This window comes from Anabrus simplex, chromosome 7, assembly GCF_040414725.1.
Source record: "Anabrus simplex isolate iqAnaSimp1 chromosome 7, ASM4041472v1, whole genome shotgun sequence".
NCBI classification, from domain to species: domain Eukaryota; kingdom Metazoa; phylum Arthropoda; class Insecta; order Orthoptera; family Tettigoniidae; genus Anabrus; species Anabrus simplex.
In genome coordinates, this window is record NC_090271.1 from 314,772,088 (window position 1) to 315,925,520 (window position 1,153,433).

The following is a 1,153,433-nucleotide window of genomic DNA, read 5'->3' on the forward strand; positions in this document are numbered from 1 at the left end:
AACCCCCCAAACCCCCTTCATTGGATTTTCCGAGAATACGTGTTTGTTTACGTTTAAAGCAGATTCCAAAAATCAAATTTCACGTGTGTAACATCTTCATTTTTGAGATATCAGTAGCCTAATTAAAAGAATTCAACACCATTTTCAGTCACTTTTACCCCCCCCCCACTTCCCAAGTGGTATTTCCGAAAACTAAAAATACACGTTTCTTTATTTTTAATAGAATTAAAAAATTACCATTTTTCACTTCTGAAACATGTTAAGTTTTTTAAGATATACTGTAGAAATTCTCATTTTAAAATTTCACCCCTTTTTAGTTCCCCTTAAGTGGAGTTTCCAAAGACAAATCACCTATGTTTCTTTTCACTTACAGGAGATTCCAAATACCCACTTTTTACGTCTGTAACATTTTACGCTTCTCAGATATTCTGTAGATATAGTCTTTCAAAAAATTCACCCCAATTTGCCACTCCTGTTTAACCGCCATTAATTGAATTTTCCAAAAGCAAAAATATACGTGTTTCTTTATTTTTAAAGGAGAACCCATTTACAAATTTTCAGTTCTGTAATACTTCAGTTTCTGAGATATATGTATCCTCATAAAAGGCATTCAACCAATTATTCACCCCTTTACACCCCTCCTATTGGGATTTAGAGAAAACAAAGGAATACGTGTTCCTTTATTTTTAAGGGAGATTCTAAACACCAATTTTACATCCGTAAACGTTTAAAGTTTTAAGATGTAGACACACTCATTTTAAAAATTCACCCCCTTTTCACCCCCCATTATTTTTTCCAAAAACGAAAAAATGCCTGTTTCTTTATTTTTAAAGTAGATCCCAAATACCAATTTTCAGGTCTGTAATATCTTCTGGTTCTGAAATATAAGTAGCCTCATTAAAGGCATTCAACCTCTTTTTCACCCTTTTCCACCCTTCCTATTTGGATTTTCCGAAAACAAAAAATGCGTGTTTCTTTATTTTTAAAGGAGATTCTAAATACCAAATTTTACATCTATAAACTTTAAAAGTTTTGAGATATAGATACACTCATTTTTTAAATTTCATCCCCCTTTTCACCCCCCCCCCATTATTTGGATTTTCCCAAAACGAAAAAATACCTGTTTATTTTTAAAGTAGATCCCAAATACCAATTTTCAGGTCTGTAATATATTCAGTTTCTAATATATATGTATTCTCTTTAAAGGCATTCAACCCAATTTTCACCCCCTTTTCACCCCTCCTATTGGGATTTTCCGAAAACAAAAAAATACATATTCCTTTATTTTTAATGAAGATTCTAAGTACCAATTTTTACATCTCTAAACTATAAAACTTTTGAGATATAGATGCACTCATTTTAAAAATTCACCCCCCTTTCACCCTCGCATTAATTGGATTTTCCAAAAACAAAAAAATACGTGTTCCTTTATTTTTAAAAGAGATCAAAAGTACCAATTTTCAGGTCTGTAATATCTTCAGTTTCTGAGATATAAGTACCGGTATCCTGATTAAAGGAATTCAAACCATTTTTCCCCATTTTCACCCTTTTTCACCCCTCCTATTGGGATTGTCTGAAAACAAAAAAATACGTGTTTCCTTATTTTTAAAGAAGATTCTAAATACCAATTTTCACATCTGTAAACTTTTAAAGTTTTGAGATATAGACACACTCATTTTAAAATTTCACCCCCCTTTTCACCCCCTTAGGGACGGAATATCCAAAAATCCTCTCTTAGCGAGCACCTACATTATAATATGAATATATCCTCAAAATTTCATTTCCTTATGTCCAGTAGTTTTGGCTCGGCGATGATGAATCAGTCAGTCAGTCAGTCAGTCAGGACAAGCTACTTTATATATATAGATAATTGAATTATATGTATCTACGGGCTTTCGTATTTTACGGCATAGCTTTAATTAAGACCCTTATTAAAGTAACATTTTAGAAGATAGAATACAGCACATACAGTAGTGAAACATACCTCTGCTAACACCTGTCCTTTTACTGTTAACCTTCTTTTCTTCCACATTTATTGCTGCGAGAAACACTGTCATTTATATTCTACTGACTGTGTATGTAGGTTCATTACCACGCAGTGGAGCTTATCATCAACGACTTCCGGGGTTGCTTTTGTACTTGATCGGTAATGAATTCACGCACGAAAAACAACGAGGCTTCGCCGATTTTCCGATCACTAGAAGTTTGTTTTTTGGTTCCCGTCATATTAGCTCCCAAGATCAGTGTAAACCTGTCTTTAGTTGTTAACTGTTCCTCACAAACTACAAATGCTGTATTGTTACAGTCAATGTTGTACAAAATTTTGAGTCAGAGAGTATTTTTTGCTTCAAGGGAGGAAACGTTTGCTTCAAGAAATCGAAAAATTCGTGAAAAGTAGGATAAACGGCCGAGAAATTGAAGTTACTTTGAGATACCGAAAATTTGCGTAATGTAGGTTCGACTGTATTTCCTATCACTTGAAGATTGTAGGGAGCCCTTGAAATCAGAAGCATGAAAAACTTCGTTCATTATACTTATTCTATACTTTCCTGTAATTTGTTTGCTACTACAGACAGACAGACAGACAGATCTGAATCATTGAATAATTTAGGGCTTATTCATTTGTTTATGATACTTCAGTTTGCAAAATATCATCATGATACGATGACATATCAAACAATAATATTATATTCAAGATGACGGACGTGGATATGGGATCGCGTCATTGTGCCAAATTATGACTGAAGGACTATATGAACAGAATGGGAATGGAAATAATGCCAAAGCAGATCTTACGATACCAAACCAAACCCCATGGCGCAACAGCCCCGAAGGGAAATGCCCTACCAAGCGACCTCTGTTCAGACCGAAGGCCTGCACAATATGAGGTCTCGTGTGGTCAGCACGACGAATCCTCTCGGCCGTTATCCTTGGTGTCCTAGACCGGGGCCGCCATCTCACCGTCAGACAGCTCCTCAATCGTAATCACGTAGGCTAGGTGGACCTCGAACCTGCCCTCAAACCAGGTAAAAAATTCCTGCCCTTGCCGGAAATTGAACCCAGGGCCTCCGGGTAAGAGGCAGGCACACTGACCCACCACCAGGTCGGCGATCTTACGATCCCAACCCAGAGAAAATGTCTCTATTGGACGCTCAGCTGAGAGATAGATCGTGACCGTCACAGGCCACTTGGCCTAATACTTCTTTTGAAGATGATGTCATTCTGGCTAAGGATCCTGAGCCATACTCGCCCAACTCATCTGAGAAAGAAAAACATTATTATGCGGGAACACAAGATGATCATCGACAACCATCAGCTACGAATCCACGAGGACATTACTGGTACAGGTATCAATAGGCTTGACTTCAGACAACTGCCACTCAAAACAGCTTCCACCTTCAACCTTCATCTAGCATGATTGCAAGATTGGCGTAGTACTTACATCATCACACCTCCGTATCAGTAAGAAAAACATGAGAACTAGTTCTACCTCGTAGGACATGGTCGGCATTCGATGTAACCCGTCCAGACCATGAGAGATGTGCTGATGTAGTTCAGAAGTACAGAAAGGTCTTTCGCAGAGGGTAGCAGCAGCATTCCGGAGTGCAGAGTGAAGGTTACTCTCTGAACTTCTATGCGGAAAACCCCAGAGATTTCTTGGTCACAACACCAGAGGCGATAGACTACATAAATAAGTTATCTGTACATTTGTGAATGTTTTTGTCATAGTTCAAATTGTTTTATTTTTATTTAATGTGTAACAGTAATACGTAAGGTGGTAGTGATGTATACTGCCATACGCTCAGTAACAGTATGACTGACTGACTATTCTGTTGTAAAATGTGAGATTCATCGAGAAGAGAAACAAATTGCTCCAGACATGGGAAATTAATGTTTGGACAGTTGACAAACAATATAATAAATCCAAAAACCGTTCATAAATTCTGACATATCGGCAAACAAGTTCCACAAGAGCACGGAAAACATACTCGTCTACTGGTTACTCGGGCTTTCAGTAAATTCTCCATCCCACTTGGAGGGTGGGGAAGTCGTTGATATTATTGAAAGCGCCATGCGAGTTGCCTTTAGTGGAGTCCAAAGCACCCGCATCTGAATAGGTAAATGTTATGGTAGAGGATAGGAGTTGTATTTCACATCACTAAGAGTTCAGAAGATAATCAAAGTTGACTTCTAACTTGCTCCATGAGCAGCGAATGTATTGCGCTGTTCAGAAAAATTCGCAAATGAAAATCCTTCAGTATTCAAATTTGATAGTTGATTTAAAAGTGAGTAATGAATGTATTTTAGCATCGGCAACGGTTTTTATTTTAATAGTAAATCTGTGTAAGGTAGAAGATTCAACTTTACACCCATACACAATCTGGTTTAAAAATATGAAGTAGTAGTATTGATTAATTGTTTGACATCCCATCAACTATTATCGGTTAGAAAATTGATTACCATGAAAAGTGTGCTAGTTTGGACAATTTAAGCACTCTTAAATACTATCCCTTCGATCCAGGATTCGATACCCTAACCCCAGCCTTGAGGGCTGGAGGCAAGCATCTCTCAAGTTGCACTGCTCAACCAAAGATCATTTCTTATAAGCCATAACAACACGTAACATTATTATGATTATTTATATAAACATTAGCAACACTTGGAGAGGGAAGACCTCTCATTTAATCAATAATGAATTCCCGCTGAGAGATGCTGCAAACCGTGAACTTCAAGGCCTGTGTCTTGCTGGAAAATGTCAGTTGCTTTATATAATTCTTGAAGGTCGAATGAGATGATCGTCTTAGAGTTGGCGGAGGCGAACATCTTGGCTGCACAATATTAACTCATTTGTATTTACTAACGGAGCCGCTCCATATACGTCTACGTAGACTAGAAGCTGACATGAGGAATTGGTATGTATGAGATTTTAAACGTATTTAGCTCACGTGAGAGCGAAGAGATGGGTCGTGTGGCTTTCCTAATTTACTGTAAACAACTTAAAAGGCTTCCTAAATGGAACTCACTCACTGAAGTTCAAATAAAGCTTTTAAAAAAATGCCATACACCTGTTTGCAAACAAACACGAGAGGGTATCGTAAAGTTTTAATTCTCACCTTTAAAAAATTACAGAATGTTTGTTTTGATTTGTAGTAGTTATCTCTTCTCTACGTAGTCACCATCCCGATTTACACATATTTTTCTAAGCGTTTCTTGACCGTCCAAATACAGGTATTGTAGAAGTCTGCAGATTGCGCCTTAAACAACTCTTCCACTTCATGAATGACGTCACCTGTGTTGTCAAATCGACGATCCCGTAACAGATTCTTCATTTCTGGGAATAAGTCACTTGGTTCGAGATTGGGACAATAAGGTGGATGTTACAAGACTTAGCCACACGCCCTTGTTTTGTCAATTACAACTTGAGAGGAGTGAGCTGGTGCGTTGTCAGCTAGGAGACGAACGCCTCGGGAGACCATAACGCGGCGTTTCTAAATCAGAGCATTTCGTAACTTGCCCAGAAGATTGTTGTAGTATGCACCAGTGATGGTTTACCCTTTTCAAGGTAATCTGTGAAGATTTCTCCACGACAATAAAAAAAACTGCAGAACATGACTTTCCCTGGTGACTTTTGCACCTTTCCTTTTTGTGGGGAGGGGAGTCGGCATACTTCCACTCCTTGTTCATGGTTTTGGTCTCTGAATCATATTGGTAGGTCCAAAATTCATCAATGGTTACCAGACGATCAAAACAGTCCTCTTCATCCTGTTCCAACAGCGTCAACAGCTGTCGTGAAAGATCACGCCAGGCTTCTTTCTGGAAAGGGGTTAGCAAATGTGTAATCCACCGTGCAGACACCTTAGACATGTGCAGTTAGTCATGAGTAATTTTTCACACACTACCAAAGCTGATAGGAGTTTCATCCATGATGATTTGAATGGTTGATCGTCTGTCTTCCAGGATTAAACACTCCACTTTCTTCACTCTGGCCTCATCATCCATCAATTATGGTTTACCAGGTCTTGCCTCATCCGTGAACGGCGTGACCAGTTTGGAAATTATTTTACCGCCTCACAAGTGTCATAAGATGGACAATCATTTCCATAAACTACCATCATCTCATCATGAATTTCCTGGGCACTGTTACCCTTCAAATGCAGGAACTTTGTCACGCTGCGAGCCTCAATTTCTCCATCTTACACTTCAGTCACTTCTGGCACTAACTGTAAAAGAAAGAAAAGACATCATGAGCTGATTTTCTAAGCATCATGCACTCAAGGACGAGTGATAACACAGACAAAATTCCATCAATATACCATAACGACTTCCAGGTGATAATTAGAACTTTACGATACCCCTTCGTATAGTAGCTTGTGAAAAGGATATTCCGGAGTGACCGAAAGTGATTTTGCGTGTAAATTCATACAGTGATTTGGTTTTGAAAAGGTGCTCAAAGTGACGGCGATAGTTCACTTGAACATAAGTTACATAATTAGCATAAATTATAACCGTACTGGAAGTAGCAGCAACCGAGCAGGAACTGTGACCTAGAAATGATCAAACATTTTTATAAGTATACCGTTTACCATACTCTGGTTCACTGTTACTGAACATTCACACAGTTGTGGAAAGATAGTTTTGCCAATATTATGTTTTGACTCATTACAAATACATACATAAAGTTATTTTGCTTGTGGCTTTACGTCGCACCGTCACAGATAGGTCTCATGGCGACGATGGGATAGGAAACCCTACGAGTTGGAAGGAAGCGTCCGTGGCCTTAATTAAGGTACAGCCCCAGCATTTGCCTGGTGTGAAAATGGGAAACCACTGAAAGCCATTTTCAGGGCTGCCGACAGTGGGATTCGAACCCACTATCTCCGGGATGCAAACTCACAGCCGCGCGGCCCTAACCGCACGGCCAACTCGTCCGGTACGTTAAGTTACTCCATTTTATTCGTAAATAAGGAACTGAATAGAAATGACGGTGATGAGGTTGGATTAAGATCATTTTGGTATACATACACAGTTCAGAAAGAAAAAAAAATGTATGGGCATAATGAAAAGATACCTAAAAGACGGGATTGGCGCTGAAAAGGGGTTATTTGCCTTTTTAGTAAATCTTTTATGCGAATATGTTATTCAGTAGTAAAATACCAAATTGCTTCGGACATAATGATAACATCTACAAAGTCTTCCCAGTATCACATATTCACGATGTTTTTAATTTGATAGCAAGTCTAAAAATCGAAATATAAGATTCAATTTAATAAAACGAAAAGATTGATTGACGGACTGGAAGACTAATTCGAGTGACAGGAAGTATGTGAACACATGAATGAGTAAATACCGATGGATTTATCAATAGTTGACCGGATGATTACAAGAAAAATTACTTTACATTACGTTATATTAATAACGTATGTGTATATATTTATCCGTTTCTCTTGAAAATACTGTTGCGTAACCGTGAATTCCGATTAGGCCTATAATTTACTTAACGTCGCACCGACACAGAGAAGTCTTACGGCGGCATTGGGATAGGAAAGAGCTGGAGTGGGAAAGAAGCGGCCGTGGTTTTAATTAAGGTTCAGCCCCAGAATTTGTCGGATGTGAAAATGGGAACGCACGGAAATCCATCTTCAGGGTGCCGACAGTGGGGTTCGAACCCACTATTTCTCGAATGCAAGTTGATAGCTCCGTGACCCAAACCGCACAGGCACTTGCTCGATTCGAACTCGGTGCATCGTAAAATGTTATGTGTTCAAGATTCCGCACTAAAGGCTTCGTCAGCGAACGAGCGAATCGACAGCAAGCTTTTGAAATGTGGTTGTACCGCATGATGTTGACGATCACGTAAGTACTCCATTGTGCCAGGAAATCATCTGAAGTCGTAATCCTCATAAAACACAGGAAAGCAACCTATTTCGGTTTTATCTTCCGAAATACAGCCTGATACAACTGAGACAACATAGAAGGAAACGTGTATGAGATTATCAGACATCGACTCAACAACTATGATTCTTCTTCTTCTCCACGTGCCGTGTCCTTCTAGTAGCATGATCTGTTTCTTATTCTTAGCTGTTCTAAACAGTGAAGCCGAAATTAGCTCCAACCCTTGCTTAAATTATTGAGCCACTAAATTCTTCCCCACCCAGGACCTCGTCTTCCATCACGTTTCCCTTCGAGTATTACTTACAGTAGATGGTACTCATTGTTTCGCATCATATGGCCAAGGGATTCAAGTTTTCTTCTCATGATAGCATTAAGAATTTCAGGTTGGTTATTCATACGACGCAGAACGTCAGCGTTGGTAATTTTGGTTGTCCAAGAAGGTGTTTTGAGTATCCTTCGGTATGTCACGTCTCAAATGTCTCCAGTCTCTTACACAAGGTGTTAAGTGTCCAAGCTTCGGCGCCATATAGTAGAATGCTGAATACATAACACTGAAGTAGAGGACAGCAAAGTTTTAGGGACATTTTCTGATTTCACAAAAATGGTCTCATTTTCCGAAAAGAAGTCGTTACCTGTTCAACGCTGCATCGGATCAAAGAGAGTCCCAATCATCATTTTTAAGTAGCATCCCAGGTATTTAAATGATGCCACTTTCTCAATCCCGCAATTGCCAGTCTTGACTCCGCCTTCCCTTTCCGACTGAAAAATGCAAAATAGGAGTAATTGTTCTATAACTGCCAACTTTCTGTGTAGACAAAGCACCAGAGAAGTTGTAAACTAGGCTTGTGAAGCATTTTTCAAAATAAATAATATTATAATGCTAGTGCTAATGATTGTAAGTACTATCTTAATATTGTTCCAGAGGGGAAAATTAAATCCTCAAACGGCATCGTGTTCAGTTTCTTAGTCACCAGCCCGCCTGGTGAATATGATCGTTAAGGCGTTGTAGTCTATATGGTCTGACACCGAGGATAGCGGGTTCGAGTCCCGTTAGTCGAGGAGGTGGTGGTATACAATCACTAGATTGTGTGTCAAAGGCCTGGATTAAGTTCCAGAATCTATCCGCAGCGCTCATGCGTGCTTGCCTTTGGTCACAGGGGTCCCGGGTTCGATTCACGGCAGATTCGGGAAATTTAACCAGCATTGCTTAATTTCGCTTGCACGGGGGCTGGATGTCTGTGTCGTCTTCATCCTCAACACGACGCATAGGTCGCCTACGGGCGTCAAATCAAAAGACATGCACCTGTCGAGCCGAACATGTCCTCGGACACTCCCGGCACTAAACGCCATACGATAAATAAATAAATAAATAAATAAATAAATAAATAAATAAATAAATAAATAAATAAATAAATTTTAGTCACCATCATATTTTAACGGAAGTAGCTGTTTTCTTTTCAGTGCAACTATCTCTTCCACACACTTACAGAGAGTTAACTAACTTCATACGTACATAAGTTCATAAAGACATATTTTCAAATCAGATTGAAATTGTACACGTACTTTGGTGGCATTAGGTGCATTATTAAGAACTTTGCAACTTGAAAATAGCTGACCTCGAGAAGGAAATTTAGGCGTATATCCTTTTTCGAGTGGTGACAATGATACTTCTGTAAACGTGATGTAAGAAGTGGCAACAACTATCAGTATTCACTCAGTGCTGTTAACATTCCTTGAAGAGAGACAAGCCGTGATTATTGCCATGTGAGGCTTGTTGTGCTCTTTCAAGGAAGTTTCTTTGGAATACAATGGATGCAAGTATCATAATGTAGGCCTACACGTTCTGTGCAGCACTTGGATAAGCGGGAGTGATAAGCTAATAAGATGAATATACTCATAACTAGAAATCATTGTACAATGATTTGAATTTGTTACAGTGTAGGGATAATACCTTCATTTTTAAAAATTGTGAAGATGAGGAGGTGGTTTGACTATGTGTAATTGGGTCCATTAGATTTATGTACTTTAAGGAGCTTACAGGCGTCAGAGTAGCACGTGGAAGATGAATAATAATAATAATAATAATAATAATAATAATAATAATAATAATAATAATAATTACTCAGTTGATAAAAGTACACTATAATTGACATTATAAAGGAATTAGGACTTGATAATAAAACAACAGAAATAATTAAAGCAAGATTAACAAACACAACATCCAAAGTAATATTTAGGGGGCGATCTCAAAACCTTTCGAAATAAAGTCAGGTGTAAGACAGGGAGATGGTTTGTCGCCTCTACTTTTCAATTGTGCATTAGAGAAGGTAGTTCCAGAATGGAGGAAAGCAATTGATACTAAAGGTATTAAACTACGAAGCAGTACAAATAAAATCACTATATATTGTCTAGCTTTTGCGGATGACATGGCATTAATTACTGACTCACTGGAAAATGCTCAATAACAAATCAAAGAAATGCAAAAACAAGCATCAAAAGTAAAATTACAAATTTCATTTGAGAAAAACAAAGTTCATGACAAACATCAGTGACGCCCCCAACATATCACAATTCGTAACAACACAATATGTAAATTAAATTGCTTTAAATACCTAGGAGAATTAATAACGAACAACACAAAAGAAGAAACAGCCATAGAAACCACAGTACACAAAATGGAAAGGATGTTTCATGTGACAAGAAACGTATATAACAAAAAATCCTTAGCCTGGAACACGAAATTAAGACACTACCAAACAGTGGTCAGACCCGAAACTCTATATACAGCAGAGTCACATACTAACTACAACTGGAAGTCTCGAAAAACTAGAGAGAGTTGAAAGAAGAATTTTGAGAAAAATTCTAGGAACTAAAAGACATAATACTGCAGAATACAGGTTACGGTCAAAGAGAGAGCTATATGTGAAAATTGAAAAATTAACTGGTGTAATGAGGAAGAGAAGACTACAGATTTTTGGTCACATTTACATAATGGAAAGCAAAAGACTAACTAAACAGGTCTTCAATTTATTGAACAGTTACAAATCCAAACCCACATGGTTTGTTGAAATTGGAAAAGATCGGAACAATGCTGAAATTAAAACAGACACAGTAGAAGAAAAAGAAAAGGTTTTAGATAAGTAACTCAAAAGGCAGGATTTCAGGAGAGGAAGAAACCGACAACTAGGAGAAAGTGGACTCAAGAACAGAAAGAACGACACTCTCGAAGGATGAAGGAAATTTGGAAGCAAAGGAAATCGAATACAATGAAAAATATCCAAAGTTGATTTGTCGTACCCTCCAAATGGGTTATTTGAAATAATAATAATAAATATGGATCAGAATGTTTAAGGTTGAAAAAAGAGATGAACAAAAGGAACAGGAAATGAAAGAAAGGAAAATAGGAACATTTTGGGATCCCAAAAGAAAGATATTTGGATGAAAATAAAATATGAAGATCTCTTCCGCAACATAGAGAAAATTACAGACACAATTAAAAGACGAAGACTACAATTTTATGGTCACCTTCCCAGATTGAACAATGACAGGCTAACTAAGAAGATTTTTATTTTGTCTCCAAATTAAAACATACCACAATTTGGCTGGAAGAGATACGATGGGATCTACAAAGACTGAAGATCGCAGAATGGCCTTCCGGCGACAGATCACGTCCGAAGACTTTTCGCTTTTGCAAATTCGACATCAACCTCGGAGAGTATTATCGGAAGAACAGAGGCAGATCAGCCAACATATGAAGTAGTTCTGAGAAGAAAAGAAAAAAAAAATACTGTACCTTAGTTTTAGGTTCTAAGCGGTATACAATTGACCAAAATTTTAAATAATAAAATAATAACAACTAACTGACCCATGCGAATATTTCGCACAGTATAGTGACGAGGCACCGAATGTTAATGTGTGAAAATAATTAAATGCAAGTATTTATTAATGAAAGGTATTTTATTTTGAAGAGTATTTGTAATTATCAGTATCACTTTTAAAAAGTACTTAGAATGTTGCGAATAATCCATTATCTTTTCGATCACATGAAATATTCTGGAATTTCTTGCTAAAGGTAATTGAGGGCGGTAATATTATCACTGCACAATTTAAAAGTGCCATTAGTTTGGAGTCCCTATCAAGGTTAGCTTCGTATCCGGCCTGAAAGTACACCATTTGTTCTTCCGGAAAGTGGACAGTGAGTTGCTCCTGGCTCCTTCTACAGTCTTTATGCAAATACGGTTTTTATACTTCTGGAATTTCTTCTTCTGCGATCTGTGACACATAAGTTAGGAGCAGTAAAATTATACGGCACTTACTTGATTTTTAAACAAGATCGTAAATAGATGGCGCCTTCTGCATTCTTCAAACAGTGTAAGCAACTCCAACCTTAGCCTACAAGTAGGCTACAACTGACAGCTGCTGTGCACGTTAGTTAAACCGAGTGTCATTGTTTATGCAAATAAGGTTTTTAAAATAAAATTGTTTACAAAAGCATTAATTCTGAACTGTTTGTTTATTTTTCGTCATTAGCGGGGAACGCAATCTTCAACATGATGTCTCAATCATTAATTTTGATAAACTATTTTGGAAGATATGGCGTAGCGACAAAAATAATCTCGGCTGCGCTATTGGAGCCATGCACAGTAGTTGTAAGCGTGCATTCGGAAAATGGTGAGTACGAGCCGCACTATTAGCAGCACTGAAGAAGGTTGACCGAAGTTTCCCATTTTGGCACCTTGTCACTGCTGGTGCAGGTCGTTGATTAAGGTCGCGGTCGCTTTCCTCCCAGTCCTAGCCCCGTCCTACCTCAACTATCTGAGTTGGTGCGACGACAGAGTACAAGGGAACATGTCATCCGAGTGTCCCGGGATTTGACCCTGCTACCTTAAGCTCAAGAGATGTGCATTTTGAAAAAGAAAGGTAATGCATCAGAAAAGACTTGGAACTAGATACACAATGTACTGGTATTCACTATAAAATGTAGACTAGTTTTCGTATATTTACTGCTACGTTAAAGAAGCAGTTTCCACTGCAAATTTCTGACACTCTGGCGACTCTTAAGAAAGGTGCGTCAAACACGTTTACTAAAATCAGCTTTGGCAAATCCGTCCGTCCATTCTACTGGACCGATTTGCTTCATTTCTGTTTTATTCTCTCTGGAATTACCTTCCGGTGAATCATGAGACTTTGATAGGTCTCTTAAATGATCACTCCAGTAATTACAGGCAAAGTCTTACCCTATTCCGCAATACATTCTGTACTTAGCAGGTTGTTAAGCAACTAACACTTTCATTAATATTCTGATATGTGATTTCCAACCTTAGTAATGGCATTGCATGCAGCCGTGTTTGATTACTAGACGTCAAGCCAGACAGTTAATGCTAGATACTCTTTGATTCTCTGACCTTCTACGGCTTTTGAATGTACTCAACAGATGGCAGAACGTTCCTAAAAACTTACATGCTACTAAGAGAAAACAGTCTACGTACGTACAGACGGGAAGGTATCAAGCCGACTAGCCTTCTGTATGACCATTAATAAAGCGCAGGGACAAATGCTTGAAAAAGTTGGTAGACTACTTACCCAAACCAATATTCAGCCACGGCCAATTGTATGTTGCACCATCTCGGGCAAGATCGTTTGAAAATGTTAACATCCAGATACGGTGGAATGGTCGAAGCACAGAGAATATTGTATGGAATAAATCAGTTATTATGTTCCGATATTAAATGTTCATGAAACCATTGAAAAGAGCAGGACCGGGCGAGTTGGTCGAGCGGATAGGGTCGCGCAGCTATGAGCTTGCACCCAGGATATAGTAGTTTCGAACCCCATTCTCGGCAGCCCTGAAGATGGTTTTCCGTGGTTTCCCTTTTTCACAGCAGGCAAATGCTGGGGCTGTACCTTAAATAAGGCCACGACCGCTTCTTTCCCTCTCCTAAACCTTTCCTATCCCATCGTCGCCATAAGACCTATCTGTGTCGGTGCGATGTAGGCCTAGAGCCAAATATTAAAAAAAAGAAAAGAAAAAACTATTGAAAAGGGAAGGCAAAAGAATATGACTGCAACAGGCATTTCAAGACGAGTTATCTGACCTGTCTATAACGAATGCTGTGGATCAGCACGAGTCCACTAATTATTATTATTATTATTATTATTATTATTATTATTATTATTATTATTATTATTATTATTATTATTATTATTATTATTATTATTATTTAAGCGGGCTAACATCAGGATCATCGGTACATTATGTACATGTATAATAATAATTATTATAATAATCATACATCCTCAACTACCGTGTGCAGGCATTTTAATGTAACGCCATTCAGGCAGCCTGCGTGTCATTCTTGATGGACGGATCTCTGTTGGGTGATTTGTAGGTGAGGCTTAAGTAATTTTGCAGGGTAAACTCCTAATGTGTCATCATAAAAGTTGTAAAACTACCGCGGTGTACTGTAAAAAACCAAATGACGACGGCACTTTTCGTGTTAGAATATTTGATAGAGTAAGATGCAACCTTTGTTACCAGTATGTTCAGCTTGTTGCCTGAATATCAGGCGTTCTTTTCTATTGATTGATTTATGACCGTTTCACATTTATGTCATACTCGATTTTTCTAGAAATCGGAAACATGTACAGTACATTTCTAGAATCTGAGTGAAAGTGTATAAACGATCGCTTAGCCTACGGATCATTAGTGTCGAAAGACAGTTCTTCAGCATGCCTCCTCGTCCACCAGTTATATTAATAGTATAAGAAATTAACTAAACGTGACTAAAATCCTCGGCCCGACCAATGCCCTATAAATCGACCTCTCAACCCAGGAGCCGAACTATCTTTAGTAAATAATAGTTTGATTGCTGTATCTGCATGTGAAATGAGCTCTAACGTCATCTCAGTCTATTGTAAGAATGAGTAGCTGAGGCGCGTTATTTCCATGGGGGATGTAGCGACCATGGGACCCTTAGCTGAGTGTGATGTTATTTCTATTTGCCAGGCACATGGCGTTTCTTTCTCTCATCCGATCTCTCTTGATCTGCTCCTATTCTTCCCCGTCCCCTACCTCTTGTAGGTTGGTGACATGGAACACATCCACGGTATCTCTTGCTTGTCACAAGAGGCGTCTAAAAGGGATGTAAATGTAGGTTGGTGACCACAGAGTCCCTATTTGAGTCTGGCATTACTAACATTGACTTGTGCTAGGCTCCTGAATTTCACCATAAGTAGCCGACCTCCCTGGGTCATCTCTTGCTCTCTTGGTATTCTGTAGGTTTCTAGTCCTAGATAGTCTTTCATTTTCATGGGTCTTCCCATTCTTTCCCCGATACCTTCATTCTTCGAAGGATTGTACCTCTTCTTATTTCTTTTCTGATTAGTGTTAATAGAGGATATTTAGCCAGTTGTACTTCATTTCAAAACACCATACTTGTCGTAAAAGGCGAATATAAGAGTTAACCCTCTCAACTTGGGATGGTGTGTTGGTGGCCACGGGTTCTGAGTCAGGCATTGCTTCCACTCACTTGTGTCAGGCTCCTCACAATAATCTTTCCTATCCGACATTTATTGGTCAACTCTTGTTCTCTTCCGGCCATGACAGTATTACGTTAGTCAGACCCTACTTGGGATTTGTTTCTCTTTTGCCGATACCTTCATTCTTCGAAGTGTCGGGACTCTTCCTTATGATTAGAATTAATAAAGGACGATTTACCAGTTGTACTTCCTCTCAAAAACAATCATCGTTACCATCACAAATGGCAGCAGTTTTACAGGATATACAGAGTCTCTCTGTTCCCCACATTCCATACGATTCTTTGTTCTATTTATTCGGTACCTCCATTCTTCGAAGTATTGATTCTCCTTCACTTAATATTACGGTTAGTGTTCGTACGTTTATAACCCAGAGAAGGACAAAATTTGCAAGTAAATATGCCCTAAAAACCGTCTAAATATGGCCCAAAAAGGTGAAATATGACTTAACCATTTTTAAAGCAATTATTACAGTATTACTAACATCAAAAGTGATTAGCGGTAACACAGCAGACACGTTTTATCATGCAAACTGACAGAGCTGCCGTAGGTAAATTAAAACTTTATACATTCTTTGAGTATCATCGCAGTTCTCGTTCTGTTTTCCTAAAAATTAAGCAAAAATTAAGTATTAGCATATTTTTTGTTATATATCGGCGTACGTTCGTAGAGCACCTTTTTCTCGGAATAATTCTTTTAAACCTGCTACCTGTCTCTTTTGGGAAAATAAAGAAAACTATATCTACTACAGTATTTTGAAATCTTGTGTTTGGAGATCGACGAAGATGACATGTACCTTGTTAAAAACGACGCCTCAATTTGAACAAAAGTTCTCAAAACATAACCAAATATAACCTAAAATTGCCAAAATGTAGAAATAAGACCAAAGTCATCAAAATGGCGGATTATTTAGCGTATGACTTATACAGACAATATCAGTAATATATGTACATATTTACAGCTGAGAAACAAAGTAATTTGTGCTTCAGAATTGAATATCAAGTTTTTCAATCCAACGTACAGCATCTGGAGATACCAGCAGGAAGTCATCTTCATCACTGTGATAGGCTCGAATCTTACATTCCCTGACGATATGACGAATAGACTGGTGTGGAGCTCCACAGTCACAGTCTGGATTAGGTAGCTTCTTCCACTTATGGAGAGCGGCTCTGCACCGGTCATGTCCTGTTCTGATTCTATTCAGGGCAGTCCAAGTCTTGCGTGGTAGGTGGGATCCACTTGGAAGTCTGGGACCTGAGAAGAAGGTATGAAGGCGCACATCCGTTGCTGCTTCCCATCTACGTTTCCACTCATCAAGAGATTTAAAATCCTTAGCATCCGTGTCAGCAGCATCACGCAGAGTTGGATGGCGTGATTTTAGTCTATTAAGATTGAAAAGTGGCAGGTCACTATTGACGGGTAGACTAGGATTTCTTGAGATCTTGTGGAATTCCTTCATAAGGGCATTAGATCGGCGTAGATCAGGTGGCATTATACCAGTTAGCAGTGGAAGCCAATGAACTGGAGTAGATGTGATTGCGCCAGATATGATGTGCATCGTGGTATTAAGCTGGGTGTCAACAAGCCTTGTATGATGACTGTTCATCCAAACAGATGCACAATACTCAGAACTTGAATACACCAACCCCACGGCTGAAGATCGCAAAGTGGTTGCTGAAGATTCCCAGGTAGTTCCACACAGTTTATGAAGGATGTTATTTCGAGACTTCAACGTTTGTGCTAAGTTCAGGAGGTGTTGTTTGAAGGATAGTGTACCGTCCAAGATGACACCAAGGTATTTTTGGTTCCAGTTATGACGAAGAATTCTCCCTCTGAAACTAACATTCGGTTTCACGTTCGCCAAAAATGGAAGCAAGGCACTTCTGTTTTACTCACACTGGGTTGAAGTCTCCAGATTTTGAAGTAATTTTCCAGTAAAGACAGGTCTTTAGTCAGAATCTCTTCAGTCGTCTCCATTATCTGATCTTGTACAGCTAGAGCCAAGTCGTCGGTATAGCAGAATTTTCTGGATGAAGTGTCAGGAAGGTCAGAGATATATAAGGTGAACAATAATGGTGAGAGAACTGATCCTTGGGGCAATACGTTGTTTAGCTTCCTCTCCTTGCTTATCTTGCTTCCAGTGATTACTTGGAACTTCCGATCACTTAACATGTTGTTAATCAGTTGAGCCATCGTTCTGCATGGTATGATACGAAGAAATTTGTAGATAAGGCCTTCCCTCCATACAGTGTCAAAGGCAGCAGTAAGATCAACAAATGCTACAGATGTTTTCAGCTTAATTTAATATCCTGCCTCAATGAAGGATATAAGAGACAAACTTGGTCACAGCAGCTACGTCCTGGTCTGAAGCCTGCCTGTTCAACTGGAATATGCTCTAGGATTGCACTACTTATTCTGTTATATATCAACCTTTCAAAAATTTTGTAGCAGCAGCTAGGAAGGGCGATGGGTCGATAGCTTTCTACCTTCTTGCTGGGTTTGCCAGGTTCCAAAATAGAAATTATCTTTGCCTTCTTGAACTCCAATGGAAGTTGACCAGTCAGCAGGATGTCAGTAAAGAACTCTGCCAATCATTTCTTAGCATGTCCTCCCAAATGAATCAGAAATTCTGGATGGATGCCATCGAAACCAGGTGACTCAAAAGGTTTGAGGTCCTTGAGTCCCATGTCAATGTCTAAAACTGTGAAGGGATGTGCATATTCAGATGAGGGAGATGTTGTCTTTTTCAAATCGTGAAGCTGTCGTCTAATATGTTTGGTATGTTTCTTGTATGGAGGCACTCTTGGTGTGGTAATGATGTGGGAAGCAATTTGGTCAGGTGTTACTCCTGAAGGTTTTCTGCATACAGATCCACTTCCTCCCAATCTCCTCGGAAGGCTCCATGCTTCTCTGCTTGAGTGGGTAAAGTCCATACTTTCAACTCTGTCTGTCCGTTTCTGCCTTCGAGATAAGTCTAAGCTGGTCAAAAGTTCTGTAGCTATCTCTTGGTCGCTACTTTGCTGGAATTGTTGGTACAGTGTTTCAGTTTCATCACTCCATCCTGGTATATACACATTGGCATACACATTTTAGCTGTTGTTGTTACTGCACCGATGAACCGATGGTAGTTCTTATGAGATGGAGGAATCCAGCGAATGCACTTATCCAGTTCCCTTGAAAACTTTGCCCAGTCAGCTTTCTGGAAGTTCCATCGAGCATGTGGAGTTGATCGTATGACAGGGACCGTGCAACCAATTTGTATTATTACAGGTCTGTGCTGGCTGTGGGGGAAGGCATCTATCACTTTTCTTGTGGCATTGATCGGGTAACCTCTTTCATTACAGCTAACAAAACATAAGTCAGGATTAGAATCCTTGCCCCAATCTGTTGACCTGAAAGTACCTTGATCTTTGGCATCGAACACTAGATGAAGATTGTTCACTTCAGCCCATTCTTCTTGCATACTTCCATTTTCATCATTGTCAGAGTATTTCCAAAATTCATGGTGACTATTGAAGTCCCCTATATAAATTGCAGGATGTTCTGCAGTTTGTAAGACAAAATCGGGCCAGGGTGTCTTAGGTGGCTTATAAACATTTGTTATAGTGATATCATGCACTTGTATGACAACCGTATGTATATCTTCCTTCACATTAACAGAAATTAGTGAAGCCTCGTTTAGGCTGCTCCGAGCATACGTAGCAATACCATATACCTCGTGATAAGTTGCACCAAGAGCAGTATATCCAGGAATTCGACCTCTGCTTCGGAATGCTTCTTCGTTGGAAACATGAGTTTCCTGACTGGCGACAATGTCGATGTTATTGTCCAACAAGAATTTCGACAGATAGTCACACTTTTCCTTGCTAATGCTCTCGACATTCAGTTGTAGGAGTCTGATAGATGGACCAATGTTTCTCGTTAATGAGTTCTGAGAAGAACTGTTTCTATTATTTCGTCGAAAATATGTCGTTGCCAGGAGATCCTGTGGATAGTCTGGCTGCCTGTTTTCACTGTTGCTCAGTTAGCACCATATTGCAAAATATACAAAATTGCTTTAAACCTGGTCAGGGACTCTCATTCAGTTATTTCTCAGATTTCGGATAAAATGACCTCCTGGAATGAAATATGAATTTTCTTTAACATCCGAACCACAATTACAACTAATTGTCCGGTTTCTTGGCTCAATGGTGAGCGGTTCAGAGTGTCCTGGGTTTCATACCCGATCGATCCGGGGATGTTAACTGTGTGTGGTTAATTCCTCTGATTCGGGAACAGTGTGTTGGGATTTGTCGTAATTCACATCTTCAACATACTAACACTGAACAGGAAACAAACAGAGGGCGACCCCTTGATCGGCAGCAAGCCAAACTCAATGCTCGCCGCCATGTTGATATGGAGTAAACGCGAGGTAGGCGCCAGTTGAGGCATTTCCAAGCAATCTAGGAAGTTACAAGTTAGTACCAGATAAAAGTCCAAAAGACCCCAAGGGGGTCGAGTTGGTAGCAATGGTGGATACAAAATGGGGGTTCAGAGACAAAACAGCACAAGGATTCAAGATTACGTATTTTCGTTTTTAACTAATGGGGAACTATATTTCCAAAGCTATGACCTATGGTTTCGTGAAAGTTTCCTGGAAGTCCTTTTTCTAAATATCAAATCCCGAGAAAGTATTGACCGAGCAAGTGTTTGTGCAGTTTGGGTCACGAAGCTATCAGCTTGCATTCGGGAGATAGAGAGTTCGAACCCCACTGTCGGTAGCCCTGAAGATGGTTTTCGGCGGTTTCCCATTTTCAAACCAGTCAAATGCTGAGGTTGCACCTTCCTTAAGGCCATGATCGCTTTCTTCCCACTCCTAGCCCATTTCTATCCAATCATCGCCATAAGACCTCTCTGTCTCGGTGCGACGTAAAGCAGATTGTAAAAAGAAAGTATTGAAGGAATATTTTGAGATAATAAGCAAATAATCTATACTAATGCCAGGCTAAGTAACACAGGTGTTAGAGCGCTGGCCTTCTGAGCCCAAGTTGACACGTTCGATCGTGGCTAAGCCCGGTGGTATTTGAAGGTGCTCAAATAGGCCTACGTCAGGCTCGTGTCGGAAGATTTACTGGCACGTAATAGAAATCATGTGGGAGAACATTTCGGCACCTCGGCGTCTCCGAAAACCATAAAGATATAATTAGTGACACGTAAAACCATTGTTATTATTATTATTATCATTATTATTATTATACAGTGCTAATTTTAAGTCAGTGTGTTGCGATGTACATAAAGACAGATATAAAAACGAAAATAGATGTCAATTAAGCACATACTGTATAGTTTCGACCCAATTAATTATGAAAATATCATGAATAATAATCATCACCGTCGACCGCTACTCGTTTCCGAGAATACGTTTTTCTCCTGCAATTCTTCTTAAAGTCTGTTGGCTCTGCGGGGATGTCACTGATGACTGATCAAACCAATCTTCGTATGAAATCTGCGGCCACACAGGTTGCATCTAAAGGTGGGTGGAGGACTCGGTTGGATCTGACGTAGTTTCAAGCAACAGTTTCATTTTGAAGTTTGGAGGTATTCAATTTCTTCCTTGAAGGGTTTGTGAAATGAGTATTGTACCGGGAAAAATGTTTGTCTTTGGGGCGCTGACACTAGCTTGAAGAGCATGGACTATTTCTAAGCGTGTGGCATGAAAACATTGGAGTTGGTACAGAGAGGGCTATTAGTTCATTGAACTTAATTTTTTTGAGAACCTGATTTTATTGTTCATTGAAAACAAATTCATATCACCTTTCATACAAGTTGAGTTGAAACGTTGCAGCAGGTTGGAATCTCCGGACTCCGGGATGGTTGCTGGGCACGGCCTGGACATGAACCACGCCCTTCCTGGATGTGAAGTTCTCGACGTTCTGCAATTTCTCGAAGTTCTGGAATTTCTCGAAGTTCTCGAGGATCTGGGAGTTCATGATTCTCTAGACGCACACGTTGCGAGGTTCGATCTCACACGACAAGGTTGATGAAAGGTGAGGCGTGATTCACACACAAGTCCCCCGTATGGTATTCAACTTACTTGTGGCACTGTTAAATAAATTGACCTTTAAATCATTGCGTTCACTCATTGCAATATGTCAAATGTTAATGAATTTGACACTAGAATCTTGATTCAAACACCTCGCTGAATCACAAATGTTCATAAATTATCACTTGAAAATAAGACGATTGAACTGAATATCTGACCATGTGTTAGATGTCAGCCGAATTAATACTTGAGGAAATAATGTGTAATGTCAAGTTCATGACATGAGTTTGTTAACATTGGCATGGCAGACTAGAATGTTCTATTGGATCACTAATCATTGTCATCACAGTTCCTAATTCACTGATCTGGTCAGTTCATGATTAGAACGCAATATTAAGCACAAGATGCACAGTTTATGCAAGTTCAGGACACATTGGCACGTTTGTAATAAATTAAGTAAATTAAATGGTACTCGGAAATGTCCTATTCCGTCTATAAACAAAATTGCGTGTACCTGAAGACTGTTAAGCAATGTCATTAAGTGATGATTGAAGTAAAACTGCACTTGGAAAGAGTCTAACACTGTCCATGAAAAATGGTTACGGCGTATAAATTATAAGGTAAATTATGACACTGAAAAGTTCTATGTTCTCTCGGAACTTTACGAGAGGAAAACACAAACTCAGATAAGGTATGGGTACTCTTGTTTCCACAGTCTGTTACGATGACACAAGTTTAAACACAAGTCCAGATGCGGCACTCGAAAAATATTTCATGTTCCCATTATTTGTCATGAAACATAAGTTCAAACGTAATACTCTGAAATACTCTTAAGTTTCCACATTTCGTCACGAAACACAACTTCAAATGAGACACTCGGAAAATTTCTATGTTCCAAAGTCTGTTTACGAAATACAAGTTCAAAATACGAGTTCAAATGTAGCACTTGGGAAAGTTACGACACTCACGAGAGAAATTCTAAGTTCCTTCAGTTAGTCACTGAAACACAAGTCCTAACATGGCACTTGAAGAAAATAAAGTTCCAACTCCGCTGGAACCGAACACTCGAAATGCAAAGACTCGTCCGACCATAGGTTCGGTCCGCACTTGTAGAGCTCCACCCGTCACCCGTGTCGCAGAGACGGTGGAGTAACACACACTGAACCTGTAGTCCGGATCGCCCTCCTTTTATACCAGATTGTGACGAAGCATCTAGAACGTGGGTATTATCCACCTCTATAACTCCCAAAGTACAAGGCGAATTTTCTCGAGAATTTGACAGATTGCGTCTATTACGATGGCCTCCACGTTGGCGGTGTCAAAACAACGTTTTAACGCTAAATAGACTTTTGCACATGGGCCGGGCCATTACCATATATGGTCACGCTTGGCTGTGTGGAGCTCACTCGAAGCGGCTACGTCACGGCTGAGTGTCAGCGAGTTCGGCGGGCTACCTATCTTCCACCTCGCGCGAAGTTTAACACACAGACTTCGAACTTCTTTCACGTAGCGGCGTTTCCGGTACAGTATGTTGTTTCTGGCACACTAAAATTCTGAGCCGGCTGATAATAAATCTATGATCCGTCCGACAGTCATCGATGTTTTTAGCTGTCTTTGTGATGAGGACGACTTTCTTGTCGCGTTGTCGAGTTAGAACATAGGGCAATGAGGTGCCAGTGTTTTGAACGTGGGTGCATCAATGTAATCTTATATCTGGTTGGTAAACGTAATTGTGTGTTGATGATGAAGAGTTCATGCTCAGCACATACAGGTCAAGAAGAAGTAATCCATTTGCATAACAGTTTCCTATGCCTTGATTGCCCATGACATTGCCCCATAGTCGACTGTGTCTACCCACTCCAGCATTGAAGTCACCAAGTAATAATAATTTATCCATGGTGGGCACTTTGGAAAGTCTTGTATTCAGTTGATGGAAGAATTGATTCTTAGAATTGTCAGAGCTGTCCAAGGTAGGGGCAGAGATGAGAGTGATGAATTCATCTCCAGAGAGTGGTATGCGGAGGGTCATGAGTCTTTCATTGATTGCAGTAGGACTTAACCTAAGCACGTTTACCCGCTTCGTTTTCACTGCAAATCCAACGCCATGAATCCGATGTTCACCTTCATTTTTCCATTTCCAGAAGATGGTACAGCCTGAACTAGATCCAGTAAGTTTTCCCTGATTGAGCAATCTAGTTTCACTTACGGCGGCAACGTTGATATTTAGCCTCGCTAGCTCATGTGTGAAAAGAGTCGTTCGTCTTCCAGGTCTGGTATTACTGTCTCGTAAAGTTCTGATATTCCACGATCCTATAAGCAAAGTTCTCTCATGTTTACGACCGCAAATTTGGGTGTCCCTCTGGGTGCGGTTTCCCGATGTTTAGCCCACATTTCCTAGGGCCTTCCCTATTCGGGGTGGGCAGCGGTGATCCTAAATAGGGCCCTCCATATTTATGTCCCCTGAAGAGAGGGTATTCCAGCATTTTAAAGCCCTCAGGGATTGGGCTACCTGTTGGTCCACGGATTCGAAGATCATCCCTATAGGGAACCCCGTATGCGCCACTCGGGAACGCGCTCTGAAGAGGGGCAGGTTACCCTGATTACTCATTGGGAGTTAACGCCAGCCACAATGGTTAAGACTATTTGCAAAACATGAATACTAATAATATTTACCTGTACATCAGTTTTAGCATTTTTAGCCGCTTTGTATGTTTCACTGTTCCTCTCTGTGCGCGCTTTCTTTTTCTTATTATTGTTGATTTTATGTGCTGATTAATGGTGGAACAGCATCTGGTTTCAACTTGTTTGTTAGAAAATATAGAAACATGATAGTTTCAAAGGGCACGCTATATATTGTACAGTTTTTATATATGGCATCTTTTTTAACAAACCATCTCTTCTACTGTATACAGTCTATTTCTTTACAGTGGAAAAATGTAGGCTTCGCAGTCTAGGTCTATAGCTAGTTTGAATAGCATAGAATTTTTGTTGAATATGAATATTATGTTGTTCATAATTTATTCATCAGTGAACTTACTGTATTTGGATATATATATAGGAATGTATTTATTTATTTATTTATTTATTTATTTATTTATTTATTTATTTATTTATTTATTTATTTATTTATTTATTTATTTATTTATTTATTTATTTATTTATTTGCCGAAAAGTGCTGAGCATCGTCGATTGCTTTATCTTCTTACGCAAAATAATAAATGTTTACAAATTCAGGATTGAAAATGTATAATACAAGTATTCACTTGAAGCACATATTAAAACTATTTATTATTTTCAAATTAAAGGTGACGAAATAGAAAATAAACGTTTACTGAACTGCAATATGGCGGACATTGGTTATGCGTCGTAGAGTCTGGCGCACGGATTGGAGCGAAGTTGCCTGTCTGAATGCTTCCTATTCGGTGACACTCCACTACCAACCATCACTGAAACACACAATGGTGAACACATGTTATAAGGAAGGGCATCCGGTCGTAAAACATGGCCAAATGCACAAGAAGTGCTAACTCCTCTAAATTGGGGAAAAGACGAAGAAGAAGAAGAAGAAGAAGAAGAAGAGTTGAAGGTAATCTCATTGAGCTGCTCCTTGTAACTGTCATCACGTTAGTTCCCTGCTAATTAGTAGGGTGACTGGTCTGTGGAAACAGCCAACTCCGGCCATAAGTTTTCGTAATTCGTGTCTGAAGAAGTAGCGTGCATGTTTGCCCACCCCTGGTCCATACCAACGTCAGTTCATGGACCCTTCCATTCTCCAAGTCTTCCGATGAGGGGGACGACTTGTGGGTGTGGAAATCATTCATTGCATAACCGGTCTTGAAAGTAGGGCCTGAAGATGTTAGTCAGCCTCTGGTTGCTGCATGCTTCACTGTGCCCTGGCAGCTGGTAAGAGTTCTAATGCAATCTCAAGACTTCGTAGGTTCGATCTCGACTTGATTCCTTTACAGCATTAGTTCTCAAACTGGGGGGCGTGCCCCACCTGGTGGCATGAGAGGTTTACAAGGAAGCCATAGATAACTTACTCATTTGACGTGATAAAAAGAGAAATATAAATATATATGGTATTAAACTTTTGATTAGTCCCGTAAATATTCTGTGTTCTTGTGAGATCAAAAACAAAAGAGAAGTGGGTGTTAAAATTGAAAAGAGTTGTTCTTGTGTATTTGAATTCACCATCATCCTATTCCTACGGCCAAGTATCGGACCAAGGGGCCCGTTACAATCTCCAGTCTATCTTTCACCGGAAGTCTTTTCCCAGACGGCACATACTGCAGCGTTAATTTTCGCACCTATTTTCCCAACACATCTTTTTAGTTTTGTCTTTGAGTGTCTGTTGAAGTACAGGTTCTATTCATAAAGGCAAATTGTTGTTACGAAAAGTTAATGTGAATGGAAATAATGCAGTATCATGTGTATTTAAAATTATCTTCCGGCCAACATTTTGGATCCCTGTCTCAAGGGCTATTAACTTGGGAGCGTGGGTTGGCGAGCACGGGGCCCTTAGCTGAGTCCTGGCATTGCTTCCACTTACTTGTGTCAGGCTCCTCACTTTCATCTATACTATCCGACCTCCCTTGGTCAGCTCTTGTTCTTTTCCGACCCCAACGATATTAGAACATTCGAGGCCTAAAGAGTCCTTCATTTTCATGCCCTTCGTGGCCCTTGTCTTTCTTTGGCCTATACCTTCATTTTACGAAGCGTCGGATCCCTTCCATTTTTTCCCTCTGATTAATGTTATATATAGGATGGTTGCCCAGGTGGTCCGGCCCGTTGTTACCTGGGGACCGATAATCCTTACTTTCACCAAATATAGTAGGGACAATACGCGACACTCAGCAAGATATCGAGGGACAGCTATTAGGGCTCTCTCTAGCGGATTGACCTGAGAACTACTGATTCTGTTATAAGAGCACGTGTATTTGTGTGTGTGAAGTTTATGGTGTTATTTATGAGTTTTCAGTGAGTTGACATAATTAAATAGTAGCGTGTGTCATTCCTTGATATCTCCTCTTAACATGAGGGGAAAGGTATGTGCAGTGTTTGGCTGCAGTAACTATGAAATAGAGAAGAATGCGCGGTCTTTCTTCCGTTTCCCTCGTGACAAGCAAATGTAAGTAATATTGTGTTTGCATATATATATTCTTCCAGTGACAAAGATATTTTTATAGTAATTTATAATCTTCTGACCTGCTCGACCCATATTTTAACTGGCTTAAAATATAATACGCATATTTTATTGTATAGCGCAGCAGTTAACCTTCAATACCGATGTGTTGTTGTAGGTGTGATCTGTGGGTTTGATTTAATTCAGGTAAATACATATGCATATGAGTGTGGCTGGTTGTGTTCCAAGCTACCCCATTTGGATTGCCGTAATGCGTTGTCAAGCACTGAAGAAAATATGGGTGATTTAAGAAATGTACATATTTTGTTGAAACAATGTGATGATGCTAATTTGCTTTGCCCTAATGTAATGGCATTATGGCAAGTATTGCTTATAGGGAAAGTTTGAATGTTTTTGAGGCTAAATTTATAGATTTTCTTTCTGTTAGTAGGCTTCAAGTTAAAAGGAAAATTGTCCAGCTCTTAAATGTAAATTCATTGAATCATGTATGTAAGGAATGTGCGGATATTTTTGTTGACAAATGTTTTAATATGATGATACAGTGCTTTTAAATGAGAAAAAAGGAAAATCTAGCCGTGAACGTTCAGGCAGGAATTCTAAAGCTAAAAATGTAATGCATAAATAAAAGATCAAGCCCTTTCGCAGCAGTCCATTTCACATCTTGATTATATGTCTAATTTCAGTCTTTAAATAATAACCTGTTAAATAATTCTTCATTCATTTATCCAGAATTGCTTTAGCAACTTTGAAATTAATATCTTAGTAACACTGTCTTTCCAGACATAATTTATTTATCCATTTCCGTATATACATTTCCATTGATATTTGAATTTAGCGCGAATTTTCAGGTCAAGCCACTAGGAGCGCCACTTGCAAATTGTCTCCAATTTTAACAAGGCTAAATCCGGAAGTGTCGCGTATTGTCTCTACTGTATTTGCTTTCACTTCTCCAAGTCCACTCAGCTCATACAGCAGTTGTGTGTAGAACGCTGGATTTGAACACAGTGCCACTGGCTACACAACACACGATGACTGTTCGTTGGTTCGACTCCACAGATAGTCCAGTAATTCACAACGAAACAACTCAACAGTAATCAACAGCAGGACGATACTCACAGTAGCGAACATTAACACAGGTCCATTTACCTTCACACTCGCGATAGCGGCTTCCCTCGCTGAGCCTCAGTTCATAGAAATACACGAACACACAGTACAGCCTTCCGTTCTTTCGTCTCCACCTACTCATTGGTCTCCCCGACACCACAACAACAGCTCCTAATTTATACCTTGGTGGGACACTGGCAACAGCCAACACCTCTGCCGCCCTCAGCCCAGCCACCGAACCCCAACACACGGAGTCCAACACTGACCAGCTGTCCGCGGCTAGCCTTTCTTTTTATAGCTCGGATGATTTGAGCCTGAAATTTCGCGATGTCATTAGAGGAAGAACATTCCCGTTGAATCGGCCGACGAGAACAATACGGGGAGAGGCCGGCCCCACCTTACAAGCCGGAGTGTTCTGCTATTACTCCAGAAAGTACTGCAGAGATGATCAAACTATTAGACTGAATGCCAGTTTTGAAAATTATAATAATTTTCATTAGGTCCTACCTAATGAACTTTTACAAGAACGACCTTTGGTTATACACCATTTGGCCGGCTGGTAGTGATAAGGATAGGGAGGATGCTATGTCGTCTCGCCATGAGACCAGTCATGGCATTAGGCCTACAGCAGGGTAGGAAGGCCATGGTAGAAAGGTACTAGTTAATAGGGTGTAACAGTTAGAGATTATCTTTATTAACTACTAGCTGTAGTACCAGGCGTTGCCCGGATAGTTTCTGAATATTTACCTTTAAGATTTCCAATACCAGTTAGTTATGTGTGATGTGAATTTTTATAGAATTCTTTTTTGACTTGCAGATTGATATATGACGATATATTATGTAGTTTTAGAATTATTTAGATATGTTTGAATTCAAGTTTTAGATTATTTAATTTTCGAGTAAAACGTCCTTATGGAAGCTCGAATCGACTGGGAAGTATTTGATCCTGTCAAAAATCAATAAGTGATAACTATATGTATTTAGCCGTCGCACTATAGATACGATGTACAGGATTTCAACTGTCAATGAGACTGTCCCCCTCTCGCCCCCCACCTCTAAGAGATAAAAAATATGGATTGTCACCATTCATCTCAGTGACCCAGAAAACTGTAGATTCGACACTGTTTTCGATTATTTTTATATCTCACACACCCTCACCTCAAAGGGGGCTGAACATCAACTTTTAAAAAAAATTCGGAGTGTCCCTATTCATTTCAGTGACCACGAGAACTATGGATTCGATACTATTCTAGATTATTTTATACCACCCCCCTCGCCCCCTGCCCATAAGGGTGCTAGGGATGTCTTACCCCCACGCGGTTTGTCTCCTGATACTATTTTATAAGTGTACCAAGTTTGGTGAAATTGCTCCAGTGGTTTAGGAGATGTGTCATTTACACACCCACACACACACACACACAGGCACACACATACATCCATTTTTATATATAGTAAAAAGAAGATAAGATTTTTATATATAGTTTTTCGATTATTTTTATATCTCACCCCCTTTGCCCCCCACGTGGACTAGCAAAAAATCCGGAGTATTACTATTCATCTCAGAGACCCTGAAATCTATGGATTCGAAACTGTTGTTAATTATTTCTATATCTAAACCCCCCTTCGCTCCCCATCTAAAAGGGGGCTGAACTTGGACTTGAAAAAATTCTGTAGTATTACTTTTCAACTCAGCGTGCCCGAAAACTATGAATTTGACACTATTCTCGATTATTTTTATAACTACCCCCCTGCCACCCCCACCCTTAAGGGTGCTAGGGATGGCTTACCCCCACAGTGCTCGTCTCCCGATAGTAATACGTGTACCAAGTTTGGTTGAAATTGCTCCATTGGTTTAGGAGGAGATGTCATTTACACACACACACACACACACACACATACATTTTAATATAGAGTAAGATTTTTATACTTCACCCCCCTTTCGATCCCCGCCCAAAGGAGTCCTATGAGTGCCTTATACAACAGTGTATTTTTTTCCAGATATTAAGTCTTATGTGTACCAGTTTTGGTTGGCAGCTATGCCCAAACGTACATGCATAATCTCGCTGCTCTAGAATCCTGGAGCTGACGTTGCCATGGTTACGGCAGTTCTTTTCTTTTATCCGATTCCTAGAACAGGGGTAGTGTGGTGCCAATATCTCCGTAATGGTTGGTTTTAAGGTCTTAAAACATGGTTTTGGGACCCGTAGGGCTTAGCGAGTTTTGTTCTTTGCGTCAAGAGGATTAAATTGAGCTTTGTCTCGTCCTTATACGACAAATTCGATTTTTTGCCTATATTAGCCTACTATTTATATATCTCCCCCCATCCCCCGCCGTGCCCACCACCTCGAATTGTTTTGAAAATAAAATACAGCCCATGTTACTCACTGGCAATGTAGCTTTCTATAGGTGAAGGAATTTTTAAAATCGGTTTCAGTAGTTTTTGAGTCTATCCGTTACAAACATACAAATTTTTCCTCTTTATAATATTAGTATAGATTTCAGTTGGCGGTTTCTTCATTTGGGTTTATATAGTTAGATTGGTGTCTTGTAGAAATTAGAGCAGTGCTCTGTAGATTTTGTTATCGTGGTCTTGAAGATAATGTTGACATTTGTGGGGAATGGAATACGTAGTGACCGAAGCTGTGCGAGTAACTTTGTTCGTTATTGCTCATACCTGGAACAAGAAAATACTATATGATTCAGATCCGCATCATCGTAATCGTCATGTGGACAAACTTTCGAGGTAGTCACTCCGACGCGGTGGAGGAGGTGAGGGTATAATCCGTGTTCAATCCTCATCCTGATGATGGTTGTTAGATTTCTCCTTGCAACATTGTATTTCCAGAACCAGACTTTTTTTGGTATTTTTGTTGGCATTGTTGCGTAATGTGTTCCTCTGTCTATGAACTTGTATTTATGTATCGAACGAAACACAGTGCCAGGTCAATTACAGGGAGCAGCAAAAGGAAGAGATGAGGATAAGTACGAAAGCACCAATCTCCGGATACACCACTCCCACCTTTCCGTAGATGAGCTCTTTCTCCACAAATTCCAATTTGTCTACATCTATTTATTCTCACTCCCCGACAAGCTCGCTCCTGCTCCTCAGGTCTATAAAAAATAAAATAAAAGAGAAAACAGTTATCGATTCTCATAGAGGAGCCATCTTTACAGATCTTAAGCTTTGAAGTGTAGTAGGATAAGGAGAATGGCAGATGAGCAAAGGAAAAGGAATGATAATTAACGATTATTGGTTTTATGTCCCACTAACTACTTTTACGGTTTTCGGAGACGCCGAAGTGTTTGAATGTTGTCCCGCATGTGTTCCTTTACGTACCGGTAAATCTAGTGACACGGGGCTGGCGTATTTCAGCATTTTCAAATACCACCGGACTGAGCCAGGAACTAACTTGCCAACTTGGGCTCAGAAAGCCAGCGCCTTAACCGTCTGAACCATTCAGCTCGGCGAAAATTGAAGAGACAAGGTGGTATGTGACAGTGCTGTGTGTGACACAACAGCGCTATCATAAGTAAGTGGCCATCGATAGAAATTTTACGTGACCTATTCGGACGTGAGGTCGTAGGTCTAATCACAATATGGCTACTTAGAGTCATTATAAACATGCATACATACATGCATACATACATACATACATACATACATACATACATACATACATGGTGAGTCAGCTGCGCCTAACTACCGGGCGGGTCGGCCGTGCGGTTAGGAGCGCGCAGCTGTGAGCTTGCATCCAGGGGATAATGGGTTCGAACCCCACTGTCGGCAGCCCTGAAGATGGTTTTCCGTGGTTTCCCATTTTCACAACAGGCAAATGCTGGGACTATACCTTAATTAAGGCCACGGCCCCTTCCTTCCAATGTCTAGGCCTTTCCTGTCCCATCGTCTCCATAAGACCTTTCTGTGTTGGTGCGACGTAAAACAAATAGAAAAAAATCACCTGCGCCTGACTATTTCTGTTGTTAGGCATCCCAACGAACGTCACTGGCGGCGTCATGGTCGATTCTCCTTTGCTGTACACCAGGCAACAATCATCTTCAGTAACTGACTGCACCATCACCTTTGCAAAAACATGTACCGCATGCGACAGGTATACATCAAGCTGCCATACGATTAAGTAAAATGTACGTGCCAATTATAAGCTTTCAGTAGGGTATGAAATGAACGCTAAAAGCGATGGCATACTGATAGAAAACATGTGTGCATTTGTGAAGCGGAAGTAGTTGTCCATCTAGTAGGCTTAACGGTAAGCTATTTGCTGGAGTCGCCATGGTGCCATAGGTTAAGTGGGGTGCTGCTAATACAACTGCGTTTGGTAGGTGGGTTTGAATCTGGCAATTTTATTCGCATTTTGTACTTCTAGAATCATCCTCAAAGCCAATGTATCTGAATGCCCTCACATTGTAGGTTATTAATTAATTAATTCAAATTACATTAATTAATCCGTTTACCCTCCAGGGTTGGTTTTTCTCTCGGACTCAGCGAGGGATCCCACCTCTACCGCCTCAAGGGCAGTGCCCTGGAGTGTGAGAGTTTGGGTCGGGGGATACAGCTGGGGAGGAAGACCAGGACCTCACCCGAGCGGCCTCACTTGCTATGCTGAACAGGGGTCTTGTGGGGGTACGGGAAGATCGGAAGGGATAGACAAGGAAGAGGGAAGGAAGCGGCCTTGGCCTTAAGTTAGGTAGCATCCCGACATTTACCCGGAGGAGAAGTGGGAAACCACGGAAAACAACTTCGAGGATGGCTGAGGTGGGAATCAAACTCCCTCTACTCAGTTGTCCTCCTGAGGCTGAGTGGACCCCGTTCCAGTAAATTTCGTGGCACAGTTGGGAGTCGAACCCGGGCCTCCGGGGGTAGCATCTAATTACACTAACCACGACATCACAGAGGCGGACCGCTGCGGACTCATCCGGTATAAATTGTACCACGGACTCTTCTATATAATTACAATCAGAGATAAGTGTAATTTAAATCATGTCATCAGGTAAAGGATTTGAGCGATTTGTTTTGGAAGGCTTGAGAAAAACATGTTAATTCTACGTAGTGAAAATGTTTGTTTCTCTTCATCCGTTGTAGCAAACATTTGTTGAAATGCAGTTATTGTTTGAAAGCAAATAAATCTCGTGTAACTTCCATTATTTTACTCCAGCCATATTGCTTTTCACTTTCGAGTTTTGCTGTTGGCGTTGTTACAGGAAACATGCTATACGAATATAACCATCAGAACGCCATTTACCCAATGACAATTACAATCCTCAACAATATCACAGTGCTAAACAATCGACGTGCAATAATTATTCCATTAGATTTAATCTTCACTGGTTAAATCTTTTCAGATAAATCATTGCTCATTAAGCCAGAACTTAAAATCTTAACACTATAATCGGAGCGTTACTATCAGCAGGAGGGGGTGTCTTCTTCTTACATGGAGACTCTGGGTTCGATTCTCGGCCCGTCAGAGAAGTTTAATCGTGGAATGAAGATTGAAAATAACAGTATTATGAATTCAACTCAATAGCTATCTGATGTGGAGGCAGAGGACCTGGTCAAGAAATCCAAGCAGTAAGGCCGAGGATCACGGCATGACGAACACAAGGCACTTGTAAATCATCCGGCTGGTCAGCAGTAAAATTAATTTGCATTTTTATTTAGTTATGTATTCAGAACATGAAAATAGATTATCTATATATTAAAAGAGTTTACTAACAATGCTGTGGCAAATCCGTCCGTACGTTCTACTGGACCGATTCGCTTCATTTCTGTTTTATTCTCTCTGGAATTACCTGTCGGTGAACCATGAGACATTGATAGGTCTCTAAGTTCAGCCAACTGCGAAAAATCAAATAATTAAATGGTCACTCCAATAATTGCAGGCGAAGGCTTACCCTAAGCCGCAATACATTCTGTACTTAGCATGTTGCTAAGCGCCTTAACACTTTCATTGATGTTCTGATATATGCTATGTGATTTTCATTCTTAGTCATGTCATTGCATGCAGCCATGTTTGATTACTACCTGTGAAGCCAGAGTGTATACACTTCCTCTGATGATGGAAGAATACTATTTTCTGCTAGATACTCTTTTATGCTCTGACCTTCCCCAGCTTCTGAATATACTCAACAGATGGCAGAACGTTCCTAATAACTCGCATGCTGCTAAGAGGAAACAGTCTACGTACGTACAAGGTATCAAGTCGACTAGCTCTTGTATGACCATTAAGAAACCACAGGAACAAACTCTTGAAGAAGTTCATAATCTACTTACCCGAACCAATATTCAGTCACGGCCAATTGTATGTTGCCACTATCTCTAGCAAGATCGTTTGAAAATGTTAAGATCCAGATCGTTAAAGCACAGAGAATATTGTATGGAAGGAAGTGTTATAAACAACGTTGAAAATCCACAGCCTGTTTCCAGTCGTGCGACCGGGTCAGGAATGGAATGAATGATGCCCCGCTCTAGCGGCGAGGATAGGAAATGTGCCGAAGCCTGTCGCACTCCTCTGGGGCAATGATAAATGACTGTCAGATGAAATGAAATGTTGCTGGAATGGAATATGACAAGGAAAACTGGAGTACCCGGACAGAAACCTGTCCTGCCTCCGCTTTGTCCAGCACAAATATCACATGGAATAACCGGGATTTGAACCACGGTATCCAGCGGTGAGAGGCCTACGTGCTGCCGCCTGAGCCACGGAGGCTTCTTATAAACTACATTACCGGTGACCGGTATTAAATGTTCTCTTGAAAAGGGCAGGCAAAACAATACGGCGGCGACAGGCATATCAAGACGAGTTATCTGACCTATTTGTGAGGAATGCTGTGGAGCAGCGCGGGTCCACTAGTATCTTTATCAATCAGTCAATTAATCTATCAATCAGATGTCATACAAATCACTCACAATGTACAATTTGCAGTAGTTCGCTAATGGAAGCTGTTACGGTACAGCTATGTTTAGGTTGCCATCTGACTCCTCACACTTGGATACTAAACGATTACCGTACTGTCAGACATGCTACAGCAAATAATACATCGTATAAACCCGCCACTGTGCTAAGAATGTAAAAATATTTGAAGATGTCATCAAGTCATTGACGTACCTGTTTCAGCATTATTGTTTGAGACTGATAATAAGACGCTAGAACAAAACCTTACTTCCTCTTCGATAATTTTTTCCTCCTTGCACAGGCGCCGTAAGCGATAAAGATATCGACTGCATACCAGAACGTGTTTTGAACAGGCTTCAAGTGTGTGTATAATAGAAAATATCGGGACCAGTAATGAAAGCGAGAAATTCCAAATATACAGACACATTTACAAGACTATTCGGTGAAAACTAATAGGTAGAGCTAAAAGATATTCTATTCAATAGATTTTTGTCGCACATTTAATCCATTGACAATACTAGGACCTAATATGAGATATCAAAACTAGAGGGGTAATACTGTACTACTATTAGCCCCTGGAATAGTATTTTGCCTTGAGCTGCTCAAACGATCGCAGTATCGAGTAGATGCAGAGGGATCCAAAAAATGTAGACATTCTTTGATAGTATTAATGGAACAAAGTGACACCCATTAGCAGCCAAACAACGTCGATGCCACTGAACTGCTGACCGAACTACGGCTGGCAGTGTTGCCGGTGTGATAGCTGCACAGGACGCCTCGATGTTTTCTCGTAGCTCGTTCAGTGTAGCTTGCTTCTGTCGATAAACTTCATTTTTAATTTTTCATTGTCCGCTATAGGTAGAAGTCAAGCGGTGTAAGGTCTGGAGACCGTGGTGGATACTCTTCGACCTATCCATCGTCCAGGTAGATTTTCATCCAAGTAGGCGCTGACACCCCTGTGGGAGCAAGGCGGAGCGCCATCTTCTTGTAGGTAAAATCTTTCATTTCCAAATACTTCTCGGATGGCAGGTAAAATCGATCTTTGCAGCGTATATGAAGATACACCTGACCAGTTACGGTACCCTCAAAGAAGAATGGGCCAATCAAACCACGCGATGACAGACCACACCACACATTAACACCGGGTAGATGATCATGTTTGTCCACGTGAACGTGAAGATTTTCAGGAGCCCAGTACACGCAGTTGTGGCGGTTTACAGTACCGTTCAGTTTGAATTGCGTCTCGTAAGACCAGACAACCATCCCTGCAAACCGTTCATCCTCGCGAAGCATGCCTTCAAACCACTTGCAGTACTTCATCCTTCGATCCAGTTCGTCCTCGTTCATAGCGTGCAGCGATCTTGGAATGTACACTTTACACTTTGCAGTCTTCAGAATTCCTCGTACTGTTGATCGGCTTACCCTGCTTTTACGTGCACCCTGATTTACAGACTTTTTGAGGTGACCTAGTAAAATGTTGCAACAGAGCAGCGCTGGAAGCTGGACTTGATGTCTTTGGTCGGCCGGACCTTTCCTTATGCACATCCTGAACAGTACCGTCGGCTTCAAATTTAACCCGAATTCGATAAATTGCTGTACGTGTTGGTGGTTGAGTTCCTTACACATTACGCCATTGCCGTTGTACCTCCATCATGTTTTCATACTTCCAGTACCACTTCAGTAGGGACTTGCGTTGCTCAAACGACAATCTTACTCCATTCATTGCTGCACTGTCATCTGCTGGAAAACGCGCGCCAATATTGTCGCGCAATTCTCGTGAATTTCACTATCTATTTAGAAAACAATGGACTACGCTACCATGCAAGAATTACAACGATATGTCATTTTGTTCCAAAGATATTAACTATCAAAGAGTGTCTACATTTTGCTGGACCCCTTTGTATATTTACGCGAAGGGTTAGAAAAGAAAGGTGCTCGTGTAAGGAACCGATCCTGGGTATAAGAAACGTAACTGGACAGAGTTTAGAACTCCAGAAACAAATAACGATCTACTTTAAAAAGAATACTTGATTCAGTTCATTGGAATTCGTTATAGAACCTTGTGAGGATTTATGGTATTCCTCAGCGTTTCGTTAACACCTTCAGAAATCTTTATCTCAATTCCAGCTGCTGCGTCCGAACTGAATCTGGCGATAGAGATATCCTAGCATCACTATTGGAGAAAAAAAGGTTGTAGTTTATCACTTTTTATTAATTTTTTTTACTCGATTTCGTTATGCGAAGAGCTTTGCTATTCCTTAAGAAACAACTCGCTCCTCTAATATTTTGCAGACGATTTTGCACTGCTTAGTGATTTTATAACTATTAGGCTCTTCAGTCTACCGACACTAATTTTTGAGCAATACATTTCTAAACCACCTGCAAGAAAACATATGGTAACAGTATTAAACCTGAAAAAAATCTTAATTAAAATAGAACGACATATTTCTTTCTTTAAAGATCATCATCATCATCATCACAGGGTTCTATCAAATCACACTCAAATATGCATTCTATGCTGGAGTGGAGAGGGCTCTTTAATGTCGCCACATACGATGTTGTACAGATGATTAGACAAGAGACATATATGCGGACGACATGGTCATTGGATCGAACTCTACCCACAACCTGCAGAGAGCCACAAACCAACTTGAAAAGGGGCCACAGGAAAACAAAATGGAAATTAACACCGAAAAGACGGTACAGATGATATTCCGCAACTGAGGTCGAGAAGCTGCGGAGGACAGGATATATCTTGGACCGAAACCTCTTGTGCCAGTGTACAGCTTCAAATACCTGGGAGTGACTCTGCAAACCAGCGCCAGATCTTGCAGAATACACGACGTGAAATCCCGTGCAGCATCTGGCACATACGCAGTTTTTGACATCAAAGAAATATCCAGATTATCATTAGCAACCACTATGGCCTTATTCCACGCAAAAATAGTTCCCATCGCAACCTACGAAATATATATTATTTGGGATAAGTTAAGTCTCAAAGATCTAATGACTTTGGAAGCAGTTAAATCAAGAATCTTGAAAGCCGCTTTAGGTGTTTGGAAACACACAAATTCGAGGCTAGTATACGAACTCGCGAGAGAACCGTTGTTTATAGAAGAACTGCGTATGAGACTCCCATATATCGACAGCTCAAATAAACTGCTCCTTGAAAGACAAACGAAACGAAGTGAAATTTGGCTGGACTTTTATAATACAAAAGCCATGGTAAATATATCCTGGGCCAACACCTCCGACACCTGGTGACCTCAATAGCAATGCATGGGTACCACCACAAATTATGCAAGAACAAGCGTTTTCACGATCCCGGGAATAACTGTGTGTGTGAATTGTGCGGTCAACCTTGTGATCGTTACCACATGACCACTTGTAAAAAACGACTAATACCCCTGGTAGACTTTCTCCAATACGTCTGTGTACAATCAAATGCTGGGTATAAAATAGACATGAAACTGTATAGGCTTTTGGGCTTATGCCGTATCAAGAAAATAAGGTGAAATTCTTTACGTTTCGCAGAGAACTATGCTCTGTGTCATCAGAAGAAAATCTCGACTGTCCACGAGAAAGGCTTCTTAAAACAAAACAAAAATCTCGACTGTCCACGGAAAAGACTTCTTAAAACAATATGACGCAGAGCACAGTTCTCTGCGAAACGTAAAGAATTTCACCTTATTTTCTTGACACGGCATTAGCCCAAAAGCCTATACAGTATCATGTCTATAAGTACGGGCCGTCCAGCTCCATGGCTAAGTGGTTAGCGTGCTGTCCTTTGGTCACAGAGGTCCCGGGTTCGATTCCATAATTGGTTAATTTCGCTGACACGGGGGCTGGGTGTATGTGCCGTCTTCATCATCATTTCATCCTCTTCACGACACGCATGTCGCCTACGGGCGTCGAGTCAAAAGACCTGCATCTGGCGAGCTGAAATTGTCCTCGGACACTCCCGGCACTAAAAGCCATACGCCATTTCATTACAGTACGGGCCGTGAAAGCATCAGTGGCAACGGGATATAAAATGTTTTGCCAAAACTGATGTAACTTACGAGTATATTCACAACTTGTGTGCATCTTAAATAATTAAGATAGGTTCCAGGTTTTCAAGTTCATAAGTATTTAAACAGAAATAAACATAAATGTTCATTTTTCTTTTCTAAATATTTGAGAAACCCATAACAGTCCATGTCTAGGCCATTACACAAGCTGAACAGTATTATTGCCACCGATAGGTGCACCGAGATTCCAGTTATATAACTGGAATGCTTGGCGTCAGCCTATTTCAATTCAGGCGTACAACTTTGTCAGTGCCAGCCATTAGTTCCACCACGAAGATAAAACTCTTCAAGGGTATTTGTTTTACAAACTGCTATATATGCCCAGGAAATTTACAACCAAGGTGATTTAACAGATAAATGTTATTCAACATCTTTGCCTCCGGAGAGTATTGCGATCATACTACTAATGAAAATCATGAAAAATTACTGAAATCGGACACACAGCGTCTGTCAGCTAGAGTTGGATTCAACTCGTTGGTCATATCCATCACAGTATACAATCATCCGAAGATTGCACTACGGCAAGCAACGTCTACCGTACGCGCACCTTTTAGCGATGCATGGACCCCTAGTGCTGAATAGGTCGACCTCGGGTATCTTCGAGATTCGTATTGGCAACCTTTGAAACACAAACTATGAATCGCTTATGCATCGCTGTGTGACATCCGGCGTACACTTTACGTACTAGTACTGTTGTTGTTTACACAGCAAAGCCAAACTATAGAATTCATGCTGGGAACAAGATTCGCATCGAGAAATGTTATGTAATGTTATATGAAGTGTGTATGACACAGTTGTTGGCTTAAGATAATAAAGGTTTAGAAAATTCATATCGATCGATCATATTATCGATTCAATTCAGATTTCATTTTCATTCAGTTGGCAGTATAACCGGAACACTGAGAGCTCCCTCCTTCCTCCACCTCCCCGTACAAAGAAATATCGATAAAACGTGCGCGGACTAAACATATATGTAGACTTCGGGTAATTATTGAGGGGGCATGATTAACATGAAAACAGGCATGTGAAATGTGGAACAACTAGAAATACAAACATTCCTGTGTAATAATGTTAACACACACACACACACACACGCACACACACACACACAAAGAACAACAATAGAGCTTATTTCTCAAATACATTTTTGAACGAGACTATGTTCGGAGTTTTCAATAATATTTGCAAGTAATCAGAAAAATAGAAGTTGATTCAAAAATACAGGAAATATTTTGAAGGAGTGTTTTATGTACGAAGCTATCAAAAATAATCATAAGTATAAAATTCGAACTTTCTTCATAAAGACATTTTCTCAATAAATATCCTACTGTAAATTATTCATTTTATGATACGAAATGTGAAAGCTCTACCACCAGTTGTACCGCCTGAACAGTCTCCATTGGGAAATGCCAAGGAATGCCCGCTTTCTAATCTCATTTACTGATATAAAACCATCTACCACCTTCCCCAGCCTGTGAAGACTGCCAAACTCCACATTTTAAGGGGACTTAACATCTAAGAGGAGAATATGGCGGGGGCTCAAAATGGCACTCTGCCCACTAAGATCATTTTAGGGGGACAGAAAACGCCTTGCCCCCACAAAATCCGCGCCCCTGCACCACATGGAGGGAAAAGAAAACAAGGCCGACTCCGAAGAAGTTGGCCGTAAACATTCAAAGAAGACGAACGACTAACACTACCTGGGATGTTGCGAACGACTGACACCGCTAGAAAATACCTGCTGCCTTATATGCACTGTACGGGGCGTATGATGTTGATGACGATGATGATGGTGAGTGCGAGTTTGCCAACTTCCCATTTTGGACACTACAGTACAAATATGATATCCGGCAATTACAGAAACATCCGACAGTACGTTTTAAGAACATTTTCGGTTTCACTATAGACTACATATCTTGTCAACAAGTATGTCTCAACCAACCAACGCATCTTGTTCTTCTATGAAAGACAGCGTGCCATTATCTCGATGAAGTCCTGAAAATCAAAATACTTTCTTACCTACACTGGATGTAATTCTAACACTGAAAACGGTAGTAGAGCCCCTCTTTCTGTTCTTATATTAATTTGTTACAAGCCCTACAATACTGATTTTCTAGCACACTTTATTTTATAAAATCTGTTCTTGTGATAAGCCATACAACTGATTTACTTCAGGTCAGGCCACTTCTATAAGACACTTTCTTTATTGATTGTAATGAGTTATTCTGTCCCTATGTCTTTGTGAGTGAACTGCAGTAAGGGTTTTAACTGCTCACTCCCCTGACGGACCTGCTACTACTTTTTTCAGTGGCGAAGGTAAGAGTGTCTAATCATCATCATTTCCCGCCTGTCGGCAGCCGTTAAGATGATTTTCCGTAGTTTCCCATTTCCACACCAGGCAAATGCAGAAGCTGTCCCGTAATCAAGGCCACGGTCAATCACTTCCCACTTCAAGCCCTGGCCTTCTGAACCCAACTTGCCTGGTTCGATCTTGGCTCAGTCCGGTTGTAGGCTATTTGAAGGTGCTCAAATACATCAGACTCGTGTCTGTAGATTTACTGGTACGTAAAAGAACTTCTGCGGGAGAAAACTCCGGAACCTCGGCGTCTCCGAAAACATGTAGTTATTGGGTCGTAAAACCAATAACGTTATCATTATATTTCCTTTTGAGGCCTAGGAATCTGATTTGCTCATCTTTTTTGGCCATTCCCCGTATTTAGCCGATACTGTCATTCTTCAGGGGATCGAAATTATATTTCATTTTCTTTTCCTCCACCTCTTCCTTCTTCTTCTTCTTCTTCTTCTTCTTCTTCTTCTTCTTCTTATCCTTCAGTCATCAAACTAACCTCGACTGAAATTAGATGAATAGGAGGCTTTGTACTGCACTCAAGATCAATACTGCCTGTTCAGTAGTGTAGGAGTACTAATGAATTGATTGGTCTAATCATTGGTTGGTTGAATGACTCATGGGCGCTATATAGTTACAGTTCTTAGTCATGTGCGTGTCCAGGCGATTCAAGTTAGCAAAGCATTTGGGGTTGCAGAGTTTACTCTTCATCCACTTCAGCAAACTGTTAATCACCTACCATTATTATGAATTGCAGTAACTAAGTCCATCACGATGATGACAACTCTCGAAACAACGGCTTGAAGGATTTCGATGGTAGTTCGTCCGTACCAGCGGCGCAGGTCTTCAAGAGAGGAATCTCTCCGTTTCCCCACAGATCGTTTACCTTCAATTTTCCCCTCAATGATGAGCTGAAGAAGTTCATATAATTCACCTCTCATGACGTACCTGAGTGTTCGTTCCTTGACGAATGTTAGAACTCTGTATTCTTATTTAACAAGTAGAGGATTTCTTCACTGGTGTTCTTTTCTATCCAGGATATTCGAAGCAGTCTTCAATCCGTCTCTACTGCAAAGGGCTGGAAAACATAGCATCGCAACATGCGAACTCTCGGAGTTGAAGGTTGAGATCTCGATTGCTGAATACGGCCTTTAAACTGTTGAACACATTTTTGGTTTGGCCAGTCATAGATAAGATTTCATTCTTGGGATCGCAACGCTTAGTCACTATAGTCCCAAGATACGAGGCGTGCTTTTTAAGTATGGGCCGTTTGAAAATAACTACACAACGAAAGACGATTTTCATACCACATTTATTTGCAGATTCTACATGCTTTACTCTATTTTTCAACATAGCAGCCAAGTTTGATTAAACACTTATCATACTTTACAACTAAGTTTTGAATACCCTCTTCATAGACACTTGCCGCCTGCTCCGATAACCAAGAGTTCTTGATCTTGATCTTGATCTTGCGCTGGAACAGAGTCTGTTTGGCCTACACCTTTACAGGCGAACCTTTTGTTTTTGTACAGATTTGAGTGTTCGATGACGTTTTTGACTCGTTATGCCGAAGAAGGTGACGACATGTTGAGTCAGATCGAAACGGGAGACGAAACATGGGTTTCCCATATCACGCCCAAATCGTAGTAACAGAGCATGGAATGAAAAGACACACACATTCGCCTTTGAAAGATGACACTTGTTGAACAATTGTGTTGTTTATGGAGGGATGTAGCTTAATAACTATTGCGTGTTCCTGTGGTGGTTGGTAGTGTGGTGTGTTGTTTGAATATAAAGAGGATAGTGTTTAGACAAACACAAAAAACCAGTTCCCGGGCCAGAAGAATTAATTAGACGCGATTAAAATCCCCGACCGGACCGGGAATCGAACCCGGGGCCTTCTGATCCTAAGGCCTCAACGCTGATCATTCAGCCAGCGAGTCGGACATTTTCGTCGAAACGATGTAGTCTATTATATTTTGCTAGTGATTGAACGTCGTACTAGAATATTGAAGGTTTTCGGCATCGCAAGGATGGGAAAAGGCTAGGATTGGAAAGGAACCGGCAATGGCCCTAATTATCCAAGGTGCAGCCCCAGCATTTGCCTCGTGTGAAAATGGAAAACCACGGAATACCATCTTGAGGGCAGCACAATATTTTATCATCATCATCATCATCTGTTTACCCTCCAGGTTCGGCTTTTCCCTCGGACTCAGCGAGGGATCCCACCTCTACCGCCTCAAGGGCAGTGTCCTGGAGCTTCAGACTCTTGGTCGGGGGATACAACTGGGGAGTATGACCAGTACCTCGCCCAGGCGGCCTCACCTGCTTTGGTGAACAGGGGCCTTGTAGGGGGATGGGAAGATTGGAAGGGATAGGCAAGGATGAGGGAAGGAAGCGGCCGTGGCCTTAAGTTAGGTACCATCCCAGCATTCGCCTGGAGGTGAAGTGGGAAACCACGGAAAACCACTTCGAGGATGGCTGAGGTGGGAATCGAACCCACCTCTACTCAGTTGACCTCCCGAGGCTGAGTGGACCCCGTTCCAGCCCTCGTACCACTTTTCAAATTTCGTGGCAGAGCCGGGAATCGAACCCGGACCTCCGGGGGTGGCAGCTAATCACGGTAACCACTACACCACAGAGGCGGCTTACAATATTTTATACGGTACCATAATATTTAATGTTTTCCAAAATAACGTAAATCATAGCACATACAATATGAAATTTGCCGCAAACATGAATATTCTTTATGAAATGTAACAAAAGCTTTTCAGTCTGTCAAACACACAGCAAATACAATGTAAATTATAACACTGTAAACATACCTGTAAAAAAACACACTATGTCAAATTGCAGGTAATAATACAGTATATAAATCAGGGACAAAGTGTAGAGATTATAAACCCGTCCTAAGTTAGATAAACCGTAGTAGTTGGAGCATGAAATGTGTCTCAAACACGAATATTCTTTGCGTTATACTAAACGAAAAATGCATATATTTGGGCACCTCCTTGAATGTGGACTGAAAATGAATCTCATCAAACGTGAAAGGGACTTGATAGACTTTATATTTAAGAAGAGGGCAGTGCTATAGGGATGAACTCTTCCTTGTCATCGAACACATTGCCTAAGCAAGACTTATCGTGCAACTGTAAGCTTTCTTTTCGAGAAATGATGGGTTCGAATTCCACTGTCGGTGGTTCTTTACACACCACCCATTTACTGGGGATGTGCCTTAATCAAAATCATGGCTGTGACCTCCCCTTTCCCATTCCACCCTCACCGAAAACTTAATGTCGTTACTGTGACGTCAAACGCTAAGGTTTGTTTGTTTGTCCTGCCCTTTGGATAAATGTTACTAGTGATATTCGGTTCAGAGGGCCCTGGATTAGATTCGATTCCCGGCTGGGCTAGGGACTTCAGCTGCATCTGACTCAGGAACCGAGTGTTTGTCTATTCACTCACTCAACACAACACGCCATCTACCACCACAAAATCAAGTAATAGCTGAATACAGTCCTCTGCTTAGGGTTAGTGTCACTGAGGGTACCCGGCCATAAAACTGGTCCATATCGAAACATGGGTGGGGGAAAAGTGGCAGAGGAGGAATTTCAAGTAAGGATCTTTGAATGCCATTATTTTGAACATTTCGGAGATATTTTATTATTGACCACAGACTTTCAAAAGAATTTTGTAATTAACACACTGTACTGTTTCCTTCTGGTGACTTTTTTGGGGGGGGGGGGGGAGTTACATCTATATAGCCTATATGAAATAAGATTTTGTCCATTGCTCAGAATGGCATTTCTGTATCAGCCGTGCCCACAGTAACAAAGAAATGCACTTTTTAATTTTCTGTCATATCTCTCTGTATGTATGTACGAGGGTCTCGCGAACAGGAGACAACACGGAAAATCTAAGATATGCATTTGGAAATATAGGACATGTACTTATGCATAGTGCCTGAAGACAAATTCTGACTTCAGGAGATTCTCGTAGGAAAGTGACAGAACACAGGCCATTGGTAAACATTGTTTTATTATGGCATAGACAGCAAACACACAAGACTACGTACAAAGGACTGCTTTCCACTGGTTACAGCCCTTCGAAATAATCACCCAAGGTTTCCACTGTGCGTTGCCAGCGGTGGAGCAGGCGCTGAATATCATTCGCTGCATGTGTATCGCTGACGTGTGACACCTCTCTCCGAAATGCTGGTACGATGTGTCCTCTTTGTTAGCAAACCGTTGTCCACCTAATGCTTCCCGCAGCTCTGCATGGCATTGGCGTGCATTTCTGCCGCGGAGAACTGCTATTTTAATATACGATCGTTGTTCCTGTTTGTTGACTTCCATTTTGTGACGCTCTCACTCACACACTGAACTTGGGGGCATGCTTAGACCCACACTGTTGTTTACATACACCATGTAGTGGCATTATACACAAGTACATACCGTACGTTTCCAAATGCATATCTTAGATTTTCCGTGTTGTCTCCTGTTCGCGAGAAGAAAAAAAATAGTTGCCATGACATGACTCGATCTACCTATATATGTATGTACGCGCGTCACGAAAAAAAGGCTGAAGTGAAATGAATGAAAATCAGTATGTAATATCGGGGAATAAGGCATTATAATATAGGCTATAAATAATGTTATTCACGTTGAGTGAAATGGTAGTTTAGGGGAAGACCTAAAATTAAATTCTCAAAAATCTATGCTATTAAGGGTCCTATCGATAAATAATACATAACTAAAGTTATACAGAATTAAATTTCCGATCATTTATATCTTACACATTTTTTTTCTAGTTGCTTTACGTCGCGCCGACACCGGTCTTATGGCGACGAAGGGACAGGGAAGAGCTGGGAGTGGGAAGGAAGCGGCCGTGGCCTTAATTAAGGTACAGCCCCAGCATTTGCCTGGTGTGAAAATGGGAAACCACGGAAAACCACGGAAAACCATTTTCAGGGCTGCCGACAGTGGGGTTCGAACCTACTATCTCCCGAATACTGGATACTGTTACACATTTTTACCATGATAACAGAGATATTCATGAATTTCAGTTTTGTTGCTAAGTCCAAATTAATGCCGAGCCACGAGAAAATGGGTGAACAGAATTTAATTAAAATCTGTATGTGAAGTCGGGGAATAAAACACTACCGTCTAGACTATAAATAACTTTATTCACGCTAGATGATATGGTAGTTAAAATCTTATTCACGACGTGTACACGACTTCCTAGAATTCTGCACAGAATGTACACCTAGAATTCCGTAGCGAAGCACGTGTACCCCAGCTAGTTAATAATAGAATTATGGTTAACGTTAGATATGGTGCCACTACTCAGATGTAAGTTCGCAGTCAGGAGTAGACGTACCGGTAAAGAAATATAGACAAAAAGTACGTTCAGGATAGCATTTTTTGCCTTTATTCTAATCGACCTGCTGAGTTGTAGCTCCGTTTTCTATAGTGTACGTCTTGAACTGAATATTCTTGTGGAGATCGTGGACGTGGTATAGTAGAACTGAAATATCTCGGAAACGCTCTCTGTGTTCAAGTATGGGTAGATGAGTGGGAGAAAATAATGATCCAGTTGACCTCGTAATAGAAGATGGAACGTGTGGACAACATATGGTTCGAAATTTTGTGCTTAATGAAATATGCTGTTATGTTGAAAAACGTTCGTTGTGTTTTGATTTAGTTTAATGTTTGTTACGCTTGAGGAATGAAGGATGGGAGCGTTGAAAGATGCTCCATCTAAAAGGACAGCAGTTTTAATTCCTATTGATAACAGATTGCTTTCCTTGCCACTTGTCTGAAAAGAATGAGGAAGAGATATATGATGTCCCTTATCATCTTGAATATTGATATCGTGTTAGAAGAAAAATAAACTAATAAATGAGAAACATTGATGTTCTGCAGCTTTGTATTCACTGACTGTGATAAACTCAAGAATGCAGGCTACAAAAAAAAAAAAAAAAAAAAAAAAGACAGAGGAACATCTCCAGTTTTTGTTAACAGTCAGTTGAATTTTAAGATCGAGGACGGATTTTCTCTAGTGAACTGTATGGGTTACGTGGGAACAGATCCGTAGCGTAGGTCGTCTCGAATTAATCTCTTCAGTACCGTTCGTAATGAATCTCGCTGTTCGTTCATTTTGTTGTTGGATAGTGAGGCAGTGGCGCATGGAACGACTTCTTTCGCTTCTTTTTTTTATCATTCGTTCTCCTTCCCCTCCCCCGCTCCCCTCTCTCTTAACATCCTTCGTTTAGTTCCCCGTTTCCCTTCTTCCTCCGCATTCAACGCTATACGCCGAAATAATCCGAAGCGGCTACCGATCTCGCCCGAAGCAACGGCTTGGGGATTTGACTCGACAGAGCGAAGTTCCATGAGCAGTAGGTTTGTGCTTGCTATAGGTGGCTGGCTGGTTGGAACTCTCGTCCTTATTGTGCATGTTGAATTCTGTGTTTTATCTTCACTGCTTGTGCTACAGAACGTATGGAGAAGCTGAAAAACGTTGTTCTATCACTCTGATTATAGCAATTTGCTAGCAGGTTAGTGTTGTGTGCTACAAAGAAAACGTAGTTTAAAAGTAAAAATTTGCATGATCAGTGCGTATGTGGGTGAGCAGAGAAAGCAACGTCATTTAAACGTAATTGTTTGAAAATAGTTTTGGAGCAGTAGCCTAAATTGCAAGAAGCTGGTGTTTTGTGTGTGTGTGGTTACATAATTGTGACGGAAGGTGTGATAATTTGAGTTGTATACCGAGTGCTGTGTAGTTTCTGTGTATTGATTCTAGCGTAGAGGTTAGGTGTTTGTTGTCATGTGGTCTCGAATATCAATATCTATAGTGATAAGAGTGTTTGGAACTTGGCCAGTATTGGTCGTTTACACCGGAGAGCAGGTGTGGGCACGTGCATATGTCAGCATGTAATCTGAATTACTGGATTGTTTTTGCGCGACTTCCATGCGAGTTACTTCTTTAAGGCGATACTACGCGATGATCTTTAAATTCCAGTGAGACGCATTTAATTCTCATCTATGATGCTCATAGTATTTATGGATATGATTGAACTCTTGAAAAGGTTGTTGAAAATATGTTTTGGGAAAGAATTGGATTTTTCTTTTGAGGTAGTGAATGGATAATGAACTGATTAAGGGTTACTGTGTGTATGATGATTTCATTAGGTTTATAGAAAGACACAGATTAAGGTTTTAAATATGTTTTAAACTCTCATTTGTCTAATTGTGATATTGGTTTAAATGTGACTTCACTTGGATCATAACTTCCTGCAATGTATTAATTGTTACTTTTTCCGCTCGACTAAACACCGTGATATCTCTTTGTTTCAAGCCCAGGGCAGTTTGCGCGCTTTAGAAACGCAGTGTTAGATTTGAACATCGTTTTAATTTCGCCTGTAGTTTAGTTTCGTTACTGCGCCGTGCTCTAGTGGTGGTTTATTTTCTTCTTTGTGCAGGATATGCCGCGCAAGTCTTACGATTATGTTCCATGAACTCCGGGAGGAGGTATAAACTGCGTTATCTTCATTGGCTCTACTGATAAGGTATAAGAGATAAACATTTATTTCACTGCGGTGTATAACTCACGTACCTTCTTTATTGTTCTCAGAAGCTCAAAAATAGAAGACTGTAAAGTATATTTTATTAAGCGCAAATTATTCCACCCATCTAGAAAAGAGGTTTTTACTGTAAGACGCTGGTACGCCTTGGTATGCAGTACCTCTTTTTTTCTCTGCAATGCTGCGCAAATCTCACGCCACCGTAGTGTGGAATGTAAATGTTCGGAGATCGAATATTTTGCCGCATTAAGTACGCTACGTCAATTACCGGTATCTTCTTTCGTATTTTTTTTTAATTCATCCGGCTGACTAATTGGTAACATTCCTCATTTCATGAATTCCCTTTTGTCATCGTCTTGTATCGTCGGTGTGCACTCGTTCAGTTATATGCTGTTGGTTAGACGTTGTCAGTTGTAGGCTTAAAAATAGTTTTCATTATGTATTATTCGAAGACTTCATAAAAATTAAGACGTTAATTATTATGACTCTAAATCAAAGTAAGCTGTTGAATAAAATATTGTATCTTCTCCTTTTCCTACCGCTTTTCCCACACGTGTGGGGTCGCGGTTGCGAACTGCGTCGCACATGTGGATTTGGCAGTGTTTTACGGCCGGATGCTCTTCCTGACGCAAACCCTATATGGAGGGATGGTATCACTATTGCGTGTTTCTGTAATGATTGGTAATGTGGTGTGTTGTCTGGATATGAAGAGGAAAGTTTTGAGACAACCAGAAACACCGAATCCCCGGGCCAGAAGAATTAATCAGAAGCGATTAAAATCCCCGATACTGAGTGGCTCAGGCGGTTAAGGCGCTGGCCTTCTAACCCCAACTTGGCAGGTTCGATCCTGGCTCCGTCCGGTGGTATTTGAAGGTGCTCAAATACGACAGCCTCGTGTCGGTAGATTTACTGGCACGTAAAAGAACTCCTGCGGGACTAAATTCCGGCACCTCGGCGTCTCCGCAGACCGTAAAAATAGTTAGTGGGACGTAAAGCAAATAACATTATTATAAAAATCCCCGTCCTGCCCGGGAATCGAACCCGGAACCCTCTGAAACGAAGGCCAGTACGCTTACCATTCAAGCAACGATTCGGACTGGATAAAATATTGTATAAATAGAGCAAAAGTCTGTCTTGACTTTCTTGCACTTACGCATTCTTGTATGTCAACTAACTGCCTCGGGATTCGATCCCAGTATCTTGAGAATAACAGGTGAGTCCCTATCCAACTTCACAACGTAGCCAGACTTAGAAATAAATGCTTAAGGAACGGCGTCACCTAACATTCTTAAATACATTTTAGCATTTCAAAACAAATTTGTAAGACATATTTACCGCGCGAATGATAGACAAAATTAAATTCAAGAAATGTATTTTTGTTACAGTTTGAATTTTAGTTTCAATCCTTTTAATCTACGTGAATTATCTTGTTAGTTCTAAAGGAGTTAAATTATCCTACCTGTACGTAGTCCATAGAGAGATTAGAAGCAAAACTGGTAGCTTTTCCTCGCTGACAAATAAAGATTACTGCCGGGAATCTGATTTTTTTTTTCTTGAAAATGTTCGATAACCTTGCTCTGAACATCTCGCCTTGACTGGTAATCGGTTGGCTCATTCTTCGCAACAGCAACACGTTATGCTTTGAATCATCACAGGTTTTATTCCTGTTTTCGCTGTTGCTCCAGCAGAAACGTTAAGGATGTCATTTTTCTGAACGTGGGTGTGGTGATGCTATACCATCTCGATTTAGATCTACACAATACTTTTTTTTTTCTGGAAAAGGAGATGCTAGAACTCTCAGAAGTGAAACAAGAGAGTCTCAGGATTTTAAAAAATAACACGCGTAATTTCATGCAGTAGGCCTACTTTCCAGAATTCAGACATAACACTGACCTCCTCGACTCGTTTCCGAGTATTGCCTTTAATGACTACTGCAGAATGGTGACCTCTATGCATCCATGTTTTAACGTACTTAGTTGAACCACACAGGAAGAGGACGTCCAGCAGCTTTATGAACAAAAGTGAAGTTTATGTTTTCACTGACATGGAAGACCTTTCTGTATGTACGGTGAGGTTCACCTGGGGAAAAATGCCCTTTAGAACTCGCTGGATGAAGTAGACTTTACTGTATTCAGAATCCGCCAAATATTTCATATGTCCGGGCATTTCTTCTCTGAAGGCTGGAATGACACAAGGCACGCGTCGCGATGCAGACGCCAGGTGGAAGAATATTCTGCTTCGAAAATCGAACCAACAAAGTCGTTATCTGATATGTTGCACATTAAACACTTCCTGCCACTTTCGCCTATGTCAAAACAAATTGAATGAAAAAAACTTTAGTGCGAGAACCTCATACATATTTTTCTTTTCATTTACCAGAAAAGTATTTTTCTGAATCTGTAGTTTTTTCTTCTCCAGTTTCCTTTGTGAAGTTCCGAAACGTTGTTCCGGTGCGTTCCGCCAGAAAAAAAAAAGTCCTGGATCCTGGATCTACACCTGATCATATAGAGCGTGGTGGTTGGTCGGATGGATAAACCTTCGTCGTTCCAATTTCCGATCAGCAGTTGGAAGCTTGAGCTTGAACCGCATCACTGTAGGCTACTTGTGGTTTATTGAACAATCTTTCAGTGATAAAAATTAAATGAATTATAATCCAGTATAGTAAACATTTGTGGCAGTTCATCACTATATTTACTTTTAAAACGTGTCGCTATTTTCAGGCTACAAATTGCCGTTTAGTCCCCTGATCCTATTTATTAAACAGGTCAGGGATACTATGAACTAGTGATGCATCTCCCAAAATGATAGGTAGTGTGTATAAAGATGCCCGCTCTTTGTTGTAATTATAACTTTAAATGTTATCTCAGGAAGTTCAGCTCGGCGCAAATTCCAGCTTCATTGGAAGTTTTCGTGTCTTAGGGGCAGCAGTTACTGTATATTGTAACAGATATAATACTGAAGCACACTATTCACGCATGTTATTTATATTGCGATTTCAAATTCATCGACCTACGATCGTGGGCTACGGACAGTCAGCATTCCAGGGCTTTGGATAGAAAGGTAAATTGTTAGTATTATCTGCCGATAGTAAATGAAACCTTGGACCTTGTAAACTTCGCTTCAAATATGCTTTTATTACCGATTGAATTCGTGGGAGTTGTTAACGTGACATTTATTACTGTGCCATAGTATCCTGTTTTATCGCGATATTACTACGATTTTTTAGGTTTATTGCATTTTAGTTCATGGGACAAGAATTCCAATAACATAATTACAGCGTACTCAAATAACTCGCTGCTATTTATGGATGTTATACTGTATTATGAATGAGGCACGAATGATAAGTCTATTTATTGAATCGCACTTTTCCAGTGTATCAGTTTATTTTCATTTTCCTTCCGTTTGATTTTTATTAGAAGTAGTTACTATCGTTCAATTTCTACAGGGAATCTAAACCTCTTCAGTGAGTATTTTCAGTTAATAATAATTTCGTGTGGCTATTTCTAGCCGGATGCAGCCCTTGTAAGGCAGACCCTCCGATGAGGGTGTGCGGCATCTGCCATGTGTAGGTAACTGCGTATTATTGTGGTAGAGGATAATGTTATGTGTGGTGTGTGAATTTCAGGGATGTTGGGGACAGCACAAACATCCAGCCCACGAGCCATTGGAATTAACCAATGAAGGTTAAAATCCCCGATCCAGCTGGGAATCGAACCCGGGACCCTATGAACTGAAGGCCAGTACACTGACCATTCAGCCAATGAGTCGGATATTTTCAGTTGATTCGGTTGTATTTTATCCCAATCCAATTGGTATGGTGATTCTTAAACATTGTGTGTAGTATTAAATTTATATTGAATGAATTCTTAAACGTGTTGAAATATAGATCTAGCCAAACAGATACAGGGCCTAGGCCATATTAAAGCTTAAAAGCCTTCAAATCACCATTATTACATCTGAAAAGGATACAAATATAAAAGTTTGCCGAAATAATCAATGTACACAAACGCGATCTTAATTATAGATGACCGAGCTCGATAGCTGCAGTCGCTTAAGTGCGGCCAGTATCCAGTATTCGGGAGATAGTAGGTTCGAACCCCACTGTCGGCAGCCCTGAAGATGGTTTTCCGTGGTTTCCCATTTTCACACCAGGCAAATGCTGGGGCTGTACCTTAATTAAGGCCACAGCCGCTTCCTTCCCACTCCCAGCCCTTCCCTGTCCCATCGTCGCCATAAGACCTATCTGTGTCGGTGCGACGTAAAACAACTAGGAAAAAAAAATATAGATGCGTGTTACGTGTTGTTAATAGGAAAATGTGTGTGACTGCATAAACTTTAAAAACTTTAGTTTTAGGATTTCGGCAATTTGTCCAGTGTTTTCTCATGAAGTTATAAATAAATTGCAGTTCTTGGAAGTTCAAATTATTAGAATAAACTCCCTTCGTGAAATGTTAAATTATGCTGTATAACTTATTCGAAATGCTCCTTGGCTGAATACTCGGCGTCAAGGCCTTCGATTCAGAGGGTACCGGGTTCGAATCCCGATCTGATCAGGGATTTTAATCACCAAGGTAATTCTTCTGACTTGGGGACTGGGTGTTTGTATTAAAAAAGAACAACCATTTGAACGTATTCGGAATACAGGCCAGCAACTCGCATACTACCAAATTAAGTCAGGTTAAAGTAAATAAAAAGTAAGAAAAAATCTAATTTTGAAAATGTCATGAAAAGTTAAGCATCAAGGACAACTTCTATGACTCCAGCTACACATGCATAAATACCTTGTTTAGTCGTAGGATTCTGACATCTTAACTAAATCATAACCCAAACACTTTGTGTTGGAAAACTATTATACTGGGCTAAACAAATTATAGGCTACTACTTGCGAGGTCTGCTATAGATTTATTTACAGAAATAAAGATGTTTTTTGTGCTCATTAAGTAGGCCTACGTCTTATATTGTGTAAATTTCAGTAAAATAATTTGTGACATTAGTAACTGAACTGAACTTGTCCGTAAATTAAACTGTATCATAAACTTTTCCTAGAAGGTGTAGAAATCCTCTTGAAACTCGATACGACAGCTGGCTGAGTCATCTTGGAGCTTCCTAGAAATGTACTGCCTAGCTAGTACTACTATTGTAGGTATCAAATTTTAATGTAGTCACTAAACACCTGACCTTCAGGTTGTACAGATCTGTTCCAAAACAGAAGTTACAAAGTTAGTTTCTCAGGTAAATCAGCTGGTTGTTTTCAAGCCCATCAACTATCATGCAAATGACAGAATTAAATTATTAAAACAAACAATATATGTTTAGGTAGCTGGTTATAAAGTTTCAAATGTTAAAGAATGTTTAGTTACTTATGCAATAATTTCACAAAATGAAATGCTGTAAAAACTGTAATTTGAGTAGAAATTCTGAAGCTAAGTACTACGTTAATTAATATTATACTGTTGTTAGTCGACCGATAATCTGAGTGTCTTAGCTAGTTACGTACCGATATTGGCCTAAAATTTCCAACCTTGCTTAGTTTATTGGTATATACGAGTTTTTAGTTATGTCAGTCACACGTCTGTCAAAAATAGAATGAAATGTTTCAAACAAAATACAACCACTCGATGTCTCTCAAAGCAAAACAGTTATTTAACACAGTTTGCTAATCAGTTTCCTAATTCATTTATTGATTGTATCTATACAAAGAAAGATCTGGATTGGATCGGCATGCAGATAACTGACAATTAGTATGGACTTGTCCGAATATGAATGAATTTTTTTGATTTAAAAATACTTCAGAAAATCCAGTAGAAATGTTTTGAATCCCTTCACCCCATTGGTAGGCAAGATGCGGTGGCAGTTTCAATTTTGTTAAGGCTAGCTGGGCTGAATGATAGAGATTATAGAGGACTCCGAGTCCAAGTTACCCGCCTCAAGCCGCTGTTACTGGAAGGTGTTCAAATTCGTCAACTTCGTTCGGTAAAAGAGTTCCTGCGGGACATTTTCAGCATCTTGGCATCTCCGAAATTAGTAAAAGTAGTTAGTGTGACAGTGAAATGGCCTATCAATATCTTATTATTATTATTATTATTATTATTATTATTATTATTATTATTATTATTATTATTATTATTATTATGTAGGGTATAAATATTTAGTGAAGAAAACAGACGAATTCTGTGGATATTTCGTTAGCTATTACCTTCGTTCAAATGATATTTTCGGATCCTCAGCATTATTTTTCCTGTCCGACCTCCCGTGGTCCATTATACTCACGGCTTTACGAGGCTTACGGAGACTTCTCGTTCTCCCATCTGACATATCCGATAGCCATTGCTTTCCCGATACCCTTTCTCACAAAGATCAAAACTCTTTGCCTTCCTTCGTCTAAAGCTGAAATTACTAAAATAGCAATCTCCACTTACAAAGTAAGTTGTTAATTTCGGATCGGTGCGAATTTTTTCTCCGACTTCTGGAAGAAGAAAAACAGAACTCTGAGTTGTCGAATCGGAAATTACCGGGCGAGTCGGCCGTGCGCGTAGAGGCGCGCGGCTGCGAGCTTACATCCGGGAGATAGTAGGTTCGAATCGCACTATCGGCAGCCCTGAAGATGGTTTTACGTGGTTTCCCATTTTCACACCAGGCAAATGCTGGGGCTGTAACTTAATTAAGGCCACGGCCGCTTCCTTCCAACTCCTAGCCCTTTCCAATCCCATGGTCGCCATAAGACCAATCTGTGTCGGTGCGACGTAAAGCCCCTAGTGAATCGGAAATCTGCTGTCAGCAACCTATTACTATGACCACTACATGAGAGAGGCCGTCATTACTTTCTAGTTCTATGTAATCATACCACTATACCGATATATATCATCATATCAGTGGATCTTCAGAGTGTAGAATGTTACTTACGATGGAGCAGTCATTTAAGGTATCGATCGTGGCCTTTGGTTTAAACTTCATCAAAGATTTTGCAATACAGCTTAGTGCCTAGTAAGAATGCATTTTTAAGGAGTGCGCTGTTGTTTCGTGCATTTCTACAGTAATTAAATAATTTCGTTTATTTGGTGATTAAGTTGCTTTGATTTGCATGACAAATCTTCTGATTAAGTAGGCAAAATATGAAATAATTTAGTTGTGTTGCTCATCATTTTAAAAATAAGTAAGATACTTTCATTATTTGACAGTGTTCTTAAAACTTCTTACGTACACTTCTTGAAGTCAAGGCTACAGTTATTTTTCTCTTGCCTTTCGCACACTGTAAAGGCTTGTATTCTGACCGTACACAATGCGGTGCACTGTGTGCAAAGTACTGCCCAGCTTTGCTTTTAGGAATGGTGACTGTACTGGTGGTACATAAAACGTGTATCACATTATCTTGAACAGCCTTTAACTCCTTAGTTTTTCTGTTAACTTTGTGCTCTGATATACGTTATTCCCAATGAAGAACAAGTACTCAGTGTAAAAAAAAATTGTCTGAAGCTCAACAATCGATATATTGGTTAGTAAAATTAATGTTCCATTTTCTCTATTATGGGTTACTGTAGTCACGTCCTAGTTCGTGAACCATGGGCAACGGCTGAGTGGCCTAGTAAGTGGTCCTGAGAGTCGGGATACCAGTTGCTATGGAATGGGAGTGGGCATCTCGGACATATTCTGAGTCGTGGCCCTCCTTGTGCTCAGGCGGCCAGGACTACACAATTCACCGGTGGTCCACAACCCGTTAGAGGAGAGATCCTCACTTGGACTATGTGCAAGCAGGGCAGCATCCTGCTTCATGAATTTACCGAGTTCAGAACACTTTAAGCAAGCCTCGGACCTATGGGAGTAATGGAGTCCCACTCCCATTGACAGGCGAGGGACTCCTTGGAAACAACTTGGCGAACGAAATGGAATTCGATGGGGAGCTATCAATATTAATGGGGCTTATGGAAGAAAGAAGGTAGAACTTGCTGAGTCAGCAAAGAGGATGCATCTGGATGTGCTAGGAGTAAGTGATATTCGGGTAAAGGGAGATAAGGAGGAAGAGATAGGAGATTATAAAGTGTACTTGACGGGTGTTAGAAAGGGAAGGACAGAGTCTGGGGTAGGGCTCTTTATCAGGAACACCATTGCACGCAACATAGTTTCTGTTAGGCACGTAAGTGAGCGAATGATGTGGGTAGATTGGTCAGTGGGAGGAATTAGGACAAGAATTGTGTCCGTGTATTCACCATGTGAGGGTGCAGATGAGGATGAAGTTGACAAGTTTTATGAAGCATTGAGTGACATCGTGGTCAGGGTCAACAGCAAGGATAGAATAGTGCTAATGGGCGATTTCAATGCGAGAGTTGGGAATAGAACTGAAGGATACGAAAGGGTGATTGGTAAATGTGGGGAAGATATGGAAGCTAATGGGAATGGGAAGCGTTTGCTGGACTTCTGTGCTAGTATGGGTTTAGCTGTTACAAATACATTCTTCAAGCATAAGGCTATTCACCGCTACACATGGGAGGCTAGGGGTACCAGATCCATAATAGACTATATCTTAACAGACTTTGAATTCAGGAAATCTTTTAGGAATGTACGAGTTTTTCGGGGATTTTTCGATGATACAGACCATTATCTGATCTGTAGTGAACTAAGTATCTCTAGGCCTAGGGTAGAGAAAGTGAAATATGTCTGCAAACGAATAAGGGTAGAAAATCTCCAGGATGAGGAAATTAGACAGAAGTACATGGATATGATTAGTGAGAAGTTTCTAACAGTAGACAGTAAGCAGGTTCAGGATATAGAAAGTGAATGGGTGGCATACAGGGATGCTGTAGTAGAAACAGCAAGGGAATGCCTAGGAACAACTGTGTGTAAAGATGGGAAAAGGCGAACATCTTGGTGGAATGATGAAGTGAGAGCAGCCTGTAAACGTAAAAACAAGGCTTATCAGAAATGGCTCCAAACAAGGGCCGAGGCAGACAGGGATTTGTACGTAGATGAAAGAAACAGAGCGAAACAAATAGTTGTTGAATCCAAAAAGAAGTCATGGGAAGATTTTGGTAATAACCTGGAAAGGCTAGGTCAAGCAGCAGGGAAACCTTTCTGGACAGTAATAAAGAATCTTAGGAAGGGAGGGAAAAAGGAAATGAACAGTGTTTTGAGTAATTCAGGTGAACTCATAACAGATCCCAGGGAATCACTGGAGAGGTGGAGGGAATATTTTGAACATCTTCTCAATGTAAAAGGAAATCATCATGGTGGTGTTGCAAACAGTCAAACTCATGGGGAGGAGGAAAATGATGTTGGTGAAATTATGCTTGAGGAAGTGGAAAGGATAGTAAATAAACTCCATTGTCATAAGGCATCAGGAAAAGAGGAAATTAGACCTGAAATGGTGAAGTATAGTGGGAAGGCAGGGATGAAATGGCTTCATAGAGTAGTAAAATTAGCGTGGAGTGTTGGTAAGGTACCTTCAGATTGGACAAAAGCAGTAACTGCACCTATCTATAAGCAAGGGAACAGGAAGGATTGCAACAACTATCGAGGTATTTCATTGATTAGTATACCAGGCAAAGTATTCACAGGCATCTTGGAAGGGAGGGTGCGATCAGTCGTTGAGAGGAAGTTGGATGAAAACCAGTGTGGTTTCAGACCACAGAGAGGCTGTCAGGATCAGATTTTCAGTATGCGCCAGGTAATTGAAAAATGCTACGAGAGGAATAGGCAGTTGTGTTTATGTTTCGTAGATCTAGAGAAAGCATATGACAGGGTACCGAGGGAAAAGATGTTCGCTATACTGGGGGACTATGGAATTAAAGGTAGGTTATTAAAATCAATCAAAGGCATTTATGTTGACAATTGGGCTTCAGTGAGAATTGATGGTAGAATGAGTTCTTGGTTCAGGGTACTTACAGGAGTTAGACAAGGCTGTAATCTTTCACCTTTGCTGTTTGTAGTTTACATGGATCATATGCTGAAAGGTATAAAATGGCAGGGAGGGATTCAGTTAGGTGGAAATGTAGTAAGCAGCCTGGCCTATGCTGACGACTTGGTCTTAATGGCAGACTGTGCCGAAAGCCTGCAGTCTAACATCTTGGAACTTGAAAATAGGTGCAATGAGTATGGTATGAAAATTAGCCTCTCGAAGACTAAATTGATGTCAGTAGGTAAGAAATCCAACAGAATTGAATGTCAGATTGGTGATACAAAGCTAGAACAGGTCGATAATTTCAAGTATTTAGGTTGTGTGTTTTCCCAGGATGGTAATATAGTAAGTGAGATTGAATCAAGGTGTAGTAAAGCTAATGCAGTGAGCTCGCAGTTGCGATCAGCAGTATTCTGTAAGAAGGAAGTCAGCTCCCAGACAAAACTATCTTTACATCGGTCTGTTTTCAGACCAACTTTGCTTTATGGGAGCGAAAACTGGGTGGACTGAGGATATCTTATTCATAAGTTAGAAGTAACAGACATGAAAGTAGCAAGAATGATTGCTGGCACAAACAGGTGGGAACAATGGCAGGAGGGAACTCGGAATGAAGAGATAAAGGCTAATTTAGGAATGAACTCGATGGATGAAGCTGTACGCATAAACCGTCTTCGGTGGTGGGGTCATGTGAGGCGAATGGAGGAGGATAGGTTACCTAGGAGAGTAATGGACTCTGTTATGGAGGGTAAGAGAAGTAGAGGGAGACGAAGACGACGATGGTTAGACTCTGTTTCTAACGATTTAAAGATAAGAGGTATAGAACTAAATGAGGCCACAACAGTAGTTGGAAATCGAGGATTGTGGCGACGTTTAGTAAATTCTCAGAGGCTTGCAGACTGAACGCTGAAAGGCATAACAGTCTATAATGATAATGTATGTATGTATGTATGTATGTTTCTCTATGGCCTGAAATTTCCTACACAAGTTTTACTTATGAATCCCTTTTTCTTACTTAATTTCCTGATTAATTTTGAGATTCCACTGATAAGCGATTGAAATAGAAATATCTGTCGTTTTGGCGAAATGGCGCTGTGGTCGGCCCGTTAAATGTACTATTACGACGTAGCACGGGATTGCGATGTCGTCAGACCTCGTACTGGCCACATAAGTAACAGAGGACTACAGGATGCTGCCAGGCGTATGGATCATTCATTTCATTTCTGAAGTCATGCAGACACTGGACTTTCCACGGGCCACCATTTCAAGAGTGTTTCATGAGTACATGGAATGGGGGAATACCCCCCTAGTGTCAACTGCCGATGAGTACAACGTGTTGATGACGACGGATGGTAAGAGGTGATAGGCAGGCACACTGTAGAGTGCAGCGGATCACTAGCGAATTCAGTGCTGGACAACAACGAAATTTGAGCAGCTATGCCGTCCAGAACTACCTCATCGCAATAGGGAACAAATCACCATTCCACAGGGGTACCTCTGCTCATCGCACGTCAGAAGATACAATGACTGACATAGGAAAAAGAACACCGATTTCGGACTTTCGAAATATGGGAAAAGGTCGCCCTGTCAGATGATAGAGGTACCAGTTGGTACACGCATTCACAGAAATGTTGTGCCGATATAACCAAAGAATGCCATCCTCCCCACTCCTCGCTTAACGCGTTGCTGCAGGTAGACAGCCCGCCACAAGACTTCGTTGTGATTGAAATGGGCACAGTGGCGGATATGTAGCTATACACTCACTGTGCCTTTTACTACCCGTTCACTCCTCCTTCCTCTCCTTTTCGGTACTGGAGTGGCCTTCAATACTGCCCCTTCACTCCCACTCCTACTTTTCAGTACTGGAGTGGGGCAGTGTTGATTGTTTATGTCGGTACAACCATTTCTGTGCATGCGTGTACACGACTTCACCCAGCACATGATGCAGTGGGGTCCCCTAGGTTACAGCTCAGCCTGTGGTGATAGTTTCCTTGAATGAGGACGTGGCATATCTGCCAACGTCCGTCACCGGCGAACGTTGCAGGAAACTGCTGTTTTATCATATTAACTCTCTGTTCCTCTCCAACATTCCGCAGGATACCTTTTCCTTTAGCAAGACAATGCGCCGGCCCATCGTTCCCGAACTATGGACGATTATCCGGCTCCATGGTAAATGGTTAGCGTGTTGGCCTTTGGTCAAAGGCAGGGTCGGGAATTTTAACCATAATTAGTTAATTTTGCTGGGACGGGGACTGTGTGTATGTGTCGTCTTCATCATTTCATCCTCATCACGACACGCAGGTCGCCTACGGGAGTCAAACCGAAAGACCTGCATCTGGCGAGCCGAACTTGTCCTCGGACACTCCCGGCACTAAATGCCATACGCCATTTCAATTTTTTAATGGTCGATTGGTTCACTGAACACCACACAGACATGAGGTTGCATGCCTAGTCCCGAATGTCACCCGACTTCCACACTATTAAGCGAATCTGAGATTCTAGCGAGACGGATCTGCGCTTCCTGGATCCTGCTACGACCAATCTCCGTGCATTGTGGGAGATTGTGCGATGGTCATAGATCAGTATGACTTCCTCAGACTTTCCATATCTTGTGCAGTCCATGTTACGCTGCGTCGCTGCCATCATCAGGGCAAAAGGGGGCGCTATACTCTACTAGACAGGTATCTCATCAGTGTATACTCAAATTCTTAACAAAGTATGGTATTTCAAGTCACCGAGCTCGATAGTTGCGGCCAGTATCCAGTATTCGGGAGATAATGGGTTCAAACCCTACTGTCAGCAGCCCTGAAGATGGTTTTCCACGGCCGCTTCCTTACCACTCCTAGCTCTTTCCTGTCCCATCGTCGCCATAAGACCTATCTATGTCCGTGCGGCGTAAAGCAACTTGTAAAAAAAAAATAGTTGAAGTCTACTAAACACAGCAAACACATCCTTCTTGCTGTAAATAAACTGTCCATTACATACGCAATATCATACTTCACGTACGCTAGTAAAATCAGTTCTGATGAGGGTAAAATTACTTCACGTACGCTAGTAAAATCGATTCTGATGATGGTAAAATTACGGGAAAATACTGATACATCTCGTTATATCAGCGTGATCTGTATGTATTATAGTAGCGTAAATTACATCTGTGCATAACGACGTATAGACTAGCTTAAACACACTTACAAGTAATGGGTGCCTTTCAGTCTAGACTCTTTCAAAGCTTCCTGCTCAAGCATTCTGTTCAATGAATATATGGAAAGACCAAACTCGAAAAGGCGCTCAGATTCATTCAACAATGAGTCCCCCGAACTGCCCATAATTTCTGGATCACAATGAGCGCGAACGAATCTGGACTGATCAAGCAGTTCGAAAATTCGGAAGTTCAAATCACTCACTCATTGGTACACTGTTGTCACATGCACTGGTTCTCCGAACATTTTTCTTGTACAGCCTCTACATGTAGCATTCGTGACGCATACAAGAGAAGCAACAACTTACAGTTTGATCACCCACTGGGCAACTGAGTGGTCTGGAACACCGAGCCTGTTATCGAGTTTCAAGTTCAGGTTAACTCAAACTGCTCACTGTTCAAATACCGCCCACTTCGACTGAACAGCAATGCGTCTAGTTCGAGCCTGTCAAGTCTCGTTCATTTATGAAACACAGTTCCATTTTAGCTGTAGGCTCGTTCTCGGACCAAACGAGCGGAGTAGAACTCATCCTCGCTCATTGTACAGCTGTAGCGTCAAGAGGCTACCGTACATATTTATTAATACTAACCTGCTCAGAGTCTGATTCCCAGTCCCATCATCAAGTGCGTCATTATTATACAGGCTGATAAAAATAGTTTTCAACTCATTCGCTGGCCTCGGTGGCATATTCGGTTAAAGTTTGTCCATCTTTGAGCAAGGTAACGATCTCGGCTTAGGTTGGTGACATTTCTTTTTTTTGGTTTCCACCACGTTAAAAGAATTCTCAGGAACAAAAGTCACCAAGTTTGACATTGCTTAAAATCTATGCCAATTTAAAGGTCTCTAAACAAATAATATCTTTGTTATTTCAGTGTCGTTTATAGCCAATCATTTACTGGATCAATACATTGAATAATAGTTGTAAGGTATGTAGTTGGTGGCCCATTGTTTGCCTGTTCAACCCCGTCAACAGGTTAGAGAGACAATATTCAACTCTACGAATATCCTTTGTTACCTCGTAACAGAGTGAGTTCTGTATATGTAATGGAAATACATACGCCGTAGTACATTGTTTCATACACTTGTTTCCCTCCTCCTTTTTAACAAAGCGCCCGCCTCGTGGCCGTGATCGTTAAGGCGTTAAATCTATATGTTCTCACACCGTGAATAGCCGGTTCGAGTCGCATTGGTGTGAAAAAGAAATCAGCCGGGCTAATCGGCGTCAAATAAGTCATATATAGTTATTTCTCGTGAAACCTTGGAGATTAGAATCTTACCCGACATTAGTCAGAGCGCACACTTCTTGGACACGCGACATGGGACAGGAGACACGACTGAAATAACTTGTCCTGTCCCGTGTCCCATAGGCCATGTACATGCACATCTTTGGGCCATTAGTTAAGATGTCCTCTAGTGATTTGGAAGGCTTGTTGTTACAGTACTTCGAGAATTACGAAGAAGTCGGGTGACTAGACGAAAAAAGAGATTTTGGGTCAACTCCTACTCGCATAACGTGGACTGCCAAGCAAATGGTGCTTTCGTGTTGGCTAAGAAACTTAAGATCCTTCATAATTTCATACATTTTATTACAGAATGAACTGGGAGACATTTCAAAAGTTACTGCATATGATAAAGCCACTAATTGAGAGAAAAAAAAATCAGGGATCCTATTCTACCAGCTGAAAGATTATTGATAACACTCATGCTGAATGCTTCGCCTATTTCTCGCCAGATATTTTGACATATGGACCTATTTGAATAATCCTTTAATCTGTAGTTATACAGCACTTCATGCTTCTCCACTTCCGCTATAAAATTTGTAGTAGTCCAAAAGGGATATCCCTCAGCCCCCGAACACGTATGACATGTCCTAAACGGGCGAATGTGAGATCTTCCAAATAATTTGTCGAATGTTCTGTTGTATTATTCTTCTCTTTGTGATGATTGTTGGTATACATTTTTCATTTCAAGTCACATTAAGTTATAATCCCAAGAACTTAAATCCGGGGATCTAGCAGGCCTTAAACAAACGATCCTCGAAAACGTTTCTTGTTACAATGGGTCGATTAGCAGTGTATGGCATTGGTCTAATGTAAATAACATTTTAAGCATCGCTACTAAACTTTTGACGAAGTCAATAAACATGGTCTTTTATCAGTCTCATATTTATAATTATATTGTCCCGCTCAGCCGCCTACCTCAGTCTGCAGGTAACCCCGCTACCGTGGCTGCACATGGTGAGGTCACTATACGAGTAACATCGCGCCTACCTTCCACAACTTTATAATAAACACACTGTATGTCGTCATAGCCGGCTTGATTCTTTGCCTGTTTGAAACTTTGTTTAGCGTTACACGATAAAGAAGTTCGAAATATATTTAGATTAGTGCTAATCGAGTGAACGTTAAGCAGACTCGTTATACGACCAGCCCAAGTACAGATTAAACGTTTGTGGCTGGCTGCCTGCCTGCTGTTCGGAACAAGCAATTAGGGTTGACCAGTAGCCCTTTGTAGAAAGTGTATTTACTTTTACAAAGTGTTCATTGTTGTTGCTATGGAATAGCCTTCAATGAATATGTGTCGTCTAATCGCAAAATATGTTTCAACTGTATCATTTTTATACTGCACAGGAAGACCGTTGTTATTGTTTTAGTTCCTGTTGTAATTGTTCCTTAAAACAGCTTCTCCTGAAATACTGTCGCAATGAATGCCATTCAATAATGCCCTGCAGGTTAACTGAAATAGAAAATACAATGTTTTCGTGTTCGCAAATGATGTAGAACCTTTAAGAACGTGAGGTATTACTCACACGGTAGATAAAAGGTTGCGAGTTTTTTAAAAGTTGACAAGAGTTAGCAAGCGACATCATTCTTTTCATTGCGCTTGCAGACTTGCCTTACATTCACCGCTTCTGCCCTCATCATAAAGAAAACTTTACGAAATGGCTAAAAAATTAAAATTAATCTTAATCGCCAAAGTCTTGCAGCCTGTACGCTGAAAGGAATAACAGTTTATAATGAAGATGTACAATATGTATGTAAAATTATCAACGAAAAAAGTTATCGATGGATAAAAATGTCGCAGTAGGCCTATTTGTTTTTTGGGACTTGAAAGAATGAATAAAAGTGAATAATGAAAAACGTGTGTAGGATTGTTTCGAGGAACATGATGCAAAAGGACTAGATAAAAGGACTGAAGGAAACCCAATATATGAAGAGTGGTCAGTCGTGAAGAATGAGATCAGTAGGGCTGCTGAAGACTAATTAAGAAGAAAGGTAAAATCAAGTAAGGATCAGTAGATAACTCAGAAGATAATAGACCTAGTTGATGAACGTCGAAAATACAAGAATGAAAAAAGTGAGGAGGGCAAGAAAGAATACTGGCGATTAAATCAAGTAGATAGGAAGTACAGGACAGCTGAGGAAGAATGGCTGAAAGAGAAGTGCAAGGATGTCGAATTTGTATGGTTCTAGGAAAGGTAGATGCTGCATACAGGAAAATTAAGGAAACCTTTGGAGAAAGGAAAACTGGGTGTATGAATATTAAGATCTCAGATGGAAAACCACTTTTAGTGGAGGAAGCAAGATAGAGAGTTGGCAGGAACACATTATCCAATTGTATCAAGGGAAAGAAGTAGTTGAATAGGTTCTGGAACAAGAAGAGGCTGTTGATGCTGATGAAATAGGAGCCCCAATTTTGAGGTCACAATTCAATAGAGCTCTGAGAGACCGTGATAGGAACAAGGCACTCTCAGAATTACTGACTGTTTTAGGAGAAGCCAGTATGGCGAGTTTATTCCATTTAGTGTGTAAGATATATGATACAGGAGATGCGCCATTTGATTGTGGACAGAATGTTGTTACACCTATCCCCAACAAAGTAGGTGCTGACAAGTGTGAAAACTACCGTACCATTTGTTTGGTATCACATGCTTGCAAAATTTTAATTCGTTTTGTATAGCCTATAGAAAATGGAAATGGAAGTTGAACCTGAGCTTGGAGAAGATCAGTTTGGCTCAGAAAGAAGAAATGTTGGAACACATGAAGCAATCCTGACTTTACGTCTGATCTTTGAAAGTCGACTTTTAAAGAAAGCAATGGACCGGCATGTTTGTCCGATGTATACCTTACCGCACGTACAGGGAATTTCGTATACCCCGGATGTAAAAGGGGGGGGGACAATTTGTCCTTGGTTTTACTAAGACTGTGAGCAATTTTAGTGGCGGTGCCAAACACGGTTTGATATATATATATATTTTTTTTTTTACGGAGGACCTTGGCAGTTCGATCTGTGGTGTTGTGAATGTAAGGCCAGTAGGCAGTTCCCTTCACTTCTTCCTTCTGTTAGCTTTGCTTGGTCGTTTCTCTGGGATGTAGGGCTCTATGAATCTGCAAATCGCTGTAACCATTACCCTTGAACGCGACTTTGAGCGTGTCCATCTCCACCTGGATATGTGATGGCTCACAAATTCGTCTCGCCCTCTTGGCGAGTTTCGTGAAAATGCCTTGTTTTTGTGCTGGATGGTGGAGAGAATCTGCATGTGATATGTGTGGGTAGGCTTACGATGGACGGTATGTCCTAAGGAGCCGTCCGGTTTCTTTCTTACTGGAACATCCAAGAAAGGAAGACATGCGTCCGACTCCATCTCCATAGTGAATTTTATTGACGGATGTTGCTGATTTAGGTTGTTTAGAAATAGATGAAGTTTCTGAGGACCTTCTGTCCAGACCACAAATGCATCATCAACATACCTCCACCATATCATAGGATTGACGGGCGCCGAAGCAATAGCCTCTTTCTCAAAATGCTCCATAAAGAAATTAGCCACTACGGGCGAAAGTGGACTTCCCATAGCCACTCCGTCCGTCTTTTCGTAAAAATTCCGAGTTCTCTGCGAAACGTTAAGAATTTCACCTTATTTTCTTGACACGGCATAAGCCCAAAAGCCTATACAGTATCATTCATGATGATTTTCTTGTGAACTTTGGATGCAGGAGCTATGCAAGCGAAGGTACTGCACAGGATCGATCCAGTTGGAGAAGGCTCATCCCAGGGGCAAACCAGTCATTAGACAGAATTACTCAAAGAAGAAGCCCTAGAATGTGATTGTGATGGATGTCCCGAGACTTGAAATTAGGTCCTATTTTCGTGTTTTCTTGAGGTGATAGTAACTTACGTGGAGAGGAAAACAATCAGGGTGTTCGACAAATAATGTTGCCATGGTTAACAATTGAACAACTCGCCCTTAACTTCCTTGTCCACTGATGGAACGTGATTTACTTCAGGAAATCGTACTCTGTCAGTTTCTAATAAGAGGTATACTGTGTATAGTGAGAGAAGATTCACAAATATCCATGGAGTTCAACACGTTTTAACTGCGGAAATATTTCTCTCATGTGTCTAATAACTGGCGTTTATGTCGCTTCTCCCATTAAATATAATTACGGATGAAAGCCAACATGAAAATAATGATCACTGTAATTAGGGTCACAATTATGAATCTCAAAGCAAAACTATTGTGGTTACAAGCATCACTCCAAAGTGCTGTGCTTGTACATTAATTGACTTCACTCATTCTGTCTTTTTATTCTCTGTACTCTTTGGTGGCATCAAATAACAGCAGAGGTGCAATAATATTTACAGCAGGGAACAGGCAAGAGTAAGCAGCATCCAGTTTTAATTACTTGCGGTTTTAGTTTAATGAGGTTATGAAGTAGCATGTCCACTAACCATACCGTGAAACCTGAAAATCCTTATAAGGAGGACTCGTCTTTTTTTCTTGCGCGCCTACTTCGAATTTATTTCTTTTCTGCGCGCGCGGGTGTGTGTGTGTGTGTGTGTGTGTGTGTGTGAAGTCGTATTCTCATTTTACGAAGCTTGTGAGTATTTTCATGTGTTTCGAAACATTTAGGACTGTTATTAAAAACTGTTATTTTACGCTGTTCATAACCGAGTTCATCAGTCGTAGTTTGCGTCTTTCATGCCGTCTCCTCATTTCTGTTTCTATCTTTGTCGAAACGAAGAAAAAGAAAACCTTCGTACGGATTATGAAGGTCCGTGGAGGAATGGAAGATAAAGCAGTTTGTTCTATGTGCGGTCGCCTTTGCCCCGGTATGGTACAGGCTCAATCGTTTCAAAATCTCTCAACTTTCTGATGGCGAATCAATCCCACGTCCTTTCCTGTGAGCAGATCAGGCCTTTACCTCCTGGCTAGGCGGCCCTCTCATTTTCACGAGCAATAACAAATATTTATTTCTTAAATGGAATAAAAATCCATGTACAATCCCGTGACACATGTTGGAAAAGATTCGACACAAAATACATTAGCGTTCTTTGTAACAACGAGAACACTGAGCCAACATTTAGGTGCATTATAGAATATACGTCAAAAAAAGGGAACATGACTGGGGTGCTACATGGATATCAATAATTGGTATGGAAGTTGGGGATGTTATAGTGGAGTAGATGGAGACAAAGAATATTAAGGATATCAGTCCATTTTGTGAGTTAGCAGTTGCGATTATTAAGAGGAAGTAAGGGCTGGGCAACAATTCTCTCTCATATTGTGAGTGAAAATAATGAAAATAATATGAAATAAAATACTTCAAATATCAACCTACAGTAGTATACTCCTAAAAAGAGGGGATCAAGAGTGACGTTTGAATGTTACGGTGTAAATAATAATAATAATAATAATAATAATAATAATAATAATAATAATAATAATAATAATAATAATAATATATAATCTTTGACTTTTTCCGTAACCTCAAAACAAAACGCAACTGCTTTAAAGAAACTGAAAAAGACCTAGTAAAATTAAGAATTATAGAAAATCATTATTTCATCGAACGGCTAAAGTAATAACTAAAGACGAAAATATAAGGTTCCAACACAAATCTACATTAAAAGCCAAACCTATTATCGAGGAAAGGAAGATCAGAAAGAATGAAGAAATATTGGGCACTAAGAAAAGAACAACACACAGAGGAATGATAGATTCAACGTAGGTACCCCAAAGAAGGTGAAACGAAAGAGGAAGAAGAAATAATAATAATAATAATAATAATAATAATAATAATACTATGAATAAAGTCGGCAATAGGAAAAGCACAAACAACTGGGCGGGTTGGCCGTGCGGTTAGGAGCTTGCATCCGGGAGATAGATGGTATTCCGGGGTTTCCCATTTTTTTACACCAGGCAGATGCTGGGGATGCACCTTAATTAAGGCTGCTTCCTTCCCAGTCCTAGGCCTTTCCTAACCCTTCGTCGCCATAAGACCTATCTGTGTCGGTGCGATGTAAAGCCAATTGCAAAAGAAAAAAAAAAGCACCAAACAGAAAAATGATTCAAATATACTATAAAAGGAAAGAAATGGATTACGTCCTGATAACCTGAAAGAGTGAAAACAGTTATTGAAATGTAGGATAAAGTAAGAAACGTAGGAGAGAATAAAGACGTCGCATTGTCACATCATATTGAAACAACGGTACAGTAAATAAGTAGGCCTATGTCTCTCTCTTGGTAGGCTACCCCTCTATGGATGGCGGGGTGGGGTGGTAGAAACACCCACGGTATGTCTTGCCTGTCGTAAGAGGCGACTAAAAAGGTCCCCGGGGGCTCTGAACTTGGGAGTGTGGGTTGGCGACCACGGGGCCTTAGCTGAGTCCTGACATTGCTTCCACTTACTTGTGCCAGACTCCTCACTTTAATCTGCCCTATACCCCTCCCTTGGTCAACTCTTGCTCTTTTCCGACCCCGACGGTATTTCTTTGATCGATATCTTCTTTTTTCGAAGTATCGGATCCGTTCCATTTTTTTCTCCGATTAGTGTTATATAGAGGATGGTTGCCTAGTTGTAATGCCTCTTAAAACAATAATCACCACCACCACCACCACATCTCTAGGTATATCCATGTACTTATTTTCTCCCGCCTTTCGTAGCTTATTTCTTAACTTGATTTTTTTCATTCTTTGAGAAATCGGAATTCTTGTCCCCTCAGAACGGTTATTAGTTAAACATCAGTTGATCTGTCAGTCACCGAAACAAAGTGTCTGTAACTAATTTCAAGATCAATAATTTCCTATTTGGATGAATGTAATAAGTATTGTTAAATTGTTAACTTTTTTCTACTCGGATGTATTTAATAATCACCGTTTAAGACTATTATTCTATTTGGATTAATTTAATAAGCATTGTTAAAGACTGAGAGCGAGTGCAGAAACTTTATTTTGTTATAATTAAGTAGGCCTACTATTGTGTTTGCTTTTGTTTTCATTAAGAACTATTGTGTTCAAGTACAATATTTGTAAAGCATATTATGTTTTAGCTGCCGGAATCCATTAATTTCTCTTTTCTCTCATTCTCGATCCTATTTTGCGTATAGGCTATCACTTTAATCCATTGTAGTATCAAATATGACTCGTAGGTTCCCCTATCTGGGTCGTTCAGGATGCAAGGCAGCTAAATTCAGTCATATGACACCTTTGTCCTTGGAGGTTATATAGCTGGTGGACGTGAAAAGTTATAAGTAACGGTAATTTGAAAGGAGGTAATCTTTCATTAGGTAGGTGCAACACTGAAAGTGAATCAAATTAGCATGCTTAATTTAATTTCCGAGAATTCCGCCTAATGTATTACTATAGTAATCCCAGCGAAAGTTCTCTCATTCTTCCATGCAGCTCAGAATTAGGAAAGTAAGGCACGAAGTTGTGCAATATCCGTCAAGCCTGTTAGATCGTTCATACTCCAAGTTGATTAACGGTTCTCTTTTTCATCGATTTGCAAAAGGTCAACTTCTTGACACATCAGAATGGATAACAGTACACCCCAATTAAGTTTTGTTCAGAGAAAATGGTATTAAAATTAAGATCGATCTGAAAACAGCTTTCAAATTTGTGACAATCCGCGGCGACGGTATGAGCTAACAAAAAGAATTGGATCCTGTGTGTCATTCTAAACTTACAAATGTGTTAGTGAATTAATCAAGTTGATTCTTTTAAGTTTATTGATTTTGATATAAGTCCAAGGACAGACGAAAAGAAATGATTACGAATATACAGCCTGTACAGTTTCAAGATATACTTATCATTCCATACCAATTTGTAGCCTATTTCATTCCCATTCAGCTCTTATAGTAGACTCCAGAAAATGTATTATTTTTATTATTATTATTATTATTATTATTATTATTATTATTATTATTATTATTATTATTATTATTATTATTACCATTAAATTACGATCAGTGGTGGACAGTAAGTTGGATATTTACCAATTGTATTTCAGATCACAGAGGGATGCCAGGATCATATTTTTAGTATGTGTAAGTAGGGTAAGTGAAAAATTCCGCGGTAGGAATAGACAGTTATGTTTTGTAGGTCTAGAGAAGGGGACTGAGTACCAAGGGAAAATATGCTATCCATGTTGGGGAATTATGGGTTAGGGGTAGGTTATAACTGACGCAATGAGAATTTATGTCAAGTTACAGGGGTTTGATAAGGCTGTAATCTTTCTTTCACCTTTGTTTTTCATAGTATACATGGATCATGTAGCCTATGGCAGGGAAGGTTTCAGTTGGGTGGAAATATAGCAAGCAGTTCGCCGTATGCCGACGACTTTGTCTTAGTAGCAGACAGTGCAATTGTAATGTCTTGGGAGCTTGAAAGGCAATGCAGCGTGTAGGCCTATGACATTTCCAAGACTAAAGTAGTAGCCTATCAGTAGAGAGGAAACCTAAGGGTACTGATTGTCAGGTAGGAAATGTGATATTGGAACAGGTGGATTAAGTATTTGGGATGCTGTCCTCTTCCAAGATGGTGGTATACTGAGCGACACAGAATCAAGATGGAGCGAAAATAGCGCAGCGAACACGCAGTTCCGATCAACGGTAGTTTGTAAGATAGAAGTTAGCTTCCGTACGAAACTTTACGTTTACATTGGTCTGTTTTTAGACCGACTTTATTGTTCGGGAGTGAAAGCTGGATGTATACATTATATCATATTCATGAGTTGGAAGTCACGGTCATGAAAGTAGCGAGAATGATTTCAGGTACAAACAGGTGGAACAATGATAGGAAGGTATTCTGAATGAGGCGATGAAGGTCCAGTTAAGATTGAACTCGTTAGATGAAGCTGTACATATAAACTGGTTTCGATGGTAGGTGAGGCGAATGGAGGAGGAAATGTTGCCAAGGAGAATAATTGAACTCGGCAATGGAAGGAGCGGAGTAGAGGATGACCAAGACGACGATCGAAGAGGTGTGAAACTAAACGAAACCACACAGCTAGTAGGGAAAAAAGATGAATGTGGAGATGCATAGTTAATTCACAGAGGCTTGCAGACTGAACGCTAAAAGTCATAACAGTCTACAGTCTGCTTATTGTATGATCTTTTTGGAAAGGAGCAAGCATCATTGCGAGTTCACGCATGCGTTCTAATGCTGGTAACGGACTTTAACTGAGTAAGCTTATGGCGTGCGGCCCCAGAGTAATATTCCGGGGCCGCAGCACTCTTTATATCTTACGGGTCGTGCGCTGGTCTAAATTTTGTCAGTGGCATTTATTGGTACTGCTGTACGACATAACATCCGAAGAAGATACATTGAGTTGGATATACAAAGGACATAGAGTGCTTTATCAAAGGTACTAAATGTTATTGTCGGCCCCTTTTAGGGCTGCAATAATACAGCTACAGATCTTAACCACTTTCTATACCGTATGGCCTCTACAAGCAAAATTCTTTTATATATTTCTGTTAATGACCTGGGAAATGCTGGAATGATTTAGGTACTATAATTTAGTGATTAATGAAGAATTAATATTTTATAAATAAAATGTAATAGATATTCCTTCACATCGTTCCTGAAGGCAAGTATACCATCCACCGTTGTGGTTATGGACAGGGAACAGGTATATTTCTTCAGGGAGAGGGTACGGAGCATTACCTGCTGCACTAATCCTTGAGAAAGGAAGGATAAATGGTTCGCAAAAATTCCCTTGCTCCGCCTCTTCTAAATGTACGAAGTAGATGATTGGCCAAGAGCATTTCAAAACTCCCAAACCATGCAATGCCGCGGTGTGCCTACCTTGCACGTTGTCCTTATTGAAAAACTGACTCATACATCTATTCTTACGGATCTTATTATTATTACAACTTCCCCCATGCGGAGGCTGCCACAAGGACAAAGTATGTCGACTACACAGTATTTTGTCTTCTAAGTTACTGTTGACTTTGCTAGTGGGTAGAGATGTGAATCATAATGCCAACTCGAAAAATTAATTTCAGAAGCCGTATTTTTTTTTCATGTTGTTTAACTTCGCACCGACACAGTTAGGTCTTATGGCGACTATGGAATAGGCCTTAATTAATGTACAGAGTGTGAAGTTGGGAAACCACGGAAAGAACTGCCGAGAGTGGGGTTCGATCCATTATCTCCCGAATGCTGGATACTGGTTGCACTTAAGCGACTGCAGCTATCGAGCCCGGTGAGAAGCCGTCTCAATACACCTTGGTATTACCATGGTTGAAAATTAGCTTTGCAACTAATATACCAACATCAAAATTAACAAATGACCTAAATATAGAAAATTATTTAAACAGGATTTGAGGTCAGGTCGTCCGAAAGTTCTGGACCAATCACGTTTTTGAACAATGAAAAACATGTCCAGTAGGGCATTACGTCCAGCAGGACACTTCGTCCAATCTTATTTCGTCCGTTATTTTAAATAGAAAATACTGTTGTAAGTTGCATACAGATATGCTAATGCCAAAGATTTTTTTTTTTTTTTTGCTAGTGGCTTTACGTGGCATCGACACAAATAGGTCTTATGGCGACGATGGGATAGGAAAGGCCTAGGAGTTGGAAGGAAACGGCCGTGGCCTTAATTAAGGTACAGCCCCAGCATTTGCCTGGTGTGAAAATGAGAAACCACGGAAAACCATCTTCAGGGCTGCCGACAGTGAGGCTCGAACCCACTATCTCCCGGATGCAAACTCACAGCCGCGCGCCCCTAACCGCACGGTCAACTCGCCCGGTAAAAGGGAATTGAGCCAACGGCGAGTGGTATTCCCAAGCGGTCACTCATCCAAGTACTGACCACGCCCAATGTTGCTTAACTGCGGTGATCGGACGAGAACCGGTGTATTCAACATGGTATGGCCGTTGGCGCCAAAGAATCAGGTAGGCCTATGCTAATTTATTTCTCTTCATTGTTTCTTCGGATGGATTAACTTTCACACGATATGAAATGGCCCTCGGAGATATGTGTGAAGTCTATTTCCATCGTTGTACAGTTGATATTGTTATACCCTCTCTTGATTGTTCAAATATTTGCCGTTTACAGGAGCCCTGATATTTCTCTTACCTGCTAGAAGGCGTGTAATGTCTTGCTCATTCTGCGTATGTTCCTCCTTCAGAAAATCGATAAATCTCCATAGCGATAGATGGTACACCGCCATCAAGTTTTGAAACTTGTGCCAACCTTCCACAGCATTGTTCGTTCTTTGTATTACACTGATCGTACACAACTGTCTTGGGGGAGGGGCGAGGGTTCACCGTGCTCCTAGCCCGCCTGTTGGCGACGATCGTTAAGTCGTCAAGTGTATCTTGTCTGACCTCATAGTATCCGGTTTGAGTTCCCGTTGGTGGAAATCACCATCAGAATGTTGGCCGGCAGGATAGAAGAGGTGATGTATACAATCACTAGATTCCGTGCTAAAACCATGGATCCATTTTCAGACCTCGCCGCATTGTTTATATAGTGTGAGGGCATATGACGCTGTAGAAGCTGATTCGTCCGTCAGGGGTAGGATATGTGGCGTCACTGGTTTTCACTCTCCTCTACCTTTTGATTCCTTAGTGAACTTTTCGGCTTAATACAATACTTTTCTGCCGGTCCCCTGGTGTAGGGGTAGCATGCCTGCCTCTTACCCGGAGGCCCCAGGTTCGATTCCCGGCCAGGTCAGGGATTTTTACCTGGATCTGAGGGCTGGTTAGAGGTCCATTCAGCCTACGTGATTACAATTGAAGAGCTATGCGACAGTGAGATAGCGACACCGCTCTAGAAAGCCAAGAATAATGGCCGAGAGGGATCTTCGTGCTGACCACACAACACCTCGTAATCTGCAGGCCTTTTTGTTTTATTTTGTACTTCGTTTCGAAATTCCTTCGTTGAATAAATAATTTTGTTTTATTTTAAATTTATTTTCCTTTCAATTTATTCAGAGAGGATGATTACCTAGTTGTACTTCCTCTTAAAACAAAAATCACCACAATTATTATTATCATTCCACATTTAGACGCGAAGGTCGCCCATTGGCGTGAAATAGAGAGACCTGCAGCAGGCGAGTTGAACATGTCCTCGGATACTCGGGCCCCAAAAACCATACGATAAATAAATAAATAATATAAATAAATACCGCTCTCATTCGTCCTTGAGCTCGAATTACCCTGATGTACACACGTCCAAAGTACTCTATCCCGCCGTCCAGGTCAACTGAAACCGTCTCTGTATTGCTATTAAAAGTTTCGAGTACCTCATCCTTCGGTACGAGGGTTAGTCCAAGTAGCAACGGAGCTTCTGCACGTGTAGGGTTTACTACTACTTATTGCCTGCCAGGATATGTCGCCCAAGTGATTGAGAAAAATGGAAGAGATGTTCTCAACAGTTCTGTAGTTGTATTAGGAAAAATATCTTGTTCTTCTTTCATATTCACCAGCTGAAGTCCATCGTACTAATACGTGGGTCCAAAATGATTCTTGTTTGTCGAACAGCATCGACAACATGCTGGTAAATTGACCTATATGTATATTCAGTTCTTCAGGGAGTTAATGCGTTCAATAAAGGGAAGACATGTCCTCGAAATACTCCATGAGAGTAAGCAACTGAGCTAATTATGATGGCGAACTTTTAAATGTGCCGTCAAAGAAAATAATGTCAGTGGTTCCTAATTCTCAGATTTTCTGTAGTGGCGAACATATGAAGACTATTATCGTCCTGCAAATCAGAATTGAAAAAAGAAATTGATCCTGATTTAATGCCACTGTATATTTTTCCAGTATTTCAACACCAATTTATTAAATTTATAGGAGTTCGAGACCTCGTACTATTCTGCTACCATTTTACTTGCCTTCACAGTCTTCTTCCCGGGTAGCATAAATAAATCTTCATCTGGATCAACTCGACTTACTACCGTACGTATTATCTGTGACGGTAGGCCGTGCATATTTTCTAGTGACCTTCTCTAGATTTTTTTTTAATTTTTTTTTTTTTTCTCCGATCTTCACCGCTGGCATCATGCGACTGTTACTGATAGCCCACGTCATCTTTGTACACAGTGATGTTATCTAGTCGGCAGTTGTAATGCATCCGGCGTTGCAACTGTCTTCACATTCTTATTAGCAGTGTGAAAGTGGTAACAGTAGTTATTTAGAAGAAGCATTGCTTTTCTCCTGTCACTGAACATGATTTCCGCCTAGTCAACTCAGATAAATTCTAGTAATTATATGCTGAAATCAACTCAGGCAACGTTGACAAATACAAGTTACTCTGGAAACAGAATGTGAATGAATGTAACAATCAGAAATTACAGATTACTGAGAAATCAGAATGTTGTGGACTGACTGACTGAGATGGGCCGAGTGAGGTTGGATTATTGGACTATTGGGATTGGGCAAAATGCCCTAGTGGACAAGAAAACTGTTGGACGTCCTTTAGTAGTCGATAAGACAAAAAGTCTTGGACGACATGCCCTGAAACCAAACATAATAACAAAATTAATAATCCAGACTGATTATGTAGGTAATATTTCTACATGAAACCCTTAAAAATAATCGTTTTAAATCTAAGATCTTTTAAATTAATGGGGAAGTGAAAATTTTATATTACGCAGACGTTCAACTGCCAGACGAAGACATTCTTACAGCGTTTTAAACAGTTATAGAACAACGATATATTCTGGTGACGACGCAGTTTGTCACAACAAAGCGACAATGATGCTCGAAAATGTATTAATATAGTCTGAACAACAACCTGACTTGGCACCGACCAAAGTCATGATGGTGAAAAGGCTATGAAACCGGGCAGCACGTCACGTTACTCGTAAGCTGGAACAACAGAACTCACAGCATACTTTAGATGAAATGATGTACAGTACTTCTAATTGAAGTCGAATTTATACTATATTTACTGTACTTACATGTATTGTTAAATGTAGATACGTATTTTTTTTAATGTATATAAATGTGCAAAACTAGGTAGCATATATAAAGTGTGTTATTTATGTCGTTAACGAATGATCCGGATTATTCAGATTTTCTGTCATGCGGATCGGACCGGGTCCCGTTTGAGCCGAATAAAAGGGGAATTAATATATTTCTGATTGCCGAAACCATTTTTTGCACCCGAGTGAAAATGGATTGTGGAGGATTGGATATTGAGGAAGCTTCTTTATGAACTTGGTGGCTTGTCTTTCATTATATTTTAATATCTTTTTCATCCTTGGTTTCGAGTTTTAACATTCAGTATAGGCCTATACCTCATTTATTGATCTGTCTGTAGACCTAAGTACATTTGCTTTTAATCTCTTAGTATTTCTGTTCAACGATAACCAGTGAGCACATTTTACACTGAATGAAATAAGTCTTGCAGTCCGGTTCCTTGGATGAATGGTCAGCGTTATGGATTTCGATTCATTTGGAGTCAGAAGATGAGACCAAATTAATGGTGTTTCGTTTATTTCCATTGGTTTTGGTATGGCGGAGCATTGATTGGATCAAAAATGGACGACCTTGTCTGCTCAATCTAATAGTGTGTCTAGTTCAATTATTTTACTGTGAAAGGTTTAGTAGCAGCTCGGATGTTCTTGAGCCAGGTTTCCTTTTCGGTAGTTCGTTGGATCCTCCATTGGGATCTTGGTTCTCCCAAAGGAGTTACTGCAGTAATCGAGTGGAGATTTTGCATGTTGCGAGTTCTTTGGAAAGGATCCCTTTTGATCGACATAGTATCCATTTTTTTACATACCGAGTTCTCAAGTTGGTTCTTATGCCGAACTTCTGGTGGTCGATTTGGTTTCCGTTAATTCTGGGTCTTGAAGTGACCTTTACTCCATTTGGTTTCCGCACGTTTTGGGCCTTGAACTATAGTTATATCGAGAACAGATACCGGCTGCAAACAGCCAATATCCACGTGCAATTTGGGTGGAATGTTCAAGTTCGTCACGTACCACTAATTGCTGTGAATATTTACCTCGCCAAATGGAATGGACAGTTTAACGCTCTACATCCCAGTATATTACAACTGACGGATGTCCTCAAGGAAATGCAGTGTGGCACTAACATCAAATTAAAGAGGAAGGATAAAACCAGGCCTAAAAGCAGATTGCTTACGTAGAGAAATGGATTGAGAAGTTAAAAGAAGGCATTTTAACGATAGGCTATTTATTCTTAGATCACGTCTTGTTTTACATTTTTGCCGTCCGCGATTTAAACATTTTGGACCTCAGTTCATTTTAATGATATTTATTTATTTATATATTTATTTTTACGGCCCCACGATGTAGGGTAGTGTGCCTGCCTCTTACCCGTAGGTCACGGGTTCGATTCCCGGCCATATCAAGGATTTTTACCTGGATCTGAGGGCTGGTTCGAGGTCCACTCAGCCTACGTGATCATAATTGAAGAGCCATCTGACGTTGGGATGACGGCCCTTCTCTAGAAAGCCATGAATAACGGCCTAGTGGATTCGTTGTGCCGACCAATCGACACTTCGTAATCTGCAGGCCTTCGGGCTAAGGCAGAGGTCGCTTGGTAGGCCATGGCCCTTTGCGCCATGGAATTTGGTTTCGATTTATTTTGCTTCGAAACTAGGGAATTAATTTGATAACATTTTTAACCATATTGCACCCGTCCACCTCCCGAGTCCCAGACTAGCATTTATTTCAGGGGTGTCGGTTCATTATTTAAGTCATCAAATATAAATATAGCGGCATAAATGAACACGGGAATGAACGGAGCAATTTAAAATTAAAAATGGGGAAGGCTCGATTGTAAACTTGAATTTAAGGACTCCATGATAGGACTAGGAAGTGACTGTTAACTTTAAAAGGGGCATCATCTAACTACAATTAAAAAAAATTATGAGAATGGTTTCCTTTGAAATAATTTGCCAGAAGGAGCAGTTTATTACGCCATCCGACGTACGAAACTTTGATACATTTGGCAACGATATTTAAATTTCCACACATGTGACATAAACAAATCACTTGCTGTACCGCAAGTGGTATCAATATGTTGCTGGGTTGCTTCTGAAAGAAATTACAAGTGGAGTATAACTTACGGATCGATTCCATTTGAATCGAACCGTTGTTCAAGGATATAGCTTCCTTCTATCGGGAGCCCGAGCATAACCCATGTTACGGTCCGCTTCCCGATTTAACTAAGATGATGTACTCCGGCTATATACATTTTTCCGAGACCGGTACTCGGACTGGGTAATGTTTCTCGTGAATTACGAAAAATGGATTACACGGACAGTTCCTATCTTACGATGTCCAGCTGATGCCATACCACTGAATTAGCATTTATATTTTATTTACACCTGATCTGAGATGTTACAAAGTAGCCTCAGTAGACTACTGCCACAGATGAGATAACGAGAAGCGGTGGGAAATACCGTGCGGAAACCGTACGATAACGAGGTAACAAATGACTATAATATTTATCATTCTTATTATTCAACATACGAATAGAGGGATGTTGTCACCAATTAATTTAATCCACTATCGTCAGAATATTATTTATCATGAAATTATCATCCTTGAAATTATTATTATTATTATTATTATTATTATTATTATTATTATTATTATTATTATTATTATTATTATTATTATTATTATTATTATACTCAACGGTTCCTGGCACTGTCACGTTTGATTAATATCGTCATTATTGTGTGGGACGCAAACACAGATGGTTATTACTGTTATTATTATTATATCCCTCTCGTGGTTATTATTATTATTATTAATGAATAGGTGACCCAAGATATTATTATTATTATTAACGTCACACAAGATATTTTTATTATTAATGTTACTCAAGATTATTATTATTATTATTATTATTACTGAATCGGTCACTTCCGCCAAAAATGCATTAGGATATCGGTCGCAATTACAATTATTTCACTGATCAACCAACGACATCATTACTGTTATTATTATGACAATTATTATTAAACTGGCCGCGATGATTTGACATCGTCCTAACATTGTTACTATGATTATCGGTTGCATATTATCCTTTAGATTCCCGTTTAACATCTTTATCAACGCTTATTTAATTAAGGCGGTCCAATCATTTATCTACAATATTATTTATTATTATTATCACGACATCATGATTGTCATCGCTCGTCATTACAATGATTAAGGCGGTCCAATCATTTATCTACAATATTATTTATTATTATTATCACGACATCATGATTGTCATCGCTCGTCATTACAATGATTACACTATACGATCATTTATGTGGACTCTGAACTCTCATTATCCTTAGATCCGTAGTATCTCGACGAATAGCTGTGCAGTCTATTTATTTCGTACATGCTGTCACGGGTCCGAATTCTACCCGCTACGTAACTCAGTATTTCTCTGACACTGCCCGTACATTTTACACTCATTTCAATATCCTAAGTGTCTCTCGTACGGAATTTATTTCCTTTTCTATCTCAATATTCCTTGATTCATTTATTTCTCACAGAATTATCAACTGACTTATTAATTTACTTCTGACATCGTACGACCTTTTATTATCTGTCTGCAGATTCTTTAACATTTTTCTATCTCATTTTGATCTACGCCTTAGTTCGTTCTCCACAAATAATCGTAACATCTTGAAATTATATTTACCAAAATTTGACAATCATGGTTTCGTAATATTAGTCCTACGTGTTCCGGCTAATGAATTGCAACTTTAAGACACGACATTTATACGTAAAAATACATTGGACCGTGATTTAAACCACACGTTCATTAACATGTACGGATTATTAGCACTGATCTACATTTCAATATTATTAATTTATCAAGTTAAATTACCACACACTTTAATTCCGAATTAAAAACGACATCCCGTCATTAAATGATTTCCGACAAAATCAACACCTGATCACTTAAATTTTATTATTACGCACGGCTCACTAAATTTCCGATATCACATGAATTATTATTATTTCCAAATTTAAAAAAGTAGTTTTATTTTTATTTATTATTATTATTATTATTTTTTAAAAAAATTATTTCGCCTGTTACACGGTAGTCCACTCTTAATATGTTTAACGCATAACCCCTTTTACAATTTCGATTTATTCTGGCACTGATCAATCCAGATATGATTTACTTGGAAATTTTATTATTATTATCGCTTCTCCCAAATTTAACAACTTCACTTTGAAAATATGAACATACTAATCAACAACAAAACACAACTGGTATGACGAGGCTGGACTTTCCTTCAGTGTCATTACGTCGCTCGTTAAAATGACAAACACATAAGGACATATCGGGTCTATTTAACTATAATAACCAAAATCAAATGTAAAGAACATTATTCTTGACTACAAAGAAAATATGAATGCATGCATGACTTAACGTACTACCCTATATATACAAAATTTACATCTCCAACAAACTGAATACATAAAAAGACCCGATTATTTACATTGTTATTATTTACTACTGTCCGTGCTACAAATTTAGGATGGGGTCGTTAAGCGACTCATCTTGTTACAGAAGGTAACCAAGTCTAATCAAATTATTCCCATTTTTCCCATCACGATAACATTTCCCAAATATTATTTACATTATGTACTCATCTTAGTTTCTCGGTATTCCATTACAGCTTTGCAGATGAGAGGCTCTTTTCGGCCCCTCTCTGCTATTTACTCCTCCATTCTTGATGGCGTAGTTCCACAAAAGATTTCCTGGCACATTACCATTTTACACTAATACCTTAATTATCACAAAACTTCACCATTGACAACGTTAACACTGAACACTTTAACTTTTATATAACAAATTAATATCCTAGACCCAAAAATTTGATATTTTACACTATTTTAATCTTCGTCCAATTACCGCACAATGGACCTGGACACGTACGACGAGGTGTCAAATTTTACGCCCGTCGCGATTTATGTCGTCCGACGCGATACGCCCGTTTCATACGGCACTCTTGAAGTGTTCATGATAGCGGTTCGAAATTCCAAAGTACAGGCTATTATTCCCTTAAAGTACTGTTCGTCACACAGTATGTTATTTACGTACTTATTGTGGTACAATTTACACTGACTGACAGAGCAAATGCAACACCAAGAAGGAGTGGTCAGAACTTTATGCCAATTGCAGGGTAGACTGACGTCACTGAGGTATGCTCATGATGTGAAATGCGCCGCTGTGCTGCGCACGTAGCGAACGATAAATGGGACACGGCGTTGGCGAATGGCCCACTTCGTACCGTGATTTATCAGCCGACAGTCATTGTAGAACGTGTTGTCGTGTGCCACAGGACACGTGTATAGCTAAGAATGCCAGGCCGCCGTCAACGGAGGCATTTCCAGCAGACAGACGACTTTACGAGGGGTATGGTGATCGGGCTGAGAAGGGCAGGTTGATCGCTTCGTCAAATCGCAGCCGATACCCATAGGGATGTGTCCACGGTGCAGCGCCTGTGGCGAAGATGGTTGGCGCAGGGACATGTGGACACGTGCGAGGGGTCCAGGCGCAGCCCGAGTGACGTCAGCACGCGAGGATCGGCGCATCCGCCGCCAAGCGGTGGCAGCCCCGCACGCCACGTCAACCGCCATTCTTCAGCATGTGCAAGACACCCTGGCTGTTCCAATATCGACCAGAACGATTTCCCGTCGATTGGTTGAAGGAGGCCTGCACTCCCGGCGTCCGCTCAGAAGACTACCATTGACTCAACAGCATAGACGTGCACGCCTAGCATGGTGCCGGGCTAGAGCGACTTGGATGAGGGAATGGCGGAACGTCGTGTTCTCCGATGAGTCACGCTTCTGTTCTGTCAGTGATAGTCACCGCAGACGAGTGTGGCGTCGGCGTGGAGAAAGGTCAAATCCGGCAGTAACTGTGGAGCGCCCTACCGCTAGACAACGCGGCATCATGGTTTGGGGCGCTATCGCGTATGATTCCACGTCACCTCTAGTGCGTATTCAAGGCACGTTAAATGCCCACCACTACGTGCAGCATGTGCTGCGGCCGGTGGACTCCCGTACCTTCAGGGGCTGCCCAATGCTCTGTTTCAGCAGGATAATGCCCGCCCACACACTGCTCGCATCTCCCAACAGGCTCTACGAGGTGTACAGATGCTTCCGTAGCCAGCGTACTCTCCGGATCTCTCACCAATCGAACACGTGTGGGATCTCATTGGACGCCGTTTGCAAACTCTGCCCCAGCCTCGTACGGACGACCAACTGTGGCAAATGGTTGACAGAGAATGGAGAACCATCCCCCAGGACACCATCCGCACTCTTATTGACTCTGTACCTCGACGTGTTTCTGCGTGCATCGCCGCTCGCGTTGGTCCTACATCCTACTGAGTCGATGCCGTGCGCATTGCGTAACCTGCATATCGGTTTGAAATAAACATCAATTATTCGTCCGTGCCGTCTCTGTTTTTTCCCCAACTTTCATCCCTTTCGAACCACTCCTTCTTGGTGTTGCATTTGCTCTGTCAGTCAGTGTATATTACTCTCTTACAGTGCAATTAATTTACTTCACTGATATTTATAACTGACAAACACTGTCCTACGTTAACTATTTCCAGTTCATGTTGCTTGAGCGCGATCACATTTTATAAACACTGGCGGATGCTCGCGCCATTAAATGTTGAGTTACTGTACGCCCGTAGAATTTGAAGTTAGCTGCGACCGACGGTTCAGCTCCAGAGATTCATTTCAAGTGTGGTGGCGAGGATCCCTTGTCCCGTATATATGGATGAAGCTTTCCCTCGCGGATTCATTGACGTCATACCCCTGAGGGAGGGGGTGGATTTTTAATATCGGTACTTGCACTCCGAATTTGACGTTAAAATTTATATCAAATTAATCCACTCCGCTAGCATATTTGCTGGATTAAATATGAACTCCTGGTGATCACAGATTTAGGAGATACGGGTGGATTTAGCTCCTCACATTTCGCGCCTTTGGAAGCGTCCCTTACAACGTGGTCTTCGTCCAGCCAATGAGATTCAAGCTGTCTGGTTTCCAAGAAATCCAGCCTTCAATTTATTTAATTTGCCAATGATTATTGATATTTTTCCATGCGTGACATCTAATAAATTCATTACATCGATCCGTGTACTCACAATAATTTATTACTGATTACTTTTGAAGTTACGAGAATATCTCATCCATCATCTCTTAAGATGGTATCCCTCAGTCTTCCATCAAATTTTAGCGATTGGCCGGCAAGCGGTCACGTGATTTAAATCTCCACCTGCCCGAACCTAGGCTAGCGAATGTCCTCGCAACCGCTGTAGTTTTCCATGACGTCACGGGAATCTCCGTTCGCCAAAAATATCCCAGAGCATTACTCATGTTGCGAGCTTCCTTTGTGTCACCTATCCCTTTCTCTTTCTGACCAAGACTTATTTGTGGGCTTGTATTTTTCCCTGTTCGCCAACTAATGAGATCCCCTGCTGTGAAGTAGCTAAATGTTGTTGTGTCGAGCTAATCCGTCAGGCTCCAGTCTGTCGTCCTTCCTCGCTCATATTTCGACATTACACAGATGAAATATTTTCAACTACACTTCTGTATTTCAATAAATGTACCATATATTATTTTATCAATCAAATCATGACTGACTATGGACCTATGTCACTCGGGTTCATCATATAGTAACATATAAGTAGTCCTCAGCCTGTTAAAAATGGGAATAACAATGTTGTTTACTTTAGAACCAGTTCCTGTACTGATCCTTCAACAGTCTGGGATCCAGCTCTAGTCCAGCCATTACATTCCATGTGGCAGTACGAACTTTCTTCTTCAGTGTATAACAGTTGCATCTTGTGGTTCTTTGGCCAGTAGCCCACTTATCGCCAACATTCTGGATCTCTGTTACGTATACTATTTGTCCCTGATCCACCGGTTTCATAAAGTTTAACTTAATTTTACGGCCCTTCAGCAGGGGACGAATCCTCGCCCGTCATCCAGACTTAAGACCGGCAACAACTGCTACTGAACTACTCAGTCAGCCCAGTACCCACTGCAGCCAAAGTTTCATTTAAGGTTGTTGTACAGACGTTCAGCAGCGCAGGTCAAGATTCCCAACAAAATGCGTGGTTAATCTGCACAAAGCGAACTATGACCTCCTTGTTGATATATTTAACTCGACAGTAAGATCAAAGCGAGATTTATCATACAGTCTTTTAGTCTTCGTTTCCTAAAATACGAGTAAGTAAAGTAAACTCAGCTCATCTCAACAGTGCACCTCTTTTCAGGAGCACCCTCTCGGGGAGGTGAGCTTCATGTATCACTATAACCACATACCAGTTTTCCAACCTACCTTAAATCTGTGACAGTACTGAGAATCGATCCCGGGCCTTGAAAGATGACAGCTAATAGCGCTAACCGTTAAACTAAGGCAGTGAACTATAAATCTATAATATGAACAAGCATGGCTTATTACTCTTTGATTAGTAGCTGCAGCATACGGACATGGGCAACTTTCATCTTGTAACGGTCCGACTCCATGGCTGCGTGATCAGCGTCTTGGCTTCCAATCTTCGGGGCCCCGGGTTTGATTCTCGGCCGGATCATGATATTTTAATGTTAAACGCTTAATTCTGTTGGCTTGGGGATTCGGATTTTGTGCTATCCTCAACATTCACGTATCTCGCGCACCACATACAACACGCTATCCTCTACCATCAATTGAAATCAAAACTTTTAACAGTTAACATACCTAGAAATATTGTAATGTGTGTTTATCATCCCTTTAATGACTTCGTAGATCAGTAGGCCTACTCTTGTTTGGATTTAGATCTAAGAAATCACGTTTCCTATTATTTCTGTGTGCCTTAATAACAGTGTTAATTTATATCTGGAGTATTGAACTACTGTAATTTGGTCTCAAGTATCCATGCCAGATTATCATATTAGAAACGATAGCGGGATAGAATCTGTAATATACCGAGCTCGATAGCTGCAGTCGTTTAAGTGCGGCCAGTATCCAGTATTCGGGAGATAGTAGGTTCGAACCCCACTGTCGGCAGCCCTGAAGATGGTTTTCCGTGGTTTCCCATTTTCACACCAGGCAAATGCTGGGGCTGTACCATAATTAAGGCCACGGCCCCTTCCTTCCCACTCCTAGCCCTTCCCTTTCCCATCGTTGCCATAAGACCTATCTGTGTCGGTGCGACGTAAAGCAACTAGCAAAGAATCTGTAATAGAGTTCTGTTCTCCCGTCCCTTTAATTGCAAGATATTTTCTTTCCATTTTTATCTTTGTTTCCTCTAGTTTAGACTTCATTAGATGATATTATGGTATCACTGTAAGTCTGCTCGACTCCATTTAGATTTTATCCTTGAATTAGGAGTGGAATCCCTCGCGTGTCGTTGAATGCAAAAGAAAAGGAAAAAAAGAAAATCAGAGTGTCTTATCCAAACACCACTCGTGACCGAAATGATAGCGCCCAGATCTAGTGCAGGAGCCACTGATAAGGCACCCTGTAGTGAGGACCAGACCCAGTATTACTTAACTTTCGAGATCTCACGTGATGCAGTGTTTCAGCTTGGTTTTGTCGTTCGCCTATCGTCGAATAAAGAGTATCATAGAACTAGATTCCTTTTATCATTAGCTGTACTAACGGAAATGATCAATACATTGCCCACGCAGCTTCACGTAAATTAATTATATCGAAACATCAGTTTTATGGTTGTAGGAAACGCAATGGATTAGACAATGAACTAAGAAAGAAAACAGTCTTTGGTCACCTTTTTAAAAATTTTAATGTCTGTTGAACTATCGCGATTTCTTAATTAACGCTTAAATACACTGACTGACAGAGCAAATGCAACACCAAGAAGGAGTGGTCAGAACTTTATGCCAATTGCAGGGTAGACTGACGTCACTGAGGTATGCTCATTATGTGAAATGCGCCGCTGTGCTGCGCACGTAGCGAACGATAAATGGGACACGGCGTTGGCGAATGGCCCACTTCGTACCGTGATTTATCAGCCGACAGTCATTGTAGAACGTGTTGTCGTGTGCCACAGGACACGTGTATAGCTAAGAATGCCAGGCCGCCGTCAACGGAGGCATTTCCAGCAGACAGACGACTTTACGAGGGGTATGGTGATCGGGCTGAGAAGGGCAGGTTGGCCGCGTCGTCAAATCGCAGCCGATACCCATAGGGATGTGTCCACGGTGCAGCGCCTGTGGCGAAGATGGTTGGCGCAGGGACATGTGGCACGTGCGAGGGGTCCAGGCGCAGCCCGAGTGACGTCAGCACGCGAGGATCGGCGTATCCGCCGCCAAGCGGTGGCAGCCCCGCACGCCACGTCAACCGCCATTCTTCAGCATGTGCAAGACACCCTGGCTGTCCAATATCGACCAGAACAATTTCCCGTCGATTGGTTGAAGGAGGCCTGCACTCCCGGCGTCTGCTCAGAAGACTACCATTGACTCAACAGCATAGACGTGCACGCCTGGCATGGTGCCGGGCTAGAGCGACTTGGATGAGGGAATGGCGGAACGTCGTGTTCTCCGATGAGTCACGCTTCTGTTCGGTCAGTGATAGTCACCGCAGACGTGTGTGGCGTCGGCATGGAGAAAGGTCAAATCCGGCAGTAACTGTGGAGCGCCCTACCGCTGGACAACGCGGCATCATGGTTTGTGGCGCTACTGCGTATGATTCCACGTCACCTCTAGTGCGTATTCAAGGCACGTTAAATGTTCACCGCTACGTGCAGCATGTGCTGCGGCCGGTGGCACTCCCGTACCTTCAGGGGCTGCCCAATGCTCTGTTTCAGCAGGATAATGCCCGCCCACACACTGCTCGCATCTCAACAGGCTCTACGAGGTGTACAGATGCTTCCGTGGCCAGCGTACTCTCCGGATCTCTCACCAATCGAACACGTGTGGGATCTCATTGGACGCCGTTTGCAAACTCTGCCCCAGCCTCGTACGGACGACCAACTGTGGCAAATGGTTGACAGAGAATGGAGAACCATCCCTCAGGACACCATCCGCACTCTTATTGACTCTGTACCTCGACGTGTTTCTGCGTGCATCGCCGCTCGCGTTGGTCCTACATCCTACTGAGTCGATGCCGTGCGCATTGTGTAACCTGCATATCGGTTTGAAATAAACATCAATTATTCGTCCGTGCCGTCTCTGTTTTTTCCCCAACTTTCATCCCTTTTGAGCCACTCCTTCTTGGTGTTGCATTTGCTCTGTCAGTCAGTGTACATAGCGCCTGAATGCATAGCACTATCCTAATCGATAAATGGTCATTTGAAAGCTCAGACTCCCATGAATGGCCACGAAATTTCGGCAGGAATCTTTAATCAGACCTACACAAGTAAACATTTTAATCCTTCTTTTCTTTTAGACCATCGATTTGATAATCGATTACCTGCCATATCGGTCTTGTATCGGTATTTGTAGTTATATTTTAAAGTAATCGGTAGCAATGGCATCTCTTGTTATATCAGTTGTTTCTTCGCTTTGATATTTTGAAATGTTTTAACTGTGATTAGCTTTACAATTACCTGCTATAACCATCTCTGCTTACACAAAGTCGACTAAGAACTTGACGTAAAGTTTGTTATTTTAGATTTCTTCGCCATTAATCGTTTCAGTACTTTTCATCTATCAATTAGCAACATAGTGCGTGAAAGGTAGGACTTTCCGAGAGAGAGAGAGAGAGAGAGAGAGAGAGATGGAATTTTGAAAGATTGAAAAATGCTTTACTCTCCAAAATATCCTTATGGTTCGCTTGGAGACAGTCACTTTAAAAAAAAGTCGCTATTCATAGTACGGAAAAGAATGAAACGTAAAATTCGACGCGTAGCTTTCCAGATGACACCTCAGAAATATTGAGGGTAGTGTCATTGTTTTAAGCCCTCGTCTGTACGTTCTAAGTTTTGGGAATCGAACCCCGTACAACGGGTCAGCGTCTACTAAAATTATTGAGGGATTATTATTACATCCAATTCCTCGACTGTACTAAAATAATTCAGTTAATAATTCAATTACCGTAGTAACGTTGAAACGGTACTGCAATCTTGGAACATCATATTGAGGAACCATAGGCGGGCTATGATTGAGCAGACAGTTGTCTTTCGAGTGGAAGGGAAAGTTATTCTTCTCTTCATTTCGTGACAATGTGGAGCTTTGCTTACCTACGGTAGTGAGATAAGTGGTGCATATATATTTCCATGAATCTGTCGGTGAATCTAGCAATTTGCGGAAAGGTCTAGTAATTCGTTAGCTCCTGAATGTAAAAGAATAATGATGTTGGGTTTTTCGTTCCATTAACTACTATTACAGTTTATGGAAACGTCGAAGTGCCGGAATTTTGTCCCACATGAATTATTTTTGATATCTTTTGAGGACTGAACCGCGATCGAACACGGTAAATTGAGCTCAGGAGGCCGTCTGAGCCACTCAGTCCGCCGATATGAAACACATGGATATATCAACGTGAAACAGATGCTGGTTTGAGGATCTTATTACGCTAAACAGTTAATGAAATGTTTCCCCTTTACTCGTTCTACATATGGTCGAGCCGTGCGACCTCTGAGTGTAGGTTATTATTATCCGACGTCACCATTCACTTCTGTTACTTTTCTCTTTGCCGGTACGATAGCTGGACTAGACTAGTGGGCGGATCTAGTCAATTCACCATTTAGGGTCTCTTCCACGTGTCTCGCAATCTACAATACTCGGCTTATTAGATTTGTAAGCTTCGCCTTCGATCACCGAAAACCTTATAAGATTCTCTGACTAAGGAGAGGCCTTCATCTACCCGCCCTTGAACCATACATGTACGGGGCTAGAAGAAAAATTGTATTCTTGGTTAACACAAAGAAATAATGAAGTCTTAATATTTGGACTCTTTTCCGGAATTGAAAACAACAGGAAACATTTGACGATTTAATGAATACAGGCCTACATTTTTCCAAGCAACTCTTCCAGTTAATCTATTTTTCGTGTGAATATGTACCCACTTTGTTCAAACTAGTTTTTCATCACATGACAACAAGGCTGAAGAACGATATACTTTTTAAAATATTGAGTTTTTATAGAATCTGTGCAATCTTTTATCTTGATATGTTCGTGCCACTCTTTTATATGTAGGTCTATATCTTGTTTCTTAATAATCTTCAAGCTGAAGACCTTTAATAATACCGGGCGAGTTGACCATGCGGGTCAGGGGCGCGCAGCTGTGAGCTTGCGTCCGGGAGATCGTGGGTTCGAACCCCACTGTAGGTGGCCCTGAATATGGTTTTCGTGCTTTCCCATTTTCACACTAGGCAAATGCTGGGGCTGTACCTTAATTAAGACCACGGCCACTTCCTTCCCACTGCTAGGCCTTTCCTATCCCATCGTCGCCATAAGACCAATCTGTGTCGGTGCGACGTAAAACAAATTCTAAAAAAACCTTTGTAATGAATGGGTGCAATTTTTATTAGTAATTCATTTTAAGATATTATATTTATGGTCAAGTCAATATAGAACTGATAGTGACATGTATTAGGCTTGCATGTAATAAGGAGAGTTGAGAAGTTATGATGGTTTTAGTGAAATGTTTAATCATAGTTTCCGTTCTGTTGCATAGTCTTTAAGAAAAAACAGAAAACACGAGGGTATGGACGAAAGATGCTCGAAATATTTGTGTGTATGCTTTTTTATGACTCCATTGTACTGGACCATTTTGGGCATTATCACCGGCTACTCATGAAGATCGCCGCGGTACGCAACGAGATACCGTAGCCATGATCACGCTATGAGTAGTCACATTAAACTAAGAACTTGTTCATTTTTACTCGTTAAGGACTTTTCCATGTTTATTGAGAGTATAATTCTTACTGATGTTACTTTCACCGTTGAAATGGCGTGTGGCCTCCGGGGAGGCCTGGTGCAGGTCTTTTGATCTGACGGCCGTATGCGACCCGCGCGTAGTGATGAGGATGAAATGATGATGATGATGATGATGATGATGATGACGGCATATACATCCAGTCCCCGTGCCAGGGGATTTAACCAATTATGGTTAAAATTTCCGATCTTGCCAAGGTAGTTTTCAAGTCTTCAGAAGTGGTGCACATTGTGGGCGTGATGCGTGGTGTTGGCGTTAACTAGTATACTGCAGTATTGTAGGCCTAGCTTACAGTTTTACGTAACTGTTGATACCATGATCATGAACAACTTTGCAAACGTCGGACTGGGAAGACTTGAGAGTGCTCGCCTAAGCGGTATGTTACAAGCTTTTTTTTTTTTTTTTTTAGGGGCTTTACGTCGCACCGACACAGATTGGTCTTATGGCGACGATGGGATAGGAAAGACCTATGAGTTGGAAGGAAGCGGCCGTGGCCTTAATTAAGGTACAGCCCCAGCATTTGCCTGGTGTGAAAATGGGAAACCACGGAAAACCATCTTCAGGGCTGCCGATAGTGGGATTCGACCCTACTATCTCCTCCCGGATGCAAGCTCACAGCCGCGCGCCTCTACGGGCACGGCCAACTCGCCCGGTTTACGAGCTGTTAGTGGAGTGATGGCGTGAAATGACATCAGTAGACGAATGAGCTTGAGTGGAGCTTTTAAAGGGAGGAAATAAATCACAGTATGAAGATAAACCTGGAATTCAAGAGGACAAATTAGGGAAAATATTCATTTATAGGAAGAGGTGTTAGGGATAGGAATGATTTATCAAGTGAAATGTTCTGTTTGATGATGATGATAGATGATGTCGTGAAAATTCATCATCATCATCATCATCATCATCATCATCATCATCATCATCATCATCATCTGTTTACCCTCCAGGTCGGCTTTTCCCTCGGACTCAGCGAGGGATCCCACCTCTACCGCCTCAAGGGCAGTGTCCTGGAGCTTCAGACTCTTGGTCGGGGATACAACTGGGAAGAATGACCAGTACCTCGCCCAGGCGACCTCACCTGCTATGCTGAACAGGGGCCTTGTGGAGGGATGGGAAGAGTGGAAGGGATAGACAAGGAAGAGGGAAGGAAGCGGCCGTGGCCTTAAGTTAGGTACCATCCCGGCATTCGCCTGGAGGAGAAGTGGGAAACCACGGAAAACCACTTCGAGGATGGCTGAGGTGGGAATCGAACCCACCTCTACTCAGTTGACCTCCCGAGGCTGAGTGGACCCCGTTCCAGCCCTCGTACCACTTTTCAAATTTTCGTGGCAGAGCCGGGAATCGAACCCGGACCTCCGGGGGTGGCAGCTAATCACGCTAACCGTCGTGAAAATTCACTATTCTATATTCATTGACATGCCCCACAAAGGGCTACTTAAACGCACTCTACAGCGTGCTAGCAGCAGTGCCAGACCTGTAGCTCAGATCCTTTCAAACAGAACAAAGATTGCCTAGGCCACCATAGCTCAATTGGTAGAGCAACCGACGCGAAATCGGGAGGTTGTGGGTTCGGATCCCACTGGTGTCCGGCTGGCCATTTATGTTCTGTACTTAACAGTTCTTTAACACGTACTACATGTACGTAACACGACCTAATACGTTGAAAGTCTGTTTCGATTACAATGCGGTCGTGAAAATTCAATATTCATTACCAGTACATCTTCCTCTGCAAGTATAAGTTTTTGTTGTTTTCAAGTATGTCTTCTTCTTCTTCTTCTTCTTCTTCATCATCTGTGTACCCTCCAGAGTCGGTTTTTCCCTCGGACTCAGCGAGGGATCCCACCTCTACCGCCTCAAGGGCAGTGTCCTGGAGCTTCAAACTCCGGGTCGGGGATACAACTAGGGAGGATGACCAGTACCTCGCCCTGGCGCCCTCACCTGCTATGCAGAACAGGGGCTTTGCGGGGGGATTAGAAGGGATAGACAAGGAGGAGGAAAGGAAGTGGCTGTGGCCTTAAGTTAGGTACCATCCCGGCATTTGCCTGGTGGAGAAGTGCGAAACCACGGAAAACCACTTCCAGGATGGCTGAGGTGGGGAATCGAACCCACCTCTACTTAGTTGACCTTCCGAGGCTGAGTGGACCCCTTTCCAGCCCTCGTACCACTTTTCAAATTTCGTGGCAGGGCCTGGAATCGAACCTGGGCCTCCGGGGGTGGCACCTAATCACACTAACCAATACACCACAGAGGCAGACGTTGTTAAGTATGTACTGTAATCTATATTGTCACCGGAATCGTAGAATTCGCACTTTCGCCGTATAATAGCTCAATTCCTGCCCGAGCCGGTAATGAAACGGACCAATAGTTGGATACACACATTGGCAACATTTGTATGGCTGCTAGCTGATTTTCTTTTTCTAGAATGCAGTTTTGTGAGGGTAGTGAGAATAAAACAGTTCTGCGGTTTGCACTCAACAAAACACATTTATTTTAAATATCTTAAGTTGTGTTATGTCCGACTCCTTGGCTGAATGGTCAGCGTTGAGGTTTTCGGTTCAGAGGGTCCCGGGTTTGATTCCCGGCCGGGTCGGGGATTTTAATCGCGTGTGATTAATTCTTCTGGTTCGGGGACTGGTTGTTTTTGTTTGTGTTTGTCCCAATACCCTCTTCTTCATATCTACACAACATAGTATACCATACTACCAACCACTACAGAAATACGCAATAGCAATTACATCCCTCCACTTAGGGTTGCCGTCAGGAAGGGCATTTGACCGTGAAACAGGGCCTAATCCACAAGATGTTGCGGGGACAAAGAGAAGAAAACATGTCTTGTAGGCTTAGGACTGTTAAGAAAGTAATTTGTGCAGTAAAAATTGGAAACATATCTCCCAGCAAATGAGTAAATTCTTAAAATGTTCTAGGCTTTTGAGGCCAATCCTACGACCTCCCTCTTTCAACTACGCTTGTGGTAATTATGCACTGAGTATCGTCCAAGTGGTGTTTATGTTTCTTTAAAACGGAAGACGTGTTGAGTTTTCCATATATGGTTCTCTGTGTCAGGGAAAGAATATGTGCTGTTTGTAGGAGAGTGAAGGCGTGACCTTTTTTTTTTTAATCTTATTTCTCTGCGGATGAGGTCAGCCTGGCGAGCTATGTCAAGATGACGGCATTGCGTGGGCTCTGCTTATGGCCAACTTGTGTAGGCTTTGCGCTGTCTGCTCACGTTCCAACCTAGCAGAGGCCTCCCTGAAACCTCTCTCACAATGTGACATTTAACCTCCCGGCATCGATCTTGCGCTGGCACTGAGCGAGCTAGCGCGGCCACTTGCAACTTATTTATAACAGCGTACTCCTCTTTACTGCTGGAGAGCAAATTAACACTACTTTCATCCTAAAAAAAGAGGCCACGGGGTGTTTCCCATCATTACGTTAACATTTCACTATTCCGGACAATGGGTAATTAATCCATCAGACAAGTACAATTGGCACCTTCCGATTCAAAAAATATGCACGTGGAGATACTGCTGACAGATCTTTTTAAGTACCGTAGTCGTTAAAGTAATGTACAGTAGATAAGGTTAATGCGCCTGTATTCTAATAACCGATTTACTAACCTCACCCGTAATGAACATTGTATTGATCTAGTAGTCCTTTATTTCAGACCGCTGTAAACGCACTTTTCTTCCAGGATAATACAATACAATACTTCGTAACTTTATTTCGAGTGAGATAGCTTGAGCCTTGCGCGGATATACAAAATAATATCCGCACCGCATTCGCATCCGCGAATGGTTATCCTCATCCGCAAGCGGTTATCCGCATCCGCAAATGAATACCCGAGGATATTATAAATATTTAACTACAGTATATTACACCCAAGATATTGAAACGGATACATCTGTTAACATCATACGATTGGCCTGACACCTGGCACCAGAATCCATACAGTCACAGGCTTATGAGGGATTTTCTATTGCGACAACTACTGACGTATTGATCTCTGTTTCTTCCTTCCACTAATTACGGGCGGAAGCCAGTTAGGCTTGGGTCAGATTTACGACTTTATGGTCTCAAGGTTCTATATATCACAATTGTCCCATTCCAAGCAAAAGTAAGAGTTTACCTGAGTGAAAATCAATAAACATCATTATTTAGAAATTATCGGCAAAATTATCCGCACTGCCATACAGTTTGCATCCGCCAAGACACTAACTTCGCGGATATCCGCATCCGTGCAGGGCTCTAGCAATAGCCTCTCATCATAACTGAAGTCGTCAAGTGGTAGACTTTACGTCACCCCGAAGACTTACGATTGTGCATATTGCCCGAGATAATAATAATATGGGCAGGGCTCGTGCTCGCGGCTTCACGCACGTGGAAATTGATTTTGTTGCCTTAATATAATTGATTGAACATCGGAAACAGTGTAAATTGCGTTCATTATTTTTGAGTAATGCTAGAACATGTTGGCTTCTGTTGAGTTGTTGGTAGAAGTTGAATGGGTAAGGGTATACAGAAACATAATATATGAGGATTCAGTAGCAACTCTTAAAACTCCTCTTCCCAAATTACCGTTAGAGCCCTTTACTGAAATCTAGAAGAAAAGGATTACGAACCTAACTTCTTATTCCGCTTATTAGATCTCAGGTAAATAGCGAAGATGACCAAATCTAGAATCCTATTTAGTCAGTCTACCGACCCAGGCATCCTACTCTTAAAAAAGGTCGTAAGGACCAAGAAGCCGAATACTCATTTCAAACACCATGGCCCTGGTTACCTTTCCATTTTTCGGCCTATTTAAAACTTTAAGACATATTATTCATTAATAAACATCAAAATCAACCTTGAAAGGGCCCGTTTGTTAAGAAGCTAGCCCCCTCCTCACTTTCATTCACTAAATCTATATATATATCTAGTTTTGTCTGTACATTGCTCAGAATTTGAAAAAGAATGGTATTTCTTTATCGGTCCTGACCGTAGTAACAAGGAAATGCACTTTTTACTTTTTCGTAACGTCTGTCTGTCTGTCTGTCTGTCTGCCTGTATGTATGTATGTATGTATGTATGTATGTATGTATGTATGTATGTATGTATGAAAACGCATCACGAGAAAACGGCTGAAAAGAATTTAATGAAAATCTGTATGTGAAGTCAGGGGATGAGCCACTACAATCTAGGCTATAAATCACTCACGCTGAGTGAAATGGTAGTTTAGGGGAAGGCCTAAAATTGAATTCTCAAATATTTATATTATTAGTGGTCCTATCGATAAAGTTATATAGAAATAAATTTCCGGTCATTTATGTCATAATACCGTACCGGCTTTGATAACACAGATATTCATGAGTTTGTATTTTTGTTGTCAAGTCCATATCGCTGAGCTACGAGAAAATGGGTTAACAGAATTTAATGAAAGTCGGTGTCTGTAGTCGGGGAATAAGAAACTACAGTCTAAGTTATAAACAGTTTTATTCTCCCTGTATGAATCAAGGTGTCGCAAAGCTAATGCAGTGAGCTCGCAGTTGCGATCAGCAGTATTCTGTAAGAAGGAAGTGAGCTCCCAGACGAAACTATCTTTACATCGGTCTGTTTTCAAACCAACTTTGTTTTACGGGACCGAAAGTTGGGCGGACTCAGGATATCTTATTCATAAGTTAGAAGTAACAGAGATGAAAGTAGCAAGAATGATTGCTGGTACAAACAGGGGGAACAATGGCAGGCGGGTAATCGGAATGAGGAGATAAAGGCTAATTCAGGAATGAACTCGATGGATGAAGCTGTACGCATAAACCGGCTTCAGTGGTGGGGTCATGTGAGGAGGATAGGTTACCTAGGAGAATAATGGACTCTGCTATGGAGGGTAAGAGAAGTAGAGGGAGACCAAGACGACGATGGTTAGACTCTGTTTCTAACGATTTAAAGATAAGAGGTATAGAACTAAATGAGGCCACAACACTAGTTGCAAATCGAGGATTCTGGCGACGTTTAGTAAATTCACAGAGGCTTGCAGACTGAACGCTGAAAGCCATAACAGTCTATAATGATAATGTATGTATGTATGTATGTATGTATGTATGTATGTATGTATGAAATTGTAGTTTATGGGAAGGCGCCTAAAATTGAATTTTTAAATACCTATGTTATTGGTCCTATCGAAAAGTAGGCTACTACATAACAAAAGTTATAGAGAATACAATTTCCGACCATTTATGTTTTATTCAATTTTATCGTACCGACTATGATAAGAGTGTTATTTCAGAGTTGGAAGAAAGCTAAATGTGAAGGCCTACAATATTAAAAGCGTATAACATTGATCAACAATAACATTACATTGACCATTGTTTGTGGTGATGATTTTTGTCTCTTATGCTGCCACTCAACTTCGATAGATGGGATCACTGCTGCGTACCGAGTATAACAGCCTGACTGAATATTAGCGGGACATAGCTGGGGAGTTAGAACACTTTCTTCTTTAGCATTTCCTCTGGTTCATACATTTTCTGATACTGTAGGCCTACTGCTGGTACGTAACTCACTGGTTCATCACAGTATTCCAGCTATTCGATCCCTACTCTGACGCGCTGTTTTGAATGAGCAGTGTGCACTCTTAAGGCAGAGGCTCACTTGGTAGTAATAGTATGACCTGGTCTAGAATTATAATTTAGGCATACTGAAAATTATAGCACCACAATTCACTAAAATAACTCAGAATTCAACCCTGAAAAGAGCCGTTACTTAAAAGGAGCTTCTTCCTCTTCACTTTTATTAAATTCTGCATTCATTTTATTCAAAATTAGCAGTGAAGAAGGGTTTTTTTCCTGTGGCTTGGAGGAAAAAATTGCCTCCAAGTCAGATTTTTCCGCCGCCAGTGTAGTGAACTAAGATTTTCCGACTCATCGGATACTCCTAGGAAACAGATTAGTAAATGGGCATAGTTTTTGTCCTGGGACTCTCCACTATTCGACCCTTCTCCCTCCGAAAAAAAGACTAAGAATGTTCACGGATCACACCTGTTTGCAGCCTGGTCATTCCAGATCTGGAACTTTGGACTATTAGATCGGCAGCGTAGTACTGTTCGTTAAAAGTGAGAATATGTATTGTTTTCCATTTGATCGAGTATTTCATGTGAAATCATTGCTTTTACTCGCCATTCCTACTGACGTCATTGTTATGACCTATGTTCATTTCAGTTGGGAAAACCACAAGGAGAGTCTTCGTGAGGATGTAAAAAGGCAGGTGGAGAGTGAGTGTCTGCCATCATAATGCAATTCCCAACCTGATTTTGACTGATGGTAGACAAGCGGGCCTACCATTACAATGAAAATTCCCCAACGCGGTTTTCATATGAGAAAATACGTTTGGTGACTTCTCCGTCGCGTTTTCAGGGTAACGTTAGGAGCTATGCAATTTAATACAGTCTTGCTCACAACGTGTACACTATCTAACCTACAATTCTGTATAAATTGTAGAATTCCGTAGTGAAGCACGGGTACATCAGCTAGGTCAACAATAAAATCAGATTATCTTAATTATTAGTGATGAGAGGGTTTCTTCTCCGATATGGGGGCAAAATACTGCCACCATATCAGATCGTTTTATCTCGCCGCCAGTGCAGTACAATGGAGATTCTCCGACTCATCGGGTATTTCCCGGAAACAGGTGAGTATAAGGGCAATGTTTTCGTCCTGGGACTCTCGTGTACCCGCAGTGGTCAACAACAACAACAACAACAACAACAAAAACTTGGTCATGTACACTAGGAAACGAAACCGTGTATCACGCTTACACGCTCGTTAGGGTGGTACTAAACCTACCTCACATTAGAGGATTAGACCCTATAGCCTATATGGAATCGTTCGTCCATCGTTCCGCGCATGCATTGTGCCGTGAAGAGTAGCGTTGTTAAACGGTGTACACGATGTCATCGAAACAGGAACAGCATAGTTGGTTTGAAATTGAATATGCCCGTGGCCGAACAGCGCCACAGTATGACGAAAGTCTTCGTGAGGCGTGTGTGGATTGGGCGTTGCCTTTACAAAACCGTACACGGTGGTGTCAAAGCCTTCAGTGACGGACAACATCGTGTGGCCGACATGGCTCGGTTGGGTATGCACAGTATTGCTGTCATTTTTGGATCACCGCCGGCGATCAGCGTTGCGTAAGAAGCGATGACACTTTCTGTAGACGCATCCCATTATTTTGCAGGACAATGCTCGGGCGCATGCCACGCAACCGATGGCTGATGCGCTCTTCGTGGCTGTGAAATCCTCTATCATCCCCCATGCTCTCCGGAATTAAGCCCCTGTAATTTTGATTTTTAAAAAGATGAAGGAACTATTCCCGAAGTTCTGCAGGCGATAGACAGCTCCATTCGTCCCATCCAGAAAACAGGCACTGCTACGTGGACTCTACGGCTTTCGCGTTACTACCGGATCGAGATAAAACGAAGTAAAAATGTAATACTGACAAGTTTCATGACAAACGGATCAGGAGTGTTTGTGTTTATTTAATGTAAACAGAATAACTGACAGAAAAATCTTTCAAGAATGATGGATATTCCCTCCGTATCGTGTAAATTATCAACGCTCTCAAAGTCGCGACAATAACGAATACGGACAGGCACTTCATTCTTATTATGTCAGCAGTATAGGATTACTCCCGTATTGAATAGATATCAGTGCAAACTGTAATCTTGGTAAGAACTAATCTGTTCTTCAGGGGGGTCTGCCTGAACAGACAGTATTTTCGCGGTCGGTCAATGAAAGATAACACTTGTGTATTTGAAAGGTTTCGAAAATTAATATAATGATGCACAACCTGGTAGTGCTGTAGTGGTTGTAGTGGCGGCGTCGTTATTTTAAAGAATAAACACGATCATTGTAATATCAATTGAGGAAGAAAGGTAAAAGGCATAAATTCTGACCCTCGCAGCATGAGGATGTCGAATATGGAAAGGGATATGAACAACTGCATAAGAAAATAAAATCTAATAACGTTCTTCAATAGCTTTCGCCCATTCCTTTCGGGCCAGAGTTCTCCTTCTCCAGCCCTGGATCACTATCAACTCGAAATCTCTCGAGACGTTGTCTAGCCATCATGTCCTTGCCCCCCCCCCCCCCCTCAATCCTGTCTTCGTTGGCCGCCAGGATGTTCGTCAAGGATCATCTTCACTGGCCGGTCCTGGTCCATTCTTGCTATGTGTCCGAGATACAGAAGTCTACTCTTTTAGGCCTCTGCGACTATATCGAGGCCACCATAACAGGGCATAGACTTCTTCATTGGTCCTGATGCACCACTCTCCTTGATCGTAAACTGCGCCGAAAATCTTCCTCAAGATATTTCTCTCCCACGCCCGTAGAAAGTTATTGTCGCGCTCATTTAGTGTCCACGTGTCACACGCATACAGTACAACTGGACAGATTATGACCTGGTACACGGTGAGTTTTAATCTTCTGGACAGCGTTGCAGTCTTCAGTAACTTTTGGAAGGCGATGTAACACCTTTTCCCAGCTGCCACCCTAGGCTTTATCTCCTCACTAACCTTGTTATCCTCAGTCATGTGGGCTCCCAGGTACTTAATCTGCGTCGCTCTCTCGTAGGTGTTTCCTGCAAATTCCAGTCCTTTCACGCCGTGAAATCTTGTTTTGTCTCGGGTGTTCACCATGTACTTGGTTTTGTCCTTGTTGATCTGTAAGCCCAGATGTTGTGATCCCTCGCTCGTGTGCTCCAGAGCTTCCGTCAGGTAGTTGGCACTTCTCCCGAGTAGTACATCATCCGCGAAGGCCAGGTACTGGAGTGTTCTGTTGCAAGTGGTACCCCCTGGGTTCAGAGGTATTCGACGCGTAACATGCTCCAGGCATAGGTTAAACAGAGTGGTTGACAATGCGTCACATTGCCTCAACCCTCTCTGCACTTCGAACTTCCTGGAGAGCTGGCCCTGGATCTTCACTTTGTCTCTGGTACTTCTCACAGTCATCAGAACAAGGTTTGTGATCTTCGTCGGCACCTGCATCTCTTCCAAAACCTGCCGCAGCCTTGACCTGTCCACACTGTCCTAAGCATCCTTGTAGTCAACGTAGAGCTGGTGAATATTGACGTACTCATAACGCTTTTTCAAGGATGAGCCGCAGGGTTAGTATGTGGTCTGTTGTTTATCTGTTGCGCCGAAACACTGGCAGTCTCTCTGCAAAAGGCTCGAGTCTCCTAGCCAGCACCTTCGAAAAGATCTTGTAGGCCACACTAAGAAGAGAGATTCCTCGGTAGTTGCTACACACTGTGTTGTCACCCTTCCTGTAGATGGGACAGATGAGGGCCGAGCTCCAGTCCCATGGCATCTCCTCACTTTCCCATATAGAACGGATCAAGGCGTGCATGTTATCTACAAGCTCTTCTCCTCCATACTTGAACAACTCTGCTAGTAGGCCGTCTTCTCCCGGTGCTCTGTTGTTGCTCATGAGGTCAGTCGCCTCCTTCGCCTCATTCCTTGTCACTTCGGGGACCGGCTCGTGCTCATTGTCAAAAGGTGGGTGGTTAGCTGCCACCTGATCAGGCACCCTTGCTTCTGCCTCCTCTCGGTGTTTAGGAGCTCTTCGAAGTGCTCCGCCCATCGTGACAAGATCTTCTCCTCCTCTCCAACCAAAAGACCCTTCTTGTCCTTGCAGTATGAGGTTCTGGACTCAAACCCATTCTTGATTTCCCTTGTTCCCTGGAACACGGCGCGAACCTCCTCCTTATTATACAGCTCCTCGATGGCTTCAAGCTGCTCTTTCTCTCGCTGTCTTTTCTTCCTCCGGAGCACCTTCTTTGCTTCTACTCTCGCTATATGCTAGACTTCTTCTGTTGACCTTGTCGGTCTTTGTAAGGTCTTGTCCCTTGCTTTGGTCCTCCGTTGGATGACCTCTTCGCATTCCGCATCGAACCACTTGGGTCTTACGCTTGGTTCTTGGAACCCTACAGATTTTGTCGCTCCGTACGTGATGGCGTCCTGTTTTGTTCCCCATAGATTTTCTACAGTGGTGCCTTCTTGTTTCTCCCTCTGGTCTGAAAGTTTGGCTCGGATCATTTGCCTGTACTCATCCTTGATGCTGGCGTTATTTTTCAAGGCTCCGACATCGAAACTCCGGTACTCGTAATTAATTGATATGTCCTGAAATAGGAATACGTGATAAACAACTTCTGTTCGCCCACCACTCAGGCCAGACTCGAACCGGCAGTACGCGTAAAGTTCAGTTTTCTAACTGGCTCTCAGTAAAGTGTACCGGTGTGATATGCCTTTAAAAAAATTGTTCTTAGTTGCTATTCCACTTTCTCATTTCAAATAACAAGTAGACCTACGATAAAAACACTTGAAAATTATGATCATCCTCTAAAATCACTTATTAAAATCTGTTTCACGCTGTGAATATGTAAAACTAGCAGTACTCGTCGTGGGTTCGCCCGAGATTGTTTTAATTGAAACATTCGTTTCGTTGCTTGACTAACTCCTGCTTAACGCCGGAATAGTTAGAACACTTTAGACTTGCGGTTTTTTCCATCTTCACGAGCAAAGTAAATTCGTAAAAACTGAGCTTTTTCTTTTCGAATATATCGTTCTTCAATTCTTTGCACCCCTTGTAAGTTGAATTTCAAGAAAATGCAGAAATTGTATTTTAGGAATTTATATGAAGAATGTTTTAGTACAAAAGCAAAGTTGTATTTCATTTCGAGGCCAAGAAAATCGAAAAGGATTTCGAATGTACTCTAATTTTAATTTTAAAATCAAACTTTTATGTTTCACTTACGCGCTCTGTCATGCTTCAAAAATTGGCTTCCGAAACGACTTTTTAATACATAGGACTATGTCCATTTTTGCAGAGCGACTTTCCGTAGGAAACTTTCGGCAAATGAACTTTATATGACCTCCCACCTTCTGCTACAAACGTTACTGTACATTACTACCTAAGTAGAGCTTATAATAAAATCGTGATGCGTTGAAATAATATGGACCGGTGCTATTTCGGTTAGCTGAAAGGATGGCTGTGTGTTTCTTAATTAGCCGCGTAAAAAAGAGTGGGCACCGTACCAGTATACACGAACTGAGTTGATTTCACTGGTAGTCTGTCACTATGGCCACCGTGTCATGCACAAGCACTAAACGAAACTTTACCATTCGTTCGTTCTTGGTGACCCTGTCTGTACGAATTCAAAGTGGCTCGGTACCGTACTGACGAGTAAACTACTGTAATTATGAAAACTGATTTATATTTGCAATCTATCGTCGGGTAGTGCGGTGTCTGGGTTGATCAGGTTATGGGACTAAACGTTTTGCTTATCTTGGCTGCATTCAACAATCTTACATTACACTTGGTTTACGTCTGATTACGTTCAGTTTGTCCTCAATTTTCAGCATTGAGTCCAAACCATTCAGCTTCTCTTTTGAATCTACAAAGTCACACTGGTTGCGTTTTTAAGATTTCAAGACCAAGTGAGAGAGAGAGAGAGAGTGAAAGTGAATTTAAAGAAGAATATACTCGTCGATTTTTCCCCTCTAATTGGTGTTAAGAGAGGATGGTTGCCCAGTTGTGCTTCTTAAAACAATACTCACCACTATAACATTGTTATGTTTGTCCAACCCTTGTCCCGTTTCCCTACGGGGTCGGGTATGAGGTGAGATGAATCTCTCGTGGCGGGTTTTTATGACCGGATACTCTTCCTGACGTCAACCTCATCAGAGGAGTTAATGAGATGAAATGAATGACGTGATATATGTTAGTAGGGAGAGGGTGAAATAAAAAGCCCAATTGATAATGAAGAGGCGCGCTTGAGAAATGAGAAGTCATGTTGTTTCCCGTTGCAATCTTCACTGAACCAGAAGGTGTTATTACATACCATTTCCTCAAGCCCACTGTAACGTTTACACCAACTGACCGTACATGTCATATTAGCACATCTTTCACCATACGCACTGACCGCATAATGTATGATATTACTAGAATCTCTCATACCTGTCTATTTCAGATTGTTAACAACAGTCTGAGGAAGTTTGATGAAAGTTACAAACCTCCTCTAGCCCACTCGATGTACTTGTGGGCTATTATTATTATTATTACAAGCTGACCGGGCGAGTTGGCCGTGCGTTTAGGGGCGCGCAGCTGTGAGCTTGCATCCGCGAGATAGTGAGTTCCAACTCCACTGTCGGCGGCCTTGAAGATGGTTTTCCGTGGTTTGCCACGGTAACTTAATTAAGGTTACGGTCGCTTCCTTCCCACCCCTAGGCCTTTCCTATCCCATCGTTCCCATAAGACCTATCTGTGCAGGTACGACGTAAAGCGAAGTAAAAAATAAAATCTGAAATTTATGAGTTGACATGTGTGTTTTCTCTACTGTGAATTATTGTAATTTTGTCGACGTGACATGTACCGCATTATACAGTATTTACTACTTTGTGATAAAATCTGAGTGTAGAGTTTGCTACAATTATAAGTAAACTAGCTCATGTACCCGTTCTTCGCTACGGGATTCTCAGAAAGACTGACTTTGTAGTTTTCTTAACTGAAGTCAGCATAGGTCATTACGAAAACGTCAGTAGGAATGTAGGTATTGAAAACAATGTTATCATATAAAATACTCGATCAAATGGAAAACTGCGTATTTTTTTTTCACTTTTAACGAACACTACTACGTTGCCGCAAAGTTCCAGAGCTGGAATGACCAGGCCGCAGACAGCCATGAACACTTCTCTGCCATTATTCCGTTAAATATACACATTTCTCATTCCAATCAGTGCCTCATAATATGGATTGAATAGCTTGAATGCCATGATGAACCAGTGTGTTACGTACCAGTAGTATCGGAAAATTTATGAAACAGAGGAATGGCACGCTAAAAGTTGCCTTACTCCCCAGCTACTTCCCGCCAATATTTAGGCAGACTGTTACACTCGTACGACTGGGCGAGATGGCCGTGTGGTTAGGGGCGCGCAGCTGTGAGCTTGCATGCGGGAGATAGTGGATTCGAACCCCAATGTCGGCAGCCTTGAAGATGTTATTCCGTGGATTCCCATTTTCACACCAGGCAAATGCTGGGGCTATGCCTTAATTAAGGCCAAGGCCGCTTCCTTCACACTCATAGGCCTTTCTTATCCCATCGTCGCCATAAGATCTAAGTGTGTCGGTGTGCCGTAAGGCAAATTTTAAAATAATACTCGGTACGCAGCAGTAATCCTATCTATAAGACCTATCTGTGTCGGTGCGACGTAAAACCTCTAGCCAGCCAGTAATCCTATCTATCGGAGATGAGAGGCAACACAAGACAAAGCACATCGCAACAAACAATGGGCAATGTAATGTTATTGTTGATGAATTTTATGAACTTTGTATATTGTAGGCCTTCACATTTAGTTATCTTTCGACTCTGTGATCTTAGGGCGTCTTATCAAATTACTTATAGCGTGGACTGTAGCTCCTTATTCTCCCACTTTACATACCAATTTTCATTAAATCCTGTCTACCCATTTTCTTGTGACTCGGCGCTGATAAAGACTTAGTAAGAAAAATCCAAATTCATGAATATCTCAGATCATAGCCGGTGTGATAACAATGTAAAAGGCATAGATGATCGGAAAAATAATACTATATAACTTTAGTTATGTAGTATTTATCGATACGACCACTAATAACATAATTATGTGGGAATTAAATTTTAGGCCTACCCCTAAACTACCATTTCATTCAGCGTGAATAAAATTATTTATAGCGAAGATTATAGCGACTTATTCCTCGGCTTTACATACCGATTTTCATTAAGATAGGACCACTAATAACAGAAATATTTGAGAAATCCATTGTAGGCCTACCCCTAAACTACTATTTTTCTCACCGTGAATACAATTATTTATGGGCTAGATTGTAGAAACTTATTCCTCGACTTCCCCTACCGATTTTTGTTAAGATACGACCATTAATAACAAATATTTGAGAATTACATTTTAGGCCTTCCCCTAAACTACAATTTCACTCAGCGTGAGTAAAATTATTTATAGCCTAGATTATAGCGACTTATTCCCCGATTTTGTATACTGATTTTCATTAAGATATGACCACTAATAACATAAATATTTGAGAATTAAATTTTAGGTCTTCCCCTAAACTACCATTTCAGTGAGAGTGAATAAAATTATGTATGGCCTATATTGTAGCGACTTATTAGGCGACTTTGTATACCGATTTTCATTAAATTCTCTTCATCCGTTTTCTCGTGATGCGTGTACGTACGTACGTACATACATACATACATACATACATACATACAGACAGACAGACAGACAGAAATTACGGAAAAGTAAAAAGTGCATTTCCTTGTTACTGTGGGTACGACTGATACAGAAATACCATCCTTTTTAAATTCTGAGCAATGTACAGACAGAACTCTTATTTTATATATAGAGATACTAATGCTGGCGATGTGTGTATAACTGTTTCAATAAATCAGTAAAATTTGAAACGAATGCGGGCGTGTGTGTATCTAGGCTATGTGCTTTTAAGAAATTCTATATAATTTTATTTATTTATTTATTTATTTATTTATTTATTTATTTATTTATTTATTTATTTATTTATTTATTTTCAGGTGAGTATCCAAGGCCCATGACTGATCTATAATCGGTGTTACCTGCTGTCCGTAAGTTGCACATGCTTATATTAAAGACAATTTAGGTCCGTTTGAGAAATGCATAAATGATGCATAGGCCTATTAATATTGAAGGAAAGTTTTGATTTTGAAAATGTGTTATTACAATTTAATTCTCTACTCAAATACAAGACAATGAAATCAGAATAAATGAAGTAATCATACACTGCGTAAGATTTACCTATAACGTTCACTTACTGACTTCGTTCGTAATCTGCTTTCACCAACCGAGCAACTTAGCCACGTGGTTTGAGTTACTTAGCTGTGAGCTTGCATTCGGCAGTTGGTGGGCTCGGCAGCCCTGAAGATGGTTTTCCGTTGTTTACCACTTTTACACTGCTGGGGGCTGTACCTTAATCATGCACCTGACCTGTCAGTATTATGCTCGTGCCCGCACATAGATATTTAGGTATTGCCCACATATAGAATCAGTAGCCAATAATTACAACGTATTATACTATAATCCTAATTAGTATAACGCAATGGTTAAACCTGTTGTTGATTTTTAGAATTTTTTCTCAATGTTATTATAATTATTTTAAAATCTTTTAAAAGCTTTTCTGTAATTTTCTCCTTTGCGTTGCCTATTACAGTAATACGAGGGTTGGGGCTAAAGTCATGGCATCTATTTTTTTTTTTCTTGAAGATACCAGTCCGGTTGGAAAATGTGACATATACAGACGAAAGGACAAGGTGTTAACTATTATCCGCGCACTTTTTAGTGATAGATTTTTGTACTCGTTGGAGAAGTAAGAAGGGTTCCGTCAATACTGCCAACTGAATGGAAATGAAATCTGAATTGAATCGATAATATGATCGATCGATATGAATTTTATAAACTTTATTATTTTAAGCTAACAACTGTGTCACACACACAATATTTAATACTATATAACATTTCCCGTTGCGAAACTTGTTCCTAGCATGAATTCTATGGTTTGGCTTTGCTGTGTAAACAACAACAGTACGAGTACTTAAAGTGTACGCCAGATGGCGCACAGCGATGATAAGCGATTCTTAGTTTGTGTTTCAAAGGTTGCCAATACGAATCTCGAAGATAACCAAAGTCGACCGCTTCAGCACTAGGGTGTAAATCTATCACTAAAAAGTGCGCGGATAATATATGTGTGGACAATGAATAGCACTGAAATATCGTAACACACTAATTTGTCACGGTAGTATACAGGGCAATAAGACCTTCCCGGTGGAAAAGAATGACAACACAGTACACATAAAGTTGACATGACAATCCTGGGCCTAAAGACGCTCAAAGTAATCCCCTGCTACTGACACCACACGCTCCCAACGGTGTGGGAGGCGCTGAATAACATCTGCCTCAGCATTTGCCGCACCGTGTGTGAATCGGGTCACCTGTTGGCGCACAGCATTAACAATGTCCTCTCGTGTTGCAAACCGCCTACCACGTAGTGGTTCCTTAATCTTTCGAATGAGATCCAAAGTCACGGGGCGAAATGTCGGGAAAGTGCGGTGGGTGCTCCAATTCTTCCCATCTCCAACGTCGCAGTAGTTACCCTACACACTCTGCTTTTTGTGGTTTTGTATTGTCGTGCAGGATTATTGCACTGACCACAAGATGCGGACGTTTCTTCCGAACGCCACGTCCTACCTGTCGCACCAGGAAGTCCCTGTAGTACTGTGCGGCCACTGTTCTGCCATGTGGAACAAAGTGGCAAACAATGACACCCCTGGCGCCATTCGCGACATTCATCATCAATTTGACTGGAGAAGGATTCTGACGGACCTTCTGCCTCCTTGGTGATCCAGCATGTCGCCACTCCGCGGACTGACGTTTCAGTTCTGGTTCGTATGCCCTGGCCCAAAATTCATCGATGGCGATTATTCGTGACAAGAATTGATCGCCGTCCTATTGCCAGCGTTCAAGGTGCTCGGAGCATATTGCATAGCGCACCCACCTTTGAACTTCCGTCAGTGCATGCGGTATCCACCGCGATGCGATTTTGCGCAGTTGCAGCTCATTACGCAATATCCTGTGGGTGGTGCGTTTCTCGATGCCTCCTGCCCTCTCTAACTCCAGTAGCGTACATCGTCTGTCTTCATCCAGGAGCTGCCCGATGACGGCACGCGCCACATCGGTCCGCACACTGACAGGTCGGCCCGAACGTTGCTCATCACTGGTTGACACACGTCCTTGCTGAAACTTTCCTACCCACCGTGCTACTGTACGGTATGGTAGGGCATTATTCCCAAGGCCTTCCACTAATTCACTGTGACGTTCCATCGCATTTATCCTTCGGAGAACGGCTATTTTGATGTAACTGCGCTGCTCAACGCGGATTACTTCCATCTCGCACGACACTCACCAACTGACTGATTTCACAGCCCTCGCTGCGCTACTACCAGCTATCACAGAGGCAACTGTTGTTCTGCATACACACTATGCCTGCAGAACTTCCACACGACACACATACGTTTGTGATCCGTTCACATATCTACAAGAAAAAAAAATAGTTGCCATGACTTTTGCCCCACTCCTGGTATAATTTGCATTGCCTGTTATAATTGGAGTGCAACTCTGTTACAGGCATGCTTTATAAATAAATGAAGGCCACAGTCGCTTCCTTCCCAGTCCTAGCTCTGTCCTGTCCTATCGTCGCCACAAGACCTCTGTTGGGTCTGTGCGACATAAAACAAAGTTTCAGTCGTTACTCTTATTACTTTGTATGCATAAATATATAACTATTTCCTAGAGTTGAAATTTGTGTGTTTATGCCATACTCTTAACAAACGAAATTAATTACTCTCTCGACTCATTTATGATTTTATAACAGCAATATCCTTCGCTATGGTAGTTCGCCGGTGAATAATACGGTACACCTCATTTAACTGTTTGTACCGTGGACTGACGCAACGGATGTAATATTTAGGGATACTTTTAAGTAAAGAAAATCGGACAGCAGCGTAGGCCTACAGATCTAAGAAGTTTCGAACCGAAGTCTGGGTTCCGATGCATTGAACAGACAGTGGTTGTTCTGAAAGCCACCACACACAGAAAATTAAGATAAGCTACGCTCTGCTACGCAAACCGACGAAAAAAATCGCTCCAGTGAAGTTCCATGTAATGGCACACACAGACTGCTATGCTAACCTAAGCAATGCCAAGCTAAATTTTACAGATCGCCAAGGAGGCGATTTTCATAGCTGGCTTCGCGCATGCACACTATCACGTTTCATTTTTGCCCGGCATCTAGCATGTGTGTGGCTTTCGTGAATTACCTCAGTACATTAGCTGTTTTAATGCTTAATTGTTTCTGTGTTTGTTAATTATCATGGAAGGTAGACGAAAGGAAGAAAGACTGATTGACAAGACTGATAAAATTATTGAAGATAACCGTGAAAGACAAGTGTTGGTAAGAAAGAAACAAAACTCTGGAAATTGATTGTACATAGCGTATCATTTATTGCTTTTACATACATTGTTAACCTACATTCTATAATTTGGGTACTTCATTTTCATTTTTTCTTAATATCAACCTCAGTAATAGAGAAAAACTCATTAAACTGTTCCTGATTTAGACGAAAGTAATTTTTAATTCTTCATCATTCCCGTGCAATGCTTGAATCTTCTCCTTTTTCTGTTTCTTTCTCTTTCTTCAGCTTCCACTGCAGTGGTCAATAAAAAAGCTTCTTCTTCAATTAATCTGCCATTTTTAAACGGCTGCCCGCATAGTTTAGCTTAGGCCTAGCTCTTTTTTTCGTGACATTGCACAACATATCTTGGGATTGCAGAATTTCTACAGTCACCTCAGATAGAAATGCGAGAGTACATGTATTTCATTTATGGAAAATCTGTTAAATATATACTAAGACAACTCCACAATAAAATAGGTTTCTCATATGTAACTTATTCGAAACTGATATCTAAGAGGTTCTCATAGTGGAATCTGTTGCAATGTTGAAAGGGATTCGCAGACACTTTTATGAAAATATAGGATATAATTTTCCCAATGCTTTATATTCTAGATAAAACCGTCTAATTGACAACAACACCAACAACAAAAATCAAACAAACAAGGAAACAAACAAACTGAAGCCGTGGAGTTAGAAATTAGTCTAGACTCCGAAATCTTCGAGCAAATCCCTTGTATGATATATTTCGTCCAGATTGAGGAGAAAATGCTTCAGAGAAGATACTCAATGATAGTGAGTCACATGTGGAGCAACTGCATATGCAGCTAAGAGAGAATTTTCTGGTAACTGAAAGTGATACCGTGGATGAGGAATATTTGCTGGTGGGCTATCAGCTAACCTCGCTCTCACGCTGCTAGGAAAAAGTATACATATTTTGCAGAACTTTAAAAAAATATAGTTTTCACAGTTAATCTAGCGTATTTTTGACTGTTTGTCATGAACTCGCATGAAACGTTTTGAGGTGCTCAGCTGAGTTCCCACTACTTACATGTGTGAAAATGTACCCTCCTACCTCACGCATTTGAAATCAATGTTAAGAAATAAACTTGAAGTCGAGGGTTACTTAATATTGAAAAAGTATCAGACATAAATGCAACATTGTAAAGTAAAATGTTCAAGAACAGGTTCATTGTTCATAAACTAAACTGCGTTTGATATCCTTCATATTATAATTCCTTCTGATTTTAATATATTTGAAATGAAATGTAAGAATTAAAAACATACGGTGTATACTGTTTGTTTTATTTCAAAACTCGGAGAGCGTCCGTGATTTTTGTTTGTTTTGTTTTTGTTTTCCAAGGAGCCCGCGGGCAGGATCGTTTGGAAACCAATGCCGTAACCCTTAAGAAACATATTTAAAATACAAAAGTAGAGAAAGTCCTTCCATCTGTGGATGACTGGCAGAGTGTTGGACTCAGGTTCCCAACAATGGGGGTTCAAACCCGGCAGAGGTAGTCGGATTTTTGAAGGGTGGAGAAAAGTCCAGTCAACACTCCTTGTCGTAAAAAGATCTCTGGTGTCACATTTGGTATTTACCCGGCAAATTAATTAAAATTCAGCCATTGATCGCCCAACAGAAATCACTTTCTCTGCCGTATGGTAGAGTGCAACGGAAAGTCGAAATTGACACGCAGCCAGCCTAGATGGTGCCAATTCAAAATATTTGCACTTCGTAGCTAAGACCATACGATTATTATTAATATTATTATTATTATTATTATTATTATTATTATTATTATTATTATTATTATTATTATTATTATTATTATTAGGGTTTTGGCATAAGTGGTGTCATGGCAACTATCTTTTTTTCGCACGAATTCGAGATCTACCACCAGACAAGTGGAAATAAACAGATGGGAGTGGAGAGCGTAAGGTGGTGTGGAATGTATGAATAACGCCGAGCAGATTTTCCATGTGTAGGACTGTCAACCATGAAATCTTTGTGCTACGTAATGTTTATTCTCAGAGAGTAAAGTAACCTTTACGGTAAACCCTTAAAGTCTCATGTCCCAAACCGTCTTCCCGAGCAATGATTCTTTAACTTGGGGATAAGGTCACAGTTCCGGTGAGTATGGCGGGTGTTCCAATACTGTACCCCCCCCCCCCCCCCTGCCCAGCACAGGAGTGGTCTCCACACAGCCTCTGTTGCGTGCGGTCTGGTACTGTTAAAAAGAACGATGATGTTCTTGAGAAGATCCGGGTTTTGTCCCTAATGGCACGATGTAAGTGTGTCTGCAGGAAGGTTCTGTAGTACGTTGTTATCACCGTCTTGCCACGTGACACGCAATCACCCCTCTGACGTCATAAGCGACAGTGACCATCAGCTTCAAGGGGGTAAGGTTTTGTCGGAACTTCTGTCTTCGTGGTCATCCTGAATGTCGCTATTCTGCAGACTGGCGTTTAAGGTCTGGTTCATACAACCTGGTCTAAATTCATCCACGGTCACTGGTCTCACCAGCATTTGCTCTCCTTCCTGCCGGTAGCGTACCAAGTGGTCACACCATATGGCATATGACCCACCGTGATGCAATTTTACGCAGATGAGGATCTTCCCGTAATAATATGTGGTTGGTTCGTTTTTCGATGCCTCTTCCAGCTTGTTACTCAAGTGGTGCATCTTCTGTCATTTCTATGGACTGGGTCTTTACTGTACGTGACACATAAGTCCGGACACTTGAAATGCTGCTGACCATCTCGCAACGGTTCGGTACGGTAGAACATTATTCCCCACAGCTTCCACAAGCTCTCTGTGACATTCTTCGGCATTGCGACGCCGGCGAACGGCCAGTTTGATGTACGCACTCTGCTCTTGCCACGTCACACCCATTCTGCACGGAGCCTGACTCACTGTTGTACTCCCATCGCCCTGTGCGTGGTACCTGTCCAACGCACCGCCATCTGATGCTGTGTCCAGCATGAGTGTCATGTTTTCCAGGACATATGATTATTGTATGGTAGCACCGTGCAAATATGAGGATTATAATAGTTGCCATGACGTATACTCCAACCCTCGTTCTTCTTCTTCTTCCTCCCTTCTGCTTCTGCGCGAATGGATCACTTAGAAGTACGCGGATTCAACATTTGTTGAACTCTCCTCCTTGCCCAATAGTTGTTGATGTTCATCGATTGTTGTGATTTCTGTTCCTCCGACCAAGTACATCGTGTTGGTTTCTTCTCGACTTCCTCAAATCCCCTTGTGTGAACAATTTTTCCTGATTATATCCCTGTCCTGCAGATTTGATGATCCTAATTCAGCGAGGTCTTTCTCTACTTGCTCATACCATTTTGATCTCGTGAGTTTGATTTGCAAAACTTCTTCATTCGAAAACTAAGTCTGTTGTTATTCATTCTTATCAAATGGCTTAAAAATGGAATTCATTGCAGTCTCATTGTATCAGTAAGTTAAGATATTTTGAAACATATTTCAGAGCTGGGTTTGGGGTGATGTATTTAATTCTTAATTCTTGGCCCTAATATTTTTCTCATGATTTTCCTCTCTTTAATCTCGAGTTGTTCCTTTAAATTTTAATTATGTAAATTGAGTGTTTCTGAAGCATAAAGAGCTTTAGATTTGATCAGGTTTAAGTAATGACGAATTTTACTGTTCCAGGACAAGCATGTTTTTGTTATAAATATCCTTTGTGTATTGAATCGTCAGTGCAGAGGCTCGTTGGATCCTCAAATAGCACCACAAAAGGTTGTGCGGTTATAGGGGAACTGCAGTGTCTGAAGATGCGCCAAAACGAGGTGTACTAGGCAAGATGACGAGTGAGGTAGTTTGCCACTGCTTTTCTCACTGGACCAGAAAGTGCTATTTCAGCATGACTGATCCTGTGAACAACACCTTTCATAACACTCAGAATTAATATTCATGCTCCGAATATCATTATTCAATACCACCCATACCCTAGCAACATCGATATTGTCACAGTCAGAGAGTGGATAACTTTGGTGGAAACTACATGTTCCTGAGGCCTGTGCCAAGAGACAGATGCAGAAGTTCTGCATCCATCAAGAAATGCCAGCTGCACTATTATTAAAATTACTCGTTATAAATTCGGTTTAAACAATTTCCTCGTTGATATTTAATTCATTTTATTTTCTTCTACAGTCATGTAATTTCTGAAGAAATAGTTGTGATTTCTTTTTGATGGTGCCGACTGGCTTCATCGAAGGAACTACCGACTTAGTGTGCTGGGTCGAAATGTTCCCAACGACTCGGTATCTCTCAAATGTTTCATTGAACAGTGTATAATTTTGGCTTCCTATCAGGAATCAGTGCGGAATATCTTGAAAAGAGCGACGATATCATATTTACCAGTGTTACGTTTAGTGTTCACGCCTTCTGCATACATCTCTCGCCCAAGTATATACCAAATTTGCCACTCGCTGAAGTGGCGATTGTTAAATAGTGGCTCTGTTCCATGATTACTGGGCGAACTTATACCTAAGCAACGTGAATTGTAATTATCAGACATGAGCAGAGCATGATAGAGGGTTTTAGATATCGATAAAATTTGTCTTTCCCGAAATTGTGTAGACATTTAACATTCCTCAATCCACGATGGCATTGTGTACATTCTGTTACCACTCAACGTAGCGAAAAAACGATATTGATTGCAATCATATTCACAGTCAATGCAGAAGACACCAGAATTATAACCCATCGAGGCCTTGTTCTTCTTGGTGTGGAATGTAACTTTTTCTCTATATAGGTTGGATCTGATGGTGCTCCTAAACATGTTATTGACTGGAGATCGCTACACAGCTTGTTGATCATTTTCGGCCTTTCATAGATTTGAGCCACGGAACCGGACATAAGAGGCGGTGACAAAGAAGGAGGGAGAGGGGGGGGGGGGGAAGAGTCAGTTCCGCGAAACCTGGAAGAAATCCGCTAATACTGTCGCGAGATTATTTGAAGATGAATTCTAAAGTCGTAATGCGTTTCATAAATAGCTAATTTCACGCAACGGAAAGTGTTCACAAAAAGATGTGAAGAAGACGACACAGAAAATCTGATAACATTATACGCCGCAGGGAAGATACCCCTAAAATCTCTTCGCCGGCTTTCTCAACTAACATAAATTTCTTATGGTTATGTATAAAGGGCTACGAAGTTTTAAAGTTCCTGCTGTTTGAACTTTAACCAGCTGATCCTGTACGTAGGATTAGATTTTGTGATTGGATGTTAAATCAACTACATGACGGAGGAATAGATCGATATCTCATGTTGTTTTTGGGTGAGGATTGGTTTACTTTGCGTGGATATGTTAATGCAGAAAACTGCCGATAATAGTTGGATTTGGAATCAAGTGCATGATGGATAAATCGATCTTTATATCATTCTCTTTTTGAATGCAACTTCGTTCACCTTGCATTGAAATGTTGCTTCACAAACCTTCCTGCATTGTAATGGTCATTTAAATAGGAATATAATGCGCAGTTTGCGGCGACAGAACAATAGGCTCAGTGTATTTTTCTTTTGCGGGTGGGGGGTTATATGTCCAGATTACATTGAGAGATAAAGAGCAAAAGACAAATTTGCACACTGTGGACGATGTGAAACATAACATCCGGTAACCAATTAGTTTAATTTCTAAAAGATGGATAATTTCATTATTATATTCCAGATGTGTGAATAATGAAGGCAAGCAGTTCGAAAATCTCCTTGCGTGACATGGATGAGCGCAGTAGAATTTGTTACAGTATACGGTAACTTAGTGTTGTTACTACCGAATATTGTGTAGCTTGGTTGAACGATTTAGCTCCTGCAGCCTCCGCGTGATCAGATAATTGGTCTATTCCTCCTCCTCCTCCTCCTCCTCCTCCTCCTACTACTACTACTACTACTACTACAACTGCTACTACCAAAATGTTTTTATTCCGTCCCTGAAGGGGACGGCGGGCCTCCTAGACGTTAACGCCGTCTCTCAGTCCAGGGAGATGTGATACGGTGAAGGAGATGTTTGGTGAAGGTGAGGGGGGTGGCGGCCATGGTCTATACTAGTGCAGGAGAATGGAAAACCACGGAAAAACCATTCTCAGGACAGCCCACGATGCGGACCAGACCCTCTCCATCTCCCGAATGCAGAGGCGTAAGCCATGACAGGACCGCGGCCACCCCTCCTCTACTCGGTCGGTCGGTCGGTCGGAGTGTAGAGCTGTCGGACCACGGACCAGCCGTGGCCACTTTAGGCCGAAGCCATCTCTGCAACCGCCAACTCGATAATTGGATGACCTTGTAGGTATATATTGATAGTTGATCATTTTTATGATTCCAGTTTCTTTCAGTACGGTACTTATTATGGAAACTGTCAATATTTTTACCAGCTTTATTAACAGCAGTGTAGGAGAAACGTATTTTATCTTCTCTAATAGCAACACTATTTTGTGTGAAGTGTCCTCAAAAGTGGAAGAAAAATGCCCCATATACATTCCAGGTCAAATCTAATTGTGTGCCCATCTTCTACATGAGGAATTGGGACGTATTTGATAAAAAATTCTGTACGCTAGTGGTTCCAAATAATAACAAACAATGGCCGAAACTTTCTTATGCTTCTAGTAAAAAGAGGGGTAACAGTAGGATAAAATACCTTCAAAGGAGAGAGTGAAGTTGAGGAATTAGAACGACAATTGTATCAGTGTATTTACCATGTGAGGGCCCAGAGGAGGGTGAAGTTGACAAGTTTTATGAAACAATTCCCTGTCTCCATCAGTCCTTGTTTGAGCCATGTCTGAGCCATGTTTGATACGCCTTCTTTTCCACTTCATCATTTCACCATGTTATTCGCTTTGTCCCATCTTTACACACAGTTGTTCCTAGGCAATCCTGTGCTGTTTCTACTATAGCATCCTTGTATGCCACCCATTCTCTTTTTATATCCCGAACCTGCTTACTGCCCATTGTTTGGACCTATTCACTAATCATATCCATGTACTTCCTCATCCTGGAGATTTTCTACCCTTATTCGTTTGCAGACAGATTTCACTTTTTTTGTCCTAGGCCTGCAGATACCGTACTTAATTCAGTACAGATCAGATAGTGGTCCGTACCATCAAAAAATCCCTGGAAAAACCGCACGTTCCTAACAGATTTCCTGAATTCAAAATTGGTTAAGATATAATCTATAATTCAGTCACGTTCTGGTGGCACTTTCCTCCCATGTGTAGTTCTGAATAGCCCTCTGCTTGAAGAATGTATTCGTAATTGCTAATCCCTAACTAGCACAGACGTCCCCAGCTAACACTTCCCATTTCTCTTAGCTTCCATATTGGCCCCACATTTACCAATTACCCTTTCGTATCCTTCAGTTCTATTTCCAACTCTCGCATTGAAATCGCCCATTAGCACTGTCATAGCCTTGCTGTTGACCCTGACTGCATTGTCACTCATTGCTTCATAAAACTTGTCAACTTCATCCTCATCTGCACCCTCACATGGTGAATACGCTGAGACAATTCTCGTCCTAATTTCTCCAACTGCCAAATCTGCCCTCATCATTCGCTTACTTACGTGTCTGACAGAAACTATGTTGCGTGCAATTGTACCCCACAGTCTGCCTTTCCATATTTAAGACTTGTCAATTACACTTTATAATCTCCTGTCTCTTCCCGGTTATCTACCCTTACTTGAATATCATTAACGCCTAACATCTATCCACCAGAGGATCTCACCAATATTACACCAAACCAGATAGCTCATCAGTTGCTCTGTAATGTGAACACCACCAAGACAACTGCAAATTAAAATAATTTCCTCGGTCACTATTCACATCAACAGAATTAGAGCATACCATCAAACTTCTGAAGGTCAACAAAGCTGCAGGTCCGGATGACATCAGGACAGAACAATTAAGTACTTTGGTCCAGGGACAATTCAATGGCTGGTAAATAAGATGAATTGATACGTCGAGAATCTCCAGTTACCAAAGCTGTGGAGGAAAGCTCACATGGTAGCGTTGCTGAAACCAGACAAAGCTCCAAGGAATGCAAAGAATTTCTGGCCTGTCTCAGTCTCTACTGTGTCACCTATGCAAGTCTTTTGAAAGGTTGATCCTTGAGAGATGTGCATCGTTCATAGATGACCAACTAATTCAAGATCAAGCTGGATTTACACCAGGGAAATCTTGTTGCAGCCAAGTTTTGAACCTAACGCAGCATATCGAGGATGGATATGAGAATAAACTGATCACTGGTGTTGCCTTCATCGATCTCAATGCAGCATACGATACAGTGAAGCATAGGAAGCTCATTGCCAAGCCATACAACACCACCAAGGATATGAAACTAACAAATGCCATAAGTGTAATGCTCCAGGACAGAAGGTTCTGTGTCACGCTTCAAGGAAAAAAGAGTCGATGAAGGAATCAGAAAAACGGTTACCTCAAGGCAGTGTGTTATCACCACTACTATTTAACATCTATACTAATGATCAGCCAGAATATCTAGAGGCAAGGCGCTTCATCTATGCTAATTACACTACTATTGCTGCACAGGGTAGGAGCTTTGAAGAGGTGGAAAGAATACTGACCAGTGCTCTTGAGAGATTAGATAATTGCACACAGAATCACCTGAAACCTAATCCAGGAATGACACAAGTCTGCGCATTTCATCATCGCAACAGAGAGGCTCGACGAAAGCTGAATGTTGTGTGGAAAGGAGTGATACTTGAGAATTGTTATACCGGTACGCCTCGGTATGTGGGAATCAAGCTTGTTCGCTCCTTGAGCTTCAAGAAACATTGTAGATAGCTGAAATGCAAGATCAGCACAAGGAATAGTATACTGTGGAAGTTGACTGGTTCCACATGGGGAGCGAACCTTCATGTTCTGCGTTCAACTGCTTTGGGACTGTGCTTTGCTGCAAGAGACTACTACGGATCATCAGTGTGAGGAGCATCTGCCCATACCAAGCTAGTGGATACAGCTCGTAACGAGTCCACCCGTATTGTCACTGGGTGTTTAAGACCTACTCCAGTGCAGAATATCTACCCTCTCGCTGGTATTACGCCTCCAGCTATTCGACGCGAGGTGGCAGCTGAGAAAGAGAGACACAAGATTGAGTCAGATCCCAAACATCCAGTGTATAACTACAAGGTCACCACATCTCGCCGAAGATCCAGGAAGAGCTTTATGAAGAGAACAACACCCCTCTACACCAAACCAGAAGTTCGACGTATATTACTCTGGAAACAAGTACTGCCTGAGGGGTTTACTACTAAAGAAGAACTGAGTACTGAGTAACACCTGGAGGTCATTAAGCCGGATGAGAACAGGTGTGTCCAAGTGCCGTAGTAATCTTGTGAAATGGGGTTATGCGGAAGATGCAAGATGTGACTGTGGAGATATCCAGACTCCACAACACCTACTCATATGTCAAGAAATGAATGACTCCTGTACCCAGGAAAATCTTATGCTTGCCAAAGACCAAGGGATAAGAGCTGCAGAGTTCTGGAGAGGAGGAATTTAATGTGTCTCTCGGACACGGAAAGTAAAGTAACTCCTAAGACATCTCGATCCACTCTGTGTGCTGAGTCGGCCAGTTATACTTTCATTCTTCCGTAAACCGCCCCATTAATATTGATAGCTACCCATCGAATTCCATTTCGTTCGCCAAGTTGTTTCTGAGGAGTCCGTCGACTGTCAAATGGTAGTGGGACTCCCATCATTTCTCTCATAGGCCCGAGGTTTGCTTAAAACGTTCTGTGTGTGTTCCGTGAAAATTCAGTGAAGCAGGATTTAGTCCTAGCCGCCTGAACACAAGGAGGGCCATGACTCAATGTGTCCGAGATGCCTACTCCCATTCCATAGCAACTGGCATCCCGATTCTGAGGACCACTAACTAGGCCACTCAGCCGTTGCCCATAGTTCACGAAGTACCAAGTAACCCACGCCACGAACCATATTATTATTATTATTATTATTATTATTATTATTATTATTATTATTATTATTATTATTATTATTAATCCAATGTTCAGATTAATAATATCCTGTCTTTCATGAAACATTGACGTGTATAGTTTATAAATATCCGACTTATTTCCGATGTTCGTCGAGCAATAAAAAAAGTATTAGATTATTTGTTTCTAAACGTTCAGTATGAAATTACAGCACGCGGTTCAGTCATTAAGCACTTTATTTTTATCATTATGGGTACTTATATCTGAAACGCTCTCATTGAAACTGATACTGTTTTAAACCGAAGGAGAGTAACATGCGTTGTAATTTATGTACCTATTTTATTTTATTCGTAATAATTTTCGACCACTGGGATAACGTTATGTCAACAAATACTTTTAAAAACACTGAACTCCCCCTTTCGTCGAAAAAATGCCCATTTGCTCTCGGGGGGGGGAGGGGGGTAAATCATGAAAGCACAAGTCAAACCGTTCCAATACAGTCGTTGTAAAGTGATCCAGATCGAAATTTAAAGGCGAAATGAATTACGCCATGCAATGCTATTTGTCAATTCTTCGTAGATATTTCAATCAATCACTAGTGATCTGCATTTAGGGCAATCACTCAGGTGGCACATTCCCTATCTGTTGTTTTCGTAGACTTTTACTTCATCACATTTTCTATTTAAGCAAAAATGTACTTAAAACCTTAGTGTAATCTTAATGCATATCTTTTCTTTGGGAATGCTGTATTTAAAAGTTATAATACATTGCATTCAAGACATTACGTGGTAAACTATCATTAATCATGTACGTAGGATGTAATCTTAATAGTTAGCATTGCGAATTTAAAAGAGAAAATATAGCTGAATAAGAAAAGTTAAAAACTGTCTTCGTAATTTCACTTACGGCGAGTTTACTTGCGCTGGATTGTACTGTTCGTTTCCGTTCGTCTTTAGTCAACAGAACGTGGGCTACCCAATCAAGTTCTTACCGCGATCACTGTTGCTTAACTTCGGACATCTCACTGCATTCGGTATATCAGCATGGCCACACGTTTGTTATTATTATTATTATTATTATTATTATTATTATTATTATTTCTGTGGTGGGTTATCGGGGTCCTTAAAACTAAAATTACCACACACAGAGGCAGCGTTAACCACAAGTTCACTCGCGTTTGAATTTTCCTCTCGACACAGGTTTATGCGCGATTGTAATGCACATACGAACACTAGAGCGTCGAACTTCTGTTCTAAACACTGCTTCTCACAGAGGAGGGTCGTTCGAGAACAGTTCATAGTAGCAACGCTCATTTAACTCTGCGTAGCCAACTGTCGGTCTCGCTCCCGGTAAGTGACTCGTTACGGACTTGCGACGTCCTGTTTAAGTTAACTTGTGCTTAATGCGCTCAATCGTGTAATAATATTGCAGTGTCTGATATAACGTTCTTTCTCGAGTTGCTCACCACATACTCCTTGTCGCCTTGAGTAAAGATATGGATCCGAAAAGTGATCCGACGAGAAATAAAAAGGTAGTCCAGTGGATCATCACATAGAAAGACTCCAGACTGACTGGCGTCACCAGATCAGTTCTTTATACAGGGCAACAGAAGATTATAATAGTTTCCAGTTTCCGGATCTGTCTAGGCTCCTGGTCCATTGTTAATCGACTTCCAGTTTTCAGCTTTTTCTAGGAGTTTGTTTATCGCGAGCTTCAACTGCGCCGAAACTGTTGTTTTACTCGCTGCTGATCCCGTCAACATTGTCGGCCGCTCCGCTTTCGGCCTTCATTGCTGTTAGCTTAGAACACTGTTTTTAAGGAAGAACTGTATCCTCTTCTTCGTATCGTCTCCTCCTTTCCGTCGGGCAGTATGGAACTGCGCCCATGATTAACGGTCAGGTAGGTTCCTCCCTCCTCCTCTCCGACGAATTGTCTTTTGTCGAGTGATTTTAGTTTTAAGTGACACATTTCAAATCTGTGTGAACTTGCTGGTGACAGATGTGAAACACAGGAATTCGTTGTCGGAAACACACCACATTCTAAGAACAAAAATACAGTACTTGCGTTCATTTGCTCATGTACAGGGAACCACTTCAAGAAAAAATCACATTTGAAAAGGAAATGACTAGGGGACATCCACAAACTTAACATCACTGCTAAACCGTCTCTATAAAGTGTTCAACAGTGCCTTTATGAAAATAAAGCCTGAGCAATACAGGCTTAAATGTACTGTAGGAAGGTTTTGCTAGCATGATCCTATCGTATCTCAGTCGATACTTGATATTTATATTTGATATTTATGTTTTAATTTAATTCTTTATATCCGAGTAGTTTCACACTACACATTTTCTTCACTCTTCAGGGCAAATATTGTCTAGGAATGTTGTCTGCTGTGTTTCCCATAGCCAATTATCGGGACGGGATACTACCTCTTATTCTCAACAGTACAAAAGCTAGTGGTAAGAGACATTCCGTCACTTCCCCTTAAACTGACCTTGGGCTCCAACCCTTGTCCCGTTTATCTACGGGATCGGGTATGAGGTGAGATGAATCTGTCCTGGCGGGTCTTTTATGACCGAATGCCCTTCCTGACGTCAACCTCATCAGGGGAGTTAATAGCATGAAGGGAAATGAAATGAAATGTCGTATGGCTTTTAGTGCCGGGATATCCCAGGACGGGTTCGGCTCGCCAAGTGCAGGTCTTTCTATTTGACACCCGTAGGTGACCTGCGCGTAGTGATGAGGATGAAATGATGATGAACACAGCACACACACCCAGCCCCCGTGCCATTTGAATTAACCAATTAAGGTTAAAATCCCCGACCCGGCCGGGAATCGAACCCGGGACCCTCTGAACCGAAGGCCAGTACGCTGACCGTTCAGCCAACGAGTCGGACAGCATGAAGGGAAAGAGAGGGTGAAACTCAGTGCCGGTACATAGCCTACTCCTGTCGAATAGCATCAAGGGATCTGCGCAAGGCTTAACGTCTCCATCCGACGGACGAATCGCCATCAACAGTGTCATATAGCTTCACTTCATGAAAATACTGCGGAGAGGTTTGGAATTTAATCCAGGTTTTTGGTTCGCAATCTAGTGATTAGAAATTGTATACCATTACCTCCCCTACCCTGCCGTTCAACACGATGATGGTGAAATTTGTTTCTACCAACGAGACTCAAAGCGGCTAACCACGCTGTCAGACCGTTCAGACTTTAACGCGACCATGGCCACCAGGCGGGCTCAGAATGCGAGAAATATAATGACAATAATTTTAAAATAAATCCCTTAGAGCCTGAGTCATATCTTCGAATTTTTCAATGTTAGTAGAAAAGACAATGCTGTTGCTCAAAATTACTGAAGGTGTGATTAATTCTACATTAATTCCTTTAATTAACTGCCAACATTTTACTAGCCAATGAGCTATATAAGTTTACGTGCTGTATCATCAGTTAGTTAATTATCACTCTCTGTTTACTACGAGATAATAGCAAACTGTGTTCCTTTCTTTCGGCGACTACATTTTTATTTCGCTTCGGATCACTTAGCATCCCATTTCTTTACTTCAAGACTAATATAAGTGTGTAATGAGTACTCGAGTAGAACGAGATGTCGAACACTGCAATATTATTACACGATTGAGGTTATTCATTTGTGTAGGTGTATAGCCACGAATTTAACTTTCTCTCGCCTTTTCGCGAGGAGAAAACTGACATCCCAGAGCATGTTACTATGCGCCATTGTCAATAGTCTTTCTCAACCAATGCTCACCTTCAACCAGGTGTCAGGTCTTGTGTATGGCCTTTATGTTTCCGTTATTAACTCAATACCATTTCTTGCTTCTGTTCCTTTAAATAAATAGCAGAGTTAATAGGGCTGCTGAATGTGCATTTTAGCATACTGTTGCTTCCTCGGTTTCTGTTTCATTTCTGTAAATTAGTGAAGGGTTACGGTTTAAATGATAAACACGTTAGAACCGTATATCTATCTATCTATCTATCTATCTATCTATCTATCTATCTATCTATCTTAGCTAGCTAGCTATCTCTTTTTCGTTCTTAACCTTTAGTTTGTACTGGTTGTGCACTAGTTCCATCAGCTCTCCGTTCAAGTATCATTCTGAGTCATTTAGGTTTGGGTTGTATATCGGTTTCCAAGATATTTTCCCGAAGTTACACCAGCGACTAAAGGCGCGACCACTTAGAAGCAATAGTTTTCTTGACAACAGTATAATTTACTTTATCTTATTCGCTTGACAAGCTGACAATTCGCCGTACGAATGGTGTCTTTCATTATTATTTTTCTGGCACAGGTTTTGGTATTGACATTCACAAAACTGGCAGTTGTTCCTCTGCCATGAACTAAATTGAATGGCTATTATTTATGAGATTTCTTATACACTAACGTACCAAAAAGCTGTGCGACATCTTCCTAATGTGCCAGGGTCCACTGTAGACCTAAAAAGTGCACCAACTCAAAGTAACACGGATTCTAAAAGAGAACTGAAGGTCTCCGGAGAGATGTGAAGCGGTCTAGATTACTACCCATAGTTCCCTAGCATTTTTCATTTACAAATCTTGGATATGAATGAACCGCTTCACACGGCATGGATGTTTGGTTTGGTTAATGTCAGGTGAACGTAATGGCCCTATCATTTCTTGGAACTTCACTAAGCAACGACGACCCAATGATAATACCGTTGTCAGGGAAGATGAAGTCCATTGATAACTGCTCCACGGTTACCGGGCGGTGACATGTTTTGAAATACCACTAGACCCGACCCATTTTACGTCACCACACCAAAACAGCAGAATGAAAACACCAGCCTTCTCAGTGACTTGTTCACAACTGGGATTTATGACATCGCTGAGTTTGTTCCAAACGCGATCCTACTATGAGCCTGAAACGTGTATCTTGGCTCGTCGAAGTATGCCTTATGTCTCCAGTCCTCCAGAGCACAACTCACGACTTCGTGATTTCTTAACTCCTGAAATTGGAAGTACCATTTCGTTAGCACCTACCTGATAATCGCGTCACTGTACACTGAGATGATGGCTGATGTTCAGACAGAATGACTCGATTTCCTCCTCAAAAAGAAAACATGTTTGGGCATTCCAAAGCCGTACTTCTGGGACAAGTTGACTCGTTGGCTGAACGGTCAGCGTACTGGCCTTCGGTTCAGAGGGTCCAGGGTTCGATTCCCGGCCGGGTCGGGGATTTTAACCTTAATTGGTTAACTTCACTGGCACGTGGGCTGGGTGTATGTGTTGTCTTCATCCTCATTTCATCCTCATCACAACGCGCAGGTCGCCTACGGGTGTCAAATAGAAAGACATGCACCTGGCGAGCCGAACCCGTCCTGGGATATCCCGGCACTAAAAGCCATACGACATTTCATTTCATTTCATTTCATTTCATTTGGGACAAGTTATACACATTCTATGACTTTTGTCATGTCGTATTATTGAAGCCCCAAGGCAGTTACTTGTGTAATTCCCTGTAAAAGTGAAGCAACACCCCGTTTATCAAAAGCATAGACATTTTTGTCACGAAGTCAGGTTCTGCTTTTACATTTTTCTTTCCGAACGAGCGCATATTTTTCTTTTTGTCTTGCCAATGTCCCGAAACGTTTCTCGAGACCCTACAAGGTCAGAAACAGAGGGAAGTTTCTAAAAATGTTTAATTTTATCTGGTAATTTGGATATTTTCTCCACATCATAACCAGATCATTGTGGATAATCACACTGACTATAATTAATTTTAATATATCGTCTTGAAGATTTAGATCTCGTGTAATAATAAAACTCGTTAAGGCCCATTTTCTGTGTGGGACTTTGTTCCACCGAAATTGTCACTGAATTCTTGCCAAGATCGCTGCGGTTTGATTCCCGTTCAGTGCACTTCTATGCACTTCGGTTTCTGCGTGAATCTGGGAATCTTGTGGCTATAACACGCTATCAACAGTAATTGAAAACTACAAGCTTACCTTCCTTTTATATTTCCTGTAATATTTTTTATAGATGGAATCTTAATTTAGGCATTGTTGTTACCTTGTCTGTTAAAACATGTTCGTTCTTAAGGATAATTTTTAATTATAACCACCACATTATTAATCCGGTGTTTATTCGTAAAATATTGTTTAAACAAGACTTTCGACGACTATTGACCCCAGCACATGTCATGTAAAGAAATTACGTATCCTTTGTTTTTAAATTTCGTAAAATCCTCGCCCTACTGGTCTCATCTGGTAGCTCCTACTAGTATATACTGTCCATAGCAACCTGTATCCAGCTTTGTTTCGTGACTCGCTGACGTCAAAGAGCAAGGCTAATCAAGTGGTCAATAGTGGAGCGTTTACGACGACAGCTCCAGGGGTTCATCGTGGCCCGGCAAAGAACATACACACGAATTGGGTGTTCCCTTGCTAATAATTTCCTTATATGCTATTAGAATATGAGCAGGAACCTCAGACATTTACATGACCCTTCGGTAATTACTGTCTATTGACTCAGGAAACAGATTGGAGCGAACGCCTCAGTCATGTTTCTCAGCTCCGCGGATGTGCTAGGGCAGTACCTTTTTCATTGACATCTACCACACCGTGTCTAATATCTTTTTTAATCAATCTTATTTTCCGTTCTCTTATGACGCTCATACCGTAAGGGAGGGTTAGACTATCACAGCGATGAACCAATCAGTTTTCTCTGTTGTGTACCTGATACAATAACATTTGTGTCAATGTAATTTAATAAGTACGTTAAAGATTTTTGGGTTTACTGTAATTGGGATTTACTACCCTGTTGTAAACCGGCTATTAACTAACTAACTAACTAACTAACTAACTAACTAACTAACTAACTAACTAACTAACTAACTAACTAACTAAATAAATAAATAAATAAATAAATAAACAATGCATACAGAAAGAAGTGGTGTAACTAGTACAAGAAAAGAGGACTAAGAGTGGCTTGAGTCTAAAAGAAATTAATTAGGAATTTGAATTTGAATTTGAATAATATTTGAGTTTGGGTTTCATTAAGATAATCAGCCATACAAAAATAGAAAAGCAAGGGATCTAACCTAGCGTATTTTCTCATTATTATGATGTGGGAAACACTCGGACCTTACATATATTACTGTAGTTGGTATTGATTTCATCACGTGGAGAACGCAACTGCAGTTAAAGAACGGTACAGCTCCATCCTGTAGCAGATCAGTATTGATTGATTGATTGATTGATTGATTGATTGATTGATTGATTGATAATGTGGACTTGACTGCGCTAACAGTTTAGTACAAGAACCAAACATCTCCAGGACTTCTCGTATTATTGCGCCAAATGGTTTACAAGTTATGATCGACATGCCAGCACATCTCAGAATCATTACACTATATCCTCTTATTTCCACTAGAAGTCCGTCACTCCAATACACCCACGACTCGCAGGTCGCCTGCACGTGTCAAACCGAAAGACCTGCATCTGGCGAGTCGAACTTGTCCTCGGACACTCCCGGCACTAAAAGCCATACGCCATTTCATTTTTTCACTCCAATACACCAAATGGTTCGAATGTTCCACATTACAGATTTTAAATGTATTTACGGACAACTGCAGTGCTCAGAACAAGAATTTTAGCATATGTTTCCATTATCTGTATACACAGGTGCACAATGGATCTTTCAAGAAGATCACTAGCGAGTGAGCTGGTCGTGCGGTTAGGGTCACGTAGCTGTGAGCTTGCATTCGGGAGATGGGGTGGGTTCGAATCCCACCGTCGACAGCCGTGAAGATGGTTTTCCGTGCGTAGATTTCTGTGCTGGGGTTGTACCTTACTTAAGGCCACGGCCACTACCTTCCAAATCCTAGCAATTTCCTATCCTAGCGTCGCCGATAACCTTCGATATGTTAGTGCGACATTAAACCACTAGTTAAAGAGAAGAAAAAACAATATGTTCCCGGTTCCCGGCCACTGCATTTTACCCTGTGATCGAAGTTTTGGGTTAGTTATAAAAGAGAAGGAAAAACACGAGCAGTTGTACCTTTCTTCTGACTGGAAAAGGTCGGTAACAGAAACGTCAAAGAAATTCCATGTCATTGTCGTTGCACAAGATTTGCTGGTAAATTTTGCATGTCACAAAAAAAAAATTACTGGTAAGTCGAATGATACGAGTACAGATGTTGATTTTAGTATATCAAAGTACAGGTTGCTTGGATGCTCCAATTAGCACAAACATGTAGTTCGCTGTAATACATCATTATCAAACTTGACTCAACTGTATTTCATCATTCACAAACCCTCAACGACACTAACATTTCTTTTATAATGGATCCCTTGCTGTCAAATCAGAGAAGTTGCGAAGCTTACCAAGAAGTATGTGCCACCATTCATATTTGTGGTTTTATAATCATTTGGTCTGTCACAAAAACCATGAAGGACATTACTTCAAGTTCGTCAGAATGGGAATCGGAATAAATTTGGAGAGATGTGATGTATCAGTAGAATTTTAGTATAAACTTCTGTTGTGATAGACTATGTATTGAAAATGTGATTTTATCGTCTACCGCCTACCATACAAAAATAGATCCTCATTAACAATATGTTTGTATACCACGTGTCTTTCCACTGCATTTCCAGGAAAATAAGTACATTGATTAAATTATTTTTGGTGCAAAAACCAGGGAAGTTCAATTTCAAATCTCTACAAAATTGCATGCATTTCGTCAGATGTCATCATAATGTGCCATTGTGTGTTTGTAAGCAGACTTTAGGTCATCAAAAGATCAAACCGCTTTATAAGCATCTATGAGTTGTAGGTAGCTTTTGTCTTTTTCTGAAAATGATGACGTCACGAAGAAACATAGCAGTAGTGAAAATTATTAAACGAACTTAAGAATTTTAACTAGAGGACCTGTGCTGCCTCGCAGCATTCGTTATGAATAGGTCAGGTAACTTGTATTGATATGTTTGTCGTAGTCATATTGTTTTGCCTGCCCTTTTCAATGGTTTTATGAACATTAATAAGACGCGGGTGTGATATGCCGCAGTCCGTAGTCAGAATTAATCCATTCTCACGTCATAACGCCGTCTTTGGTATAAATCTATCTATATATTCTCTTTTTTCATCCTGGAGTTCTTGACGTAAAGCTTGGTATTGTGTCGTAGAAGGCAAATGGTATTTTTAATCGCAGTGCTTGTATACAGAACCGTTGCCTTGTGAGATCATAGGTTTTATTTCTGCCAGGCAGAGAACCTTTTGCAAATACATGGCCTTCACTCTTTCTAGTGTAGCTTGGTTATCATTCGATAGGTGTTCCCAGATAATGTCTATAGTGTATGTTATGATGGGGTCTGTTTGTACTTATTTTTCTCTTAGCAGCATGCACGTTATTAGTATCTAGCAGGAAATAGTATTCTTCCGTGATCAGAGGAAGTGTATAAGCCTACTCTCTGGCTTGACAGGTAGTAATAAAACATGGCTGCATGCAATGGCGTTACTAAGGATTATTATTATTATTATTATTCTCGTATCAGAAACATACATGTTGTACACAGTTATAATTACTATATTACATTTGCCCAAAACTTGGCCACTTCCAAAGCATTTTTTGATGCTTGATATAGTTCATCTTCTGTGCAGGAGGCTGGACATAGACGACACTGGAGCATATGTTGGACTGTCTGGTCTTCTCCGCAGTCACATTGGATTTTTTCTTGATCTATATAGCCCCATCTTGCCAAATTAACTTTGGATCTGCCAACTCCAGATCTCAGTCTATTCAGGGACTTCCAGGTCATCCATTCTTCATTGTAGCCAGGAGGTAGAGTTTCAGAAAATCTTATCCAGCCAGGAGGAAGGTAGGATGTAGCCCTCCATAATTGCAACCTGGCTTTTTCAGTAGTGGTTCTAAGTTCCTTTGAAGTTCTGAGAAAACTCTTCCTTGACTTTAAACGTTGCAGATGCGGTGCATGCCCATATAGAGGGTGGGTCCTTTCCTGTTCCACTGTCTTTCTTTCCTTGTTCGCAGCTATTTCTCTTCGAACAGAAGGAGGTGCTATTCCTGCAAGGTGGTAGAGCCATTCAACTGGAGTGGATTTCAAACAACCTGTTATAATTCTGCAAGTTTCATTGAGAGCTATATCCACCTGTTTGGCATATGTTGAATTATACCAGACAGGACACGCATACTCTGCTGCAGAATAGCATAGTGCCATTGCAGAAGTTCGGATGGTTTCAGGTTGGCTACCCCACTGTGATCCGGCCAGTTTCCGTAAAAGATTGTTCCTGGTGGAGACTTTTGATTTGCAGTTCATGCAGTGCTTCTTGAAAGTAAGAGATCTATCAAGTGTCACTCCTAGATATTTTGGAGACTCGCAGTGTTCCAGTTCGACTCCTGACCATACTATCTTTAACTTGCGAGTGGCTTCCCTGTTTCTCAGATGAAAAGCACACACTTGTGTCTTTGAGGGGTTCGGTTTAAGCTGGTTTGTGCTGTAATATCTAGAAAGATCATTAAGGGCATCCGTGAGGGTGATCTCCACTGTTTCAAAATCTCTTCTCTGAGTGGCTAGGGCGAGGTCATCAGCATACAAGAAGCTACTGCAATTGGGGGCTATGGGTTGGTCGTTTGTGTATATATTGAACAGAATTGGAGCCAGCACACTTCCTTGCGGAAGACCGTTTTTCTGTAGTCTCCATCGACTACGCTGTTCTTGGAAATCAACAAAGAACCTGCGATTCTGCAAAAGAGTGGCGATGAGTCTTGTTAGGTTAAAGTCCTTGGTTAGATTGTAGACCTTCACTAATAGTAGCTGGTGGTTGACAGTGTCATACGCTGCTGATAAGTCAACAAATACCACTCCTGTCACCTTACGAGCCTCAAACCCATCTTCTATAAACTGTGTAAGGTTTAATAACTGTCCAGTACAGCTTTTACCAGGACGAAATCCAGATTGCTGAGGTATAAGTAATGGGTCAATTACAGGTAATAGGCGATTTAAGATCAATCTTTCCAGCAGTTTGTAAAGGTGACATAGTAGCGCAATTGGTCTAAAATTCTTTGGATCATTCCCTTCTTTACCAGGTTTCAGCAAGGCAATCACTCGGCTCTTCCGCCATATCTTTGGAATTTGGTTTCTGCTCAAACAGTTATTGAAGAGTTGGAGAATCCATTTCTTTGTCATTAAGCCAAAGTGTTTAATTTGCTCAGTTCGTATATCATCCAAGCCAGCTGATTTTCCATTTTTACTCTGTTTGATAGCCTTCTCTAATTCTTCCATGCTGAGTGATGATGTTAGGTCGTCGCTCTCTTCATGCTCTTCTCTTTGCAGTTTCGGTTTTTGTGATTTGTGGTTTGCCTTCCCGTTCAGCAGTAACTGATGTGCTATTTGGTTAGCAGTGATATTATGATGTGCGGTGGTCTTGGTTGGATCATTGCTTAGACGTCTCAGAAGTCTCCAAGCTTTATGACTGTCTCTTTTCAGGTCCAAGTTTTCAATAGTTTGTATCCACTGATCCCTTTTGGTCTCTCTAATAGAGGAAATAAGCTTGTTCCCTGCTTCCACAGTTACTTCATTGAAAGGATTTTCTTCAAATAAGTTTTTGTATTCTGCAAGTAGTGTGGCTTGATCTGAAGTAAGCCCGGGGATATAAGATGTTCGACAGCCACGGGGGATAGACATCCTTGAGCATCTCTTTACAGCTGTGGTGAAGGTGTCATAGTAACTGGGTACTGGTTCTATAGCAGATATTTCAGCGTCCAGTAATTCCGCAAATCTTGACCAGTCTGCCTTCTTAAAATTAAACCTCCTCCGAAAGGATACCATCTGAGGTCTTATAGCAGCAAATACTTGGCACATTATTGGTCTATGCTGTGTATTGGGTATTGGGGAACAGACAGATTTTACACATTGTTGGTTGATATTGCTGCTGCCAAATATGAGGTCAGGATTGTAAGCTCTTCTCCACCTGCCACTGTTAAAGGATCCAGGTAGTTTTGCATCATGGATTAAAGTCAGCTGGCTTATTTCTGCCCATTCTTGTACTGCTGTCCCATTCTCATCTTCATGGTCATAGCCCCAGAGAGGACTATGGCTGTTGAAATCACCGATCACAATTTGCACATGCTTGTTTCCGAAATTGGATGGTAGGTTTACAGTGAATTGAGCACCAGGTGGTTTATAAAGGGATGAAATGGTGCAATTAGCTGTTTCTACAGTAAGGATTTCAATGTTGTTTTCCTCTGTGAATGCTGTGGATGAAATCTGGAAATCTGGATGAACAAAAATAGCACTTCCATATTTATCATGAGGTCTTTCAATGGCGAGACGCATTCCATCTATTTTTGGCCTGCGAATATCACAACCTCTATGTGTCTCCTGTATGCACAGTATGTGGCACTGGTGCTTCCTGCATAGTTCTTGTAGCAGTTCTTCTTTGGCTGGTGTAATGCCTTCTATGTTAACAGAGATAATCGTTAACTGTGGCCCTGAAAATCACATATCAGAATATTAATGAAAGTGCTAGTCGCTTAGCAACTTGCTTAGTACAGAATTTATTGCAGGTTAGGGTAAGCCTTCACCTACAATTATTGGAGTGATCATTTAACGATTTGATTTTATGATTACTCAAAGTTGGCTGGACTTAAGGGACCTATCAATATCTCATGATTCATCGGCAGGTAATTCCGGAGAGAAGCCGAAGCTCTTTTTAGCAAACTCTTTTAATATATAGATAATAACGATCTACAGTATTAAGTATTATTTATTTTTACTTTGTCGACTAATCCTAACGCTGCGTCACTTTCAGACTAAAGTGGTAGTATAATTACCCAACCGTCCTAACAGGCAAGAAAGTTTACTTAAGAATGTATGACGTCTCATAGCCGATCACAAACGTGAGTCTTTTCGTGGAATAAAAATGCGGATGAGATTGACTGAAAATTGCGAGAGAAGTGGAGTTGGCGTTTCGGTAGGATATTACTGCGGCATTCGGAAGAGTTAAAATGGGAAAGTGCGGAAAACCATTTCAAAGGCGTGCTGCTAATAGTTTTGAACCCGAGCATTTCTCGAGATAAGTTAAACCAGTTCATAAAATGAGCCTGGCTGTTAATTGGTCAAACATTTAAAAAGAAAAATATTACTCGTTATTAGTGACAGGGATCTTTCCTAAAACGGCCATTTTTCAGTTAAAGGTTTAATTTTCTTCGTACATCTACTCATTGAAGGGCCTGGCTCTCTATTTCACAGTTATGTTGCCACGTGTTAAGAAAAGAGCCACAGAATCACCTTGAATCAAAATGATGAAGTGTTATGCCATCTATCACCTGCGTTTGGAATTGCTGCAGCTAAGCTATGGCCTATATCATTATGGAGAATGCTCTAAAAAGTCAGTTTGCAGAGTAGCATTGGTTGATTAATTACGTAATAAATATTGAGCAGTCAAATAATTATTTTTTTAAATTAGTGTAAGAGAAAACCTGTGAGTGTATGAGAAGAAGCAAATACGAGCGAGTGTGATGAATAGAACAAAGAGTAGACACGAAATAAACTCCCTTCTTCATCCTGACATTTTAACAAATAATACAAGTAGTTATCTGCAATTGTTTTTTTGAATCCATTCAAAACAATATTTCTTTATGTTTTAAATCAAATGTTTTAAAACAATGCTTTACGATTTTAAGATAAAAAAATTGAGGCCCTTGGCTTCGTCTGTGGACATAGCGCAGGTTCTATGTTTTTGTCCAAGCGTTATGCTGCATTACTTTAATAATCCTTGTTTGTTAAAATGTTCTGTTCCATATACCATAATAGAGAATGCTCCAAGTTTACTAAATGTCTGTCCTCCTCGGATATTTTCGGAGTATTTCCCTGAGTAGTGTATTTTCCGTTGGTGTCCAAATGCACCTTTATGAAATCGCAAAAAAGTATAATAATGTTGGAAACACTTCCTAGTTAATTGCTGACTACGTGTTGCTCAGTAGAGTCCCAACCTGCTGTAAGAATGTTGAGTTTCGAGTTTGGATGAGCAAAATTTACATATAGGATAATATGCTACGGTTTTATAGCTTTAATACGTTAATTTCCACCTCCGTAGCGTAATGATTAGCACTGATAACTGCCATTCTCGAAGGCCCGGGTTCGATTCCCGGTTTACCAGAGATTTAAGGATGGCAGAATGGCTGCTTTGTGGTTTAAATGGTACATGCAGCTCACCTCCTCGGGACAAAGATAGGCGTTTACCTTTGTTTAGTTAGTTTCCTGGCGATTCTAACAGATCCTTACTCCTGCTGAGGCAGAGGCAGAGTGATATCTGAGGCGAACGATCAAATTTCGCGCAGATTCCGTCCAACAGCTAAGAACTCACTCCTTGTCGAAATATTCTCATTTTCCTTCCTTCCTTCCTTCCTTCCTTCCTTCCTTTCTTTCTTTCTTTCTTTCTTACTTTCTTTCTTTCTTTCTTTCTTTCTTTGCCTGTGAATTGTCCGACTCCATGGCTAAATGGTTAGCGAGCTAGCCTTTGGTTCAAAAGGACCCGGGTTCGACTCCCAGCCGGATTGGGGATTATCACCTTTATTGGTTAATTCCGGTGTGTGTGTGTGTGTGTGTGTGTGTGTGTGTGTGTGTGTGTGTGTGTGTGTGTGTGTGTGTGTGTGTGCGCGCGAGACTTCAGCATTAGTACCGAGCGAGTTGGCCGTGCAGTTGTGAACTTGCATTCGTCCTGAAAATGGTTTTCTGTGGTTTCCCATTTGCACACCAGGCTGTGCATTAAGGCCACGGTCGCTTCCTTCCCACTCCTAACCACCCAACCTCACAAAAACTTGCAACATTTGGAGCTATGATTCATAGAGTATTAAGACTACCATTACCTGAAGACTGTAGGACTAAAGAAATTGAATTCATAAAGCAATTGGTCACAAAAACTGGATACAATCCACGTATGATAAATAAAATGCTTAGGAATGTCAGGAAGAAAACAGCAGAAAAATCAATGCAAGAAAATGAACACCAAAAACAAGATGTGCAGTACCACAGCATACCATTAATTGGAAAAGTATCATACCAAATAGCCAGAACCCTCAAGAAACATTCAGCAACTTCCCAGCCATTTAATAACGTGTCAGATTCTACCTCACTCGGTCACTACATCAGATAAATTCAAGCAGAATAGTGTATATAAAATCACTTGTAAAAAGCTGTGAATGCTTTTACCTTGGACAAACTGTAAGAGGATTTGACATCAGATATCAAGAACCCCTGGCGCCGCTTCGGCTACAAAAGCATGAAAAATCAGCTACACGTCTAAATGACACAGGGCATGAAGTAAGCCTATCAAATATTTTAAATTCTCTCACCATTTTACATGCACATCGAACAAGGGATGAAATTAAATATTTAGAAACTCTAGGAATCTATTAACATATTCTCGACATGTGCTCAATGGTAAAATTGAAAATGAATAACTAAAAATGAAATTAAACTTCAGCAGCTACTGTACATTTCATAGAAGACATACACATATAACTGACCCAACATAGATGTTATAAACTCATAATGCACCTAACCCCTACTCTTAAATGAAGTAGATTAATACTCTTTGGAACAGTGGCGTATACTGAGGGCTACCAAGGCTGTCGGTTAAGTCCAAGCCTCAAATGAGAACGATGGAAATCTAAAGTACATTATAAAATAAGCATCTGACACATTGTTTAATTTACAAAACTTGAAAGCAAGAAGAAAAAACGTCACCCGTATTTCTGAGAGCATGGCATCGGAGACTGATGTTCGAGCCCAGGTTATGCGTCCTTCTCCTCTCGACATCCTCCAGCGACTTGCTGCTGTATGTCCGATAGGTGCGGGGACCGAGGGGATAGGTGTGCTAGGCTTCGCTTCGTCAGATCGCCACTGCTATCAACCATGCGTTACTCATCGCATTAAACTTCCTCACCTCATACTTCTGACTGAATTACATAGATAACAGAGTGCTGGTGCAGTATTTCACTCCCGTTTACTTCTACATCCTTGTAAGAAGACACGCAGGACTGCTGTTATAGGAGTAATATAGTTTTCTTTTTATAGGGAGATCTGTTAAATGAAATGCAATCATTCAGGCTTAGTGTTCTCTTTTATTGGTTGGAATCGAACCCGTGATCATGGGTCGAACACACCACTGATCTCCCGAGGAAGCTAATAAACCAGTGGACGATGGGTACGACCGCTGCAAAATTTAATAATAATAATAATAATAATAATAATAATAATAATAATAATAATGGTGCATGAAATCTGTATAGGCTTGGTGGTGACCTAATGAGGATAAAATGAATGGCGAAGACGTCGTAAACATCCAGTCCCCAAGCCAGGGGAATTAACAGTACGAGGGATTTGATTCTGAGAACTGAATCGGGGCCATCGGACCAAAGGCAAGCATTCTATCCATTTAGCCACAAAGTCGGACTTTAATTTGCTAAACCTTAGCCTACCATTTCCACTGATCAGGTGTTAAGTATTGGCAGTAGCAGAGGCCAACACAGTAGCTTGTGAAACAGCCTTGACAACACAGAAGGCTACTCCGTTGGCTATTGGCTGCACCTCAAAACGCTTAAGGCTTTACGTTCGCTAAACCAACCAACAAAAAGGGAGTAACCTAAATCTAGTGGTAGCCCACGTCTTGATCCCAATATATGCCACTGCTTTGGAAAAGTTGTGTATCGGGTAGAGCAACAATTGAATGCAATATTTTTGCCACTTGACGATGGAGTCTTAGACTCTGAAACGCGTTGTGAAGAAGATTCAGTAAAAATTGTGACTTGTAACGGATTTAATAATTTATAAAGAATTAATTCACAGTCAAGGACGAGGCCTAAACAAAACATGATTTTGTTTAACAGTATTTTATGTATGAGACTGTGTTGCTGTGCGCGGTACTGGACCAACTGAAGCTCATAGGTAACTCTGCGTACGAGTCAGGCTCGCGGGGCCGGTGGAGTGTGGAAGTAATTTAAAGAATTAATTCACAGTCACGGACAAGGCCTAAACAAAACATGTTTCACAGTATTTTATGTTTGAGGCTGTATTGCTGTGGATTTACAATCTGAGAGGTATTGGACCAACTGAAGCTCGTAGGTAACTCTGGGTACGAGACAGGCTCGCGAGGCCGGTGGATTGATCACAATGTGGAAGTAGTTTTGTCGAACAGCTAATTTATTCTTAAAGTTTCTTTTACTATGTTGACGACATGGCTGTTCTTTTAAAATTCGCTTTCTTCGTTGGAATTCAACATAGAGTTGCAAGAACAAGAGCATTCAAAAACCGGCTGTTGCTTTGTAGTTTACTTATTACATCGTTGACTTGTTAACGTATCCTGATTACGACTTAGGACATAATGGCAGTGGTGATTGCTGTTTTAAGGAGCAAAACAACATGATATGAGCTCCAGTCATAATTGTCGTCCGCGTCTTATAATAACGACATGTGTTAGAATTGGTCTATATAAATGTTACCTATTGGTTTTACGTTCCGCTAACAACTTTTACGGTTTTAGAGACGCCGAGTTGCTGGTATTTTGTCCTGCATAAAGCATTTTACCTGCTGGTAAATCTACTGACACGAGGCTGGCGTATCTGAGGAAATACCATCGAAGTGAGGTGGGATCGAACCCGCCAGCTTGGGCTCAGAACGCCAGCGCTCTACCTTTTGAGCCACTCAGACTGGCTAGAATTTGTCTGATAACCACTCTTACGGTTACGTGTACGGAAATAAGATAGGAAAAGTAGTGCCCTTGGTTTTAAGATACTTCCAGCGTTAGTTTATATATTCCGACAGCCAAGAGAACTGAGATCTTAGTTGTTAATGGCTGTCTGAGAGAGATCAACGTCTGGAGGAAGAGTTGCTGGTGTGTATTGTAGCGTTGACAAAGAAGTAGTTGTGGTAATGCGTTGTATGTATGCAGCACAAACACTCAGTTCCTGAGGCAGAACTATTACCCGTTAACCTCTGAGCACTACGCTGACTGTCCTTTCTCCAGGTTGTCGAAAACCAGATAGATGCTGTAACTACATTTTCGTGATGTGTCGTATTAGGAATCAATGTCATACAGTTGTTCTGATACCAAGGAAAATTCTGATGTAAATATTTTGATAACGTTGCCATGAGTGATGTAACATGTGTGTGAGACAATGACTGAAGAAGGGTTTGTTAGTTAACACCTTAACTCTCACATGTTTTCATTCCCTTTTTGCATAGATGGTTGGTGGCTACATATGTGACACTTAGTCCTCAAATTTTGGACCATCTTTCGCTTTCTGAACCTGAATGAATAGTTGTTAAATATTTTGCTACCCAATACCGAAACAACTGTGATAATTAGCCGTTAAAACACGGGTCTGATCAAAATTACACCCATACAAACTGCACTAACACAATATATTGCACACTAGGGAGAAAACATAAGTTGAGCGTACAGAGGAAAAGCGGTGGCTACATATTTAGCCACTAACCTATAAGGGGAAGCGAGAGAATCACGCGAAATGTACTATGACAGGTTTTTGTTGCACCATTGTCAGCTGTTTGGTATCATATCTGTCCCCTGACTGACAGAAGGAAGTTGATAATTTCGAGGAAATAATTGAGTTGGCAGTTTTGAGAGCAGACGCCCTCAGAATCCTCCTTTATTCTTGAGTTGATTTCATTTTGACCCTCCGATTTACGGTCGATACTGTAATACAGGTATTTAAGCCTCCAGTGGTCTCCTTTGCGAATAGAAATAACCTACCATTCCAGATCTCGAAGACAGAAATAATTATGTTAATATATGCATACGATCCGGTGTAGGAAGCCAAAAATAACGGCCGAGAGGATTCGTCGTGCTGACCACACGACACCTCATAATCTGCAGGCATTTGGGCTGAGCAGCAGTCGCCTGGTACGCCATGGCCCTTCGGGACTCTTGCGCCATAGGTTTTGGTTTGCTTTTTATACATACGATTCGTACCCGTGAGAATCTGGAAATGCAGGAGAGGGGAGGTATACTGAAGAATCAGTGGCGGCGATAGGGACCCCGCTGACTCCGCGGGGCGGTTCCCATGGCTTGTGAAGGGCACATGACTGTTTCTTACTTCAGTAGGTGAAGAGTGATTTTACATATGGATAAAGCTACAGCACACAACACAGTATTATTTGTGTTACAGAGAGTTATTCCAAACTTAGGCCGTCATAGTGCAGAGCTTCTTTCATCAATAGGAGTGCGGTAGTTATTTCTAAAAGAATGTGGGTTTCCCAACTTGTTCCAATAATAACCATCCCTTGCTGCCACTCACAACAATCAACAAGGCTTTTGAAGTAATCAGCCAGTTCTGAAAACCCAGTAGTCAGCGAAGATGCGATAACAGACATCCTCCTTATCTAAACTCTAAATACTGAAGTTTCGAACCTGTTTATAAGCGCTCGGCAGTCAGTGTAGCTAAGTAGGCTTACGATGGACGGTTGAGTTGTAAATTATTTGGTCCTAGGAACGAGATTATTTCTTAATATTGTGACGGTCGGCGTGTTTTGATTACCATAATTGGAATATGCATTTCTTGCGCGTGTGTGTGTTTTCATATCATATAAGTGTATTATTTTAATTCCTTCAAATTTGAAAACTGAATGATGTAATTATTATTATCATCATTATCGTTGCGTCGTTATTGTTCATTGTAATGATATACAACCCTGTACTACGAAATAAGCTTGTAACTTTTCTTTATCAGAAAACGTGGGGCCCATTTTCAGTTATTGCGGCAGAGGTGGTGGGCGAGCTTCTTAGAGCCGCTGCTGTGAAGAATACATACCTTCTGCCGATATTGCGACAATTTCTTCACTTGTGTCTATTGCAGAAATCGAGTGCGGAGGGATGCCGTTGTCCATATCTAAACGAAAAAAGGAAAATAAATAGCGTCGTCCCGTTGCATGTCTCATTAGGAATTGGAGACACAAGATGTCATGTTGTTGCAAGACAACACCTGTTACGGTAGCTGTACACGTATGAATTGTGGTGCGTGTTCGCACCATGTTGACTGGTGTGATTCTTGAAACCCCAACAGAATTTCCTATTACCTAACATGTGTAACGAACGTGAATTTGCTACCTTTGTCGCGTGTTGAAAATTGAAGACACCGCTCTGCAGTGTAAATTAACTTTGAAACGCTCTACAAGCAGATTCTTTTGCGGTTTTCGTTCCCAGCATACCGTGCTTGCTCTTATTTCTAGTTAGTTTTTATTTACCATTTTCCACCGATCGTAATAACTTCTTAAAAACTCCATCGCGCCCGTTCTATCAACAATATGGTGCTACCTAATATCGACTGTATAAGCTTACTAAAATGTCTTTATTCGTGTTATAGTTAACTAGTATTTTAACGTTGTTGAATGTAGGTGCTTTTCATTGGCTCAGAACTGCTAGTCATTTTTATTGGTGTCATACGGAGAATGCAGAGCAGTGTCGCATGGTAACGACTTCCTCCGCACTAGCCCAAGATAACTACACCCCAATTTATTTTTACTCTCCGCCACTGTTACACACATGTCCAGTCCTGGTTTATTTGCGCTTAAAATGCAATGACGATTTACGATGACTGTTCTCGTGAGCTCGAAGGTTTAAATCACATCCTCTCGAAAAATATTGACTGTTCCGAGGTAATTGTAATTTCTACATCTTTTCATCTACACTAGATATCACAAAACATTATTGTGCCATTACACATTGCTGAGGATTTGTGAACTATGTATTTCTTAACGTAGTGGAATTACGGATAGCATTCAGCTAACAAATCGGCCAACGTTAGCTAACTTGTAAGTACAGAAATCATATAACTATCATGTTTCTGCGTTGCTTATTGAATTTATTCAGTAGTTACAATTTTCCATTGAGCGTCGATTTTGGAAACATATAATTATTTCAGAATAAAGTGAAAGAGAAATTTCTCTACATCTTAAATTTAGGATGCGAACTAAATACAAGAACGCATTATGTTTAATTAATTTAGAAATCGAATTAAAAACTTAAATGGGAAGGCTGCATTTTGAGCTCAGGGAAGGTACTGAAATTGAATATAAAATCATTTACAGGGGTTGATCTCAGGTGTTAGAATGATTACGGAGATTCAGATGGGTAACTTCTTTGCAATAAAGAATTACAGTACTGTATGTTGATGACGGACGTTGGGGAATGAGTTTACTTAAATGCTACAAAAAGTAAGGAATCCACTTTCGGGGGAAAGACCATTGTATGTATGTTGGGTAATCAGCCCGAAGGCTGGTTTGATCCTCTGCAGCTTCGCCAACAGCTGTCATAAATAGCCTAGGCGTCACTGAAGAGGCGTACTAGGGAAACGAGGAGTGAGGTAGTTTCCCGTTGCTTTCCTCACCGAGCCAGCAGTTGCTCTTACATATCAGTCTGCCAAGCCCACTGAAATGTATGCACCAACTGACCCTATGAGCGATATTTTCACACCATTCATAACAGGGACTGGCTGCATAAGGAATGGTATTACTAGCATCACTCATACCTCAGTCACTTTCATATTGTCAAAGCCAAGGATGAGACTGTGACAGGTCAATGAAAGTAACAAATTTGATATAGCCCATACCAGAAGACATAGTGCACTGTAAACACTACATCTCGCCAGCAAAGGCATGAAAGACCATTAAGATTTAAAAAGTTTTAAAATTTGCTGGTTAATAGACATTGAAATGTGGCTAAGGCAGTATACGTAAGAATTCTTCACTAATTAATGCCTTACATTGAAATTCACTAACAATATTCTGTTTCTGCGCGTACTTACCAGGAATTATTGTTTTCATCCAGGAAGAAGTGTGTTACGTGTTTTTTAGAAACGTGGTGTAAGCAAAATTCGTAAACCGTTAGAGATCAAAAGTATTCGTGCCCTCGTCCTGAGGTGGGGCTGCTCATAGAGGAACGATTTATTGAATTCAACGATACCGTGTATGGCAATCTGAAGTATAGATTTTGTGTATCGGTTCTTTCTGTCATGGTTAAAGCGGTTGGGTTTATTGTTATAGTTTATTCTCGCCGAAGTATTCAACACAAGCATACTGTGCAGTATTACGGGATGTCATTCACTTCAACCTACGGGAGGAGGTGGGTGGTGACATACGATCGTTGTGCGGACATTGGAAGGGAGAAACACAGCTACTCACGTGAAAGAATCTTGGGATAGTCATCAGATGGGGGTGTGGTCCAGCTATAATGTGATGGCACAGGTATAAATTGTTGCAGCCCATGGCGTTCAAAAGAGGCGAATCGTCTGAAAAGGCTGGCGTGTGGTGGACCACAGATTTCCTGTCCAAGTTGCACCATCAGCATACTACGAATATACCTAGGTAGGCCTATAACTACAGTGGTAATGTCATTATGCTCATTTTTCAAATTTATCATGAATGAGAAAAGCAGTGATTCCCAACATTTGTCCATTCACAAATCCCTTTCACGAAGTTATGAACCGAGCGAACACCTTATTAACATGCATAATATTTTAACAACCTTTAATATTAACCTAAAGTTGCTGCAATTACGGTAAAGGCCTACTTAAGAATTATCCCTCAAGAATGGCGCAACAACGTTTAAAATATTGAAACCACGTTAGTTCAAATAATTATATCTTACATCTAAAATGTGAAAACGGAAAGTAAATATATATTTTAACAACACAATATTTTTCTATGTTTATAAGAGTTAACACATTTAATCTAAACATACACTGAGAATCATTTTAGTGATATTATTGAAATAGTTTGTGTAGTGACAGCATTTCGTTCTGACTTAAGTTGCAGAGTAGTTTAAATATTTTGAACTTCTCTCCCAACGTAAATGTTTTAATTTCACTCATTTCAAAGAACTAAAAACAACATGCCTAATACAAGTGGAGTTTTATTTGTTACAGTTCGATAGTCCAGGTTCAACTTGTAATAATAACCCCATACCAATAAAAAAGCAAAACCTCAAAATCCGCTATTAGGAAAATATTTTGGCGAACACCTTGCAAAGTTTTGCGGACCACCAGGGATTTCATAATTACAGTTTGGGGAAGGCTGGAGTAGAGGAATCCTTCCCAAATGAGGATAAGTTTTTGTGTATTGTTTTCCTCCGAAGTGCATTTTTTAAACTTAATGTCAACTACTGTTGAGTGAACAGTCATGTTTTTGTTAATATAAAATAGACATATCTCTCAAAGTATTCCTGATAATGTAATGCATTTTTCAGGAAAGTGGATATTGGTACTTTCTATTTCCTGTACCAACATAAATTTATTTTATAGAAAATATTTCATTATACCTACTCTAAATATTTGCTTTTTTTAAGATATAAAATATTTAAATAAAAATTTTCTTTCTTTGTGGTTCTAAATCAACAAAAATACTTTCTAAAAATAATATACCGGTACCTAAAATGGCTTCGTAAAAGGATTTTTTTAAAGGTGTTAAACTTTATTGATCTAAAGAACTCATTCTTCACTGTATATCAGTAATTCTTAACTCAAATGTTGCCAACTGGTTTTGTAAGACGTATGCCAAATTCCGTAAAAATTAAGTCCGAGTTGATTTTCATGTCCATGTTCTCTTAGGAATTTAAGAGATTATGCTTGAATTAGCAACTGTAGTACTATATCTTGCAGATGAACACCGTGGGAAGTAATGAGTCATACACGAATACACACATAAAGATATGAACCATTGCTATTCGTGCTAGTCAAAGCTATATTGCGCAGACCTCTGCCTTAGCCAGCATCGAGTCATCCCAAGTGAAAGGCTATCTCATGTATTGTTAAACATCGAAATGATGTTAAGCAATCAACCAAATTATTCCCTTGTCATGTTTGTGAAACATGATCTTTCTACCACATAAATTTTGCACCATGAAATAACTGAAGGTTTACGAGTACTTTGATGAAGGAATGTTTCACATTTTTATCGTAAAAATCACTCGTACAGTTCATATTCAATAAACACCTAATACTTCGTAACGTCTAAATGACGAACAGCCAGTTTTTAGAAATATTTTGAAATCATTCAAAAACACATGGGGAACGGAAGACCAAATTAGGAGTAAATAACCAAAAGTAAGCTACAGGATATGGTGTACTGTAGCTTTGATGACGTTCGTCATTTCGACGTTACGAAGTATTAGGTGTTTATTGAATATGAATTGTTCGAATGATTTTTACGATAAAAATGTGAAACATTCCTTCATCAAAAAGGCGAGCTGTTTCCTCCGTCTGACCCGCTCAGTGCTAGCACATGATACTTCTTTCCCTTGTAATTACGAAATATTCATAGAAGTTGCATTAATATAACAGGCAAGATCAGCAACCCCTGTAATAGCTTCATATCTCGTAAAGTAGGTGTGTGTAATTTTAGGAGAAGTAGGTTTAAAGTGTGATCTACGCGGTCGAACCATAGCGATTGTTTTACTCCTAATTGTACTCAACAAATAATTATTATGAATTAATAAAAGCAAGTAGATAACGAACGTACAAAATAATAATAATAATAATAATAATAATTTTAAAAACTTTACCTCTATACCTCAAGATGGTCGTAAATACAGCAGCTTTCGTGGTTTTTTCTTGAAATCTCTGGCATTATCCTTCAAAGACTTTTTGAGACACTTTCTACCACACAAACATTTCTATCACTATTTTTCACTTGTTTAGGAATAGGCCATGTGTTCCCAATGTTAAAGTACCGACCAGCAAGATCTGTTAGTTGCTTCCCACATTCACGGAAATTACCAGCAATAGTATAATTCTAAAACTTTGAAATGTATGTATAATAATGCAAAAATAATGTAATAGAAGGTTACGTGTTAGGTTTTATAAATTGGATTTAGTTCTACGTTTTAGACTTTCGCATTAACTTGGCTGGGGAAAAGCAGCACGTTCTGAATATTACCCAACCCAAGAAATAATATATTTGTAGGTTCACTTGGTTACTGATCATTTATATTACTTTTTGCTTGTTCTGAACTAACAGTAAAACGCCCTGCTATATATCTATATATAACAAGAAGAAAGTCAAAAGCAGAACTTAACATCAGCTCGGGAAAATGAGTGAAACATACTCCTGTATTCTTCGTAACAGTTAGCGCGCGCGCGCGCGCGCGTGTGTGTGTGTGTGTTTGTGTGTGTGTGTGTGTGTGTGTGTCCAAATAAATGGAGAGTCCAAGGGCGAAAGTTATGCTCTTTTACTCCTCTGATTCCAAGGAGTATCCGATGAGTCGGAAAATTTCAATTCATTAACTGGCGGGGGTAAAAGCAATCGGTCTTGGAGGCAGAAGATCTACAGGTCAGAAGAGAAAACCCCCCTCTTCGTTGATTAATTTGAAATAAAGTATTAGAATTAGTGAAGGTGAAGAGGAGGGAGTCTTCTTAACAAAAGGCGCTTTTCAGAGTGTAATTTAGGTATATTTAGTGGAAGGTGATGCTAGAATTTGGAAAAGGCCGAAATGATTGTTTTGAACCAGGTCGTAAACGAGCCAAGGGCCTCGATGTTTATAGCGAGTGTTAGGCCTCCTGATCCTTATGACCTGTTTAAGAAGTGAGATGCCCTGATCAGTAGACTAGGCTTGGAGTATTCTAGCCTTGGTTATCTTGGTTATCTTGTTTATCTGAGTTCTAATTGTCGGAATACGGGCTTTAGAGCGTATCTTCCCCTTAGATCTCAGAATGGGGGCTCGTGTCATCTTTCTAAGTATTTTGTCTTGGAATACTAATTTGGAAACAGGAGTTTTGGGAATATAGGCCCAGGCCTCGCAGCCATAAAGCATTGTGAGCCTGATACATGCTAAATAAAGTTTTCTCTTGATGGAAATAGAGATGTACTTATTGTATAGCAGAGGTTTCAGGTTGCCTCACGTGCCTATGCTCGTTGCAGGGCCTGTTCTATATTCCCTCTCCAGGTGAGACATCTGTCCATTGTTAGGCCGAGATATTTGATTTGATGGGTCCAGAACAGTGGGGGGGGGGCACTGTTGATATGAAGATGACCAAGTATAGGCCTTCTTTTAGAAAAAAATAGTTGCTTGGGTCTTGCCGGCTCGGTTGGGATTTTTGCATTCCATAAATGCATCCTGTCCCCAGTCGAAGAAAATTAATTTATTAGTGTGTATATTTGCATTTTCGTCCTGGTACGCACAACTTCTTAGCATTGCGGCAAGTGCGAACTAGTATTTTAAACTCGCAATAGATTTTTCCACAAAAACGTGTTATGCGGTAACAATTCAATGAATAAATTCCACGAGTAGTATTATGTAGTAAATTTTGAGAGCAAGAATGAAATATACTTTAAAATAAAAGTAAGTCTTTCGACAGTTACGGTTACCCAAAGAATGCTCCCAAACCTTAGGTATTAGGCTACATTCACAAGTAAAACATTTGCTTAGATCGCCTCAGTCGATCAGCTGATGGGCTTGGCGGGCAGTGACTACACCTAATGTTATATCCAGTGAGTGAAGTTTCGTGTAGCATAAGCAATATAAGGTTAACACTGTTCTCTTTTATTAGCTTTGGTATATCCTTCGAGAGCGTCTGTCTAGCGGATATGGTAAAGAGTTCTCGGTTCACCAGCATTCCTTGTCAGGAATTAGAAACATTTCGAAATGAGACTTCCACTTCCGCAGAAGTTCTTGACCGTTGATCAAAACTGAGTGCCAGATTATTTCCTTGGGACAAAGGTAGCCATATATAAGACTAAACCAATCCAACTTGGTGCAGAGATTACGGAAAATGAAAGCCTTTACCTTATTCTTCGACTGGCCTTCGTCGCTGTAAGGAGACGACTTGGTTTCTTATGCTCCTGAAGCTTGTCTAAGTATAACATTTTGGGTGGTATCACTGAAATACCACGTACATTCTCTTCAAGTTCAGTAGCAACTGAATGTGGGAACGGAATATTGTAATTAGAGCCAAGATCTCTACATGAACGAGTGATTTCTATCCTTTAGAGAGCGTTTTCGTGAGACACAGTTGTCCCTGTTTGTAATGGAAGTAGACCCATGCTTATTTGGGTTAAATTGAATTTGTGAAATTCTTAGTTATTATTATTATTATTATAGGTGAGAAATGACTGTTCGGAATTGCTCAGTAGCTTGCTTTGTGTTAACACAAGCATAACACAAAGAGCCGGTAAAAAAAGTAAACTCGTGTCCTCATCCCGAGGTGGTGCAGCTCTTTTCAGGCACACCCCCATTGGAGGTGAGCTGCATGTACCATTTCAATCACATACCAGCCCTCCTGCCATTCTTAAATTTATGGCAGTACCGGGAATCGAACCCGGGCCCCCGAGGACGGCAGCTAATCACACTAACCGTTACGCTACAGAGGCGGACAAAGAGCCGGTAAATACTTACTCTTTTGTTGACTGTAAACTACAAGGTAGATAGAGTATATAGAGTGTAAACTACGTGCCCATATCACAATGTGAAAATGAAATAGAAAATGTTTTACCAACTGTAGTCTCCTAGAATTTTATTTCCAGGAAATCGTGGGAGTATCATGACGCTATAATTCCGTCGCCTTGCAATAAGCGTGGAGTGATTCTTTTGTTTTCGAAAGTCATAAGGCACATATCTACTTGTTATGAGCGGAACGTGCAGTAAAAATATGCAAACACTACTGTTGTTCTCTTCACGCTTTTAAGAATTTCTTTGTCTCTCATTTGGCATTATACTTGTGTCTCTAATGCTTTTCATGTGATAAGAAAATATACCGATTCACAACCTGTACTTTCGTTTTCGAATCACTCGATGTGAGAAACTAACCACGCTTTGGAACTGCTAGCTTAAAAATCTTAAGACATAAAAGACTGTTTTCTTAGTAGTTTATTTCAATTAATATCTTAATCATTACCCTTATAATCGAGATCAGTATTATTATTATTATTATTATTATTGTTCCGAGGTATCTGTGGAATAGCAGAGGTGAAAGAATTTGCGGGCTAGAATGGGTCTAACTACAAGGCCACAAGATGAATTTAAAATTTCAATAAAGGTTATATTTTAAAAAATATCAAAACTTAACAAGATTTAAGAAAGAACTTTAGACTTCAACAAAAAACAGCGAGTCAAACAATAACCAACCATCCGGTCCAAGACCAAGAAAACAATTTTCCACTAGGTGAAATAACAATGAAAGGCAGGTACAAGTATAATTTTACCAGTACAGGGATTTTTTACAAGGTTTTGGGCTTCGAGTCCCACTTTCACAATCCTTGAGCTATTAGCCCAAATTTACCAAGGTACAAATTTGAACTGAGGGGCAGAAGTTTTTACAAGGATTGAAAAGGCTTACATATTTAAAGATATAGGTTACATATTAAAGGTTTCGAACCTTCCCCGCGAGTTAAACTGCTGAGTTAGCAAGAAATAAAGTTAAAAGGCCATTACCTTGTTGAAGAGCTGCTGCCTGAAGAACGAGGCGCTTCCCGCCCTCTGCTACATATTCACACACCGAGAAAGATGTTATACGAGTGGCCCGGAGACAAGAAAATCAGCAGTTTTTATACCCTCGTGGAAAGTTCGAGACCTTTCATGAATGATAACAACCCGCCCTCAAACTTTTATTGGCTACAGTACACAGTTACATACAAAATTGGAGAAGAAAGCCCCGATTGGCCGAAAATTAATTACAGAAATTCCTGATTGGCTACATTCAAAACAGGCGGAAAGAAAGGATTAATATTGCCAACCCACAAATGACAGAACAAAATTTAGTAAAGAGAAAACTTATGAATACAAAATTTCTCCAAGAAAGTTCATTCCTTCACACCAGAGCGCATTATCATAGTTTTTGGTAGAGACATCTGTTAGAGAATGTCCACACTTCTTGATCAATGAAAAACAAAAGCACATCAAAAACACACAGTGACATCTTCTGATAAACAGTAGAGTTAGTTCAGTTGTTAAAGTTCAGGGTTTCTCCAGTAGAGAGGTAAGTTAAGGCGGAACATTCAAATAGGCGGCGTATAGGTGCACCGACCGGTACAATTATTATTATTATTATTATTATTATTATTATTATTATTATTATTATTTTCTACTTTCCCTGCAACCTTGCAGGGTTGCGGGTGCGAACTGTGTAGAACAGGTAGACTTGGCCACGTTATACGGCCGGATGCCCTTCCTGACACTAACCCTATGTGGAGGTATGTATTAGCTATTGTGTGTTTCTGAGGTAGTTGGTAGTGTAGTGTGCTATGTGTGTATAAAGAGGAGAGTGTTGTGACATACACAAACACCCATCCCCGAGCCAGAAGAATTAACTGGGCGCTATTAAAATCCCTGATCAGACCAGGAATCGAACCTGGGACTCTCTGAACAGATGGGCTCTACGCTGACTATTCAGGCAAGGAGTCAAATGGTAGATGAGAAAAGTATCTGAATACATTTCTTACTGATTGAGGTTAGATTTTCATCAGTCTTGTACAGATATGTAGACCGTCCATGTATTGTTTCATTCTTTGTTTATTTCTTACTTCTTTAGTTTCATTTGTAGGCCTAAATATTTTTCCAGTATAGTGTTGAACCTGTTGATTGTCTAATAAATTGATCAAATTAAAATTGGCTTGACCTGATGTTTACATTAGCGAATTTATTGTTTCACTTAACTGAATCGCATTTCATAATAAGCAGTGCTAATCATGCATCATTTACAAAAAAAATAAACGCACTCCGCAGCTGTGGGCTTGCATCCGGGATATAGTGGATTCGAATCCCATTGTCGGCAGCCCTGCAGATGGTATCCCATGGTTTCCCATTTTCACACCAGGAAAATGCTGGGGCTGTACCTTCATTAGGCCAACGAATCACCATCAACAGCGTCATATGCCCGCACTCAACATGAGCACTGCGGAGAGGTTTGGAATTTAATCCAGACTTGTGGCACCGGGCGAGATGGCCGTGCAGTTAGGGGCACACAGTTGTGAGCTTGCATCTGGGAGATAGTGGATTTGAGCCTCACTGTCGGCAGCCCTGAAGATGGTTTTTCGTGGTTTCCCATTTTCACACCAGGCAAATTCTGGGGCTGTACCTTAATTAAGGCCACGGCCGCTTCCTTCCAACCCCTAGGCCTTTCCTATCCCATCATCGCCATAAGACCTATCAGTGTCGGTGGGACGTAAAACAAATTGTAAAAATATATATATATATATATAAGACTTCTGGTACGTATTCTGGTGATTAAAAATTCTATAACACCACCGCCAACATTCTGATGGTGAGAATACTTTCAACGAACGGGACTCGAACCGGCTAACCACGATGCCTGACAGTAGCCTACAGTATCGACTGGAGGCGTTAACAACCATTGCCACCAGGTAGGCTGTTCTTTCTCGTGCTTATCGATAGGCATCCAACTCCAGAACGGAAACAATGGTTCATTAATTTCTCTGAAACATACTATTTTTTCATGAACAATTCAGGTATGATGATTATTATTGCATTGTTCTTGTAGTGGTTAACGTGATTAGCTACCACCCCCGGGCCCGGGTTCGATTCCCGGCTCTGCTACAAAATTTGAAGAGTGGTACGAGGCTGGAAAGGGCTTCACTCAGCCTCGGGAGATCAACTGAGTAAAGATGGGTTCGATTCCCACCTCAGCCATCCACGAAGTGCTTTTGTGTGGTTTCCCACTTCTCCTCCAGGCAAATGCTGAGATGGTGCCTAACTCTTCCTTACCTCTGCCTTCCAGTCTTCCCATTACCCCACTAGGCCCCTGTTCAGCATAGCAGGTGAGACTGTCTGGGTGAGGTACTGATCTTCCACCCCAGTTGTATCTCCAGATCCAAAGTCCCACGCTCCAAGACACTACCCTTGAGGCGGTAGAGGTTGGATCCCTCGCTGAGTTCGAGGGAAAAACCAACCCTGGAGGGCAAACAGATTAAGAAAGATGAAAGAAAGAAGGAAAGAAAGAAAAATATATCTGTGTAAGGCAACAGAAGTCGGCTCTGTACCTACGTCATCATTGTGAATATGCGACGACTTGGCTGACAGAAACGCATTTCTCTTTCAAAAGGTACACAAGTCGTGGTCGTGAGAAGTCAATTGTATTTTTCTTGTAAAGAAGACATAACGATATATAACTGGTACCAGATTCAGTTGTTGAAACCTTCTCGTTTTCTCAATATCCTTGTTTATATAAAGAGAAGATACGTTGAGCTGCATGGGCCTATTCAATGTAATGAAAAATACTGCTCCTTTTTATTTTCTATCTGAAATGTACAGTCGAGTGTTACAATTTTGCAAAATGCTTTAAATATGTTAAATATATAGTAGTAGATTTGCACCTTATTTGCTATGCACATCCCAAGTGTTGTTTTCTCGTCATCGTCGTCCCTCCGTTAAACTCTCACTTCAGGAAAACGCTAATTTTAAGTTTCAAGACACTGTCCTCAATCTCTGTAACACTTTCAATTGAAGATCCATTCTCATCATAAGCACCCCACAATAACCTGTGTTTACAGGCAGGTTTCACTCTTACACGTAGCTCGTTCCCATGACCGGTGACTGATGTACTCAACAGTTTATGACCCAAGAAGACTATAATAACTTAATGGTGATATTGTGCGAAATGAAACATTCAAATTGTAGCATATATCTTGTCCTAGTTCCTGTTCCTTACTGTCAGAATTTTAATGAATTTTCTTATTATTCTCACTTTCCATTACTGCGAAGTAGCACGATATTCAATAATCTAGACATCGTTTCTACGTAATACACAGAAAATAATAAAATACCTCAAGAAGAAGTCGTGTCTGTTAGAAAGTATACTACCGGGCGAGTTGGCCGTGCGCGTAGAGGCGCGCGGCTGTGAGCTTGCATCCGGGAGATAGTAGGTTCGAATCCCACTATCGGCAGCCCTGAAAATGGTTTTCCGTGGTTTCACATTTTCACACCAGGCAAATGCTGGGGCTGTACCTTAATTAAGGGCACGGCCGCTTCCTTCCAACTCCTAGGCCTTTCCTATCCCATCGTCGCCATAAGACCTATCTGTGTCGGTGCGACGTAAAGCCCTTAGCTAGAAAGTATACTTAAATACTTCATCCACTCCAGTATTCTTGTACTTTTAACTTGTTTGCCCATTGGTCAAGCCAGCTGTTGAAATGAAAGTTTTCTCCTTGTATTCATACAGACTAAATAATTAGACTTGACCGGAAATATTTCACTCTTAATGATTTTTGCCCTTTGGTTAGTTGGAAAAGTCCTGAATATTTGCTGTTCAATTTCATAATTTATTTTGTAACTGATGTTTCATATCTCTGTATTTCACTTGTCTATAACTATTTTTAAGTCACTTGTAATCATAGGATGTTCGATGTATGGTGAAAAGTACGGGTTTTCTCAGACGTTTGCTCTAAACTATGGAGATCCGAATTTTGCCTTTTTAAATCCGAATTTTGCCTTTTTAAATGTATAATAACGCTTGTTTTTATAGAAAACTATGCTAACAAATTTGGAACGAACTTGCAAAGAAACCGAGAGTGCATAGTAACTTACTTAGACTAGAAACGTTCATTATAATTACATTTGTGTTACAGATAGCTGTTGTGAGCTAGAATATTATTTTGAAATATGTCTGTTCTTGGGGGCATTAAGGGCAGTTAGAACTCTGTAAATCAAATATTTTGATACATTTAGACTTTTGCCCTGCAAAGTAATTTGGCATTTCTCAGTCAAATCAAACAAAACTAAACCCTATGGCGCAAGAGCTCGGAAGGGCCATGGCCTACCAGGCGACCGCTGCTCAGTCCGAATGCTTGCAGATTACGAGATGTCATGTGGTCAGAACGACGAATCCAATCGGCCTTTATTCTTGTCTTTCTAGACCGGGGCCGCCATCTCATCGTCAAATAACTCCTCAATTGTAATCACGTAGGCTGAGTGCACTTGTAATCACATAGAGTGAGTGGAACTCCAACTAGTCTTCAGATCCAGATAAAAACCCTTATCCTGGACGGGAATCGAACCGGGTCTCCGGGTAAGAGACAGGAACGCTACTCCTACACCGCGAGGCCGACTAATAATCAAATTGGTGAACCATTTATTAAAACATTTGTTCTAGAAAAGATGTTGATGTTCACCTAGTTGTAGTTGAATATAAACATCCTACATTTTCAAACGTACGCGTAGAAAGCTGTGGTTACCGCGAATTTTAAAAATAAAGCTCTCATTGTTTGCGATAGTTATAACGAGTATGGCTGCCTATATGAGTATCCGATGGTACGGCGACATTTCCTTTTCACCCTTATTTATTTATTTATTTATTTATTTATTTATTTATTTATTTATTTATTTATTTATTTATTTATTTATTTATTTATTTATTTCAACCTGTCTTCACATTCCCATCAAATCTGAGTTATTTCCTTCTTTCACCACTTTCACTCCAAATAACCCGAAAACTGTAGTATGATTTTGAGGTCGGAATCGTCACTGCGCGTCGCACTGTGTTTCCCAATGCAGCACAGCGACTAGTGTATTTTTTTCATCTTTTCATTTTTCATTTTTATTTCAACATATTTGGAGAAAGGTGCTTTATTGTGTGTATGTCGATCCTGATGACCGAAGCATTATGACGGCCGTACACGTACTATTAAGACCAGCATTTTGTCCCACCGAAAGACATGGAGGATATCTTGGACGCCTTATACATTGAAATACCAGATGAAGTGATTGGTCCTGTAGTGCAGAGGTTCTCAAACTATTCTGAGATTGTACCCCTAACTCATGGTTAAACGTTCAATGTAGCCGCACGAAAAAATCCCTAAATAACAGGTTTAAAAAGTATGAGTACCTGGCTAATTACAAACCATTATTTTAAATACACATAGTAAATAAGACGAGATGGTGAAATTAAATCTACTTTATTACACATGACAAATTTAAGAGTTTATGTCCGTAGCAAGGATAGTACAATAAAGTAACACAGGATATCATGTTAGTACGAAAGCTTCACAGAACGCTAGATTTTAGCCTCAATATCAAATTAATAAATAAGGATGAACAATTTTCGATCTTAATTCTGGAATTCAAACATTGCGAACCATCATAAATTAAATGGAGTGGATGTGCCTGCATGGCGTGATACTGTTTTCTGATGTGCCATAGTGCAGGTGAAACTTTTAAGCGAAGCATAGCTCCATATGTTCATTTTTAACTCTCTTCTTATTTATTTCCATTCGTCAAATTTTCTTAATTATTTCCCTGAAGGCTGCTCGCGTACCCCACTAAGAGTCTCAGCCGTACCCGAAGGGGTACGCTTGCCACAGTTTGAGAACCATTGCTGTAGAGAACTTTTAGCACATATGCAGTCACTCAAAAGAAGAATGAGCGCATGACATTTTACTAGTTTCTCAGAAACAATTGAACCTATAATGTTTGTTGTGGGTGACTGCAGAGTTCGTATCCACGTGAGAGGGAAATTGTATTTTGGTATTAGTTAATATTGAGTCTTATAAAATATTAAATGTGAGGAACATACAATACCATACGCTCATCATCATCATCATCATCATCATCATCATCATCATCATCATCATCATCATCGTCACTTGAGCGACTAAACATTCGCGCACGAACGCAGAGGAAGGCACATAAAGACCGCTTCACATTACATATATCGAACCGTGCTGAGCAGTCATGTTCCAGGGCCGGTTCATTTAAAATGGAAGTGTTCCCATTACATGTTCCATGTCGTGCTAGCCATCGCTTTCAGCACGATCTAGGACCGGCACTGCGAGAGCTAGTTAGCTATGCGCGTTTGGGAATATGTCGATTTAATACCTCTCCAGAATATCCTAAAAGGCGCACAAAAACACGTTGGGACTTGCGAAAATATTGATGGAACTTCGTTCGTCATCTCCTAGTTCTTTCTTCTCTTCTTTTTTTCAAAATATTTCTTTGCAATTCACCAATAACCGTTGAAGGCATCCGGGTTTTATCTCTTGGTCTAAAATTAGTGCTGTTTTATTGAATAGTTGAAAACGACATGGCTAGTTTTTGCGGAAGCCCATTGTAGGATGTTGCGTCCCAAGTCACGACTACTGTAATGTTATTAGAAGTGCGCGGGTACAAGCCAGGTTCTGAACATGGTCCTAATCAGTACGACATGGCACAAATAATGTGAACTGCACGTAATCGTGCAGCATCACTCCATACAGTCCTCGTAAGTGGAATCAGTTCCGTGCTGCACAGCACAACGAGCAGACAACAAACAGCTGCTAGCGCATAAATTCCATTGCAAAGTAAACAAGGAGCACCCCACCGTCTACAATCTCATTTGTGAAATTATCATCGAGCATGATGACACTGAACACATGACTGCTGAATATGAAGCAGAGGCGCACAACGCAGGAAATACAGGGTGGGTCATAAGTTGCTTGATACAGTAAGAAGTCAATGCGTTTTCTTAACCATCCTATTAACTCTAAAAATCCCCTTGATATGTGCTGTATGAAGTGGTGATTGACCTGCAAACAGTCCAATAATGGAACGTCTGTAGCCAATCTGAGAAAATTTAGTATGGAAAACAGATGGTGTACCCCTTCACTACGGGCATATCAGAAGGGACGTTTTAAATGATACATTTCATACATGGTTTGGCAGAGGGGAACCACAGATTTGCCTACGTGTTCCCCAGATCTTAATTCATTTTTCAGTATGGGGAGTAATGAAAGATGGAGTTTATTCAGAAAAAAATCGGGATTTGAAGTACTTGGAAGAAATGTATTGAGTATTTATGTATTCGTCAAAGTATCATTCCGGGACATTGCTGACTCCTTTTCAATCAATCAATCAATCAATCAATCAATCAATCAATCAATCAATCAATCAATCAATCAATCAATCAATAATCAGGTGGCAGATTCTGCATCCGTTGTTTACCTAGTATTTTATTTAATGATTTCAAAGGAACTGGAAATTATCAACTCCCTTGGTAAATTATTCCAATCCCTAAGTCCACGTCCTATAAATGAGTCTTCTTTGTCTTAGCGTTTGTCCTGAATAGCAGGGTCCGCTGTACTTCACATGACTTGCCACTTCACACGATGTACTGCGTCCTCAGCTGTCATTATGACGCTGATCATATCTTCTTTAATAACATCCATCTACCGTTTCTTTGGCCGTCCTCTTGGTCGGTGCACTAGAGGAGAGATGTAGGGAGCTTTGTTAACAACAGAATTGTCAGCACTCCGAATTAGATGGCCGTGTCATCGTAGGCGAATTTCTCGCATCTTGTCCGGTATGGGGGTTACACCAAATTTTACTCTTCGTTTCTTGCATGACCAAGTCTTGTATGACGTATTGTCCATCCTCATTTTTGCAACATGGACATTTTATAGCTCCTAGTAATGGACTAGCAATCTGTCCCTTAAAGCAGCACAGGTCTTATCACGGTCTTGTAAATGTGAGACTTCAGATAAACAGGCAGTTCACGGTCACAGAGAACTCCTGTAACTTGCCGCCATTCCATGGAGGTGACACTGACTCTATGTTGAGTGTTCATTTAGGTTCTGCAGTCAAGTATGAGATGCGAGCTACGGTAGCGAAAATAAGATCTTTGGTTAAGTTCGCAGAAATCAGTGGATCATGTTCACTCTGTTTGCTCTCCACGCTCAAGATATTCTGAAATTTTGCGCAATCGATATTCATCAAGGCGGTCTTTCCACGCCTCGACTAATCTTTCAAGTCTCTCAGAGTAGACCGGATCTCTTTTTTTGGCGATATATGGCTGAGTTTTAATTTTGCCGGGCAAATGCCGAATGTGTCACCAGAGACCATTCAACGTAATGGAGTGTCGGGTGCAGTGGCGTGCGGTGAACACATTCGTTACCCCAGTGGCAAAAATGCTTTTTAAATATAAGGAATCGAAGCCCCACCACACTCTCTAAAGTCAACATTACCATGTTATAATGCTGCATTTTTCACGAAAAGGTCTACCTGAGAAAGGCCTTTCAATAATATTTTCAACCACAAACTCGCACATATTTCCAAAATGATATTCATGGCAGCGATGGCACCATCATGACTTAATCTATAGCAGATTTTAAGCAGTGTACTTAAAGTTTCACCCTCTGACACTTCGTGATAGCACAGTACAGTCATGATTTTCACAAAAATACACTGGGCTGTTTGTTTTTAACTTAAAAACCTAACCTAAACTGAATTAGCAAACTTTAACTGGTATTTTACCGTCGCCGAAATTTTATAGCTTCACTCGCTTATGAGTGTACGTGCATCAACGACAAACGAGGGAAATTATTCGTCACGTCGAATAACACACGTTATATTAATGATGAATGGCACAGAACTCACGTAAACTTCACATATAATTCAAGATAAACACTAAAATATTCACTATATACCACCATCACTGACAACCAAAATTTACTTCACGCTTTAGTTCTGTGTTCTTGCTGGGCAACCTAAATATTTTTCTGCGCCTATCGGAAAACATACTCCACACGTGCCATCAATGAATTGCTCGAAAAATACATGCCGAAATCCAATAATAAAATATATTCTTTTATATTACAATTCATTTCATAAACTGGCTCTATTTTTATTAGCAAGACGATATGCAAGTGGCTATATTGTTCAGATGTTGATATTTTTCTTGTAGTCTATAGTGTGTGGCGCTGAACACTTCGAGTGTCAAGTATTAAAACTAACATACCTTTCCCAAGCTAGCTGGCCTCTCGCCGTAAATTGCTGTCGGGAGAGGACCCACAGCCCCGCCCTGCACCCAGGACAAGGAAGCTTCAAGTGCGTGCGTCAACCAAGCGACTTAAATTTCGCTTGGGAGCTCTCATTTGCGCCGGCATGGAAACCCGAATCGCTGGAGAACCTGAACTGCGGTAGAGCGAGCGGATTGTCGAGACAGCTGTACTTGGCTTGGCTTATATGTCCGAATTTTTTTTAACTTTATAAAAAGCGTTCTAAGGAATAATAAGAAAATGTAAAAACAAAGTTATTTACCACAGCAGCGCTGGGGTAGATGGGGTTCAGTGCACGCCACTAGTCGATGGTCTCTTTTCTGCCCTTCAGAAATCTGTACCAGTGACCCACAAATTAAACTGGCAGAGGATATAGCACTTGTTTTTCGTGAAACGTCTCGTGTTGACTTATAATTATTAAGTATTTGGTTGTGGTGAATATTCATAATGAATTACATCGATCGTAGTTCCTAACATCTGACAGTATGCCGATATGATGTATATGTATTGCAAAAACAGCTAAATAAATGGCATATGTCTTTTAGTGTCGGGATGTATCCGAGGACTTCGGCTCGCCAGGTGCAGGTCTTTTGATTTGACTCCCATAGGTGACCTGCGCGTCGTGATGAGGATAAAATGGTGATGAAGACGACACATATCCCCAGTCCCCCTGCCAGGAGAATTAACCAATTATGGTTAAAATTCCCGACCCTACTGGGACCCCTGTGACCAGAGGCCAGCACGCTAACCATTTAGCCATGGGGCCGGACCCAAAAACAGCTGAACGGATATATTACAATTTTTCGTTAACGCTTAAAGATAAACTAAGCTACTAAACTAAAATCGTATCAAAATCTTACTGCCTGAGCGAGTTATTTAAAAAATAAACTTTCGTCACAAAAATTGCTCTATATAAAAATAAATCACAAATCTTATTCGGTCACCTAAGTCTGATGCAGTGACCTAACAAGAGGTGCTAAATGCAGACATAAATATTTCAGAGTTCTTTCTGCAGTGGTTTCGGAGATACATGGCCGTTAAAAAATTGGCAAGGTAGGTCATTCTATATCCCTATGCAGTTTATCTGTAGAGGATGTAAAGAAAAGGTATGACGAAAACTGGAAGGGTATGTAGAAAGTGTATTTGCTACAACATGATGCAGCTGTCAACATCCTATATTATTGTCCAGAAGGGCAGAATTGAATGTTTTCCGTTTTGCTTTACGTCGCACGCGTGGCGAGTATTTGTAGACACCTATGAAGTCACTGCACACGGGTGATCGTCAGACAAGCAACCATTAAACCATGGGTGACACATAGCGGTTGTTTGTAAACATCAAGTTACATAATTTGTTCGTGTGCTTGTGATTCATTGTAGTACTCTGACACTTCTTGCAGGTGTGTTGTGTTTGTCACAACAGGTCGCTTGACCTTTCCACTGGTGTGACTTACAGCTCACAGAAGCAAGCCACTGTACTGCGGTGCGGGTTCTTACGTATTGTATTGCTTTACATAAAAGTATCGTGTTTTACAACGTACCATCACAGTACCTATGGTGTGTCCGAAAAATAAAAATGATTTTCACGAATGCCTCTGCTATCCCGTGTGATAGCGGTGCTAAATTCCCTTTCACCTTTTAGAGCACAAGACGTAGGAACTTGCCATGGACCCTGTTATTTCAATTTCTCTTATGAATTAATAAAAGATGTAGGTAGTTTTGCCAACAGCTTACTTAGATTGGAAGAATTCGTTTAGTCTCCCATATTTTTAGATAGCCTACTAATGTGAACAGTGACGCATGACTAACTAGGAGTATTACGTTACCTAGTAAATAATGGAAATTCATTTTCCCTATTCGTCTGCCAAGGCAATGTGTGCATTGTGTTTCTCCATGGCTGATGTACCCTTCAGTGACTCGGGAACACAATAGCATAATGCCTGGCAATTCGATTGAAGTAGCCCGGCTGCCGACTAACTCCGTGCGGGTGTTCTGCTTTAGTTAACTGTAGTTATAAATACCACCATCTTACAGAGGTTTCTTGTGTTGCAATATCCTGATTCTGTAGCTCCAAGGAATATGAGACAGAGGCTATGAGTTTAAATAGAGGCCGCATGTGTTATCAGCGCATACAGGAAGTGATCCAAGGGATGTTACTGCAATTAACTCGTAGATATGGAGAAAAAATGGCCGAACTATACAGCAGAAGTATACAGAACCATATTATTTTCCGTTAACAACCTCATCATTTTTAGTACTTGTGGAGGTTTTCAGAGTTGTTTATACTTATCCATACCGAGTTAATAAAGGAATTATCTCTTGATCCTTTTCCCTGCAATTTAGTGATTAAGGATAAGACACGGATCGAAATAGTGACTCACTGTCATTAATGTAAATCTACATTTTCATTCAAATATTGCGTAAATAACTAATAATGCCTTATAAGAATAAACTATGACTGCTGATGTAAGATATAACCTATCAATTGTACATCACGTCACCTATATCTGATGACTTTAGGTTTAATTTAATAACTGTTTAAATTTCTTGAGAATGAAAGCAAAAGGTACTGAAATGTATCTAACTAGCATAGTCAATTAGTCGTTTTCCGAGTTTGATCTACGGCTGAGGTTGGTATTAAAATCTGACAACTCGGTATTGTTGGCTTCTAGCACGTTATATAACTTTCGTGGGACAAAATTCCGACATTCCTGCGTCTCTTAAAATGCTACAGCTATTTTTTTAATTTTAATTTTTACATTTTTTTTACAATGGACAGTCACAAGGAATGAGGAGAAATATATAACTTATTTATTAAAGTACTGTTAAATATGTGCTAAATTTATAACTGCAAAGTAATTGCTTCACTCTCAATTTTAAGTTGTTCATTCTCACTCTTAAATGTGGTGCCTATAATAATAATAATAATAATAATAAAAATAATAATAATAATAATAATAATAATCTGAATGTTATAATGTTACTTACGACATTTCTACAAATGAGTAGTATCCACTACACATATTTTTGGAAACGGCAGTAGATATTTGATGTATATTTTAAAATTGATTTATCCTCACTGGTGCATGTCGCTTGGGGCAGGAAATGGAATGGGGGCAGGTAGGGATGAGCACCAAGTGAGACAGAGTGGTTAGATCTGAGGCCGGCCACCTTAGCTGGTACTAATTTTTGGTGGAGGCTGAATGAACCTCGGGGCCATATGTTGCTATGGATGTGGAAGTAACGTTTCTTAAATGTATCGATTTCCTGACGGGGAACTGAACCCAAGCCCTTCCGGGTGAATTGACTACACGCTTACTGCCTTGGCTAGGCAGCCTCTAATGTCGTGAAAGCTCCAACCAAATGAATAAATTCTGAGTTTGCATTTGTATAAATGTTCGTAACTACTTTTCCGTGAAAATGTTTCCTTTTTTCATTAATGTGTTAAATTAATGTTAAAACCTACCGTCTCGTCTTTATTGTTGAATAATCGGTCTACAAAGGTGTAAGAGAAACGCCTATTTATTTAAAGCACAAGGCCATTTATTTGGACAGTCCGTCTATGGTTTCTACTAAACTGATTTACGTAATTCTTTTTCAACTCCTTCAAATCGAAGTGCTTTTTTGTTACAACTTCCTTAACTGATTATTGATTTTATATATGATAAATTGCCGGTTCATCATGAACGCATGGTGCCTGTTTACTTATGATGATGATGATGATGATGATGCTTGTTGTTTAAAGGAGCCTAACATCGAGGTCATCGGCCCCTAATGGTACGAAATGAGACGAAATGGAATGACTAATTAATAGTCCAAAAGTCTCCACTGACCAGAATTCAAAACGTGAGGACGAAAAATGAATGGATGGACATGAATTAAAAACAATCAGTGGATGCGACTCGCAATGCCTTACATTCACAGAAGCTGACGTAAAACAATGGGATTACTGACCAAGGGACTGCTGCTATAGCATAACACTGAATCGATGATGCTTGCAGTCTAAAGGGGGTCCAAATTCCAAGTTATCGGCCCCTCATAATGGTACTTATCGCTAGGAAAGTAGAACCATGGTATTTGTCATGTTGCGGTACTAATCAAAAGTAGCAGACACTCGCGGTATTCCACACATTATGGTACTACTCACAGGTTATAAAATTCGACATATAATACAGACCAATGGTTGTTCTCATTTTGTGGCGCCATTTACAGGGAACGCAAACCTATGGTGTTCATCACATAAGAGTAATAACCACAGGGACCTGCACTATCCCGTGGTGTTCCTCATATAGTGGGTACTAATCATAGGCAAGGCAGAACCATGGTAGCTATCATCCCATGGTCTTGCTCATATGGTGGTACTAATCACAGGTACTGCAAAAGCCGACCGCACAGTGCTCCTGTGTGCTACTAATCACAAACCTATTTGGTACCTAATATAGCGGTACTACGCGCAAGTAAAAGCAAACCGTGATGTTCTCCGCGTGGTGGTACTAATCACAAGTAGTTTCATGGTTCCAAGACAATCATCGCTTGGTCGCCCGTTTTAGTCGCCTCTTACGACAAGCAGGGGATACCGTGGGAGTATTCTTCGCCTGCGTCCCCCCACCCACAGGGGGTTGTGTGTTTGGTCCGCGAGAGGTATTTTATTTCCATTAAGTCCGCCGGCAAGCCGGTTAGGACCCTCGTATCCGCCACCTGGAACGCCCAACGTGGGAGTATCACCTCTCCCCCTGCTATGCCAGCGTAGTAGGTTCGTGGCCTGTTTACTTAGTTCGATTGGCCGAGATATTACGCTACTTTGCTAAGGTAACCAACAACGGTCTTCCAAACTATCCGTTCATACGTATAAGCGACTAACGTTTAATTCAAAAAGGAGAGATATAGTTGTTTCTTTCATTGTACTTCTCTACATGCTCACTTTTCCGCGAACTACCATGAACTCCTTTCTGAAGTGCAATGTATGTAGATCGAAGATTCTGTCTGTCCATTAGACTTCTTCTAGAACTCTCGTTAATCCCAAAGTTTAGGTTATTAGTTGGCAGTTTACTTCATGCTGTGAATTAAAGCAAGAGTTGTAATCAGTTTGTGAGGTTATTACGTTGCATGCACACACAGATTCTGTTTGTTGCATTGCACTCCGAGAAACTGACGTGCATTTTCAACATTTTAGGATGCGGTAATAGTTTACTTCGTGCAGTGTATTGAAATGGTCATTAAGAAGTTGTAACTCCTTTGTGATGTTATTCTAGCCATGGAATGGCATGTTGTTACCTATTCGAAGTGTCGGTAATTATTCATGTCGCGCTGATTTCCATTCTTTACTTAGTACCGTCAGGCATAATCGTGAAATTCTGTTGCAAATAGTCGAAAACATTGAAAATGAATGGGAAACTATGTGGATTTCATTTTCGGCGACTCTTCTTAAGAGACTTTATCTTTAGACGATGATGAGGTTGAATTACACTGCGTTAGTCTACTATTCCTTGATCGTTTGTTTACAGTATACAGAAATTATAACACAAGTTTTGACTGTGGTACTGGGAATATTGTTTGCAATTTACTTGTGTCCGGCTATGTTGATGTAGGTCAGTGTAATTGTGGAATTTCGTCCCTTCCACATTTTTTTCCAAAAGCATTTTTCTAAAATAAAGCAACATTGGGATTCCAATACATACCATTGGCTGATACAAAAGGGTTGGAAGTTTCACCAGCGAAGCGGACAGTGATTGCCACTATGATGTTACGAAATAGTCGTACGGGGCATAATAAATTCATTACATTTAAAACTGAATGGAACTTCTGTATCGTCGTTGAAAATCAATAGCTAGACTGCATTTGAGATCAGATTTGCATGGTTAATTATATGTGATACTGATGACACTCCCTTGTCTAATGTACACTGAGTGGCCAAAAGTCGCTGGAAGGAGAGTCCCATCAGAAAATGTTCCGTGTATGACTTGAGCGTTGCGGCTAGCTGCGGCGTAGCTGAGCGGAGATTGCGGAAATTTCACGCGAATTCGAGTTTCCGAGGTCAATAGTATCGAGGGTGGATCTTCGATTTCGCAGAGAGAATGTTACCGCTCGCGTAAACCGCCGCGCGGGAAGACCACATGTGTTTACCGAACGGACATTACGTCGCCTCCTTAGGACCATATTGGGTGATCGACAGGCTACAGTGAGTCAGATCACCGCTCAGTGGAATGTTGGGAGTCAGGAAACCATCTCTACCAGGGCTGTAAGGAGGCAACTGCACCGCATACGCTTCACCAGCCGACGACCAACTCGTGTCCCTTTGCTGACTCCTCGACACAGAGCTCAATGAGATGCTTGGGCCCGCGAACATCGGCAATGGTCCATGGAGCAGTGGTGGCGTGTGGCATGGTCCGATGAATCCCGGTTCCAGTTGCATCGAGCTGATGGGCGCATGAGAGTGTGGCGTATGCCCCATAAAACTATGGACCCTGTGTGTCAACAAGGTTGTGTTCAATGGTCGCAATTAGGCCCCATTGTCCAAGTGCACGGATTACTGACAGGTACACGTTATATGGGCATTATTTCAGACCATCTGCACCCCTTTCTGGCCCTAGAGTACCCTGATGGAGATGCCATGTTTCATGAGGACAATGCGCCATGTTACCGCTCTGTAGTGCCACGCAGGTGGTTGGAGGAGCACTCCAGTGAAATTACGACCGTGGATTGACCCTCCAGATCCCCCGATTTTAATCCAGTCGAGCATTTATGGGATGCTGTCGATGCTTGTGTACGCTCCATGAATCCCGCACCAAGTACACAAGACCAATTGTGCAAGATGAGTGGGTGCATATCCCTCCAGAACGATTCCAACACCTTGTAGGGTCGATGCCTCGCCGTATTAATGCTGTTTTGAGAACTCGTGGAGGAGCATCTCGTTATTAACGTTACATTCAGTGTCTTCCCATGACCTTTGGCCACTCAGTATATATGCATCACAGTGCGTTGACAGACTCCTCAGACTACTACTACTACTACTACTACTACTACTACTACTACTACTACTACTACTACTACTACTACTATATTCTTCTCGTTCACTCTCAACCTTGGATGAGATGATGGATTATTCTTGTATCGCCGAGCTCGTCAGCTCATGTTGACGCGTTCGATTCCGGCTCAGCTCGGGCTCGGTGGTATTTGAAGATACTCAAATACGACAACCTCGTGTCTGTATATTTCCCGACACGTAAAAGAAATCCTGCGAAACCAAAGTCAGGTACATCGGTGCTTCCATAGACCGTAAAAGTGGTACGTTAAAAGCAACACCACTGTTATTTTTTCCTATGTTACCCACATTTGATCAAGGATATAAACCGGGGAATACGATCATCTGTTCACATGGTTATGAGAGTATTTATGAGTTGCAGTAAGGATGTAAAGGAAGGGGCGTATAAGTCTCTTGCAAGGCTGCAGTTGGGGTATGGCCCCAGTTTATGGGATCCTCACCAGCACGATTTGTTCTGCGTGATTTCATAAAGGAGTAGTATTACTAAAATGTTGCAAATTTCGGGTTGGAAAAACTTGGAAGTAAGGAGACGAGATGCTCGACTGTGTGGTATGTTTCGAGCTGGAGTGGAATGACATAAGTAGAAGAATAAGCTAGAGTGGAGCTTTTAAAAGTAGGAAAGATCATAATACGAAGATTAAGTTGAAATTTAAGAGGACAGACTGGGAGCAAATATTCATTTATAGGACGAATAGTAATGGATTGGAGTAAATTTTCAAGGGAAATATTCGATAAATTTCCAAGTTAGTTGAAAATATTTTTAAAAAAGCTGGGTATACAATTGTAAATAACTGTAAATATGAGGTAAACGGTTGATAGGGAATCTGCCACCTGGGCGACAGTCCTAAATTCAGATCATTGATTTGATTGATTGATTGATTGATTGATTGATTGATTGATTGATTGATTGATTGATTGATTGATTGATTGATTGATTGATTGATTGATTGATTGATTGATTGATGTGATAAAGTTCAAGTTTTATGGCGGAGAAACGAGGGTTAACTAGTCGAGGCGAAAAAGGTCTGCTTAGTTACCCCGTTAGTATTCGGGGAAAAAGAAGAAAATAACAAGTAAAGTAAGCTTAATTTTACGTGACTGGTGATACCGTTTTCATAGCTTCGGGAGATTCCGAACCACTGGGACGTGATGTTTCATTTTTAAAATCCCACGTTCATTGGCCGGCCGCCTTGCTGAGAAGCCAGTGGCTATGGGCATCTCCGATTTTCTCTATCAGAGGTGCCCTGGGAATTGACTCAACCGACAATGGAAGCTAGTAACAGATTAAGTCTGTGTATAGAGGTAAACACTTTTTAGCATCGACCTGCACCCTCCACTCCTTCTTGTGCGAATATGGCTGTGCTATTTGAAAGAGAAACTTAGATGGGTCGGCCAAGGAATAACGAAGGAAGCGATCGTCGTAGCCCATGAAAAGCCGCCAGCACAGGATTAGTAAGCCATTTTGAGAATGATCAAGGGTGAAATTCCAACCCATTTGTCCCTTACGTTTATCGATACAGTACTGGCCCGTTGGCCAGTCCTTGAAAACGCTGGTGAGTTGGCTAGTGGTAAAATCTCGCCACTATCATATTGCCTACTCCTAGTGATGGAGTGCATTGAAGGGCTCTTAATGCTTGAGGTCCGCCCACTGAACGAGTCTCGTCCCACAAAGCTGTATGACCTCGTGCTTGCAAACTGCAAAGAGACCGGATTTGAATTCAGTCTAAACCTCTTCTTTCCTCTGTCCGTCCAGAGTAAGCTACCTACGAGCGGCAATATGTAACATTAAATTGGGCATATTTAGGTAGGCTTTTCTCTGAAGCACATATAAGACGTTCATAGGAATTTTAGAATTGTGCCTACTTACTAATGTTATCTATCATCATTGTTTAATTAACATAATTAAATATTTTATGAATTACAACTCTTTGTTGTTTCATTGTAAAAATCGTTTCACCTTCGTCATTTCAAATATGTTTCTGTAATAAGCTTTTAAAATGTAGACTAGGCCATGTAGGTCTGTTTCCGGAAAATAACATACATGAAAATAGTTTGAGATAAGTTACTGATTAAATACAATATTTCAAGTTTGTGATTCCATACACAGCGAATAGCGGATAGGTACATAAAATCGAAGTCCCTGAGCACCTACAATGTCTCTGTTACATGCCCTCAGTGAGCCTAGTGTAAAGTGACGGATATGTTGTTTATTCAAATTTAAGGCTTGGGAGATATTTGAGCATAGCCCCTGGGTTGGGAGAATTGAATTGAATTGAATTTTTTGATCGTGATTTACATGCCACTGTGACTGGAAAGCCCCTTTATGTAGCGTCTTCTTATAATACAATACAGGTTTATGAACACAGTAACTACATTTTTATAATATTAAAAAGTTAAACTAAACATGAAACTTAAAAAAAATGAAAATACAGATACCAAATCCAGTAAGGTTAAGACATACATTATATAATAAGTAAGAAAGTAAATCATTAAGCCCTTCTGTTATTTTGGACTACATGGATTTAAAGAATATAAAGCTAAAGCAGAGAAACAATTTTCTTCGAAATATACATTTTTCTGATTGTTTGACACAAGAATGCCTGATCTCAGCCTCTTGCGTACTCCTCCAGAAAGATAGATGTTAAGAACTGCTTTAGTTGGGTACAGTTAGTGTTATTTGCGAAACGGTGAAGATAAAGACGTTAAAGATACGTGATGCAGTGCAAACAAAGGGGGGGGGGGGAGAGAGAGAGAGAGAATGTGTGTTCCTATTGGTGTATATTGTTCCAATTGCCTCTTTGTGCGAAACTAAAAATGAAACATCATTTTTTTCTTTTTGACAAGCGTGTTGAAAAACTAGATTAAAATTGCTGCCAGCGCAGGGATTCATGCCTCGGATCTTTGAACTGTACAGTTTCTAAGTTCTGTTATAGAACATTGCTTAGCACAAAGCAGCCATACATCCAGACTATCACAATGGAGTGGTATAATGAGTATTCTTGCAGGCAAGAAAATGTGGGTGTATTAGTGGTAGTTTTTATAGAAGTTAAGAGATACCATGACCTCATATTTATATGGACCTCTGCATTCCAAGAAGGAAGAATGTAAGTGCCTTGCATCTTGCATAAGGGAGTCTCAAAAAATGACGTTCAGACGGAAAATAATACATTTGACTCAGTTTTGAAACGGGACTGACCGGGCGAGTTGGCCGTGCGGTTAGGGGCGCGCGGCTGTGAGCTTGCATCCGGGAGATAGTGGGTTCTAATCCCACTGTCGGCAGCCTTGAAGATGATTTTCCGTGGTTTCCCGTTTTCACACCAGGCAAATGCTGGGGCTGTACCTTAAGGCCACGGCCGCTTCCTTCCAACTCCTAGGCCTTTCCTGTCCCATCGTCGCCATATAAGACCTATCTGTGTCGGTGCGACGTAAAGCCACTAGCAGAAAAATAAAAAGAACCGAGTTCACTCAGCCTATAGTACAAATGAGTACCAGTTTAATTCCTGGGAGGTAAAGTTTGCCGAGCACAGGGCTAACCGTGCACTCTCTTCTGTGTGCCGAGGCTACAACGTGTAGAAGCCTTTACTTCCCTCTCTGATTTTTTTTTTATGAAATATAAATATTGCAAAAATGTGAAACATTTAGGGGGAAAAATATAGCTCATAGAGTCGGTTGCTGTGTGCATGTCGGTGGGCTAGGCAGACTGATATGTAATAGCTACTTCTGGCTCTGTGAGGAAATTTATCTCAGTCCTCATTTCCTTAGTATGCCCCTTCAGTGGACACCTAGGCTGTCTATGGCAACTGATGGCGGAGCTGTTCGTTGGCTGAATACTCAACAAACATACGTGCATAACGGCAAGAAGAATAGACGGGGAAGTATAGAGCAGGATAGAGACACTGGAAAACAATATCAACTACTATTTGGATCATCTAAGGATCTTAAATCCCTTCTTCTCCGTTCGGAAGTTCAGTTTCCGAACAGCTAATCTGAAAATATAATGTTCGAAAGGTCTCAGCTGAACAAAAAAAAAAAGATGTGGAGAACATTACACGCTGAGAAATCTTCCGAGCAGTTCCAGACGAAACAGCAGAAAGGGATTGTACTCAGGTGTGCGGTATCGAATCCCAGAACATTCATCTCAGTAGTTTCACTACTGGATTATAGAATATCTTCTCGGGACTACATTCTGGCACCCGAGTGTATATCAACGTCGGCAGTAGTTTAAGGAACATTGGACGTAAAACACACAGCATTATTAAAATATATTCTGTCCTTTGTGCATTTGTATTGGTGCGCTTTGTTTCAAGAACTTTACACGGTGGGCTAATAAAATAATTTGAAGTATATGACTCGTAACTCTTCACTTAATTCTAAAAATAAAATTTAACACCATTAGTCTGTAGATTACATAGCTTTGTGCCTTAGAGACCGAAATGGCAGAGGCTGGACGGAAGATGGCATTTGTAACTGCCTGTGACTAAACTCTTTTTCGATATATAGCTCTCTTAGCTTTAAAACGAAAAACATAAAATAGGCTCTCTGGTCGTAAAATGGTATTGAAATCCTTTTTCGTTTCTTTCCACTACATGCCTGTCTGGCCTCTGATGCGAGTGTCTCGATTGGATACGAACGGTTGCTGAAGAATGTGCCGGATTTGCGTTGACTTACTTTCCGGCTGTTTTAATAGTTAGTACTCCTTTAATTCTTATTATACCTCATACCTTGTGGTCATCGATACATGTACTTGTTCGTGTAGATCTGCCTGACTCCTCCCTCGGGGTGGGGTCGTAGAATACCGTACATCCTCGGTATCCCATGCTTTCGCAAGAGGCGTCAGGAGCATGAGTTGGCGACCTTGGGGTCCATTTCTGAGTATAGTATTGCTTCCTCTTACTTGTGTTAGGCTTCTCGCCTTTAACTTCCCTATCGGACTTCCCTTGGTCATCTCTTATTCTGATAGTAAGGCCTAGGAAGTTTTTCATTTTCACTCCCTTTGTGGCCTTTCCTTTTCTCTTGTTTTCATTCTTCGAAGGTTCGGACCTCTTCCGTCTTCTTGCTCGGATTAGTATTAAGAGAGGATGGCAGTCCGGTTGTACTTCCCCTTCAAACAATATTCACCACCACCATCACTAACTGGTCAGCGTCTTCGCTGTGGGGTTTCGAGGTCCCGGTTTGGATTCCCTGCCAAGTCGTGGGATTTTTAATAATGAACGGTTAATTCCTTTAGCTCAAGACATAACAAGAGGAAATCATTAACGGTTCATCTGCTTACAGCAAGCTCTGTGTCTTTGTAATTTTTACAATCTTTTAGCGCCGGTCTGTGTGGCTCAGACGGTTGAGGCGCTGGCCTTCTGACCCCAACTCGGCAGATTCGATCCTGGCTCTGTCTGGTGGTATTTGAAGGTGCTCAAATACGTCAGCCTCGTGTCGGTAGATTTACTCCTGCGGGACTAAATGCCAGCACCTCAGTGTCTCCAAAACAGTAAAAGTAGTTAGTTGGGCGTAAAAACAATAATGTTATTACAATCATTTAGCTCGAATCTTGAAATGGATGGGCAAGTAAGTACTCGTGTAGCTTTTGACTTTCATATCCATACAGAGTATATAATAGTCTCCCTTAGTTAACTTCTAATTCATCGTAATCACGTGGGCTCATCTTATATGTCAACCTGTAATCTTATTCGTAGTTTCAACCAGCATTTGCAAATCTAATCGGTCTCTGGAAGTTGAAATGAGAAGGTTATAAGAGACATATTACCAATGTGATGGAACGAGAGTTTTGTCCCGGTCGCGGCCCCAGATTGGAATTTTCAAATATCACATGGAACACTCAAATAAATAAAAAAAAAAAACAGCCGGGAGACTCCTGCAACCTAAAAAAAAATATCTGGGATAAACTCGGGTAATATATTTTTTTAAGTGCACATTTTCTGCATTTTTGGTAACCAACGATTTTGGGAAAATTTGAGGTTGAAGACCTATTCTCCAACTTTTGTTTTCAATTTGTTCTACGTCGCACCGACGATGGGTTAGGAAAGGCCAAGGAGTGGGAGGGAAGTGGCCTTAATTTTTCCAGCATTCATCTTTCATCTTTTCATCTCGTCTTGTGTCCGGCTCCATTGTTGTGTGATCTGTGGGCGTGCCTGTGAGCCGCGGGTTCGATTCCCGAATGGGTCGTGATGTTTTAATCGTGAACTGTTAATTTCCTTAACTCGAGGACTGGTTGTTTGTGTTGTTCCTAGCATCCCTTCAACTCAGTTATCTTTCAATATAATACCACACATTTTCTCATAGAGGGCAGACGCCTCACTAAATGGTCTGACTTTTAACAGATGCATCCGGCTATAAAAGTCGCACGAAATTTAAAGAGAAAATCGGGTCTTACTATCCTGAGCGTTGAGTTTTTGAGGCCTTGGGAGTCTTTCATTTTCACGCATTTCGTAGCTTTTCTTTGTATTTTACTTGTACCTTCAATCTACGAAGGGTCGATGATTAGTGGTAAGAGGGTTGATTCTTCCTCTTTCCTGACCTTTCTTCCCAGGAATCTGGGACGGCACTAAAATTATGTGGATTAAGCACAGTTTTATGATCAGTTTTACGACGCCCTGCCTAAGTGAAGAGTTCTATTCAATATTGCGTATTTCTGTGGTGGTAAGTAGTGTTTTGTTATAGGTGTCATACGAGGGTCGAGTCATAAGTCATGGCAACTTTTTTTTTCTCGCGAACAGGAGACAACACGGAAAATCGAAGATATGCATTTGGAAATGTAGGGCATGTACTTATGCATAGTGCCTGAAGACAAATTCTGAGTTCAGGAGATTCTCGTAGGTAAGTGACAGAACACAGACCGTTGGTAAACATAGTTTTATTATGGTATAGACAGCAAATACACAAGACTGCGTACAAAGGACAGGTCTCCACTGGTTACAGACCTTCGAAATAATCACCCAAGGTTTCCACTGTGCGTTGCCAGCGGTGGGGCAGGTGCTGAATACCATTCGCTGCATGTGTATCGCTAACGTGTGACACCTCTCTCCGAAACGCTGTTGCGATGTCCTCTTTGTTAGCAAACAGTTGTTGGCTTCTTGACTTTGGGGATTAGATCATAGTCTCATGGGCTCAGATCAGGCGAATAAGGCGGGTGTGGAAGAAACTCCCATCCCCACCGTTGTAAGCGACGCTGAACGATGGCTGCTGTGTGAGCTGTCGCGTTATCGTGTAGAATTATGGCGTTGTCCAAAAGATCTGGACGTTTGGTTCGCACTGCACGGCGCAATTGGTACAACAAAAAGGAATTGTAATAACCTGCATTGCAAATCTGCAGTTGATACTCTACCCCGTTTGAACGTCTCCACCCACCTCACCACTGTTCTACAGGGCATGGCATGCACACCTAATGCTTCCCGCAGCTCTGCATGCATTGGCGTGCATTTCTGCCGCGGAGAATTGTTATTTTAATATACGATCATTGCAGTCTCTTAAGTGTGGCCAGTATCCAGTAATCGGGAAATAGTGGGTTCGAACCCCTCTGTCGGCAGCCCTGAAGATGATTTTCCGTGGTTTCCCATTTTCACACCAGGCAAATGCCACGGCCGCTTCCTTCCCATTTCTAAGCCTTTCCTATCCTATCGTTGCCATAAGTCCTATCTGTGTCGGTGCGACGTAGAGCAAATAGCAAAAATTTACGATCGTTGCTCCTGCTTGTTGACTTCCATTTTGTGACGTTCTCACTCACGCACTGTTGTTTACATACACCATCTAGTGGCATCATACGCAAGTATATGCCGTACGTTTCCAAATGCATATCTTAGATTTTCCGTGTTTGTTCGCGAGAGAAAAAATAGTTGCCATGACTTATGACTCGACCTACGTATTTGTATTTATCTTACCGTGCCTAGCTATAAGTTCTTCGCTTCGTTTTACTTTCAATACGCTCTTTTCTTTTACCTTTATGTTTTATTGTTAATTGTTCTCTCTGTAGAGTTATTTTGTTAGTTTTTAATTTTCTTCCGCTACTTTTGTCATTATTTGTCTTCATTGCTCTTTCATTTTTTTTAAGTTTGCATTGTTCTACTCTATTGTAAATATAGTTTTTTTTTTTCATTGCGGAACTCTATAATTAGGCTTCTCGCTGTTTTGGTTTCCAAAATAAACAAGTGAATAAAAGGATGTGTATTGAGACGATCACAAACACCCAGTCTCCGTGCCAGGGTAATTAACCAATCGCAGCCTAAATCCCCAACCCGGCTAGGAATCGAAACTGTGAACTTATGACCTAAAAGATGTAATCACCACGATCCATTACTGTTATTGCCTAAAAGTACTTAAAAATGAGAAATTCAATACAATTAATAAAATGGTATTTTAATTGCATACTGTTTTTACCTAAGAAAATCTAGTGAAAAATTTTCGCCCGAGATAAATTACGTTGTATGGATCACGGGTTGGGAAAAGGTGTGCATTATCGTGTGCCATATTAAATATCCACGCTCACTGGCCACCTTGCCTTGCGGTATGATCGCAAGGGGAATCGTTGAAACTAACAGAAGTCAAATACGCGATTACGCAGTTCTTCCCGGAATTTGATCACTGATGACTTCGTCATTTCTGATGGTGGAGGAAAATTAAGGCGATTACATGAAATATTTTAGGAAGCTACATTTCGCTCTGGCTTGCCCCAAATCCTGTTTCATTGGCAGCAGGTTCATACCGAATAAGCTAATAAACTCCTCGTTTTTCTTAATAGAGCAGTCAGTACCAAGTCCATACACAAGGACCAGGAAAGTACACTTTAGAACAAAAAATGAGCATCGTAATAAGATCCTATTAAATACAGTACAGTGCGATATACAGTTCATCGGAATAGTTAGACAGTTGACTTGCTCCAATTTACTTAACTGCAAATTCTTCAAATATTGAGTGAAAGAATGTTTATTTTAGCCGAGCTGTTGATATGTTTACGTCAAGATTTGCGTGCCTCGAATTTTCCTTAAAGACTGACCTGTAGAACTATTTTAATGATAGTAGGCCTACTTTATGAGATGAATAAGTATCTCGATATCAGAATAATGTTGGCCATATTACATTAAGAGGCCATGAGCCAGGCAGACATTCCTGCTGGCGATGTGTCACTTGTGTCCTATAAATCTGTTCTGTTGGCATCTTGCGACTTCGAGAGAACATTCTCAGCATACAACATACTGTAGGTTTTACGTATTGGGGACTTCGTCTTACGACACGAAGCCTCAAAAGAGATTTCATGTTACTATTCTAAAACGTTTTACAAATTAACTGAAAGAGCGTGTATACGCCTATACGTTCAGTGTATTGTACAGCTTACTTATAAATCAGTTATGTACAATGTACTTGTAGATACGTTAATTAAATTGACTTTATTGTGTTCGAAAATACAATTAGTCTCTATTAGCAATAGTTCCCAAGCGCGGTTCCGCGAAATTGTTCTAATTATTTTTAAATCGATCGTAAAACTCAATATGCTGCAGAAGAACTTTGAGGTTGATTCGACATTCGGACTTGGCTGCCATCGGTGAGAAGGGGGTTTCCTGAAGTTTCGCAGAAAGTTTCAGATATATCTTATTTATGTGAACTAACGTTTTCGTGTTTGGCAAACAATATAACCAAACAACGAAATATGCTTTTTGTCTGTCGAAGAACAACTCGTTTCCTTCCCACTCCTAGCCTTCCCTGTCCCTTCGTCGCAATTAGACCTGTGTCGGTGCGACCTAAAGAAAATAGTAAAAATACAGCACGTGTAGGACTAAGATAAGCATGGCCGCTACCGAACGCATTCGAATTGTGATAATTCTGCAAAAAGGATGGTGACAAGTAGATGTAGCCGCTCGTCTTGGAGTGAGTCAGAGTGATGTTCAGGGAGAGACAAACGGTTGCTGGTCGGCAACGGACGGATCACTCACATAAAACAACTCTGATGAAGGGTCGGTACTTGTTGCCTCAGCACGTCGTGGGCCCACAGCTTTTGCCACCTAGTTCCGCCAGGATCTTCGGAAGGCCGCCGGTGTGAATGCGTCAGATCAGACAGTGCGAAATCGGCTGTACGATGGAAGACTGATATCAAGGAGACAGGCGCCAAAAATTCCTCTTAAACTATGCTATAAATCAGTTCGTGTGAAGCGAACAACTCCTCATAGCCCGTGGTGTCATGAACAGTGCAAGCATACACTTTGTTTCTCATGAGGTCACCATAAGCTTGCACGCGTACCAGAACATTACAATCTAGAGACGATCCGGTGAGAGATGGAACGAGCCATTCACTCTTCAGAGCCTTCAGTAGTAAGGAGGTTCCGTCATGTTTTGAGGTGGAGTATGTTTGGTCATTGTAGACCTCGTAATTCTTATCCAGGGTAGGTAGCATGACTGGTCTAGTATACAGAAACATCATCCTCCAACCAGTAGTTACAGAATTTTCCGCCACTTTGGGCAAGGGCTTTACACTAGTACAGGGCCTCTCAAACGCCCAAAATCTGACGCGTGTAAACCGAGACGCAGAGGTTCTGTGCACCGTGCATCGGTCTGGACCAATGTTTTGTCTCGGGGCGACTCGGCTAAGCTCGGCTCAACTCTGTTCCGGTGGTGGAGGAGTGCAGAGCAAGTGAGGACAGGCGGAGCGAGCGAGACTGGTAGACAGGCATAGCGAAGATTAATTTTTTCAGACACATGGCATACAGCGATTTGTGGGCAGCATTTTCTGCGGACATGAATTGTGCTGAACATGCATGGCGTGAATTGAAGAAAACGATTTTCCATTGTATTAATTTTCCTGCTAACATTTAACAGTTGTCTGGAGGTGCTATACAAGAGTGAGATAATCTGCCCTAAAACAAGCTGGATTATTTGGTGAAGGGAATGCCTCGTAGTGTTCAAGCGTGCCTCAGAGCCTGAGGTAGCTATACATGGTATTGATTTGTCACACAATGAACGATAATTTTACGTTCAAAATCCCACAGTACCAACTCTGTGCTTTTGTTACTGTCGTGTTGCTTTCGCATAGCTGAATGTGTTGTTTTTCTTTGTATATACACTTCGTAGTGTATAATGCACGTACATACACATAACAAAATTAAAAGTGCACCAAACCACAATATGCATTATATTTTTATTATTCTTTAGCACTGAATGTGACAGACAGCCAGTGTTCCCCAAAGTTTAGTTAAATATTTCTATGTTTCCCTGAAACAGACAAGGTTGAGAAATAATGGCCTGCAGTAAAGCAAAGCAGTATTTCCATTACAAGTCATAATGGCCCCCGAGGGAATGAAAGGTAAATACTTCCCTCTTCATATGCCCCTGTAGAAGTGCCTCGTTTCTAAATGTCTCAAATTTCTGTTGAAGAATCTTACTCATATCCTTCCGGGTGAAGCAAGCGTTTCTTTACCTCTGTCATGCTATCGCCTTTTTCTAAACTCAAGGAGTGTGTATAGTTGAATATATTTCAACTATTACGATATACATTGGACTGATTGTACGTGTATCTCCGTTGATGTGCGGCTCTTTTAGGAATTAAGAAGACTAATTTCTATATCGTTCTTACCGTGTAGACCAGAGGTGCTCACGTTGGGCATTTCGTCCCGTGGGTGCCCAGCACTGTGTGAGCGGCCGGGCAGGCAGGCAGGCAGGTGTATGCTATTCAACAACGATGACGTTGTGGTTACGTCACAGGCCGTGGAGTTTGGGCGAAGTTCTCCCAGTCACTGTCGATCACTGCGGCGATACCCCAGTTTGAAATGGAGGCGGGAAATAATGAAAGAAAGAGGGCAAAAATCCGCGTCATTTTCAATTTACTTTACTAAATTACAATTTTCACTATAAATTTTAAGAGGGGCTTTAGAAGCATTTCTAACATAATACAAGTTAAGATGGATAAGCCGTGGTTTGTGGTTACTTGGGTTTAAATAATATGATAAACTCACCGGGTGAGTTGGCCGTGCGGCTAGAGGCGCGCGGCTGTGAGCTTGCAAGCGGGAGATAGTGGGTTCGAATCCCACTGTCGGCAGCCCTGAAGATGGTCTTCCGTGGTTTCCAATTTTCACACCAGGCAAATGCTGGGGCTGTACCTTAAGGCCACGGCCGCTTCCTTCTAACTCCTAGGCCTTTCGTATCCCATCGTCGCCATAAGACCTATCTGTGCCGGTGCGACGTAAAACCACTAGCAAAAAAAAAACCACTCCAACAATCCAATCATGCTTACAGGAAATAACATAAGTTAGGTTATTCATCTGAAGACATATTGTACATGTATTTGATAGATATATTTACATTGTTGTTGTAGTACTTTAAGCTTGGATAATAAATATCTATGCCCCCACTCAAATGTAACCCTCGCAATTTAGAGGCTGGCTATTATCATCCGTCGCCTGGTAAGTTTTAAGTTGAATTTTCAAATTCAGTGAACAGGGAAATTCAAACAACACAACAACACTGTGCAATATCAAGCAGTAAACTTGTTGAATTATATAAATGAATGAATAACTGGAATTTTATTTTTTAAGAATTGGAAATACTGTCATTCCCATCCAAGGAATTGTAAATCGTAGCTTGTACGCTTAAATCATGTACCTTTGTAAATTATAAAACAAAAATTACAACATGTTAGTTTTCTTTGAATCTATAAGAAAATAAACCTGACTGTTTACATCGAACACAGTATAAATCAAACAGGAATATCTTGAAAATGTCGGATTTCTTGCGATTACAACGTTTTTTCCCTTCCTGTAAAGTGCGTTCACTCTCTCGCTTCACTGTGACGTATGCTTGCTACGTAAACTGCCCGCAATTACGTCACACCAGCCCAGCCGCACTGGGCTAACCTCAGCGGGCACCTAGCTGAGCACCTCTGTTGTAGACTAAATGAGTGTAAGCCGACGTTCAACATATCAGATGTGCAATAACACATTCATTATGTAAGGAACATTAAGATAAGGACAAGGCTTAAAAAAACACAAAAGCACCACATCCAGAGTGATCACTATTTTTTTAAACTGAAACTATGAACCCGTGGTAAATGTTAATTACCCCGTGAAAGGTCTTGGGCCTGTAAAGACGACTGCTAATGGTTCACATGATCAGCTTGACGACTTCCTCAGTCATTTACTTGGTACTCTCGATCGGGTGCACTGCCTCTCAGGTCTGACAGCTCCTCACTTGACCTTAGAAGACTGAGTGAACCCCGTTTCAACGCTCTGTACAGGACGAGCTGTGAGTCGAATCCGGGTCCTTCTGTTAAGTTTCAGACACACAAGTTCCATACCGCCGGGCTGGCTTAAGGCTGAATATTATAATACCTACAAAAAGTTCCAAGTTTCTTTATTACCATCTTTACAATTCATTGTACCCTCCAATAGACCAAGTTTTAGTGCTTTCATTAACTGCGAAGTTACATTCTCATTGGTAGAATTAGTTTCCGAAACGAGAATCACCTCAACTAAATTATATTAACTATATGAACACATCTTATATGTTATTCATTATTGTTTATGGCTGGTTTTATTGGTGGTATATTTTCACATTTTAAAATGAAACGTGTGAATTACTATTTTTTAAATATTCTTAGTTATGCGTTCAAATCATAGATGATACGATGCAGATGAAGCCGCGCGATTATTTCGTCAATGTTTTGTCTGTTCATAACTTGAAATCTTCCCTGGGATGTAGCAGAGATTTTCACTTACTGTGCCAAATGCTGATTACCTTCAGTGCACGCTCTTTGAAAGAAGGGAACAGATGCGTGGCGAAGTATTTCAGGCTCATCCATATGGCACCCGCTTTCCCTAGCGACCACAGCCAGAGCTTTATTGAATGTTATGATACTTCTGTGCTGTGTATTAACTTTCTAATGTTTAAGGATTTTTTTTTTTTTTTTTTTTTTTTTTTGCTAGGGGCTTTACGTCGCACCGACACAGATAGGTCCTATGGCGACGATGGGATAGGAAAGGCCTAGGAGTTGGAAGGAAGCGGCCGTGGCCTTAATTAAGGTACAGCCCCAGCATTTGCCTGGTGTGAAAATGGGAAACCACGGAAAACCATTTTCAGGGCTGCCGGATGCAATTTAAGGATTGTATGATATGTCGTGTTCTGTTTCGTCAAGAAGTCGGCTGTCCGGGGAAATTGGTCTGATTCATATTCTATAGAGTCTAATCGATCAATTGTAAATTATTAACAAATCCTGTGAGATTGTTGTTTTAAAGGGCCAAACATCAAGGTCATTGACTACCTATGAGAATGTCTTACATACAATCAATTTTTCTTAGCTTGCATTATCCCTATTGCTTTTTAAAGCTGACCTAAATTCGTAATAAACTAATAAAAAGATGTTTTGCGCTGGACAGAAGCCTTCGTTTTGTTGGTTTCGAATTTGTCACTGAGTTACATGATTGTGCTTTCGCCAAGATTTTCTGTACATTTTGTTTTCTTTCTTCATTCTTTAGTCCGACAGATTATTAACACCTCCAAATGGGTCCTCTTAATTGGATCAAGCTAATAGATCAGCACAAAAAGCGCCGTCCTTGTGAACTAGAAGTTCATGAGTTCAACGCCAAGTGAGAGGTAAATGTTTACTGACGTGGTGCCCTGTTCTAGTGTTAGTTTACTCTGTGATTGTGAAACTTATTCATAGTTGATAAAGATGGCTGTGCATCTGGCAGATAATACTGATGATGGTGATATTATTATTATTGTTATTATTATTATTATTATTATTATTATTATTATTATTATTATTATTATTATTATTATTATTATTCATCGTTACGGCCACCTATGGGGCACCTTAACCAAAACCACCTATCGTTCTATCCCTCAGACTCCCGCGGAAAGTCCTTGAATCTTCAACTCCTCCTTTCTCGTTCTTCCACAGAGATGTTTCGTGGCTCGTCAAATCGTTTCTTGGGTGCATCCCTCTTTCGAACATTTATTTATTTATTTATTTATTTATTTATTTATTTGTCGCATGGCATATATATAGAAACAGGATTGCAAGTACATTATATTTTAATGTCCAAAGTTGTTATCCATGCTAGAGCCTCTGTATTAACCTCTAGAAAATCAAACCAGTCTCCAGGATAGGCTCTTCTGCTACACTTTTTTACAACGTGTTCGATGGTTTGAAAAGGAGCACCACAGTCACACTCGGGGAATTGTATCTTTCCCCATATATATAGGGACGCAGCACAGACTCCATGACCACATCGAATCCAATTAAGGATGGTCCAAGTTCTAGGGAGATCAGACCTCTAATTAGGTGGGAAGAAAGGTTAGAGAAGTTCACCTGTTTTTGAGATCCATTCTTCCTTCCATTGGGCATAGGGTTGAAATTGTCTTCTGTGAGCTTCTGAGCGAACTTAACTGGCGGATGTCTAAATTTCAATCGATTTCTACGAAGTTCAGCAATATTGGAGTGGATGGGCAAGTCAGGATTCTCATTTATCTTTCGCACAATTTCCCTTCTAAAGACCGATCTTTAGAGTATTTCTCCCACTTTGTGCAAGTTTGTGTAAACTTCCCTCAGCCATGGTTCTCGCACGATCAGTATCGTGCACTTGTATCTCTGGGTTCATTCTGCTGATGTGTCCACAGAAAACTAGTCTCCTTTTCTTCAAAACAGTTATTTTCTCGACTCTTTCATAGAGCTCCTGATTTGGTCTCAAGCGGAAGGTGAGTTGCTCCTTTAGTGACTTCTTTGGACCAAAATTATTTCTTACAAATCATCTTTCTCTTTTATCAGTGACAGGATCCGTCACCCTAGTCAGGATTTCCGCTATATAGAAGTACACCGTTCTCACCACCGAAGAATAATGCTATAATTTGGCGTGGATGTGGATGGACGTGTATATTTTGTGAGTTCCACGAGAGTCTGAAAGCCATCTCCATTGTCGTTACCTACCCTTTCCCTTAGTGCAACGTTTCATTCCCATTGGGTGTGAGAATTTCTTCTGGGTATTTATATTTCTGAAAACGGTAGATTTCCCCAAATTTTGTTTCAGTATTTTTTCCTGAGGTCATTTTAGCCCAGTTTCGACAGCCACATGCTTCGTGGCTTGCGGGGTATTATTATTATTATTATTATTATTATTATTATTATTATTATTATTATTATTATTATTATTATTATTATTATTATTATTATTGAAGGGGCGTGATTAGCTTGGTGTCTTAGCTGCTGGTTTCCCACCCAGAAGGTTGTGCTTCGACTCCCGGTCAATCCTGGGTCGAGATTTTCATCTCAAAAATCACGGGACGCCAAGAAGGGCATTCGAGCGTAAATCTCCGGCTAAAACCAAAATGAACCTAAGTCGCTCCAGCGGTCCAGAAATATCTGGGATAATCTGAAAAATGTATTATTATTATTATTATTATTATTATTATTATTATTATTATTATTATTATTATTATTATTATTATTATTATTGCTGGATCAATGTGTCACTGTTAGACCATAGGTTGGGACTTGGTGTAAATTTTTATCTTTGAAAGACCACATGAGATTTTTCCATAATATTTCCCTCGTTAACTCCAAATATACGTTTCTAAAATATACGGAGCAAATGTAGAGCAGTGGCAGGGGAATTTTCCAGTGTAGACCGGTTAGGTAACAATGACCATATACTTGGAAATGGATAAGGACGGAGTAAAAATCCAGTTATGAGCAATAAATCATGAAGCAATTTTCATCTTTAGATATGGCCAAAAAGATTATTAAAGATTTAAGATGGCTAAGGAATGTAGGTGTAGATATTGTGGATGTGAGCGAGCATTAAGGAATACGTGTTAGAGAATTCGAAGGACATAATTAGGATAGGCTAATTGGGATTCTCACGGAAGAGGAAAATGAAGGCAGGTCTCCCTCAAACAATATACAGGATTCGATAGGTACTGTTTATAAGGGGGGGAAGGAAACGGGAAAGTTGTAGAAGACAGTTGGGCTAATGTTTTAAGGGAAAGGAAATTGAGGTCCAAGGGGTCTATTCAAGGGCAGAATTCAGGACAGGTATCGGTGAGAAATTCGTATGTCCCTGCAGTTGGAACACCCGAGCGAATATGAGAGGAGAGGATAGGTTCGAGGAAAGAAAAAGGTAGACAAGAGAAATGTAGAGTAGAGGACAGGGATAGGGAGGTGGAACATTGTCGTGGGAGGGAGAAAAGGGAGGAGGATATAGCTTCAGCAGCCATCTGTAAAGATAGGGGTGACCAGGAGGGAGGGGATCAAATGAGGTGGGTGAGGTTCAGACTCTGGTCATGGAGGTACTCCATTATTAGAGATGTGGGGGAAGTGTGTGTAGGAAAGGAAATCAGAATAGTGTGCTATCCAGGAATTAGGTTAAGGCAGATGTTGAGGAAAGTTGACCAAATGTTAATTGGGAAGGTAATGTGAATGACAGGAAGCATGACCAACAAATGGTAAATAACTTAATCTGGGAAGAACAGCTGAATCAGAAAGTGATCGAACCAGCTATAGGGAAGAATATTCTGGACGTGGTGCTGGTAAAATCAGAAGAGTTCTGTGGAGAAGTGATACGTAGTATATAACTTATCCTAAACCCGAACTGCCTTCTATCAAACCAGTTAGTAATTACGCAAAAATGCCTAATATAATCGGAAAGTTTACGTTCCCACAGCAACACATGTCAAGCTGACCGGCCTGTAATTATCGGCTTTATATTTATCACTCTTCCCCTTGTCGTAGTTAAAAGTAAATGCGGTAGAGAAGAAGTTTGTAAAAGCAGGAATTTTAGGCGGTACCATATGGTTAATAAGACAGCCATGAGGGAGTTTCTAAAAATATTATGGTCGGTGGAAAAAAGTGAATAAAAATGTAAACAGCTTATGGGGTGGGTTTAAAGCAATTGTTAAGGAATGTCAAAGAAGGTATGTGTTGGTAAGGAGTGGTAAAGGCGCACTAAATTAAAAAAGAAACTAAGAAAGAGGTGCAGGTTGGAGGGAAATAGTTAGGAATGGTTGTAGAATTAAGGAGGAACATATTGAAATCAGCCAAGGATAACATGACAGGAAGTATAACTGGCAGTCATTAATTTTAGTGAAAAATGGAAAGGTATGTATAAGTACTTTAAGTCATAAACATGGTCCAAGGAAGACATTCTAAGAATTATTAACGGACAAGGGGAGTGTATATGTAAGGATTTACAGAAGGCAGAAGTATTCAGTCAGCACTATATAAAGATTGCTGGACATGTTGGAATATAGTATCATATCTGAAGTACTTACGTGATTACTGCTTGTATGAAGGAGCTATACCAAATGGTTAGTTATACCGTATAGGGTAATAAATATTACTGGATTGTGAGCGACTTCAAAAAGACCTCGATAATGTTGTGAGCAGACATTGGTATGATGGTAAACGGGATGATTGATTGAATTATTGGTTGGTTGGTTGGTTGGTTGGTTGGTTGGTTGGTTGGTTGGTTGGTTGGTTGGTTGGTTGGTTGGTTGGTTGGTTGGTTGGTTGGTTGGTTGGTTGGTTGGTTGGTTGGTCGGTCGGTCGGTCGGTCGGTCGGTTGGTTGGTTGGTTGGTTGGTAAACCTTTTATTTTATTGCAGAAGTCCAGATCAAGTAATTTTCGGAGATTCTTTGTAGTGACTTGATTGTTATATCTGCTGCAAGTGTGTTCAGTGATAGGCCTATCTCACATGGAACACGAAAATAAAAGTAGGGATCTTTATTATGTGTTGGAAGAAAAATAAAACATCTGAGTTAATATTGAATTTGCGATGATTTTCGTTCTGCGCAAAATTTTAATACGATAAATTTGCTGAAATTTCTGGAGGCAACTACTGTATGCAGAGCACTACAGGTATTCTCGGACGTTTAACATGCTGCCAGAGTAAGAAACGTTAAATAATACCATGGTGTTATCAGTGTTTACAAATATTTTCTGTGAGATTTCCTGTACATGTTTAATTCAAAATTTACCAGGTTGTCTGTGCTTTCTTGTGTAAGCTACAATATTTTTTCTTTTGTTGCAGGTGAGTGGGTCTATCGTTGACGAGAAACTATGTCCATCATTCACTGGTAGTTCTGTAAGTTCTGCCCTTCGATTGTTCGATTATATTTTATTAATTATGTATGCTGCTGTAAATAAAATCAATTGCCAATTACACATAATAGGTGCTTATTATGTACGAGTATAATCAATCACGATTAGTCTGGCGAGGGACTTCCCAATTTTGTAAACCTTTGTAAATTTGATCAATACGGATGAATTATTAATCTTTATTAGTCATTTGACATGAATCTCAAATGGGTTGGTTTATTAAAAATAAGAAATAAAAATTGAAAGTATAATTACAAATCAATTATACGTCTAAACTTTCAAATTAAATTAACATTTTAAAAATTTGAAAATATGCTTAAACTTATCAGATTGTAAAGGTTTCTGAGAAATATAAATTTCAAACCACATGAAGTATACTTAAGTGTTGCATTTTTACTCCGAAATTTAATGAACACTTGGAACTTACGAATATATGTTAAGCTTTAAAGAACTAACAGTAAATTGGGGATTTGTAACTCACCTCCAAATATTCGTTTTCCAATATGATAACCAATGGCGCACATAGCCTAAGTCGTTCAGACGTGGTTTCGGAGGAGGCCCGAGTTCATAGTTTTAGATAGGCCTCCGAAATCACCGGACCTGAATACCGTAAAAAAACGCATGATGTGGGTTTAGAACAATGATCTTAAACGTTTTTTAAAATCTTATATTCTTCTCAAAACTCTAAGGTTTTCTAAACTCGACAAGCCAACCTGGCACTTTTGATCACACAATGTGTCATTTACACTTGCATTTGGTTCTACTGCGTTTTCCTTTGTATGTGGACCTTGGATATCCTTAAACATCTGAAATGGAGATTTTCTTGTATATCTCCTGCACTGTTTGGTAGATAATTTTATGAAATAAAGTGTTTCTCACAAAGTGCGAATTAATTTCTAGTGTACATGATATCTGCTCGAATTAGCTTGTCGACGTCTGTGGAGAGTGTATATTCATAATATCCTGTAAATAAGGTAATGGTACATTCAAACATGTTTATCATATTAACCAATCTTATCGGAATTTATGAATATATTTTTATTTATTTATTTATTTATTTATTTATTTATTTATTTATTTATTTATTTATTTATTTATTTATTTATTTATTTATTTGGCTTTCACGTAGAAAAATATAATTTACATAATAAAATTCAAACGAAAGAAGCAAACATGAAAAATAACAAGAGAACAACCATGCGAAAAATACAGACAGACATCTAGCTTACAGAGGGGCCCATGATGACATGAAAACTGTCGCTAGTCGAGAAGGTGGCAGCCTACATTCACGTGTGATACGCTCGACAGTGTGGTGAGGAGCTCCTCAATCACTCCTGATTACCTACTTTTCTCCACTTAAATAGCATTTGTGAACAAAGTCCGGCTGATATATGTAATGCCTCGGTCTGACTACTTGGCTGAATGGTCAGCATAGTGGCCTTTGATTCTGAGGGCCCCGGGTTCGATTCACGGCCAGCACGGCGAATTTTAACATTTTCATTAATTCCTGTAGCTCAGGGGTTCAGCGTTCGTGTTCGTCTTGGTAGGAAAGGCATTCGGTCTTAAAAATGGAAGTCCATACAAAGTGCTGACCCCAGATAGATGGAAAAAGGCCAGGAAGAAGAAGAAAATAGTTTATAATCCCCATATTGATCAAGTTTTCCATTACATCTACATGAATAAATTCATAGCGACCGTATGTATATACATTGATTAATTTTGCGAATTTTTCATTTAGTTACCCGTTTCAGATGTAATAAAAATACCGAGCTCGATAGCTGCAGTCGCTTAAGTGCGGCCAGTATTCAGTAATCGGGAGATAGTGGGTTCGAGCCCCACTGTCGGCAGCCCTGAAGATGGTTTTCCGTGGTTTCCCATTTTCACACCAGGCAAATGCTGGGGCTGTACCTTAATGAAGGCCACGGCCGCTTCTTTCCCATTCCTAGGCCTTTCCTATTCCATCGTCGCCATAAGACATATCTGTGTCGGTGCGACGTAAAGCAAGTAGCAGATGTAATAATGACCGTCTACAATTACTTTTAGCTTTGAAGTCTACCTGCCTCTTGTCTGTTTGTTTTCTTATAACTGAGAACTACTGGACATAACTTAATTCAACAAAACTTCATATTTAGAATCCACCTATCCATAGGTAGGCCGGCCCCGTGGTATAGGGGTAGCGTGCCTGCCTCTTACCCGGAGGCCCCGTGTTCGATTCCCGGCCAGATCAGGGATTTTTACCTGGATCTGAGGGTTGGTTCGAGGTCCACTCAGCCTACGTGATTAGAATTGAGGAGCTATCTGACGGTGAGATAGCGGCCCCGGTCTAGAAAGCCAAGAATAACGGCCGAGAGGATTCGTCGTGCTGACCACACGACACCTCGTAATCTGCAGGCCTTCGTGCTGAGCAGCGGTCGCTTGGTAGGCCAAAGCCCTTCAAGGGCTGTAGTGCCATGGGGTTTGGGTTTGATTTTATCCATAGGTAGGTTTGAGGTTTTATGCAATTTGAAAGAATTCTGAAAACAGGAGTTGCTTCTCACACGGCCAACTGTACGTTGCATGCTTCCGTACTAGTAGCAGTAAATCACACTTCGTTTTGCTCGTGGTAACAGAATGACGAATGTGGTGTGTAAAGAAGCATTACATTAAATGACTGGCTCCAAGTATCTTAAATATAGAATTGGCATCACACGTAAGTTCCTGAAATTCAGTGTGTCAAAAACAAAAAGGTTACGTATCCTTTGTCTGTATCGGTCTCCTATGTTACATTGTTTCGGGCAGTGAAATGCAAAGAATAATGGGTTAAAACCATGTCGCTTTTAGTCTCTACGTAGTCAACACAAAACTTTCTTTTTAAAAAAAATGAAATTCTGCTTAGAGTAACTGTACTTTCATTCTGACCAACCTTTCAAGACGGCTTGGTGCAGTTACTGTACAATATTTTCGTATTTAATTTTAGAAATAAGTCATGCAGTAGTTTACTTTTAAGTTCGCCATAAAACGCTCGGCTTAATTTCAGCATGTAAACTAGAAAAACTCTGGGTGCAACTTTTTGCCTTGCTAACTTGACGTTTCGTTTTCCAAACGTACAGTAATATGCCTTGCTATTCGAATATATCATAATCTTGCCATGGTCTCAAGGCAATTTTGCCCCTTTGGTAAGAAGCTAGAAAGTGTGTTTTTAAGCAGTAACATTCCTAATTTTAAGCAATAACATTCCTCTTTTCTTGGATCGTCTTATATTATTTGGCGCAATGTCTAAATTGGGTTGTCTTCTGGTTTACTCTGAAATAATCACTGTCTGTGGATATAATATTTCAGAAGGGTTGGACGTGAGAGTCCAGTTGTTTTACCGCTGACTTTGTTTTCAGTCAACTAACATTTAAATCCCGGTGACTGCAAGGTGGAATTTTCTGTTAGAAATGAATAACTTTAGTTTATATATAATGTGCTGCTTGTTGGCCTTGCATTGACCACTCGTCGGCTCCCAGTCGTCGCGAAATCAGAAGTATGAAAATGTGTCTACGAAGTACTAACAACAAAAACAACCTAATTCTCGATTGATCATAAAGTGTTGTATTTGTTTAACAATTGGGGCCTACAATCCATGGACCGAGTGACCACCGGTATAAGAGTTTTCCCTCTTCCGAGGGCGGATAAGCGGGTAGAGATGCAGGGCACTCTCTTGCCCTTGGGGCGGGAATCTGTCTCTTAAGGCGGAAGAGCTACTAGGTGGCCATCAACGTAGGATGGAGGAACTACTCCATTGCAGATTCTTGTGAATATCGCAAGAAGTGCCTGAAGCTACAGAACATCAAAAAGAGAGTAGCTGTGGAAAGGAGTACGTACAGAGCTACGTCAGATCTGCTTCAAGGCAGAACACGACTTCATAGTTGATTACCGAAGATATAGGAAACTTCACTACTGATAGGCGTAACTTATGTTAGAAATTAATTTAAAGTTATTTTAATTAATTTGAGACAGGTTTAGCAGTAAGTCATCTTTACATCCAGGTCCTATATTATAAAGTTTCCAGTATCTGCCCAGGTGAAAGGTGCAAGTCAGAATTGTCATCACGGTAGCCTATCTCTATAGGAACGGAGAACATTTCAAATGGAAATTTGATCCGTTTAGCTTGGTTCGAAGTCTGCTTTCTGACCAAAACTGTTTGTCCAGTGCCCGTGGTTGACTTCGCTGTTAAACTGAAGCGTATGCCGTAATTTTAAAAATCCTACTTTAGGTTTTATAGTGCATGCATACATTTAGCATTTTAAATTTTTTGCGGTTTAGTCGTAAGTTTCTCCACATGGTTTTTGTTCATTTTAATGTACAAAGCATTTTAAATTTAGCAAGTATTACATGAGTGATACATTGTTCTGTAGTTGAACATTCCTAATTCAGCTGGTGGTGGAAGTTGAGACATGGCGTGTCGTGTGTGGCTCCCCTTAGACGCGGCGAAGCAGAGCGAATGTCCGTCGTCCATCAGTCGCTAGGAAGGGGGAGAAGAGAGGGCTGACTAACCGGCAGATTTGTTTTTATTGCCACGAAATACGGCGTTATAAATATAAACGGGCTCTCACAATTTTCAGTGTGAAATAACCCTACACCTCAGGCTATTGTGTGTTAGGGAAACGTTAGGCTTTGCTGTCTGTACTTCATTAGTCACGTGCCATTGGTGCTTCACCATCCCTTTCCCTCTCCGAACTCTTTTTTGACTACGAATGATAACAGCTGATACATCTGGAAGGAGACGGAGTCATTCCTATTTTATTTCTCTTGTTTCAGTTTTTATGGTTGTTTTTTTCAGCGTTGAAGAACAGGTTTTTATCAACTTACGTTAACTTCACAAGTAGCAGCTCACTAGCCTTCGGAGGTGACTGGGTGGCTGTTCCTAAGATCATGGGCTCTTCCCGGCTGCGGTCGGTGAAATTTTGAAGATAGTAAAGTCAGTATTTCACGATGTGGTTTACGTCAATATTTCAAAGAACTAAGTTGCATACTGGGGGCAGGCCTACGCATTCCACAAAATTCTGTTAGTTGTAATGTGCGTTCGTAGAGTTCTCGGTTCCCGTACCAGGAGCACTAACCGTAGTGTTGAATGTGCTGGTGTAAACTGACTGTGAAATGGCGTGGTGCCAATTAAGAGAACTTTGTTAAAGTATTATTATTATTATTATTATTATTATTATTATTATTATTATTATTATTATTATTATAGGCTTTAGATCCAATTTCTACCATGAATTACTCCAGTTCATATCATTATCATCATCATTATAATCGACCACCAAGTGAAAAGTTACTAGTACCGTATATCAGAAACATGCTTCATCAACAAAATCTGGAGTTTGTCTTTCTTGATCACATATGGAACTTTTAACTTAGGCACCCTTATTTGCAGTTGGCACTACACGTGGATCTTGGCTCAGTTTTGCGGTTATATGTCCATCGTGACGCCAAGCCTATGTGGAGGGATACATTTACTATTGCATGTTTTTGACGTGGTTAGTAGTGTGACGTGTCGTGTTGTATGCAAATGAAGAGTCATTTATTAACTCAGTGTCGATGAGTCAGAGGAATTAACCATATGCGGCTGAAATCGAATCCAGTACCCTCTGAATCGAAGGTCACTATGCAGACCTTTCACTCATGAACTGGTCGAAAACTGTAGCCGGCCTAAAAGACAAAATGTTGTCTGAAATTCGCCGCCATGTAACGGCTGGCTATTTTCGAAAATATTTTATATTTCAACTTCTAGCTACTTTCGTAATAGGCCTATTTTTTTTAGGGAGAGAAGGCAGTCAATCTTATATTTCTAAAACTTGTAAAGGTAAGAGTAGAACGTCCGGCTCCTTGGCTAAATGGTTAGCGTGGTGTCCTTTGGTCACGGGGGTCCCGGGTTCGATTCCCAACAGGGTCGGGAATTTTAACCATAACTGGTTAATTTCGCTGTCACGGGGGCTGGGTGTATGTGTCGTCTTCATCATTTCATCCTCATCACGACGCGCATGTCACCTACGGGAGTCAGATCAAAAGACCTGCACCTGGCAAGCCGAACATATCCTCGGACACTCCCGGCACTAAATGCCATATGGATATTCGCTGTTTTAATTTGTTTTATATGGATAATTTATACCTGGCGATAATGCCTCATTGTCATGAATATGCTGGGTATAAATACAAAACTTCGGATAACTGCTTTAGTAAGAAAGCTAGGAAAAAAATGGAATATACTAGTGGATATATATTTATTATTATTATTTTATTTTTCTTTATTATTTTTTAACGTGCAATGGTCTTCCGCTTGATCCCGATTTATGAAATGGGACGTAGAGCAATGAAATTAAATTTGATATACATTCACTTTTTATCATGTATCTCCTCGTTTAGCGATGGCGTTCTCAGTTGAAGTTTTCTGCTAGTAACCATCGAGTGACAATTTGAGAACACTTGATAGTTCAATACACCTGGCAGTTCAGCTGGCCTCTGGAGCTTGCCAGTGAGCATCACGCGGGTCGACCGAGTGAAAAATATCTGGTCGCGGTGGCTGTTTGTGAACTGTTAAGCGGTCGACTGAGCGGCGAACTGGGATTTTATGCTTATTACACTTTACTATTTGGTATATAAATGACTTGGCTGATCTCCATGAAACTCGTTGAATGGTTTAGGAACTATCCGGGACTGCACATACAGTACGTCCAGTTTTGATCCAAATTTTTTTTCCGGCGATGGTGGCTTAAAAAACAATTAAAACTGTTTTCTTACTTTGTTTTGCATATTACTAATTTGGAAACTATAATTAATATGTTGTGTTTCATTTCATATCAGTGCTAACATCTTCTGTATTTCAGTCTATTATCTCTTGTTTGCTATATTTATTGCTGCCCAACCTCTGATGGTGGTGATTATTATTTTAAGGGGAAGTACAACTAGGCAACCATCCTCTTCATAACAGAGAGGAAAAATGGAAGGGATCCATCACTTCGAAAACTGAAGGTGTCGGTCAAAGAAAGACGAAGTGCGTGAAAAAGAAAGATTCCCTAAGCCTCGAGTGCTCTAATATCGTCGGAGGCAGAAAAGAACAAGAGTTGACCAAGGGAGGTCGGATAGGATATGTGAAAGTGAGGAGCCCGACACAAGTGGAAGCAAAGCCAGGACTCGGCTGAGGGCTCCGTGGTCGCCAACCCACGCTGATAGCCTGTGGGACCCCTTCTAGTCCGCTCTTACGTTAGGCAGGCGACACCGTGGGTGATATTCTACCGCCCTATCTTTCTCTATAGGGCTACTTCACCCTTATGAGTCTCTTAGACTAGGCCTATATTTCCTTTTCGTTCCACTTTAAAAGCTCCCAGACCGAGCTCGATAGCTGCAGTCGCTTAAGTACGGCCAGTATCCAGTATTCGGGAGATAGTAGGTTGGAACCCCACTGTCGACAGCCCTGAAAAATGGTTTTCCGTGGTTTCCCATTGTCACATCAGGCAAATGCTGGGGCTGTACCTTAATTAAGGCCACGGCCGCTTCCTTCCCAATCCTAGCCCTTTCCTGTCCCATCGTCGCCGTAAGACCTATCTGTGTCGGTGTGACGTAAAACAACTAGCAAAAAAAAAAAGCTCCCAGCATTTCACTCGTGTCTCTTTCTGCCTTGTACCTTCATTTCCTCGTTGTATGTACCCATGCTGCCACCAATGTACCGTATAGCCTACTAACTATATTATTTTCACACCTATTACCTCCATTTTATAAAGCAGATGTTATGGATTCAGTTTACAATTCCGTGCAACAAGACTGGATCTAAATAATGTACTGATCGAAATAGGGAGAGTTTGACTTGAAACACATAATTCGTATTTTAGCGGATGATTAGATTGAAATTTCTATGACAATTTAATTTTAGTTTAATTTTATGTATACTCCTATATACTTCCGGAAAATATTTCATGTGACTTAATGCTGAAGGTCTTTTTTCGGTTTATTCTGGAGTTTCTACGTATTTATACGTAGGGGTTTCTGCTTTTTTAACTGACCACACTAAATATAAATGCACTGCACCAAAAAATCCGTATTCCTGGAAATGTTGGGAAAGTACTGTATTTCCGAAGAATGAAATAAATGACAAGAGAGTTGTAATAGGCCTTATAGCATATCTTTTATCATGTGAGACGAATAGAAAAAGATAGGTTACGTAGGAGAATAATGGACTCTGTTTACAGGGTGTGAGAAGCAGAGGAAGACCAAGACGGTGATGGTTAGACTAGGTTTTTAATGATTTAGTAATTATACGTGTGGAACTCAAAGAGGTCACTTTGCTAGTTGCAAATAAAGGATTGTGGAGGCCCTTTGTTGCCGGCCCCGAGGTCTAGGGTTAGCGTGCCTGCCTCTTACCGGGAAGCCCCGAGTTCGATTCTCGACCAGGTCAAGGATTTTAACCTGATCTGAGGGCTGGTTCGAGGTCCACTCAGCCGACGTGATTGCAATTGAGGAGCTATCTGACGGTGAGATGGCGCCCCTGTTCTAGAAAGCCAAGAATAACGGCCGAGAGGATTCGTCGTGTTCATCACACGACACCTCATAATCGACAGGCCTTCGGACTGAGCAGTGGTCGCTTGGTAGGCCATGGCCCTTCAGGGTTATTGCGCCATGGCGTTTGGTTTTGGTTTGGAGGTCCTTTATTGATTCACAAAGGCTTGCAGACTAAACGGTGAGAATTAAGATAGGGGCCTATATGATGAATGTTATTTTTATTATTATTATTATTATTATTATTATTATTATTATTATTTATTTATTTATTTATTTATTTATTTATTTATTTATTTATTTATTTATTTATTTATTTATTTATTTATTTATTTATTTGTTTTTGTTGTATTATCTGATCCACGTCTGGATGTGCCATAGACACAGAATTATTATAAGAGAAGTGCATGCACAAACTACAAAAATGCTGAGATATTATAACAGAATCTTATGTGACATAGTCTAGTCCAGGGATGGCGAACCTATGCCACGCGTGTCAGTAGGTGACACGCGTAGACGATTTCGTTGGCACGCCACATGAACATATTAACTTTTTTTTATATACGTCTTGTACTATATATATCTAGTGATCGTATAGTCATAATGTTCCACGTGTAAAAAACATATCGAAAATCTAAATACTAGTTCCATCCGGAAGCGCAACACTGCAACACTAATAGGTCCGGAAGTCTAGTGTCAGATGCGGCCGGCGAGCCCTTCGCTCACCCACGTCAGTCAGTGGAGTATGACGTGTGTGGTAGCCACTACCGCGTAAATATTCTCAGTGTGTAACCGTTATTAGATATCATTTTCTGGTGGTCCTGTATATGGACCTCACAAACATGTTTTCGGTGCCGAAAATACAGAAACTTAACAAAGGTACTGGCTAGGATTTTCAAGAACAGTGGACAAGGGAATTCGGAAAGATAGGAAGAAACTATAAAGCTGTGTGTTCCTCGTATTCGTAAACAGTTGTATCCCGCACATTTAATCATTCAAATGTTTGTTTCACGCCATATGAAGAAAGAAGATAGTTCGTTTCACCAAAAAATCGATCGATAAACAAAACAAACTAGTTCTTGTATATCATCTTTCAGGCCAAGGAATAACACCACTTTCTGACATGAGTTTTTGGACGAGGCTTTCTTATTGAAGTCAGACACATTACCTGAAGACTTTCCTGACAAATAATTAACAGAATGAAAGAAATGCTAGCCAGTATATACTGTCAAGGATTGATTAATAAGAATGAGTAAAGATGTTTCGGAGCAATTGAAAGCCGATTTGGATAACACCGAGATGTATTCAGTATGTCTTGATGTTAGCTGTTTTGGTCTGATTTCCTTGTGGAAATATGATGAGGGAGGAATGAGCTAAATTGCTGAGCTTACAATCTACGACGAAAGGGCAAGATATAATGAACGAAGTGAAGCAAGAACTTGTTTTAAAATGGGGTTTGACTTACTGAAAATTGTCTGTGACAACTGATGCTGCCCAAGTATGGTGAATATTTATAAAGGTTTTGTGAAATGTCTTAAAGAAGATGTTAAACACCCTATTTTACAGTCTATTTTATAATGTACCAGGAAGCCCTATGTACGAAAGAAGGTATGAAGTCATTTGAAAGTGTACCCTCGGTGGTAACTAAAACTGTGAACTTAATATTTGCACGTGCTCTAATCAATCGCCAGTTCTCGAAGATGTTACACGAAGTGGAATCTCAGTATGGCGGACTAATGTACGATAATTCTGGCTGGCTGAGTGAGTCATTGGCAGGTACTACAAAGGTTTGTTGAGCTCTTGGACGAAATTCGCTTCTTCATGACAAAAAAGCAGGAAGAATTCCCAAAACTCACGGACCCTATTTGACTGTGCAATTTAATCTTTCTCCGTGATTTTACAGCAGTATTCAACGATGTGAATAAGGAACTGCAAGGAAAGGGATATACTTCAGATAGACTGTTTGAGATCGTAAAAATATTTCAGGTTAATTAACTTTCGAAGACGAAAAGTACTGTATTTATAAGAAGTATATGGACGTCTTACAAGATTCCAAACAAATAGTTTTCAAGAAATATTCACAATTTCTAGATTTGGAGAAAACATTGCACTTTATTTCAAAACCTCGTATTGCACAAATGGGCGATATTAAAGTCAATTTTCTTGACTGGTTAAATTTTAACCATTTAGAAATGGAGTTGACTGAATTTCAAGAAAGCAGTAAATGGGTGAACAAATAGGTACAATTTGGCGAAGCATTGATAAAAATAGTGTGTGCTGTTGGTGATGAATACTCTCTCCAGAAGCTAGAGAACTTGATTGTTGAACGGCGGAGCAGCCTCTCGTAAACATTTTTGGCCATGAAGAAACTGGCGATAGTGCTAAATAATTATTATTTTTTTTTTTTTTTTGCTAGGGGCTTTACGTCGCACCGACACAGATAGGTCTTATGGCGACGATGGGATAGGAAAGGCCTAGGAGTTGGAAAGAAGCGGCCGTGGCCTTAATTAAGGTACAGCCCCAGCATTTGCCTGGTGTGAAAATGGGAAACCACGGAAAACCATTTTCAGGGCTGCCGATAGTGGGATTCGAACCTACTATCTCCCGGATGCAAGCTCACAGCCGCACGCCTCTACGCGCACGGCCAACTCGCCCGGTAATTATTTTGTTTGGGTCATAATATGCCTGCGTGCACTTCTATAATGAACGTTGCGAATTCAACAGTTGGAAACAGCATTAATTCAGTGCTAATTACATCTTGTTTGTTACTGAAGACAGCAAGTTATGAACCTAACATAAGATTACATACCATAATCTTTAACGACAAGTTTCACACTAAATGTGAGAATGATATTTCACTTAAAGTCCATTGACAATATTAATATTTTTGATTTTTATACTGTATCTAATATTATTTATTGACGAAGTGCGTTATAATGGGCGCTTATTATATATGTTTACAAGTAATCTTAGATATTCCTAAAACATACATGTTTAGGAAATATGTATTTTGCAGTATTTACAAAATACGACCACGGAACGTGCATTCAAATGTATTTGCAAGAAATATATATGTAATAAATAAATAAATAAATAAATAAATAAATAAATAAATAAATAAATAAATAAATAAAATATTATGAAATATAATTGAGAATTATGAAGGAAGTCTTGGCTGCTCTTCTCTATTTCGTTTGTCGCACACCAGTTTTTAAAGAATGTTGGTTGAGGATCACGTGCTCCTAGAAATAAACTAGCCTCAGACCGTATGATTCTAGAAAGTGTGGTATAAGTTGGTTCGTAGGGCCTAGATGATTTTCTTCTCACTGTCCACTTCTTTGGGCCGAGTTCGCGACTGCTCAAAGCGAATTACTGCGCTTTGAAAAGAAATTAAACGTGGCTCGCGTCGGTAGATTTACCGGCACGTAAAAGGAGTCCTGTGGGACTAAATTTCGGCCCCTCGGCGTCTCTGAAAGCCGTAAAAGTAGTTAGCGGTACGTAAAGCCAATAAAATTATTAAAATTAAAGCGTTGTTGATGTCATAAATGCATTAGGTTTCGATTTGTTTCTGGAAAATTGTGGCTTTAAACTCTCTAGGATTTCTTGTTTAATTGAACAGGAAATTCTATGAGAGACAATTCGAGGAAAGGTGAACTCTAAAACTTTGGGAGTGGTCTTTGTGTTCTACGAACAGAGCATTGAAAAGATGCATTCGAGTTGTACTTACATCTCCCGTTATTGAAATGAGCTGGTCTTTTACTGTTGTAGGGTATCCACTGATAGGTCGTGGCAACTTTCACCGCAGCGCTCGACCGATCGAGCGATGACTCATATCTTCAAGAAACTAACTATCCAAGCTCACCGGCACATTTACAGGTCAAGTCCTACTCTGCGGGGTTATAGGTTATAATACTCCGGTGCGATGATACAGTGATACCTATAAGTCTGAGTTTTGTGTTTCCTTCATGACGCAGAAGATCAATACTATCATGTAGGCCACATAAAGTGCTAATATCGATGGCGTCTCGAAATAAATTTGTATTTCATACTATGTACAGTATTTTATTAATGTTCGTGCATCTACAAAATAGTATAGAAACATCATTCTAATTAAGGATGTTGATTTCCGTATATCTAAGTTCTTTTTCACGCAAGAGTCAATCCATTATAGTATCTGCCAAAGGTTCTTGTCACTTAACCAGATTTTACTCGCCAAACTCTCTACAAGTCCTCTGAAGATACTTGTATCTAGTACCTGTTCGGTTTTAGCGGATCCCTTGACTCGCAAATATGTAAAGTGAAGCTGATCAGACCAGCTATTCTAGCCCATTACGTGGATATTCGGTTGGGTTGTGATACACTGCGTAGAATTTGGCGATTATGATTTTATAATGAATCTGATATACTGTGTAATCTTTAAGAATTTCAGTTTGTCGAACACAATATATAAATTTATGAAAACAGTAGTGGATGCCTAAAGAAAAAGACAGAGCCTTGAGCCCTATCTGAGCCACGAGTAAAGACTAAGTACTTTACTATTAATAACAGAATGGCATGTTTCGCTTTATAAGAAGATACAACTGCGATTCCATCAGATAACTTACACAATATAAGCCTACAATGTGTATAGCCTATGCCGGGTGACCCACCTGCCCCTTGCGACCTACTTTTATGCAACCCTTCGGGTTTATTACAATTCTGAAATACATCGATCTCTCCATAATGCGGGGTAATATAATGAGATGTGGGATTACGGTCTAGGAGGCAGCAGAAATCTTGAGGGCCACTATTAATTCATGAACCCGTAAAACGTGCAAACGTGCACAAATACTAAGAACACGAACATTACAACGGAAGGTGTATACACAGACTAGCAACAGTTATTGTATCGGGTGGGAACTGCCCTTTGCATGCCAAGCCCGCAATAGTTCACTTGGCTGGGGCGCTGGCGAAGTATGATAGTGGACAGGGCTCAAGGGTACGGAAGTTCGAATTCCACGCAAGATTCTTTTTTACACTCCAATTTGCCTGGGATGTGACAAAATTGCATATTTAAGTTTCCACAGACTGATTTGTTTATGTGGCCATGAAAATGTCTGTTGGTATCGTGGCATAGGACATGGAGCTAGGTTGAGCGAGGCTAAGAAACATGTGACAGAATTTCAGTTACCTGCGTCTTTTAACGCAGCATCTGTCTGAACTGATGACTTCCATGGTCGATACAGAGCGATGTTGTAAAGACGGTCTGGCACGTTGCAACATCTCCGGCGTAACGGATCGACATGCCTCGACGATGAGCTATGTAAGGTGACCATAACTGGCTGGCTCCTGTGCATACACCAGTTGTTTTATATGGCCCCACAGGACAAAATCCAGCGGCGTAAGATCGGGCGATCTATCCATATATCAGGATACGTCGAATGGAGATGGTCCAACAGCGGTCAAGGAGTGCCACATGTTCGAACAACTGTGGGAGTTCATCGTGAAGATACCGCACATAGCGAATTCCCGTCAGGTGGCCCTCAAAGAAATGTGGGCCAGTGAGGTGATCACGCACGATGCCACACCATACGTTCACGCCCCACTGTACCTGAAAAGCACTCCAGTGGTAGGATTATCCAAACGATTGAATTGTTGTGGAATCGCGATTCGTCCGTAAATAAGATGGTCGGTAAAAAGGTTGGATCAGTGTCTACATGCTGCAGGGTGCATTAACAGAACGCCACCCGGGCTTCAAAGTCATGACCGTGGAGCTCCTGGTGTAAGTGCTAATGGTACGGGGGAAACCAATGGATACCTATGCAATATCCGCATAACAAATATCCTGCTGATGTCCGTCTCCTGTGCAATGGCCCGTGTGCTAATGTGAGGTTTATGCAGGATAGCGTCTTCCCAGCAACACAGTTGCATACTCCCGAAATGTCATGCCTGTAGGTTGTCGTCTTGATACAGGCATTGTGCCCAGTATACATTTTGTCCAACTTGTCAAGAGATGAATAATACATACACTGTAACGGTTCAAATCCCGTTACAAGATATCTGTATTATTATTATTATTATTATTATTATTATTATTATTATATCTGTGATATTATTACTATTATTGTAACTATTATTTATTTCAATTCAATTCTGCATTGCTTGTCGCTTGCGTGATTGTAATCAAATTGTTACGCATATATGTGTGTAGATTAACACAAAAACATGTACAGTAAGAATTGCTGTATATCAGATGTGGATGTAGTGTGTGCTATAACTTCTGACATTGTAATATTGCGAAATACTGCTGGTGTAACTGCAGAGTCATTGCTGCGTCATCGTGAGCATTTAGCGGTGAGCTCATTTTCTTAGAGATACGCAGGGTGCCGCCGGCGGTTTCACCATAGGGTGTAACATTTTTCGCGAGGTGCGAGTAGATCATAGTTATTCCTGGAGATTGCGTAGGTGTGTCAACTAACGTCTATAAAAGGTGGCTGTATATTGTAGCGTCAGTCATTCAGTTGGAAGCAGAGGCCACAGTTGGTCGGAAAGTGAACGAGATGGGGAGGCCTCAGTCGGTCATTAAGTCAACGGGAGTCTACGGGAAGGAGAGGACTCAGTGAGTCATTAGTCATTGGTCATTGAGAGAGTGAGGCCACGGTTGGTCGGTCACTTAGTTGAAGATACGGACGGGAAGGCTTACCACGAAGTCATAGAAGGATAGACTTTCCAAGAAGTCATCTCATGGATACTTAGTCGTCAGTGAAACAAAAAGGTTACATCACCAAATTAGGCTTGATACATCACCAAATTAGGCTTGATACATCTACAGCAAATACCAATTCAAAGGAATACGTCGTAATTACACTCAAAGTGTTGAAGGTACTGTCAAGTGAACCAGTGAGGGATAAATTTTGTGTATAATTGTTTAATGTCCGGTCAAGAAGAATTCAAATTCATGCCTAGTTTCTTTCAGTTGCAATATCATAATTTTATATTCTCATCTGTTTTAATCGCAGCAGTTCTCACTATTTTATTGAAATTATTTCAAGAATACATTTTGTTCTATCAAATTAATTAATGGTTTTATTTAAACAGTAAAATTTCTTAACCTCAAATTTAATGGGGAAACCGAACGCCAATCCCCTTTTCCCAGAACTTGTATGGTATGTTGTCACAAGTAAGCTTATTACCCTACACCCTAGAGATATTCAAGAATCTCATTCATTTTCTTATTGTTGCACTGAGTTGTAGCTGGCGCCCTTCAAATAACGTATGTGTGAGTACAAGGTCCGACGATTGTGTATTTTATTTAATGAATATTAATTTTCATAACATTCAATTTAAATTCAGATTTATATATTTTTTAAAGTAGGTAAGCGAGTTAGGAACATTCTCAACACGTCGCTGCAACACATCACGACGGTGTGTATACGTTTTGTGTTGTATTGTGGCCTGGTTCAGTGGAGGGGAGTTCGCGCAGCTACATACCTACCTGCCGTCACATGTTATTATCGTTCCATTGGGGCACACTTTGCCCTATCTGTGTCCTACGAAGCTTGTAACACGTACGACGAAGCTGACTGGAATTTTGGTTTCCTGTGTCCTAGCCACAGTTCATCACCCAGCTCCTTACCCTATCCCTATACCCTATGCTCCGACCACATAAACAAATCAGTCTGTGGAAACTATTAAGCGTCCAACCGTGCCACTTCCAAGGCAACTGGCGGTAAAAAAAAAAAAAAAATACTGGCGTGGACTTGGAACTTCCATGCCCTCGAGCCCTGTTCACTATCATATCTCCGACCGCGCCCCTGCTATATGAGCTATCGCGAGGCTGCACATGCACCGAGCACTTGCCAGCCTGTGCAACACCTATACCTGGTGTGTGTGAGTGCGCGCGTGTGTGATGTTGCAACGTAAGTGTCCTTCGTATTTGTGCTCGTTTTACGGGTTCGTTCAGAGTTTCGATAATGAATTGATAGTGGCACTCACGATTACTGCTTTCTTCTAGCCCGTAACCACACATCTCATTATAAGTTATTACCCGGATATTAGGGAGAAGGACCGATATTTTTCAGAACTGTAATAAACGTGGCGGGTTTCATAGAACTAGATCGCAAGGGGCGGGCGGGGCGGGCGGGCCGGCCGCCCTTTGTGTACAGTCACTCAAGAAAAGAATGGGCGCATTCAATTATTTGGTCCTCGGTCAAATGGACGTTTCTAGCGGCAACGTTATTTCGAAGTCGCGCATCCCTAATTCGGTTACGTGAAGCCCTCAGTGAAATAGCTTAGAGGAAGGCGTTTTCTTGTTCTGCCAGGAGGACCTCGTCTTGCTGTCTGTTAGTGGAGAGTGGGCGACCTGTAGAATACCTGAGTGGGCGACCTGTAGAATACCTCTCTGCTTCGTGAGCATGTTCCCGATAAAGCTTCAAGCTTGACCCATAGCACAGCGGAAACGCCTTCCCTACGACCGGCTTCTCTTTCCGAAAAAGCTGCCTTCACTAGGGCAACACTGCCCACCTATGGTCCACAAGCTCCGCCATTATAGGTAACACGGTTGTAAACACAGTACGGAGGCTACACACAGATATACGAGGATATCTGACGGTAATTGTAAAATGTTTCCGAATATTTCCTTGGACATCGCAAGAATGGGCAAGAAGTCCGTTCGTGTTTCATAACAGACACAAAATAATGGAATGACTAAGATTAATTAACTATAAGCAATTTAATTAGCAACGGCATCTGTGAAGTGAATGGTGAAACGTATCTTTAAAAAGAACAAACAAAATAATACGGTATATCCTGGACGGAAGTCAAACTTGCAGTGTTCGGAATGTCTGTGTCTACCTGTCTCAGCAGTCTGCGCCACCTGGCACAGGTACGAAGCGGCGTGCTGTGCATCATACTACTGAACGTGGACGGGTAAACCTAATTACAAGCGACATGTGTATTTTCTAATTTACCGGATTAACATGAGCTGATGTGAACTTTAATTCCTTACATTGCATTACTCAGAATAATCAAATAATATTAGCCATACAGCCAAACTGTTTTCTGGAGCGTGTGAACCGTACTCGATGTACTCTCTCGTGTGCAGGTGCATGCGGTCATTCTTTTTTTTTAACGACTCTACCGTATTGTTAAATTTCCGTAAACTTGTTACTGATCATCATCTTTCTCCTGAACTTCCCCTGTGTATGTGGATTAAGCTCCGTTTTACGACCGTTATGACTTCCTTGACATCAGTCCTGTGTTGTGGGATGGTTCACTATTGCGTGTTTCTCTGGCAGTTTGTAGTGTGATGCGATGTGTAGTAAGATGGACGCAGACACCCAGTTCTGCAGCCATATTCGGTTAAAAATCTCCAGTCCGATCCGGAATTGAACCCGGTGCCCTCTGGACCGAAGGACAGTACGCTTACCGTTCAGCCAAGGAGCCCGACAAACTTGTCACTGATCGTGAATGGTGATAGGCTATTATAAACAAGTGCAAATAACCATTTGAATGTTGAAATTCATCTTAATTAACTGCGAAAATATTTTCTGAACTTAGCCCTGGCAATTGTACGTCTGCTTCTCTCTACGGTTAACAAAGTATACGAGTATAACGAACTGCCAGTATTTCCAAACCACTCTCAAGGAATCCATTTACTGTAATGTGGTTGGGTGGCATATCCTGTTGCAGGAAGCTACTTCCATCGCAGAACACCTTGCCATTAAGAGGTTCGTATATGCTATGTCGGCTAAGATGTTGAAATTCTTTGTCTGTCAGAAAGATTTTTGCATAAAGCATTACAATTTTTCTGCATCCCTAAGTAATCGACGCAATTGTTCCTACCACTCAACAGAAATGAACTTCAGTGGAGCAGAGAATTTTCTCCTGTTGATCGTTGGTTCAGTCCCGACACTCACATTTTATCGTCGATGTTATGTAGACGTGCTACTAATGAAATGAAATGTCGTATGGCTTTTAGTGCCGGGATATCCCAGGACGGGTTCGGCTCGCCAGGTGCAGGTCTTTCCTGCGCGTCGTAATGAGTATGAAATGATGATGAAAACAGCACATACACCCAGCTCCCCGTGCCATTGGAATTAACCAATTAAGGTTAAAATCCCCGACCCGGCCGGGAATCGAACCCGGGACCATCTGAACCGATGGCCAGTACGCTGACCGTTCAGCCAACGAGTGGGACGTGCTACTAATAAGACTTCGTGACAGGCCCTTGGATCTTGGGCTCCATGCGCAACGTTGTATGTCATCTCACATAACTGATTTCACATAATTGTATCATGTGCTATTTTTTACACTCTTCTCTTGGTCCTTACTGGATGGGATAGCTTCTCACGTTGATAGGTGTTAGTGGTGTAATATTCTATGAGAACAGTCGAACCTTGGTAGAGCCAAAGAAAGCAAGCAAGGGACCTCTGGTTTCACGTGGAACAACAGGGATGTGACTTATGACTCTTTTTTTTTTTTTTTTTTAATCTCGTGTCCCTTGGTCGGGTTTCGACCAACAGCCTCGTTTGTGAGAATCCAGTGATGGTATCACTCAGCTATCAGGCCTCTTATCGTCCTCGATATTTGTCGACTTCGTTTCACAATATGACACTTGTTAAGGTAAGTCCGATGTTACCCTTTCCCATATTTTCTGCATTCAGTACATCAATTGCACGCTGTTAATGTATGCGTGTATGCAGAAAATCTGGCTTATACCAGTAGATCGCAATTGTGTTTTTCCTTACGTAAGGTTTCCGTATTTATCTAACACCTGAATCCATCCAGGCCTCACTGCTTCTCTCTGTGACAGATTGAAGTAAATTAGGAGATACAAATATGAATCAATGAACGATGTAAAATGAAGATTGTATCAGAAACAGTTTGCTTAATGATACTTGCTGTGATTGGAGAAAATAAGGAGAGGTGGGCTAACCCAATACAGTATTATTAGAGACTCCACCTTGTAGAGGGAGGAGTGAGTGTTACCCCCCACTCATCTTTTGTGAGGAGGTAAGTCACTTGTCAATCATGTTGCTAAAAGCATCAAGAGGGGAAAGGAGGTTGATACTGGAGAAGGTGGGGCTGTTAGACATTTCATTACCAACCTAAATGGCCGATCTTACGTGGACCAGATTATTTTGCTCAAAATTGTACTATCTTGAGATATGCCTGACCTTGACGCTCAGCGTTGTGATTCTTTCTCCTCCCTCTTCAGGTGATTTTTCAGCAAATAGACTGACCCAAATATTAATTATTGATCTTACAACGTGGTTGATGTCATTCACTCTATTCATCATTACGTGGGGCAGGCCGGATCTATTGAATAAAAATTCATTATCAACGTAACATTATTTGTTCTCGAACGTTTCTTCAACCTGCTGTGAAGAAGTTTAGCTATTTATTGTTATCCAATTGCAGCCGGTTGAACTATGCTGATTCTTTGTTATTGGTATGGCAGAATTATTATTCATTTGATTCTGAACTGGTATTGCCATTGATATCCAATTTTTACACGTGTTTTAAGGATTTCCTTTGTTAGTCAATGGATGTTAATCCTCTCAGTTTAACTGCTTCATTGTTATTGCATTTTCATGATATCAGCTATTAGCGACTTCACTACTGCTGTGTAAGTGTAAATGAATTGCTTCATTGGAGCGCTTTCAACCGCTTTTTGAACAGCCGTCCTAATCTACTGACTCCGGAGACTGGAAAACTTGATGTATCGTACTGAGCACGTTGGCTACGGGGTTCAGGTCTGTGAGCTTGAATTTGAGAAGTGCACCGTCGGTAGCCATGAAAATGATTTTCCGGTGTTTTCCACTTTCTTATTAGCCAATCTTAATTAGGGTCACTGCCGCTGCCTTCCCAGTTCTAATTCTTTCCCATCCTTGCGTCGCCGAAAACCTCCCAAGTGTCGGAGTGACGTTAAATCAGTGGACCCCACTTTGATGTTCGGTTTTGTTACAAGTTTTATTGCTCCGTTCTAAACAGCTATTGTTTACGTACTGACTGGAGCGTAATAGGTACTTACACTTTCACTCATTTAATTCCTGTTCACACCACTGCTCTTGCACTTGATTCTGCAACTTAGCTTTTGTCGTGTAATTCATTTCATTTGCACCGTTTGGAAACCACATACTCTATTGTTTATTTAACAGAACTTGGTTTTATAAAGCATCGTCTTATAATTATGTCGAAATATCTTTAAAATTTATTGAACTCGCCTGTTTTATTGTCAAGAGTTCGTTATTATTCTTAAAATGTTACAATTGTATTTACCAAATCATTTTCATCAATTTTACCTTGTAGTAACACCATGCTCTTAGGAAGCAAAGGTAGTTTGCTTTATTGATAATAATAATGGCGTATGGCTTTTAGTGTCGGGAGCGTCCGAGGGCAAGTTCGGTTCGCCAGATGCAGGTCTTTTGATTTGACGCCAGTAGGCAACCTGCGCGTCGTGATGAGGATGAAACGATGATGAAGACGGCACATAAACCCAGCCCTCGTGCCAGGGCAGTTAACAATTATGGTTAAAATTCCCGACCCTGCCGGGAATCGAACCCGGGACTCCTGTGACCAAAGGCCAGCACGGTAACCATTTAGCCATGGAGCCGGACTGCTTTATTGATGACATAGATGTCATATTAATACTTTCACTTTTGGAACTTAAGGCCTAATAATACTACAAACTTTACGTAGACTCAGTACCACGAAGGAACGTCCCTAGTTTCGGTAGGAAACAGGAGCATACACAAACAATAATGTAAAATATGCATCCAGAAGCCTATGTATTTATGTTACATAGGGTTAGCTGATTATCTGGCTCCTTGATCAGCGTATTGGCCCTCGGCAAAGGGCTCCACGCATGGTTGGCATCAAGAAGAGCATCCGGCCGTAAACCTAGGCTTGATCCACATCAGTGCCGACCCAAGAAAAGATCAGGAAAGAAGAGAATAAGATTGATTTAGCTTATTCCTTCACATGCTTTTCTTGTAGCCGTATTCGGGACTGTTTGAATCAATCAATCAATCAATCAATCAATCAATCAATCAATCACTACTGATCTGCAGATTCCCTATCTGTTGTTTTCCTAGCCTTTTCTTAAATGAGTTCTAGTAAATTGGAAATTTATTGAACATCTCCCTTGGTAAATTATTCCAATCCCTAACTCCCCTTCCCATAAACGAATATTTGCCCTAATTTGTCCCCGTGAATTCCAACTCTATCTTCATATTGTAATATTTCCTACTTTTAAAGACACCACTGAAACTTATTCGTCTACTAATGCCATTCCACGCCATCTCTCCACTGACAGCTCGGACTTAGTCGAGCAGCTCGTCTCCTTTATCCCAAGTGTTCCCAGCCCAAAATTTCCAAAATTTTTGTAACGCTACACTTTTGTCGGAAATCACCCAGAACAAATCGAGCTGCTTTTCTTTGGATTTTTTCCAGTTCTTGAATCAAGTAACCCTGGTGGGGGTTCCATACACTGGAACCATACTCTAGTTGGGTCTTACCAGAGACTTATATGCCCTCTCCTTTACATCCTTACTACAACCCCTAAATACCATCATAACCATGTACACAGATCTGTAACTTACCCTTTATTTACAATCATATTTATGTGATTACCACAATGAAGATCTTTTCTGATATTAACACCTAGGTACTTACAATGATCCCCATAAGGAACTTTAACCCCATCAACGAGTAATTAAAACTGAGAGGACTTTTCCTATTTGTGAAACTCACAACCTGACTTTTAACCCCGTTTATCAACATACCGTTGCCTTCTGTCCATCTCTCAACATTATCGAAGTCCATATAATTTATGTATAGAATAGAGCCTATTGCAAGCTGTTCACTTCATGGCTGTATCGATGAGTATAATCAAATTAATTTAAAAAGCCACCTAATCGATACTTTATTAGAATAGAGCCTTTCAATTTCACGCACTTCGTTGTCCTTCCCTTTCTTTTGTTGATACCTTCGTCCTTCGAAGGATCGGACCTCGTCCTTTTGTCTGCTGTAGTGTCAAGAGAGGATGGCAGCCCAATTGTACTCCGTGTTTAAAAAAATATCAATACCGCGACCATTATTATTATTATTATTATTATTATTATTATTATTATTATTATTATTATTATTATTATTATTATTATTATTATTCAACCGTTTTTGTTTTCTTATATAGGCCCTATGTAGTATGCTCAAATAACATTTTAGAATGAAGGATAAATTATAATTCTTTCATTCTTCTGTTTAGCTTTCTCTCTCTCCTGTAGTGAACTTTAAGATCATACCATGCGGCAAGCTCAAACAGAAATGAGGTCCATTTCCCGTAGCTTAATAGTCGAACAGCTTCTTATTAATACCAGTTGCACATTGTTGGGCATCATGGCCCATACTGCAGCCAGTCCATTTTGACTTAGCCCTACTTGTCTTACGTAGCAGTTGCGATATCGGGTATTAGGCCCTAATAAATTATATCATCTTAATAGTTGGTTATTTCGACCATAATGAAATGTCGTATGGCTTTAAGTGCCAGGATATCTCAGGATGGGTTCGGCTCGCCAGGTGCAGGTCTTTCTATTTGACACCCTTAGGCGACCTGCGCGTCATGATGAGGATGAAATGATGATGAAGACAACACATACACCCAGCCCGCGTGCCATTGGAGTTAACCAATTAAGTTAAAATCCCCGACCCGGCCGGGAATCGAACCCGAGACCCTCTGAACCGAAGGCCAGTACGCTGACCGTTCAGCCAACGAGTCGGACATTTCGACCATATCAACGTCGTCATGTAAGCTTACCTGTGACAGCCGCCCGCGACAAGCTGCGTTATGTACTGCCGGAAAAATAATGTACGTACATCTAGACTGTATTAAGAACACAATTGTTTCAGGAAATTAATACATTTCGTAAAATATGTTCGCGGCATTGATCGTGTTATCCTATCAGAGAGTGTATATATATTTATCTCATTTCCGGCAGACTCAGAAACACAACTTTTTTAAATTTCTAGCTCTGACAGCTCATATCATTCATGAGTGTGCGGATATTTTTTCTTTTCATTCTAGCAATATAGGTATCGTTTGCAATATTGGCGCATCATTTTATTTCAGCTGATGCATGTTCGCGACTGATTTCTTCCATTTCTCTGAGTGGGAGCACGGCTTGGTTGGAGTGTGCCGATATATTTTAATTACTTCGAGAATTTTTAAATATTTGCATAAATAATTTCGTTGAAGACTTTCAGTTCAGTACGTTTCACTCCTTCAAATATCTTCAGAAGTCAGACATGTTTTATCCTCTGGAAAACAATTTGAGAGTATTTCAAGGAAAGTTATATGAAGGATAAATGAAGAGAATATAAAATTCAGAGAAGAGCCTCGTCAAAACCTCTTGTTGCAACTTGTTTGCACTGCAGCTTTCCGAGCTGAAGCAGTCTGGCCTTGATGGCGGCCATTGGCGCTCGAGTACCTCGCTACCCTTGAAAAAGAATGGTTGGCATATGCAATGACACACTTGGGGGAATCTGTGACTTTCATTCTGCCTTCGGCTTCTACTCCTACATGTTCCCTGCCATGATAGATTCAGCCTGTATATTATTTTGGCAGTTGTATAGCGCAACTAATTTAACTGGGTTGATTGAGCATACCTTCTGCAGTTTTTCTTCTACTCAGAATTCCATCAGATTGGTCCGAAAGGCGTTTCGATACAGTGAAGGCGAGTTCGAAGGCAAACTGTCCTTACATCGCTTTGTCTTAAGATTACCGTTGCTGAACAGGAGTGAAAGTTCCATGGAGCCAGGATATTTATTCTTTGTTTAAATAAAATTCGAAAAACTCTGGTTACCTTTCGTTCTTCATATATTTAGGGCCTATGTCGAACATTAGCAGCTGTATCTTTCGTTGGTGAGTTTGTGGTGTACAGTTGCAGCGGAGATGAGTGGTAGTGGCAGAGAAAGAACATACTCCAACTAATAACAGTGTGATTATTGCTGATTAGTTTTACAAGCTCTGGAACGCGTGTTTTATCACGTAAAAGCTTAACTTCGTGGAGAAGCTTTGTTACAAATAAAATGAATATGACCTTCCTTGTAGAAAAATGTAACTTATGTTCAGTACACTTGGTGGGGTTTAAATCCCGATAGGACTTACCATGTGCCCATTGTTTTTGCTTTTAGCAGATAAAGTTTGTACAAGTTCAGTAAATACATTTTGAAAAGGTTCATTATTGACAAGTTATATTTAAATTTCTCCGCTGCACCGAAAAGCATAGGATGATGGAACTCTAAAATGCAGTGGATCTGTAGTTGTGAACTAGAGGTTGGCTTAAAAACTTGCCACCTACTAGGTGAGCTCTGCCACGAATTTAACACTAGTTTGAGGGACAGGAAATGCACCCAGCCTCAGGTTACACTTTTAGGCCGAAGTGACTTTAGACTGTAGAAGCGCAGAGTCTCTCTTCCCAAGTAAGCGGTTTCGATCCCTGCTCACTCCGGTGGAATTGGAAGTAACTTGTTCAAATACTCCAACCTCCTGTTAGTAGATTTACTGCCACGTATACAAGAACTCGTGTGGGACAAAATTCCGGCACCTCGTTTGAATTTCAGGTAAATGCCTCAGTAAATTATGTACAACTACTTTGTGTGGATTTTTTCCAACCCTGTCCCGTTTCACTAAGGATTCGGGTATGAATTTTCGTAGCCAGTTTTTAATACCGGTTTCCCTTCCTGACGTCAAACTCCTTAGAGGAGTTAATGTGATTAAATGAATGACCTTTAAAATCGTTGTAGGAAGGGAGAGGATGAAATCGGTGCCGGAATAAGGGGTTTGCTCAAGGCTTAACGATTCCATCCGACGGACGAATCACCATTAAAGCATCATATGCCCTCACTCCATATGAACACTGCGGGGAGGTTAGGAATTGAATCCAGGCTTTTGGCGTGTAATCTAGTTACCTACACTGCTGGCCAACATTCTGATGGTGGATTTTTTTTTTTTTTTTTATAACCGGATAAACACGGTGTCAGACCATATAGACTTGACGATCATCGCCACCAGGCGGGCTAATACACACACAGGCGAAAAATGAAAATCCACAGCCTGTTTCCAGCAATTTGACCGGGTCAGGAATGGAATGACTGAAGCCCCATCTAGCGGCGAGGATAGGAACCGTGCCGGCTGCCGAAGCCTGTCGCACTCCTCTAGGGCAATGATTAATGAATGAAAGAAGAAATGAAATGATATTGGAAAGTGTTGCTGGAATGAAATATGACAGTCAAAACCGGAGTACCCGGAGAAAAACCTGTCCGCCTCCGCGTTGTCCAGCACAAATCTCACATGGAGTGACCGGAATTTGAACCACGGAACCCAGCGGCGAGAGGCCGGCGCGCTGCCGCCTGAGCCACGGCTCCACACACACACACACAGAGAGAGAGAGAGAGAGAGAGAGAGAGAGAGAGAGAGAGAGAGAGAGAGAGAGAGAGAGGGGGAGGGAGGGAGGGAGGGGTACAGATGCCAAATAATGCTTCACTTACTCAAAGTACACAGAGCTGTTGAACAAAGTGTCAGTTTTCCCTTACAAGAAGCATCAGCAGCTAATGGACACGTCTCGTTGTTTGACAAACGCTAATGTCTGTCTTGGCAACATCGGGCTGGCTGGTGTGTCTTGGCACTACTGGCCAGTAGACTATGTATCAGTAAGTTTGCACTGTAGAACGGGTTAGATAATGAAAAAGCTGCTCTTCGGCCCATTGAAATTACGTAATGCTAGCGCCTGCTGCCTGTTAATTCCTAGAAGCACGTTGGGCTTAGCCTGACTGGCAATTTGTGCACGTCTTGAGGACTTTTACTGCCGTAATTGGCCTTGCTTCGCCGAGTCCATCCCATCCCATCTCAAACCAACCCAACCCATCACGATATTGCTTGGCTTGCAATGAAACGTATCCAACCAACCAGCCAATGTGTGGTTTTAGGGCGTGGCTGCTATAGTACGGTATCCGGTCCGTTTCCTGGATTCGATTTGTTTCATTAGCAGAGTAGGTTTCATGCTACATCACTCCCTACCAAAACATGGCACATGCATTACACGGAACAAAAAAAAAGAAATTGGCTCATGTTTTCGCGCTATCGAGTGTAGCTACCTAAGTGCATCGCTGTTTTAAACATACTCCACGTCACATGCCCCTTTGCGTCCACCATGACACAAGTAAGTTAGGTTGTAATTTATCCGCGGTATAATTTTACATAAAATCGAAAACCTATCATGCATATATTTAAGAATAATAATAATAATAATAATAATACTAATAATAATAATAATAATAATAATAATAATAATAATAATAATAATAATAGACATGTAACTGCTGATGGGCTGGGATACCGGCTATCTTTCGGAACTTGAATTGACGGGAAATCTAGTGGCAGTTTTTCTCCCCGTTTCTCCTCGAGTTGGAATCGCGGGGTTTTCACTCTCGTAGTCATGGGCGAACTTTTTGCTTTTGTCATAATGTGGATTGTTGTAACTCAGGTGGAAGAACAGCAGACTGATGAGCAGCAATATTTACAAATTACATTTCGAACCTGGGCTTTGACAGTGTCCGCCCTAAGTACGGTTCCAGGATCTGGTCGTGGATAACGCTGAAGTAGTAGCCTACATTTTGTAATCGCTAGGCTTCTTTCATAATCTCGGTGATTAAAGAAAAAAATAGGCATTACGGTTTTATAATTACGGAAACAAACTGTTGTATGTCTTTGCTTAAAAAGTAAGTTCGTCTAATCATATCTTTAAAAATAATAATTTAAAAAACACGATTTTTAGATGTTCGAATTTTGAGTGAGAGCGTGTCAGGGATCGACAGGATACTGCTCACAATGATTTTTCTGTCTCCTCAAATGAGACTGATAAACCGATATTGTTTGGCTCCTTAAGACAAACACTACCACCACCGGCAATAGCAGTCTCACTTCAAAGCCATTTCATATTCTGTGCATGACTTCGCGTACCATCTGGGCTGAGAAAATTAATCGTTTTCATGTATCATCTTGTGGTCTCACCGTATGATCTTCAGACTGACATTTCTCCGTAGTTGTAATACTTTTACAATAGTAATAAAGGTGGCCCTAAATTCGGACGTCAACTCAATAGTCTTAACAACTGCATTTAAAGTGACATTCTCCACTTGTTAGTCAAGTTAATTTATATTCACAATGACAGTGTTTCATGCCTGATGGTTTATTTAGAAATCTGGTTCGAAGCACAACAGTTATGAATGGAATAGCCTACAAACTTCAGGGCTACCAGCAGTTTCCCCTGTGGGTGGGGGCGGTATCACCTACCCGTCGTAAAAGACTACTTCGGAGCCTGGGTTAGTGACCACGGGGCCCTTGGCTGACTCCTGCCATTGCTTCCCTTTACTTATGCCAGACTTCTCACTTTCATCCATTCTGTCCGACGATCCTTGGTCAACTCATGTTCTTTTCCGACTCCGACGGTGTTAGATTCGCTAGGCCTAAGGAGTCTTATTTTCACGCTCTTCGTGGCCCTTGTCTTTCTTTGGCCGGTATCAACTTTTTGAAGAGTCGGGCCACTTACCTTTTATCCATCTGGTTAGTGTTAATAGAGGACAGTTGTCTTCTGGTACATCCTCTTAAAACAATAATCACCATCACCGCTACCGACAGTGAGATTCGAACCCACTATCTCCCGAATGCAAGCTGACAGCTGCATACTGCGAAGCGCGTTACCAACTTGTTTGCGTTTGACAAAAATATATACATTTTTTAATAAACTGTTCACAATTGTTTTGCTTTTATAGTAGGTGTAATGTGTTTCATTAAAGACGCCGGTTGAACTGCAAGGTTCATGCATCTTACAACATCTGTTTGTAATGAAAATTGTCTTCTTTTTTTTTTACTTCTGTTGTGGATGTAGTTTACTCTTAAAGAACATGGATCGAGTTGTTATATGGAATTACTAGTTTTTTTTAGCTTGGTTACATAGTGTTGCTTTCTTGAGTTGAAGGTTTATAAAACTTAAGTTCGTTAATTACTGTACGGTCGGAGAAAAAGCAACGGAGGATTAGCATTAGACTATAATGAAATTACCTTCACTTCTGCTCTACCACTCATCTTTTAACTTGATTATGTACCGGTACTTATTTTACTAGTAGTTAAAGCATTTTTGTGACATTTACAATAAGTATAGATATAATAAAAACAATTATTATAATAAATGATTCATTATTTAATGATACTTATAGGTTATGTTTGGCAATGCCCTCTAGTGTTTGTGACACGACTGAGCCTTGACCATGGATGTGCCTAAAGAGAACACAATGTATGACTGAGTATGTTACGTGACTGGCTTATATCGAATAACTCAAATTAGGCGTATCATTCATTTCATATTCTTGGGCACTGGGTTATTTAGGTAATTATGAAGAAGAAGAAAGTGGTAAGTTATAGTGTTTGAACCTAGTTAGAATAATGCGGATGTGAAGTTAATGCCACGGTCCTACCGGTTTGGATAGTTTGCTGGACTGGAAAAAGGTAATCTCCCCTTTCACCTGTTGTCGAAGAACAGGTTCTTTGAGCCTCATCTTCATGACAGCAATCATTTCAAATAAAGGAGAAGACTCATAATATAGACCCTAAACTATTTATTTCTATCTGATGTCCCCATAGAAGGTACTCGAGACGTTAAACTTTCCCTTTAGGCTACTTCTTTTCTTATAAACTCCGTGACTTTCTAAGTCATACGATCTGTGAAAAACGGTAACCTATACTACATACGAGAGCCAGTAATACTGTTGCATTTCATTTTATTGACTGAGATTTTGAATTTCCGTCCTTGCAAGTTGCGTAAGAATATACAGTATTTATGTCTGCTGTCTGACTTACGTACATGGACATCAGTTATTTTCTCAAAGAGCCAGCCTGTAGAAAAAATTCATTATAGAGAAGGAAGTTGTCGGAAGTAGGCAGAAGATTTTCCTTAAAAAATCGTTAAGCCACGTGCCCATAAGTTAGAGATGTTTAGACAGCTCATTCATTGCCCCTTTCCTATTGTCAAACCCTCCTTCTGCTCAGTTATAACACTTATAACACACGAATTATTTGGAAGCCAAGATAGAGTGCTTTGAATCCAGTGAATGTCCGCAGGAATCTGAGAAATGCATTTTCTTCCAGAATATTTTCTTACTTCAAACAAATACTGGGACTTTACCTTACTAATGCTCAAAAGCAAGCAGTCTTACAGTATTATGACTGTTTATATCGTAATCATAGCCAGCCACTTCCAGTTTTAGGTGGAATCCGAATCACAGGCTCACAACTTTTCATTCCAAAAATCCCACATGCATTGTCCAGGAATCGAACTGTGATTGCCTTGGTGGGAAGCCAATGAAGATACCACTCGACTATCACGACCCCTTTAATAATACACGGCGGATATTTATAGCAAATTCAGGTAGTCTACATATCTCTCCTGTATTGTGCTACAAAGGAGGCTACAGTGTAGCTACTAACCAGCGTCTCGGAGATGTGTACTATTCAAGTTATGAGCTCGCGGCCATACTGGAGCAAAGTGCTGGGCAGACGGCGAGGTGTTTGAATTTTGCCCCATAGTAGTGTGGACGTTTCTGAATCGCTTACTTACTTTAAAACCATATAAATCTGAATTAAAATGAAAAATATGAAACATTAATATTCATTGAATAAAATACACAATCGTCGGACCTTGTACTCACACTTAGTTCTTACCTTCATTACTTACACATAGGCCTACGCCAGCTAAAACTCAGTGCAGCAATGAGAGAATGAGATTCTTGAATATCTCTAGGGTGTGGGGTAATAAGCTTACTTTTGACAACATACCATATACAGTAGGTTCTGGGAAAAGGAGATTGTCGTTTTGTTTCCCCATTAAATTTGAGGTTATGTAATTCTACCATTGAAATAAAACGTTAAATTAATTTGATAGAACAAAATATATTCTTTAAAATTGTATAGACCTGCTGCGATAAAACTGATGAAAATATAAAATTTATGACATTAGAACTGAAAGAAACTCGGCATTAAATTTGAATTATTCTTGACCGGACATTTAACAATTATACACGAAATTTATCCCTCACTGGTTCACTTGACTTTACCTTCAACACTTTGAGTGTAATTACGACGTATTCCTTTGAGTGCTGTAGGTGTATAAGGCCTAATTTGGTGATGTAGCCTATCCTTTTTTTTTCACTGACGACTAAGTATCCATGTGACTGCTGCTTCTCCATCCAGATGACTGACTACTATCATATCAGTACAACAATTCTTGGCAAGTGTCTTCATCCATATGACTTCTTGGCAAGTCTCTCCGTCCATATGACTTCTTGGCAAGTTTCTCCGTCCATATTAATAATTTCGTGTGGATATTTCTAGCCGAGTGTAGCCCTTGTAAGGCAGACCCTCTGATGAGGGTGGGCGGCATCTGCCATGTGTAGGTAACTGCGTGTTATTGGGGTGGAGGATAGTGTTATGTGTGGTGTGTGAGTTGCAGGGATGTTGGGGACAGCACAAACACCCAACCCCCGGGGCCATTGGAATTAACCAATGAAGGTTAAATCCCCTACCCGGCCGGGGATCGAACCCGGGACCCTCTGAACCGAAGGCCAGTACGCTGACCATTCAGCCAACGAGTCGGACTCCGTCTATATGACTTCTTGGCAAGTCTCTCCTTCCAATTAACTCACTCACTGTTCACTATCCATTTGACTGACCGACCAGCTGTGGCCTCGCTCTCCCCATGACTAATGACTGACACTACAATATACAGCCAGCTTATATACCCTTTAGTTGACACACCTACGCAATCTCCAGAAATATTTATGATATACTCCCACCCGGCGACAAATGTTACATACAATGGTGAAATTGCCTGTGGCACCCTAGGCATCTCCAAAAAAAGTGAGCTCACCGCTAAATGCACACAATGTCGGAGCGATGACTCGGCAGTTACGCAAGCAGTATTGCAACATGTGCGTTGCAATGTCAAAACTTATTACAAAGCATATCCATATATGATATTATGTAGCAAGTCTTATAGTTGGGGACAAAACATGACGGCCTCAGTTCCTGGAAGCGAGCTGGAAGCCAGTAGTCAATCACACCCTGCACCCTGCTGAGTTAACGAGTTCTAAGTGATCCTTGTTTGTTGTGGAGAGGCTGCCAATCCACTTTCTTCCCCACTCTCTGTGGTATTTACCCTTTCTTCATGTCGAGTGCAGTAGCCGATTTGGCAACTCTGGGTGCAGTAGGAGGTAGTAAATCCTATAAGACGCCAATAGACACCGAGCTGCCGCTGGAAAGTAGTGGTGTGAGTCGAGATAGTCATGATTTGTCCCCAACTATACTTTATATGGTTAAATGTTAATATTTACACATATTAACTACAATCACGCAAGTGATAATCTTTGTAGAATTGAATTGAACATTAATAATAAGAATACAATAATAATAATAATAATAATAATAGTAATAATAATAATAATAATAATAATAATAATAATAATAATAATAATAATAATAATACAGATATCGCCTTGTAACGAGATTTGAACCGTTACAGTAGTAAGTTCAACATAATGGAAGTCGGTGTATGAGGTGGTTGTATTTAAACACCCGTGAAAGCAATCACCAAATGCCAGAATCGTGTTACCTGTAATTTCTACGGTACCTTTCGCAGACCAACAATAACAAAGTAATTCGGACATCTACTAACACAAGACTCATATGACGCTGATGATGGCGATGGTCCTCGCATCTGAAGTAGGCAGTAACGACAAATAATGGGCGACCAACGTTTGAGAACTCTTTAACTCGTGTTCATGAGTGAATTTGGATTTTACTGAAAGGCATATTTTATCAAGCCAAATGCAATAATTCTGCAATGTTTTTTTCTCTATATGTAGCATTTCTTAATCTCTGGTACTTGTCGAAGTTCTAGATATATTTTTTATTTCTTTATATAAAAATAATTGATTTACATGTAATTTTTAAATGAAAGAAATAAAAATACCAACTTTGTATAACTAACAAAAAATAGTATGAATTCGAAAGTTAATTCTAACGAAGACCATAAACGTAGTGTATCTATTAAATATAGTTCGTAGACCTTGAATATAAAGCTTATCATGTAACATGCCACTCTCATTTTAGATATTTTATTTTATAATGCCAGGCAAAGCGGTTGACCTTCTGCCAAGGGGAAATATGTTGATCGTATTCAAGTATTGTACAACGAAAGGGAGGGTGACGTGAGGGCAAGTTAACTAAAGCAGGTGGGACCCGATTTTTAATTAATTATGTTTAGTTACGTATTTCTAGATGAGGGCCATAGAAACAGATTAGTCCACAACGTCAATTGCAAATGGCACATCATGAAGCCGCTTAGTTCATTCATAGAGGCTTTACATCAGTAAAACCAGCTAATTCCATTTAAACTGTTGTTACAGGATTTCCCTTGTTGACATTATTAATGCTTATTTCGAAGCTTATTGTCTAGCTCTTCAGGTCTAAGGAATTTTGGGTGTAATTTTGGCTAATGTGTGCCTTTAAGCGGTCTTATTACAGTATTTCACTGTAGAAACTTACTGTTATCCTAAGTTGTTCCCAAGTTTAGAACGGAGTCTCAGCCTCTACACTCCCTGACACTGCATTCCATAGATTGTTGGTATCAAGCGGAATGTTAAATTCCAACAGCAGTTTCATGGGATTCTGTAGTTCACGACTTGGACGAATCAAGCTAAGTTGAGATGTATGTCGAACAAGTTACACTTTTCTTTCTTTTAGGTGGGAGACATTTTATTATGTCGCCAGTTAGGTTTTAATAGAATTGTAATTCTCTTCACTACGTCTTGAAATAACCACCACAGGAAGTCGAAACACATTCATAGTTTTTGTTTAGACTACTCCATACGTGTTATCGGATAGTATTTATACTGGTGTAGTCATATGGCGTTGTGGTCAGATCGCAGCTGTATTAGTGGGTGAGAATAGATTGTGTTGAATTTCACTAAAATGAAGTGTAGGCCTATTGTTAACAGTCAGGTACTAATGCCCTTTTCTTCTTTTCAAACATTTCATAGATGCTCCACCTTCATTTTCCAAATATACAAGAGTATCCCACGAGTTCCACTCCCAGTACCGTGCTATTCTTACAGACGTGTTGGATTCGTCAACAAGACATTTTGATTTTCAATGTTGGCATAACTGTTATTTCTAAATTTTATGAAATAGGTGATCTACTTTAACACAGTTCGAAGATCATTTTCGTAGGTCTTAAGCTCGAAAGAATTATGTTAAACGACAGTCTAAATTCCAAACTACAACAGCTAAAGAAAGAAAAAGCGCCTCTCTTACATGATCACAGGCCTAGTACGTCTCACATGTGGGCGATTCTGATGATGTAATCGTTTCAAGTACAACTTTTTCACGAGTTGGTTTACGTCGCACCGACAGAGATAGGTCTTATGGCGACGATGAGATAGGAAAGAGCTAGGAGTGGGAAAGAAGGGGCCATGGCCTTAATTGAGGTACAGCCCCAGCATTTGCCTGGTGTGAAAATGGGAAACCACGGAAAACCATATTCAGAGCTGCCGACAATGGGGTTCGAACCCACTTCTCCCGAATACTGGTTACTGGCCGCAATTAAGCGACTGCGGTTATCGAGCTCGGTGCAGTAACTTAAGTCTATTGCAGACTTTAATACAAAACTGTTCTCAGAACTGACAGAAAAATATATGGGTTTGTGCGATTTTACAAGATTTGAAATAGCTCATAATTCTGTAGTAGTAAGTGAAATGTTTGAAAAAAAGAGTTTTTCGTGGCCTCCTCAAATTGCAAACATCATTTGACTTTCTCTTGGGGAATATCTAAGGAGTACAACGTTTGTATACGTATCTATTTTGGACAGAGGAGTTTATGTGAATTTAATACATTCTAGGACACTTGTCTTAAGCACTGCTTTCCTCGGATTTTCCACTTTCACTCCCAATAAAAGCTAACACATCGCCTTATTTTAAGTCCGATGACGTTTCATAAATCCAGGTCCAATTAGTACACCTCGTTCTATTCCTGCTCGTCAGCTCCTTATTGTGAAGCGAAGTTACTGTTTTCGTCTTCAAAACTTGTTGACAAATGATGGTCTACAGATTTCAGTTGGACACACCATACACAACACTTACTGTCAGTCAAGTAATACGAGGTTGTTGGCTACGATGTTCATGAACACGGTAATGCAAGAAATAGTCCTCCTGCTCCAGTTTCGTATTCCAAACCTGATGGACCCAGGGTACCTTACTCAAAAATTAAAAGTAACAGAGATGAAAGTAGCTAGATGTTTTTGCTGTTACAAACAGACGGAAACAATGGCAGGAGGAAAGCGAAATGGGGAGATAAGCCTAAAGACCAAGTTAAGAATAAAACTCGATGGATGAAGCTGTACGCACGAACTGGCTTTGGTTCTAGGGACATGTGTGTCAGATGAAAGAGGTTACGCAAGAGAGCAATGGACTCTGTCTTGAGGGTGACAGAAATAGAGGTAGACCAAGATGGCAATGATTAAACTTATTTTTAATGATGTGATGATAAGAGGCGTGGAACTAAAGTAGGTCACACAAAAATCAAATGAATTTTATTTCCATACAGGTCATGAAGGCCCTTGGAGGTAAAGTCTTCCACAATCCGTGACGTCGGCATTTGGTGGGGTATTATTTTTGGTGTAGGACTATGTGCACCTCCGGAAGTGGAAATCCCGTTCCTTGAATTTTTCGATTTTCTGATGAGGAATCCAACCCACGTCCTTCCATGTGAATAGATCACGCATTTACTGTCTCAGCCAGGGAGTCCCTAAACTAGGCCACATGGCTAGTTGCAAATAGAAGATCGTGTAGGTGATTAGTTCATTCATTGAGACTTGCAGAATTAATATTGGAAGGCAGGGCAGTCTGAGGATATGGGTTACACTACGTATATCGTTTCGTTTCTCTACGGGGTTCGGTATGAAGCGAGATGAATCTTGATAGCGAGTTTTTACGACCGAATGCCCTTCCTGACGTCAACCTCATAGAGGAGTTATGAGATGAAATGAATGACGTGATATATAATAGTAAGAAGGGAGAGAGTGAACGCCTGCTCCTTTTGAACAGCACCAAGGAGTCTGCTCAAGGCTTAACGTCCCTATCCGGCGAACGAATCGCCATCAACAGTGTCATATGCCCTCGCTCATTATGAGTACTGCGGAGAGGTTTGAAATTGAATCCAGGATTTTGGCACGTAATGTAGTGATTTTCATACCACCACTGCTCCTACCCTGCCGACCAACATTCTAAGGGTGAACATTTTTTTTTTACAAACGGGATTCGAACCGGCCAACCAAGGTATCAAACCATCTAAACTTGACGCCTTAACGAGCATAGCCACCAGGCGTGTTGTAATAATGTGTGTTTGTAAATATATGTAAACATTATTAGTAGTATTATTCTACCGTTTCTCCCACACGTGTGGGGTCGCGGGTGCGAACTATGTAGCACATGTGGATTTGGCCCTGTTTTATGGCCGGATGTCCTTCCTGACACTAACCCTATATGGAAGGATGTAATCACTATTGCGTGTTTGTGTGGTGGTTGGTAGTGTGTTGTTTGAATATGAAGAGTAATGTGTTGGAACAAACACCCAGTCCCCGAGCCAGAATAATTAATCAGACGCGATTAAAATCACCAACCCGGCCGGGAATCGAACCCGGGGCCCTCTGAACCGAAGGCTTCAACGCTGACCATTCAGTCAAGGAGTCAGACTTATTATTATTATTATTATTATTATTATTATTATTATTATTATTATTATTATTAAAATTTAAGGATAAATGTGTTTCTTCGTATATAAAAATAGTTTTGCATGAGATTGTGATTTACTTTTCAGTCTATGTTCTCTTGGTATACAGTAAAATAATTGCTAGTTAGTCAGAATGTATAATCCCACAGCAGCACGTTGAAAAGAAAAGAAGAAATCTGCATAACTGTTTAGTTACTAATGAATGACTAATCTTCTGATTTTACTGACAGCGCATAAATGGATATTGCAGTATTTTAAATTGGCATGTGCCAGGCTCCAGTCATAATGAATAACCACCCCGCCGTAGCCGAGGTATTTCCCTTGGATCCAATCGTGTCCGCGCCAGTTCTCGACTATCGCAAATCATGGCTAGTGCATTGACCTGGGAAACAACAGCCATGCGTGCATGGTAGAGTGGGATTTAGTCATGCTTCACAACACAACTACGCGTTATTCTATGAAATATGAAAGAGCGGAGAGTCGATCAGTCAGGGAACGAATTTAATCCATTACTCATGCAATGAACAGGGGAAGGTGGTTCAGTCTCAAATTGATATTTTCATTTCATTTTTAAATTAGTTTTGAAAATGCGTTGATGAGAAATATATATGTATAGGAAACCCTTGTAGTCAGTTGAAAGAGAAGGACATAACCTAGAAAATATAGGCTACAGTTTCTAAATATTTTGTATCCAGAACAGTTTTGACTGATTTTCTTTAAACTGACTTTTGAAATGACATGTTCAGAACGATGGCCTTTCTCAGCTCATTGGTTAGAACGTCACGAAGACACGTGTAGTGTAGCTTCATCGAGAAGAAAATTTAAAGAGCTCAAATGTATTGAAGCAAATACTGATTTATTTTAAAAAAGTACACATCTGTGAGAGATTTTTAATTCTCTCTCATTGTCCAGCCCTGCTACAAGTATAGTATTTAATCTTAATTTATTTAATTAATGTATTTGATTTATTTAATCTTTCCAAGATGGCTGATAGTTGTCTTCTTGCTTTTGTAAGATACTGTATACATTACGGAATAATATCAAGCTGAACTCCTTTCAGGTATTTCACCGTGTAGTAATGTTCAGAAGTTGACCAACCATTTTAAATGATATAATATATATTTGGTTTGCAGTAATTTTCGTTATATCTTAATAAATACGTACGGCCTCAAGTTCTCTAGAAGCTACAAATTATATTAGAATTTATTTCATTCATTCTAATGTAATCTCACTTTTCACCGAAAAGTACCATAGGCCTATTCAGTTTTGATTCACAAATATTTCCTAGTATTTAACATGTTCGTATTTAGTAGTCTAAATAGGGAAGTCAGGTTCCTATTGCTGCTTTAGGAGATCGCTTTATATTGGAAAGATTCTTCGAAATTATATCTTCCTCGTATGATGTCATACCACTTACAGGACACGTATACGTTATTTTGTCTTGCCATACTTTGTACCATTATTTTACCAGTTGCAGTCTTCTGTACTATATGCATGACACCATTCTCTATCTGATCTTGTCAGGATGTAGGTCTATAAAGTAGAGAGATCGTGTGGGTGTTATTAGGAAACCTAATTTCAGCATTGCATTATTTCTCATAGACGCTGAAGTATTCCACGTAATTAAGTAAGCAGAGACCTGAGGGGTCTGCTATATCATGGATGGAAGTGAAGGAGAGAGAACAACAGTGCTTGTTAGCCCTTGTAGTTATTAATGGGGAGTTCCCGTTATTCGTATCTGCCTAATAAAAGAACATATCGAATTACAGATTGTCCACGAAAGTGGAAAAATCTCGGTATGGTGCTTACCCACTTAATCATAACCAATAACATTCATAAACAGTATTTAATTAAAAGTTTTCTATTCTTGTAGTTAGAATTACTATGAAATTGTTCCTTTCCTTCTTTTATTATTTATTTATTTATTTATTTATTTATTTATTTATTTATTTATTTATTTATTTATTTATTTATTTATTTATCATTCCGGTCTAGAAAGCCAAGAATAACGGCCGAAAGGATTCGTCGTTCTGACCACACGACACCTCGTCATCTGCAGGCCTTCGGGTTGAGCAGCGGTCGCTTGGTAGGCCAAGGCTCTTCAAGGGCTGTAGTGCCATGGGGTTTGGTTTGGTTTATTTATCATTGACCCAACGTTCGCTTAAAACATCAGTACCGAGCTCGATAGCTGCAGTCGCTTAAGTGCGGTCAGTATCCAGTATTCGGGAGATAGTAGGTTCGAACCCCACTGTCGCCAGCCCTGAAGATGGTTTTCCGTGGTTTCCCATTTTCACACCAGGCAAATGCTGGGGCTGTACCTTAATTAAGGCCACGGCCGATTCCTTCCCACTCCTAGGCCTTCCCTGTCCAATCGTCGCCATAAGACCTATCTGTGTCGGTGCGACGTAAAGCAAGTAGCAAAAAAAAAAAAAATTAAAACATCAGTTGCGCAACCAGAAGAGATTATGATTTGTGAGATAACTTTAAAATATATGTTAGATACATTCTAATCTACGATCTTAAGATGACTCGAAGAGAACAATAATTATGATCTTGTGAACTAGAGAACATTATTGTAACCTCATTATAAAATATTCGGTGCTATTCTCAGAAATCATTCGTAGGAATTGCACGGCAATCATTAGCCGATCATCATAATAATAATAATAATAATAATAATAATAATAATAATAATAATAATAATAATAATAATAAAATGAAATGGCGTATGGCTTTTAGTGCCGGGAGTGTCCGAGGACATGTTCGGCTCGCCAGATACAGGTCTTTTATTTGACCCCCGTAGGCGACCTGCGCGTCGTGATGAGGATGAAATGATGATGAAGACGACACATACACCCAGCCCCCGTGCCAGCGAAATTAACCAATTAAGGTTAAAATTCCCGACCCTGCCGGGAATCGAACCCGGGACCCCTGTGGCCAAAGGCCAGCACGCTAACCATTTAGTCATGGAGCCGGACGATGATAATAATAATAATAATAATAATAATAATAATAATAATAATAATAATAAATAACCGTGTGGCTTCGGATACTCTGTTGCAGACATTTCGATTTGACACCATTTAAGCTGCTTTCATGTCATTTTTTCCTGATGGTAGAAAAGCCGAAACTCTCTTGGCCGACCTACTGTATATATAATGTGGCACCATAGATCTTTTACAAGCTGTCACGTGGGACATGGAATGCCGAATGACTTTCTTCCGTCCTTCAAAAATTCGACTACCTCCGTCGGGTTTGAACGCGCAATCTTGGAATCTGGAGGCCGACTTCTGATCTACAGAGGGAGCATTGGCTCTAAATCTAGTAATAATTTTATTTTGTAAAACAAATCTTAGCATTTATTCTGTGTCGCTTTGACCAACTCGCTCTGAGACAGATTAAGTCAAATAAAATAATTAAATTTATCTCGCAACCTTAAGATATTTTATTCATAACTTTCCTCGAAGAAATGTGGTGCTATGCTGTTTTTTGCTCTCAATACATCAATAAATAAATTGAGAAGAATGGAAAAAATATCCATTTCATTTCTTATGTAATTTACTCATAGACAGGATATTAGACCTAGGGTACATTCGGTATGGACGTTCTGTGTGACATACAGTAAGTGTTTCTTCCTTGATTTTCAGCAAAATCAGAGATGCATTCCAGGATTTAAAATGATATTTTTCACATGATCCGCTCTTAAAAGCTGTTGTCGTAGAAACAAGAATGTTGTAATTACAACTTAAGCTTTATACAATGTAGTGTCACTGTTGTTGCTATTCATTTCTTGTTGTTATGAACGAGACCTTCTGCATGATGAAAGGATAAACATTGAATATCTTAGCATGAAAACGATGTACAGTACGCTGACCTAGATACAAATTTGCTTGTCTCTAGTGCTTCAGTTCTAAGTTGAGGTTGAAAATCAATTAAAGAACTTCATCAGTTGCATGGTTGAGATCTGTCATGTTCTCAGATTTCATACGGTGTAGGCCGATGCAGCGAATTTTGGAACCCTAAACATCTTAGATGACTGTGATCCTACATTTTGTGATGGTATACAAATCCCTTCCTTCTTCTGACGGTAAACTCTGTTCATGTTGATGGCACGAGGAGATTTCTGTTCGATTTAATTCCATTGTTTCTTGTATTTCGTAATCGTTATCTGTTCGTCACGCGTCATGCCTTAAGAGGCATACATTTTCATTTATTCTAAATTTACTATTTTCACACCAGCAAATGCTGGGGCTGTACCTTAATTAAGGCCACGACCGGTTTCTTCTCGCTCGTAGTACTTTCTTATCCTATCGTAGACATAAGAGCTATATTCTGTGTCAGTGCGACGTAAAGCAACTTTAAAAAAACTCCAAACTTAAATTCGAAATGTTAGTTTATAAACATTCGCTGGTAAATAAGCGGTACAATCCATGTTTCAGACTTTTCTAATTCAGTTCTAATTGAGACTTGGTCCAGTCGTAAAAGTACAAGTAAATAAACATCCACCTACATTGTACAAGAAATAAAAGAAGGCTGTCGAGGAGTTACCTCCAGTTAGAAAAGGTCCAAGACTTGAAAATATTTTAAGAAAATATATCAATACACTGATTTCAAGCAGCCTTGTAAGTTGAGTGCCCTGCTTAAGAACCTTGGCAGCATCGTTCTTCTATAGTATATGGCACAACTTTGACCACGAAAGATTCTGTATCGTGTAGAAAATATTTATTTGCCTTGCTTTGCTTGCCGTAGTAAGACTTTGAAGTATCTTCTTACACTAAACCAAGATTAGCAAATACTTTAAACTAATAGACTAGAATTTACAGTTCTTTCTTTCGTAATCCGTTTACCCTCCGGGGTTGGCTTTTCCCTCGGATTCAGCGAAGGATCCCACCTCTACCGCCTCAAGGGCAGTGTCCTAGAGCTTAAAACTATTGGTCGGGTGATACCACAGGGGAGGAGGACCAGTACCTCGCCCAGGCGCCCTCACCTGCTATCCTAAACAGGGACCTTGTTGGGGGGAAGGGAAGATTGCAAGGGATAGACAGGAAAGAGGGAAAGAAGCGGCCATGGCCTTAAATTAAGTACCATCGCACCGGGCGAGTTGGCCGTGAGCGTAGAGGCGCGCGGTTGTGAGCTTGCATCCGGGAGATAGGGGGTTCGAATCCCACTGTCGGCAGCCCTAAAGATGGTTTTCCGTGGTTTCCCATTTTCACACCAGGCAAATGCTGGGGCTGTACCATTAATTAAGGCCACAGCCGCTTCCTTCCAACTCCTAGGCCTATCCTATCCCATCGTCGCCATAAGACCTATCTGTGTCGGTGCGACGTAAAGCCCCTAGCAAAAAAAGAAGTACCATCGCGGCATTTGCCTGGAGGAGAAGTGGGAAACCACGGAAAACCATTTCGAGGATGGCTGAGGTGGAAATCGAACCCACCTCTACTCAGCTGACCTCCCGAGCGTACTGGGAAGTAATTAAAAACTAACCTATACAATAGTCTAATTTCAGCTGCATTCGGAATTTGATGTAGTAGTTGTTGTTGTTGTTGTTGTAGTTGTTGTAGTAGTAGTTGTTGTTGTTTCCCAATAACTACTTTTACGGTTTTTGGAGACACCGAGATTGCGGCATTTTTTCTCGCAGGAGTTCTGCCGTCACGGCGCCACGCATTTCAGCACCTTCAAATACCACCGGTGTGAGCAGAGATCGAATCCGCGAATTTGGACTCGGAAAGATAGCGCTTCCACCGTCTGAGGCACTCAATACAATGTTAAACATTCAGATAATGCAATTTTCTAAGACGATTAGCCTATGTATAGTTAGATATCACAGTTAATGGCTAAGAAGGATGACACAAAGGACCACTCAATTTCACAAAATGTTGAGTTACGTAGTCGATAAATGTGTGTAAATTCGGTAGATCCTCCTGCTGCAGTAATTATGAGTAAAACTGTCAAAATACAAATTGAAGAGGTGTAATGTACTTGCCACAACAAAATGCCGTTCCGTAATAATGGGCACCTTGATCCTTCCTAGCCCCAGTTAAATTCACATACAATCAGTTCTGTAGACATAACAAAGTAGGTAGCCAGATATTCCACACACAGAGAAAATCAAGACTGATTATCACGATGTCTGCAGCCTCTAAATAAAACTGCATCAATAGCTAGAAATCGTCCTTTTTTCAGTATTTTTATTTTACGTCGCACATGTCTTATGAAGATGACGGGACCGGAAAAGGCTAGGATTCGAAAGGAAGCGACCGTGGCTGTAAGTTACAGCCCCAGCATTTACTGCCGACAGTGGGGTTCAAACTCACTATCTCCCGAATGCAAGCTAACAGCTACAATACCCAAACCGGGGAGCCACTCACTTGCTAATCTTGAAATTAGTGGTAATCTAACAGTTAAAATACCGGTGAGACAAAAATTAGAAACAAAATTTCTGAAATACAGTCAGCGATATTCTTAATAAAACTCTCTGTGTATGAAAATTCCAAAATTTATAGGTAATTTAAACCGTAAACCAATTTTCGTTAGCACCCTTCCTTTCTTTGTCCGGCATCCTATTTTCGCCGGTGAATCTTTGAAAGAAATCATTCGTTATTTGAATTAAAGAGCGATAACAGTTCTAATTGACACTACTGACCGTAAGAATAGAGAATCCTGCCACAGTCGCTATTCCTTTGTAAATGATGAGAGTTCCTGAAGTAAATACCACGGTGGGAACATTTAAGCACTGAAGAAAATAGATGTTTAGAGTTAAATAACAAAGTAATTTAAACGACCTCAGCGACTCTTCAATTGTTTTACGGTTTCGTTCAACGAATTCTGTGGAAGGTATTTTAACTATCAACTAACGAATTACTCGTGTGGTCTAGCTCGTATCTAATTTAGCGGCGTTGGTCGTAGTCTTTCACTAAATTTTCCGCTAGTTTGTTGTGTTCTTGCAGTATCTTGTTCTTTTCTGCAGTTAACATACGTTAAATGCTTCGAAAGTCGTATTCATTAACACAGCTTTGGTAGCGCACCTATTAACTCTACTTTGAAAGTTATTTTAAAAGACGCCATGAACCTACTACGCTGGCGTAGCAGGGGGAGAGGTGATACTCCCACGTGGGGCGTCCCAGGTGGCGGATAGGGGGTTCCTAACCGGCTTGCCGGCGGACTTGAAGGAAATAAAATACCTCTCGCCGACCAAACACACCACCCCCTGTGGGTGGGGAACGCAGACGAAGAATACACCCACGGTATCCCCTGCCTGTCATAAAAGGCGACTGAAAGAGGCCCCAGGGACTCTTAATTTGGGAGCGTGGGTTGCGACCACGGGGCCCTTAGCTGAGTCCTGACATTGCTTCCACTTACTTGTGCCAGGCTCTCACTGTCATCTATCCCATCCGACCTCCCTCGGTCAACTCTTGTACTTTTCCGACCCCTACGGTATTTTTTTGTCTCGAAGCCTAGGGAGTCTTTCATTTTCAGGCACTTCGAGCCCCCTGTCTTCCTTTGGCCGATACTATCCCTTCCATCCCTTCCATCCCTTCCCTCTCATTAGTGTTAATAGAGGATGGTTGCCTAGTTGTACTTCCTCTTAAAACAACAACCGCCGCCGCCACCACCACCACCACCACCACCACCACCACCACCACCACCACCACCACCACCACAACCACCACCACTTTCATACAACATGCCTTGTCAATGTGCATTTTGGAATCACAAGATTACGAGTTACTACAGTATTAAAGCAAAACCAAAGTATATAATACTGAATGTTCAGGTGTTATTTAGGCAACTTACTTTAAATTAAGATCTACAATAATATAGTGATAAACTAACCTCTTCTAAAACCAACAGACTTTAAAAATGAAGTCTTTCCATTGTTGGAAAGGAAGGTAAATGAAGAATATTTTCGGAAAATTGGTAGTAAACTTAAAAATTATTTGCCATCAAAAAAGGAAGAGACCTCCAAAAGAGTTCCAGAATTGAGACTATGATGTTCTGCTTCAAGCCTGTTTTGTTGTTTGAAGTATTTATACAGTCTCATCTTTAATTGCTGTATAGTCTATATCATAATCTACGGAATGATTGCTTTTTCAGATTGGGTGACTTAAACTCGTGTTTATAAAAAAAAAAATTAGATGGGAAATCTTATGAACCTACTGGTACTGTCTTGTGTGATCTTTAATGACTTAGAGTATCACTGAAAATATACCTTCGACATGGCTCTAGCTCACTGTAGCATCTTCAAAAGAACAAATAATTTTTAATATATGTGGGAACTACTTCATGTATGTATGTATGTATGTATGTATGTATGTATGTATGTTCAGTCTTTAGCCCGAAGGCTGATTGGATCATCAACAGCTCCACCTTTAGCTGTCATAGATGGCCTAGGCGTAACTGAAGAGGCGTAATAGAGAAATGAGGAGTGAGGTAGTTTCCCGTTGCTATATTCACTGAGCCAGACGTTGCCATTACGTGTCAGTCTGCAAAGCCCACTTAAATGCGTGCAACATTTCCACACCATTCATAGCTAGAAACAAGAAAGAACGGAATGTTTAAAATTACTGTTTACGTTGCTTTGTTTATTTCAACGTATGTTTTATTATTATCGTTTACTAATGGCGTTCGGCCTCGGAAGACCATGCGGCCAGTATTTACACAGTGAGAGAGCAGACATTTATAGATCTTCGTGCAGGAACACACATTTGTCCTACTTCTCTTTCTAACTTTATTTCTTCAAACTACAGTGTGAAGTTTTAAGGCACCTTAAAAATACTTCACTAGTTTGATTACCAGTATATTTCCAAACGTATGTCAGGATAAGAGTGCGCCTGCGGAGTGTGTGGAAATAATTCGTTTTAAGCTAGAAAAGAGTAAAGTTTTGTAAACAAGGTATCGTCTGGACACGTGAGTGAAATTAAAATGATGGGAATTCTTCATTCCGAATTGTTGGCAAAAGTATCTGATGAGTGAATTTGAACCACTTACATCTGTATTCCAGGTCTGCGCATACAAGGGTGATCTGTTGTGTATTGGTTAACTTTTAATATACCGTAATCTCATATCGAGCTAAACTTGCGCTCGTATCTTCCACTTAGTTTTATTTCCCTTTTGTTGAGTCGTCTTACTTTGTATGAGATATTCTGTTGAGAATTTCAATTGAGAATTCGAGCCAAAACTATTTTCACCATGAAGTGGATTGGATGGCCTAGGCAGTGGCTATTTCCGGGTAACAACGTACTGCTACTGATATCGGACATCCGCAGGGTGGGAGCGTGCGGGACTTCACTCACTCTACCGATTGTAATTGCTCTATCTCGATTCTATCCCTTGTTTGAAATACTACACTCTTCACCGTATATTCCGAGCGGAGTGGCCGCGCGTGTTAACTGGAGCTGAGTGGGTTCGAACCCCACCGTCGGCTGTCCTGAGAATGGTTTTCTGTGGTTTTCACTTTCAGGCAAATGCTGGGACAGTTCTATTTACAAGCCGCAGTCGATTCCTTCCACCTCCTTACTCACTTTCATTCGCAATAGTGCAGTTCATCTTTATTGGCTTCTCAGCTGAGTTTGTCGTCTGGAAGGGAATACGGCCGTAAAAAAAAAAAAAAAAAAAAAAAAAATTAAAAAAAATTGTGCAATATAATTTCATCTCATCTCATCCCCGACCCCATATCAGGATACAGGACTAAGGGGTAGACATACATGTAATTTGGAAGCATTTTATTATTGGTTGAGGTACAAGAAAGAGAAAGGAAGAAACGATTTCGGGCATTTCTATCATAACCGTAATTTACCTAAAGTACAGTATTTGTAATGGATACGTTAGAAAAGAAACACAAGTAGGTCTACGAATTAAATTAAGATAGAACTGAAAGTTCACTAAATACATAAATAATCGTTTGTTGATTATTGAACAAATGTACTTGTTATGTTCTCTAAGTATTCAGTTAGAAAAGACTCAGAATTCATAATACTGATATTTAAGGTTCATTAGATAATAAATAATGTATTCAAAGATACTCTAATTATGCGAATACTAAAAGAAATGTTGAACATATTTCTCTGTTCAGCATGAAAAGAAAAGGCCGCCTTATATTATATTGCTGTTAGTCTTACGTTTGAAGCAGCAGATGACTAATTATACTAACAGATAAGGACAATTTCTAAAATATAACAATTCATTAAAGTGGAAATATTTCACTAATCATGTCCTGCTGGAAAACTGGATTTATTTTCTGTGCTTCGGGAGATAGTGGGTTCGCACCCCACTATTGGCAGTCCTGAAGATGGTTGTCCGTTGTTTCCCATTTTCACACCAGACAAATGCTGGGGCTATACCTTAATTAAGGTCATGGTCGCTTCCTTCCCACTCCTAGCACTTTCCTGTCCCGCAGTCGCCGTAAGACGTAAAGCAACTTGTTATGAATGAATGAATGATTGAATTTCATTGCTTCGTTTGCATTTGTGTTGACACCATTCAGGAAAGTAGTCTTCGTGCAGCCCGTAACTGTGCTCTGCCTGTAAAAGAAATAGTGACACATCCATTATTTTATGAACCAAGTTCATTCTGTCAAGAACTAGACATTTTATGAAGATTTATTTCTTTCATTACCTTATTGATCCAGAAGATATGAGGCGGCCATCAACAGGAAGTGCCATGCTCCGTTTCTAATTTATTGGGTTACGGTCCGATAAACTTAAATTCGTCATTGCTAAAAGCCTCGTTATTTCTCCTTAACTTATCAACCATTATTTTTCACGTTAATTCAAAGAACAGAAGTATTTAGCTTCCACAATTCAGAAAAGCATGGAGATGTGGACGCGATGAATCACGAAAGCCTTGGATCCAGGTAACAGGTTTAACTTTCAAACATCAACGTCATTCAAGTAACTCAAGTATTGTAAAGAACTCGATGCATTGTCTGAATTGTACCAGACGAAGTTAGGATATGCTGGATTGCGTTCTTGTTATACCTCTCCAATTGCCCTTAAATATCACCGACTCAGCCAACATCTAATCTGCTACCTAGGGAGCAGAATTGCTCCATTACAGTCAGCAGAATTGACTGGTTTACTGATCTGTTTACTTTGCCGTTAATACGACCATCACCATTGCTTGATATTGAGCTGTATGTTCTTTTGAAATTTACGATGTTTCGCCTCACATCTCATAACACAAGCTTTAGATAGGCCTTGCCTGCAGACAGATCAGTCATTCAGGTAATTGATTGGAATCACGTGTTTTTGAATTTTTCTATTCAGTTGGGAACTCGTAACAGTGAATCAGTTGGAATTCTGTACTGCGCACTACAATTGTTGTTCACATTAACTGTGAAGTTCTTCTGTATAATAACGGTTTACTTGTGAAGTCTTCCGTTCTTACTCCAGAAAATGCAAGCGAAGTAAACATATACCCTGGTGTGATGATATTTTCAAGGGAAAACAAAAAACATATTATATTATTTCCCGGTAGCGAGTAGTACGAAGTACTTCGCAGTTGTGTTCAGTTCATTAGTTAAAGGATAGATCTTAAATGATTATCGTGATTCCCTTGATCGTTTGATCGTTAACCTCCGCACTGATGCTTGTTCTTGGAGAGTTAAAAAATACATCAAATTGTTATGTAGCGACCCTTCCTTCAGCACTAGTGATTGAAACTTGTAACAAGGAAGTAACTTGTGGTCGTGAGACTTTCCTGTGGTTAGTATCCGGAAGAAGTTACAGTGGTACAGGAAGAACATCGCTGATAAGCTTTAAATTTCTTCTCCATGTACACAAGAATAAAGGCATCTTAATATCATTTAGGAAGAAATATTCGACATATTCCAAATATATTGAATAGCCTATATGTGGAAAAAGTGCCGCAAATTTAATTTTTGAACCACAAGGTAAAGAAATATTTATAAATAGTGGGCCTATTGCTAAGTGCCATATAGCCTATTGTATATTTTTAAAGCGTAAAAATTAACAGGTACTATGGATTTGTTTCATTTGAACTAGCACCAAGAAAACCATTCAGCAAGTTTAAAAATTTCTAAGTTCGTTAGTTAGAATACCTATCTAAAATTATTCCGTACTACAGGTACGCTTGTATGATGAGCATGCGTAATTGAAAATAAAGCTTCTCTTAACTCAAACATTAAGTTAAATGTACTACATCGCATTAGTAATCCATTTTGTGTTGATCTCTCTTCTAGAAAAAGTTCATAAAGACCTGATTTTCTTCGCCTTCAGTTATGCTACATTTTTGGATAATTGCATCATCTCTGTCCAAAGTGCCCTCTCCTCTCTCCATAGGATGAGGATCTTACAAGTAACAATGAATGTTCTTGTACTACAGAATCTTCTTCCCTTTTCTGTTTCACCTGGTGCAGTATTTCGCTACTTATTTCATACGAGTATTTTTTCCTAATTTTCGTGCTCCTTACGTGTTCAGGATATCGTTTGCTATGTTCAGTTACCTGATTTTGTAACATCATGTTTCGTTTTTGTAGCTGAGACGAAGTCTATAACATCCTTAAAAATGAGTAGTGTGCTTTAAAAAGACATTTAATTTGTTGTAGGTTTGTCAAGGTGCTTTGTTGGACTTTCAAATTACACATTCAGGAATTTGCAAAAAATTAGGCTGTTGGGTAGGAATGATACTGATAAGACAGTAGTAATAATTTTAGTTTTGTAAGTGCATATGCGTAGTCTCTCCTTTTGTCTTCTCATCCGAAGTTCTTTGAACATTCTTTTCTTTTCTTTCCGTGATTTAGTGAGCAGCACTGTTTCAACTGCTATGGAAGTAAGAAAGCATGCTGCCATTGCTAATTACCTTATTATGTTATTTTTTTACCAGCTTGCTCTAAAGACGGAAAACATTTTAAGTTTTTTACAATTTGCTTTACGTCGCTAAGTGGGGTGTCCATTCTTGGTTTGTAAATACTGCCGTACTCGGCTGGGCATTGAATCAAGGAAAGTATCCCTTCAGATGGTGTCATAAGGAATAGTCATCCACTCATCAATCACTGTGCCGAAATTGCATCAACATTCTCCGGCAAACTGTTATAATAGGCTATAGCAACCATCGTTCGGCCACGTGCCAGGCATTTTCAATTGATAAGAAATCTGGTGATCTAGCGGTCTACAACAGAAGAGGAATGTTATTATCCCTTAATAAGGCCCTATCGATCTCATATCGTTACCCACATCATAGGCTCTCGTAATGGTTGTACGGATACTCACACAGGTAATTTGCTGTCAAACTCATAAGCATCCTAGAATAATGTCTTGTTATGTGTGCTTATGCGAATTTAGTCCTGATTACTCCACTCACCAGGTCATCATCAAACAAGGACGAGCCTGAACATAAGCGTAAATAATCGGAAAACGCAATCTTTCACCTGTCCTCTTTCCCTACACAATATTCGATGGAACATTATATTCGCTACCGTGATTGAAATCAAAACATTTTCCAATTCTCGACTCCGTATGGACAGGAATCGATTTCGTAATTAGATATTAGAACTTATCTTGTCCTGCCTAAAGCTCCTTTTCTGCTAAAAAGACGTGGGTTTACTAAAAAGTCGAGATATATAATATATTCTGTATTACTCGTCCTCCTCCATCTAAGGAATTTTAACAGCATAAGCACATAGTCGATATTCACGCAGCTATGTACGGCCCGAGTCACTGCGACACTTCAAAGAAACATCTGCTTCCGAAGTGAGTCTTATGATGCGATTGGACAAACAGCTGCAGTAAGTGTGCCATGTGAACGATCAGCTGGATATGGGAAGGGAACTTGAAACAACGCCAGACGGAAACGTTGTCAGTATGTTGAGTCGAATGTTCATAAGTGTAGGGTATGTTTCCAGTAATATATCAGTGGAAAGAATACATATATATATACATAGGCCTACATACATACATACATACATAGGCCTACACTGAGCAAGTGGCTGCGTGGTTTGGGTCATGTAGCTATGCGCTTTCATTCGGGTGATAGTGGGTTCGAACGTTCGAATCCCACTGTCGTTAGCCCTGAAGATGGTTTTCCGTGGTTTCGCATTGACTCTTATGCCTTTCAGCGCTCAATCTGTAAATCCTCTGTGCATGAACTGAGCCCTCCGTAATCGTTTTATTTCAACTAACTCCGTAGCCTTCTTCCGTAAGTCTTATCTTGTAACTTATCTACCTCTGCTTTTATACTATCCTCCTCCATTCACCTCCTATAACCCCGTTTCAAACCCACAGTCTTTTCTTAGCTTTTATTCATCATTAAATAGTGATTTACATGATCTATTCGGCTGTTCTTCTTCCTGGCCTTTTCCCAATTATTTGTTGTCTGCGGTGCATTTAGATTTGGCTCGGTTTTACGGCTGGTTGCCCTTCATGACCCCAACCCTGTGTGGAGGGATGTATTCGCTATTGTCTCTGCGGCAGTTTAATGTATTGTTTGTACAGAAAGGGGTATGTATTGAGACGAACACACACTCCCAGCCGCCGAGCTGAAGGAATTTATCAGCCGTGGGTGAGATCCCCGGCCCCTTCGGGAATCGAACTCGAGGCCCTCTGAACCGAAGGCCGCGTCGCTGACTATGCAGCTAAGGAACTGTTAGTTTAAGCGAATTGGTCTCATACCCGTCTAGTAGCCTGGTTCAAGTTCGAAGGTTTAGAATATTCTTAGGACGTATCAATTATAGGCTACACTAGCATGTAGGAAGCTATTCTCCGAAGCATTCGTTTTCTTTAATTATTTTTCCGAATTTTGCCTCCAGAAGGGTGTGATATTTTCAACCTACTGTTTACCAAACCACGCTTTGTTTATGATTATTATTATTATTATTATTATTATTATTATTATTATTATTATTATTATTATTATTTTAGGCTTCGATTAAAGAAAAACCGGTAGCGATCGTGTTCCCTGTTTTAACGAGTAGCGTACTCAAATCCTCCGTTCATTTATTGTATGCGGAGGGTTGATAGTTACTTATTGAGGTAGGTATTTTGTTTATTTTATCCCGTGTTGTATCAAGTATTTAGCTGTAAAACGAGCTCCCGAGAAGGCAATTGCACGGTACTTCGGCACGCATCTTGAACTGCTGGGGAGGAAGAGTGGTTGTCGTGGCGAATGGTTACGAAAATATGACAGCAGAAATTATGTGTCAACATATACCACACAATGAGCGTCATACAGGTACTGATTGATCTCTTTTCTCTGACGAAGGCATACTCACTTATAGTTTCAAGTGGATGTTGGTACTATGAATATAGATGTGGGACATCTAGTTTTACACGGAATCCAAACGACAGAGACGTGACTTCTATTTAATGAACCTCACAAGCATTTTCTGGAATTCTTATTACGGCCACCTTTGTTTTCACAGGATGATGTCGCTCTGCTAACAGCGCATGAAAGCTACAGGAATTGAGACTGTGTTAAAATTAAGGAACCTGAATGTGAAATGTCCTGTTCGTAATGTCTATTTTTATATTGCCGTTAAGCATGTTTCTTAGTTTAACATAATATTTGTTATCCTAAACGGAATATTGTTAGGCCCTATACTAAGTAAAACAAAGTATCGATTTGGCCTATAAAATTCGGTATGTCTGATCTCAAGTTAGCGAGTAAAAAGGTTGTTTAGGAAAATATTCCAGCTAGTCCACCACCGTATCGTTAAGAGGTACTCGGCCACTTTCGTTGCGTTGGAACACATCAACCTCAATTCATCTGAAAGCCGTCTATTAGACTAAGTAATTGCAGAATACTAACCTTTCTCTTTTACTATAGATGTGACGTTGCACTCAGCATGACTACCAGCGAGTGACAGAATCGATAGGATGTACTCGGATTAGATATGTAGAATCTTAAGTTTGCAAAAGAATTAGAATAACATTGATTATGATATTTGCTCTAATGGAAAATACAGTAGCTAATTTAAACAATTTTAGTATCGCATTTCAATGTCATTTGCGGAGATCTCAAAATGAAATTCACAAAACAATGTGCACTTCTTTATAGTCCATTCAAGGTATGAACAACCGCTATCTCTCAGCCCTAAGTATGTACACGTCCGTTGAAATATAATTTTTTATGATTATTTTTCAACCTGGAAATATTGTTAAATCATTTTTAAAACAAATTTATGACGATTCTTTCAGCAAAACGTATTGTGAAGAGTAATTTTGTGGCAGTGTTTTTGTTTGATTAAGAAGTAGATCATTCTTCTTCAGCTTCGACTCACGGTCAGTTAAAGCTTGTGTTTTCCAATCTGTCGAAATACGAAATATAATACTATAACATACGTGTAAAAAAGTTCATAATTGTTATAAATCTGCTTATAATTTTTCACTTTTACTGGAATGTTACAGAATTCTAAGTGTTATATTTCGTGTTTCGGCAGTGTTTGTTGACAAAATGTTTTTCTTTTCTTGGAACAGTTCGGTGATGATGGTGGTCTCAGTCGAGGTTGAGATAGTTGGGAACAAAACCTCTTGATTTTATACCTCCTTTCTCCCTGGAAAAGTCTGTAAATGTTGTGTATTTTTGTGTAATTTTATAAGTTAACATGCACAAAATATACGTTTATTCTCTGTTTGAAGGTCCGCGTGATACCACTCGGTTTCATTTTCATGTGGAGATGAAGTAAAGCATAATCTTAATACCATGGTAGTACTGTAATTAAGGTTATGTTATGATATTCCTGATTTGTTATGAGTGCATTTATATAAGTAAAGAACTGGAATCAAATATAGGCTTTTTGCGAATGATGTTATACTGTATATAGGTAGAGCGACAAGCAAGTTACAAGAGTGTATCTGCAAAAAGACCTCGACATTGTCGTGAGATGGACAGCAGGCAAGGGTGTTAAACGTCAAGTTGTGAGTTTCACTAATAGGAAAACTCCTCTCAGATTTAATTATGTGTTGATGGGGTGAAAGTTCATTTTAGGGATCAATGTAAGTACCTAGGTGTTTATATAAGAAAGATTTTCATTTGACGTTATCACATAAACGAGATTGTAAATAAATGGTACATATGTTTATGAGGGTATTTAGGGGTTGTAGTAAGGATGGAAAGGAGAGGGCATATAAGTCTCTGGTAAGATCACAACTGAGAGTATGGTTCCAGTGTGTGGGACCCTCACCAGAATCACTTGATTCGAAAACTGGAAAAAAAATCGACAGAAAAGCAGCTCAATTTGTTCTGGGTGATTTCCGAAAAAAGTGTGGCGTTACAAAACTGTTGCCAAGTTTGGCTGGGAAGAATTGGGGGAAAGGAGACGAGCTGCTTAACTAAGTGGTATGTTCCGAGCTGTCAGTGGAGAGATGGCATGGAATGACATTAATTGACGAATAAGTTTGAATAGTGTTTTTAAAAGTAGGAAAAATCACAATATGAAGATAAAGTTGGAATTCAAGAGGACAAATTGGAGAAAATATTTGTTTAGGGATTGGAATAACTTACTAAGAGAGATGTTCAATAAATTTCCAAAGTCTTTGGAAGTATTTAAAAGACTAGGAAAACAACAGATAGACCGAGCTCAGTAGCTGCAGACGCTTAAGTGCGGCCAGTATCCAGTATTCGAGAGGTAGTGGATTCGATCCCCATTGTCGGCAGCCCTGAAGATGGTTTTCCGTGGTTTCCCACTTTCACACCAGGCAAATGCTGGCGTTGTACCTTAAGGCCACGGCCACTTCCTTCCCACTCCTAACCCATTCCTGTCCCATCGTCGCCATAAGACCTATCTGTGTCGGTGCGATGTAAATCAACTTGTTGTTGTTGTTGTTGTTGTTGTAACCACAGATAGAGCATCTGCCACCTTGGTGACTGCCCTAAATGCAGATCAGTGGTGATTTATGGCTTATGACCACTACTATTCCAGTTTTTTTTCTTTACGTCGCACCGACACAGATAGGTCTTATGGCGACGATGGATAGGAAAGGCCTAGGAATTGGAAAGAAGTGGCCGTGGCCTTACTTAAGGTACAGCGCCGGCATTTGCCTGGTGTGAAAATGGGAAACCACGGAAAACGATCTTCAGGGCTGCAGACAGTGGGGCTCGAACCCACTATCTCCCGATTACTGGAACGAATTTGGGGTTTTGATTTCATCCTTAGCTATAAGCAATGAGCTGTTTGATATTTTATTGCTTCACGTTGGAGTTAGGGGAATCGTAATTGCCTGTACTGTCTGGAATTGTGTGTATATCTGTATTAAAATGGCTGCAATAGGAAAAGGTGACTTAGGAATGAAAATAACGCACTATTCCAGCATTTACTTTGGATTTCTTAATGAACAAGTGCCTGAGAATGTGCACAAGTAGGATAGTGACCGACATTCGTAACGGTCGGCAGTTGAACTATACATTTTCGGCTTTCTAGTTATCTTATAGCTTAAGTCTTAGCACGCACAGCTATATACGAAGCCGGACTCCGCGCTTATAAAGTTGAGGACAGCTTTTTATGAACAAGGTTGGCACTAGCATAACATATCTCACGCGTTGCACCACTGCGGCGTAAAGCTGGCTGATAAGATAACGCTAGTGTTGAAGAACCGGCTTCCCTTGCCATGATAATAGGTTGAATGTACACAGCACTTTCATCTCTGGCTCTGTATTTTGCTTACTTATGCAACGTAGTGCATTGGATATTGCGACTGTATCACGCAAATGTTGTTGGGAATGGATTACGCTTTCGCTTATAGTCATGATATATTGATCAGGCTTCTTATCTTCTTCCTGGCCTTTTTTTTTTTTTTTTCAAATTTAATAATAATGTTACTGGTTTTGTCCCAATAACAAGGTTTACGGTTTCCGCAGACTCGTAGATGCCGGAATGGAATGTTGTCTTACAGGAGTTCTTTTACGTCCGGTAAATCTACCTGCACGAGGCTGGCGTATTTGATCACCTTCAAATACCATAGGACTCAGAAGTCAGAAAAGTCAGAAGTCCAGCGCTGTACCGACTGAGCTACTCAGCACGTTATTTTCCAATTTATTGGGGTCGATACTTGATACAATATGGTCCAATGCTGTAAGGGGGGATGTAATTACTGTTGAACGTTTCTGTGGTGTTGGAAGAAATTTCGGGAGATTTTTAGTTTTTTCGGATTTTCTGGTGTGTTGCAAAAAATCGGTAGATCTGAAATTTCGGGAGACCTGGCAACACTGCCTTGCTGTTAGTTGGCAAGCTATGAAGTGTTGGGATTATGCAGAGAACTCAAATAACTGACAGATTGTGTTCAAAATTGATTATTAAATGATAGGTCAATCAACGAAACAACTTAAAATTATTCAGTTCACCGCCACAATTTTTAATAATATTTTGTGTTTAATTAAATGTTATATTTATACCAGGATCTCTTGGTCCGGAAAGATGATAGTCTAATAGTAGCTGACCTTTGGTCTTCTCCAAATAAATAGATTACATGTTCCCTTGTAACCTAGTTCGTTTACTTATATACAGTATTTCGCTCAGTGATGAATTATTTAATTATAAACTGTTATTTCTGCTATATTTTACATTGCGCCTTTAGCGTATGACTGGAAATAATTCTACGTATTATTACGGGATCTATTTCATATTCTCTTCGTTCGCTTACTCAGATTTAGGCGTCGCACATCTTGCACAAGCAATATTGTTTAATTTCTCGTGTTCGCATCGCTAACTTGATTATGTCATCCCCGAATAGCGTGTTGTAATTGACTTCCCAATAATTGTTTCCAGTTTCTCTTGTAAACAAAGACATTGAACTTCCGGAGTTTCTGCTTTCAAAGGAGAATTCATTATCATGAAACGTGGTCTTCATGGCCTGATTCCATTTCGTCATTTTACTGTCTAAGCTATTGTGGAGACATTCCACTTCTTTCTGTTATTGCGAGCTCTGAAATGAGTCTAGAATTTCTTCTGTTCTTGCCACTTCGACCATGTTCCTCACCTTCCCGTACAATCCTGGTTAACATTTGCTTCTTTCTGACTCGAACGATACAAGGGGATAGTCATACACCCGCCTCCCATGGCATAAATTCCGTTTAATTATATTGTATCAACCTTAAAATCACCATCACCTCCGTTATAAGTGTGTACCACTGAAGTTCAGCCTGTCTGTTACCTGTGGATGGCATATATTAGTTATTAATACTGAATGTTCTGAAACATTTTGAGTTAGGCCTATAGGCGAAATACAGGTTAACATTTTACTCCTTTGTTCAGAACATAAATAAACAATTTAAAAATGATTTCAGGTAACATTTTGGATGTTCATCTTATTTATCCAGTGCTAAAAATTAATGTTTTTACTCCAATCTCTGAAAACAGTTTTACTCGAATAATAATAATAATAATAATAATATTGACTAATCTCGAGAATCACCGAACGGATTTTGAAGCTGCGTTCACGTTCGTAACGAGCATTTATCGAGGAAGGTTCAAGTATTTGAAGCATTAATCCATGCCAAAATAGAGTCGAGCAATGGCAACTTTTAACTTACGAAGCAAGCGCTTTCTTGGCTTATTCTACATGAACCGTGAATAATAAATTCCAAGTATGTGTGGAAGAACTGTTGAGCATAAAAAGCTCCATAAAGAAGTACGCGGTGGTATGTGTCTTGTCTGTCTGGTAAAGGTAGCCCTTCGTAAGCCTTGATACGTATATTAGCAGTAAAAAAATTAAAATTCGAAACCATATTTTGAGACTCGTGACCAAAATGAATTCTTTATTCATTTCGATAATTTTATGAGTATAAAAATTCCCTTCATAGTATACAATTTCCACAAATATTTAAGGCGTTATCGTCGTTTCAGTGAAGCGGAGGAATGGTTAAAATATCGCACGGGGAGAAATTAGCGAGCTAACCGGCAGACGGCCGAAGGGTCGCACTATGCCACATACATCAGGAGGAAAAACAAGTAATGTCATCTACAAGGAAATCCTGTAAGACCTATCATCATAAATTCAGAATTGCTCCGTGCAAAGCGGGGGTGGATCGCTAGTGCTAGAAGACATAATGCATTGTAATCAACTGATCACTGTAACACACCGGAGATGGATCTGGGTAAAATGACAGTATAGATGAAGTATCTATTGCTCTATGCTTTGTTATATGTACATTTTCGTTCAGACACGGCAACTTATAACAGGTGTATTTCTATTCAGGGGTAAACCTAACAGAGGTTCACTCAGAAGGATGCGGGTTCGATCTCCCGTCAGGAAGTCAAAGGATTTGGAGAAGAGAGGCGCATGAACCTTGGCTTCACTCAGCCTACACTAGAAACGAGTACCAGGGTCATTTCAGGGAACAAAATCGTCCAGGCATAGAACAAATCGCTCTATCCCATTTGCTTCACTTTGCTTTGCTTTGCTTTGCTAGTTCCTATCTGTGCACAAATGTGTCGCTATGTGTCCCTTCCACTGTCATTTTCCTCATAAAATGCGGAGTGATAATGTTCACGGAGTACTCTTGACTATACTTGCTGCCGGAACTGCTTGTTGGAATCGGATGGTGCAATTTCCTTTCTACCCTGTAGTAGTGAAACGCTTTCCATCAGGGAAGAGGTCAAGCGTAATTTGGGGTCATCTGAAAGGTCAAGCTGTCAACAGAATTGATATTGTGTGCCCATGGTTTAATGCTTGTCACTGCTATAATTTGACTATCTTCCTTCTGGGATTTATTGTGTTTAAATTTTCCTAGTGGCATTCTCGTCTCCCGATTTGTGTTTCGACGGACAACGAGCTAATTTTCATGGCACGTTGTAATAGGATACTGTGCAACTCTTATTACTGTATCTGTAATTGTGTGTCACAATTTTGTGGTTATCGCAAAGGAAGGGCAGAAAGTCCTACTTTCGCCATTTGCTAAGGTGTACAATAAATCAATACTGGAAAAGAAAAGGAAAGGGGAAAAGGAATGATCGTTCCTGAACCATTGACATAAAATTTGACTTGCAGCTAGCTTTTCGTCAAATTATTATTATTTTGAACAGTTTCCGATGATTGTGTTATGTCTAAGCTGGACATGGTGACGAACACAGAGTAGTTAGTCACTTTCCACGGTTAAATACGATATATCATTTTACTCCCCGTTGTTTGGATCGAGTTACTAAAAGTTCATAGTCGATAGCTGCAGTCGCTTAAGTGCGGCCAGTATCCAGTAATCGGGAGATAGTTGGTTCGAACCCCACTGTCGGCAGCCCTGAAGATGGTTTTCCGTGGTTTCCCATTTTCACACCAGGCGAATGCTGGGGCTGTACCTTAATTAAGGCCACGGCCGCTTCCTTCCCACTCCTAGCCCTTTCCTGTCCCATCGTCGCCATAAGACCTATCTGTGTCGGTGCGACGTAAAGCAACTAGCAAAAAAAAAAAAAGTTTATAGTATGCATATTTTATGATGTGGCAGTTACTCCTTAGGCTTCGATCACATTGGCGGCACGCTTGTGCAAGTAATTTGGTGGCGCGCGCGTGCGCAAGCTGGCGTGAACAGCAATGTGCTCACACTAAATGCAAGTAGGTGCAAGTTAATTATTATGAACAGGTCAGTCGAAGTGGAGATGCCAGACGATGAGGACATTGTTTTGGAAAATGGTGTTTTAAAGTTTTTATTTTTGAATGAGCAGGAAATCAGGGAAGTGTGGGTGAACGAGTATTTTTTGGACAGAGAGGAAGATGGAGAGTAAGCACGAATATTCATCGATTTGTTTAGACAGCCTGATAAGTTTTTTGAATACTTCAGAATGATACCAGACACTTTCTACTATATACTGTACAAAATCACACCTAGAATAAGGAGGTAGTCTAATTTCCGAAAGTGTATATCACCTGAAGAGCTGTAAAACACTACACTGTCACTCTCATAATCATGTACAGAAATCTGTACCTTTTATTTACAATCCCATTTATGTGGTTACCCTAATGAAGATCTTTTTAACACCTAGATACAGTGATCTCCATAAGGAACTTTCACCCCAACAACGCAGTAATTGAAATTGAGAGGACTTTTGCTATTAGTGAAACTCACAACCTGAATTTTAACCCCGTTTATCATCATACTATTGCCTGCTGTCCATTTCACAACACTGTCGAGGTCTTTTTGCAGATGCTCACAATCTTGTGCCTTATTTATTACTCTATACGGAATAACATCATCCGCAAAAATAAATTATCACTGATTAAAGAGTTCTTTACTCATGTAATTTATATATATAAGAAAACATAAATATCCAATAATACTTTCTTGAGGAATTTCCCTCTTAATAATTACAGGATCAGATAATGCTTCTCCACCTCTAATTCTCGGAGTTCTATTTTCTAGAAATATAGCCACACATTCAGTCGCTCTTTTGTCTAGTCCAGTAGTCCTCATTTTTGCCAGTGGTCTACTCAGAGAGGTAGTATTTTTTACTATCCAATAAATGTATTAAACTCCTATTTAAAGTTATTTGCAATTCTCTCACGTTTGATTTTTCCAATTCACCTCTTCACTTACTCCCTCACCTGATCACGCAGCATTCGAGAATAGTTCGCTTCACAGCTTGCTGCACGCCGCGTAATCAAGACCGTCTCGATTCATTATAGTACTCGCTGATACACACGACTCGCGACCGGCTCGTAAATCACTCGCGATTGACGCAAGACCAACTCGCTCAAGACTTGACTCTCTGCTCCCGCAGCTGCGCTCTTTATGCAGGACCGCAGAAGATTCTCATAGTTTCCACTTGTAGATCATTCCGCGTGCGTGCTCCATTGTTTATAAGCTGCTTCTTCTTCTTGTCCTTATTCCTCTTCTAAGGATCCGTCGTATCGCAAGTCTCAACAGTTCGCCTGCGGTATCGTTTTGCTCTCTGTTTGCCTCGGTGCTCTGCCATTGTCGCCGACATTGTGCTTTGCCACCCCTCTACACTCTCGGCCTTCATTGTCACAATATCAATCCGTACGCTATTTTCCTTCTTCGAAAAATCCTTCTCATGGTATGAACTTCGATTTGGATGCAAGGAATGACTAATAATACTCTGCAGAAAGGGTTCTTATCGGATATAGTGCCGCGCCAAATAGTCTGAAAAATCGTTAGATGTAACGAAGTCGCTAAGGTGAGAACATTGCTACTGCGTAGTTTCTGAGAACTGAATGGGAGAGCACTCCAATTCATGCGGAATACGTACAGTACATGAAGTTCTCCTTCTCCTGCCCTACATTTCATCGAACTTGCCCGAACAAGTGATCGCCCAGTCAAGACATCCATTCTTAATGAATGTTTCTTTTCGTTCCATACATAGTATTTTTCTTCTGACACTAGTTTAGAAAACTTCGTCCTAAAAAGCCATAGATAAGTTTTGGGATAGAGTTGGGAAGATAACCTCACACGGTCAACAATTTCAGTGATATTTTTTTACTTTTGATAAAAAGACTTATCTTCTTTAACTGGATTTAAAATAATATTAGAAACAGGCTGAAAATTTAAGATGAGTTGCGACTCTTAACTTAGCTACCACTAAAGAACTGTGCAAGTGTAAAGAAGCGCGATCATCATTGGTTACACTTGAAAATGCTTGTGTGTTTGAGTCATCAGTCCATAGACTGGTTTGTGCAGCCCTCCATGCCACCCTATCCTGTGCTAACCTTTTCATTTCTACGTAACTATTGCATCCTACATCTGCTCTAATCTGCTTGTCATATTCATACCTTGGTTTACCCCTACCTTTCTTACCACCTACACTTCCTTCAAAAACCAACTGAACAAGTCCTGGGTGTCTTAAGATGTGTCCTATCATTCTATCTCTTCTTCTCGTCAAATTTAGCCAAATCGATCTCCTCTCACCAATTCGATTCAGTATCTCTTCATTCGTGATTCGATCTATCCATCTCACCTTCAGCATTCTTCTGTAACACCACATTTCAAAAGCTTCTATTCTCTTTCTTTCTGAGCTAGTTATCATCCATGTTTCACTTCCATACAATGCCACGCTCCACACAAAAGTCTTCAAAAACATCTTTCTAATTCCGATATCAATGTTTGAAGTGAGCAAATTTCTTTTCTTAAGAAAGTTCTTCCTTGCTTGTGCTAGTCTGCATTTTATGTCCTCCTTACTTCTGCCATCGTTAGTTATTTTACTACCCAAGTAACAATATTCATCTACTTCCTTTAAGACTTCATTTCCTAATCTAATATTTCCTGCATCACCTGCCTTCATTCGACTGCACTCCATTACTTTTGTTTTGGACTTATTTATTTTCATCTTGTACTCCTTACCTAAGACTTCATCCATACCATTCAGCAACTTCTCGAAATCTTCTGCAGTCTCAGATAAAATAACAATATCATCGGCAAATCTCAAGGTTTTGATTTCCTCTCCTTGGACTGTGATTCCCTTTCCAAATTTCTCTTTGATTTCCTTTACTGCCTGTTCTATGTAAACATTGAAAAGGAGAGGGGACAAACTGCAGCCTTGCCTCACTCCTTTCTGGATTGCTGCTTCTTTTTCAAAGCCCTCGATTCTTATCACTGCAGACTGATTTTTATACAGATTGTAGATAATTCTTCTTTCTCGGTATCTGATCCCTATCATCTTCAGAATCATAAATAGCTTGGTCCAATCAACATTATCAAATGCCTTTTCTAGATCTACGAATGCCATATACGTGGGCTTGTCCTTCTTGATTCTATCCTCTAAGATCAGTCGTAAAGTCAGGATTGCTTCACGTGTTCCTACATTTCTTCTGAAGCCAAATTGATCTTCTCCCAATTCAGCTTCAACTTGTTTTTCCATTCTTCTGTAAATAATACGTGTTAAAATTTTGCAGGCATGAGATACTAAACTAATGGTGCGGTAGTTTTCACACATGTCAGCACCGGCTTTCTTGGGAACAGGTATAACAACATTCTGCCGAAAATCGGATGGGACTTCTCCTGTCTCATACATCTTGCACACTAAATGAAATAACCTTGCCATGCTGGTTTCTCCTAAGGCAGCCAGTAATTCAGAGGGAATATCATCAATTCCAGGTGCCTTGTTCCTATTTAGGTCACTCACAGCTCTGTCAAACTCTGACCTCAAAATTGGGTCTCCCATTTCATCAGCATCAACAGCCTCTTAATGTTCCAGAACCAAATTATCTACAGCTTTACCTTAATACAACTGTTGGATATGCTCCTGCCATCTTTCTGCTTTGTCTTCTTTCCCTAGAAGTGGCTTTCCATCTGAGCTCTTAATATTCATGCACCTAGATTTCCTTTCTCCAAAGGTTTCCTTGATTTTCCTGTATGCAGCATCTACCTTTCCCAGGACCATAGAGCCTTCGACATCCTTGCACTTCTCCTTCAGCCATTCTTCCTTAGCTACCTTGCACTTTCTATCCACTTGATTCTTTAATCGCCTGTATTCTTTTCTGCCCTCTTCATTTCTAGCGTTCTTGTATTTTCGTCGTTCATCAATCAGGTCTAGTATATCCTGAGTTATCCACTGATTCTTAGTTATCTTTTCTTCTTTCCTGCTGACTTCATTTTTCATGACTCTCCACTCTTCCTCTATAGTGTTTCCTTCAGCCTTTTCATTTAGCCCTTGTGCAACATGTTCCTTGAAACAATCCCTCACACTCTTTTCTTTCAACTTGTCTAGATCCCATCTTTTTGCATTCTTTCCTTTCTTCAATTTCTTCAACTTCAGATGGCATTTCATGACCAACAAGTTGTGGGAGTCCACGTCTGCTCCTGGGAAAGTTTTGCAATCCAACACCTGGTTTCTGAATCTCTGCCTAATCATAATGAAGTCTATTTGATACCTTCCAGTGTCTCCAGGTCTCGTCCACGTATACAGCCGTCGTTTATGGTGTTTGAACCAAGTATTGGCAAGGACTAAATTATGATCAGTGCAGAATTCAACCAGCCGACTTCCTCTTTCGTTCCTTTGTCCCAATCCAAATTCTCCTACTATACTACCTTCTCTTCCTTGGCCTTCCACTGCATTCCAGTCTCCCATCACAATTAGATTCTCATCACCTTTTACATATTGTATTAAATCTTCTATCTCCTCATATATTCTTTCGATTTCTTCATCATCCGCTGAACTAGTAGGCATATAGACTTGCACTACTGTGGTGGGCATTGGTTTGGTGTCTATCTTGACGACGACAATTCTTTCACTATGCTGGTCATAGTAGCTTACCCGCTGCCCTATTTTCTTATTCATTATTAAACCAACACCTGCATTTCCCCTGTTTGATTTCGTGTTGATAATTCGGTAGTCGCATGACAAAAATCCTGTTCTTCCTGCCAACGTACTTCACTTATACCAACTACATCTAACTACATCTGCATCATTGGGACACGCAAGCCTCCCCACCGCGGCAAGGTCACATGGTTCACAGAGGAGGTGAAAATGCTTATAATTTTATAAGACTTGTTAAACTATTGACATATCGGCTGAGGCAACTGCCGAGCGCAGAGTACAAACGCCGTGCTTTCGGTCTTAGTGTATATGGAGCACCCAGTACAAATGATGGGAAGTCCTAGGAAAAGTGAACAGACCGTTCGTTAAGTAGTAGTCTACTAACGTTATGTATTACGTATGGGGCTAATTACTTTTTAGGCAGTAAAAGTGTCCTAAAGTTGTAACTGTTACACTGAAAAGTAAATCCTTCGTTGAAGTGCATAGCACTAATTGCTCATCATCCTTCTCATTATGTCTTTCTGTGGGTGGGGTCGGTAGAATAACACCCACAGTATCCCCTGCCTGTCGTAAAAGGTGACTAAAATGGGCCCCAGGGGCTCTGAACATGGGAGCGTGGGTTGGCGACTGGAGTGCTTAGCTGTGTCCTGGCATTGATTTCATCTATCCTATCCGACCTCCCTTGGTCAGCTGTTCTTTTCCGACCCCGACGGTATTAGGTATCGAGGCCTAGGGAGTCTTTCATTTTCACGCCCTTCGTGGCACTTGTCTTTCTTTGGACGATACTTTCATTTTTCGAAGTGTCGGATCCCTTCGATTTTTTTTCTCTGATTAGTATTATACAGAAGATGGTTGCCTAGTTGTATTTCCTCTTAAAACAATAATCATCACCATCACCACCACCTTCTCATTATGTCATTTTATGGCGTTTATAAGATATCGAATTGGGTAAAACGAACACGTTATTCTTAACTTTCAGCTTGCCAGTGCTGCCGAGAAAGAATCAGCTTATACTTTTTCTCATCGTTTGACCTTGTAATAGTGATCACTTTTGGCGTGAGTAAGGATAGGGATGATTTTGTACAGTGTTTTAACTTCATTTCTGATCCTGTTTTACCAGCAGATTACGCACGGTTGGTAATGCTATTGCTTTTTTATTTATACATACCCCTAAACTGAAATATGTTTAGCATTATATTCAAAAGAAGAATTTTCATAGTGTCGGTCCGTGGGGAGTCCCCGCGAATCGAACGGTAAGCTCTTTCTGATTGGAGACCTGTGTCTTAGCGGAAGTGGGTCGAACGGTCACGGTCACTGTTGGGCTTTTGTTAAATGAGGAGGGGGGTGGGGTGTTCACTCAGTCGATTGATGGTTCTGATTGGACGAGACTTGAAGAAAAGTAGCCCTCGTTATATGAATGAAACTTGAACGTAAGGCTGCTTGTCTAGAAATAACTTGGAGGATGTATAAATAGAGTCAGGCGGTTTCCAATTGGCACGAGTTATTATCCGTGTACTGATCCCGCTGTGGGAGCCGTTAAATTATAGGTATCTCCGTTTCAGATTCTTCGGATTCTTGAAGTCCTGCTTTAAGGAATGTAAACGGAACTAATTACCTCGAGACTTAACTACTTCCTACCGCTTGAAGCAGTGTAGTGTGGTTTGTTGTTACCATCCTTTCAGTAAAAAGGCATAATTTTTGTAGTAGCATTAAAAGTGACCATATTATTACCGTGGTTCGTTCTTTTCTTCTTGTACACTCACTTGGATTTGAAGGCTCAGAGCACGCAGAAAAACATTAAAAGAACAAAAAATCAATTGCGTGTGTGTTCTAAGGACAAGGTCATGCCCACTAACAATTTTCTCGCAGCTTGAAGTTAACTGCTCGACACGTTATTAAGATTTCACTTTTCTTGAGACATCCAGCGATGTTAATTCTTTGCAGTTTCCATGTTTCTGGGGTATTATAGATTTGAACAGATCGCAACGTATATCTCATGAAACAAAAATAATTCTCCGAAACATTGCTGTTCCTGCTTTTATACAGTATATTTTTGGTGGGAACTCAGTTTTATTATCATCTTACCAGGCAGTCGGTATTTTCTTGATGCCTGAAATACGATAGAAGGTGATGTGCATGTCACTACACTTTGTCATTTTCCACAGCGCAAGTTCTGTTGCTATTGTTGATCAAGAAGTGTGTTTGTATTATGAAATTTGATCGAAATCCCAATCTTAGCTTGCACTCCACTGCATGCTCTCGTTTACGACGATGAGTCAAACGCTACCAGCATCAACAATTAAACCACCGGGCAAGTTGGCCGTGCGGTTAGGGGCGCGCAGCTTTGAGCTTGCATCCTGAAGATAGTGGATTCGAACGCCACTGTCGGCAGCCCTGAAAATGTTTTTCTGTGGTTTCCCATTTTCACACTCCACGAACCTACTACGCTGGTGTAGCAGGCGGAGAGGTGATACTCCCACGTGGCGCGTCCCATGTGGCGGATAGGGGGGTCCTAACCGGCTTGCCGGCGGACTTGAAGGAAATAAAATACCTCTCGCGGACCAAACACAGTAACCCCTGCGGGTGGGGGACCCACATGTAGAACACACCTGCGGTATCCCCTGCCTGTCGTAAGAGGCGACTAAAAGGGGCGATCAAGGGATGATTGAATTAGAACCATGAAACTACTTTTGATTCGTACCATCATGCGGGGAACACCATGGGTTGCCTGTACTTGCGAGTAGTACCACTAAATTAGGTACGAAATAGGTTTGTGATTCGTAGCAGTAAAGAGGCTGGCCTGGGGGTTTCCAGTACCCGTGCGTCGTACCCATGTGAGCAACACCGAGGGTCTGGGCGTAGCCTGTGTGTTGTACCGCTATATCACCGTCGGTCTGCGTTGCCTGTGATTGGTGCCCACTACGTGAGGAACACCACGGGAATACAGGCGCCCGTGATTTGTACACCTAGGTGAGGAGCCTCGTCGGTTTGCGTTGGCTGTGAGTGGCGCCATTGTTTGAGAAACACCATAGGTCTGCGTTCCCTGTACGAAGTACAATACTTGTGAGTAGTACCATCTTGTGTGGAACACCGTGAGTCTTCGCTATTGATTAGTACCCCAACATGGCAAAGAACATGGTTCTACTTTACTCGCGACATGTACCATTCTGTGGGGCTTTAGGCATGGATTTTGCACCCCTTTAGACATCAAGCATCATTGTGCTTTATAAGTGGTTCCTTGGTCAGTAATTCTATTATTTACGATCTTTTTTGAGCCTGATCCACTATTTTTGTTTGTTTGTTTTTTGTTGGGTTCATGTCCATCCATTCATTCTTCATGACATTTTTTATTTTATTTTGGTCAGTGGATGAATTTGTACTTTTTGTTATTTCATTTCGTACCATTAGGGGCCGATTATACCTCGATGTTATGCCACTTTAAACAACAATCATCATCATCATCATCATCCATTTTCACACCAGGCAAATGCTGGGGATGTACCTTCATTAAGGCCACGGCCGCTTTCTTCCCACTCCTAGCCCTTTCCTATCCCATCGTCGCCATAAGACCTGTCTTTGTCGGTGCGACGTAAAGCAACTAGCAATAAAAAACAAAACAAACCTTTGAATACTTATTCGAAATGATTCAGCAAACTGGCTATAAAATTTATATAAACATAGATAGGACCAGATACATACACAGAATTTCGTCATGGGGGGATTCATTTAAAGACTGGTTATTCAAATGAAGGTTTACCGGTATTTTACTTTCGTTTCCTGAGTGGCTCAGACGCTTGAGGCGCTGGCCTTCTGACCCGAACTTGGCAGGCTCGATGGTTCGGTGGTATTTGAAGGTGCTTAAATACGTCATTTTCGTGTCGGTAGATTTACTGGCACGTAAAAGATCTCCTGTTGGACTAAATTTCGTCTCCGAAAACAGTAAAAGTAGTTAGTGGGACGTACAGACACTAACTTTTGTTTCCTGCTACTGCTTCACGTTCAGTGAGGTTGGGATGCTGAAGTTTATTATTATTATTATTATTATTATTATTATTATTATTATTATTATTATTATTATTATTATTATTATTATTATTATTATTATTATTATTATAACAAGAAGGAAAACCTATTTTGTGGCCCGCTAGAGAAAAATCTCAGGGAGAGGCTAGTACGGAGTTACGTGTGAATGTTGCTCTATACGGTGCTGAAACATGGAAGTAAGAACAGAGAAGTTCGAGTTGTGGATTTGGAGGAGGTGAGCTGGGAAGATAGAATAAAGAGCTCGGAAGTGCTGAAGAGAGAGAGAGAGAGAAGGGGGGGGGGGGAGAAGCAAGCTAACTGTGATTCAAAAAAGAAAGCATTTTTTTAAAATTACAGTTTGTTTTACGTCGCAGCGGCACAAATAGATCTTATGGCGACGGAGGGATAGGAAAGGACAAGGAGTGAGAAGCAAGCGACCGTGACCTTATTTAAGGTACAGCCTAGGCATTTGCCTGGTGTGAATATGGGAAACCACGGAAAAACATTTAAAGGGCTGCCGACAGTGGGGTTCGAACCTATATCCCGAATGCAAGCCCCTAACCGCACGGCCAACTCTCTCGGTGAAAGTAACATTGGATAGGACATAATCTGGGATATGATTCCTTTTTACGAATGGCGATCGAAGCAATGGTAAAAGGGAAACGAGGAAGGAGGAGGAGTTACCAGTTGTTAGACGATATTAGAAAAGGAAGGATATGCAGAGGTAAAGAAAAGGACAGAAGAATGATATGGAAGTCGCAGAACTACTTTTTCTTCCTCTTCTAACTTTCTTTCGTAATCCGTTTACCCTTCAGGGTTGGTTTTCCCTTGGATTCAAGGGCATTGTCCTAGAGCATGAGACTATGAGTCGGGTGATACAACTGGGGTAGAGTACCAGTACCTCGCCCATCCGGTGTCAACTGCTATACTGTACAGGGGCCTTGTGAGGGATGGGAAGATTGGAAGGGATAGACAAGGAAGAGGGGAAGGAAGCGGCCGTGGCCTGAAGTTAGGCACCATCCCGGCATTTGCCTGGAGGAGAAGTGGGAAACCACGGAAAACCACTTCGAGGATGACTGAGGTGAGAATTAACCACACTCCCCCTTCTACTCATTTGATCTCCCGAGGCTGAGTGGACCCCGTTCCAGCCCTCGTACTACTTTTCAAATTTCGTGGCAGAGTCGGAAATCGGACCCGGATCTCCAAGCGTGGCAGCTAATCACACTAACTACTACACCACAGAGGCGGACTTCATTATATTATTATTATTATTATTATTATTATTATTATTATTATTATTATTATTATTGTTGTTGTTGTTGTTGTTATTTGATTGCGTGTGGCCACCGGAGAGGCCTGGTGCAGGTCTTTCTACAGTGATGGTGGTGGTGGTGATTATTGTTTTAAGAGGAAGTACAACTAGGCAACCATCCTCTATATAACACTAATCAGAGGGAAAATATGGAAGGGGTCCGACACTTCGAAAAATGAAGATATTGGCCAAAGGAAGACAAGGGCCACGAAGGGCGTGAAAATGAAAGACTCCCTAGCCCTCGCAAACCTAATAGCGTCGGGGTCGGAAAAGAACAAGAGTTGACCAAGAGAGGTCGGATAGGATAGATGAAAGTGAGGATCCTGGCACAAGTAAGTGGAAGCAATACCAGGACTCAGCTAAGGGCTCCGTGGTCGCCACCCCACGCTCCAAAGTTCAAAGCCCCTGGGGCCCTTTTAGTCGCCTCTTACGACAGGCAGGGGATACCGTGGGTGTTATTCTACTGCCCCCACCCACAGGGGGGATTTTCTACAGTGAGTGTAAAAAGTATTCGTACGACCCCGCACATTTTAGAAAAACATGGTTTTTCATAAGTTCAGGTTGGTTTATGGATTTTAAAAAACATTCATGTAGTATCCAAATACCTTTCTTCATTCCATAAACAATATGAAAATAAAACATTTTTCGTGAATTTGTAAAAAAAGTAAGAAAGAAATAACATCTCTTTTGGGACCAAAAAAAAAAAAAAGACCGGGCGAGTTGGCCGTGCGCGTAGAGGCGCGCGGCTGTGAGCTTGCATCCGGGAGATAGTAGGTTCGAATCCCACTATCGGCAGCCCTGAAGATGGTTTTCCGTGGTTTCCCATTTTCACACCAGGCAAATGCTGGGGCTGTACCTTAAGTAAGGCCACGGCCGCTTCCTTCCAACTCCTAGGCCTTTCCTATCCCATCGTCGCCATAAGACCTATCTGTGTAGGTGCGACGTAAAGCCCCTAGCAAAAAAAAAAGTATTCGTACGACCCCTGTCTTCTGTACATTTCTCCATCAGTACATTGAAATCAATATTTTGTAGGATTTCCCTTGGGGACTTTGAAAGCTTGGATGCGATTGGGCATTTATTTTACTAAATTAGCACTCTAGGAAGGGGGTATTATCTCCCATTCCTCGTTGAGAGCATTTTGTAAATATATCTTGTTTGAAATGCGTCTAGACCTAATTTTTTGTTGTAAGGTAGTGCCATAAACGTTCAGTTGGGTTTAAGTCTTGGGACTGGGGAGGGATTTCCAAGCGTTTGGGATGTTGTACATCAACCAGAGCTGGGTATCTCTAGCTCTGTGTTTCGGATCATTGTCTTGTTGAAAAAGATGATCACTTCCCAGTCCCATTTTATCAACACTGGCAGGTAAGTTTTGCATCAAAATATGATGGACATTCGTTGGTCTATCTTCCCTTCAATGAAATGAAGACTTCCCTCTCCCTTAGTGCTCATACACCCCCACACCATTACAGAACTACCCCTATGTTTCACACTAGAAATCAGATTCCGCTGCTGTAGCTCGGTGTTCGGTTGCTGCCACATTTGGAGGCTCCCGTCTGACCCGAAGATTATGTACTTGGTCTCATCAATTGAGCCAGTCCTGTTGAAGACCTTCAACCCTGCGTTTCGGTTCTCCGTGGCAAAGCGTAGCCGTTTCAGACGATTAACCTTGCTAACATAGAACTTCTTACGTCCCCGACGCCCGTGGAAGTCCATTTGACGAAGGGGTTGCGCACTGTCAACTCACTCGCACTAGCATCTCGCCGTTCCAGCTCAGCAGCAATTTTCGACGCACTGCATCGCAGATTTTTCTTCACCTTTCGGACATTGAAACGCCTGTCTGCCTGGCTCAGGGCCCGGGGACGTCCAGTTCTAGGCTTGTTATTGTAGCTTTCTGTCTCGGAAAAGCGGTAGTTGGTTGACTTATGCCTCCCAACAGCTTCTGCGATCTTTTTGAGCGACTATGTCCTGTTGTGAAGGCGGATGATGACGTTTCGTTTGCTGGGAGTATTTTCCGCACTCTTTCGCCCCGTTCTGACGTGTCAGTGCACTCGAACGGTGTCCTGTCAACAACTGAGTCGAAATGGGTGAATGGGATACGTCCGAGCCACAGCAGCATGCACAACGCCATTAGCGGGGAGTGGAGGGCTGTTTTCACTCGCGAAAACGGGGGTCGTACGAATACTTTTTGCGGGTCCTCAAACGAACATTTATTGTCTGTGATTTTTTTACAAGCGTATGACAATGTTTTGTTTTCGTATTGTTTATGGAATGAATAAAGGTATTTGAATACTACATGAATGATTTTTTCAATCCATAAACCTACCTAAACGTATGAAAATTATTATTTTCTAAAATATGCGGGGTCGTACGAATACATTTTACATTCACTGTATTTGTCGCTCATGAGCGACGCGTGCGTCTTGGCGCGCGCGCGCGCGCGCGCGTGTGTGTGTGTGTGTGTGTGTGTGTGTGTGTGTGTGTGTGTGTGTGTGTGTGGTGCTGCAAGGAGAGGGTGAAACCCGATGTCACAACATGGCCTTCTCCTGTCGAAACACGAAGGGATTTGCGTAAGGCTTAATGTCTCCATCTGAGAGACGAATCACCATCAACAGCGTTATAATGTCCTTCATTATTCATACCCGCCTGTCCTTCATAAAAGAGCTGTTGTAAAAATGTATACTTCAGTTATAAAAAACCAACGGAGTTTCCATTTTCTTAGAATTTCGTATTAACTACTAGCATGGTTTTCTTTGCAGGATGTCTGTTATTAAAATAATTTTTGACCCTTTCATTTCATTAATCTTGACATGATGCCGTAAGAACCGGCCAAACTAACAGGGATTAACGTGAAACTGGACAGGCTTAAAAAAATATGATTAGCTGACAGGAATTTTTATAGGAAAAAAAGGGGGATTGCATTTAGAAGTTGTGAGTTATTCCTTGCAGTGAACTAATTTGTATCATGATATTAGTTTATAGTTTATGTGTCCAAGAAGTTGATAGCAACTAGTGCAACGAGTAATGCGTAGGCAGGCAGGTGAGTGGCAGATCTAACAAAACATACACTGGCAGCGTTTGACTCATCGTCGCGTAGGAGAGCGTGCTGTGGACTGGAGACTAAAGAACCGGTTTGGACTTCAGTTTCACACCGGCCTAACCTGTTCCTTAGATCGCTATTGTTCCCCCATCTAGCTTGCTTCTCTGTCTCGGAGGATTGGTCTGATGACACGGTTTCTTCTTTCCAAGCGGGCATTAATCTTCAATTAATGACATCATCCACCTTAAATATATAAAGTGAAGACAAAACCAATCTAGCTACTTTATCTTACATACAGTTCACGTCATAATTCTCTCTTGGTTATATCCTATCGTCGAAGAGACTCTTTTTATAGGTGTGCTACAATGTTTGATGAGTTCATGTTTCTTAACAAACAATAAACAGACATAACAGGTCATATCGATGATGCTATATGACTTTAACGTTGCAGTGTGTGGCTTGTTTTGAAGGATTTGATATTTAGAAATTTCATGATCCGTATTGAAGTGGGATTACAATAATTGAAATTAATTAACAGGGGTGAACCCCTATTAATTAATTTCAATTGTTTTGAAGGAACCAAAACCTTTAGATTCACATATGGCTGAAGCATACTTGAGCACGACGAGGCATGCTCTGCACCAAAGAATTCAGCTTGTTTTGGGGCAAAATCTTGCCATTCATCGATATCAGTTTCAGTCAGTTGCTGAATGTTAGCGGAGGGAATAGGACGATGGGCAGTGGCTGTCTCCATTTCGCATCATGTATGTTCAACACATTTCATGTCTGCAGAATATGCCGGCCACACCATTCGTTGTATGGCCCTGAAGTTCATCCAGCCTACACCAAAAATGAATACCAGGTTAATTTCTGGGGGCAAAGGCGGCCGGGCATAGAGCTAGAGCCTTCATGATCTGTACGGAGATGACTTTGCTTTGTTTTTTACAGCATTCGTTATATGCCATGCGTCTCAAAGAACTGATTGATCATTCTGGCTCGATCATCCAGTAGCGTAAATTCCTCGCGCACAGTGGCAAGAAATCCTGTAACTACAGATTGGAGAATATTTCTGTATACCAGAGCAGTCATATTACGTAGATAGGAATTAGAGGCGTACGTGGTCGAAATATGATCCCACGTCAAAAACTTGTGAACACATCTGAACCGACAGCCACTTCGCTGATTTTGGGCAAAGAGCCGAACTTCAAATAGTCATAGGGCCGTTTGAGTCCGAGAACTATAATAATAATAATAATAATAATAATAATAATAATAATAATAATAATAATAATAATAATAATAATAATAATAATAATAATTGTATAATAAAACCAAGCCGAACTGGTTTGAGGAAACTGAGAAGGACCTACGAGATTCCAAATTACAGAAGAGATGCTTGTAGATGGATTGCGAAGAAAATAACCAAAGATAAAATAAAGAGGTTTCAGGACAGGGTGAAGCCCAAACGACTATACAGAATTTCTGAAGAAGAGAGGAAGGCAAGATCTGAAAGGATGAAAAAGTACTGGGAGGACAGGAAAACACAACTCACTAACCATTGATAGATTTGTCGTACCCCAAAGAGGGTGAAACGGACAATAATAATAATAATAAAAAATAATAATAATAATAAAGTCTTCTGCCCGACGTGGCAACTCAGGTAAACACCAAATGTGTCGCATGAGATCTTGTACAAATCGACGTCATATGATATGGAATGTCGAATGGACTTTCTTCCGCTGTTCAAAAATCCGACTACCTCTGGCGGATTTGAATCAACGATCTTGGGATCCTGAGGCCGAAACCCCACCACTGATCCACAGAGGGAGCTACCAGTAAATTAATAAATGTTTTAATTACTTGTAAAGCATCCTCTCTAATAGCAAAGACAGGAGCAGCTCTCAGATCATTAAACGGAGTAGTAGTAGTAGTAGTAGTAGTCCGTTCTCAGTATCTTTGTGTATGTAACTCGAAAAGGGTAAAAACCTGTTGTATATAATTTGCTTCAAAATTCCTGGTCAAAATCCAATGTATTAACAGCTTTACATAGAAACAGAACTGATGAACGTGATGCACACAATCCGAACCGCACTTGTCTTAATGGTAAACTTGCAAAGATTCCACTGAACAATTTGGATCCGCATAAGAATGTACTCCCTTTGTTTCTATTTTTTAATCCGCACTGTACTCTTAACATAGCACTCGGATTTATTATCCATTCGATAACTGTTTACGAGGTTACATGGCAAGAACGAAGTGTGACTTGACGGATGTAAGGAACATTAACTTTATATCGTGTAATTAACTCGTCTTTTGTTATTGCTAAGGTCAGAGTTACCATGATTCCGTTTACAATTTCTAGAAGAGTATCTAAAGAAAAAGATTTTCTATGAGTGCGGATATTAAAATCGAGACCTGAGATATTGATATACTTTTCTTCTTCTTCTTCTTCTTCTTCCGCCGCTCTTCCCACACCCCGGTACGGCCGCGGGTGCGAACTGTGTCGCACATGTGGACTTTTTATGGTTAGATGGTCGTCTTTCTGACGCCACCCCGTGTATTCACTATTATATGTTTCTGTAGTGGTTGTCAGTGTGGTGTAGTGTATATGGAGAGATGTGTATTGGGACAAACTCAAACACCTCTTCTTTCTGATTAGTCTTTAGAGAGTTGTACTTCCTCTTAAAACAGTAATCACCATCACCACTGGTCTCCGAACCAGAGGAATCGAACCCCGGACCCTGTGAACCGAAGACCTCGACCATTTAGGCAAGGAGCCGGTCTTTGTGTTGACATGCTATGTCTATAAATTGGATGTTTCATAGTTAGAGCTAGCTGCAGGTGTGGATGTCACTGTGAAAAAGCTAGCTATTCGGCAAAAGCTTGACATATATATTTAAAGTAAAATATTTCATTCAAAGATTTCGGTTGTGTTAATGAGGAATGAATAATACGGACTTCGTATTTCTTGGTCCTTTATCGAACCCTTGATTTCAATCATCAAGGGCTGCGTAAATGAGGGAGAACGTTTGTTCTGGTCTAATCGTCAATGCATGTTCTGGACCGGTGATAATGGTCGCTTCAGTTTTTAATAATGTTATTTGCTTTACGTCCCATTCCAGTTCTTATTTCCTATTTACTACCATGAAGTTCACTGGACGTATTCTGTTCTGAGTTAAATTCATGGAAATTATATTTTTGAATTTGTGAGTCGTGTGTCTGTTCTGAAATAAAGTCATGTGTTTCTTACTAAGGAACCTCATTAATTGATTTCCACAGAACGTAAAATAAGAGGTATGCAGTATATTTTCAGTATTCGTGGGATTTCAGACTGTACTCCATTTTAATTATGATAGTCAAGTAATGAGGCTGCAATTGACGAAAAATGACTCGCGTAGCTACTATGTTAAGCTGGTTTAATGAGTGGCAGCATCTGAGATTTAATTATACAAAATTTTAATGAACTGCTGCAATTGTTTCATTTTCGTAGTATTTTTTATTATCAGTGGACTTGTGTTGACTCAACTGCAGCATTTCTGTAATTGAAAATTGCTGTGATAACAGGTTCATCATGTGAAATAATCCACCATTGAGCCTCGCAGCATTCTTCCCCAGCTTTGTAACCCAACTCGTTTGCTCCACAATAAGACGGGAATGCAGCATCGTTCGGAGATTCTTAGATAGGCTTGCCAGACGTACGGTTTTAGCCTGAGTAGTACGGAAATTTCTCGTTTTGTTTCCTCGTACAATGTAAATCGTAAACGTACTCTAATGTTCCGATTTTGAAAATGACTGCATGGCGACTTGTATTTTTGCATCTAGTAACAAATTCATTGACGTAGTTTCTGGTATGTTGGCCTATGCAGATATTACTAAGGTTTCTAATTAGGATTGCGAGGAAGGAAAAAGAATAGAAGTTAAATTACTTTGACAGTACCATCGTGATGGCTATACGGTATTGGACTAATTAGTGCATCAAAACTCTGTAATATTTTAGTTTTAGTTAAATATTGTAAGTATAATCCTATCAAATGTATTTACTGAGAACGTTTTCTCTATTATGAGCATTAATAGTTGGATAAGCGAAACAGATCTACGGGTGATCTATTATGAGTTGTAGTGCCTATGCTTCTTCTATTTGCGATTAAAGTTGCAGTGATTTTATGGGACAGTGCTTCCAAATAATTTTGTGTTGAAAAGTACACAGTCAAGTGCAAAATATTAATTTGCTAAGATGCGTGTCAATGATCCGAAGCTTAACCATTGTGAGGTAATCAAGTGATGTAAGAAGAGTACTTGGTGTTAATGTCCCTGTCAAAAAAGGAAACCTAAACTATCGTTAAAACACTTTTGGATCTATTCATTGATTGATTGATTGATTGATTGATTGATTGATTGAGGTATCAACAATTCTGTGTCAATGCATGTGTTCTTATTTCTCCTCTCTGACATTAGGCAACCGTATTCTTAGTTCGAATTCCGATGCTTGCGGTTGCTATCCTATATGTGATTTCTACCCGCCGCATTCCACACCCATGATCTATTAAAATCTAAAAACACTTACCTCGGTAGTTGGTCAAATACGCCAAACAGTTAACAAAGTAATTACTATTACTTTCATGAATCTATCTGTTTATGTACACATCTACATGATTTCATTCCCCACCACCGAGCAAGTGGCTGTGCGGTTTCGGTCACGTAGCTATCAGCTTACATTCGGGAGACAATGGGTTTGAACCCCACTGTCAGCAGCACTGAAGATCTTTTTCCCTGGTTTCCCATTTTCACACCAGGCAAATGCTGGGGCTGTACCTTAAGGCCACGGCCGCTTCCTTCCCATACCTAGCCCTTTCCTGTCCCATCGTCGCCATAAGACCTATCGGTGTCGGTACAACGTAAAGCAACTTGCAAAAAAAAAAAACTCCTTTGTGATCCGAGTTATATTTTATACATAAACTGTTTAATTAATTGATAGTTTAGCTTACCAAGAAATACACATCGTTCTTTCATGAATTATCGTCACTATAAAACTATAATATTTTCTTTTCTTTATAGTTGCCAAGATACGATGTTTAAGGAGAATATTACGTCTATTCTTATGAAAAAGCTACCGAAAGTCCGGCTCCATGGCTAAAAGCCATAAGCTTTTTTTTTTTTTTTTTTTTTTTTTTTTTTTTTAGCGACCGAAAACGTAGCCTATCCTGTTATTAAACCGCCATAGATCTGACTTATTCGCTCTAATGGTTTGAGTGATCCTGAATTCCTTATATAACCCTTTTTAGAAAATGATCCATAGGTAGCGGGTTCAAATCCGATAGAGGTAGTCGGATTTTTGATGGGAGGAAAAGTGTCCGTTCGACACTTCATGTCGTACTATGTCGGCATGTGAAGGATCGCTGGTGACACATTCGGTTTTCACCCGACTAAGTTAATTAAAACTCAGTCATAGACGCCCAAGAGAGATTCGGTTTACTCTGCCATCTAATAAGCTTATACTAAAACGGAACGTCGATGTTGACGAGCAAGCAGCCAGATGGCGTCAAATTACAAATGCTTGCACACGGTAACTGAGACTATACGATTATTATTATTATTATTATTATTATGATTATTATTATTATTATTATTATTATTATTATTATTATTATTATTAAAACTGATGGTTCTTGTTATGTAATATCTACTTTACAATGGCGAAAAATGAAAGTATCCTCCTATTCAATACATCATATATTCCGTCATTAGACGGAGTAAACAAGTTCAGACATGTTTCGGCTCGTTTGAGCTATCTTCAGTGAAAAAATTAGGGGGGTTGGAATAATTATTTACATAATATGAGTTGAAAAAATGCTAAAAAACATAATGAAAGCGTAAATGAAAAAACAAACAAAAGAGAGCCTAGACGGAAACAAAATAGCACAAATATACAATATTTACATCAATATGCAGAGCAAAACAACTTATTGCGACAAACTTCAGTGAAACAGGTGTTAATTTGAAATAATAATTGATACTAAAAACTGCGTTAACCTAAGAAACAAGGGAATGAGAAAACAAATGATGCAGATGGAAATGAATAATAGTAGCACATGGTGGGGTTGTGGACCTCATAGTTTACAAATTATTAGTTTATAAAAACGACAAAACAGTTTGAAATCGCTGTCAAAATCCTAGTGGAAACCCATCACATCAAAATGGTCAGGAGGAGAGCGGGAGCAAACATTTTGAGAGAAACCAAGCCTGAATTAACCTGCAGGCGAAAAGCCTGTGATAAGGAGAAAAAACACCTTAAATTTAAGGCTTCAGAAATAGCAGCATTCTTAATATCTTCTCAATCTAGCGGTCCCTTTCTTCATTATTGTTTCATAATGTTGGCTGGTGTTTTGCCTTATTATAGAGGGGTCGGAAGGGCCGCATATAAGTCGCAATAAGTTGTTTTGCTCTGCATATTGATGTAAATATTGTATATTTGTGCTATTTTGTTTCCGTCTAGGCTCTCTTTTGTTTGTTTTTTCATTTACGCTTTCATTATGTTTTTTAGCATTTTTTCAACTCATATTATGTAAATAATTATTCCAACCCCCCTAATTTTTTCACTGAAGATGGCTCAAACGAGCCGAAACATGTATGAACTTGTTTACTCCGTCTAATGACGGAATATATGATGTATTGAATAGGAGGATACTTTCATTTTTCGCCATTGTAAAGTGAAAACCGTCAATACGGAATGATTCTAATATCTTGTAATGTAATATCTACCTAATAAACTATTAATATTAGACGCAATACTCCTAGTTGGATTATTAATCATACTTACCTTCATTTGGGCTTCGTCTTCTCTGTATGACCACTCAAGGCGAAGTAACGGTCCCTTCTTGTGCTGTGATGAGTAAGCAGAAAATGTCCTTGGTCCAACTTTCAGAGGTTACTTTGAAGCTGGCTGAAGACCAACTTATGATTTCCTAAGAGATTTGTTTTCAGAATTTTCGAGCATTGATAGCGAAATTAGATTAAAGTGTTATGTCAATTACATTAATAGTGATTTTTCAGATGTGAGATTATAGAGGAAAAAAATGCTGGTTCTTTAATTCGTGTCCAGGCCTTGTGTAGAGTTACTAAAGGTACAGACGCCAGTTTAGGATCATTCTTAGTGACAGAAAGGATAAACAGTATTGGGAAGATCTTGTCACTTATTGACTCCTGATCAACTTAATCGGTAGTCCAAGTGAGTACCGAATATATTTTCTTTATAGACGTATTCCTCTTGAGCCGGCACTTATACTCTTATCAGTACGCTACAATGACACGGGTTAACAGACAGTTTAAAAACTTGCCTAAATGAATTAAATAAAACAACGAAAAGAAAATTTGTTTCCGTTTTACAGGAAAATGTTATACGTATTCTGTAATTCCTGGTTTGTCATAAATGACGTTTTTTAACTCTCAGAGCAGATAAACGTCGTGAAGTCTAAAAGGGGCTTGTACTCTCTATTCTGAGATTTCGCGATGTAACTTATGGTAAATGAAATTTTTATAAAAGCCTGTCTCCGTTCAGAATTCTTTCTTTAAATTTAATCTTTTGTGAGCCAGATATTTATTGCCTGGCTTCTCGTTTGAAATTAAAATAGTCACTTCCACATACAGTAGGCCTATCCACTTCAGTGAAGGCCGAGTCATTTTGAAAATTAAGTACAGAAATCGGTATTTGGAATACCATATTTTGACATGCTAGCATTCAGGGTTCTCTGGATCCCATTTTATCCTGCTTCTCAACAATGAATAGATACTTTTGAGGACGGGTTGTATGGATTTACTTCAGTGTGTCAACATCAGTGCTACCTTCAGCTACATTTTGCATGCTTTTATTTTCGATCGGTACTTGATTTAAGGCCGGCCCGCGGTGCAGGGGTAGCGTGCCTGCCTCTTACCTGGAGACCCCGGGTTCGATTCTCGGCCAGGTGAAGTTTTTACCTGGATCTGAGGGCTGGTTCGAGCCTACGTGATTGCAATTGAAGAGCTATCTGACGGTGAGATGGCGGCCCAGGTCTAGAAAGCCAAGAATTACGGCCGAGATGGTTCGTCGTGCTGACCACACGACACCTCGTGCCTTCGGGCCGAGCAGCGGTTGCTTGCTAGGCCGTGGTCTTCTGGGCTGTTGCGCCATTGATTTCGGGTTTCGTTTACTTAGTTTAAGAAACACAGAAGTGTAATGGAGGAAAATGGAAGGTAGTGGTTCACAGATGTACAGCTTGGCAAGGACGACCGGTTCTGTGTGCGCCCACTCCCAATCTAGGTAATGTTCCTCTCGTCTCGAATGGCGTCATCATTGCCTCTTTCTATGCTCACCACAGCTCCATATAGTGGGCGTGGCCTCTTAATCGCCAGAACAGTCTTGTGCGAGCTGTGAAGACCAGAAGTTTTCAGGATGAAGTGCAGGGAAGTGAGAATATTCTTGATAATATTGAAACTAGTGAGCAATATTTAAAAAAAGTAAAATTATCATAAGAAATATGTTACACTTCCCAGTCCCACAAGTTTCTTTCAGGTGTAAAATGAATCTCTGTTTTGTTTTGTTTTGTTTTGTTTTGTTTTGTTTTGTTTTGTTTATCGTCTTTGTTTTCTCAGCACACGGTCATTATGTATTAGTCGCCATTTTACTCTGTTCGATGATGTTTTGGCACTTAGATTATTAAGTGAAAATCATGGAGTGACAGTAAGTAGTTATTCTAAATATATGATTGTACTTGGCGTTAATATTTGTTTGTCGCAGTAGGTAGAAGACAGTGGGGCGAGTAGCGAGCATGTCAGTGGACCGAGTTGAATTTTCAGATGAGTCTGGTATTACCGTCTAAACAAGATTAATTTTAGAGAAGACTAGAAAAGACGCGTTACTGTACTTGGCAGTCTAATATCAAACACGTAAACATATAATATCACTAAACATAATGAAGCCTGTTTCGATTGACAATCTTTCGTAGCTGTCACAACTGAAATTCTGCGGAAGTTCAATTCACTATCATGCAAACTGTCTTGGCATTCCTTTCAATTGTTTCCATTGCTCTACTGTGGTTCAGTGGTTGTGTGTCGGCCTCCGGATCCGAAGTTCGCGAATTCAAACCCGGCCGAGGTAGTCGGATTTTTGAAAGGCTGAACAATGTTCGTAGGACATTTGACACTTTTTTTTCCTCTTTACGTCGCTCCAACACAGATAGGTCTTATGGCGACTATGGGACAGGGAAGGGCTAGGAGTGGGAAGGAAGCGGCCGTGGCCTTAATTAAGGTACAGCCCCAGCATTTGCCTGGTGTGAAGATGGGAAACCACGGAAAACCATTTTCAGGGCTGCCGACAGTGGGGTTCGAACCTACTATCTCCCGAATACTGGATACTGGCCGCACTTAAGCGACTGCAGCTATCGAGCTCGGTAACATTTGTTTACTCGAACATATACTGAGTCACAGATCGCCCAGCAGAGTTCTGGTTTACTCCGCTATCTGGACATTGACGCACAGGCAGCCTAGATGGGCCTGCGGCCACAGATTATTTTACTACTTCAAATCAAATCAAATCAAATCAAATCAAATCAAATCAAATCAAATCAAATCAAATCAAATCAAATCAAATCAAATCCCTACTGATGTGCATTTAGGGCAGTCACTGACGTGGCAGATTCCCTATCTGCCTTTTCTTAAATGATTTCAAAGAAATTAGAAATTTATTGAACATCTCCTTTGATAAGTTATTCCAATCCCTAACTCCCCTTCCAATAAACAAATATTTGCCCCAGTTTGTCTTCTTGAATTCCAACTTTATCTTCATATTGTGATCTTTCCTACTTTAAAAGACTACTAATGTCATTCTACGCCACCTCTCCGCTGACAGCTCGGAACATACCACTTAGTCGAGCAGCTCGTCTCCTTTCTCCCAAGTCTTCCCAGCCCAAACTTAGCAACAATTTTGTAACGCTACTCTTTTGTCGGAAATCACCCAGAACAAACGAGAAATAATAAATAAACTGATGTTCACATTCGGGTATGGGGTCCCAATCCCGCCGTCGGCAGCCCTGAAGAAAGATTACCTTAATTAAGACCACGGCAGCTACCTTGCCAACCCTAGCCCTTAATCATCCTTGCGTCGCCGAACACCTTGAATGTGTTAGTACGACATTAAACCACTAGCTAAAAACGGATGTAACTTCATACGAAAACATTTTAGTTTATCCTCTGATCACTACGTCCTATACCTGAACTCATGGTGTGTTAAATAATGCTGCTTGTCCTTATTCAGTAACACAGTGCACCTATTACTTAGATGTTATGCCCTGTACAACGACAGTTATTATCGGACGAGCGAGTTGGCTACGCGATTCGAGCCACGTAACTTGGAGGTTGCATTCGGTACATGGTGGGTTCGAATCCCATTGTCGGCAGCCCTGAATATGGTTCTCCGTGGTTTCCTATTTCCACACCTGCTGGGACTGTACCTTATTTAAGAGATGGTCGCTTATAGCCGTGAGAGAGGTCTGAATCGGTGCGACGTACGGTAAAACAGGTATCATCAGTAACATAACAGAAACATTACAGAGAATTGATAGGGATCACGTTCATAACTAGTTGCAAGAATTCCACCAGAATTGCAATTATTCTTCAAAGTTGACATTTTATTCTCTGCAAGCTTAATGTTGAAGTGTAACGTTTATAAACACTAGATGCATAATGGCCCTTGGACTAAATTAATCCTAATGCACTCATTCTGTGTGAAAACCCTGTGGTAAACCCCTCACTAGTCTGTCCAATCAAAAGAATTCAATTTAGAATAAATTTGGAGGTACAAAAACGTTATGAACACTATATGTAGGTATGTTTTGATTCCTGTGTCTGCTTGGCGAAAGAAATTTAATTTGGAGTAGCCTAATAATTCGAGGATATAAAGGAATAGGAGATGGTTCTAGCAGCCGGAAGTTGACATTTCCGCCCTCGCCCTCCCTTGCTCAGTGTAGGCTTCACGTCCAGTTAACTTGCCTACGCTATTGAAGCTCTCGGCTATTGCGCAGTTGCGGTTAATGTGTTGGAATGTTAAAGCCGCTTCCCGTCCAAGAGTTGTCGCCTGGAGGACGCGGAGGAGTGCCTTTCATCTCATTTACGAAGTATAAAATCAAGGAAGACTTTTGGAAATGTCGTGGTAACTTCAGACGTACCTCATTTCTTTCGCACCAACGAATGAGTTAAATGTTAAGCTATTGAATAAAAATGCACTTCATTAAACGCCTACTCATTTCCCATACTGATTAAGTTGGAACAAAAAATACATTGTGTTCCTCAGGGGTTTTCTTAATTGGTAGTTTACTAAGGGTTCGAATACATACTAGATCCATATATTCATACTTTTTGATTTCGATCTTAGGATTGTTTTTCGTTCGTCCTGTTCAAAACGTGTGTTGTACGACACAGAGTCATCGACACTAACTGATGCCTTTTGAACAAAATAACAATCTTTTGAGGGTTTTTTTCACAATTTGTTCTACGGCGCACCGATACAGATAGGTCTTATGGCGACGATGGGACAGGAAAGGCCTAGGAGTGGGGAGGAAGCAGCCGTGGCCTTAAGGTACAGCCTCAGCATTTGGCTGGTGTGAAAATGGGAAACCACGGAAAAATCATATTCAGGGCTGTCGACAGTGGGGCTCGAACCCATTATCTCCCGGATGCAAGCTTACAGCCTTAACTGCACGGCCAACTCGCCCGGTCTTTTGAGTTGTGGGCGCATCAAAGGATATTAACTATACTTAGGACACTAGGGGATACACGTTTTGCGTCATATGAGCATAGAGAGAGAAATTTGTATAACTAATGATTTGACGGAAACCATGCAGTTATTCAGAAAGACTATGTTCAAGAAGCAAACCATAATTTTGTAAACAATAATACATTGTTCCTATCATCAGCCGGTCGTTCTTGTGAGATTTTTACTTAAATTATATCTCAAAAATGTATTCCATAGAATGTGTCTAATTCTGAAAGCCTGATAGTGACGAAATGTGTTACGAAGCATCTTGCCCGGTGCGATTTAATACTGAGAAAAAAGATGTACACTCCTAGGTTATCATTAAGTTCTGTACTACGAAAACGTTAAATGTTGAGTGTTATATCTTAATTGATTGAATCTTGTATGTTCAAGGTTGTAGGTTCGATTTCTGGTGGTGCAGGAGGATGATATTTGAGAATGTTAAAAAGCGATAGCCCTGAGTCAGTAGATTTATTCATATCACACATTGGAATTACATATGATGAATCTCCAATGTGCTATGTAAAGCGACAAATAGAGAAATATATTATACATCATCAGTGGAACAATAGCTGGACTTTTAGCTTGAAAGGATCTCTTAGAAAGAGAACTAATCTTCCCCGAAGTCAAAGTGCCTAACTTTGTCCTAACGCAATTTCTATCCGGGCATGGAAGATTTAAATCGTACCTTGACCGATTTAAAATCCAAATTACAGATGGATATTGATGCTTTTGTGGTTCTGCTTAGACAGTGGATCATGTACTTTTCTCCTGCCCCGTGTTTGGAATGAAAGGACATCTATTTTAGTACCACCTGAACAGTTGAGATCTTGTATTTTCTAAACTATAGTGCGATATTTTCAAGAAGCCTTGTTGTATTAAGCAATTCTTAACATTCATTCAGCACATCTTTAACAAATTCAACTCTTAATCTTCCGTTTTGAAACATTTTAAACCGAGCTCGATAGCTGCAGTCGCTTAAGTGCGGCCAGTATCCAGTAATTGGGAGATAGTGGGTTCGAACCCCACTGTCGGCAGCCCTGAAGATGGTTTTCCGTGGTTTCCCATTTTCACACCAGGCAAATGCTGGGGCTGTACCTTAATTAAGGCCACGGCCGTTTCCTTCCCATTCCTAGGCCTTTCCTATTCCATCGTTGCCATAAGACCTATCTGTGTCGATGCGACGTAAAACAAATAGCAAAAAAAAAAAAAAAAACATTTTAAGATTATAAACTACAGCCCTAATGTAGGCTACTCTTGTGAAATAGAGCTCCAAAATTCTGCTAGCTAAGAAAGAGAATAGAAACGTAAGGTAGTTTTAATCATTTTTTGTAAAATCTTCGACCAGCTGCGTTGCGTAGTTGATTGAATCATGTATGTTCAAGGTTGTGGGTTTGATTTCTGGTGGTGGAGGAGGATGATATTTGAGTATGTTAAAAATGGATAGACCTGAGTCAATGGATTTATTCACACATTACAGAATCCTTTTTTCAAAGTAGACTACAGTTTTGGCGCCCAGAAGTATATTAATAATGTTATTTGTTTTACGTCCCACTAACTACTTTTTGGTCTTCGGAGACGCTCCCAGAAGTATGTTAAAACCTATATCAAATTAAGGGACGTTTAAAACTAGGATTATTTATTTTATATTTATTTATTAAATTTCCTTCAGAGGAAGTCTTACGCTTATATCTGCTGGACTCTATTTCACCGTTACAAATAAAGTAAGTTTCCATTGTTCACCTGTCGGCGAGAAAGCTAAAAACTAAACCTCTTTTTCCAGTTACTGACGAGGCTCGTGGACCCTCTATTTACATAGAACTTGTTTAGGTAGCAGAAACCCTATCTTCCTGGGGGATAAGGACGATTATAGGAGCGCTTCAGTCGTGGTTAAATTGGGAATAAACTAATTTTATGAGCAAAAATCTGGTAAATTTAACACTCAACTTGTATGGCGGAAATCAGTTACGTTCATGATTTAGTGGGATCATATCCGACCCCAAAACTTAATCAGTGATTGCAGTGTATCAAATATAATGTGATTATTGTACATTATATGTATGGTTTACGTTGAGCTTTAAACTAAATACCATTTTGCATTATACGTTCATTTAAAAAAGCGAGAATGCTTTCTCAGTTGTAAGACTGAATGTTAGAAAATGCTGCATAAAACACCATCCATCACTCTTAGAACGTTTAGCGCTTCTCTACTCATGTGAACACTCTTCATCGTGTGGCCGATAAACACACATACGAAGGAAACCTAATCTTTTGGAAACCGACGGAGGCTTGCTTCAGCAAATCATCACTTCCTGGAAACTTACTACCTTACTGATTTTCCTCGCAAGAATTGTATAAAATGCTCGTGGAACTACTGTATTTTTCATATACCAATAACCCCTATCGGTAGCTTTTTAACGACCCCTCATTAGCAGAGTATTCATGTTCTGAAAGTTAAAAGTTTGTTTAATGATCACTCACATCGTTTGAATTATCTCGGAAAGTGCGAACACAATCACTTCTTTGGAGAAAGGTATTATTCGCAGACGTATCTTAAACATCTTAGAATCTCATCAGGGTTATCCCGCAAACTGTAGGATCCCATTGTTCATCTAATAAAAAGAAATCCGCGAAATCAAAGAACGAAATAACTTTTACAGTCTCGGTATTGTTGGGTCAAATATGACCCCAAGCACCTGGAATCGCTGAAACAAAACAGTGCGATGCTCTGCACTACCTGCAAGAACAACTTTCCACCTCATTACTGAGACTAGAAGAAACGACGTGCAACCAGTCTGATATGACCCTACCATACCAGTTGAGGGTTAATTGTGTATAGGGCCTATATACAGTATCTTAAGTCTGTCAAGAGTTGTGGCTGTTTTATCTTTGTAGTGCAGATGTATCAGATTATGTTTGTGGACTTACGCTTGATACTTAACGGAGATATTGTCCATAATTTTAGAAGCATCTAACATCTTTGTCAACAATCTTGTGTTTTGTGTGTACATGACCTGTCTGATTGCTCATGTTATTACCGGGCGAGTTGACCGTGCGGTTAGAGGCGCTTGGCTGTGAGCTTGCATCCGGGAGATAGTGGGTTCGAATCCCACTGTCGGCAGCCCTGAAGATGGTTTTCCGTGGTTTCCCATTTTCATACCAGGAAAATGCTGCGGCTGTACCTTAATTAAGGCCACAGCCGCTTCCTTCCAACTCCTAGGTCTTTTCTATCCCATCGTCGCCATAAGACCTATCTGTGTCGGTGCGACGTAAAGCCACGTTATTCAAATGCATTCAAGCTCATGTTATTCAAGTGCAACTGTACTTGTTTGGACACTGTATTGGGATTGGAACTCTGGGGTCTGACGTAAGGTTCGTTATTATAGCATACTGTATGTCTGGAATAAGTTTGCAATATCCCAAGAATATCTTTCAAAAAATACCGTAACCAAGGATCGAACCAGCCACGTAATATAAGCTTTAGAAGCATCTAACATCTTTGTCAACAATCTTGTGTTTTGTGTGTACATGACCTGTCTGATTGCTCATGTTATTACCGGGCGAGTTGACCGTGCGTTTAGAGGCGCTTGGCTGTGAGCTTGCATCCGGGAGATAGTGGGTTCGAATCCCACTGTCGGCAGCCCTGAAGATGGTTTTCCGTGAAGTTTGCCAGTGCTGGCTTAATTTCGTCCCCATCCATTCCAGAACAGTAACTCCGTTTCGCTACCTGTATCTGAAGATTTGAGAGATTGCAAGAAGTGAGCCATTGTAATGAGTCTAGCAGGTTTGGAGCAGGACTGATTTTACTTGCGCATTATCCTCAAGATCAGAACAGCAAATATTAGCGCAGCCCAGGTGTAACGTTCAGGCTGACTTACCTGACATTTGACGGAGTAAAAGGGCTTTAGGTGAATGACATCGAAATATCACGCCATTTCTCTGCGTGTATTTTCACACAGGAGAGGGATGGATCATTTGGCTATTACTTGTGCTGTTACACTGAAACTTTATCTCAGAGTATAATTTTAATGGAGCAATGGAGTTGTTTTCCTGTAAAGTTGTTCCTTTTATTAAGTTCTCCTTCATTGGAAACCTTTCTTGTTCTTTGATGAGAAGAACAAAGAAACAAACAACGGTGAACACATTTTATATGTTTTTCTAAGATATGATCTCTACAACCCAGAAATTCGCCATGAAATCAGGCATGAGGACGTTTAGCAAAATACTGAAATAGGGTTGGGTATTTGTGGCGAGGTAGAAGGGAATCAAGTGAACGAACATGGCCTTTTACTGGTTCCCAAGAAACGAGAAGCGAAAAATGAGACATGAGGAGGAATTTTAATATAATTAAATTCTTCTAATGTACAATGAAAGGTAGGCCTAGTATTTTATATCCCATTTCAGGGAACGGTAGCATATTTATAAGCCGGTTTATCGTTCACAAATTAACTCCGGCTGAGAATAAATTGTTGATGATTCCTTTGTTGTTGTTGTTGTTGTTGTTGTTAGTAATCATAATAATAACAACAACAACAATAATAATAATAATAACAATAATATGCTTTTATTCTGCCGGTACGATGCGTAGTATCGGCACCTTTTCCCCCCCAAGTTTTAAAAAAAACTGGACTACGATTTATTGACAGAGAAATGTATTATAAATATATATGGTATCGTGTTCACGAATTGAATTTTCAGTTTTCATTCTCACAAGTTGGTAGCGGTACCTTGAATATTTTATAGGCTTCGTAGGTTGGTAACGCAGCCGGAAAAACGAAGTTCTTTACTTTCCATTTGTTTCCAGTGTCAGACTATCAGTTCTGTATCCGCTCTGCAACATTCATTTGTTCACTTGAATTTTGAATAAAGCTACTGTAAGTTAAATCAGTGCAATTGTTCAAAAAGAGTAAATAAAAAGTTACTTTATGTGAATGATCATTTTTTTTTACGGGGGCAGAGGCTAGGAATGGGAAAGAAGCGGCCGTGCCTTGATTTAAGGAACAGTCTCAGCATTTGCTTAGTGTGAAAATTAGAAACCACGGAAAAACATCTGCAGGGCTGCCGACAGGGGGTTTCGAACCCCCTGTTTCCCGAATGCAAGCTGATAGCTACATGACCCAAACCGCTCAGCCACTTCGTCGGTATGAGCAAAATAAGGAAGGCAAAGAAATAGAAACGGTCAAATCTACTTGTGGTAATGTAAATTAAAAAACTAGCATCGAAAATACTCGTGGTAGAGAGTATCACAAAACCAAGACCGAAGATTCACGGGGAGGGGGGGGGGGGGGGGTTGGACTGGCCAGATCGTTGAACACTTTCGAAAAAAATAACCTGAGAGAGAAAGGAGTGGGTGGTGGCTCCGGGGGCATATCGGAGTTTATGTTCGAAGTGTGGAAATTGCTGTAATAGCACCTGCGTGGTGAGTATCGGCACCTTTTCTCCCAGCAAAACGGCACTAATAATAATAATATCAACCCAGTACGCTGAGTCTGGATCCCAAAATCCTGAACACAAGAGTGGAGAACTTCACCTCCGTCCAGAACCGTACTGATCCATATTCAAACCACTCGGCCATAAGTTAAAGTTCGCCCATATTTCTACTGAAGTGATAGGCCTATTGTTCCCTGTGCCAACAAGAATAACTCTTGTATTTCTATTACATTTAATTACCATACTTGTATGTGCTTTTAGCAAAGCAAAGCAAAGTCATCTCCGTGCAGGCCATGAAAGCCCTTGGAGAGGTGGAAGGTAAAGGCTTCCACCATTCGTAACCTCGGCACGTGATGGGGGTAGAGTGGTTAGCTCTACGCCCGGCCGCCTTTGCCCCCAGGAATTAACCTGGTACTCATTTTTGGTGTAGGCTGAGTGGTGCACCTCCGGAAGTGGAAATCTAGTTTCTTAAATTTTACGACTTCCTGACAGGGATTCGAACCCACGTCCTTCCGGGCGAACCGAGAACGCCTCTACCGCCTCGGCTAGACAGCCCCTTTTATGTACTTTTAGGTTATGATAATTTACTCTCGTTACGGCAGACTCTTCTTGTATAGGCTGTAAGGGCAGTGGGTGTTACGTCGCGCGAGTTTGGGTGAGCTTGACAAGGAAGGTAAACTTAAGTTCTCATCAAAGGAACAAACATGTTCCGATAATTGGTCGTCATCTCCAAGGCAGAGAGGAGAAGGGAAGCGCTTTGGGAAATTAAGCTCCGGCTAACGATGATACAGACAGGAGAGGTTTAGAATTTTCATTAATCAGTATCGGGTTCCTTTCTTGAAGGCGCCTCATATTGTAGTAAGCACTTGATCTCCTCCTCTTGTTGTAAGGGACTCGCCTCTTTCCTTTAATTAACTGAATGTCCTTTCTCTCAGCACTGATAATGAGGGTATTTAAAAAAAAAAAAACCTTCATACGGCAATAGCAAAAGCAGCCTTCTGCAGTAAACTAACTTGAAGTTCAGATTAGGTTCTAAGCTATCAGACCGTGTAGTATTATTGCATTCATGGTGTATGCAGATTTTTAAAACATAGCTTAAATAGCACATGCCCTTCATTCGAGCTTGACATGCCGTTGTTCTGTGTTGGTGAAGGAGAGGGGTTCTGTCGTGTCTTCTATACGACATCATGTAGTCAACAAACACTGTACATCTGTATAAATAAATACATAATACTGTCTGTAGACATAAAATGTTTACTTCATTCTTAATTTTTATTTCGGGTTAGGTATACAGAAATCGAAAGTAGGTTCAGTTCAATGTTTGTATGTAACATCACGGGAAAATGATATATCAGAATTTCTGGAAACTTGGTATTTAAGTTCAGTGGGGGGCGCTAAGCTATAATGGGTGTAACAGTAAGATACGGCCAAATTTTCAGAACACATTCCTCACACGTAGAAGAAGAATAGGCCTATATGTTATACTAGCAAGATACCCGTGCTTCGCTACGGTATTATACTGAAATTTATATTTGAATGTTTAACATTTTGGACAGTTCACTGTCGACTGGGCCCAAAAGACATCCTGAGTTTGTACGTCAAACGGTTTTGGAGGAATTATTATTTAATTTCCATTGTAAAACTAATGTTAATCCCATAGAATTGGAATGTTTTAAAACCCTATGTTATTTAACGTCTAGAACGCAGAAGTGATCAATCTGCGAAATTTTGATGTGTACGTCGAGCAGTATTAGAGGTGTCGAATGTTTTAAAATATTTCTTAAATAACATCTAGGACAAAGAAGACCAATCCCCATATACAATTTAAAGTTCGTACGTGAAACAGTTTCGGAAGAATGAATATTGTGACATTTTAGAGTCAGCCCCTATCTAAACCACTTAGGAGATAAATATTTTGAAGTATATGATAATTGACACTTACGACATAAATGAACAACCTTATTGTAAAATTACAACCTCGTACGTCAAACGTTTTGGAGGAATGAACAATTTATTTTACCCCTTAGGGTTGGAATGTTTTAATATATTTCCTATTTCACCCTTGGGATTTAAAATATATACAGTACCGCCATTTCAAATTTTATCTTCGTACGTTAAACGTTTTTAGAGAAATGAATATATTTTTTAAGGATTAACTCCCTGAGACGTTACTTTTTCAAATGTGATGTTACTTAATACCTATGATATAATTTAGAAGTTTTACTTCGTAAGTCAGGTGGTTTCAGAGAAATGAATATTTTTGTCGTCAAGCCTCACCCTGCCTCCTCCAGTCAAATCCCTTTAATTGTATTGTTTTAAGACCACATCTTATTAGAAGTCTAAGACATGCCCTATAGGAGCAACCATCGTGTGAAATTTCAATGTCGTATGCCCAGCGGTTTCATACCAAGACAGTTCTATGTGATTGTGACGAATTTCAAACAATACAACATCTCTTATGTTGTCCGCTGTACCCATCCAGTTGTACAATGATGGATTTGTCTCAAGCTAATTCAAGTGCTCTCAATGGAGGTGGGTCCGAAAACTCCTATTTCCATGATAATAGTCGTAAGTAAAAATGTTACATCAAATTTTCTACAACTCTACATAGTACAGTAATAATGGGAAACTCACAGGGACAGGACATACCATATGAAAATCTTTCTTACATTCTGGATATACTGTACAGCATCAACTCGCCGTCGCAGGGATACGTCAACACATCCGAGATTCAATGCGACGGCGAGTTGATGCATGTATCAATGCTAACGAAGGGCATTTAAACTTTTCCTGTGAGAAAGAGTTTTGTGTGGTATGCTGGTACGTTCTGTTCCTGTGTGTTTCCCATGATTAATTTACTATGTACAGTTGCAGAAAATGAGTTCTTATATGGAAATAAAGCTTTTCCGGATCCATGTCTATAATACAGATTTTCTTCTGCGTGTGTGAATAGTGACCTGAAAGTATGGTCGCACATTATTGTTACCCTCTGTATATTATTTGATCAGTGTACAGCAGTGTAGGAATATTAATCCAACTTCTCCCGTTTGAGGGTCTTAAAACAGGAGATTTAACATTTCTTCATTAATATTAGCTGTATTGAAAACCTGCATACAATAAAACTTGTGCAAAATATATTTTCCCATCCTTTATGTTTCATGCGTTTTGATCGTACGAGTAATAATGGAGCTATTCACTATTATCATGTTTTTCCCAAACTTCCAAATATCTCTTGCAATATTAGTTCCATTTAAAAAAATTAGCCCACATAACAATAATTATAGACAATCTAATTTCCAGTCATTTATATCTGATACATTTTTTACCATACGAACTAAAATAATGGAGACATTCCCGAATTTAGATTGATATTACCAGGTCCATCGAAAGCGATCGTCGTGAACGTGGAAATATCGTTCAGTCGTTACGGTAACGAAGTAACTGACGAGTGGTGGTTGTTATTGTGAATGTTTTTATAAGCTGGAAAAAGCTCACGGTTATTAGCCTCTATTGCAAATGTTTTAACGTCGCAATTCAGTTACATACATCTTTTAGCGACGATGGGATAGGAAAGGATTTCAAATACGTCAGCTTCATGTTTTACCGGCACGTAAAATCATTCCAGAGGAACCCTTTTTTTTTTTTTTTGACACCGTGATGTCTCCGAAACCTGTAAAAGTGTTAAGTGGGGCGTAAAACTAATAACCTTTAGTATTGCAGCTTTTGCCGGCCCCGTGATGTAGGTGTAGCTTGCCTGCCTCTTAACTGGTGGCCTCAGGTTCGATTTGCGGTCACGCCAGGAATTTTTACCTGGATCGAGGTTGACTCAGCCTACGTAATTACAATTGAGTATCTATCTAATTGTAAGATAGCGGCCCGGTCTTGAATGCCAAGAATAATGGTTGAGAGGATTTCGGTGACCACACGACACCTCGTAATTGTAGGCCTTCGGGTTGAACAGCGGTCGCTTAGTAGGCCAATGCCCCTCGGAGCCATTAGCGCCAGGGGATTTATTTAATACAGCTGTTACAGTCGTAGACTCAAATAATTATAGCTACATATAGACACTGTAAATGATACAAAGATATGAATAGGCGAGTCATTAATCTCAGATATATCGACTGAAAACATTTTTAGTTTTAAATTCTACAATTTTAGGCTCACTTTTCTTCGGTTCCCATCTGGATTAGGAGCAGAGACGGTGACTTGCAATTTCAAAACATTATGTTGTTGCTGGATTTAATTGAATTCAAAGGAAATTCACAAAACTGCCTCTTTTATCCTATCCATCGACTTAAAACTAGAAAATTAGAAAATGGACATCTTGCATTTTTGTAAGGCTCGTGGTGTTTATTATCTAAACCTACAGTATCAGCTGGCATATAAAAATATTTTTCGGAGTGCTTGATAACCTTTAGCATTAATATGCAGGTCCTCTTCTGTATAAAGGTGCGGAATGCTGAAAGTCATTATGTTAGGTGGCATGTAGTTAATATAGCAGCATTATGAACTCTGAGGTGAATAATTTGCCTGCTGTAGCTGTCTGCCAATTAGACTGCGGTGCCAAAATATGGACACACCGCGATTAGTTAGTGTGTTGGCTCTCTTCATATGAGCGTTTTTGTTTCGGCTGCGAAATTGACTTATCATCTCGAGATTTGTCAGTGCGTCGCTTTATACTATTTATTTAACTTGCGTGTGGGTCGTGCTTTAAATGAATTTCCGGGAGATCAAACGTTCGGTAGGTTTCTTCATATTTGTTGGTCGTGTCGCTCCGTTAAAATCAGATATACATGTTGTTCGGCCAACCAAAGCTTTCTTTATATTCTGCAGTAGCCAAAACCACCTAATTGGGCCCCCAAGTATGGTGCAGGTGCGAGCCCATGGCCACCGCCCACATCATTCTGCTCGACAAGCGTTTAGTTTCTAACTTCATCCTGTGAGTCTGTATGACATTAATTTAGGTGTTAAAATTATTCCTTGGTTTAAAGAACTCAATGTGACACTTTTTATGCTTTTCAAGAATATCCTCTGGAGGTAGATAATTAAAGCGTGAATTGTACCATATCAGTTTTATCCCGTATATCCAACCATTAAAAATGTGTGAAGCCTTATCCGTCTCATCCTTTCATTTATCAGTAGACAACTACCTCTTATCGATAACACTGAAACGTCAATACACAACTGAATACCAAATTCCTTGCTTCTTAAATTATGATGTGTACCTGTATACGAATTAATAATCTAATTTTTTTATTGTGTTATTGTTTCTTCATTTGAAGAGCTTGGAAAGAGGAATATCTTATGATAAATATTGTGTGAATGTCTCTTTACTCGTTTATTTAAATGCCTCGTGCTGAAATTGGGACTAGGAGCCCCGAGACTTAAGATGAAGTGCCGTAGTATTGTAGCATTTATCAAGAGTAATTTGCGTGCGATAGTCGCCTGAGTTCACGTTACACTGGCATTGGCCGAAACTGCAGGTTATATATTTTAATGCAGTTTCAAGAGAAAAATATATTGGCGAAGAAACTCTTATTAGTTCAGTCGTTTTAGTTCCTAGATTACCACAGCCGTACGTCTGAGTCTGGATGTTTTTGGTGTAACACTCGATCCCGGCTTTGGTTGTGATGATAACGGCCAAGGTTATAGACCTTAGACAATGACAGTGAAAAACATGGGAAGGTTGTTCTCCGTAAGAGTTTGAAGATGAAGCTGAGAGAGAAGTGTTAATGTGTTTGACAGTTTTGTTGATATGCTATTTTGAACCAGACGAAATCTGGCGTGGTTTCGTTGCTCTCATTCTTTGAGCTTGTCAGATAAAGGTACATGTGGCAAAGGTTTGAGAGCCAAGGCTGTAGGTGCTTTCAGTTCAACCTTCACCTGCTTTGCAAGCGACTGCCACGTCCGGAGGCGGGCAACAACGGTGACCTGCAGACCGTGACTTGAACGCACCGTGCTCCAGAACACTGCTCAGCTTACATCTAGTGTGTTAGTTGCTACAAAGGAGAGACAAAATTTACCTGTTTTATAAAGATCGTGGGTTGCAGTCTCGTTCAATTTCCAGCTCAGACATGGGGAAATATAACTTCACACGTGGTTCCTGCTTTTCTTGATAGCAAACCGGCTTTCGACATCTACTGCGTAATATAGTAAGCTAACTTACATTTTTATTCCTTAGCCACTGTTTGACTACTGATCACGGTAATATGCCGTGGTTGCACTAGCATGTATTCTAACAGCCCAGTACTTCTGTTACATATCGCTGGTGTACAGGTTGTGAATAATTGTCCCAGCTCTCTTATGGGAGTCTAAAAAATGCAGTGACCCGAGCGTAAGTGAAGGTATTGGGCCAAAACAATGGGATTATCAGATCCTCAGTTGAGGCAGACTGACATGAAGAGAAGTGAAACTAGGTACGCTTCTGGTGGCAATTCCTGCATAAAATGCCTCGTGATTTGCTAGTCATAAACATAAAAATTGTAGCGCAATAACGGAGTGACTTTCACTGGCTTCTCACTATGGTTCGAATCCCGCCCAATGCATGTGGGATTTGTGAAATGGAAAGTCCCACGTAAAACTGGAGGTCCCGCGGCCTAGATCGCGACGTAAAACTACAGGCTTGTTTGCTTCGGGTTAAACGATAAGTACATAGAATCGTTGAATGTACCTAATTTACAATAACAGTTCAGTTGACAAATATTTCTACTTGTAGGAAAAGTCCCTTACCGAGCGAGTTGGCCGTGCGGTTAGGGTCGCGTAGCTTTGAGCCCTCATTCGAGAGATGGCGAGTTCGAATCCCACCGTTGGCAACCCTGAAGATGGTTTTCCGTGTTTTCCCACCAGGCAAATGCTGGGGCTGTACCTTAATTAAGGCCACGGACGCTATCTTCGGAATCCTAGCCATTTCCCAACCTTGCATCGCTGAAAACATTCGATGTGTTGGTGCGAAAACCTCTAGAAAATAGTTTTGTAGAGAACAAACCATAACGATAATGAAGTCTGTTACGTATATAATTAAAAACGACAAGAAATTGTTTGGGCATTTGAACTGCTGTACTTGTAATCACATCAGTGTGAGTAGATCTGTGAGGTAGTCGGCGTTTCTCCAAGATGGCTGCGATTTGAATCTGCGTCACAAGACTACTGTAGCTTGTAACTATGGAAGTAAAGTGCATTACAAATCCGTGGCACTAATTTCAGGTCGTTTGGAGCTAAAGGAAATGATTCGCCTTCAGATTAGCTTTGTTTTATATTTGATAATTTATCAATATCTTCGAACCGTGAAGGTTTTGGATGAGATTACTGTTCTCTTGTTAAGGAAAACTGATCAACATAGCGAAAGCTTCCTTGGTGAGGCACTTTTGTCAGACTTAAATAAGTATTAGGGTGAGTTTCTTTTCAAACCATGCCTGTTATTTCTTATGTTCTCCGGTTTGATTCAAAACATTATATTCTTTTCCATTACTTTAGTGCTTAACGCCTTAAATCAGTGGAAGAGAAAAGTAAATTGATCCAACAGACGAGGAACCTGTTCCACTTCGAGGTCGGGAAAGCACAATATTGTTGATACCGTTGAAAGTGCCACACAATGTCTAGTTCGTACTTCGCATATGTAATGGAAAACCTTGTACCTTGTGGTGTAGTGGTTAGTGTGATTAGCTGTCACCCCCAGAGGTCCGGGTTCGATTCCCGGCTCTGCCACGAAATTTGAAAAGTGGTACGAGTGCTGGAACGGGGTCCACTCAGCCTCGTGAGGTCAACTGAGTAGAGGGGGATTCGATTCCCTCCTCAGCCATCCTCGAAGTGGTTTTCCGTGGTTTCCCACTTCTCCTCCAACCAAATGCCGGGATGGTACCTAACTTAAGGACACGGCCGCTTCCTTCCCTCTTCCTTGTCCATCCCTTCCAATCTTTCCATTCCCAACAAGGCCCCTGTCAGCATAGCAGGCGAGGCCGCCTGGGCGCGGTACAGGTCATCCTCCCCAGTTGTATCCTTCGACCCAATGTCTGAAGCTCCAGGACACTGCCTTTGAGGTGGTAGAGGTGTGATCCCTCGCTGAGTCCGAGGGAAAAACCAACCCCGGAGGGTAAACAGATTAAGAAATTAAGCGAGTGGTGTAAGTAGGAGAATGTTCTATGGAATTTATGAGTTATACTTCACGAAGTGGTCATCCTCAGAGTTCACTAGATAATCAAAGTACAGTATGTTTTTAACTTTCATAATGAACAACGAATGAAGAACAAATTTTGATAACAGAAGTTGACTGCATCTAAATTTAAAACGAATTCCTTTGCTATAGTAAACCGTTCAGGACGATAATATTTACATAGCGTGGTAATTCAGTGTGCGTTTTTCAGGGGTTACATGTGTGATAGTTCAGAAGAAGTTGGCTTTTGATTGGGATGGAGTGCAACTTTTGCGCTTAAGTGCGGGGCTTCATTCTTCATACGCTCTTCAATGAAGTCTTTCATCATCTCGTGATCCCCACTTTGTGAAATATAGTAGGCCTATAACTCATATCTCTTTAAAGGTAATCTTCCTTCTCAAAGGCAGATACTTCTCGCACCACCCATCGTTCGCCTGTGGATATTAGTATGCGAACTAGATGATCCGTGACGTTATCCACAATATTGTGCTTTCGCGACTTTGCTCTTGACAAATTGTACTGGATTTCTTTCTATTATCGTCTCGAATTGTGCTTCAAAGCGTCGGAGATCAATTTATGAAAGTGCGTATCGATTACGCGGCCAAAGCTATCTTCTCTCCTTATTAGCTTATAGGTTTGGTCTCAATAGATAAGGAGTCTCTTAATGTACCCTTTTTTTCTTTTTGCTCGATATTCTCACATTCATTTTCATGTCACTACTCTTTTACTTTCGTGGTACTGATCAGAGGCATTTTAGAGCCCTTGAATTGAAGCAAGATGGTTTGTGGCATTCTAATTGGCTCTTGCAAAAGGTAAAGTATGCTCCAGGTGTATTCTATACTTACTTTACTTTCTATACTTTACCTATTACCGAAGTAATGAACTTCAAAGCAAACCAAAGTCACCTCCGTACAGGCCATGAAGGCCCTTGGAGGAGTGGAAGGTAAAGGCTTCCACCATTGTTAACCTCGGCACGTGATGGCGTAAAGTGGTTAGCTCTACGCCCGGCCGCCTTTGCCCCCAGGAATTAACCTGGTAGTCATTTATGGTGTAGGCTGAGTGAACCTCAGGGCCATATGCACCTCCGGAAGTGGAAATATCATTTCTTAAATTTTACTACTTTACCTGACGGGGGTTCGAACCGACGTCCTTCCGGGCGAACCGAGCACGCCTTTACTGCCTCGGCCAGGCAGCTCCTATTATGAACTTCGCCAGTAAAAAAGGCATAACGTAAATGAAAATAATAAAATCTTTCAATATGAAACATTATACAGTATTCCTCGACATATTTTATGTTGCTTGATAGTCCCATTGGGTTGTTTTACTAATTTAGACCTTGGATGAGACTTCAGTTCTCCAGAGATTTGAGTAAGGCCAGGTAGAGAGAGATGAAACTTGAGCCTGGCTCTCACTAGCTGGCTTCGCTGGCACAGCACGGTGCATCGTCATGCTCGACCTAAAATAGGCGCCCACATCCAATCGCCCCCGCAACTATTTATACATCACACGAGCCTGCGTTCTGCTTGCCTGGAAAAATATGCTTCACATTCTTCTTCTTTTTTCTTCAGATTTATAAAACTTAAGAAGTTGAAGTAGTATATTGCGTCGAACCGAAACTTTTTTAACGAAGTGCTCCAGCACCAGCTGCTAATGCTACTGAACTCTCGTTCTTCACCATTTAAAATGTTTTACTACATATAATATATTTGCACCGTTAAAAAATATATTTTAGCTAATAAACACAGTTCCTAGTACCTAAGACGCAATAGCTCCGTTACCGAACGCGGTGGCCGTGCGGTTAGAAGCCTGTAGCTGTGAGCTTGCATTAGGGACATAGTGGGTTCAAATCTCACCGTCAGTAGCAGTGAAGATGGTTTTCCGTGGTTTCCCATTTTCAAACGAGGTAAATTCTGGGGCGGTACTTTAATTAAGGCTACTACTGCTACCTTCCCAGTCATAGCCCTTTCCCATCCTTTCGTCGCCGAAAACCTTCGATGTGTTAGTGCGACGATAAACAAGTACACCGACCTCGATAGCTGCAGTCGCTTAAGTGCGGCCAATATCCAGTATTCGAACCCCACTGTCGGCAGCCCTGAAGATGGTTTTCCATGGTTTCTCATTTTCACACCAGGCAAATGCTGGGGCTGGACCATAAACTAAAGCCATGGCTTCCTTCCTTTCTACTCCCAGCCCTTTCCTGTCCCATCGTTGCCATAAGACCTGTGTCGGTGCAACGTAAAGCAACTTGTTAAAAAAAAGTACATAAAAAACATTCTTCAGAGCATGTCCAAATTCTTCCTTAGATATTGCAGGGCCAAAATTATACATTATTTGTTCCCTAATTTTAGGGAAGCTGCCTCTGTGGATAAGTGGTAGAGTGTCGGCCTCCGGATGCCAAGATAGCGGTTTCAAACCCGGCAGATGTCTGATTTTCGAAGGGCGGAAGAAAGTCCATTCGATACTCCTATGTGGTACGATGTCGGCATGTAAAAGATCTCTGGTGACACATTTGGTGTTCACTCGACAACATTCATTAAAACTCAGCCACACACGCCGCAGAGAGATTCGGTTTACTCTGCCATCTAGTGGGCCTAGAGTAAAACGGCACGTCGAAATTGAAGACAAGACAGCCAGATGGCGTCAAATTAAGATGTCTGCACATGGTAGCTGATTATTATTATTATTATTATTATTATTATTATTATTATTATTATTATTATTATTATTATTATTATTATTATTATTATTATTATTATTATTATTATTATTATTATTATTATTATAGGGAAACCACAAAGGACATAAGGACAATAAGAAATTAAATTCCATTTAATTAACATTTTCGGAGATATTAAGATGTTCATGAAAAATATACAATGAATACCTCCATTGTTACTCCTTGAACGGTAGAAACACATGAAATATAAAGATCATAGATTATGTTTTGCACAACTTAATACGTACAGTTTTTGATACAGCTAGTATTAACAGAGAAATTTGATATTTTATGCCCCCTTAATATTGCTACGCCAATGTATACTAATCAAATAATAGATAGCCTAGTGCATAGCGCGGCTATTCCTGAAGAGAAATGCTGTCGGTCATTTTCGTTGCCGTGACAGACAGACAACAATTGAACTGACTACTATCGATTTCTGTATATTTCATCTGAGAACAACGAAGTCTGAGGCAAAAACTGAAATATGCAGACATTTTCATTTGTCTTCTGTGTACTCATGCCGCTAAATATCTGCGAATTTAAGTTGCTTAAATTGTTATTTTCGTGACTATGCCGAATTATTGCAGTGTTCCTCTTTGAAAAAATCAGGGAAGCCCATTTTCGTTTCACTAGTTTCCACAAAATAAAGAAATGAGGAAGATATGGTTACATGCTATTAGAAGGAAAAATTTCGGTGAGAAGAATCTGACCGAAAATATTAAAATGTGTTCCCATTATTTTCAACCCGGTGACTTCACGAAAACTTTGTTGGGTAAGTGCGAATTACGAAGGGAAATAATTCCTATTTTCTACCTATAAACTGATTAGCATTTTGATAACAACCACCGAATTTATGCGTTTGTATTTAAAGGTGAGAGAGCAAGATTAAAATCGGGCGCTGTTCCATCGCTATTTCCGTGTTCCATGAACACAACAAAAACAAGAAAGAGGCCATACACCATTGCCGGATTACCACGATAAGCCTACAGTATCGGAATATGCAGAAATCACCTTCTTTGAAGTACGGGAAGAAATCGTGAATATACCCGAAGAAGTAAATATTACATTTGTGACTCCCATTTTCAAAGACATCAGCATTCAAAAAATACTACAGGTAATTTGGTTGTTGAGCAAACAATGCGTAATCCTGATGCCATATTGCTTCATACAGGGTTTGTTGACGTCCAACACTGTAATACGGTGTTGCTGTTCTGGGAGAAAACAGACACAATTTACAGATATTCCCTCTTGAACCCAGACTGTGTTTCTTCTTGACAGTTATGAAGCTAAGGACCAACAAATCTAACAAAAAACTAGGCCTTAACTTCGGAATCCGTAAAACTACTGTTGGGAGAATATTTAATGTTTGGATTTATTTCATGTACTGCCAATTTAAAGAGTTGAACATTTGGCCCCGTAGAGAAAATGTCCTTGAAAACATCCCTCTTGCTTTTAGACAGAAATACCCCTCGACTAAAGTTGTAATTGATTCAACTGAGATTATAATAGCGAAACTTGTTCCAAAGGCAAATATTCCACTTTTATAGGGCTAACTGGCCTCAACCGTTTGGTAGGGGGATGCCGAAAAATTCATAAATTTTGGCTGTATGTTTCCGAACACTGAATAATACCAGTCTTGGGGAAGTGCTCTAATGCGTAGCTTACAGAAGCAAAATGCTTACAACATGCCCTGGGCCTGTTCCAGTAAAACGTTCACATTCCCCTCCCATTATAAGTCTTATGTTTTGTGTACTCGGATTTCACAGCACTGCACTTTAGAATTTCACCCGATTGAAATTAACCTTTTATAAACAAATCAAACTTTTCACTGAAAAGTCTGTATCCAGTTTAACACAATGATTTGTAGTTGGAAACAGGTGCTCCATCTATTTCTAAATACGAAATAATCCATCAGATGCAAATTTGTGATAGTAATCTTCACCTTGTGGCTGATGGTCAAATATTCAAAGGAACCGGCAATGGGAAACTCAAGAATATTCACATGCTTTTGGTGGTGGACAAAGGCGGCTATATCTGCAGTTTCATGTAAGCCATCAACCTTGAAGAAATACATGAATCGAAGTCTATAAGCAAGGGGAGCAAGTGCGTGTTTAAATATCTATTTATGATTTGTCTTGTGGAGGTACATTTATATATTTATCAATGTACAATACTCAAGTAATTGTAATCTTTAGGAAAAGGCATGCTGACTCCTATTCATTATTTGGATAATAAAGCGTGTAAGAATTTTCTAATTACCGCTGTACTAATTCTTCCTTCCTCCCGCTAGTTTTAGCGTTTCTGGTCCGTAGTTCATATTGCAGCTGTTTAAGGCTTAAACGCTGAAAATCGTCCGTAATATACTAGGGGTTATACCTATACAATTAATTAATATAGTCTTGGAGTAAAATTAGAGAAGTCACAATCGGCTTTAGCTCAGAAAACTCGGTCACATTCTATACATTACTCGCAGCTGACTGGGAGAAACATAAGACGATCGCCTTGCGCTTACCCAGTAGTACACGAGCGCTATCTGGCGCGAACTTTCTCTGCCTACATCCCTATTCTATTGATAGATCATAAATCAGTCTGGCAACTTTCATGGCACGAATTTGCAAGAGTGGTTCGAACCCCACTGTCGGCAGTTCTGAAGATGTTTTTCCGTGGTTTCCCAATTTCACACCTTAATTAATGCCTCAGCCGCGTACTTCCCACTCCTAGCCCTTTCCTGTCACATCGTCGCTATAAGACCTATCTGTGTCAGTGCGACGTAAAGTAAACTAAAAAGAAAATTAGGGTGTGTTAAATAAGTAATGGCTGATAACTGATTGGTAAATCTATTTGTCATGTGAGAAGCAAAGCTTATGTTGGCAGTACATTTTCTTCAGTTTTAGATCCCAGAAAATACAGCCCCTCTGTAAAGGAACGTATCACGAGCGAGCAATTAAGAGACACTAGAATATTGACATTTGAGAAAACGCTAGGGGTGGCACGCGGACTGGTTACATTTTTAGTTGAAATTAAAATGATCGTAATTATGCATATTGATTTCATACATATAGGCCCGTGTTTTTTGGTATGTTGTAAACATGACAAGATCAATTATACATAATTATGATTTCAATTTCAAACCTTAGGTTAAGGGCCGTTTCACCTCTTCACCCCAGGGCGCCTATATTTTCTGCTTTAGTCAATTTAAATGTTATTCCGCATTTCATGTTTCCTTTTGTCTGTAGTCTATATGTACTGAGAGAGGCAGCGAGAAGTTACCAGCACTTTAGCTGGTGCTGCCGCCCAGGTGGACTGGGAAAATGCTTGCTTTGTTAAAATTATAGAGTGCGCGATCAGGCAGCGCAGTGAGGATGGTTAGCGGTAAGCGTACGGAGTGAATGTTCAGTTTACGAGTATAGTACATATTATTAATGTTGCATCCCAACCCTTGCCGTTAAACATTATTTGTGTTAGCTAACAGCGGCCTGTAGTATTGGACAACAGATATTTCTAATTGAGACATTTCTCGCAAAGAAGAAATCGTATGACAGAACCGTTTGGAAATATCTAAGTCGCTTTCATGGGGCTGCAATGGGGCAATACACAGTCAAGTTATTCAGCCCTAGAGATATTTGAAATTTCAGAGGTTGAGATACAACGCGTATTTCGGAATGGTTTTATGCCGGTGTATCTTTTGTATCGACAACAAAGGACATAATTTTAACAGCTTTTTTGATGAAAGGTAGTATCTACTGGTAATTAGTTTTCGATTCCATTCATTATTAACTGTTAACTAATAATTCAGGCGTACCGTAGTGAGTCTGAACGCCTGTCTGAGCTCGTACAGCTTACTGATGAGTCCAGCAATGGTTTGCTAGCAATTTATTCCCACGTGGCCTGTATGGTGCAGCAATGTTTCGCTGTCTCTCCCTGTACTGCAGCTTACTGTTGAAGATCAGCCTAGTGATCTCTTAACGTATCGGATTAAAATGTGAAGTATGGCAAGTTTAGGGTAGGAAAACTTGAAATTTGTGACAGTGAACTTGGAGAAGCACGTCATATAAGTATTTTCATAGATTATTATGAGAAGCTGTAGGTAGATAACTAGTTGCAAAAGGGCAAGTGACCCCCTCGCGGTGTGGCTGTAGCCTTACTTTGCTGCATTCATTGTTGTTGAAGTGACATGTTTCCGGCGACATTCAGCACTGTTTGATGTTCAAAACATGTTTGTAATTTCAGAACTGTTTATTTTGCCGCATACTGTAATTAAAAGTAATACCAGACTGAGGTGGAGCTCTACGATAGCCTCGTGTGTTGTAAGGTCCTGAAAGCCTTTAGAGATAATCCAGATAGTGATTAGAATGTAGAATGTTTGTGGCAGTGAGTGTTTATAATAATAATAATAATAATAATAATAATAATAATAATAATAATAATGTATTTAACATTCCAATTTTGGTTTTTAAAACCTTGTTTCAAGGACTTGGCAAAGAGTTGTGGAAATCTTGCTTGAATTCCCTGTGCGGCAGTGTTTTGCTACTTGCAGCAGTAGTAGTAGTAGTAGTAGTAGTAGTAGTAGTAGTAGTAGTAGTAGTATCGGGAGAGTTGGACGTACGCTTAGGGGCGCGCAGCTGTCAGCTCGCATCTGGGAGATAGTGGATTCGAACCTCACTGTCGGTAGCTCTGAAGATGGTTTTCCGTGGGTTCCCATTTTCACACCAGGCAAATGCTGGGGCTGTATCTTAATGAAGGCCACGGCCGCCCTACTCCCAGGCATTTCATATCCCATCGTCGCCATAAGACCTATCTGTATCGGTGCGACGTAAAGCAAATTGAAAAAAATGAAGTAGTAATACTTTTGCAAACCATCTCTACCGGATAGGAATCATAAGCTTGCCTTACTGTTCCTGTGACCGCTAAGCAATCGCTGATCTCAATCACTTCTTCTTCTCGTGCCAACTTTATCATGTGCAGCTGGAAAAATTTATAACTACTTTCAATCAACTTTCAAGTCCCACCTACATTTTAGCATCCCAGCAACTAGATGTGTATGAAGCAATCGCCAAGTTCTTAAAAGACACAGATTTAAGGCTGTAAGATCTGCAGTGCTACAGTATCGGGGAAAAAACTTAACATATTACAGGTGCAGTGTTTGAATGTTTTTTTTTTTTTTTTTTTGGCAAGTCCAATGTATTTTGTAGCCGGCTGTTTAATCTGTTACGTAAAGCCAATAAATAAAAAAAGTAAAAAGTTGTAGTAGGGTATTCATATTTAGTGTATGGTGAGATAAGTTACACCTAAAATTTCTACATATATACATAAACGAGAAACATGAATCTTAGGGCATCTTATCAGATGTGAATGTCCAGTTCCTTGAATCACTGCTGAACTTCAAATTACCGTACCAGTAAGTCTAATACGGCGTCGTGCTTTTAAGCAATGTGTATTTTTTTATTGCTTTCTTGACTTACTGTACAACACTGCTTCGTACAAAACTCATCAAAACATAGAACATAAGCCGAAAAATTATGTCTTGAAGTGCCTGAAGGTTTGAAAGTTTAATGAAGTGAGGCATAGTTGAAATTTGATTAAAATATTTTTCTTTTTCTTTCAACTATGATGACAGTTTACTTAGTACTTTTTCATTTCCTTATTGCAGAAAACATGTGTCCGATTCATTGGCTGAATGGTCAGCGTTGAGGCCTTCGGTTCGGAGGATCCCGGGTTCAATTCCCGGCTGGGTCGGGGATTTTAATCACCTCTGATTAATTCTTCCGGCGCGGGGACTGGGTGTTTGTGTTTGTCCTAACACTTTCCTCTTCATATTCGCACAACACACTACACTACCAACCACCACAGGACACGCAGTAGTGATTACATCCCTCCATATAGGGTTGGCGTCGGGAAGGGCATCCGACCGTAAAACATGGCCAAATTCACATGTGTGACACAGTTCGCACCCGCGACCCCACAGGTGTGGGAAAAGCGGTAGAAAAAGAAGAAAAGAAAAATAATTTTGCAGAAAACGAGAACAAGGTAATCAAGAATACACAGCACAGACCTTTCGTAGTTCAGGTGTTAACCGTTAACATTTCACTGCTGCATCCAGTGCTGAAATCTCGGTAATATATAATTATGTAATCTATGCCGGACATAGTTGCCCTTGAAAGTACAACATTTATTTATTTTTATTTATTGATTTAAATCATACATAATTATTTGTATATATATTTAACATAACAATTTTGGTTTTAAGAACCTTGTTTTAAGGACTTGGCGAAGAGTTGTGGAAATCTTGCTTGAATTCCCTGTGCGGCAGTGTTTTGCTACTTGCTCCCAGGTTTATAAACCTACTCTAGTGCCCCTCTATTTATGTAGATCAGTGGAACTCTCTCAGCCCTTACGTGCTTAGTGGACAAAGGTAACCAGGTCCTTTATAGTTATTTAAAAAAGCTGGCAAGCAAGTTGAACAACAACTACTAGTCTTGCTGCTATGGCCGGTTTTCGTGGGTGTGTGACACAGAACTTGTCAGGTGTAGTAGACCCGGGTCTCACTGCTACTCTCAGAACTAACCACATGTTGCTCTGTTGCTCTCGCACTGTTGAGAATAAAAAGAAAAGGGGTGAGACACAACTCTCCGCCGCATCCTGTTCTCTGATGTTGTAATGGGGAGGGATGCTGCTAGTGGGGGGTGAGAGAGGGTTGAAGTGTGAAGTAAACCCGGATGAAAGCAAAGCTGTGACGCACTCAACACCCTTGACGTGTCACCGCCAGAATGTTATTTACCGTGAACAGAATCTACAGATGTGTTACGAGCCACTTCAAGAATGTGGGTGAGGTTCACTTCTTGGTGGAGTTTTCCTTTCCCCCCCTTCTTTTAAAGTGCCCGAAGTGAGGGAGTGAGTTGTTACTTCTTACGTCTGTGTTGTATGTTTAATGAGTGATATCTGGTTTGAAAGACGTCTATTTTTGTTTTTAAGTCCTCGGATTAGATAACATTTAGTTATCTTTCCTAAGAGCATCCATTATGGGTTCATGCAGAGGGATTGTGTTCTCTTTCTCGCTGATATACGAATATCATTAATCTCTCTCTCGGTTCTGTCGCTCATTATCACTGCCACTTTCATATTAGGAGACAAGGATTTTTTTCTAAAATAAAACACATTACAGAATCAATTATATTTATTTCATAATCCTTTTGTTTAATGACTGTCTCGAGCGTTTAGGAATAAAACGAATTAACTTTTCAGTGTCTTTTGAGTCGATTTACTCTTTCCTCTGTTGGCGTTATTTTCTTTTCTCTCTCCCACTCATTGAGATTACTCCATAAATTCTCAGTGGGCCTAAGATAAGGGGCCTGAGGTGGTGTTTCAAGCACTTTTGGGTAGATGAATGATAGCCATATTCCGACATTCCAAACTTTGTGCTTGGGATCATTACCTTGATAAAAATTTGTGTCGTGCTCAACCGGTGCCTTGATTCACTTCTGTGTACATTTTGGGGGCTAGGTATAGATTTTGATTCATGTTATGTTCAAGTAAGTTAAGTAATATTTCAGCTACACCGCCAGATGGGTTTACTTTACGTTTGCTACAAATATTTCAGATTTAACATTCGGCTGTCACCAGACCATTATTTTTCTCGGAGATCCACAATATAAAGCTTCGCTCTCATCCGAAAATATAACGTTTTTTCACTTTTCATCGTAAGGAAACCGAAGTTTTTCCTTCCCGTTTTATGCGCAATTGACTTATTTTTCTAGCCACCCTCTCATTAAAACCCTCTTATTGTCTTCCCCATTTTTTCGACATAGACTGACTTACCAGCTTCCTCTTCTGGCCGTTATCAGTTGTAGCGTTATTAATTTCAGATTTTTTCGTGTTGTCGCAATAATATTCTTCCTTCAGTTTCATCTGTAGTTTTTAGCTGACCTTTTGGGATATGAATTCAATCCTATCCTCTTTTGCTATTTCTCTGCAACTAAGCTTCTTTGGATTGTGGAAAATAATACATTGTATTTCTGCTTTTAGTTTCATTTCATCTGTATCATCTTACGCGTGCTGAACACCGCACGTCGTCCCCTGTACAATACCTGAATACTCCATGATAAAATGAACAACGTGAATATTCAAGTGGTCGAATTGTTTACGATTCTCTCTTTAAAACGAATTTGCAATATCATTTCAAGAATGCTTAAGCTTTTAAAGTATGTATATGTTTAAACATAGACATCTGCGTGCAGATTCGCTGTTAGCATATTCACTATATAGCGATTAATCATTTGTTCACGGGAAAGGAGAACTTATTTTGACGCAGTTTGTTCTTTGAGAAGAATTAGGTAACATTATGTGTTTAACCATCGGCTACAGTTGGTCTGAAGAGGCACAGCAATTATGAAATTTTACCCTAAAGCTGGATTCTGTAAAGTGTCCAAAAATCTGTTGAAACATGGACTTGTCACATTTAAATGCTAACCAACTATGGCGGAATTCGATGCCGCAACCTTAATTACAGCAGGCGAGCGATTAGCTGCCCTTAGTTTACTCAAGAGTATTAGAATGAACGGGGCAACACCTTAGCAGAATGGGTGAATGGATCAAGGAAGACTAGTTCTAGAGCCCTATTGGAAAGGCCTTTAAGGCGATTATGATTATGGTGGTGGTTAAAATTATACATTTTTAAATACGCTATGCCGTACCTGCATAAATAGAAACACGCGGTTAGCGTACCATCAAAAAATTATAAAACTGAAAATACACTTTTCACCTTTTATTAAAAATTGAAGTTTATTTTGATTATAAAATATTGCATTTTATTCCCTTTATTGAAGTCCTTATCCGTTGTTTGCGTTTCTTGAAGGTTATGGACATAGTTGCTGTGATGTAATTAGTTAATTTCAATATTCCGTGGCTTGCCCATCGAATTGGCTAGTTCACTAAACTCGTGTAGCGTCTGAAGAATTTCGCTGCAGTGATTCGCGAAGGCGCCGTGCTGTCAGGTTTGCTAGAGGGGGAATGAACTAACTTATAACTTGTAGCTAAATCTAACCCATTTAAAGAATTATTAATTAGGCACAAAATTTCTTCAGCTTTGCATAGAAAATATATTGCTTAGTCATATTCGAAAAATAATTTAGCCAATGAGTGATTTCATTCCTTTTTAAGAAAGGAGTTTAGCCATACCTTCTTAAAAATTACGAGGTATTTGTACGTGTAGAAAATAAATAGAGGAGTGTGAAGGCACTTTGTTAACTCACAAAGGCTGGAAGGCATAACTGTCTATAATCGAGATGTTCGTATGATAATATATTATCTCTGCATTTACGTGCAGAATCAGAGCCCCACTGCTACCCCGTTTGAAATGAACCTCTTTTCAACCATTACCTCATTACTAGGGACGCGCCTAATCTTCCACACACGCGATATCTCCCGCCAAATGCACGGAGTGCTTTAGGTATTGCCGTGTTATCGCCTTGTGCTCACTTCAAGGTACCCTTGCCAGGCTACAGCATTGCCAGCTCGGCTGAAGGAGTGGCAACCTTGTGGTGTCCGTCATTGTTCCGCTTCTGCACCGGCAGACACTGGTCCAGACAGCGGAGTCATTGCAGGCTCGCCTCGGCTCGACTCAGTGCAACTTAACCTTGAATATCGTGGGTTCGTTGCACACGGCTCACGACATGAAAGCAAGTCCAGCTTTCCTGCAGTTGCCTGGCGTGCAGTGCTGCAGCAGTATTCCCAATCATCCGGGTTATTGGCCTTTCACTCCATTCCATTGACTCTAACGACAAATTTGTTCACTTTGCCTGTTTTACTAAAACTCCCTCAGGCATTTTATTCCCTGTGGAGATAATTATGTTGTTGTGGTTTTCATTGAATGCGTGGAGGATGGTGGATCGTGCATGCATATGACAAATCAGGGGTATCAAATATGCAGAGCTGGCATAGGACAAATCAGGGTATCAAGAACTCAGTGCTTTATTTGTTGAATATTGTCAGTTTATTTTTCCATCTCGGCTTTCGGGACTAAATTAAATTTCTTCATGCTCACAACCTGTGAAAAAAGTTATTAATTTGCTTCGCTGAAATCGCGGGCTCAGACCGAGTTCAAAAAAAGAGGAAAAGAGAAGGGAAAGGCTACCGAAGTTAAGCGGCATCGGCCTTAAAACTTTAAACGGTGAACGTTTGCTGTAGGTTGAGAGGTGGCCCTGTACAGCAGGTAAACTCGAGCTTAGGATGGCTGTTCAACTGTTCCGTGACGTTGGGACACTCTCTAGGTTGCCACAAAACATAAACTGATATAACTAAGTCTTCATACGGGACCTCACTTGCGGTATTTATTTATTTATTTATTTATTAATTTATTTGCTAGTGGTTTAACGTCGCACTAACTCAGATAGGTTCTCGGCGACGATGGGATAGGAATTATTTCAGTATGCTCTACATAGAACGCCTCATTTTGTTGCTACCATTGGTTTTTGCAGTTTCCTTATAACCGCTTAACCTTTGGTGGTGCTATTTGAGGATCCAATCAGCCTCTGGGCTGATGACCTAACAGACAGGCAATTGACATTTCTCGGGAAGAAATCGGCTGTGTCTGTAATAAAAACAGCTAAACATCTCCTACCGCGCAGCCAGCGTCATCTAATATTTTAAGCATTTTACGTAGGAGGTTTTGCATTTTTAATAACGTGCATTTCCGATTTTCTCATGCTTGGTAGCATCAAATTCGCAGATATATCACCTTTTTTCGTATGTCACGTTAATGATCTGTCCTTTTCGAATAGCTGTAATCAATTATACATTGCAACTATATATTAGTATATAGGCTTCAGTAGAGTGACCAGGTCCCCTCCACTTCTTCACTAGCCAAGCAGTATGCGGCCATCCACTCAAATACTGACCTGATGCTGTTCATTTGAGAGATTTCGCTCTCCAGCCCAATTATTTCAATTGGAATCACTTACTCCCATGTTTTCTGTGGGTTTGCTAAGTAGGCCCTAACTCTTTCATATTCCGCAATTATTCTGTTTGGAATCACTGTTCGATTTTCTGTATTTTTAGTAAATTTGTATGTGTGTATAGTCTACACAGACAATTTATTCATCCCTATTTGAAGATTTTCTTCATTTGTCTAATATATTTGGGCTAAATTTCTACTATTGATTTAAGTCAGTATGCTCCACTTGAAAACGTACATCAAGAGATAATGGTTATTTCTCTGCCAGTCAGAAGGCATAGCTTTATTACTGGGTTTTGAATTTGTGCGGTAAGGCCAAGGATTTAACACTGTTCTATCTCTCTTGTACTTTTGAAAACTGCCGCGCGAATAAGTTTGTACCATTTCAAGGTAAGCTGTAATGGCACGAAATAATTATCCCCTGAAATCATGGTGTGTTCAAACTGACACGAATAAATTTGTCTGTAGTTTTCTGTTGACCTTAAGTAGTGCGCGTTGGCATCCGGCAGGAACGAGAGAGAGGAAACCTGTGATAAAAACCGTTCCAGGATGCTAGCTCAGCAAGTGAACCGTGAATAGCCGAGTGAAGATGGGAGACCTTCGTGCAGTAACTTGAATTGTGGATTGCGATTTAATGAACAAGACTGTGAAGGAGACGAGTTAGGGATTTCTAGTTACGTAAGGAATGCTAAACAAGATGTTGCATCACATTTCTTGGAAACTTACCTCATCAGTGCTTTTAAAAAAGCTCATTGAAGTATTAATCTTTCTATTCTCACCACAAGCTTCAATTCGACATCCCTAAAATCTTAATAATGAAACTGAGTTGACTTTTCCTTTTAGGAAATATTGAAACCGGGCTGTGTGGCTCAGTCGGTTGAGGAGCTGGCCTTCTGACCCCAATTTGGCAAGTTCGATCCTGGCTGAGTGCGGTGGTATTTTAAGGTGCTGAAGTACGTCAGCTTCGTGTCGGTAGATTTACGGGCACCTTTAAGAACTCCTGCGGGGCAGGTGTTAAATTCCGGCACTTCGGCGTCTCCGAAAACCGTAAAAGTAGTTAGTAGGACGTAAAGCCAATATTGATTCCTTGGAAACAACTTGGCGAACGAAATGGGACTCGATGGAGAACTATCAGTATTAATGGAGCTTATGGAAGAAAGCAGAACTGATCGAGTCAGCAAAGAGGATGAGTCTGGATGTCTTAGGAGTTAGTGATATTCTGATAAGGGGAGATAGCGAGGAAGAGAAGATTATAAAGTGTTCGTAACAGGTGTTAGAAAGGGAAGGGCAGAGTGTGGGAATACTAGTACAGGCAACATAGTTTCTGTTAGGCATGTAAATGAGCGAATGATGTGGATAGCAGTGGCGTGCATTGAACATATTCATTACCTCAGCTGCAAAAAGTTTTTAAAAAATATAAACACTCGTAGCCCCACTATACTCTCTAAAGTCAACATTACCATTTTATAAGGCTGCATTTTTCGTGGAAAGGTCTACCTGAGCAACATCTTTCAAGAATATTTTCAACCACACGCACCTACACACTTCCAAATTGATATTCACGGCACTGACGACACCATCATAACTTAAGCGGATTTTAAACAATGTACTTACAGTTTCATCCGGTGCCGCTTTGTGATAGTGTAGTCATGGTTTTCACAAAAATACACTGGGACTAACTATTTGTTTTTACTTAAAAAGCCTAATCTAAACTAATGAGCAAAATGTTACTGGTATTTTACCGTCGTTGAAGTTTTATAGTTTCACTCGCATACGCAGTGTACTTGCATCAACGACAATCGAGGGAAAATATTTGTCACGACGTATAACACACGTTATATTCATGAAGAATACCACAGAACTCGCGAAACCTTCACTTATAATCCAAGAGGAACACTGCAAAAATTCACTATATACCACCATCACAGACAACTCTGTGTTCATGCTGGGCAACCTAAATATTTTTCTGCGGCTATCGGAGCACATAAATTGCTCGAAGATGCAACTCCAACCCCGCTACTCCAAAAGCGAGGAGCCTCAGCACCATGAAAAAAAGAGCCGCCAGGCAGAACTGGTGACGACATTAAGAATACTATCCACATTAAACACTGAAGTAGGCGAAGTTCCATCTTCGACAAGAGTGTCAATTCCAAAAGGAAGAGCTCATCAGAAACAGCCCATCTTGGTCGTCCAAAAAGCTGGTGAGCCTACCTCGGGAAAGAGGAACACAGAAAAGCCTACATCAAAACATCGTGAAAGTCAGGAAGAAGACTGGATTTGCGGTGTATGTGGTGGTATATTTTCCGACGACAGCAAGAAACAGAATGGGAGAAAATGGATCCAGTGTACTTTTTCTTAAAATTCCTTACCACGAACTTTTCCAGAATGAAACAGAATTTGATCTTGTTTTCATTTTTGATCAAGGTAGTAGGCTACTGTTGAAAATTCACGCTAAACATGTAACGCAACACAAACTTGATTTGTAAATTAATGTTTTCTGCTTTATCATGTTAATATTGTACTGTCACCAAATTAAGTTTGCCCTATCACCAAATTGGGTCCCTTATCACCAAATAAGGTTGCTTAGTTGTTAGGAAATTAAATTCTAATAAACCTATGTTAGAGTATATTTTAATTATTTTCATCGATTAGATCCTGTAGAGCAGATCTTGTATTAAGTATATACATCAATTACGAGTTTTTCAAACATATGTATGTGCCTTAAAAAAAGCATCAACTGAAAATATCACAAAGTTAGGTACCTTTACCCTACATGCCGAAACCCAAGACTAAATTTAATATTCTTCTATATTACAATTGATTTCATACTCTGGCTCTATTTTTATTAGCAATACGATGTGCAAGTGGCTATACTGTTAAGATGTTGATATTTTACTCTCAGTCTCTAGGGTGTGGTGCTGATGACTTCGAGTGTCAAGTATTAAAACTAACACGCCTTACCTAAGCTAGCTGGCCTGTCGCCGTAAATTGCTGTCCAGGGAGGAACCACAGCTCCGCCTCGAGGATACTTCAAGTGCATGCATCAAACATTATAAAAAGCGTTCTAAGGAATAATTAGAAAATGTTAATACAAAGTTCTTTACCCCAGCAGCACTGGGGTAGATGGGGTTCAGTGCACCCCACTGGTGGATAGAATTAACATTAGAGGAATTAGGACGAGAACTGTCTTAATATGTGCGCCATGTGAGAGTGCTGAGGAGGATGAAATTGACAAGTTTTATGAAACAGTGAGTGACACCGATTAAGCTACTTACAGGGATTAGATGGTGGGTGTAATCTTCCACCTTTTGTTGTTCACATGGATCATCTGCTGAAAGGTATAAAATGGCAGAGAGGGATTCAGTTACGTGGAAATGTAGTAAGCAGTTTGCCCAATGCCGACAATATGGTCTTAATAATGTTATTGGCTTTACGTCTCACTAACTACTTTTACGATTTCCGGAGACGCCGAGGTGCCGGAATTTAGTCCCGCACGAGTTCTTTTACGTGCCAGTAAATCTCCCGACACGAGACTGACATATTTGAGCACCTTCAAATAACAGCGGACTGAGCCAAGTTCGAACCTGCCAAGATGGGGGCAGAAGACCAGCGCCTCAACCGTCTGAGCCACTCGGCCCAGCGACTTGGTTTTAATTTCAGATTGTGCCGAAAATATGCAATGTCTTGGAACTTGAAAATAGGTGCAGTGCGTATGATATGAAAATTAGCATTTCCAAGATTAAAGTTATGTTAGTTGGGAAGAAACCTAAGGAAAATGAATATCAGAGTTTGGGACAAAACTGGAACTGATAGATCATTTTAAGTATTTAGGTCTTATATTTTCCCAGGATGGTTGTGTAGTAAGTGAGATTGAATCGAGGGCAGCAAAGCTACTGTAAGTTGCGATCAACAGTATTCTGACCCGGTTATGGAGGGGACGAGAAGTAGAGGCAAACTTAGACGACGATAATTAGATTCAGTTTCTAATGATTGAAAGGTAAGAGTTATGGAACTTAAAGAGGGCTACAGAGCTCGTTACAAAAGGAGTATTGTGGAGACGATTAGTTAATTCACAGAGGCTTGCAGAATGAACGCTGAAGGGGGTAACAGTCTATAATGGTGTATGTGTGTATGTATGTATGTATGTATGTATGTATGTATGTATGTCTGTATGCATGACAATCAGCTACGGGCATGTTCGGTTGTACGGTTAGCGAGAGTTCTTAGTTCTCTTCACATTTTCTTAATAATTATCTTATACAATAGGATTTTTTGATGCATTTTAATCGTAGCTTAGAACTTAGTAATACTGTAAGTTATTCTACGCATTTTAATACATTTAATTACCATATACAGTATTTTAAAACCAAACTTATCATTACTTAAAATGTAGACTGCATAGCCGACGTGATAAAAGGCGTGCATGATTCACCCAGAAAGATGTGGATTTGATTTCCTGTCGGGAAGTAAATACATTTAGAAACGAAATTTCTACTCGTGAAGAGGCTCTACGATTAATTTGGCCTACACTAAAAATGAGTATCAGGTTCATTCCCGGGAGTAAAGGCAGCTGGGCATAGAGCTACGGGTAGGTCACTCATCCAAGAACCTTCATAGCGTGTACGGATAGTAGAAACCTTTGCCTTCTACTCCTTCAAGGTCTGTATGGAGAAGGATTTGCTTTTTTAATCACTTAAAATAAACTTTTATTGTGTGTTATTTTAAACATTTATTGGTAATTTTGCTTTTTTATGTATACATTGAGAGTATAATAATTGCGTTTTAACTAATGGATGATGGTTATTACATTGACCCTACTTGCTTGAATTAGATGAACTTATGTTGCTGCGCCAGTGTGTTGTAAACGCACCCTAACCTGTTGAGCTGCATTGCGATAACTCTTTCCTGCACACAATGCCATTGTAATACATCGCTGCCGTTTAAAAGCCTCGTAAGCTAATCCGCAGAAAAAGTTGCCTTCTAACTGAACCCCTGTGGCTCAATTTGCAACTCGGTAGAATAGTAAACGATGGTAACTGGCGCCTGGTTGTAAATCCTAAGAGTTAACAACAACAACAACAACAACAACGACGACGACTACAACAACAACAAATTCTGACAGCGGCTAACCGTTCCGAGGCCCGTTGATGGAAAAACAAAATGTTGGCTTGCATGGACACAATTTCCAATCATTACATTGCGTATACTATGTCAAAAACATTGATTAAATTTCAATCTTCTCCGCTGTGTCCATATGGAGTGAGGGCATATGACGCTGTTGATGGCGATTCTTCCGTTGGATGGGGGCGTTTAAGGCTTGAGCAGACTCCTAGATGTTATTCGACAGGAGTAGGCTATGTACTGACGCCGGATTGCATTCTTTCACTCCAGGATTTATCATCTTCTCACACCCATGGGCGTCAAATAAAAGGACCTACACCAGGCGACCCGGACATATCCTCGGACACTCCCCGCTCTATAAGCCATACGCTATTATTTAAGTTCACACCTTGGAAGAGATAGCAGTGAAAACCGGCCTGAGGATGAAAAATGAAAATCCACAGCCTGTTTCCAGTCATTCGACTGGTTCAGGAATAGAATGAATGGCGCCCCCATCTAGCGGCAAGTATGGAAATATTGCCGGCTGCCGAAGCCTGTCGCACTCCTCTGGGGCAATAGTTAATGAATGACGGGTGAAATGAAATGCTATTGGAGAGTGTTGCTGGAATGAAACATGACAGAGAAAACCGGAGTACCCGGAGAAAAACCTGTCCCGCCTCCGCTTTGTCCAGCACAAATCGTACATGGAGTGACCGGGATTTGAACCACGGAACCCAGATGTGAGGGCCTGTAGGTATCGTTTGAAAAGACCCATTTCATGACCAACATTAAAGAAGTCCCAAGATACGTAATGACAACAAAGGAGGATAAGATAACTAAAGTTGTTCATTTCAAGTACCTTGGTGAAATACTACAGCCGAACGGGCTCGATAAAGAAGAAAACCGCGAGAGAGCCAGAAAAATGGAGCTTGCATTCAACCTTACTAAAAACACATGCAACAAGAAAGCAATTTCTATTAGAATTAAACTATGACACTATCAGACAGTAATCCAACCAGAGTGCCTGTACGCTTCAGAATATTATGATTAACAACCAGAAAAGATATTGAAGAAATCGAGAAGGAAAGAAAGATTTTAAGAAAAATTCTTGGACCAAAAATATGTGCTGTCACATACCGATTACGCCGTAACAAAAAAGTATGAAACATTCAGCAGGATTTCAGATACCATATTTGATTCGAGCGTCAGAGCGTCATTGAAGTTCAAAGTAGCTCTATTATTTTATTCTTTTTGGAGCCGCAGAAGAAGGAAATCTCGTGATGTCTCGCCATTTGCTGGTAAAGCTGAGCATGCTGGGTTATTTACCTCGTCTTCCGTTGCGTACTTTCGTAGGTCTTCCGTTTCAGTTTCCGACGTGATTGTTCATGCCGTTTGAGACTAAATCTACGTAAATTATTGTGAAGTGTCAGGCTCCATGGCTAAATGGTTAGCGTGCTGGCCTTTGGTCACAGGGGTCCCGGGTTCGATTCCCGGTGGGGTCAGGAATTGTAACCATGATTGGTTAATTTCGCTGGCACGGGGGCTGGGTGTATGTGCCGTCTTCATCATCATTTCAGCCTCATCATGACGCGCAGGTCGCCTACGGGGGTCAAATCAAAAGACCTGCATCTGGCGAGCCGAACTTGTCCTCGGACACTCCCGGCACGAAAAGCCATACGCCATTTCATTTCATTTCATTGTGAAGTTATCAAAGTTCATCGAAGACATAAGTGTTAAGTTGTCAGATGAGGCGTCTAGTATCAAAACCGGCCAAGTCACAAAATTTACAAAAATGAGTTAAGGTTATAAATTTGAAGTAGAAGTATAGCACTATCAGGTAAAACAAGAATATGTTTTAAAATCGTCCATGTCTTCATGTTATAGAGCACTGAATTCTCGGTCTTGCAACAGAATCGGCCAAGTCATGCAGCCAGTGAATTCAAAACCGGCCAAGTCAAGGAACGAGCGACAATCTTTATGATGCAGCATTATTGTGTGGAATATTGTGTTGTTACATTAAGCAACAATGTGATAATATCAGTAGACAAAATCGTTCCTTGTAATGTATATTCTCTGAAGTCATAATATTTTGTTTTTTGTTCGTTTGCAACACTGATTTACGTATTGGCGGGCTTCTTACCGTCATTGGCGCCAAAGCAGTCCTATTTCCGGTGTGCTCGTATTTTGTCATTATTGTGTGCTGTAACGTGGATATTGTTCCAAGTGGAGAACTGAAAGATTTACTTTCATACCTTGAGAAATTGTACAAAATTGCAACAAAAACGGCGAAGGCAAAATTTAAATTAACAAAAAAGATGGGTTAATTATGAGTTAGATTTCTCAAAACAGTGGAACTTAAATATTAAACCATTAAGGATATAACTGTGAAAAAAAATCTTTTCTGACCATCATTGCCTTGTCTCTACAGGTTTTTCGTCCATATTGAAAAATATGCCTTGAGTGACTTGGCCGGTTTTCATACTAGACGCCTCAGATGTATTGTACTGTATATATTGTTAAAAGGGTGTAACTTGGTTTCTTTTACGAATTTCAGTTTTATTTTATTCTGTTAATGAAACTAATTATAATATAATTGAAATTGATACTTAACGTTTGATTTTCTAATATTTATGAACTGTCTCTTATTTTTGTAAAATATCTCGTATTTTAGGTAAATGTCCCTTATTTCTTATATCAAAAAGTGACAACCCTAATACTGGCACCACCGGGCGAGTTGGCCGTGCGCGTAGAGGCGCTCGGCTGTGAGCTTGCATCCGGGAGATAGTAGGTTCGAATCCCACTATCGGCAGCCCTGAAGATGGTTTTCCGTGGTTTCCCATTTTCACACCAGGCAAATGCTGGGGCTGTACCTTAATTAAGGCCACGGCCGCTTCCTTCCAACTCCTAGGCCTTTCCTATCCCATCGTCGCCATAAGACCTATCTGTGTCGGTGCGACGTAAAGCCCCTAGCAAATAAAAAAAATACTGGCACCAAAGAAAACTGAAATCATGAGTTATTTTCGTGGTCAGTAGTTGGCCAAGATCGATTATAAATAAATAAATAAATAAATAAATAAATAAATACATATATACATAAACAAATAAATAAACAACATAATCCTTTTCATCGTTTGTCCCGTCTGGTTATAGGGTCCGCAATGTGGATTCGCTGTCTGCGTTCAGTTGTCTTCTGGGCCATGTCTGGACAGAGTTCCTCAGGAAGAGGTCTGTCACTGTTTAGGTTTTGATTTGGTCTCCTGGTGCGACTTTGGAAATCGTCGTCCTGTCCTTAGTACATTGTAGACTGTTCTAACGCATTTTACTCGGATCTTTTATCGATACTACGCCTAATCTTTCTTTGATGGTTCTATTGGAGATGCAATCCATTTTAGTGACACTGGCTGTGCATCTCAGCATCTTCGTCTCCATTATGCCTATTCAATGTCGGCCAACATTCGCGCCCAGACAGTGCAAGAGGTCAAAAAACAATACAATAAATACTTTTGATCACTGGCGGTTGGTCCTCTCCGTCTTCCGGATGTTTTTCTGACGATAATAATAATAACAGCATTAATCTTTGCGGTGCGTTAGCAGAATATCTGTCGAGATCTATATGTTTTGTAATATCACCTATTCACGGGGAGGCCACTTTGTAACTTCTAGTTCGCCATTTTCATATTTGCTACCTATAGGCCTAGTTGTCTATTCTTTTGAAATGCTGAACATATGTTATACTTTGGTGTCAATGATAAGTACCTGAACGTTGAATCTCTTCTGTGCAAATACCGTGATTGTATACAGGATGTAACAATACGGTACGGCCAGTACACATTTCTCACACATGTTATATGACTATGGGTCCGGAAACGCTTTATTTCCATGTTAGAACTTATTTTCTACAACTCTACATAGTGAATTAATAATGGGAAACATACAGGAATATAACGTACCACCATACCACACGAAACTCTTTCTTGCATAAAATGTTGAAAATTCCCTCCATTAGCGTTGATGCATCCATCAACCCGTTCTTGCCACGAACATTCAGTGTACTGCAGTTCTTTGTAATTTCGAATGAAAGAGTAAAATAAAATTTAAATCACGGAAGGTTTTACGGAAGGCGATCTCGTAAACCATAACAATCGCAATCAGTTATATTTCAGCTACAAGGGATCTGAGCGCGATATGATGAAATGAATTTGTAAAGTTACCAGAGGAAACTGTGGCTCTTGATGGAGTGATCAGAGATTATTCTTGATGACGACGAAAAGCACCGATAAAAACCAACACGATGAAAGTGTAAAAAGTGAAGTAAACCGAGCCGGAAACAAGTCAAGCTCTAAAATACCGTAAATGTAATCATGTAAGATATTAACTTGATGCGGAACACTCGTCAGAAGTAAGCGAATATTAAGAAAGTGCTGTACACTACCGAACATGATAAGAGTGGTCTTACATATACATGATTTTTTGTCTAATCTCAACAGCTTTCAGAATGAGGTGAATGGGACCTACCACTTTTCTTTGAAATATTGCTTTATACGTAGTATCTTAGTCTTCTGCTTACTGTGATTCTGGATATCAGTTTGGTTCAGCGAGAAACTTGCAAGAAGGCTTGGTAGGAGTTCGCTGAGAGTTGTCTTTGGCGCGCAGTACGCACGCAAGTATTTTTAGACTACTACCCACCCTAGGGGCGTGGGTGTCCGGCGATCGCATATGCACCAACCGGCCGGCTTGGCCTCAAACAACCACTAAAAATATACTGACAGATAAGAGCGTTTCTTCCCGCTGTGCTTTTCTGCACCGTTGGGGTGACACGACCCTCTGACAAATATGTTAGGTCAGGGTCAGATGGTGGAAGCGCGATGGTTGGTCGTAAACAGTTGTGAGAATTAAAACTCCGACCTTAAAACAGAGCCAGATCCACATCTGCGACACACATCACACCCCCGACTCCACGAAGAGTGTGGGGAAAGAGGCAGAAACAGACAAATCAGAATTACTGAACGCTGGTAAGTTCTAAGTAAACTGATAGATTCGATAACAGGTGCTGACAGCACTTATTCTCGTTTTAAGAGAAAGGCAGTTTTTGCGAAAAGTATCGCGTAGTTCCTCGTGTCATCATATATCAAACAAGCAATGAACTGTTAAAATACGCAAGGGAGAAAACAATCTTACGGGCTTACAGTTTTACAGTTTCAGCCTTGTGGTACAAAGTCACGGGAAGTAGGTATAGCTATACACAGAATTCAAAACCTCCATACATAACTCTATTTCAAGAAATCTTTCACGCATTGATTGATAGGCCTATTCGAATTGGGACCACCGTGGTGGAAAGCTAAGAACCATATCTCTAAGCTATTACATCCTAGTTGGTTGTAGCTATTATGAGGTTTGGAGAAGTTAAGTTACGGCCCATATCCTGAAAATTGACTGTTAATATTGTTTTAACTCCAGGACGCGTAGTACATTTCTTTCGACATGTATTAAAATGAGTGTGAAAAAAAGTTATATCTCGTGGGTTTGAACTCTACCCACATCCTTTTCACTACAGTTATTAACTTGAATTCAGATATTAGCTGTTGTTAATGCTCACTACTCTCTTCGAATGTATGTTACTCTCGATTCTCAGTCCTCCTAACAAAGATCTGTTGTTGAAACATCTGGCGATGAGTTATGCGATACTTGATTGTCTTCTGCTATGGTTTGCGTCAGGAATTACACAGAAAGCTAACTTACTCTGGTAATGATATCACAGTAACCTTCACAAGTGTGTTGATATTATCCTGAACGTGAATTATACTTTATAATGCCATACGTCGAATCCTTAAAGTTTTTAATAATAATAATAATAATAATAATAATAATAATAATAATAATAATAATAATAATAATAATAATAATGCTATTGGCTTTACGACCCACTAACTACTTTTACGGTTTTCAGAGACACTGAGGTGACGGAATTTAGTTCCGTAGGAGTTCTTTTACGTGCCAGTAAATCTAACGACACGATGCTGACGTATGTGAGCACCTTCAAATACCACCGGACTGAGCCAGGATCGAACCTGCCAAGTTGGGGTCAGAAGGCCAGCGCCTTATCCATCGGAGCCACTCAGCCCGGCCTTGGAGTTTTTCAGTGTTTTAATAATAGTATTTTAATAAGTTTTCCAGTTTATTTAGGGAGAATTGTATAGGTTACATGCACATTTATTTATGACATTTATAAATACAGTAACTCTGAATAAATTCTTATTATTATTATTACATGGAACAGTTGGACATTAGCCTTTCTACGGTGCAATCCATGGTCAATTCTCGGTGACGTGAAATGCATACGAACCAGATTTTCCACCATATTCCATTAGCAATCTATTAATGTATTTATCACTTCCCCAGAGGAGTGTGACAGTCCCCAACAGATTTTTGGCGCTAGTTTGGACTTCACTGCCTTAATATGCACCTGACACTGTAATCTAATAATCTAATTAACTATATTATTCTGTTTCTTCCCAATTCGGACACTAAAGCCACGTCGCTCTCGCTCGTGAGTTGTCACTGGTGATAAGGTGCTGATACTAGTTTTTATTTCTATATTTTCCACCACGTGACAGTCTGCCTGTCTCATTCCCTGGCTATATTTGTGATGCTAAGTACTTATTTGGCGACATAGGAATCACCCTTCCTTATTATGTGACCATACTATCTCATACGGCATTCCTTGAATTTCTATGCAATCGGGGTGACTTTGTAGGAACCTCTTTTATATATAAGTTTATTAATTAATTGAACGAAATTAGCATCATTTGCATAGTGTGACAAGGTCAATGTCCTGTCTTTGCTCTCAATGATATGATACGTGTTGCATGGTCCTCCACATGTGGTGCACTGACATCTGTCGGTGGGGCTGTGGTATCCCTTGCTCGTGGGCTGCCACTCTCGTACATAAATGGCACAGTTGGTAGTTGGCCTTTTTCCATTCGTTGCTTGTCATCGCTGGGGTGGTGAGGAGTCCGGGATTGATGTCTCTCGCTTTCTGTCGCCTGTCTTCTAGGAATCTGGTGCTTTGTGGTGTTGGTATCAGATTATGAGCTTTTATCAGGTCTTCTATAAAGAAGGTTGTGTTTGCCAGGATATACGTTATTCTGTTTTGCGTGTATTTTGAGACACAGGGCATTCTTTTCAGGTAGGCTGTTTTAATTCCCTCTAATCGCTTCAGATTCGAGTGTGTGAGGTGGTTCCATATAAGCTGTATGCCGTATGAGGCAATGGGAGCAATCTTTATGTCGAATAGTCTCAGGGCTGTTGTGACGGCTAGTAGATTCAGTTTCTTTATCTTGAAAGTCGCCTTTATTGCTCTTACAGCTCTGTCTTCAATGTGCTTGGAAAAGCCAAGTCCTAGCTACTTGTAGCTTTTGACTATTTCTAGTACTTCCTCCCCGCAAGTGAATCTATCAGTGTTTGCCAAATTTCCTCCTTTTCTGAATTTCATTACTTTTGTCTTTTCCCTATTTATAACTAGGTCATTTTCTCGGGACCACTCTTCCAATTTGTTTTTGGCTTCTTGCAGGGGCTCTCTTCTTTCTGAGAGCAGGCTCATGTCATCAGCGTACAACCACATCCTCACTTCTTCTGTTTGTATACTTTGTATCACATCATGGGTAAGCACGTTAAACATAATGGGGCTTATAGGATCTCCCTGGAGTACTCCGTTTGTTTGCTGGATTTCTTTGGATTGGATTGGATTGGATTGGATTGGATTAGGCCATCGTGAATTCTGATTGTATTTGCTATGAACTTAAAGATCTGACTTTCTTCGTCTAACACAGGCTTTAGTTTTTCCAGTATTCTATCCCTGTTTACCCCGTCAAAAGCTTGTTTGTAATCAACGAATGCTGCATATGCATGGCCTTTGGGTTTAGCCAGGGCTTCGCTTATGAATTGGAGTACGTGTCCCACCGCTTGTATAGTTGATCTTTCGGGAGTAAAGACGTACTGTTCCTGAGGTATAACTGCCATTATGTTGTCATGGATCTTTTTGAGTAAGATATTGTTCATTATCTTGAATGGTGCACATTCCAGGGCTATCCTTCTGTAGGATTCTGGGGTGTTCTGTGGTCCTTTCCCTTTGTAAATCACCTTGACTGTCGATTCTCTCCATACTGCAGGAGTGTCCATGATTTCTAGGCACTTGTTGTATAGGGCTGTCCATAACTTAATGGTATATATCATTGATCCTTTCATCAGCTCGTTCGAGATATTGTCTGGGCCAGCTGCTTTTCGAGGTTTGCTCTTTTCAATTGCTTGCCAAACGTCGTCTTCTGTTATTCTTTTTTTTTCCGTTAGCGGGGTACTTCCTTTGGCATGGTATTGCATTTTCTTCTTCTGAAGTATATTTGCGAAGTGGTTTTCCCATATTGTCATTGAGATACTTGGGGTCACCTTGGTTCTCCGTGGCTCTAGGGCTTTGTAGGGTTTTGCTTCTGCTTCTCGTATTACCTCTTTTAAGTATTCGTTGCGGATTTTGTCAAGTCGGATGACACCTGGTGCCTATCTAAGCTTTTCATTTACGTGCAGTCGTTGTTTATGCATCTGATTGATGGTCCAACTTTCTGATAGCCTACATACATCTAGTAGGTCTTAACAGCGGTTTTATAAACCTCTCCTTTGGCTCTTATTGGTATATTGGGATCGCAGAGGAGGTCTACACCCAGCAATGATCTACTCTTCATCCGATGTTTTAGATGTTCATGAATACTCACATTGTTTTGTGAGTACAGAACCAAGATATTTGAACTGCGATGCACCTGGTATCTACCCGTCCTTATTTTGTAAACTGCCGCCAAAATCACTTTCCATGTCTTGGTGCGGCTAACACGTAGTCCATGCCGGTGAAGATCCTGCAGTGCACTCACGCTTTTGCGGATTAAGATAATGCCATCCGCATATAGCAGGCACCAACACATGGTTCATCACCGAGTTGAAAAGCAGGGGTCCTTTATTTGAAATGGTATTGTATTACTGTCTCTGAGAATGAGACCCCTGCCTAAGATGATTTCTAATGTTGAAGACATCACAATCGTCCATCCCCTGAGACAGATCAATTAACCAATTGCGGCTAAAATCCCTGATCTGGTCGGGAATTGAACCAATCCTTGGACCAAAGGCTTACTTACTTACATCGTAAGGATTGCTACACAAGCTTTCGAGGAACTCTGTCGAATGATTTTTTCAGGTCTATTACAAGTTAATACAGATTTCCTTTATTGAGCCAGTGTTTTTCCATCAGTAAGCGAATGAGTTCTATAGAATAATCAGAGCACTTAATATTCTTTCCCAAATTCTGAATGTGTCTGACATAACTTTAATTCCTTGATATTTTTTATCGCATTGTGAGGAGTCTTCTTCGTTCTTATACACTATGTCGGGATGAGCTGATTATTTCGCCAAGAATCTAAGATTTTACCTTCCTATTTAGAGCATGAGATTAAAAAGTGTTGTGAGTTTCTGCACTGCAGCTTCTCTCAAGTTTCTTCCAGATATCTTCAGGATAATCTGGACCTAGAGGTTTTCTGTTCATCATTTTGCTTGAGGCAAATTTGACTTGGAGACGGCGTAAGTTAACGATTGACCCTTGAACTGGTGGGATACGATACAGTACATCACTCGGGACTTCTTCATTTAAAAGTTATTCGAAATATTCACTCCATCTATTTTCATTTTTATGAATCTTTAGATGTTAGTAGGACTCCTTAACTGTTTTTAATGTATCTATTGAATTCGGTGTCTAGTGTGGCCTTGTGTAGACGTTTTGCCGTTTTATAGATTTCGACTCCGCCTGCAGTATTTTCTGGCTGCTCATTATATTTTAGTCCAGATTAAACTTAAGCAGATTATTATTATTATTATTATTATTATTATTATTATTATTATTATTATTATTATTATTATTATTATTATTATTATTCGCTATGCACAACTAAGGAGCGCGTTTGAACCTACTTAATACAATGTTAGTTCTTTTCTTCCCCATTTCTCTTCATTCGTTCGCTGAGTTCCTTTCTACATTCTTCTGTCCATCCTGTATATTTTCTTTTTAGGTTTCTGTGCAAATTTGTATTTGCTTAGTAAGCTTTGAAATATTTTGTTCTATCTTGAATGGTTTCTTCGGTAGGATAACGTACAAATACTGAGGAAATGTGCATTGATTCACCAACTTCACAAGAAGTGGACAACTCAGATATTAATAACTATAGAAGAATTTCTCTCCTCACAGTCATCTATAAAATCTTCTCCAACGTCCTACTTAATAGATAAAAAAATAAACCAGACCACCTAATTGCATTATTATTGATCAATCTGTCTTCTTAGCTCCCGTAGATAAATGATTCCGACAATCTTATAAATGACAAGTTAGTTTCTGTGTACACTTCATTTGGTAACCTAGTTCGCAATCCTGAGGAAATGCTACAAGAACTAGACATCACGGGACATTTTTTTCTTTTTGCTCGACTAATAGAATTTAACATGCCAACAAATCTACTGAAACGAATATCTGGCATTTAAGCATTCTTAAAGTCCAGTTGATTGTTCCAAGATTTGAACCTTGAATATATAAGGTAAATGCTTCTACCAATTACACTGCTGTGCATGCATTTATACGTATGCAATTTACGTGGGAAGGCTGTGTCTCATATTAACAAGCTAATGGTTTAATGTCTCACTATCTCATAAACGTTTTCGGCAACCCTGGATGCGGCCGTGGCTTCAATTATAGACCGAGTATTTACCTAGTGAGAAAATAGTAACCATGGAAAACCATCGTGTTACACAACCTGTATCGCTTAGTCAACCCGCTCGTTCCTTCTTTGTAGGCTGCATCATCGTACGAAGACTTCGACTAAGTGACCTTGGTATATAAGCGACAAGTTTTGGTTTTGTAAGTTAGCTCACCGAAGATAACCAGTTGATCTCCAGTCACAGGCTTATGTGTCGACAAGTATCACCTTATAGATCATCATCATTACGTACACTGCTATTCAATCTGGAAACTGATAATTGTTCAATAATCTTTCTAGGTCATTCGATCTCTAGCAACGCATCGGTGACGTTGATTATTCCTGTGATCAAACAGTTTCTCGGTTGTCGTCTTTATTCATGTCCTTCAATGAAACCATCTGCCACTAGTAGAATTAGTACTGGGCCTTTTTCGCATCATTTCCAGTCATGTTCGTTCTTTCTTGCTTACCACAATTCGACCGAATTGTCTGGATATTGGCGCAAATTAAATGTTTCACTCTAGGCTTCTCGTGGGCATTAGTCACTAATGACATGACTGCTTACTTCTAGTAGAATATCCGTGTTACTAGTTCTCTTGTATGAACACTTTATTTCACTTTTTATTTACCCTAGAATGATAACAATTCTCCAGGGAAATTCAAATCTTTCCATTGAAAGTCTGTGTGCTAGTAAAAGTGCTTGATGCCCTAGAGATATATAATGCACCTACAGTATCGTTCTGATTACCGTTTTGACCTTTGCTTGACGTCTCTGAAGAAATCCTCATTAACGGAAGCGAAGTAATAAGGAAAAAACACTTGTGGTCAGGCCGGTCCGATTTCAAATTTACTTCGTGTTCCGAGTCTACTAATTCATTACAAGCTCTACTATGGAGTTGATAGTCGGGATGGTTCACTCTGAGGAACGGAAGTAGAGTGTCGGTCTCTGTATCCCAATAATGCTTGTTCAAACCCAGCGGAGGTAATTAGATTTTTAAGAACGGAGAAAGTTATGTGCGATGCACCATGCATGCAATAGACCTCTAGTGGTACACTTGATGTTAACTTGACAAAATTATTTAAAACTCAGCAATAGGACGCCACTAGCTTTTCCTTTTCTCTGCTCTGGTAGAAAAAAAAGGAACGTCGAATTTAACATGCCAGCACTTTATTGACGTCAAAGTATTATTATTATTATTATTATTATTATTATTATTATTATTATTATTTCACAATCGACATGGCGCTATTTTTCCATTTTCCAGCCCTTTGCTTTGATGATTTGTTAAGTCTGTCGCGCTGTGTATTTCAAGTTATAGTCCATTAAATATGTCACTGGTAAGACGGCCAATGAATCAAGTAATCATTTCATTCTGTAATTTATTCTTAGTCCACAACATGGAGTAGCATTTGAGGACTCCTGGATTTCGCATTGTAATGTAAATAACATTCGCGGAATTCAGATGGTTCCTTGTATGCAGCACTGCCATGCCGCTACGGGCCGACTCAACAAGATGCTGATCCATGCATTCTCTCTCCTCCTGCTGCATATTCGAGCTCCCTCTCTTTATTTGTATTCGCTGACACACACACACACACACACACACACACAGCGTATCGCGTCCACTGTTGTTAGCATCAGCGTGTTTTTCAACTCATCCAGCAAGACTGACACGACTGCCAAGGACTTTCTCTCATGTCTACAGTTACATGATTTGAGGAAAGTAAGCGAGTGATAGCTAGCGCAAAAAGTCAAAAAGTTAGAGTTACTGGTACTGTCTTGTCGCGTATCTAATTGCTCGTTCTGCATATATTTTCGCTGCACTGTAACTAGACTAAATTGAGAATCTTTGGTATAAAAAAAAAAATGCTTTTCCATTGTTTAATAAGACAGGCACAAAAGTTGGCAGAGTTAGGATTTACATTGAAAGCATATAAGCACTTCAGCACAGGGTGGTGAACTGAAATATGGAGGAACTCTGTCGAAGACTTTCAGGCTAACATTCCCTAACTGTGGATAGAAATGTAAGGAATATGATGTACAAATCATAATGCGTAAGACGAAACTTATGTTGGCAAGAAAGAAAGGAAATAAAATCGAACACAGAATAAAATAGGCTTCGGCTTAACAGTGGCTAGTTTTGGCTAGCCTTACAGCTCTACATTGGGGAGGTAGAGGGGCTGGTCCCCACCGTCGGCTGTCCTGAGAGTGGCTTTCCGTGGTTTCCCATTCTCCTGCACTAAGTTATATGCTGGGGCCGATAGGTCCGTTAGGAGGTACCTGAAGGGGTACGGAATCAAAGCTTGGTGAAAAAAGTGAATGTCAGGTAAAAAGGATTAAATTGTAACTCTCTAAAGTGTCGATTTTACAAATCTGTCTTTTCACAAAATTAAGTAGAATTTGTATGGCTCTAATGATACATTACTCCCTTTCAGTCGCAGGCCTCAATGGCTCTGACGGTAGAGCGCTGGCTTTCTGAGCCTAAGTTGGTGTGCTCGATCCAGGATCAGTTCGGTGATACTTGCAGATACTCAAATACGCCAATGTCGTATCAGTAAATTTTCCGGCACGTTAAAGAACCCCCGGAGAACGAAATTTCGACACCTCAGCATCGTAGTGCAGGTAGTTAACACGTTGTAAAACCAATAAATTGCACTCATTTTCATTTTCCTCATTATTCTTACTCGAACCAGTCCGAACTATGAAATATATATTTCACCGATATCCTACAATAGAGAAGAGGCATAAGATTACTCTGTATAAGTCAAGCCGAGGAAGCTCCTAGTACCACATGATGCATTGCGTCAGTGTAGATCACTCGACGATTCGTTTTTATTAACTGTGCCCCTCCTGACAAACCGAGGAAATCTCTTGACTTAATTCCTGTTGTTCCTTGTGGAACATAGGGCATCAACAAAGTATGTGCATCTGATCCTGTTGCAAGCCAACCTCTTCACCTCTCTCCACGTCTTGCCTTCTTCCATTGCCTTCATGCGTACAGATCTTCGCCACGTTTGTTTGGGCCTTCCTCTCCTCCTTTTATCCTGCGGGTTCCAATCCAGTGGCTCTCTCTCAATTGCTTCATGTCCTTGCCAATACTGGTGTATGTTCTTCCGGTTCTTCAGTGTCCCCGAGGAAATCTCTAGTACTGTAGTATCACATGATACTTGAGCATAGATAAGCAATCGGTCACTTTCTTTATTTTGCTGACTTACGTTCCTCCTAACATCTTGCCACCTTACAGGGAAGTCCAGAGTGTTGTGACCCGACCATGTAAACGGCATGGACATATTAAAGTCTCATGATATGCCAGGATAGGCTACATGGTGTTCAAAATGTTTATTCAAATAAACAAGAAAATACAAATATGAAACGCAATATTTTTTTTTTTTAATTCGGACCTAAACTTTCATTCAATTCCACTCACGTAGTCCTACTTAATTTTAGTTTATCCATTTTAACGCAGAGTACTACGACTTTCGTTTCGTTCGTGTATGGCTAGCATCACGTCACGAACTTAGTAAACTAAGTTTATGGCCATTTAACAGTGTTCAGAAATATCACAGACGGACATCTAGTTTGTTAATAATTTGATCGCTTCATTTGTCGCCAGTAGAAATATTCCTCCAGTTGCCAAAACGCCCGTACTAGGCATGTCTGACGTTCAGCACCGCAGTCACAGCTGGATGAGGATGTCGTAATCCATTTAAACCGAGAGTCAACGCATATTCCACAGTTCGTCCGTATTCTGTTGATCTTCTGATGTTCTTCAAGACACCGATTAAATGGCTACGCGGTTTGGTTACGTAGCTGCATTCGGGAGAACCCTACTGTTGGCAGTCCTCAAGATGACGGTTTTCCGTGGTTTTCTATTTTTACACCTGGCAAATGCTGGAGCTGTACGTAAGTTAAAGCAAATAGAGTAGAGACAATATGCGACATTTCCGGATTTAGCCTTGTTAAAATGGGAGACAAGTCGCAAGTGGCGCTCCTAGTGGTTTGATCTGAAAATTCGCGCTAAATTCAAATATAAATGGAAATGCATATAAGCCTACGGAAATGGATAAATAAATTACGTCTAGAAATAAAGTGTTACTAAGATATTAACTTCAAAGTTGCTAAAGCAATTCTGGATAAATTAATGAAGAATTATTTAATCAATCAATCAATCACTACTGATCTGCATTTAGGGCAGTAGCCTTTTCTTAAACGATTGTAAAGAAATTGGAAAATTATTGAACATCTGCCTTGGTAAGTTATTCCAATCCCTAACGCCCCTTCCTATAAACGAATATTTGCCCCAATTTGTCCTCTTGAATTCCAACTTTATCTTCATATTGTGATCCTTCCTACTTTTAAAGACACCACTCAAACTTATTCGTCTACTGATGTCATTCCACGCCATCTCTCCACTGACAGCTCGGAACATACCACTTAGTCGAGCAGCTCGTCTCCTTTCTCCCAAGTCTTCCCAGACCAAACTTTGTAACATTTTTGTAACACTACTCTTTCGTCGGAAATCACCTAGAACAAATCGAGCTGCTTTTCTTTGGATTTTTCCAGTTCTTGAATCAACTAATCCTGGTGAGGGTCCCATACACTAGAACCATACTCTAGTTGGGGTCTTACTAGAGACTTATATGCCCTCTCCTTTACATCCTTACTACAATCCCTAAATACCCTCATAACCACGTGCAGATATCTGTACCCTTTATTTACAATCATATTTATGTGATTACCCCAATGAAGATCTTTCCTTATATTAAGACCTAGGTACTTACAATGATCCCCAAATGGAACTTTCAACCCAACAACGCAGTAATTAAAACTGGGAGGACTTTCAACAGGTTATTATTTAAAGAGTGAAATTAGACATTTAATCAAGATGTGAAATGGACTGCTGTGAAAGGGCTTGATCTATCATGTATGCATTACTTTTTTAGCTTTAGAATTTCTTCCTGAACGTTCACGGCTAGATTTTTTCTTTTTTCTCGTTTAAAAGCATTGTATCATCATATTAAAACACTTGTCAACAAAAATATCGGCACATTCCTTACACACATGATTCAGTGAATTTACATTTAAGAGCTGGACAATTTTCCTTTTAACTTGAAGCCTACTAGTAGAAAGAAAATCTATAAATTTAGCCTCAAAAACATTCAAACTTTCCCTATAAGCAATACTTGCCATAATGCCATTACATTAGGGTAAAGCAAATTTGCATCATCATATTGTTTCAACAAAATATGTACATTTCTTAAATCACCCATATTTTCTTCAGTGCTTGATAAGGCATTACGGCATTGCAATTGGGGTAACTTGGAACACAACCAGCCACACTCATATGCATATGTATTTTCTTGAATTAAATCAAACCCACAAATTACACCTACAACAACACATCGGTATTGAAGGTTAACTGCTGCACTATACAATAAAATATGCGTATTATATTTTAAGCCAGTTAAAATATGGGTCGAGCAGTTCAGAAGATTATGAAGTACTAAAGAAATCTCTTTGTCACTGGAAGAATATATATGCAAACACAATATTACTTACATTTTCTTGTCACGAGGGAAACGGAAGAAAGACCGCGCATTCTTCTCTACTTCATAGTTACTGCAGCCAAACACAGCACATATTTTCCCCTCATGTTGAGAGGAGATATCAAGGAATGACACACGCTACTATTTAATTTGCCAACTCACTGAAAACGCATAAATAACACCAAAAACTTCACACACAAATACACGCCCTCTTATGACAGAATCAGTAGTTGTCAGGTCAATCCGCCAGAGAGAGCTCTAATAGCTGTCCCTCGATATCTCGCTGAGTGTCGCGTATTGTCTCTGCTATATTTGGTTAAAGCCATGGCCACTTCCTTCCCGACCTAACTGATGGGAAAAAAAAGGCCGACCGTGAAGAATAGAGATTGTGAGGTATGGCTCCCGAACTTATATACAGTATCTCAATAAAGAGTTATAGGACTACATTAACTGCGTGTTTGCTTGTTTGCGCCTTGTTCGCACAATTTCCTGCTTCCCATACCAAGAGCTGGCAGGCAAGCAATCGCGTGCTTTTATCACACACATAGCGCACCTTCCCCGTCCTCTTTGTACTCGAGCTCACGCGTGGAACTTGGCCGATTATACCTTTAATGATAGACTTAATCGAGAAACTTGGAAACTCTGCACCAAATTCTTGAAATGCTTTCTCCTTCGAATTGAATTTAAACTAAAAGTGGAATGGAATATTTTGCATAGCTTGTGTAAAATAATACAGTGATCTGCAAGGGATCTCTCGTTTAGGATGCTCAGAAAATCGTAAATGTGCACATAGATTAATTTTCTTGAAGACGCATCCTGACAGTTAAGTAATGTATTAATTAAGAGCTGAATTATAATATCATTGTTTATGAATTCACGCGTTTTACTGAAAAATACAATTGGAATTTTCATATTGGCGTTTTTATTTAATTCCTCTATAGATTCAGTTTTACGGCCGAATATACCCCTCGTGATGTTAACCGTATGTGGAGGGACATATTCATTGTACTTGTGTATCTCGTGGTTAGTAGTGTGGGCTCTTGTATGTAGATGGAAAGAAGTGTATTAAGACGAACACAGAAAGAGTCCCCGAGCCAGAGGAATTAACCATATGCTGTCAAAATCCCTGGCCTGGTCGGTTATCGAGCCCAGGACAATCTGAACCGAAGGGACAATTTAGCCTTGGAGCTGGACTATAAACAGACGGTACGTACTTTTTTTTGCTAGTTGCTTTACATCGCACCGACACAGATAGGTCTTATGACGACGATATGTACTATTAAGTATTGGAAAAGATCGAACAAGTGTCAAATCAAGTCGTTGTTTAGAGAGACAGGAGCTTGAAAACGAACACAGTTACTATGACAATGATCAGTCATTATGCTCATTTCTCCATGCATCCCCTCTCCTTGCCGTGTTCCCATCTTTAGTTCTGCGTCCGGGTGCCTTTCCTGACACCACTTTATGTAGAGGAATGACGTGTTTCTGTGGTGATTCGTAGTGTGATGTGTTTCAAAAGTTGTGTGTTAACACGAATGCCCAGCCCACGAGCTAAAGGAATTAACCAGACACGTAAAAATCCCCAACCCCACCGAGAAACGAACCCGGTGTCCTCTAAATCGAAGGCAACAATGCTGACCATTCAACCAAAGAGCGCGACTAAAAACTAAATTTTCTTCAATTTATGCTAGGTGTTTCTGGGGACGCTTGAGTCACCTGTCTTATTTTTAGGTTCTGACTGAGGATCCTTTCTGACACCACGTGATTTTTTAGGACCTTGAGCCTCAGTGTGGAAAACCAGCAGCTAAGCCGCTACGATAATCACGCTCGCTCTCCCATCTCTATCTATCTATCTATCTATCTATCTATCTATCTGTCTATCTATCTATCTATCTATCTATCTATCTATCTATCTATCTATCTGTGTGTAAAATAAAAATGAATACAGGTTTAGATTTTTACAGTTTGGATGGTTGAAATAAGAGTAACATTAACATTGGAAGCGACAGACAGCAAGGAAAAATGAAGAATGAAGATATCGATTAAAGCAAATGAGGACTCGTGTAAGGTGGTGTGACTACTACTCACTTATTTAAAAATATAAAACTGAATTTAAATGAAACAATATTAAAATATTCATGAAATAAAATGCTCAATCGTCGGACTGTGTACTCACTTAGTACTTACCTGATTACTTACACGTACAATAGTTGATGGGCGCCAGCTACAAATAGATGTAGTGATAATAGAATGGGCCGGCCCCGTGGTGTAGGGGTAGCGTGCTTGCCTCTTACCCGGAGGCCCCGGGTTCAATTCCCGGCCAGATCAGAGATTTTTACCTGGACCTGAGGGCTGGTTCGAGGTCCACTTAGCCTACGTGATTAGTATTGAGGAGCTATCTGACGGTGAGATAGCGGCACCGGTCTAGAAAGCCAAGAATAACGGCCGAGAGGATTCGTCGTGCTGACCACACGACACCTCGTAATTTGCAGGCCTTCGTGCTGGGCAGCGGTCGCTTGGTAGGCCAAGGCCCTTCAAGGGCTGTAGTGCCATGGAGTTTGATAATAGAATGAGAGTCTTGAATATCTCTAGGGTGTGAGGTAATAAACTTGCTTTGACAGCATAATATATAGGTTCTGCGAAAAGGAGATTGGCGTTCAGTTTCCCCATTAACATGTGAGGTTATCTGATCTACTTATTGAAATGAAACAATTAATTTATTTGATAGTAAACAAAATATATTCTTTGAATACTGATTTGAACGAGTGAGATTTACTGTGATAATTCAAAAGATAATATAAAACTCTGACATTATAACCGAAGGAAACTATAGGCATTAAATTTGAAATCCTCTTGGCCGGACATTTAAAAGCTGTACAAGAAATTTAGTATATTCCTCACTGGTTCACTTAATTGTACCTTGAACACTTTGAGTGTTATTACGACGTACTCCTTTGAGTTGGTATCAGCTGTAGGTATCTCAAGCCTAATTTGGTGATGTATCCTTTTAGTTTCACAAACGAGATATAGGATGTCTTGAAACTATATTCACACTTCACAATAAAATTTACAAGTAATTCACTGATAACTGTTAGTCTGCATTACGACGACTCAATATTCGGCTGTCACCGAACTGACACAAGAACTCGACCGAACATATGCACGAAACACACTCTGAACGTATAATCCATTTGGTCACTGACGATTACGTATCCATATCACTGTTACCCATTCGTCTCCTTCCAATTGACTCCAATTGACTTCATGGCAAGTCTCACCATTCATCTCCTTCCAACCAACTGAACTATCCAACTGACTCTCGCTGTAGGATACAGCCCATATATATAGACTAAGTTGTCACATGGTATAACACCCACGTCAGAGCTCAAAATAGACATGATGTCACTCCCACCCAGCTACAAATGTTACATATTGTGTTGAAATAGCCTCAAGCGAACTAGGAGTTCCCTAAATATGATCTCATCGCTAAATGCATACAATGGCAGAGCGATGACTCGACAGTTACTGTAACAGTATTACACCATATGTTGCAATGTCAAAAGGTTTCACAAAACATATCCATACTACATGATTTTAATGCTAACACGCACATACACATGTATACACAATAAATTAAATACAATAAAGCAAGCGATAATTAATTAATACATAGCGAAATCAGATTATAGAATTGAATCAAGCAATAATAATAGTTACAATAATAGTAATAATAATACAGATACAACAGTAATAATAACAATAATACAGGTATAATAATAAAATATTAATCATAATAATACAGATAAAATATTAATAATACAAATAATAATAATAATAATAATAATAATAATAATAATAATAATAATAATAATACAAATAACGATAATAGTAATACAAATAAAATTATAATAATAATAATACACATGGATGCTTGTAACGGGATTTGAACCGTTACAGTGGTAAAAAAGAAAGATTCCCTAGGCCATGAAAATCTAATACCGTCAGATCGGAAAAGAAATAGAGTTGAGGTAGGGCAGACAAAAGGCACGAGAAAAATTGGGAAAAATCGATACAAGTAAATGAAAGTAATGTTGTGGCAAACACAACCGGGGCCTCATGTTTATTCCCTGTGATTTATTTATTTATTTATTTATTTATTTATTTATTTATTTATTTATTTATTTATTTATTTATTTATTTATTTATTTATTTATTTATTTCCTTTGTGTGTGGCGAAGTTAGGGCTCACGGCCCTTTCTTACACTTAACCACAACATGCAGTACATGGTCACATAATTTGAAAAATAATACTGTGTACAGTCTCTAGAACTACCTAAATTAATGGAGTACAATAGTATTATAATAGTTATTTGGTAGTGATTAATTATTGATATTATCTGTCTACAATACCTCTAAATCATACTCGCTCTTATTCACTCTAACGTTGATTCAAGCTGTTTACGTATTTAAGAGGAAATCTCGACAAGACCGTTGAATGAGGCTATTGAAGTGCTATTACGTATACTGACAGGGAGTGTGTTCCATAGCCTTACCCTAGACACCTGGAGTGAGCGGATGTATACAGATGACTGATTAACCGTTATCATAGGGCTACTATGTACTATGTCCATGGATAGATAAGAGGAAGTTAAAATTTGAGGATAGGTATTTTCAGGTGTAGATTCGTTCAGAAGTCGAGATATTAGTGTCGCAGTATATAGATTTCTTAGTTTATCGATTTTCCGCTAGGATAACTTTTCTTAAGGGGAGGTGTGTGTCCTACAGACAAAGAAAATATAAATCTTATGCAAGCGTTCATTGCCCTCTGAAGTTTCCATTGTTTGTTCTACTGTTGCACCTATGCGAAGTTACAGGCTACCAGTGTGCCTGAAGTCACCCTGTATGACACAGTATTTTTGAAAGAGCTCATGTTTCGCAGCATTCGTTATAAATAGGTCAGATAAATCCATCTCTTGGCACAGGCCAAAGCAAAGTGTAGCTTCCACCGAAGTCCCAGTCTCATCCATGGCTGTGACAATATGAAAGCTGCTGGGGTATGGGTGGTGCTGATTAATGACATTTGGAGCACAACTAGTGGCTGAGTGTTACGAAAGGTGTTGCTCATAGGATCAGTCGTGCTGCAGTGGCACCTTCTGGTCCAGTGAGGAAAGCAATGGCAAACTACCTCACTCCTCATCTCGCCTAGTATGCCTCATTTGGGCTTTGCCATTGGTTTTTGCAGTTTTCCTATAACTGCATAGCCTTTGGTGGTGCTATTTGGGGATCCAACCAGCCTCTGGGCTGATGACCTAACAGACAGACAACTCGTCTAGATATGCCTGTCGTAGACATATTGTTTTGCCTGCCCTTTCCAAGTAGTTTTATGAACATTTAATACCGGTACATAATAAGTTCTTTCATAATGTAGTTTATAACACTTATTCCCATACAGTATTCACTGTGCTTCGACCTTTCGGGCGATCTTGCCCGAGATAGTGCAACATACAGTACAGTTGGCCGTGACTGAATACTGGTTCGGGTTCAAGAGTTTGTCCCTGCGCTTTAATAACGGCCATACAGAAGGCTGGTCGAATTGATACCTTCCCGTCATTGAGTACGTATATTTAGAAGCTGGGGAAGGTCAGAGAATCAAATGGTATAAAGCATATAATAATACTCTTCCATGATCAGAGGAAGTGTATAATCTCTGGCTTGACAGGTAGTAAGCAAACATGGCTGCATGCAATCACATTACTAAGGATATTAATGTCAGAATATGAATGAAAGTGTTTGCCGCTTATCAGCGTGCTAAGTACAGAATGTATTGCGGGTTAGGGTAAGTCTTCGCCTATGGGAATGAACATTTAGTGATTTGATTGTATGATTACTCAAAGTTGGCTGAAATTATAGATCTGTCAATGTCTCGTGATTCACCGGCAGGTAATTCTGGAGAGAATAAAACAAAAATGAAGCAAATCGGTCCAGTAGAACGGACGGAGGGATTTGCCAAAGCTGCTTTTAGTAAACTCTTTTATTATTATTATTATTATTATTATTATTATTATTATTATTATTATTATTATTATTATTATTATTATTTTTTTTTTGCTAGGGGCTTTACGTCGCACCGACACAGATAGGTCTTATGGCGACGATGGGATAGGAAAGGCCTAGGAGTTGGAAGGAAGCGGCCGTGGCCTTAATCAAGGTACAGCCCCAGCATTTGCCTGGTGTGAAAATGGGAAACCACGGAAAACCATCTTCAGGGCTGCCGATAGTGGGATTCGAACCTACTATCTCCCGGATGCAAGCTCACAGCCGCGCGCCTCTACGCGCACGGCCAACTCGCCCGGTATTATTATTATTATTATTATTATTATTATTATTATTATTACTTTGTGTGGCCATTTCTAGCCTGGTGCAGCACTTGTCATTTTTCTGGTGGGGGTTATTGTGTATGTGGTGTGAGAGTTGTAGGAATGTAGGAGACAGAACAATTACCCAGTCCCGAGTTAAGAGAATTAAGGTTAAAATCTCCAACTCGGCCGGGAATGGAACCCGATCGTATTGCCTTAAGGTCTCTGGACGCTAATAAGTTATCCATTCGATCGCTATGGAATCATGAAAAGGCAATCAGATTTTGTTACCTTTAGTTGTGGGAATCTATTTATGCATCGTGGTAATGTTGGCGTGTTGTGCGTCATATTACTGTATTTAGCCCTATGAATTCACATTTTCGTGGAATTGAAGCAGGGCAGACAGCTCCCCCACGCGTGAGTCATTTCGAGGCGTGTTAGAACTAGCGTGTTGGCAGCCATGACCACTAGCCTACAAGTGTATGTAGCATTTGTGGACGGAATACGTAACTAGTAGAATGAAAATGTTCAGTCCATGCTATCTTTGGGGTGGGCCTATGAGAGTTATATAATTCCGTTTAAACCATTTGTTATAGGTATATACATATCAAATGTTCACATAAGTTATTATTCTTTTCATGATTTATAATTAATTTTACTGTTCACCATTTCGGTAAAATCCTATTACGGTATCAAAACTTTAATTATTGAAGCCTGTGATACTCGAAACGCAAACATGATGGCAGCAGTGTCAACAGTAACATATGTGCTAGCGTGGATGATATTAACAAGTGGAACATATGTTGAGAATGGCTTATTACATTTTTGGAGAGAGAGGCAAAGCTGTTATGGTTTGTTGTTGACGGATCTCGTTACAACACTCCATCCAGCATGAACAGTACCATGTTTCAGAAAGTCTTCACACTTTCAGAAGATTTTTTTCAGGAATAGTAGGCTAACCTTGCCTTGGCACCCCTCACAGTCACCCGTATCCCTCACAAACGGGCCAGTACAGAGGGTACACTACTCCGTACCCAGGCACTATAGCTGAAAAGTCATTTTCTCTCCAAAAAACCTTGTCATAATCGTAAGTAGAATTTCGCCTCCAACACCACATCTCAACCACTTCACATATCGCACCTCCTACCGTTCCTAACCACCGGAAGTATAGGACAAACATTGACACCAACAAGATGACAAATTCGCAAGAACTCGACCGCAGAAACAGGCAATCTACCAAACCATCGTCGTGAGACAGAAGACCCTTCTTTGAGGTCGGCGGTCCAAATTTTCAACTCCATTTGGGTGCCGTAGCACCCAAGGGAGTCGCATCCGAGTCCGGATTCGGATTCGCTTTTTAGCCGGGGCCGCTGTGTCACCGTCACACAGCTCCTGAATTGGAATCTCGTAGGTTGAGTGGACCTCGAAACTGCCCTCAGATCCAAATAAAATCCCTGAGCTGGCCGAGAATCGAACCCGATTTGGTAGTCCTGAGAATGGTTTTCAGTGGTTTTCCATTCTCCTGCACTAAGGCGAGAGAGTTCCTAGTATAGCCCACGGTCGGCAAACTCCTCACCTTCACCGTACATCTCATTCATGAATTAAAATCTTCTTGGCCTGAAAGAAGGTGTCACCTTCTTGGGCCACCGTACTCCTTCAGGGTACGGAATAAAAACAATTTTAGTAGTAGTAGTAGTAGTAGTAGTAGTAGTAGTAGTAGTAGTAGTAGTAGTAGTAGTAGTAGATCATGAGTTTTCGTTAGCTGTTGCAGCCCACAAATTCTGTAATCGGTTGATTTAATTTATGTCTTGGCTTCTCGTTACTATTTTTATCCGTCCATCCAGTTTCCCTATTTGTGATATTTTAAGATGTATTCTATCAATTCAATTTTGCCTAAAACCATCTTCTTACCAACATCTGTCCTGTTTACAACCGATGTTTCACGTCCATTCAATATCCACTCACAGCTAAAGATCTTTCTATTAGGTATATGGTGTCATTGTTTCAAATTAGCAAATTTTTCTTGAAACGTATGGCTTGGAAATTTGTAATATCTGCTGAACCACCATATAGGCCAACCGTGTGTATTGCAAATGGAATTATTTGAAAGTTTAAGTTGTTCGGAATTCGAATCCTAATCCATTTGTATACAAATCATGTGCGCTATCTAATTACATTAACCATGCCACATTTAACAGCAACACCAAGAGGTCCGTATTCAACTATTTTTTCCTTTTGAAGTTAAAATTATCTAACGAGCAAATTGTATGGAAATTTTCGTCAACACCATTCTAAATGGTAGGTGTTATGAAGAACTTAAATTTATCGCATTCTGCGATACTGCGAGTGGTTGAAACAAGGTTCAAATTTCACTATTCCCGGAGTTGAAGAGCTGAACCTCCTATGGACCTGAATCTAAAATCTGTCTGTTACTAGTGTATACTTGACCATGAAGCTGATGTAAGATTTAACACCCCTGGAATCCTGTCCATGCCGTTAGGGAAATGTAATCGATGCAGAACTGCGTTCTGAAATGAAGGCGTAACTTCAGAGAATTTCTCGTTGAGAATCATAAAATTATTATGAGTCATAAAAATATACTCGCTCGAAGCTATTAGAGTTTACCCATTTGATTCTTCACCTTTGCTTTCTGAGCATTCTCTTGTTCAAAACTTGTTGAGATGGGCTCAATATCATTTATCATGTAACATTTAATTCGTAAGATAGGGTTAAACATCTACGAATACGTGAAGCTGGAATGTTCCGCTCGGTAACATAATTCACAGATTTTGATTGTCCGTAGTATTAAATGGTGTGAAAAGTATACACTACAATGTACGCTACGACGTATGGATGAAACGGTGTTCTGCATAGACCATTGCTTGCTATTCTCGGATATTTTAAGTTTGGTACATGGTCTGGGATAAGGAATACTGTAGTTGGGAATTTGGACAGATCGTCAGCAAAGCTAGGTGAAGTCGTTAGTTATCATCTTCTGATGAATTCGGATAGTTGAAACTCCTACGACATTTTCATTGGCTTCCTACAGCAGGTTCGTTTTGCTGTGTAGTTATATCGCACTAACTCATATAGGTTTTCAGCGGAGTAGGAAGAGACTAAAACTGAGAAGGTGGTGACCGTAGACTGGTATCAAAATAGTAAACCACGGAAAATCATATTCACTGCCGACGATGGGATTTGAACGCACCGTATCCCGAACTCAAGCTTTCAGTTGCGCAACTTACATATGACAACTTATTCGATATACACTGGCGAAAAAAAAATAGCCAAATACCAATAACGGTTTGTGCTTGATTAGCGTGTCGCTAGTAGTGGCCGCATGACGTTGCACATCAGGTTTGTTTTAAGTACGGGCTGTACTGTGCGAAAGCGTTAGTTATCCGTGAGATTGAACGCAGTGATTGCGAGTGGGTCAAGAATGCCTTTACTACGACGAAGAGGCCAATATCAATAGCTTACTGCGGTTGAACGAGGCCGTATAATAGGTCTACGTGAAGGTGGATATTCCTTCCACTCTTTGGAGAACGACTCGGCAAGAATGTCTCCACTGTGTATGCGTGCTGGTAGCAGTGGTCACGAAAATGTACGCTCGCAAGAAGACCGAGCACCAGACGTCCCCATAGCACCACCCAGAGGGAGGACCGCCCTATTCGGCATATGGCTGTGACGCAGCGGACTGCGTCTGCAGCAGCAATTCAAGCGGCAGTTGGCACCACAATGACGCAACGAACTGTTCGAAATCGGTTACTTGGAAGGACAGCTCCGAGCCAGACGCCCTGCGGCGTGCATTCCACTTACCCCAAACCACCGCCGTCTGCGACTTCAGTGGTGTCAGGCGAGAGCTCATTGAAGGAAGGATTGGAGGTCCGTTGTGTTTTCCGATGAAAGCCGGTTTACCCTTGGTGCCAGTGATGGCCGTGTATTGGTTAGAAGGAAGTCAGGTGAGCGCCTGCATTCCACCTGTCTGCGGCGTCGACACACTGGACCTACACCTGGAGTTCCGGTCTGGGAAGCAATTTCTTATGACAACAGGAGCACTCTCGTTGTTATCCCACACACTCTGACTGCAGATGTGTACATCCGTCTGGTGATATGACCTGTTGTACTACCATTCATGAACAACACTCCCGGTGGCGTTTTCCAACAGGATAATGCACGCCCCCATGCCGTTGTTGTAACCCAATGGACCACGTATGGGGCATCATTTTACGACAACCCCACCGTTATCCACAACTGGCATTAACCATCCCTGTATTGACCGATCAAGTGCAACAGGGATGGAACTCCATCCCACAAACTGACATCCGGCGCCTCTACGACACAACGCATGCACGTTTGCATGCCTGCATTCAACAGACAGGTGATTACACCAGTTATTAATGAACCAGCATGGCACATTTGCGATGGCTTTTCTCGTGCGGATATTAACATGTAATCTTGTACCTTTTATCAATTAAATATGTTATCTCGACAAATATATTGCCAAAATTTCAGTATTCTAGCTAAATTCCTTATTTCATGTTGTTTGGATGTTTTTGCGCCGGTGTATTATTATTATTATTATTATTATTATTATTATTATTACGAATAAAGATCAATCTGTTTCATTACTCTAATTACTCTAATTTATTTCAGGATGACCTAATAAATGCTCACACATATATAAACACACACAATTCTAATCAGCTGTGAATGGCCACACTTACTAATTACTGTCTTTTTACAAATTGTTCTTCCGTCCAGCCCGCTGCTCTACCTGGGGACTGGGGACACTTAATCCTTACTTTCACTTTCCCCAAGTCCAGCCATCTCACGCAGCAGCTGTGTGTAGACAGCTGGACATGAACACTGGCTACACAACACATGATGACTGTTCGTTGGTTCGATTCCACAGACAGTCCGGTAATTCAGAGTCACATGCAGTGAACAATTAAACAACAGTATTCAACATCAGGACAATACTCACAACAGCGAACATAACACAGATCCATTTACCCTCGCACTCACGATAGCGGGTTTCCTCGCTGGCTCACGGCGATCCTCAGTCCACAGAATTATACGAACATACAATATATTCTTCCGTTCTGTCGTCTCCACCGTACTCACTGGACTTTCCGATACCACAGCAATAGCTCCTGGTTCAGACTTCGGTGGGACACTAGCGACAGCCAACACCTCTGTCGCCCTCAGCCCAGCCACCAAACGCACTGGGTCTGTCACTGACTTCACCACGGAGTTCTTCATTGGCTCCAAATTCAGCACCGACTCCGAGTCCAACACTGACTGACTGTCGGCGGCTAGCCTCTCTTTTTATAGCTCGGGTCATTTAAGCCAGAAAATTCGCGATGTCACTAGCGGTAGAATATTCCCCTTGAATCTCCAACAAACTCACAGATAAGCCGGCTGGCGAGAACAATACACGGAAAAGCCGGCCCCACCCCACAAGTCGTCTGAGTCACCAGCTCCTCCCTGGGAGTACCGAAAGGGGCTACTACGGGGCTGGCACGTAACATTATTATTATTATTATTATTATTATTATTATTATTATTATTATTATTATTATTATTATTATTTATGGGCCGTTTGTGTGATCAAAATCAGGTTAGGAATGCTGTACGTATGACAGAATTCACTTCAGAAGTCCGGAGGTTCATATTGTTAAATATGACAAGTATTGTATTTGTCTATAGTGAAGAAAGGCAAATCCAATATTGTTTGTCGACTACTACTCGCGCCATGTCACGTCAGGCAGTAAGCGGATTGATTTTAGTCGGCACGGCGACAAAAGGCTGACGTGGCTTTGCCGTCGCGAGGGACTTGAGGTGGCGTCACGTTTTCTCTTCTTTCTAGATTCTTTCCTTTGATAACATAGTTGTGTCTTATATATTAATACCCACCTCTTTTTAAACATGTATCGCATACGTATAAAGATTTTCATGACCCGTAGATTTAAAATAAAATTATTCTATGCAGCCTACTACCTGAAACTGTCGGGTTTCTATACTGAACGTGGAATTTCCCAACGTATTCCTTCACTTATTTAAACAAAATTCTGGGACAGTATAAGCTCAAACTGCTTTTGTCCTTTCCTAGCCATAATAAATTAATGATACATACCCTAGAGTGGACTGTACATAAAGGGATTGTATTGAACAGCATTCATATATACATGAGGCACACACATACATTTCAAGTACACAAGTTGGTGTTCGACGGCTTAGATTTGTGATAAGCTTAAAATAAATCAGAGTGTTACTGGTAGCTCTTAAAGACTTCCGTAACATGAAATCTTATGATCATGAGTCATGAGATGAACCGAACGAAATGAACATGACTTCCATTTCAAAAATCTCTCGTATATTGACCGGGATGGAAACCGCAATCTTGTTTGCAAAACGCGGGGAAGTTCTTCGAATGTTTCGTCAAGTGGGTGATTTTGAATATGCTGCCTTTTCACTCAAGAACAAAACAGTTATCAGCCAGAAGCTAAATTTGGCTGTAAAGTATTATCTTGAAGATGTTAATGTTGCCATTGATGCTTTCACGGCCCGTACTTACAGACATGATACTGTATAGGTTTTTGGGCTTATGCCGTGTCAAGAAAATAAGGTGAAATTCTTTACGTTTCGCAGAGAACTGTGCTCTGCGTCATCAGAAGAAAATCTCGACTGTCCACGAGAAAGGCTCCTTAAATAATGACTTTTTAAATTTAGACGTTATATTAAAAGTGGAAATGGTACGTTCATTCGCCACCAGATGGCTCCTCGGACGTGGCACAGCGCTAGCGTTCGAAGCGGAAGCTGACCGAACCATCGGAATCAGTTCTACAAATACAGGTTTATAACCTCTTAGACTGATTCTGATGGTTCGGTCAGCTTCCGCTTCGAACGCTAGCTCTGTGCCACGTTCGGGGAGCCATCTGGTGGTGAATGAACGTAGGCCCTACCATTTCCATTTCTATTACAACGTCTAAATTTAAAAGTCATCGTTTAAGAAGCCTTTCTCGTGGATAGTCGAGATTTTCTTCTGATGATGTAGAGCACAGTTCTCTGCGAAACGTAAAGAATTTCACCTTATTTTCTTGACACGCCATAAGCCCAAAAGCCTATACAGTATCATGTCTAGATATTAATGTGTTTCTTATTGCAATTCCTTATTTTTTCAATTATCTATTTTATTTAATGTTTGGAAAATGGTTAATCGAGTTTAATGTGGGGGATGTGTGCTTACTATAAGAAATTAAGAAACGTACAATAAATTGTATGTTATGTGGAGTGGAACGACGATTATAGTAACACACTTAGACAGGAAGGTTTAGAACTGAAGTCTTGAACGAATGCGGTCAAAATTATACACTAGAATGATGCCCACGAGCGTTATGTAGAAAGTTGTACCTTTATTTTCGTTATTACTTAATTATTTGCATGGAACTAGCATATTTTACAATAAGAGTAATGATGAGAATTTTACGTATACTGACATTTGATTCCCCCTCTGAAGTAGGAGCGGTTTATAAAAACCATTTGTAAATTCTATGGCAGCCCTATGATGGTTTTCGTTAGTTTCGCATTTGCATACCAGGCAAATACTAGGGCTGTACCATAATTAAGGCCACGGCCGCTTCCTTCCCACTCATAGCACTTTCCTATCCCATCGTCGCCGTAAGACCTGTGTTGGTGAGACGTAAAGCAGATTGAAAAAACAAAGCAAATTCTAATTTATTGTCTTGCTTGCAGGTTTCTTTGAAGATAATGATGACGTATTCTCTGAAGGAAGCTAAAAATTTTGAAAATACCAGCAAATTCATATTCGTGTTTATGTCGTCGTTGATGGCTGTGGGGTTTTGAAGTTTTCACATCTGCTGCATTCACTATGTGCTTTTGCCTTGTGGGCGAGCTTGGCTCTCGTCTGTATTTTGAGTGATTCGCTATGTATTTACATCTTGGCTCACTTGTCCTAAAATACCGTGTTTATATTGGCACTTTTTCGTTTGCAGGATTGATTGTCATTATGATAACGTTGACCGTTTGCTTGTAGTGAAGGAAGGTATAGGTCCGTTTTGTAAATCATGCTTTATAATTACCGAACTTCGTGTCTGTTGTCGGACTACGCCCGACAAAATAGTAGATGGTAATAATAATAACAATAAGAACAACAACAATGGACCTGCAACACTCCGGTACAGCCGTGGCCACCTGTCCTCTGCTCGGTAGGTCGGTCGGAGTGCATACCAGCGATGATGATGATGAGTATTATTAAGTTATTATTGTTATTATGGTTTTTACATATTTGAACTTCTTATTATTTTTCACTTCATTAGCCTTTACGTTACTATTTATTGTAGGCCTTATTACAGGAATGCAGACTGTTTGTACTAAAAATGATCCCTGTATTGCTTAGAATAAGCAGTGTAACTAATTATATTCTACTCTGTTGGTATTCATAAGTACAGTAAGGAAAGTGACACTTATATGCAAGTTACCGCATTCTTGGCTTTGCTGCCCGAATCCGTAACCTTTCATATCAGACAGCTTCCCATCTAGAGTAACGAGGCTGAGCGATTCCTATTCCAGCCCAGTCGTGGGCAGATGCACTACCTCTCCATCACGGGACTGGGAGATAATTTTAAAAACTTTCATTTTAATTGATTTCCTCATTCTTTGCCAAGGGTGTTTATCCACCAGAAGCTTTGTTTCTGTAACTTGCGGACATCCTACCAGGTAATCAGCAGTTATGTAAGTAATATGTACATTCTCAGGATTTAGCACATAAAATCAAAGATTATGATCATCTTTATTAGACACACGGCTACACAGGCTGTGTATTTTCATTTTACTAGTGAATTTATTTTATTGATTTCAGACTCGGAGCAATTTCCTAAGCTGTACTAGGTGAATAGTACTATAAAGAGTGAAATCGTTCTTTTATCTGGTAGTGTGATGAAGGATTCCTAGACTAAGCCCGGTCATTCCAAGTGCATTTGCCTGGTGTGAAAATGGTAAACCACGGAAAACCATCTTCAAGGCTGCCGACAGTAGCGTTCGAACCCACTATCTCCCGAATACTGGACACTGGGGGAAAGAGACAGAGGGAAGCGAGGTGCATGAGCGGCACATTTTATGAGAGATAGAAAAAGTTGTAGAATTACAAAAATCAGCCTTAAAATATTATTATTATTATTATTATTATTATTATTATTATTATTATTATTATTATTATTATTATTGTTGTTTTACGCTCGACTAACTACTTTTCTACAGTTTTTGGAGACAATGCGGTACCGGAATTTTGTCCCACATGAGCTCTTAGACGTATCGAAAAATGTATCGACAAGAGACTAGTGAATTTGAGCAGATTCAAATACCACCGGACAGAATCCTGTTCGAGCCCGTGAACTTGGTTTAAAATGGGCAGCACTGTACCGCCTGAGCCACTTAGCCCGGCAGCAAGAAAAAAACCCGTTTAATATCATAGTATGCAATTCTAATTGCATGCTTTTCATCAATCTCCTTTACCCACATTTACTACAAAAATTATATTAACTTATGTTAACTTATACAATAAAGTATATTATGTTTAATATATGCATTTTGATATGCCTTTATAAGACATAAATCTTACTTTCAGGATCAAAAATATTATCTCATTTAAAATATTTTGAAGCACAGGCAGCTTAAATGGCATGAAATTAAAATGTCTGCACATGGTAGTCGAGACTATATTATTATTATTATTATTATTACCATTCTCCTTTCCCTTGCCCCTGCTCCTTAATTTCCTCACGTATTTACCCACCTGCAAACAAGTGAGAAAATAATATAATAATAATAATAATAATAATAATAATAATAATAATAATAATAATAATAATAATAATAATAATAATAATAATAAGTGCGTGATAGCCGCCACTTTAGGTTTATTTATACTAGCTGTACCCGGCTTTGCTCTCTCTAACGATTAAAAAAAAAAGCTGCAAATTTTCTGTAGTCCCGCGACCTTATAACATAGCATTATCTTGTCAAATTATATTATCCAGACACTAGTATTATGTCACAGGGTCATATGGAAATACTTCAAGTAGGAATGATCTAACAGAGAAAAGAAGTCAAAACAGACTGAGGCAATGAACCGCGACAAGACAGAATAAATTAATGTGTAAGACGATGAATGGAAATGTGGATAGAGTGGCCGTATCTCGGCAGATTAACGCTAGTTAGAAATCGGCCTATAAATAGCGAAAGCACCTTGGTGCTATTCACAATAATTATGCTGATAAGAATATGGAAACGTGATTCTAGAAACAATAAGTAGGCTATGAGTTTAGAATGTTTAAGCAGAATCTCCCCTTGGCCTTGCCTACACTCACGCACGTGCCTACTTCGAAGACTAGGCCTGTATTATACTGTAGAATCCCTGAGTTGACGTTGCCATGGTTACGGCCGGTCATTTGTTTATCCGATTCCTACAGCGGGAGTAGTGTAGTGCTAATATTTCGAAAATGGTTATGGCCTAAAGTTTAGCGCCTTATTGCCTGACTTTACGTAGGCCTTACCGATTTTCATTATATTCTGTTTTCGCGATACGTGTACAAACAGATAAACAGACAGACAGATATACATGACGGAAAAATCAAAAAGTGTGTTTTCTTGTCACTGTGGACACGACCGGTACAGAGATACCATTAACTTCTTTATTAAGTCTGAGCAATGTAAAGACAAAACTCTCATGTCATAATTATAGCCTACAATTTGCTTTTACGTTGTACCAACACAGATAGGTCTTCTGGCGACTATGGGTTAGCAGTGGGAAGGAAGCGACCGTGGCCTTAATTTAGGCACAGCCCAGCATTTGTCGGGTGTGAAAATCATCTACAGGGCTGCCAACTAGGGGTTCGATCCCATCATCTCCCGAATGCAAGCTGATAGCTGCGTGACCCAAAGTACGCGGCCACTTGTTCGGTTTTTTCGGTTGGGCATGATCATGCCCGCATGATGATCTTGTTCTGACTATGGCTACTCGAAATATTGTGCTTTATCGTTGGTTGCAGTGATTCATTTGTATTCGTTTTCAAGCACTGCAGATACAGCAATAGGCAGTGCTAAATAACAGAGGCAGGGAACTTCACAGCAGCTAAAGCAGCAGCCTCATCTTATCCCTCTACTTATCGTTAGTGGCGTGGACTAAAACTGGCCTTGCAACTCAGACGACGGCGGAGAGCGGATTTCAGCAACCAATCACAAGCTTGACACCGTCACGAGTAGGAGAAAAAGACGATGACGCAATGCGAGGAAGATTAGTCGTTGGCCGCCGCGGTGTGCCAGCTAGGGCTCAGTATTCTGGTGGACTCTGTTGTGCTTACATTGTGTGCTCTGGGAAGCGAGTGAGAAGCAAAGTGCAAGTGATCATAAAGTGCGCTTATCCAGCAAAGCTTGTGAACGGTTTTCTTACAAAACTTGTCATCGTGAAATTAAGAAACACGAACTGAAAATTTCTGTGCTTTTTCTAAAAATGAGGTGAGGAGAAAGTATATTAAGAACGAGAAAAATATGCATTTTAAATATATAACAGTCTGAATATTTCTGATATTGTAAATATCCCTAATTAGGCATATTTAATGCAGTTGGGAGCTTACGTTTGCGATATAATTCGAATTTCGCTTCTGCCTAAAGTGACATGATCGAAAAATCTTCTACTGTTGTAGGAGTTATTCTGTTCTATTCTACAATCTGTTGTATTATCAAGTGTCTCTTATTACGGTTGTTGGTGCGAACTTTAAACGAAATTTACGCTGTGTTTTATAAATTACTGATTTCCATCTTTATTATCCAACTTCAGTTGCGAATGGTATCTGGAATGAACTGAGTGAAGAATTTCATGTGTTATTCCCGTATGAACTTCTCTTCTTGCGGTATAACATAGTTTTCCTTAAATTTACATTTCATTTGTTAGAGAAAAGTCGTTTACTGGATACTTTGAATATCACTGGTTTGGTATGTATTTTTATTTCAGAAGCCATTGCTAGATATTTTTCTTATGGCTTTAAAAGGACTGTCCGAATAACGGATTAAAATTACGTTTGTAGACACGGTTTTTATCCTTTATTAAATTACTTCTTCAGTTTTCCGTGGAAATTAAGTATTTTATGATCTTATACATCTCCAATAAAGCAGTGCAAGATAGATTTTCGTTCTTAGCGTTTGCAGTTGATGACTGGGCGTAAGTAAAGAAATCTTGTCTTCTCCGTTGTCTCTAACGCAGTCTTTATTGTTTATAACATTTGTCTTTAAGGCCGTATGCTTAAACTTCGCGCGGGTTATCAGGATTTATTAGGAAGAGAAAAAATATTATATATATATTATATAGTTTTCCCCCTTATTATGATGGAAGTAGAAGAGATAGAGAGAAGTGCTCTCGAAGAAATATACCATGTTTGCCAAGTCTAATATTATAAGTTTCTCCTTGTTTCGCTTTGAGATAATAGTTTCCACTAGTTAATTATGATTATGGTGTTTGTCCCGTTTTATTTTATTTTATTTTATTTTATTTTATTTTATTTTATACATTTAGCAACGTAGAAGTCGGGAGTGGAAGTGCCCTAAAAATTCAGTTATTTTGTATCGGTCTTTTCACAGCAAACCAGATTTGTTCCTTGATGGCGAAATATTTTTTTTGATTTGTGCATTAGTGTTTGAATGCAGTCAATTTGCAATATAACTTAAAGCATACTATGCAGTGGAATCTAAAATGTTCGTTATTTGATTATAGAATAAACGAAGGAACCGTGTAAAATTTATAAAATTCAATGAAATCCACATAGGACTGAATCAATGGAAAATACAATGTGTAGACTACGTGGTTTAACGCTGTCACAATCATTTATCAGCTAGCCTGTTATTTATTTTATTCCTGTATATTTTATCTATTTAAATGCAAGTGACTGGAAAATATTTACTGATTAAACACTCGCTCTCGTTGTGCTGATGGGATTTTACTTTCAATACTGCATTAACTGGGACAGTGCTTTGTTGAAGTGTCAGTACATTAATTTAAAGAGAATCCTTCAGTATAGGCTAATCTGTTATTTCAGGTGACTATTTTCATTGGGGAGATATTTAGTTAAACTGTCATTTCTAAGATCATACTTTAGTAACGTTTCATAACTGGAATAGTGAATCACTGCTTGACCCTGTGTTTTACTACTATTTCTACTACTACTACTAAGCTACCGTGTGCAGGCATATTCTAGACCTACTATTATTCTTTTAGATGAAGAAAGATCAGTCGTACGTTAAGTAAGTAGTTCTATAATTTTGTTTATTCTTCTTACAGAAGAACCAGAGCCGTACACTTTATTGACCTATTCCAGTTGCTGCTAAAAAAGTAATAGTTTAGGGCATGTTCGAGCCACGGTCCTTATTTCACTGTTAGGTATTTCCTAAAACGTTCCTTTGGTCTCTGGTATAAGTAGGTTTGTATAATCAATATTTACTGGAAACGAATCGAATGAAGACTACATTTGCATTTTTTATTGTTACACCTTTACTAGGTTTATCACTCTTGATGTGATTAAAAGTGTACCATTCATAGCCGTCGTGAAAAGTTAATAGCTGTATGGGAGTTATTTCGCAGAACTCTGGAGTCGTCTTTTCCGTTGGATGGTAAGTTAAGTCTAGGAAGTGGCTACATAGGCCTACATACAGAGCACTAATATGTGGTACTTGAATGTGATCATGCTGAAAGTGGTGAGAGAAATTCTAGAAAAATGGAATTTGGGTAGCGTAGTGAGTTTAGAAAAATACATAAACCTAACCAAACCCCATGGCGCAACAGCCCTGATGTGGCTTGGCCTATCAAGTGACGGCTGTTCAGCTCGAAGATCTGCAGTTTACGAGGTGAAGCATGGTCAGTGCGACGAATACTCTCGGTCGTTATTCTTAGTTTTCTAGACCGGTGTCGCCATCTTTCTCACCGTCAGGTAGCTCTTCGAACCAACCCGCAGGTTCAGGTAAAAATTTCTGACCTGCCCGGAAATAGAACCCGGGCGTCTCAGTGAGAGACAGGCACGCTAGAAAAATAAGTACAAAAAAATAAATTAATGATAGTTTAGAGTTGCGTCTGTTGATCGTTATAATTGCAGTTATATTGAGTTCTCACTCAATTAAACAAATAGTAGCATATAAAACATAACAATTCCGAAATCCTTATCCCAGTTTTAGATTTCCTTAAGCACAGAAAACGATCTGTTGATAAACATAGTGGTAGCTGCCATCCGCGGCTCGATATTAATTTTGAAAAATAATTTACAGTCCTCTTTGTTAACTTGTTCCTTAGTTACTTTTTCTGTTGTATGTGAAATATTTTTTTCATATACAGTACTAATATGATTTATTAGATAGTAAATTTCATAGCCTCTCAAGCAGTGACGATAAGTTGTATATTCGAAAATGGAGTATGCTTTGTCTTAGTGGGAACTCTATTAAGAGAAGTTATAAAATAAAAATACTGATAATGGCTTTAAATTGCAATTCTAATACTTTTAAAAATATTTTTACAAGATGTTTTCAGTCTTACCGACACAGGTCTTACGGCGATGATCAGGAGTGGGAAGGAATCGGCCGTGGCCTTAATTAGGGTAGCCCCAGCATTTGACTGGTGTGAAAATGGGAAACCACGGAAAGTCATCTTCAGGACTGCCGACAGTGTGGTTCGAACCCACTATCTCCCGAATACTGGATACTGGCCGCAGCGAAGGCAGCTGTCGATCTCGGTTCAATTCTAATAACTTATTCATATGTGAAATAGGAATAATTGCCTGAAATATGAAATCCACTCATTAATTGTGTGTTTCTTTGTCTGTTTGATTATCTTGAAGACTTGTGGAAGGAAAAATTGTGAAAAATATCTTACCCTTCCAAAATGTAACTTCCGTGACGAAGTTGTATGTGACTTAACAATGTTCATAACTAGGATTAGGAAATTGTTTTATTTTGTTAGCCGTAAATATCCTTGGTCTCTCAGGTACTAAAAGTGATTCTTGAAAGTGTCATGTTGAAATTTAGCATCATTATTATTTTTAGTTCTGGAATTGTTGATCCTATAGTCTTTGGATGCCATCTGCATTATTTCTTAAATGAGCGAAATACAGATTTAAACAGTAGCCTAATTTAAAATTTTCCTGATATTGAAATGATGCAGTGCTATTATATTATGCAAGTCTCATGTGGAATCTGTATTCTAGCAAAATGAGCTGAACGTTGTTTCAAATAATAATAGCAAGAAACAGTAACTTAAGCAAATAACACAATTAAAGAACATATGTTTTCGTGGCTCATTATCATTTATTATATAAATATTATTTATGAATTAAGATCACCACTTATGTATGTTAACAAGTGTTACAAAAAACACTAGCTTTCAGCCAAGTTTCATTGGCTTTCATCAGAACAAAGCACATGAAGGAACGCTGCTGACAGTAAGAATAGAAGTGCTTGCTTGAAGCATGTTGCTTCGCCCTGACGCAAGCCAATGAAACCTGGTTGTAAGCTCGGCTTTTTGTTAAAGACTTGTTTATCTATAGTAGACTATTATTATTATTATTATTATTATTATTATTATTATTATTATTATTATTATTATTATTATTATTATTATTATTGTGCTTTTACGGCTGCATTGGAGCACTGTAGTCAATTTCTATTCGGTCTTTTATGATGTTTTATGTTTTTTTTCTGTTCTTTCAGAATTTCTTCATTCTATCTGATCTTCGTTGTCGTTCTTCTTCTGAAAATACCCTTTTAGTTGTTTCTCCTTTATCACATTTTGGTAGGAATCTAATTTTACTATTCTTCAATTTATTTACTTTGTTTGATTTATTCTTTAAATCCTCCAGTGTTATGTGTAATCCTTTCATGTCTTCTTTTATTTATTTTATCCAGACAGGTTGTTGCTTTTGTTTCCAAAGCTTTTCCAAAATTCTGCATATTAACCTGTCTTGAGGTGTTCTCAACTGATGATCGAAGAATGGTATTCTCTTCTTTCTTATGAAATCCGTTATAGGTTCTATTTCCTGATATAGTGCTGCATTTGGGATGATACGCCATTCTCCTTCTTTTTGGTACTTCTTATTAATGCATGTTTTTACTGTTCTTCTTTCTATTTTTAAAATTATGTCTATGTTATTCTTTTTCTTTAGTTTAAATAATGTTTCACTTCCATAAGTTATTTCAGGTTGGTCTACAGTGTTATAATGTTTCAATTGTGTGTTTATTGACAAACATTTCTTGTTGTATGTATTTCTGGTTACATTTTGGGCTCTGGATAATTTATTCGTTCTCTCTGTCCAATATTTTTTTCATTTAAATTGTATGTTATAGTTTCACCAAGGTATTTAAACTGTTTTAAAATTTCTATTTCTTTCCCACATATCAGAACACTGCTTATTAAAAGGGGATCTGTTGCCATTATTTTAGTTTTTTGAAATGAAATTGTTTTGTTTTTTTCGAGCAATAGTTTGGAGACTTGTAATTTGATTCCGAGCTTCATTAAGGTTATTAGCTAGTAGTGCCAGATCATCTGCAAATCCAAAGCAATTTAGGTTAATTTCATCTTTAGTGTATCCAATTTTTTATTGTCTTTATACCATTCTCTCATCAAGTATTCCAGAGTACAATTAAACAAAAGTGGTGATAATACATCACCTTGTCTTAGCCCTGTTCTGATTGTGAATGCTTCGGATAGTTCTCCTCTAAACTTCACCTTTGATTTAGTGTTTGTTAACGTCAAGCTTATCATTTTAACTAATTTAGGATGTAATCCAAAATGTCGTAATTTTTTTAATACTGAAGGTCGGTGAATGCAATCATAAGCTTTCCGAAAGTCTACGAAAGTGATAATCATTTGTTTCTGTCTTCTTTTGCAGATGTCCATTAATAATTTTAGTGTTATGATTTGATCAGGACAACTACGCCAAGATCGAAATCCTCCCTGGTACTCGCCTAATTCTGTTTTCCAGTTGACATTTGCACCGATTGTAAATTATTCTCGAGTATGTTTTATTAGTAGTAGGCCTATACAGTAGGCTATATATATATATATACTTTTAATCCAGGAATAATATTTATATAATTATAAACTAAACTTCCCAGCGTGACCTATACGCTTCTTCACCATTCTTTATGACAATTTTATCAATAATCCTCGAAGATACCTGTTAAGTTTGACGCTTGCTGTCTGGTAATTATGCTGAGATGGAGATCGTGTAATGTGAAACGGTATATTGCGTATAACCTTGCTGAAAGTACAGTATATGCATATTATCGTTGTGAACAACACACTTCTTTTTTTATTTCATTGTTCTCGAGAAATGAGCGCCTTGCGATATGAAGTCCTGTTGAACTGGTCCGTCTCAGCTGCGAGAGTAAGCTTGTGCGGTTCGTTAAAGAGGATGTATCCCCTCCAACTTTCCTGACCATTAAAGCACAACAGTTTAAGTAATGGGATAAAATTGTCTTCTCTTCTAGAAGAAGGTATTGTCTCATGCGCTATAGGTTTAGTACAGTAAAGATTACAATTGTTCTTCACATTTTCGTAAGAGTTTTGAATCAATTCGGTAGGAAAGAATGTCATTCGATGGGTATTCTGCGTTTGTATCATCTCAACTTATTGCACTGTGTGAATCACATTTGACGTTTCCATGAATTCTTAGCCTACATTCACTTATATGACGCGACTCAGTTATGATTCTTAACTGGGGCTAATACCTTAAACACTCGTATGTGATGTAGTTTGTCATAACGGGATATATATACAATTGTTTTGCAATTTTACGCTAAGCTTCTAACATTCAAAGACCGAACATTACTGCCTACTGGCCATGGATACGTATTGCACGGCGCAAGTATACTTGCACGACCTTAAGTCGGTAATGTCTTTAAAATGAGGTTGAGCCAGAGGTACTCCTGAAGCCCGTGGTAATGTGATGAGGAGGGCCCACGGAAAATAAACGGAGGTTTGTGCGCGGAAATGTTGACGGGGTTGAAGGAGTACCTTTGCTTGTAGGGCTGTTTTGTCATCTTTTGTGTATTAAAAAAAGGCATGGTATGTGTGTTTGATTGACTGTACAGTTGAAGGTGTGCCGTCTCTAACTCTACCTCTGTCTACAATCTGTATCCATTTACACAGGTGAAAAGTTATATGTTGCCTGATGGCAACACTATGCACTAGAGGGGGTTAAGGTTATGCAGGTGATCATGTTCTCGTAAGAGTTTTGAATCAGTTCCTGTAGGAAAGTATGTCATTCGATGGGTATTCTGCGTTTGTATCATCTCAACTTATTGCATTGTGTGAATCACATTTGAAGTTTCCATGAATTCTTAGGCTACATTCACTTATATGACGCGACTCAGTTATGAGAAATATGATTTATATAATCTTTTTTTTTTTGCATTACGTCGCACTGACACAGACAGGTCTTGTGGCGATGATGGGATAAGAAAGGGCTAGGAGTGGTAAGTAAGCGACCGTGGCCTTAATTAAGGTACAGGCCCAGGATTTTCCTGGTATAAAATGGGAAAACCACGGAAAACCATCTTCAGGGATGCCGACAGTGGGGTTCGAACCACTGTACTTGACCAAAACGACGCAGCAACGCATTCGGTGATTTATATACTGAAATGTTGGTTAGGCTATTAGTGTTAGATAGGCCTACATCGAATACAACACCAAGAAATCCTTTATAGCCCAACAACAAGAACAAAAGGGGGTTTTAACCTACGATATCGGAACCTGTTTACTTCTTAAGTTATGGGACGGATTGCAACGTTAAAATGTACATATTGCTTAACTATTTTGGCTGTATTAGCCTATTTTTTAAACGTTTCCCATGTATGCTTTAATTGTGTCATAATATACGTTGTTGTATAATTGTTATGTACTATGATTATAACTTAAACTGTGTGCCTACGTTGCGTATCCCATTCTTGGAAGTAGTTTCAGACTTGAACTCAGCCTGTGATAATTCCCGGTACCTATGCTACTTTACTTGTTCTGTATTTTTCTCTGTTATATCTGAATAACTGTTTCGCTCCGGTGGCCACGATATCATATTTCTCTGGCAGTATATTTTACTCATTTGGACATTTTCTTGTGAAGATACTTCTCATAATACATCATCTAGATTTATTTTACTATTTTGTAGCTATTCTTAATTACATCGATTTAATTATTACATTTTTTCGACGTGGGGTGACAAACTATTGAAGTATTTGTCGCATTTTATACTTTTTATACAGCTCTTCTAGGGTGTTGCTGGACCCTCAGTAGCTAATGAGTTGGATGATCGTGATAAGGCATAGGCCTTATCCCCATAGTCACCCAGCTTTTCTTCATCTACTACTATCTACTATGATATATATTATGCTTTGTTGGTACAGTATTATTCCGCTGATCAGGGGAATGAAACGCATATTCTATATTCTTTGATTAATGATTCCTGTTGAAATGAATTATTCGGCGATGGTTTATTGGATGTCGATGGGATAAATAAAGGTTGTATAGGCCTCAACTCTTGGAATTGTTAAGCTGTAAATAAAATACTTTTATCATGCTGGGGTTGCGGCTTGAAGCATGTTGGTGTATTTAGACTCTGAAATCGTCTGTCATTTTGGGGCTATCTATAACGCTGTATCATCGGTTATCAGCCCCACATGTATTGCTTCAACATTATTTCATTATACTAATATTACCGATATTTCTTAGTGATAGTTAATCTCTCTTTAATATCGGATAAAATGTATGTTTCTTCAAGTTGTACAAGTTAAAGCTGCAATTGCAGTATTTGTGAGACGCAAATTATACCCTGGCTTACAGTTCTTCGAGCCAAAAGAACCCCTTTCTATCCACCAGTCCAGAATGGAAAGCCTTGGACGGGTCGAGAATCAGACTTGATATGCTTGTCTACCCATTTCACCACTGTAATGTTATCTGTTAGCCAACGACTCAACAGTGTGGATAAAAACGACATTGGAGCGAACACAATTGCATAGGTTATCGATCCTTTTGGTTTGTGGGAGAAAGAAGCTGAGCACTGCGAGGACAACCTTCACACTTGGCTTGTACAACGTGATGGTGATGGCCATAATTAATACCTGTTATTATAATCCTATGACGCAATTAATAAAGCTGCTTGTCACTTATCAGATGTCTTTTAATATGTTGTAATGAACAAGAGAATCATATTTTAAGATAATCCTACTACAGTACATACGGATGTTGGAGGTTATAGCTCATTGTAGAATAGGCTACAGAAACAACGCTACTCGTCCCTCGGTGACAAAAAACTGTGTGGCAGATGTGTGAATAAAATGCGTCATCGATTTGCATTCTTCATACCACAGTATTATTTGTAATATTCTCTTCCTGTCTCTCAAAGGCTGTACAGTACTGTGACTTGCCTATCGAATAATTAATGTATTAACCACCAATAGGCCTACCTTGCTGCCTAAGCTTAATCACGAATTGGGGGAAATGAAATCTGCTGGTAAGGAACGATTCCACTAAGCTTTAAAATCTGAGACTTTTCAGTTTTCTTCAGAGTAGTATCGTAATGTCACATTCTGTCAATTCTGTTCCATTTTGTAGGATCTTAGTGTTATTGAGGCTAGGCTGAGTAGCTCAGACAGGGCGTGCTGGTCGTCTGAGCACACGTTGGCGGGTTCACCCCTCCTCAATCCGGTGATATTTGAAGGAGTTCTGTCGGTAAATTTAGTGTCACGTAAACGAATTGTGGGATAAAATGTCGGTACCTTGGCGTCTCTGAAACCCGTAAAAGTAATTAGTGGGACGTAAAACTAGTAACATTATTATTATTATTATTATTATTATTATTATTATTATTATTATTATTATTAGTAAATCACTCCGTAATATTTGCAGTCTGCATTTTCTTCCCACCGTGTCTGCCAAGATGCGAGACTATAATAATTATAATTTCGTGTGGCTATTGCCAACCTGGTGCAGCCTTTGTAAGGCGGACCCTGGACCCTACGACGAGAGTGGTCGGCTTCTGCCATATGTAGAAAGCTGCCTGTTGTTTTGGTGAAGGACGGGTGTGTTGTGTGTGCTATACGGGTTGCAAGAATATTGGTGAGAATACTAACATCCAGTCCTTGAGCCAAGGGGCAGCCAAGATTAAAATCCCCATCTCGGCTTGGAACTGAACCCGACGCCCTGTGAACCTAAGGCCACTACACTGGCCATTCAGCCAAGGAGCAAGACAAAGACGTTGCATAGAATAATAAGAATAGCAAAAATACCTGGTTATATAAGGTATCTGAAAAATTACACGCTTCGATCACGCGAGAGGCTATTGTGACGGACGTATCGGGCTGTCGCCTCGTCGTTATTTTGTTACATTTGGCGTCACACTCCAACGAGGATCCTCTTTGTTGTTTTTGCCAACTGTACATCCGCTTGCTGGCTTTGAACAATTTGAGCCTCGGGAGCAAAGCGAGCGAGTTGCGCGCGCGTTGAATTGAAAATGTTTTCGTTACGACCATAGATCTACTATTTGTATTACACCCTGCTTTGGACTGATTTTAACTGATTTAGACATTTAACGAGTGGCAACAGTACAGTTCTACTGAACTAAGCAAACACCATTAGTTATTAGAATATAGGAAAAAAATGCTAGTGTTTGTTACATCCTGACCTTTAATGTCATTGGCTCAGGTTTTATTTAAGAAATGGTCCGATTTTAATAGGCTCATCTCGTCTAACCAAGTTTTGAAGATGTTCTGTAAACATTTGACAGGTGAAAAACTGTAGCATATGGACATTGAATTCGGTACTTATTCACTTTTAGAATACAGTTTTAGAAATCCACTTTGGCACGTTCATAGCAGGTTATTATACTTACCGGTGGTATTATTATTTTATATAAGGAAATAACGGTAGTTTTTGGTGAGTTCAATGCAAAAATTGACATAACTGACCGCGATGTTTTATCATCATGTCCGTTGACTATACATATCCTCACATGGTATATCTACCGGAACCAGACTGATTTTATTCTTGTCAATTCACGCTGGAGATATTTGTTCCTAAATGCCAAAGCTTATCCTGGTGCAGACTATGGATCAGATTACCAGTTACTGTTCATAGTTTTCAAACTCAGGTTCAGGGGAACACATCGCGTTTCATATAAGACCAAAATATTTGAGGAGGAAGTCCAAAATATTCTCCACAGCAGCAATCATGGCACCAATGCAGAGACTGCGTTGAAAATATGAAGCACTACATCATAATATTCCTATGAAATACTCTTCTCCACCACTAGGTAACCGGAAGACCTGGATAAGTATTTATACACGGAAGCTTATACAGGAAAGGAAGCAGCGAAAGAAATCTAAATCAAGTGACCAACCGAGCTACTTAGAGCTTTCGTGTGAAATTCAACGGAACTGTCGGCAGCACAAGCACAATCACCTTACAGGTACCGGTATATGCGAAGAACTTGAGACTCATAGTCATCGCAGTGAGAAACGTGATTTATACCGCAAAGTGAAGGCACTGTTGATCCAATTCAAACCTAGTGTACTTTTACAACCTTCCCTTCTATTGCATTTATTTTTAACTACAACAAAAACAACTTCGTGATCACTTACACATCGATCACTTCAGATTCTCTATAGAACACAACGTCTAAAATATTTTTACCTATAGGTGGTTCTAACACTTTCTGATTCAGCTGTCGTTTCCATATAAATTAATTCAACATCAGCGTCAACGCCGCCCTTTCTCGGTCTGTACACCCCCGCAAAAACCCACGAAGTTGCATATTATCTTGAGAGATGAGTCATATGCCTAGGGTTTCATGATTATTGTCCCTAACGGTTTCGTAACCTTCAAATTCTTTAATGAGTTATTGCATATTCATTGACACTCTATATGATGACTAGTTTTTAAAATTATTTTTCGCCATTTGAAACAATATCCTCACATGGTATATCTACCACCGCACCGACACAGATAGGTCTTATGGCGACGATGGGACAGAGAAGGGCTAGGAGTGGGAAGGAAGTGGCCGTGGCCTTAATTAAGGTACAGGCCTTCCAACCCCAAATTGGCAGGTTCGATCCTGGCTCAGTCCGGTGGTATTTGAAGGTGCTCAAATACGACAGCCCCGTGTCGGTAGATTTACGTAAAAAGAACTCCTGCGGGACTAAATTCCGGCACATCGGCGTCTCCGAAGACCTTAAAAAAGTAGTTAGTGAGACGTAAAGCAAATAACATTATTATTATTTATTAAGGTACAGCCCAGCATTTGCCTGGTGTGAAAATGGGGAAACCACGGAAAACCATTTTCAGGGCTGCCGACAGTGGGGTTCGAACCGACTATCTTCCGAATACTGGATACTGGCCGAATTTAAGCGACCACAGCTATCGAGCTCGGTTCTGTATTTTCAAGTTGTTTATTAAATGATGTGGTGGACCGACGACCTACTGTAGAAGTTAGGCTTCTTTAAACAACAAGCATCGCATTTAATTTTTTTAAATCCGTGCTTTTCTTTGACTTAACATGCAGCACTAGCTGAGGGCATTAACTACCGTAATATCTTCTTACAAATTCAATCAATTAATGTTTTTCCAGTGCTTACCTGATAATTATTATTAGGGAACCATAGGGCACAAGACTGAAAGCGCGTTAAACACGTCGAACTTAGGATTTCGACCATTTATTTGGGGACGATATATCAGTGCTTTGTGTTTTCTTACGCACAAAATGATTAATAGTGGTACTTTTTTAGTGTCCAGATAACTGGGCACTATCTCCTGTACCGCCCGCATTGTAGTAGAACTTCGATAATGTATTTAAATTTATTCATGGTGTAGGTGCTCTCAACACACGAGGAATATACAGTTCATCTCAAGTGTTTAGAAATTCATCACGTCATGTTTAGGGACTATACATAACACTGGTTGCACCGAATGGCATTTCCTCGATCGCCAAAAAGGTTCAGGTTGTACGGTATAGGCTACATTGATCAACACATGGAATTCTTGAAGCATTCTCGAAACTGAGAAACTTGTGGTATAAATCTGTGTATCAGTAAATGAGTAAGAGAATCCAGGATCTTCCTTACTGTTGGCTTTTTTTTTTTTACCAACAAATACAAGAGCATGTAGTAACGAGGTTTTCAGTGTGTGTCAATACATTTTCAGACAGTAGTGTAAGTCATGTTATATGAAAGATGGAAATAATTTTTCCTTGAAAATATTACTTAATGTAGGTGAATGTAACATGTACTTTGACAACTTTATGTATCATTAAATTTATTTGTATTAAATAAATGTATTATCACAGAAAACTAAATCTAATATGTTATTCATTATCAATGGCCAAGGAGTAGTTCACACTAAATTCTGCCTACTCAGAATACGTGGGTTAGTAACTGGTTACCACAGGGCAGTATAATTCAGATGTTCTATTTTTCGTGGTTGAGCAGCTCGACAGGTTTACAACTTTTGGCCCAAATATCTAATTTTTTTTTTTTAATCTGACATGATGAGGTTTTTATTCTAAGATGTCGATATCGTTTTGATATCAACTGCCTCTAAGTACGAGCCTGTCAGTTAGTGTATGCTAAATTTTCTAATAGAATGTCAGGTCCATTTGGATGACATTCGACATAAATCCGTAAATCCTATGACGTATGAAGTAGATGAGTAAGCTAGATCATTGATATGAATGTTGCCTGCTTCCTCATTTCTATCTACGAACGATGCGGTTTTTCAATGGAATACGTTGTTACTGATGTGCTTACTGAGGCAATTCTTGCACTTGTGGGATGTCTGATAAATTACATCAATGACGTTCTGTTGCGGACTCCCTGACATCACTTCTATAAAATAATGGGACAGTAGTGCCAAATTATATTACTGTTGTAATTTGCAGTTGAGCAATTGAAAATGGCAATGGGCTGTGCTTGTTAACAGTAATCAAACAGAGTAATATCTGTAATGTTACGTATGAAGTGGCAGCCGCAATAAACACAGCAATTATTGGGTATTGGATACAAATGAACTAATTTCGACCAATCCCAGTCGGGACAGTTTCACGACCACTAATGTAATGGGTTAGCCTAACTTCCCCGCATGTTAATATTCTCGCTGAGGGAGTCTTATGTTTTGGGATTCATACTTGCTGTTCCTCTCTTCAGATGTTCGCCAGTATTGCTGTCTCTCCGTTTTCAATGATCCCTTTTTCCGTGTTATGAAGGTAATCTGAAGATACTTGTTTAAAATCAACAATTTATACAGTACTTGGGATAAACATTTGTATGGAACTGAAATATTTTGATCCTGTATTATTGAATTAGCTGTCCGGCTCCATGGCTAAATGGTTAGCGTGCAGACCTTTGGTCACAGGGGTCCGGGGTTCGATTCCCGGCAGGGTCAGGAATTTTAACCATAATTGGTTAATTCCCCTGGCACGGGGACTGGGTGTATGTGTCGTCTTCATCATAGCATCCTCATCACGACGCGCAGGTCGCCTACGGGATTCAAATCAAAAGACCTGCACTTGGCGAGCGGAAGTCCTCGGAAACATCCCGGCACTAAAAGCCATGCGCCATTTCATTTCATTGAATTAGCTTTACTTAAAAACTGTAGACCTACTTATGCACCTAGAAACAGTGGAATCTTCGTTATATGATTATGTAGGACTCTGCATCTTCAGTCGATTCCTAGAAATGATGATTTTTGTGTAAACCGAGACAGCAGAGCTACAGTATATTTACTAATAGAAAATCGTGGAAGCGCTTAGTTCACAGGGGATTGCATATTGGAATCTGAAAGCCATAACAGAAATACATCATCATCATCATCATCATACGATTTTTATTCATAGATTTATAATATAACAGAGCGGATCATGGTCGTCTTTCATATGAACCCTTATCCCTAACTTCGACAGTGGAAAAAAAGTAAACAACAGTAATTCGTCATTTTATAGTTAACTGAAATAATGTGAACGATTTTTCAGGAACTTAATTGATTCAGCTGAATCGGGCATTTGTGAAATCTAATGAGTCTACTCTTTCAAACGTTTGAGTTTTTGGTACCAGCACTTTCTTTGAGACGTAGATCTACAACTGCAGTGAGAAGGCATGCATTTGAGGTCACAATAGTATGTAACAGACCTTAGTAATTAATATGAGGCTTGGACTCGAATACACTTCCCTGTAACTCTGTGGCTAGTGTTACGACGGGTGGGTGCGCTTTACGATGATGAGTGGCATTTTGAGGTTTACTATTATTATTATTATTATTATTATTATTATTATTATTATTATTATTATTATTATTATTCCTGGCCTCTTTTCAAATTTATTTGGATCGGTACCTGATATGGATTATGCCCAGTTTTACGGCCGGATGCCTTTCCTGACGCCAGTGCTATGTGGAGGGATGTATTCACTATTGCATGTTTCGTCGGTGGTCAATAGTGTGGTATGTTGTATGCATATGAAGAGAAGTGTATAAAGACAAACCCAAACACCCAGCACCCAACCCAGAGGAATTAGCAATACACAATTAAAATCCTCGGCGCGATCGGGGATCGAATCTGGAGCCCTCTGAACTGAACTGAACTGAAGATCAGTGCAAGGACCATTCAGCCAAGTAGGCGCACAGATATAGTGTACAATGCTTATTGCTTATTAGTCAAAATATATAATTTACAACTTAAATTCTATCTATCTATCTATCTATCTATCTATCTATCTATCTATCTATCTATCTATCTATCTATCTGTCTATCTATCTATCTATCTATCTATCTATCTATCTATCTATCTATCTATCTATCTATCTATCTATCAGTAAATCAATCAATCAGTCAATTAGCATTGATCAGCTTTTAGGGCTGTTGTCCCGGAGACAGATTTCCCATCAGTTGTATAGGCCTACCTAGTCTTTTGTTAAATGATTTGAAAGGACTTGGAAATTTATCGAACATTTTCCTTGTAGGTACACTTAGATACACACAGACTTTTGCATCACCTCGCACGAAGTAGGCTACTTCCTGACTCGTAATAAAAAAATAAATATAAAACACGAAAGGGAGACATACAATATCAGCGTTAGTTCTTCTTCTTTTTTCTACCGCTTTTCCCATACCTGTTGGGTCGCGGGTGCGAACTGTGTCAAACGTGTGGGTTTGGCCCTGTTTTACGGTCGGATGCCCTTCCTGACGCCAATATAATCACTATTGCGTATTTCTGTGGTGGTTGATAGTGTGTTGTCTGAATATGAAGAGGAAAGTCTTGGGACAAACACAAATACCCAGTCCCTGGGACTGAAGAATAAGTCAGAGGCGATTGAAATCCCCAACTCGGCTGGGAATCGAACCCGGGATTCACTGAACCGAAAGTCTCAATGTTGACCATTCAGTCAATGAGCCGGACACACTATCAGCGTTATTTATGGACCAAGAAGTCACCAAATGGGAGTTTACACAACACTGCAGTTTTGCTTTCTCAGTTTGAGTTACTGATCAGCACACACCAATACCGGGTAACACGTTCCTTTGCAGTGGTGAATGCCTGAATTCGTCCTGGCAAACTGTCCACTAGTTCAACAAAGGTAATGGTGATCCAGACTGTTCTACTCCTCAATGGCGATTTGGCGTATATCTGGCGGAGTGGTTGGTGGGTCGTGACTAAACAGCCTTCTTTAATTTATCCCAGGCATGTTCAATAGGGTTCATGTACGGAAAACATGGTGGCCACTCTAGTCGAGTGATATCGTAAACACGAAATGAGCCATTAATGACAACCGCACGATAGATGCGTGCATTATCGTCCATTATGACATTTTCTCCTTCAAAATGCTGGTGATGTGGTCTCAGGGTGGGAGGATGACGTCTCTCTACCGTACAGTCATGACACTGCCCTGCATAACTAGGAGTGACGTACGGTGGTCCCACATAATGCCACCCCAAAACTACCTTGTTGAACTTGCTGGACAGTGTGTGAGCCGTGAAACCTGACCGGACTGCCTCCAAAGAAGTTTTCGACGATCGTCAGGAAGAAGGCTTATGCTACACTCGTCTGCGTAAAGGACTTTATGCCAATTCTTAAGAGATCACTCAGCATAATGTTGGGCCCATCCGTACCTCGCCTTATAATGTCTAGATTTGAGAGCTGAGCCTCGCCGTGCGCGCCCAGATTGAAGTTGTGCCTCATACAACCTCTTTCTCACAGCTTGAGTTGAAACGCGGTGACCTGTTGCTGCCAGAACATCATTATTCAGTACGGTAGCATTGCGTTCACGGCTCCTCCGAGTTGAAATTCGAAGGTAACGGTCGCCGACTGCAGTCGTAGCCCTGCTCTTGGACTTAACCAATTGTCGCTGCTCTTTCGTAAATTCCCACCATAAATATTCCACTGGCGCCGTCCGATCTGCAAACGAGTTCGGATCGGACCTGGTGTGAAAATGGAAAACCATTTTCAGGGCTGTCGCATGGCTTCGAGCCTACTGTCTCCAGAATGCAGGTTGACAGCTTCGTGATCCAATCACTCGGTGGAAATTGTTTTGAAAAAAGTCCTATTTTATCTGTAAATAGTAGCCCTATTAAAACAATAGGCTTATTAAAACATTTGTTCCGGTGACATAATCAAATTTATATCTTCTGATAAGTTTTATATAAGGTATTACGAATTATTGCAATAAACATTAATAAATATTAATCCTTCCTGATCATGAGGTATTGCTGCGCTCTAGGCCTATTACAAGTTAGTCTGATTAGGCCCTATTTTAGCATTTACTGACCCTCCCTATGTCGTTGGTTTGGAAACATAGAATCATCTTCTTCTTCCTGTCCTCTTTCCAGTTGCTCGGGATAGGCTCTTTTATATTTTTACGGCCACATAGCGTTCCTGCCGCGAACAGTATGTAGAGGTATGGATTCTCTAAGGCCAGTACGCTGATCATTTCTCCAATGAGCTGGACTTCACAAACATAGAATATATGAATAAAGTTTGTCCGGCTTCCTGGGCAAATCATTAGTGTAGTGGCCTTCGTTTCAGAAGGTTCCTGGTTCGATCTTCGGCTGAGCTGGGCTAGGTATTGTACCTCTCTGGTTAATGTCTATTTCTCGACTATTTTTTGTTTGTCTTAAAACACACCTCTTCATTTACACACTGCTAACCATCACAGAACCACCTAATAGTTGGATAAAGTAGGATTGGCATGAGGAAAGGCATCCAGCCGTAAAACTGGGCTTAGTCCATACAAAGTGCCGACCTCAGGTATTGAAAAAGGGTCCGGTGGAAGACGAAGACATCAAGTGTTGTTCAGCTATAGGAAGTAAGTGTGGTTCTACATCTGTTTCTGACATAATTTATTATAAACTTTGATATTCATATTGTTCATGCCCAGCGTGTGAAGAGAAAGTTACAAGTTCCTCCTATTAAGTTACACTGCTATTAAGCCAGTTCTGCAGTCGGTGGACTCCAATTCGCGAAACAAATCTACAAAATGGTGATTTTGCTGTCGTTGAACGGGATACGTAATTTCGTTTATGCAGAAGTGTGTTCAATAAGTTACATAGTCCAGAGTAATTTTCCAAAGACGATTGGTTGACTGCGATGGTTCAACGCAGTCTAGCTCTTGGGCGTTGCCTATAAAATTCCCGCCAGTGTGGGAAGATTTGTGCATGTTGTCGTGCCCGCTCCATCCCACCTCTTGTCCGTTACACTTTTCTTCGTCTGAATTAAAATAATAAAAACTACGTAGATACTCATCGTTCGTATTCATATGTCCATAAATGTTCTGTTGGTATATCTAGGAAAACAAAACGCCGAAAAATGTTAATAGCAACTTTTTGCTGCTATTGAAACTCATGGATAGGTGATCGCAAGGATGATGTAGATTAGGATAAAGTTGGCCGTTCCCTGACTAAATCCTGATTATCCGTAACATTGTTAGTGCATTTGGAAACTTGGTTCAACGTGTTGTTTCAGTATGAGACAGATTTTGCCTTTCCATTGTGTTTATGAATTGCGAAACAAAGCCATCTTCGTACAGGCCTTGAAGGCCTGGCTTCCACTAGCCATAACCTCGGCACCTGCTTGAAAAGTGTGGTTGGTTCTATGCCCGGCCGGAGGATGATAGCCCAGTTGTAACCTGCCTATTTCCTCTTAAAGCAATCACCACCACCACCACCATCCTCTATTTCCGGCCGCCTGTTCCCCCAGGAATCAATGTGGTACTCATTTCTAGTACTGGGCCATGTGCCTCTTCTACAGTAAAAGTCTCTTTTCTACATTTGGAGTAAGTCGGGGAGAGATGGCGCACATTTTGTAATGATCGTGCAGCAAGTCTTCGCCAATATTTCGATTAGCTTATTTTTATGCTAGACGTCATTCCTTATATCTCTCCTCACTGCCTTTTGCAGGAAATGGTCTGAATGTAGGTAGATTACAGAAAGAGGTCGTTTATTTGAAAGTGTGTCACCTGCGCCATCTCTCCCTAGTGTCCGGGTGAGATGGTGTTATGTACTTGATATGCCAAGGAGGGAAGAAATTAAGTAAACTATGATTACAGGTTTAATACATTTATTTACCTTATTTACATTCACTTGTTTATTATTTCTTGGTCATTAATTAATCAATTAATTATTTAAACTTCAAGCTTTATCCCTCAGTCCTTTTAGGATATGTTTTTGCTTGATCTTTTTTTTTTTTTGCTAAGGGCTTTACGTCGCACCGACACAGATAGGTCTTATGGCGACGATGGGATAGGAAAGGCCTAGGAATTGGAAGGAAGCGGCCGTGGCCTTAATTAAGGTACAGCCCCAGCATTTGCCTGGTGTGAAAATGGGAAACCACGGAAAACCATTTTCAGGGCTGCCGATAGTGGGATTCGAACCTACTATCTCCCGGATGCAAGCTCACAGCCGAGCGCCTCTACGCGCACAGCCAACTCGCCCGGTTTTGCTTGATCTCTCTCGTCCACAATCATTACACAAGTTCTTATACACTAAACACAATTCATGCAGCCACTTGTTACAGTCGGTGCACTTAATCCAATCATCCTTCTTTTTTGTCGAATAATAGTTCTCCCAGCACTCCACACACTTGTTGCAATCATCGGATATTGCATTATTTTGCCCAATTTGAATCATTTTGGCTGCTTCATTGGAATGAGGTTTTCTCCTTTTCTACTCTTTCCCTTTGTGGCAGTGGTTGCAATTTTTCTTTGCAATTTTTTCTTTTCGTTCACTGAAATTTCTCTTTTGTTGGAGATGTTACGCTTTAAAGTTTCATTAAAGAAATGTACCACAAACTTCGATTAGGCTGGAGCTGCTTCCTCTTCTCCATAATTAGTATAATTTGACACATTTAAAAAAAATGTATATAGGCTATATAATATATTTTATATTTTATTAACAAACTGATCGGAGGATGGAAACACATTTTATACCAAAATGGAAATTCAAACAATACCGCGCCATCTCTCCCGGAAATGTAGCGCGCCAACTCTCCCGACATTTGGGGAGAGATGGCGCACCCCTGCCCCAAGAGCTGCGTTGGCCCAACATGGCGTATATCACACCAGCATAGTCGTTGACTAACCTAGTCACCCGCCTGTGCCAATGCATGGTTAATTTAACTTGAACAACCCAGTCAGTGGGCTTTTATATCATGCCGTAGCAAAACTTTGAAGGTAGAAAAGATGTACTTGCCAGAAATATCCTGGATTTCAGGCGAAATCACTCGCACCATGTGACAACCAACAGATAGCTTTTGTTCTCACGTACACACTGTACACACGAGAAGCAGTGATCGAGCGATCTAGCGGGTGATTGTCGCACTGGCCTATCCTGCGCCATCTCACCCGGTGCACCATCTCTCCCGGAAGCACTATATCGACTTCCAGAACATTTTTACCATCTCGTGAAACGTTTTTCTGTTCTGTTAGTCCTCCTACATGTATTTCACGCTACTGTATTTTTCTTTATAGTAATTGTCGTTTTATATTTATTTTATTTCCAGTTTACGCTCCATGAACGTCGAGAATACTATTTATATAATCTTTTTGTAGTTCTTCTTAATTTATGATCGTTTTGCATAGCATTCATCATTAGTAGCTCAGGTTCGTTTACTTCCGTCAGGAAAGCAAATCTTTCAGGCATTTCTAACCGACGATCGTTCTAGTCACCGGCCGTAAGAGTTACTTCTTAAAATACATTTCTCTCTCCTTTGGATGTGGTAGTTTTGATTGTTATTTTAAGCGAAACACAGTGGAATTGTAAGTTTACCCCTGTACCTTCGTCCCTTCCCTCGTTCAGGACCTCACACGAGTGATTAGATTGAAGAGTTCCGCGAGCCTGCTTACAACTCAGAAATGCAGTCCGTTGTGATACTGAAAACCTCTTTTTTAAAATTTTAGTTTTGTTTAGCTTACAACGGGCGAGACTGTAAGACTCGTGTAGAATGCCAGTGTCCGGTTAGAGTTTAGCCTTGAGGAGTCATTATCATGCACGAAGCCGCTTTTATTCGTTGAGTAAGTGCGAAGAAATGATGCATGCGTGCGTGGGTTACGTTTGTGTAGGTTAAAGTTGGTATTCATGTACTTAACTATGTCCCATTGACTCTCTCTTACAGTTCCTTTTTGTGTAATGAATAAAGAGTTAATCTATTTGTGTCATGAACTGCGGAATGCGGGCTATTGCAGCTCTTTACTACATGCTGCAGTGGTTCTCGACACTGTAGTATTTATAGTGAAATCCTAAACTTCATTTGCAAATTCATTTCTTATATTGTAGAGTTAAATAGTTTTATGTTGAAATGAAGATGTTGATTTGAAGAACCTTCAGAATAAACTTCAGAAGTACACACATTTCTGGTTGAAGTGAGGCAGTTTTGCCTGCGCATGTATTGGTAGCTAAATACTTGTATACCGAACTCGATAGCTACAGTCGCTTAATTGCGGCCAGTGTCCAGTATTCGGGAGATAGTGGGTTCGAACCCCACCGTCGGCAGCCTTGAAGATGGTTTTCCGTGGTTTCCCATTTTTACACCAGGCAAATGGTGGGGGTGTACCTTAATTAAGGCTACGGCCGCTTCCTTCCCACTCCTAGCTCATTCCTGTCCCATCGTCGTCATGAGACCTATCTGCGTCGGTGCGACGTAAAGCCACTAGGAAAAAAAAACTTGTATAGAATACTGTGTATGAAACATTCAAGATAAGACAAATCTGTTGTTATTGTTGATTCATTGAGGGGTCTAGAAAATATAATCATCAGCCACCTCGTAAGCCTAATTTATTGTGAGGTAGAAGAGGTTTTTCTACTTTTTCTTGAGCCCGATTTTTACGGGGTGAGGAGCAAGGAGGGAGTGCTGCCAGTTCCGGTTATACTGCCAACTGGATGGAAATGAAATCTGAATTAAATCGATAATGTGATCGATCGATATGAATTTTCTAAACATTTATTATCTTACGTCAACAATTGTGTCACACATACATTATTTAACATTATATAACATTTCTCAATGCGAATCTTGTTACTACTACTAGCATGAATTATATAGTTTGGCTTTGCTGTGTAAACAACAACAGTACTAGTTTGCAAAGTGTACGCCGGATGTCGCACAGCGATGAATAAGCGATTCATAGTGTGTGTTTCAAAGGTTGCCGATATGGATGTCGAAGTTAACCGAGGTCTACCGATTCAGCACTAGAGAGCTCCGGGCTCAAGAAAAAAATGCGCGTATAGTACTTGTTTTAACGTCGCAGTGACTCATAGGTGTTCGGTAGCGCAAGGAAGCGAAATGTACAGACCCTCCGTATGGCTGTTGTTAAAATGGAAAACCTGGGAAAACTATCTTCAGTTCTCCCGATGGTGGGATTCGAAGTCACCATCTCCCAAATACAAGCAGATACGTGACCGGAATCGCGCAGCCAACTCGCTCGGTCGGATGGAAGAGTTATCTGACAACGACTGTTTTTATGATGGTTGTATTAGTAGCCCTTTATGTAATTTTCAATTATTGCGGGCTAGGATTGAATAGATAACTTAGTAATCGAAATAAGGCTGCTTGAAGGTCTGATTAGGCCTACTAATATTCTGAATAGTTTTGTCACACCTAAATGCGATCGTTGGTCTCAAAATTGTAAATTTTCCAGTCCTATTGTGGAGCATTGGTTAATTTACTGAACCACTAAAGGTCAGGAATACTTTCTTCATTATTAATAAACTTAACTGTTGCTCCTATTATCCCCTCCCCTTTCCGTTTACAGTTGCAAATAACCGATTCAGTTGCATTTCGAACTTAAAAGTGATGTCGCTTAGATCATATGCCAAATAGGAGACACTTTTTATTTATTTGTCATAAGTCTGTACAGAGTTCTCCTCCATATTCACAGACACTATGCATATGGCTACGTGAATGCATGAATGAATGAATGAATGAACACCTCCCAGTCACGGATAACCACCAACTGAGGAGAGAGCATTCGACTCGCTGAATAAATGCATGGGTGGGTTTATGCATAAATGCATGAATAACTCTATAATCTACCTTAATTTGCGGCACCCTACACGGGCGGAAAACCATTCCATATGCAAGGGCCGCGTCTATAACTACTGCCCGGTCGTGTTATCCACCCATGGAGAGAAAAGGAGCCACCTTCCCAGGGCTAACACGCCCGGCCCTTTCTCTTGAGGCCCAAACGGAAGACCCCCACCGGCTCTAATAGCTGTCAGACACTAATTTCTCACCATTCCCTAATTTCGGCAGGGCACATGTAAGCGGAAATCCCGCTCCCCACCAAATAGAATTAGGCGGACCTTTTCAAGTAAGTACTTGCACTTGGTGTTGTTTTTTTTTTTTTTTTGTTCCATTACTTTACTGTCTGCAGCAACAGATTTTTAAAATCTTAATATTTATCGCCAATTGTAGATGCTTGCACTTAATCTTGTTCGCCGATAAGGTGAGCAGATTTTGATCTGGTTGGCCCAGGTTTGATTCGCCAACTTTGCAGGAAATCTAAGGCTTATGTTAGGGAGAGGAAGGCGATGCAGTTGACACATCTAAAAAGACAATAAATATGTCGAAGAGGACTATTAAATCTTCATTGGTTATGTGTAAAACGCCACATTTCATTAAAACTACTCCAATACATTACCTATAACCGTAATGGGCTTTGCTGACGACACCGTCGTCGTCGGGAAGAACAAAGAAGCTGCTTTAGATCTTACTCGGCTAACCTGCAGGAGGTTTGAAGAAATTGGACTTGATATCAATCCCCTGAAGTGTACAGGGATATGTGTGATCTGAGACGAGTTGAACCAAGGATCGCTGTCCGTGGAGTAAGACTGTAGGATTGACTTAATTGGAGACGGCGAACAAATTCGTTACCTTGGAACTACCTTCAGGGATACACTAGTGTTTGACGAGACTGCTGTAATAAAAGATCTTCACAATAAGCTCCAACTTCTAACATCGTCGCCACTGCTTAAGGAAGTCCAAAAGCTCATAGTTCTGAATTCTTCAGTCTGTCCCATCCTGATATATCCTTTCCTGACATGCAGTTTCAAGAAAATCGCACAGAAATTTTATCCGATAGCTATAAAATGATCAAAAAATGCAACAAAAGAGATATTGCAGATACTCCAGATGGCAATGCTGTACACCGAAAAGAAATACAAAGGACTCTCTCTCTTTCTTTTTTTTTTCTATTGGCTTTATGTCGCACCGACACATATAGGTCTTATGGCGACGATGGGACAGGGAAGGGCTAGGACTGGGCAGGAAGCGGCCGTGGCCTTAATTAAGGTACGGAAAGCCATCTTCAGGGCTGTCGACAGTGGGATTCGAACCCACTATCTCCCGAATACTGGATACTGGCCGCACTTAAGCGACTGCAGCTATCGAGCTCGGTATCTCTCTCTCTTTTTAAAACCTCGTGGGAAGTCTACCTACAATGCATTAATGCCTGCAAGATCTTGCTTAAGACTAAATATCCATTCGGTGTTGCTTGGAGGGATGCTCACGTGGAGAGTCGGGATATAGACGCCTCAAATTAACAAACACTAATACTCGGAAAACAACCGGCAAGAACGGCCTATACGGTACTAAGAAGATCCGTCAAAAGCTACGAGAACGTGAATTCACCTTCTGGTGTTCACTACTGCAAAAAGGAATCTGATTACAAGTTGACAAAGAGTACACACCAGCAAACTCTTCGGTGCGAAATCATACCGGACTGTCTTGTAACGAGTGGAGAGAGGCTATAAAGATGACTGCTGTTTCTGCAGTGCGCTCGATGCCAGGCAGATCCCTGAACAACCACCTCTGTCGGCATTACCACGGAGGGAAAGAAACTCTACTAGTATGTCATGTCCTGGGATTCTGCACACGCGGGGAGCTCCTAAGAAACACGCGGCACCACCAGATCTGATCCTTCCTTGTCGTAGAACTGACAAAGAAGGGATTCAATGTAGACTACATGAGGAGGTACCCGGGCTAGCCATAAACGGAAGTTCGCAGAGAATTGACATCACAGCCTTTAAAGACAACAGCTCTCGAGGATTAATCTTAGATCCGACTGTCAGTTTCGAGCACCATAGCGGTCAGCCAGAGGAGGTTAATCTGGAAAAGATTAAAAAATACAAACCCCCACTATCACTTACTTCAAATATAAATACCAGCTTCATGAAATTGAAATAACAGGGATAATGGTCGGAGCTCGTGGTACCGTATCTCGTCACTTTGTCGCCACGTGGAAGCGCTTCCAACTTCCAATGAAGCTTATCTCCGAAAATGTGACTTTTGTCTTCCGAGGCACCATCAAGATCCTGAGACAGCACCTTTACAGCTACAGCTGTAAAATGCCGCACTAATTATACTGTTTCTTTAACATTTCGAATTTTCTTCAAGTAATAGTACTACAGAAAATTTGATATGTTTTACCTTGTTTACCTTAGTGGCAGCCTGTAAATAAAAGAGGTTGTCCCTAAATAAATGGAGATGAAAATACAAAATAAAAAAATGACTATAATAGATATTTCCTTTGCTGATGGGTTGCGTGGATTACCGGCACGTTTTCTTCGACTCGCTACTTTCATGACAGATTGCCTTATTATATAGGCTATAGAAGCAAACGAATAAGGTCTTTATCGACGAGCTTTCAAGGTCTTTAGCTTGTTGCCTTTAGTTCACTTTGTAAGTTTTAGAGGAAATTACACGTCAACTCTGAGATACTTTATAGGCCTTCCCATTTTCTGGATCACACACATCTCGGGTTTAACCCGATTCGTACCCAGCTAAGGATGTTTGGCAGCCCGCAGTAATCTATATATATAAAATAGCTTGTCCTGACTGACTGACTGACTGACTGACTGACTGATTCATCATCGCCGAGCCAAAACTACTGGACATAATGAAATGAAATTTTGGATATACATTCATATTAAGATGTAAGTGCTCGCTAAGAGAGGATTTTTGGATATTCCGTCGCTAAGGGGGTGAAAAGGGGGGTGAAATTTTAAAATGAGTGTATCTATATCTCAAAACTTTTAAAGTTTACAAATGTAAAAATTGGTATTTAGACTCTTCATTAAAAATAAGGAAACACGTATTTTTTTGTTTTTAGAAAATCCCAATAGGAGGGGCAAAAAAGGGTGAAAAGGGGGTTGAATGCCTTTAATCAGGATACCGGTACTTATGTCTCAGAAACTAAAGGTTTTACAGACCTGAAAATTGGTACTTTTGATCTCTTTTAAAAATAAAGAAACACGTATTTTTTGTTTTTGGTAAATCCAGTAAATGGGAGGGTGAAAAGGGGGGTGAATTTTTAAAATCAGTGTATCTATATCTCAAAACGTTGAAAGTTTACAGATGTAAAAATTGGTATTTAGAATCTTCATTAAAAATAAAGAAACACTTATTTTTTTGTTTTCGGAAAATCCTAATAGGAAAGGAGGAAAGGGGTGAAAAGGGGTTGAATGCATTTAATGAGGATACTTATATCTCAGAAACTGAAGATATCACAGACCTGAAAATTGGTGTTTTGTATCTCCTTTAATAATAAAGAACCACGTATTTTTTTGTTTTTGGAAAATCCAATTAATGGGGGGTGAGAAGAGGGTGATTTCTAAAATTAGAGTATCTATACATATCACGAAACTTTTAAAGTTTATAAGTGTAACAATTAGTACTTAGAATCTCCTTTAAAAATAAAGAAACACGTATATTTTTCTTTTCGGAAAATCCCAATAGGAAGGGTGGAAAAGGGTGAAAATATGTTAAATACCTTTAATGAGGCTAATTATATTTCAGAACCTGAAGATATTACAGACCTGAAAATTGGTATTTGAGATCTACTTAAAAATAATAAAGAAACAGGTATTTTTCGTTTTTGGAAAATCCAAGTAATTGGGGGGGGGGTGAATTTTTAAAATGAGTGTATCTACATATGAAAATTTTAAAAGTTTACAGATGTGAAAATTGGTATTTATAATCTCCTTTAAAAATAAAGAAACACTAATTTTTTGTTTTCGGAAAATCCGAATAGGAAGGCTGTAAAAGGGTGAATAATGGGTTGAATGCCTTTAATGAGGCTACTTATATTTCAGAACCTGAAGATATTACAGACCTGAAAATTGGTATTTGGGATCTACTTTAAAAGTAAAGCAACACATATTTTTTCGTTTTTGGAAAATCCAAATATTGGGGGGTGAAAAGGGGGTTGATTTTTTGAAATGAGTGTGTCTACATCTTAAAACTTTAAAATTTACAGATGTAACAATTGGTAGTTAGAATCTCCTCTAAAAATAAAGAAACGCGTATTTTTTTTGTTTCCTGTAAATCCCAATAGGAGGGGTGTAAAAGGGTGAAAAATGGGTTGAATGCTTTTAGTGGGGATACATATATCTCAGAAACGGAAGATATTACAGAACTGAAAATTTGTGTAAGGGATCTCCTTTAAAAATAAAGAAACACGTATTTTTTTAGTTTTTGGAAAATCCAATTAATGGCGGTTAAGTAGGAGTGACAAATTGGGGTGAATTTTTTGAAAGACTATATTTACAGAATATCTTGGAAACTTAAAATTTTACAGACGTAAAAAGTGGGTGTTTGGAATCTCCTGTAAATGTAAAGAAACATAGGTGATTTGTTTTTGGAAACTCCACTTAAGGGGAACTCAAAAGGGGTGAAATTTTTAAATGAGAACTTTTACGGTAAATCTAAAAAACTTAACATGTTACAGAAGTGAAAAATGGTATTTTTTATCTCTATTAAACATAAAGAAACGTGTATTTTTAGTTTTCGGAAATACCACTTGGGTGGAGGGGGGTAAAAGTGACTGAAAATGGTGTTGAATCCTTTTAATTAGGCTACTGATATCTCAAAAATGAAGATGTTACAGACGTGAAATTTGATATTTGCAATCTGCTTTAAAAGTAAAGAAACACGTGTTCTCGGAAAATCCAATGAAGTGGGGGGGGGGGCTGAAAGAATTGAAAAATTAATTGACTTAATTGTATGAGAATACATACTTCTAATAAAAACTAAAGTTGTTACAGACGTGAAAATTCGTATTTGGATCTCCTTTAAAAACAAAGAAAAACGTGTTTTAGTGGGAAACCATTTTTGGGGGCGGGAGTGTAAAGGAGTTGAATTCCTTTCATGTGGACACATAAATCAAAAACTGAAGAAGTTAAAGTCGCGATAATTGGTATTTAGAAGATCCTTTACTATTAAACAAACAAGTATTTTTTGCGGGAAAATTCACTTAAGGGGAGGGGGGAGCAGTGTGAAATGAAGTGAAAAAAGTGAATTATTTTTATGGGGATACATATATCTCAAAACTGGAGGTAATAGACGTGAACATTGGTGTTTGTAATCTCCTTTAAACTTAAAGAAACACGCCTTCTTTTAAGTTTTTTTTGTTGGGGGGGGGGGATTGGCTGTAAATAAACTTAACGGCGGTGGGGTGTAAAAGGAGGTGAGACCAATTGATTTTACTGTCCTTAATGTACTTACAAGGATCCTCCGTTGCTCAGGCGGCAGCGCGCCGGCCTCTCACAGCTGGGTTCCGTGGTTCAAATCCCGGTCACTCCATGTGACATTCGTGCTGGACAAAACGGAGGCGGGACAGGTTTTTCTCCGGATACTCCCGTTTTCCCTGTCATCATTCATTCCAGCAACACATAATAATAATAATAATAAGAAGAAGAAGAAGAAGAATGTACCGAACCGTCGTCAAATGTGCGGACCGCGCTAGAAACGGCTCCTGGATGGGTAATGACTAAGAATGAAGTCCAGTCGCGGGTTCAGTGCCCCCAAGGCACCCAATATGACACCACGCCGTATCTTCTGAAGGATTTTATCCATATTAAAAATGATTATAGGAAGAGATGGCAAAGATTTACGGACCCAACTGACCAGGAGGAATACCTGAGCCTAGCCCGGGAAGTATGAAATCGATTGCTGGAAAGGAAGATTGAAAAATGGGAGTAAACGTGCCGTAATCTAATAGAAAACGAGTCAGATCGGGAATTTTGGTGGATTCTCGCAAAAAACGAGTCAGATCGCGAATTTCGGCAGATTATATATCTAAAACAATAAGAATTCAATTATAAATTTCAATATAATACCGTAGCGAAGCACGGGTATCTTGCTAGTGTTCTTATATGGTGTCAGTTGATACAAATGTTTACTCTGTGTCATTAATCCTAATTATCATCAGTATGCGTTGTTGTGGCTTACTAACACTCGAGTCACGCATCACTTCCTGCTTAACTAAGACTACTGATTAGCGCTAGTTGGCGGTGGAAACGACTTTTTCTCCTACACTCGAATTGACGTTGTTAAATGCCATCATTTTATAAACTTTATCTTGAACGGGGATCTTTGTCGTTATTCAAAGCAGTGCCCAAAATTATTCTTACATTGCAATTGAAATTACCTATCATAATCACATGTTCTCATAGAAGTTTCCTAAAGTAATAAGAAAATGTACTTTAGGTGGACGGTAGATTACAGCAACCAAACATTTCTTCTGACAGGTTTCAATTTCTAGAAACATGCATTCAGGACCAGGTTGTTCTCGTTTATCAGAAGTAGCAAAACTAATTCCACTTCCTAAATCATCTTTAACGCAAACTGCTACACCTGTTCGTAAAACCCTGTCGTTTCTGAACGGTTTGTACCCTTGCAGATCTACCAAACTATCGGGAAGTGCAGGCCGTAACCAAGATTCAGTAATGAAATGAAGATCTGATTTTACTGCAGATAGGATATTTACTTCGCTATGGTGACGTATGAAATATTGAGAAATAGGAAAAACATGAAGGATTCTAGGGTATGAGGGCAAAGTTATTTGGAGTGAGGAGGGTGCAGAACCATTTAGGGTTTCGTATTCAGTAGGATTTACAGGATAGAAGTGGGAAATCGAGAGGTGGTTTGAAAACATCGAAAAGGTCAGCACCCAATACTTCTGATCATTCATGTGAGAAACTCGACGTTGGCTCATCATTCAATACAGAGTATTCCCTCATAATAATAATAATAATAATAATAATAATAATAATAATAATAATCCGAGCGAGTTGGCCATTCGGTTAGGGTCGCGTAGCTGTGAGTTTGCACTTGGGAGATAGTGAATTCGAACCGTACAGTTGGCAGCCCAGAAGATGGTTTGCCGTGGTTTTCCATTTTCACATCAGGCGAATGCTGGGCTTGTACCTTGATTAAGGCCACGGTCGCTTCCTTCCCACTCCTAGCCATTCCCTATTCCATCGTCGCCATAAGACCTATCTGTGTTGGTGCGACGTAAAGTAAAATTGTGAAAAAGCAAAAAACAAAGCGGGATTATTACCAAAACTTTGTGAAGTACAAATAATATTGGCTAATAAGTGATGGTCTACAAAGTACAAACTAATACATTCTGCACTAGAACTATGCTTAAAACTAATAGCTAGCCACTACTAATAAAGTAAACAGTTACGTGAGGGTTACCAAAGTTAAGGGAAAAAACGTTTTAATACCCATATCTGATATCAGAGAATATAAACAGTGAAATTAGAATTACAAAAGTAACGAAAATAACTAAACTGAAAAATAAATAGGAGAAACTTGTCCATGTGCAATTTATAGGCTACTCCATGCTGAGAGGTTTAACTCTCAGATTTGTAAACACCTGCAGGTGTGTATTTATTCTAAAGCAGAAGTACCCTAGTGGTCGGTAAGAGTGAAATTTATTTCAATTTGATAACAGTGTTAAATATAGGAATATAATGACAATTTCGCTGTAAACTAAGTTCATACATGATTTACCATTTTATTTCATGAGAAATATGAATCTATGTTGCTTAAGATTAATGCCAAACATTTGAAGTTTATTAATAAAGTATTTAAATGAGATCATTTATAGCCTAGATATTGATATTATTATTATTATTATTATTATTATTATTATTATTATTATTATTATAGTTCTCCAAGGAAGGTAGCCCTATTTTACCTAAAAGTACGTTAGGGCTATAGTATATAAGAATACAATATTAGGCCTATTAATGCATTGCCCAGTATAACAAAAACTGCAAAGAATATTACAATGAGTTGAAAACCTTACCTAAGAAACAGATAACTTAAAAGCTGAAGTGAAATACCTTTTCACAGATATGTCAGAAACTGTCGGGGAAATGTTAAAATATCTGTCAAACTTACTTACAAATGTTATAGCTTTTTCAATAATAGATATAGATAACTTAAAATGAGTATTATGTTTATGTATAGTGAGCGAAAAGAGTATTTTCGACTGTGTTTTTGAGATAAACGTCGTCGGACCTACTTTTTGAAACTGATTTGTACAGGAGCCTTGCCAATATTAGTTACATTCAGAGTAATTATGCTCTTCCCATCTGTAGACCTACAAACCAAGACGAATTTAGGAATAAAGGGTAGGCTGCTTATCACGGTTCGCAAATTTATTTCTTGGATACCATTTGGCTCCAATGCGAAAACAAATGGAGACTACATCATTAACTACTAGTCTATTACCGCTAGTTTTCTCTTGCAGTATGTCTTAATATATTCGGCTGGGTAGTTGCACAGAGAGGTAGGGAAATGGATATCTAGTTGGAATACTATAATGTAAGAACAACATTCTTTCTCCACTGCAGTGCTAAGGTAGAAGACGTTATGAATCCTCAAGAATTCTTACCTTCATCATCTTTTAGTTGAGCCAATCAAATATGACTCCTTTCTGGTTTAAAAAAGTTTACGTACCACGTTTAAATATGAAAATTGCATGCATGTAGACTTGTTACAGAAAATTCACTGTGTATTAGGCCTACTCTGCAGCACTGCCCCTGGAATTCATTAAGTTAGTTGTAAATGAATGTTTATTATAATGTTCTTGCAATTAACTGTGCACATATTATCTTACTACAGTTTCTATGTACGTCATGAATTAGTGGTTCGGATGACGCGCGGAGAGAAAAGATACCTTGAAATAAGTAGGCCGATTTTGCCAATTCACATTCCTTTTGACGACAAATGGAGCGTATGTAATAATCTTTCTTTAATTTATGGGGCCTTATTCCAGCCTCACTAATGCTGAAGTAGTTTGTGTCTCTATTTTTCGTTGCCAAAGTAAACGATAAATCACAGTGGTTTGCGATATACTTTGCAATTCGCCCTGCGTGATTACATTCCGTATTCCACCATCACACAAACTGTATGTACATCATTAGTGAAATACATGAACCGATTTACTTCTTTAATAAGCAGTGTGAAATAAAACTGATTTACCTTTTTTAACAGTCTAAGGCCTCAAGTTAAATTAAGGAGATACCGTGAAGTTCATACAAATTCTAAATTATATTAATTTTTAACTGACTGCTCAATAGCTTCTCAGTCAATAATGTGCGGTGAGAAGAGTTAAACCGCGAACTCTGCTCTCTTCTCCTTGCTAATAAAGACATTTACCGTATTCTCCTTTGAAGTATACGCCCGTTTGTCCACTTCGGGTGGTCACTTTTCACGTAGCAACGAACATTCGAAGCGTTAACCGAAAGATCTAGTGATATTTGTGTCGTCATAATAACCTGCCTTGCTTGCTATTTCGTTCGCGTAACTCCTGCTATTGCCTTCCAAGTCATCACTTCGCCTGAAGGCCAAAGGTACATAGGCTAGTACGCATGTGTTAATTCAGCTACGTGAAAGCAGCATACTGATGTAACAACGATGCCCAGCAAATTTGTTGCGGTAGATTATGATGCAGCCAAGAGCTGTATTTTGAATGGTATTCGTCCGCCATCGAAATAACAAATTAAACAAAATAATTACTCTAGCTCTCCTGGTGTAGAGGAGGGTCATTGAACGCTACGCTACGTTGAGCAAAATGAGGCTGTACTTCGAAGAAGGAAGATGCGGTGGTGAAATTGGTTGTGGCTGATCAGACACCCAACAATTTCACCATAAGCCTTTACAGAAAGCCAGGTGTTGCTGAAGTGATATGATGAGGAGTGAGGTAGTTTCTCGTTTTTTCTCGGAGACAGAAGGTGTTGTTACAGAAGAGTCTGCTAAACACACGAAAATCCATGTATATACTGATCCTACAACTAATAATCCCTTCAAACTGAGGGCTGATTGCATAAGAAATGTTCTATGCCTCTGCCATTGTCACGGCCAAAAATGGCGCAGAGATATTTAAAGGCAAGTAACAAAGATGTTATAGCCCATTTTAGAAGGTACAGTGTAGTGTAGAAGCTTTATCTCACCAGAAATGAATCTGGGATTTTTAGCCTTGTAAAAAAATGGACGAAGCTATGCAATTTTGGAACGCCATTGAAGTGCTAAGTTTATCGATCACCGTATATTTACGCCACATGAGAAATTGTAATATATCAACAATTAAGTTCCCAGAAACAAACCATAATTTACTTTCATCGCTTGCAAATGTTAAAAACATTTAAGTTCTTTAGGCTCTTTGTAATATAATACGTGCTGTGTTATCTGTTCTAAAAGTAAATAGGTCTGTACTAATAATTGTTGTTCATCAGAAATATAGGTAAAGAATGTGAAATACATTTAGTTTTATTCTCTTCTGTTTTCTTTGTGACATGAATACAGCGAATTAATCTGATGATTGCGCATAAGACAGATAGTGTAATGTGAAAAGATAAAGTTAATTCACTAGTTTTAGTTTTGCTCTTCGAGAGTGGAACTTGTTTTCACTAACTGCGCAGTGTACGAATTTTCCTACTTCCTCGCCAGTGCCCAGTAATAGGCCTATTCTGTCTCTAGTGAACAGCAGTATTGTACAATGTCTTCAGCGTTAGCTTATGTTCCATGCCTGGAGTATATGTTGTGGAGACTTTAGAGTTACTAATTCCTACTTAATGCTTTCCTGTTCCCCTTGGAATGATCTCTCTCTGGCTTCATGTGTCTCCAAATGGAATGAAGGTAAATTCTTTCATTTGGAAATGTCTGCCGTGTTTCTGCAGCGAAGTGAACTACTGACTCGCTTGTTCTGTAGTGCGTTATGTACTGTCAAGCTTTCTTATATTGCTTATTAAAAAAGGATATACTATTTGTTTGCACTGTGGCTTTCCTCAAAACGTGAAAGTTTGATTTAAAGGTTTGATTTGGTTTGCTCCTCGTGTTGTTTGGTGGTAAATAATAGATTCCGATTTCTAGGTACGAACAGATTCAACTGCAACAGCATACAGCTGGATAAATCCACAAATGACTTTAGAAAGTGATATTTACCTTAAATTTACCCACAGTTTCGATGTACTGGAAATACGCACGAATCGAAGGGCAGAGACAAAGGGAACTCACGAGTATCATCACCATCTTTTTGGGTCGCATTTGGGACCATAATAGTATGATATCCAAGAACTTAATCTAAACTCAAGAAAAGGTAATTAAGTGCCGCCAAAAATATCCTTAAGTTATGTTTGTTTCATTAAGAAAAAAATGTAGTAGCAGGATTCTTTTCGCGGGCTCTGAGGGAAAATTTGCACATTTTGTCCGAAGTGGTGTGCGTGATGTTGCAGTATAATCAGTTAATGTGTAAAATTACAAGATCTCATAATATTTTCAGATATTCGCTTATTACTGCTTCATGTTGTTCTTTTGTGATATTTTTGCTAATGTTCTTTCTTCTAAATTTGCACCTTACATTTTCAAATTAGCGTTTTGTGTATATTCTTCTACATTTCAGAGCAAAGCTACGGTTCTATTAGAGTAAGTTTGTATGTTGCACCCTGTAATTACTTTGTTTGCTTTCTCACCATTCTGTGTGTGTAAAGTCTAACTGGTACTTATTGTGGTTGAGGCTAAAAGCACTAAAATCTTTGTCTATGTTGTGTGCGTGTGTGTGTGTTGAGCAGGCATACTGGGTTAGAGTTCAGCTTCCTTACAATAATTTGGCATTCACAATTTTTTTCTGTGTTTATTTTTTTGCAGACCTCTAACCCTTGGAGAGTGCCACACCGGGCAGCCAACCAGCTTGCTTGTTCCATCCGGCCAGTCAAACATGCGCTAGCTTACATCTGCCTTTCCCCGCCCCCTTACCCCCTTTCGGAAGGTGCCACTGCGTGTTGCTTAGCTTCTGGGCTGCAATATTCATCATTCGCTTGTCTGCTTGTCTTTTATCTTAATTAGTGTGTGTCGAATTATCTTTTCTTCAGTCCCTGATGCTGAAACAAGACTGAATACCGTGTGTTTAATATAAACATATTTCAAAGATAACCCAGAAAGAAACGTGAACTGAACTTTATACCTCTTTCCATTTTTCAAACTTCGAAACTTCTCTTTTTGTTATGCATTGCTGCTAGAATTTAAAAAAAATCTTCAACTAAGCGAAACCAACGTATTACCTAAGAACACGAAAACGAAGAATCAAGAAGTTAAGCTGCACCTTCTTACCCTCCTCGACCACAAGAACGATATCAGGTGTTATACAGCCTTCCAAGAAAGGAAGGCCTTACTCCAACGTTGTGTGTGTGTGTGGTAGAACGTTTTTCTTGTAACAGAGAATACGGTGATATTTATGGTCCAGTGATATTAGTAATATTATATTATCCTTAATATTTTTCCTCGTTACTAGTCCTCGTTTGCCATATATATTAAGAAATATATATATATAACGCACGTTCCAAGTGAATATAAAAATAACTGTATCAAAGTATATAACAGTCGTACTAGCGTTTCAGATTGATGTAATCATAAGGAAAGAAGACATATATGACAAAGTGAATAGTTTGTGAAAGTTTGCTACATCAGTTTTAAAGCGAGTGATTTTTAACAAAGAGAGAAGAGAACTTTATAATTATTATCTAACTGACTGAATATATTCTACATATATATTCACATACGCATATATAATAAATATATATTTTTTTGTGTACGTACTGAACATCATACATCGATTGACTTCAATCACAACCATCTCCGTTCGTTTGTCGACAAACTATTGCGGGTCTTTGTGAGTTCAATTAAAAGGCAACAATTCGTCCCTCCATACTATAAAAAAAATACAAGAGAGAAGAAATCCAAGATCAGAAGAGCAGCCACTGTACCGCAGCGCTCCCCTTATCGAACCCTCCTATATCTTGTGTGTGTCTTGTGCGAAGCCGCGCGCGATTTCCATCGCCATTCTGTTTCCAGGCGGGCTCGTGAGCAGTACGCCCCCTCCTCCCCCCAACCCTCCAAGCTCCCCCTTCCCCGACTCCTCAGGCAGCATGGCAATGGTCAACATGAACAACCTCCTGAACGGCAAGGACTCTCGCTGGTTGCAGCTAGAGGTGTGCCGGGAGTTTCAAAGGAACAAGTGTACGAGACCCGACACCGAGTGCAAGTTCGCGCATCCGCCGGCCAACGTAGAGGTGCAGAATGGTCGTGTCACCGCGTGCTACGACAGCATCAAGGTCAGTACATCACACAAGTTATTTCTCTACCCTCATTTTAATAAGTAGTAGCTATTGTCTTTGACGGGACAATCTCTTGACATGTGAATTACTGCATTTTTGTCTACCCCTCATGCTCCGGAGATTCTGAGGCACGTAGGTGGGAATGTCGCCCTTTCAGCGGCCTGTCGAGACGTACTTGCTTTCTGGCTCTCAGTGGCCCTTTGCAGTTTAATCTTATTTGCCTTATTGCTGCACACTTCAGCATGAAACATGTATATGCCGATCGGTATGACATTTGTATTACTAGATATATGTAGATATTGAAGGTATGTTCGACTACTGCAATCACTTCGGGGGCTCCAATTGTCCATCATTAGCATCCAGATATTTCTGATTTTGGCGCAGCACTGCACGAGCAACGGGTGGCTCAAGTGCTCTTGGATTGCACTGCAGACCATATCAATTTCTTCCTATAGTGCAGGCAGTGTAGCTGATTTTTGGCGGTACAGCACATCCAAGATTACCCACGCAGGCTGTGAGACTATAAAGTGAGTGTGTGGGAAACTGTGAATGAGATTTATAGACACTAATGGGCGGAGAGGAGATAGGGATCTCCGCTCATACGACCTTCACTTGAACCGCAGGGGTTGTGTAAGTTAAGGGGGTTTGTTTAGAAGGGTTATAGGGAGGTACATTCAGAGTAGCGGGATGGACTATAGCGGGGTGTTGAGAGTACAAGGAGCTGGAATAAAATAAGGATTTCTTAAAGTTATTAGTGTTAAACTGTGAACGTATTGTAAGGAAAGTAATAGAATGAAGTATTTTAATATGTATAGCCTAGGTACCAGATATTGCAATAGGAGTTGAATCATGGCTCTAGTAAGGATGTAAGGGAGAGGTCATATAGGCTAAGTCTCTGGTAAGACCATAATTCGATTATGGCTCCAGCGTATGGGATCATCACCTGGATTATTTGATTCGAGAACTGGAAAAAATCCAAGGAAAAGCAGCTCGATTTGTTGTTGGTGATTCCCCCCCCCCCCCCCTGCCCCAAAATAGTGTTACGACAATATTGCAAAATTTCGGGCTGGGAGACGAGTTACTCGACTAGTTGGTTTGGTCCGATCTCTCAATGGAAGAACTGTGTGGAATGACATAAGTAGACGAATACGCTTTATAGGGTTTTTTAATAGTTGGAATGGTCATCATATGAAGATAAACTAGACCTCTTTAGACACAACATGATACTACACTTTGTCCCTTCAATTCTGGTCAGATTTTAAAAATGTTGCACGAATAATGCCTCACTGCTACTGACGGTCCCCTCTATAACATGGACTTCAGTCCTGTTTCTGTAGAGATGGAGACGAAAACCTTTATGTTTGGCTCCTCAGAATAATGTATGAATAAATCCTCTGTCAACCTTGCGTCTGGAACAAACCTATATTTGATCTACCGAAGTTTTTAAATGTTATAAGTTTTATTGTAAAGAACTGTATGCGACCAAAAAAGATTTGTCGGCATGAAATATAAAACCGGTAGCTTAGAAATGAACCACTTTTATAATCTAACGAAGGAGAAGCGAAATTTTCTGTAATTGGAATAAAATTCTGAACTGAACATACATGTAATATAATGTCGTTCAATATCTTAAAAGTTGTCGTAAGCTTTGGGGTTAAGGGATAATCTAGTTTAAATATTCTGTAGAAACTTATAAACGTGTTTGTTTATGTAGCTCAAGAGTGGAAGTTTCGGGACAGCAGAAACTCTTGAGCTGAGATTCGAGGTGATTGTTTGGCCAGTAGACTAATTTGGACGAATTATTGCCCGGTTTTAGGTATGAAATTTATCACGAGAAAATTCTTTCATTGCGAGTAAAGGATCGTGTAGCAAAATATATGGTAAGGTTTTATTCTCTTGGCAAAATTCACTCCTATTTTCTCCTCTCTCTCTCTCTCTCTCTCTCTCTCTCTCTCTCTCTCACACACACACACACACACACACACACACACACACACACACACACACACACACACTCTTCACTATTCATCGTGTAAATTAAACTGCTGTCAGTGTTGAGATCACAATACGTGACTTTGTTGTGCCCTGCTGTTTAATTCATCCTGCCGGTCGTTCGTTAGCCCTATGTCGTTAAGAGGAACTCGCTTGATAGGAATTAACTCTACTGATCCGTTTTCTGTTGATCGTGGTCAGTGGTATGCTAATCTCCAATCATCTCCAGAGCTGGTGGAGAATATATACACAGAGGTTGGGACGGATTAAAACGCGACAACGAAGTCGATCGAAGATATGATGTTAGCCGTGCTCTGTACGAGCTAGATTCTTTCTCGTCTAATGCTTTGTGCTGGTGTGTTGTGCTGTATCGCTTATCATCCTAGGAGTTGGATGTGGGATATTTCAAACAGTGTGAGCTATTAAAGAACCTGCCTCAGTAACATTTTTGATAGCAATGTTTTTTGTGTGAAATAGAACATAAGTTCTTAAACACTACCTTATTATAATAAGGCCTATGAATATCTCAGTCTTTGTTCCAAATAATTCATACTCATATATCAATAATCAACTTTCCGGAATGTTTATGTTATATCTGTTTTCTCTTCGTTGAGAATCCTCAAAACTTACTTGAGGAGCTTCATTGGACAGGACAGGCTCACCGGACTCGTACTCTTGTACATACAGCGCCATGTAGAAGTAAGTCCGAAATAATCACCTTTGCAGAGTAGCATGCCCGGCGCCCGGTGAGTTTTATTATTTTGTTAATTTGCACAATAATATTTCAATTTTGTGTCCGCATGATAGTCACGTCTAATGCTCCGAGCCTACTCCCCCCCCCCCCCCCCAACCATCAGCCCCAACAAAATAATCCTAGGTACGGGCCTGTATCTTTCGTAAAGTTGTTTCACTGACATTTCCCCAACTTTTACCTCTTATTGATTCATAACTTTTAATACATTTATTTTAAAACTGTTCATTCCGCGTGTCTTAATTTTACAACAACAAGAGCGTGTAGTTTTGTGTATTATCGCTTAAATTAGAAGGCAAGAGAACGACAGTTTTGCGTGGAATCCTAACCTGCGGAGTTAGGGTTACCATATCAAAAATTTGTCTAACTTTGACCGTATTTTTAACCACGGCCGCCTTTATGAGAAAATTGCGACCAAGTTATTCGGCTTTCACACCTTACAGTCCTCCACGCTAGTGCTCCGAGAGTAGGAGTCTGGTTAAGGGATCTCTTCCCTTAAGATGTGAAAGAAAGTATAATTTAAGGTTTGATTAAATGAGGGGTGATTGCTTCGTTCAATCCTACACGAAGCTTTCAATCTATTATCTTGGTAATAGGCTACAATCGTCTCAGCATTAGGCTAATAGCATCATAATTTGCTTTGAATTAGGAATCTTTCATAAAGCATCGAGTTCATTTGATTCTAGAATTCTGTTTGTACCTACTCTTTTCCGAAAGAAGCGAAAACACTATAGGCCTACATTAGACTAAGGTGATGATAAGATTCCTTTTAGGAAAATAAATTTTTTTCTACCACTTTCGGGGCACTTATGGCTATCAGATCTTAAGTGATTCTGGGGTGGACAAGATTTCATATATAACATCGGGATTACCATACTCAAGATGTCCATCATGATCTTCAAGAACCATGCTTGCGGACCTCTGTTTGACATGGCTCACTCGATTACCGACACGTAACATCATACGATATCTATATATTGCTGTTAAGGTACTCTTTGTCTTTTGATAACCTGCAGCTGTTGCAGGAAGATTGAATAATAATAATAATAATAATAATAATAATAATAATAATAATAATAATAATAATAATAATAATAATAATAATAATAATAATATCTACCACTATATTCATGTCTGTACCAAACTTGTATTACCCCAAAGTCTACATAACGTTTAACGGTATTGATGCTGATTGTGAAGCTTACAATAATTGAACTTATCATTGTGAATACTGCAACATTCATTAAAAGTTTCGTTCGTAAGGGTCATTGAAGTTACAGGAATCTGATTATAGTTGGTGAATCTCTGCAGTTCTTGTCCTCTATGCTTCTTTCCATTGATCAACAAGCTTTCCTTGAAGATTCTAAAATGTAATTTGTCAGCCTTTCCTTTTCATTACAAGTCGAAATACAGTTCCTCTACTCGCGCTTGCGCTATGATACTTAGTTTTCTCTTTAATTTCATTAATCATTTCATCGTGTTTCAAATGTTTCTGTTCAGTTACTCATCCTTGAGAGGACTTTCGCCGACGAAGATTTTTGAATTGACCTAACTTTATCTCCTATATTTGACTTCAATAACTTTTTTTAACTATTACATCGTCGTGGATGCAATAGCGTAAATTTACTTATTTTCGAAATAAGATTTTTTTTGCGTATTCCCATTTAATATTTGATGAAGAATAGCACTATTTTAAGAAGTCTTGACTCGGACTTAGGACATTAGTTTCTTAAGTTATTATCTTAATAAAACACTTGTTTCTTTTATTATTTCGCTTTGTAGAGGTCACATTTAATCGCTTGTGTGCAAAAATTCCCACAAAAATACCAAGTATATATTAAAGTGGGACTATGTGTATTTGCATTTTAATTACGTATTGTAATGCTCCAGTAACGATAACAGTGGGAAACACATTTTATTGAACTGTCAATGCTGCTGACTGTGCTGATTTTCAAGGAATATAGTTAAGTTACTTTTCTGGATGGAAACGATTTGTAAGTTGAATCTCTACGGCCAGGCTGAGTATTGTAGACTGTAGAAGCGCAGGCCTTCTGAGCACACGCTGGCGGATTCGATCTCGGCTCAGTCCAGTGATATTTGAAGGTGTTAAAATACACCAGCCTCGTCGGTAGATAGAAGTTACTGGCAGTGAAAGAACTACGGAACAAAATTCCCGCGCCTTGTCATCTCTAGAAACCATGTGGGAAATAAACCAATAGGCTAACATTATTATTCTATTATTTACTATCAAATCTCTACGGTAGTCATTAGGGGGCGGATTTTGCCCTATTTGCCTTTTTTTTATTCCTTTGTTCAGAAACATAGGTTTCTAAGTTATAAATGCATTTCTTGCTGCAAGTCTAAAATAGTCCTTATTTAATGCTTTTATACCTACTTTGATTGTTGATGTACTTTCGGAAGACATCCCTGCTTATCTCTCCAGCAATTTTCGTCACCTTGGTTCTTTACATCTCCATGATACTCGCTCAGTGTCCCTCCTAGAAATACCTGTCCACCGAACAACCACATACCATCGATCATTTACTATCACTGCTTCGGGATGGTGGAATGCTCTTCCCAAAGACATCAACGATGCTGCATCAAAAAGTATATTTAAAACCTCCTACCAGCAGTTCCTCGTTAAGTGCTTCCAGCAAGGTACAGTACTTGTATGAGTGGAACGAGTGATTGTGTGTGAAAATGATATGAGATTATTGCACAATAAATTAAATATTGGTTTAATATGATAATTTAAATTAAATTAAAAACATCCATATTGTATTTACGAAGTAGAAGTAGCCTAAAAATAGCTAGTAGTAAGTACAGTATTTAACTTAGATATAGTCGTGCAAGGATACAATTAGTTAAATTTCATTTAATATTTTTATTAAGCTTACTAGTATTTTTACATTCATATTTCTTTCGTTGTGTATCGATTTTTTTTTCAAACCTGTATTATGTAGGCAGTTACTTTTTCTTTCTTTCTTCTTTGCGTGTATATATTCATATTTTTGTCTTAAAAATTAGTGTTATTTGTAGTTCTTGGTATTTTAAGTTAATCAATGTCATTATATGGAATAATAACAATATGTGTGTGGTTAAGTGTAAGAAAGGGCCAAGAGCCCTAACTTCGCCACAGAAAATAAAGGCTTTATCTATCTATCTATCTATCTATCTATCTATCTATCTATCTATCTATCTATCTATCTATCTATCTATCTATCTATCTATCTATCTATTTGCGTTAATATATAGCCTACCCGTGCGTTGATATTGCGAACATCAACATCAACTGGAATCACAGCTTTCTCAAAGGCAAGAAACATGGATTTGTGGTTTTATGAACTGTCGAGTGCTAACATATGAACAATATTCACCAAAATCAGATAATTGTAACTAATTTATGAAAGCATTTTTCTCATACTTTCAACAGGATTCTATAGCTCTCCAAGTCCCGTTCATCCTGGTAACTGTAAACAAATACTTTGACAAATACTAGTGATGGGTGTAGTGCAGACATAATTACTGAAATGAGATTGAAGTGCGTTATTTTTATCATTTTGTGTTTCTTTATTGCGGGCAAGTATCACAGTAGTTATCCTTATTAACTTGTCTAATTATCTTTTTTACACCACTTATTTTTTATTCGTATCATTTGATACGGATACATGCTGTGTGAATGTAGGCACGACGTAGCCAGCTGCGAAACTTGAGCACGTAGGCACGCACCATCTCGCCATTATCTGTGACCTCGTGGCAACCTACTTGACAATGCATTTGTTCCATGGCTTGACAGTTTGAAGATGCGCGCTGTTAAGAGCTTCCGAACGAACAACAAGATCTCCGATGTTGTCAGCGACGTTGTAAGGATGCAAAAAAGTAGCTGACGACGACGTCAGCATAGGGAAAAGACGACTGATGAGGAACAGAAATGCAATACGGTACTTGATTATTTCCATTCGCTTTCTGTTTTTATTGCTGAGAATACAAGAGATTTATTCGTGATCAGTCGTTAATGATGGCCAAGCGTATAGAACAGCCAGAATCACTTTCCGTTAAGCAGTCTATATCTGCCTAGATGGATTAACTTAGGTTGAAAACTTCTCATGTTATCCCAAGTCATCGCGCGTATTTTTAAAGCTCGTCTCGCAGCCAGAGGTTGGGCAAGGGAGAGAAACCAATCATCTTTTTTCACGCAAGTTTCACCTTAGAACTTCGTTCTTAATTGTCTGTGGCTCCCGAAGTGTTTCATGTTTAAACCATTCTTTGTTTACTACTATTTGTATCTTCTGGAAGCCTTAAAATCGTGGTCAATTCTGTTCTAGCTTTTAAGTCCATTTTATGCCTCGATTTTCGGTTATTTTGAGAGGCCTGTCACAAAAATGTTTACTTTCGATTAGGGACTGCATGATCAATTTCCTGCAGATCGTTACAAATTAATGTTATAGTGCGATGAGTACATTATTTACAATAATAAACTTATACGCAAGGAATAAATTAATATATCAACTGTCTACATGCATGCGTTTCTCGATCTGTTATCGCCTGGCTTGATGCTTGAATCGTCATATTTACCGTGTATCGTGTACTTTCATGTCTATTATAGCTGCCTCTGTGGATCAGCGGTAGAGTGTCGGCCTCCGGATCCCAAGATAGCGGGTTCAAACCCGGCAGAGGTAGTCGGATTTTTGAAGGGCGGAAAAAAGTCCATTCGACACTCCATGTCGTACGATGTCGGCATGTAAAAGATCTCTGGTGACACATTTGGTGTTTACCCGACAAAATTCATTAAATCTCAGCCATAGAGAGACAGACGCCCAAGAGAGTTTCGGTTTACTCGGTCTGCCATCTAGTGGGGGCCTAGAGTAAAACGGAACGTCGAAATTGACGAGCAGACAGCCAGATGGCGTCAAATTGAAATGTCTGCACACGGTAGCTGAGGCCATACGATTAATTAAAAAAAATGTCTATTATCTTGTCACCAATAGGCTGTCATCTTGGATTAAACTCGGATGTACTTCGAATATCTATGGTGTTTTATTTCGAATATCAGGAAACCAGCGCAAGGATTTGGAAGAATGCATCGAACTCCTCTAAACAAGCAATCAGATGTTCCTATTCTCGTAAGGTATTTACTAAATGTATTCTTGTCGTCCTAAAATTGCCACAGACAGTGTGTTCTGAAAGGTCACACTTTCTCCTGCACGTGCAATTTCATCACGTTCGTTCTTAGATTAGATTGCACACTTCCAGTCGCATACTAGATATTGAGAACGATCCACGCTTGTTTTATAAGAAACGTACACGAAAGACTGGTCATATATTGGACAAGACGTAAAGTTCAGCTGTAAACAGTGTTTATTGTAGGCCTACTCATTTTTTGCTGCCAGCGATAATTATACATAAAAAAATATTGTAATCAAAACTATACATGGCAGTAACCTTACTGGATGGATAATTCATTTGTGCAGTAGGATGTTGAGCACCTCGAATGTACAGTCTTCTACATGACACTATCAAGGGTGTTACAGACATGACATTCAATTGGAAATGCAGGTATCTTCCAGCGCTGAACTGATTATGGATAAGCACTTGAAGGTTGATGATAACATTACGGCTTTTGAGATTGATATTAACGTTGTAGAGCAAAACTCGCTCACAAGTGCGTTTGGCATATTTTCTCCATTGACAAGAAGAGTATACGGTATATCTATAGGTTGAACTAGCGAAGTTAAACCAAGTGGAATGGTTATCTTCTCCATGGGTTTATCAAGAAAATCAAGGAAATTTTGTCGACAGACTGAAAATGAATCAAGAACCAGCAGTATTTCGTTTGAACATTGGGAGAAAGCCAAATATCCTGCCGTTGAAGAATATTCTCTGCTTTGCAGATATTGACACATGGTATACACTCGTACGTGTGTAAGTCGGATCAGTTCCGTTGCACAAGATGATGAAACATGTCACCTTGTTTTCTTAGGCCAGAAGATCATCACTGACGCAAATTGTGGAGGCCTTACTCCAGACTGGATTATCTCGAGTATCTATATTTACTTGAAATTTACTTCAATCTAGGGTACATTTAACCTTTTGTACCAATACAATTGGTACAATGTTTAAAGCTTAACTTTCCATCTTTTTCAACAATGTTCCAGTGAAGTGAATGGGTAAGGTACCACGTGTATGTATAAGTCTTTTCCGGTTTCACTAAGAGATGGTGCCAGCGAACAGTACGCAGCGTATCAATTTGATACATACGTCAGTTTGTTCGTCTGACATTAACCTACCAACACACACAAGTTGAGTCCGCCAAACACTAGCGTCTGTGTTGTATCGTTTAGTGATCATGTCGACGTTTGTGCCTGAAAAAGAACATTATTGTGGCACGTATTTCTTTTCTTTAATCAAAAGAAAAAGCTGTGGAAAGTCATCATTTGCTGGTAGAAACATATGATGAACACGCTCCATCGATTAGAACATGTGAGGCATGGTTTCGACAATTTAAATGTAGTGATTTCTATGTGAAAGACAGTGCGCGCTCTGGGCTCGACTCAAGAGCAATTGGCACAAGCATTAAATGTGTTACAAGACACAATCAGCAGACGTTTACGAGCAATGGGGAAGGTCAATAAACTCGGCAAATGAGTCCCACAGGATTTGAATGAACAGCAAATGGAAAATCGCGAAGTCACTTGTGAAATGGTGCTTCAATGCCACGAAAGAAAATCATTTCTGTACCGAATTGTGATGGGTGACGAAAAATGGATTAATTTTGAAAACCCGAAGCGAACAAACTCGTGGCTGTCACCTGGCGAAGCCTGTCCTTCAACACCAAGGCAAGAAGACCATGCTTTGTGTCTGGTGGGACCAGAGCGGTATTGTGTATTATGAACTCTTGAAGCCTGGCGAAACCGTTAATGCACAACGCTATCGCCAACAAATGATTAGGTTTAAGCACGCATTGATCGAAAGACGACCGGAATTGGCCAGAAGACATGGCAATGTGATTTTGTTACACAACAATGCGCCGTCTCACACAGCAAAACCAGTGAAAGACACATTGAAATCGCTTGGATGGGACATCCTTCCGCACCGCCGTACTGCCCCGACCTGGCGTCATCTATCACCTCTTCGCATCAATGGGGCACGCGCTCGCTGAGCAGCACTTCAGCAATTTCGAGGAAGTTGAAAAATGGCTCGACGAATGGTTTGCGCAAAGGACAAGCAGTTTTTCTGGCATGAAAGGTGGGCGAGGTGTGTAGAAGTCGATGGCCAATATTTTTAATAAACAAAAAATGAATTTCCGTTGAACATTACGTGTTTTTACCCCCAAAACCGCCAAGAACTTATGCATACACGAGGTAAAAATATATAAGGATAGCGTGAAGAAATGGTGGACTGTAGGTATGGAACATAAGGTAGATAGCTGGCACATATCACTGGATTTCTATGGTAATTATTAATACAATAGGCTTATACTTCAAATCCTGCAAAAGCAAATCGAGAAACTTTGGATTGAGAAAACCCTGCCCGAAGATTGGAAAACGGCCCCGATTCATTCATTGAACAAGATAGGCAGCGTAAAGGAAAAAAACAACTACAGATGAATATCCCTACCGGGCGAGTTGGCCGTGCGCGTAGAGGCGCGCGGCTGTGAGCTTGCATCCGGGAGTTAGTAGGTTCGAATCCCACTATCGGCAGCCCTGAAAATGGTTTTCCGTGGTTTCCCATTTTCACATCAGGCAAGTGCTGGGGCTGTACCTTAATTAAGGCCACGGCTGCTTCCATCCAACTCCTAGGCCTTTCCTATCCCATCGTCGCCATAAGACCTATCTGTGTCGGTGCGACGTAAAGCCCCTAGCAAAAACAAAAAAAAAATCCCTGCCACCGATAACCTACAAAATTCTCCCGCTTGCCATCCTGGAGCGATTCGAAGGCCAAGTTGACCATCAAGTAGGTGAATACAAAAGAGCTTCAGGAAAAGCCGCCCAGCAGACGAACAGACCCACAACCTCAAAACGATCATCAGGTATTGTACTCTTAATTTCCAAGCAGTAGACCTACGTGTCAGTCTTTGTTGACTTCAAGAAAGTGTACGACTCCTTAGATCGCGAGGTCCTGCTAGACATCCTTTTTGTATTCGGGATTGACTTAAAACTGCTGGCATTAATTGCAGCCGCCCTGATGGATTCCTTTGAGGTCAAAACAGGAGTCAGACAAGGCGATGGGCTCTCTCTGATGCATTTCAAATGCGTTTTTGAGAAGATCATCGGCACCTGGCGAACGAGATTAATGGACATTGATTTTAGCCTACTGAGAATGGAAACCAAGTCCAATGGAATCATGGTAGACTAATCTTATGCCGATGACATCGCCATTTTGACAAACAACGTAGAAACCGCTAGGATTGAAATCGAAATGCTTAAGGAAATCGCCGAGCAAACTGGCCTGCAGAGATCGTTCGAAAAAAACACAACAGAAGTATTGATTAACATAAAAAAGTCCCACAAAAACTCCGGACGAAATACGGGGACATCCAGCTAAGTAGGAAAGGTATTAGGTACCTGGGTGACATCATCATGAAAAATGGACTGAACAAAGAGGCACTTAGGGGTCGAATACGCAACCTCGAATGAGGCTGCACGTCGCTATGAAACGGTTCTGAAGCGATTAGTTACGTATGCTGCAGAATCTCTATCCCTAAATGCCAATAAAGGACTCCTCGAAGTACTGGAGAAAAAAGAGCGTAGAATCATTAGAGAACCGTTACAAGAATGGCGTCCACCAAAAAACATAAATAAAATTACACACAATCCGCAAAAGAGGGTACGATCTTATGGTCGCATCTAATGAATCGACGGAATCAGGTTGAAAACAAAAATAATTCAAAACCCAAAACCAAGATACCTTGTTGTAGAAACACCAAAGACGACCTCCAAATGCTACAAAACAAACCCTAAAGCGCCTTTGTCAGAGATCTCTTCCGGAATAAGATAGTGACGAACGGGCCAAACCGAGAGGAACAACTGAAAAGAAACCACTTTGGAATAAGGATTTCAGCCGGTAATCGTCGTGGCTGCTTCTACTGCACTAGCATTGGCGAACAGTAATGCTCTATCCAGTGTCTTATGCAACATTTCATTATCATTTATTATAATATGGCTTGCGTGTTAAATCGCCCTCTCCGAGACCGCCGTTGACAAACCATCAGAAGGCTATTAGTGTGACTAGAAGGAGAAATATTTGCCGGTCCCAAGGTGTAGGGGTAACGTGCCCGCCTCTTACCCGGAGGCGTCGGGTTCGATTCTCAGCCAGGTTAGGGATTTTTACCTGGATGTGGGCGCTGGTTAGCGGTCCACTCAGCCTACGTGATAAGAATTGAGGAACTATTTGACGGTCTAGGAAGCCAAAAATAACGGCCGAGAGGATTCGTCTTGCTGACCACACGACACGTCATAGTCTGCAGGCCTTCGGGCTGAGCAGCGGTTGCTTGGCAGACCGTGGTCCTTCGGGGCTGTTGTGCCATTTTTTATTTATTTTTTCTTTTTCTTCGTTTTTTGAAAGATAAATATTGGGTATCGTTCAGATCAGACACATCCTTGTCTGAAAACTTGCTGACCGACGTTATTTACATAAAGACACCTCAGCGCGAGGTATTATGGTCCGGGATGTTATTGGTTATGACAGCAAATGACCTACTTTGCCTATCTCTTCCACCATTTTATATACTGGCGTTTGACCAGAAGGGCTGCCGGCCCCCAGTGAATATTTCAACAAAATATTGCTAGGCCACATGCAGCTGCGACGACACCATGCCTTATTACCGCAAAACTACATTTCTGTCGTGACCTGATAGACTGCCTGATGTGTAACTATTGGAAATACCTGAGTCGGGTGTAGCTTTAAAACTTTCTGCAAGCAAATTTTAAGTAACTTAGGTTACTGGTGAATGACGCGTTGATGGGTATTCATTCAGAGGACACTATTAATTCTTTATTTGATGTGAAGTCTGCATGAGTACAGCAGGCTGTTGAAGTCTGGAGTGAACTTATTTAATTTATTCTGAAAATGAGAAGTCAATCCCTTGTTCAGTATTGCATAGTAAACGTAGTGTGTGATAATCGCGTGGCTCGTAACTCCTTCGTGATATTCGGATATTTGTAAACAGAAAAAAATGAAAATTAAAATGCACAGCGTGTTTGCAGTCATTCGACTGGGTCAGGAATGGAATGAATGAAGCCCCCATCTAGCGGCGAGGATAGGAATGGTACCGGCTGCCGAAGTCTGTTGCACTCCTCCGGGTCAATGATTAATGAATGACAGATGGAATCATATTGGAGAGTGTTGTTAGAAGGAATCATGACAGGAAAAACCGGAGTACCCGGAGAAAAACCTTCCTACCTCCGCTTTGTCCAGCACAAATCACACATGGAGTACCGGGTTCTGAACTACGGAAGTCAGCGGTAAGAGGCCGGCGCGCTGCCGCCTGAGCCACGGAGGCACATTTATAAACAGCTTGCCTATGCATGTAACAGAAGGCAGAAAATGAGAATACCAGGATTTTACTCCTTTCCGCTTATAGGCTACACCAGTTCTGTAAGCTGTTTCGTGACATCGGACAAATAACTACAAGGATTCTTATTAATCATTTGGTATGCATCCTTTTGTTGAGTATCTACTGATAAAGAGAAGACAGCTTATTAAAAAAAACATTTTCTGTTACGTGTATACCGCTTTTTCTTGGCATCCGTGACTAAAATGAGAATCGATATTCTGATTACTATTCCTGCTTCACGCTCGTAGAGGCTGTTCGACATGCTAAATTTCGTGGTCGAAGCAGTTTCACTTTCACTTGCTACCCGTACACCTTGACTACCGAACTTCTTGCTATAGTCCTACAGGGACACTGACGCGTCACCTTTAAAATATTTCTCTGTTGTAGTCGTTGGTCACCGTAAACTAATCAGCCTTGGTAGGCCCTATCATTTAATCTTTAATCTCCTTTATAAGGACTGGCAATTAATTGCATAAACTCGATTCATCTCTAGAAATGCTACTGATGAAGCTTCTTGTCGTGAAATTATATCCTTGTCTTGTCTGAATTGAATATATAAACTACGGTATAGTTATAGGGTATTCATTCAATCAATCAATCAATCAATCAATCAATCAATCAATCAATACTGATCTGCATTTAGGGCAGTCGCCCAGGTGGCAGATTCCCTATCTGTTGCTTTCCTACCCTTTTCCGAAATGATTTCAAAGAAATTGGAAATTTATTGAACATCTCCCTTGGTAAGTTATTCCAATCCCTAACTCCCCTTCCTATAAATGAATATTTGCCCCAGTTTGTCCTCTTGAATTCCAACTTTATCTTCATATTGTGATCTTTCCTACTTTTATAAACGCCATTCAAACTTATCTGTGAAGGAGAAGCCATTTCATTTATTTCATCACCCAAGCACACATAAATACATTTTTTAAATCCTTCACTCAGCAATTGAGTTGTCGTTTGATGTATTTTTCTTGGGATCTGACTACTGCATGGGTAGTAAGTACTCCAGAACCTGCCGCCGATATTATTAATTTCGGAGATTTACATCTCGTTTCCACACCAGTCAGCAACGTTGAACGAAAATATTTGCTCATCACTATATTGTAATAAATGGTAAGATGGTCAAGAAGCAGACAATGGCATTTTAGGAGAAGGAGGAGACGACAAAAATTCTTTTAGTACGATTTTGACGAAGTATGTTCGGACATCGCTCCCTGCGTATATCATAAACTTAGGTCTATGTGCTAAGCTGGCTGTATGTAACATTTCTGGGTGTGTGTAGGTGGATATAATCGTCTCCTTAGTCCTACAGTGATCCTGCTTTCGGACATCTTTCTTTATTTTTTTAATTAATTTACAATTTGCTTTACGTCGCACAAATAGGTCGTATGGCGACGATAGGATAAGGGCTAGGAGTGAGAGGAAGTGACAGGTTCAGTCCCAGCATTTGCCTGGTGTGAAAATGGAAAACCACGGTAAACCATATTCAGGGCTGCCGGCAGTGGGGTTCGAACCCACTATCTCCCGAATGCAAGCCGATAGCTACGTGACCCAACCGCGCAGCCACTTACTCGGTTCGGAAGTTGTTTGTGACGTGCGTTCATTTCACTACCGTTGGCATTAAATGCACTCGTTACTCTTCCTAAGCGGCTTGCTTTTAAACGTTTATTTGTTATATTCCTTCTCGTAGAGAACCACATGCATTAAAATGTACATTTATTTAATTCGTATAACTTATTAGCGTAGTCTCTAATACGCATATTCTAGTTTTTAAAAACCTGCCTGACGAGCAAGTTGCTGGTGTAGCGCTAAGCTTACATTCGAGCGATGGTGAGTAAAAATTCCACCGTCAACAGTCTTGAAGAAGCTTTTCCATGGATTGTCGCTTCCACATCAGAAAAATGCTTAGGCTGCACTTTAATTAGGGCCCACGATCACCTTCGCAGTTGCAGATGTCGCCGAAAACTGGTCTTTTGTATATGTGTTAAATAGACAAGACAAGACAAGACAAGACAAGACAAGACAAATTTTTAGTTTTACTTGACTGTTGATATCGTGATCACAGCCATGGGACCTCCAGTTTTACTTGGAATCAACAACAGGAACATGACTTTTCATTTCAAAAATTAAACAGAAAGAAAAAATTTTAAATGGACATGGGGAGTTTCTCATAAAATAGCTGGGTAAGACGAACCTTTCGTCAGGGAACAATGCTGCTGAGGTCGATTCCATAATACTGTAAATGGTTCAGGCTGCAAATCTGTGGTCTTGAATTAGGCCTATATTCCTCCACTTTCTTGTCTGGATATGTATTCTAAACAGTTGAACATTTGTAAGCGAGAAGTGCGGTGATATGATGATTGTACAATCGTTAAATTTTATATTTGTAAGTTTCATTTTGTCATATTTTACTTTTATCTTTTCACGTTGCCTGTCAAAGCTGATTTATTCAGAGCGTCCTCTTCACAGACCAGACCCAATGTATTAGTTTTCAGTTATGTAGACTTGAAGTAACAAGCCGATCCCGCGCTCTAGGGGTAGGGTGCCTGTCTCCCACCCGAAGGCTCCGAGTTAGATTCCTACTCAGGTCAGAGATTTTTACCTGGATCTAGGAGCTGATTCGAGGTCCACCCAACTGACGCGATTACACTTTGAAGAGCTGTCTGACGGTGATATAATAACCACGGTCTTGAAAGCCAACAATAATGGCCGAAAGGATCCGTTGCGCTGACCATGCATCACTTCGTAATCTAAAGGCCTTCGGCCTAAGTAGAGGCCTCTTGATAGGCCAGCGCTCATCAGGGCTGTAGTGCCGTGCTGTTTGTTTATTTTTGGATTGACAAGCACTCTGGTTTATCTGATTCCGTTCAATGGCTTCTCGTACTGTCAAAAATATAGATAATACTAGTAGGCACTTTGTTTTGAGAAGCAAACCAACAACATTAACATTCCATTGTAGGATTGCTTGAAATATTTAGAGCGCCTACCTCTCGGAAGGTGAGAGAATCGAGTATAAGAGAGAATCTTCCATGAAAGGCGGAAGAATGGAAGACTCCCTGCACAACCTAGCTTTGTCGGAATCTGAAGAGAACAAGTGTTGATCAAGGAAAGTCAGACAGTAGAGGGTGGAAAAGAACTTGTCATACTCGTAAGTAGCATTAAGCGAGAGAAGGACGTGGATGGTGCAACGTGGTCGCCACTGTCTTTGATATTTTATATTTCTCTTTTCGTAGAGCTCTTTTAAGACAGTTGTGCGTGTTTTATTTACCACGCCTACGTCAATAGATTTCGATTGAATCTTTGCGTTGTCCTTTGTTGTCCTGTTGTTCTTTAACGAACAATTTTCTAATAATAGTTAAAATTGTACAGAATTTTAATAAGAAGCTGTGTGTTCTGTCGAATCAGCTCTATTATAATTCTCGTATGATTGACACAATAGAAAGTTGGGGTAAGCTTAAGCAGAAGACAATTCTGCTGCTCCTGCCTGACGCTGGTCTAAGTTGAAACAAATACCGGAAGTTATGGATTGATTCACATTGCTGTGGCACAATCGGTTTCAGAAAGCCTGTGGTTAAAGAACCTCACGTTTTGCTGCTAAACATAGAACACGGGCTTGGAGTGGAGCGTTGTGGAACAGCTAATCCTCCGCTTCGGAAATGTTTATTGAGGTTACACACACATTCCATAGGCCTACTCCTACGCAACGTACCCGCGTCTCTGGTTGGCATAGTTTTATCATGGTCTCGTATTACACTATGCTGGTTGATGGTATTTGGCACGTGGCTGTCTAACTAACGAACTGGCAGTTGCTGTTGATGTAGCTTTTCCAGAATGAAAATGGTAAATATTTTAGCGGTTACTGTAAGTTATTCTTGACAATAATTACCATTGTACAGAGATTAAATTCAAAGTTATGTCTAAATTTCGGTTACTCACCCCCAACATCATCTACATTAACTTAATTGATCTTAACTCACGGCTCATACAACACTTAAAGGGCGGTACATCTGTTGAGCAGTATATATATGTATATATGTTTATTGGGATGACAACGTGGTCGGCGTGATGGCTTCCTCAGCTATTTTGTTTGAGTTATAAGTCTCTGCCTCCCTTACCAAGCAACTCGAGGCTGAGTACTCAGAATTAAAATCCGCGAACGATCTGAAAATCTAAACCCGAGTTCCTGGGAGAAAAGCATAGTGACTTCGCTTAAAACATGAGGACAAGATAACCAGTTCAGATATGTATCATTTTGTTTCAAACAGATGTAGGCCTATCAATAACGGAATTTTTGAGATTTCACATAAAACTTATTTCGTATTTTACTTTTAGTTGAAGACTGTTAATCGCCACTCGCAGAAAAACTTCATGTTTATCGCGAATAAAAATTAGATTCATACATACGCTTTGGGTAGGAGAAAGCAAGTGTAGTTTATAGGGCCTATAACCACAATGAAAGTTTACCTGTTGTGAATTATAAAAAAGAGGTCCTACCCCTGATAATACAATGAATATGAACAAACGTTTGGAACGTTAGGCTAAATTAATTGCCTAACAAAATTAACCAATAAAATAATAATAATAATAATACCTTGCGTCCTTTGGAAAGGTGTGATGCAGGTCTTTCGAGTTGACACGCATGGGCGACCAGTCTGTCTCTGAGGATGGGCCGCAACTTAGAATGAAAGGCAATATTGAAGACGTTACAAATAGCCAATCCCCGAGCCAGAGGGAATGACCAATGAAGATGGAAAATCCCCGACACTGCTGGGAATCGAACATATATCACTTGGACCAACGGCAGCATGCTAACCATTTAACCGTGGAGCCGGATACTCTGGTGAATATTTGATTTCTTTTCCTCCTTTCAAAAAATCGACCTCGATCGGGTTTGAACCCGAATCCTGGGGGTCTGGATGCCGACAATCTAGCACTGAACAACAGAGTGAACCAATATACTCAGTAACACTTTGCTTATCAGACTGGAGGATTACCGACAGAAATCTGCAAATAAGCACTCCTGCACGTTACTCATTGATGAGGCAGTTTGGTTACAGTTTTCGCGGAAATAGTATCTAATCCATTTTCCAAGTAATTGTACTAGGGTTTTTGAATTGAATGAGATTGGTGTCTGGTGTAATCACACTGAAAAAACAGAAAAGAAAAAGGCCAGATTAAAGAAAAACAAATTTCTAAAATATTCGAGACGGGGAAAATGGTCTGTGTCATATATGTTAGATTAATTTAAAAGGTATGATCTCTGTGAACGCGATAGATTTAATAGAACAGTTGTTCACTTCACTATGGACTGTTGTGCCTTCCAGCGTTCACTCTGCAAGCCTCTGTGAACTAAATGCCTGCAACGAGTTCTGTAACCTCGTTTACTTCCACACCTCTTATCAATAAAGCATTAAAAACTGGGTCTAACCACCCTCGATTTGGTCTTCTTCTACTTCTCTCACCCTCCATGGCCGAGTCCATTTTTTCCGTGCTAATCTTCCCCCGCTCGTCTGATATGACCCCAGTTTACACGTACCTCTTTATCCATCGAGTTTATTCTTAGCTTTTATCTCCTCATTCCGAGAACCATTCTGCCATTGTTCCCTCCAGCTTTTACTAGCAATAGTCTAATTCGCCTTACTTTCAGTTCCATTTCTCTCAACTTCTGAATCAGATATCCTGAGTCCACCTATCTTTCACTTCTGTACAGTTAAGTCGCTACATTTTTTTTTTTTTGACGAATTCCTTTATGTCGCACCGACACAGATAGGTCTGACGGCGACAATGGGATAGGAAAGGGCTAGGAATGGGAAGGAAGCGGCCGTGGCCTTAATTAAGGTACATCCCTAGCATTTGCCTGGTATGAAAATAGGAAATCACGGAAAACCATCTTCAGGGCTGCTGACAGTGAGGTTCGAGCACATTATCTCCCGAATGCAAGCTCACAGCTGCGCGCCCCTAACCCCTATCAGTAAATGATCCATGTACTCATGAACAATAAAGGTTAAAGATAACAACTCATTTTACCATCAATTTTCACTGTGGCTAGGAGTGGCAAAACTGAAATAGTCCTTGCGACTAATACCCAGACCGTCGGAAGAAAACACGGTGGCAATCATACCGTCCTATTTCTCTAGAGCGCTTTGCCATTAACGGATAAATATCGACCAAAATTCTTGTTCAAATCTCTGCGACAGCTAGTGAGAGCGAATACTCTTTGTTATGTAGGTAGTACCACATCGTGGCATGTTATTCTGTTAAACACTGTACGTGATCAAATATTAATAGGATTGCAATCTTTTAGTTTTTAGGCTATAATTACCAACTTAAAGGATGCCTGCTAATCCTACCAGTTCTTCAAAACAAATTTAGTGAACTGTTTAATCTACAATGGTTGCACACTGACTATCGCTCATGGGCTGACTTTTCAGCTTGTCCAGTGTTAGTATCGTGAATACCGCCTGTTGTATTCCTTATCTCTAATCTTACATGTTGCGCTGCTTGCAGTGAAAGCGATCAAGTCACTGACACCGTTGTTGGCAGAGGAAACGATTGATCTCTCACCACCTTCTTCGCCTGAAGCAGGCGAGCATTGTTGGCGTGTATTGCATAGGCCTATCTTTCGAAAGTTAGTGGTGATTATTGTTTTAAGAGGAAGTACAACTACGTAACCCTCCTTTATTAGCATTAATCAGAAGGAAAAGTTGGAAGGGGCCCAACACTTAGAAGGTATCGGCCAAAGAAAGACAAAGTCCCCGAAGGGCGTGAAAATTAAAGACTCCCTAGGCCTCGTGACCAGATATCGTCGGGGTCGGAAATAAACAAATGTTGACCAACGGAGGTCCCATAGGATAGATGAAAGTGAGGAGCCTGGTTCAAGTAAGTGGAAACAATTTCAGGACTCAGCTAAGGGCCCGTGGTCTCCAACCCACGCTCCCAAGTTAAAAGCCCCTCGGGCCCCTTTTAGTTGCCTTTTACGACAGGCAGCCTAACTTGATAACGCAGGTCGTTCAACTGACATTGAGTTTTCATCTGGTGCAGTATGCGGCAAAACGAACAGTGCTGAAATTACAAGACATGCTCTGAACATCCAACATAACTGTGTCGGTATAGCTAGTGTTCAAAATGTGCATCCTAACGTCTGACACATTGTTCATAACAGTCCTGTATATTGTCGAGGTTGCCGCAAGGACACAACAAATGACTGTATCTTCTTTCGTAATTCAAGGCATGCTGAAAATATCCGTTTTCCAGTCAGATGACCCACCGAGGAGTGTCTCCGTATTACGAGAGAAGGTAGTGTTTTTTGTGACCCTGCGGCAGCCTGTGTTCATCAACGTAATTGACATAGTCGACGTGTTGCTGTCGTCACCTTGCATGTTATAATGACATATTTTCATGTTCCGAACATGTTGGTAATTTCAGTATTGGTTGTTTCGCCGCATTCTGTATGAGTACTGTACATGTGCATGTGGAGCGGACTTGCAAACTGATGTTCTATTCTTCAGTATTTTAAAAAATCCTTATTTTGAGTGATCGTTGCAGATGTATTCCTTCCGACGAATACCATACCACTGTTCAGGATACTAATATTCCACCCTGTGGTTGGAGGGCGGTTTAATACATAAACAGGACCCCCTGCTTGTCGTACGAGGCGATTTAATGGAGGACCTCGGGGGTTCTTAACTTGTGTCAGTCCCTTATACAGTAGTTGTCTTTACTATCCGAGCTCCCTTGGTCAAGTCTTGTTCTCTTCAAACCCCAACGAGATCTAGGGAGTCTTCCATTTTCACTCCTTCTGGACTTTTATTGTATTCTTTGACTGACTTGATCAGAGGTAGGCTCCTAATCGGTTAATACGTAATTCCATTGTACCTCACCGAAGTGACCATAATTCAAGGAACTTCCTTCTTCTCAGATTTCTCCCTTTTTAAACACTTCTTTTGCTCATTATTCCATCAAACTCTTGAACAAGACTACTAGATTTTTCTCTAAAGTTAGTTTTCATTGTTGTCTGGGTAATTAAATATCTCCTGGACCGTCCATAACATCTTAAGCTCTATTATTACCATTTTCATTTATTTACTTGTCTTCAGCTGCATTTTAGTCCTGCTCCATGGCTAAATGCTTAGCGTGCTGGCCTTTGGCCACAGGGGTCCCGGGTTCGACTCCCAGTAGGGTCGGGAATTTTAACCATCATTGGTTAAATTCACTGGCACGAGGGCTGGGTGTATGTGTCGTCTTCATCATCATTTCACCATCACGACGCGCAGGTCGCCTACGGGAGTCAAATCAAAAGACCTGCACCTGGCGAGCCGAACATGCCCTCGGACACTCCCGGCACTAAAAGCCATACGCCATTTCATTTAGCTGCATTTTACATCAGCAATTGATTTTTTTATGTGTTTCGTAATAAGTATATTTAATGCATGTCTACAAACAGAATTTCGGATTACGACAAAAACTGCAGTTGTATTACAGTCATATCATTTATTTTACCAATGTAGATTGAAATATATATTTTGTGAATTTGAGAACATTCTGTTAATCGTTATCAGTAGGGCTCGGCGGTTGAGGAAAAATCTTTTTTTTACTCGAGTGTCCGAAAACGAGGCCCAACATAATATATGTTCATTTTGGGTCACTGTAGGCCAGAAAATGGTGAGTTTTATTTGCCCTTTTTTCTGCTTTTTCAGCGTTTTTGGTCCTTTTTAGCCTTTTTTAAAAGTCTTGACGGCTGCTTCACCTGCTTTCAACTATCCCTTTACTGTTCATTCTTAATTCGAATCATCATTAGTTCATCCATCACTTCTTAAACGTCTTTTCTTTGGTGAATACACATTTGAACCATTTATGAAAAGAGAGAAAATGAAATGAAGTGAAATGAAAAAAATGAAACTAGTGCTTAAAAAACCCAGGGGTATCAAATTATGTGCAAGATAAGTGAAATGGGGGTATTGAAAGGAGAAAATGTTGATGTGAGTGTTTTTGAAGAGGAAAATCTCGCTTGCGATTATGAAACCGTAACATCCGTTGGTATGGAGAGAAGTTTTTCTATGTTCCGCAACGCGCTGTCTGAAAACCGACGATGCTTTACCTGGAGATGACTATTGTGATACACTACAAAGCCAACTGACGTTTCAGAATTCCAGTTTCTTTAACCTTAGTGTGGTGAAGCCACGTATGATTCCAGTTATGCTAATTTCAATTTCTTTCTCCAGGATGTCCATTGCGGGTTCGCTGAATTTACTCTGGGTGGAAAAAAATATTTCATTCTAAATTCTGCAAGTAGTATTTTTTAACAAATAATGCATTTCTTTACTTAAATTATGTTAATCTAAAAATATAAATGACTGAAAGAAGGCATACTTCACTCATACTTTGCACTGTATGTTGCATACCACCAGAATTTTGCATTTTTATACATTATATTCCTTCATTAAATATGAAATGAATGAAATGAAAACTAAAATTATGAATGAATTTGAATTGCATATTTTCGTCCTTTTTCCCAGTTTTAGGCTCTTTTTTTTTTATATTTTAGGTCTGTTTATAGTTGTTAGGCAATATAAAGGTCTTCTAGGTTATCACCATGAGTTTTGAAGTGTATTCTCGCTAATTTCGCCATCTTAAACCAAACATCATCGCTTATAATACTCGACACCTTGAGCAAACATCTTGCTCTGCTAAGTAGGAAACCCTATCTATAAATGTCGTATGCCGAGATTTACTGTATTTTCTGCTGCGCTCAGTTTACTCTTCACGCCTACCATTGTCCCTTTGATCACTTCAGGTTGCAATGAGTTCATCTATTCCTGAGAGCTGTTGCGGTATCAAAAGCTGCTATGTAATCCTCAAACTTTCACAGCGACTTCTGGTGTTTACTTTGTGAATAGTCATTTAATATTTCTTTGGAGAAACTACGTGGCCTTACGTGTGTATGCATTTTATGTCCAATTCAGAGAAGATGGACGTTTCTAAAATTACACTTGACCTTTGACAGCGACTTCGGTTGTAGAAAGTTATATTCTCTTGACTTATTGAGCAATTGGCCCACCTACTTCACTTGTGAACAGGAAAGTCGAGACGAAGGAGGTGGGTTACGTCATTGGCTGGCTGTGTCATGCCGAGCGCTGTTACCGTGCGAAACAATGGCAGCACGACCTCGTAATACAGTTAGCTCAGAATAAATATTTCAGCCAAGACCAAAGCGTTTCCTCGCTCTGCTCCTAGTCATGAAACAATTTGCGATTGCGTAGCACCGCTAACTTCATTTTGGAACTGTCCTTATGGCTTGAATGCTGCGGTGTGAACACTCGAGTGATGGAGTGTTACCAAAGTGCACGACTCCATTTCGCGAATAATTTAGTCAGATCCGGTTCTTTGATATGTCCAGCTCCGTGGCTGAATAGTCTGCGTGCTGGCCTTCGTTTCAGAGGGTCGCGGGTTCAATTCCCGGCCGGACCAAAGATTTTAACTATATATGGTTGATTCCTCTGGCTGTTTATGCTCGTCCTAATACACTTGTCTTCATCTACATTCAACACAGCAGAAACATGCAATAGCAAATACTTTCCTGTACATAGGATTGGCGTCAGGAGGGGCATCTTCCGCGTAAAACTGGGCCTAATCCTCATAAAGTGCCGACCCCAATAAAATGGGACAAAGGTCCGAAAGAAAATCCATTTCTTTGGTATAGATTATTGTGAAAGTCTTTCGTGGATGGCAAAGTAGGTCTACTCTCTGGTGTCACAAATCGCTGTTCCGCGGATCAGTTTATTTGCAATGAGCCTGCTGGGAGCATTTTAGGAGTTGAAAGGAGAATAATAGAATGATTACTTCAAAAAAACTATCTTTTCTTTCAAGTTTCTATTCCATCGTGAACAGTAAATGAAGAGGTTCTGGCTGACATCACATTGCTCCTCGTGCTCTGCACTACCTGGAGATGGACTCTCTCTCTCTCTCTCTCTCTGTGTGTGTGTGTGTGTGTGTGTGTGTGTGTGTGTGTGTGTGTGTGTGTGTGTGTGTGTTCGTTCGTACGCGCGCAGCCCCTGGGCTAATCGCAGTCAGTCCACATAGCCTGCCTGTCTGTCTGCTTCTTCAGTCGGTATCTTGAGTTTGTGTTGAACTTACATACAAACTGAATGCCCATGAATTTGAGCTTGTTTTCACTGTCTTCTTTCTCCATAATCCTTGTCCGAAGATGTCTTGTTCTTTCATTATCTTAATTCTCACCACGAACACATTTCAAATATTCAGACCTAATAGTGCAAGTGTCTTTACATGAATTGATTATCTAATACCTTACTAACCTTTCCTGTTATGAACCATGTGACCTTGCCGAGATGGAGAGGCGTGTGCGTCTCAAAGATGCAGGTAGCCATGCCGTAGGTGCAACCATATCGGATGGTTGTCGAGGCACCTGACTATAAAATATAATCGAAAGTGTGGTAGAAGCCTTTCTGAACTTCCAAGATCTGAACAGGGAATTGGTATAAGTGAAGTACGTTGGCAGGAAGAGCAGAATTTTTGGTCAGGTGACCACACACAATCAAACAGGGGAAGTACAAGAGTTGGCTTAATAAAAAAAAGTAAGAAAATAGGGTAGTGGTTAAGCTGCTGTGACCAGCATAGTGAACGGATTATTGTTGTCAAGATAGGTACCAAGCCAGTGCCCACCACAGTAGGGCGAGTCTATATGCCTACCAGATCAACAGATGGAGAAATCGAAAGAAGGCATGAAGAGATAAAAGATTCAATACAATATGTAGAAAAGAGATGCGAATCAAATTGTGATGGGAGATTGGAATGGAGTGGAAGAGAAAGTAATGTAGGAGAATTCGGACTGGAACAAAGGAATGAAAGAGAAAGTCGGCTAGTAGAATTCTGCACCTTGCCAAAACTTGGTTCAAACACCACTAACGACGGCTGTACACGTGGACAAGACCTGGAGGCACTGGAAAGTATCGGAACATATTTTGTTATTATTAGACAGAAATTCAGAAACCAAGTGTTCTATTGCAAGAACTTTCCAGAAACAGAGTGGACTCTGACCACAACCTGGTGGCCATGAAATGACGCCTGAAGATGAGACAATCGAAGGAAGGAATGAAAGCAAAGACAAGGGATCTAGACAAGTTGAAGGAAAAAAGATTGACAGATTGTTTCAAGGAACATGTTCCACAAGGACTGAATTAAAAGGCTGAAGGAAACAAAATACAGTACTGTAGACAAAGAGTGGGCAGTCGTGAAGAATAAGATCAGTAGGGCTTCGGAAGATAGGCAAGATCAAGTAAGAAACAGTGGATAACTCGGAAAATACTGACGAACGGCGAAAGTAAAAGAAAGTTAAAAAATGAGGATGGCAGAAAGGAACAGACCTATTAAAGAATGAAGTAGAATGAAGTTCTTCAACAGCTAAAGATTAATGGCTGAAAAGGAAGTGTGAGGATATTGGAAGTTGTATGATTGTAAGAATATATGCTGCATATGAGGAAATCGAGGAAACCCTTGGAGAAAGGGAAACTAGCTGTATGCATATTAAGAGCTCAGATGGAAAACTACTTCTAGGGAAAGCAGACAAGGCAGAGGAGCATATTCAGCAATTGTATTAAAAGAACTAAATAGGTGATAAGATTCTTGAACAAGAAGAGGCTGTTGACACTGATGAACTGGAAGACACAGTATTGAGGTCAGAATTCGACCGAGATTTAAGAGACCTAAATAGGGACAAGGCACCTGGAATTGATGACCCACCCTCAGAATTACAAACTGCCTTAGAGAGAAACCGGCGTAGCGATATTATTCCATTTAGTGTTTAAGAGGCATGATACAGGAGAAGTGCCATCCGATTTTAGTGTTATCTTATTCCCAAAATGGCAGGTGGTGATAATAATTGTGAAAACTTCCACACCATTAGTTTGGTATCTCTAGCTTACAAAATGTTAACAACTATTACCCAGTTCAAAAGAATTAGGGGAATATGTTTTGTAACGTCTGGTATGTGAACGTTAAGTTGGTAGATGGGGTTCCAGTGGTCGTACAGCTTACCTTGCGACCTTAACTACTCTAGGTTTTTTCAAATCAAAGTTATACACCATCTGTAGGCGTAGCCATGCATTAAACTGTCAGGTGACGTCTCAAAACAAAGTGAATAGTGGTGCGTCCGTGTGTCGTTGTGAGGTACACAGATTACTGCGGTCATTTGAGCACGTTGTACGTCAACCAGCACATCCCTAGACATCTTAACGAGGCTCAAGTCGCAAGGGCCGTCACTTTGATCCAAGAAGGGTGGACTTTTCGTAGTGTTTCTATGGATCTCAATGTCTCTCCATCAGTTCTTCAACACCTGTGGAATCGCTACAATGAGACAGGCCAGTTCACAAGGAGGGTTAGACAAGGTCGTGGACGCATGACAGCTCCACAGGATGACCAATATCTGATCATCTGTGCGTTGCGGCGTCGTTCAGCAACTGCCAGAGAACTGCAACAAGACCTCAGGAGGGTCACTGGAGTCACGCTGTCTGACCAGACAGTAAGGAACAAGTTAAGAGAAGTGTCCTTACGACCCAGAGTGTGTCGTTCGAGTGCCCCGTTTAACACAGCAACATCGCGCAGCTCGCCTTCTGTTTGCCCGTACCCACGTCAACCGGTAATTTCGTCAATGGAGACCTGTGTTGTTCACAGACGAGTCCAGATTTCCCCTGACACGACACAGCGTGGTGGACGTCAACGTGTATGGAGACGCCGTGATGAGCAGTACATGCCAATTGTTATCAAGGAAGGCGACAGATTCGGACAAGGTTCTGTGATGGTATGGGGTGGCATCAGTATTGATGGCCGTACGGATCTTGTCGTCGTCCGTGGTAATCTTACCGCTGCGGGGTACATCGAGCAGATACTGCTACAGCATGTGTTGGTTGCTGCATACGGTGTTGGCCCTGAATTCGTACTCATGCACGGCAATGCCAGGGCTCATGTAGCGCGCATCACCAGAGCTATCTTGCGAGAACTGGACATTCAAGAGATGGAATGGCCACCAGTGAGTCCCGGTCTTAATCCCATCGAGCATGTGTGGGATAGGCTTGACAGAATTGTTCGTGGGCGTCCTGTTCCACCACAGACTCTCCAAGACCTCGAACAGGCTCATCTCATTGAAGAATGGGACCTGATACCTCAACGTGACCTCCGTCGACTTATACGGACCATGCCACGTAGGTGCCAAGTTGTGATAAATGTTCGTGGAGGACATACACCATACTGAAGCTCTCCAACTGTGATAAAAATCCACCCTGGAGGACTGTTATCACTTTGTTTTCGCCCCTATTTGGACATTTCCGTTTGTGTTCTGAAAATGAACCCGAATCGATCGATGTTCTTTTGTATACTTCAACGGTAAAGAATAGGGCCTAAAAGTTTAGTGGTAATATACCTGGGTGTGAGGTATTGTTTTGTGAAGCATGGCATACGTTCAAAAACATGTTCGCCTAATTTTTTGGAACTGTATATTTACAGGAGAATGGAAATACAAGTTGAAGCTGAGCTTGAAAAAGATTAGCTTGGCTTCAGAAGAAATCTAGGAGTACGTGAAGCAGTCCAGACTGTTCCTCTGATCGTAGAGGATCGATTTAAGTAGGGCAAGCACACGTACATGGCATTCGTATATCTAGAAAATGCATTCGATAACGTTAATTGGACCAAGCTATTTGAGATTCTAAAGGTGATCGGGATCAGATACGGAGAAAGAGAGATTATTTCCAATCTGTACAGAAATCTTTTTGCAGTGAAGAGAGTCGAAGGCTATGAAAAAGAAGCAGCCATCCAGCAAGGAGTGAGACAAGGCTGCAGTTTGTCCCCCTCCCTCCCTTCTTTTCAATGTTCATATAAAGCAGGCCGTGAAGGAAATCAAAGAGGAATTTGGAAAGGAAATTACAATCCAAGGAGAGAAAATCAAAACTTGGAGATTTGCCTATGACATTGTTATTTTTTCTAAGTCTGCAAAAGATCGGAGAAATTGCCGAATGGTATGGATTCAGCCTTGAAGGAGGAGTAAAAGATGGAAATAAATAAATCCAAAACAAAACTAATGGAGTGATATCGAACCAAGTCAATTGTAGTCTTAAAGGAAGTACATGCATATTTTTACTTGGCTAGTTGAGTAACTAAGGATGGCAGAAGAACATAAAATGCAGATCAGCAAAAGGAAGGAAGGTCTTCCTTAAGAAAAGAAATTTGCTCTCTTCGAACATTAGCCTACTATAGGAATTAACGGCGTATGATTTCCTGAGAGACCTGCTGCAGGGCCTTGGAGTTGACACCTATAGGCGACCTACGTGTTAGTGAGGATGGGGCCGTTGCTGAATGAATTCTAGTGCTGAGGAAAGCACACATGTCCAGCTCCGATCCATCGAAATAAACCAATTAAGTTCCCGGCCGGGAACCCACCCCGCGACCCCTTGGAGCAAAGCAAGTACGCCATGGAGCCGCCGCTGTGGGAATTAGATGTTTTTGAACACCTTTGTCTGGAGTGTGGCATTATATAGAAGTGAAACATGGATAGTAATTAGAAAGAAAGAGAATACAATATTTTTGAAATGTGGTGTTACAGAAGATTGCTGAATGTAAGAATGGTAGTTCGAATCATGAATGAATGAATGAAGGGGTACTGGATCGAGTTGGTCAGAGAAGAATGTTGGGCGAAACTTGACCAGAAGAGAGATATTGATAGGACACGCCTGAAGTTACCTAGGACTGGTTCAGTTAGTTTTTGAGGGAAGTGTAGTCTGTACGAACAGTAGGGGTGGACCAAGGTATGAATATGACAAATAGATCAGATGTAGGATGTAGTATTTTCGTATAAATGAAAAAGTTAGCTCAGGATAGGGTAGCATGGATAGCTGCATCAAACCAGGCTATGGACTGATGACCCAAACAATAGCAGCAGCATGCTACCACAAATTTCAAATAATTGTGTGTATTGTAAGTATTAATGCATATTCCAAAGAAAATGTTTTAAATAGTAAAATAAGAAATGTGAATTATGAAGCAAAAGCTGTTTTTATATAGAAATCTAGAAAATAAATTACATATTACATATAACAAGCTTTAACAGCTTCATTTTTTCTTTTTTATAAAACCCGTATTGACTATGAAATCAAGTAGCGAATATTGAAGAATAACTCAAATATTATACTTGGTCCGCCTATTCAATACATACATAATTTATTAAATGTAGTACATGTTTCTTCCCCTAAGGGACATCATCAGCTAGAATAACTCACACAATATATCAGATGAAAAAATTATATTACTAGATTAGTAAGACACATTAAAAACACTTTTATACACAAGGGCATTTAAAATAAATTATTAGCAAATTTTGTTAAAGTTTCAAGTCATAGAGTCAATACAATTGATGTGAATTTTTCATTAAAATTCTTGATGACAAAGTTCGTGGAAACTAACAGTTGTATTCGTAAAATCGTAATATTTTAAATGTAATATTTGAGTTATTCTTAAATATTCGCTACTTAATAAATTACATAGGCTATGCCACCAGCTAGGCCCTTTCTTATAAAATAAAAATAGGCCGATACACAGAGTTAATGGTTACTGATTATTTCCGTTTGTTTTATAATACATCTTTTTAACGCTATCACATCACCACTGAACCAGTTCCCTCTTGCTCGTTTCATGAGCAAAGATACTCGCTTATTGTCTTCCGTTGCGATGTTACCCCTTTGAGGTATGCAGTGAGCTTCTCTTGCAGCCTATTGAGAGACAAGTCGAACTAAGCAGAGCCCACGCGGTATGATGACGTAACGTATCGTACCTGCTTAAGCCATATTCGAGTTGTCTCGCAGGCCACGGATTGCCAGAGGATACCTCCAACACTACAGTAGGTGCCCAGGTTTGCGTTACACTTTAATGTAACCCAGTAATCGACTATTGTTCAGGCAGTTTCATGTTCGATTCCTATCTCAACGTAAGGTTCATTTTGATTGATAAGTATCAATGTCTGGAGTGAGGTGTAGATTCGCATCGTTGGTTTCGTGACACCCAGTCTGCTCGAAGGAAGAACCATCGGTGCTGATGTTGAGTTTTTGATTGTTTACAAGGTAGTCACAAAATTTTACCGTTTCACTGATCGACGCAATCAGTTTTGGCTTTCAAGTTGTATCATGGAGCGTGTTTTAGTGTTCTCTCTCTCTGTTTTTAATAACGTCGGATGAGAATAAATGAAATTCAGCGCTTTGTTGAACGCCGAATTTAACGACCTAGAAAAAAGGGCATTGAAACTTGCCTGCGTTACAGGATTTACTGATTTAAGATAGCGAAGACTTCTTAATTTCGAAAAGCTGTGAGCTAGTATGCTAGAGATTGATGTAATGTTCTGTGTTGGGCGCCCCCTGCTCACGTGAACTGCTAGTGACAGAAACTACAATATACGTTTGATTAAAAAACGATAGCATGAGTTAACCGAGGCGAAGCTAGATGAAAAGATTTAACTATTAAGCAATTCACCATGGCTGGCTATATTTTTAACATGCTGGTCAAGAACTGTGTGCTTATGGGTAATTTTATCATCGTATTCACTTTGTTCTAGGTCAGTTTGTATTTTTTAAACAAAAGAACGATTTTTTAAATCACTAGACAAATATATGTTGATTCGACTTCGGCCACAGTGTTTTGTTACTCTTATTTAAATAATCCATACATTTAATCTATCTATATTTACACTTCATTTCTGTTGATATTTTCACATAGTTCTGAATAATAATAATAATAATAATAATAATAATAATAATAATAATAATAATACGAATAATTACCATTGGTCTTCAGATGTGCCAGGGTTCCGGAACATTTCTCCGTAAAAATTCCTTCTTTTACTATTTCTTCTTCCTTTGAGATGTTCACAGTACGAGAAATACGTACCTTGGTAGGCGCAGCTCGCTTCTTGGAGTTGAATGTTCCTACAGCAAGGCTGCGCTTATTATCTCTGTCATTTTAGAATTAATGTTGCATGGCGGTCCTAAGCAATCTTGTACCTAAAGATACATGTTGATCTACCGCGAGCCTGAGTGAAGGACGTCTGAGTGGAGCTAAAACAATGCGAAAAGAGGATCTACCTCTTTTTCTTAATTCATTGCGTAGCGGTAATGTTCTAAAAGAAGAAACGGGGTAAGAAATCCATAAGCGTGTGAGCATGACCTTCCGCAACCGGTTTCAGCTATAGCCTGAGGTGTCTCGTTGCTTGCTTGCTCCAAGGTTATAGAAGGACCGGGACCGCGCCCCGATATACTGTATCCTGCAGGCAGCGGTTCTCTCTACTCTGCATTGCTGCAAAGTAAATGTCATTATATACAGGGCACGTTCCCTTATTGCTGTTTTTCGTTTACTGTATTCTGGCACAATTCAGGTATGGTAAAGCGCATGCGCTTCCGCTGAGCTCAATCCAAAATCCTAGTCTCTTCAGTTAGGGGCGGCCATCCTGAGTGGGTCATTTACCTTGGGTTTCCTTACTCACAAATATATGTTTGGAGCAGTTCACTGGCAAAAGTAAAATAAATAGGAATTTTTAGGTTTGTCGCAATCTGGAGGAAGCCTTGAACTTGGAGATAAAAATAAATATTTTTTTTTCTGCCTTAGCAAAAACGAAACAAAAACACACGCTATCTACAATAATAATACCTGCATATATATGTTACAAAGTTGCCATCATGAACATCTGTAACGATGAATATAAAGAGAACAATAAATATTAGACTACGATTCCCTTTACAAATGTATACATTATCCAGATTACGAACATTTCCTTTACTCATAGACGATAGTTTACAACTATAACCATAGAATGCGTGAGTTGGTACCCCTGACCTATAGAATAGGAAATATGCATTTATCTTGCAGAAAGCTAAGTAGAGATTGATATGTGGAAATCCGAAGATAATAGATTCGTGCAGATGATGCGTCATCCCAAAAATACATCATACTAGGGAAGACCGTAAGCGTAAGATTTCAATAGGAAAATACTGTGTTCGATGACCTACATGTTAGGCCCCTTAAATCAACAATCATCATCGCCAGAAAAATATTCTCTTTTAACACCAGATGGGTTGGTATGAAGTTTTATTACACATTTCCGTTCGACTGTCGAAACTGTAACAGTATAGTTGCTAAAATGCCCGATAAGCAGATATCGCAAGAGCCCATAAATAGGCCTATACTCTCATATTTCTTTTCATATTCAACACTTTACACGTTTTACAGTCATAACGGTCACTCTGAAACAAAAGAAAAACTCTTTTAGCTGTTGGATAATCAAGCTGTAAAGGCAATGAGTATACGATTCGTGTACCTATAATTAATAAATTTTTAGTAAGTTTGAGGATGTTCCGTAGGAACTTAAAATAAAGTACTTCTGGATGAATATGAATAATCTACTATCAATATAGCTTCCTTCCGGGCGAGTTGGCCGTGCGGTTAGGGGCGTACAGTTGAGAGCTTGCATCCGGGAGGGAGATAGTGGGTTCTAACCCCACTGTCGGCAGCCTCGAAGATTGTTTTCTATGGTTTCCCATTTTCACACCAGGCAAATGCTGGGACTGTACCTTAATTAGGGAGGCAAATGCTGGGACTGTACCTTAATTAGGGCCGCGGCCGCTTATTTCCCCCTCTTAGGCCTTTCCTATCCCATCGTCGCCATAAGGCCTTTGTGTGTCGGTGCGACGTAAAGCAGATCGTAAAACAGAAAAAAAGAAAAGAAAGATAGCTCCTAAGAAGGTCGATTACGATAGTTTTGGAGTGGTGATATGTGATTAATTACTCTCTGTTCGTCTTAAAATATATATGCCATGGTGCTTAAAATATATATGCCATGGTGCTGGAACATTTCCATTTGGAGACTGTTGTAACGGCCTGTAAATATACTAATATGTATCCCTTAGTTTTCAACCTCCTCAACACCTACCTACCATCCTAGAATTGTAATCTGCGTAACACAGCACACAGGAGGTAACCAATTAACCAACCGAGACAGCCGATCAGTACCAAACTTTAAGTTCAAGAATTCATGGCGAGAACACTTCGTCAAGACTAGCAGGAAAATTAATTTATTGTTACGGTTTTCCTGGGGATTTATATGTTTGTTTACTGATGTCCTAGAAAACTTTCTTCCTTACGTAACATGCCGTAACAAATGGCCGGGCAGGCACAGGTACAGCGATTTATTTTAGATGGGGAAGGGAATATTCACGTTTTGCTATTAACATTAACCATTTCAGTTCATTGTGATTTATTGTGACTGTCATTCTTGGGATAATTGCTTCCATAGACAGACAGAACAGCAGTTTAATCGATATCTACATTTTTATATAGATCTGATATACATTATTAATTAGAAATGTTCTTTTCAGTTAGCCGATGTGATAACTGGTGATAGTGTCATTCAGGTGTCACTAAGGTGTCTGTAATTCGAATATCAGTCAATAGAAGCGAGATATTTGGAATAGAATAAATAGCATGTCCTAATGGTTTGGATTGCAGAATAAATTGTACGTCCCATGGGTCAAGGAGAAATCCAATCTTGTTTTACTTCTCTATTCTCTCGAGTGTTCTGTATAGCCTCTTCAGTTCTTCTTTTAAGGCGTCTTCCTCTGAAAGTATGGGACATTAATAATGTCGTGTGGCCTACGGAGAGACCTGGTGCAGGTCTTTCGAATTGACGCCGTATAGGCGTCCTGCGCGTATGTGAGGATGGAGCCTTACTTAAGATGAATTATAATGCTGAAGACTGCACAAACACCCAGCCCCCGAGCCGGAGGAACAAACTAATGAAACGTGAAATTCCCGACCCAGCTGGACCAAAGACCAGCATACTAACCATTTAGCCATGGAGCCGGAGAAAATATGGGGTACCGGGCGAGTTGGCCGTGCGCGTAGAGGCACGCGGCTGTGAGCTTGCATCCGGGAGATAGTAGGTTCGAATTCCACTATCGGCAGCCCTGAAGATGGTTTTCCGTGGTTTCCCATTTTCACACCAGGCAAATGCTGGGGCTGTACCTTAATTAAGGCCACGCCCGCTTCCTTCCAACTCCTAGGCCTTTCCTATCCCATCGTCGCCATAAGACCTATCTGTGTCGGTGCGACGTAAAGCCCCTAGCAAAAAATAAAATAAAAAAATATGGGGTGACTTTTCAGCCTTAGTACCATGTTAGATACCGCATCATATTATTAGACGGGGCGTATAGTCGATGTTCTTTGTCATTCTGAGAACAAGTTATCAGTCATTGTTGTCTTCTGAACTATCATTCCTCTGATACTCTAATTAATGAAGATGTATTTTACATTGGGATACTGTCGTTGATGTTTAAGCCTCAAAAGTTCATAGGCCTATAAGGACATTTTTGCTTAGTTCCGCATTTCCATTGCGATGTAATTTTATTAAGCTACAGTTCCCATGCTTGTTTCCTACTCGTTAAGTCTACCGAATACTGGAATGAGTGGATCGAACTGTGTATGTTACATTGGCTTTTCGGTCCTTCCTTGGCGTCCTTGGCTGAAGATGAATGTCTCCCTTCTGTAGCGAACCACGAATCTGGTGCAACCAAAGAGGATGTATAAGCATATTTGAATAGGAAACTTATTAATATATTGTAGAACTAGTACGATAAACCTTACGTCCTACCAGTGCTCTGCAACACGTTTGAAGGACTTTTGAAACAGGTCCACGCATCCGGCTCGTTCAGCTATCTAACAAGTCTAAAATGCCTCCGCCTCCTAGTAGCTTTGTGGTCTCTGATACTTGTTAATGAGGTCAGGAGGAAACTAGTTAAGCAAAATGCAAGGAGCTGGATCTGCATACGCTATTCACCGCTGCCAGTTCTCATACTCTTCATAGAATATACAAGAAAATTAAGCAAATGAATCACCTCCCTTCAGCTTTAATATATTGCATTTGTCGGTCAGGAATTAACCCCTAATTCCCTTTGGTCACCAGTTCTATCTGTAGAGGAGGTACGAAATGTTACCGGCAGCCTGTTTCTTTTGCTAGGGTTGGTTAGTCTTTTGAAAGCTTTGGTGTGTAAGATCAATGTATGATAGCTCAGTATGATAATATGCAGTCCAGGCTTCAAATTTCTTCTTCCGTTTACTTAGTGTAGATTCTTTATCCACTTTCTTACCTACTTGTCTTCCTTGGTTCTGGAGTCTTTATTCATCCACGATTAGCGTTAAGAACATTCTTTTGCGACTCAAATTGATGTTTCTCCAGATGTCCTCCTTTGAATTATACCAGGACGCGCGATAGCGGCACACACTCTGATTCAAGAAATTAAATGTCTTAGAAGCTTGTTAAATACGTGCCATATCTCAGAGAAGTAGTAATATGTAATTCCACAACTAAAACTTGACTTGCAAAGTCTGGTAAATCAGAACGATTTAAGACGTTCAGCTTTGATTGGAAGGGGTAATACTTCACAGCAGTAGGTAGGCCGGTAAGTAAGAGTCAGGTTTGGAAATTAAAAATGGACGTACAGTCATTAACACATTAACACATAAAAAGTGGCATTTCACAAAAACTGAAAACAGATATTTGTTTGAATAACCAGTAATTCCTAAATAAGAAGGCAAAACCCTTTCTGTAAACATAAGAAAAACTCTGGTTATTTTACACAAACCCTAAGGATTGATTTTGTTATAATGAACTCCTGCATTAAATGGAATGATTGTGAACTTCATATATATACACCCTACCTACGGCTGCTACTGATGAATAAACTGAGAGACGGCGATACCGTTTAAGAGGCCCGCCGTACCCCATCAGGGTAGGGAGATTTGTATGGGTAATGTGATTTTGCGGACGCAAAGGTGTTAGTGCGAAGTTAAACGACCAATGATGATTCTTTTTTTGTTTGTTTGTTTGTTTGTACGATTTGCTTTACGTCGCACCGACGCAGATAAGTAGGCCTACATGGCGACGATGGGATATGAAAGTGAAGGAAGCGATCGTGCCCTTAATTAAGGTGCAGCCCCAGCATTTGTCTGGTGTGAAAGCGGGAAACTACGGAAAGCGTTTTTCAGAACTGCCGATAGTGGACCGCTGATCTTGCTGAAGTAGATTTTTCCTTTTTTTTTTTTTCGGTTTTTTTTTTTTCGTTTGCGGCTGCAACTGCGATTGACCAGGGTGAATCAAAGTGATGTTAGATTCATAAAGCTCCGGAATTTAGACTTTGTGTGCACTGTAAACATCTGTCCTAATTAGAAGCTGAATAAAGAAGAAAACAGTATCAGTCCGAAGATAAAGAAAGATAAAGTCCTGTGAAAAAATAATTTAAAAAACGGAGAATTGAACAGTAGGCCCTACATGAGGAAACAAACTGACGATTACGAATTGTGTGACAAGAGGCTAACTAAACCTGTGAAAAGCTCCATTCTGAAACAAAGTAAAGGAGACAGCCCAAATACCATTACAAAGCAGTGTTTCTTGTGGTAAACTTTTAATAGTGTTTGAACGGACATAGAAGAAAACTTAAACGAAAACGCAAGGAAAGAATATATATGAGAATCGTTGGAGATAATTTTTAACTACTATGATAGAATTTACATTAATCGTCATGCATTTCCTTACAGCCAGTTAAACGCAAATCATTAGTGACTGCTACGAAAGACGAAAACCGCGAGACAACTAACTTCCTTTAATTTGATCAGGAGATAAGTTTACAGCACACGAACTGAAGCTTGAATAACATAATAAAAGCCCCCCTTCGCAACCGACTCTCATCACCTCGTAAAGTGTCCGTCGCCTTCCTTCGCTTACTTGATTACTTCCCGCAGGAGAGAGAAAAATAAATATGTCTGTCTGTCTGTCTCTCTCTCTCTCTCTCTCTCTCTCTCTCTCTCTCTCTCTCTCACACACACACACACACACACATTGCCCTAGATATGAACAAAAGTGCCGTTTCTTTAGAAGGGTTGCAAACAACGGAGAGACCGTTAACGTCATCTTTGACGATTGGATTTACAAACTAATACGTTTGAAGCCCTTCGGATAAAAAACAGTACATCATTAAATTGGGAATATTTCTTATAGGACAGTTAACTTATCTATTTCTCCATAGAGCTGCCGTGCTTTGGGGATAAGAGATCTGTGATAACCAAGTATTGCATAGTTCGGTACCCAAATAGTCTGTCTTTTTACATAAAGCTTTGAGACCACCAATGTGGTGTCACGGCTTGCGTTGACATCCGATGTCAAGGAAGTCAGATTTTTGATTGCTTCTGCCGCTTAAAAATCTGGGAAAGGGTTCGCTTGGCCTTTCGGAGACCAGCGAAGATAGCGGCGTCTCAACCGAACTGATAATATCGACAGTAAGATACGTCGTAGTAACCACGTAACATCCAGTCTATCTCTGAAGTACGATAAGTTCTTCTGAATAGAAACTTGGTCTGTTGTAATTGTTCCAACGTAACCCATCCATTTTGTGTGCACCAAACATACAGGTTGTAACAGTAAGGTACAGCCAAAATTTCAGGACATATTCCTCACACGCAGTATATGGACATGAGTCCGGAAACGCTTTACTTCATTCTCTACAGCTCTACAAAGTTTGGCCTACCGTGTTGGTACATTCTGTATGACTGATATTAAGCTAAACAGTTCAGCGATAAGATACTTCATGAAAGATTTTGGATTCGAAACTAACTTCATGAAAGATTTTGGATTCGAAACTAATAGCTAAACTGTGTTGCGCAGTAGGTCACCTCATAATGTGCGTCGGTTTAAAACGATTGAATATTAAATATGCCTCCTACACTGTAAAAAATAGTTCTTGAAAAATCCTGGCTGAGATCGGTGGTATCAAGGCAAGGCTTCGGTAATTTACACCATAACCATAGCTAAGAGATAATGAAATAGTTTGCAGAGTTGAGTGAGACTTTTTTTTAATATGAAGGTTATTGTGAAATTGTTAATGATGCCGTAGTTCTTGGTATAGTACTTTATCCCTTAGTTACATTGATTTAATCAAACATGTGTAAAGTAACTGAGCGTGAATAGAACACCTCAAAACACACATAGAATAGAATATATTTACAGGGTGTCCCAATTACAGATGATGTATTAGAAAATTAAATAATATATATATAAAAACACATTTTTAAATGTTCTTTACAGACTATTCGCATATTCCCTATGAACATATGTCCTACAATAGATCATTTACTAGCCACTCCTGTTTTATTTATTACCGGGAATGGGGGATAGTTCGTATTTTGGATTCTTAGTTTTTAGTCATATTGTAATGGGCATTGCAGTACTTCGTAGCGTGTGGAACTATGTTGCCATCGAATACGTGTAGGCCTAATACCTGGAGGGTTCGAACGTGTCCAAGAATCGATGAGGTGGTGTGTGCAGGTGTGCATTCAGGCGCATGGTGGACATTTTGAGCATTTCTTGTATTATTCACCAGCATGGCGACAATTACTCGATATGGGATGTGCTAGGTTACAAAGTTGGAAAATATATAATTCGTAAACGATCGACATGTGTTATGTTCCAACCTTCTGTACGTTGTGGAGAAATTGCTCTTTTTATTAGACCTATAGATTTGGAGATAGCGAGGCCTCTTGCTGTACACGAAGTCGTTAGCCTTGTTTCATGTCAGAAGTTCGTTTCTGCATTTCGTACAGTTATTGTGATAGGGGAGGATCCCTCTTGGGTATGAGAATAAGTAAATATTATCGAATTTAGTGGCCTGTGACAGAGTGCATGTCGTCAGCTCATCCCCCACGTACTCTAGTAATAAATGTAACGTATATTTATTTGTGAATCATGCTTAAGTACGGGTGACTCATTTTTATTCCCTCATGACGTGTCTCGGTTTAAGATGACTGAATATAAAATCTGTCATTTACACAGTAAAAATCAATATTCTTGATAGGTACTTAACCAGCTAGTGTTCTTTTTAACATTATTTTTTATCTATACACACTGTTTTTGATTTGGCCAGTAGTCTTGGTAGACGCCTGTCCAGTTAATGAAATCGACTACTTTGTATAGTTTCCTGGAGAGTTCTAGTTTACATTCTCACAAGAAACCATCGCTATGCTAATAATAGAAGGGTTCAATACAATATTACCGTTAAAATAAATTATGTAATCATACCCCTGATCTTTAGCATAACGTGTGGTTGACACTGCGCTGCTATCTAAGCATCAAAAACAAGCTAGTTACTTGTCAGGATGATACGTCGACAGAGATGGGCTAACATCAAGGTTATAAACTTGCTTTTAATATCCTATTTTATCTTCAAAGTTCTGTGATTATACTTTAATTTTATATGTATTCCAATTATATCTTCAATGTTATTTTATAGGGGTTGATAATCTCGTTGTTTTGCCACAGAAAGTAACTATCTTGATCCTCCTTGCAACGTGAAGTGTCCCGAGCAAGTGGCTGTGCGATTTAGGTCACGTAGCTTGCATTCGGGAGATAACGGGTTAGAAATCCACTGTCAATCAATCAATCAATCAATCAATCAATCAATCAATCAATCAATCAATCAATCAATCAATATCAATCAGTACTGATCTGCATTTTAGGGCAGTCGCCCAGGTGGCAGATTCCCTAAATCCTAGCATTTTCTTAAATGATTTCAAAGAAGTTATTCCGATCCTTAACTCCCCTTCCCTTCCAGCCCTGAAGATGGTTTTCCGTGGTTTCCTCGTTTTCACACCAGACAAAAAAAGGCTGTACCTTAATTAAGGCCACAGTCGCTTCCTTCCCACTTCTAGCCCTTTTCTATAACATCGTCGCCATAAAGCCTATGTGTGTCGGTGCGACGTAAAGCAGATTGAAACAAATGAAATGTGCTGATAGTATCATAATATTATTAGGTTTGTAGAAGTCTGTATATACAGTAAATCTTGCTGATGCAAATCATAAGCTTGAAATGAAAATTTCGTTCGTCACACCCACCCGATGTTTCAAGAATCACAGTTTGCTATCCGCTGATCGCTAAAGAGAGAAAACATGAGCCGAGCGAGTTGATCGTGCGGTTAGGGGTGCGCAGCTGTGAGCTTGCATTCGGGAGATAATGGGTTCGAACCCCACTGCCGTTAGTCTTGAAGATGGTTTTCCGTGGTTTCCCATTTTCACTCCAGGCAAATGCTGGGGCTGTACCTTAATTAAGATCACGGCCGCTTCCTTCCCACTCCTAGGCCTTTCCTTTCCCACCGTCGCTAAAAGACCTATCTGTGTCGGTGTGACGTAAAGCAACTTGAGAACAAAACAAAAAGAAAACATGTAAGCGTCTTATATTGGATGTAGTCCTATACGAAGTTCTGAAAACCTGTAATGTAGTTCATGAAGTTTCATTACAAGTGTGAAATCTACTTTTATTATTAATTAAATACGTCTGAATGGTCAGCGTAGTGATCTTCGGTTCAGAAGGCCCGGGTTCGATTCCCGGTTGTGTCGGAGAGTTGCTTATATCTCTGAATTCTGTCAGTTAATCTGCAATGTCTATTGAGGTGCGTTATTTTGTAATTAATTGAGTATAAGATAGAAAAAGAAATGAACTATCCAATCCCAGCGCCTTTCAACGTACAATATTTATGGTTAGTCGCGGAAAGCAACTTAAAAGTTTCTTGGAGATGGAATTCGAATCTTCTAAGTCTGTTTGCCACAAAGATTGGTACCGGGCGAGTTGGCCGTGCGCGTAGAGGCGCGCGGCTGTGAGCTTGCATCCGGGAGATAGTAGGTTCGAATCCCACTATCGGCAGCCCTGAAAATGGTTTTCCGTGGTTTCCCATTTTCACACCAGGCAAATGCTGGGGATGTACCTTAAATAAGGCCACGGCCGCTTCCTTCCAACTCCTAGGCCTTTCCTATCCCATCGTCGCCATAAGACCTATCTGTGTCGGTGCGACGTAAAGCCCCTAGCAAAAACAAAAAACAAAAAAAAAATAAAGATTGGTACTTAAATATTTAAGGACACCGCTTTGTTTGTTTTATGTATTATAGGCATAAGAATGAACACATAAATGAACAAAAACAATTCTTATAAGTGGCCTACAAATTATTTATCGTACCAAGAGGAGTAATAAAAATATATATATATATATATATTTTTGCTAGGGGCTTTACGTCGTACCGACACAGATAGGTCTTATGGCGACGATGGGATAGGAAAGGCTTAGGAGTTGGAAGGAAGCGGCCGTGGCCTTAATTAAGGTACAGCTCCAGCATTTGCCTGGTGTGAAAATGGGAAACCACGGAAAACCATTTTCAGGGCTGCCGATAGTGGGATTCGAACCTACTGTCTCCCAGATTCAAGCTCACAGACGCGCGCCTCTACGCGCACGGCCAACTCGCCCGGTAATAAAAATATATTACTCCAGTCTTAAATACATTGAAAGCAACTCGTTCTATTGCAGAAAAGAAACATGTGATTCTAATTTGTGAGTGTAGAAGTATACTACCTTAATTGTATTCACTACTCAGTTTGTTCAAGCTAATTTATCCATAAAGAAGCGATACTAATTGCTGAAATCCAGATGATTTCTGATGATATTCATATAACGAAAGCAAGTTATAATGCACTAAATGATTTGTAAGCTCTGTGATAGAGTACATCCTTCAACTCGTAGTATATTTAATATTAAAATATAATGTTAATGTAACCAACTTCTGTTCAAACGCACCGATAATCATTTTATAGAGTCGTTCTCTTGGTTCTATTTTCCAGGTGTCTCTTATTGTGTATACCATGTGAGAGAACCGTAGAATGAGCTGCTACGGCCGTGAGATCGCATAATTTTTCTTCAGAAATAGTACAACATTCTAGTTTTAAAAAGTCTTCCTTTAAATAACAACTCTACTGGAACATTTTTGAGATCTGAATAGTTTGAGAGCGATAACGAATTCTAAAATTGTTATAGTACTACTTAGAGAAATAGAACTTGCCAGTGTGGGTTATGTAGGAAACCTGCTTTGGTTGAAAACAATTCTATAGAACGAAATTGAATTGTCCAGCCCGGTAGGACTGGTTTATGTAGGCCTTTGGGTCATCATGAGTGGGACAAAGCACGAACCAGCTTAGCTTACCAGGTGGATGTGATAATGCTGCATTTTTATATGCACGGGGTCGATTGTGAGCATGGATATGTCGTCATTCGTTATCCTTTATGATTCACAATCCAATGCTGCTTTCATGGGTGATACAATGGTACACCAGCTTGATGCTGTAAGTAGCGTGAAACAGCTGGAAGAGAAGCGAAAGGGGTCAAGTTTCATTTAATAGAAAATGTTCAGGATGCTAGAACTCTTATTCACAAAATATTCCCAGGTTCTGAAAGACTATATGCTACCTATATTATTATCATTGAAGCCGTTGTATGAGTATTGACCTTTTCATCTTTGGTTTTCTTTCCCCTGTCATAGTCTACAACCCTGATGTGATTAATTAAGAATTTAAACCAGTTTCTAAATATTACTTATCATAAATTAGAGAATTTTTGGAACCTGTGTTTGAATGTCAACATCAACTTTCTACAACGTTCTCAAGGGGTAATTCTCATTGTCTCTTGATGCAATTTTGCTTCTTTGCATTGCTAGTTCTGTATCTCTAGGAAGGGCAATCGCATTTCGTTTAATGTGTATATTTCGTAATTCCTATCCGTAAGAATTATAAGTTACTTCTATTCCATTTCGCAAGCGGTACTGTAGATGTATTGTGTACGCTTCTTTTCCAACTCTGTGTGTCAGCATTTTATAAGGTATTGATCTTCCATGATTATTATTTTGTTAGTACCACTACTTCTCGGCATTATCCCAATGCATTGGGGTCGGCATATGTGGGTTTGGTCCAGTTTTACGGTCGGATGCCTTTCCTGATGTCAACCCTGTATGTAGTTTATGTGGTGGTTGGTAGTATGGGGTATTAAGTTGATGAAGTGCATTAAGACAAACACCCAATCCTGGAGCTAGACGAATTAACCATACACAGTTACAACCCTCGGCCCGGCCGGGAATGGAACCCGAGACCCTCTGAACCGAAAGCCAGTACGCTGACCATTCAGCCAAGGAGCCGGACATAATTATTATTTGGTCATTGATGCGTTGAAAGTCTGCTGTGTCAGTGATTTGTTTATTATGTTGTAGATCTAAAAGGACCTTCATTTCTGTATCTTATTAGCTAGTTCCTTCTGCAGAGACATCCTGGACCAGTATTTCTTTGGGTCAGATGATATATTACTTCAGTTTGTATTGTTGGTGGTGATGGTTATTGTTCTGAGGGGAAGTACAACTAGGCAACCATCCTCTCTAACCACGGGAAAACAATGGCACAATTGCGAACCATCGAAACTAAAGATATCGATAAAAGAAAGAGAAGGGCCACGAAGGGAGTGAGAAAGGAAGACTTCACAGGTCACACAGACCCAATAGCATCGAGGCTTGAAAAGAGCAAGGTTTAACTAACAGAAGTCAGACAGGGAAGATGAGAGTAGGAGCTTGGCAGAACTACGGTGGAAGCAATGACAGACTCAGCTAGGGGTCACGTGGTCGCGAACCCGTTATCTCGACAGGCGGAGATATCGGTGATGCAGTCTGCGGTCCCACCCGCAAGAATGTTGATTTGTTATTATATTATGAGTTAGGTAGTGAGCAGAAACTGAGGGTGAAATTTCACTCAGGATCACCCTCGAAAGTCGTGCGGCTGTAAGGCGAAATGCAGATTGGCAGTACCTGAGTCCAAACTCACTAAGCCTTCTTGACTTAGGAGACGGTTAGTCTATGTGTTATTGTGGTTCGAATGTTAAGAATCTAAAATCAGGTGGAAAATATATAAATATGCCCCTTAAATGGTTAAATGCTACAAAGAAAATGTCTAAACGCATTTATTTGAGGAGGTAAGTGTTATTAGCTGTCAAATCATCTCAGTTTATCTGCGGATCCTTTTCATTCAGAAAAGATTCCCTACTTTTCTAAATGTCTCCATTTTGGACATTCTGCCATGTGAGAACAACCGATTGTTGCTTCGAAATCACGGTTCCCAGTATCTCCTGTGAATGTGAACTCTTCTGTTTAATAACAAGGGTTAATTCTGGGTCAGTCTTATAAATATTTTCAAGGCCAGTTTTATTTTACCGTATTCATTAAGTACCTTTTATATTACTAGGTTCACTTTGCTCTTCTTTAACTGTATAACGTCGCACGAACATATCGATTCTGAACCAACTTCGGATTAAAGTTCGTCTGTCGTGCAAGATCTCACCGGATCAAACGCTATTTTGGACATGCAATGTGCTGAGAAAGTAACCTTCAAAAGTTGAGTGTTGAGGACAAAGTCCAATGTACCAGACCACGAGGACGAGTACCAACATGATGGATCGAACGGGTGAATACCCTCCGACAGAGTTTCTCCGAGTAACGACACTAAAAGGTTTGGGTAGAGAAGAATGACTGAGTGTGGTTCATCAATCATTATTATGATAGTCGCAACGCCTCAGCCATGAGGCAGAACGTGTAAGGAAGAAAACATCTTAAGATTTTCAGTGGCGCTGAATGGAGGAAAGTCTGGTCTGGAAAGGTGACGTAGCAACGGTGGTCTTTTTTGAGGTACGGCCCCGGCATTTGCCTGGTGTGAAGATGGAAAAACATGGAAATCCATCTTCATTGCTGCCGACGGTTGGGCACGAACTTACCATCGCCTGAATGCAAGCTTTCAGCTTAAATGAACACTACAACACAGCCGAATCGCTGAGTAGTTTACTTTCTTTTTCGGAACTGCTGTACTGCCTCTGTACAACGGACAACATTTGAAATAATGTAACCTTGATGCTAAACAATGCAACCGAAAGATGACCATAAGAATGGCCATTGTATGAATTTATTTGTATGAAAAACTACCTAACTACCTAAATATGACCAGAAATGTTCACTTTTAATTTTTTGCTGTATTGGAAAAATATGCCACTTCCTTGGCATATGAAATTTTGTAATTATGTGTTTAGTGATTTAGTGGCAGAGTATAGCAGAGCCAGTGGGAACATAAGACTACACTTACTGAACGACCGAAGATCGATCTTAACACTGAAAACGACTGGTCTGCAATTCTCATCCGTATTTTTCCATATTTGAAGACGAGGTCGAGTTGTCTTATTCCAGGTATCAGTGGGCAATTCCCAGTTCCAAACTATAGGGTCGTTGCTTAAGTTCGTGCAGTATTCTTTTGGGTTAGCAACAATGCGGCGTGAAGTGATTGTTTATCGTTGTTTTAACTGAGTTTGTGTGTTGTGAACGTTGCCTCCGGTATAATACAAGGCCTTGAAATGCACTCATGGAAACGGGTGGCATCCTAGTTCACCATTCAGCCGCTAGGATCGCGTCATTGCCCCCTTGTATTCGCATGGCCGTATATGTCAATAAGTAAATTAGGCCTATATCCTAAATAAAAAGAACTGAATGTTTTTTCAAGTATTAACAGTACTTTATTTATAGAGCGGTGCTGCATTGGCTTGGATATGCCATTGAAGTTTAAAAACTTTCCTTTTGAGGGACTTTTTATCAAGTTTCAAAACTTTCTCTCTTCTACTTGAGTGGCTCGAAGCAATGTTGTCACATTGAGGTCTCAGAAATTTTCAGAGTAGAAAAAGAAGTGGTTTGTCGTCTTTACACTTTCTATACTCAATTTCACTGCGGAACATGTCTTTGTAAAAAAAAAAAAAAAAAAAAAAAGTACATCTTTTAGTAACTCTCTTCGGGACAAGTACTGCGTAGCGGAGGTGACAAATTCCGTCGTTCATTGCAGAAGTGCCACAGACGATGATTTTCGGTATCTGAGGGCTCCTCTGTCTTGAAAACAAATAAGACACAATGTTGGACTTTGAGTAGCTGGAGAAGAGATATGTTCTAAACAGCCTTTACAGTCTGTCCTTTTGCCACACGAACCATAATGCCATTGTATTCCGCTTGGCATCTTAGGTAGCTGAAGAAGAGCTCGATGTCATCGCTTATTAGGTTCCTCGTCAATGCATAATGCAAATGTATACTTATGAGGTATTATTTTACGCAGGCCACAGTGGATTGGGTAGTCAAGATCTATGCCTGATACATTTCCCTCATGAATCTTTTTTTTTTTTACTTTTTCTGAATGCATTTGAATTTTCGTAATATATGACAGGAAATCATTAACTAACTTACTGAGGCGTTCATCTTCAGTACTAAAAGATACTCATTTGTTCTCATTCCTGGAATATGTCCCAATTGAGGTGTTGCAGACGTCATGCGCATCGAACAATTTCATAAAATGCTCCATAAAACAAATGGTTTATTTTAAACTGTATTTAATACTCTCGGGTCAAACCACCTCCACACTTTTCAAACCAGAGATTGTTTCAGGGGAAAATACAATATTTTCAGTTCTTGCTACATTCATTTATTCCAAATTTGTTGGGCAAATTATTTTTCTGGTTGGTTTCCTAATTTAAGATTTCTGAGTTTGAAGAAGCCTCTCAAATGATCGCCGGTCACGGTAACATTGTTTACAAAAAAGTCCAATGACAAATTTTGGAATCGCCTGATTTTTATAACGTAACTCGGATCAAAACTTTGGAACAGAGGCCTAATTTCATCAGCTTGAAGTCGTATCTCATGCGTAATACTTCCTCTGCATAATGTTTCGAACATTGAACATTTACTGGAAACTTGTGAAACGAAATCCCACTACCTTTAATTTCTCGTGATTAAGCCATGACTGGAACTGCGAATGCTCAACATCAGACGAATACATTCACAACCAACTCAGTTAATAAACTCTTTTAAGGCGCGAACCTGGTAGACGGGGGGCAAGAAAGCGATCCTAGCGGCCCGGCATTGAACTTCAGTGTGATCACTTCGATAGCGTTTTACGGGCTCTATTTCCAGGCCTTGTATTATAATGTAGGCAACGGTTGTGAAACACAGGTTTACTTGATTGTGAACGTATTTTTAGTGTATATTTCAGACAAACCGATTTCCGACACATTTTACTCTTTGAGTTTAACCGAGGATCCAGTGCAGCAGGAGCTGCGAGAACAATTTGTGAAGTGTACGGGAATGAAGCAGTTGCTGAAAGAACAGCACAAAAATGGTTTACCCGCTTTCGAGCAGGACGGTTTGACTTGTCTGATGATCCACGTTCTGGAAGACCAGATTTTGACGAAAATCGCTTGAATAAGTTGCTTCATGAGAATACTCGTCAAACAACGCGGGAAATGGCGCAAGTTTTTGAATGCGATCAGTCGACTATTGTACGCCATTTTCATCCGATGGGTAAGGTACAGAAATTGGGTATATGGGTACCACATGTGTGCTAAGTGACTAACATAAATCAACGAGTGAACATCTGTTCGTCATTGCTTGCCCGGCACCGGTTGGCTTGTGATAGGCACGAAGCATTCCTTTCGAACATTGTCACCGGTGATGAGAAATGGTGCCTGTATGTCAACATGAGGAAGAGGAAAGAGTGGCTCGCCCATCAAAAAAATTAACTCACCGTGCCAAGGATAGTGCCCATCGACAGAAAATCATGTGTGTTTGGTGGAACAAAGATGGAATTCTTCACCATGAACTTAAAAGTAACGATTACCTCGGCTTTGTATAGTGACCAGCTAAGACGGCTTGCCGTTGCTATTGACAACAAGCAGTCTTATTGCTCCATGATAACGCTCGTCCACATATAGCGCAATTGACCAAAGGTGTGAATGCTGAACTTGGCTGGGAACCTCTTCCTCATCCTCCGTATCACTCTATGCTTGTCCCCTCAGATTTGTATCTTATCCGCTCTCTTTCTAACCACATTCAGGGGCAAGTCTTTCCTGACGAAGCTTCTCGTGACCAATGGCTAACATATTTCTTCCAGTCAAAACCAAAACAGTTCTACAGGCGAGGTATTTAACTGCTACCTGAACGTTGGCAGAAGGTCATAGAGACTGGAGGTGAATAAATCGCTGAGTGATTGTGATTGTGAGTTAAAGTGCGTGACAGTAACAGTAAAATAAAATAAAATATAAAATATAAGAACCGCACGAACTTAGGCATCGACCCAATAAAATTCAATCTCCTCAGTAATATTGTGCATAGACTATATTCAGACTATATTCACAAGATGCTAAATAGTGTGACGCGCATATTCCCTTAAAATTAAGTGGCAGGCCTACTTTTTAAATACACAACTTCCTTCACGTCGCACCCACACAGATAGGTCCAATGGCGACGATGGGTTAGGAAAGGGCTGGGAGTGGGAAGAAAGTAATCGTGGCTTTAATTAAAATACAGCCCCAACGTTTGCCTGATGTGAAAGTAGGAAACCACGAAAAACCAACTTCTGGCCTGTAGGTTCGAACCTACTATCTCCCGATTGCAAGATAACAGCTATGTGATCAAAACCGTGCAACCGCTTACTCGGTACTACTACTACTGTAACGAAATAATGCAGTACATTACAAATGCTTTCCTCTCACATGACATTTTTACTGCTAATTATGTTGTTTTATTTAAAATAAGCATAAACATGTACTTTCACAATCTATGCTATTGTCACCATTATTTCTCTATTTGGTTATAAGGCATCTAACTATTTGAGAAGTGCATCCTTTTGTTGACTCCGTGACGGCCGGATTCGAACCTTCATTACGGAGGCTGTGTTCGTGCGGCTGCAGCGTTTTATGAAGTTTCGTTCCTTCGGTTGCGAGGAATGTCGTTCGGGTGTTAGGTATTCAATCAATAGCAGCCGCTTCGCCCGATGGCAGCAATATACTCCTCTTCTGCAGGGACCATCTCACAAAATGAAGAGGAAAGGCTGAATTGTCAGCTCATAAATACCTTTGTGAATCCTCAAAGCGGAAGATAGCAGCAGACTTTTAATATCAGTAACTGGAATGAGATAAGCGTTCTTCTGTAAGATATTTTGTTGAGTGCCTTTTTCTTCCCCTTTATTATCCAATGAAAGCTATGGAGCTGATCATTTAGTCCCTTTAGTTATGACTTTGGAGGTACTTATTACACTCTAGAAGATACCGTACTTAATAAATTATTCTCTAAATTAACTGAACTTCGATATTACGCAAGCATACAGTATATCCATAGTCGTCATTATCGTGAGGTATTCGGTCTTGTGACTAGTTTGCCTCTGTAACGAGTCTTCTCTCTCCCATTTGATCGTGACCAGTACGTTTCGCCTCTTAATAGCTTCGTAGTCTGGTGTTCACGAAGCTCTTTCTCGATCTTCTTCGAGGGGCGCTTGCTTGTTATTTTGCCTTCAGTTACTTAGATGATCAAAATGACACATCAAGGCCTATGGCTTTTCCTCATGAGCTGTCTCTTCTTGATCCGATTCAGCAGCTTCCTCCTCTTTTGTAAAATCCCTCAAAAAAGGAATGAACTCATGGTATTGTACTTTCCTCAGATTGAATATTTTATCACACTTTATTTAAAATTTGTAACTTTATTAGCAAAACACTATTCACCTCGCATTTAGATACAAACCCTGTGGATACCTACAACAAACATTGGACCTATAGTTTCAATTGGTTCTGAGAAAGCTTTACCTGCGAGGAACTTATAGTATAGCATGCGTTCATCGTTTTTTTTTAGCGACTGTATATTGCGCATTACATTTTTTAACAACTGTACAGTACATAGTACATTGTCTAATATCTCAACGTTGGTCATTCTCCTTGTCCAACTTTCTTTCTGCATTCGTTGCCAACACCACATCTCGAAAGATTTCAAACTATTCATGTCTTTCTTATTGAGCGCAACAGTTCAAACCTATGACTTTTGTATTCGTTTACGTAGGCTGAGGGTTATTGTTCATTGGCATAAAAGGGTTTGTTTGTCATCGAATGCTTGCTTTGCAGAAGCTCTTCGAGCCTTAGTTTCAGGATGACGGTGTACATTTTCTGTGGTAATCTGAAGCAATGTATTTGAATTGAGCACTGATATTATTTTGTTGTTTAATGTGTATTGTCTTACTAGTAAGCCAGGCACATATTTCTTCAAAGTAATGTTCTGATAGTAGGCCTATGCTTTAGAAAACTGAAAACCGAGCTCGATAGCTGCAGTCGCTTAAGTGCGGCCAGTATTCAGTATTCGGGAGATAGTGGGTTCGAACCCCACTGTCGACAGCCCTGAAGATGGTTTGCCATGGTTTCCCACTTTCACACCAGGCAAATGCTGGGGCTGTACCTTGATTAAGGCCACGGCCGCTTCCTTCCCAGTCCTAGCCCTTTCCTGTCCCATCGTCGCCATAAGACTTATCTGTGTCGGTGCGACGTAATCAATCAATCAATCAATCAATCAATCAATCAATCAATCAATCAATCAATCAATCAATCAGTCAGTACGGATCTGCATTGAGGGCAGTCGCCCAGGTGGCAGATTCCCTATCTGTTGTTTTCCCAGCCTTTTCCTAAATGATTTCAAAGAAATTGGAAATTTATTGAACATCTCCCTTGGTAAGTTATTCCAATCCCTAACTCCCCTTCCTATAAATGAATATTTGCCCCAGTTTGTCCTCTTGAATTCCAACTTTATCTTCATATTGTGATCTTTCCTACTTTTATAAACGCCACTCAAACTTATTCGTCTAGTAATGTCATTCCACGCCAAAGCCAATAGAAAAAAAAAAAAAAGAAAAAGAAAAGAAAGCAAATGATGCCCTCGCAAACAGTCCCACTTAAGAACACTATCCTTGCAAAAAATACTGCCATCACTTCACAGCTGCAAACGCACGGTAATTATACAACTCATGCAAATTAATAATATGGGACTATGTCATTGTCGTGTTGGAAGAAAATGTCGCAGGCTTATGTGGTTTATTTTTTATCAGGTGATGCCATGTATAAATGTTGAGTGGTGTTCTGTCTAGGTAAAATTCCATCTCCCACCGGAACTGGGCGTGGTTAGGAAGAGGATGTTATCTCTGAGGAAACCCTCCAAGTGCGAAGCGAAGGGAACAACGCAAATTTCAAGCCAGGCTGAGCAAGTTGATGTACGTAGCAATGCTACAAAATGATATTCTTCTTCAGCAAGTGGATATTTCAATCGAGTGGGTGCTTTCGAATGGAAGGGAAGGGAAAGGAAGAGAGGAACTGGCTTTCTCTCTGCAAAAGAAAAATTGTTGTTGTTTTCTTCTCTCTTCTCTACTCCTCGCCGCTCTTCCAAGGGTTATATCAAATTATCTCCAGCCAACTAGGTTTACCGGCGAGTAGCTTGCTGACTGGGTCTTTCCACTTGTCATGATTAAACTTGAGACTTAACTCCCTAACAAGAACACAAAACTTCTCCTTACATCCTCTCTGATGCGTAAATTTTATGAATTTTCGTTTCTTACTTTCTTTCTGTCTTTCTTTCCCTTTATTTAAGCGGAAATATAAAATCAGATCATTGAGATCGAATCTTACTGCTTAGGTCTTGTGCGTTATCAATTTTCTAATAATTTCAATTACCTTATTATGAACTGAGGCACAATTGCTTCTATAGAAATATATTGCAGCTATTGACTGTTTTCGGAACAATCCATCCGTGAATTATTATCTTCATAATTTTATCTTGAATAGTGAAATAGGTGTAATTTGTAGTTTTAAGGTATATGTATTTACTCGTGTCATTTTCTTATAAATATATTTTTGAAATCAGGTTTTCAATTTGAAATGTCACTTCTTTCTTCGATAATCGTTTGCTTCTCTCGTAACAAGCGCGACCTCGGTATATAGAATGTTGATTTGTGAATATTCGCACGGGGTGGTATATATGTTACGAATTTTACTGAAGTTGCCCTCTCACGATTCTGCACGAGTAGAGTTAACAGATCCATAAGTGCTATTAAAACTTCACATAAAGAACGTCTAGTTGAGCCTCCTTGAATCAGGCGGCAGTACGCCGGCCTCTCATCGCTGGGTTCCGTGGCTCAAATCCCGTCACTCTATGTGAGAAAGCGGAGGCAGGACAGATTTTTCTCCGGATACTCCAGTATTCCCTGTCATCTTTCATTCCAGCAACACTCTCCAATATCATTTCATTGCATCTGTCAGTTATTAATCATTGTCCCAGGGGAGCGCGAATGACTGAAAACAGGCTAAGGATTTTCATTTTCATGAAGAACTTCCAGGTGCATTTCAATTATCCGTGGGCTTGTCTGCTTCGAAATGACAGGATGGCAGGATGTAAATCTCCTACATGGGTTGGATTATGTTTTCCGCAGCTAATACTGTCACACACGCCTATTACAAGGGACTTCTGTTATGATGAGTAGTGCTGACAGTACACTGCGGTCCAGTGCCATATTCGCCTGCTGTTTGGCTGTACTGACAGTGTGATGTAAGCTCTATTGCATGATTCAGTTACATATGCTTAGTTCCTTAAAGTGGGTGAATGGCAACACTCGTTTAGCGCTCAGTGCCTTGTTGCCACATCAGAGAAAAAATGCACGTCGCTATTATAAAATATTTAACCAACAACTACTTACGAAAAGGATTGAAATAAACGTATCCTCAAGACAGTGTGCAAATGATACATAATCAGTGTCTACTTCATATCCGTAGCTTTTCTTATGTTTCAAATGTAAGCGATCTCCTCATTATTGTCTTCTCTCTTCCAATTATTTATTCATTTTATTTTACTTAATTGCACGGTATTATTATTATTATTATTATTATTATTATTATTATTATTATTATTATTATTATTATTATTATTATTATTATCGACATTTGGTAGGCTATCGTACATACATACATACATACATACATACATACATACATACAATTTCAGTGTATAACAAACTCATTACCGGTAACACTTATGACGTTAACTCTTTTAAAAATATTCACGAAAAAGTGGAAATTGTTTAAACTAAAGAAAAAATACATAATCCAGAGATGCGGGATCCGGTAACGTTCCCAAAATACAAGCTGCATTATCACGCTGAATGGCGATTCCATCACTTTACTGTAGGTGTTGTGTAAATTTGCTGTCACCGCTTACGACCTGCAACTACTTCCTAATCTCGGAAATGAGAATTTTGACTTCTTTGTTCCAGGAGCCCAAAGTCTCAGTGGCAAAGATGACAAAGATGATGTGGTCGATAATATTTTATATTTCAGCAGTTTATTAAGGGATACGGTTTCTCCCGCAGAGCGTACAATGCGCGATGCAGGGCCTAGATGTTGTACGTAGCCTATTTGATGAATATTTAATTTTCATGCCTTTGCCGGCAAGACCTAGTGTATACCGTACTCTGTCTTTTGGTGTAGGCTAGAACATTTTAAAATTTTTATTGTCATTGTCTTGTTTCATTCTCATCCTTGGCTTTGACAACATGAAAGTGACCGAGATATGAGTGATGCTATAGTCCTAATACCGAAAGATGCATTCTGACAGTTCTTAGAGGGAGGTCCGTTTACTGCCTACCTGGGTGGGAATACGGGACTAGGGGGTACGGTTGCCATGGAAACGTGGGCGTGCACAAAGCGGTTGCCATGGAGATAAGTCTGCTGGCCAGGTCGAGTTGCTTGGAGTTGCCAAACCGCTCACTTCTGAGTGGTCTGAACGAACGAACAAATGAGTCGGAAACGAGGAGAAGGATAACGGAATGCAGGAATGTGGCACCACCGTGAAATGGCACGTGCAATGATCCTCCCTCCAGCCCTGTCAGAATTCTTCTTTAAATTTTGCGGGTATAGTAATGCCTTTCCTTATGCCGCCAGTCCCTTCACTTATATGAATGGTGTGAAAATATTGCTCATAGGATCAGTTGATGCGTTCATTTTAATGGGCTTGGCAGACTTATAAGGCTCAGTGAGGAAAGCAACAGAAAACTACCTCCCTCTTAATTTGTCTAGTACGCCTCTTGAGGACACCTAGATTACCTATAACAGCTGAAAGTGGAGCTGTTGAGGATCAAACCAGACTCCGGGCTGAGCACACAATATACATATAGGCCTACATCATTTTCAAGACCGCACTCGAAATAAACTTTCATCGTATTAGGTCGTGTTACATATTTTCAACAACAACAAAAACCGTGGGAAACCAAAAGCGAAGACCAAGCTACCATTTGTAGTCAGCCCGTTGAACGTTAATTACAAAGCACAGGGATGTAGAAAAATGCCCTTTACTGTCTCTGTGTATCAACATAACTGGCATGTTCTCATAATTGGCACTTATTATCTCACACATATACTGTACCTTTATAATATACTTATTTTAAAGACACTTGTTTAAAGACTTGTTTAGAGACTTGTTCCAGAACTTAAATTATGGAAAGTCTGAAATACAGCACCCCATAGCTCTCACCAACATATAAGGCATCAAGCCGCCACAAGTGATAAAATACCAAGTGCCTAGGCACTCAACAATTTGTAGGTCAGTACCACACATCACATTCCATAAAATTTCACACCAAGCCCGTTCCACGCACATTTTAAGGCAAGCCATGTTTCACCAAAATTTGAAGTCAAGTTTTCTCCGCCATTTTCTCACATCCCGAAATAGACCTCAGCTTCCCGCTACTCTCACATGATACGTCTAGATTGGTCCTGACCATCCAATCACGAGTGGAAGATCCTCTTGCCACACCAAGATCACGCCCCGAACCTCTTCCGGGTCCCTAGACAATAACAACAAGGCTACCTCATCGGACTTTGGGCTGTTCCACATGACTCACAGAAAGTTTTCGAGTTGTAAATAGCACTGTTTTCTCAACGGCTTGTACAAAACACATTACTCATATCATATACGGTATGGAGACCTTCCGGCTTAAAATTTTAAGAATAAATATACAAATGAAATTATGATGATAATAATAATAATAATAATAATAATAATAATCATACGCACAATGACAATAATATCTCTTATTTTTGAATACAGTGCGAGGGTGTGATATATGTACTATCACAATGGAATTTAAAATAAAGCTGCTCTGAGTAACTGCTATCGGTTACTTTATTTCTTCTATCAGGACGTACACTGACTTAGCAAATGTCATGGGATAGTCACCTAATAGCGTGTGGGGCCTCTGGTCCTGCGAACTGCAGTGAGACGCTGTGGAAGTGAGTCGACAAGTCCCTGGTAGTTCTCTGGACGCAGCTGACACCAAATCGTTTGCAGAGCGGCCACCAATACTGGTCTGTTCGTGGGTGCAGGATCCATGGCACTAGCCTGCGTTCCAGGACATCCCACATATGCTCAATAGGGTTCAAATCGGGGCTCCTGGGTGGCCAAGGCAGTCGTTGGACCTCTGCTACATGTTCCTGGAACCATTCCCGGGCGACGTGGGAGCGATGTGGCGGCGCGTTATCATCTTGAAACACTGCAGAACCGTCTGGGCGCTGGAAGGCCACAAAATGGGTGGAGATGGTCTCCGAGCAGCTCAACATACCGCGTACCATTCAAAGTCTCTACCAGAACAACTAGGGGCCCATTCCATACCAGGAAAATGCACCCCAGACCATAACAGAGACACCAGCGCCCTGGACCACACCTTCGTGGCAGGCGGGATCCATCGCTTCATGTGGTCTGCGCCATACACGGTGCCTCCCATCGGCATGGTGCAGTTGAAATCGTGATTCGTCCGACCATATCACGTTACGCCATTGTTCCGGTGTCCATCCCTGGTGACTGGCGACAAATGCGCGTCGTTGTGCCCGATGACGTTGGGTTAACAGTGGCACCCGTGTGCGGCGGCGGTTCCCATACCCCATAGAACCCATGTTCCTACGGATTGTCCACTGGGAGACGTGTCTTGCACAGCCTTTGTTGAATTGAGCCGTGATTTGTTGCACGGTTGCCCGTCTGTCACTATTGACATTCCGTCTCAGATGTCGCCGGTCACGATCATCGAGAGTGGCTGGACGGCCGGTCGTTCGTCTGTTGTGAACGGTGACACCCGCATTCAACCATTCACGATACACCCTGGACACGGTTGATCGTGTGAAGCCGAATTCTCGCACCACTTCCGAAATCGCACTTTCCCTCCGTCAGGAACCGACCACCATACTCCGTTCGAACGGTGTCAGCTCACGACGACGTTCCATATTACACTGTCACATGCACAGCCACTGCTCACAAGGTCTCCTATACAACTGCCGCTGGCACAGGGGACGTGTGGTGCGCAGACAACACACCTGCGCATCAGTGCTCCGCTATCCCATGACATTTGCTCAGTCAGTGTAGAATTCCAAATTTATTTCGAAATCTGAAATAGACCGTATCATGTTCTTTATTCAAGTATTCTCCTAAGACTTGATTTTACATTATGAATTTTGTCTGTTTGTAGATAATTATTTTTAAGAAACGTTTAGATCTGTTATGTTAGTTGCAAGTAAACAAAATCCATAGCGCAACAGCGAGATTGAGCGATGTTCTCCTCCTTGCGACGGACTGGGTAGCTCAGGCGGTAGAGCGCTGGCCTTCTGAGCTCAAGTTGGTGGATTCGATCCCGGCTTAGTCCGCTGGTATTTGAAGGTGCTCAAATACGTTAGTCTCGTGTCGGTAGATTTACTGGCACGTTAAGAAACTCCTGCGAGACAGAATTCCGGCATTTCGGTTTCTTCGAAAACCGTATAAGTAGTTAGTGGGACGTAAAAAACAATAACACATTATTATTATTATTATTATTATTATTATTATTATTATTATTATTATTATTATTATGTTGGGTATTCAGCCCGAAGGCTGGTTTGATCCTATACAGCTCCGCCAACAGCTGTCATAAACAGCCTAGGCATCACTGACGAGGTATGCTAGGGAAATGAGTGAGGTAAGTTTCCCGTTGCTTTCCTCACCGAACCAGAAGTTGCTATTACATATCAGTCTGCCAAGCCCACCGAAATGCATGCACCGACTGACCCTATGAGCGATATTTTCACGCCATTCATAACAGGGACTGGCTGCATAAGGAATGGTATTACTAGCATCGCTCATACCTCAGTCACTTTCATATTGTCAAAGCCAAGGATGAGACTGAGACAGGGTAATGAAAGTAACAAATTTATTCTAGCCCATACCAGAAGACATAGTGCACTGTAAACACTACATCTCGCCAGCAAAGGCATATTATTATTATTATTATTATTATTATTATTATTATTATTATTATTATTATTATTATTCCGGGGTTTGTGTGGAACTCAGAGATAGTGAAATAAGGTGCGGGCTTGAATGGGTCTAACTACATCAAAAATTGAATTAAAACTTTAAAAGGTTATATTTCTTTTCCGGAAACAAACTTAACAATCTTTTTCACTGAGTGAACATAACAACATGACAGGTACAAATAGCAATCTTTAAACAAGACTAGGAAAATCCAAGATTAGTGATTTTTACAGATTCTGGGCTTCAAGCCCGTAGTTTTACAATTCCAGAGATCCCGGATTCAGTTTACAACTTTTAATTCAAACCAGGAACCATTTACTCGAGGGCAGAAATCCCTTAACTCAAGAGCACTTGCACTCTAAATACAATATCTGGCCTTCCAGAGGTACTCTTTACAATAATCAAAACTTGGAAAAAGAGCTAACAGGCTCTCCAACATTCATCCAATTTTATCCACCCGCTTAAGGCAACATTACACACAACTCTTACTCTCTGGCCTCTCTAGGCACAATTTACAATTGACATTACTTTTACAGAGGGGTATTCATAACCCAACCTACTGGGCCTTCATGGAAAAAGAACAGGTTAGATAACTGGCCCAAACACAAAATGAATGGAAGCGTATACTTGCACTCCTAGACGATAAAGAATAAAATCCTAATGGGGCTCTTGGCCCAGAAATACAGGGACTAATCCCAAGCTACTGAGGTGACCCGATTAAAGATTGAATTAATGCATTACGGAAAGGAAGAAAAAACAGTTACAAAACGTAGTCACCTCAAACCAAGATGAAGGGGAACTCGAGAGGGAAACACACTCTCTATCCCCGATTTATAGTTAATGCTTTATGAAGTTTTACATTAGCCAAAAGAAAATTTACATTTTAGAAAAGTAGGTTACATAGTTAAAGATTCGGACCTTTCCCCTCGGATTAAGCTGCGGAGGTAGCTACAACCAAGGAAACGTGAAAAGTCGCAGTTTATAAACCCTCAGGGAAGGTTCGAGATCATTCAGGACTAATCAGAGCACGCCCTCTTAATTTTTATTGGTTAACACAAAGTGAACAAGAAATGCGGGATTGGTTGAAAATTAATTACCAAAATTTATGATAGGTCCGATTCAAAACTGGCGGAAAGAAAAGGAAGTGTTGCCAATCCAAAAATAAATGAACAGAGATAAGTTATGGACAACCTCGAAATACAAAACGCCTTTAAATTATAAGTTCTTTCACTTTGCACCAGAGTGCATGATCATAATTTTTAGTAGTGTCATATGTAGAAAAATGTCCAAACTTCTTGATGTATAGCAAAACAAAACAAGAAGAAATTCAGTCAGTTTAGGAAACTTCACAATAACAAAATTACTTAATATTTCGGTGGAGACATCTTCTGATTAAAGTTCCAACTTGTTGTGTTATTAGTTTCCTCCTTCACCTTTTGATCGATAGAGGAGTTCATTAAGGCGCTTATTTCGAATGCGCGGCTTTGAGGTGTACCTCCCGGTACAATTATTATTATTATGATTATTATTATTATTTCCTCCGTGGGACAGTTACCCGGCGAATCCTTTCGCTGTCAGTATCGGACTTCGTGATGATAGCTCCTTATCATGTTTGTCAAACTGGGTCGTGGTACTAGAATGAAGAAAAATGCGAATCCAAACTTCCAGACGCTACTTGGTTTGCCCATTACTTGAGCAGCTTGCCCAGTGTTCAGTATTGTATATAGACTATGTAGTCTATGTATGTATGTTCAGTCCGTCATCGCTTCCGCTGGTGGGATCCTCAACAGCTCTGCCATCAGCTGTCATAGATGGTCTTGGCATCACTGAAGAGGCGTACTAGGGAAATGAGGAGTGAGGTAGTTTCCCGTTGCTTTCCTCACCGAGCCAGAGTTGCTATTACATATCCGTCTGCCAAGCCCACCGAAATGCATACACCAACCGACCCTATGGGCAACATTTTCACACCATTCATAACAGGGACTGGCTGCATAAGGATTGGCATTACTAGCATCGCTCATACCTCAGTCACTTTCATATTGTCAAAGCCAAGGATAAGACAGAGACAGATCTATGAAAGTAACAAAATTGCTCTAGCCTATACCAGAAGACATAGTCCACTGTAAACACTAGGTCCTGCCAGCAAAGGCATTGTATATATGATTATTGATTTATATTTGCAGATGGCACTGTGGTAGCCGTTTGATATAATCCGGTAAGTTTGGGAGAGACCACTTTCCTTTCTGCTAGCCCTGTTTGTCATGACTCATTTTATGCAGGCTAAACGAAATTGAAAACCACTTCGTGAATTCTTTGGAATGGATTCAGCATCTTAAAAGGGATCTCTTTTGAACTATTTTATTCCATTTCAAAATAAGTTCACAATTCGGCGGAAGTTTCGTTTGAAGTTTGTATTAGTTTGGTAGATGGATTAGGCAATGCAGATACGGCTGTGGCCTGCAGGCCAGTAAATAAGCTTCAGCGAGTTTGTTTCTTTACTCACCAGGTCTGAGCCATGCAAGTTTGCAATTTAAACCTCTCTCCTCTCCCTTCCAACAGACGAAAGGAGATATAGCTTGAAGGCGGCGAAGTAGAACAAAAGCGAAATACGTGGGGACTTGTCCCGCCCCCATTCTCGCCCATCTCAGTGTTCCTGTCCGACGCGAAGTGGGCACAGATTCCCTGTTACGAGCGCTAGCAATCCAGTTTTAAGGATATAAGGGCGTAAGCCACGAAATTGGTGAGCAGTATGTAGTCTATGTGTGGGTGGGTGAAATGAAGTGAATGGACAAGGACACTCAGCCGCGAGCAGCGCGCACTCTCTTTCAAGAGAGCAAGACTCTTCAAAATAAAGGTTTCTTCATTAAAATGCTTAAATTACCAGATTTGCGGGAATATTTTTTTTCACTCTTTGTCTCTTCACCACAACTGGCCTCGGCTTTCTCCGACGTTTGCTGAGAATCTTTTAAAAATAATGAGCACGTGTAACTTCCATTACAGTACTTTGTACGGAGTGTTGCTGTTCTTGTCACCCCACAGTTACTGTATTTGAGATCTGTCAGTTAATTCTTCAGCCTGAAGGCTGGTTGGCTCATCACATAACACCGTTAAGGGTTATGCGGTTCCAGTGAAACCACCAAAACCGCTGGTGGCTCCAGGAGGCGTACAATACATGGTGAGGAGTGAGGTAGTTTGCCATTGCTTTCCTCACTGCGCCACAAAATACTATATTAGCACGACTGGTCCTATTAGCAGCACATTTTTTTAACGTCCAGACGCACTAGTCATGGTCCAAATGTCATTACTCGGCTCCATTCAGTGCTTCCATACTGCCACAACCATACATGAGACTGAGGCTTCAGTGGAAGCTACATTGTGCTCTAGTCTGTGCAAAGAACCGGTGAAGAAATGGTGCAGTTATCAAGAAATAGCAGCAGGCTGTAGGTCTATTTTAGGTCAACTATATGGTGTTAGATTTAATGTTTTCTGCGAAATGTAACTGTTAAACGTTGTATTCACACAGGCTTGTGGAGGTCGTAACCAGTCAATAAATTAGCCGTGGGTTGTTCGTACTAATTCCAGGTAGCGTAAATTCTATTATCGTTATGTTTTTGTTGTTCTTGGGTCATCAGTACATAGACTGGTTTGATGCAGCTTCCATGCCACCCTAACCTGTGCTAACCATTTCATTTCTATCGTCATTACTACATCGACTCTAATCTCTTTGTCATGTTCATGGTTTGGTCTATCCCTACCGTTCATACCGTCCACACTTCCCTCAAAACTAACTAAGCAAGACCAGGGTGTAAATGAAATGAAATGGCGTATGACTTTTAGTGCCGGGAGTGTCCGAGGACGAGTTCGGCTCGCCGGATGCAGGTCTTTTGATTTGACTCCCGCCAGGCGACCTGCGCGTCGGAATGAGGATGAAATGATGATGAAGACGGCACATATACCCAGCTCCCGTGCCATCGAAATTAACCAAATAAGGTTAAAATTGACGACCCTGCCGGGAATCGAACCCGAGACCCCTGTGACCAAAGGCCAGCAGACCATTTAGTCATGGAGCCGGGCAGTCCAGGGTATCTAAAAATATGTCATATCTCCTTCTGGTCAAATTTCGCCAAATCATTTTTCTCTCACCAGTTCGATTCGGTATCCCTTCATTCATGATTCGAACTACCCATCTCGCCTTCAGCCTCCTTCTGTAACACCTCATTTCAAAATATTGTATTTTCTTTCTTTCTTTCTTTCTTTCTTTCTTTCTTTCTTTCTTTCTTTCAATTTAATGCACGATGAAGTCTTCAAAACCATATTTCTAATTGTGATCTATAGCGATATCGTTTTAGCGATACCTCGTCTGAAGCGTCAGGTATTGGGTGTTACCGACATATTTCTCATTAAGAAAAGGTGCCTTGCTTAATATGACAAACATATAGCCTATACGTCTACCTCGTATTATATTACGTCATTTTAAACCTCGGTTTGGATTAGGACTTTCTAAGAGCCAAATAAAAGGTTTTAAGATCTCTGTAGATACTTGAAGATTCTGAAGCTGAAGTTGATGTTCATAACAGTGATGATAATTTGGCGTTATTTGAATTGCTGCGAAAAATTCTGAATCAGTGTGACTATCTAACAAAAGTTACTGTGCAGGGAACTTGTGACGCAAATTGTGAAGGTAGGACTGGACAAGCAGTAGAAAACAAGACTAGTATTATTAATTATTATTCCTAAATGAAGAAGCTTGCTGAGTACTGTACAGTCGCTAAAAATAAATAAAACATGAGTGCATGATTCTTCGCAGATATACTTCTCTCAAACAATTGAACCTAAAGATATAGCCTACATGATAGCTTATGTTTGTTGCGGGTATTCTCAGGGTTTTATCTACATGGGAGGTGAATTATATTTTGATAGTTAAAATTCAGTCTGATAAAATATTCAATCAATCAATCAGTCAATCAATCAATCAATCAATCAATCAATCGATCTGCATTTAGACCAGTCACCCCGGTGGCAGATTCCCTATCTTATTCTTTGTCGTTTAGGCCTGCTGAGGACCACGGAGCTCGTATCTACTCTTCGGTAAAGTTGTTGCCTTCTTCTTCTTCCAATACTCCTTCACTTGCTGACTATGAGTCAGCTTTCTCTCTTCTGTCCACTTAGTTCCTGTAATTTTCTTACTTGTAAGGGACGTTGGAAAAACACCGTGTCGGATGGCTTGACGGAACAGTATACGGTCATGAGTTTGTTCCAGTGGGATACCTAGTTGTTTCATATCCGACTTAACTGACGTGATCCATTTGTTCATAGAAGTCTTGCCTCTTCCTGTTGCCGTGGATATCATGTTGGTGAGTCTTTCGGAATCCAGACGGGCCAAGTGTCCATAAAAGGTCAGGCGCCTTTTCCTTATACACGTGACGATGTCCTCCTGGTGTTCATACAGTTCATCATTATGGCGGATTCTGTAAATGCCTCCTTCCTCTCTGATTGGTCCTAATATCCTCCTCAGGATCTTCCTCTCTTTTAACTCCAGCTTTCTGAATGGGCCCTTCCTGGCCATTACAAGGCACTCGGAAGCATACAGAACAGATGGCTTGACGACCGAGTTGTAGTGTCTGAGTTTGAGGTTCTTGGAGAGGCACTTAGATGAATAGATACTACAACACGAGTGATAATCCCTTTCAAACTTGGTACATCTGGCATCTATGGCTAGGTTCTCGCTCTGATTCGCAGATATCCATTCTCCCAAGTACTTAACTGCAGGTACTTTTCGTATGGTAGCGTCTGTGAGAGGAATTGTAGAAGGGGCCTCCTTGATATTGGTCATAAATTCAATCTTCTGGATGCTGACCTTCAGACCAGTCTTAACCGCTACACTATAAAGACTGTAAGTTGTAGGTGGCCTCTTCTATATTATTTAACTAGTCATTTCTTAAAACAATTCCAAACAGTTTAAAAGTATATCGAACATCTCTCGTCGTAAATTTCAAATTCATGTTGCTATTAACGTGTCTGTGCCCCAATTTGTTTTCTTGAATTCTAACTTTATCTTCATATTGTGATCTTTCCTACTTTTAACATCACCCCTCGAACTTATTCGTCCGCTAATGTCATTCCACGCCATCTCTCCACTGACAGCTCGAAACATACCGCGCAGCCGAGCGACCCGTCTCGTTTTTCCCCCAAGTCTTCCGAGCAAAATTTTGCAACATTTTGCGAGGATCAGCAATACTATGGGATTTTCTATCTCTCTTTTTTTGCGACAATAGCTAGGCCTCCGTGGCTCAGGCGTCAGCGCGTCTTCACCGCTGGGTTCTGTGCTTCAAATCCCGGTCACTTCATGTGAGATTTGTGCTGGACAAAGCGGAGGCGAAACAGGTTTTTCTCCGGGTACTCCGGTTTTCCCTGTCACTTTCATTCCAGCAACACTATCCATTATAATTTCATTTCATTTGTCAGTCATTAACCATTGCCCCAGAGGAGTGCAGTAGGCCTCGGCTGCCGGCACAATTCCTATCCTCGCCGCGGGATGGGGCTTCATTCATTCCATCCCTGACCCGGTCATTGATTGAAAAACAGGTTGTAGGTTTTCATTTTCAATAGCCTCTGTACTGTACTGTACTGTACTGTACTGTACTGTAGTTTACGACCTAAAACTCTTTTATGAAACTTAATATTCCATTTTATGTCCAATTATTTAGCTTAGTGGTCAGCGTTTATGCATTCGTTTCACAGGGTCCCGGGTTCCATTCCCGACTGGGTCGGGGATTTTAATCGTGTTTGATTAATTCCTCTGGCCCGCGGACTGGGTGTTTGTGTTTGTGCCAACACTCTCCTCTTCATATTCCAACAATCACCACATAAACACGCATTAGTGAATACATCCCTCCTCATAGGATTGGCGTCAGGAACGGCATCGGGCCGTAAAACAGGGCCGAATATACATGTGCTACACCATTAGCACCCGCGACTCCACAGGTGTGGGAAAAGCGATAGAAGAAAAATATTGCATTTTATGTTGTACGTACGGTACAGTGGTTCTTACTTCCGTGTTAGAATTGGAAGTATATGTGTACAATCTAAAATAAGCCTAACAGTTTTGTTGAATATTTTGACTGACAATGCAAATCCCAGTTATAATGACACTCGCTTATAATAAAACAGCTTTATCGGGTCCCTTGAATGTCGTTATAACCAAGGTGTAAGCTACTGTGTACAGTACTGTATATACATGATGCAGAACGTCCATAAACTCATATTACACGAGAGGAAGGAGAAATTAATTCAAATATTTCGGTGGGCCTAATATTAGTTCAGTTGTAGTTTCTTCTAAGAATATTAAACGAAGTTGTAAAACGTTAAGAATTTCTGGCAGTAAGTCTCATTTTACTTAGTCTATAATTAACTTGAAATACGATCTTATCTAATATTGTTTTAATTGTCTGAACTGTATGACTTGTCGAAAAAGTGCGAATTTTGTAGAGAATACGACACATCAAAGGACCCCGTAACTTGTGTCATGGAAATAAAGGAATACTTAAGTGAAGTATATACGCCATTCGGTCTAGAAAGCCAAGAATAACGGGCGAGAGGATTCGTCGTGCTGACCACGCGATACCTCGTAATATACAGGCTTTCGAGCTGAGCAGTGGTCGCTTGGTAGGCCAAGGCCCTTCAAGGGCTGTAGTGCCATGGGGTTTGGTTCTTTGGTTTTATATACGCCATTATATCCTGAAAATGAATGTAAGATTAAGATTTGCTTACCAACCAAGAAGCAGGTTTGGCCGTATTTGCACCTCAGATAACAAAGTTCTCAAGCATAATACCGAAAAGGAACTGTACCGGAGAAAATTACGGCAATGTGGGAAATGCATCCACCTTTTTCCAAGATATCTATTAAAAGGATTGCGGGCTAAACTTCTCCAGCGATCTATCTCTTTCCAAGATATCGTGTGATTTGAAGATAATCTCGACTCTCTGACTAATTACCAGCAGACGTACGTCATTCTCAGTTTACTTTGTCTAAGTGCTATAAAGAGATACGTACTTTCAGCGCAAAATTGGCTAGAGTGTTAGGCTTGTTAATAAAAGACTCCTCAGTACTAGCTGCGAACAAATAATTAGACGCATAGTTTGTTCACAAAGGCTTAGTCTGAATATTTAAAGACCTAACTATCTGAAATACAAATATAATGCAACGTAATAATTAAATAAGTGAACACGTTCTCCTGTCTCCTTACTGCATTAGCCTTTTATAGCTTGGCTGTCGGTAAGAATCGATAAGCCGCATGCTGGATTTCATTTTGAATAGTTTATTCGTCAAACAGAAAATACGTGGTACTATATCTTGATCCGTGACTGAACCTCTTGTCATTGTAAAGCCCTGCAGCAGTTCATAAGATTTTGTAACAATTTGCGTGTTTACTTTACCTGGAACATTCATATTGTATGAATCCCTCTTATGACGATGGCGACTCAGAGCGTTTCCTGAAACTGAAACGAGATGACTCGTAGAAAGGCTTCATAAAAAGAACGTCAGAAGAGTAGTATTGAGTAAAAATTCAAAACTGACCGTTGATATGTAATAAGGTGTGTATGTATGTATGTTCAGTCATCAGCCCTAAGGCTGGTTGGATCCTCAACAGCTCCGCCATCAGCTGTCATAGATGGCTTAGGCATCACTGAAGAGGCGTACTAGGGAAATGAGGAGTGAGGTAGTTTCCCGTTGCTTTCCTCACGGAGCCAGAAGTTGCTATTACATATCAGTCTGCCAAACCCACTGAAATGCGTGCACCAGCCGACCCTATGAGCAACATCTTCACACCATTCATAACAGGGAATGGCTGCATAAGGAATGGCATTACTAGCATCGCTCATACCTCGGTCACTTTCATATTGTCAAATCCAAGGTTAAGACAGAGACAGATCAATGAAAGTAACAAAATTGCTCTAGACTATACCAGAAGACTTAGTGCACTGTAAACACTAGATCCCGCCAGCAAAGGCACATGTAATAATAATAATAATAATAATAATAATAATAATAATAATAATAATAATAATAATAATAATTGTACCGGGAGGTACACCCCAACGCCGCACATTTAAAACTAGCGCCTAAATGAACTCCTCTATTGATAAAACAGTGAAACTGAAACTACACCAACTTGGAACTTTAATCAGAAGATGTCACTACTAAAATATTGAGTAATTTTGTTATTGCACTGTTTCCTAACCTGAGTGAATTTCTACTTGTTTTGTTTGACATTCATCAAGAAATTTGGACATTCTTCCAAAGAGGACATCACTAAAAACTATGTTCATGCACCCTGGTGCGAGGTATAAGAAGTTATAATTCAAAGAAATTTTGTATTCATAAGTTTTTTTCTGATTGATGTTCATTTATTTTATTCGAGATCTTTCACGAATAAACCAGCCACACCCTCACAATTTTATTGTTCAATTTAAAAGTTACACTCAAAATAGAAGAAGGAGAAGAAGAAGAAGACTATGATAGGTTGAAAATTAATTACAGAAACTTGGGATTGGCTAGATTCAAACCTGGCGGAAATAAAAAGGAAATATTGCCAACCCAAAAATAAATGAACATCAATCAGAAAAAAACTTATGAATACAAAACTTCTTTGAATTATAACTTCTTATACCTCGCACCAGGGTGCATGAACATAGTTTTTAGTGGTGTCCTCTGTGGAAGAATGTCCAAACTTCTTGATGAATGTCAAACAAAACAAGTAGAAATTCACTCAGGTTAGGAAACAGTGCAATAACAAAATTACTCAATATTTTAGTAGTGACCTCTTAAGTTCCAAGTTGGTGTCGTTTCAGTTTCACTGTTTTACCGATAGAGGAGTTCATTTAGGCGCTAGTTTTAAATGTGTGGCGTTGGGATGTACCTCCCGGTACAATTATTATTATTATTATTATTATTATTATTATTATTATTATTATTATTATTATTATTATCATCATCATCATCATCTTGTTTCTCAATAAGGTTAGGAGGAAGCTAGAGGAAAAATCACATCACTTCGTATCCTGTATTTATCATTTCTCTACTGCTTATTTTTAAACTCTCCGAATCCGATAATCTTGTGTTGGTAGCGAAGCCGGAAAATTTTATCAAGAGACTGTTATTCCACTCGTTGGTTTAGGTATTAGTAGAGAACTTGATTAGATCACGTTCCAGGTATTCAATTTGAATATGGCTTTAATCTTCTGAGAAGAACAAACAGAATATCAGAAAATTTAAGCCACGCGTTCTATGGACTTCACGAAATCATGGAAACGTTCGTAATCTTACGTGAAGAAATTACTGCCATGGAAGAGGAACGTTATCAGCTTGGTTGGAAGGTGGTGGCTAGGAATAGAACACAAAATGCTCTTTTAGTCTCCCAACATTTTCCCCCTCTCTCTGTTACCTCTGGAAACCTGTAGAACAAGTCTTTTGTGAAGAGTTGCAGAAGTGGGGTTAGTGGCAGGCAGGTGAATGGCTATTGTGGAGCTGAAATGCTAGATGGTGTTTGTGCAAATGCGGAACAGGTGTAAGGGTTGCTGGTTACATATGTAAATAGGAACCGACTGATTTCGGCTTCTCTTCTCTCCTTGTGCTAATAACGCCTACGGGAGTAAACCTTTTAGTTATGTTACATTCATTGACAATTAATTAGTTGAATTTGTTATTTTGTATTTATTTATTTATTTATTTATTTATTTATTTATTTATTTATTTGTTTATTTATTTATTTATTTATTTATTTATTTATTTATTTATTTATTTATTTATTTATTTATTTATTTATTTATTTGCTAGTGGTTTTAAGTCACAATAGTGCATACAGGTTTTCGGCGGCGATTGTATGGAAAAGGACTGTGAAGGAGGCGACCATTAGCTTACTAAAGTTAGGGTCCCGACATCTTCCCGGTGTAGAAATGGGGAAGCCATGGAAAACTATTTCAGGGCTACCGACCATGGGGTTCGAACTCTCCATATTCAGAATACTAACTCACAGCTTCATGGTCTCGTGCCACGCAGCCAACTCGCTCGGTATTTTTAATTTTCTTTTTTTCAGAACCCAAAGAAGCCAAAACTAAATGAACGTGGCTGACTTTTAAAACTGTTATTGAAAATCTAAAATAAGATTTCCAAGGAGCTTTTATAGATTTACGATGTTCAACTATATATTCCTTTTCAGATCTCCTTGGAGTTTAGAACTAATATTAAGCCGGTTCTTAGAGAGTTCATTATGGAACAGGTGAAAATGAAACGGGCAGAAAAGCCGAGTGGATAGTGCCCAACAACTCTGAGAAGCATTCGCATTTGGATCAACAAAATAGAACTGGCATTCCAGCTAAATAATCTTCAACAAAAGATCAGTGTCCGTCAAGGCCAAGATTAGGCATTACTGTTCAGTCATTCATTCAGAGACCCTCTATTTAGCAGAGTGGCAGGGTCCGTTGGTTTTCTTCTTTTCAAAGTAGGAAAGAATCCGCTCTTCGAGCTTATACGTGTTATATGGCCAAAAAAATTAATCCTCTTTTTCGGAATGGTGTCCGTTATCCTTCCTACGTGCAGTTCGTTGTTATGCCGTCTCCTGTACTCACCATTTTCTCTGATTGGTCCTAGGATCTTTCTCAGGATGTTTTCAATTAGACCATTCCTATTCAAGAAAGTGACCGTTCGGCAAGTTAACTCAGTTTGAAAGTGCCTAATCAGTGCTTGGCCGACAACCCCCGGGCTTGGAAAAGACATTGTTATGTCTTCAGCCGGACGGCTAGTTGGATCTTCAAATAGCATAACCAATTGTTTTAAGAAAATCACAACAACCGATGGAGCGCTATGATGAGGCATACTACGCATGATGAAGTATGAGGTAATTTGCCTTTGCTTTCCTCACTGATAAAGCTGAATCCAAACCGAAAGGTTACATTTGTTGCGGAATTTTATAATACGGAGTTAAAATTTAACCTTTAATCAGGAACCTTAACATCATGTTGATTTTCTGAAACAAACTACGAGTTAGCTGTATTTTAAAAGCATTAGTATTGCCCTGCGTTATTATGTAGAAACTGACGTATGATTATAGGCCTACTTCTAATGGAGGGGTTGTGTTAATAGAGCTTCTCGTGTGTATAATATCTTATCACATTAGTTTCGCAACCATGAACGACTATTGGAGATTTAGGGGGAGAAATACAGACCACCTTGATGCAATCAATCATTGGTAGAGAACTCCTCTTTCCTTCACACAATATCCATGATACCATTAATCAAGTATGCTGATATGTGAGAAACTCATGGACAGTACAAGTTTGTTTTTCTTATACCCAAAAGAACCTTCGAACATGAAAAATGCTTCTTGATTGAGCAAGACGTACGGGATTTTTGAAATGAAATTTCACGTTCGTGTGCTTCGATTTCATAATCACGATATTAGCAGCCATATAAAACTACAAGCTTATTCTTTTCATTCTTCGAAACAACAGTTAGTCGTTGATCTTCGTTTTCAAGATTGCGACATTGACATTAAGGGGTATTTAAATTTCATGTCATTGCTATCGGCACGTTAAGAACTATTGCAGGACATAGGGCCTACGGTTTCTGTGAAGACAGTTGATATTTAGAACGGCCGTTGAAAAGTACTATTTATTTATTTATTTATTTATTTATTTATTTATTTATTTATTTATTTATTTATTTATTTATTTATTTATTTATTTATTTATTATTGATTTATTATTTATTTGGTCGAAACTATTTCTTATCTTCCTTTAATGCACGTTACTAGGAGCTGATAGATTTCCAACAATCCTTACACAAGAACAATGTCCACCACCTCATTCAAGTTTTGAAAAATATCAAATCTACGACAGTGATTTGACCTTAGATTATTTGATTATGATAAAGCCAGTTTATCTGGTTTCCGTGACTATTGCTACATTTCAATTAACATCCCTTTCGAGGGACTAGTGTTATGACTAATAACAAATAGGGTGAAAATGTTTGCCCGGTAGTTAAACAGCCGGAAATAAAACGGTGTGTCTTAGTATATTTTTAGGTTTGTAGTATGCCATGGAGCTGGGGGGGGATTGCAGAATAGATCTTATCAGACGGGGGCTGTTCGACACAGATAGGCAGTTGCCTCCGAGGTCCACGATTGCGGGGCCAAGTCACTGGACACTTCAGTGAACATTTGTCTGTCTGTCTGTCTGTCTGTCTGTCAGGTCATCAGCCCGGAGGCTGGTTGCATCTTCAAACAGCACCACCAAAAGTTATGCGGTTATACGGAAACCACAAAAACCAATGGCGGCGCTAAGTGAGTCGTACTTGGGAAGGTGAGGAGTGAGGTAGTTTGTCATTGCTTTCCTCATTGGGTCAGGAAGTGCTACTGCAGAACCTTTCATAGCATCCAAACGCACAAGACGTGCTCCAAAAGACCCAACTCCACCCATACCTCAGCAGCTTCCATACTGTCACAGCCATGAATGTGACCGAGACTTCGGTGGAAGCTACATTTTGCTCTGCACTTCCCCAAGAGCCAGATACGAAAATACTGTATCCATCAAGAAATGGCAGTAGGCGCTTGATGGGCATTTAAGGGAGCTTAAATAGATACTTGAGGGTAAATGTACTGGCATATTAAAAAGCATTCTTGACAACTGGTATTTCGGTGTCATTGCTACCCGCAGTTGAAATGACGTTGTATACGAAGATTAAATTATCTTAAAAATTTAATAATGACTGTATTCCTTGAAACTATTATTTAACCAGGGTACCTCACTGAAGGTGGGGGTATTCGGTGTATAAAACAACATAATTAACCGTCCCGTACTTCATAACAGAAAGCATCGGAATGATGGTAATGATAATTAATAGTAATAATAATAGCGTTTGGTCTCAGGAGAGGCCTAGGGCAGGTTTTCCGAGTTGACTCCCATGGGGGACCTGCGTACCTACGAGAATAGGCCCTACTTGGGATAACGTTTAATGTTGACGACGGCACGCATACCCAGCCCCCGAGTTATGAGAATTAATCAGTGAAAGTTAAAATACGCGGAGGACAGTAGCGGCGCGTTGAAAAACGTCTGTGGGTTTACTGTTTCGGGAAATAACGTGTTCAAATTTATTTTTACCTCGTGTTTTTATAGGTGTAAAATAGTGACATCGCCTGATTACTACCGCGACTTTCCTGTTAAGGCACTTGGTTGCAGCTTGGAAAGTTACCAAAACAATGAAGAATTACGAAGAGAGAATATGAGGTGGAATGGTCCACTTTCCTCTGATTTTTACGACGTTGCTTGCATAGGAATAACTGCTTCAAGAACGTATTAGGCAGATTGTCGTTATTTTTAAGTCTTGACGTATTTTGCTTTTTACTTTTCATAAACCACTACTAATTAAAAGTTTCATCAGTTACATAAACTTAGGCTGCGCACGGCTGTTGATGCTCTACAAATCGTAGTTACCAAACTATTCTGGTTCATTGCGGTTAATTACATCAGAACCGCAAAATCATGAAGTTAAAATCTCTTCAAAACCTACCTCGTACATCCGACGTCTATGCTTCCATGCCCGATCGTATTTCTGCCTGTCGACGTGCGGGTGGTTCAATACCGTGCTAAGTGCATGCTACAAGTGCTTGTTACCCTTCAACCAATGCTTAGTGTGGTACAGTATTTTGAAGCTTTCTTTTTACTACCATGTCCTATACATGTAGCCACTCACCTACCCCTACGATGGTGTGCAGCTGTTGTTGTTTTTTGAAAATAGAATATTACATTTAAAGTTATTATTATTTATTATTGAGGAATTCTTTACATTACAGTAGTTTTTGTTCAACCCATGGGTCCATATACGTTCTTCCTTCGCACTTCCCGATCTTGTGTATCTTCGTCATTTAAATCTCTTCAATCCATGCTCCTCCGTACACCATTCACCCGCTTTTCTCAAAATTTTACCCTTTCCCTGTTTCATTTAGCTTCTCACTTGGGTATTCTGTCATATGACATCCTTTTTATTGTCGAAATAACTTTCATCTTCTTCAATCACACCCAATACATTCTTCTCTGCCCCCATGATTTCCCTGATTTTAGTGTTCCTTACTGTATTAACTTTTGAAAAGTTAGAAAAATCCATCTCTGTGGCTAAAATGAGTTTGTTGTCCGTTTACTGTCCACGTTTCTGCTCCGTACAGTAAATTACTCTGTGCCACAGAATTGTAGATGAGTTTCTTCGTTTTGCTCAAAATGATTTCACTCCATAACACTAAATTTAGTGCCCCAATTGTTCTCCTGCCCTAACCTATTCGTCTCTCAATTTCAGATGAACTTATGCCATCAGTCTCATTTTTGAACTTAAATAGGCCATTTGAATTGACTGACTCTTTATTTCCTCACTTCCAACCCATAACATTTTGTCAGAAATTATGTCCAAGGGAAGAAATTCTGTTTTACCGTAATTTACGTTCAGCCCCCACATTTTGTATTCCTCAGTTTATTTCCTCTTCATATAAGAAGCGTTATCAGTATCTTGGGTCACTATCGCTTGGTCATCTGCAAATAGTTCGCCTAAGTGATGTAGGAAGTAGTTCTGGTTCACCGAAATTCCCTTGAGGCTACATTTCCTGGACCATTTCCATAAGCGGGCGTCTAAATAATTTTGAATAATAGTGGTGATATGCAGTAGTGGTAGAACTGTTTATCATTTCAGGAGAAGCTGAAATTGGCCACGTGTGGCCTGAATGAAAGCATTCAGTTATCTTGTTAAATCACGCATTGTTTCAAACTTACCAGATGTCTGTCGAATTCGTTGGCAGCGATCTTATGTACGCTTATATCTTCTTCAGTGTGTTCCATAACACGCTCTTCGAGGGAAGCAGTTCGGACACTTGCTTATGAGACTGTTGTGTGTCTCGCAGTCGTTCGTGTAATCATTAGAATTTTTTTTCTCTTCTGGAAGATGACTATTGAGAAATCGATTCTCGTGCGGATACCTTGCTTCTGCTGCATTGCATTCAGAGAATCCATACGTCGAATACATATCAGTCATTTCCTGATTCTAATAACCCATCTTGTCACGAAGCGCTCCTTTTAAACGTACAATCTGGAATGATCCGCACACTGTAGCCTACCTAATCAACAGTTCACGTGTTATGCTGTATCGTGTGGCTGAATGTAAACAGATGGCAGTAGAAGTCCAAATAGTGCCCGCTTGCATACCTCCGCCGTAAAGCAAACCTCACCTCCTCACCACTTGCCATGGTTCACCAGTATAATCGCCTTACAATCACTCGAAAACGAGATACTGTGTAATAGGACGCATACTCGTGTAGAGTTTTATCCTTATTTTGGTGTCTTCTAATCGCTAGTGACGTGGGTCCCACTTTACGACACTCTGTATGTACTGCATATGTGTTTGCGTATCGACTTCATACCACAATTGACACCGAGTTAGAGGGGAAGCAGCGTGGAAGTTTTACAGGAATTATATACGTTGGTATAGGAAATCACTAGCGTTTAACTCATCAGCTACATTTTCGCTAATTGACCCTGTCTAGGATGGCTTGGGGGTTCAACGATGCTGTCCATCCACAACTCGGCTTCCGTTGTTGCCAGTGTCCCCATGATCAAGTTAGAAGGTCGTAAATGTAAATTACTATTGTGGCAATTGTCCTCATCGTAAGCCAGTTGTGGTATTTTCATTGGCTGCCAAAGTGTCCAAAAACGTACTTCTGCCGTTTACTTTTATACTCATTATCGTACTCAGTATCTTCAGTATTGCGTTAACTTTAATGCACTTGATTTATGAGTCGGTTCTCTTTTACATTGCTGAGTCTGATTCTTGTTAGAAGTGGAACTTGAGATTCTTCCTAATTACTTATTCCTAGCGTGTCTTTGCTGTGTGACATTCTCTTAACTCCCAGTATATCTAGAGCAATGCCTTGTCCAAAATCATATTTCTTTTGATTAGATCAATTTTTCATTTCTTACAAGAAATTGGAAGCAATCTTGTAGAATCATTCGTATTCCCGGCCGTATCAATATCTTGTTAGGACGGCCCTAAATCGAATGAGCAACTCGCTGTGATTGGCTTGTGAAGGGATCGTGGAAGCCTGAGTAATTGCTTGCCTGCGTGCGCTTGGGAATACAACCCTTATCACTGGCTCTTGAGACGGAACTGCAGAATTTTGTCGACTGTGGAGGAAAGAACAAATAATCTAAATGCCATTTTACTTTTTATCTTAGAGATATAAAGATTTCATCTTCCCGTGATATTTTCAGAATAAAATTTGTCTTATTGTAGCCCAAAGCCCAGGCAGAGACGAAATGTTCTGTCTGAGAAGTAGCGTGCCTATGTATATTTTACAGTCCATATTAGCCTATCGATTTAGAAAACCAAGAATAACGACAAAGAAAGCTGTAGTGTCATGTTTTTTAAATAGTAACCTATATCAGCTTTCTATAATCAAACCATAATTACACCACAGGTGCTTTTTATACCATTTGGTATACTGCCACTGGCCGCCTCCCTGCTTGGGACAGTCCTCAATACCATTTGATCAGCACGACTCTGATGTCTGTTTACTTGACCTCAGCCGTTACCTCTTCGTGTTTTAGATCAGACTGCCAGACATCTGTGCTCTTGGGAATAAGTGAACTTTCCAGGCCTCGCATTAGTAGGAAATACATGGCATTGCCGGGACTCGAACACAAAGCCTCCAGCATTAACAACTTAGAAAATTAAACAAAAGGCAAAGGAGGTATTTAACTTCAAAACACACGGCATGATTTTCTGTGGCGTTGGACCTTCAGTAATATCCAATAAAGTTAGAATAGCTCAGTGGTGTTCAGTGCTGGTCATCGTGCTGAACTTGAACTTGGAATCAGGTGAGTTCGTTGGCGGTTTCTCATATCAAATAACGGGGAATTTCAGAGTCTTCTTAAGACCAGTCAGCAGAATTGATTAACAATGCATAGGCCTGTACCAATACAGACACCACAGCAATACAGGATATTAAGCCATACCCACAGTAAGTTGACTATGGTATAATCATGCGTTCCTACATATTCCATCTTAGGCCTATTTAAATTAACTATCACCTTAAGTCTGTAGTTATACTTTATTCTACACTATGTCGAATTTCATACCCTATATTTTCGTTTTTCAAAATGCATGGGAAGTGGAACTGTACGATACTGTAGTTACCTACCACACTCAACTTCTACCAGTAAAAAAACAAAATGCCAACAGAAAACTTTTTTCAGTGCATGTAAAACTTACCTGATGGCTACACTGCGACATGTGGTCGGGTTTATTGTATTTATCAACTGATTTCTCATTGATATCGATATTTTTCATGGATGGTGTTGACTGTTTGAATGGCAGGCCCTGAGCCGAGCTTCATACAATAAAAAAAAAAAGAAATTTAATATACAGTGTTCAAAAATGTTTTGCATATTCTGGTTTAGTGCACTTTTTATTTTGCTGCATTTGTGTGTACATTATACATTACGAAGGGTATACTCTATACAAAGAAAAAACCATGCAGTCAGCTATGCAGAAGGAACATAAACGTACAGTCACTCCCTTAAATATTCGGCCACTGAAATAAAATCCGCGAAGAAGTGATGATAATAACGCAACCATGAGCATGAAGTGAAACCAAGTGTGTCTTAGTAATGGAACTATATGTGGTTCCTTATGCCGAAGAGGAATCAGGGAGCATTCATTTACATTATGCTGTAAAAGAAAGGATATTGCTCACATGGGTGAAATGACACGCCTCAAAAATATTCGGTCACCCGGAAAGGCCAGGATTGCCGTTGTGTTCATTGACAGAGACAGGGCAGATAGCGTTGCAAAACTTTCATTTCAAAAATGCGGTGCCGCAAGACACATCGTGCCGAAGTCATTTGCTGTAGTGTTGCGGACAGGTATCAAATAGGGTGCAAAAGACAACACAATACCACGTTTGAAGAATGCCAGCTCGTGATATTCTATCATGCTCGAGGTAAATCGCATAGAAAGATATCGCAGATGCTTACCATAGCAGAATGATAGTTGGAGATATAATCAGACGATTCAAAAATGAAGACAGAGTTGATTCGGTTTCTCACACAGACAGGCCAAGAAGGCTGACAGAACGACAGGAGCGGTTTGTGCTTCGGAATTGGAAACGAAATCCAAAAATTAGCGCTCAGAAAGTGGTAGCAGCTGTCTTGGATGAGTGTAGAAAGAAAGTGAGTACTGCAACCGTGCGAAGAGCACTGCGAAGGAATGAGTTACTTGGGAGAAGAGCTATGATGAAACCATTCGTTAGCGCGGTATATGAAAAGAAGCGGTTAGAGTTCGCAAAACCTACGTAACCAAACCCAGTGCTTGGTGGGAGGACGTGTTATTTGTTGATGAGTTAAAGTTCAACGTGTTTGGGTTCGATGAAAAGCAATTGGTGTGGCGGAATCGTCACGAGGTACTGAAAACAAGCAATTTACAAGCAACGGTAAAACATGGCGAAGGACGTGCAATGGTGTGGGGATGTGTTGCATCGAACAGGGTTGCTGCACTGAGTTTCACTGAACATATTTTGACAACGGAGGGCTATTTGGCTATCCTCAAAAACAATTTGCGATAATCTGCGGAACAACTTGGTATACAGCATACTTTCAAATTCTACCAAGACAACGACCCCAAGCACAAGTCGTAACTTGTCAGGGAGTGGCTGCTGTACAACTGCCCGAAGGTTTTGGAGACTCTACCACAATCACCCGACCTGAACCCCATCGAGAATGTGTGCAGTCAAATGAAGGCAGCTCTGCAATTCCGGCCGGCAAGTCCCTCACAGACTTGAAGAGGAGACTGCTACAAGAATGGGCGGCATTAAGCCCTGATTATATCAAGAAAGTTATCGCCAGTATGCCGAATCGACTGGAAGAGGTCATAAAACATGAAGGTGGACCTACAAAGTACTGAATGTGTAACAGGGTTATGAATTATGCGAGTTTATGTTGCTTTTTTTGTACAGTGAATATTTTTGAGGCGGCACTGGAATTATTGCTTATATTTAAATGTACGATAGATGGCGTACTAATGACTGCCAGAAGAGTTTGACTTACATCACAATGTGTCTATAACGTTGTATTATATTTTCCTACATGTTTCGTTGTATTATGCATTATCATTACTTCTGACCCCAACTTGGCAGGTTCGATCCTGGCTCAGTCCGGTGGTATTTGAAGGTGCTCATATACGACAGCCTCGTGTCGGTAGATTTACTGGCACGTAAAAGAACTCCTGCGGGACTAAATTCCGGCACCTCGGCGTCTCCGAAGACCGTAAGAGTAGTTAGCGCGACGTAAAGCAAATATTATTATTATTATTATTATTATTATTATTACATTATCATTATAGTGTAAGACTAATTATCCAATAAAAGTGTATCAAAAATCAGAGTGACCGAATATTTATGGGAGTGCACTGTAATAAAAGCGCAAAGTTCGTAACCCAAAATTAGTGAATCGTTCATTGTGTGATAGATCAATGCCGTGTATAGCTACATCGGGCGCTGAGGCATGCTTAAGCACGACGAGGCATATTCTGGACCAAAGAGTCCAACTTGTGCTGAGCAGCGTCAGTCAATTGCTGAATGCTAGTAACAAGATTAGATCGGTGGACTATTGCTCACTTCAGTTCAATACAGTTCATATCCGCAGAACATGCTGGCCACACTATTTTCTCTATACCGTGCGTCTCAAGGAATTGATTAACGAGAAAGACAATTTCTCCTCCAAAATGCTGGCTATAAAGTGTCACTATGGGTCGGAAGCTGTCGTCCCTGTATCGTACAGCCATGACACTGCCCTGCATGACAAGGAGTGGCGTTACGGTGGCCCTACATAATGCCGTCCCAAAACATCAGGGAACTACCACCTTGCTCCATGTGCTGGACGGTGACCGGATTGCCTCCAAATATACCGCCCACGATCTCAGGAACAAGGCTTACGCGAAACTCATCGATATAAAGGGACTTATACCAATTCTGAAGAGAGTATTCAGTATAATGTTGGGCCCACCTGTACCGCGCCGCATGATGTCTAGGTTCGAGCTGGGCTTCGCTATGGGCGTCCAGAGTGAAGTTACGTCTTGTGCGGCCTGTTTCTCATAGCTTGAGCATTCAGGTTTCCTCCGAGCTTAAATTCGAAGGTAATGGTCGTCGACTGCAGTCGTAGCCTTGGACTCCTGTAGGAGGCAAGTTATAAACAGTCCCTGTCTTCTTGCACCACATAGCTTTGATTACGGCCGAACTGTCCTTTCTGATCATCCTTCTTGACATAATATGATTATGCGTACACGTTCATATGTCGACGTAGCACGTCATGGCATCCTAAACATTCATTACACTGTTTAGAACACACCTTAATGTTTTGATGTTAGTGCCATAACTTCAACTTAAATACTGCCTCCATTTGAGCGTGGCGTTCTGCCGGGGGGTTGGGGTACGACGTGCAGTTGTATGTTTACAAACATCCTAAGGGTGGTCTTTCCTGTCTGCGTAGGACAGGCCAAGGTAGTAACATGGGTGATGCAAACTTTTCTTTTTTGATGTGTGTATTTCGTTCGTGTTTCACATGTACTACAAGATTTCTGTAGAATACCTTTGACTTTGGTTGCCCAGTGGTTGGCTGCTCTGCGAACTAGTGTAATATCGGCTGATAAACAGAGAGCGCAAAACAATGGTAATGCTGTATCAGCTTCCCGTGGATGAATGAGAAAAAGGTACACCAGTTTACAATGAGCTGCTGTTTAAAATTTAGCTAGAAATAACCTGATTTCTACTTACTGGTTACTTTGTTGCCTTATAGCCTTTTGTACGCCGTAATGTGTAGCCGAATAACCTATCATTTCTTTATTGGCATCATCTCTGTGACTAATTTATTACACTGTATCTTTTTTATGCGTGGTTTTTCGTAACGTTTTTACCAAATTGGTACTTTTTTCTTTCCAGGTAAGACATGTTTACTTCTAGAATATGGATTGACTTCAGTGGAGAGCACCCTAACGTAAGTTCTTAATCATGAGTTTTCATTTAGTTATTTGACGACGCACTGGCAGGTTTTCGACGGCACTGGACTAGGAATGGGCTAGAACTAAGAGGGGCAGGCGACCGCAACCTTAAAGACTTAGGCCCAGCATTTGTCTGGTGTGGAGAAGAGAGACAATGCGCAGTCGTCTTTTGGGCTACGGACGGTGCGGTTATACCTCGCTATCTCCGAAATGCAAACCTTTCTGCTTCATGATCCGCACCGGAGCCAGATCATTCGATCTGCATGAATTTCCTTCTTCTTTATTCATTTTTGAGGCTTGGGACTGTAAATATTTATTACTTAAAGGGTGTGGGGTAATAAGATTACTTGTGACAACATACCATATAAGTTCTGAAAAGGAGATTGGCGTTCGGTTTCCCCATTAAATTTGAGGTTAAGAAATTTTACTGTATAAATGAAAGGAAAGATTAATTTGATAGAATAAAATATATTCTTAAAATTGTATATAAAAATAGTAAGTCTTGTTGCGATGAAACAGATGAGAATATGAAATTATGACATTGCAACTGAAAGAAACTAGGCATGAATTTGAATTCTTCTTGACCGGACATTTAATTTATACGAAATATATCCCTCACTGTTTCACTTGACTGTACCTTCAACACTTTGAGTGTAATTACGACGTATTCCTTAGATTTGGTGTTTACTGTAGATGTGTCAAGCCTAATTTGGTGATGTATCCATGTGACTGCTTCTTCTGCATCCTGATGACTTCTTGGAAAGTCTATCCTTCTATGACTTCGTGGTAAGCCTTCCCGTCCGTATCTTCAACTACGAGACCGACCAACTGTAGCCTCATTCTCTCAATGACCAATGAGTAATGAATCACTGAGACCTCTCCTTCCCGTAGACTCCCGTTGACTTAATGACCGACTGAGGCCTCTGCACCTCGTTCACACTCCGACCAACTGTCGCCTCTCCTTCCAATTGAATAATGACTCACGCTACAATATGCAGCCACCTTTTATAGACATTAGGTTGACGCACCTACGTAATCTCCAGAAATAACTATTATCTACTCCCACCTCGCGACAAGTGTTGCATGTCTGTCTGTTAGGTCATCAGCCCAGAGGCTGGTTGGATCCTCAAATAGCACCACCAAAGGTTATGCGGTTATAAGGAAACCGCAAAATCCAATGGCAGCACCAAAATGAGGCGTACTAGGCAAGACGAGGAGTGAGGTAGTTTGCCATTGGTTTCCTCACTGGGTCAGAAAGTGCTATTGCAGCACGACTGACCCTATGAGCAACACCTTTCATAACACTCAGATACACTAGTCGTGCTCTGAATGTCATTAATCAGCACTACCCATACCCCAGCAGCTTCCATATTGTCACAGCCATGGATGAGACTGGGACTTCGGTGGAAGCTACACTTTACTCTGGCCTGTGCTAAGAGATGGATACAAAAGTACTGTATCCATCAAGAAATGGCAGCAGGCAAAAGTGTTGTATACAATGGTGAAATAGCCCGGGGCTCCCTAAGTTTCTCAAAGACCGTGAGCGCATCGCTAAATGCTCACGATGACGTAGCCATGACTTGGCAGTAACGCCAGCAGTATTGCACAATGTAGCAATGTCATATCCAACATCTGATATACAGCAACTCTTTACTGTATATGTCTTGAGTGTTATTCTACACACACGTATATATGCATACATTTAACTACACTAATGCAAGCGACAAGCATTGTAGAATCGAATTGAATAATAATTATATTACAATAATAGTAATCTCACAAATAAAATAATAATACTATGGGCATAATAATAATAATAATAATAATAATAATAATAATAATAATAATAATAATAATAATAATACAGATATCATCTTGTAACGAGATTTGAAGCGTTACAGGACATCTTTGATCTTACCCTTGTATACTTGTTCATGTTAGAGCTATCTGATGGCCGGAGTTATTGTGGGATCTGTGGTAGTAAATGTAACTGTAGTCTAGTCTAATGATTTAGGTCAGGGAAATACGCTCCTGTTCTTGGATTAAGGTACCATTCGTGCAATTCGTGCATTTACACGGAATCAGCAAGGGAAAACATCACTCTGGATAGTATCAAGATTCGAATCTGGAATAGCCTATGCTTATCCGATCGATGCATCTTTCTAATCCTATCGTAAACTATGAATTAACATCCTAGGCTATAGAAGTAGTAATACATTAGTCCCATGAAGGACGAAAGGCCAATATCGTCCGAGTCTTTTTGTTTTTTTTACAATTTGCTTTACGTCGCACCGATACAGATAGGTCTTATGGTGACAATGGGAAAGAAAAGGGCTAGGAGTGGGAAAGAAGCGGCCGTGGCCTTAATTAAGTTACAGTCCCAGCATTTTCCTGGTGTGGAAATGGGAAAACACGGAAAACCATCTTCAGGGCTATCGACAGTGGGGTTCGAACCGACTATCTCCCGAATGCAAGCTCACAGCTGCGTGCCCCTAACCGCACGGTCAACTCGCCTGGTACGACTCTCTCTGTCGAAGCCAAGAGACCATAACTCATAAAAGGTGATCTTACAGTATTTAATGTTTATATTTTCCTTATTAAGTGATTAAATTATAGATCGCTGTTTTAGTTATTGTGGCAAGATTAAGGCCAGATGGCATTCTCTTGCATTTAACCAGTTTAAAGCTGCATTTAATGTATACAAACACTGCTTAATATGTAGAAAGCAAGATTATAGAAGCCTTCAAAATATGTTTCAGATATTCAGAAGAATATCGTATCAGAAATAAAAAGACAAAAATACGTAGGCCTACGTCAGACATCTTCATTACAGGCTGATATGACTTTTACTGTCCGGTAGGGAACCATGTTTTTAGGTAGGCCTTGTCCGTGACTGTGAATTAATGAAATAATATAAACTATTTTCAGTCACAAGTTTTATTAAATTATTTAGCTACTCCACTACGCGTTTCAGAGACTGTACCGTTGTCAGGTGGTGAAATGGTGACATAACTGACGACGGAGCAGTCAGCGAAAGAATAATTGACCGAGCTCGATAGCTGCAGTCGCTTAAGTCCGGCCATTATCCAGTATTCGGGAGATAGTGGGTTCAATCTCCGCTGTCGGCAGCCCTGAAGATGGTTTTCCGTGGTTTCCCATTTTCACACCAGGCACATGCTGGGGCTGTACCTAATTAAGGCCAGGCCGTTTCCTTTCCACTCCTAGCTCCTTCCTGTCCCATTGTCGCCGTAAGACATGTCTGTGTCGGTGCGACGTAAAGCCAATAGCAGAAAAAAATGATTGGATTTTTTGGAGCTTTATAGCGGATGTTTTCAGGTGACAGTCGACCTACTCATTTAAATTTAGGCCAGCCGTTTGCCGGCCGGACAGCACAGCGTTGTATGTTGAAGCAGTAAAAGGATCTTATTGGTAGGAAATATAAGATTGAGGGCAGGCTTTGTTCTGAACAGTTTCTAGAGCAGCTGGGAATGGGATGGCATATTTGATAGTAATGGTCGACATTCTTTATGAAAACGACGCTTATGAATGTCAAGAAAACATCAACTCTCACTTTTCTTTCATTCAAGTTCACACAAAGGAAAATGTATTGTGTATGGAATTAATTTGAGATGATGCAAATTAAATTGCAGCGAAAGTAATTGTGCTAGTTGAATACAATTTCCAAACACAAGGAGATCCCTGATTTAATTTTAATTTGACTAAAATCTGTTTCTCACTTTGATTACCGTTTGCTACGAATTTCCCCGTGGATCGCATTGTAATTCACTTGCGGGTGGAAACTTAGGGGAATAATTTCCGTGTTTGCTTAGGGTTTGAGAAGAAGCTTACAGCAGAATAACGAAGTCTTGGACTATTTCAATTCATTCGGTTTGACGATGGGGAAAAGTATCATCTGCGATGTTCTGGGCCTCATACATTTTCTTATATTCGGCATATTTATGGGGTGGGGGACGATCTCATTTTCTAAAAATATTGTTCTTCGGGCCAATAAAAGTTGTATACTGATTAATAGGCCTACTAATTTTAGAATGTGACCAGTGCAGTGGAGTTTGTACAGGCCCTAACTATGCGGTAATTTTTTTTATTGAATTTGACAGTAGCGCGGAGGAAGTGGCTCATTTCCTTCGCCTTTCTTTACGGGTCTATCGAATGTGTGGTGTAGCTGGCAGAGTCTTACTTACTTGCGTGTATCCAATAAGTTGAGTCATTTAAGTAGGCCTAGGAATGGTCCTTATAATTCATTATAATTTTAAATAAATATTGAACAGTGGCCATGGATTTTATGTCGACACATCATGCAAGTGAATGAAATAGCAGAACCTACAGTATTACTGAATTTCTTACGTTTGGCATATTCTAAGAGGGTCGAACCCCTTATCATCTTCATAAAATAATGTTCTTTACTAATAGACTATTGAAAACTGATTATAGGCCCTAAAAGAGTAGTCTAAAGTTCATAATGAACAACATTCATACAAACTAGGTCTGTTTTATATTGTACTGAATATTTTAAAAGAACTTTGCTCTATTCAAGGTACTCGCAATTTGTAATACTTATTAGTTATTACTGTCCAAGACGTGTGTGGAAGATGCATCACAAACATTCCGCAGTCCATGAAAATTTTAGGCCAAATTGTGTTATAAAATCGTCCTTTTCATGTTAGCCTATATAGCCCATTATAGTCCTGCTTCTTTGCTGAATGGTCAGGATAGTCCTCTTCGATTAAAGGGACCTGGGTTTGATTCTCGACTAGGCTGGGGAATGGCGTCTCTTCTAGTTCGGTGACTGGGTGTTTGTGTTAATACACATCTTGATTTACTTACATCACACATTATAGACCAGTACAGAAACAGGCAACAGTGAACGCAACCCTCCACAGAACGTTGACGTCAGAAAATTCTTTTTTACTTCTCACTGACACAGACAGGTCTTATGGCGACGACGATGAAATATGACAGGGCTAGCTAGGGCTAAGACTGGGACGGAAGCGACCGTGGCCCAAATTATTAAGATATAGCCCCAGCATTTGTGTGGTGTGTAAATCACAGAAAAGCATATTCAGGGCTGCGGACGGAGGGAGTCGAACTCATCATCTCCCGAATGCAAGCTCACGGTTATGTGACCCAAACTGCGAGTCCAACTCGCTCAGTCGCCAGGAAGGACATACGGCAGTAAAACTAGGCCAAATCTGTACAAAGTGCCGACACCGGGTAATTGGGAAAAGGGCAGGAAGTGGACTGTTCATTATTCGTTATGTATTGTAAAGTTTCTTTGCCTGTGGAACACGTTTCTGGGCTATGATTGGTTGTAATGTCGCTCTTTAAAATTGTGAAGGCCTGGGCCTTCAAGCAAGCTGGCCTGGGGTTGGATCTTTGTCGTGCTGTGGAGGGGGGGAGCCAGCTATTGCAGGCAACGTGGGCTTCACTCAGGAATGCAGTTTTTGCACGCTTCTGCATTTGCTCGACCAATAGCGTGACTTGGGGGTCTCTTCAGTCTTTGGGCTGTGTAAGCTACCTGCCAGAATTCCGCTACGGAAATTACCTTCATCTTTGTAGTCGTTCATGTAAATGGGTTACTATACTTTCTTTAAATACTCTTCTCTGAAACAGTATTTCACACGTCTATTCAACGTTTTAATTTCTTATTAATGAGAGAGTACGTATACAGTAAGAACCTGTTGGAGGAGTCTGAGTTGATCAAATACCGAGATTCATTATACAGTGGTAGTCCGGCACCATGACCTAAGGTTAGCGTGATGACCTTTCGGTCTAAAGGGACTCGAGTTCGATTTCAGGGTGGGTCGGGGATTTTAACCTTAATTCGTTTGCTCTTCTGGCTTGGGGACTGGGTGCGTGTGCCGTTTTCATCATAGGTAGGACCCCATTCTCACTGACGCGCAGGTCGCCTATGGGAGTCAGTTCGAAAGGTCTGCATTAGGCCATACCCCATTATTATTATTATTATTATTATTATTATTATTATTATTATTATTATTCGTCATATTATATTAAAAACCCATGGCACTACAGCCCCTATGGGCCGTGGCCTACCAAGGGACCGCTGCTCAGCCCAAAGGTGTGCAGATTACGAGGCGACGCAACGTGACGAATCCTCTCAGTCGTTGTTCTCTTTCTAAGCCGGGGCAGCTATCTCATTGTCAGGTAGCTCCTCAGTTGTTCTCATTTGGACTGAGGGGACCTCCAGCCAGCTCTCAGATACAGGTAAAATACCCTGACTTGCCCGAGAATCGAAGCCGGTGCCTCCGGGTAACAGGCAGGCTGTAGGCCTGCGTTAACTCGTGTCCTCGTCGTGAGGTGGTGCAGCTCTTTTCAGGCACACGCCCAATGGAGGTGAGCTGCATGTGGGCTACTATTTTAATCACTTACCAGCCCTCCTGCCATTCTTATAAACTTTTGGCAGTATCGGGAATCGAACCCTGACCTGCGAGGACGACAGCTAATAATGCTAACCGTTACGCTTCGGAGGCGGACACCAAAGAACATTGATGAATTTCATTATACAGTGGTAGTCCGGCACCATGACTTGAGCAGCTGGCGTCAAAAATTAAATTCCTCTTCGTCTTATAATGCATCATGCACGATAAATCGTTGTCATTATATTCACTCACGTTTGGAAAAAAAACTAATTAGGTACGATTTAAAATGTACTGAAGCTCAGCACAAGTTGCAGATAGTGATCGTGTGTATATTCTAAGGTGAAAATGAAAATCCACAGCCTGTTTCCAGTTATTTGACCGGGTCAGGAATGGAATGAATGAAGCCCCATTTAGCGGCAAGGATAGGAATTGTGCCAACTGCCGAAGCCTGTCGCACTCGTCTGAGAAAATGATTAATGACTAGCAAATGGAATTAAATTATATTGGAGAGTGTTGCTGGAATGAAAGATGACAGGGAAAACCGGAATTCCCGGAGAAAAACCTCTCCTTCCTCTGCTTTCTTCAACACAAATCTCACATAGTGAGACCAGGATTTGAAGCACGGAACCCAGCGGTGAGAGGCCGGCGCGCTGCCATCTGAGCCACGCAGGCTCTTGTGTCTACTCTAAAGTGCGTTACTGAAATGAGTATTGGCTGCATTGAGATCTGAGCCCGTCAAGAAGCAACAGCAACAAGAACATGAGCACAGCGATACAAACACTTCTCACGAAATGCTTGAGGGTAAATTTTGTAACTGTAGATAAGAGCTGAGTTGCAACGTAGTAAGGTTAGATTCGAAATCTCTTCAGTAATTTGTACTTCTCAAAAACCTTTGGAAACCTCATTAGCCGGAGCCTTTTAAATTCTATTATAGAGGAAGCCCAGGGCTCTGCCAACTGCTGCTCCCCCCTATCTTTCCCCTCTTCCATTTCACCCTGCCACATTACAACACAAACTTTTCAAATTCCTCTTAAAAGAAAAGTAGTATGGGTAATGTCCCAAGAGACATTTTTGCTGGTTGGCAGTCCTGAATGCCCATTTTCCCCTCTATTCTTTCCTCCTCCCCCTTCACTCTTCCTTTATAAGTTGTATGAAACAAGCGCGTTAAAGAAAACTTATAAAAGGGAATCTTCGGCCGCTGCAATCTTGAAGGCGGAGCCCGTAAAGTAGAAATTTATGTGCGTGTCTACTAACTTGTAATCCTCAGGGCAGCAGCTCACGAACCGAGGACTTATCTTTGTGGATTTCCTGGTCCGGTGTGGCACTAGCACATATCTCGATTCGCAGTTTTTAAAATGTAAGGTTGGAGTCCCCGGCTTGTTTTGAAAATGCAGTAAACTGTCACAGTTCCACGAAGACTACACTATATTTATTGAACGAATTAACGACTTTCCGTAATTATGGGTTGCCACAATTGACAAAGTATAGCGTATCAGGATACAGGAATTTTTACCTTACTGAAAGATAGCGGTAGTATGGTTTTTAAATTATAGCGGCCCAAACAAGTGAGATCTCGGGATGTATACAAATCCACATATGGTGGTGATAACTATGTTTTCAATGCTGTTCATAGGCAGCTCGAACTTTTCTCAGAATTCCATGAACAAAGCAGGTTTAGTGCCTCCAGCCCCAACCATTAGGCCCATAATCTCTTTCATTCAGCTGGTACTTGTTTTTGTAGAACGGTATGGTGGGCGCATATATTTTCTCTTTTTGAAGGTGGACTTCTGTCATAGTTTTTGCTTAAAATTTTCCAGTAACAGGACCTATATTCAAAATCGCATTTGTCAATCTAAGTAGTATTTCACTAATTTAACTTATTTATACCATTCCATGTGTGATTCAGCAAAATATTACTTCATATTACTGTTTTACAGGGAAACTCTTCATAACGAGATGAAAGAGATTCGTATTATTTTGATAGCCAACTGTGACATATTCAGTTTATCATTTATATCTTTAGCTAACGAGGAGTGTGAAAATTAATGTTTGTTTAGAAACTGAGTGCGATGTCAGATTCTCTGAAGAAGCCATTATTTAACAGTTTGCTTACGAATGATTTTGATAATGAATGGACGACAAAAGAACATGAAGGCATACGGATATCCATACCTCTAGTTTCTTCTAGTAAATGGACTGTTGGATTGATTAAACCTGTGTTCTTGAACGTGTCATTCAGAAATTAAATTAAATTCAAGAGCTGTGAAAAGTCTTCGTTGTGATAAAGTGGTGGTAATTGCTTTGTTAAGCAATCAGCCCATCGAAGAGTGAGGATCGGTTAAGGACGAGAGTTGATCGAGGGAGCTCGGAGAGGAAGGATGCAAGAGGAGCCTGAGCCTGGCACGAGTTGGGGATTTAATGCTATAGGCTACTAAGTTGTTATATAAATATGTAAGATTCCATCGCAGAAGTAGAAGAGGCTCTATTACGTTTTTCTATTACGGTATTCTATATTTAAATATTATAGGCTCCTTGTACGGCTGATTGTATTGTCATGCAGGCAAACTTGCTCCTTGTGTGTGAAAAACAGATCATGCATGTAAAGAACGCTACAGTAATTAGTACGAAGATTAATATAAACTTAGCTTTTGAAATACTTGTTCAGTATGATTTTGCTGTCGTAATTTTGAGTGATGGAAGTACTGCTTCGATAATGGTGTAGTTTACGAGGTAATGACAGCTATTTCTTCATTTGTACGCCTTTAATGCTTTCTGAAGCTATAAAATGTAGTTACAAATACTCGCGTGTATTCGCAGTATTTCGTACAGTGCAGTTTTGAACTCCGTCATGATTATTTAATCCCGCATGCATTATACATGAGTACGGATTCGATTTTCCGCATGCATATTTGCATAATTATTCGATAATCTGAATGACCTTCAGTCCTGTAGCTCGGATGAAGATGTACATAACTTTCCATTGATATTTTTACTTCATACTTTTAAATTGTACGCGTCAGGAATTCGCATAGTCGCATAGTACCCTGAAAATTAGGATGAAGTGAATGAGATATCACAACGTCTCCCTGGAGTGATTGTGTGGAAACTTGCAGAGAAATGCTCAATTTGTACAGTCATCGAAAGCCCCTAGGACCAGTGATCGAACAGTACATGCATTAGAACGGCGTTCGCCTTGATAAGATATTAGTGATGAAGTTAAGTTATACATCACCTCTTATTCTTCCTAACCTTTCTCTCAATATCTTGCGGTCGGCAACAGGGTTGGATTTGGCCCAGTTTTACGCCCACTATTGCGTTTTTCTATGGTGGTTGTAGATGTGTATTAAGACGAACACTCAGTCCCCGAGCTAGAGTAATTAACCCTGACCCGGCCGGGAATCGAATCCGAGTTCCTCTGAACCGAGGGCCACTACGCTGACCACTCTGCCAAGGAGCCTGATATAATTCATATATCCCGTCCATCTGAAATTACTCAACCCTGTTCGAATTTTGTACGCACTTCTGTACTTCGTTCTTTATTCATTTGAACGAAATAGCCCCACAACCCACAAAACCGTGTTCGTTGGTGCAAAGCTACTGCAAAAGGTGTCTCACAGTTTGAGCAGGTACGTCGCAGACATGAAATTGAAATCCATGAAAAGCGGAACTACGTCAGATCCAACCGCGTCCTCCAGCCACCTTTAGATGTGGGCTGTGTGACCGCAAGTTTCATGCGAAGATTGGCTTGCTCAGTCATCGGCGGCATCTCCACAGAGCCAACGGACTTCAAGAAGAATTGGAGGAGAAAAACGTATTCTCAGAAACGAGTAGCGGCCGACGACGACGATACATAGGCTATTTTACAGTTACAACCAATATTTTATAGTAATCTTTTACATTTTCACCATCCATATAACGGAATGGGTTTCAATGCTTAAAGTATAGACTAGAACTTTTTATGTCATCTTTGTGTACACAGATATTTATCTGTGAGTTTGATCCTGGCTCAGTCCGGTGGTATTTCAAGTTGCTAAAGTACGTCAGCCCCGTGTCGGCGTCTACGAAAAACTGTAAAAGTAATGACGTAAAACTAGATTATTTTAACATTATTATGTTTTCTGTTAATTTCATTATTGACCTACGCGTTGTTCGTGAGGCGTGGAAAATGCATTTACGTAAAGGCTAACAGAACAATTCAGTCCACTTATTACTTCTATTGAGCATTTATTCCTCGGAACTCGCAGTGTGAATCTAGGGACTCTCTAAAGGCGAGTATGCAGATGTGTATCCTTGTATGGCTGCGCTGAAGATAATGCATGCGAAGCAATGCCCATCTACCAGGAAAACTTGCCTCACAGAAATCTCTCAAACGAGCGAACGGATATGACAGTTGATAAATGTACAGAACTGCTCAAATGGGTAGTTTGAGGAAAGTATACCCTTCTTAGGAGGTGAAATAACCTTTTCTTCCCGTGACTTCAACGGAAGAGAAGAATAGGCCTATTCTTCGGGTATTTCCACCGTTTTCACCGCGTTGTTAAGTTGATTTGTTTTGCATCGACTCGTGTAGTTTTCATAAGTTAAGCTTATAATGTCCAATATGGAGGCGTGATAGCCGAGTGGCCTTGTTACTGGCTTTATACCAAGGTGGCTGCGGTTTGAATACCAGCCAATGCATGCGAGATTTTTGAAACGAAAACACACGTTCCTGTGGTTCGGATTCCACGTAAAACTGGAGGTCACATACCAACAGTCACGTGAAACAACAAGTTTGCTTAACCTTCAGTATATTTCAATTTTGTTGAATTGCTGTTTTCACAAGCCAAAGTAACTAAGATACTGTGAGCTTTTAGTCTTCTTCTTCCACAGCTTTTCCCGCATTGTGAGCATAACCTACTTAGTATGTATTATTTATTTATTTATTTATTTATTTATTTATTTATTTATTTATTTATTTATTTATTTATTTAGGCCTAGTCTGTACTGTCTGTACTATTTTTTGCCTTAAGTGCGGGATCGAATTAGGAATACTTCTTCTACTGCGTGTGTTGGAATAACACAAGTTCTAATACAATTGACATCTCAATGTACGTTACGTACACTGTACTTACTGTTGTCTTGTACACCTTATAGCCCATTAAAACAAAATCATACTGGCTACAATTTTAGGCAACCTTTGACGAAGTATCTGCTTCTAAGTTCACAGTTCTGTTTTCGTATTAAACGGAAGTATCTGGATAACTAGGAAGACGTCTCTAGATTTATATGTATGTTCTTGTTAAACGTTAATTTTGTGTGTAAATTATTTGTATTTTCGTTGATGTATTCGGTCTAAATGGCATATTTGCTTTATCTTTCAATAAGCTCGTAGAATACTGATTTAATTCTTCTGTTGGTGGCTTGAGAAATACTTTGTCATTACTTTTTTTCTCCAGTTAGCTACGTAAGTCACTAGACTGTCCCTCACATTTTCCACAGCTGTGAACAGCGTGATATGAACTTTAATTACAACCGTGGTGTTAAGCAATCTCGTCCGCTAGCTGTTATAACAGGTAAAATAATACGTTGTATAATCTTCTTTCTGTCACCCAGCCAGAACGGGCAAGACGGCTGAAATATTCACTCAAAGCAGGAAGGGTTTGAACCTGACGGGAATGTGGATGTATTGCTACACAAAATATTCTGTGGATGTCAGTGTCTGAGAGCACGAATCTTGAAAATACAAATAAATAACCAAACAAAGAAACAAACCTCATGGCGCTACAGTTCTGATGGGCCTTTGCCTACTGAGCGACTCCCTGCAGATTTCGAGGTGATGCGTGGTCAGCGAATACTTTCGGCCGTTACTCTTGGCGTTCTAGACCGGGACACATGATGCACAGAAAATATTTCATTTTTTACCTTATAAATACTTGCCTGTTGCCATTTTCCCAGTTAAACTATAAGTTCGCATATAATTCGCCGATTTTCAAAATGCATATTTCATTCCCCCTCCTTCCCCACCCTCCCTGGAATTACCTTATTCACTAACAGTTTCAACACATGCCATCATATTGCAGTGTTTTGTTTTCTTTTTTTAATAATTGGCTTTACGTCGCACCGACACGGATAGGTCTTAATGGTGACGATGGGGTAGGAGGAAAAGAAAGGGCTGGGGGGGGGGGGGGAAGGAAGCGGCGGTGGCCTTAATTGAGGTGCAGCCTGGTGTGAAAATCGGAAACTAAACGCAACCACCTTCAGGGCTGTCGACAGTGGGGGTTCGAACCCACTATCTCCCGAATGCAGGCTTACAGCTGCGCGTCTGTAATCGCTCGACCAACTCGCTCGATATATTACAGTATAATGCTCTTTCTAAATTCGGGAGTATAATGGCCTACCTGTGCCAAATTTTTACGTGTATTCATAATTTTGTTGCGGTCGGTACTTTGTTCTGTTGTATTTTAATTTTCTTTGATTATTTCCTGTAATGTGTACCAACCAAGTACTCCACAGTAACACGGCTAGACTAGCGAGTGACAAGGCTTCATAATCCGTAACCAGGTAAACACCGGATGGCTTCAGGCTTGGTGAGGCCGCTCAAGTGCTGAAGACAGGTTAAGACTACATGCTGGACTGTTACTGACTGCACGAGATCTTTTCCATTTAGTTATAGGTGGTACTCTTGAAATCGTTTCGCTTATTTAATTCCCTCTTTTCTAGCTACAGTATGTTAAAAAAATACGACTTGTAAATTAGTATATTTTGTACCACTCGCGTTGTTCCAGAAAAAAAAAAAAAAAAAAAAAAGGTTATAAGCATTGTTGGACAAAAGTAGGAGGAATCACACCTTAGCTCAAGGTCCTCAATTAGTTCGACTCGAGTCTCTGAAACCGGGAAAGTGTGAGTGACTATAACCCAAATGACCCTACAAAATAATATAAACTTAAGTTACATGTAGAGTACCGTTACTCCGTTCACAATCGATGCTAAATCATTTATACGGTTGTACCATTGCGAGGTATTTAGGTTGCTTCTAGTTCTTCGAGCTACCATCAAAGTGAATGAGGCTGAAAAATAAAATTAGGTAACGAAATTCTACTAGCCGATATAGGCGAACTAGTTTTTCGATTACAGTTATTCCCAGATTAAAAAACAAAACAAAAACAAAACAAAACAGATGACCTTTTGCATGATGAGATTGTGTCTGGCTCCATGGCAAAATGGTTAGCGTGCTGGGCTTTGGTCCAAGGGATCCGGTATTCGATTCTCAGCCCGGTCGGTGATTTGAACCTTTATCGGTTAATTCCGATCAATCAATCAATCAATCAATCAATCAATCAATCAATCAATCAATTGTGTCACCAGAGATTTTTTACATACCGATATTTTACGACATGGAGTACTGAATGGAGAATTTTCTGTCCTTCAAAAACCCGACTACCTCTGCCAAGTTTGAACCTGCAATGATTAAATCGAGAGGCCTATGCTCTACCACTGATCCACAGATGGGAGTCAGCAGGAAGTTTGAAAGCTTTGTGTCTGGCAGACTCAATGTAACTTTAATATTATTGAGTTAAATTCAATCAATCAATCAATCAATCAATCAATCAATCAATCAATCAATGGTTCGGTGTCTGGGTGTTTGTGCAGCCTTCAGCATTAGAATTCATATTATCTACGGTCCCATCCTCGCAGACACGCAGGTTGCTTATCAGGTGTCAACTTGAGAGACCTGCACCAGGCCTCTCTGGAGGCCACATGCGCTTCTTCTTCTTCTTCCCGTCCGACTCGTTGGCTGAACGGTCAGCGTACTGGCCTTCGGTTCAGAGGGTCCCGGGTTTCATTCCCGGCCGGGTCGGGGATTTTAACCTTAATTGGTTAATTCCAATGGCACGGGGCTGGGTGTATGTGTTGTCTTCATCATCATTTCATCCTTATCACGACGCGCAGGTCGCCTACGGGTGTCAAATAGAAAGACCTGCACCTGGCGAGCCGAACCCGTTCTGGGATATCCCGGCACTAAAAGCCATACATTTCATTTCTTCTTCTTCTTTTTAGATGGTTTAATGTAGGATTGTTTGCTACCTTCAATATGTCACATTTCCTCGTTATAAGGAGAGGTGGTTCTTTTTTTTTTTTTTTTTTTTCCGACTTTTAATGCACCCTCCCCTGTCTGCAACACGCAAATCCATCGCCGTGGATTTTCGTATCAACTTGCCCTGGGCTAGTGGTGTCCAGCACTGTTACAAAACGCTATCACAAACTTTTCATGCCTGTTGGGAAGAGTTACAGAATTTTTATGGAAAAATAAAGGAAAAACACAATTATTAAAAAGTAAGAGCTGTCGAACTTTAAAACATTAACCCACATGGAATGCTTTCCTACGTCTTTTTAATTAAAATTTTAAGCTGACGCTTTTCTGTAGATGTTCAACATGGTTCTGTATTTATAAGTATTGGTGAGCGTGTGGGGTTTCATGTTTTTGCTGTCTTACTCTCAGCTGGGTTAGTGAGTTGAACTTCTGTCCGCCCTTTTAAATGTTCTATTTCATTTTGCGTCCTCTACATTATGTTAGTATTGTTTCTGCTACCGATAATAATAATAATAATACTCATCATCATCATCATCATCATCATCATCATCATCATCATCATCATAGGAATTATCTGACTGGGCATTGTTGGTACAGTGATCTAGTCACTCGGCTCCCAATCCGATTGTGCTGGGTTCGAATCAGTAAGACCAGCGTATGATGACACGAAAGGCATCCAGTCTTTCAAAACTGGGCCTGGGTACTCCGCCAGCACTGAACGTGAGCCATCAGCCGAGAAGCTAGCTGGATACTCAAATAGTACCACCGAAGACTATACAGTTATTTGGAAACTTCAAAAAACCGACGGTGGCACAAAAAAGAGGCGTACCAGGCAAGTTGATGAGTGAGATAGTAACTGCTTTGTTCACTGGGCCAGAAAGTGCTATTACTGCATGAATGGACCGATGAATAGCACCTTTTATAACTTTGAGACTTCGGTGGAAGTTACATTTTCCTCTGGCCTCTGCCAAGAAACAGTTGCAGAAATACTGCGCCCATAAGTAAATAGACACAGTTGGCAAATAGGAGGGGGAGATTAAAAAAAAACAAGTGTTAGGCTGATGGTTTGGATCGTTGTGCAGTCCATCATAACAGTGTATGGCATTATATGTAGCCTATATCTAATTGGACGGAGTAGGTCTATAGAAAGCGAGTTTCTGGTCCAGAAATGATGTACTCTCCTCCACCCACACTTCGGCATCGAGACGAAAGTTGTGATTTTTATTCATAGAACAGGAATTTCCTTTTGCGGTATATCGACATTAATTTTTAAATTCGAATTATCTTATTTCCCCAGTCATCTTTTGCAGGCCCTACATCTAGGGGTAGCGAGTCTCGGTCAGGTCAGGGATTTTTACCTGCCAGGAAAATGTGGGATGCTCTTTCGTCTCCGATAGGTCTAGTAAATTATTAGCACGATCTCGCTTCCTAGTTTTTGCAGTGTGTTTACTGCGGAGCTTTTCGCCATCTTAGAAGCTCTGCAGTTAGCACTGGGTGACGGAGACCACTTGCTCGTGTGTACAGAATCGTTAAATTATCTGCAGTCTATTGACATCTGTTTCTCACAACACCCACTGCCGCCCTGAGTGGCTCAGACGGTTGAGGCGCTGGCATTCTGACCCCAGCTTCGCAGGTTCCATCCTAGCTCAGTCCGGTGGTATTTGAAGGAGCTCAAATACGTCAGCCTCGTGTCAGTAGATTTACTGGCACGTAAAAGAACTCCTGCGGGACTAAATTCCGGCACCTCGGCGTCTCCGAAAACCATAAAAGCAGTTAGTGGGACGTAAAGCCAATAACATTATTAGGCTATTATAACACCCACTACCCCCTGTGGGTGGGGGACGCAGACGAAGAATACATCCACGGTATCCCCTGTCTGTCGTAAAAGGCGACTAAAAGGGGCGTCCAAGGGATGATCGAATTAGAACCATGCAACTACTTGTAATTAGTACCATCACGCGGGGAACACCATGGGTCACCTTTACTTGCGAGTAGTACCACTATGCCAGGTACACAATAGGTTCGTGATTAGCAGCAACAGAATGTGAATCAGGATGGATTTTAGAGTACCCTTGCCTGTGATCAGTACCACTAGCCTATTTGAGGACCTCGGTGGGTCTGCGTTGCCTGTGATTAGTATCCACTATGTGAGGAACACCACGCAATAGTACGAGTCCCTGTGATTAGTACACCTATGTGAGGAACACCATAGGTTTGCGTTGCCTGTATTTGGCGCCACAGTGCGAGAAACACCATAGGTCTGTGTTACATGTGCTTGTTACATTACCTGTGAGTAGTACCATAATGTGTGGAATACCCCGAGTCTACGCTACTTTTGATTAGTACCGCTACATGAAAAATACCATGGTCCTACTTTACTAGCGACAAGTACCATTATGAGGGACCGATGACCTTGATTTTGGACCCCTTTAGACAACAAGCATCATCGATTCAGGATTGTGCTTTAGAAGCAGTTCCTTGCTCAGTAATACTATATTTTTTACGATAGTGTCTGGGAATGCAGGGCATCGCGGGTTGGATCCACTGATTGTTTTAAGTTCATATTCATCCATTCATTCTTCGTCATCACGTTCTGAATTCTGATCAATGGATGATTTTGGACTTTTAAATTGTCATTACATTTCGTTTCATTTCGTACCATTAGGGGCCGTACCTAGATGTTAGGCCCCTGTAAACAACAAGCATCATCATCGTCCTCAACAAGACCCACTGGTGCAGCTATTCACATACATAATGTTTTCAGCCAATTTTACTTGGTAGGCCCTAAGTAAATTTGTCAAGTAATTATTCTCAGGAACTGATCAGGAGGCCGATCCATTTGGAACCCCTGGTTGGGGCGACTATCATATATAATAATACATTCAGAATATATCTGAAAAGTTTCAGCTGTTAAGCTCACCAATAAGTTTGTGAAGATTCTCAGACAGACACCGTTCGTGTTTGGTGCTGTACAGTATGACATATGGCAAAATTCATTACTAATTTGTGTGTTGAATGAATTATTCATATTTAAGTTATCTCTGTGTAGCTAACTCTTCTGCTCCATTCCTTAAGCATTCTCAATTCCTTTCGCCAAGTGAATTTCATTGAGCCAGACTGTATTTATCGTTGTGGGGCGTCCACTCGACCGATCGCGCTCTAATGGAGATGGCGCGCCGGTCAGGTTCTCTGCTCTCTGATAGCATTGTTCGGCCGGGGCATTGAGACGGACCACTGAGCTACATGAGCTCCGGTATCTTCCAAAAATAAAAAGAAATGCTTCCCTGCTCTAGAATATATTTCAACTGGAACAGAACACAAGTAAGCATAAAACATTCAATGAAGTGAAGTACGAAACTTTAATTTTGAAACGATAATCTTTACTTGGTGGTAGTGATGATCGTAGCACTTCTGAACGCGAATCGTAGGGGAAAGAGGAAGAACAATGAAGTACTCCTTAGGCCTCCTGAACGGATACATAATGCCGAAGAGGAAGAAGGAGAAGAAGAAGAAGAATGCTAAGTTAGAGAATTTATGAAAGAAGTAACTTAAGCACATGTACTATAATTGAAAGTAATACTGAGCCCTCGCTGTCACTGCTCACGCTGACGGACTACTTCGAGAGGTCAGTTTTACTTGTAAATGAGCATTTCATAAGTACGTTCTTACACACGTACGCACATTTTTACTTCTCTGCTATGCCAATCAGTACTCCGTGAAGAAATTGAGAACCTCCGCAATCATCAGTGGGATGCACTAATGATATGCATATTGATCAGTTATTTAATATGTTAGTTTTGTGATAATTTAAGAGGCCTACTGATTGTGACAAAATCATTCCATCGTGAATCTGTTGAATCGTGCGAATGCTCACGTTAACTCCTGAACTTTCCATTCTTTAGGTAACATCTCGTTGCTTAGTTCAGTCCTTACGTAACTGTAGAGATTTCACTTGTTTACACTTTCATTGTCTTGGACAGCGGTGCATGAACACAATGCTGCGCCGTCATCATCACTTCTCGGTGAGAGATAACGCGTTGGCGTATACTGAAGACGTTCTCCTTGTTTGCAATGACGATGTGCCAATTTTAAAACAATATATTTTGCATAACACTTTCTTGACACTGCTAGAAAGGCTCATAGGCCTATGTGAAATGCATGCTGGCTAAATCAGTTTCACGACAGAAGTTCTATCCCTCTCCATCTTATCAGTATTGTTCCACAATCATGAATATTGTCGTACAGAAATACTGCACATGCAGTTGCCTACTTCAGTATTTCATTGTACCATTTTAAAACATGAATCTTTTTGTCATATCTCTGATTCGGCTCTTAGATGAAACTTGCATCGGGAAATGGTAAGCTCTCGGTTGAAGATGTTTTTCCATGGTTTCCCATGTTCCTACCAGGCTGTACGTAAATGAAGGCTACGGCCGCTACCTTCTAGTTCTCTCCAATCTCTGCAATCAGTGTTACTGTGACGTTAAAACTTTATTATTATTATTATTATTATTATTATTATTATTATTATTATTATTATTCGTTTTTTTCTTTGCTAGTTGCTTTACGTCGCACCGACACAGATAGGTCTTATGGCGACGACGGGACAGAAAAGGGCTAGGAGTGGGAAGGAAGCGGCCGTGGCCTTAATTAAGGTATAGCCCCAGCATTTGCCTCGTGTGAAAATGGGAAACCACGGAAAACCATTTTCAGGGCTGCCGACAGTGGGGTTCGAACCTACTGTCTCCCGAATACTGGATACTGGCGGCACTTAAGCGACTGAAGCTATCGAGCTCGGTATTATTATTATTATTATTATTATTATTATTATTATTATTATTATTATTATTATTATTATTATTATTATAAAGACTAGCCACGGTACTGGAAGATACATGTATATTGCGAGAAGAATTGTAAGAAAAATGGTATCATAATTACTTACTCTCCTCTGGATATTCATAATTTAAACATTATAGTCAATGTAATAGGAGTTACGAAAACGCCTGTCCTATATAGCCAGTTTCCTTGTCCTTTTCGTCATCTATGCCCCTTGTTTATGATGTGTTCTATTCTCTTCTCCTTAGGGTATTTCTTTTTTTAGATATCTTTTATGAAGACTTTATTGTGTCTTATTTATCTTATTAAATTAATGCGGGTCGAAGAAAGACTATTCTTCGAGAAGGCCTGTGACTGCTTACCCCTACCTCTCCCTTTCATTACGACTGTTCTGAGATCTATTCTTCTTTCTTGTTAGTGGTACTGAGTTTAGTGATTCTTCCGTTGTCCCAAATTGGACATCCTCTCTTGTATCAGAATATTAGTTGGTTGAAGAAGATTCCGATTCATCTGACCAAAGAACTTGAAAATCAAAGAATAATATAGACGGATTGAGAGTACTTACTCAAGTACTCGGTAGAATGCAAGACACACAGATAGATCCTGAAAGTTATTTGTATTTATGCTTATAAATAGTCTACTTAGTTACGCGATCATATGAATTGAGTATACGTTTTTTAACTTTTGTTTGTTTAGAGAATGCTAACAGAATTGTCGACTTTTCTTGCAAGTTTGCTCTTGTTTCACGCAAGTTCTTCAATAATACAAGTTATGAAAATTGTGAAACATGATTCCAGTGAATACGCGTTTAATCAATTGAGGCGAATAACAGGAGGATCGTATCGTGGCTCTTGTGTTTCGTTATTAGGAAGTATCGCAGGGCTTTGAGCGAGAGAAGTGCTGTGGGATACAGACTGGAAAGAGTAGAATATCCACCCTAAAAAGCACAGGAAAGGAGAAAATGGACATAGTTAAGATAGATTACGGTCAACATTTGCAAAATTAACCAGCTGTGAACTCCGGATGATGCAGGCTTTTTGTTTACCGGTAATCTATATGTATTGGTGGAATGTTAAACAGACAACCTAGCTAAGGTAAGGTAAGGGTTGTTCTGCCCGAAGGCAGGTCCGAACCTCCGCAGAGGTGTTCCTGAGCCGGAGTTTACGTGCGGTAGGGTGGCCAGTTTCTTTCCGCTCCTCCATTCCCTTACCCCCACCAACAGCGCGTGGCAACCCATCCAACTCCTGACCACGCCCATTGTTGCTTAACTTCGGAGATCTCACGGGATCCGGTGTTTCAACACGGCTACGGCCGTTACAGACAACCTAAGACAACCTGTTTAACATTCCACCAATACATATAGATTACCGGTGAACAAAAAGCCTGCATCATCCGGAGTTCACTTTTATGACGAGCACTGACGTCCATGTGAGTGTTAGAGATCATAGACAGAAGAAAAATAAGTAGAGTTACGCCCTGTGAAAAAATGAGAAAGCCACTTAGCTAAATGCAAGAAAGGCAAGAACATTGGAGAGCATAAACGTAGAATTAGATTATCTTATCTTAACTGTCTTTGACGTTAAACAAATGTCGTAGTCTTTATAAGGAGAAGTACGGAACTATAGCGAAGCTAGGACGTCTCACAACGCCAGAGCCCTGGGCAGAGTTATTTAATTAATACTTCTCACAGTTCTGTTGTAATAGAATAATTATTTTACGTACACATAGTAGTGTACCCCCCAGTTTAACACTTGTACTTCTCTTTCTTAAACTGAAACGTAAAACAATCAATACTAATATCACTAATTGAATCACTTTGCTAGTTTCTCACATTCAAAGTAACACGGCGATCAGAAATAATAATAATAATAATAATAATAATAATAATAATAATAATAATAATACCGGGCGAGTTGGCCGTGCGGTTAGGTGCGCGTGGCTGTAAGCTTGCATCCGGCAGATAATGGGTTCGAATCCCACTGTCGACAGCCCTGAAGATGGTTTTTCCGTGGTTTTCCCATTTTCACACCAGGCAGTGCTGGGGCTGTAGGCCTACCTTATTAAGTCCACGGCCGCTTCCTTCCCGCTCCTAGGCCTTCCCTATCCCATCGTCGCCATAAAACCTATCTGTACCGAGCTCGATAGCTGCAGTCGCTTAATTGCGGCCAGTATTCGGGAAATGGTGGGTTCGAACCCCACTGTCGGCAGCCCTGAAGATGCTTTTCCGTGGTTTCCCATTTATACACCAGGCAAATGCTGGGGCTGTACCTTAGTTAAGGCCACGGCCGCTTCCTTTCCAGTCCTAATCCTTTCCTGTCCCATCGTCGCCATAAGACCTATCTTTGTCGATGCGACGTAAAGCCAATAGCAAAAAAAAAAAAGACCTACCTGTGTTGGTGCGACGTAAGGCCACTAGCAATAATAATAATAATAATTATAATAATAACTTGCGCATTCCAAGCACACTTGCAAGAAGAAGAAGATGCTTCGTGTCGGCAGATTTACTGGCACGTACAAAATAGCTTCTGCGGGAAACAAATTCTGCCACTTCGGTGTCTCCGAGAACCGTAAACGTACATAGTTATTGAGACATAAAACCTATAACGTTGTTTAAAAATAACACTTTACGGTACATCTATTCCTGTGAATGGGGTATGGAATATGACCATAATATCCCCTGTCTGTCATCAGGGTCGATGTCCAGAAATCGTCCCTGTGGGTGAGGACATTGAATAGATCTACTGTCTGTCGTAAGAGATGATTGTTCGCCATGACTCCTCTCGAGCTCTGAACTAGAGAAACGTGGATTAGCAGCTTAGTTTGGCAATGCTTTCACTTGTACCAGTTTTCTCACTTTCATCTTTACTGTCTGACATCCTGTAGTCCGCCTTCAACGGTATTTCATTTGCGAGGCGTGTGGAGTGTTTCAGTTACATATTTCCTTTACTCTTGTCAGTACCTTCATTCTTGGAAGGATTGGACTTGTTTTTCTTTCTTATTTTAATTGGAGTTAATAATAGCCTACTACATATACTTTCACCTTAAAAGATTAATATACCGAGCTCGATAGCTGCAGTCGCTTAAATGCGGCCAGTATCCTATATTCGGGAGATAGTGGGTTCGAACCCCACTGTCGGCAGCCCTGAAGATGCTTTTCCGTGTTTTCCCATTTTTACACCAGGCACCTTAATTAAGGTCACGGCCGCTTCCTTCCTACTCCTAGCCCTTCCTGTCCCATCGTCGCCGTAAGATCTATCTGTGTCGGTGCGACGTAAAGCAAGTTGTAAAAAAAAAAACCATTAATAATCACGATCATCAACTTTTATTCGGATTTTACTCCTATTTGACATGCGCACATTTCCTTAATAAATATGTTTTTCTTCTTGAAGCTGTCGCTACAACTACAGTATATACCGTTAGAAGTGTTAGTGTAATACCGGATGGTCAGTGGCCTGAACACAAAGAAAGGTTTTAGCTTCAAGCATCACCATCTGTTCTAGTAACTCGAGCCTCCCTTCCTATCCAGCTCCGGAAGTCACAGGTAGAGTGGTTGAATAACGCGAGACACCCCGTTTTATGTTGGAGGGAGAGGCAAGCTTACTCCATTTATACCGTTTCATTCTCTGTTTTATGGTCATTGACCTCGAGGTCTGAAAGAATTTTTGAAATACTCCTATGTAAAAATAAAAAAATTACTCATTTATATACATGAAGTGGTTAAGTGTAAGAAAGGGCCCTAACTTCGCCATAATAAATTCGCTTTAATAATAATAATAATAATAATAATAATAATGAGAGGTACAGTCATCCTAGACGGCGAGCAGTATATTCCTTCCATTCTACACCCCTGACCCCTTCTGTATTATCATCCCGTTTTTATTAGATCCGTTTTCAAGTTATTTATCGTAGGTATATTTTAGCAATGCTCGTAATAATAATTTCGTCTGACTACAGCTAGCCTGGTGGAAGAGTGGTTACATCTGCCGTGTGTAAGAAAGTGCGTGTAATTGTGGTGGAGGATAGTGTTATGTGTGGTGTGGGAATTGCAGGGATGTTGGGGACGCGGCAAACATTCGGTCCCCAAGCCAAGGGAATTAACCATTTAAGGTCGATCTCCGACCCAGCGGGTAATCTGAACCGAAATATACTACGCAGAATCAGCCAAGAAGCCATTCCTTTCGTAACAGGGCAGTGAAACCTACTCCAAGACAGGATTGACTTGCTGCACCATTCGGTTTTTCATATCCGAATTGAGCACTGACAGTTGTTATCCTCGGTAGTTTTCTCTCCAGCCTCCCTTCCCTACTACCACTATCACCACAACCACCACCACCACCACCACCTGAAGTCCATGGATACTTAGTCGAAACCTACACTCAGGATTGCATTTGCATTATCCCAGACTCTACGGTAACGAAAATTGCACAGTTTCCACACCCTCACGTATTCACGACTGATGACCAAAATATCTCACGTTCCTTGTATGAATCAATAACTTTCGATAGACTTACTCCTTGAGTGTCAATCACCGGAACCTAAATCTTACTTGTGTCTTGACTCCTTTTTATCATCCTTCATGTTCTTGCTCTCTGCGCCAACACTTCAGGCTGGTCGTCCACTGGAACTCCTCTATTCTTCTGAGGAAGTGGTCGCCCGACTGCAGCCGACTGACCCCATGCCAGGTGACGGCGTTGGAACGCTTCCATTGCTCACGACCTGTTCGGCCGAATGCGACCGAAACTGACGGATCCCGTTGAATTGGGATTAGTCGGACGTAATAGGTCGACTGTTGCTCTTCTAATACGCAAAACGTTTCCCTGTTTTTCGTTAATTCTTCATGTAGGCAATGATATTCTCTTAGACTTCTTCTTTATACAAATTTCACCGAGAGAACCAGTCGTGATGTAAACATAAGCACGTGCTTGGGTTAACGTTTATTGGTTAGTGCTGCCGCGGGACACCTACGCGGAGACATGAAACTAGTTCGTTAGCCACATCATGGCTAATGCGATCCTAGATGCAAATTGTCCGAAATATAATTCCTCAAATAATTTAAGTGAGAGAAATATACAAAAAAAAAACTATTTGTATTCAATGTTATTTAAAATAAACAAGCATTTCAAATTGAAGAGCACGAGGGACGCATTTGCTCATGCTTGACCCGGCATTTTGTTAAGCTGTGAGCTTGGGAAGCAAGCAGTACAGTGCGTGAGTAAGTGAGTGAGTGAGACATTACTTGTTCTTGTGCAATGTGGATCACCGAGTTGAGTTCGTTAAGCATCGCAAAGGGAAATCTTTGAAAAGTGGCGAGAAGGCAATTGCATTGAATGTGTTTCATAAATTTTGTAAGAAATACCCGACTTTAACTTTAAAGGATTTGCGAAGCTGACATCCGATTTCACTTGTGTTTCGGAGTGGAGCATTAATACCGCACGCAGCGAACGACTGCACCAAGGATTGGTAAGAACACCTGGGAAATCGAAGAAGCGCTTACTTGGAAGGCGTTCGTCCTTTATCATATTCTGATTAGGTAAAGTACCGGTACTGTACATTTTATTGTTTTAATATTGCCTCTTCTAAGTTCCTCGCTAGAATTTTACTTGATTAGAATGTTAAATATGTGAAGTTCTACTTATATGCGCTGTTATGATTGATTTATTACGTATTTACGTTTCGGCCATAAATTCAAATCTATCTTTTCTGATATGTTATGATATGATATGATTTATTATTCATTATTGTTCATTTTTCGCTTACAGTGAGTTAAATTTGTGCCGTAATCCGCAACACAATTGCCTGTCAACTACTGTACATGTTGACGTCAGTGGTATCCGGCAACAATCTATGTAGAGCTAATCCTGATGTAATAGCCGCAGTCGAGCGAAGTAACGACAGTATCAAGACTGCCCACGTGGTTCCTGCCATGTGTCCGGAACTAGCCCAGCGATTCTCTAATCAGCGTTTAGACCGCGGATGGATACATACGGATACACATTTTTCTTTGTTTACATCAGGTTCGGTTCTCTCGGTGACGGGAGAATAGCTTAATATGGAACTGATCCAGCACTGCCTTCGCCTTCGCTGAATTCTTCGTCTCATGATGCATGGATTTTGTAGGAAGTATAAATCACTACCCATTTTGTAAACAACTGGTTCATTTGGCGATACTGACGAAGCGGTGTTTGATGTAATTGGGGTCCAGTGGGCGAGGTTTACAGTACATCGGACGACTACTTACTCGGACGAATACGAATACGGATCCGACGGACGACCACCCTTAACCGAATTCTTCTCTGACCCAGATATTGGATTTGAGAGGTGCTAGGAGTCTGTGATTTGTTATGCCTTCGACAGGTCTCTTTCTTCAGCCGATAACCTCATCTTTCGGATTACATTCTCCTTCAGTTGTTACTTTGGGGCTAATTATCATCATTTTTCCTATTCCAACAATAACAAACAAACAAAATACAGCATTTATATTTCATTATGTGAAATCGCCAGCAGGGACATTAAGAGGAGGAAATTACTGCAACATCTTTGTACGTAATATGAAGATACTGTATGTGTGCTGGCAGAGCTACTTACCTTAAAAAAAAAAAAAAATCCAAACAAAAAAAACAACAAACAAACTTGCAATGCTTTCATTCGTGTGTGCTCTTCTACTCTTGCTCTGCTTGTTACTTCCATGTTAATGTTGAATACAATAGTAGTAACTTAGGTGATGTACTCTCCTCCGTGTTCGTGTGCGGCCACTACGAAAGTACGCCATAAATCTCCATTAAGGGCGTGCTCCTTGCCTCTCCTTCCCGTTTGACCCGCAGTAACCTCATAAGGCTGTGTGTATGTGTGCGCTTGCTTTCTCTACAACATCGAACGGATGCTTCCTAAGTTTTTAATTTTTTATGTAACCTTCGTTGCCCGTGAGTGTTCGTAAATGTTTATTATTTAATCCTGTAGGGATAGAATTTCTGCCTCTTTCTTATAGCTGCGGCGTTAGATTTAAGCCTCGCTCAAGGATTTTAATCCCATTCTGAGATTTCGAACGGGCTTGATACAGCCTCATCAGGTTGTCTGAGGATGTTGATATGAGAGGCGTCGCAACCTCATCAGTAACGACAAAGCCATAGTTCTGAGGATGTCGTGTAGTTGATCACGTTATAGTCGATTTCGTTTATCCGCAGGATATTTGGCCTGCAGCAGGGGTCTTGGTATTAGTGAGAACGGGAAGTCGAAACTGACGCAAATGAGGCCAGTATGGTGTCAAATCAAGACTGGCATTTCGACAGCCGAGATGATGATGATGATGATGATGATGATGATCATAATAATAATAATAATAATAATAATAATAATAATAATAATAATAATAATCATAATAATAATAATAATTAAAACAGCGAGTTTTAATGTAAACATTCTTTGAATCCAAGTGGTTCTTATTCTTAGAAATCAGTGGCAATTCCGCATCATATATTCGTCAAACCTGTACACTTCTAATCTCAAGAATTTGTTTATTGTGTTTTCGCACTTCAAATACAGACTCTAAACTGTTGAGAATTAGATTACCTATGGATATAATAATAATAATAATAATAATGCCGGGCTGAGTGGCTCAGACGGTTAAGGCGCTGGCCTTCTGACCCCAACGTGGCAGGTTCGATCCTGGCTCAGTCCGGTGGTATTTGAAGGTGCTCAAATACGTCAGCCCCGTGTCGGTAGATTTACTGGCACGTAAAAAAACTCCCGCGGGACTAAATTCCGGCACCTCGGCGTCTCCGAAGACCAAAAAGTAGTTAGTGGGACGTAAAAATAAGTAACATTATTATTATTATTAATAATAATAATAATAATAATAATAATAATAATAATAATAATAATAATAATTGTGTTGTTGTATGAGTCAGCAGTCCATAGACTGGTTTGATACGGATCTCCATGCCTCCTTATCCTGTGTTAACCCTGGAGATTGGTTTGATTTTCTAGAGACCAATACAGAGGCTCTAGAATGGATAACATCTTTGGACATTAAAATATAATGTACTTGCTTTCTTGTTTCTGTATATATATATGCCATACGATAAATAAATAACTTCATGCTACAATTACCCTTAATCTGTTTGTCATATTCACGACTTGATCTGCTCTCTACCGTTCTTACCGGCTACACTTCCCTCAAAAATCAGCCAACTCGATTCAGTATCTCTTCATTCATGATTCGATCTACCGATCTTTTGTAACATCTCGTTTCAAAAGCTGTTATGTTTCTTTCTGAGCTAGTTATTGTTCATGTTTGCACTTACATGCAATGCCACGCTCCTGACGAAAATCTTCAGAAACATCCTTCCCATGTCAATGTTCTGAGTGAGCAATTTTTTTGTCTTTAGGAAGGTTTTCCTTGCTTGTGCTAGTCTGGCTTTTTATTGTCCATACTTCTGCCATCGTTAGTTATTCTAATACCCAAGTAACAATATTCATCTACTTCCGTAAAGACTTCATTTCCTAATCTAATATTTCCCGCGTCACCTGACTTCACTCAGTTGCACTTCATTAATTTTGTTTTGGATTTATTTATTTTCATCTTGTATTCCTTCTCCAGAACTGTATCCTTACCAGTCAGCAATTTCTCCTTGTCTTCTCCAGAAGATCTACGAATGCCATGCACATAGACTTGCCAGTCTTAATTTTATCCTTTTATTTATTTATTTATTTATTTATTTATTTATTTATTTATTTATTTATTTATTTGTTAAGTGGCGAAGTTAGCGCACTTGGCCCTCCCTTACACTTAACGACATACAATTTTTTTACTTTTACAGCATTAATTTAAAATATCATTGTAATCAATTACAGTGAATGAGATAAGATGAATAAGTCAGATAAGTAACACAGTAACAGTAATACAGTTAATTAAAATTACTATTGATGAATAAATTATGGGATAAATAGAGAGTGGATAATAACAGAAAGATATCAGATTAATACGTAAAGAATATATCTACTAACTATATCTACTAACTTATTTTAATATGAGGCAAAAAGAAATTAACTGAATATTTCTATTTTACAATCTGAGCATACTAAAAACGATGTTATTATGTTATATATTTCTGGGAACAGTGCATAGTCATAAATAAGAAGAGTAAAAACGTAAATGGGATGGGCTAATATACTTAAATCTAGTAGGCCTCCGTAATTTTCGGTTTCATTCACACGTCATTTACTTTTATATTCTTTCGAGTCAACTGCATGTACTCTTGGAGGAATTTACGGTAGGCTGTTTTAAACGTCCTAGACGAGCAAATCTTTACAATATCTTCCGGGATCGTATTCCACAACCTCAAAGCAGAGACCAGGAATAAATGGCTGTAAGTATTTGTTCGATGCGGTGCTTTTCAAGTAGTGATCCGGAACGAGTGCTAATTTCATGGAATGAAGAATGAAGCCTAAAATTGGACGATATATAGGTGGGGCTATTTGTAGAAAGCAACTGACAGACGAGGGTCATTTGGTGGGTTTTTCTACGGTCGTTTAAACGTAACAATTTTTGTAGTATAGTGTTATATGAGCATCATGTCGGAGCTGGAAGGCATATCGAATGCTCGAGTTCTGTTCACATAGCAGTTTTGCTGCTTGTTTACCGGTTAGGTCAATCAGTATACTGTCACAGTAGTCAAAGATTGGAAATATAAGTGTTTGTATGAGTTTTAATTTAAGGTCCAGTGGGAGAACATTTTTATGATGCTTAAAGGATAAAAGGATGCATGAACCTTTCTGTACACTTTTGTTATATGCTCATTCCAGGTCATAGTCTCATTTAAGGTGACCCCAAGGTTTGTAACTATCTTGGAATATGGCAGTTCAGTATCATCAATGGTAATTGAGGATTGAGGAGGATTGTGATTATCATTTAGAGCACATTAATTGTTGTGTCCTATTATTATGCTTTGGGTCTTTCGTGGGATGATGAGTACGGCGTTGTTTCTGGCATACGTTGTGAGTCGTTCTAGGTCTGTATTCATATGATGGATCGCTTCGCGTACACTATCTATACTAGTATGGTAATATATAGATGGTATTTACAATGGAAAAGTGGGGGTGAAGTATCATTGGTATACAGGCTGAATAATATCACACGTAAAATCAGGATTGCTTGACGTGTTCCTACATTTCCTCTGAAGCCAGACTGATCTCCCAGCTCAGCTTCAACTTCTCTTTCCTTTCTTATGTACATAATTCGTGTTAAAATTTTGTAAACGTGAGGTACTAAACTATTTCATACTGTCTTGTCCACGTGTATAGGCGTCGTTTGTGATGCTTGAACTAAGTATTAACGACTAGCGAGGACAAAATTATGATCGGTGCAGAATTATACCAGCCGACTTCCTATTACAGGCTCCCATCTCAATTATATTCTTATCCCTTCTTACATATTGATTTAGTCTATCTTTTCATACATTCTTTCGATTTCTTCATCATCTGCTGAACTAAAAGGCATATAGACCTTCTCTATTCCGGTGGGCATTGGCTTCGTATCTATATTGACAAGAAAAATCCGTTCATCATATTAGCTTAACCGCTGCTCTGTTTCCTTATTTATTATTAAACCAACTCCTGCAAATCCCCTGTTTGATTTTTGGTAGATAATTCTCTAGTCGCCTGACCAGAAACCCTGCTCTTCCTGCTAGTGTACTTCATTTACACCAACCACATCCAACTTAAGTCTATCCATTTCCTTGTTCAGATTCTCTAATGTACCATAACGATTCAAATTTCTAACATTCCACGCTCCGACTCGCAGAATATCAGTATTCATCTACCTGATGATTACCCCGTCTCGTGTAAACCTAGTCTCCACCTGGAGATCGGAATGGGGGACTTTTTTAACTCCGGAATATTTTACCCGGGAGTAAGGCATTATCACTACATAAGTCAGTCATTCAGAGTGCTGCATGTCCTCGGGAGTTAGTTACTAGTTCTCGATCCTCGATTCATCTCAAAAATCACGTGGTGACAGGAAGGGCATCCGGCCTTAAACCCCCGGCCAAAACCAAAATGAACCTGGTAGCTCTGGCGATCTCAGAAATAGGCGGGATAAACTGAAGAAAGTGTACTTATCTGTGAACTGTGATTGAAATATTAATTATAATTTTTAGTTTGTTGATATGATATAGCTCCTGCAACATTATGAATATAATACAGTTGTAGATAAATAATGGAACTTGAATTCATAATCGTAGCTGATGAAATCAGTTATTGACCCATGATAGGTAGATTTAATGTTGCATTCCTGTCCAACTTCCCGAAAACCAAATCATGGAACCAGAAGGTCTGCGAAACTGATCTTACTGCTATTTGCATTATATCCACTTTAAGGTTTGAAACTAAATCTTTTGCTGCGGTGTCTTGTAATTGGTGGTATGGTGTGCCGGAGATCGGCTTCCGGTTCCTGCTACGCCGTTGAGGCACGCTAGAACTCGGTGCCTGACCCAGTGGCCCAGTGGATGGGCTCCGCCCCGCGCCCAGACCAGCGTCTCCGGGTCTAGACGCCTGCCGATCGATTCGGCCGGAAAGGCAGCAGGCACGAGGCCTCACGGCACGCGACGCTACTCGCCGCGACGCCCAAATTATTCCGCATTGGGAAACACGATCGATCCGCTCTGCTTCAAATTGCTGTCCAATGGTAGACTGTATATTACTGTTTCTGGTCTCTTGGTGTTGTGAACGTAGTAGAACATTCATGACCAAGTTTTGAGACACGTTTTATAAAAATATATTTTCCTGTCCTAACTCGCTTTCCAAAATGAATGTATTTTTTAGAAAAATATTAGATTCGTGAACATAGATCGGATATCACTGAAGTGTGGTTGATATGTCGGTAAACATTTTTCATTTGCTGTTGTGCCTTCTCAATTCTTAATGAGAATGTAAGGTTCCTCTGGTTAAATGTTTTCAATTAGTGAAAATCTCTTTTCATATCTCATGATGTGAGAGAGTTTTATTTCGGTAGTTCGCAGTATCATCTCCTTTCGCTTAATCCGGGGCTGGTAACCATGTTTTCTCCTTAAAACACCGCCACCACTTAGGGTTAATCTATCAACTGCCAGAATATCTTACGTGCTGAAGGAGTACTTCGTTCCAGTTTACTCATTTGCATTTTACTTCTTCACCTTATGTCGTGAAACACTGTGATAGCAAATCTTTGATAGAATTTCAACGTCCAGCTCGTTTTTATTTTAGCCATTCCTACGACTGTTCGCTGTGTTCAATTCAAAAGAAGTGAGGTATCGTGGTGGCTACAGAAAGGACATTCCAGACTGGTACGTTGTAACGACATTGTGTTGAGATGGTCCAGTATTTTGGGTAGTTCTTACTGACCAGAGATGATGCAGTATGCAGTAACTAAACTAATGGTCCTTGGAGTCAATCTTATTTAAACCGAAATATAAACTATTCCCCGTTAAAATAGTATGTCAAATTTTGTACATCTAGTGATTTCTTCCCATAACATAACATTGTCTGGAAGACATGCAAGTAGCATTGTACTCTACCTCCAACCATTGAGGAAAAGATCTTTATGCTGTGGTTTGAATATGGAAACAGTTGTGGAATGAAAGGAAATGCGTACGTTCGCAGAACTGACGACTGTGTCGTGTGCTTGCCTTTAGTTGGTCAACGTTCTACTATGGTGATGCATGCCAATAGTAGCAGTCGTGGTAATTTGTCACCAGTACGTGCTCTTAGCCTTGAGGATTGCCCACTGAGTGGTATTGGGTTGCGCACCGTATCCTAGTCGCCTTATGATTCATTTGCTGTTGTGCCTTCTCAATTCCTAATGAGATTGTAAGGTTCCTCCGGTTAAATGTTTTCAGTTAGTGAAAATAAACTCTTTTCATATCTCATGATGTGAGAGAGTTTTATTCTATTATATTCTAAATTATTATAGGCTGTTTATAATTTTCTCTCTATTCCTTATGAATACCTTAGTTTGTCACGTTTTAACCATAAAAACACTAGATAGCAAGAATGAGATAAACGACAGGTTTTGTCAATTCAGACAGGCGTACCGTATTTCAAGTGCTAAAACACCTTTCCCCTATTATGACGCCAATTGCTGTCAGATACAGGCCTCTGTCTGATTGATATGCGCACTTTATTTATCTTGTACCTTAAACCAAAGAAGCGATTGAAGTGTCCGTGAAATATATGTTGATCGACTACAATGTGCTCATGACCTAAACTTGCAGTGCTAAAACCACTTTTAACAATAATGCCAAAGAAACTATGTTTCGGTTCGAGCCCCACTCTCGGCAGCCCTGAAGATGGTTTTCCGTGGTTTCCCATTTTCACACCAGGCAAAGGCAGGGGATGTACATTAATTAAAGTCACGGCCGCTTCCTTCCCACTCCTAGGCCTTTCCTATCCCGTCGTCGCCATAAGACTTATCTGTGTCGGTGCGACGGAAAAAATAACAAAATGAACCTATGTTTCAACAGAAATAAATGAAATAATTCGATGTTATTACAATTTAATTGCATTATGTTTGGAACAGTAGTAAAATAATAAGAATGGTGATTATATATGTAATTCTTATATATTTGGACAACCTGTTGAAAGAAATGATATGTATATTCCTTCTGTATTTACCAACTCTAATTTACTTACTTAATACTCCTCTAACGTGACTTGTGATTTATAATTCCGCTGTCCAATTAGCGACCAATGGAAGCGTTATTTAAGGTGTTTGGTATTAGTTTTTCAATTTCAATTAACTTATTTAATGAATTTGAAGGCCTATTCACTATGCTTAGTTTTCGGGAGTAAATATATATCTGCTAGCGAGATTTAAGTTATAATTATTATTTCTCTTTTCATCATATAACTTGTACATTTATTTTTTAAACATCTTAAATACGTAAGCAAGCCACTGATCGGTGTATTTGTTTTAATGTTACATTCTATGGATTTAAGGTCGTGAAGTACTTGCTGCTGGAAGTTCTGCCAAGTTTCGAAGGAAATCCACCAGTTGTATGAACGAGTTTTCTCTCTCTACTTCGAAATGCTTCACTTACAGCTCCACCATGCCTATTGCTGGACGCACCAGAAATTACGTTATAGATTGGCTCTGGCTTTGATGTTAATTGCCTTTATAGGGCAAACACAGATCAAGTTTTAATCAAAGAGATTTATTTAAACGTTTTTCCCGTTCCTACTAATGGGTATTATCTCTGCACACAGACAGGTGTGGGTATATATATATGTGTGTGTGTGTGCGTATTTGTTTGAAAGAGCTAGATAGCTGCTATATTTCGTCTTCGGTATAGCAAACTATTTTGTCGCAGATTTCAAACAGAATTTAATAATTGTCGGAGAGAATAAGGGTGATTTATCGTTTGTGTAGTGACGGTATGGCCATGTTTGATTCTTAAATGCAAATTGAGTCATTGTGCAATGCATTGTCTTCTCAGCTAGAGGCAATCAGGTTTTGGATTTACATTTAGAACTATGCAAATGTGCTCAGCGTAGTGTGATGGCTATGTTGTAGGACTGGCTACTCGGAATATAGAACAGTCTCTTTATGAAGAGACAAAGAAGTGTGTTGTTGCTTGGCTTTTTACACCACTAATACCTTTCAATCCCTTTCGTAGAACTCGTTCAGCGACTAATGCCTATACTTAACAGCATCAGTTATGAGAATGAAAATTCGCAGTTTTATCCTCGTTACCTGGACTGTAGGTCATGGTGATTATGATAAGCTACGATATTGTGATGAGACGTGTAGAAATATCCTTCCCGTCTCACTTCTAGTTTTCCTAATTTTTCTTCGGTTTAAGGTCGCAAGATTTTAAGGAAGCGTTTTGTTGCACCATCTGATTCCTCTGTCTCAGAATACTTTTTTCCGTGGCTTATTTTGTCGTAGGTACGACATCGTAACTGACGTAAAACCTTCAATTATTGTGTTTAATATATTTTAATTATAGTTTATTTAATGCTAAATCTTTTATTAAGTGTTAAACATGAGTAGTATATGGTTTCTCTGTAAATATGTAGTATAAAATTGCATAACCTCAAATACGTATTGTTTAACCTCAAAATCTATATGGACGAAATCTGTAGAAAATTCCATAATGTTCGTATATCAGACTTATTGTACTATATTTGGTATATCTGAAGGGTTCTGGAAACTTACAGTAAGGTTTTATTATCCAGATACATGTAGAGACATTACGAATGTTGTAGATACGGTATTTCCTTGTACATTTTTAAATATCGAAAGAACATTCGAGTACCCGTTCGACTAGCTGGTCGATCGATGTTTCGAGTGTGTTTCATTAGTGTGTTGTAAGAACCTTTCCAGAAGTCGATCATTCTAGATGGTTGATCGAATAGTATAAATATCGAACTGTCAGTCAGTGAAGGCAGTTCTCAGTTCTAAGTTTGCAGATCTTGGTTCTTGGGACTCAGGCAAATGATGGACTGGGAGTGACTGTTGGGCTCCGAGGTGGAGTCAGTCAGATCATCGGACTCGAGTAAGTGAGGCGGGGAATTCAAGAGAGAGTATGTTATAGTGCGCGCGTCAGTGTTGTTGATATCTGTACTTGTCAGAATCGACTTCAGGGTACTCTGCTATTGGATGTTGTATATAGCGTCATTTGCTACTGTGTAAAATTGTGTGTTGTGACGTACAGTGTAAATAAAGTAATTTGTATAAGGAAGTGTACGTGTTCTCGTGTGATATTTATTTACGTCAAATAAAATCGCAACGTAGAACGATAATTTAAGTTTACTGAACCTACTGAAACTGATGTCTACAACCAACGAAATTAATCGTAGGAGCTGACATGCTGGCGATCGACAAGGAAACGATATCAGGCTTCATTATTGATCCCAAAGTTAGATTTGAAACTGTTAAAGATCAGCCGTTGCTTGTGGAGCAAGAAAAATTATGTATGAACGCATGGTGGGTTCAGAAACATGAACTTTAAAAACCTTATCGTTATGAAGCTTTTATTAGGCTGTAGGAGAACAATCCCAGATTCTCTTGTGGTTTTATGTCCGCTCTGTTGTAAACAGATAAGTTGTTCAGGACGTAGATCTGTTCATGCTGAGGGGCTCTCTTTTAAGAAGTCATTACACTTCGCTTTAGTAGATTTTCTTCATTCAAGTGCATGATTATGGTTAGAAAATATTTACGGGTTATCTGTTCCTTTGTCATAATAGCAAATAATAAATAAATAAATAAATAAATTAAAGCGTACGGCCTACGGTTAGTTTCTAGGAGTGACCCGTCCTTTATCCTTATCCAGTGTACTGTCTAAGCAACACTACTGATCTCAATTACAATCCATAACTGAATACTGTGTAGGAGGGATACTGACTGGAGAGTGATTGGGGATTTAAATGAGACTATGGAGTGGGTATGTGGGAAACTGGGAGTGAAATTTCTAGATCCTAATGGGTGGATAGGAGATAGGGATCTGCGCTCAGATGGCCTTCACTTAAACCGCAGTGGTACGTATAAGTTAGGAAATTTATTTGGAAGGGTAATAGGGAGGTACATTCAGGGAAACGGGGTGGCCTAGTGGGCGGTGATAAGGGAACAGGGAACTGGAAATCAAGTAGGGATGACATACAATTGTTAGTGTTGAACTGTAGAAGTATTGTAAAGAAAGGAATAGAACTAAGTAATTTAATAGATATATATTTACCAGTTATTGTAATAGGAGTTGAATCATGGCTGATAAATGATATAATGGATGCAGAAATTTTCTCAAGGCACTGGAGTGTGTATCGTAGAGAGGAGGGTGGGAGGGGGGGGTGTTCATTCTGGTGAAAGAAGAATTTGTAAGCTACGAAAAAGTTAAAGATGAGACACATGAATTTCTAGGTGTAAGGCTCATTTCTAAAAATAATAGGCAACTTGATATATTTGGAGTGTACATCTCGGGAAAGGGTAACACTGACGCGGATTCGGAATTATTTGATAGGATAGTCGGCTATGTGGGAAACGACATGGAAAGAAATGTGATTGTAGCAGGAGATCTGAATTTTCCAGATGTCAATTGGGAAGGAAATGCGAACGACAGGAAACATGACCAACAAATGGCAAATAAGTTAATATGGGAAGGACAGCTGATTCAGAAAGTGATGGAACCAACCAGAGGGAAAAATATCCTGGATGTGTTGCTGATAAAACCAGATGAGCTCTATGGGGAAACTGAAGTAATAGGTGGTATTAGTGATCATGAAGCTGTTTTTGTCGTAGTTAAAAATAAATGTGATAGAAAGGAAGGTATTAAAATTAGGACTATTAGGAATGAGGCAGTTTCTAAAAAGAAACTATGATCGGTGGAAAACGGTAAATAAAAATGTAAACAGACTCTGGGATGGGGTTAAAGTAATTGTTGAGGATTGCGAAAACAGGTTTGTACCTTTAAGGGTGGTATGGAATGGTAAAGACCCACCTTATTATAATAGAGAAATAAAGAGACTAAGAAGGAGGTGCAGACTGGAAAGAAATAGAGTTAGAAATGGCTGTGGAAGTAAGGAGAAATTGAAGGAACTTACTAGAAAATTGAATCTAGCAAAGAAGGCAGCTAAGGATAACATGATGGGAAGCATAATTGGCAGTCATACAAATTTTATTGAAAAATGGAAGGGTATGTATAGGTATTTTAAGGCAGAAACAAGTTCCAAGAAAGACATTCCAGGAATAATTAATGAACAAGGAGGTGTGTATGTGAGGATCTTCAAAAGGCAGAACTATGTAAAGATTGTTGGTTACAAGGATATTGGCCAGATAGAAGAGGAGACTAAGGCCAAAGAAGTATTAACATTTATACACTGACTGACAGAGCAAATGCAACACCAATAAGGAGTGGTTCGAAAGGGATGAAAGTCGGGGAAAAAACAGAGACGGCACGGACGAATAATTGATGTTAATTTCAAACCGATATGCAGGTTACACAATGCGCACGGCATCGACTCAGTAGGATGTAGGACCACCGCGAGCGGCGATGCACGCAGAAACACGTCGAGGTACAGAGTCAATAACAGTGCGGATGGTGTCCTGAGGGATGGTTCTCCATTCTCTGTCAACCATTTGCCACAGTTGGTCGTCCGTACGAGGCTGGGGCAGAGTTTGCAAACGGCGTCCAATGAGATCCCACACGTGTTCGATTGGTGAGAGATCCGGAGAGTACGCTGGCCACGGAAGCATCTGTACACCTCGTAGAGCCTGTTGGGAGATGCGAGCAGTGTGTGGGCGGGCATTATCCTGCTGAAACAGAGCATTGGGCAGCCCCTGAAGGTACGGGAGTGCCACCGGCCGCAGCACATGCTGCACGTAGCGGTGGGCATTTAACGTGCCTTGAATACGCACTAGAGGTACGTGGAATCATACGCAATAGCGCCCCAAACCATGATGCCGCGTTGTCTAGCGGTAGGGCGCTCCACAGTTACTGCCGGATTTGACCTTTCTCCACGCCGACGCCACACTCGTCTGCGGTGACTATCACTGACAGAACAGAAGCGTGACTCATCGGAGAACACGACGTTCCGCGATTCCCTCATCCAAGTCGCTCTACCCCGGCCCCATGCCAGGCGTGCACGTCTATGCTGTGGAGTCAATGGTAGTCTTCTGAGCGGACGCCGGGAGTGCAGGCCTCCTTCAACCAATCGACGGGAAATTGTTTTGGTCGATATTGGAACAGCCAGGGTGTCTTGCACATGCTGAAGAATGGCGGTTGACGTGGCGTGCGGGGCTGCCACCGCTTGGCGGCGGATGCGCCGATCCCCGCGTGCTGACGTCACTCGGGCTGCGCCTGGACCCCTCGCACGTGCCACATGTCCCTGCGCCAACCATCTTCGCCACAGGCGCTGCACCGTGGACACATCCCTATGGGTATCGGCTGCGATTTGACGAAGGGACCAACCTGCCCTTCTCAGCCCGATCACCATACCCCTCGTAAAGTCGTCTGTCTGCTGGAAATGCCTCCGTTGACGGCGGCCTGGCATTCTTAGTTAAACACGTGTCCTGTGGCACACGACAACACGTTCTACAATGACTGTCGGCTGAGAAATCACAGTACGAAGTGGGCCATTCGCCAACGCCGTGTCCCATTTATCGTTCGCTACGTGCGCAGCACAGCGGCGCATTTCACATCATGAGCATACCTCAGTGACGTCAGTCTACCCTGCAGTTGGCATAAAGTTCTGACCACTCCTTCTTGGTGTTGCATTTGCTCTGTCAGTCAGTGTATAGGATAACAATGACATTTACAATAAGATACAAAAGTTGAAAACTAGAAAAGCGGCTGAAATTGATCAGATTTCTGGGGATATACTAAAGACAATGGGTTGGGATATAGTACCATATCTGAAGTATATATTTGATTATTTTTTGGTCAGAGGAGCTATACCAGATGAATGGAGAGTTGCTATAGTAAGCCCTGTGTATAAAGGAAAGGGTGATAGACATAAAGCTGAAAATTACAGGCCAGTAAGTTTGACATGCATTGTATGTAAGCTTTGGGAAGACATTCTTTCTGATTATATTAGACATGTTTGTGAAATTAATAACTGGTTCGATAGAAGGCAGTTCGGTTATAGGAAAGGTTATTCCACTGAAGCTCAACTTGTAGGATTCCAGCAAGATATAGCAGATATCTTGGATTCTGGAGGTCAAATGGACTGTATCGCGATTGACCTGTCAAAAGCATTTGATAGGGTGGATCATGGGAGACTACTGGCAAAAATGAGTGCAATTGGACTAGACAGAAGAGTGACTGAATGAATTGCTATATTTCTAGAAAATAGATCTCAGAGAATTAGAGTAGGTGAAGCTTTATCTGATCCTGTAATAATTAAGAGGGGAATTTCTCAAGGCAGTATTATCGGACCTTTATGTTTTCTTATATATATAAATGATACGAGTAAAGGAGTGGAATCGGAGGTAAGGCTTTTTGCGGATGATGTTATTCTTTATAGAGTAATAAATAAGTTACAAGATTGTGAGCAAACTGCAGCGTGACCTCGAAAATGTTGTGAGATGGACAGCAGGCAATGGTATGTTGATAAACGGGGTTAAAAGTCAGGTTGTGAGTTTCACAAATAGGAAATGTCCTCTCAGTTTTAATTACTGCGTTGATGGGGTGAAAGTCCCTTTTGGGGATCATTGTAAGTATCTAGGTGTTAATATAAGGAAAGATCTTCATTGGGGTAATCACCTAAATGGGATTGTAAATAAAGGATACAGATCTCTGCACATGGTTATGAGGGTGTTTAAGGGTTGTAGTAAGGATGTAAAGGAGAGTGCATATAAGTCTCTGGTAAGACCCCAACTAGAGTATAGTTCCAGTGTATGGGACCCTCACCAGGATTACCTGATTCAAGAACTGGAAAAATTACAAAGAAAAGCAGCTCGATTTGTTCTGGGTGATTTCCGACAAAAGAGTAGCGTTACAAAAATGTTGCAAAGTTTGGGTTGGGAGGAATTGAGAGAAAGAAGAAGAGCTCCTCGACTGAGTGGTATGTTCCGAGCTGTCAGCGGAGAGATGGCGTTGAATGACATTAGTAGACGAATAAGTTTGAGTGGCGTTTATAAAAGTAGGAAAGATCACAATATGAAGATAAAGTTGGAATTCAAGAGCACAAATTGGGGCAAATTTTCATTTATAGGAAGGGGAGTTAGGGATTGGAATAACTTACCAAGGGAAACGTTGAATAAATTTCCAATTTATTTGAAATCGTTTAGGAAAAGGCTAGGAAAACAACAGATAGGGAATCTGCCACCTGGGCGACTGCCCTAAATGCAGATCAGTATTGATTGATGATGATTTTTGTTCACTTTATCAAGAAAACTGAGCTTGATAATACAGTTGCTGCTGTAGATCATGGAGCATTCGACGCGTGCGCGATCTCTTCGCGCCTTGGTCTTTTGGGGCTGAAGATAGGGTGTTATTAGCCTCCGCTACGACATGCACTACCTCCTCGCTCCGTCGTGGGTCTGTTCAGGACCATCATTATTGACTCAGTGTAAATATATCTATTGTTGTTATCAAACATACTGGTTTGTAGAGTTCATTAACCGCCATGTATTAGGTGGGTTGAAAAGGAAGCAAGAGGATACACCCCTTAACTATCCCTGTCTTCTGGGAATGGTCACTCTAATCGAGTCTGCCAAAACCAAAAATCGACCCTGTATGACTGAGTTGGCTGGATTGATGGTCATTAACCCAGATGGCTGGGTCCGTTACTGCTAATCAGCATCAATCCAGTTGAAATTAGAAAATACTATTCTTTGCGTACACTTTAAACTACTCATTATTAACAAAACACATCTTTTAGCATAATCTGTGTAAATTTGCGAAAATCATGTCTGATCCTTTCTAGAGAGATAAAGTGCTTGCAACGCACCTTGTCTTCTGATATAGCCTTTCATTAACCTGCCTCACTCACTCACTTTTTTTTTTTTTTTTTTTTTGTGACATGAAAGTGACAGAAGTATGAGCTTTGCAATTAGAACAGATGCTATTTTCCACACAGCCAGTCGCTATGATGCGTGGTAGTGCCGGTTGGTGTGTGCGATGCCCGAGGGTTTGGTAGATTGATATGTAATAACAGTAACTTGGTGAGAAAATCAACGGGAAACTACCTCGTTCCGGTTTTCCTTAGTGGAAGAACTTCGCAGTAGGTCTGTATTGGCAAGATTGTTGCTGCAATGCTGCGTGCGTGCAGCCTGCTATCCAATCCTAGTGTAGGTCTAGAAGGATTGTAGTAGATAATTTAGAAACTATGAAGACTTGGCCGACATGATTTAAACATATACGCCATTGGTCGAACACCGCGATTCTCTTCGTTTTTGTAAGAAATCAATTAAAAGTGAAAATCTACTGCTTTCTTTTTCTTCTAAAGTTGATGCCTTAAGACATAATGAACTTCCTTGGGTTAGCCAAAGAACATAATGATTCAATGGAGTGGTTCTGTAGAAACCAGTGCTCTCTTGTGACATGGGGCAGAAGTTTATGCTTGCTGTGTAACTTCGCTGGCAAAGGAGACTGGTTATTGTTCCAGTAGATGTCACACAGATGTTCATTTCGTTCGTTGGTGCGTGTCTTGTGTCTACTTTCTCGTTTTTTTCTTTCCTTTCTTTCTCCCGTCGTTCTGTTTGCAGCGTTCTGTGGCAGATTATTGGAACTGATGACCCCGCTCTCTGCTGCTCTAGAAGCTAATCATCAAACTTTGTGCCGTCAGCCATTATCGCTGCTCCACCGCTATTTAGCAAGTGTCTTGTCTTATGTCGAGCAGCTGCGCTGACAGCCTTAGCGGCGGCTCAGGTGCTTAGCCAGGGCAAAATGCCAATAAGACGAGGGAAGGAAGAACTTGTCATTTATTCATCGTGGCCAGGAAGGCGAATGAAAGGGAGACTAGCAATCGCTTGGCGCGATACTGAACCACACATAAATTTCATCACCAAAATCTAATGCTGTATTTTGTTTATGTAGTGTGAGTGAAGTAAATTAAAATTCAGTAAACTTACCTTGGGTGTATTGGTTTCAAAACATATTTGCATTGTTTCAAATACCATGACGATATTCATATCACGAACCGTGAATTTGAAAATATAGGCCTATAGTTTGAGAGGTGTGTGGTTTTACGTCCTACCTACTCATTTTACGCTTTTTGGAGACGCCGGGGTGCCAGAATTTCCTCCCACAAGAGTTCGTTCACGTGCCAGTAAATATACAGACACGGGGATGACTCATTTGAGCACTTTGAAGTACTACCGGACAGAGCTAGGATCGAACTCACCAACTTCGGTTTCGAAGACCAGTGCTCTACTGTCTATGCGACTCAGCACGGCAAATGACCTAAATTTTCCAGCCTGCAACTATTTGCGTTTATCGATAATTTTTGAAATTCACTCGAAGGTACTGATCGTACTCTAGAGCGTCGACGATGCAGCGTCCTTCAAAACGATTCATCGGATGTAAATTACTCTACATTTCGAATCTTGAACACCAGACTGTTGAGTGATGTAGCCTGTTGTCGTTATATTAAAATCTTATTATGCTCTCCGTAATCTGGTTCAGCAAATTGAGGAACATCTACAATATACAACAGCTTGTGCTCAGAATTACGGACAATGAACAAGGTTAAAAATTCCAGCCTTTACTGTGCGATTTCTTCAATTTTAGTGAGGACGTAAGTTTCAGGAATGTTGTGTGTCATTCATAGCACATTTTCGAAGAAAGAGCATGTGAATACGTATAAGTATCATTCATTGTCACAGGAGCAGTGTGGATGACTGGTTAGCGTAGATCTGATTCCTGGCCGGGTCGGGGATTTTAATGTTTTGTGATTCTTTCCTCTGGTTGGTGTTTGTGCTGTTTTCAACAATAGATTTCATCCCAGGTAGGGCTCCACACTGACAGATGCACAGGTCGCCCATCGGCGTCCACTCGATAGACCTCTTCAGAGGCCACACGCCATTATTAACTCATTATTATTATTATTATTATTATTATTATTATTATTATTATTATTATTATTATTATTATTATTACAGGAGCAGAGGGAATGCATGATTGTAGCCTACGTCTTACGTAACATGCTGGGGCGAACAGAAAAATGAATTTCACCACAGAGTATCTCACATTCTTGGAGAGTAGTACCTATATAGCTGAGCCCGTGCCAAACTTACCTGTTTCGAGATTTTACCTTATTGAACCCACGATGGAGTTTACCCATCGAAGATACCCAACCGTGGCGTTTACTACCAGCCGGTTGAGTAACTTAAAGCCTCCATTTGAGCGATGGAGAATTCGAACCCCATTGTCGACAGCATTGAGGATGGGTTTTCTATTTTCACACCAGGCAAAGCCGTAACTTTACATTAGGGACTAAACATAGGGAGACTTCCATTGTCACGCTCATAGAGACTCTTCTTGTGCCGACACCTTGATTCTTCGAACAGTCGGCCCCTTTCCTATTCTTTCTTTCTTTCTTTCTTTCTTCGTATTAAGAGTTAACGAGAGGATTTTAACTTGGAAGCACTTCCTCTTGAAGCAGGGATATTCCTACGACCACCACCACCACCACCACCACCTTCCCAGTCTTAGTCCTTCTGTCTACCTTCCTTGAAACCTTGCGGCCTTAAACCCACTTCTCAAAATTATATTTTGAATTCAATTGGAGCGGTGGTTAAAATAAATCAGTATCTCACTTGTCCTTGTGTCGTGGCTCGTGACGTATTTCATTGTACTTAGAAACGTCTGGAGAATGTATTAGTTTTCGAACTATCATTGACAATTAACGGATAAAATTAATTATTAATTCAGACAATTTGCAACATTTGCTTTATAATATCCCTTCTATATATCTTCGAACTATAGGTGGTCTGTGTAAACTGTGATTGAGAATCGCTGGTACTGACGTTTTCCGAACCAGTTTTCGTATATTCCTGCGGTTTATCCGCCCTTTTGTACCTTTATGTGAATTTACCCTGTTATCGATTCCGTTAAAATTCATGACGAGGAAAGCGGCTGAAGCCAGTTTTCTTGCCTTCTGCGTGTTTGCGTTTTGTTACCGCCTCATTTCGTGATCATAATAATATTATTTTGTATGAAAAAAATCTGTACATTCGTATTCATATACCGCAGCAAAGTTCATGTACTGAATCTACGTATTCCGTAAATCAAACGTTTTTAAGCAACTGTGACGTGATTCATAACTTTGTCGCTGATGATTCTAATATTTATTAACTTTATTGCGATGTATGTTGAAACACATTTAAACTGAAAATAAGTTTTGTCTGGGATGTGACGCGAAGAGTGACAACTAGGCCTACATGTCTGCAAAAGGAAGGTGCGTTATTGTCATTTAGGCAGCCCGCTTACCAATGCACTGCTATCTAAGAGCGAAACGAAGTTTTATCGGGTGGTCGCTCAGCACGCCAGCAGAAATATTTGTAAACTACCAATAATAATTGTGATATCACGTACCAAGATTGTCCTCCCCTCAAACATCGACTACCTCGGCAGTGATAGAATCCGAGATCGGAAAGGTATGGAAATAACTGACTGTTACACAAATACTCATATTACAATTTTGTATAAGGTAAATCCGGGACAGATGCCGCCCCGGTAGAGATGCCGCATACACTGTAGCTAAAGGTTCCCATCGTTACAGCTAGATGGCAATATGTGTGGTTTTTCAGTTTCTAAGGAAGAACTACTGTCTGCGAGTGTGACGAAATTTGCTCGTATATTACGCCAATTATAGCCGATATCATGAGGCGAGTACATGTTTTCTCCTGACAAAGTTTTTGCGTGTGTTAATTTATTGTATATTAAGTTGGCTTCAACTGCTTAAATCAGACGTTTTTAGTACAGTAGACGTCAGAAACATAACTGTAGTTGAGAGTAAGCTAATTTTGGGCCATGATAGCCTTGAGGTATGAAAACAGGAGGGTGCGGCGTCTCTCCCTGATAGTTGGCCTTCGGGCTGAGCAGCGGTCGCTGTGCAGGCCAGAGCCATTTCAAGGGTGTTAAGTGCCGTGGGGTTTTATATAACACAGTGAAGAATCCATTGCACATGCACATTTATAGTAAATCGAAATTAAAATATGATTTTAATGTTGTAAATTATCAGATAGATTTTTTCCATTGAATGTTTATATTATGTGGATATAATTGTCTTGTAGTACGTTCTAGTGTTCGGTTATATTAAAGTTGAAGAAATTGGCTTAAATTTGATTTTGTCATTAATTATTTTACTCGCGGCACCTCTCCCGAGCAAAGTCGGCATCTATACCGGGATCCAGGGAGAGACACCGCAGATGCAACAATTCCTTTGTTCACTCCTTTCTCCCATTTACTTTCAATTGCCAATATTTTGTTCATCCCTGATCAAATGTACATGTTTTCAAATTATGCTCGATGAATTTGCAACAATTTTTAAAGTAAATATATCGAGATATAACAAAAGACATAAAAAGTGCGGCAACTCTCCCGGAATTACCCTATTATATCACTAAAGTAAAATCAGTCCATGGAAACAATTACTGCAGAAATGTAATGTTATTTATTTCAAACTGGATATGAAGTAGATGAACATAATTTACTTTGATCACTGCCTGTATTTGTTTTTGCGGGGAAATCGATTTTATTCTCTTCGCATGCGTTTGCTCCTGAGAAGATGCTAACATATACTGTGTATCTTTCGAGGTCGAAACGTTTCGTTTAATGCGTAACTTAGTAGACGTTAACTGTTTACGTTTGTTCACAGTGTAAATTCCATTGGATATCAGATAGTTTCCTGCCAGCAAACTACATCAAGGCAAATATTTCCTGATTGACGAGAACAAGAGCTGGGTTGTTTCTTCTTGAAATACTACCTACTTTCTTTTGCATGTGTCAGTCTAAAGAAGCTCGCCTCGTGACGGGAAGATTAGTGCTTGATCTTCGTTTGTTACCAACACCTCCCTAACTATAGTGCTGAAGTCTCATTTCCACAACTAGGTCTCCGTATGTTGTGCAGTCGTGTAGTGATTAGCAGGATGTGAGTGCTTCATTCTTGTGTGCTATTGTCATTACAGTCATGTGCCGTCAACGTGGTCTAGAAGTTAGCAAAGTAATTCTCCACTCCTTTGACCGGGGCTCTGCCATGAGTGCAATCTGTTGGTTCTGGATCAGGGTACATAACAAAGATTAAAAATAGCTGCACCCGCAGTGGATCTGAAATCGAGGCTCTAAGTCATTATCCAAAGTTCACAGGATCTGTCCCAATCAAAGTATTCCATTTTTGAAGGACAGGCAAAATTCTTGGCTCTCCATGTCATTGTTGACACGTTAAAGATCATTTTGTCCACTCCATAAAATTGACTCATCTTTTGAAACCAATAGAATTCCTCTTGATCGCTAGACTGCAGCACAATCGATACTTCGAAATTGGTATCTAAGCCGCATTATAATAATAATAATATTATTGATGATGATGATGCTTGTTGTTTAAAGGGGCCTAACATCGAAGGTCATCGGCCCCTAATAATAATAATAATAATAATAATAATAATCACCACCGCCTGTTGATGTTTTCCCGTAAGAGTTCCTGGCAACTTGTTGCATTTATACATCGTTAAATACCGTATAGCTCCCAGCCAGTATTGAATTCTTTATCCTGGAACAACAACACGCAGCCCAGCCCTCGTGCAGTGCAGTCCTGTAAGCACTAATTTCCGGCTACCAAGAAGCTAGCACCCAGAACGCTAGTTACCCAGCCGCTAACTGCGATACCTACGCTCCAGTCAAGACATAGGGTTCTACCAGAGAGCCCCTTCACCACGGGAATAGGCCACCTGCAATACTGCCTATTTCAAATCAACAATTGCTAACTGCCACCAACAATAGGCAGAAACCGCAACCGCCTGCTAGCCAAGTTCACGGCAGGCCCAAGCAAATTTGTCAGAGCCCTCAGTGAGGTCACTGGTTCGAGGCTTGTCACGTTGAGATACGGCAAAACTAAACCTGCTTCGACCGTGCCCACTGAGAGAGCACCCAACAGCGCGCCGGTCCTCTTACTGAGTTTGACCGTTCCAGTGTTTTATCATAAACACCCAAGTCTCCCCAGCCCATACCAGCCTGTCAGGACCACTTGGTGGATTGAGTAGCCAAGACACTGACATTCCTACTCAAACCATGTCCAGGAAACCCCCAACCACCCCCAATTTCGATCAACCACTTGAAATTCGCACCAATAACCGTACCACCTGGTATGATCCTTTCATTTTTCCAATACCTTACGAGGTCCACCTATCCAGCGCCCGAGTCCACCACCGCCGACGCATATATACATCCATCCAGCCAGTCATACAACATGTCCAGCTCTTACAGGAGCTCTCTAACGGATGCATAATTATATTCCGTATGGATATTGAGGGCAGCTATAGCGCCATTTTTGAACACCTAAAAACTCAGAACATCCGTTACAGAGTGTGTTTTGGGTACGCGCCATACGCCAAAGTAGCTACCCAAACTGAGCTGGACGCAACACATGCAGAAACTTTAACCAACCCTACACCTCTAACATTCACTAAACTTTCACAAACTCACTCAAACCATGCACATCAGTCAGCACAGACAGACGATCCACCAATCATCACAGACTCGCCCCTCTCTCCCCCACCAGCATCCGAATCCGGGACTGAGACCCCATTAGTCTCACAACCGAGTACGGAAACACACTCCAGATACACTCAGACTGGGAGCAGGCGTAAGAAACCTGCCCCCAAGTCCAGGAAATCACCAACATCCAACACCAACACCACAGAGACTCGAACCCGCACACCCTCCCACACATCACTCATCACACAGTGTTTCAAATTGTCTTCGACTGAACCACTCTGCAGCCTCGTGCTCAGAGGCTCAATCGGTAATCGGTGTGGCGGTCCCCATCGTCACACTGAGTGCACTGTACCACGCAGCCAGCCGAGGTGCGCGAACTGCCAAGGCAGTCACGCCGCCTCATTTCCTGGCTGCCCGTTCTTGAAGAGGGCAATTCGAGGCCATTACAGACGCGCCAGGCACTTACAGGCTCACCACAACACACCACAGACACCACTCAGCCATGATACTCTGCACCACTCGAACCCAGGACCATCCACCAATGCACATACGACCCAGCCCTGCCAAGCTTCCCACGCCCTGATCAGTCTACTTTCCAAGCTAATAACAACCCCGGATCAGCCTCTACTCCCCACTATGCCTGCCAAGCAACTGATCCTCAACTAAATCCCGCCCAGAAAACCGTACCCGCCCAGTAACAAGCAAAGACCTCACTTCTCACTTCCTTAAAACACTGGAACATACGGAAACCGAGGCGGGAGCACTACATAAATGCTGCTAATTAACAATGCTGTATTTTCCAAATTTAACACCTACAGATGCTGTAAAATTATTTAACATCCGCAAATACTTGCACTTTTAAAGTAAAAGTGCAAGTTGCGAACTCAAGATACGATGAAGCGTTACAAACCTCCTAACGTAACAATAGTCTATGCTAGGCAAACTCTGCTCCAACAGGGTGAGCCACATCGTTCACAAAAACAGCTGTGCTAGCCATGATCACTGAATGTGGATTTTCCTTAGGCACCTAACACACATAAACACTACTTGCACAAACAGTTAAGCAACATCGGGAGTGGTCACCCACCGGATGGGTGTCCGCAACATGTATACACACACATACATTTAACAAAACACGTTACTATCAATATACATAATATTATCAATATACCGAGAATTAACACACAACAAATAAATCAAATATACCAACAATACACACAACTGCAAAATTAACATTAAAGGCCGACAGAGGAGTCTCGAAGAGACACCGGTATCGGCATAACACAAACAAAGAGAGATAGGTGTACCATACTGAAACCTGGGCGAATTCTTTATCCTGCTAATTGAGAGCCAAAGACTACCAGAATACATCATACTTTTGCTGTTGTTGTTTTTGTTGTTCTTGTTCTGCTTCCTGGTCTTTTCCCAATTAAGAAGAGTCGCACTATATATTAAGCCCAATTTTAGGTCCGGATGCGTTTCCTTTCTCCAACCCTATGATAACGGGTGTATTGAATTTTTTTCTGTGGTGATTTGTTGGGTGATGTAAATATGTACAAGTGTAAGGTGAACACAACCACCCCGCCCCGAACTAGAGGAGACGCGGCTAAAACCCAGAGCCCTCTAAACCGCTAACCATTGAGCCAAGGAGTCGGACTGGGCCTTTACGGGTGACATGGGCATCATGTTTTTATGGTATTTTCTCGTCTCACTTGAGCATCTTTGGCTCAGGCGACAGCACGCCGGCTTCTTACCGCTGGGTTCCGTGGTTCAAATCCCGGTCACACCATGTGAGATTTGTGCTGGACAAAGCGGAGGCGGGACAGGTTTTCTCCGAGCATTCCGGTTTTCCCTGTCGTAATTCATTCCAGCAACACTCTCCAATGTCATTTCATTTCATCTGTCATTCATTAATCATTGCCCCACAGGAGTGCGACAGGCTTCGGCAGCCGGCACAATGCATCGCCGCTAGATGAGGGCTTCATTCATTCCATTCCTGATGCGGTCAAATGACTGGAAACAGGCTGTGGATTTTCGTTTTTCATTTCTCGTCTCACTTCTAAGGTCGACTGGACGCTTATCTTGAATTCTAGCTTTATGGTTCTTGACAACATCTTTGCGATGCCCTACAATTAAGGGCAGTACATGTACCGGTACAGTGGAATACGTTACAATGGCGAGAAACCGTATTGCTTGTGATTTCCTTATAGTACCTTTGTTTGCAGGTCTTGAGTTCATATCCTGGTGCTCCGAGTCACGAGTTTGACCCAGTGAAAGGTAGCCTATGTACTACAGCATATTCTGACTGTCCTATTTCCCGGAGCATTTATTTCCGTTACATGTAAATGTCGCACGGTAATTAGTTTGAAGCTCAGAAATGATAATCTAGTAGGCAATATTTTACAATGTCTATTATCTGTGAGTACATTCATATTAATGTTAAACGTTTCAAATCACTTTTCCAGCAAATATTTGGAAAATTAAAGCGCCAAATTCCAAATGTTTGGACACTTACGTTCGAGTTTATACAATAATAATAACAATATCATCTGAATATTTTTGTTGTCTAATTTACGTTCCGAATCCTCCAGAACATCACAACTTCGGTTACGACCCCGTTTACTTCCACTTGGTTGTGACGGATTTCTCTCTTGTTTCTACCGTACTTTATCTGATCCCCGTCAACTCGGCAGTATTAGAGTTTGCATCGATTAAGGGGTCTTTCATTTTCCTGCCTTTCATAACCCTCCGGTTTTATAAGTCGGTACTCCTCTCCCTTCGAGGAGCGGGACCTTTTGTTACCACTTCTTGGATTATTGTTCAGAGGCCTGATAATTTCATTGTTTTCGCATTGAAACAACTACCACCACCATTGCTCTCGCAATGAAATTGAAGGTCCATTTTAGCCATTTGAACACCGGATGTGAGCAATAAAACTGACGGACTTCAGCGCTGGACAGTTGTAATGATCGTAGGAGTCTGAAGTTTCAATCAGTCAATACTGATCAGCATTTAGGAGAGTCGCCCAGGTGGCAGATTCCCTGTCTGTTGTTTTTCTAGCCTTTTCTTAAACGATTTCAAATAAATTTGATATTTATTGAACATCTCCCTCGGTAAGTTATTCCAATTCCTAACTCCCCATCCTATAAACAAATATTTGCCCCAATTTGTCCTCTTGAATTCCAGCTTTATCTTCATATTGTGATCTATCCTACTTTTAAAGACACCACTCAAACTTATTTGTCTACTAATGTCATTCCACGCCATCTCTCCTTTGACAGCTCGGAATATACCACTTAGCCGAGCAGCTCGTCTTCTTTCCTCTAAGACTCCCCAGCACAACTTTGCAAGATTTTTGTTACGCTACTCTTTTGTCGGAAATCACCCAGAAAAAATCGAGCTGCTTTTCTTTGGATTTTTTCCAGTTCTCGAATCAAGTAGGCATAATCCTGATGAGGGTCCCATACACTGGAACCATACTGTAGTTGGGGTCTTACCAGAGTCTTATATGCCCTCTCCTTTGTATCCTTACTACAACCCCTAAACATCCTCATAACCATTTGCAGAGATCTGTACCCGTTATTTACAATTCCATTTATGTGATTACCCCAATATTAACACGTAGGTACTTGAAAAAGAAACCCCCATAAGGAACTTTCGCCCCATCGACGCAGTAATTAAAACTGGGAGAACACTTCCTATTTGTGAAACTCACAACCTGACTTTTTACCCCGTTTATCATCATACCATTGCCTGCTCACAACATTGTCGAGGTCGTTTTGCAGTTGCTCAACTTGTAACTTATTTATTAGTCTGTACAGAATAACATCATCTGTAAAAAGCCTTATCTCTGATTCCACTTCTTTACTCATCATTTACATATATAAGAAAACAAAGGACCAATAGTACTGCTTTGAGGAATTCCCCTCTTAAATTCGTAGATATGCTAACTTAGCTATGCGTTTGTGAATTATGCCGAAAAAAGTATGTTCCAAGTCTTGCAACTAGGCAAAAACATGGTGCTATAAGTAGTCAGAATGTGCAATATTCCGTAACTCCGACGTCAGAATGCTCTTCGGGGAGAATTACGTTGTTTCCTCATAATAATAATAATATTAATAATAATAATAATAATAATTGCGTATGGCCTCCGGAGAGGCCTGGTGCGGATCTTTTTCTCGTAGACGGCCTATTAGGCGACCTGCATGTCTGTGAAGATGAGGGCCCTACCTAGGATGATTTGTATGGTTGAATACGCCACGCACACACCCAGCCTCCGAGCCATTAGAATTAACCAATTAAGGTTAAAATCGCCGACCCGGCCGGGAATCGAATCCGGGACCCTCTGGACCAAAGGCCAGAACGCTAACCATTTAGCCATGGAGCCGGACTGTTTTTTGATGGTACATGTTGATTCATTTTGTGAAGCAAATGTTCGTTGAAACTTAAGAAAGTTGAACTCATTCGTGTGAAACTTTATGGCTGTTGCGAAGAGAGACCGAGCACTGCTATAGTGAAGTTGCTGTACCAGTATAGCAGCAATAGCAACGCTATACTGCGGGAATATCACCGACAGAAACAGCTTAGAAGAGGTCCCATGTCAATCAATGGGCTAAAGAATATGATTCAGAAATTCGAAGGAACTGGTGAATTAGGTGGCGCTCCAGGGAGAGAACGGCGGCCCATCTCCTTGGATGTTGTTACTTGTTTAACGTCGCATTAATACCTCGAAGGTTTTCGGGGACGGAGAGATGGGAAATGGCTAGGATTGGGAAGGTAGCGGCCGTAACTTTCATTAAGGCACAGGCAGCCCCAGCATTTGCCTGGTGTGACGATGGGAAACCACGGAATAAACAAATACTTTGTTTCTCTGTAATGGAAAAGTATGGTGATATAAGCTTTAAAGTTCACTTTGGTGAAACTTTTCTGTGGCCTACCGTATTTCTTAATTCTGTCTTTACTATTCAGTTGTGTCCGGTCGACACCATCTTCTTTGAGGATGAAATGTGGAGCTGAATTCGACACGAGCTTCACCGTAACTAAAGTAAGGTATTTTCTGTGTTTGTACACGTTTCAATTGTTTCAATTTTACTTTTATTATTATCAGGCTCCTTTGTAGCTCAGACGATTTGATGATGATGATGATGATGATGATGATGATGATGATCTTTTACACCTCCATTCTGGGTATAAAATACTGGTACCGTTTATAAGAAGTTCGCACTTCACAACGCGCCGAAAGGACAGGATTTATCGAGATCTTCACTCCACCCTTTTTCATTCCGCTACTACTATAAACAATTTGCTATCATCTCAGAAGTGTGTGACCAGCCTTGCCAGCCGATGTGCTTCTGACGTCACTTCACTCGTGGAAATTCAAGTTTAATTCTCTCATAGTACGTGTGTGACATGTAATATATAAAAAAGAAGACGAGAAATATTTTCTGTGTTACTTTCTTTTCAGCAACGATCAGCTCCATAGTTTCCACATTTTGTCATTTAATGGAGTTTTGTCGCATACCCGAAATATAACTCAAATCACATTTTATCTCATCATCATCATCATCATCATCATCATCATCATCATCATCATCATCACCATCATCATCATCAATATCATGTTCTACTTGAAACATAGCTGCTTTTCATACCTTCAGAATAGTTGTCAGACTGGGAATAATGATGATGATAATAATAATAATAATAATAATAACAACAACAATTGTTACGGAGATTCCGTGGTGGACAGAGGTGAAAGAAGGTACGGGCAAGAATGGGTGGACATAACAATGGAAAGATTGATTTAAACTTTAAAATAGGCAGTTTCATATCTTCCCGTAAGCCGTTTTTTTTTCTTTTTTCTTTTTAGATGTTAAATTTTAACAAAACAATTCGCTAAGTGAATAACACAGTCTTAATAGCTTGCCAAGTAATTAACAGTTATTTGCAAACGTTAGCCCGTAGGTTTGAAACAACGCCTTTAAAGAGATCTAAAATAACAGTTTTACAGGTTAAGCTTGAAGCTCCCAGTTACAACTTTGTATGGTTCCTTTAACATCACTAGGAGACAGAGTATCCTAAATATACAGTCTTACAAGACCACCTTTGCTCCACAAAATTATCGAGGAGACTACTCTCCGAACATTATAACATTACAGCCTTCCAAAGGCTCCATTCGATCTTTATATTAATAGAAAGAGCGCCCTTGCTCTATAAATTTGCACTTAGGAACCTAATTTCAGAAATGTCCAGGCCTATCAAGGGCACAATCTACATTTTACAAAATCAAACCGTATTCACTGTCTTGAATGCTCAACAGTCTGATATCTTTAACATGAAAAGAAATGGCATAGATTGTAACAGTGGTAGCACGTACCTATTCTACAAGGCCTTTGGTAAAAACAAAAGTTTAACTTACTGGCCCAAAAACCAAAATGGAAAAGGGGCGATCTCTTGCACTCCTAAAAATTTAAAATAGAATGCATAAAATCCTATTTGGGCTTACGGCCCGAAGTTACAGAGGCTAAGCCTATACTACTGAGGTGACTAGATGGAGAGACTATTTAAGTTACGGAAATTACAACATAGAAAGGATTACAAAATCATAGTCACCTGAAGCGCTAGTTGAAAGGGAATTCGAGAGGGTATCTCACTCTCTATTCCCTGATTTCGGCTAAGTTCTTTCGACTCGTTAGAAATTTATTTCTAAAGTTTGAAATTTACATTTTAGAAAAATGAAGTTAAATTACTAAAAGTTTGAAACGTTTCCCTCGAGCTAACTTCAAAATATTTTCAAATTTTAGACTGAATCTGCCATTACCTTGAGCTGGTGGACCTTCTGAAGATGAACGAGGCACGTCGCCTCCCTTTACGAACACACACTAAGACTGGAGCGATCAATAAGACAACCTGGCCCGAAAATGTACCACGACACACCCCCAATTCTTGTTGGATGATCAACTAAATACCAGAAACTTTTGATTGGATGAAAAATAAATATACACAATTTTCTATTGGTCAGCATCTTAAGTTGGCGGGAAGAGATAGAAGTGTTGTAAACTTTAACACACCAAAAACAAAGAATAAACAATTCGGTTTAGTAAACCTTAACATGCAAAATTACTCTACAGTTTCAATAGTCAATCTTCACACTAGGGGGCATAAGCCTAACGTAAGTTTATAGTAGCGACATCTGTAGAGAAAAGTCCAAACTTCTTGTAATAGTTGTTGCAAACTTTATAGATAAGATGGCATTCTCCAAGGCGCTTAATTTAACTGTACGGGGTGGGTGTACCTCCGGTACAATAATAATAATAATACGAAGAAGAAAAATAAGGTAGGAAGGTTAGATTTAAAGGGGGAGTCAGTTTGTTGAAGCAAGGAAGAAGAATACTAGCTAATGTATCTTCTCTGCTCTTTGTCTTGGCCTTCCTCTGATAGTACATGATAAGGGCGACGTAAGTTTAAACCTCAGGGAGCCGTTAATCTTGGTGTGTGTGCCATGGAATTAATGATACGCCTTCCAAAGTAAGTAAATGGCTTTTGCAAGTTTCAGAGCAATGGAAGTTAGGGCTATCTTTGGAAAATTAACTCTCCTTGATTGTAATAGTTGATAGTTATGGGAAAATACAGTCATATTCTAACACAATGTGCCAAGTATTTGTGGAAGAGTCAATAACTGCTGTGAAATTTCAAAAGAAGTAAGCAAAATGTGATGATTGAAAAAATGATCATCAGCGGTCATGTCGGACTTATTTTCAGTAGGAATTCTGAATTTCGAATTTTACCACCGCCAGTGACCATCCTACGAACGATTCCGTCCTCCTGTAGGCCTACTCACCCGTATACTCGATTGGCAATAAGCATATATGTTAAATGAAAATGTAAAGTGTGACCTTTCCCTATCCCGTATGTCTGTATCCTAATCACTAAATGATTATATGTCCAGTCGTGTCAACATTTTAATAATGAAACAGAGTATCAAAACCATTTACATAATATATACACAGGGGACGATTTCGTAGTTCCTAAAATGCATAAAAAACAATCATGCAAAAAATAAATCATTGTACTGACTGTTTTCTTGACTTAACCTAAAATATGGTTGGTAGAGCATTAAAAATAATAATCCTTCATATTTATCCTTACCTTTAAAACACATCATTTGACATTTCAGTCATATCCCTCTATATAGTTCTTATTATTCCTTTGCTCAGGATTCGTACTTATAGTGTACGAGTCACTAATGTACCAACAGTATGCTGTGGATTCGTAATCCTACAGTGCCAGGCATGTTTCCTAGCCCAGAGATTGAGATCTGAGGAGAAACGTCTTTGTGTGAGCTTGTGTTTTGTTATAACACAAGGGTTGTGAAAAAGACATCTCACTCAAGTTCGACAAAAGTCAACAGCAATGCCAGCCGCGAGAAATTTATCGTCTACAATTGAAAAGTTTATAGAGTTCGAACTTGGGAAATAAATTTCACTGGTTTCAAACACGGAAAAAAAAAATAAGGATACACAGTTTATTACAAAAATTTTCTTGAAGGGAGGAAACGAAAGAGGCAACTATCTTAAAGCCATCTGTTTGACAAACATACAATGTAGCACGAAGAAAAAAGAAGAAGAAATAAAATAAAAGGTTCAAAGCAACGTCATGTTGCCATAAATAACTTTGCCATACGCGCCACCTGTTTCTCGATCGGCAACGCCACACAACGAACAACCAAACTTCGAAGAATTTTATACGAGACTGAAGTACAGATCAGATCATCAAACTAGGAGATGATTTGAACACGTCGCCCGAGGTCAACAAAGCCAACCTACGCATGTGAAGAGATACTGCGAAAAACAATCATGCAAAAAAAATCATAGTACTGACTGTTTTCTTGACTTAACGTATAATATGGTTGGTAGAGCATTAAAAATAATCCCTCATATTTATCCTTACCTTTTAAACACATCATTTGACATTTCAGTCATATCCCTCAATTCCTGTGGCTGTGGGACTGGGTGCTTGCGTTCGTCTACATTTCTGTTCGTCTATATACAAAACACCCCACTACTAACCACCACAGAAGCACGCAATATTGAATACATCCGTTCACATAGGATTGGCGTCGGGAAGGCCATATGGCTGTAAAACTGGGCCAAAATCACATGAACTGCAGACCCCAGTAAACTGAGAGAAAAGCCAGGGGAAAGAATAATTCTCTATAATTCTCTATTCTTCTGTTAAATGGGATCACTGAAAAGGAAGCCTGAGCGAAGATTAAAGAGATGGTTGCCATTTTACTCCTCAACCAGTCATGCGCATGTTATCACGTACCCAATTATTTAGCACCCTCATTGTTGCTTAACTTCGTAGATTCTCATGGAATCCGGTGTTTCGGCATGACTTCTTTGTCGGAATTGGTTTCATTTACTTAGGTATATGATGGACTACAATTTGCAGGGAGCGCGCTGACGCAGTGATATACCCACTCAACTTCCAAGCCAGTATTCTGAGTTGGAATCCCGGTGATTTTGAGTGGAATTTTTATTAGGACAAGCGTGCGGCAGGAGGACGAGTATCCCGTCTTAAATTCTTGCCTAAGTAAACTTGAGACTGGGTGGTCTATCGTCCCATATAAAAGTGGGAAGACGACGTTTAAAAAAGTACCATATACAATTTTGTATTATTTTTGTAATAGAGGGGTATTATTAGTATTTTTATCTAAAATATCCCGGTGTGTTGTGCTCACTTGTATTGGAAATCCCTGTTAATTCACTGCGTTACGTATTCTGTCTGTTTCCACTGACAGAAGCAGAGTGACGTTAATCTACAAGCCACAGGACTTTTATCGTTCCTACTCATGATTAATTCTAGCAGAGCTGATCTCCCAGTTCAATTCGTATTTAATGCTTTAGTAAAGGTGCAGGGAATTAAGTAGAGAAATGAAGTGAGATTATCAGGGAGAGGTCGCGACTTTCCATCGACCTCTCTGGTGCAAGGCTTTCATTCTTTAATCCTTTTAACACCGTTCAGTAGCCATGTGGTACTTATCAAAACGATGCTGCATACGGTTTATTCTTAACTGTGTTTGTTGAGCGCGTGGAATGCCTCCCCTCGCATTAGAAGCCAATGGGCTATAAAGGCATTCCCAACGCAGCTTTAGCTACAGTTGGTTAAATAAATGGTCTGTGACAAGGCTATACATCTATCTCTTCTACTTACTCTTCAAGGTATGTTTAGACACATTATTTCTTCCATTCAAAGTACACACATGCATATGCAGGCCTATGTTATTTTTAATCTACTAACTATTTTAGCATAGATTGATATTGAATATCTTGTTTAAACCTCATTACTCTCTCTCATTCCGACACGTATGCAAGATGATGATATTCAACAGTGTGGGCTAGGGGCATTGTATGATCATCAGCTTTGTCACATTGGCTCTGATCTCTCTACTGGTACTCCTCTATTAATGATACTGAACAATTTTTTGATATTTGTCTAGTACTAAGTTCCAAATTTAAGTGGTCTTGGCTCAGTATAGGCTATACCCCAGAAATATATATTAGTCTATATAGATCCACATTCAGGGGTTAGGAAACAAGGTACTGTTCGAGATTTTCTTTTCTAAAATAAAACGCTGGGTGCAAAGATGAAATATTTCTGTAGGTTGCTATCAACAGTTTCACAGCTATGGCTAGGGGCGTGGCATAGTTAATATTTTGCAATATCTGTTACATAGACCGATTCATGCTATTTTTGAGGCGGGTCGTTTCAATCCTACCGTCTATAATTAGGAGTGACAATTGTGACTGCGATTTCATTATTTTACTCAGTCCAGACAAACAGGTCGAACACTTTCACACAGCCACATGTTTTTTTTTGTTTTTTTTCATTCTTAGCACGATGAGTAAGAATTTACTGAAATCACTCACAAATCGACATTTTGCACATTCTAAACCTGGGGAACATACTGTGATTGCGGAGATCGGTATTTGCATTGATACGCAAAACTTAGTATTGCATTGATATGCAAAACATAAGTCAACGAACCCCTGTCGGTGGGGGTTCTAGAATAACATACACGGTATCCTCTGCCTGTCGTAAGAGGCAACTAAAAAGGAACATGGGAACATGATTTGGCGATCACGGGGACTTCAGCCCTGGCATTGCTTCCATATTGTGACAGGCTCCTGACTTTAATCTGTACTATCCTACCTCCCTTGGTCAACTCTTGTTCATTTCCGTCCCCGACGGTATTAGGTTTCCGAAGCCTAGGGAGTATTCATTTTCACGCTCTTGGCCTTGGCCTTTCTTTAGTCGGTACCTGTATTTTACGAAGTGTCGGACCCCTTCCATTTTTCCCCTCTGATTAGTGTTAATAGAGGATAGTTGTCAAGTTGTATTTCCTCTTAAAACAATAATCAGCCCTACCATAGGTCTACGACTGAAATACATATTCAGCACTAACTAGACAGCGTTGGTATTTAATTTCTTATCAGTGGTGGTGTACACAAAAGAGTTTATTTTGTTTTACGTCGTACCAACATAGACAGGTTTTATGACCATAGTGGGATAGGAAAGGGCTAAGATTAGGAAGGAAGCGATCGTGACCTTTGAAACAATCGCTCAAAGTTTAACAAACACCTTAATTTACAGCCACAGATTTGCCTAGTGTGAAAATGATAAACTACGGAAACCCATTTTCAGAGCTGGTGACGCTGGGATTCGAACCCACTGTCTCCCGAATGCAAGCTGACTGTTAGATGTCTCTAAGAATCTTTGTACGAGAGAACAGTCTGTCACGTTTCTCTAAATGAAGGGTTTAGAATCATTCACTTCGTACTCTTTCCGTTATATCAAGAAAAACTGCATGACCTCCTCAGGTGTTACATAACGATATAAAATGAAACTGATCCTCGTTTACGATTTATTTAAAAAGTATTGCATAAGGAGAGTCTGTAGATGTGAAAGAGCAAAGAAATAACAACCAAACTAAAATGAATATAAAACATCGTGGATCCAGCTCTTCTCTTGCTGCGAATTCAGTCGTATGAATGTTATCTAGTTGCCGCCTAATAACTTGTTATTGATTAATCTTAAGTAACGTATGTAGGTCTACTGTGTTATATTTCTTCAAATCATTAAAACATGCCTGTGAAAATTCGTATTGCTGTGGTGACATTTTAACCAAGAAATACAAAAGTCGGCTAGACTTGACGCTGTTAAAACTAACGAGCGTTTTGCATGGTGAAATCTTCACAAGAATAATAATGGCTGCTGTGCTGTGCATGGTGGTTTCAACATCGTCGAGACCATAGCGCGGTGGTTGGTGGTTCCTCTATCAGTCTATAGTTCAAACAGGAATCGCTGGTGGGATAATGTAAGCTAGCTTAGTTTCACACGGAAATCGGGATGTACAAATGATTCCCTACTAATATCTTTGGATAGTAATTTATGATAGATCATGTCTTTAGACAGTTATTATTATTATCCGAGTCAACCTTGTTCATTATTTTATCATTTTTGGTCACGTATTCATCTGACTGGAATGAATGTCGCTTCTTCTCGCAGTGCGCTGACAGTCTTGGATCTTTTGAAGGCTAAGGAAGACAGTGGTTATTGAACATAACAAAGGGAAAAATGGTGGCGTTATGCGCACACAGTAGATGAGAAGCATTCTGATTCTGCGAGTAGATTTTGAATTCCATCTAAAAAGTGAATTATTTTACTGTCACCTATTTAACACTCAGTAGCTACTCAAAATAAATCTTATTCATATTTTTCCTAGATGAAGCCCCCCCCCCACCACCACACACACCTCTCAGGGGTTCTCAACTTGGGAATGTGGAACGGTGACCGCGGGGCCTATAGCTGTGTCCAGCTGTGTTTTACTATATGTAACAGACTCCTCATTTCGTGTTCTCATTTTTCTACGTTAACTCTTGTCTCCTCCGATCTCGAGACTGTTAAATTTTTCAGTTTTGGGAGGCGCGCATTTTCACGCTTCCCAGCCCCTCCCTTTCGTTTGCTGATGCTTTCATTCTTCAAATGTTCAGACCTCTTCCTTCTATGACTAGAGTTAAGACCGAATAATTACATGGTTGTATTTCCCTTTGAAACAATTATTAACTTACCATTATAAACACCACCAAATTAACTATGTAACACACCATAAAGCCTATCATTTTCCATCGCTTTATGTTCAGGAGGGACGATACATTCCTAAAACAGTAGCCTGTAATAAGTAATAATGTATAGATAATTTTTGCACTTTTATTTTATAGACAGGCCCTACCAGAGTAACTGACAACAATGTTCTTGAGTCGACATCGGCCTTCATTGTTTGTATGTCCACCGCTTAGTCCTGTTTCCTCGGCTGATGAGTTCATGAAGATGAAATGATTGATGGTGAATGGAGGGATCGGCTGTGGCCTATGAATAGGAACTGTTCTGGCACTTGCTTGGAAGTGAAAAATGAGTAACCACTGAAAAACCATTCTCAGGACAGCCGGCGGCGGGGTTCGAACCCACTCGTCTGCCAAATGCAGATCTTGGTTCCACACCCGAGTTTGTGGGGGTTTACGAACATCCAACGACACATACGACAATGGAAAACGTTATGAGGGACTTTGGGTTTTGGAAAACCGTCGTCATCACGGCAAACTTTGTTGGTGTGGGGAAATATAGCCTTTGCGACGGCAAATGTTCGTTCGTTATGAACCACTCGCGCCGAGACTTGTGTTGCTGTGCCAGAAATAATTGAACGATCGCCGATAAAACCATCTCGTGAACGTTTTGCGGAGTTCGGCGCCCCACGATCCACTATGCGAGACCACACGTGGAAGGACTTACCTCTTTCATGTTTTCGCCACATTTTGCTTTTGAGTGTCCTCAGTCGGCTGAACCGTTGGATCAGACGTGGATCACAAGACTTTCCTGCCCCATTGCCATGGTCCTTACGAAGCCTGGACCTCACCTCGCCAAACAATGCACTCTGGGGTCTTGTTAAAGAAGATGTGCGTAAACGGTGATTTGTGAATAACGGTCAGCTGAAACACGGGAGTTCGCGTAGCATTTCAACGATCAGCCGTGTTATAAATTGATCCAGCGGACGCACAAAAGAACGTGGCGTCGCATAAACATTTGCATCGAATAGGAAGGGATGCACACAGACGTTCTAGATCCATGCACCTAACTGTATAATATACTATATTATAGTGTAAAGAAACCTTTCGCCCACTCTGTATCTTGTTTCCTTATCTGTGCTAATATTTTCTTTAATTGAAAACAGGCTGCTGCCTTCATCCCTTCCGCTTATTCCAGTCTCCCGAATTTTTGCTGGAAATGAATGAATGAATAAATAAATAGATAAATAATTTAAATAAATAAATAAATAAATAAATGGTCATGTAAACGTCTTCTGGATTAAACGTACTGGTACTTTATCTTACGGTAATGACGTTTTAGATGTTCACAAACTGTTTCAGATTGCAGGGTGCAAGTGTCTTGGCGCTGTAATCTGAAAGTGGAATAACCCATGTTTCGTGACGTAATGTGACGCTTCTGTTTCGCAAGCAAAAGTATTTGCGAGCGTAAACAAGAATGCAGAGTGCCTTTGTGCGAGTGATTTGATGCAGTGGTATCCAAGTATTTTTGGACACCATCCACATCGCATTGATTCTCTCCTTCCACTTTCTTCAAGCCGTTGTTGTTCCATTTGCTTGTTTTCTACAGCATCTCTCCTTCTCGTTTCCCTTCCCATCTCTCGCATTCCGCAATGACACGCAGACACTGAATCGCACTTCCTTTGAAAGAAATGTTTGAATACCTCCGTAATTCAATGACTGTTCAGAATCTACAGGCGTGAATGTGGGTGCCTGTTCCTGAGCTATGGCCCATTTGAAATATACCAATCCACATAGTTACAAAACCAGTAGTTTATACACAACCTAAAATTATCGGTCCCTCTTCCTGTACAACATTACTACAATGGGCTTATGCTCGAGAATACAAGAGGCGAAGTCGTTAACCCCAATAGAAATTCACTGATAGAAAAATACACGCATGAAACGATCACAGTTGCTAATAACTCATGTCTTTCTTGCAGTGAATGGCGCGAAGCTATTGAAATGACAACCAATGTTACTAACGTCATTACTGTTTCGGCCAGGTCCTTGGACGGTAACTTCTGCCAGCCGTGCCGTAGGGAGAAAGAAACTCTTGGATTTTGTCCGTTCGGTGATGTACTGAGGAACGCCCGCCACCATAAAATCAGGTCGTTCATTGCCGTAGAACTTCGTAGGAAAGGTTTTAAAGTGCATGAAGTGGCCCACGGTCATCATGTAATGGCAGATACAGGCGAATATACATGATTGCCCACAAGAACAAGCAAAGCTATATAATAGACCCGACTACCAGGTTTGAACATTATCTTGACGAGCTTGAAGAAGAAAACGCCAAGAAAGGGACAGATACAACCCAACGATACCTTACTACAAAGGGAAATACAACCTTGATGAGATCGACGCAACAGGACTAATGCTTGGAGCTCGTGGTTCTGTGCCAGCCTTGTCCATCAAGTTCTCGTTGAGCTAACCAAAGTACAGGATTTCGGATCTCGTCGTTTGTATAATACGCGGTTCAGTTGGAATAGTGTCCGCCTCCGTGGCATAACGGTTAGCGCTACTAGCTGCCGTCCTTGGCGGCACGGGTTCTATTCCCGGTACTGCCAGAAATGTAAGAGTGGCAGAAGTGCTGGTATGTGGTTAAAACGGCACATGCAGCTCACCTCCATTGGGGTTTTGCCTGAAAAAAGCTGCACTACCTCAGGGCGAGGACACGAGTTTACTTTAGTGGGAACAGTGAGAACTCGCATCTAAAACCTGTGAACGCCATTTTTTATAATGCCTTCTGGTAACGCATGTTAGTTCTCAACTTTGTAGCTTTCACACTTTTCATTTGACTCTTGTATACTTTGTCCATTCTTGGCAGCCCGTACTTTCGGGAAGTTGATGGTTTAATAAATCTTGCTTTTTCCTACATAAGACTATGGACAGTTGCCGTACAGAGGCGAACTTCTGATTATATGCCAGGTTTCACCGTACCTAAGGCGGTAAGAGCAGGCACAGAGCTGAGTACGGAACCAATCTGAGCAAGGAAAGGTTTGAATTCTGGGCGCCACTTGCAAATGATTCTAAGATGATGTAACTAAAACTAGTATGTAGCAAGAACGTTTGGCTGTAAGATTCTTGTTTCCAGATGACCGCAAGTCTACGAAGACAGACAAACGCCATTTTTCATTTAATTCCAAAAGACCGTTCGCAACTTATTCGCAGGAAATCATATTTTAGGCGCCAATTTCTGGATAATAGGATTTTTTAAAACATAGGCTATTTATGGAAATTTCGAGGGAAAAGCAGTAAAAAGGAGATTAATGTTGCATTCGAGTGTAACTTTGTATAAAAGTATGATCTTTGTGGTTTTCTCTCTTTTGGCGTTGATTTTTTAACGATTGCATTGAAAATTTTGTCAAAATATGGAGTGGTTTGGAACATATTTCGTGGAAGTATCAATTGGTTTATAACTCACACAGTTATGTTAATATACATGCCCATTTACTCATTTTAATGATTGTTAAATGTATACCATTTTAACGTTGGAAAAGTGTTGAAAAATAACTCAGTCAAACACAAAATTGACGAAATATAACCCGAACCCACACAACAAATCTTACGTAGTTATGCATCGCCTTTGACTGAATTTCGACAGCAATTTTCGTGCTTCCCAGTTTGTTTAACACTGGGTGTTCGTGCCGTCTTTAACAATAAATTTCAACTTAGATAGGGCTCCATCCTCATAGAGGTGCAGGTCGCCCATGGGTGTCAACTCGAAAAACCTGCAGCAGGACGTATCCGGATGCAAAACACCATTATTATTAGCACACTAACATGCACTTTCCTATAGTCTATTTAACTTATCGTAACGCATTCGACTTTCACTCCTTCAGCCAGTTAAATAGACTATAGGCAGCTGAACAGCCACTTAAGAGGGCTGTTGTCTTATCACAACATACGAAATACGAAATTGGCATCTTTAACAGTCTATCAGCTTTGGTTTTTCTTATCCTCTAACAGGAGTATTCAAAGAGGCACATTTTTGTTTCATTATAAAGATTGAGCTGTTTATTGCTCTACCTCCAACAAGTTTTTTTGGGTGCATTGACTCAACGCTCTGGAAAGTATAATCGTGTAAACTTTTGACATGCAGCTTGATACTGCGATTTTAGCCAAGGACATTCTAATAATTTTTATGTTTGGACAAACACCTACATTGATATCCTCTAACTTGTAAGAGCAATCAGGATCCTGATTTTTCACCATACAGATTTGAGTTTGAGGCTGATGATAACCTTAATATGGGCGAAACATGTCTCTTAACATTTTATAATAATATTTAATTTCTATAAAAGATCTCTTTGTATTGAATAGGTGGATATCAAACAAATAATAACAGTTGTAACATACTTTGTATTTAATTATACTTCTCCATAAACCAAGCGAATGGCTGCGTAGATTGGGTCACGTAGCTGTCAGCTTGCATTCGGGGGATTGTAGGTTCGACCTCCACTGTCGGCAGCCCTGAAGATTTCACACAGGCAAACGATAATATGCTACAATGTATCAGTCCGTCAAGCCCACTGAAATGCTAATGCCTAGAGCTAGGAATTTTAGGTGCAAAATTTGGGTTAAAAGGGTGCAAAAATGTGCAAGTTTTAAATGTAAATATTCATACAAACATCACCAGGACCAGTTTTACATCATATAAAAGGATACAAAATGCACTCGTGTTATCATGCAATAAAAATGTTATTAAAAATCACTTGTCCAGAAAACTGTCAAAACAGATAACATTTCAACGTTATTTTCAGTGAGGTTGCATCTCCAGTCACTAAGTAAATACATATACATTTCATAGAAAAGAAATGTTCAACGTCAACAGACACAAGTGGTGCATATTTTGTTTGCAGTCAATATTAAATGCCTGTTTGTTGCAACATCCTTAACGTCAGAGCTCCCGATTAGTACGATTGTAGCGACGAATTGAGGAACTACATAGAACCAAGCTTTACAGACGAAATGTTCGGCTTTTCTTGTTTAATTTCTTTAGGAGTAAAATGCGGCAAAGGAGCCGAAAAGTATTAAACAAGTGGAGAAAGGTGCTGACATTAATAAAAGGTGCAAAAAACTGCAAGTAAAACGCAGTTAGGGGTGTTCGTGTTATGTTTTCTTTGCAAGACAAGTTAATTTGGGCATTTTAATAGCGAAAAAGAATTAAGCTGCAGCATCTCAAATTCCTAGCTTTACAATACCAAGAAATAACTCGAGTCATCGGATAGGAAGTGCTATTATTATAGCATCGCTCATCTGCCTGGCTAGAAGCCACACATTTGACGGGCGAGTGAAACCAGTTATCGAAGGGACCGACAAAGAATCCGCTGTACCTTAATTGACAATTTGTTTTACGTCAGAACGACACAGCTAGTTCTTATGGTGACGATGGGACAGGAGAGGCCTTGCCTGGTATAAAAATGGGAAACCACGGAATACCATCTTCAAGGCTGCCGACAGTGGGGTTCGAACCCATTATCTCCTGAATGCAAGCTTCTAACCGCACGGCCAACTCGCCCGGTGTACCTTAATTAAGACCACGTTCGTTTCCTTCTCACTACTAGTCCTTTCCTATCCCATCTTCACCATAAGACCTATCTGTGTCGTAAAGCAAATTGTAAACAAAAACAAAAAAAGAAAGAAATACCTTCTGCACGAAACAATAATCACTATCACCGACCACTTCATCTCAAAGACATTTGGGTCCCCAACAGGTCTTGTCATCGTTTGACCACGTAGTCGTCGCTGAAAGATAATGCTACGTTAAGAGTGAGTGGGTTGTTACTCTTCTTTTGCTTTCCTCATTGAACCATAATGTATCAGTCTATCAAGCCCAGTGAAATGCTCTCACCAAGAAATAACTTAACTCGAGTCATCGAATAGGGAGTAATATTTTTCTAGCATCACTGATCTGCCTGACAAGAAGCCACACACACATCTGACGGGCGCGCGACACCAGTTAGCGAAGGACCGACAAAGGATCCGCCATCCGAACCCCCAGAATCGACGTTTTCAATTCTTTGCCTTTTACAAAGGCCTTCAGTTACTGGTTCAGCGTCGTCGAGTGTGCATAAGGAACCAGTAGAGGGGAAGAGAAATAGGGAGATAACGAAATATAATAAACGTGACAACCGCTGGAATCATTTTATCTAACTACCTGTCACTCGGGTACGGCATCGAACCCGCGGCCCTCTGAACCAAATTCCAGTGCGCTGAACATTCGTCTAGAGCGCCGGATTCGAATTGTTGTAACTGAAATGAAATTTATAGGTTTAGACGAACAATAATTACTGGTTTATGATCGTTGTGGACAACGTACCACTGGCAGAATCTGCAGAGGTTTGTTTTCCAGTTGTATATAAACGAGCAGAAATAGCATACTGTAATGATGTGTTTAAAGGACGCACGTTAAATGTGCACAAGCGTGGCCCCCATACGTTATTTGTGTTGGCACACTATGCTCTCAGCATTCCTGGGCCTCGCCTTACATCATGAGCTGTTCTTATCTGAAGGCAGCAGGAAGACGTTGCACTCCATATTTCTCACAAGGTGCCATAGGCCTTGACTTCCCCCAGCCTTGCTAGTGTAATTACATGTCACTTGTCTGCATTTCCGCGGTCGCGTGACACAATACAGACGAGCAAAGCTTCCTATGGAATTACTTTCTACTTCATCTACGACATTCACAATGTCAACGCAGCTTGCAGGCTTACCCGAAACTCTATCGGGCTACGAAAGAGCGTCGGCAGTGCGTAGTTACTGGCAGCTTCGATATTAGGACCATTTCCTAATCTGCGTTGGACTACCCTATTTTTTTATTGATCCTGTCCTTAGTGCTTCTCAGTACGTCCCATCAAATTTCTATATTGTAGCGTAATTTGAAACAAACAAACAAACAAACAAACAAATAAATAAATAAATAAATAAATAAATACCGCTAGCTAAAATGTTGTTATTAAACAAAGTGACATAAATTTTTAAACCAAATATAGTAAAATGCTGTTCAAGACGATATTGTAAAATTAATTCGTCCATTCCTTCTGAATGTCGAAATATTATTTGTTTAACGCACCTTCAGTTGTTACAAATTTGAAAGGACTCCGGGGTGTCGGAACTTTGTCTCGGAATTCTGAAACGTGCTGGAGTCCGACGACAGAGAATTCTGTTATTTAAACGTCTAACACGACTGACACCAGTCGGGATCAATGTCTGCATCACTGAGAGCAGGCTTCTATTCCGAGATTTTTTAAAATGCTTGCCTGTTCATGATGTTCACTTGTTGAATTTCTCCAATACTACAGACCAATTGTCAACATCATATTGATGTCACACGTCGTTTGGAGAATTTGAAATGCACTGAAAACAATGAGAAGTATATGAATGGGCTGGAAAGGGTGAAAACATTACTCGTTGGAAATTCTTGGGTTTTTTAAAACAAAACGAAAATTATATTTTACTTACCGTGATATTATTACCCAAGAATAAAAATTTAAGGGTAGAATTATTAAAAATAGGAAAGTAAGGGTTGACTCATGTAGTACGTTCTTCGCTACTACTGATATGATCATTCAATGCGAGGTTGTTAAGTAGAACTCGTAAAATGAAATATGATATAGTGTCACATCTGCTTCTTGGAACTTGGTAACACGATTAATGGTATTAATGGTTCCCAGTTAGCCAAGATATAACTGATTAAGGATATTGAACCATAGTTTTCAACTGTTAGGACGAATATTTCTGTTCCGCTCCTAAATCAACCAGCTGCGCTCTAAACCCTTCCAAGCACTGCCAAAAGTTATTAAGACTAAGTGTGTATTATTGGTTATATTTATTACGAACTTTTTAATTACATAGTCTACAGCTGAATTTAGTTTTTCCCTAGATTCTTCTAATTGCTGGTATTCATGAATCATGGGGTTTGGAATTAAAAACTATCTTCAAATCATTGCAAAAGGTGCTTGGCATCTATATAAAACTGAATTGATTTGTTCGTTGTCGACAGCTTCCTAATTTTTTAAACGAGACAGTTGTACATCATTGTTATAGTATAATATGTGATAGGATAGCGCGCCCGGAAAAAAGAGGCTGAGAAGGAACGCAATTCAAGAAGTCAGTGTTGGAATTCGAATCATGGACATTATACATAATCTTCAGTCATGCTCTGTATCAACCATACTGTGTTAGGTGGTGATGACTGAGACTAAATTCCTATACACGTTCCTAATTTTTACCAGAATTCTCCACGAGACTTCAAGCGAAGGATGCTGTTGTTGTTGTTGTTGTTGTTGTTGTTGTTGTTGCGTGTTAGGGGTCAACAGCCCGCATGTTTAATGTATGTAAAATCTACGAATTCCTATGTTCAGTAGCTGTGGCTTTTGTACTGATGTGAACAGCCGTAAGAGCATAGTTACGTACATTCCCTGCATTCGCATTGAGCTGAGCTGAACCACATAAAATCACTTCTTCGAAGAACAATTATAATATCTAATTATCTTCTTGCAACATATGCTAGTTCTCATCTTTATTTAAAGCTTGTTCTTATAATCTGTAGCTTAAATTTCCTATACAAATAGTTTGATTTAACCCCTATCTTCATATGTACGGCAATTCGCTACCATTCGTCCAATGTGGTGCTGATTTATTTGGTGTGACCTTTTCAAACTTTGGGCAATAAACATTCATTGCCTCTTTGATCGTTTTTAATTTGCTCAAAGAATTTCCAAATTAATGCATGATGCGTCACTATCACCTATTGAAATTTACAGTTCCACATTTATTTAGCGTTAATTGTGTGCTGCAATCTATTTTGAACTAAATCATACTCTCTGTCTTGAGTTCGTGGCAGAAACCGGGGTGAACCGGACGAGAAGTTACTATGATACTCCTTTAAACATTGCGGTGTAGCAATGAAATAAATGATTCTTTTCCCTCCAGGTTAAAGAGTACCGGTACTTGGTCTTCCATGATAGTTTCGAAAACGTAGCGCTGAAATCGATCATATTCATGTGCAGGTCTGGACTACTTCTGTCGATGAGTGTACCAAAGCAAAATGAATGGGAGATAGTACTCATGTTGGATCGTAAAATTTATCTACGGGCGTCGTAACTTTTAACTTACGTCAGCACAGTTTCATTGGTATTCTAACCTTGCCTTATAAACTGAAAATTGGAATTCGATTTGTAAAACACTCTCCTTTCTTAAATGAGCTATCCCTGTACTTTCTGTCTAATACGTGGTGCAGTTGAGAAGAGTTATGAACGGAAATGTGTTTGCAATTCGTTGTAACTAATCTGTGGTATTCGTCTTCTCCCTTCACAATACTGTTTTACACCGAGCGTTGTGGAACATTCAACTTAGTCTATCAGACAGGTATCTATAAATTCACTTTTCGATCGAATATCTCCTAACACTAATATTCTACTATTGTCGTCTGATTCTGTGAAGATACTAGGTCATCACCTACGGACTTCACTCTTGTCACATTATTTACGGAAGTATACTGAAAGGACGTTGACGCTGACACGGTTTACTATTCCTTGCACCTCATATTAAATGGCTTGAGCAAAAGTTATTTGCCAAGGGTTGAAATCGAAACTGTTTTTCCTCATATCTAAATCGATTAATTATAGAACCAGCCCACACTTCACAGAAACCAATAATTTAAATATACGAAGTGTATCGGTGGCGATGGTGATTGTTCTTTTAAGAGGAAGTACAACTAGGCAACCATTCTCTATTCATACTAATCAGAGGGAAAAAAAATGGAAGTGGTCCGACATTTCGAAAAATGAAGGTATCGGCCAAAGAAAGACTTGGGCCACTAAGGGCGTGACACCTAATACCGTCGGCCAAAGAAAGACTTGGGCCACTAAGGGCGTGACACCTAATACCGTCGGGTCAGAAAAGAAAAATACTTGACCAAGATAAGTCGGACAGGATAGACGAAAATGAGGAGTCTGGACCAAGTAAGTGGAATCAACGCCAGGACTCAGCTAAGGGCTCCGTGGTCACCAACCCACGCTTCCAAGTTAAGAGCCCTTAGGGTCTTAGTCGCCTCTTACGACAGGCAGGGGATAGCGTGGGTGTATCTCTATGCACGAAGGGGGGTGGCGGGAGGCACGAAATGTAGGCTACAATATCTGACTGAGTGTGGTGGTGGTGGTGTTGGTGGTGGTGATTATTATTTTAAGACATCATATGGATATGGAGATCAATTTAGAACTATTGAACAGCTTGTTCAGCGAAATATGTAAACTGAAAGTGAATAAGAATACAAAATAAAACAACAGTAATGAACTGTATTACAAATGGAGGAGGAAAGGCAGAAGTCAGGTTGGGCGGGGGAAAGCTGCGACGGATAAAAAAATTTCCCTTACCTATAATTTATTCCAATGGAAGGAGCGAAAAAGAGATAAGAAACCCAATAGTACAAGCCAAGGAAGCCTTCTATAAGAAAATATCATTGCTGACATCTAAGGCGACTAGCATAGGCGTTCGCAAAAAAAAAAAAAAAAAAAAAAAAAACCAGTTGGCGAATAATAATATCACTAAGTCACCATTTCCAGTATTTTCCGGGTATATTTCGTTATTTTGCAAAATGTTTTGTATTGAGTGTTGGACTGTATGAGTCAGAAAACTGGACTCTCGTAAACAGGGATAAAAATAAAATCCAGGATGGTGCTGGTGCCGCGTGTTAAAAATACCAGCTGGTAAAAAGATTAGAAAGCAGAAGGAAGAGATTCATAGGTCACCTACTGAACTGGCACCAGGAACACGACGAAGACCCAGTGCGGTGGATTTGGTCAAAACTAGCAAAAAACTGCCAGGAACTGGACTCGGGCCTCTTAGAGACAACAAACATATAAGAGACGGAAAGAAATAAAAATATATCGGTAATAAGGGCAAGAACTTAAATTTATTATGGAGAGGAAATCAAAACAAAAGGTTGCATAGTAAAACAAGGGGGGCAAAAATCAAATAGCTAATATTAATAATATGTGGCCCATAATCAAAATACATCAGACTCATTGATTACAGCACCTTCACACACGCTTACCTTCATAAAAGACGTGACGAAAAGTTTGGAATAAGGACTTGGGATCTATATTAATAAATTGAAGAATATGAATTCAGGTGGGTACAAAACATTTCTTTGTAGCACATCTGGTCTAAAGAGTCATAAGTTTAGGGAGTAACAGCACCTAATCATAACATTCTCCCTTTCAGTTCCCCAGATAAGACAAAACTCTCAACAATAAAAAAATCACGTCCCCCGAGAATACAATATCATTAAGTAAAAGAGCTTAAAACGGGAGAAGAGGGAAGAGTGCACCGAGCTCATTTATACTCATAAAATAAATGCAAAGAGAAAAAGGGGAAGTTACCATGGTTTCACGCTAAACAACTAAAATAACACAGAAGGCGCCCAGCAAAGAATATAACATATTAAACAAGAAAATAGGTAAAGAAAACCAATGACGGCCATGTGAAACGAACAATAAATAAGTAAATTAGACACAAAAGGTTTCACGGACTCAAACGTCAGAACCACCCACGCTCACACATAGACCAACAGGTTAGGTCGCCGAATAGAGGGACATATAAGAACGTCAACGCACAGCACATAGCAAAATAAACAACCGCTCTCGAGCTCAGACAGTATGAACCAGAAAGTGGTCCATCGTAAAGAGACGGAGTGTCTCCAACACCAAAACACACAGAAGCAGGCAAATCGCGTAGTTAGCTTGAATTCATACCAGGTCTATGAATTGGACATGAATTATACAGAACACGCGATAAAATAATACAACATGAGCTCAAGCGGAATGTTAATGAAGCGACATGAGTAAAGGTCTCGGCCGCACACAGCAATCACTCACACACACACACACACACACACACACACACACACACACACACACACACACACACACACATGAATCCGTGTCACCTTCTATTCTCAAAATAAACATAGTGAATTGGTAAATGAAAATACCGAAAGAAGCGTGTAAGAGTAAAGTTAACACACAAATAAATTAGAAACACATGCAATGAGGGAAGCCTTTCTAACCAAACCATGGTGAGCACAGAACGAAGCAATAATAAAACCAAGAGAAAATTAAAGAAAAATAAATACCTCAATTATATAAGGAATTCACATTCTCGAAAGACCGAGATATGTACAGACATCTTGAATCTATTAAAATATCTTTTATATGCCACGAAGGCGACTTGGAAATCCAATCCTTCCATCTTCTCAAGTCAAAAAAACTCCCACCCAACCAACCAGGAAGATAATCCAACAAGACGGGGCAGAAAAGTAATGCTTTGATCTATGCTAACGTATGAGATGCCATTTACCGGAATAAGGAAAGATTACATAGTGGTAACAACACATGATGGGAAAGAGTAATAGTTCATAGATAAAAAAGTTCGCTAGGAACGTGAAGGCATCAGAAAAGGCAAACGTACCATAAAATGATATGGTGCGGTTGACTACTAAGACATTCAAACTGGTACATCAGTTTGATGGAGGGAAGAATGGAGGACAAAAGGAGAAGATGAAGACCAACGTTGCGCTAACACAGATTGATTTTCGGCAACGGTAAGAGAGAAAAGGACTAGGAAGGAAGTGTCGTGACCTTAATTGAGGTACCGCCCCCAGCATTTGTCTGATGTGAAAATGTTAAACAACAGAAAACCATTCTCAGAGCTACCGATGGTGGGGTTCGAATTCACCATCTCCCGAATGCAAGCTTACAGCTACAAAGCCCTTACCACGCAGACAGCTCACTCAATGATGATTTCGATGATGATAATAATAATAATAATAATAATAATAATAATAATAATAATAATATCCGTAAGTTACCATTTCCAGTATTTTCCAGGTATATTTCGTTATCTGCTGAAAATAATATACTGTAAATGGATAATAGATGACCTTCGCTACGTAATCCCTTCCTGTATCAGTATGAAGGGTGCTATTCTGAGCGAAGCCCGACAGGTTATCTATCTTACTTGACTATCAATGCAGAAAATGTAATTAGACCCTAAATGGAGGGAAGGTTCGCACAGCAACCAGATGGAGAAGGAATGTGCCATCCACAAAGGCTTCATTCAGGAGGTCGGTTGCTTTATTGAGATCTGCGTCCACATTTTATTACTAGCCAGTCTGCGAGACAGAGTCGGAGCGGGCACGCACTCTTTCTCTCTCTCAAAGGCTACTTTGATCAGTGTCATTCAGTGTTACGTTTTGTCACGTTAAGAGATGTATATAGCTCTACTGTGCCGTGCCTGTATTGACAAACCCACCTGAATGTTATTCTATTGAAGAGATTTCTCTTTGGAGAGAATGTAATGCTGACGTTCGTTATCTGAAATATCTTTCTCGTTGCAAAAACTTTTATCCTTCGTATTTCTAGACAGCAGACTGTATGGAGGTGTGTTTCTGAAGTAAATTTCTTTTCAGTGTTTAATTAATTCCATTCATTATTATTAAATAGTCCGCTTCTGTGGTGTATTGGTTAGCGTGATTAGCTGCCACCCCCGGAGGCCCGGGTTCGATTCCCGGCTCTGCCACGAAATTTGAAAAGTGGTACGAGGGCTGGAACGGGGTCCACTCAGCCTCGGGAGGTCAACTGAGTAGAGGTGGGTTCGATTCCCATCTCAGCCATCCTGGAAGTGGTTTTCCGTGGTTTCCCACTTCTCCTCCAGGCGAATGCCGGGATGGTACCTAACTTAAGGCCACGGCTGCTTCCTTCCCTCTTCCTTGCCTATCCCTTCCAATCTTCCCATCCCTCCACAAGGCCCCCGTTCAGCATAGCAGGTGAGGCCGCCTGGGCGAGGTACTGGTCATACTCCCCAGTTGTATACCCCGACCAAGAGTCTGAAGCTCCAGGACACTGCCCTTGAGGCGGTAGAGGTGAGATCCCTCGCTAAGTCCGAGGGAAAAACCGAACCTGGAGGGTAAACAGATGATGATGATGATGATTATTAAATTACTGGAACTCTTCAGCCTTTCCTCTTAAAGTCATGCCGTATTATCGAAAGTTTTTTTAAGAAGTCGTTGAACTGTTCGTGCGTTTCTGTAATTCTGTGCTGGACTGAACGGCTCAGATGGAAGAGCACAGGCTTTCTCAGTCCAAGCTGGTGGGTTCAATCCCGACTCAGTCCGGTGGTATTTGAAGTTCCTCAAATACGGAAGTCTCGCAGGAAAAAAATCCGCCACCTCTTCTTCTTTTTCGAAAATCGTAAAAGTAGTTAATGGGATGTAAAAGTAACCTTTTAAATATCATCGTTGTAATACGCATGTGTGTCCGAGCGTTTGTGTCTTGATAGTTTACATCATACTGTTATATTGCGTTCAGAAAGCTACCAAAGTTTAAATGGAAGCCTGAAATAAATGTGTAACGTTTTAGAATTGATGTTTTGTCGGGCTGAGTGGCTCAGACGGTTGAGGCGCTGGCCTTCTGACCCCAACGTGGCAGGTTCGATCCTGGCTCAGTCCGGTGGTACTTGAAGGTGCTCAAATACGCCAGCCTCGTGTCGGTAGATTTACTGGCACGTAAAAAGAACTCCTGTGGGACTAAATTCCGGCACCTCGGCATCTCCGAAAACCGTAAAAGAGTAGTTAGTGGGACGTAAAGCAAATAGCATTATTGTTATTTATTTTTAGAACTGATGTTTAAATGAAAACGAGGAGCAAGTTCTATATTTTTGATAGCAAGAAGTAGGTTACTTATGTCTTGATTCTGAGAGCCATAAAATAACAACAGAAATTTAGATGGTACAGTATGTAAACAATATACGGTATTCCTTGTCAACTTCTGAAAGTTATATATGGCATTGACTGGGAAAGCTGAGTCCCAGTTGTTTTGTTTGTTGGGTATTCAGCCCGAAGGCTGGTTGGATCCTCAACAGGTTCACCATTAGCTGTCCTAGGTGTCACCGAAGAGGTGTCCTAGGAAAATGAGAAGTGAGGTAGTTTCCCATTGCTTTCCTCACCGAGCCAGAAGTTGCTATGGCACATCAGTCTGCCAAGCCCACTGAAATGCCTGCACCAGCCAACCCTATGAGTGACATTTTCACACCATTCATAGCAGGGACTGGCTGCATAAGGAATGGCATTACTAGCGTCACTCATACCTCAGCCATTTTCATATTGTCAAAGCCAAGGAAGAGACTGTCAATGAAAGTAACAATTTTATTCTAGCCCATACCAGAAGACATAGCGCACTGTAAACGCTACATTTTGCCAGCAAAGGCATGAGTCCCAGTTGTCGTAGCTGAAAGGAGAGCCGTCAACATTGGCCACGTATCTTTAGAAATACGTCCATAGTGCAACATTCTGTAAATGTTATCATTCAAGTGAATAGATAGTAGAACCGTAATCCATATATTCGCGTGCCTTGTTAACCAAATAATTTCTAAATATGATGTTTATGTGAAGTACGTAAAATTGGCTCCAAATAACTCATAAAGATCGCTGCATTTAAAACCCAAGAAATGTCAAATTGTACTGAAAATGAAGTAATTCAAATTCTGTCACACTTTATTTAGCGATGAAACCTTATCTCGTATGAAATATGGAATATGCAAATGTGTAGCCACATTTAAGAGAATGTATAGATTCGGATATCGTAAATCGAAGAATACTAAGTGGTACCTGGCTGCTGAATATAAATTTCAGTACATAAATCTTTTATGGGAAATTTGTTGTCGTATTTAGTCACTTCTCTTCCGTAGATAATCTGTTGAATTGTAAATCTGCAAACATGTTAAGTGACGAACATGGAATTACGCATTAAGCATTTATTAATATGGGAAGTTCAGTTTCGCATGCAGCAGTAATCCTGTATGAATTACATGGCAGGGCGTAAAGTATTAAAGTGGTAATTCCAGGGACAATATAAGCGGACTAAACTAATTCGGTTGAAACGCATCAAAACCCATGTCTCTTTTTATACAACTTACTGTATAATGTTTCGACGTGAGGTGGTGAAAGATGGATTTTGTTCATTCAGATTGCTGTTTCATGAGTATGGCGCTCCTGCTCACGTGACTGTCACCTAGAGGTACACTGCCAAATTGTTGCCATATAGTCTTTAAAGTTATTGTAACTATAAAAAGTAATATCATCGTTACACACTTTGTAATGATTTCTGCTTGTATGTAAATTTCAGGTATCAAATTTAAGACTCGTTGTTCATTTTTCTGTGAAAACAATTACATGTAGATACTTTCATCCCATTTTTTTGCCTAATACAGTTCTTCGGCGTTAGATGTAATACATATCTCCTTAAGACCTTTAATTTCACAATATGTTTCGCGACCAGTTTGCGTGATAGCCAAATATGAATGATTTCTGATTTGCTCTCGATGTCTAGCAAATGGTGAGAAATTTTCATATTCGTATGTTACTTGTGGACCATTACGACGATTCATAGACTAGGTTGGTTTCTGTTGCATACATATTTGAGCCATCTGTGTTATTTGTTCTGTGCGTTCAATTGACGTGTATTGTTTCAATGGTGTATTCACAATTTAGACAGCTAATTGAGAACGACTTGACAGTGACTACAGAGTATTTTACTTCAGGGAACGAAATAAGAAACCATTTTCAAAGATTCCAGCCTTCTGCTTGTCCAGAGGAAGTGGCCACCATGGTTCATCTGCAACTCGTATGTTGATAATGGTTATAATTTTCACGTTGAACCCAGATTGGTTGGAATACTTGATATGTATAGACATGATATAGGCTTTTGGGCCTATATCATGTCTATAAGTATGTGCCGTGAAAGCATCAATGGCAATACTTGATAAGTGTTGCAGTACGGTAATGGGTGCATGACCTCTCGAATCTAATAAAACATCTTACTTAAAGCAGATGAGTAATTGCTCATTATTGCTTAATCGCCAATTGCTTGTAATAGACGCTGCGAAGAGTTATGCTAGTGGCAGTCAGTATCAAGATGTGAAATGCCAGGCACGCATTGAGGTCGCAGTGAATGGAGGCTTCCGTTTAACTTCTGACCTCGTTGGTATTTCTGGTGAGCTCTTGGCAGCCCACCAGTTATAATTTCAAATATTCTTGTTGGATTTGTTTCTGATTATTTGAAAAATCTAGGGAGCAGTGCCCATTTAGCCCGTGATTCACGGTTATATACTCTCTTTGAACGTCATGGACACCCACGTTCCACGATATTCCATGTGACTTTGACTGCACCTGTTCCTGCCTTGTGGACGTTGTGCCGAAAATATATTCTGCTGGTGTGTGTTTGGGTGTAGTTAGAAGAAAAATGAGGAGGTGACGACCATAGAACGCTGAAATATTTGTCTGAAATTAGATAACCTCCCAGACATCTTGGTCTAGAGAGAAACCTTCTCACAAACTGTACCGAGATTGAACCAGTTTATTGTCACTCTTTGGAAGAAGGCCGTGTATATTTATCAGTTCAGAGTAAGTATTCTGTCTCTTCACTATTCTCTGAAATGTTTACCTCTACGCAAATGTCGTCTAGTTTTTGGCTAAATGAGTGAATTTGGATGTGGTAAATTTCCCGAAAATACAAAACAAGTCACCATTCTTTCATGAAAAGGGATATACGTTCTGCCTAAAATATATTCTGCTTGTGTGTGTTCGGGTGTAGTTGGAAGAAAAATGAGCAGGTGTCCCTGTAATACTGAATACATGACTTTCATATCTTCAAAACCAGAATTGCGTTGAAAAACATGCCACTCCCAATGACCTGGTTTTTCTCTTGTGGAAACATTGTCCTGCAAATGTGCTTGGCTACTCTATCAATCCGATAGCCAGAAAACATTTTATAGCAAAAAAGAAGAAAAACAACATCCAAATCAGTCGCGTTATTAACTACTGGAATGTATGTGCTGATTACCTGAAGAAAGCTACCTACTTTGTGGTACTCATACTTCCATTTAAGAGCGTTGATCTATTTATCTTAAGTTTCAGTTAGTCCGTCTGCACTTTCTGTCCTGTTGCATCGTTTCATTATGCTTTTATAATGACAAATCTGCGTATGATTATTCTGCGTTTTGAGGAGGAGAGTCTGCAGAGGTTTATCACCTCTTCTCATAATGATATACATGACATTCATTTCAGAGGAAATTTTTAAATACCTACATAATATTTCTTTTAATAATTTTTTTGTTAAGGAAATTCATACATTCTACTATTAGGCCTATGTTACTGCAGGGAGAGGCAGCGAAAAGTTACCGGCACTTCAGCAGGTGCTGCCGCGCAGCTTTGTTCCCGAGGATGGGGATAGAGTGCGCGCGCGGTTAGGCAGCGCAGCGAGCATGGTTAGTGCAAATACTCTAATATGATAATACCGGACAGCTTGCTGTTTTCAGCGAGAAAGCCGATAGTGCTGCTACCTACATGGCTTGGTGTGACCAACTCTTCAAAAACATATTGCCATCTGCATGATTCTTGGCGCACTGCCGTGTTGTTTATAATGTATCAGTGTTTGTCACTAAATAATCTTACATTGCAGTTATATTCCAAGAAAAGTGTTATGCGCTGAACAAATTACCTAGCAAGATAATGGGCGTGGGAAATGATAAGGACCGCAAGTATTACAAAAAGTAATGACCTTCCATCTGTGTTGAGGTTACATTCTATGCCCCTTATATTAAGAAATTCAATCAAATACCCTACTGAAATGTTAGTAGGACGTAAAACCAATAATATTAACAAATATGCAACTCTAGTATACTCAAGCTTGAGGGTCCATATTGTTAAACAGTGCCATAAATTTCACAATCGAAAACTTGCGGGTCTGTAGCGTAATGGTTATCGTGGTAGTCTTGAAATTGAAAATTCAAAGCCATGAGTTTCGAATTCAGTCACCTTTTCTTTTACTGTAAGAAAATAATAATAATTTTCTTTACGTCCCACTAAGTGCTTTTACGGTTTTCGGAGACGCCGAGGTGCCGGAATATAATCCCGCAGGAATTCCTTTACATGCCAGTAAATCTACCTACACGAGGCTGACGTATTTGAGCACCTTCAAATACCACCGGACTGAGCCAGGATCGAACCTGCCAAATTGGATCAGAAGGCCATCGCATCAACCGTCTGAGCCACTCAGCCCGGCGTAAGAAAATTATTTCAGTGCATTATTGGCATAGGCTTGTGCACCAGTCCAATTAACTTAAAACGTGTGTATGGTAATTCTTCATGCATTAATTTGTGAAAGAGACTTTAGGAAATTCTGGACCCTTCATCCTTGTCAGGAACATCGTAGTTCACTCACGTAACCCCAATATGTGTTATATATTATGTATTTTTGTCTTCAGAGGTAAAACAGAAAATTCAAAGAACGGCAAAAGCGAGATGGCAACGTGAGGTTGAGTTGCTCTGTAGAGTTCGGAAAGATCGGCCGTACCAAAGAAGAAGAAGAAAGAAGTCAACATAATGGACCAAACTACTGTTTCTTAATTACAGCTCCTTCTCTTTCCCAAAATCTTAATAAATCATGGATGTTGTTAGGTTATCTGTCCCCGTTGGCTCTTTGGCTGATTGGTTAGCTCTTCGTGTCCCCCCCCCCCCATTTATGATACCTTCATTCTTTTGAGTGTTGGACTTCTTCCATTTCCCTTCTAAAACCAAACCCCTTGGCACTACAGCCCTTGAAGGGCCTTGGCCTACCAAGCGACCGTTGCTCAGCCCGAAGGCCTGCAGATTACGAGGTGTCGTCTGGTCAGCACGACGAATCCTCTCGGCCGTTATTCTTGGCTTTCTAGACCGGGGCCGCTATCTCACCGTCTTGATAGCTCCTCAGTTCTAATCACGTAGGCTGAGTGGACTTCGAACCAGCTCTCAGGTCCAGGCAAAAATCCCTGACCTGGCCGGGAATCGAACTCGGCGCCTCCGGGTAAGAGGCAGGCACACTACCCCTACACCACGGGGCCGGCCCATTTCCCTTCTGATTAGTGTTAATAGAGGATGGCTGGCCAGTTGTACTTCCTTTTAAAATAATCACCACCACGGAATGGCCAGCGTACTGACCTTCGGTTCAGAGGGCCCTGGTACGATTCCCGGCTAAGTCGGAGATTTGAATCGCGTCTGTTAATTCCTGTAGATCGAGGGCTGCGGGTTTGTGTTCGTATTCATACGCATCTTCAAGTATATACAACACATGCAAAAAACAACCACAAAAACACTAGTGAGTACGGTATATATCCCTCCACATATGATTGCTGTTATGAAAGGCATCCGGCCGGAAAACTAGGCTAAGTCCATACAAAATCCTGCGCTAGGTAATTGAGAAAAGGTTAGAAAGAAGAGGAGAGTGTAGTTATTAAGTATTTCCCCATAGGTTGGGTGGATCCTCAAACAAATTCTGCTTTATAATTTTTAAGACATAGCGAAAGGCACGGCTAATGCTCGTTTGGAGGTTTATGAAGGAGGAATTTCATATTTTAAAGTTTCATTCTTAATTATTGTGATTATTCAATTATTTTAACAAAAATATTTCCAATGAGTGTAGTGCATTCCTCTCAGCTGTAGCACAGACAAGTATGCAGTTCACACCAACACGCTAGATGTCACCACCATCGCTGTTCGCACTCCACTCAATGCTGTTGAGATACAGCTGTCCGGTATTGGTGTATTAAAGTATTTGGTTAGTGTACGAAATGAATATTTAGTTTACGCGTGGAGTTCTTGTTGAACGTATGTTATTAATATATTAATATTGAACGTTATTTGTGTTAGCTGTCAGATTTTTAGGTGGCATAAACCTTCAGTTTAAATTTCTTGTATTCTTAAAATAAGTTATTTTAGGTTTTGCCTCCAGGATCAATACAGGCAGCAATAATGTTCTCTTTTCGTAGTTCTGTAAAATTTATTTATGTACTTATTTCATAAAAGTTTACATTGTCATATTCATATAAACACACAGCGAATACACTTTACTGTTTCCTTTGTAAGTTATTTTTATGGCATTGCAGTAAATAACAACGTGCATACCCAAATTGTCTGACGTAAGTGATGTCCTGTTCTCACGTAACACATTCTTATATGACGAGAAAGTTATTTCAACGGAACATGGCGTCATTGGAGCGTAGTACATAGATGCCAATGCACCAGGCTGTAGAAGTAATTTTCCTGAATACTTTTTTCCCCTGTAATACTGAAGAGATAACTTTCATATCTTCAAAACCAGAATTGCGTTGAAGAACATGCCACTCCCAATGGCCCAGTTTTTTTCTCTTCTGAAAACATTGTCAATGAAATCCAGGGAATCTTTGAGTGGCAAGGTTGCACTTTCCAACTGGAGAATAGTTTCCAGTATAAAACAAAAATATGTGTTAACATATAAGTAGGGAAGCGACGAGGGTCAGGCACTCGAGAGATTTCTTGGCCTTGGCGATGCAGGAAGCTTCTGCTTCATCCAAGTTATTGACATTTTTAATTACTTTTAGGTCCTCAGCATAGTAAATAGCAGCAGACAGCCAAGTTCCCCAGCGGGTAAGTATCGGCTCAGGTGGAAGAGGTGTTGCCGGTAGTTTCTCTTTGAACAACTGTACACGTGTTGGGGCTTTTAAGAAAACTTTCTTGACTGAAGAAACCATGCTGTTCACGTCACTGAAGTTGCTTCTAACCTCCTCCGCAAGGCGGTGCAGGCCGTGGGCCAAGCAGGTAAAGTGTAGCATGCTCGGGTAGAAGGACTGTAGAACCTGCCCTGCCTTCGACATGTAGGCAGCACTATCTGTCACTAATAAAAGGAACTTACTATCTTGATTCCCTGCTAGCCACAATATGCGTAAAGCATCCCTCACTGTGCAGGCTATTGTGTTGTTGTTAGTTTGTTCTATTTCTTTACAAAGAATTAAATGAGGGTTACCCCGTTCATTTTGATCCAGCTTACCTACTACAACATTCACAATGAAGCGACCGCAAATGTAGGATGTTTCATCGACAGAACACTAAATACAGTGATCGCCTATATCTTCTCATATTTCATCTATTGCCTTCTGGCAAACAGGATCCAAATAATTCTTCCTTAAAGTAGATTCATTCGGTATACTGCGACCACTAATGGTACTATATCCCAACCCATTGTCTTTAGTACATCACCTTATCAATTCCAGCTGCTTTTCTAGTTTTCAACTTTCGTATCTTACTGTAAATGTCATTGTTGTCATAGGTAAATTTTAATCCTTCTTTAGTATAAGTCACCTCCTCTATCTGGACATTATCCTTGTAACCAACAATCTTTACATACTGCTGACTGAATACTTCTGCCTTTTGAAGTCTTCCATTTTTCATTAAAAAGTGTATGACAGCCAATTATGCTTGCCATCATGCTGTCCTTACCTGACTTCTTTGCTAGATTGAATTTCCTAGTAAGTTCCTTCAATTTCTCCTTACTTCCACAGCCATTTCTAACTCGTTTCTAACCTGCACCTCCTTCTTAGTCTCTTTATTTCTCTGTTATAATATAGTGGATCTTAACCATTCCTTACCAACTTTAAAGGCACAAACCTATGTTTACATTCCTCAACAATTGCTTTAAACCCATCCCAGAGTCTGTTTACATTTTTATTTACCGTTTTCCATCGATCATAGTCACTTTTTTAAAACTCCCTCATGCCTGTTTTATCAGCCATATGGTACTGCCTAACAGTCCTAATTTTAATATCTTCCTTCCTTTCACATTTATTTTTAACTACCACAAAAACAGCTTCGTGATCACTAATACCATCTGTTACTTCGGTTTCTCTATAGAGTTCATCTGGTTTTACCAACACCACATCCATTGCACATACAAGGAAAATTCATATACACGTGAAAGAACCAATAATAATAATAATAATAATAATAATAATAATAATAATAATAATAATAATAATAATAATAATAATAATAATAATAATAATAATAATTGGAACTGTAATATCAACACACATTCTTTGGATGTACATCATCAGCAATTGCAAGACGACAAGAAGCAATTATAAGGCACTGGAGGAAATGGCACCACGTAAACTCCCTATAGAATCTCCTTATCCATGAGGTAGGTGATCCTCCTCAGAGTAGTGGACTTTGGCTCCCTCGTTCTCCTGATTTAAGTGTCTTGCTTTTTACTTGTGGGGAACCTAAAAACAGAAGTTGTACGAGAGCAACCAACGTACACTTGAAATCAGACAACTGATACGTGAAATTTCAGAGGTGGAGAGAGAAAGTTCTCCGATTTCTTTTTACGCCGATGCAACGATTGTGTCGAGAACGATGGACATCATTTTCTAGAGATACTTTAATGAAAGACAAGATCTATATTCGTTTTTCAACTTCAGTTATTATTAACTCTTTAACGAATAATTTTGGTATACTATAGTAAAACTGATCGCACGCCCGCACTGCCACAGCTTACCGATGAGTTCGGCAATACACTGCGGACAGTCCTTTTTTTTTTAACCTATTATCGTTCAGTCCAAAGTATTCTGTAATTTCCCCCAAGTGCAGCGAGGATCTCTACGGTTGTTTGAACTGAATGACTGTTCACTAGTGTAATCTGGGGTTTTCTGTACGTACGCATAATATTGACAGTGCTCAGTTTTCGTTCATACCGTGAGTGCCTCTTCAATGATGCTTAGACCATCAATGACAGCTAATGCTGGAGCTGTTGAAGATCCAACCAGCCTTTGAGCAGAGGACTGAACACACATACATACATACATACATACATACATACATACATACATACATACATACATACATACATACATACATACATACATACATACATACATACATACTGCCCCTTTTTACCGGGCATGCTCAGCCGGAGAACGAGAGTCTCGCGGGTGGACCGTTCGTTGTCTGGCTTTGCTTATTTTTGAAGGCAGGGAAAGACACAAGGACTAGCGGCAATAATACAAACATATCAAACAACAGGGTTTTGACATGTATTATCAACTAGCACTTAAACAATAACAAAATTGATGCTTGATGATGCTTGTTGTTTAAAGGGGCCTAACATCGAGGTCATCGGCCCCAATAACAAAATTAAATTCAAATCTTGATGGCAATTAAATTTTGGTTCTTCTCTACCGGTTCATTCGAATACAGCATTTAATTCCTCCAATAGCTTTGACGTCAATAATTCTGCAAATATACAGATGGATATTAGCCTACTTCTGGCTCAACGAAACACAAGAAAAATAAACGTTCTATGATAGGATCTCCTCTCACAAAGTCGTTAATATTTACAAGTTGAAAATAATTCAATCTCAAAAAACTGTCTCATACTAGTTTAAGCGTCTAAAATATCAGATCCATTTATGTTAACATTCATTTACTCAAATGAAAACTTTACTCCTTTAGAGAACTGAATTAAACGTGATATCCATTAAATTGGAAAAATAAATAAACATTTCTTTTATCGGAAACATTACTCAAAGAAGTCTCTATCTGACTTAACTTCACCAAATTGTGCTTGTATAATAATTATTACTATGAAATTTTCTTTAATATTCGATTGATCAAAACACGACGTCAATCTTTAACATCTGACGTCTTGAGTATTATTAGCATTGTAAGCTTTACAATAATAGTGAATCTCGTCCACTGAAATAATTCTTTTTATTCATTACTGTCTGATATTCTGAATTTTTCTCAACTTAATTTCAAAATAAAATTTACCAAAGGTTCAACTCTCCAAAAGTTAGATCATCTCAAACAACGATGCTGATAACCAGGACCCAACGTAACGAACGCGTGGCCGGGTCATAACCACAGTAACAAAAATGACAATTCACTGAAATTACTACCACACACACAGCATTCACACTAAGGCACACGAGAATTATTTACATTATTTAAAACGAATTCTAGACTTTAAATGTTATATTTTGACTTTTATCCTAGGAACATGAATTCTCTCGATGACGGTATCGGGTAAAGACAAATCCATTAATGTCACTCAGAAATGTGATGAAGTCTGGATGATCACTTGGTCAAAGATGATGAAATTTACAACGTTAAAATTCGCGTAAACTAGGGTTCGACAAGATGCCAGATGACACTAACACGCCTTAAATCATACAAGAAGAAATTTGTATATAGAAATCCGGCGTAACAAACATGCCGTAAATCTGTCCCACTCGACTTCCAAAAAGAATCAAATTAAATTATTAATTATCGATGAGGACGATGATTTTTAAGTCACACTAGACTATTAAATGGGACAGTTAGAATAGCCGTAGAAGACACAGGCACGTTCTAGCTATTCTAATAGAGACCAATAATCACACACACAATTGATAACACTACCATTTCCCATGTGAAAGAAGGATGAAAATATTCAGGACTACTGCAAGAATAGAAGAAATACTACCACTAATGAATAAGTAAGCATTATTTCTACAAAGATGAACAGATAAGCATTAGAAAAAATGGTACTGAAATGAATGATGAAACTGGATCTCTACCGGTGATCTGGATTACATGTAGTGGTTTATCTGCTCCCGTCGCTATCTTCCCATGTCAGAAGTCGCCTACATTTTAACACACCATTATAGCCGTGATGTTCAATGCAGAATTGTGGTAGGTCTTCTCTCCAAAGTGTAGAAACATCTTGACACACTCGAACAAACACGTGGCGATCTTCTTTCTTCTAACACAGTAGAGGCTGAAACTAACAAGCAATTTTAGAAGATATTCTGCACACACACACTCGTTGAGTTTTAAAGATAAATGATACGTAACTTTGCCTGTGAAAATCTGGCAGACTCGTTGACTAAGGTGTTAATGAAGGTAGTTGATTCGCACTGCCAAGATAGAAATATTCTAAGTCCAATGACGGAGTGTCTGCGTCGTAAATCAGAGCTCGGCGAAAGCAACAGCAAATAAGTAAGAGCGCAAGAGAAATTCGTAAGTAAGAGAGTATTCCTTCTGAAAACTGGGGTATTTAAGCACTTCACAATGAGGGCGTGTCACCACAATGGTTCGTAATTGGCCGTCGTCTTGCACCTGATAGGCCATTACAATTCTTTCATTTGAAAACTTGGACATGCGTAATTCAGATCGGGGCGACCTTGACTACTGTCAGTGGGTCACGTGGGACAGTTGGCAGCTCGATAAGAAAATCAAGACTCTGCTCCCTCGCTGGTAGGACCGATTCTGTACAGGCGAGCACGTCTCTTCAACACAGGATTGGAAAATATCGCCCATGCTAATGAAATAATACCCTTGTACTTGCAGGCGCAATAAATACTCATTGTAGGCCAAATTTGAAGGGGACAATACATACATACATACAAATCAGACAGTTAGAAAGAAGTTTGTTGGTTGATTGATGGTATCAGAAGGATTCTATTTTGATGATAATTAATGCTGTTTTGTACATTATGTTTTTCACTCTTAAAATGCATAAGTGCATTATCTGTTATTTCTACTGCGAGACCCTTTTTTCCTACAGTGACTGGAGTGTACAACCATGAGAGAGAGAGAGAGAGAATAAAACAATCCCATCATGTTTTACTTCATTTGTAGACTTTTCCATTTTCCTCCACCTCTCGATTATTTTCTTTGGGAAGAAACTTCCCTTTTTATTCTAGCCTCGTTGCTTCTATGATCAATGTCGCAAATTATTTGTAAAAGTGCATTTTTTGTCTTAAAAACAATAGGATAACATTTTCAGTACAAACATTGTAGCATGTTAGTGATATATTTACATTTTTTTTTTGCTATGAAATTTCGATGTTAGTAACATTGCATGTTCTTCTTTTCAGGTAAGGGGATCACAATACTGGATGTAGCAATCTTACTAGTAGTAAGTATTAATCTCGATTAAGTGATAGTGTATGTTTATGATACTAGTGTTGTACTAGTTTCGGAATGTATTTCTAAAGAAATAATGTGTAGACAGTCATTCATTGGGCTGGCATTCTCTGTACAGAAGGTGGTTGTGGCATGGGTTGTTAATTGATTTTATTTAGTAACGGAGACGTAACTGTTCGTCAGCCCTAGTCTTCTTCTTCTTGTTCTTTGTCGTCTTCGTCTTTGTTACACCAGCTACTGATGATGGCTGACATGTATATTAACAGTTAGTGTACCCCTGTGGGTGGGGGACGCAGACGAAGAATACACCCACAGTATCTCCTGCCTGTCGTAAGAGGTGACTAAAAGGGGAGACCAAGGGATGATTGTATTAGAACCATGAAACTGCTTGTGATTAGTACCATCACGCGGGTAACACTATGGGTCGCCTTTACTTGCGAGTAGTACCACTATGTTAGGTACACAACAGATTTGTGATTAGTAGCAGCAGAGAGTGGGTTCACTGTGAGCTTACAGTACCTGCGATTAGTACCACTACATGAGCGACACCGTGGGTCTGTGCTGCCTGTGATTAGTACCCACTATGTGAGGAACACCATTGGTTTGCGTTGCCTATGAGTGGCACCATTATGTGAGAAACACCATAGGTCTGCATTACCTGTGCGACGTACGATACTTGTGAGGAGAACCATAATGTGTGGAACACCGTGAGTCTACGCTACTTTTGATTAGTACCACAAGATGACAAAGTCATGGTTCTACTTTACTAGCGATGAATAGCATTTTGAGGGCCAGTTGACCTGGATTTTGGACACCTTTAGACATCAAGCATCATCGTTTCAAGAATGTGCTTTAGACGCAGTTCCTTGGTCAGTAATACTATAGGGATGTAGGCGGAGATAGTTCACGCCAGACAGCGCTCGTGTAGGACCAGGTAAGCGCAAGGCGATCGTCTTATGTTTCTCCCAGTCAGCTGCGCGGAATGTAGGCCTATAGATTGCGACTGAGTTTTCTAAGCTAAAGCGGATTATATCTTATCGAGTTTTACTCCAAGACTATATTAATTAATTGTATAGGTATATCATCTAGTATATTATGGGCGATTTTCAGCGTTTAAGCTTTAAACAGCTGCAAAATGACCTACGGACCACAGGCGCTAAAACTAGCGGGAGGAAGGAGGAATTAGTATAGCGGTAATTACAAAATTCTAACCCGCTTTATTATCCAAATAATGAATAGGAATCAGCATGCCTTCTCCTAAAGATTACAATTACTTGTGTATTGTACATTGATAAATATATAAATATACCTTCACAAGACTTAAATCATAAATAGTGATTTAAATACGCGCTTGCTCCCTTTGCCTATAGACTTCGATTCATGTTTTCTAGGTTGATGTTTTACATGAAACTGCAGCTACAGCCTTGTCGTCCACCAAAGGCATGTAAATTTCATGAGTTTCCCAGTGCCTGTTCCTTTGAACATTTGACCATCAGCCATAAGGTGAAGAGCACTATCACAAATTTGCATTTGATGGATTATTTCGTATTTAGAAAATCTGAGATGGAGCACCTGTTTCAAACTACAAATCTTTGTGTGATGCTCGATACAAACTTTTCAGTGAAACGTTTGTTTGTTTATAAAATGTTTATTTCAATCGGGTGAAATTCTAATATGCAGTGTTGTGAAATCAGAGTACACAAAGCATGAGACCTATAATGTGAAGCTTATTTTAGGAGTACCTGGTGACATTATAGGAGGGGAATATGAATGTTGTTGCTGGAGCAGGTCCCAAGGCATGTTGTAAGCATATTGCTGTTGTGAGCTATGCATTAGAGCACTTCTCCAAGACAGGTATTGTGTCCAGAAACATGCAACCAAAATTTAGAAAATTTTCACCATCCCCCTACCAAACGTTTGAGGTCAGTTAGCCCTGTGAAAGTCGAATGTTTGCCCTTGGAACAAGTTTTCCAGGAACCCTGCCATGATGTTAGGCCATTGTCAGGAATTAATCATCCTGTATATCAGCAATATGTTGAAGGTATTTTGAAAAGTTCCCAACATAAGCTTGCTTTGTCTGTTGCAATCAAAAAGGAACAGGCCAGTTGCTTTGATGTCATTCATGACCACCATTATGGTGTGGATCCATGTGCGACTGAAGCTGAAAACCTTGTAAGAGTCAATGATGTGGAAAGGAAGAAAATTGAGGAAAATACTAGACAGTAATCCTAGCGAAGTCTATGGTTTAAGGAAAGGAAATATCGTTTGTCAGCAAGTAATTTTGGGAAAATCTGTCACTCAAAAACTCCGAAAGGCCTAGCAAAAGCCTTATTAAAGGGAAGTTTGTTTTGCTCCAGTGATATGGATTGGGGACTTCAAATGGAAAACTCAGCAAGAGACAGGTTTTCTGAGCTAACAGGCCACGTAGTCCAAAAATGTGGCCTCATTATTCATTCTACCAGACATTACCTGGCGGCATCTTGTGATGGATTAATTGGGCAGGATAGAGTCTTGGAGCTTAAAGGGCTGGCAAGTAATGAATATGAATCAATTTCAATCAAATGTGTTCCATATTTGGGAGATAACAGTGGTGCTGTTATACTAAAGAAAAATCACAACCGTTACTTCCAAGCGATTCATGAAATGATGGCAAACTTAGACACGTTTTACCATGAATATTTTGTTCTAATCATCATGACCTGATATAATGGTCTTCCTGAAATTGCATAACAGAAAACATACAAATATTATCCTCCCTAAAAGACGAATTTTACTGTACTGCAATTTGGAATGCAGCATTTTTTAAATTATGTTTTAGCAAGTCCTATAGCCCGTTCTATGTGCATTCTTTTAGAGGCTATCCTCCTTGTTTCAATGTTTTCTGATGGAGTAAACTGCCTTTCGCCTTTTAGAAATGGGGATGTTTAATTTTACACCTTTAGTGCATAACAGATCCTGAATGTTGAAACCCCCTATCTGCCATAACTGAATCTCCTTCCAAGAGATCCAACATTCCCGATCTGATAAATAACGCCTGTCTGATATTGCCCCATCATATGCATCAGATATGAAGCATATGAAACCAGATGGATTCATACTATTAGAACATTTTTTGTGTTTGCATTTTTGTATGTAGAAAATGTAGCTAGCTGTGCTGTAGGGTACGTGGGTTTTATAATTATAATCTCGGTTTCATCAATTATAACTCTGGTCGAGGGATATTTCTGTCTAAAAGCAAGGGTGCTGTTCTGAAGGACAGTTTCTCGATCAGGCCAATGTTCAACTCTTTAAATTGGAAGTAAATTAAATTAATCCAAACATTAAATATTCCCCCAACAGTAGTTTTGATTCCGAAGTTAAGGCCTAGTTCCTGGTCAGATTTGTTGGCCCTTAGCTTCATAACCGTCAAAAAGGTGCACAGGCTGGATTCAAGAGGGAATATTTGTAAATTGTATCTGTTTTCTCCCAGAACAGCAAACACCAAATTAAAATGTTCGACGTCCATAAACCCTGTATAAAGCAATATGGCATCAGGATTATTCATTATTTACTCAACAAACAAATTACCACAGTATTTGTCTGAGTACTGAAGTCTTTGAAAATGGGAGTTACAAATGTTACATTCACTTCTTCGGGTATACTCACGATTTCTTCCCGTACTTCAATGGAGACGATTTCTGCAGATTCCGATATTGTAGACTTATCATGGTAATCCGGCAATTTTCTGGTTTACCGCCTCTTCCTTGTTTTTGTCGTGTTCGAGGTCCACGGAAAAAGCGATGGAACAGCGCCTGGTTTTAATCTTGTTTCTCACCTTTAAATACAAACGCATAAATTCGGTAGTTGTTATCGAAAAGCCTAATCAGTTTGCAGGTAGAAAATAGGAATTATTTCTTGCATAAATCGCACTTACCCAGCAAAGTTTTCGTGAAGTCATCGGGTTGAAAATGATGGGAACACGCTTAATATTTTCGAACATATTCTTCTAATAGCATGTAACAATTTCTTCCCCATTTCTTTATTTTGTGGAAACTGGTAAAACGGAATCGGGTTTCCCTGATTTTTGCGTAGAGGAACCCTGCAATAGCTCGGCACAGTCACAAAAATAACAATTTAAATAACTTAAATTCGTGGACATTAGCGGCATGAGTACACAGGATACAAATCAAGAGCGCCTTGCACGTACCCAGTACAATAGCAATGCGCCCTATCGGTGCTAGTTCTTTACATCCCTATTGTTTTAAGATAGTTTCTGGGAAGGTGTAAATTCATAATCATCCATGCATTCTTCATCATAACGTTTTGAATTCTGTTCAGTGGGTAATTTTGGATATTTAAATTGTCATTACATTTCGTCTAATTTCGTTTCATTAGGGGCCGATGACCTAGATGTAGGCCCCTTTAAACAAGCATCATCATGATCATTATCAATTCATGTCTTGGAATTTTCCCATCTGTGTGATAATTGGTATGGTGATTGTAATGATTGTTTTTTTTTACGGAGTAAAACAATATTATGTGCTCATCTTAAAATTAGTCTACTGTATGAGGGTATCGTTAGAGAAGGATGATGAAACACTGGAAAATATCCCGGCTGGAGAGATGTAATCAGAAAAAATGAAATATGGGATGATAGGAGTAGAAATCTCGACTTTCGCTGGGGCAGGAAACGTTAGAATTTGATATGGTTACTAAGGTTGACCTGTCTACAATAATGACAAGGAGGTGATAAACGGTTGAGAGTGAATAAATACTCATAAATTGGCAGTTTTCTAGAGACCACAAAGGATAATCGAGAGACAGCGCCATCCAGACGAATCCTTGGTTGGAAGAGGAAGTATAAAAAAATTTAGTGAATAGAATGTGTAACGAGCCTATTTACTCCAAATTAAGTTAGTTCAAAATACAATTAGGTAAAATGCAGATAAAATTCAATCACAAAGACTCAAAAAAAAAAGAGAACATACCATGCTGAGTCAACTCAATTGACTCACGGCATTTCTTCGACCAGAGTGTGCACATTAATGGGGAACAACTCTAAATAAATGGAATATCTCAATAAATGTTAAAGGAAATAACATTAAACTACTGAAACCGCCTGGTTAAATAAGGGCCAAGTATTACTCTTCTGGAATAAGGGAATTCAAGTACAGTATCATAGTTACATCGGACAGACGGAGGCCAAACGTCACGGATTACATGCAAGCAGGTCATAAGAGAAAAAAATGCATGTGTGGGACAAAGAAATGAAACTAGTGGTAACAAACTTCGAAGTAGCCGTGTTCAAAATAAAGTTCTTAAGAAAGCATGTTCTCAGGAGTAAATAGCACCAACGTAACAGAATATGCTGTTAATAGGGTGTATGGTTATCCCTAATGGCCACATATGCTTCGCAGCGACGTGGCATGCTCTCTTCAGATGATCCAAGAGCTCTTGTGGCAGTCGATCCCATGCCTCTGAAAGGGCAATGCGAAGGTCTTGGAGGGTCCTTGGTGGAGGCTGACGGGATGCAATTCGCTTCCCCAGTGCATCCCTGGCATGTTCTATAGGATTCAGATCCGCCGACCTCGCTGGACAGTCCTTGCGATGAATGTCTTCCCCAGCCAGACATTCATCCACCAGAACAGCGCGGTGCGGTCGGGCATTATCGTCTATTCAGAGGAAGTCTGGAGCAACTGCACCTCTGAAGAGTCGAACATGTGGTCTCAGTACCTCATCCCTGTATCTCGGAGCGTTAACAGTGTTCCTCGGACTACCCATGAAGATGTGCAGGTCCGTATGACCATTCAACATGATGCCGCCTCACACCATGACGCCACCACCACCATACTGGTCCCGTTCCACAATGTTCCTGTGGTTGTATCGGCTACCCGGTTCTCTCCAGATTAAAGTGCGACGGGAATTGTTCTGCAAACTGAACTGGCACTTGCCTCCATTCATTCACGGTCCAGTTTCGACGTTGACGGCTCCACAGTAAACGGGTCCGTCTCTGTGCTGGAGTGAGCGGGACGCACACCGCTGGAAGTCGGACAAACAGTCCTGCTGTTCTAAGCCTCCGGTACACAGTCTGTCGGGAAACGGCGTCCCGTGAGACGGCTGCAAGCTCCGCCGACAATTGTCTTGCAGATGCATTCCGATTTCGTCGGGCGGTTAAGGCCAGATATCGGTCCTCCTGTGGGGTGGTTACCTTGGTCGACCTGGTACTGGCCTAAGACTAATATCTCCTGTGTCTCGAAATCGTCTCCAAAGCCTGGAAATGACACTTTGTGGCACATTCAAAGATACGGCGACTTCGGTCTGTGTCTGGACTGCTTCCAGGCGGCCGAGTATTCTACCCTGCAAAACAGGGCCCAAATGGCGTCGTTGTACCATTATGTTCTTACGTTCACCACGAGGCTACACTCCGTACGCTATAACAGGGCAAACACGACTGAGGGAATATGGGGCGCAGGCACTGGCTGTGTTTACCTTGCAGTTGCGCCGCTAATCAAAGCAGGGAACACTCCTTTCCTATACAGAGCGAACACGTAAGGTTGGTAGGTGCATATGTCGTGCGATTTGCGGTCTATTTCCTGTTGCCCTGCTTACTCGTAACTTATGCTTAACTTTTGGACACTAGTGTATGTGATGTCATTGCATGCTTCCATGTTAGTTTAATACACTTCAAGCGAGAGAGTATACTCTTCCTCTGATCACGGAAGAATACTTTTCCCTGCTGTATACTCTTTGATTCTCTAAAACTTTCCCAGTTTCCAGATATATTCAACAGATGGCAGAGCGTTCCTGATAACTTACATGCCGCTGAAAGAAAAAAGTCTAGGTACAAACAGACCCCAGCATGACGTACGCCTTAAACACTATCTAGGAACACCTATCGATAGATAACCTAGCTGAATTAGAAATAATGAAGGCCGTGTATCTTAAAAAGGTTCACTTCTTGGCGAAAAAGAAAACCGCCCCTTCGGAACTAACATAGGAGTTCACAAGACAACCGTTCTATACGGAAGAACTGCGGTTAAAAATACCGTTGCCTTCTACGACACAATACCAAGATTTACATCAAGAACTGAAAGATAAAAAAATGAATATATGGATAGACTTTTTACCAAACAGATGGCATGATGGCATCAGAACGGATGAATTCTAACTACGAACTGCGGCATGCCATAATGCGCTTCTTATTAATTCATAAAACCATTGAAAAGAGCAGACAAAACAATATGACGACAGACATATCGAGACGAGTTATCTGACCTATTTATAACGAATGCTGTGGAGCAGCACAGGTCCTCTAGTTACTTACTAATTTATTCCCTGACTTTCATTGCTTACTGATTGACTGGGAGGGGTATTTGAGTACGTGATGTCATGGCTGGCCAATGTGCTGTCTGGTGCTAGGCGTTAGTTTCACTGCAAACCTTTGGTCTCGTAGTTACCTAGCTGGTTGATGAGGGGGTTGGGTATCGAGGTATAAAAGGCAGAGCATGTAAATGAATTCGGAAAGAGTGTATGGGCATTCATATGTGAGCCAATGAAATGTAAGGGAAAAGAAAACGTCGTAGAAACTTCCCGATGGAAGGTTAACGTCAGAGCTGATGACGTGGCGTAGCCAGACAAGAAAATACCACGAGGTAGTATGCTGTAGGCCGATTCATAGTAAATATGGTCTTGTCTGTAAACATTTGTCGTAGCGTAAAATGATAAAAGTCAGAAGATTCGTGATGTTTGTAGAACTTCAGGCAGATGAAGGTAAGACTTGTGTTATAGGGTTCGGAAGAGATCTAGTGGATAAAGAGAGTGGAATCTAACTTAAGCAAATGCTATTGATCTGCTGAGATGCTGTAAGTTCCATCCGCAACCCATAGGTTGTAAGCCTCTGCGGGAAATTTGTGTCTGTAACAATTCTTCCTTAATATTAGTGATTGGGTTTGAAATAGTTGCCTCAGCACTTGATACTACTTCAAAACTTGCATGGACTGATGAGGTTGCACATTTGGATTAACTGTTGCAGTTGGCCCTGTATAGAACCTTTCAGTTTAAACTCCGTGATCCCCTCAAGAAAAATATGTGCGTTGCACATGGCTACTGGTTCAGCCACTTAAGCATACTACCCGCATAGGCTTGGAAAATTAGTCTCATTTGCACCTTTGAGCAGACGCAACATTAAATGGGTTCACAGATCCAGTTCTTAACACAAGGGCTATCATGTCTATGAAACTGTTGACTACGATGCCTCAAGACTAAAATCAAGCAATGCCATCAGTAAAAATAGTGTAACTTTTCCAAAAGTTAATAAGATTGCAAATTTTTAATTGATTCCAACATAATTAAGTAGGCCTACAGTTTTCTATTCAAATTTGAGATCTACAGGTCTACTGTTTGCACACACACACACACACACACACGCGCGCGCCGCGCGCGGCCATGTGGCTGTGCATTGAGTTTAGTATTGTTTTGTTATTGTTATTAGCTTAATCCATTCACAGAGACTTGGAAGTCCGGCTCCATGGCTAAATGGTTAGCGTACTGGCCTTTGGTCACAAGAGGTCCCGGGTTCGATTCCCGGCAGGGTCGGGAATTTTAACCATCATTGGTTAATTTCGCTGGCACGGGGGCTTGTTGTATGTGTTGTCTTTATCATCATTTCATCCTCATCACGGTGCGCAGATCGCCTACGAGTGTCAAGTCGAAAGACCTGCACCTGGCGAGCCGAACTTGTCCTCGGACACTCCCGGCACCAAAAGCGATACGCCATTTCATTTTCTTCAGACTTGGAAACAACGATAAAGGGTATAATAGCTCATAATAAAAATGAATTGGTAAGGTTACGTAGCACTCGAATACGCGACTGAACACTTTGCAGTTTTGGACCCTAAGTAAATTATCAAGAACAACAACGCATGTCATGGTGAGACAAATCCAACTTCTCCATGGTAGATAATTATGGTCTGTAAAAACGTTAACTGCATTGTCGTAGTGCTCGATAGCGAAGGTGTGTAGCTGTATGCGAGGACTGGGCTCGGAAGGACAGGCGGGCATTGTATTGTTTGTCCCCGTATTTCCTGCACGTCTATTAGTGTCGCATCACTGTACCCCAATGGTGTGCCTGCCTTTACAAGGCAATCAATAGGCCAGAGGACAAGGTTCGTTCGTTTAAATTACGCAGGGAAGTTGTACAATTGTCCGAGCATTTCAGCCTGTTCTGTGCATCGCTACACCGACAGTTACTGTAATCTCAGCGTAATACTGAAAATATAATTCGAACGTTGAAATTAGATGTGGACACTTGCGTAAGTTCCACATGAGTGTAAATGTAGTTGTAGTCAGTGGTAGCAGTAATGTCATGTAATGCATGACGCATGTTGATTAAATTAAAATTCTTCTGCAGCCATTGAAACCAAATACATCAAATTAATTATTTCTATATTTTATGATATTCGTCTGCTCATTTCTGAGAACGAAATAAAATTACGATATGGCACATTAATGTATTTTAATCTTTCTGATCACCCATAGGCGTTGTGAAGAGTTTGGATCCTACACACCTTCTCCCTCTTACCCTTCGAGGTCTATTACGCATTTAACTTTCTTTTGCTTTTTAGAAGACGAGTATTTGATTCACATACATATTTCTGTAACGTGTAGGCCAATTCTTGTTTTGTTGTTTTAATTTTTTTGACTTTAATCTATAATAGGCTGGAAGTTTTTAACTGTTATATGCTCTTTCATTTCCTTTCTACTTGCAAGCACTCTTTCCTAGTTAGAATAGTTCCCACGTGCATACTATGTAACAGACGACTTCATATTCAAATCGCAACAGAAAAATAAACAACCCATGATCACTTTATTGTTTCAGTTAAGACATTGAAGCAACCGTCTGAAGATAATTAACTCGTATATATACCTATATATATATTTGCTAGTTGCTTTACGTCGCACCGACACAGGTCTTATGGCGACGATGGGACAGAGAAGGGCTAGGAGTGGGAAGGAAGCGGCCGTGGCCTTAATTAAGGTACAGCCCCAGCATTTGCCTGGTGTGAAAATGGGAAACCACGGAAAACCATTTTCAGGGCTGCCGACAGTGGGGTTCGAACCTACTATCTCCCGAATACTGGATACTGGCCGCACTTAAGCGACTGCAGCTATCGAGCTCGGTAACTTGTATTTTTATATAAAGGTGGTCGCAGTTCGAATCCCGAACAATGAACATGAGATTTTCGATATGGAAAGTCCACGTCCTTGTGGTTCGGATTCCACGTTAAACAAGAGATTCTGTGGCTATGATCACGGTATCTGCACACACACACGTAACACTCAGGTTTGCTTGCTTTTTATATAAAGGAGTTGGTTTACTTATATTAAAATGATAATAATAATAATAATCGTCGTCTTTATCTGAATGAGTTTGCGCCCATGGTTCTGTATGTACGAGAACACTTCGTATTTTATGATGCATAGGGCGATAGTTAATTGAAGGAGTAAATCGACGAGAATATAAAGCTCTCGTTATATTAACTGAAGGAGGATTAAAAATGTTAGCTGAAGAAAGGAAAGGGCCGTGGAAGACATGTCCCTATATGTCGCAAAATGGTTTCATCGAGTTGGATGGGAGTAGGAGATGGCCAAGAGAGGTCGAGCATGAAAGATGAAACAGGGAAGTTCGGTGCAAATGGGCGGAGGTAATGCAAATAGCTTTCCTCAAACTTCTTTGTGGCCTTGCAGTCCTTGTCAGTTTTGAGCCCCTGAGGTCTAGAATTCATGTTGGAATGTTTACATATTTACATATTTTTGACTCAATGTTTCTGAAGAATCATTGTATTATTTTATTTCCCCCCTTCGAATCTACTTCTGACGGCATTGATTTACTGTGATGCGGTTTGAACCATGAGTTACAAGAGGTTCGGGATAGTAATTTTTTTTTGGTTTACAAATTTTCTTACGTTATGATGTACATACACTGGTGCTAATTTCCTGAGTACTCCATTAATACTGACTTACATTTAAACTACTTGTATTATATTCTGAAAATTGAGCTCAAAACGCGTTTCTCTTATTTTCCTTTCTCAAACTTATTGTATAATCCACTGTTTCTTGGCTGGCTTATAGTCTTCGCTAGTGGGTGGTAACAGTTGCACGCTATACACATCCATGCGCGTTCCCGGGGCAGTATCGTCTCGTACCCCACGAGCCAATTACATTGCTCCAGGGATTATTGGCGATATGCGAGAAAATAATTCTGTTATAGCTTCGCAGCCTCTGCATGCTGTTCTCTTTACCGGAATCCCTGAATGGCCCCGTAATACTGTTACAGATAGCTTTCTATACATGCACAAACAGCTTCATGGCTGCTACGTATGGCTTCCAGAAACAAAATTCAAATTCAGCTATCTGGAGCAGATATTAAATGTGTAAATGTTCGTTTTATAACTTGTAGATATTTTTGCTTTGTGTTTTTAATTTTTCGACAAAATATGCATGCAGAAGAATTTCTTTTTCAGATAAATATTTGTACGTTTATACACGCATTATTAAACTGTCGTTGCTGGAAACTACATTGTCCTTCGCAACTGCATAATATCTTCAAAGCTTCACTTTCTTCACTTTCAAAACATATTTTAATATCGACTCAACCGTTGTAATTTTTTTTTGCTTCGTGCTTTAGTCTCACCGACACAGATAGGTCTTATGGCGACGATGGGATGGGAAAGGCTTAGGAATTGGAAGGAAGCGGCCGTGGCCTTAATTAAGGTACAGCCCCAGCATTTGCCTGGTGTGAAAATGGGAAACCACGGAAAACCATCTTCAGGGCTCCGACAGTGGGGTTCGAACCCACTATCTCCCGGATGCAAGCTCACAGCTGCGCGCCCCTAACCGCACGGCCAACACGCCAGGTGTAATTCATTTTGTCCTCCTCTATTCACACTTGCTCATTTTGACTAATGAACAGAAAATGTGGCCAGGTGGGAAGTCCATCTTAACATCGTCCAGAATATTCAAATCGTGATTGATAATGATGAGAATTTTATTATTCACTTCCTTTGTTCTAACCTCTCGAAACGTGAGGATATCGCAGATGAAAAACTCGCTAACACTCACGAACTTCGTATCTTCGGGGTCAGAAACGAAATAGGATAGTTTTCAAGCTATGGGAATTTTGGAATTTTGGCTCGAGGAACTGGGTTCTCGTGGTTATCTACTTCTCTCGCAGGATGTGAGCCACAGGGGTATCGTGACTGGTGATGGACGATAAATGGAAAACGATTAAACGTACTGTACTTTCACACCTGTACTGGGTTCAATTCTCGTTCTTGGTAGTGAATTTGGTGACGATTTACGTTTTTTTCCTCTTACAATTTGCTTTACGTTGCACCGACACGGATAGGTCTTATCGTGACGATTGGATAGGAAAGGACTAGGATTGGGAAGGAAGTGGCCATGGCGGAGAGGGCTGCTGACAGTAGGATTCGAACCTACTATCTCCCGAATGGAAGTTCGCAGCTGTGCGATTCTAACCGCACGGCCAACTTGCTCGGTGATGACGTTTTACTTTATCCTCCAATATCCTCTGTTGTCCAACCACTGTCCCGTTTCTTTTCGGGGTCGGGTATGAAGTGAAATGGATCTTCATAGTGACTTTTTATGACCGGATGCCTTTCCTTACGTCAGCCTCATCAGAGGAGTTAATGAGATGAGACGAATAACGTGATGTATGATAGTAGAAAAGGAGAGGGTGCAACGTTACTCTTATCCAATAGTACCAAGGGGTCTACTCAAAGCTTAACATCTCCATCCGACAGACGAATCACCATTAACAGGGTCATATGCCCTCACTGAATAGGAACACTGCAGAGAGGTTTAGAATTGAATCCAAGTTTTTGGCACACAACCTAGTAATTAGGAGTTGTATACTACCATCTCTCCTATCCTGCCGGGCAACATTCTGATGGTGAAATTGTTTTTGACCAACGGGACTCTTAACTGGCTAACAACGGTTTCAGACCATATAATACTTCACGCCTTAATAGTCATAGCAACCAAAATGCATCTACTATACCATCTGCCGGTTACAATTTAGTATCACCTCTTACCTTGCATTGAATCATAAGCTTTCTACACTTTTATTTTATTTGACGAAGTTTCAATGCAGAACTGCATCAAAACTCGTGAGTTTGCTATTTATCTTTCCCATGTTGTGCCGGTAGTAAGATCACTTTTTATTCTTTCCTAACACTTGGTGTGGTCTTTACACTTCAGTTGATGTTTACTTGAGTGATTTTCTGATGAGAGGCACGGAGCAGACGCTGACTTATCTTTACATTCATAGCGGATGACTTGGCTGAAGTATGCTAGCAATAAGGCAGTGACGGAAGTTTCCTTATTTTTGGTACAGTTAAAGCGACGATCTTTCTTCTTCCAGAGGGCGAAAAATTGAGCAGTCTACCATAGTCTTGGATACTTGCCCGCACTATTCATCTGTGATCGTTCCTTTTCTTCTTTTCTTTGGCTATTCAGCGTGGTGTATTCTGGGCGCTGAAAGAAGTTCCTCTAAACTATTAAGTATATTGCATTATAAGCAGGTTTCTTGGCTAAAATTAACTATAGCATGTTTAACAGAATGTACTTTGGGTTAAAATTTATGTAATGTGTGTGCGTACTGCGTTGAGACTAGCCTTCTTATTTTAAAGTCTGGGATTGTTATTTACCTGTAACTCTACTTCTAAATTTTTTGTACAATGAATGCGCGGAAACATATTTTATAATTGGCATTCGTACTTTATAGCTATATATCCAGCCACTTAGTATAGGCCTATATTATATTTTTAAATCTGGGCAAATGGAGCAGATAGTACGTTGTGAACCAACTAGAACTTCGCGATATAGTATATTTGAATTCAAGATATTTGAAGAAAGAAGGAATACATAACAGCACTAACGCAATTGCAGTTAAACATCAAGAGAGGGAGCAATAGAAAGAGCAGACAAGGACAATATCCACGTCGTCATACACTGTCGTCTTCAAGTAGATACAGTGAGTTCTCTCCTCATCTATTCCAGTTCCTGTACGTACACATCTCCCCTGACGAGTTCACATCTGCTTCCCATCAGTACGATTGCTCATCTCTGCCCATAAATCACTTGATTTGTCACTTATTTGTTCCATTCCAGTACTTGAATTTGAATAGGCGTTCTTTTGCTTATCCTATTTTTCCACAGTATTTTTATTCGTAAAATGTGTTTTCCTTATCCATCCTCTCTGATTTAGTTAACTCGACAGATAGCTTACTTAGTCTTTATACAGTAGGTAGGTTATTTCTTTATTCACGCGCGTCATATCATAACATTTTGGACGCATATTTTCCCTTCATTACCTGTTTTGATTAGCTTCTTCGTATGCTATTACCGTTACTTATGATGTGATGTAATTGTCGTTATCAAGAAAAACGACTTTCTTCCGAACACAGTTATTTAGATCTTGACTTGACTGCAGTTTACCATGCATTGACTTAACCTTTTGCCGAGTAAGATATTTTTTCCATTGTTTTAACAGTGAAGTGATCAAAACATTCTCAAAACCGGAAATAATTTTAAGTCGCATATTCTAGTGATATCACAGGTACCAAATATCTTTGGAAGGCAGAAGAATACCGAATGAATATATATGTATACAACCTTTCAACCGCGTGAGGAAATGACTGAACGTTGCGTAATCATTTGCAGATAACCATGTCCAGTCTTTATATTAATTCTAAGAAAGGTGCTCACTTTACAATACTCATGACTATAAGAAATATATATAATGCTTATATTTTGGAGCCTTAATGGAGAAAGCGATGTCGGTAGTTTGGTTTGATACTGCACCTCGCTAGAATGTGTTGATATTGATTGCCGGCATTAATGATGTATTGCAATCAAGTGCAATTAGTCGTTCCACTGATCGTAAATTGTCAGCTTTAAATTGAAGCTCGTGACCTAATGCTATTTCACTCGTATAGTAGGTCTACAAGAGGTAGTATTGATCGTATTTTTCTGTTTTTACGGACGTCGTGTATTTTTTTTTTTTTCTGGTTACAGTCAATGCATTGACATATTTCTACCTTAGCGAAAAAACTTTTGCATGTTATAACATTACCTCTATAGTCTGTAGTAGGAAATCGTTTTATTGATGGAGATTCACTTTTAAGTCTCATCGTGGATCACCACGATTTATAGCGTAATACGATTTGACCAACGAACAATAGGCCTATTTTTAATCAGGGTCTTATCACAAAGCTTTAAGTTTTGCTTGAAGTTCACTGCGCGTTGTCTGAAACGTTTGCCTGGTAACATTAATGATTTTCACATCAATATGCTATGATAGTATTGATACAAAAATCTTTTCTTAGTAAATTCACAAAATTATGTATTGGAACAAATCTTAAATTGTTATCGGTAAATCGATTACTGAGATCTTTCACTATCGAGCATGTGAATTTTTCTTAATTTGTATCTACCGGGTGGTCCACCCGCCGCGTTTACTACAGTTCGAAATACTGTTCATCGTCATGCCATGAGATCTTTGGTTACGGGCAGGAAGACAGCAGGAATCGTGAGCGCCACTATTATTTACGGGTAAAACGAGCACATATACGAAGAACACGTGCCTTACAACAGGAGGTGCACACACAGGGCAGAAACAGTTATTGTTTAGGCTTGGAACTGGCGGCTGTATTCAAGTCTCGCAATAGCTCATTTAGCAGGCTCGCTGTCAAATATATTATAGTGGACAGTGTTCGAGGGTGCAGAGGTTCGAATCCCATGCAATTATCTCTTTAATTACTGCCAATTGCCTGAGATGTGGCAAGGTTGCTTACCTAATGTTTCCACAGAATGATTCCTTTATTTGGTCCTGTAAAGGGTCGTTGGTATCGTGGCATAGGGTATGGAGCTGGGTTGAATGAGGATGAGGTCTGTTGCCAGTTCGAGTTCCATACGCTATATCGCGATACCAACGGCCCTTTACTGGGCCAGATACACAAATCAGTCCGTGGAAAATATTAAGTATCCAAACTTGGCACATCCCAGGCAAAAAAAAAAAACAACAACCTTCTGCGGGATCCATACCTTCGAGTACTGTGTATTATCAACTCTCTAACCGCGCCCCTGCCAAGTGAACTATTGCGAGGTTTAACATGCAGTGGGCATTCCCAGGCTATACAATACCTGCCCCTGGTCTGTGTTATTCGCCCCTCCTGGTGTAAGGCATATGTTCTTCGCATTTGTGCTCGTTTTACGGATTCATTCCGGGTACACGTAATGAATTAATATTGCCACTCACGATTCCTGTTGTCTTCTAACCTGTAACCACACATCTCGTTATATTATTCAGATTTAGTAGGAGGGATCGATGTATTTCAGAATTATAATAAACGTGGCGGGTTGCATAAAACCAGATCGCAAGGCGTGGGTGGACCACCCGGTATAAAATCAAAAGTAAGTTTGTTCGTTATTCAAATCTACATGCCTCCACTGACCAGTACCAAGGTGCAGAAGGCGCTCGGACAGGTCGTAGAAGAATTTATATTCTAAAATTCAAATTTGAACACTGTGCTGTAAGGGGGCACAGAAAATAAATCCATAACATATGCAGAATATAGTTGTCGTAAATAGGAAGATATGTAGTCTATGTATCGGTTTAAAGTAGTGACATCGCACTGCAATGGTAGTAACTTGCATTCTGAATACCTTATGTATTTGCTCCAATGTCTTAATTCATATTCTTAGTAAACAAGTTTTACCATATTCTCTCGTATCCAAACCCTACGCGGGCGGAGTGGCTCAGACGGTAGCAGCATGGCTGCCTGAGCTTGATCCCGGCTCGGTGCAAAGGTATTTGAAGGTGCTCAAATATGCCAGCCCCGTGTCAATAGATTTACCAGCGCGTAAAGGAACTCCTGCGAGACAAAATTCCTCACCTCGCAGTCTCCGAAAACCGTAAACGTATTTTAAGTGTCATACAACCAATAACACTATTATTATTATTGTTATTATTATTATTATTATATACAAGGCATTCTTTAATCTATTTCTGCATATTTAATTTGTATGCGAGTTTATATTACCCAGGGAATGGATATTTTTCTTTAATGAATGCAGAATTTGTGCTGGTATATCGTAAAATGCCCTTACTACTGCCACTGCCAATGTGCTGTCGGTAGTTTACTACTATTATGGAAACGCAGCGAGCATGTGTGTGCATGTGTCCTCACGGTGCTGTGGTGGGATCATTCGCTAGTGCAAAATGTGAATTAAACCTGTCCTTGCATTTGCAAATTGTCCGAGGAGAATGGAAACCTTTAAGTAATTATGTTAAGAATGGGCTGTTGCAAGAACCAATGGGCTACATCCGGTGTGCACAAAGCAGTAGTGTAGTACTCTTGTGGGTTTGTCGGCATGCAGTGGTGAGTTTTATGTGCCAGAATGCAGTTGCTCGGAAGCAGAACACCTCCACATTGTGACGCCTAGCGCGCTCAATTATTATTGCGCTCCCAACACTAACTGTAGATGATTACAGTATCGGCATCCTAAACATTTATCTGTATGTAATCTTTGTATTATTCTCTTGTGAATGTACGTGTTTGGCCGAGGATTTTTACTAACTTCTCAAATAGATTGTAAGTTCTAAAACGACGATAGTACACTTTTATAATGAGTCATTCACATTCTAGATGCTAATAATAATTAGCTGGCCGTAATCACTTAAAATATAATATTATGCATTAAATATCGTGAATATTAGGCTAACTGCCAGGTTCGAAGTTGTGAGTTAGCCTGTATTGAGTTGAACTGAGTGAGTTGGAAAACTCTGTGTTTGGTCCGAGGCAGCCTAGGCATTACTTTGTTTCACCTCGTTGTCAATTAGAGAAAAAGAAACCAGGATACCCATTAAAATGGGTAATGCTCTTAAAGTAAACAGTGAACGGGCTACGTATAATTGCAAAATTTTACAGGAGTAGAACTTATCTTTCATGTTACATCGTAAGGGGACTGTTAATATTAAGTATATAGGCTACAGTATGCATATATTTAAATTCATGAATCGGTGCGCTGATCCCGGAACTATAATTTCTGATAAATCATAAAATCCTGGTCAAAAAGTTATTTATCATTGATATAGAAATTGATAACTGCATTTCGATATAAAGTTTTAACATCCGCTAACAAGAATATGTGTTTTCCTCTTTGATTCTGCCTTCGTTTTAGTCGGCATAGTCCAGATCTTTAAACATAATACAGAGAGGCGCACGAATAGTCAACACATTTACTTTTAGAATAACAACCTCATTTTTCACAGAACACAAATGAAATTTTAGACATAGGTAGCTTGGACCTTGGAAATACATTTCACTATATCACATGTTGAATGTGGCCTCCACTACGGCGGACAACCTCTTCGAGACGAGTACGCGTGTTTCCTTTCCTCCGAAGATTGGCGCACGAATAGTTGACACATTTGAATAGCAAATATAAAATGCAACTTATATACTATGTTGTTCAAATTTCGCGCACACCTTTCCTGTTTCATGGAAATAGCTGTAGAGGTGACACTGCTGCTTTGTCTCCAAGTGCCTGCATTACAGTGAGCTTTCTGCCATGGCTGACCACGGCCGACTCACCGTTCAGCAGGGCGTCAGAACAGTTATATTTCATTGCGAATGTGGATATTAATGGCTGGTGATGTGACAAAAGATATATGGGAAGAAGTAGAATTGAAACACCATAGATGAAATAGATTATTGTAATATGTAAATGAGTGAAAAAACATTCCAAAATTTGGTTCTTATCATGCCGTTTTATGCGTGCAGGACGAAGCGTGTATACATTTACTATCGATTCTAAAACAACGTTGAGTGTTTAATATTCAATGCACGCTTCACCTTTGCCAGTTTTCCGTAATTTATGTATTTTTGTCGAACACTTTGCCTCACAATGCTTTCATTTGTCTAGCATATGTTTGTGAGGAGGCTCTTAAAGTATCTTTACTTTGTCACTCACTCAGTTACTCATGTTGGGTAATGACTTTATCAACTTACTTGCGTTTTTCTCATGAACATAATTTTTTTTTTTCTTTAATAGTGGCGAAGTTAGGACTCGTGGTCCTCTCTTACTTTTACCCACGTCATTGTACAGAAAAACTGTGGAGAATATTAAATATTTCAAAATAAACTAATTCAAAATAAATTCAACATAATAATTATACCAATACGTACGTATCATTTGTCAAACTACTAAATGAAATTTAATGAAGAATAAGTTTAAATTAATTTAAAGAAAAGTAACTAAATTAATCACACACACACACACACGCGCGCGCGAGTTGGTTTATGCATCTAAGAGGTACTTCCTGTAGGAAGACGTGAAAGACTCTAGTGAGTTACTGCTTCGGATGTTATTTGCAACAGAGTTCCATAATCTACTTCCCGTCGCAAAAATGAGCGATTATAGGCAGCTGACCTGCTAAAGGGAATGGCACGTGTAGTAACAGAACGTATATTATGCTGGTGAAAAGAGCAAAGATATATAAAGTTTGATGACAAGTACTGGGGAGTTCTCTCAGTGATCTGAACACCAACACGGCTTCATGAAGATTTCTGAGTTCTTCAAATTTCAGAAGGGAGAGTTGCTTTTAATAAGGTGTGACATGAGTGTCGTAGCGTAACGAAAATATAAATTACCGAATTATAATTTGAGTATGCTTTTGATGTGGTGAGAATTGCTGAAGTATGACAAGAGTATTCAACGTTCCGAGCAGGGTGGCCATGCGGTTAGGGTCGCGCAACTGTGAGCTTGCATTCGGGAGATAGTGGGTTCGAATCCCACCATCGGTAGCCCTGAAGATGATTTTCCGTGGTTTCCCATTTCCACATCAGGTAAGTGCTGGAGCCGTAGCTTAAATAAGGCCACGATCGCTACCTGCCCAATCCTAGCCCTTTCCCATCCTTCCGTAGCCGAAAACCTTCAATGTGTTTGCAGTTAGTGCGACGTTAAACACGTAGTAAATTATATTCAACCCATATATTTAATATCAGTCTATTGCCTCGATGTTCGGTTATATTATGTGTATACGTCCTTCTCTCAATAATATCATACATATCCTTGGGCCTTGTTGACTTGACAATTTATAGGAAATGTTCCTGCTGCTCTCAATTTTCCGAGCAGTCCTAGATTAATTCTTTGTACGTGCGCTGTAGGTTGGGACGTCGATCGATAACATGGTAATAGGCTGTACTGTAAAAAGGCTCTCTGTACCGACTAGGTCAAGAGTTATTCATTAGTACAGGATGGGAAGTGATGAGATAACGAATATCATGTGGCAAGTCTCGAGCTCTTTGTGCTTACCAAGGGATTGCCAGATTTTTCATGTGATGCTAAACCAAAAGTTGGTGTACCAACCGTGCAGTACGGGCCACCAGCACGATATTTAAGAGAACGAAGGCGAAGCTAGTGTCTGATAAATTGTTTGTTGTTATTGTTTTGAGTCCGTGTGCATTAGCACATTGTTCTCGGTGAATGTGCATATTGTTTGGTAGGTTAGAATGTCCCTTCACTGTAAAATTGTGTTCATTTGTGACTGAAAGAAATAAGACGAATTGAATATAAGGAAAATCTCTGGGGCAGCCATCCAAGAATGGCTTTCATCTACAACAGGATTCGAACGTCGGGTCTCCGAAGTGTGCACTGCCCCAGATAGGCGACCTTACCGAGTGAGTTGGCCGTGCTGTTTGGATCACATAGCTGTGATTTTGTATGCGGAAATGATGGGTTCAAATCCCACCGTCGGCAACTCTGAATATAGTTTTTCGTGGTTTCCCATTTTTATATCAGGCAAATGCCGAGTTTGTACCTTAATTCATGTCGCGTCCGCTACCTTTCCCACTTTTGCGTCGTTAAACCGGTAGGAAAAGAAGCTACGGTGATGGATGTTTCAAATAAAGTAACGTTGAGGAGTGATGATGTTCAACTGGCGTCGAGGTGATTGGTGACACCATGCGCAAATCTGCAGAGTAAAGACAAATACATGATATAAAACATGTGTGTAGTGGAAGTGATAGTGAAAACTCTCCATACCGAATAAGAAAGTCCACCCACCTTGTTCAGCACTATTTTCACATGGAGTCACCGGAGTCACATGGAGTAAGTTTCAGTTAATGGAAGGTTGCAATTATGGCGTTCAGAATAATCGATTGGTTCAATGTCTAGAGTTGCCATTTATTGAATAAGCACGCCGCCGGCCTGAGTAGCTCAGGCGATAGAGCACTAGCCTCCTGAGCTCAAGCTGACTGGTTCGATTCTAGCTCAGTCTGATGGTACTTGAAGGTGCTCAAATACGTCTGCCGCATGTCGGTAGATTTAGCGGCATGTAAAGAAACTACGAGACAAAATTCCGCGCCTCGGCGTCTCCGAAAACCGTAAAAGTCGTTCTTGGGACGTAAGATTAATAGCATTTATTACTATATTGAATAAGCAGTATCTCAAGTCTTATAGCCCTCCAAGAGCGTTTCAGGCACGCAACGGGCACAGGTCGATTATATGGGTACTACTGCCTCTGTGGATCCGTGGTAGAGTGTCGGCCTCCGGATCCCAAGATAGCGGGTTCAAACCCGGCAGAGGTAGTCGGATTTTTGAAGGGCGGAAAAAAGTCCATTCGACACTCCATGTCGTACGATGTCGGCATGTAAAAGATCTCTGGTGATACATTTGGTATTTACCTGGCAAAATTCATTAAATCTCAGCCATAGACGCCCAAGAGAGATCCGGTTTACTCGGTCTGCCATTTAGTGGGCCGAGAGTAAAACGGAACGTCGAAATTGACGAGCAGACAGCCAGATGGCGTCAAATCGAAATGTCTGCACACGGTAGCTGAGGCCATACGATTATTATTATTATTATTATTATTATTATTATTATTATTATTATTATTATTATTACTTCCATAGGGTCCTTGTAGAAACAACCTAGCTTTTCTGAAACTCCATCACGTCCTCTCTGGCGATAGGGGCTGATTTCAACTGTACACGGGGTGCTGGGTATTAGCACAGTACACATTACTCCCGTTCGGCATGCATAGGGCGCATTGTCCAAACGGAAAGCACAGTGCAAGAATAAACACATGTTCTGCATTGAACTCTCTCGTTTCTATTTTCCTGTTGTTCGTCGTACCATTGACGGACAGTATCGTTGAAATAATCACATTTCAATTTATAAATTCGCTTTGTAGCTAAGACAAATTGATCAAACCCTATTTCAGATTTTAGAATGGAACCACTGTTCTATTTTGATGTTTGCAGTCTTTGTTAATGATGCCATATCTGTCAGAAATGTTTGATCTGATCCTGTGCACATTTGCAGCTGGACCCATGTTACCAGAGCTGAAAACGTTTTTTATTATTGATGTAATTTTTGTAATTAGAATTTTAGAGCTTACTTTCATTATCTTTTCATTTCACAATTCTAATTACACATATTTTATGAATTCCAGAAACAAGTATTAAATTGCTTTGGGAAATTAATTAAGGGTTTTAAACAGACAAAAATAGAAGTATCATTGCGATAGCCTACTATAGAAGCAAATTTCCGCTTTTGACTATATTATACAGAATTCCCATGGGAATATAAATAAAGAAATAAGCCAACCCAGGAAAAAGGAATGCTTGCTATTGTACAAAGTTTATTGTGTAGGGAAAAGAATTGTTTAATCTATCAGATTTCTTTTTTTTTTTTTTTTTTTTGCTAGCGGTTTTACGTCGCACCGACACATATAGGTCTTATGACGACGATGGGATAGGAAAAGCCTAGGAGTTGGAAGGAAGCGGCCGTGGCCTTAATTAAGGTACAGCCCCAGCATTTGCCTGGTGTGAAAATGGGAAACCACGGAAAACCATCTTCAGGGCTGTCGATAGTGGGATTCGAACCTACTATCTCCCGGATGCAAGCTCACAGCTGCGCGCCTCTACGCGCACGGCCAACTCGCCCGGTATATTAGATTTCTAACTTGGTATATTAAGACCAGACACTTACTACCGAACAAAATACGAAAAAAGAAAGGTTTTTCTCTAAAGCGCAGTAGGTTAAGAAATCATACGGTGTTATTTGTTTACGTTCGTTCTAACTAATAACTGTTCGCCCGAATTTTGTCCCTCAGACAGTATGCAATTGTAGTAGTTTACTACTCTTAAATGCCATCAACCTCAGCCGAGATCGAACGCTATGGACTGAAGGCGAGCCTCTAATTGGTTTCGCCACTAAAGGTAGGCTTCTAATTAATATATAGATGATAGTTAATATGAGTTTACTAAAAGCAGCTTTGGCAAATGCGACCGTCCGTTCTGCTGGACCGATTTGCTTCATTTTTGTCTTATTCCCTCCGGAATTACCTGCCGGTGAATCATGAGACTTTGATAGCTCTCTAAGTTCAGCCAACTTTGAGTAATTCTAAAATTAATTAATTAAATGATCACTCCAATAATTGCAGGCGAAGGCTTACCCTAACCCGCAGTACATTCTGTGCTTAGAAGGTTGCTAAGCAACTAACAATTTCTTTACTATTTTCATCCTTAGTAATGCCAATGCATGCAGCCATGTTTGATTAGTACCTGTCAAGCCAGAGAGTATACACTTCCTCTGATCACGGAAGAATTCTGTTCCCTAGTAGATACTCTTTGATTCTCTAACCTTTCCCAGCTTCCAAATATATTCGATAGATGGCAGAGCGTCCCTACTTACTTACTTACTTGCATGCAGCTGAGAGAAAAAACTCTAGGTACAAACAGACCCCAACATGACATGCGCCTGAAGATATTATCTGGGAACACCTATCGAAAGATAACCTAGCTACATTAAAAAGAGTAAAGGCCATGCATCTTAAAATAGTTCCGTGCCTGGCAAAAACTGCTCCTTCGAGACTAACCTATCAGCTCACAAGACAACCGTTCTATAGAGAAGAACTGCTATTAAAATGCTATTGCCTTCTATGATACATTACCAAGCTGCACATCAAGAACTGCAGGATAAAAAAAAGCGAATATATGAATAGATCTTTACTGAACAGACGGCATGATTACGTCAGAATGGATGAATACCGACTACGAAGTGCAGGCAAAACAATATGACGACAGGCATATCAAGACGAGGAGCAGCACGGGTCCTCTAGTATTATAATAATGGGACAACTTACATCTGAACGTAACAATTACTAGCAGAGTTTTTATTTTATAAAACAAATAAAAGATTTATATTTCAATGTGGATAGATCCAGTCTTTCGTATTTAAGCTGTATCTGATTTGTTTGGAGCATCACTGTTCCAGAAAAATTATTACATGCTGTATGTTGTGGAGAGCGTGATGGATCAGTTGAATAGCTCCAGCGAGAGTGACCTGGTTCAGATCTTGGAGACTTCGGATGAGATTTTCAGTAGAAACATGTTAAGGGGAAAGATGAACATCTCGTCTTGAATATCAACACCGTAAACTAAGGCCTGTGTCACAGCGACTCTTCAAAACGCGGGACGAATATGGGAGGGTAGGTTTGCCGATTATGAAGTAGTACATAATTCATGAAGTAGTACATAATTCATATACCATAGTTTAAAATGGACACTTTACGATTAAATAATTAAGGATATGTAGAATATATTTATTCAATACATCTTTTGTAACACATAAAACACCATGAGCTGTTTGTTTTTTCCTTAAAGCCCAGCAGATTCCTCCAACTACTTTATTTTATTAGCTGGCCAACACGTGCTGGTGTCGGAGGGTGTAATTGTATACTACAGGCAGTCGTTGAGGAGAACTGTTTTGTTACATGTATACGAGGAATAATCATACAGAAGAATGCTGTACCTACATGCGTTTTTCTGAAACTGAACTGTTCGGCAAGTCTTGAGGAAGGGGAAGAAGGTTATGCTAAATTACTGCCTAAAGCAAACATTGAAGCGTTTGATAACCATAGTGCTAGGTCCATGTAAACAATATTCATCTTATTCACTTCAGCCTGCTTTACGTGTAACTCGTTCTTCATGGTATCACATAACAACGCGGAATTGTACCTGTAGGTTATCTGGTGGCATTAACATTCCTCCAACATTTCCCTTCGAAGAAATAGATGGTGCCTCTAAGTGTCTCCACGTCCTACAATGAACTACTCAATTCTGTCTTTGTTAGTAACAAATTCAGTTCTGGAACAAGGTGCAGCCCTATCGTCAGACGAGTGATGTACATTGTTGCTTCTGTTGCGTGTTATTGTTCGGAATGTCTGCTATTTCTGGAGCCATTCCCAGTAACTTTATTTCATTTTTAACTAGTGCTTCATTCAAACACGATTCTTGGCTTGCTTCTTATCTTTCTATTTGAACAGGGCCTTTGTTTCTTTAACTCCCACTGTTGTCTGTATGTTAGCATCGTTACTCCCCGTCCTGTTGACTCCAGATTCGATTTCCTTCTTTGCCTCTGATTTTCGAGTCGAGGTATTTGCAGAGTTAGTAATATTGGTGGCACAACTTAGAAGAAAAGTGTTTAAAAATCCTACCCTTGATTTGGGGTTTCCATGGTTCCGCATGCTGGAATGGTATCTGAAATATAGGCCACCTTTCGAAGAGTTGCCAGTTGTTAGACGAACTTCACACGTAGGCCTAGTAAGTATACAGTTCTAAAACATAAAAATAACAATTTCGTGTGTCTGTTACTAGCCTGGTGCAATCCTTGTAAGGCAGACTCGCCGACGAAAGCGGGCATCTGCTATGTATAAGAAACCGCGTGCCAGTGTGATGGAGGATAGTGTGAGAGTTGTAGGAATGTTGGGGACAGCACAAAGACCCAGTTCCCGAAACAAGGAAATTCATGTTTACGATTAATTTACGAATCGAACAGGGGCCTCGAGGATCGAAGGCCATGACGCTGACCAATCAGTCTTGTAGCCGGACCAAGACCTTACGTGAAAGAGCAACTTTGTTTGTTTTTGTTGGCGGATTTCTGACAATCACATGGCACTGATATAGACTTGTACAGGATTTGAAAAGGAATGGGAAACATTTCAACTTCACAAAGGTAGAGCTTTGCACTCGTACAACCCAACATCCCTCCTAAGCTATGGTATTATAAGTTTCATCGGTCACGAGGTCTAACGGTCTCTGTAATCCGAATAAGACTAAATCGTGGATCATTCTCTTCACATCTACATCGCATAGGAGTTTTGGATTCACCAAGATGTCGATGTCAGTATGCGGAGGATGGCGATCTCAACCACACTTTTTTGAAGTGTGGCTTTTATGATGCTTCTCGAAGCCGCTTTCTATCTGAACTATGTCATCTGCCGTTCTCGACCAGCCCTGCATTGGTGTTGCAAGGTGAAAGCAATTTATTTCTCAATGCTGTGATGGACGTTTTGAGAACCGCGGATATAAGAATTTGACTCAGTGTTCATCGCATTGTTGCCAGTGTTTTGTTTGTTCTCCCTCGTCTCTTCCCGAAAAAGAGACTCAGTACTTGATGAATGTGAACGATGTGGTTTTTATTTCTTGTAAGTACTTTGCGCTGACAATTCATATTTTTGTATGTGTGTTGTAAATGTTGTTACAACAAAGGTCAGTTAAAAAAAAAAAAGATATAAGAAGTGACTATGCTGTAACTCATAATCGGAAAATGCTGGACACTTATTCTACTTGAAAAGCGTTAAATATATCTTTATAATCCTTAACTCTGCAAACGCTATAGTGATAGGCTTAAGCACCAATTAGAATTACTAACATTAATTGTATACAGTAAAAATGTGTGATCTCTGATGCCAGTGATGGATAGCTGCAATAATTGGACGAATCATGGCAGTAAACAAAATCATATAACCTTATTGTGAACGACAGGTCGAGCAACAGTTTTATGAGCTTATTGCAGTTCTCGTGTACTTGTATGAATTAATTGATATTGAAGGAAGTGCACATATTGATGTTTTCTTATTAAGAATGATTAATTCTGTATGGTCAGAGTTGACCTCGCCGTCGATCATGAGCCATCAAGACCACTTGGAATACGACATGTTAGGTTCATATTAAGTATTTATGGCAAAATTATTCCAGACGAAACAATTGCCAAACTCAAGATAATAGTAACATAATTTCGCGTGGTTATTGCAAGCTTGGCGCAGCCCTTGTGGGGACAGACCCTCCGACAAGGGTGGGCGGTATCTGCCGTGCATTGGAATCATTGTGTTATAATGTTGTATACGATATTTGAGTTGCAGGGATATTGGCGAAAGCACAAACACCCAGTCCCTGAGCCAAGAGAATTAACCATTTAAAGTTATTTGACCCATCCGGGAATCAACATGAGGCCCTCTGAGCCGAAGGTAACTGCTCTGACCATGCAGCCATGGAGCCGGACAGTTGAAAAAAGATTATATAGCTTTGCCTTTGTGTATAGGGTGAGTCGGCGAAAGTTGGAGAGCGATGGTGAATATCATGAAAAATATTTCATAATACTCTTGGATAACCCTTTGCGTACAGCCTCTAGCGAGGAAACTAGAATTAATGCAATTAATAATAATAATAATAATAATAATAATAATAATAATAATAATCATCATCATCATCATCATTGTCTTGACATACGTTTGATCTGAAAGCGGTTCTTTAACTTATTAGTCAATCCACTGTAACTGATTCGTTGCCCTAAAATGTTAGCCACCGAGCTCGATAGCTGCAGTCGCTTAAGTGCGGCCAGTATCCATTATTTGGGAGATAGTGGGTTCGAACCCCAATGTCGGCAGCCCTGAAGATGGTTTTCCGTGGTTTCCCATTTTCACACCTTAATTAAGGCCACGGCCGCTTCCTTCCCAGTCCTAGCCCTTTCCTCTCTCATCGTCGCCATAACTGTGTCGGTGCGACGTAAAGACAATAGCAAAAAAAATGTTATCCAAATTTGACGAGATTTTATTCTGCCATCTGAGGCACAAGATACGTAGGTGGATCAAAAGGTTAATTGCACTAACGCGCTGCAGCAGCGCGCTGTGTGTCGCAAACTTGGGCACAGCGGAGAAAGGGACAGACACTGCCCACACGTCTGTTAGGCAGGTCGCTGTGGTGTCTCGTCTAGTATTGTGTGAATAGCGGCCAAATGCAATGGCGTGTCAACTGGACGTTCACTCCAAATATGAGGTTCGTGCGACAATCCGATTCCTATATGCCAAAAGGAAGAATTGCGCGGACAATCATCGTGAAATTAGTGCTGTGTATGGGGAGCGGGCCATTTCCCGGCAAGGTATCGTAAAGTGGTGTCAGCAATTCGAAGCCGGAAGCACGGATATCATCATTAGACAGAACCGGCGCATTAAACTGAGAGATATCGCGATGCAGCTGAACATGTCGTATGGCAGTGTGTTCGCCATTGTTCACGAGGACCATGGATATCGTAAGCTGTGTCAAAGATGGGTCCCACGTGTTCTCACCGATGAGCACAAGGGACAACGTTTCCAATCCACCCTGGCATTTTTGCAACGATATGCCGCAGACGGCAAGGGGTTTCTGCGGCAAATAGTCACAGGCGACGAAATGTGGCTCCACCACTTCACCTCCGAAACGAAGCGAACATCAATGGAATGGGTGCACCCCTCATCACCACAACGAAAGAAGGCCAAGGTTAAACCTTCAGCCGGTAAGGTTATGGCGACAGTGTTCTTTGACATGGAGGGTTTGCTGCACGTGGAATTCATGCCGAAAGGAACGATGATCAACGCGGCGTCGTATTGTCAAACGTTGCACCGGTTGCGTAAAGCGATTAAAGAGAAGCGCCGGTGTGATTTTGTTGCACGATAACGCAACACCTCACAAGGCCCGCCAAACGAGAGAACTGCTGCAGCGTTTCAAGTGGGAGGTCTGGCAACATCCACCCTACAGTCCCGACCTAGCGCCATGTGACATTCATCTGTTCGGTAAGCTCAAAACGGAGTTCGGTGGTCGATGTTTCCAGACCGATGAGGAGGTGAAGGCCGCTGTCTCCGAGTGGTTGCAGAACGCTGGAGGAAATTTCTATGCATCCGGCATCGACAAGTTGGTTGTGCGTTCGCAGAAATGTTTGGAGTCTCTTGGAAACTATGTGGAAAAGTGACATTACAGTGTATGTCGTTATAGTCGTGTTGCTGTTGTATAGGTGGTGTAATAAATGGCCATAACTGGGAAGTGCAACTTTTTTTCTGATCTGCTCTCGTACAAGGCTTGGGGCTAATCTTGTTCACGATAAAATTGTCTGTACTTATGTTGAACTTTGCGTATAAACATGGATCAATCGCGATTGCCCGCCTGGTGACCAAATATGGCCTGACACCGTGGTTAGCCGGTTCGAGCTCCGATTATACATAAAATCATAAGTATAAACTTGAACATTGTAAAATGGTGGAAACATTTTCACCTGCAGAATGTTGGCCGGCAGGACAGGTGGTGGCATAGAATTCCTAATCACTATATAGCGTGCCCAAAGCCTGAATACAATTCCAAACCTCTCCGCAGTATTCAAATTGGATTGAGGATGTACAATGTTGTTGGTGATTCGTCCGAGACGTTCAAGCCTCGAGCAGACACCTTGGTGTTATTCGACAGGACCGCGCAAGTGGCCGCGCGGTTTGGATCACTTAGCTGTCAGTTTGCATTCGGGAGATAGTGGGTTCGAACCCCTCTGTCGGCAGGCCTGAAGATGGTTTTCCGTAGTTTCCCATTTTCACACCAGGTACATTAATCAAGGTCACGGACGCTTACTTCCCACACCTAATCCTTTCCTATCCCATCGTCGTCATAAGACCTATCTGTGTCGGTGCGACATAAAGCAAATTGTAAACAAATAATAAATCGACACCAGGTTTTCTCTCCGTACCTCCTCCTCCTCCTCCTCATCATCATCATCCCACACCTAGACGCGCTAGTCGTCCATGGGCCTCAGATAGAATGACTTGCACTAGGCGAGTCGAACATGTCCTCGGATACTCCTCGGCACTAAAACCCGTACGAAAAATAATATCGCGGCTAATCTGGCGTGGTTCTGGAAAAATGTGTGTATTCTCTGCCCTTACCGTATGACTTCATTGCAGTGGACTAGAGTAATAAACCGTTGAATGCATACGGCGAATATATATCCAACTCTCTGATTCTCGTAAAACCGTTAGACGGACATTTTTACCACTGTTTCAGACTATTGTCTCAAAAAATGCTGCAATTACTGTTGAAATTAAATTTAACGGTTCTCCAACCACTGCAATGTTGTGTCCAGAACGCGTTCTTTTGTTAATGCTGATGTTGATGGAAGAGAATAAAGCGAAAGGAATGGTTGAGAATGTCAGACTTGCTCTATAGGCTATATACTACATAAGCGTACTTCCCAGACAAGAGACTGTTTGAGAATTTAAGTGCAAGTATTCTCTCTCATGACAATACCAACCGATCCTACCGATCCTATCGCGAGCTGCTAGTTTCCGGCTGGCTGTGATCATAAGTGTGTATTCTTCCATATGTGCGTATGCATGTACAGTATGTATATGTGATGATTAACATCAAGTTACTTGCAAGTTCACGAAATTTGGCATATGAGCCGTAACAAATTTGGTAGAAGTGAAAGATAAGCAAGTTAATCTCGTGATCAAAACGATAGAACTTACAAATCATCCTTAGAATCTAGATGTCAAATAGAATCTCTTATGCTCTCTAATAGAAGATACTGTGATCCTCAGCGTGCTCCGACTCACCCAAAACTTTACGCTGTAGTCCCCCAGAGTCCGAATGACCATTTCACATCGTATCATTGATGATTGGTCCAAGCCAATCGGATTCACCTCTTACTTTTGAAGGTAAGAGTATAATAGCCGCATCTCCCATGGTGAACAGACGCTGACCAGGGAGCCGCTTAGTACGAGACAAATACTTCTGAATTTAAAATGTATGTGACTTCCCCTCTCGGAGAACAATCATCAAATGAGAAATGCAACCATTCAAGCTAAGGGCGCCAATCTTTAAGTTGAGGACTTAAAGATAAAAATTTATAATCAAGCTTGGACGGACTCTTATCACAGGGGTGGGGTGATAGTGCACTAATCATTAAGCAGGAGAATTAGAAATCAAAAGGCTAATTAAGGCAGATTGATTTAAATGAACTAGAAAAATACTATTTATTATATTTAATATAAATGACGACGGTTTAACGAGAACTGAATTTAAAATAGAAAATGAATTTAATAAAAAATTGAATGACTCTACTTCGCGAAAACTTGCAATATCTTTAACTCGCTTGCTCACCATGTCGTCTTGTTCTGCTGGTCCTTGGAAAGCTTCCCTCCTTGTAGCGGGAACATCACCGTTCGTCTTTGAGATCTCTTCATCTGCAGCTCAGTACCATTCCTGCCTTGCCAATTGCACCCACCACTAATTGGAAGATGACTTCAAAACTAACACTCCCTATTATGCTCTATCCCATATATTGGAGATAAGCCCTAAGTCATAGTTAGAAGAACCACCTTGGGTTATATGGAGAGGATACTCAATTAAGAATCCTTCCAACTTTACTGAAAATGTTCTCTGAAGTTTCATTTCTATCTAGATTAAAACTATCTATTGACTTAGACTGGTTCAAACCGGTCTTATAGCCGTGCTGTACGTACTTCCTGATAAGAGTGGCTATACACCCCTCATTCAGAATTTCTAAGTATCGAGACGAAGAATCAAGTAGAAAATCAAGTAGAAGCTGTAGAATAACTCGTAGAATAATGTAGAGAGCGAATAAGAATGAATAAGTGATGCCACGAGCTCCAACACGTCCTTTTATAACCTTCTCTCGCGCTAATTACAGGTCGCTTACACGTGGTCCAATCAGATGACACGTCTCTCCCCACTCCAGATATTAGAGTTGACGGGCCAAAACCATGATATCAACTGTTCTTCTATTCGTCCTTTCACTCAGTATCCATGGCAACATGACGCTCCTTTGAAAATATAGGCGTTGATCAGTTCGAATAATTCTGGTCGAAATACGGTAGCTTTCGTTAGGACGCGTGAACACGTGCTCGCTTTTCCCAGAACTTGATGTCTAAAATTGTCCTTTCTCCCTCCTCGGTGATGTAGCAATATAGAGGAAATCTACTGCAAGTTAATTTTAAACAAATGTCGCAAGAATCTAAGTGAATATTAGAATATTCAGCCCTCGTTTACAAGTCGTAGTTACAAAGTAATGAAATGATAGTGAGCAAATGATTAAACATGAATTATAATACAATTACATACCAAAATAAATATCATGACGTTAAATTTCTAAATTAATTACACATAATAAAATTAATATAATTACACTGTAACGTCTGGAACGTTACATGTACTCATATTAAACCCCTGAGTACAGGGTTGTCATCTTCACCGTACCGTAGCCCACCTTCTCCACCGTAGATGTCATTGAGGTCTTCACTCGTATCCCTCAGCTGGGACCCTTGTCAGATGTTACACACCGGGAGAGTGTGCTCTGGGACTCACATAGGCAGGGGCGCCTCCGAAGAGGGTCCTTAACTGTTTCCTTTTTTATTATTATTCTTGTTATTCTTATTATAATGTTGATTATTATTATTATTATTATTATTATTATTATTATTATTATTATTATTATTATTATTATTATTATTATTATTATTATTATTATTATTTGCTTTACACGCACCAACACAGACAGGTCTTATGGCGACGAGGGGATAGGACAGGGTTAGGACTAGGAACGAAGCGATTGTGGTCTTAATTAAAGAACAAGCTCAGCATTTGCCTGATGAGAAAAAGGGAATTCCTTATTTGCGTTAGTTCCAGGTAGAACATAGGGCCTCGATGAAATTTTTCCAGCTTGTTCTATCTGCCGCCAATGCTTTCACCTCCCTCCATGTCTTGTTAACTCTAGCAATCTCCCCGTCTATGGGTCCCTTTCCAAGTAATCCTCGGTCTGCCTTGCCTGCGACTACCTTGTGGATTCCAGCTCACTGCTTACCTTGTGATGCTTTCTTGTGGCCTTCTCAGGGTGTGCCCAGTCCATCTCCATTTTCTTCTCATCTGTTCCTGTATGGAACTATGACTTGTGGCCTCCCAAAGGTCTTTGTTTGAGATGGTCTTTGGCCACCATATTCTCATAATGTACCCCAAACACCGATTTATAAAAGTCTGTAACCTTGTGCTAATATTTTTGGTTACTTTTCAGGTCTCACTCCCATACAACAACACAGATTTAACATTTGAGTTGAATATCCTTAGCTTCGTTTCTTACGAATCGAATGTGAGGGAATCTCCATATTGGTCGTAACTGCGCAAAAGTTCCTGTAACTTTATTTATACGACTCACCACATCTCTAAAATCACCTCCATCCTGGCCTGCCATGCTTCCTAAGTAGCAAAATTCCTCTACCCTTTCTATATCCCTTCCATCTAGAGTCAAGCTAGAATTGTTACGATGGTTTATGCGTTTTTCCTTAGTCTTTTTGTTATTAATCTTTAAACCTACTTCTTTAGCTTCTATTTTTAAGTCATTCAGTTTGATTTCCATGTCCTGAAAACATTCTGCAAGAAGACAGAGATCATTCGCATAATCCAGTTCTTCCAATCGGTTATTTAATCCCCACTGAATGCTACGCTTTCTATTCGTTGCCTCTCTCAGCATACAATCCAGTGTCATGATAAACAAGATTGGCGACAGTAGACATCCTTGTTTTACTCCATATTTTACAACAAAATGTTCAGACAGTTTCCCTTTATGCTCTACTTGACGAGTATATCCATCATACATTCCCTGTGTAAGACGGACTATCTTTTGTGGAATTCCGAACTTTTCCATAGCCATCCAATTTTTCTCCGGTTGACAGAATCAAATGCCTTTTCAGAATCAATGAAAAGTATATACAGAGATGTCTGATACTCAGCAAATTGTTCAATGATTAGCCTTAGTGTATTAATCTGATCCACAGTAGACCGACCTTCTCTGAAACCTGCCTGTTCTTGACGTAGTCTCCTGTCAACGGCTATGCTTATTCTGTTCAGTATGACTCTTGACATCACTTTTCCCCCCATAGGAGAGCAATGTTATTCCCCTCCAGTTATTGCAATCTGAGAAGTCACTCTTCTGCGGTATCTTGATGAGGACACCCTTCTTCCATTCCTCTGGAAGATGTTCTTCGTTTCATATTAGTGTTATAAGTGGCTCCGTAATTTCCGCTGTTAAATCTGGATTTACCTTTAGGGCTTCTGGGATAATGTTATCTACACCTGGTGCTTTGCCACACATCATTTGTTCCACTGCTTTTGCAATCTCTTGTCGTGTTGATGGTTCTACCGAGATGTCTGGATCCTCCAAAATGGCTTCAACTTCTTCAGTTCTTGATTCCTCACCAAGATTATTGGGTACTTCTAAAAAGGGAAACTACGAAAAAATATATTCAGGACTGCCGACCTTGGGGTTCGAATCCACCACCTTCAGAATGCACGCTCACAGGTACGTGATTCAGATCGTAGCCAACTCGCTCAGTTGTCGACTGTTAATAATGGTAATAATAATAATAATAATACAGTGGAACCTTGCATTGCGAGCATACTTCGTTCCGGCAACATGCTTGTAATCCAAAGCGCTCGTATATCAAAGCAAGTTTTCTCATAAGAAACAATTGAAATGCGGATGATTCGTCCACAAGACAAAAATATTTATTCGCATACCATTTCTAAAACAAAATATAACGTAAAACGAATTAAAGTGCACTTTATCTTACCATAGAATCATTGTTGGTGAGGGAGACGAGAGATGGCATGAGAAGAGTTACTGTGTAGCACGAATTTCATGAACGGAATCACTGCTATCCGTTGGCTCACTGGAATTGTTTTCTTTTCGTGCAACTTTAACGAGGAACCTGTCCAATGACTGTTGCTTTTGCCTCTTTTTGAGTATTTCACGAAAATGTGACATTACATTGTCATTGAACTGATTCATCGCTCGCACTGCTACAGCCTTATTCTGGTGGTGTTTCTGTACAAGATTTTGCACCGTCTCACACATTTTGCACTTTTCCTGAGTCTCAGTTGAAGTGAGAGATTCCATTGTCTTTTCCTCCTCCTTCTCTTCCCCGGACGAGATCTCCTCCATAACCTCCTCCTGTTGTTCGCGATGCAGGTCCATCAGTTCGTTGTGGTCAATTCCTGGTTATATTCTTCCATCAGCTCTTGAATGTCCATGCCATTTACCTCCAGGCCCATAGTCTTCTCTAAGGACACAATTTCATCAACAATCGACCCCCTGTGGATGGGGGCGGTAGTATAACACCCACGGTATCCCCTGCCTGTCGTAAGAGGCGACTAAAAGGGGCCCCAGGGGCTCTGAACTTGGGAGTGTGGGTTGGCGACCACGGGGCGCTCAGCTGAGTCCTGGCATTGCTTCCACTTACTTGTGCCAGGCTCCTCACTTTCATCTATCCTTTCCGACCTCCCTTGGTCAACTCTTGTTCTTTTCCGACCCCGACGCTATTAGGCTTGCGAGGGCTAGGGAGTCTTTCATTTTCACGCCCTTCGTGGCCCTTGTCTTCCTTTGGCCGGCATCTTCATTTTTCGAAGTGTCGGATCCCTTCCATTTTTCCTGACGGATTAGTGTTATATAGAGGATGGTTGCCCACTTGTACTTCCTCTTAAAACAATAATCACCACCACCACCATCAACAATCGGCGGCTCATTGTCACCAACAATCCCCTCAAACTCGCGTCCAAGAACACAGTCAGGCCACAGCTTTCCCCAAGCGGAAGTGAGAGTTCTCTTGGTGATTCCATCCCAGGCTTTATCGATGATCTTCAGGCAGTTCGCGATGAGGAAATTATTTCTCCCAAACTTACGGAGGGTAAGGTTTTTCCCTTCGGTTACTTCGAAGCATCGATGAAATAGTGCTTTGGGTTATAGCTTCTTGAGGTTCGAAATGACTTGCTGATCCATAGGCTGGAGTAGTGTTGGGAGGAAGGAACTTACCATTAACGAACTTGAATTTCTCCAGTAAGTAGTCCTCAAGGCCTGGAGGATGAGCAGGAGCATTATTGTTAATAACCAGCAAGACTTTGAGCGGCAGATTACTTTCTGAAAAGTATTTCTTCGCTACAGGATCAAAGACCACGTTCATCCATTCAACAAAGGCACAGGGGTGGGTAAAACGTAGGCACACGTGACGCTCGTATTGCGGAACCTCACTCGCTTATCAAGTTACAATTTATTTAAAATGTTTGGTCGTAGACCAAGTTACTCGCACTCCGAGGTTTCACTGTAATAATAATAATAATAATAATAATAATAATAATAATAATAATAATAATAATAATATCCCCGATACTCTTCAACTGTGTTCTTGGAAAGATCATCAGAACCTGGCGGGTGAAATTACAGGAAATCAACTACAGTCCATTGAGAATAGGAACCAAATCCAAGGGGATCGCAACAGACTGCTTAGCATTTGCCGATGATATTGCTGTTCTCTCAAACGACATAGAAACCGCTAGAGCTCAAGTTGAAATTTTAAAGGAAATTGCCGAACAAACTGGTTTGCATATATCGTTTGAGAAAACAGAAGTAATAACTAACATCAAAGAGGCTCCACCAAAACTCCATACAAAATACGGGAACATCACCCGAGTAGACAAATTCAAATACCTGGGTGAGATCATAATGAAAAATGGACTGGACAAAGAAGCACTTCAGGAGCGAGTACGCAAACTGGAAATAGCCTACCTAACATCCCGCACAATCTACAACAAAAAATGCCTTTCCCAAAACACCAAGATACGTCACTATGAAACGGTTCTGAAGCCAGTAGTTCTATATGCAGCCGAAACCCTGTCTCTAAATGCCAACAGAGGACTCCTTGAAGAACTGGAGAAAAGAGAACGCAAAATTGTGAGAGGAATCTTGGGATCAAAGTACAGAAATGGAATCCATCAAAAAAGATCCAACAAGGAAGTCTACAGCAAAATAGAGAAAATTACCGACACAATCAGAAAAAGACGGGCACGATTTTACGGTCATCTGAAAAGAATGGACAGAAGAAAGTTAACTAAAGAAATCTTTCAATTTTTTGATTCAAACCCCAAACCCACAATTCCCTGGTTTAGAAATACCAAGGAAGACCTGCAAATGCTACATATCTCAGCTGAAGACGCCCTTAACAGAGATCTCTTCCGCAAGAAAATATTGACGAACGGGCTAAACCGAGACGAGCAACCGAAGAGAAGGCACGGTGCCCCTTGGGCAGAGGAGCGTAAGCAGGCCCACTCACAAAGAATGAGGGACATTTGGGCTCTAAAGAAGGCCAAGTTCAGTGTCAAATGCAACAAGACTTAACGTGGTCCTTGATGGCCCCAGCGAATTATATATATATATATAATAATAATAATATTGGTTTTACGTCCGACTAACTGTTTTTACGATTTTCGGAGTCGCCGAGGTGACAGAATTTATACCCCGCAGGAGTTATTTAACGTGCCTATAAATCTATCAACATGAGGCTGACGTATTTGAGCACCTTCAAATACAACCGGACTGTGTCGGGATCGAACTCGCCAACTTTAACTCAGATGGTCCAGCCCTCTAACGCCTGAACTACCTAGCCCGGCTGCATATTTTAATTCTCAAAAATGTTGTGCCTGTTGTGTCGTGGATGGAGTGTGTGACTGTATGAGTTCAAATGAATTCCTTGTTGTAAGTGGGTCGGTTGTTCATAGAACGGGCTGTCACTGTTGTTACGATCATGTGGTTTCCTGTTCGTCGTGGCTTGTTTGTTGATCCGAGTAGCTTCTTAAACAGGTCTCTGCCTAAAATAGGAGATCTTTGGTTTGTAATGTATTTTCATCACTTCTGAACATTTTCTTCAATCACGGGTGGAGAAATAAAGCAAGGCCGTTAGATTTCATCAACCCTAGTTTACAAACCTTTCTGGACATATTTGCTGTTAAAAGGTGGCAGCATCCAAACTCATAGCTGAGCAGTTCTGTGCTGGACTGGAGTACGAGATGCCGATTTTTCGTACATATCATGGACCAAGATTGTATTATCTGCATTCTATTAAAATAATATATGCATATGCAGTTGTGAGAAGATTTGAAGTTGTGAAATTGGGATGGTCGGTCTCGGGGTTAAATTAATAGTCGAAGCCCGGTTAAAAACAGATATCTTCCTCAGAACAATAATCAGAAGAGGGTGCATTTATATGTACTAAAACCGCCAAAATATGCATGCACTTAAAATAAAGAAATATGTATTCAAAATATCGAAAAATGCACTGTTAGAAATTGAATTTTTAAAACTACTCTTAGTTTATTATAGACATAATATATTTCATTACTCTCTACCTGTATTCGATAACGCGTGGTCGCCCAGATTAAGGCTAAGCGTTAACCATCATGGAACGCGAATCATGAGTATGGAAAGTGCAGTCGCTCAAAGAAAGAATGCGCACATCGTATTGTATAAGTTGCTCGCAGGTACACTTCGCTCAGAAACAACGGAACCTGTAGATAATTATAATGTTTGTTGTATGTGTCCACGGGACTTACATCCGTTTACAGGGTAGGTGATTTATAGTTTGTTAATAGTTAAAATTCTGAAAACATATTAATGCGAGGAACATATAATTTTATTTTTGAATGACTATAAATTTAAATTCATTTTCGTTATGCTCAGCCACTTGTCAGATCAGTTGCTGGTGTCTTGACGAGCGTCGACATGTGAGATTGGGCCAATTTTTTTTTCTTCCTCTAAGTGGTAAAAACAAGCTCTTTATGAGCATACAGTTATAGGGACCCGTGACTGAATTCTGAAATGCTGACATCTAATCGTCTGAGCTTTGAAGGAGGAAATTCTTCTTGTTTCAACTAGCGGGACCTAGTGTTTTCAGTGCACTATGTCTTCTGGTAGAGGCTAGAGCAATTTTGTTACTTTCATTGACCTATCTCGGTCTTATCCTTGGCTTTGACAATATGAAAGTGACTGAGGTATGAGCGATCTAGTAATGCCATTCCTTATGCAGCCAGTCCCTGTTATGGAGTGAAAATGTTGCTCATGGGCTCGGTTGATGCATGCATTTCAGTGGGCTTGGCAGACTGATATGTAATAGCAACTCCTGTCTGTGTGAGGAAGGCAACGGGAAACTACCTCACTACTCATTTTCCTCGTACGCCTCTTCAATGATGCCTAGGCCATCTATGACAGCTGATAGTGGAGCTGTTGAGGATCCAACCAGTCTTAGTGCAGAGGACTGAACATACATACATACATACATACATACATACATACATACATACATACATACATACATACATACATACATACATACATACATACATACATAAATTATAACCGAGTGTGCTTAGAACACTCCTCATGGTCGGTGGCTATCATGAATTTAGCTTTTCCGGATTATTTCTTATTTCATCCTTAAAATGTAAAGGTTACAGTATATAATGTATTTCCATACCTTGGGCATATGTCGTACTTATAGGCCCAATTAATTGTATACACTACTACATATGGCTCAGAAGTACTAGATTCGTTGGTTATTCTTCCGTAAGTACATAGAAATGATGGTAAACAACGTTCCTAAAATGAACCGACTTTTATTTATATGCCTAGAGTTACGATTACCTGACTAGGAATCGAATTCGCGTTCTTCCAATTGATGAACTCAATGCCAACGACCTATAAGTGAAGATTATGTATAAAAATAATTATGCTACCTGGTTTGCAAGGACAACGTTTGAGTGATAAAAAGTGTTTGTTATGAGTCGGTGGTCGCTAAGGTGCCGTGAGATGGACTAGTCGTGTCCGACCTGTGGGACTTGGTCCTCTCTCCGTTCTCCAGCTAGCATCGTTAATTTGTCGCCGGGCCGTAATTAATGGGGGTTGGCGATGTCGAGGGTGGCGGGGTGTGGTGTAGTATGATGGGGGGGGGGGAGGGGAGGTGTTAATGCTGCCCGGGCTTGATTCGATATTATCAGGCCCGTCCTCTCCAGCTACCAGTTGTGTGCAATATTGTATGGTTCACTTTTCTTTAGAGTGTTTGCTGATGTTTGGGATGGCTGTTCCTTTGACAGTCGGCTTTGTCAACTTTGAAGCTCCTGCCTCTGATTAACGCTCGTATCATTGGGTCAACCCCACCCATTCCCTAACGCTCGTCAAGCATGGATCTTCATATGTTCACCATACACATATATCATAGCTGTATGGTTTATATGTGGGGAGTAGGGATAAATGCTGTGTCTACAATCTCTGTAAATTGATTGCTGTTCCAACTTCTGTATTGTACGGTGACTTGTTAGGGAACGAAATAGTCTGATGTACAAAAGGACTATTTGGGTAATCAATGTGTCTGAACATTAACGAGAGTAGGTGATATAAGCGTTTCTTCCCTTTGCCTTGTGACACTCGGCATCATTTTTCGTTTCTAGTGTAAGCAAATATACTAATTGTTCTTTTTACAAACGCTTCCAACATTCGAATAGTTCCACGTGTACGTTTCGTCTTTGCCTGATTCTAACACCTAAAACGACGACATCCGAAAGAGTAGGAAGGATAAGTAGTTCCCGCAGTCACTCGCAGCGAGTCTCTGGACCGTAATAGGCCTATTTCGTGTTTTATTGATTGTAATTGACACTTGAAGAGGCAGACTAAGATGTTTAGAACAGCTACAATGCTTAGGATTTTTTTTTTACGTTTCCGAAGTAGGGCATCTTGGGAAGAGTGTGCAGCCCCTAAGCATCCTGCTTACACTTAATTCAGCAAGAATTCTCGTGAATATGAGAGACAAACTTTCAGAATATTATTAAAGAAAGCCTGCTACTCATCGAAAGATGTATACATTTACGTAGAGGAAAACTGTCTGTCGAGTGAGTCCGTAATTTATTTAATTTGCTTACGCGTTAGAAGCGTACTTAAATATTTAAAGACCAGAGCTCTTCTTCCTACAGTCACATCATAATATCCTTAGATTTCAAGCTTTAGTCTATTTTAGCATTTGTTACGAGTTCTTTATTAATTTAGTTTGTGATTTACAAAGGAAATCAAGTTTAAAAAAATGGAATTCTCGACTTCATATCTTGGTACATAGAGTCTAGGAATTCACTTTACTGCTTCGCCAGTTACATTAAATGAGCCGTGTAGAGGACGATAAATGACTATATTTATGCTGAATGATTTCGAATAAGACTTTACAAACAACCTGGTGAAGTTAGCCATTCCCAACTATGGAGAGAAATACCTCATCAGCCTTTTGTCAGTCCTTTTGCGGCTCCAGATACTCCATTGCCGTCTGGGCAGGTGGAATCCAGCCCACCTTATAATTTGAGTGATTGTCACAAGATATTAAGTGGAGATGTCTCTTACCATTGAGTATCCGGACGTCATTAATGGAGAATTGTGACTCACTCAGCTTAACAACAGTGCGCCGCGGAGGTCTTGATTGATTCTTCTCCTTATCTTTAACAATATTACATGGTTAGCAACAAATACTGTTAGATCTACCGAGGGAGTCTGCGTGGTTTACCAGTTTGTATTCGAGGGATAGTAGGTTCGAACCCACTCTCTGCAGCCTTGAAGATGGTTTTCTGTGGTTTCCCGTTTTAACACCAGGCAAATGCTAGGGCTGTACCTTAATTAAGGCCACGGTTGATTCCTTCCCACTCCTAGCCCTTTTCTATCCCACCGTCGCCATAGGGCCTATCTGTGTTGGTGTGACGTAAATACAAATTGATCAAAAATTAAAACAACTTTCAGATCTTTTCAGACAAAAAGAAAAGAACGCACAAACTAAATGCTGGGCTTCCACGGGGATCCAGATTGACTTACGTCTCTACATTGCACATCGGGCTTACCTGTAACGGAACCAAGGATGTCTTCTCATTGATCTGTCAAAAATCGAGTTTTTCAGAAGCTGAAGACACTCTTACATTAGATCTGAGAGCACTAAATGTAGGTCTATACTTCCAAAGTTGGTATCTCTGTCCAAATCCTCACAATACTCTTGTGTTTGTGTCTGCTTTTCACCTTCGAAATAGATATTGGGTGAAAATAAACCTTAGGTAACGTTTAGAAATCAGACACTACATCAGAGCATTTTCCCAAGTATTCCGCATTATATCACGATGGTGTTGCTGCAAAGAAGGGAACGTTAGTAGCGCCTATTTTAAGAATTGTTCCAGAAATGGCAGCTCTTGTACTACAGTACTTGTTAACAACAGATCAGTTATCCACGGCTTTATAATCGAGAATCGTGCTGTTGATGAAGAGGTAAGCTCTGTGTAAGAATGACACATGCTGCATTGTTGTGTTGTTTAAACGTGAACAGATAATTACATGGTTGTTAAACACTTCCATTCGGGCGAATACCAGGTAAGTTTGGAGCGAATATTGTGAAGAATGTTGTGGGCGGGAAGGAAGCATACAATGAAGTGTGGTGGGCTCGAAGCCAATTTAAATAATCAGATTCGTTATATGACCAAACTTCAGAACTGATAAACAGTGGCGTGTATGCTTGATACATGTTTGAGATAAAATGACAAAGGAAATTACATGATTTTCTTCAAGTAAAAAAACCTATCAATTTCGTGATTGTGAAATTGGTTTACAGTTTGTTGCATTATCTTTTAATGAGGTATGGCTTATTTTAATGTAATGTGAGGTAAACTTATTCTGACACATTAACGTATAAATTTGCCCTTTACATATCTTTTTTCCAAATAGGCCTATTGCTTATTATTTATTGTACAATCTTCCCGCAACAGCTACGGGGCGAGGAAACAGAAAGAATTATTCTAAACAAGACCATATAGCTGTGTAAGAGGTTTGAAGTGGATATTCGGTGTAGGCCTATAACATTTTATGTTTTCAATGTGTGTTGCTTTTTTAAATTATGATCAATGATAAACATATCGCGGTCCGATATTCAGTACTTGCCAGTTTGCGAGTTTGAGACCGCTCAGAGGTAACATTTTAAAGGTGGTAATCAGCTGTCATTTCCGTCCATTCAGTGCATGAAAAGATTTATTTTTCAATATTCTTAAATTATTTGAGGAAAGATCCTGAACTGTATTCATTTTTATTCCTCCCATGCCAGCAGAAAAATGTTGCACTAAGGGTCTTAACACCTTTTCCCTCTCTAATGCAACTGAATTACTCCAGTTTCCATACGTTTGTGTATCACGTCATATGTCTTGAGAGAACTTGGACGTGTCGACCTCGGTGACCCATCAACCGCAGCCATGATCGAATCCGTTATTTTGGGAACCCAAGGCCAATATTCCGTGACGTTGGTCTCAGGCACGTTAAGGGAACCTCCATGGGTCAAATTTTTGACTCTCCAAGTCTCAAAATCTAGAACAATTCAAGGGACGTCACACACAATAAAATATTTTTATGGAACTTGGAAGTACAGGTGGGATTTTCGAGCTTTGGAGCAAAGATGCATTTGATAGCCACCCTGAGAATGTGTATTTTTTCCGCCCAACGTTCTCGAATAACTTTTTTTTTTCGAGAATACTTCCTGTCGTCTGTATAAAACCTGAATATTTCACATGTTGAAGGTAAAATGGGTTGGAATTAGGTAATGCACAATGGTTTCCATTATAAATAATTCCAACTGTTGATTGACCTTTGTAGTACTTAAAAGGTAAACGGCATTTTGAATTTGGCTAGCGTGCCTTGGACACAACTGATAATTTTATACGACTTGTTGTATTCACTTTCACTTAATTTGTTACCTATCCTACGACGTACGTGGAATGAATCCTCCTCTCCTTAAGTTTCTGATTGTCTAAAAGTTAAGTCAAAAAGTAAAAGTAACATGAAACCCATGCACGTTCGTTTACGTTAAACTTCACTAACCCTGTTAATGCTAATTAGTAGTGAATTACAACTTTTTCGTAATTAAGTTAAGCTATGGACGGGAACTCGAACATAAAACCATGAGAATGGCTGGCTCAGGCTGCGTTTCGTGTAGTTGTTACCGACCTTGCTACGCACTTTTAAATGAAATACGTTCTTTTCTGTTTCAGTGCCTTAAACTGAAACGATATTAATTCATGTCTGATGTGCATCTGATCCGTCTCGTGCGATAACTTTTCTTCTGGCCCCGTCTGTGATTGATTTATAAAGAGTTTTCAATTGCGACAGATATTGTTCTTTTCCTGTTTTATTCCTTGTTTTAAAACTTATGTCTTGTGCTATTCTTTTTCTATGGTTTACACATTACTCTCATCTGCTTACATCACTACGTCAGATGTGTACCTACCATGCTGCTTACATTTGCGTAGACTTTTAATCTGTATATTAAAAGAGTTTACTAAAACATCTTAGGCAAATCCGTCCGTCCGTTTTACAGGACCAGTTTTCTTCATTTTTTTTTTTCTTTCAGTATTACCTGCCAGTGAATCATAAAGACATTGATAGGTCTCTAAGTTCAGCCAACTTTGAGCAATCATAAAATCAGATCATTGAATGATCACTCGAATAATTGCAGGCGAAAGCTTACCCTAACCCGCAATATATTCTGTTGCTAAGCGACTAACACTTTTAAGAGTATACACTTCCTCAGATCACGGAAGACTACTATTACCTGCTAGATACTCTTTGATTTTCTAACCTTTCCCAGCTTCCAAATATATTCAACAGATGGCAGAGCGTTCCTAATAACTTACATACTGCTAAGAAAAAAAAAAAAAGTCTACGTAAAAACAGACCTCATCAGGACATACACCTTAGACATTATCGCAGGATAACGTGGCTACTCTAGAAAGAGTGAAGACCATGTATCTTAAAAATGTTCTCTGCTTGGCAAAAAAAAAAAAAAAAAAAAAAAAAAAAGCAAGCTCCTTCGAGACTTATCTATGAACTCACAAGACAACCGTTCTATATAGAAGAACTGCTATTAAAAATACTATTGCCTTCTACGAACAATACCAAGCTTTACATCAAGAACTGCAGGATAAAAAACGCGAATAAACGGATATATTTTTTACCAGGCAGACGGCATGATGACGTCAGAATGGATGAATTCTGACTACGAACTGCGGCATGCCATAATGCGCTTCTTATTAAATGTTGATAAAATCATTGAAAAGGGAAGGCAAAACAATATGACTACGACAGACATATCGAGACGAGTTATCTGACGTATTTATAACGAATGCTGCGGAGCAGCACAAGTCCTCTAGTTTCTCTTATCATTAGACACTAAATAAGTTATTGAATCTACAGTGCTGCTTTAGTGGTCTCTCATTTTTCTTTCTGAGTTTCATTATTTTGATGTACTCTTTTTTATTGACCTATTCGTTCAAAATTGCAACTGGTAACTGGTTAAATCCAAATTGTATCTTTTCATTCAAACACTAACCTTAGCACACTTCATTCTGTATGGACTGCGCATTGCGAGAGTAAATTTGAAATTTAATTGTTAGGAATGGAAATACAAAACCTGAATCTGTCATAGATGGATAACTTAATTTACTGTAAGTTAAGACTGATTTAGATCGTACTGTGTTGATAAAATTAACTTGCTGGAGTAAGTTAAGACGAACAATTCCCAGAGTGTACTTTACATTATTGGATTTGAAGACGTTGTCATGTCCTGTCACAAGTTTGTCGGGAATTCCTTCAGAAAAAAGAAAACCTGCCACTTGTAATTGTAGTGAACAATTTTGATAGCTTTGGGAATAAGTTACTGGCGGGTTACCTCCCAACGTCTTCCCTTGTGAGTTTTGCAGGTTCTTGTTATTGTATTGTTGTGTAAGTGTTGAAAATTAAGGTGCGTTGTAAATTTATAAGAGCACTATATTTTTACGGTGTACTGGCGTGGTAAGCAATCCTAGCAGGAAATCAATTATGTAATGTAAACAGGAACGCACGACTTATAGGACTTTGATAACATTGCCACGTTATTTGTTATTGGTGTAGTCAACCACTGTTGCAAGGTGATAGGCAATCAATTAAACTAAAGGAAACTAGCTTACCTAGTCCATTCTCGTGCATCGACTAGAGGACAACTTTTGTTTTTCGATAACTACAGGAGCCAAACTGATTGGAGAACCTTCTTATTCTTCTTCTGCTTCTACCGCTTGTCCCACACTGGTGGGGTCGCGGGTGCGAACTTGTAGCACATGTGGACTTGTCACCGTTTTACGGCCGGTTGACCTGACGCCAATCCTGTCTGGAGGAATGTAATCACTGTTGCGTGTTCATGTGGTGGTTCGTATTGTGGTGTGTTGTCTGAATATGAAGAGAAGAGTGTTGCGACAAACACAAACGCCCAGTCGCCGAGCCAGAAGAATTAATCAAACGCGATTAAAATCCCCGACCTAACCGGAAATCGAACCCGGGACCCTATCAACAGAAGGCTTCAACGCTGACGATTCAGCGAGGAAGTCAGGCCTGATTGGAGAATCTATATAGAATAAATTAGGGGCATCGATGAAATTCTTTATTTTTACACTGTAATTACAGATTTTCAAATTTACTGTTAAATTTGCCCCAAAGTCCGTGTGTATACAGAATATCAATACGGTGGCCAAATACAATAGTTTTTTTACTACAGGGTGTTGGTCATCGTAGCCTTCGTCATAAATCGAAAGTTATTTCTGAGTTGTCATCTGAAAAAATAACTCTTATGTTAGACGATGTGTTATTTTGTGATATAGATACAGAAAATATGTGCAATTGATCACTGGTGTCAGTTTATTGGAAATAAACACTTCTAAATTGAAATAGCTGAATACTTCGAACAAAATAGTGCCATTGGAATGTGCCGCGGTGCGCAGAACTATGCTGCAATTTTCCATTAGACCGCGAAAAACATGATAGCCTGCATTCTCTCCATCCCCGCCGCATATCGATTAACTGGAGCAATTAATCGAGCACTCAGTTGAGTATAGAGTTATAAAAGATTTCATCTTCCTCTCATTCAGAACGAACGGCATTGAACTAAAGTCCGTTGTGAACGGAGGTTGAAGAATGTTACAGCAACTTAAATGGTAATCATTCTCAACGTGGTCGAAATTATGACAACGCGCTTGACTGCTGATTGTTTTTGTTAATTGTATCGGAGCTAAACGTCCATTTGCTGAGTTCATAAGTACAGTAGCATATTGTACTATAAGATTTAGTTGCAATATTTGATCCATTATTTATTCAATCACAGTCGATGAGGTTTGCTCCCTAGAAATATATTGAGATAAATGGTTTGTAAGACAGTTTTTCAGAAAACAAAACTCTATTCTTGGGATAGGAACATGTTGATAGTGCCTCAAAACCAGAAAATCGTTATGAAGTCTGTAGTCTGTAGCTGTATTTTCTCAGTATACTTCTGATAACGACCAATGCACCAATTAGGGTTGTAATCTAAATCTGTTTTGTGTTTGTGAATTTACATCTATTATGTATTTCGATAGTTATGTATACTCTAATAGATCCCACCCTCATTCCAACATAGCTTTAGATACTACTCCCACACTGTTTTGATTAGTCCATTTCAAATGTTCGTAACCATAAAGAGAGTAGTCGTTGAGTTTTGCGTAGCGTTTATATTTCTCTCGCAGACCTCTGCGGCACGTTCGGTTAATCATTGTATTTTCGTTCTGAAGTGGATTTGACCCTCGATGAAATCAGTGCCATTTGATGGTGTTTAAATGCAACAGCACTCCGTCTAAAGCTTTCAGTATTTTAGGAAAATCCCCAGAACCAAATTCTGACATTCCGCCGTCTTATAAGGTCTAGAGCAATTGAAGGGAAGACAAAACCGTTAATATCATTATTTGCAATATTATATCAATAATTTGTGGCATCATTCCGAAATTTTAGCCTACATACATCATGTAGCTTGTCCGGCTCCTTTGATGAACGGACAGTGTCGTGGCTTTCGGTTCAGAGGGCCTTGCGTTCCATTCCTAGCCGGGCCGGGGACTTTAATTACGTCTGGTTAATTCCTGTAGATCGGGGGCTGGGTGTTTGTTTTTGTCTTAATATACATCATCTTCATTTTCACACATCACACTTCAAACTACCACAGAAACACGCAGTAGTGAATATATCCCTCCGCATAGAGTCGGCGTTAGGAAGGGCATCTGGTCGTAAAACGTAAATTAATAAACAGTACCTACCCCAGGAATTGTGAAAAAGGCCAGGAATAATAATCTATATATTAAGAGTTTACTAAAAACAGCTTTGGCAAATTCGTCCGTCTGTTCTACTGGACCGATTTGCTTCAATTTTGTTTTAATCTCTCCGGAATTACCTGTCGGTGAATCATGAAAACTTGACAGGTCTCTAAGTTCAGCCAACTTAGAGTAATCATAAAATCAAATCATTAAATGATCACTCCAGTAATTGCAGGCGAAGGCTTACCCTAACTTGCAATACATTCTGTAGTTAGTAGGTTGCTAAGCGACCAACAGTTTCGCAATATTCTGATATGTATGATTTTTTTATGGTTGATGATATGATGTTTTATTACTACCTGTCAAGTCAGAGAGTATACACTTCCTCTGATAATGGAATGATACTATTCCCTGCTAGATACCCTTTGATTATCTAACCTTTTCCTGCTTCCAAATATATTCAACAGATGGCAGAGCGTTCCTAATAACTTACTTTTTCTCTTAGCAGCATGTATGTATACAGACAGATCCCATCATAATATACTACGATAGGCATATCAAGACGAGGTATCTGACCTATTTATAACGAATGCTGCACAGCGGCTCGGGTCCTCTAATAATAATAATAATAATAATAATAATAATAATAATAATAATAATAATAATAATAATAATAATAATACGCCATGTAGCTTGAATTGGAGATATGGTATTTCCTCCATGGTCTTCAGCATGTGGGAAGAGTGTGACGATCTCGTGCTCCAGCTACAGTATCTGCTATAACTTGCCTTTCTTTGTGCTAAATTCCATCGGTCTTCTCTTTCGTCTGATATTCTTGGTCATTTTCAACCCAACGATATTCAGTTTGGAACACGTACCTTTTATAGTCCTAAAGTTTAGTCGATACTTTCATTCGTGGAATGTTTAGAATTCTTCTTTCTTCGATTAATCTACGAAGGGACGATAATCTTGTGCTGTTTCAGTCGTGATACTCATTAATATTAATATTCCGTAACCTGAGTTATTAATATTATCCTATTGGAACTGCCACATATATCAATATGAGCACATTGTGCTGTGGCATATGACTTGAGAAGGTGTCGAAGTGTATAAGGAGTGCAGGAAAGCCTGCCACAGTTCGTTACTCATCGCCGATGCGCGCAGCATACCAAGAGGTTGGCTGGGACCACCCCTCCTCCCCGCCTGCTTGTTACCCGCATGAGAAGCAAACTTAATTATTGAATCAGCGTTTAGTTGAAAACTTATTTGCGAGTTAATTCCCGTTTGTATGCTAGACTACATTTTGACCACAGAGACATAATTCTACATAGTACATTAATCATGGAAAACTCAGAGGAACAGATCGTATCGACCACATGGAATTCGTTCTGACATGAAATGCTAATTAATTATTTAATTATAACGTGATGCCTATAGGCGACCTGCGTGCCTGTGAGAATGAAGCTCTAATTATGATGGATTCTAATGTTGAAGAAGGCGCATAGCTCCAATCACCGAGATAGAGGAATTAACGTTAAAATCCCCGACCCGGTCGGGAACTGAACCCGGTGTGTCCTCTAGATCAAAGGCCAGCATGCCAACCATTCAGCCATGAATTCGGACATAATAATAATCAGCATTTCAACTTCACTCCGATAATACCTAATTCATGCTTTTTGGGAGGTTTTTTTTGTTTGATGTATTTTATATCTTCAATGATGTTTTTTTTTGTTGAGTTCATCAACCTCATCTCATTCCTGTCCGGCTCCATACCTAAATGGTTAGCGTGCTGGCCCTTGGTGACAGGGGTCCCGGGTTCGATTCCCGGCAGGGTCGGGAATTTTAACCATCATTGGTTAATTTCACTGGCATAGGGACTGGGTGCATATGTCGTCTTCATCATTTCATCCTCATCACGACGCGCAGGTCGCGTACGGGAGTCATATCAAAAGACCTGCACCTGGCGAGCCAAACATGTCCTCGGACACTCGCGGCACTAAAATTCATACGCCATTTCATTTAATTTTCATTTCATGTCATTCCTTACCCCTACTCTGTAGACACATCGAACTCCTTCAGCACTGAATATTACAGAACAACAAATTGCACGGTACTTATTTTCGTTCTCAGTGTGTCGAAGATCGTTTAAAAAAGATTTGTAAGAGGATAGTCAACGTTACTAACAGTAGTCCACATTTATGGGCAAGATTGTTAATAGGACGTTCCTGGTTTCATTTTTCATTTTTACCGTGTGCGGCACACCAAACGACGTTGAAATGTTATTTAATTGCGTTGGTACAGTATGTTCAAAATGTGTACATGCCACATATTGTTTCTGAAGGTTCTTGAACATGTTATTGAAAAAAAAGTTAAAGTAAGGACACCAAAAATGACATTATTTTCTCGCGTTATTCGGGCATATTTGTATGTGGGTCACCTGGCTTAAAAACTGATTCGTTCAACATGCCCCGTTCAAGACTGATCCCATATGAGGATATTTGTCAACGACAGCTAACATTGTTCCATTATTTGGTGCTTCTTTATTACACCGCTCCCCGTACTTGTACTTTAACGTGAAGCAAACTCGGAAATAATGTTCCTCTGTTGCGAGAACCGCAATTACTGAAATCAACGCAGCACTGAATTTACAATATGACAGATTCTTTTCAACGCTTCCGCAAATTATCAAGATAACTTCTTAGTTGAATAATTAGATGATCCAAGCTGCGTAGCAATCGCAGACGTCATACCCAGCGGGGCCATCGCCGATGTGCTTCAGGGAGACGCTTGAGCACAATGGAATGCTTAATCGAATTGCTTTGTGCAGCGTGTCTTCTTCCCTCTTATGACCTTCCTCCACAAATTGTTCCGCATTCTCTCACTGTCCTAGCTGACTGACCGAGTGTTCGATTTCAAATTTCGTTGAAGGATACCATTTCTTGGATAAGTCCATTCTGTGTTGGCCTCACGTACTCTGAATGTATTTTCATATTCATATGAAGAAACAGTTTAGTAAACGTATGAAGTAATTACGAAGCTAAATTATTGTTCCGAAGTGATTTATCTGGTAAACGTTGCTCTAACAGGTAGGTTCACACGGCGGCTTTGATAGGAGAAGAATAGGATGAGAAGGTAGCAGCCGTGCCTTCAAAATGGTTTCCTGAATGAGGACACGAAAATCCATCTTCATATTTTCCGGCATTGGGATTCAAATTTACTATCTCCCGAATTCAAGCTTACAGCCACATAACTCGAAACGCTTAACAGTTCGCTTGAACACTTACTGAGTACCTGTAAGAAATATATAACTTATGTACAGTAAGTATTGATAAGTCACTTTTAACGATTAGGAGTAAATGAATAATAATTATATATAAAATATATTGTCTTACAGAGATGAAGGGAACCGAGCCCCTTTTGTAACGGGATTCGAAGGGAATATAACAGTCTGGTTTTCCTGCATCGCATTCATTAAACGTGTGGAGTCATTTGTCAGTGGCCGGCTGCTTAACGCAGCTGGCTGAATGCTTACCGTCTTTGCTAATAATAATAATAATAATAATAATAATAATAATAATAATAATAATAATAATAATAATCGTATGGCCTCAGCTACCGTATGCAAGCATTTGGCTGTTTGCTCGTCAGTTTCGACGTTCAGTCTTACTCTAGGCCTGTTACTGTAGATGGCAGAGTAAACCGAACCTCTCTTGTGCGTCTCTGGCTGAGTTTTAAAGCATTTTCTCAGGTAAACACCAAATGCCACCAGACATTTTTTTTATATGCTGACATCGTGCGACATGGAGTGTCGAACTGACTTTCTGCCGCCCTTCAAAAATCCGATTACCTCTGCCAGGTTGGAACACGCGAACTTGAGATTCGGACGTCGGCATTCTACCACTGATCCTCACAGGGAGCTACCGCTTTTGCTTAATCATAGTCGAAGCCTGGCTCAGTTGATTTGCATTTAAGATTGCTATAGCATTATTTAGACCAATTAATTGGCCATCTCTATAGGCACAATGATGTCATAGTTTGTGTCATGGAAGGAATGATTCAAGGTAAAAGAGGAAGAGGAAGACCTAGACTGCAATATACAAGACAGATCAGAAATGACGTAGGAACAGTTCCATATGTGGAAATGAAGAGATTAGCGGATTACAGAGAAGAGTGGAGAAGACGAATTGCTGCCAACCAATCTTAGGATTGAGAATTAAGAAGATAGCATTATTATTATTATTATTATTATTATTATTATTATTATTATTATTATTATTATTATTATTATTTGAATACCATGCCACGTCACGCTGTTTGGTTCAAGATCCCTTTAGATAGGTAGTTGATCTGCTCTGCATTCACAATTACTTCAGAACACTTCTGCATGGCAAGCAGTAATGTTCCTTATTGACTGACATGGATAGTTCTTTCGCACACAGTTATCTCAAACATGTGTGGCATCAAGCAACAGTGGGCGTTTTCGTTTGTTGTTCATAGGTCGTACGAGCAGCCCCGAATGATTTGTCGTGCGGGATGTTTTCTTGCTTGTAGTTACAGGTTCATTAAGACGAGCTCATTCGCTTGGCTTACAGCCAGTTGTGTATCGTCTAAAGGATTCGCCATTGTTAAATGGAAAACATACGCCCTCGTTGTGTCTCATTTTCCCGTGCTGTTACTGAAGCGTGGATAAATTCCATCCACAGAGTGTTTGACATATCAAAGGGACATTCTTAGTTTGACCGCTGTAACCTATCTATTTTTCTCTTCTTGAAACAAGCGGCTAATCGTATGCCTAATGTCGTTCAGAAGCGTCCACGTTCATCCTATTTCCTTATGGTAGCCATAAATTGCTTACCTTACTTTATAATTTCAACAACGTTCGGAAGGAAAATTACCGGTTGAGTCATTATCTTACATCTGTATAAATTTCATTTCACATTCGCCGTTATATTAAACGACGACAAAGAAAGCTTAGGGGATGTATTTGGTAGACATGAAGTTCTGGTTACTGATTCCAATAAAGCTAAAGAATCTGTGATCAGACATCATGAGTCAGAATTTACTTTCGATAGCATGTTCGATTCCTTTCCAATCGTCCCCAACTAACTACATGGGGGTCAGCAGGCCAAATACAGACCATGGGTCAGTACTGCTTTTCTTCAAAGACCGTTCTTATCCAGTGTTTCAATACGGCTAAGTTTGCTAATAAATCTTCACCGCTCTCTTAATGACGAAATGCTTTGTCTCACCTGGTTTAGAAAAGATATCATTCTAACACGAATCTCTGGCCTATTGATCATAAGGTCTCAGAGCTTTAAACATGAAACAAAAAAGTATTAACCACCGAAATCCTCAGATCATGATTATGGGAGCTGTTAATCAACGGAACAAAGAGATGCAGCAACTTACTGCAAATTTATTTTCAAAAGTCTTTTGTTAAGAGTGAAGTAGATACGCTACTAACAAGATTATAATTGCATGTAATAATGAATAATCTTGGTGTCACAATGAGGAATGCCTGAAAGTGCATGTACAATATTTTGTCATGTCAGTTTTTATTCGTTTTAGAGCAAGTTGTTTAACACTCAACTTAAAATACTTCTGACACAGGCTGTGTAAATTTAACTTGGTGGTTAGTGATTGTTAATCTTCTTGTAATCCATATTTATTTATTGTTTATACTCAGTGTTTTATAAAATGCTTTAGCTATAGAGAGTAAAAGGATGAACGATGTGGTTTTCCTACAAGGGATATATTATTTTATATTGTATATATACCTGATTAATTCTGCATAAATGATCCAATTTCATGGATGTTACCACTTCCAAACTTCTTCCTTGCTTAGTCTTGCTTTTGTGGAAATAACGCTTTACAAGCTGTGAAAGAGGCTCTTTCGAATGTTTCCGGATAAAATGAAATATCGATGTCAAGTTGCTCGCACTGCGAGCCTGGCGACCATTATAAAACTTTTAAGTTCGACCCTCTTCCAAGTTGAATCTTAGCTTCCGTCTTGTTTGAATCTCGTTGAATCCTTGGAGCGTGTTGCATGTAAATGAAATTTATAATGCGAACCACATGGTAGGAAGAAGTGTTGTTAGTCACGCAGATGATCTCTCTTTGTTTTCGGGGTGACTTCACAGCCTGCACGCGAGCACATAGCGTAGTCAAAATAATTTCTTAGCCGATAAAAGCGTTATTTTGGCAAGCGCATAACTGGGTTACGAATGTTTACGAGGTGGTGAAGCTTAATTGAGACTAAAATTGCGCAGAATTTTAATGGGTGATAATGCAACATTTATCTTCAGAGTATAATAACTTTAACAGACACGTAATTCATGAGTATACTGTTAGATTATACATAACAATTTAAGGCCAAATTAGTCTCTGTAGGCCTACATCGTACATTAAATCGTTACCTTCGAAATGCAAATAAACTGTCGTCTTTTTAAAAAATTTAGTCTCAAGTTGTGTATTAATAAAATGACAAATCTGTTTCAGAATAAAATACTACGACATTTCTGTGAATATTAAAACATTGGCTCATTACTGCATAAAAGAAAAGAGAACTCTTGTTGTTGTACGAGATTACAATCTTGGGATAGACTTGAATCCGAACTAGAGCTGCATGATTCAGATATAGGCTATATGAACATGGATGTAAAAGCTCTGCTTCCTTAGTGTGAAGCTATTGCCTATGTTACTGCGCAGTCACGTGTAAAAGCAAAATAAAGTCATTCTGTATAGGCCATGAAGGCCCTTGAAGGGGTGAAAGGTAAGAGCTTCCATCATCTCTAACCTCGGCACTTGATGGGTTACCGCCTGTGGGTGGCGGACGCAGACGAAGAATATACCCACGTTATCCCCTGCCTGTCGTAAGAGGCGACTAAAAGGGGCGACCAAGGGCTGATCGAATTAGAACCATGAGACTACTTGTAATTAGTACCACCACGCGGGGAACACCATTGGTCGCTTTTACTTGCGCATAGTAGCACTATGTTAGGTACAAAATAGGTTTGTGATTAGTAGCAACAGAGTGCACTGTCGGCTTTTACAGTACCTGTGATTAGTACCACTATATGAGTGACACCATGGTTCTGGCTTGCTTATGATTAGTACCCACTATATGAGGAACACCACGGGATAGTTCGAGTCCCTATGGTCAGTACACTTCTGTGATGAACACCATAGGTTTGCGTTGCCTGTAAATGGCGCCGCAGTGTGCGAAACAGCATAGGTCTGTGTTACATGTGCGCATTACATTACCTGTGAGTAGTGCCATAATGTGTGGAATACCGCTAGTCTACGCTACATTTGATTAGTACCGCACTATGACAAATGCCATAGTTCTACTTTCCTAGTGATAAATACCATTATGAGGGGCCGATGACTTGGATTTTGAACCCCTTTAGACTACAAGTATCCTCGATTCAGTATAGTGCTATAGAAGCAGTCCCTTGGTCAGTAATACTATTGTTTTACGTCAGTTTGTGTGAATGTGAGGCATTGCGGGTCGGATCCACTGATTGTATTAAATTCATATCCATCCATTCATTCTTCATCCTCACGTTTTGAATTCTGGTCAGTGGAGGATTTTGGACTTTTAATTTGTCATTACTTTACGTCTCATTTCGTACCATCAGGGGCTGATGTTAGGTCCCTTTAAACAACAAGCGTCATCATCATTATCATAACTTGATGGGGTACGCCCGATCGCCTTTTTCCCCCAGAATTTAAACTGGTACTCATTCCTGATGGAGAATCGAACCCACGCACTTCCGGGTGAAGCGAGCACGCCTTTACCGCCTCGGCCACGCAACCCCTGCGTGGTCACGTCTGATCTTCATTAATTAGAATGATATATCCCTAAAATGATGTTAAATTCCAGACATTTAATCGATTGGTGATCGCTTGCTTGATATTTTAATCATACTATTTTAATTTTAAGAGTCAGCCTGGTGGCCGTGGTCGTTTTTCTTACAATTTGTTTTACGTCGCACCGATACAGACAGGTCTTATGGCGACGATTGGATAGGAAAGGCTTAGGAGTGGGAAGGAAGCGGCCGTGGCCTTAAGGTACAGCCCCAGCATTTGCCTGGTGTGAAAATGGGGAAACCACGCAAAACCATCTTCAGGGATACCGACAGTGGAGTTCGAACCCACTATCTTCCGGATGCAAGCTCACAGCCGCGCGTCCCTAACCCCACGGCGCCATGATCGTTAAGGCGTGAAGTGTATGTGGTCTGACACCGTGGTTAGCTGGTTCGAGTCCCGTTGGTTGCAACATTTTCATCATTAGAATGTTGACCGACAGGGTAGGGGAGGCGGTGGTATACAATTTCTAATCACTAGATTGCGTACCAAAGGCCTGGATTAAATTCCTAATCTCTCCGCTGTGCTCATACGGAGTGAGAGCATACGACGCTGTTAACGGTGATTTGTCCGTGGAATGGGGACGTAAAGCCTTGAGCAGATCCCTTCGTGCTATTCGAATGGAGTAGGGTATGTGCTAGCACTGGGTTTCACCCTGTCCTCTTCCTACTATCATATATCACGTTATTCATTTCATCTCATTTACTCATCTGATGTGATTGACGTCAGGAAGGGCATCCGGTAATAAAAGGTCGCTAGGAAGATTCATCTCACTTCATACCCGACCCCGTAGAAAAACGGGACGAGGGTTGGGCATACTATCGATCAGTCCTCTGTTTATGTGCTATGAATAAGAATTCCTTCGTTTTCTATCGTATTACTGCTATACTCGATCCGCCGACGGTTATTGAGGCTTACGGGCCCATTTATTTGGCACGGCAAATCGCGGGAGTTGCAGAGTCTATAATATTAAGCATGATTTATCACAGGTTCTTCCCTGAGCTGGCCACACACCCACAATTGTACTCCAGTGAAGCACATATCCGGAACTCACTCCATCTCTCATTAGCATGGTGCTTGTGCCGCGCCCTTTCTCTCTCTCGTCACGGGACGCTTCAGTTCAGTTCGGATGCGTGCGTTGTTTGTCGCTGGCGTCAGCCGTCGCCCTCATTTGCGTGGTAATTGGGCGTCCCAAATCAGCCAGCCAGCTAGTTCCGTCATTAACCCAACACGTGGTTTACGAGAAAACACCGCCAAATTTTTCCTTGGCCTAAAACATGACCATCTGGAACAACTGTTTGAGTAAGGAATTTAGAATAAAATATCGATCATCGGTCAGGTGACGAGTGAGTGAAACTGAAGTTCTCCAGTTTTTTATTCACCTGAAATCGCAGTTGGATGGTATTATCGAAAAGAAGTAAACTAAGAGGATAATGAAGCCTAAATTGTAACAAGTCAAACTGGGTAGGACTAAACTTGATAAATATGTGAAAAAGTCATTGAATGAGAAATTACATGTAATTGAAATTAAGTGATACCAGATATAGTTTTATCAAATGTCGAATTATAAAGGGAATACTAGAATAAATTCGGCTACACCAAATTTGACCTTCTCTTGTTCATATTCACTTTAATATAACACAATTGTGAGTCTGTGCCTCATATGCTGTTTTGCATCAAGACAGAGTGAATTTACGGATGAAATGCGGCATAACATTCAGACGGGTGTTAGTCGTTGAAACCTCTGTTTTAGTTTTTTCTCAAAATTAGATATTGAGGCAAGTTGGCTTTGTTGTACGAAAAGCTAGATGATGGACATTGGTTTCCTAAAGCATTTTCAGACAGAATGTTACATTTCCTTATTTATACGACTACAGAGGAAATGACAGAAGTACCGTAGGGCTTTGGAGCAGTATGTGAATGTATGCGATTGAAATCTAGAACAATTCTCATCTACAAGACCACTCTAAATCCTTAAAGCTGCGTTTACACCGGTGTTGCTGGCTCATGGTAATATTTCGAAAAACTCATGTAAATTTTTTATCAACATCTCTTGTTAGCAATAGATTCTCCGTGTTGCCAAGAGAAATTTTGTTATCCACAAGAAGTCGGTAAAGAACGAAGAATGTTAGCAACATTTTACCAACACTTGTTAAGCTTCGTTTACACCACGTCCCACGAAGCGGTGCTCTCGCACTCGGTGGCTGGCTGTCATTGGCATGGCGGACGAAGACGTGATCGCGTGATGAGTGGCCATGGGCAGGAAGGAGAGCGAGGGAATTGTTGTTAATGTCGAAAATACAAGCCAGGCTGGTGTTCTGTTGGTAACATTCGGTGTAAACGTTAGTAGCTTTCGTACTAGTAGTTATACATGTTAAAGAGATAAAAATAACTTTTTCAGCTTATCCCATTCATTTCTAGGGTCGCTAGAACAACCCAGGCTCATTTTGGTTTTGACGGAGGGTTTAAGGGTTCCTGACACCACGTGATTAAAAAAGTGAAAATTCAACTCGACCGCGATTCGAACCTCATCCTTCCGAGTGGGAGGTCAGCAGCTAAGCCACTGAGCTAATTACGCACCCCCTCCCCCGCTCACATACATGTTACATGTTAAAGAGATGATAATAAAAAATAGTGCACAGATCCATTCAATCATCTCTAAACTTGTCTCAAATGTGCGTGTCAGATCTTCCTAAAGGCCGTAAAAATTAATGCATGTATGGTGCGAAACTGTAATCTTTCGTTAATTCTCACTCGCATTAGGCTACTTGGTACATCCAAATTTTATGGCATTGAAGCATACCACTGACTTGCTGTTGAAGCGGACCATTTTAATGCTCGAAGCCATATTCACGTATCGATAAACGATTAATACGGTTTACAGTAGATACATGTTATAAAAATCAGCATGTTAAACGCAACCGCGATAAGACGGCTTTTAGTTTATAAAACACTTTTCCGAAGATAATGGAAATCATTTTTCTCTTGTTTGTTAACATTTAGGTTTCTTTAGTTGAGTGTCAGGTAAATATTAATGAATATCTAAATATACTTAAATCGACTGCATGTTTAAAAATGAGACTTCCATTTCTTTCACGGTTATCACTCACTATATTCTGCTAAGTCTTTTATGTAAGCATATTTTACTGTCCTTACTTCGACCGAAAAAAAGTGAGATATCGGTATATCCGGCTATCCGGCACAACAGTCTAGTTAGTCTCATAGTTTGCAAATTTCGGACCCGACTGAAATGCCGTCAATGTCCCTTTCAATTTGGTGTGGGTCCAGTCTTTTCATATTCGTTCGTGAACCTAGATCATAACAGGATGATATAATGAAGGATCCTGACAGTTGCGATACCAGGTACTTGGAAATAGGCGAGGATATTCAAAACTGAAGTCGCCTCTGAACTATGCCGGGAGTATCCGAGGACAGGTTCCGTTCGCCAGATTCAGCTCTGTTGATTTGACACCCATAAGCGACCTTCGCGTCGTAATGAGGTTGGAATTATGATGAAAACCACACATACACCCAGCCCCGTGCCAGCGGAATTAACCAATTATGATTAAAATCCCCGACCCCACCGGGAATCGAATCCGGGAAGCCTGTGATCAAAGGGCAGCACGCTAACTGTATAGCCATGGAACCGGACAGGTATTCGATATAAGTGAGGCGATCAGAGTTTTCGTCTTGTGAAAAGTTAATTTTCAAAAAGATGAGTTTGTTAAAAGACTGCTTTGGATTTTTGTTTCTCGGGTAGCTTTTCGAACTGTTTACGGGGGAAGTATAATGTTTTCATCAAACTGGTTCTCAGTATAGAGTACACCGTGGTTCCAACCACTCGTCTGTATAGTCCGGGTTTACAGCACTTTGAAGAGCCGAAGTAACTCCTATCAGATCTGTTCAGTACTACTATAAGTCTAATATTTGATATTTTTGGTTATTTTATGTCCCTAGAACGCACATTCTGTATAACTTCATTGTAAAATCAAGCTTCTCAACCGACAAATGAGGATTACTGGAAAGATATTCGTTGAGTATCTGAAAAATACATCTTAATTGGAGTACTACAGCCATACAATAGAATTATCATGTATGTGCAAGTTAACATTTACGTGCCCGTACCGCGCAGCAGACAGCAGAAGTTCTTTACTAAAAAAATAATTGATTCAAGAGAGATTGGGAGATCTGTATCCGTGTTAATCATTACAATATAAATAGTTTTAAGCTCTAGCAAGTTATTCAGTAGAATAGAACAAATAATATGCTCGGTGGCACTTAACTACGTTTGTAACATTTCGCTTGTTCGATGTCCTAGAATCCAGAGATATCTTGCAAGTATACAGTATAACGCTGGGTTGGTCAGAACTGGATAAATAGCGTATACGGTCCTTTGTTGGAGTAGAAAGGAACGGATTACTTGAACTCTGACTTCGATTCAGATAGCTTTCTGGGAGACGTTGTGAGTTTCCTAACTATCTGACTAACTTTTGAAACATTATGAATCTGCATTTAATATGGAAATTATAAAAATTAACATTCATTAAATAAAATACACACTCGTCGAACCTTGTACTCACACTTACTTGTTACCTGCTTACTTACACATACGTTATTTGAAGGGCGCCAGCTGTCACTCAGTACAGCAATAATAGAATGAGACTCTTGACTATCTCTAGGGTGTGGGGTAATAAGCTTACTTTTGACAACATACCATATAAGTTCTGGGAAAAGGAGATTGGCGTTCGGTTTCCCCATTAATTTTGAGGTTAAGATATTTTACTTTCATTGAAATAAAACTATGAATTCGTTTGATAGAACAATATATATTCTTTAAATAATATATCAAAAAATAGTGAGTCTTGTTGCGATAAAACAGATGAGAATGTGAAATTATGACATTGCAACTGAAAGAAACTAGGCATGAATTTGAATTCTTCTTGACCGGACACTTAACAATTTATACGAAATATTTCCCTCACTGATTCACTTGACTGTACCTTCAACACTTTGAGTGTAATTACGACGTAATCCATTGATCTGGTGTTTACTGTAGATGTGTCACGCCTAACTTGGTGATACATCCTTGTGACTGCTTCTTCTCCATCTCATCTGACTTCTTTGTAAGTCAATATGGTATTACCTCTTGGTAGGTCCTGGGTTGCCCTCTCTGACTTCATGGTAAGCCCTTGCGTCCGTGTCTTCCACTAAGTGACGGACCAACCATTTGGTCTCACTCTCTCAATGACCAATAATGGCTCACTGAGTCTTCACCATCTCTCGTTCACACTGGTTGACTGACCAACTAAGGCCTCTTGATCTAGTAGACTACTTCACTGTACTGCATCCGTATAACTAATGACTGACGCTACAATGTGCATCCACCTTATATAGACGTTGGTTGACATCGCTACGTAATCTCCAGAAATAACAATGACATACTCCCACAACGCGGCAAATATTACATACAGTGGTGAAATAGCCCGGAGGCGGCTAACTCCGTGAGCGCATATCTAAATAAATACAATGCCGTAGCCATGGCGCGGCGATGACTTGGCAGAATCGCCACTAATCTTGCACAATGTCCCAACGTCACATCCAATCTCTGATATATACAACAATTCTCACTGTACAGGTGTTTAATGATAATCTACACATACGTATATATGCATATATCTAAGTACAATCTTGCAAGCAACAGGCAATTGCAAAATCGAATTGAATAAAACGGATAATTACAATAATAGTAACAATATCACAGATAACATAATAATACGGACATAATAATAATAATAATAATAATAATAATAATATTAATAATAAAATACAGATAAAATCATACAATAATAAAAATACAGATATCATCTTGTAACGGGATTTGGACCGTTACAACGTGATATTTAGCAAGCTATCAGAGTACCCCGCCTGGTGGCCGTGATCAATAAGGTGCCAAGTCCATATGGTTTGACACCGTGGTTAGCCCGTTCGAATCCCGTTGGTGGAAAAAAAATCATCAGAATGTCGGTTGGCAGAGGAGGAGAGGTGGTGGTATACAATTTCTAATGACTAGATTGCATGTGCAAAAGCCTAGATTTAAACCTCTCCACAGTGTTTATATGGAGTGAGGGTATATATGACGCTATTTGTGATTCATCCGTCGGATGGAGACGTTAAGGCTTAAGCAGACCCCTTGATGTTATCCGATAAGAATAGGCTATGTGCCAACTGTAGTTGAGGGTGTTCAGAAATAATACTGTCGTAAGGGTATTCAGATATCATACAGATACCCTCAGCTATTGTCGTAGGTACGTACGATGCAGAGATAAAATAGTATACCGTATTAGTTGATATATATAGCTCAAGCATACATGTGGTAGAAGAAGCAGTACGATATTATTATTATTATTATTATTATTATTATTATTATTATTATTATTTGCGGCAGAATTCGCGCGGTGAGAAGGAATAGGACCAAGAGAAAGTGACAGGAACAAGAACAGTCTCGAACTTAACAAAGTAAATAAGATATGTATTTAACAAATAATAAAATAGTAAACATTTCTCAACAAGTTTAGTAAATCGCAGACAAGAGCTTGCTAGACTGAAATATATAGAGGAAACTTCGAAAGACAAGGAAAATGTGCCACATTTACAATATAGATATTTAGAAATACATCAAAACCGTATGAATAAGTATTAAGGGTACAATGAAGAATAATAAAAGTCGAAATAGAGGAAGCAACCTGAAGAAGATGTGAAAGGAAGGGAAAAGGATAATGAAGTAGGGATGGAACTGGGAAAGGGATTCTCTTCGCCGGGTGAAGTTACGCTGCAGAATGTGTTATTATAATTATTATATCAAAAGGTAGCATTGGTCCAAGGAAGCAGATATTGTGATTTCAAAATTCCATTGTCCGTAGTACAGTTCGTGTTTGAAAGGTTTTAGTCGAAATAAAGTTCTGCATATATATATTTTTGATGCCGTAATAAGCTGGCGAAAGTAAAGTTCAAGTGGGGCAGATGGCCCAGTGAAGAATTTAATGTCAAAATAACATTATGATAAAACTTGCTCACCGGATAACCTGAAGAAAATAACAGTCCAGATGGTAAATGACAATATAGAACGTAGTAGTTGTATAGGTGCTTCCACCACTCCGTAACGAAGCCAGACTCAATTTTTAGAGCGGTGGAGCGAGATTATATAGTCGTACAGAAACGTCGAGAAGAATAGAGAAGTTGAAAGCCAGCATATTCCAGAAACGTCATAATCACGTGTCCAATAGAGGTTAGCGCAAGCACACACACAGGCGGAGAAGGCGGTACGTGGAGAAGATGACGTCAGGATCACGTGATGAACAGAGTAGTCAGACGAGAGGTGAGAATAGCAGAAGAGTGAAGCGTTTATCACCTAGTACGAAAGGCCATTATTACTATCAAATTCAACCGAATATTCCCACACTTCCGTGGTTTGCGAATGGTACGTATACACGACGTCACATTACTAACATCATCAGACTACGTTTTAATCATGCCTTAACCCCGGTATAGTTATCTCGATTTCAAATTACGAACGATCCAACTTGTTCCTGTGGAGAACCTCAGGGCGATAGTGACCATTTGTTTTTTCATTGCCCCCAATATGCACGCCAACAGGCTATTTTAATGCAGAAATTAATTAATGTCCACGTACCTTTCCCTACACGACTTTCAGCTTTGTTGTATCAACCTTCGCCTAAGATCATTGCTATCTTAAACGAATACCTTGATAACACTCACATCAAATTGTAATTACGATCTAGATTTTCAGTTGTTTTTTCCGACATGTTGGTGAAGTGGCATTTCTATATGTTCCGGGTGAGTGGATCTTGCACCAAGAGTTTTATTACTCTCCCATCTTGTACAGTGCAACACGTTTCTATTGCTCAAGATTAATAGGTTATCTGTGTATTCGACCAGTGCAGATAGTTTAATACTTTTATGCCCCTACATATACACGATATCATAGTGCTTCTTTCAGTTTATCTATCTAAGTGTAATCGTGCTAAAACTGGTTATTAATGATGTAAACGTGTGCTGTTGTGATACAAGTGAAATATTTCATTGGGCTCGTGACTGGGAAAGAATATATTGGTTCCCAAGACAAGAGTGAGTGAAGCAGTGGTGGCGTGATCGGCGAAAACCAGCATGCGAAGGTAGAAAGTATACGTAGCAGTAGCGGAGATCGTAACACAACATCGGTTTTCATGTCCTCGGACACTCCCGGCACTAAGAGCCACACGACAAATAAATAAGTATAGCCGTGTTGAAACACAGAATTACGAGCTATCTGATGTTAAGTAACGTTGAGCATGGTATGTACATGGGTAGATGATCGATTGCTTTGTCTCATTCTGTTTGGTATAGGACTATAAGAAGTGTAAACGAAATGAGCGTCAAGAAGACTTCCGCTCAGGAAAGCCTCTTGGGAGGTAGGATACATCTGTTACAGCACGTAATCTTCTTATTCTGAGGTTGTGTTTCATTACCTTTGTGTACGGCTTCTGCAGAATCTGTATATACGAAAGGAGACACACACTCAAATTTTCATCGTAATCATCCATCAGCAAAATTAGTCATGGAATCTTAAGATGCTGCGCTCAAGGCCAGTACCGGTCGACGAGTTAAGCTGTTTAGAATATCTTGTGTATGTAGAAGTTCTACTAGCACTTCTAGAATGCCGTCGGTTAGTGTGAAGTTCGTTGGCAGGTGTATTCTCACCTGTTAACTCACGGCTCATTGGTGCGAATGAATGTTGTGGCTGGTTCCCTGTTCTTAAATGTACATGATATAACTTATTTATCATACGAGGGCTGTGAATAAAGTAGTGGAAATATTGTTAGAACGCAATATTTAATGAACTAACAAGTACAATTGCATTACATTTCTTCATTATAGTCACCCGAAAAGTCTGTTAGCTATTTCCAAATGTCGGGAAGCCGTTGGGGACCGTTGGCAAGGCGTTCTCTGTTGATGATAGCGACGGAGTGTCCTCCTGCGCTAAGTACAGATGACGCGGCCCCGCAGGAGTTACTTCACTTCGGAAACAGGCCGATGTCACGAGGACTGATGTCTGCCTGTCTGGTGTTTGAGAACCAGCTTTAGAGCGGTGAAATCGACACTTCCCACTCTAACGCCACACAGCAGCTACACTCCCCATTGGATGCCCGTCGATAACAGCGCCACCTGACCGCTCCCATATCCTATTTGCGCATATCCGATCTCCTGCGAGTGTCTGGACTACGTTGCCACTACTTTATTTACGACCCTCTTATTTAGTCCGACCAGGTGAGTGGGGAGGGAGTTACGGCACATGATTAGCTCAGTGCTGCTGGCACTGAAAGGCTGAGGCTCGAATCCCGATCGATCGTGGGTTGAGATTTTCATCTCAAAAATCACGTGGCGCCAGGAAGGACATTAGGCCTTAAACCAAAATTAGCCTGGGTGGCTCCAGCGACCACGGGAATAAGGTATAAGCTAAAGAAAGTTTTACTCAGACCAGAAGAGTGCTGGTATGGTACTTTAGACCCTAACTGTTACGTGCAAGATCTGAAGATTGGCATTGCCTCTGAAAATCAACCAGCAGCAATACCAATTTTCAGATCCAGAGAAGTTGTGGATTAGCGATCAGGTGGATAGTACAATGATGGGTAATTAAGTAAACTCCTTCCAGAAGTGAAAACTTCTGCGGGATTTTAATTAAATGTTAACACCAAAACATAAATGTTGTTCATATTTTTATGTTATATTTCTTGCTCGTGATGACTGCTCTTGGATATTTACCGGGTGGTTCGCCAGCCCCTTATTTTTTTGGAGGTAGGTAACCCAACTAACGCGTATATCATAGTCATCCGAAAAACATTAGTAGCTGTTTCTTTATGGCTTTAGTACAACTATATCAATTATATCAGGGCCATCCACAACAGCGCTCCCCGAGTGCTAGCTCTCTGGCCGCGCTCTAAGTCAGTGTTCCGAGCGCTTTGGTGGAAGGTAGTTTCGGTAGTGGTGGGAGGAGCTTGGCTGGCTGAGCGCGCGGTCTGCCCGCCGCGCCGAAGTGAGCAGATGATCCATCAGTCGCTAGTCAAGTCCAATGCGCTTTGTCGACAGCGTGTAACTAAATCACTTTCGCAGTTGTCATGACTGAACATCATACAAAAAAAGTAGAGATGAAGCAGGAGCCTTTAAAGCAGAATGGGAAATTTCATTTTTATGTACAGCGTATAAATGGCATGCCAAATATTTAGTGTGATACCGAGATGTAATGTATTTTATAAAACACAATTTGGAACGGCACTACAGTGCCAACCCCAGGGATGATTACGGTGATTTGATAGACGCCAGTCGCCAATCGAAGTTGAGAGATTTGAAAGAGAATTCCAAGCAGCACTATTCTGTAAGTATCGTTGTTTTAATTTTAAATGCTTGTTTACAGACGGGAATGAAGAAATGATTTAATTATCTTAAGAACACTAAAATTGTGACTTGCCGTATTTTTGTCTGACAGGAGATAGAGGAGAGTGAGGTTGGTGGACCTATTTTACGAGCAAGCTATAAATGTTCGATACGAATTGCCAAAGCTGGGAAACCCTTCGCGGAAGTGAATTTAATCAAGGAGTGCCTGATGGACACGGCGGCATGTATTTGTCCTACGGAGCTAGTAGAAAAATTTGACAGAATCTCTTTTCTCCTCAAACTGTGGCTCGCAGAATAGACGATATGGTCGTTGATATGGAACAGCAATTAATGGAGAAGTCAGCAAATTTTGTATCATTTTCCATCGCCCTCGACGAATCACCCGACATTGCGGAGACAGCTCAGCTCGTTATTTTCATTCGAGGGGTGGATGACGATCTTCGGGTCACCGAGGATTTCCTAGACTTGGTAGCTCTCAAAGACACCACTACCGGTTTCGATATTTTACAAGGTGTGGAGGGTGTTTTTGAGCCAATGGGATTAAAATGGGGGCGGCTGACGAGTGTAACGACGGATGGAGTTCCTGCTTTACGTGGTCTACGCACAGGGTTCCTCAGCTATGTAAAATTACAAATGTCTGAGAGCGGTAGTACCCTAATGGCGGCGATCCATTGCTTGATACACCAGGAGGCAATCTGTGCAAAAGTTGCCAAGCTTAAAGACGTAATGGGAAGAGTTGTGCGAATGGTATGTTATCTTCGCTCCCATGGACTCATGCACTGTCAATTCAAAGAGTTGCTGGGTGACATCGAAGCGGAGTATCCGGATATCCCGTACCATGCAGAAGTAAGATGGCTGAGTAAGGCGAAGGTACTTGCGGTACGCAATAGATACCTTTTGTGACATGAAAGTGCGGCCCGAAGTTCTTTTGGGTGATCCTAAGTGGGTAGCAGCCTTGACATTTTAAGGGACATTCCAGCCCATCAGAATACTTTGAACACTTCGCTTCAGGGCGAAAAGCTCAATAACTGCGATTTGGTGGAAAGAATTCAAGTGTTCAAAAGAAAATTGATTTTGTGGGAAAACCAGTTGCGTGCAAGGAACACAGGACATTTTCCATTGGTTGAAGCAGTGAAAGAAGGTGTCGACTTTGATGAGTATTTGCAGGAAATTTGAAGAGAGATTTTAGAATTATTAAAACTCCAAGCGGTGTTAAATGTATTTGTTTGACCATTTTCTCTTAGTGCAGACAGTGTTCCACAGCCATTTCAATTAGAGTTGATTGAACTGCAGTGCAACGTTCGTCTTAAATACCGCTCTCTAATGTTACGAAGTTTAGAAGAATTTTACAGCGGCTTTCCGCAAGAAGAATACCCTGTTTTGTATGAACATGCATGTAAAATTCTGTCAATGTTCGGCTCAACGTACTTTTGTGAGCGGTTCTTTTCGGTTCTTAAGATTACCAAAAGTAAACATCGTGCAACGATGAGCGATATAAACTTGCGCAGTCATTCGACCGGGCCAGGAATGGAATGAATGAAGCCCCCATCTAGCGGCTAGGATAGGAAATGTGCCGGCTGCCGAAGCCTGTCGCACATCTCTGGGGCAATGATTAGTGATTGATTAATGGAATGAAATGATATTGGAGAGTGTTGCTGGAATGAAAGATGACAGAGAAAACCGGAGTACCCGGAGAAAAACCTGTCCTGCCTCCGCTTTGTCCAGCACAAATCTCACATGGAGTGACCGGGATTTGAACCACGGTATCCAGCTGTGAGAGGCCGGTGCGCTGCCGCCTGAGCCACGGAGGCTGCCGTGTCCAGAAATATTGTACCCAATTTGGAGAAGATTGTTTGCTATAAAACTAAAGGCTTGTAAAAACGACTGAGCAAAAGTCACTCAAGGTCTGTACTATCTGTTAATATTGGTAAAATTTTGTTGAATTTTCCTCTCAGATATGTTCAAATTTCAGTTTTTGAATAAATCACATTATTCTTTACTTAACAATTGAGTTCGTTTTCCCCACATTTCATACATCGGAGTACCATTCGATTTGTATATGCGGTGTATTTGTTATGGCAAAACAGCCCTATCAATATGTCAGCAATCCCACAAAAGTCGTCGGCCGCACGACTGTACGTACGTATCTAGACAGCGCGGTCCGAACATCGTCCGTCCGTCTCAGATCCCCTCGCTGCCACAGTGTAATGGAGGTAGGGGGAGGTGCACTAGTTCGGCTGCCCAATGCTCCCCGTGCGGGCCGTGCTCTCCGAGTGCAATGACTGTATGGCCCTGGTTTATATAATGCTCGCGAATATGGTAGAAATCATTAACGGCAGTGTTATTTATATTACTTAAACTATAATGAATGCGGAAAACGATCACAACTGCGAATAACACTATCTTACGTTTGGACAGGAAGTGTTCATAAGGACTACAACGTGCCAGCAACGTATCGAGGTTCGCGGTAGGTAAGGTGGCTAAACCACCCGTTACTTTTGTTGTATCAGCCAAGCTGTGTGGTAGTAGGTTCGAATCACAGGCTGGTATATTTTTTAACGCCGTTTACAGTGACTGTAATATGGGCGCATATCATCCTGTTCCAAAGAGTGAATTTTTATTTGGTCTTGAAAACGACCGTTTTTATATGATGTTACGCAACCAGGTTGGACTACGACGTGATGGTCTGAAGATAGGAAGTAGGGTACCCTCCGTATTCAGAGTAACAAGGGTTCGAAATGGTGACCACTTTGCAGTGTTCATTTAACTTTTTACTATTACGGAGCACGTGGCATACGTTTTAATTCGACCTTTCTTTCTTTCTTTCTTTCTTTCTTTCTTAATCCATTTACTGTCCAGGGTTGGTTTTTCCCTCGGACTCAGCGAGATCCCACCTCTACCGCCTCAATGTCAGTTTCCATGAGAATGAGACTTTGGGTCGGGGGTACAACAGGAGAGGAGGACCAGTACCTCGCCGAGGCTGCCTCATCTGCTATGCTGAACAGGGGCCTTATTAGAGGGTGGGAAGATCAGAAGTGATAGACAAGGAAGAGGGAAGGAAGCGGCCGTGGCCTTAAGTGAGGTAACAGCATCCTGGCACTTGGCTGGAGAAGTGGGGAAACCACGGAAAACCACTTCGAGAATGGCTGAGGTGGGAGTCGAACCCCCTATACTCAGTTGACCTCCCGAGGATGAGTGGACCCCGTTCCAGCCCTCGTACTACTTTTCAAATTTCGTGGCAGAGCGGTGAATCGAAACCTAGCCAGCGGGGGTGGCAGTTAATCACACTAACCACTACACCACAGAGGTGGACTTGACCGTACTTTCTTCATAAATTAGCAGCAATTCATAGGAATACATTGTGAGGAAATTAATAAGGGCAGTGATGTGACCTGGTAGGTGTGGATTATTATTTGTGTGCGTTGGAGTCCGTAGATTGTGGATTCGAATCCCACGCTGGCCGTCCTGAAAATGATTATTCTCGGTTTCCCACTTTTACCACCAGGCGAATGACGGAATGGTACCTTAATAAAAGAGCAAGGCCGATTTCCTTCCCAATCCTTCCCTCACCCACCCATCCTTAGGGGAAGGACGCCTAATCAGAGCGCCCCCCTTAACACCAATAGCAAAAAAAAAAAAAAAAAAAAAAAAATTATTGTATCCCCGCTAAATCGGAGCATATCTGTAGATCAAAAAAATTTCTTTACGCAGGATTGGAACCACTACGCTGCTGATAGTCATACATCATATGCTCTAGCCCATAACCGATTTAGCCACGAAGTCAACATACCTGGAGCTTGCTAGAGGTTTAGTACTTAAGTGGCCGTTCCACCTCGAAAGTTAACACACGTGTCAAAGTCTTCAATGGATGTTTACAGTGTTCATTTAACTTCCCTACATTTCGGAGCACGTGGCACAACCTATTTATTCCATCGTATTACGGGTATCTGTGTTATTTCAATGCGCAGTAAATCACATGTTTGCAGAAGGCCCTATAGTATTTGGCGCGTAATTGTGATATTAGTTTCTCCTTTGCTAGGCCTATGGATCAATTTACAGTGATGACACACAGGTAGGGGTGAGTGTTATTGACCGTAAGGAGAAATTTCATTTGGGGTTCATAAAATTAAATAAAAGGATCTTTAGGTTAAACGCGTTATTTGGGTTGCCTGTCTCCGAAAAATAAGGGGCTGGTGAACCACCCGATATATATAGGGCCTGCTTTTTAAATGTTCTGGAGTTTCTCGGGCAGTAAATGTGAACGGATTTCAAGTTGATTCATTGTTTCAGCATATGCTATTTGTGACAGTGAAGACGGATGAATAGGCCCGTATGTCCTGTGAACTGCAAGAGAAAGAAATCTTTCTTTCATAATCTCAGGAGAGAGAGGCAATGCATGACACGTATGAAACTGCTTAATTTGTAAATGTCCTTTGTTATATTTAAAAATGAGATATAATTTCTGAAGGAATGTCCTGTACATGTCAATTTTATGTTCAATGGACACTGATATAAAATTGTGTCACGTTAGGATACTCCTTTTCTGCGTTTCTTTCTTTTAGAGAAAGCATTTCGTGTGGAAGATTCTAAACTAATATTAATATATTATTGGTATGTATCCGAATGACTCATCAGTGATATATCAGATGTTATCGCCATCGGTCTGTGTGCAAGAGCAAGGCTACGGCTCTGCTATTTTCTGGCGGATCGATAACTAGGCAGTCACGCCCAAAGGCAAGCCAACTTCAGAGACTCCCATCACTTCCTTTTTTTACCTGGGAATTACTTTTTCTTTTGATTGAGGGGGTTCTCAAATGGGTTTCCTGTGGGCGAAGTATATGGCGAACAGTGGTTCAGAATGTCCCCTGCCCTTTACTGTTACAGCGTTTGGAAGTTGAAAATTAAATGCATATTTTGTGATCAGTTTCTCCATTTTAAATTCATATCTGAAAGTTATTATCTCTAGCTAAGCATATATTTCTTTCATTTATAATAATTAGGAATCCGGACTCTTACTTACTCTTCTTCTTCTTCTTAATCTGTTTACCCTCCAAGGTAGGTTTTCCCCTCGGACTCAGCGAGGGATCCCACCTCTACCGCCTCAAGGGCAGTGTCCTGGAGCATCAGACTTTGGGTCGGGGGATACAACTAGTGCGAATGACCAGTATCTCGCCCAGGCGGCCTGCTATGCTGAACAGGGGCCTTGTGGAGGGATGGGAAGATTGGAAAGGACAGGCAATGGCGGCCGTGGCCTTAAGTTAGGTACCATGCCGGCATTTGCCTGGAGGGGAAGTGGGAAACCACGGAAAACCCCTTCCAGAATGGCTGAGGTGAGAATCGGGGGTGGCAGCTAATCACGCTAACCACTACACCACAGAGGCGGACACTCGTACTTACTCTCGATACAATATTTGGCCAATTCATTTGAAAAAATATTTTAATTTACATTGTTTTAAATCGTGATATTTTCATCATCATCATCATCATCATCATCATCTGTTTACCCTCCAGGTTCGGTTTTTCCCTCGGACTTAGCGAGGGATCCCACCTCTACCGCCTCAAGGGCAGTGCCCTGGAGCTTCAGACTCTTGGTCGGGGTATACAACTGGGGAGTATGACCAGTACCTCGCCCAGGCGGCCTCACCTGCAATGCTGAACAGGGGCCTTGTGGAGGGATGGGAAGATTGGAAGGGGTAGGCAAGGAAGAGGGAAGGAAGCGGCCGTGGCCTTAAGTTAAGTACCATTCCGGCATTCGCCTGGAGGAGAAGTGGGAAACCACGGAAAACCACTTCCAGGATGGCTGAGGTGGGAATCGAACCCACCTCTACTCAGTTGACCTCCCGAGGCTGAGTGGACCCCGTTCCAGCCCTCGTACCACTTTTCATATTTCGTGGCAGAGCCGAGAATCGAACCCGGACCTCCGGGGGTGGCAGCTAATCATGCTAACCACTACACCACAGAGGCGGACTCGTGATATTTTGATCGCGTAAATGACTTCACATTTTTGAGTCATAATTAAACTGTTTTTTTTTTTTCCTCTTCCTATCTCGTTACTTTTACGCAGAAATGTTAGTCAGTTACCATTGCAGTAGAGCACTAAAAGAGGAGAGACGATTTTAAACAAAGTGACATCGGTATTAATGTAGCAAACATTATGAATATATCCATGATATTTCTAGTGAATTCTGACGTAGTGGACGAGGAGTGCAATTTAAACAGAAAGGAGAGAGGAGAGAAATGTGAAAAGACATTAGGGAAATGCGGGTAGAATGGAAGTTTGTCGTGCTTCTTAAAGAAAGCAGCTTGATACTCGCGCACGGCACGCACCAAATACTCTGTTGAGAAAAGTTTGTCATGGGGTGATGAGTCAAGCGAGCGATCGTACGTTACTGTTTGATGCCAATATGAAGTAGGGATGAAAGAAAGCGAAGAAGAATCTCCCCCAGATCTATCGGAATATCATCTTTATACTTTGAGTATGAAGAGCTTAAGAAAGATTCAAAGTTACTGATTGACATCTGCATCTCCAGAGGGTGGTAAAGGCCTGTACAAGAATTCGTAACAGTACATGTTTCTAAGAAAATCAATTGTGAAAAACATTCATTATTTCTCTTCTAACGCTTTCTGGAAACAAGTACAGAAGTTAGCAATTAGTCTGTGTACTAGCATGTTAAACATATTCAGAATACACTTCATGCTAATATCTGCAAATTTTAGAGAAAGTCCCTTTTTTTGTTTGTTTGGAATCGTCCTCTGTAATTTGTGCTATTCTGTGTAACTAGACATTTTACTATCTTGTGAAGAATAAATTCACTTGTATCAATAACTGGGCTGGTGTTACAACTGTAGAGCCTCGATTTTTCAGTTCTCTGCTAGCACTGCGTATAACAGTATACAGCTTGGTTGTATGGTGTGTGTGGATGTTAAAAAGGAACGATCTCTACTGTAATATAATATATAACTGCTTCAGATTCAGATATTCGCCTTTTAAAATGTATTTTGTTCCTCAGTTCTCTGGAATCTCATTCGTAAAGGCAGGAACCGTGATTGTTTCCGTTATTCGACGACTCCTGAATATTTTAAAGACTCATTTCTTTCCTACATACGGTACATTTTATGCAAAATAGTTTGATTAGTGCACGTCGCGACTTTCGATGGGAAATTCTTGTCAAACTATTTAATACACCAGGCTATTGAAATGAACGAAGAAAACCATCAGTAGATTACCACTGCAGAAGGTCGACTGAAGCTTCTCGCTTCCTGTTCTCGAATAGGAAATCGATGCTGATAATGATTTTGGCGATTGTGGTCTTAAGAGTCACATTAGGATCTCCAAAGGAAAATAATTTAAGTACAAGCTATTTGGACGAGTGGAAGGTAAAGGCTCGCACAGTCCGTAACTTGAGTTCTAAGTGGGATAAAATGGGTAGCTCTTTACCCGGCCACCAGGTATTATTCGTTTCACGACTAGGGAACGTTGCCTGATAGGAAGCTATGAATCTGACGCGCGTGGCACTAATTAGCGAAGGGACCCATAACGAAACCGGAAGATTACCCCCCAAAAATCGACTTCAGTTCTGGTTTCTGCCTTTGTGGACAATAATCCCGTTACATAGGCTTTCAGCTCTATTGTAGTTTCCAGGAGTGTGCATAAGGATCCGCTAGAGAGAAAAAGAGAGAGAGACAGCTAAATAATATACGTGGCAACAGTAGGAAACTTTTTCCCTGACAGTACCTATCACTCTGTAGTAGTGATATGAGGGCAGGGCTCTTAGGTCATGAAACGAAGAATATTTACATTTCTTATAGACTGACAAGGGGGCATTCCCTACTCGTCACCACCGATTTCGCTCAAATTTATAGAACGTGCAAAGCTTGGCTAGAAGTGAAAGTACCCGAAGTGGGAACTCCAGATGGCCAAGCGTATAGAAAATAAAAATAAGAAATAAAAATGTTGACGCGGCTCTCGCACCGTATAAGTTACTTACGTTGTTAGCGCGCACCGAGAGCAGGTGTTGGCGTAGCGGTAAGAGCTCGGACTGGTAATTCGATGGTCGTGGGTTCGACTCCCCGTGTGGAGACTTTTTTCTGTCAAATTTTATATTATGCATTTTCCAATTACGCAAAGAGGTGAATAATTCATTTTATTCGTTTATTTATACGCAAAAGGCATAAAAAAGATAAAAGACAGGATTTCATTGTCAGACTTTTTTCTACCTGTGCCAAGAATCTGTTGTTTGTGTACAGCCGCCAGGAGCAACCTTCACTTGTCAGGAGAAAACGAATCTTACAGCGAAACGTCTATTCACGTTTATGGCACATTCCCCAAGAAGGGGGGATAGCCAGTAAAGGAGAAAAAAGAAGAATTTCTGTTTGAACACGCCGGGAAAGTTCGCAACTCCAAATTTTCTACAATTGTGCGTTCATTAAAAGAATTACGCCTTATATGTCTTTTGCATATAAATAAATAAAATAAATTAAATGAATAATATAAAAATTGAGAAAAATATTCACCAGACGGAGAGCCGAACCCACGACCATCGAATTACTAGTCCAAGCTCTTACCGCTACGCCAACAACTGCTCGCGGTGCGCACTAACGTAAGTGGCTTATACGGTGCGAGAGCCGCGTCAACATTTTTATTTTCATATTCTATACGCTTGGCCGTCTGGAGTTCCCACTTCGGGTACTTTCATTTCTAGCCAAGCCCTGCACGTTCTATAAATTTAAGCAAAATCGGTGGTGACGAGTAGGGAATGCCCCCTTGTGAGTGAACTTCAAAGCCATGTGCCGTTCCAGAACATGCCCCAACGCCTCGGCTAGGTATTCCCTCATTAGTTTTATAATAATAATAATAATAATAATAATAATAATAATAATAATAATAATAATAATGGGTTTACGTCCTACTTTACAGTTTTTGAACACGCAGAGATGCCAGAATTGTGTGCCAATAAAGCTCCAACACGAGGCTGACATATTTGAGTACTTTCAAATACCACTGGACTGAGAGATCGAACCCTCAATTTCAGCTCTATCGTGTGATGTACATATGACATTCAAATACCAAGAACATCGAATAAATGTTTGCGTACTGCATTTACATTTTGCATTTCGTTGTTCATCGATAAATGCAACCTGACTGACTGCCTGACAAATAAAATAATAAATTAAAAGTGAAAGCACTGCAGAGGGACTCGTACCTGTTACTTTACCAACTGTGCTACCTGGGCTTCTCCCTTATTTTGTGCTATGGGTACTACGCACAGTTTGTCAGATATCTAAAGATGTCCTTTAATGGGAAACAAATGAGGTTCTACACCTAATATTTTGTTAATATGAGTCGACGGAGTATTGCGATTTATCTGTCTAGTTTGAATCCTTTGTGAGCTACACATTCAGCTTGATTTGATATAATTTTAGAGATGTACACATTGAAATCTTGTATGTTAGATCAGAGGTAGTATCTATGATAAAAGTCATGTGATCGATCAGGTCATTATAGCCAGGTTTTTAAGTGATCGTCGAAATTATTGGCACTCCAGCTCTTTCGTAGTAGTAGCACTCAAATGTCCACTCACAAAATTAAATCCGTCCTGTAGATTTCTAGTTCTGGCTAGCATCGAATACAGAGCGTCGAAATGCATACGCATTTAATCTTACTGGTACCAATTCAGAATAGTTTTACTAATATAGATTATTATTATTATTATTATTATTATTATTGTTGTTGTTGTTATTATTATTATTATTATTATTATTATTATTACCGAGTAGAGTGCCAGGCTCTGTATTCAGGAGGCTGGTGGATTCGAACCCCACCGTCGGCTGTCCGGCAAATGCCGGGACAGGGACAGTTCCTAATTCACAAGCCACAGCCAATTCTTTCGACTTCCTTACGCAATTTCATTCACCATCATTTCATCTTCATTAGCTTCTCAACCGAGGCTGGCGACAGGAAGGGCATCAGCCATATCATTTCATCTCACCTCGTCCTCGACCGCGTATCAGGAACCTGGAATAAGGGGTAGATATTGTTGTTATTATTATTATTATTATTATTATTATTATTATTATTATTGTTGTTGTTGTTGTTGTTGTTGTTGTTGTTATCTAGCTCCTTGGTTGAACGGTTAGCGTAGTGGCTTCTGGTTCAGAGGGCCGTGGATTTGATTCCCGACAAGGTCGAGGATTTTGGCTGTGTCTGCTTGATTCTTCTGACTCGGGGACTGGGTGTTCATGTTCGCCTTGACACACATCTTCATTTACACACAACGCGTAACACTTGCAGTCACCCCAGAAACACGCAGTAAAGAATATGTATATCCCTCTCATAGCGTTTGTGCCGCCCACTCGGCATTTGGACGTTTATTCCGACGTGTCTTTATAAATAAGGACCTTACAGTGCATACCGAGGTCATGATTTACCACTGCTTTACGGTTGTGAACCTTGGACCCTCTACCGTCAGGATATCAAAAAGCAGGAGCGCTTCCATCTGCAAAAACTTTGATCCATCTAGAACATCAAATGGGAGGACCATATCACTAACCTCGCAATTCTTGAGAAAGCACATGCTATAAGCATTGAGGCTACCATCATTGGCCATCGTCTCATATGGATAGGGCACGTCCGTCGCTCAAGTAATACCAAGCTTCCTTGTCAACTCCTATATGGTGAACTCTGCTCCGGCACAAGACTTCATAGAGCCCCTCTGAGGCGTTGCAAGGATCAGCTGAAGCATACTATGAAGAGAGCTGGGATTAAAACTCAAATCTGGGATACGCTTGCTAAGATTCGTACACTTTGGTGCCACGCTGTTTCTACATCAGTTACTGTGTCTGAAGAGGAACGACGTAGACATGAAGAGGCTAAACGACAAGCACGAAAGCTCCCTCAAGCTCACCCCCGCCCTCCCCCAGCTATTCCATGTGAGTTGTGTGGATGTTTCATGCCAAGATTGGGCTACTAAGTCATATGAAACATATTCACAAAGCATTGTGAGTGTGAATAGGTAATCTGCTGAAGAATATGTTTACTTGGATGCGAGTTACAGCCGACGACGACCTATCGACTACTGAAAGTGTTATTCTAATGAAACTCTGCGGACCTGATTTTAATTGAAAATCGGCTCTCAGATTCGCATTTAATCGCAATAATTGGTATTGGAATAAATTAGAACACTCTGCTTCTGAAGCACGGTGTTCATGGGACTTGGAAAATGAAGAAGGAAGGAAGGAAGGAAGGAAGGAAGGGTTAGCTGTCTTTTTAATTTTTAGACTATATTTCGGAGTTGTCAAATTCTGTGCTTCTATTCGTAGAGAAAACAACATTTTTGAAAACATTGACATAGTAAGAACGTATTCGCCACGGTCGCTTTTGAGACCGGAGTTCTTATCCTCCATCCTGTCATATCTGCGAAGCAATTCCAAGCCACTCAGTGTATGTTGTGTTAAAGGCTAAATGATTTGCATAATTTTAATTGTAATTTAATCTTGCTACTTTTCTGATAAATGCTAGCAGATCGCATCGTAGTATAGTTGGGTTACAGCAGCCTACTTTCATATACTGTCGTAATTTCGTACTGAGATGAAATTTTCATCATTCAGGTAGAGGAAACGAGTTATTCGATTCAAATGATGTTTCGAAACCGAATCCCACTGGATAATTTTCGATTTATGTAAATTAAAATACTAAGTTGATAGTAGAACGTATTAATTGAGTACGAAGCCCGAAGGCTAACACCTCCTTCATCAGCTGTCATACTGTAGATGGCCTAGGTGTCACTAAAGAGGCGTACAAGGGAAATGGGGAGTGGAGTAGTTTCCCTTTGCTTTTTAGGAGTCGAATATTCTTAATTAGTTCATATAATCCAATTCGCTAACATTGAAGAACGAGGCTGATGACCTTGGATGTTAGGCCCCTTTAAACAACAAGCAAAATCATCATCATAATCATCATCAACAACAACAACAACATTGAAGAACTATGTCGTAGATATCGATTTAAGTTTTCCGGATATAGAGAATATATTAGATAAGGTGTCTTCCGCACTAGACTTCATACGAAATATACACGTAAGGTATTAATCAAATTTAAGCTGAATTTTCCACGTATTCCTCACCGTATGAGATGATGTACATGGTCTCTTTGGAATAATAATAATAATAATGTTGTTTATGTGGAAGAGTATGCAAGAAGGCGGGCGGTGTGTGAAGAAGAAGAAGAAGAGTTCTGCCCACGGCAGCAGCCAGCCAGCCAGCCTATTTACCGACAAGCACCCAAGAGACTGCCGAGTCCCAGCGGGTGGAGGGCGAAGCGACGGTGTCCCGGATTATATCTGCACAACAGAATTGCAAGAATCAAGAAGAAGAAGAAGAAGAAGAGAAGAAGAAGAAGAAGAAGAAGATTGGAAAAAGGCTTCCCCTACCACCATCATCACTACTGCTACTACTACTTTTTTCCCCGTGGTGAAAAAGGGCCGACACAGCAGCTAAATGTTGGGAAGTTTCTCCACGTCTTGCAGCACGAAGCACACTTAGAATACTAAGTCAAGCCAACTCGAAGTCTTCTCCTTTTTCTGTCTCTTTTCTCTCGTCCAACTCCCCTCCCAACCCGATGCCATCAGACAAGGCAAAGCATCCTCAAAAAGTTGCTGGTTGTGATTTCAAGTGTTCTGGCCGTGACCTCGCGCAGCTGTCGTCTGATTAGCTGATGCCAGTCCCTAACGTGAACACTACTCCAGCACATGAATTTTTCATCTCGTCGCCTGAGCCACCTCCAAGTGCCGCCCCCATTGTGTCGGGATCTGCCTTAAGAGAGACGACAGCTACCAATACTCGAGTTACACACTTCTTTTGTGAAACCAATGAAATTTAAATATATAACCGTAACATGAAATAAATACATGACTACCACACCCACTCTTAAGAATACATTCTGTGTAGCTTTTAGTTTTGGAGTGATTTTAATCACCATATTAGCCACCACAGCCACCTCACTAGAACGTAGCCAAGTCTTGAAAACCAGACTTCTTAACTTTGTTGCTTAAACTTCTTCTTTTTTTCATGGTAAGGGCACCTCATTTGCTATGAAATTATTTAAGATCATTTTATCACCCACAGATCATATTCTGTCATCTTACCGTTCGTTTAGTTTCAAACTCATTGTTGAGCCATAAGTGATTAAACAGTTAAGATCCCCTTTCATAAGATTGGATGTTCGCTTGATATCTCATCCCGAGAGGAGGTTTCGAATCTTTGCGATGTCAGCCAAGTAGAAGATAGCACTTTTACTCGGAACTTAGTGTCTGAAATAGTGGTGTGGATTTATTGCTCACACAATCAAACTCGCAAGCATTCCAAAGATGTCCTAAGAGATTTTGTTTTTAAACCTAGGAGTCAAGGATGAAAGTAGTCACTACTGATCATTCCTAATATCACTTTTCCTCCTTTTGTCTTCCAGTTATCTTCTTCTTCCTCCTCCGATTTTCCTCATTTGGGGAAGGGGGTTGCGGATGCGAGCTGTATCGAACTAAATAACCGTCCTGTTTTACGACCGGGTGCCCTTCCTGACGCCAACCCTATGTAGAGGAATGTATTCACTGCTACGTATCTTTGTGGTGGTGGCAATGTAATATGCTGTGTGTATATGAAAAGAAGCGTGTCCGGAAAACACACTCAGTCCCCGAGTCAAAGGGATTAAAGAAACGCGATTAAAATTCCCTACTCCGCCGGTAATCAAACCCACGACCTTCTGAACCGACGGATTCGATTCAGCCAAGAAGACGGGCCCTATGTCTTCCGGTTTCATGGGCCGAAAAAATGAGAAGTTTTATATTTCGTAAATTTCCAGGCACATCTTGTAGCTTCCAAGGTGTTTATAGTAACTAGCTAGCGTAGTTGCTATTGGCTAATGGAGTGGATTACAGTAACAGTTCTTCCATCATATAAAGTTAGACCGGGACTAGATATCTCTTTTTTGACCTAACTGATTGATGCGTTCATTTTTAAGAACCGATGTTACCTCTCGTGGCTGGGATTTTCAAAAGGTATCCTCATTCGATAAGGGAAGGTTGGTGGGTGGGAAAAGGCATCAGTCATTGGATTAACTTACCAAGGGAGATGTACAATAAATTTTCAATGTCATTGAAATCATTTAAGAAAAGGCTAGGAAAACAACAGATAGGGAATCTGCCACCTGGGCGACTGCCCTAAATGCAGATCAGTATTGATTGATTGATTGATTGATTGATTGATTGATTGATCGATCGATCTCGATCGATCGATCTCGATAACCTCGTCTTTGTCGATTGTTGTTGTTGCGTTCTGGTGACACGTTTTGACCGTGATTCCCAACAAATATGAAATTCATTTTGACACTCGATAGCCTTATTAATTGTTAGCCTTAATTAGTTAGCATGCCGATCCGTAGGTTAATCATCTTTATATTTTATTAGCTTCTGAAGTATAGTTACCACGTATGCATTTGTCTCAGAGGATATTTTAAAACTTCTGAAGCGAAGATATTGTACGTTCTTTTTCCTTTTCCCCTATTGTGTATAAATTGAGTATTAAATGGTAATTGAGGGAATGTATATTTCCTTTGTATATATGTTTTGCGAAGGGTGCCGTTGGATTTAACTAACGCTGGTTTGATTATTAACTAATACGTTTATTAAAACCTCCGTTTCATCATTTCCTCCCTTTTTTCAGTTCAACAGTGTGTATTTTCGTGGGCTGTTATTCTAAATGAAGACCTATTGTTTGTTTTATTGTAATTTTACACGGAACTAATTGTTATCAATTACATGCACGTAAATATATATTTAATTTAATATTTCTGGCTAATTCTATCGTTCATTGCTATTATTTAATGAATACTTGTTTTTTATGAGCCTTATGCCTTACATTCTCACTTAGAGTTTGGAATTTAACTGTATTGGTGCATTGGATATTATAACTGATCATGCTCGTTCTTTCTTATATACACCGTATACGGGCTAGAAGTGTACAAACATAACAGCTTATAATGTGGGAACTATTCAACTTAACAACATTCCGGTCCATCAGTTTGATGATCGGTGCGAGAGGTACGATCCCAGGCTTCTTCGCAAAGATCTGCAAGGACTTCCATCTGTGCAATGCCTTTCTGCTAAGAATTGCAATTTACTGCTCTGAAAGGCTCAATTGAAATGCTCCGTCATCATTTCAACGGACTAGATTACAAAGATTTTTCCGAAGCCTCTTATTTTTAATTATTCAAGTATAGTGTTCAGTGGGCTTTGTCGTATGGCAATCCCTGAATGGGAAAAAACATATTTTTGTTTGTTATCAAGCAATAACAATAAATAACTATTTATACAATCGATAAACAGTCTCTACGAGATTCGATTGCCAGCATGTCATTGTCGAACCGTAAGTCACGTATGCGCGGAAGCTCTTCGGATATAAAAGACAGAACTGCATTACCATAAATCTTGGGCACAAATCTGTATAGGTTGCTTATTCCTATTATTCAAGACGTGGACTCGATGACGTAAAATGCAATGCGTGCAACTCCTTCACTATCGTAAGCCAGATGACCACCGCCAAATATAGAAAAATTGAGTGATGAATCGACTTTACAGTTTTGTAGTAAAGTCAACCAATATAACTGCCACATTTGGGGTATTTGACCGATTTGAAACAACGTATCATAGAAGCAGTTGAGCTCATAACGCGTCGAATGCTTATAAACTCGTTGCAAGTGGTTGAATATCGTTTAGACGTTTATAGAGCTTCAGATGGTGCCAACATTGTGAAATGTGCCAATGTTCACGAAGACTTCTTAATTCATTCTGTACACTGTTGAAAAATGACTTTAATACACCTGATGGGTACCAAAATATAAGCATGTATTTTTGTCGCGTGTCGCTTGAAACAATCTCCTGGGAGTCGATCACTATTGTTTTGTATATCCACGTAGATCTATTTTCATCCCTTTTAAATACGTTCATGAGCTTGAAGAATGCCAATAAGATCTTACTGGCCAGTAGGCTATATACGTTATCGGTTGGGACAATGGCAATGTCAGTAAAATCCCATCGCGTGATGCTATGTGGAACGGATTTGATGATACAGGAAACTTCCAGTTAGGGGTCTCACTTGCTGTACTAGCCGTGAATTTAAATAGGCTATTTAGTGGGTGACTGATCGATCATAATGAGCATATTTCACTTGCAGATGTATCTTCAACTACTCTAGACGAAGTGAATATAACATGAAGCTCCAAAAAATGAGATGTGATTACTTGAATTCTTATCATTTAACCTTTAATTGATTACAATGAATCAAGTCATAATGTAGTAGTTTTCAGTAGCTCCGTGGTAGTGGAGGTCTGTCATTTCTATCAGCTTTTACTTAGAATGTTTTGTGTTTTACTGTTACTCAGTTATTGTATTTTATCTGTTTGTGATAGGCCTCCCTCAATAAGCTTAGACTTGGTCGTTATATCCTTCTAGAGTTAGAATTGGCTGAATAACGCAAGCGATTAAGAATTCCCATTCTGTACTCGAAGTTGTGGGATCGAGAGTGCTGAGTATAAAAATCACTATATACCACCATAGGACAAAATTCTTGTACTCTGGTATATCGGACATATTTCAAATACATAACATTGTCATTTACGTTCTAGATTCTACCAAAGGTTTCAGAAAAGTGTTGCTATGATCCAGGGGATAGAAGGAGGAGATAAATGAGGCTTTTGTCCCTATGGCTCTCCTTAACTATAATTAATGAAGCCTTAAAATAATAGACCAACAATCGAATTCGATTCTACTTGCTTTTTCATTCAATGAGACATTTAATTCAAAAATAGAAAAGACGCACAGACTATGAAAGCTTGTGTAGGAGAGGAAGGCAGAAACTTCCTCTGCTTGGAATCACGGCTGTCTGTGAAATATTGTGGTTAGCTGTATGCCCATGGTTCTAATTTATATTGTTGATTGAGTGAACCCTGAGACCATGTGCCCCTTAGATTTATATATTCTTCGATTTCCTGTAAAGGTGAATAGAGCAAGTCTTTTACTACCTCGGTTAGGCAGCCCACGATATTTATTCATTGTTTTAATTCTTACTTTGCATCAATCTGATTTTTAAATTCGGAATCCTATTTTGAATACGATCTTACAGGACATTGAAACCTTTTTGTACTCTTGGACTTAGATAAAGTGACGGCATACGGTAACATTTTCATCAACTTCCCAGCCAGCAGTTGGATTCTTCTGCAATTAAAAAGTACATTAGACATTAGAGAGGCCTCGCAAACCTAATACCGTCGTGGTCGGAAGAGAACAAGCGTTGACCAAAGGAGGTCCGATACTAAAGAGGAAGGAGAGGAACCAGACACAAGTGGAAGCAATGCCAGACTCAGCTAGGGGACCTGTAGTCGCCAGTACACGCTGTCAAGAATGAAATCCCCTGAGTGCCCTTTAAGTCGCCTTTTACGACAGGCAGGAGATACAGTGGGCGTATTCTAGCGCTCCCACCCACAGGGGTTATGCAACGAAGCGCAAAAAATTATGTAGAGGAATTCAAGTTCTTAGAAATACATTGTGATTTTACTGATAGTATTATATCTAAACTAGTGATGATCATTTATCAATGGTAATCGATGTTTTTCCTGCCCCCGTGTTTGTTAGATAACGTAAAATGCTATCCTATTACTATCCTTTCGTTGCCAGGATGTTAACAGTTACTAATCACATCCATCATACACATAATTGGGCGAGAGTGGCATTCCTAGTTCAATCTACTCGAATTTCCTGGCTGATTGTGATGACAGGTTTCGCTGTCATTGCAAAGAGAAAGCCTGTCATCTCTTTACTAATTCTGTGTCGACCATCTTCCAGCCGTGATGAATAGCAAATGAACTCTGGCGAGATTTTCAAAGGAAGAATGGGCTCTGAGGAAGAGGGGTGCATCTCATCGGAAATCGATTTTGGATAACGGCTGTGTAATGATGGAAGAATTTGAACTGGTTTTGCTTTATGAAACGTTTTGCTGTATCTGATAATATGAGGCACAATGATCGTATATTTTCGAGATAAAGACGTTCTAAGTTCGGTAGGTCATAGTATGGCAGTAGTCACAATAATTTTTCACAGCGAACCATTGGGCGATTAAGAACATTATTTGGAGGACGTCGACTAATTTATTCAGATCTAGAAAATGGAACTCGTAGATATCTCGTTCGCTATTGTATTTTGTTCAGATCACAGAGTAAAATGATTATGAGCCCAAAATTGATTTTTGTATAAGTACCCTGGTGCGATTAATTTCATTGCTTTTTTAAATACGTTGTAACTTCTTCTTCTTGTTTTTCCTGGCCTTGATCCCAACTACTTGGGCTCGTTATAACTTGCGTTCAATAATACACTGTCCTATACAGCTGTACTCACATACTTTACTCAAGCACACAATTTACATCACAAATAAATATGCTCACACTGTTTTAATACTGTGATTATTATTACAAGGTGCTTTATGTCGCACCGGCACGGATAGGTCTTAAGGCGACGTTGGGGCAGAAAAGGGATAGGAAGGGGAAGAAAGCAGCCATGGCCTTAATTAAGGTACAGTCCCAGCAGTTGCCTGATGTGAAAATGGGAAACCACGAAAAACAATCTTCAGGGTTGTCGACAGTGGTGTTCGAACCCACTGTCTCCCGCATACTGAATAATGAACGCACCTAAGTGACTGCAGCTATCGAACTCGGTTAGAGACACGTGATTAGATCTGTGACTTAGCTGTTGGCTTTCTGTCCAGGTGGCTGATGTTCGAATGCTGGTCGAACCAAGGTTGGAATTTTCACCTGCAAGCGCGGCGTCAGGAAGAGCATCTGGATGAAAACCCGGCCAAAATCGAAAGGAGCCTGGGTGGCTCCGGCGACTGGGGTAAACTGAAGAAAGAAAGAAAGTTCACTGTTTACGTACCGTGTCGACTGCGGAACCTGATGATATTATTTTCATGGACGGAGTCTTCAGAGTATGTTATCGATCCAGTTTTTGTAAGATATAGATCGATGAGCAGTTGGTGTCTCATCATCGGCATCATCTTCTAATGGGATGTTTTCGAGTTTAAACCCTTTTATTGGATACAGCCATGTGTTATGTACACGTCAGTTGTCATGGTTACAAAATGTAAATACTGTTCTATTGCACGCTCTGGCGTTTATTATTGTATTATGCCTGCAGACTACGTTGCAATACTGGAATTTAAAATAGCAGGCAACGAGCACGCCACAAGGGCCTGTGATACATTATACACCTATCTCATAAATTTCGTATATCTGTTAACACAACAAGCTATGACACACTCCGAATATATCTATCTACTTGTATTCTGCAATTATTATTGCAAATTATAAGTACTAAAGGCTGATAACCACGATATTTCGTTCTTGTAAAATGCATTGAAAACGATGCCCTGGCACACACTGTTTTTTTTTTATTGGTATAGGTATACATCGTGACTATATTTAAATATAGGCCTACTCTCGCGGTAGTTACCGTCATATGAGGTTATTGTGCGAAAATCCTTTGGGAAAATAGGCTCAAAATGGCCACTGTAAGTCGCCATGAAACCACTTAATTCTGGTTTCCAAGTCTTCTCTTCTCTTCATTGCTGTGGAAAATGCCGCTGGAAGTAGAGATCTCTGGAATTTCAATCAGTTGTAACAATTAACACGCTCAACAGGGTCTTCTTTCCCCGCCAATTCTCCCAAGCCCGTTCCCTTGGCAGTGGTTTCGCTAGATAGTGTAGATAGGGACAGTAGGAATCTCGAAGATCCGGCTCCTTGACTGAATGGTCAGTGTAGTGGCCTTTGGTTCAGAGGGTTCGTGGTTCGATTGCCGGCCGGGTCGGGGCTTTTAGGTTTAATGGTTAATTCGTCATGATAGTATTAATGTACAAGGCGACGTAGTGTTCGTCAAATTCAAGGACCAAATACATTTTCGTTTCCCGTATTTTTATTTCACATTCGTAACTTAGTACAATATAAGAGCTTTGTTCCTTAGCAAATGGTCTCAATATTCCTTGGTTATCTTATCTAAAACTTGACATGAACGACGCCCACTTATTTCAGATTATTGATGTCCCGCCTATTACTAACCAATAGGATCACTTCAGTGGAGATCCCTTTAATGATCAATATATCTACTACCTCCTTAATATCTTAGATTTATTTTATCTAGCTTATGCCTTTTAGTGTCGAGAATGTCCGAGGACATGTTCAGCTCACCTGGTGCAGGTCTTTCTTTTTTGCTAGTTGCTTTACGTCGCACCGACACAGATAGGTCTTATCACGGTTGCTAGACTAGACGGTAGGGGTCATCAGTTGGGTGCGCAGTAGCAAGCCACGCCTCCTGACGTCACACGGTCCCCATGTTCGCTAAACGAAGCAGAGTGTCATTAGTCTAGTAATGTTGTTTACCTTGTCAAAAGTGTAAGAGCTTAATTTTTCTGTGTTGTGCTGTGCTGTGCTGTGCTGTGCTGTGCCCTGGTGTGCTGTGCTGTCGCCGGTTGCTCTAACCACGATAGACACCAGAAGGATAATGTTATTTGCTTTACGTCCCACTAATTACTCTTTTACGGTTTTCGGAGACGCCGAGGTGCCGGAATTTTGTCCCGCAGGAGTACTTTTACGTGCCAGTAAATCTACCGACACGAGGCTGACGTATTTAAGCACCTTCAAATACCACCGGACTGAGCCAGGATCGAACCTGCTAAGTTGGGGTCAGAAGGCCAGCGCCTTAACCATTTGAGCCACTCAACCCGGCGACACCAGAAGGATTTAGACATTAAATTTAATCGTTTTCCAAAGAACAGTGACATTGAATTAAAGTGGGTTAATGCCTGTAAACAGGCTGACTCGTTTACTCTTGAGAATGCTCGTGTGTGCTCTGTACACTTCAGCAACACGGACTACATAAGAGACGTGAAGGGTGAGTTGTTACACCTTCCAATTAGACGTAATTTAAGGCCTGACGCAGTACCACATTTAAAATTGCCACTGAGTAGTAATGATTTTGCGAATCAGTCCTGTAAAGATCGTGAAATAAGGGCACAAAAGCGAAATCATCGTAAGGAGATAGGCAAATTTTACAATCGCAGGCGCCAATTGAAGCAGAAAATATTAATAATGCAATCTTGAGGAAGGAATTAGGTGACAAAAGTAAACATCAATGTTTCTGTAATGAGAAAATTGCTGAAGAGACTGTAGAATTGGAGTTAATTCGACTAGATAATTGTGACTTAAAACAGCAAAATAAGAATCTTCAGGACGGTCTTAGTGCAACTAACACAGAGATAATAAAATTAGAAAATAATGTTCGTTTTTGAGGGTACATTTCTAAAAGTCAACAGCAAGCTTTAGTAAAAGGCAGATGCTCAAGCTGGTCATCTGAGGACATTGCTAAGGCGGTAACTTTACGGTCTATTATCATATAAATCATAAACAAACTTAGCCACATTAATTCCTTCAAGAGGTGTAAACGAACTCCTAATTGAAAAAGGAAAATGTGAAAAAAATTTAGAAAGTTGTTGGATAGACTGATTTTAAAGTAATGTAAAACAACCAAATAACATCTAGATGTAAATATTTTGTATGGTACCTATATAATGTAAATATGTATACAGTTTTACCACCGTAATAATTAGGTATATTTATTAGGTTGTTTTAAATATTGAACTTTTGATCGCATTTTCTGTCTGTGAGGGTTTTCTCCGCACCACAGGTCTGTATGGCCTAAGACTGTGGAAGCTTCTTTCTCGCCCAAAAAGAGTGACCCCTGATATGGTGGAAGAGGTTGACGTTTCTTCAGGGGCTTCTTACCAACATTCTACCGGCCAATACATACATATTTATAAATAATTACTTATACATAAATACAATATTAAGGTGTTCACAATAGTACTTAACACCAACAATCCGCCAAAATACGGTAAAAAGCATCCCGTGCGAGTGTTCATGTTTCTTTAATTTCAGGAACTAGTTTTAGAAATGTCCGCCTCTGTGGTGTAGTGGTTAGTGTGATTAGGTGCCATCCCTGGAGGCTCGGGTTCGATTCCCGGCTCTGCCACGAAATTTGAAAAGTTGTACGAGGGCTGGAACGGGGTCCGCTCAGCCTCGGCAGGTCAACTAATTAGAGGTGGGCTTGATTCCCACCTCAGCCATCCTGGAAGTGGTTTCCCGTGGTTTCCCACTTCTCCAGGCAAATGCCGGGATGGTACCTAACTTAAGGCCACGGCCACTTCCTTCCCTCTTCTTTGTCTATCCTTTCCAATCTTCCCGTCCCCCACCAAGGCCCCTGTTCAGCATAGCAGGTGAGGACGCCTGGGCGAGGTACTGGTCATTTTTCCCAGTTGTATCCCCGACCCAGTGTCTCACGCTCCAGGACACTGTCCTTGAGGCGGTAGAGGTGGGATCCCTCGCTGAGTCCGAGGGAAAATACCCTGGAGTGTAAGCAGATTAAGAAAGAAGTTTTAGAAATAAATCTATGTATAAAATTGCGAGGCGAAATATAATTTAGTACTGAGAAAGCTACTGGAATAGTTTGTTAAGCACATTGTTTTTATATTACTTGTAATGTTCTGAAAAATACTCAAACATAAATTACAACATAATTATCTACACATAACATCTGGCAATTATATTTGACAAAATTGAAAAGTATTAAGCATGTGGTTAAATAAAAACAAGCAATCATTAACAGAAACGCACAATTACAATGGGTCGCGTTCGCTGCAAGCCCGGCAGTGGAGACCAGATGACGTCATCAGCCAAAGCCAGCCTGTGCGTGACCCCTACTGTCTAGTAACCGTGGGTCTTATGGCGACGATGGGATAGGAAAGGTCTAGGAGTGGAAGGAAGCGGCCGTGACCTTAATTAAGTTACAGCCCCAGCGTTTGCCTGGTGTGAAAATGGGAAACCACGGAAAACCATCTTCAGGGCTGCCGACAGTGGGGTTCGAACCCACTATCTCCCGGATGCAAGCTCACAGCAGCGCGCGTCTAACCGCACGGCCAACTCGCCCGGTGATCTTTCTTTTTGATATCCAAAGGCGACCTGCGCGATGGACTTCATGATGATGATGATGATGATGATGATGATGCGGTAGGGAAAGGGTGAAACATGGTCTGTTCTTAGCCTACTCCTATCGAATAGGATAACGTAATATCCACCTCCCACATTTCGGAAATCACAATTAGGTAGAGGGTATTCTTTATTGTAATCCTTTCTTACATACATGCAGTGTACAAAAATGAAATATTATATAGCATAATAGAAAAATATGCAACCTCAATCACTAACCAGAATTTAACACTTGTAAGTGATTCAGAAACTGAACAGACGACGGGTTACGCTGTTTTGCTTGAGAGCTCCAATTTCACTGCCCGACCTTCTACCTGGACTCATTCGAGAAATTTTGGGAATTATCGATTTTTCAAGGACTCACGGGGGTATAAGGTTCTCTGGTGCAAAGGTTTAAGTTTCTAGGATGCCTTATTCAGTCATGCGTGTTTTTATAGCTACCTTTATAAATGTGTTTCCGTTCATTAATGTAGATTGACCAATCTTTGGTTCTGTTTGGAATTATGGGCTTCAGTGCTCATCATAGATGACTGTGATTATCCAGTAAGCCTCTTTCATTTTTGTAGACGTCGATGTGTTATGCAAGTTCAGTGAGAAAAGGCCAGGACGGCACGAGAAGCGAGGGTTAGGACTTTGATCTCGACTAACTTACATCAAAGTTTCCCTTACTTTACATGAGTGTCCTATTTGCTCTCGTAGCACGTACCTGCCAGGCTAACATGAGTCGAGTTTCTTGTGCATTGTCTTATATTGAATCCATACCCACATAAGTTGAGAGGCTCAGCGCGTTCACACAACTTGGTGCAAAGTGGTGGGCTGAATGACGAGAAGAGTGAGGGTCTTCTCGGCTTGAGCTTTCAAAGTCTTCTTCTCCACCCCGCCACTTTTTTTTTCTTTCTTCCTTTTCCGTCTCCTGCGTCTTCGAAGCGAATTTGATGACGGAAATAAAATCCCGTGGGTGTTGATGCGTTTGAGCCGTATCGTTGCGTGAGGGATCCGATGGAGAGCTCGCAAGGAAGACTTGTCAATTCATACAAGGAGGAAATGGACAGTGTCCATTTTCGATTTCGGTTTCAGTGGCTTCTGGCTCGTGATAAATATTAACTGGAGGAATATTTCTAAATAAATGTTATTACTATGGAAATGAATTAAGAAAGGAGAACATATTACATTCATGCTTTGTTATACTAAAAACTTGAATTAGAACATTACTGAATCCTGAGCGTCTTTAACCGAGCTCGATAGCTGCAGTCGCTTAAGTGCGGCCAGTATCCAGTAATCGGGAGATAGTGGGTTCGAGCCCCACTGTCGGCAGCCCTGAAGATGGTTTTCCGTGGTTTCCCATTTTCACACCAGGCAAATGCCGGGGCTGTACCTTAATTAAGGCCACGGCCGCTTCCTTCCACTTCCTATGCCTTTCCTCTCCCATCGTCGCCATAAGACATATCTGTGTCAGTACGACGTAAAACAAAATAGCAAAAAAAAAAAATGAGCGTCTTTATTTGATTCGAGTCCCAGTACTGCCAGAAATTTGAGAATTGAAGGAGGGCTGGTATGTGGTTGAAATGGTACATGGGGGTGTGCCTGAAAAGAGCTGCACCACCTCGAGATGAGGACACGAGTTTACTTTATTTGATATTATATAATATACACAGTAAATTACCCGTTTGTAGAATATTATCGTCAAACGTCAAGCATCGAGAATTAAATTTGAATCTCAAGTTGGGTTTTCATTCTAGGACTCAAAATACCTCAGATGACATTCTTCAGTCCCTCTTAACATATTTCAGGTAAATGTTTAGTGGGTGCTGTGTTCCACGTTAAAACACGGTTCAGTCAGCACCATTGGGAGAAAAATAATTTGATAACTTACATATTCATGAATAGGCTATAAACCATGCTTATGTTAAATGACAATATGGACTAGGTTACTGAGAGTGTTTGTCCAGTTTAGATAGAATGGCAACTTAGACCTTTTATGAAGTGCTGTCTTCAGTTGCAATAGTTAGCGCGTGGAAAGCGTTTTGACCTCAAGAGGTTACTCTGTCGCGTTATCTCACCTACTCAAACGAAATATTTCACTGCGATAAGTATCATCTGTGCCAGGCCAAAATATTTTACGTCATACAAACGACCGCAACTGAAACGGCTTCCTATCTGACACACACTCAAACACCGTATGTACAGAGGACTGATGACAATGTGGCCCTAGCTGATGAAAACGCGATTAAAAATAAAATGTGAAAGTTACAGCTTTGAAGATTCAAGGAAGGCTTGACAACTCACATGTGAAGGAAACGGACAGTGCTTACTTCCGCATATGAGGAACAACTGAACATTCGATCCTAGGAAGAGTGGTCCAAAAGATCCATCTAACCTTCAGCTTGGTGTCTTGCGGAGAGAGGAAGGACTGGAGGAAAGTTTTATTCGAATTCAATTTTTGAAATAAAGGAACCGAGTCCTTGGCATTGCATCTATTAATTGATTAAAGTGTATGCTATACAGTAAGCATTTTTGTCTGTAAAACAACTACAGGGATCGTTGTAGTACTTTTTAAAATTCAGTTCAGATAATTAACGAAGTGTGTGATGTCCATCTGTAAACATGCCTTCGCTGCTGGGACCTAGTGTTTACAGCGTACTGTGTCTTCTGGTACGGGCTAGAATAAATTTGGTACTTTCATTGACTTGTCTCAGGCTCGTCCTTGCTTTGGCGATACGAAAGTGGCAGGTACGAGCAATAGTAATAACCATTCCTTGTGCAACCAGTCCCTGTTACGAACGGTGAGATTCTCTCATAGGGTAGGTTGCTGCGAGTGTTTCGGTGGGATTGATATACTGATATGTAATAGCTCAGTGAAGATAAGAATGGAAACTACATCACTTCCATTGTAGCCTCTTCAGTGATGCCTGGAACATCTATGGCATCTGATGACGAAACTGTTGAGCTCCCAACCAGCCTTTGGGCTGAACACACAACATACAACAACGTCTCAATAGTGCAGGTGTAGACGTTATATTTTTGCCGTTGTAACTATGCAGGATTTTCTCCCGAAGACATCTGGAAGTACTGTAGTATACTTCATTATTAATCTGACGGAATAGTTAGAAGCAATTTGTACCGAACTGTTATGACTAGATAGAGTTAACGAGGTAGTAAGTAAATGATAAAGATAAAAATCTAATTTCTGATATTCTTATGGCAATTATTTTGTCTCTCGAGAAATCGAGTAGTCTCCGTATTTTTTCACGTTCTTAATGTTTCATGTCACACTATATTTGCAGCTTTGACTTATAACAACTGAAGTGAAAAATTGGTCTTCTCTAACGATAATATTGTAGAGACCATACTATACTAGCAGTTTTGTCATTTGCTATATAATATGAATTTGAACGGTGAACACTAGTTGCAGAATGGGATATATATTGACCACTGAAAATATATAACTGTGGAACATGTTGGAAAACCACTGTGCACTTCACAGCTTGTGCAGTGTCAATGAATTATCCTGGGTTCTCGACTTTGTTGCTGCCTGGTAGGTTCCATTGTGTATTGCAGTCCGTGTGTACTGGAGCTGCGGTCGCGGAGTTTGTGTTCGCTAATTGGCTGCTAGGGATACATGTAGGGGCTGTTTAGTTAGTCCCACATGCGATAAATACAACCAGTCCTATTTCTTGTATAGAAACAGTGTATTTTTGTTTTGTTTATTCAGTTAGATGCAAGCTGGTTCTGAGTTTGAAACTTCGCTGAACTTTGCAGGATTAATTTGCTTACGGACAAATTTGGTGAAAACTATTTCAGTGGGAAACCAAGTAATCTCTAGTATTCGAATAAACCCGAACTGTAGCATATGTCCAGTGCATTACTTTAGTTGAGGAGATAAGGATGATCTTGAATTATGCTTTTATTTGTTCCTCATTATAGTGAGAATTTAGCGCTGTTGTGAGTTCATCGGTCTTGCGTGATGGTCATCCCTTCAACGGAAGGGCTCGATTTTCTACTACGTGCAGCATTTTCAGCTGATTTTTACGCCTAGTATATTTCGTTTAAACGGGTTATTGTTAATATGATGATTGTCCTTTTGCTTCTAAACGATGAATATAAGAAAAGTAGTCGCTTTACTATTGTACTGTTTACAGAATCAAGTGAGATTGTTTCATACTTAAGAAAGCGGAAATGTTGCGATGTTTTTTATTTTCATCTTTAAGGAGTTATTCATCTGCAGTTTGCAAAATGCAATTGGTGAACATTCAGTTCTGAACCTATTGTGGTTATTGGAAATGCAGCACACTGCTCATACTGCATTAAGATAAACAGAGGTTTTAAATAATAGAAACTGGTTCAGTCCGCCTCTGTGCTGTTGTGGTTAAGTGTGATTAGCTGCCGACCCCGGAGGCCCGGGTTCGATTCTCGGCTCTGTCACGAAATTTGAAAACTGAGTTGAGGGGGGGGGGAGGGTCGATTCCCTCCTCAGCCATCCTTGAAGTGGCTTTCCGTGTTTCCCTACTTCCCCTCCAGGCAAATATCAGGATGGTACCTAACTTAAAGCTACGGCCGCTTCCTTCCCTCTTCCTTGTCTATCCCTTCCAATCTTCCCATCCCTCCAAAAGGCCCCTGTTCTGCATAGCAGTTGTGGCCGCCTGGAGGAGGTACTGGTGCTCCTCCCCACTTTAATCCTCCCCGACCTAGTCTCACGCTCCAGGACACTGCCCTTGAGACGGTAGAGGTGGGATCCCTCACAGAGTCTGGGGGATAAAAGAACCCTGTAGAGTAAACCGATTAAGAAAGAAAGCAAAAAGGAAGAAACTGGTTCAACGTGTTAAGAAAACTTTATAAATAGAGATGATTCAGCACGATTTGTCTTCTCATTTTAATTTAAACAGAAAGCTTTCAGGAAATGGTAGCTTGTTCGTTTGTAAAGTTCATTGGTTTGAGAAATGGTATACATTGTTCACAATACCATTTGAAAGGTAGATAATCTTAAATGGTGGTGATGAGGGATGTGGAATAAAGGCACTTATTTTCGTGGCCTGCAGTCAGGCGTATATGAAGTGAGCGTAGCTTTCTTCGCGTAGATATTCACCAGTGTAGAAAATAAGGTGAGTAACTTTTTAATCTGTTTGTTATGGCATCATGTAGAAACGGATGAACATAATTTCATGAAACTTAGTATTTATGTTCACGGAAAGAAGGGATATATCAGTCCGCCTGGTGATCATGTATATATGGTCTGACGTCGTGGTTAGCCTGTTCGAATCCCGTTGATCGAAAACATTTTTACCATCAGAATGTTGGCTGGCAGGTGGTGGTGTACAATTTCTAATCACTAGAATGCGAACCAAAAACCAGGATTCAGTTCCAACCTCTCCACAGTGTTCATATGGAGTGAAGGCACATTATGCTGTTGATGGTGATTCGTCCGTTGTGGAGACGTTAAGCCTTGAGCAGACCCCTTGGCGCCATTCGACAGGAGTTGGTCTATGTGCCGGCATCGGGTTTCACCTTCTCCCTTCATACATCATATATCACGTTATTCATTTCATATTAACTCCTCTGAGGTTGACGTCAGGGAGCTCACCCGATCGTAAAAACTCGGTACGAAGATTCATCTCATTCCACTTAATTCCCGACCTCGTAGGGAAACGGGACAAAGGTTGGATATAACGAAGGGTTAAAACGTAGACTATAATGTATTCGATGAGACCAGCTGGCCTGCTTCCTCACTTTCTCTTTCTTCTATTATCCCGCCTTAGAGATACGTGAGGGAGACTACGCCAATATTGCTTCACTCGACTTTTAAGATTATTTTACGTACCGGTACATACTTTTTTGTGTCCGCTCTTGCACATCTAATCGTTACCTTATTGTTCCTGACCCGGAATGCTTCAGGATTTGCGAATAGTATAAGTCGGTCCACCATTGGTAGTTAAGCTATTTGTAGCCGATATATGAGCTTACTATGATTTTCAGGGGTTCCGGGTTCGATTCCCGGCCAGGCCGGGGATTTTAATCGCTTCCGATTAATTTTTATGGCTCGGGGACTGGGTGTTGTATCCGTCCCAACACTCTCCTCCTCATATTCAGACAACATACCACACTATCAAACACCACAGAAACACGCAATAGTAATTACATCCCTCCATATAGGGTTGGAGTCAGGAAGGGCATCCGGTCGTAAAACGGGGACAATTCCACATATGCGACGCAGTTCGCACCCGCGACCCTATAGGTCTGGGCAAAGCGGTAGGAAAAGAAGAAATGTGGGCAATTCTGGCTAAGTGTCATATTCACTGTTCCCTGTGTCAGGAATATTACCTGGTCTGCTGGAAGCGGCTTATCATTTTTGTGGCGGTCTGTAGCGTATACACATATACTGTATATTTGCGAAGAATGCTGCTATGCTCGCTGGATGTGGCTATCACATTACATATACAACGAAGTGCGTCACATTATGGCAAGGTGCATATATATGTTGGACTGGGAGCACTTTGTCCGCATGTCACATGTAGATTACGAGACCCCGGTGTGTGGATACGCTATTTTGTGCATATCGGTGTTCTAATTTGGCGTAATGACATTAGTTAATTCAGACAAAATAGTGGCTAGGTCGAGCGTTTATTCATATGCAGCAGTAACAGCCATGCAAATGAGCCCGCCCAGCCCAGTCAGGCAGCGGTTTTACCCCCGCAGCTGGTAGGACGTAATATTGGTCAGATTTTTCCCCTCTGAAAAAATGTTGTCCAACATTTCCCAGTCGTTACAGACGTACGGGTTATGTATCATTGGCTTGTGTACTGTTTCATTTTAGCAGTTAATACTGAGCATGCATGAAATGTATTTAACTTAAAAGTATATTGTGCATATATACAGGGTTATTCACCTAAGATGTTACACAGAAATAATGTATAAACCATTAAAGATAACGGTATTCTGTTTTCATATTCGCAAATGATACCCAGGGGCTTGTAGGCCCTAAAATAACGTGCTATTCATTCTCATGGGGTGATTAATAACCGTTATATTATTACTAACTCCATATTTTTAAATGGAACTGCACGAATAGGCTTACATGCAGCTAGCCTAAAAGTTCAACTGCGTACATGTTCAAATATGTATTTTCAAAATCGGACAGTTACTGTTTGAGATATCAATAAAAACCGCTTTTGCGTGCCGCATCAGACGGCGTACGTTTGGCCAAGGACGAATTGGCACGCAAGCTGTTTCCTGGCATTGATTCCAACCACAGAGCGGATAACAGGCATGTACTGTAAACTATCATACACAAAATGTGATGTACCGTAACATACCCTGGGTGTGCAATGTTATTGTATGACTGGCAAACACACAACGGGGATGGAAGATTAAAGTTGTTGTTTGTTTTGTTTTGAAATCCATGTGTAACAAGTTGCGCTCAGTTCGGCGTCTTTCCCAACGGATGGGAATGGGAAGGATTTGGAAAGGACGTCGGCCGTGGCCTATCTCAAATGTACCAAGTCAAAGTAATTATTTTATTCCTTTTAAAAACATAACCCTCCCTGTCCTGTCATGAGTTCGCCTGTCATACACACTTTGCAAACCTATCACATGTGTGCGATATGCTTACACGCCTGGTGTCCATTCTATGGCTGCAATCACACCCAGGAAACTACTTGAGTGTCAATATGTCCTTGCCCGACTGCACGCCGTCTGACGCGGCATGCAAAACCGTGCATGTTGTTCTTATTGATATCTCAGAAAGTAACTGTCCGAATTTGAAAATACTTACATATTTGAACTTGTACGCAGTGAACTTTTAGGCCAGCTGCACGAATTTGTGCCGTCCATTTAAAAATATGGAGTTAGTATTAATATCTCGGTTAGGGCCTATTAATCACCCCATGAGAATACGTAGCACATTATTTTACAAGTCTCTGGGTGTAATTTACGAATATGAAAACACAATGCCGATATCTTTGTTATTTCCGTGTAACACCTTAGGTGAATAACCCTGTATGTATATATAGAGGGTTATTCATCTAACATGTTACACAGAAATAACGTCTAAGCCATTAAAGATATCGGCATTCTGTTTTCATATTCGTAAATGGTACCCAGGGCCTTGTAAAAACGTGCTACTTAGTCTCATGGGGTGATTAATAACCGAGATATTGATACTAACTCCGTATTTTTCAATGGAATGGCGCAAATTCATACAGCTGGCCTAAAAGATCAACTGCGTACAAGTTCAAATATGTAAGTATCTTCACAATCGGATAATTACTTTTTGAGATATAAATAACAGCATGCGCGGTTTTGCATGCCGCATCAGACGGCGTGAAGTCGGGCAAGGACATAATTGAAGCGCAAGCTGCTTCCTGCCCTTGATTCCAGCCACAGAACGGATACCAGGCATGTACTATAAACGTAATGTGATGTAGCGAAACATACCCTGGGTGTGCAACGTTATTGTATGACTGGCGAACGCACAACGGGGAAGGGAGATTACAGTTGTATTGTTTTGTTTTGACATGTAATAGGTTGCGCTCAGTTTAGCGTTTTTTCTCACGGATGGGAACGGTAAGGATTTGGAAAGGAAGTCGGCCGTGGCCTATCACAAAGGTACCTATCCGGTATTTGCTTGGTGTTGAACAGGGACACCATGGAAATCACTTTCAGGTTGGGCGAGGCAGGACTCAAACCTACGCTCTTCCGAATGCACGCTACTACAGTTGCGCTGGAACTTTGCGGAGATTAATGCGTGTAAAATAAAACATAAATAATAGTGTTGCTGCCATCTCACCACGATCAGTTCTGAACATTTGCTTTTCTAGAAGGAGGTCTTCCGATGTTTTGTGTTATGTTTATTTCTCAACTCATAGAGTAGTATGAACTGCACAGTAAAACCAGTGACAATTATATCTTTCGTTATGTTCCTTTCAAGGCAAAGTACTTATTTTATTCGTTTTAAACACATCAACCCTTTCTGTCCTGTCACGTGTTCGTCTGTCATAAACACTTTGCAAAGCAATCACAAGTGTACGAGGTGCTTACATGCCTGGTATCCATTCTGTGGTTGAACTGCTTGCGCCTCAATATGCTCTTGCCCGACTTCACGCCGTCCGATGCGGCATGCAAAACAGCGCATGCTGTTCTTACTTATATCTCAAAAAGCAATTGTCCGATTTTGAAAATACTTACATATTTGAACTTGTACGCAGATGAACTTTTAAATCGGCTGTATGAATTTGTGCTGTTCCATTTAAAAATATGGAGTTAGTATCAAAATCTCGGTTGTTAATCACCCCATGAGACTAAGTAGCACGTTATTTTACAAGACCCTGCTTACCATTTACGAATATGAAAACAGAATGCTGATATCTTTAATGGTTTAGAAGTTATTTCCGTGTAATATGTTAGGTGAATAACCCTGTATATTATTGTCGGTACGTCATGATTGTGAAAAAATTTGGCGGCTTTTGTCGGGGTAATTTCATAGAGTTTTTCTATCACCAGTTTGGATTCTTTTGGATCACTTGACCAGCAGTGTAGCTAAGTTGTTTAGGCGCTCGCTTCCTGCGCTTAAGATTGCGGGATTGAATCCTAGCACCGTCGGTTGAATTTCGTTAAGTTTACAGGCACATACCTCCTTTTCAGGCAAAATTCTGATAACCTGACGACCCTGAAGACCTGAGGTAACAGAAGGGATGTTAAACACAAAGTATTAATGGTGGAAGAGGCATTAGTTGCTCTAGTTTCAAATAAGCAAAACAGGAGTCAATTTATTGTTAATTGTAACTTTAAATCTTGATATTATAAGTCATGGATGAGACAAATTTAAACGGAAACCGAACCATAAGGACCCAAAATTTCGTGATTGTATATTTTAATCGCAATAGGTATGGGCGAGATGCTAGAGACAGTATCATTGCCGTATGAAGCACCATGCGCTCTAGCATTATCATGCATGAATACCACGTTATCGCTAAAATCAAGTATCTCGGTCTCACAATGTCTGATACGGAGAGCAAATATAGAAAAGGCCTTGCAACGAGCATCGGCACGTTTGGCCAACCTAAGACGTCTGCTTTACGATAAATACATCTCTATCAACATTTAGCATGTATAAAGCCAGGGCCTCTCAGGGTGCATGCACCGGCGCATTGCACGACGAAAGGTGCAAAAGACAGACTTCGCTAGGTTGACCGGAGTGCAGACCTCCCACTCCTCGAGTTTGAGCAATAGCGCTGTCTCTCTCTTTCCCTACGCCTGTCTCGTTTGCTCTGTCCGTCTCCACTTTCCTCACATGCTCTGCAGTGATCCACCATCCGAGCCGAGTTAAGCCGAGCTTAGCTGAGCGTAGCCGAGTTGCCTCGAGATAAAGCGCTGGTCCGAACCGAGCCAAGTCGGGCCGATGCAGAGTGCACAGAACCACTGCGCCTCGATTTGCATGCGTGAGATTTTGGACGTTTGAGAGGCCCTGTATTAGGCCCATGCTTCAGTATGGTTGTGAGGCCTGGTGCTGTATTCCTAAAACTCATCTTTCCAGATTAGAACTACTCTAAAATAAAACATTACGGAAGACGACCAGAGCCCCATTGTTGAAATCTTAATGGGAAGATACGAACCGAAGTTCGTATTCCGTCTATGAGATCTCAGATAACCAAAATAGCTAAGGTGACCAAGTCTAGAATTATCTTTGCTTAGTCGACCGACCCGTGCATCTCGATTCTTAAACGGGATATGATGACCAAAAAGCCGAACAGACGTTATAAACATCTGGGTACTTGGCTCTATTTCAGCCTTTTCCAAATTAAAAAGAAAACCAAAACATTGTATTCACTAACTACTCAAAATTGTTTCTTAAGAAAAGAGATGATCCCTTCACCTCACTAAATTACTCATTTTTCCAAATTCATTCAGCGATGAGGGGGTTTCTTCTCTGACTTGGAGGAAAATATCGCCTCCAAGCCCGATCGATTTTCCCCCGCCAGTGTAGTAAATTGAGATTTTCCGACTCATCTGGTATTCTTCGGAAAGAGATGAGTAAGAGGGCATAGTTTTCGCCCTGGGACTCTCCATCTGCCTGCCTCCCACCTCCCCCCTCCAGAAAAAAAGAAAGGAAAGGAAGGAAGGAAGGAAGGAAGGAAGGAAGGAAGGAAGGAAGGAAGGAAGGAAGGAAGGAAGGAAAAATGCCTGTCGTGAAGAATCTCATGCAGCCTTAAAAAATCTCATCAGTGTACAATTGAGCAGTTAAGGATCCATTGTGAATGAAAAGGAGATCGGTTTTCGTGTCAAGACTTATGCCTATCCGCACCGTAGCAGGCCCACCTCCATGAGTAGATTGTACAGCTATCTGATGAAATCGCTCTTCGCGTCTTTTCCAGACTCACTGACCACCATCTGGACGATATACTGTAACGTGAAATGGGATCCATCCGAGAACAGCACAGGACGCCAGTGTCGTAACTGCCAGTGCAGATGATCTCTAGCAAACATCAATCTCCTGCCACGATGTCGTCTGTCCAGCGCAGGTACTCAAGGAGGTCGTCGGAATCTTCAGTTGGCCTCTGGAAGCGTTTTTCTGACTGTTTGGTCACTAACCCATACTCTAGAAGCCTACTGTAGGTCCATCTGTAGTGACCGCGCTGTAACTTCGCGGTTTCGGAGAGCTTGTAGACGCACGAAACGATCCTGACTTGGAGTTGTTTGGCAACTCCTCCATTCTCCTAGAAACTTTTTCCGCCGGGCTGAGTGGCTCAGACGGTTAAGGCGCTGGCCTTCTAACCCCAACTTGGCAGGTTCGATCCTGGCTCAGTCCGGTGGTATTTGAAGGTGCTCAAATACGACAGCCCCGTGTCGGTAGATTTACTGGCACGTAAAAGAACTCCTGCGGGACTAAATTCCGGCACCTCGGCGTCTCCGAAGACCTTAAAAAGTAGTTAGTGGGACGTTAAACAAATAACATTATTATTATTATTAGAAACTTTTCCACACATACTAAATCGTATTCTGTAGTCTTCTTGAGGTAGTGTAATTGCACGAGTGGCTTCATTCGACAATTGTTTCCTGCGTTGCCTGCCTTGCCTGCCTCGGTCCGCACGATCATCCATGACTTGTAAACACTACAGTACTCTACAGAGATAACCTTCGCACACGTTTGAATTGAGGCATTCGTACCTCTCAGCTTATACTGACATCTCCCAAACATCCAGATGATAGTGAAGGACATGTCATTTTCGTAAAAGTCCAATCCCCAACCCATTGTGTATTCGTATAATGTAGTTAGCAACATGTAAAGACGTGAGCACATTTGATTTTTGAGCGGTGTATATGAGATGTGCAGGGACCTGAGAAAAATCGCGTATCATGTGGGGTAGAATATCAAGTGGGCGTATATTATCGGGGTTTCAGTATAGTTGTTTCCCTGTTTCAGCCACACGGAAAAATTGGAATGGTACCATTTTGTAGTCCATGGCCACTTAGTATTATTTATTTACCACAATTCTGAACAGGAAAAGGGCGAGCTCCCAGGTACATATAAAATGTACCCTGGCCTCAGTTGATTTATATATCCACAGTAGAAATGATATCGCGGTTTGATCGATTATTATTATTATTATTATTATTATTATTATTATTATTATTATTATTATTATTATTATTATTATTTTGCTATTTGCTTTACGTCGCACCGACACATATAGGTCTTTGGCGACGATGGGATTGGAAAGGCCTAGGAATGGGAAGGAAGCGGCCGTGGCCTTAATTAAGGTACAGCCCCAGCATTTGCCTGGTGTGAAAATGGGAAACCACGGAAACCATCTTCAGGGCTGCCGACAGTGGGGTTCGAACCCACTATCTCCCGATTACTGGATACTGGCCGCACTTAAGCGACTGCAGCTATCGAGCTCGGTGATCGGTTATTAGGCTGTCCGACTCGTTGGTTGAATGGTCAGCGTACTTGCCTTCGGTTCAGAGGGTCCCGGGTTCGATTCCCGGCCGGGTCGGGGATTTTAACCTTCATTGGTTAATTCCAATGGCCCGGGGGTTGGGTGTTTGTCCTGTCCCCAACTCACACATAACACTATCCTCCACCACAATAACACGCAGTTACCTACATATGGCAGATGCCGCCCACCCTCATCGGAGGGTCTGCCTTACAAGGGCTGCACTCGGCTAGAAATAGCCACACGAAATTATATATCGGTTATTAGGCTTAATTCACACAAATATCGAGGACACGGTACTGATGAATACGATGTTCCAAATCCACATGAAACGTCAATTTTTGAAAATATTTCCTGAATCGATAGCGCTGCCCACCCCAACATAACTATTAAAATGATCTCATGAATGTTAATGGGGGCAGGCGATTTGTTCTTATCGAACTACCTTGTCACGGTTTTAGAGTCACAGTTTTGTTGAAGTTGTGTTATTCAACGATTTATTTCACTATTTGACGACGATTATTCATGAGTTGGAAAAGAATCCTCATGCTCGCGGGGCATTCAACGTGGCCTATCTGAAATTCCTCTTGCTCCTGCTCTCAAATTAACTCCGGCGGTTATTGTAACCCGTCAGTCTGTCTTCTTAGCGGATTTCCAGCCTAATCCTCCGTTTACTGTCGCGCTGGCGTGTGTTATATGAGGCGATATGACGGCGTACTGGCTGGAGTCAGGCAGTACGATTTAGTCTAACGATATTATAACCGATTTATTTGTGATTCTCATGGCAAATATAATGGAACTGAGAAGTAAAATATTACATATAAAATAATTTCCAATACTGATCATCATATTGCCTTCTCATAGTGTTTACGGCCATAGGTCTTTAAAACATAATTGAAATGCATGCCCTTTTATTTGCCATATTTCCTTCGAGTACATAGCTTATATTAAATGTCTCTTTTGTTTTTGTTGATGCAGGGGCTTGTAGCTGTGTATTCATGTCGCATGTTGTTATATTAAATACCTTATTGTGGTGACTTTACTAGAGATTGTATATTAATTTGATGTTAGGATTTGTGAAGAAGCTCAAGGACTAGAAATAACATGCCCCATAGTATTTGACCGGCGTCAATGTGAATGAATGGAAGTAGGTTAATCACTGTCCACACCGGAACTCGAGTCTGCTATTCTTATATACCTTCAAATATGTGATTATTACGTAATCAGCATGAAGGCTTATTTAATCGTATTTTTTAACCTTTTTGGTGACGGTGATAATTGTTTTAAGAGGAAGTCAACTGAGCAACCCTTCGCTGTTTCCCGTACGAGGAAGTTCCTCACTTTACTCCTTTAGGTCGGGTCAGATCAGAATTAAAATCCTTGGATGAGATGGTAATCGAACTCGAGGCGTCTGGGTAACATACGCTGCACCCTTCACCGATTTTGTCCGGTACTAAATTCGTTGTGTTATATTTATTATTATCTCTTTGGTTTACAGCATTCTCGAACTAGGTTCATTTGCTATATTTGTAGGGATCAAAGGGCTCTTAAAACAGGCCATGATGAATGTTGCTTGTAACAGAAGCTTGGTAGGGCGTTTCTGGTGACAGTGTTCATGTTTCGTGTTGGCAGTGACGGATAGCGATACTGTGCGAACGCTTCATCAATCGCATCACGTCCCCCCTGTGTTATTCCCGGCTGTTAGTGTCGCACCTGCTAGACTAAGGCAAGCAAACACGAGATACAATCTCCGGAACTAAGGCTTCATTAACTGTATGCTTTTGAGATGCAAATTATATCCCAAATACGCCGCAAAGTGAAGCATACCACATGTGACAGAAGGAAGGAGATTCTCACTACCATCCATATCAGTTTGTGGATCAATGCGTGCTGTTCTAAGCTGACGAGATATCTTCTTCTGAAATACTTAAAAACAACGTTCCGTTTTGAGTCAGAATGCTACTTTTTTTGCTAGGGGCTTTACGTCGCACCGACACAGAGAGGTCTTATGGCGACGATGGGATGGGAAAGGCCTAGGAGTTGGAAGGAAGCGGCCGTGGCCTTAATTAAGGTACAGCCCCAGCATTTGCCTGGTGTGAAAATGGGAAACCACGGAAAACCATCTTATCTCCCGGATGCAAGCTCACAGCCGCGCGCCTCTACGCGCACGGCCAACTCGCCCGGTGAGTCAGAATGAAGCTGATCGGTTGATGTATAAGAATTGACAACACTTTTCATGTAGATGAGTAGTTATTTTCGTGAGTCGTGTGTAGATTTAACAATCCATTTGAAAATGAAAATCTGTCATAAAAAAAAAATGCCCAGTTCAATGTATATAATTTGTTGCTCTCTTTCCACAGAATAAGACAAAGGAACAAACTTGAATAGTCGATCATGTTTTTTGTAAACATTTGGAATTTGCGACTCGCCTTTATATTCATTTACTTGAATAAAGACTGTAAAAACAACATTTCAAAGAACTGACAACAGAGCTTTTTCCCCCCTGAAACACGACGGTTGACTGATGTTTACTGTTATTTTTTCAAGCTACAATAGAGAATGGAATTTCGCTGAGTTGTTCAGCTCTTTTCTCGGCTACACTTTATTGTCGTTCATTATATTGACGTGTACCTATCGACCTTTAAACGATATTCATTGTTAGTGAGTTGAACGTGAAATAATGTTCACGCCTTGCATGGAATTCCTTGAAGTATACGCATACTTAACTCAAAGGAAAATTTGTTGTAGATTGCTCGATGTTGAAATGTACTAGTCTACATTTCGTTGGAGTTACAGTATTACCTGAGTAGCCTACCATCTTCTTACTTGACCACTGATACAGAAATATTTGTTCCCTATATTGGAAGATATTGACTGAAGTATTTGTCAATTTATATTTTTGGAGGGTTATATGTGATATAAACGAACGGTGTTACTGGAAGATTTTTCGGACGTTCAACAATTAATTTAACGTGGAAGATCTTGCGCACGACTCAATGAAGTTCTAATGATAATTTAAGAATATTATCTCGCTGAAGCAGTTGTCTAGGGTTTAGCAAATTGACTACCTAGTTGGTTCAGGATCGTATTAAATCTGGAGCGAAGTTCACTCTCTGATTCTTCCGTACAAGATTCTGTCCAGTTTTTGATCAGGAGGCGTAATTAGTGGACTGCGATTGTACCAAGAATCAGAGCTGTAGTCTTGAAGGGAAAAGAAGGCGGAGATCATCCGTGAGGGGAACAAAGGCTGTGGAGTTATCCCCTGCCGTGTTTGTTTAGGCGAAGGGCGAATCAATTCTGTGACCCGTTGAGATTTGATTTTACCATCTTGCTTTCATTTTGTTCTACATCGTACATTCCTAGAAAGAATACTTATTTTTTAGGCATACATTTCCTTATTCCCATATCCTTTTAAATACCGTGTTCTTTCTTCAGAGCATAGTTCATATACCGCAAGTGTTCACTTCTGATTTGAAAGCAAGTTTCTCTCACTCCGTACGGTATGACTAAAATTATTTCTTATAGATTCGAAACTCCTGGACGATTATCGGCCAGGTTTTATCTGGATCTGAGAGCTGGTTCAAGGTCCACTTAGCTTTCATGAGAACAATTGAGGAGTTACCTGACGGTGAGATGGCGGCCTCGGCACAGAAAGCCAAAAATAACGGCCGGGAGAATTCGTCGGGCTAACCATGCGTCGCCTCGTAATCTACAAGCCATTGGCTATGTAGTGGTTATTTGGTAGGCCAAGGCCCTTCTGGACTATAGTGCCATGAGGGTTGGGTGGGTGGGTTGGTTGGTTGGTTGGTTGGTTTTGTAAGAAATGAATGTGTGATAGGCTTTGGCTCGACCCATATCGCCCACTGTCTGGAGGACGTATGGTTCTTGCACGAGGAGATCATAGTTCTACTCTTAAATGTTGAACAATGTATCTATAGATAAAGGGTCTTTAAGAGAAGGTGTCTTCGTAAGCCAGTTCCAGATTGTAAAATAAATAGTTTTGAAATGGCTGTCAGGGCGCAGCGCTGTAGCACCGTCGGGTATATTGCATTATTTCGTAGTTCGACGAGAAAGCGGGGATTTCGGGCTCGATTTAGGATGGTCGTCATATTTTCAGCTCTTGCAGTTTATGTAGTGACTGTGTAAAGAGACGCTGTCCTTTAAAGGAAGCTGTGTAGACATAGTTACTTCGCTCCCAAATTGAAACTCCTTTTACTCACCCCTTTCAAACAGGCAGAGGATAGTCTACAGGGGATTACTGTAATACCATGGGAGTCGTGTAAGAACAAGAGATGGCTAAGGAAGATCAGATAAGAAAGAAGAAAGTGAAAGCAATATTGGACTCAGTTGTGAAAAATATGTATATATCAAACAAGTAAACAACTACATTATACTACTCCGAAATAGAGAGTGAGTCAAGTCCGGTATGATATCAATAGTTAACACCGCTCCAATGAACTATTAACTCAGGATTGAAGAGAAAACATTTAGAACGTTAGCACAACATAAGCAAGTCAGTTATACAATTTACAAACAATCTTAATAGCAACTGAATATCTCCCCTTAGCACTAAATCACAAAACCAAGATCCATTTCCACAAGAATACTTAATATGAACAAAATACTGTGATATTTAATCCTGCGAGTAACGTTCAATGCACAAAGAGACTAAGTAATTGGTTCATTCCATTATGTTCATAATGTCCGGTGTGATATCTTTAGTGACGGTGACTGCCAGGAATTCTCAGCGTGTGACCAAGCGTATAGGATCATTTGTTCTAACACAAACTTCAAGCTATCTATTGTGAATCTATGTACTATTGAGAACTCTGATGCATTGTTATTAGACATTTAATATTTAATTCAGTGTCCTCGCCGAGTATCACAAGTGCTGATTTGAGTTGTAGCTGGCATGAGATTCATAGCCTAGTCTTGTATTACTTTCACTTACTTTTGCTTGGTACCTCTTTTTAACCGCTCAGATATTTGTATCACTTGCCTCCTGTGGTCACAGATGTGGGGTTAAATTCTGGTACTGGCAGCTTAAATGCGCTAGACGTGGTGTTTGAGGGGGATATTGGAGGAGGTCATGGCATGGATATGGCGTGCAGGTTCGAGTAGAAGTAAACCAATAGTAGTTAGGTAAAGTGCCAGAAGATAAGTCTGTGTACTGATGACCCGAACAACAACAGCTAGATGGCATTGTTGGTGTTCCTTTTGATGTATGTATAGTCGCTCCAAAATGAATTAGCTCGTATGTTCCTCGCATTTAATATTTTATCAGACTTAATTGTAATTGTTATCAAAGTATAATTCACCTCCCTTGTAGATACAAACTCTGTGGATATCCACTACAAACATTCTACTTATAGGCTCAGTTATTTCTGTGAAAAGTGTACCTGCAGGAAACATACAATATCACGCACTCACTTTTAAAAGCTTTTTGTACGTCGCTCAGTGCGATGTCTTTCCAAGGCCCTACCGGCCGCCTGCCTATTTGCTCGCTCCTTTCTTCCCGCGCAACATTTTGAACAATTGCTGCGCTTTCACTAAAACGACGATAACTCCTCACCATTCACTCAAATGATATATTGTAAAGGGTATCAACATTTCATTATTGATCTGAATTAATAATTTGATACGGAGTACGTGAATAATCTCAAAATATGTTTTTTTTTTAAAACTGCAAACTGTAACATTAAAGCGCTCATTGAGGGCTCTGTTTTACAAATTGGTATATATCGTCACGGACTTTTTTTTTTTTTTTTTTTTGGTAGAGTTGTGCTCAACAACTCTTGGGTCTGTCGTTGACGGTTTACTCAACGTAAGCTACTGTACTTTAGTAATATCGCCAGTGCTCGACTCTCTTGCCGTAGATCAAAGTTTCATACAACCTGAACCTTCCTCGAAAAATGCTGTATACAGAGATGAAAGCCGCGTCAAAATCCGTTTTGTGGTTCTCGAGATTAGCCCGTACAAAATACGTAGAGAGAACTTCATTTAATAATATGTATAATAATAAAACCACACAACGAAGGAGGTTGTGATACAGAGTTTCAATTTATACACACTGATTGAAGACATTATGTCCCTATAGGAGTGAGCAACGACATTCTAGAGAACCAAGACTAGGTGTGCCTGCCTCGCTATGTCCGGGTGACACAATGGAGGTGATTCAGATAAGAAGACAATAGTGATGAACGGGGCCCGCCTGTGAACGCCTTGTGCAATTGATTCGCTGCCATTATAATTAAACACTGCCTGTTCCTTGCTTCCTGTCTTTTATATTAACTATTAAAGGATATTACATTATAGAAATCTACTTCCTTTTAGTTCCTTTGAAAATTGTAACATGCTACTTAGAATATCCTATTTCGAAATGCGCACCAGCGTGCTCCACACACTGACCATTTCATAGCCCTAGCAGCTAAATATCAATCCACTTTCAGATAGTAATTCCGAAGGTGTGTTCTAAATTAATAATCCGCATGGCTTAGGCGATAAAAACATAACTCATTTCATCCAAAGGGACCTGAGTTCAGTTCCCTGCAAAAACCATACATTAACCAATCCATTAATGCCGAGGATACTGATTTTAAAATTTCCACCATTACTCCTGGACCCATTTTAATCTGTACGGAGACAACTTGCTTTCGTAGTTGTAGACATGTTCCTTATTAATTTTATGGCTCGAAAGTATGAAAGACAATAGTCATGTTCTATTATGTTTGTAGATTTCTCAGCCCGAAGACAAGTTGGATTCTCAATAGCTGTACCATCAGCTGCCATAGTCAGCTTAAACGGCACTGATAAGGAGCGAATTAGTTTTCCGTTGCTTTCTTCACCGAGCTATTATGTATCAGTCTGCCAAGCCCATTATTATTATTATTATTATTATTATTATTATTATTATTATTATTATTATTATTATTAGTTATAATCCATGGTTGTCGGACCCTGATATTAAGGATGGTAATGGGGATGGGGCCCTAATTGGGATGAACTCTAATTCTGAAGACTTCACAACACTCCCAGTTTCCAAACGAGAGGAATTAGCCACTAAAGATGAAAATCCCCTATTTCGCCAGGAATCGAAACCGATCCCTTGTAGCAAAGGCCAGAATGCCAACCCGTTAGTCATGTAGCGGACACAAGAAGTAGTGAGTGATAAAGGAGGGATGGAAAACAAGGCGACAGTTCCCCTAAGCCTCGAAATGTGTTGAGTAGATCTTAGGACTTGTACAATGTATTCCAAGAGAAACCGACAGGACATAAACAGAGGTGAGGATTTGCCCCTAGATCACTGGATGTAATGGAAATAGCGGAATAAACTCGTCGTGTAGCTAGGTCCTTGCGAGATACGGGAGTGGGCTGCAATATCCCTCCCTACTTAAGATGAATTCTAATGTAGAATGCGGCTAGAGGAGTTAACCAGTGAAAGTTAAAATCACCGACCAGACCGGGAATCGAACCTGAGACTCCTTGGACCAAAGACTAGCATGCTAATTATTTAGCTATGGAACCGGAAATAATAAACAAACTTCCGAGGGACATAATTCCGGCGCCCTGGTGACTTTGAAAACCGTAAAATTAGAGGCGCGTAAAACAGATTGTGGTTACCGATTTTCATATCGGACCTGCTTTGCCAGTCTTAGTCCTTTCCTGTAGCAGCGTAGCCGAAAATCTCTGTTATTCGTGCGACGTTAAACCAAGAGCTCGACCAATAAATGTTTTCTACGAATGTTATGATCAGAAATTTATTTTTTCTTTAATCGTAACGCACATTGCTGGAAGTTTTAATTTGATGGGTGTATGTTTGCACGCAGAGATTGCATCCTATTTAGCTCTTCATTTTTTATTCATCGTGTTTTCAGTGTAATAACAATGGCTTGTGATCTAGAATCCATCAAATCCTATTATCACATGCTGGGAATTCCTGGCAATCACCGTCACTGAAGATATCACACCGGACTTTATGAACGTAATGGAATGAACCAATTACTTACTCTCTTTCTCTGGAGTAGTGTAATGTAGTTGTTAACTTGTTTTATATATACAGTCATAGGAAAAAGTATACGTACACCTTAAAAGTTAAGGAATGTTATCGTTTGTAGTTGACGCATTGTCCATAGACTGCTAGAAATTTCACTACTATTCTATATTTCGGTATTCCGCGAAACATGAGTATGAATACGTACTGGAAATAACAACAGTACTTGAGAAATGTTCGTTTTAACAAACATATCATCCAATAAGTTTGAAATATAGATGCATAAAAAGTATTCGTACAGGTGGTTTATCTTCACATCAAAGTCCTTGATGGCATCCCTTGCAACGCAGGTAAGCAGTAAAGGTCACGTCTTGTACCAAGCCAGTTGTGCTTCAGTCGTTGTGAACAACAAGTGATGCAGTCAATCGGTAAGATGGGCCGAAAAAATGAAAGAAACAACAGAAGAAGAGAGAAGAATTGTAATCCAGGCTCATAATTCCTGTAAATCGCTCTCGGAAATATCGAAACTTGTGAAGAGACAAAGATCTACAATTCAGGGAATTATTGACAGCTATGGTGAGAGAAAATCTTTCAAAAATGCACGTAGATGTGGACGTCCATGCAAACTAGACGATCGAACTAGAAGACTAATCCTCAGGAAAGTTACGAAAAATCCTAGAATCAGTGCTGCAAAACTGACGTCTGAGCTAGGAAAGGATTTAAAACGTAATATCTGTGCTTCCACAATTCAAAAGTTTTTATATACGAATGGGTATCATTGTAGAAATGCCAGGCGAAAACCTTTAATTACTTCAGCAAATAGAAAGAAACGACTACAATATGCTACAGGCTATAAACATGCGTCTCTAAAATTCTGGGATCGAGTTATATTTACGGATGGAAGTAAATTCACTGTTTTTCAAGAACATGGCAAAAAGGTGCGGAGGAAAACGAACACAGAACTCGAAGAAAAAAATCTGGTTCCTTCAGTGAAGCATGGTGGAGGTTGTTTAATGGTTTGGGGTTGCATGAGCTCAGCTGGAGTAGGTTCCTTAGAATTCATAGATGGAAAGATGGACCGTAAATACTATATTGAAATTTTGAAGAAAAATCTAGCATCTAGTGCCGAAAAAATGGGACTTCTGGGTAATTATGTATTTATGCAGGGTAATGATCCAAAGCATACGGCCCTTGATACACGATTGTGGATTTTATACAACACACCCAAATATGTGGTAACACCCCCCCAATCCCCGGATCTGAATCCGATTGAACATGTGTGGGCTTATCTTAAAGAGAGACTGAGCACAAGAAATATTTCATCAAAGACAGCTTTGAAAATGGCTCTTTTGGAAGAATGGGGTAAGATTGAGCCCACCTTCACCTCCAAGCTAGTTCATTCAATGCCTAGGCGGCTTGAGGCCATTGTAAAATTGAAAGGATTGCCAACAAAATACTAAATATGTACTAAAATCAGTGGCGAATGAAAGTAAAACCGGACTGTACGAATACTTTTTATGAGTATGAAATCGTGGTATTTTCAGTTATTTATCTATTATAGACAGAGATATGTATCAATTTTATGTTTTGTGATGTATATACCTTTACATAGTGTACAGAAAGCTAACCTATTGATGTTATAAAATGTACATGACAATAAGTATACTAACTAAAGTATTTTTGTTTCAGTATTAAGTGTACGAATACTTTTTACTATGACTGTACATATTTTTTCAGGACCCCAACTGAGTCTAATATTGCTTTCACTTTCTTGTTTCCTATCTGATCTTCTTTAGTTATCCATTGTTCTTACCCGACTCCCATGGTATAACAGTAATCTCCTGTAGGCCATCCTCTACCTGTTCAAAGGGGTGACTAAAAAGGAGTTCTCAATCTGGGAGCGTTGGTTGGCGACCGTGAGACACTAGATAAGTCTGTTCTGTCTCCCCACTGTCATCTTCCGATCTCTCTTGGTCAACTCCTGTTCTCTCGCGACCCTTACCTTATTACGTTCGCAAGGCCAATGGCGAATTTCATTTTCACATCCTTGTAGCTCTTCCCTTCAACCGATACTTTCATTCTTGAATGGTCGACCTATTCCTTTTTCACATTCGATTGGAGTTAAGAGGGAATTATATGTGTGTATTTGTCCTTAAACATAAATCACCACCACCACCACTGTGTGCGTACTAACTACCACTACTCATTGTTTTCATTCCTCCCCTGAAGGGGGAGGCGGGCCTTTTAGACGGTGACGCCGTCTCTCAGGCCAGGAGATTTGTTACGGTGAAGGTGGGAGGGTTGGCGGCCGTGGCCTATACTAGGAACTGTCCCGGCATTCGCCTTAGTGCAAGAGACTGGAAAACCACGGAAAACCATTCTCAGGACAGCCGATGGTAGGGACCAGCCCCTCTCCGTCTCCCGAATGCACAGACGTAGAGCCACGGCGAAGCTGTGGCCGCCCTTCCTCTACTCGGGTTGCCGGTCGGAGTGCAGAACCGTCGGACCAGCCGAAGCCCACTCTGCAACCACCGACCTACGTACTAAATGAGCTATCTACCTTTGTAGCTCAACACGCATGTCTGGGAGGACGAGAATACAGTAGACCTAAATTCACCACAGGAAAGTAATGAGAAAGGAGTAGAAGGTATACCTTATTCTTTAATAATAATAATAATAATAATAATAATAATAATAATAATACCGAGCTCGATAGCTGCAGTCGCTTTAGTGCGGCGAGTATCCAGTATTCGGGAGATCGTGGGTTCGAACCCCACTGTCGGCAGCCCTGAAAATGGTTTTCCGTGGTTTCCCGTTTTCACACCAGGCAAATGCTGGGGCTGTACCTTAATTAAGGCCACGGCTTCTTCCTTCCCACTCCTAGCCCTTTCCTGTCCCATCGTCGCCATAAGGCCTATCTGTGTCGGTGCGACGTAAAGCAACTTGCATAATAATAATAATAAAAAATAATAATCGTATGGCCTCAGCTACCGTGTGCATACATTTCAATTCGTCGCCATCTGGCTGTCTGCTCGTCAATTTCGACGTTCCGTTTTACTCTACGCCCACTAGATGGCAGACCGAGTAAACCGAAACTCTCTTGGGCGTCTATGGCTGAGATTTAATTAATTTTGTCGGGTAAACACCAAATGTGTCACCAGAGATCTTTTACATGCCGACATCGTACGACATGGAGTGTCGAATGGACTTTTCCCGCCCTTCAAAAATCCGACTACCTCTGCCGGATTTGAGCCCGCTATCTTGGGATTTCTGATACTCATGTCTCAGACCGCCCCAAATGTTGTAAAATGGTAAGCTCGTGGTCTCCTGTATCAACTATTCCCGCAGGAGTTCATTTACGTGTCAGTAAATATACTGACACGAGGCTGACTTATTTGAACACTTTCAAATACCACCGAGCTGAGTCAGGATCGAACCTGCCAAGTTGGGCTCAGAAGGCCAGCGCTCTACCAATCTGAACTACTCAGCCCGGCTTTCATAATCATGTCTTGGCCCCCGGGGTAATAGCCGGTTGTACTCTGTTACCAAGTACACGCGGCTCGAGTCCCGCGATGAGCGAATAATTGAGGTGCTACGTTCTCTGTTCACCCGACAGGACGTGGGCACGATTCTCCATCAGGAAGTCGAAACATTTAGAAACTGGATATCCTCTTCTGGAGAGTCACAGGACCCTGAGGTTCACTCAGCCTACGCCCCAGGGAGTGTGGGTTGGCGAGCACGGGGTCCTTAGGTGAGTCCTGGCATTGCTTCCACTTGTGTCAGGCTCTTCACTTTCATCTATCCTATCTGACCTCCCTTGGTCAACTCTTGTTCTTTTCCGAGCTCGACGGTATTAGAACACTCGAGTCCTAAGAAGCCCTTCGAGGCCCTTGTCTTTCTTTGGTCGATACCTTCATTTTTCGTAGAGTTGGGCCCCTTCCATGTTTCTTTCCGATTAGTGTTAATAGAGGAGGGTTGCCTATTTATACTTCCTCTTAAAACAAGAATCACCACCACCACTCACACAGCATTAATATGTGCTAGGTTAATTCCTGGGGACAAAGGCATTAGTGCCGAGGTACGGATATTGGAAGTGTTTACCTTTCACACCTCCAAGGGTGTTCATGGCCTCCACTTTTAGGGCAGGCCATTCCAAGTGGGCAGATTCGGGCTCTCAAGGCTGAGAATCAGACTTTAAAAATACAACAAAATGAAACTGTCCTTTTTTTTCTGCATTTTGGACGACACTTGACATTTCTTTGATTTCACCAACATAATGATGTCAGGGAAAATTGTTTGAACGGAGTGAATGGGCAACCCAAGTTCCAACGCAACATCGCGCAAGCATGACCTAGTTTTACTCCGGTTCATGACTGGAAATATGTCTTCGCAAAGGTATGTAGAGCCAAACATACCCTAGTTACTAATTTGCTTGGCACTGTGTGGATTCGCGGAAACTTTCTGTTCCAAGTTCGTATAAAATACAAAGAGACTGTCTGGAATATTGATTTCAGAATTGTTGTTACATTGAGACCTTATCAGTTCTCTTGCAAATTTAGCTAGAGCTTGCCTAAAATTTACTGAAAAGGGCGTCATAATTCAGGCTGCATTTCTAAACCATTGTCGAAATGTTTAAGGGCGTTGCAGTAACTATCATTTTACTATAGTTCAAGTCACATTGTGTTAAAGATAGGAATTCTTCAAAAATCTTTCTTCTATAATTGTTTATTGCACTATGAAAGTTCCATCTTTAAAGCACGAATTTTGTCCCACATACGACCAATCGACACCTTTTTGTCTTACGAAGAAACATTTAAATCACTCACATGATTTATAGTGTCGGCTCAGAAGGCAGTCAGTAATCCAGCGCGTGCGTTCTTAAATCACGACAGCTGCTGGACAGACACAGGGCACCTAAGTTAATTTTGTAAATTAGCTCAGAGTGAGGCTTCTTTAACCTTAACACAATGAACTTATAAGATAGTACGCACAGTATTTATCCTCGAGAAAGGGCTCAAACTGGCGGCTTGTGCGATATTTCCCATCGTGAACAACTATTTCAGAGTGCTTTAGAGTTTTCGCTTCACCAACCAGTCTCAGTGTAGAAGACCTTGCGATCACCGCTCACAAATTGCTCCGGAGTTTAGGTAGGTTCCCTTACTAGTTTGACTTCCAGTTGGAAAAGTTCATTGGACCCAGTGGAGGAAGGTAACCCAATTGCAAGCATTAGTCCGTCAAAGGCGAATTCGCTTGCAGCCTTGTTTCGTGCTAGCCATGCAATGAGGCCAGGACTTCCTGACCCGTCTCGTCCCGTGCCGTGCTGTCCCCAGCTGGCTCGATGATGAGATTACCGCACGCTAACTAGCCCTGGGCACGCACTCGTACACGTTTGGAGATAGGGCCAGCCACTCCGGCGCCCGCAAACACCATGCATGCGTGGATGACGTGGGTGCACTCCAATCAATAACATCGTCACCATGGCAACACGCTAGACCAGAGGTGCCAAAACTGTTGTACGGCCATGCTGTCGCGAGAAGGTTCCCTTTCGTTGAGAGCCGGCACGGTAGCCGACCCATGTCCCGAGCACACTTGTTATAGTATCCTACTGCTTATGTCTATCCCTTAGTCCCGTTTCCTGATGAGGTGAGATGAAATTATATGGCTTTTTTTACGGCCGGATGCCCTTCCTTTAGCCAACCTCAGTTGAGGAGCTAACTGAGATAAAATGCATGATGGTGAGTGAAATTTGGTAAGGAGGTGGAGGGACTCGGCTTTGGCCAATGAATACGAAGTGTCCCAGCATTTGCCTGGAAGTGGAAACGGGAAATCACAGAAAACCATTCTCAGGACAGCCGACGGTGGGGTTCGAACCCACTCGTCTCCCGAATGCAGAGCTTTGCTCTATAGCCGTAGCGCGTTTACACCATTCCGCTCAGTCGTACGGTTTATTTAGTATTTTGGTGAAAATTTGGTTGATGTGTGACGTGCCCTGTTATGTCTACTGGTAGAGGTCTCGGGGTCGATACTAACCTTTGGTAAGTGTTGAATAAAGATAATTTCGCGTTCAGTTTTATGATAAGAAGGTAATTGGTCACCTTACATCAACACCTGTTCGGTAGCCACTTTGATCCGTCTTACAGTTTAGGGTTACTTACCTCGTTTTTATTTAAATTAATGAATCGTTACTTCATGGTGTCTAATAATAATAATAATAATAATAATAATAATAATAATAATAATAATAATAATATTAATGTTGTTGTTGGTTTAGCATCCCACTAAATTTCATGGTCTTTCGAAGACGGCGAAGTGTCAGAATTTTCTTACAGAAGTTCTTTTTCGTCTATTGTACAATGCTGGAGTATTTGAAGACCTTCAAATACCACAGGACAGAGCTGGAATCGAACCTGCCAACTAGGGCTCCGAATGCCAGCGTTCTACCGTCTGAACCACACCCCACCTTAAGCTGACTTATATTTGTTTTATGAAAATGCAGGTAGGCCGTACTATCTCAGCGAAGAAGAGACTTTTCAATGTAATACCTGTAGTCTACTCCTTACTCCCGTTTTTGGATGTAGTGTTGGGGATGAGGCGAAATGATATTTGATGGTATGATTTTACGCCCTTCCTATAGTCGTTAGCATATTTCTTTCTGGAGAACCTTGTGTTAGCGAAGGGGTCAATAAAAGAGCCGACCTTACGAGGCTGTCCGTCATTTTATTACGTTGTCACGAGAAAATATTCGTGCGCAGCAAGAGGAGTTAGTACTGAGAATTCTTTGTGTGTGAATCCTAGTGAAAAGAATCGTGGAATGTTTCATGTTTGATTTTGAAAACAATTTATATGTTTACTTCGGAAATTAAGATTAAATTAAGCAACCAGGCAACCCTACATACGTTTTTGAAAGGGCTGCTCAGAAACAGAAGAGCGACAGTGTTAATGCAAATTATCCTAGCAGTGTAAATAGTGTTAGTGATCAAAAGGAAGTTACTAAATGTGTTTCTGACGTCAATCTAGCAGAAGAAATATTGCCAGTTTGTGCAGGAAGAGATATAAATCTGCTAAAATAACATTTAAACATCTATACTACAGAACAAGTTCCACTTGATCTTAAACTAGACTGTTAAGTTAACAATCAGTTAGTTTCTGATAGAAATATCGCTTATTGTGTAACCCTTGCACACCAGATTTTCTGTGCAACATAATAACGGGTAGATGATATTGTGATTTAGGGAGAAGAGGACATGAATGTTCAAGAACAGTTGGATGTGGTGAATGGGAAGATCGAAAAATGCGGATTGAAAATAAGTGTAGAAAAGAGAAAAACTCTTGTTATGACTAGAAGGGAGAAAGACGGTAAAGATCAGATTAGACTTGCAGACAAACCCGTGGAAGGAGTGGAGACGTTCAAATACCTGGGGAGTGAATTAATGGAGAATGCTCGACTGGATGCTGAAATTAGTAAGAGGATTAAAACTGGAAGTTGTTTCTATTATAGTGTAAGAAACATATTATGGGACAAAGATGTGCCAATGGAAGCAAAGGAAACTATGTAGGAGATGTATTACGTAGCCATAACAACTTACGGAGCAGAAACGTGCACAGGGACAAAGAAGGATGAGAGTCGAATACAGGCAGCCGAAATGAAGTTCTTGAGGAGTATGATACAGAAGAGTAGAAGAGACAAAATATGGAATGAGAAAATCCGGGAAGAAATTGGAGTGGAAAAAAATGAATAGAGAAGAGCCGACTAAGATGGTTTGGGCACATAAAGCGAATGAGTGATGAAAGAATGCCAAAAAGGTAATGGAAATGCAAATGCAATGAAGGAGAGGCCGCGGACGACCACTATTCAGACGGAAGGACACAATCCAACGCAGTATTATAGAAAGAAACCTGGGCTGGGACACAGTATTGGAGGAGGAGTGGTGGAAAGACCGAAGGAAGTGGAGAGGAACCATATTTGCCCCTACCCGGCTACAGCTGAATAATGGGAAATAATGATGATGGTGATGAGGATGAACAGTAAATTTCAATTGAAATTGATGCTTTCCCTTGGCTAGGTTATAGTGCTAAAGGTATTGATGCATACTGTCGATTCTGTGTATTATTCGACAGGGGAGACCAAAATCTTAGAGCTCTTTCGCTAAGACTATTCAATCGATATAAAATGCAATACAGGAGTTGAACAACTATTCTGCACGCCAGTATCACAGAATAGCTCTGCTCAAAGCTGGGGAGTTTTAAGGAAATAATAGAAGGGAAGTGTGAAAATGTATCCGTCCTAGTCGACAATCATTTGAAGATACTAGTAAAACAAAATTGGCAGCGGATACTTCCAATCATAGAAACAGTTCTTTTATTTCACCTTCAACATATTCCCCTTAGGGGTCATAGGGATGATTGAAAAATCTGACTAGATTCAAGTGATAGTATCTGAAAGGAAAGAACATTTTCGCCCTCTTCTTAGGTACCTGGTCAGTGGTGGTGATGTAATATTGAAAATAATATTAAGAAATAGCTCCCAAAAATGCAACCCCTAGCAACAAAACCACTCAAAATTATTTAATTGAATGTTGTGGAGAGTTAATACTTCAGAAATTTGTAGAGCGTATAAAAAGTGGTAGTGGTCAATATTTTATAACAGCAGCGGATGATACATCTGACGAAAGTACCTGCGAGTAATTAACATTGTTTGGTATTTAGATATGCGAAGCAATAGAGTTAGGGAAGTTTTGTAGGATTTGTAAATACCAGTGACTAGACAGGAGATGGACTAACAAACACCATACCGTACTAACCATGCCTTATAATATTCGTTTATCAGTTCAAGACTTACTATGGTAAGCCTATGGTGGAGAGGCCAATATGGCAACAGAATATCGCGCTGTGCAGGCACGAATTCTTACGTAAAGGCCTGTAATGTTCAAGAAGTACAGAATATTTGCAGAAAAACTGAAGTGTATAATTTCACCCGGGAATCTTCAAACCGAATTACATTGTTGGAAACAAAAAATCAAAAGCGCTTACCTGAATCTAAAGTACAACCGCCGCAAACCACTATGTGAGACTCCCTTGGTGGAGAGACTATTCTATTTCTATTGTTAATGTCTAGTGTTGGACCGGCACGGGCAGGTCTTATGGCGATGGTATTGGAAACTGCTAGAACTGGGAAGGAAGCAACCGTGTCCTTAATTACGGTACAGACCCAGGACTTTCCTGGTGTGAAAATGGGAAATCATGGAAAACAGTATTCAGGAATGCAGAAAGCAAGTTTCGAAACCACTATCTCCCGAATTCAAGCTCACATCTACGTGACCATCTTGCTTGTTTGGGTATATGTACAGTCCTTCAAGATGAGCGCATTGTATTGAATTTTAACCCCATTGGTTAATTCCGCTGGTACGGGGGCTAGGTGTATGTGCCGTCATCATCATAATTTCATCCTCAGCACGACGCGCAGGTTGCCTACGGGAGTCAAATCAAAAGATTGCACCTGGCGAGCCCAAGTCCTCGAACACATCCCGGCACAAAAAAGCCATACGCCATTTCATTTTCATAACGAAATGCTGATAATACATTTATTTGTGCCTAAAGATAACAATCACCACCAGAGAGAAAATTCTCTGTAGCCTACATAGTGAATATTCTTAGCACTAACAAGTGCAGTGTCTAGGGAGACTGCTGGTTTAAGATACTGAGCCATCTAAAACAGCAACATTGTGTAGTTTAAAGGTTTACTATGTTGGTCCTTGAACTTGTCTATAATAATATGGAATATCTGGAAGATCTTTCTTTCTGATATAACTGTGGACATGAGATCCGAAACATTCTCATGAAACGCATGTTTTATGCTTGGCACGGAATCAGTCATTAGCTTAGTAACAGCGATGAAAATGAATACCGTACTTTCTACAAAGGAACGCGTTCATGACATGTATAATAAGATATTCTCCGACAATGATCGCGAGGATTGTTAGCATAATAACCTCTTGGCGCTTTTCGGGTCATTTTCGGAACAACCTAGTTTTACGTTGCCGGTACAGCATCTATCGTTTTAGAAGTTTAGTCAGCTAATGACTTTCCTTTCGTCTTGCCAAAATGCACATATCTTATCCATCATTAAAAGACTATTTTTGACGCTACCTGAATTTTTCGGTCGCTTTGTAGCGAACGACGGGCACCGGGAAGAAAGAGAATATTTATATAAAACCGTCAAAACAAACTTATTGGTATTATTGTGTCTTTGGTGGTGACGGTGATGATTGTTATACAATAATGGTATATGTCTCACTTCACGCCAACAACTTTTTATGGTTTTCCAGAGACGCCGGGGTACTGAGATTTATTCCGCAGAAATTATTTTACGTGCCGAAGCTGGCGAATTTGAGCAACTTCAAATACCATCGGACTGAGTTGCGATCGACCCGGCCAACTTTGGCTCAGACGGTAGAGCGCTCTGACTTCGAGTCCCTCAGGCCGGCAAGGTGTTTGCTGTTTTAAAGTACAGAACGAAATAAGTCTCTTAACGTTTATTAATCGAATGAGGAAATTTTTCTACCCCTTGAGGAATTAGGGTGTCGAGTAAGGAAGGTAATGGGCCTGAAAGGCAGGGGGATTAAAGAAACCTTAAGAGCCTTATTCCATCGGGCTGGGAAATGAACTGAAGTTAATAATGATAATAGTATGACTTCTGCTACCGTGGGCAGACATCTAGGCTGTCTGCGTGTGAATTTCGATCTTCTGTGTTACTCTACCACATGGCAGAGAAACGGATCTCCGTTGGGCGATCAGCAGCCGAGTGTTATTTTGTCCGGTAGACAAAAAATGTGTCACCAGAGATTTTTGACATATTATGCCGAATGAACTTTTCTCCGCCCTTCAAAAATCCGACTACCTCTACATAGCTTGTACCCGCTCCATTAGGATCCGTTGATGACACAATACCACACTGAACCACAGAGGGAGCTAATTCGAGGTGACCAAGAGACAGGACGGATGAAGTGGAGAAGCCAGCTGTAAGTAAGTGGAAGATGTCAGATTCGACTGGATCCAGCTTTTACTCGCACGTCTCACCAAGTCCTGTATTCATTAACACCAGTTAATTTAATTAAGAAATATAATCGCCCTTTGGTTTGTTAATATTTCCACCGCGTATTTTAGAATACATCCATAATAATTGCTGTAACTACCGAAGTCGAGAAGGAATCAGAATATTGTTTTATTCTGATGTTATTTTATTGATCTGTTGTTTTCTTAACATTGGTCTTTTTTACTCCTCAAATGTTGTAAAAAAGACCACTTCCTAATCTAGTGGTTAACTGCAGATTCCTCCACACATTTGAAAGTGGAGGAAAGTCGTTAATCGAGGCCTCTTGAGGAGCTGTCTGATCCGGAAGGTTAGCGACCACGGTTTTAGTACGATGGCTGTAACGACTGTGGGATGTATCAACCTAGTCCTGCCCATGGGAAGACAGCCATAACTAATTTATGTAAATGTTCATTAAAATTACAAGTTGAATGATAAGCTCCCTATGATCCCTTTTTAAGATGAAGAAAGCACTGTCAATATTGCAGTTTATTGTTATGCAAATCTTAGTCTTCGGTTTCATAGTAGAAGAAAATTAACTTGACGCGATCGCTATTTTTATCTGTATATTACCGGAAATGACTCTTACAGTAGTGTTTATTCTAGTAGTTTAACATCGTGCTAAAATATTGAAGGATTTCGGCGAGGCAAGGACGGGAAATGGCTAGGATTGGAAAGGAAGCGGCCGTTGCCTTAATTAAGGTACAGCATTTACCTGGTGTAAAATGGGAAAGCACGGAAAACCGTATTCTGGTCTTCCGACAGTGGGATTCGCACCCACCGTCTCCCGAATGAAATCTCACAGCTACGCGACCCTATCCTTACGACCAGCTCGCTCGGTTACAGTAGTTCTTCTAACCTGATTCTCCTTTATGGCCCATGTAAGATAAATACATTGTACTCTTACGACAATCAAATCTATAGTGAAACACTTGTCATCTGTACGTTGAATAACGAGAAAACGACATGCAGCAACCATATATTAAGAATTTCAAGGAATGAGGAGTGGGGTAGAACGTAGGACAAAATTATATTAAATTTACGTAACATGAAATAGCATATTGACATAATGGAGTCTAAATGCCGGTATATCCGTAGTTACAGCAAACATAGAAAATATTCTCACTTATGTGTGTATGTGAATATAACATAATTTTCAAGTATGTCTTTTCTTCAAAACAAGGATTGTTCGCCGAGTTGATGATGCTAGAATAACTCAGGCCTTAAACACTAATTCGCCTGTTTCTTCTACTTGCACTAACTTAGACTCCTGGAAATACAAAGAAAGCGGCATATTCCGCCTCAAAGTTACAAGATCCAAGGTCCAAATTCCAGTCGAGTCGCTTACAGTTTTTCTTGTATCTCCACGACTGTGCCTTAACTACTAATGAACGACCTGATAGCTCAATTACGCTTACTTTCTTATTGTAAGATCATTAAAGCATTTGACTTCAGGGAAAAACTGACTTCTACAAGTGGGCCTTCTACTGTGTAAATTCAATGACCGGCTGCCCAATGATGCTGCATTTTCTTGTACTGTTCGGTTCCGTATAGCTAACTGGTCCAGGGAGTATCTAGTTCGATTCTCGGCTGCCTCGGGTATTATAACCTTAATTGGCTAATTCGTCTGACCCCGGGACCGAATGTTTGTGTCTTCAACACTAACTTTCATCCTAGATAGGGCCCCATCCTCACAGACGCGCAGATTGCTCAAGTCAACATTAAAGACCTGCACCAAGCCTCTCTGGAGTTCATACGCCATTATTATTATTATTATTATTATTATTATTATTATTATTATTATTATTATTATTATTATTATTATTATTATTATGGAGCCCACCTGGTGACCATGACACTTACGGTGTCAAGTCTGTATTATCTGACACCGTGCTTAGCTGGTTCGTATCCTGTTAGTGGAGAATATCTTTCATTATCAGAATGTTGACTGATAGGGTAGAAAAGGCGGTGGTATACCATCTGTAATCACTAGATTGATGGCAAAGGCCTAGATTCAGTTCGAAACCTATGGGCAGTGTTCAGCTGGAGTGAGGGCGTGTGATGCTGTTGATGGTGACTCGTCCGTCGTATGAGGACCTCCACTAGACCTGTTGGTGTTATTCGACAGGAGTAGGATTTTATTGGATTTGTAGTATCGCTTTCTCTTCTGCTGAACGCCTTCATTTCTTGATCGAAATACATTTATATTGGTTCATTCTAATGTTTAAAATATACTACAAATGTCGTATACAATTTATACAAAATTGACGACTCGGGTTATACGTGAAGAGAGATAAAAAATGGTTCTTTCTTCCCAGTAATCTCTTCAGAATGTTGAAGTGTGCTTCTGTTTGCTGCTAGGAGTGAAGCACGTTGACCGCAATTATCAGAGAGTTCATTTTCTACAGTAATGGGTCTGGGTAAAATCTCAGTTGAATTAGATTGAAACCACGGAAAATCATCTTCAATATATTGCTGTAATGAAAATAAAGTTCCGTTAGGTGAAACTGCCATCATTGCCTTAGTGGTTCATTAATAATTCTAAGAAATCATTATTGCAATTAGATTTCTTTTGAATGTACGCAAAGTATACTTAGTTGGAATGTAGCCTCTGCATGAGGGGAAGTATTTCATAAAATAATATTGTAATATGTATTAATGGAATTATCGACTAATTCTATGCGGTTTTACAGGAAGTAAAGGAAGTACTTTAATGAACTTGGATTTTTGTTAGAGTGATAAAATGACAACACAAGTGTATCTATTTTACAATAGATTCTTTGAGAACCTATAGGCCTTGCAGAACTTTAAAGAGAAGTGAAAATTTTGTGAAAGCTCGTTCCTATGTTTGCGAATGCTTAAGTCTGTTGTTAATACTCTTCAGGGTTTCAGTTGTCCTAGTGCCATAGTCCGACACTCCTTACACGTTCCTAACCAGTCCTTGACGAAAAACACTGGAACCTAAATAGTGTAACGTCATTCCCACAGTGCCTACTGCCATGAGCAGGGAAGAGAAGTAGTATTGACAATTTTTTATCAGTTGAAGTGTAGGCCCTACTCGAGGGTTACAAGAGTATTCAATATGGGTCATGGGAAGGAGAAAAGGGAGGAGGAAGTAGCTTCTGCAGCTATCAGGAAAGATAGGGCTGACCAGGAGGGGAGGGGATCAAATGAGGTGGGTAGGGTTGAGGCTCTGGTCATGGGGGATTCCATCGTTAGACACGTGGGGAAAGTATGTGGAGGAAAGGGAACCAGGGTAGAATGTTATCCAGGAATTAGGTTGAGGCAGATGTTGAGGAAAGTAAAACAGAGGGAGGAAGGGAAGGAGAAGGTGGTAGTGTTTCACGTTGGTACCAACAACGTAAGGCAAGCTGATATAAGTACCAACATAGCTGGAGATGTGTGGGATCTGATAAATGCAGCACGGGTGAAGTTTAAGAAAGCAGAGATTGTTATTAGTGGAATACTGTCTAGGAGGGATACTGACTGGAGGGTGATTGGGGATTTAAATGAGACTATGGAGTGGGTATGTGGGAAACTGGGAGTGAAATTTCTAGATCCTAATGGGTGGGTAGGAGATAGGGGATCTGCGCTCGGATGGCCTTCATTTAAACCGCAGTGGTACGTATAAGTTAGGAAATTTGTTTGGAAGGGTAATAGGGAGGTACATTCAGGGAAACGGGATGGCGTAGGGAGCGGTGATAAGGGAACAGGGAACTGGAAATCGAGTAGGGATGACATAAAATTGTTAGTGTTGAACTGTAGAAGTATTGTGAGGAAAGGAATAGCATTAAGTAATTTAATATATATATTTACCAGATATTGTAATAGGAGTTGAATCATGGCTGAGAAATGATATAATTGATGCAGAACTTTTCTCAAGGCACTGAAGTGTGTATCGTAGAGAGGAGGGTGGGAGGGGGAGTGTTCATTCTGGTGAAAAAAGAATTTGTAAGCTACGAAAAAGTTAAAGATGAGACACATGAAATTCTAGGTGTAAGGCTCATTTCTAAAGATAATAGGCAACTTGATATATTTGGAGTGTACATCTCGGGAAAGGGTAACACTGACGCGGATTCGAAATTATTTGATAGGATAGTCAGCTATGTGGGAAACGACATGGAAAGAAATGTGATTGTAGCGGGAGACCTGAATTTGCCAGATGTCAATTGGGAAGGAAATGCGAACGACAGGAAGCATGACCAACAAATGGCAAATAAGTTAATATGGGAAGGACAGCTGATTCAGAAAGTGATGGAACCAACCAGAGGGAAAAATATCCTGGATGTCGTGCTGATAAAACCAGATGAGCTCTATAGGGAAACTGAAGTAATAGATGGTATTAGTGATCATTAAGCTGTTTTTGTGGTAGTTAAAAATAAATGTGATAGAAAGGAAGGTCTTAAAAGTAGGACTGTTAGGCAGTACCATATGGCTGATAGAGCAGGCATGAGGCAGTTTCTAAAAAGTAACTACGATCGGTGGAAAACGGTAAATAAAAATGTAAACAGACTCTGGGATGGGTTTAAAGAAATTGTTGAGGAATGTGAAAACAGGTTTGTACCTTTAAGGGTGGTAAGGAATGGTAAAGACCCACCTTATTATAATAGAGAAATAAAGAGACTAAGAAGGAGGTGCAGACTGGAAAGAAATAGAGTTAGAAATGGCTGTGGAAGTAAGGAGAAATTGAAGGAATTTACTAGAAAATTGAATCTAGCAAAGAAGGCAGCTAAGGATAACATGACGGGAAGCATAACTGGCAGTCATACAAATTTTAGTGAAAAATGGAAGGGTATGTATAGGTATTTTAAGGCAGAAACAGGTTCCAAGAAGGACATTCCAGGAATAATTAATGAACAAGGGGAGTGTGTATGTGAGGATCTTCAAAAGGCAGAAGTATTCAGTCAGCAGTATGTAAAGATTGTTGGTTACAAGGATGATGTCGAGATAGAGGAGGAGAAAAGGCCAAAGAAGTAATAAAATTTACATATGATAACAATGACATTTACAATAAGATACAAAAGTTGAAAACTAGAAAAGCGGCTGGAATTGATCAGATTTCTGGGGATATACTAAAGACAATGGGTTGGGATATAGTACCATATCTGAAGTATTTATTTGATTATTGTTTGGTCGGAGGAGCTATACCAGATGAATGGAGAGTTGCTATAGTAGCCCCTGTGTATAAAGGAAAGGGTGATAGACATAAAGCTGAAAATTACAGGCCAGTAAGTTTGACATGCATTGTATGTAAGCTTTGGGAAGGCATTCTTTCTGATTATATTAGACATGTTTGTGTAATTAATAACTGGCTCGATAGAAGGCAATTCGGTTTTAGGAAAGGTTATTACACTGAAGCTCAACTTGTAGGATTCCAGCAAGATATAGCAGATATCTTGGATTCTGGAGGTCAAATGGACTGTATCACGATTGGCCTGTCTAAAGCATTTGATAGGCTGGATCATGGGAGACTACTGGCAAAAATAACTGCAATTGGACTAGACAAAAGAGTGACTGAATGGGTTGCTATATTTCTAGAAAATAGATCTCAGAGAATTAGAGTAGGTGAAACTTTATCTGACCCTGTAATAATTAAGAGGGGAATTCCTCAAGGAGGTATTATCGGGCCTTTATGTTTTCTTATATATATAAATGACATGAGTAAAGGAGTGGAATCGGATGTAAGGTTTTTTGCGGATGATGTTATTCTCTATAGAGTGATAAATAAGTTACAAGATTGTGAGCAACTGCAACGTGACCTCGAAAATTTTGTGAGATGGACAGCAGGCAATGGTAAGTTGATAAACGGGGTTAAAAGTCAGGCTGTGAGTTTCACAATTAGGAAAAGTCCTCTCAGTTTTAATTGCTGCGTTGATGGGGTGAAAGTTTCATTTGGGGATCATTGTAAGTATCTAGGTATTAGTATAAGGAAAGATCTTCATTGGGTTAATCACATAAATATGATTGTAAATAAAGGGTACAGATCTCTGCACATGGTTATGAAGGTGTTTAGGGGTTGTAGTAAGGATGTAAAGGAGAGTGCATATAAGTCTCTGGTAAGACCCCAACTGGAGTATGGTTCCAGTGTATGGGACCCTCACCAGAAATTACCTGATTCAAGAACTGGAAAAAATCCAAAGAAAAGCGGCTCGATTTGTTCTGGGTGATTTCCGACAAAAGAGTAGCGTTACAAAAATGTTGCAATGTTTGGGTTGGGAAGAATTGAGAGAAAGAAGAAGAGCTGCTCGACTAAGTGGTATGTTCCGAACTGTCAGCGGAGAGATGGCTTGGAATGACATTAGTAGACGAATAAGTTTGAATGGCGTTTATAAAAGTAGGAAAGATCACAATATGAAGATAAAGTTGGAATTCAAGAGGACAAACTGGGGCGAATATTCATTTATAGGAAGGGGAGTTAGGGATTGGAATAACTTACCGAGGGAGATGTTCAATAAATTTCCAATTTCTTTGAAATCATTTAGGAAAAGGCTAGGAAAGCAACAGATAGGGAATCTGCCACCTGGGCGACGGCCCTAAATGCAGATCAGTATTGATTGATTGATTGATTGATTTATCGTACTTGAGCTACGAATGTTTAGTCAGTGGAGGTGTCAATTCTTGACAGCAGATATTTAGATGTTTTCCGTTATCAACTAACGAATCAGTGTTCAGGCCGCTTTATTTTGCATTGAATTGTCGCTCCGTATAGGAAATACGGTGGTATTTATCAGCTTTTGTTTTTCCATATAATTGCAAGAACTGCACGGTAATCGAATCATTTCGACTTAGGTTATCCAGTCCGATTGTGGAGGGAAGTCGAAAGGAAACTGGAACCTCAGTTTAAGATTCTGATTTGCGTACTTCGTTAGTAGTTGAGTACAGTTGAGTCTTGTCTCGACCGAGCTCGATAGCTGCGGTCGCTTAAGTGCTGCCATTATCTGCTGTTCGGGAGATAGTGGGTTCGAACCCTACTGTCGGCAGCTCTGAAAATGGCTTTCCATTTTCACAGCAGGCAAATGCTGGGGCTTTACCTTAGTTAAGGCCACGGCTGCTTTCTTCCCACTCCTAGACCTTTCCTGCCCGATCGTCGCCATAAGACTTAGCTGTGTCGGTGCGAAGTATAGCAACTTGTAGAAAAGCCTTGTCTCGATCGTACGTACAGTATGTAGCTGGGGATGATAAGTGACAATACTGAAATGGATTAGATAAAGGTGGGAATTTTCGAGCTCGATAATTTACTCTTCGCTCGCTTTTTTCACATTTCTTTTTATAATGACAAAAAGTAATACAGATGTTGGCACACGTTTAGTTTCAGCGTTGCTGCAAACACAATCCAATTTGCATTTTTATGAATTGCGCCAGTATGGTGGGGTCGGGTCGGGTCGTGTCGCGCACTGTCGTGTCGTGTTTGTTGTGAGCTTCGTTACAAGGCGACAAGCTGCGCGGCCAGGCCAATCCCGCCTCGACTAGCCGTCTAAACACACTATCTTGCTGCCATGCATGCATAGTTCGCTGTGTGCTCATCTCTGGAAAACATGAACAGGACAATCCACGAAGTAGCAGAAACCATATGAAATGACTTTTTATTGAATATGCTTTTGAGGTAGCCGTGAATCTGCTACCCCATAGCTACGAACACATAAGATGATTATGGACCCTGGAATCAGACGTTGAGTTTATGACCAAATGATATTCGATAAAACCTCCCGAGTGTTTATTTTATACTACAGTGACCCTTTCCCAGTCGTGCTTTCTCGTGAAATGAAAATTAAAATCCACAGCTTGTTTCCAGTCATTCCACCGGATCAGAAAGGAAATGAATGAAACCCCCATCTAGCGGCAAGGATGTCAATCACCACCGATCTGCATATAGGGCAGTCGCCCAGGTAGCAGATTCCCTTTCTGTTGTTTACCTAGTCTTTTCTTAAATAATTGTAAATAATTTGGAAATTTATTGAACATGTCCCTTGGTAAATTATTCCAATCCCTAACTCCTCCTCCTGTAAACGAACATTTGCCCTAATTTGTCCTCTTGAATTCCAACTTTATCTTCATACTAGCAAATGTACCCGTGGTTCGCTACGGTATTCTACATCGTGTTCGAATATCGAAGTAAATACTGTACATGCAGTAAATATGATTGCTTAGCGTTATCCGAGAAACAGCATGGGTAGGTCCCCATACGTTGTTTCCAGTGTAAAGTGTTTGTTACGGGTTTGTGATGATAACGGCAGGCTCACTTGCCTACTGCCATTCACAATCGAGTTGGGAAGTTTACATTATAATTGTAGGCCCCATTGTCTACTGTGCGGTCACAATCGATTTGGGGAGTTTTCGTTACAATGGCAGGCCCGTATCCTGCTTCCAGACAGATGACAGTTGAGGAATTTTTATTATAAAGGCAGGCAACTTCCCTACTACCAGTCGAAATTGAGTTGTGCAATTATCATTATAACGACAGGCCTCTTTTCCTACTTCCAGCCAGCTTACTGCCAGTCACACCTAGTTGGTGAGTTTTCATCAAGATAGCAGGCCACTATGCCTAATGCTAGTCACATTTTAGATAGATAATGGCGGCCACCCTTGCCTACAGCCAAACACAATCGGGTCTTCTTCTTCTTAGCGTGCCTGTCTGCCTCAAACGTTACACAGTAGTTTTAGAAGGACCCCATTCCTACTGCCAGTCAAAGTCGGTGTCGGGGGTATTGATTACAATAGCAGACACACCCTTTCTCGATCGCTACAATTCGACATCAGTGAACATCGACATACGGACGTATATGCTTGTTTACAATATTGCACACATTAATTTACAGATTAACTGCTGCTAAACGGTACGTCATATCGACAAAGTATTGTACCATAAGACGCCGAATTTAGCGGCTTAAGTGGTTGGTCCTATGATATCTCATCTATTCGTGGGTCAGATTGAGTTAGAAATGTTGAATGGGGTAAATTTTTTGTAAGATTATCTCACATTGCGTTACTTTTCGGATAATTATGTGACAGCTACACACATAGCATTTGGCTCACATATGGCTACTGGGTGGGACAATTTTCGTGTAGAGTTTGATGATTCTATCTTTCCTATGCGAAAAGCATGTGAAAAGCCCAAATTTACTTAACATCGAGAAACAGAGAAAAATCAAATGTAAAAGGGATACAGATACGACAAAAAGTCATAAGACCAAGGTTGTAGATCACTCCAAATTGAACGGAGATTGTGCCATTCGTTATGTGATAAGACTTCCCGAAGGTCTGCACCATTATTAAAATTGCCTCCATATTTCGATATTCTTCGGGGATAAAAAGTAAAAAAATGTAAAGATCTTGAAAGTTTTCCGTTCGTTACAGGCTAAAACGAATAATTTTGCCAAATTTCAATTTTTTTGTTCGTCTGGCAGATTATGCCGCAATCTGGATTTTGATCGATGAAAGTAAAAAATTAGGACTTTCAAGAAACTAAACCAAAAGAATATGCACGTAGTCATTATTATCCCTTAAACGGGTAGCTGTACGAAAATTTCGCCAAAATAGTCAATGTACAGGCACACAGTCGTTACGATGTTATTTATATAGATAGATAAGGAATCTGCTACAGGTACTACACTTTTGGGCTATGTCCGCTGGACATAACCTGCAAAACCGACCGTCCATGATATCTCCCTTATTAATCCTCGTATCGAAATGATGCACATGAGAAAAAAAAAAGGTTTAGAAATTAATTTCCATTAAGGCAGGTAGATTTCCAATAAGTTCGGTTGTGTATATTTTGTGGGAGTGCAAAATCAAGGTTTCGGTTTCGTATAAACCCCCAGTCAGTTCAGAGATGTAGAAACAATACTTGCCCTAAAACCTACCCAAGGACAAGTGCATTCTAAATATGAAGTTTAGTTTCCAAATTATAGACAAACAAACAAACAAATAAACAAACAGACACCAAGCCTAAAACTATGCGGATGGTCATTATTACACCTGAAACAGATAACTGTACGGAAATTTCGCCAAAACAGTCAATGCACAGACACACTCTAGAAGTGCAGACCTATATTTCGAGAGTTACTGCTGTGAAACTCTACGACATATCTACAAACGGACTTCACCATCAGACGCATGGTTAGACCTATGGCATCTTCTCGTATCTCCTATATTTGTGGGTTAGATTGAGTTATAGTCATTGAATGGGGTGAAATTTTGTACATTTTTCACATACTACGTTTTATTTTTGATACTCATGTGACAGCTAGAATCATACAATTTGACTATCACATGGCCACTGGCCATGCCAATGTGCGTGCCGAATGTCGTGACTTTATCTTTCCTGTAAGTATGCCAAATGATAACATATACGTGTAAAAGTACAAAAATAACTTGAAATCGAGAAATACAGCTCTATTTAACGTATAAGTGATAGAAATACGATAAAAAGTCATAGGACCAAAGTTGTAGATAGATCTCTCCAAAATGGAAAGGCGATTGTGCTTTCTGATTTGTGATACGATTTACCGATTAGCCACCAATTATCCCGAAACGAACGTCTGCACTGTCGTTAAAATTGCATCCATATTTCTATATTTTCCGGGGCCAAAACTTATACATTTGCATAGCTTAGAATAATTCCTCAAAGAAAAGAGTGTGCAGCTTTTGGGATTAGCACTCGCATACATACGGAGTAATTAAGGAAGAAAATAATACAGTTAATAAAGTTGAAATTAACAGAAAATGGATTTTAACTGAGGACAGCCGGATGACGACAAATATGTAAATACCAAGTGAATGTACTGGATAATCAAATGCCCCTCAATAAATGATACTGGTGTGAGTTATGGATATAAGAAAGTGGTAACAGAGGAGAAATTTAGGCGCAGGGATTCTTAGGTAAACAGATAAGAAGATGACTAATGGTGTTATTACTTAAGCTATTCGAGGACGGTTATAACCTCCAATGATAATATTCCGCCAATATCCTGCAGAATGGCCGATTGACGCCTCCCTTGCTTTCTACCCAAGGAACAACCACGAATTTAAAGGAATTGATGAGGAAAATGACAATACGTCATTTCCCTGCTGGCAAGCAGTCAGACGTTGCCATGGTAACCTGTAGGTTCGTTGTTGGTCTGTCGGTCAACGCAGAGCATGATATCCGCAGAAAATAGTAAATTTCTCTGTCATTTGAAGTGTAAGGTAAATTATGAACATAACGAATGTTGTTTATATGGAAGAGACGTTTCACATATGGTCCACGGAGTTTACAGAAAATCAGTTGTATAAGAGAAAATAGAAGAAAACCGTTCTGGTTTTCCTATAAATCCCCGTCTATTCAAATATTTTAAAATGATATGCGTATCGAAACCTTACTCGGGATGAGTATACTCTAAATATGAAGTTTAGTTGAGATCTATCCAGCCGTTTCACCGTGATGGTGGAACAAACGGACAGACACGAAAAATAAAAACCACCGATTCGGTCTTGAGTTGACCTAAAACGGATAAATATCTGAAAAATTGGCAAAACACACGAAATTACAGACAGCGGACCCTATGTAGATTGTGATCTTTCCTACTTTTAAAAACGCCACTCAAACTCATTCGTCTACTACTGCCATTTCACGCCCTCTCTTCATTGACAGCTCGGAACATACCACTTCGTCGAGCAGCTCGTCTCCTTTCTCCCAAGTCTTCCCAGTCCAAGCTTTGTAACATTTTCGTAACGCTACTGTTTTGTCAGAAATCACCCAGAAAAACTTAGCCGCTTTTTCTTTTTTGTGGATTTTTTCCAGCTCGAATCAAGTAATTCTGGTGAAGGCCCCATACACTGGAACCATACTCTAGTTGGGGTCTTACCAGAGACTTATATGCTCTCCTTTACATCCTTACTACAACCCATAAATACCCTCATAACCATGTTCATTTACAATAGGAATTGTGCCGGTTGCCGGTGGATCGAATGACATGAATGTGAAAATCCGTTAGGCTTGAGAACAGTGCCTGCCATCTATGAATGCCTGCCTTATCTCCTTCCCCTCCCATGGTTCTGCATCATAGGATACACTAATGAAAGTGGTTTTTTATGAAGGCAATAATATTGTGGCAACTACCTGACTGCAGTAATGTGCACTCATCCTGTGAGTTAGTACTGTGTGGTAGGCTTCATTTTGCGTGTCTGTTAGGATAATATAACGTCGGTGGTTTACTACATAAGAAGTGTAACCATGGCCGAGACCTCACAGTAGTTTGCAATAGGAAGTAGGAGTGGCAATGATAAGGTCGTTCGTACGCTTCCCCTCCAGCGCACGCTTAAAGAATGTAGTCACAGAGCACCTTGCGAACTCGAAGGATTCTCCAGAAAAGCAGTAATCCAGGCTATGTAGCTCAATATTGATATTATATTATTTTAAATTGTAATCAGCTGTCGTGTTTCGATCGCGCAACCATATGAGTCAAGAGCGTAGAGAACAAGGTTACTCAGTCGATGTGAAACAAAATATAGAGCTGGCTTTCTGTACTGAGCGAATAGCTACATAGCTTCAACTTGCTTTGGGAGATAGTAGAGAAGATTTACCGGCACGTAAGAGAACTCCCGCGGGACAAAATTCCAGCACCTCGGCGTCTTCTGAATACAGCGCTGATGGCGCCGTTCTTCAGGTCGCCGTCACAAGGATGCGCTCATCGTGTTCATCTGCTGTGTTTGGAAGAGTTTCTTCCTGTCTGGCTGTTGATGTACCATTGCCTTATGAGAGGGCGCCAAATTCGAGTCATGCTGTAATAAGTGCGACGAATTGTTTCAGAAGTCATTCGATAAATATTATAAGCTCAGTTTACATTATGTAACTTAACCCATCTGAAACGCCTGATTGTAGTACACGTACTGTTAGATGGAATGCTTATAATGAGAACTACATACTGAACTTGTTCAATGAAATTCAGACGCACGACAGTATGGACCTATATTCCTCTCTGCAGCGTTCAACGGAGACATTTTCTGACATTCTTACTTTCACAAGAGAATCGACTAAAACGCACGCAGTAACTTTTTAGTCTTTATCTTTTCATTTTAGCATCAATTCGACTGAAGACTGTACTTGAAAGACTTCGCCTTCTTCAAAAGTGCAGCTTCTTTGGTGTCTGTTTAATCTGTTTAACGTCGCTCCAACATTTGTTTTCGGTGACGTTGGGATCGGAAAGAGCTAGAGGACTAGAAAGGTAGTGGCCGTGGTACAGTCCCTGTTTAAAAAAGTGAAACCTCGGAAAACCTTCCTTTGACGGTGGGATTCCAACCCACTCACAGTTAGGTAGCACGCACCGCGTCGCCAATTCGCCCAGAAATCGTAATATAGGTTTTGCTAATAATCTGAATTTTATACTAATCGTGAAAACCTAAAAAGTACCTTTAGGACCTCAGCAATACATAGAGACTCAGCGTCGTGCCTGTAGCTGGAGACCAATTCCGTTGCTCATAGAACCCATACGCATGCATTATTTTCAATTAGAAATGAAGGGAGTGAGAGAGAGAGAGAGAGAGAGAGAGAGAGAGAGAGAGAGAGAGAGAGAGGGCGGGGGGGAAGAAACCTAGCTAATCTTAGGAAACAGTTTTATTCAGCATGAGTTTTTATTTTTAGATTTTGCCAAACAGTCTCCCCACAAAATATAATTCCTTCAAGGTCATGATGTTACACATACAGTTTGGCGATTAAGAGTACCCTCTATTTGAAACTCGCCATCTCCATCGTACGTTGAGAATGTGAGGCTCTTAGCTGGTGAAATGGTATTTTGGTAAAATGGCATCGCGCCATGCAGAAGGATGTGGGTTAACTCCCCGAGAGCACCTACCATCCCAGTTTATTCTTCTTTAGAAATGTAACTTAAGTATCTTGTTGTAACATAGGCCTATTTATCTCTAGTGCAGAATTTTTAAGAACTTGTGTGTTTAAGTTGAAATTTAATGCTTAGAAGTCTAATTATTTATTCTCCTTTTTGTTTTCAGGTAAGATCGAGATGGAGATGAAACAGTATAACAAACCTGGTAGTATTCTACTTAACTCTTCGGAGCTTTATTGTACTCATAGAATACGATTCACGAATAAGAGTAAGTAAAATACATTTTAAAATGCTTTATTTAATAATACACCGTGATCAAAATTACAACAATAATCTCTATATGTAAAAGAAAAAGCCCCTACTCACCTATCACTAATTCTCACACGTCCCACGAAGCTAGAAGGCTGAAATTTGACACAGTTGTTCCTTGTAAGTCAGTTAGGAAAACTAAAGATGTAACTAAAATGTGGCTCGATAGCTCTGCATGCGGAAGGCAGCGGTGCTGGTCCCCACCTTACAGTATCATTAATCGCTCACTTCCCACGAAGATAGAAGGCTGAAGTTTGGCATAGGTGTTTCCTTAAAGTAATTAAGATGCTGTTTCATTCCGATGTTTCGTGAACTACTCTAGTGAACAATATCACTGATTGTCATCTCACACTTTCCACAGGGATAGAGGGTTGAAATTTGACACAGGTGTTTCTTATAAAATTAAGAAATGTAGAGACATTTCATTCCGGTGATTTTTGATATCGCTTTATAAACTGCCCAGAAAGCCGGTGCTCAGTGATGCTTCTCAGAAATCTAAATCCACCAAAGCTTTGCAGTGAAACACGGTTTCAAGTCAAGTCTTTGCAACCGAACGTCGTTGAGGCCACAGTTTTAACAGGACTGCTGTGAATGAGACTTGTTTTTATACCAAGAACTGCAATTATTTCATCAGATTATCCTGTTGAATTTAAGCGTCTCCAGTTTCCTGTTAAGATTTGCTTTGCCATGACTATAAATAAATCACAGGTATAATCGCTGAGAAAGGCTGGTATCGATCAATGAGAAAATTGTTTTTCACATCGGCAGTTTAATATAGCTTGCTCGAGGATTAGCAAACCATCTAACCTCGGTTTAAAAAAGTTTTTATTCCGTGCCTTAGTGGGGTTCCAACGGGCCTTGTAGAGGGTAACACCATCTTTCAGGCCAGTCTAACCTCGTGAGTTTAGCAGCATGTGGAAGAACATCCACCGTCGTTTACCGAGAAGTATTGTATACGATAGGACTCTCGTTCACCCACGTTCTTCTAAAGTATACATTGAATTTTTTAGATACCACTACTCCAAGACTCATGATTTTGCCCGGCTGCAGGCAAGGGGCCTTGCAGAAAATGAAACTCCCCAGGCATTAGACAGGGGGATCTGCTGATGAGAAACGATACATCGTCACCCTTTCGCGGTGTTTCTTGAGTAGCGCTAAGAACCATACTATTGAACTTAAGACAAATTCTTCATTTTCGTCCAAACATAAAAAGATAACGCAATATCGCGTGCGTTGAACGGGCATTTAACTAAAATAGTAATAGTAATTGTTACCGTGTTTTTGTGGTAGTTATGCGTGAAAGAAGGTGCGGGGTGGTGAACAGGTCTCAAGCTACGAAAGTAAGATTAATTTAAAATTTAACAAGGTTATATTTTCTTTTCAAAAGTAAGAAATAACAAGTACGGCAGGTACAGAGTAGCAAGGCAACAAAAGGCGCAATTACAGTATTTACAGTATTTGGGCTTCGAGCCCCGAATTCACACTTATAGGGCAATTAGCCCAACTTTACTCCAAAATAAGTTTTACCAGAGGGGCAGAAAACCCCATTCATGTTCAAGAGCACTTGCTCCAAATTACACAGAAAAGCCTCCTCGAGGCATACAACACTTAATTTTCAAGGAAGAGCCACACGCTCTCAAACTTTAAGCCTCTCAAAGGCCACACCAAACTCCACCTTCAAGTTGTCCTCTCAGGACATAGACACAGGGGTAACATACCCAACCTACTGAGGTCTATTAAATGAAAAAGGGTAATTACAATGACCTCTAAAATAACAATTTGAGAGGAGGCGATCTGCACTCCTAATGTATTTGTTTCAAAACCTAATTTGGCTCTAGGCCACTGATGCAAGGGCTAATCCCATACTACGGAGGTGACTTTAGAAAAGAAACAAATTTACATAATGTTAAGGAAGAATAGGTTGAGAAAATAAGTTCACCTCAAAACAATATGAGTGGGAGCTCGAGAGGGTTAAGCACTCTCTATCCCAATATGTAGTTTAAAAGATAGAATAGATACAAGTTTCTTTACATTTTAAGGAAGGTTACATAATGGAAAAACTTCGGACCCGCCCCGAGAGTTAAACTGCTGAGCAAGCAAGAAAAGAAGTAATTAATCGGCCATTACCTGGTTGTTGACTGCCGCCGAAGAAAGAGGCGCTTCCCGCCCCCTGCTATGTACTTTACACACGAAAAGATGGAACAGAAGTGGCCCGGAGACCCTAAAATCAGCAGTTTATATACTCTCGCGGAAAGTTCGAGGCGTTAGGGGAATGAGAACACCCTCCCACAAACTCTTTATTGGGTAGGATACAGTAACATATTCAAGTTGGGGGAAGATACATCCGATTGGTCAGAAATTAATAAAAGAAATTCGGGATTGGCTAAATACAAAACAAGGGGAAAGAGAGGGGTATACAGCCAACTTAAACAATAACAGAAAGAAATTTAACAAGAAACAAACTTTTGAAATAAAAATTTCTCCAAAAAAATAGTTCTTTCACGTCGCACTAGGGTGCACCATTGTAGTTTTTCAGTAGTGTCCTCTAGAAGAGAAAGTTCACACTTCTTACTACCGGTAAAACAAAAATACATCAAAAGTGGCACAGTTCAAAAACTCCAAACATTCCACGTAGTGACATCTTCCGAGAAACTTGAAAATTAATACCGTCGATAAAGTTCAGACTTCCTCCAGCAGAGGAGTTTCAATTGGTGCACATTTTAAATTAGCGGCGTGGAGGTGTACCGCCCGGTACAGACCTCCCTCCCCAAAAGTTCCTCCAGGGGTGACACATGCAATTGTTTGGAAACAAGGTCCAAGTTTTGATGTTGATATGGAGATTAATTGCCGAAGTATTTATCGAAATGGCTGAAATTTAGTTTGATTCAGTTTCAAAATTTCTTTTAGTAACAGCGGAAGTACTGTCTTAATGTTTGTAGAAGGTTGAATTGAGAAGGAAGTTTTAAAGTTGAGGAAAAGAAAAGGTAGTAAGGTTGATCTGGAATGTCCATATAGTTGATGTTGATTAAGTTGGATGGCCAGACCGGCCGTTGCAGCTTGCGTCCAAAGGCGGCCGCTCGGACCCCACAGGTACCCTGAGATACCGCTCGCCCGCACTATGAGGGGAGCAGAGGTGTTGAAGCACGCCGCGCCCGCGGTGAACATATACAGGCTGCGGGCAAGTAGCAGGTCGTGCGCCGCACATCAGCCTTGGCCGGGAGGAGAGCTCCGGCTCGCCGTGCACATGTGGTCCTCGCTGGGGAAGAGGGGGCCCATCCTCTAACCCAGTCGCAGCACGGCGCCGCGCGGCTGCGGGGGCACTGAAACATTAAAGCTAGGCGGCAGAATTGTTGGACCATCATCTTTTTTTGAGGGCACAGGCTTTGTGGAGAGGTTGAGGGGCCAGCGGCGTGCAGAAATTCATTTCAGATGCGAGCCACAGTGTGTAGTGGAGCAGGAGACGGGAGCGTGGTAATGGCCTTGGCAAGGACAGGATGGTAGTTTAATGGTTCGGGGCAGGTTTCACAAAAATGCTTACATATAAAACAAAATACTATAGAAGGGGCAGAAAGCCTTAAAAGTGAAAACTCAAACAAAAATATAACCTTCATATTCGTTTCACGATTATATGAAGCAAGTTAACACAGAAATTATACAGGTTTCACCTGCGACAGATGAACCCTAAATATCCTCTCGGTGGCTGGATTGCTTAATAACAACGTAACCGGCGTAAGGAAATCGAGAATGACACACGGCCCATGAAATCTGGGGGCAAGCTTGCCCGCGGGAACAAAATTCTTGACCATTACCTGGTCACCTACCTTCAAATGGGTGGGTCTCCGTCCACGATAATACCTTTCCCTAACCTTTTCATGAGACACTTTAAGATTGGCTTTAGCCTTCTTCCAAAGATCTTTAATGTTATCCGGATCTATTGTCTCAGGTAGAATGTCACTCAGAGACCAGAGGTTAGAGAGCGGCGTGTTGGGAACAAACTTGAACATCAAAGATGCTGGAGTAAACTTGTGAGATTCATGAACCGCCGAATTCAAAGCAAAAGCTAACCAATGCAGGGACGTGTCCCACCTGGAATGATCTTCATGATGATAGGCAATAAGCGCGGACCTGAGATTACGATTAACCCGTTCAGCCAGAGATGGTTGAGGGTAATAAGCAGAAGTTGTCACATGAGAGATGGACAGGTCAAAGCAGAATTTACGAAATAAATTAGATGTAAAAGCCTTAGCATTATCAGATACAATATATTGGCACGGACCAAAAGAAGCAAAAATAGAATTTAGGCAAGTAATGGTGGACTGAGCGGTAGCCAGCTTAGTCGGAAATAACCAGGAAAATCTAGTAAAGCCAACTACGCATACAAAGATGAACTTGTTGGCATTTCCCTTTGACTGGGGGAAGGGTCCTACATAATCAATATACAGGCGTTCCATGGGGCGCGACGCTTGATGCGAAGACAAAAGGCCTACCTTGGTGGACATGGTGGGTTTACTGAGCAAACAAGATTTACAAGCTTTTACTAGTTCACGGATTTCACCGTCCATACCTTTCCAGATGAACATTTCACGAATCTTCTCACGAGTTTTAAAGATACCAAGATGCCCTCCTAATGGGGTCTCATGATGATACTTGAAGATCATAGGTACAAGAACAGCTGGAACGACAACTTTCATAATCTTATCATGCCTCGATGGGCAACATAAAACACCATTCCTCAGAACATAAGGGACCACATGTTCCCCAGAAGAAAGGGTTTCCATTATCGGAGCCAGAGTCGGATCTTCACGTTGGTATTTCTCGATATCCCTAAAGAGTATGGGAGCATCTGTTAAGATGGCATTAACATCAGATAGTATGGTCTCGGAAGGTGATGAACTGTCGACCGGTTCATGGGTCTCGACGTCGTTGGAAAACATACGGCTGAGTCCATCAGCAACAACATTTTCGGTACCTCTGATATGCCTGACATCGAATTGGAAGGCAGAAATACGGATGGCCCAACGCGCTATACGGCCAGTACGACGCGGCCTACCTAAGACCCAGCTTAAGGCTTGATTATCTGTCTCCAGGTCGAATTTGACATGTTCAAGATAGAGACGGAACTTTTCTAAGGCAAATAAGACTGCCAAACCTTCGAGCTCATAGATAGAATACTTGGCTTCTTGAGCCGACAAGGTCCTAGATACATAGGCGATGGGTCGCCTCCCTAGTTCAGTCTCTTGAAGAAGGACTGCAGCTACTGCTGACGACGACGCGTCGGTTTGGACAATGAATTTCTTTGAGAAATCAGGCATAGCAAGTACAGGGGCATTACAGAGAGCTAATTTAAGATCTTCAAAAGCGGCTTGTTGAGAAGGTCCCTACTCGAACTTGATGCCTTTCCTACGAAGAAGGTTTAAGGGCGCCGCTCTATTAGCGAAGTTAGGAATAAACTTCCTGAAGAAATTCACCATACCAATGAACCTGGCGATACCTTTAATGTCCTTGGGAGGTTTAAAATCACGGATGGCCTGTGTTCTAGAATGATCGACTGCTACACCATCAGGTGACACAATATGCCCTAGGAATGACATAGAGGGCTTAGCAAAGGCAACCTTGGACAACTTGACAGTTAACCCAGCCTTACGAAGGCGATCGAGAACTTCTCGCAGATGATCTAGATGTTCTTCAAAAGTCTCTGAAAATACGACGACATCATCCAAGTAGTGATATAAGTACTCAAATTTGATGTCGGAGAAGACCCTATCTAGCAGCCTAGTGAGTACAGCTGCTCCCGTGGGGAGCCCGAAAGGCACGCGGTTGTATTCGTATAAATTCCAGTCCGTGGCAAACGCAGTAAGATGTTTAGACTCTTCGGCTAGAGGGATTTGATTGTAGGCTTGATTCAAGTCCAAGATAGTAAAGAACTTGGCCTTACGAAACCATGAAAAACAAGAATGAAGGTCAGGAAGGGGCACGGATTGCAACAGCAACTTCCGATTGAGAGCCCTATAATCAATGACAGGCCTGAAGCCCCCCTGGGGTTTCGGGACTAGAAAAATAGGCGACGAATACGCCGACTTAGAGGGCCTAATAATACCATCCTTCAACATCTGATCGATGATTTCTTTCAGAGCCTTCATTTTAGGTGGAGATAGCCTATAAGGTGGAAAACGGACAGGAATCGAATCCGTGACCTCAATTTTGTATTCAATAAGGTCAGTAACACCAAGAGTATCAGAGAACACCTCTGGAAACGACTGACACAACTTACGAATACTATCAGCCTGCTCCTCAGGTAGATGTCTAAGGTCTAACAAGATCTCATCCTGGGTAGGCGAAATAGATGAACATGATACAGAATTACACTTTAACAAGGGAATTTTACAATGGGACGCAAATTTGAATGTGCACGACCTACTCTGGAGATCGAGCACAAGACCAGTGTAAGAAATGAAGTCAGCTTCCAATATAATGGGGCAAGACAAGTGCTTAGCCACAAACAGTTTGATTTTCCATGTAAATTTAAAAATACGAATTTTGGCATTTACAGAACCTAGGATTTCCATTGGGGATGAATTAGCCGAAACATATTGAACAGGAGATGAGTCATAGTCAGGTAGTTTACAAACAGACTTCAATTTTGTATACCATTGGTCCGAAATAATTGCTATGGGCTTTACGTCGCACCGACACAGATAGGTCTTATGGCGACGATGGGATAGGAAAGGCCTAGGAGTTGGAAGGAAGCGGCCGTGACCTTAATTAAGGTACAGCCCCAGCATTTGACTGGTGTGAAAATGGGAAACCACGGAAAACCATTTTCAGGGCTGCCGATAGTGGGATTCGAACCTACTATCTCCCGGATGCAAGCTTCACAGCCGCGCGCCTCTACGCGCACGGCCAACTCGCCCGGTCCGAAATAATTGAACAAACACTGCCTGAATCTAATAGAGCGGTTATAGGCTCGTTATATAACTCAAACTTAAGAAAAGGAACAGGTGCGGGGGTATCCGCCGCAATCCTAAGACATGCTTTGGGGCATTCGAAAGATGAATTTGAAGATAGAACATTCCCTGAATTTTCGACCTGTTTACCAGGGGCTGAGCCTCGGGAAGAGGGATTAGTCGACTCAGCCGAAGCCACTAGTCATTTTTTATTATTGGCATAGGTGGCGTTTGCACCAGAAGTTGAGCAGGAGGGGGTGCTATTTGAATTTGGGCAATTTTTGGCGATATGTGAGAAAGCCCCACATTTAAAACAGCCTTGTGATGAACCAGCTCCATTATTTGCCCTACTAGACTTGATCAGTGGACACTTATTGCGAAGATGGTCAGGCGACCCGCAAGCATAACATTTACGAGGTGTGACTGATCGGCGAGGTGGAGGCCGAGTATTACTAAAAGAAGGCGGGGGTTCTTTCGCGACACGCAAGGAATCGGCGTACCTCACTCCTTCCGCTGAGACGGCCAACGCTTCAAGTTCAGAGAAAGTTTGCGGGCACGCCGCGAAACACAAATATGACCTATAGGGTGGTGAAATTCCTTCTACAATAGCCTGTACAATCTGATCTTCAGGAAAATGAAGGGCAAACACCCTAGTATAAAACTTAATGTCTTGTATGAAATCAGCCAGATTTTCATCCAATCTCTGTACTCGATAATAGTACTTCTGAATCAGAGATGACCTCGCGCGGGCGGGAATAAAATTTGCAAGCAAGTGTGCATGAAAATCTTCAATAGATGACTGTTCGGCTATGGCTCTTACTATTTTGTCAGAGAGAATACCAATTGCATAAGGATAGATGATTTGCAAAATTTGACATGGAGAAAGAGAAAACACAAGGGCATGATCCTGAAATTCAACTAAAAATCTTAAAAATGAAATTACGTCAATGGTGGTATTAACGGAAAACTTAGAGATACCTCTGAGCAACATTGCCAATGGATGAGGCAAGCTGCTGAACCCGGGTGACATAGTAGGTAAAGGTTTCAATGGCAAGGAAGTTAATTCCGAACGTATATTATTCAACGATGCACGGCGTTCAGACTCGTCCAATGGGGCAGAGGTTGTTTGAGCAGCGATGGTTTTCCTATTTACTTCTCCCTTAGGAGGCTCTTCCTCGCTACCTACATTCACTGTAGTGGGTAGATCGCTTTTGGGAGGAACCTACCCAGTTAACAATTGAGTGACCTTGCTAGATAATTCAGAAATATTTTCAAGCAGCGTACTAGCTTCCTTCTTCTGAACGTCATTCAACTTTAGAGACAACAGATCGTTAACTCTATTTGGAAAATGAAACAGCCTGGCTTGCACACGCTTAATTTGATTAGGAGAAGGATCATTTTCATCAAAAAAACTAACTACAGATGCTAGCCCAGTAATATTCTCGACGATCGTGGAAAGAGAGTCGTCAATTTCTTTCTCTCCCAAGGTGGGGATGGAAATGGGCAAATCAAGGGACTCTAAGCTTGTTTGTGTCTACCGCAACCGTGCCTCCAGATTGCACATTTGTAATAGTCAATTCATAGATCAACTCCTCCTTGCGCAAATAGTTAAGATGGAGAACATCGCGAGGACCGGGCATGATGACAGAACAATTTTGAAAAACTCAAAAATTCCAGCAACTGAGAAAATGGTTAGAGTTCGGATCAAAACAATGTTTAGCCGTCAAAAGGGGCTAAAATGAGACCCATTCAACCACGCTCTGCTACCACTTGTTACCGTGTTTTTGTGGTAGTTATGCGTGAAAGAAGGTGCGGGGTGGTGAACAGGTCTCAAGCTACGAAAGTAAGATTAATTTAAAATTTAACAAGGTTATATTTTCTTTTCAAAAGTAAGAAATAACAAGTACGGCAGGTACAGAGTAGCAAGGCAACAAAAGGCGCAATTACAGTATTTACAGTATTTGGGCTTCGAGCCCCGAATTCACACTTATAGGGCAATTAGCCCAACTTTACTCCAAAATAAGTTTTACCAGAGGGGCAGAAAACCCCATTCATGTTCAAGAGCACTTGCTCCAAATTACACAGAAAAGCCTCCTCGAGGCATACAACACTTAATTTTCAAGGAAGAGCCACACGCTCTCAAACTTTAAGCCTCTCAAAGGCCACACCAAACTCCACCTTCAAGTTGTCCTCTCAGGACATAGACACAGGGGTAACATACCCAACCTACTGAGGTCTATTAAATGAAAAAGGGTAATTACAATGACCTCTAAAATAACAATTTGAGAGGAGGCGATCTGCACTCCTAATGCATTTGTTTCAAAACCTAATTTGGCTCTAGGCCACTGATGCAAGGGCTAATCCCATACTACGGAGGTGACTTTAGAAAAGAAACAAATTTACATAATGTTAAGGAAGAATAGGTTGAGAAAATAAGTTCACCTCAAAACAATATGAGTGGGAGCTCGAGAGGGTTAAGCACTCTCTATCCCAATATGTAGTTTAAAAGATAGAATAGATACAAGTTTCTTTACATTTTAAGGAAGGTTACATAATGGAAAAACTTCGGACCCGCCCCGAGAGTTAAACTGCTGAGCAAGCAAGAAAAGAAGTAATTAATCGGCCATTACCTGGTTGTTGACTGCCGCCGAAGAAAGAGGCGCTTCCCGCCCCCTGCTATGTACTTTACACACGAAAAGATGGAACAGAAGTGGCCCGGAGACCCTAAAATCAGCAGTTTATATACTCTCGCGGAAAGTTCGAGGCGTTAGGGGAATGAGAACACCCTCCCACAAACTCTTTATTGGGTAGGATACAGCAACATATTCAAGTTGGGGGAAGATACATCCGATTGGTCAGAAATTAATAAAAGAAATTCGGGATTGGCTAAATACAAAACAAGGGGAAAGAGAGGGGTATACAGCCAACTTAAACAATAACAGAAATAAATTTAACAAGAAACAAACTTTTGAAATAAAAATTTCTCCAAAAAAATAGTTCTTTCACGTCGCACTAGGGTGCACCATTGTTTTTCAGTAGTGTCCTCTAGAAGAGAAAGTTCACACTTCTTACTACCGGTAAAACAAAAATACATCAAAAGTGGCACAGTTCAAAAACTCCAAACTTTCCACGTAGTGACATCTTCCGAGAAACTTGAAAATTAATACCGTCGATAAAGTTCAGACTTCCTCCAGCAGAGGAGTTTCAATTGGCGCACATTTTAAATTAGCGGCGTGGAGGTGTACCGCCCGGTACAGTAATAATAGTAATAATGATGATGAAGAAGGTGGTGATGATGATATTGATGTTTGTGGTGGTGATTAAGGCACCAAATGCAATGATATTCTTTTAACTTCAAATTTAATTCTCATAATTGCATACTTCTAAGCCTTCAACGCCGCTTTTCTATGCATCCGTCGATAACCTTTACACTCAGCCCAGGAAATCTATTCTCTAATAATAAAAGGAAGTGTCTGTCTGTGTGTGTGCGATGCCCAGCCAAATCTACGGCACGGAGAGAGCTGAGATTTTGAACATAGCTGGATGGAAGGGGGTCCGAATGTACCTCGAAACCGGATTTTTCATTTTCGATTTCGTTGGTGAGTTATGAATGAAAAACCTTCGGGAAACGTGTGTTGGGATATGATAATCTCGCGTGCTGTCACCAAGATTAAATTACATAGATTCACTGTAGCTAGGCAACGTACATAAGATAGGTAATACAAGTCAAGGAGCCATTTTAAGTTCGTGGAGTAGGAAGCTATTTTCGGTCCCAGACACGAAGAGCCACATTCAGTTCGTAATATCCGGAAGTGTTTTCGTGTATGCCCAGCCAAATCTACGGCACGCAGAGATCTGAAATTTTAACAGAGTCGTATTGTTCCATTATTTTTAAAGGGTAAAGTATGTTTTCATTAATTATTTATATTACTTTTACTCGTTTTAATATTTTAAATTATTTCTTGTTTACCCGATATTCATTTCATTCGTGTTAGGGAATAGGAGAATTTCACTATACCAGCAATAAAACGTGAACTTTATTTTCTTTAAACTAACTCAATCTTATATTTTATTATTTTATTCAGAGGAAACATATAATACATACGATGGTCAAGGAATAGTAAACCGGCCGGGCTGCGTGGCTCGGCAGTTGAGGCGCTGGCCTTCTGACTCCAACTTGGCAGGTTCAATCCTGGCTCAGACCGGTGGTATTTGGAGGTGCTCAAATACGACAGCCTCGTGTCGGTAGATTTACTGGCACGTTAAATAACTCCTGCGGAACTAAATTCCGGCAACTCCGCGTCTCCGAAAACTGTACAAGTAGTTAGTGGGACGTAAAGCCATTAACATTAGTATCATTAATAGTAAATCGAGCGAGTTGGTCGTGCGGTAAGGGTCGCGCAGCTGTGAGCTTGCACTCGGGAGATCGTAGGTCTAAACCGCATAGTCGTCAACGCTGAAGATGGTTTTCCATGGTTTTCATTTTCGCACCAGACAAATGCTGAGGTTGTACCATAATTAAGGCGACGGCCGCTTTCTCCTTCGAACTCTTAGCCCTTTCATATCCCATAGTCGCCATAAGATCTATCTGTGTCGGTGCGATGTAAAGCCAATTTTATGAAAAGAAAAGGAATTGTAATACATATAAGTCAAGTTGCCAAGTCCATGGCATAGGAAGCTATTTTTGTTAGGTGCACGATAGCCTGTCCGGAATTGTTTGTCTGTGTGTATGTGTGCGATGCCCAGCCAAATCTGCAGGACGCAGAGATCTGAAATTTTTAACATACGTGAGTACAGCATTTCATCAATCACTCATGGCTGTGTCAATGAGCAGTTTTTGCTCCAAGAAATGAAGCTGTCAGAGTCACCAGCAATCAATTTTTACAAGAATTCCCCGGTGTTCTACAAATTTACAAGTCTATCGACACGACATGTAATACAGATGAGGCTGTCGACTACACGACAGAGCTTTTGAACAACTTGGAGTCAAGTCACTTGGAGTACCCTCGAACATCTTCGAGCGGACGATTGTGGCACCGATTTTCCTTCTCAGGTATATGAATCGTCCTTCCCTCTGCAACGAGACACGACTCTCAGTCAAGAAACTGATGCTGAATATTGTTGAAGCCACCATACAGCGGGTGAAGTAGTATTCATTCCTCGGATTTAAATCATTCCTTCGTATATATCGTTTCAATTTATACGTCTGTAACTCCCCGTTTTTTGAGTTTCACTACGTGCAACAAAAAGGCGCAAGGGCAGTCGCTTAGAGTTGTAGGAATCCATCACGCGGGCGAAGCCGCGGGCACATGCTAGTCAGATATAAAGTTTCGGTCTCATCGTGAGAATGCAACAAAATAGAATATGGTTTTCAGATGAAAGCCATATACCCCTTGATGGCTACAGTCACCGACGAACGACAAAGAACTCTTTCTTTTTAGGGTTTGAAGGACCCAATGTCGTTATAGAGAAACCACTACACAGTGCGCGGGTTACTATTTGGTGCGCCGTGGACCGTCATGGAATATTGGGTCCTTATGTTTCATGGAGGATGTTGCATAGAATCCAAACACAGTGGATAAGGTACTTTACATAAGCGTCATTTGTATGCCATTCGTGCGGGATTTGCTCCGCTTTTGTCGCACCAGAAACTTGCGCCTCATTTCCTTTATACATTAAAATTGTGTCGGTGGAAGGATGCAAGTCCTTCTCTCTGATCTTTTTTTGTCCATTATTTCGGGATAGTTGTACTGAATTCGATACGGTATTTAGAAATGAGATTGCACTTTCTGAGGCCATCATAAATAGGCCTGAGAAAAAACCTAGTCAAACGAACCTGCTGCTGCTTCTTCATTCTTCCTGTTAGGGTAACGGATGCGATCTTTACCGCGCATGTAGGCTTGGGCCTGTTGTTTTCGGCCGGATGCCCTTCCTAACGCCAAACCCATGCAACATGTTTCTATGGAACTTGCTAGTAGTGTGGTGTGTTTATGAAGGAATGTGTATTAAGGTAAACAAAATTACGCAGTCTCCTAGCCAGAGAAATTAATTATGTTGTTTGTCCAACCCTTGTCCCGTTTCCCTACGGGGTCGGGTATGAGGTGAGATGAATTTGTCTTGGCGGTTTTTTATGACCGGATGCCCTTCCTGACGTCAACCTCATCAGAGGAGTTAATGAGAGATGAAATGAATGACGTGATATATGATAGTAGGGAGAGGGTGAAACCCGGTGCCGGCACATAGCCTACTCCTGTCGAATAGCACCAAGGGGTCTGCTCAAGGCTTAACGTCCCCATCCGACGGACGAATCACCATCAACAGCGTCATATGCCCTCACTCCATATGAGCACTGCGGAGAGGTTTGGAATTTAATCCAGGCTTTTGGCACGCAATCTAGTGATTAGAAATTGTATACCACCACCTCCCCTACCCTGCCGGCCAACATTCTGATGGTGAAAATTTTTTCGACCAACGGGACTCGAACCGGCTAACCTCGGTGTTAGACCGTTTTTAGACTTCAGCGCCTTAACGATCATGGCCACCAGGCGGGCTAGAGAAATTAATTATACGTGGCTAATATTCGCGACCCGGCAAGGAAATCGAATTCGGAATTCTCTGAACCGAAGGCCGCGGATGCTGACAATTCAGCCAAGGAGGCACAGTCAGACGGGGAGCCTCTATTGGTCATACATTTTAAGATTTCAAATAACGATAATTCTTTTAAAACACTGTATCCGTTTTCTTATGCTGAAGTTATTAGTTTTTATATCACAGAACTGAATACTTTAATATTATTTACTGTACTGTTTTATGTCCTACTAATTAATTTAAGGAATATGTTATCTTAGCTATTTGTTAGTATGAGACCGATTCGTGACCATGATAAATTTAGGAATGTGGCTGTCGACGTGGTGAGTGTGACAATTTGTTTCCAACACAACGGATTCGTAAGGACGTTGAAGACGTGTCGTTAGCTTTCGGCACTTGTAAAGAACTCATTGAGGACAAACTTTCGACACATTCCGCTATCTGTTAAGACCATTACCAGTTAGGGTGGACGTTAAGCAAATAGCCTTGTTATTATTATTATTATTATTATTATTATTATTAGTCTCGAAAAACATTTCATTGCTCCGTAGAAAAACCTGACGTTTATAGTTGTAGATAGGACTCTATATATAGTCTATCTTCTCTGCCCGGTTTGTATAATTTGGAAAACGGACAGTCCATGACACGCCATATCATAGTTTTATTGCCCTGCGTAGTATGCGTACGACTTCAAGCCTGAATATGATAGTTCATTTCGGGCGTAATTGTATTATTTTCAATCATTGTTACATACATGGCTAATATCCGATGTCCAATAATATGTTAATCATTTTCGCCTGCATTGATATTACCGCTTCATAACCGCTCATATTGACAGTGACCTGGATCAAATGTGTATTAATGTTAGGGTTCATTTTTGCGTGAGCAAACTGAAATGTAATACTCTTAGAACCGTGGATTCTTTGGAGATTGCACCAGGCCACTGGAGTCCTATGCTATAAGAAAGTTCCGCTGCATCTAAAATATAAAATCTACCGCACAGTCATCAGATCGGTGGCCCTTCATTGAGCCGCATGCTGACAGAAGCCATCGAACGATTCATCTACAGACACTCCATGCAAAGGAAGTTATGATGCTGCGATGGTCCATCGACTTGATTCGACTAGACCATGTTAGGAACGATGATATATGGAAAAAGTAGAGGTTGCCCCAATCACAGAGTAAATACGAGAATTACGCCTGCGATAGTATGGACATTGCTAAGACTACATTCAATTGAACGTGGAGTGTCGCCGACATTGAGGGCCAAACATGGTGGCTGGATCGGGTGAGAGAGGACGTGTGGCTCTCAAAACATCCGTCAGGACGCTATGGATAGATTGAATCAAATCAAATCAATCAATCAATCAATCAATCAATCAATCAATCAATCAATCAATCAATCAATCAATCAATCAATCAATCAATCAATCAATCACTTAGGGCAGTCGCCCAGGTGGCAGATTCCTTATCTATTTTTTACCTAGTCTTTTCTTAAATCATTGCAAAGAATTTGGAAATTTATTGTACATCTTCCTTGGTAAATTATTCCAATCCCTAACTCTTCTCCCTATAAACGAATATTTTCCCCAATTTGTCCTCTTAAATTTCATCTTCATATTGTGATCTTTCTTACTTTCAAAAACACCACTCGGACTTACTCGTTTACTAATGTCATTCCGCGCCATCTCTTTACTGACAGGTCGGAACATACCACTTGTCTCCTTTCTCCCAGGTCTTCCCAGCCTAAACTTTGCAACATTTTTTAACGGCACTCTTTTGTCGGAAATCATCCAGAACAAATCGAGCTACTTTTCTTTGGATATTTTCCAGTTCTCGATTCAAACAATTCTGGTGGGGGTCCCTTACACTGGAACCGTACTCTAGTTGGGGTCTTACCAGAGACTAATATGCCCTCTCCTTTACATTCTTACTACAACCCCTAAATGCCCTTGTAATCATGTATACAATTTATTTACAGTCCCGTTTATGTGATAACCCCAAATGAAGATATTTTCTTATATGAACACCTAGGTAATAGCAGTGATCCCCATAAGGAACTCATCAACACAGTAATTAAACCTGAGAAGACTTTTCCTATTAGTGAAACTCACAACTTGCAAGGTATTTTTGCAGCTGCTCACAATCGTGTAACTTATTTATTAGCCTACTCTATACAGAATAACATCATCCGCAAAAAACCTTACCTCTGATTCCAGTTCTTTACTCATATTGTTTATATATATAAGAAAACAAAGTTCCAGTAACAGTGCCTTGAGGAATTCCCCTCTTAATTATTACAGGGTCAGGTAAAGCTTCACTTACTCTAATTCTCTGAGTTCTGTTTTCTAGAAATATAGCCACCCATTCAGTCACACTTTTGTCTAGTCCGGTTGCACTCATTTTTGCCAGTAGTCTCCCATGGTCTACCCTGTCAAATGCCTTGGATAGGTCAGCCGCGACACAGTCCTTTTGACCTTCCTAATCTCGGATATCTGCTATATCTTGCTGGAATCCTACAAGTTGAGCTTCATTGGAATAACCTTCCCTAAACCCGAACTGTCTTAGAAACAATGCAAGAAGATACAGACCCCACATAAATGGGAGAATGTAAAAAGATGAAGAATCATTTGGAAATAGTGACTCAATACTATTGACACATACGAAAACCAACAGTACCGGTATTGTGTATCTGTCCCTAGTATTTAGTTTTTTTTTAAGAATTACTGTCTTATTTTTATTTTTAAATTTTTAAATGTTTCTGCAATCCAGCGTTATTATGAAAGTTGTTAAGTGTAAGAGAGGGTCGTGAGCCTTAACATCGTCGCAAATGTAAGTCAAGAATCAAATAAATAAATAGTTAGAGATCTGAAGCGATGAAGTAGATATTATTCAACAGGGCACAGTAGAGGTAGGATCACCGAGCTCGATAGCTGCAGTCGCTTAAGTGGAGCCAGTATCCAGTATTCGGGAGATAGTGGGTTCGAACCCCACCGACGGCAGCCCTGAAGATGGTTTTCCGTTGTTTCCCCACTTTCACACCAGGCAAATGCTGGGGCTGTACCTTAATTAAGGCCACGGACGCTTCCTTCCCAGTCCTAGCCCTTTCCTCTCCCATCGTCGCAATAAGACCTGTCTGTGTCGGTGCGACGTAAAGCCAATATTTAAAAAAATAAAAAATAAAAGGTAAGATCCTTTCAACTATGTGTAAGGAGGAGTGAAGTAGAACAACAGAAGTCTCGACACTTTTCCGAATGAACTCTAATAAGAGGTAATTGTAGGCATATCTCACTTAACACAGGCCAATGTCAAACCAATTAACTGACTCAGTGCTAAGTGAAGATCAGTGCGGCAGCGCTGCAGGCAGGCTTGCTTCTCACTGCTGTGACGTCATGTTTTCCTCCAAATAGTCATACTATATTCAATATCACGTTCGATGTACCTGCTTAGCACCATTAATTCTACGTCTTTAAGAACAATAATTCGAGAGACTTGCCAGTTCCAAGTTAAGCCATCTCCTTTATTTGCATTCTGAACGTAACTGTCCATAATTACTTTTCTTTAGTATTTTCTCGAGTCATCCTGTATTCGTATTAGCTCAGAATATTATGAAAGACCATAATAATATCGATTCTCAATGTATGAAACACGCAGTACTCTTATATATATAATAAATGTCCTGATTGTATAATCTCGAGAATCGCCCAAAGTATTTTGATATGGTTTTCACTGTTGTTTAGGGCATTTATCGAGGGTGGGTCTTACTGAAGGAAGATTTGTGGGAGAATATTGTTGGACATAAAAGCTCTACAAGGAAGTCCGGGACAGTATATATACTTCGTATACTGTATCTCTCTCTCTGCAAGAGATAGGCCTATCCCGCAGTGAGAGTTTGAAGTTGCCGTATAGTTTGCAGTAAAAGTCAACCTTAAATTAGAAACCATATTTTGAGGTTGATTACTGTACGTTATCAAAATAAATAGTTAATTCACGTCAAAATCAAATTAGAGATACACTTGACGGTGGATATATTTGCATGAAGTGTTTTGGAGTTATCGTCGTTTTAGTGAAAGCGCGGAAATGTTTTCAATTTTGCACGGGGAGAAAGGAGCGAGGTAATAGGCAGGCACCCTGAGCTACATCAGGAAGTAGACATTTGTTGTCTACAAGGATATCTTACAAGACCTATGCTATCCCGTGTGAAGCCGAGGCAAGTACTAATATCCTAGGACGTATTTGGAGGGACGGGGTCCGAGGGTCCAAACCCCACCCCCATAAATTTCCTCTTGTGTTTCCAAAAGTAGTCTTGTTTTTATAAAAATACTTCAGGATTCACTTCGAAGTCTTAGGTGATCAACATCCACGTATAAAAGACACGGTCTGTATAATCATGTAACCTGTATAGTAAATGACATTTAATCTGTATGAATTTCTTTTGGCAGCCTGCAGTTAACTGAACTCGAGCTGGGGTGGGTAGGAGTACAGGTCAGTTGGGAGGAGCTGGTGAGGTATGGAGAATATTCCGTACTCAGAAATTATAGTGTATTATGTAAATCCTGCAAGAATGGCAGTAGCGTTATCAGAACTAATTGTCTCAGACATGCAAGTTCTGGCACTACTACTACTACTACTACTACTACTCTGACACCCTTTAAATTGTTATACATTTTAAGAGACGTGGACTACCAGGATTTCCCCCTGAAAATTGGTCTTCAGTGTACTAGAAAATATACCGTCACAGCACTCTCGCATTTAATCTTTCCGAAATTACTGGCTATTGCACCGGGATTCGATCCCACAACCTTCAGCATAGGGTGCGAGCATGTTATGCAGGCGGGGAACGTTGCCGGTCAATAATATGAATGCAGTGGTGACTGGTACTATGTTGATATAGCCTGTACATTGAAAATCTAATCAGGCGTTTTCAGTAGAGAGGAATTAGTGTTGCATTTTGTTTTAATGTAACTTACAGCGTTCTTCGCCAATTTCAATTAAGTTACATATACAGGCTACATCAACATAGACGTTTGGTACAGACATACTTTGGAGTCCAAGAGTGTTTTTTGCTCGTGGTTTAACGTCACGGCCTGAACCGTGCAGCCAGCTCGCTCGGTCATATTTTATTTTTGTTTACTTGCTTAGTTGAATAGGGTCATATGTTAAAAATAGTATTCCAAGTTTTTTCATCTTTGAAGTTATGGAGCCTGCATTCGGGAGTGATGGGTTCGAACCCCACTGTCCGTCACCCTGAAAATTTTTTTCCGTGGTTTATCGTTTTCACACCAGGCAAATGCTGGGGCTTCCTTCCCAGTCCTAGTTCTTTCCTATCCCATTGTCTCCATAAGACGTGTCTGTGCCGGCACGACGTAAAAAAATAATAAAAAATACAAACCAAACCAAATCAGTATCTGAATACCGCACTTTATATGCTGTAGTTTTAGGTACATTAGTACCTAGTATATATTTTCATATAAGATTGATTTTCGTTTTAATCAGATCATATTAAAAGGGACGATTATTAGACTTTGGAGATACCAACTCTGAAGAAAAAAGAAATGGGGATCGATTTAAAGGAGAGCAACGGGAGGTGTTTGTAAGGCATTGGCATTATTGTTGAGCAACCAGGGACAATTCCCGACATGCATAAAATGAAGGACCAAAGAGTTTAGCGGTATTCTTTCAAATATTTGTTAACACGATACGTATTATGTTACGGTGGACCGAATCAGCTGTGCTACACTACATAACGATGTATTTGAATATAAAAGGTTAACTTTAAATCAGTTACAAGTACTTCAAGACAATTCCTTGGGTCAGTAGTATAGGTTACTTGCGAAATTTGTAATAACGTACTACAGTACATTGCACCGCAAAGCAACTAGAGAGCTGCCATATGCTCGGTCCCTCTATGGATCAGTGGTAGCGTGTCCACTCCCGAACCCAAGATCGCGGGTTCAAACCCGGCAGAGGTAATCGAATTTTTGAAGGGCGAAGAAAGACCATTTGACATCCCAAGTCGTATGATGTTGGCATGTAAAAGCTCTCTGGTGACACATTTGGTGTTTACCCGAGAACATGAATTAAAATCCAGCCATAGATCGTCCAGCAGAGCAGAGGTCCAGTTTACTCTGCCATTTGGTAGAGTAAAACGGAACGTCGAAATTGATGCGCGGGCAGCCTAAATGACCTCAGATTAAAATGTCTGCGCACGAGCTGACTTTTATTTTTATTATTATTATTATTATTATTATTATTATTATTATTATTATTATTATTATTATTATTTATTAATGTATAAATTGAACTACTCTGATGTTCTTGCTAACAAATTTCGTATTGCTACTGAAGAATTTACTCATGATCAAAATGACTTCTTGCTCTTCCTACTGTTAATGAAATATATACCGATAGTTTAATTAATTATTAATTTGCACGTCCTTGACCTGACAAAGTTCACCAATACAATATATATGTTAAGATATGAAAGGAAAATGAGGAAGGTTTTGTGGAGTTATCTTGATTCTTCTAGAATCTTTGGTATTGACACTTTAGCGAATCATTTGTTACAAGTAATAAAACCAAGGTAGATGAAGCTAAATGCTTTTATACCACAGAGATATGACGTTAGGGACGTAGATCGTGGGCGAGGTGGCGCTGATTAATTTTTAAAGGGACGAAACAATGAGATTATGTGGCCCTAGGCCGCGGGCGAAGCCACTCATGTGGTGACCAATGCCCATTACTTCAGTAGCTCCAGCCCTAAGAATTCATTCAAGCTAAATCATGAACAGATGATCCTACGCAAGCGTTAGATTTCTGACGACGGTCCAACGGTTCAGAGCCCTCGTGAAGTCATCACCGCCACCGACAGTAATATCATAAGTATTGATTTCTGACAGTGGATAAAGCTACTATCTTGCCCTGGGGAGGGGAGATTCATGCCTGTTGGTAAGTTTTATCGCAAGCCTAAGGTACTTAGCTAATTGAATGATAGATGTGATCACTGGAATGACGTAAATGGAAATATGGGGCATACCTATCGTTCCTCGGTACGTGCTTGTTCAACTTTCACATGTATTCTCTGAGATAGCAACTGGGGTACACAGGTGGAAGACCGAATATGACTGACTGAACTATGGAGGAATCATAGGGGTGTATCATATAGCATTATGAGGGTTGTAAATCAGAAAATATTTTAATAATTTCTCACGATAAGAAGCCTACGATTTCCAAGTCTGGCCATCAAAATGTGTGTGTACATTTCCAATTAATTTTTAAAACCAAGATCATTAATAAAGTAAGAAGTACCTTAAGTAGTAATGACAAATTGTTGATAAGTTGATCATTTATTAAAATGTGCTTTCAGGTTAACTGAGGTAAATTTGCGGTTTTCGGTCGCGGACCTTATATTTATTATGTATGGTATAAACATGTATCAGTTATATACTTAAGTAGTTCACTGCATAACTAGTCTATGACGTTTGATGCACCTGAGTGAAGGGCTTTTGTTATTTCTGCTGCTGCACGACAGCTAACGAGTTGGCACGTCAAATAAACGTCACAAGGGTACCTTCGTCAAGATGGTCGGCCTGAGGCCAACAACATTCTTCCTACCTTACTTGCTACTTTTACAGCTTCGCGTCGCCACTCTTTTATTATCTCCCAGCCTTTTTTGGAACATCTCACGTACGCCCTCTTCTTTCTTTCGTCTTCTTGTCTTTTTGCTTTTTCTGTGTGCACCTCGTTTATCTGCTGGTCACCTTCGACAAAGCATTGAGTTAAAAGAAGAATGAAGTCACGAAACGTAACGGGCTAAGGGACGAGAAAGAATAATGACACGTTCTGGTCTATGGCGGACACGTTACGAAGGCATGATCAAGACTAGATGTATTCCCCTTCTTTCCCACAACATTCTAGGCAGAAGATTTTTGACTGATTAATTGATATTTTAAGATTCAAAATAGCAAAATGTAACCACTAAGATGATAATAATAATAATAATAATAATAATAATAATAATAATAATAATAATAATAATAATCGACACGGTTGAAACATAATTAAATGCCACCGACTTCAACTGGGACGAATAATCGAACTGCGCCACTGAGGTTTCTTTGAGTTCTAGAATCTGGCTCAATGATCACTGGCGTTAGTGTATAGCTCAACTTTCGTCTTCATTAATCATCCAAATACAGTACTTTAAAGCTTCTTCCCTAACGTTAGGCTTACGTTAAGGTGAAAAATGCACCCCTACACGGGTTCATTCCATCAGCTAACCGTTCATCCATGGAGCTGGACATTCTTCGAGTGATCGTTCATTCACGATTTCCTTCTAATTTCGGTAGTCATCTTAATTATCTTCCTGATCACTATTGGATGATGACTACGCGGTTTTGCAGTTTATAACGACGATTAAACTATTTCCATGTCACCGATGCTCGGCGTTGATGGACTTAAAAATGAAAATATAAATTCATGAATCTCTCTGTTGTCATAGCCCGTACAGAAAAGATGTATGAGACGTAAGTGATCAGAAATTGTTATAAGGTTCTGATAGGTTCCTATTTCTCCTATTATTATTGTTATGAATGCTGATTGAAAATCCACAGCCTGTTTCCAGTTATTTGACCGGGTCAAGAATGGAATGAATGAAGCCCCCTTCTAGCGGCGAGGATGGGAATTGTGCCGGCTGCCGAAGCCTGTCGCACTCCTCTGAGGCAATGATTAATGAATGATTAATGAAATGAAATGATATTGGAGAGTGTTGCTGGAATGAAAGATGACAGAGAAAACCGGAGTACCCGGAGAAAAATCTGTCCCGCCTCCGCTTTGTCCAGCTTATGAGCGCTGATATTTCCGAGTTTTGATCCTTAAAGCAACCACCCGTACCACCACCGCCACAACCACTAGCACCAACTTTCCGAATAATAGCGCTAAGAACTGCTTGTATCTAAATGATCGCATTGTCTTGATGCTTACGCATTATTCTTGTAAATGGTGTGAGATTTTCACTAGGATTTTAGACAGTAGTATTTTTTAAACCAGGGTTTTCCGTTTTCACGCCAGGCAAATGCTGGGGCTGTACCTTAATTAAGGCCAGACCGCTTCCATCCTGCTCATAGCCCTGTCCTATCCCATCCTCGCCATAAGTCCTATCTGTGTCGGTGCGACGTAAAACAAATTGAAAAAAGAATATATTTTTTAAACTTACCTTACCAGGTATGTTATTTGTAAAATGAATTATATACATGTATTTCACATATTTCCGGAATTAAAACATATTAATATCGAAAATAAATATTATTCCATATTTTACGATTTTAATGCAATATTCATTCATACTTTTTTTTTCTGTGGTATTGACAACGAGAACCCTTCTCATTTTCAGTGAGAGGAAGTATGGCATACACTTTCAAGTTTATAGGAATATAATAAAAGATACAGTTTGTGAACTTAAAAGTACACATAATAAGTTGGGCTAATGTAATCAAAACTAAAGTGGACAATGTGTTTTCAAAAAATCTAGGCTGATAAGAAATTTGGAAATTGAATGCGATGCTAAGTGGCACACATGTGTAATTATGTGTAGAATCAGATGCAACTCCTGGCGATATAGCGTATCGTAAATATGTGACAATCACTGATATGATGCAGTGCGTAGCTTTAACCAATATAAACCACTTTGCAGGATAATAGAGGGAGTTTCACAATAAAACAATTAAAACAGCTCCATGTTTCAGGAGCGAACTAAATTAAGAACTGGGGAACATGAAAGAGAAATGTAAAGACAGTGTTCATTAATTGATGAATTCTGTAGTTTGATACATTTCTGTGGACCCTATAAACCATAGTATAACAGTCGTGATGGGCCTTGGCCTACCAAGCGACCACTGCTCAGCTCGAAGTCCTGCGAGTTACGAGGTGCCGCGTGAACCTCTCGGTCGTTATTCTTGGTTTTCTAGACCGGGGCTGTTATTTTACCGTTAGATAACTTCTCAGTTATAATAACGTAGGCTGATTGAACCTCGAACCAGCCCTCGGTTCGAGGTAAAATTCCCCGACCTGGAATCGAAACCGGGGTCTCCGGTTAAGAGGCAGGCACGCTATATCTACACCATGGTGCCGGCTCTGTAGACACAAAAAGTAAAAAATAAAAGGGGCCGGTGTTTGATGATTAAACCTATAATTTGTATATTTTTATTTTAACTTGAATACAGTATATATGTTTAATTTTAATATATGGCTTTACGTGGCACCGACACAGATAGATCTTACGGCGACGATGGGATAGGAAAGAAGTAGGAGAGGAAGCGGCCGTGGGCTTATTTAAGGTACAGCCCCAGCATTTGGCTAGTATGAAAATGGGAACCACGAAAACCATCTTCAGGGCTTCCGACAATGGGTTTCGAATCCACTATCTCCCGGATGCAAGCTCACAGCTGCGCGGTCCTAACTGCGCGGCCAACTCGCCCGGTAATTTTTATTTTACAGTAGGCTATTCCATATTTAAGAATATAATTACATATAAATGCATATACAGTATTTTGACTTTTAAATACGTAAGTACATATATTTTGATAACTTTAGTTCATACAAATTCTAGCCTTGGTAATTACAAATAATTCATTGGGTTTTATCGTGCTGTAACTTCAAAATTAAGAGCTGCATTCGTTTATTAGCTTGAACAGACCAGGATACGTGTGTTCAGGTGCAGAAGATTAGTTAGCTCGTAGCGGTTTTCTAGAGTTTATCCATTTCAGTTCCAATGAATAATGAATTTATTTTAGTTCATAGCTGCTTCCTTCAAATTATCTGCCTTATCCTTCCTGATTAAGTTTCCTGTAGTCATTCGTATCGCCATTGTGGGTGAAGCCTTTTAGATGCTAGACCCTTCTTTCCTGATAGTATATTCCCTGTTCAAGGTGCTATCACGACACCATGGTGGACGAATACATTCTACGTAAACAGAGGTTGAAACCAAATGTACTGGGCTAAATATTACGCAATAAGTGAACATTGTACATGTGGTACTTTTATGTCTTAACCTAGGTTGATTTAAACAACTGATGCTAAAAGCTTTATGCATTATTTACCCTCTGGTGCTCTGTTCAATATTATAAAGGTGATGGAATAATTATATTTTCATTGAAGCTGATTTCATTTTTATTTGGATGTATTGGAAGCCGTAATCTGTCACCTGCTTATGTTGTATGAATGGGAATTTCCCATGTAAGCAAGCGAGTGACCTGGCGGAGAAAAACTTACTTCATTAAACCTCTCATACTTAGAAGGTTGGTTTGAATACGCTGGTGCTCTCTTCTCCACTAGCTGGACATTCGACACGGCAGTGTGGCCATAAATAATGAATTACTGTCATTTACGATCTTCAAGTGGGCAGTTTGAGCGTTATGTGAACTGGTCTTCAGAAAAGGAATGCGAATTACCTTTTTGCTCAAGAATCTTAACAGACTTCTCTTCTCTTTCAATTCACACGTACCTCAGTAGTGTGATTATGATGTGGTATACCGTAATAGTTCCCGCCGTGTTTTAATCAGTTGACTGATTCGATGAATTAGAGAGTGGGTAGTCGAGTAAACTTATCTTAAACATTCATCAACTATAAATTAACTAGACAGTCTTAATTTTCTTGCGTGTTTATCATTCCACTTTTACATCCTGACCATTTATACAATTTTACCTAGGACTCCACTTTTCTTGTTATAGATACAGAATTGACAAAGATTTTGAGATATTTTCAAGCGAACAGCAACTCTGATTTTCTCCATTATGTCCTTTTCTAATTTTTTGCAATATTATTCCTAGTTCTCTTCCGCTCGTTCCTAACAAAGTACCTTATTTCAAGTCTTCAAATATCAGTGTCATTCAATCTTTGCCATTCATGTATATTGTCACAGATTCATCGGTTCTTCGATGCAAGCGAGCATGTGTTACTGGTGGATGGTGGCAAGAATATTATTCATGCGTAGGTTTTCGAAATTTGGAGTAGTTTAGCACATGCAATGTTTCTACATACTTCTCTTTCAGGTTCAGTTGGAATTTATTCTTGCATATTTATTTATTTATTTATTTATTTATTTATTTATTTATTTATTTAATTTATTTATTTATTTATTACTGGTTCAATACCTCACATTTTGTAGAGGATCAAGACATTCGGGTTTCCCCTACCGTGCCTATAATTTTCACCCTATATCTTACACGCCAAATATCATTCACTTTTACGAGAGAGACATTACCATATATATATAGGTTGGTCAGAAACAGTGCAAACCGGGTATATGAGCGTTAGTGGTTGGTCATACTGATAAATAATTTGAAAAAAAATCGATACCTTGCGTCATTGTCATTTTATCAGCTGCTGAAGTGGCAAGTGGCTATTCGGTTTGGGTCACTTTGCTATCAGCTTGCATTCGGGAGATAGTGGATTCGAAACCCACTGCTTTTGGCAGCCATGAAAATTGTTGGCCGTGGTTTCCTATTTTCACACCGGGCAAATGTTGGTGCTGTACCTTAATTAAGGCCACGGTCGCTTCCTTCCCATTCCTAGCCCTTTCCTATCACATCGTCGCGAAAAGACCTATCAGTGTCAGTGCGACGTAAATCAGATTGTAAACAAAATAATTAAAAATGACTAAATCTGCACGTGACTTTAGAACCATGCTGAGAAATCAGCATCAAACACACCGTAGGTTTTAACGGGTATCACCGTATGATACTTGCTATGGCGTGATTCTGTCATCTCAGAGTTCCGTGTTCAAATCCCTCCTCTTGTGAAATAGGCTTTTCCCCCAGTGTTTTTCATTATGTTCAGTATGGCCAACCTTCTAAAGCTCATATACGCGGTTCCTGTTGTTTCCGATCATCCTGTACATTTGAGAAGAAGATTGCTCTGGAGCCGTCTTCGTGGGGAGCTAAACGTTTGATTTATCCCGTAATGTGCTGCGGAAACAGCGTGCTTCATTTAACTTTTTAACAGGGATTGCTTTCAGTAGGGTGATCTTTACAGCACACTGAACGAGCGAGTGCGCAGCTGAAACGAGGGAATAATTAGCCTGCACACACGATCGATGGTGCACCGTGATCACACATGATTATGACCAGACCAACTGAATCACACAAACAACTCCTCCCCCTGTTATTCAAATTTATTTATGCTTAGATGTCATACATGTCATTTATTTAACGAAAAGATCGAATTGATACTCTCACGGACTGAAACCTTATAGAAGTATATAATTCTCCGAACTGTTGTTAAATTGTCATCTAAACATATACCCTACTTCTGTTGTCGCTAGTTTCATCCTAGAGAGCTATTATGTTCGGTCTTCAGTTTTTGGCTTGTCTTCTTTACTGTTTCAAGATACTAAATATATTTCTAGTTTGTCCTCTTCAGGTCAATGGTATCATGTATGATATTCTAGTTTCCCATTATTTTCCTTGCATAGGATAAGCAGCCGTCTGCGGCACAACTCCGCGACCTTCAGCGAAGGCAGTAGAGCGCTGCCCTTCTGAGCTCAAGTGGCAGATTCGATCGCGGCTCAGTCTAGTGTTATTTGCAGGTGTTCAAATATGTCAGCCTGATGTCGGTAGATTTACCGGCGCATAAATAAATTGCAGGACGAACTTCCGACATCTCGGCGTCCCCGAGAGCTGTAAAAGAAGTTAGCGGGGCGTAATAAAACCATTATTATTATTATTATTATTATTATTATTATTATTATTATTATTATTATTATTATTATTTGCGAATTGACAACTTAGGATCACGCTACAATTTCATTTTTTTTGTTTGTCTGAAGTTTCCTCTTCCTCCAGTACTCCTTCATAAGTTATAGGTGCTATGCTGTTTCTTCTGTTCATCCGTCCAGACTCTTCCGGTCTTTGCAGTTCTTTGGACTTGAAACCCTTCCAAACTTTGAATCTTTGTCCGAAATGCTTTCCTGTCTAACACCTGAACTTCATGGATGTTGGACTTCGCTAGATCTTTACGAACTTCCTTAATCCAAGTCGTCGTTGTCTTCTTGTTCCATATGTAGTCGAATAACTTTTTGGTTAGGCTGGTTTGTTCCATTCCGTACAAATGTCCGATAAATGATTACCTCTTCTTCAAGGTCTCTTAAATTTTCTCCACAATTTTGTAGACTTCATTGTTGTTCCGAAGTTTCCAGCCGTTTCAGTCTGGATTGGGCTCAAGATTTTCCGTATTATTTCTCCTTTTTAGGATCTCCAGTTTCTACAATTTGTAATTCATAGAGAGGCATTCGCTGGCATACATACATTATGTTTTTACTACAGTGTTCTAATGCCTTATTTTGACATTCCACGAGGTGCATGTCTTGTTGTAGACGTATTTAGTCAGTCTATAAGCTTTCTGCCAACGGCCGTAGCCGTGTTGAAACACCGGATCCCGTGAGATCTCCGAAGTTAAGCACCATTGGGCGTGGTCAGGAGTTGGATGGGTTGCCACGCGCTGTTGGTGGGGGGTAAGGGAATGGAGGAGCGGAAAGGAACTGGCCACCCTACCGCACGTAAACTCCGGCTCAGGAACGCCTCTGCGGAGGTTCGGACCTGCCTTCGGGCAGAATAACCCTTACCTATAAGCTTTCTCCATTTCTGAGATACGATCGTCTACAACAAATTTCTCTAGTCCGTTCTCTTGTGTTTTTTCACCAAGGTATTTGAACTTTTTAACCCTTTGAATCCGTCAATCTCTGCTTCAAGGAATTGCGGTCCATGTTCGTCGTTCATCCTCAATTTGGTCTTCTCTTGAAGATTCTAAGTACCGTCTTGCTAGCGATCTTTCCTAGGAGGTTGATCTGTATGGCCGCTTCCTCTATCTCCTATCTCCCGGATGCAAGCTCACAGCCGCGCGCCTCTACGCGCACGGCCAACTCGCCCGGTATTATTATTATTATTATTATTATTATTATTATTATTATTATTATTATTATTATTATTATTATTATTATTATTATTATCTTTCAGAGAGTTCTTGGTTCTGTAGTATAAACGCCAAGCAAACAGCGGGACGTCTCTGCAGAGGGGATTGTTGATAGCATAAGAGCAATGAAGAGAAATGCTGGAAGGTGAGATCCATAATTTAGAGATTGCAACTTGGTTTGATGTATCGCCCAGGTACTTTTGCGCAACTTCCCAGAGGCGGGAGCTCCACGTAATGGAAATGTTAATACAACAAAATGCTATTTTTAAGCAGAGGGATGTAGTAGGGCGGGTCCGGGCTTGGCCATTTATCGTGCAGCCAAACTGGTCCCTTGGCGGCCGTAGTGCGGTCCGTAACTCACGCCAGTTTCGAGTTGTACCCTCGAGTCCTCGTTACGTTCTTCTTGACTTACATGGAGTCCACTCCGCAAGGAATTGCCGGCAATCGATGGCGATATGAAAAATGTATCGATTCAACGCGCCCCTTATGTTTAAGATGAAGAAGACGTGCCACACCCTGTTTTAAAAGAATATGTAACAATTACGTCGGAAATAGAAATGCGTGGATTCTGATCACAGATGTGCCAAGCGATAAAATGCATAAATAATAATAATAATAATAATAATAATAATAATAATAATAATAATAATAATGATGAGTATTTTAATATTCCACAGGTTTACGTAATTTGTTGTAGACAGCGGCAATTTTAACTGAACGATAATGTTAAACCCAGCGAGTTGGAAAAGCAGTACGCCCTGTGTGTAACTTTACTCTTCCCATCGGCAGAAGGTTTCGAACTGTACAGTTGTCAGCATTGAAGATGGTTTTCTGAAGTTTCCCATTTACACACCTGGCAAAACTCCACGGCTGCTTCTTTCCCAGTCGTAACACTTCACCATTTCATTGTCGCCGAAAAACCACCTTTGAAAGTGTGGCGCTAAATACACAGTTACAAAAAATAGGGGAACATTTTTTTGAACGTATGCCATGCTCCACAAAACAATACCTCACACCCAGGTATATTGCCAACTAAACCTTAATTCTTTACCGTTGAAGTATACAAAAGAAAATCATTGGATTCGCGTTCGTTTTCAGAACACAAACGGAAATATCCAAATAGGGGCGAAAACAAAGTGGTAACAGTCCTCCAGGGAGATTTTTTTTTAAATCACAGTTGGAGAGCTTCAGTATGGTGTATGTCCTCCACGAGCATTAATCACAGCTTGGCCACCTACGTGGCATGCTCCGTATAAGTCGACGGAGGTCACGGTGCGGTATCGGGTCCCATTCTTCAATAAGAGCTTTTTCGAGGTCTTGGAGAGTCTGTGGTGGAACAGGACGCCCACGAACACCTTCTTTCAAGCCTATCCCACACATGCTCTATGGGATTAAGGTCGGGACTCACTGCTGGCCATTCCATTTTTTGAATGTCCAGTTCTCGCAAGACAGCTCTGGTGATGCGCGCTACATTAGCCCTGGCATTGCCGTGCATGAGTACGAATTCCGGGCCAACACCGTATGCAGCAACCAACACATGCTGTAGCAGTATCTGTTCGATGCACCCCGCAGCGGTAAGATTACCACGGACGACAAGATCCGTACGGCCATCAAAACTGATGCTACCCCATACCATCACAGAATCTTATCCGAACTGGTCGCTTTCCTGGACAAAATTTGGCATTACTGCTCACCACGGCGTCTCCATACACGTTGACGTCCATCACGCTGTGTCGGGGAAATCTGCACTCGTCTGTGAACAACACCGGTCTCCATTGGCGAAGTTGCCAATTGACGTGGGTACGGGCAAACAGAAGGCGAGCTGTGCTGCGTTAAACGGGGCACTCGAATAGGACTTCTGAGTCGTAAGGACACTTCTTTTAACCTGTTCCTTACTGTCTGGTCAGACACCGTGACTCCAGTGGCTCCCCTGAGGTTTTATTGCAGTTCTCTGGCAGTAGCTGAACAACGCCGCAGCGCACATATGGTGAGATATCGGTCATCCTGTGGAGTTGTCATGCGTCCACGACCTTGTCCAACACTCCTTGTGAACTGGCCTGTATCACTGTAGCGATTCCACAAGCGGTGAATAATTGACGGAGAGGCATTGAGATCCATAGCAACTCGACGAAAAGTCTATCCTTCCTGTATCAAAGTGACGGCCCTTGCGACTTGAACCCCGTTAAGATGTCTCATGGGATGTGCTGGTTTACGCACAACGTGCTCGAATGACCGCAGTAGTACTCTGTGTACCTCACAACGACACACGGAGGCACCGCTATTCACTTTGTTTTGAGGGGTCACCTGACAATTTAATGCATGGCAACGCCTACAGATGGAGTATAATTTCGATTTGACATACCCTGAGCGGGTAAAGTCTCAAGGTACACAGACATTCGACGTGCAGCCCAGCGAGAGAGCACCTCGGAGAGCTAACCCCGACAGCTGCGACTGGTCACCCAGACTGCCAGCTCGCCGCCCGTCAAGCGATGACTCGCCGATCCCGACTCGCCCCCGCCTAGCAAGTAGGCCACCTGCCAGCGATTTACAGCGAGGTCCGACCTTTTCGATACACTCCTACAGGTCTGCCTGACAAAAAATACACAACACAACACAACACACATGCTCTGAGCTGTCAACATCGCCAGAGAGCCCAGTCACCGAGCGAGCACCCTGACATTCGGCAGCGCACTGTCGCCTCCCGTTAACTGCTCTCGCCTGCGGTACTCCCAGTACCGTATCCAGCCGCTTGGAGCGCTCCACCGAGCTTCCTGCCAAGCGAGCCCCGGAAAACTGGATGCTACACCTAGCAGCCAAATACTACACAATACCCTCAGTAACATTACATAACATAATTAAAATCCCTTACATCTTAGACTACGCAGTAACACTAACACAAAAACTCTACAACACTACTGAAAATCACCCAAATCCACTACTCAACGCTTTAGGAAGATATGACCCAGACAGGCGAGATAAACTACGACGCCGCCCCAAATACATACTAATACTTAGAGACATACTCACAAATCCCGACTAATCCCCATGCACAAAAATCTTATATACCAAACCAATACTGAAAACTGACACCCGCAAACTTAGGCCCTCACAATGATAACGCCCGTTTTTCCATCCTATGCTCCTACAACAACTAACACAACCATAGCAGAAAAAATGCTTAAAATTACAACAGAGTTGAACAACACCAATCACTGCGGAAGCCGAAAAGTAAAAATGCTGCAATACAAAAACCTAACACCTGCTATAAAATTTATCATAGATAAATTAGCGCCATACATACGGCGTAGCCTATTGCAAATTCTAAAGCAATATCCGGCAAGGCTAAAAACAGTCATATGCTGTATTTCGTATATAATCGTTGTGTCAGCCCTGCCACGGGAGAAGACAAATATATCAAACATCATTTGTAACAACCAATTCACATTTCCCAACCTAAATTAGTACTTAAAATCATAAACTAACGAACACTCATTACTTTAAAACCGCAAAATTTCAACTTAAAAATAATGACCGACGGAGGAGCGCTAAAGCGCACCGGTATCGGTAGCTCCCAAACCACCTATCTCTTCGGAGATAGGTGACTCATACGGATGACCAGGGCCCTCACCTACCAGCCCGGTAACCAGCTCAGCCAAGATGCCACCACCATCCTAAATTTACTCCTACTCAACCTCCTATCGACCCAAAACCAGAACCCTCCACCCACCATGCCAAGTAGACAACTCATAATATCCTAAACAGTCATCAAGCATACCCCCCACCCCCGCCCAGCCAATCTAAAAATGTCCTCACTTCCTAAAACTGCATTAAAAGCACCTCACTCCCTAAAGCTCTAATAAAAGCACTGGAACACTCTGAAACCGAGGCGGGTGCATTATAAACAAACATATGCTGCCATTAACGATGCTTACAAATTATATCCGTCAAATTTATTTGTATTTAAGTTCCAAATTTATTTGAATAATGAGACGCAATTTTTCGCGATGCAGCCGTTGCTAACTCACATACGCAACATAAAGCGTGGTCAACCTTACCACATCGCATACACTAAAATCGCTGTGCTACTCATGTCACTGAATGTCATGCCACCCCTGGTCACACTTCACATAAGAGCCAATTAACACAAGATTTTACACATCAAACTGAAACAAAACACAAACCGTTTTAAAAACACAAAACTTAAAACATCTAAATTAAGAACACACATATACATAACCGACAGAGGAACTCCAGGAGCGCACCGGTATCGGTACCCCACATACCACCTCTCTCTTCGGAGATAGGTGCACATACAGATACCAAGGGCGCTCCTTGCCAGTCCCTGCAGCGAAGCTGACGCTAGCACATGCTAGCCCAAGACCGCACCTAGCCAGCCAAGAAGACCAGCGCTACCACCAAGGGTAGCCCCAGAGCAATTGTCAGCCAGCTTGGTGTCCTGAGATCGTGCCTTGCCTGTGGCGTAATCCACTCAAAAAACTAGCCTGACACGACTCCGGCAACAAGTTGAAAACTAATAGCCCGGCCCGCCTGTGTGTTTGACCTCCAGTATTCATCCGCACCTATTCCTACCACACCGTCAACCTCAACCAGGGAAAAATCCCACTATGCCCCAAAAATCAGGATCGCAGAACAAGCCCGGTGAATCGAGTAGCTGGGCCCCTGTTCCCCCGACAACCAGAAGCTACCAAAAACGCAGTAACACTGCTTCCAAGAAAAACCCAGGTATCCTCTCCCCCAACCACTGACCATCGAAATTCAAACAAAACCCCGTCGCCAGTGCCTTCTAGCAAGTCTGACACCACTTCAAAATGTAATTTCAGAATTGAAGACCACAATTTCGAATATCCATATACATATATCCGAAATAACTCTCCATTCCCAGTCTCACCAAGATCCAAAGTATTTATCATCCCCCTCAGTGTCGGAGGACCTGTACCACTAAATCGGTACATCATCCTCAGTGCTATTCAAGATCATGTTCAAACGCACATCGCCCTAATAGAAGAAACTCATAATAACCTACTGCTAATAACTGCACTCAACGACCACCGCTCCGAAGATATTGCAGACCGCTTATCGGCACTTGACGACATCCCCGCACCAGTAACATTCCATCCATCGGACACATACCCAGTTCACAAGCTAGGAGACTTCCTAGAAGTGGGTGAAGAAGACGACTCGGAATACACAGGTATAGAAGAAGAAACAACGGAGGTAGGGCCCACATACAGTGAATGCGGCTCCCGAACCACATCTCAAACAACTGAACAAGAAATCCAAACTGATCCTTGTTTCCAAACCATACCTCAAACTACAGAAAAATAAATCCAAACTGATCCACCAACTGAACCCACAGAACTTCCAGGTAATTCTCATACCCCTACTACATCTCCACGACCTCCGCCAACCAAGACTCGAACCCGCACAGCACCAAAGAAGCCTCAGCCTCACTCACTACTCATTATGAGCTTCAACTGTTTACAGCTGAACCATTCAGCTGCAAGCTACAAAAACCAAACCCGTTGTAACTGTTGTGGTGACCATCACCACCACTCAATCTGTCCAGTTCCCCGAGACCAGCCCAAATGTGCAAACTGCAGCGGCAAGCATGCCGCCTCTTACCCAGGCTGTCCTTTCTTCAAAAAAGCTATTAAAGCTCACCACATAGCCAGAAAACATCTCCGACAACCACAACCAACAAACCTCTCTACCGAAGTCTCAAATCAAGGCCACCACCACATCTCAAATATACCCTCACTCCCGGATCTCAACATAAACCCTTATCCTGTAAACAACCAAAGCCGCACATCACAACCCAACCTCAACACACATCTTCTCAGAAATCTCCTTCTCCTACTAACCAATATCACATAAACCCAGTATCCCCCTCACCCAGCTATACTGCATGCCCCAACACACCACGTCGCATCCCACACCACATTACGAGCACCTCCCTAAATACTGATAACCTCTTTACCGAAGTCTCAAATCAAAGCCAACACCACATTTCAATCGATCCATTTCGCCTCACCTATCTTTCGAAATACTGGAATTTTTCCAACAAAATCAAAAGTCTACGCCCTCAGGACCTCGCATCAAATTGAGATAAAGGACCAAGTAGGTCGGGGATCTCAAACAAACCCTCTTCGAGCGGCAGCAATCGCAATGCGAGGTTCAGGTTCAGGTTCTCAAGATATGCTGTACGACCATTGGAACCCCACCTACCAAATTAACTTTCACATACCAGACGTTACAAAACATGTTCCTCTAATTTTTTAAAAACTGTGTATCTAGAGAACAAGTTAAACCAGCAGTTATTCTATGTCTTATTCTTTTATAAATAGAAATAAATGGATCTGCCTTCCATACGTACACTTTAGGGCACAATATTCATGGGCAGAAGTTCACCCGGGTGAATGGTCAGCATTCTCGCCTTCGTTTCAGAGGGCTCCGGGTTTGTTTCTCGGCCGAGCAAGGGATTTTAACTAGGTATGGTTAATTCCTCAGGCTGGGGGATTGGGTGTTTGTGTTCGTCTCACTACACTTCTGTTTTTACAATTTGATTTACGTCGCACCGACACAGATAGGTATTATGAGGACGACGGGATAGGAAAGGGCTAGGATTGGGAAGGAAGCGACCGTGGTCGTAATTAAGTTACAGCCCCGGCATTTGCATGGCGTGAACATAGGAAAACACGGAAAACCATCTTCAGGGTTGCCGACAATGGGGTTCGGACCCACTATCTCCCGAATGCAGACTGATAGCTACGTGACCGAAACCGCACAGCCACTTGCTCGGTCAGAGCACTTCTCTTCAGCTACCTACATATAACACCGCACACCACCAATCACCATAGGAACATGCAATAGCGAATACATCCCTTCACTTAGGAACAGTATCTGGCTTAAAACTGGGCCACAACAAATCAAATGTTCCATACTTTGATCTCTTGGAACCGGTAATTTTTAGCACTTAAATGTGGAATATTCTATCAGTTACCTAGACCGACACATTCTTTCATTAAATTATTCTAATGGTTATTGGGGGTTTACATCAACTGAGCATGTTGTACAAATCCTCTTTTATATTCGTATCATAGTATTTCTGGAATTTTGTGCAATAAGTAGGCTATTCAGAAACATAGTGGGCCCTACGTGGTTCGTTGTTCTTAGACTATTCTAAACTCTATAACAAAACACTTTCACCCTAACAAAGAAGATTATAAAATAGATTATATGCACAAGATCCATATGGAACTGTGAATATTTTCTTTCTCTGACCATCCCCCTATGGGGAAGATTGTTAACGTCAGAATTCTGTCTATGCCTATCCAAAACGAATGCAATTCATTCAGTATGACGGTTTAGTAGTCTGAACGCCAGAGAGTCTAGCAGTACAATCCTAGACAGTAATAGGGCCTACTTTCGGTAACGTGGTTGTATATAATTCGGTATGGACAGGTCATATATTACACATAACTGAATAACGACAATAAGTGCATGTCTACTTCTGACTGTTCCACAGACTAACGGGGCTAACTTTAGAGACCGAATCACACAAGGGAAGAGAAGAAGAAGAATCCTCTGTCGAGCAAGTAGCATTATTCGGCTAGGCCTAGATTTATTTTGTCCACACCAATCAAAGTGTTGCGTAGTTTCAGTCAAATAACTATCAGCTTGCATTCGGCAGATAGCGAGTTCGAGCCCCACTGTTGGTAGTCCTGAAGATGGTTTTCCGTGGTTTTCTATTTTCACACCAGGAAAATGCTGGGGCTGTACCTTAAGGCCACAGTCTCTTTCTTCTCACCCATCCCTTTCCTCTCTCATCGTCCTCGGTGCAACGTGAAGCAAAAACTGCGGTTTTTTTTTACGACTGTGATTCAGACACCAAGTGAATAAAGGCGAGATTTCTAATTAAGATTTCCTATGTTTCAAGTTTAATTACGTAAACCAGTAGCAGGAGAAGGTCTAATAACATCCGCTCAATAACATTGCATCAGATAATAATTCTATTTAAATTACAGTGCTGCAAAATACGAAGCGAATGATCAAAGAAAATAAACAAAATGTATTAGGAGAAATCACGGAACATTTTTAAGCGCGCATTCGCTACATAGAAACTGGTACTGGTGTCCACGCTCAGAGGGAAATACTAATTAACAAACGCAAATACATAGGCGTAAGTGTCAGCTCCGTAGAGTAGGGGTAGTGTGCCCATATCTTACCTGGAGGACCGGAGTTCGACTCCCGGCTAGTCGAGGGAATTTCATTCTAAACTGAGGGCTGGAAGGGGTTCACTTAACCTAGAGCTGACCAGGGAGGTCGGATATAAAAGATAAAAGCGAGGATTCAGAAGAATCATTTCCAGATTCGCTTCAGGCGAATGAGGCAATTGTTTCACGTCCCAGGACATCTTCCCATAGCTCAGTCCTAGTTAAATACAGTTACACACGCTGTAGTACAGACAAAAGTTATCGGATTGTTGCTAGAATTTAAGGAGCTTATTCATCTAGATCATCCGGGTATAGGATAATGAAATGAAGAAGCGGAGACGAATGAGATACATTTTTGGCCCCGCAAACTAAACGTTGTTGAGTTCAGAAAAGAACAAGAACGGGCAGAAGGAAGTTAAGAAATAAAACAACAATGTGGCTCAGTTAAGAGGAACCAATACTCGACTCAATCAGGACCCCACTATCATGAAACTGTTTAATTCGCTTTTTTTTTCAACTTGTTTAACATCGCACGAACACATCGAAGGTTTTCTGCGACAGAAGGATGGGAAAGGGCTAGGATGTGGACGGGAGAAGCCTTGGCCTGAATTAAGGTGCGGTCCCAGCATTTGGTTGATGTGAAAGTGGGAAACCACGGAAAGCCACCTCCAGGGCTGCCGACGGTAGGGTTCGAGCCCATTATCTCCCGAATGAAAGTTCAGAGTTGCACGACCCTAACCGCATGACCAACTAGCTTGGTGAATTCACTGTTATCTCTTGGTGTGGTGTAGGAACGTTTCATGTTATGGTGTTTCTTAACGTACGAGTTTTATTCCAGTGTTGTGCAACTATTTGATAATGTAGCATTTGGATGGTGAAGGCAATTTTGCAATATATACATGGTGTCGCAGGAGGAATGGTCAATATTCAGGGATATGACAGGAACGATCATTTGAAGCAAGAAACTTCATATGGACATATGCCCTATTCCTTATGGTTTCTGAGATACAACATATTTAATGCTCATTTGTTTTTGGGCTAGTCCTTACTCACCCAGGCTGCTCCAGGCGAGCCGAACATGTCCTCGGACACTTCCGGCACCAAAAGATAATAATAATGCTATTGGCTTTACGTCACACTAACTACATTTACGGTTTTTGGGGACCCCGAGGTGCCGGAATGTAACCCCGCAGTTCTTCTTTTACGTGACAATCTACCGACACGAAGCTGTCGTATTTGAGCATACGATAAATACCAGTACTGTGGCAGCTATTGCTTTTAAGTTCAAAACAATCGCGAAAGTTGTCTCAAATAATATCTTAGCTTCGTGCGTAATTACGAAGATACGTTTCTGAATTACACAAGAATTACTTTTTCAAGTTTGATTTCCTATTTTGACCGAGAACGAGATTAGAAGAGAAGACACTGATTTTCCAAAAAGTACGCAAATGAAAAGATACTTGTGACTTTGAAGTTAAGTGAAACAAAACAAAATAAAAACACATGTTTTAGGAGAAATCACATTTATGTCGTCTTCCAGTATGCAAGGAAATTTCTTGCTAATACTACTTAAGTCATTTTAAAACTTGTTTGTTTTTGTGTTAAAAATGCTTGTTAGAATGACGTGCCCGCTTTCCGCTATAAAAACGTGCAAAACTCATTTCAATCACCTCCAGTTTACATTTGAAAACTTGCGGTTTTTCAAATTCCCTAAAGCCATTCTTCCAAAATGAAATAAAGACAACCGTCGCCATAAGACCTACTGGACACAGTTAAAACAATATCCATTTAAAATGCAATAAAAGCAAAATAAGTTTTTGTTCCTCCTGTAAAATGATTTAGTTGGAGTTTGGAAGAAAGCTCCTCATTCATCTACACCCAATGTTACGCAGCAGTGTCTAATTCACTGCCTTCTGAAGAAGGCGTACGAGGGTGTAATGGAAGAGGAAGCGTACGGGGAAGGCTCTGATAGAAGACAGTTTTTGTTGTGCCCATATAAAAATATCCAGCAATGTTCTCCATCTGGTGGCCATGATCGTTAAGGGGCCAAGTCTTTATGATATGACACTGTGGTTAGCCGGCTCGAGTCCCGTTGGTGGATAATATTTTCACTATCAGAATGTTGGTCGGCAGGGTAGGAGAGATGGTGGTATACAACGTCAAATTACGTGCTAAATGCTTGGAGGTGGGTTGTGATTCGTCCGTCGGATCGAGGCGTACAGACCGAGGAATTTTGTGATGTAACAAAACAAGCTCACTTTTTTTAAATTTTTTATTTCTACAGGAAGAATCTCCGTGGCTTAGGTGACAGCGCGTCGGCCTCTCACCTTTGGGTTCTGTGTTTCAAATCTCGGTCACTCCATGTGAGATTTGTGCTGGACAAAGCGGGGGCGGAACGAGTTTTCCTCCGGGTACTCCGGTTTTCCCTGTCATCTTTCATTCAAGCAACACTCTCCACTATCATTTCATTTCATCTGGAAGTCATTAATCATTGCCCCAGAGGAGTACGACAGGCTTCGGCAGTCGGCACAATTCCTATCCTCGCCGTAAGATGGGGGCTTCATTCATTCCATCTCTGACCCGGTCACTGACTGGAAAACAGGGTTGTAGGTTTTCTTTTCTATTTCTACAGGACACAAACTGAACAACTCATTGTAAAAATTGGTCATATTTGTTTGCCTTAAGAATAAATGATCAGTAACGTGACGAGAATGGGCTGCTTGCTAACCGACATGCTAAGCGGAAGCATAGACCCGTATCGAGTCACGTTACTCATCCATCATCCATCTAGACTTGATGTGACTGTCCTGCAGCATTGATCTGCCTGATTAGTGCCACCTCACCTTCATTGACGTGAGAGTGTGCGAATTGCGGCCCCCAATCACTCATCTACGTTCTTATTGTATGTGTCCCAGGTCAGTAATTGTAGGGTTTTCAGGTTTCCACACGAAGTTAATAATTCGATGCTGTTAAAAAATAGATGACCCCTCTATGACATCGGCGTTGACGAGTTGCAACAGCCTTTCTTTGACTGGAGGATATTAGAGTAGTAGAGCTATCTGTTTTTCGTCGAAGTAACACAGGTAGGTTTTTGAAAAGTGAAGATTAGACCCAGGAGATTTTGTGTTTTATAATTTCGTAGCACGAAGTGTGCAATCAGGTAAAGTTGCATATAGGGTATTAGCTCATATACCAAGGGCTTGAACCAAACTTTGAAAGGCATAATATAACATACATGTACCTGTCGTGGCATTGTTTGGGATTGATTCGGGACGAAAAGTAGTAGTAGTAGTAGTAGTAGTAGTAGTAGTAGTAGTAGTAGTAGTAGTAGTAGTAGTGTAAATACCAAGAATGATACATGTTACTCTAGTAGAAGTAGGCTATACATTAGAAATATATCGTCTTTCCATTAATATCTGGACCAAATCCAGTATTTTACCCCATATGTTAAATAATCGTAGAAATGAAGGGAGATATTCGTGTTTATACACTATAGGCCTACTGTTCATCATTGTCGATTCTGTATCTACTATTTACGGAACGAATTGGTGACCGGCTTACGCAGGCGGTAAAAGGCTGCTCGGTTCATCCGAAAGGATGTGAGTTCGACTTCCCTTCGGAAGTCGAAAAATTTAGAAACGGGATTTCCATTTCTGGAGTGGCACATGGGCCTGGGTTCACTCAACCTACACCAAAAATGAGCACTGTACGTGGGTAAATCTTGGGGGCAAAGGTGATTGGGCATAGAGCTTACTAAGTGCTGAGGTTACGGCTAGTCTGGAGTCTTAGTTGTGTGTGGCAGTTGGGGATTGATAAGAGCAAATTAGTTTTTGGAATCATTAGCTAATGGACGACAGTTTTGAGAATCTTCCTTAGAAGTACTCTCGTGCGTTCAGAACAGTTTCCCCACACCAGTGATTAAGACTTTTTACTGTGCACATATTTATAGATGTGCTTGATAAGAAATGACCACCGAATTTTTTTTTCTAGTATCGACCTCAAAGCTCCTTTTAGTGCGGAGTGCAAGACACCAACTGATGCTGATTAGAATATCTGTGAGTTGTTATCTTTGCTTACAGGGAGTCTGGTCTTTCATCCACTTTCAAGCGTAGTGCACCAGTAACGTCTGGCATTTGGGATGATCACTGGAGAGGTTCAAGTGTTCGCCGTTATGGGAGTTACTTAGAATTCTAGTCCGACATTTTTAAACTTTAATTTTCTGGGTCCTTCGACCAAGTCTCTAATGTGCTATAAATTTCAAGGTTGTGTATGACATTTCATCACTTCTGTTTAGTCAGTTGTAATGCAATATTGATAAACATGAACCGCTGTACGTGGCATATTCTTACCACCACCACCTCCACCACCGACAGTAATAATAATAATAATAATAATAATAATAATAATAATAATAATAATAATAATAATAATATCCAAGTTCCCTTATTGTAGAAATACTCGTGAACGACTCTTCGTGGAATATCGAATAAAATGCATGTAGGCCCTATATAACATCTGCTCACTGCTCCAAATCTAACAGTCATACCGGGTGAATCGCCTGCCCTATATCTTCGGATTTATGCAACGCGCGGTTAATAAACTAAAATGAATACATCTCCCCTGTCGTCTGGTAAGAAGTTCGTGGGTAGGTATATGGCTTGAAATACGTATAAGGAGATAATAATGAATGGACGCATAGAACCAAATAATGTATAACTCGGCGCTAAAACTGGCGACAGCTAGTACTAGCGCTCCAGGCGCTTAAGCAACAGTTTAGCTCTGAAAACAACTGTTACTCCGTGTGATTAAAATCAGGTCTTTTTTTTAAATGTTGAACAATAAAGCTGGAAATGTCTGTTCGGTTTTTGTGTGCAAGGAATAGCAGTGACATCGTGGAAGTGTGTAGTTTTTCACGTTTCCACGAAATAAAGAAACTTATGATGTCCGATGAGAGTGAAAATTCTTCCCTATCTATATATACAGTATATAATGAGAGTTATGTCTGTACATTGCTCAGAATTGAAAAAAGGATGGTATATCTGTATCGAACGGTTCACAGTAACAAGGAAACGCACTTTTTAATTTTTCGTCATCTCTGTCTGTCTGTCTGTCTGTCTGTCTGTCTGTCTGTCTGTCTGTCTGTCTGTCTGTCTGTCTGTCTGTCTGTCTGTCTGTATGTACGCGCATCACGAGAAAATGGCTGAACAGAATTTTATGAAAATCGGTATGTAAAGTCGGGGAATGAGCCACTACAATCTAGGCTATAAATCATTTTATTCATGCTGAGTGAAATCGTAGTTTTCGGGAAGGCCTAAAATGTAATTCTCAAATATTTATTCTATAAGTGGTCCTATCGATAAATACTGCATAACTAAAGTTATATAGAATTAAATTTCTGATCATTTATGTCTTATGATAACAGAGATATTAATGAATTTGTATTTTTGGTAAGTCCATATCAGCGCTGAGCCATGAGAAAATAGGTAAACCAAATTTAATTAAAATCGGTATGTAGAGTTGGGGAATAAGAAACTACAGTCTGGGCTATAAATAATTTTATTCACCCTGGATGAAATGGTAGTTTAGGGCAAGGCGCCTAAAATGTAATTTTTAAATACCTATGTTATTGGTCCTATCGAAAAGTACTACATAACAAAAGTTATAGAGAATACAATACAATTTCCGATCATATATGTTTTATTCAGTTTTACCGTACCGGGTGGTATTTCAGAGTCAGAAGGATGAAGGCCTACAATATAGAAAGCTCATAAAATTGAAAAATAAATAACACAACATTGACCATTGTTTGTTTTGATGTTCTTTGTCTCTTCTGCTGCCACTCATCTCATATAGATGGAATTACTGCTGTTTACTGAATATAACAGCCTGCCTGGATATTGGCGGGAAATACCTGGGGACTTAGATAACTTCCTTTTTCAGCATGCCGTTCCTCTGGTTCATATATTTGCTGATATTGTTGGTACGTAACGCACTGGTCCATCATAGTATTCCATTTATTCGATCCCTACTATGAGGCGCCGATTGGAATAACAGAATAATAGCACGAGAGTGCTCACGGCTGTCTGCGGCCTGGTCATTCCGGCTCAGAAAATTTGGACTGTTAGATCGGTAGCGTAGTACGTTCGTTAAAAGTGAGAAAATTTATGGCTTTCATTTGATCGAGTATTTCATATGATAGCATTGCTTTTAATCGCAACATTCCTACTGACGTCATTGTAATGGCCTGTGTTGATTTCGGTTGGCCATGCCCAAATCTCACACAGAAACCAAAGATTAGGTTCTGTTGAGGATTGTAGCCCTCCGACCGATTAGGTCTTGGGTGCTATCTCCTTCACAGAGTGGTTTTGGACTGAATGATGATGTGTGGAAGGGGAGTCCTGTTTCACAAGTCATAGCTGGTCAGAATATGACCTGCGCCCCGTAGAGGGGCGACGCACGTAGGAGGCCCTGGTTTGGAATCAGGGTTTCTGAATGCATTACAGGTGGTACTTTGCTCGTGCGTTGTGATAGGGTAGTAAGCTGATGTGACGTGGGTCACCCATCCAGGTGGACGCCACGCCCAATGTTGCTTAACTATCAATGACATAGTGTTGGAAGAAGAAGGTGAGGAAGTGAGTGTATGAATCAGGGGGGGGGGGGTTGGCTGATAGGGGCTGCTTGGCAGGGGATAACCACGAATACTTGATGGGGAGGAGGTTGACTTGGGCTAATATACAATTAGCTGTCTACTGGGCATGGAGGGGAATACTGGGGTGGCTTGGGGGGAAAGTAGACTGATTAGAAGGCGGAGGAGGTGGTTGGTTTCTTGACTGGGCTGGGGGATGGTACCATGGAGGGAGGCAGGGATGGTACCATGGTAGGAGGCAGGGATGGTACCATGGTAGGAGGCAGGGGTGGTACCATGGTAGGAGGGAGGTGAGTTAGTGTGAGGTGGGGGTTTGGTAGTGTGTAGGTGTCTGGAGTGTTTATAGTAGGCCTTAACTGCTTGCTTGATGTAGGGGCAGCCAGGATATGAGGCAGCGTGACTGCCATCGCAGTTAGCGCACCTCGCCTGGTCCCTTGGTATAGTGCAATCGGTATGGCGGTGGGGGCCTCCACACCTATTGCATCTAGTGCCTTCCGTGCATGAAGCAGCGGTGTGGTTGAGCTTTAAGCAGTTAAAGCATTGTGTGGCTAGTGTAGGGGGGGGAGTGTTGAGTGTCGTGGGAGGAGTGGGTGTGTTGGTGCGTGAAGTGAGCCTGGGAGCAGGTTTTCTACGCCTCCTCCCAGTCTGCGTGTTTTTGTCTGTTAATGTAGGTGGAGGGTTGGTTTGGGCTTCGGTGGACTGGGTAGGTGGGGGAGTGGGATCTGGAGCGGTAACAGTAGGAGACTGAGTGGCAGAGTTATCAGACAGGTTAATGATTATGGGAGGTGGAATGTCAGCATGTTTGAGCTTATTGAGGATGGTTTGCATTGATTTGTTGTAGGTGGGGGTGATGATCATGTGGTTATTATGGGATTCTTCAATGACGGCAATGTGATGGGATATGATGGGTTCTATGGCTTGAATGACGGACTGTCGGGTGAGAGGTACTGGTCCAGGTTTAGATAACGGAATAAGAATGAAATTGCATTTAGAAGAGATGGGGAAGGGGGTATCTTTGCGGGTGTAGTGGAAGGGATGCTCGTAGGGATGTTCTTCTTCTTCTTCTTCTTCTTCTTCTTCTTCGTCTTCTTCTTCTTCCCATTCTTCTTCTGGTACTTCTTCCACTTGCTGCTGGTCTTCTTTTGGAGATGCGGTGAAGAGACGATGGGTTATGTTATTGTCTTCAAGTATTTGAGCGATTGGTTGACAAGAGGAGGGGTCTTTGGGGAAGATATAGATGATGTTAGTGTCTGGATCTTCATTTACGTCATGGAGTAGGTAGGTTTGAGATTGAGGAGGGTAGCAATTTTGATTCTGTGCTTACGGAGTGAGGATTTGGATTTATTTGGTGGTGAACGTATGGCAACACAGTGGGATTCGGGATTGGTGTGAGTGAAATCAATGACCATAGGGATGTTGAAGTTGGGGAAAACCGCTAAGAGGATGTAAAAAGGCAGGTGAAGAGTGACTGTCTGCCATTATAATGAAAATTCCCCAACTTTATTGTGACTGATGGTAGGCAAGAGGGTCTACCATTACAATGAAAATTCCTTAACCCAGTTTTCACATGAGAGAAGATGTATTGTGACTTGCCCGTCGCGTTTCTGGGGCGATGTTAAGAGCTATGCAACTTTATACAATCTTACTCACAACGTGTACACTATCTAACCTAGAATTCCGTAGCGAAAAACGGGTACATCAGCAAGTTAGAAATAATTTCAGCTTCAGTTTCATTTTAGTCCATAAGCTTTCGTTATCTATTCTTGTTGTAGTCGTGTAATCCAATCTTGTAATTGTTCTGAGTGGGTTCGTTTAAGCTGAAGAGCGTCTTTAGACCTTTATTCAAAAATATGGTCTTGAGAAACTGAAGAGAAATATAATTTGTGCAAACATTTTCTTGCTATCGTATTTTAGGAATCTGAAGTTAACCAGCAAATGGCGCGAAGCATATTTATCGTACAGTTTGTCTGCTTAAAATCACATGTAATGTTTAACTTAGCTACATGGTTTCAATTCATGGAAAAAAGAAAGAGGTTTCTTCTCTAAAATTATTTGGCAGGGAAGATGGTATCCAACGCGAATGACCTAGTCTTAAGAAAAGAATGACAGAAAGCGATGAATGTTCCTATGGCAAAAGCGGGTCATTCACCATTTGAAACAGATGGTAATTGTGCAGTAGAATTTTGCAATGCTCCGTGGTGAGAAAATAATTGAGCGCCTTGGGTTCGAGTGCCTTTCGGGCTTACTTTTTTATCTTTTCACTTTCACATGATTAAAATTCCTGGACGGGTTCTGCTTATAGCTCAGACATTATTTTTTATTAAACAACAGTTAATCGCATCGTAAATTTCTAGACTGACTAAAAAATAAAGGATCGAGGTGCTTCATGTTACGAAATTATTCCTGTAACTCCAGTACATATTGACTAGCTCATCACTGAAGTTCAAGAGTGCCAAGGAACAGGAGTAAATCTCAGTAAGATTATTTCTTTGAATTACCGCGCCGTGCGGCGTCAAGGTCTGTAGGTGCTCTGATCAGATTAAATAATTCTGCCTTTTATACCACGATAAAAAGACAAACACTTCTCTATTAATTACGGTGAGACGAGATTGTCCCATATAGTAGCGAACAACCGTAGACCGAGCAGTGTGGCTCTGGAGCCAATCTCTGCATTCGGGAGGCGAGGCTTGGAAATTATATAAAATATAGACATATCTATAATTGGTCGCAACCTATCACGTATTATATGATACTGCTCCGTCGTTTTCTCTCGAAAAGAAATGGGCCTAAATGATGCAGGTCGAGCTGTGCGCATACTGACATTTGCAGATGATTAAGCAGTACTAGCAGGTAGTCATATAACCCTTATATGGATTATTCTACGCACATGCGAAGTGTCTTAAAAATACGGGATGAAAATCAACGTAACAAAGACCAGAGTTATGTCTGTAGGTAAATGAAGTAAATATGTCTACATTTCCATTCATAGTGTGGCACTCGAACAGGTATCTTACTTTAAATACTTCGGAAGAATGATATCTGATGATGACTACTGTCACCAAGATGTCAAGGTGCGACTAGGAATGCTAGAGCAGTGTTCTACAAATACTGTAAAATGCTGACAGTGCTTTGAATCTAGAACCCAGGAAGCGTTCTGTTAAGATATTTGTTTGGTCATTGGGGTTATACTGTGGAGAAAATTGGACGCTGAATGTCAGCGTGACTAGTCGCCTTCAGGCATTTGAAATGCCGTGTTGGAGACGCCTGCATAACATTTCTTGGGCAGATCGAGGTACTCAGTTGAGTTGGTGAAGGAAAAGTATTGCTTGGGCAACTTCGTGACAGACGACTCGCCTGGATTGGGCACACGCTGCGCCACGGAGGCTTATTACAAGACATAATGGAAGGAAGACTGGAGGGAAGAAGCAAAGAGGAAGGTCACGGCACACCTTCATTGACCGACTGAAGCAAGAAGTGGGGGTTCGCACTTTTGAGCAATTAAAAGAGAAGGCCCACTGCCGTGAGAACTGGAGAGCTGTTATTAAAAGAGCAAACTAGTTTCATGGCCGATATACAATGAATGAATGAATGAATGAATGAATGAATGAATTAAAGGACAGCGACTGAGGGTTTACAGACGAAAGGGTTCATTTGAACTATTTCGTTTCACAAATCTATGGAAAAAGTGATCATGCAACTCGTTTTTGAAAATGCGGTGTAGTCAACGTTATGAATGTTAACACAACGTTAAGAACGTTATCGAACCTTACCGATGAACGAACCGCTTCGCAGTTGAAGTACTGAAATATGTCATCAATACTGAATTGCCCAAGAACGACTTAACTTACTAGGCATTATGGCCTTTGAATACATTAAAAGAAAGGTCAGTGAATGTTTAAAGCAGGGCCTCAGAAACGCCGAAAATCTCACGCGTGCAAACAGAGGCGCAGAGGTTCTGTGCACCGTGCATCGGCCCGACTCGGCTCAGTTCGGGCCAGCGTTTTGTCTCGTAGTGACTCGGCTAAGCTCGACTCTACTCGGCTCGGATGTGGAGCGCTGCAGAACAAGTGAGGAAGGGAGAGAGAGGCGGAACGAGTGAGAGAGGCGTAGGGAAAGAGAGAAAGAGCGCTATTACTCAGAATCGAGGAGTGGGGGTCTGCACTCTGGTCAACCAAGCGAAGTCGTCTTTTGCACTTTGCGCCGCGCAATGCATCGGTGCATGCACTCTGAGATGCCCTGCTTTAAATTGTTGTTGGTTTATCAACTCGTCCCGCGGTGTAGGGGTAGCGTACCTGCCTCTGACCCGGAGGCCCCGGGTTCGATTATCGGCCAGATCAGGGTTTTTTACTTGGATCTGAGGGCTGGTTAGAGGTCCACTCAGCCTACGTGATTACAATTGAGGAGCTATCTGACGGTGAGATGGCGGCCCCGGACTAGAATGCCAAGAACAACGGCCGAGAGGATTCGTCGTGCTGACCACACGGCGCATCATAATCTGCAGGCCTTCGGGCTGAGCAGCGGTCACTTAGTAGGCCATGGCCCTTCGGGGCTGTTGCGCCATGGGGCTTGGTTTGGTTTTTTGTGGTTGGTTCATTAACGTTAACTTCATCCAAATGTTTCTGTTATAATGATTTGTGTCCTTGGTTATCAGACCTAACATTCAAGATTGTTATTAAATAAAATCATTTGTTTAATATCTGCCATTGTAAATATTTGTCTTTTGCAATGAAAATGGTTCATAAAATTTGCTGGTTGGCGAAATATAAAAGCTTAACTTCCTGAAGATAATTCCAGTGGTTTCTGAGGTCACTGGAGCCGCCCTGGCTCATTCGGGTTTTGATCAGATGTTCCTCCTGAAGCCACGTGAATTTTCAGGTGAAAATTCTGTTTCACAGTATTGCACATAAATTTACAACGAAATCCTTGATAATATTCTGCCCCCTTGTCCTTAGCGACTAAGTTTAAAAAGTCGTCCCCTAATTATTATTATTATTATTATTATTATTATTATTATTATTATTATTATTATTATTACTGAAGACGACCCGCACAGTCGGGGCTTATTAAGCATGTGCTTATATCCAGTAAGGGTAGATCCCAAACGTGTGGTACACTCCCTGAGGGAGTCACGACCCACGTGCTAAGCGCCCCCTATTGTTCGCCACACAAACACAATTTCCGGTCGCTGACGGACGACAGAGCGTCCTTCTCTCTTCTCTCGTTCCCGGTAATCAAAGGCTGAATACAAAGCCAGTCTGGCCGCTGGGTTGGCCGGCAGATTGCAGTTATTATTTGCGATCTTCCCTTTGTAGGGACAAACACTCCCCCTTATATGGTTGAAGTGCTCCAAGGTGAAGGAATTTACAAATCGTATGATTTACTTACAATACAAGATTGTTGAAAATCTCTGAGACTTTTTGGTCGCATTTGCTAATTTCTTTTCAGAGTTATAAAGAAATGTTTGAACTGAAAGTTATCGTCTTTAAATGCACTGATGTCTTCTCAGTAGCGATAAATAGTGGCTATCTCCACCATCATTGGTTATTAAACCTAACTTTCAAGATTGTTGTTAAATAAAATCATTTTTTTTAATATTATGCATTTGTAAATATTTGTCTTTTGCAACGGAATTGGTTCATAAAATTTGCTGGTTGGCGAAATTAAAAAGCGTAACTTGCTTAATATAATTCCAGTGATTGTTGAGGTCACTGGAGCCGCCCTGGCTCATTTTGGGGTTTGATAAGATGTACCTCCTGAAGCCACGCGGATTTTCAGGTGAAAAGTTCACTCTACTATTGATGGAAATGTGACCCTTTGTCACGTGGGTGAAAAGCCTGCAGTTATAATAATATAAACAGCTTATGGGATGGGTCTGCAGCAATTGTTGAGGAGTGTGAAAACAGATATGAACCTTTGTAGGTGGTCAGGAATGGTAAGGAATTAAGATATTAAGAAGTAGGTGCAAGTTAGAAAGAAGAGTTAGGAATGGTTACGGATGTAAGGAGAGATTGAAGGAACTTACTAGGAAATTGAATTTAGCAAAAAGAAAAAAAAAGTCAGCTTTTGTATGCTTTTGTACTAATAATTTTCGAAGAAATTACAAACAAACCCTGCGAAGGTAGGTAGAGACTGAGCTTGATGCTCTTGACACTCACTGGCTACTGACGTTGCTGTGAGATACCTATTACCCCGGCACATTTGAAGACTTTCTAATTCAGTGTCAGCCGCCATAAAAAAGAAAAAGATCTAAGCTATAGTGTGACCAAGCAAATACAGGCACTGACAAGGAAACATCGGCAATGGGTAAGTCGCCGATCGTGATGAAATTTGGAAAACACATTGAGGTACACGTAAAAATGATGTCGGCATCAATTTTGGGTGCCAACATTCATTAGGGCGTTAACTACGGGGCCTAAAAGTTGCGACATTTCAAATTCCGCGCGATCAGCGATGAATACCTGCTGGCCAATGCTAAGCTGGCACACTGCGTAGCTGGAGACACGCCTCTGCACCTTCTCCCCTCCCCGCTCCAATTGGTTCGCCATCGCACGTTTCCCTTCTCCCCGCGCTTGCCGGCCGCCTAGCTGTCGAAGAGAACCGGTTCTACACTTTGTGTACTCTATCAGCCTTTCTCATATCTCTCCTTTGTAATTTCCACGTTGTATTAGTTTACTTTTGCTGAAATGTTTATGAAAACGTTTGCACCGGGTGAGTTGGCCATGCGGTTAGAGGCGCGCGGCTGTGAGCTTGCATCCGGGGGATAGTGGGTTCGAATCCCACCCACTGTTGGCAGCCCTGAAGATGGGTTTCCGTAGTTTCCCATTTTCACACCAGGTAAATGCTGGGGTTGTACCTTAATGAAGGCCACAGCCGCTTTCTTCCAACTCCTAGACCTTTCCTATCCCATCGTCGCCATAAGACCTATCTGTGTCGGTGCGACGTAAAGCAATTCGCAAAAAAAAAAGTATGGTGCCTGTTATTAATTGTGTTTTGTTTCGGTTTTCTTTTCACTATTTTTTAATGTTTTGAATAGACCAAAGATTGTTTTTGCTTACTATCAGTTATTGACGGGGAGTTTGCCCGATGTAATTGTTACGGAGTCATTTATTGTGTTGCCTTGTAATTTTTTTGTACCAGTTCGTACAATACCCATTTAACTGTTTGCATATGTAACTGCCATTATACCCAGAAGACTGTAGTGTGATACTTTAATATCGGTACTTGTTGAATACATAGACCTTCGTCAGCTATAACGCAAAAGTACTGGTACAGTAAGACTACAGGTCTGTCTGTGATTACTGTATATCTATTGCATATATAAATGCACATCTTTTTTTGTTTCAAGGCTTTTCTTATTACGTCAAACTTTACTACATTCCATTCATACTCATATCGACGTTGCCTATCCATTAAAATCCATTAAATTAATTTATATTCGACAACCATTGCTGCAATTGAAATGTGTTGTGCCTGTCACTGCAAAACATAAGTAAATCGTTCAGTACAAGCACAAATAAAAACATTCTACCTATAGGCCTATTCCTTATACCAGAGTACGCAATACGGAAAATACCAGTAGTTACAAACTCGGAGTTTATAATTGTTGTTGTTGTCGTCCGCGATGTCGTTTCGTTATGACAACTGGTAGCGTACACAAAATGGGCGGGGGGGGGGGGAGGGGTCATAAAAAGAAGATCTGGACTTATAACCAGGTTTTGATATCCCGAGGTATCGAATCTCATTACATTCATTGAGATCCTCTACCCGGGCACGTAATTTCTTTACATAAAAAGGTATTTAACGTTGTTTAAAGATGGGAGATTTATTTAGTGGTGGGTGATTTAATTAATTCCATATGTATGTCCACTCTAAAGGACACTATCGACAGCTTTAAGGCGTTTTAGAAGTAAATAATAACTTAAGCGTAGGTTGGACGTGGTACCCCCTCCCACGTTTGACCTCGCCCGGTGGTACTTAACTCGGAGTTGTACCCGCGAATGTGACAACTCACCGGAATGAGCAGGAATGAAAATATAACATTTGAATAAAATATGGGTATATTAGTGTAGGTTATTTATTATCATTATGTGTGAAACGGAACGTAATTTAAAGAATTTCAATAATTACAGTACGAAAAGAAGCAAAGTATAGAGTCGGTCCCGTTGAACAGCTAAGCAGCCGGCAAGCGCGGGGAGAAGGGGAACGTGCGATGGCGAACCAATTGGAGCGGGGAGGGGAGAAGGTGCAGAGGCGTGTCTCCAGCTACGCAGTGTGCCAGCTTAGCATTGGCCAGCAGGTATTCATCGCTGATCGCGCGGAATTTGAAATGTCGCAACTTTTAGGCCCCGTAGTTAACGCGCTAATGAATGTTGGCACCCAAAATTGATGCCGACATCATTTTTACGTGTACCTCAATGTGTTTTCCAAGTTTCATCGCGATCGGCGACTTACCCATTGCCGATGTTTCCTTGTCAGTGCCTGTATTTGCTTGGTCACACTATAGCTTAGATCTTTTTCTTTTTTATGGCGGCTGACACTGAATTAGAAAGTCTTCAAATGTGCCGGGGTAATAGGTATCTCACAGCAACGTCAGTAGCCAGTCTCTCACAGTCATGCTAATAATAATGACGTGTGGCCCCCGGAGAGGCCTGGTGCAGGTCTTTCGAGTTGACGCCGTATTGGCGACCTGCACCTATGGATGGGGCCCTACCTAGGATGATATCTAATGTTTAAGACAACACAAACACCGGAAATAACCAATTAAGGTTAAAATCCCCGACCCTGCCGAGAATCGAACCCGGAACCCCCTGGACCAAAGGCGAGCATGCTAACCTTTTAGCCATGGAGCCGGACACAGTCATGTTTATAAGCAATGAATCCTCTGCCGAGTAATATCATAGGAAACGTTTACAGGGCTATAGTTGGTAGACTGGTGCTATGTAGGCATATCTTTGAGAAATTGAGTAAATTCCAGTGCCACAGCAATTCTGCCTACTGCGTGGTTTAATTCGAGATTTTTGAATGGAACGAAAAAAACAAACAAGAAAAACCAACAACGTTTCCGTTGAAGTTTAACTGAATTATACTGATATATCCCGCTCTCCAATTCTTAGAACCCTTTTTCGTTTTTTAGACGCTTGGTAAATGAGTATTTGTTTCTTTTTTACAAATTGGTTTACGTCGCACCGACACAGATATGTCTTATTGCGACGATAGGATAGGAAAGGGTTAGGAGTGGGAAGGAAGTGGCCGTGGCCTTAATAAGGTACAGTCCCAGCATTTGTCTGGTGTGAAAATGGGAAACGACAGAAAACCATCTTTAGGGCTGCCGAGAGTAGGGTTCGAACACACTATATCCTGAGTTCTGGATACTGGCCGCACTTAGGCGACTGCAGCTATCGAGCTTGGTGTAAATGAGCGTCTTTTCGTTCCAATGCAGATACGTTGTATTTCGATTATAGACCTCTATTTGACGTGAGATATGAAACAGGGAACCTCTTCACTCACTATGCACAATTAACGAGTATGTGGTAACCACTCGGCACCAGTTGAGTCTCGCATTGATTGCAGTAATGCGTCAGGGTCCGATTATCATCTTCTCTTCCCTTTGTCAGCTTACGTCTTTTTCCGAATCTGACTTCATTATGTTTGTGAAACTGGTGAATCTTCCATATTCTCGCCTTCTACGGCCCTTCCTTTTCTCTGCTTTATCCCTTCATTCTTCAGCGACATTACGAGGGACTCACATTTACGTCGCTCCTGCTATAATACAATGGAGTCTCGCTTATCTGACGTAAACGGACCGGTGAGACTTCGGATTAACGGGAATTTCAGTTAAGAGGGAAAGAGGAAACAGTGTTTTCGTGCATTGCTTCACAGATTCATTGATTATTGATATAGTGGACACTGTACGATACAACTAAGCATTTCAACACGAAAGGAGTTGATACAGATTTAAATTTATGTAAATAAGTTTGTAATCGACTTTTGCTTGCCTGCTTCTTACTGTCTTCTTCACGCCACCATTTCTGTAAAAGTATCAGTGCTGGAGGTTTCTTTTTGTTGCTCCACGTATTTCAGTGCTGATTCAAGGGCTTTGAATTCTTTATTGTGTGCTATTTTGGCACCACCTTCTTCAAGTACCTTTTCTTCCTCTCCTGTTTCCTTTTGACCGATCTTAATAAGCTAATCTGGGAAGAACAGCTCAATGAGAAAGTGAGCGAACCAACCAGAGGGAGAAGTATTCTAGACCTGATGCTGATAAAAGCAGATGAGTTCTATAGAGAAAGTGAAAAGATGGATGGTGTGAGTGATTATTATGCTGTTCTTGGCATAGTTAAAAATGTGATAGAAAGGAAGGATGTAAAAGTAGAACTGTTAGGCAACGCCATATGGTTGATGAAAGGAGAGGAATGGGGGAATTTTTATAAAGTAATTATAATCAGTAGAAAAAATAATATAAACAGCTTATGGTTATGGGATGGGTATGAAGCAATATTGTTGAGGAGTGTGAAAACAAGATATGTGTAGGTGATCAGGAATGATAAGGAATTAAGAGATTAAGAAGTAGGTGCAGGTTAGAAAGAAGGAATGGTTGTGGGCGTAAGGAGAGATTGAAGGAACTTACTAGGAAATTGAATTTAGTATATATAAAAAAAGTCAGCTAAGGATAACATGATGGCAAAGGTAAATGGCAGCGATATGAATTTTGGGGAGCAATGGAAGGATGTGTATAGATAATTTAAGGCAGTAACAGGTTCCAGGAAGAACATTCCTCGGATCATGAATGAAAAAGAGGAGTGCAGAAAATACAATAATATAAACAGCTTATGTTTATGGGATGGGTATTGTAACGGTTCAAATCCCGTTACAGGATGATATCTGTATTATTATTATTATTATTATTATTATTATTATTATTATTATTATTATTATTATTATTATTATTATTATTTTATCTGTGATATTATTACTATTATTATTATGTCTATACTATTATTATTGTCCAATTCAATTATGCAATGCTTGTCGCTTGCGTGATTGTAGTCAGATTGTTACGTATATACGTGTGTGTAGATTAACACTAAAATCATATACAGTAAGAGTTGCTGTATATCAGACTAGCTGATGTACCCGTGCTTCGCTACGGGATTCTCAGAAAGACTGACTTTGTGGTTGTCCTAACCTGAAATCAACATAGGTCATTACAAAAACATAAGTATGAATGTAGCAATTAAAAGCAATGCTATCATTTAAAATACTCGATCAAATGGAAAGCCGCACGTTTTATCACTTTCAACGAACAGTGCTGCGGTTAGATTGCGGTGCCAATCTAATAGTCCAAAGTTCCAGAGCTGGGATGACCAGGCCGCAGAACACTCATCTGCCATTATTCCGCTAAATATGCACACTGTTCATTCCAATCAGTGCCTCAGAGTAGGGATTGAATAGCCCGAATGCTATAATGATCCAGTGTGTTACGTACCAGTAGTATCAGAAAATTTATAAACCAGGGGAATGGCATGCTAAAGAAGAAAGTTATCTAACTCCCCGGCTACTTCCCATCAATATTCAGACAGGCTGTTACACTCTGTACGACTGGGCGAGTTGACCGTGTGGTTATCGGTGCGCAGCTGTGACCTTGTATCCGAGAGATAGTGGATTCGAACCCCATTGTCGGCAGCGCTGAAGATGGTATTCTGTGGTTTCCCACTTTCACACCAGGCAAATGCTGGGCCTGTACCTTAATTAAGGCCTAAGGCGCTCCTAGCCTTTTCCTATCCCATCGTCGCCATAAAACCTATCTATGTCGGTGCAACGTAAATCAAATAAAAATTACTCTGTACGCAGCAGTAATCCTATCTACCGGAGATGAGGGGCAACAGAAGACACAAAGCACATCACGACAAACAATGGTCAATGTAATGTTATTGTTGATCAATGTTATGAGCTTTCTATATTGTAGGCCTTCACATTTAGTTTTCTTTCGACTCTGTGATTTGTAAAATATTTTATACCATAAACTGTTTCTTATTCTCCGACTTTACATACCGATTTTCATTAAATACTGTTTACCCATTTTCTCGTTACTCGGCGCTGATATGGACTTAGTAACAAAAATCCAAATTCATGAATATCTTTGTGATCATAGCTAGTACGGTAACAATGTACTCGTATAAGACATGAATAATAGGAAATTTAATACTTTATAACCTTAGTTATGTAGCATTCATCGATTACACCTCTAATAAGAAATATTTGAGAATTACATTTTAGGCCTTCCCCTGAACTACCATTTCACTCAGCGTGAATAAAATAATTTACAGCCTAGACTATAGCGACTTATTTCCTGACTTTGCATACCGATTTTCATCAAGATAGGATTACTAATAACAACAATATTTGAGAATTAAATTTTAGGCCTTCCCCTAAACTACAATTTTTCTCAGAGTGAATACAATTATTGATAGCCTAGATTGTATCAACTTATTCCCCAACTTTTCATACCCATTTTCTTTAAAATACGACCACTAATAACATAACTTAAATAGTTGAGAATTCAATTTTAGGCCTTCCCCTAAACTACCATTTTACTCAGCGTGAGTAAAATGATTTATAGCCTAGATTGTAAAGGCTCATCTCCCGACTTCACATACCAATTTTCATTAGACCACTAATAACATAAATAGTTGAGAATTCAATTTTAGGCCTTCCCCTAAACTACCATTTCACTTAGGGTGAGCAAAATGATTTATAGCCTAGATTGTAGAGGCTCATCCCCCGACTTCACATACCGATTTTCATTAAATTCTCTTCAACCGTTTTCTCGTGATGCGTGTACATACATACATACATACAGACAGACAGACAGACAGACAGACAGACAGACAGACAGACAGACAGACAGACAGACAGACAGACAGAAATTACGGAAAAGTAAAAAATGCATTTTCTTGTTACTATGGACATGACCGATACAGAAATACCATTATTTTCAAATTCTGAGCAATGTACAGACAAAACTCTTATTTTATATATATAGATGTGGATGTAGTGTGTGCAATGACTTCTGACATTGTAATATTGCGAAATACTGCTGGTGTAACTGCAGAGTCATTGCTACGTCATCGTGAGCATTTAGCGGTGAGCTCACTTTCTTGGAGATACCTAGGGTGCCGCCGGCGGTTTCACCATTGGGTGTAACATTTGCCGCGAGGTGGGAGTAGATCATAGTTATTTCTGGAGATTGCGTAGGTGTGTCAACTAACGTCTATAAAAGGTGGCTGTACATTGGAACGTCAGTCATTATTCAATTGGAAGGAGAGGTCACAGTTGGTCGGAGAGTTATTAAGTGAACGAGATGGAGAGGCCTCAGTCAGTCATTGAGTCAACAGGAAGGAGAGGCCTCAGTCGGTCATTAGTCAGTAGTTAAACGGAAGGTGAACAGTGAAGAAGTCGAATGGATAAGTGAACAGTGAGGGAGTCAATTGGAAGGAGAGACTTCTGCCGGGTCAGTTAGTTGTGTTCGAAGGATAGGCTTCCCATGAAGTCATATAGGACAGACTCACCAAGAAGTCACCAGGACGGAGAGAAGAAGCAGTCACATGGATACATCACCAAATTAGGCTTGACACATCTACAGTAAACACCAGATCAAAGGAATACGTCGTAATTACATTCAAAGTGTTGAAGGTACAGTCAAGTGAACCAGTGAGGGATGAATTTCGTGTATAATTGTTTATGTCCGGTCAAGAAAAATTCAAATTCATGCCTAGTTTATTTCAGTTGCAATGTCATAATTTCATATTCTCATCTGTTTTATCGCAGCAAGACTTACTATTTTTATACAATTTAAAGAATATATTTTGTTCTATCAAATTCATTTATTGTTTCATTTTTTAGAGTAGAATCATATAACCTCCAATTTGATGGGGAAATCGAACGCCAATCTCCTTTTCCCAGAACTTATATGGCATGTTGTCAAAAGTAAGCTTATTACTTCACACCGTAGAGATATTCAAGAATCTCATTCTCTTATTGCTGCACTGTGTTGTAGCTGGCGCCCTTCAAATAACGTGTGTGTAAGTAAGCAGGTAAGATATAAGTGTGAGTACAAGGTACGACGATTGTGTATTTTATTTAATGAATATTAATTTTCATATCTTTTCATTTAAATGCGGTTCAATATATTTCAAAAGTAAGTCTGTTAGTAAGAAAGAATTACAGTATGAAGCAATTTTGTTGAGGAGTGTAAGGACCCCGAAAGGGCTTTATAATAGATCCGACGATTAGATTCGAAACGTCCGAAACACAACCCAATGAGGTTAATGTGGAAAAGAAAACAACATAAGAACCGACAATCCCATTCTATCAACATTTCGATGATATCGAAGTCATTGGATTAATGGTTGGCGCTGGAGGAACTATTCCTATCTTTTTTGTCATGTTCTGCAAATCATTTAACCTCGATCAGGCATTAATAAGAGGAGTTTCAGTAACTGCCTTGAAATATTCAGTCCAAATCCTGAAGAACCATATCTCCCAAAACTTTTAATGAAACAACATATGTCAGGTGTACTAACCAACTATTATGTAATCAGCTCCTCAAAAATACTTTTAAAATTGATCTTGTTTTCTGTATATTTTGTCCTCGGGGGCAATCTCCAGTTAGAGAAATTCGAAATAAGTAAATAAATAAATACAAACAAACCAAACTAGCATTTACCTGGTGTGAAAAACGGGAAATTCAAGTCTGGCTCCTTGGCTGAATGCTCAACGTAATATTGCCGACCGGGCTGGGGATTTTAACCGCGTCTGGTTAATTTCCCTAGGTCAGGGTTAGATGTTTGTGATCAATATAAATACATCATGACATTCGCACTACCAAACATCGCAGAAACGCACTCTAGTGAATAATCCCTCCACGTAACTTTGGCGTCTGGAAGTGCATCCGGTCGTAAAACTGGGCTTGATTAACCTCATCTACGAACATAGATATTAACAGCAGGAACTTGAAGAAACGTTATTTGTGAGGTATGCTAACCCAAGATTGGTAAGGTCACGATTCTAACCGCGAGCCACAGACTACAGCTGCCCTTGTTTTAACAACTTAAGCCAGGACTGGGTTCGACAGTCAGATTTTCGTGAATAGCTTACTGTAGGCTATATGTACTAAGCTGTTGTACTTGGATGTGGTGAAGTCATTTATAAAAGTTTATGAAAATCATTTATGGTATAATTCTGTTAGCTTTAAAAGGTAAGATAATACGATAAGGATTGTTCGGAGGAAGTCCATCCCTACCGATGTTGTTTTCGACGTTTTAATTCAGAATGTATTTTTAATTTGATTAGATCTCATGCCTAGCGAGGAGAAAGTCATCCGTGGCTATGTGTGGAGTAGTATGTGCTGACGGAGAATGCATTGTTTCTGGGTAATTAAGTCAATCTTTATGAAAGAGCGACTACGACGTCTGCAAAGTTTAATTAAACATCCGTTCCGAAGTGCTAGGGGTCCAGATGTAATTAACTTGGTGCCCGCTCTGATCGCCTTGTACACGGTAATGCGGAAACTCTTGTCTGATGTTTGTCGCTCTTTGAGACACAGCCGAATACTACCCTATTCAGTCTGTTTTTTAAATTTTAAAATAAGATAATTGATTATGAGGTCATTTGAAATAATCCATAGAGAAGATACGCTTACCTTATTTGTGTGACCGTCTCCGAATTGCAGTTCTGCAGATGTTCGATCAAAATTTACAATCATAGACTATCACTACTCTCAGTGCTCCTGATTCAGAATGGAAGACTTATGAACAATAGTGGACCCAGGATATTGTGTAAATAAAAGGAATCTTCATCAGCTTATCTCAGATATTTCTGGGTTCCGTGGAACCGCTCTGGCTTATTTTGGTCGATTGTCCATCGTGATGCCATGTGATTTTTCAGATGAAAATCCCAACCCGATATCGACCAGGATTCGAATCTTTGTCATCCAGGTGGAAAGCCAACAACTGAGGCTCTGTGCTAATCACGCCCCCCCCCCCTCCCAAGGACTTTGCATTAATACAGTAGAATAAAGTATTAGTAAAATTAATTGAGCCGGGCTGAGTGGCTCAGACGGTTGAGGCGCTGGCCTTCTGACCCCAACTTGGCAGGTTCGATCCTGGCTCAGTTCGGTGGTATTTGAAGGTGCTCAGATAGGCCTACGTCTGTCTCGCGCCTGTAGATTTACTGGCACGTAAAAGAACTCCTGCGGGACAAAATTCCGGCACCTCGGCGACTCCAAAAACCGTAACAAATTAGTTAGTGGGACGTAAAACCAATAACATTATTATTATTATTATTATTATTATTATTATTATTATTATGATTATTATTATTATTATTAAATTTAATTGACGGAAACAAAGTAAATCTTATCAGAAGGGGATCATAATTTAATTTTACCGATTGTGAATATTACAATATTCAAGCTCGATCTTTTTCAGTCGTGAAATTACCAACGTTTCGCCCATTATGGTAGTGGCTCATCATTGAAACACCACTGCAAGCCTCCATTTTCGGACAATTCAGTGACGGTACGCTAGGGATGAGGAGGTAGGAATATAACATATGGTAACAATATGGTATAGGAAGATTTTGTCCGCTGCACGGGGTTGACATCTTTCGAAGGACTTGCAGACTGTGTGTTCTGACATTGCTATTGTAATTAAATTTAAATTAAAATATTGTGGTTCCACCTATACAATGCAAGAAAATTTATTAATGTAACTTTCGACCTCTAGTCAGGATCATATTCAGCCTGTCGTTCAAAAGGTCGAAGGTAAAACTTTACTGGCATAACAAGAGTACGCAGAAAGCATAAACTTTCTTCACATGACGAAAATTCAATATCATATAAGAAAGATGCACTGAGTATTCAAAAGTCTTTAAATGTTTCAAAAGGTGCAAGGTAAAAAAAAATCACTAGCAAATAATAGGCAAAAACATTTTCACAAGACGAAAGTTCAATATCACATCAAAAAGATGCACTGAGTATTCAAAGGTCTTATAAATCTTGATGTGGAGATAAATAGTTATCTTTATGTTGGATCTTGTAGTCATATGTTTTATAAGAAACAAATAGCTGGTTGTTATTTTTTTACGCAGAAAAGTTGAAGTTAAGCACCAGTGAGAAGAGCAATAAATGCAGTATTGGAACAATTGATAGACTGAAGATGATCCAGACGAGAGGTCGAAACCGGTCCCAATTGTCATTGACTTATAATGTAACCTTGCATTAATAATTTTTCTTATATTGAATAGGTTAAACCACAATATATTTTTAATTTAATTGTAATCTGAGTTCAATACGGACCAAATGAAATTCTTATCATTCAATCGCTATTGTGTTTACACAACAGCCAGCTACTTCAAATCATAGCTGTAGTCTAAGTTGCTATAACTTATCAGTCTGCCAAACCCATTGGAACGCATGCACTAACCAGCCCTATGAGCGATATTTTCACACCATTCATAACGGGGACTGGTTACATAAGGATCACTCATACCTTATTGATTTTCATATTGTCAAAGCAAGGATGGGACTGAGACAGGCCTATCTTCTTCTTCATTGCCCTTTCCCAGTTACCCGGGGTCGGCTCTTGGTATGAATTTAGCCCGGTTATACGGTGGATGCCTTTCTTGACGCCGACCCTATGTGAAGGGATGTATTCACTATTGCGTGTTTCTGTACTGATTTGTAATGTGGCATGTTATGACAAACACCCAGTCCACGAGCTAGAGGAATTAACTATACGCAGTTAAAATTCGCGAACCGACAGGGAATCGAACCCGGAACCCTCAGAACCGAAGTCCACTACGCTAACCACAGGAGCCGAACAGACTGGAGAGGTCGATGAAAGTAAGGCATTTGTTCTAGCCGTACCGAAAAAAAAAAAAAAAATAGCGCACTGTAAGCACCAACTTAACGTCTTTAATATTAGACACACTTCAATTTTAGTTTTACAAACGTGAAATATTATAAATTCTAACTGAATGACTGACATAACGTACAGGCCCATAATTTACTTAAGTTCACGAAGTGTAAAGGCAAAAAATGAAGTATATATTAACATAAAGGTGTTGAAACGTTACACAGGTCTGGGTATAATATTTATTTATCATTGGAATAAAGAAGGCAGGGCAGAGTGAAGATTCTGACTAAAATACAGGAGCCTTTGTCTACCTTCCCTTTGCCCAGCACAATCTGCGCCGCTTGTCTCAGAAAATTGAACCTCGTGGGTGGTTTTGTGAAAGGATGACATTCAAGCACCAGACTTCATTTAATGATCTTTCTCATGTCCTTTTTTTTATAAAGAGTTTCAAATGTATTGCACTCTAAAATATTTCACGTTTAATATACCTCCCGAGGAAAGATAGAGCCTTGCCGAGTAGATTGTAAATAGCGTTAATCTTTACAAGTAACTATAATGTTATGGACTAGCTCAACACCGAGTTTCGGAAGGTGAATTCTTACCAGAAGGATTTATCTTCACTTTCAGCCAGTCTCCCTTTCCACATTTTCCATATTAAGACCAGGCTATGCGATGTTGGGGTACCCTCAGGCGTTGCGGCTTGACTTGTGTGTATTTAGGGACTGGGTCATGGATCAATGCTGTGCTAGGAGCGCAAGGCACGCGATATCGGAAGGAAGAATTAAACTGGCCAAGGTACGGCGAGTTGTATATCTTTCAGGAAATTTTAAGCTGTAATCTAAGGAGTACTTGACGTACTTTGTGAAATGTTGGGTACGTAAATCTGTAAAACGACCTTTGCGTTGTGATTATATTTTTAATTAGTATTACTACTACTACTGTTATTAAAGTGGGCACACTAGCGAGTATCCCACGTTCGAATCCTGATGACTTAAAATGGGATTTCCTCTTGTATCAGCACAAGGCGCCAAGAAGAGCATTCGGCTCTGAATCAACTGCTAAGGGTCAGTTTGATACTGTGTACTCCGCTGACCTCGTATAAATATGAAAATGTGATAATAATAATAATAATAATAATAATAATAATAATAATAATAATAATACCAAAATCTCACATATACCCTAAATGCCCTCCTGTTATTTCTTGATAAAAAACCAAATCAAACCCCATGGCACTACAGCCCTTGAAGGGCCTTGGCCTACCAGGCGACCGCTGCTCAGCCCGAAGGCCTGCAGATTACGAATCCTCTCGGCCTTCTTGGCTTTCAAGACCGGGGCCGCTATCTCACCGTCAGATAGCTCCTCAATTTTAATCACGTAGGCTGAGTGGACCTCGAAACCAGCCCTCAGGTCCAGGTAAAAATCCCTGACCTGGCCGGGAATCGAACCCGGGGCCTCTGGGTAAGAGGCACGCACGCTACCCCTACACCACGGGGCCGGTATCATTTCTTGATGGATACCATATTTTTGTATCCGTTTCTTGGGACAGACCAGAGCAAATCATAGCTTCCACTGAAGTCCCAGTCTCATCCCTGGCTGTGACATGATGAAAGCTGCTGGGGTATGGGTGGTGTTAAGTAGTGACATTGGGAGCATGCTCATAGGGTCAATCGTGTTGCAATAGCACTTCCTGGCCCAGTGAGGCAAGCAATGGCGAACTCCTAATCTTGCCTAGTACGTCTCATTTTGGCACTGCCATTTGTTTTAGCTGTTTCCCTATAGCCGCATTACCTTTGGTGGTGCTGTTTGAGGATCCAGCCAGCCTGTGGGCTGATGACTTGAAAGACACCCGAAATGTGGGTTTGAATCGGATAAGCTAATATTTGAACATAATAATAAAAATTGTAAATTTCCTTCTTCAACATTTAATGCTGCTTTGTGAGGAACTTGGATAAAAGTGCTCAGTATTTATATTTCAAGTTTTGAAAACGCTTGCATTACATTATTGTACTGTACATTCTCTTTATCAGTGTTAATTGTGTAAATTTTCTGGCAACTCCTATGTATTATGCTGTTAAAAATATAATTGTGAGAAAGTGTATTGTATTTTTAAACTAGGCTGCAGCGTGTTACAACTTTCTCTGCAGTGTTTCTGATTCAGTTTAGAAGCTAGATATCATTGGTCGTTACGTCCATACACTTGTGAGTTGGAAGTGATCTAATAAACGCACATCTTATTGTAGTAGTATACGTAACTAACACTCTGCCTGTCTTTAGAAATGCTCGATATTTTGAAATTTGATATATTTTCCCTCGGTGTGAATACAAAAAGACCGAGATTACATTCACACTTAGGATAGCCTTAAGTGCAAGACATGTAACCTTAAATAGAAACTTAACTGCATCTTCATAATTCTATCTAGCACAAGTTTTCAGCGCATGATGGGCTATTTAGGTGCATAGGAGTAATTTTGGGCATTATCGACATACTAGGCGAGTTGGCTGTGAGGTTCGGGCCACGTAGCTATCAGCTTGCAGCTTGAGGATCCAACCAGCCTGTGGGGTGATGACTCGAAAGCAGCGTTGCCAACAGTGGGTTGAATTTCTCCCTAAACGGCCGCTCTAAAACCACCAGAAACCACTTGATCCCCACAGCCGGACTCCCCTCCTCTAGCTTTTGTTGAGTTACGAAAATACTATATCAAAACGAACATTAAGGACAGTATAGCCTTCCAGTTCAAATGTCAAAAGTATTCGAAATATATTTCAAGGTGAACTTGGTACCTTATATGGCTGCATTGCTTGTTACTTCTCAGTCCAGTTGGAGTTGATAGAAGCATATTTATCACTTTGGGTCTCATTCTACTATTGGATTTAGTTTTAATAATGTTCTATTCACTACAAACGACCTCTAATCCTGCATTTGACCAACGCGTTACTAGTCGTGGCAGTATAATTGCTGCCAGCTCCTGAAATGGATTGGTGGTACTGACAGTATTTCACCTCTTTACACCAGAAATGAACGGTGTCCGTGTTTTGAGATCATTTTACAAAAGACACATTCTTCTAATTGATATATTATTCTTTTCGCCGGTGTCCAAATTACGTAGTTCAAGAAGGGGAATCAGCGACTCTAAGACAACTATAAATGCATTTGACACTTTAAGAGGTGGCACTTCACAATGAAAGAAAGACGCACTGAAGCATTTTTAAGGGAATCTCACACAGTTCAGGTCTCCCCCAACTCACCTTGTCATGGTATCACTACTGTCAACATCAGAACTTAAATTTGAAATATTATCTTATTATACTCTCTGTAATATTGCATAAAACCACCAAAATATCTACTTGTCATAAGGATGAAAAAGACTAGATTTCCCACTGTCCGCAGTGTGTTAAAATATGCTCACTGACGAAGGGTAAATAAATCTAGATTTAGTGGGAAAACGACGGTACTGGCAACAGTGCTTGAAAGACACCCTAAAAGTTTGTTTTCATGTTCTTGATGTGGTGCATGTTATATTTGATCGTGTGTGTGTGTGTGTGTGTGTGTGTGAGAGAGAGAGAGAGAGAGAGAGAGAGAGAGAAAGTGAGAGAACGAACCCTCGGCTGGCCTGTATTGGTTACTCCTGCACTTGTGATTGTGAAATATAATGGGTTCGAACCACTGTGGGCGTCCCTGAAGTTGGTTTTCCGTGGTTTTCAATGAGTTTGTGCCAAGTAAATGCCGGGGTTATTCCGTAGGGAAGGCCACGGTCGCTCCCTTTCCTGCCCTAGTCCTTTTCTAACCCATAAGACCTGTCTGTGTCGGTGTGACGTAAAATAAATAAGGAACTTTTTTATATACTACCGTTATCATCCATATAGCTTATTTCATTTAGATTGATTCCATCTCAATGATAGCTCCGTCTGTGGATCAGTGGAAGTGCCTGCAGAGGTAGTCGGTGTTTTGAAAAGTCCTTTCGGCACTCCATATTATACCATATGCTGGTGACATTTCGTGTTTGGTGATAGGTTGTCGAACAGAAGAAAGAAATGTCGAAATTCACTCGCAGGTACCTTAAATGCCGTCAAATTAGAATGCTTGCACGTGGTAGCTGACGCCATCGCGATATTTTAATCTCAATGACTCACCCTTTTCTTTTCCATGCCGTACGGTGTGTGCTTATTCTCTTGATTCACGTACTGTTTTATGGCTATATTGTTTATGAGTTTCATGATCTTGATGTGGTGCATGTTATTTTTGGTCACGTATGAGTGTGTGTGTGTGTGTGTGAGAGAGAGAGAGAGAGAGAGAGAGAGAGAACCCTCGGCTGGCCTGTATTGGTAACTCACTGCACTTGAGGTTGTGAAATATTTGCATTCATTAGGATGGGACCGTCCGGTGGTAGTCGGCCCCAATCAGCTAATTGTGCGCATAAATCACATAGCGCTGCCTTCTCTCGGCAACGCTCTCTGGAGGCACCCTACCAGCGAGTAATTTAGCAGACCATTGCTGAGGCAAATCGTCTACAGCCCACCATCGTTCCTCTATCTTACGTCATAACAATACGGCTTGGAACTGTCTGTTTAGAACTGCAATTTGTTACCCTTACCTGCTGTTGGTTATCGGGCTTCAAGACTAAATATCAATTCAAATTACCTTGTTTGAGCAGCATATGTAAAATATCTTTAAAATAAACCTAACTGCACCCAGTGCTGAGGTATGGGCAGGGGAGGCGAGGCGAGGAAAGTCAAGAACCAAGAAAACCTTGCTCGTTCTTGCTTTGTCTAGCAGAAATTTGACGTGAAAACGCCGTGATTTGAATTCGAGACATAACAGCGAAAGGCCAATGTCTCGCCGATTCAGCCATGCAGATGAAAATGAAAACCTACAGCCTGTTTTACAGTCATTGACCGGCTCAGGGATGTAATGAATGAATCACATATAGGCTGTGAGTACGATGGGGTCGCCACTTCCAAAGTGATTTTTATTAATGACTGATAGATGCTATGAAATGAGAATGGAGAGTGTTGATGGAATGGAAGATGAGAGGGAAAACCGGAGTACCCGAAGAAAAATCTGTCCCGCCTCCGCTTTGTCCAGTTCAAATCTCACTTGGAGTGACCGGGATTTGAACCATGATATCCACCTGTGAGAGGCCGACGCGCTGCCGTCTGAGCCACGGAGGCTCTTCAGCCATGCAGATATCTCGTATAATTAAAGACGTGATGTGTTTTACGTCATCAGTAAGTTAATTCTGCTTGATTTCCAACTATCAAGGATGTTTGTATTGGATACTAACATCGATGTTTCTGATATAGCTGAAAACGCGAAGGTGGGTTGTACCACAGAATACTTCCTGGTATTATCAGTCATATATTCCAGCAGGTAGAAGAGGTGGTGGTTATACAATTTCTAATCACTACATTGCGTGCCAAAAGCTTGGATTTAATAACAAACCTCTCCTCCGCGGTGTTCATATGGAATGTTGATGGTGATTCGTCCGTTGCATGGAAACGTTCAGCCTTAAGCAGACCCCTTAGTGTTATTTGACAACAGAAGGCTAAGTTTGTGTCGACACCGGTTTTCACCTTCTCTTTCATCATCATCATCATCATCCCACATCCTGACGCACAGGCCGCCCAAGGGCGTCAAATGGGAAGACTGCACCAGGCGAGCCGAACATGTTTTCGGACACTTCCGGCTCTAGACGCCATACGATAAATAATCTACTTTACTTATGGAACATCAAAACATATAATTGCGAATATCATTATCTTCATGGGACTTAAAATTATTCTCTCACTCTGATTACGAGACCACTAAGCTACTTTAGCATGGCTCCAATTTTTTTGTACCTGTCTCCACTTTCTAAACGTTCTAAAGCCAACTCACGTTTTCTTTTGATCTTCAGGCTACCTCCGTAGTGTAGCGGTTAGCACTATTAGTGCCGTCCTCGGAGGCCCGGGTTCGGTCTCTGGTACTGTCAAGAGATTTAAGATTGAGAGGAGGGCTGGTACGTATTTACAGAAAGGTGCACGCAGCTCACCTCGATCGGAGAGGTGTAAGAGCTGCATTACCACGAGGACACGAGTGGAGCCTCATTTTCTGTCATTCATGATCCCTTTTGTTTTCTTTTCTAGCGCTATAATACTTTGATGATTTTATATTGGGAAAGAGCAGTAGTTGACAAATTGGGACATAGGAAAGAGGGGAACCTCGCATGAGTTCAGCATGGTTCGCACAGTTGCAGCATATGTCGCAAAAACCTTGACGCCCCTGGTGCATTACTGTTTTCTTTCCATTAGTAAAACCGATCATTTCGAAGATAATAACATATTTAATTTATCAATCTCGTCCTTGAAGGTTTTCCATTTCATTACCAGATGGTCCATCCTCGTCTTCTACAACCGCTAATTCCTCCGTTACTTGTCCTAGCCAATGTCAAACTTCACTACTACTACTTTTTTACAACTTGCTTTCCGTCTTATGGCGACGATAGGATAGGAAAGGGCTAGGCGTGGGAAGGAATAGGCCGTGGCTTTGATTAAGGTACAGTCCCAGCATTTGCCTGGTGTGAAAATGGGAAAACAGGGAAAACCGTTTTCAGGGCTGCCGACAGTGAGGTTCGATCCCACTATCTCCCGAAAGCAGGCTCACAGCTGCGCGACCCTAACCGCACGGCCAACTTGCTCGGTCACTACTACTACTACTACTACTACATTTTATCGTATGGGTATTCAGAACATAGGAAGCGAATGATAATTATGATTATACGTAGTTACCATAGTCTCTAAATGAAATAATTTAACAATGCTCTTTTCATGCTTAGCCTAGTGTAGTGTAATACAGTGTGAAAAGTTCGATTATTTAGATTTCTCCTCTAAATCTGATATTCTGATGGGTCGTAATTTAATTTCGTTCATGTGTTGGGTGTGCCATTCTCTCCCTACCCACCCAACCCAGGTATTTAATGGATTTGCTGCTCCAATCCTGCAGAACACTGTATTTGCACATGCTACTGAAGGAGAATGTAGTCATTCTGGATTGATTTCTTTTCATGTTATGACTGTGTCCAGTATTTGGTACGCCAGTCTCAGTGTAATACTAAAATTCTTGCTGGGAAGCGCGCTGGGAGAGCCGTTAATACCTTCCGCATTATTTTCATTCTGCTTCGATTAAATGCTGCCGCCGGTAAATCTCTTCGATGAGCCACCGTGGAGGCGCTGGGTTTCATTGATTGATGAAATACAATTGACTATCCTTTCCCTTATCTAGTCTCTCTCTCTATATATAAAATAATATGTCCTGACTGACTGACAGACAGATTCATCATCGCCGAGCCAAAACTACTGGACATAAAGAAATTAAATTTTGAGGATATATTAGAATTCAGGTGCTCACTAAGGGAGGATTTGTGGATATTCCGTCGCTAAGGGGGTGAAAAAAGGTGTGAATTGTTTATATGAGTATATCTATATCTCAACAACTTAAACGTTTACAGACGCAAACATTAGTATTTGGAATCTCCTTTAAAAATAATGAAATACGTAGTTTTTGTTTTCGGAAAATCCCACTAGTGGGGTGAAAAAAGGTGAGAAAGGGGTTGAATACCTTTTTATGAGGATACTTATATCTCAAAAACTGATGACGTTACAGACATGAAAATTGGTATTTGGAACTCCTTTAAAAATAAAGAAACGCGTTTTTGTTTTGTTTGGAGAAAATCCAATGAATAGAGAGTGAACAGGAGTGACAAAGGCGATGAATTTAAAAAAGACTATTTATCTGCTGTAGGCCTATATCTCAGAAACGTAACATGTTACAGATTTGAAAAGTAATATTTGGTATCTCCTGTAAAAGTAAAAAAAAGAGAAAAAAATCATAGATAATTTGTTTTCGGAAAATCCACTTAAGATGAACTGAAAAATGGGGTTAATTTAAAAAAGCATATCTACAGTATATCTCAAAAACTCAACGTGTTACAGACGTGAAATTTGGTATTTTTAATGACTTTTAAAATAAAGAAACATATCTTTTATTTCGGAAAAACACTTTAACTTTGGGTGGGGGATTGAAAAGGGGGTTGAATTCTTTTCATTAGGATACTGATATCTCCTTTGAAAATAAAGAAATACGTATATTTTGTTTTCGAAAAGTCCTCTTAAGGTGGGGGGGGGGGTTGAAAGAATTGAAATATTAGTTAACTTTGTATGAGGATACTTATACCTTAAAAACGAAATATGTTGCAGACGTGAAAATTGGTGTTTGGAATCTCCTTTAAAAGTAAAGGAGCACATATTTTTGGGGGAAATCAACTTGGGGGGGGGGGGTGAAAAAGAATTCTTTTTATGGGGATACATTGGCCTATATCTCAAAAACTGAAGATGTCACAGTCGTGATAATTGGTTTCTGGAAGCTCCTTTATAAATAAAGCAACACGTATTTTTTTGTTTTCGGAAAATTCACTAGGGGGACGGTGAAAGGGAGTGAAAACTGGAATTCTTTTTTTGGGGATACTTATATCTCGAAAAGTTAAACTTAAAATTGGTATTTGGAATCTCGTTTAAAAACAAAGTAACACGAATTTTGGGGGAGGGAAAATCAACTTAACCTGTCGGGGGGGGGGTGGGGTAGGGTGAAAAAGTAGTTGAATTCTTTTTATGAGGATACATATATCTCAAAAACTGAACATGTTACAGGCGTGAAAACTGATATTTGGAATCTCCTTTAAAAATAAAGAAACACGTATTTTTGTGTTCGGAAAATCCACTTAAGGGGTTAAAAGAATTGGAAAAAAGGCGAATTTTTAAAATGACTACCGGTATATCTGCAGTATATGTCAAAACTTAACATGTTACAGACAAGAAACTTGGTATTTGGAAAGTCCTTTAAAAATATAGGAAAATGTATTTTTTGGTTTTCGGAAAAGTCACTTAACGGGGGTGAAAAAAGGGTTGAATTATTTTTACGGGGATACTTATATCTAAAAAACTGGAGATGTTACAGATGTGGAAATGAGTGTTTGGCATCTCCTTTTAAAATTAAACTCTCCCTCTCCCCAGCTACTTGAGTGAAGACTCTCACATGTACAGTTCTATGTTGCATGGTCATCTTAACCCCAAAAGGCAATACTACAAACGTGGTTTACAAAGAGTTTCTGGGGTAAATGAAACAATTTTTTCGGTGAGTTTGGTATACTTAAGGGATTTACAGATAATGTCTTAGTACAGTACTGAGGAACGATTACTTTTATCAAAAGTCCACGCGAGCGAAGCCGCGGGTAACTGCTAGTATATATACAGGGTTATTCACCTAAGATATTGCACGTGAATAACGTCCAAACTATTAAAGATATCGGTATTCGGTTTTCATATTCAAAAATGATCCCAGAGGTTTGTAAAATAATGTGCTACTTATTCTCATGGGGTGATCAATAACTGAGATATTGATACTCCATATTTTTAAATGGAACGACACGAATACATACAGCTGGCCTAAACGTTCAACTACGTACAAGTTCAAATATGCAAGAATTTTCAAAATCGGACAGTTACTTTTTGAGATATCAATGAAAACCTCATTTGGGCTTTTGCGTGTCGCATCAGACAGCGTGTAGTCGGCCAAGGACGTATTGGCACGCACGCTGTTTCCTCGCATTGATTCCAACCACAGAACGGATGCAAGGAATGTACTGTAAATATCATAAACATAATGTGATGCACTGTAACGTACCCTGGGTCTGGAGCGTTTTTGTATGACTGGTAAACACACAGCGGGGAAGGGAGATTAAAGTTTCGTTTTCTTTTGTTTTGAAATCCATGTGTACCAGGTTGCGCTCAGTTTGGCTTCTTTCCCCACGGATATGAATGGGAAGGATTTGGAAAGGACGTCGGCCGTAGCCTATCTCAAAGGTACCAATCCGGCATTTGACTGGTGTTGAACATGGGACACCATGAAAATCACTTTCAGGTCGCACAAAGTACCGAACTCGTTACCGACACGGTCTCTAAATGGAAAATGTCAGCATCATAACAATTACACTGGCGAGATATTATGTTCCCGAGCCCACGCCCTTTGGAACATTTCCAGTGAAGTCTACCTCGGACATTGTTAATTTGCTTTTCTGGAAGGAGCTGTTATGCTCATTTCTCAATTTATACGGTAGTATGTACTGTACACTCAAACCAGTGACAATTATAGCTTTTGTTATGTTCCTTTGAAGTCAAAGTAAATATTTTATTCCTTTTAAAAACATCAACCCTCCCAGTCCTGTCACGAGTTCGCCCTTCATGCACACTTTGCGAACCCATCACATGTGCACGATATGCTTACATACCTGGTATCCATTCTGTGGCTGGAATCACATCCAGGAAACTGTTTGCGCGTCAGTATGTCCTTGCCCGACTGCATGCTGTCTGATGCGGCATGCAAAACTGCGCATGCTGTTCTCTTTGATATCCCAAAAAGTAACTGTCCGATTTTGAAAATGTTTACATATTTGAACTTGTACGCGGTTGAACTTAGGCCAGCTGCATGAATTTGTGCCGTTCCATTTAAAAAATATGGAGATAGTATCAATAACTCGGTCATTAATCACCCCATGCGAATACGTAGCACATTATTTTACAAGCCTCGGGGTATCATTTACGAATATGAAAACAGAATATCGATATCTTAAATGGTTTAGACGTTATTTCCGTGTAATATCTTAGGTGAATAACCCTATGCATATATACAGGATGTTTCAAAAATGGGGGCATAATTTCAGATATGTATTTGTTTGTTGTTGTTAGTCGTTTAGTCGCTTTCGACTCTCCGTGACCCCATAGAACAAAGTGCACCATTTCTTCCTGTCATGAACTATTTTCCGAAGTCTTTCTAAATTGAGAGCCGTAGCTTCCTTGATGCCATCAATCCACCTCATCCGTTGTCGCCCTCTTCTCCTGTTACCATCAGTCTTCCCCAGCAGTAAGGTCTTTTCCAGTGAATCATGTTTTCTCATAATATGACCGAAGTACTTTAGTTTTTGTCTGAGTATTTGACCTTCCAGTGAACAGCCTGGGTTGATTTTCTGTAATATGGACTTATTAGACCTCTTCGCAGTCCACGGAACTCTAAGGACTTTTCTCCAACACCATAGTTCAAATGCGTCTATTCTTCGACGCTCAGCCTTTCTTACTGTCCAGGTTTCGCTTCCGTACATTGCTACTGAAAAGACCATAGCCTTCACTATACGAATCTTCGCTCTTAAAGTTACGTCTCTACTCTTGAAAATGTTATCAAGGTTGGCCATTGCCTTCCTCCCAAGGAGCAAGCGTCTCTTAATTTCATGGCTGCAATCGCCGTCAGCAGTTATTTTGGAGCCCAAGTAGATGAAACTAGGAACAACCTCCATTGTTTCACCATTTATATGCCAGGAGGTGATAGGTTTAGTTGCCATGATCTTTGTTTTCTTGACATTCAACCTTAGTCCAGCTTTTGCACTTTCTTCTTTCACCTTCATTAGTAGATACTTAAGTTGTTCTTCACTTTCTGCCAACAGGGTGGTGTCATCAGCATATCTAAGGTTATTTATATGTATCCCACCAATTTTAGCTCCAGTTTTTGTTTCATCTAATTTGGCATTCATCACATACTCTGCATATAAGTTGAATAAGTAAGGTGACAATATGCAGCCTTGACGTACACCTTTCTCAATTTTGATCCATTCAGTTGTTCCATATAGGGTTCTCACCGTAGCTTCCTGATCAGAGTAGAGATTTCTCGTAAGGCAAATAAGATGATCTGGTACTCCCATAGTCTTGAGTACTTGCCACAATTTATTGTGGTCGACACAGTCAAAGGCTTGAGCATAGTCAATAAAGCATAAGTATAGGTCTTTCTGGAATTCTCTTGCTTTCTCCATAATCCAGTGAATATTAGCAATTTGATCTCTGGTTCCTCTGCCTTTGCGAAAACCGGCTTGTTCTTCAGGTAGTTCTCGATCTACATACTGCTGAAGCCTATTTTGCAGGATCTTGAGCATAACCTTACTAGCATGCGATATAAGTGCGATTGTTCGGTAGTTTGAACAATCTTTAGCGCTGCCCTTCTTTGGAATTGGGATGAACACTGAGTTTTTCCAATCTTTTGGCCACTGCTGGGTTTTCCATATTTGCTGACATATTGAATGTAGCACTTTCACAGCATCCTCTCCTAGGATTTTGAACAGTTCTGCTGGGATTCCATCATAACCACTTGCCTTGTTGTTTGCAATACTTTCTAGGGCCCACTTGACCTCACTTTCTAGGATATCTGGTTCTGGCTCTGACAACAGAGTAACTTCATCATCAGGAGTATTCCGCTCTTTCCTATACAAATTGCCTACATATTCCCTCCACCTTTCTTTAATCTCCTCTGCTTCAGTAAGATTTTTCCATTTTTATCGTTTATCATTCCAATCTTCGCCTGGAATTTCCCTCTGATGTCTCCAATTCTTATGTAAAGATCTCTTGTCTTACCCAGTCTGTTATTTTCCTCAACTTCCTTGCATTGTTCATTCAAAAAGGCATTCTTATCTCTTCTAGCTAGTTTCTGAAACTCTGCATTTAATTTAGACATCTTCGATATTTCCCCTTTGATTTTTGCATTCCTTCTTTCTTCTGCTATTTGTAGTGCTTCACCCGATAACCATTTGGCCTTCTTCTTGTTCTTTTTCTTAGGAATATGCTTTTCCGCTGTCTCCTTAACAACACAGCATACTTCTGACCATAGCTCTTCTGGAACTCTGTTAAATCTAATCCATTAAATCTGTTTCTAACCTCTACTGTATATTCAAGAGGTATGCTATTTAGGTCATATCTGCTTGATGGTTTGGCTCTGTCAATCCTTTTTAATTTGAGCCGGAATTTGGAAATTAAGAGCTCGTGATCTGATCCACAATCAGCCCCAGGCCTTGTTTGGATGACTGTACAGCGCTCCTCCACCGCTGACTACAGAGTATGTAGTCGATCTGATTCCGACATTTACCATCTGGCGAGGTCCAGGTGTATAGGCGTCGTTTGGGCAATTGAAACAGTGTGTTGGTAATGACCAGTGAGTTGTCTTGACAGAATTCTAGGAGTCTCTGTCCAGCTTCATTTGTTGTGCCAAGGCCAAATTTTCCCGTTACTCCATCTACAGTTTGATTTCCTACTTTGGCATTCCAGTCGCCAATAATGAAGACGACATCCTTCTTTGGTGTTAACTGTAGCAATTCTCGTAAGTCTTCATAGAACTGATCAATATCTTCCTCTTCAGCTTCTGTGATTGGTGCGTAAATTTGTATGACTGTGATGTTAAAAGGTTGGCCTTGAAAACGTACAGACATCATTCTATCAGTTTTAAAATTGCACCCAATTATAGTGTTACGCACCCTGTTGCTAACTATGAGGGCAACTCCATTTTTCCTTTGGTTTTCATGTCCAGAATAGTAGACCATGTACTCATCTGTAGCAAATTCACCCATACCAATCCATCTCACTTTGCTTATTCCCAGTATATCGATGCCCAGTCTCTTCATTTCTCGTTTGACTATATCCAGCTTTCCTTGATACATGGATCTTACATTCCAAGTTCCTAAACAGTACTGTTCCTTGCAGCATCGCACATTTCTTGAGGCTTCTCTCAATGTAGTTCCCCCCGGAGATCCGACTGGGGAACTTGAAACTCCGGAATATTTTGAATTGAGCAAAGCCATGGGGTTTTCTTGGGAAAATTACAGTGGTGGTTTCCCGTTGCCTTCCACTGTCCTCCACTCCTGTTGGCTCACTGACCCAGTTTCCCGCTAGGGTTGTAAACCCAACCTTCCACTGGGTTGCTCAGCTTAACAGGGGCACCACGCGTAGGTAGGATTTGGAGAATTGAGGTGTGAGAGGCTAAGTGAACTCTCTTGGTGAGTTCATATATTCGCATCACACCCCCGTTTCTAGCCAGAGTCTCAAGATGTTCGTACAGATTCCCCCAGGTCATTTCCTGGGCCCATGTATTTGTTACATGTAGACAATCAAAATAGTTCATTACAACATGTGTCCGGAAATGCTTCATTTCCGAGTTATGGCGTTCACAACACTGAACTTCACCGGAACGATTTTCTTCCGCAGGTCATTGCCATTACAGAAGATGTTCAAAATGTCCACCTCCTGCTTGAATACAGACCACACATCGATGTCTCATTGACTTAGATCGAATGTTTCCTGATCGATGGATAGGTACAGGTGTCCCGATTGCTTGGTCTCCGCGCTCACCTGATCTGAACCCTCTCGTTTTCTACTTGTGGGGCCATTCAGAATCATCGGTGTATTCGTCTCCGGTTCCTGATGTGGAAACCCTTCGGAATCGAATTGTGGCATCGTGTGAGGACATACGCAGTACTCCTGGAGTTTGGGATTGTGTTCGCAGATCAATGAGACATCGATGTGAGGTCTGTATTCAAGAAGGAGGTGGACATTTTGAACTTCTTCTGTAATGACAATGACCTGCGGAAGAAAAACGTTCCGGTGAAGTTCAGTGTTTTGAACGCCATAACTCGGAAATGAAGCATTTTCGGACACATGTTGTAATGCACTATTTTGTTTGTCTACATGTAACAAATACATACCTGAAATTATGCCACCTATTTTTGAAACACCCTGTATAGAGAGAGAAGTTCCTTTCGGTTATATTAAACAAGAGTTCCCCTGTTACAACGTTGCAAGTTGTATGGAGGTGGTACATTACATTCCCTTTTTATTCGTATTCCCTAAGGGTTCTGGTAATACAAAATAGACATCATTATTACTGTCTCTATCAAATCGAAAGTTGTTGATTCATCTCCTCAAAGATACCTAGGCTTATATCTTTATAGCACAGTTACTCGTCATACAAGTAAGACATCTCTGCTGTAGATGGGTTATTAAATAAAAGGCACTGTCAGTGGGGCAAATGGTCTTATTTCATACGATGTCGAACTTCATATAGCCTATTTAGGTTCTTCACTATGACGTGTAAAAGTGGAACTTTACGATACTGTAGTTACTTCCCGCACTCAACTTCTTCCAGCACGTAAATATATCTCCAGAAACCTTTTTCAGCACATGTAATGCATTTAATTACATGTTTACCACATGGGCACGCTGCTTCATCTGGGCGAGTCAATTCACGGATTCGTGAATGATGTCGATTCTTTCATGGATAGCGTCGACTATTTGAATAGTGGGCCCTGAACTGATCTTCATCTTAATATTGTTGAATTAAAAAATAAAAGAAGTTCAACATTGTATGAAATGAAATATTGTACGCTACAAGTGGGAAGGTGTTTTCCGTTTTCGTTTCTCAACATCTCAACTCGTACAGAACATACTTTCAAAATTAGTGATCGAAAGAGATATGTTGCCTATTTTTTAGTTTTCTTTATTGTGGTTCCAGATGTAATATAAATTGTGGTTAGCTATTCTGTATACAAATTGGTGGGCTTGAGAACTCATCTTGCTAGAAAAAGCTCTAATATGAAACTCATTCCAGGAAACAAAACCGATTCTGTGCTAATTAAAATAGTTCTTATTGAAGTAAATATGTTACTTCAACAGGGTGAAATAGTTTTGCACTAACGTTAATTACAACTTAGTAAAAGAGATTATTGCAATTGATCTGAATGGCGGACAACTAAAGATGGAAGAGGACTTACACCATACGACGTATGATAGTTAACTTGGGAAGGACTTGAATCCGTGAATCTGTAATCAAACTTCAACCACTTACGACTCCTTCACAAACTCCAGAAGACTGTAATAAGTTTTTTTAATTGTCCAGTTTATTTTTTCTGGTTGAAGATCATTTTCACCCAGACTGAAAACAACATTTTTGTATGATTACAAGAAGTACAAATGTTCTCTAATTTCAGTCATTGCAGGGATTTTTTTCAGTGAGAAACTATAGTACACTGTATTGTGATCATCCGAAGAGAAAGAATGAAGCATAACTGGGAGGCATAACTAAATAATAATGCGTTTAAGGCTAGCATACGTGCCGTTTTACGAACAAGCCTTCTCTTTGATGATGATGCTTGTTGTTTAAAGGGGCCTAACATCTAGGTCATCGGCCCCAATCTTCTCTTTAACAGAAAGAAACTCCGATAGGTTTTTTGAAGAAAAGGAAATTGTCCTGTTCCTTCGATACAAAAACGAAGGAGACGTTTTGAAATACCATAATATTAAGAATACGTTGTACTCGCGAGCGATATCATCACAGAACGATCACGCAATCGTTTAGCTTCTGTGGTTATGCGAGTTTGTTTCATGGTTGCCGTGATCCTTTTTAATATCTCTCTGCTTTATTTGAGGTTACCGGGCGAATTGGCCATGTGGTTAAGGGCGCGCAGCTATGAGCTTGCATCCGGGAGATAGTGGGTTCTAACCCCACTGTCGGCAGACTTGAAGATGGTTTTCGGTGGTTTCCCATTTTCACACCAGGCAAATGCTGGGGCTGTACCGTGATTAAAACCACGGCCGCTTCCCACTCCTAGGCCTTTCCGGTCCCATCGTCGCCATAAGACCTATCTGTGTCGGTGCGACGTAAAGCAAATTTAAAAAATTAGGTTACGTACTTATTTGATTAAATATTGTATAGTTTTGTTGTTAATACTGATATTGTTATTGGGTTTACTTCTCATTAACTATATTTACGGTTTTCGGAAACGCTGAGATGACAGAATTTTATTGCGCATGAGTTCTTTATAACGTGCCGATAAATTTACTAACACGAGGTTGAAGTATTTTAGCACACCTACCGAGTTGGTTGCGCAGTACGGGCGCGTTGTTGTAAGGCTTGCATTCAGGGGCCCCATTGAACAACCAGAAAACCAACTCTTTGCCAAGTCACGCAGCCCGGCGTTGTTAGTGTTGTGGACAGTATGTAAAGCATTTCTGTCATCAGCATTCAGTTTTACAAACACTTATTAGGAACAAAGTTGAGAAAAGTTTGCTACTTCTGAAGGGTAGGTAGGCTACTAAAAAGTCACAATTTCGAAAAAGAGGAAAGAGGCGAGAACATTAGTAAAATTGGCCCTTGATAGAGGCTATTCAAATATAGTCATTATCGTCATTAAACATTGTTATTTAAAAACACATGGTAATTGAAGAAACAAGTTTATATTTGGTTATACTGAATCCCGTCAGTTTCGACAAAATTCTACGGGTTGAGCTTTTGATAGTTTTACTACTTTTGTCGGGTTAACACCAAATGTGTCACCAGAGATCTTTTACATATCGGCTTCGTATGGCATGGGGCGGTGAATGTACTTTTTTCCGCCCTTCAAAAATCCAGTTACCTCTGCCAGGTTTGAATCCTCCATCTTGAGATCCGGAGGCCAACACGCTACCCTTCATCCACAGAGGAAATAAAACAATCAAATACAAACTGTGGATCAAGTCTGTATTTTAGAAGAATGGTGTAATCAGTACTCCCTCCACAATCAGAGTTTTTTTTTTTTTTTTTTTTTCACAACTTGCTTACGTCGTACCGACTCAGATACGTCTTATGGCGACGATGGGACAGGAAAGAGTTTGGAGTGGGAAGGAAGCGGCTATGGCCTTAATTAACGTACAGCCCCAGCATTTGCCTGGTGTGAAAATGGTAAACCACGGTAAACCATTTTCAGGGCTGCCGAGAGTGGGGTCCGAACCCACTATCTCTCGAATACTGGATACTGGCCGCACTTAAGCGACTGCAGCTATCGAGCTCGGTGTGTGATCATCCGATAATTATAAAGAATTAGAATTGAGAACCGTCTGTTATACTGTATTGCCTTGCCTATTTTCTTCGTATTTCCTTCCTAAATGGAGCTGAATTTTTATTTTTAATATCTGGACGGCCGTAATAGAAAGATTAAGGAACTGATTCGAATATCTTAATTATATACTCACGTAAAAGCAAAGAAGGATATACATCATGCAATGTCCTTTTTGTTTCTTTTCTTATTCTTTTCTTTTTCTTACCACAGTTTACAAATTCTTTTAAAGAGTTTACAGAACACAAGAACTGAACAAGCAACGACTGCTGTAGATTCACTTTCCGGCATCAGACCACTCTTGATGAAGCATTCCTTCCCTAATTTTCCGCTCCGCCACTTCGTGCGCCCTTTCCCTCGCGTTGCCGTCAGGACGGGAGCTCATTTCACAGCTATACAGGCGCAGCTAATAGTCCGACATCCAGGCCAAAATATTCGCATATCGTTGAGTATACTGTATAAATTCAGATTATAAGGTAGATGAAAACGTGGAAAATATAACCAGAACATTCCAGCGAACCGATTAATTGGGATCGGACGTGATCATGTTAGGCTGTGCATTGCGTTGAAAGGTTTATTTACAGGTCAGTACAACAGATAGTGATTGAACATTTCAGGTCATGGTCCTTTGTGGTTATTATTGGTTCTTCTTGAGGATTTGAGGCATTATGTTGATAGCACTATTCATTTAATGAATATGTCTGATGAAATATGTGTTTATAATATATTGGGACTGAATTGGGAATAGAACGCCCATGAATTATTGTGTAATATATACTGTTCCGCCAGTTGCTTAGAGATAAAGTAGAAAATTACGTTTTTAGTGTTCGATAATAATAATTTAACATACTTCTCAGTTTCCTCGCGAGGCTGAGGGCGAGAAATCGTTTTAACTAGAACTAAGAATGAAGCTAGTCTTTCTAACCGCAGTCTCTTCAAACATAAATTTGAAAACTCGAGAAGATTTTTCATGCATGTAAAGAAATGAAGAACGAATACAATGTTTCCACGCGCAATATGCCCATTATAGTGTATTTTGATACAGTATATCACAACATATCTTTCCTTGTGTACTGTAACTGAGTTCATTTTCTAAAATGGTTAAGAGCTGATTGTTGCAGTTAGTCACCCATTTACACTCCTTGTCGAAATAAGGAGATCGCATTTTACGTGATGATGATTTTTTGCTATTTGCTTTACCCCGCACCGACACAAATAGGTCTTATGGCTATGATGGGATAGGAATGGCTTAGGAATGGGAAGGAAGCGGTCGTAGCCTTAATTAAGGTACAGCCCAGCATTTGCCCCTGGTGTGAAAATGGGAAATCGAGGAAAACCATCTTCAGGGCTGCCGACAGTGGGGTTCGAACCCACTATCTCCCGGATGCAAGCTCACAGCATCGAATAGTTTACAAGCTAAGTAAGCCTATAGTTTGGAACTTCAGACCATGGTTTCTGTAATAGGAAATGTTCGTATATATCGATAATAATCTTCCAACATCTGTACTCAATTTTTAAGTCACAATATTATGCAAAAGCGCTACGTGAGAATATTTACTGCAAATGACAAAATAAAAAAGCAGTACTTCATAAGGTTACAACAACAGTAAACAGGAGAGCAAGAATACGGGAAACAAAACTGAGCACGGTGAACAGTGTAATCTTCCTGCGGTTAGCACTGGTTTGGCTGAGGAGTGGGATGATACCGTACGTACACTGCAGATGCGGTAATTATTCTCGGTAACTGGATTTAAATTTCCACTTCGGTCGCATAGACCATACTTTACATGTGACTCAACAAGTAATAATCTAAGAGTAAGAGATTCGGAGATGTTGAGGCCAACGTTTAGCGATAAACGACGATTGCACTGTTACGCTGTTCACTATAGACTATTCTGATATTCTTTTCATACCTTTCGTGTTAAATGTTATTGTAAGAAGTGACTGCAAACTTATTAAAAACTGATCTGTTGGTTTTTTTTTTTTTTTTTTTCACTTTAGCAGATCGTTGTTAATTCCGTAATAAGTTCTGTTATTTTGCTTTATGTCGCATGCGTGTCAGACAACTAACCATGGTACTGGTGTCTGTGACTATGGCACACAGTGAGTGTTTGTAAACATCAAGTTCCATAAGCAGTCCGTGTGCTTGTGATTCATTCTGCTTCTCTGACCTTCGTCGAAGTGTGTTGTGTTTGTCACAACAGGTTGCTTACCCTTGCGCCTGAAATGACTCACAGAATACAAAAGCAAGCCACTGTATTAAGGCACGTGTTCTCACCTTCGGTATTACCTTACTGCAAACTATCGTGTTTTACTACGTACCATCACAGTTCGTACAGTATGTCCAAAAAATAAAAACGTTTGTCATGCATGCCTTGCAAGTATCATTCTCTGCTATCCAAATGACCACAGTATTTCCTTTCCTTCTGTATAGTTATCATAATTCGTTTACTTACTACTGTCCTAGGTTCGATCCTGGCTCAGCCTGGTGGTATTTAAAGGTGCTCAAATACGTCAGCCTCATGTCAGTAGATTTACTGGCACGTAATAGAACTTCTGCGGGACAAAATACCCGCACTTCGGCGTTTCGGAAAACCGTAAAAAGGTAGTTAGTGGGACATAAAGCAAATAACATTATTATTATTATTATTATTATTATTATTATTATTATTATTATTATTTTAATCAATCCTGTTGAATCAATGAATAAATTATTATTAATTTTAGGACTGTCGTCCAAGTGGCAGACTCCCTGTCATTTGTTTACCCAGTCTTTTTCAAAAAAAAAAACGAAGAATTTTGAAAAAGTATTGCATTCCCTAATACCTCTTCCTACGTATAAAAATGAATATTTGTTCCAATTTGTCCTGTTGAATTCCAACTGTATCTATCCTCAAATTATGGTCTTTCCTAGCTTTAAAAGCGCCTTTCAAGCTTATTCGTCTGCTTATGTTATTCAATGCCTTTTCTCTCCTGACAGCTCGGAATAACCCGCTTAGTCGATCTGCTCGTCTCCTTACTCTCAAGTCGTCCTAGCCCAAAGTTTGCGACATTTTCGTAACACTACTCTTTTTTCGGAAAATACCTACAACAAATCGTGCGGCTGTCCTTTGAATCTTCTCCAGTTCTCGTTTCAAGTAGTCCTGGCGTGGGTCCCGTGCACTGGAACCATACTCTAATTGGGGTCTTACCAGAGTCTTATATGCCCTCTCCTTTATATCCTTTATAACCCTTAAATACTCTCATAACCATATAAAGATCGAACACGTAAGTTTTCTAATATTAACATCTAAGTGATCCCCGTGAGCAACGCAGTAATTAAAACAGAAAGGACCTTTCCTCTTTGTTAAACAACCTTACTTTTCATCCCGTTTACCATCATATCATTGTCTGCTCTCCATCTCACAACATTGTCGAGGTCTTTTTGTAATTGCTCACAATCCTGTAATTTATTTACTTCTCCGAAAACCGCCAAAGTAGTTAGTGGGACGTAAGTCAAATAACATTATTATTAATTTATTTACTGCTCTATATTGTTGGCCAATACTATCATCTGCACAAATCCTTATCTATGCTTTCAGTTCTTTACCCATGTCATTTATATGCATAAAACATAAAGGTCCAATAATTCTCCCTTACCGAGAGATTTGGCCGTGCAGTTTGGATCGCGTTGCTGTGAGCTTGAAATCGGGAGTTGGTGGTTTCGAATCCCACCGTCGGCCGCCCTGAAGATGGTTTACCGTTGTTTCCCATTTTAACATAAGCAAATGCTCGAGCTGGTACAACCCCGGTCTATCACTTTCCACATCGTAGCGACGAAAACCTTCTTTCTACGTGTTGGTGCGAAGAAAAGACCTACCTTGTGGGACCCCCGTCTTAATCGTTACCGCTGATTCTCGGAGTTTTATTTTCTATAAATTTAGCTACCTATTCAACCACTCTTTTATCTAGTCCAGTAGCTATCATTTTCGTCAGCAGTCTCCCATAATATACCGTATCGAAAGCCTTGGATAGTTCAATACCGATACAGTCCTTTCGACATCCTAAATCTAAAATATCTGCTATATCTTACTGGAATCCTGCAATTTGAGCATCACTGCCTTCTATCAAATCAGTTAGTAATTTCGCAGATATGTCTAATATAACCAGGAAGAATGCGTTCCCAGAGCTTACATGCAGCTCATGTCAAGCTAACTGGTCTGTAATTATCCTCTTTATGTTTATCACCCTTTCCCTTGCACGCTGGAGCTACTGTAGCCACTCGCCATTCGTTTGGTATAGCTCATTCATGCATGGAGAGTTGCTATAGTACATACAGGTAGGTGGGAATCATAGATCTCGCCGTGTAAAGCTTTCAACTTCAAGCTTGTGTACTCCGTAAACCATTAGAATCTGTAATGACAAGGGAAGTCTTCGAAGTGTTACTCTTAGAGTTCACCGAGCTCGACAGCTGCAATCGCTTAAGTGCGGCCAGTATCCAGTATTCGGGAGATAGAAGGTTCGAACCCCACTGTCAGCAGCCCTGAAAATGATTTTCCGTGGTTTCCCATTTTCACATCAGCCAAATGCTGGGGCTGTACCTTAATTAAGGCCACGGCCGCTTCCTTCCCACTCCTAGCCCTCTCCTGTCCCATCGTCGCCATAAGACCTATCTGTGTCGGTACGACGTAAAGCAACTAGAAAAAAAAAACCTCTTAAGAGTTCGTTCAAAGTTTGTATACAAGAGTAGCTGAGCTGGTGTACTGTATACTCCGAAAGTGAAAACCGTATTTATTTCACGTTGAAGGTTGGGGCGTGATTGGCACAGTGGCTTAGCTGCTGGTTTTCCGTGAGGTTCTAATCCCGGTTGATCCTGGGTTGCAATTTTCAACTAAAAAATCACGTGGGGTCAGGAAGGTTTTTTATAAGTTGTTTTACGTCGCACCGGCACAGATAGCTCTTATGGCGACGATGGGTCAGAAAGGGGCTAGGAGTGGGGAAAAAAGTGGCCGTGGCCTTAATTAAGGCACAGCCCCAGCATTTGCCTGGAATGATAGGAATCAAAGGCGAGGCCATTTATGGTATGCTTAACGTAGCGAGGAACTAACATGTTTTGAACATTAAACAATGAAATAATGTGTCTAATTAAACGCAAGTTAGTAATAACAAAAATAAATAAATACTACAAATACTACGGTACGTACTGCTATACTGAGAAATAATACTAAATAAGGGAGTTCCTGTAGTAAGTATTCCTCCATAATATTGTTAGTGTACTCCAAAAAGCGACTGTGCTTACAAGCTGTTCAAGTTAGCGAAGAAACAAAGGGTAGCGAGCGCTGGGTGGATTCAAACCACTGTAATTGATACCCTATTTGTACCCTATCGCCCATATACAGTGCGTCTACCAACTATGCTTCTGCATCCCACTGTCGGAGCAGGTCGCATAACCTCCACTTAACGATGATGTAATTTTAAAATTTTTTTTTTAGCTGTTTGCTTTACGTCGCACCGACACAGATATGTCTTATGGAGACGATGGGATAGGAAAGGCCTAGGAATGGGAAGGAAGCGGCCGTGGCCTTAATTAAGGTACAGCCCCAACATTTGCCTGGTGTGAAAATGGGAAACCACGGAAAACCATCTTCAGGGCTGCCGACAGTGGGGTTTGAACCCACTATCTCCCGATTACTGGATACTGGCCGCACTTAAGCGGATGAGGTAATTCATGGTTTTATTGGAAATATACCTGCTCCTTTACCTTACAGAAATAATTTCCTGCCCTATTTCTTTGTTTTATTCTTCGATGTGCATACCGGATCTCAGTGATGTCTGCAAGCCAGATAATATAGGCCTACAGTATATGCTTCAGATTTACACTGATTGTTGAGTCTCTAATGTGGCGAATTCTTCGATTTTAGCTAGCGGACACATTTTATGGGGTTGAATGTACACCAACATGCAAAATTTGAAACGAATCGGAGAGTAACAGCTGGAAGACATCCCTTGTAAATTATCTTGACTTTTTGCTTAGGTACAGGTGAGAGTTTTGTAATAACATATTTTAAATGTTTTAGAAACTTTACGACTTCAAATTTCTGTGTGCATCGTGTGTGTATGTGTAACGATAAGAAGCGCCTCCTGCAGTCTAATGAGTTTCTGATGGCACTAACGGCGGCGCCAGCAAAGTTGCAAGATGTAGAGTGCTCGCTGGAGAAATTAGTCTTGTACACTTGATATTTCTCAATGATGGAGTTCTCTTCGCAGTTTGGCGTAATATTTACCTTCCGCCATTCATCATAGTTTTTGCTTCTCCTTGCTCTGATACTTAACAATAAAGAAGGGAATGAACTAAGGTGGGAACCTTCGTCTCGGAAATAATTTCTTGCTTACGTGCGTTTTAGCAAATTCGGGATGATAGTTTGTTTTTCAGACTTGTAACATTGTTAAGTTAGAATGTGTACTAAATCACGTCTTTTGATAAACACTTTTATTCATTTTAATTTCGTTACCGGTCTTTGGAGACCCTTGTTAGGTTCCATCCATCCATTATCTAAAGGCTAAGCCTAGTCGCTGTAGCCACATCCCACGATCTCCAGCAGTTCTTTTCATCATGTCATGCGAATCATACCCAGCTGAGTAATTATGTTCCTAAGGTATGGGAGACGTGGTCTTCCTCTCGACTTCTTCCCTAGAACCTGTCCTTTGAAGACATTCTGGAAAAAGGTGTCATGTCGTAGGACGTGTCCAATAAATTTAGCTTTCCTCTGCTCAATTGAATAAATTAAAGTCCATTTCTCATTAACACCGTTCAAGATTTGGATATTAGTCTTCTTTTCTGTCCAACTCGTCCCTGTCAGTCTTCTCCAGAACCACATTTCTGTAGCTTCTAGTATTGATTGTGCTTGTTTTCCCAAAGTTCAGATCTCACAACCGTAAGTTAGCACACTCCAAACAAAGGTTTTAACAAATTTCTTCCTGGTTTCAATTCCTATGTGCTTATTTAACAATAGATTTTTCCTGCTTTGAAACACTTGTTTTGCCATAGCAATTCTTCTTTTGACTTCTGTCAGGCACTGATTATCGTTGGTAATAACACTACCGAGATAACAAAATTCTTTAACCTGATCTATTTTTTCACAGCCTAATTTAATGTTGGTTTTCAATTCAATCTTCTTTTGAACGACCATCATTTTCGTTTTCTTTCTGTTAATTTTTAGCCTGAACTTCTCTAACGTGTTGTTCAGTATACTGAGCATCTTAGTCATTTTGTGCTCTGAATCAGCTACCAATGCAATATCATCTGCAAACTGAATACTATGAATTTGTTTACCATTAAAATGTATCCCTTTGTTTTTTCTTTTACTGTTCTAATAGCGAATTCTGTGAAGTTATTAAACAGATAAGGTGATCATGGACAGCCTTGCCGCACTCCTCTTCTTATTCTTGCTTCTCTTGTCGTTCCATTGATGTTTATTTCTGTGCTTTGGACTCTATCCAGGTTAAGAACAAACATATGTCCTTCCAATCAAGACCCAACTTTCTCAGAGTTTGAAGTAATAACTTCCAGTCAACCTTGTCAAATGCTTTCCCTGAATCCACGAAAGTTACATAAGTTTTCCTGTTAACTTCCAGTCTTCTCTCCAGGATTTGACGCAGAGCTAGAGTTGCTTCTCTAGTACCCTTACCTGCTCTGAAGCATGGGATAGAATGGCTATTTTTCTGTAATCTGAACAGTTCTTTGCATTTCCTTTCTTTGGGAGTGTTATTGTCCGGCTCTTTATGAAATCAGGTGGTATGATTCCTTCTTCATAGCAGTTTGTAATGATTCAAACAATCTCTCTTTCATGATGTCTCCACAGTTCTTTAGGAGCTCTGCTGTAATGTTATCAACACCTACGGCTTTTTTATCCTTTAATAAGTGCAAAGCCATATTAAACTCACTTTTTGTAATTGGTGGGCCTTTTCTTTCTACCTTAATTAGGCTCTCATTCTCTGCATAATCCCGAATGTTATCTATTTCCTGACCTTCATATAGATCAATATATTGCTTCCAGCGGTCACCTACCTCCTCATTTTCAAAAAGAATCTTTCCTGCTTTGTTTTTAACTATATTACTTCTGGTTATTTTCTTGTACTGCAATGATTTTATTTTAAAATATGCCTTATCAGATTTCTCTGCTTTTAAAACTTTTTCGATGTCTTCGCCATTTTCATTCATCCAGCTGTCTTTTGCTAAGCGACACTTGTCTGTTATTAAATTTTTTAATGCTCTATATTGTTCAAAATCCCTGCTTCTCATTTTGTTCCTCTGTTCAATGAGATCTAAAATTAAGGACTTGATTTTGTTTAGAATATTTTTCCTTATCTTCAAACATTTCACCTACCGTACCCAATGTTAGACTTGGGTTCAATTTTCACTATTAGCCATTTATGAAACTTTTTCCATTTTACCTCTGGTAAATAGTTCCTTTCTCATAGGTTTTTGCTGCTGTTGTTGTAATTGTTGTCGGTTTATATTAGGGGTATGAGATATTGCATATTATTGTGTGTAAAGATTGTTAGAGAAGCTGTGCCGTTGTGAGGTACACAGTAATCTGTGTTGGGTTTTTTTTGTTTTGTTTTGCTAGTTGCTTTACGTCGCACCGACACAGATAGGTCTTATAGCGACGATGGGACAGGGAAGGGCTAGGAGTGGGAAGGAAGCGGCCGTGGCCTTAATTAAGGTACAGCCCCAGCATTTGCCTGGTGTGAAAATGGGAAACCACGGAAAACCATTTTCAGGGCTGCCGACAGTGGGGTTCGAACCTACTATCTCCCGAATACTGGATACTGGCCGCACTTAAGCGACTGCAGCTATCGAGCTCGGTAGTAATCTGTGTAAGAGCAACTATTTGGATATAGGAACAAAAAGCTTCTGTAGGATTTCAAATGAAGTACTGCTTGTCTGGAATGAATGGAGGTTTATACTTTCAAATGGTGGGTGCCAATTCACTGTCGTGGAGAAATGCTGGTTAACGCAGTCATCAAAGCTGTGATAATGAATTCCTGTGAAATGCCAAATTATTGGCCTTCTTTCAGTATCTGTGCCGAGCAGTGAATTGAGTCTTCATTTGTGTTTTTATTATCGGCCTACCACCATTTGTCTGTTTGCGAGTTATAAGGAGTTAAGCGTTTAGACCATATGTATTAATTTCCCATCATTCACTTGGCAGAAGATTTCGATCAGGTGTGTGTGTATTTAAATATCACCGCTACTTCCTTGCTTAAATTACGAATTCACTGCACAGGTAGTACACAGATTATCCATTGGTTTATTCATAGGGTAAGTATTAGAGATGAACAAAAATTTCTTCTGCTCCCGTTCGACCCACCCGACTGGCGAGTACAGCGAGTTGGTACAAGCATGCACAGAAATGGTGTTCCGATATAAATAAAGCATGGCCACCCACTTCCTCGTTTAACGGATTGCAGCAAATATATTTTGTTGTAATTGAAAGTGTCACAGTGGCGGATAGCGATACACACATTGTGCCTTCAACACTACCCCTCCTTTTCGGTACTGGAGTGACCTTCAGTACTACCCCTTCACTCTGTATCCTTTTCAGTACTGGAGTAGGTCTGTGTTGATTGTGTGTGTCGGTACACCATTTCTCTGCATGCGTGTGCCGCCAGTGTTAATCCTCAGGAACTCGAATGGGGGACATGGGATGTGGTTTAGTCTCGTACCGTAAGAATGACTGGAGGGGGAAGAGTAGAGAATCTTATGAGTGTAGTGTATTAAGGTGTTAACGATATGGTTTATAACGTTTAAAACAAATATTGGGAAATGTTTCTTTTAACAAAGGAGTAGACAGTGTTTCAAACTGGAAACAAAGCATATGACATTGTTTTCTTAGGTGACTACGTCACTGATTTCCAGTTTAACGAATGCACGGAAGTCATCTCTGTAATATACTGTAATTCAAGATCGTAGCTCAATAAACTCAGAGACGCGCGTTGAGGCACGCGGCTGTGAGCTTGCATCCGGGAGATAGTAGGTACGAATCCCACTATCGGCAGCCCTGAAGATGGTTTTCCGTGGTTTCCCATTTTCACACCAGGCAAATGCTGGGGCTGTACCTTAATTAAGGCCACGGCCGCTTCCTTCCAACTCCTAGGCCTTTCCTATCCCATCATCACCATAAGACCTATCTGTGTCGGTGCGACGTAAAGCCCCTAGGAAAAAAAAAAAAAAAACAACAACTCAGAGACAAGGCAAACACTACAAGAAAAGATGTGGATATTGATTGATGCAACTATTGTAAAGCCTCACACCATAGGCCTAGGAATTGGACAATATTTTTCCAAAGATGCTTTAAATGAAGTACCCTATTTTTTAAGTTTTCGTTATACAGCACTGTTGCAACTGTTTTCAGTGTTTTGTTTTTGATTTTTTGGTAGTAAGTACCTGAACTTCGCTGTGAAGCGAGTTTTAACGTCCCGGAGGAGGGAATTTTCCAATTTATAGAATATTCCACTATTCCACTGTAGGCTATATGTAGCGGTCATGAGTGTAGGCAATCACGGAAATGGTGTGCGTAACATTAGAGCGGGTTTGGCCATCTGAAGTCTAAAAGTATAATGCAGGTGGTCTAACTGCTGGAGAGCTCACTGTAGGACAAAGAAATCTGGTATGAGAGACGACTTTTTCTGTTTGTTTTACGCCGCGCTGACACAGATAGGTCTTATGGCGACGATGGGATAGGAAAGGGCTAGGAATGCGAAGGAAGCGATCTGTTAAAATGTGTGAAAATGCAAAACTGCGGAAAACTATCTTCAGGGCTGCCGACAGTGGGATTAGAACCCACTACATCTCTAATGCAATATAACAGCTAACGCCGCGACCCGCGTAGTCTACTCGCTCGGTGACCTCTGATTCGTTCATCTTTAGTAAGTCCATTAGTATGTAGACCGCAATGTCCCTAGTCGTTGAATTAAGTATCAGTAATAACACACTTTAAAAAAATGGCGTATGGCTTTTAGTGCCGGGAGTGTCCCAGGACATGTTCAGCTCGCCAGGTGCAAGTCTTCTGATTTGACGCCCGTAGGCTACCTGCGCGTCATGATGATGAAGACGACACGTACACCCAGCCCCGTGCCAGCGAAATTAACCCATGATGGTTAAAATTCCCGACCCTGCCGGTAATCGAACCCGCGACCCCTGTGGTCAAAGTCCAGCGCGCTAACCATTTAGCCATGGAGCCGGACAATAATACACATATTTTATTCATTATAAATTAAGATGCTTACATAGTGTTGTGCGATGAGCGTGTTACCATCACTGCATGGTTGCGGCATTTACTGCCTCCTTTTCTCTTTCGCTATAGTTTTCGTAAACTTAGATTTATTTAGATGATTAAATTCCATCGTTTCCACTCTTCAAAATGTAATCTGTGCATGTATGTGACCTTTTATGCGAGACGCTGTTGGAGGGAGGGCGTGAAAGGTTGTCGGTAGGCCCCACCCTAGCAGTCTATGATCCGTTAAACGACTTGATAAGAAAATTCTCCCCTCGCACGCCACCCATATTGCATGTAAACGAGCGTTCTGCTCAAAGCTGAGCGAATCATTTAGAAGTCTTCAGACTTGTTCCAAGCACGAATGAAAAAGCCACTGAAGAAAATAGGATATTGTGTGTGTGCGCGCTTGTAATTTCATTTGTTTCTTACTATCTGATAATTTATAAACGGGAACAATATTAATTCTGAGATAGGTTAGCACACATAACCTATCATGGAACAGCAGACTTAATTTCGAAATTGACGGCTCAAACCTCACGATACGACTGTGAAGATTAACGTTTCGACGATTCAAAGTTCGGATCACACAGCTGCCAGCAGCTATCCTTATGGGTTTATCCCCCAGTGCATTCTCAAAATATCCGATCATGAAATTGTCAGAAAACAGTATTAAAATATCCGCAAGAAATATGTAGCTCAAGTAAATCCGTTAATGAGTCTCAAAATATCCGAGAATTGTAAGTAACTGCATAGGTGACAGGGGCTGAAAAAAAAAAAAAAAAAAAAAAAAAAACAAATTTTAAGTTTTCTAGATGGATGCCCGTACTTCGCCACGGTGAGGGTGAATTTTGATTAACATTATTTGATTTTTTTAAAAAACTGAACATCTGATTTTCAGATAGCCAAAATGGACATGAATCTCGAAGGTTTGAAGAGAAAATGAAATATTGCATTTGAGATGAAAGAATAAAAAGGTCTACAGCTAGGCTGAATATGGGGAAACTGGAGACATCGAAATGATTTTGAGAACAGTCCCTTAATCATCAAAATGGACTGAAACCTGCGGCAAAATTCTGTGCTAGTTGCTTTACGTCGCACCGACACAGATAAGGTCTTATGGCGACGATGGGACAGGGCAGGCCTTAATTAGGGTACAGCCCCAGCATTTGCCTTGTGTGAAAATGGGAAACCACAGAAAACCATCTTCAGGGCTGCCGACAGTGGGGTTCGAACCTACTATTTCCAGAATACTGGATACTGGCCGCACTTAAACGACTGCAGCTATCGAGCTCGGTTATTTTCATAGTAACATCTTTAAATAGTCAAGATTGTACACATATGACAAAGTAATACAGTAGTGGCATTTTTAAAAATGGGGCTAGACCTGACTGTAGGCCGCAACATTATACACTAGCTGATGTACCCGTGCTTCGCTACGGAATTCTAAATTTTATACAGAATTCTAGGTTAGGTAGTGTAAACGTTGTGAGCAAGATTGTATTAAGTTGCATAGCTCTTAAAGTTGCCCTAGAAGCACGACTGGAAAGTCACCAACGTCTTTTCTCATATGAAGACTGGGTTAGGGAATTTTCATTGTAATGGTAGGCCAGCTTGCCTTCCGTCAGTCACAATCAGGTTGGGGAGTTTTCATTATAATGGCAGACGCTCACTCTCCGCCTGCTTTTATAGATTCTCAGAAAGACTCTCTTAGTGGTTTTCCCAACTGAAATGAACATGGGTCATTACAATGACGTCAGTAGGAATGGCGCGATTAAAAGCAATGCCTTCTTATGAAATACTCGATCAAATGAAAACTTTTTCTCACTTTTAACGAACAGTACTATGCTGCCGAACTAACAGTCCAAAGCTACAGAGCTGGAATGACCAAGACGCAGACATCCGTGAACAATCTTCGTCCTTTTTTCGGCGGGGGAGGGGGGTTTCAAATAGTGGATAGTCCCAGGGCAAAAACTATGCCCGTTTACTTATCTGTTTCCTGGGAGTACCCGATGAGTCGGAAAATCTCAATTCACTACACTGGCGGGGGAAAGAACTATCTGACGTGGAGGCAATTTTTCCTCGAAGCCAGAGAAGAAACCACATCTTCGCTGCTAATTTGGAATTAAATTAATGTAGATTTAATGAAAGTGAAGAGGAAGAAGCTTTTCCTAAGAAACGGCTCTTTTCAGGGTTGAATTTTGAGTTATTTAGTGAATTGTGGTACTATAATTTGGAATAGGGCTAAATTGTAATTCCAAACCAGTTCATACTACTACTCCTACTACTACTAACTGAGCCCCTGACTTGGCGCGTCAGAGTAGGTATCGAATAGCTGGCATACTATGATGAACCAGTGTGTTACGTACCAGCAGTATCAGAAAATGTATGAACCAGAGGATTGGCATGCTAAAGAAGAAAGTTATCTAACTCCTCAGTTATTTCCCGCCAATATTCAGTTAGGCTGTTATACTCGGTACGCAGCAGTAAACCCATCTATCGGAGTTGAATGTCAGCATAAGAGACAAAGAACATTACAACAAACAACGGTCAGTGTAATGTTATTGTTGATCTATGTTTCGCGCTTTCGATATTATAGGCCTTCACATTATTAATTGTCTTCCGGTTCTGACATACCACTCTTATCATAGTCGGTACGGTAAAACTGAATAAAACATAAATTATCGGAAATTATATTCTCTATAACTTTTGTTATGTAGTACTTTTCCATAGGACCAAGAACATAGGTATTTAAAAATTAAATTTTAGGTGCCTTCCCCTAAACTACCATTTCATCCAGGGTGAATAACATTGTTTATAGCTTAAACTGTAGTTTCTTATTCCCCGACTCTATATACCGATTTTCATTAAATTCTGTTCACCCATTTTGTCGGGGCTCGGCGTTGATATGGACTTGCCAACAAAAATCCAAATTCATGAATATCTGTGTTATCATAGCCGGTACGGTAAAAATGCATAAGACGTAAATGATCGGAAATGTAATTCTATATAACTTTAGTTATGTAGTATTTATCAAAAGGACCACTAATAATATAAATATTTGAGAATTGAATTTTAGGCCTTCCCCTAAACTACCATTTCACTCAGCGTGAATAAAGTAATTTATAGCGTAGATTATAGAGGCTCACAGCCCGACTCTACATACCGATTTTTAATAAATTCTCTTCAGCCGTTTTCTCGTGATGCGTGTACATACAGACAGACAGACAGGCAGACAGACAGACAGACAGACAGAAATTACGGAAAAGTAAAAACTGCATTTTCTTGTTACTGTGGACATGATCGATACAGAAATACCATTCTTTTCAAATTCTGAGCAATGTACAGACAAAACTCTTATTTTATATATATATAGATATATGACTAGGCAATAACTGCATAAATGCGACTAGGCTTAACTGCGTGGGTTCATGGAGCCCGTGAGTGTACTGACGTATTTTGTTAAGAATGAAGTCATATTTTTCAGTGTTGACTTTTCAGTCTGTCAAACACACAACAGTTACAATATAAATAATAACACTATAAACATACCTGTAAAACACACACTAATATACAAAGAATGACATGTTTCGTTCTACAAGAACATCCTCAGATTCTATCAAATCACTTAAGACATGCTTATATGTATATGTTGAGTGAATTTGTCAGTGATAGAGAGTTTAGTGATAACGTGAACCAGTAATGACAAAAAATAAATTTACAAGTATTAATATAATGGAAAACTTACGTACTTATCTAGACTGCCGAAGCTAAGTCCGTTGTCACAAAAAACTATTTCAGGATGTTCTGACCTTTTGGCAACTTTTTATAGTACACTGAGTTTACGGTAATAATATTGTACCCATGCAGGGTGTTTTAAAACAGTACCATAATTGGAAATGCGGGATATTTTGAGACTCGTCGTCCAGGTAGCAAACTGGCTCCTTAAATCTTCCTCTGGAATTCGGATATTTTGATACTTAGATGTTTTTAAACTTGGATATTTTGAGACGACACGTTATCCCCGAGCACTTCACAACGTACTAGAGGAACATACTATGATAGTATGCATTTCTCCCTAGAGACACATAATAAAGGTTGCCTCTGTGGGATTGTATCGCAGCACACAAGTGTATTTATTTAATATGTTCATTGAGGAAGTTATTCAGATCATGAAGGAGAAGATACATTGTATCAGATTTGCAGATGACATCGTATTAATTGCAGACTCAGAAAAAGAAATGAATAGAATGCTGCAAGTCCTCTCAGACACTCGTAAACTATGAAAATTGAAAGTAAACAAACGGAAAACGAAGGTAATGTTAATACGGAAAAATATGGAAGAGATTAAAACCAATATAAAAATAGATGACATCAGAATTGACCAAGAGAAACAATTCTGTATGATAACAGAGGATAATAGATGCTTTCTGGAAGTAAAGAGAAGAATAGCATTGGCAAAACACGCATTTATGACTAAGAAAAACATTTTAACCAGCACACACATGAATATAGATGTCAGAAAATCCTTTGCAAAATCATTTGTATGGAGTACACTGCAATATGGAAGTGAGAGTTGGACTCTGGGTAAATTAAAAAAGAATCGACTTGAAGCTACTGAAATGTGGATATGGCGGAAAATGACCAGAACGAACTGGACGGAAAGAAAATCCAACCTGAAAGTATTACGGGGAATTAAAGAAGAGAGAAGATTATTACAGGAAATGGAAAACAGAAAATTAAAATTTATCAGACATGTCACCAGACACAACACTTTCATCATTAACATTCTTGAAGGGAAAGTGATGCGAAAGAAAGGAAGAGGAAGACCTAGGATGAAGTATTTGGACGACATCAAGAAGAGGTTAGGTTGTGAAAATTACATGGAACTGAAACGAACAACCAATGAAAGAAGAGAGTGGTTGCATCGACAAGGCATTAGCCTTCAGAATATTGATTATTGATTGAAGTGTGTTAATATGCCAAGAGACCTGTCATGGACTCACGATGCCTTTTAATAGACAAGATACTGTTGACCAGTGAACAATTGAACTTCAACGAATATTTAAAACTTAATGTTGTTAATCTGAATGTTGATTTGGTTTAATGATTTTAATATACACATATGTATGTACGCATGCATATGTAAATTATGCAGGTAGGCCTATATATGCCGAATATAGATGCCATTTTGTAGTTTCAATCAATCAATCAATCAATCAATCAATCAATCAATCAATACTGATCTGCATTTAGGGCAGTCGCCCAGGTGGCAGATTTCCTATCTGTTGTTTTCCTAGCCTTTTCCTAAATGATTTCAAAGAAATTGGAAATTTATTGAACATCTCCCTTGGTAAGTTATTCCAATCCCTAACTCCCCTTCCTATAAATGAATATTTGCCCCAGTTTGTCCTCTTGAATTCAAATTTTATCTTCATATTGTGATCTTTCCTACTTTTAAAGACATTATCCAAACTTATTCGTCTACTGATGCCCTCCCACGCCATCTCTCCGCTGACAGCTCGGAACATACCACTTAGTCGAGCAGCTCTCCTTCTTTCTCTCATTTCTACCCAGCCCAAACTTTGCAACATTTTTGTAACGCTACTCTTTTGTCGGAAATCACCCAGAACAAATCGAGCTGCTTTCCTTTGGATTATTTCCAGTTCTTGAACCAGGTAATCCTGGTGAGGGTCCCATACACTGGAACCATATTCTAGTTGGGCTCTTACCAGAGACTTATATGCCCTCTCCTTTACATCCTTACTACAATCCCTAAACACCCTCATAACCATGTGCAGAGATCTGTACCCTTTATTTACAATCCCATTTATGTGATTACCCCAATGAAGATCTTTCCTTATATTAACACCTTGATACTTACAATGATCCCCAAAAGGAACTTTCACCCCATCAACGCAGTAATTAAAACTGAGAGGACTTTTCCTATTTGTGAAACTCACAACCTGACTTTTAACCCCGTTTATCAACATACCATTGCCTGCTGTCCATCTCACAACATTTTCGAGGTCACGTTGCAGTTGCTCACAGTCTTGTAACTTATTTATTACTCTATAGAGAATAACATCATCCGCAAAAAGCCTTACCTCTGATTCCACTCTTTTACGAATATCATTTATATATGTAACAAAACATAAAGGTCCGATAATACTGCCTTGAGGAATTCCCCTCTTAATTATTACAGGGTCAGATAAAGCTCCGTCTACTCTAATTCTCTGAGATCTATTTTCTAGAAATATAGCAACCCATTCAGTCACTCTTTTGTCTAGTCCAATTGCACTTATTTTTGCCAGTAGTGTCCCATGGTCCACCCTATTAAATGCTTTAGACAGGTCAATCGCGATACAGTCCATTTGACCTCCAGAATCCAGGATATCTGATATATCTTGCTGGAATGCTACAAGTTGAGCTTCAGTGGAATTACCTTTCCTAAAACCGAACTGCCTTCTATCGAACCAGTTATTAATTTCACAAACATGTCTAATATAATCAGAAAGAATGCCTTCCCAAAGCTTACATACAATGCATGTCAAACTGACTGGCCTGTAATTTTCAGCTTTATGTCTATCACCCTTTCCTTTATACACAGGGACTACTATAGCAACTCTCCATTCATCTGGTATAGCTCCTCCGACCAAACAATAATCAAATAAGTACTTCAGATATGGTACTATATCCCAACCCATTGTCTTTAGTATATCCCCTGAAATCTTATCAATTCCAGCCGCTTTTCTAGTTTTCAACTTTTGTATCTTATTGTAAATGTCATTTTTATCATATTTAAATTTTAATACTTCTTTAGCCTTAGTCTCCTCCTCTATCTGGACGTTATCTTTGTAACCAACAATCTTTACATTCTGCTGACTGAATACTTCTGCCTTTTGAAGATCCTCACATACACGCTCCCCTTGTTCATTAATTATTCCTGGAATGACCTTCTTGGAACCTGATTCTGCCTTAAAATACCTATACATACCTTTCCATTTTTCACTAAAATTTGTATGACTGCCAATTATGCTTGCCATCATGTTATCCTTAGCTGCCTTCTTTGCTAGATTCAATTTTCTAGTAAATTCCTTCAATTTCTCCTTACTTCCACTGCCATTTCTAACTCTGTTTCTTTCCAGTCTGCACCTCCTTCTTAGTCTCTTTATTTCTCTATTATAATAAGGTGGGTCTTTACCATTCCTTACCTCCCTTAAAGGTATAAACCTGTTTTCGCATTCCTCAACAATTGCTTTAAACCCATCCCAGAGTCTGTTTACATTTTTATTTTCCGTTTTCCACCGATCATGGTTACTTTTTAGAAACTGCTTCATGCCTGCTTAATCAGCCATATGGTACTGCCTAATAGTCCTACTTTTAAGACCTTCCTTTCTATCACATTTATTTTTAACTACGACAAAAACAGCTTCATGATCACTAATACCATCCATTACTTCAGTTTCTCTATAGAGCTCATCTGGTTTTATCAGCACCACATCCAGGATATTTTTCCCTCTGGTTGGTTCCATCACTTTCTGAATCAACTGTTTGTTGAGTTTCTTTTCTGATCTTGTATGCGTTATTAATAGCACGTCTATAATTTTTTTTCTGACTTGGAACAAATTTTGTGTCTACGAATAATTATAAATATTTTGCCGAGTAGGTTCGATCTTGGCTCAGTCTGGTGGTATTTGAAGTTGCTCAAATACGTCAGCCTTATGCAGGCAGATTGACTGAGACGTAAAAGAATTCCTGCGGGACAAAAATTTCGGCACCTTGGCGTCTTCGAAAACCGTCAAAAAGTAGTTAGTGGGACCTAAAAGTGATGTCATAAATATATTTAAAACTATGAATATTGTCAGTCCAATAATTAGAGCTAAAACTGTGATGTTATGTTTAAATAAATAGGCTATATACAGACATAAATACGCACTGAATGAGTTGTGTTTCTATGTTCTAGGGTCGGTGTAACCGGGAGAAACCCCCTTGCAAATATTTCCATCCTCCTCAGCACCTCAAGGACCAACTGCTGATCAACGGGAGGAATCACCTCGCCTTGAAGAACGCTCTGATGCAGCAGATGGGCCTGACCCCTCCCGGTCAGCCACTAATTCCTGGGCAGGTGCCTGCAGTGGTAAGTTAAATATATCCTGACTTATTTCTTCCTTTCTTTCACTCATCTGCTTGCTTTGTCTTGCGTTGCTGCCGGTACGTAGAATCATTGGTCACATACCCGCAGCATTCTGATTTGCAGAGACTCCTGCAATTCAGTCTTTAATCAGAAAATCGCACCGAACAGGGTTAGCTCAGTGCGTTGCGGCACGGCTGCTAGCTGTGTGGGTTCGAATCCGCCGTCGGCCATTCTCGAAATGGTTTTCCCTGGTTTCCTATTCCAGTTACAGGCAAATGCAGGGATGGTACATTTCTTGAGGCTCGGCCGCTTTCTTCCCATGTCTAGCCCATACGATTACACCAACACACAAAACCCTCCCACAGCGGTGCATGTAGTAACCGGGAAAAGCTGTTACGGAACTGGCGAGCCGAACGTATCCTTTCTCACTCTCGGCAATAAAAGTTACACACTTAATAATAATAATAATAATAATAATAATAATAATAATAATAATAATAATAATAATAATAATAATATTTTTTACGAGGGATTGTGGAAAATCTTCAATAGACACTTGTGAAGGGTCCGCACTCCACAAGTGTGTGGGATTCTTACCCACTAAAAACCACGCACCCTTTCCCCACGTGTGTATCATCACACCGGAACCGCTCTCGCATTACTTCAGGGTGATATCGTGCTTTGCCTTTCAGACGTCTTCTTTCTTCATTTCTCCTTTACGAACGTTCGTATGCTTCCAAATCCTTCATCTTCTGACGAAGGACGTTCTCCACGTACACTGCCACGCGATCCCAGGATTCTTAGTTTCGCAGCATCACCGAAATAATATTATCTGCTGTCAATTCTCCTAGTTCAGTTTCCACACATCTTCTCTGAATCGTCCAATGGCCGCATACAAAAAAGGTGTGAAATACGTCGTTAATGTCATCACAGTATATGCATGCTGCGTCACTCGCTCTTGCCAACTTTATGCAGGAATTTCCGGAAATATCCATGCCCTGTTAGAAGCTGCGTGAGGTAGTAATTTACTTCACCATGGGCCCTTTCAATTCATATATCCATGCGTGGTATCAGTCGCTTGGTCCATTTGCCTCGAGGGCCACTTTCCCATCTGAGTTGCCATCGCCTCATCCGTTGACTGAAGGCACGCTTCTTTGCACATTTCTTTCCCAGCTCTCCTTGGGTACGCCAGATTTCATGTCGCTCCAATGCAAGTAGGTCTATTTGGGCTATTGCTGCCACCGCGAGGATTGCAGGTTCGGAAACCGTGCGGTATGCGCATGCAATACGTAAATCCGCTCTCCGTTGTACGGAAGCTATCCTTCTCCGATACGAAGCGAATCTCAAGGATTCAGCCCAGATTTCAGAGCCATATAGGAGCACTGACTGAACCGTCGACATGAGAAGACGTCGTTTGCTGGATTTCGGACCTTTCATATTTCCCATTAGTCTGCTAAGTGCAGTCATGTATTTTACTGCCTTGTCTGTCGCTCTCTGAATATGATTCCAGAATGTGAGCTTGGAGTCAAGTGTCACTCCTAGATATTTTGTGCTCGCAGATGTTTCAATCACTAACTCTCCAACAGTCATTGGTACAAGAGTTTCGATCCTTTTCCTCGTCAGAAGAACTATCTCCGTTTTGTGTTCGGCTACTGTTAGACTGTGGTTTATCATCCATTCTTTTATGCGCCGCATCACCTGGTTCAGTTTGATTTGAGCCATTTCAACATTACGAGCTACTATCAAGGCGGCCACATCATCAGCGTAGCCCACAAGCTTCGTGTCCTCTGGCATCTCCAAACGTAACAAGCCATCGTACATTATGTTCCAAAGATCTGGACCAAGGATCGATCCCTGCGCTGCACCAGCCGTCAGGCGTTTTGTCTTTTCTTCATCTTCCGTATCATACAACAGAGTGCGATCTTTGAAGTCATCTCTCATTATGCGCATAGGATATTGTGGTAGCTTGAAAATTTCCTCAAGAGCTACCAACATGTCGCTCCATCTTGCCGAATTGAAGGCATTCTTCACATCCAGGGTCACAAGAAGTGTCAATTTACGGGAATGATGGTTGCCCATTTGTGCCCTTTCTGCTGTATTTACCACCTCCCACACTGCATCTAGCGTCGAGTGTCCTCTCCGAAATCCATGTTGGCGAACAGATAGATCCCCTGCTAGTTGAACTGCTGAGAGGATTCTGGGCTGCAGAAGTTTCTCCAGGCCTTTTCCGGCTGTGTCCAGCATACATAAAGGTCTATAACCGCCAAGGTTTCCTTTGCTGATCAGAACCAAACGAGCCATTTTCCATCGGGGAATAAAAACACCCGTTTGCAGGCAATGATTGTACATATTCAGCAACAGTTCTGGACATAGTTCTGCTATTATCTTTAACACTTCTGTAGGTATACCATCTGGTCCTGGAGTTTTCTTGTTTCTAAGAGAGCTAATAGCTCTATTCAGCTCTTCTACAGTGAAGAGGGGTATATCATCCAGTTCTTTTTCGTAATCACAGTCAATCCTCTCTGGATGGTCTGGGAATAGTGTATCCACAATTTGTTTAATTGTTTGCGGTCCGCACTCGGGGTTGAAAATGTCCCGAGTTTCTTCATTACAATCTTATAACCTTGTCCCCATGGATCATCTTCTACTTCTTTAGCCAGTGCCCACCATTTATCGGCTTTACTTTTTCTGATTGCATTACGGAGTTCCTTCTTCGCTGACTTGTACTCCGCTGTGACTGAGGTATTCTCTTGACTGCCTCTCATCCTCTGAGCCCTGCGTCGAAGTCGCAGACAATTCTTTCTCAGTTCAGCAATCTCTTCGGTCCACCAGTACGCTGGGCGCTTGCTATTTCGCGGTCTTCTTCGGGGCATTGAGGCGTTGCATGCTTGATGGATTAGCTGCATAGTGAGTTCAACACATACACCAGCTGCTTCTTTCCCTCTACGAGTAGAACATTTTTCAGTTATGTTCTCCATTCCATTCCGTATTACATCAATGAACTTTTCCTTGTCAATACCGGCTACGTTCCACCGTGCTGGTCTGCGCAAGATGTTTCTTTCTTGAGGAGATTCTTGGAGCAGTCGAAAGATGATATATTGGTGATCGCTCCCCATGTAGTTCTCAATCACTTGCCATTCAGAAATCTTAGGCGTAATATACTCCGATGAAAAGGTTACATCCGGTATTGTTCCCTGGCATCCTGGCCGTCGGAATGTTGGCACATTTCCAATGTTGTTGACCACCAAACCCGTTCTGGCTGCCATCTCCATTATACGACGTCCTCTGGAGTCTGTTTGTGGCATGCCCCATTCCAACGCTTGAGCATTTACGTCACCAGCGACCACTAGTTTTTTTTTTTTCATTCTGCGTATTGCATCCTCAAGACCATCAAATTTCATCTGAAAGTTGGAAACAGATTCATTTGGCGTAAAATAACAGCTTACAATAGTGATTCCCCCAGTCTGTACCCAAACAAAACCGTCATCGCATCCATGCTGTGTTACTGGGACTTTTCCTAGATCTGGTATCCAAATTGCAGCTGTTCCGAGGTTATCCACAAACCACCCTTGATGGTCCCTCTCTTGAAAGGGTTCGCGAATAATAACGATGTCTACTTCCATCTCGTAAATCAGCTGTGTTATAAGATCGTTAGCTGTTTGACTCCTGTGCATGTTTTCTTGAAGTATTCGCATCATTTACTGTGATTTTTTGCTTTCTCCAGAGCTTCACGAAATATTGCACATGCTCCCGATCCAGGAATGTGATTTCGTTTAGCTTCATTGACACCCTTGTTTGTACAAAGCATACATCGTGGATTGTTCTTTTTACAGTCTACTGCCTTGTGGCCAGATTCTCCACACTTAAACAGAGCTTAATAATAATAATAATAATAATAATAATAATAATAATAATAATAATAATAATAATAATAATAATAATAGGCAGAGAAAATACTGCAAAGACTGTCAAACGTGGTCCATAGACGGCTCAAACGAAAATTAAGTATGAATGACAAGATCGAACGTGCCCGGCAAAATATTTGTAATTATTTGTAGCGTAGTGCGCGGAGCGTTGTTGTTACCACCCCCCCCCCATCCCATTGCACTACAGCCCTGAAGGGCCTTGGCCTATCAAGCGAGCGCTGCACCGCGCGAAGGCCTGCAGATTACGAGGTGTCGTGCGTTAAGCATGACGAATCCTCTCGGCCGTTATTCTTGGCTTTCTAGACCGGGGCCACTATGTCACCGTCAGATGGCTCCTCAATTATAATCACATAGGCTGAGTGGACCTCGAACCAGCCCTCAGATCCATCTAAAATCCCTGACCTGGCTGGGAATCGAACCCGAGGCCTCCGTATAAGAGGCAGGCACGCTACCCGTACACCACGGGGCCGGCGTTGTTACACATTGCTAAGTTTAAATATTGCATTTCTTTCTCTAAATGAGCTCAAATTACGTGTGGCTTCGAGAGTATCTTCGCTTGTGTACAATAACAAGTTGTTAGCACCTCAGCACCGATTACATTAGTACTTCATAAATGAATGGTATCGTCATCAATATATTGATCACTAAAAACTGCAAGTGCTGTTGTAAAATTTATCTGTAAATAATATGTTCAATTAAACTTTAACTGCATCGAAACTCAAGATACAGTACTTAATTTCAACGATGGCAAGGTATCGCTGAACGTCGATGATAACAGAACTATCATAAAATATTGAATAAATAACTTTGTTTATACTTTACGGCAAATATTTACGGACCATAAGTAGAGAATAATGTTGATAATAATTTACTGAATTTATTGCGATTCCTACTGTTTTATTCACAGTTAGTCCAAAACTGAACTAGATTATTTTCTCTCTTTGTCCACTATTATTGTTACTATTGCCATTACTTGTGTTGAAATTCGTGATCCTCTGATATGTCACAAGCTAAACAGCACGTAGCGTGATCGTTTCTATAAGGGTGAATTCGTACCATAACATTGTTGGGGATTGAAACGAAAGTAACCACTCTATTGCAATTCAACTCTCTGTCAAGGTGTCTGTTCATATTCCTTCGGATGTACTATCAACGCCCAGGAAACAGAAATTACAAGGTTTTGATATATTTATATATTATTTTTCATTATGCCTTGCAAATTGACTTTCATGATTTGCAAACAAATTAAGATGATGTAAAAATTCAATCAACTCCTTTGTATATGTACGTATTGTAGCCTACTACTACTAACTACTACTACTACTACTACTACTACTACTACTACTAATAATAATAATAATAATAATAATAATAATAACGCGTAGTATCGGATAGCGAATATAAGTCTTCTGTGACGACGCTTTCTGGGCATTCTGTGCGTTGAATTCAGCATTCCATTTTTGTCGTTACTGAAGTTAACAACACATCAGTCAGCGCCCCTAGAGGAGAAATCGAACCGTCTATGTCTACGCTCAGGGACGCAGATGGAGGTGTTTTACGGGTGAACGCATAATGCATACACTTAGTTTTTTCACATGTCTAATTGGACGACATGGCGAGCTATGAATTTTCCCATTATCGTAAATCATAATCCTCTAAATGTCATGGGCACGATAAGCTAACTCCACTATAACACATAGAAAAATAATAAATATCGTTTCTTAAAATCAGCATATGGTGGATCTTCGAGTTTGTCTTCCTCTTTTAAGTTTGATGATTGGGAGAGTTTTGGAGTTACCGCATTTCAAAATGGTTGGTCTCTCGGTTTATTGTAGTGCTGTTTAATGCTGTCGTTGTTTTAGCTCTTTCTTTTGGCCCGCTGCGTAGCGTACTTAGACGCTCGCCTCCTTAGCATAAAGTTACGAAATAGAAACCTGACTTGATTTTAAAGTTCCTAGCTGTGGAGGTTGAATTACTTCATTAAGACGAACCCTCATTTTTCTTCCTTCTATTTTAAGACCTGTAGTAGCTGATTGGGTGCAAAATCTATTAATGCATTATTATTAATGCTTCTTTGCATCCTAGTTGTACTCAAAATTTTGGAATATTTTGCTCTCTGTGACCAATGGTTCTACCTTGCTGATCATAAAGAATCATTCTGCATTACACGTCGACTTATTGTGTAAAGGTGAAACTTGTGACTGTTTTCTTAAATTAACTTGTGTTGCTTTTTAGGGATTTATTTTTCATATATCGATAGATATGATTGTGTGCGTGGTGGTTTGGCCCTCCTTTTTAACAGTTTTCATTCTCACGTGTTCGCTTATTAGCTTGTTTAATGACCCATTCAATCCACTTTATGGGGGTAATACCTACGATATACTTCAGCTTACCATTAAATATATATCTGTTATTGTATTGTGTATGTAAAAGTAAACAATTAAGAAGTTTTTACCTGTAGTAGTTTAGTCGTGATGTTTTTGTATATGTGTGTTTCAAAAGTAGAAGTCATTAAAGGATATTTAGATTCATGCAGCCCTCTATGTTCTCAAATAAACTGCTTCAATCACAGCCTGAGAATTGTAGTTATTATGCTCAGTTATTTCGTACCGAAACTGCAGCAAGTTAGTAAATAGCTACCATTATGAAGAATTTTGTGTAATGTTAGACGCAAGCAATTATGATCTTTACCGAATATAAAGTTTCTGCAATGCATGGTTATTTATTGCCAAAATGCGTATCAAAGGATAAAGGAACATTCAAAATACAAAGTCCGTCCCTGCGATTTATTTCAATATAGTCGTAAATAATTTCTTATCTCCAATAAAGGAGGTTGGAAATGTATGACATAGTATTTCCTTTCACTTTCATCGCCTTTCGGTTGCTTTTTGCTTTCGGTATTGTGGTTAGCTCATCCATTTAAAATGAAACATAATTAAAATATTCATGAAATAAAATACGCAAACGTCGGACTATGTATTCTCACTTAGTACTTGCCTGATTACTTACACATACAATTGTTGATGGGCGCCAGTTACAAATAAATGTAACGCTAATAGAATGAGAACCTTGAATATCTCTAGGGTGTAGGGTAATATGCTTACTTTGACAGCATAACCTATAGGTTCTGGGAAAAGGACATTGTCGTTTGGTTCCCAACTAAAGTTTGAGGTTATCTGATCTACCATTGAAATAAAACAATTAATTGTATTTGAAACTAAACAAAATATATTATTTAAATTTAGAATTTGATTGGGAAGATTTGCTGCGATAATTTAAGATAATATAAAACCCAGAAATTAAAACGGAAAGAAACTCTAGGCATTAAATTTGAAATCCTCCTGACCATACATTTAAAAGTTGCATAAGACATTTATCCCTCACTTATTCACTTGACAGACCTTGAACACTTTGAGTGTTATTATGACGTATACCTTTGAGTTGGTAACAGCTGTAGGTATCTTGATCCTAATTTGGTGAAGTATCCTTTTTAGTTTCACAAACGAGATATAGCATGGCTTAAAAATATAATCACACTTCATAATCAACTTTACAAGTAATTCACCGATAACTGTTAGTCTGCGTAACGACGACTCAATATTCGGCTGTCACCGAACTGACACAAGAACTCGGCCGAACAGATACACGAATCACACGCCGAACACATAATCCATTTGGTCACTGACGACTACGTATCCATGTCACTATTATCTCAGTGGTACTCCTGATGGCAAGGCACTGTATCGACCTGTGTCCTTACTCTCCATATGACTGACTATCTCACTGTTCACCATCCACCTCCAAAACACTTCATAGTTCGAGGCTGTCCTTCCAACTAACTACAACACTCCATGACAAGCCTTTCCATTCAACTGACTCGCCGCTATAGGATATTCCTCTATATATAGACACTAGTTGTCACATGGTATAACACCCACGTCAGAGTTAAATCAGTCCATGATGTCATTCCCACTCAGCTCCAAAGTATTACAGATTGTGTTGAAATAGCCTCAGGCAAATTTGGGACTCGCTGAATTATCTCATGCTTCTAAAATGCGTACAATGACAGAGCGATGACTCGACAGTTACTGTAATATTATTACACCATATGTTGTAATGTCTTAAAGTTATTTCACAAAATATATCCATATCTGATATTAGGCAGCAACTCTCACTCTACATTATTTTAATGCTAACATACACACGCATATGTTATTACATAATAAATTAAATACAATGAAGCAAACGATAATTAATCAATATATAGCGAAATCAGATTATAGAATTGAATCAATAATAATAATAATAATAATAATAATAATAATAATAATAATAATAATAATAATAATACAAATAAAAGCTTGTAACGGGATTTGAACCGTTACAGTATGAAACTTATTAACTTACTATACAACATAAACTTTCGTTATTTTTACGAAGTAATTCATTCTTCATGATTAAATGAGAATAGGCTAATGGATATCATACTGTGTTATCGTAACATCCGGACTTGCATTTTTCACGATAATATCAGTGCCAGTTGTGCGGGCCTTCTTAAGTTTACTTGGTTATTGGGATTTGTCGCACACGAGCGTCAGTTAGAAATACCTGCACGAGGCCTTTCTGGAGGCCATACATCAGCCAACTCTGGAAATCTATTCTTGCGGACGCTTAGTGTTTCCTTTTTACGTAGTACATTGTCAGATCTATGCTCTTTAAAAAGTTGAAAAGAAAATATACCATTGTCAGCCCAACAATCGGATTTAGGAATTATTTCATACTAGCTGATGTACCCGTGCTTCGCTACGGAATTCTACATTGTGAACAGTAGTACGCTGCCGATCTAACAGTCCAAAGTTACAGAGCTGGAATGACCAGGCTGCGGACAGTCGTGAGCCGTGAACACACTTTTATTTTCGCATTGGGGGGGGGAGTCCCAGGGCAAAAACTACGGCCTTTTACTCTGTTTTGTAGGAGTACCCGATGAGTTGAAACATCTCAATTCACTACACTGGCGGGGGAAAATCTCTCTGACTTGGAGGCAAATTTTTCCTCAAAGCCAAAGGAGAAACCACCCCTTGGCTGCTAATTCGGAATAAAATGAATGTAGAATTTAATAAAAATGAAGATGAAGAAACTTTTCTTAAGAAACGGCTCACTTCAGGGTTGAATTTTGAGTTATTTAGTGAATTGTGGCGCTATAATTTGGAATAAGCCGAAATTGTAGTTCTAGACCAGGTCATAAGTGAGCCTCTGCCATTATTCCGTTAATTGTGTACACTGATCAATCCAATCAGCGCATCGGAGTAGTGATCGAATAGCTGGAGTACCATGATGAACCAGCGTGTTACGTACCACCAATATCAGAAAATGTATGAACCAGAGGAATGGAATGCTACAGAAGAAAACTATCTAACTCCCCTGCTATTTTCTGCCAATATTCAGGCAGGCTGTTGTACTCGGTATGCAGCAGTAATCCCATCTATCGGAGATGTGTGGCAGCATAAGAGACAAAGAACATCACAACAAACAATGGTCAACGTAATGTTATTGTTGATCAATTTTATGAGCTTTCGATATTCTAGGCCTTCACATTTAGTTTTCTTCCGATTCTCAGATACTACTCTTATCATAGTCGGTGCTGTAAAACTGTATAAAACATAAATGATTGGAAATATCGGAAATTGCATTCTCTATAAATTCTGTTATGTAGTACTTTTCGATAGGACCAATAACATAGGTATTTAAGAATTAAATTTTAGGCGCGTTCCCCCAAACTACCATTTCATCCAGGGTGAATATAATTGTTTATACCTTAGACTGTAGTTTATTATTCCCCGACTATCTACCGATTTTCATTAAATTCTGTGTACCCATTTCCTCGTGGCTAGGTGTTGATATGGACTTAGCAACAAAAATACAAATTCATGAATACTGTATATGTTGTTATAGCCAGTACGGTAAAAAGGTATAAGACTTAAATGGTGGGAAATTTAATGCTATATAACTTTAGTTGTGCAATTAAATTTTAAGCGTTTCCCTAAACTACAATTTCACTCAGCGAGAATAAAATGATTTATAGCCTAGATTATAGTGTCTCATTCCCCGACTTTACATACCGATTTTCATTAAAAACTGTGAGTTGGCACAGCCGTCGGGATCAACAAGCACATAAGCCCCCACACCGACGTCAAGGCCATGGTGTCCCTAGAGGGGGAATATCAGAGTTACAATTGGAAAAGTCGCATGGTTTTAAAGATGGGAGATCTCTTTTCTGTAATTGTTTTTCGAACGGTGGAAGTGTCATCTTCAAAGAACGAATGCTGTCCCACATACCACCAGTCAACATATTTTTGCCTTTAAGGAAACATTTAAATTACTGAAATTATTTGTAATGGCTGCCTCTGTGGATCCGTGGTAGAGTGTCGGCCTCCGGATCCCAAGATAGCGGGTTCAAACCCGGCAGAGGTAGTCGGATTTTTGAAAGGCGGAAAAAAGTCCATTCGACACTCCATGTCGTACGATGTCGGCATGTAAAAGATCTCTGGTGATACATTTGGTATTTACCCGACAAAATTAATTAAATCTCAGCCATAGACGCCCAAGAGAGATCCGGTTTACTCTGTCTGCCATCTAGCGGACCTAGAGTAAAACGGAACGTCGAAATTGACGAGCAGACAGCCAGATGGCGTCAAATCGAAATGTCTGCACACGGTAGCTGAGGCCATACGATTATTATTATTATCATTATTATTATTATTTGTAATGTCAGCTGAAAACGCAAGGTCAGCAACCTAGTGCATGCGTTCTTACACAGCCACAGCGACAGAGCAGTGAAGATCAGCCCTGGACAAATACGGGACTGCGACAGGGTTCCCTAGCCCTCAAACGCTAGAGTTGGAATGGCCTGATCTACGCTACAGCACCCATTTCTAAGATACCAACAGTATTTTCATTTGTCATGTTTATTCCTATTTCCACAGTTTTCTATAATCGTAAAGTTAGTTATCATTAGTAGAAATCACGTGTTGGCACGAAGGTATAGCCACTTGCTGATCCCGGTAAGCATGTGCTTGCTTTGGGAAAGTCTATGACGTACTGATATGTGCCGATGGTGTTGGCTTTTAATCTTCATATAAAGAGGGGGCCGTCTTATTAATAGGATTATGACATTTCCCACGCATGAATTGATTTATGGATGTAGATTTTATTTTACGAGTACAGTATACATACAATATATACAAGTTTTATGATATAAAGCCATCGGAGTGAAATTTGCATATATTGGACCTAAACGTAAGTTACATTAAAACAAGATTAATATTTTTCTTTTTAGAACCCGAGAGACTGTAATAATTAGCTATCATTTACCATTATAATACGATTTCATTTATGAAAGGATTTTGAAGTTTATTACTGTACATAAAAATAAATGTCATACAATAGTTTAGTTTGTTTATTACAATGTTATCATACGGAGAACATATCAGATAGTATTGAAGTTCGCCGTACCAGTCCCAGAAGGTTTTAGACATCCGTTATTCTGGTAAATCGGGGCATCCAGATCCTAAATAAAAGGCAACACTCTTGTTCTAGAATCAGAAAATAACCTTGTTAGTTGAGTTTCACAGTTATTTCAGTCAAAACCCAATATTAATTTGAGATAAAATACTGTTCCTCAAAAACATCTCGGAGCCTCTCTCGGTCTGTATCTCATCTTGTTCTTACGTTATTGTTGTAAGGCTTCGTTCGATGGGCGATGTACAGATTTTGTGTACGTTGAAACGTGAAGAGGCCACCGGGTATGTTTTCCTATTCTCTGAAGTAGCCTGTGTTAGTGACGCTTAAGCTGTTGTAACCTTGTTGCTGTCCGGCTCCATGGCTAAATGGTTAGCGTGCTGGCCTTTGGTCACAGGGGTCCCGGGTTCGATTCCCGGCAGGGTCGGGAATTTTAACCTTAATTGGTTACTTTCGCTGGCACGGGGGCTGGGTGTATGTGTCGTCTTCATCATCATTTCACCCTCATCACGACGCGCAGGTCACCTGCGGGTGTCAAATCAAAAGACCTGCATCTGGCGAGCCGAACATGTCCTCGGACACTCCCGGCACTAAAAGCCATACGCCATTTCATTTCATTTACCTTGTTGCTTTGTTCGCACCTGAGCTGGGGCGCTATTCGGGGAACTCTGCTCCAGATATCCGTGGTATGCAGTCCGTTCTCAAATCTGTTGATGGTGGGCCGTCACTAGTAATTTCGAGCAATTGTTGCTTACTGGAGAATCTGTGTGTTTATAACTAACACCCCTCCTCCCCCCTCTCGAAACACCACGAGGATCTCTACTTGCTAGTGCTTTCCTATACATCTCTGTTGCCTGTTAGACGTGGGCCAAAATTTCAGTGTTCCGTCTAAACACGTCGACCATCCTGTGTGAAAGGTTAACACATTCATCTTCTTCTTTCATCCTGATTGGGGTCACCAAATAGCAACGGTATATTTTCTGTTCTTTTGAACCATACTGCGATAAATGAACAGCATGGTTTTGTCCAATACTGCTCTAAGTTATTTGGTCTTCTCGTGACAAGAGTCTATATTTTTGTCTGGTTTGTTTATTTATACAGCGTACATATGTGCCTTATATCTTGCCACATGTTGACATCTGGCAACGGAAGACGAGTACGCCCTACTGCAAATCCTTCGTTTAGGGAAGACATTTCATTGACTTTTGAATGATGTGAAGACAAACTATTGTAAATGTATTCGTTAAATATTTGTGAAATAATAAGAAAAGTGTTCGGAACACATTTTATTTTCAAACTCAAGTTGTATAGTGGTTTGCAGTCTTCACTTTTTGAGTTACGTACCCGTGCCCGTTTTCCTGTTCCAATCAGGTGTTCAGATACTACGATGATTGCATAATTTCATGATAAAGCAATGTCGTATTAGTTACATTTAGTTAGTTTCGTAGTGACATTTCTCTTTAATTAACAGATCTGGGTTATAACTTTTTTTCATATTGGACCAGGATGAGATTTTCTCGATTACTTCAGTGATTGTGGTGGTAGGAGCTCTTCAACTCTGATATTGTTTGAATTTCCCCCCGGAAAACTCGCGTTATATTTTTCCCGTTTGATACATTGTAGAGTGTCAAGAAATTTTAATGATTTAACATTTTGAGCAAATCTGCATAGTTTCTTTAATGATAAGAGGTCCTTCCTCAATTTCATTATTTCTTAAGATTTGAAAAGTTTATCTAGTGGGAATGTTTCATTGGCCCGTAATAAAAATGTTTTCTGTATTTTTTGAGGTTGGCGGCAAGTTGCAGTATGCTACCCCAGTGGTGCTTGGGCAGCCTATTATGGTAACTTGGTTTGACTATCTATGATGTTACATCAGCTACTGCTTCTGCCAGTTCTTGTAGTGGAAGAACTTGCATTCAGCGATCCTCAGATAATCAGTCGGTCTAAATAACGGGAGATTTGTTTAAAAAAACTTTTATCGTATATTATTCTGGAAATATCACAACTCATGTCACCTTATAACCGTACTTGTGTGTAAGCTGTAAGTTAAGATGTTAGATAACTTTAGCTGCAGTGAGGAACGTAGAGTGCTAGGCCATCTAAATATCTCTGCATGAAAGAACATTAATGTTTATTTGTGCATCGTTGGTTTTGCTGTTTTTAGTTCAGTATTTACGTATTTTTATTTTTGAATTAAGTTTTTGGAATGCACTAGTTATATTGTTATGCTTTTTAATATTGTTTATGCTATGTGTTCTTGTTTTTATTTTTTGAGGTTGGCGGCAAGCTCCAGTATGCTACCCCACTGACGCTTGGGCAGCCTCTAATGGTAACTTGGTTTGGCTTCTCTAATCTTCTGTCAGCTATCTCTTCTATATCAATTCTAATGGTTAATTCGGTTGGTCTTTGCTGTCAGCAACTATCCAATGAGGGGTACAGTAACAATCTTTCTTGGTAATCCTTAATCCTTCTTGACTCCAGCTTGTGGTTGCAGTTTTTTTCTTTTGGTGAAGAACTGTATATAACTGTTTATTATTTATTTGTAGAACTTGCCAATTGCAGATTTAATATTTTCCCCAAACACAGCATATCGAAATAAAATTGCAACCAAAGACGTTCGAGGTAAAATTTAAGTAGATGTGATGGTCGATTGTGGAATTAGTTCTTGGTTCAAAGTAGTGAAAGTAAACTAAGTTAGTGAATTTTACTGCTTGATTTTTTTTAGGTTTAGTTAAGTGGTTTTTAGATACATTCTTACAAAGATTTGGAAAGATGTAGGAAAAATATCACGAAGAATTTTGAACACGATAATGATGTGATATCTGTACGATAAGGGGCTTTAAGCCAAGATTGCGGAATTTTAACACATCGATCACCTCGGGTGTTGTGGCTGTGTTTTAATTCAAAACGGGGGTTTATTTTGATAAATAGATTTTTAGGTAGCAGGAGATACAACGCCGTGAGCTGTCAGTTACGATCACATATACTGTACTATAAAATCAAGACTGTATGAAATAACTCTTCCCTTATCATACAATAATTGAAGTAACTTGTCTGAATTATGAATTAGATAACACAAATGGAGACAGAGAGAATGCTCCGTGGAATTAGTCTGGGAAATGACAAGCGGCTATATGTTACGAATGGCAAAGGAAGAGACCACTGCACGTTTTTCCACAATTATGTGATTGCAACAAATATGTAAATTTTCTCTGCATACCTGTTTTGGGTATCTGCTGCCTGGTTTCACGGTATCACGTAAAGAATTCTGATCTGATTTACATGTCTGTTCATGTTAGCCAACTTAAAATTTGGTATGAAATGTCGTATGGCTTTTAGTGCCGGGATATCCCAGTACGGGTTTGGCTCGCCAGGTGCAGGTCTTTCTATTTGACTCCCGTAGGCGACCTGCGCATCGTGATGAGGATGAAATGATGATGAAGACAATACATACACCCAGCTCCCGTGCCATTGGAATTAACCAATTAAGGATAAAATCCCAGACCCGGCCGGGATCGAACCCGTGACCCTCTGAACTGAAGACCAGTACGCTGACCGTTCAGCCAACGAGTCGGACTTAAAATTTGGTTATATTTTGTTATTATTTAACATCGGTTCTAACTGCTTACGGACTTTACAGACTTTCTTTCTTTATCTGTTTACCCTCCAGGGTCGGTTTTTCCCTCGGTCTCAGCGAGGGATCCCACCTCTACCGCCTCAAGGGCAGTGTTCTGGAGCTTCAGACTCTGGGTCGGGGGATACAAATGGGAGGATGACCAGTACCTCGCCCACGCGGCCTCATCTGCTATGCTGAACAGGGGCCTTGCGGGGGAGTGGGAAGATTGGAAGGGATAGACAAGGGAGAGGGAAGGAAGCTGCCGAGTTAGGTACCATCCCGACATTTGCCTGGAGGAGAAGTGGGAAATCATAGAAAACCACTTCGAGGATGGCCGAGGTGGAAATCGAACCCACCTCTACTCAGGCTGAGTGGACCCTGTTCCAGCCCTCGTACAACTTTTCAAATTTCGTGGCAGAGCCGGGAATCGAACCCGGGTCTCCGGGGGTGGCAGCTAATCACACTAACCACTATACCACAGAGGCGAATGGCTTTACAGACAACATGAGTTATTTCGTATGCTGGAAGCCAATGGAATAGAGTGGTCGAATGTGAACACCCTTAACTGCAATTCGCCTGTATAGCGTAACGACTGTAGCTATCAGCTGCCGTCCTTTGGAGGCTCGGGTTCGATTCCCACTACTGGTAGAAATTTAAGTATGGTGAACGGTCTGTTATGTGCGCTGTAAAACACGAGTTTATTCTTGGGTTGCACCAGGCCAGAGATAGCCACACCAAATTGTTATTATACCATAAAGGGGAGACCGTACTGAATTTATGGCCGAAAATGCACAAATGGTCATATTTTCTCTTTTTTGCGTAAATATTATCCTTCACACATGCTACATTAGGTTTTGCACTTTTCCTGTAATTTTAAGTGTGTTTTTGAGAGTATCTGAAAGATCTTGCTCTGTCATTAAAACTGCCACGCTTACCTGACCAGGCGACTTGTGATTTTTCTCCGTTTAAAATGCTTTCTTTCCTAAATTTGGGCTAATTGCCGCGCTAGGTTGCGAGTTGTACTACTGCAATCGAGCGGTTATGAAGGCGACTTCTTGCATACAATGTATGCTACTCACCGCCGTCTCAATCTCTATATAGGATTGAGACGGCGGTGATGCTACTGTACTTACTGTAGTTCTGTACATTTTCATATACAGGTAGCTTGTAGCAATGCCCCGCGGTGTAGGGGCAGCTTACCCCGAGGCCACGGGTTCGATTTCCGGCCAGGTCAGGGATTTTTACCTGGGTCTGAGGACTGGTTCGAGGTTCACTCAGCCTAAGTGATTATAATTAAGACCTACTGACGGTGAGGTAGTGGCCCCGATCTAGAAAGCCAATAACGGCCGAGAGGATTCGTCGTGCCGGCCACACGACACCTCGTAATCTGCAGGCCTTCGGGATGAGCAGCGGTCGCTTGGTAGGCATCATGAGGTTTGGTTTGGTTTGGTTTTGTAGCAGTGTAAAAATGCATGTGTAATTTTTTCACAACGGAATAAAAGGTATTCCGTGAAAAGTTATTCAGTTTTGTGTTTGTTGTCCGGCACTTTGTCTGAATGGTCAGCGTACTGACCTTCGGTTCTGAAGGCTGCGGGTTCGATCATCTGCCGACCTGGCGATTTTAATCTCGTCTCATTTATTCCTGTAGCTCCAATCGACACTTCATGTCGTACGATGTCGGCATGTAAAATATCTCTGGTAACACATTTGGTGTTTACTCGACAAAATTAATTAAATCTCAGCCATAGACTCCCAAGAGAGTTTCGGCTTAGTCGGTCTGCCATCTAGTAGGCCTAGAGTAAAACGGTAAGTCGAAATTGACGAGCAGATAGCCAGATGGCGTCATATTGAAATGTCTGCACAGGGTAGCTGAGGTCATACGATTATTATTATTTATTATTTATATATCTCTATAGAGCTCGTCTGGTTTTAACAGACCAACGTCTAATATATACTTCCCTCTAGTTCGCTTCTTCACTTTCTCATTTAGCTGTCCTTCCTAGATTAACTTATTTGCCATTTGTTGGCAAAGCCTTTTCTCATTCGTATTTCCTTTCTAGTTAACGTTTGGTAAATTTAGTTCACCCGCTACAATCACGTTCCCTAAATTGCTGATTATCTTACCAAATAATTCCGTGTCTGTGTCACCCCTTTGTGAGCAGCAACCTGTATCATCTTCAAGGAAATGAATGTCTAGTGCCACAGTTAAGTAACATTTTTTAATAACTGAACTCCTATTGAACCATTTAGCACCATTTACTCTTTTTATTCCATAAATTAATCGTGTGAATTCTGCATTTCACTGCTAAGTAAACTTTGTATTCATTTATCTCAGAACTTAATTTTTTGAGTTGTGCTACTATTATAGCCCATGAGCGATATAAAGAAGAGACATTGCAGACATACGAATAGCAGTATTATTTATCGCCTAGCTTCTGGTGCGGGTGTCCGAGGACATGTTCGGCTCGTTTAGTGCAGGTCTTTCTATTTGACGCACATGGGTGACCTGCCCGTTGGGTGTAGGAGGATGATGATGATACCATGAGGCAGGGAGCGTTTGTAACCTGGCGTCGGCACAGAGCCGCCTTCTGTCGAATAACACTATGGGGGTCTGCTCAGGGCTTAACATCCCCTTCCGTCGGACGAATCACCAACAGCGTCATATGCCCTCACTCCATATGAACTCTACGGAGAGTTTTGAAACAGAATCCAGGTTTTTGGTTCGCAGTCTAGTCTGCCGGCCAACATTCTGATGGTGACCTTGTTTTTACTACCAATGGGACTCGAATCGGCTAACCTAGGTGACAGACCCTAAAGCCTTGATGCCGTAACGATCATGACCTCTATGCGGGCTAGACATATCGGTGTCTTCTGAACTTCTGATGGAACTTGGCATAAGCGTGGTCTTAGATCATAGTATGGGGCAGGACTTGTGACATATTATGACAGACTTGGTCAATGATTATGAAATTCTGTCAAAAAACTTGTCATGTGTGCACAATTGCCAAAGCTCAACTTTTGAGATTACCCAGAATATGCCATTTGTAGTGAGGTACACAAACGCAGTGGGGAATGATGTATTAATTATGAGGTTTCCTGAGGAGCAATGGAAGTGGTTATGGCTACAGATCACCTGTGGAAGGAATCTATTGCAGAATGTAAGCTTCGATACTCAACTGTGTGTGATATGTGATGGTGTTGTCAACACCTACATTCATCTGTCAAAGGAGAAAGTATATATTGACATTCCTATAATGAAAAAAGAATGCATAAAGCCTCTTTCAAAAAGTATGTGCACGAGGTTGAGGAAAATTGCGCAGGAATGGAAACAAAAAGGAGTTACGCTTGGTGAGCACTGCATAGGTACCCAGAAATAGGTGTTGTACTTGCTTTGACAAGTTTCTACAAAAATGCAATCCTCAAAAAGATTCCTGTTGTACCTGAAATGAAAAGAACAATATTTGAAACCCGCAGCCACTGCAGGTCTCCTACTGGACAAGATATGTGGTGTATTTTTAAATCGGGCTAACGCTGGCCCAAACCCCATGAGAAATGAAACTTATGTTTACTAAGCAAGTGGTACAGAAAGCCAGTATACTCCTTAAATATCATAAACATCAGCATCAGCTGTAATCGAACCCTCTAAATAAATTGTAAACAGAAGACCAACGATTAACCAGTAGTGCCTATAAAGTCGTCAGGTTACATTGTGTTTTGAAAGTACCTTATTTAAAGGGAGCTTTGGAGGTAAACGTGTGGCTCTATTCTATATAAAATATTTAACTTCCCTGAGGCAGGGGAGGGTGTAACAAAATAAACCGCACTACATAATTTAACGAACCTGGATAATGCAATACAGTATTCCATTGAGTTTCTCAATTATTTAGTTATCGTATGGATATTAGTGGCGGGAGTGTCCGAGGACATGTTCAGTTCGCCTGGTGTAGGGTTTACTATTTGACTGCCGTGGGTGACCTGCGTGTCTCGATGTTGAGGGATTATGATGATGACAGTAAGATAGGCAGAGGGTGAAACACGGAGTCTGCACATAGAGTACTCCTGTCGAATAACACCAAGGGTCTGCTCAAGACTTAACGTCTCCATCCGACGGACGAATCATCATCAACACCTCATATGCCTTCACTCCATATAAACACTGTGGAGAGGTTTGTAATTGAATCCAGGCTTTTGGTACGTAATCCAGTGGTTAAAAATTATGTAAACCACTACTTCTCCCATAACTCCCGCTATTGAATGTCTAGAGCCATTTTCAAGTGGTTGTGCATTTCATTATTCACCAGAAGCGCATTAAAGTGGCATTGTAGGGTATGGTAATTCGAATGACGCAAACGGAAGATTTGTACGACTTCATTTCACTCAAGTTTTACATGTCCTTTTCTTGCTTAAATATATATTTTTTGTTTAAATAAGGGCATAATAATATGTAACAAGTGATGCCTTGATCATATTCATGAAGATAGAGTACAGTTTTAGTACATTAATTTGCATTTCTCTAAAATCCAAGTATTAGGACGTGTTTGCTCGTCAGTGTAGTTGCCTCTTTCCCCTTCACGCACGTCTCTTCATAGGTGCACGTGTCATGGAGCGAGCAATGGGGCCTGTACGGTTTTCATCTAATCACACTTCGTATATAGGGCTACTGGCTGGTTTACCGGCCCCTTACGATTTAGTTTTATGCATCCCTTCGCTTTTACTACTATTCTGAAATACATTGGTCCCTCTCCCTAAACCGGGGTAATATAACGAGACAACAGGAATCGTGAGCGTCACTATTAATTCATTATGGGTACCTCGAATGAACCCGTAAAACGAGCACAAATACGAATAACACGTACCTTGCAACAAGAGGTGGACACGCACACCAGGAGCAGGTATTACGCTGGCTGGAAACTGCGCGCTCCACGTCAAGCCTCGCAAAAGCTAACTTGGCTGGGGCGCGGTGGGATGTGGTAAGGTTGCATACTCGATAGCTTCCACAGACTGATTTGTTTATTTGGCTCTGTATTGGGCCGTACGCATCGTGGCATAGAGTATTGAGCTGGGTTGAACGAGGATGAGGTAATGGTCTGTGGCTAGGACACAGGCAACCAATTAGCGTCGTACATGTTCCAAGCTTCATAGACCGCACGTAGGGCAAAGTGTGCCCCATTGGAACGATAAGAACCTGCAATGGCAGGTAGGTGTGTAGCTGCGCTAGCTCCCCGTGTTCGAGGCAGGTCACAACACAACACAATGTTTATTCACTGTCTCGTGATGTATTCCAGCGACGAGTATGTGGATATGTTACCCATCTGTGGAGAAACTATACGGAATGCATTCCAGGCACAACGCTATCCGGATAGACGACAACCGGCAGACATGACAACTCGGAGTGTGGAAAGACGTCGGGGGGGGGGGGGGTCTACTGCGCCCCTCGGAAAGACACGGTCTGTTGCGAGATCATCCCTTCATATTTGCTCACAACGAAAAGGTTGTGTTGAACGCTGTCCTGCATAACCTTCACACTGGCACACGGGCCAGTGCACAGGAGACGAACATCAGCCGCGCGTCTGTTATGCGGATATTGCAAACCTAGCGATTTCACCCGTACCATCTGCACTTACACCAGGAGCTCCATGGTCATAATTTCGTAGCACGGGTGGAAATGGACCCTACAACATGTGGACACCGATCCTGCCTTTTTAGCGACCATCTTATTTACGGACGAAGCGCGGTTCCACAACAATGGAACCGTTAATCGCCATAATATGCATGTATGGAGTGTGAATAATCCGCATTGGATATGACAAGCAGCTTTTCAGGTACAGTGGGGCGCGAACGTATGATGTGGCATCGCGCGTGATCACCTCATTGGTCCCCATTTCTTGAGTGACCTTTGATGGGAGAACGCTATCTGCGGGTTCTCCAAGATGACCTACCACCGTTGTTGGAAAATGTGCAACTCATTGACCGCTGCAGGATATGGTGTGAACATCACGGAGCTCCAGTGCATGCGGCGGTTATCGTCCGGAACCGTCCCCATGCGACGTAAACTGATAAATGGATATAAGGGGAGGACCCGTCCCTTGGCCCGTCAGATCGCCCGATCTCACGCCCCTGGATTTTGTTCTGTGAGACTATGTAAAACAACTGGGGTTTCACGTTGGTACCAACAACGTAAGGCAAGCTGATATAAGTACCAACATAGTTGGAGAAGTTAGGAAATTTGTTTGGAAGGGTAATAGGGAGGTACATTCAGGGAAACGGGATGGCCTAGGGAGCGCTGATAAGGGAACAGGGAATTGGAAATCAAGTAGGGATGACATGAAATTGTTAGTGTTGAACTGTAGAAGTATTGTGAGGAAAGGAATAGCATTAAGTAATTTAATATATATATATTTACCAGATATTGTAATAGGAGTTGAATCATGGCTGAGAAATGATATAATGGATGCAGAAATGTTCTCACGGCACTGGAGTATGTATCGTAGAGATAGGATAGGAAGGGTGGGAGGGGGAGTGTTCATCCTGGTGAAAGAAGAATTTGTAAGCTACGAAAAAGTTAAAGATGAGACACATGAAATTCTAGGTGTAAGGCTCATTTCTAAAGATAATAGGCAACTTGATATATTTGGAGTGTACAGATCGGGAAAGGGCAGCACTGACGCGGATTCGGAATTATTTGATAGGATAGTCAGCTACGTGGGAATGTCGTATGGCTTTTAGTGCCGGGATATCCCAGGACGGGTTCGGCTCGCCAGGTGCAGGTCTTTCTAGTTGACTCCCGTAGGCGACCTGCGCGTCTTGATGAGTATGAAATGATGATGAAGACAACACATACACCCAGCCCCTGTGCCATTGGAATTGACCAATTACGGTTAAAATCCCCGACCCGGCCGGGAATCGAACCCGGGATCCTCTGAACCGAAGGCCAGTACGCTGACCGTTCAGCCAACGAGTCGGACAGCTATGTGGGAAACGACATGGAAAGAAATGTGATTGTAGCAGGAGATCTGAATTTGCCAGATGTCAATTGGGAAGGAAATGCGAACGACAGGAAGCATGACCAACAAATGGCAAATAAGTTAATATGGGAAGGACAGCTGATTCAGAAAGTGATGGAACCAACCAGAGGGAAAAAGTATCCTGGATGTGGTGCTGATAAAACCAGATGAGCTCTATAGGGAAACTGAAGTAATAGATGGTATTAGTAATCATGAAGCTGTTTTTGTGGTGGTTAAAAATAAATGTGATAGAAAGGAAGGTCTTAAAAGTAGGACTGTTAGGCAGTACCATATGGCTGATAAAGCAGGCATGAGGCAGTTTCTAAAAAGTAACTATGATCGGTGGAAAACGGTAAATAAAAATGTAAACAGACTCTGGGATGGGTTTAAAGGAATTGTTGAGGAATGCGAAAACAGGTTTGTACCTTTAAGGGTGGTGAGGAATGGTAAACACCCACCTTATTATAATAGAGAAATAAAGAGACTAAGAAGGAGGTGCAGACTGGAAAGAAATAGTTAGAAATGGCTGTGGAAGTAAGGAGAAATTGAAGGAACTTACTAGAAAATTGAATCTAGCAAAGAAGGCAGCTAAGGATAACATGATGGCAAGCATAATCGGCAGTCATACGAATTTTAGTGAAAAATGGAAGGGTATGTATAGGTATTTTAAGGCAGAAACAGATTCTAAGAAGGACATTCCAGGAATAATTAATGAACAAGGGGAGTGTGTATGTGAGGATCTTCAAAAGGCAGAAGTATTCAGTCAGCAGTATGTAAAGATTGTTGGTTACAAGGATATTGTCGAGATAGAAGAGGACACTAAGGCCAAGGAAGTAATAAAATTTACATATGATAACAATAATAATAATAATAATAATAATAATAATAATAATAATAATGTTATTTGCTTTACGTCCCACTAACTACTTTTTAAGGTCTTCGGAGACGCCGAGGTGCCGGAATTTAGTCCCGCAGGAGTTCTTTTACGTGCCAGTAAATCTACCGACACGGGGCTGTCGTATTTGAGCACCTTCAAATACCACCGGACTGAGCCAGGATCGAACCTGCCAAATTGGGGTTAGAAGGCCAGCGCCTTAACCGTCTGAGCCACTCAGCCCGGCACATATGATAACAATGACATTTACAATAAGATACAAAAGTTGAAAACTAGAAAAGCGGCTGGAATTGATCAGATTTCTGGGGATATACTAAAGACAATGGATTGGGATATAGTACCATATCTGAAGTACTTATTTGATTATTGTTTGGTCGGAGGAGTTATACCAGATGAATGGAGAGTTGCTCTAGTAGCCCCTGTGTATAAAGGAAAGGGTGATAGACATAAAGCTGAAAATTACAGGCCAGTAAGTTTGACATGCCAGGCAAATGCCGGGGCTGTACCTTAATTAAGGCCACGGCCGCTTCCTTCCAACTCCTAGGCCTTTCCTATCCCATCGTCGCCATAAGACCTATCTGTGTCGGTGCGACGTAAAGCACATAGCAAAAAAAAAAAAAAGTTTGACATGCATTGTATGTAAGCTTTGGGAAGGCATTCTTTCTGATTATATTAGACATGTTTGTGAAATTAATAAATGGTTTGATAGAAGGCAATTCGGTTTTAGGAAAGGTTATTCCACTGAAGCTCAACTTGTAGGATTCCAGCAAGATATAGCAGATATCTTGGATTCTGGAGGTCAAATGGACTGTATCGCGATTGACCTGTCTAAAGCATTTGATAGGGTGGATCATGGGACACCACTGGCAAAAATGTGTGCAATTGGACTAGACAAAAGAGTGACTGAATGGGTTGCTATATTTCTAGAAAATAGATCTCAGAGAATTGGAGTAGGTGAAGCTTTATCTGACCCTGTAATAATTAAGAGGGGAATTCCTCAAGGCAGTATTATCGGACCTTTATGTTTTCTTATATATATAAATGATATGAGCAAAGGAGTGGAATCGGAGGTAAGGCGTTTTGCGGATGATGTTATTCTCTATAGAGTGATAAATTAATCCTGGTCACGTTAGACAGCTCGTCACCGAGGCATGCCGATCCGTTACGCCGGAGATGTTGCAACGTGCCAGTCGGTCCTTACAATATCGCGCGGAGCTGTGTGTCGATCACGGAGGTCGTCAGTTGGAGCAGGTGTTGCGTTAACAGACACAGGTAACTGAAATCCTGTCGCATATTTCCTAGCCTCTTCCAACCCTGTTCTGTATCATATGCCACCATACCATTGGCTCTTATTCAGGCCCAAATAAACTAATCAGTCTGTGGAAGCTATCAAGTATGCAATCTTGCCACATCCCAGTCAACTGGTTGTAAAATATTAATAATAATAATAATAATAATAATAATAATAATAATAATAATAATAATAATAATAATAATAATAATAATAATACTTGCGTGTAATTCGAACCTTCGAGCACCGTCCACTAATCACATCACAACTCCCACTGCGCACCTTCCAAGTGAGCTATTACGGGGCTTGACATACAGCGCGCAGTTTCCAGCCTATACAATACCTGCTCTTGTTCTCTGTGTGCACCTCCTGATTTAAGGTACATATTCTTCGTATCTGTGCTAGTTTTACGAGTTAATTTGGGGAACTTTCAATGAATTGATAGTGGTGCTCACGAATCCAGCTGATTTTTAGCTCGTAACTAAACATCTCGTTATATTACCACGGTTTAAGGAGAGGGGCCGATGTATTTCAGAATTGTAGTAAACGCGGCGGGATGCATAAAACTAAATCGCAAAGGGTTGTTGAACCACCCGGTAGATAACATAGCTAAGCAGCTATTATTTTTGCTGTCCGAAGTATCGTAAACAGCATTTTTTTCGTAGGAGAGTTGTGTAAGTTTAACCATGGGCTAGAATTTGGCCACTAATTCTTTATCACAATTTATAATTGATGGTTAAACAAAGTATCATGGCGGATGCGTTTGAGTTTTAAAAAGAAGGTTTCGGATAGAGGGTTTGGACTGCGCAGTTTTGGTCACCATTGACTCTAACTAATCAAAACTATGTCCTTGAAGTACTTTTCCATATTAGAATTTTAGAGATAGTTTTGGTTGGGATGTTTCCTATCTTTTAGTAGCCCGTTTCCTGATACGGGGTCGGGGATGAGGTGAGATGTTTTTAAACGGACGGATGCCCTTCCTGACGCCAACCTTAGTTAAGGGACTTATGAAGATGAAGTGAATGAAATGAAGTGGCGTATGGCTTATAGTGCCGAGAGTATCCGAGGACAAGTTCGGCTCGCCAGATGCAGGTCTTTTCATTTGAGGCCCATAGGCGATCTGCGCGCCGTGATGAGGATGAAATGATGGTGAAGACGACACATACATCCAGTACACCGAGCCCCCGTGCCAGCGAAATTAACAAATTATGGTTAAAATTCCCGATTCTGCCTGGAATCGAACCCGGGACTCCTGTGACCAAAGGTCAGCGCTAACCATTTAGCCATGGAGCCGGACATGAACTGAATGATGGTGAATGAAATTGGGTAAGGAGGTGGAAGGAATAGGAACTGTCACAGCATTTGCCTCAAATTGAAGATGACAACCAACGTTGGGGTTCGAACCCACTCGTCTCCCAAATGTAGAGCTTGGGTCCATGGCCGTAGCGCTTTAACACGTGCGTCCACTCCGCTCGGTTTTCAGTATAACCTAATGAGAACGGATAAATGCTGGAAACTCAACTTGTCAGTTTCATAACTGTCACCTAACCAAACACACACCAGCTATCTGACGCTGGGGAAGAATTCTCCTGACACCTGGAGATAACGTTTATCAGCATTATGGAGCATAGCTTTCATAGTGTTTAGCAGCAAATATTGGGTATGTGTATAAACAGTCTCGTAAACGTATACACGCTTGTTAAACACTTTATCTGTGTTATGTTTTGCATAATGCCCATTTCTTGAATGCCATTTCTGTATTTTCGACGACAGTGAGAAGATCGAGTATGTAAGTTATAAACAAACATATCTGTAACAGCAGATAAAAGCTGCTATTGATGTTAGACTACACTTACAGTGTGGGCTACAGTTTTAGCAACCATATGTATATAACTCCAATTTTACCATGCTGTTATTGTTTATGCTGTGCTCTCTGCAAACAGCTCGCTGTACATTTGAACTTCAGTGGTGAAAATTGAGCGTTAACATTTACTAGAGATTTTTGGCTTGTCTCTGCTCAGTGTTCAGAGTTTTCTTAATTTTCAGAACATTTGAATGAATTTATCAAACTCTAGATTCGAGTTTTTGTTAAATCGACACTTTCCTCGTTATACGCAATTATAACTCTAAATATGCTTAGAAAGGATATACATTCTTCTTATACATTTTTCTTAGTAAAATCAGTAAACATCTATGGATAGATTTGATTAACAAGCTGGAATGTCGTCATTATGACCCGGAAGTGAAGGACATAAGGATTACCAAGAACTAGTTTGATCAAACATAGATATAATCCTCTTGACTTGAGTTCAGCTTCCTTGACTTGATTTCTAAACTGTATTTGAGAACACCATATTGCACACTATCACTGTAACACAAGTCAATGAAGTTGCATTTTTCTTAATACCTTCAACAGCAACAGATAAGCTTTTTTTGGTAACTGCATAATGTAAAAATGCTTTTGGTATTTGCCCTGGTATATTCTTGACACTAATGTTCTTTGTTGCTAATAAGTAATGTTTAAGAATGTGCATGTATTCAACTTATTTTTAATTAGGAAACAAAAATACATTAACGTTTATTTATTCTGTAGTTTATATGTTAAGGGGTTGTTTTCAGAAGATGCTGCAGTTATTATTATTTTTATTTCTGTTTCGGGCATGATAGTATACTGGATTTATCTCGTTGAAATGAGACCAAAAGTTCTACCATGTCTAGAATACCAGGCCGTGAAAGTATCAAACGGAACATGTCTGAAGTCAAGGAATAATCTATACAGTCAACATCATTTTCCTTTTCATGTACAGTTGATTTATCCTTACACTGGGGGTCTCTGTAACTATGTTTTTGGAATATGTAATAGTAATTGGTGTAGTGCAATGCTTTCGACAAGAAGTCACCGAAGAAATGGAAAGAAGAAAATGTCGAATAGATTTTTAGTTTTAAGGGTTCCCTTTTCACATAATATGTATTTGTTCATTTTTTATTGCATATAATTACAGCAGTTAATTGGTTTTCAAGATAATGCAAGTGGTATTTTTTCACCCATTTCTAGATGAAATGAACTCCAGAGATGTCCACTTAGTCAACTCTTTCGAAATGATGTACGCGGAGTGGGGGGTGAACCGTCTCTTGTCATTGTAGTGATGTTTTTGTGTTTTACGATTTCAACTCCCAGCGAGTGCCTTTCGTAATGTTTATGATCGCTTCCTTCCCGATCTTTTGCTCGAGTAATAAAGGTGTGGACACTATAACAGATTACCATCTGGATTGCCGTAATAAGTGTCGATATCGCGATTTGTTTCTTTCTGTGGAGGTAAGAAAGGTGGTGCACTTAACGTTTAAAAAATATCATGCAAAATATAAATGTCTGAATTGCATAGTTATGAGGCTGATTCTCGATTTCAAGAAAACTAAAGAGCCGTTCGAAACTTGTTACAGACTGTTGAAAGGAGAATAACCGAAATATTAGGCGAATGTAGAGAATGGTATGTTCATAGATTTTAAGATATCGAAATTAGTTGTATGTAACATAAAATATTGCTTTAGGCTCAATTACTAAAGTTTTGTTCTAATTTTATTTACAGAGTGAAGGTGTACCTGCTAACGGTTGGGTTACGAATAACGACATATTTCATGCTGTGAGTTTCTTGTAAAGCTATTAATTTGGGTATTAGAATATGAAGTAAAGGATTTTTATTACTGGAAGTTTTATTTATCATTGTTTCTTCTTCTTTTAGATAGTTGTTCTTGTGATTTTGTGATTATGTATTTGAATGCCTGAACATGAGTGTACGATTCTTATTACACTTAGCATGTAGAGAACGCGTACTGGTATTGACAGAAACCGCGGGAGGCGTAGGGAAAGACTGGAGGTCAATAATACGTTGTTTGTCTGACTTTGCTGTGCCATGTATAGGCGAGAGTTCAGTTAATTCAAGAGTGATAAATTTAACATATATAATCGATGTCATAAATTGTATAATATTAAACTATAAAAGTAACTCGACCTGATAGAATGAAACTTACCTAAAAGGACTTTCTTATTACTTCAGTACCTAACTATTTTCCTCTGATGACATCAATTTGAACCATTCACATTTTTGAAGAAATTGCTGATTTGTTGGTTATTTGTTCTGACTGTATAACTGTTCTCTTCATATTGAATTTCTGTCTGTTTGTGATACTTGAAAAATAGACTTCTAATTTTCAGAAAACGTTGAAAGTAGGTTTATAAACTTTTCCAGGGCATACATTTGGAATTTTTATAGGCAGAAAGTACTAACGACTGGAACATCGTGGGAGAATCACGAAATTAATTTTTCACGCTACAATATGCCGTCCGATACGTTGATGTCCTGAGTTTTCACAGTCATCTTTGAGTAATGTGGGGGCTAAATATTTCCAGAACGCCATATTACTTCTTGGAGATCTGTGGCAGTCACTGATACGCATTGCTTCCACTTATCAGAGTCAGGTTCTTCATTTTCACATTTCCTGAGCGACATCCCTTTGCCAGATCAGATCATCTCATTTTCTCATCTTCTTTGATCCTGAAATTTCGTTAATAACTGTTATGATTCTTCGAGAGAACTGGAACCTTTCCTCTTTCTCCTTAGATACATGTTCTAAAGGGCTGATAATCTCACTGTTTTCCTCCCTAAAACAATCACAACCATTGCCACCTCTATTGTTGGTTAGGAACATTTTAGGCCTATCTGGCACACAATTTTCACACTCATCGGATATTTTCGTGTTGGTACTTAGGCTATATTATATCCTGTACATGATTAAAGTACTTGAGAGGGCACGGATGCAGAATGGACTTCTTTCGTTCCGCCTGTCCTCGTCAGTTCCATTGATTTCCGTGTTGATGTCAGTCTTCAAATCGTCCATTGTTATTGGACGACATCGATGCTCTCTATCCTTCAGAAAACCCCTTGAGAAATTGTCTGGTGTCGTGGGGTCTGATGATCCTGGTCGCTCACAAGCTCATTTTTAAAATTACTCGCCCTCCAAGAAAAAACAAAAAACAAATTAGAGTTGATATGTGGCAAGTTGCATCGTGTTGCTGAAAATAACCCTTAGTTCATTGTTACCGATCCACATATTTCTAGAAAGTCCGCTAGCATCGGTCTGTTCTTACTAGATCCCAGAATAAGAATGAACCCATTACCTGTTTTTCCGAAACTGCACACCAAACTTCGGCCGTCTTTGGATGCAGGCGTAGATTATGTGAGGCCCTAATGCGTGTGTTTTGAGAATTCATATTTCCTATGAGATGGGATCAGGCTTCCTTTGAGAACCACGTGATGTTTAGGATGTAAGGTAAACTGTCATTGAAATCCAGGAATCATATGCAGGAACGAACTCGCTTTTCCTTATCCGGCTCCTGCATCTCGTGAGTAGCAGTTATCCTACTGCACACGACCGCAGTTTTCTACCTTCGCCACTTCTTTGACGTGGGGAATAAAAATACCTTGTCTCATAATACAAACGACGTAACGATGTCTGAGCTGACCGCTGTAGATTGAAGTGAACATCGTCCGCCTCGTTTGCCTAACCAAACTCGTGATGCTAATGTGTCTCTTATGGGAGGATTGCGCAAATCCTACTCTTATCAGGGACGCCCTCTGCGTGACACCTTATTCTACAGCTGGTGAGGTCGTGGGTACGAACTGTGTCGCACATGTGGATCTAGCCCGGTTTTACGACCGGATACCCTTCCTGACTTCAACTCTATGTGGAGGGATGTATTCACTATTGTCTATTTCTGTGGAGGTTGGTAGTATGATGTATTGTGTATGAATATGAAGAGAAATGTTTTGAAAAACACAAACACCCAGTCTCTAAGCCGCAGAAATTAACCATACAAGTTAAAATCTTCGGCCAGGTCTGGAATCGAACCCGGGGCTCTCTGAATCGAAGGTAAGTGCGCTGACCATTCAGTCAAGGAGCTGGACATGCCCTTTGCGGACAACCTTCCCCCATTGGGATAGGATGGTAACATACCTGAGGTGGTCTTCTCTCTTTCATATTTCCTCTTGTTCTCCGAAACCAACGGTATTAGGTTCGCGAGGCCCTTTCTTTCGAAGACACCTTCATTTTTCCACTTTTCCTCTGAGTAGTGTTCATAGAGTATGGTTGCCCAGCTGTACATCTTAAAACATTAATTCCCACCGCCACCACCACCACCACCGCCATTATCCTGTAATTTTTCACTAAAACGACTCCCTGATGCATTGTAAACAACATTTTAATTAATATGACTAAACCACAAGCAAAATGGAGAGCTAATTTGGTGCATTGTTACCCCTTAACACAACGAATTGTTGACACGAGTGTCGTTAGCATGTGGCAAACATTCGTCTTTGAAAATAAATAAATAAATCTATCATAGGGTGATATAATAAAAAACATACTTTTTCGAAATTTGCAGTAACTTGAAGACAGCTAATTGATCATCCACGAGCTGAATATTATGTCTCTCGGGTTTTGGCCTTCCTAACGGAAATGGTTGACACTTATGTCCAGAGAGCGGGAAATTCGGTTTCGTATCCCGAGAGCGTTGACATTTTCAGCACTTTCCTTTTAAAATCGTAACAACTTCAGGCGAACCTATAACAATTAAACTGGTGTCCTCATCCCGAGGTGGTGCAGCTCCTTTTATGTACACCCCCAATGTAAGAGAGCTGCATATGCCATTTTAGCCACAAACCAGCCTGTTGGGGCTCCGAGCAAATGGCTGCACGGTTTGAGTTACGTAGCTGGGAGACGGACGGATCGAATCCCATTGTCGGCAGCTATGGTTTTCCTTGGTTTCCCATTTTCACACCAGGCAAATGCTGCGGCTGTGCCTTAAATAAGACCACGGTCGCTTCCTTCCCACTTCTAGCCCTCTCCTCTCCCATCTTCGCCAGAAAACCTATTTTTGTCGGTGCCACGTAAAAAACTGTATGTTATAAATAAAATAATCTTTAAATTAAATTGTGGCAGTACGAGGAATTGAACCCGCATCTCCGGGGATAGCAGCTAGTAGTGCTAACCGTTACGCTACATAGGCGGACAAGATAAACTATGGAATGTTTTCATATCTTACACCAAATGAAAAGTCCGGCTTTTGGCCTTTGATCACTGGCGTCCCGGGTTCGATTCCCGGCAGGGTCGGGAATTTTAACCATAATTGGTTAACTTCACTGGCACGGGGGCTGGGTGTATGTGTCGTCTTTATCATCATTTCATCCGCTTCACGACGCGCAGGTCGCCTATCGGTGTCAATTAAAAAGACCTGCATCTGGCGAGCCGAACTTGTCCTCGGACACTCCCGGCACTAAAAGCCATACGCCATTTCATTTCACCAAATGAAACCTCCTCAACTCCTACATCGTTTATATAATTTTTATTGTTTACATCGTTTAAACGGAGACTCGCCTGAAAGAGTGGGTTGTGTACAAATCTATTTTACTAAAAAAACTATAAAAAACTTGGCCAATTCTGTTTCTCTTGTGACCTTAACAGTAGTAGATTTACGAGGTCGAAGAAACCTTTCATGGCTCTTTCCATCTTTTACCCAGGGCATTAATTCTTCGAAAGGACGGAACTCTATCCTACGATTTTTGTTAATAATTTTTAAATGGTATTTGCTTTACGTCCCACTAACTACTTTTCCGATTTTTGGAGACGCCGAGGTGCCGGAATTTAGTCCCGCAGGAGTCATTTTACGTGCCAGTAGCCTGGCACGACTTTTGTTGACAGGGGCTGATAATCCCATTAGCTGGTCCCACAGATTCACAAAATCTTTGTAAGATCCATTTGAGTGATTGTTCATCGTGGCTGCTAGTGTTTTTTTGTTTTGTTTTAAAAACCATCTGCTTTACGTCGTACCGGCAGATAGGTCTTAAGGTGACGATGGGAGAGGAAAGGGCTAGGAGTGGAAAGGAAGCGGCCATGGCCTTAATTAAGGTACAGCCCCAGCATTTGCCGGGTGTGAAAATGGGAAACCATGGAAAACTATTTTCAAAGCTGCCGACAGTGAGATTCGAACCCACTATCTCCCGAATGCAAGCTGATAGCTACGTGCCCCAAACCACGAAGATAGCCACTTGCTCGGTTGTTAGTGTTTCATCTTAGGGGCTAAAGATATTAGCTCTCTGTAGTATCCGTCTTTTTCTTTCATTCCCTTTTCTCTCTGTGTGTTTTAATACAAGTCACAAAACCGTTATGGTTGTTGCATTTGTACTGATGTATGCATCACAATAACCAGGAAAGATTCGACTAAGAAATGGACTGTCCTAGTAATATGCTTGGAAATTTTATGGAAAACCATGGAAAACTATTTAAAGGATAGCGAACGGTCTTACCCGTATCAACCTGTCTCCCGAGTCCAGTTGAGATACCTGTACTATCATGAATAAATAAAAATAAATAAATACCATATAAAAGGCTAATATGTAAAGCGCTTCTGACTCGATTAATTAAATAGACAAATAAATAAATCCATTGCATTGATAAGCAAGCTTAGAGTTTTACGTCACTGTTCTTCATACCGTAAGTCAGGGGACATAGTGTTTTTATGTAATACAAGCTTAAGTAACTTCGAATTTCCTTTTCGATACTATCACATACAATGCATTGCTTTGGCCATGGCATTTCGTCGCTCGGGTTCATTAATTCCTATCTGCATTTTTTCTCATAATTAATGCATCAAATACAACCCATAACATTTATGAAGATGAGATTTCGACCGTAAAAGAACAAAGGAAGATCTTACTTGAATTGTCCTTCCATTCTTTGATCAGATTTGTTTCTTCGTCTACTTGTGGTGCATGTAAACCACGAAATGCATTTTATTGTAGAATAACTTTATGCATATTACCTCCCATATGATAAATAACTGGAGCATCTGTCTGCAAAAACCTTGATATCCCTAGTACTTACCTAGATATAGTCTGTGCTTCTATAGTAAGTTGGGATTCATTAACTGAGAATGTAATATGACTGTCTTGTTTTTCTTATGCTATTATTTGCATGTTTGTTGTATTAAATATGTAGCTATCGTATTATTTTATGTTGTTAGTTACTTAGGTTCCTGAAATTTCACAGGTGAAAAGATGTCGCAGAGGAACATTATTTTAGTCTGCCGCTGAAAATAATTATTTTGTCTGCCATAATTTGTCTCTCTAGACTGCTAAATTTTTCCTTCGAGAATTCGTTTATATACCAGTAAATCTACCACGTTGAGGCTGTAGTACCACCGAACCTTTGATTTTGGAGTTAAATGACCAGCCTTCAACCATTAGAGCTACTGAGACCGTCAGAGGATAAATGGAAATACATCCCTGACTTGGACACTCTACCAAATGCTGTTCGCGTATAAGTATGCACAGAACAGCGGGCTGACGAGTCTCTTTCTGACACTAATGCTGTCCAGAGCTTCAGAAGAGCCCTAGAGGCTTATTTATATCTCTGCTTCGATAAAAAGACTGGAGGACGACTGTTCACTCGAAATCTTTCCTGGTGTTCATCTAGTATACCGACTGCCCGTAGGCGTGGGTCGTTCGATATAAAGAGTATTTCCGTTCCCTTGTGACTGTTGGGCAACTAGTCACGACTACCTCAGCTCATAAGATCACCTTCATATTGGTCCTGTTCTGGCGGAACATTACCTACTGTATTGCAATGTTTTTAATAGGACGCTGCTCCGCAGGGTGTTCTGGACGCCCGGTGATGCATGGAGTTCGTCGATGGTATGCCTGGACAAAATTGTCCTATTGACTGCTGAAGAGTTCCTAGCAAAATTTTTGCCTGTGTCATCTGGCAGTTATGAACAGAGCATAAGTCTTGCTACACCACTGCAGCTCCGGAACGTCCAGTTCCGAAAGTTACGTTGATATTTTAATGCTCACTATCAAACAGTAGAACGAACACTCTGGGTCGTCCATTTCTTGGATCCCTCGTCTGAGTTCGACCAGGCTCGGATAACCTTATGATCCTGCTTTGTACTACTTCAACATAGGTTCTGTGAGCCTTATTGTAGAGTCTCAAGTAACAGAACTTCTAAAATGCGTGGGCATTGAGTAGCCTACATCTTATAATGGTTCAAGTACCGCCAAACATCCGTCAGGGTGATGCATAGCACCCCATATTCATGGAGCTGTACTAGTAAAATTTCATTATATGCAGTCTTAATATTTCTCTCGCACATAGCCCTGACCTTTAAGCACCATGGAATGACTTCATAGAGCATTGTAATATGCGGTACCTAAATATAATTTGATAACCCTTTTTCTTAGGCACTATGGGCCTTGGCAACGTTGTTTTTAAGTATTCTAATAAGGGTCAGGAAATTAAGTGATTCCTCTTTATATTATTATGCGTGAATGGTCCCTTTCGGAACACACGAAGCTTTATTTATGATTTCGTTTGCGGAGGATCCAGGATGCTTTCATCTGTTGACTGAAGATCCTCTTCCTTTCTTCCTTCCACTTGGTACCTGCTCTTTTTGGTACTTCATTCTCTGGAGTAACTTCCCTCTTGTCAATCTCCATTCTATATATATTTCGATTCAAAATTTCTTCATGTTGAATTTGTTCTTTCTTCATGCCCGCTTTTGTTTGTTGTAGCCAAGGAAAATTCTTCAGTTTATCAACTCTTTCAAGAACTTGGTGGGTTAGTCCGGTTTCTGGAAGCCTCTTAACAAATCCATAAAATTTTAGCTTTCTTTTCCTGAGGTATGCCGCAATATTCGATAATTTTTCTGTGAATTTCCGGTTTCGGGGGCGGTACCCTTCTTCCGTGTGCCTTGGTCCTAAAATTTTCCTCATGATTTTTCGCTCTTCTTTTAGGATATTTTCCAGCTCGCCCTTTCTATAAAGCGTTAGAGTTTCCCCTGCATATAAAGCTTCAGGTTTGATTACAGTATTGTGAGAGAGACATACATTTTTTGTTGTAGATTTCTCTTGTTCTCCCATATGCTCTTCTGAGTTTTTGGACACTGTTTTTTCGGCTATTTTCTCTTGTCCGGTTGGTTCGAGGATTTCGCCCGGGTATTTGAAGTGAGGGACTCTGTTGATTTGTCCGTATTTTGTATTGAGACTATGGATGTCTAGTTTTGCACAGAAAAATTCAGTTTTCTGAAAGGAGATATGAAGTACGACCTTTCTGGCACATTCTTGGAGAATTTCAACTTGCTTTATTGCTGTGACTTCATCGCTGGACAAAAGGGCTAGCTTATCCGCGAAGGCTAAGCATGGAATTTCAAGCTTGTTTTTTTGTGTCCGAATGTTTACTGGGTTCCAGCTATTTTGTGCTTTCAGTTCTTTTTCCCATTCCCTCATCACCTTATCTAGGACGAGGTTGAAGAGGAGGGGTGACAGTCCATCTCCTTGATGATGATGATGATGATGCTTGTTGTTTAAAGGGTACCTAACATCGAGGTCATCGGCCTCTCTCTTTGCCGGACACCAGTTTTTATCAGGAATTCGTCTGAGATTTCTCCCATGAATTTCACTCTTGACTTCGTGTCAGTGAGGGTCTGTTTGGTCAAGTTTAGCGTTTTGGAGTCTAGTCCCTATTCTTTCAGGATGCTGAACAGAGATTGACGATCAATTGAATCATAAGCCTTCTTGAAATCTACGAAGGTACAGATGATTGGAAGGTTTCTGAGGGCCCTGAATTTTAGAGGGGTTGTGAGGTTGAAGATCTGTTCAGTGCACGAACTATGTGGGTGGAACCCAGCTTGATATTCACCAATCTTATGCTCGAGTTGTTCTTGTGTTCTTTTCAACAGGCATGCAGAGAAAGTTTTGTAGGCGACTTCAAGGAGGGAAATTCCCCTATAGTTGTTGACATCAGTTTTGTCTCCTCTTTTGTGAAGTGAGTGAATTAAGGCACATTTCCAGTCTTCTGGGAGTTTTTCGTTTTTCCATATTTTTTGTATGATTTCTGTAAGTTCCTTGTCTGAATTTGGACCAAGATTCCTGAGGAATTCTGCAACATTCCCGTCTCTTCCCGAAGTTCTGTTATTCGTTAGTCGTTTAATGTGGCTCTGAATTTCTTCCTGGTTTGGTGGAGGTGATTCGTGGTGAGTGAAACTGGATGCTTCTTCAAGAAACCTTTCAGTGGGTTCGGGCCAGTTAAACAGTTCTGAGAAGTACCGTGCAAGTTCTTGGCAGTTTTCTTTATTAGTAAGCGCCAATTTTCTGTCTTGTTTCCTGAAACATAAGTTCTGTGGAATATATCCTCGGATTTTTTCTGTGAATGTTCTGTAGAAATCCCTTGTTTTGTGGTTTCTAAAGTTTTCTTCAATTGAGTCCATTTGTTCTTTCAGGTGCTTTTTTTCTTGCCTGATGGTTTTTGTATACTTATTTCCTGGTTTCATAAAATTCTCGTTAAGTTTTCTGGGATTTTCTACTGTTGTATTTCTGAAATGAAGATTTTCTTACCTTTAGGGCATGGTTGTATGTTTAGTTCCACAAGGGTTTTTTGTATTCCTTTTTATTATTATTATTATTATTATTATTATTATTATTATTATTATTATTATTATTATTATTATTATTATTTCACTTGCACAAATTATTCCATAAGTTTGGCGCCTATTCTGAACTGGCAACATTTATTGACAGACGGTCATTAAACAATTCTTGATGACGTTAGTCTTAAACTCATTTTCAACATCATAGTATAATCTTCATAATCTAAATGATGAATTCATTGTCGTTAAAGAATAAGGTTGGGGCTCGTGCAGGAATACCGAACAGCAATATTCATTCTTCTTTTATTCAGAATGTTACCTTCAACTACAAAAACAACTACCCAAACTTGAAATCATAGACTTGAAACAGTGTGACTAGGGGACAGCAGTTACTTCTGCTAATGCTGAATATCCATCAACTACTGTATAGCGATTCCTCTAAAGAATTTGATTCGCAATATGTGAAGCTTTTGCTGACATTCCTCAGATTACTTCAGTTGTTTCTTCCAAATCTGCACTTGTGGAGAAGAATGGCCAATGATATTCTTTAACTTTTGTAACTTTCCATGGGCAGAAAATATTCGTCAATAATAATACATGTGTTATGTTGTATAGGACAGCGTTCTCTCCCAGTTGAGCTGGCAGATGATCTCTGCGCGATTCCAGGAGAATTCGTTTAATATTGTTTAAATAAATAAGTAATTTAAAAGACCTATGCGTTGAATGGTTAAAAGTAAATGTCGTTTTCTCTTTTAAATATTGGATAAAGAAAACTCTTTTACAATATGTTTCTTCTCAGCGGTATTTTTCTCTAGTGCTACAGCCAATAAAGTAAAGTCGTGTCCTCATCCTGAGATGATGCAGCTCTTTTCAGGCACACCCCCTATGGAAGTGTACCATTTCAAAACATACCAGCCCACCTGCCATTCTTAAATTTCTGGTAGTACCGGGAATCGAACCCGGGCCACCGAGGACGGCAGCTAATATGCTAACCGTTATGCTACGGAGGCAAACGCTACAACCAATCAAAACAAAAGAATAAAGTAAGGTGTATGGTGCAACTTTGTTATTTTGAGAAGCAGAAATATTATTTAAATAAACTTGTTCAGTAAAACTTAATTTCTTAGAAATTTAACTGTCTTAAATTATCGAAACTCTGGGTTAATCTCTGTGTATAAGCTTCCAGCTTCACCGAAATAAAATGCCTTCGTTCGGTCCCCGTTAACGGTTATTTCTTTTCACGATTTAAGGGGAAGTTTGGAGTTATACTATTTTGAAAGGAATATTGTAGTTCCGTGTTGTAATGGTTTCACTGTTTACTGCAAATGTGTTGGAAAGTACTTGCACTTCGGGTTTTCAAATATTGCAGTGGTTTCATTTGTCAATGTTTTGTCAGTTTGTGTAATTTGCTATAAAACTTTGCATTTATCGTTTAGTGTTAAGGGTGCTGGTCTAATAAACTTGTGTGGTCTAGCAGGCCACCAACCCATACCTGACTGGAATGCCCCAGGTGGGTAGCACTTTCAGCCCTTACTTCACCCCTGGGCCTGTGATGCCCGCCATCCTGGGCCCAGACCCATCGTCCGTGGCCTCCCCCCTGAGTGTTGTGCCCCAGACGGTCGTCACGCAGCAGAAAATGGCTCGCTCCGACAGGCTGGAGGTAAGTCACCGTCGTCATCTTTAGTAAACCTCTTTTTTAAAATCTCTGTCTGTAAATTCGTAAGTCATTTTTGTGAGAAAATCAGATTTTAGACTCCATAACAGTTGCATAACAGACATACACAATTGAAAAAATGCACTCTGGTACTTTTATGTATGTATATATATATTTACCGTTGTGTTTCAGTTATATATATTTTCTTATTATAAATATTTTAGTCTCATACTTTTGTAGCAGTTTTGTCTTTTTTTGCAGGAATCTGTGGAACATTTATTTGTGAAGTGCTTAATTTTGTTGTTTTATATGAGTTATATTGTGAATTCATATTGTTGCATTTTTAAATTTTCTCTTGTTTTATTTAATTTTCTTCCAAGCTGTTGCAGTTTATTTTTTCGATTTCTTTTATTTCTTTTTCGTAGCTACATGGAGAATCCAGCATATTTTGAGAGCTATCTGAATCCGTTTTTTTCGTTATGCATGATTGGCGGCAGTAACGAGCTATTTTAATTTTGTATATATATACATATGTTAATCAGTAACTATTCTGTAGTGTTGTACTTGTATTTGGTTAGGAAATCATCTTTCAGATGCAATTGTAAATAATGTAATGGGGTTGGCAATTCTTTCTAAGATTAGTGCTTTACTACATAATATTAATGTTCTAAAGAGGAAAATAGAAACTAATAATGTAACATATAGGCCTACTGATATGGTATATATAAAATCACTAACACAGTAAAAACGAGTATGTCCGCATGTCACCAGGCCATTGTGTTATAAGGTGGTGGCAAATCCCATTGGGCAGTTGTACTGTATTGTAGTTTTCTTGTCTGACCTTAGCTTCAGTCTTTTCACTGTCTGTCACTGCTCTGTTTCACTGGGGATTTGCAATTTGCACTTTTATCTGCTTGACCCGGCGAACAACAATGCTAGCAGCAATACAAAACTCTTATTTGCTATCTCTGTCTCTATGCTCTGTCTTTTCCATTAGCGTAGTAAATTATTCCCTCATAACCAAGACTTACAAAACATTAAATGTTTCTACTTTGAAAAATTCCATCTTCCCCTTGATACACTACTGCACTGATAAAATGAGAATAAGCTGCCATTAACAACTTTGCAAGTAAATGCAGAAGCAAGCCTCACAAATTAAATTTGTGTGTTGTGCCTTTTGAATTTTTGAATGAAATACATTAATAATTGTGGCTAACAGGAAAATTAACAATTTTCGGTTTGTTTTAAAACGTTGACAGAGTGCTGGAATGTCTATTAAAATCACAATGGATTCATTTACCTGTCGGAAACTTTTTGTTACCTTTTACCATATCATTCATATTATGTTCATATGTACTTATTGCCCTTCTTGCCAATAATTACAGTCATTGTTCCTCTCCCCAGCCTTCCATCTTGGTAGAAATGAATGATCCTGTAAGAAAAAAACCATATTCAGCTTTTCTCTTACAGCAGTTATCATCATCTTCATCCACCAACTTGACACAACTGATGTTTCCCTGTTGGATACCGACTACTACACTAATGAAAGCAAGTCTGCATACCCTTTTTTTCTTGCATCTACCCTGTTTCCTTTTCTCCCAACCTAGTTCCCTGTAGACTAGTAATACTATTTCCTTCTATTCCTGATTCCCTCTCCCTGACCCTGGCTGTAGCTGTAGCCTTGCTGCATTCGTCTTTGCTATAGGTCTGTCGTGAGTACCAACGAGGGGCGTGCAAACGTGCTGAAAGTGAGTGCCGCTTTGCCCATCCCCCCGACACCGTGACGGCCAACGAAGACGGCACAGTCACGGTCTGCATGGACGCAGTGAAGGGGCGATGCAACCGCGACCCTTGCCGCTATTTCCATCCCCCTCTGCACCTCCAAGCCCATATCAAGGCCGCACAGTCTCGGGCCAGCCCGGTAGGCATCTCACTGAGCCCCCGCGCTCTTCTGCTCTCGGCTAGCTGTCACGTGTGTCTTGTGCCTTAGTAGTTTTTTCACTTTTTCAAGTAGAATGCAGATTTTTTTGTGTTGGTTTTCTGGTTATGTTTCCTCTTTCTTTATGTAATGTACTAGATCACTTACTGTTTTCTTCTTCTGTCTCACTCTTTCTTTCCAGCTGACAACTGATGTATTTTTAACATGGTATATATATATATATATTTTTTTAACTACCATGACCTGTTGCTATTCATTTTAATCCTTCTTCTGTGTGCTTTTTTTTTTTTTTCTCCCGGGACGAATCGTGCCGCCACAAGCGAATCGCTCCGTCCCGGGTATGTAGTGTGTCGCACATGCTTCCCCTCTGATTTCCCACGCTGACAAGCCCTGCGCTGAGATCACTCCGCCCGCCTTGCCTCTCTGTCTATCTATCTTTCTCATCCTCTTTAGCTGTAGCCACTGTAGTTACTGAATGCTCTCTCTTTTGCCCAGCAATCAAATGCCACCCTCTTAGACAATCATTGGCCAAGGAACAGGAAGAAAATCTCTCCAACTTATTAAATGATGTTATCCCGTGGAGGGTGCCATAAATGATGATCCTGAACAAGGAGGAGAAATGGATAGGGTGTAGAGAACCCCGGCGTACATTGCAACGAGCATTGGAACTGGCCTAGTATTAAGTTAGCTAGCGTAGGGCTTGTTAGCAGTGGATTTTGCTGCAACAAATTATTACTGTGTTCATAACATTTGAATGTCGAACTACACATGCAATTGCAGTGTGGGCATAGTGAAATTAATATTTGTAGTGGGTATTTTTAGTTTATCAGAGCCAACTGTAGTGTTACTGTGCCGTTATTTAACGTATTTTACTTTTCAGGATGATGTGTGAAGGTATGAATTTTAGAAATTTCGTGCCAATGTTGCTATTATTAGTTTATTTGGTAATTTTTAAAGAATGATATTTTATTGCTTTGTGTTGAAGTCTTACCTCCACACATCCATGCATCTGTGCCAGTCAGAGACTTCTGGGTGCAGAACTTTAAAAGTAACACATTGTTGAGTTTTAATTCTTGTTCAGTCCTATTTACTTCTGTTTACATTTCACTTACGTCCTTTTCCTGAAGATCCAACCACCCACAATTTGACCCCACACCCGTATCATCACCGTCACCACCATTATTATGATAGCTACACCTTACACGCTGTATTGAAGTTAAGTACATGCTTGAGTGCTGAACAGTTGGCAAAGGTGCTTTGATTGTTGATGATTGTTGTCATTGTTGTTGTGTTTCCTTGCTTTACAGGTGTGCATGCTGCTACCATTATTTCAATTTAATCTGTGCTGTAGGTCATGGGCCACATAAAAAAATACTCCCTGCTATTAAGAGAGGTGATTGTTTGCGTCAGAGCGTGACACATTATTTCAAAATTATTTCAAAATTACGTATTATTGCCGTCATCTTCAACTAAATTATAGTATACATTTAGCTCATGGGAGTGTTTTTGTGTTAAGTGAGCCTCAGCCATTTCTGTTTCAGTAACAAGAAAGAGCTGCATGTACCACACCTCTTCTACTGTATATGTTCATGCCAACAAATAGTTGGTTCAGTTTTCACTTAAAAAGAAAAATAAACACTTGTATGTACTCTTCTACCATTTGGTATACAGTCCATGCCCAGTGCCTTTCTCATGTGATGTGGTTGCATAACCATATCTCTGCTGGTCCAGTATTTTTTAAAATTATTATCAGTATTATTATTATCATCATCATTATTATTACTTCTTATTATTTTTTTCTGATTTGTTCTTCCCACTCGGGCCTCCCCGATGCTTGGCTGCTTGCCTGCCTGCTACTAATAGCCCGTTTCCGTGGCGTCCGCTGGCGGCGTGGACGTGGGGAAGAAACGCGCCCGCGACCCTAGTGATGACATACTACTGGTACCATAATGCTTTGCATGTCACTTGTTGTAGTGGTTTGGAGTGTAATGCAGGGTCACATGGCTCGCTCATTAGAAACTAACGCAGAGATCAAAATTGGAACCATCCTAATAGCGTACAAAACCGCGCGCACACAGAGCGTGACGATTGTTATTCCTTCAGTTACATAATTAGGCAATAAGATATTCAACAAAGTTTCTCCTACTGACTTGGTTTTTAACTACTTCCACTTTACAGTTTATTAACAAGCCGTATTTGTGACCGTGTTGCATTTAATCCAAAGCCCTATGCGGCGAGGTGAACGGGCTTGATGGTCCATTACCCTGCCATGCATTGACACCGCAGTCATTTGCTAGATAGCACGACATCAGAATCAACACTTTTGGTGTGTGTGGTTTTTTCTACTTTTTCTCTCTCTCTGTCTCTCTCTCTCTCTCTGCTATCACTTCTCCCATTGCCAATATTGCTGTAGTTTTGTGAGTGAAGATTGATATTGCTTTCTTGTCATGTGATCGTGCTTTATGCTCCTTAACTTTTGCACAGTAAACTTATAATTGAGCTTTCGTATCTTTAAGTACGAGATACTTGTAGTGGAAGTTTTAGAACAACAAGTTGTTAGCATGTTGTGAAGGGCTGCAATGCTGGCGTGCTTTCAGAACCAATATAGAAATTGTGCTTTCTAGTGTTTCCATGACAGTGTGTTTGGCATGAAAAAAAGAAATTTAGGTTCTTTAATTTTTCACATTGAAAGAGAATCATTAGGCAATACACAACATTCTAGCAACTTTTACATTACCTTATCCTAACTCTCCAGTTGCAAACAAATGAAAAAAATAATTCTTACCTTGTATACATATCGGTTTACAGTATTATATTAATCTTTACGTGCATAGCAAAATATAGAATCTCAAATGTGGGGAAAAATGCGACTTGACACATTTCAGAATGCATGTCATGCTTTTTTGACAGTCACTTGTTAATGCTGGCAGAGAATGTTGGGAACAAAGCCTACGGTGATGGATTTGAATTTGTTCGACTCCTTCTTCTTGACTCTTTTGATTGACGTAAATCTGAAAACAATGCTTTGCTGCACTGTAGTACATGCAACCCCTTGGCACTCCACACCCTGCTCTGGGTGGCGACCAGTTGTAACCTCCCCTTCTCCCATTTTCTCACTTCTTTCTTGTAGTATCATTTGGTAAATGAAATTGTTATGCTCCAGTCATGTACAGTACATATTGGGGTTTGGTGTGCGATGGCATGGAGATTGCACAGCCTCTGTGTTACTTGAAAGTGTTAATTAATTGTAACCACGATGTTGTGAAGAAACCTTTGCCATCTGTCAAACCCTATCGTTAGCTAATATCGATATTTGACATTCTGGCTGTAAAGGGGTATGAACGAACTATATGTCGCGGAATATTCTTGCTGTATTAGAAACAAGAAAAATCGAATGCAGTTTTGGCAACTATTGGTGCATTTCAGCAAAATAAATAATTACATGGTTGCTCGTTAATGACAACATTGTAGTCATTATTTTCTGCGTGCTACAAAGCAAGATCTTGAACTGAGCTGTGCTCTTCTCTAATTCCACCAATACCTGTGTTATTCAGTTGGCCCTCCGAGACTGAGTGAACCACATTCCGAACCTTAGGGAATACTCCGAGGCAGAATCTAGAATCTAACCAAGACTATATGAACTGGTGTCAGACACACTGATGACTTGATTAAGGCGATTTCTTAAAAATAAAACGAAATTAATTTGATAAAAATGCCAATTTTAAAATTTAAAAAGTAATATCGTTTTTTCTTTTGTTTGACAAAAAATTGCTTCGTATTTCGTTGTTCACTGAATTCGTAGGAAACTGGTGAGATATATGTAGTGTATTCCTCTGTACTGGATGTATAATCATTTCCATTATTGCTGTCCATAAAGACTCAGTAAACAGCCGTGTTAAAAGCTAAACAATACTACTTAAATGCCTTGCTGTGAACCGAAAGGGAAATAGAGAGGACACTAGTCGCAAGAAGAGATTTTTCTCAGCGTATAGTTAAGAAAATATGTTTAATATAGTTAAAAATAAATCAAAGTAATCAGGTTCCACCGTTTGCCGCAAGACCTTGCCTTTTCCTTTGATTGGTTGGTTAGGACACTTTCATTATCGACGTTCATTACATTTGTGGCATAATTTTGTGGGTAAATGAATCATAGGGCAGTATTTTTGAAAAGTGTCAATATTTCTAGTAAATATTGTTAATTAAGTAGTGGAAGCGATATCCTTTCTGAGATTTATTATACCCTTTGTATACTATTTGAATTAGTGTGGAGTTTGTGGTTCCATTTGCATTCTGTCACTGTTAGAGCTGATCATTCCCAAATTACTTTGGAGAAAGTATTCGCTTAATTGAACAGGCTGAGTCATTCTCATTTTCAGCACAATTCTCTTATAATTATTTTTAACATCTTAAAACAATGAGTATCAAACAGCAATTTTTTCCAGGATACTGGAATATTAATATCTTCCCTGACCATAACTTTCGATTGCTCCTGGAGACAGGAAGTTCGTTTCACTTTGTTGTAATGTGTCGAATGTTATGAGGCTGGGCTAATATATATATTGAAGTTACACGCGTTCAAGCATGGGGCATACTCTGAATCTGTGGTAAAATAATATCCAACATTCCTGTGTTTTATATCTCGAGCAGTATTCTATTTAAGGCAATGCGTTCATACCCCGTGCGTCTCATCAGTTGAATTTTCGATATTTAGCTGATGTATTGGTGGAGTAAAGCATTTCTGGTCCACTGTGTGTACTGAATGAATGTTATCCTCTTGACTTCTATGCTGTTGTCGGAATGAAGCATTCCTGCAAATCCAAATCATCACCACCAATGCCCTCAAATTGTGATCATATCCAGTTTCTTCAAATATACGTCTTTAAAATCCTCTTATATATACTATTTACACAATACTTTTAAACAACCAAATATTAGTAATAAGTCCTGTGCTGCAATGTTTTCTGTTTTCTATCCAACATTTATTAAATTCAGTTTGACATTATTGATACGTAGTCTAAACTGCTAATTCAGTATTAATGCAAAGCAAGTTTAGTTTCAACGTAACTGCCATCAAGACTTACAGAAAAGAAGCATGTTATTAAGGATGGGGAATTTGGTGAAAGTTTACTTATTCTCTGATTCTCCTGTTTCAGATGGATATGAAGTCTGTTGGATCGTTCTACTATGAAAGCTTTGTAAGTTTTACCTGTTACTCTGTCTCGTGATAAGTCGTATTACTTTAATCTCTCTCTCTCTCTCTCTCTCTCTCTCTCTCTCTCTCTCTCTCTCTCTCTCTCTCTCCTTTCAGTTCTTTGGTATTACTGAATATTTCTGTTGACGTTTTATAATTACTATTGACTGCATAACTTGATGATACAATTTTATGTTATTACAGATTTATACGAATTAGTTTATGTTAATGACAAGTCGTATTGACCGTACACTTGAAATGCGGTTATAGGTTTTTAGAACCAGAAGAGAGATTTCACAGCAGTTATCCAAACAGGTTTACTTTTAAAATTCTTGATCCTTATTGCAGATTTGTAGAATAAACTAAGGAATATTTCTGTGAAACATCTAAATGTTTGTCTAAAAGTATTGATTTTAAAACGCTAAATATACAATGATAATTTTGAACTGTATGGAAATTACATTAGAACAGTTGTTTTGAAATCTAGCCTGTTGTAGAAGTAGGCTTATTGTAGATTTTTCCTCTGTTGAGGCTTGTGCCTTGTAAAAATTACTTCAGTAACTCTTACCATAATTCAAAGAATAATCTTTTCGATACTGATATGTTTTCCTTTCGTGTGCTGGGCTGAGTTTCTGTGAAGGTAGAAGCGCTGGCCTTCTGAGCCTGAGTTGGAGGATTCGATCCCGGCTCAGCCTAGTGGTATTTGAAGGTACTCAATTACGCCAGCCTCGTGTCGGTCGGTAGATTTACCAGCACCGAGCTCGATAGCTGCAGTCGCTTAAGTGCGGCCAGTGTCCAGTATTCGGGAGATAGTGGGTTCGAACCCCACTGTCTGCAGCCTTGAAGATGTTTTTTCGTGGTTTCCCATTTTCACATCAGGTAAATGCTGGGACTGTATCTTAATTAGGGCCCCGGCCACTTCCTTCCCACTCCTAGCCCCTTCCTGTCCCATCGTCGCCATAAGACCTACCTGTGTCAGAGCGACGTAAAGCAACTTGCAAAAGATTTACCAGCACATAAGGTAACCCTTGCGGGACGAAATTCCGGTACAATGAAGTACAAAGAAATCTTCAAAAACTGTAAAAGTATTTGGTGGGACGTAAAGCCAATAACATTATTTGTTTGTTTGTTTGTTTGTTTGTTTGTTTGTTTGTTTATTTGTTTGTTTGTTTGATTGTTTGATTGATTGACTGACTGATTGATTGATTGATTGATTGATTGATTGATTGATTGATTGATTGATTGATTGATTGATTGATTGGCCTATATATATATATAGCCTAGGTCAGATATTGCTTTAATGGGGGACTGTTCAATCTGGCTAGACGTAACTCCCTCTAAAGCTCACTAAGATTACCTCCGTTACGGAATTGCAATATCCACCTGCTCTTACACCTGAAAAACTGCAATAGTCAGTCAGTTGTTTCAAGAATGCTTACGATCGTTTTAGTCTCTTCATTACTGTTCAGAAAACCAAAGTACTCATACAGCCTGCACCTGGGTCGAACCTCCTAGCTTTCAATATCTGCATTTAGGATACTCCACTGGAGCAGGTCGACCTCTTTTTATATCTAGGAAGTATCCTCTCAACAAATGCTAACTGCTCACAAGATGTGGGTAGGAAAATTGGTGTCGCTCGCTCGGCATTTGAACGTTTATCGCGTCGTGTCTTCATGGATAAGGACCTTACACTGCATACCAAGATCATGGTTTACCGTGCTATTGTCATACCAACATTGTTTTACGGTTGCGAAACTTCAAACTGCTTTCAAAGGCCATCGTCTCAGATGGATAGGGCACATTCGTCGCAGGAGTGATACCAAGCTTCCTCGTCAACTCCTATATGGTGAACTCGGCTCTGGCACAAGACTTCATAGAGCCCCTCTGACGCGTTTCAAGGATCAGCTAAAGCATACTATGAAAAGAGCTGGAATTAACTCTCAATCTTGGGATACGTTTGCTGGGAGTCGTACGGTACCCTGTGGCGCCATACTATTTCTACATCAGTTACGATGTAGACATGAAGTGGCTAAACTACAGGCATGAAAGCTCCGTCAAGTTCAGTCTTGCCACTGCCTTCGTGATATACAGGCCGTACTGTAGCTCTGATGACGTCACGCTTTGGGTGGGACTAACAGGGGATACGCATCCGCTCCGCTTGAATAACACACTCGTTTAAATTACTTAAGAAACTGTTAACACCTTATAAAACCAAAAACTATTCATAAATATTTGTTAGTTCTGACAAACAATGCATATCCTTCCCCGTAACGATCTATTTCTCGCGTATATCCGTTCGTTTCCGTGAGTACAGGCTAACACTTTGAGACATATTCTTGCGATTTCTATCCATTTTTTAGTCAACTCGAACATTCATATCATATACACAGATAGAAAACGAGCAACCAATTACCAATACAATATACTACAAATGTAAATGATTTCTGTCCCACCAATTCAGCACCTACAAGGAAGATTACGAGTAAGCTAACCTCCAACAAGAACAAAACATTTACTGTCACTGTCATTAAATTCAGTTATTGTTCAAAAATGTAGATTTTTAAATAGCCAGTAATGCCTATACAATTATTTTCATATTCAATTTTCATGGAATAACTCTGTTCCATTGCCTATGATGTGAAATTTGATGGGAAAAATCTCAGCAGTGATATTTCACAATACATTTCTACCTAAAATGGTAAAATGCGTGAATTGGACTTGAATTTTCAAATACACCGAATTCAAATAAGCCGTAAGTCTGATTACATAAAAATATATCTAATGTTACTCATGTTTTTGACATAAGAAATTTTAACTCACCATCTGGACGAGACACTCTTATTTCCTTCAGGATTGAGTCTTCAGGAAAGTGTTTAATACACACAACTCTGTGGTGATTATTAATTTATCCCTAGGAATAGCCTTCTTCGATAACCTAACTCTTTCTTCATCAGAAGGAAACACAAATACCGGAGTGTACTCTTTTCGTAACCGGGCGAGTTGGCCGTGCGGTTAGAGGCGCGCGGCTGTTAGCTTGCATCCGGGAGATAGTGGGTTCGAATCCCACTGTCGGCAGCCCTGAAAATGGTTTTCCGTGGTTTCCCATTTTCACACCAGGCAGATGCTGGGGCTGTACCTTAATTAAGGCTACGGCGGCTTCCTTCCTACTCCTAGGCCTTTCCTATCCCTTTCCTATCCTACCGTCGCCATAATACCTATCTCCGTCGGTGCGACGTAAAGCCACTAGAAAAACAAAACAAAAAAAAAACCTCTTCTCGTATATAATATGGCTTTGCAGCCTGGCACACATCAACTCTTAGCATGGTGATTTCTCTCACTGATAACCTTAATTCAATTATATAGGCCTACACATCGTGGTTGATGATAAAACGCTGAATGCACTAACTCAATTCATTTTACACTATGGATATAACATTACACAAATAAACTACAAAATTAAGGCACTGCAGAGCGATATTCTTAACCTGTAGCCTCACATGCATATATGCTCAAACTAAGTTTTCTTCACTAATTGAGGACTTTTCACTTAATAATGCAGTCGATAACGACTCAGACTAATACATATCTGAGTAAACAAGCGCCAACGTTAAAAATTTCAATAAAACAGTGAATTCACATGTAACTCAACTAACTCATGTGCTGAACTTCCCCCCTAATGATCAGCTGATTGCTTTCTCGCGCTTGCTATAGTACGCCCTGTACTTCACGAAAGCAGTGGCCCTGCCCTCGTCTAGCCATTTCATATGATCTGTCTGTGTGGATGTATGTTTCATGCCAAGATTGGGATACTAAGTCATATGAAACATATTCACAAAGGTTCAAGAAAACAGATGCGTTAAGATTTCGTCATTAAGTTATGAGTTGCCTGACATTTCAAGGAATGTTCTTTATGAAATTGTGTCAGGATGCTTAGATAATCGGAAGTTGTGCTCACGCAGTCCAAAACAAACGGCTTGTCATGGTCACACGGGGGATTCTTTTGCTTTGTGACAATATGCGATCTCGCACGGCTAATCGAAACCCGAGACCTCATCACTTCAAATGGTTGGGGACAATTTGATGATCCTCCGTATAGTCGTGACCTAGTGTTTAGTGACTACCACTTGTTCCTGTGCCTATAAAGCATTTAAAAAGTCAACGCCACGACGGCGACGACGACGACGACGACGACGACGACGTTGATGACCTAAAAAGACCGCGCGGCAGTGGCTGGCACATCAGGCGGCAGATTACTATGCGGATGGAATTTAGAAACTGGCTTCACAATATGACAAGTGCCTTAATATACCTGGAATTTACGTTGAGAATTAGTTTAAGGTACCGTACAGGCTTGCATGTAAAAAAAGAATTGTTTTAAAATTGCATTACTTGTTTCTATATCAAAACGATACTTACTTTTAAAACACGCCTCGTATTAATTCGGGGATATTAAGTCGCGTAATGTTAATAATCTGCTGACGCGTTTGGATCCTGCGACCAGGATCCTCTTCAGAGCAATAACAAATAATGTATAGCAATCAGACTCAAGATAAGAGATACCCTGTTAGAAATATAGTTCATTCCGGGACCTCCGGATTCAAGGAAACACATGACGAGTTAACGCGTGCAACATTGTAGGAGGTAACATCAGTAGCTTAGGAGAGAACAAACTTCCTCGTAATCCGAAATTATATGTTCAATTAGACATGGCATCTCGATAAATGTTCAATTTGCGTTCAATCGCTTCTTCTTCCACTAACCCACAGTTGGTGAATTCCAAAGATGAATGATAGGTTATTTGTAGAATAGAACTGTACCTGCCCTTGCATCACGGGCCGTCTGCAATGTATGGGATGGTTAAAACGGTGCCAAATGATCTACGATAGGAGGTGTAAAAAATATATTTCTGTTTAAGGGCACATTTTATACCAGCTTAGGCTATATAATTGTTGATAAAGAAACATGACATGCCCCTTACAATTCATTCTAATATAGACTACTATAGACTACCTATAGATTTTATGTCGCTAGACTGTAGTGTTGTATACGTTGCATTTCTCTACGAGTTGAAACTACTGAGACTGTGACCACTTTGGGGCTGATAATCATCTTTTCGCTCCTTTAAGACCATAATGACCTCCATCTCTTTTCCACCACTACGACCACCAGCTTCCACCACCAATGACTAAAATTTCCACTCTTGTTTTATTTCAGTGGAAGGGTGGAAAATAAATAAATAAATAAATAAATAAATAAATAAATAAATAAATAAATAAATAAATAAATAAATAAATAAATAAATAAATAAATTGTCACTTATCTGCATTTAGGGCTGTCACCCAGTAGGTAGATTCCCTAGCAATTGCTTTGGTTTCGTAGAAGTTGGAAATTTATGGAACATTTGCCTCGGTGTATTATTCCAATCCCTAATTCCTCTTCCTACAAACGAATATTTGCACAAATTTGTCCTCTTGATTCCAACTTTATCTTCATATTATAATTATTCCTACCTTATAAAAGCTCCACTCAAGCCTCTTTGTGTACTAATGCCATGTCACTTACTTGAGCAGCTTGTCTTCTTACTCCCAGCCCAAAGTATGCAACATTTTTGTAACACTACTCTAATTTTGATTCTTACAGGACCATCACTGACAACAGAGAGAGTCATCTAAGTCCACAACTTATATTTTAAACCAACAGTATTACTTATTTTTTTGGCGGTGTACGTCCAAGAGCAGTGAGCAATTTATCAACAGATAAGACGCGTACAATTCGAGAACCGCATATTTAAAGAATGAATTAAATGACGTGGTGGCAGAAGTAGTCCATCTGTCCAAGGTCAGTTGTACTTGACTTGGAACATATCAAGTCAGAGTGGTCTCCAGCTATACTCGAAAGGCTCAAATTCCTGCACCCTAAATGGACGTTCCTTCCCGTGGGTTTTGTCCAGGGAAGATGTTCAACTGCTGATCATTCCTTGATGTAGGGCCTTCTGAGACGAAAACCACCGACAAAGTCGATCTGTTCATGACACGGCCTCCTTTTACCACATTCATTGTAGGAATGTCCTCTAATAGGGAGCTACAAGAATGTGACTTAATCTAAGCTCAGGACATTTAGGCATCAAAAATACCCCATTTTAGCCAGCCTAAATAGACATTATCAAAATTTGTGTAAACTTGTATCATCATCATAATCATCATCATCATCATCATCATCACAAACTGGCGCGGTCGTGGGTGCAAACTGTAATGCACTGATGCACATGTGGACTAGCCCTGTTATCGAATGCATGCCCTTTCTGATGCCAACCTCTCCTGGAGGAATGTATTCAGTGTCTCTGTGGCCATTGGTACTGTTATGTGTATATAAAAGAGAGTGTGTTGGGGCAAACTAAAGCAGCCAGTCCTCTAATTAGAGGATTTACCACCGAGCTCGATAGCTGCAGTTGCTCAAGTGCGGCCAGTATCCAGTATTCGGGAGATAGTAGATTCGAACCCTACTGTCGGCAGCCCTGAAAATGGTTTTCCGTGGTTTCCCGTTTTCACACCAGGCAAATACTGGGGCTGTACCTTAATTAAGGCCACAGCCGCTTCCTTCCCACTCCTAGCCCTTTTCTGTCCCTTCGTCGCCATACCATAAGACTGTGTCGGTGTGACGTAAAGCAGGTTGTTAAAAAGTAAATTAAAATATGTATATTAAAGGAATTAGTTGCCCAGGCTGGGAATCGAGCGTGGACACTGCCTGAGTTTGCACATGTGCTCTGCTTCGGACTTGTTGATGTCTAGTGAATCAATTAATCAATCAATCAATCAATCAATCAATCAATCAATCAATCAATCAATCAATCAATCAATCAATCAATCACTACTGATCTGCATTTAGGGCAGTCGCCCAGGTGGCAGATTCTCTATCTGTTGTTTTCCTAGCCTTTTCTTAAATCATCGCAAAGAAATTGGAAAATTATTGAACATTTCCCTTGGTAAGTTATTCCAATCCCTAACTTCCCTTCCTATAAACGAATATTTGCCCCAATTTGTCCTCTTGAATTCCAACTTTATCTTCATATTGTGATCTTTCCTACTTTTAAGGACACCACTCAAACTTATTCGTCTATTGATGTCCTCCCACACCATCTCTCCTCTGACAGCTCGGAACGTACAATTTAATCGAGCAGCTCGTCTCCTTTCTCCCAAATCTTCCCAGCCCAAACTTTGCAACATTTTTCTAACGCTACTCTTTTGTCGGAAATCACCCAGAACAAACCGAGCTGCTTTTCTTTGGATTTTTTCCAGTTCTTGAATCAAGTAATCCTGCTGAGGGTCCCATACACTGGAACCATACTCTAGTTGGGGTCTTACCAGAGACTTATATGCCTTGTCCTTTACATTCGTACTACAACCCCTAAATACCCTCATAACCATGTGCAGAGATCTGTACACTTTATTAACAATCATATTTATGTGATTACTCCAATGAAGGTCTTTTCTTATATTAACACCTAGGTACTTACATTGATCCCGAAAAGGAACTTTCACCCCATCAACACAGTAATTAAAACTGAGAGGACTTTCCCTATTTGTGAAACTCACAACCTGACTTTTAACCCCATTTATCATCATACCATTGTCCACCGTCCATCTCACAACACTATCAAGGTCACCCTGCAGCCGCTCACAATCTTGTAACTTATTCATTACTCTGTACAGAATAACATCATCTGCAAACAGCCTTATCTCTGATTCCACTTCTTTACACATATCATTGATGTTGTTGTTGTTGTTGTTGTTGTTGTTTGAGTCATCAGTCCATAGACTGGTTTGATGCAGCTCTTCATGCCACCCTATCCTGTGCTAACCTTTTCATTTCTACGTAACTATTGCATCCTACATCTGCTCTAATCTGTTTGTCATATTCATACCTTGGTCTACCCCTACCGTTCTTGCCACCTACACTTCCTTCAAAAACCAACTGAACAAGTCCTGGGTGTCTTAAGATGTGTCCTATCATTCTATCTCTTCTCGTCAAATTTAGCCAAATCGATCTCCTCTCACCAATTCGATTCAGTATCTCTTCATTCGTGATTCGATCTATCCATCTCACCTTCAGCATTCTTCTGTAACACCACATTTCAAAAGCTTCTATTCTCTTTCTTTCTGAGCTAGTTATCGTCCACGTTTCACTTCCATACAATGCCACGCTCCACACAAAAGTCTTCAAAAACATCTTTCTAATTCCGATATCAATGTTTGAAGTGAGCAAATTTCTTTTCTTAAGAAAGCTCTTCCTTGCATGTGCTAGTCTGCATTTTATGTCCTCCTTACTTCTGCCATCGTTGGTTATTTTACTACCCAAGTAACAATATTCATCTACTTCCTTCAAGACTTCGTTTCCTAATCTAATATTTCCTACATCACCTGCCTTCGTTCGACTGCACTCCATTACTTTTGTTTTGGACTTATTTATTTTCATCTTGTACTCCTTACCTAAGACTTCATCCATACCATTCAGCAACTTCTCGAGATCTTCTGCAGTCTCAGATAAAATAACAATATCATTGATATATATAAGAAAACATAAAGGTCCAATAATACTTCCTTGAGGAATTCCCCTCTTAATTATTACAGGGTCAGATAAAGCTTCGCTTACTCTAATTCTCTGAGTTCTATTATCTAGAAATATAGCCACCCATTCAGTCACTCTTTTTTCTAGTCCAGTTGCACTCTTTTTTGCCAGTAGTCTCCCATGATCCACCCTATCAAATGCTTTAGACAGGTCAATCGCAATACAGTCCATTTGGCCTCCTGAATCCGGGATATCTGCTATATCTTGCTGAAATCCTACAAGCTGAGCTTGAGTCGAATAACCTTTCCTAAACCCAAACTGCCTTCTGTCAAACCAGTTTTAATTTCGCAAACATGTCTAATATAATGAGAAAGAATGCTTTCCCAAACTTACATACAATGCATGTCAAACTGACTGGCCTGTAATTTTCAGCTTTATGTCTATCACCCTTTCCTTTATATACAGGGGCTACTATAGCAACTCTCCATTCATCTGATATAGCTCCTTCAACCAAACAAACTTGGTCGGATTTTTCTTTATGCCGGATTCGTCCTGTATTTGTTGCTGCTTTTGATGTTCATTTTGTATTGCCTCTTTATGGGAGCTGCCAGGATGCTCTAGTATGGCCTGTTTTTGTCACATTCGTTATAGAAATGTTCTCTAATACGCAGCCATCAAGAAACTGACTGAAGTCAAGGCACTTTTGATGACGTTTTTCAGATATTATTTTTAACAACATTCTTATTTCATAATAAAGTAGTATTCTGAGACCTTTAATTTAATAATAATAATAATAATAATAATAATAATAATAATAATAATAATAATAATAAATCCTGCTTGTCCAAGAAAAAATGTTTAATGAAACGAACTAGATGGTAAGAAACTGTTTTGTTTTATATGCTACACGTGCATTCTGGTATAAGTCATGATCTAAAAATAGGGTTTGTCTAGTGGCTCTCAGCACATATAGCAAGAGTATTACTCATATCGACAGCTAAGAATGAGACGGTAAAAACAAAATATTAAAGTACCATTTTGCCAGAGCATTTCGGTTAAGCCGGGTTTCGGTTAAGCGGGATTCTACTGTATTTTATTTTTCAAATAGCCAATGTGCTGCAGCACTTCAGCACATAAGGTACGGCCGCCCCTGGTTGACAGGGAACTGCTATTGGATATACTGATAGAATTTGAAATAGCCACCAAAACAACTGAAATTATTTAGCAGACTTAATGGATACCCGTTCAAAAGTAAAATTCATGGGGGAGCTCTCAGAGGAATGTTCCCCAACTATTTTGGGGTGTATTGTAGAACAGGTGACGAAAATATTCATTACTATGTGCAACTGTACTGTCAGACTGGGTGGGCTGCAAACTTGGCTAACAGAGAATAGTGTTGAGGTTTCGTAATGGCATATGCTAGGAAGAGAAGACCTGTGTATGTTCTCAGTAATGTAGAAATGTAAATTTCTGTGTATGGCCTTTCCAGCTCCATTTGGACTGGCCATTGCTGTTCACTGTGTTATCAGGGTGATCAAAAAGTTTCCATTCAATGGCCGTACAGTCCTGAATTATGATGCCAATCAGGCAAAATTACTGTGGGCATTGAGGCACTCATCACACCAATGCACCAGATTGAAGATCACCATACGGTAAAACACCGTGTCCTGCTGCGTCCGTAACAGTCTGCTGCACATTCTCGTTCGACAGGAGGCGTTGCCCTTCAAGGCCTTTTTAAGGAGACCGAAGGCATGTCAATCGCATGGGGATGGTTATGCGCTAAACCGCCCTAATTGCCTCATCCACCACCTGCTTGTCGTTGTCTGTAATGGACGAGGCTGGCCTAACGAATCGACCGGTGTCTTGTGTCGAAATGCAATTCGCATAGAACTTGGTGGACCATTCCACAACAGTGGTTTTCGACAGACATGCTGCCCTATACACAGTCTTCATTCTCCAATGGATGTCTAACAGCGTTTGTCCTTCGGCAGCCAAGAACAGAATAAGAACACATTGGTCCTGTTTCGACAAATTTAGTAATAACATCACTATAGTTTACATGGCTGCATTTAACACTACATAATCCCAAAAATATTACATGATGAATAATTACACCGGCCATGAAAGTCTCAATGATAATATGATTTTGTCATATTACTATGTGGCAGTTATTTTCTGAAATTAGTAGTTTTCTGTACCTTTTTTGGATGTTGGAAGACCATGAAGTGCAGAAATTCAATTACTATTTGGCCTTCTTCCTGCCAGCTCCACTTTCTTACTGCTAATGTTGGAGCAGTATGACAATATGAGTATGGACTACGGCTATGAGGATAATTCGCAGTGTACTTAGTCTCGTTTGGCAGGAAAGTAGAATATTATGAGGAAAAACACCCCTTCGAGAGGTCTGGTCTTGTTATTTTATTTGCAGGCTAATGTTTGATCCTTTCTTCGAACATGGTTTGACAACTGGTTTATGGGTGAGGAAAGGTTGGAGGTATCTGATATTAAACTGTACCAGTCTCTCTAGTAAAATGGCAGCAAAGGGATTTGAATCCATCACAACATCATTTTGAAATATAATTCTGGAGGAAAGCCTGACTATCATCTGTACTGCAATTGAAACAATGGAGCATTTCACTTCAGTTATGGACCATTACATCTAGCACTAAATATTATAACAGTTTTCCAGCTGTCGAAGGAAAATTTGGACCATCACCATGGTGTTGGAATGCTTCTGAGAGTGTTGTTTTTGGGGTTAAAAGTATGGAATACAATTTTTATGTATTGAGAAGACATTTGGAAAACTGGCTGAAATGATTCATACTGATGGACTACACAAATCAAATTTAGGTCGTTGAAGAGTATTACACTATTCCTATGTGTAGTTCTTGCAGTTTCCTTGGTGATCCAACACACTGGAGTCCTCCTGGAATCTTATCATTTACAAGGCAAGCATGCCATTAGTTAAGAGCCATTTCCTATTGATTATTGTTAATGGGGGTTACTGCTTAATGTTTGAATCGCTGGTTGTTAATGAAGTAATTGTGAGCACTATACTTCGGTATTATGGTCTGTTCAGCACAGGGCAGAACAAATTTGTAACTGTTAAAACTGGAAGAATTGTATGTGTCTGAAGATAAAATCAGACGGGTCTACAGAGAAAGCAATTAGTTGATCACACACAATTGGAGAATACTTATATAACTCAATTCTTGAACCTACAAAGTTGAGATAGCTAGGGAGAATGAATTTTTTTTTTTCAGGGATAGTATAAAGTAATAAACCAAAAACCCCCATGGCGCAACAGGCCCGAAGGGCTATGGCGTACCAAGCAACCGTCGCTGAGCCTGAAGGCCTGGAGATTTCAAGGTATCATGTGGTCAGCACGACGGGCCTCTCTGCAGTTATTCTTGGATTTCTAGACCTGGGCCGCCATCTCACCATCAGATAGCTCCTCAGTTGTAATCATATAGGCTGAGTGGACCTCGAACCAGCCCTCAGATGCAGGTAAAAATCCCTGACCTGGCTGGGAATCGAACCCGGGGCCTCCGGGTAAGAGGCTGGCAAGCTACCCCTACATCGCGGGGCTGGCATATAAAGTAATAAACAAGTCAGAAAAGAGATTTAGTTGAAAAATTAAAATAAATTATGTCAGCCTTTCCCCCAATTTGCTGAAATTTTTCATCTCACAGAAACAGTTGCTTCAGCTGGCATATTTGGCTGACACTTGACCATTTGAATCAAGTCAATAGTGACCTGCAAGGATGGAAAGGAAGTACATTTTGGGACTAAAGCAATTACTTTCATAGACCCATCACTTAGCCTACGCTTATCAGTTGAGTATCAAAGAGAAGATTCAGTAGATACAGGAACTATAGTATTGCTTGTCATAGTGTTAAAATGTTATTAGTCTCATGTTGTTAGACTATAGCATATACACCGATAACAAATTAATGACTCCACAACTTAAGAGTTTTCATGTGTTTGACTATATTTTATGTACCTACAATTTGAGTGACCACACTGACATAATTGAATTGTCCTTTGAACTCTTTCTTCACATCAAATTTGGATGAAACTTGTTCAGCTATTAGAAAATGAGGCATTCAAGTCAGAATATACATATTCACTTGTGGTACAGTGCAGACTTAAGTGTACTAATGTAAAATTCAGATACCAAAAGACAAATTCTCCATCATTCAAAACTTAGTAGTACAACAAGGTATTTTGATTTCTTTTCTTCCTTACTTCTTTTCTTTCAATATCCAGTTTTTGCTGCTCTCTGCTTAGTACATACTATTATTATAACTGACTGATGCATGACATTAGACTATTTCAAAATCTCTAGCACACTTTTGACATATTCAAATGAAATGCAAACATCTGGAATATTTGACATATAATCAATTGTCTGGCCTTTTCCTGTTCTATCTTTTCTTCCTTTTGCAGTGAACAATTCAGTTTTAAGCCATGACAAAACAATTATCTTCATGATTTAAAATTATTCCAGTTGTGACCTTTGTAAATGTTATCATCAAATGAATATTTTTTACTTTTAGTGTAGAAATGTCCAGTCATGCATATTTTCAGTAATTAACACAGTCAACAGACTGCGCCTTATCTATCCTAGGATTATGATATTAGAAGTACTTTTAGTATTCTGCACATAGTGGTTGGTATTTATGTCTGTGAAATGTCATTTCCTATAGGTTTTACTCACTTTTAGTATAGTTCTAACATAATACTTTAGCAGTATAAAACTCTTTCTTTGTCAGAGTGTAAATTATAATGTGTTCTCCTTCTGTATGTGCTAAGTGATTTGTTTGGTATTAAATATATTTAGGAGGGAATAATTTATGTAGGTATGCAATTTGCAATTTATTTCATCTTTCATAATGAGAGTAAGTACAGTAGTATTTTGTTTAGTTTTTGTTGTATGAAGATTGCATTAAAACGCTAGTAACACCCATCTGCATGTGTTTAGGACTGGAGTGGGAAAAATGACCAAACAACCTATTTGTATGAACAACTTTTTTCCAACCTTACATAAATATCCCTAAGATATGTGCATGTTAAAACTGTATTCCTTAATTTTTTAGTGTTAGACCTATTTTTCTTTGATTTCACTGAAGAACTTCAGTTTTTGTTCATAGTCTAATAATTCAGTGTTTTTTGTTCTTAGGCCTTCCCAGGGATGGTTCCGTACAAACGACCAGCCGCAGACAAGTCTGGCATGCCAGTGTACCAACCCAATGCCACGACATACCAGCAGCTGATGCAGCTGCAGCAGCCATTTGTCCCGGTGTCATGTGAGTACTCGTCCCCTCCTGCTACAGTCACTAGCACCTCCCCGAGTCCCGGCGAGACGTCGGGCACAGGCGACACCGATGCCGTTCGCCCAGAGGAAGACGGGACATCTCAGGCCCCGGCCTCTGGCAAACCCCAACTTGCTCTTCCCCCAGCTCCACCTCCAGACCCTGCCACTGCGGCCAAGGAGGCTGCCCAGCAGAACTACGCCAAAGCCATGAAAATGGCAGCAGGTATCAACCCTCTCATGGCCCTTAACTACACAGGAGTAGCACTAAATAAGCAGACTATGTCCGTTGCTCCTCCACCCACACCTCGGTTGGTACCCCCAAATACTGTACAGATGCTCCCCACCCTTCAGTATGCCCAACATCAACCGGGACTCTTGGCGTATGCTCGGGCTCCACCTCCTGCTGTGGTTCCCCAATATTCCATTCTTCGTCCACAAATGATGCACAACCCATACGCCATGATACCTCAGGCCCCTACTCCTATGGTAACAAATGGATTTATTAACAATGTAATGGCCCAGTATGGCCCTCTCACCACTTCAGCTGCCAGTAATAACAACATTATTAATAGTGTAACACTACAACCATATAAGAAAATGAAAACAACATAAATCATGTTTGGCCATTAATTATTCTTCATTAAAAAAATTAAATATCTAGTCAAAATTTGTTTCCTGAATTCTTTCAGTATTGGGTTTATAATAAAATGAGTCCCTTTGAGTGTGTGCGCACGACTGTCAGAGGACCAAACTGCACATGGCCAGGCCGGGGCCTGCGTCCCTTGGGGAGGCTTTCCCTGTACCTTCCCGCCAAGCGCTCGTTCGCAGTCAACATCGTAACAAACTGTGATAACAATATATGTTCCCTTGTCGTGATAAGTTAGTTCGAGGAATTAATTTATTGGACAAATTACATTCATATACTGTGAAACCAAGGTACAAGTTTTAAATAATAAAAATGTCATGTTTTGAATGTCAAGTGCCAGAAATAAACTGTATTCTAAATATACATTAATATAATATTAAAAGAGTCCCTTGTTACCCTGGTCTGCATGCAATGGGAAATACAAGATACATTGAGTAGAAGCATAGCATGGTAGATCCACAAACATTGTATACTTAATAAGAGTATTTTAGCTAGTGCCACTGTAGTAGTACATCTTCAGTTGAACTCAAGAATGCCCTACAATACTGCAGTTTGGAGTACTGACAAATCTGCTGGCTGTAAGTGTTACGGGGCTTCTTGGGTTAGATATTCCCATGTTCATTATTTGCCAGACATGTATGGCTATGTATTTACTTGTTCATTTCATATTGTAGTTTTATTACTGTATACTTCTTGTTTATTTGTAGTCAGTCCCAAATCTACAGGGACCTCTTCTTACCTTAGCTACAATTTGTTAGTAGAAGCTTTTATATTTGTAGTAATTTAACCTGAGAACTGTGTGTCTTCCTAAGACTTTGATGAGGCATACTGCTTGCCCTCCTTATAAAGAAGTGACACAGAAATTAACGAATGCATACAGTTCTAGACTTTTAAGTGTTCCTATGTTAGTAAAGAAGTAGTTTATTGAATTTTAATAGAAATGTTCCATGGTCATAGGACCTGAATTTGAAATTAATCGTTTTGATAACGATGTTTAAATGGAGTAAAGAACTTAAAAATATATATAAATAGTATATAGAGATATATATATTAATATGAAGATTCACATATTTAATGAAAATTTTATCATTATTATTATATTAAATCTTATAATTCAAAAAATATTTGCATTTCTGAGAGTTGTGTTTTGGAGGAGGAGAGCAAGAAGAGCGAGGCGAGGCAGTGGGCTGGGGCGGCAAGCACTCAAACAGGCTACTGCCACATTTGTGTTTTGGAGTGCTTGCCGCTCACACCGCAGCAGTGTTTACTTACGCTTTCAAGGCATACGAATAAAGTGCCTTCTGCTACTGTCCTGTACTGTAATGAGTTTTAAAAGGATTTGGGTGGTTTTTTTAATTCCAATCTGCCTGACTTGTCACGCTTGTTTGCCATAGCCACCACCAAGTTTGGACTGTATTCCATACAATTGTGTACTGTACTGTCTAATCCTGCTGATCTTTGTATGTAAAGAAACAAAATGACAAACACCAGCCAGTATTTGTAATAATAATGCTTGGAAATGCATGATTATTTGTTTTATTAATGCTTCTTTTCTCAATCTTCTCTTTCCCTCAGAATTCCTATACAGCATTTTATATAAATAAATATATATATATATATATTTTAAATGAACCACACACACAAAGACAAATGAGAACTATGGAAAATCCATGTTTAGTTTTCCAGTTTTCTGATTCCTTTTCTGCATCTTTGTAATGCTGCTATATCAGGTAAGGCAGATAGATCCTGTTCTATGACTAACCATTCTTCCTCAAAACCTTCTCCTGGTCCAGATTGCTGTTGCCCTTGTAGTGTTTGTGTAGGTTGCTGCTTAAAAGGGAGAAGGGAACTGAAAGTAAAACAGTTGGTGGCTTCTTTGCAAGTTTTCCACTCTGTTTTGTAGAACAAACCTCTGCTAGCCATTGTACAGTTTGAAGTGTTGTTGAAGAGTAATTTTTAGCGTTGTATGCTTTATTAAAAAGTTTGTAATTACTTGTAAAACTTCTTGCAATTTGAAAGTAAGACGCATATCTTCAAGTACGTGAATAACAACTTTTGTAGGTTCGATCCAATGTCGTACCAAAACAATCACAACCTTAAACCAACTAGAAAACAAACCATTTAGGATTGTGATAGTTTACTTGTTTGGAGAAGTGTTTTATCTTAAATCTTTATTCTGACAAAGCTGCAGATTTATTTTTTAATACATGCTTTTCATTTGACATTAAACATTGGTTTTATAGTTGTGAACATGTTTGTCCAGACATTTGGGATTTTACACATACTTATCTTCAAAGGTAAACATCAAAATGACAAGGCCTATCAAGAGATGTAGTTCCTGCAATACATTTCTGTTGTTTTATCTGCTGGTTGAGGAAATCTGACACAACATTGCAAACTGAATTTTACCTGAAGTTTTGATAAATTAGGGGCACATTACTTCTGAAGTTATTACCATCTTGTTGACTGTTCCGATTGGTTTGTTTGACTTTTCCTTTGGAATATGGGAGCTGCAGCTCATCACTTTCAAGCTTTGTAGTTCTGTTCAGAATGGTGTTCAAGATGGTATAGCAACAAGGCACTTGAATGCATGAGGAGAACTGTGGTGTTCTTAGATTGGTGCATGTATAGCTTCAACCACCTTTCGTATTTTGTATTTGCATACATACAGTTTATGTCAATGTGCTTAAACTCATGTAGTAGTATAACAAAATTACTGATCTCTAGTCTGACAGTTTTCCAATTTAACTTAGATTAAAGGAAGTGCCTTCAAAGCCTTAGTGATGTGTCCTTACTAATTGCTAGGGATGAGAAATAAAGAGACACAGCTTAAACTTTCTGTTGCAGCCCACTTTTGTGTTTTGATGTCAAGCATGCATATGTTTCATAAATGCAGAGACTGAACCAATTGCAGTGATTTACTTTTTTGGGGGGGAGGGTGGAAAATTGTTAAATCAGTTAAATACTGCCCATGTTCATACTGCATGCTTTGACTTCTACTAATATGTAAGAGGCTATTGACTGTAAGTAATGGTACAGCCACAGGATCTGGGAATACTTTGCTCAAGCTTATATGTGTATCAGATATCATTGTAGAGGAGAAGAAACAATTTTCATTTAGGTTATCATCACCCAGAATACCAAGTTATCTTGGATTATGGCACATTATTTGCTCTAAAATTCATGACAATCAGTGGAGAATTGTTGGATCAGTTAAATGTAATTTACACAGTTTTCTTAAATGAATCATATTGTCAGAAAAAAGTTAGAAATAGGAAAAGACATTAAAATTTTATCATGTTTCATACTATAGAAATATTACCATATCTTATCCTTTTTCATGTTTACTACAGTATTTAGGAAAATTTAATTTCTTTGGTTAAGAAATAGAAGATAACTCAATCTTAAAAATATATACTGTAATTCTGCCCCCCTTCCCTTTTTTAATGAATTTTTTTACATTCCATGAAAATGATATCTGAAAATGCAACCTGTCCGTACCACTGTTAATGAACTTCCCTTCTGTAGCCTCTTCCTTCATATTACATGTTACTTTGTTGCCTTCTCAGCCATCTTAACCACTGTGACTTTAGTCATAGATGGAAAAAAAAAAAAAAAAAAAAAAAAAAATGTCCATTCACTGTAAAGAGTACTGCTTGCAGCACCGAGTGGTTTGGAACTTTTAACATTTATGCTGTTTATTTCTATATTACAGTAGATGGTTCTTCTGATGATTGTGAGTGTAAAAGTTGTGGCCTCTACTTGACTGTAATGAGTTTAGTTTTCAGTTGTGTTCAAAGAGCTCTCTGACTTGGAAGAGATTTGCAGCATGATTTGAACTCGTAGTAGCTTAATGTGATGTTTAGCGTGCTGAGAGCTGTCTAGCTAGCGCACGCGTGGCTCCGATTGGAGGGAGTCCATGCTCAAGAGACAGCTTGTGGTATTTAATGTATGTAGTGCTGAAGCTCAATTAACTCTTTAATTCATGGTTTTTCGTCTCATACAGCATGGCAGTATTTAATTTTTTTCTGCTATTTTCTTTTTTTTCATGCTTTCCCACACTTTGGCTGAATAATGATCCCAACGCACGCCAATCAACCAAACTGAACTTGTCTCTCTGGAATCATGTGCCATTCCTACTACTTCTTCCTAAAAACCCTGATTTTCTTAACCTTCTAACTTGCTGTTGTGGCGGTTTTACTGTCACCCTTTGAAAAAATTAAAATAAATTGAACCCAAACCAAACTTATATTAAAAAAACCAAACCGGCTGTGTTCTGGATGTGTTGTGCTGTGTGTGCGTGTTGGTGTACCGGATTGTCATACCGCGCTCCCGCTCCGCCGGAATGTGCTGCTGCGGTGTGGGGAAACATTAAACTGGTTACGAATTGAACGCTCCGTCTGGCTGTGCTTACCCCCCTGGCCTGCACTACTGCCTTCTCACACGTACGCTTGTCCCGCCCGCTGCATGACGTTCGGTTCGGTTCGGGCCCCAAGCTCTTGCCACGGTGCCCGCAAACGCTCCCTATGTGGTCTACACAGATGAGCAAGGACAGGTAGTTGTGCTTTTATTTAATTCTTCATTTTTGTTTTATTTTAAGAAATCTAAAATAAAACATCTGAAGTGTCATAAAAGTGAATGAAGCATGCCTGCCAGATATCTATCTGATCAATAGTATCTTGCCATCCAGAAGCAAGTTCCATTGACAACAAGATATTGGCAGTAGGTGACATTGTGACATTTCTCTTGTAGTATCTGTTATCTATTTGATTCTGACAATCATTTTGCATGATTATACATGTTATTTGGATTTGCGGTTTTGGCTTTCTGTCATCATTAACATATTGTCTAAGTAAACAATAGATTTGGTGACTGGTTTTTTAAAATTTCTTGCATTTTTAATAATTTGCACGTCAGTTCATTTTAAAATGTTCTGTGCTTATTTCATGCATGATAACTTTTAAGTGTTAGAGTAGAATTGGAGCACAGACAGTCATACAGTAGAAGCAGTCTCACATACTTATACATGTCCTGGATAATCCCAATACTACAGTGCAATTAATGGTTATTATCAGAAAATAACTTATCCTTTTTCCTGTTGCAGTTACTGGACACCCTCCCGGTGTGCCAAGATTTTAACCGGCAACTCTGTAATCGGCCAGCCTGCAAATTTGTTCATCTTCAGGAAGGTAAAAATTCCATTCAAACTGTATGTTAATTTTACAGGTGGTGACAAAAATCAGGTAAAACTTGGCTGACATGTATATTGTTGGCTAACTAACACTGTAAGGAAAGATACCTCTGTCAGTAAATAGTAAAAGTGTAAGGAAAACAGCTGAATTTAGAAAGAATATTTTCCTTTCAGAATCATTACAGAATTGATTAAGGAAATCTAGTGAAATACAGTGATGGTCGTCCGTACCATCCAAGGTATTTTTCAGCATACATCCACACTTAATTACAGTATTTCTTGAAAATATTGTGCTTAGTGTTATGGTGTATACTTCATTCTGGAACAAATAAATCAATCAGTCAGTCAGTCCGTCAGTCAGTCAGTCAGTCAACCAACTGTATGTAGGACTATCACCCAAGTGACAGTTTCCCTATCAATTGTTTACATAGCCCTTTTTGAAATGTTTTCAAAGAACCTGGTAATTTATTGAAAATTTCCCTCCTCATCCTAAAAATGAATATTTGCCCCTATTGGACTTTATGTCTTCATATTATGATCTTTCCTACTTTTGAAAGCTCCACCCAGGAATATTAGTCTGCTAATGTCATTCCACACCATCTCTCCACTGACAGCTCGAAACATACCTCTTAAAGTCAAAGAAATGTTAATGTTTATTAAATTCCACCTATTCAATACATAAAGAGTAATTTTAATTAAGAATTAAAACTTATGAAGTAAGTTATAGGGATATGTTTTGCCCTTTTTTAAGGGCATCTTCAGCCTTAATCTTAATTAAAATCTGAATTAATCTTAATTAAGGATTAAACTTAATCAATGCTGAAGATGCCATTAAAAAATAGGGCGAAACATGTCCCTATAATTTTACTTCATAAGTTTTAATTAATAATTTTACTTAATAAGTTTTAATTAATTAAAATTATTCTTTATGTGTTGAATAGGTGGAATTTAATAAACATTAATATTTCTTTGACTTTATGTACAATTCAGTGCAGACCAAAATATGAGAATTATAACATGTAATATAGCCTACCTCTTAGTCGAGCGTCTTGTCTCCTTACTCACAAATCTTCCCAGTCCAAAGTCTGCAACCTTTTTGTAATACTACTCCTTTGTTGGAAATCACTCAGAACAAATAGTGCTGCTTTCCAATTGGATTTTTACAGTTCTCATATCAAGTAGTCCTGGTGTGGGTTTCATACACTGGAGCCATACTCTAATTGGGGTCTTACCTGAGACTTATACACCCTCTCCTTTACATCCTTCCTACAACTCCTAAATAACTCATAACCATGTGAAGAGATCTGTAACCTTTCTTCACACCCTCACTAATGTGATTACCCCAATGAAGATCATTCCTTGTATTAACACCAAGGTACGATCACTCTATCAACACAGTTAATTAAAACTGAGAGGTCTTCTCTTGGTGAAACTTACAAGCTGACTTTTCATCCCGTTCACCATTATGCCATTGTCTGCTGTCCTTTTCACAATATAGTCTTTTTGTTGTTGCTCACAATCCTGTAACTTATTTACTATCATACACAGTATTACATCATCTGGAAATGGCTTAAGATATCTACTTTTAAGGCTCTCTGAGGGGTTCTTAACCTGAGGTCTGTGAACGGTCTTTGGGGGGTTCATAAAAAGTAAAATAAATTAACAATTGCACTATTTTCATTACACATAATGTCATTTTAATGTGAACAGCAATAGGGTATCTGAGAAATTTTATGTCTAAGCACTTCTTCTTCTTCATCTTGAACTAGCTCTAGTTTCCTGGGTGCGGTGAATGAGCATTCTCCATTTACTTCTCTTCATGTAGAGGTTTTCTTCCATAACCTGCAGCAAATCCAGACCTCGTTCAGCTAGATCATTTCAAATTCGATCGACCCTTCTCTTCCTTGGATGACCTCTTGGTCTTACGCCGTCGATTTCCTTCTGGTCTTTGTGGGTCCGTTCTTTTGAGATGACCAAACTATTTCATCCTGGCTTCGACACAGATCTCACTAAGGAATTTTTTCACTTGGACTAGATGGTGTATCACATCGTTTTCTTATCCCCCCCCCTCATTTTCTGAATCATAGTTCTTACGAACTTCACTTCCGCTGCTTGTAGTTTGTTTATGTTTCTGTTGGTCTGGATGCAGGTTTCTAGACTGTATGTGGTAACTGGTACAAAACAGTTCCTGTAGAGTACTAATTTTGGTCTTAATGGAACTTGTTTATCCCAAATAAGTTTTCTCACAAGATGATAAAACTGTGTTCCATTCTGTACTCTACTAGTGATTTCTGCAGATGGTCAGCTATCTGTTGTTACTACACTGCCAAGATAACGGATCTGATGGACTTGTTCCAACTTAGATCCATCTAGAGCAGAGGTGCTCTCGTTGGGCATTTCGTCTCGCAGGTGCCCAGCACTGTAAGTGGGTGGGCAGGCAGGTGATTAATGTATGCTATTCAGACACAATGACGTAACATCAGTCACATCTCCCAATCACTCGATCACCGCGGCGATACAAGAGTTTGAAATGGAGGTAGAAAATAATGAAAGAAGAAAGGCAGAATTTCACGCAATTTTAAATGTACGTTGTAAGAAATGAGTTATTTATGTTCATTGCAGTTTATGTATTTTGACCGGATACAATAAAGAGTTAGGCCAACAAGCTCAATTACAATTTTCGATGATAAATTTTAAGAGGAGGTTAGAAATATTTCTAATATAATATGGAGTTAAGGCAGAGGCTTGTGGTTGCTGGGGTTTAAATTATCTGATAAATTCACCAACAATCCAATCATGCTTACTGGGAATAATATCAGTTAGGTTATTTATCTGACGGCACACTGTATATCTATTTGGTAGATGCATTGACATTATTGTTGTTGTTGTACTTTAATCTTGGAAAATAAATATCTATGTCCTCACTCATGATGAAACACCCTCACCATTTCGAGGCTAGCTATCGTCATCGAACGCCTGATGGTGATACCTTAAAATACTATTTTCAGAAATTCAGTGAACAGGAAAAGTTACATACCACTACAACAATGTGCAAAATCAAGCAGTAAACTTGTTGAATGATGTAAATATATTACATTTTGCTGAATGAATGACAGGAATTTTACTTTTGTTAATGAAAATACTGTCATTCCAATACAAGTAATTGTAAATCGTAGCTTGTAAACTTAAACCCTGTATCTTTGTAAATTGTAACATAAAAATTATAATGTGTCAGTTTTCTTTGAATGTATAAATGTGAGGAAATAAAACAATGTTTATATGAGCACAGTATAAATCAAACCGGAATACATTAAAAAGGTCAGTTTTCTTGCGATTATAGCATTTAAATTTTTTAAAAATTTATACTGTACCCAAGTTAACATTTTGCTGAGTAGCGGAGGAAAACTTCTTAGTCACAATCGATAGACACTGCTTCACTTCCCTGCCAAGTGTTTTCGTTCTCTCGTTTCACTGTGATGTATGCATGCTACGTAAGTTGCCTGTGTTTTGCGTCGGGCCAGCCAGACCGCACTGGGCTAGCCTCAACAGGTGCCCAGCTGAGCACATCTGATCTAGAGTGATGTTAGTATGGATATTCTCTGGACTAACGGGCAACACTGTCATTTTGGACTTGCTGAGACCAAATTGCTTGAATGTAGCATTCCAGTCTTTTAGCTTCTGTTGTACTTCAGCCTCACTATCACCTCATATCACCACTTCATCTGCAAAGGCAAGAGCTTTAAACTCAGAGTTGTTCTTGTTGTTGTTGTTGAGTTTCTTAACTCTTTTCATTATTTTATCCATTACTGTGATGAACAAAAGTGGGGATAATGTGCTGACTTGTTGTACACCCTGCCTAGTCTCAAACCACTCCAAATATCCATCCCCTATTTGGACACAACTCTGGCAGTGGTCATGCAGCATTTTGACTTTATCATTTATAGTACATGGTGTGGATCTATTCTCATGCCATTCCCAGATTTTTTGGTCTCTGTACATTGTTGTTAGCCTTCGCAATATCTAGGAAAATAAAGATGACATCTTTTCCATTTTCTCAGTACTTCTCCATGATCATCCATACAGAAAATATTAGATCTGTTGTTGACCTACTCCTTCTAAAACAGTACTGTTCCTTTTCAAGTGTGGTTCAGTGGTGGTGGTTAATTTCTGTTCTATGATTCATTCCATTATTTTGAGTCCATGAGATGGAAGAGGGATGCCCCTGTAGTTGCTGGGTTTCCATCTGCCTCCTTTCTTAAATAGAGGGATGATGACTCTTTTAGTCCAGTCTTTGGGTAATTTTTCTTCTTTCCAACAGCAATCCTTGCACTCCAGCAGCTTTGATCATGTCAGCTCTTACCTCATCTATACCTGTTGCCTTCCGTCCATGTTGATTTTTAAATTTTTAATATTATATAATTTTTCAAAACTTTGTCCCATCTCATCTCTTATCTCTTTGTCATTCTAAGTAATGTTTCTTTCTGTAGTAATAATAGTAATAATTATGAAGTATTGCAGTTAAACAGCTCCCTTCTCTCCTACCACTTTACTTAATTCTTTTCCTTTCTTTACAAGTACAGTTTAACACTAAAAACTTTATATCATCCTTACTTGGTTTCCAGAAAGCAACAATTGCTGCACTCGTGTTATTTAAGCAAAGGATTGTTTCCTTTTAATTATCTAGTCACCCTTGTCCTAGTCTGACATTTTACCTCATCTTTCCCATCATTAAATTTCTAACAGAAAGCTCTGGTGTGCAAATCAGAACCTCATGTTGATCTCAGAAAGAATCACCATCATCATCCTGATCTTGCACAGCTTCTAGCCATTGGCTTGGACTGTTTGTCTTCCCACCGTCTCTCTGTCATCACTTTGCTCCAATCCTCCCGTACTTTCTTCACCCACTTCCACTTCTTTCAGGTATCTGTCTCTTGGTCTTCCTGCTGCTCTCCTTCTTTCCACTCTCATCTCATATATCATTCTGCGTATCTTATTGTTCTCCTTTCTTCTTTTTCTTTTATTATTATCATCATCATTATTATTATTATTATTATTATTATTATTATTATTATTATTATTATTATTATTATTATTATCATTATTCTTGCATTAGGGCCTACTAGGGACCACGTTCAAATTTCAATTCATCCTTTGTTGTTGTTCCTTCCTTTTCTTCCAAAATTCGTTCATTGTTTCACTATGTTTCTTTTTTCTTTCTTCATACCACTTTGTGCCAGGTTTCTTTGCCTCCCTCCCTTGGAATCCTTCCATCTTCAAAACTTTCTTCCGGAAAATTTATCTTTCCATTACTACTACTTCTTCTATGATGTTGTTTCTGTCCAAGTCTTTTTTGATCTCTGAATCCAAATGGTTTTTGACTTTTTCTTCCAAAGAGGTGTGAAGATCTTTTTGGTTAGTCTACTGTCATCCATTCTGTAAATATGTCCAAAAAATAGCAGTCTCCTCTTCCGTACTGTTATAGATATGTTTTCTAAGTTCTGATAAATTCTGTTATTACTTCTTAATTTCCAAAATTCTGTAGTTTTTAGAGGGCCTAATATTTTTAATATTTCTTTCTAGTACTTCCAATCTTTCAAGCATTCACTGGCATATAAGAATTCTGGTTTCTCAACTGTGTTGTAGTGTTTTATTTTAAGATTTTTGGATAAACATTTTTTGTTGTATGTATTTTTTGTTACACCATATGCTCTTTCCATTTTGTGTAGGCCTATCCTTTCCTCTATAGCAGATTTTCCCAAACCATTTTCTTGGATTGTTTCCCCCAAATATTCGAATTGCTTTACCCTTTCGATTGTACCAACATCTGTTCCTAGCAATTTTGGAGTATTTTTTATATTCGTCATGAATTTTGTTTTCTTTGCCAAAATTTTTAAGCCTGCCATGTTGGCTGTCTTTTCCAAAAGATTTACTTGTATTGCTGCATTAGTCAGGCTTTCACAGAATATGGCAAAATCATCTGCAAATGCTAGGCAATTTATCGCAACACCTTTGTTCTTTCTTCCCAGCATAAGTGGCATTATATTATGGTGCTTCAGTTTTTCGTTCCAGATTCTCACAACTTTTACCAAGGTACAGTTGGAAAGGAGTGGGGATAAGCCATCAATCACCTTGTCTGACACCTGTTTTTATTTTAAAAGGTCGTGATATCTCGCCCATAAATTTAACTTTTGAGACTGTGTCTGTAAGGGTTTCGCAGATCAGATTTGCCAGTTTAACTCCAAACTCACGTATGGTTTTTTCTAAGATTTCTGTATCAACAGAGTCAAAAGCTTTTTTAAAATCGATGAATGTTATGACTGTCTTTCGAGTTCATTTGTCTGTGATGAATTATTTACTTCAAGTTTAATATCTGTTCAGAGCAGGACCTGCCCTTTCTAAATCCAGCTTGATATTCACTCAGTTGACTGTCAAATGTAGTTCGTACTCTGTTGAGTAATATTGTTGTGAATACTTTATAAGCAATTGGTAGAAGAGAAATACTTCTATAGTTGTCAACATCTTGCTTGTTAACCATCTTATGTAATGGGTGTATTAAAGACACTTTCCATTCTTCTGTTTTCCAAAGTCTTCCCCCAGAGGAGTGTGACTGGCCTCGGTAGCCGGCACAATTCCTATCCTCGCCGCAAGATGGGGGCTTCATTCATTCCATCCCTGACCCGGTCAATGACTAGAAAACAGGTTGTAGGTTTTCATTTTCTTCAGTGATTTTTGGTTCTGACCATTTCAAAAGTTCAGCTGTTATGGAATCTTTCCCACTAGCTTTTTTATATTTTAGAGATTTAATTGTATAATTTTCTTCGACAGTTGGCAGCAAATCAGTTTTTAGGTTTTTATGAATCTCTGGAAATTTTAATTTGCAGCTTGGTTCCAGACAGTTCAGAATGTTTTCGAAGTGTTTTGCCAGTATTTCACAGTTTTCAGCATTGTTAAGGCCAGTTTTACCATTTTCATATCTGAAACAAGTACTCGGAGCTTGATAGCCCTTCAAGTTATTCTTGAAGGTTTGACTGAAGTTTCATGAATTATTTTGTACGAAATTATCCTGTATTTCCAGTAGCTGTGATTTTTCATAGGATCTTTTGACACTCCGTATAATTCTTGCTGTTTCTTTCCTTTGTAGTTTAAATAACTCATAATGTTCATTTTTTCTGGAACATTTCCATATTTTCCATGTTTTTGTTCTTTCCATTAGTGCTTCGCAAATGTCATTCCACCAGACCTTGTTTTTTGTTTTAGCTGACCCAAATATCTTTTCTTGCTGCATTGTTAATTTGTTTTGACACTTATTGCCATTTACCACATTGAGTTATTTTAATTTCTTTCTGAAAATTCTTAATTGCTTCTTGAGAAATGTTGAGTTTATCTGTATTACATTTCATTAGTCGTCTTGATTTCTTTTGTGTTTTGGTTGGTAACAGTTCAGCTTAAGTTTTGAAGGATAGTGGTCAGAGTCAAAATCCCAACTTCTTATTACTTTAACATTCGTGACTTCTCTAAAATTCATTTGAGAAATCACTACGTGGTTTAATTGGAATTCACCTAACATCGGATTTGGATATCTCCAGGTTTTAGCTTTCCTTGGGAGTTTCTTGAAGAACATCGACATCGACTTCATATGGAAGGATTTACACAGATTAATAAGCCTTATACCATTCGTGTTGGTTCTTTTGTGTGCTGGATGTTTCCCTACAGTTTTTCTGAAGATCTTTTCTCTGCCTATTTGAACATTAAAATCACCCAGTAGTATGATAACATTTGATTTTGGGATTTTAGATATTTCATTGTTCTGCAGATCCCAGAATTCTTCAGTTTTACTAGGATTCTTTTTATTATCTTCATTTATTGGTACATGACAGTTGACAAATGTATACTTTTTGTTCTTACACTTAATTGTGAGAAGAGATAACCTTTATGAACTTGATTTGAAATCTAATACATTATCAACTATTGTTTTATGAACATAAAAGGCGGTGCCTAGTAGTGGCATTCCTTTCATATATTTTGATAGCTAGTTTGCCCTTAAAGATTCTATAGCTTTCTGTTTGTCACATTGTCTTCCACAGATCTTGTCTCTTGAACTGCTAGAATTTGGATTTCATGTTTATTTAACAATTTTTCCAGGTCATTCTGTTTGCCAGTTAGCAAAGGATTTACATTCAGGATTCCAAGGATGCTCCGACTCATCCTCATTGCAGATGTTGGGACTCCCCAGAACCCTAGGTCCCGTTGCATTGCATAGCGCAATGGTGGATTTCTCATTCGAGCTGCCTCCTGTTGTAGCGCTATCTTGAAGCGGCCATTCCATTCTGCAATTGAAACTGTATATTGGACAGGGTGGGAACTGAAATTCCAAGTTAAGATTGGATTGTTAGTCCGAAATGATTATTTTCTCATGGTTTACTCTACTAAGTTCTTCCGCTCTGTATGCCGTTGGGAACCAAGATTCCTCCTCCGCCTTCGAGACACGTTGACCAGTTTTCACCTGTACACGTAGGCAGCGGCCCTTTAACAGGGTACTACCATCCGGAGCCAGATGGTCCCTGGTTTTTTCACGAGGATGATACTCCTCCCCCTCCTCCTTCCCCATCACTTGCAAGATGAGGCCCTGGGCTTGGGACTGGCATAGCAGAGTTGTTGTTGTTGTTGTTGTTGTTGTTGTTGTTATTATTATTATTATTATTATTATTATTATTATTATTATTATTATTATTACCGTGTTTTAGCGGTAGTTATGCGTAAAAGAAGGTGCGGGTGTGAATGGGTTTCAAGCTACGAAATTATAGTGCATGTAAAATTAATTTAAAATTTAACAAAGTTATATTTTCTTTTCAAAAACAAAGCAATAACAGACATGGCAGGTACAATGTAGCAAAACAAGGGGAGTTACAATATTTACAGGTTTTGGGCTTCACGCCCTGACTTCAGCGATCAGCTCAGTTTTACCACAAACACAAGTTTTAACAGAGGGGCAGAAAACCCCATTCATCCCTAGGAGCCCCTGGCTCCGAATTACACAGAAAAGCCTCCGCAAGGCATATGACACTCCATTTTCAAAAGAGCGATCCGCTCTCAAAATTTAAGCCTCTCAAAGGCCACACCAAACTCTACCTTCAAGCTGTCCTCTAAGGACGTATTCACAGGGGTAAAATACCCAACCTACTGAGGTCTATTACATGAAAAGAAGGTTGATTACATGACCTCTAAAATAACAATTTGAGAGGAGGCTAACCGCACTCCTGATACACTTTGTTTAAGACCTACTTGGCACTAGGCCGTTAATACAAGGGCTAATCCCATACTACAGAGGTGACTTAAGAAAATAACAATTTACATTACATCACGGAAGAATGGGTTTGAGAAAATAAGTTCACCTCAAAACAATATGAGTGGGAACTCGAGAGGGTTAGCACTCTCTATCCCAGTATGTAGTTTAGAAGATAGGATAGGTACCAGTAGTCTTTACATTTTAAAGGAAGGTTACATGGTGGAAGGCCTAGAACCCGCCCCGAAAGTTAAACTGCTGAGCAAGCAAAGAAAGAAGTTATTACTTGGCCATTACCTTGTTGTAGACGCCGCCGAAGAAAGAGGCGCTTCCCGCCTCCTGCTATGTACTTAATACACTGAAAGATGGAACAGAAGTGGCCCCGAGACCCTAAAATCAGCAGTTTATATCCTCTCGCGGAAGATTCTAGGCGTTAGGGGAAAGAAAACACCCTCCCACAAAATTTTTATTGGCTAGGGAAAAGAAACCCCTACATAGAGGAAGAAGAAACACATTATTGGTGGAAAATTAATTAAAGAAATTCGGGATTGGCTAGATCCAAAATAAGGGGAAAAAGAGGGGTATACAGCCAACTTAAACAATGACAGAAAGAAATTTAACAAAGAACAAACTCTTGAAATAAAAATTTCTCCAAAAAAATAGTTCTTTGACTCCGCACTAGGTCGCACTATTGTTGATCTTCAGTAGTGTCCTCTAGAAGAGAAAGTTCACACTTCTTACTTCAAGCGAAACAAAAACACATCAAAAATGACACAGTTCACAAACTCAAAAATTTCCAGGTAGTGACATCTTCTGAGAAATTAGTAGATTAATAGTGTAGATAAAGTTCAGGCTTCCTCCAGAAGAGGAGTTTCAACTGGCGCAACTTTTAAATAAACAGAGTAGAGGTGTACCGCCCGGTACAATTATTATTATTATTATTATTATTATTATTATTATTATTATTATTATTATTATTATTATTATTATTATTATTGTTATTATTATTATTATTGTTATTATTATTATTATTATTATTATTATTATTATTATTATTATTATTATTATTATTATTATTATTATTATTATTATTATTATTATTATTATTATTATTATTATTATTATTATTTGCTAGTGTTGTAACTTCTCACTAATACATAGAAGTTTTTTGGTGATCAAGTAGCAAAATATTTAAGAATATGTACTAAAATATTCTATTTAGTGGTCCGCCTGCTCAATACATGTTAAGTACATTAATCTGGTACATGTTTCATTCCCTAGGGAACATCATTACCCTAAAATAAATATAAATACTACACAGAAACAAAAATCACAATTTAAAATAGTGAGACACAAGCTAAAAACCACTAAAATTAAATGGGACATTTAAATAGATTACAAAATGTGAACGATAACATTTTTTTTCTGAGTACTCTTGGGGTCAAATCACATTGAAATCCATCGGAATTAATCAAAGAGGAGTCCTTGAGATTGGTATAGCCATTGTTTCTTCACATCTCGTATTGCTCTCACCATCTCCACCCCCACCTCATCGAAACCTACATTTAGAATCACAATCACTACTGATCTGCATTTAGGGCAGTCGCCCAGGTAGTAGATTCCCCATCTGTTGTTTCCCTAGCCTTTTCTTAAATGATTGCAAAGAAAATGGAAATTTATTGAACATCTCCCTTCGTAAGTTATTCCAATCCCTAACTCCCCATCCTACAAACAAATATTTGCCCCAATTTGTCCTCTTGAATTCCAACTTTATCTTCATATTGTGATCTTTCCTACTTTTAAAGACATCATCCAAACTTATTCGTCTACGGATGCCCTCCCATGCCATCTCTCCACTGATAGCTCGGAATATACCACTTAGTCGAGCAGCTCGTCTCCTTTCTGCCAGGTCTTTCCAGCCCAAACTTTGCGACATTTTTGTAATGCTACTCTTCTGTCGGAAATCGCCCAGAACAAATCGAGCTGCTTTTCTTTGGATTTTTTCCAGTTCCTGAATCAAGTAATCCTGGTAAGGGTCCCATACACTGGAACCATACTCTAGTTGGGGTCTCACCAGAGACAAATATGCTCTCTCGTTTACATCCTTACTACAACCCCTAAATACCCTCATAACCATGTGCAGAGATCTGTACCCTTTATTTACAATTCCATTTATGTTATTACCCCAATAAAGATCTTTCCTTATATTAATACCTGGGTATTTACAATGATCCCCAAAGGGAACTTTCACCCCATCAACGCAGTAATTAAAACTGAGAGGACTTTTCCTATTTATGAAACTCACAACCTGACTTTTAACCCCGTTTATCATCATACCATTGCCTACTGTCCATCTCGCAACATTATTCAGGTCATTTTGCAGTTGCTCACAATCTTGAAACTTATTTATTACTCTGTACAGAATAACATCATCTGTGAAAAGTCTTATCTCTGATTCAACTTCTTCACACATATCATTGACTAGCAGAAGTACCCGTTCTTCGTACGGGTTATCAGAAACTGGCTTTAGTTACTCATACTATCGGTGCGACCGTGGACCTCTAAGATCTTTTTCTACCATGTTTTTCCTTCATTCCCACCTAGATATACCTGCTCCCTTCACAAAGCTGCAGGTTTAGTGTAAGTATACTTTCGCTAGATAGTACCACAAATATAAATATTATTGAATGTATTTGTTTGATCCAACATTTCGTAACTATTACAAATAATCGAGGAAATACGCGATGCATAAAATAAACTACTATAATTATCCAGAATTATAATTCTCAGGGCTTCTCACTCATGTCGCACATCATTTAAAGAATCTGAGTATAAATTTTTTTCAAGTCATGGGCGAACCATCTTGACAATTGTGTACAGTAGGTATATAGGTTGTTTTCATGGTTAAAATGATCGTAAAAGTGGACTAAAATATCGGCACTAATAACATCAGTGATCCTACTACTACATGATTTGATAGAAAATAGTTTAAACTGTAGGTTACAGACTCCGCAAAATGCTGAAACCTAAGTCAGTACGTAAAATTTGAGGCCCGTCGGCAACTGCTAGTCACTGTACTACGGAGATCTCTGGGGCTATTATTTTTATACTTCACTCCCTTTCCATCCCTGTCCAAAGGAGTGCTTTGAGCGTCTCACACAACAGTTTACTTTTTCCAGATAGTAAGTCATATGTGTATCAGTTACATTGGCAGCTATGCCCAAACGTACATGCATAATCTAGTTGCTGTAGAATCCTGGAGCTGACGTTGCCATGCTTACGGCCGTTCGTTTCTTTATCCGATTCCTAGAGCAGGGGTAGTATGTTTCCAATATCTCCATAACGGTTGGTTTTAGGCGAAGGGTTTACCGAGTTTTGTTCTGTGTGTCAACAGGCTTAAAATGAGCCTTGTCTCGTCCTTGTACGACAAATTCGATTCTCCTATATTAGCCTATTATTTGTATATTTTTATATCTCCCCCCATCGCCCCCCCCCCCTCAAATTGTTTTGAAAATAAAATACAGCCCATGTTACTCACTGGCAATGTAGCTTTCTATAGGTGAAGGAATGTTTAAAATCGGTTCAGTAGTTTTTGAGTCTATCCGTTACAAACAAATATACAAATTTTTCCTCTTTATAATATTAGTACAGAAGTATAGATTATATCCCTACACATTCGGTTACCATCAGGAAGGGCAACCAGGCGTAAAACATTGTCAAATTCAAATGTACGACACAGTTCGCACCCGCAACCCCACAGAAGAAGATACTCATTTTAAAATTTCACCCGCTTTTTTTTTTCTTTTCACCCACTTAAGTGGATTTTCCAAAAAGAGTGTGTTCATTTTTAAAGCAGATTCCAAGTACCAATTTTAGAGTCTGTAACATCTTCATTTTTTGAGATATATGTATCCTCATATAAATAATTCAACTCCTTCCTCACTTCTTTTCACACACGTCCCCCTTAAGTGGATTTTCTGAAAACGAATATTTGTGTCCTTTTGTTTTTAAAGGGGATTCCAAATATCAATTTTCATGTCTGTAACATGTTAGGTTTTTGTGATTTATTGTAGATAATTTCACTGCTGTAGAATCCTGGAGCTGACGTTGTCATGGTTACGGCCGTTCATCACTTTATCCGATTCCTAGAGCAGGGGTAGTGTGGTGCCAATATCTCTGTAACGGTTGGTTTTAGGGCCTTAAAACATGGTTTTCGGGTCCATAGGGCTTACCGAGTTTTGTTCCTTGCGTCAAGAGGATTAAATTGAGCTTTGTCTCATCCTTATACGACAAATTCGATATTTTGCCTATATTAGCCTATTATTTTTATATCTCCCCCCCGCGTGCCCCCCACCCTGAATTGTTTTGAAAATAAAATACAGTCCATGTTACTCACTGGCAATGTAGCTTTCTATAGGTGAAGTAATTTTTAAAATCGGTTCAGTAGTTTTTGAGTCTATTCGTTACAAAAAAACAAATTTTTCCTCTTTATAATATTAGTATAGATATATATATATATAAGAAAACATAAAGATCCAATAATACTGCCTTGAGGAATTCCCCTCTTAATTTTTATAGGGACAGATAAAGCTTCACCTACTCTAATTCTCTGAGTTCTATTTTCTAGAAACAGAGCAACCCATTCAGCCACTCTTTTGTCAAGTCCAATTGCACTCATTTTAGCCATTAGTCTCCCATGATCTACCCTATCAAATGCCTTAGACAGGTAAATCGCCATACAGTCCAATTGACCTCCTGAATCCAGGATATCTGCTATATCTTGCTGGAATCCTACAAGTTGGGCTTCAGTGGAATAACCTTTCCTAACTCCAAACTGCCTTCTATCAAACCAATTATTAATTTTGCAAACATGTCTCATGTAATCAGAAAGAATGCTTTGCCAAAACTTACATACAATGCATGTCAAACTGACTGGCCTGTAATTTTCAGCTTTATGTCTATCACCTTTTCCTTTATATACAGGGGCTAGTATAGCAACTCTCCATTCATTTGGTAAAGTTCCTTCATGCAAACAATAATCAAATAAGTACCTCAGATATTGTACTATATCCCAACCCATTGTCTTTAGTATATGCCCCGAAACTTTATCAATTCCAGCTGCTTTTCTAGTTTCCAACTTTTGTATCTTACTGTAAATGTCTTTGCTGTCATAGGTAAATTTTAATATTTCTTTAGTATTAGTCACCTCCTCTATCTGGACATTATCCTGGTAACCAACAATCTTTACATACTGCTGACTGAATACTTCTGCCTTTTGAAGATCCTCGCATACACACTCCCCTTGTTCATTAATTATTCCTGGAATGTCCTTCTCGGAACCTGTTTCTGCCTTAAAGTACCAATACATACTCTTCCATTTTTCACTAAGATTACTATGGCCATCAATTATGCTTGCCATCATGTTATCCTTAGCTGACTTCTTTGCTAGATTCAATTTCCTAGTAAGTTCCTTCAATTTCTCCTTACTTCAACAGCCATTTCTAACTCTATTTCTTTCCAACCTGCACCTCCTTCTTAGTCTCTTTACTTTCCTGTTATAATATAGTGGATCTTTACCATTCCTTACCACCTTTAAAGGTACAAACCTTCACATTCTTCAACAATTGCTTTAAACCCATTTCAGAGTCTGTTTACATTTTTATTTACCGTTTTCCACCAATCATAGTTACTTATTAAAAACTCCCTCATGCCTGTTTTATCAGCCATATGGTACTGCCTAACAGTCCTAATTTTAATCTCTTCCTTTCTTTCACATTTATTTTAATTACCACAAAAACTGCTTTGTGATCACTAATACCATGTATTACTTTGGTTTCTCTATATAGCTCATCTGGTTTTACCAGCACCACATCCATAATATTCTTCCCTCTAGTTGGTTCCATCACTTTCTGAATCAGCTGCCCTTCCCATATTAACTTATTTGCCATTTGTTGTTCATGCTTCCTGTCATTCACATTACCTTCCCAATTGACATTTGGTAAATTGAGATCACCCGCTACAATCACGTTCCTTTCCTTATCATTTCCCACATAGCTGATTATCTTATCAAATAATTCTGAATCAGCATCTGCGCTACCCTTTCCTGGTCTGTATACTCCAAAGATATCAAGCTATCTATTATCTTTAGAGAATTTCATGTTTTTCATCCTTAACTTTTTCTTAGTACTTCTTTCACGAGAATGAATGCCCCATTCTATCTCTACGATACACCTTCCAGTTCCTTGAGAAAATTTCTGCATCCATTATATCATTTCTGAGCAATGATTCAACTCCTATTACAATATCTGGTAAGTATATATCTATTAAATTACTTAATTCTATTCCTTTCTTTACAATACTTCTGCAGTTGAGCACTAACACTTTTATGTCATCCCTACTTGATTTACAGTTCCCTGTTCCCTTAACACCGCTCCCTAGGCCACCCTGTCTTCCTGAATGTACCTCCCTAAAACCCTTCTATACAAATTTCCTAACTTATATGTACCACTGCAGTTTAAGTGAAGGCCATCTGAGCACAGATCCCTATCCCCTACCCACCCATTAGGATCTAGAAATTTCACTCCCATTTTCCCACATACCCACTCCATAGTCTCATTTAAATCCCCAATCACCTTCCAGTCAGTATCCCTCCTACACACTATTCCACTGATAACAATCTCTGCTTCCTTAAACTTCACCCGTGCTGCATTTACGAGATCCCACACAACCCCAACTATGTTGGTACTTATACCTGCTTGTCTTACGTTGTTAGTACCAACGTGAAACACTACCACCTTCTCCTTTCCCTCCTCCCTCTCTTCTACTTTCCTCAACATCTGCCTTAACCTAATTCCTGGATAACACTCTACCCTGGTACCCTTTCCTCCACACACTTTCCGGACATGTCTAACGATAGAATGCCCCATGACCAGAGCGCCAACCCTACCCACCTCATTTGATTCCCTCCCCTCCTTGTCAGTCCTATCATTCCTGACAGCTGCAGAAGCTACTTCCTCCTCCCTTTTCTCCATCCCATGACCCTGTTCCACCTGTCTTTTCCTATCCACTACTCCACATTTCCCTTTCCTACCTCTTCCCTTTCTCCTACTTCCACACTTCTCGGCAACAGTTCCCTGTTCCTCATCTTCCCTCGGTTGTTCTACCTGCAGTGACTCGTACCGATTTCTCACTGACACCTGTCCTGAATTTTGATCCTGAATGGAGGCCTTAGCCTGCAATCTCCTTCCTCTTAAAACATTAGACCACCTGTCTTCCACAATTCCTCCCTTTCCTTTCCATCCCTCTATTACACCTACTGTATCCTGTACATTGTTTGGAGGCCTACTTTCCTTCCTGTCCTCTGAGAGAATCCTAATTATCTCCCTCATGCTCTCCAACTTCTCCCTCATACTCCGTAATGCCTGGCCACACCCATACTTCCTACACTTGCACTGCTTAGCCATTTTTTACTAAATAATGAAAGAAAAGGAGAAATAAGGTAACTTATTCTGTTCAAAATAAAAATGAAAGGAAAAAATATTGTTTAGGTAGTTTACAAAGATAACACGACAGTAAGTTAATTAATATAGGCTACTACTACCTACAATACTAAATTGTACAATTTTTTTATTCCTACAACATGCTAACACGATGAAAATTGCTGTTAATTACTGGAAACAGAGAATAATACACAAGAATTACACCTAGTGCCTTCCCTCCATTCATCTTCCTCAATCCTACTTTCTCCCATGTTAAAGCTCTTTCCATTTGCAGTACATCTCCTTCCACTTTAATTACTTCATCTCCTGAGATGCCGTTTGGATTTAGCAATTCTTCAAAGTACTCCTTTCACATAACTTTGAGTTACTTATTTTCCTCCTCCTCCTTGCCATCCTTATTCACCATTTTGGCCTAGTCCATCATATCTTTCCTTCTTGTGCTTTTAACCATTCTATATAATACTTTCACTATATTCTTCCACTGTCTTGGTCTACTTTATCATCCCTACCCTTTTTTTTCTTTCTTTCTTGACTGATTATCTTGTCTTGCTTTCACCATCAAGTTTGTAGTCATCATCGTTATTTCCCCTTATCCAGTTCCTGCCAGGTCGGGGTATTTATGGCACTTCTCCATCTTCCTCTTTCCTTCCACCATTCCTCTTCCACAATCTTATCCCAGTCTCAATTTCGTCTTCTTATGCCGCTCTTCACTGATTCAATCCACCTTGTTCTAGGTCTTCCTCTTGCTCTCTTTGCCCTTGCACTTTGTCTCCAGCATCTGTCTTTGAATTCTATTTTCCTCCATCCTCTTCACATGTCCAGACCACCTTAGTTTATTCTTTTCAATTCTCTCATTTAGCTTTTCTAACCCAACTTCCTTCCTAACATCTTCATTTCTCACTCTGTCTTTCCTTGTCTTTCCTATTGTACTTCTTAGGAATTTCATCTCGGTGGCTTGAATTCTACTCTCTTGCCTGCTAGTCAAAGTCCAAGTCTCAGCTGCATAAGTCAGTATGGGCACATAGTAAATTTTGTACATTATATCTTTACTTTTCCTGGGTACTTCTTTGCTCCAAACAAGTTTTCTTACACTTTGGTAGAATGCAGTGCCCTGCTGTACCGTGCTGCTAATCTCCATGTCTGCTCTAGCATTTTACATTCATTCTCTTCCTATGTATTTAAAACTGTCCACAGTTCCCAGACACTGACTTCCAATTTTCACAGTGCCCTTTCCTTGCCTTTTCCCTCTCGACATCACCATAGTCTTGCTTTTATCTGTACTGATTTTTATGCCATATTTCTCAATTTTTTCGTTCAGTACATCTAGTTGTTGTTGCACTTATTTTGCTGTTCTTTTCCCAGATTACATAATCATCTGCAAACAGCAGTCAGTATCTTCATCTCTTTATCTGCATAGGCTTCCTTTGTTTCCTTTACAATTTTGTTCATGACCATAATAAACAAAAGAGGTGACAGCACGCTCCCCTGTCTTAGTCCAGTCTTATTCCTAAACTATTCTGTCTTTCCAACTGGGGTCAGTACCCTACTAACACAGTTGTTGTACAGTACATTGCTTGCACCATTTCTAACATTTCTCTTCCAAGTCTCCTTTTAACCATGGTTTTCCAAACCTTCTCCCTCAGGACACTATGATATGCCTTTTCTATATCTATGAAAGTTGTGACCTGATCCTTTCCATATTCCCAGTTCTTTTCCATCATGCTAAAGATTGGATCCACTGTAGATCTTTCACTCTTGAAGCCATATTGTTCCTCTTGTAACTCTCCTTCAATCTTTCTTCTCATTCTTCTTTCTAATATCCTTTCCAGTATTTTAAATACCTGCAATATAGGTGTGATTGCTCTATAGTTACTACAAACTTTCTTGTCCCCTTTCTTAAACACTCATATTATTATCCCTTTTTTCCAGTTTTCTGGTACACATTTGTGTTTCCACATACACTTTAGTAGTCGGTACAACCATTGCGTACCAACAGGTCCAGCAGCAGTTGCTTTTCCTATCTTCATCTTCTGCACTGCTAACTCCACCTTTAGCATTGTTATTTAATCCTCTGTTGTTGAATCCTCACACTGTTTGTAGTAGTGTTCTAAAAGCACTCTTCTTCTTGTTCACTGTGTCTTCTATTCTATCATTCCACTATGAAGTTTCCTTCCTTTTCTTCTTACTAGTCCTTCCACACTGCTTCTGCTTTCTCTTGGACTTTGTTTCTCAATATTCTCCATTCTTTTTCTGCTTTTTGGTTCATCCATTGGCACGTTGTGTTTTTTTTTTTTTTTTTTTTTTTTTTTTTTTTTTACTGATACCTTTCCCTGGATTTCTCTCCTTTCAGCTCCTATACTTTTATTTTTCTCTCTTGATTTTCTGTCCTTTCTTGTCCTTAGTCTGTCAGGTTCATTACCAGCAGTCAATAACCATTGTTCATGACCTCTGATGGTATTACTGTAATGTTCACAATACCTCTCTTCATCTTGCTGTCAAAAGGCATATAGTTCTCCACCAGCTATCTAGACCAGTGTCAACCGCACGAGGTTATTTTATGGCCCTCTTTCTTTTTGAACCAAGAGTTCCCACCCTACAACTCATTCCTTTTGCAGAGAACCAGCAACCTTTCCTCATTTCTTTATGAACCAAGAGTTTCCAACCAACTCATTCTTTTTGCAGAGAACCAGCAACTTTTTGCCTTCCTCATTTTGACTCCCCGAAGCACATTTTGCATCCTTGTCTTTCTTTGCCAATGCATGCATTCCAAACCCCTGTCACTATCATGTTCTTTCCTTCCTGCTGCTTCTGCATTTCTTCAGAGTCGTCTTTTTCTCATGATATTCAACCTGCTTGTGAAGCACACACTTGTACTTCTTCAGGTTCTTTCCCTTTAGTGATATTTCAACTTTTATCATTCTGTATCCTATTCCCTTTACTTCCTCCTTTAAATTACTATTCCCACTCCATTCTCCATTTCCAATCCTCTTCTTTGTTCTCTCCTACCTTTCCATTTTCAAAAATCCTCGCACACTGATACCATACAGTGACTCTCCAACAGTTCATACCCTCCCTTTTACTTCCTTTCTTGAAGATAGGTACAATTATTCTTTTCTTCCAGGCTTCTGGTGTTTTCTTTCCATCTTGTTTCTGCCAATCTGAACAAATACAATTTCCTTCTTTATATCACATCTGTTATCTGTTTGACCTACCCAGTCAATGTTTTTATATTTAGTGTCCCAATCTGCAGTCTGTTTCCGTTTGAGAGCAACTTAAATTTTTTTTTTTTACTTCTTTTGCTGACACACTACGCCTCACACAGTTGAGTGTTTTCCTATCATGGTGAACTCTCTCAGCCTTTAATAATCCCCTATTTCATCTACTTGCCTTTGCTAGCAGAATCTAGTGTTTACAGTGCCCTATGTCTTTGGTATAGGCTAGACCGAATTTGTTACTTCTCTTGATATGTCTCAGTCTCATTCTTGGCTTCGACAATATGAAACTGACTGAGGTATGAGTGAGGTTAGTAGCACCTTTCCTTATGCAGCCAGTCCCTGTTATGAATGGTGTGAAAATGTTGCTTATAGGGTTGATTGGTACGTGCATTTCAGTGGGTGTGGCAGACTGATATGTGATAGCATCTTCTGGCTCGATGAGGAAAGCAATGGGACACTACCTGATTCCCCATGTACACCTCTTTAGCGACACCTAGGCAATCTATGAGAGCTGATGGTAGAGCTGTTGCATCAATCAATCAATCAATCAATCAATCAATCAATCAATCAATCAATCAATCAATCAATCAGTGAACAAACAAAACCCCATGGCGCAACAGTCCCGAAGGGCCATTGCCTACCAAGCAAACGGTGCTCAACCCAAAGGCTTGCAGATTACGAGGTATCGTGTGGTCGGCGATAAATTATCTCGGCCATTTCGTGGCTTTCTAGACCGGGGACGCCACATCTCCATCAGATGGCTCCTCAATTGTAATCACGTAGGCTGAGTGGACCTCGAACCATCCCTCAGATCCAATTAAAAATCCCTTTCCTGGCCAGGAATCGAACCTGGGGCCTCTGGATAAGAGTCAGGCATGCTAGCCCTTACACCGTGAGACAGACTCAGTCAATGAACACTGATCCACATTTAGGGTTGTCACACAGGTGACAAATTCCCTATCAGTTCTTTACATAGTATTTCCTTAAATGATTTCAAAGAAGTTGGATCCAGCCTGTATACTCACGGTATATGTACACTTCATCTATAAAGCAGTAGGTGCATTTTATACTTGCTTCCAAGTGTTGAATAAGGTCACTCCTTTAGATTACAGATGCCTTTGCTGTCATTTCACTCAAGTAAACACTGCTAGATGAAGATAGTTTTTCTGTTTTGTCTCCCATTGAAACGGTAAGTCCTTTCCCACTGTCCAAACTATTGACCATCTACAAAATATGTTAAATTAAAAAATAAGGACTTCCTTCAATATGTAATTGAAGTACTTTTGCTTGCAGCCTAGATGAGAAAAAATGAAATAATGCAGTAAACTATATCTTCATATTCACAATGTGGATTGAGCGATGTTGTGTAGTTGTAAGCTTGCATTCAGAAGATGGTGGGTTTGAATCTTCCCAGTCTTAGCCCCTTCCTATCTCAGTGTTGCTGAAAACCTACGTGTAGCAGTTGGAGAACAGTGAATTACCATGTAAGAATACGTGGATAGAGAACACACAAAAGAAAGATGTGGGCTGCAGCCTTCGTCAGTGGAGGATAGAGTAAGAATAACATTAGTGTCTTAAAGGGAGGGGGAGATACAATCCTATATGGGAAAAGTAAAAGGAAAAAGTAATTGGTCTAAATTACAGTTACTTGAGAAATATTTTGCTCGGTTACAATTACAAATTACTCTTTCAAGTACTCAGTAAAATTTCAAATACTTCACATCTTAAAGAAATCACCAACATTCTTTTTGCATAGGGCTGGAATGACACAAAGGTTTTTAATGAAGGAGATATTACTTCATTTTGAGTTTTTTAGCACAGAGTCATTAACCTTTTCACTGCCGAGTTTTGATGATTCAGGCGAACCCTCTGGGCCGGGTTTTTAAAAAAAAGGAAGAAGCATTTTTACAGATAAAATTTTACTGATAATATTAATGGAATGCATATCGTCCCCTTAGCTCCGCAGCCCAATACGAGGTCGGAAATGAAATGAGATTATATTTTACAGCATATTTTTACGGCCGGAGGCCCTTCCTTATGCAAACCTCAGTTGAGAAGATAATGAATATGAAATGAATGATGGTGAATGAAACTGGGTATGGAAGTGGAAGGAATCGGCTGTGGTTTATAAATAGGAACTGTCGTGCTTGGGAGAGCAAAAGGGAAACAAAAAAAAAAAAAAAACATTCTCAGGACAACTGATGGTGGGGTTTGAACCCACTTGCCTGCCGAATGCAGAGCTTGGCTCCATAGCCATAGAATGTTAACATGCATGGCCACGCTGCTTAGTAATAATACTATATTACTGAAGTATAAAATTGTTGATCCAGGAACTGGTATTATCAAAATCATTAACATTTGGGGAACAATTATCTGAAGCGGGGGTGACAATTCTGCATCAGATTCATCTTTACTATTTTGTCTCCCACTTTCTTGTAGTTCAGTATTGCCCCCTATACCCTATTCTCCATCTTATTATCAAAATATATCTCTCCAGAATCACTATTTATGAGGAAACATTCAATTTCTTTGTCAACAAGAGATGAATGTATACTTCAAAACGTCATGATGGCTACACGTTAGCGGGAAAGATGTTCCACTCCAGTGAAGCTGATATAACATCAGATTGCTTTCAAAACACACAAAATGGAGTGGTATATCTGCCTTACAGAACTTCTTTGAGCATTCCCACGGAATTTCACAACATGACTCTATATACCGTTCATGTATGAGATCGGTGAAGTACACACTGCGCCAAAACGTATATATCCGGGTTTGGCAGACGAGGCACGGCATTCAATAACGGATATATACGGGATTGGCGTTGAATGGGTTAAGTGACTGTCAGTAAATGAGACTAAGCATGTTACCATGGAACTTTCAAACTGATCTTTTCTCATAATTTTGATTTTGGTTACCGGTAGTGAATTGTCGCATTTCAAATAACTTGCCATTTATACAATTATTTTCTTCTTCTTCTTCTCTTCTTTTTTTCTTCTTCTTCTTCTTCGTCGTCGTCCTCTTCCTACTGTTTTCCCACTGGTGCAGGGTCTGCTATTTTGATCTTGGCTCGCTATTTTGAATGATCTTGGTCATCGTGTGGTCTTAAGTTGAGAGTCTTTATATCAGTATTTACTGCGTTGTGTCAGTACTGCTTTGAACGTCCAAATGGATGTTGCCCATTAATTTCAACGGTGTGGATGAAATTGGCTACTGTTCCAGGTGCAGCATGCAGGACCGTAACCATACCATTGAAGAAATTTTTCCTGTGGCTTCTCAGTGATGGGTGCGATGCCTATTTGCTGGCGAACGGTGTCGTTTTTGACATTATGCAGGAGTGTTATATCCATCGGCCAATGGAGCATACGCGTTCCCATGTCGTGTAATTGGCACTCTGTAGCTTTTTCAGCTGGTTGACATTCAACACCGCCTAAAGCAACAGGATGTACTACCGTGCAGTATGTTTTGGACTTCAGACGTAGTGGCGTCCTTCTGCTGCAGAGTATACCTGTGACTTCCTCCATCTTATCCACGCTGCCCTTATCCTACTTTGCACTTCATCACATATCCTGCTATCATTCTGTTGGTGAGATCCTAGATACCTGAAGCACACAGTCTTTGTTAAGGTCTCTCCATCAACTTGGATGGAGCCATTGCTTGGGATGGTTTCCAGGTATTCAGTCTTCTTTTTGTTCACTATAAGTCCGTATTGTGAGAGATGGCTGTTGCATCCTTCAGATTGACGCTGCAGGCCTCTTCTGGTGGTATCAGCAAGTGCAACATTATATATTGTCCCCTTTTCCGGGGTCGCTCAGTCTGCGGAGCGAGAGTCCCAAAGGGTGGAACGTTCGCAGGGCCAACTTTACTATTTTGGGACAGACCTTAAGAAATTTTTAATTTGCAGGGCTATAGGTGACTGGATAGGTGACAGCATGAGAAAAGAAATCGAAACAAAATAACAATAACATTTATTAAATGAATAACAATCTGGACATGCAGATGAGAAAAGAAAAAATCTATTTGCACCAATATAACTCAAATTGACTGCTTCTGATCTGTAATGTAAACATATGTACACTGCATGCTTATGGGATCCATTCGTTACAAGCCATCTTTATTTAACCACCTTGTCCGAAACCATGCTTCAGGTCAAAATCATTGATTTACGGAACTGTAACATTGAACCAATTATAATGTTAGGGACAATGTCATTATGACCAATATTGCTACATTAGATCATTAAATTGTACAATATTCCCTTGATGAATTAATTCTTTACCAATTTTACTGTTCCTTTGTACAAGTTCTGGTCAAATCCCCATCAATTAATTCTCTAAATCACCATGACTCTTTGGAAAATCTATTGATTAATTTTCTGGAAATTTCCTTTACAAATCTTCGGGAAATTCTTTCACCAATACTTAGGAAAATCGCTTACTAATACTTGGAAAATCTTTGAACATTATCGTAAGAAGATCCTTTAACATTTACTTCGTAAATTCTTTACAATTCCATTGGAAAATTCTTTTAACATTTCATTGGAAAATTCTTTGGCAAGTTTCCCCTCCTTCTCAGATTATGCTCGACTGTATTATTTTATTGAAAATTTAAAACAATCATTCACTTACTAATTTTACTGTGGATAGATAGCATAGTATCGCGTAGTGAAACGTGCAACAAATGGAAACACAACTCCACATGACAATAAACCACATGAAAAATCATCAAAAGGAATGTCACTCTTGAATCACATGGATAAGCTGTCACTCAATTATACAATCTCCCCCAATTATTTATCAGCAGGTTTTATCATAGTATCAAGATTATTATTATTATTATTATTATTATTATTATTATTATTATTATATTATTATTATGTCTCCCTTCAGAATTAGGTTGAAGACCCTCGCATTATTTGTAGATAAGAGCAATGAATCACCATGACACACAATGAATGACCAAACTAGGATGAATAAAAAAAGAAACACTCATCACCACCATCAGTTAGGGAATCATCAAAGAATGCACTCGTATAACCTCATGGAAAAGAATTATTGAATCTTTACTTTACACAATATAAGTTGTTGAGCTCGAATCTGTCAAAGAAGCTGAGTACAAGAGTAAATCTACTGCATAAACTAGCGGGCAGCAACTGGGGTGCAGATGCAAACACTCTTCGCACTGCTTCACTTTCTCTAGTATACTCGGCTGGTGAGTACTGCGCTCCTGTGTGGGAAAACAGCGTACATTCGAGCAAGATTGACGTACAGCTCAATGAAACCATGAGAGTTGTTACTGGTACAGTGAGGTCGACTCCTACTCAGTGGCTGCCTGTTTTAGCAAACATTGCTCCTCCAGATCTGAGGAGAAAAGCAGCAAAAGTACAGTTGCTCAAGAAGACCTTTGCACACAGGAACTCACTTTTGTTCAATGCCTTACGAGATCCAACTGTGATGAGGTTAAAATCCAGGAATCCACTCTGGACTGATCTACACTCCTATGATAAATTCAGTGTAACAGCAGAATGGAGACAGCGATGGGAACAATGTCCACCCACTAACGCCTTTCTGATTAATGACCCAACGAAGAAAGTGCCAAGTTTCGATCTTCCTCGACATGAGTGGTCAAAACTCAACCGTTTCAGAACAGGCCACGGCAGGTGCCGATATATGATCAAAAAGTGGGGATATTGTGAAAGTGCTGCGTGTGAGTGTGGTGCTGAGAAGCAGACATTGCTTCATGTTGTTGAGAGCTGTCCACTGTCAGCATTTAAGGACGGTTTACGGACTCTGCATGAATTGACACCAAGTGCAGTGGACTGGTTGTCAAAGCTGGACATTCTAGTTTAATTACCTCTATATTTTAATGTGTATGTTAATTGTATATTTTTACAGATTATGCTTGTAAATGCCATACGATAATAATAATAATACCATAAATCACAATGTCCTAACGACTAACATGTACCCTAGCGGTCATCATATAGTCTATTATTATCATGAAAATTAATCATCACAATCGTTGCTCACATTTAACTCTCAACAACCACTTTAAATTGTTCCGACTCATTATTATTATATCCATGATTATTATTCCTAAAACGCATCATCTCGATGAGCTGCCTACTGTCCACAGCTATCACCTTCCCTTCTAATGTCAGAATTACTTCACAAGTCATTCTCTACCAATGCTTCGATTAAGTCATTGCTTTAATATAATCCGATACTTTATTATTATCATCATGATTTTTAATGGTCACACATCATCATCATCATCATCATCATCATTATTATTATTATTATTATTATTATTATTATTATTATTATTATTGTTGTTGTTGTTGTTGTTGTTATTATCCTTCATTCCCCCGTAATCCATTTCGAAGACCTTACTTACACGTAACCTCGTGAAATTCACTAACAACTGGGGTTATCAATCACTGAATCCACACAGCAATACTCCAAGAAATCAACAAAATGAAATTGCATCAATAAATCAATGACTACTCTACCATCACCACAATTTAAATACTACATCTCTAACTAATCTACGTTTCATTATATAAGAATACAATCCAACTAGCAACCTACTGAAAGAAAGGAAAATGTGACAAGAGTACTTATTATTCCGATGTAAATCTCCGGCGTCTTGAATATAGATGTAGATGTAGGTTTCTCCTCCAGATTATGGTGGATTGTAGATGAACAAATTCATCGTGCTGGCTCACACACACGTCGGCTTAACACATCAGGATTCCTATGCAGTCAAATAGCGTAGAATCACTCCAGTGGTGTTTTAGAGTTCCCCAGAATTTCCTTCTTGGTCGGTCCATGATGACGACTGGCCTTCGTCGATGTTGCTGAAACTAAAACTTTATATTAAAATTTCATCCACACTCGTTGAAGACTAACAGTTTGCCTTACAATACCTAACTGGTGCAATGATGTACAATGTGGTTCAATCCTGCAGAAAGCTTCAAATCTTGACCTCATTTATCAGTTTAGAGCACTTCATTGAGTTGTCATAATCTCGAATAGTCCACTATGTTACTGTTGAAAACGATGTTCCTAGGCTGGATTCACTCTCGAAGTTTCCTTTTCAATGATTATCTTCCCTCATAATACCTAATAGAATATTCCATAAGTTTCTATGGCAAAACTCGACGTAACGTCTTGTAGTGACTGTCCGTGGTTTAGAAACTTTCTCCCAGGCAAATGTACTGCAATGAGATATCGCACTAGGCTGATCCATCTGAACAGAAAATTAAATTAGCACTCTCAAATACCATAATCGTTGTGTAGTACCATCTCATAGTCAACTGATTTCTTCAACAGCTTTAGCAGTGACTATCGTACTCAGTCTGTCTCTCAGCCTTATGAAAAAAAAACCACTGTTCGTCTTCCTTCCAGAATGATTCTCTGACTATAGAACAGCTTCACTAATTCTCATTGTTCGACAGCTATTCTATAACGTGATTCGTTATTCCAAATTTGGAGCAGATTTTTCTCGAATCTCACTCACCTTCGTCTCCGGCACTTGCTATGTGACGTAAACCTTACGACGTATGATGTCCTTGACCGCCTGACACAGTCTCCTTTCACCAGCAGCGGAACGGCCAGGTAACCTGCTGATGCTCATTCGCGCGTAGACCCATGTTACATTATAAGAATTGAACCATCCTCTCTAAATCCAATAAAATACCATTTGCAATTTTTTTATTTTTTATTTTTTTTTCTATTGGCTTTACGTCGCACTGACACAGGTAGGTCTTATGGCGATGATGGGACAGGAAAGGGCTGGGAAGGAAGCGGCCGTGGCCTTAAGGTACAGCCCCAGCATTTGCCTGGTGTGAAAATGGGAAACCACGGAAAACCATCTTCAGGGCTGCCGACAGTGGGATTCGAACCTACTATCTCCCGAATACTGGATACTGCCTGCAGTTAAGCAACTGCAACTATCGAGCTCGGTAAATACCATTTGGATGGGTACAGTATATACAGAATAAAATAAGAGTTTTATCTGTACATTGCTCAGAATTTATAAATAATGTATTTCTGTATTGGTCGTGTCCACAGTAACAAGAAAATGCACTTTTTAATTGTCCATAATTTCTGTCTGTCTGTCTGTCTGTCTGTCTGTCTGTCTGTCTGTCTGTCTGTCAGTTTGTCTGTCTGCACGCGCATCACGAGAAAACGGCTGAAGAGAATTGAATGAAAATCAGTATGTAAAGTTGGGGAATAAATCGCTACAAAATAGGCCACAAATAATTTTATTCACACTGAGTGGAGGCCTAAAATTTAAGATAATTTATGTCTGAAACATTTTTACCTTGTCGGCTGTAATAAGAGATATTCTTGAACTCGGATTTTTTCGCTAAGTCCGTATCAGCACTGAGTCACAAGAAAATGGTTAAATAGAATTTAATGAATATCAGTTGGGGAATAAGGAACTATAGTCTATGTTATAAATAATTCTATAAGATGCCATAATGTCACAGAGCCGGAAGAATACTAAATGTGAAGGCCTACAATATAGAAAGCTCATAAAATTGATCAACAATAACAAAGAAAAGAAGTTGGTGATGTTCAATCAGTACTTCATACCAATCTTAACCTATGGTATTGAAACCTGCACCCTCACTAACAAAGACTCATCAAGGTTGCAGGCATCCGAGGTGAAGTTCCTTAGGTCCACAATTCAAAAAACCAAACTGGACAAGTTGAGGAACGATGTGGTTAGGAAAGAAGCTGGGATTGTTACATCATTATTAGATCGGATCAGCACAGACTGAGGTGGTTTGGGCATGTAAGGTGGATGGAACCAACAAGGACAGCATATGTTAACTTGGGACATGTGGCAGGGAAACGGATGGTGGAAAGACCAAGAACCCACTGGATGGACATTGCAGATCGAGGATGGACACTGGAGGACATTATTAACAATAGAACGTGTCTCAATAAGACAGAATGGAAGAGGCTCACCAACATTACCTGGGAAACTGGAACTGTAAAATGATGATGATGAATAATATTACATTGACCATTGTTTGTTGTGATGTGTTTTCTGCTGCCACTCATCTCTCATAGATGGGATTACTGCTGTGTACCGAGTATAATAGCCTGCCTGAATATTGGCGGAAAGTAGCTGGGAGTTAGATTTCTCTCTTCTTTAGCAAGCCATTCCTTTCCTCTGGTTCATAAATTTACTGATACTAATGGTACGTAACACACTGGTTCATCATAGCATTCCCGCTATTCAATCCCTATTCTTGAGGCACTGATTAGAATGAGCAGTGTGAACTCTTAATGGAATAATGGTAGAGGAGTGTTCGCGGCTGTCTGCGGCCTGGTCATTCACTGGAATTTTGGACTGTTGGATCGGCACCGTAGTACGGTTCGTTAAAAGTAAGAAAATGTGCGGTTTCTCATTTGATTGAATATTTTGTTAAGTAAGTCGGATGAAAGAGCGGTCCCGAACTGCTATATCCGCGTGCGCTGGTGTTATGGTTAGCCATACCCACATACAATGTTCCACAAAAATATTGCTCCTTAGTACATCTATGAAAAAGTCTGTGATACCAGTGAAGGACAATATCAGTTCAATATGGCTATTCATCAGTGATTGTGTGAGAGTGCTATACAAAATACAATATACTGGTAATCATCGATTTATATTTAAGGCTGCCTGAGAGGTGTAGCTTACTGCTAGGTAGCCTGTACTATTCCTCATGAATCTGGCTATCTATTTATTTATTTATTTATTTATTTATTTATTTATTCATTTATTTATTTATGTCAATAGTACATTATAGATTACAGATGAATATTACAAAATGAAATAAAATATTGAAATTACAATAATTACATAAAATTATACAGTTATTTACAAAATATTAGCCCAGAATTTGGCCACATTAACAGAACTGACACTGGCCTGTGCTAGATCAAGTTCTGTGCAATTAATAAGGTGCTTTGTCATTGTACCATGCCACATTCGCATTCACATAGGGAGTGATCCTCCTTCAGGAGGCCCTATTTCTTCGTATTGTCCTTGGATGTTCCAGCGCTTGCTCTTAAGTCTGTTCAGTGCCTTCCATGTAGTTCAGGTTTCTTCATGACCAGGGGGCAGCTTTTTCTCCAATTTTAAGCGTTCTGGATAAAAAGGGATCTTCTGATTCCAGAGTAGATGTCTGGTCTTCTTTGCATCTACACTCGTGGGGGATGAGGAGTGCATAAAACTGTTCCTGGACTTCAATCTAGTTGATGGTAGTTTGTGTCCATGCAGGGGGTGGGCTGAGCTGGTAGAAGCCCTTAACCTCTCCACATTTGCAGTGCAAGGGAGTACAGTTTGTCTGAAGGTGTTGGTATCAGACATCCTGTAATATGTCTGCATGTTTCATTCAGGGCGACATCGACCTTTTTGGCATGTGTAGATTTATACCAAACAAGACTCGCATATTCCCCTGCTGAGTAACAACAAAGTGCTAAGGCTGTTGTCCTTACCGTATGAAGATGGGCAGCCCACTTTGAACCTGTCACTTTTCGGAGCAGGGAGTTCCGTGAGGAGACCTTTGCTTTGATGTATGAACAGTGCTTCCTGTTAGAGAACGAACCGAAGTAACACCCAAGTACTTAGGTGTGTAATTATGTTCTAGAATTTTGCCCTTCCACTTCACTTGTGCTTCCTTGAGGCTTGTTTGTTCTTCAGATGGAAAGCACATACTTGAGTTTTTGATGGATTTGGTTTGAGACTATTGGTCTCATAGCAGCGAGACAAAATATCCAATGTTGAAGTGAGATTGTTTTCTACTCTTTCAAAGCATTCACTCTGAGTAGCCAAGACCAGATCATCAGCCTATAAGAAGCTTTTAGTATGAGGTGAATGTGCCTGGTCATTGGTATGTATATATTGAAAAGAAGGTAGCTAGCACACTTCCTTGAGGAAGACCATTCTTTTGATTTCTCCATCGACTTCACTGACCCTGAAAGTCAACAAAGAATCGTCGATTCTGTAAAAGGGCGGCAACAATTCTGGTAAGCTTGAAATCCTTCATAAGGCTGTACAGTTTTTGTAATGTGATTTGATGTTGTACGGTGTCGTCGGCACAAGAAAGGTCTACAAATGCTACTCCTGTGCTTTTTCGGGATTGAAAACCATCTTCTATATACTGTGTTAGGTTTACTACTTGTGCAGTGCAGTTCATGACTGATCTAAAACCAGCTTGCTCTGGGATTAACAAAGGCTCCACAGATGGTGCAAGGCGGTTAAGAAGCATCCTTTCAGAGATCTTGTAGAGGTGACACTGACATCGCTGATGAAGGGAATGGATGATTTTCCCGAAATGTGTATTTTACATTAATAATTTTCTATCATTATAAGGTGTATTGATAAGGTCGACTCAAAATAAAACTTTAATAGATTCAAAGTGAGATGGGTCAAAAGTTCTTTCAGTCATTAGGATCCTTGCCGGGTTTAAGGATAGCAACTACTCTGGCCTTCCTCCAGATTTTTGGAACGAGACAGTGCTCCAAGCAGTTATTGAAGGGTTGGAGTATCCATTCTTTGGTAGCATTACCAAAATGTTTAATTTGCTCTATAAGAATGTTGTCTAGACCAGGTGCTTTACTCTTGCACATCTTGATGGCATTTTCCAGTTCTCTGAAAACAAAAGGTTTGGATATTTCACAGGTTTCATCTTCAATGTTTCTTAGAAATTTTGGTGGTCTAGCTCTGCATTTAACTTTGCCATTCAACAAGAGCTGATAGGCGACTTTATTTGGGGTTACATTATAATGAACAGATGCCTTGGTGGAGTCATTGTTCAAATGTTTTAGTAGTCTCCAGGCTTTCATGCTGCTCTGCAACATATCCAATTCTCTCATCAAATTAATTCAACGTCCCTTTTTCAATTTACCAACAGTCTCTATCAGTTTATGGCCATCTTGTATTTTTTCTTCACTGAAAGGATCCACTTCAAAAAGCAAAATGTAGTTTTCCAGATCTTTTACTGCACAAGGATCTAAACCTTGTATGTACTGTGTTCTGCAGCTACGTGGGATTGACTTGCGCGAACATTTCTCGATAGCATCAGTGAACTTACATATGATTGTGGACTTGGATCAGTGTTTATGATCGTTTCATCTACACTCTTGGTGAAGTTATCCCAGTCAGCTTTCTGAAAATTGTATCTTCTTTGAAAAGGTAACTGTTATTTTAGGTCAAACCGCTGAGAACACCTGACACCTAATTGGTCTGTGCTGAGTATGAGGATATGGTATGAGTAGCAAAAAATAGTAAGAGCTCAGGATTGAATCTGCGTCTCCATCTGCCACAATTGAAGGAGGGTGGAAGCTTGCTGTCGTGTATTAAAGACATGTGATTAATTTCTGCCCAATTTGTAACAACTAGTCCATCTTCGTTGTCATCTTTATATCCCCAAATGTAGCTATGGCTATTGAAGTCACCCATAACAAAATGGATCTTACTTCCTTGAACATTAACGTGCTGGGAGCAGTGAAATGGAACATTTGGTGGTTTATAAACTGACATTATCATGCAGCTGGATAATTCTATTGATATCACTTCTATATTATCATGTTCAGAAATGGAGGTTGATATTATATTGAGTTTAGGGCTTGCAAAAATGGCACTGCCATATTTTCCATGAGGTCTCTCAGTGACAAGTCCCATTCCTTGTACTTTTGGTTGGTTTTGTGTACTGCTTCTGTGAGTTTCCTGAACACAAAGAACGTCACATGTGTGAGAGAGGCACATTTGCTGTAATATGGCCTCTTTGTTCAATGTCATGCCCTGTATGTTTACTGACAGGATTGTTAGCTTTGGTCCTGAAAAGGACCCTTTGAAATATTTGTTAACCATACCGAGGTTGTAATATTGCTACTGGAGAAAGAGAATCAGCCATCTAGTAAAAGTCATAGGTCGTAGTCCATTGCCCTGGAGACTCCTGGGTGTATGACAATATCACATGTAAATACACCCTTCTGGGAGGTTTCTCTCATGTCCCCCATCATTATTATATGAGTGAAGAAAAGTAACAACCTAGTTCAAATTGATCCATTTAGAGTTGAGAGATTGAAAGTGTATGTGAATTCACATAACAAACTTGTACAATGGGCTTTTATTTGTTACAGGTCATGTGGAGGTTGTGGACATGAAGGTTACTGTGTGCCGGGATGCGGCGAAGGGGAAATGTGTACGCCCGCTATGTAAATACTACCACATCCCCATCGCACTGCCCCCGGCTAGTGAGATGGCACAGCTGACAACCAACATGCGTAGCCAACAAGTATTTGGTTTTAATTCCTAGTTTACAGACAAGTCTGTTTCTCACTTGCTCTTTAAAGAGATTTATTTTTTATTTTTTTGTTGTTTGAAAAACAAATTGAACTTGTTTATTATAATGTTTATATAATTATTATAATGTCATGAAATGACACAAAATATATTGATTTATGATGTTAATTTTACGTTATATAAAGTTATTAAGTAGCAGGTTGCCGTGGCAATGTGAATGTGGAGTGTGCATGGTGGGCTCTGCTCAGGTCCACAAAACATGAAGGATGGCAAGGTTTTTATACTGATTGTCCTAGTTTCTTTTGTATTATATAAAAAAAACTCCCTTGTAAAGGGTTGATTGACAAAACACTTGTTTTGTATCGTTCCCTAAGTAGGTTAGTGCTCCTAGGTCTTGAGAATGCCCCCGGCGTCGCAAGAGAGAGAGGTGCAAGTGAGATAGATGGGGATTATCAGCACTGACATGTTACAGACTGAGTCACCCACCATTCTGCAAAGAAGAAGAAGAAATTTATTATTTGTTATAACATTAGCGTGCGTCGTGATATGGCTTGGCAGCCCACATAGTATATTCTAAAAACTAATTGCATGTAAACTTAACTTCTGTATTGTTATAAGATGTCCAGAAAAGGAAATCTCTCATATGATTATTTAAATTTCTGTGGTACTACTACATGTGTGAACATCATTGCCAGGGAATTGTCACTGCCATGATGTTATGGAAGTATAAACTGTGAGTTCCTGCCAAACCATAGACACACAAACAGAAAAATAAAAAAAATCCTGATTGGTTCTAGTCAAATGAGTGATTGTAACTCAGTCTCTAACTGGTGTTCTGTCCTTAGAGGCTGTGACAAAACGTATTTGGATGTTTCCCTTACAAACGTACATAGTGCAAGCAGGACCAAAGAGCCTCGCAAGAATGAAAGTAAAGAAATCTGGAGGTCTTCTTTGCACTAAACTTGTACTGTACTCCGTGATATCTCTCAGACGAAAGAAGTGCCACATTTTTTTAAAACTGAAGTAAATGTTCCTGTACAGCATTTAAGAATCCAAGTTAGGTCAGGGCAAAGGTTTTTTCTTCTTAGCAGGCTCGATTGTGTGTTGTTTTGGTTGGATTCTGTCGGTTAACAGTCAAGTTGCCAAACCTCAGTGAGTTGGTGTTTGGTATTAAAGGGCAAGATAAAAATGAATTATTGTAAATATGTAAACACACCCACGGTTTGTTGTAAAATGAATGTGATAATGAATTATTTGAGAAGGGTATTATACTGTAATTAGAATGTAAACTGTAGGTTCATCTTGTTTTTAAAGAATTATATTGTTTATATTTGTCTTAATTCATTATTAGGGAGTTGGACTTCATGAAAGCTGCAGTCATCTTCTCATCAGATGAATGTCAGAATTGGTGTTGTTAAGAACAAAACGTGTTATGTATATAGATTTATGAGAAGATGCGTGGTATCAAGGACAAGTTTTAAGAAGTGGATGTTACTTTTATTCAGGAGTTAGAAATAGTGACTATTGAAAATTTAGGCCATGTTGTTAAGCAAAAATCTTTCCCTTTAATACCAAGATTTCGAAGAGTGAGCTTCCAGAATTGACTGTAGTCAAGGGTCTAGGCAGCATTTTTACGGAAGAGTTCCGGCAGAGCAGGGTTAGCTTGAGATGCTGCTTGCTAGCTTCTAGGTGTCACCACGTTTATAGGCTTTGATTGCTTCTTTTAATGCCTAAGAAACAGGATTGCGAGTTCGTACATCGCAGGCTTTTTGTCCACAGTTAGAAAAATAAATTTCCAGCACCGGCTGCCCCTGGAAGTGGTGTGGCAATGAGGTAATCGGGCCTGGAGAGAACCCCCCCTTCCCTCCCCCTCCCAACCACCTTTCACTGCAGCTTACTGGGAAACAAAGCACTTCCATTCTTGCTCTCCACAGCAAATGATTCATCATGATGACTGCTCCCACCCTGTTAGGAACCAGGCATGTCAGGTCCTGCACCTCCACTAACTGATGACATAAGGTTGCTATCATAGAGTTTATAACGTAGTTGTACATTAGCATTGTATCCACGTAACATGTAACGTGACAAAGTAGATAATGTAATCCCTCAGTAATTATTTAAATAGTTAAAAAAATCACTTATGCATTCATTCAAGAATGGACATGCTTTGTTTGAAGCAATATATACCCTTGCATTTTACATTGCATGTATCCTATTACTTGAGTGTGATGATGTAGTTGTTAGCTTTCTTTCTGTATGCTTAGATCCTATAATTGACCTGGCGTTTAGTTTTGGCTGCGAGCCTTGTACAGTGCAGTGCATGCATGCATGCTTAGACTGCTTTTGAGGACAGAGTCTCTAGAGATCTCATAGCTATTCAAAACTACACTTCCTAGGCTATCATCGGTATATTCAGTAAATTTAGAGATATATTTTAATGTGCTTGTTAACTCCACTGGAAATTGGTAGATAATCAATTTGTCTACTTTGTGCATCATTCACTAGATAAGTATAGAAGTTTTTATCATAATTATTTTGGGTGAAAATATATGTTGGATACATATATAATAAAATATGAAATTATAAGCTACTTAAAAGAAGTATCTTCACTTTCCAGTGGATTCAAAAAAGAGGGGATCTTTTCAAGGGACAATATTTGAATACTCTGTTCTTTGTTTATGAAAATGTTAAGTTCCTAAGGCTGTGCAAGGTTGATATATGTATTTGTCAATTACATGTACAGAGCAGCACTGTCTGCCTTCTACTGCTGCAAGGACTGGGGGCCTCAGGCTAATCTACTGCCTGCTACAATTTTCCACTCTCTCTGCTCTCTCATATAGATATAATATGCATTTTGAGAAGATCCCTTCTCGTTTGATAAGTGATGATTTTTAATGTCCACTCACCACTACGTCTTGGTGGTCTGTCATTCTGAGCATAGATCACACAAGCTTAGATTAATCACATCCTACAGAAGGAAAAGAAAAGGATTGTACACCACAATTTGTACATAATGGAAATATAGAGAGTAAGTTTTTGTGACATTTTTGCTTTTGTCAGGCTTTGTGGCAACCCTGCAAGCGGCTTGTTTAGGTCATGCATATTTTAGTTCCCCCTTCCGAGCCTCGACTAACAAACATTCACCCCGCATAGTCCATTGGGCTCTCCAGTGGCGTCATGTGTTCTTTGGAACTCTGGGGCATCACAATGTTTAGGGGAGAACCTTTCTTACAATTTATGCTGGGAATAACTCAATATGTGAGAATTCAATTCACCTTCTTCAGACTTTGAAGTTACATCATCTTAATAACTTATTGCTTGTTTACTAACTTCTTGGCACTGAGAACTGTACTCGAAGTTGTTTCTATTTAAGTGAATGTATAAACAGTCTGTAGCTGAAGTTAGGCCAGGGGTCATCGGGAATGAACGCAGGGTGGTCAGGAACCGCTGTAATGATGTAACAGTTCAGTTTAGAAACTTTATGGGAATAATTTTATTTTGATAAAATATGTATTTAATGATAACTCACTGGCTGCACAGTACTGCTGCTATCTAATACTGGGATTCCAAGAAATTAATCAATTTGTGTGGATGTACAAGCAGGCATCTTGCTGGAACTGAATATATGTAGGATAGTAAATTAATTTAGAAAATTAAGGATATTGGTAAAACAAGAGCTATTCAGCAATAGTCGTGCAAACCATTTATGTGTCCAAGGGTAGGATGGGTTACTGCAGTCCTAATGTCATAATATAAAAGTCCTTATAGCTGTTGGCTTGGATGAAAGGGGGAGGGGGGAAATCTTGGCACTAGCCCTGGACAATTTGAAGAGCACGAGACGTCACTGGGGCTCTCAAATCGCCCTGGACTGGAAGGAGATGTGCATGTTTTTAACTCCACATAGCTAAAGCATAATTCCCCCCTTGACTATAAGTAATCAAGGCCTGTTTCCCACTCTTTCACTTATCTTGTAGGCTGGCTGTCTTTGAGTCCAGTGTACTGTATCTAGTTGAATCTATTTTTGAAGATCAGATGAGAATGAAAGCATGAGTCACTTTTGAGAAAAGAGGATCTCACATAGGACATGACAGTGGCTCAGTATTTTTTCATTTTATCAATAATTTTGTGATATTTTAGTAATGATTGTTATTTAAGTCTCACTATAACCATTACTTGTACCTTGTTATGTTATTGTTAGACTTTACAGTTCACATTAGCTTATTCAGGAATGAGGAGAAAACTGAACACAGGCATAATAATAATAAAATAATAATATGTTATATTTTAAATTACTTATAATATTCAAGTAACATGACATAAAGGAGAAATCCCAGGTTTTCTCCTTGTTGTTGAATAGCTTGTATAAATAAATTAGGTGTGGGAATGTGTAAGACACATAAAGACACCTATACTCTCTGTAGAAGTTAATATCTGCAATTGAGTGGATAGTTACACCAAAACTCCAAAATGCCTTTATTTTTTAATGAAGTTATTTATAAGAGTGTAATGAAATCTTTCAAGATATTTACCACAGGAGGTGAATACAATACAATTAAGTGAAAACCTGTTTGTTTTACTGATTGTGCCAAGGGAGGGATGGGAGGGGGGAAGGGGGTAGGGTGTGAGTATGGAAATACTCTCATGTCGGAAGTGATTTAGAGTGTAGAATGTACCTATACACCAGTACTGTGAAATATTAAGTGACTCATTTTTATGGCTTTAACTGAGGCCTGTTTGAAGGTTATTCTTAGGTGTGGCATAATTACTACAACAAACATGGTGCTTTACTACTCAAATTGAGTATTTGAATACATAGAAATATCTGTAAAAAATAAAAATTTCAGTGGCTTTTATGTGTGAGGAAAAAAAGAGATGATTTTTTATAACAAAATTTCTGTATTCTATTGGCTGGGAGAGTTCCCACACTCATCCATAAGCAGCCAGTGCCAAAAATATCTTGAAAGAATATTGTGAAGAAATGTTTGTGGGGACATTTCATTGAGTTGTATATTTATGTCATTCAAGTTTTAATAATATTAAAAAAAATTGAATTTCTTTATTTGAGTGCTTAAGTTACATTCCACATAACTCTGAATATGAAATTAAAAGTATCAAGTTTTAATGTATTAATTGTTATTTTTCTTGAACCTTTTAAACATTGTTTAGTTTGTTTTAACATATATTTATAATTGGAGTGAAGTGTCTTCACAAAATTTGAACAAGTCGGTCAATAAACTAGAATCCCTCCCTGAAAATGTTGATGTGGCAGATATTACTCCTTCAGATGCATGATCGGGTATTAACCACTTCCATCTATATAAACTTGATGGATGTGGCCGCAGTAAGATAAGAGAAAAATTAAAAGAAAAAAAGAAAAAATTGAGAAATACCCCCTGTCCCCCCATTTTCTGAGTACAGTAGTCAATAAACGATTATGTGAAATGAGGTGTGTGTTTCATTTATCATTGTGTTTATAAGGCCTTGTATGGATGCATTCAGCCAATATGTTGAAATAATCTACCAAACTGAAGATTGGATTTAAGTTAAGGTTTAAAAATTAGAAAGACTGATGTTCAAATACAATATTTGATTTATACTTTATAACCAACTCTCACTGGAGAGGTGCACTTTCAGTTTTTGTTCCCACCCAAACCAAACTTAGTCTGAATTTTCATCATTGTGTGCTGAAAAGTGCCCTCTCCTCTTTATTAACTTCCTTTCTTTATAATCTAACAGGTAGCTTCTAATTAGACAAATAGTATTCGGGAATGTTATAATAAGCTTTGGATTTTTAGAATCGAAAATACTCATCTTGTTCAAGACTCCCAGCTCAAAACTTTTTGCATCATCATTTATATATCGCTCTATGGTAAGTATAAAAGAAGAACATAGGCAAACATCAGCCTGGATTAGAAAACTGAGGGAGGAACAACAACTTAACCTATGTGATGAAAAAGATGCACACATAGTCAGGAAAAAGAAGTCATCATCAGTTAGAGATGAGGAGGTATCTTATGTCTGGCAAGCACACTGCCAGGGGTGGATGGTGGCAAATCGCGGTTATATAAAGTTCAGGTGTGGTTCTGTTCTGGACAGGTGAATAATGTATTGAGTGCCTCTTAATAGGAAAAATGCAGAGGCAAAAATTCTGTACATGACTCAAAAAAATGCTCCTCAATAATAAAAAAGAAACACCAATGAAGTCCTGTGGCAGAGAGAGAGAGAGAGAGGAGGAGGAGGAGGAGGAGTTATGATAGCCGAGTCGCATCATTCATAACTTTTCACCAAGGGGCTGATGATTGAATCTCAGCAAATGCATGATGAGGGATTCTGAAATGAAGTCACATTCTTGTGTTCAAATTCCAGTGGAGATACCAACAGTTGTTTAGAACTACAAGCTTGGGTATGTTTTATTGCTTTGGAGTAACACGAAGGTGAGGCCTCTATTAGAAGTTGGAGGATTGGTCGATAGTGCTGATGATGAGTCAATACGTCCTTGAGGGACTGTGGGTCATGGAAGGACAGTTGTGCATGAAGTTCTTGAAAGATATATTGTCAATAGACTTCACTGTGTATTCCACATTTTCTGCTTTGTTAAGTTGTTCTTCCTCTGTAAGTATTACTGCATTATCCTGTTTGATCAGTTTCGTGGTAAGTGTGTATTAAGCAGTACGATTAACCTTAATCAGTCTCATGGATGAGGCAGACATTATTCCTTCAAAATAGGAGAAATATAATGAACAAAATGAGTCTACTGTCTCCTTGCACAAATATTTCCTTTATTAACTACAGTGCATTTGCATGCAAGAAGATTAAAGATGTTCGTCTCGAGTGAAACACTTTCAGCTCTCATGAATTTGGAAACTGCTAGGAGACCACATGCAGAGAACTTCCAGGAAAGTTTTGCAGGTGAGTCTTTCATTTACTCAAGATTTCTTTGAATCATTACAGGTTGGAAGAAGACTATCATCTAAGTTGCTTCATACTAGCGTGCATTGCATACTGGATGCTTCACATTTTATCACACATAATAATTTCTTTTTACAATCTGCTTTACGTCGCACCAACACAAATATGTCTTATGGCAATGATGGGATAGGAAAGGGGACTAGGAGTGGGAAGGAAGTGGCTGTGGCCTTAGTTACTGAACTGGAGTGAATATGGGAAACCACAGCAAACCATTTTTAGAGCTGCTGGCAGTGGGGGGTCAAACCCACTATCTCCTGAATGCAAGCTGATAGCTAAGTGACCCAAACCAAACAAGCACTTGCTTGGTAAAATAATTTTTATTTGGAAAAGTTTTATATACAAGAATTTCCTCTTGCATCAGCAACAAATACTGGTATGTATACAATACTTTACGAAGGGAAGTTATGATCAAGCAAGCTGTAATATGAATTTAATATGAAAGAAAATTTTGTCTAACAATGAGTTTGTAAATTTTCTGTATAACAATGATACAATATAACATATTATTTATTTATATATATTTGTTTATTTATCTATCTATCTGTAGGGCGGAACACTTTAGTCTAACAAGGGACCCTACCCAGACATCAAAAGCTAGGCTCTGGCCTTCTGAGCCCAACTTGGCAGGTTCATATCTGGCTCGGTCTGGTGGTATTTGAAGGTGCTCAAATACATCAGCCTGGTGTTGGTAGATTTAATGGCATGTAAAATATCTCATGCAGGACAAAATTCTGGCACCTCGGCATCTCCGAAAACCGAAACGTTATTAGTGGGACGTAAAAATAGTAGCATTATTTATTAGACATTGAGATGAGAATTGGTGGACAAGTAGTGCATTGAATTGCTAAGTTGTAAGCAAATTATTAGCAGATAATGTTAATAGTTTCAAAGAGGGGAAGGGAAGGATGTAATAATAATAATAATGATAATAATTTTAAAAAATAAAAGAGACAAAGAGACATCTGGCTGCAATTCTGGGTGATGGCAAGGATTCGGAATACAATACAACCTTTTAAATATATAATAGAAATGTAATATAATGAGTCATTATTATCTAATTACAAGAATATAAATGGTGGTTTAATATTGTCAATGAAACCTTCAAAATATTTAATGAAAGATGATGTATATCTGTCAACGAGAGACCCAGTTTCCTGAGACATGAACTCGTGTCCTTAACCTTCTGTCAGTCACAATATATAAAGTTTCAAGACAGGTTGCAATGAGCCTGAGAGATTCCCCAACGTATAAGTTTCTGGAAGTTCAAATGGGCAGCTATGAAGTACTCCTTATGTTATATAGGTGTGTTCGAGTCGGTTAAAAATGGTTTAGTGAAAGCCTGATCCCAAAATAAGCTGCATTTTATAACCAACTATTTTCTTCAAAATTTTAGGTATCTTTGCAGTATTTGCAATTTTAATCGCAGAGCAAATCTTATGTTTTTTTTTTTTTGCTATGGGCTTTACGTCGCACCGACACAGATAGGTCTTATGGCGACGATGGGATAGGAAAGGCCTAGGAGTTGGAAGGAAGCGGCCGTGGCTTTAATTAAGGTACAGCTCCAGCATTTGCCTGGTGTGAAAATGGGAAACCACGGAAAACCATTTTCAGGGCTGCCGATAGTGGGATTCGAACCTACTATCTCCCGGATGCAAGCTCACAGCCGCGCGCCTCTAAGTGCACGGCCAACTCGCCCGGTGAAAATCTTATGTTGGTGGGAACTATGTTCATAGGTCTCAGTAATAACAACAAACATGGGAAATATCATAAACAGGCCTAAACAGGTCATATATTCATCAGTAAGAATTCTACAAGAACACTAATATTTTTGACACACAAGAAAATCAGTGTCGTTTAAATGGGCAGTAATTAGAGATCACTAGCATTTATGTGATACTACACATGGTGACAACAAATGAAATAAAAATGTTTTCTGGATTGAACATAGAAAAATACGCATCGGCACCACAGTTTATTTATTTTAATTTTTTAGCCAACATAGGACTTCTTAGGTTAATGGAGGTTTTTCTTCTTTTTGTCAACCCAATACTGTTTCTCCCTTTCTGAACGTAATTTTCTTTCTGCTTCTGGAATCGCTCTTCCTATTCTCTGCTTGTTGATTTTTGTCTGTAGTCTAGTGTGTTTATATTTCAATATTTTGAGTGTATTGGTTTTGTATTTTAAATCTTCTATTGTAATATGTAACTCTCTCATGTCTTCTTTAAGTTATGTGATCCATCTAATATTATTCTTACTCTTACTCTTCCATAATTTTTCTATTATTGTTCTACTGATTCTATTTTCTGGTGACCGTATTAGATAATAAATGAATAAAAATAATAAGAGAAACCTGTGTTGTCAGAAGTTTTGATGTAAACTCTGACATTCTATCCAGCTTATCTTACCACATTCACTACGTATTTATCAGTTTAAATATAAAATACACCAGAACCCATGTTTCAACCTTTTCTTGTGTCTTAACACTCACAGAAGTTATGGTAGCACCCACTGCAAACAAAATCTGAATGCTGTAAACAGATTACTGAGGAACAAACTCTGCATTAATACTTCAACAATCTTCTCTTCCCAGTTTCAGCTATGCACATGATACATCTCCATCCTTTTTGTTCTTGTCCTAGCCTAACCTTCATCATCCTCCTCGAGCTCTACTGGACAGTATCATTTCAACCTCATCTGCAGGCTTAATGGCATTCCAGTTGTTTTCAAACTCCTCCTAGAAAGTTATTGTAGAACAAGCTCATTTGAAAGCTGCCTCAGATACACTCGCCTTCTGAGTGATTTCTGGCCGTTTCTTAAATAAATAATCTGAGAGTTGATGCCTGCTACATTAAACATGGCATACAGTATCACCATAGGCCAGTGACGAGTGTTTCTGGCTACCCTGAATGAGGCACACATTTTGTCACATGTATCAACAACTCCCTTCGTCTGGTTATAAAATGTATTGATACAAGCCTTCTGTTTTTCCTTCATTTCTGGGTCTATTTTGAGTCACTGTGTAGAGTTGATATCAGTAAAACAGTTGTGCCTCTCTTTGGAACATATGATACCAAAGTAGTAGAATCTTGAAATCAGAAGAGGCTGGATTATTGTTCTCTTCCTCTCAAGGAAGTAAATTCAGATGGCAGCTCTCTTTTTTTTTTACTGTTCCCACATAAGACAACTTGTTTTGCTTCAAACCTTCAACCAGAGGTACACTGGTGAACCAATTATCAGCAGTGATGTTGTGACCAGATCCATTAATTGGTTCAGTGAGCTTTTTCACAACATCTGTAGGCTTGTTGCTGACACTGACAACTGCCTACCAGCATATATTTCTAAGTTGTAAATATAATACATTTTTGCATCAACTAATGCATAAATCTTTATCCCATACTTATTGGGTTTCGAAGGTATATATTGCTGGAAAGAACATTTACCTCAGAAACCTTCCAACTTTTCATCTGAAGTTACACTTTCACCCAAACTATATAATTTCATGCAGTTCATCACAAACCGCATAAAAATATTTCGCACAGGTGCTAGTCGATCATGTTCCTTTCTTTCTTCACGGGTTTGGCGGTCGTCAAATCTTAAATAACGAATCAAGAACTTAAATCTCCTGAGGCTCATTACCAGTGCAAACTTCTCTATACCATCTCCATCAGTGCCCCAGAGATCTTCAAGGCTCTGCCTATTCCCTCTGTAAGATCCTGCCAAGTACAATACGCCAATTTGGTCTATAAGCTCAGCATCCCTTTCGCGAGTAAAATTTTGTTTCATGTAGTCCACATACTGATTTGTGTAAGTTTCAGTAGTGTATATTATTTCCTCCGTAAATAAACACTGCCAGGAGTCGAGTGGTGATTTAGCTTGCCTTGCTTCTTCTATAACTCCATGTAGATTTCGTGCGAGATAGTGCTTCCTGGCACGGGCCCGTTGGGATGGCGGCACCGTACACCATTTTGTCTTGTCTTTCCCTTCATAATAATTAGCACTGGCCTCTAATGCTCCTTGTTCATCGGCATCACTGTTGTCATTTTCTTGTTCTGTTTCCGAGCCACCATCTCTTGATTCCAGAAGATCGTCACTGTTTGTGTCACTTTCACCTTCCAGCAACAGTCATTGGACATCCGCCACATCTTCTGCTCTGTTTGAGTTAAAATGTTCCTTCCCACTGGCCATAATGGATAGTAAATTTAAAATAAAGAGAAATTGGGACGTAACTAGCCACTATGTGCCTGTGAGGCACCGGGCTTATATTGCACTATCTACATGCTTACATGGGAAATTACACAAAATTTAGAGTAAAAAAATCATTTAACTACTTACAGAACAGTAATTGTTTGCATCTCTTCGAAACACCAATCGCCACAGGAACATTTGCAATGAAATGAAATGGCGTATGGCTTTTAGTGCCGGGAGTGTCTGAGGACATGTTCGGCTCGCCAGGTGCAGGTCTTTTGATTTGATGCTCGTAAGCGACCTGCGCGTCGTGATGAAGATGAAATGATGATGAAGACGACACATACACCCAGCCCTTGTGCCAGCGAAATTAACCAATGATGGTTAAAATTCCCGACCCTACCGGGAATCGAACCCGGGACCCCTGTGGCCAAAGGCCAGCACGCTAACCATTTAGCCACGGAGCCGGACAGTTGCAATGATCTACCAGATCAGTTGAAACACTTCTGGCTTATGGAGCGAGCGAACACAGACTGCCTCTCACATGACTAATGAATGTGGCAAGGAGTGAGGCTAGTCAGAGGATGAGAATTGTAGGTCTGCGCATTGGAGTGGGAGCGACCGATGACTACAGCCTGTGCCTGTCAGATCAGTTGCGACCGACGGAAGGTTAAACTTTATTGATGGCATAAATCCATATTACATTAACTCAGAAGTGCTTATAACTAAAAGCTAAGTTTCCTAACGGTCATGAATTTACCACATTACATTTTCTGGCATTTTTCATAAGCAGTGTGTGACACCAGTCAAAAGTAACAATATCTTACTTATTCACACTTCTCATCATTCTCTGCATTGGATTATGGAGGGCAAAATTAGTTCTATGCCAATTAGTTTCAAATGACTGATTAAATCTTGTGCATAGGAGGAATGCAGTAATTCAGAGCATTTTATTTGAGAGTTGAGCAATGAATGAAACTAATATCAACGTTTTTATGTCTTTCTTGAAGAGATTGTAATTTCAGAGAGTTTTCGGATTTTTATATTCTATGCAATCATATTGGATACCAATCTGTAAGAATAAATATGTAAAGACACTGACCTGCGAATTCAAACTTTCCAATCATTGCGTGAAATTTACATAGTGATCTTTTATATATTATGGCATGCTGATTCTGGAACTGAAGTCAGATTTTCCCTATCACATCAGGTTTTTGTGCAACTTCAAAATGAAAATTTGATAAATATGCAGCACGTGCACATGCAAGATTACCATTATCACATGTAAAGAAGGCTTCTTTCTTATTATTTTCACCCATCTGAACACTCCTATCTTACACTAGTATACTTATGAACATAATATAAAGATATGTAGTGTATTGTTTAACAGATCCATAGAAAAACACAGCTAAATGGACCAAAATTTACCACGCATTATGCCTCATAATGTACTGAGAATGGTAAGTCTATGGTTTCAATTTTATAATGTCCTACCTTAGTAAAAGAAACGTCTTTGCCTTGCTTTTTGTGTGTGAGGAGTAGTTGGACCTTCTGTCTTTAGTAACCAACAGTAATCTGCCAGCATGTTTTTGTTCCATTTCCCTTGATATCTACATTCCATTTCCTGTAGATCCTGATGGAATCTTTCTCCTTGCTCTTCGCTCAGCATTCCTAGGTTCTCAGGGAAATAGTCCAGATGTGAATGTAACATGTGCACTTTCAAGCTCATTTGGCAGCCTAAATCTTGGAAAGAAACAAGCGATCTATCCACCATTTGTTTGTAGTCTGAATCCTTTGTGTTTCCAAGAAAGTTTTTGACCACATTCCGGAATGCTGTCCATGCCGAGCGCTCTGCAGCGCACATAACGTCTTCAAAATTAGCATCAGAAAGAAGTTTTCTGATATCTGGACCTGTGAAAATACCCTCCTTGATTTTGGAATTACTGATGCCTGGGAATCGATGACACAGATACTGAAAGCATTCACCTTCATTGTTTAGGGCCTTAACGAATTGCTTCATAAGCCCTAATTTGATATGAAGCGGAAGTAACAGTATTTTGCTCTTGTGAACAAGAGTTTCTTGTTTTATGTTTTTCGACCCTACAATCCATTGTCTACGTGGCCATTCTTTTTGGGTCCAGTGATCTAACCTTGCTCGACTGTCCCACTCACACAGAAAGCAGGGGTGCTTTGTGTAACCTCCTTGTAAACCTAACAGAATACCTATCACTTTGAAATCACCACACACTTGCCACTTGTGTTCCTGGTACTTCAGTTTATACAACAGCATTTTGAGATTTCCATATGTTTCTCGCATAATAACTGAATGAGCAATGGGAATGGATGCAAGTTTGTTTTCATTGTGAAAAAGAACGCACTTCAAACTACATTTGGAGGCATCGATGAAAAGTCTCAAGTCAATAGGGTCATACTGTGGTGTTCCTAGTTTTAAGATAACCTCCGGAATGTTGTTGCAGTAAACCAAGGCTCCCTCGTCAGAAAAGAAGGGTGTAAATTCTTGTTCACGATGTCTGTACCAACAGTACATCACCCCTGGTGCCAACATGTTCCTTTCACGAAGTCTAGACCCGAGTAACTTAACAGATTCCTTTGTAAGGCCAAGATCTCAAACAAAGTCATTTAATGCACTTTGCTCGAACAGTCTCGGTTCTTTTTCAACAGATTCAGGGGAGGAATCACAGTCAGAATTAGTGCCTGCCATTTCTGCATCAGATTGAGAAGAGGGACAATCCTGTAAATATTCTGGACGCTGTGGTACTGGTGTATCAGGGCCATGAGGAACGGGTAAAATTACAGATCGAATATTGCTTGGATACACAATGTAACCTTTGTTGCTGCTGTTAAATCCCTTCACATTCACAGAACAGAAGTAGCAGTGAGACTGTGGTCTGGAGATTTGCCACACCATTGGAATACCGAATGGCAATGCAGTTCACTTACCGTTCACCCATTGCCGTTATTGCTCTATGCAGGTTCTACAAGCCTTATGTGGTGCCCACGGCTTGTCTTAGGCTCCAAGTTTCAAGCCAAAGTATGCATAGTAGGCCTTTCTCACGAACTTGGTTATATTGCGCACCTGTCACATCGGCACGAAACTTCCACACACAAAGCAGAATGTATCTGGATTGTTCTTACAGCCACGTCGTGGCATGTTGATTGATGTAAGTTAAATAAAAATATTAACACAGTACGTCACTCACAAAGACAAAAATTTCTTTTCACTAGCTAGTGAAACACAACTCAGACTGTCGCGGACGAAGGACAAGAGAATGACGCCACTCAGCCAAAGCCGTGCATTGCTGGCTATGTTGTACATTGTTGCCAGCTCTACACTCTGAGCATGATAATGCAGGACTATGAGATGGCTGGAGGATGCCGAATTAATAAAATAATAAAATAAATTAATAAAAGAATATGGAAATCTAAATTAAAGCAACACTCTTCCTAATAACGTAAGAAGTGCATTAGTGCTTGTGATGAAACAAACGTAATATAGAATTTTTGAGAAAATGTGATATGATGGGGAAAAATTAACATCGGATCCTGATTCAGGATGCAGAAGTCATCCTAAAAAGGCAATACAGGATGGCGGCAATGAAACCATTGCAGGACAGTGAAATTTATGTTAGACAGACAGTTCAGGATATGAAAACAGTATAGTTAGGATTTCATATCTGAATACAATATTCTAACAATGGATGTACCAATGTTACATACATGTGTTTAAAGGTGAGCACATTGGATAAATCTGTAGAATATCTTGTTATGCAACAAAGTCTTTTCATTATTAGTCTGGGGAGAGACAGAGGTAGAGGTACAAACTAGGCTTGATGAATGGGTAGCAAAGTTCAAACAGTATCAGATGAAAATTAGCACAACAAAAACTGTTGCACTGAAAATGAGTAGGAAAGGTACTGGCTGCCATATGAAGCTTGAAGGTGAAAACATTCAATGTGTACAGGTATTAAAATACCATAGGAGTATTATTTCGAGCAGGCGTACTGCAGATAAAGAAATACAGTAGTAAACAGAGTGTCTAGCAGATCCAACTTCTACAGACTTGTAAGACATCTACTTTGAGATAACAAAGTGTCCATGAGAACCAAGATGACTCTGAATAAGTCATACTTTGTGCCCATTCTCACATACAGTTTAGAAACATGGGAACTGAAAGAGAGAGAAATTAGTAAATTGCAAGCACGTGAAATGAAATTCGTATGAACCACCCTCTAATAAACATGCAAGGACCATGTAAGGAACCACTTGTAAGGGCTAGAAAGATGATTGTGTACTTTAACTCTATGTATACAACCTTGGACATATGATCAAAACCAGGATAGAAAGAGTTTGTGAATGCCATGTGCAGAAAGTTAATTTAGTAAAAGGCTGTCATTACCCATAACAAAAGCTTGGAAGCGTCTGTATATAAGCAGTCAACCTGCCCATTATTTTCCACAGTATCAACAACATATTGATAATATAGCATGAGGTTAGTTCAGGTTGAGCATCCAGAAAACAAATCCATGTTGCTCTTCTGTAATGATATGTTTGAAAAGGGGTGTTATTTTATGACTTGCTATATCTTCAAATAATTTTGGTATTTGAGACATATTTGTGATAGGTCTGTATTGCTTTATATCTGTTTTATCCCCATTTGTAAACCCTGGGATATCAAAACTTTTATTTTTCAGTAAAAGTACTTTGGGCTAGGGAAAAACAAAATAAATTAAGAAGTTGTGGCGGCATCAGGAAGAATGAACTCGCCCCACATACAGAACGCACCCTTGTGCACGATGCAACATTACATCAGGGTATAGCTTGCAAAACTAGCGTCATTCGGCTGCGTGGAGTGAGCATGAGCATCACGCCTGTTTGTGTCTTGTTGGTGTAATCAGTGTAACCTATCTCACATGCAAAGGTGTACTAAAACTGTGTGTGGTGTAAATAAATCTTATTATCCATGAGGACTGGTTTATTTATGAACGATGTGGAGCTGTCTACAACCAAGACTCCATAAAGTGCTTCAGTAGAATATAATGGCATTCTTTGAGAAGAAATGGAGATATCAGATCAGGGCCATATGATTTATTTACTTTGAGAGAGCTTAATTTAGAGAATATGTCATACCTGTTGATGTTAATGTTTCTCAGATGAACAGGAAGAGGATAATCAAAAGAAGTTTTGTTATTTAAACTGGTAGAAAATACAGATGAGAAATATAATGCAAAAATATTTTTTATGTGTTCTCCAGTTTCATCTCTCATTTCAGTTAGATGCATTGATGAAGGGATGGAATCCTGAGACTAGTTTAATTTCAGATAGGACCAGAAAGATTGTGGATTGGAATAAAGGTTAGATTCACACTCAAATATGTACTTGGAATAACATAGTTTGTACTTAACATTTCTGTCTTAGTTTGGAAAATATTTCATAATAATGTCTTGAGTGCATAGATTTGTAAAGTTCATTAAATCTGCTTTTTAAAATGAAAGATTTCATTTTAGCACTGAACCACTTAGGAAATTTTGAAGTTCTGTAACATTGCATAGAAATGTAGCAACGGTTACCATAATGTAGAATGGAATAAAACATGTCAATTGCTGAGTCTATAGATTGGCAGTCAAATACCTTTTCTCAATTAAGACTTTACGACCACATTTCATTTTGAAATCTGAACGGACCAGCCAGAAGATGTTGATAGGGAAAAGAAGCTGATCTATAAATCGAGCATAACTTATTATAAAGATAAATTTGGATTGAAGGCCATTAAAGTGATAGGATTAAATACCGTAGCAGGAGCTCGAGGGATTAAATTTCTCCCCAGTCAATTGGGTGGAACAAAACCTAACATTGTTTCTTAGTTTTTCATTGTGAATATTTAGAAGTAGTTTAATTTTGATGTTCTAGAACTGCAAACTATTTCTTTATTAGCTTTACAAGGCTCCATTTCATTTCTCAGAAGTCATTGCTATATATTATAACTCTTGTATTATAAGGACATTACATTATTCTTACGATCGACAAAATTATTGTAAGCCAAAATTATGCAATTCGTCGGTTTGTTATGCTTTGTCCATTGTGGCAGCCTTCAGCTGAGGGAAGTTTAGTTAATATTTAAATTTTTAAATCCCCATTCTAAAAGTCATGATTATTAAACTCTAATTTATGTTCAGAACAATTCATGGATAGGCCAATATGTATATCTAAGTAGGGATGATGTCTGTCAAGAGGTACGAGAGTCAAGACTTTTTGTAATCTAAACTGCAGGTGAATTAGGAAAGACGACCTAAAATATGATTTCGGGAGTTAGGTGTGTAATTGAATTGTGAAAGATTAAGGTACTGGTATGTAAAAGTGTCTGATATTAATCTAAATTGAAATGAATGATAACCATGGACAGAGAGACAAAGTCCTCTTATTTCTATACCTACAAGTTGTGGCTGATTGTAATTACCTCCAAGAATAAGAATACGATTATCATTGTTATGACTAATATTTTTCACTGTAATACTAGAAGTGTGACCAATCTATAGATTCGTTGGTGGTAAAAGGGAAAGAGAACTGTAACTAGACCCATCAAGGATGAACTGGGCGAGAGAATATGGAATTTCCTTCTTTGCTAATTGCTACTCAGCTGAATGACAACCTCCTCAATGAAACATCCTCGGAATCAGGTCTTCTAAACCTGATACCTGTCTATTCTGGGAAAAGAAAGTAAATTACAGTATATCTAGTACAGTATTTGGAAATCCTGTACTCGGAACTCAACGCAAGTAAAATGAGCCTTGTTAAAAATGACGCCTCAATTTAAGCAATAGGCCTAATATTCAAAATATAACCAAATATGACCTTATATAATTAAAATGAGCAAAATATGATTAAACAATGAAAACATCCATAATGTGCATTTAAAATCAATATAAAATTGCTTTAAAAGCGTAAGGGATCCCTCAATCACACTTATTTTTCAGATTTCTGGTAAAATAAGCTCAGGAAAGAAGTATGAATTTACCTTAACTTCTGAACATTAAACTATTCGCCATTAGCTGCTGAGAATTTGCATATAACTTAGTAATTTGATGTACTTCTTGTCCACCAACTCTCATCTCAATGTCTAGGGGTCAGTTGGGCAGGGACATTTCAAAGTTAAATTTTATCACTTACTTTGCACATCCTTATAAACAACTCACACTTAATTATTTTTCCATATTCATTGTACCCATTTTTGATGGGGTATTTTTAGTGTAATTGCAGCAGTAATGCCATCTAGAGGAGTCAACAGAAAGGACAAAGAACAACTCAACTAACAACAATAGTCAGTGGGTTTGAATCGCACTTTCAGCAGCCCTGAAGATGGTTTTCTGTGATTTCCCATTTTCACACCAGGCAAATGCTGGGGCTGTAAGCCTACATTAATTAAGGCCATGGTTGTTTCCCTCTCACTCCTAAGCCATTCCTATCCCATCTACACCATAAGACCTATCTATGTGGGTGCAATGTAAAGCAACTCAAGAAAACAAAGAAACAACAACAGCTGGGCTGTGTGATAGTATTGTTGATAATTTGTAGGGACTAAGACTTTATCTGTATAGTTTCATAATCAAGAGGGGTAATTCTTACTTAGGCCGAGTCAGACCATTATGTTACAGGCACAAGCCCAGCCTTCCTAACTGAATACTACTACTACTACTATTACAACTACTTAGGTAATTAGTAGGTAACGTATCAGTAGGTAAGAAATCCAAGAGAATTGAATGTCAGATTGGTGAAACAAAGCTGAAACAGGTAGATAATTTCAAGTATTTAGGTTATGTTCTCCCAGGATGGTAAGTGAAATTGAATCAAGGTGTGGTAAAGCTAATGCAGTGAGCTTGCAGTTGCGATGAACACTATTCTGTAAGAAGGAAGTCGGCTTCCAGATGAAACTATCTTTACATCGGTCTGTTTTCAGACTAACTTTGCTTTATGGGAGTGAAAGCTGGGTGTACTCAGGATATCTTATTCATAATTTAGAAGTAATACTCATGAAAGTAGCGAGAATGATTGTTGGTACAAACAGGTTGGAACAATGGCGGGAGGGTACTCAGAATGAGGAGATAAAAGCTAAGTTAGGAATGAACTCGACGGATGAAGCTGTACGCATAAACCGTCTTCAGTGGAAGGGTCATGTGAGGCAAAAGGAGGAAGATAGGCTAAGTAGGAGATTAATGGACTCTGTTATGGAGGGTAAGAGAAGTAGAGGGAGAGCAAAATGTTGATGGTTAGCGTTTGTTTGTAATCATTTAAAGATAAGAGTATAGAACTAAATGAGGCCACAGCACTAGTTGCAAATAGAGGATTGTGGCAACAGTTTAGTAAATTCACAGAGACTTGCAGACTGAATGCTGAAAGGCATAATGGTCTATGATGATGATGTATGTATGTTATTATTAAGGCAAAAGTACTCAAACCATAAACATCCAAAATTATATTTTTGACAACTTTTATAATGCAGCTAAAATTAATAGAGAATTTTGAGATTTTATCTTTTGGTCCTTTTAATATTGCTACACTACTGTATACTAAACAAATAATGTATAGGCGAATGCACTCTCTGGATATCCCCAAATGTGAATACAGAGTTCAAGAAATTTTGACACGCTGTTTTCCTGTGATGTTCCTTCACACATCCAGACAAATATGGAACTGAACCTCTTTTTGACTTCTTCGTACCTAATCCGAGTGAGATATGAAGTATAAGGCCAAAATTTGAAATGTACTGACAACATTATAATTTTATTTAGAGATTATTAAGCAATGCATATTTATTATTTTATCAACTACAGTAGGTTTCCTTGAAATTTTGAAGAACTTTAAAAATATCATAATAATATATTTATATTATTAGGAATTGCCTAGTGAAGGTGGTAAAGCTTCTTCCTGTCTTCCACAAGGGCATGGGTTTGATACCCTGTCAGGAAGTCAAAAAATTCAGAAACAAACTTTTGGACAAGTACACTCAGCCTACAATTATAAAAAGTACAGTAGATGTCCGCTATAGCGAGTACGGCATATAGCGAGAACCCCGTTATAGTTTCAATATTTTGGTGCCTCTTCAAAATTTGTATATTAAACTGTGTATTATCCTTCGGTTACAGCGAGAGCCGTATCACTGACGCACCCGTTATTACGAGCGATTAAGCGCGCGCGATTTTTTCCGTTACCGATATTTATGCACCCCAGCGATTATGTTGCATGCAATCGATTATCTTCGGCATCGTTTCCTCGCTATGCCTACTAGCGAGTTCTCTCGTCGACATTCGAAGGTCGGCTGCTCTTCTGTAAAGAGAATTCGAAATAAAGGAGAACATATTTTCGTAATAAATGCGTAAATAACGTGTCCGATAACAGTTCTTAAGTCGTTAAAAATAAAGGCTGACTGAACGATCGCTCAATTTTAATGCTAAATACTGCAACTAAGTAAACATTGGATACACCTCGAGATATGGCAGAGTGTATAATTGATTTCAGAGGTTAGTTTATATTTTCTTGCGTCTGGTTAAATTCCGAAAAGGTTATTATGTAAATTTATAGTGAGAAGGTTATTTTTCTACTGGCGCTTGAAGTATGTTTTCATCATATGTATAGTACGGATAAGTTAGGGTAGGTGACGCTGTTGAATAAGGACACAGAAACGTTTGCCACAAAATGCGATCGATCATCTTTGGTACGGTATAGTTTTCTCACTATGTGGGTTTGCGAGCTCTGTCGTCGACTCGAAGGCGATGTTGGAGTCGATTACTGAATACCCAACGACTGCTGCTCTCTAAAGAAAATTAGAAATGAAAGAGGATAACAAGTTTTCGTAATAAATGCGTAAATAACGTAGCCGATAGCAGTCGTTAACTCGTTAAAAATAACGGCTGAAGTAAACTATCTCTTAATTTTAATGTTATATACGGTACTGAAATTAAGTAAGAATGTGGTACACCTCAAGATCTGGCAGAGTAGGCCTACATTACTGATTTCAGAGGATAGTTCACATTCGCGTCTAGTTAAATTTCGGAAAGGCTATTCACATGTACATTTTTAGCGAGGATAACTCATTTCTCTACATGCGTTTCAGTTTTCATGACAACATATACGGTTAGGTTAGATGACGCCATTTGAAGAAGAAAACTCTGGAATGATACCGTACCGTATTTCTCCGAATCTAAGACGACGTTTTTTCCTCAGAATCTCATGCGAAAAGTCAAGGTTGTTTTACATTCGCGGCCTGACAGTAATGAATACCACTAGCAACTACCGCGGTAACCACGCTGCATCTTTTCATCCCCGCACGCGCACGCACACATAAAATTCGGTGTAAATAAACGACCGCCTCTTTGTTATACATCGCTAACCGTGACAACCGGTTGTACAGTGCCTGTGTGTAACGTAACTGGATCTCGGGAAATAGTGAAGAGAGAATGACATTCTATTAGCCTCTACAAAAACGTTTCTCAAATCTGCAGAATGGCATCAAAACATGCGAGCCTTCGAAAGACCACGGCTACTCAATGACAGAGTTATAACGCGTCTACTGTACCTGACTCTCAGAAAAATTAACTTTTATAGACAGCAGGAATATTGATGGATAGCCATAAAGATACGTGGAACAGGTATTGCCGGCAAATTTTCAACGGGTTCTCATCGATATTATGATGCCAATTTTAAGTTAATGGTTATTAAACACTCAGAAATGTAGAATAATTGTGCAGCCGCAAGAAAATGTGGCACAGACCTAATTTAAGTTAATATTTGGCGTCAGCGTGAAGACAAAGATAGCTTAAAAAATAGTACAAAAAATGCATTCAATGGTCCGCAACAAGGACGCTTTAAAGAAGTCGAAAATGAAATTGTGAGGTACGTCCACGACAAACGCTAGGGCGGAATGGCCATACCGTGGCGCAATACTGTAAACTCGTTCGTTGACCTTCAGCTTCCGCGGTTAGGCCTATACATCGCTAGCCACTGAAGTTGGCCGAACCCGGCAAGCGAGACGTGCGTGTAGCGGTAGCCGGTTATATCTGACGCTGAGTGAAAGTACCGTAACAGTTTTATAGACAGCAAGAATATTTTTCTGACGGATCGCCGTATTGTAGAGTTGCATGGAATAGGTATTGCCGGCAAATTTTCAACGGGTTATCTTCGGTATTATGATGCCATGGTCATTAAACCCGCGAAAATAAAGAATAACTGTGCAGCCGCAAAAAAATGCGGCATAACGAAAGCCAATGTTCGGCGTCTTAAAATAGTCTAAAATGTGTACTCTACAACAAGAGCATTCATATGATTTTACGAAGCCTTTTTGAGCCTGATTTAATTTTTTTGGAGGAAAAAGTGGAGTTCGTCTTGGATTCGGAGAAATATGGTATTGTAATTTTTTCAGAATGAAATTAAACATACACTTTCACGTAGTATCGGATTTCGAAAAATAACAAACAAGTAAGCCGTAGTGTGGATATCATCCGCGGAAATGCAAGTTTTGAGCAAACTGATTGCCATTTCGTAGCGATTTTAATGTTATGGGAGGTGTTCTGCCTTTAATTTAAAAATCGGATATAACGACAATCCGCTATAGCGAGTAAATTTTCCGCTGTTGTTAATTCTCACTATAACTGACTTTACTGCTAGTTGGCTCCTGGGTGCAAAGGCAGAGAGCTAAACACTCTCTCCTTATAGTGTTCTGGTTATGAACAGTAGAAGCCTCTAACTTCCACTACTCCAAGGGCCTTTGTGGCCTATAAGAACATGTCTTTGATTATTATTCATTCTGAGAGTACTTGTGATGATCTGCGGTGTTTCCAATGACAACATTAGCATCACCTATTTATTACTACATTAGCTGCACATACTCATCTTTGACAGGTTCTAAAGCAGGGGTTCTCAAAGGGTGTGCCGTGAAATTGTTGGACAGTGCTGCGAAAAAATTGCTTGTGTATTCAATATCTTAGTAATACAATTTATTAATATTACAAAACATGCAGTAAGAACTAAAAAATAAGATGCTTTGTCAATAATATTACACTATTGTTTCAGTTTAGTGGGATATGTGGGCTTGTTTACTTCTGCACAACTTGTTCGTCGCGAGTAGAAATCACAGAAAAATACACCCGTAATTCTTGGTCTGCAGAAAGATGTTGCTCGCGTTTCTTACCTTTAATGCAGATCAGTGCCGAAAATCTCTGTTTGAACAGATTTATTGTTGAAAACTATTAATATGGGTATGGTATGCTCTGATAACACTGAGATATCTCTTTTCACTGAAATCCAGAACTGAAGTAGTATTTCTTCCCTAAATTTCAGCTTCAAAGTTCGATCGGCTTGAAGTTCAGCCAATTCTTCTGCCTCTTCTCATGGTATATATTTTGTGTCCTCAGCAGTAACGACAAAGGGATTGCGAACCCAGTCGCATTCGTTCACGTTGAGGGAATGAAAATATTCTTGCAGTTTATTCTCCAAAACAGAAATATGTTCTAAAATGAGACTGGAACAGATGTCAGTATCAGCTGTGAGAGAAAACATTTCAAGATCACTTTCTTCAACTTTTGACTTCCACAGTTGAATATTCAGCTTAACAATTGATTTTAGAATATTCTCTTTCTTTCCCTGCATACTGGCATTGAGATTATTCAAATGGCCAAAAACATCAGCTAGGTATGCAACTTTCGAACACCAAGTTTTGTCGCTAATGAGGTCAGTTAACTCAAGCTTTTGTAATAACTCATTTCTAAGTTCATAAAATCTTTGGTGTGAAGGATTAGAGTTTTGTGAACAGCTCCTCATTCCTGACACATGACATTGAGGAGTATATCGTTGTTGCCGGGACAAATGTGATAACATTTTTGGAGATATACTGACCCGCAGCACATCCATTATGAAGAGCGAGAATGCCTTGACGATATGCACACAATATTGCACCTTAGATGACAGAACCTTATCGGCCAAAGTTCTAAGCTAAAATATTTCACATAGGAGGTTTTGTCCTGGCAGCGACAATGTATTTTAGAGCTCTACTTTTAAAGTGATTGACCATTTCAACAATTGAGCTCATTACGTTCCTTAGATCTGAAGGAATGGTTTTTTAACACAAAAGCTCCTCAATGTAGAAACAATGTGTGGATCCAGTGTGCAGAAAATCTTGCTTCAACCTTGTGTAACGGTTCAAATCCCGTTACAAGTGCACCCGTCCACCTCCCGAGTCCCAGACTAGCATTTATCTCAGGGGTGTCGGTTCATTATTTAAGTCATCAAATATATAAATATAGAGGCATCAGTGAACACGGGAATGAACGGGGCAACTAAAAATAAAATGGGGACAGCTCAATTGTAAACATAAATTTAAGGACTCCATGATAGGACTAGGAAGTGACATTTAACTTTAAAATGGGCATAACGTCTAACTACAATAAAAAAGATGTATGATAATGGTTTCCTTTGAAATAATGGCCAGAAGGAGCAATTTATTGCGCCATCCGGCGCACGGAATTTTGATACAATTGGCAACAACAATTAATTTTACAACACATTACATAAAGCAAATCACTTGCTTTACCGCAAGTGGTAACAATATGCTGATGATGTTCATCCTGGAAAAGGATTTCACTGAAAAGAATGATAGTTGTGGGGTATATTTCACTTATCGATCGCATGAGGATCGAACCTATGTCCTTAAGACTCGAGAGCCCAAGGATGAACCATGTTTATTGTCGGCTTCTCGATTTAAATTAGATGACGTACCTCCGACTATCTATAATACATTTCCTGGGGTCGGCACTCAGGGTGGGAAATGTCCTACGATCAAAGGGGAGCATTATCACGAACGGGTTCTATTTTATATCCAGCTGATGCCATGCCACTGGAACTAACATCTACAAATTATTTACACATAATCTAAATACTGCCCAACTCGGCCACATGGTATCAGTAGGTTATTGTCTCGAATGAGATAACATGAGGAGTATTGGTAATTACAGGCCGATGAACTCCACTCGCCCCTCAAGCAGAAAATAAACAAACCAAGCATTACAGTAACATGACTCTCGACTGAGCCAGCTAGTTACAGGAAAATATGTGATTATTACTCCCACGATATCACGAACTGAATGATGGCGTCATCAATACTTTAATTCATTATTATTAGAATAATCATCCATCCATGAAATTTCCATTATTATTGTTATTATTCGAAAATTAACACTATTATTATTATTATTATTATTATTATTATTATTATTATTATTATTATTCGATGATTCCTGACACCGCCACGTTTCATTATGATCTTGATTATTACGGGACGCAAAACACAAATGTTATTACTGTTATTATTATTATACTATCACTCATGTGATTATTAATATTATTATCATATCACTCATATGATTATTATTATGTGTTATGAGTTCGTCACGTCCGCAAACACCTCAACATACCGGTTACATTACGTCTCTACAATGATCACCAAACCAAATGTGATTATTATTATTTTATTATAATTATTATGATATTGATCACTACGATTTATCCCCATTCTAACGTTATTATTATTATTATTATTATTATTATTATTATTATTATTATTATTATTATTATTATTATTACGGTATCATGATTATCATCACTGGTCATTTTAACTATCACAACATACCATGATTTATGTGGAATCTGAACCTCTCATTATCTTTACGTCCGTAGTATTTCAACGAATAGCTGCGCAGTCTATTAATTTCGTACATGCTGTCACGGGTTCGAATCCTGCCCGCTACGTAATTCAGTATTTCTCTGTGACATTGCCCGCATATTTTACACTCATTTCTCCGTGTTCATCATTAATTTCATACATTTCCTCGTACCATATTATTTCAACACAGCTTCGTCAATATGCTAAGTGTTTCCCATACGGAATGTATATCTCTTTCTATCTCAACATTCTTTTATTCATTTATTTCTCACAGAGTTATCAACTGACTTATATTTTTCATCTATGACATCGTACGACATTTTTATATCCGGACTGCGTGATCTTTATAATATCTCTCTTCCCATTCGATTTATTTCTGAGGTCATTCTCCCCAAATTCATCGCAACAACCTCGAATTATATTGCCAACATTTGACAATCATGATCACGTAATTCATCACACTACGTGTTCCGGTTAGTACTTGCAAATTAAATATCTGACATTTATTTATAAAATATTTTGGACCGTAATTTAAACAATATGTCTGTTAGCATATAAGGATTATTAGCACCGATATCATTACTCATAATTATTAATTCACAAATTTAGATTATCATTCATATTAAGTCCGAATTAGAAAAACATACCGTCATTAACGACTGTATGGAGAAGGCATCGGCTCACCAAGGGAAGTTCATAAAGACGAAAATATGCTAATAATTGAGACGGACAAAATAACCATAATCGGTATCTACATTAGCCCAGCTAGAACAGCAGACGATGCAATGGAACATATAGTTAAGGCAATAACAGCGGTAAAAGATAACAGAAATGTGATTCTGGGGGGCGACATTAACTGTCGTTTAGACAAACCTGATCATAAAACTAACATTATTCTTGATTACTTACAAGATGAAGGCTATAAACTGATAAATAAAGCAGAAGAAGTAACCTATATGGCTCCAAATGGTAAAAGTACTGTTGATCTTTTTTTTGTCAAAGGACGTTGCCTAACAATTCTTGATCGAGAGGTCATGGCCTCACATCCGACAGCAGTTCTTAGGAAGCATATACCTGTCGCCATTAAAGTTGAGCTAGGAAATCAAAATCCAGTAACCAAGAAGAGTCCTAATCTATGCATTACAAGGAAAGTGTGTATGCCTGTCATAGAGGGTGGAAAAGAAGACTTGAAAAGAGTACCACAGATGATAAATGAAGGAATGATTGACGCTGCTCTGGATAGTGTTCTGAACCTCATAAAGAAAGCACAAATCAGGAAGATTCCGAGGATCGCCAAACCATGGTTCGACAAGGAGTGCTACACGGCCAGACAAGATACTCTGGACCTTTTACACAAGGCACGGAAAACAGGTGGGGAATCCACATATGCTGAGTATGCAGTGAAAAGGAAAACATATAAGGAACTACTCAGACGAAAGAAGGCGCACTACCTAGAAGAAAAGGCTAAATTGCAAGCTCAAGATGCTATGAAAGACCCTTACATTGCTCTCAAACAACGAGCTACGTGCCCTTCTCCAGAATTTCCAATAGCTACATGGGAGAAACATTTCTCGGAGATCCTTAATCAGCAAAATCTCGACATAGCCCTCCCACTTCGAGAAAATCTACATTGTACAACAAGACCTATTGATCAGGAGGAAGTCAAAACTGCTATCCAGTCCATGAAAAATAAGAAGGCAGTTGGCCCAGATGGAGTTTTCAATGAAAATCTGAAAGATACCTGTGACATTCTGCTTCATACATGGACCACTCTGTTCAACGCGTGTTTGACGACAGGGAAAATACCCGAAGGTTGGAGACAGTCGCATATCAAAATGCTCTTCAAAGGCAAAGGAGACAGGGATGACCCTGATTCGTATAGAGGCATTGCCCTCGAAAACAACATTTATAAGACCTATGTCAAGATCCTAGAGAACAGACTAATTGCAGAAACAGGAACTATGATCCCCGAACTCCAATTTGGTTTCATGAAAGGAAGAGGGACATTATATGCAGTCAAGAATCTCTTGGACAATATACGTGAATCAATGAGGTGGTCAAAGGGGAAATTTTATGTAATCTTTGTAGACTTTAAAAAGGCTTTTGACCTCTTAAACAGAGAAATACTCCTTAGAAAACTAGCGAATATGATTGGAGCAGACAACCCACTAACCATAGCCATAAACAACATACTTGCTTACAACAGGGTCACGATACAAGATGGCAAAGCGTCCTCAGCAGCCATTATACAAAGCAACGGGGTACTTCAAGGGGACCCCCTTAGTCCGATACTATTTAACATAGCCTTAGCAGATATCTCAAATATCATCCACAAAACATCGGTTGTGATGTACCAGTATGCAGATGACATAGCAATAGGATCGAACAACAGAGATGACCTACAAGCTGTAATGGATAAACTCGATAAGTATGCCGACATGAATAGTCTCATAATCAACAGAAATAAAACAGTGCAAATGGTTTTCCGGAAAGGAGGGAGAATAGCAGCAAATGACAAGATAACAAGCAGTGAAACAGCCCTGGAAGTTGTGAATTCATTCAAATACTTGGGAATTACGCTCCAGCCCTCTTCTACTTCTTTCAGAATTCATATAAGAGAAAGGTCATTGGCAGCCATAAGAAATATGTATGATTTGAAGGAACCCACTAAACTGTCTCTAAATACAGCCATGACGCTGTTCTATGCAAAGGTTCTACCTGCCCTGACATACGGTTTGGAGCTAATTTGGGAACATCTAACTCTATCTGACCTTAGAGTTATTGAGAATGTCAAGGCTAGATTCTTGAAAAGAATTTTGGGTATTTCCAAAATGTCACAGTCAAGACTTGCTTATGAGCTAGCCAGAGAAACCTTCCTTATGGAAGACATAAGAATGAGACTACAATTACCCTCCACACGACAAGAACAGGAACTACTTCATATTAGACTAAGAAAACGAGCGGAAATTGACTTGGAATTCTACGGGACGGACGCAATGATTAATCGAAGCTGGACTGGGCCGAACAACGAACTGAGGAGTGCTCTGAATAGACTGGCCATACATGGTTTCCATCACAAACTGTGCGTACGACCGGGTTTTCATGACCCATCTGTGCAGTGCGTGTGCGTGTTATGTAACAAACGATGTGAACGATACCATTTTAGTGTATGCAGCAAAAGAACAGCTTCCTTATTGGATTACTCTAAAATGTAATGCACATTTGTGCGCAATTTCTTCTTATTATTAACGACTCCCGATAATTTCAACATATCATCACACAGAATTTACTACTACTCGCTCTTCACATCGAAATACGATATCTCAAGAATTATTATTATATTTATGATTATTATTAGTGGCATTCCTTTCAACTTTTGACAACGTCAAACGGAGATTATTAACATAACAATACAAACACAGCTGGCCTGACACAAGGCTGGATTTTCCATCAAGATTATTAGACAACTTGTCGTCAAATGAAATAACATAACTGCAAACTCCGGGTCGAATTGAACACTACACAAAATCAAAACTTGTCGAAAAATCTCGACTATAAAATACTGGTAATACATGCATGACTTAACTACTATCCTATATCTACAGAAATTATATGTACAACAAAATGAATATATACTTTGACCCGACATTTACGTTAAAATTATTTAATCCCGTTCGTTATACAAATTTAGAATAGGATCGAGAAGCGACCCATTTCGTTACATAAGGTCACCAAGTCAAATTGTTACCCTTCACTGGATCATAATGACATCCCCAAATAAGTTTACATTTTGGTACTCATCTTTGTCGTTGTTATCTTTGGCGGCACAGTAGATGAAAGACCCACCTGGTCCTCTCTGCTGTTTATCCCTCCATAATGGCTGGTTGTATGTCACGAGTGATTTCCTGGCATTCCGCCATACTTATTAAATTATTACACATTTATCACTTCAAATATAAACACTGGTGGTATTCACTGAAATACTATCATAACACTTAATCATCCTAGACCCAATTTAATTTATATACACTGTTATCTCTTCGTCCTCCTTCCGCACAAATGACTTAACACAACGGCAGAATGTTAATATACACGCCCGACGCTGTTCGCGTTGTCTGTTCCGTCCGACTCACGTCGTATTCTTGAAGAGTTTATCAAGATGACGGTTCGATTCCTATCGTACAGGTTCCATTAATTTAATGTTATTTCCTTGTACTGCTCGTCACACAGTAGCGTAACTCTGCATTTACCGTTTTTAGTAAAAGAAAGTATGTTCTCTCCTTGGAAACACTATCTACTATTTAAACTTCACACAATATAAATCTCAAAGTCTCAAATCGTAGCATGATTTGGAATGTTTAAAGTTTCTCTACTGACTGGAACAAGACGTAAATAATACAAGTCACTTCGCCCACACACGAGCACATCATGTAAGTACATGCGGTCGTTCGTACAAGTTGCAAGTTAATTCAGCGTCAATGTAAAATTTCAGAGTAAGGTCCACGACGAGTTAGCGCCAACCTGAATTCAGAAGTAACTACTACACGACGAGTTAGCGTCAACATGAATTCACAAGTAACTAAGTACTGAGCGTTCATTGTGCTCATATTTATCGGTGAATGTCTTCCTCGTGGCTCCACTGACGTCATGTCTGAGATAGAGGGGCGTGGATTTCTCAAATCGGCACTTGCACTCCGAACTGGAAATTATATATTATCTCAAATTAATCCCCTCATTTGGAATATATACTGAATCGAATATGATCTCCTGACGATCATAGATTTCGGAGATATGGATGGATTTCTCTCCTGACTTTTGGCTGGTCCGAAAGCGTCTATCTCAACGTGGTCGCCTTCCAGCCAATCCCCTCATTTGGAATATATACTGAATCGAATATGATCTCCTGACGATCATAGATTTCGGAGATATGGATGGATTTCTCTCCTGACTTTTGGCGAGTCCGAAAGCGTCTATCTCAACGTGGTCGCCTTCCAGCCAATGGCAATCGAGGAGCTCAAATTCCAAGAAAGCCCGTCTTCAATTAATTCAATTTGCGATCTATTATTGATTATTCTTCCACATATGACATCTAAAAAGTTCCTTAAGTTGATCCATATAACTGCAATAATTTATTTATGATTATTTTCGTAGCTAACTTTACTATTTCACCCAGATCTTTCAAGGTGGTATTCCTGAATCGCGAACTAAATTTTCGTGATTGGTCTACAAGTGCGCGGTCGGTTTGAATTTTCATCTGCAACAACCTAGGCCAACGATTATCGTGGAAACACTGTAATTTTCCACTCTCTGATTCCGAGAATCCGTGACGTAGCAGAAAGTTTGCGTTCGCCCGAAATATCCCAGCGCAGCGCTCGTGTTGCAACATTCCATTGTCTCAGGCTTGCCTTTCTCTTATTGTACGAAACATATTTGCGCACATACGTATCTTCTGGTCGCTAAATTAATAGACCCCCTGCCGCGAGGCAGCTCTATGCTGTTTTGACAAGCTAATCCTTCAGGCTCCAGTCTGTCGTGTACTTAGCTCGTATTTCAACACTACACAGATGAAATATTGTCAACTAAATTTTGCATTTCAATAAATGTACCATATATTCTTTCATATAACAAATCATGATTAAATTATGACCCCGATCATGCGGGTTCACAAGATGATATCTGTATTATTATTATTATTATTATTGTTATTTATTTATTTATTTATTTACATAGTTTACGCCCAGATTGGAGCACTTAAATCAAACCCAAATACATTTATGTTAACAAAGAATTAACTGAAGATTTAGCTTGCATAATCTTCTTCCTTTCCTAAAACCTCTTCATTCTGGCTGACCTGGCTGCCCTTTCTTCATCAGATATGACATATTGTTTGTGTTGTACAGTTTTTAATGACAATCTTATTTGTTTGTTCTTGAGAATCCTTTTTCTTCTCTATTTTCAATTTACTTCATTGTAATATTCAGCTCTTCTAAATCATTTTGAACTTCTTTAAACCAATTATTTTTTGTTTTACTTTTCCAAAAGTAATTAAATGGTTGTTTTATTATCCTATTATCATTTAATCTAGAAAGATGACAGAAAAAAGGCAATTCTTCTTTTTCTCATCATATCTATTATAGATTCACTTTCCCTATAAACCACTGCATTAGGCAATAATTTCCATTGTCCATCCACCTGATGTTTTTATTAATGATTGTTCCGAGTATCCTTCTGTCAACCTTTTGCAGTGTTGGTTTGTTGCTTTGGTGTTCAATTTAAATAGTGTTTCACAAGCATAAGTCGCTTCAGGTTTAATGACGGAACAGTAATGTTGAAGTTTAGCACTTACTGAAAGAGAGTTTTTCTTGTACGTTGGCCATGTAATTCATTGTGCTTTTTTTAACTTAAATGTTCTGCTTTCTATTGATGATTTTTCATAGGAGTTCCAAGTTATAATCTCACCAAGATATTTAAACTTATTCACAATTTTAATTTGTTTGGTATTGGCTAAGGTAATGGTTCATGCTGTAACAGGGGAGGTTGGCATTATTTCTGTTTTTTCATATGAAATTTGCAATCCAACTTTTCTTGCTATGTTATCAAGTTCTTCTATTTGCAATTTAGCTTCTTCCATATCATTAGCAAGTAGTGCAAGATCATCAGCGAATGCTAAACAATTGAGTCTTATTTTTCTGCCAATCTTGATGTTAGGTTGACACATCTTATTCCATTTCCGCATGATTTTTTCCAACACACAGTTAAACAATAATGGTGTGAGTCCATCTCCCTGCCGAAGTCCAGTATTAATGTAACTATTATTATTGTTCAATTTAATTCTGCAATGCTTGTCGCTTGCATGATTGTAGTCAAATTGTTACGTATATATGTGTGTGTAGTTTAAGACTAAAAACATGTAGGCGCCTACAGTAAAAGTTGCTGTATATCAGATCTGGATGTAGTGTGTGCAATAACTTGTGATATTGTAACATTGCGAAATACTGCTGGAGTAACTGCCGAGTCATTGCTCTGTCATCGTGTGTATTTAGCGGTGAGCTCACTTTGTTTAAGTAACCCAGGGTGCCGCAGGCAGTTTCACCATAGTGTGAAACAGTTTGAGCTAGGTGGGAGTAGATCATAGTTATTTCTGGAGATTGCGTAGGTGTGTCAACCAATGGTTACAAATACTAGGACCAGCGTCTTATAGTTTCAGTCAACGAGATGGAGTGGCCTCAGTCGGTCATTAGTCATTAGTCAAACAGAAGGTGAACAGTGAAGAAGTCAATTGGAAGGAGCAGTTGGATAGGATAGGCTTGCCACGAAGTCATAGAAGGATAGGCTTTCCATGAAGTCATATAGGACAGACTTACCAAGAAGTCATCTGGATAGAGAAGAAGCAGTCACATGGATACTTAGTCTTCAGTGAAACAAAAAGGATACATCACGAAATTAGGCTTGATACATCTACAGCAAATACCAATTCAAAGGAATACGTCATAATTACACTCTAAGTGTTGAAGGTACAGTCAAGTGAACCAGTGAGGGATTTATTTTTGTGTATAATTGTTAAATGTCCGGTCAAGAAGAATTCAAATTCATGCCTAGTTTCTTTCAATTGCAACGTCATAATTTTAAATTCTCATCTGTTTTAATCGCAGCAGTTCTCACTATTTTTATTGAAATTATTTCAAGAATATATTTTGTTCTATCAAATTAATTAATCGTTTTATTTAAACAGTAAAATTTCTTAACATCAAATTTAATGGGAAAACCGAATACCGATCTCCTTTTCCCAGAACTTATATGGTATGTTGTCACAAGTAAGCTTATTATCCCACACCCTAGAGATATTCAAGAATCTCATTCATTCTCTTATTGCTGCACTGAGTTGTAGCTGGCGCCCTTCAAATAACGTATGTGTAAGTAATCAATTAGAACCAAGTGTGAGTACAAGGTCCAACAATTGAGTATTTTATTTAATGAATATTAATTTTCATATTTTTCAATTTAAATGCAGTTTTATACATATATTAATTTAGTAAAGGAGTTAGAAACATACTACACTTGAAGTAAAACCTCGCATTTGACGAGTCATTGCTGGGGCTCCATCAGTGCACACTGAAATTCAATTGTTTCAATTCAGTCCATTTTCTTCCAATATCATTGTAGTAGAATCATATATGTCTGATTCTGTTGATGTCAGAGGTAATTCTTTGCAGGATAGGAACTGTTCAGTGAGTGATCCTTTGTTCAAAAATCTTATGTAGCTCATTAATTGATTTTTATGTCTGTTGATTCGTACAAATGAAGTGCAAATTTCTTACCGTCATGTAATTTTTCCACTAGTTTTTAATATCCGCTGACATCAGCAACTGCATCGTTTGACAAAGGTACTTTGTATATCTCCCTCTCGGCAGTTTCTCCTAACATAGTTTTAACTATTTCTTTACAGGCAGGTAAAATCAAAGTTTCTGCTGCTGTATGTGACTGCATATTCCTGGCAATTATTTCTGCTACTTTATAGCTAGGTACTAGCGCTTTTACTGAAGTTGTAATTATTTTATTCATTGCCTTGCCTTCTTTAATTTGAGAAGAGAGTAAACGACTGAAATAAGCTTCATCTTTATTTTCCAAATGACTGTGTTTCATTTTCAAGTGCCTCGTTAGTTAGCTTGGAACCATACATCCATTGCTTAATTTTCCGCCACATACAACACACTCAGGAAATTCACGATTTCCAGATTAAGTAAATGTAAATCCGAAGCTTAAATAAGAATCCTGATACCTGCGCACAGCACCAAACGATGAACTGCTCTGCTGCAGAAGTAGCTTCTCATTGACACTTGATCCGGGTGATTCACTTGTTCTGTTTTCACTCTGATATCCTTCAATTCTGTATAATTGTTGGTGAATTAACAACTCCATGTTACAACACAATATCTGTACATTTACTTTAGTTTCATAATAACACCAAATATTACAACTTATTCAACAATAAATTGTGCACTACATTTCAACATCTCTCCGTTTCCAAATGAAGTACTGAACAAACTGCAAGTGAACGTTGATTGGTTTATATATGCTCCACTAGGGTTTGGGACTGATCGACATATTTCTCTACTAATGTCCCAGTGGTTTGTGTACCCTTCATGAGGTTTCTCATTCTTTCGGGACTGCTCTGTAGCTCTGAAATTCCTCTAAAGCAGGCATAGTTACTTGTACATTGGGGTGTGCTGCTATATTCAGCATAGCGAAACAGTGTGCCGCAAACAAAAAAAGTTCGTGAATCCCTGTTCTAAAGGATCAAGATACAGCTACTTAACATTGTACTACTGGATAGCACACACACACATAGCTTACTCAAATGACCCGAACACTTCCCCGTATACAACTTCTTTTGTGGTACTATGCGGTGCGCAAGTAAGTGCAGATCTCCTACTAATTTAAGAGCTGGCCACATAGAGCTGTCCAAGGGAGAATTAGCTCAAGTGCATGTCCATGCCTGCAACCAGAAGCATTTACCTCTGTGATTTGTTGATAGTCATCAGCAAGCAGACACTTACTGGAATCTGTAGGCGTTTAAACTGAAGAGAGTAGTTAGTAGGTATTAGGGAAATTCATGAGATAAAAACTGATTATCCTTATTGCACCCTGTCAACATCATAGCCTCAATAACAAAATTATAGAGGGCTTTTACAAGTTTGGGAGCATTCGGATTCTGTAGTAGCACAATCTGAGCTCCTACTTTACGGAAGTGCTTATGTACAGAAAGTCGGGAGCAGTTACCGAGTTAAGGAACTCCACAGGATAGTGGACTACTTCTTCCTAATCTACTACAATGTCCAATGTCTTCATGCACCTTATACCTGCTGAGGATGGTATCATCAATAACCTCCTCTACATTGTTCCAGGAAGTGAGAATCGCACAATAACATAACCAGGAGTTTGTTTTTGATCACAGGTGTTGAATGTTGGGATAGACAGCTCCTATGAGGATCTCAAAATGTGGGACAACTGAGCATAGGCCATTTGGAAGTGTAATCTCCCCATCAAGATCTTACAGGGTCCCTTCATCAGTCATCTGGTATCTGCAAACTCTTTGCATTGAATGTCACCATTTAGACGGGCTCTCAGATTGCAGGCAAGACTTGCAGAATATTGATGTTGTGCTAGAAGATCGAACAGTTCAGGTATGCGTCCATTCGGTCAGCTCATATTCCCCTTGAAACGACAGGGGGAGTCTGATGGAAGTCGTCTGAAAACAGGACTGTGATGCTTCTCATGATTTGGTCATTGTTTCTGATATCTCATAATGCTCGATCCAAGGCTTCAATGGCATTTTTATGCACCATTGTGCACTCATCACAGATCAGCAGAGTACATCTTCCATAACTTTAGCCATATGCTATTTTTTGGGAAGATTGGACATGGGTGCTACTGTTCTACACCTTGGGAGCAACATTGCAGCTATGCTCAAGAATGCCATGACTGACAAGTAGGTTGCAACAAGTAGGTGACGAACATTGGCGAAGTTCTGAAATTCACCAATGGAAATAAAGACACAAAAACATACAACATTTGAAAGCTGAAAAAGCATCCAGGATTGATAAGGGTTCTGGAGATATATTAAAGGCAATGAAATGTTTATTTGATTACTGTCTGCATGAAGGAGCTATACCAAATTATGAAAAGTACTATAGTAGCCATAGTGTAAAAAGGAAAGGGTGAAAAACATAAAACAGGTAATTACAGGCCACCCACCTTCAAGCCAGCTTGTAAGTTCTGGGAAAGCATTGTTTTGTATTATATAAGATACATTTGCAAAATTTCTAACTGGTTCGATAGAAGGCAATTTGGGTTTCAGTAAGTTTATTTCAGGCAAAATCAACTTGTAGGATTCCAGTGAGAGCTTCAGGTGGTCAAATGAACTGTATCACTATTGATCTATCCAAGGCTTTTGATAGGTAGATCAGGGGAGACAGGTGACAAAAATGAGTGTTACTGGACCAGACAAATGAGTGGTTGAACGGGTGGCTAAATCTCTAGAAAGTAGAACTCAGAGAATGAGTGCAGGTGAAGCATTATCTGATCCTATAATAATTAAGAATTGGGGTTCCAAAAGGCAGTATTATTGGACCTTTATGTTTTCTTATATAATATATAAATAATGTAAAGGTAAAAAAGGAATTACAGATAAGGCTTTTTGCAGATCACTTAAAATATTAAAAACAATGCAAATCTTTCACCAGTTGCCATTCATGAAGCACTATAACACTTTAGGGATTAGCACTGCGTGTTGAAAGTTCCCAAAATCCGGATGAAGTCGAGGATCAAACACATAAATGAAGCTAGAAGCAAGTCCTTGAAGAGCAGCAGAACATACATGCTAGCCAGCACTGTCTTCCTAATGTTTATGAAACTCAATGAAAAATTCAATAGATCAAGGATCAAACCCATCACAGGCACAGCACAGTTCTGTTACAAGAAAGAATCAAAAAAGAGGTACATGACCTTTTCATGGCAAAAATGACAAGAAAATGCAATTGTCCATGACCAAATATATGTATCTGGGTGATGAATGTTAAAAAACATGTTGATCCAAACAACACTTCAATATTTAAAGTGTCCAAAACATGGGTAAAAAAATTCAAGAGAAAAAATATAATAGTTTCTCATAAAGTTACACTTGAAATCATCAAAGAATTCTGTTAAGATTCTGTCATACATAAAAAAAAAGGCTGAAGAATTTGTTAATGAAATATGAAGGGTACAGGGAAAGAAGGGGCTGATTAACATTTTACTGCTGTGAGCTCCCATCCGGGAGGTAGTAGGTTCGAACCCCACGGTTTTCTGTGGTTTCCCATTTTTACACCTGCCAAATGCTGGGGCTGTACCTTAATTCTCTCAATATCAATCTGCTAGGGGCTTTACGTCGCACCGACACAGATAGGTCTTATGGCGACGATGGGATAGGAAAGGCCTAGGAGTTGGAAGGAAGCGGCCGTGGCCTTAATTAAGGTACAGCCCCAGCATTTGCCTGGTGTGAAAATGGGAAACCACAGAAAACCATTTTCAGGGCTGCCGATAGTGGGATTCGAACCTACTATCTCCCGGATGCTGTACCTTAATTAAAGCCATGGCCGCTTGCTTTCCATTCCTAGGCCTTTCCTGTCCCATTGTCGCCATAAGACCTATCTGTGTCGGTGCGACGTAAAGCAACTAGCGAACATTTTACTAACTTTTCAGTAGAAGAATTTTAAACTTCAGAACCTTGTGGAACCTCTTCTTTTACTGATCTTAACGTCCAGAAATTCACAAAACTTGGTATATACATTATAAATGTGTAACTTATTTTCTTTATGGAATATTAACACGCAAAAAGGCTAATTTTTTTTACTATTTTCTAATTATGTACATGTGTAGGAAGAAAAGGGACTTCGTTGTACTGAACTGTCATGTTAAGTCTCTGTATTACTGTTTATTTTCATTTCAAATGAAAATCCATAGCCTGTTTCCAGCCATTTGACTGGGTCAGGAATGAAATGAATGAAGTCCCCATGGAGCGGCGAGGATAGGAATTGTGCCGGCTACCGAAGCCTGTCACACTCCTCTAGGGCTATGATTAATGACTGACAGACGAAATGAAATTATATTGAAGAGTGCTGCTGGAATGAAAGATGACAGGGAAAACCGGAGTACCCGGAGAAAAACCTGTCCCACCTCTGCTTTGTCCAGCATAAATCTCACATGGAGTGACTGGGATTTGAAACATGGAAGCAAGAGCATTGTATAAACTATGAACATTTTGCAAGCCCAATATCATATTTTACAGTATTTATAACAATTTACCAATTACTTTAATAACTATTAGACTACATCCATATCATCCTGTAACACAGGCTACAGTTCATTATCCATGAGGAATTTTTGAGATATTATCACTTGCTTCAATACCACAGAATCTCATTAACTCTTTTAAGTCAATGAACTTCTCAGCAGATTTGGGCAAAGTTTGTAGGAAAGAATATCGTTGTGCTATGTTGGGATAATTACCTGAAGGTGAGAATTGCATCATGAAGTGAATGATGCACTTATCTTCATAAGCTGGTAGGTCAAATTGACTGGAAGCAATGTGTCTTTTCCATTTTGCTGCTATGGAGATAGATTCCCAAGCTCCATTGTAAGTGATCCAGAAACTCAACAATGATCCTCTCTGGATCTTGATCTCTGTTACTGGCTGGAATGGAAATTGTGATTTCTTCCCATACCTTTCATCAAAAAACTTCTTCCAACTCCTAAACTGTGGTATACAGCGACTGTAGTGTGTTTAACTTCACTTACTGCGCTGCCATGGTACAAAAATGAGCAGACACAAGTAAAAACATATTATAATTACAATAACAGAATTAAAACACAAAGCCCAATTTGTTACTAAACACTTCAGGAAACTGTTTGCACAGAACACATACTTGTTCAGCGTCCCCTTTAGACAGATGATTATGATCCAAATTATCAATGTCAGCGATTTCCTCAGATGCTAGGTTACCAACACAAGATACATCATAATCATGCAGGGGAAAATCAACCAAATTAAATTTACAATTAGAGCAAAACTTAAAGAAAAAATTTCTACATTGAAGGTCCAAGACTAATCCAATACCAGACAAGAAATTGGTACCCAGAATCATATCACAAGAGAGGTTAGAAGTCACTAAACATCGAATTTTCCAAGTTTCACTCTTACAGATCCTAGTATTTCCATCTTATTCCTGTTAGCAGTAACACATTTAATTTCAACATGTTGTAAGGGAGGCAGTTTACAAACGCACTTCATTAAATTATACCATCTGAAATCAATTAAAGACGCAACACTCCCTGAGTTAATCAGAGCCACTAGTGGTTCATTGTTCACCTCAGTATTAACAAAAGTACCCTTGGGTACGACATGGGCAGGGATCCTTTTACACATTTGCGGACATATTACTTCTTTAAAATCATAAGAAAGGTGAGATTCAACAGGTTTACACATTTTAGTTTTAGTCAATAGTCATTGGGCATGTTTTTGAGAAGAGTCCTTTTGGAGGTGTTGCCTAGACCCACACAAAATTGCAGCAATTACTAGCATTTCGATTTACAGAAGGACGTGACTTTTTAAGATTGTCCCTGGACCTGCAATTAAAGCACTTCTTAACATTCATATTCTTGAATAACTGAGAGGACCAGAGGGAACAGGACACATAGAATTAGCAGGAGGAGGACGATGGATTGGTCTCAACTCGTCCCCATGATTAACATCTTCTGGACTGAGTGCGCCACGTTTAAATAAACGGATGTCCACTGTCGCACCAACAATCTGCTGACCTGTGTTGTTAGGTATTCCTACAGTACAGTTTTAGCTATCTGTGTGAAAATTCAAATAAATATTTCTCCAACAGAAGCTAATTAAACTGTGTTTTAAGTTCACCATGTCACAGCTGGCGCACTCAGTGCGCCACGTGCGTCATCATGTAAGTATATTTTTATTTACAAATTACTTCTGTATTCACTAGAATTGTCTTGCATTAGTTTTCTGTGGACTGTTTGTTGATTTCTACGTGAGTCACCAATAATCGTTCCGTTTATTTAGGGCTGCAAGATATCTGTCAAGTCCACAGCTGAACTGGTTATTGAATGATGATCCTGATTTCGACAAAGCAGATGACTGTGAAAATGAGGAAGACAATTCTGAAATTGAAAATGAGGAAATAATTTTCAGTGACCATAGCTCAGAAAGTGAACAGGATAATGACTCGGGGATAAGTGATGAAAGTTCTGGTGAAGTTGTGTTAGCCAAAAGTGATTGATTCATAGGAAGAGACAAAGTTTGTGTATGGAAGAAACAATGTTCTAGTGGATCCTCTAAGACTAAAGAAAAAAATATTGTCAAAATATTTCCAGGACCAAAGGGTGAAGCTCAGGGTGTAACAAGTGAACTGTCTCCTTTTCACAAAATTATTGATGTAAATATGATTGACAATATTGTAAACTTCACGAATTTGTACATAGCTACCAGGTTGGGATAACATTATTATATTGTAATGTAATTAGGGAGGTAAAATAAAGACTAATATTATGAAAAATATTTCAAGAATTAATTGATGAACGATAAAACATAGAATATAGGCTCTGAATTTACTTAACTTCGATGAAAACATTAACATACTTAATGGAGCACTCAGCGCACCACGCGAGTGCTCGAGTGATGAAAAAGAACGCGAGCGAATAATAAAAATGTAAACGGTAATTAACCCCAACTTCAAACATGGTGAGACGGTTTAACTTGACTCAAAAGGAGAACATACAACTTGTGAACAGGCTCCCATTTACATTCAAGTTATGCCAATAAGCCTGCTCAGACAATAAAAATGAATAATTTACTGTGGCTACTTACACCACAAATAAATACAATTACATATGAAGTACAAAATTTACCTATTTAGGTATAGTTAGTTTTGGTATAGCAGCCTTGAAAACATTGGGCAATGCACAGCCCAGCCTTGCACCCCTTGCACCACAATCTATTTTCTTTTTACGGTACAGGCAAATCATCAGCCTGTCTAAACGAAAAACAAGCCCAAATTTCTGGAGAGGTGAAGTATTTTTTATCATTTATATTTGGAGTAAAAGAATGCAGCTAAAAACTGCATTCGAAAGTGACTCAACAAACAAAAATCTTGCCCAAACTATCACTTAATATGTGATCTGGTTCGAAAGCAGAGTCTTCATCACTGTCATCTACAATATTTCTGAACCCATTGTTCCAAAAAAATCCCCAAGATATGTCTAACATTGAGCCAGCTTGAGGACATATTTATACAGTTACACCAAGATCTGCTATGTCCAGTCGTAACAAACTGTACAGGCAATACAAACTGACGCATGACACAGATGATTTTGAGCGGTACAGGATTCTGAGAAATGGAACAAAGCAACTAATTAGGAACTCTAAATATAAATACTTTCAGGAACTGATGAACACTAACAGCCCAAGACAAAAATGGAGTAAATTACGTACGTTAGGTATATTAATATTTAGAAATTTCATGATCCGTATTGAAGTGGGATTACAATATTTAAAAATTAAGAGTGTTCCACCTATTCAATACAAAGATATTTATTAATGTGAAAGAATCACATATCGTTCAAATGAGGTACTAGTTTCGGCACCAGATATGTGCCATCATCAGCCACAAAGTCAAATCGGGCAAACACAATAAAACCCTATAACAACTTTATATACACTATAACATCTGCATGGATGAATATGAAATATGACTTTAAAACAATTTTAAAAACACACTATAACATTTGCACAGATGAATATAAAATAAAATATGGTAGATGAAGTTGCATTCCATTTTAAAATCCGTTAAAATGATGACTCCGTTGTTGTACACCCATGGCGGTTTGTCCAGCTTATATATAACTTTAGTTTTCTAAAACTTAAATTATGCTGCGAGGTTTATTGTCATATGAAGTAGACACTATATGTGTTCTGTAGTTTGGTTCCGGAAAATAAACGTAAACATGAACTTGGTAAGATCCAAAGAATTAATTCCCACTTCAATATGGGTTGAGGAACCTGGGGAAGAAATTAGTAGTCGAATTAGGCAAAAGATCGGAAGGAAAGATCAAAAAGAAAAGTCTAGAAAAACCCAGAGAATACTAGAAACGAACTCACCTTGAGCAGCCTGAGTGATCGGCGGACAGAGCTGGACTGATGGATGCAATTATAAGGTTAAGGGGCGAGGCGTAAGGGAGGAGAGGGGAGGGGTAGAGGCGGAGCAACTGTCACGGAGCTAAGGTGGAGTGGAAGGATGTGGTAGTGGGGGTAAATGATGTGGATATGTACTGCGTATGGTTTGAAAGATCGAATTGTTTTTAGGTGGTCTAATATTTCTTAGCCATTTAATGAAGAGATCATAAAGAATATTAGTTTTCTCGGAAATTTCATTTAAATTATAGTTAGGGTTGAAATATTGATCGCAATGAATGAAACAATTTTCGACGATGTTCATAATTGGCCCTTTGTGTGCTATTTGAAGTATTTCAAAATCATGTTCTATATCAGTAAACTTATGATTTGAGTCGTGAATCTGTTGGCCTATAGCAGAAAACTTGTTATATCTTACCGCGTTGACGTGCTCTGAATATCTGGTTATGAAGTTGCGTCCTGTTTGTCCCACGCAGGAGGCGCTGCAGTCGATACACTTGAATCTATAGATTCCAGATTTGGAAAATCTGTTAGAGGTGTTGACTGATGTTGAATTATGTATAATTTCTGAGGTCCTATTATTAGTTCTGAAGAAGATTTTTACGTTATGTTTTCGAAAAACATTGGTGATTTGATGGATACCGTTGTTGAATGTAAAAGTAGATGAAACGTTAGTGATAGGTTTTTGTTTAGTGAGAGTAGTCTTGGGCCGGTGTCTAAATTTATTGATTATCTGTTCTATAAATGATCTGCTGTAACCGTTGAATTTGGCGATTGCTCTTATAGTGTTGAGTTCGCTATTGAGGTCGTTTTTAGACATAGGTATCGTGAATGCACGATGAACCATGCTATTATACGCTGCACGTTTGTGTGTTTGAGGATGTATGGAATCTTGACGAATAGTATTGGCAGTTTGTGTCTGTTTCCTAAAAATTCTATATGAAAGAGCAGATGGATTTCTGAGAATAGTTAAATCCAGAAACTTAATTACTTTATTATTTTCGGACTCAAGTGTAAATTTGATGTAGGGGTCAATATTGTTTAGTTCTTGCAGGGTAGAGGTCGCATTCTTGATTTCTTCATCTATTATAACAAAGAGCATTTACGACCAACTGTGTAAAATGTGATGGAGAATGGGGTCAGTTAATAATAGAAAACCTCTTGCGGAAACTCACGTGGTAGTTTAAGCCCTCCCTAAAATACATAAAATTGACGTCCCTATCCGGCCTATTATTAACTACAAACCCAGGCCCCTATATAAAATTGCGCAATTTGTTCAACGATTTTTAACTAAGAACTATCAATTTCTCTCTAAAAAATCCATCAAGAACACTACTGAACTAGATGAAAAAATGAAGTCATTTAATGTACAACCCAACCATACCCTTCATTCTTTCGACATAGTAAATATGTATCCAAGCATACCCACAACCAAACTTTTCTCCATTATTGAAGATAACTTTAACAAACAGAGCTCTCTCAGCAAATTAGAAATACAAGATTTTATTTCTCTTCTGAAACTGGTCATCAACAATAATTTCTTTAAATTCGATGAAACCATCTATCAACAAAATGGACTGGCTATGGTATCACTCGCTTCGGGAATTCTAGCGGGCATTTATTTAGATTTTCTGGAATATACAAAAATAAATAGCAATACTTTTCCAAACATCCTCATGTGGGCCAGATATGTTGACGACACATTTATTATAATGGATGAAGAAATCAAGAATGCGACCTCTACCCTGCAAGAACTAAACAATATTGACCCCCACATCAATTTTACACTTGAGTCCGAAAATAATAAAGTAATTAAGTTTCTGGATTTAACTATTCTCAGAAATCCATCTGCTCTTTCATATAGAATTTTCAGGAAACAGGCACAAACTGCCAATACTATTCGTCAAGATTCCATACATCCTCAAACACACAAACGTGCAGCATATAATAGCATGGTTCATCGTGCATTCACGATACCTATGTCTAAAAAAGACCTCAATAGCGAACTCAACACTATAAGAGCAATCGCCAAATTCAACGGTTATAGCAGATCATTTGTAGAACAGATAATCAATAAATTTAGACACCGGCCCAAGACTACTCTCACTAAACGAAAACCTATCACTAACGTTTCATCTACTTTTACATTCAACAACGGTATCCATCAAATCACCAATGTTTTTCGAAAACATAACGTAAAAATCTTCTTCAGAACTAATAATAGGACCTCAGAAATTATACATAATTCAACATCAGTCAACACCTCTAACAGATTTTCCAAATCTGGAATCTATAGATTCAAGTGTATCGACTGCAGCGCCTCCTACGTGGGACAAACAGGACGCAACTTCATAACCAGATATTCAGAGCACGTCAACGCGGTAAGATATAACAAGTTTTCTGCTATAGGCCAACACATTCATGACTCAAATCATAAGTTTACTTATATAGAACATGATTTTGAAATAATTCAAATAGCGCACAAAGGGCCAATTATGAACATCGTCAAAAATTGTTTCATTCATTGCGATCAATATTTCAACCCTAACTATAATTTAAATGAAATTTCCGAGAAAACTAATATTCTTTATGATCTCTTCATTAAATGGCTAAGAAATATTAGACCACCTAAAAACAATTCGATCTTTCAAACCATACGCAGTACATATCCACATCATTTACCCCCACTACCACATCCTTCCACTCCACCTTAGCTCCGTGACAGTTGCTCCGCCTCTACCCCTCCCCTCTCCTCCCTTACGCCTCGCCCCTTAACCTTATAATTGCATCCATCAGTCCAGCTCTGTCCGCCGATCACTCAGGCTGCTCAAGGTGAGTTCGTTTCCAGTATTCTCTGGGTTTTTCTAGACTTTTCTTTTTGATCCTTCCTTCGGATCTTTTGCCTAATTCGACTACTAATTTCTTCCCCAGGTTCCTCAACCCATATTGAAGTGGGAATTAATTCTTTGGATCTTACCAAGTTCATGTTTACGTTTATTTTCTGGAACCAAACTACAGAACACACATAGTGTCAACTTCATATGACAATAAACCTCGCAGCATAATTTAACAGTTTTAGAAAACTTAAGTTATATATAAGCTGGACAAACCGCCATGGGTGTACAACAACGGAGTCATCATTTTAACGAATTTTAAAATGGAATGCAACTTCATCCACCATATTTTATTTTATATTCATCTGTGCAAATGTTATAGTGTGTTTTTAAAGTTGTTTTAAAGTCATATTTTTCATATTCATCCATGCAGATGTTATAGTGTATATAAAGTTGTTATAGGGTTTTATTGTGTTTGCCCGATTTGACTTTGTGGCTGATGATGGCACATATCTGGTGCCGAAACTAGTACCTCATTTGAACGATATGTGATTCTTTCACATTAATAAATATCTTTATATTGAATAGGAGGAACACTCTTAATTTTTAAGTATTGTATGTTAGGTATAGGTAAAACCGTAGAACAACATGTATCAAGCATATCACTAGAGGCTTTAAATGATTATTTCGCACGGCCAAGAATAGCCTCTACCTCCTTCCCTAAAAGTTCACTACCCTTGTTTCAACAGCATTCTGTGCATGAGCAATTCTCTTTTAGGAATATCACTTCGAATGAAGTTAAAGGTGTGATATAGTCTATTACATCTAATGCCACAGGTAATGATGATATTCCTATATCGCTGATTAAAGATATCTTGACCGGGCGAGTTGGCCGTGCGCGTAGAGGCGTGCGGCTGTGAGCTTGCATCCGGGAGATAGTAGGTTCGAATCCCACTATCGGCAGCCCTGAAAATGGTTTTCCGTGGTTTCCCATTTTCACACCAGGCAAATGCTGGGGCTGTACCTTAATTAAGGCCACGGCCGCTTCCTTCCAACTCCTAGGCCTTTCCTATCCCATCGTCGCCATAAGACCTATCTGTGTCGGTGCGACGTAAAGCCCCTAGCAAAAAAATATCTTGGGAGCTGTTCTGCCAATACTAACACATATATTTAACTACTGCCTGACAAACGGAGTGTTCCCAGATGTTTGGAAAGATGCACTAATTAGACCCATCCCGAAGAACTCCAAGTTAGATTCTCCTTCAGATTATCGTCCAGTATCCATCCTACCACCTCTATCCAAGGTACTTGAATGCCTAGTTCACACAAAAGTTACTGAATACCTTACCAAGCATTCCCTCCTCAATCCCTTCCAATCCGGCTTCAGGAAAGGACATAGCACTGCGACAGCTTTACTGCGAGTGACAGATGATATTAAACGTGCAATGAACCAACAGGACGTGACTGTACTGACATTATTAGACCTCAGTAGTGCCTTTGACACTGTCAACCCTCAGTTACTACTGCACAAACTTCGAGAACTAAATTTTGATAGTGTGTCGCTTCGGTTCTTTTCCTCTTACCTTGAAAATCGCCGGCAACGTGTGACAGTGGGAAATGTGACTTCAAGGTGGCAAAGTAAGACCCTCGGTGTCTCTCAGGGGTCGGTCCTGGGACCACTGTTATTTATCATCCAAATTAATGATATATCGAAAACTCTTAAATTCTGCAAAGTGCAAATGTATGCAGATGATGTACAAATTTACTGTCATTCAAAACCGAGTGATATTGATACTGCAATTACTAAAATAAATTCTGACCTAAAACATCTTAGTGACTATGCAAATGAAAACAGTTTACTAATAAACCCGAATAAATCTCAAGTTATTATTATTGGTACCAGTAAAAACCTATATTCCCTTAAGCAACAGGACATCTCTCCAATAATTTTGAACAATAAAATCATACCCTACTCTACTTCAGTGACTAACTTAGGAATTATTATGACTGAGACCCTAAATTGGACTCAGCATGTGATAAGCAAATGTAATAAATTGCACAAATGCTTATATCCTCTGAAGCGATTCTGCAATGCATTCTCGGTTCGACTTAAAGTACAACTAATTCACTCTCTTATACTACCTATACTTGACTATTGTGACGCTGTGTTGACTGAAATTACCTGCAACAGTAACAAGAAACTCGACCGGAGCCTCAATAGCTGCGTAATATATATATTTAATCTGCGATATGATGCTCACATATCACCATATTATAAGGAATTGTCGTGGCTTGAGTGCACCAGCACCGTGAATTTCACATGTTATCACTTCTGCACAAAATACTTTCCACTAATACTCCCAACTATCTTTCTTCACCTTTTTCTTACCTTTCATATCATGACAACAATACGAGATCTGGCTCCTCTCTTACCATACCTGTAAACCGCACTGCTGCTTACAACCGCTCCTTTATAATCTCTGCATCCAGGGCATGGAATTTGCTACCTGCGAACATTAGGGACAATCCCTCTCATTGCAAGTTTAAAGTGGCGTGCCGCGAGTATTTGTTGAGTAGATCCTGCTGACTTGCTGGATAATTGTTGAGTGAATGAAAGAATGAATGGGATGAATGAACGGATTATTGCAGTGTATTTTACTTTGTGTATTTTAAAATTAAGGATTCTTTTGTTGTCATTTTTAATATTATTACTATTGTTTTTGCTATTAATATTATTTGTTTTATTTGTATTTGTAAGTACTGTATAAGTTATGAACATGTATACTCGTCTAGTGGTTAAGTGAAGAGAGGGCCTTGAGCCCTAACTTCGCCACCAATAAAGGCATTATCTATCTATCTACCACTGACAGTGCGACATATTTGGCGTGCACTCAGTACCCGGCACATCGAGCGCTTCGGTAGAGGTCACGGCAAGGAGAAACTACCCTTTTTATCGTTTCAGTTTGAACTACCCAATAACGGCTGTATTCTAGTGGACACTAGATAAACTACTGCCCTCAAGCAAGAGACAGGAACCGAATGGGATAAACATGCACGTATGGCATACGGGCGCCGTCCACGACCAGGAAAGCAATTCTCCCGTATCCCGTATAGGAATAGTGTTGAAAGTGTTAAAGTGTCAACCTAATCAATACACATCACTTCACAAGTGAAAATACATGTAATATTAATGTCTCAGCGTAATATGGTAATGCGAACGACAGGAAGCATGAACAACAAATGGCAAATAAGTTAATATGGGAAGGGCAGCTGATTCAGAAAGTGATGGAACCAACTAGAGGGAAGAATATACTGGATGTGGTGCTGGAAAGAGAAACTGAAGTAATAGAGGGTATTAGTGATCACGAAGCTGTTTTTGTGGTAATTAAAAATAAATGTGAAAGAAAGGAAGATACAAAAATTAGGACTATTAGGCAGTACCATATGGATGATAAAACAGGCACGAGGGAGTTTTTAATAAGTAACTATTATCAGTGGAAAATGGTAAATAAAAATGTAAACAGACTCTGGGATGGGAGCAATTGTTGAGGAATGTGAAAATAGGTTTGTACCTTTAAAGGTGGTAAGGAATGGTAAAGATCCACTATATTATAACAGAGAAGTAAAGAGACTAAGAAAGAGGTGCAGGTGGATGTAAGGAGAAATTGAAGGAACTTGCTAGGAAATTGAATCTAGCAAAGAAGTCAGCTAAGGATAACATGATGGTAAGCATAACTGGCAGCCATACAAATTTTAGAGAAAAATGGAAGAGTATGTATAGGTACTTTAAGGCAGAAACAGGTTCCAAGAAGGACATTCCAAGAATCATTAATGAACAAGGGGACTGTGTTTGCGAAGATCTTCAAAAGGCAGAAGTATTCAGTCAGCAGCATGTAAAGATTGTTAGTTACAAGGATAATGTCCAGATAGAGGAGGCAACTAATACTAAAGAAGTATTAAAATTTACCTATGACAGCAATGACATTTACAGTAAGATACAAAAGTTGAAAACTAGAAAAGCAGCTGTAATTGATAAGGTTTCAGGGGATATACTAAAGACAATGGGTTGGGATATAGTACTATATCTGAAGTACTTGTTTGATTATTGTTTGCATGAAGGAACTTTACCAAATGAATGGAGAGTTGCTATAGTAGCCCCGGTATATAAAGGAAAGGGTGATAGACATAAATCTGAAAATTACAGGCCAGTCAGTTTGACATGCATTGTATATAAGCTTTGGGAAAGCATTCTTTCTGATTATATAAGACATGTTTGCAAAATTAATAACTGGTTTGATAGAAGGCAGTTTGGAGTTAGGAAAGGTTATTCCACTGAAGCCCAACTTGTAGGATTCCAGCAAGATATAGCAGATATCCTGGATTCAGGAGGTCAATTTGACTGTATCGCGTTTTACCTGTCTAAGTCATTTGATAGGGTAGATCATGAGAGACTAATGGCTAAAATTAGTTCAATTGGACTTGATAAAAGGGTGACTGAATGGGTGGCTCTGTTTCTAGAAAATAGAACTCAGAGAATTAGAGTAGGTGAAGCTTTATCTGTCTCTGTAATAATTAAGAGGGGAATTCCTCAAGGCAGTATTATTGGACCTTTATGTTTTCTTATATATATATCAATGATATGTGTAAAGAAGTGAAATCAGAGGTAAGTCTTTTTGCAGATGATGTTATTCTGTACAGAGTAATAAATTACAAGATCGTGAGCAACTGCAAAATGACCTCGATAATGTTGTGAGATGGACAGTAGGCAATGGTATGATGATAAATGGGAATTAAAATCAGGTTGTGAGTTTCACAAATAGGAAAAGTCCTCTCAGTTTTAATTACTGCATTTATGGGGTGAAATTTCCATTTGGGGATCGTTGTACATACCTAGTATTAATATAAGAAAAGATCTTCATTGGGGTAATCACATAAATATGATTGTAAATAAAGGGTACAGATCTCTGCACATGGTTGTGAGGGTATTTAGGGGTTGTAGTAAGGATGTAAAGGAGCCCAGTGTATGGGACCCTCACCAGGATTACTTGATTCAGGAACTGGAAAAAATCCAAAGAAAAGCAGCTCGTTTTGTTCTGGGCGATTTGTGACAAAAGAGTAGCACAAAAATGTTGCAAAGTTTGGGCTGGGAAGGCTTGGGAGAAAGGAGACGAGATGCTTGACTAAGTGGTATGTTGATATAGATGTTGATTCCTATAGGGAATCTGAAATATTGTTCCGAATGAGTAAATTTATAATGCCAATATAAATTTTCCAGCTGACTCATTCCTGGTTGCCAGCGTTTCACCCCCGCGTGCTAGGCTGGGCTCATCAGTTGGTACCTAGCACACCTACCAAGACGTTGGCTAGTGCATACCGTGGAGGCCACTGTGTAGGCTAATTGTAGTCACCAGCAGTGCTAATGCACTATGAGAGACTTTGTCTCATTATCAAAAATTGATGCCTGCTTGGCCATCAGATGATATAGATGTTGATTCCCATAAGGAATCTGAAATAAATGTTCCAAATGAGTACATTTATAACACCAATATAAATGGTCCGTTATTGGACATTATAAATTTTCCAGTTAACTCATTCCTGGTTGCCTGTGTTTCATCCCCGTGTGCTAGGCTGGGCTCATCAGTTGATACCTAGCACACCTAACGGACCATTTATATTGGTATTGATATTATAAATTTACTCATTCGGAACAAATATTTCAGATTTACTATGGGAATCAACATCTATATCATCTGATGGCCAAGCAGGCGTCAATTTTTGATAATGAGACAAAGTCTCTCATGGTGCATTGGCACTCCCTGTGGCTACAATTAGCCTACGCAGTGGCCTCCATGGTATGCACTAGCCAGCATCTTCGTAGGTGTGCTAGGTACCAACTGATGAACCCAGCCTAGCGCATGGGAGTGAAACGCTGGCAACCAGGAATGAGTTAGCTGGAAAATTTATGATGTCCAATAACTGACCATTTATATTGGTATTAAGTGATATGTTCTGAGCTGTCAGTGGAGAGATGGCATGGGAGGATATCAGTAGACGAATAAGTTTGAGTGGTGTCTTTAAAAGTAGGAAAGCATACAATATGAAGATAAAGTTGGAATTCAAGAGGACAAATTGGGGCAAATATTTGTTTATAGGAAGGGGAGTTATGGATTGGAATAACTTACCGAGGGAGATGTTCAATAAATTTCCAATTTATTTGCAATCATTTAAGAAAAGGCTAGGAAAACAACAGATAGGGAATCTGCCACCTGGGCGACTGCCCTAAATACAGATCAGTAGTGACTGATGGAATAGTTCTGTACGGTACATGTTTCATCTTACTTGAAGGCTTCTTCTGCTGTAGCATCGTACTAAAAATAATAACTTAAAAGTAAAATCACTATTGAATACATTGAATACTGTTGAGTACATCATCTTGTCTTCTGAGAAATCTTTATAAAATGTCTGTGCAACAGTTTGTTTTGGTTACATTCTACAAAATTTCTCAAGAATATTTTAAAATGCACACTTAAAAGAACAACTAGAGTATAATCTTGTAAATTTTGTTTAATACAGTTAGCAGCTGATCATGGCTTGATTTGATTTTTAGTCTTCTGATTGTGTGTTTGTTGTTGAGCTGTAGCTCAGGAGGTGGAAGAGAATAGGGATTCACTTCAGCACTTTAAATCAACAAGATATTCTTTCTCGATCCAAACCTTGTTATTGACCAGATTTCTTTTTGAAAGCTTTTGGTATTCAGACAGTTTGACAAAACCAACTGTCAGCAGTCCAATAGGTGACCAGCACACCATAGCCTGCACTATATAATGAGGTGAAATTTGCAACACCACCCCATTCCACTGTAAGCTTCACTACTATCAAAGTCAGTCGGTACTCATGATAATGCCGAACGCAGTCTTCAGTGAAACATCGGGACCATTACATGCTGCTGGACCATGGCCTACAAGTCTGGAAAACACTGACATTACCTTCCTTCCTTTTTGAAAGTATAGTAGGATGGAACATCTTTGTATAGTAATATGGAAGCAAACCCATTCTCTTCACATAATTTAAAAAAGACCATGTTTATCCAGATGCACCTCCATGTTACCAGAGTTAAAATATACTCTCTGTCCATTTTCTAGGTGGATGTCGAGACATACGACAGTTTGATACCTTTCATGGATTGGGAAAGACAATATCGGCCAGAAAGTGCAGGTACAATAGCCACAGCAGCTAGTTTTGAAGGCTGAAACATACTTGGTCACTCTCTGTGTTCACATTTGCAGATATGTTTAACCCTCCAAGTGTCAAGTGTTCTTCTCCAATGCCAAGCCACTTACTGAGGCATTGTATACAGATTTAAAAAACTGCTGAATCACTCTTAGAAAGAGAAACATTTGACATCCAGTACACCATTTTCCTCAGAAAACCGTATTTGTGTAAGTACTAGATAATTCACTTACATATCTCGTGAAAAAACTTACAAAATTTTTGTTATTCAGATCTTATTGTTAACTACTATTGAAGAAAAACCACTTAGTTTTAAAAGTCACTATACACATAACATGTAGTCCTTTTTTTAGGTTTCAAAAATGTACAGTTCACTCAGTATAAATAAAGGAAGAAAAGTACATGAGAACTAAAATTATGAGCTGCACTCAGTTCTGTTGGCCGCAGAGTACTACTGAGAATCATTGTCAGAGTCTCCAGAAATGCTGCAGTTTATGGTACCGTAGCAAAAGGTTAAAATCCAGGATTTGAACCCGCAGTGTCCGGATTGGGAAAGTCACATACGTGAATTAGAAATGCCCACTGCTGGGTATGATAATACTCAGAGATGTTTAGTTTATTACTTGGCAGGAGATGTTCTAAAGTATTATAATAAATGTATTCATTGTGAACTCTACCGTATACCAAGTTCATTCCCAAGTGATGCATTTCTTATGGAAATAAAAGATTACAGCTCCAGCAGAAATATTTGGTTTTTAACTTGGCCATCCCAAAATGTTTTCAAAATATTTCACAGCAACTGAAACTGCAGGGAAAGTTGGGAAGAACAGCTGAATTTCTAGCTACCCTATGTTTGAATGCGTCCTTTCCATTTAGTGAGGAATGAGCTTTGAAAATCTTGAACTTTTGCCTTCAATACTGAACTTGATATGAATGTGTCGGATGCCTGCACTATGCATCGTGCTTGTGATGTTGGCATTCCAGTGATATTGCATTGCGTCGCAAGTGCTACCTTTGGAACTTCTAGGGTTTTTTTTTCTAGGGGCTTTACAGATAGGTCTTATGGTGACAATGGGATAGGAAAGGCCTAGGAGTTGGAAGGAAGCAGCCGTGGCCTTAATTAAGGTACAGCCCCAGCATTTGCCTGGTGTGAAAATGGGAAACCACGGAAAACCATTTTCAGGGCTGCCGGTAGTGGGATTCGAACCTACTATCTCCCGGATGCAAGCTCACATGTTAATAGACTTAACACTATTCAAATACTCTACATTAATGTCATGGTTAATCATTTGAGTATGTTATAGTATGATTATGGTAGCAATTATCTACCTGTATAATGTGGTCTCGCATCCTAATCTCGATAGAAAAACTGCCAGATTTTGGAGCACGATGCCTATATGTAGGGTAGCTGTTATCACCTGCAACTTTTTCATTTACAGCCTTTTTTAGGGAACTTCTTTGAGCGTTTTCTTTCCTTTTGAAAGGAGAATTCAGATATCTACAATGGACTATGCGAGTCTTAACAATCATGTACAGTTCAGGGTGGTCTTGAGGATTCTGCAGTTCTTCTTGGATTATGTTTTCAGTTTGGGTTCGCCAAATTTTGTCTTCTAACCAAAGAAGGATATGGTTGTGTTTATGCCATTCCACTGAGTGCATAAAGTACCAGCAAGATCCAAATATCTTCTTTTTGGTGAACAAATCAATTGGAAATTTTAGTTTTAAATGAAGTTTTGAGATAATATCTTGCCTGTCTTTGGGCATTTGATCAGGAAAATGTTTCCTCTTAATTTCATCCCAGTTTGGATTTATTATAGCCATGATGAATAAGTCAGGTTGGGAATATTTACCAATGTAACAAAATGCATCCCATGTCCATTCATGCATATACCTTGGACCTCCTGTAAAACTGGATGGTAAGGTGACCATCATTCTCAATATTCCAACCATGCTTCAGTGTACTTTTTCTTCCTTGAAGTGTGTTGTTGAGTTGTTGAGATCAGTTTTCCAGTTTCAACTTTTGCAAACATATCCACCCAGAATTCGTTAGATAGTTGACTGAAGTATGGTATGTGGTTGTAATCATATCAGAGTATCATCATCACATCATAGGGTATTGAAGAGCATCAGACAAATGATATGTCTCCGTAATTCTCTGAAAACCTTCCTCTCAAGTTTGGAGGACAATATCCCTCTTATCACGTTCTTTCCCAATCAGAAAAATGGCAACTTCAATGGTAATTGTTTCATTATACTGACCTCTATGTTCATGAACAGGTTTATGGTTAGCATTTTATAATTATTTCTTTCATTCACCTGTAATGAATTGAAAGCTATTTTGAAACTTCTTATTAATGAATTGCACTGATACAACCTAATTTGAAGAGATTTTGCTATAAGGTCCCTCATATAAACTAAGACTGTCGAAGTCGCATTTTATACTCTCCAAAACATAAGCTGCAGAATGGGAGGTGCATGTATAGTTCTTGATCTTGTAAGCAGCCTGCACGTGTTCGACCTGGCAAACATCTGTCGCCAGTCTGAATCTCACGTGTTAAAATGGTGGAAGAGTTATCATTGCAACACCATATTTTTGTATGTAAAAGTTTTGCTTTCATCTTTATGGTTGTGTAAACAGTCATAACTCTCGCTATTGATGTGCAGAAAGTCCTAATGGTGTGATAGGAATATTAGTGTTTGGTGTGCCGTTAGTGCAAGATGAATAATTGGGCCTATTTATTTTTGAGACAACAGTAAATGCAGAGAGCTACCAAGATGACATTTTGATGCTGTTCTTCCACCATTCAACAGAAGAAGAAGAATTGCGTGGGTGGTTTCAACAAGAATCAGCTCCTGCTCGTACAGCAGATTTCCTTTTTGCAATCTTGGAAGTGTTTGCAGACAGAGTGATCAGTGCTGGTCTATTTCCCCCGTCTTCTCCAGATCTAACAGTGTGTAACTTTTACTTGTGGGTAAACTAAAATAAAGTGCATTGAACAAATCCTCACACATTGGAGGAACTGAAAGAAAACATTATGAATGAAATGAGAAACAATACAGTGGTAGAACTCACTCGTGTCAGCCACATTGTGGTTACCAAGTACAATGCCTGTATAATCCAGGAAGGATGACACTTCCAGCATCTTTTATGAGGCAATATTTCATATAAGATTGTATACACACTTAAAGAAGGGGGCCATGTGCGACGTAAGCTGGGCTGAGGCAGCTGCTGAAGCGCAAAGTACAAATACCATGTATTTGGTCTGAGTTTATAATAGAGACTATAAAAAACCTCAATTTAAATTGGCTCTAGGTGCTTATCTTTGTTGAGCTTGATTTTATAATCACTAATAAAATATATTTGTAGAAATGTTGAATTCTGTCTTTCTTCTGGAAGTAATGTGCCAATTAGATGATAAACCTGACTTTGAACTCAAAATGATGGCATAAAACCCTCTCTACAATTTCTGGTTGTTGTAAAGGAAATAATCTGGAAGATATCATTGCAGTTTCGCATGCTAGAAAGGAAATGCAAGTGGTTGCTCCCCACTTAATAGGGATTTGAGAGGCTCTGGTAGTCCAACAATGTGAGCCAGTCTAATTTTGCTGGATAAGCAATAAAGGCCTTTCAACTCACCTTTTCATTTAAAGGCAAAGTAGTTCTAGCAGACCTGAGACATTGAGCCCGTATCAGCCTGCCTGGAATAAACAGCTGAAACATCATAAGAGAATCTGCAGTTGACCAGGTCTGCCTAACACAGCCTCCTGTGTGCATGCCGCCCTGTCAGTTCTGAGTTGAGCTCATTAATGGGACTGAGCAATGAAGCATAGGATCCCTTTTGCAATCCACCTTCAATAGCTTGACTTCTTCTCCTCTAGAAGCATGTTGGCCCCCACTGACAGGCTAAGCATTCCTCATGCCTATCTTCAGGCTCCTGGTGATGGGAAAGAGTTTGTTGCTCATGATTAGCTGCAAAGGGCTCCAATAATTATTCATATAATTCAGACTCCCAAGCATGAGTATTACACTGACTATTTGACTGCATGCATTCAATGCACTCCTCTTCTGATTCCCTCTCCCAAGTCTGGGCATTATGTTGACTTCAATTATCTGTTCTTATGGTTCCCACTCCCGAACCCAGACACTGGCAGTCTGGGGCTTGGCGTGCATTAAGCTGAGTGCTAGACTCTTGGCAGTGGTCTCGGTTTTATATACCTTTTATAATTAAAAGCTAATTGACTCCTTCCCTAAATACAACCTCACGTGAAGTAAGAAAAATATAATCGAACATTTTCATGCTTACACTTATGAATTACTATTAACTGAGGAGAATGGAATGAAGTCCCGTGGACAACAGGGTTGTCTAAAGCCAAGAAAGGTGTTTGGAGTTGTTGGGGAAATTTGTATCCCAATGTTAAAAAATTTCTTATTATAATTCAAGTCACTGATTATTTCAATACAACAAATACATTCTGTGCCTTTATAATGAAATTGATTCAATATAACAATGCATTTGGACTAGAGACAGTAGATGCAGAGGACACAAATAAAATTAACAACCTTCTAAAGACTCACAAATTTTTAGCAAAATGACACATAGCTATTTCAGACGAATTGACAATATTATGACTGGAACGAATGAAAACGTATTGGGCAGATTACAAGAACAAAACAGTACAACCTTCAAAGAGAAAATGAATATGGAATGACTCAAATGGTCCAGTGTGGTCAATAATAATAATAATAATAATAATAATAATAATAATAATAATACTAATTGTACCGGGAGGTACACCCCTTTTCCTTCCGCCAGTTTTGAATCCAGCCAATCCCTAATTTTTGTAATTAATTTCCAACCAATCCCGTATTTCTTCTTCGACTTTGAGTGTAACTTTTGAATTGACCAATAAAATTAAGAGGGTGGGGCTGTTTATTCGTGAAAGGTCTCGAACTTTCCCCGAGGGTTTATAAACTGTGGATTTTCTCGTCTCTTGGCCAATTGATCGTCATCTAGCTTAGTGCGTGTGTCAAGCAGGAGGCAGGAGGCAGGAGGCACCTCTTTCATCAGGCAGCAGTACACCGACAAGGTATGGCCACTTAACATCTTTATCTCTTGCTAGCTCTGCATTTTAACCCGAGGGAAAGGTTCGAAACTTTAACTATGTAACCAACTTCTCTAAAATATAAATATCCTTTCGGCTCATGTAAAAACTTCATAAAATCTTTAACTGTAACTCGGGGATAGAGAGTGATGTACCTTCTCGAGCTCCCATTCATATTGGTTTGAGGTGACTACGTTTTGTAACTGGTTTTCTTTCGTTTGGCAATGTCTTAATTTATTCTTATATTAATCACCTCCATAGTTTGGGAATAGCCCCTGTGTCATCGGCCTAGTGCCCTTTAGGGTTTAAGAATTCATTTCAAGGAGTGCAAGATTTCGCCTCCACTCATTTTGTGTTCGGGCCATTTAGTTAACTGTTTTTCCATTTACATGAAGGCCCCGTAGGTTGGGTACTTAATACCCCTGTATTATAATTTTTCCTATTGTAAGTTGTGCCTTCAGAGGCCAGGATTTGTAATTTAGTGCTGCCTTGAATAGGCTTGGAAAACTGAGAGCCTGTTAGCTCTTTTTCAAAGTTTTTATAAGATTAAAGAATGCCTCTGGTAGGCTTGATATTGAAATTGACTGAGCAAGTGCTCCATATATTAGGGGAGTTCTGCCCTTACATTAAAATTGTACTCTTTGTAAAGTTGAGCTGAGAGCTTAGGACATGTAAAGCGAGGGGCTTGAAGCCCAGGACTTGTGGAATTCTCTGTATTGTATTTTCCTTGACTTGTTCCATATTTGCTAATTGTAACTGTTATTTGCTGATTTTTTGAAATTCTAAAAAAATAACCTTTGTTAAAGTTTTAAATTAACTTTAATATTGTAGTTAGACCCATTCACCCCGGCATCTTCTTTCACCCCTGTCCACGGGTAACCCCATAACAAGTGGTAGCAGAGCGTGGTTGAATGGGTCTCAATTAAGCCCCTTTTGACGGCTAAACATCGGATTCGATTTATACTCTAACAAATTTCTCAGTCGCTGGAATTTTCTTTTTTCTAAATTTGTGAATTTCTTTCATCATGTCTGGCCCTCGTGAAGTCCTCCATCCTGGCTACTTGCGCAAGGAGAAATTAATTTACGAATTACTTATTAGGAATGTTCCATCTGGAGGCACGGTTGCGGCTGATACCACCAAGCTCAAGGAGTCTTTAGAATTACCTATTAGTATCCCAACTTTGGGAGAGAAGGAAATTGATGAGGCTCTCTCCACTATCACTGACAACACTACTGAGTTAGCATCTGTAGTTAGCTTTTTTGAAGTAAGTGATCCATCTCCAAACCAAATTAAAAGAGTGCAGGCTAGATTATTTCATTTTTACAATAGAGTTAGCGATCTATTGTCTCTTAAGTTAAAGGAAGGGCATGCTAAGGAGGCGAGTAATTTAGTTGATCATCTATCAAAAATGTGCAGTAAAGTTAGTCAATTGTTAACTGGGACAGCTACTCCCAAAACCGACAAAGCCACTAATGTAAACATAGTTAATGAGGAAGATTCTTCCAAGAGTGGAGAAGATAGAAAATCCATGGCAACTCAACAAACTTCTGCCCCATTCGGAAATGAGCCTGAGCGTCGTACATCCAATCCACCTTTCTTTTTAAATAATGCTGTGTCTGAGGTTTCTTCGCCCCCTAGGCCGTTACCTGTTATGTCACCTGACTTTAGTCATTTGCCTCATCCTTTGGCTATGTTGCTTAGGGGAATTGCTAAATTTTCGATGAATTCTACCAATGATGTAATTGCATTTTTAAGGTGTTTAGTTGAATTCCAGGACCACGCTCTTTTTCTCTCTCTCCTTCGCAAATTCTTCAAATTATTTACCCTTACTCCATATATGTCCTCTCGGCCAAGATAGTCAGAGCAATAGCTGAACAATCGTCTATAGAAGACTTCAACGCCCATTTGCTAGCTAATTTCATTCCGGCTCGAGCCATGTCTTCCTTAATAAAAAAGTACTATTACAGAGTACAGCGACTGGATGAAAACTTGGCAGACTTCATCCAAGATATTAAGTTTTACACAAGGGTATTTGCTCTACATTTCCCTGAAGATCAAATTGTGGAAGACATTTCCCCACCCTATAGGTCATACTTGTGTTTTGCGTCGCGTCCTCAAACGTTTGCTGAGTTAGAGGCTATGGCTGTCTCAGCCGAAGGAGTTAGGTATGCCGACACCTTACGAGTCGCTAAGGAGCCTCCTCCGTCTTCGAGTAATTTTCGGCCTCAACCTCGCCGAACCTTCACCACCTGCAAATGTTATGCTTGTGGATCGGCAGATCATCTCCGTAATAAGTGCCCTTTGATTAAAGCCAGTGGGACAAAGAATAGAGCAGGTTCATCACAAGGATGTTTCAAGTGTGGCTCCTTTAATCACCTCGTCATGAATTGCCCTAACGCCAATAGCACCCCCTTTCCAGCGAAGGCTCATGTACGGATCAGGGTTCTTTTAATTTATCATTCGAAGCTCCTAAAGAATGCCTTAAGATTGCAGCGGAGTCTCCCGCACGGGTACCTTTCCTCAAAATTGAGTTGAACAATGAACCGGTCACCGCCCTGTTAGACTGGGAGTGTTTGTTCTATTATTTCGGCTGAATGGTACTCAAAATTAAAGTCTGTCTGTAAATTTCCTGATTCTTGTTCGTCTTCGGTTCAATGCGTTTCGGCTAACTCCTCTCCCTTAGAAATTTTAGGGTTTATCTTCGACATAATTCGGATTTCTAAATTTACTTGGAAAGTTAAATTGTTATTGGCTAAGAACTTGTCTTGCCCGATAATATTGGGAGAGGATTTCATGACTTCTACCGGTCTAGTGCTCGATATTCAGAGCAAGTCGTGCACTTTCAAATTTGCTAGTAACTGTAAAATTCCTTTGCTTAAGTGTAGTTCTGCATCATGTTCATCTGTTTCGCCTACCCAGGATGAGATGTTGTTAGATCTTAGACATCTACCTGAGGAGCAGGCTGATAGTATTCGTAAGTTGTGTCAGTCATTTCCGGATGTATTTTCCGATACTCTTGGTGTTACTGACCTTATTGAATACAAGATTGAGGTTACGGATTCGATCCCAGTTAGATTTCCTTCTTATAGGATATCTCCTCCTAAAATGAAGGCTCTCAAGGAGATCATCGATCAAATGCTAAAGGATGGTATTATTCGACCCTCTAAGTCGGCGTATTCATCGCCTATTTTCCTGGTTCCGAAACCCCAAGGTGGCTTCAGGCCTATGATTGACTATAGAGCTTTAAATCGGAAGGTGGTGTTACAATCTGTGCCTCTTCTTGACCTACACTCTTGTTTTTCATGGTTTCGGAAAGCTACGTTCTTTTCTTTTCTGTTTGAAACGGGAACATGTATTTGGGTCGAAAGCTTGTAATGTTCTTCAATAAATATCATATCTGCCAGTCGTAAGGGGCGACCAAGGGATGATGATATTAGAACCATGACACTACTTGTGATTAGTACCATTACGTGTGGAACACCATTGGTCGATGGGGGCCGATGACCTTCGATGTTAGGCCCCTTAAAACAACAATCATCATCATCATCATCATCATCATCATCATCATCATCATCATCATCATCATCGGTCGACGTTACTTGCGACAAGTACCACCTTGCGAGGAAAACCATGGGTCTAAGTTACACACGAACAGTACCATTATGCGAGGAAGACTACGGGTCTAGGCGTTGCTTGTGGTACCATCGTGTGTATTCCACTGTGTTCAGAATGGGCCTGCGTTACCTACGAGTAGTACCACTTTATGAGAAACATCATGGGTCTGCGTTCCTTTTGAGTAGTACCCTTATGTGCGAAACACCATAGGTTTGTGTTACTTCTGAGTGGTGCCATTGTGTGTGACATACCATGGGTGTACATTTCCTGTAATTAGCACCACTGTATGAGGAACACCGATACAGATAGGTCTTATGACGTCGATGGAATATTGAAGATATCCTGAGTCCACCCAGCTTTCGCTCCCGTAAAGCAAAGTTGGTCTGAAAACAGACCGATGTAAAGATAGTTTCGTCTGGGAACTGACTTCCTTCTTACAGAAGACTGCTGATCGCAACTGCGAGCTCACTGCATTAGCTTTACTACACCTTGATTCAATCTCACTTACTATATTACCATCCTGGGGGAACACACAACCTAAATACTTGAAATTATCGACCTGTTCTAGTTTTGTATCACCAATCTGACATTCGATTCTGTTGAATTTCTTACCTACTGACATCAATTTAGTCTTCGAGAGGCTAATTTTCATACCATACTCATTGCACCTATTTTCAAGTTCCAAGATATTAGACTGCAGGCTTTCGGCACAGTCTGCCATTAAGACCAAGTCGTCAGCATAGGCCAAACTGCTTACTACATTTCCACCTAACTGAATCCCTCCCTGCCATTTTATACCTTTCAGCAGATGATCCATGTAAACTACAAATAGCAAAGGTGAAAGATTACAGCCTTGTCTAACTCCTGTAAGTACCCTGAACCAAGAACTCATTCTACCATCAATTCTCACTGAAGCCCAATTTTCAACATAAATGCCTTTGATTTATTTTAATAATCTACCTTTAATTCCATAGTCCCCCAGTATGGCGAACATCTTTTCCCTCGGTACCCTGTCATATGCTTTCTCTAGATCTACGAAACATAAACACAACTGCCTATTCCTCTCGTAGCATTTTTCAATTACCTGGCGCATACTGAAAATCTGATCCTGACAGCCTCTCTGTGGTCTGAAACCACACTGGTTTTCATCCAACTTCCTCTCAACGACTGATCGCACTCTCCCTTCCAGGATGCCAGTGAATACTTTGCCTGGTATACTAATCAATGAGATACCTCGATAGTTGTTGCAATCCTTCCTGTTCCCTTGCTTATGATAGGTGCAATTACTGCTTTTGTCCAATCTGAAGGTACCTTACCAACACTCCACGCTAATTTTACTACTCTATGAAGCCATTTCACCCCTGCCTTCCCACTGTACTTCACAATTTCAGGTCTAATTTCATCTATTCCTGCAGCCTTATGACAATGGAGTTTATTTACTATCCTTTCCACTTCCTCAAGCATAATTTCACCAACATCCTTTTCCTCCTCCCCACGAGCTTGCTGTTTGCAACACCACCATGATGATTTCCTTTTACATTGAGAAGATATTCCCTCCACCTCTCCAGTGATTCCCCGGGATCTATTATGAGTTCACCTGAATTACTCAAAACACTGTTCATTTCCTTTTTCCCTCCCTTCCTAAGATTCTTTATTACTGTCCAGAAAGGTTTCCCTGCTGCTTGACCTAGCCTTTCCAGGTTATTACCAAAATATTCCCATGACTTCTTTTTGGATTCAACAACTATTTGTTTCGCTCTGTTTCTTTCATCTACGTACCAGTCCATCTCTGCCTTGGCCCTTGTTTGGAGCCATTTCTGATAAGCCTTCTTTTTACGTTTACAGGCTGCTCCCACTTCATCATTCCACCAAGATGTTCGCCTTTTCCCATCTTTACACACAGTTGTTCCTAGGCATTCCCTTGCTGTTTCTATTACAGCATCCCTGTATGCCTCCCATTCACTTTCTATATCCCGAAGCTGCTTACTGTCTACTGTTCGAAACTTCTCACTAATCATATCCATGTACTTCTGTCTAATTTCCTCGTCTTGGAGACTTTCTACCCTTATTTGTTGGCAGACAGATTTCACTTTCTCTACCCTAGGCCTAGAGATACTTAGTTCACTACAGATCAGATAGTGGTCTGTATCATCGAAAAAACCGCGAAAAACTCGTACATTCCTAACAGATTTCCTGAATTCAAAGTCTGTTAAGATATAGTCTATTATGGATCTGGTACCCCTAGCCTCCCATGTGTAGCGGTGAATAACCTTATGCTTGAAGAATGTATTCGTAACAGCTAAACCCATACTAGCACAGAAGTCCAGCAAACGCTTCCCATTCCCATTAGCTTCCATATCTTCCCCACATTTACCAATCACCCTTTCGTATCCTTCAGTTCTATTCCCAACTCTCGCATTGAAATCGCCCATTAGCACTATTCTATCCTTGCTGTTGACCCTGACCACGATGTCACTCAATGCTTCATAAAACTTGTCAACTTCATCCTCATCTGCACCCTCACATGGTGAATACACGGATACAATTCTTGTCCTAATTCCACTGACAAATCTACCCACATCAATCGCTCATTTATTATTTATTTATTTATTGACGTTAGCAGAGGCGAAGTTAGGGCTCGTGGCCCTCTCTTACACTAAACCACATAATTAATCTACATATAATACATATATAAAAGAAATGTACTATTCTATCATAAAATCAAAGATAAGCTAAAAATTACAGATTTGGACAACATATTATGAAGAAAGAAAGCAGAGTTCAACAAACAAAATAGAATAAAATTTGGAGCGTATAGATAATGAGAGACAAAGTCATAATGAAAAAGTAAGATACAAACTGAAAAAAAAGCAATGCAAAACAGAACACAATAAGTAATAAAGTAAATGGAAATATAAGTATGGCCATAAAAGTGATCTATGTACATGAGTAAGAAGCTAAAGTTATGTACATTACACTATAATAATAATAATAATAATAATAATAATAATAATAATAATAATAATAATAATAATAATAATCACAATCACACAACCTATCATACGTCATCATACACACGAAACAATCACACGAGACCATCAGCGGTATTCAACAGGTAAACTCTACATGCAGTCTTAAATTTCGACATTGAGTTTGAGTTCCTGACCTGCCTAACAGAAACTATGTTGCGTTCAATGGTATTCCTGATAAAGAGCCCCACCCCAGACTCTGCCCTTCCCTTTCTAACACCCGTCAAGTACACTTTATAATCTCCTATCACTTCCTCATTATCTCCCCTTACCCGAATATCACTTACTCCTAGCACATCCAGATGCATCCTCTTTGCTGACTCAGCCAGTTCTACTTTCTTTCTTCCATAAGCCTCATTAATATTGATAGCTCCCCATCGAATTCCATTTCGTTCGCCAAGTTGTTTCCAAGGAGTCCCTCGCCTGTCAAATGGGAGTGGGACTCCATTACTCCCATAGGTCCGAGGCTTGCTTAAAGTGTTCTGAGCTCGGTAAATTCATGAAGCAGGATGCTGCCCTACTTGCACCTAGTCCAAGTGAGGATCTCTCCTCTAACGGGTTATGGACCACCGGTGAATTGTATAGTCTTAGCCGCCTGAGCACAAGGAGGGCCACGACTCAGAATATGTCCGAGATGCCCACTCCCATTCCATAGCAACTGGTATCCCGACTCTCAGGACCACTTACTAGGCCACTCAGCCGTTGCCCATGGTTCACGAACTAGGACGTGACTACAGTTACCCACTAAGGACATTTATATAAACTCTTTAGCGGCTGTCAGGCCGAGGTGGTAAAGGCGTCCTTGTTCACCCGGAAGGACGTACGTCCGATTCCCCGCCAGGAAGTCTAAAAATTTTAGAAACGAGATTTCCTCTTCCGAAGGTGCACATGGCCCTGACGTTCACTCAGCCTACACCAAATATGAGTACCAGGTTAATTACTGGGGAAGAAAAGTAGCCGGGCTCTACCCTATCGAGTTTCGAGGTTGCTGATAGCGGAAGCCTGCATATTTCACCTCTCCTAAGGCCTTCGTTGCCTGTACGGGAATGACTTTTCCTTTTTATATTAACTCTCCCCACTGCAAAGCATTAAGGAGGTAAACATTTCTTTAAATGCACACGGACCGTTCAGTGTGACATTTGGACTTGTGTTTTGGAGCACAATATTATTCTTTCTGCAACTTTCACAGACAAACGTGCATTACTGTTTCCGACAGACAGAAGCTTATTTCATTGTTTGGTCTAAATGTTCATCGAATCCGTGAGAAGGTGTAGTAATTATTAATTCAGGAAGAAGTGCAATTGGGCAACCATCCTCAGGCCTGTGCCCATAGCTCGAAGGTCATCCTCTCACCACGCAAATTATAAGGCTAAACCAGTGAAAAATTATGGTAACATAGAATTGATTAGCAGTTATTTTTCCGTTTAGGTTGCACACATAAAGACAATGATTCTATTCTTCCTACTGCTGTAATATAATAATAATAATAATAATAATAATAATAATAATAATAATAATAATAATAATAATAATAATAATAATAATAATAATAATGGGTTAGGATTTTTAGGTGTGCACCTTTTTTGTTAGGGTATTTTAAAGCTGTTTGGAAAGATATCACAATGTGAAATTTCTTTTCTAGTTGCGAAAACAGGCATTTTTCACGCACACTTTCCCCTTTTTTGGGAAGTTTATCCCTTTTTTCCTCAACCATGCCCATAATCCCTTTTCCCCCCATTTTTCTTTCAAATTTAATTCCAATTTATTGTACACGATTTCTAATCAATATAAAATATTTAAATTTCAATTAACGTATCCTCAGCTTGCTGTGTTCGTGCGAATAGTAAGCCTAACTATTTCAGTAAACACCGCGCGGGAGTTGAATGCACACCTGCAACAATGAAAAATAATTGTGTGTACGACATAACCTCTTTCTCTCGCTTCACCGCTATAATGTAGGCCGCAATGATGCTCAACTTGTAGGATTCCAGCAGGATACAGCAGATATCCTGGATTCAGGTCAGTTGAATTGGACTGTATTGCGATTGACCTGTCTAAGATATTTGATAGGGTAGATCATGCGAGTCTACTCGCAAAATTGAGTGCAATTGGACTTGACAAAAGAGTGACTGAATGGGTGGCTCTGTTTCTAGAAAACAGATCTCAGAAAATTAGAGTAGGCGAAGCTTTATCTGTCCCTGTAATAGTTAAGAGGGGAATTCCTCAAGGCGGTATTATTGGACCTTTATGTTTTCTTATATATATAAATGATATGTGTAAAGAAGTGGAATCAGATATAAAGCTTTTTGCAGATGATGCTATTCTGTACAGACTAATAAATAAGTTACAAGATTGTGAGCAACTGCAAAATGACATTGATAATGTTATGAGATGGACAGTAGGCAATGGTATGATGATAAACGGGGTTAAAAGTTAGGTTGTGAGTTTCACAAATAGGAAAAGTCCTCTCAGTTTTAATTACTGCGTTGATGGGGTGAAAGTTCCCTTTGGGGATCATTGTAAATACCTAGGTATTAATATGACAGATCTTCATTGGGGTAATCACATAAAAATGATTGTTAACAAAGGGTACAGATCTCTGCACATGCTAATGGGGGTATTTAGGGGTTGTAGTAAGGATGTAAAGGAGAGGGCATGTAAGTCTCTGGTAAGACCCCAACTAGAGTATGGTTCCAGTGTATGGGACCCTCACCAGGAATACTTGATTCAAGAACTGGAAAAAATCCAAAGAAAAGCAGCTCGATTTGTTCTGGGCAATTTCAGACAAAAGAGTAGCGTTACATAAATGTTGCAAAGTTTGGGCTGGGAAGACTTGGGTGAAAGGGGACGAGCTGCTCGACTAAGTGCTATGTTCCGAGCTGTCAGTGGAGAGATGGCGTGGGAGGACATCAGTAGACGAATGAATGGTATCTTTATAGGTAGGAAAGATCACAATAAGAAGGTAAAGTTGGAATTCAAGAGGACAAACTGGGCCAAATATTCATTTATAGGATGGAGAGTTAGGGATTGGAATAACTTACTGAGGGAGATGTTCAATACATTTCCAATTTGTTTGCTATCAGTTAAGAAAAGGCTAAGAAAACAACAGATAGGGAATCTGCCACCTGGGTGACTGCCCTAAATGCAGATCAGTAGTGATTGATTGATTGATTGATTGATTGACTGATTGATTGATTGATTGATTGATTGAGTTGTCGATGAGTGATTCTATCCCACCAGAATCAGTAGTCAGCTGTTCGTGAATGTGAGTTTGTTACTGTGAGAGACGTCGTCATCTGTTCGCATGGAGGCGGAGGCTGGTGACGCAGATATGTTAGCAACCGCACCCACGTAGGTTCTGCTCGAAGCTACTAGAAAACGCTGAGACCGCAGTTCCAGCATGAATGAGAACATTCTGGTAACTGGCGCGATGTTATATGAGAGTGTGGACAGCAAGTGAGCGAGTGAGCGCAAGAGTGAGTTGTGTGATAGTCATATAGAGTTAGCAAGTGAATTGCTGTTAGCACTTTGTTGAATTACTAAACGAGTGTACTACTAAATTTTACCATGCCAAAGGTGTCCGGTGCCCGATTTATTGCTCTGACTCAGGAATTGAAACAAGATTTCATAGGCACTGGTGGAACTGTTATGCGATCCACTATTCGTGATTCAAGGATTTTGTTAGAAGAAGAACGCCAGCGAGATCGCATCAAACAACACATTTCCAGCTCTAAGCATAAGACTTTTCAAGGAAACAAATCGCGGCAACCTCTATTACGAAACGCGTTTCAACGGAGTTCTTCAAAAAGCCAAAATTTGAAGGAATTAAACATTGATTTGTGTGCAGTTCTTAAACAACCAGGAATTCCACTCAGTAAGGTGAAAGGGATGTTTTGAAAAATACACAAAGATGTCAATGCCCGATGAGAATACTTTAAGAAAAAGACTACATGGAGCCTGTTTACCGAGAAACCATACAATGAATCAAGGAGAAAGTGTCTGATTGCGATGTGGGAATCATTGTGGGTGAAACCATAGACTCAATGGAACGATATGTTTTGAAAATTTTAGTTTTTACCTTAGAAGGGGAGAACGATAAGCCCATGTTGTTAAAATGTATGAGATGCAGAAGGCTAACGCCGGTACAGTGATGCAATCACTGCCAAAAACTCTGGCGTATTGGTACAGAGTTTGAAAAACTTCATGTGGTTACGGACCAAGCTCCATACATGGTTTCAGCTGTTAACGAATTGAAACCTTTATTTCCTAAGATGAAGCATGTGACATGCTTGGTTCATGCCCTTCACAGGGTTTGTCAATCCATAAGGAACGGAAAGGACATCGCAAATCAATTCATCTCTGCCCTGAGGAAGATTCTACTGAAAGCTCCGAGTCGTGTTGTTGCCTACAGGGAAGCCACTGGTCTGTCCCTTCCAAATTTCACGGTCATTACTCGCTGGGGATCGTGGATTGAGTGTGCTGCTATGTTGTGTGAGAATTTTGCCAAATTAGAGAGTTTGTGCTTTCTTTGGATCCAGCCGGCGAAGGTGCAATTTACAAGACACAGCAACTTCTGTTACCGGAGAAAATACTGAACCCTTTTGGTCCATACTGAAGGATACCTACCTTTCTTACCTATCAGCAAGAGTTCATGAGATCTGTCTCTTGGGTCGTATCGGGTTCTTCGTCACTTACTGAGGTAAAGGTTAGGTTCAGTAATTCTAATCTATCTACTCAAATGAAAGGTATGTTAAAAATGTTCCTATTTATTCAAGTAATTCGTGTAGCATTTATGATTTATCAACGGTATCATTCAACTCAATTGTGTCCACTGGACACCACAATTATTTTACATAGAGGGTCAGAACACTAGTGTGAGCCTTTGACGTAACTGCCTGATGGGCATTCTTACTAGAAACCATTGTCTCAATTATTAATTAAAGAAAGGAAAGTCTGGAAATCCTTAAATTCGGCTTCCATGTGAGACTACATGTACCATCATAGTGATTCTTTATGGTCCAGACCTCGAAACACGAACTCTGGACTCTGGGTATAATTAAGGCAGTCCAATCGGTGTGTGCCACACAGTGGTTATACGGCATGGACCCTTAATTGAATCGATGTGACCTGCGATTGTCATGGACCGACATCTAAACTTCTAAGTTACTTTAAAGTCATTGTGGATGATGACCGCAAGGAAAATGATGCTACAGTGGCATATGGCCCTACTCTAAGTCACTGAGGTTGATGACCCCACGGCCTTTCCAAGTTTCTAAGCTGAAAGCTAAACACAATTAAGTTACATCGGTTGATGACCAAAGTTTCCACTTTACTAACCCCAGCACATTCACTGCTCTATCAAACAAAGTCAAATCATGCAACAACAACAATGCTCACATACTTCGTGGCAGTAAAATCCATTACCTTCGGATATGACCCCTTAATCGTTACGTTAACATTTACATATACCCCATAAAATAAACTACGATTTCCATAGTGCATCTTCAAGTTATTCGCTTGATTGTAAAGTTATTTCAAATACGGTTTTCTCTGAATTTAATAATTAAATAGAATTACATATTTTAATGAAATCTTAATGAACCACAAATTCTATCTCCGCGGACTAATGGTTTCTTTCACATGTCCCTACACAAGTCTGGAGACACAATTTAATATAATCATGTCGGATGTCTATTGTTGATTCCGGTAGCTGGAAAAGAACTATTACATCATTCATGTCCAGTTTTATATCTTGTTTCATGACCTCACACTTTAAATCTAATCTAACCCTAGCCAATATTAACACTTGGATAACCCTAATAATTACGTACAAACCAAAAGCAACTCACCGTATAATGTAAGCCAATTACGATGTCATATCTCGTCATAACATTTTATAAAGTTTGCGCACCCCTCACAGACAAAACAATCATCACTACCACCGCTCTATATTTTGGACAACCCTGAATTTGGCTAACCTTGCTCATTATACTCTAAGTTCGTGGTCTCAAATGCACATTACGTTCTCAATTAAACAAATTTACAGTATCTGAGAACACACACTTTATTTCCGGATGAAAATTTCAACTAAATCCAACATTTAACGTTATCCCCTGCCGAGAAATGCAATCTCAATTCAATGAGTAACACACTCTGCATGTTCCATTATCCGAGCGGCGAACCCCTATCAGCTGACGGCATTCCGTCCCAACCCTCGCTTGGCAGTGATATGGGACATCTGTTCGTTCTACCTGACTGGCCTCTCAGAATGCAACCTTTAAACTCTGCCGACATAATTAAACAACTACGATATTTCTAACCAACAAAATGCACATAGATTATACTTCAAAAGTCCGACAATAATTGTACACATCGCAAATTAATACTGGCATGGATTCCCTACTTCTACTTTCCATCCCCAAACATTATTCAAAATCTTCCTCGAGCTTCCACAAGTCCCGGCTTCATTGACAAGTCTCCAACACCTGATTCACAAATCTCATCTCGACTCACACGACAAAACTAATCTCTGTTTCTCAAACTCACGACTATCACTGGCAAAAGAACTGTAATAAAATCCTTACTAGAATCCACGACGTCAAATAACGCACAGTGCTTTAATAATGAATAACTTCGCATAAAATGATATCGTATTTTAATAACTGGGTTTTCACGAAAATGACTAAAATTCTACTAAATCCTTTTTTTTTATTGTCAGTCAGACACAATTTAAATGGGCCTAGAAAAACGTTACTCCGTGACCAACTTCATCACTCTATACTCTCACCCGACAGCGCGCTTCCACTCGAATGACAATGGGTAACCATGGATTTCTTATATTATTTACGTCAAAAATTCAGACAGAAAAATTTTACGTCGACTGAACATCTTAATTTGACATCGCAAAATATAGGCAATAAACACACGGAAATGACGATCTACATTGGACAATATCACTTCGAAACCCTATTTACTGAACTTTTTATTAGATCATACGGCACTCGCAAGACTTCGAAAATTTATCTTAGTGGAAAATAAAACAAATGACCCTTTTCGTCGTATTCTGACATTTACAAAAATCACATAAGGACGACCAACTGCGTCGTATATACCCCCTTCAAATACATATAATTTAGACATCATGAAACAAGATATAATAGGTTTTAAGATGGTAAGTCACATACCTTAAGTCACGCCAGCGTTCATCATAGGGCTCACCTGTGACCCTGGCATTTTTATTTACCCATTTTTACATTTCTGGCTGTACAGATCATTTTATTCTTCCGGTTTCCTGGAAATAAAGCATAAAAAAAGAAAATGTCCTTCACTTGTTCTTGTTGAGCGCACACGATGGACTGTAATTATTTCCGCACACGAATTACTTTTTTATCAAATACAAATTTATTCGGTACCTTGACCGTCCTTTTTGGTACAAAACCTATCTCCACATGGAGTCAAGACCCCAGCCACAACGGCTAAAATCTGTTAGTTGGACTTAGTCTACGTTTGTCGTTCGATTTTACAGAGCAGCTCAACCCTCTGTCTTCAGCCCTGTGATACAAAATGCAGGGGCTTCATTATGGCGTCACTTCTTATTTATACAAACTACCCCCTCTCTCCGGGCATCTCCCTTTGCCGCCAAGAAAATTTCCGTAACTTTTATGACTTAACTGAACTGTAATTACAAGAGTTTTGAAGGTAACCACTTACTTGCTACATTTCCGGCGGTAGTGTACATGGACATTTAAAATTTATACATATTCAATTAGCTGGATAAATGACCTCATTTGATAGGCACTATATTTTGTCGACTTGGCTTGGATACGCCATACACATGCGCTCTTCTGAAATAGCCCACAAAATGACTTAGATTCTTCCGTCGTCGACACGTGCGAATGACGTCACGTATCCCAGAGCGTAGGACAGAAGGTAGCCATCCCCTCGCCACGTGTCAACTCCGTGCTATCAGGAATCGAACTTCTTATTCCAAGTGACAGTTTAATACATAATATTCTTAGGGCACAAAGGTCATGCAGACAGAACTGTATTGCGTCCATAGTTACAAGTACCTGACTGCAGTTATTACACGATTAGAAGAACAGGGGCTGGAAAAAGAAAAACAATGGGATATTTTACTTCCGTTAGAGCGCAGTTAGATGGCTTCGCCAAAGACAAACTTGAGTCTAGTCTTCAGAAGAATCCAGACATTGAGGAATTCGCCACATTTGTAGAGTTGCCATTCCGAGCGAATAGAAAGTTTGCCCCTCTTGTTTCCGTGGATGTCGAAAGAAGCTTTAGCATCTACAAATATATTGTATCTCCTCAAAAAATGTAGAGATGCTTAATGTCTTGAAGCACAACAGCTTCATATTTTTCCTTCTTTCGATGAGTGATAATTTGATATACTTTTTGTAATTCAATAGACTAAGAAGACAGGAAAGAGAAATCATTGAATTAGTTGAATAAACCAGCACCTTCTTGTCCCTTTTTTTAACCTTATTTGAGCACCTTTTCCCTTCCGTTTTTCATCTGAAATTTGCACCTAAAATCCTAACCCTGATAATAATAATAATAATAATAATAATAATAATAATAAATTACAAACTTCATTGGGATAGAAGTATCACCGCTGATAAAACTATTACCTGCAATAGACAAGATATAACTTTTGTAGATAAAAACATGAAAATCTGGTTTATAATTGACTTTTGGAGACGAAAACACTTCTTACGCACCCTGCCCTAAAATTCCATCTAATTACGGACATTTCTGGGACTCGTTTCTAAACGATCTCATCTAGTACGGCTGTCCATTCGGAAGATTGTATCTAGCAGTAGTTGATTGTGTTGAGTATAACACAGGGCAGCTGTAAGAGAAAGTATTGTTGGGAGATCAGAATAATGCACATGCCCGGTGAGGTACGGGGCGAAGGGGTTTTCACCAGCAGAGCCAGTGACGCAATGGTTGTCATAGCAACTCCGCTACTACCCAGGCTGCTTTATATTATCTTCTACTGACAGCTCTTCGTTCTTGTCGGTTGTAATCCAGCTAACTGCAAAGTGTGAGTCAATGTTTTCGTGTAGCAGATAGAGCAGATAAGAGCCGATCTGTCTGGGCAGAACAGGAAGTTCGTGCTTGCAGGCCACATTCCTCATTCTTGCATTCTTCTCATCTCTACACAGTACTTGCCCTCGCCGTCTCTCGCTACACCGTAAGACGTTCCTCAAGAAAGACCTGCACCCATTTATTTAAAAATAATTAAGGTAATGAACATTTTTACCAAAATTTCATATTTCAGTTAGGATACAACACATTCTTGATCTGAGGTGCACCTGAGATTGTATTATGTACGAATTTGGAGAAAATTTTACTTTCGTCACACATTATTCGAAAATTGTGTACAGGGTGGGCGAGAAGTCCCCGTACCCCTGTAACTGTTTAGTATCAAATGATATTTGTGGAGATTAGTAGCTATTTTACTTCTTATTAACTGTTGGAATCGAGTGTTGGAATACATATGTTGCAGTCGAGTGTTAGTGTAAGTGTGTCTTTCTAGGTCTTCTTTCTAGCTCGTTGGTGTGAAGCCAAAGGGCATTTGAGTGGTAAGAGTTACAAGTGGCAAGTGTATAGGTGCAACACACAGGGCATACAATGAGACAGATTAGGGGGGCATTCCAGGAAATATTTCATAAGGCTCCAGCGCGAAAAGCAACACATCAGGGACAATAGACTCCCTGACTATCAGGGGCGCTGCGTGGTATTTTTGCAGTGTTTCACAATTCCCAATAAGTTTGGACTTCATTTGTCGTCTTTTCTTCTAATGTTTTAGTTTAATAAAGCTAATATATATTCGAAAACATGTTAAAATCAACCGTCTTTGGTCATTCGCTGCACTAATGCTTCGTAACGGACCAATAAACGCTGCTGGCTTTGAATCAAACTCAGGAGGTTTGCTTTCCTACGGCAACTCCCTAGCGGACAGCGCGGCGCAATGTACATGAGCAAGGACGAGCCTAAGCCTGTATAGCATCAGGTAGAATGCTCGCCAATATTGATCTCAGGAGGTTGCACGCGACTAGCAAGTGCCATACCGAGAAACAGTTCCAAATGTCCCCGTTAGATTGCGTTACTCTGTGGAGATTATTTCATTCCTACTTTCTCTCCTTTGCTTTACGTTGCACCGACGCAGATAGGTTTACGGCGACGATGGTATAGGAAAGGTCTAGGAGTTGGAAGGAAGCGACTGTGGCTTTAATTAAGGCACAGCCACAGCATTTGCCTGGTGTGAAAATGGGATACAGCAGAAAACCATCTTCAGGGCTTTCTACAGTGGTGTTTGAACCCACTATCCCCCGAATGGAAGCTAACAGCTACGCGACCCTAACCGCGCGGCCACCTTGCTGGGTCATTTATTTCCCACGCCAAACATTCAGGGAAACGGGCAGGCCTAAGGAGCGGTGTTAAGCGAACAGGGAACTGGAAATCATGTAGGGATGACATAAGAATGTTAGTGCTCAATTGTAGAAGCATTGTAAACAAAGGAATCGAATTAAGTAATTTAATAGATATATACTCACCAGATATTGCAATAGGAGTTGAATCATGGCTGAGAAATGATATAATGGATGCAGAAATATTCTCACGGAACTGGAGTGTGTATCGTAGAGATAGGATAGGAATGGTAGGAGGGGGAGTATTCATTCTGGCGGAAGAAGAATTTGTAAGCTACGAAAAAGTTAAAGATGAAAAACATGAAATTCTGGGTGTAAGGCTCATCTCTAAAGATAACAGGCAACTTGATGTCTTTGGAGTGCACAGACCTGGAAAGGGTAGCACTGACGCTGATTCAGAATTATTTGATAAGATAATCAGGTATGTGGGAAACGATAAGGAAAGGAACGTAATTGTAGTGGGTGATCTCAATTTACCAAATGTCAAAGGGAAGGTAATGCGAACGACAGGAAGAATGCACAACAAATGGCAAATAAGTTAATATGTTAAGGGCACCTGATTCAACTAGAGGGAAGAATATTTTGGATGTGGTGCTGATAAAACCAGATGAGCTCTAGGTAAACCGAAGTAATAGATGGTACTTGTGATCACGAAGCTGTTTTTGTAGTAATGTGAAAGAAAGGAAGGTATTAAAATTGGTACTATTAGGCAGTACCATATGGCTGATAAAACAGGCATGAGGAAGTTTAAAAAAAAGTAACTGTGATCGCTGGAAGATGGTAAATAAAAATGTAAACAGACTCTGGGATGGGTTTAAAGCAATTGTTGAGGAATGTGAAAATAGGTTTGTACCTTTAAAGGTGGTAAGGAATGGTAAAAATCTACCTTATTATAATAGAGAAATAAAGAGACTAAGAAAGAGGTGCAGGTTGGAACGAAATAGGATTATAAATGGTTATGAAAGTAAGGCGAAATAGAAGGAACTTACTAGGAAATTGAATCTAGCAAAGAAGGCAGCTAAGGATAACATGATGGCAAGCATAATAGGTGGTCATACAAATTTTGGTGAAAAATGGAAATGTACAGGTACATTAATGCAGAAACAGGTTCAAGGAAGGACATTCCAGGAATCATTAATGAACAAGGGGAGTGTGTATGCGAGGATCTTCAAAAGGCAGAAGTATTCAGTCAGCAGTATGTAAAGATTGTTGGTTACAAGGATAATGTTCAGATAGGGGATGTGAGTAATACTAAAGAAGTATTAAAATTTACCTATGGTAACAATGACATTTACAGTAAGATACAAAAGTTGAAAACTAGAAAAGCAGCTGGAATTGATAAGATTTCTGGGAATATACTAAAGGCAATGGGTTGGGATACAATACCATATCTGAAATACTAATTTGATTATTGTTTGGTTGAAGGAGCTATACCAAATGAATGGAGTTGCTATAGTAGCCCCTGTGTATAAAGGAAAGGGTGATAGACATAAAGCTGAAAATTACAGGCCAGTCAGTTTGACATAGATTGCATGTAAGTTTTGGGAAAGGATTTTTTCTGATTATATTAGACATGTTTGCGAAATTAATAACTGGTTTGACAGAAGGCAGTTTGGCTTTAGGAAAGCTTATTCCACTGAAGCTCAGCTTGTAGGATTTCAGCAAGATATAGCAGATATTCTAGATTCAGGAGTCCAAATGGACTGTATTGCAATTGACCTATCTAAAGCTTTTGCTAGGGTAGATCATGGAAGACTACTGGCAAAAATGAGTGCTATTGGACTGGAAAAAAAGTGACTGAATGGGTGGCTATATTTCTAGAAAATATAACTCAGAGAATTAGAGTAGGCGAGGCTTTATCTGACCCTGTAATAATTAAGAGGACAATTCCTTAAGGCAGTATTATTGACCTTTTTGTTTTCTTATATATATCAACAATATGTGTAAAGAATTGGAATCAGAGATAAGGCTGTTTGCAGATGATGTTATTTTGTACGGAGTAATAAATAACTTACAAGATTGTGAGCGGCTGCAGGGTGACCTCGATAATGTTGTGAGACGGACAGTAGGCAATGGTATGATTATATACGGGGTTAAAAGTCAGGTTGTGAGTTTCACAAATAGGAAAAGTCCTCTCATTTTTAATTACTGTGTTGATGGGGTGAAAGTTCCTTTTGGGGATCATTGTAAGTACCTAGGTGTTAATATAAGAAAAGACCTTCATTGGGGTAATCACATAAATGTGATTGTTAATAAAGGGTACAGATCTTTGCACATGGTTATGGGGGTATTTAGGGGTTGTAATAAGGATGTAAAGGAGAGGGCATATACGTCTCTGGTAAGAAGCCATCTAGAGTATGGTTCCGGTGTATGGGACCCTCAGCAGGATTACTTGATTCAAGAACTGGAAAAATTCTAAAGAAGTGCGGCTCGATTTGTTCTGGGCAATTTCTGACAAAAGAGTAGCGTTACAATAATCTTGCAAAGTTTCGGCTGGGAAAACTTGAGAGAAAGGAGATGAGCTGCTCGACTAAGTAGTATGTTCTGTGCTGTCAGTGGAGAGATGGCGTGGAATGACATCAGTAGACGAATAAGTTTGAGAGGTGTCTTTAAAAGTAGGAAAGATCACAATATGAATGTAAAGTTGAAATTCGTGAGGACAAATTGGGGCAAATATTCGTTTATAGGAAGAGGAGCTAGTGATTGGAATAACTTACCAAGGGAGATGGTCAATAAATTTCCAATTTCTTTGCAATCATTTAAGAAAAGGCTAGGAAAACAACGGATAGGGAATCTGCCACCTGGGCGACTGCCCTAAATGCAGATCAGTAGTGATTGATTTAAAACATTAAGATCAAAATCAATCTTCCATCTTTTCTATATACACTTCTTCATGCCCGTACCTTCTTTCAGCTCTGCTTTCCACAAAATCACTGGAAGAATTATTGTTATTGTTTCGTTACGCCCATTCATAGAGTGCGATGGAACTTGTTCATTGGCTTGATCACTTTTGCCTTCCTGTTCTTCCAAAATCTCTTCATGAACTCACTATGTTGCCTCTTCCGTACTTCTGACCACTTTGTACCAGTCCTGCTGCTAGTTTTCAACACAAATGTATGTTTATTTACGGACGTCGTGAAGATTTCGCGATTTTTTATGGTAGCCTTCCCTGATGTTCAATTCATTCAGGTTCCCTCTTGTTTCCTCCATTATTATTATTATTATTATTATTATTATTATTATTAATATTATTATTATTATTATTAATATTATTACGGGGTTACCCGTGGAGGAGAAAGAGGTTAAGGTAGGTGCTGGGGTGACTGGGTCTATCTACAATATCACAATCAATTTAAAATTTGAACTGAAGGTTGTATTTCTTCAAAAACACAAACTTAACAAATTTTCACTTAGTGAACATAACAATATGTCAGGTATAAAAGCTGTCTTGAAATAAGACTTAGAAAATCCAAGTTTCAGAACTTTAACAATGTTGGGCTTCAAGCCCCTAGTACACACGGTTACGATTTCAAAGTGGTATTATTTAGACCCGGGAAGACATCTCCCAAGTACAATAGCACTTTGCTCAATAAATTGCAATATTTAGCCTTCCAGAGGCACTCCTCACTATAACAAAGCTTTGAAAAGAGCTTACAGGCTCGCAATTTCTTACAGCCCATTCAAGGCAACATTACATCAAAATGTTACACTCACTGGCCTCACAAGGCACGAATTACAAATGGAAATAGTATTACACAGGGGTATCTTGTACCCAACCTACCGGGACTTTGCGGAAAAGAACAGGTTAAATAAACGGCCCGAACACAAACTGAATGGAGGCGTACACTGCGCTCCCAGATAATGAAATACTAAAAACCTACAGGGCTCTCGGCCGATGAAACTGGGACTAGTCCCAAACTACTGAGGTGGCTCGCATGGAAATAACTTTAATACATTACAGGAAGAAAACAGTTACGGGAACTTAGTCACCTCAAACCCAGATGAAGGGGAGCTCGAGAGGGTAACTCACACTCTATCCTCGATTTACAGTTAAAAACTTTATGAAATTTATATTAGCCGAAAGAATATTTACATTTTAGAAAAGTTTGTTACATAGTTAAAGATTCGGACCTTCCTCTCGGATAAATTTGCGGAGACAGCAAGAAAGATAGAATTTATGTGGCCATTACCTTGTAGATGTTCTGCCGGCCGAAGAAGGAGGCCTTCTGCCTTAACACACACACTTAGAAAGACGACGATCAATTGGCAAGGAAACCAGAAAAGCCGCAGTTTATATACCCTCAGGGAAGGTTCGAGAGAATTCAGGATTAATCCGGACACACCCTCTCAATTTTTATTGGCAGAATTCAAAGTGAACAAGAAATAGGGGATTGGTTGAAAATTAATTACAAAAATTCATGATTGGCCAGATTCAAAACTGGCGGAAAGAAAAAAAGGAGTTTTGCCAACCCAAAAATAAATGAACATAGATTCAATTATGAAAACCTAGAAATACGAAACTTCTTTTTAAGTTATAAGTTCTTCCACCTTGCACCAGAGTGCATGATCAGAGTTTTTGGTAGTGTCATCTGTGGAAAAATGTCCAAACTTCTGGATGTATAGCGAAACAAAACAAGGATAAATTCAATCAGTTTCGGAAATTTCACAATAACACAATTACTTAATATTTCAGTAGCGACATCTTCTGATCAATGTTCCAAGTTCATGTAGTATCCGTTTCACCTTTTGATCGATAGAGGAGTTTATTAAGGCGCTTATTTTGAATGAGAGGAGTTGAGGTGTACCTCCCGGTACAATGATGATGATGATGATTATTATTATTATTATTATTATTATTATTATTATTATTATTATTATTATTATTATGCCCAACCAAGGAGCACGTTTGAACTTATTTAGCACATTACCATATTCTTTTCTTCGTTATATTTCTTCATTCGTACTGACTATTGTTTTGCGTTCTTCTGTCCATCTTGTATATGTAATTTTAGGGTTCTCTTCAAAATTGCTTGCTTACTAAGAGCCTCTAAATTTTCTTCTATCGTGAATGATTTCCTCGGTTAATATTAATTTCTTGCAGATCTCCAGTAATCAATTGGCACTGTTTTCAGAGACAGTGCTAAGTATAGATTTTTTTGCAGCCTCTTGTTATCCATTCTGTGTAGGTGCCTTTTTCTAATAGTATTGTAATTGTATTGACTATTTTATGTGAAGTGATAAATTTCTTGTAGTCTCTTTTTCACCCAAATCCTATTTTTCGTATCGGTCCCAGGATTTTTCTGAGAATGTTCGTGTGGTGAACCCCGCACAAACTACACAAGACCAACATTGTAAGTAGCAGAGCAAGATGCGTGGGTCCAGATCCCACCAGAACATTTCCAACATCTTGTAGAGTCGATGCCTCGCCGTACTGCTGCCGTTTTGAGGGCTTGTGGAGGAGCAACTCGTTATTAACAACACATTCAGTGTCTTTTGGCCACTCAGCGTAGATCTTATGTTGTGATTACGTAAGCTTTTTTCAGTGGAGCAGTTCTTTTTTTCTTTTTTCATCCTAATCCATTCCTGCTTAGATACTCGATGGGGTTTTTGCTACAATTTGCTTTACGTCGCACCGACACAAAACGGTCCTATGGCGACGATGGAATGGAAAAACGCTAGGAGTGGGAAAAAGCCTTAATTTGACCTGTGTGAAAATGGGAAACCACGGAAAACATTCTTCATAGTTGCTGACAGTGGGGTTCGAACCCGCTTTCTCCGGAATGCAAGCTGATGGCTACGTGACCCAAACCGCGCAGTCACTCGCTCGGTAATAATAATAATAATAATAATAAAATAATAATAATAATAATAATAATAATAATAATAATAATAATAATAATAATAATAATAATAATAATAAGGAGACCCTACCCGAAGATTGGAAAATAGCTTTGATCCATCCATTACACAAAAAAAGGCAGCATGAAGAACATCAACAACTACAGAGGAATATCTTTGCTACCCGTGACTTACAAAATTCTATCACTTGCCATCGTGGAGCGTTTGGAAGCACAAGTCGAACATCAAATGGGTGAATACCAAGGAGGGTTCAGAAAAGGTCGCTGAACAGCTGAACAGATCCAAAATCTGAAAACGATCATCAGATATTGTACACTAAGGTCCAAGCAGTATGTGTCTGTCTTTGTGGACTTTAAGAAAGCGTACGACTCCATTGACCGGGAAGTCCTGCTAAACATCTTAAATGAATTTGGAGTTGATTTGAAACTGCTGGCATTAATTAGAGCCACCCTGATCGATACAAAATCCAAGGTGAAGTCCCACTGATGTCTCTCGCATTCCTTTGACATCAAAACAGGAGTCCGACAAGGTGATGGGCTATCCCCGATACTCTTCAACTGTGTTCCTGAAAAGATCATCAGAACCTGGCGGGTGAGATTACAGGAAACCAACTACAGTCCATTGAGAATAGGAACTAAATTCAAGGGGATCGCAACAGACTGCTTAGCATTTGCCGATGATATTGCTGTTCTCTCAAACGACATAGAAACCGCTAGAGCTCAAGTTGATAGTTTAAAGGAAATTGCCGAACAAACTGGTTTGCAGATATCGTTTGAGAAAACAGAAGTAATGACTAACATTAAAGAGGCTCCACCAAAACTCCATACAAAATACGGGAACATCACCCGAGTAGACAAATTCAAATACCTGGGTGAGATCATCATGAAAAATGGACTGGACAAAGAAGCACTTCAGGAGCGAGTACGTAAACTGGAAATAGCCTACCTAACATCCCGCACAATCTACAACAAAAATGCCTTTCCCAAAACACCAAGATACGTCACTATGAAACGGTTCTGAAGCCAGTAGTTCTATATGCAGCCGAAACCCTGTCTCTAAATGCCAAGAAAGGACTCCTTGAAGAACTGGAGAAAAGAGAACGCAAAATTGTGAGAGGAATCTTGGGATCAAAGTACAGAAATGGAATCCATCAAAAGAGATCCAACAAGGAAGTCTACGGTCATCTGAAAAGAATGGACGGAAGAAAGTTAACTAAAGAAATCTTTCACTTTTTGATTCAAACCCCAAAACCACAATTCCCTGGTTTAGAAATACCAAAGGAGGGGAGGGGAGGGGATCAAATGAGGTGGGTAGGGTTGAGGCTCTGGTCATGGGGAATTCCATCGTTAGACACGTGGGGAAAGTGTGTGGAGGAAAGGGAACCAGGGTAGAATGTTATCCAGGAATTAGGTTGAGGTAGATGGTGAGGAAAGTAGAAGAGAGGGAGGAGGGGAAGGAGAAGGTGGTAGTGTTTCACGTTGGTACCAACAACGTAAGGCAAGCTGATATAAGTACCAACATAGTTGGAGATGTGTGGGATCTGGTAAATGCAGCACGGGTGAAGTTTAAGAAAGCGGAGATTGTTATTAGTGGAATACTGTGTAGGAGGGATACTGACTGGAGGGTGATTGGGGATTTAAATGAGACTATGGAGTGGTTATGTGGGAAACTGGGAGTGAAATTTCTAGATCCTAATGGGTGGGTAGGAGATAGGGATCTGCGCTCGGATGGCCTTCATTTAAACCGCAGTGGTACGTATAAGTTAGGAAATTTGTTTGGAAGGGTAATAGGGAGGTACATTCAGGGAAACGGGATGGCCTAGGGAGCGGTGATAAGGGAACAGGGAACTGGAAATCAAGTAGGGATTACATAAAATTGTTAGTGCTGAACTGTAGAAGTATTGTAAAGAAAGGAATAGAATTAAGTAATTTAACAGATATATATTTAACAGATATTGTAATAGGAGTTGAATCATGGCTGAGAAATGATATAATGGATGCAGAAATTTTCTCACGGCACTGGAGTGTGTATCGTAGAGATAGGATAGGAAAGGTGGGAGGGGGAGTTTTCATTCTGGTGAAAGAAGAATTTGTAAGCTACGAAAAAGTTAAAGATGAGACACATGAAATTCTAGGTGTAAGGCTCATTTCTAAAGATAATAGGCAACTTGATATATTTGGAGTGTACAGATCGGGAAAGGGTAGCACTGATGCGGATTCGGAATTATTTGATAGGATAGTCAGCTATGTGGGAAACGACATGGAAAGAAATGTGATTGTAGCGGGAGATCTGAATTTGCCAGGTGTCAATTGGGAAGGAAATGCGAACGACAGGAAGCATGACCAACAAATGGCAAATAAGTTAATATGGGAAGGACAGCTGATTCAGAAAGTGATGGAACCAACCAGGGGGAAAAATATTTTGGATGTGGTGCTGATAAAACCAGATGAGCTCTATAGGGAAACTGAAGTAATAGATGGTATTAGTGATCATGAAGCTGTTTTTGTGGTAGTTAAAAATAAATGCGATAGAAAGGAAGGTCTTAAAAGTAGGACTGTTAGGCAGTACCATATGGCTGATAAAGCAGGTATGAGGCAGTTTCTAAAAAGTAACTATGATCGGTGGAAAACGGTAAATAAAAATGTAAACAGACTCTGGGATGGGTTTAAAGAAATTGTTGAGGAATGCAAAAACAGGTTTGTACCTTTAAGGGTGGTAAGGAATGGTAAAGACCCACCTTATTATAATAGAGAAATAAAGAGACTAAGAAGGAGGTGCAGACTGGAAAGAAATAGAGTTAGAAATGGCTGTGGAAGTAAGGAGAAATTGAAGGAACTTACTAGAAAATTGAATCTAGCAAAGAAGGCAGCTAAGGATAAGATGATGGCAAGCATAATTGGCAGTCATACAAATTTTAGTGAAAAATGGAAGGGTATGTATAGGTATTTTAAGGCAGAAACAGGTTCCAAGAAGGACATTCCAGGAATAATTAATGAACAAGGGGAGTGTGTATGTGAGGATCTTCAAAAGGCAGAAGTATTCAGTCAGCAGTATGTAAAGATTGTTTTTTACAAGGATAATGTCGAGATAGAGGAAGAGACTAAGGCCAAAGAAGTAATAAAATTTACATATGATAACAATGACATTTACAATAAGATACAAAAGTTGAAAACTAGAAAAGCGGCTGGAATTGATCAGATTTCTGGGGATATACTAAAGACAATGGGTTGGAATGTAGTACCATATCTGAAGTACTTATTTGATTATTGTTTGGTCGAAGGAGCTATACCAGATGAATGGAGAGTTGCTATAGTAGCCCCTGTGTATAAAGGAAAGGGTGATAGACATAAAGCTGAAAATTACAGGCCGGTAAGTTTGACATGCATTGTATGTAAGCTTTGGGAAGGCATTCTTTCTGATTATATTAGACATGTTTGTGAAATTAATAACTGGTTCGATAGAAGGCAATTCGGTTTTAGGAAAGGTTATTCCACTGAAGCTCAACTTGTAGGATTCCAGCAAGATATAGCAGATATCTTGGATTCTGGAGGTCAAATGGACTGTATCGCGATTGACATGTCTAAAGTATTTGATAGGGTAGATCATGGGAGACTACTGGAAAAAATGAGTGCAATTGGACTAGACAAAAGAGTGACTGAATGGGTTGCTATATTTCTAGAAAATAGATCTCAGAGAGTTAGAGTAGGTGAAGCTTTGTCTGCCCCTGTAATAGTTGAGAGGGGAGTTCCTCAGGGCAGTGTTATTGGACCTTTATGTTTTCTTATATATATAAATGATATGAGTAAAGGAGTGGAATCGGAGGTAAGGCTTTTTGCGGATGATGTTATTCTCTATAGAGTGATAAATAAGTTACAAGAATGTGAGCAACTGCAACGTGACCTCGAAAATGTTGTGAGATAGACAGCAGGCAATGGTATGTTGATAAACGGGGCTAAAAGTCAGGTTGTGAGTTTCACAAATAGGAAAAGTCCTCTCAGTTTTAATTACTGCGTTGATGGGGTGAAAGTTCCTTTTGGGGATCATTGTAAGTATCTAGGTGTTAATATAAGGAAAGATCTTCACTGGGGTAATCACATAAATGGGATTGTAAATAAAGGGTACCGATCTCTACACATGGTTATGAGGGTGTTTAGGGGTTGTAGTAAGGATGTAAAGGAGAGTGCATATAAGTCTCTGGTGAGACCCCAACTAGAGTATGGTTCCAGTGTATGGGACCCTCACCAGGATTACCTGATTCAAGAACTGGAAAAAATCCAAAGAAAAGCAGCTCGATTTGTTCTGGGTGATTTCCGACAAAAGAGTAGCGTTACAAAAATGTTGCAATGTTTGGGTTGGGAAGAATTGAGAGAAAGAAGAAGAGCTGCTCGACTAAGTGGTATGTTCCGAGCTGTCAGCGGAGAGATGGCGTGGAATGACATTAGTAGACGAATAGGTTTAAATGGCGTTTATAAAAGTAGGAAAGATCACGATATGAAGATAAAGTTGGAATTCAAGAGGACAAACTGGGGCAAATATTCATTTATAGGAAGGGGAGTTAGGGATTGGAATAACTTACCAAGGGAGATGTTAAATAAATTTCCAATTTCTTTGAAATCATTTCGGAAAAGGGTAGGAAAGCAACAGATAGGGAATCTACCACCTGGGCGACTGCCCTAAATGCAGATCAGTATTGATTGATTGATTGATTGAAAAGTAGACCTGCAAATGCTACATATCTCAGCTGAAGACGCCCTTAACAGAGATCTCTTCCGCAAGAAAATATTGATGAACGGGCTAAACCGAGACGAGCAACCGAAAAGAAGACACGGTGCCCCTTGGACAGAGGAGCGTAAGCAGGCCCACTCACAAAGAATGAGGGAAATTTGGGCTCTAAAGAAGGCCAAGTTCAGTGTCAAATGCAACAAGACTTAACGTGGTCCTTGATGGCCCCAGCGAATTATATAATAATAATACTAATAATAATAATAATAATAATAATAATAATAATAATAATAATAATAATAATAATAATAATAATAATAATAATAATAATAATAATAATAATAATTGTACCGGGCGGTACACCTCCACGCCGCTAATTCAAACCTTGCGCCAGTTGAAACCCCCCTACTGGAAGAAGTCTGAACTTTGTCTTATGTGTTAATTTTCAAGTTATCCTGTAGATGTCACTACTTGGAAATTTTGAAGTTTCTGAACTGTGTTGTTTTCGACGTATTTATGTTTTGCTTGTAGTAAGAAGTGTGAACATTCGCTTCTAGAGGACACTACTGAAGAACTACAACGGTGCACCCTAGTGCGAAGTGAAAGAACTGTTTTTTTTGGAGAAAATTTAATTTCAAAAGTTTATTCTTTGCTAAATTTCTTTCAGTCATTGTTTAAGTTGGCAATATTAACCCTTTCTTTCCCCTTGTTTTGAATTTAGCCAATCCCGAATTTCTTTAATTTATTTTCTACCAATAATGTGTTTCTTCATCTTGTGTAGGGGTTTTCTTTATCCACCAATAAAATGTTTGTGGGCGGGTGTTTTCCTTCCTGAAACGCCTCGAACTTTCTGCGAGAGTATATAAACTGCTGATTTTAGGGTCTCTGCGCCACTTCAGTAACTTCTTTCAGTGTGTAAAGTACATAGCTGGGGGCGGGTAGCGCCTCTTTCTTCGGGCAGCAGTTCAACAACCAGGTAATGGCCGATTAATAACTTCTTTTCTTGCTAGCTCAGCAGTTTAACTCTCGGGGCGGGTCCGAAGCTTTTCCATCATGTAACTTTCCCTAAAATGTAAAGAATCTTTGTATTTATTCTATCTTTTAAGCTTCATATTGGGATAGAGAGTGCTTAACCCTCTCGAGCTCCCTCTCATATTGCATTGAGGTGAACTTATTTTCACAACCGTTTCTTCCTTAACGTAATGTAAATTGTTTCCTTCTAAAAGTCACCTCTTTAGTATGGGATTAGCCCTTGCATTAACGGCCTAGTGCCAAGTAGGTTTTAAACAAAGTGTATTAGGAGCGCAAGTTCGCCTCCTCTCAAATTGGTATTTTAGAGGCCAGGTAATTAAATTTTCTCACTTAATAGGCCTCAGTAGGTTGGGTATCTTTACCCCTGTGTTTATGTCATTAGAGGAAAACTTGAAGGTGGAGTTTGGTGTGGCCTTTGATAGGCTTAATCTTTGAGAGCAGATCGCTCTTTTGAAGTTTGTTTCTGCGCGCCTCGAGGAGGCTTTATGATGTAATTGGGAGCAAGTGCTCCTGGGCTTGATTGGGGTCTTCTGCCCGCTTGTTGAATTCTGCATATCGTATAGTTGGGCTAATTGCTCAAGAATTGTGTGTCTGGCTCTCGGAGCCCCAAATCCTGTAATTGTACATTCTCGATTAGTGGTTTTGCTACTCTGTAGTTGCCATTATTGTTATTTCTTGTTTTTTGCTAAGAAAATATAACCTTGTTAAATTTTAAATTCACTTTAATTTCGTAGCCTGAGACCTGTTCACCCCCCGCACCTTCTTTCACCTCTAACTACCACGGAAAATTCCGTAACAAGTGGTAGCAGAGCGTGGTTGAAGGGGTCTCAATTTAGCCCCTTTTGACGGCTAAACATTGCTTTGATTCGAACTCTAACAATTTTCTCTGTTGCTGGAAATTTTGATTTTTTCTTTTTCAAAATTGTTCTGTCATCATGCCCGGCCCTCGCGATGTTCTCCATCTCAACTATTTGCGCAAGGAGGAGTTGATCTATGAATTAACTGTTAGAAATGTGCAATCTGGAGGCACGGTTGCAGTAGACACAAACAAGCTTAGAGAGTCCCTTGATTTGCCCATTTCCATCCCCACTTTGGGAGAGAAAGAAATTGACGACTCTCTTTCCACGATCACCGAGAATACTACTGGGCTAGCATCTGTAGTTAGTTTTTTTGACGAAAATGATCCTTCTCCGAATCAAATTAAGCGTGTGCAAGCCAGGCTATTTCATTTTTCAAATAGAGTTAACGATCTGTTGTCTCTGAAGTTGAATGACGTTGAGAGGAAGGAAGCTAGTACGTTGCTTGAAAGTATTTCTGAATTATCCAGTAAGGTTACCCAATTGTTAACTGGGGAAGTTCCTCCCAAAATCGATCAACCCACCACGGTGAATGTAGGTAGCGAGGAAGAGCCTCCTAAGGGAGAAGTCAATAGGATAACCGTTGGAGCTCAAACGATCTCTGCCCCATTGGACAACGAGTCTGAACGCCGTGCATCGTTGAATAATGTACGTTCTGAATTAACTTCTTTGCCACTGAAACCTTTACCTACTATGTCACCTGGGTTCAGCAGCTTGCCTCATCCATTGGCAATGTTGCTCAGAGGTATCTCGAAGTTTTCGGTTAACACTACCAGTGAAGTTATTTCTTTCTTAAGGTTTTTAGTTGAATTTCAGGATCATGCCCTTGTTTTTTCTCTTTCTCCATGTCACATTTTGCAAATCATTTATCCTTATGCAATTGGTATTCTCTCAGATAAAATAGTAAGAGCCATTGCCGAACAGTCATCTATTGAAGATTTTCATGCACATCTGCTTGCAAATTTTATTCCTGCTCGCGCGAGGTCATCTCTGATTCAGAAGTACTATTATCGAGTACAAAGATTGGATGAAAATCTGGCTGATTTCATACAAGACATTAAGTTTTATACTAGGGTTTTTGCTCTTCATTTTCCTGAAGATCAGATTGTACAGGCTATTGTAGAAGGAATTTCACCATCCTATAGGTCATATTTGTGTTTCGCGGCGTGCCCGCAAACCTTCTCTGAACTTGAAGCATTGGCCGTCTCAGCGGAAGGAGTTAGATACGCCGATTCTTTGCGTGTCGCGAAAGAACCCCCGCCTTCTTTTAGTAATACTCGGCCTCCACCTCGCCGATCAGTCACACCTCGTAAATGTTACGCTTGCGGGTCGCCTGACCATCTTCGGAACAAGTGTCCATTGATCAAATCTAGTAGGGCAAATAATGGAGCTGGCTCATCACAAGGCTGTTTTAAATGTGGGGCTTTCTCACATATCGCCAAAAATTGCCCAAATTCAAATAGCACCCACTCCTGCTCAACTTCTGGTGCAACTTCCACCAATGTCACTAATAATAAGTGACTAGCGGCTTCGGCTGAGTCGACTAATCCCTCTTCCCGAGGCTCAGCCCCTGGTAAACAGGTCGAAAATTCAGGGAACGTTCAATCTGCAAATCCATCTTTTGAATGCCCCAAAGAGTGTCTTAGGATTGCGGCGGATACCTCCGCACCTGTTCCTTTTCTTAAAATTGAGTTAAATAATGAGCCTATAACAGCTCTCTTAGATTCAGGCAGTGTTTGTTCAATTATTTCGGATCAGTGGTATTCAAAATTGAAATCTGTTTGTAAACTACCTGACTATGGCTCATCTCCTGTTCAATATGTTTCGGCTAATTCATCTCCATTAGAAATTCTCGGTTCTGTAAATGTCAAAATTCGTATTTTTAAATTTACATGGAAAATCAAATTGTTTGTGGCTAAGCACTTGTATTGCCCCATCATATTGGGAGCCGACTTTATTTCTCACACGGGTCTTGTGCTCGATCTTCAGAGTAAGTCGTGCACATTCAAATTTGCTTCCAATTGTAAAATCCCCTTGTTAAAATGTAATTCTGCGTCATGTTCATCTATTTCGCCTACTCAGGATGAGATGTTGTTAGACCTTAGACATCTACCTGAGGAGCAGGCTGATAGTATTCGTAAGTTGTGTCATTCGTTTCCAGAGGTGTTCTCTGATACTCTTGGTGTTACTGACCTTATCGAATACAAAATTGAGGTCACGGATTCGATTCCTGTCCGTTTTCCACCTTATAGGCTATCTCCACCTAAAATGAAGGCTCTGAAAGAAATCATCGATCAGATGTTGAAGGATGGTATTATTAGGCCCTCTAAGTCGGCGTATTCTTCGCCTATTTTTCTAGTCCCGAAACCCCAAGGGGGCTTCAGGCCTGTCATTGATTATAGGGCTCTCAATCGGAAGGTGGTGTTACAATCTGTGCCCCTTCCCGACCTTCATTCTTGTTTTTCATGGTTCCGTAAGGCCAAGTTCTTCACCATCTTGGATTTGAATCAGGCCTACAATCAAATTCCCCTAGCGGAAGAGTCTAAACATCTTACAGCGTTTGCCACGGATTGGAATTTGTAAGAATACAACCGCGTGCCTTTCGGGCTCCCCACGGGAGCAGCTGTACTCACTAGGCTGCTAGATAGGGTCTTCTCCGACATCAAATTTGAGTACTTGTATCACTACTTGGATGATGTCGTCGTATTTTCGGAGACTTTTGAAGAACATCTAGATCATCTGCGAGAAGTTCTTAATCGCCTTCGTAAGGCTGGGTTAACTGTTAAGTTGTCCAAGGTTGCCTTTGCGAAGCCCTCTATGTCATTCCTAGGGCATATTGTGTCACCTGATGGTGTTGCCGTCGATCATTCTAGAACACAGGCCATCCGTGATTTTAAACCTCTCAAGGACATTAAAGGTATCGCCAGGTTCATTGGTATGGTGAATTTCTTCAGGAAGTTTATTCCTAGCTTCGCTAATAGAGCGGCGCCCTTAAACCTTCTTCGTAGGAAAGGCATCAAATTCGAGTGGGGACCTTCTCAACAAGCCGCTTTTGAAGATCTTAAATTAGCTCTCTGTAATGCCCCTGTCCTTGCTATGCCTGATTTCTCAAAGAAATTCATCGTCCAAACTGACGCGTCGTCGTCAGCAGTAGCTGCAGTCCTTCTTCAAGAGACTGAACTAGGGAGGCGACCCATCGCCTATGCATCTAGGACTCTATCGGCTCAAGAAGCCAAGTATTCCATCTATGAGCTCGAAGGTTTGGTAGTCTTATTTGCCTTAGAAAAGTTCCGTCTCTATCTGGAACATGTACAATTCGACCTGGAGACAGATAATCAAGCCTTAAGCTGGGTCTTAGGTAGGCCGCGTCGTACTGGTCGTATAGCCCGTTGGGCCATCCGTATTTCTGCCTTCCAATTCGATGTCAGGCATATCCGAGGTACCGAAAATGTTGTTGCTGATGGACTCAGCCGTATGTTTTCCAACGAGGTCGAGACCCATGATCCGGTCGATAGTTCTTCACCTCCCGAGTCCATGCTATCTGATGTTAATGCCATCTTAACAGATGCTCTCATGCTCTTTAGGGGTATCGAGAAATACCAACGTGAAGATCCGACGCTGGCTCCGATAATGGAAACCCTTTCTTCTGGGGAATATGTCGTCCCTTATGTTCTGAGGAATGGTGTTTTATGTTGCCCATCAAGGCATGATAAGATGATGAAGGTTGTCGTTCCAGCTGTTCTTGTACCTATGATCTTCAAGTACTATCATGAGACCCCATTAGGGGGGCATCTTGGAATCTTTAAAACCCGTGAAAAGATTCGTGAAAGGTTCATCTGGAAGGGTATGGACGGTGAAATCCGTGAACTAGTAAAAGCTTGTAAATCTTGTTTGCTTAGTAAACCAACCATGTCCACCAAGGTAGGCCTTCTGTCTTCGCATCAAGCGTTGCGCCCCATGGAACGCCTGTATATTGATTATGTAGGACCCTTCCCCCAGTCAAAGGGAAATGCCAACAAATTCATCTTTGTATGCGTAGATGGTTTTACAAGATTTTCCTGGTTATTTCCGACTAAGCTGGCTACCGCTCAGTCCACCATTACTTGACTAAATACTATTTTTGCTTCTTTTGGTCCGTGCCAATATATTGTGTCCGATAATGCTAAGGCGTTTACATCAAATCTTTTTCGTAAATTCTGTTTTGACTTGTCCATCTCTCATGTAACCACTTCTGCTTATTACCCTCAACCATCTCTGGCTGAACGGGTTAATCGTAATCTCAGGTCCGCGCTTATTGCCTATCATCATGAAGATCATTCCAGGTGGGACACGTCCCTGCATTGGTTAGCTTTTGCTTTGAATTCAGCGGTCCATGAATCTCACAAGTTTACTCCAGCTTCTTTGATGTTCAAGTTCGTTCCCAACACGCCGCTCTCTAACCTCTGGTCTCTGAGTGACATTCTACCCGAGATAATAGATCCGGATAATATCAAAGATCTTTGGAAGGAAGCTAAAGCCAATCTTAAGGTGTCTCATGAAAAGGTTAGGGAAAGATATGATCGTGGACGGAGACCCACCAATTTGAAGGTAGGTGACCAGGTGATGGTCAAGAACTTTGTTCCCGCGGGCAACCTTGCCCCCAGATTTCATGGGCCGTGTATCATCCTCGATTTCCTTACGCCGGTTACGTTGTTATTAAGTAATCCAGCCACCGAGAGGATATTTAGGGTTCACCTGTCACAGGTGAAACCGGTATAATTTCTGTGCTAACTTGCTTCATTATAATCTTGAAAGGAATATGAAGGTTATATTTTTTTGAGGTTTTCACTTTTAAGGCATTCTGCCCCTTCTATAATATTTTGTTTTATATGTAAGCAATTTTGTAAAACCTTCCCCGAACCGTTAAACTGCCATCCTGTCGTCACCACGGCCATTACCACGCTCCCGTCTCCTGCTCCACTACACACAGTGGCTTCCTTATATAAAATGCCATGGATATCTGCACGCCGCTGGCCCCTCAACCTATCTACAAAGCCTGTGCCCTCAAAAAAATTATGATGGTCCAACAAAATTCTGCCGCCTAGCTTTAATGTTTCAGTGCCCCCGCAGCCGCGCGGCGCCGTGCCGCGACTGGGATAGAGGAAGGGCCCCCTCTACTCCAGCGAGGACGACAGGTGCACGGCGAGCCGGAGCCCTCCTCCCGGCCAAGGCTGATGTGCGGCATGTTCAACGCGGGCGCGGCGTGCTTCAACACCACTGCTCCTCTCATAGTGCGGGAGAGCGGTATCTCAGGGTACTTGAGGGGTCCGAGCGGCCGCCTTTGGACACAAGCTGCAACGGCCGGTCTGGCCATCCAACTTAATCAACATCGAAATATTTAATCAACTACATAGACATTTACTATCAGCAATTACTACACTTGGGAATTCAACAGCAATATCTGGTGGACTTAGAAGATTTTTTTTCTCAACTTCAAAAACTAAAATTTTCCTTCTGAATTCAACTTCTACAAACATAAAGACATTACTTCAACAGTTACTACAAGAATTTTGAAACTGGATCAGAATAAATTTAGAAAATTTTTATACTTCTGCAATTAATCTCCATATCAACATCATAACTTGGACCTTGTTTTTAACGAACTTCATGTGTCACCCCTGGAGGGACTTTTTTGGGGGGGAGGTCTGTACCGGGCGGTACACCTCCACGCCGCTAATTCAAACCTTGCGCCAGTTGAAACCCCCCTACTGGAAGAAGTCTGAACGTTGTCTTATGTGTTAATTTTCAAGTTATCCTGTAGATGTCACTACTTAGAAATTTTGAAGTTTCTGAACTGTGTTGTTTTCGACGTATTTATGTTTTGCTTGTAGTAAGAAGTGTGAACATTCGCTTCTAGAGGACACTACTGAAGAACTACAACGGTGCACCCTAGTGCGAAGTGAAAGAACTGTTTTTTTTGGAGAAAATTTAATTTCAAAAGTTTGTTCTTTGCTAAATTTCTTTCAGTCATTGTTTAAGTTGGCAATATTAACCCTTTCTTTCCCCTTGTTTTGAATTTAGCCAATCCCGATTTTCTTTAATTTATTTTCCACCAATAATGTGTTTCTTCTTCATCTTGTGTAGGGGTTTTCTTTATCCACCAATAAAATGTTTGTGGGCGGGTGTTTTCCTTCCTGAAACGCCTCGAACTTTCTGCGAGAGTATATAAACTGCTGATTTTAGGGTCTCTGCGCCACTTCAGTAACTTCTTTCAGTGTGTAAAGTACATAGCTGGGGGCGGGTAGCGCCTCTTTCTTCGGGCAGCAGTTCAACAACCAGGTAATGGCCGATTAATAACTTCTTTTCTTGCTAGCTCAGCAGTTTAACTCTCGGGGCGGGTCCGAAGCTTTTCCACCATGTAACTTTCCGCAAAATGTAAAGAATCTTTGTATTTATTCTATCTTTTAAGCTTCATATTGGGATAGAGAGTGCTTAACCCTCTCGAGCTCCCTCTCATATTGCATTGAGGTGAACTTATTTTCACAACCGTTCCTTCCTTAACGTAATGTAAATTGTTTCCTTCTAAAAGTCACCTCTTTAGTATGGGATTAGCCCTTGCATTAACGGCCTAGTGCCAAGTAGGTTTTAAACAAAGTGTATTAGGAGCGCAAGTTCGCCTCCTCTCAAATTGGTATTTTAGAGGCCAGGTAATTAAATTTTCTCACTTAATAGGCCTCAGTAGGTTGGGTATCTTTACCCCTGTGTTTATGTCATTAGAGGAAAACTTGAAGGTGGAGTTTGGTGTGGCCTTTGATAGGCTTAATCTTTGAGAGCAGATCGCTCTTTTGAAGTTTGTTTCTGCGCGCCTCGAGGAGGCTTTATGATGTAATTGGGAGCAAGTGCTCCTGGGCTTGATTGGGGTCTTCTGCCCCCTTGTTGAATTCTGCATATCGTATAGTTGGGCTAATTGCTCAAGAATTGTGTGTCTGGCTCTCGGAGCCCCAAATCCTGTAATTGTACATTCTCGATTAGTGGTTTTGCTACTCTGTAGTTGCCATTATTGTTATTTCTTGTTTTTTGCTAAGAAAATATAACCTTGTTAAATTTTAAATTCACTTTAATTTCGTAGCCTGAGACCTGTTCACCCCCGCACCTTCATTCACCTCTAACTACCACGGAAAATTCCGTAACAATAATAATAATAATAATAATAATAATAATAATAATAATAATAATAATAATAATAATAATAATCATCATCATTTCACGGTCTCAGCTGTCGAGCGTAGGTATTATTTAATATTGGATTCTCTTTTCCCGAAATCAAGCTCAAGGATATACTTAAAATACATTGGCAACTTAATTTTTCGTCGCACGAATGTCACGAAGAAAAAAAGCGGGTTACCGAGGAGAATCTATAACGCGACTTCCATTGTAAAACTACAATAGTTAAACTAGTTCCGCTTGGGAGTTTGAGCATAGTTTACTCACTCAAGGAACCGGCATATAAAACAGGAATTAAATCGGGACCCTTTTTTTTCTTTCGATCAGTGCACTCGCTGCCGAAGTTCGTGATTACTTTCAAAGCAGCAGTGTACAGCTCTGATGAACAAACTTCTCCGAATATAAATTAACTTTAACAATTGAATATAAATTGAGGAGGAAGACAGTACTTCTAAAGTAAAGTAAATTACCATATTGATCCTTTGAATGTGAGACTCATACACTATTCCTTAGTAGTTGTCTGCACCGGATGTATTGTAGAAGGTTTATAACTTAAGAGTTTGTTATAACTTAGCAGTAGGTACATTTATCGACCCAAATCATACATACAATTCAGTCTGATAAACAAGCATAGAACCTTTACGTTGGTTTTGGTCCTCTTGGAATCCATAGTTATGCACCTCGGGGTAGTGTTTCTTGTTAAGGCTCGTATGATCATCTCCGACATTTCCTCCCCTGTCTTCGTTGTGGTTATCTCGTAGTCTCTGAGCCAACTAGCTTTACACTGCTGCTTGAAACGTCGGAGACTTTCTCTCGAACGGAGTCATCCCCTATTTCCTTTATAATCTTGTCAGAGAGGACACAAACAGAGTATGGGTAAATGATTAGTAGAATTTGAGAATGCGCGAGAGGAAACACTAAAACATGATCCTGAAATTCCACAAGAAACCTTAGAAAAGTAATTACCTCATTAGTAGTGTTTACTGAAAATTTGGAAATGCCCTTAAGCAACATGGCAAAGGAGTGAGGAAAGCTACTGAAACCTGGTGATATTATTGGAGATGGCGCTGGAGATTGAGCGGCTTCGAAAGCTGCATTAGTGATGATGAATGGTGGAAGTTGTGGTGGATGGTTAACTTGGACAGATAGGGCAGAATCTGTTTGTTGGTCCGCAGATTCCCTACTCTCAGAAGACTTAATAGGGTCCTCTTCAGTTTGGACATTTACTGGTGGAAGATAGTCGCCCTTAGCACTAGCGGCTCCAGACAACAATTGATTGACCGTATTTGATGAATCCGAAATATATTCCACTAGTGTGTTAACCATGCTGGCATGACCTTCCTTAAGTTTCAGAGAAAATAGGTCACTAGCCGCATTATAGAAATGGAATAATCTAGCTTGAACACGGCTAATTTGATTTCCAGACGGTTCACCTACTTCAAAAAAGCTTAGAACAGAGGCAAGATCGGTGACGTTAGCGGTGATGATGGGCAGAGCCTCATCAATTTCCTTCTCCCCATATACCGGAACACAGATGGGAAAACTAAAGATTAAGTCTAGCTGCGTCTGTTGCAACAGTGCCTAACAGACTGGACCTTTCTAATCAAAAGTTCGTAAATAAGTTCTTTCTTGCGCAGATACCACGGTGCAAGGACTTCCCTAGAACCAGACATGATGAAGGAGAATCTGACAAAATTTGGGAAATTCCGGAAACAAAAAAATAATTAGTGTTTGATATCCAATTCTATGAAAAGTCGTCAAAAGGGCTTTGTCCAGGTCCATTCAACCACGCTCTGCTAACACTTATTACGGAGTTTCCATGGAGCACAGTGGTGTAAGAATGTGCGGGCGTTGATGGGTGGACAGAAAAAATCAAAGTATAATTTTAAAACTCTAAAAATTGAAATTTTTTCCTTGTTTTCTGAATTCAAATTTAGATGAACAACACCAAAATAATATTTGGATAAACAAGGTGAGGTCATCAGCTCTAGTAACAGTAAGTATCCTAAAATAATTTCCTTACAAAATTTACAATTTTACAAAATCATAGTCACCCCAATACCAAGTTGCATGGGAATTAAGAGGGTTCACACTCTTATTTATTTATTTATTTATTTATTTATTTATTTATTTATTTATTTATTTATTTATTTATTTATTTATTTATTTATTTGATTAATGTCCCTAGATTTGTTTTAAAAATTTACATTGAAAAGATTGAGATTTACATTAATAAATAATTTTGAAACCTTCCCCTCAAGTTAGCTTTCTGAGACTATTACATGACTAAAAGATGTCTGCCATTACCTTGAACTGGTGGGCCTTCCGATGACGGGTGATGCTTGCCTTCTGCATCCGTTACGTACGCACTCTAAACCTCTTGACTGGAGCGATGGAAAATACAACATGGCCAAGAAGGCCCCAGCTTTTATAGCGGAGTGTTAGGTTCCAGAACTCTCAGGGCCGAAGCCTTGTACACACCTACATTTTATATTGGCTAATTTAAAAAATATCCTAAATTTGTGATTGGTGGAAGATTTACATGAAGAAGGAAGGGATAGCAGCACTAGTAACCTAAGAACACAAAAATGAATCTACAAACAATACCGTTTAGCCAATTGATAAATACCAAAATTCTCTTAAAAATGAATGTCCATCCTCTCCCACCAGACGTGGCACATAAGTCGATAGTAGAGACATCTGAAGATAAAGTTCGAAATTTCTTCAGCTAGACAGTTCACTGATCGTACTACAGATGGCGTTCTAAAAGGCGCTCAGTTTAAATGTTCGGATCGGGTGTTCCTCCGGTACAATTATTATTATTGTACCGGGAGGTACACCCCAATGCCGCGCATTCAAATTCAGCGCCTAAATGAACTCCTCTATTGGCAAAACAGTGAAACTGAAACTACACCAACTTAGAACTTCACTCAGAAGATGTCACCACAGAAATATGATGTAATCTTGTTATTGTGCAGTTGCCTAAACTGAGTGAATTTTTCCTTGTTGTGTTTGCTCTACGTCAAGAAGTTTGGACATTTTTCTACAGATGACACCACAAAAAAGTATGATCATGCCCTCTGCTGCAAAGTGAAGAACTTATAATTTAAAGAAGTTTTGTATTTCTGGGTTTTTGTAACTGATTGATGTTAATTTATTTTTGGGTTGGCAATATTTCCTTTTTCTTTCCGCCAGTTTTGAATCTAGCCAATCCCTAATTTATGTAAGTAATTTTCAACCTATCACAGGCTTCTCGTTCGATTCTGAGTGTAACTTTGAAATTGACCAATTAAATTGAGAGGGTGTGGCTGGTTTAGTCTTGAATGATCTGTAATTTTCCCTGAGGGTTTATAAAATGCGGATTTTCACGTTTCTTGGCCAACTGATCGACGTCTATCTGAATGTGTGTGGTAAGCAGGAGGAGGGCGGCCTCTTTCAACAGCAGCTAGAACATCTACAAGGTAATGGCCAAATAACTTTATTCTTTCTTGCTAACTCCGCAGTTTAACCCGAGCGAAAGGTCCGACTCTTTATCATGTAACAACGTTTCTAAAATGTAACTTTCTTCCCGCTAATGTAAAAACTTCATAAAATCTTTAACTATAAACCGGGGATAGAGAGTGAAGTACCGTCTCGAGCTCCCCTTCATCTTGGTTTGGGGTGACTACGTTTTTCTCTAACTGTTTTTCCTACTGTAATGTGTTAATATAATATCTATACGAGTCACTTCAGTAGTTTGGGAATAGCCCCTGTTTCATCGGCCTAGAGCCCTTTAGGTTTTAAGTGTCCATTATATTGGAGCGCAGTGTATCTCCATTCACCTTATGTTTGGGCCAGTTATCTAACCTGTTCTTTTTCCATGAAGGCCCAGTAGGTTGGGTATTATATACTGAATCCATGACCTTTGTGCCCTAAGAATTTTAACCGTGAAAGTTACTACATGAGGCCCCATTTGAATTGTGATGAGGAGCTTGAACATTTCTTGATATCACGGAAGTGACACGTGGCAAGGAGGTGGCTACCATCCTTCCCATGCTATGATACGTGACGTCATCCGCACGTGTCGACACTGGAAGGATACAGAAGAAAGTTTATGTTGAATAAATATATTGAAATGAAAGAATTAGTAGTGAACGCAGTATAATGAGGGTCCTGTATTTATCGATAAGACACTTGGTCTTTAGTAAGACGGATTTGTGATCGCTAAGCCATCTCTGGGGATTATTTCAGAAGGACGCACGTGTCTAGTTTACCCACGCTAAGTCGACAAAAATAGTGCCTATCAAGTGAGGTAATTTAACCGGTTAATTTAATGAGAATAAATTTTAAATATTCATGAACACTACTGCTAACGATGTAACAAGTATGTGGTTACATCAAAAACTCTTTTAAATACAGTTCATTTAAGTCGAAAAAGTTACGCAAATTTTCTTGGCGGCAAAGGGAAAATGCCTGGAGAGAGGGGGTACTGTCTATAAATAAGAACGGATGCCATGTTGAAACCCCTGCATTTGTATCGTTGAGGCTGAAGACAGAGGGTTGAATTGTTCTGTAAATCGATCGACAAGAAGTAGACTAAGTGCAACAAACAGATTTTTAGCCGATGTGGCTGGGGTCTTGACTCCATGAGGAGATAGGTTTTTGAGCAGAAGTAATTGTATAAAAAGGACGGTCAAGATACCGAAGAAGTATTTATAAATTTTTGTGTGGTAAGGAAAGTAATTCGTGTGCGGGTAATAAATACAATCAGTCGAGTGCGATCAACAAAGACGCCAAGTGAAGGGCATTTCTTTTTTTAATGCTTTATTTCCAGGAAACAGGAAGAAAAATGCTACGTACAGCCAGAAATGTAAAAATGGCTAAATAAATGACAGAGAGTCGCAGGTGAGCCCAAAGATGGAAACTGACGTCACCTAAGATAGGTGACATGCCATCTTACCGCCTAACTATATCTTGCTTTATGATGTCAAACTTATATGTATTTGAAATGGGTATTTATGACGCAGTTGCTCACCCGTATGTTTTGGTGAATGTCAGAATATGACGAAAAGGTAATTTGTTTTATTTTCTCCTTGGATAAATTTCTAAAGTATTGCGAGCGCCGTGTACCGTTGTAAACAGTTATTAGTGAGGGTTTCGAAGTGATATCACGTCCAAAGTATATCGTCATTTCCGAGAATTTATTGCCTATATTTTGTGATGTCAAATTAAGATGTTTATTCGACGTAAAATGTTAAATTTTGATGGAATTGGTGCAAAAGGATCCGTGGTTACCCATTTTCAATCGGGTGGAAGCGCTGTATGTAGTGTTGAGTAGTGAAGACCAGTGAATTTTGTCACGAAGTGTAACGTTATTCTATGTCCGTTTAAACTGGGTCTATGTGACAATAAATAACAGTAAAATTTGTCAGTCATTTTTGTGAAAATCCAGTTTTAAAATACGAGATCATTTATGCGAAGTTGTTCATTATTAAAGTATTTGTGCGTTATTATGCGTCGTGGATTCTAGTAAGGATTTTTATTCCAGTTCTTTTGTCAGTGAGGGTCGTCGAGTTTATTTGTCGTATGTGTTGAGATGGGATTTGCGAATCAGGTGAATGGAAGCCTGTAGTGAATCCGGGACTTTGGTGTGAGCCCGAGAAAGATTTTATAATGTTTGGGATGGAAAGTAGAGTGCGAGAATCTACGCCGGTATTAATTTACGACGTGTGCAATTATTGCGAGACATTTTAAAGAAAAATCTATGTGCAAATATCGTATTTTATTCTATTTTGCGAAGTCTAAGGTTTCATTCTTAGAAGCCAGTCAAGCGTGGCGAAAGACATGTGTTTCATATTACAGTTGACAGACAGGGTGAGGGTCGTTTGTTTTCAATGCCGCCAGCAGTTCGGAGTTCGCCGCTCGAAGGTAACGGGGTTGTGCGCTTGCTACGTGTTAAATGAGATTGCCTTCTTTGGACAGAGATCATTATTTGCGAGATCTAGTTGAAAATATCATCCGGGAATAACGTGTAGGTTATTAGATACTGTGAATTTGTTTAATTGAGATCGTAATGTATATTTGAAACCACGAAGTTAGAGATTAATGAGCGAGGTTAGCCAATTTCAGGGTTGTCCAAAATATAGAGTGGTGGTAGTGATGATTGTTTTGTGTGTGAGGGTGCACAAACTTTATGAAACGTTATGACGAGATATGACATCGTAATCGGCTTACATTGTACGGCGAGCTACTTATGGTCTTGTACTTAATTGTTAGGGTTATCCAAGTATTAATGATGGCTAGTATTAGATTAGATTTAAAGTGTGATGCCATGAAACAAGATAATACTGGAAATAAATGATGTTAACTTTTTTCCAGTTGCACGATAACAACACATGATAAACATTAAACATGAAATGAAAATAACTACGTCAGAATTTGCGTAGGGACTGGTGAAAGAAACCATTCGTACGTGGAGATAGAATTTGTTGTTCATTAATATTTCATTAAATCATTTAAATTTATTTAATTATTAGATTAAGTGGAAACCGTATTTGTGAAATAACCTTAAACCAAGCGAATAACTTGAAGATGCATTCTGGAAATCTTAGTTTATTTTTCTGGGAATATTCAGATGTTAACGTAATGATTAAGGGGACATATCCGAAGGTAATGGATTTTTCTGCCACAAAGCACTGTGAGCGTTGTTGTTGTTGTTGTATTATATGACTTTGATTGATGGAGCAGTAAATGTGCTGGGTTAGTAAAGTGGAAACTTTGGTCATCAACCGATATAACTTAATTGTGTTTAGCCTTCAGCTTAGAAACTTGGATGGTAATGGGGTCATCAACCTCAGTGACTTAGATTAGGGCCATCTGCCACTGTAGCATCATTTTCCTTGCGGTCATCATCCACAATGGCTTTAAAGTAACTTAGAAGTTTAGACGTCGGTCCATGACATAGTCGCAGGTCACATCGATTCAATTAAGGGTCCATGCCGTATAGCCACTGTGTGGCACACACCTATTGGACTGCCTTAATTATACTCAGAGTCCAGAGTTCGTGTTACGAGGGCTCGACCATCAAGAATCATTATGATGGTACATGTAGTCTCACATGGAAGCCGAATTTAAGGATTTCCAGACTTTCCTTTCTTTATTTAATAATTGAGACAATGGTTTCTAATAAGGATGCCCATCAGGCAGTTAAGCCAAAGGCAAACCAGTATTCAGCTCGTCTGTATTAAATGATTGTGGTGTCAAGTGGACAAGATAGTCCAAATTATATTGATTATCAGTTATTATTTCTTCAGTGTCCGACTCGTTGGCTGAACGGTCAGCGTACTGGCCTTCGGTTCAGAGGGTCCCGGGTTCGATTCCCGGCCGGGTCTGGGATTTTAACCTTAATTGGTTAATTTCAGTGGCGCGGGGGCTGGGTGTGTGTGCTGTCTTCGTCATCATTTCATCCTCATCACGACGCGCAGGTCACCTACGGGTGTCAAATAGAAAGACCTGCACCTGGCGAGCCGAACCCGTCCTGGGATATCCCGGCACTAAAAGCCATACGACATTTCATTTCTTCAGTAATTACATACATAAATACGAATATTTTTAAATAGACCTTTCATTTTAATAGATAGATTAGGCTTACTGAACCCTACCTTTACCTCAGCAAGTGACGGAGAACCCGAAACGACCCAAGAGACAGATCTCCTGAAAATTTGCTGATAGGTAAGGAAGGTAGGTATCCTTCATAGTGGACCAAAGGGTTCAATACCCCTATATAAATTATTTTCAAATTGTAAGTTGTGCCTTCAGAGGTCAGTATTGTAAGTTGACGTTGCCTTGAGTAGGATTGGAAAACTGAGAGCTTATTAGCTCGTTTTCAAGTTTTGTAATAGTAAAGGGTGCCTCTGGAAGGCTAAATATTTATATTTTGAAGAGCAAGTGCTCGTGAATTGGGGGATTTCTGCCCTTGAATAATTTGTGCTCTTTTGTAAATTTGAGCTAGGGGCTCAGGAAATGTAAAGCCAGGATCTGTTAAGACCACTTATCCTGTCTTTTCCAAGACTTAATTTAAGATTATCACTGTACCTGATGTTTCATTGTTATGAAAAATTGTTAAGTTTGAAGTTCTGAAAATATAACCTTCAATTTAAGTTTTAAATTAATTTTGATATTTTAGTTAGACCCATTCTAGCCCGCACCTTCTTTCACCTCTTTCTGCTCCACGGGTAACCCCGTAATAATACTTATTATTATTATTATTATTATTATTATTATTATTATTATTATTATTATTATCCTTCTGAAGATTAAGTCATCAATATTGTCACCGGCTTAGAGGTTTGTTTATTTATGATGCTAAGGCGGGAAATTTAATTGATGGCTACTTAAGGAGATACAACCCAGAGTACGTTCTTCTTCATTACTTCCCACTTGGACGTTTGCTCAAATGTCTGAAACGAATCAAAATCCTTGGCTTTACATGTAAGGCAATGATTTTTCTATCGGTATCAGGAAATTTCGTGTGTAGATGTTAATGCTTCTATTACTGTGCTTTGTTTCACTTTGAATATCAGTGTGCTTGGGAGGGTGCAAAGAATAATTTCAAATTTTATTATTGTAGCCAACTACTCAGGGAAGGAGAAGTGAGAAATAATAGTGAATATAAATAATTGTGAACTATTCTTGTTCGGAGGATAATTTCGGGTCAAGACGACGTTTATCTGTTTGTGTTCCCAACGAACTGTCGATTCGTTTACACTTGAAGGTGATGTATTCTTCCAGGTATTTTATAGGATCGTATGTTACATCTTCAGTGAGAATCGATAAATTGCTCAGGTCAGTATCCAGTAGCAAGTTCTCTTCACTTTCATCAGAACTGAAACCATGGAACGAGTTCTCATCCACTCTGATGCAAAGTTCTCTGGAAGTTAAATTCTGGAATTATTCTTCAGTCTCTTCCTGAGGTGTATTGGAATTAGAAAAGTGACAAGGTTGAATTATGTTCTCAGCAAGAGAAGCTCAATCAGACAGAGGTAGATCGTTCGCATTCCCAGTTAGTATTAAGAGGCGCATTCTGTTCTTCATTTGGAAAGGAGTGGGATTGTTATAAAATATACCGAGACCTCGGAACTCTTGAAACATGATTTTCCAGTCGGTCTTCAATCTAGACGGCAAAAAGTATCTTGCTCCAGCGATTTTCACCTCTCTCAAGAGGTGAGTTCATGTATAATAAAAATCCTTTCTGGAATGGGAGGATATTGCTCCGTTTCCCCAGCTGAATCCACGAGCAAATGTCTAAAAATCATCTTAAGATATGTTGACTTCAATGGTTGAGAGGATGATTACCTCGTTGTACTTCCTCTTAAAACAAAAATCACCACCGTTTCGATGGTTGAGGCCGTAACCACAAAGGGAGATTTTTCATCGTTAAGAATACTTGACTTCACAACATCCATTACATCATTTGCTTCTTAAATAATTTTCTTTTCGTGCTCACTGTGTACAGTATTTTTCAATTGTTTGGGCAGTACGACATAAGAACAACTGTTCAGCCATTCTGACATTTTGCTGAGGACGCCCAGTAACGTTCAGGTGAACCTATGTGTGGTGTACGATTTAAAGGACACTTTTCTGATGCTTTAGGGGATTTTCTATTGCTCGTATATTCTTTGTGACAATGGTCCCATATAACAATGATGCCATCATCCAGGAAATTATTACTTAGAAGTTTCAACAAGTGAGGGACGTCACAGAATACCAAGACTGACTGCTCAATCAATCAATCAATCAATCAATCAATCAATCAATCAATCAATCAATCAATCAATCAATCAATCAATCAATCAATCAATCAATCAATCAATCAATCAATCAATCAATCAATCAATCAATCAATCAATCAATCAATCAATCAATCAATCAATCAATCAATACTGATCTGCATTTAGGGCAGTCGCCCAGGTGGCAGATTCCCTATCTCTTGTTTTCCTAGCCTTTTCTTAAATGATTGCAAAGAAATTGGAAATTTATTGAACATCTCCCTTGGTAAGTTATTCCAATCCCTAACTCACCTTCCTATAAACGAATATTTGCCCCAATTTGTCCCCTTGAATTCCAACTTTTCTTCATATTGTGATCTTTCCTACTTTTAAAGACACCAGCCAAACTTATTCGTCTACTGATGTCCTCCCACGCCATCTCTCCACTGACAGCTCGGAACATACCACTTAGTCGAGCAGCTCGTCTCTTTTCTCCCAAGTCTTCCCAGCCCAAACTTTGCAACATTTTTGTAACGCTACTCTTTTGTCGGAAATCGCCCAGAGCAAATCGAGCTGCTTTCCTTTAGATTTTTTCTGCTGTCCACAGGGTCACAAAAATATGTCTTTCTAAGTCGATACCCCAAGTTCTTTCCTTATTTTTGCATCCCCCCTGCCCCAGTATCGAAAGCAAAATGCACTCCAGCTCCTTCAAGCTCTTTGTTAATTGTTTGCACAAACAATGTGCTTGTGATCGAAACATCGAAGTCCCACGGGTTCGTACGACCGTAGTCGTGCGTATGAACGCGCACTTTGATTGCGAGCTCGTCCGATGCGATTGTTCAGTATTCACTTTCGTCTTCCTCTGTCTCCATGAATAACCTATTTCTGTCGGAGATTTCTCTTCTGAGACGCAGAAGACTACATCGTAGATCTGTGTGGGTTAATTAAATATATCTGTAAAGGGAAGAATTACGGGAATTCCATAACATCTGGGAAGATAATAACAAAACTCGAACAAAATCTCTTCGCATTATCGTCACAAAGCATGCGAATAATGGCTGGACAACGGAGAAAGCAATTACAATACCAACATACGGTATGCGCCAAAATACGAATTTTCGCGCAGTGCGCATGCGCACGCCTGAGCGTCTGCGTGTTGTTACATTCCCATGATGAATTAAAAATGAAATGGCGTATGGCTTTTAGTGCCGGGAGATCCCAGGACGGGTTCGGCTCGCCAGGTGCAGGTCTTTTGATTTGACAACCGTAGGAGACCTGCGCGTCGTGATGAGGATGGAATGACGAAGACAACACATACAACCAGCCCCCGTGCCAAGGAAAATAACTAATGATGGTTAAAATTCCCGACCCTGCCGGGAATCGAACCTGGGACCCCTGTGACCAAAGGCCAGCACGCTAACCATTTAGCCATGGAGCCGGACGCAATGATGATTTGTTAGTTGTGTAAAGAACATTGTGCTCAGTGATTGGAAGTGACAATGGGTCTCGCGACGGAGGAAAAAGTGTTTATAGTGGAGTATTATTTTCGCTCGTACGGAAACGGTTATAAAAGTGGGCCGAGTTTAAAGTTAGTGGCGGAACAATATCGTGAACACTTCAATAAGCCAGCACCTAGCAACACAGTTATGTTATCTATTGTTAAAAAATTTCGTCGTACGGGTAGTGTATTGTGTCAACGCAAGGGAACGTCTGGTGGGCCAGTAACTGTGTCCACAAATGAAATCATGGACGTGTCCTCAATCAGGTGTTGCAGTCCCCAAAGCGAAGTCTTTGGCGAACAGCCCTGAAATTAAACATCACCCCTACGGCACTTCGACGATTGTTTCAAGACATAGGTGGATTTCCGTACCGAATACAGGTTGGGTAACGATTGACGGAGCGCGATAGGCATGTCATGGTGGAATATTGTGCACGATTTTTGGCCATGGTGTGCGAAGATCCAGATTTCTTCTTCAACGTGTGGTTCTCCGACGAAAGTCACATTCACTTGGACGGTTTTATCAATCGCCAAACAACTCGCTTTCTTGTTTTCGAGAGGCCAGGCACTTTAGTCCAGAAACCGCTACATAGTGTGCGTGTGACGATTTGGTGTGCAGTGTCAGGAAACGGTGTGCTAGGTCCGTATTTCATAGGGAATGATGACGGTGCACCTCTTACTGTTAACCAGGAACACTGTAGGAACATGGTGATCAGGCCATTTATTCAGGATCTAAGAAGGTTTTGTACCGAGCTCGATTGCTGCAGTCGCTTAAGTGCGGCCAGTATCCAGTATTCGGGAGATAGTGGGTTCGAACCCTACTGTCGGCAGCACTGAAGATGGTTTTCCGTGGTTTCCCATTTTCACACCAGGCAAATGCTGGGGCTGTACCTTAATTAAGACCACGACCGCTTCTTTCCCAGTCCTAGCCCTTTTCTGTCCCATCGTCGCCGTAAGACTTATCTGTGTCGGTGCGACGTAAAACCAATAACAAAAAAAAAAAAAAAAAGAAAGGTTTTATCGTGCCAGGAACATGCAGATGAATAGACAGTGGTTCCAACAAGACGGGGCGACCTGCCACACCGCTCGACAGAGTATGGCTATCCTGCAAGAAACCTTTCCAGGACGAGTAATTTCCCGCGGGTCTGAGTTCCCCTACCCATCACATTCCCCCGATTTCACACCACCTGATGCTTACGTGTGGGGAATGTTAAAGGAGCAAATTTTCAATTGTCCAGATTCACCCAAAACTGTGCCTACATTACGTCAGAAGATCGTCTCGTTCTTCGGGACCCTTCAGCAACCTATGTTTCCGAATATGCTGGAAAATCTACGTGATCGTTATGAACACTGCCTACAGCGCAATGGAGCACATTTTGAACATTTACACTATTATCTCGATAAGTAAGGTAATGACAATAACACTAGCATAATTTCCAGTACACCGAGCTTGATAGCTGCAGTCGCTTAAGTGCGGCCAGTATCCAGTATTCGTCAGATAGTGGGTTCGAGCCCCACTGTGGGCAGCCCTGAAGGTGGTTTTCCGTCGTTTCCCATTTTCACACCAGGCAAATGCCGGGCTGTACCTTAATTAAGACCACGGCCGCTTCCTTGCACTTCCTAGGCCTTTCCTATCCCATCGTCGCCAAAGACATATCTGTGTCGGTGCGACGTAAAACAAATAGAAAAAAAAAACAATTCCAGTACTGTATATTTTGGCGCATACTGTAGATAGCCTTCTCTACCATTTTGAATAAATACGAGGGTTGGAACTTAAATAGTGGCGATGCTATGCAACAGAATCTAATCAAATACAGTAGAGACAATACGCGACACTCAGAGAGATATCGAAGGACAGCTATTCGAGCTCTCTCTAGCGGGTAGACCTGAGAACTACTGATTCTGTCATAAGAGCACGTGTGTTTGTCTGTGAAGTTTTTGGTGTTATTTATGCGTTTTCAGTGAGTTGACATAATTAAATAGTAGCGTGTGTCATTCCTTGATAACTGCTCTCAACATGAGGGGAAAGGTATGTGCTGTGTTTGGCTGTAGTAACTATGAAGTAGAGAAGAATGCACGGTCTTTCTCTCGCTTCCATCGTGACAAGAAAATGTAAGTAATATTGTGTTTGCATATATATTCTTCCAGTGATAAAGATATTTCTATAGTACTTCATAATGTTCTGACCTGCTCGACCCATATTTTAACTGGCTTAAAATATAATACGCATATTTTATTGTATAGTGCGGCAGTTAACCTTCAATACCGATGTGTTGTTGTAGGTGTGATCTGTGGGTTTTGAAATGTCACAGAAGTGATTTGGATAAGGTGTACAAGAAAGAAGGGACGTTACGCTTATATAAGAATTATAAGATCTGTTCAGATCATTTCCAGGCCAGCGACTTTAGAAATCCTCGACTATACAGCCAAGGGCATGTTACATTTTTACTCCAATTGTACGTAAATATTCCTCAAAGCATCACTATCGACAACATTTTCATACTTTTGTTTCTTTTGTCCCTCTTCTCAGGATTTTATAGATTTTCTTTCTGTTAGCAGGCTTCATGTTAAGGGGAAAATTGTCCAGCTTTTAAATGTTAAGTCATTGCATCATGTGTGTAAGGAATGTGCCGATATTTTTATTGACAAGTGTCTTAATGCGATGATACAATGTTTTTTAAATGAGAAAAAAGTCAAATCTAACCGTAAAAGTTCAGGCAGGAATGCTAAAGCAAAAAAGGTAATGCATAAATGAAATATCAAGCCATTTCACAACAGTTCATTTCATATCTTGTTTATATGTCTAATTTCAGTCTTTAAATAATAAGCTTTTAAATAATTCTTCATTCGTTTATCAAGAATTGCTTTAGCAACTTCGAAGTTAATATCTCAATAATACTTTCTTTCTAGACGTAATTTATTTATCCATTTCCGTATATGCATTTCCATTGATATTTGAATTTAGCACGACTTTTCAGGTCAAGTCACTGGGAGCGCTACCGTCGAATTGTCTCCCATTTTAACAAGGCTAAATCCGTAAGTGTCGCATATTATCTCTACTGTATTTGATCTAATATTGTCGCTGAGAGCACACGTTGGTTACATACCTACCTTACCTCAGAGCAAATGGATTCGCCCTTCCCACATCACCTGCGTGCGCACAAGAGAGAGAAACACAGTCACGTGTGAGCCAGCGGTCTAACGTAACGTTGTCGCTACGTTTTCCAAACAGGAACAACTTGGATCAAGATTGAATGTGCCGGATGTCGTACAGCACGAAGTGTCATCAAGGTCTTCAAGAGGCTTGCGGGGAATCTGCATTGCCTTACAGAACAGTGGCACGTTGGGTAAAAGCCTTCAACGATGGTCGGCAAACTGTGGGGGACATTCATCGGGCAGGTCGTCCTACGAGCGTCAGTGAAGAAGAAGTGCATATTCTCTCCGCGTTACTGGGCAGTGATCGAAACCAGACGATTCGTGAGCTCGCATTCGCTTCAGAACTGTTGCAGAGATTCGACAGGCAGTAGACCACTCCATTCGCACCATCAACAGAACAGGCTCTGCTAAATGTATATTACGACTTCCACATCACTGGCAACGGGTTACTACACTGAAGGACAGTAAAGGTTGCTAACAAGTAACTCTTTTGTATCTGTTGTAAATAAATAGTTGCTACTATTTAAGTTCCAACCTTCGTATGACATATTAAAAAACGTGTCGTAATGTTCACAACAGCTATCATTACAGCTAGGTATGTGTTGAGTTTAACTTCAATATGTAGAAGAAGACTAATACAGCATATGTCATGGCCCTAGTAATAATGCAGAACCTAGTGTGTAAACGTTTGTATGCATGCGTGCAGAAATGTGGATCACTTCAAGTATAAATGAAATGTAATTACTACTTAGCAGAGATTTCCTTCCATGAATTGCGTTGGTAATTAGGCATGTGATATTTAGGGTCACTTTGATCCTACAAGCATGTTCGTTCATATATTAAAGTTAGGAAGTTTTCAAACATCCATATTGCTCGGAGTTCATACGTAAGGTCCCAGCAAGTTGGGAACGTGATCGAACGTGGTACCTAAACGCGCCTATACGCACGACTAACTCGTGTGCAATGTGCGAGCCCGCATAGCATTACTAGCGTCGGGATAGTTCGTACATATTCACGCGTCCCACTACCTACTTTTACGGTTTTTGGACACGCTGAGGTGCCGGAATTTAGTCCCGCAGGAGTTCCTTTACGTGCCAGTAAATTTACCGACACAAGGCTGACGTATTTGAGCTCCTTCAAATACCCCCGGACTGAGCTAGGATCGAACCTGCCAGGTTGGGTTCAGAAGGCCAGCGCCTCAACCGTCTGGACCACTCAGGCCGGCAAAGTTATTTAAATGAAGATGCAATGTTCACACTGTTCAATATAGACTTGGTATTTATTTTTATTCTACAGAAATTGTGATAAAGATCCTTACATGACCATATTTGAGCCACTGCTCGGAGCCAGGCGGAGTGATAAACAAAATGTAATGTTTGCCAAAGGAAACAGAGTACCGGCAACCTCAAACTACTGTTAAAAATGACTGTACGATTTTGCACTTTATAAAACTTATAAACCTGCATTATGAAATGTATGGGTAGTAAAATAACTAACGATGGCAGAAGTAAGGAGGACATAAAATGCAGACTAGCACAAGCAAGGAAGAGCTTTCTAGAAATTTGCTCACTTCAGACATTGATATCGGAATTAGCAAGATGTTTATGAAGACTTTCGTGTGGAGCGTGGCGTTGTATGGAAGGGAAACATGGACGATAACTAGCTCAGAGAGAAAGAGAATAGAAGCTTTTGAAATGTGGTGTTACAGAAGGATGCTGAAGGTGAGATGGATAGATCGAATCACGAATGAAGAGAGACTGAATCGAATTGGTGAGACGAGATCGATTTGGCTACATTTGACGAGAAGAAGAGATAGAATGATAGGACACATGTTAAGACACCCAGGACTTGTTCAGTTGGTTTTTGAAGGAAGTGTAGGTGGTAAGAACGGTAGGGGTAGACCAAGGTATGAATATGACAAACAGATTAGAGCAGATGTAGGATGCAATAGTTACGTAGAAATGAAAATGTTAGCACAGGATAGGGTGGCATGGAGAGCTGCATCAAACCAGTCCATGGACTGATGACTCAAACAACAACATGAAATGTATTTAATAACAGTGGTTTCTTTTTAACTCCATAGGCATTTGACAAATTAAGTGTCTCCTTGTTATTGTCACAACCCGATTGTATGATAAAACCTTGTTGTGACCTTGTTGACGAAAACTAATTTTGAAGTGATTTCAATTTATGCGGATTCTTGATACACGCTTAAAGTAGTTATACTTCCGTTTGAGTGTTTAGAGATAACTTGTATTGTTTGTTGCAAGCAGTATTTTGCTGTTCCTATAAAATTCTGTTCCGTGAACATAACAGGGTTTGAAACAATACATCTAACATATTATGAAATTAACATAACGTTGATACTGGAGTTCAATATAATAAATAATCGCCAAGAATCTACTACGTTGGCGTAGCAGGGGGTGAGGTGATACTCCCACGTGGCTCGTCCCAGGTGGCGGATAGGTGGGGGGGGGGGGGGGTCTTAACCAGCTTGCCGGCTGTGGGTGGGGGACGCAGACGAAGAATACACCCACGGTATCCCCTGTCTGTCGTAAGAGGCGACTAAAAGGGGTGGCCAAAGGATGATCAAATTAGAACCATGAGACTACTTGTAATTAGTACCATCACGCAGGGAACACCATGGGTCGCTTTTACTTGCGCGCAGTAAGACTATGTTAGGTACAAAATAGGTTTGTGATTAGTAGCGACAGTGTGTGGCTCAGGATCCATTTTCAGTACCTGTGATTCGTACCACTATATGAGTGACACCATGGGATGAGCGACACCATGGTTCTGCCTTGCCTATGCTTAGTACCCACTATATGAGGAGCACCACGGGATAGTGCGAGTCCCTGTTGTTAGTCCACTTACGTGAGGAACGCCATATGTTTGCGTTGTCGTGTTGCCTGTAAATAGCGCCGCAATGAGTGAAACACCATAGGTCTGTGTTACATGTGCGCATTACATTACCTCTGAATAGTACCATAATGTGTGGAATACCGCGAGTCTACGCTACTTTTGATTAGTAACGCAACATTACAAATACCATAGTTTTACTTTCCTAGCAATAAGGGGCTGATGACCTGGATTTTGGACTTGTTTCGACAACAAGCATCATAGATTCAGTATTGTGTTTTAGAAGCAGTCCCTTGGTCAGTAATACTATTGTTTAACGCTAGTTTGTGGGAATGTGGGACATTGGGGTGACTGATTGTTTTAATTTCATATCCATCCATTCATTCTTCGTCCTAACGTTTTCGAATCTGGTCAGTGGAGGATTACGGATTTTTAAATTGTCACAACATTTCGTCTGATTTCGTACTGTACCATTAGGGGCCGATAACCTCCATGTCAGGCCCCTTCAAACAACAAATATCATTATCATCATCATCATCATCATCATCATCATCATCATCATCATCATCATCATCAGTAATTAATCGCGAGTGTGTGTGTTTTCCTCCAGTCTTGGATTATTTGTGACTATAGAACTCAGAGAATTAGAGTAGGCGAAGCTTTCTCTGACCCTGTAATAATATAAGAGGGGAATTCCTCAAGGCATATTATTGTACGTTTGTGTTTTCTTACATATAAATGATATGAGTAAAGAAGTGGAATCGGAGATAAGGCTTTTTTCAGATGATGTCATTCTGTATAGAGTAATAAATAACAATATTGGTTTTTCCTAGTGGGTTTACGACGCACCGACCGTGTCGTCTCAAAACTCACGAGTTTCAAAACTCACGAGTCTCAAAACTCACGAATTCCAGGAAGAGGATTAGTACGAACAGGTTTCTCGACCTCGGCCAGTGTCAAAACTCACGACCAGGGCCAGTTTCTTCTTTGAATGGATAATTGTCCACCCTTATAGTGATGGCATAATGGAACACTTTTAATAATAGAATAACTTCTATCCGATTATTTAAATAATCAAATGAATAATCAATTTAAATAATCGAATGAGTTTCAAATATCATTCTGATATATCGCACAGAATAATCGGAAGCGTCATGAATATTTTTTTCGGTGTGTGTAGGGTAGACAATCTATTGAAATAAGCGAATAGATGAACTCTTACGAAAAATAGAAATACACCTTTTTTTAAAAGGAATCTCCAAGTGTTGAAAGTAAATGAGTGGATTACGTGACTTGATCTTTAATATCTCAAAATAAAATTCACCGGGTGAGTTGGCCGTACGGTTAGGGGCGCGGCTGTGAGCTTGTATCCGGGAGATAGTGGGTTCGAACTCCACTGTCGGCAGCCCTGAAGATGGTTTTCCGTGGTTTCCAATTTTCACACCAGGCAATGTACCTTAATTAAGGTCACGGCCGCTTCCTTCAAACTCCTAGGCCTTTCCTATCCCCTTCGATGCCATAAGACCTATCTGTGTCGGTGCGACGTAAAGCCACTAGCAAAAAAATAAATATAATTCCTTATTCAATGCCGCCTTCTGGTCGCATAATGGAACTAAGCCCCAGCACCACCAACTGACAGTTCCTTTCAACTAGCAGCAGGCAATATACCTACTTTAATTTTATGTCGTCCGGCTGCATGCATAAATTGTTAGTATGCTGGCCTTTGGTCTAGGGGGTCCCGGGTTCGATTTACGGTCAAATCGGAGATTTGAACTTTCATTAGTTAATTCCTATGGCTTGGGGACTGGGGGTTCGTGCGGTCTTCAGCATTATACTTCATCTTAGGTAGGGTCTCATCCGCACAGACGTCACGGCGTCAATTATAAATGTGTGTGAAAGGTAAAAAATGCACTATATTAGCTTTAAGACAAGAGCAAAATATTTAAACAATAATAACATAATACACGTATGTAGGCAGTTCCGTTTTCTTTCTGTCATCTTTGCGTGTATATATTCATATTTCTGTCTAAAAAATTACTGTTATTTGTAGTTCTTAGTATTTTAAGTTAAGCAGTGTCATTGTATAAACAAATAATAATGTGTGTGGTTAAATGCAGGAAAGGGGCAAGAGCCCTAACTTCGCCACAGAAAATGAGGGCTTTTATCTATCTATCTATCTATCTATCTATCTATCTACACCTCGGTCTTTTTCATTCGACAGCCATTATTTTTCCCCTGTGGGTTGGGGTGGCAGAATAACGTCCACAATATCCTTTGTCAGTCGTAAGGGGCGACTAAAAAGGGAAGCGTGAGTCACCACGCACCTCACCCCTCCGGCGGTCCTGCTGTCCGAAGTCGTGAATTTTGAGACTCATTTGCATGTTGACTTTAGATACCGGTTTGTAGTCGTGAGTTCTGATACTATTTGTCACTAACGTTAGCCCGTGAGTTTTGAAACTCGTGAGTTTTGAGACGTAACCCGCACCGACACAGGTAGGGCTAATGGCGACGATGGGAGAGGAAAGGCCTAGGAGTTGGAAGGAAGCGGCCGTGGCCTTATTAAGGTACGTTACCTGGTGTGAAAATGGGAAACCACGGAAAAGCATCTTCAGTGCTGCCAATAGTGGGATTCGAACCCACTATCTCCCGGATGCAAGCTCACAGCCGCGCGCCTCTAACCGAACGGCCAACTCGCCCGGTTTACAAGATTTTGACCACTGCAAAATGTCCTCAATAATTTTGTGAGATCAACAGCAGGCAATGGTATGATGATAAACAGGGTTAAAAGTCGGGTTATGAGTTTAACTGATAGGAAAAGGCTTGTCAGTTTGAATTACTGCGTTGCTGGTGTGGACGTTCCTTATGGGAATTATTGTGAGTACATAGGTGTTAATATAAGGAAAGATCTCCATGGGGGTAATCAGATAAGTGGGATTGTAAATAAAGGGCACAGATCTCTGCACATGGTTATGAGGGTGTTTAGGGGTTATAGTAACGATGTAAAGGAGAGGACATATAAGTCTCTCGTATGACCCCCAACTAGAGTATGGTTCCAGTGTATGGGACCTTCACCAGGATTACTTCATTGAAGAACTGAAAAAAATATCCAAAGAAAAGCAGCTCGGTTTGTTCAGGGTGATTTCCAACAAAAGAGTAGCGTTATAAAAATGTTGCAAAGTTTGTGGTGGAAAGACTTGGGAGGAAGGAGACGAGCTGCTCGACTAAGCGGTATGTTTCGGGCTGTTAGTGGAGAGATGGCGTGGAATGATATTAATAGACGAATACGTTTGAGTGGTGTTTTTAAAAATAGGAAAGATCACAATATGAAGATATAGTTGTAATTGAAGAGAACAGATTGGGTCAAATATTCATTTATAGGAAGGGGAGTTAGGGACTGGAATAACTTACCAAGGGAAATGTTCAACAAATATCGAATTTCTTTGATATTATTTGAGAAAAGGCTAATAAAACGACAGATAGGGTATCTGACACTTGGGCAACTGTCCTAAATGCAGATCAGTAGCGATTTATAGTTGACAGAATACCTACGAGGTGAAAACCATCACTACCCTATCATTTTCGTATGTTTGAATCCCAAAGAATAATGCACAGAAGGCGCCATGAGTGCAGTTTCAACCACACACTATCGGCACGCAGACTTCTCGTAGTAAATGTTTTAGTGTGTACCATGAAGAAACTGGTGTGTGGGAAGTTGATAACACTACTGTTGAGATAAACAAAACAAGGACTTCAGGGGGATACACTATTAAAACGAAATACTACATTTATGGGAAATCTTTCTTCTTCAACATTTCCTGAGTTCGTGTTACTGAAAGAGAGAAAGGACTTCAAGGACAGAGATAGAGATGTACACTGGAAACCAACAAGATAAAGTCTAAGTTTGAGGAAGTGCAGAAGTTTAGTTTGACAGTGAGTGGCAGGGAGACGAAGACGCAACATGAGTTTCCCTTTCAGTTTCTATCTCCCAAGTTCGTGAATTACACTCTATCACCAATTGTAACACGAAACTTCATCATACTACACTGAAAAAGCAAATATTAGTTGTGATAAGATGGAAGTCTGGTTGACACAAACTGGGGCTGCTCCATAAACATTTATGAAATGTAATTGACCATTCCAATATACTGAATTTGGTTACATTTACTCTTTAATCACTTTCTGTTTTTATCACTCAATAAATCACCACAGTTCTGCATTTAGAACAGTCGCCCAGGTGGCAGATTCCCTATCTGTTGTTTACCTAGTCTCTTTTTTAAATAATTGCAAATATTTTCGAAATTTATTGAACATGTCCCTTAGTAAATTATTCCAGTCCCTAACTCCTCTTCCTTTAAACGAATATTTGCCCCAATTTGTCCTGTTGAATTCCAACCTTATCTTCATATGGTGACCTTTCCTACTTTTAAAGACACCACTCAAACTTATTCGTCTACTAACGTTATTCCACGCCATATTTCCACTGACAGTTCGGACATACCAGTTAGTCTAGCAGCTCGTCTCCTTTCTCCCAGGTCTTCCCAGCCTAAACTTTGCAGCATTTTCGTAACGCTACCCTTTTTCCGGAAATTACAAAGAACAAACCAAGCTGCTGTTCTTTGGATTTTTTTTCCAGTTCTCGAATCAAGTAATCCTGGTGAGCGCCCCGTACACTGGAACCATACTCTAGTTGGGGTCTTACCAGAGACTTATATGCCCTCTCCTTTACATCCTTACTAGAGCTCCTAATTACCCTCACCACCATGTGCAGAGGTCTATACCCTTTATTTTACAATCCCCTTTGTGTGATTACTTCAATGAAGATCTTTCCTGAAATAATATCTTACAGGTACTTACAGTGATCTCCATCAGGAACTTTCACCCCATCAACACAGTAATTAAAACTGAGAGGACTTTTCCTATTTGTGAAACTCACAACCTGGCTTTTAACTCCGCGTATCATCTGTAGTAAGACTCCAGCTAGAGTTTGGTTCCAGTGTATGGGACCATCACTAGGATTACTTGATTCAAGAACTGGAAAAATCCAAAGAAAGGAGCTCGGTTTGTCTGGGTGATTTCCGACAAAAGAGTAGCGTTACAAATATGTTGCGAAGTTTGGGCTGGAAAGAGTTGGGAGAAAGGAGACGAGCTGCTCGACTAAGTGGTATGTTCCGAGCTGTCAGTGGAGAGATGGCGTAGAATAACATCAGTAGACGAATACGTTTGGGTGGTGTCCTTAAAAGTAGGAAAGATCACAATATGAAGATAAAGTTGGAATTCAAGAGGAAAAATTGGGGCAAATATTCGTTTATACGAAGGGGAGTTAGGGATTGGAATAACTTACCAAGAGAGCTGTTCAATAAATTTCCAATTCCTTTGCAATCAAGAAAAGGCTAGGAAAACAACAGATAGGGAATCTGCCACCTGGGCGACTGCCCTGAATGCAGATCAGTAGTGATTGTTTGATTGTTTGATTGATTGATTGATTGATTGATTGATTGATTGATTGATTGATTGATTGATTGATTGATTGATTGATTGATTGATTGATTGATTGATTACCACTTCCTGCTTTCCATCTCATGACATTGTCGAGGTCGTTTTGTAGATATTCACATCTTGTAACTTACCGTATATACGCGAATAATCTCCGCCACCGAATAATCCCTGCACCCTAACTTTAGGAAGGCTGATTTTGAAAAAATGCCAACGTTGACTCAAATATAACCCGCACCCCAATTTCATGCCTCAATTTTTTTAAGAAGTATGCGGGTGTTATTCGCGTAAATACGGTATTTATTTCTCTGTACAGAATAACATCATCCGAAAAAAGCCTTATGTCTGATTCCAGTTCCTTACTCATATTTTTTTATATATAGAGTGGTCGAGAGCAACGTGGACCGAGTATATTAGCGTTAGAGTGTTGGTCATACTGATAGGTAATTTGAAAAATAATTGTCGATATCTCGCGCCTTTGTCATTTTAATCAGCTGCTGAAGTTAGCCAATTAAATCGCTTTGCGGGCGAATTCAAATAGTCCTTTCAAGGCGTCGTTGCTAAATCTGCATGTGGCTTGGTCGGGCGTGAGGGCCATGTCGAGAAATGAGCATCAAACACTAACACACCTTGAGGTTCAACCAGTGCCACAGTAGCATGCTTGCTGCGGGTCGAGCATATCCTTGTGTTAGTCTCTCCCTTGGAGAAGTTTATTTCTTCTGTAGTTGCTCTCAAGCCTGTCCGTGAAGATTTAGCAACACCGCTTCTCAAAGCCCACCTGAAGTCGCCCGCGAAGCGATCTGATTGGCTAACTTCAGCAGCTGATAGAGAAACAACGGTGCGAGATATCGACGTACATCTTTCAAATTAATTATCAGTATAGCCAACGCTGTAACTCTCATATATCCGATACACGTTGGTTTCGCCCATCCTATATATAAGGTCTAATATTACTGCCCTGAGGAATTCCCCTCTTAATGACTACGATAGTTGGTAATACAGTCACTGTCCAGAAAATCTCTCTCTCTCTCTCTGTCCCAAGTGAAATCAAATTCTGGAGCAGTGTTCCCTATCCTGAGAACCATTCATTGAAGCCACGTTACATTGCGGAGTATTTTCTTAGCAAGACTGATTTCTATTTACATTGAATTAATCACTGAATACATTTACATTCATTCGGCATAAGGCAAGGCTCCTACGCCCTTTTAATTGTAGTGCACATTACAGCAGGTAGTTAAATTTGTTACCCAGAACATTTAAATACACAGTCAGTTCCGCTATTGTGAGTAAAACAGTGGGTTTTGGAGAGAATGATGTTCTCTTCTAACAAAGGGAAGGTCTCATTTACAACGCTAACCCGGGTTCAGCTCTGCCAAAAGTAGGTGGTTAGATTTGTCAATGAAAACAGGGGCAGTGTGTGTGTGTGTACAACCCTTGCCCCGTTTCTCTACATGGTTGGGTACAAAGCGAGATGAATCTTCCCAGCGGGTTTTTATGACCGGATGCCTTTCTTGAACCTGCTATGGGTGGGGGCGATACAATAACACCTGCGGTATCCCCTGTCTGTCGTAAGAGGCGACTAAAAGGGTTCCAGGTGTTCTGAACTTTGGAGCGTGGGTTGGCCACCTCGGGGCCCTTAGCTGAGTCCTGACATTGCTTCCACTTGTCATGCTCCTCACTTGCATCTATCCAGTCCGACCTCCCTTGATCAACTCTTGTTATTTTCCGACCCCGACGGTGTTAGAGAGCTCGAGCGTTTGTCCTTCTTTAGCCGATACGTTCATTTTTCGAAGTGTCTGATTCCTTCCATTTTTTCTCTCTGATTAGTGTTATATAGAGGGTGGTTGCCTAGCTGTACTTCCTCTTAAAACAATAACTACCACCACCACTGCCGTTCCTGACGTCAACCTAGTCATAGGATTTAATGAGATGAAATGAATGACGTGATATATAATAATAGGGAGCGATAGATAGATAAATAGATAGATAGATAGATAGATAGATAGAGAGGGAGAGAGAGAGAGCGAGAGAGAGAGAGAGAGAGAGAGAGAGTGAAAGCCTGTGCCGAATACACGGCCTACTCCTGTCGAATAGCAGCTAGGGGTCTGCTAAAGGCTTAACGTCGCCACCCAACAGACGAATCACCAACAGCATCATAAGCCCTCACTGCATATGAACACTGTGGAGAGGTTTGGAATTGGCTCTAGGCTTTTGGCACGCAGTATTTTCATTAGACATAGTCCACCAGCACGTCTTCTACCCTGCTGGCCAACATTCCGATGGTGAAAAAAGGAAGGTTCACATTTTCGCAGCTCTTTTTCAATCACCACTAATCTGTAACTCCTCTTGCTATAAGCAAGTATTTTTCCCAATTTCTCCAGCTCGTACTACTACTAGTGTCATATCCCCTTAGTCAAGCTGTTCCGTACTCCTTTCTCCCAAGTCTCCCCAGCCCAACATTTTCGCAATGCTACTCTTTAGTCAGAAATTGCCCAACACAAATTGTGTTGCTTTTTTTTTTTCGAACTTCAAGAGGAAGAGGAATTAGATAACGAAATAATTTAGGGAGATTAGATTTAATATTCGGTTGGATGCTGGAATGGATTGTAAAGTGATTCTTCTTTCTTTTGTGATACATTAACAAATTTAGTCATTATTCAAAGTAAATAATTGCTCCTGACCGTACCTACATAATTGATGTTGTCCACGAATCTTGGTTGCAGCTAAGCGAGTAGGTAATTAAATCATGATGACTCAGTTTGTATTCCGGCGATCTTAAACTGAGTTTCGGCTTGACAAAACCAAATGTCTTGGTTTATCAGTCCTGAAGGGCGGCAGCTTTACGCTAACTTTTTCAACTTTACTTTTCTGTTACAATGCCCTCCTGCATCAATTTACAATACATTCCAGCATCCAACCAAATAATAAATCGATTCTCACAGTTTTCCCTAACAAGCTATATATATGATTTTGTTTCTTGGTTCGTAAAGCTCACGCCAGTCATCGTAAGTCTTACAGGGTGTCTTGGATGGCAGCCATCTTACGTCCAACAGGGTCCTACATAGGTAGTGAGATGACTTTTCCTCTCGGTAAACTTACAACCTGACTTATCGCCCCGTTTACTGTACCCTATTGTACGCCACATTACTTCCCAGGTCAAAAATTGTCTACCTTTTCCATTTTTTATTTCTTCTCAATGGGTCAGAGAATTCTGTGCCTTGCTGTTTATCCGAAAGTAGCCCGCCTGGTGGCCATGATCGTTAAGGCGCTGAAGTCTAAAAACGGTCTAACACCGAGGTTAGCCGGTTCGAGTCCCGTTGGTCGAAAAAATTTTCACCATCAGAATGTTGGCCGGCAGGGTAGGGGAGGTGGTGGTATACAATTTCTAATCACTAGATTGCGTGCCAAAAGCCTGGATTAAATTCCAAACCTCTCCGCAGTGCTCATATGGAGTGAGGGCATATGACGCTGTTGATGGTGATTCGTCCGTCGGATGGGGACGTTAAGCCTTGAGCGGACCCCTTGGTGCTATTCGACAGGAGTAGGCTATGTGCCGGCACCGGGTTTCACCCTCTCCCTACTATCATATATCACGTCATTCATTTCATCTCTCATTAACTCCTCTGATGAGGTTGACGTCAGGAAGGGCATCCGGTCATAAAAAACCGCCACGACAAATTCATCTCACCTCATACCCGACCCCGTAGGGAAACGGGAGAAGGGTTGAAGGGTTGGACAAACAGCTGTTTATCCGAAAGTCTTTTGTCCGAATGGGGTTTGTCTTACACCTACTTCCCTTACTCTTGCTCTTCCTTTGAGATCAGTCGTTTTGCTGTCCATGTCCCTGAGTGAAATGGTTGAGAAAAAATCCACTTGCACAATCCAAGTCCTGTAATCTTTCTTTGATGCCCCATTAGATCCTTCGCGCGTTTTTTTATAGTATGCTAGGGGCTTTACGTCGCACCGACACAGACAGGTCTTATGGCGACGATGGGATAGGAAAGGCCTAGCAGTTGGAAGGAATCGGCCGTGGCCTTAATTAAGGTACAGCCCCAGCATTTGCCTGGTGTGAAAATGGGAAACCACGGAAAACCATCTTCAGGGCTGCCGATAGTGGGATTCGAACCTACTATCTCCCGGATGCAAGCTCCCAGCCGCACGCCTCTACGCGCACGGCCAACTCGCCCGGTCCGCGCGCGTTTTTGTTTTTAATGTTACGTTTCTTTCTAGTGTTATTACAAGGAACAGTCATCCTTTTCTGAACCCCGGTGTAAAAGACAACGTTCCAGAAAGACTGCCTTAAAGTCGGATTTGACACCAGTATTCCCGTATACTAGGCTTTACGAATTTCATTGTCTTCCAAGCGAGACCGTAGCTTTCAGTAATTCTCCATATTTCATCTCTTATTCAGCTGTCAAATTCTTTATCTAACTGCGCGGAAGTGAAATTAAGGGTTGACTGAAATTCCAGTGACTACTCGACTATAATGTGTGGGCATAGAGTCCAGCTTGTTCTTGCCGGTCTATTGTCTCTCTAATCCGTTCTCGAATGATTCAGGAGAAAGAACTACAAAGTGACATTAACAACCATCACCCTTAAATGGTTCGTGACAACTGATTGTGAGTTGAAATTATTGGACTAATCTGGAACGAATTGTAGAGCCCTGTTGTTTTGGACCGATTTAATTTCTAAGACTTCTCAGGAGGCATGCTCAGGTCCGCCTGAAATTTCCTCTCAAATACTGAAGAGAACTTCAAGTCGCAATATATCTGTTTACGCAAGACAATGCAATTAATGTCCTAAAATAATAGACGTTTTATTTCAGAGATGAGGGAAAACAATTTGTACCAAAACCACGTAATTGCATCTTCTTCACTAATTGCACGTCTTTCTAGGAGAGTTATTAAAACACTTCGTAATTCAATTTGTAAAATAGCTTTTCTGAGAAGAGTTAAGAATGATTCTCTGACTTCTCCTCCTCGAGTTGGCTCACAGAAATCAAAAGAACAACAGACAAGCTGACATCATAGAAGTGACGTAATGCTGAGAGAGCCAACTACGGAGTTTATAACGTCATGAAAGTTTTTTTTTCCTAGTGAACTCTTAAAGAATAAAATTCGTCGCATACGATACATGCAAGAGTGACAACTCTGACATAGCTTTAGAATATTAATTCTCTGTAACTCGAGACTGTCAATGTTCGAACATAACCTGGAAGTCCCAAAACATAGGTAAAGCAATGATGAATTCTCGATTGTAGCTTATATCTTGTATGGTACACGACTGGGTGATTTTTTAATGACGAACTGAGGAATATTGCCTTATTTTTTGAGTGAAATATACAATGTGTAGGCTATAATTTGTTTTCTTATTATGTATGATGTTACTGCTTTCTGCCACCAAACACAATAACATTCCCTTTGCTTGGAACGTCATATTACGCTTCTTGATTCGTTTCTGGTTAATATTGGACATCATTTATTATAAATTATTTGCTAACAGCGAATGTAATTAAAAACCTGTTTACATTTCAATAGTGGCACCAGCAAGTAGTAATTTGTTTTCCGTGGGTCAGGTATAAAAAATTTAAAGTTCAGATTCAGATTGAAGCGAAAACTTAGCTTTGGTAAACCGAGATAATAAATTATATGGTAAATACAGAAGTGAGTGTTATCCGGGATAATGATATTTTCCGAGTTTCAGTCGATTGGAGGCCTGCAAGCGAAGCAGACGTGTGTGCGGGAGTGCTGTGTGTTTGTTGCGTAAGCGAAATGGGAATAGGCTTAGAAATCTACCGAGAGGTCATCGGCCGATGGAACAACCGCATAAATTACCAGGTATGTGGTCTAAAGTGTGATGTAAAGTACTTTGAAATAGTGTTGGCAGCGATAGTGATTGCGGTGCTATTAGTAATTGGAGGAGTGGAAAGCAATCCTGCACCACTGAATTGGGAGGATATTGAAAAGGTTAAGGAGGTAATAAAAGAGGTCAACCAGAGCTCATCACGGCACAATTCAGCATATGATAGCCTAAGGGTTGACATGGCAGGCATAAAAGAATCCCTGGATAAATACCTGGAGGAAGTGGAAATTGCAAAGGAACATCGCTTGGTGTTAGAGCAGCGCACACGGGAGCTGAATATGTAGGTCCGGAGGTCAACGCTTCCCAAACATAGCAGATGCTTGTTCATTTAAAGGATTAAAGAGTATGTACATAGTTAATGCCTCGTGCTCAACCGCACACGAACTTTCATTAGAAGTCTTTAATTCTTCCCGTTCTAGTTCATACTCTAGCTACACTCCTATCTCGAATTTCACACTGTTCGCCTATTCAGCTTCTACGACGAAGTCTTTGTTCGACGGTAAGTTCACGGCGCAGTCATCAGCCGGACTGACACACTCGCGACCACACTTTAGGAAACGTTAGAATGGAATGAAGCCTCTTCACACATCTCTCACTATTTATAAGGAAGAGTAGCTGACGCCAAGCCAGGGGCTTAACCAAGATACGCACTTGAGAACTGTGTGAAGTGAGCCGTTAGGATCCCACGGTGCTCGCGCGAATGTTGTATTACGGAAAACACTACTTATTAAAATCTCAAGACGCATCATGTCATTCAGTATATTATGAGGAATATGTCTGTAGTTTTAATATCTCTAATATCCTTCCAGGAGAACAAATATGGCCTGATTTCTAAAATTGTCAAGCCTGATTCTTGCCGCTTTAATTTTTAGTAAGGTGGTAGATGTAATTCCCCAAATAGAATCCGAGCATCGCCGTTCTTTATCTGCTCTTCTTTCTCGCTCACTCCCTGTTCCACACCCGTCGCTGCAGGCTTCATCCACCCAAAATATACTCAGCTCGACTTCGCGCCAATTCTGGCTTCAACCCTCTGACGCTATATTACTTCCACGTTAAATATCCATTTCTCTTACCATAACGATACGATTCAGTATACAAGGCTTATTAAGGAAATTGAGGAATAATGTAGCGTTTGAGCTTGTGGAAATTTTTGAGGTATTTGGCTTTTTAGAAACATGGATGCCCGAAGGGAAAATCTTATCGTGAAAGGGATAAGTTACGAGAAGTGTAATGAAAAGAAAGAGAAGGGCACGAGGGAGAACTCCTGGAGGGATATCACTTTTGATAAAGGAGGAGATTATTCATCACATAGAAGAATTACCTAACAATATGGAAGACATCGTTCTGATAAAACTCAAACTGTAAGGTAGTATACAAAGAGATGTATGCGTAGGCTTTCTATATAACCATCCTCTAGGTTCACCATATACGAACATGAATTTTTTGAGGATTTAATAGAGGAAATTAACTTAATGAGAGTTAACTTTGAAAAAGCAGGTATTATTATGTTGAGAGATTGGAATGCACGAATTGGGGGAGTCAATTCCAGCATATAGTAAAGAAGGAATATAGCCAATGAGAGGTAGCAGGAATATTCGGGATAAAGAACTTAATGGATATGGGGATAAACCCTTAAGAATTATGTGCCGCGGAAAATCTATATATTCTAAATTGATGGCGGGGGGACGAAACGGGAAAGCTAATATACGGTAGGCCTATATCACAACACACGGAGGCAGTGTAATTGATTTGGTTGTGTGTATAGGAGATATTTTAGAAATGGTAAAGAAAATAGAGATAAAAGAATGGGCCGAATCACATCATTCCCCGATATCTGTTACCTTAAGGGTTTGTGAGAATGAGCAGGAGGAACGTAATATTGTAAAAAAGAGGATAATATAATAATGAATAAATGTAAGTCGTGCGAGTATTCCCCCAAACAATAGAATCATATTTAAGAGGAGAAGAATTTCAGATAATTTGGAATAGAGGTAGCGTTATTGAGTAGTAATGTGGACCTAGCGATAGAACTAGTAGAGAAACCATTTAAGACCTTAGCTCACGTGAAAAAATAGAATAATAATAAAGATGAGGGAAAAGGATGGTATAGTGACATGTGTAAAACTAAGAAATTGGAGGTGATTAGAGCCCTAAAGGTATTCAGGAACGAGGTTAAGCCTGAGGCTCGTGCACATTATTGTAAACTAAGAAAGGAATATAAAGTGTTATTAGTAGAACAAAAGAGGATATGACAAAAGGAGCAGACGAAACATAGATTGTAAAAATAATCATGGTGATAGGGTATGGAATAGAATTAACAAAATGCCGAGGTGATAGGTTATGTTAATGTTAAAATTGCTAATGGAGTTTGGGTTGATTATTTTCACAAATTGCTTGTTAGAGGTTATGATACTTGGATAAACAATAGCGCGTGTATGGATATCCCGAGAGGTCTGGAGATACGTATCCCCTGCTTAGATGAAGAAATATTAGAATATATGGGTTTTTATAAATGACAAGAAAGTCATTGTCATTGAAATGTAATTGGAATCATTTAAGAAAAGGCTAGGAAAACAACAGATAGGGAATCTGCCACCTGAGCGACTGCCCTAAATGAAGATCAGTATTGATTGATTGAAAAAAATTACCAGATCAAATGTAGGAAAGCGTGGGGTTTAAGTGGTATATCAAACGAGTCTTGGAAAGAAGCAGTCAAAAGTCAACAAATGCTGGAAATATTAGTAAAATTGTTCAATAAGATATTTGATTCTTCGGAATTTCCTAAGTCATGGCAGATAGGTATCATATGTCCAATTTACAAAAAGCGTGGGGAGAGAAGTAATCCAAGTAACTACAGAGGCATAACACTATTGGGCTCCCTAAGTAAATTATATACCGGAATTTTGGCAAATAGATTGATGAAATGCGCGAAACCGGGCGAGTTGGCCGTGCGCGTAGAGGCACGCGGCTGTGAGCTTGCATCCGGGAGATAGTAGGTTCGAATCCCACTATCGGCAGCCCTGAAGATGGTTTTCCGTGGTTTCCCATTTTCACACCAGGCAAATGCTGGGGCTGTACCTTAATTAAGGCCACGGCCGCTTCCTTCAAATTCCTAGGCCTTTCTATCCCATCGTCGCCATAAGACCTATCTGTGTCGGTGCGACGTAAAGCCCCTAGCAAAAAAAAAAAAAAGAAATGGGCGAAAGAATTTTCCATCCTCTCCAGATATCAGAGTGGTTTCAGGAAAGGTAGAAGAACAGTATAGCAAATAATGGGAAATGGGCCCACCAGATTAAAAAAGCAAAATGGAGAGGTCTTGCAGCATTATCAGTAATTCGAATTCTTGAAAATAAATTCCCAAATATAGATTATAAGATTCTGAAAAATGCCCTGCACGCTGTTGTGAAAAATCGAATGTTATATGGAGCTGAGCTATGGGGAGTACAGAAAGAGTGTGAGATGCTGAATCAAGTAATAAGTAAGTTTTGTAAAATTGAATGGGGTTACCAAATTGTACAGCAAACTGAAGATTAATATGTGAAGAAAGTATTCGAGTGGATATTCTTAAGACAATTTTGAAATATTTGTTAAAATTGAAAAGAAGAGAGGGTGGCGAGCTTCTGCAGATTGCATATCAACATCAGAGAGAAAATATTCAGGGAAAGTACTGGCTAACTAAAGTTAAAAGTATACTAGACAGGTCGGTATTCGGAAGTTATTGGAAGAAGGACCTCGAGAGATTGGAGGTATCGACGAGTAAACTAAACAGGTATTCAAAGACAGTGGTTGATATCCGAATGTAGGAGCAGGGCGACCCTCTGAGTTAAATTGTCTAATGCAGGGTATGAGCATAAATATTGTGAATGTAAATAGAAGAGAAACCAATCAGAGGTTTGATATGGTGGATGAAGGGAATTTATAAGAGTAAGGTATGGATTAGGGGGAAGGATACTGCAAGGTGCCTTCTCTGTAGTGAACATAGAGAAGAAACGCTAGCGGTTAGAAGGAAATGTTTTCAATAGCAAAGAAAAATATATAAGTGAGGATGGGAATGGCTGTAGAATTATTAGGATGATAAGTAAAAAATGGCATAAGCCTAGTAATCTCAGGAAGTTATTAATTGTAATTAGAAATTTATATCAAAGAGCAACATATGATAAGGGAGGGTGAGAATGGCTATAGAATTATTAGAATGATAAGCAAAGAATGGTATAAGCCTAGTAATCTCAGGAAGTTATTAATTGTAATTAGACATTTATATAGAAGAAAGTTGCAAGGTCCTGTAATGCGAGTAGAGCAGACGACGCATAGATACGTTTTTAAGTTATGAATAGGTTAGTTAAAAATCTGTCAATAGTGATAATTAGTATAGTGAGTATTAGTATCATTGTATTGTCGTTGTTGTGAGTACTCCATAATGTAATTAAATGTTAAATTAATATAATGGGCCAGGGTCCAATAGATGGAATGTTTCTTCCTCAACTGCTGGTGTTCCGTAGCTGTAGGATGAGAACATTCATTCACTCATTCAATCATTCATTGGGTGGTGTGAATAAAAATGAGTCTAAGCGAGTGAGCGTGTGCTCGCTGAGTGCCTGAGTGTCTCCCTGCCGATGAGCTTCCACTCCGCATTTGCAGTGAATAAAGATATAGAGCGGAAGCACAGCGTACACTCGAGTGTCTGGAGCAGCCACTCAGTGTCACTGATCAAGGTCGTGCACGTGCTATGTAATATAACACCTTACTGTAGACTGTGATAACACTTCGATGACTTAACATGGCAGACGACGACAGTGTGGAATTCCAGTCCGCTTTTTCCTCCATTTTAAAGGAATATGCAATTATGTTTTCAGAGTCACAGATACCGGTGAAGAAGCACAAGAAAACAAGTGCAGTAAATGCAGTTCAGTGTGAACTACTCGCTAAATTTAACTTAAACATTTCCGTCCAACAACTGTCTGATTGGCTGAATGGTCAGCATTGAGGCCTTCGGTTCAGAGGGTCCCGGCTGGGTCGGGGATTTCAATTGCCTCTGATTAATTATTCTGGCCCTGAGACTGGGTGTTTGTGTTTGTCCCAAGACTTTCCTCTTCATATTCGCACAACACACTACGCTACCAACCATCACAGAAACACGCAATAGTGATTACATCCCTCCATCTAGGGTTGGCGTCAGGAAGAGCATCCAGCCGTAAAACAGGGCCAGATGCACATGTGCGACACAATTCGACCCAGGACCCCACAGAGGTGGGAAAAGCGGTAGAAGGAGAAGAAGATTTTCCGTCCAACTGTTGGTAAATTTTCAAAACATAAAAACAAGACTGAAATACAAAGTGGAATTAAAGCGTACGGGAAACAAATGCATATCGTTAAAATAATGGGAGAAGTGGCTGATGAATCTGATGCAGCGGGAGAATAACCCTACCGTCAGCCGTCTGAAAGGTAGGAAATCGTAGCCTGAATATTACGACATTATTACATTGAGGAAAATGGTAGGACTATAACGTAAATAACAAACAACAATTATGTTGAACATAATATATTGACAATTGAATGAAATTTTTAAGGAGCCAGATCTGCAGGACCAGATGAGTTGGCCGTGCGGTTAAGGGCTTCCATCCGGGAGATAGTGGGTTCGATTCCCCACTGTCAGCAGCCCGAAGATGGTTTTCCTTGGTTTCCCATTTTCACACTAGGCAAATGCTGGGGTTGTACCTTAATTAAGGCCACGGCCACTCTCTTCCTACTCCTACGCCATTCCTATCCCATCGTCGCCATAAGACCTATCTGTGTCGTAAGTAAGTTGCAAGATCTGCAGAAGTTGTCATCCTTTCCACTTCCTACAGAGGCGTCATAACTCTGCAAACATCGGAGTTTCTCCAAATTCGGGAGTCATAGACAGTCAGGTCGTGATACATCTACACTGGTTGAATTCTTCCTTTCCATTGCAAGTGGCCTGTACATTAATGCTAGGGGCACCTTTTCTGTAAATGTAGTCATTCCCATGAACATGTGGCTTCTGAATTTGTACATGAGTACAGTCTACAGTTGCGACAGCATAAGGGAAGCTCAAACGTTCTTGCCACTTAGCCCGTGCTTCCTGCATCCAAGCAACATTGGTTGGAATTTTATCTAATAATCTGCTTTCATTTCTGTTCATGTCAAAACCTGCGAAAATGTTTTTGACACAGTTCTCCGAGATGTCTTCACCAACTCCACACTGAAACCCAGGGTCACCAACATAAGATGCTCCGCTAATCATTTAGTATGCTCCTTGAAAATCCACAGCCTGTTTCCAGTTATCTGACCGGGTCAGGAATGGAATGAATGAAGCGGTGAGGGTAGGAATTGTGCCGGCTGCCAAAGCCTGTCGCACTCCTCTGGGGCAATGATTAATGACTGACAAATGAAATATAATGATATTGGAGAGTGCTGCTGGAATGAAATATGACAGGAAAAACTGGAGTACCAGGAGAAAAACCTGTCCCGCCTCCGCTTTGTCCAGCACAAATCCCACATGGAGTGGCCGAGATTTGAACCACGGAACCCAAAGGTGAAACGCCGGCGCACTGCCGTCTGAGCCACGGAGGCTCTTCAGCATGCTCGTTACTGGACAACACTGTAATCAAGTTGCGAAGTTTATATAATGTTCTTTTCCGATTAACCACCAGCATTACCTCTGCCATGCTATTGAACTTGACACTATAATTTGGAGTCACCTACTGAGTTAGCTCAAGGAAACATGAGCAGGCGCTTACCGGAAAGAGTGCCTGCTTTATCTTTATTCACCAGAAATCTGGAGCGCCCACTCTGCTACTCGAGCGACTGGAGTGTGTGGGCAAGGTCACAGGTCTGCTGTGAGTGATGGCTTCCGACGGCGGTTTTTATTCACCTTATTGCGAGTGCCTGCTCTAAATTCGCGAGTAAAGAGTGCGTGCTCGTTTTTATTGAGATCAAATATTCCGGCACCTCAGCTATCTCCGAAAACTGTGTCAGTGAGACGTAGAATTTGACTTATGTCCTTTTACTCTTTTGCAGAGCATAGGGCTTTGACAAAGTATCCTATTTTGAGTCATGGTCTTGAGTTCTCCAAAGGTGTTCCCTTCTTGTTTTGCCTCCCCCATCACACTGCGTCTCCATGACTTCCTGGGTCTACCTCTCTTCCGTTGTCCTTAGGGGTTCCAAAACAGAGCCTTTCTCTCCACTGCATCCTGCTGCTTCCGCAGTGTGTGGCCGATCCATTTCCACTTCCTCCGCTTTATTTGTATGCCAATGGGCTCTTCTTCTGCTTGTTTCCAAAGATCTTCGTTTGAAATTACTTTTGGCCAGAAAATACGTTTAATTCTCCTTAAGCATCTGTTTATGAATACCTGTAGTTTATAGGTAATCTCTGAGGTAACTTTCCAGGTTTCACAACCATATAAGAGTACTGTTTTTACATTTGTTCGGAAAATGCGAAGTTTGGTTTTCATTGATATTTCTCTTGCCCTCCATATCGGATAGAGTTGTATGAATGCCGCATTTGCTTTGTGGATTCTCATTTTGACATCAGCAGCTGCTCCTCCAGCCTGTGTAACCACACTGCCAAGTTGTGTAAACTCTTCGACTTCTTTAATGCTTCCTTCACTGACTCTAAATTTCCGTTTGCTCTTCACGTTGATATTCATTGCTTTTGTTCTCTGAACATTTATTCTGAGGCCCACTGCTCCCGCCTCTCTCTCCAGATTTCCTTCCATATCAGTATGTTTTTGAGTCAATAGGCATAACGTTAAAAATTAAGTAATTGAAAGAGGTTCAACCTATTCAATACGTAAGAATAGGTTGAACCTCTTTCAATTATTTAATTTTTAACGTTAATACTTTCAATACGGAACAATGAAATTTTTATCTTTAAATCAATAGGCATAAGTCATCGGCATACTCCAAAGCCTCCAATCTATCACCCAATCCCCATTGGATGCCTCTTCGCCTTCCCTCTGTAACTTTCCTCATGACGTCATCCAGAACAAGGAGAAAGATAGGAGACGTGGAACTATTATCTATTATTATTATTATTATTATTATTATTATTATTATTATTATTATTATTATTATTATTATTAGAAGAGAAAAGGGCGGAATAAAGGTAGCTGAAAAGGAAAGGGTCCCGAAGGCATGAAAATGAGGGACACTCTGGGGCTCGTCAAGCAGCTCAAAGGGAACCTTATTACACCTTTGTTTTCCTATATAGTATACATAAATGATATGAATAAAGATCACAGGTGAGGCTTTTTGTGGATGATGTTATTCTGTATAGAGTAATACATAAGTTACAAGATTGTGAGCGACCGCAAAAATACCTCGACAATGTTATGATATTTATTTATTTTTATTATAGTCCGTCGTTGTAGTGTAGTGGTTAGTGTGATTAGCTGCAATTCCCGGGGGACCGGGTTCGATTCACAGCTCTGCTATGAAATTTGAAAATTGGTACGAGGGCTGGAACGGGGTCAACTCAGCCTCGGGAGATCAACTGAGTAGAGGGGGGTTTGTTTCCCTCCTCAGTCATCCTCGAAGTGGTTTTCCGTGGTTTCTCACTTCTCCTGCAGGCAATTGTCGGGATGGTACCTAACTTAAGTCCACGATCGCTTCCTTCCCTGTTCTTTGTCTATCCATCCCAATCTTACCATCCCTCTACAAGGCCCCTGTTCAGCATAGCAGGTGAGGCCGCCTTCCTCATGCTCAGTTGTATACCCGAATCGAAGTGTCACGCTCCAAGATGCTGTCCTTGAGGCGGTAGAGGTGGGATCCCTCGTTCAGTCCGAGGGAGAAACCAACCCCGGAGGGAAAAAGGATTAAGAAATAAGCCATTTTTATTATGTATTTTCATTTTTGTGCTTCACAGCGACTCAAGGATGGGAAAGGACTAGAAATGGGAATGTAGCGGTCATGGCTGTAATTCATCGCTGTTCGGGCGAAAACCTCGTATCTCAAAATGCTCTTCCTTTCCATTATCTCCTTAAGACTGGTGTTGCCTCCCAGCCACATATGGATATGCAATCCATCAGAACAACTTTCGTTGTGTTCGGTTTCCTATGCTTACTTGTATAGGAAAATGAACCTTAAGTACGTTATACTGTAGGAGTGCGTAAATAAGTCGTGCAAACAAACATTCCTAGAGTGCGGTATGTTGGGTATTCAGCCCGAAGGCTGGTCTGTTCCTCCACAGCTCCACCAAAGGCTATCATAGACAGCCTAGGCGTCACTGAAGAGGCATGCTAGGGAAACGAGGAGCGAGGTAGTTTCCCGTTGCTATCCTCAAATTTTGCCCCCTCTGCCGGGCTACGATCCCGCGATCTTGGGATCCCGAGGCAGACACTCTACCACTGATCCACAGAGGGAACTTCCGGTAAGGTTCATTATACTTTATACGTGAGCATAGGAATATGAACACAACGAATATTGTTCGGAGGGACTAAATATCTATATCTGGCTGGGATGCGTGACCAGTCTTAAGGAAAATAGTCGACAGAAAGAGCATTGGGAAAATCACGGAAAACCATCTTCAGGGCTGCCGACGGAGGGATTCAAAGCCACCAACACCCTAATGCAAGCTCACAACTTCGCGACCCTAACCGCACGGCCAGCTCGCTCGGTGTTGTGAGATGAACATCAGAAAATGTTTTAATGGTAAACAAGTTGAAAATACAACCAAGAGGAAAAGTCCTCTCATTTTTCGTTACTGTGTTTCAGGATCTTGCCCTCATGGAGAGATGCTGCTGAACGCCAGGCATAATAAGATTCGGTCTTTATGGCAAATTCCCTCAGAAAATAAAAATAAAAATATAGGGTCGCCGAAGAGGCTATTCGGACTTGCCGATAACAGTAGCAGTCGTAGAATTGACATCAAAGCTTACAAGGAATCAGATGGTGTGGGATATATATTAGACCCCAGAGTTCGTTTTGAAATCTCTACAGACCAGCCAGAAGAAATTGACAAGGAAAAGAAGTTGATCTAAGAACCAGCCATAATTTATTACGAAGATCTATTTGGATTGAAGGACATTAAAGTGATAGGATTAATGATGGGAGCTCGAGAGACTGTTCCTCGATTCACTGTGAATTTTTGGAAGTAGTTTAATTTAGAGGTCTCGGAACTACAAACTATGTATTTGCGAGGTTCCATTTCATTCCTGAGAATTGCTGTCCGTCTCTGTGGTGTAGTGCTTAGTGTGATTAGCTGCCACCTCCTGAGGCCCTGGTTCGATTCCCGGCTCTGCCACGAAATTTGAAAAGTGGTGAGAGGGCTCGAACGGGGTCCACTCAGCCTCGGGAGGTCAACTGAGTAGAGGACGGTTCGATTCCCACCTCAGCCATCCTGGAAGTCGTTTTCCGTGGTTTCCCACTTCTCCTCCAGGAAAATGCCGAGATGCTACCTAACTTAATGCCACGGCCGTTTCCTTCCCTTTTCCTTGTCTATCCCCTCCAATCTTCCCACCCCCCACCAAGGCCCCTGTTTAGCATAGCATGTGAGGCCGCCTGGGCGAGGTGCTGGTCATTCTCCCAGTTGTATCTCCGACCCAATGTCTCACGCTCCAGGAAACTGCCCTTGAGGCGGTAGAGGTGGGATCCCTCGCTGAGCCCGAGGGAAAAACCAACCCTGGAGGGTAAACAGATTAAGAAGGAGAAGAAGAAGGAGGAAAAGAAATCATTGCTACGTGTTATAACTCTTACAGTTTAAATACACTATGAGAATAATATCATAATCATCATCATCATCATCTGTTTACCCTCCAGGTTCGGTTTTTCCCTCGGACTCAGCGAGGGATCCCACCTCTACCGCCGCAAGGGCAGTGTCCTGGAGCTTCAGACTGTTGGTCGGGGGATACAACTGGGGAGAATGACCATTACCTCGCCCAGACGGCCCCGCCTGCTATGCTGAACTGGGGCCTTGTGGAGGGATGGGAAGATCGGATGGGATAGACAAGGAAGCGGCCGTGGCCTTAAGTTAGGTACCATCCCGGCATTCGCCTGGAGGAGAAGTGGGAAACCACGGAAAACCACTTCCAGGATGGCTGAGGTGGGAATCGAACCCACCTCTACTCAGTTGACCTCCCTAGGCTGAGTGGACCCCGTTCCAGCCCTCGTACCACTTTTCAAATTTCGTGGCAGAGCCGGGAATCGAACCCGGACCTCCGGGGGTGGCAGCTAATCACACTAACATGAGAATAATATAATAATATAATAAACAAAACTATTGTGAACCAAAATTATAATTTCACTTGTTTCGTTATGCTTTGTCAATTGTAACCTTCAACTGAGGGAAGTTTTGTAAATAATAATAAAAATAGGTTTAAGTAGCCTACTTAGGTATTAATGTCAGGAAAGTTCTTCACTGAGGTAATGTTTCAGATCTCTTCATATGGTAATGAGGGTATTTAGGAGTTCTAGTAAGAATGTAAAGGATTGGGCGTATACATATCTGGTAAGACCCTAATTAGAATATGGTTCTAGCGTATGGGACCCACACTAGGATTACTTGATATGAGAACTGGAAAATATCCAAAGGAAAGCAGCATAATTTGGGCTGGGAAGAGTTGGGAGTAAGGAGACAAGCTGGTTGATTAATCGGTATATTCCGAACTGTCATTGGAGAGATGGCGTGGACGCGAACAAGCGGAACTTTTAAAGGTAGGAAAAATCATAAAGGTAAAGTTGGAATTCAAGAGGACAAATTGGAGCAAATATTCATTTAATAGGTCGAGGAATTAGGGTTTACCCTCCAGGGTTGTTTTTCCCTCATACTGAGCGAGGGATCCCATCGCTATAGCCTCAAGGGCAGTCTCCTGGAGTGTGAAACTTTGGATCGGGCGATACAACAGGAATAAGGACCAGTACATCGCCCAGGCGGCCTCACCTGCTATGCTGAACAGGTGACTTGTGGTGGTGGTGGTGGGGGGGGGGAGGAGTGGAATCTGAAGGGATAGACGAGGATAAGGGAAGGAAGCGGCCGTGGCCGTAAGTTAGGTACCATCTCGGCATTTACCTGGAGGAGAAGTGGGAAGCCACTGAAAACCACTTCAAGGATGGCTGAGGTGGGAATTGAACCCTTCTGTACTCAGCTGACCTCCCGAGGCTGAGTGGACTCTTTCCAGCCCTCGTACAACTTTTTCAAATTTCGTGGCAGAGCCGAGAATCGAAACCGGGCCTCCGGGGGTGGCAGCTAATCACGCTACCCACTACACCACAGAGCCGGATTTATTTATTTATTTATTTATTTATTTATTTATTTATTTATTTATTTATTTATTTATTGCAGGTAATATAAGAGAACAAGAGTTGATTAAGGGAGATCGGATACTAAAAATGAAATTTTCGTTTCCGTAGTCGCTAGCCTCACCTTCCATGTTGAGTCCCTTTTAGTCACTTGAGACAGGCAGGGGATAAAGTCACCCACGAAGTCTAAGTACTTACAATTACATTCTTGTTTACTTAAGTGTAATAACTCCTCTTCAGCTGAGGTGCCTATGCTGATGAAGATGTACACGACAAACATGTCTGTAAAGGACTGGATGGAGGGTGAGGTGAGCCCGGGGGAAGGCGCGGCGGTGATGTGGAGGCGGGCCTTGTGGTTGCCTGGCGACGGCTCGTTCCCCGTCAGCAAACACATCATCATGATGTATGCACGGAACACTTAGCTGGATTGAAGTTCATAGAAAAGCGTTAAACTGGGAAGAGCAGAAAACAAAGTAAGCCTTGTGTGAAATGACATTATCATGTGATACATTTGCACTTCCATCCCTGAGGTTCGTACGTTAAGAGTCGTGGCAATCGGAGAATACCAAACCATTCTTACCTGTTTGAAGCTGTGGGCTTGGGACATCTTGTACTTTACAAGGAACACTCTGCTCTTCACCTCGAACGCTCTGAACTGCACAAAAACGTGTTTAAAATACAGATCGTTCATCAAAATGAGTGGTCTGAGTCATTCCCTCGCGAAACGGTGCATTCTACCTCAAGAGACATCTGAATAATCAATCATCTATACAAGTTCTAGGAGAGGAAGTTGGCTAACGCAAGGGAACATAACATTAATATCAGTGGCGACTCCTGACCTCTGCTTTAGGGGATGTAACCGAAAAAAAAATGGAAGCATCAACACAAACAGACCGTCATTCCAAACATATTTCTCAAGAGAAAACAACAAGTCCGCCTCTGTGGTGTAGTGGTTAGCGTGATTAGCTGCCACCCCCGGAGGCCCGGGTTCGATTCCCGGCTCTGCCACGAAATTTGAAAAGTGGTACGAGGGCTGGAACGGGGTCCACTCAGCCTCGGGAGGTCAACTGAATAGAGGTGGGTTCGATTCCCACCTCAGCCATCCTGGAAGTGGTTTTCCATGGTTTCCCACTTCTCCTCCAGGCAAATGCCGGGATGGTACCTAACTTAAGGCCACGGCCGCTTCCTTCCCTCTTCCTTGTCTATCCCTCCCAATCTTCCCCATCCCCCGCAGGTGAGGTCGCCTGGGCGAGGTACTGGTCATTCTCCCCAGTTGTATCCCCCGACCAAGAGTCTGAAGCTCCAGGACATTGCCTTGAGGTGGTAGAGGTGGTATCCCTCGCTGAGTCCGAGGGAAAAACCGAACCTGGAGGGTAAACATGATGATGATGATGATGATGATGATGATGATGATGATGAAAACAAACAGGGCCAACAGAAAAGTTTACTAAAAATCTCACATCCACCAATACAATAGTCTGTTCATAAATATATCTGTTGAAATGACGAACATACGACTTTTTAAGTTGTGTAGTAACATTCAGAGTTGGACGCGGTTGTCCTTCATTTATAATTCTGCTTCTCTCCTTAAAACAAAGCATATTAAATGTTTCGCTTAATAATCGTTCGATAACACAATGGTTAGAATAATTCAATTCGGATTGCGCGGTAAAAACGCGTGACCCTGGTGCCTGATGAACTACTCTCTGATCGGGGTGATGTCATTTCAAAATCGCATCACTCCCGCATTTTCTTTGTTTGATATTTACACTACAAACACACGGAACTGTATTATTTGCAATACTACAACACACATTTGTCATATATCATCATTTATAGCACAAGAAAAGAACCGCTCACAAGAAAGAAATCCAGTATTTCACGAAATGACCAATAAATCCAGGCCACACGCGATAACATGCAGGTTTCCACTTTGCACCGCCCTCTTCACGAATGTGGCTATTCGTTCCACATTCCAACCCCACGGAAGAAATCAACAACGAACAAGGGTTCAATTATCGTGCTGCCATCTCTGGAGTAGTTTGGCAATAATTAGTAACAGTCTAACAAGCCACGCTCGTTACTTCCAAAGGAATACAAAGGATGTAACACATCAATCGCATGTATGGGAAATTCGCCACTGATTAATATAGTACGAGGAATAACACACACACACACACACACACACACACACACACACACACACACACACACACACACACACACACACACACACATATATATATATATATATATATATATTTGAATCCCATAACGAAATTGTCTGCTTAAAGTAAAACACATTTGTTCAACCACCTGCTCTTACAAGGAGAGGTCAGACCCTGCACACTCAACAGTAACTGGTGTATAATGATTTAGATCAATACGCTTTCGTTTTCTAAAAATTTGAGGTCTAATGTCATGACGCAGGATCCGCCTGGAGATTATAGAACATTAAAAGGCGGACACATTTTACTTAAACATGTCTGGTCCGTCTAATCTGTTTACCCTCCAGGGTTGGCTTTTCCCTCGGACTCAGTGAGATATCCCACCTTTACTGCCTCAAGGGAAGAGTCCTGGAGCGAGAGACTTTGGGTCGGGGGATACAACTGGAGAGGATGCCCAGTACCTCGCCCAGACGGCCTCACCTGCTATGCTGAACAGGGACCTTGGTGGGGGATGGGAGATTTGGAGGAATAGACAAGGAAGAGGGAAGGAAGCGGCCGTGGCCTTAAGTTAGGTACCATCTCGGCATTTTCCAGGAGGAGAAGTGGGAAACTACGGAAAAACACTTCCAGGATGGCTAAGGTGGGAATCGAACCCACCTCTACTCAGTTGACCTCCCGAAGCTGAGTGGACCCCGTTCCAGCCCTCGTACCACTTTTCAAATTTTGTGACAGAGCCGCAAATTGAACCCGGGCTTCCGAGGGTGGCAGCTAATTACACTAATCACTACACCACACAGGCGGATTATAACATTTTAATGACGGAAAATGGCTTACAGCAGAAAACGCCATCATTCACTTGTAAAATTTCTAAATTTTTCCATTAATGTTCAATGTTTAAAAGTTCAATCAGAAACATTCACTCAAAATATTTAAATACACTTTAACCTATTTACACTAGAAGAAAATCAAATTTCAATATTGTCTTTAAATTGTTGTCCTAGCATTGTGCCTCACATGAATGTCTGTTTGCATTTACTTTGAAATTTAGAATTACAAGTTCACTTGGTAATTCACAGTTCTAATAGGAAAAAGTTTATCACTTAATGAAATTGTCTATCCAAATCGTATCACTGATATGCATTAATTGCATTCCAACTGAGTCGAGTCCCAGCGTCATGGGCGCCACTTTTACCCGCTCTTCTCTGTACCAGGAACGCCTGTACTTACAAGGGGGCATTCCCTACTTGTCACCACCGATTTTGCTCAAATTTATAGAACATGCAGGGCTGGGCTAGAAATGAAAGTATCCAAAGTGGGAACACCAGATGGCCAAGCGTATAGAAAATAAAAACAAAAATAATCATGTTGACGCGGCTCTCGCACCGTATAAGCCACTTACGTTAGTGCATACTCCGAACTGGTGTTGGCGTAGCGGTAAGAGCTCGGACTGGTAATTCGATGGTCGTGGGTTCAACTCCCCGTGTGGAGGCTGGTTTTTGTCAACTTTTATATTATTAATTTTGCAATTAAGCAAAGGGGTGAATAATTCATTTTATTTATTTATTTATTTATACGCTAAAGGCATAGAAAAGGTAAAAAATTGGGATTAAATTATCAGACGTTTTTCTACATGCGGCTAGAATCTATTTAATACAGCCGCCAGGAGCAACCTTCACTTGTCAGGTGAAAACGAATCTTACAGCGAAACGACTGTTCACGTTTATGGCGCATTCACCAAGGAGGGAAAATAGCCAATAAAGGAGAAAAAAAGAAGAATTTCTATTTGAACACATCGGGAAAGTTCGCAACTCGAAATTTTCTACAATTGTGCGCTCATTAAAAAAATGACGACCTATATGCCTTTTGCATACAAATGAATAAAATAAATTACAATAAATGAATAATATAAAAATTGAAAAAAATTCTACACACGCGAAGTCGAAGCCAGGACCATCCAATGACCAGTCCAAGCTCTTTCCGATACGCTAACTACTGCTCGGCGTGCGCACTAACGTAAGTGGCTTATACGATGCGAGAGCCGCCTCAACATGATTATTTTTGTTTTTATTTTCTATACGCTTGGCCATCTGGTGTTCCCACTTTGGATACTTTCATTTCTAGCCAAGCCCTGAATGTTCTATAAATTTGAGCGAAATCGGTGATGAGGAGTAGGGAATTCCCCCTTGTTAGCTCTCTTGCAGAGCATGGATTTACGCAGGGCGTGAATGGTCCATGTTTGGAATGCGTACAAAGAGAGGTTTTCGAAATAAACTTTTAAAATTGAACTGTTGTCTGGTTCTGTGGTGTAGTGGTTAGTGTGATGAACTACGTCCCTCGGAGGCCCGGATTCGATTCCCGGCTCTGCCACAAAATTTGAAAAGTGGTACGAGGGCTGGGACGGGGTCCACTCAGCCTCGGCAAGTTCAATGAGTAGAAGTGGGTTGAATTCCCACCGCAGATATCCTGGAAGTGGTTTTCCGTGGTTTCCCACTTCTCCTCCAGGCAAATACCGGGATGGTACCTAACTTAAGGCCACGGCCGCTTCTTTCGCTCTTCCATGTCTATCCCTTCCAATCTTCCATCCCCATCAAGGTCCCTGTTCAGCATAGCAGGTGAGGCCACCTGGGCGAGGTACTGGTCATCCTCCGCAGTTGTGTCCCCGACCCAATGTCTCACTCTCCAGGACACTGACTGTCTTGAGGCGGTAGAGCTGGGATCCGTCGCTGAGTCCGAGGAACAACCCTGGAAGGTAAGCAGATTAAGAAAGTAATTGAACTGTTTGTTTATTCATAAAAGACAAGTTGCATATCACCTTTAATACATCCGGAGTTGGAAAAGAGCAGTGAATGTCCTTTGTATTGTGGCAGGCGATGTCCCTCGCTACTGGTATCCCTTCCCCACGCCGTAGGTCAGCTCTCTGTACCGGGACCACGTGAATTCCCACGTCGACTAGAAGTTATGGAAGTTCTGGAAGTTCAGGCAGATCACAGACGGTCTGGGAGTCTCTAAGTTCCAGGGTTCACTCATTCGGCACGACCGTGTTCACTCAACTGATTATTGGAGTAATCTGAAATTAAATTGAATGGTTGAATGGTTCCCATGAAGGGAGTTAATCCGGCTTTACATTTACGAGTAACTCGTATACGAGCGCTCGTATACGAATAGGAAACGCGTTTACATTTATGGTGCTTACTCGTATAAGAGTACAGTTTCCAATATGGCTCCAAGCAGACGAAAACGTCTTGCTATGGCTGGTATCTTGCTGTTGTGTTTTAAAACAAGATAACAGAATGAAGCGAAAAAAGTCAGGAGCTTTTGGGTTAAAGAATCCTTGAAGAAAAGACCCGTTTTTGGAATACAGGAACATTTACTAGTTGATTTATTAAACTAGGGAGGAGATGGTTATAGAGACTTCTTAACCCATTACTGCCTGAATTAATTTTTTTCTGAGTTTTGCTTACTTATTGTGTTTTGCCGCATGTTTGAGACCAAAATAATCTAATAAAACAAGTTTCAGAATTTTGGAATCGCTAGGTCATAAGATATTTGACGTTGCCATATGGTAACGCTAGGCGCTTGCACTACCTATTTTTAAACAATGAGTTTTGAAAGTCGAATTTAGGTTGCAAAGTGTTTTTTGTTTGTTTACGTGCAATAACAATGTTGAAATATCTTAGCATTATTTATTGTAATAATATGAAATATCAGTTTTTATTCACATCACGGCAAAAAAAAAAAAAAAAGATTATTGAACAAAGGAGAATATATTTGTTTACAGTATATAGACATATATGTACAGTTCGTTGCCTGTCAAAATAAAACACTCACTAGAACAATAGAATAAAATCAAAAATAAGAAAATGAAGAATCAAAGAACTTCAGATGCAGTTACAAACTATTAGTCTATACTTTCGGAGGCGTATAAAAGCCCACCCTCAATACTTGCGCGTTAGCCACAGAGATAGAGAATGACAATCTTTCACTGTCTTCATATCATCCTGAGTGTCCCAATAAGAACGCTTGGAGGGCAACCTATTATATCCAGAAATGAAAAGTATGGCGATAAAGCAACGAATTTCATCAGAAGTTATTTGTGGGTCCATACAATTTAAAAACACTCCATACATTTTAGTCTCTCGAACTAAATGTTCGATCAGCTGGTTATCTGCAAACAATTCAAAAATGTCAAAAACAGTCATGGATTTTCACTTGCTATAACTAGGCTCCAGAAATATCAACAGTCACCCAATATTGAAATCAGTCCCATCGGTCTATCTTGGTTTTTTTATTTGATTTATTATTTCCTCTATCATTTATCCGCTCTTTCGCAGCGTCGGTTATTGAAACAGATCTTAAATCAGTAGACAGAAAAGGCACTTCGTCCTCTGGTAACACACCTTCACCATCGTAACTAATCCCGATTCTTTCATTATTTATAAGCTTCATTTCAGCACTGACACATAACTGTCGAGAGAGATTATCAATAAGCCCACCATCATCTTCATCACCAGGAGCCCTCATCTGTAAGTACATTTATGTAGGGCGGTTCCACAAAAATATCACCATCGAGATCTTCAGTCAGTAGCATATCCAGTGCTTCTAAAAGGGAAAATCCCTTCCTGCAATGAAGATGTATGAATCAGTATAAAGTATTATGATCTGACAGCTGCAGCAATTTTACTGAGTATAAACGCCTAGCGTTGCCATATGGCAACGCTAATGATTCAAGAAGCACTACTACGGCATTGTGCGCCCGTACTGTTTCAAATACTTACAACATATATAATGAAGTGTGCACAACCCTACTGTAAACATAATCCAATGAAAGAACTTCACTTATAGATTTTATATCCTTCGTACGTGAAGCCGGCAGCCATTTCGCACGAATCTTAAAATAACCAAGAGTCCACCAGCCTTTGTGCCACAACAATAGATTTTAAAATGAAATAAACGTGATTACTAGATTCTACAAACTCTTCTCTAACTTATGGATGACACCACAATCTTCCAGGTTATTTCTTGTTGCCTACACCATTAAAAGAAAAAGGTGTGAAAATCGTTGCCATATGGCAACGCTAGGCGCTAATGGGTTAAGGATGGATTTTAGTACACTTGAAATGTTGTACCTTTTGGTAAGTGGACGAAATGACTTTTATAATACCGGTACCGATATGCTAAATACTGGCATATTATTAGTAATTAATTTTTTCTAGGTTGCCCCTCATATCCCCAAAGAAAACACTCAGATGAGAAGTTGTATCAATTCTCAGCTGCAACTGGCAGTGACTCAGATTTTTAGCTACTGGAGATAGCTTCAAATCATTAGAATTCTTGACGCGTATATCAGCCTCAACTATTTCCTTGTTCATTCCAAAAGTTGTTGATTTTCTTTTTAACTAGATCCGTAGTTATGTTTAACTTCATAGGCCTTATTTCTCGCATTGATGTCCCGATATTGAGAGCACTTAACATTCCACAGGCACTCCGCTCTTAATGAACTCCTCCAGATTTTCACGAGACATCGTGCAGTATTTAGTCTCCGCCATTTTTAAAACAGTCTAACTCGGATGCAAGTCGGAAGCCTCTCTACTTTGATTGCTATTCGTATACGAGCTACGAGTACGTACGAGTCATCGTTTACATTTACGATTTCTTATCCGAGTCAGTCCGAGTAGCCTACTCGTATAAGAGTTACTCGTAAATGTAAAGCCGGCTTAAGGAAAGGTGGTTATACCGTATAGAATGTCAATAGTATCTATCACGAACATTTCTTTACTATGACTGCACAATGAAAACACAGAGATTATTCTGCGGTTCGAATGTTGTTGATGTTATTGAATGTTTGTTGTTTAAAGGGGCGTAACATCTAGGTCATCGGCCCAAAGATTCGAATGTTAATGGGATCAAACGCGCAATCGAAAGCAAACTTCACTTAGCCTAGTTTTTAAAGATTTTAGAAAGAAACATGTCACTTGGCACAGTTTTGAAAATTTCACGGGGCACAGTTTTAAATAAATTCAAAGTAATGATTCACTTGTGCGTTTCACAGTACAGGAAGTGAGAGGACACAAACGCGTCAGAAGTTTCGTTACGTCCTACTGTTGTCAGAATTATTTACAAGTCGGTGAGACTGCAACATGTTAGGTACAGGCGTATGCATTTAGTTCCGTTCACACGTGATAATATGGGGTATTTAGATACGAAGGTAAATATAGCTTTGTTTACTGAGACCACAATTTATTATGTCTATGTCTAGTATTGTCATGTCCTTCAACCACTTGTACGAGAAAGTAATTTCTCTTTACTGAAGCTGCTTGGTTACTTCTATTCAACTGTATTTACGAACTCCTAGTCTTATGCACTGTCTTGAAGACGAAGTCACATATCCACTGAAGAAAGAAAGATTTTTAATTTCACTTGGAAATACAAGTCCTATGATTACCACTCGGCATTCAACTAAGTTTGAATTCAGAGTTCCAGAATCTAAGTTGAATTCCACAGTTGTAATATAAGTTAGTATCGTGAGTAGCCTCGCGATTCTATGGCACTCCACCAGGCAGTGATCACTGCGTGGAGGGCCCACTATACCTACCATAGATTGTTCATTACTTATAACTGTAGATTAGATTTATTACCAGGGCTAACGGCTCTCTGGAAGTGAACTGACCGTGGGCCATTTGTTTCCAAATACCATATTGTTTTGTTTAATCGAATCATTATGTTATTGTTATTAAGGAGGGGAGTTTATACATTCTGTATTTGCTTAGGCTATCATGGATTTGAACACTGTACTGGGCGAAGGCTGAAAGGTTCAATAAATCCTACTACTAATATAAAGTAGCGTTACACACAGCAGGGGTAGGCCCATTGGTTGTGCTATTTGTGGGAGTGCTTTTAATCGGTCGTTTTTCTTAGGACATACGTTGATAGTCATAATGATAGAAGGCTATTCCAATGTCTCACGTGTGAGGTAGCTTTTAAGGGGCGAGAGAGATAGATGGCCTACGTGCGTTTGCTGATCATTCTGGGAAACGAGTATTCTAGCGTTCAGATTGTAAGCAGGTCCGTACAGTGGTGTTCGTCTGTTCATGTGTTCCATCTGTGAGAGGACATTTAGAGCTGAGCTCTGCCTCAGACACATATTGTAACGCACAGTGATGAGAGGCCATTTGCATGTCTAATTTGGGCTACTGTATTGAGATAGCATATTGCCGGGCACAGTGATGAAAAGTCATCTGCTTGTCTAATTTGCAACACTCTGTTGAACATTTCTCGGCCGCTTGTAGGTGCATGCGGTTCCTCTTTACCAGTCTTTAGCGAGTGCGTTAATGGATATTGTTCTCGCGGTGCAGTTGATGAGGTGGTACCTGGGGCATTTTCCACCACAGAGCCGTCAGGTACATTCTTCGTCTGGTTCGAGGTATCCAGCGGTTTGGCATACCTTTCCGTGGAACCCGTGGACGGCGAATCGGGTGCAGGTGTGGCGTAGGTTGTAGCCCGCCCCTTCCATTCGTCGTTTCTCACTGTCTCCGTTTCATAGAATTCTTCCGGGATTTGCTGTGGTTTTCGTCGTCTTTCTTCCAGGACTGCGGCGGATGCTTCGGTGTCGGGAAGGTTGAAGGAGGTTTTTATGTCCTCTAGGAAGAACGGCTCATCCACCAGAGTGTACACCAGTCTGTTCTTTGTATATTTTGATAGTTGGAGGATCGGCTTGAGGTATCTGGTTTTGATATTTTCAATCCCTTTTAGATTTTCTGTGGTTAGTTTGAGCCAGATGAATTGTATACCGTACGTGGCTACCGGGGCAACTTTGAGTTTGAACAATGCCACGGCCGCTTTCATCGATAGATTCTGGGGCTTGGGGATTTCGAACATTGCTCTAGTTGCTGCTATCGCTCTTTCTTTGACGTGTAGTGTGTAAGTTACTCCTGTGGTCTGTAGCGTGATACCTAGGTACTTAAATGACGGTACTATTTCAAGCTGGTCCCTGCCGTTTGAGAAAACGTCGTCTTTTGCATGTCTCTTAGCGTTATCCAAGAAACAGCATGGGGAGGGGGCGTCCCCATACGTTGTTTCCAATGTAAAGTGCGAGTTGCGGATTTGTGGCTATAACGGCTGGCTCACTTGCCTACTGCCATTCACAATCGAGTTGGGAAGTTTTCATTACAATTTCATTACTGTGCGGTAACAATCGATTTGGGGAGTTTTCGTTACAATGGCAACCCCCTTTACTTCTTCCAGACACAATCGGGTAGGGGAGTTTTGAAGAAAATTCCACGCTCGCATGCTTTCTGCCAATCAAATAGGCAAGGAAATTATTCAATAAAATGGTATGTCCTTCTTACTAATGCCAGTTACACAGGAGTTGGAGAAGGACCCCATTCCTACTACCAGTAAGAGTCGATGTGGGGAAAATTGATTACAATAGCAAACGCCCAAAATCAACTCCGATGGATGTTATATAGATCGACATACGAAAGTACATGCATGTTTACATATTGCAGATCTTTTACGGATTAACTGCTGCTAAACGCTACGTTATATCGACAAGTGGATTGTGCCATAAGACGCCTCTTTTTACGGTCTAAATGGCTGATCATATAACATTTTATCGTACCTCCTCTATTTATGGGTTAGATTGAGATAGAAACTTTAAATAGGGAGAAATTTCGTATATTTAAGTTGCAGCTAGAAACATAGAATTTGGCTTACATATGGCTGCTGGGAAGGCCAATGTTCGTGCCGACTTAGATGATTCTGTCTTTCATGTAAGTATGTCAAACTATTTACACGTGTAAAAACTGAAAAATCTACGTACAATCGGGAAACACAGACAAATCTAACAGACAAGGAATAGAGATACGACAAAAAGCACAGGAACAAAGTTGTAGATCACTCCAAATTAAATCAAGGTTGTGCCATCCGTTTTGTGATACGACTTCCCGTTTAGCCATGAAATACATCGAAACGAAGGTTTGCACCGTCAATAAAATTGCCTCCATATTTCGATTCCTTCCGGGGATAAAAAGTGAAAATTGGAACATCTAGGAATTTTTCCGTCGGTTACTGGCTAAAACGTATAATTTTGCCTAATTTAACTTTCTAGCTCTTTTGTAAGATTGTTATCTGTCTCACGCACCTTAAGCTAGTAAATTTACAACTCTCCCTTCTCCGTTTCCGTAATGTAGAACTTTTCCATCCTTTAAATGCCCCCATTACTCCCCAAGATATATACAATTTTATTCGCCATAAACGCAGTACTGCTCCCGGATATGATTACATTATCTACCTCCATATTCGTGAAGCTGCTATGACCCTAATACTTCATCTGACAATTAATTACGTACAACTCCCTGAAATGGGCTGAGTATGCTCGACTTACGAGACTAGACCGTCACACCATCCGAATAGCATATGATCTTCACCTGAACATTCCCACAGCAAACTTTCAATCTTAGTATAGTTTCCCCAGCATCCATTCCCGGCAACCTTCATAATAATCCTTTCATTAACGAAACACTTACCCTATTCCCTTTTGCTGCTTCTATATTAAACAGCTCATAAACTTCTGAAGACTCCTAACTATTTCCACCTGCTATTCCGTAACTTTCAATCACTTTTCCAATACCGCAGCGTCTAAAATGCTTAAATATAAATGTTATAAGGTAATTTTCAAAGCTCATGATGTTCGTTGGCTACGGTAGCGTATATCTTATCCATACGCCGGCCGCAATGAGTGTTCTGTTTAGTGCAGTAAAGTGGTGTTCTCCGTATTACATTTCTACGGTAACATCTAATTTATCATTTACGTACAGCACGTTCTTCTTCTTGTTTCCGAATTTCGCCGCCTATGGACCGCATTGAATTTAAGGCTTTCTCTTCTTCTTTTTCTTCTTCTTCTTCTCCTCCCAGAACTTGTTCATTCTTTCACTTCTGATCTTCCTTTCTTTCTCAGATATGACCAGTTTGGGTCTACATTTTGGTGGTTTCTCCTGGAATGTTTTGATGCTGTCCACTCGACTTCTAAATTCTTTTCTGTTGTGAACCATATCCACTGTAAGTCCACTTTCTATTGCATCTCTTTTTACCTCTTCCACCCACTTCGTCGAAGCTTTTAGTCCAGTGATGTACTTGAATATTTTCTTACTTAGCCGTTTCTCATCCATTCTTTCTAGATGCCCATAGAATTTTAGTCTTCGCTTTCGCATGGTGACAGTGATTTTTTCGGTGTATTTATAGAGGTCATCATTTTTGCTATTCCTCCACTCCCCATCAGCATTTTTCTGTGGTCCTAAAATTTTCCTTAAGATTCTCCTCTCCTTTTTTTCGAGATCTTGAAGCTCACCCTTTTTATTCATTGTCAGGCTCTCTGAAGCGTAGAGACCCTCTGGCTTTACCACTGAGCTGTAGTGTCTAAGTTTCGCCTTGTAAGATATTGCTCTTTTGTTGTATCTGTTCTGGGTTAACCTGTAAGCCAATTCTATTTTTCTAATTCTTGCCCTAATCGCCTCTTTATCCAATCCATTAGGTTCTATCCATTCATTATAACGTATTGCTGTAATTTAAAATGTTAGTCTCGCAGATCAGATTATAAATCTGAATATCAAGGATGTTTGTAATCGTTTATGTTCCATTTGGAACTCAGACTCTATTCTATAACTCTTTATTGTGTTAATTTCATACCCTATAGATAATTACAGCACAATTCGCTAGCTTCTAAGGTATTCCTATGACTTTGAATTATATATAAGGGGCGATAAAAAGTTTCAGTTCGTCGGCCGTACAGGCCTGAATCGAGAGCATTGAGACACTCATCCCACCGACGCAGCAGGTTGAAGACCCCCGTGTTGTACAACACCGCGTCCTGCAGCGTGAAGAAGTCCGTAACCACCTGCTGCGCATCCTCATCCGACAGGAAGCGTCAGGCCTTCAAGGCCTTTTTGAGGGGACCGAAGGTGTGATAATCGCTGGGGGCCTCATCCACCGCCAGCTTTTTGTTGTGCGTAATGGATGAGGCTGGCCTCGCAGATCGATTGGCGTCTTGTGCCGACACGCTACCCGCACGGAACTTGGTGCACCATTCCACAACGGTGGTTTTCGACAGACATGCTGTCCCATACACATTTTCCTTCTCCGATGGATATCCATGGATGTTTGTCCTTCGGCAGCCAGGAACAGAATAACAGCACGTTGGTCCTGTTTGGACGCATTTGGTAATAACGTCGCCATAGTTCACGTGGCCACATTTAACGCACGCACCCTGACACGACACTACTGCCACACTAATCGCTTTGCCTACATGTCCGTGCTGATAAACCCGCATGGGAGTCGCTCTACGTTGCATGTCAGCCCTCAAACGGAAACATTTTGATAACGCCTTATACATATTCAATTTATTATTATTATCATCATAATACATACAATTAATATTACTACCGCTTCTTGTAAAAATTCAGTGCGCATGATTGACACTAAGAAAGTGACAAAAATCCAGAACTGAATGACATCGTGTTAAATAGTGGCAAAGAAATTTATGCCAATGGAGAAACATGAACATAATATTGTATATTTACTCGCAAATATGTATTTTTAAATTATTAATATTATTATTTTATTAATAATTTGTAACGGACTCCTACTGTAATGTGAACATCTGCTTCTCTACCTGGTTATCTGCTCCATTCGCCTACTCTTCTGCGGTCTCCTGCTACGCATACTACATCTTCCTGAATTCTACTCCGTTCGCTGTTTATGCTTGTCGTATACTCTGCTATTGCTTGCTGTATATGCCTGTCCACGCTATGTCACTTACTACGTCACAGAGACTGCCTTGGGTATGTTTCTATTCTGCTGTATAAGGGCGACTTTGGCCACGGCTCGTTAGTCTGGCATCGACACTGAAACTCTGTGTGTGGAGGGAGCACCGACCTTGTTGCGGCTGGTCCGCATATACTTCGCTAAATTTCCGTCCAACTGGAAACAATTTGACAGCATGTGGTCTGGGTGAGCAAAGTCTTATGTAACGTCTATGTCAGCAAAATCTTTATTTTGCGTCTCAAAATTTTTACTGGAACTAAATTATTCTTGGGTTTTGCCCTTCAGGCACTATTACTACTAAATATTTAACGGCCTGGAGCCGGCCTATCTTGTGTTCACTTTGAATTTATGAGAACTTTTTCTTGTTAGTGTGTGGACAAGAACCGTGAATTCAGTCATGAGTATTTAAAAGGAACATTGATGCACCTTTTTATTGGTGAAAGGAAACTTTTCAGCTAGACAGTCGGACTCTTCTTTGTTTCTTCCCCATCCTCATCCCAGGCGTCGTTGAAGAAAAGTTCTATGAACACCCTGGTGATGTTGTTTTTTATTATAATGTTAAAATAATGCTGCGTTTGTTGCTAAATAGCAATAATTCTATGTACCTGTTTTGTCTAAAATTCCAGTCAAATGTCTCTTATAAGGACTCTTTCTATGCTTTTTTATGCTCTGTTCAAAGAAGAAAAGCTGAAATGAGAAAGATAACAAACCAAGCTCTTGTAAATAGATTTCTTTTTTAAATTGTTAGCCTGTTCGGTATTTGTTCTTTTGCCAAGTTACTGAATATAATCTGTTGATATTTCTTGTTCTGAAAGGGGCGTTTGTTGAAATACTTCTGTGTTCCTTTAACTTCCTTACCCATTCTTTCTTTTGTACTTCCACGAACCTGGGAAGAGGTGATACTCCAACGTGGCGCGTCCCAGGTGGCGGATAGGGGGGTCTTGACCGGCTTGCCGGCGGACTTGAGGGAAATAAAATACCTCTCGCGGGCCAAACACACAACCCCCCTATGGGTGGGGGACGCTGACGAAGAATTCACCCACGGTATCCTCTGCTGTCGTAAGAGGCTACTAAAAGGGGCGACCAAGGGATGATCAAATTAGAACCATGAAATTACTTGTGATTAGTACAACCACACGGGGAACACCATTGATCGCTTTTAATTGCGCGTAGTACCACTATGTTCGGTACCAAGTAGGTTTGTGATTAGTAGCAAACGAGGGCTCGACGGCTTTTACAGTAGCTGTGATTAGTAGCACTATATGAGCGACACCATGTGATGAGGGAACCCATGCTTCTGGCTTGCCTATTATTAGTACCCACTATACGAGGAACACCGCGAGATAGTACGAGTCCCTGTGGTTAGTAGCCTTATGTGATGAACACCATAGGTTTGCGTAGCCTGTAAATGGCGCCGCAGTGTGCGAAACAGCGTAGGTCTGTAATACATGTGCAAATTTCCTTACCTGTAAGTAGTACCATAATGTGTGGAATACCGCGAGTCGACGCTACTCTTGATTAGTACCGCAACATGACAAATACCATGGTTCTACTTTCCTAGCCATAAGTACCATTGTGAGGGGCCGCTGACTTGGATTTTGGACCCCTTTTGACTACAGGTATCATCGATTCAGTATTGTGCTATAGAAGCAGTACCTTGGTCAGTAATTCTATTGTTCTACGGCAGCTTCTGTCCACGTGAGGCACTGTGGGTCGGTTCCACTAATCATTTTAAATTCGTATCTTTCCATCCATTCATTCTTCGTCCTCACGTATTGAATTGTGGTCAGTGGACGTTTTTGGGCTTTTAATTTGTCACTTCATTTCGTACCATTAGGGGCCGATGACCTAGATGTTAGGCCCCTTTAAACAACAATCTTCATCATCATAATCATCATCATCATCATCAACATCATCATCATCATCATCATTTCTTTTGTACTTACTCCGGATAACCTCGGGCTATCCCAGCACTACTTCCCATCACTCTGCTCGTCACTTATTTACTTGTGTAGTTCATAATTTCTTCGTGTTCGTGGTGTGTGGATTTCGCAAAAAAAAAAAAAAAAAAGGCCTCCTATGTTTGGATATCGAACTGTTCTTGGGTAATCGCCTACAATATAGCGATACTGAACTTTTTAATTGTCATCCTTGGTTCAGCGTTGTTGACTCAATATAACATCACTAGAATGCCAACGTCGCCCGCGCGGCGCATTGTACATGCATTCACTTAATCACGTAGAACATCATTTAACTTTCACTTGTGCTATTATAACCGTTGTGGGTTCGGATCCCACTGGTGTCCGGTTGGCCATTTTTGTTCTGTACTTAACATCTCTTCAACACGTACTAAATGTACGTAACACGACCTAATAGGTTGAAAGTCGGTTTGAATAACTACACTGATGGAGATTTTTCTATGTTCAAAGAGGCTATTGCCGAATATCACCACTATAGTGGGTGTAGTGATGTCTGTAGAAAAGGCAAGCGCGTTGATAATTTTTATTTCGCTATTAAACATGAATACACCATCATTGATTTGTTTTTCTGAATTTAAAATTTGTATTTTATTCTACTTCCTAGAGCTTGTTTTCTAAGATCAAACATTGCTCTTTTCTTACGTATGTTGTATCCAACATTGAAAAGGTGTTGTTCAAAAACTTTTCTAATAATTTCTTGTTTATGTGGATAAGTTTCAAAACAGTTTTGGATAATTCCAATAATTTCTTCTGTGTTTAGATTATTTAGGGGCTGCCTGGCCGAGGCGGTAAAGGCGTGCTCGGTTCGCCAGGAAGTCAGCTACTGTCCACGTTCGGTGAATTCCAGCGCAGCTTTACGAGCCTCTGTGGGTAATGGCCTCTTGCGAGGTGAACAACACCAAATGTTCATTGCATGCATTCTGTCACTAACAGGTTGGGATGGAACTTCATCCACCGACTGCAGCAAATTCTGTCGGGTTTGGAAGCGAGTTTGATTCACAAGCCTTGAAACTTGTCTCCGGTCTTTCTCAGTCAGGATCTTTTTCCGACCACAATTCTGACGTCGTGTTTCGTGGCCACGTGTAGTACACCACTGCTGGTAGACACGTTGAACAGTCCGCTGCGAAATTCCAAAAATCCAGCAAACTTCACGCATCGTGTGGCCATGAGCACGCAAAAACGCGATTGCCCCTTTTTGCCATTCTGCCATATCCTTACATCTACCACGGCCGACTGGATCCCTGGATGCGTCGCACTAGCTAGCTCAGCGCAGCGAGGGATCCAGTCGGCCGTGCATCTACCCATGTTGACGTAACACTGTCCGCTTGAAACGTCAATGTCTCACTGCCTTATGGTCACGTAGTGGCAGTGCACTTGCGGTTCAACACGGGACTCGTTTGCTTCACCGTCTGTACAGGCTTAATGATCCATCTGTGCGTGCACACTAGGGTGACAGATTTTTTGTTCGACGAGTTTATTTACTTGAAGATAGGCTTTATATTTACTTGGTATTGCATTTACAACGTTGTACTTTAATCTTGAACATTACATATCTACATCCGCTCTCACGACGAAACTCACTCGCCATTTAAAGGCTAGCTGTTATCGTCAGACATCTGGTCGGTAGATGTAGAGTGGGTTTCGGCCCTTGGGTTTCGTCCCTTAAGAGGCCACGGCTTGTCCGTGGTCCAACAGCTCTGTCCTCTGACCGGCCAACCGAGCAGGGGAAAGTTGGCCACGGCTCTACCGTAGCTCTACGCCTGGGCCTGGGGCACAGTGCTGGACTTCTCGCCTGGCCCCACCCGTCGGCTGTCCTGAGAATAGTTTTCTGTGGTTTTCCATTCTCCTGCACTAAGGCGAATGCCGGGACAGTTCGTAGTATAGGCCACGGCCGCCCACCCCCATCACCTTCTCCGCACATCTCCTTCATCGTAACAAATCTCCCGGCCTGTGAGACAGCGTCACTGTCTAAGAGGCCCGCCTCCCCCTTCAGGGAAGGAATGAAAAAGTTTATTATTATTATTATTATTATTATTATTAGTAGTCAGACATCAGATGATAAGTTTTAAATGCTTTTTTTTCAAAAGATCACTGGGCAAGGAAAGTGACACAATACTAGAACGTGCTAAATCAATCATTTATTGAACTGTGTAAATATATTACGTGTTACTGCATGCATAACAGAAATGTTACTTTTCTTGATGGAAATTCTCTGATTCCCATTCAAGAAACTGTGATTCGCTTAATACACTTGAATCCCATATCCCTGTACATTGTAATACGGAAATTGTCATGTGTCAGTTTTCTTTGAATGTGTACGTTTAGGAAAACAAAACCATACCCGTTAAAATCGAGCGCAAAATAAATCAAACACGAATATTTAAAGAAGAGACAGTTCTTGTTGCAGTTATACCTGGTGTATTTTTTTATACCGTGCTGCAATCAACATTTCACTGAAAATGTTGCGTGGAAATCTTCATCACTGCTCCCACGCCTTGCCGAATGTTAGTTCTCTTGCTTGAGTGTGACGTACGCTTGGTTGCCCGCATTTCAGTCGAAGTCAAGACAGCCTGAGTTGGTCTCAACGGGGCGCCCAGCTGCGCAACTCTGGCGTGCTGTTGTGATGATTTGATGAGATGAATTTAAAACTAGTAAAGAGGATAATTAGTTTTATCTGAATTGAATATTCTGTGGGGACGAGGTAATGTGTGGAGTTTATGACAGTCTTGCCCTTGAAGCCAGCACAGTTTGCTGTAATAAAGTGTTATATGATTCATAACTTAGATTTAAAAATTGAATGCAACTGTTTAATGTCCAGTCTAGTTTCTTAACAACAGGATTAAGAGTTTGATAACATGTCATCTTTTAATTGGTTCACAACAGACGTTGCTAACTTGTTCAGAAATCCTGATCAAGTTCCCACATTAAAGAAATGCTAATTTTGTAAAATTATACGTCATTATTTATTCATTGTATGGAATTTATTAGACTACCAGGTGTATGCATAAGATTTTGCCGATTTTTGTGATAAAGAAAACACGTAATTTTCAAGGAAAGTTCATTTTTTGTTTATTCAAAATATTGGTGATCGGCTTCTACACACTTCGCCCATCTTTAATAATAATAATAATAATAATAATAATGTTTTAATGCAGCCACTGGCCATAAAACAAGAATACAATCATATATATACATCCATATCTGCTTAGTTCGGGCGGAAATCACTATCACTCTCAGGCTTTCACAAATTCACTAATTGAGCACTTTCTCTCGGAGCATTCCTGTATATGATACCGCCCGCAGATTTGACCACAGAGCTTGCACACACACTGATCACTTGGGTCATGAAATTTCTTCTCTGAGCACAACTTAAAATGGAAACCATGGACCGCCATTCTTGTAGCGATGTGGCGCAGCTGGTAATTTGTGCCCATCCACCTTCTGTCCATCATGGCTTCGGTAGTGTAGAAGGAATCCCAAATTTCCATTTTCTTGGCTTTCAGATCTTGCAGAAGCTTCTCGTATGCCGCATTAACTGGCAGTATCAGCTCGTTCCGAAGGTCCTCTATCAGGTACGTTTCCCTCGTTAGCTCATATACCAACCGCGATCGGGTTGACTTTGATACTCCCAGGACCCTTTTGAGGTAGCGAGCTTTGATTTTCTCCAGTTCCTCCAGTTGTTTATAAGTAAGGCACTCTCCTATGAGTTCGAGACCATATGTCAGCACCGGTATTACCTTTGCCTTAAATAGCTGCATAGCTGTCTCTACTGCAATAAGGGTAATATTCCCTATGTCGTTCATTGCTCTGATCGCAGCAACCATCCTGGATCTGATGTGTATTCGGAAGCAATGCCCACTTGTTTGCAGAGTTAGCCCTAGATATTTGAAATGATTTACTCTTCTTAGACGCGATCCTCTACATCTTATTTGGTCAGCCTCCGCGAATTTACCACCCTTCCTGAAAATCATCATTTCTGTTTTGTCCTCGTTTATCCAGATTTCATTTTCTTCTGCCCATTCCACGAGTAGGTCCATAGCTCGTTGCAGTTCATCGATGTTCTCTGAAGCGATCGCCATGTCATCCGCGTAGATATACATTTTCGCATTGGTACTTTCTTTTATCTTTACCCCTACATCGCATGTGAAGGCGTTAAACAAGATTGGACTCAGTGGATCTCCTTGGAGGACCCCTATTTTCTGTGGTATCCACTCTGATACGCCTATCCCATCGTCCATTTGCACATAATTTTCCGCTAGTATATTTGATATAAGCGTCGTCATATTAGATCTTCCGGTCAATTTTTCCAGCTTCTTGACTAGGATCTCCCTGTTCACTAAATCGAGAGCCTTCGAGTAGTCTACAAATATCACGCAGAGTTTTCCTCCTGGTGTTTCCAACGTAGATTTGATGTGTCCTAGCAGATTTTCCATAGCCAAGATAGTGGACCTTCCTTTTCTGAACCCGAACTGTTCGTCGGGTAGCAATGAATCTATCATTCCCTCTATTCGCTTGGTCAGGACTCTTGTTAGCAATTTTAGGCCTGTGGACTCTAAGGCTACTCCTCTGTAGGAGTTAGGGTCGTCTGTGTCTCCTTTACCTTTGTATAAAGGCTTTATTGTGGATTTCTTCCATTGTGTTGGTATTCTGCCTAGTTCTAGACACTTATTAAGCAGTGCAGTCCATATAGATATAGTTTCTGTCACTGTCTTTTGGATATGCTCATTCCTAATACCATCTGTACCTGGAGCCCTGTTTTGCTTAGCTTTACTGATGGGCCAACTTACTTCTTCTCTTGTCAAAGGCTGGGGCTCATGACAGACCTCTGACTGTCTGAACTGAGGCCTGGTTTCCTTCGAGCAGATGACTTTGCGCAGATGCTCCTCCCAAGTTTCCATCGGTATGTTTGGCTGGAATCTTCTTTCTTTGGGGCGTAGTGCTTTATATGGATCCCTCTTGGCTTCCTTTATAATTTTCTGTTTTTCTCTTTCGATGTTGTCACTTATTTTCTTTTTCAAGAGCTTTTTGTACACCGTTCTTTTGGCTCTATATTCCTCGAGTACTTCTGTAGTTTTTATATTCTTAGCCTTGTGGAGTGACTCTATCGTTTGTTTTCTTTGTAAGTAACACTCTTTGTCAAACCAGGGTTTTCCTTTCCTTTCAGATCGCGGTAATACCGCTGCCTTAAGGAGTCTTTATAGGGAGAGAGCTGCTTCATCTAAATTTTCCTTCTCTATCAAGTTCTCGATATATCGTTTTTGAGTAGCCTCAGCCTTTATTTTCCCAATGTCAATTTTCTTGCCAAGTGTGTTGTCTTTCATTATTTCTTTAGTCTCGCTTATACTTGAGATGATCTCTGTGCTTACCGGGATGTGTTTTCTCACGGCGGCTTCTTCTGAGCAAACTGGTTTAGCCGGGCCAACTATCTTGAATCCCTTAGTAAAGATGAGATCTATAGTACTCCCTCCGTTTGGACAGACATACGTCCAGTCGGATTGTCGGTTTAGCAGCTGTAGGCCTTGTGATTGTAGGAACTCCACAACTTCTCCGGTTTTCCCTTTGTGCTTATCTATGGCACAGTTTAGATGGCCTGCTAATATAATTCTCTCATCTTTTTTTATCTTGTTCAAAGCTATACTGAGACTGTCAACAATATCCATTGCGGAGCATTCGGGGTTGAAATACGCTGCCAAAATTACTCCAATCTTAGTCCGTATTACGAGTATGTCATCTTCTCCCATTAGCTGTTTACAGGTAAGTTATGAATACCATGCCAGAAAAACTGTTTGTCTTTTGCGGCAAACACTTCGTCGAGCCATTTTCCAACTTCCTCGAAATTGCTGGAGTGCTGCTCTGCTAGCGCGTGCCCCACTGATGCGATGAGGTGATAGTCAGATGGCGCCAGATCGGGGCAGTACGGCGGGTGCAGAAGGATGTCCCATCCAAGCGATTTCAAGGTGTCTTTCACCGGTTTTGCTGTGTGAGATGGCGCATTGTCGTGCAACAAATTCACTTTGCCATGTCTTCTGGCCCATTCCGGTCGTCTTTCGATCAATGCGGGATTTAAATTAATCATTTGTTGGCGATAAGCGTTGTGCATTAAGGTTTCCGCCGGGCTTCAAGAGTCTTCACACTTTTGTGGTCTACCAGAGCGCGCATTGTCTTTCACATTGAAATCATCACGTTTAAATGGTCGAAACCATGTCTGACATGTTCTAATCGATGGAGAGTGTTCATATGTTTCTACCAGCAAACGATAACTTTCCACAGTCCTTTTCTTTTGAGTATATAAGAAAAGCAATGAGTGCCGCAAATGCTCTTTTTCAGACACAAACGTCGACATGATCACTGAACGATACAACACAGTGTTTGGCGGACTCAACTTGTGTGTGTTGGTAGGTTAATATCAGACGAACAAACTGACGTATGTGTCAAATTCATACTCTGCGTACTGTTCGCTGGTGCCATCTCTTAGTGGAATCGGAAAAGACTTATGCATACACCTGGTGTTTTATAATTTTTGAGTCATTTTATTTCATGTTTGACGATTTTGAAGCATTTCTATACGTGGTATTGGATATTATCGCAACTTTAAGTGAGGATGAATACGTAGACATGAGAATCTTCACAAAGCTTTTTCAATCTGGGGACTAAAGAAATTTTGTTCACCACTTGCTTTTGGAGATGTCCACATTCTAGGAGAGACACCTCCAATTAGAGAAGACTTCCTCGTAAACACTCGATATTTTCTTCTGAAGACGCTGAGCAAAGTTCTCTGCGAAACGTCAAGAGTTTCACCTTGTTTTCTTGACATGGTTAAGTTCAAAAGCTCATTACAAAAACATAAACAAAGGCTATACCAACTCCATTGGTGAATTGATTGTAAAATTTAATTTAACAGGTATATGATGTTTTAAAGTTTTCGGATCTTTTTACTGGATTTTGCTGTCATCTTATAGATCATTTTTAAAACATTTTTATGTCATCAAAATGCTGGCCCTGCATATTACTGTCTTGAGATCCAGCTCCATGGCTAAATGGTTAGCATCCTGGCCTTTAGTCACAGGTGTCCCGGGCTCGATTCCCGGCAGGGACGGGATTTTTAACCATCATTGGTTAATTTCGCTGGCACGAGGGCTCGGTGTATGTGTCGTCTACATCAGCATTTTATTCTCATTACGACGCGCAGGTCACTACGGGGGTCAAATCAAAAGACCTGCACCTGGCGAGACAAGGAAGAGGGAAGGAAGCAGTCGTGCCCTCAAGCTAGGTAACATCCCGGCATTTGCCTGGAGAAGTGGGAAAGCACGGAAAACCTCTTCGTGGATAGCTGAGGTGGGAATCGAATCCCCTCTACTTGAACTCCCAAGGCTAGGCGGACCCCGTTCCAACCCTCGAACCACTTTTAAAACTTCGTGTCAGAGCTGGGAATCGAACCCGGGCCGCGGGGTTGGCAGCTAATCACACTAACCACTACACTACAGAGGCGAACTATTTATTTATTTATCTATTTATTTATTTATTTATTTATTTATTTATTTATTTATTTATTTATTTATTTATTTATTTATTTATTTATTTATTTTGCAGGTACTTGTTACGTTGTCAGTCAAATTTAATGTCCTAGGTTCATTATAACACCCAAGTTAGTCGCTAAACTGCATTGACAAGAAAAATGAAATAATTTATTCAGTTGACATCTAAAGAAAGCTTTCACAAAACAATTCTTCATAGTATGAATGCTGACTGATTTTTCTCTTGTAAAATGCAAACTGTTTCATCCAATCTCCATCACGGTTGCAGCAGTGGTAATAAAAGTTACATAAAAAGTAAAGATTAGCCGAGCCATAGATGTCAAGATGGGACGATAGTAAATGAGTTTATGACTCAGCTCGTATTTTATGTGCCCGTTTCCTAGTCCTCGCGGCCAAAGACGTAGACAGATAAAAGAAATTAACATTAAGACGTCCGCATAAAAGTCAGGGACGCTGATCACAAGATGAGGGATACTGCGGATACTGATGGACAAATTGCTGACTGATATAACTTAATTTCTTAACTCCATAGGGGCGAGACAAGATTTCGCCATCCGGCTCTGTGATGTGTCAAGTGTTTCAGCTTTTCCCATGTTTACCCAAGCTGCTCACTCTCTATCTGTACTGATCTCCTGCATGTCATCTTAGGTATTCCTCTCCTCCTCTGGCCCTGAGGATTCCACTCGAGAGCTTTTTTTGCTGTGCTGTCATCAGGTTGACGCAGGGTATGGCTATCTGCTGTTCAATCGGTAATGGGTGGGTTCTCTTCCACAATTCCTCCCTTGACACAACTTCTGGCGGGTATATTCCTAAGGTGTTCCTAAGACATTTGTGGGATCTGAACCTTCCGTGTCAAAGACTTGGTCACTTTCCAGGTTTCACACGGGTAAAGCAGCACAGAATTAAAATTGCTATCGAAGATCCGCGGTTTTGTTCTCATACTGTGTTCTCTAGACTTCCATAGATGACGGAGTGTTGCGAATGCACCCTTAGCTTTGTTTAAACAGCTAGTAACATCTTTATCTGCCCCACCGTTCACCATTTCAATGTTTCATAGGTAGCAGCAGCTATTCATTCTATCCATAACAGACAGACAGACAGACAGACAGACAGACAGACAGACAGACAGACAGACAGACAGACAGACAGACAGACAGACAGACAGACAGACAGACAGACAGACAGACAGACAGACAGACAGACAGACAGACAGACAGACAGACAGACAGACAGACAGACAGACAGACAGACAGACAGACAGACAGACAGACAGACAGACAGACAGACAGACAGACAGACAGACGTCTCGATAGTAGAGATAGGCGAAGAGATACTACTGACTGTTTCGAAACATTCTATACAGCACAGCAAACTGCTTCGAAGCATTGTGTCAACACACAGCGCACTTCCGTCTCGGACTACAAGAGAAGCAGTGTCCCTATACGTGGCACCTTGACTGTTTCGCGATGGCCTGGTGAAGATGTGTGTCTACACACAGCGCACTTCCGTCTCGGACTACAAGAGAAACAGTGTCCCTATACGTGGCACCTTGACTGTTTCGCGATGGCCTGGTGAAGCTGTGTGTCAACACACAGCGCACTTCCGTCTCGGACTACAACAGAAACAGTGTTCCTATACGCAGTACCTTGACTGTTTCGCGATGGCCTGGTGAAGCTGTGTGTTGACACACGGCGCACTTCCGTCTCGGACTACAACAGAAACAGTCTTCCTATACGCAGTACCTTGACTGTTTCGCGATGACCTGGTGAAGCTGTGTGTCGACACACGGCGCACTTCCGTCTCGGACTACAACAGAAACAGTCTTCCTATACGTGGCACCTTGACTGTTTCGCGATGACCTGGTGAAGCTGTGTGTCGACACATGGCGCACTTCCGTCTCGGACTACAAGAGAAGCAGTGTCCCTATACGCAGTACCTTGGCTGTTTCGTGATGGCCTGGTGAAGCTGTGTGTCGACATACGGCGCACTTCCGTCTCGGACTACAACAGAAACAGTGTCCCTATACGTGGCACTTTGACTGTTTCGCGATGGCCTGGTGAAGCTTTGTGTCGACACACGGCGCACTTCCGTCTCGGACTACAACAGAAACAGTGTCCCTATACGTGGCACCTTGACTGTTTCGCGATGGCCTGGTGAAGATGTGTGTCGACACACGGCGCACTTCCGTCTCGGACTACAACAGAAACAGTGTTCCTATACGCAGTACCTTGACTGTTTCGTGATGGCCTGGTGAAGCTGTGTGTCTACACACAGCGCACTTCCGTCTCGGACCGCAACAGAAGCAGTGATCCTCTACGTGTCACCGTGACTGTTTCGCGATGGCCTGGTGAAGCTGTGTGTCGACACATGGCGCACTTCCGTCTCGGACTACAAGGGAAGCAGTGTCCCTATACGCAGTACCTTGACTGTTTCGTGATGGCCTGGTGAAGCTGTGTGTCGACACACGGCGCACTTCCGTCTCGGACCGCAACAGAAACAGTCTTCCTATACGCAGTACCTTGACTGTTTCGTGATGGCCTGGTGAAGCTGTGTGTCGACACACGGCGCACTTCCGTCTCGGACCGCAACAGAAGCAGTGTTCCTATACGTGGCACCTTGACTGTTTCGTGATGGCCTGGTGAAGCTGTGTGTCGACACACGGCGCACTTCCGTCTCGGACCGCAACAGAAGCAGTGTTCCTATACGTGGCACCTTGACTGTTTCGTGATGGCCTGGTGAAGCTGTGTGTCGACACACGGCGCACTTCCGTCTCGGACCGCAACAGAAGCAGTGATCCTCTACGTGTCACCGTGACTGTTTCGCGATGGCCTGGTGAAGCTGTGTGTCGACACATGGCGCACTTCCGTCTCGGACTACAAGAGAAGCAGTGTCCCTATACGCAGTACCTTGACTGTTTCGTGATGGCCTGGTGAAGCTGTGTGTCGACACACGGCGCACTTCCGTCTCGGACCGCAACAGAAACAGTCTTCCTATACGCAGTACCTTGACTGTTTCGTGATGGCCTGGTGAAGCTGTGTGTCGACACACGGCGCACTTCCGTCTCGGACCGCAACAGAAGCAGTGTTCCTATACGTGGCACCTTGACTGTTTCGTGATGGCCTGGTGAAGCTGTGTGTCGACACACGGCGCACTTCCGTCTCGGACCGCAACAGAAACAGTGTTCCTATACGCAGTACCTTGACTGTTTCGTGATGGCCTGGTGAAGCTGTGTGTCGACACATGGCACACTTCCGTCTCGGACTACAAGAGAAGCAGTGTCCCTATACGCAGTACCTTGGCTGTTTCGTGATGGCCTGGTGATGCTGTGTGTCGACACATGGCGCACTTCCGTCTCGGACTACAAGAGAAGCAGTGTTTCGCGATGGCCTGGTGATGCTGTGTGTCGACACATGGCGCACTTCCGTCTCGGACTACAAGAGAAGCAGTGTCCCTATACGCAGTACCTTGGCTGTTTCGTGATGGCCTGGTGAAGCTGTGTGTCGACACATGGCACACTTACGTCTCGGACAGCAAGAGAAGCAGTGTTTCGCGATGGCGTTGTGAAACATGAACCACGTTTCATAATTAAGCTCAATTCACTAAATAAAATGTTCGACGTTCTGATAACGATAAAATGTGAGGTTCATGAAATACACTGCGGAAAAAAAATAGTACACCTGGAAAGACGACATCGATTGTGATCCGATGACGGCAGATGCCACCTGGGGGACAGTAGATGTACTGATAATGGTTTTAACGTCGTCCGCCAACAGATAGCATAGTGGCATAGCTGCCAGAGCGCCATCTGCGTGTACCCTTCAATAGGGAATGTTTACAGCCATAAGGCTCAGTGTGATGTAAACGTGTGAAGCAAGCAGGCGCCATGCCACGGAGACGCACTCGTTCTTACTACAGCCAACTGAGCGAGTTTGACTGGGGTCTAATTGTGATTATGCGAGCGGCGGGATGGTCCTTTCGGAGAATTGCCAAACAAGTTGGACGTGCTGCGTTAGTTGTGCAACGATGCTGGTTGCAATGGTCACGTGAACATTCTCACACCCGTAGACGAGTTTCTGGGCGTCCACGCAGCACAGAGGTCCGCCAAGATTGTCGTAATTTAAGGGAAGCATTGGCAGATCGTACAGCTCCCACAGCACCGACAAGAGGGTTTGTGAACTCAGAGTGTCAACACGAACTGTTGCCAGTGGCACTACGGGCACGCACACCTATAGCCCGTCTTCCACTCACGCCACAGCATAGACGTTCACGGCTCGACTGGTGCCGTCAGAAGATCACTTGGAAGATGAAATGGCGGGCCGTGGTCTTCAGCGATAAAAGCAGATTCTGCCTGCACGCAAGTGATGGTCGTTTGCGCATACGACGTAGGCCTGGCGAGCGCTGTCTCGTAGAGTGCACTGCAGGCCTTAAGATCTGGGATGCGATGAGCTACAACTCTCGTTCACCTTTGGTGTTTGTGGAGGGAACGCTGACCAGCGTTCGGTACGTGCAGTATGTTGTAAGACCCGTTCTGTTGCCATTGTTGGAACAGGAAGGTGATGTGTTGTTCCAACAGGATAATGCGCGTGAAACTCAACGTGTTCTGCAAGACGTGCACCAACTTCCCTGGCTATGACGATCTCCGGACTTTTCTGCCATCGAGCACGTGTGGGATGTGATGGGACGACAACTGACACGTGCGACTCTTCCACCCAGAACTCTTGCAGAACTACGTGAAGAGGTCGGACAGGCGTGGAATAAGGTATCCCACGACAGTATTCGCCATCTGTATGATCGAATGGATGCCAAAATCAGCTCCTGTATTGTCGCCCGTGGAGGATACACCACGTACTAAATATGGGTGTTTCAGCATGGATCGTCACCTGGTACATCAGGACCGCTTGAGCTATTTTTCTGTAAATGTAATCATTTCATCTATTCCATATGCACTGTTTTAACAATAAATCCTGAGTGAATTGGAAAACTGTAAGTGGGTGTACTGTTTTATTTCTGGCAGTGTATTTAATGAGCAAATGTAGTAAGTACAGTAGGATAAGTAGACGGTGTCCGCCTCCGTAGCGTAACGGTTAGTGTTATTAGCTGCCGTCCTCGGGGGCCCGGGTTCGATTCCCGGTACTGCCAGGAATTTAAGAATGGCAGGAGGGCTGGTATGTGGTTGAAACGGTACATGCAGCTCACCTCCAATAGGGGCGTGCCTGAAAAGAGCTACACCACCTCAGGATGAGGACACGAGTTTAGTTCGACTCGTTGGCTGAATGGTCAGCGTACTGGCCTTCGGTTCAGAGGGTCCCGGGTTCGATTCCCGGCCAGGTCGGGGATTTTAACCTTAATTGGTTAATTCCAATGGCCCGGGGGCTGACTGTTTGAGCTGTCCCCAACATCCCTGCAACTTACACACCACACATAACACTATCCTCCACCACAATAACACGCAGTTGCCTACACATGGCAGATGCCGCCCACGCTCGTCGGAGGGTCTGCCTTACAAGTGCTGCACTCGGCTAGAAATAGCCACACGAAATTAAAAAATAGACGGTGAACAGTATATATGTATAGTACCAGCATATTGTAGTAAACTGAATTTGCTTCTTCACTAAACGCTTACAATGAAACTAAAATGAATCAGTTTTAACAAAAGCACACTTAAATTTCTACTTCTTTTTTTTTTGTTTTACAAATTGCTTCATATCGCACCGACGCAGATAGGTCTTATGGCGACGACAGGACATTAAAGATCAAGGAGTGGGAAGGAAGCGGCCGTGGCCTTAATTAAGGTACAGCCCCCGCATTTGCCTGGTGTGAAAATGGGAAAATACGGAAAAGCGTCTTCAGGGCTGCCGACAGTGGGGTTCAAACACACTATCTCTCGGATGCAAGCTCACAGCCGCGCACCCATAACCGCACGGTCAGCTCTCTTGGTCAAAAGCACATTAAAACAGTAACTAATAACATTTGAATCATTATAAAATGATTAATGAAATTTAGGAACAGTTCAAAATATGTATTCTATGTACAGTAACAAACTTAACCTAATCCAGTTACAAATCATACCTAGTAAAATAGCCTAAGTGGACTAACTTGAATAATTATAAGATGAGTAATGACATCTAAGAAGAGTTCGAAATCGGAATTTTACATACCTTAACAAATAACCTAAACTAGTTAGGAAAGCATAGTAAAATAACATACTAAATGAACTAATTTGAATGACTATAAAATAGGCAATTAAATCTAGGGAGAGTCCAGGATCGGTATTATACAACCTGTAACAATAAAGTTCGGTGAAAGGAGTCAGACCACCTGATCCCAACGTTGTTCAGTTGAGTATCGTGTGTGTGCCGTATAAGACCTGTTTAACACAGTGCGTGTTTTGTGCGTTGGTTCTGAACTGCGAACAGGAACATGAACGACCAAAAGATCAATGTACAGTTTTGTTTTAAGCTTGGCAAGACTCCGAAAGAAACGCATGCGGTGCTGGTACGTGTTTAAGAAGTGTGTGTACGAGTGGTTCGCCGGTTTTCGAGGAGGCGGGGGAAGTGTTCCCGACAAACCCCGTAGCGGAAGACCGGCGACCGCCGTCAGTGACCAAAACATTGAGAAGGTGAGGACATTAAACACGAACGATCGGCGATTAACTATGCACATGATAGCGGATGAACTGCATATTAACCGTGAATCCGTGCGACAAATCGTTACCCAGAAGTTAGGGAAGAGGAAAACTTGTTCTCGTCTTGTGCCAGATCACTTGCCTGACGATCAGAAGCAGGCACGTTTAGAGGCTTCACAGGATTTTGTCGAAACGGCGGATCCGACACCAAATTTCTTGAACTGTATTGTCATTGAGGATGAAACCTGTGTCTCAGGTACGACCCTGAAACGAAACGGCAAAGCATGGAATGGCGTTCTCCGGGATCCCCTCGTCGGAAAAAGGTCAGAGCCGAAAAGTCACGCATAAAACTCGCTTTGAAAGGAAAGAGATTTGACTATATTCCTGACATCCAACGAAACGTGACGAGATTCTTGAACACCATCCCAAAGGAAGCCTTCTTTTAAAGTTTCCATAACATGTATCGCCGATCTCAGCAGTGCATAGTTATGGGAGGGGACTATTTCGAAAGACAGTAAGGTCACTGCCGTGCGTTGTTCATCTATTTTGATAGTACAGGACTATTCACCGAACTTTATTGTCACAGGTTGTATGTACAGCAACAGACTTGACCTAATACGTTTAAAAGTATACTTCAAATTCAAGTTTAAAATCATAATTGAAGAATTATCACCGAAAGGGATGTAAGTACCAAAAAGTAAATTTTTCAGGAGAAGGGAGAAACGTAGTTGGGATCTCAAAAAATATGTATTTTTCATGTACAATGAGTGTTGTTCTGTGTTTAGAACTGGTATCATTAATAATATTATCAATAATTTGCATTAAACTTAATAAGGATAATTATTATCCTGAACAATACAAAATTAGAAGAACAGATTTCCTCGTAGAAGTCATACTATTGTGATCCATGTAATCCAGCATCGCCAACAAGTCTTTTTTCTTGCCATCACTTATGGAAATTAACTGCGTATCATTTCTGAAGACTTAATGTTCCTGAATTCTGCATATTTTCCCTTCTTGAAGACAGCATGATCCTCCCACTCTTTCACTTCACCGAAAGATTTCTTTGTTTTAATTGTTATTCACCGTCACTGTTACTTTGATCCACGATTTGTAGTATCTGAAATGATATTATGTTTATACATTTATCAGTTGCACCGGAGAAATCGAAGAAATCAGATTTTTCCATTGTCACAACGAGAAATGGATGTTGAGGTCGTGCTGTTCTCACTACATTCTCAATTTCTTCAGTCACCACGGACTTGCAAACGGTGTTCGTTTCTCAATAACGCGAAAGTCGCGATCACAAGGTGTATAAGAATATCCGGAGACCAGAAATTTCAATTCATTGGAATCGTAGTAATCTGTAACCATCATATAGGCCTACGTATTATTTGACACTACACAAGTCGACAGAAAATTTACCGGTGATAAGGTAAGCAGAGAATGTAACACAGAACGTTCAAATGCGTTGCTTCAGCTAAGACGACATGGCATTTGCATCCTTCTCCATGCCAATGACCGTGGAGTTCAATCCGATTCCATCTTACGGCATCTGTACGAATTACAAGCAGGGGCGCGGCACTTCCATCTCTTCCCAGACCAATGTCGATGGTACATAGATTGCTGTCCGTACAAAATCTGATATTTGAAAAATTTGGCACTTATACCCTTTCCCATATCAAGTCTTTAATTATCGAAACTTTTGCACTTGACAAATGGGAACGTCTTTCTGTTACAGTATGACCATGGTTTGAGAACAATAATGCTCTTTTCCTGTGTAAAACAAAGACCTTGCGTTATGGAGAACATTGTACTTTTAGTAACTTGAATCGCGATTCAGAATATGAAGCGTCTATTTACGAGTGCCGGTTCATCTTCAGGGAAATGTCATGTGGAATGTTTCTATTTAAGCGAGGGGTTTAAAGGAGGCACAGTCACTGTTCCTAAGCATCGATGTAGCTGACATGTACGAAACGACTGGAGTTTTTGTTCTCGTAACACGACACACGAGGCAATGTCACTGATTCGAAGCAGTGAAGCGTTGATGTGCCGGGGCATCGAGATAGCTGATTGCGCCAGCTCGGTGATTCGAAGCATACGCATACTAGCCAACTCTACTCTATAGTTTCGAGCAATTTTATACCCGTCGGCCCATGGAGCCTTCAGTGCAATTTCCGAAACAATTCTAACTCTACGCTGCATAGATGGGTATGGAAGTGCTGTAACTTTTGGAACGGAATCGAGTTGGCCAGAATGTGACCTGAACCCCGCAGGGGTTTAGTCTGGTAGGGACCTAGGCATTTTGTACCTGAGACCTTCTATGTCGTAGTTCCTCAAACTGGAGACGAGCTCAATTACACAAGAATAGAATTTCCTGGATGTCTTCTGGATTCGGGTGTACATTTCTTCCATGTGTAGATCATCGTGGATTTCTGGATTCCGTTCGAGGCACTACGCGCCAGAAATCATGCGTACGGCTTTATTCTGGACGCGCTGTATTCTATCAAGATGTGTTTCGTCTGCGGCCGCCCAGATGGGACTGGTATATTCAAGGACTGGCCATATGGAGGTTTCCTACAGCATGAACCTATTGTAGGCTTTCATTAATGGGATGATTTCTGAGAGGCGCTTAATTGCCTGCGCCGAAATTCTGATGACATGATCTTTGAATGTCAACCCTCTCTCCAAGGTTATGCCCATCCAGCCGACTGATATGCAGGCTGTTAAATCTAAAGAGACATTTTCTTGGTCCAAAGAGATATTTGCTGATAATACCTAGTGTTTACAGTGCACTGTGTCGTGTAGGGAGGGCTAGAACAAATTTGTTACTTTCATTGACCTGTCTCGGTCTCATCCTTGGCTTTGACGATATTAAAGTGACTGAGGTCTAAGTGATGCTAGTAATAGCATTCCTTATGGGGCCAGTCCCTGCTATGAATGGCTTATAGGGTCGGTTGGTTGGTGTGCTCATTTCAGTGGGCTTGGCAGACTGATATACAATAGCAACTTCTGGCTTGGTGAGGAAAGCAACGGGAATATGGGTCACTCCTCATTTCTCTAGTATGCCACTTCACTAGCACCAGGACATTCTATACGTACGTACACACGTACATACATACTGTAAATACAAAGGGCCAATGGTACAAGACCTCAGACACGTAACTGTTTATATTCTACCTAGAACAGACATCAAATGTCTGAACGAAATCTATGTTCCCTTAGCTGTACTCCTGTCCCAAAGTATCAAGGTTACGGATAGCTGCCTCTGTGGATCCGTGGTAGAGTGTCGGCCTCCGGATCCCAAGATAGCGGGTTCGAACACGGCAGAGGTAGTCGGATTTTTGAAGGGCGGAAAAAAGTCCATTCGACACTCCATGTCGTACGATGTCGGCATGTAAAAGATCTCTGGTGATACATTTGGTATTTACCCGACAAAATTAATTCAATCTCAGCCATAGACGCCCAAGAGAGATCCGGTTTATTCTAGGTCCGTTAGATGGCAAACAGAGTAAACCGGAACGTCGAAATTGACGAGCAGACAGCCAGATGGCGTCAAATCGAAATGTCTGCAAAACGGCAGCTGAGGCCATACGATTATTATTATTATTATTATTATTTAAGGTTACGGATAGATAAGCTTTTTCCCTCCACTTCCCCAAGGCTTTCGTTGGCTATAACGGAGGTTAGCTAACCACTATAATTCATGGTTTAACCTCTCATTGCTTCTAAAGCCTTTATAACCTATACGAAGATCGGTTTGATTGCTTTTTTCTCCACCGAGGAGTAGAGTATACCAATGCAGTTACCTCGTTCCTATGTTTAGTCTGCGATCGATCGCGTTTCTTGTACGACAAATGAAACAGTTTAAAGAACTGAAACAGAAGAGAAGTGCTTAAGCATTCCACTCTCGGTCTCTCAGAAGTATTTTTCCGCGGTTCTAGATAAATACAATGGCAGTTTACTTGCCTATTTTAGCCCTAATGACAACGGTAGACAGACAATATCTGAGATTATCTAAGTACAAGGGGCTGTTGAGAAAAAAAATCCTAAATAAGTCACGAAAACAACTCGTTAGTTTCGTTCTCTCTATACAGGTGTACCAAAACTCAATCGATAAACTTCAGGAATGGATACCTCATACAGAGAGAAGACAAACATATTGTTTCTGGTCTATCTGGTAGGTGTTAAATTACAATGGTTTAAAATACGGAAGTTTATTCTACTCCGCCTCTGTGGTGTAGTGGATAGTGTGGGTAGCTGGAACCCCCAGAGGCCTGGGTTCGATTCCCGCTCTGCCACGAAATTTCAAAAGTGGAACGAGCGCTGGAACGGGGTTCGCTCAGCCTCGGAAGGTCAACGAAGTAGGGGAGGGTCCCACCTCAGCCATCCTCGAAGTGGTTTTCCGTGGTTTCCCACTTCTCCTCCAGGCAAATGCTGTGACTTAAGGCAAATACTTTAATATGATAATACCGGGCAGCTTGCCGTTTTCAGCGAGAAAGTCGACAGTGCTGCTACCTACATGGCTTTGTGTGACCAACTCTTCAATAACGTATTGCCATCTGTATGATTCCTGGCGTACTGCTGTGTTGTTTATAATGTATCAGTGTTTGTCACTAAATAATCTTACATTGCAGTTATATTCCAAGAAAAGTGTTATGCGCTGAACAAATTACCCAGCAAGATAATGGGCATGGGAACTGATAAGGACCGCAAGTATTAAAAAAAGCAATGACCTCGCATCTATGTTGAGGTTAAGAAAATCAATCAAATACTCTATTGAAATGTTAGTGGGACGTAACCCAATAATATTAACAAATATGGAACACTAGTATACTCAAACTTGAGGGTCCACATTGTTAAACACAACCATAAATCTCACAATCGGAAACTCGTGGGCCTGTAGTGTAATGGTCATCGTGATAGTCTTGAAATTGAAAATTGAAGGGCATGAGTTTCGAATCCAGTCACCTTCTTTTTACTGTAAGAAAATAATAGTAATTCTCTTTACATCGCACTCAGTACTTTTACGGTTTTCGGAGACGCCGAGGTGCCGGAATATAGTCCCGCAGGAATTAATTTACATGGCCATTAAATCTACCTACACCTATACCACCGGACTGAGCCAGGATCGAACCTGCCAAATTTGGATCAGAAGGCCATCGCATCAACCGTCTGAGCCACTCAGCCCGGCGTAAGAAAATTATTTCAGTGTATTATTGGCATAGGCTGGAGCACCAGTCCAACTAATTTAATACGTGTGTATGGTAAATCTCCATGCATAAATTTGTGAAAGAGAGTTTAGGAAATTCTGAACATAGAAAATTCAAAGTACAGCAAAAGTGAGATAGCTGCGTGAGGTGAGTTCCCCTGTAGAGTCCGGGAAGATCGGCCGTACCGAAGACGATGAGGAATAAGAAGAAGAATTCAAAATAATGGACCAAAACTCATGTTCCTTAATTACAGCTTCTCTTTCCCTAAATCTTAACGAATCATGCACGTTGTTATCTGCCCCCACTGGCGCTTTGGCTGAATGGTTAGCGCTTCGTGTCCCCTCCCCATACCTTCATTTTTCGGGGTGTTGGACCTCTTCCATTTCTCTTCTGATTGGTGTTAATACAGGATGGCTGGCCAGTTGTACTTCCTCTTAAAATAATCACCACCACGGAATGGTCAGCGTACTGCCCTTCGGTTCAGAGGGCCGTGGTACGATTCCCGGTTGGGTCGGAGATTTTAATCGCCTCCGTTAATTCCTACGGGTTTGTGTTCGTGTTCATACGCATCTTCAAGTATACACAATACATCACACGAGAAACACGCAATAGTGAATATACAGGGTGTTAGGTGTATACGTGCAGATATTTATTGTAGCAATAGAGAACGATGTGACGAACCACTATATATCAAACTTTTAGTAATCCTCGGAAGTTATTTTCGAGAGCAAAGGGGTACGATGTTTTTAGAATAGGTAGTATGCCTTGTTCTTGTGAATGAATAGCTTTCCTTTGATAACAGGCAAGTCACGCGCCATCCCTGCCAAACTGGTTTCTGTTAAGTTTATGTTCCAATGCCACGAGACGTTACGTAATATACTTGCCAAACTGGTTTTATGTTTACGAGTAACTGACCTACGGTAACAGCTGAAGGCTACCAGTCTACAACATGTTACGTTACATTATCGCCAGACTGGTTTGTTGTTGTTAGTATTTAGCTTCCGTCTTAGGGGTTTCAGACAACACTAGTTATCGGTTTCGGACCCTGGAGATGTATTGAATTCTCAGCGTTAATACTGGTTCATTTGCTGTTACGTCCTTTAGGGGATAGGGATATCTGTGGTCGTCAGCCCTGTGGTCTAGTGAGTATGGAAATGACCTGAAAACCTGTGTCGGTGCGCGACTTGTACGAGCGTGTGATATAATTATTGGTTGGGATACGCACGCCGGGACGTGAAATGCGGTACGATCCCCGTTGTGCATTGCGTAAAGGTAGAAGGAAGACAGTTCCTTGCGCCAACGAACAAATGCATGGCATAGGATATCCATATGAGTAGAATCAGAATTGAATTATCGAAGCACATCGAACGTTTTGTTTCAAACGAAAAATGGACATATTATACAACTAAGTAAATTAAACGTACCTACATTTCGTGCTTCCTGCCTGGTTGAGTGGCTAAAACGGTTGAGGTGCCAGCCTTTTGACTCCAACTTCGCATGTTCGAACCTGGCCCCGTGCAGTGGTATTTTAAGGTGCCCAAATACGTCAGCCTCGTGTCGGTATATTTACTGGTACACCGAGCTCGATAGCTGCAGTCGCTTAAGTGCTACCAGTATCCAGTATTCGGGAGATAGTGGGTTCGTACCCCACTGTCGGTACCGGTAGCCCTGAAGATGGTTTTCCGTGGTTTCCCATTTTCACACGAGGCAAATGCTGGGGCTGTACCTTAATTAAGGCCATGGTTGCTTCCTTCCCACTCCTAACCCTTACCTGCCCCGTCATCGCTATAATACCTATCTGTGTCGGTGCGACGTAAAGCAACTTGTCATTCGAGCCAAGACACCACTGTGGTTCAGAATATCCTCTGGTGCTTAAACATACGTTCACGAAGCTCATCCGAAGTGGTTACCTCAGTTCGGTATACTTTGTTTCTCATGTCCCCCCAGGCATAACAATCCACTGGAATAAGGGCTGGCCAATTGATAGTTCCACATCGTCCTGTCTACCGTTGAGGAAATGTCTGCACCATCGTGTAAAATCCACGTGGTTCGGCGTAGTCGAAGCGACACGTCCTCTGAAAGCTCCAGTAACGTACTGTATCTACTGTACAGGAGCAAGATAACATTAATAAAAAGATGTAACCGACCTCCAACTACACCCATCCTGATATTAATTAGAACCGGTGCTGGAAACTGTCTTGTCCTATTGAATGGGGATATTCCACAGCTCATGAGTGGGATATAGTGGGTTCCAACCCCTCTGTCGGCAGCCCTAAAGGTGGTTTACCGTGGTTTTCCATGTTCACACCAGGCAAATGCTGGGGCTGTAACGTCATGAATGCCACGATCGCTTCCTTTCCGATACTAGCCCTTTCCCGTCCCATCGTCACCATAAGGAAAGCTACACCGATCAAATTTATGCAAGTAAGGTGATTGGTACCGGTCTGAGTGTCTGAGACCGTTGAGGTCCTTATCTTCCGACCTCCAACTTGGCAGGTGCAATCGTGGCTCATTCTGATGATATTTGATGGGGCACACATACGTCAGTCTCGTGTCGTAGAAATACTGGCACGTAAAAGAACTCCTGCGATATGAAATTTCGTCACCTCAGCGTCTCAGAAAACGGTATAAATAGTACGTGGGACGTAAAGCAAAATAACGCTAATAAAAAGACGATTGGTCAAAGAGACAGACTTCCCACTGCATCCATCCAGATATTAATTGAGAGCCGGTGCTAGAGGTTGCCTTGGTATACTAAATATTAAACACTCCTTCTATAAAAATTGCCTCATGTGTCACTAATACACTTGACAGAAATTCTGGATTGAGTGCTTGATCAATTAACCAGCGGCAGAAATCCACTCTTAAATCATCACCGAGCTTGATAATAGCAGTCGCTAAAGTTCGAACAGTATCCAATATTCGGGATGTACTGGCTTCGAATCCCTCTGTCGGCAGCTTTAAAGATGATTTTCCGTGGTTTTTCATGTTCACACCAGGCAAATGCTAGGGCTGTACCTTAATTAAGACCACGGTTGCTTCCTTCCCGATCCTAGTCCTTAGTTATATCTGTCGCCATAAAACCTATCTGTGTCGGTGCGACGCACCGATGTAGATAGGTCTTATAGGACGATGGGATAGCAAAGGCCTAGGAGTTGGAAGGAGGCGGCCGTGGCCTTAATTAAGGTACAGCCCTAGCATTTGCCTGGTGTGAAAATGGGAAACCACGGAAAACCATCTTCTGGGCTGCCGACAGTGGGATTCGAACCCATTATCTCCGGGGTGAAAGCTCTCAGCCATGCGTCTCTAACCGTACGGCCAACTCGCCCGGTAATAATAATAATAATAATAATAATAATAATAATAATAATAATAATATTTTTTGCTGCCGGGCAGAGTGGCTCAGACGGTTGAGGCGCTGGCCTTCTGACCCCAACTTGGCAGGCTCGATCTTGGCTCAGTCCGATGGTATTCGAAGATGCTCAAATAAGTCAGCCTCGTGTCGGTAGATTTACTGGCGCGTAAAAAGAACTCCTGCGGGACTAAATTACAGCACTTCACCGCCTCCAGAAACAGTAAGAGTAGTTAGTGGGACGTAAAGCAAATAACATTACCGGTATTATTATTAACAAGTCATTAGGAGCTGAAAGGCAGGGAAGAAAATAGTAAAATATGCGTGGTGTAGGAGGAAACAAGATGAAATGTACTTCACCCGTGCCTACATCGCTCGCAGTAGTTTACTACAGGATAGTATGCGTAAGACCAGAACCAGGTCTCTTTGCGATGAGTCAGGTGTATCTTTGTATTGTGGTTAGCACTAGAGGACAAAGTGTGACAAACAGGTTTTGTGTATAAACATCAAACATGCACATCAACAGACACACACACGCAATGTACCCAAACCAGTACAGTGTAGAATGAAGAACTGCCATGCTGTGTTCAAGGTCAATATCTAGCGTTTTAACAAGCACGTCTTCCGTGTGTTGTGTTCAGCTTGCGCCACGTACAAGGCAATCGCGAACTGAAACTCTAGATTTATAATTTTTGTTACCGGTACTTCAATTTTTCTGCTCGGATTTATGAGAATATCGAACTATCGAGACTCAAAATACTACATCGATTGAGAACTGAACTCCCAACTCAATACGCTGCAGAAATGGTGTAACATCTGACATACCAATGTGAAACACGTAGCAATTGTTCAAGTGACCTCCCTGGACTACTCTGCAGGCTTCACTTCTCCGTACCCGGCGAGTTGGCCATGCGGTTAGGAGCGCACAGCTGTGAGCTCGCATCCGGGAGATTGGGGCTTCGAACCCCAATGTCGGCAGCCCTGAAGATGGTTTTCCGTGGTTTCCCAAGTTCACACCAGGCATTGCGGGGGTTGAACCTTAATTAAGGCCACGACCACTTTCTTACCATTCCTAGGCCTTTCTTGTCCGATTGTCGCCATAAGACCTCTCTGTGTTGGTGCGACGTAAAGCAACTAACAAAAGAAAATCACTTCTCCGAATCCAGTCTTCCGTAATATCCATTGGAGATCTGGCGGGCCAATTGATGGGTCCATGTCGTCCTATACGCCATAGACCAAAGGACTGATCCAAATGATTACGCAGTAAGCGGCTTATATCAGGTGGTGGACCATCGTGTAAAAACCACATGTTTCGGCGTAGTCGAAACGGAGCGTCCTCTGAAAGCTCTAATAACGTACCTATGAGGAACTCCAGGTAAGATAACCCTATGAACTGTGCAGGTAAGATGATGATAATAATGTCATTGGCTTTACGTCCCACTAACTACTTTTCACGGTTTTCGGAGACGCGGATTTGCAGGAATTTAGTACCATAGGAGTTCTTCACGTACCAGTAAATCTACTGACACAAGGCGGACGTATTTGAGCACCTTGTCAAGACTGGACTCAGAAGGCCAGTGCCTCAACCGTCTGAGCCACTCAGCCCGGCAAGATGATTGGTGCAGCACTGCGTAAAGTGCTGGCCTTCTGAACCCAACTTGGGAGGCTTGGTCTTGGCTCAGTCCGGTGGTATTTGAAGGTGCTCAAATACGTCAGTCTCGTGTCTGTAGATTTATTTGCATTAAAAAATACTGAGATAAAAAAATTCTGGCATTTCAGCGTCTCCGAAAACCGTGAAAATTAGTTAGTGGAACGTAAAGATATTATTATTATTATTATTATTATTATTATTATTATTATTATTATTAGTAGTAGTAGTAGTAGTAATATTATTTTTACGGAAGTTCTAATTAAACGGGTCCATTACAGTCATCATTTTACCTATCGGTACTTACTGTTCAGTAATAAGCCTTCCGTCCGCCTCTGTGGTGCAGTGGTTAGTGTGATTAGCTGCCACCCCCGAAGCTCGGGTTCGATTTCCAGCTCTGACAAGAAATTTGAAAAGTGGTACGAGGGCTGGAACAGGGTCCACTTAGCCTCGGGAGGTCAAATGAGTAGAGGTGGTCCGATTCCCACCTCAGCCATCCTGAAAGTTGTTTCCCGTAGTTCCCCCCTTCTCCAGGCAAATGCCGGGATGGTACCTAACTTTTTTTGCTAGGGGTTTTACGTCGCACCGACACAGATAGGTCTTATGGCGACGATGGGATAGGAAAGGCCTAGGAGTTGGAAGGAAGCGGCCGTGGCCTTAATTAAGGTACAGCCCCAGCATTTGCCTGGTGTGAAAATGGGAAACCACGGAAAACCATCTTCAGGGCTGCCGATAGCGGGATTCGAACCTACTATCTCCCGGATGCGGTACCTAACTTAAGGCCACGCCCGCTTCCTTCCCTCTTCCTTGTCTATCCTTTTCAATCTTCCCATACCCCCGCAAGGCCCCTGTTCAGCATAGCAGGTGAGGCCGCCTGGGTGAGGTACTGGTCATTCTCCTCAGTTGTATCCCCGATCCAATGTCTCACGCTCCAGGACACTACCCTTGAGGCGGTAGAGGTGGGATCCCTTGCTGAGTCCCATGAAAAACCAACCCTGGAGGGTAAACATATTAGGAAAAAGAAGAATAAGCCTTCTATTAGAAATGCCCGGCGGCAATTCCACAGTAGATCTTTTTCCTTCGAGCAATGTTCACGATGGATGCAACTACGGTTTTTGAAATTTGTCTCATTAATAATAATTTCACTGAATACTTATAGCGTTTTCTTTCAGTGTCCACCGTCCTTTCAATGACCTAAAAAGTTTATGAATAAGCATAGATAACCCGCATTGTCTATTGTCAGATATTCATCGTAGACTGTCGCAATAACAGCACAGAAATGTTGCGCCCATATTTCATTTACTTATTAACCATTTCCTTTCATTTTGTCAGCTTGGATCACTGAGTAATGCCATTGACGTCTTAAAAATCGCACACAAATACACAACACTTGATTCGCACGTATGTGCTTGTACGGATCTTCGACGTCACTGTAAGGATTCTGTGTACTTTTCACACAGAGTACCCTACACCGGTTTTCGAGTACAGCAAATGACCTGGCACGTGAGTCATCCTCTTCTACTTGCCAAGCCTTTAGGGGAAGTGCACAACAACATGTGTTGGCCTGCGATAAGAAACAGGTTCAACAAGCCCTATACTCGGCTACTGTACTTCCGCTACGCGTGGACAGAATGACGTCACCGGCGTATCCTGCTACGGCCGTTCAAAACACATTAGGTCCTGAAATATTTGGATCAGTTATGGGCAAACTAATAGGACAAGGTAAAAAGTACATAGCATATATTATGAGATGTATTTTTCTTAGCCGACTAGCTTAATATCTGCACGTATACACCTAACACCCTGTATATCCCTCCACATGTGATTTGGTGTTAGGAAAGGCATCCGGCAGCAAAACTAGGCTAAGTCCATACAAAATCCTGCGACAGGTAACTGGAAAAAGGCTAGAAAGAAGATGAGAGAGTAGTTGTAAAAATATTCCTCCCAGAGGCTGGGTGGATCCTCAAACAAATTCTGCTTTATAATTTTTAAGACATAGCGAAAGGCGCGGCTAACACAAAGCTCGTTTGGAGGTTTTAAAGAAGGCATTTCATATTTTAAAACTTCATTCTTAATTACTATGATTATCCAAGTATTTTAACAACAATATTGCTAATGAGTTGCATTCCTCTCAAATGTAGCATAGAGAAGTGTGCAGTTCAAACCAACACGCTAGATGTCACCACCGTCGCTGTTCGCACTCCACTCAATGCTGTTAAGATAGAGCTGTCCGGTATTGGTGTAGTAAAGTATTTGCTTAAGGCTACGGGCCTTTCATTCGTCTATTTCTTCCAACCTTCCCATCGTTCCACAAGGCCCCTGTACAGCATAGCAGTAGAGGTGGGATCCCTCGCCGAGTCCGAGGGAATAACCAACTCTGGACGGTAAATGGATTAATAAATAAATAAATAAATAAATAAATAAATAAATAAATAAATAAATAAATAAATAGAATATCATCCTTGGAAAATATACATCCTAAATCCTTGAAATGTTCCACGTGGTCCGGTTTCGTATTCGTGACCTAATTCAGTCCTCATAGATGAGTAAGAACTGTTGTTGTTTTTGACGTTTCACAGCTTGATTTTGTGAAGTACTAGATTGTAAAGGTATCGAAAACTGGGAGATACCATGAGAAAAATATAACACCCCCAGAGTCAAATTAGAGGCTTTATTATTATTATTATTATTATTATTATTATTATTATTATTATTATTATTATTATTGACCGTCGGAGAGTGCGCTTAGGTCTCTCGATCTGAATAAGTCAATGATATCTTCTATTTCTCACAGCTCTCTCATTTGCTGGTAGCCACTTGGAAAAGAAGCATTATGTAGCTGGACGTGGAACCCTACTGTACACTCCGGCGGTTAATATCGGGACCGCAACAGCCAGAGGCTCCAGTCTGTGGCGCGCCTCTGAAGATAACTTTGGCTATTAATCTTTATTGGAGTATAATCACTAGTCCCCAGTGAATAGTTCGTTGTCCAAGGCCAAGGCTCCGGGCATAAAGGACAATGTTCAAGATATAAATTAACGATCCCTACACTCGCTATTGTCTTCCCTTACCTTACAAGAATTATTTTACCATGAAATAATCATTGCTCTTTCGATATTTCCAGTTTCATTTTGTTACTTTACAATACGTACTGTTCTTATGCAAGGGTCGGAGAACTTAACGTATGTGTAAATCTAAATTTAAAAGATTTCCAATTTGCGAACACACAGTTTTAATATAAATATTACATTATAACATATCTGAAAAAAAAAACCATCACATTATTAAACAAGGGTTAAATAAACACTATAAAATAAAATAAAATAAAATAAAATAAAATAAAATAAAATAAAATAAAATAAAATAAAATAAAATAAAATAAAATAAAATAAGATACAGTTTAATAGTGTGTATTTATACACAACGCGCAGGGGGTACTTTGTACCCACCATCTGCTATTTCTTCCTCTATTTACTGTAACATTTGAAATAAACCGCTGAAAAATGTATTGTAACTAACAATGACGCCGAATGGTGTCGTTGGTTTGCTAATTTTTAGCGTCTGAAGGCGGTATAGTGAAGTCCCACCACCCTCCGGTGGTATTTGATGTCACAAATGAGTTATTTAGTATTGGCAGCCTTTTTCTTTACTTACAATATTGTTGAAATTTAAATAGTTTGTTGTTGTTGTTGTTGTTGTTGTGGAACTCAATGTTGACTGCTACTAGGCATTATTAACTGCAGAGTTCTGTGTCTACTCCAAGAGCTTTGGGAAAGCATTCTTTCTGATTATATTAGACATGTTTGCGAAATTAATAACTGGTTTCACAGAAGGCAGTTTGGGCTTGTGTGTTTGAGTCATCAGTCCATAGACTGGTTTGATGCAGCCCTCCATGCCACACTATCCTGTGCTAACCTTTTCATTTATACGTAACTATTGCATCCTACATCTGCTCTAATCTGTTTGTCATATTCATACCTTGGTCTACCCCTACCGTTCTTGCCACCTACACTTCCTTCAAAAACCAACTGAACAAGTCCTGGGTGTCTTAAGATGTGTCCTATCATTCTATCTCTTCTTCTCGTCAAATTTAGCCAAATCGATCTCCTCTCACCAATTCGATTCAGTATCTCTTCATTCGTGATTTGATCTATCCATCTCACCTTCAGCATTCTTCTGTAACACCACATTTCAAAAGCTTCTATTCTCTTTCTTTCTGAGCTAGTTATCGTCCATGTTTCACTTCCATACAATGCCACGCTCCACACAAAAGTCTTCAAAAACATCTTTCTAATTCCGATATCAATGTTTGAAGTGAGCAAATTTCTTTTCTTAAGAAAGCTCCTCCTTGCTTGTGCTAGTCTGCATTTTATGTCCTCCTTACTTCTGCCATCGTTAGTTATTTTACTACCCAAGTAACAATATTCATCTACTTCCTTTAAGACTGTTTCCTAATCTAATATTTCCTACATCACCTGCCTTCGTTCGACTGCACTCCATTACTTTTGTTTTGGACTTATTTATTTTCATCTTGTACTCCTTACCTAAGACTTCATCCATACCATTCAGCAACTTCTCGAGATCTTCTGCAGTCTCAGATAAAATAACAATATCAAATTTCTCTTTGATTTCCTTTACTGCCTGTTCTATGTAAACATTGAAAAGGAGAGGGGACAAACTGCAGCCTTGCCTCAATCCTTTCTGAATTGCTGCTTCTTTTTCAAAGCCCTCGATTTTTGGGCTTAGGAAAGGTTATTCGACTGAAGCTCAGCTTGTAGGATTTTAGCAAGATATAGCAGATATCCTGGATTCAGGAGGCCAAATGGACTGCATTGCGATTGACCTGTCTAAGGCATTTGATAGGGTAGATCATGGGAGACTACTGGCAAAAATGAGTGCAACTGGACTAGGAAAAAGAGTGACTGAATGGGTGGCTATATTTCTAGAAAATAGAACTCAGAGAATTAGAATATGCGAAGCTTTATCTGACCCTGTAATAATTAAGAGGGGAATTCCTCAAGGCACTATTATTGGGCCTTTATGTTTTCTTATATATATCAATGATATGTGTAAAGAAGTGGAATCAGAGATAAGGCTGTTTGCATATGATGCTATTCTGTACAGAGTAATAAATAAGTTACAAGATTGTGAGCGGTTGCAGGGTGACCTCGATAGTGTCGTGAGATGGACGGTGGACAATGGTATGATGATAAACGGGGTTAAAAGTCAGGTTGTGAGTTTCACAAATAGGAAAAGTCCTCTCAGTTTTAATTACTGCGTTGATGGGGTGAAAATTCCTTTTGGGGATCATTGTAAGTACCTAGGTGTTAATATAAGAAAAGACCTTCATTGGAGTAATCACATAAATATGATTGTTAATAAAGGGTACAGACCTCAGCACATGGTTATGAGGGTATTTAAGGGTAAAGGATGTAAAGGAGAGGGCATATGATGTGACCGTATAGTCACATGAATAATTATTTCGAATTATATATTTAAGAAATTAGTAGGCTTGTAGCTTCCTTTGTGTGGATGCTGGCAGTAGCGTGATATTGCATAACACTTCGCGACATAGGGGCGCCAAGAGCTCCCAGTGGGTGGCTCAGAAAAACTCCCAAACTGCGCGCGTATCATGGAAAAAGGGGAAGAAGAATACAATTTTGCTGACTCCATCTTGAAAACAAACGCCAACGCACAGCGATGCCAAAGCGATGGGGCGATTTCAGGGGTATTTTCAGCTCAATAAAGGCTAAACTAACCAGAAAACATACATCAGAGTAATAAGAGGAATATTGGATGAATGGCAAAATTGAAAATCAAGGTAGAATAATCTCACCTACGAAAATGCACCTTCATAAGATTACGTAACCACCACGGCGTACCCACGCCTACAGTGTCGCCAAATACTATTAGCGAATACTACCCCCACCCCGATTGTATTGGAATTAATTACTACAAATCCACCGATCATCCTGAGTTCCGCATCACATCTGGTATTTCGGAGTAGTTGGCCACACAAGTTGCCGCATCGCTGGGATTCGTAAGTCTTGTGGATCTGGAAAACTGAAATGTGTAGGAGGGAGATGTCTCCCAAGCATTCCCCACCCTAGGGAGCCCTTATATTTGCCTGCACATATGAGGGTGGACACCAGTCTTCGAGGAGTCTACGAGGTGACCACACGGCCGATTTTTGGTCTGATTTCCCTCTCTTTGTATGGTAAATTTTCTGTAAGCGGGAGTGTGAAAAGTCGGATTTCAATGCGAATCTGCAGTAAAAATCTGAACTGTGTAAACATGATGTGCGCATCTATAGTTTGATCGCGGTGCGACACGAAGGAACGCGAGTGACATAAATTCGCACCGAGAACTGTGAAACAATGAATTGCCGTCTGTCGAACGTGGAACGTTATTTTTCAATCAGTATCCCGTAGTGAAGGCAGAGAGCCTCTTAATTATAATCTATGTTAGAAACTGTGTAAACGACAGGCGAGTGAATAGTGATAGTACGAAGAATTAGTGGTTATCACATAAACAAAATTGTATCAATGTTTATCGTGCTTCAGAACAGCGTAATCGCGCTGAACAAAGCATACAAGACAGGGTTGAGAATAAACATAAGTAGCCCACCTTAGGGTAATGCGGGAGGTTAAACTGTTTCGGTAATGAAACTGTGAGCTCGGAATTGCATATGTCAGATTAGGATAGACTAGCTGCGTCCTGTGCCAGGGTATCGTAGACATTCATAACTTTCTTTCTGGTTAGAAGAAAGGAAAATTTGCCTGTAACGTGAGTGGAGGAAGTTTTGTGAAAACAGTGTAAACAGTGTCATTTTCAGTGTTCAAACCCCAACGCTATGGATTATTCCAGGAGCATCATGGAACGTTCTGAACCAGCGATCTCCCATTTCAGCAGGATGGGCTAAGACCTTCAAGGGAGCCCTCATTCTGGGCTCGAACGGCGGACGATGGACAACAGACCAGCATTGTTGAGTTCAAAATTATGATCTTATGATATTGATATTCCCTGTAGATAAATCATATCAGAATATAGGAATAGCATGGGATGATTTTATATTGAATAATTAAAGTAGTAAGATTAGAGTGGTCGGTATTTTTATTTTATTTTAACCTTTTAAAGTTGTTTGGGAAGGAAACATATTAGGAATAGAGTATGAATTTCCCATCTAGTTGTCTTTATTGCATGAGCATGGTTGTATCCATGTTTTATGAGTACTATCAGAGGAGACGGGGGGAAAAGGCTATTTAATTTCGTTGAGGTAATAAAGGAGCCTTCGTTCTTGGAGAGATATATGAAAGAAGTCAGGTTAAGATGACGCAAGAATCTTTGCCATATATCCTGTGAACCAGATAAAGTTGGATAGGTGAAGTACTCGATTTAATGTAAAGTAGTTGTATTTTATGCATGATAACTTAAGGCGTTGCTGCATAATATGTGTGTGAAGAGTCATGGCACCGAGGTACAAATGTCCACCCCCACCAACACTAGCTAGAGCCCCTGTTAAAGAATTATTTTTTGTGATTGCTTAAGTACCTATTGTTAGTTCATTTTATTTTATTTAAATTAATCAGTTTGGTCGGATAACTTTATGCTGATCTAATGAAGGTAATATAAATTCATGTCAGGTACATAGTCCTTATTATTATTATTATTATTATTATTATTATTATCATTATTGTGATTATTATGACGATTGTTATTAGTAAATTCTGTGAGTTTATTAAACTCTAGTTTGCTAGCCCGTAGATTGTGGTAGTTTTACTATGAGAGGCACGAGGATGGAACTCCGGACTCCTATAAGAGAGAGAGAGAGAGAGAGAGAGAGAGCGAGCAAAATAATGTAACGGCCCAAAAGTTGAGAGATTGGTCCGATGAAGAATACCTGAGCAGGTTAGAGCATAATTCTATGCACCTGTTTGTATTTGTTATTTTTGTTCGCGTGAATAAATTGGCCCACTGAATAGGCTTTTGTAAACGCAGTAATGTTGGGTTTAAAGAAAAAAGTATGTGGCCGGTGTGCCGGTGGTTGACAAGGAAATTTATGGCATCCCACCCCGGGAGGGTCGGAGCTCGCGTGTGTCAAACTAGGCCTGCTAAAAGGCAAATTTATGGCCGTCTTTCTCAAGGAAGTGTTTTTCCTCGAACCATCTTGTGCTCTGCTAGTAAATGGTTTTTGTTAATCGATTACCACATTCTAATCAGGCTAAGTTGGGTGAATTCAGTAACACTTAGTTCATACACATGTAGAAGCGATAGATAGGGTCTTGATTTTTCAGGTTCCCCGACTCGAGAGACCTGTTGCTCTCCCGTTCGTACCTCGGACATGACAAAAGGGAGTCAGTCACACAAACGACGGCTAATGGTAAACCAGATGCAGTTACCATGTATGGGAAATGTTATAATATGTGTTTTCTCTTCCAGGTGTGATAATAGTGTAAATAGGATGTTGTTTTGATGCTAATTGATTTGTTTAATTGAGACTTCGTGAAAAATCCTTTGGTAGTTCGTTTGAGTGGAGGGTTCAGGCCCTATGATGTGTATAGTTAGTCCTCAAATGAGGTGATTAGCAGTAACTAGAATTGTGTGCATTTCATGTTTTTGCGAGAGGTTGTAACGCCGTGAAGTTGTTTATCATTTTATGATTTTTTAATGTTTTTAAATATTATATTTCTCGTGTTATGTTCGATGTAGGTGGCCACTCTAATCTTAGAGTAAATGAGTGTAACTTGCTGTGTTTTAAATATGTAATTTGGGAATTAATCCCGGGAATATTTATATCCGTAAGGTCATAGTTTTCTTATAATTTTTTTTGTAAAAAGTTTGGTTCATTATAATAGTGTTTACCGTACTCAGCAGGTAAAATAATCGTGTCCGTAAATTCGAAACCAAGTTTATCAACCAAGAGTGTAGTAAACACAACTCAAATTTCTCCGAGTTGTTTGAAGTTATATGTGAACACCCAGGTGCTTAATCTGAATAGGTGATTGTTTTGTGTTATAATATTCAACAGCGTAATGTCAATAGACCACATAAAGACTCTCCTAATGATGTGGATCTTATTTTCACTTGGGTGATAGCCCGGACATGGTTGTCCGTTGCTGGTATTAAAATTCAATGGATGTAATTTAACTATGATGTTCAAGGTTGTAGATTGTAAATATGTTCAACGGGAGTGAATTAAATATTCAGAAATTTTATTCGTGCCTAATTCTTGCCGATAATTAGCATCCAGAACCTCTTTCGTTCATGTTATGCCTTTAAGTTAGTTGTAAGATATTTTATTTTTATCGCCGCGGACGGTCTGCGACTCTGAGTAGCCGGGGGTTCAGATCTTAGGAACGGGAGAGTTAGCAACGACCTTGCTGCGCCGTAGGGCGTTGACCCCTCATGTGAGTGGATTACTTATTCAATCCCAATGAGAGGGAATCGTCACAGGCCGAAAAGGTCCCTTGACCATCGCCTTCCGTGGAGCATGGTGCCATGTGTTCATGACCCGACAGGGTCACCTCTTTGTTGGCACAGGGTACCATGAGCTATGGGGGATGGTGGGAAAGGTCCCAATATTTCTCTGGTAAGACCCCAACTAGTGTATGGTTCCAGTGTATGGGACCCTCACCAGGATTACTTGATTCAGGAACTGGAACAATCCAAAGAAAAGCAGTTCGATTTGTTCTGTGTGATTTCCGACAAAAGAGTAGCGTTTGGGCTGGAAAGATTTGGGAGAAAGGAGACGAGCTGCTCGATTAAATGGTATGTTCCGAGCTGTCAGAGGAGAGATGGCGAGGGAGGACATCAGTAGACGAATAAGTTTGAGTGGTGTTTTAAAAGTAGGAAAGGTCACAATATGAAGATAAAGTTGGAATTCAAGAGGAAAAATTGGGGCAAATATTCGTTTATAGGAAGGGGAGTTAGGGATTGGAATAACATACCAAGGGAAATGTTCAATAATTTTCCAATTTCTTTGCGATCATTTAAGAAAAGGCTAGGAAAACAACAGATAGGGAATCTGCCACCTGGGCGACTGCCCTAAATGCAGATCAGTAGTGATTGATTGATTGGTTGATTGATTGATTGATTGATTGATTGATTGATTGATTGATTGATTGATGGATTGATTGATTGAAGAGCGCTCACAGTGAGTAATTTGTACTGGACAGTTGCTGAAACATTCCCCGAGCTAGCTAATTCGTCTGAAGATAATGACAGTGATATTACTGTACGTGAAGACGGGACTGAGAATATCACAGTTCTGTCCCGTTCGAAAATGAAAAGTATACCACAGTGAACAAGGCTACCATTGTATGTTCATCAAGCAAGAGATACACAGACAAACACTGTTACCCTGTAGTTTATTTATAGGAAGGTTGTTGAAAGGTTGACAGCTGATAATGTTACCAAGTTGAAATTTGTTTTTGTTGAAAGATCTCTTTAGTTCAATCAATAATCACCTATCTGCATTTAGAGTAGCCGCCCAGGTGGCAGATTCCTTATCTGTTGTTTTCCTTGTCTTTTCTTAAATGAATGCAAAGACTTTGGAAATGTCCTGAATATCTCCCTTGGTAAGTTATTCCAATCCCTAACTCCTCTTCCTAAAACGAATATTTGTCCCAATTTGTCCTCTTGAATTCAACTTTATATTCTCATATTGCCATATTTCCTACTTTTAAAGGCACCACTAAAACTTATTCTTCTACTAATGCCATTCCCCGCCATCTCTCCACTGACAGCTCGGAATATACATCTTAGTCCGGAAACTCGCATCCTTTCTCCCAAGTCTTCCCAGTCCAAACTTTGCAACCTTTTTGTAACGCTACTCTTTTGTCGGAAATCACCCAGAACAAATCGAGCTGCTTTTCTTTGGATTGTTTCCAGTTCATGAATCAAGTAATCCTGGTGAGTGTCCCATATAGTGGAACCATACTCTAGTTAGTGTCTTACGAGAGACTTATATGCCCTATCCTTTACACCCTTACTACAATCCCTAAATACTCTCATAACCATGTGTAGAGACCTGTACCCTTTATTCACAATCCCATTCATGCGATAACCCTATTGAATATCTTTCCTTATATTAAGACCTAGGTATTTAGAATTATCTCCGTAAGGAAATTTCACCCCCATCAACGCAGTAATTAAAAATGAGATGATTTTTCCTGTGAAACTCACAACCTGACTTTTAACCCGATTTATCACCATACCATTGCCTATTGTCCATCGCACAACATTATCGAGGTCATTTGCAGTTTCTCACAATCTTGTAACTTATTTATTACTCAATACAGAATAACATCATCGCTGATTTCACTTCTTCTTTTTTTTTTTTTTTTGCTAGTTGCTTTACGTCGCACCGACACAGATAGGTCTTGTGGCGACGATGGGACAGGGAAGGGCTAGGCGTGGGAAGGAAGCGGCCGTGGCCTTAATTAAGGTACAGCCCCAGCACTTGCCTTGTGTGAAAATGGGAAACCACGGACAACCATTTTCAGGGCTGCCGACAGTGGGGTTCAAACCTACTATCTCCCGAATACTGGATACTGGCCGCACTTAAGCGACTGCAGCTATCGAGCTCGGTTTCACTTCTTTACTCATATCATTTATACATATAAGGTAATATGAATGTTCAATAGTACCGCCTTGAGGAATTCCCCTCTTAATTATTACAGGGTCAGATAAAGCTCCGCCTACTCTAATTCTCTGAGATCTATCTTCTAGAAATATAACTATCCATTCAGTCACTCTTTTGTCTAGTCCAATTACACTCATTTTTGCCAGTAGTCTCCCATGATCTACCCTATGAAATGCTTTAGGTAGTTCAATCGCGATACAGCCCATTTGACCTTCTGAATCCAAGATATCTGCTATATCTTGATGGGATCATATAAGTTGAGCTTCAGTGGAATAACCTTTCCTAAACCCGAATTTCCTTCTATCGAACCAGTTATTAATTTCGCAAACATGTCTAATATAATCAGAAAGAATGCTTTCCCAAAGCTTATATGCAATGCATGTCAAGCTGACTGGCCTGTAATTTTCAGCTTTATGTCTATCACCCTCTCCTTTATACACAAGGGCTACTACAGAAACTCTCCATTCATTTGGTATAGCTTCTTCATGCAATCAATAATGAAATGAAATGAAATGGCGTATGGCTTTTAGTGCCGGGAGTGTCCAAGGACAAGTTCGCCTCGCCAGATGCAGGTCTTTCGATTTGACGACTGTAGACGACCTGCGTGTCGCGATGAGGATCAAATGGTGATGAAGACGGCACATACACACATTCCCCGTGCCAGCGAAATTAACTAATTATTGTTAAAATTCCCGACACTGCCGGGAATCGAACCCGGAAACCCTGTGACCAAAGCCCAGCACGCTAACTATTTAACCATGGATCCGGACATCAATCATGAAGTAAGTACTTCAGATATGGTACTATATCCCAACCCATTGTCTTTAGTATATTCCCAGAAATCTTATGAATTCCAGCTGCTTTTCTAGTTTTCAACTTTTGTATCTTATTGTAAATGTCGTTATCATAGGTAAATTTTAATACTTTTTTAGTATTCGTCACCTGCTCTATCTGGACATTATCCTTGTAACCAACAAAATTTACATACTGCTGACTAAATACTTCTGCCTTTTGAAGATCCTCGCATACACACTCCCCTTGTTCATTAGTAATATCTGGAATGTCCTTCTTTAAACCTGTTTCTGCCTTAAAGTACCTATATATACTCTTCCATTTTTCACTAAATTTTGTATGACTACAATTATGCTTGCCATCATGTTATCCTTCGCTGATTTCTTTGCTGGATTCAATTTCCTAGCAAGTTCCTTCAATTTCTCCTTACTTCCACAGCCATTTCTATTTCTCACCAACCTGCAACTCCTTCTTAGTCTCTTTACTTCTCTGTTATAATATAGTGGATCTTTACCATTCCTTACCTCCTTTAAAGGTACAAATCTATTTTCACATTCCTCAACAATTGCTTTAAACCCAACCCAGAGTCTGTTCACATTTTTATTTACCATTTTTCACCGATCACAGTTACTTTTTAGAAACTCCCTCATGCCTGTTTAATCCCCATATGGTACTGCCTAACGGTCCTAATTTTAATACCTTCCTTTCTTTCATATTTATTTTTAACTGCGACAAAAACAGCTTCGTGATCAACTAATACCATCTATCACTTCTTTTTTTCTATAGAGCTCATCTGGTTTTAGTAGCACCACGTTCAGGGTATTTTTCCCTGTAGTAGTCTAGTTGGTTCCATCACTTCCTAATTTAGCTGTCTTTCCGAAATTTGGTCATGCATCCCAATTGACATTTGGTAAATTGAGATCTTCCTCTACAATCATGTTCCTTTCCATATCGTTTCCGACATAGCTCATTACCTTATCAAATAATTCCGAATCAGGGTCAGCGGTACCCTTTCCCGGTCTATAGAGTCCGACGTTGATTGATTGTGAGGAACGAAAAATAAGTTGTTAAATCCTCTTTATATAAATATCCCTAGTAACAAACATCGTAAATTCCCAGAAACTTGCCTGTAGGTGATGATCACGAAGTACCTCCCGCTGCCCTTTAGTATAAAGTGTTTCTAAGTGTACATTTAAACTGAATCGACACTGAGAAGTATGACTTCCTCTAAACAAAATAAATATGTTTGTGTTAGAGCACTTATGGATTTTGTACATTTATTCATCGTGTGGCTTTCAATGTCGGGTGTGTCCGAGGACATGTTCGTTTCACCTGGTGGAGGTCGTTCTATTTGGCGTCTATAGGCGACCTGCGCGCCTAAATGTGGGATGATGAGGTAGGGAGACGGCGAAACCCGGTGTTAGCACGTAGCCTACTCCTGCCGAATAACACCAAGAGGTCTGGTCAAAGCTTAACGTCTCCATCCGACGGACGAATTACCCTCAACGGCGTCATATGCCTTCACTCCGTAGGAACACTGTGAAGAGGTTTTGGAATTAACCAGGCTTTTGGCACGCAACCCCTACCCTGCCGGCCAACATTCTGATGGTGATTTATTTTTTCGACCAACAGGACTCGAACCGGCTAACCCCGGTGTCAGACCATATAGAATTGAAAGCCACGAGGCGGGATTTTTTTTTTACATTTATACCGTGTTAGTACATAGTCCAGCTCGCTGGCTAAACGATCATCGTATTGGTCTCAGGTTATGAGGATCCCTGCTCCACTCCCGGCCGAGCTGGAGGTTTTAACTGCTTCTCTGGCTCCGAGAGTGAGTGTTTTCGTTCGGTTTAAGCAAACCCCTTCATATAAAAAAAAAAGAACCAACCAACACAGAAACACTCAATGGTAACAATCGTATCAATCAATATTTTGAAACCCGTGAGGAACTCTTTAAAGGACACATATATAGCTAAGAGTGACTACATAGTCGCTTAAGTGCGGCCAGTATCCAGTATTCGGGAGATAGTAGGTTCGAACCCCACTGTCGGCAGCTCTGAAAATGGTTTTCCGTGGTTTCCCATTTTCACACCAGGCAAATGCTGGGGCTGTACCTTATTTAATGCCACGGCCGCTTCCCTTCCCCTTTCCTGTCCCATCGTCGCCATAAGACATATCTGTGTTGGTGCGACGTAAAAAAAGTAGCAAAAAAAAATCTTTCTTTCTTGAGTTTAACCTCCATGGTTGGTTTTCACCATGGCGGCTCAGTGAGGGATCGCACCTCTACAGCCTCAAGGGCAGTGTCCTGAAGCATGAAACTTGTGGTTGGGGGATAAAACTGGGGAGGAGGACCAGTATCCTGTCCATGCGGCCTCACCTGCTATGCTCTAGAGGAACCTTGTAGGGGGGTGAGCGATGGGAGGATCGGAAGGGAGCTACCATCCCGGCACGTGCCTGGATGAGAAGTGGGCTGACGTGGGAATCGAACACTCCTCTACCGGTTGAGTTGGGGTCAGAAGGCCAGCTCCTTAACCGTCTGAGCCACTCAGCTCGGAATGAAGGAGCTATACAAAATGAAGGGGAATTAGCTATAGTAGCCCCAGTGCACAAAAGGAAAGAGTGATAAATATAAAACGGATAATTGCAGACCACCGGGAGAGTTGGCTGTGCAGTTAGGGGCGCGCTGCTCTCAGCTTGTATTCAGGAGATAGTGGGTTCGAGCCCCACTGTCGGCAGCCCTTAAGGTGGTTTCCTGTGGTTTCCTATTTTCACACCACGCAAATGCTGGGGCTGTACCTTAATTAAGGCCACGTTCGCATCCTTCCCACTCCTAGGCCTTTCCTATCCCGTCGTCGCCATCAGACCTGTCTGTTTCGGTGGGAGGTAAAACAAATTTAATATAAAAACCGTCTACTCAGTTGACCTTCCGAGACTTGAGTGAAACCCATTCCAGCCCTCGTACCACTTTTCAGATTTAGTGGCAGATCCGGGAATCGAACCCGGGCCTTCAGCGTGGACAGCTAATCACACTAACCACTACACCACAGAGGTGGACAGGAGTACAAACATTGAGTGTCGTTAATGAGCCTTCAAGGGCCGCCAACCCAACGTTCCTTTTTGGTTTTGTTTTTGCTTTACCAGTTTCTTTACGTCCCTACAACACAGATAGGTGTTATGGCGACGATGGGACAGGAAAAGGCTAGGAGTGGGAAGGAAGCGGCCGTGGCTTAATTGAAATTTGCCTGGTATGAAGACGGAAAACGACGGAAAACCATCTACATGGCAATCGACAGTGAGGTTCAACCCCACTAACTCCTGAATGCAAGCCAAATGTCCTTAATAAACTGGTTATCCACATTAAACATCTTGCAAAAGTTGTGAAATAGGTGAGCAATAGCGCTTCCTGCTTCTATCATCAATCCTAATACCACTGTGGAATCCAGAATATATATCCCAGTGTAATATGAAATTGTAGGTTCATATATGTCTCATTTCTTGTTGTGTGTATCTTGTGGTTGGGTAGATGTAACAGTAAATAAAGTCTAATAACTCAGTAATTCTTCATTTTCCGAGCATGTTATCAGAATATTTCATTCGTCTCTCTGTAGATGCAGTTTCTGATGTTTGCACAAGGGTTTCGGTACACTCTGCATATTGGGGACCGAATTCGATATCGGCTTCAATGAGTGGAAGCCTATTTGAGAATATGTTAGTCTGACTATTCGGTGTCTTTTGCTTGTTAAAAAGCCTCTGCGGGACGTAATTCTGACAACCTGGCATGTTTTATAATCTGTTGTAGGGAAAAGTAATATTAACTTATTATCATTTGTAATGAAATATCGTCCCAAAATTTTCTTCAAATCGAAGTATCAGTCCACGGAAGGACATTCATACAATGATTAGAGAGTTGCAAAGTTTTCTTCTTCTCTACTAAATTCTGCTATCTGAGGTTTTTTACACCCCGTTACAGCCCTGGGAACAGTCTTCAATATAATGGCAGATTTGGGAATTGAACCTGTGCTCGTGGATGACGGTTCAAAGCGTTGCAAGTAATCGAATTCTTGTTGATTCGTTTAGATGCAAGTTGACAGATGTCGTTAACGTTGAGAAAATTAGCGGTTTTATTTTAAAACCCTTGTAAATGGGGAGTTCTTGTAAATAATTGAAAATTCTAAATGGTCAGAATACTGCCGAGGGAACATCTGTGCAGGGGAACGAGATGACGCAGATCTGTGTATATGGCTTCTCGTTAAGCAGAGCGTGCAGGACGTCGAGATGAAATTCGTATCGGTTTAGGCAGCCCACCTGGAGCGAATCAATCTCATCCTGGCTACCTGCCAGGACAAAGCTATACCTACGTGAGGAATGGAAGGATTTCGCTTACTGCAGTAGGGTTACGACAGCCAAAGGTAATGTAAGATATAAAGTGCACTTATACAGACAATTCTTATGTTCTCTAATTTCACCCACATACGCCCCCCCGCGCACACACACAGGGTGTCTGAAAATAAGTTACGGAAATTGTAAGGGGACGTAGTCAGTTTAACATGCATTGCATGTAAGCATTCTTCTTCTTCTTCTTTTTTTGCCTTTTGCTTTACGTCGCACCGACACAGAAAGGTCCTATGGCGACGATGGGAGAGGAAAGGCCTAGGAATGGGAAGGAAGCGGCCGTGGCCTTAATTAAGGTACAGCCCCAGCATTTTCGTGGTGTGAAAATGGGAAGCCACGGAAAACCATCTTTAGGGCTGCCAACAGTGAGATTCGAACCCACTATCTCCCGGACTCAAGCTCACAGCCGCGCGCCCCTAACTGCATGGCCAACTCACCCGGTGGTCTGCAATTATCTATTTTATATTTATCACTCTTTCCTTTGTGCACTGGGACTACTATAGCTACTTCCCCTTTATTTTGTATAGCTCCTTCATTCCGAGCTGAGTGGCTCAGACGGTTAAGGCGCTGGCCTTCTGACCCCAACTTGGCAGGTTCAATCCTGGCTCAGTCCAGTGGTATTTGAAGATGCTCAAATACGCCAACCTCGTGTCGTGAGGTTTACTGGCACGGGAAAAGCTCCTACGGGACAAAATTTCAGCAGCTAGGCGTCTCCGAAAACCTTCCAATGTAGTTAGTGGCACGTAAATACAATAACATTATTATTAGCTCATTTATGCAAACAGTAATCAAGTAAGCCCTTCGGATATGGTACGATATCCCACACCATAGCCCTTAATATATTCAGAGGAATCTTATCAGTCTCAATTGATTTTGTAGTTTCAACTTTTGTTTCTTTTTTGTAAATATATTTGTTATCATAAATGAATATCAGTACTTCGCTAGTATAAGTAAAAGTTATTTACCTGGACACAATCGTTAGATCGAACTATGTTTACATACAGTTGACTGAATACTACTGCCATCTGTAAGTCTTCACATGTACACTTCCCTTGTTCATTAATGATCCCTGGGATGCCTTTCCTGGAATCTCTGTCTGCCTTAAAGTATCTGTACATACTAATTGCGTGCGCTGTTCGAACTTGAGACGGGGTAACCAATACAGAGCAACATGTGCCTTGCTGCATATGCAACCACCATCACGCATCAGTGGAGCGTGTAATGTAAAATGCTGGAGTTCGCTTCAAATCGTTCGACAGGGCATGCTCGAAGCGAAGATTGCTCACTAGAGATGATCACCTTGCTTGTTTTTATGACGTTGCAAGCAATGTAATTATCCAGAAATGAGTAAGCCCTTGTTTAGAAAAAAAAGGAAAAATGCCGGGTATTCGGAGAAATAAAAGGATGATGAAATATTTGAGTTGACCATTAGTTTTGAGCTGAAATTCACCACGCCACGTGAGTCGACGGACAGCGTTATGGCTGAAATTCAAAACGGTAAATGCACTAGAGTCCCGTTAATACGAACCCCGTTAATCCGAACTGAAATATTCAATTTAAAAAAATCTCCTTATTGAAATGAAAGAATATAATGAATATTTACTTGCATTTTATTAGTCAAATTTTACTAGAATAACTTAATGTAAACATAATTACACATCATAAACCATCAAATACTGGTCGTTTATCTTTACGAAGTATGTTAGTTTCTTTTGCCGTAGTGATTAGAACCTACTCGACGATGCAGTGTTAAACCAGCGTCTCATAAACATCACATCAGTGGGCGTAGCAGCGGAGTGTTGCTTGACGTAGCGTACGGCAATTTCTAAGGCGGCCGCGGCATCTGAATGTGACACTGGTTGATCACTGTGGTCTTCTTCGTCATCACTCTGTTCCTCATCAATTCCAGATTCTTTCTCTACCATAGCTACAATTTCCTGGTCTGTTTGTAATTGATAACAGTCAGCTTCCATCCAATCGCTATTAAATAAACATCACAAGCAGGTCTTCGCATCCCGGGCACAATAACCCGTTACCGTTTAGGAAAAAAGTTTTTACCTAGTTTTAGTCGTTTTCTCCTCTACGGGTTCTTCACTACCCTACTGTAATTTTATACAGTATTTTATCAATGTAACTGCTAAAGAATGGACATTTCAAATTACAGTAGGTACTATATTGTAGAAACTATTTTCCTCAGACAGTTGAGGCGCTGTACAGTGGAACGAAATGACGAAAACCTGGCCGAAAGTCTAAATCTTGGTAAAAGTGGACATAAATGGGTACTATAAGGTTTTTGATACTGCTGATTACGAATCTGATGTTAAAATTGAAAAATTCAAAATGGTGGATCCAATATGGCGGACCAAAATTCGTAAAAGTTGGTTTAATTGGGCAAAAATGAGTATTATAAGGTTTTTGATACTGCTGATTACGAATTAGATGTTAAAATTGAAAAAGTCAAAATGTATCGACCAAAATTTTTTAAAATATAATATTAATAGGCAAAAATATAGTTAATTAATTATTGAAAAACTAAAGTAGTTATTGTTTTTGAATTTAGGATTTTTCAATTATTATCAATAAATATAATTTGTGAATATTAATACATTTTATTAGAAATGAACAAAAGAAACATTACAATATAAGTTTACATCTTTATCCATATCCTATTGGCTTTGATGTTCTTCAAGAGTTGTTTCTGATTCACCTGCAAAAGCATATAAAATAATATATATGTATGTGTTTGTGTGTGTCTGTGTGTGTATGAAAAAAAGATAGGGCAGAATATAATAGCATCGTTTGTCCTTTTCTAAGTTATGCGTCAGATCCTTCAAAAGAAGGGTCAATGTTTCCATCTCCTTTCATCACATTCTTTCCTTTACTATGCTACACGTATAAATGATAGCATAATTCACAGAAATAGTGCTATAACTGAACTTTTATATAACTTTTTACAAAATGCATAAATATCGGCTAATACCAATTTTCACTTCAAATGTGGTTCATTACGGGAGCAGTGGCTAGTAGTGCGTTTTTCTAAGAGATTTTGAAAGTAAATTAATTATACTTCATTCATAGTATGTGAGATTTAGCCGAATGCTGTCGTATACATAACTTTTACCTATCATTTGTTACTATATTTCAGTATTATTTTACGTTATTTAGCATAAAAGTTAATTATAAATAAACAACTGTTACTATTTTGTTTAACATCTAATAAGGTTTGAGTAATAAACTACATACCTGGAGAAACATTATCCATTTTGTCGATACTTTTATAAACGTCTGAGATCACTTTTATCAATATTTTAACATGTGATACGTTGCTCGCTCAGCTTGTCTCGTGCGTGACTAACAGAAACGCTACGCATTTGACCTGCTGTGCAACTTCACAATGAACCGGCCGGCTGTTTCTAGGGCCGGAATTCAATAGTCCCAACGTTCCTATTACCAACTTATGAGTCGAAAATCCCCAATAGAAAACTTTTTTTTTCCGGACTTTTGGCCACGTTTTCGTCATTTCGTCCCACTGTGCGCTGGCCTTCTGACCCCAACTTGAAAGGTTCGATCCTGGCTCAGTCCAGTGGTATTTGAAGGTGGTCAAATACGTCAACCTCGTGTAAGTTGATTTACTGGAACGTAAGAGAAATCCTGCGGGAGAACATTCCGGCACCTAGGCGTCTCCGGAAACCGTAAAAGTAGTTAGCGGGACGAGAAATAATAACATTATTATAATAAAATATCTACCGGTTAATCCGAAAATTTCGTAATCCGAACAGACTCCAGTCCCAATTAGTTAGAATTAACGAGACCCTACTATTCAAATCAAGGGAGATGGGCTTAGTTCTGATGTTTGGAATAAGTTCTTCTTTGTGGTCACTGCAGGCAGCCAACGGGCATGGTATGTTACTGTGAAATGTGCAATGCACTGTTAACATGTAGATCCGGTGCAACATATTAAACAGTAACAGCACGTTTGCAAATTTAATGCTAGCGCTTCTTGCCAAGCATTTCCCGACAATATAAAAAAGAAACCATAACGAGCGCCTGTCTTTCGATGTGCGCCAAACATTTTCGACCATTCAACACTGTTGCCGGAGAAGGCTTTTAAGAATTACGTCAAGAAATAATTAATATCGGAACTAATATTAGGAAAATAGATACTTTTGATATGTTTACCATATCCTTCCACTATTAATAGAAACGTCGGAGGAAAGGCAGATGAAATACAAAGCGAAGTAATGCCCCTCATTATTTCTGCCATGCACGACAAATTTTGCTCGGCTACTGACCAGTACAGTCAGATCCATTATCTGTTCAGCAATGTACGTTTTACTACAGTAATTTCCAGGTACAAAGAAAACAATTTAAAGTATAATAATTGAAGAAGTTTACAAAATAATAATTGCGTTGAACATTTCTTGGCGTGATAATAAACATGTGTTTTCCCCAATAGACAAGTTTTCAGACATAAGGGAAGCATTTGAAGGCATAGACATCCACCTTGCGCTGTTGACTGCATAAATACAGCACTTGTACACGTAGTTGACGAGACGAGATGTTTTGTGGAAGATGGTCCGGTATCTGCAAAGACAATAAACGCTACAAAGGCTGTGGTGAGGCATCTGAAAAAGTGACCTTGCTGCCCAGCTTCAAACAATGGCACAGCAAGAATTACGAGTTTGAATAGTCTATTTACGATCTTACAGCCTGCTTTAAACAGAGTGATCAAATTGTTACATGATTGTGAAACCATAAAGCCTTGCAGAAGTTAGATGGCTTTAGTTACGAGGTTGCAGAACAGATGATAACTTTCCTTAAACCTTTCAAAGAAGCAGCGGATTACCTGGAAAATGAAACAGCACCAACAAGTCACATAGTACTCTTGTGGTTCCATAAACTGCGGCAGCACTGCTTAGACGTGTGGGGAAAGTGTGCGGAGTGAAGGGATCCAGTGTAGAGTGTTATCCGGGAGTTAGGTTAAGGCAGATATCGAGGAAACTAGAGGAAGAAGAGGAGGCGGGTAAGGGAAAGGTGGTATTTTTGCGCGGTGCAAGGGAAGTAGGTATAAGTACCAATATATTTGGGGATGTGTGGGATCTGATGAATGCAGCACGGGTGAAGTTTAAGGGAGCGCAGAATGCTATCAGTGGGATAACGTTTAGGAAGGATAGTGACTGGAAGGTGATAGGAGATTTAGATGAGACTATGGAGTGGGTATGTTGGGAACTGGGAGTGAGATTTGTAGATCGTAATGAGCGGATAGGGATCGGCGCTCAGATGGCCGTCACCCGAACCACGGTATTACGTATAAGTTCGGAAGTTTGTTTAGAAGGGTTATAGGGAGATACCCTCAGGGAAACGGGGTTGACTAGAGGGCAGTGATAAGGGTAGGGTGATCTGGAAGTCAAGAGGGGATGACATAAAAATCTTAGTGCTGAACTGTAGAAATGTTGTAAAGAAAGGAGAAGAGTTAAGTCATTTAATAAATGTGTATTTACAACATATTGTAATAAGAGTTGAATTATGGCTGAGAAATGATATTATGGACGCGCAACTGGAGTGTTCACAGGGTAGGAATGGTAGGAGGGGGTGTATTCAATCTGGTGAAAGAAGAATTCGTAACCTATGGAAAAGTTAAGGTTTAGACAATTTTGCTTTACGGGAGCGAAAGCTGGGTGGAATCAGGATATCTTATTCATAAGTTAGAAGTAACAGACATGAAAGTAGCAAGAATGATTGCTGGTACAAACAGGTGGGAACAATGGCAGGAGGGTACTCGGAATGGGGAGATAAAGGCTAATTTAGGAATGAACTCGATGGGTGAAGCTGTACGCATAAAAAGGCTTCGCTGGTGGGGTGTTGTGAGGCGAATGGAGGAGGATAGGTTACCTAGGAGATTAATGGACTCTGCTATGGAGGGTAAGAGAAGTAGAGGGAGACCAAGACGACGATGGTTAGACTCGGTTTCTAACAATTTAAAGATAAGAGGTATAGAACTAAATGAGGCCACAACACTAGTTGAAAATCGGGGATTGTGGCGACGTTTAGTAAATACTCAGAGGCTTGCAGACTGAACGCTTAAAGACATAACAGTCTATAATGATAATGTATGTAATGTACGTAGAAACATGAAACATGTAGCAGGGACGGTGCGTGGTATTGTTGCAGGGTTGCACAACTCCGAATACTTTTGCACTTCATTTGTTGTATTTTCTTCTAATGTTTTAGTTTAATAAACCTAACATGTATTCGAAAGCATGTTAAAATCAACCATCTTCGGTCGTTTGCTGTACTAATGGTTCGTAGCGGATCATCAAACGCTGCTGGCTTAGTATCAAACTCGGGGGGTTTGCTTTTCTACGGCAACTCCCTAGCGGACGGCGCGGCGCAATGTACCTCAGCGGGGACGAACCTAAGCCTGCATGGCATCAGGTAGCATGCTCGCCAGTATCTGTATCGAGAAACAGTTAAAAATATCCCTGATAGATTGCGTCACTCTGCGGAGATTACGTCATTCCTACTTTCTTTCCTATCGCAAAGGTAATTCATTTCCATTGTTTTTAATTTTCAAATTTCATTTACGTTGCACCGACGCAGATAGGTTTTACGGCGACGATGGGATAGGAAAGGGCTAGGAGTTGGAAGGAGGCGACCGTGGCTTTAATTAAGCCACAGACACAGCATTTGCCTGGAGTGAAAATGGAAAACCACGGAAAACCATCTTCAGGGCTGCTGACAGTGGTGTTCGAACCTACTATACCCCGAATGCAAGCTCACAGCTACGCGACCCTAACCGCGCGGCCAACTTGCTGGATAATTTCTATTCCACGCCATACAGACCACCCACAATATTACCAATATCTTGCTTCAATAACAAACAGGACGGCAAATTTTAAATTCAAGTGAGGCAAAAATAACTGTGGCAGGCTGAGTGGCTGACATGGTTGGGACGCTGGCCTTCTAACCCCAACGTGGCAGGTTCGTTCCTGGCTCAGTCCGGCGGTATTTGAAGGTGCTCAAATACGTCAGCCTCGTGTCAGTAGATGTGCTGGCATGTAAATGAATTCCGGCCCCTCGGCGTCTCCGAAAATCGTTTGAAGTCGGTAGTGGAACGTAGAGCCAATTACCTACAAACAGTGGAAAACCGTAGAAGGAAAAGGCCAAGGTGTATACATTTTTGGGACAGGAATATAAAGAAGAGGAAAAGAAATGCAGGAGAAGAATATTGAACCCATGACCTTTGTGCCCTAACAATATTATCCATAAATTGTCAATTTAATAAGAAGTTCGATTCTTGATAGCATGGAATTGACACGTGGCAAAGGGGTGATTACCTTCGGTCCCACGCTCTGGGATACGTTGAGCCGTATCCGCCCGGCCCATAATAATAATTAGAGTATTATTTGACCCAATATGTAAAATTTATTCATAAACGTTACAGTCTAACATGTTAAAGCATCGTATCCCAAGATAGTTGATACCGGATGTTGAGCAAGACAGTGAGTCGCTGGACCTTGCTTCATATTTCCGTATGACCGTGAGAAAGGATGGCGTAACCAAGCGCTGGCAAGGATCGACACGTGTAGTAGATGCTGACTAAGCAATATATTTCAGCCAATGGGAAATTAAGGACTTGGGATACATGGAGGCTACACCGCGCCAAATCTTAATTCCAGAATGACCAACGTGCTCAGTTGCTAAAGTCAGTTTCTGTCAGTAATCGGTTTTCTACAGTTTCAGAAGTCAGATATATTTGGAATAGTAATATAAAAAGTGGTGGAAGCGATTTGCTAGTGTTTGAGCTGTGTTTTGTGAATATATCACAAATAATATTGTGTCATCATATACGACGAATTTTCTGATTGGTGGTTGGTTCAGATACCCGGGAACCCCAGTATTAATATTGAACCCATGACCTTTGTGCCCTAAGAACATTATGCATAAATCGACAATCATTTAAAAGTTGGATTCTTGATAGCATTGATTTGACACGTGACGAGGGGGTGATTACCTTCGGTCCCACGCTCTGGGGTACGTGACGTCAGCCACACGTGTCAACGGTGGAAGAATCTCAAGTCATTTTTGTGAACTATTTCAAAGCGCGTGTACATGGCGTGACCCAAGCCAAGTCAAAAAAATATAGTGCCTATCAAAGGGGGTCAATCATCTCGCAAATCGAACCCGTAAAAATTTTAAATGTCCATGAACACTACCGCCAGAAATGTAGCAAGCATGTAGTCACTTTCAAAACTCTTGAAATTACAGTTTAGGTAAGTCAGAAAATTTATAGAAATTTTCTTGGCGGCAAAGGGAGATATCCGAAGAGAGGGGGTAACTACTATAAATATGAAGGGACGCCATGACGAAGTCTCCCTCTCCGGCATTTGTGATACAAAGCGGACGAAAAATTGTTGAGCTGCTCTGCGAAATCCAACCAACGAAAGTAGACTGAGTTCAACTGCAGATTTTAGCCATTGCGGCTAGGTATTGACTCCATGAGGAGATAGTTTTCTTGAGTGAAATAATTGTACCAGATAGGACGGTCAAAGCACTGAATAAATTCTAATGTGATTAAGTAATTCGTGTGCGGAAATAATTATAATCCATCGTGTGCGCTCAGCAAACAAGTGAAGGGTATTTTCTTTTTTTCTAATGCTTTATTCCAGGAACCCGGAAGAAACATAATGATATGTACAGCCATGAATGTAAAAATGGCTAAATAAAATGCCAGGGTCGCAGGTGAGCCCTATGACTACATGAGGTAGGTGACTTTCCATCTTACTACCTCTTATATCTTGTCTCATGATCTCTAAAAGTGTATTTGAAGGGGGATATACGACGCAGTGGTCATCCCTACTAAGTTTTGTAAATGTGAGAATACGACTAAAAGAGTCATTTGTTTTATTTTCCACTTGGATAAATTTTTGAAGTCTTGCGAGTGCCGTATAATGTTGTAAAAAGTTATTGAATAGGGTTCCGAAGTGATATCACGTCCAATGTAGATCGTCATCCGTGTGAAGTGTACTGCCTATATTTGGTGATGCCAAATTAAGATGTTCATTCGACATAAAATTTTTCTGTCTGCAATTTGACGTTAATAATAATAATCCATGGTCACTCATTTTCAATCGAGTGGAAGCGCGCTGTCGGGTGAGAACCTAGGGTGATGAATTTGGTCACGGAGAGAAACGTTTTTCTATGCCCATTTTAAACTGTGTCTGACTGACAATAAAAAGATCTAGTAGAATGTTTCAGTCATTTCTCGTAAAAATCAAGTTATTAAATACGATATCATTTATGCAAAGTTATTCATGAGTAATGCATTGTACCATATTAGACGTCGAGATTTCTAGTAAGGATTTTATTCCAGTTCTTTGTCGATGATAGTTGTGGAGCTGGGAAACAGAGGTTAGTTTGTTGATATGAGATTTGTGAATCAGGTTGGACCTGTCATTGAACGCGGGACATGGAAGCCCGAGGAATGTTTTATATGAGTTGAGATGAGATGTGCGAATCAGGTTAGAGTCCTGTCATTGAAGCCGGGACACGATAGCCCGAGGTATATTTTATAATGTTGGGAATGGAAAGAAATTCATAGAAATCCATAGCGGTATTAATTGGCGACGCGTATAATTAGTGTGGGCATCTTGAAGCTTAATCTGTGCATTTTGTTGGTTAGAATATCGTATTTGTTTAATTTTGTCGGCAGAGTTTAAAGAGAGCATTTTGAGAAGCCAGTCGACTGGAATAAACCAGGTGTTTCATGTAACTGCCAAGCGAACTTGGGGGTGAGAGGCCTCAGCTGATAGGGGGAAAACAGCGGGGATATAACGGGACACGCGTGGAATTGAGATTGTATTTCTCGGCCAGGGAAAACGTTAAAATGCTGGATTTAGTTGAAATTCATAGCCGGTAATGATCTGAGTATTGTGAAATACTGTAATTGGGGACGTAATGAACATTTGAAATCGCGAACTTTGAGTACAAGGAACAGAGTAACCAAATTCAGGGTTGTCCAAAATATAGAGCGATGGTTGTGATGATCGGTTTGTCTGTGAGGGGTGTGCAAAATTCATAAATGGTAATGAGATATGACATCGTAATTATATGGCGAGTTGTTTGGTTTGTACGTAGATTATTAGGATATCCAAGTGTTAATAACGGTTAGGACTATATTAGATTTTAAAAGTGTGAGATCAGGAGACAAGATATATAACTGGACATGAATTATGTAACAATTCTTTTCAAGCCAGATAAATATCATAAGATTGAATTCACATCACAGCTGCGTAGAAATTTGTGAAGAAACCAGAGTCCGCGGAGATAAAATTTACTGTTCTTTAACATTTCGCTAAATCATTTAAATTTATTTAATTATTAAATTCAGTAAAACCGCATTTTGAAATAACTTTAATCAAGCGAATAACTTGGAGATGCATTCTGGAAATTTTAGTTTGTTTTTCTGGGGGAATATTAAAATATAAAGTAACGTTTAAGGGGACATATCCGAAGGAAATGGATTTTACTGCCACAAAGTTTGTGAGCAAGATAACGGGACACGCGTGGAATTGAGATTGTATTTCTCGGCCGGGGAGAACGTTAAATGTTGGATTTAGTTGAAATTTTCATCCGGTAATAACCTGAGTGTTATTAGAACGTGCATTTGATACGACGGACTTAGAGTATAATGAACAAGACAAGCCAAATTCAGGGTTGTCCAAAATATAGAGCGATGGTAGTGCTGATTGTTTGTCTGTGAAGGGTGCGCAAACTTTATAAAATGTTATGACGAGATATGACATCGTGATTATAGGGCGAGTTGCTTTTTGTTTGTACTAGATTATTAGGGTATCCAAGTGTTAATAATGGCTAGGATTAGATAAAGATTTAAAGTGTGAGGTCATGAAACAAGATATAAAACTGGACATGAATGATGTAATAATTCTTTTCCAGCCTATAGGAATAAACAGATAAACATCGCAGGATTTTAAGATTGTGAGAACACAATTGCGTAGAAATTTGTGAAGAAACCAGAGCCCGCGGAGATAGAATTCGTTGTCCTTTAAGATTTCATTAAATCATTTAAATTTATTTAATTATTAAATTCAGTGAAACCGCATTTTGAAATAACTTTAAATCAAGCGAATAACTTGGAGATGCATTCTGGAAATCTTAGTTTGTTTTCTGGGGAATGTGTAAACGTTAACGTAACGATTAAGGGGACATATCCGAAGGTAGTGGATTTTACTGCCACAAAATAGTGTGAGCATTGCTATTGTTGTATTATTTAACTTTGATTGATTGACCAGTGAATGTACTGGGGATAGTAAAGTGGAAACTTTGGTCATCAACCGATGTAACTTAACTGTGTTTAGCCTTCAGCTTAGACACTTGGATGTTCTTGGGGTCATCAACCTCAGTGACTTAGAGTAGGGCCATATGCCACTGTAGCATCATTTTCCTCGCGTTCATCATCCACAATGACTTTAAAGTAACTTAGAAGTTTAGATGTCGGTCCATGACATAGACGCAGGTCACATCGATTCAATTAAGGGTCCATGTCGTATAACCACTGTGTGGCACACACCGATTGCACTGCCTTAATTATACCCAGAGTCCAGAGTTCGTGTTACGAGGGCTGGATCATAACGAATCACTATGATGGTACATGTAGTCTCACATGGAAGCCGAATTTAAGGATTTCCAGACTTTCCTTTCTTTAATAAAAGATGAGACAATGGTTTCTAGTAAGAATGCCCATCAGGCAGTTACGTCAAAGGCTCACACCAGTGTTCTGACCTTCTATGTAATAAAAATGATGGTGGTGTCCAGTGGACACGATTGATTTCAATGATACCGTTGACATATCACAATGCTTCAGAATTTCATGAATAAATAGGAATCTTTTAAACAGACCTTTCAGTCAAGTAGATAGATTAGAATGACTGAACCCTACCTTACCTCAGCAAGTGACGAAGAACCCGATACGACCCAAGAGACAGATATCATGAACTTTGCTGATAGGTAAGAAAGGTAGGTATCCTTCAATATGGACCAAAAGGGTTCAATATGTAGTTACAGTGTATGATGGGTTGTAATTGAAAGGTATATTACAATTGTAGTAGGAATGTAGTTCATTACTTAATGATAATAGAGTTTCTTGTTATTTCAGTCAGCTATAAAAATGTGACACTGAAAATGTTGGTGCAACACCCCGCTTCAAATATCACCAGCCGCCACTGGGTGTACGTCTTTATCTCTGCAGGTAATAGGTAACTTGATGCTTTTGGAGCGTACAGATCCAGAAAAGGTGATGCTGACGCCGATGGGGAATTGAAGGGGTCAGCGCAACAGTGGTCTATCCCTCTCCAATACGGAAAATGAGATATTGGTGCCATCTGTTGTCCAGTGATGTAAACCACCTTTCTATCATGTGGCATAGACCAATATCACCTCGTACGTGTCCAACTCGTTGGCTGACCGGTCAGCGTACTGGCCTTCGGTTCAGAGGGTTCCGCGTTTGATTCCCGGCTGGGTCGCGGATTTTAACCTTAACTGGTTAATTCCAATGGCACGGGGGCTGGGTGTATGTGTTGTATTTATCATCATTCCATCCTCATCACGACGCGCAGGTCGCCTACGGGAGTCAAATAGAAAGATCTTCACCTGGCGAGCCGAACCCGTCCTGGGATATCGCGGCACTAAATAAACGACATTTCATTTTTACCTTGCACGTATTATTTAGAAGCCACTAATTTCTTCCCTCGAACAAAATTATGTTTTGTTTGAGTACAACATTGGTCCAACCTCAACCGGCCAATGGGAGGTCAGTATCTGGATTACGTGTAATAACATCAAGTATGGCTGACGTTCAGGGCGAGTGTGATGTCTCGAGCAATGAAAATAACGAACAAACAGTGGAAAACCGTGGAAGGAAAAGGCCAAAGTGTATAAGTTCTTGGGACAGGAATGTAAAGAAGAGGAAAAGAAACGCAGGAGAAGAATATGTAGGGAGAACAGGCAAGAAAGTCCACAAACGTAAACAAGGCCCACCATGTGGTTGTGAATAATAATTATTAGATAAGATAATCAGGTATCCGGGAAACGATTCGGAAAGGAGCGTGATGGCAGTGAGTGATCTCAATTTACCACATGTCAATTGGGAAGGTAATGCGAATGACAAGAATCATGGCCAACAAATCCGGGAAGGACAGGTAAATCAGAACGTGATGGAACCAACTACAGAGAAGAATATACTGGACGTGGTGCTGGTAAAAACCAGATGAGCTCTGTAAGGGACCTGAAGTAATAGATTGTATTCGTGGTATTGTGTAAAAATAAATGCTGTATAAGGGAAGGTCATAAAAGTAGAGCTATATATGGCAGTACCATGTGGCTGATAAGATAGATATATGAGTTTAATAAAAGTAATTATGATCGGTGGAAAATTGTAAACGAAATGTAAACAGATTTTAGGATGGGTTTACAGGTAGAGAAGTAAAGGAACTAAGGAAAAAGATGGATAGGAATAGGAATGGCTGTGGAAATAAGGAGAAACTGAAGGAACTTAGTAGAAATTGAATCTATCGAAGAAGTTAGCTAAGGATAGTATGGCAGCAAGCATAATTGGCAGCCTTAAAAATTCTAGTGAAAAATGGAAGTGTATGTCTAAGTACTTTAAGGCAGAAATATATTCCAAGAACGATATTCCAGAAATCATTCATGAACGAGGGGAATGTGTATGTGAGGAACTTCAGAAGGCAGAAGTATTCAGATAGCAGCATGCAAAGTTTGTTAGTTATAAAGATAATGTACAGATAGAGGAGGGGACTAATGCTAGCAAAATAGGCTAATTGAAATTTACCGACGTTAACAAGGACATTTACAATTTATACGATTTCTGGGGATATAGTACCATATCTGAAGTACTTATTTGATTATTTTCATGAAGGAGTTGCACCAAATGGATGGACAGTTGCTATAGTAGACCCTGTGTATAAAGAAAAGCGTGATAAACATAAAGCTGAAAATCACAGGCCTGTCAGTTTGACGTGTGTTACATGTAAGCTTTGCGAAAGCATTCTTTATGACTCTACTAGACATATCTACAAAATTAATAACTGGTTAGGTAGAAGGCTACTCGGGTTTACGAAAGGTTATTCCACTGAGCTTCAACTTGTAAGATTCGAGCAGGATGAGGCGGATATTTTGCATTTGGTAGGTCAAATGGACTGTATCGCGATTGATCTATGTAAGGCGTTTGATATGGTATATCATGAGAGACTGCTGAAAAAAATGAGGGAAATTGGACCAGACAAAAGAGTGACTGAATGGGAGGCTATATTTCTAGAAACTGGAAGATCGAGCAAGTTGGCCGTGCAGTTACGGGAGCACACCTGTGAGTTTGTATCCGGGAGATAGTGGGTTCGAGCCCCACTGTCGGAAGCCCTGAAGATGGTTTCGCGTGGTTGCCCATTTTCATACGAAGCAAATGCTGGGGCTGTACCTTCCCATTCCTTGCCCTTCCCAATACCATCGTCGCCATTAAATCTCTCTGTGTCAGTGTGACGTAAAACAAGTTGCAAATAAAATAAAGGCATTATCTGGTCTTGTAATCGTTGATAGGGAATACCTCATGGCAATATTATTGGTCCCTTATGTTTTCTTATAAATATAAGTGATATGAGTAAAGAAATGGAATCAGTAATAAGACATTTTGCTGATGATGTTATACTGTATAGTGTAATAAATAAGTTACAAGATTGTGAGCAACTGCAGAATGACCTCGATAATTTTGTAAGATGGACAGTAGGCAACGGTATGAAGATAAATGGGGTTAAAAGAAAGGTTCTGAGTTTCACAAATAAGAAAACCTGCGTTGATGGGGTGGGTGAACGTTCCTTATGGGGAGCATTGTTAGTACCTAGGAGTTAATATAAGGAAATACCTTCATTGGGTTAATCACATAAATGGGACTGTATATAAAAGGTAAAGATCTCTGCACATGGTTATGAGGATATTTAGGGGTTGTAGTAAGGATATAAAGGAGAGGGCATATAAGTCTCTGTTAAGACCCCAACTAGAGTATGGTTCTAGCGTATGGGACTCTCACCAGCATTACATGATTCAGGAACTGAAAAAAATCCTAAGAATAGAAGCTGGATTTGTTCTGGGCGATTTTCCGGAGAGAGAGTAGCGTTACAAAAATGTTGCAAAGTTTGTGCTGGGAAGAATTAGGAGAAAGGAGACGACCTGCTAGGCTACGTGGTATGTTAATAGCTGTTAGTGGAGAAATGGCGTAGAATGACATTAGTAGACGAGTAAGTTTGAGTGGTGTCTTTAAAAGTAGGAAATATGGCAATATGAAGATAAAGTTGGAATTCAAGAGGACAAACTGGTGCAAATATTCGTTTATAGGAAAGGGACTTACGGATTGGAATAACTTACCAAGGGAGATGTTCAATAAATTTCTAATTTCTTTGTAACCATTTAGGAAATATATAGGCAACAGATAGGGTATCTGCCACCTGGGCGACTTCCCTAAACGAAGATGAGTAGTGATTATTGATTGAAGACTTATTTTTACGGCCTGCGCAGCAGTGCTCAGCGAAAGCAAATAGTTGAACTGTCTGATTCACTCTCTGATTTTGAGGCAATTTGACATTTTTTGTTTGGGCTTCTTTAATATCTTTATTTTTCTGTTATAACATAACGGGTCTTTTTCATTTCTTACCACATTTAGAGTAAAATACCTCTTTTACACCCAGCTCAACAATTGCTTTAAACCATTCCCACAGCCTTTTTAAATTTTATTCATCATTTTCCACTGAGTATAATGAATTTTTATAACTTCCTTATTAACCAAATGATACTGCCGAATAGACTTAGTTTTAGAATCTTTCTTTCTATTATATGTATTTACAGCTGCATAAAAACAGCTTCGTAGTCCTGTATATCATCTACCATTTTAGTATAAATATAGAGCTTATGTGAATTTATCAGCACTACGTCTAGAACATTTTCCGCTCTAGTTGGTTCCATCACCTTTTGATTGAGCTATTCTTGAAAATCCACAGCCTGTTTCCAGTCAATGACCGGGTCAGGGATGGAATGAATCAAGCCCCATCTTGCGGCGAGGATAAGAAATGTGCCGGTTGCCGAAGCCTGTCGCACTCCTCTGGGGCAATGATAAATGACTGACAGATGAAATGAAATGTTAATGGAGAGTATTGCTGGAATAAAATATGACAGGGAAAACCGGAGTACCCGGAGAAAAACCTGTCCCGCCTCCGCTTTGTCCAGCACAAATCTCACTTGGAGTAACTGGGATTTGAACACGGTATCCAGCGGTGAGGAGCTGGCGCGCTTCTGCCTGAACCACGGAGACTTCAGCTATTCGTCTCAGATTAAATATCTATATCTATATCTATATCTATATCTATATCTATATCTATATCTATATCTATATCTATATCTATATCTATATCTATATCTATATCTATATCTATATAAAATAAGAGTTTTGTCTGTACATTGCTCATAATTTGAAAATAATGGCATTTCTGTATCGGTCATGTCCATAGTAACAAGGAAATGCACTTTTTACTTTACCGTAATATCTGTCTGTCTGTCTGTCTGTCTGTCTGTCTGTCTGTCTGTCTGTCTGTCTGTCTGTCTGTCTGTCTGTCTGTCTGTCTGTCTGTCTGTCTGTCTGTACACGCATCACGAGATAACGGTTGAAGAGAATTTAATGAAAATTGGTATGTGAAGTCTGTGGATGAGCCGCTACAATTTAGGCTATAATTCATTTTATTCACACTGAGTGAAATGGTAGTTCACGGGAAAGCATAAAATTAAATTATCAAATATATTATTAGTGGTCCTATCCATAAATATCACATAATAAAGTTATATAGAATTAAATTTCCGATCATTTATGTCTTATACATTCTTACCGTACCGGCTGTGATAACACAGATATTCATGAATTTGTATTTTTGTTGCTAAGTATGTATCAAAGCCAAGCCACGAGAAATGGGTTAAGAGAATTTAATGAAAATCGGTATATAGAGTCGGGGAATAAGAAACTACTGTCTAAAAGCTACAAACAATTTTATTAACCCTGGATGAAATTGTATTTTAGGGGAAGGCACCTAAAATTTCATTTTTAAATGCCTGTGTTATTGGTCCTATCGAAAAGTACTACATAGCAAAAGTTTTAGATAATACAATTTTCAATCATTTACGTTTTATTCAGTTATATCATACCGACTGTGATAAGAGTGATATTTCAGGGTCGGAAGAAAACGAAATGTGAAGGCCTACAATATCGCAAACGCATAACGTTGATCAACAATAACATTACATTGACCATTGTTTGTTGTGATATTCTATGTCTCTTATGGTGCCACTCAACTCTGATAGATGGCATTACTGCTGCGTACCGAGTATAACAGCCTGACTGAATATTGGCGCGAAATAGCTGGGGAGTTGGAAAACTTTCTTCTTTAACATGCCGTTCCTCTGGTTGATACATTTCCTGATACTGCTGGAATGTAACTCACTGGTTCATCATGGTATTTCAGCTATTCGATCCCTACTCTGACGCGCTGTTTTGAATGAACAGTATACATTTACGGCAGAGACTCACTTAGTAGTAGTAGTATGCCCTGGTCTAGAATTACAATTTACCGGGCGAGTTGGCCGTGCAGTCAGGGGCGCACGGCTGTGAGCTTGCATCTGGCAGATAGTGGGTTCGAATCCCATTGCCGGCAGCGCTGAAAATGGTTTTCCGTGGTCTCCAATTTTCACACCATGCTAATGCTGGGGATGCATCTTAATTAAGGCCACTGCCGGTTCCTTCCAACTCGTAGGCCTTCCCTATCCCATCGTGTCGGTGTGACGTAAAGTCACTTACAAAAGAGAATTACAATTCAGGCCGATTCCAAATTATAGCATCACAATTCAATAAATATCTCAAAATTCAACCCTGAAAAGAGCCGTTTCTTAAGAAAAGCATCTTCCTCTTCACTTTTATAAAATTCTACGTTCATGTGATTCCAAATTAGCAGTGAAGAGGGGTTTATCCTCTGGCTTGGTGGAAAAATTTGCCTCCAAGTCAGATATTTTTTCCGCCACCAGTGTATGAATTGAGATTTTCCGACTCATCAGGTACTCCTAGGAAACAGATTAGTAAAATGGCATAGCTTTTGCCCTGGTACTCTCCACTATTCAACGCCCCCCCTCCACCAAAAAAAGACGAAGACTCTTCACGGATCACGGCTGTCTGCGGCTTGGTCATTCCAGCTCTGGAACTTTGGACTGTTAGATCGGCAGCGTAGTACTGTTCGTTAAAAGTGAAAAAATGCGTGGTTTTTCATTTGATTGAGTATTTCATACGAAAGCATTGCTTTTAATTACGCCATTCCTACTGACGTCATTGTAATGACCTATGTTCATTTCAGTTGGGAAAACTACTAAGACAGTCTTTCTGAGGATGTAAAAAGGCAGGTGAAGAACGAGTGTGTGCCATTATAATGAAACCTCCCTAATCTGATTGTGACTGATGGTAGGCAAGCAGGCCTACCATTACAATGAACATTCCCTAACTCAGTCTTCATATGAGAAAAGACGTTTGGTGACTTCCCCGTCGTGTTTCTAGAATAACGTTAAGAGCTATGCAATTTAATACAATCTTGCTCACAACGTGTACACTACCTAATATAGAATTCTGTATACAATGTAGAATCTGTTAAAGTTGGATCACCCACTAAAATAACGTTCCTTTCTGTATTGTTCACCCACATAGCTGATTATTTTATCAAATAATTCCGCATCAAGACAACGCCACCCTTTATTAAGGTAATTTAGGGATATCGCGACACACTAAGCAAAGACCTGTAATTTTGAACATGCTTTATTTGCAAAATATTTCAATTATTTCCTTGGTGTTTTTGTACACAGTTAGTTTATGTTTCTATTCTTTATGGCAAAAAAAAAATAAAAATACGTAGCATTTTGAATTATCAGATAAATAAGAGATGCAATAATGTCCACTTCTCCCGCACTTAGGGAGAACCTGACTCCAGGTAAGACCTCGGAATAATTACACAGCTATTGTACACAATGGGTACATATAAACTGTTCATCGTTTCCATTTTCCACACACATCTCGCAGAACCATCTCGTGCATTCCCTATTACATTGGACCCGTGCCTCGTTACGGTTGTAGTCATAGAAATAGCCATCACATACCGCACAGTAATTCTCTCAGCAATTAAGATTGCTTGGGGAACTAGCTTCTCCGTCGTCAAAACGCTGAGTTCTCGTTGTCATCTTTCGATTTTAAGCATTCTTTTCATTTTCGCGTTTTATTTTCCTTAAATTTTCTCTGTAATCCGGTGGAGTCACTCTTCTTCCTCTTCCTTTTCGAGATGGGAGTCTTAATATCGGAACAGGAGACAATTCCTGGACTGAGCAACTGAGAGGTGTTAATGCACGTGAAGCTTTATGTTCCTGTGGTAACGTAGAACTGTTGGCATTATCTTCTACAGCGATATCTTCTCCAACATTTACACGATTTGAAACATTTTCGTCCAGCACAAGGTCATATTCAAAATGTCGTCTTGGAGGATATCGGGAGTGTCGGATAAATGCCACATTTACGAAATCTGCCGGTAAAATTCCTTGATGTTGCCTATTTGTCCCAAGCCATATTTATAAGGCCTCCAAAATTATCTTCAGTGAACCCTTTTCCCAGGTAAGGGCGAACAATTTTCCTGGTGGCCTTATTGTAAAAAAAGTTTGAAGCTCTTGAAATAAGATACATCTAGCTGCTGGCAGCGGTGAGTACTGTGTGGTGGGGGAGACACAACATCTCTATTCCTAAAGCTGATGCTTTATCAAACACATCCGGATCTTTACAGCGCGTTGAGTGACCGTCGATTAACAACAAAATCCTGCGCTGTGGTTTGTAACGGTTTAGATGATCAAGGAATAATGAAATGAAATGGCGAATGGCTTTTAGTGCGGGGAGTGTCCCAGGACATGTTCGGCTCGCCAGGTGCAGGTCTTTAGATTTGATGTCCGTAGGCGATCTGCGCGTCGTGATGAGGATGAAATGATGATGAAGACGACACATACACCCAGCCCCCGTGCCAGCGAAATTAACCAACGATTGTTAAAATTCCCGAGCCCGCCGGGAATCGAACCCGGTACTCATGTGATCAAAGGCCAGCACGCTAACCATTCAGCCATGGAGCCGGTAATCAAGGAATAATAAAAATACCTCAGTGGTCGGACATTGTAACAACTGATCCATTGGGCATTCCTTTTGAGGAAGTGTCTCTTTGCCTTACCCCTTTCATCATAACAAAGGGTGGGATAGTATATCCAACAGCATTAGTACACACCATTACTGTTACCGCACATCCCTTTTCTGGCGTGGTGCTGTAGAACATGTTTTTCTTTCCTTTTTTACTTATAATATTCCCTGACTTAAATATGAACTGACCACCAGCTTCATCGGCACTGAAAATCCTAGCAGTCTCTTTCTATAATTTCATTTGATCGTACACAATGCCAAGCAGTGTGAAGATTATTTTTACTTCTTCCCTGTTTAGTCCCTTTCAGCGCGCAAAATGATTGACCCTGAGCCTTGAGAATACTTAAATTTGGACGCCTAACTCAAAAGGAATAAACCAGATCATGACCGACCATTGTATTTTGTTTGGTAAATATGTTTTTCACATCATTCGTCTGAGCGAACCTAAAAGTCAGTTCTCGTAAATCGGTCACTGTTAGTCCAAAATGTTTAGAATCGAGAAGAACAAGATGCCTGACTAACCGGTCCTCCATAGCTTTGTCCATTGTTGCTCCTTTTCCCAGTTGTCTATTGGTAGATATACCGGATATTATTCTGGATATGTGTGTATTCATTGGAACACTGATATTCTTCGCAGCTGTTGCCAACGGAGTTCCATTTTCTTTCACGTCCGTAATAGCAGCAGCCATATCTTCTCCATTCCATCGTCCAAGCAGACCTTTGTACACGCATTTCCACGGCATTCTCTACCTATAACAAATAAGATGCAAAACTATTAACGCGAAACTTCTACTTTATCATCAATCTCCAACCTTCGTAATTTACGTTTAACAACAAAACAATACAAACATTATTACAATAAAATCGCATTACAAAAATATTATAAACATCCTAATGCACTACATTGCCATCATTGATTAATCGTACTAAACTGTAGTATTAACGCACCATTAAAACTTGCCCCAAAAATATATCCCGGTTTGGAGATTCAGGGAGATTCGACAGTGTCGTGTCCATATCTCCCCGAGTTCCATTGGCAGACAAGAGGTGGCACCACTTATCAAGCTGAAGGTTTGGCAATTTAGAAATGACATGGCTGCTTGTCCAGAACTTGCTTTGTGCGCCTAACCTCAAACATAATCTTAAAAATATCGCATGTCTACTTATTTCGTTACCCAACCTACTCATTATATTATTGTAAGTTACTTTTAATTCATATATCACTTACTTACTCACCTTCAACTATTCAGATGCCTTGTATTTACTGTATGGTGATAATCTTCAGCTGACTCTCGACTAACACTCTCTTCTCACACACACAAAATGCGATACCAAAGAGGATAGAATAGAATAGAGATGAAACTCAATGATAAATTTCGGTTCCAAGCCACTTGGCGCTAGTAGTTTTAGTCTCTTTTCCGAGATAGCGCCACAGTGTGCATTCTGATCACCGCCGTCTCGATCCTCCTATACTGCCTGCTCTATGCCACTAGTTTAACATAGGATGGCGCGACTACCAATATTTCTTCAAATCGCCGTAAGAGTGCAGCAGTAGACGCACAATCTCTCCGCGCTAAATACAAGTGCTGCACAGTGTTATTGATGCTTGGGTGTGAAAAGCTGAGCTATTTCGTACAAATCGTAAACATAGCTGTTGTCTTCTTTTATTGCATGTGATAACGTTGTGTAGGACTGTGAAATGAATCAATCGTGCTATGCGTATAGATGTCTTAAAGGTACTTGTTCTATTCCGTTTGTGCAAGTTAACCCACATGTTTGTGCAGAACAGAGCCTTTATTAATTAATCGTGTTATGCTGAAGGATATTTTCAGAAATGGTCAATTGTTGTGTGCCATTTTGTAAATCTCGGCAAGGTGGTTCGCAGCCCAAAGAGATAAGATTCCACGAAATACCGTCTGGAAAAGAACTAAGAGAAAAGTGGTTGTCTGCTATATGTAGGCAAGGTCCCAAGAAGGGAAGTAGGTGGTTGCCCTCAGATTACTCTCGTGTGTGCAGCCTTCATTTTCGTAACACGGACTATAAGGAAAACGCAAAATTGAAGATTTTAAAGCCAGGCGCCGTACCAAGTATTTACCCTCAATATCCGAGTTATCTACTGTCCCGGCAGGTGAAGCCTCGTAAAGAACGTGCAACCTGTGCAACAAGCAACGATGCGATCGTCCATGATGATGACATTGGTAAGCATTTTTCGCATTATACAGTTTTAGAAATAGCTTCAAATAGTCATGAGTCTCTTACTTTGAAATAAAAAAATACAATTAAGCCTTCTACTTCTTTCCCCAGGTGGCAGTATTGATGAACACCAGGCGGCTAGTCAGTGCTATCAGGGTCAAGTCGATGAACTTCGAAATCGAAGGGAAATTGGAATTCAAGTGGATATCCTCAATGAAAACAGTTCAACTAATCGTAGCGGACCAATTAATAAGCTTCGGTGTCAAATATTTAGACTTCAAAGGACGATGGCAAAAATGAGAAATGAACTGAAAACTTTGCACGAGAGACTAAATGAAAATCCTGAACTTGACAAAATCGCTGCTATTAAAAAAGCCGCTAATGAAAGAAATCAAAAGGCCGTTTATTTGATTGATCAGATAAATAATTTTGGGAAGAGTAAACCAGAATGGTCGGAGCTGAGTATTCGGTATTGCGTGGCATGGAGATCAGTGTCTCCTAAAGGATACGAGCATCCAAGGCTTTCAAAATTATTGTCAGCCCCTTCGCGCAGCACGTTAGATAGGTACATAGGAAACGTGGAATGCGATGTCGGTATACCTCCTTTAATAAAGACTAGGCTTAGAACCGAAGCTGAAAACCTACAACCAATGGAGAAGCTTGTCTCTATTGTGGCTGATGAAATGGCTCTTAGAGAAAGACTACAGTATGACAGAACTAGTGATAAATTCTATGGAGTGGTAAATGCAGAGGGGGTATATGATCAGTGCATAGGTAAATGTCCCACATTAGCCAATAAGTTGCTCTGTTTTGTCGTGAACGGTCTCTCAAAAAAGTTCACTATCCCCGCTGCCTACTTTCTAGTGAGAAATTTACAAGGGTCCGAACTGTACACTTTATTTAAGAAGGTGATTAATGCCGTAGAGGATAGTGGATTCCTTGTGATTAGAATTGTGACGGACAATCACAAAACGAACGTCTCCATGTTTAGACATTTTGGAAATGGTGATCTGAAAAGTAGCGTGACGCATCCTTTTGATAACGAACGTCAACTTTTTCTGAGTTTCGATTATTGTCATTTGATTAAGAATATCAGGTCGCAGTTTTTAGATAGAGAGATGACTGACGGAGATGGAATAATCTCAGTGGTGTATCTGAATGAAATATATAAGATGCAAAGAAACTTAACAGTGAAGCCTGTGCGCTACTTAACAAGGAAACACATCGAACCAAGCACGTTCGAGAAAATGAATGTTTTATACGCCGTACAAGTTTTTTCTCCTGCCGTGACGGCCACAATTGAATTCATGAAGAATAACCATACCCGTTTCGTTACAAATGTCGATTTTTCGAAAGCGGGTCCAACTATTAATTTCATGAAGATAATGTATAAATTCTTCACTTTACATGATGTAAGTGACAGGACCCAAGGCTTGAGGCAAAACAATCCAGATTGTATGGAGTTTTATTCTGCAGCCGATGAACGGCTAGCGTGGTTACAGCAAGATTTCGTTAATTACATCAAAACCCTTCAGACTGAATCGAAACGGGCTAAGATGAAAGGATTTACTAAGGAGACAGCTGAAGCACTCCTTTTTACTGTAACCTCCACTGTTGACTGTACAGTTCACCTTCTTCAGAATGGATTTTTCTACGTCCTCACGAGAAGATTTTCTGGAGATCCCGTCGAAGCTCTTTTCAGCTGTGTAAGAATGGGGGGAGGAAGCAATAACATTACCGATGCAAGAACAGCAGCATGTGCTATCAAACGGATTGTGAAGTCTGGACTCATGCTTCATTCCAAAGTTGCCAATGTAAGTGACGTTCATGAATTTTGCAGCGAAATATTACCAACTGAAAGTGTGAATACCTACTCCACTGAGAGGGAAAGTGACGAAATTATTCTCCCAGATCACGTCTTGATTCTTTTGGACAACCTCAAATATCCAAACGATAATGTTCCAATCAATCTAGAAACAGTTTCTCAAGCTCTAGTTTGCGGGTACTTGGTTCGTGTTGTTGAAGAGAAGATGGAATGTGACATTTGCGTCAGCAACATCTCACTGCCTAAAGCTTCGACACCACTAATGGAACTGATTATGGGTCAGGACAGAGGAGGGCTTCGATACCCAAAACCTTGTTTTGTTTCCCTAATTAAGCACCTGCAGGAATTTGTTGAAGCTGCTGTGCCCTACTGTCGGAAGTCCTCCAAACTTACGAGTGTAATACGAGGACTTGCTACTTCTTCCCTTTCAGAATGTGCTGTCTTAAAGTGTGACGTCAAAGAACATCAAAAAACTGTTAGTGAAATTATCTTATTGAAGTTTGTAAGACCTCTATTAAGTAATATTGCGTTGGGAAGAACTCAAAAAGTTAGCCGTCCGGTATATCACTCCAAGCCTTCCTCCAGGAAAATTTTTAAATTGTGAGGTGAAGGGGTCTACTACTGCTAAACTACTGCTTCATACAGGTAATAGACCCTATTACTAATGCAATTTACGAGCTTTTATGAACGTATGACTGTATTGCATCGGGTTCTGTAGACTGTCATCATAACAGTTAGTTAAGAACATTGTGCGTCTTTGTCTGCCATCTAGCGGAGAAAATTTGCCGCGGCGTAGTCGCAAAAAACCTCGCATAGAGCAGGCAGTATAGGAGGATCGAGACGGCGGTGATTCTGATGCAATACCTTAGTATTACTATCAACAGATAGCGCGGAGAATTAACATCCGGGGCAGTGACGCACAACCGGGTATGCTTACGGCTCCTCCCCCCTCCTTTCCCTGCCCTTCGCCACCCCCCCCCCTCGCCCAAACGGCGATAATAATGCAGTTCTACTACTTCCATGCCCAATACATTGTAATTCATATATTTTTATTTCCAAGTACTTACTACGTTGTAAATAATGATCTGATACCCCTAGTTCGTATGGCATACTATGTTACTGAGAACATAACCACACACCTCAAAGCAGCTTTAACTTCAAATGAATGATTGACACATTAACACAAAGCTGATATTATAACAAATAAGAAATCCCTTCGAAAGCAAGACAATAGAGCACACCATACACAAGACAATGGGGTATCACATCAATATCCAAGTACCACATGAAAATAAAAATAACAGAATTAAATGCACTAAGACAGGAAATATATAGAACTACATTAATAGAACCATTCAGCTTTCAGCCCCTGATGTGTACTCAAACAGGAAATACAGGATTTCAGGAGGACTGGCGAAGATATATTTCAAATAAACAAGCACAAGGAGCGAAGATTTACAGCACATACAGCACAAGCACATGAGCACTTGGAATTCAAACAACACAAATACTGTAGCATCATGGGAACTATCGATTAAAATCGATATAAGTTCGAACAAGGTTAATCGATTGGGTAAAATCGAATTTGATGCAATTCAGCAATATTATCTCCACAATGCTTGACGTTTTATGACTAATTAATTTGTTAGAAGGGCCCACTGATTGAGGTCAGACTTGAAATACTTGAAATACTTGACTTCGAGACAAACTGCCTTTAATTATTAACAACGCTCATTTCATGCTTACTTGGGTGCCATCTACAGAACGTGTATATAACTATTTACACGTTATGAATGACCTCCAGCGCCATCTAGAAAAAGAGACTGAAACTACCTGAAGCTAGCTACAGATTGGAACCAAAAGCCCTATTAGAGTTTCACCCCCCTGTGCGATACAACGCGCCAAGACTAAAATACTCATACTCTACCCGCTGATACATCACAAAAACACAATCTCACAAAAGACCGTGCAAATCATCTACACCACATCCATCCGGCTTATTTTAACTTACGCCTTTCCTGGCATTGGTTTCACTTCTAAATCTAATATCCAAAAACTGCAGTACGTACAAAACTGGGTACTCAGAGTAGCGATTAAAAATAACAGAGCTTCTACTCGTGACATACACACAAAGACAAAAATCCCGTATATCCTAGACTTTGCAGTTAAACTAACAAATTCTATCAGAGCACAGACAATCACACAAATCCACTCATCAATAGACAAGGACGATATGAATCGGATCGTAGAGACACTAGACATAGACTACCCAAATACACCCTTATACTCAAACACACACTCCAAAATTCAGACTAATCACAGCCTATACCTCACTCATTACGAACTAAATATATTCACACACTCCCTGAAATTCAAGCCAACCCCTAAAATCACTCACCAATTCCATAAGACAAGAGCTGTTTTTAACCATCTATCCTCCTAACAACATTCCATAATTACTGTAACAAGAAGTTCTCACTTCCACGGTGTGCGGCCTCCACCTTGTTCACTAGATCCACCACCTCCAACACATTGTAACACCATCTGCCATAATTGCTGTCATACCTTACACTAACAACTTAAAATTCGTTATATAATGAACTACCAGCAATAAGATTACGAAATGCAAACAACTATAGCATAAATAGTGGGGAATAATCACACATTGCTGGCACAGAACAATTACAAGGACGCCATTTAACAACTATCAGCCATGTCACCACTAGAAGGTTCAAATCATCATACATTCTAGAATATTCGAATTATATATTTTACCAACACTGGGCAATTAAGGGCAATATTTCTTAATTTGGTTTCATAAACAGATGTATAGATGGAATAGTTGGATGAGAACCGCCAGAAGTCACTTACCAGGTTTGAAGTCTCGTCCTCCCTACTTTCATTGCGTCACCGGCTGAACTCATGTAGCATACGGGCAATGGAATGTTCGAAATAGAAAAATAGGCACTACCTAAAATATAATGAAAGTAGGATTCTATAATATGAGAGGAATACACTATTATTATTAAATGAGAAGAATCTTCGTTTAAATATTATTTTTCTAAACATTTTATTATACTGATAGAAACCACACGAGATGATACCATATTTCAACACATGAGCAAAAAGAACAATTAAGTCTGATACAAAAATTATATACATGGTATGCCTTCATGTCCTTGTAGTTTGTCCTCGGCATAGTTGATCCTTGGCGTACCTCAAGTCATTTGATTAACACACACTAATACGTGATTTTATTTATTTATAACAATGATATTAAATGGCATCTAATGTTTTAATAAGCTGATCAAAAATGGATATTAAATGGTATCCATTCTGGTGGTTAATTAATTATTAATCCTCATTAATTAATCATATCCTTAATTAATTATTAATCATCATGATTTGGAATGAAAATCAAGTACATCTACTCTACACACGAGATTGCATCGCCGTATATGAAACACATGGTCCATTTGACCACGACAATTATATATTTACACTGAACACATACGCATACCCTGGGTTTACCTAACAAAAATATTCAAAGAAAAATCAGCCAAAGCTGTAATCGAACCCATCACCATAGGACACTTTGGGAAATAATAAAACACGTCAACACATTACATAGAAAAATATCAACATATTTTACACAATACATCTTGAAGATATGGCTTAACCAAGCCATAGTATCTGGTTTAATTCTTTGCTCCAACATCATTCGAACACACGGACTCCAGCTTCCAAGGTAAATTATTTTAACTCCAATCAAAGGCTAATTTAATGCCTAAGCATAAGAAGGGATCTATCATTCGCAAAATCAGAAAATTATCCGCATTACACATAACTTATCATTAGAATGGAATTGAGACTGCTTTGGCGAATGAAAGGGAACTCGCCAGAAACATTGAGCTTTGCTGGAAACTACAAAATCTCTCTCTCGACCCTCAGTCGGCTAGTAATATACCTGTCAGTCATGACAACAGCTGTGTGACCAGCCTTGTGGCTACGGACACTTTGAAATCGTAGTTCTTTCTTTCTCTCTCTTTCTTTCCTTCATATATCATCGTGGCGTATTCTCAAGTATGCATTCATTTGAGAGCCGTCACTTATTATTCATTATCTGTCTATATATTCAGCCTAATTCAACATATCACAACAGCCATAATTATTTATTATTCTTTATCATTTCAACAACATAACATGTTACAGCTTGGCCCTTCCATATCATACCACCGCATCTCAATCCGTTCATTTAATTTACAGAGAAGACTCCATTCTTACAGGTTATTTAATTCTTCTCACATATGTATATAATTCATATGAACTAAGAATTTCTGGGATCTATATAATCATTTATGCAACTGATCCGATTAAATATCAATGATTATCTTGAAATCATTTGATAATCCTAACTAAATAATAAATCTTTTCCCAGTCATACGCGCATAATGTTCCCTACATTTTTAATTATTAGTTATAACATTATAATATTTACAAAATAAAAATTGCTACTGGCATGCAAATCTCGTGGTAACATATATTTAAATCACGTGTACTTATCAAATGATTGGTATGGTTTGCTGTCATCTGGGGTACATCTTAGATTTTTACACGACCATGATGAATGTTCTTCTCTCTGGCAGTCCTCGGTTCCTCTTCATACTACCACGATCGATGTCTCGAACTGCGGTCTTCTCAGTTGAGTCTCTGGACGCTCCCGTAGAAACTGATCGCAGGCACCTAGGCGCGATTCTTGTAGACTCTAGATCTCGGGTTCGACGACCACTCACGAACATACAGGAAAATGGGAAATCAGATATTAAACACTGTTTATGTACTTTCAAAGGGAATCTACTTGTGACAAGATCAACTCTTAACTTCAAATAGATTAGTGCAAATAGAGGCAAGTTTGTAGAAATCACTGTTCATTTCCCCAGTAATCGCACAGTCTATCATCACGAGTGTCCATGGAGTATGCAAACGCTAATTTTATCAGGAACAGTTATTTAATTTTTCCTGAACGTCACTCGCTCTTAAATGCTTTGGATCGGTGGTTATTAATAATTGCTGAACACAATTAGCTGTCTCACCACTTATAAATAACCTGACGCGTTTGCCCTTTCGTCGGTGATTACACCATGGGCCGCAACTGACTGTCTTTAACAGTTAAAATGTTAAATGCTAAAATAAGGCTTCTATTCGGCAATTGTGTACATTAACTTGTACCACACGGCTTATTCCGCGAAATATTTACATCGCACTGATGTGTTTTTCTTCTACGGCACAGCACTTCGTACACTGATATCCAAGTTCACTCCTAAGGTGTTAGTACTGCAGCTACACAGATGACAATGAGATACTTTATCTAGGTCCTGGCTCTACTTATAGCCTCCGGACAAAATGGTCAGGGGGGAGGTGAATTATGCCCCTGTTGAAATCGAGGTCCGGTAATCGGAAATTTTCAGCGACGTGATAACAATCAAAATATAGCTTGTGACCTCTACATTCTACTGAAGACATAAAACTAAAGCGATCAGTGGGTCATTCACAATCTCAAAAGCGTCCTTTTAGAAGATCACGCGTCATGGTTCATCACGCAAGATCTCCCACTTTTTTTCCACACGTTGCCAGATTTCAGCAGTCGTCTTTACTCTGCCTACTACTGTATGACAAGCGTCATTACCGATCCACTATTCAAGTATTTCATTTATATGCATCAACAATTAGCATTATTTACATCGGTTCGAATGAGACCTGACTCATAATTTTCCACAAATTACTTCAGATGAAGGTGTTCTTATTCTTCCTCTTTTTAGCCAATTATAGTGAAGTGGCACCAGTGAATGCGGTGTTGAATTAGTAGTGGGCATTTATTTCTCAGGGGTTAACACACCTTAACTCAGCGCACTCTCCAACAACCTCCATTTCCACGCGTAGCGTCATCTCTTCTTCTCGCTCGCTCGAAAAGAGAGCGCGATTTCAAGGTTTAGCAATACTGCGCTATCCTTTTCTCGTTACAGCGCAGAAAACTGCTCCCTTCGGGCTGGGGTACCGCGAATCACATCCTGGTTCGGCATGTAGACTGCTAATTACTACATTATATGTCACAGAATGTTGCGGGAAACGGCATATATAATTGACTAGACCTCCTAACATGCCCATGGCATGGTGATGAACGGTTACAATATAATTATAAATACCATAAATCTGCATTTCTATAATATCCACGTACTTCAACACATCACTAGCACATCACTCTACATAAGTTATATATCACAGTCTAATCTCTCTCTCACCATACATACTTTTCATCAACTGTAAACAATACTGGCAGAGGGGCGCATTAGCGCACCGGTACCAGTTACTTCTTGCGTACCCCCCTAGGGGTGCTCCAACACACCCAAGGGACATGTTCCCTAGGGGTGTGGTTCCTTTAACACTGACTGATTGATAACTTGATGACCATGAGCACAAAAACAACATGACTCCAACCACTGCCGACGTGATGCGTCGCTCTAGCTAGGAGCGCAGCGAGGGATCCAGTGGCCGTGCTCCAATTACCGCCGTCTCGATCCTCTTATACTGCCTGCTCTATGCCACTAGCTTAACCATCGCTCTCTACTTTGACTGGTAGTGCAGTCATACTAGACGGCGATGGTTTAACACAGCAAGGCGCGACTACCAATATTTCTCAAGTTGCCGTAAGAGTGCAGTAGTAGGCGCACAATCTTCGCTGTCAATGTGGATGTAGCACTGCGTTATTGGTGCACGAATGTGTGTGAAAAGCTGAGATTTTTCGTACAATGAGTAAATGTGTCTGGTTACTTACGTTCGTACTAGAGATATTTTGTATATAACTATGAAATGAATTAATCATGTTATGCTTATAGATATTTCAAAGGTGATTTTAAGGTGTACTTGTTTCTTTCCGTCTGTGCAAGGTATTTTTTTTTTGTAGAACTGAAACTTCAGATTATTTCCCCGAAATATTCAATTATTGTGTACCATTTTGCCTATCTTGGCAAGGTGATTCGCAGCCAGAAAAGATACGACTCCATGAAATACAGTCTAGAAGGGAATTAAAAGAAAAGCGGCTGTCAGCTTTATCTAGGCAAGGACCTAATAAAGGAAGTAATTGGATATCCTCAGATTACTCTTGCATCTGTGCCTTTACACCTTATATCAGAAGGTGATGGAGCCTCCGTGGCTCAGGCGGCAACGTGCCGGCCTCTCACCGCTGAGTTCCGTGGTTCAAATCCCGGTCCCTCCATGTGAGACTTGTGCTGGGCAAAGCGGAGGCCGGACAGGTATTTCTCCGGGTACTCCGGTTTTCCCTGTCACATTTCATTCCAGCAACACTCTTGAATATCATTTCATTTCATCTGTCATTCATTAATCATTGCCCCAGAGGAGCGCGACTGTCTTCGGCAGCCGGCACAATTCCTTTCCTCGCCGCTAGATAGGGGCTTCATTCATTCCATTCCTAACCCGGTCGAATGACTGGAAACTGGCTGCGAACGTTTTTTCAGAAGGTGATTAAAGCCGTGGAGGATAGTGGATTCCTTGTGATAAGAATTGTGACGGAAAATCACAAAACAAACATCTTCATGTTTAGACATTTTTGACAACCTCAGATATCCAGACGATAATGATCCAATGAAACTAGAAACAGGAAATCAAATCCTAATTTGTGGGTACTTAGTTCGTGTTTTTGAGGAGAGGCTGGAGTGTGACATTTGCGGCAACAACATCTCACTGCCTAGAGCTTCGACACCGCTAAATGGAACTGATTATGCATCAGGACAGAGGAGGAGTTCGATGACCAAAACCTTGTTTTGTTGCTGTGGTGAAGTATCTGCAGGAGTTCGTTTAAGCTGCTGTGCCCTATTGTCGAAGTCCTTCAAACGTACGAGCGTAATACGAGGACTTGCGACGTCTTCCCTTTCAGAATGTGTTTTGTTACAGTGTGAGGTCAAAGAACATCAGCAAACTGTTACTGATATTATCCTAAGCAAGTTCGTAAGACCTCTATTAACTGATATTGCGTTGGCAAGAACACAAAAAGTACGGTTCATCTCCATGCCTTCGTCCAGGAAAATCTTTAAATTATGCATGAAGAGGCCAACTGCGACTTCATACAGGTAATATTGCCGATATTTAATATTACCGATGTAATTTACGAGCTTCAGTGAACATATGACCATACTGCATAGTGTTTTGTAGCCTGTCGTCATTAGAATAAGTTTGGAACATAGTGCGTCTATGCCTGCCATCTAGCGGAGAAATTTTGTCGCAGCCTAGTCACAAAAAACCTCGCATAGAGCAGGCAGTATAGGAGGATGTAGATGGCGGTGGCTCCATTAAATGTAGTTACAAGTTTGACCTGTAGAGTACTGTGGTCACCAGTGGCGCTAAGCTTAAAAATGTCGAGTTCTCCCTCATGAAGTTACCTTATTATTATTATTATTATTATTATTATTAACAAATACATCGCAGTTGGTAAATATTCCGGTGGCAGTGGTCACTTACAGCAGTGTGATATACCGGGCGAGTTGGCCGTGCGGTTAGGGGCGCGCAGCTGTGAGCTTGCAACCGGAAGATAGTCGGTTCGACCCCACTGTTGGCAGTCCTGATGGTGGTTTTTCATGGTTTCCCATTTTAACACCAGGCAAATGCTCTGGCTGTACCTTAATTAAGGCCACGGCCGATTCCTTCCATTCCTAGGCCTTTCCTAATCTATTCCTCCCCGTAAGACCTACCTGTGTCGGTGCGACGTCAAGCCAATTGTAAAAAAAGTAGTGTGATAATAAGGTAATGTTAAAACAATAACAACAACAAAACTACAACAAGTAATTCGATGGAAAGAATAGTATTACAAAAATACTACTAGTTGAACATTCTAAATCCAGCATCAACGTACAAATTCACACACAACTTGAGTATGAAAATCAACAGCCTGTTTCTAGTCAGTCGACCTGGTCAGGAATGGAATGAACGTAGCCCCCATCTAGAGGCGAGGATAGGAATTGTACCGGCTGCCGAAGCCTGTCGCACTCCTCGGGGGCAATGATAAATGACTGACAGATGAAATGAAATATTAATGGAGAGTGTTGCTGGAAAGAAAGGTGACAGGGAAAACCGGACTACCCGGAGAAAAACCTGTCCCGCCTCCGCTGTGTCCAGCACAAATCTCACATGGAGAGACCGGGATTTGAACCACCCACGGTATCCAGCGGTGAGAGGCCGACACGCTGCCGCCTGAGCCACAGAGGCTTCACACCCAGTGCTTAACATTACAAGTGATAATAAAGTAAAGTTAAAAGCTAACTTCCCAACAACACCACTACTACAACTAGAGTGCAACAAGCAATTCCTTGGAAAGAAAAATATTACAAGGAATACTACTAGTTTAACGTTGAAAATCCGGCATCACCATATACCATTTCACACATAAGTTAAATATTTCCCCCTGCTTAACATTACGGCTTACAATACTATAGGTTGTGCTTAGCGCTACAAGTGATATTAAAGTATACTTAAAACATAACTGGGAAACTGGGAGTGAGATCCTACTGGGTGGGTGGGAGAGAGGGATCTCCTCTCAAACCTTCACTTAAACCGCAGTGGTACGTATAACTTAGGAACTTTGTTTAGAAGGGTTATGGGGAGGTACATTTAGGGAAACGGGGTGGTCTAGGGAGCGGTGATAAGGGTACAGGGATCTGGAAGTAGGGATGATATAAAATCGTTAGTGTTGAACTGTAGAAGTACTGTAAAGACAGGAATGGAATTACGTAATATAATAGACTCATACCAGATATTGTAAATGAAGTTGAATCATGGCTGAGGAATGATGTAATGGATACATAAATTTTCTCACGGAACTGGAGTATGTATCGTAGAGATAGGAATGGTAGGAGAGGGAGTATTCATTTTAATGAAAAAGGAATTTGTAAGCTACCAAAAAGTTCAAGATGAGAAACATGAAATTCTACGTGTAAGGCTCATTTCTAAAGATAATAGACAACTTGATATCCTTGGAGTGTACAGACCGGGAAAGGGTAACGCTGACGCTGATTCGGAATTACTTGATCAGAAAATCAGCTTTACTGGCAAGACCTAGTGTTCTCAGTGCACTATGTTTTCTGGTGTGGGCCAGAGCAATTTTGTTACTTTCATTGACCTGTCTCAGTCTAATCCTTGGCTTTGACAACATGAGAGTAACCGAAGTATGAATGATGCTAGCAATGAAATTCCTTATGTAGACAGTCCCTGTCACGGACAATGTGAAATATTGCACATAGGGTCAGTTGGTGCGTTCATTTTAGTGGGCCTGGCAGACTGATATCTAATAGCAACATCTGGCTCAGTGAAGAAAGCAACGGGAAACTTCCTATTCCTTATTTCTCTACCACGCCTGTTCAGTGATACCTAGGCCACCTATGATAACTGATGGTGAAACTGTTGAGGATCAAACCAGCCTCCGGGATGAGCACTTAACATACATACAATCAGCTATGTGGGAAACGACATGGAACGGAATGTGATTGTGGCGGGAGTTGTCAATTTACCAAATGTCAATTAGGAAGGTAATGCGAACGACAGGAAGCATGACCAACAAATGGCAAATAAGATAATATGGGAAGGACAGCTGATTCAGAAAGCGATGGAACCAAATAAAGGGAAGAATATACTGGACGTGGTGCTGGTAAAACCAGATGAGATCTATAGAGAAAGCGAAGTAGTGGTGGCATTAGTGACCGCGAAGCTGTTTTTGTCGTAGTTAAAAATAAATTTGATAGCAAGGGAAGTCTTAAAAGTTGAACTATTAAGCAGTACCTATATGACTGATGAAACAGGTACGAGGGAGTTTTTAAAAAGTAATTATAATAGGTGGAAAACGATAAATAAAAATATAATCAGACTCTGGGATGGGTTTAAAGCAATTGTTGAGGAATGTGAAAACAGGTTTGTACCTTCAAAGGTGTTAAGGAATGTTAAAGACCCACTTTTTAATAGCAAAGAAATAAGGAGACAAAGAAGGAGGTGCAGACTGGAAAGAAATTGTCAACAATGGCTGTGGAAGTAAAGAGAAATTGAAGGAAGTTACAAGTAAATTGAATCTAACAAGTCAGGCAAGGATAACATGATGGCAAGCAAAACTGGCTGTCACACAAAATTTCAGTGAAAGATGGAAGGGTATATATAGGCACTTTAAAGCAGAAATAGGTTCCAAGAAGGACATTCCAGGAATCTTTAATGGACAAAGGGAGTGTGTGTGTGTGAGGATTTTCAAAGGGCAGATGTATTCAGTCAGCTTTTTGATGTAAAGATTGTTGGTTACAAGTATGATGTCCAGATAGAGGAGGTGACTAATGCTAAAGAAGTATTAAAATTTACCTATGAAAACAATGACATTTACAGTAAAATACAAAAGTTGAAAACTAGAAAAGCGGCTGGAATTGATAAGATTTCTGGAGATATACTAGAGACCATGGGTTGGGATATAGTATCATATCTGAAGTACTTATTTGATTATTGTTTGCATGAAAAAGCTATACCAAATGAATGGAGAGTTGGTATAGTAGCCCCTGTGTATAAAGGTGACAGACATAAAGCTGAAAATTACAGGCCAGTCAGTTTGGCATGCATTGCATGTAAGCTTTGGGAAACATTCTTTCTGATTATATTAGGCATGTTTCCAAAATTAATAACTTCTTCCATAGAAGGCAGTTCGGGTTTAGGAAAGGTTATTTCACTGAAGTTCAGCTTGTAGAATGGACTGTATCGCGATTGACCTGTGTAAAGCTTTGATAGGGTGGATCATGGGAGACTACTGGCAAAAATGGGTGCAACTAGACTAGACAAAAGAGTGACTGAATGGGTTGCTGTATTTATCTGACCCTGTAATAACTAAGAAGGGAATTCCTTAATACAGTATTATAGGATCTTTATATTTTCTTATATATATGTATGATATGAGTAAAGAGTGGAATCAGAGGTAAGGCTTTTTGCGGATGATGTTAATCTCTATAGAGTAATAAATAAGTTACAAGGTTATGAGCAACTGCAAAATGTCCTCAGTAATGTGAGATATACAGCGGTCAATGGTATCATAATAATAATAATGGCGTGTGGCCTCCGGAGAGGCCTGGTGCGGGTCTTTTTCTCGTAGACGGCCTATTAGGTGACCTGCATGTCTGTGAAGATGAGTGCCCTACCTAGTCTGATTTCTAATGCTGAATACGCCACACACCCCAGCCCCGAGCAATTGGAATTAACCAATTAAAGTTTAAATCCCCGACCCAGCCGGTAATCGAACCACGGACCCTCTGAACCGAAGGCCAGTACGCTGACCATTCAGCCAACGAGTGGGACAATGGTATGGTGATAAACGGGGTCAAAAGTCAGGTTGTGAATTTCACAGTTTTAATTACTACATTGATGGGGTGAAAGTTCCCTTTGGGGATCATTGTAAGTAAGCAGGTGTTGATATAGGGAAAGGTCTTGATCTTCATTGGGGTAATCACGTACATGGGATTATAAATAAAGTGTACAGATCTCTGCACATGGTAATGAGGGTGTTTAGTGGTTGTAGTAAGGATGTAAAGGGGGGGGGGGGCATATATGTCTCTGGTAAGACGCCAACAAGAGTATGGTTCCCCTGTATGGGACGCTCACTAGGATTACTTCATTCAAGAACTGGAAAAAATCCAAAGAAAGCAGCTCGATTTGTTCTGGGTAATTTCCGACAAAATAGTAGCGTTACAAAAATGTTGCAAAGTTTGGGCTGGGAAGAACTGAGAGAAAGAAGACGAGCTGCTTGACTAAGTGGTATGTTCCGAGCTGTCAGCGGAGAGATGGCGTGGAATGACATTAGTAGACGGACAAGTTTGAGTGGTGTCTTTAAAAGTAGTAAAGATATGAAGATAACGTTGGAATTCAAGAGGACAAATTGGGGCAAATATTGATTTATAGGAAGGGGAGTTACGGGTTGGAATAACTGACCGAGGGAGATGTTCAATAAGTATTCAATTTCATTGAAATCATTCAAGAAACAATAGATATATAATCTGCCACCTGGGCGACTGCCCTAAATGCAGATTAGTAGTGATTGATTGAACATCAACAACTACAACAACAAAAGCAACAACAGGAGTACAAGAAGCAATTGCAGGTCTGTACGTCCTGAAAACAACAGTTTGCATACAATTTTTTAGAGATGAGCCTTGCACCTGGAATTTCATATTTCTCATCCTTAACATTTTTCGTAGCTTACAAACTCACCATGGTCTGAATACTGTTCCCAGGATTTTAGCGTCGTGGATATCGAGATATCTGGGTCGACCCACCTGATGACACTGTCGTCTAAGCTATTTTCTATTGAAAAGGGTAAAAATCATATCTACTACCTGGAATTTGTCATTAATGACGATCTCCACTAACGATCGGGAGCGAAGGAGCATCTTCGGCACATCACTAGAACCCTCCATCGACACCAAACAGCCACCCAATTTCTCTGTTCGAAACTAATCAGGCGGGTATGTGGGCAATAGTCAGTGTGATGCATTTCGCAGACCTCTGGGCATATAATTGGCAGGCGGTACCACTTTGTATTCCGCGCTCTGTTGAGGAGATTGTTGTCGCCTGAGGACGTCACAGAGAAGCTGACGTCAATCAGTCTAATTATAGCTGTCTATTGACAGGAATATTGTCACGTTACTTCTGTTATTATACAGGGTGATGATGTTACAAACTTTCACGAGTGATGGAGTTCAGCAAATGTATCAATTTGAGATAAGGAACCGTATTCCGGAAACGTTCAAGTCAAAAATTATTAATAATCCAAGTTGCTTAACGTCAATAGATTCTTAAGAGACGGAATTTTGTCCCAGAATAGTTTTTAACGTGCCGGAAGGCAACGACCAACCTCACTTTGGACTGATTGTTCGTGAACACCTGGCTGAGATATTCCCTGCAAAGTGGATAAGAAGACATGTTTCGTGGCCCGCTCGTTCGCTTGATCTCACCCCACATGATTTCTTCTTTTCGGGCCATGTGAAAAGCCTTTGAGACACCTGTCGAGACTGAAGAGGATCACTTGGCAAGAATTCTCGCTGCCTGCGACGACACCGGGTATATTCGAACGAGTACGACAGAACTTTGTGCGACGACGCCATGCCTGTGTTGACGCAGGTTGACGCCATTTCGAACATTTGTTGTAAACAGAGCAGCATGTGGAACTTGTGCAATAAACGGACATAAATGAGTAGAATTTTGCTTAACTTTTGACTCGATCGTTTCTGGACTACGGTTCCTTATCTCAAATTGATCCAGTCACCGTCCTCCATCACCCCTGAACGTTTGTAACATCATCAGCAGGGCGGCCGTACCTTATGTGCTGAAATGCTTCAGCACATTTTCTACTTGAAAATATCATCTACAATCATATACAGTGCATTGAAAAAGACGTCAGCCAAAGAATAGGAAATCTTTCAACTCCCTTCACTACCAGGTAACTAGTCGTGCGTTCCACGCCGGGTGCTTGGCAGATCACAGCTCAGCGGTAATTTCTAAACTTGCTGTCAGAAAGCAGGAACTCATCCTTTTGCGCATGCGTCCGAACTTTTCCGGTGTGCTGTGGAAACAACAGCCAAGACCGCTAAGACATCACTTCACAGCGAGTCTTCGTTCGACCACAGAGAGGCAGCACTGGTCACACTTGCATTTCGACCGAAATGAGAACGTGGCAGGTGGCAGGCACCCGCTGGACTCAGCGGTAGTATTTAAGAGGGGATCGCTCAAGGCAAACGGGAAAACCAAATACTGTAGAGAGAGTCATCATCTTTTCCCGTAGGTCTTTTATTACTCACAACTTGCCTACACCATAGTCACATTTGTAAATCATTCAACTAAAAAAATACTTTTTATTGTTGTCAAAATAAGGACGTGATATTGTGATTTTATTTAGTTACAAAATTCCTAGTTTATAAATGTCACTATAACAACATAACATGTAATTTTGTATTGTGACGTTGCTGGCTTTATTTCAAGGATGTTGATAACATAGGGAAGTACTGTTTTTGTGCGTTCACACCAAGTGTTCCTGAGTTCGTGAATGTTTTGTCATTGCAGGTGTTATCGTGTGTTTCATTTGTTATGTATGAGAATGTATATATATGCTGGGGTTGTTTGCGTGTTTGATCAGTATGGAAAACTCGGTGGAGAGCCTCTTGAAAACCGCATATGTTTCTAAATATTTTTACTTTTTGGAGGGGGATGGGTTACAGCACACAACTGATTTTCTCCACCAGCCGCCACTGATCATCATGGATACCTGTAGAAGAGAGGAAGGAAAATATATAAAATTATCAGCTTGTTGGTGCCAATAGCCCCAATTATTGAGAACTTTGAATGGGACGTTTAAGATCTTCATTGTGTCGAAAACGAAATTTATGAAATCACCATAATATGCCTGAAAAAATTATAAACGTAGTAACAAGTTTCGTAGTGTAAGAACAGCCTCACATTCTGTGAACTTACTTTTCTATCATGCGTATTAGAGGTGTCCCGGCCTAGAAAGCCAAGAATAACGGCCTAGAGGATTCCTCGTGCTGACCACGCGACACCTCGTAATCTGCAGGCTTCGGGATGAGCAGCCGTCGATTGGTAGGCCAAGGCCCTTCAAGGGCTGTAGTGGGATGGGGTTTGTATTAGAGGTGTGCAAACGTCGCTCACGCTCATTCGAACCTCATAAGTTCGCCGTATCGCTGTCGACTTCGAGCGGGTTGGTAATCAGCACGTAGTCTGAGGTAAGGCAGCTGATGCTCTTACGGACAGTATCAGGGAAGTAACTACAAACGAAATTAAAAGGAGCGAGGAAAGAAGAGTGGCTGACTATAAAGTGTTGGACACCGTGCAAATATTTTAACGATATATGCAGTGAAGTAATGTTATTACAAACTTCTATAAAAACTGTGAGAGTGGCTACAGTAGCCCCTGTGTGCAAGGGTGTAACAGTCATAAAGCCTGAAATTACAGGCCGATCAGTTTGGCATGAAATACGTGTAAGCTTTGGGAAAAGATTCCATCTGATTATGGTAGACATGTCTGCGAAATTAATAACTGTTTCGATGTAAGACATTCCGAAGTTCAACTTGTAGAATTCCAGCGAGATATTGCGGGATATCTTAGATTCAGGAAGTCAAATGGATTGTATAGCGATTGATCTATCTAAAGGTTTTTGTACGGTAGATCATGGGAGACTACTGGCAAAAATGAGTGCAATTGGAGTAGTTAAAACAATGACTGAATGGGTGGCTGTATTTCTAGGAAATAGAACTCACATACTTAGAGTAGGTGAAACATTATCTGATCCTGTAATCATTAAGAGAGGAATTCCTCAAGGCTGTATTATTATACGTCTATGTTTTCTGATAAGTCAACAGATATATACTTACCAGATGCTGTAATAGGAGTTGAATCATGGCTGAGAAATGATATAATGGATGCAGAAATGTTCTCACGGAACTGGACTGTGTATCGTAGAGATAGGATAGGAATGGTAGGAGGGGCAGTATTCATTAAGGTGAAAGAAGAATTTCTAAGCTACGGAAAAGTTAAAGATGCCAGACATGAAATTCTAGGTGTAAGGCTCATTTCTAAAGATAATAGGCAACTTGATTTCTTTGGAGTGTACAGACCGGGAAAGGCTAGCGCTGATTCAGAATTACTTGATAAGATAATCAGCTATGTGTGAAATGACATGGAAAGGAATGTGATTGTAGCGGGATATCTGAATTTTCCGAATGCCAATTGGAAACGTAACGCGAATGACAGGGAGCATGACCTACAAATGGCAAATACGTTATTATGGGAAGGACAGCTGATTCAGAAAGTGATGAAACCAACTAGAGGGAAGAATATCCTGGACGTGGTGCTGGTAAAACAAGATGGTCTTTATAGAGAAACTGAAGTAATAGATGAAATTAGTGATCATGAAGCTGTTTTTTGTCGTAGTTAAAAATAAATGTGATAGAAAGGTAGGTCTTAAAAGTAGGACTATTAGGCAGTACCATATGTCTGATAAAGCAGGCATGAGGGAGTTTAAAAAAAAAGTAACAATGATCGGTGGAAAACGGTAAATAAATATGTAAACAGACTCTGGGATGGGTTTAAAGCAATTGTTGCAGATTAGACAGAAATAGAGTTTGAAATGACTGTAGGAGTAAGGAGAAAGTGAAGGGACGTACTAGGAAATTGAATCTAGCAAAGAAGTCAGCTAAGGATATCATGATGGCAAGCATAATTGGCAGTCATACAAATTTTAGTGAAAAGTGAAGGGTATGAATAGGTACTTTAAGGAAGAAACAGGTTCCAAGAAGGACATTCCAGGACTCGTTAATGAACAAGGTGAGTGTGCATGTGAGGATCTTCAAAAGGCAGAAGTATTCAGTCAGAAGTATGTAAAGATTGTTGGTTATGAAGATAATGTCCAAATAGGGGAGGTGACTAATGTTAAAGGGAAACAAAAGATAAGGAATCTGCTACCTGGTCCACTGCCCTAAATGCAGATCAGTATTGATTGATAGATTTCAACGGGTTACATCGCGCATTCCTATCTCCGAAATGTCACTGTGAAATTTGTCACAAATGGAACATAAAAATTGATTTTACACAGTTGAAGTCTAAAATCTGCGGTAAATTAAGAAACATTTTATTTTTGGAGAATATTATGTATACCTACTTTACTACTTTACAAGTACTTTTGGTGCTACGCTCACAATAACACACGTATGTCTTCTGTTTGTCTTACACTTTCAACAATTTCGTGTGTGATGTCTGTGCTCACTGAAGTTCTTTGCTTTCGTTTCACTGCTTCAGTTGTCAATGACATCATTTCCTGAATTATATCGCGATATGCAAGATTTAATAGGCGAGAAAAAAGCTATGGCCAATGTACATAAGAAGCATTCTGTGGACTAGTGATTTATTGGTCCAGGGATCAAGCTATTTTTCTTTCAACAAAAATCATTTTTGTGGTACTTACGATATTTCTCTGTAATGTGCAGTCCCAAGTTGTTGAATGCGTCCTTAGTTGTTTTTCCGTAGAGTTCCAGCCACATCACTATAAAGTGGTCATTTGCCTCATTGAAGAACGAAATAACATCGTGAATGCTGTTGACCTCCACTTTGCTGTTTGAACTGGCCGCTCTGGTCATACGGACAAAGATAATGAGAATCCACAAACATAACACTCCCATTCCTCGGTGCTAGCCCTGGACCTCAAGAAATTAACAAAAGACGGCTTAAAGGAGTCCTGTAGGCCTTAAGTATGTATTCATATTTCTCTAATAACGACGGTATTTCTTAATTTATCGCAGATTTTTCACTTCATTTAAGTAAAAGCAATTATTATGTTCCATTTGTGACAAATTTGACAGTATTTTGTAGATAGGAATGTGCGACGTAACCATTTCAACAATATGATTAAAGCACTGGAACCAGAGGTAAGGCTTTTTGCGGATGATGCTATTCTGTATAGAGTAATAAATAAGTTAAAATATTCTGAGCAACTTCAAAAATACCTCGACAATGTTGTGAGATACACAGCAGGCAATGGTATGATGATAAACGGGGTTAAAAGTCAGCTTGCGAGTTTCACTAATATTAAAATTCCTCTCCGTTTTTATTACTGCGTTGATGAGGTGAAAGTTCTTTATGGGGATCCTTTAAGCACCCAGGTGTTATTACAAATAAAGATCTTCATTGGGGTAGTCACATAAATGGGATTGCAAATAAAGGTTATTTTAGGGGTTGTAGTAAGGATGTAACGGAGACGGGGTATAAGTCTCTGGTGATACCCCAGTGTATGGGACCCTCACCAGGATTACTGGATTCGAGAACTGGAAAAATCCAAAGATACAACTCGCTTTCTTGTGGTTGATTTCGAACATAAGGAAAGCATTTGGAAAATGTTGAAGAATTCAGGCTTTGATGACTTTGGAAAAAGGAGGCGAACTGCTAGACTAATATTTTCAGAGCTGTACGTGGAGAGATGGTGTGGTATGACATTAGTAAGAGATACGGGTAGATAAGGAAGAGATAGGTAATCTTCCACCTGGGTGACTGCCCTAAATGCAGATTGGTGGTGATTGCGAGTAATTTATATTCTCCAACAGATTTCGAATACAGCATGACTAGTTTAAAAAATTCCGTTTGCAAAGCAATATAAGCTTTGTCTACCACACTTAAAACTCTTTTTGTGCTCTCCTCTATTGTATATTTCACCTGGTCGCAAATGTTGTTTATTCTAATGTACAGCCACTTGGCACAGTGGAGGTGAGAGGTCATTGTGCATCCTCCTTATTCAACGGACATGGTCCTTGTGACCGGTCTGTTTCCCAAACTAAAGGAACTACTCCGGGGAAGGCTTTTCCGCACACAAGACGCTATACCTCAAGAGTTAGGGGCTCAGTCTCGGATATCAACAAACGCAGCAAGTATCTTGTACCTTTCACACTCTAGCAACGGGTTTAACATATTTCAGTGGATTACATTGTAAGCCTGTTGAGGTTTGGTGGTTCTACAACACATGGTTTCGTATTTATGCATATGTTGCCGATAGTTTTTTTCAGCCCTCGTAGTTTGCGTTGAAAAACCCTCGTGCACTGTTTTGTGTCTGCCTCCATAGTGTAACGGTTTGCACTACTAGCTGCCGTCCTCGGAGGCCTGGGTTTGATTTACGGTGTTGCCAGAATTTTAAGGAGGGCTGGTATATGGCTAAAATGATATAATCAGCTCATCTCTATTTGGAATGTGCCTGAAAATAACTGTACCACCTCGGCTTGAGGAGACGAGTTTAATTTTGTTCGTTTCCATGGTTAAATGGTTAGCGAGCTGGCCTTTGGCCCAGTAGGTTCCGAGTTCGATTCCTTGCCAGGTCGGGGAATTTAACCTTCATTGGTTTACTGCAAAGGATGTGTGTGCCGTCATCAGTATTATAATTCATCACAGGTACGACCACATGCTCACAAAATACGCAGGTCGCCTATAGGGAGTCAACTCGAAAGATCTGCCATACGACATTATTATTTGTATAGTTTTGTTTCGAATGTTGCTGCTGACGGTCTTGTTTGTGTATGACTCAACACTTTCCTCTTCATATTCATACAACATACTACACTACCAACCACCACACAAGCACGCAATAGTGTTTACATCCCTCCAGGTAGGGTTGGCGTCAGGAAGGGCATTCGACCATAAAATAGGACCAAATTCACATATGCGACATGCTTCGCACCTGCGACGCCACTGGTGTGGGGTAAAAGCGGCGGAAGAGGAAGAAGAAGAAAAGGAACTTTATTTAGAGGTATTACAGATCAAGGCAGTTAATTAACTCATTTAGTTTCAACATTTGAAGGTTCATTTGAAGAAAGAGGCGTATTTCTATTTTTCGTAAGAGTTCATCTATTAGCTTATCTACCCGACACACTTAAACCGAAAAATGTAGATATTCGTGATGCATCCGATTATTCTGCGCGATAAAACTGAATGTTATTTGAAACTCATTCGATTGTTTCATTTGATTATTTCTTCAATTATTTAAATAATCGGATGGAAGTTATTCGATTATTAAAAGTATTCGATTATCCCATCACTAATAAGGTGGACATTAATTTATCGATTGAAAGAAGAACTGGCCCTGTTCGTGACTTTTGAGACGACACTTCCAATAACTGGTAACGATTGCGATAACAAAGACGTGTGACGACTGAGAGTTCCGGATAGGAAATTCCAGGATAACAACGGAAAAGGATTCAGTGCAAGACAAAGACCTGTAAGCTGCTAGCTCTGTAACACAGCGTCACAGTAATGTGATAGAAGTTTTGATTTGTTCGTCTAACATACACCAACAAATGAGCCGCCAATGAGTAATGCCCAATTTATGGTTCAATTTATAGCAATGTATAAATTGGACACCTTATTCCTAAGAATTATAGAGATCGATCGACGTGGGGCCTTCCGGCTTACGTCAATGTTTACTCAAGCAACAGATAAGAAATTGCTTGGTTAATTGGATTATAGGACATCTACCGTATGTACTAACTTTGGTTGTGATATACGATGCCATGGATACATTATTTCCGTGTCTCAAAAATAGACATATATTGTGAATAAACGTTCCCAAATTCTGCAAATCAACATTCATAAAATGTTCATCATGCAAAGTTTTAGAAGTGTAGCTAGCTTATTTAAAAACAAGCATTTGCATGGAAATCCGGGCTCTACTGATGACATTAGGGGCTGCCTGGTCGAGGCGGTAAAGGCGTGCTCGGCTCGTCCGGAAGGTTGTGGGTTCGAATCCCCGTCAGGAAGTAGTAAAATTTAAGAAAAGAGATTTCCACTTCCGGAGGTGCACATGGCCCTGAGGTTCACTCAGCCTACAACAAAAATGAGTACCAGGTTAATTCCTGGTGGCAAAGGATGCCGGGCGTAGAGCTAACCACTCTACCCCATCAAGTGCCGAGGTTACGGATAGTGGAAGCCTTTACCTTCCACTCCTCCAAGGGCCTTCATGGCCTGTACGGAGGTGACTTTGCTTTGCTTTTTATTGATGACATTACAGGAAACTTGTGAGATCCTCGCAATGCGGCTCTGCTCGATGAGTGGCATACATTTCATACCAAGGGTACGAATTTTAGGCAGTAATACTTGAGAATGCAATTAATTTCGCTAGGGGGAAGTGTCTACTAGCTCTTCCGTAATGTACCGAGAGAAACATAAATTTTAGGGGTTCTAACAGGCCGCATCCATAAAGTTTATGTAAGTCTCAGAGCATAACCGTCGTCTGGCTAGAGCATGCTTGTTACTCGCCTCAGTAAGATTACATTTTACCCGTTGAATACACAGCATTGCATATGTGTGCAGAGGAGAAATAATTTACTTGATTGTTATATTTGCTTTGTGATTTTACAAGTGTGCACTGACTTCTACCTTGCAGACGAACTCGCAAGGAGTCGATAGTATACTAAAAATGAACAATCTTTTATTTTGTGACTTTTCTTGCTAATCAGCTGGAGTTTCTTGAAAGCTACTTTAAACAGTGAAGGTAAAACAAACAAAATGTTGTTTACCTCAGGGAATTCGTGAGCAAGGACATGCATAAGACTGAAGCGAGACAGAAGCTACACTAATCGTACAGTTTACATATCGTCGTTGCCGGGACAAAACCTCCTATGTGGTAATATTTTTGGAGATATACTGACCCGAAGCACATATATTATGAAGAGCGAGAATGTCTTCACAATATTCACCTTACCCGCCAAAGTTCTAAGCTAAAATATTTCACATAGGAGGTTTCTTCCCAGCAGCGACGATATATCAGTACGCAAAACTCTTAACATTTTAACTGATCGAAATACGTAATTTTTTACTTTGACAAGTAATTTTTTTCGCATAATAATACATTACGTTTGGAATGAAAACCATCATATTTAAAAGAAATAATAAATTGCGCATTTAAGTGTTGACCTATTTCTGCCTTACATGTTGTTGTTTGAGTCATCAGTCCATAGACTGGTTTGTTGCAGCTCTCCGCGCTACCGTGTCCTGTGCTAACCTTTTCCTTTTTACGTAACTGCTCCATCCTACCTCTGCTCTAATCTGCTTGTTATATTCACACCTTGGTCTACCTCTACCGTTCTTTACACCTACACTTCCCTCAAAAACCAACTGCACAAGTCCATGGTGTCTTAAGATGTGCTCTATCATTCTATCTCTTCTTCTAGTCAAGTTTAGCCAAATCGATCCCCTATCACCAGTTCGATTAAGTATCCCTTCATTCGTGATTCGATCTATCCATCTCACCTTCAGTATTCTTCTGTAACACCACATTTCAAAAGCTTCGATCCTCTTTCTTTCTGAGCTAGTTATCGTCCACGTTTCACTTTCATACAATGCCACTCTCCAGACGAACGTCTTCAAAAACATCTTTCTAATTCCTATATTGTACCGGAAATACCGCTTCGAGAGAGCAAGTTCGAAGTATGAGAGTTAAAAACTTCGCGCGAGGTGAAGGATAAGCAAGCCCGCCGAACTCGGCTGACGTACGCAGCAGTGACGCGGCCATTTAGGGCCGACCTCGCTCGGGCGAACATGACCGTATATGGTCATGTTCTGATCCAACAGTAAAAAGTCTATTTGAAGTTAAGATACAATGATTTTTATACCGCCAACGTTGAGGCCATAATAACAGCTGCGAACTGTCAAATTCTTGAGTAAATCTACCAAGTATACCCACGTTTCGAGATGCTTCCTCGGCTCCAAGTATAAAAGCACGGCGATCTAGGCTACAGATAGACCGTGACACTCTACCGTCTCTACGATACGGTGATGGGTGGAGCTTTGCAAGTGCGCAGACCGAAGCTATGTTCAGCCCGGACTCAGTATTTCGGTGAGACGATACTCCGACTCTCTAGTGCTCGGTTCCAGTGGAACACAGTATTTTTCTTCAAGTGCCATAGTAGGACTTGTGTTCAAAAAATAATTTTTCCATGTGTTACAATTTCTACAAGTGTCATATCTGAACTTGTGTTTTCTTCTCGTGAAGTTCCGAGAGAACACATAATTTTTCAGCACCACATTTAAACATTCTTCAAGTGCCATTAAACTTGTTTAATTTATAACAAACGTGCTAATATGTCCTGAACTTGCATGAACTGTAAATATTACGTTCAAAGTTGTGTTCCATCCATAAAAATGACGAAGGCAGTCTGTTAGGAACAATAATAATACAAGTTAGCGATCTAACGTCTGACATGGAACGTGTGGCCATTTACTCAGTTCAATTGATTTCTTTTCAAGCATCAATTTTGTTAACCCTTGACATATGTGATTCAACGAGGTGTTTGAATCAAAGATCCAAGTGTCAGTTTCATTAATATTGGACGTATCACACTTATAATAAATCAGTGCAGTATCTAAAGCAAAAAATAATTTATTCGACAGGGATACAAGTGAGTTGAATACCATACGGGGGACTTGTGTGCTCGTCGCGCCTCACCTGTCTATATTCTCGTGCGAGATCGAGCCCCACAACGCGTGTGCACCTAATAATTTGAGAGCTTCCAGATCCCCCAGATTTCGAGAAATTCTAGAACGTCGAGAACTTCGCATCAACGACGGGCGTGGTTCCTGTCCGGTGCGAACCCAGTAACCATCCCGGAGTGCGGAGGTTCCAGCCTGCTACAACGCATCAACTCAACTTTTGTAAAAGGTGATATGAATTTGTTTCAAGTGAACAATAAAACGCGATTTGCAAAATAATATAAATTCATTGAACTAATGCCCCTCTCTGTACCAACTCCAATGCTTACGTACCACACCCTTAGAAATATTCCATGCTCTTCAAGCTAGTAACTGCGGCCAGAGACACTTTTCCTGGTATAATATCAGTGTTCGAAGTGAGCATATTTCTTTTCTTAAGAAAGTCCTTCCTTGCTTGTGCTAGTCTACATTTTATGTCTTCCTTACTTCTGCCATGGTCAGTTATTTTACTACCCAAGTAACAATATTCATATACTTCCTTTAATACTTCATTTCCTGGTCTATTATTTCCTGCATCACCTGACTTTGTTCGACTGCACTCCATTACATTTGTTTTGGACTTATTTATTTTAATCCTGTACTCCTCACCCAAACCATAGGTCACTGTAAACCAATTACTTATTAAAATGCGTCTATATAAATAATAAGCCGCAATTTTTCATCACCAATATCTAAAATGTAATTTTATTCACATTTCCTAAGCCCCAAATCAACCCCGTTATATGGAAGTATAAATTTTCTGTTGATATGTGATCTTGTATTCAGGAGATGGTGTGTTCGAATTTCACCGTCGGCAGTTCTGTGAATGGTTTTCCAGGTTTTCTCATTTTCACACAAGGCTGTACCTTAATTAAGGCCACGGCCGCTACCTTCCCAATCTTACCCTTCCCCATTCTTGCGTCGCCGGACCCCTTCAATGTATTAGTGCAATGTTAAACCACAAGCGAAAACGTTTTTGACAGTTTCAAGAAAACCTTGACAACAACCTCTTATCTTATCTAGAAACCATCATATTGTTTGAATGAAATTTTGTTAACTGTTAACGAAAATTCATATTAATTTATATTACTGTTAGAAGTATCTGTATGTGAATTTCTGGAGTACGAGATTGACTTGTGCCTGAAATATACTGATCTGCTGGCAGACTTACAACCACCGCCTTCTGGAAAAGTCTCTAAATATGCTGCAGACTGCAGGGTTCTTTCAATGAATTACTAGCTTTGCACTTCATGACTATTCTACTTCAACAATAGTACATTATACGAACTCTGTTATATATTACGGTACGCTTGAGTTATTGAAATATTACGTTAAGCTAAGTGTTACGGGGATTTTGTGGAACGCTGAGGTGTAAGAAGGTGCGGTCGTGAATGAGCGGAGAGAGAAAAGATTAGAACATAATTTAAAACTCTAAATTCTGCAATTTTATTTCTGTCCCTTTTAAATTTTGATAGATAACCTGAACAAGCAACAGCAATAACAGTTCAGGAGCTCACCAGCTTGTACAGCAAGGTTGGGCTGTAAGTCCAAAATTACGTACAATAGGGAAAATTATTGCCACAACAATTAGCAAAGAAAGAGCGTTGTAGCTGTAAAGGTACACTATTTCAAAAAGTATAATTGCTCCACTCAATTACACTTTAGGAGACCGAGCTCCAAAATATACTACAATCCAGCCTGTCAGAGGCACCATTTTCTTATACAAATTTTACACTACATAAACTCCGAGAACCGTGTTTACTCTTATTTCTGCTCAACAGTCTGATCCACACTTCTCTATAAATAACTAGAATTTAATCAAGGGCAAAAATGCCCATTCTAAATGGCCTAAATGTACAAACGAAAAGGTTTAAAAGAATCGGCCATGAAAAAAAATGCTAGGAGGCAAAACACTTGCACTCATTTTGAAATATACTTAAAATCCTACATAGTTACAGAGGCTAAGCGTATAGTGCAGAGGTTAACTAGATGGCGAAATATTACGTTACAAAATAGAGTTAAGAATTTAAAGTTTTAGAAGATCATAGTCACCCCCATACCAAGTTGAATGGGAATTAATAGAGAGTAAACACTCTTTATTCCCTAAGTTACATATTTCCCAGCAGGGATTTCAATATATTCCTTAGAATTGCCTGAAAAATTACATTCAAAAGGTGACATTAAACTTTAGCAATCTACATTAAGGAAGAATTTTGAAACCTTCCCTCAAGTTAACTTTCTGGAGCTATCATATATTTAAAATGTGTCTGCCATTACCTTGAGCTGGTGGGCCTTCTGACGACGGGCAAGGGTTCCCCTGCCTCTACTTACAGCGTATGTACTCTAAGGCCGGAATGACGAAGTTGAAAAAAATGACCCATTAGCGCGCAGCTTATACAGCAACTCAGGGGAAAGGTTTCCCGAACTCTCTTGACCTAGGCAGAATGCCTGTACACACCCTCCAATTGTAATTAGCTACAAAAGTATATTACAAACATTTCTGATTGGTTAATAACATAAGGAAGAAGGAATATGAAGTAGTGCTGACAACTTCAGCACATAAAAAATATACAAACGTTTAAGGTTTACCATCTTACAGTATACAATAGAAAATTCCCTTAAAAATAAATTGTCCGTCCTCCCGCCAGAGGGGGCACATAAGTCGATAGTAAAGACATCTAAAGACTAAAGTTCCAAACTTCTTTAGATACAGAGGTGAGGGTTTACATCACAGATGGCCTTCTACAAGGCGCGCAGTTCAATTGAACAGAGAAGGTGTACCTCTAGTACAGTAAGAAATAATTTATTAGAGAAAAACGCACTGAATCAAAACACGCAATAGTTCAAAAAAGTAAAGAAGTGCATGAGAATTATACAGTCAAAACATATTCTTAAAAATATAAATATGGTAGGTGACCAGGTAAACTGGATATTTATCTTTGTAATGATATTACATATGCTCGTCCAGCGGGGATAAAAGGAAAAACCTCGATAGGAACTTTTTTTCTGTTTTCTGACGAACATATAGAGGTGTATCTCCAAGAAAACGTAGAGCTATAACGTTGGGTTTGGCCTCAAAATATCCATCCCGGCAAGCTCTCAAACCGCGCTCAATTTGGTAAAAAATGGATTTGGAGAAGTGCCCAACTGTCATGTAAAAATAAATGAAAGCATTTTTGAGAGGGTTCTTTTCCTCCTTTGCTTATATTCGTTTTCTTTAATCTAGAAAATTCATTTAAACGCAACGGTATCTAGATTCGGCAAATCGGAGTTTAGAAATATTTTGGTTTGTACCTCATTAATACACACTGACTCAGTTTTCGCGTATATTAAAGGATCTTTACAAAAGAAATAATATACATGATTTGTTTATTTAAATTATTACAACGTTATTCAACAGTTATTCGAATGGTGATGAAAAATGTCTGTTACTCATGACTAGGGCTCAGAAGTTGAGGAAAGTTTTTTTCTCGAGCATCCAATATAATAAATGTTCATTCTGGCTCATTGTAAGCCAGAACATGGTAGGTTGTATTAGTCCTTTTTGCCTTGATAGGCGTTTTTTGGCTTATTGGTCATTTTTAGCCTTTTATAGGTCTTGCCGGTTTTTTCTTGCAACTTCACCTACTTTCGACTACATTTTTACTGCACACTCTCACTTCGAATAATAATTAGTTCATCCATAACCTGATAATCATCTTTTGTCTAGCAAATACATATATTGAACCATATCTGAAAATAGGGAATGAAATGAGAATGAAGAAATGCAATTAGTGATTTAAGAAAAAAACGGTATAAAATTATGTGCAATATAATTGAAATATTGAAAGGAGAACATTTTTGAAGAGGAAGATTTCACTTCCTTCAAGTATGAATCCTTAACATCCGTTGATAAGCAGAGAAGTTTCTCGATGGTTCGCAACTTGCTGTCTGGAATCCGACGATCCTTTAACCTGAGAACCTGGAGATCACTATTGTAATGCACTGCAAAGGCAACTGCCTTAAGGTCACCGAATTCTAATTTCTGTGACCCCAGTGTGGTTAACCAACATGTGATTCCAGTAATGCTAATTTAAATTTATTTCTCCAGGATGTCCATTGTGGGTTCGCTGAATTCATTCTAGGTGGAAAAATGTTTCATTCTGAATTCGGCAAGTTCTTTTATATTTTATGACCTACATTGGACCACTCTAGTCAATTTTACAAAGTATTTCTTGATTTCCTATCAGCCCAATATTTTGTTTCATTCTTGGAGATGCTGCCTTCCCTTGTTCTGTTAAAAGTACCCTCCCATGAGACCTTTTATTGATCGTGGTGTGTAGTCTGGTGTGTGTGTATTGAAGTATCTTAATTTTTCTGTTTTGTTTTTGAGATCATCCATTGTTATTTAATAACCTCCTTAATTTTCGTGATCCAATTAATATTGGTCTTATTATTCCATAATTTTTCAATTATTCTTCTGCTAATTCTAATGTCAGGTTTTCTGCCGGGCTGAGTGGCTCAGACGGTTAAGGCGCTGGCCTTCTAACCCCAACTTGACAGGTTCGATCCTGGCTCAGTCCGGTGGTATTTGAAGGTGCTCAAATACGACAGCCTCGTGTCAGTAGATTTACTGGCACGTAAAAGAACTCCTGCGGGACTAAATTCCAGCACCTCGGCGTCTCCGAAGACCGTAAAAGTAGTTAGTGGGACGTAAAGCAAATAACATTATTAAATTAATGTCAGGTGTTCTAATACCACGGTGTCGTAGCAAGCGAAGAGGTGATACTCCCACGTGGCGCATTCCAGGTGGTGGATAGGGGGGTCCTCACCGGCTTGCCGGCGGACTTGAGCGAAATAAAATAACTCTCACGGACCAAACACACAATAACCTCTGTGGTTAACAACCATATTTGTAAATCGGAGCTTGCTCTACTTAAGGTGCATTACCTTCGATAGTCAATATGGCAAAGTCTTTTAGGAAAATTCTGCAAGTACTTATTTTAACAAGCATGGAATAACTTTTTTAATATTATGATAATTTAAAAATATGTACAGACGGAAAGAAGTGTTTCACTCATATTTTTTCACAGTGTGTTGCACCTCTTCTAATCCCAGAGCAGGATGGATTTGGACCAGGGAGGAACTGCTGTACACAGACCCTTAATCTGACACAGGACATAGAAGACAGAATTCAGCGTGGTGATATTACTGGTGGCTTTTTTGATCTCTCTTCAGCATATGATACTGTAGAACACCAGATAGTTCTAAGGAAGTTTTACAATCTTACTATGGATTTCAGTCTCACAACTATTATTGCCACGCTGTTGCAGAACCGCGTCTCTTTGTTGAATTCCAAGGACAGCGGAGTAGATGGAGAATACAGAAGAACGGTCTCCTACAAGGCAGTGTCCTAGCACCAATGCTATTTAACATATTTACCAACGACCAGTCTCTTCCATCTCACACAAGCGCTTCATGTACGCAAATGATCTGGCCCTGGCATCTCAGAGTAAAAACTTTGAGACAGAGGAACAAAACCTCACTGCTGCTTTGAAGATGCTCTCAGATTATTATAAAGAAAATCACCTCAAGCCAAACCCATCGAAAACTAATGTATGCGCCTTTCATTTAAAGACCAAAGAAGCCCCGCGGAAGCTGCGTGTGGATTGGAAACGAATGGAGCTGGAACACAGCAATACTCCATTTTACCTTGGTGTTACTCTGGATCGTTCGTTGACCTTCACCACACACTGCACCAAACTCAAGGCAAAATTTTCATCACGCAACTGCCTACTGCATAACGTAACTGGTTCTGGATGGGGTGCCCACTCCCAGACAGTAAGGACAACTGCCCTAGCACTCTGCTACTCTGCTGCTGAATATGCCAGTCCCGTGTGGTACAAATCAGCTCACGCAAAGAAAGTCGTCATTGCCTTGAATGAAACCTTCAGACTAATCACAGGCTGTTATAACAACACCAACACAGAAGTTGCATTCACTTGCAGGTACAGCCCCACCTGACATTAGACGTGAGGTGGCCGCTAATATCGAGAGACTAAAGGTTTGCAGCATCTTAGTCCATCCCCTTCATGAACATCAGACACCACCAGCTCGACTGAAGTTCAGGAAGCGTTTTCTACCGTCTTCTGCTCCATTTGATTCTGACCCAAAAAGGCCAGGATTAAATCTATGGAAACAAAGGCAGACAGATCATCCGAAACGTGTTGAAATTGAAGGAAAGTTGCCACCTGGTCACAAAGAGGGATGGTGTATATGGAAGTCATGAAACAGACTGCGGACCGGCGTTGAAAGATCTAAGGACAATCTTATGAAATGGGGCATTGTGCATGGTGGGGACTCATTGTTCGAATGTGGAGAGGAACAGGCTTCTAGGCATCTCTTGGACTGTCGTCTATGCCCATATTCATGTACAGAGTTGGAATTGGCACTGGCTGGAAACAATGCCATTAATGTAGCCAAATACTGGTCAGAACGTGTGTAAATAATGCATATATAGTGTAGATATTTTCATGTAATACTTGCTTTCTCCTTTTTGATTTTTATGTATGTTCTTCCATTTGTTATACTTCATATGCAAATTTTTCAAGTGCTTCATTAATAACTACATACGATTAATTTGTTCATGTACATTTTTCATATTCAGTACATATATTCAGTATCTCTTCCTTGTATGTATTGGTACCTCTGACACGAATAAATCAATACCATCTGAATGTTTTGTTTTTAAACATGATATTTTTCCGTTAAATACGTAATTAAAATAAAATTATGAACGAATTTCGATTACTTTTTGCGTCCTTTTCATTTGAATATTTTTAGGCAATTTGCAGCTCTTCAAATTTCGAGTCCTACTCATGACTAAACGGGTGCAATATTTTACTCACATGAATTGAAGCACTCGCCTACGGCTCATGAATTATACTTCCCACCCGTAAAGAAGTACCTCTTTAATTACTTGTTATGTATACATTACTAGTCTGATGTTTAATGCTGATGACCAAATCGCTTCAGTAGCTTGAAATCGAGGTAGCGTCCAAACCGTGCTCGCTATAATTACGTTCTATTGTAGGTAAATACATAACAGAATTAACAACAAGGCACGCAGTATGAAGTTCTGTACACTGCATAAAATTCCATTCTATGACAAGCCTTATGATCAATGATGAGCACAGTCCTTAAAAATCCATGTTTCTAAGTGTACTTAGGAGAGCAGGCAGTGTTACTGTAATGTGAGGAATACCTCAAGCACATATGAGTGAAGTGAACTTGAGTAATGACAAAAACACTTCGAGATGAGTATCAATTTGGTGTGAGATAGCAACGACTTTTGAGGCGGGGCGCGGCGAGTTTGCGCGTCTCCTCACCCGGGGGCGGCAGATGCGGCGGGGCGCGGCACTTCGCGTCAGTCAGTTCACCGCCAGCGCCCGTCTCGATCGGCAGTCCCGTCAAACCGTGCGTGAGTCGTTCTGCTAAGTGTCACACGTGTTGTGGTCAGTCGCGCCGCGGTGCTGCCCCAGGCTTGCTACGCCCTGTCTGGCGGCTCGTTTAGCTCTCAGCGCATCTCACCTGGTAATATTAACAGTTACAATTTGATTGAACTATAAAGAGTGTTGTTCGCGAAGTATTCTTACTGTGCCACTTCGGACACTTCTTCTAGTGGCATTCAACAGGTATTTTCTCGCAACAATCTCTGAAGACAATGTGAAATAGTGCGAGAAGCATGGTCAGTTTGCGAAGATGAATTGTTTTTAAATTCATACAAGTTAGAAGGTTCTTCTTACCTTATGGGACAGTTATAGTTAGCTCCCAAATAATACTGATAACAAAACTGTTATGGCCATAGTTTATTTCGAGAAAATAGTGTGTAGTTTTACCATTAAAATTGTCTAATATTCTTCTGCAATTTTATCGGATACTGTGAAATTTTTCTCTAAGACTTGTCTATTACGATCACCAGACAATGCTTTCAAACTGTACTTCATCCATCCTGATATATTAATGAAAATATTTACTTATATCTCTGCGGTGGTTCTTGAAGCTTGCTCCATGTCTGTAATATTTCAATAATTGCGACGTGTAAATTTCCGAAACTTTAATTAACTTGTGCTTAAATTAGTAAATAAAATGGAACTGTAGCAGAACTCTTGAATATTGTAATAATATTAGGAATTGATGTTTCTTAAGAACTCGTGTAAATATGTTAGTAATATGGAACAGTGCGCTCTCTGAACAAACACAGATGTAGCGTGTCAGATCCGCACACTTTCGTAGTGATCGGACAGACACAATTTATTTCATTAATCAAATTGCATAATTGAGAAGATATTTCGTTACGTGTGATAAAGCAGCGTGCTTTTTAAAATCTTATTTATCTCCACGCCGTTTCAACTAATTCTGGACAAATTCAAAGTTACAGATAATTACAATTTCACCGTATTATGATGGACTATTTTACTACTATTGAATATTGTTATTTGCATGAATTCTAAAGGTGAATATATAAATATTTTCTGACTTTTGTGACAGTAACTAAGCTTACGAAGAACACAGTTTCTTTAAATAGCGTGGTGCACAATGTGATGTAAAACATCTAATCATTTTGAAATGTAGCGTAACCGCTTATAAATTTGTAATATTACTGAGCATAGGAAGTAAAAATATAATGGTCTAACTGTCGGTAACATACCATTAAAAACTTGAATTCGACATAATGACAGAATTTGATGCTCGTAGTACATTTTATTACGTTGTTTGAGTGAGTAATAATCAGGAAGGATGGAAGGGGAATATAAATCATCTCCTTCACCTTCTCCGGGAGTGAGAGATGTGAACGGTCTGTACGCTCAGTGCTTCAATATGTCCGAAGACAGTTCAGTGTGGCTTCCGTTGTGCGTGAGGAATGCTTCTGGCCCTTACGATTCAGAAGCTGAAGTTAATGAGATGATCCAGAAGGTAGTGTCAGTAGTCGTTCCGATCCTCTTTGGCCTAACAGTGCTCATAGGACTCATAGGCAATGCCTTGGTGGTCATTGTTGTATCAGCGAACCAACAGATGCGAAGCACCACCAACCTTCTGATCATCAACCTGGCCGTGGCGGACTTGCTCTTCATCGTCTTCTGTGTTCCCTTCACCGCTACAGACTATGTTCTACCTTTCTGGCCGTTCGGAGACGTGTGGTGTAAGATCGTACAGTATTTGATCGTAGTGACAGCCTACGCTAGTGTCTACACGCTAGTTCTTATGTCCCTGGACCGCTTCCTGGCTGTGGTGCACCCCATCACCTCCATGTCCATCCGCACGGAGACCAACGCCCTGATGGCCATCGCTGTCACCTGGGTCGTTATCTTGACAGCGTCCGTGCCCGTTTACCTCAGCCATGGAGAGGTAACCTACACTTACTCGTCTACGGAACACACCGCCTGTGTTTTCCTGGAGTGGGACAACACCGCCAGACCTGACGGATACAACAAGATGGCTTTTCAGGTAATTCCTTTGTACACTTAATGTTATGATTAGGATCTTCTTGCATGTGTTTGTTCAAAGAGAGGATTCCAAATGATATATATTATTTTTAGGGAAAGTACTTTGACGCTAATATGTTAAAAGCAAACGTATTTAACCAAGGCGCAAGGGTTGCTACCCGCACAACAGTTCTGCAATGAGATTTGCATATTATTAGTGATCTGAACTATCAGAATCTCTGAAATGTATGCAACTCGCCTACATAACTGTAGAGCGTCTAGATTATACTTGCGCCTTGTTCAAAATACGTTCGCATTCTAACCTATTCTTCTTCTTGTTCTACCTCTCTTCGCACATCTGTGGGGTTGCGGGTGGGAACTGTTTCGCACATGTGGGTATGGCCCTGTTTTACGGCCGGATGCCCTTCCTCACTCCAACCCTAGATAGAGGGATGTAATCACTATTGCGTGTTTCTGTGGTGGTTGGTAGTGTAGTGCGTTGTCTAAATATAAAGATGAATGTGTTGGGACAAACACGAACACTCAGTCCCCAAGCCAGAAGAGTTAATCACACGCGATTAAAATCCCCGACCCGGTCGGGAATCGAACCCGGAACCCTTTGAACCCTTTGAACCGAAGGCGTCGATGCTGAGCATTCAGCCAATGAGTCGGACTGCATTCTAACCCAGCAGTGACTCTCAATCCTTTCCGTAATTATTTTATAAATTGCTATATTGAACGATTTTCTTTCTTTCTTTCTTAATCTGTTTACCTTCCAGGTTGGTTTTTCCCTCCGACTCAGTGAAGGATCCGACCTCTACCGCCTCAAGGGCAGTGTCCTGGAGCGTGAGACATTGGGTCGGGGATACAACTGGGGAGGAGAACGAGTATCTCGCCCAGGCGGCCTCACCTGCTGTGCTGAGCAGGAATCTTGTGGGGGATGGGAAGATTGGAGGGGATAAACCAGGATGAGGGAAGGAAGCGGCCGTAGCCTCAAGTTAAGTACCATCCCGGCATTTGGCTGGAGAAATGGGAAACCACGGGAAACCACTTCCAGGATGGCTGAGGTGGGAATCGAAACCCCTCCACTCAGTAGACCTCCCGAGGCTGAGTGGACCCTGTTCCAGCCCTCGTACTACTTTTCAAATTTAGTTGCAGAGCCGGGAATTGAACCCGAACCTCCGGGGTTGGGAGCTAATCACAGTAACCACTACATCACAGAGGCGACTTTCACGGGAATTGTAATGCATTGATGTCTCCCATTCATTTCTTTATGCCGTAAACTAAGCGTTATTCCATCCTAGCTCTGTGGATGAATTGCAGTGTGTCCGCTTTCGGATCCCAAGATCGCATGTTCAAGTCCGACAGAAGTTGTCGGAGATTTTAAGGGTGAACAAAGTCATTATGAGACTCCACGTCGTGCTATATCGGTATGAAAAAGATATCTGTTGACAAGTTCGATGTTTGACCAACCAAAATTAATAAAAACTCAGCCATAGATTGCTCATGGTGGATCTGGTTCACTCTGCCATCTAGTAGACTTAAATGGGTAGGCAGAATTGACGCGCAGGTGGCGCAGTCGGCGTCAAAGCTAGCTGAGGACATGCGATTATTATTATTATTATTATTATTATTATTATTATTATTATTATTATTATTCCTGGCCTTTTCCCATTCACTTGTGGTCAGCACTCTGTATCGATTCAGCCCAGTTTTACGTCCGGATGCACTTCCTGAAACTGCATGTATTCACTGTTGCGCGTTTCTGTGGTTGTTTGTAGTGTGAAATGTTGTAATATCCAAATGAAGATGAGTGTTCGGACGAACACAACTACCCAGTCCATGAACTAGAGGTCTTGACCAAACGTGATTAAAATCCCCGGCCTGACCGGGAATCGATCCCGGTCCCTCTAGATCGAAAGCCACTAATGACCATTCAGTCAAGAAGCCGGACACGATTATTATTATTATTATTATTATTATTATTATTATTATTATTATTATTATTATTATTATTATTATACTAGTATACTAATTACTATACTACTACTACTACTACTACTACTAATAATAATAATATTAATAATAATAATAATAATCATCATCATCAATCCGGTTTATATCATTTTATGTTAACAATATATACACTATCTTCTTAAAAGGATGACGCACACTAGAAAATATCTCAGGAATCATTTAAATATTAACATGGATACGTTTTTGGTTTGAGGTGTATCTGGAATTAGCGTAAGAAATTTCCCGACAGTATTGTAACCATGGCAACCAGTGTTCGTGTATGTACACCATGTAAGCATTGTCGTCTCCTCACTGTGCGATTTCTTCCTGTAAGTTAGTGGTGGAGATTATTGTTTTAAGAGGAAGTACAACTAGGCAACCATCCTCAATATAACACTAATCGAAGAGAAGAAATGGAAGGGGTCCGACACTTGGAAAAATGAAGGTATCGGCCAAAGGAAGACAAGGGCAACGAAGGGCGTGAAAATGAAAGACTCCCTAGGCCTCCATATGTAATATCGTCGGGGTGTGAAAAGAACAAGAGCTGACCAAGGGAGGTCGGATAGGATAGACGAAAGTGAGGAGCCTGGCACAAGTAAGTGGAAGCAGTGCTAGGACTCAGCTAAGGGACCCGTGGTCGCCAACCCACGCTCCAAAGTTCAGAGGCCCTGGGGCCCCTTTTAGTCGCCTCTTACGACAGGGAGGGGATACCGTGGGTGTTATTCTACTGCCCCCACGCACAGAGGGATTTCTTCCTGTAACTAAGAGCTTCATAAAATCTCGTGTCAAGTGAACTTCGCTCTACACTTGAATCCTAAAATCCTTGAACTGGCTAAAGTCCACCTCAGTGGTGTAGTGGTTAATGTGCTTAGCTGACATCCCCGGAGGCCCAGGTTCGATGCCCAGCGCTGCTACCAAATTTGAAAAGTGATACGAGGCCTGGGACGAGAACCACTCAGCCTCGGAGGTTAACTGATTAGAGGGGGGGGGGTTCGATTCCTACCTCAGCCATGCTCGAAATGGTTTTTCATGGTTTCACACTTCTCCTCCAGACAAATGTTGGGATGATACGTAACTTAAGGCCACGACCGTTTCCTTCCCTCTTCCTTGCCTATCCCTTCCAATCTTCCCATTCCATACAAGGCCCCTGTTCAGTATAGCAGGTGTCCAACTTGTTGGTTGAATGGTCAGTATACTGGCCTTCGGTTCAGAGGGTCCCGGTTTCGATTCGCGGCCTGGTCGAGGATTTTAGCCTTCATTGGTTAATTCCAATGGCTCAGTGCTGGGTGTTTGTGCTGTCCGCAGCATCCCTGTAACTCACACACCACACATAACACTATCTTCCACCACAATAACACGCAGTTACCTATATATGGCAGATGCCTCCCACACTCATCCGATGGTCTGTCATATAAGAGTTGCACCCGGCTAGAAATAGCCACACGAAATTATTAGTACAGTAGGTGAGGTTGCCTGGGAGATGTACTGGTCATCCTTCCCAATTGTATCCTGGAGGCAAAGGAAGCTTAATCTGTATCCCTGCATGTCGTAAGAAGCTACTAAGAAGGGACAACCAAAGAATATGTAACGGCTTTCTCGCCTTCTAAGTCAGAAGCATGTCCATGATTCTATAGTTGTACGTGTAAGAACTTAATTTGTTATGGATTTCGGAAGGTCTTCTTAAAGGAGGGGTGCATAGATCTAGTGCTAATGAGAAAGGTATTTACAATGCTTCTCGTACAGGCTATGACACGTTTTTTTACCAAACGAGTTGGCCATGCGGTCTCGCAGCTCTGAGCTTGCATTCGGGAGATAGTGTGTTCGAACCCCGTGGTCCGCAGGCCTCAGCATGGTTTTTCGTGGTTTCCCATTTTCACACCAGGCAAGTGCTGGTGCTGTACCTTAATTAAGGCCAGCCCACGCCTTCCCACTCCTACCCATTCCTATCCCATCGTCACCATAAGACCTATCTGTGTCGGTGCGACGTTAAGCCAACTCTAAAAAAAACTAAAACATTTAAGCTCTTTAAGTCTTTAGGCTTTTTCAATCGTGAAATTACCAGCAGCCCGCCCCAGTGTAGCAGTGGGCTTATCAGTTGGAATGCTGCACCCTTTCCAAGACGCTGGTGCTAGTACGCCGTTGAGACACCAATGCAAGCCTCTTATGTAGGACAGAGTAGTGACGGTGCACTAGGGGAAACATATACCTCCACTTGTATAAATGCCTGCCTTTGGGCTATACAAGAAAATAAGGTTCCTAGGAGGAAACCATAGTTTAATTTCATCGATTAACTAAAAACTGCAATTTTTGAAGAGATGACGGAATTAAGTAAAAAATGCTTATATTGCTTGATATAATACATTATTTGTTACCGTGTTTTGGTGCATCAGCAGAGGTGAAAGAAGGTGCGGGCTGGAATGGGTCTAACTACAAGTCCGAAAGATGAATTTAAAAATTTAAATAAAGGTTATATTTACAACAGACAACAAAATTTAACAACTTTTCACTAGGTGAAATAACAATGAAAATTCAGGTACGAGAGTAGTTTTACAAATAAAGCACAAGTTAAGAGGTCTTTACAAATTCTGGGCTTCGTGCCCCAAGTTACAACTCCTGAGCCCTCAGCTCACAACCACAAATTACCAAAGGGCAGAAAACCCTTCATTACCTGGAGCACTTGCTCCCCACTTTCAACCTCAAGCCTCCCGGAAGCACTTTTCAAACCCAAGAAACAGCTGAGCCGCTCTTACAAATATAAACAGGGGTACTCGTACCCAATCTAATGGGCCTTCGTGGAAAAAGAACAAATTAATTAAATGGCTCCAAAATACCAAGATGAATGGAGGCGTGAACTTGCACTCCTACATGAAGCTTGTTAAAACCTAAGTGGCGCTAGGCCGATAAGCAGGGGTTATTCCCATACTATGGAGGTGACACGTATACAGAATAAATTTAACACATTAAGAAGGAATAGAAGAACGGTTACAAAAACGTAGTCACCTCAAATTCAAGATGAAGGGGAGCTCGAGAGTGTAAGGCAGTCTCTATTTCCGATTTACAGTTAAAGTTAAATGAAAATTTTAGAAAGACCGGAAAGATTTTACATGTTTCAATGGATTGTTTACATATTAAAGGTTTCGGACCTGCCCCGAGGGTTAAACGGCTGAGCTAGCAAGAAATAAAGATGTTAAACGGCCATTACCTTGTTGAAGAACGGCTGCCTGAAGAAAGAGGCGCTTCCCGCCCCCGGCTACATATCCACACACTGAGCTAGATGTTGTTCGAGTCGCCAAAAGCCGTGAAAATCAGCAGTTTTTAAACCCTCGTGGAAGCTTCGAGACCTTTCATGAATAATTAAGACACACCCACTCAACTTTATTGGGTAGCTAAAAGTTATACATCAACATCGAAGAAGAAAGACATCATTGGTCAAAAATTAATTAAAGAAATTCGGGATTGGCTTAGTTCAAAACTGGCGGAAAGAAAGATTAATATTGCCAACCCAAAAAATGAAAGAACAAAATTTAGTAAAGACAAACTTTCGAATACAAAATTTCTTCAAAAGTTCCTTCCCTTCGCACCAGGGTGCATGATCATAGTTTTTTAGTAGAGACATCTGTCAGAGAAGGTCCACACTTCTTGGTCAACCAAAAAAACAAAAACAAATCGAAATACACACAGTGGCATCTTCTGAGGAACTGTTGAATTAATTCAGTTGTTAAAGTTCAGAGTTTCTCCGGCAGAGAAGTACTTTAAGGTGGAAAATTCAAATGTGCGGCGTGGTGGTGGACCAGCCGGCACATTATTAATTGAAAATGTCACTGTGTTAATTTTCTGAGTTTAATGTGGTGTGATTATAAGTACTAGCCGGCCCCGTGGTGTAGGGATAGCCTGCTTGCCTCATACCCGGTGGCTCCGGGTTCGATTCCCGGCCACGTCCTGGATTTTTATCTGGATCTGCGGGCTGGTTCGAGGTCCACTCAGCCTACGTGATTAGAATTGATAAGCTATCTGACGATGAGATAGCAGTCCCGGTCTAGAAATCCAAGAACAACGGCGAGAAGATTCGTCGTGCTGACCACACGACACCCCGTAATCTGCAGGCCACCGATCTCGATAGCTGAAGTCGCTTAAGTGCGGCCAGTATCCAATATTCGGGAGATAGTAGGTTCGAACCGCACAATCGGCAGCCCTGAAAATGGTTTTCCGTGGTTTCCCATTTTCACACCAGGCAAATGCTGGGGCTGTACCTTAATTAAGGCCACGCCACGGCCGCTTCCTTCCTGCTCCTAGCCCTTCCCTGTTCCATCGTCGCCACAAGACCTATCTGTGTCGGTGCGACGTAAAGCAACTAGCAAAAAGAGTATATATAAAAAAATAATAATCTGCAGACCTTCAGGCTGAGCAGCGTTCGCTTGTTAGGCCAAGGCCCTTCAAGACCTGTAGTGCCATGGGGTTTGTTTGGGGTTGATTATGAATAGTTCTCTTAATATTATAAATTAGCTTGTAATATTTGCTCGAATACCGTTAAATTTAATATTGTGTGCAAGTAACACCAAAGAATTCTTTATCACTAACGTTTTTCTTCCGCTCGGACGTGAAGCATACGCACAATAATTGATAGGGACGTTGCGATATTATCGATATGAATAAATATCGAAATTATTTATCCATATTCGATATTTCAACATGAAGATTTTCTTTCGATATTTCGAGGTATCGATACTATTTAATGAGGTTACTGATATCGAAATGATCGTTAGGAATATTTGGGGAATAGTGGTTTTAATTTTTATTTTCATAATCTTCCACCACTTAGATGCTACCTAAGATAAAAAATACAAAGAAGACAAGGAAAATGAACTTTAAGTAGATTCTACTGTAGGAGTGCTTAAATAAGTCGTGCAGGGATACATTCCTAGTGTGAGGTAGGGTAAGGATCATTTTTCTTTACACGTAAGCACAGGAAAGTAAACACAACGAAAATTGTTCTGAACGACTACATATCCATACGTGGCTCGGAAGCGTGATCAGTCTTAAGGGAAATAATGGGTAGGAAGAGCGTTGTTCCTTTAATGGCTATCAAGTCTATCCTTCTCGTGATACCATTGAGTTCCTCATACACTTCAAATCACTTCTAGCGGAGTGTCTGCGCTATGGACGTGATGCCTGGTGTTTCGAAGAGCTTCACCGAAGGCACAGGAACCTGAGGCATGAGGTAATGTTTAGTCTCACTGCTTCTTCTGCAGCGATTACCATCATCAAGGAATCTTCCCGTTACGGCTCTTACAGGTGCAACGTTACATGCCATTTTCAGCGCATCTCTCCACTCCGTGCTAGAAAAACCATCTTGGTTTCTAAACCAGCGGTTTGCAGGAGGGAACTCCGTGTACAGGCACACTCCCTAACCTTTGCTTCTCAGCTGGCACCATTTATCGAATTCAGATTCTCGTAATTTATTTCTGAGTTTCTTGGTGTCATACTCACCGTGCCTGTTTTCATATCCTGAGCTTTATAATTTACGTTTAGCTCAGTTAGGTTTCTATGAATTTGTTCATCTAGATTTCTAGAGGAAAATAATAATAAATAATAATGTTTTTTGCTTTACGTCCCACTAACTACTTTTAAAGTTTTCGGAGACGCCGAGGTGCCGGAATTTTGTACCGCAGGAGTTCTTTAACGTGCCAATAAATTTACCGCCACAAGGCTGACGTATTTGAGCACCTTCAAATACCACCGGACTGAGCCAGGATCGAACCTGCCAAGTTGGGGTCAGAAGGCCAGCGCTTCAACCGTCTGAGCCACTCAGCCCGGCGACTTCTAGAGCCTTCAATATATTGGTTACCTTCCCATTTTAGAATGTTAGAGTTGTTTGTATGCTGAGCGAAGGCCTCCAAGCTTGCCCAAAGACACGTAACTCTTTGCACCCTTTGAGTTTACAACATAACCATTACGAGTAGACTTCATGAATCGCCTATTACCTCTAAAGAAAGATAGGAAGTATTTTAATATTGAAGAATGTTAGTGACCTATAACATTGACATTATTCGTCCTTGCATCCGGGAGATAGTAGGTTCGAATCCCACTATCGGCAGCCCTGAAGATGGTTTTCCGTGGTTTCCCATTTTCACGCCAGGCAAATGCTGGGGCTGTACCTTAATTAAGGCCACGACCGCTTCCTTCCAACTCCTAGCCCTTTCCTATCCCATCGTCGCCATAAGACCTATATGTGTCGGTGCGACGTAAAGCCGCTAGCAACAACATTATTCGTCCTTATTTGTTGGCTATCTATTTACTCATGTTTGTTCTGTGTGTTGTCTTGCATAGTTGCTGTTGATCTATTGCAGATCTGATTGTCTTTCTTTCATTGTTAATCCGTTTATCCTCCACGGCTGATTTTCCCTCGGAATCAGCGAGGGATCGTACCTCTACCGCCGCAAGGAGACTTTGGGTGGGGGAAACAACTGGGAAGGATGAACAGTACCTGCTATGCTGAACAGGGTCTTGTGGGGGGATGAGAGGATTGGAAGGGATAGAGAAGGAAGAGGGAAGGAAGCGGCCGTGGCCTTAAGTTAGGTACCATCCCGACATTTGACTGGAGGAGAAAACCACTTCGAGTATGACTGATGTGGGAATCGAACCCCCTGTACTCAGTTGACCTCCTGAGCCTGAATCCAGCCCTCGTACCACTTTTCAAATTTCGTGGCAGAGCCGGGAATCGAACCCGGGCCTCTGGGGTTGGCAGCTAATCACACCAACCACTACACCACACAGACGGAGATTGTCTTGGCGAGTAAATATGAATTATTCATCGCGTATAACGTTTCTACTTTGGTGTTTTCCCGTGAAAATCTCCTTCAATTACAGAAAGGGTTCCCCCGGCTAGTAGAGTAGGTGTGCTTGGAAAAAAATAGACAGTTAAATGTCACAGAGTAATGAACAATGCTCGAAACATGTCGAAATCCATAGAAATACTATAAACTTTTGATTATGATTCTCAAACTGCAAGTGCGTGTAATTCGGACCAATAATATTTTTGGTATTTGCAAGTTTGGTCACCCCCTGACTGAGGGCAGCTTTCTTCTTGGAAGTTGTTTTGCTAATGGTTGAAGAGGGAAGAGGAAAACTATCTTAATACTCACATTCCTTATAAGCCTATACGGTACAACTTATAAATCTACCCCCTGTGGGTGGGGGACGCAGATGAAGAATACACCCACAGTATCCCCTGCCTGTCGTAAGAGGTGACTAAAAGGGACGACCAAGGGATGATTGAATTAGAACCACCGAGATCGATAGCTGCAGTCGCTTAAGTGCGGCCAGTGCCTAGTATTCGGGAGATAGTGGGTTCGAACCCCACTGTCGGCGGCCCTGAAGATGGTTTTCCGTGGTTTCCCATTTTCACACCAGGCAAATGCTGGGGCTGTACCTTAATTAAGGTCACGGCCGCTTCCTTCCCACCTCTAACCCGTTCCTGTCCCATCATCGCCATAAGACGTATCTGCGTCGGTGCGACGTAAAGCAACTTGCAAATAAATAAATAAATAAATAAATAAATAAATAAATAAATAAATAAATAAATAAATAAATAAATAAATAAATAAATAAATAAATAAATAAATAAATAAATAAATAAATAAATAAATAAATAAATAAATAATTGAGTTACAACCATGAAACTACTTGTTATTAGTACCATCACGCGGTGAAAACCATGGGTCGCCTTTACTTGCGATTTGTACCTCTATGTCAGGTACACAATACGTTCGTGATTAGTAGCAATAGTGGGTGCATCACTATGGGTTTACAGTACTCATGATTAGTACCATTGTAAATAACACCATGGGCTAACTTTGCTTGTGATTAGTACCATTGCGAGAAACACCACGGGCTTACTTTGCCTGTGATTAGTACCATTGTGAATAACACCATGGACTAACTTTGCCTGTGATTAGTACCATTGTGAGAAACACCACGGGTCTGGGCGTTGCCTGTGATTAGTACTTACTATGTGAGGAACACCACGGCATAGTACGAGTCCCTGTGATTAGTACACCTGTGTGAGGAACACCATGGGTTTGCGTTGCCTACGAGTGGCGCCATTATGTAAACACCGCAGGTCTGTGTTACCTGCGTGACGTACAGTACTTGTGAGTAGTATCATAACGTTTGGAACACCGTGAGTCTACGCTACTCTTGATTAGTGCCACCAATTGAAAAATACCATGGTTCTACTTTACTAGCGATATGTACCATTATGAGGCGCCGTTGACCTGGAGTTTGGACCCCTTTGGACAACAAGAATCATCGATTCAGAATTGTGCTTTGTAAGCAGTCCCTTGGTGAGTAATACTAATTTTTCAATATAGTTTCGGGGAAGGTGAGGCATTGCGGGTCGGATACACTGATTGTTTTATGTTCATAACCATTGTTCAACATCATCTTTTTGAATTCTAGCCAGTGGATCGATTTTGGATTTATTTCTAACTTTCGGTATTGTGAGTTGGCTTCGCTGCTTATTTTAAATTCATATTTGTCTTTTCATTCTTCGTCATCATGTTTTAAATTCTAGTCAGTAGATGAATTTTGGATTCGAAAATTGTCATTGCATTTCGTCTCATTTCGTACCATTAAGAGCCGATGACCTACAGTAGATTTTAGGCCCTTTAAACAACAAGCATCATCATCATCACTTACAAATCTCATTTTTGTCCCGTATTGGCATCAACTCAACTAAGGTTTAGGTTGAAGGAAGAATCCACCTTTCAATACGTATTTGCTTTTTATGGCTAGTCTATGTAATCATAAACATATTCCAGCTTAAAATCTAGTTAAATGATTAAAAAATCCTACATGTTCCAAATCAGGAACGAAACAATACTTTATTAGTCATTTAACTTGATTTTAAGCTAGAATATATTTGCGATTACATAGACTAGCCATAAAAAGCTAACAAGTATTGGAAGGTGGGATTCTTCCTTCAACCTAAATCTTAGTTAAGCTTATACAGTGACAAGTAAGTGTATTGTAAAGCAGTTATTTTAGCCAAGAAGGTGTTTAGCTTTTACAAGTGCTATGAAGTATCTAGGTAAGTTTTAACATCGTCTCATTCAAAAATGTTAAATACTTAGTGTTACCGTGTTTTGGTGGATCGCAGAGAGGTGAAAGGAGGTGCTGGGGTGAATGGGTCTATCTACAATATCAAAATTAATTTGAAACTTGATCTGAAGGTTGTATTTCTTCAAAACAACAAACTTAACAAATTTCCACTTAGTGAAATAACAATGACAAATTTGGGGATTGAAAATAGTGAAATCCAGAATAGGGAATTTAACAGCTTTGGGCTACAAGCCCCAGGTTAACAAGTTCTGAGCTACCAGCTCAAGTTTACGCAATTTACAATTTTATAAATGAGGTATAATTTAGGCAACGGCAGAAATCCCCCAATTCAAGAGCACTTGCTCCAAAAGTTACAATCTCTAACCTTCCAGAGGCGCTCCTGACAATTACAGAAAACTTAAAAAAAGAGCTTACATGCTCTCCAACATTAAAAAATTTCTAACAGCCCGTTTAAGGCAACATTACATCAAAACTCTTACATTCTCTGGCCTCTCTAGGCACGATTTACAATAGAAGTTACTTTTACAACCTACTGGGTCTTTATGGACAAAGAACAGTGCCCTCCTAGATAATGAAGAATAAAATTCTAACGGGGCTCTCGGCCCGGATATACAGGGGCTAATCCCAAGCTACTGAGGTGACTCGAATGAAGGTTACTTTAAGGCATTACAGAAAAGAAGAAAAATATTTACAAATTCGTAGTAACCTCGAACCAAGTTGAAGGGGAACTCGAGAGGGTAACACACTCTCTCTATCTCCGATTTTCATTTAAAGACTTTATGAAACTTTTACATTAGCCGAACGATATTTTTAAATTTTAGAAAATGTTGGTTACTTAGTTAGAAATTCGGACCTTCCCCTCGGATAAGTATGCGGAGACAGCAAGAAAGATAGAATTTATGTGGCCATTACCTGGCTGATGTTCTGCATGCCGAAGAATGAGGCGCCCCGCCTCCTGCCTTAACACACACACACACACACACACACACACACACACGCTCAGAAAGACGACGATCAGATGAGACAAGGAAACTTGAAAAGCCGCAACTTATATACCCTCAGGGAAGGTTCCAGAGAATTCTGGACTAATCCGGACACACCCTCTCAATTTTTATTGGCTAATTCAAAGTAAACAAGAAACGCGGGATTGGTTGAAAATTAATTACAAAAACTCATGATTGGCCAGATTCAAAACTGGTGGAATGAAAAGGAAGTGTTGCCAACCCAAAAATAAATAAACATAGATTCAGTTATGAAAAATCTAGAAATACAAAACTTCGTTAAATTATAAGTTCTTCCACCTTGCACCGGAGTGCATGACCAGAGTACATCTATGGGGGAAAGTTTAAACTTCTTGAAGTAAACAAACACACAGCAAATAAATCCAGTCAGTTTAGGCAACTTCACAATAACACAATTAATACATCAGTACTGATATCTTCAGATTAATGTCCCAAATTCCTGTAGTAGCAATTTCACATTTTGGTCGATAGAGGAGTTCATAAAGGCGCTTCTTTTTAATGTGCGGGTTTGAGGTGTACCTCCTGGTGCACTTAGCATATTATTTAGTCTTTTATTAAATCTTTGCATGTCGTGCAGTTTGGACTACCCGGGAGTGTATAATTTGGACCGTTGATACAATTGTAATAATTACGTTTCTTTGTAGATTTATTGGTGGTTATAAAAGAACTTGTTTTATAATTTGAAACTGGTCCCACGGTGTAACGGTAGCCTGTTTGCCTCTTAACCGTAGGCCCAGGGTTCGATTCCCGACCAGGACATGGATTTTTACCTGGATCTGTGGGCTGGTTCCACTTTGCCTACGTGATTACAATTGAGGAGCTATCTGGTGGCATTGTACGTGAAAAGTGTAATGATGACGATTAGATTTAGTGCAATATATGCAAAAAGTAGGCTCATGAAAACTGCACCAAAATTCAGGAAATCAAAACCGATTTGAAACAGGCAGAAATTACATCAGCATATGTCCAAAATAGGGCAATCTTCATATACAAAATTCACAAATGGCAACTTGACCAATGGGAAGAAGACCAAAGAAGAAGACTGGAACAATCTGGTCTGAAGACAGAAAGGAAGCCCACGGCAAAATAATGAAAGAAATATGGGCACAGAGAAAGGAAGATTCACGCCTATAAGTACTCTGCGTAGCCTTAATGGGCTTATTCGGATGTAATAATAATAGGCCAAATATAATAATAATAATAATAATAATAATAATAATAATAATAATAATAATAATAATAATAATAATAATAATAATAATAATAATAATAATAATGCAATTTTTATTATTATTAATTTTATTTAGTGTATGGATTTTAGTGGCGAGAGTATCAGAGGACTCGTCTGGTGCAGGTCTTTCTAATTGACGCCCAAAGGTAGCTACATGTGGGGCAGCGCTGCCGCGCTGGCGGCGCGATACAAGCGCATCCTGGCGGGGTAGTTTTACCGTCTGGGAGTGGAATAAAAGACGGTCCTCAGTATCTGGAAATTGATCAAGTGACTGCCGAACCGCAAAGCCTTTGGGCCTGATGGTATCAGCAACATCATCCTGAAACACCTCCCACCTAAAGCACTATATAGGCTCCTCCTTATCTACAAGGCAGCACTTCACATTGGTCACTTCCCAGAGAAATGGAAACTAGCCAAAGTCATCGCTATTTCAAAATCTAGAAAAGACAAAAGACACTCTGCTAATTACCGACCCATTAGCTTACTTGATGGACTTGGCAAGATCTTCGAACGGTTCATATACAGGCGGCTCCGAGAAGACACCACCCTTCATAACACGATTTCCCAGCAACCGTTCGGGTTCCGCAAGGGCCACTCACAGTTCAACAGGTGATCCGCGTCGTCAACTCGATCACCAAGACAATCAACACCAGGACAGATCGTGGCATAGTTTTCGTAGATGTCTCCCAGGCTTTCGATCGAGCCTGTCATGTAGGATTAATTTTCAAACTCCACCGAAAAGGACTCCAACACTCTTACTGGACGCTTTCAGACAATTACCTGAAGGACAGAAAATTTTACGTGGAAGTGGATGGAGAGCAGTCTACAGTGTGGGCCATCCGGATCGTCGTGCCCCAAGGTTCAACTGAAGGGCCCTACCTCTCTCTCCATTACACGTCAGACAGAACTGTCACTCTATGCCAATGACACCGCCATTTTCGCTGACTCATTTATGACACATATTGTCGTGGGCCATCTCCAGAAAACTCTCCAACATTTCGAGATCTGGTGAAAAATATGGAGAATAAACATAAATGCATCAAAATCAACGGCTGTCTACTTCACACGGCGCTATGAATGAAGGTCGACCACTCCGGAGGAAACCTGAGGCCAAACACCTAGGTGTAATCTTAGATCGAACCCTTCAGTTCAAGTCTCACTTCAAATACATACTGTCCACTGTCTGCTGTCCCGTAACTCCCAACTGGACATCAGAAATAAGTTCCTTGTGTACAAAACCCTCGTGAGAACAGTCTCTCTCTACGCTTCGGCAGTCTGGGTTACAGCCAAAGACTGTTCTATCAAGAATCTCCAAAAGTTTCAAAATTAAACCCTACGCAACATCGCTAAAGCTCTCTACCAGTTAAAAGTACAACAGTTCATGAGCAACTGCAAGTACCAACCATTCAGGAACAAATAAGAATCACGGAATGAAACTTCTATCGATCAGGACAGGATCGCGCTAATCCGCTTATCAGCCAACTACACGATGTTGACAGCTCGGTCTTCTATCGGGTCAAACACCCGAAGACACTCATAAACTGATCACACCAGTCTAGTCCGGAGTACAACGACTTAAACTTGTTTTTATCTCAAGGACAGCAGAACTGCTTGCCTAACATAAGGGGGAAACATACTACTCCTCCAGTGACCCATTTCTTTACCCGGTATGTCAATAAAAATAAATTGCAGGCGAAGTCACACCAGCCCGCTATACAAACAATTTGCCTGGTCTGCATATTCATCAATATAAGACGTTAGATTTCACAAGGCATTATGATTTTCTCCATTGAATGTGGCTTAACCAATACTGCAATTAACCAGTGGTACCAAAGTTGCACGTTCTAAAGGTTCTTAGGTAGATCTAAGATTGAAAAGCCACTAAAGGTCGAACAATCCAATCAAAATTTCGTAGACGCTTATTCCCTGGAAATCAGTTCGCCACTACGCGGAAATCATCGTATCCTCGTACTTCAAATGCTGAATATAGGCGAACTTCTGTTGTTAGGCGGACGAGTTGTCTGAACTGTGAATGACTTACAGACTGATGTTTTTCGACAAAGTGCAAGCGGATTTAGCTGTTGCGATGAAATGAAATGGCGTATGGCTTTTATTGCTGAGAGTGTCCGAGGACACGTTCTGCTCACCAGGTGCAGATCTCTTGAATTGACACCCGTAGGTGACCTGCGCGTCATGATGAGGATGAAATTATAATGGAGGCGACACATACACCGAGCCCCCGTGCCAGCGGAATTAACCAATGATGGTTACAATTCCAGACCCTGCCGGGAATCGAACCCGGGACACCTGTGGCCAACGGCCAGTACGCTAACCATTTAGCCCTGGAGCCGGACGCCGTTGCGATTTATGTAGGCTTGTCTTTTTGCTTGAACTTTTAAACAATAATGTCGTTGGCTTTACATGCGACGAACATCTTTTGTCGCTTTTCGAAGGCGCCGAGGTGCCAGAATTTAGTCCCGCGGGAGTTCTTTTACGTACCAGTAAATCTACGGACGCGAGGTTGATGTATTTGAACACCTTCTAATACCACCGGCCTGAGCCAAGATGGGACTTGCCAAGTTGGGGGGTTGATGTTTTGCTGTGAAGAAAGTTTTCTTCTGGTATCCAGTTGCATTAATAATGAATACATATTGTGCGAAAACTACCTATCTTTATTCTGGTCACACCACTCATTATTTCTCCTACTCATCTGTAATATCTTGGCGGACTTATATGATGGATGTATTTTCATCTGTTGTGACAGTTCTACCCACTGCACCGTGATGTTACTATTCATTGGTGCACATGACAAATGGTCTTATAAGACAAGTGCTCCTCCCCTGTCGTAAGAGGCGAAGAAAATGGGAGACTGGCCATGGCTCGAAACATGAGAGAGGAGTGGTTACGACAATGCTGATAACTAGAGGGACTTAGAGGTCAGAATGCAAACTAGAGGAAAGGTGCACGAAATCCTTGAAAACAATTAAGAAAATGTTTTTTGCTGAAATTGATAGCTTATTATGTCGGTAATCTAGTCCCAGAAAGATTTGGTCGAATTCAGTACCTAAGTGCACTTCATCATCGTCATCATCTACTAAAGGCAATGCCTTGTCACTGTAGCCACATCCGACGATCTTCTTCTAGCCTCTTCATGTTGCTATATGAACCACATGCCCGTTCACCGACGGAGTTTCTGATGTATGACTTCCTTGGTCGTCCCCTGGGTGTCTTCCCCAGTACTTTACCTTCAGTGATGGTTTGGAGAAGAGAGTCATGTCTCAGCACGTGTCCAAGGAACTTGCCTTTTCTCTTTATCGTATTTAAGAAGTATCGATTCTCTTTTACGATCTTTAAAACAAGGTCATTTGTTATTTTATCCATCCAACTTGTTTTTGTAATTCTTCTCCAAAACACTTCAGCAGCCTCAAGTTTTGTTTCTTCCCTAATGGAGTTTCGCATCCATAGAGTAGCACACTCCAAACAAAGGTCTTGAGAAATGATTCTCTGGTCTCCAAACTGAGATGGTTGTTTAGCAATAAGGCTTGTTTTTCTACCACTATTCTTTTCTTTATTTCCGAAAGGGACTTGTTTTCAGAGGTAATTACACTATCCAAATAGGAGAATTCTGTGACTTGTTCTATCGATGAGTTATTTATTTTTAAGTTTTTACCTGTAGGGTTCTTCATGCATTTTGTTTTCTTTTCATTAATTCTTAGTTTAATTATTTCTAAGGATTTGTTGAATATTCTTAGCATCTTACTAATATCTTTTTAAGAATTAGCCAAGATAGTAATATCATCTGAAAAACGGACATTGTGCACCTGAATACCATTAACATTCACCCCTATAGTAGGCCCTTTCATTCCTGTAAGAGCATTTTTTGTGAACACGTTAAAGAGATGTGATGACAGTGAGCAGCCTTATCGTACTCCTCTTACAGTTTTGGCTTATCTTGTAGGACTATTAACATTAACTTCCGTGGTTTGAGCTTTATATAGATTCAAAATAAGACACCTGTCTTTCCAGTTAAGTCCCATATTTCGCATTACTTCTCCAATTTTCACTCAACATTACCGAAGGCTTTCTCCAAGTCAATAAATGTTACGTAAGTTTTCATTTTGACTTCTAACCTTCCTTCCAAAATTTGACGTAATGCTAATAGAGCCTCCCTTATTCCTTTTTTGTGTTCTACGTGTACTTAACACATTGCTGTCCGGCCCATCTGACGTATAACTGGCCCCTGTGGCCGGAAGGTTTTGGCACAGACATGGAGTTATTGCACGGTATCATAATTTAATAATTTTAGGTTCATTCACAGTTATATCTGTCCACTTTAAAGTTTTTGGTGAGATTTTATATCTAGGTTCATTCTGGTATTGATATCTGTTTGATTCCTCCACCATATACGCCAACAAATGAACAACTTGACATCACAACCTATATTCTCAGGTTCACTCGGCGAAATTTTAACGCCAGGCGTCCACGAGAAAGGCTCCAAAACCAGTATAATATTCTGTTAGGCGACTGACTGCCAGAAATAGGGAGAATATTATCAACAGTACTTACATCCAGACCATCTTTGCTATCTAAAGCATCAGTTCATTGCTCACATGGTGCAATAAACGTGTCATTCAACGCATCACTTCCACATAAATGCATGACACTAGCACTAGAATTATCATTAGACAATTCATCTTCACTCTTCTCACAATTACGGGAAACATATGCCAAATTATCAGCGTATAATTCATGTATAATATCACCAGGAGTCAGTCCACTGTTTTTGTTTACCGGGGCTGCCATTTTTGTTTACTAGCATTGATGGATACACGGAAGATATTCGAAGGCAAAAACAAATGCAACTGACGCACTAAAACGGGCAAAACCAGTACTAAAAGAAGCGTAGTTTTTCTACCATTTAGGCACATCAACGATAATCTTCAAATAGTTCCTCAATAACCGTTAGATGGCATCAGAAGACAGACTTACACAAACACGTATTTATACGTGATCGGCTGCAGAGCACCGTGCTTGGAAACACGTATTGATACGTGAGCGGACAGCATTGTGTTAAAATAATAAATTCCTAACACATGCGCGTCAGGTACCAGGTCTCCGTTTTCATGCACTGCTATTTTTTATCTGCACTGAACTTTTTATGTCTATTTAGTCAGGCAGTTGATGTTTCACACTTTGGAGTACTGTAGAAGGCTGTGAAGCGTCATTTCCGGTGGGTCAAGCATGGCGATTACCGCGGAAAGTTAATTTTGATTTGAGAGGTACAGTGCGAGGTTGCGTGTTATGAAGTTAAATTGTGATTTCATGCACTTCCTTTTCCTACGAATCCCCTGCGGGTGGAGGACGCAGATGAAGAATTCAGCCACGATATCCCCTGCCTGTCGTAAGAGGGAACTAAATGGGACCCCAGGGGCTCTAAATTTGGGGAGCGTGGGTTACCATCTGAGTCCTGGCATTGCTTCCAATTACTTGTGCCAGGTTCCTCATTTTCATTTATTCTGTCCGACCTCCCTTGGTCAACTCTTTTTCTTTTCCGAGTCCGATGGTAGTAGATAATTCGGGGCCTAGGGAGTATTTCATTTTCACGCCCTTTGTGGCCCTTGCATTTCTTAGTCCGTTACTTCATTTTTCGAAGTGACTGATCCCTTCTATTTCATTTTTTCTCACTCTATCCCCTGTGGGTGGAGGACGCAGACATTTACGGTATCCTCCCCCTGTCGTAAGATGTGACTAAAAGGAGAGACCAAGGAATGATTGTATTAGAACCATGACACTACTTGTTATTTGTACCATCACGAGGGGAACACCATGCATCGCTTTCACTTGCGAGCAGTACCACTATGTTAGGTACACAATAGGTTTGTGATTAGTAGCAGCAGAGAGAGGTTCACTGTGGGTTTCCAGTACCTGTGATTAGTACCACTATATGCGGAACACCACGGGCTTACGTTGACTGTGATTAGTACCCACTATGTAAGGAACACCAGGGGAATACCGGCCCCCCTGATTAGTGCACGTAGGTGGGGAGCACCCTGCGTTTGCGTTGCCGATGAGTGGCACCATTATGTGAGAAAACCATAGGTCTGCGTTACCCGTGCGATGTAAAATACTTGTGAGTGGTACCATAATGTGTGGAACACCGTGAGTCTACGCTACTTTTTATTAGTACTACAACACGAGAAATGCCATGGTTAGACTTTACTAGCGATAAGTACCATTATGAGGGTCCGTTGACCAGCGTTCTGGACCCCTTTAGGCAACAAGCATCATCGATTCAGGATTGTACTTTAGAAGCAGTCCCTTGGTCAGTGAAAATGAAATCGCGTATAATACTATTGTTTTAAGATAGTTTTTTGTCTATGACAAAGGTATCTTTTTGTCTTGAACTACTATAGATTTCAATCTCAAACTTGATAGATAGGTAGCCTAAACACTATCACATATTTTTCTGAAAGGGAATTGGGAAATATGTATGGACTTTATGGACTTCAGAATGCCATATACCAGGTGGCTCCCGAACGCCGTACTTTCTACTTATAAATGTCCCGCATGCATAAGTGATGAATGGGATATCTACCAACTGATTTTCACAGGGGCACTACTGCCAGCGGACAGGTTACGCCAGAATATGAAGAGATAAGAAGGGGACTGTCGCTTGCGGCATGTTACTCAACGCTACCGGTCTAATGCATTTCTTGCATTAGTAAACCTCGTTTTCCACCGCACAGTTCTAGGCTGGTGTATGGTACAGCCGCGCTATATTTGTTGTCTGCATATCGTCAGTGGCTACTGTGTTCAGCAGCGATGCATACACAGACATTATTTTAATCTGGACCACCTGGTCGGAATGCAGCCGAAGCTCCAAACAGACGTCTGCCTTCTACACACGTATTACGCCGAACAGATTTAGTTTTCGTTTCATACAAGCAACTCTCTTATCGAGTGAAATATTTACACGTGTAGAAATTAATAAATTATTAAATTTATTTTCTGCATTTTTGGCGTATTTACAAACAGTAGCGGCGATTGGGGCGGGGGGCGGGGGAGGTAGGACGGACAGTCACCCCCACCCCCACTTTGTGAAGTAAACATTACATTTTATTCCACTTCAGCCAGCTGGAACTAGGAATTATTTTAAAAAAGCTATTTGTACAAGTTTTGTTGTCTTATCTGCTAATTCTTTCCTTTATTTTCTTTAATTATTAACATTATTTAATTATTAATATTGGCGGAAAAACACACAAAATGCCGTTCGTCGCGGCTAACCGATTTGTATAGCGCTATGGCAAGTAGTGGAGACTTTGCTTGTGCTGTGGGGAAGGGTAGTAGGGGTATATATATATATTTCTTTTTGCCAAGGTCGTGGACACTGAGTTATAATTCACCCGCTTGCCGCGCGCATTCGTTAGTCTGGTAGTTTCATTAGTGTCTGTTAGTTTCTTAGTGTGTATTCAAATACTAAATAATTTTTAATTGGCGTGGCCTTAATTAAGGTACAGCCCCAGCACTTGCCTGATGTGAAAATGGGAAACCATGGAAAACCATCTTCAGGGTTTCGAATCCACTATCTCCCGAGTGCAAGCTCACAGCTGCGCGCCCCTAACCCCACGGCCAGCTCGCCCGGTGCAATGAAATAGAAGTACGGTATGATCATGCAATTAAAATCATTTAGTATTTGAATACTCACTAAGAAACTAACAGACACTAATGAGACTGCCAAACAAACGAATGCGCGCGGCAAGCGGGTGAATTATAACTCAGTGTCCACGACCTTGGTAAAAAAATGTACCCCTACTACCCTTCCTCACAGCACATGCACAGTCTCCACTACTTGCCGTAGTGCTATACAAATCGCTTAGCCGCGACGAACGGCATTTTGTGTGTATTTCCGCCAATGTTAATAATTAAATAATGTTAATAATTAAAGAAAATAAAGGAAAGAATTAGCAGATAAGACAACAAGACTTGTAAAAATAGCTTTCCTAAAATAATTCCTAGTTCCAGCTGGCTGAAGTGGAATAAAATGTAATGTTTACTTCACAAAGTGGGTGGGGGGGGGGCGACTGTCCGTCATAGCGCCCCCCTCTCTCCGGGCCCCAACCACCGCTACTGTTTGTAAATACGCCAAAAATGCAGAAACGGAAATTTAATAACTTATTAATTTATACACGTGTAGACATTCCATTCGATAAGAGAGTTGCTTGTATGAAACAAAAACTAAATCTGTTCGGCGAAATACGTGTGTAGAAGGCAGACGTCTGTTGGGAGCTTCGGCTGCATTCCGACCAGGTGGTCCAGATTAAAATAATGTCTGTGTATTCATCGCTGCTGAACACAGTAGCCACTGACGATATGCAGACAGCAAATATAGCGCGGCTGTACCATACACCAGCCTAGAACAGTGCGGTTGAAAACGAGGTTTACTAATGCAAGGGATGCATTAGACCGGTAGCGCTGAGTAATATGCTGCGAGCGACAGTCCCATTCTTATCTCTTCATATTCTGACGAAACCTGCCCGCTGGCAGTAGTGTCCCTGTGAAAATCAGTTGGTAGATATACCATTCATCACTTATGCATGCGGGACATTTATAAGTAGAAAGTACGGCGTTCGGGAGCCACCTGTTTTTTTAACTCAAAATGAAAATTTAATTTATTTTAAAAATCGAAATGGACATAAATTAAATTCACTTGCAGGCATTAAATAATCAAGATCCTAGAAATCACTAAAAAGGAATTACAAGTTCCAGGACCTCTCCACTATTGAGGAAAAGGTACACCATTATGACCAATATGCAAAATTGGAAGATGTTTTTTCCAAAAACATTTTATCTAAATGAACTGATTAATGCTTATAACTAAGGACAGTGCATTTTAAATCAGTGTACAAAGTTAAATGATTCTAACTCGAATATTGTACGAATTATAGAACACGTACAAATTCAATGAAGTTTCGTGCATGTCACCCCTTTTAATGAAGCGAGCAACAAGTACACTCTAGCCCGGAAAACAGTTCTGTTATGAGATTTGCATAACAATTAGGGACTTGGCATTTTATAACCCCTAGAAGTTATGTTATTCTCGCTACATTACGGAAGAGCGGGCTAGACTATACTTCCTACGAGCCAAATTACTTTGCATTCTTAGGCCTAAACATTCGGACTCTTACATATAACTGAGTGTGGCTGATTGCTCCTACTAGTGTCAGGCTTTTTGCTTTTACCTTTCCTATACGTATCTCTGTCAACACTTGTTCTCTTCCTGCCACGACTGTGTTAGCTTTCTGAGGCCTGGAAAGTCTTTCCTTTTAAAACTCTACGTGCCTTGTCCATTTCTGATATATTCAGTAGTCGGAGAGTTCTCTTCACATGGGAAGAATATCTCCTACTTGCCCTGAAACAACAATCACTGCCACCACGACCTCTGCACAAGACGTCATTGTTCTAAATGTCATACAATGATTTACGGTAAAATAAATCTATCACGTATAGTCGGGCTTGTAGCCTGAGGTCGAACTGGGCACCTAGCTCAATAATAGGCAAAGAGACACCAGATGTGAAATTCTAGGCTGTGATGTAAGTTCAGACTAACTTCGGTGTATCGAAGTATTAGCGAAGGATGAAAATTCTTCGATTTATCGAAAATTCGAGGCATAATGAAATGTGTATAGTACTTCAGTTCCACACAAATATCGGCTGCATCGACATTTACTTCATAATTTTTTTCACCAATGACTCTGTTCCATTCTGTACCTTCAATTTTAATGACATCTTATTCAAGGACAGTATTTTATAAACCAGTTTTTTATACTACTTACTGTATAAGTGAAATGCGCGATGTTTCAAACACACAATGTTTAACGCTTTCTGTAGATCGTGTGAGTAAATTTCTGAAAGAACTATTTGGCCACTGTGTTGTTCTTGGCTTATTTAACGTGTGTGCAAAATTTACGTAAGATCTATGAGGCGACTAAAGCGGGCCCCATAGGCTCTGAACTTGGGAGTCTGGGTTGGCGACCACAGAGCCCTTAGCTGAGTCCTAGCTTTATTTCCTCTTACTTGTGCCGGGCTCCTTACTTTCATATATCCTTCTTCTTCAAGTGACATCTCTTTTTTTTTTTTTTTTTTTGCTAGTTGCTTTACGTCACACAGACACAGATAGGTCAATACAGTCTAAACCTATTAAAATATGATTTTTAACAAATATGGAGCCTTTAACCGCACGGCCAGCTCGCCCAGTGATAATATTTTTAATAAAGTTTAATGTCTTCTCACAAATCAAGCATTTTGCCAATCCATTGCACTCGGTAAAAAGATACGGCATAATAAAACACGACAAAATATAATGTACTATTGAAAGGTCATACTACAACTAGCGAGTAACAAAGTACTGTCAGCGTGTCCACTGCCGCTTGTTATGAAACACGGGTGAGGAAGCGACTGATAGCAGCTGAAGATCTCGCTCACCACATCCCTGCGTGGGTAAGAGCTAATCTGTCATCATCCCTCTTCAAGGACAAGGCGCTGCGGCATCTGACGGAAACTGGCTGAACTACCAGCACTAGAATTCGGCCGACACTCGTAAGTCAATAAGCAGAGCTTTATTAAAATCACGATTAAATATACAAAGAATCCCTAATCTTGAAGTATGTTAAAGTAGCCCCTTAGAGAAAAATATAAACTTCCGTACGGTATAGTTTGCTTCCAATTTGAACACCATCTTGACTTAAAACAAGTTTAGGAAAACCGCGGTTCAGAGCTCAATTTCATATGGAGATTCGTTATTTTAATTACCATTTTATAACTATATTTGCATTTCTTTTTGAAATGTTTTTGCACTAATGAAAAGTGTATCACAGACTACCGTGCGCTATAAAAACAAAATAATTTTACCTTGTTCCGTTTCCTTCTTACAAACTTTTGACCCATGTTACAACAACTACTTAGCTGGTGGCCGGCCGTTCCAGCTCCGGCCGCCTCTTAAGGTATAGCCCCAGCATTTGCCTGGTGTGAAATTGGGAAATCACGGAAAACCATCTTCAGGGAAGCCGGCTGTGGGATTCAAACCCACTATCTCCCGGATGCGAGCTCAGAGCTCCAGTTTTATTTCGCCCAGCCCATAGGAAAGGAAGGAACAGGACAAGTCAAGAATTGTGGAAGGGGAGCAAGAACAAAATTCTGCAAGAAAACAGAGAACACTAAATAGGTCATCACGGGGGAAATGCATGAAATGCAAACATAAGACAATCAAGGACAATCCAAAAATCTAAGACTTAATATAATTTACAAATATGCTTGAAATCTTAAATCACTGAAGTAGATCGAGACATACCTATATCTATACTAATATTATAAAGATGAAAAGTTTGTATGTTTGTTTGTAACGAATAGACTCAAAAACTACTGAACCGATTTTATAAATTGCTTCACCTATAGAAAGCTACATTGCCAATGAGTAACATGGGCTGTATTTTATTTTAGAATCAATTCGGGGTGAGGGGTACGGGGGGATATAAAAATAATAGGCTAATATGGGCAAAATATCGAATTTGTCGTACAAGGACGAGACAAAGTTCAATTTAATTTTCTTGACGCAAATAACAAAACTCGGTGAGCCCTACGGGCCCGAAAACCATGTTTTAAGGCCCTAAAACCAACCATTACGGAGATATTGGCACCACACTACCCCTGCTCTAAGAATCGGATAAAAGAAATGAACCGCCGTAACCATGGCAACGTCAGCTCCAGGATTCTAGAACAGCGAGATTATGCATGTACGTTTGGGCATAGCTGCCAACCAAAATTGATACATATAAGACTTACTATCTGTGAAAAAATATACTGTTGTGTAAGGCACTCATAGGACTCCTTTGCGCGGGGATGGAAAGGGGGTGAAGTATAAAATTATTATTCTTACTATATATAAAAATGGATGTATGTGTGTGTGTAAATGACACATCTCATCCTAAACCACTGGAGCAATTTCAACCATACTTGGTACACCTATTACTTACTATCGGGAGACAATCACTGTGGGGGTAAGCCATCCCTAGCGCCCTTAAGAGATGGGGGGTCAGTGGGAGTTAGTTATAAAAATAATCGAGAACAGTGTCGAATTCATAGTTTTCGGGGTCGCTGAGTTGAAAAGTAATACTCCAGAATTTTTTAAAGTCCAAATTCAGCCCCTTTTTAGGAGGGGAGCGAAGGAGGGGGTGATATATAAAAATAATTAAAAACAGTTTCGAATCCATAGATTTCAGCGTCTCTGGGATGAATGGTAATACTCCGGATTTTTTACAAGTCCAAGTGGGGGCTGGAGGGAGTGAGATATAAAAATAATCGAAAAACTATATATAAAACTCTTATCTTCTTCTTCTTCTTCTTCTTCTTCTTACTATATATAAAAATGTGTGTGTGTGTGTGTGTGGGTGGGTGGGTGGGTGGGTTGGTGTGGGTGTGTAAATGACACATCTCCTCCTAAACCATTGGAGCAATTTCACCAAACTTGGTACACTTATCAATTAGTATCAGGAGACAAACCGCGTGGGGGTGAGACACCCCTAGCACCCTTATGGGCAGGGGTCGAGGGGGTGGTATAAAAATAATCTAGAATAGTATCGAATCCATAGTTTTGTGGTCGCCGAAATGAATAGTGACACTCCGATCTTCTGAAAGTTCATGTTCAGCCCCCTTTGGGGTGAGGATGAGGGGGGAGTGAGATATAAAAATAATCGCAAACAGTGTCGAATCTACAGTTTTCGGGGTCACTGAGATGAATGGTGACAATCCAGATATTTTATCTCTTAGGGGTGGCGGGTGAGAGGGGGATAGTCTCATGGACAGTTGAAATCCTGTACATCGTATCTATACTGCGACGGCTAAGTACGTTTAGTTATCACTTATTAATTTTTGACAGGATCAAATACTTCCATAATGACGACGTTTTACTCGATAATTAAATAATCTAAAACTTGAAATCAAACACATCTAAATAATTCTAAAACTAGATAATAGATCGTAACATATCAATCTGCAAGTCAAAAAGGAATTCTATAAAAATTCACTTCACACATAACTAACCGGTAATACAAATCTTAAAAGGTAAATATTCAGAAACTATCCGGGCAAGGCCGGGTACTACAGCTAGTGTATAATATTCTGGATAAGTAAGAGTTGGGAAAGTATACGTCTTCTCTCATGTCGCAGACAGCCACACAGCGACAAATGACAGATGGTGGTTCGAGGCTGACTGGAACTTACTAATACGTACTGAAATCCAAAATTGAAACATACAGTGTCTGAAACATGGTTCTCTCATCCTTAGGCCTTAAGGAGTGGGATGTTCATCACTGTCTAAAACTTTCAAACTTTAGCACAGTAGTCAGCTCAGCAAATATCAGAGAAAGAAATAAGCCGGAATCTCCAAAGGTATCAGACAAACTATTTCTGTCAAAACTGATAGGAAGAACACACTATTTATTTAATCGTATGGTGATTTTATACAATATATATACACAAGGCAGAATCAAACTTTAAAGTCCATCCTTCTCAGCCATTCAAATAAACTGATAAACTATAATTGAAGCCTATCATGGGAGAAATTTTTAACCTTTACAGACAATGTTAATGAGAGTCAGAGAACTAAACTCAAACGTTTTAGATTTGACATGAATGTGAGTTTGTATAGGCCAAGAAAAGATAGATGTAATCATGTTGTGAGTGAAGAAAGGAGAACATTGTTGAACATACATGAAAACAACAGAGAGAAAATAAGAATCTGATAAAAAAGAAAAGGACAGAGGCAAGGAAGAGCTGAAAATGAAATATATCACGTGGTAACAGTCGAACCGCGAGCTATTAAAGTTTGTTCTTATTTAAAGGCTAGTGCTTTATACTACAGGATAAAACTGGCATGCCTTAACTACACAGTATAAGACTTGATACCATCCAAAAACGTCAAAAAGTAGTTAGCGGGGCGTGAAAACAATAACATTATTATTATTATTATTATTATTATTATTATTATTATTATTATTATTATTATTGTTATTATTATTATTATTATTATTATTATTATTATTATTATTATTATTATTAAGACTAATTTTCTGAGACCGAGGCAAGGCTGATAGCTTCTACATTTGCAGCATGTCTTCTAGTTTCTTCAAGACTCATCAGCACATATCATTATTTACAGCGGTGGATGTTCCTACCAAAAACCAAAATTTCCCGCTATCAAATGCTCGTTTTTCTATGCAGAACTGTGTCACAGTACACCAGAAATTCCTCGATAAAGGTGTGTGACTGTGTCCATGAAACAATATAATGATAAATGTAAAAACAACACAAGCTATGTCAGAATCGGAAAGGAATAACGAAAAATCCCATGTCCATAGATAGCATTTCACATATGATTTTGTGAAGGATTTTTCCGTAAGCTATACAGTACAAAATATGTGACGATTCGGCCAGGGTGCAATGCAGAGGAACCTCCCGTTAAGGTCCAATCTTGATATTCCAAAGCGGCCACACAACGTTCATCTTCCTCCGTGGACAAAGTTTTCTACCTTGTAAAGCAGCTACTCAAATCTCAGAAGAACAAATGGTTCCACCTGCAATAGCTGAAATCAGTAATCCCAAGAGACCTATTTTATGATCATTTACAAAAATGTTAGTGAGTTGCAAACCCTTGTTGAAATCTTGTAAATTGTAAAAGTGTAATATAGTATTATATTTTTACGACCTATTATCCGATTATAATCTACACTCTGTTCAAAACTTTAGAAGTTCACTTCGAGTGGAAGGGGACTGAACTTAATTATTTTCTTTTTCTTTTAGAGTGCCTGTCTAACAAACGTTCCTCATTTTGATATTCCTGTATGAGAAATATTGTAAATATGTACCCACAATATATGAGTCTGAATGCCTTAATGTCATAAAATGTATTAAATATAGCCTGTCCTTGCAGTGCAAGCCCCACGGTGTAGGTTTAGCGTGCCTGCTCCTCACCCGAAGGACCCGAGTTCGATTCTCGGCCAGGTCAGGGATTTTTACCTGGATCTCAGGGCTGGTTCTAGGTCCAATCAGCCTACGTGATTACAATTTAGGAGATAGCTGATAGCGGTCCCGGTATAGAGAGCCAAGAATAACGGCCGAGAGGATTCTTCGTGCTGACCACACGACACCTAGTAATCTGCAGGTCTTCGGGCTGAGCAGTGGTCACTTGGTAGGCCAAGGCCCTTCGGGACTGTTGTGCCATGGGGTTTGGTTTGGCTTGGTTTTGCCCTTGCAGTGTGAGTTGTTACTGAAACATGAGACTACGTACCTGACAGATTTTAGAAAAAGTCTATGCTTGGTAATTCTTAAGTTAAAAATTAAATAATTTAACAAATAAGTCAACACATAAATTTAAAATCTGCAAGTAAATAGCTTGGTATGCTTAACTGTCAAGATTTGACCAAGGAAAGTCGGATAGGATAGATGAAAATGAGGAGCCTGGCACAAGTAAGTGGAAGCAATGCTAGGACTCAACTCAGTGCCCCGTGGTCACTAACCCACGCTCCCAAGTTGAGAGCCCATTACGACACGCAGGGAATACCGTGGGTGTAATTCTACCGCCCCCCTCCACAGGGGAATGTGGAGTTAGATAACTTTCTTCTTTAGCATGACTTTCCTCTGGTTCATCGATTTTCTGGTACTACTGGTACGTAACATACTGGTTTATCATAGTACTCCACGCATTTGATTCCTTCTCTGTGACACTGATTGGAATGAGCAGTGTGCACACTTAAAGGAATAATGGCAGAGGATTGTTCACGGCTGTCTGCGGCCTGGTCATTCCAGGTCGGGAACTTTGGACTGTTAGATCGGCAGCATTGTTGTTGTTTGAGTCATCAGTCCATAGACTGGTTTGATGCAGCTCTCCATGCCACCCTATCCTGTGCTAACCTCTTCATTTCTACGTAACTATTGCATCCTACATCTGCTCTAATCTGCTTGTCATATTCATACCTTGGTCTACCCCTACCGTTCTTACCACCTACACTTCCTTCAAAAACCAACTGAACAAGTCCTGGGTGTCTTAAGATGTGTCCTATCATTCTATCTCTTCTTCTCGTCAAATCTAGCCAAATCGATCTTCTCTCACCAATTCGATTCAGTATCTCTTCATTCGTGATTCGATCTATCCATCTCACCTTCAGCATTCTTCTGTAACACCACATTTCAAAAGCTTCTATTCTCTTTCTTTCTGAGCTAGTTATCGTCCATGTTTCACTTCCATACAATGCCACGCTCCACACGAAAGTCTTCAAAAACATCTTTCTAATTCCGATATCAATGTTTGAAGTGAGCAAATTTCTTTTCTTAAGAAAGCTCTTCCTTGCTTGTGCTAGTCTGCATTTTATGTCCTCCTTACTTCTGCCATCGTTAGTTATTTTACTACCCAAGTAACAATATTCATCTACTTCCTTTAAGACTTCGTTTCCTAATCTAATATTTCCTACATCACCTGCCTTCGTTCGACTGCACTCCATTATTTTTGTTTTGGACTTGTTTATTTTCATCTTGTACTCCTTACCCAAGACTTCGTCCATACCATTCAGCAACTTCTCGAGATCTTCTGCAGTCTCAGATAAAATAACAATATCATCGGCAAATCTCAATGTTTTGATTTCCTCTCCTTGGACTGTGATTCCCTTTCCAAATTTCTCTTTGATTTCCTTTACTGCCTGTTCTATGTAAACATTGAAAAGGAGGGGGGACAAACTGCAGCCTTGCCTCACTCCTTTCTGGATTGCTGCTTCTTTTTCAAAGCCCTCGATTCTTATTACTGCTGACTGACTTTTATACAGATTGTAGATAATTCTTCGTTCTCGGTATCTGATCCCTATCATCTTCAGAATCATAAAAAGCTTGGTCCAATCAACATTATCGAATGCCTTTTCTAGATCTACGAATGCCATGTACGTGGGCTTGTCCTTCTTGATTCGATCCTCTAAGATCAGTCGTAAAGTCAGGATTGCTTCACGTGTTCCTACATTTCTTCTGAAGCCAAATTGATCTTCTCCCAACTCAGCTTCAACTTGTTTTACCATTCTTCTGTAAATAATACGTGTAAAATTTTGCAGGCATGAGATACTAAACTAATGGTGCGGTAGTTTTCACACTTGTCAGCACCGGATTTCTTGGGAATAGGTATAACAACATTCTGCCGAAAATCGGATGGGACTTCTCCTGTCTCATACATCTTGCACACTAAATGAAATAACCTTGCCATGCTGGTTTCTCCTAAGGCAGTCAGTAATTCAGAGGGAATATCATCAATTCCAGGTGCCTTGTTCCTATTTAGGTCACTCACAGCTCTGTCAAACTCTGACCTCAAAATTGGGTCTCCCATTTCATCAGCATCAACAGCCTCTTCATGTTCCAGAACCAAATTATCTACATCTTTACCTTGATACAACTGTTGGATATGCTCCTGCCATCTTTCTGCTTTGTCTTCTTTCCCTAGAAGTGGATTTCCATCTGAGCTCTTAATATTCATGCACCTAGATTTCCTTTCTCCAAAGGTTTCCTTGATTTTCCTGTATGCAGCATCTACCTTTCCCAGGACCATACAGCCTTCGACATCCTTGCACTTCTCCTTCAGCCATTCTTCCTTAGCTACCTTGCACTTTCTATCCACTTGATTCTTTAATCGCCTGTATTCTTTTCTGCCCTCTTCATTTCTAGCATTCTTGTATTTTCGTCGTTCATCAATCAGGTCTAGTATCTCCTGAGTTATCCACTGATTCTTAGTTGATCTTTCCTTCCTTCCTAACAATTCTTCAGCAGCCCTACTGACTTCATTTTTCATGACTCTCCACTCTTCCTCTATAGTGTGTCCTTCAGCCTTTTCATTTAGTCGTTGTGCAACATGTTCCTTGAAACAATCCCTCACACTCTTTTCTTTCAACTTGTCTAGATCCCATCTTTTTGCATTCCTTCCTTTCTTCAATTTCTTCAACTTCAGATGGCATTTCATGACCAACAAGTTGTGGTCAGAGTCCACGTCTGCTCCTGGGAAAGTTTTGCAATCCAACACCTGGTTTCTGAATCTCTGCCTAATCATAATGAAGTCTATTTGATACCTTCCAGTGTCTCCAGGTCTCGTCCACGTATACAGCCGTCGTTTGTGGTGTTTGAACCAAGTATTGGCAAGGACTAAATTATGATCAGTGCAGAATTCAACCAGCCGACTTCCTCTTTCGTTCCTTTTTCCCAATCCAAATTCTCCTACTGTACTACCTTCTCTTCCTTGGCCTACCACTGCATTCCAGTCTCCCATCACAATTAGATTCTCATCACCTTTTACATATTGTATTAAATCTTCTATCTCCTCATATATTCTTTCAATTTCTTCATCATCCGCTGAACTAGTAGGCATATAGACCTGCACTATTGTGGTGGGCATTGGTTTGGTGTCTATCTTGACGACAATAATTCTTTCACTATGCTGGTCGCAGTAGCTTACCCGCTGCCCTATTTTCTTATTCATTATTAAACCAACTCCTGCATTTCCTCTGTTTGATTTTGTGTTGATAATTCGATAGTCGCCTGACCAAAAATCCTGTTCTTCCTGCCAACGTACTTCACTTATACCAACTACATCTAACTTTAGCCTATCCATCTCCCTTTTCAGATTCTCTAACCTACCACAACGATTCAAACTTCTAACATTCCACGCTCCGACTCGCAGAATGTCAGTATCCATCTTCCTGTTATCGCCCCCTCTCGTGTAGTCCCCACCCGGAGATCCGAATGGGGGACTAGTTTACCTCCGGAATATTTTACCCGGGAGGAAGCCATCATCAGTACATCATTCATACAGAGAGAGCTGCATGTCCTCGGGAGGTAGTTACGGCTGTAGTTTCCCGTTGCTTTCAGCCGTGTAGCAGTATCAATACAGCTAAGCCATGTGAGTATTATTACAAGGCCGTATCAGTCAATCATCTAGACCGCCGCCCTTGCAACTACCGAAAGGCTGCTACCCCCCTTTCGATGAACCATTCGTTAGTCTGGTCTCTCAACAGATACCCATCCGATATGGTTGCACCTGCGGCTCGGCTAGCACTGTTAAAAATGAGAAAATGTGCGGTTTTCTATTTTATCGAGTATTTCATAATTATGATAGCATTGCTTGTAACTGCGACATTTCTGTTGACTTCATTGTAATGACCTATGATGATTTCAGTTGGCAAAACCACAAAGACAGTCTTTCTGATGATGTAAAAGGACAGGTAGAGAGTGAGTGCCTGCCATTATCATCAAACTGCCCAACTCCACTGACTGGCAGTAGGCAAGTGGGCCTACCATCATAATGAAAACTCACCAAGTTTATTGTGATTGACAGTAGGCAAGAGGACCTGCCATTA

At 40.3% G+C, this 1,153,433-nt stretch overlaps 1 protein-coding gene, 2 non-coding genes and 1 pseudogene across 16 annotated transcripts; 2 read left to right on the forward strand and 2 right to left on the reverse strand.

Annotated features, from left to right (window-relative positions):
* The first annotated feature begins 47,426 nt into the window (after positions 1-47,426).
* mbl (muscleblind) lies at positions 47,427-870,121 on the forward strand. 14 transcript variants are annotated; one of them, XR_010860782.2, is made up of 12 exons: positions 47,427-47,579; positions 368,967-370,429; positions 771,411-771,584; positions 785,301-785,354; positions 799,419-799,472; positions 809,784-809,966; positions 811,666-811,881; positions 813,763-813,840; positions 817,053-817,094; positions 830,838-830,964; positions 836,723-836,807; positions 869,958-870,121. XR_010860782.2 is itself a non-coding variant. In XM_067151775.2 (10 exons), the coding sequence occupies exons 2-10, from the start codon at positions 370,244-370,246 to the stop codon at positions 831,582-831,584; spliced, it is 1,734 nt and encodes a 577-aa protein (XP_067007876.1). In that variant the 5' UTR covers positions 47,427-47,579; positions 368,967-370,243; the 3' UTR covers positions 831,585-833,145. The 14 variants fall into 14 exon arrangements, 11 of the variants coding, with proteins under 11 accessions (XP_067007876.1, XP_067007881.1, XP_067007884.1 ...); XR_010860784.2 differs by lacking the exons at positions 785,301-785,354; positions 799,419-799,472; XM_067151775.2 differs by lacking the exons at positions 836,723-836,807; positions 869,958-870,121 and having other exon boundaries at positions 830,838-833,145.
* On the reverse strand, positions 73,744-73,862 carry LOC136877842 (5S ribosomal RNA). Its single transcript, XR_010860794.2, has one exon. It is a non-coding gene; the product is annotated as a 5S ribosomal RNA (ribosomal RNA).
* TRNAS-CGA (transfer RNA serine (anticodon CGA)) lies at positions 92,341-92,417 on the forward strand. Its single transcript has one exon. It is a non-coding gene; the product is annotated as a tRNA-Ser (tRNA).
* On the reverse strand, positions 747,280-748,025 carry LOC136877142 (craniofacial development protein 2-like; annotated as a pseudogene).
* Positions 870,122-1,153,433: the final 283,312 nt, after the last annotated feature.

What these genes read in the sequence shown, in the direction of transcription:
- mbl (XM_067151775.2), top strand. Translation starts at nt 370,244, where the DNA reads ATGGCAATGGTCAACATGAACAACCTCCTGAACGGCAAGGACTCTCGC. An exon ending in CTGGGCAGGTGCCTGCAGTG is followed by an intron (nt 771,585 to 785,300) that starts GTAAGTTAAATA and finishes TTATTTTTTGAG; the next exon opens with GTTGGCGGCAAGCTCCAGTA. An exon ending in CTCGCTCCGACAGGCTGGAG is followed by an intron (nt 809,967 to 811,665) that starts GTAAGTCACCGT and finishes TCTTTGCTATAG; the next exon opens with GTCTGTCGTGAGTACCAACG.